Genomic DNA, 1,153,433 nt, shown 5'->3' with positions numbered 1-1,153,433 from the left:
TATTAAGCAACAGTTTTGGCAAAATATTCGCCATGGATACACTAGAATATTTGGTATTTTGTAATTTTGCCTGTGCAATAATTAATTTTTTTAAAGGACGATAGATCATACACATAAAAAAAATCAACAAACTGCATTTTTATTAATTTTTTAAAATATATTTTATACCTGAGTCTATCCCACTGACACTTTAGCTAGCAACAAAGGGAGCTGAAAGTGGGGTTTTTGTAATTACAGTAAAATCTCGTTAATACAAACTCAGTTTATACAAAGTACTCGTTTATATGAAGCACATACCATTTCCCTGCAGAAGGATTGGCTTTTCTATGTAAATATATTCGTTTATTACAAAATTCGGTTAATATGTACAGTAATACCCCGACTTACGCGGTTCTTGATTTTTTCGTTTGACAACACTGCCACCCACTATCTTCAAGGTCATTTTTTATATGCTATCGATATATGGTGCGACGGCGGAGAGTGAAAGATGAACAAAATTCAACTTTGCTGCCACATGAGCTGCACACATATACAAGAATTTGCATTCCAACTGTCATATTTATATGTGTGCGTTCGAATTTGTGCTTAACGTTTGTCGGAAATTACATCGTTTTCACGAATAAAAAAAACTTTCCAGGCTTTAAGGTTTCCAAAGACTGAATAACAATGATGGTCGGCGGGAATGCAGCTGGTGACTGTGAGTTAAAACCTCTCTTAATTTATCGCTCCGAAAACCCAAGAGTTTTAAAAAATATATCTAAAATTAGCTTACCAGTGATTTGGAAGTCAAATCATAAAGCTTGGGTGACAGCTTCCGTTTTTGAGGACTGGTTTGGTCACCACTTCATACCCGAAGTCGAACGTTATTGCAAGTCTAAACAGATTCCATTTAAATTGATCCTTCTTATTAACAATGCACCCTGTCACCCTTCTGCCACCCTAATTAATATCGACCGACGTGTGGAAATTGTGTTTTTGCCTCCAAACACAACCAGCTTGCTTCAACCGATGGACCAGGGAGTCATCAAAACATTCAAGGCCTACTACATGAGGCGTTCGTTTGCAAGTCTGAATGAAGCTATGAGACAAAATAGTGAGATATCTGTTAAAGACTTTTGGAAACAATTCAATGTTTTAAATGCCGTACGAATCATTGAAGAATCTTGGGATGAAATTCACAAAAAAACATTGAATGGTGTCTGGAAGAAACTTTGTCCATTTTTTTGAAAAAAAAAATGGACAAAGCCAGAAACTGATCATGTCGCTCATATGATAGAAGTTGTTAATCTTGCCAGGCAATTAGATTTGGAAGTCAATGGTGATGATGTCAAAGACTATTGGATTCACATAGTGAGGAGCTGACAATGAATGAGCTCATAGAGATGCGTGAGAAAAACGTCACTGAATTATCCGACACTTCAGACCCAGTTCCACCAGAAAAGCACATCTCAGCTCAATTGAAAAGGGCTTAAAAATTTTAGAAAACAGACTCCAATGAAGAACGCGTTATAGCTACAAAGCAAGGAATAAAAAATTATTAGCTTGCTACGATGATATTCTGCGTGAAAAAACAGAAGGCGCTGTGTCGTCAGGCGAATTTGTTAGATTTTATGAAACCATTGACATCGAAATAACTTTTTTACGTAACTCATTTATTTTTTTAATATATAATTTTTATTAATATGTATAAATAACTGCAATTTTATTAAATATTTTTCTTTTAAACTAGTGTTTTTGTTAGTCCTTGGTCCCAATTAAACAAAATTTATATGTATTTATATGCAAAGTTGTACCCCGACTTACACGAATTCGACTTAAGTGATTTTCGTCGGACCCACCTATCGCGTAACTGCAGGGTATTACTGTATTACAAAGTTCTTGTTCGCCCCATGAGAAATAAATATTGTCATTTTGTATGTTTAATACAAATCTTGGCAGAGCGATCCGATTATTGCCCCCAGTCACCTGGCTCCCTACTTCCCGAAGGATGGCACTGACTTGTTAGAAATTAATTTTATGTAAACAAAAGCAGTTTATGGTAGCTACAATGTCAAGTGCACTCTGAAAAACATCTTTCTGAAGGATGAATTGTTAAATTAATAAAAGAATAAAAAGTTTTTCTAAGTTGTTTACATGTACTCCCTCGCTCTCCACGGGAATAAGGTCAGTTGCAATTGTTACCCCAGTTCAAAGAGTCTTTAGCTATCATATACAGCAATATATTTTTTGTGCCATTTTGATGTCTTTTTTGAAACTTGTCTTTTAAATTAATTTAAAATTTGTTTATATTAAATCTTATCTAGCAGTATTATGGTGACAAAACATAAAAGGACAAGAGGTTGACAGTATCGAAAGAAGCGAAATGAACATTGCAAAGGAATACAACATCCCTTTACCTACCTTATCTACAATACTGAAAAACCAAAAAATACTTGAAGTGCGTGACACTGGGGCAGCAATGAAAAACAGGAAACAAATTACAATATTTGCAATATAGGAAAAAACACGAGGAGCTTGAAACAAAACTTTTTGAGTGGTACCAACTAATGCATGCATCTAATTTGTCAATATCGGGTCTGATTTTACAAGAAAAGGCAAATTATCCAGCTCAACAACATGGGATTAGTGACTTCAAATGCAGCAGTGGCTGGCTCCAAAGATTTAAAGACAGGAATAACTTGGTTTTTGTGAAATGTTTGCGGTGAGTCTGGATTAGTCGACAAAGAAAGGGCTACAGACTGGTTGTGCTCTGTACGGTCCATCCTTGAAAAATATGAGGCAAAGGATATTTTTAATCTTGATGAGACAGGTTTATTTTATAATTTGCTGCCAAACAAAACATTTGCTGTTCGAGTAGAGTCTTGTCATGTTGGAAAATTAAGTAAACAAAGACTCACTGTTATGCTGCAATTCAGATGGCAGTACAAAACTATGCCCACTTGTGATTGGTAAGTTTTCCAAGCCAAGATGTTTTAAAGCAGTTAATCAACTTCTCTGTGATTATGAGGCCAATAGAAGTGCTTGGCTTATGGTCAAAATTTTTCAGTCTTGGTTATCAAAATTGGACAGAAGAATGGCTTCAGAAAAAAAAGGAACATTTTGATGATTCTAGACCATTGTACAGCACATTCTGACGAGACACTTAAGTTGACACATATATATATATACGGCTGTTGTTTTTACCCCCCAATACCACCACTTTAATGCAACCACTGGATCAAGGCATTATTTATAACCTCAAGAGAGCATACTGGAATGTTTTGGATGCTATCTGTTATCTTGTTATTGCTTGGGAAAGTATTACATCAAGTGTAATAATCAACTGCTTCAGAAAGAGTGGCTTTGGAGAGAACATCATCGAAAAACACGGTCCAGCAGACGAATGTGATAGCAATAGTGAGGAAAGGAGGAATTTGAAGGAGCATATGGATTTTGTTGGTGAATTTGAAGAGTTTGTGAAGGTGGATGATGAAGTTGCTACCACTGCAATGCCAACACCAGAAGAGCTACTAGGTACCAAACAAAACGATGATGTTTTTGTTACCAGCGATAGTGAAAGTGAAGAAGTGCACAGAGTGCCATCTAAAAAAGATACTCAAAATGCATTGAGCACAATAGAGAATGTGTTGGTGTGCAGTATAGTTGATAAAGAAACAATTATTCCATTTGATAACTATTGCATTTGTCTGTGCTGTAGTTAAAAATGCATATAGGACAAAAACTTTGCAAACATTGGATTCTTTCTTTAAATTAGATTAATTTATTAAAAAGTTTTTGGTTTGTATGTCTCCTTTTATATTAAGATTGTAATTCTTTTTACTGTGATACTAAAATATTGTGTATATCAAAATATATACTATACAATATTTTAATTTCTGTTAATATTACTTTTCTCTTAGTTTATCTTACAAATAAAATAAAATCTTTAAAAACTATGTTATTCCTATTACTGTATTGTTAGACAAGGCTTTTGTTTTTATTTTATTTTATTAATTTATTTTTGATATTATTATTTATTATTATTCTTAGATATACAGTATGTACCAAAAAAAAAAAAAAAAACCGGTAAAATCGACCCTTTTGGGGGGGATCTCATTATTGAAAAAACCTCATTATTACAAAACTGAAAATTTAGGTCCCTTGAACTTTGTATTAACGAGATTCCACTATACTTTGATATTAATCTTTACTTCTTTGAAACAGTTTTTAGCAAAATATTTTCCATGGATGCGACAGTCATAATAATCAGTCATTTAGTATGTATCCCCTTTATAGCTATTAAATAACTGATAAGAGAATTAATGTGAAAATGATGTTGTTTAGCATCACAGAGCAACTTTGTCAAGAACAAAAGAATTTTATCCTTAAATCTAGTTCCATATTCAGTCTATTTCCATACTTGATTTTGAAGAAAACCATGACTTAGAAACTAGTCGCACTTATACGTCATGGCTTGCTGCATTCATGAATGGTATATGATAATAGCAGGATCATGCAATTATTGTATATTTTGAGGATTGAGTTTTTTTTTTTTTTTTCTTTTCAAGGAATAGTACTGGGCTACAGACCACACTTTGGAAAGTGTTAATTTAGACCAATCTGAAGAGTAATTATTAAACGTAACCCTCTACTTCCTGCCCTGCAGCCATTATATGATACATCTAAGAACACTACCTGTGATCCCAATATGTTCAACTTATACAGTAGCCTCTCATGAGGGATTGAGGCAAATGCTTTTCCAAAATCAAAATAAACAATGTCAAAATTATTTTCTACATCAAGCTCATGTGTAACTGTGTCAAAATTGTAACCCAGTTAGTTAAACACAGTTTTCCCTTAACAAAACCATGCTATGTGGCCCACAGAATTCCATTTCTATCTATATGTCCATGTATTACATTTGTTATCACTACCTTCATAACTTTCCCTACCACTGAAGTCAGACTAACTATCTTCACTCTTAGAGCATTTATGTATCAGTGATACACTAGTGCTTCTCCAATCCAGAGGAATCGCTCAAGTGCAGTGATGCTCTCATGATTAAACTTGGGTTCAATGCACTGTTTTTCCACCTCATTCAAAATTACTGGATATGTGCCATCACTGTAGGCTTGAAAATTTTTCTAATAAACAATCTGCAATTTTGGTATTGTTAATTCATACTGCCCGGCTTTACTTACAGTCTCTCTCCTCATACTAAAAGGTCTTTCATCTGTAAAGATTTATACAAAATACATCTTCAATTCAACGCCAATATCATAGGTTATCTAAAGTTTTTCCACATCCATTATGCAAGGGTCTGATCTGATTTGTTTTCTTCTTTGCATTCACATACACAAAAAACTGCTTGACCCAGTTCCTTGCTCTCATAAACATGATTTCTCATGCTCAAATTCTGACAGCTTCACCTTTTTGTGGAAGTATTACAAATCAACTTGTAGATGTGATAGTCTTTCATACTTTACATCACTCCATAACTGTCCAAATCACATCTTTTTCTGCTCTATTAGACTGGCCAGCTCTGTATTCATCCATCTTGGCATCCTCCTATATTTTATTATATTTTGTACTATATTTTCTTAATGGCACATATGCATTTATAGCTTTTGTGATTATTGCTTTAAAGATATTCCATAATTCTAAAGTATTCACCCTTTCTCCACTATCTGCACTGGTGACAGAGGCCACGTACCATCTGAAACTGCCAGTCTTCCTTTCCTCAAATTAAATCTCATGCCTTTACTTTTAACAAGTGGTTTCTTCATCAACCAACTAAGGATTGCACGATCACTTCCTGCTCATGGTTCCTGTACTGTATATCCTACGAAAATATCCTAGAACTGATCATTAACCTCGAACCAGGTTTCCTGATGATTTCAGGAAATCTGGATTGAGGGTAATGATCGGTTCTAGAATATTCTTATCCCTAGTATTTTTTCTAACATATTGATTCAAATAATAATTGTCTAGCTCAATTAAAAATTCTGCCCCCATGTTGTTTCCTTCCCATTTGCTCCAATCAATAACAGGAAAACTTAAATCACCCACAAGACATTCACACTCACTCACACACTACATCTGAATGTAAAGGCTCTCAATTATAATCTTCACAATCTTCTTGTTAGAAGCTCATTTAACCTTTCCATCCAACTAATTAACCACACAGATTCCATGTTGGTATCTGTAAATTTTGAATATGGGAAAGATTTGGCTGTGCATGAGCTGCTTCTGATAATAAACATCATCTCTCACCCTTACTATCTTGTCTATCCTTCTTAAATACATTACACATACCATAGTGAAACTCACTGTCTCCTATTTCTGGTTGAAACCAGATTTCCATTAGCCCTATTATGTCAGTGTTGGTAGACCTAACCAAGAGTTCAAATTCTCTCATTTTATTGATGATACTCCTGACATTACTGTAAACACAGCCAAGGCTTAAGTTTCCTTGTATGGCTTACTACCCTGATACTTTAAAGTTATTTTAGCTTGTTTCCCTAGCAATTTTCCTTCTCAATTAAATCATATAACATTCTCATTTCTAAAATATTGGAGAAGCTGTTAGTTTGACAGTCAGGAGGATGGTTAACAATCCAGGCTAAGCTGGTTCTAAATGACTGCGATTAAAATATAGTCTGAAAAATGACCATTAAGGTTTAACACTGTGTGTGTGTGTGTGTGTGTGTTGTGTTTAGGAGCTTAGCAACTAAGGCCATATTGCTCAGGGGATATGCGATGGTCATTCCCTGACCTTTCCGCATTCTCCGTATTTGGTGGATCACGAGCTCGAACCCCGATCTAATCAAGAAGTGTATGCTATGCACTACTACTTCTGCCGACCTCGCTACACATGTGCGTGCGTGTAGTGGGGAATGGTATAAGGTGAATCAGAATGAAGGAGACTTAGGGTATCTAAGACACTATCAAATAATGTATGAACTGACTGACTGGAAGGCATGTGGTGTACTATTAATGACTGACTTAATTAGGGCAAGCAGGGAGAAGAATATCATTATTCCTCTAAAAAGACAATGGAGAGTGTACACCTGGAATATTGTATACAGATCTCTGGAGGTCACACCTAAAAAAACCACGTATAGAGAACAATCAAAGAGAGTTAACAAGATTGATGTAAATCTTGAAAAACAGACACCTCAGGGGAAAACCTAACTGAGGTTTACAAGACCGGAAATTAGTTAATTAAAATGATTGGACGTATACTTTTACTTGTAATAACTCATCAGAATAAATTACATACAAAATGAAGAGTTTGTTAAAGTTCAAAGTGATACTAGATGGTTACTTTTTCACGTGGGAAAGGACAGTTTCCACTCCCAACAGAGGCAGAAATAGTCTACTTCCTTGCATCATTTTGTCATTATTAGCATTAGTAGGGCATATAATGCAAGAGAGCAAGCTTATATAGCATATGCCAAAAAAAAAAAAAAATTCCCTCCAAACATTTTCTGCCTTGAATTCATCTATTCTAAAATCTTTCCTCAATTTGAATTTATGCCTCCTCAGGTGAGTAATCTGAGCAAGAGGAGGAATCCCATTACTATTGAGCTTGCTCAATCCATTCAAGGCCTTATATATATATTTTTTTTTTTATGAAAACCCCAAACACAAAAGGTATCAAAACCTATAGTACATAGTACCATGCATGGGTTGAAGGAGAAGTATGGGGGGAGGGGGATGCCGGAAACTTTGCTCTAGAGACTAAACATGGGTTTCACCACTTCAAGCCTCCAATAAGCAAAGTGGTGGTATTTCACCGGTTGATGAAAGTCATCTACCACCTATATCTCAATGATATCATCTTACAGGTGCCTAGTCTACAGAAGCTGCAATTTGCAGAACTTAAGCCTTTCTTGGTAACAACCAACCCTTTGTTCCCCTCACCAATCTCGTTGCCCTTCTCTGTACTCATTCAAACAGCTCTACATCTTTCCTAAAATGAGGCCTCCAGACCTGTATACAGTACTCAAGGTGTGGCCTGACCATTGCCTTGTACAAAGGGAAAATCATCTCCTTATCCCTGCTAGCAAAATTCCTGTATACTATTGACAAGATACCATGAGCTACTCTTGCAGTCTTTTTTGCACTGTCCAGAAAATTTCATATTTGGATGCACAATTACCAACCAGATTCTTTTTATTCTCCAATACCCTGAGTGTAGAACCACCCAGTTGATATGGTACTCTGGAATTACTACTACCCATATGCAGTACTTTATATTTGTCAATTATAAACTTCAGTTGCCACCTCTCAGCCCACCTGCCCAACTTTTCAACATCCCGTTGCAGTAGCGTACTATCATTAGTGTCATTATCAACCCTGCCAACCTTCGTATCATCTGCAAACTTAAACATTAACCCTGATACACCATCAATATCATTGATAAATACTGAAAACAACAATGGGCCCAACACCGAATTCTGGGTACTCCACTAATAAAAATAGTCCACAAAGAGCTGTGTCCATTGATAACCACTCTCTGTCCTCTCCGACTCAACCATCATCGTAGCAACTTGCCCTTAATGCCATACTCCTCCAATTTGTACAGTAGTCTTCCATGCGCCACAGTATCAAAAGCTTTCCTAAAATCCAAGTACATGATACCAAAATTATTCTTTGCATCCAATTCCTTTGTGACCACATCATAGTATCCAATCAAATTTGTCAGACAAGATTTCCCCTTAACAAACCCATGCTGTGTCTGAACTATAACTGCAGTCTTGTCTAGATGATCCTGCATCACTCCCTATTTCTCAGATTATTATTATAATTAGCCTTATGGCACAAGGAAGCCTGAGGCTTTTGCTGCATCAGCCAAAAAAAAATTTCAGTTACCCCAGAGAGAGAGAGAGAGAGAGAGAGAGAGAGAGAGAGAGAGAGAGAGAGAGAGAGAGAGAGAGAGAAATAGAAGGGAATCACCAAGAAAGAGAAGAATAATGATATCCAGCTTAGGACCCTGGGTATGCCAAGCCCCTACTCACCAGATATGAGCTCCTGGCCCCAGGGCTCATATCCTTAATCAGTGACTCCATTATTTTCCCTGGAACAGAAGTTAGACTAACAGGTCGGTAATTACCTGTGTCCTCCTTTGATCCCCCTTTGTGAATTGGGGACACATTTGTATATCTCAAGTCCATTGGAACCTCCACTGAGTCCAAGGAAGCTTTCATAATTATGGCTAAGGGTTTGCTTACTTCCTTTGCTGCCTCCTTTAATAGAACTGAACAGATCCCATCCACCCCAGGTGCCTTCCTTAAGTTTAACTTCAACAATTTCTCTTACACTTTGCTCTCAGTTAGTACAAGATCACTTAGCTCCCCTCTTAGAGTTTGATAAACTTCTGCCATTCCCCTTCTTGAATAACTCCTCATGTGTGAATGTACATGCAAAATACTCATTCAGTTTATCAACTACCTGAGCATGATCATCAATAGTCAAAGCTTCTATGTTAAGTGGACCAATCTGAATTATCCCTTTCCTTCTCGAGTTTACATAAGTAAAAAGAACTCCTTGCTGTTTTTCTTTGTATCATTTGCCAAATATTTCTCATAATCTGCCTTTGCCTGCCTAACCTCCTTTGTAACTTGTTTATATATGCCATAGGCTTCTGTGTCGCCTGATAATTTATATGCATCCTATGCATTTTTCTTGTTACGAGCCGCATTTGTTCATCTGATATCCAGTTAGGCCAAAACCTTGAACAGTATTTCTTAGTTGGTATGAAAAGCCTAGTACCTTCCAAGATTAAGTCCCTGAAGGCTTCCCATTTAGAATTCATCATAGATAATATCATCAGTTGGTCCCACTGTATAGAATTAAAAAAAAAAACAAAAAAACTCTGAGACCACTGTAGTCACCTTTACGAAAGCAATGTCCTTCCCCTTACTCGATGGTTGTTACATCTTTAATTAAATCCTGATATTATAATACTGATATTGTTATATCTGTATTATAATGACCACATACACACAGCCTTCTCTGATGATTTCAGGAAATCTGAAGAAGTATATTCATAGAAAAAACCCAATATTCTGCATTTTACAGCTAAAATTGACTAACATATCACTTAACATGATGTGACCTCTTTTCTACTCTTTTTATTGACCGAAAACATGCTTGCACATTGCATCACTCTGAGGAAAAATGAAAATAGGTAAAATTTCAGCTATTTTAACATAACTAGCTAATCTAGCACATTTTCTATTAATGGTGATGATAACTAAGTTTATCATTGAAACGTAATCTATCTGAAGAGTTACAAATTCAGAACTTCAACCACAGACATATCCCTTGGTTCATCATCCTATAGCAGAGTGAAGGGATGATGAACCAAGAGATATGTCTGTGGCACTGAAATTTCCAAAATCCATAGCAATTTCAATGTCAGTGATTCTGACAACTTTTGCACTTTTTAGCAACTGATTCTATAAGGAAACTAAAACAACATTGTCAACAAGCTATGACTAGAAATCAGGTTTTAGAAATCACTGAGAAAATAAGCACATCAATCTGCACAGATTGTAATTTGTCTTTAATTTCTTAAAGGATTACAATTATTCTCAGATGTTTCGTGGTACTTCAATTACCACTTCCTCAGTCACTGAAGACAGCAGACCAGGCAATTGGGGTAATTTAATTACAGAGTTTGTACGTTAATTACATACTTCTTACTTTTAATATTTAAGATTTTTTACAATTCCTGAATTGAACAATTAGTAGTTAATCACCGAGATAATTAATAGTTAACAATTAGGTAAATATTAGCCATACTAACTTCATACTAATTTTAATATAGACAGTGTAACAGTTATAACAGAACTGTACTTTGGACAATAACTTAATTATTTAGTAATCAATTAATAACAATAAATAGCAATGGATCCTCATGCCTGAAACGCTGTCCTTATTACACCATCAGCCTCACACACCAAGGACACTGGATAACAAATAAGCTAAGCTCTCTTTGATGTTATTAACCTGGTTTCTAGGATTGCAGATACTATATATATATATATATATATATATATATATATCACTTAAGCTGGGCTCTAGAATAATATTAAGGATTAATCACCTATCTGTCAGCTAAAAACATCCTCTGTTCTACCCACTGATAGGTACCACAATGCAGGCTTTACAATGAGGCCTTCATTAATATTAATCAAAATAAAGGTATGCAGATATAGACAACAACCACATTCATATTTTTAAAAGCAGGGTATTAGAACAGATAAAAAAAAAATAATAAATAAAAATAAGTTCAAAAATAGCTACAACTCAAAGAAAGAACTCACCACTGCCTCTTCTTCTACCATAACCTTTGACCCTCCCACACAATTAAGATGTCAAAGAATAGCTGCCAGACAGGTGGCCAATCCCATCGCAGCTTGATAATATCCATTTTCATTTTTTGAGGTGCGTCATAGCATCCATATTGAATGAAAAGCTCAAAAGCTAAATTTAAGTTTCTAAAAGTCCCAAATTATTTCTAAATTTGGCATAAAGATCGTGGGTAACTTAAGGAAATTTCTTAATGTCAAAGTTTCCAAATACTCCTTGTGTATTTCTCTCAAACACAGAAAGTAGGTTAAGATGCATTTGTTTCAGCAGTTGCTTGCAAAGCAAGTTTTATTTTCAAAGCTTTTATAGCTGGGTGTAAATTCATGATCAAGAAATCATTGCCTTGAAGGTTGCTCAAGTCAATAAGGTGACATGCCAGGTGAACTAAATATACCAAACTGACTGGCTCTGCTGGAGCTGACATAATCATAAGACCTTCTGTTTCCTGTAAAACAATTTAATTTTGTTTTGGAGCTATAAAAACCTGCACATTATGATGCCATGACTTAGAAAACAAACATCAGTATGGCATGTCAAGGAAACTCAGATTCAACATCAACTGGAAATTGTATGAAATGACATTGCCTCAGCCCCACAAATGAGCTAAAGTACACTGAGTGGACAGAAATCATGAGATACCTACCTAGTAACAGGGAAGCCCACCTTTTACCCAGAAAGGGTCAGTCACATGGCGAGGCAGTGAGTCCACAAAAGTGTTCCACAGGTATTTCCATCTATGCTTGCTGAACCGCTGTCCATAATTCCGTCACATTCATTTGCAGAGGATCCAAATCTCGAACAGACATTTCCACAGCATCCCTAGTTGGTATGAAAAGCCTAGATGCTCCACAAGGTTCATGTCCAGTGAACGAGGAAGCCATTCCATGGTGGTAAAATCTGCAGAATGCTCTTTGAAACATGTTCTAGTCACCACCACTCTGTGGGGAGGTGCATTGCCCTATGCGTGCACCATGAATTACTGTCTACATGAATGCAGTGTACCTATATACCTGCCAAACGGTGGGTTTGTCCACTAGTGAGAGGGATGATGTCGCATTGTCTAGAAACCAGGTATCCCATGAATTCTGTTCTCTCAGTGTAGTTCAGTATGCAATTATAGCATTCATAACTTCAACCAGTTTCAAATTTCTGCAAGAAAGTAACTCTTGATGGATTATGCAATGGAGAATGATGAGAGCTGCAGTGTGTGTGAGCCGTGTATTGTTGGCATGCCATCTGTAGCAAGTCTGGTCAATTTTTAAAAGGAACTCACCATCTAACAAGCATTTGGGAACTTTTTTCAACAAATCTTTCCTGAGGTTGTGCTATACATGCTGTGAAGATCCAAGTTCCTTAGCTGCAACAAAGTTTTATTCATGCTTAATATAAAAATCAGCAGCTACATAGTGGCTGTAATGTTTTCACTTTTATTGTATGCGATCTAATAAAACACAGCTTTGAGCCTATTATAAAGATGACAAGCAAGTTTGACATATCTTGTGACAGCTGGATGCAACATACAAATTTGTACTGTTTGGAATTGCAGACTTTTTTTCCCTTTCAGGACAGAATTCCTCAATTTTGCAATAAGTCTTAAGGGATTCTTCTGAAAACACCTTGCCATGTGCAATGTGTTTTCTTGCTAGCAATCATCCTACAAGTTTCCTTTTCTCACTAGAAAATGAGTACTAATGGAAAGACATAATTAACCAAGATGGTGATGAAAAATTTTTTTCCAGTACTGTATTTTCCCCTTTAAGAATCAAGTTAGGAAGTTAAGGCAATCAATGCACAAATTAATCTTTTATGGCAAAGAGCTGCATTGGGATTTCCAATATTCTGGATGCCAGGTAAGAAAAGGATTAGTTTCACATAATGTTTTGCTCCACAAGAACTAATGAAGATGCATGGAGTTTTCATTGAAAACTAAATTGGCTGCACTGAAGCATTAAAAAACAAAAAAAAAACAAAAAAGAGTTAAGTGTACTGAGGCTATAGACCAGTAATTTTCAACCAGGGTGCTGCAACAACATTCTTGGGGTGCCATGTAATTTCAGTTTAAGTTACCTTAAAGTTATTATTATTATTTTATTTATTTTTTTGAAATTTATACATTTATTTCATTATAAAAAGGTGTACAGTATCCATTGTACCGTATCTTTATAATTTTGTGGTGATCTATTATTGATCTTTATTTAGAACCTCTACATACAGAATAAAATTATTATATAGGTATATATTAAAAGGTCGAAAACCACTGCGTTAGGTTTTTCTTTGGGTCTAGGGGTGCCATGAAAAAATTACTGGGACAATAAGGGCACCGTGAACCAAGAAGGTTTGGGAACCTCTGCTACAGACTGTACATCAGTAGCCAAGAGATATGGAACACACTGCTATCATGGAAGCTACCAAAGATGCTACTACCAAAACGTTTTTCCACAGGTGGCTATGGTTAGCCTAACACCACTCTAGTGGTATGCTCCAGGACTTTATACTACATTTCTATTGAGAGGTCATGGATCACTTAGCTAAATTGCACTCTTTGGGACTGGCCCATGACCCCCACTGTACCTGTGGCAAAAGTGAGGATTGGGCACATGTTCTATATGACTGTATAATCTATGAAAATCAACATAGACAGTTAATCACAGAAATTGGACCCTTCCAAGGGTTCAAGAACACCAATTCATCAGGGAGGAGGTCTTTTACAAGACCTTAAAGTATGCTCAAAACATTTCTGAAATCTGTCGAAACTTGCAGAGACAGGCTCTTCAACCAGTCCCTGTATACACCAAATATATAACCAGCCCATTTCCCGTCCCCATGCCCAGTGAATGACAAAATCTCTACATGACTGAACATTCCTGAATTGACTTAGAAATTACCGGAATTTACCAGATTTGATGCCCTACTTCTGAGGGCTCTTTTGGTTCCAATGGTTCATTGCCAAGGGACCATAAACTTAGGAAAATAACAAAATGTGACTGATGGGAATAAAGGCAGGCTGGTACTGTCCTCATCATAGCATACATTCGACCAAAACAGAGAGTTCCTAAACAAGACAACACAAGTTCCAGTCATGATATTGACTGGAACTTGTGGGTTGGTCTCGCACACTAGCAAGACTTTTGTGGATTTATTAGATGATTGTTTTCTGCAGCAGCATGTTCAAGAAGCAACGAGAGAGGGTAATACTCTTGATCTGGTTATCAGCAGTGATCATTTGTGTATTAAGAATTTGCAGATAAAGGAACCACTAGGTGGCAGTGATCACAGTGTGGGATTTACTTAAGGATATAATTACCATCATGGGTAAAGAAAAGGGTTTTTGCTTCCATAAAGGTGACTACAGGGGTCTCAGACAATTTTTAAATTCTGTACAGTGGTATCAACTGATGATGTTACCAAAATCAAATTCTAAGTGGGAAGCATTCAAGGAATCAATCGTAAAGCTACTAAAAGTTTCATACCTATTAAGAAATACCATTCAAGGTTTAGGCCTAAATGGTCGTCAAATGAACTAATGAGACTCGTGGCAGAAAAGAAAAATGCATGGGATGCATATAAATTATCAGGCGACACAGAAGCCTATGGCAGACATAAGGTAGTCTGTAATCAAGTCACAAAGGAGATTAGGCAAGCAAAGGCAGATTACAAGAAATCTTGGGCAAAGGATGCTAAGAAAAACAGCAAGGATTTCTTTACTTATATAAACTCTACAAGGAAGGGGATGAATCAGATTGGTCCACTTGATATCGATGTTTTGACTATTGATGATCCTGCTCAGATAGCAAACAAACTGAATAAGTATTTTGCATCTACATTAACATATGAGGAGTTATTAAGGAAGGAAAATGCCAGAAGGTTATAAAATTGTAGCAGGGTGCTTAATGATTTTGTAACAACTGAGAGCAAAGTGGAGGAGAAATTGTTGAAGTTAAATATAAGAAAGGCAGCTGAGGTGGATGGGATCTATCCAGTTATATTAAAGGAGGTGGCAAAGGAACTAAGCAAACCCCTAGCCATAATTATGAGAGCATCCTTGGACTGAGGGGAGGTCCCCACGGACTGGACATGTTTTTTTTTTTTTTTTTATGTGAACCCCAAACACGAGAGGTATTAGAACCTATAGTACTTAGTACCGTGCTTGGGTTAATATCGTGCGAAGGGTGACACAAGTAATTACAAACCAGTTAGTTTAACTTCTGTTCTGGGTAAAATAATGGAGTCACTGGTTAAAGATGCACTGCAGGATCTTCTAGATCCTGCAGTTGCGCATGGAAGACTACTGTACAAATTGGAGAAAGAATGGTATTAAGGGTAAGTTGCTACAATAGATAAAAGGGTGGTTGAGTGGGAGAAGACAGAGGGTGGTAACCAATGGACACTGCCCTTTGTGGACTAATGTTATTAGTGGAGTCCCACAGGGTTCGGTGTTGGGCCCACTGTTGTTTTTTATATTTATCAATGATATTGATGAAGGTATATCAGGCTAAGTGTCGAAGTTTGCAGATGATAAAAAGGTTGGCAAGGTTGTTAATGACAGTGTGCTACTGCAACAGGATCTAGAAAATTTGGGCAGATGGGCTGAGAAGTGGCAACTGAAGTTTTCTCATTGACAAATGCAAAGTACTGCATATGGGTAGAAGTAACCCCAGAGGAACATACCAACTTACGGTGGTAGAAAATGAAAAAGACCTGGGAGTAATTGTGCAATCAGATATGAAGTTTTCTGAGCAATGCAGACAGGCTGCAAGAGCAGGTCATGGGGTTTTGTCAATGATATACAGGAATTTTGTTAGCAGAGAAAAGGAGGTGATTGTCTCTCTGTATAAAGCAATGGTCAGGCCACGCCTTGAGTACTGCGTACAGCTCTGAAGGCTTCATTTTAGGATGGATGTAGATTTGTTTGTGTACAGAGGACAACAAGATTGGTAAGGGGAATGAAGGGATCCTCTTACCAAGAGAGGCTTAAGTACTGCAAATGCAGCAGCTGGAGACTAGGCACCTGCGAGGTGATCTGATTGAGGTGATTAAGGCCTTGAATGGGTTGAGCATTTTGAATTCCAATGAGATTCTTCCACTTGTTCAGATTACAAACCTAAGGGGGCATAAATTCAAATTAAGGAAAGATAGATTTAAATAGATGTGCGGAAATTTGCCTTTAGCCAGCGGGTTGTTAATTGCTGGAACAAACTTCCATCGTTGTTGTGAAAGTTGATAGGTTAAATAAATTCAAGGAGGAACTGGACAAACATTTAGAATGAATGGGTGTGTGAATTTTTTTTTTTTTTTGGCTGATGCTACATAAGCTTTCTTGTAGAAAGCATTTCTTGCTTTCTACAAGAAAGCAAGCTACACTTGCTTTCTTGCATCACATGCCACTGTTACTATTACTCACACGGAAAGGACTTTAAAGAGACTGGTATAGACATGCAGCCAGGGTTACCTGTCAGCTGAAAAAAACTTATAAGTAGCTGCAGTTTTCTGAAGTATGCTAGTATGAATGAGGATTGAATGAATGAGAACTGGAGTGAATGGAATGGTGAAAGTATGAAAGGAAATGCTAGGAAGGGTGAGGGAATGATAATTTATGCCTCTGGGATGAATGTGTGAAAAAGGGAGAGTGCTGAAAGAGTAAATGTGGAAACTGAGTACAATTAGCAAATGACTGTGGAGTCTGAGTGAAATGGACTGTATGAATGTAAGGTTGTAAAAGTGTGTGTGCCTAATGTATAAATGTCGAAAGCAGAATGTAAAAGTATGACAGGAAGTTTGAAAAAAAAAAAAAAAAATTAGTATTAGTATAATTGTTATATAAATGTGTTTTTTTTTTGTTCCATTAGCTATGTAGATAAATATTCTTCTAAATTTGATTATTTATATGTCATTTAAATTGTGAGAGCTTTCTTTAAATTATTTGCTTGTTTAAATTGTTCCTTTGTCTTTAAAGCAATGGTTAAACAAGCACTGAATTATTTTAAAAGCAATAATTGGACAGGCAGGATTGACAGCTTGGTATCAATTTTGCTTGTTTAATAAGTCACCCCTTCCTGGTGTGAATGAGAATGATGGATGAAAAAAAAAAAAAAAAAAAAAAAGCACGAAAAAGTTGTAAAATGTAAAAACTATAAAATGTTGCTTTGAAATGTGTGTGTTTGTGTGGGGGAGAGGGAATATAAAATATTAAAACAAAACTAATAACAAAAAAATAAATAAATAACAATGGTGTGTGAGCAAATGATATAAATTGCATGTTCTATTTCAGCCTCTCCACCAGATAGATGGATGGCAGTGGGAACATTATGGACCACAAGGTCATCCATGCTGTTGGCTGTTCCTAGCCAGCATGCTGTGGAATGCTGTCCCAGTTGGGACACAACCATCAGCACAGCTCAGCTGCTGCCATTAGACCTTCCCAGCCACGCTCCTCCCTTGCGTGGAGCTTTGCCTCCCCTCCCCAGGTGGAATGGGGGGAGGTTACACCTGGTCTCCTCTCCCTTGCCACCCCTCTTTCTACTCTGGTGGGACATGGGCCTGCTCCACTGAATTGGGGGTCATCTTCTCTATGAAGGCTGGAAGTCTTTTCCACCCCCCAGACTTCAATCTCCCCTCTAACTTACAACTACTAGCATTTGAGTCATTGTTAAATTGCTTTAACCCTAACACCCAAAAACGTAATCACATCAAATCGCATAACTAGTACTCCTTTTGGCTGACCCCTATCTATAGACTTTTTTTAAGTCCTAGTCACTGAAATCTCAGGAAATTAGGTGGCAGTACCTGCCAGAGTAAATAACTATAATACTGGTATACATCGTCTGCCTCCAGGGAGCAACATTGGGTCCCAGTGGCCAAATGACCAGAGGAACAACGGTACACGACACTACACATACAAGATCCATACACCTTTAAACCTCTGGCATTGACAGTGTTCTGTTTCACACCCACAATGTATATACTATGCAGAGATGAGGGGGTAACACCTGGTGCCATTTCACACTAAACACTCTACATTACTGTTATCATGGAAGAACTCACCTGTATACAGAGAGAGAGAGAGAGGGGGGGGAGGCATTGTCCATAACGTTTCCCCAGCTGTGTTCCGTGAAAAATTGTAATTAATAATTAACAAAATAAAATAAATAAATTTTGTATATTTGTAGCGTAAACCACTTTTGTATCATTATAATATTTAACATTTTTTTTTTTCAGTTATTAATATACTGGCATAGCTAATAATCAAATAGACCGTGGAATACTTTATTTTGGCAGGCTTTTGCGTACAGAAGTATGCATAGATGTAATGACATCTACGAAAAAGTAGCAATGTATTTATCTAATATGCCATTCATATGCGATTTAGCGTGGAGTACATAAGCAGATATCGTAACTAAACTCACTTCCTTGTATAATTTTTTTTTGATAATTATTAGTACAGTGGATTCCGGTTATTTGGGCCACCGGTTAATCGGGGCAGCCGTTTATTTGGGGCAAATCTTAAAAAACAAAAACCAATCGAGAAAATAGCCAGGGTTTACTTTGCTTAATTGGGACAAAATGCCGTTTAATCGGGGCAGGAGACCTCAGCACTGGAGATTACCCTACGATTGTCTCCGACCGTACCACGTAGTTCGGTCGGATTTTTGTAGGTCACAACCATAAAACAATAAAAACAATTAGCAGTCACCTGTTTATTGGGCTTTCTGTTAGTGCAATCTATCATAAACGGATAGTAAACTCGATCTTATTGAATTTGCAATAATACCGGCAGCTGGAATTCTGTGGGTTATTATGGTAAAATGTGTTTACACTTCCATGGAATCTTCAATCATATAAAAAAAATAATTTTCAGAATCTTCTCTTCATTCCTATTTTTAAAGCTTCCTAATTTGTTACTCCGTTCTCACTTGCGCGTGTTGTGTTACTTGCAATTTGTGTGTGCCCTGTTCTTTGTTATTGATTGCTTATCTTTTTACTGTTTTAAATTTCAGTCCCCACCAACAAATGTCAGTGAACAGAAATGTCAACTAGTTTAGTTAGTATGTGCATATTACAGTACGTATTAATTATTCCGATTATCACGTATATTCTTCCGATTTTCACGTATCATTTAATTTTTTAATTGGTAAGGTAATAAAGGGTAAATTTGTGCTTAATATATCTTTACTTTTATAGCCTGTGGATAATATTCCTCCTATTTTCGCTAATTAGAATCGCTGTTTAATAGAATTAAAAATTCAATTCACAAACGTGATCATAATGACCGGCGCTTACTGCACATCGTATAGTGAACGGTACTTTACTATTTTGAGTTCGTCGTAACGTGATTTGATTGTATAGTGAACTAATTGTAAAGGGGGGGGGGGGTAAATTGTATTTTTAACTATTTACGTGAAACTTCGGATAATTGGGGCAGCCGCTTAATCGGGACAAAATGCACTAGTCCCGATGTGTCCCAAATAACCGGAATCGACTGTATTTCGAAATATTATTATTAAAATATATGATCATGGATTTGTGGTTGAAAAAAGGAACTTTAAAACGAGAAGCAAAGTACTTCTAGTAGTGGAACTGTGGTCGATGAAAACAAACACAATATTGTATGATGACAGTTATTTGAATTTAGGTTTTACATGTGTTGGAAATAAAGATGCTCCTGATGCACAGTGCATCATATGTAATAAAATATTAGCAAACAGTTCTTTGGCTCCCTGTAAACTTGTATTTCGTAAGGGTTCTGTGAATATGTTGTGAGATGAAAAGTGTTCCGTGATTAAAATAGTTTGGGAAACACTGGTCTACGACATTAACAAATGTTGTGTATCCCAATTTGGCCAATCATCAGTCCACTACTGGCAAAAAGGACATAACATTCTGTCAAATGTGTGCATAGGTTACACAATGAATTTAAAATCCACCACCAGTCAGAATCTGTAACATCTACAGCACAAGTTTAAAATTAATAGGAACAACAGTGCATATACACCTAATTTGAATCACTGGGGTTTTGTAATTGGCAGAGGGTTTGGCTGCAGCCAAACTCTCTGCCAATTACCAACATCCTGTTCAGCCAACAACCTCTAATTCCTTCTTAATCAGAAAAACTCTCCACTGAGAATAACAAAGCCACATTGTCACGAAAAAAGCCCATAAAAATTCCTTGCACCATTGACGGGGTTCAAACAGAGGCACTTTCCATCAAGTGTGTCTCAAGCTGTGTAATGAAACAAAACAAATAACATTATGGATAGTAGTAGTGGATAAATGCTAATCACTTTTTTGCCAGAAATACAAGTCAGTGTTTCAACACGTTCTACACTCATCATTCTTTTCACCTATCACTGTAACCCATCCCCCCCACACAGTTTTGTGGGGAGTTATGGTGATAGGTATTCCCCCTATGGATGTAGATTTTTGCCGCTTGTTTTGTGGTAGAAGCTTCGACCAAAATGTCGCCAGAACGCAGTCTTTTTACAGACTTAGGTGACCCTGCCAACCCTTTTAATCCTTTCTGGATAAAAAAGGGTGACATCTTCCCAACTGACTGTTCTCTGGTGGAATGGAGAATGAGGAAGAGTGGTGTCGCTGATGGTGGCGTATCCTCAGTTCTGGTTTTTTTTACAGAGGTGTTTTCTGAGTTATCTCGATCAGGTAGGGGCCTTGTTAGAGCCCCAGAAGAATTAGAATTTATAATACTCATGGGAGTAAAATAAAAATTTCCGACGCCCTAAGTACCTCACCCACCACTGAACCCTACGAGGGGACGCCCACTCGTGAATTAGCAGGTACTGCGTACATGAATGGGACACCAAGTTCGCTTAGGAGCACCATACCCACATTTCCAATAAGCCTTAATCCCATCCCAGGACCAAAGGGAGGGAGACTAATTGGAACGCAGTTAACCCTAGCAGTAAGAACCACCCGCCGATAGATCCCAGTCGAACCAATCCGGGGACCACCCATCTTGTCGAAGCAGGCCAAAGTGGTGTATTAAGGCTGGGCCAACTCAACCACCAGGATCTCCCTTTCTGAATTCCACGGGTCGCGCGCACGGCTGCACATGCCGGATTCCAATGATATAACCCTGGAACCAAGGTATGGGTGTTAGATCCCAGTGATGCTAATATGGAAAACCAGCAGCATCACTGGAAGGTCCCCTCACCGTGTACAGGTGCCCACGTCGAGGGGGAATGGGACAGTAAATCAAAATATCTTATAACGGGGGATTTTAACTTTCCAGATATTGACTGGAACTTGTGGATTGGTCACTCGCACACAAGCAAGACTTTTGTGGATTTACTGTATGACTGTTTTCTACAGCAGCATGCGTGAGAGGCAACTGAAGGGAGTAATACTCTTGATCTGATAATCAGCAGTGATTATTTGTGCATTAAGAATCTACAGATAAAGGAACCACTAGGTGGCAGTGATCATAGTGTGCTGATGTGGAATTTACTAAAAGATTAATTAAACATCAGGAGTAAAGGGGAGGGTTTTTGCTTTCGTAAAGGTCGCAGTGGTCTCGGGCAACTTTTAAATTCTATACAATGGAGCCAAATGATGATGTTACCAATAGCAAATTGTAAATGGGAAGCATTCAAGGAATTAATCTAGGAACTTACTAGACTTTTCATACAAACTAAGAAATACTGTTCAAGGTTTAGGCTTAAACAGATGTCAGATGAACTGATGAGACTTGTGGCAGAAAAGTAAAGTGCATGGAATGCATACAAATTATCAGGAGACACAGAAGTCTATGGTAGATATAAGCTAGTCTGTAATCAAGTCACAAAGAAGCTCAGGCAAGCGAAAGACAATACGAGAAATCTTTGTCAGAGAATGCAAAGAAAAACAACAAAGACTTCTTTACTTATGTAAACTCTAGAAGGACAAAATCAATGACCATTTTGCATTCACACATGAGGAATTCTGTGGAGAGCTGGAAGCCCGAAGTTTATCAAGCTCTAACTGAGAGATAAATGATTTTGTAATAAATGAGAGTAAAGTGAAGAAAGACATGAGAAAGACACCTGGGGTGGATGGAATCTATCCAGTTATATTAAAGGATGCAGCAAAGGAAGTAAGCAAACCCTTAGCCATGATTATGAGAGCATCCTTGTATTCATGGGAGGTCTCCATGGACTGGAGAAGTGCAAATATATTTCTCCAATTCACTAAGTGGGATAAAATGGTGATATGAGTAATTACAGACATGTTAGTTTAACTTCTTCTTTGTCTTGGGAATGTAATGGAGTCACTGGTTAAAAAAGCAATGCAGAGCCGACCGGGCTAGCCAGGTGGGTAAAGTGCCTGCCTGGCAACCCAAAGGTCGCGGGTTCGAATCCCATCTTGGGCTTGGATCAGAAACTCTGGGAGGTGCATTATGGCCACAGAAGACAATGCGCCAACAACTAACAAAAAAAAAAAAAAAAAAAAAAAAGCAATGCAGAATCAACTAGACAAGACTGCAGCTCTAGTTCAAACATAGCATGGGTACTATGATGTAGTCACAAAGGAACTAGATGCAAAAAATGATTTTGATACCAGATACTCGGATTTACGGAAAGCTTTTCATACTGTTGCACATAGAAGGCTGCTGTACAAATTGGAGCAGTATAGCATTAAGGGAAAGTTGCTGCTATGGATAAGAAGATGCTTGAGTGAGAGAAGACAGAGACTGGTAATCAATGAACACTTCATCATGGACTAATGTTATTGGAGTTGTCCAGGGTTTGGCGTTGGGACAATTGCTGTTTTCTATATTTATCAATGATATTGATGAAGGTATAACAGGCTTAATGTACACATTTACAGATGATACAAAGGTTCGTAGAGTTGTTAATGACAGTAACAACAGTATGCGGCTGCAACAGGATCTAGAAAAGTTCAGCAGATGGGCTGAGAGGTGGCAACTAAAGTTTAACAATGACAGATGCAAAGTTGTACATATAGATAGCAGTAGCCACAGAGTAAAGTACCAACTTCACGGTACTACACTCAGGGTAGTAGAGAATGAAAAAAATCTGAAGGGTAATTGTGCCATCAGATATGAAGTTTTTAAAACAACAGCGAAGACAAGCCACCAGAGCAGCTCATGGGGTCTTGTCAATGATATATTTGGAACTTTGCTAGCAGGGATATGGAGATGATTATTCCTTTATAAAAGGCAATGGTCAGGGCACAACTTGAGTACTGCATATAATTCTGTAAGGTTCATTTTTGGAAAGATGTAGAGCTACTGAACGAGCACAGAAAAGGGCAACGAGAATGGTGAGGGGAGCAGAGGATTGCTCTTACGAAGAACAACTTTTTAAGTTCTGCAAATTGCAACATCTGGAGACTAGGCACCTGGAAGGTGATCTTGACTGAGGTGTATATCGTGTTGAATGGTTTGAGCAAGCTGAATGCTGATGGAATTCTTCCTCTTGCTCAGATTATGCACTCAGGAGCATAAATTCAAATTGAGGAAACACAGTTGCAGAATAGGTATGTGGAAATTTGCTTTAAGCCAGCAAGTAGTTGATTGCTGGAATAAACGTTCATGTGTCATTGTTGAAGTTGATAGCTTAAATAAATTCAAGAAAGAACTGGACAAACATTTGGAGCAGATGGGGAGGTGAACGGGAAGTGGGTTTTTCCTTATTTTGGCTGATGCTTTCTTTCATCATATGCCACTACTAATGCCTATTTCTGTTACAAGATTTTATAGCTGTGTGTTTCAGGTCTGCCTCACTCAACCAATGAGAATATTCTTCCCACATTAATTTTACTATTGCCCCTTAAGGCCTTACACACTTCAATCAAATCCCCTCTAATTCATCTAGTTGTTAATTCTGCAAACATCTTTCCAAGCTGTTCCTCAGAGGAATAATGAACAGTACTCTTAACCAATCTAATTCTCAGCACCTTCTCTAGAAATTCTAAATCTTTCTTTAGGTGAGCCTCCAGATCTGAATACAATATTCAAAATGTGAAATATGGTCATGATTAATTTTGGCTGCCATTTTCAGACCATACTTGCAATTAGTCCAAAATCCTTTTGAAGCAGTAGAGTCTAATTCTCATCATTAATCACTCAACCCAACCTTAAAGTTGGGAGCTGTTCTAACAGTTTCCCCTCTATTCCATCATCACCATTTAGGAAAATAAGAAAAAAAAAAAAAAGTCCAAGCACTAATCACCGAAGGACACCATTTTCTTATCCAATCCACTCTGAGGAATAACCATTTATGACCTATTTCCTGTCCTTTAATGAACCCCTAATCCATCAACAGACCTTCCCTGTAATATGCTATGTTAATTTATACAATAGTCCTATGTTGTATATAATATTTATACAATAACCTCTCACAAGAATTGACTATTAGTCAATTCCTCATGAGAGGAAAGTTTTACTGAAATCCACATATATATATAATGTCAAAGTTGTTTCTTGCATCAAACTGCTTTATAACTGTTTAAGTTATAAAGCAGTTTGATGCAAGTCAGAGTAATTCACCAGATTTGTCAGGCAAGAACTTCCCTTCACAAAACCATGCTGAGATCTATTTAATAAGCAATTCTTGTTGAGATTCTCCTGCACTGCATCTTTAATCCTAAACTCTAAGGTCTTACCCACCACAGAAGTCAAACTCACCTCACTTATAACTACCCATAACTTCCCTATTCCTCCCCACCTTATGGATGGGGGAGAGGGGTAGTTGGCACTTCTGTTTAAAGGAATAATCCTTGCACCTAACAAAGGTCTCATTAACATTACTAATGAATAATAGCACTCGCTTTCCACTTTTTCAGTATAAGCGGATGTCCTGGGGCTTTACACTCTCTTGGTCTCAGTAGCTTTTCAGATAGGCACTTTTCTGATTTCATTATTTCCCCAAGTAACAATCCAATTTCAATAATAATAAAGAATTTTCCAAAACAGCTGTTCAACTCTGCCACTATTTCAACTAGATTGTCAATTATACCACTGCTTTAATCTTGAAAGGGGTTTACCAGCTGCCCATCTTAATATCAGCTCCTGCCCTCATGCATCTCGTTACATAGCAAGGTGAACAAGCATGTTGCACTGGTCAACGGGAGGTAGTTATCCTTGATGACTCTACTGTCAGGGAAATGGGGAATATTTTATGCAATAAGCATAAGTGGAATTGGACCAGGCTATGACTGCTAGGGGGAAGTTGGTGATACTGAAGAACAATTATCCTTTAAGTTCATAAAAGGTGATATTATTGTATATGTTGGTAGTAATGATGTTAAAAATAGGCATTCTGAGGCTTTACTTAACAAGTGTAAAGTGATGTTGAGAAAAAAAAAAAACTATGACAGAGCTGAATTTGAAAGTGTCTGGAATTTTGACATGACAGGAAGGAGCCTTGTCAATCAATTCGGCATGGAGAGCCTGCATAAGTCTCATGGACTAGAATTTTTCTCAGTATGGCAAGTATTTGTTAACAGATGGAACTGTTTTTTCATGGATGGGATACACTTAAATAGAAGGGATGCAAGAATATATGCTGATTCTATCAAGGCAGTGTTAGGTGGGTTGGAAAAACTGTTAGTTTGGAGGGATACAAAGCCTATTAGTTTAAAAGCAGAGGTTAAATTGATTCCTGCATTACTTCCATTTTGACAAGCAGAAGGCTGTGTAATTCTCTCCCTTCTGCTTTTCAGGAAATTATGGGTTGTGTAAGAATCATAAAATTAAAGAATCACACATTTACTTGCTTTAATGCTAGGAATATAGTACATGAATACAATGTTTTTGTGGTTTGAAGTATTATTGGTTAAGTCATCAAATGCACACATTATACATATAATAGAAACATGGTGTCACTCATGGTGTCATACTGGAATGCAGAATTTCAATATGGCGATTATAATGTGTACAGAAAGGATGCTTTTAGATAAGACACAGTCAGCATGACATTGAAAAATGCAAATAACAAATGGGAAGTAAAGTGCTCAGAGAAGTAATCATAGAAGCCACTAAGTGTTTTATACCAACTAAAAGATATTAATCAAGATTTAGACCACAATATATATCAGATGAACTGAAGAGCTCAGCAACAGGCAAAAAAAAAAAAAAAAAAAAGGGGGAAAAGGAAAAGCATGGGATGATAAATTGTCAGGGAACATAGTCATACTGTAAGTGCAAAATTAGTGTGTAATCAAGTTACTCAAGGAATTACACAGGCTAAGCCATAATGAGAAGTCTTTAGCTAAGGATGCAAAGAAATGCAGCAAGGTAATCTTTGTGTATGTTAACAATAGAAAGAGATGAATCACATTGATTCACTGGATATGAATGGTCAAACTGTTGATGATCCTGCACAGGTTGCTGATGAACTGAATAAATATTTTGCATCTATGTTCACATTTGAAGTTTTCAGAAATGAGGTTAGCTAGAAATCTATCTAATATCTATTGACTCTATATAATAATGGATAGATTGCATAGATAATTCTGCTATTAGAATACCATTAAATGATTTTCTGATAACAGAATAAGATATATGCAGCCAAAAGCAAACAAATGCCTGGGATGATGGAATCTATCCAATTTTATTAAAAGAAGTCGCAAAAGAGGTAATTAAATCTTTAGCCATCATAATGAGTATCTTTAGATTCGGGACAAGTAACCGCAGATTGGAAATGTGAAAACGTATCCTATTCACAAGGGTAGTTCAAAGAGTGAAGTGGGTAACCACAGACCTGTAGGTTTGGCCTCAGTGACAGGGAAAATAATAGAATCAATAATTAAAGAAGTAATGCAATATCAGATCTTGCATTATGGCTCCACTCCTATCAGCTTGATAGGAATGGAGCCATAAGGAAATTAGTGCATGGATTTGTTAAAGGGAGATGATGCCTCGCCAATCTGGTTAGCTACTATGAGGTTGTTAAAAAGGAATTGGATGCAAACAATTATCTTGATATCATATATTTAGATTTCAGTGAAGTCTGGTACCATATATGACTGTCCTATAAATTGGAGGAATCCAGCATTAGGGAAAGTTACCTACAGATAAAGGGATAGCTATGTGGTACGACACAAAGTGAGGTTATAAATGGCCACTGCTCTTTAAGAACTAATGTGATGTGGGGTTTCTGACAGGTCAGGGCGGAGGGGCCTTCCCCTTACTATTTTTAATATCTATTGATGATGCTGATGTACTTGTATTTCAAGTATGATGTTTAAGTTTGCTGATGATACAAAGGTGTCTATAGTAGTTAATGACCAAAATCAGGACAGTATACCCTGATTACTTCTGTCATTAACTTAGTTTATAAAGATCCTACCTCAAAAGGATCTACATAATCAATATAAGCAGATGGGCTGTAAAATTCCAACTGAGGCTTAACAGTGATAAATGCAAGGTAATGCATTTGAGTAGCAGTAATCCAAAAATAACATACCTTCTGGGCAGTATTAAACTTATGGTAGTGGAATATGAAAAAGACCTAGGGTTAACTGTACATTCCAACAGAGCATTCTCTGAGCAGGCGTGCAAACAAGCTGCTCAAACAGCCCATGGGATTCTGTTAATAATATATGGGAACTTTGCTAACAGAGATAAAGAGGTATTGATAAGGCAATGGGCAAGTCACATCTTGAGAAATGCATACAGATTTGAAAACCTCATTTTAGAAAATGACAGGTCATTGAAAGGGTACAAATAAAAGCACCAAGACCTGATAAGAATATCCTTACCAAGAAAGGAGTTTTGCAAATTGCTGTCTAGAAATTATCTGCGTGGTGACCTAACTGATGAATATAAAGCTTTAAAAGGGGTTAAGTAAACTAAATCCCTATGGCATCTTTACTCTTTCTCAAATGAAAGAGACAAATGTGCCTAAATTTCAATTGGGAAAGGAATACTGCTGAATAGATGAACGGAAATTTGCATTCAGAAAAAAAAAATGTAATCAACTGTTGGAAGAAATTTATAGAATATTTGGACAAATTATTGGAAGGAATGGAGAAATTAGGTGGGTTTTTTTTAATTTATTTGACTAACACTGCATAATCTTTGTATCCTTGAATCATGCTGCCAATACTAATATGATTTAATTTTTGGAACACGCCTACTAAATTGAATGGAAAATTAAAAATCAGAGTAGTAGAAGTAGAAGGAATACTTTAATGGGGAAAATAGCTGGCATTTTCATTTTTATGCTGCTAGTCCTGGATCTATTTAATATGAATGTCTAAACAAACATTCATATTAAAATATACTTTCAATGAAATCTACTTACCTAGTGTAAAACGGAAGTAACCACCTTTTCTTATCATCTCCAAATATTTCAATAAAGTTGGCATATCTGCCCAAACTGAAGCCATCCTTATCTGGTCCTGTTCTAAATATTGGAGGTCGAAATGATTCTACAGTGTAAAAGGATGAATAAATCAAGTTTATTTATTACTGATATCTGCTAATAGTAAAAAAGAGCTGCTGGAAAAACTAAATAATAAAAGCTAATTAAGTATTCTTCAGAAATTCACTTAAACATACATACAAGAAATGTATAATATGTAATATTACTTATAAAGGGAAATGATAATTATGACAAAGGATCATTAAGTAACCATAATTTTGTTTTTCATGATCACTGGTTAGCACATTGCAAGATCTAATCCACACAGCCAAAAAATGCAGACATTGTTAACTGTTGCACTGTATATCAACTACGCTAATCAATTTCAAGGAATATATTTTGTTTTATTTTACTAATGAAAACCATAAACATGAAAAGTATTAGAACCTACAGTATTCAGTACTGTGCATGGGTTGAAAGTTGAGAAGATGAAAGAAGATACTTGTTGACATTAGGCTTTAATTTATGTACATTGTAACTGTCAGGAAATGCTTGCAAAGAAAGGATGTTCCAGAAAATGGAAGTTGAAGGAATATATAAGGAAGAAGAAAAGTTGGTTCTGTGAGTTTGAAAGTAAAAGAATGTTGACTGGTTATGGTTTGTGTTTGGACTGGTTTGTGAGAGAGAATTATAGAAACTAATTCAGAAGACAGAGAAGCAATAGAACTACATACACAGAGCCTTTATGTCTTCACAAAAAAGTAGCTAATTATGTCCATATTTAACTTTATTAAGATTCTGAGGTATTCATATGCTCTTAAGTGATCAAATGTTCAGGTGAAACAGAAGCATAAATGTTCCCTCTATGGAGAAGAACACCTTTCAAGTAGTTCTGGAGACACAAATGAACAATCTCCACTCACTTAGTTCACATACCGTAGAACTCCTAAAATAGCCATCAATACTTCAAATACTTGATTGATACTGGAAAGAGTTTTAAGGCTAAAGTCTTAACTTACAGAAAATTCGCTAAAATTACAATATACTACACTACACTATATTCAATCAAGAAAAGCACTCTTTCTAATATGCATTTCTTAAAATGTCATTTACAATTTTATATAGAAAAAAGAGCAAGGACTGCACTGGGTTGGGTACCCATAGGTTACTCACAATAAGAGTGTTGTCTTCAGTAATTTTTGCTTGCAGTTTTTGAATGTAAATAATTCAATACATAATACTATGAATCAATATAGTAACTCATAAAGTAACTATTTTATTAGTTTATTTTTCCTAAGAAACATTATTTGGTAAATTAACAGGTGTGTATCATATTCTTATTATGTAATTTGAATTATACACAGCACCACTCCACTAATGACACCTTTATAAATTGTATACATTTGCCTAAAACATATGATTAGCCTCCCTTTCCCACAATATTGTGCTGCCAGATATGAAAAGTATAAAAAAAATAGGTTTCTGAATTACCTCTATTCATGACATTATTATATTGCATATTAGTATCAAAGGCCAATTTGCACTTCTGATTATGAAGTTAACTCTGTGCTACAGAATTAGAAATTGAATTGACACTAACAATGAAATCTTTCAGTACAACAAAACTGAAAGAACATCATTAACAGTTCCCTAAAAATTGCAGCTTAAAAGAATGCCAACTTTTTAGGATTGCATTCATTGCAGGAAATTCAAAAGTACTGTATAATTTATGAAGCTTATGGTCACAGACAAAATCATCTACATTTTATTTTTTACTGTTTATTAAAATTATTTTTACAGTGTGTATATTCATATCCAGACCCCTTCAAGATAACCAAAATTTAAACATAAATATGGAATTTGATTTGAATTTTTATGGATTGGTTGGTTGGTTGGTTTAGGGATTTATTAGGTGCATCAGCAACTATAGCCATAGTGCACCAATTTTTATGGATAACTACTTAGCCATGATGTGGCATGTCCAAGGATAGGAAGATTTGATGTATATGAAGATAAAATATAGTACCTAAAATAAAAAAAAAATAGAATACATAATTAAGAAAAAATAGTGAGTATTTGCAGTTTGAGAATGGGGCTGGAGAAGGGGAAGATGGGAGTAGACACAGCCACTTCCCTCATTGTGAATGGCAATTGTAGTTTTAGCCAATTAAGCAATCTGTGCAAATTATATAGTATCATCTAGATCAGCTGTTCCCAACTGGTGGTTCGCACTAAAAATTCTGTAATGGCATCTGATTAGATTTACATAGGTATATTATTGAAAACTAAAAAATATTACTAATGATAACCAATAAACTAAAATAAAATTAAATAAAAAAAGTAAAGAATTGCCAAAGAAAGAAACCACATCTCACACAATTCCATATAATTACTTGAGTATCTTACAGTATAAAATGTTAAGTATGTTTTCCACACACTAATTTTTTTTCCATTCTCAATGATCATTGTGATGTATAGGTGCTTTTTTTTTAGAACCTACAGTACTTAGTACCATGCATGGGTTGAAGGTTGAAAAGATGAAAGAAGATACTTGTTGACTTGAACTTCTGTAGATTATAATTTTCAGGAAATACATATGAAGGAAGGTTGTTCAATAAAACAGAAGTTGAATGAATAAATGAGGAAGAAGAAAAGTTGGTTCTGTGGGACTGAAATTGGACAGTAAAAGGAATGTTGACTGGTTGTGGCACGTATTCAGACTGCTTTGAGAGAGCGAGCGAGAGAGAGAGACAGAGAGAGAGAGAGAGAGAGAGAGAGAGAGAGAGAGAGAGAGAGAGAGAGAGAGAGAGAGAGAGAGAGAGAGAGAGAAGAGAGAGAGAGAGAGAGAGAGAGGGGAATTGTAGAAGCCATTTCAGAAGAACAATGCCCATGAAAGTATCTATAGAAAAGGCATGCAACAGAAACAAAGTCTATGAGACAGAGAGTGGAGAGAGACTCTGTTTCAGATGAGACATTAATAAACCTAATTGCCCTCTTCTGAATGGAATCTAAAATCCTGAGAGAGGTTTTTGAGGCATCACCCCAGATGTGAGAACAATATTCCATTGTATGCCGGATTTGTGATTTGTACAGACTCAACCGTTTGGAAGAGAAGTAATGCCGAGAATGAAAGAGAAAACCCAGTTTTTTTTTTTTTTTTTTTTGTTAGTTGTTGGCGCATCAGCTTCTATGGCCATATTGCTGTGATCCAAGCCCGAGGTGGGAATCAAACCTGCGACCTTTGGGTTGCCAGGCAGGCACTTTACCTACCTGGCTAGCCCAGTCAGCGAAGCAATATTTGTAACGTGCTTTTATACCAAGAGGTATAAAGCACATTGCAAATACATAAGTCAGGGTAATTCCCAAAATCTTGCCTAGAAATCAGAGCGTAGTCAAAGATAAGCATAGGAGCAGAAGAATCTTTTTTGGGAGATACAAGACAGGACTGAATTTTAGAAGGTTTGAAATTAAGTTATCTTTGCCCCACTGGAGATCAGCATTTAAGGATTTGGCAGTGGATACTCGAGAAATTGAAGCTGATTTAGCAGGACAAAGTTACTCGAAATGGAAAGTGGAATGCAATGTGCTATCATCGGCAAAACTATGGAAAGATTTCCAGTCAATGGAAGAAGGTCATTAATATACAAGAGGAAAAGAGTGGGAGAAAGAAGAAACCTTGGGGAACACCAGCAAGAGTGCAGAAGTTAGAATACAGAGAGCCGTCTACCATCACCCACAGTAAGAGGTCAGAGAGAATACTGGATACCCAATTACAAAAATAGCTGGCAACTCATAGGATGGAAGCTTATTTAGAAGACCTTTAGGCTAAACACGATCGAAAGCCTTTGAAATGTCAAGAGCAATGGCTCGAGTTTCACCAAATGTTTCCACTGAATTTGTTCATAGATGGATAACATAAGCCAGAATATCACCAGTGGAATGACATTGATGTAGTCGATACTGGCAATTGTTGATAAGATGAAAGATTTCCAGATAGTTTAAGAGTTGGCTGTTAATTGATTTTAACATTACTTTAGAAAGAGTAATGGTAAAAGTGCAATGGGACGATTATTTGATGGGAGGGATTTGTTACCCTTTTTAGAAAATGGCTGGATATGAACAAATTTCCAAGCAGAAGGGAAAACACCTTTGAAATAAAAAGTGAAAAAAGCCGACACAAAACAGGAGTAAGTTCAGGGGGCACAGGTTTTGAGAACAAGTGGAGAAATATCATCAGGACCTGGAGCTTTCTTACATCAGATTCATCAAAATCCCTCTGACGTCCTTTTGATGGAAGACCACAGGAGGCACTGAATGGAGTGTACCGAAAACAGTTTGAGGTGAATTTATTACCAAAATCATCAATACATGAGTTCTGGAAGAAAAATAGGATGCTAGCAGGTCAGTTTATTCTCTATCTGATGTGGCAACAGAACCGTCTGGTTTTGACAGAAGTGAAAACAGAGATGGGTAAAAATTGCTTTGGCAAAAGACCGGAATGCTCTGCTACCATTTGGACAAGAAGCAAGTTCTACTCTTAGCCTGTTCAAAATGTAGTTTGGACTGATTAATATAACTTTACAAAGTATAAAAAATATATTTTAATTTAATTTTATATAATTAAAATATAATTTTATTATATTTTTAATATAATAATTTTAAATTTAATTTAAGGCCATTTTAATTTAATTTAATGTCATGGTTTAATTCTCATCTATTTTGTCATAAATGTTTTTATATTACTCCATAACCTTGTCAAGCCCCTGGCCGGGGCAGGCATGCATTGTATCTTTATTGAACAATAAAGGGTTCTTCTTCTTAATACTTAATAATAGTTTTTATTATTATGCAATGTCACTTATAAAAACATAGTACTACAAATATTGTATAATAAAAATTCAGTATTATTATATGACAACCACAGGGGTTCACATCTGGTGAGTATGGGCTTGGCACACCCAGGGTCCTGAGCATATCATCATTCTTCTCTTTCTTGATGATTCCTTTCTACCCCTCTCTCTCTCTCTGGATTTTTTATTTATTTATTTTTTTTTGGCTGGTGCAGCATAAGCCTCAGGCTTCCTTGCACCATATGGCTAATAATGATATTAATAATAATTTCAGAGAATATAGGCTTAGTGGTTCGCATTAAAAATATTGTGTTGAAAGGGGTTCGCAAGTCAAGAAAGTACTGCAATAATTAAAGATAAACACCAGCCAAGGAATAAAAAATTTTTACTATAAAAATAATAAAACAATGTGATACACTATCGGAAGACTAAAATATTACAATAAATTACGATAAAATAAACTACGACAAAACGTTAAAAATATACCGAAGCAATAAAATTATCTAAAATAAACTGGATTAAAAGCGATAAAACCTGAAGCTTTCAGAGACTGCTGTCTCCTTCTTCAACAGTATACTATTACTGCAATGACACATCCTTAAGTAGCAGACCCATGGCACTCATGCATGTGGTCCATCAGACACATGGTCGGCATTCCCCATGCGCGCATCGGAAACTGAAGTGGCTCGGGAGTGTGTCAAACAGAACCGGTCATCCCGTCTGAGGACAACCGCCTCAAACAGGGGGTGTAAATGTGTCCCCCTGTCCCTGTTAATAGTATTACGACTGAATGAACCAATTCACAAGCTCTCGAGCCACTTGCGTTCCCAAAATCCATGGGCACGGTCCGTAATGACCGTGTCCTCGGGGGAGATCGGATGCTGCTTCTCCCAGAAATGCTCTGCCACAGCAGACCTCGCATAATTTGCAGTCTTAATAGCGGTCATGTGTTCCCCCAGACGGTCTTTTAAACGTCGCCCCGTCTCCCCCACATAACACTCCTCACAATCCGGGCACTTAATCTCATAGACCACACTACTAGTATAGTCCTGGGCTACGGGATCTTTAACTTGAGACATCACTGTGTGCAATCTCCGTACCGGAAGTTGCACACAGCGGGTCTGACACTCCCGCAGTGCCCTGAAAGGCCCGGATGGTAAGGAATGCATGCGGTAGCCACAGGGTCAGGCGACTCCCTACGATTGGACTCTACCCTATAAATATATTTGTCCAAGACCCTCTGAGGGTACCCACACTTCCCGAGGTCTGCCATGACTCTGCAAATTTCCATTTCCTTATACTCGGGAGTACTACAGTGGGTCCCCACCCTATTCAACAACGCCCTGGCTACACTATTCTTATGATGATAAGCCTGTGCCGGGCTATAATGAACATACTGGCCACAGCACATAGGCTTTCTATAAATGGACGATACGTTCACCATTTTAAAAAAGGGGAAGGAAATGAGGTGCTCGGTTTACTTAACAGCTTCTCCCCATTTATACAATTCACCTCAAGAGGTGGAAAAAGCTGGGTCCCTCCCTTTTCTGGATGTCCTGATTAGCAGAGATGGGTCTAGAATTAAGACAACGATTTATAGAAAGCCTATGTGCAGTGGCCAGTATGTTCATTACAGCTTGGCACAGGCTTATCATCATAAGAATAGTGTAGCCAGGGCGTTGTTGAATAGCGTGGGGATCCACTGTAGTACTCCCGAGGATAAGGAAATGGAAATTTGCAGAGTCACGGCAGATCTCAGGAAGTGTGGGTACCCCCAGAGGGTCTTGGACAAATATATTTATAGGGTAGAGTCCAATCATAGGGAGTCGCCTGCCCCTGTGGCTACCGCGTACATTCCTTACTATCCGGGCCTTTCAGAATGCATTGTACGGGCACTGTGAGAGTGTCAAACCCGCTGTGTGCAACTTCCAGGATGGAGATTGCACACAGTGTCTCAAGTTAAAGATCCCGTAGCCCAGGACTATACTAGTAGTGTGGTCTATGAGATTAAGTGCCCGGATTGTGAGGAGTGTTATGTGGGGGAGACGGGGCGACGTTTAAAAGACCGTCTGGGGGAACACATGACCGCTATTAAGACTGCAAATTATGCGAGGTCTGCTGTGGCAGAGCATTTCTGGGAGAAGCAGCATCCGATCTCCCCCGAGGACACGGTCATTACGGACCGTGCCCATGGATTTTGGGAACGCAAGTGGCTCGAGAGCTTGTGAATTGGTTCATTCAGTCGTAATACTATTAACAGGGACAGGGGGACCCTTTTACACCCCCTATTTGAGGCGATTGTCCTCAGACGGGATGACTGGTTCTGTTTGACCGCTCCCGAGCCACTTCCGTTTCCGACGCGCGCGTAGGGAATGCCGATCATGTGTCTAATGGACCACGTGCATGAGTGCTATGGGTCTGCTACTTAAGGATGTGTCATTGCAGTAATAGTATACTGTTGAAAAAGGAGACAGCAGTCTCTGAAAGCTTCAGGTTTTATCGCTTTTAATCCAGTTTATTTTAGATAATTTTATTGCTTCGGTATATTTTTAACATTTTGTTGTAGTTTATTTTATCGTAATTTATTGTAATATTTTAGTCTTCCAATAGTGTATCACATTGTTTTATTATTTTTATAGTAAAAATTTTTTATTCCTTGGCTGGTGTTTGTCTTTAATTATTGCAGTATGGAATTTCCCAGCCCCATAGGCCTGTTTGAAGATAAAGTCAAGAAAGGTTGGGAACTGCTAATCTAGATCAGCATTTGCCAAACTGAGGTCTGTAAACCAGTTCCAGAGGGTCTGTGAAACATTCAGAAGGTATCAAGTAATATGTATATTTTCTTAAAAAATATACTGATAGAATCACAACAAATTTCGTTATAGAACATTACTTATTTTCGATACGATTAGTATAAATAATTGTATACATATTTCAAATTATTTGTTCTTTGTATAACAAATTGATGATAAATAAAGTTATTATACACCGAGTAATCACTGAATTATGACCACCCTATGAAAACTGAATGCGACCTGATGACCAAGTGAGGTACGAGAGTGCAGAGTTAGTTGACCTACGTAGCATAGATAAGGTGTCAGTGGTTCAGCAGGTAATAAAATTCCGAGCATGATGGGTAAAAGGAAGGATTTATCAGACTTTGATAAAGGACAGATTGTGGGTGCTCGACGAGCTGGTGCCTTGATTTCCCAAACGGATGAACTGGTGGGATGTTCGAGATCTGCCGTAGTTAAAGTTTACAAGGACTGGCACAAAATGGTCAAACAACGACCCAACGACAAAACTGCAAAGGTCAGTTTACACTGACCTTTCCAGTTTTGATGCAGGTTGATGTTATAGGTGAGTGCCAGGTCTGACGGCTCGTACAGGCACAGCACTGTTGAAGGTTGACTACCCGATACAACATGAGCCAACCTGGGACAATATCTGGCACGACCATGCGTCACATGCTCGCAAATATGGGCTATACCAGCAGACGACCCCTACGGTATTTTCTCCTAACCAAAGTTCATCGGCTTAAAAGACTCGCTTGGTGAAAGAACATGCAAGTTGGACATAAGAAGACTGGAAGAAGGTATTCTAATTGGATGAGCCACGTTATTTACTCCACACTGTGGATAGTCATGTATGGATTTGGTGTCAACAACATGAGGCACTTGATCCATAATGCATGGTATCAAAAGTGCAGGCCGATGGAGGCGGTTGTACGGTGTGGGGCATGTTGCACTAGCAGGAACTTGGACCCTTGGTGCATGTGGAATAACATATTACTGGTCTCCACTATTTGAAACTGCTTGCTGAATGTGTACACCCCGCTATGTTACTCTTCATCTTGGATGGTGTGTTCCAAGATGACAATGTGCAGAGCCATCGGGCACCTGTTGTGCAGGAATGGTTTGAGGAACGCAGTTCTAACTTCCAGCCTATACCCATCTCAGCTCCCACCTCTTGTTACTTCAGCCAAGGATAAAGCTGACCTGCTAGCATCCCATTTTACTTCCAACTCATGTATTAATGATCTTGGTAAAACACCTCCCACCATTCCCAACACACTCCATTCAATGCCTCCTGTGATCTTCCATCAAAAGGATGTCAGAAGGATTTTGACGAATCTCAATGCAAGAAAGCTCCAGGTCCTGATGGTATTTCTCCACTTGTTCTGAAAACCTGTGTCCTGAAATTACTCCTGTTCTTTGCCGCCTTTTTTCACTTTCTTATTCCAAAGATGTTTTTCTTCTGCTTGGAAATTTGTTCATATCCAGCCAATTCCTAAAAAGGGTGACAAGACCCTCCCATCCAATTATCATCCCATTGCAATTACACCTACTCTTTCTAAAGTAATGGAGAAATCAACTAATGGACAACTCTTAAACCACCTAGAAACCTTCCATCTGATCGATGATCGCCAGTATGGATTCCATCAGTGTCGATTCATTGGTGATTTGCTGGCTTATGTTACCCATTTATGGACAAATTCAATGGAAAAGTTCGGTGAAACACAAACAGTTGCTCTTAACATCTCAAAGGCTTTCGATTGTGTCTGGCATAAAGGACTTCTAAACAAGCTTCCATCTCATGGTTTGCCAACTATTTTGTAATTGTAATTCCAGTTTTCTCTCTGATCGCTCACTGAGGGTGATGGTAGATGGCTCTCTGTCTTCTAACTTCTTCACTAATGCTGGTGTCCCCAAGGTTCAGTTCTTTCCCCCCCACTCTTTTCCTCTTGTATATTAATATCCTTCTTCTGTTGACTGGAAATCCTATCCATAGTTTTGCCGATGATAGCACATTGCATCCTGCTTTCCATTTTGAAAATCTTGCCCTGCTCAATCAGCTACAACTTCTCGAATATCCGCTACCAATTCCTTAAATGCCAATCTCAAGGTAATTCTCCAGTGGGAAAGAGACAACTTAGTTGATTTCAATTCCTCCTAAAACTCTGTCTTGTCTTATATCGTTAATGTTAATAATGTCGTTGACACCAATGACATTAAGAGTAGCAGATCTGCAGATTTACTTAACAAGTATAGGTCAATGTTGCAAAAAAGTCGTGAGTTAGGGTTAAATTTGAAAGTGTGTGCAATATTGCCAGACACGATAGAAGGGAGTACATGAGGAGAGCCTTGTCAATCAATTCGGCCCTGGAAGGAATCTGCAAGGCTCAAGGAGTAGAATTTTTTTCAGCATTGTCTGTGCTTGTTAACAGGAGAGATTGCTTCTACAGAGATGGGATACATTTAAATAGAAAATGTGCAAGAATATTTGCTGATGCCATCGAGACAGTGTTAGGTGGGTCGGAAAACTGCTAGCTTGGGGGGGGGGATTCACAGACTAAAAGGTTAAAAGTAGCTGCAGGCAGAGGTGAAGGCGATTCTTGCATTACTTCTATTAGAGTAAGCAGCGGCCTGGAGAGAAGGGTGCTGGGGTTTCAGGGATTAATGGCAGTCATCGTGAAAGAAGTGGGTATATGGGATGTGTTAGGATAACTAAGAATAAGAATAGGTGCATGTATACCAAGGCTAGAAGAATAGTAAATAAATTTGATGAATTTGAAGTGTTGGTCAAGACATCAAAGGTGGTGGATATTGTTGGGATATCAAAGACTGTCACACAGATATTAGGAATGCAGAATTGGAATTTGGGGAGTACAATGTGTACAGAAAGGATAGGAAGGGAGGAGGTGTTATGCTGTTAATTAAGAAAAACATAAAATCAAAAGTAGTGCATCCAGTTGATAGAGATGAACAGTGCACTGTTGAGTCAGTTTGGTATGACATATGCACTGCAAAAGCAAAAATAAGAGTAGGAGTGTGTTATAGGCCTAATGACTCGAATGAGTACAATGAACAATTGTATAGAGAAATAGAGTGGGCTACTAAATCAGAATATCTTAAAAAAGGGGGTTTTGAACCTCTCAGATATTGACTGGAACTTGTGGGTTGGTCACTCAAACACTAGTAAGACTTCTGTGGATTTATTGGATGACTGTTTTCTGCAGCAGCATGTTCAAGAGGAAACCAGAGAGGGTAATACTCTTGATCTGGTTATCAGCAGTGATCATTCGCATATTAAGAATTTGCAGATAAAGGAACCACTAGGTGGCAGTGAGCACAGTGTACTGATGTGGGATTTACTTAAAGATATAATTACCATCAGGTGTAAAGGAAAGGAGTTTTGCTTCCGTAAAGGCGAGTACAGTGCCTTCAGACAGTCTTTAAATTCTGTACAGTGGGATCAACTGATGATGTTACCAACAGCAAATTCTAAGTGGGAAGCATTCAAGGAATTAATTGTGAAAGCTACTAAAAGTTTCATACCTATTAAGAAATAATGTTCAAGGTTTAGGCCTAAATGGTTATCAAACGAACTAATGACACTCCTGACAGAGAAGAAAAATGCATGGCATGGATATAAATTATCACGCGACACAGAAGCCTATGGTAGATATAATCAAGTCACAAAGGAGGTTAGGCAGGCAAAGGCAGATTACGAGAAATCTTTGGCAAAGGATGCTAAGAAAAACAGTAAGGACTTCTTTACTTATATAAACTCTAAAAGGAAGGGGATGAATCTGATTGGTCCATTTGATATCGATGGTTCGACTGTTGATGATCCTGCTCAGATAGCAAACAAACCAAATGAGTATTTTGCTTCTACATTCACACAAGAGAAGTCAAGGAAGGAAAATGCCAGATGGTTATCAAATTGTAGCAGTGTGCTTAATGATTTTGTAATAACTGAGAGCAAAGTGGAGGAGAAATTGTTGAAGTTGAACATAAGAAAGGCATCTGGGGTGGATGGCATCTATCAAGTTATATTAAAGGAAGCGGAAAAGTAACTAAGCAAACCCTTAGCCCCATAATTATGAGAACATCCTTGGACTCGGAAGAGGTCCCCACGGATTGGAGATGTGCAAATGTATCCCCAATTCACAAAGGGGGATCGAAGGGTGACAGGAGTAATTACAGACCAGTTAGTTTAACTTCTGTTTCGGGCAAAATAATGGAGTCACTGGTTAAAGATGCATTGCAGGATCATCTAGACTAGACTGCAGCAACAGTGACCTATACTTTAACAAGTACAGGTCACTGTTGAAAAAAAGTCGTGAATTAGGGTTGAAATTGAAAGTGTCTGCAATTCTGCCCAGACATGATAGGAGGGAGTATATTATGAGAGTCTTGTCGATCAATTCGGCTCTGGAAAGATTGTGCAAGGCTCAAGGAGTAGAATTTATTTTCAGCCTGGTCTGTACTTGTTAACAGGAGAGACTGCTTCTATAGGGATGGGATACACTTAAATAGAAAGGGTGCAAGAATATTTCCTGATGCTATCGAGGCAGTGTTAGGTGGGTCGGAAAACTGCTAGCTTTGGGGGGGGATACAAGGACTAATAGATTAACAGTAGCCACTGGCAGAGGTGAAAGTGATTCTTGCACTGCTTCTATTGGAATGAGCAGCAGCCTGGAAAACAAAATGTAGGATATTTCAGAGACTGCTGGGAGTCATTGCGGTACAAATAAGCACATGGATTGTGTTAGGGTAGCTGTTGTTTTTGGTTTTTAGGAGCATTAGCAATTAAGGCCATATTGCTCCGGGATATGCGGTGGTCATTCCCTGACCTTTCCGCATCCTTCATATTTGGTGGAGACGGGCTCGAACCCCGGTCTAATCAAGAAATGTGTGCTACGCACTGCTGCTCCTTCCCACCTGGCTACGGAGGCGCCGTTAGGGTAGCTAAGAATAGGAACAGGTGCTTGTATACTTGCGTGTACACCAATGCTAGGAGTTTGGTAAACAAATTTGATGAATTTGAGATATTGCTCAAAAGATCAAAGGCAGATATTGTTAGGATATCAGAGATGTAGTGTCACACAGATATAAGGAATGCAGAACTGGAATTTGGGGAGAACAACGTCTACAGAAAGGATAGAAGGGAGGAGGGGTTATGCTATTAGTTAACAAACACATAAAATCCAAGGAAGTGAAGCCAGTTGACATCGCTGTATAGTGCAGTGTCGAGTCAGTTTGGTGTGATATAAGCATTGGGAGATTAAAATTGAGAGTACGAGTGTGCTATAGGCCTAATGACTCTGATGAGTACAATAAGAAACTGTACAGGGAAATAGAGTGGGCCAGTAAATCAGAGAGTCTTATAATGGGGGATTTTAATTTCCCAGATATTGACTGGAATTTGTGGGTTGGTCACTCACAGTAGCAAGGCTTTTGTGGATTTATTGGATGATTGTTTTCTATATCAGCATGTTTGGGAGGCAACTAGAGGGAGTAATACTCTTGATTTGATTATCAGTAGTGATTCTTCATGCATTAAGAATCTGCAGATAAAGGAACCACTAGGTAGCAGTGATTACACTGTGCTGAAGTGGGATTTACTCAAAGAGGTAACTACCATCAGGGGTAAAGAAAAGGGTTTTTGCTTTCGTAAAGGCGACTACGATTGTCTGAGACAGTACTTAAATTCTATAGTGGGAACAACTGATGTTACCAACAGCAAATTCAAAATGGGAAGCATTCAAAGAACTTATCTTGGAAGCTACTAGGCTTTACATACCAATTAAGAAATACTGTTCAATGTTTAGGCCTAAATGGATGTCAGATGAACTAAGGAGACATATGGCAGAGAAGAAAAATGCATGGGATACATATAAATTAACATGTGACACAGAAGCCTATGATAGATATAAGCTGATATGTAACCAAGTTACAAAGGAGGTTAGGCAGGCGAAGGCAGATTACGAGAAATCTTTCGCAAATGATGCAAAGAAAAACAGCAAAGAATTCTTTACTTATGTAAACTCTAGTAGGAAAGGGATGAATCAGATTGGTCCACTTGATATTGATGGTTCAACTGTTGATGATCCTGCTCAGGTAGCTAACAAACTAAATAAATATTTTGCATCGACATTCACACATGAGGAAATATTCACAAAGGGGAATGCCAGAGGTGTTTTCAACTCTGGCAGTAAGCTAGATAATCTTGTAATAACTGAGAGTAAAGTGGAGGAGAAATTGTTGAAGATAAACACAAGAATGGCACCTGGGGTGGATAGGATCTATCCAGTTATATTAAAGGAGGCAGCAAAGGAAGGAAGCAAACCCTTAGCCATAATTATGAGAGCTTCCTTGGACTCAGAGGGGGTACCCATAGACTGGAGATGTGCAAATGTGACCCCAATTCACAAAGGAGGGTCAAAGGCAGACAAAAGTAATTATAGACCTGTCAGTATAACTTCTGTTCCAGGAAAATTAATGGAGGCACTTGTTAAAGAAGCACTGCAGGATCATCTAGACAAGACTTCAATTATAGCTCAAACACAGCATGGGTCTGTTAAGGGAAAGTCTTGCCTGACCAATTTGATTGGATACTATGATGCAGTCGCAAAAGAATTGGATGCAGGGAATAATTTTGATATTATATATTTGGATCTTAGAAAGTCTTTTGGTACTGTTGCACATGGAAGACTGCTGCACAAATTGGAGCAGTGTGGCACTGGAAGCAAATTGCTGCTATGGATAAAGGGGTGGTTGAAGGGGAGAAGACAGAGTGGTAATCAATGGACACTGCTCATCATGGACTAATGTTATTAGTGGTGTCCATCGGGGTTCAGTGTTGGGTCCATTATTGTTTTCTGTATTTATAAATGATATTGATGATGGTATATCAAACTTAATGCCCAAGTTTGCAGACGATACAAAGGTTGGCAGGGTTGTTAAGGACACTACTGATGCTATGCTGCTGCAACAGGATCTGGAAAGGTTGAGCAGATGGGCTGAGAGGTGGCAAGTTATTATTTGGTTTTTAGGAGCATTAGCAACTAAGGCCATATTGCTCCAGAATGTGCAGTGGTCATTCCCTGACCTTTCCGCATCCTCCGTATTTGGTGGTGACGGGCTAGAACCCAGTCTAATCAAGAAGCGTGTGCTACACACTGCTGCTCCTTCCCACCTGGCTATGGAGGTGTCTGCTGAGAGGTGGCAAATAAAGTTTAACATTGACAAATGTAAAGTACTACATATGGGAAACAACAACCCCAGAGCAACGTACCAACTCTGTGGTACTACACTGACAGTGGTAGAGAATGAACAGGACCTGGGGGTAATTGTGCAGGCAGATATGAAGTTCTCTGAACAATGCAGACAGGCTGCCAGGGCAGGTCATTGTGTTTTGTCAATGATATATAGGAATTCTGCTAGCAGTGAAAAGGAGGTGATTGTCCCTCTGTATAAGGCAATGGTCAGGCCATGTTTTGAGTACTGCATACAGGTCTGGAGGCTTCATTTTAGGAAGGATGTAGATTTGCTTGAGCATGTACAGAGAAGGGCAACAAGATTGGTGAGGGGAATCAAGGGATCCTGTTACCAAGGGAGGCTTAAATTCTGCAGTGGCTGGAGACTAGGCACCTGCGCAGTGATCTGACTGAGGTGTATAAGGCCTTGAATGGGTTGAGCACACTGAATTCTGATGGGATCCTTCCACTTGTTCAGATTATGAATCTAAGGGGACATAAATTCAAATTAAGAAAAGACAGATGTAGAATAGATGTGCAGAAATTTGCCTTTAGCCAGTGGGTGGTTAACTGCTGGAATAAACTTCCATCTACTGTTGTGGAAGTTGATAGGTTAAATAAATTTAAGGAAGAACTGGACAGGCATTTGGAGGGAATGGTGTGATTTTTTTTTTATTTATTTGGCCGATGCTGGATAAGCTCATACACTTGCTTTCTTGCATCACATGCCACTACTACCACTAAATCACAAATAAATCATTAATCATATTTAAATGTCATGTAGACTTGAATCACAATCCACTTGAAAAGAGTGTGCTACCACAATTTCAGTCCTGACTCACTTTGCTACTTAGCTCCAAAATACCACTTTCAGAGACATTAAATGTAAACTACTTGGATGAAGATGAACACAAAAAAAAAAAAAAAGTCCCTATATTTTGTAATATACTTATAGCTGACACTCAAGGCCAATAACGAAGATTTGTTAGTATCGTAAAGCAACAGAACTTTGCAATCAGTGTCATTCACTACTTTTTACCAAAAGAAGCTCTAGTCACCAAATGACTTTAAAAATTTCACTCTCCTGAGTTGTCGAAATGGTTAATTAACTTACTTTTACAAGATGAATGCTGTAATCTTGCATACAGTAGTTTGTTTGTTATTTGGTTTTTAGGAGCATTAGCAACTAAGGCCATATTGCTCCGGGATATGCGGTGGTCATTCCCTGAATGACCTTTCCGCATCCTCCGTATTTGGTGGTGCCGGGCTCGAACCCCGGTCTAATCAAGAAGCGTGTGCTACGCACTGCTGCTCCTTCCCACCTGGCTACTGAGGCGCCCACATACAGTAGTACCGTAGCTCTCAAAAGATTATGTTCATTTGTGAGAATGTGAAATTTTGGTTTCACTTTAAGTGATGACTGATGACAAATGAAATTAGTATTTTTGGCAAAAGGATGAAAAAGAATATACCTTAAGTTCAATTGATAAGCTTTATGCTTTTAAAGAGTAATGCCACTTACAGGAAAAGGATAAATACTACTAGAAGCCTGATGTACTTCCATTCCAGTGGCTTTAACAGTCAATTAAAATAAGACATATCCAAAGCTTACTGCTTAAGTTATTAGAGATTCAGTTATAGAACACTACTTCTCATCCTTTTCTAGATGGAATGTAAAAGTTGTGACTAGGTGCAGCAACCTTTTGGTAAAATATCAAGTCAAAATAGTGAACAGATCTTAAAAAGAGGAATTTAAAGAAATAACCAGGACCAGTACTAGAGTTGGGCAGGCTCAGATAAAAGAATGGTTCGTGCCAACATGGTACTCCTTGCCTGGACTGAAGGGGGGAGTCCTTTGTCAGACTCATGGGTTCTTTCCAGTGCCAGTCCCAGTTTACAGAAAAGTGGCCCCCTGCATTTTGGCCCCCAGCACATTTTGCCCCCAGTAGATAATGAGTAGGCTACAGAAATTAAATACTGTACAGTCAACTCTCGATAACTCAATTTTTTATTGAAGTCCCAGCCTCTTTATTGGAGATTCCATGTTAAACTCTCTCGATTAATCGAACTGAACTTCCGATAACTCTTAACTTTTCCGAACAAATTTTCAAAATTACATTAGTGTACAAATTGTCACGTAGCTTTTAAACTAATTTCTCCCCTTTTGTATGTCTTCAGGGTTCTCTTTCCATTGTGAAAGGATTAACTGGAACTGTTAATCCTTTCACAATGGAAAGAATACATACTCGACCACGAGGGCGATAGTCACGTGGTTAGTAACGGACGTGGGGGAGAGAACAGTGACTAATCTTATAGGAGTCTTTTCAGTAACAAGTGAATCTTGTTCTGATTTGTCTAAATTCAAACAATAAAAGTTCCTGCATCTGGCTCTCCTCACATTTCATGGTGCAGTCGACAGTGCGAGTTTGCTGTTTTCGCCGCCTCCACAGAGAAGTAAGATACAGAGTGGACTCTTGCTCAATTCAAAAAACGTTCCACCTGCAAGGGGGGTGTTTGGACAGAGGGTTTGGAAGGCCCAGTTGTGAAAGTCGTAACTAAACATAACCGTGCAGCTCAAGCTGCAAGGTCGGAAGCATTGCAATTGATTGGTCAAATACGGCAACATGCAACAACCACGAATGAACGGCCACAGCAAATTGTTGCATCAGTTATTGCAGAGGCTCATGCCAATGTCACGGCATTACTTCCTAAAAAGGATTCACTGAAATGAACCATTCGTCATGTTCAATGTAACAATGGTACTCCTGCTTTACCGAGCAATCTCCAGGACCTAGTAATTCCACAAAATTATCATCGATGGCAATGTACAACAGTTTTTAATTATATTATAAATCAACAGGGATTACCTTTATTTTAGATATAGGAAGCTTCTTTTCCAACTCTCCTAGTCCAACTCACTAATAATTCTTGAGGATGGCAATATCAATGATTAATTGTGAGTTGCTCTATTCCTGTGAACATGACACCCAAAAAGTTCTAGTCCGACTTAAGGAATGTAGAGAATAATCCCCCCCCATATCCAATTTTATTAGACCCCTAAATTTAACTCTAAAGTCCAGCTACAGGACCAAAAGAAATAATCGGTCCATATTTATTAAACAGTTTAGACCTTCAAACATCTAATTTTATGCCAATCCACGTAATGGTTTCCTTGCTGCCAGAGGTATGGTGTTTGAAGACAGAAGTCTTGAGCACTCATTGTTGAGACCGCACAGTCTGAACACTACGGTTCTGACAGTGGGGAAGTTGTCCCACCTGTTTTACAAAATTGATATAGCCATCCTCAAGAATTATTAGTGAGTTGGACTAGGAGAGTTGGAAAAGAAGCTTCCTATATCTAAAATAAAGGTAATCCCTGTTGATTTATAATATTATAGAATATAGGATTTATCGAGCACTTAATAGCTCTCAATTATCAAATCTTTTAAACAGTTTTTAATGTATGATTCTCAGGATGAACTGCTCCCGGGTTGCATGCTCATTTTTTTCCACTAGTAACAATCTTCAGTTATTGGCACGTAGCCAGGAGTGGTTTTCTGATGGGACAAGAAGTATGCTGCAATTTCTGCTAGATTGCATACAACTTCGAATTTTAAACAATAATAATATGCATTTATTCTATGATTGATTACCTTTACCTTTGATTGATTCATTCTATTAAAACAAAATAAATTAGAATTAATAAAAAAAATAGGCATATTATTTACATTTTTATAGCCTATTCATTATCTACTGGGAGCGAAATGTGGTAGACGAAATGCGGGGGGGGGGGGCAACTTTTCTCGATCTCTTCAGTCCCAGGTGCATTGCACCAGCTCCCCCCCATATTAGACATAATCAGGAATTGAATAAAATGGGGGGGGTCTTTTTTAGGATCGGGAGCCTTTCCACTGTGGGTACAGGGTGCACTGGACAAGAATCCCCCACCGCCATTAGCAAGAATTCTTTATACAACCAAGTATACCTGCTTGGTTGCATAAAAAACAAAACCCAGCTGTGTGATCAGTGCAATAACTGTAAGGTGAAAATTTTAAAACAAATAAAGAGTTTAAATTGTAATCACTAATTATTCACTCAACTCAATTAACTGCAATTCGAAAATTGTAGATCTCTTAAAGTACCATTTATAACTGACACAATATAATAGCGTAGCTTAATTTAATTTATTATGGTACTCACCTTTTTATAATCTGCATTGATGTTGGAATAAAATGGATGATAATTTTAAATTTAAGTTAGCGTGAATAAGTTAGGATTTAAAAACAGAATTAAAATGTGCGCAAGGAAGTAGAAGTGCACGTCTTCGTCCTTGGTTGTCAATGTTGAAATCTGAAACAATTGAAGTTATATGGTTGGAAACAGAAGGCCAATAGCCATAACAAGTGGCTTTCATTTTACACGTCTTCAGTTGGCAATGGTAGAATGAGAGTGAACGCGTGTATTTAAGAAGACTAAGTTCCTGTGATGCTCCTGGATGCACGTGGGAATCTCAGGTGCATGAGATTCCAGACCGGTGCTTTGTTATAGGGTAGTTTGGAATTTAATACTTGGAAAGTGGAATGGCGGCGAAACCATTCTATAACTAGGGCTTCATATTGGAAAATTTTAAAACTGGATTTTAATTTGATAATAGGAATGGCTGAATCTACTAAGGGGGTGCAGTTGTGGAATTGAACATGTGTTGCTAATTCAGTATTGGACTGTCCCGTCCTAAAGCTATTGTAGTGGTAGTACGCACGTGTGTTTGATGTTTTGGTAGAACCGTATTTTGTGGTGGTGCTACCAATGTAGCAAGCATTACAGTTATCTTGACTTTTTATTAAGTAGATGATATTATTCATGTCACTAATGTGGTAATTTTGTGTATCTTTATATGAGTTGATTTTTTTTTTTTTTTTTTTTTTTTTTTGATTTGGTAGTTGTTGGCACATCGGCTTCTGTGGCCATATTGCACCTCCCAAGGTTTTTGCAGTACTTTGATCCAAGCCCGAGGCGGGAATCGAACCCACGACCTTTGGGTTGCCGGGCAGGTACTTTACCCACTCGGCTAGCCCGGTCGGCTATATGAGTTGAATAATGAACCTAGTTTATTACAAGATGAGAATGTAAGGGTTATATCGGTACCTTTGAATAAACGATGGAATTGGTTGGCAAAATTACTATGGTAATTGCATTGCATTAGCATTGCATTGCATTAGTAGAGGCATATGATGCAAGAAAGCAAGCTTATTCAGCATCAGCCAAAAAAAAAAAAAAAAAAAAAAAACCACTCCCATTTCACCCCTCCGTTCGTTCGAAATACCTGTCCAGTTGAGCTTTAAATTTGTTTAGGCTATCAACTTCAACAACAAGTGATGGAAGTCGGTTCCACCAACCAACCACCCGCTGGCCAAAGGCAAATTTCCGCACATCTATCCGACATCCGTCCTTCCTCAATTTGAATTTATGCCCTCTGAGGTGATTATTCTGAGCAAGATGAAGAATCCCATTGGCATTGAGCATGCTCAAACCATTCAAAGCCTTATACACCTCTATCAGATCACCTCGCCGGTGCCTAGTCTCCAGACTCTGCAATTTGCAAAACTTAAGCCTTTCTTCGTAAGAGCAACCCTTTGTTCCATTTACTAATCTTGTTCCCCTTCTCTGTACCCGTTCCAGCAGCTCTACATCCTTCTTGAAATGAGGCCTCCAGACCTGTATACAGTACTCAAGATGTGGCCTAACCATTGCCTTATACAAGGGAATAATCACCTCCTTATCCCTGCTAGAAAAATTCCTGTATATCATTGACAAGACACCATGAGCTACTCTTGCAGCTCGTCTGCACTGCTCAGAGAACTTCATATCTGCCTGCACAATTACCCCCAGGTCCTTTTCATTCTCCACACCACTGTCAGTGTAGTACCGCAGAGTTGATACGTTGCTCTGGGGTTACTGTTTCCCATATGTAGTACTTTACATTTGTCAATGTTAAACTTCATTTGCCACCTCTCAGCCCATCTGTTCAACCTTTCCAGATCCTGTTGCAGCAGCATAGCGTCAGTAGTGTCCTTAACGACCCTGCCAACCTTTGTATCATCTGCAAACTTGGACATTAAACTTGATATCCCATCATCAATATCATTCATAAACACCGAAAACAACAACGGACCCAACACTGAACCTTGAGGAACTCCACTAATAACATTAGTCCATGTTGAGCAGTGTCCATTGATTACCACTCTCTGTCTTCTGCCACTCAACCATCCCCTTATCCATAGCAGCAATTTGCCTCCAATGCCACACTGCTCCAATTTGTGCAGCAGTCTTCCATGTGCAACAGTATCGAAAGCCTTTCTAAGATCCAAATATATAATATCAAAGTTATTCCCTGCATCCAGTTCTTTTGTGACTACATCATAGTATCCAATCAAATTGGTCAGGCAAGACCTGCCCTTAACAAAACCATGCTGCGTCTGAGCTATAACGGAATTCTTGTCTAGATGATCCTGCAGTGCTTCTTTAACCAGTGCCTCCATTAATTTTCCTGGAACAGAAGTTAAACTAACAGGTCTATAATTACTTGTGTCAGCCTTTGATCCTCCTTTGTGAATTGGGGTTACATTTGCACATCTCCAGTCTATGGGTACCTCCCCTGAGTCCAAAGAAGCTCTCATAATTATGGCTAGGGGTTTGCATACTTCCTTTGCTGCCTCCTTTAATATAACTGGATAGATCCCATCCACCCCAGGTGCCTTTTTTATGTTTATCCTCAACAATCTCTCCTCCACTTTCCTCTCAGTTATTACAAAAGCATCCAGCTCATTGCCAATGTTTACTTTACCTACATCATTCTCCTTCCTGAATAACTCCTCATGCGTGAATGTAGATGCAAAATACTCGTTTAGATTGTTAGCCACCTGAGCAGGATCCTCAACTGTTGAACCATCAATATCCAGTGGACCAATCTGATTCATCCCTTTCCTTCTCAAGTTCAAGTATGTAAAGAACTCTTTTCTGTTCTGTAAGGGAGGATAATACGTGAATTATTATTGGAAATGTGTTTGAGTGGGTTGTTAATATTATTTTGGACTGTGATAATAGTTTGTTTGATTAATTGAATAGGATATTTCCTAGATATGAATTTACTTGTAAGATATTGTAGTTCATTATTAAGATCGTAATGTGTGGAACTGTATTTTATAGCATTGTAAATTTGATTATAAAGGACTCCTTTTTTTGTGTTAAGGGGGAGATGCGATTCAAAGTGTAAGTATTTGCCCGTGTGAGTATTTTTTCTGAAAAATTCTTGTTCTTAGTTTTGTATCGCTTCTGTATATAGTGAGGGTTAGAAAATTAATTTGTCCATTTTCTTCTAATTCCAGGGTATATTTTAATCTATTATGCATGGAATTAAATTTAATGAAAAGATCATTTATTGTGGATTTGTGCCCTATTAAGAGGATATCGTCAGCGTATCGTATAAATAATTTAATATCGGGGGGAAGGGGGAAGAATGGTTGTAATATACGATTTTCTACGGAGGCTAGGTAAATTTCAGAAAGGGGGGGGGGCTGAGATCCCTAATCCCATAGGTAGGCCATAGGTTTGCTGGTAAATCTGATTAAGAAATCGGAAATATCTACTTCCTACTTCCTTGCCCACATTTTAATTCTGTTTTTAAATCCTAACTTATTCACGCTAACTTTTATTCCATTTTATTCCAACATCAATGCAGATTATAAAAAGGTGAGTTCCATAATAAATTAAATTAAGCTACGCTATTATATTGTGCCTAATTAACTGCTCAATGATTTCTACACTATTAAACTGGGAGAAACCATGGAGAGTGAATAATTATGATAATTGAGATTATCTTGGAGAATACCAAAAATGAGATTATGTTGGAGAATACCAAAAAAAAAAAAAATTTAACCTGAACAGAGTAAAATCATAACTTTTGTCTTCAACAGAATCAGAAACTCATTAAAATAGGTCTGGTTTTCCTTTCTGAACTTTACCAAACAAATTCAAAATGAATAATATGTTAGATGTTTGGGTGGGGGTGGTGGAAATCAGTCTATACTGTTTTCATATTTTACTAAACCTGTTGTGCTTTTTTTTTGGATGGAGGCAAGTTTCATATGACAGCAATGTTGTTTTGGGATCATAGCTGTGCACCCTTGTTTCATCTCATAACAATGCAATTGATGAAAATAGACTCCTTTTCAGTTCTTTGCACCGTTCAGTGGTGAACCTTTTAGTCATCATTCAACAAGCCTAGAACGAATTTAGTTAACACTTGAAGTATATTTAGGTTTTCAGTCAAAATCATCTGGTATGGTTCAAAGGCGATTCCCAGTTCATCAGCAATTTTTTTGATGGTTAATTGTAAATCAATGATTTTTTTGTTTTTTTTTCATGCACCTTAGCAACCATTTCATCACTGCTTAAAGATGACCAACACGAACACTAGTCATGTTTGACAGATTCTTGGCCATTTGGAAACATTTCATCCACTGAAAAATGACAGCTTTATTTAACTACTTTCTTAATAAATTCTTAACAGACCATGTATATATTCAAATAATTTATTATACAAATATATTGCATTTTTTTGTGACATGCTTCAAATATATCTATAACATGCCTTGTAGGCATCAATCAAGATTTCTATATACACTATGAAAGTATAGTGTCAAGGTCAACTAACAATGAACGAGTACACTATTATAATAAAGAATTTTTTTTATGGATAAAATTCGCAAAATGTAAAATGAGAAAGCAAACTGTATTCTATTTCTAATTAATAAAGAAGTAATGCAAAAGAAAAATAAATAAATAAAATAACACTTACCTAGAGTAGATCTATTGACAGACACCAAATAGCAGTGATATCCAAATAATGACACCAAACTCACAGCAAACATTACAGAAACAAAAAACAAAAATAAGATGTGGAATTTACTAGTGCCTTGGAGATCATCCTGTAATAAAATTACAAACTTTGAATAACATGAACCTCAAAGATTATAAAATCAACTTCAATTTAGAGGCATATTAGATAATTTGCTCATTGGCAATTATTTTTCTATACATACTTTTATGTTAAATAGCTAAAACCAAGGAGAGTATGATATCTAACAATTTATGAAGTCATCTTATACAGGGTGCAACAGTAAGTGTGGATACCTTTAGTTTTTAAATTGCATGCACTAAGCGTAATAGTTACACGTGAAAGTCAGATATTAAAAGACAGGAGTTCATGGAGTTTTGCTTCCCACCAGTTCAGAATGGAATATGGTTTTTCGCAGAAATTCTAGCTATGTGGAAAGTGACTAATTTTAAATCAAATATTCTGAATGCAAATATGATGCAAGTTTCAATCACAGAGTGCTTATAACTGTTGCATTCTATATCGGTCATTTTTCAAAAATTAAGGGTCTGATCATGCCCAATGATGCACCACACCATACAGATACTCCAGATAAATGAAAAGGATCTGGATGCATTTCATGTGGATTTTTCTTGTGCACAATAATAATAATAATAAATTCTGTTTATGTACAAACTCCAGAAAGGTCAAAATAAGACTCATTAGAAACAAAATATGGCTGTACTTCAGGATTGCTGAGTATAAGTTATTAAACTCTGCAAACTACTATAGATCTTACATTGACATGTTCTGACAAATCTGACAATAGGGATGGGATACACTTAAATAGAAATGGTGCAACAATATTTGTGAACGCTATCGAGGCAGTGCTTTGTGGGTCAGAAAACTGCTAGTTTTGGGGGATTCACAGACTAACATATTAACAGTAGCCGCAGACAGAGGAGGAAGTGATTCTTACACTGCTTCTGTTGGAATGAGCAGCAGCCTGAAAAGTAAGGTGCTAGGGATTTCAAAGACTGCTGGGAGTCATCACAGAACAAGTAAATACATGGGCCGTGTTAGGGTCACTAAGACTAAGAACAGGTGCATGTATACTTTGCATGTGCACGAATGCTAGCAGTATAGTAAATAAATTTGATGAATGTGAAGTACTGGTCAAGACATCAAAAGTGGATACTGCTGGGATATCAGAGACATGTGTCATACAGACATAAGCAGTGCAGAATTGAAATTTGGGGAGTACAATGTGTACAGAAAGCATAGACAGGATGGAATGGGATGGGATGGGGGTTATGCACTTAGTTAAGAACAAAATCTAAGGAAGTGCATCCAGTTGACATCGGTGGACAGTGCAATGTTGGGTCAGTACTGGAAAGCAAAATTGAGAGTAGAAATGTGTTATAGGCCTAATGACTCTGATGAGTACAACGAACTGTACAGAGAAATAGTGGGCCAGTAAATCAGACTGTTATATTGGGGGATTTTAAGTTCCTAGATATTAACTGGAACTTGAGGATTGGTCCCTTGCACACTGGCAAGACATGGATTTATTGGATGACTGTTTTCTACAGCAGCATGTTCGAGATGCAACGACAGAGTATTCAAGGAAGTAATCTTGGAATGCTGCTAGACTTTTCATAGCAATTAAGAAATACTATTCAAGGTTTAGACTTAAATAGATGTCAGATGAACTAATGAGACTGTTTGCACAGAAGGCATATAAATTATCAGGAGATATAAGGTAGTCTGTAATCAAGTCACAAATGAGGTCAGACAAGCAAAGGCACATTACGAGAAATGTTTGACAAAGGATGCAAAGAGGTACAGCAAAGACTTCTTTACTTATGTAAATTCTAGAGGGAAGGGGATGAATCAGATTGGTCCAATTGATATCGGTGGTTCGACTGTTGATGATTCTGCTCAGGTAGCTGACAAACTGAATGAGTATTCTGCATATACATTCACACATTAATTAAGTGAGGAGAATGTGAGCAGTTTATCAAACTCTAACAGGGAGCTACATAATTTTGTAATAATTGAGAGCAAAGTGGAGGAGAAATTGTTGAAGTCAAATGTAAGAAAGACACCTGAGGTGGATGGAATCTATCCAGTTATATTAAAGGAGGCAGCAAAGGAAGTAAGCAAAACCTTAGCCGTGATTATGAGAGCATCCTTGGACTCATGGGAGGTCCCCACAGACTGGAGATGGGGACATATCTTAAGTCTGCAGGGGGAATCAAAGGATGACAGGAGTAATTACAGACCTGTTAGTTTAACTTCCGTTCCAATGAAAATAATGGAGTCACTGGTTAAAGAAGCACTGCAGGATCATCTAGACAAGACCAATTATAGTTCAGACACAGCATGGGTTTGTTATGGGGAAGTCTTATCTAACCAATTTTATTGGATACTATGATGTGGTCACAAAGGAACTGGATGGAAAAAATTATTCTGATATCATATATACTTGGATTTTAGGAAAGATTTTCTGTGCAACAGTACTGTTGCACATGGAAGTGTACTGTAAAAATTGGAGCAGTATGGCATTAAGGGCAAGTTGCTGCTATGGCTAAAGGAGTAGTTGAGTGGGTAATCAATGGACACTGCTCTTTGTGGACTAATGTTATTAATGGTATCCCCTCAGGTTTGGTGTTGGGCCCATTGTTTTCTTCCATATTTTTCAATGATAATAATGAAGGCATATCAAGCTTATTGTCGAAGTTTGCAGATATGAAAGTTGGCAGGGTTGTTAATGACAGTAGGCTACTGAAACAGGATCTAGAAAAGTTGAGCTGATGGGCTGAGAGGTGGCAACTGAAGTTTAACATTGATAAATGTAAAAATACTGCATATAGGTAGCAGTAACCGCAGAGAAGTGTACCGACTGCGTGGTTCTACACTCAGGGTGGTAGAGAATAAAAAAGACCTAGGGGTAATTGTGCAGTCAGATGTGAAGTTTTCTGAACAATGCAGACAGGCTGCCAGAGCAGGTCATGGGGTCTTGTGAATGATATACAGGAATTTTGTTAGTAGGAATAAGTAGGTGATTATTCATTGTATAAAGCAATGGTCAGGCCACACTGTGAGTACTACGAAAAGGTCTGGAGGCATTGTTTTAGGAAGGATGTACAGTTGCTAGAAGAGTACAGGTAAGGTCGACAAGATTGGTGAGGGGAATGAAGGGATCCTCTTGCCAAGATTGGTTGGTTCGTTGGTTTGATGTTTAATGTCGCATTAGCAGCTGAGGCCCCTCTTACCAAGAAAGGCTAAAGTTCTGCCAATTGCAGCATCTGGAGATTAGCCATTTACAAGGAGATCTAATTGAGGTGTATTAGGCCTTGAATAGTTTGAGCAGGCTCAATGCTGATGGGATACTTCCTCTAGCTCAGATTACAAACCTGAGGGGGGGGGGGTATAAATTCAAATTGAGGAAAGACAGTTATAGAATAGATGTGCAGAAATTTGCCTTTAGCCAATGGGTAGTTGATTGTTGGAACAAACCTAGATTATACACTAGCTCAGTGGCTTTCAACCTTTTTTTAATAACGGCACCACTAAGTAATTTATTTTGTTTTACGGCACCCCTACTCAATTTTCTTCCTGTTAGATCCGATTCTCTCTCTCTCTCTCTCTCTCTCTCTCTCTCTCTCTCTCTCTCTCTCTCTCTGTGTATGTGTGTGTATATATATATATATAAAATATTTAAAAAAATATGTTATATGATAGTTATTACAATAATATAATCATAAAAATTATATTTCATAATACAAATTATATATATATACAGTATATAATTGTATTCTTTATATAGATGTACTCAGTAAACATCAATTATAGATCAACACAAAACTAAAAAGATACTGTACACCTTTTTATAATGAAATAAGCATATAAATTTTAAAAAATAATAAAATAAGTTTAAGTAACTTAAACCCAAATTACATGGCACCCCTGGAATGTTGTTGCAGCACCCCGGTTGAAAACCACTGCACTAGCTGATCTGGAAGCCGAATAGAGAATTACCAATATGTTCGGTTCAGTGCACTATCTAGCTGCTGACCTGTGAACACAGTTTTAGGACCATACCCCTTGAAATGTAAGGAAGATTGGATCTCACCACGACGTCCATCATAACCTCAAAAGACATCAATCATACTGCATAATGGAAAAGATGGGAAGGGGGTTTGGCAGAGCTATACTCTAGAGACTAAACATGGGCTACACCACATCAAGCCTCTAATAAGTGGTGGTATTGCACAGGTTGATGAGTCATATCCAAGTATCGCCTGGTAACACAGAGGGGTGGAATTCCTCCGTGTAGTGTGGGCACCATACCTCGCGTAGGCACCTCTGTAGCCAGGTGGGAAGGAGCAGCAGTGTATAACATCCGCTTCTTGATTAAACCGGGGTTCGAGCCCGTCACCACCAAATACGGAGAATGCGGAAAGGTCAGGAAATGACTACCGCATATTCTCGGAGCAATATGGCCTTAGTTGCTAATGCTCCTAAAATCCAAAAAACTAACTAACTAACTAACTAACCATAGCTCGCCCCCTACTTATATTGGTTCACACATGGTTGGTCACCTCCAGTGTGCTAGGTGCTGTATTTCAGGACTTTTAGATGGGGGTTATACACAGGGTTACTAACAGTCCCACCACTGTGAAGGTGCAAGTGTAGGATTTGGCTGAGAGTGACCGGACTTTGCCAAAATTAGGTCCACTTGACTTGAATGTCACCTGAATATCAGTTCCACAGTGTTTTAGACTCCCAGGTAGCAAACGCAGCTTGGTATACTTGAGAGAATGCCTGTGACAGCCACTAGGAACAATGTGTAAACTGAGTATTTCATACCCAATCATCTGTTAATTTTTTCTGTCTAACAAAGATTAACAATAGCAGTTTTCTGGAATTTTCAATAGAAACAAAGAAACCACTTCTTTTTTGAAGGAAAGTACGAGTTTCATCTGGGTAGATCAAGAACGCAAAATGATTAATACAGGGTCATAGGGAACACACACACACACACACACACACACACACACACACACACACACACACACACACACACACACACGCACACACGCACACACGCGGGCGCCTCCGTAGCCAGGTGGGAAGGAGCAGCAGTGCGTAGCACATGCTTCTTGATTAGACCGGGGTTCGAGCCCGTCACCACCAAATACGGAGTATGCGGAAAGGTCAAGGAATGACCACCGCATATCCCGGAGCAATATGGCCTTAGTTGCTAATGCTCCTAAAAACCAAATAACAAACATAACAAACACACACACACACACAGCAATACCCTTCATAGCACTGATAATTGTTTAACTGATAATTGTTTAACCGAAACTGTTCGTGTTATGTGAAACCGTGCTAATTGAGGTATAATTATTATGGGTTTTAAATGAATATGTACAAGGGAAACAGTCTATAAACAATTTGTGCTTGATAGCCAATTAAAAGGATTTGAAAAATATTGCAAATATTTTATTAATGAAAAGGTAACATCATGAGAGATGATAAAAAAGCTTTATTGTTTATTTGGGTATTTAAAAAATGAAGTTTGGTGAAGTCATCTCTTCTTTTTCTCAGTATACAAGTCTTTGCAGCATTGAATCCCATCTCATAAAATTTCCGTAGCTGGATGCTACATTCAACATTTGGATCTCCATTCATAATTGCTTCGCAGACCATGTCAAGCCCCGAAAAACTTTCTTCAATTCTTCCATTGAAAATTCTTTTGGTGCCACTTCTGTGGCATCCACTTCAGAATTGTTTTCCTCTTCTTTATATGCAATTTTCTCATCAATTTCAAGGAGAGTTGCATCATCTAAGTTATTTGCATGCGAGTCAATTCAGTCATGTACATTAGCAGTGTCCAAAGTTTTGAATCCCAAGTCTTTTCCAATCTTCACAAAGTCTTCAGCAATTGTCTGAACTTGTGATTCAAAACCAATGAAATCATTTGCCAAATAGGGCAAAACATGCTGCCAAACATAATGCAATTTGTAATCAAGATGCAGATATATTTTTGATCATATTTAAAGGGATAAAAATAAATTGTGAAATGAAAAATTTGAAAAGCTATCATGTCATCTTGTCAGGATGGAATTAAGAAAAGTGAACACTGTTTCCAATGGCTGCCTGAGGTGACTACTGTCATATGTGCAGCATACATGAGACAATAGAGTTAGCACCGCAGCATATGTGTACCCATACCTAGGCTATGACAACGCAGCATATATGTAGAGTACGCGTCTAGGCCATTGAATGAGTTTTAATATGTACAGTAAATTATCAATTTAAATTTAATTGAAAACAGTGTTATAGTGAAATCCGTGCTGTTTGAAGCCGTGCTAAGTGAGGTATTGCTGTATATATAGCAGCAATTAAGGCAGGCGTTGATTGGTGGGCCAAAAGTACAGATGAAATTCTGTGGGAATAAGTCACTATCTTTCTGGGCCACATTTGGCCTGGAAAACCTTTTAATCTTGCACAAGTTTGTTTCACAGTGTACAGATTCCCATCGAAGGTTTTTGTTTCAGGTGGTGTAACTTTTATAGGTATACCACCAAAAGTTGAGAACTTAATCAGGGTCTCTGAGTGCTTATGGCTTGCAGTTTCAATCACTAAGTCACTAGATTTAAGTCTTATCATTTGGGTGAGCAGTTGTATTTTCTGAATATTTCTTGATAGGAAGTGGGCACAGAACTGCTTATGGATTTATTTGGCAAAGTGCAAAAAATAAGGAAAAATGGGCATTCCTGTTGAGTGATGTTGGTACATAACCTTTTTATATGTGAACAATCATGGTCAGCTTCATATGCATCAGTGTATGACTAGTAACTAGAATAAGTGCAAGATAGGCATTGTACTTCAATGTGGTCTACTCCTTTTAGCCTTAGGGGAAAATAGCTTTTCCACCCAACCACATGGAAGCAGAAGCAGTGCCAACCACTACCAAGGAAAGATGATTATGCAACCAGGAAGCAATAACACTGAGAGTGGAATGAAAGCTTGCATTCAAACTAGGATAATAAGCTGCACCAGAAAACTACTTAAAAATTATCACTTGGAACTCAGGCTGTGAAGGTAGAACTGCAAAAGATATCCTGGCCACTTGACTTAAATGGTGTTGAGGGCTACTTTTGTGTTTTAACTATTTAATATATATTTTTTGGGCTCCTCTGTGCCAGAGCCTGAGTGTTTTGTGAGTGCAGCCCCCTCCCTTTCATGGCCATTGCCATAAAGTTGCAAGCATGCTTAGTTTTAATAATTAAAAAGTATGAAATGACTGGGCCCATAATCAATTATAAGAAGAAAATTGCTGGAAAAAAGAAAACAAAATAGCAGAAAATTATGTTCAGCACACTCTTGTAAAAGTTCTGTAAAACGTTTTTAGCAATCTGAATTAAAATTAACCATTAATGTAAAACATTGCTAACGTTGAGGTTAAATGTTCCAAGAAAAAAAATTAAGTGCTTGATTAAAAAATTACCATATTTCCCCATGTATAAGACACACCTTAATTTTGGGGCCCAAAATTTGAAAAAAAATGTATTACATAAAGTTATTGAACTCAAGTTTTATTCATCGTAAAATTCATACAACTCCTCATAATTTGAATTCAGCACTGTACGAAAATCTTTTCTGAGCCATTTCTGGGCAGAACATGGCAAAACGTAACCTAATATACTGGTAACAAGTGCGAAACAATGAGCGCAAAGACAACAAGCGCAAAAAAGCAATTAAAAAAATCTACAACCACTGTATAAGACGCACCCAGTTTTTTGACCCCAAATTTTTCGAAAAAAGGTGCATCTTATACACGGGGAAATACGGTAATCAAGAAAAAAAAAATTAACCTCTTGGCAACAGTGATAAGGAGAGGTGTCGAATTTTTTTTCCACGATTGCATTTTCTAGAGAACAGTACGTATGTTCCAACAAGCATATGGTTACAGACAAGGAAGCCCTTTTTCACCCAAATAGCCATGTTGATAAGCAGATTATGCATATGTGGACCAGAGAAAACTGGTACAAAATAAAGGAGACTCAACTGTACCACATGGTTACAGACAAGGAAGCCCCTTTTCACTCAAATAGCCATGTTGATAGGCAGATTATTATTATTAGCCATATGGTGCGAGGAAGCGTGAGGCTTATGCTGCACCAGGCAAAAAAAAAAAAAAAAAAAAAAAATTAGTAACCCTGGGGGAGGGGGGAAGAGAGAGAGAGAGCGAGAGTGCACACGCATAGAGGGAAATCACCAATAAAGAAATAGAGAAGAATGGTGATATCCAGCTCAGGACCCTGGGTGTGCCAAGCCCATACTTACCAGATGTCAGCCCCTAGCATATGTGGACCAGAGAAAACAAAATAAAGGAGACTCAACTGTACATACAGAAGTGGGTTAACTGTACCATTTTTTTTCTCAATATGGCCAAAATGATACTGTGACTTCAAATCAAAGTTACGTATCAGTTCTAATAAAACAGTAATCACACTATATCAATTTTTTTTTAATTTGATTATTGTGATAATCATACAAAAAAAAAAAAATAAATAAATACTCTACAATTAAAATTGCATACTGTCTTGATGTTGCTCAATTGGCTGAGAAACAAATATAAATGGATCACTGAGAAATCAGAATTGCATTAAAGAAGGATATCTAAGTTTCAAGTTCGCACCCCTCTCCTCACCACTCCAAACTAGTATGCACTCTTCAATCGTTCGTTATTCTCTGAAAAGAATCTCCAACAATCTGAGTTCAGAAAAGCAATTTAAAAGTTGCATAGATTTAAATACAAGTTGCAGACAATAAAAATTTAAGAGACTATAATAAACTGGTGTGGAAACTTTCGACAGTTGGAGTCTTCATTAGCCAAGTGACTCGCATCTAGCATTGTGCTTAAGTATCTCAAGTGACACATAGGATTGGCCATGAATTCACTTGTCATGTGATTAAAACATTCTCACTACCGTATTCTAGTGACTTTTTTGTTTACCCCCCCTCCCCCCGCCACTCTTACCTTCCATCAGATACTAATCACAACAAAGCATTAGAGACTCAAAAAATAATATGTATACAGGTACCACATATCTCTGTTTATCAATTGTTTTTCACATTTTATGAAAGTCAGCGATAACCAGCAATGGCATTGCTAATATTTTCGATATCCAATAATATTTATCTTCTAAGCATTCGTGTGCTGTCCTTGCTGCCATACATATTTAACAATGGCCAAACTACAATCTGCATTTGATATCACATCAACATGGTTACCCAGCTAATTCATGGGGCCTCTTAGCCTTGCTGACATAGCTCATATTGCATTCCAAACACTTCATCTCATAAATCACTCCACTTCTGAATAGTTCAGGAGTAGGGGATTTAAATGGAGGGAATATTGTTTGTAATTTTTTTTTTTCTTCCAGGTATTTGCCTACAGTTATATTGTTTGAGTACTCTGGCAATATTTTGTCATGCCCCTAAATAGAATGGCATGTATGTCATATCAGTATTGGTCAGAAGCTCTATGTCCAACACCCTGACTAGCCATAATTTCATATATATCAAATCCAGTCTGGGAAACCATATGTATGCAGACCTATAAGCACCCTATCTACCTCCCATGGCTATCCTCCCTCCTACAACATCATGACCAGGGTCTAACCATTAAAACCTGTGCTATGCTGTTCTTACAGGCTACAGAATAGCACACAGAATAATCATCAAATTGGCCTACATGCATTGCTGTTCAGTATACTGAAGTTTAACATTGACAAACATTGAACATACCAACCGTGTGGTACTACACTTAGGGTGTTAGAAAATGAAAAAAGACCTGGGGGTAATTGTGCAGTTAGATATGAAGTTATCTGAGCAATGCAGAGTAGGTCATTGGGTTTTGTCAATGATATACAGGAATTTTGCTAGCAGGGAAAAGGTGATTATCCCTTTGTATACAACAATGATCACTCCACGGCTTGAGTACTACGTACAGGTCTGAAGGCCTCATTTTAGGAATGATGTTGATTTGCTTGAGCGTGTATAGAGAAGGGCAACAAGATTGGTGAGGGGAATGAAGGGATCCTCTTACCAAGAGAGGCTTAAGTTCTGCAAATTGCAGTGGCTGGAGACTAGGTACCTGCGAGGTGATTTGATTGAGGTGTATAAGGCCTTGAATGGATTGAGCACGCTGAATTCTGATGGGATTTTCCACTTGCTCAGATTATGAACCCAAGCGGGCATAAATTCAAATTGAGGGAAGACAGTTGTAGAATAGTTGTGCAGAAATTTGCATTTAGCCAGCGGGTGGTTAATTTCTGGAACAAACTTCAATCTGTTGTTGTGGAAGTTGATAACTTAAATAAATTCAAAGAGGAACTGGACAAACTTTTAGAGGGAACGGTTGTGTGAATTTTTTTTTTTTGGCTGATGCCAGATAAGCTCATATGCTTGCTTTCTTGCATCACATGCCTCTATTACTATATAAACATTGAGTATCCCCAAGTATTAAAATATCAAAAATTGATAGGGTCTTTTTAGATATTTTAGAAAGGGAAGAGTGAATTCACATAATTTAGAATTTTTTCTTTTGTTCTATGGTAATAATGACAAAAAATATCAGATCTGTATGAAACTGTTTTCATACAGATCTGTTGAAAATATGTGGCAGCAAGGAAACCACATAAATCCTTGAAAGACAATGCACAATAAAATGCTAAAAACTAAAAAACAAAGATATATCAGTATCCACATATATACCATTTTTGAGTCACTAATGTTTCATGTATCCAATACATCATGGTGAGATCCAAACTTCCTTGCATTTCGAGGGTACAGCTCTAAAATGGTATTCGCAGGTCGGCCACTAGTTACTACACCAGACAGAATCTATTGGTAACTCTCTAGGAGGTTTCCGGATCATCTTGCTACCTCTACTCTACCAGATAGTGACTGGAGGGAGTCCGAGTAGTGTGTATGCGGGGGGACATTGTCGAGGCCGCGTTATGTCCTCGTTAACTCCTCATCTCAGTTGCCCAAATTATTCGCTGTATGATTCCTTTCCCCTCAAAGGTGGTACTTGTGCATATGTCCAATCCGATATTCCCTGTCAGAGACTTGGTAATTTGGAATCTCCTCTTTTCGACCTTCTCTGGCTTAAAATCTCTCTACCTCATTGTGTCAAATTCATTTGTTGTCTCTACTGTTCTCCCAACTACACTAATCACTTGGAACTCTTTGACATCCTTTCTTTGCAACTTGACTTTCCCAAGTCCAACTTTCCTAACAGTGAGGTAATTTTCCTTGGTGATTTTAATGTTCACAACTCCAGCTAGCTTCCGTTTTTCTAGTCACACCGACCCAGCTGGTCGAGATGCTAAGGGTTTTGCGATTACAAATGACCTTGCACAGATTGTTCATTTATCTACACTTTTATTTATTTTATTCATCTACCGGACAATCCTAAGCGCACAGCCAAATATGCTTGATCTTTTTCTCACAAACAACCCTTCTAAGTACACAGTCTAAGTGAGTGGTTCTTTAGGCACCTCAGGTCACACAACTTGGTGATTGTCTCTTCTCCAATGGAACCTTTACCTCATGGCTATTCCCAACCTCATATTGTTTGGCATTACAAGAATGCAAAATGGGATGACCTGCGAGATTTTATTTTCTTTTTTTCCTTGGTCGGATTACTGTTTCAAAACTTCTGATGTCAGCGTTTGCTCAGATCGTGTCAGTGAAATTTATTCTTGTAGGAATGGAATCTGTTGTTCCACACTCCACTTTAAAATCTTGTCGTTTATCTAAACCTTGGTTTTCCAATAAACGTGCTAAGGCTGTTCAAGAGAAGAATCTTAATTGGCTTGTTTCCAAAAAATCTTCAGTTTCATTTTCTGCCTACACCAAAGCTCGCAACAATTGTGAAGCAGTTATTAATCAATCCAAACTATATTTTGAACATGCTAGGAGTAGAAAACTTGCTTCTTGGCATAATGGTAGCCGAACATTCTGGTCTCTTGCCAAAGCTATTGGCCGCAACTTTTGCCCATGTCTGCTCCCACCTCTGTCAAAACAAGCTTGTTCTGTTGTCACTTCAGCCAAGGATAAAGCTGACCTGCTAGCATCCCATTTTTCTTCCAACTCATGTATTAATGATCTTGGTAAAACACCTCCAACCATTCCCAACACGCTCCATTCAATGACTCCTGTGGTCGTCCATCAAAAGGATGTTAGAAGGATTTTGACAAATCTTGATGCTAAGAAAGCTCCAGGTTCTGATTGTATTTCTCCACTTGTTCTCAAAACCTGTGCTCCTGAACTTACTCCTGTTCTTTGCCACCTTTTTTTTCACTTTCTTATTCCAAAGGTGTTTTTGCTTCTGCTTGGAAATTTGCTCATATCCAGCCAGTTCCTAAAAAGGGTCAGAAATCTACTCTTCTACTCTTTCTAAAGTAATGGAGAAATTAATTAACCGTCAACTCTTAAACTGCTAGAAACGTTTTGTCTGATCAATGATTGCCAGTATGGATTCAGTCAGTGTTGATCCACTGGCGATATTCTGTCTTATGTTACTCATTTATGGACAAATTCAATGGAAAAGTTTGGGGAAACACAAGCAGTTTCTCTTGACATCTCAAAGGCTTTTGATCGTGTTTGGCATAAAGGTCTCCTAAACAAGCTTCAATCTTATGGTCTGCCAACTGTTTTTTGTAATTGGTTATCCAGTTTTCTCTCTGATCACTCAATGAGGGTGATGGTAGATGGCTCTCTGTCTTCTAACTTTTCCACTAATGCCGGTGTCCCCCAAGGTTCAGAGGCGCCTCCATAGCCAGGTGGGCAGAAGCAGCAGTGCATAGCACATGCTTCTTGATTAGACTGGGGTTTGAACCCGTGACCACCAAATACGGAAAGGTCAGAGAGTGACCACCGCATATCCCAGGAGCAATATGGCCTTAGTTGCTGATGCTCCAAAAAAAAAAAAAAAATAAATAAAAATAATAATAAATACCAAGGTTCAGTTCTTTTGCCCTCTCTTTTCCTCTTGTATATTAATGGCCTTCTTCCATTGACTGGAAATCCTATCCATAATTTTGCCGATGATAGCACATTGCATTCCACTTTCCATTTTGAGAAACCTTGCCCTGCTCAATCAGTTTCAACTTCTCTGATATCTGCTACCAATTCCTTAAATGCCGATCTCCAGGTAATTCTCCAGTGGGGTAAAGACAACTTAGTTGTTTTCAATCCTTCTAAAACTCAGTCTTCTTATATCCCGCAAAAAGGATTCTTCTGCTCCTATGCTTATCATTGGTGACACTCCAATTGCTAGACAAAATGATATATCTTTTTTGGGGATTACCTTGACTTCTAATCTCTCTTGGCACAAGCACATTTCAAATATTGCTTCCTCTGCATGTAAAAAAACTTTGTTTTCTCTTTCATTCTCGGCATTACTTTTCTTCCAAACAGCTATTCACTCTGTACAAATTGCAAATCCGCTCTACCATGGAATATTGTTCCCACATCTGGTGCGGTGCCCCCAAAACCTCTCAGGCTTCTAGATTGCATTCAGAAGAGGGCAGTTTGGTTAATTAATGACTCCTCTCTAACAGAGTCACTCCACTCACTGTCTCATAGACTTGCTGTTTCTGCTGTATGCTTTTTCTACAGATACTTCCATGGGCACTGTTCTTCTGAATTAGCTTCTATAATTCCCACTCTCTCTTTCAAAACAGTCCGAACACATGCTGCCACTAGCCAACATCCATTTACTGTTCAACTTCAAACTCACAGAACCAACTTATCATCTTCCTCGTTTATTCATTCAACTGCCGTTTTCTGGAACAACCTTCCTTCATACGTATTTCCTGAAAATTACAGTCAACAGAAGTTCAAGTCTAATGTCAACAAATGTCTTCTTTCGTTTTCTCAACTTCCAACCCAAAAAAAAAAAAGAAAGTAATAATAGATGGGAGAATGAACAATGAATAAAGTATATTTAGAAAAAAAGGAAAATTTGTACAAATTAAAAAATTTGCAAATGTTGCTAAATGCAAGGCCTACTTTGCATGTGGCTCATATGTGTGTGTGCATTGCCATTTCTCAAATTTGGAAGTGGAAGCATATCTGATCATGCAATCTTCCCCTCCACAATCTCTAGAGTGTTTCTAATCAGGAGTACACATAAATGTAAATAGCGGTTTTCCCAATATGAAATCCATGAAAACAAAAACAAAATATAGGTTAACAGACCTTAAACTCCAAAATAAGTTACAAAGAGAAACTATTCAATAATATAATGGCAAATATTTTAAACTGACACTCTTGAAAAAAAAAAAGAAAATAAATAAATCCAAAAATCACATCAACATGACATTTTATTTCTTCATTTATTTTGCTATCATGTTCAATGTAATACTGATGCAATGTATGAAAACTGGCCATCTTGATTTGGAGAGTGCTAATTTTTGAATTTTTAAATTTGTAGTCAATAAATCTAATCTAGCAGGAAGTGTCAAATTAACATCAAAATTATGAGCATACACTTGGTCTCAGACTTTTTGTCAATTTTTTTATGTAATTAACTTATTAATTTTATTCTTTAAGTAATTGGACAAAATATGAAGACAAGAAACTCAGGCACAATGATGCTACTAATGTCAGTATCCACAAAAATCACTTTGGTAACAGGAAGAAATAACAATAATAAATAAATAGAAGTGCTAGTGCCACAAAGAATATTTTCATCAATGCACCAAGGGAATACCCTATGCATGTAAGGATAACGGTATTCAGATTTTTTTTTTTTTTTTAATGGAACACTTTCCTGTGACTTAGGCAACTACAGGAATGGGTTCCACAAACATCTGAACATCTTTAAATTGTATTAGAATTAATGCAAAAAAAAAAAAAATATATATATATATATATAACTGTTAACTATTTGCCATATCCACTATATATATATATATATATATATATATATATATATATATACACACACACATTGATAATAAATAATAATTAACACAGAAATGAAAAGACATTTTCAAGAATGCAGAATCTGACTCAATCTGTTTGCATTACCAGAGGTCAAAAAATTTATCTGGGAACTTCAGGGTATCATGGACGGATTATGTCAAGGAGCTGGGTATATTCTTGTTGTGTGAACACCATATCCAAACATTTCATAACTTCATACAAAATGCCCTCCCTCTTCTTTTACTTTATCTACCAAATGCATCATGAATAGTCAACTGACAGAACAAACTTATCTGCAAAAAGACTTAAACCTCTGAAACTCTTCATTTCAAAAATATACATGGTCTCAGTTCCAATCACAATGATGTCCATTTATAGTTACAGCTTACCAAGGTGAAGTTACTTTTCCAACAGAATCCTAACTATCAGTTGCCTCAACCACTGGCCATCTCAACTGTCCTGATTATTTGCTGTATAATTTCTTTCACTTCAAAAGTGGTACTTAAGCATATGTCCACTCTAATATTCTCTATCAAACGAAAATTACTTTGGAATCTCCTCTTTTAAATCTTCTCTGGCTTAATCACTCTACCGCATTCTTTCAAATTCATCTGTTGCCTACAATGTTCTCCCAACTCCATTAATCACTTTGAACTCTTCGACTTCTTTTCCTTGAAACAAGTTTCTCCAGCCAAACTTTCCTAAAAGTGAGAAAATTTTTCCTTGGTAATTTTAACTTTCACAACTCCAGCTGGTAACAGTTTTCTAGTCACTCAGAACCAGCAGGCCAAGATGATGAGGCTTTGCAATTACTAATGACATTGCACAAATTGTTCATTTACCTATCAGACTAATGGAACAATCCCAACCACACAACCAACACTCTTGACCTTTTTCTCAAGGACAATCTTTCAAGGTACACAGTCGAGGTGAGTGGTCCTCTAGGCACCTCAGATAAGAACTTGGCGATAGTCTCTTCTCCAATGGAGCTTTTCTGTGTGGTCATTCTCAGCCATGTGTTGTTTTGTATCATAAGAATGAAAAATGGGATTATTTATAAGATTTCTGTTCCTTGGTTGGATTACTGTTTTAAAACTTTTGATGTCAATATTTGCTCAGATCTTATCAGTGAAATTATTATTGTAGGGATGAAGTCTTTTATTCCACATTCCCCTTAAATCTCATCCTTTATCTAAACCTTGGTTTTTCAATAAATGTGTGCTACGGCTGTTCACAAAAAGAATGTGGCATATCACAATTGCCTCGCAACCAAATCTCCAGGCCCATTTCCTGCTTACGTTAAAATTTGCAACAACTGTAAAGCAGTTATTAATCAATCCAAATTAGATTTTAAACATGATAATAATGGAAAACTTGCTTCTTTCCCAAATGGTAGTAGAGCATTGCGGCTCGATGCCATGGCTATTGGCTGAAACTTTTGCCCATCTATACTTCCACCTCTGTTAACAGCAGATAGTTCTATTGCCTCCTCAGCTAAAGATAATTTATTATCATCCTACTTTTCTTCTAGATATTGATGATCTTGGTAAATCATCTCCTGCCATTCCCACTATACTTCACTCTATTCTTCCTATGATCTTCCATCAAAATGATGTCGAAAGAATAATGAACAATATTGATGCAAAGAAAGATGCAGGACATGATGGCATTTTTTTTTAATTGTTTTCAAAACCTTTGCTCCTGTTTTGTGTCACATTTTTACAATTACTTATTCCACTAGTGTTACCTCTACTCTTTCCTTATGCTTGGAAATTTGGTCATATTCAGCCAAAACTTCGGATATTATGATGCAGTGATAAAGGAACTGGATGCAAAAAATAATTTTGATATTATATACTTAGTTTCAGGAAAGATTTTGATACTGTTGCACATAAGAGATCGTTGTGCAAATTGGAACAGTGTGGCATTAGAGGAAAGTTAATGCTGTGGATAAAGGAATAGTTGAGTGGCAAAAGACAGAGTGCTTATCAAAGACACTGCTCTTTGCGGGATAATATTGTTATTGGAGCCTCACAGAGTTCGGTGTTGGGCCCATTGTTGTTTTAATGATATTGGTGAGGGTATATCCGGCTTAATATCTAAGTTTTCAGTTAATACAAAGGAAGGGTAGTTAATGACAGTAATGAAAGTTTGCTGCTGCAACATGATTTAAGAAAATTAGGCAGATGGGCTGAGAAATGGCAACTGAAGTTTGACATTGACAAATGCAAGGTGCTGCATATGGGTAGCAGTAATCCCAGAATAACGTATCAACTGTATACTACAATCAGGGTAGTGGAAAACGAAAAGGACCTGGAAGTAATTGTGCATCTGATATAAAGTTCTTTAAGCAGTGCAGAAGGGCTGGAAGGACAGTTCATGGGGTTTTGTCAGTGATATACAGGAATTTTGCTACCACAGATAAGGAGGTGATTATCCCATTGTATAAGGCAATGGTCAAGACACATCCTAAATACAGGTCTAGAGGCCTCATTTTAGGAAGGATACAGATCTGCTGGAATGGGTACATTATTTTTTTTATTATTATTATGTCTAAGGTGGCACCTAGACTTCCGTCTATCTCCACCTGATAAAGTTGACTTTGTGCAGAACCTCTGCAAAATAGACCTGTATGGAAGGTCTCTTTGCCATCAGGGAGAAGCTGTCACCTGCACAGCCGCTCCCCGTTGGCGAATAGACCCTAATGGCCGCCCATATTCACTTGGTGCTGGGCCTGGTCTTCTATTTTAAGTGCCTCATGCACAAAAATCCCGCACCCACCGGAAGTAGTGCTACACCGGTGGGTGCCAGCAATCCTGCTCCCAGGCCGGCCACACCCGAGAGCCAGCAAAAAAAGAAAAATAAAATACATATACACACATAATATAAACAAACTAAAAAAAAAAAAAAAAAAAACACAAATAATCAAAATGTATCTTAATTAGTAATCATTAGATTATTACAATGTCTTCTCCGTTGAAAAACAGTTGCACAGAACTCTTGCAGTGCTTGAAATTTATCCTGATTAGCAATAAGATCACTTTCACAGCCTCTAACTAAATTACCAATCTTCACTTTTAGCCTTTCTCTAAGTTGAACATACAAACTACAATCATATAATAAATGACTCCAAGTCTCAGGTTGACCGCAAGTGCATAAAGGAGAGCTGACTAGATCAAAGTAATGTAGTTTAAAATTTAATGAGCCATGGCCAGTTAAAATAAACGTTACCATAGAAGGAAAAAACCATTTGTTGTTACTATCATAAGTAAATTTAACTGTTGGAATAAACAATCTAGTCACCTCCCCAGTTACGCTAAGATCCCATCTCTGTTGCCACATACCAATCAACTGTGTTAGAACATTTTTCTTAGCTTTAGCTATCTCTATAGTGACATCAGATGTAATATTCATAAAAGAAACCACTATGCCTTTTTTTAAATAATAACAAAGGGCCCAATACACAATGTACAAGTCTAGAGGCAATTGCCTAGCCAAAACCTGCATAGCATTCGTTGAGACTGTTCTGCACAAATTAGAAATAACATAAAGCATTGAGCGCTGAATCGATAACAATTTCTGTTTAAATTTAACGTTAGTAACTCTGAAGTACCACACTGATGCTCCGTAACGCAACTATGGGTAAGAAGACTGCCTTGTAGTATAAATTTAAAACTTTCCTTTTCAACCCCCAATCTGACCGTGTTAATCGAATTATTGCTGCACTAAATTTTTTAATTTTTTCGTGTAAGTAATTTAAATGTGGGAAAAACGATAATCTATCATCAATTCTTATACCTAGATATTTCACCTCAGATACTAGGGGAATCTGCCTCCCCTTAATTAAAGCTTTTGGCGGTTGTGCATAATTTAGTTTTCCCTTAAGAAGCATCATAACAGTTTTAGTTGTAGATATCAATAGTTTGTGCAGATCAGCCCACGACACTAGACTTTCTAATACCTGAGCCACTCTTATTTCAAGCACAGCCCTGGATTTACCAGTAACACATAAAACCAAATCATCTGCATAAGCAATCTTATGCAGATTTTCAATTGATTGTTCTAGCCATAAATTAAGTACTGGGTTCCAAAAAAGTGGGCCCAATACAGACCCCTGAGGACACCCTCTCGAAAGATTCCTATTAAACTGTAGATGCTTAGCTTTCAGTATAATTTTCCTACAATACAAATAACTCTGTATCGTCCTATACAATAAGTCTGGACATTGCATACCCCTTAATGCAGACAGAATACTCTCATGCCACACCATGTCAAAAGCTCCAGTAAAATCTATAAAGATGGCTAACACATACTTATCCTCTGCCTGGTTGGTGAAATTCATGAGATCATTAATGGCATCCTCCGTAGAATGCCCTCTCTTGAAACCATACTGATAAGGCAGGGTCAAACCATTTTTATCCATGACTTGGTTCAATCTTAAAAATAACAACCTTTCAAAAACTTTGCCAAGATTGGCCAATAACGAAATTGGTCTATACCCTCTTGGGTCATTTGGTTTTTTACCCGGCTTAACTAACAGCTTGATCAAACCAACTTACCAGATCCCAGGAAAGGTACCTCGAAGTAAGCATTTATTATATAAGTTTAACAAGATGTTAGGATAAAGCTCAATCACTTTAAGAACAGCGATATTCTCTACTAAATCGATTCCTGGGGCTTTGGAAATGTTAATTTTCTTAGAAACGGCTCTCAATTCCTGTAAAGTAAATAAGCTAATATCAACAGACCCAAGGTTTGTTACATTAGAGTCCTTGATGCCTTCTTGCTCTGTTGTCTCTCCCCCCTTCTTCCTCATGAGGAAACAACTCCGATGTTATTGCCTGCACTGTTGTAATCCAATCAGTTGTTTCCACTCCACTGATGATTACGATATTCATTATCTCTCCAGGTCTTACTTTATTCATACTTAGTTTATAAATTAATCCCCAAGGATCTGTATTGCCCACACTAGTAACTAGATTTCTCCAAGCCTTTAATTTACTCTCATAAATAGCCCTATAATAAATCTTCTTTTTATTCCTATAACATGCATGATAAAATTGAGCCTCATTCAGCCCCACCGCCTATACCTCTGATATGCCTTCCTACATAAAAATACTTCTTTCCTTAACCTGGATAATTCCGCATTCCACCAATTAACAACTCGCCTTTTAACTTGTTGTCTTCTTGAGGCACAACTGAGGGCTCTAAGCAATGAAGACTGAACGAAAGCAGCATACTCACAAGCATTTAAAAAACTCAAATTAACCATATTGTCTCCTGAAAAATCTAAAGCCACTGACTGTGAAAAACTAGACCAGTTAATCTTCTTATAAGTAAATCTAGTTAATTCAAAATTATCAAAATCTAAAGAAGTATTTAAATCAGCCAAATTAATATGAAAAACCAAAGATCTATGATCACTATTCATATAGTCCGTTTTCACAAGCCAATGACAGATTCGTCTGGATAACCCCTGAGTAACTAAAGTCAAATCAATATTCGACCTGCCATGAACATTATTAAAAGTATAAGGCTGACCTGATATATTGACTACACACAAATTATTCATTAAAATAAAGTCCTCCATTAAGCGACCTCTCTGATCTGGAATGGGTACAGAGAAGGGCAATGAGATTGATGAGGGGAATGAAGGAGTGCTCTTACCAAGAAAGGCTTCAGTTCTGCAAATTGTAGAATCTTGAGACTAAGCACTTGCAAGGTAATCTGATTGAGATTACCTTGCAAGTGCTTAGTCTGTTTAAGACTTTAAATGGCTTGGGAAAACAATGCTGATGGGATTCTTTTCATTGCTCAGACTGTGCATATGAGAGAGCATAAATTCAAATTCAAGGTTGGTTGCAGAAGAAGTTTCCTTCAGCCAATGGGTGGATAGTTTGAATAAATTCAAGGAAGAACTAGACAAACTTCTGAAGAGGATGGATAGGTGAAATGTTTTTTTTTTTGGACTGATATTGTAAAAGCATGCTTTCTGGCATCATTTGCTACTATTAATACTAACTCCTACAAAGGTTGAAAAATCCATCCCATCCAATTATTGTTCCATTGTCCTTACCTATACTCTTTCCAAAGTAATGAACAATTCTATTAACCACCAACTACAAAACTATCTTGAAACTTTCCATCTGAGCACTGATCATTAGTATGGATTCCAGAGTCAATCCACTGGTGATATGCTAGGCTGATGCTACCCACTAAAGACAAATTCAATGGAAAAGTTTGGTGAAACTCAAGCAGTAACTCTTGACACATCAAAAGGCTTTTGATTATGTTTGACATAAAGATCTTCTCAAGAAACTTTAATCTTTTGGATTGCTGGCTACTTTTTTGCAATTGGGTATCCATTTTTCTTCCTGACCACTCATTGCAGCTGATAATAGATGGTTCTGTCTTCTAACTTTTCTACTAATGCTAGTGTTCCCCAAGGTTCACTTCCTTTTTCCACTATTTTCCTCTTGTGTATTGATGACCTTCCCATGCACAAATAGCTCGAATTTTTCAAATATCCACTACCAATTCCTTAAATATTGATCTCCAGGTAATTCTCCAGTAGGATTCTTCAGCTCCTATGATTATCTTCAATGACAATCAGATTTCTAGACAATATCATATTTCTCTATTAGGGACTACCTGCTTACTAATCTCATATGGCTTAAGCACATCACAAATATTGGTTCCTCTGCATCTAAAAAAAAAATTAGGTTTTCTTTCGCTCTCGGCATTACTTTTCTTCTAACCTTCTCACTCTGCACAAATCTTAAATCAGTCCTGCCATGGAATACTGTTTCTATATCTGGTGTAGTTCTTTCAAGATTTCCCTCTGGTTTCTAGAATCCATTCAGAACAAGGCAGTCGGGTTAATGACCTATCTCTCGTCTCTCTCACTCATGCACGCGTTCTGTTTCTGCTGCATTCCTTTTCTATAGATACTTCCAAAGGTGATCTGTACCTCAACATTCACAGCAAATATTAATGAAGGTGTTGTACATATAAAGATAAAATAAATAAATAAATAAATAAAACAAAAGTGTTAGTACAGTTCTGTCAATGTTATGCTGTCAAGGTGAGTTGTGTGATGTATAATCCAAGTAGTATAATTAATTTAAATATTTAATATACTCAGCAGAAGTTTTATAACCTTATAAAAGCACAGAAATTTTTCCAAGACTTAAAACTTGATGGTGAATTCTCTGTCTTTGATGGATGACTTTGGCAGAAACATCATGTTATTGGGGAAATAACAATTAGTGACAAAGCAAAATCATCAGATGGTGATAATGCAAAATGGTTTCTTAGTGACTTAAAATGTGTGTGTGAAGGTTACTGTGAGGAGCAACTATACAACTGTGATGAGTCTGCAACATTTTATAGAATGTTACCAATGAAACTTTTGGACTTGAAATCAGCTCTGAACAAAGCGGGTTTGAAGTTAAGGACCATGTCACTATATTGTTTTGCTTGAGTAAAACAGGAACCCTGTAAGCTGCCACCTATGGTAATCCGGAAAAGTAAGAATTTGCTATGCTTTAAAATCCATCAACCAAAAACATCTTCCTATTACAGAACACATGAGCAGCTCAGAAGCATGGAAGACTGCAAATTTATTTTTGACCTGGTTCCATGAAATATTTTTTCCAAATGCAACAGCTTTTGGGAAAAAACTGCTTAAAACGGAAAGCATTACTGTTTTCAGAAAACTGCCCAGCACACCCACTTGCTCAGTCTCATATCCAAAGATGGAAAGATCAGTGCTATCTGATTACCAAAGAAATACCACAGCATTAATTCAGCACCTTGATCAAGGAATAATTCTAATTTTTTGGTACACTACAAAGGTAAGCTACTTTTATCTTTGCCACCATCAGATTCTGATGTTCCTAAATTTCTAAAGTTGTTTACTTTAAAGGAAGTAGCATACAAAATTGGTCTCCCTTGGGAGAATATTTCAAAGGATTCAATTCAACCTTATTAGACAAATAGGTAGTTTGATGAGAACAGCTAATGGAGAGACAAAAATGTGACTGTAAAGAGCAAAACAGTGGAAAAACTGATATATTGTGATCTACAGACAGTTAGAGATATCCTCAATGAGCAGGAACTCATAGAGAATATGATCAATCAGTGGGTTGATGTCGATGAAGAAGAATGTGTGTCACTTATTAACAGATGAAAGCATTGTTGAAATGCAGCACCAACAAGAAAAGGAAGGCGGGAAGTGATGTCTAAACGAAAGAAACCCAGATGTGGGAACAAAATTCCATGGTAGGGCGAATTTGAGATTTGTACAGAGCGAACAGCTGTTTGGAAGAAAAGTAATACCGAGAACGAAAGAGAAAACCAAGTTTTTTAGATGCAGTGGAATCAATATTTGTAATGTGCTTGTGCCAAGAGAGAGATTAGAAGTCAAGGTAATCCCAAAAGAGATATATCATTTTGCTCAGAAATCAGAGTGTCACCAAAAATAATCATAGGAGCAGAAGAATCCTTTTTGCGAGACATAAGACAAGACTGAGTTTTAGAAGGATGGAAATCAACTAAGTTGTCTTTGCCCCACTGGAGAATTACTTGGAGATCGGCATTTAAGGAATTGGTAGCAGATTTTTGAGAAATTGAAGCTGACTGAGCAGGACAAGGTTTCTCAAAATGGAATGCAATGTGCTATCATCGGAAAAACTATGGATAGGATTTCCAGTCAGTGCAAGAAGGTCATTAATATACAAGAGGAAAAGAGTGGGGGAAAGAACTGAACCTTGCAGGACACCAGCATTAGTGGAGAAGTTAGAAGACAGAGAGCCATCACCCTTAGTGAGCGATCAGAGAGAAAACTGGATAACCAATTACAAAAAACAGTTGGAAAACCATAAGATGGAAGCTTGTTTAGAAGACCATTATGCCAAACATGATCAAAAGCCTTTGAGATGTCAAGAGCAACTGCTTGTGTTTCACCAAACTTTTCCATTGAATTTGTCCATAAATGAGTAACATAAGTAAGAATATCACCAGTGGATCAACACTGACGGAATCCATTCTGGCGATCATTGATCAGACGGAAGGTTTCTAGGTAGTTTAAGAGTTGGCGGTTAATTGAATTTTCCATTACTTTAGAAAGAGTAGAAGTAATTGCAATTGGACGATAATTGGATGGGAGGATTTGTCACCCTTTTTAGGAACTGGCTGGATATGAGCAAATTTCCAAGCAGAAGGAAAAACACCTTTGGAATAAGAAAGTGAATAAAGGTGGCAAAGAACAGGAATAAGTTCAGGAGCACAGGTTTTGAGAACAAGTGGAGAAATACCATCAGGACCTGCAGCTTTCTTTGCATCGAGATTCGTCAAAATCCTTCTGACATCCTTTTGACGGAAGAATACAGGAGGCATTAAATGGAGCGTGTTGGGAATGGTGGAAGGTGTTTTACCAAGATCATTAATACATGAGCTGGAAGAAAAATGGGATGCTAGCAGGTCAGCTTTATCCTTGGCTGAAGTGACAACAGAACCATTTGGTTTTGACAGAGGTGGGCAAAAGTTGCGGCCAATAGCTTTGGCAAGAGACCAGAATGCTCAGCTACCATTATGGCAAAAGGCAAATTCTCTACACTTAGTCTGTTCAAAATCTAGTCTGGACTGATTAATAACTGCTTTACAATTGTTGCGAGCTTTGGTGTAGGCAGAAATTGAAACTGAAGAATTGGAAACAAGCCAATTACGTTATGCAACGTTCTTCTCTTGAACAGCCTTAGCACATTTATTGGAAAACCAAGGTTTAGATAAAGGATGAGATTTTAAAGTGGAGTGTGGAATAAAAGATTCCATTCCTACAAGAATAATTTCACTGACACGATCTGAGCAAACGTTGACATCAGAAGTTTTGAAACAGTAATCCGACCAAGGAAAAAAAGAAAATGAAATCTTGCAGGTCATCCCATTTTGCATTCTTGTAATGCCAAAGGCACCTCCATAGCCAGGTGGGCAGAAGCAGCAGTGCATAGAACACGCTTCTTGATTAGACCGGGGTTCCAGCCTGTGCCCACCAAATACGGAGGATGCGGAAAAAGTCAGGAAATGACCACTGCATATCCCCCGGAGCAATATGGCCTTAGTTGCTAATGCTCCTAAAAAAAAAAAAAAAAAAACAAATGTAATGCCAAACAATACAAGGTTGGGAACAGCCATGAGATAATGGCTCCTTTGGAGAAGAGACAATCACCAAGTTGCGACCTGAGGTGCCTAAAGGACCACTCAGACCGTGTTCTTAGAAGGGTTGTTTGTGAGAAAAAGATCAAGTGTGTTGGCTGTATGGTTAGGATTGTCCAGTATCCTTGTAGGTAAATGAACAATCTGTGCAAGGTCATTGTAAATGCAAGCCTCAGCATCTCAACCAGCTGGGTCGGTGTGACTAGAAAACGGAAGCCAGCTGGAGTTGTGAACATTAAAATCACCAAGGAAAATTCCGTCACTGTTAGGAAAGTTGGACTGTAGAAAGTCAAGTTGCAAAGAGAAAAAGTCAAAGAGCCCCATGTGATTAGTGGAGTTGGGAGAAGGTAGAGACAACAGAAGAATCTGACACAATGAGGTAGAGAGATTTTAAGCCAGAGAAGATCGAAAAGAGGAGATTCCAAATTACCAAGTCTCTGACAGGGAATATTGGAACGGATATATGCACAAGTACCACCTTTGAGGGGAAAGGAATCATACAGCGAATAATTTGGGCAACTGAGATGAGCAGTGGTTGAATTAACTGAGATTCTGTCAGAAAAAGTACATGGGGTTTGGCAGAGTGGAAGTGGAAATGGACGTCGTTGAGATTAGAATTGAGACCATATATATTTGTAAAATGAACTAGGAAGTGTTTGGGAGGTTTAGATCTTTTCATAGATAAGCTTACTCTATTAGTTTGACAATTCATGGTGTATTCAATAGTAAGAAGAAGTGGGGGATGTGCTGTATGAAGTAATGAAATGTTTGGATATGGCGTACACATGGTAAGAATATACTCAGATCCTCGACATCACGTGGCCTCGAGAATGCCCCCCCCGCCCTACTCCGACTCCCTCCAGTCACTATCTGGCAGAGTACAGGTAACAAGATTATACACTAGCTGATCCGGAAGTCTGCTAAAGAATTACCAATAGATTCTGTCCGGTGTACTGACTAGCGGCTATTGTGAAAACATCGTTTTAGAGCTGTACCCTCAAAATGTAAGGAAGATTGGATCTCACCATGATGTTCATCATAACCTCAAAAGTCATCAGTCATACTGCATGATGGAAGAGATGAGGATGGGTTGACCAGAACTTAGCTCTGGAGACTAAATACAGGTTCCACCACTTCAATCCTCCAATAAGCAAAGTGATGGTATTACACCAGTTGATGAGTCATCTGCCACCTAGTATTGTCTGGTAACACAGAGGGGGCGGTATTTCTCCATGTGATGTGGGGGGCTACACCTCGATCCCTGCTGCTTACATTGGTTCACACCTGGGTGGTCACCCACAGTGTGCTTGTGCATGGAGGTTATACCCAGGATTACTCACAGTCCCACCATCGTGAAAGTACTAGCAGAGGATTTGGCTGTCACAGACTGTCCGGACTTCACCGAAATTGGGTTGTTGTTGTTGCGTGGGTTTTATTGGCGCATTAGCGACTAAGGCTATAATGCGCCAAAACCTGGTCATAAAAAGTAAAATTTTCAGTGGCCTAATGATTTAGGTCACTAATTCAAGGTGTAAAAACAAGTATAAACTAAAAGACAAATATCAGTAAACAAGTAACAATAACAAGGTAGATTTTTTAAATATGAGTGCAACAGACATGGATTCTTACAAAGAGAGACTTGGGGCCTTAGAGATGCGGTGCAGGCACAGAATAGAAAAAAATAAATGGACTGAAAAAGTGTCAAATATGGAAGTATTAAGATGTGTCCAAGAACAAAGGAAAATTCTACATGGTGAACCAAGAACAAAGGAAACTGATTCAACATGGTGAACAAAAAATACCTTCATTGGGGAAACTGCTGGATGAAGCAGGACTTCGAAATTGAGGAACTAAAACAAACGGCACAGGAGAGACAAAGCTGGAAACAGCTGAGAGGAACTGGCTAGTTACAAGACTGAATTGCTGATGAATATGACATAACAATGGTCTTTGAGAATGAAAAAAAAAAAAAAAAATTGGTACGAAAAACACCATAACTGCAGAAGTATGGTGTTTTACGAGGCCACTGTAGCTAAGTGGTTATGTGTGAGGGTGCATAAGTACACATGCATTGAGTAACCAGGGCTCAAGCTCGTGATTGCTGAATATGATGCTGTTTCTTGTATTATTCCTATCTTGTGAACTCCTCTGACTATGCGGTCATCCAGGAGCATAAACAGAAAATTTATTTAAAAATTATTTAACTTGATATACTGTAAGATAAACTAATTATAAGGAATTGTAGGAGATGATGTTTTTTTGGAAATTCTTTATTTTATATTTAATTTTATCTTTGTTTATTATTAGTTATATACATATCGGCACGTTCTCGCCCAATCCCCCCACTAACATCCTGTTGCGCATACCCCCCCATGTAAGGGCACGTGACCCAAACCAAGACTAAATATAAATTTTGAACCGAACCACATAAATTAATATTAAACTATTTTGTACTTTATAAAAATATACCTAAGTAAATCTAAGCAGATGCCATTACAAAATTGTTAGTGGCAAACCCCCCCCCATGGAACACTTTCATGAACCCCTGGGGATTTGAAAACCACCGATTGAGAACCATTGATCTCAGTAATATATAGTCATAACTGATGAAAACAAATATTGGGCCATTAAAAAGAAAAATATACAATTTGCACTTACCGTCCAAAATTTTATGAAGTACTGTAATGAAGTGGCAGAAATGAACACACAATACAGCAGAGCATATCCCAAAAAAAGGATGAAGAATTTATAATTTGTGAATGATACACAATTGTTAACCCTGAAAAGAATTAAGGTCAATATTAACATATGGAAACATGTTCAAAAGACTTTAGAATAACATCAGCACTTAGATGGCAATGGATTTGCAACACATGACAATAATGCCAGTGTTCAATAAACTTTGAGTTAAGTAAAGTTTCAGTTAATATTTTATTATATATTTGTTAAAAAATGCAGTTCTAATGGGAGAGAAATAAAGAAGCAAGTTATGGATGGCACTACTATGGAAAACTAACAGTAAGAATAATTAATGCCTTCATTTTTTTTAAATTAAGGAATGAAATGAACTGAATTAACTAAGATGGTTTTGAAATGGCCAAAAATATAATTCTTAAGCAGCAAAAATACTACCTACATAGCCGCATAAATATAAAAAAAAGTAGAATAAACAAAAGAAATTAAGTACAGTAGAGCATCAGTTATCCGGAATAATTGATGTCAGACCTCTTCCAGTTAGCCAAATTTTCCGGATAGTTGACCTGGAAAATTTTCCAGATAATTTTTCCGGTAAGATTAAATAAATTTAATCTAATTATTTAATTAAATAAGATTAAATAAATTTAATCTTACCTTATGATTCAATTAAATAATTAAGATTAATTAAATTTAAAAAATTATAAACTAATCTCGGAAAGCAAAAACATCCATTGAAGCATTTTTATGATTTTTATACAAAACAGGAAAATTACAAAGATTTTTAAAGCTCTTGGTTTTTTCGACTTACTGATTACGAGCATGGACAACCTGTGCATCCCAATGACATTTTCACACATAGCAATTGCAACTCGCTCTTTTCTCATCTTAAAACCTTGTTAGTGCAGGCATTTCTCTTTTAGTGGATATGGTTTTTCTCGGTAATGCTTTCCATAATAAGCCCGTCTCAGCAACATTAAAAACATTTTTCTTAATTTGCTTAACTGAAACGAACTTACTTTTTTAGGACACTGCTGCTGATTTGTCTTCAGAAAGTTTCTCCTCTTGAATGTCTAGTTCACACATACTGTATCTTAGTTTAAAATTTTTCAGCCAGCCTGTGTTTGCCTTAAAAGCTTCATTACCTCTTAATTTTCGATTAAAATTCAATGCTTTTTCACACCGCATTGGACCAGACACTGGTTCACGTAAACTTAGCTTCTGAAGAAAACAAAAAAAAAAAGAAAGTGCCCTCTCTAAAGTGGCATTTTCAGGTTTCGACATTTTCTTTTTTCTTCTAGGTCCTCCTTCACTATCCATAATTGACAAATTCTGTTACAGCATTAGAATTTTTCTTGAAGTCATAAATTGTTGAAGTCCCCACATTAAACTCTTTGGAGAGATTTCCTAAATTTTCACTTTTTCTAATTCTATTAATAATTTACATTTTTTGTTGCAATGTTAAAATTATGCATTTTCTTTTAGTTCACATTTTCCGTAAAAAAATTGAGAAAAATAATAAATGCCACGGTTTCGGGCCAATATTATTCTTACCGAATCTGGAGCTAAACTAATCCGAAATTCATTCATGGTTTCCGAGAAAGCACATTTCTGAAGGTAACAACCATAAAACAAAAACAATTTTTAGTTTTCAGTTTATTCGGCTTTTTGTTTGTACAATCTGTTATAAACAGGTAGTAAACTTGCTCTTTCGCTTATTATAATCAAAATTCAATTTGCAAACGTGACCACTATAACTGGCGCTTACTATACTACAGTCAACGAAAAATGGAAGAAAGATCAGCTTTTAAAATTATTTCGGATAACTGACGTTCTACTGTAACTTAAAAAGTTGTATTCTTGCTAAAGCATAAACACACGAAAGACATGAAAAGTTAGTATTAGTAGTGGCAAATGATACAAACATGCTTATACAGCATCAGCAAAAACAAAATAAAATAATAATAAAAAAAGATATAAATACCACTGCAACAAATCTTTTCATTCTCTCAAATAATGGACTAATTCTTTCTTCCAGCAATCAATTACTCTCTAGCTGAAAGCAATTTTACACACATCTACTCTGAAACCATCTTTTTTCAGTTTATGCACCTTTATGTATTTTCTTAAAAAAGAGTAAGGATGTCATTAGTATTCAGTTTACCCAATCGATTTAAAGTGAAATACAACAATCGGATTGCCTCGCAGGTGTCTAGTTTCTAAGTTGCAGAACTGAAGTCTTTTACAGTAAGAGTTCCTTTTGTATCCTCAAAAAATCTTTTTGCTTTTCTCACACCTATTCCAACAGATCCACAATTGTCCTAAAGTGAGGTTTCCAGACATGCATTCAGAACTCAAGATGGCTAAGGTAAAGAAAGCCTGCACGAGAAGCACGCAAAAGTTCAATGAAATTAACCGGTAAAAGTACTTTGCCGTAATGGCATTTGTACTGTTGCTTGCTCAGTAAACAGACAGTGGGTGTTATCGGTCTGGAGTAGAAGTTGAATCCCACAGGAGCTTGAAACCCTCCTGAAGTGGAGGGGGAGTAACCTGACTTTTTTTTTAGAATCACTAATTGAATCCCGAACAGAGTCATATTGGAAGTTCTGGCATCGTAAAAAAGTTTGTAACGTAGTTTCACCGGTAAACTTTTTCGACATTTGCCGTGCTTTTCATGTGGGCTTCCTTTGCCTTTTTTTTTTTTTTTTTCTTAATAAACAATTTATCCACTAGTACACCAGTGATTCTAAAGAAAAAAAGGTCAGGTTACACCCTCCACTTCGGGAGGGTTTCAATATCTCGTGGGATTCAATTTCTACTCCTGACCGATAACACCCACTGTCTGTTTGCCGAGCGAACAACAATAACAAATGCCGTTATGGCAAAGTACTTTTACCGGTAAATTTCATTGAACTTTTGCATGCTTCTTGTGCAGGCTTTCTTTACCATTGCCCTCAAGATGAGAACTAACCACTGCCTCGTACAACAGGATAGCCTCCTTGTACCTGCCGGTACAATTTATGTATACCATTGACAGAACACCACGAGCTGTGCTAGCTTCCTTTCCACACTATACAGAAAATTTCATGTTGGAATGTACAGTTGCTCCTTAGTCTCGTTATTTTTTCCCCCACCCCCATTGGAATGCTATTCGGGGATTATTAATGCAAATACCTTGCATTTATCAAAGTTAAACCTCAACTGCCACTTCTCAGCCCATCTGTACAAATTTTCAAGGCCTTGTGGCAGTAGTATGGTTTGATCCCCCTGTCATTAACCACCATGCTGATCGATGTATCATCTGCAAACTTAGATAAAAAGCTTCGTATACATTAGTCAGTATTTTTAGTAGTGAAAACAGTAAAGGCTTCCATTATACACGAATAATCACAGCTGATTACCAGATCAAGAGTATTACACCTCTCTGGTTGCTTCTTGAACATGCTGCTGCAGAAAACAATCATCCAATAAATCCACAAAAGTCTTTCTAGTGTGCAAGTGACCAATCCACAAGTTCCAGTCAACATCTGGAATGTTAAAATCCCTCATTATGACACAATTTGATTTACTGGCCCATTCTATTTCTCTGTACAATTGTTTATTGTACTCATTAGTCATTAGGCCTATAAACACACTCCCATTCTCATTTTTGCTTTCCCAGTGCTTATGTCACACCAAACTGCCTCAACATTGCACTGTCCATCTATGTCAACTGGATGCTTCCTTAGATTATGTTTTTCTTAATTAACAGCATAACCCCTCCTCCCTTCCTATTCTTTCTGTACACAATGTACTCCCAAATTCCAATTCTGCACTGCTTATATCTGTGTGACACAATGTCTCTGATATCCCAACAACACCTGCCTTTGATGTCTTGACCAGCACTACAAATTCAAATTCATTTACTATACTTCTAGCATTGTACACCAATACACACCAACTTTTTTCTTATTCTTAGTTGATTATTTGTTTGTTTCATTATGACTCCCACCAGTCCCTGAACCCCCAGCACCCCTCCCCCCAGGCCACTGCTCATTCTAATAGAAGAAGTGCAAGAATCACTTTCACCTCTGCCTGCGGCTACTATTAACGTTTTAGTCTGTGAATTCCCCCAAGCTAACAGTTTTCTGACCCACCTAACGCTGCGTCATCAGCAAATCCTCATATCATGCTTTGATCTCCCTTCATGAATTGGTAATACACTGGCACACATCCAGCACACAGAGACTTCCCCTGAATCGAAAGTATAGTTAGGCATTTGCAGCTTACCTCCTTTGCTATCTCCAGTAATATGATTGGATAGATCCATCCATTCCTGGTGTCTTTTTTTATGTTTAACTTCAACAATCTCTCTTCTAATTTCCTTCCAGTTATTAGAAAATCATTCAGTTCCCTGTTAGAGCTTGATAAACATCTGGCATCTATTTCCTTAAAGCATTCCCATGTGTGATGTGTGAATGTAGATACAAATTTGCAGACTAGTTTATATCTACCACAGGCTTCTGTAACACCTGAAAAATTATATGCATCCATGCATTTTTCTTCTCTGCAATATGTCTCAATAGTTTATCTGACATCCATTTTGGTCTAAGCCTTGAACAGCATTTCTTAGTTGGTATGAAAAGTCTAGTAGCTTTTATAATTATTTTCTTAGTTGGTATGAAAAGTCTAGTAGCTTCTATAATTATTTCCCTGAATGCTTCCCATTTAGAACTTGTTGTTGGTAACATCATTAGTAGGTCCCAATGTGCAGAATTTATAACTTTCTGAGACCACTGTAGTCTCCTTTACAAAAGCAAAAACCCCTTCCCTTTACCCTTGAGGGTAGTTAAATCTTTAAATAAGTCCCACACACTATGATTACCATTAGTAGTTCTTTTATCTGCATTCTTAATGCATAAAGAATCACTGCTGATAATGAGATCAAGGGTATTACTCTCTTGTTGCCTCTCTAACCTGCTGCTGCTGCATAAAAAAAGGTCATCCAACAAATCCACAAAAGTCTTGCTAATGCATGAGTGACCAGCTAACAAGTTTCAATCAATATCTGGAATTAACAGATATTTCTGGAGTTTTCTGTGGAGAAGCCAAAGGAGAGATTTTCAACAACAGGTTAGCAGTTTCAGCTGTATGGATGAAGCACAAATTGCTGATATATTGTTGGGCTCAAATCTATCCTGTGCACTTAATACAGGGGTAACCAAACTTCTTATCATCTGCTAACTTAGAGATTAAACCTGATATGCCTTCATCAATACCATTAATAAATATATAAACAGCAATGGTCTCAAAATTGAGTTCTATTGTATTTCACTAATCACATTAATCAAAAAAGAGCAATGCCGTTGACAACTACTCAGACTTCTCCCTCTCAACCATCCCTTTATTCATACCAGTAACATGCCCATAATGACATCTGTTCCAATTTGTATAGCAGTCTTTTACTTACAACAGTATAAAAAGCTTTTCTGAAATTTAAGTATATGACATCAGAATTATTTTTGCATGCAGTTCTTTTGTTATTGTATTATAGTATCCAATCAGACTGGTCAGACAAGATCACCCCTTAACAAATCCATGATTTGATTTGACTTGATTTAAGAATTCTTGGTGCAAGATCTACTGCGGCTAAAATGCGCCTGTAAGATTTTATATAACGGTTTTGTTCTAATTCGTATATTGCTGCTAATAATTTCCAAGAGTAACAGAGAATGACTATAGCTTGCTTTAGAGATAATATTTGGTTTTATATTTGATTATAGTAATTTATTTTCTTGAGGAACTGAAAAACATCTGCTATATTTTTTCCATCTTCCAGTATGGTTTTGAGAGTGATGTTTGTTTAGCTCTTTGAAGGAGTTTCGGCACTCATCTGCAAAAGCTGGACAAGTAATCAGTACATGTTCTACTGTTTGTTGTGTGTGACAGATAGGGCATGGGGGTGGGGGAAGAAATCCTCTCCTCGCAAAAGATAAGAGTGACTGAAATGCGTGTGTGTGTGTCCTATCCTTAACCTAGCAAGTATCACTTCATCGCATCTATTTTTCTGAATGCTGGATTTCCATGGTTGGAGTAATCTTTTAATCTGATGCAATTTGTTAGTGGTAAGTACTTGCCATTGCTGCTGCCATTGATGGATCCCACTGTGATCAATAAAGTTTGTAGTCTGAAAAAGGGATATATTCTAATGCAGAAATATTGTTGTTGGCTTCTTTGGCAGCTCTGTCTGCTTGCTCGTTACCATGTATTCCGACATGACTTGGGATCCAGCAAAATCTAATGTTACTACGTTGTTCAAGGAGTTTTGATATTCTATATTGAATTTGCTGATGTAATGGATGTTTGTTAGAATTGATATTTTGTATTGCCATCATGGAAATACGGGAGTCAGTAAAAATTATGCTGTTTTGAAAACTTGAATGGTCGATTTTGTTTAGTGCTAACATAATGGCTTGCAGTTCTGCAATATAAATGCTAGTCTTTTGGGAGTTTTTGGGCCAATGTGATGTCAGAAAAGTAAACTGCCGCTCCCACAGGAGAATCAGTTTTGGATCCATCTGTATATAGAAAGCAATGATCTGAAAATTGTGCCTTATAAGCAGCATGCAGCTGTTGATGGTTTATATGAGAAAGGGTTTGTTTGCTCCAAATGTGGAAGGAGAAGTCGCATAAAGGTTGTCTGATTATCCATGGTGGAGTAGACTGCTTCATCAGCGGAATTATGTTATCTAGGTTAAGCTCTCTACTGAGAAGGTTTTTTAATCTCACACTCGCAGGTTTATTGATTCTTTGTTGTTGCTGATAATGTTGTTCCCATTCAGAAGCAAAAAGAGTTTTCTGTAGGGGGGGGTGGTCTGGTAAGGATTTTATTTTAGCTACATAAGAGAGTAATTAATTTTTGTCTTCTGATTTGCAGAGAAGGTTCTTGAGCTTTGGCGTACAGGCTTTGCACGGGTGAGGTACAGAAAACTCCAAGGGCTAAACAGAGTGCGCAGTGATATACCAGGTCGAGCCATCTCAGGGCACTAGGTCTTGCCGAGTCATAGACTGGAGCACCATAGTCTAGCTTAAACCGAATGAGAAGGCGATATAAACGTAGTAGGATTGTCCTGTCTCTGATTGTAGTATAACTGCATGTCTGTGTAGATAATCCTGCTTTACTTCTTTAACCAGCGAATCCATTATTTTCCATGGAACAGAAACCCAGCTTACATGTCTGTAATTACTCGTTTCACCATTTAATCCAGTTTTGCAATTTGGGGATAGATTTTTACATCTCCTAGGGATTCTACTGCTGTGTGAGTAACACTCTCAAAATCCAGTGAATAGCTGAATAGTTAAAATTTCCTATTATAAGACATTCGAATTTACTGGCTAAACTCTGTCTAAACAGGTTTTCAGTATACTCATCACAATCATTAGACCTATAACACACTCCTACTCTCATTTTTGTTTTCCCAGTGCTTATGTTACACCAAACTGATTTCACATTGCACTGACCACTCATATCAACTAGATACAGTCTCATAGATTTTATGTGCTTCTTAATTAAGAGCATAACTCTCCCCCCTTCTGGTTGTTGTTGTTGGGAGCATTAGCAACTAAGGCTATATTGCTCCGGGATATGCAGTGGTCATTCCCTGACCTTTCCACAACCTCCGTATTTGGTGGTGACCGCCCTTCTGTGGTGTCTGTACAACTGCTTCCCATATTCAAATTCTGGATGTCTTATTTCTATCCATTATCTCTACAGTGTTTGCATTTGATGACTTAACTAGTATTTCAAATTCAAACAGCCATTTGCAGCAGTCAAAAATAGTACATTTTTTGAAGATATCACTAACAATATTGCTGCTGTTTTTCTTCCACATCCATATATTTTCTCTATTTGACTATGGGAAGACATTTCTAAACAATACAGCTACATGGCACTAATGTCAGAGAAGGATTAGAAACTGTAAATAAGAATTCAGCATACATACGACCATCATTATTAGTAGCAGTAGTACTGGCAAGCTTATATACGGGGGGGGGGGGAACACTACTCAACTCATCTATCCATCCTATCTAATAATATGTCTAATTCATACTTAAATTTATTCAAACTAACCATTGCCACAACATTTGATTGTTGCTTGTTCCAACAATAACTAAACTCTCTGGCTGAAAGCAAAAATTTTTGCACATCTATCCTACAGTCATTTATCTTCACTTTGAAATGCTTTATTTATCTTTCAATGCACTGCACATACTATTGCACATAAAAGACTTCTACACAAACCAGAGCAGTGTGGCATTAAAGGTAAGTTGCTGTTACTAATAAAGGGTTGGTTCAGTGGAGAAGACACTGCTCTTCTTGGACTAATGTTATTGGAGGAATTCCCCACGGTTTAATGTGCAGCTCATTGTTATTTTCTAAATGATATTGATGTGTAGGCATATTACAATTAATGTCTGAGTTTGCAGATGATAAAAAGGTTGGCAGGATTTTTAATTGTGGTAATCAGGGAAAGCTACTCCAACAAGATCTAGATTAGGCAGATGAGCTGTGACATGTAATATTAACAAATGCAAGGTACTTCAGAATGGGAGCAGTAATCTCTGATGTATCAGCTGTGGTACCACATTCAGGGCAATGGTGAATGAACAAGACCTGGAGGTAATTTTGCTATCAGATTAAATTTTTCTGAATAGTGCACAGACAGGCTGCCAAGACAGCTCAATGGGTTTTGTTAATGACATACAGGAACTTTTCCAGCAGCTATAAGGAGCTGATTATCCTATTGTATAAGGCACTGTGTTGACCTCTGTGCAGTACACCTTGTGTACTGCACAGAGGTCTGGGAGCCTCATTTTACGAAGAATGTGGATCTTTTGGTACAGAGAAGAGAAATAAGATTGAAGGGAAACAAAAGGGTGCTCTTATGAGGAAAGGGCTCAGTTTTGCAAAATGCAGTATTTGGAGACTAGGCACTTACAAGGAAATCCGACTGGGGTTGGTTGGTTGTTTGTTTGTTTGGGTTTTAATGGTGCATTAGCAACTAGAGCTATAATGTGCCAAAACCACTTCCCAAGGTTTAAGGCTGAGGTTTAAGGCCTTGAATGGAATGAGTAAGCTCAATGCTGATGGAATCTTTCCTCTTGTTCAGACTACACACATTAGTGGGCATAAATTCAATTGAGAAAGGATAATTGACTGTTGGGACAAACTCCCATCTGGTGTTGTAAAGGTGGGCAATTTTTTTTTTTTTTTTTTTTTGAATAAATTCAAGAAAAAAACTAAAACTGTTAGAGGGGATGGACAGGTGAAATGAGAAGTGTTAGCTTTCATTTTCCTTGCTGATGAAGTATAATCCTGCTTTCATCATTTGCCATTCTACTACATTGTTCTTATTCGTTTGCAAATGTCTAATTACATTACATTTCTCACTACATTAAATAAATGTGGCTACAAGCTCTTATATACCTCAAATCTTGAATATATGTCAAAGTAGATAATTTTGAATATGAGTAGGCACTTACCTTTATTTTTTCAAAGTATTGCTTATGTATACTGCTTAACATACACACATTAAAATTACTTATGAACATCTATTTCAGCACTCAAGAAATGGATTACCACTCATGCTCCCACAAAGACCAATAAACGGACACCCATCTGCCAATCCATGTGAGAATACATGACTGCATAACCAACCTTGAATGAGGTGCTAAGTACTAACCTCCCTTTATTAAAACAAGGATATCACTATACAGTGCAACAATAAGAATGATACAGTCTGTCTTAAATAAAACTGAATATATTAGAAAGCTGCATGAGATATTATCTAGATACCTCAACTTATTCTGAAACCTTGTTAACAGAAAATGAAAAAGTAACCTTTTATCATAAGAAGGGTTACTACGACTTTATTAAAAGAATTACACAGGCTAGAACATACAATATGCCAACCTTGTTAGGCCAGCTTAAACTACATAACGAGGGTATACCTATTAGGCTGATTGTTCCTGTCTTCCAAATAACACAGGAACTCTGCCTTGCACTTCTTAGTATTATTAAGCACTGTTAAGACTAATATTTTCACTTAAAAATACAGAATATCTGTTTAACAATCTTGGAAATAGTGTTAGAAATAGGAATCTATCTAAAACAGTTCACTTATTTTTATTAGATGTTATCTCATTATATATGAATGACAAATTATGGGTTCCACCACTGCAAGCCTCCAATAAGCAAAGGGGTGGTGTTGCGCCAGTTGAGTCATCTACCATCTAGTACTGCTAGTAACACAGAGAGGTGGCATTCCTCCGTGTGGTGTGGTTGCTATGCCTCAACTCCTGCTTATGTTGGTTCGCTTCCTTGTATCATTTTGTCAATACTAATAATATTATTATCTAGGGAATGTTTTGAATATGAGAAAAGTGCTGAATGACAATAACAATTACCAACTGGCTTTCAGTCAATAAAATAGGAAGCTGGGTATTCTCCTAGGGGAAAAAAAAAAAAAAAAAAAAAGGAAAAAGTTTATACTGAAATTTTTTAAAGGAGAGCATCTTGCTTGCAAGTTCAAAAACAAGATTGCCTTCTTTATTTCTGACCTCTCAGTTATATTGGGAGTAGAGATGACTTCCCAGCTACAGGTGTCTAAAACTAAGCCTTTTAGAAACCAGTTCAGAAAGCTGTATTCTAAGTGAATTCTGTTGAAAACCACTCACTCATACCTACTCAGAAAATTAAGAATCCAACAATGTGGGTTTATATGTCATTGGATTCTGACTTCTTGGGAAAGAATATCTACAGTATCAATCAGCAAAGGATTCAAAATATACAGAGAGGGTAGCAAGATCAAGTGGTAACAGCAGTGCAAGTGACAGTGATGGCTTTGACTGACTGGAAGCAAAAATAAATTCAGCTTGCCTCAAAAGCAGAACAAAGGTAGTTACAGTACTGTTATTCAAGTCACCCTGTTCTGATATACTTTATACCACCTGGTGAGACCATAATTAGAATACTGTGTTTAAGGTTTGTAGGTTCCATTTAACCCATCAGGCAGTCACAAGAAACTTTGAAATTCTTCTGTGTGCATGAAAATTTGAAAAATCTGCAAACAATTCTTATTGATTTATTGATGCCATCTATATTTTCAGTCTTTTCTGAACAACTGCGAAAAATCCATGTACTATATTAAAAATATTTACTTTTAATTAGTTTTTAAAAATTAAAACTCCTTTACACCTGTCAAAGAATGAATGCAAATTTAAAAACCATGTCCTTCAACATACACTTTGATTACACTGTCACAGGATGATGTCATTCACTGCATGAAACATGCACATAAACAGTTTGATTTCAAACAATGAATCAAAGTCAGGAAGCTAGATAGCAATTGGTAGAAAGTACAGGCAGTAAAGCAAACTTACTATAAATAACTCTTCGTGACATACGTCAATCAACATATGCATTTAATTAGGTTTAATTTTTATCACGAACTTTACCTAACTGTGCAATAATTAATAGCCATTTCTTATAACTTTTCTGCAGGGAATTCAAAGAATATATTTTCAACAATAGGTATTAGGATTTTTAGCTGCATGGACAGTAGAAGAACTAACTGCTGAAATATTATTGGGGCTGAATTGATCCTGCAAAACTAACACAGAGTTAGAAAAGATAACTGAGCTTCCTGCAAGGTTCCAATGATGGGCAACTCATTTACTGGTGAGAATAGCAAAGGAAATTCATGTGAGGAGAGATTACAAGGGTGTTAAGTACAGAGCTTTGTAGCAAGGCATCTCGCCGGGGGGGGGGGGGGCTAGATTTTGGTTTAGTCTACTGTCAATGAGGTAGAGATTAAGAATTTAGAAATTAATGTATTACTAAATTTGTAATGTTTATTTACGTAATAAACTACAATAATAGTTTATTACTTAAAGCCAACATCTGATAAGATGTGTTGTCAGTTTATTATGTGTCAGATGATTTTATGTACATTACAACCAACAATTCTCCTCAGCAACAACTGTTTTTTTATGGTTTAATCAAATCAAAAATTTATATTTTTATTTAATTATGCATCTGCTTTTGATTTACCTATCACACAGCTGTCAAATGTCTGAATTTATAAGATTTCCATTTTTTTCCCCATAAAAAAAAAATCAATTCCAGTTTCACTATTAAATATGGAATTTTTCAAGTAATTCTGCAGTTGAAATTTCTTTGTTCATAAATTTAAATTGAGAAAGGATGGTTGTAGGATAGACGTACAAAAATTTGCTTTCAGCCAATGGGTAGTTGATTGTTGGAACAAACTTTTATATGGTGTTCTGAAATGGGTAGTTTCAATATATTTAAGGAAGAATATATAAGGAGCAGACTGGATAAGTGAGAAGTGATGGTATTTATTTATTTTTTTTTGGGGACTGATGTATAAGCTTGCTTTCTGTCGTCATCTGTCACTACCGACACTAATTAGACGATGAAATTAAACAAGCATGTGAAGTTATCCCAGCAGTTATACTGGAGAACATATGTAATTCAGTTGTTCACTGCCAGCCATAAACAGTATCTAGAAGCAAATGGTACACAATTTGACTATCTGTGCTAGTTCACCATTTGCCAGAAACTATTATTATTGGGTGTATACTTCTGTATACACCCAATAATAATAGTTTGAGGTTCGTAATTATGTGTTCAGGCCAACTACATGTTATATAGGTTAAAAAACCCAGAATAAGCCAATTTCGGGTAAAAATTGGCTACCTCCCCAATTACCTATCTGCAGTTCCAAATGAAGAGTCATTTAAGAATTCCTTTATTGTCCAGAAAATCTGAATAGTACATCTTTAATTGAGTATCAACCACTATACCTATACTGGGGGAGATATTGCAACCATAATTTTTTTCCTATCAGAGTTAGGATAAGCTTCTCCTGTCAGGTGTCAGTTCACAAGAAGCATGCAAGCTAAGATGAATTATACTTTATAATTCAATATAATACTGGGACAACTTTTGATGATAATGCAAACAAACAAAAAAAAATATCACTAAAGGAAAACTAATAGTAAAACTTCTTACATTTAAAATGATTTGGCCCATATTGTTTTAACTTTTAACAGAGATTCTACTTTAACCCTAATGTTCCCCAAATTAATGATAACTAATTAATAAATGTCATATACTGCAACAGGTAAGTTGCAGTCAAGAAATGCAATATTGCTGTATTTTAAAACAGTGCTTCATTTATTTATTTTTATTATATATATTTTTTTCCCTTTCAATTACATAGTATTTGCTAATGCAAAATCTTTACATTCCATGAGCTGGTTGAAATTACCTATAGTGCATTATGCCAACTTATGAGAACTGACTACCACAACACACTCACATTGCTCAACATATTCAAAATAACCTAATCTTCTTTCATAAAGAAATTCTCTTGAAAAATTAAACATATAACAAATTTAAATTAAACTAACCTTCTCTTAATAACAAACGCAAAACAAACTACCTAATAACCTGCAACAATGATGATGAAATAAACTCAGCTAGTTGTATCAACATTTCCAATTTGATACAGACACATTCTTCCAATATGTGATGGTTGTCAGTCTATTCCACTACTTTTAGGTAGGCTGAAATATAAAAATCTGGGGACCATGGATGTTCAATTATGAACATGTACTATGCCTGGAAAAATGAAGTCACGATCCATCTTTAGAACACACACTTATACTCGGGCTAAACATGAGCAAAGTCACTTATTAGCTTTTAAGCACATATCATTAATATAAATAGATCAGTAATTAAAAAAATAATACATTTATATATTTGTAAAATAACTTAACTAAAAACTGAACTTAACAAAATCAGAAGAACTGAAAGGTATGAATATGTAATACCCACATTTTGATAATTTTACAGAAATGGATCCAGCGTGCCAAGCTTGCAGTCACCTGATTGAAGACAGCAATGCTGCAGAATTGGTTTGGCTGAGAGTCCTGAATGAATTTCATAGTAATATCTTTTTTAATGCTCTAGAATTAAAACACAGCCAACATTTCATATTTCATCTGGACAGCTAATGAATAATCAAAAGGAGTGGAGCACATAAGATGATTAATACCAAAAATTTGTGACAAGTATTTTTAGGATTAATTATGGTTGTCATTAACTAGGATAGATACAAGTTATTGATAACCTGAACAAGGATCCACTTGTCAGGAAATGTACTGGTGGCTGAATATTTCAGAATAAATTGAAGCACTTAGAAAAACAATAACAGCTGTTATACAAATAATTTGTTTTCAGTTGATCCAATTATAAATTTAATCATTCCTTTACCTCTAATTTTTCCTATTTACAATTAACCTGATTTACCCTGAAGCTTGCAGATCAACAACAGGCATGGATATGTGCTTTACTAATATTGTACACTTACCAAGGGCAGTGGTGATCCATCTTTAGAACACACCTAAAAATAGTTACATAAATAAATTAGCAAAAATGAAGGAATTTTAAAAATATATAAAATTAACACATTTAGAAATTATTTAACTTAAAACATAACAAATACCTCTAGATTCTTTTTTTTTTTTTTTTAATAAGTATTAACAAATTTATATGCAGGGTGAAATGCAACTCAGTGTTTTCAGTTTTATTTCAATTATTATTATAAATATAATTAAAAAAAGAGATTGCAATAAATGAGGAGAGTGTCCTCATTCCCATATGTAAACACAAACTCTCTTCAAGTTTGACAGTGTTTACTGAGATTTCTGATTCAATACAAAATTTTAATTTTTTCCAATATGTGACTGTTGTCAGTCTATAACCACTCCTTTTAGATAGGCTGAAAAATAAAAAATATGGGAACCATGGATGTTTAATTATGAACATGTGCTGTGCCTGGAAAAATGAAGTCATGCCTTCATTTTTCCAGGAAAAACATCATGCCAACTGTTGGACATTTAAGGATAACCTGGGCGGAAGTGAGAATAAAATTCCATCAAGATGTCAATGATAAATTAACAATTACAATTTGGAGTTGTGAATTTTGAATCATTTTTGTTGTTTTAGAGTTTCTATTGTAGACACTAATATAAATATACTACACATATTAAATACATCTAAGCAAGCTAATTACAGGTAACCCTCATAACACAGGATCCTATAAAATCTCATGTAGTGTGAAACAGTGTTATACAGAACTAAGAAGAGACTCGCATCTAGTGATTATGGGCTTGTCACACCCAGGGTCCTGAGCTGGATATCATCATTCTCTCTCTCTCTCTCTCTCTCTCTCTCTCTCTCTCTCTCGGTAACTTGGAAATTTATTTTAGCAGCATAAGCCTCAAGCTTCCTTGCACCATATGGCTAGTAATAGTAAGAACCAATACAAAAATTGGGGGTTACGTTCCAAAAGCTAACAAAAATACACTTTTTTATAACTGTCGGAAACTTAACTTTTATTAAAAATAGTAATAAATGAACAGTTTACAAACAGCTTACAAACTGTGATACATATGTCAGATAATGTACGTTCATTTAATTTTCTTCCTCTTCACTGCTGCTATGCAGAATCAAACGAGAACGTTGACTCTGTTACAGAATATCTTCACCTTCTGAAATCTCTTCTGCAGCACCTAGATTTCGTGTATCCTCTGCTCATTTTTAAAAAAATGAGTAATCTGGGTTTCTTTGCTTTTGCTTGATAGAATCTTTGTAAATTTCATAGTATAGAGCCAAGCATGTTTGAAGCACCCTTTTGAACTCTGTGCTCCTCTCAGTCGAAGGATCTGCATTCAAAAAATAATATTCTAATTGCTTGGCTAAGTTTATGCCTTCCCATATGCATTTTAGTGTAAAATTTGGAACTTCAGAATTTATCTGCATTATTATCCTCTGAACTGATTTACATCCGATGTTATTTCCGCAAAATACACTTTGCCAGCCTCTTTTTCTACCATTAATTCTTGAATGTCTTCAGTAGTCATATGATCAAAACCTTTCCCTCCCACCAACTCAGCAAGTTCTACTACTGCAAATATTCTGTTTTCTGCCACTTCAACCATATTTCCTGAATAAGCTGACTCTGGCCATACATTTTTCCAACATGCATTTAATGTTGACAGTTTTATTTCTTTGAGTGATAAAGCTATGATTCCGACAGAATCCACAATTGAAAAATGTTTCCATGCCTCCATCACTTCAATAGATTCGGTATCAATTCTTTCCAAAATCCATTGTAATGATTTACTGATGTAATGAATTTTAAAGGTAGATATAATATCTTGATATAATGGCTGAATTAAAGAAGTTGTATTAGGTGGCAGGAACATTACTTCAATGTATGAATGACTTAAATCTACAAGATTTTTTTTTTTTTTTTTAAGAAAACCCCAAACACAAGAGGTATTAGAGAACCTATAGTACTTAGTACCGTGCTTGGGTTAAATGGCCTGGTGTGTTATCCAATAGTAATAAAACTTTGAAAATCAAGATTTTTTTCCACTTTAAATAGTTTTCCACAGCTAGCACAAAACAATTGAGAAACCATTCTTTAAAGAAATCAACTATTTTCCAAGCTTTATTTGCTTTCCAATATACCAGTAACGAGTTTTTATTTACACCTTTCACTGTATGAGCATTAGACGATCTATAAACTAGCATAGGTTTTATCATGTAATCTCCTGATGTATTACTGCACATAAGTAACATTACACGACCTTTTGATGCCTTAAAACCTGGTGCGCTTTTCTCTTTTTTTGAAATAAACATTCTGCTGGGCATTTTTTTTCATCCAAGACCTGTTTCATCAGTCTCACCTCAATGAAAACTTGATGTGATGTGTATCCGTGTTCTTCAATAATTTTTTGAAATTCCTCTGCATACTTCTTGGCAGCTCCATTATAAGCCGATGCACTTTCATTTTATTTACGTAACTTATGTATTTACGTAACTTACGTAACGTACGTATTTATGCACTTGAATTTTATTTACGTAATGAGAAGCAGTTTTTAAATCGTTTGAACCAACCTTTACTAGCAACAAACTCCGGGTTAATGGAAGCTTCTCCATTTTCTTTTAAATGGTTATAAATTTAGTTATAAGTTTAGTGCCTTTTGTTTAATTACATTGCTGTCTAATGGGATCCATTTTTACTGCTATCATCAATTAAAAAACAGTGCTTTCTGCATTTTCTCAATTACTGGCACTCAGGGACAAGCTGTCATATTTACGGAAATGAAAGATCCTGCAGAAACAGCAGTTCTAATTTTCTGTTTATTTTTATTTATGGTCAGGATTTTTGCTTCATTCAAATTTAAACTTTTTGCAACATATGATACCTTTCCCTCTTTTTTAAAAAGATCCAAACTTGTATCTTTGATTTTAGAGAAATAAAGTTTCTTTTCAGTGGGGCTTTTTTACTTTCCTCGGGCATAATTTGCGACTGAAATTTAATTCACAACAAAGAAATTATTCCATTACGGTTCTTAAGAACAAAGTTTAGTAATACATACCCAGAAAAATTTATAAACTATCAAATAAAAACCAAAATAATCTTACAAAAACCTTAAATGTCAAGAAATGCATGCTTCAACAAGGAAATTCAATAGCACAGAACCTAACATGGGGATTTCCCAATAATTTTTTTGCATAACTAGGGAGGCAACAGTGGGAATTAAGAAAAAAGAAGGAAATGTTGAAAAATTACATCCAATATAATAGCAGGGTTTACCCTACACAAAAGCTCAAAAATACCATGTTATGCAATGTTTTCTGCAATTCTATAACCACATTAGAGCGAAACAGTGTTATATAAGGGATGGTTGAGTGGGAGAAGACAGAGTGCTCTTCGTGGCCTAATTGTTATTAGTGGAGTCCACCAGGGTTCAGTGTCGAATCCATTGTTATTTTCTGTATTTATTAATGATGGTATATCAAGCTTAATGTCCAAGTTTGCAGACGATATGAAGGTCGGCAGGGTTGTTAATGACACTACACTGCTACAACAGGATCTAGAAAAGTTGAGCAGATGGGCTGAAGTTTAACATTGACAAATGTAAAGTACTGCATATGGGAAGCAGTAACCCCAGAGTAACATATCAACTCTGTGGTGCTACACTGGTAGACCACAGAGTTGATATGTTGACAGTGGTAGAGAATGAAAAGGACCTGGGGGTAATTGTGCAGGCAGATATGAAGTTTTCTGAGCAGTGCAGACGATTTGCAAGGGTATACAGGAATTTTTCTGTATTTTTCTAGCAGAGATAAGCAGGTGATTATCCCCTTGTATAAGATAATAGTCAGGCCACACCTTGAGTACTGTATACAGGTCTGGAGGCCTCATTTTAAGAAGGATGTAGAGCTGTTAGAACAAGTACAGAGAAGGGCAACAATATTAGTGAATGGAACAAAGGGTTGCTCTTACAAAGAAAGGCTTAACTTTTGCAAATACAGTGTCTGGAGACTAGGCACCTGTGAGGTGATCTGATTGAGGTGTATAAAGCCTTGAATGGTTTAAGCATGCTCAATGCTGATAGGATTCTTCCTCTTACTCAAAATAATCACCTGAGAGGGCATAAATTCAAATTGAGGAAAGACAGTAGTAGGATAGACTTGTGGAAGTTTGCCTTTAGCCAGCGGGTGGTTGATTGCTGGAACAAACTTCCATCTGTCATTGTAGAAGTTGATAGCTTAAATAGATTCATGGCAGAACTAGACAAAATTTGGAGCGAGTGGCTGGATGAAATGAGTTTTTTTTTGGCTGATGCTAAATAAGCTCGCTTTCTTGCATCATGTGCCTTTACTAATGCTATAAGTACAGTGTTAAACACTTGTAATGACAGCACCAATTAAGTTTATACTGGTCCATAAATAAGGAAACTTTTGAATAAATGCTGATTAAAATATGCATCAGTTATTTGAAAAATAACAACCTTTCTTTTATTGCTTCAGAAATTTAACATAGGAAAAATACAATGAGCCTGACAATGAAGGAGAGGATCAAAATTATAAAGTGGAATGCAAAATATGAAAATGCTGCCAAAGTTGTACGCCAGTTTAATAAGTTTATAAACCACCTGCAATAAAGACCATAAAGCAAATTGTGAAGAAGTCTGATGAAGTGGAAACAGGGCAAAATCTGACAAAACCTGGTAGAATTTATATTTCAAACACATCTGCCAATCTTGAAATTGTTATAGAGATTACCAAAAGAAGTCTGAAAAACAATCTCAGAAAAGTTTGGAACTTCATCATCATCATCATCATCAGCCATTTTCAATCCACTGCAGGATGAAGGCCTCTCCAGCAACTTTCCAGTTCCTTCAGTTTTGTGCAATGGCCATCCATTTACTACCAACAAACTCTTGAATTTCATCTGTCCATCTCAGTCGTTGTCTTCAGGTTTTCTTCTAGCTCCTCTTGGGTACCATTCTGTTATTTTCTTAGTCCATCTGTTATCATGTCTTCAAGCTATGTGTTCTGCCCAAGACCATTTTAATTCTTTAGTTTTGATAAGAATGCCCTTTACTTAAGTTTGCTACCTAATTCATGTGTTTCTCTTCTTATCTAACAGTCTGATTCCTAATATAATTCATTCCATTCTTCACTCTGTAGTTCTCAGTTTCACTTCCATAAGTCATGGTGGAGAGTATACATTGGTTCATTTTTTTACGTTTCAGACAAATTGGGTTATTGCTCCTCAGTATGTGACTATATTTCCTGAATGCTATCCATCCAAAATTTACTCTTCTCTTGACTTCCAGCCATTTATCATTATTACAGCTAATGACTTGTCCCAGATAAGTATATGAATCCTTTTCGATTACTGCTTCTTCAATGATTATATCCCTTTCTGTGGCATACTTGTTCATCATTACTTTTGTTTTAGTCATATTCATCTTTAGTCCAAAATCCTTACCAACTCTGCATAACTGATTAAGATTTTCCTCTAATTCTTTGGGATCATGGTTTATGGTCACAACATCATCTGCAAATCTTAAATGGTTTAGGTACTCTCCATTCACATCGACTTCTTTCGGCGACCAGTCTAATCTTCTGAAAGCTTCCTCAAAGGCAGCAGTAAACAACTTCGGAGATATTCTGTCTCCTTGTCGAACTCCTTTCTCAATTTAAAATTTGCTATTGTCTTTGTAGCTTTCTCATATATTATCTTCCAAATCATAAAGTATGTGTTTCTATGCCTTGTCTTTCCAGTGCCCTAAACATTGCCTTATTCTGTATGGAATCAAATGGCTTTTTATAATCCACAAATGTCAGGCATAATGGTATTTTGTTTTTTCCATTAGCTGCGATATTATGTGACGGTGATCCATAGTTGAGAATCCTGTCCTAAAGCCAGCTTGCTCTTCTCATCAAGTATTCTTTCTAATCTGTTAGTAATGACCCTTGTGAACAACTTGTAGATTTGGGATAACAAGTTAATTGGTCTATAATTTCCAATTTATCTCCTTCCTTATGCAGCAAAACTATGATTGCATTATTCCACTCCTTAGGCGTCATGCCTTTTCTAACGCATTTTTATGAAGATGCCTTGCCAGTTTCTGTGTCATGTCTCTTCCTCCCAATTTAACAACTCTACAGTAACCTCATCTTCCCCTGGGGCTTTCTGATTCTTCAACACATGCTCTACCTCATCAGGAAGGATATCAGGTATGTCATATGTGTTACTAATTTGCGATCCATCTTGCCCTTGTATAATTCTCTATAGTAGTCTTCTGCTATTTGAATTATGCCTTCTCTGCTATTTATAAGTACACCATCGCTATTCTTCAGTTTCTTTCTGTATTACTCCTGGCTTGGAACTTAAAATACCTAAAATACAAAAAGTTTATCATCCTATATTGCTATAAAGTTTGAATGAAGATGATCCAGATAGAAGACAGGAATGGTTTTGATCACAAGCATTAAAATTTTTTTTTTTTAGACTGATAAAGCCACATTTAAACTAAATGTGGAGTTGTCAATTGCCGAAACTGTGCTTATTATTCTTTTAACAACCACAACTTATTCTTTAAAAAAGGATTTGAATGCTCCTGGTTTGGACTGGAATTTGGAAAGAAAGTGTTTGAAGAATAAACATTCTTTAACATTTGTGTGACATAAATAATTTTGTTATTATAATTTGCTTGATTTTAAAGGCTATGTTTTCATTTCTTTGGATAAATAAATCATTGTTTAAGCATAAACTATTGTTTTGTTGATTTTTATTTAACATTACTATAATCAAATTTCATTGTTGAGAATGCAATCGCTGTTTTTAACATTATGACTATGGGAAATAATTCCCACTTTATGAACTCTTACTAGAAACGAATTAACTCGTAAAGTCGGGAACTACCTGTACATCAAACCAAACATACAGTCAATGTTTAACTACTTTCCCATCCTGAAAATACGGTAATAGAATGTTGTAGCAATAGTAGTAATAATAATGGCAAATGAAGCAAACTTATATAATATCAGCATAAAAAAATAATAATAAATAAATAACCTACAGTTCGCCCATCCATACCAGACAAGAATATGTCCATTTAATCCTTAAATTTATTCAACCCATCCACTTCCACAATGACAACGGATGGAAGCCTGTTCCAACCATCAACCACCTGTTGGCTGAAGACACAAACTTCCACACATCTATCTTGTAACCATCCTTTCCCAACTTGAATTTATGCCCCCTCATGTGTACAGTCTCAGCAAGTGAAAGAATGCTATTAACATTCAGCTTACTAAATCCATTCAAGGCTTTAAACACCTCAATCAGATCTCCTTGCATGTGCCTAGTCTCGAGATACTACAATTTGCAGAACTGAAGTCTTTCTAGGTAAGAGCACCCAGCTGGTTGCTCTTCTTTGCAACCATTGAGGCAGATCTACATCATTTCTAAAGTTAGGCCTCCAGACCTCTATACAGTATCAAACTGCAGTCTAACTACAGCCTTATACAAAGGATAATCACCTCCTCATGCCTGCTAGCAAAGTTTCTATATATATCATCGAAAAAAAAAAACCCAGGGGCTGTCCTGGCAGCATGACTGCACTGCTCAGAGAATTTCATGCCTGACTGCAAAATTATCCCCAGGTCTTTTTCATTCTATACTCAGTACAACACAGTTGATAAGTTACTCTGGGGTTACTGCTACCTTGCATTTGTTAAATGTTAAACTTCAACTGCCATTTCTCAGCTCATCGACAATTTTCCTAGATCTTGTTATAGTAGCTTTCCCTGATGGCTGTCATCACCCTGCCAACCTTTGTACCAATTGCAAACTTAGACATTAAGCCTGATACAGCTTCATCAATATCATAGATAAATATTGAAAACAATGGGCCTGGCATTGATAATAACATTAGTCCATGAAGAGCAGTGCCCTTGTTAACTACTGTCTTCTTCCACTTAACTATCCCTTTATCCATAGCACTAACTTGTCCTTAATGCCACATTACTCCAGTTTGTACAGCAGTCATGTACAACAATATCAAAAACCTGCATCGTAGTAACCTGTCATATTGGTTTAACAAGACTGCCCCTTAACAAATCCATGCTGTGATTGCAATATAATTGCATGCCTGTCCAGATGGTCCTGCATTACTTCTTTAACCAGTAATTCCATTATTTTCCCTGGGACAGATGTTAATGTAACAGGTCTAATTAATCATGTCGCATTTTGATCCCCCTTTATGAATTGGGGATACATTTGCACATCTCCAGTATATAAGGACCTCCCCTGAATTCAAGGATGCTCTCATGATGGATAAGGGTCTGCTTACCTCCTTTGCTGTCTCCCTTAATATAACTGGATAGATTCCATCCACCCTAGGCGCCTTTTTCATGTCCATCCTAAACATTTCTCCTCCACTTTCTTTCAGTTATCACAAAATCATTTAGCTCTTCGTTAGAGTTTGATAAATTTCTGGCATATCTTTCCCATGTTTTTCTTGGCCAGAAACGTCCTATAATCTGCCTTAGCTTGCCTAACTTCCTTTGTGACTTGATTACAAAGTAATTTAAAGGGTATCCGAGAAGTCTGGAATCAAATGGCAAAAATGTTTTTCTTTACAGGTGAAAAATGGCATTAGTCCTTCTTAATCAGGGATGGACTCAGAGGAAAGTGGTGGATAAGTTTAATGCTAGACATCCTGAAAGGAATCCAATAATGCACATCAAAGTTAGGAAATCTGGTGAAGAAATTTAAAGAGACTGGATCTGTCACTCGAATTGGCGTGATTGCTAAGTTTCATGCCAGCCCACAGAAATCCGTCAGACAGACCAGTGCTGAAAACGGAGTGCCCAAGAGCACTGTGCACGACATTTTGAAAAAAAGAAAAAAAAAAAAAGAAAAAAAAAAAAAGAAAAAAAAAAAAAAAGTTTCATCCACATAAACTTCAAATCCTGCATCATCTGACTGAGGATGATCCTGATCGACGACTTGTGAGAATGGTTTCTGCGACAAATTGAAGCAGATGAGTTTCTTAGAAGGCGTGACTTTCTCTAATAAGGTGAACTTTTATGTAATTCGAGAAGTGAATAAGCAGAATTTCAGATAAGGTCAACCAAAAACTCTCACTGGTTCTCTGGTAGCAAAGAACAAGGGGCTGACAGATTAATGGTATGGTGTATGGAACACACGTGTCACCAGACCATTCTTCTTCTTCTTCTTCAAAAAGGAATGCAGTCTCTGCATTCCCCCAAGCTAGCAAGTTTTCCAACCCACCTATCACTGCCTCGATAGCATCAGCAAATATTCTTGCACCCCTTCTGTTCAAGTATTTCCCATCCCTGTAAAAACAGTCTCTCCTGGAAACAAGCACACACCACACTTGGGAAAAATTCTACCCAACAAGCCTTGCACAATCTCTCCAGGGTTGAATTTATTGACAAGTCTCTCAACATATACTTCCTCCTATTGCCTCTGGGAAGAACTGCAGACACTTTCAAATTCAATCCTAACTCGAAAACGTTTTCCCAACATTACTCTGTGATTAAGTAAGTCCTCAGATCTCCTACTCTTAATATCATTGGTACAGATGTATACAACCAATATCACCTTGTGCCCTTAAAAGATATCTGCTCTACATTATCTACTATTGCTCCTGGAAGACATACCCTGGTCCTATTCCACCTATTGTTCTTGCATAACATATTTCCTGTTTTCCCAACAATAAGCAACTCAAAAGAAATTCTCACATACACCCTGATTTGATTCGAACTGGCAATCCCCGGTTTAGGAGATCGATGCCTTATCCATTAGGCCACTATTTTCTATTTTATTTTGTACATTTTTTTTTTTGTACAGTAGTTCATTTACTTTTTCAGGTTTCCAAAATGAAATGTCTAATTCTTTGAACATACTACTTTTTTCCATAATTCGTTTCGGGGGACTTGATCATATCCAAAGTACATAGTACACACATTTTCATATAAGTTAAGGACAGGTCCAATAAAAGTCATAAATAAATTATCAGCAATTATTTCCTTTTCAAACTTATTTTTATCAATACATATCATGCTATGATTGGCAAATAAAATTAAAACCCAAAGAAGATTAAATAAACATTTATCAAACTAAAACATACATAAGCAATACTGTTTTGATTCTCACAGTTAATCTTCCAATCAGAAAAAACGGGAACATTTTGTACTGGTCTCAGGCCTGTTTTTTAAATGCAAGGTCAATTGTCTAGCTTGCTCCTTTTCTCTTCTAAAATATAACTGTGCACAAGATTATCCAATTTTCTTTTGAATATGCAGCTTCCTTTGGTGTCTGGATCCCATCAGAAATCAATTTCACCAATCAGCTGTTGAAAGCATGCTGACAATTCCTTTATAGAAATTGTTTTCAGCAAATTTCCTCTTTGTTCATTGTCTACATCACTGGGTACCAGATCATCATGCATCTCTATTAATTCTGTAACTATTAACTCTTTTGTGGCTTTACAACGGTTTTTAGATGTAGTCTGTCACTTCATTAAATCCTGCTTGGACAAGCTGTAAAATCATTTTGTTTATTGTAGTGACATTATATCTACAGAATCCTCACACTGATGGATTCAGGCAATGCTTCCTCTCATATATTTGTATGGGATATTGTGAATGGCAAATAAGCATTTCAGTTACTTATGGTTTTCCCCCACATATTAAGTCTTAAATATTGCTACGATGCCTTTACACACATTATTCTAGGAGGTAAAAATATTTTTGTGTGGATTTATGTGTCTAGGAGACACATCCAAAACAAGTGGCACTTTGTTGTAATATTTCACATGGGGCACAAAGTAGTTATTAAACCATTCTGAAAAGATCTCTTGTCACTGATGTGTTATGGATGACAAGAGATCTTTTTATTACTTCACTAAACTACAGGCAAAGTATTGTTGAATTATTTGTACGATACACCACTAGTGATTTTAATTTTGCATCACAATATCATTTCCACCAAGCAATCCTTATAGGGTTTAAATTCCAAAGCCTTCATGATATATTTGCCATGGCATTTTCTTCCAAAACATTCCAGTTTCATCAAAACTGAAGGTTTGATTTAGAGACTAACTACCTTCAAGAAGGTTTTGAATACCTACCACAAAAGTCTTCATGCCTCCTTACTTGTAATAGTAGCTACTCCATGCACGTGAAATTCTCAGGTTAAATCTTTCCTTGAATTCTAGAAGTCATCCACAACTAGTATTAAAACCTGAGGCAAGATTGAGCCTTGTTTAAATTTTAGTTCTTCATATAGCAACTTTGCTTTAGTCTGAATTAAAGCAATGCCAAACTGTGCACTCTTCTAGCTCAGGTCAGATATATATATGCATACTAACATTTCCCCATATTATGCATTAATGAATCATGTGGTCTTTAATTGTTGTAGTTGTGGTGGAACAAAAAGATTTTGCACTTTCTTCTCCCTCCTATATTGTTTAATAGCATGAATGTTCAATTCTGGAAAAAAAAAAAATCAAGAGAACAGAAATTATAGTCCTTGTTCAAACTATTTTAAACTCCAGTTTGTATTTCAATATTTAATGCTTTCCAATTTTTTGAAACATTATTTTTTGGCACTTGTGGTTTACAATAAGAGTAGTAAAAATATGTATATATAGGAAGTGTATATAAATTTTTAGACACAAAATATATGACAAATCAAAATATGAAACATGCTCTCACAGACAACCATATAAACTGAAATGCCACTAATGAGAAAAAAAAAAGTGTAACGTGGCAGCACATGCATTTGTGCATACAAGTGTAACTTAGATTTTGTACATGTAATGCAGATGAAGTGCAAAATAGATATGCATTAACTTTAAACATGTTGTAAGATGCCACATTATAGTAGGATGAGCTGTATCTAATTAATTATTCATTTAAAGCAATGTACAAATCACATACAGTAATCAAAGCAAACGTGTTTAATATGTCCTCTCTTTTTGGATGACAAGTCAAATGAAAATAATGAAATTCCAGAGTGACAACTTGCAATGTTATATGGAGACTAAAAAACCTCTTTAAGTATTGCCTATTTCAAATAAACAGTCTGGGGATTAGTTTTGGACACCATCTTCGATATATTCCTACAGCAAAGTCACGAGTTTAAATTTGCAATGGTGTGACCAGGTAAACCTTCCATTATACATCTGGAATTCTGCATTGTTTTTAAATGTCCTACAACAAATCCAACGTTTGCCATGGTTTCAGTGGTATTACATATTCTTTTCACAAGAAAAGTATATAACTCTACAAAATATCCAAACTTCAGCAGTACGCTGGTGTGTGAAGTCATGCCAGTTAGTCAAACCATGATGAGACAGCTTTAGGCAGCCTTAGTCACGAATGGGTGTAGTGCACTTTACAGTAGGCACAACTAATGTGTGCTCTCTTGAAAACTGCAATGTGACTGAACATGATTAGGTTTGTCTGAAATGGTGTTTTGTCTCACTGATGTGCACTTGGCCTAAATATCATAAAAAGTGGGATTATATGGATATTGCAAACAGTAGTTTCAAACTTACAAAAATAAATTCCAAAGAGGTACATAGTCTTAAATTTTCAGTTCTAAGACAATGGAAATTAGAAAGTACATGAAGCTAAAAAAGTTAATGAAAAACACAGCTTTTAATATTTTAAAAGTATAAATAAAACTATAAATTCAAACAATAATACTTACACTCCGCATACTGAACAGTGGTGAGCTCGGTCTGGCTTTATATGGTGACATTTTTCACAGTATCTAATTGCTATAACATAAACAATTAATCAATTCTGAATTTAAAAATATATAAAACATTTACTAACAATAAAATTATTATTAAGCATATTATTTACCGATTCAACTGAACAAAGTATGGAAAGTTGCCTATGATGCCAGGTCATCGGCAAGTTAAGTTCAATTAGCCATCTTAGCAGACACGATGGTATACAATATTTCTGATATTAAATTTTTCAGCAGTGCAAGAAAGTTGTCCAAACAGCCCATGGAGTTTTGTGAATGATATACAGGAACTTTACTAGCACAAATAAAGAGGCATAAGACAACGGTCAAAACAAAAATTTGGATAGCACATGCAAGTTTCGAAACTTCATTTCAGGAAAAATATAGAACTGTTGAGTTAGTTAGTTAGTTAGTTAGTTATTTGGTTTTTAGGAGCATTAGCAACTAAGGCCATATTGCGGTGGTCATTCCTTGACCTTTCCGCATCCTCCGTATTTGGTGGTGACTGGTTCGAACCCCGGTCTAATCAAGAAGCGTGTGCTACACACTGCTGCTCCTTCCCACCTGGCTATGGAGGCGTCTATAGATCTGTTGAAAAGGTTACAGAGAAGAGTAACAATGTTAGTTAGGAATACAAAAAGATATTATCTGGAAGACTGGGTTCTGTAAATTGCAGTCTATAGAAACTAGGCATCGTGTGTGGTAAACTAATTAAAATATATATAAGGCTTTAAAAGGGTTAAGTAAACTAAATGCCCATGCATTTTTAGTCTTTCTCAGATGAATCCCACAAGTGGGGGGGGTATAAATTTAAATTGGAAAAGAAATCTGCCCAGAAATTCACATTCGGCCAATCATCACTTTGCCAATGATAATATTAGTGCAAATTTTATTATTCCTTCAATACATTCACTTTTCCTCTGCAGAATTAGTTTCTAATTGAAAAATTATAGTTTTAAAAAAGAAATTGTTACAACTGTTCCTGTGTAAAGTGCAAGAAACAGCTGTAATGAATTAATTTTTAATTGAATTTTGCTTTTGCTTTGATTTTTCTTGCTTTGCTATCCCATGACTTGGTCATAAGGCAGTTAAGGACTATTTTTTTGATAACTAGACTGCTGATGCTAAAGGTATCTGTTCTTATTACACAGGTCAACATAGTGATTGTTGACCTGTGTAATAAGAACAGACCCCTTCCCAAACCCAAATGCAAACCAGTTTTGTGTACTGATTTCAAATATGCTCTTGGCTTTTTTCTAGCATGTATATTTTTCATAATAACTGTTAACAATATCAGTACAAGTTAATTTAGAGTGTAAACCTAATACAGTAGACACCCAGTTAACTGGCACCCGTGGGGATTGGTAGATGCCGGTTAACTGTAGTGTCTGGTTGCTTGAGAGTAAGTATTAAAAAAAATACTTGACTATTATACTAAGCCCAATACTTAGAAAATTAAGACAAACATAGACAAATTTTACTAAAGAAACAGTTTTATTATAGAAACCACTTTTTGAATACAGTAACTTACAAAAAAACACTCAAAACTGTTGCATTAGGTAGAAAGTTTACTGGGTAGACATCACATGAGGATAGTCAGGATCTGCTGATGTAGCTGGGACAGGATCAGGAGGGTCTATAGATGGTTTTGGATCTGCATCAGTAGATGTTGTGCTGCCAAACTTGCTTTCAGCATTCTTCAAAAATGAACAAATATCACCTTGCTTTGAGGTCTTATGTCTCTCAGACAAAGTCAAGTTACGCATGATGTGGAGCTGCATAAGATGCTGAGAAGTGAAGGGTTGCTGTCCTGCAAAAGCTATTAAAGTTTCAAATGCTGCAGTAGCTCTCTGCCGGGATATTTTTCCAATCTGACACACATCGTCATCGCGTTCTTCCTACTCTGCAACTTTCATTTTTCCATGATTCACAACAGCTTCTATAACGTCTTCCGTATTCAGTGTATGAGTTACTGGTATATCTTCATCCACAACAAGCCAGTCGTCGACTTCATCTCGAGGCAAATTCTTTTCATCAACTAACTCATAGATTTCATCATAACCAGTGCTATTCACAGTTGCACTATTGCCTGGAAACTCCTCAAGTTTGACGGAGGAGGACTTCTCAAATATCACAACTTTCTCCAACATTTCCATAATGTTTCATTTCTCAGAGTCCCAAGCACAACTGATTGTGTAGATAGCATCTTTGAGGTTATATTTCTTCTGAAAATCCAGAATTGTCCCGTCGAAATTAGTCATTTTCCGCATGAAGTCGCGCACACGAAAATGTTGCCATTAACTAGCTCTTCAGCAGGAGAATGTGCACGACAGTTATCCAAGAGCAACAAAACTTTATTATTCTCTGGTAATCCTTTCTTTCGTAAATTTTCTTTAACACTAGGGACAAACAAATAATGAAACCACTTGGTAAAAAGATTCCTGCATCCATCCAACTGTTACTCTGTGCATGATAATGTACAGGAAGATTACTTACATCTTTAAAGCACCTTGGTTTAGCAAATTTGCCGACCACACACACAGCTTTACCTTATGATTTCCTGATGCATTTGCACAAATGAGCACAGTTACATGCTCTTTATTTTGCTTAAACCCATGAGCTACCTTCTCATTACCACCAGACAAAGTAGAATTAGACAGACACTTCCACATTAGTCCTGTCTCATCTGCATTATAAATCTGTTCTGGGGGTCAAGTCATTTTTTTCCACTATTTCACTAAACACCTTACGAAATGAAGCTGCAGCCTGAAAATCAGCCAATTTCTGATCCCCTGACAAATCCAGCTTACGGATGCCGTGACGAACCTTGAATCGAGTAAGCCAGCCACTTGAAAACGAACACTTGCCTTTAATTTTCATTTTCTCACAAAATTCTTTCACTTTTTCTTGCAACATGGGTCCAGAAATGCAACCACACTCGGATCTTTTCAGAGAAAACCACTCATACAGGTCCTGGTCAAGAACTTCCATTCTTGCTGTATGAAGAGTACGACGCTTCTTTACACTCTTGTCACTCTCCGACTTGGCATAAAACTCCTTTATTTTCTGAGACTGAGCCTTAATGTCATAGATCGTTGATGAGCCAACATTAAATTCTTCCATGAACACTGCACAACTTGTATATTTCCATCTTCTGCTTGAGGGTAAGCACTACACGTTTACGCTTACTTGCTATCTGTTTCGGCATACTAGGGGTTGAAAGAGAACACAGAATTTGAATAACAATAAATCAACCGGTATAGTTACACAGTGAATTGTCAGGAGTGAGAGACAAACGTGATGAGGGCCACGAGTGCTCACAGCACAAAGCGGCACGCCAAGTTTGAATCATTTTATCTAGAAATTAATGTATCATTTTCATTTTTCAACTACCTACTATTTCCAAGATTTTTGCCAGTTGCTTGAATTCCGGTTAACGGAGAGTCTACTGTACATAATTAAAATAATATAGGTTATATTTTGAGATTGTAGTGGGTGACAGTAAAAACTGAGCTCCTGAAAATGAAGTTTTTAGAAAACCAACTTTTTTCTCCCCTTAACATACCAAATTGTGTTTAACAGATAGTTTCAATTCTAATTATGCACATTAGTTTATTTATTTAAATTTAGCTAAGGATTTAATAAGTTGCAACTTAATATACAGAAGGGCTAGTAATAGTTGATTTTGGCATGAACATCATATCTCATAATTAGCAACTTTTAGCGCAGCGGTAATTACTGTGTTTTGAATTGTAGTAAATAAGTAGCTTGAAAGTCCTAATTATATAGGTTGGCATATTTTTGTATTTAGCTAAGAATTTAGAAAGTCAGTAGTGGGATTTAAAAACATAATAGCATAGTACATACTGCATAGCAAAATCTGGGGATAGCATTGCATTGTTATACTCATGTCTTTGTTCATGTAGTAATTTTAAATTAAAATTAGATTAGAATCATGTCTCAAACATGAGTAGCAAAGCAAAGAGCTCAAAGTAGTGAAAATGCTTTGGCTCGTGAGGAAAATGGCGACTCTCTTGCAAATCACAGCTATATTTACAGCGCTACTCATTGCAGTATTCCCTAGGGGACATAAGGGATATATGTGTGTACTTTCATTGCAGAGTGCGAGGAGGTTAAGCACCAATTCAGCATTCTGATGGGCATATATGAGGGCCTGAGAAATAGGACCAATGCCCTCAAAAAAATTAAAAAGAGGAACCCATCAAGCACTTATCAGCCCAGCACGATAATGGAGACTACACTCAACACAAAATCCTCACATGGCAAAAAGTGTTGGTCCCACAGGAAGTAGTTATTGCCGGCGACTATTGTCAGGGTAATGGGAAATATTCTGTAAAAAGGGCAGATGGAACAGGGCTGGGATATATCTGCCAGGGCACAAAAGGGGATGTACCAAGTACTAATGATGGTCAGAGTAGGAGATATGAGGATCTGCTCTACAAGTACAGGGCAACATTGAGAAAACTCAATGTTGTCCTGTAAATTAAAATTAGAAAGACACCACAAGGAGTACATGAGAAAGAGCCTTTTAATCAATTCAAGCTTGGAGAGACTGTGCAAGGATCATGGGTTAGAATTTTTCCTAACAAGGTCTGTGCTTCTTAACAGGAGTAACTCTTTATACAAGGATAGGACACAATTAAATTGAAGGGGTGCAAGAATATTTGCTTAGGCTATATAGGCAGTATTAAGTGGGTTGAAAGATGGCTAGCCTCAGCTGCTATTAACAAACAGATTAATAGCAGCTGAAGGGGTAGGCAATTCTGGCACTACTTCTAACGGGACATGAAAAAGCCTGGAAAGTGTGTCATGGATTACAAGGCCTGCTGGATATGGAGTTCTAATGGAACAAGCAAATATATGGGCTGTTAGGGTTACTGAGAGTAAAAAGAGGTGCATGTATATCTGGTTCAGTGCTGAGTCCACGGTTGTTTTCAATATTTATTAATAAAGGCATATCAGGCTTAATGTTTAAGTTTGAAGATGATGCAAATTAAGCAGGTTGGTTAATGAGGGTAATCTGGGCATGCTACTGTAACAAAATCTAGAAAAATTGGACAGATGAGTTGAGATGTGGAAATTGAAACTGAACATTGACAAATGCAAGGTACTGCATATAAGTAGTAATAATCCAGAATAACATAGCAACTGTGTTGTACCATGCTCAGGGTAGTAGAGAATGAAAACAACCTGAGTGTAATTATGCAATCAGAATGAATTTCTCAGAACAGTGAAGGAAAGCTACTAGGACAGCTCATGGAACTTTGTCAATGATATACAGAAACATAGCTGCAAACTTTTGACTTCCAAAAAGTTGGCAATTGGGCATTTGTAAGCAGGAGGAAAATATAACCTTTTTCAAAAAAGGACTTATTTTAAAAGTCCATACTGCACAAGAAATTATCATTGCCAAAAAATACATGTTTTGTATTAAAATATAGTACTGTAATAGAACTGTTAAGGCCTCCGTAGCCGAGTGGGCAGGAGCGGGAGTGCAGTAGCACACGCTCTTTGAGTAGACCGGGGTTCAAGCCCCTGCCTGCTGAATACGGTCGATCTGCCAACCTGCACTGGACCAGCGTGGCAGATTATGGTCCATTTCCCTCAGCATGAATTGTTGAGGAGGCTTCCACCCTGCAGTGGGTTGATAATGGCTGCACTTGATTTATTTTTTATTTAATAGAACTGTTTACCAGTAAAGCATGCTTTTAAACATTAGCTAGGATTTTTCTGTCTGTTGATTTCTGTTTAGACATTTTATTAAAAATCAACTGACTTTGACTGTTTCAAGAAAGTTACTGTTGAAGACTTTGCCCTCTTTGGAAAGATAAAGTCAGTTTTGTACATAATAATGGTAGATGTGGCTGTAGGGAACATTTTCAAAGTTTCACTAGAAAGAGAAGATCTGAACTCAAGTATCTGTTTTTCTAAACTGGCTGAATATTCATTCAGCACTCCTAAGAGGAACTGTTAAAATACCAAGCGTGACTTTGGATAATTCATTATATTTCAGGCTTCCGTGTGCACTTGTCATTTCAATAACAAAGGGTCACTGTATATCAATTTTCTTCTTTCATGGTAGCATCTGGTAGATTCTCATACTGAATCTGTCAGAAATAATGCTGCAAAACATCTATTGCTTCATCTATTTCTTTAATGATAACAAAAATTTTTTTTTGGAAAGTTCTCCATAAAAATTTTCAAAATTTGAAAATGATGCACTGCCAACTGAAGATATATATCTCCACTGCCTCGGCAGAAAAATGCCTATGACTAAGAATCATCCTTCTATTTTAGCCTGCTATGATAATCAATTTCCAAAATGGAACATCTGAAAACTGTTGGTAAAATAAATTTGCACATAAAGTTCTTCAGCATATCTAGAAGTAACAACCTCAGTACATGTGGGTAAGATAACACTGGACTGAAGAGCTATGGTCAGATTTTCAAAACATTAGAATAATAAAAGCAAACCGCTTTATTCAAACCAGAAAAGAATGAAACATGAACAAACTTTCTGTATGAGTGAGGATAACATGCCAGAAGTTTGCAATTCAGAAGTTTTTTCTAGAGTTTTTCAGTTTCCATCCTTTCAAACCTTCTGGATCATGAACTGCATTTGAATAAGAGTCAGTTGCACTCACCACTATTGCTTTTCTCACTGCTTCTAACTTCTTTTTTTTTTTTTTTTAAACTTATCAAAGGTTGCCACTGTTCTACCAGTCTGTTACCTATTTAACAAAAAACAGCCAACATCCACAAACATGCTTCAAAATCTTTTTTACTTTATGTAGCATGCATCACTGCAAATGTTTAAAATCTGTCTTTCTTTTTAGCACTTCTTTCTACACAATAGTAGATTTCCACCAAGTATTCATCCACCTTCATAGGAAGGCATGCAGATTCCTCTTCAGCACATCAAATTAATAAGATGACAAGGACAGCCTATTACACTAAGTTCTCAATCCCATCCTTTAATATGTACCCCTGCTAATCCAATTTTTCGCATACTATAACAGGTATAATATCAACACTAAGTGCCAGACAGTTTTTAAAAGAATCTCACGTACTTTCAGGTTGTTCCCTGTAGAGCAACTTCCTAGCACTGAGGGCAAGCTGCTGTTTTCAATTTAATTTTTTTTTTTTTTTTTTTTTTTACAAGAGGTCACTACAATGGGATACATTGCTTACTTAGCTTTGCCTTAACTATTAATAAATATCTTTTGTTTATATTTCTATTTGTGATGTTAATCATTAATGTAACATACCATTGCAAAAAAGGGTAAAAAATGTGAAATTCCTAGGTGATGCACTTTCTTTGACCACCAGTACAAGCAGTTCAAAATTGATGGGATATTTGAATATAACAACAGTTTTACAATCTTCACGGCAAGAAAGTTCACTGAAGTGACTCAGTTCATATGAGAAAGTTCTAAATATGACTTAACTTCTACAATTCAATTCATCTTGGGTGAACAGCTCTGGCTCCAATGCCTCTTCATTGGGTGTGAAGGACTGGCTGAAGTTCCCAGGTCTTGCCAATGACACCATCATTAGGCCATCATCAAAAACTGATATACTGTCATCAAGAATGGGTTCCATCATTGAATTCAGGTTCAGATAAACAATTTTGTGTTTACTCTTCACTGAAAATCCAGATAAATTACAAAAGTAAAAAAAAGAAAGAAAAAAAAAACAGCCGTTGTGGTCTTTTCGCTCCCGCCAAATCATAGGCATGGGAAATGGTACAGGCTTTGTCTTTGTTCACCCACTCATGAAATCCATTAGAACAAAGAGTACATGTGGTGTCCACACCTTATTTTGGTCACTTAGAACAGTGGTTCTTAACCACTGTTCGTCGAGACCCCTGTAAGGGTTGCAGCAAATACTGATAAAAGTGAGTAAATTAAATATTTATTATAGAACTATTGAAATTATTATGAACTCAAACCTTTCATTCTATATTTGTTTAGTTTATTGCATAAATAAATGTCATCAAGCATAATTACACGAACACAATTTAAATGATTTGTATAATTAACTTAGATAAGCATGTTCATTATATATCTCTGTATACATTAAAAAAATGTTTTCCATCTGGTGATATTTATTCAACCTTGAGAATGCCACGTGATGGGGTAGCCAAAGGGAGAAGAGGGATGAGGGTCACGTGGTACAAGTAGGCGGGGCAATTACGTCACTACAAATGCAGAGGTAAATAATTACATAGGTCATTTCCACATCAGATATAGATCAGTGCATTTTGACAGGTGTCTGGAATCAGTAATGTCTGATTTGCTAATGTAGTAATTAGCACAACGCCGCGACCTAGATTAGCAATCACAGATTCCGAGAGAAAACAACGCAGTTAGGAGTCTGCATGGAAATAGAGAGAGGAAACATGCCCAAAGGGTTAGAACTAATCAGAGAATAAGTTAAACGACGACAGAGAAAGTGTAAAATCAATGTGACAGAAAGCAGGTAGCTAATATGGACGAAGAATAGGCTGAAACTCAGTGAACCATTAAATGGCTCAGACTTAGCAGAAGATCTTCTAAAGATCCTGATAACAAAGAGACCACTGAAGTATCATATTGTGATTTAGGTGATATGGTAGATGAATGTCAACATTGCAGCGGATTATCTTTTCATGGTGAACTCAGAAGAGCCGCACGTTCATGTTGTCATGGAGAGAAGGTACGTTTGTAGATGGCAGATACCTATCCAGACGCTTTAAAGACTGCTGTTTTACAACACGAACGAGGAGGTTGGCAAGCGAAGTGAGCAGGGGGCTGAGCCCCCAGTGTTCATTATTTCTATTTCTCATTTTATTTAAAACTGCTCAAAAACTGACACTAGACTCTAGCATTAGGTTTTTTTATCCTCTAGTGACTACAGTATAAAAAAACCTAACTTAAAAACATAAAAACATTTAAAACTACAATATAAAAGCTAACTTAATTTAATCAGTGCTGTCAGGGATCGCTGATAATTTCATCTTATGAAACAGGGCCGCTAATAAAAAAATAAAAAAAAAGTTTAAGAACCTGTGACTTAGAAGACAGGCAAAATACAACTGATAAATCGCATAGCAATTATGCAGTTGACTCAGATATTTGCGAGTCAACTGCACACTGGTGGTTGGTCAAGTTTATGCCTGTTCAGTTTCATCTACGTAACAATAGATGTGACATGCGAGGAACAGTATGCTGCTCTCAAGTTTTGTTCCAAGAGAACAGGCGCCTCCGTAGCCAGGTGGGAAGGAGCAGCAGTGCTTAGCACACGCTTCTTGATTAAACCGGTGTTTGAGCCTGTGACCACCAAATACGGAAAGGTCAGGGAATGACTACCGCATATCCCCAGAGCAACATGGCCTTAGTTGCTAATGCTCCTAAAAACCAAATAACAACAACATAACATCCAAGAGAACATAAAAACATAAAAACAGTATTAAAAAACCTAACTAACTAAAAAACATAGAAACATTTAAAACTACAATGTAAAACCTAACTTAATCAGTACTGAACAGGCATCAACTGAAACATATGAAATGTTAAAAAGAGGATCGTGGTAAACCTATGCTTCCATATAGCACAGGTCGCAGGTCGCTTAGAATGTTTAAAAGTGGAAATGATTCAATCCCAAAATTTGGTGGTCCTGGAGCTCCAACCACTGCTGTCACCACAGAAACCATAAACACTGCTTCTGTAGTTGTGCGAGATCATCATATCATGTAACATTAAGGAAATTGGCAAAGATGTTGAGAATATCAGTAGGAAGCATGTACAGTATTCTCCATGACTATTTGCATATGACATTCGTTTATGCATGCTGGATTCCAAGACTACTCACACCTGAGCAACAGAAAGTTTGTATGGAAGATTGTCAGGGGCTGCAATGGATGGTTACTGAAGATGGTGAGGTTCTGCACAAAGTGATAATAGTGATAAGACCGGCCATCTTCATTTCGACCCAGAGAGTAAGCAACAAAGCTGTTTGGAAGCCTTGCATCATCGCCCATACTGAAAAAAAAAAAAAAAAAAAAAAGACGTGGCTTCTGCAGCAAAGGTATTTATTTATTTTTTTTTTTTTTGACATTCAAGGAATGGTTTACCAGCATGTTTTGCCACATCATACAACTATTAAGGGACCTTACTACAGAACTGTACTGCGCACTTTGTGAGATTGCAGTTGTTGTAAATGGCCACAACTGCACGCAGGTGGGTGGATACTGCATCACAACAATGCGAACTTCACATTGCTCGTATTGTCATAGACTACTTAGCCAGCATTAATGTCAAATGTGTTCCTCATCTGTCCTACAGCCCTGACTTTGCACCTTTTTTTTTTTTTTTTTTTTTTTTTACAAAGTTGAAGGATTTGAGAGGAAAACATTTAGTCATCAGAAGAAGTAGTAAAGACATCAGAGGCAATTCTCAAACATGTCAAAAAATGGCAGAAACCTTGGAATAAAGACATTTCATCAAAGGACCTACTTTAAAAAGGACCATCAAAATATGGACGATTAATAAAGATATATTGTGAAAAAAAAAATTATGATCTTTCTTTATTGAACAGCACTCATAAGTATGAGTATTTAAACAATAATAATAATTATTGTTATGGTAGTTTGGCTAAATAGGTATGGGAGTGGTATAAACAGTGTCATCATTTTAATGTAATTGGTCTCACCACAAACTAGATGTACTAGAGAAAAACCAAAAAAAGATTTGGAATTGGTGTCCAAAGATCTAGCTAGTACACTTCCCCCCACCTTTCTTTTTTTGTGATGAAAAATACTTGACTTTTGTTATCAGTAGTGTCAAATGAATAATAAAATTTAAGTTCCCCATTTTGAACTATTTCTTAAAAAAAACAAAAAACTAAATGGTAAATAGAAGACAGGACCTGCTGTTTTTTTTTAATGCTTTCTAGAGGGTTAACAGATGCTGTGCTCACATCTGGTGAGTATCAGGGTCCTGAGCTGGATCTCTCTCTCTCTCTCTCTCTCTCTCTTAAGCCAGCATAAGCCTCAGGCTTCCTTGCACCATATGGCTAATACAAAGGGTACTAGGAAAGTTTTGCAATATGACGCAACAATGAATCACAGGAAGCTGCTTGTTGCTGCATGTTGAGACATGTTCATACGTGCATAGTAGCCCACGCGCCAAGTCGATGGGCTCAGTTATTCATTAGTAGTGAGAGAGTAAAGTGCTTGTGATGGCATCGTGGTCACGAAATGAGATAAGGACAGTTTTGCGGTATAATTTCGTGCGTGGTTTAACCATAGACCAGTGCTTAGAGCTGACTCTTGCACTAGATGATGATTGACCACATCGTACAACGATATTCAGGTGGTATAGAGAATTCCAAAGGGGAAATTTCACTCTGGAGGATTCTGAGAGGCTGGGAAGGCCACGAACGTCAGTTACGGAGAAAAACGTTACTGCTGTGAGGAAAATGCTTGACGAAAACAGGCGAGTGACCTACCAACAGATAGAGGATACTTTGGGCCTAAATGCACCAGCAATTCGTTCGATTCTGCAAGATCATTTGCACGTGAAGAAACTTTGTTCTCTCTGGGTGCCGCATCAACTGACTGAAGAGCAGATGACACGACGTGTGACTTGGTGCCGGGAGATGTTAAAAAAGTTTGATAAGGGACAATCTCGGTATGTGAACAACATTGTGACAGGTGACGAGACTTGGCTGTACTATTACGATCTGCCGACCAAGGCTCAAAACAAAGTTTGGGTCTTTGATGATGACGACACACCCGTAATTGTCAGAAAATCCCGATCTGTAAAGAAGAAAATGATAGCTGTATTTTTCAAATCGAGTGGAATTGTGGAACGTGTCGTTTTGGACACGCAGAAGACAGTCACAGCTAAGTGGTATACTGAACAATGCCTGACTAAAGTCATTGGATCTATGAAGAACCTGCGGCCAAAGTCAAGAATGGACACCTGGTACCTCCATCACGAAAATGCTCCAGCTCACCGCGCCAAAGCCTGCATCGAATATTTGACCACGACAGGACTGAAACTTCTCGAGCACCCTCCCTACAGTCCAGACCTTGCTCCCTGCGACTTTGCACTGTTCCCGCATGTGAAAATGAAGCTAAAAGGGAGGCGGTTTTCCAGTGATGAGGACCTTCTACGGGCTTGGGACAACGAGTGTGCTTTACTCCCTAGTGAAACTTGGCAGAACTGGTTTAAAGATTGGTATTGAATGTAGAGGAAATTACTTTGAAAAAATTAAATAAACAAAGCTGTATTGCAAAACTTTCCTAGTACCCTTTCTAATAAGCTTGCCTTCTTGCATCATATGCCGCTGCTAATGCTACAAAGCAAAATAGATTCTCATAATAGTATAAAAGTATTTTTTCACTTTAAATTATCAATAATCCATTTATAAAGTAACAAATGGATAATGTGCGAAAGGGGGATTGCATGGGATGAATACTCAATTTATTAAATATTAGACACTTCACTATGTATTATTTATGCAATTTTAAATCTATTACCTAAACAGAAATTAGACAAACTCAAACCTATTTCCTACCAAAAAGGCAAGTCTAACATACTAAATAATTTTGCATTCTGGTTGACATTTCGGAACCAACTTTGGGAATATGTTATCAAGACAAAGTTAAGCAAGTTCGTTGTTTAAGAAAATTTCAAAGCCTTATTATCTGTTCAACATTTCCTGATCTAAAGCTTTTGGTTACTCTTACTTTGCTTGATAAGAGTATCCAAAGGATACTCTTACCTGCCAAATATGAAGCTTCCACAGCTGTATTTAGTACTCAAGATGGAGCCTAACCACTTCTTTATGCAATGAAAAAGAATTACTGTAATTACTTGAAAAGAAAAAAAAAAAAAAAATTCCTAGAGTTGCTGCTAGTACCTTGCATTTATCAATGTTAGACCTCAATCACTACTTTTCAGCCATTCTACCTAATTTATTCAGGTGTTCTTGGAAAAAAACTGGCATATATTGTTTATTGTCATTAACTACTCTGCATCATAACCAAGTTTTTCCATTAACGAAAACAGCATATGGTAATATTAGTAAGTAAAAAAATCCTTTTCCACTTCTTCCTCTTGTATGACACCACTGCACCAATAGCTGTGTTTTAACTATTGTTATTAAAAAAAAAAAAAAAAAGAGGCTTGTGGATAAAACCTAATTCTTGTCTGGGTGTTTAATACATAGTTACATACAATATGGCCAATAGCACCAACAGTAACTTGGGCCATATTGTATGTAACTATTTGTATAAGTGACAGCTAGTCTATGAAAGTGAACTAGGAGATACTGTATACACACTAATATCTGACAGCTAGTCTATGAAAAAGTGGACTGAGACACCACATATATACACTAACACCCACTTCTATGTTTCTGAACCTCTTAGGCAATTCACTGGCAACTCTGGGCAGAACTTTTCCAGAAAATAAAACCAAATCTTCAGAGATCCTTTGTCAAAATAAGCAAACAAACAGTCTCTTCTAGCTAATGTCTGTAAACAATGAAATTACCTATGTTTGTTTCTAAATGGTATGTCAACCTGTAAATGATACTTCTACTTTCTGAGCTTCATTTATACCTCTGCATTACTATACAATATTTTAATAACTAACAACCTGCACATAATGTGCTAATTTGATAGTGCCACAATACTTTTGGGAAAAGTGTATTTGCTTCAGAGTAGATGGATGCAAAGACAGCACTATATGAGATCCCAAAACAGAACACAACAGATAAGAGGAATATTAGCTTTTATTATATTCTATAAATCAGGTGTTTTAAGAGAATTTTTCAGCTGAATTACTATAATTTTGAGACATCCTAAATAAAATGAGCAGAGAAAAATATGAAGAAACACTGATTATATATTCAAGGTTAGAAAAAGTCCATAAATTCGGAATAAGCAAGAAATTGATAAACTCTGCTGCATATATGCTCACTTCTAAACTCTGTTATAAAAATATTTGACAATAAAATAATAGGCTGAAGAAATACAGTCGATATGATATCACGTACACAAACGATGAACAACCTAATTCACACTTTTCCATTTTATTTCCATCCCAATAAGTTTCAAGCTATCTTAAAATGTGCCTTACCTGTCATCCAAATTTTATTAAATGCCGTACTTTTCCAGGTATGTATTTTGTTTCTCTACAACTGAAACTAATGTTGGCTATTAACCCACAAAAGCATACACAAAAAGGCAGATCAGGTTGCATAGCATTGGTGCTTCCTCATGCTTTAAACTTTTGCCCAAATCAAACTTATTTCTATACTCTCTAAAGAGTAATAATAATAATAAAAGTAAAAATATATAAATAACCAATATGAAGAGAGAAATTGATACAATTAGACCCAAACAATCCCAATCTGAACTACACTGCTCAACAAAATTAACAGAACAAAATATTTTTCATGAATATTTTATTGCAAACAGTGTTGCCAAAAGTGAATATTTGATATAATAGGGATCTTAGCATGCAAATTCCAAGTATCCAATAGAAATCAATCTACCACCTTCCACAGCTGCACATTATGCAAATTATTCATGCCTATAAAAACACAAGTTGTAACCACATCACATTATTCCCATTTTTTGCTTGCTCAGTGGGATGCCACATCTCGAGTACTCAAGATGGCAAGTCATCATTGTTTAGATGATTCTTGGAGATGGCAAGCTGTTGGACTAAATCTAGGCAATTGCAGGTGGCACATTGGCATAATATCTACACAGACTAATGTTATTAGTGGAGTTCCCCAGGGTTCGGTGCTGGGCCCATTGCTGTTTTGTGTTATACCCATTGCTTGATATACCTTCATCAATGATATTGATGAAGGTATATCAAGCTTAATGTCCAAGTTTACAGATGATACAAAGGTTGGCAGGGTTGTTAATGACAGTATGCTGCTGCAACAGGATCTAGAAAAGTTGAGCAGATGGGCTGAGAGGTGGCAACTGAAGTTTAGCATTGACAAATGCAAAGTACTGCATACGGGTAGTAGTAACCCAAGAGAAAAGTACCAACTGTGTGGTACTACACTCAGGGAGGAGAAGAATGAAAAAAAACCTGCGGGTAATTGTGCAGTCAGATATGAAGTTCACTGAGAAGTGCAGACGGGCTGCAAGAGCAGGTCATGAAGTTTTGTCAATGATATATAGGAATTTTTCTAGCAGTCAGGCCAAATGGTCAGGCCACACCTTGATTACTACTTACAGGTCTGGAGGCCTCGTTTTAGGAAGGACGTAGAGTTGCTAGAACGAGTACAGAGAAGGGCAAAAAGATTGGTGAGAGTAACAAAGGGGTGCACTTATGAAGAAAGGCTTAAGTTCTGAAAGTTGCAGCACCTGCGAGGTGATCTGATCGAGGTGTATAAGGCCTTGAATGGTTTGGGCAGGCTCAATGCTGACGGGATCCTTCCACTTGCTCAGATTAACAACCTGAGGGGACATAGATTCAAATTGAAAAAGACAGTGATAAAATAGATGCGTGGAAGTTTGCCTTTAGCCAGTGGGTAATTGATTGCTGGAACAGACTTCCATCTGTTGTGGAAGTTGATAGCTTAAATAAATTTAAGGCGGAACTAGACAAACATTTGTAGTGACTGGATGGGTGAAATGGGAAGTTTTTTTTTTTTTTGGCTGTATAAGCTTGCGTTCTTGCATCATATGCCGCAACTAATGCGTCTCGCAGTGTTGCCTTGGCACTACAGAAGCAGTTTCAGAAGACAGGACCCATTACAAGAATAGCTGGCTAAGGTCACCCGAGGGCTACGTCAGCTAGAACAGACTGCTATTTGGCTCTAACAGCAAAACAGAAACCTACAGTGTCCTGTCATAAACTGTCTCTTGAGGCTGCTGCAGCTACAGTGAAAACATTTCCAATTCGACTATGTTAAAAAGGCTCAATTCAAGTGGACTATGTAAAGAAGCCAGTGGTAAGTAACCCATTAAATCCACACCTCCACAGAGCTCGTCAAAACTGGTACCATGAACATGTGACTTGGGACCCTGACAAATAGGATACAGTTCTGTTCTCCGATGAGTCCTGTTTTAGCCTAGATTCCAGACATGATTTTAACTGGGGACAATGAGGAATGCTGTACCATCCCTCCAACATCAGAGAAAAGGACACTTATGGTGGAGACTGTGTTATCGTGTGGGACAGAATAATGATCAGTGGCTGCACCCTCATGATGCTGATGGGGCACCATGTGCACAAGGGTACCGAGAACACATCGTTGAACCCTATGTGAGACTTGTTAAGAGTGTAGTTGGCCCAGTACATTTCAAAAATTTCAATATAGAAACCCAAAACATCACCAATTTGATTACATTTTTGGAATTGCTTAGATTTAATTGTATGAATTTGTCCTTTCATACCAATAAATTTTTTTGATTAAATATTTCATGTGGTAAGATATTAAGTTTTCTTACTTAATAATAGAACATACCGAGTTGTATTCAACAACAATTAAAATTAAACAATACAGGCATATTTGCAAAAACAAGTACAAGAAAATTTACACTAATGCTGCAATTTAAAGTAGTTTTTATAGCAAAGCTTTATACTTCGACATTTTTCACTAATTGTACCTGAAAAAATATCCTACAAAATTAAAACTTTATAGTTTAATTCTACAGGAAATTTTAGCATTATTGCTAAAATGAAGGAAGTTTAACAGTGTTAAACCAATAGTGCATTAATAATGCTTATTAAAGAGTACTTATGCTGCACTCATAACTGACTTTTAATATATTAGTAGTAGAGTAATTCAGTTCACAAGGTCAATGCATTTTTGGATTAATGAAAATCAAGAAAGAAAGAAGTATTTATATGTTCGTAATATGAACTTTGTTCAGTTTATAGTTTATTTTACAAAATGGTTAAAGAAAATTTATATACTTTTTTTCCCCTGTACATATTTATTGCCTCGCACATTTTAAATCTTTACCTCCACTCATTGTGCGGCATGTCAAAGGAAGTTCTTTGGAATATCGCTCTAATAATAATCTTTGGGCATCTTCATTTTGTTCCTTTTCCAATTTTTCAGCTTCTGCTGGTGGCAGTTTAAACTAAAAAAAAAATAATAATAATAATGTAGAAAAGTTCTGATCGACAGAGTAACATAGAAAGGATAAAAGAAAGAGGACATAAGCAATAATTTAAAGTCAGTTTAACATGACTTCCTAGTGCGTGTTCAGGAAGATATCACCAAAGTCTGGAAATACACTTTATTATACTGATGGTAAAAAACAATATTCTGATGTGGAAACAGATTATTCAAAATTAAAGTATGAACATTAAAAATAAAATAATGTACATACCATTTTTTTTTTTTTTTTTTTTTTTTTTTTCAGGAGAAAAATTTATTAAAAGGAATGTTCAAAACAGTGGATAAAATTTATTAGTTTTACCTTAAAAAAAGTCTTTTTGCCCATTCCTTCTAATAATTTTTCCAAATCTTTAGCCCTTTCTTGCCAAATATGTGGGGGGATTTAATCCCATTCTATAAAACAATATAACCTTGATTAAATAATTAAAAAATACAGTATTGTGATCTTCCATATGGCAAAGCATACTTTAGCTTTGCTTATCTGTCCATGTAATAATTATTCAGTACAAATATATTTTAATATTTGCTCTTTAAGCCATTCCTAATCAGATTAAAAACAACTGAAAAAAAAAAAATCCAATAACTATTTTATGAAATATTGACACATTAGTTATCATCACTTAAAACTGAATTATCAGTTGTTTCATTTAAAGTTGGCAGTAGCTGCTGAAAAATTTGCTAGAGGGCAAAAATGTGAAACAAAACTCAAATTTCATTATGCTTGCTGATGCCCTGAAAGTTCCAATACAGTGTAGTTCAAAAATCAACAAAAGGGTCCTAAACTTGGAAAATCTCAGCATTCCAATCAACAAATAAAACACTGCATCAACTTTCTGAAATTGATAATTAGAGAAGACTTCAATTTTCCACACTGGCATTTCCACAAGAAAAGCAACCATGAAGAGAATGTGTATGTGGGCCCCTTCAAGTCATGGTTTAATTGGACCCTTCTTCACCAAAACTTTAATTCACAGCATTATCAATATATGCTTCAGAATGAATTTCTACAACAGTAGTTCATGAAAGACTATGCAGGATAAGTTTCATTTTGGAATGTACAATGTTCTTTGTTTTAAATTAAGTAGAATTCTTAATGGAAAAGGAAGAATGTAGAATGTGTACATTTTTTTTTTCCCCATTTTTTTATTAACAAGCAGCCCCTAGCCAGAAACTGGCAAATCTGATATACATACATATTAAATTATATACAGATAATATATAGATTCAAAGTGAAAGCAACATGTAACAAGTCTAGACAATAAATCATATCACATATTAGAATTAGTCAGAAATATAATTTGTGGCACAAGGAACCACAAGACAAGCACACAGCACAATGAGGCATATGACATGAAAAACAACAAAAGTAACACAAGGAGCCACTGATCTTAAGTCAACACGAGATGAAGACATAACAGTATGGTCACAAGTAACCACATAACTTGTCCAATAAGATTATCCTGTTTACAAAGGAACACCTTATTATAGGAAGGTGGAGGGGAGGGGGGGGGGTTGTTTCTCAAAAATGTTGCCTCAATATAGAAAGGCTGCACCCAAATTCAAAATAATTTCAGAAGAATATATAATACTATTGCATCAGCAAAAATTCACACATCACATTCACATATAAGCATGTTCACAAATGAAGAATTTCTTTAGGGATGGGGAATGCCAAAAGTGCAGCAAATTCTAAAAGGGAAATAAATGATTTTATGATAACTGAAAGAAAAACTGGGTGATCATCAGTCATCAACACACTTAGATGAAGATCAAAGTGTATTGATGGGTGATTTATTTGCAGATTCAAATAATATACAATGGTAAAAGGAAGAACTTTTACTTTCGTAAAAGTGAATGGTGTGACAATAAACACAGTTTTTAAATTCTGTTCAGTGGGACCAACTGATATTGTTACCAACACCAAATTCTAAATGAAGCATTTAGGAAAATAATCATAGAAACTACTACACTTTTCATATCAATTTGGACCATACCAAATGGTCCTTGAGGTTGTCACAGGCATTCTCTCAGATATGCCAGACAAGCTATACTTGCTATGTGGGAGTCTAAACGCTGATGGAACTGATATTCAGGTGACACTCAAGTCAAGTGGACCCAATTTCGGCCAAGTCTGGATCGTCTGTGACAGCCAAATCCTCTGCTTGCACCTTCACGATGATGGAACTGTTAGTAATCCTGGGTATAACCTCCATGCACAAGTACAATGGGGGGGTGACCACCCAGATGTGAACCAACGTAAGCAGGGGTCAAGGTGTGGTGCCCACACCACATGGAGGAACGCCGCCCCTCTATGTTACCAGCCAGTACTAGGTGGTAGACTCTCATCAACCGGTGCGATACCACCACTTTGCTTATTGGAGGCTTGAAGTGGTGGAACCCATGTTTAGTCTCTAGACCTAAGTTCCGGTCAACTCTTCCCTATCTCTTCCATCATGCAGTATGATTGATGACTTTTGAGGTTATGATGAACATCGTGGCGAGATCCAATATTCCTTACATTTTGAGGGTATAGCTCTAAAACGGTGTTCACAGGCCGGCTGCTAGTTAGTACACCGGACCTATTAGTAACTCTCTAGGAGGCTTCCGGATCAGATAGTGTATAATCTTGCTACCTCTACTCTGCCAGATAGTGACTGGAGGGAGTCCGATTAGTGTGTATGCGGTAAGCATTGTCAAGGCCATGTTATGTCAAGGATCTGGGTATATTCTTACCATATGTATGCCATATCCAAAAATTTCATTACTTCATACAGCATGTCCCACCCACTTTTTCAGGCGCCTCCGTAGCCAGGTGGGAAGGAGCAGCAGTGCGTAGCATACGCTTCTTGATTAGACCGGGGTTTGAGCCCATCACCACCAAATACGGAGGATGCGGAAAGGTCAGGGAATGACAACCGCATATCCAGGAGCAATATGGCCTTAGTTGCTAATGCTTCTAAAAAAAAAACCTAACAACAATAACAACCCACATTTTCTTACTATTGATTACACCATGAATTGTCAAACTAATAGAGCAAGCTTATCTGCAAAAAGATTTAAACCTCCCAAGCACTTCCTAATTCATTTCACAAATATACGTGGTCTCAATTCTAATCTCAACGATGTCCATTTCCACTTGCAGTCCGCCAAACCCCGTGTACTTTTTCTGAATCTCAGTTATCGATTGATTCAACTACTGCTCATAGATCAGATGCCCAAATTATTCGCTGTATGATTCCTTTTGCCTCAAAGGTGGTACTTGTGCATATGTCCATTCTGATATTCCCTGTCAGAAACTTGGCAATTTGGAATCCCCTCTGGCTTAAAATCTCTCTACCTCATTGTGTCAAATTCATCTGTTGTCTCTACCAGTCTCCCAATTCCACTAATCACTTGGAGCTCTTTGACTTCCTCTCTTTGCAACTTGACTTTCTCCAGTCCAACTTTCCTAACAGTGAGGTGATGGTGATTTTAATGTTCACAACTCCAGCTGGCTTCTGTCTTATAGTTACACCAACCCAGCTTGTCGAGATGCTGAGGCTTTTGCAATTACTAATGACCTTGCACAGATTGTTCATTTACCTACAAGAATACTGGACAATCCTAATCACACAGCCAATACGCTTGATCTTTTTCTCACAAACAACCCTTCTAAGTACATGGTCGAAGTTAGAGGTCCTTTAGGCACTTCAGATGAGAACTTGGCGATTGTCTCTTCTCCAATGGAACCTTTATCTCATGGCTATTCCCAACCTCGTGTTGTTTAGCATTACAAGAATGCAAAATGGGATGACCTGCGAGACTTCTTTTCTTCTTTTCCTTGGTAGGATTACTGTTTCAAAACTTCTGATGTCAATATTTGCTCGTGTCAGTGAAATTATTCTTGCAGGAATGGAATCCTTTATCCCACACTCCACTTTAAAATCTCGTCCTTTATCTAAACCTTGGTTTTCCAATAAATGTGCTAAGGCTGTTCAAGAGAAGAAAGTTGAATATTGTAATTGGCTTGTTTCTAATTCTCCAGTTTCGTTTTCTGCCTACACCAAAGCTCGCAATAATTGTAAAGTAGTTATTAATCAGTCCAAACTAGAGTTTGAACAGGCTAAGAGTAGAAAACTTGCTTCTTGCCCTAATGGTAGCCGAGCATTCTGGTCTCTTGTCAAAGCTATTGGCCACAACTTTTGCCCATCTCTGCTCCCACCTCTGTCCAAACCAGATGGTTCTGTTGTCACTTCAGCCAAGGATAAAGCTGACCTGCTAGCATCCCATTTTCCTTCCAACTGATGTATTAATGATCTTGGTAAAACACCTCCCACCATTCCCAATATGCTCCATTCAATGCCTCCTGTGCTCTTCCATCAAAAGGATGTCAGGATTTTGACGAATCTTGATGCTACGAAAACTCCAGGCCCCGATGGTATTTCTCCACTTGTTGTCAAAACCTGTACTCCTGAACTTACTCCTATTCTTTGCCCGATTTTTTCACTTTCTTATTCCAAAGGTATTTTTCCTTCTGTTTGGAAATTTGTTCCTAAATTACACAGACGAAATTGCCAGTTCCTAAAAAGGGTGACAAATCCCTCCCATCCAATTATCATCCCATTGCAATTACTTCTACTCTTTCTGAAGTAATGGAGAAATCAATTAACCTCCAACTCTTAAACTACCTAGAAACCTTCCGTCTGATCAACAATCGCCAGTATGGATTCCATCAGTGTCGATATTCTGGCTTATGTTACCTATTTATGGACTAATTCAATGGAAAGGTTCAGTGAAACACAAGTAGTTGCTCTTGACATCTCAAAGGCTTTCGATCGTGTTTGGCATAAAGGTCTTCTAAACAAGCTTCCATCTTATGGTTTGACAACTGTTTTGAGTAATTGATTATCCAGTTTTCTCTCTGATCGCTCACTGAGGGTGATGGTAGATGGCTCTCTGTCTTCTAACTTCTCCACTAATGCCGGTGTCCCCCAAGATTCAGTTCTTTCCCCCACTCTTTTCCTCTTGTATATTAATGACCTTCTTCCATTGACTGGAAATCCTATCCATAGTTTTGCCGATGATAGCATATTGCATTCCACTTTCCATTTTGAGAAAGTTGTCCTGCTCAATCAGCTTAAATTTCTCAAAAATCTGCTACCAATTCCTTAAATGCCTATATCCAGGTAATTCTCCAGTGGGGCAACGACAACTTAGTTGATTTCAACCCTTCTAAAACTCAGTCTTGTCTTATATTTCACAAAAAGGATTCTTCTGCTCCTATGCTTATCTTTAGTGACACTCCGATTTCTAGGCAAAATGATATATCTCTTTTGGGGATTACCCTGACTTCTAATCTCTCTTGGCACAAGCACATTACAAATACTGCTTCCTCTGCATCTAAAAAACTTGATTTTCTTTCGCTCTCAGCGTTACTTTTCTTTCAAACAGCTGCTCACTCTGTATAAATCGCAAATCCGCCCTGCCATGGAATATTGTTCCCACATCTGGGGTGGTGCCCCCAAAACCTCTCTAAGGCTTCTTGATCCCATTCAGAAGAGGGGCAGTTAGGTTAATTAATGATTCATCTCTAACAGAGTCTCTCCACTCGCTCTCTCATAGATGTACTGTTTCTGCTGCATGCCTCTTCTACAGGTACTTCCACGGGCACTGTTCTTCTGAACTGGTTTCTATAATTCCCACTCTCTCTTTCAAAACAGTCTGAACACATGCTGCCACCAGCCAACATCCATTTACTGTCTAACTTCAAACTCACAAAACCAACTTTTCATCTTCCTTGTTTATTCATTCAACTGCCGTTTTCTGGAACAACCTTCCTTCATACGTATTTCCTGAAAATTACAGTCTACAGAAGTTCAAGTCCAATGTCAACAAATATCTTCTTTCGTCTTCTCAACCTCCAACCCAAGCATGGTACTAAGTACTATAGTTTCTAATACCTCTTGTGTTTGGGGTTTACATAAAAAAAAAAAAAAAAAAATTGAGAAATACTATTCACGGCTTAGATCTAAATGGATGTCAGATGAACTATTGATACATATGGCAAAGAAAAGTGCATGGGATGCATATATCTGTATCAGGTAATACAGAAACCTATGGTACACAAATTAGTCTGTAATCATTTCATAAAGGAGATTAGGCAAGCTAAAGCATATTATGAGAAGTCTATGAAAAAAAAAAGGCAACGAAAAGCAGAAAAGACTTCTATGCTTATAATAATAGTAGAAGGAAGGGACTGAATCACATTGGAGCACTTGATGTCAATGGGTTAACTGTTGATGACCCTGCTCAGGTGGCTGACAAATTAGTAGTAGTAATGGCACATGATGCAAGCAAGCAAACTCATATAGCATCAGCCAAACAAAAAAAAAAAAAAAAAACAGTTCACCCATCTATACTATCCAAGAATGTCTAGTTCTCCCTTGAATTTATTCAACCCATCCATATCCACAACAACAGATAGAAGACTGTTCAGTCAACCACACTCTGGCTGAAAGCAAACTTCCACACATCTATCCTGCAACCATTCTTCCTCACTTTAGCAGGATGTAGATTAGCTGGAATGGGTGCAAAGAAGAGCAACCAGATTTGCTCTTTCTAGGTGCTCTTACCTAGAAAGAGCAAATTGAAGCATCTGGAGACTAGGCACCTGAAGAAAGATCAATTGAGGTGTTTTACACCTTGAATGGATTGAGTAAGCTAAATGTTAAAATGGAATTCTTCCCCTTGCTGAGTGTACACACATGAAAGTACAAAAATTCAATTTGGGAAGGAGGGTTACAAGGCAGATTGGCAGAAATTTGCCTTCAGCAAGCAGTTGAAAGCAAATTTTGGCATGTTGGAACAGGAATGCAATAGATGGAACAGGCTTCCATCTGTTGCAGAAATAGATGGATTAAATAAAAAGAAGACCTAAACATTTTTTGGGAAATGGATGGGTGAAATGTGTGGGGTATTTTTTTTTTTTTTTTTTCTGGTTAATACTATATAAGCTTGCTTTCTTGCATCATTTGCCATTACTACTATCGCATTTAAACTATTTAATGTGCAATTTTCTTTTTCTTACAATTTTTATGGAAAAAAGAAATAATTTCCAGATTTCTATTTTCTGATTTTAATGAAATTTGGATTTGATTGGCAAATATTTTTAAAAACCCAAATATAAATTTTCAAAAGATCCAAATGTATCCACTGGAAATCCCTCTATTACATCAGCAAAGGCAAATGAAGCAAGAAAGCAAGTTTATATAGCAGCAGAAAAAAAAAAAAAAAAAAAAACACTGATCCTCCCATTTCACCCATTTGTTCCCTCCAATAATTTGTCAAGGTCATCCTTGAATGAATTTAAGCTTTCAACTTCTACAACAACACATGGAAGTTTGTTCCAGCAATCAACCATCCATAGGCTAAATGCAAACTTCTGCAATCGTTCTGGCTCAATTTGAATTTGTGCCATACTCATGTGTAGTCTGAGCAAGAGGCAGATGCTGTCAGCATTGAGCTTGCTCAATCCATTCAAAGCCTTAAACATCTCAATCAGATCACTTTGCAGGTGCCTAGTCTATAGACCCTGTAATTTGCAGAAATCAAAGCCTTTCTTGGCAAGAGCACTCCTTTGTTCTGGTTACCTATCTCACTGACCTTATTTTTACTCATTCCAATAGCTCTACATCCTTTCTAAAATGAGGCCTCCAAGACCCGTATGCAGTAATCAAGACAGTCTGACCTTTGCCTTATACAATGGTATGATTACCTCCTTATTCCTACTAGAAAAATTCCTGTATATCATTGACAAAACCCCATGAGCTGTCCTGATAGACTGTCTGCATTGATCAGAGAACTAAATATCTGACAACAATTACCCCAGGTCTTTTTCATTTTCTACTTTCCTGGGTGTAGTACCATACATTTGGTACATTACTCTGGGTTTACTGCTACTCATATGCAATGCTACTTTGTATTTATCTGTGCTCAAGGTATAGGCCTAACTGGATGTCAAATGAACTGATGAAACTCTTGGCAGAGAAGAAAAGTGCATGGGATGTATATTCAATTGACATTTGTCAGTCCATCTTTCTAACTTCTATAGATCCCATTGCAGTAGCATAATGTCTATGCAGCTTTGCCAACCTTTCTATCATATGCAAACTTGGATATTTAGCCTGATATGACTTCTTTGATATCATTGATAAATATAAAAAATATTTATGGACCCCAACAACAACAAACCCTGGGGAGTCCATGGAGTGCAATGTCCATTGATTACCACTCTGTCTTCTCCCACTCAACCATCCCTTTGTCCATAGCAGTAACTTTCCCTTAATGCAACACTTCTCCAATTTGAACAGCAATCTTTTTTCTGCAACATCAAAACCTTTCCTGAAATTCAAGTATATGATATCAAAATTATGTTTAGCATCTAGTTCCTCTGTGGCCACATCGTAATCCAGTCAAACTGATTAGACAAGGTTTCCCTTTAACAAACCCATGCTCTGTCTGAATTATAATTGTAGCTTTCTTTAGATGATCCCATTACTTCTCTTACCAGTCACTCCATTACATTCCCTGGAACAGAATTTAAAATAACAGATCTGTAATTACTTGTGTCACCCTTTGAATTGGGGATATTCACACATCTGCAGGGTCCCCCTCCACCACCAATCCAAGGTTGCACTCTAATTATGGCTAGGGTTTTGCTTATTTCCTTCACTGCCTCCCTTAACATAATTGGTTAGACACCATCCACCCCAAGTAACTTTCTCATGTATAACTTCAACAATTTCTCTTCCACTTTCTTCACAGTTATTACAAAATCATTTACTTTCTGTTAGAGTTTGATAAACCTCTGGCATCTACATTCCTAAAGGATTCCTCATCTGTGAATGAAGATGCAAAATACTCAATCAGTTTGTCAGCAACCTGAGCAGGATCATCAATAGCCAAACTATCGAATACCAATTTGATTCATCCTCTTCCTTCTAATGTTTTCATAAGTAAAAAAAAAAAAGTCTTTGCTGTTTCTCTCGGAATCCTTTGCCAAAAATTTTTCATAATCTGCTTTTGACTGACCTCCTTTGTGACTTGATTACAGAGTACCTAATATATCTACCATAGGCCTCTGCATCACCTGATAATTTATACGCACTTTCCTTTTTTGCCACGAGTTTCATCAGTTCATTTGACATCCATTTAGGCTTATACCTTGAACAGTATTTATTACTTGGTATGAATCTAATAGCTTCTATGATTACCTCCTTGAATACTTCCCATTTAGAATTTTCTGATGGTAACATCATCCATTGGTCCCACTGTAGTTACGCTTATGAAAGCAAAAACCATTCTCTTTATCCTTGCTGGTATGTAGTTACTTAAGTAAATCCCAAATCAATACACTGTGATCACTGCTACCTAGTGGTTCTTTTGTCTACAGATTCTTAATGCATGAATAATCACTGCTGATAATCAGATAGAGAGTATTACTTCCTTGTTGTCTCTCCAACAAACTGCTCTAGAAAAATTAATCTGATAATGCCCCAAAAGTCTTGATAGTCTGTGAAACCAACACACAAGTTCCACTCAATATCTAGAAAGTTAAAATCCTCCATTATAAGACAGTCTGGCTTTCTGACCCACTATTTCTCTGTACAGCTGTTTATTGTACTCAGAGTCATTAGGCCTATAACTTACTCCTAATCTCATTTTTGCTTTCTCAGTGCTTACATTACACTAAACTGACTCAACATTGCATGGCCCACACACGTCAACTGGATGCATTCCCTTAGACTTCGTGTTTCTTAACTAAGAGCATAACCCCTCCACACTCATCCAATCCCATCTGTCCTTTATGTATACACTTTACTCCTCATATTCAAATTCTGCATCCCTTATACTTCAGTGACACCTCTCTGAAATCTCACAACGTCTCCATTTCATGTCTTGACCAGCACTTCAAATTCATCCAATTTATTTACAATACTCCTAGCATTAATATACATGCACCTGTTCTTACCCTTAGTTAACCTAACAGAATACATGTATTTACTTGTTTCATGATGCCTCCCAGCAGTTCTTGAAATCCTCAGCATCTTACTTTCACGGCTGCTGCTCATTTCATTAGAAGCAGTGCAAGAATCACTTTTATCTCTGCTTGTAGCTATTGTTAAATCGATTAGTCTGTGTGTGTCCCCTCAAGCTAGCAGTTTCTGACCCACCTAACACTGCCTTGATAGCATCAGCAAATATTCTTGCACCCTTTCTATTATTAAAAAAAAAAAAAAAAAAAAAAAAAAGTTCTTGTTTATACTCTGGCACGACCACCAGGCCAGGAGTTTACAATAAATTACGAATACAAACATTAATTGTATTTAGCGGTCATGGGCTTGAACCCCAGGCCACTTAAAGAGCGCATGCTACTGCACTTTCGTTCCTGACCACTCTGTTACATTAAGTGTATCCCATCCCTGTAGAAAATCTCTCCTGTTAACAAGCACAGACCACACTGAGAAAAATTCTACCTCATGACCCTTGCACAATCTCTCCAAAGTTGAATTGATGGACAAGGCTCTCATCATATACTCCCTACTCTCATGTCTAGACAGAATTGCAGACACTGTCAAATTTAATTTGTTACTCAAACTTTTTTCAACACTGCCCTGTACTTGTTAAGTAAATTACATAGGGACAGATGGATGGAGAGATAGACTTGGTGAAGACAACAGGCTCATATGTATATATACAGTGCATGCTGATTACTTATTGTAATCAAGGATAATGTTATCTTTTATGAACTCCCATTCAGATGTATATGAATATACACATATATAGAAAAACAAAATTCTGTTAATCAGCATTAGTGATTACATAACATCCTGATTTGCTGTTGAACGACATACATTTTGTGGCTAGTGACTGATTTTGCTTTGTACAGCTCGCATGATTGCTGCAGTTGTTACTCCATGAAAGAAAGTACTGTCTCTGTACTCCTACAAATTTGGCTGTTTTACAGTAAAGTATTAACCCTTTTGTAATTCTATATTTTAATATATTTTCTAATGGTTTGTATGGATTTCAAGAAACATTATGACAGTTTCATTTTTATTGATGACTTGCAGAAAGAAATAATGAAGAGAAGGTTTGTGTTGCTTGATTTTCAAGTTCTCTCTGTCCGCTTCCACCTTTTCAGGTACACATTTCTTCTCTGCATCAATCAACAATGCTTAACAGCTGCATTCTTGTTCCAGTGATTATTGTTATCACTTTAGATGAGTAAAAAAGTGATTACAATAGTGGCATCCATTATACAGGGTGTTTCAAAAATGGTCAATAATTTAAAAGTGAAAGTACAAACTAAAATGAGCAAAAAAGTCCCAGTGAACATCAGGCCGCAAATGAACCGTTTGAGATAATGCACATTTTCTGTTAAGATCCGCCACAGACTATGGGAGCACTAGTTTAGCAAAAAGCTGTGAATCCTGTGAGGGTGGTTTTATTAAACATAAGATAATACATTTTTAATTTTTGGTTTCAACACCGCAGGATTTTACAGATGTTCTTTCTAAAACACTTTCCTCAACATCAGGTGTTATTCTTCTGGGCCTACCTGCCCATACTCCATCTGCAAACCACCTATGCTCTAAGGCATTGATGTACTCTGATGAATGTGTGCCTGTTGGGCTGCCTTCAGCGGGGAAATGCTTCTTGGGATAAACGTGCAGCCTCGAGTGCACTGCTGTTGGCTTTACCATGCATGAAGTGCATGTCCGGATACCCATTGTTGCTGTAACCTCTTTCCATGTTGACTATCCTTTGAAAAATAGTAGTATGCCTGCTACGTCTCAGAGAATTGAGAGAGGGAAAAGGGAGAGAATGAGCATAACCTAACCTAAACAAACAAGTCAGTGGTGGATCCCAACTCTGTATAGTTCACCTTGTCAGTGGAGGATCCCGACTATAAATGTGCAATATCTCAAAAACAATTCACTTAAAGACCCATGTTTACTGGGCTTTTTTTTCCATATTGTAGTCTGTACAGTTCACCTTTAAATTATTGACCATCACTTTCAAAACACCTTGTATATGCAAATACACCTAAAATTGGGAAAATCAGTTGAGAGGTGGAAATTGAAGTTAAAAATTGACAAATGCAAAGTACTACATATGGGTAGCAGTAATCACAGATTAATATACCAAGTATGTGGTACTTCACTCAGGGTAGTATAGAATGAAAAAGACCTGAGGTAATTGTACAGTCAGACGTGAAGTTCTCTGAGCAATGTAGACGGGTTTGCTTTCTTGCATCATTTTCATCCCTAATGTTCCTCAACAAAAGATGATATTGTGACCAATTCTGCTACTCATCATTTATACCCACAGAATGCGATGCAGCAAATTGATAAACTATGGCCAAATGCCCAACCAAACTTTGCAAATAATTGAGGTGTATAAGGCCTTGAATGGATTGAGCAAGCTCAATGCTAATGGGATTCTTCCTCTTGCTCAGATTACTCACCTGAGTAGGCATAAATTCAAATTGAGGAAAGACAATTGTAGAACAGATGTGTGGAAGTTCCCCTTTAGCCAGCGGGTGGTTGATAGCAGGAACAAACTTCCATCTGTCATAGTGGAGGAACTTAAATAAGTTCAAGGCAGAACTAGACAAACATTTGGAGTAAATGGATGAGTGAAATGGGAAGGGTGGTTTTTTTTTATATTTTGGCTGATGCTATACAAGCTTGCTTTCTCGCATCATATGCCCTACTAATGCTAATATAACATTCCAAAATCATTTGCTTATTAAATTTTTAATGCATTTAGTACTTTCCACTGGTTTTTATAAATTTGCCTTTTAGCCAGTGGGTCAACATAATTCTGGAGCCAGGCTTATCATTAGGAAACTTCAACTTTTAGATAAAGTCTCTCTCTCACTCACACACACACACACGTATAGGTACTTTACCTGTTTTGGGACATGTCCAATATCTATGAAAATTGTCTGCCAGTAAGACCAAACAAACATTGCAAAAAGGGCATGATATATAATCAGGTAGCACACTGAAATGAAAAACAATTACAACATTTTAAATGTGAAAATATTCATTGTTTTATATTGCAGCATAAAAAAAAAAATAAAAACAAAATTCTGAACTATGTGAAAATAAGACTTGCTACAAAGACTTTTTTTGAATATTTGATGCAACTAATCCTGGCAAACTAGAAATTATGGTTATTCTATTTTAATTTGGTTTTTACATAACTTAAAAATATCTTCTAAGGTAGTGGAAGATAGCATGACAATGTGGAAATTCATTTTCACATTATCATGCTACTTATGTTTCACACGGGGCCTATCAATAATAGTGTAGTTTTTTTTTTTTTTGTTGTTGTTTTTTTTTTAGCATATCCAAATTGCATAGTTCATCATTTCCAGAAGAAACTAAAATGTTGCAATGCTTACGAACTCTCCCATATTCCTTCTTAATAGTAACTGATGATACAAGGTGTTCACAGAAGGATTAGTAAGCAAAAAAAGCCCAGGTATCATGCAACTATTAAACCAACCTTACTTTTAATATAACAGGTCACTATACAAACTGTTATATATAGTATATTACATAAAAGGTAAATTTACTTATTAATGTAAAGAATACTTCATTTGTGTTATGGTTGAAATTCAATAACAATATTCACTGGCTTTTGTCACTCAGTTTAGTGACATAAAACTTATATAACACGTTTTTCCTTTCCCCATCTGATAAAATGAAAAACAAAATGATCATTTAACCTGTGACAATATCTTACCTCAATCAATAGGAATTACTCTTTGCAGTGACTGGCCATTGTCCTTAGTTAAAGGAGAAGTTTATTTTTGACTCATTTTAAGAGGAGGATGAGGGAACACACAGCTTGCTTATTTTCTTTTTATATATACACTTGCGTTCAAAGAAAGTGCATCACCTAGGAATTTCACATCTCTAACCATTTTTTGCGATGGTACGTTACATTAATGACTAGCATCGCAAATAGAAATATAAACAAAAGATATTTATTAATAGGTAAGGCAAAGCTAAGTAATACTTGACAGGTGCTCTCAAAATATTCCAAAATGAGCATTTGCAACCATTATACAACAGTTTTGGTAAACACGACAATTATGGCTGAAATGTTATCAGAAGTCCTCAGTTTGCTTCAGTTTATCATTTTAAATGGAACACAAAATGAAAAGTTCACCAGATGCAAATTAATATTTAGTTGAACTGCCTCTCGCCCTGATAACAGCAACACACCGTCGAGGCACTAATAAGATCAATTTCTGAACATAATCAACTGATAGTTCGTGGTTCCAAACACGAATTATGACTTCGTGAGGATCATGAAGGGTCTTTGGTTTCTTTCTGGTAACTGCAGATTCCACACAATGCCAACAGTTCTCTATAGAATTCAGGTCTGGGCTGTTTCCTGGCCAGCTAAGAGTTGTAATGGACTGTTCTTCCAACCATTTTTTAACAAATTTAACAAATGTAAACACATTACTGTCGAACCTCTAATGCAGAAATGAAGCTAAAGTAACTACAGAAGTGCCTACTTACACTTTTTGCCTGATGACAAGGAGCAGAGTCATCCTGAAGGATGCAGTTCTTGGCAGGTTGAAATGGTCTCTAATGGTTTGGCAGCAATTTGCCTTCCAATATAGCCAGGTATCCATTGGCATTTAAGGAACTTTTTATAAACTGCAGGAGACCTACTCCGCAATACAAAATGCACCCCCATATCAGTTAGCTGGTAGAGAATTTCACTGTAGACACCATACAGTCTGGATGATATTCTTCGCCATGTCTACGGTGAATCGTTTATCTCCCATCAGAGCTATGCAGGTTGAATTTCTTCTCATCCAAGAAAATAACTGGACTTCCACTGCTCGGGGGTCCATTTGACATGCTCCTTAGACCAAATTAATTGGGCCTTTTTCATTTTTGGTGTGTGGAGGGGCTTCTTCTTAGGACAACGGAAGTCCATTTTTGAAGAGGAGTTTTCTGACTGTTACTGCACTTGCTACCACTCCTGTATGCTCTTCCCATTCTCTTTTCAGCTCAGATGAAGAAGCTTTATGGTTTTTAAAGCATAAGCACTTCAAAATGCAGTCCTGTTTTGGCATAGATCTCGCTTGCATCAGAATACAGCAGAATCAGTATTCTTGAGTTTGGAAAGAAATCTACTCACTGTCGACTGATTACAAGACACTCTACAAGCAATATGACGGGAAGAACATCCTCCCTCACGGAAAGCAATAACAGCCCTCTTTCTTTGTGGCGTAAACTGCATGTAACTCACCATCCTGACACCAGCAAGGAATGACTGCAACTCTTGCAGAGCATGCTTATATAGCTGCAAGTGACAGCTGATGCAATATTACATCAGCACCTATGCGTGTAAATCTTATCTGTAAGAAAATATTGCTATATTCTTACGTTATTCGGACGACAATCACAATTTTAAGGGGTGATGCACTTTCTTTGAACAGTAGTGTATATTAATTTTTTATTACTATTTTTCTGGCCAGTGCAGCAAAAGTTGGAAACTTTCTTGTGCTATGGCTAATACTAGGAGCCAAAACTCCTAGCAAAAAGTGCCTCAATTGTGCAGCAGATGCCTATACCTCTGCAGCTTACAGAATTGTAGAATGCCACGATTGCATTTTTGTGGTGTCAGGCATAATCTCAGCTGCAAAGTAACACATCCAAGGAGGAAAGCCATCTACTTCTGTCTTGAGTTTGACCTTGTTGTAATGGATGTTTTTCGGATGATCATGGCAAATAGGAAACAGTTAAGGGTTATAGTTTCAAATATTCAAAAAAAAAAAAAAAAAAAACATCCATATTTCATATCTACAGTTAAATCTTAATGTGGAGAGGTCTGAATGGCCTTATCTTCAAATGCCATAAAAACTTCAGCAAAGAAGGAAAGTGAGGTCCCATACCAAGTTCAGTTTTTAAAACTGAATTCAGACATCTGAAATTTTCTTCTGCTGAGAGAAGAGCTGGATCAGGTGGGTAATGTCACTAGGGCTGGATGGAAAGCCGAAAGAGCATGTTGATCTAATAATTCAGATAAACATGCAACTGCTTCCTGAAAAGGGATATTAACAAAGACAATCCACACTGAATGAAATTAGTTGTTTGTTTTGTGTGAACATTACAAGACAGATCCTGCTGAGATCTTGTGCTCTTCATAGTTTTGCAGATGTTTGGAAGGTCTAAGGAAAGAATTTAAACTAACCACAAAGCAACCTTTTATCTACTGTAGTCAATGAAAATTGAATTTCACAGAATATCCCTCTTTATGAACTTGGACATTTACTGAAAATGTGAGCTCTGGATTGACGAGTTTCCTCTTCAAAAAAGCAGCAGATCTAGTCTATTATTGTGTAATTTTGTAAGAAATGATTTAACTTCTCTTTGCAAGTATAAGATTTATCTAGATTATGGTGTATATGGAAGTATCTGCAAACAACTGAATTTTCTGGTAGCAGTAAGAGGTGCCTAACAACCACTATGGAGATTCCTTTCACTACTTTAAATTATGAATGGCTCATTCATGGGGCAGAAACTTTGATATGGCTTGGCCAGTGTTGTCAGAAAATGGAAACAGTGTCCCAGAATGAAACCTTGGATGTCTTTGTTGTTGTTTAAGGGTTTTGTAATAAAAGAGCATCTAAGGTCAAATGTGCTTTGGTGAAAACTTGCATGAAACTCTGTAGTTGGCTCTGACTTCTTTACATTCCATTGCTCTATCCCAGATAAAGGGGATTAGGGCCTGTGTAGTGTCCGTGATTCTGGTGCCGGGATGCTCTGTTACAACATCTTTGTTGGAAGAGAACCACAATGCAGCCAAGTGACTTTCTCCCCAGTGCATACTAGAGGTTTGGTTTCTGCATACAGCAGAAATAAATAACCCTGTTGCTTGTATGGCCACACTGGTTGTAGATATCTCCCAAGTTGGTGTTCAAGGGTTCCTAGGCACAGGCCTATAGTAGTGAGTGACTGCATCTCTCCTGTGGTCACATCCCCTTATCATTGGCCTTGGTGGTTATTCAATGGACCATCTGATTTAAACCACCACATGGGGAGAAATTTGGTCTGAGAAGCTTATTGTCTGGCACTTGGTTACTTTCTGTTTGACTCGGGAGATTTTGAAATTGTGCATATTAAAGAAGTTGACAGAATCATCTTCAAATGACATAAACTTCAAGTAAGGAAAGTGGGGTCCCCATACCAAGTTAAATTTTTAAAACAATTTCTACAAGGTAGAAATTGTTTTAAAATTTCTCCGGGTAACTAATGAAGAACACAGTTTAGGATCTTTGTGTTTCCTTTCCATTTTTCACTGAACACAGCAGTAGGTGCACTTCATTTTTCTATCACGAGTGCTGGTTTAAGCCTTGCACCATGAGGCATCAAATTTAGAGTTTCACATTGTGTCAACCTTTATAAGTGAACTTTAACTTGATGGCAGTTGCATCAAGATTTAATCCAGACTGTAACTGATCCATATCTTGGCATTATGCATTCTTTAAGAATGCATTATATAGGAAAACCAACTGAATGGAAAAGAAAAAGAAAAAAAAAAAAAAAAAAGGCATTTCAACCTATGTTAGTGATGTTGGTTTACTGCTTTTCAGAAATATCTGCATTTAATAAACAGAAAAGAAATTTTGTAAATTCAAACAACAGTAGTTTACATCATTGAGAAGGACAAAAAAAAAAAGAAAAACCCCCGATATTACACACACAAAAAGTGTTTGTACAGTTTCCAAAAGACATTAAATTTATGTAATGGCCAGCAATGAACCTGCATTACTAATTGTATAGGTAAAAATGCCCTTTCATTTCTTCAAATAATACAGATTCCCCAATTTCAAATATTCCTGACTAGCACCACATGCTAGAGTGACCCTTCCCTCCATTCTGTGCTATAATTTGATTTAGCTCTACTGCTTATCACATTGCTGCTTTACAGATGTTGGGGACAGTATTGAAATCCATTTTATATTCATGTAATGTAACCACGTTGATTTCATTTAACATATTTTTGTATTCCTTTTCACATACACACACATGACAAAAAATAAAAATTCATTTCAAACTCTTGGAGTTAAAACTATAAAAAAAGGGGAAAAAAAAAAAAAAAAAAAAACCCTTACCTTTTTCAGCTATGCTTCCAATGGTAACTGGTGAGAAGGAGAAAAAAAAAAAACCCACTAATTAAAAGATACATCATATAATAGCCAGCATTATAAGTGAAATTAAACAATATGAAATTCATACGGTATTAAATCTATACATATGATTAGCAATGTCTACACAACAGCTTTCCAAAGCTGTCACTCAGCATCCCAAAGGGCCTTGCAAAATTATGTAACTGACTGCTTAAAATACAACTGAGTAATGCATTTATTTCTTGCCATGCTTCATACTATGAAAGTTTTGGACACTTTCTCTGTGAAAGCTAATAACTGATGTAACAGATTTCAGATGTCCTTGGCCAAGCTTGTGCTTAGTACTCTACATTTTCCTTCATTCTTACGTGTTATAAGGTTTCCTGCCACTTTTTTTTCCAGGATTTATTTTTGACAAGCAGAAATAAAAGCTTTAATAAATTTGACTGTTTTTTTGTAAAAAGAAAAATATTATGTTATAGATGGAGAAAAATTATGCTACAACAGGGAGACAGAAGAGTCTTGTTTATGCAAACACATTGGCAGCAATTGACAATTAACACTCAAATTATGAAATAAAGATATTAAATCTCATTACTGGCTTTTACTGAAAAAAAATTAATATGCCTTCAATTAATACACTGTTTATCAAATACATCAAGACTTACAATTCCATTTGTTAAAGTTACATTTTTTTAATGATTACTACAAATGGCAACTCCACAAACAGTGAGAAAAAAAGCTAATGGGAAAGGGAGGATTAAATTCTCAGCTTTAAAAATACCATGTGCATATATCCTTTGTAAGACATCATTCAACTGATGTCTTGCAAAGAATACATTAATGTTATCTTGATTTTTTTTTTAAAAAAAAAAAAAAGTATATTTTAGTATTAGAACATTACAGAAGTTATGGCCACTAAATGATGAGACCATGTAGACAGTTCGAAAAATAATTCCCAATCCCAGCAACTGTGTATTAAAGCTCATATCAAAATATTGACCAACTGCAAAAAGTGTTTTTTTCTAATGAAGGATTTGCACAAGTGCCAGAACAATACTAAATGTAAAAAACTGGCAATTTCTAACCATCAAATTTTCAGTGAAATTGATGAAAACTATGATTGTAACAAACAATTATGAGGTCTATGGGGAAGACATCTTATCAAGAGCACATGTTTTTGAATGGCATGAAACACTTCCACCAACAAGAAAAAAAAAAAAAAAGGATATGGAAAATCACAAGTTTTATTTCAAACAATAAGAAAACTTATTGTTTTCTTACAGTTCCCCAATAAGGATGGGGAACTGTTTCCTGTATAATGATCTTTATCAGGCCTGGCCAGCCCAAATTGTTCTGCGGGACACCTTGACAAACCAGAGAGGGCGCTGACTCTCTTTAAAAATTACAGCTGTGAATTACAGGCTCCGAAAAAGCGATAAGTGTTTGCCTTTTTATTTACCTAATTGTTATTTTATATTGTACTTTATATGTAGTCTTATAATTATATATATGTAGTCTTATAATTATATAAGACTACATATACAGCTGGTTATTTTTATTTTTAATTTAGATAGTTTTTGTAGATTACTACTTAATATACGTAAAACCATTATTTCGTTAAGAATCTTGCAGCCATTGTTTTTGTATAGAGTAGTAGGGAATTCAAATTTTTAATTAAGGTAACCAGTTAGCTCTAACGTATAATTATATACGGTAATACACATCACCGCATTTAGGATTCTATTAGATAGCATAGTATTAACAATTAATTAAATTTATTGATCTTATTAATTTAAAATATCAGGCCCCAGACTAGAACAGTAAAGCAACGGGCACAAAGTGGCAGGAGTGCTGTAACTCAGGGGAGAATGAGGGGGGGACAAATCTCCAATTCGTCACAGCCTAAAAAAATGTGCAACTCCTGAAATGTTTGCCGAACTCTCTGGAACAGAACATGATCTAGCCAAGGAGGATATCTTTGTGTGTGCCAGGTGCAGAGAGTGTCTAGAATTTGGCATCAACTCAGCGTTCTACTGGGTGTCTATGAGAGCTTGAGGTGTAGGGTAGATGCCCTGGAAGAAATTAATGAGGGGCCCATCAAGCTCTAAGCTGCCCAACTCAACGCCAGAGCTCACTCCTGGGCATAAGGCAACACAGCGGCAATCTCCAAGGCAGAATGCGCTGGTTCCAAAGGAACTAATTATTGCTGGTGACTCTACTATCAGGGAGACGGGGAATATATTGTGTAAAAAGGATAGATGTAACACGACCAGGGTATGTCTGCCAGGGGCAAAAGTTGATGACATTGTAAAGCATATATCATCTTTTAAGGGCACAAAAGGTGATATTGTTGTACACAATGGCACCAATGACATTAAGAGTAAGAGATCTGCAGATTTACTTAAAAGTACAGGTCAATGTTGCAAAAAAGTTGTGAATTGCAGACACTTTCAAATTTTGTTAAATTTGAAAGTGTCTGCAATTCTGCCCAGACACAGTAGGAGGGAGAACATGATGAGAGCCTTGTCAATCAATTCGGCCCTAGAGGGAATGTGCAAGGCTCAAGGGGTAGAATTTTTTTTAGCGTGGTCTGTGCTTGTTAACAAGAGAGAGAGTACTTTTACAGGGATGGGATACACTTAAAGAGAAAGGGTGTAAGAATATTTGGTGATACTATCGAGGCAGTGTTAGGTGGGCCAAAAAACTGCTAGCTTGGGGGGATTCACAGACTAAAATGTTAAAAGTAGTATATTCACAGGCAGAGGTGAAGGTGATTCTTGCACTACTTCTATTAGAATAAGTTGCGACCTGGAGGGAGGGGTGCTGGGGGTTTCGGGGACTGATGGCAGTCATAGTGAAACAGGTGGGTATATGGGATATGTCAGGGTAACTAGGAATAGGTGCATGTATACCAATGCTAGAAGTATAGTAAATAAATTTGATGAATTTGAAGTGTTGGACAAGACATCAAAAGCGGATATTGTTGGGATATCAGAGATGCTGTGTCACACTGATATTACGAATGCAGAATTGGAATTTGGGGAGTACAATGTGTACAGAACGGATAGAAAGGGAGAAGGTGTCATGCTGTTAATTAAGAAAAAATATAAAATGTAAAGAAGTGCATCCAGTTGATATAGATGAACTGCACTGCTGAGTCAGTTTGTTGTGACATAAGCACTGCAAAAGCAAAAATAAGAGTAGGAGAGTGTTATAGACCTAATGACTCGAATGAATACAGTGAACAATTGTACAGAAAAATAGAGTGGGCTAGTAAATCAGAATGTCTTATAATGGAGGATTTTAACTTCCCAGATATTGACTGGAACTTGTGGTTTGGTCACTCACACACTAGTAAGACTTGTGAATTTATTGGATGATTGTTTTCTGCAGCAGCATATTCGAGAGGCAACCAGAGAGGGTAATACTTTTGATCTGGTTATCATCAGTGATCATTCATGTATTAAGAATTTACAGATAAAGGAACCACTAGGTGGCAGTGATCACAATGTACTGATGTGGGATTTACTTAAAGATATAATTACCATCAGGGGTAAAGGAAAGGGTTTTTGCTTCCGTAAATGTGAGTTTTTAAAAATTCTGTACAGTGGGATCAACTGACGATGTTACCAACAGTAAATTCTAAGTGGGAAGCATTCAGGTAATTAATCATGGAAGCTACTAAAAGTTTCATACCTATTAAGAAATATTGTTCAAGGTTTAGGCCTAAATGGTTATCAAATGAACTAATGAGACTCGTGACAAAGAAAAATGCATGGGATGCATATAAATTATCAAGCAACTCAGAAGCCTACAGCAGATATAAGCTAGTTCTGTAATCAAGTCACAAAGGAGGTTAGGCAGGTGAAGGCAGATTACAAGAAATCTTTGGCAAAGGATGCTAAGAAAAACAGCAAGGATTTCTTTACTTATATTTAAAAGGAAGGGAATGAATCTGATTGGTCCACTTGATATCGATGGTTCGACTGTTGATGATCCTGCTCAGATAGCAAACAAACCGAATGAGTATTGTGCATCTACATTCACACATGACGAGTTAAGGTTTGAAAATGGCAGGTTATCAAATTGTAGCAGGGTGCTTAATGATTTTGTAATAACAGAGCAAAATGGAGGATAAATTGTTGAAGTTAAACGTAAGAAAGGCACCTGGGGTGTATGGGATCTATCCAGTTATATTAAAGGAGGTGGCAAAGCAACTAAGCAAACCCTTAGCCATAATTATGAGAGCATCCTTGGACTCAGGGCAGGTCCAGACGGACTGGAGGTGTGCAAATGTATCCCCAATTCACAAAGGGAGATCAAAGGGTGACACGAGTAATTACAGAGCAGTTAGTTTAACTTCTGTTCAGGGTAAAATAATGGAATTGCTGGTTAAAGATGCATTGCAGGATCATCTAGACAAGACTGCAGCAATAATTCAGACACAGCATGGGTTTCTTAAGAGAAAGTCTTGTCTGACAAATTTGATAGGATATTATTATGATGTGGAACTGGATGCAAAAAATAATTTTGATATCATATATTTGGATTTCAGGAAAGCTTTTGACACTGTTGCGCATGGAAGACTATTGTACAAATTGGAGCAGAATAGTATTAAGGGTAAGTTGCTACAATGGATAAAAGGATGGTTGAGTGGGAGAAGACAGAGGGTGGTAATCAATGGGCTGCTCTTCGTGGACTAATGTTATTAGTGGAGTCCCACAGGGTTCGGTGTTGGGTCCTCTGTTGTTTTGTATATTTATCAATGATATTGATGAAGGTATATCAGGCTTAGTGTCGAAGTTTGCAGATGATGCAAATGTTGGCAGGGTTGTTAATAACAGTAATGGCAGTGTGCTACTGCAACAGGATCTAGATAATTTGGGTAGATGGGCTAAGAAGTGGCAACTGAAGTTTAACCTTTTTTTAAAAAGGTTAAACTTCAGTTGCATGGGTTGAAGGAAAAGTATATGGGGGGGGGGGATGCCAGAAACTTTGCTCTAGAGACTAAACATAGGTTTCACCACTTCAAGCCTCCAATAAGCAAAGTGATTGTATTTCATCGGTTGATGAAAGTCATCTACCACCTACACACTTAAGGTGGTAGAAAATGAAAAGGACCTGGGTGTAATTGTGCAGTCAGATATGAAGTTTTCTGATCAATGCAGACAGCCTGCCAGGGCAGGTCATGGGGTTTTGTCAATGATATATAGGAATTTTGGTAGCAGGGAAAAGGAGGTGATTGTCCCTCTGTCTAAGGCAATGGTCAGGTTACGCCTTGAGTACTGTGTAGCAGACTGGAGGCCTCATTTCAGGAAGAATGTAGATTTGCTTGAGCGTGTACAGAGAAGGGCAACAAAATTGGTGAGGGGAATGAAGGGATCCTCATACCAAGAGAGGCTTAATTTCTGCAAATTGCAGTGGCTGGAGAATAGGCATCTGCTCAACCCATTCAAGGCAACTGTATAAGGCCTTGAATGGGTTGAGCATGCTGAATTCTAATGGGATCCTTCCACTTGTTCAGATTACGAACCTAAGGGGCATAAATTGAAATTAAGAAAAGACAGATGTAGAATAGATGTGCAGAAATTTGCCTTTAGCCAGCGGGTAGTTAATTGTGGAACAAACTTCATCTGTCGTTGTGGAAGTTGATAGGTTGAATAAATTTAAGGAGGAACTGGACAGGCATTTGGAGGGAATGGTGTGATTTTTTTTGGCTGATGCTGCATAAGCTCACACACTTGCTTTCTTGCATCACATGCCACTACTACTACTATCAGAAATTTTACATGGGACACATATAAAATGAAACAATCTTTTAAAAATAAAAAGCCATAAAAATTTATTTTATTCATTCATTTTTAATTTATATCTACATCAATCAGATATTTGCTTTTTTTTTGTGATCACTAAATTTATTTTTTTTTAAAATCTACTTCAATATTGGTAGTTGCACATCTTAATTTATTTTCCAGATTTTAATCTGTTATTGAAGCTCGAGATTTACTTTTAATAAATTTCATTTTTGAAAAGAAAGTTTCACAAACGTATGTGGATCCAAAGGTGCTCAAAATTTATTGTGCTAAAAATCTTAATTTGGGATACTTTTCCACTGTCACATAAGTGTTGTAAAAGTTGATTTTTGATGTGGTGTGAATGTGTTTTAATTCACTGTTGCACTGTAAATCAATTACTTCCATTTGTAGAGTTACTGGTTCGAAGAAGCAAATGAGTGGTGAGGGGAAATACACATGGTCTAGTATTATATTTCTCATTATTTATCGTGCCTAGTGCAGCTAGCGAATGATTTCCCACTGATGTAGTCAGTAGTGTAAAAATCAGGTTGGGTTAGGCTGGGTTAGTATTAACGTCGTTAGTATTAGTTAGTATTAACGTCGGGTTAGGTGCGCCCGAGGGTCGGACAGGCCTGATCTATATAATGGGTGGCATGGTGAGGTGTAGACACACACACACTTTAGGATATGGTGCCTCCATAGCCAAGTGGGCAGGAGCAGCAGTGCAGAGCACACGCTTCTTAGCATTAGTAGAGGCATATGATGCAAGAAAGCAAGCTTATGCTGCATCACCAAAAAAAAAAAAAAACCACTCCCATTTCACCCCTCCATTTGTTCGAAATACCTATCCAGGTGAGCCTTAAATTTATTTAGGTTATCAACTTCCACAACAAGGGATGGAAGTCTGTTCCACCAACCAATTACCCGCTGGCTAAAGGCAAATTTCTGCACATCTATCTTTCCTCAATTTGAATTGATGCCCTCTCAGGTGATTATTCTGAGCAAGAGGAAGAATCCCATCAGCATTGAGCATGCTCACACCATTCAAGGCTTTATACATCTCTATCAGATCACCTTGCCGGTGCCTAGTCTCCATGCACTGTAATTTGCAAAACTTAAGCCTTTCTTCGTAAGAGCAACCCTTTGTTCCATTCACCAATCTTGTTGCCCTTCTCTGCACTCGTTCCAACAGCTCTACATCCTTCTTGAAACGAGGCCTCCAGACCTGTATACAGTACTCAAGGTGTGGCCTGACAATTGCCTTATACAAGGGAATAATCACCTCCTTTATCCCTGCTATAAAAATTCCTGTATGTCACTGACAAGACACCTGAGCTACTCTTGCAGACCTTCTGCACTGCTCAGAAAACTTCATATCTGCCTGCACAATTACCCCCAGGTCCTTTTCATTCTCTACCACTTTCAGTGTAGTACCACAGAATTGATACGTTGCTCTGGGGTTACTGTAGTACTTTACATTTGTCAATGTTAAGCTTCATTTGCCACCTCTCAGCCCACCTGCTCAACCTTTCCAGATCCTGTTGCGGCAGCATAGCATCAGTAGTGTCCTTAACAACCCTGCCAACCTTTGTATTGTCTGCAAACTTGGACATTAAGCTTGATATACCATTTATAAATACAGAAAACAATAATGGACCCAACACTGAACCCTGAGGGACTCCACTAATAACATTAGTCCACGATGAGCAGTGTCCATTGAAGACAGAGAGTGGTAATCAATGAGCAGTGTGCATTGATTACCACTCTCTGTCTTCTCCCACTCAACCATCCCTTCCATAGCAGCAATTTGCCTCCAATGCCACACTGCTCCAATTTTTTCAGCAGTCTTCCATGTGCAACAGTATCAAAAGACTTTCTAAGATCCAAATATATGATATCAAAGTTATTCCCCGCATCCAGTTGCTTTGTGACCACATCATAGTATCCAATCAAATTGGTCAGGCAAGACTTTCCCTTAACAAAACCATGCTGTGTCCGAGCTATAAATGAAGTCTTGTCTAGATGATCCTGCAGTGCTTCTTTAACCAGTGCCTCCATTAATTTTCCTGGAACAGAAGTTAAACTCACAGGTCTATAATTATTTGTGTCACCTTTTGATCCTCCTTTGTGAATTGGGGTCACATCTGCACATCTCCAGTCTATGGGTACCTCCCCTGAGTCCAAAGAAGCTCTCATAATTATAGCTAAGGGTTTGCTTACTTCCTTTGCTGCCTCCTTTAATATAACTGGATAGATCCCATCCACCCCGAGTGCCTTTTTTATGTTTATCCTCAACAATTTCTCTTCTACTTTCCTCTCAGTTATTACAAAATCATCTAGCTCACTGCCAGAGTTTACTTCACCTCTGGCATTCCCCTTCCTGAACAACTCCTCGTGTGTGAATGTAGATGCAAAATACTCGTCTAGTTTGTTAGCCACCTGAGCAGGAGCCTCAACTGTTGAAACATCAATATTCGGTGGACCAATCTGATTCATCCCTTTCCTTCTACAGATTACATGGGTAAAGAACTCTTTTTCTGTTTTTCGTTGCATCCTTTGCCAAGGATTTCTCATAATCTGCCTTTGCCTGCCTAATCTCCTTTGTGACTTGGTTACAGACCAACTTATATCATAGGCTTCCATGTCACCCATTAATTTACATTTCCCATGCATTTTTCTTCTCTGCCATATGTCTCATTAGTTCAACTGGTATCCATTTAGGCCTAAACCTCGGACAATATTTCTTAGTTGGTATGTAAAGCCTAGTAGCTTCCAAGGTGAGTTCTTTGAATGCTTCCCATTTTGAATTTGCTGTTGGTAACATCATCAGTTGGTCCCACTGTATAGAATTTAAATACAGTCTCAGACCATCGTAGTCGCCTTTACGAAAGCAAAAACCCTTCCCTTTACCCCTGATGGTAGTTACGTCTTTGAGTAAATCCCACTTCAGCACACTGCCACCTAGTGGTTCCTTTATCTGCAGATTCTTAATGCATGAAGAATCACTTCTGATAATCAGATCAAGAGTATTACTCCCTCTAGTTGCCTCCCGAACATGCTGATGTAGAAAACAATCATCCAATAAATCCACAGAAGCCTTGCTAGTGTGTGACCAACCCACAAATTCCAGTCAATATCTGGGAAATTAAAATTCCCCATTATAAGACTCTGATTTACTGGCCCACTATTTCCTTGTACAGTTTCTTATTATACTCATCAGTCATTAGGCCTATAGCACACTCCTCCTCTCAATTTTGATCACCCAATGCTTATGTCACACTAAACTGACTCGACACTGCACTGTCCAGCAATGTTGACTGGCTTCACTTCCTTGGATTTTATGTGTTTCATAACTAATAGCATAACCCCTCCTACCCTGTCTATCCTTTCTGTACACATTGTACGTGCCAAATTCCAGTTCTGCATTCCTTACATCTGTGTGACACCACATCTCTGATATCCCAACAATATCTGCCTTTGATGTTTTGAGCAATACCTCAAATTCATTTACCAAACTCCTAGCATTGGTGTACACGCAAGTATACATGCACCTGTTCCTATTCTTAGCTACCCTAACACAACCCATATGTTTACTTGTACCGCAATGACTCCCAGCAGTCTCTGAAATATCCTGCATCTTGTTTTCCAGGCTGCTGCTCATTCCATAGAATGCAGTGCAAGAATCACTTCCACCTCTGCCAGTGGCTACTGGCAGTCTATTAGTCCTTGTATCCCCCAAGCTAGCAGTTTTCCGACCCACCTAACACTGCCTCGATAGCATCAACAAATATTCTTGCACCTTTTCTATTTAAGTGTATCCCATCCCTGTAGAAGCAGTCTCTCCTGTTAACAAGTACAGACCAGGCTGAAAAAAATTCTACCCCTTGAGCCTTGCACAATCTTTCTAGGGCCAAATTGATCAACAAGGCTCTCATCATATACTCCCTCCTATCGTGTCTGGGCAGAATTGCAGACACTTTCAAAAATCCAACCCTACTTCACGGCTTTTTTTCAACAGTGACCTATACTTGTTAAGTAATTCTGCTGGTCTCCTACTCTTAATATCATTAGTGCCAATGTGTACAACTATATCACCTTTTGTGCCCTTAAAAGATGATATCCGCTCTACAACATCATCAACCTTTGCCCCTGGCAGACATACCCCGGTCCCACTCCATATCCTTTTTACAAAGCATGTTCCCCGTTTCCCTGACAATAGAGTCACCAACAACTACTAGTTCCTGTGGGACCAGCGCATTCTGCCTTGGGGTTTGCCGCTGTGTTGCGTGATGACCAAGTGCAAGCTCTGGCATTGATATGGGCAGCTGAGAGCTTGATGGGCCCCTCAATTTAGATCCTTCGAGGGCATCCACCCTGTCCTTCAAGGTCTCATATAAGCCCATAGCAATGCTGAGTGGTCACCTGATTTCCTTACTCCTTACATCGTGCATACACACAAAGACATCCACCGTGGCAATATCATGTCCCGTATACCCGATTGCTCCACAAAAATCAAGCAAGAAGTGCATTTTAAAAGGCTGTGATTCAGAGGGCAACTGCTCCCCCTCAGTTCTCCCCTGAGCCATAGCACTCCCATTAACTTGAGCCTTTTGCTTTGCTGCTCTGGTCTGAATCATGATTTCGATTTAATTTAAATAAAATTTCAATTTCAGTACAAAATTATAACACTAAACTTGTATCCGAACACAGTTATAACACTATATATTTTTTTGAGTATCGAGTATTATCTATGAGTTCCGTTTATATAACTTCCGTATCAAGTTATGTATTAATTAATTATGTTACGTTTGTGAACTAAGTCGTTATATGTATTTAGTTAAAAAGTAAAATTTAATTGACAATGAAGTTTAACAAGATTAATTAAAATTTTACTGATTAATTGGCAATATTATATTATATACTATATTAAGCTTACGCTATCTAGTTCAGGATATAATGTATCATATAACAATGGCGGCAAGTTACGAACGGTAAATCTACGGACACTTAACTATTAATTAACTTTCAAATCTCGCTGTCTCAATTCAGAATAAACTAAAGATTCTGACTAAGTCTATAAGCTACTTATAGAAAATAATTTAATATAACAATTGGTCAATAAAGTGGCTAATATGGCTAAAAAACTTCTCGTTTAGCAGAGCTGCAACTTGTAACACGTGGATTTGATACCCTTACTGATACTAGGTAATACCTACAAAATCTCTATCTAAGTTAAACTTTAAACTAAGTATTGTAACTAGGAATATAAAGCTACTCTAGAAAATAAGTTAATATGCTAATTTAAGCTAATAAAACAGAAAAAAACTTCGCCTGCACAAGGCTACTCTCATTCTCGATATTTTTCATTTTTGTTTCTTGATTAGACCGGGGTTCGAGCCCGTGACCACCAAATACGGAGGATGTGGAAAGGTCAGGGAATGACCACCGCATATCCCCTTAGTTGCTAATGCTCCTAAAAACCAAATAACAAATAAACAAACTTTAGGATATGTATAAGTTGCTTTGTTTTATAGCAGTTCCTAGGGATTTCCTCAAACTCACCTCATGGCTCTATGTTGACATATCTTGGAAAAACCAGTCAACTTATTTTTAGTTTTTAGGAGCATTAGCAACTAAGACCATATTGCTCCAGATATATGTGGTGGTCATTCCTTGACCTTTCCGCATCCTCTGTATTTGGTGGTCACGGGCTCGAACTAATCAAGCAGTGTGTGCTACGCACTGCTGCTCCTGCCCACGGAGGCGCCGCAAAAGCATGAGGCATATGATGCAAGAAAGCAAGCTTATATAGCATCAGTCAAAAAAAAAAAAAAAAAAAAACACACCCAATTTTCCCATCCACTGTCTTTAAAAGTTAGTTTTAGACAACTCTGATCTGGCTTGGCCAGTGCTGTCAGACAATAGAAGTTATGACAGTCCCTGAAGGTCGTTGTTGTTTAATGGTTTTATAATAAAAGAGTATCTAAGGTCACATACAGGACTTTTGTTCACAGGAATAGCAACCTTGTGTTGGTTTGTGCATTTAGTGATATGTAAAACTGATCTTAGCAACCAACCAAGCCACAAACGTCATTTGTGGCTAGCTCCTATCCTTGTCATGAGAAGTTAGGCTATCTTCTATACAAAATTAAATCATGATTTCTGGGTCCCTTGCTACAATCCTGTAGCTGAAGTGAGAGAGCCGAGTAAATGAAATGAGCAGGGGGGAGAGTAGACAGATATACTAAAAAAAAATTTAAAAAAACACACACACACACACACACACACACACACTTATGTAATACTCAACTTTATGCAAGTTTTTGCCGGCTAGTGCAAACTTAAAATAATCGTGGAAACGAGTTTTGCATCCCATAGGAATAAATGGAGGGTATCACGAAAATATCGTAATGTGAACCCAATAACAGTTTTTTTTTGCAATTTGTTCCAAGACCTCGGAAATTGAAATTTTTGCTATATAACTAAGCTATTTATCTCTCTAAAATGTCATTTTTAGAATGGAAAAATTGCAGTACACTTTAATCGTTATCATATGTTCCATTATAATAATCAATTTTGAATGCCTTTGCGATATTTTTCTAAAATACATTTCTAGAGGTCACTACTATAAAACAATAAAAACAATTTGCACTTTCCAGTTTATAGAGTTTTTCTGTTAGCGCAATCTATTATAAATGGATAGTAAAACTATCTTATTGCATTTGCAATAATACCAATAATTGGAATTGTGTGGGTTTTTACGTTATGGTATTATGGTGAAATGAGTTCCCCTTCACTGAAATCTTCAATCTTATAAATAACATAAATAAATTTTCAAAATCTTTTCTCCATTCTTATTTACTTGTTACAATGGTGAAGTGAAGGGGACCAATGGAAAGTGCAAGCACTGGCAATGCTAGGAAACAAAACAAAATTGATTTAAAAATGAAGATGATTAATTAAGAAACATGAAGCAGGACAAAGTTTGTCATCTATTGCACAGAATTAGGTCTCGCTGCTTCAACAGTAAATACTATTTTAAGGGACAGTACGCATATAAAAGAACAGTATCAACGCATTTAAGATCAACAGTGATCACAAAACAGATTTCAGGCACTATATCGAAGATGGAAAAGCTATTAATAATATGGATGGAAAATAAGATTCAGAAGCAAGTGCCCCAGAATCCAATGGACATTCAAGCAAAAGCAAGAAGTATTTATGAATATATTAAAGATAAGTATGACGAAACCCAAGCCAAGTTCGTGGTAAGCAACGGGTGGTTTAATGGGTTCAAGCATTGCCCTGGTTTCCAAAACATTAAAGTATGCGGTGAAGTCACCAGTGCCGATTCTGCAGCTGCAGAGAATTTGTGATGCATTCGAAAAAACCCATTCTAAATCTCCACAGCCCTCAACTTCTGCAGCGTCATGCTTATCATCTGGAGAGTTAATTCTGGCAACAATGCTCGAAAGGTAAAACTTGCTGACATCATGCCCGTCTCCTCTCAATTCTATATACATCTTCGTCGAACATTTCTTTTTTGCTTCAATCAAATTCAGCACACCTAGTTGCGAGTGCTGCATAAGCATTTAGGGAAATTCCGACTTCCATAAAATTCAACTTACACAGGGTTCTGCGGAACGCAACTCGTACATAAGTCAGGGAGCGGCCGTATACAAATTAATTTAAAATATACAAATACGCTATACAACATAAAAATTGCACAAGGTGCAATATTAAAGGAAGATTTAAGATAGGAGAGATATATCACAGCGTAAGGAATTGCATTTAATGCTACAGGGGAGTGCAGTGTTAGGGAATGACAGGAGAAATCTCTTCTAAGGGAAGGTTCGTGTGAGAGCATTGGAGTTAGTACCAATGTCGTTTGGCAGCATCACACACTGCTGTGCAAATATAAACATTATTGTATATTCTGTTAGAATCGCCAGGTCAAGCTAAGCTATGCCACGGGGGCTGTGGCATGTTCAGGAAAAATTGAAACCAACCCAAGGTGATAAAGAGCTTAAAAATGGAATATGTTCAGTCCAAATTCAAGGATGGATGGGGCATCAACAACCAGAAAGAGTGATAATTAACAGGAAGGGAGGGATAGAGATTATATTCTTATTACACACACAATAATTGACTGGTTATAATGTTAAGAAAAATAAATTAAAAAATAGGAACAGCAAATATCAGAGCAGTATTAAATGTTTGAACTACTGCATATTGCTCAAAATACAAAATAAATTAAAATAATTAATTCAATGCCAGTAGCATGGCCAGTAGATTGCTTGGGGCCAGCGTAATCGCACACAAGAAATAAGTTGTAGTTATTAAGGACAGTAGAAAGCAATTGAAAGAAGGGGGAATATAGGGGAATTTGTGTTGCGTTCGGTTGGGGTGATTCTGCGTTCGACTGCCATTTCTTGTAAACACAAAGGCGAATCGTGCATAAGCCAATTCGGTTCATGTTATATTATAAGATATCATTACCGTATTTATAAATAGTGTGTGATTGAATTCGTGTAGTGTAAACACGTGTTATACGAGGACTGACTGTATACGGCTCGAGCGACACAATCCATTTCTCTCGTGAAAACGATGTAATTTCCAACAAACGTTGAGCACGAATTCGAATGCACACATAAATATGACAGTTGGAATACAAATTCTTGTATATGTCTGCAGCTCATGCGTAGCAAAGTTGAATTTTGTTCATCTTTCGCTCTCACTCTCCGCCGTCGCACCGTATATCGATAACATATGAAAAACAACCTTGAAGGTAGTGGGCGGCAGTGTTGCCAAACGAAAAAAAATCAAGAACCGCATAACTCCGAGTTCGCGTAAGTCAGGGTATTACTGTATTTCATTATGGTTGCTGGGTGCTTCTACCATAACTAGAAGTGCCCTGAATATCCATAACCCAGTTTAATAATTTAATACTTTTTCACACACACACATATCTTTTTCATATATACAGGGTGTCTCAAAAATATTGGTACAAACGTTTAGGGGAGGTAGGTAACATCTAAAGGAATGTGAATCTCATAGGAACCCATAACCGGAAACGTCACGGGAAAGCAGTAGCAGAGGCACAAGAAGCAGAAATGACACAAGACAGTAATTAGTGGCAAACATTTATTTGACATAATATTAACAATGGAGTACGAGATGGATGCATTTCATGATGTTACAACAGATGCACGAAGGTTCCACCATGATACGCGATGCATGCATGACACCGACGCAGCATAGATTGGCAGGCATGGTCGAACACACCTAGAGTTTCTTTGACAGTAGCAGCAGCGCAGACGAGTCTCACCACGAGATCCATTTCCATCCCCACAGGCGATTCATATACGATAGATTTGAGGGTCCCCCCACAGAAAGAAATCAAGGCTCGATAAATCAAGTGAGCATGGGGGCCAGGCAACGGGTCCACCACGGCCAATCCATCAACGCCCAAAACGCTTGTTCAAATGGTCACAAACACACCTTCCATAATGGGCAGGCGTCCCGTCGTGCTGAAACCAAATGTTGCACCTCACATTTGCTGGAACATCGTCAAGTAACCCTGGTAGAACTTGTTCAAGAAAGATTTGATATTTAGCCGAGTTCATGCGGGATGGTATGGGCCGACTAAGCAGTCACCGACCATACCTGCCCACACATTTATTGCGAAGCAATGTTGTGCCGCATGGGGGCACACACCGTGTGGGTTGTCGTGAGCCCACACATGAGCATCATGCTGATTGAATAATCCTTCCCGAGTGAAATAAGCCTCATCCGTGAACAAAACATAGGCTAGAAAATTCAAGTCTTGAACATTTTCTTGGAGAAACCACTGCGCAAAAGCCACACGTTCAGGATGATCTTGGGGAGCAGTAACTGAACCCTTTGGAGATGAAAGGGGTGTAAGAAATTGTCGTGCCAGACACACTGTAACGAGACACTCCTAAGGCAGAGGCAGCGGCACGTGTGCTGGTAGTAGGATTATTCTGGACAGCATTCAACACACTCTTCCATGGCGGGAGTTCGCGTCGAACGTGGTCTGCCCACACTACTCCTGTTACCTCTAAACGACCCATAATCGCACAAATTTTGATGCACACGCGCAAACAAACAGTGGTCCGGTACATGTTTGTCTGGGAAGCGCTCTCCATAAATTAGTCGAGCGGCTCGTCCATTGCCCTCTGCTAATCTATACTCTAGGTGCATATCTGCCAGCTCACAGTTCGTATATCGATGCCTGCTCTTCATGCAGCGACTACCGCACCATCTACCAACTTACGGTGGCATTTCCGATTATGGGTTCCTATGCGATTCACATTCCTTTAGATGTTACAAACCTCCCCTAAATGTTTGTACCAATATTTTTGAGACACCCTGTATATATATGAATAAGCAAATGCACCAAAACATGCAAAGCAGCAGTAAAGGACGGAAAAGAATGTAAGAACAGATAAGTCTGATAAAGATATAGATAGAGGTGAAAATTACACAAAGTGCCAAGGACTAGAAGGGTAAAGATAGAAGATCTATACAAAAAGTAATGTAATTTAGATCAATGGGATTCTATTTTCTTGACACACACATGAGATGTTTCAAGAATGATGGTCAATAATTTAAAGGTGAAAAGTACAAACAGAAGTCCCGGTGAACATTGGGCCGCAAATGAACTGTTTTCGAGATAATGCACATTTTCTGTTAAGATCCACCACTGAGTATGGGAGCACTAGTTTAGCAAAAAGCTGTGAGTCCTTTGCTAAGGGTGGTTTTATTAAACATAAGATAATACATTTTTAATTTTTGGTTTCAACACCACAAGATTTTACAGGATGTTCTTTTGAACACCCTTTCTTCAACATCAGATGTTATGCTTCTGGGCCTATCTGCTCTTACTCCATGTGCGAAGCGCCCATGTTCTCTAAGGTACTGATGTACCCTGATGAATGTGCACATGTTGGGCTGCCTTCAGCAGGGAAATGCTTCTTGGTACAAACGTGCAGTTTCGAGTGCACTACCGGTGGCTTTACCATACATGAAGTGCATGTCCGCATACTCTTCGTTGCTGTAACCTCTTTTCATGTTCACTATCCTTTGAAAAATAATAGTATGCCTGCTACATTTCAGAGCATTGAGAGAGGGGAAACTGAGAGAACGAGCATAACCTAACCTAAACAAACAAGTCAGTGGTGGATTCCAACTCTGTACAGTTCACCTTGTCAGTGATGAATCCCAACTAAAAATGCACAATATCCTAAACGATTCACTTAAGGACCCATGTTTACTAGGCTTGTTTTGCATATTGTAGTCTATACATTCACCTTTAAATTACTGACCATCACTTTTGAAACACCCAGTATGTGTATATATATATATATATATATATATATATATTTTTTTTTTTTTTTTTTTTGGGTAGTTGTTGGCGCATCGACTTCTGTGGCCATAATGCACCTCCCAAGATTTTTGCAGTACTCTGATCCAAGCCCGAGGCGGGAATCGAACCAGCGACCTTTGGGTTGCCAGACAAGCACTTTACCCACCCGGCTAGCCCCATCAGCTTTTTTTTTTTTTTTTTTTAAAGTGATACCATACAAAGGATGAGTGTGGAGGACTTGGTTACTGCCAAGAAAATTGCTGAAGGTTATGGGGGTTACAGCTTTTTCGTTTGTCAACAAAATAGAATCCCATACCTTGCAGTAAGATGTTAGATTACATGGTAAGGTGTTGCCATAGTTTCACTCCATAAAACCAAACAAATAGTGTTAGCCAGTTAGGGGCATGAATGTAAGGGTGCCACTATCTTGAAAACTGTCAAAATAATGCCAGCAGATGGTACTGTGTGAGTGCTCAGTGTGTTGCCAACAGACTTCAATCAATCTGAGAGGAGAGTTATTATCATTAGCCATATGTTACAAGGAAGCCCGAGACTTTTGCTGCACCAGCCAAAAAAAAAAAAAAAAAAAAATTCTGAGTTACCAAGGAAGAGAAGAATGATGATATCCAGCTCAGGACCCTGGGCATGCCAAGCCCATACTCACCAGATGGGAGCCCCTGGTAGTTATTCAGTTATTTCAAATATACATTTTATGCTGGTTTTGCAGTTTATTTCAATGACTTCTGTACCATGTGACCTGCACACAAGAAAAGTCTCTGCACCAAAAAACTTTTGAGTGAAGGTCAAAAAAAATCAACAAGAAAACACATGTGCATTGACATTTTAAAGAAAAATGCTGATGCAAACTTTCAGTAATATGGTCACCTGCAATGAAACTTGGCTCTTCCAATGTGAACTGGAAAAACACACATGCACACACCTTCAGCATATATATGGATATGCCTATGTGATTTGTAAGAAAAAATAATAATAAATAAATGCTATACATGTATTTCTATTAAGTCTGATTTTAGTGGAATTTTGAAAGACTTGACAATTCATTCTAAAAGAGACTAATATAAAATTTCATGAAAATCCATCCACTAGGATTTAAATTATTACATGCACATCGCCACACATAATGGTGTTGTTGTTGGTTTAGGGATTTATTAGGCACATCAGCAACTATGGCCATAGCACCACACATAATGAAGATAAGCAAGTTATGCATACTGTAAGACCCCCCGGTATCCGAGAGGATATGTTCCAAGACCTACCATGGATATAATCGAACACCTGCTGACCCCATATATAACATGATTTTATTGTACATACATCCATACATATAATAAAGTTTAATTGATAAATATAAGTATACAGTAAGACATTACCAACAGTTAACCCCAGGGGCTCATATCTGGTATGGGCTCGGCACACCCAGGGTCCTGAGCTGGATATAATCATTCTTCTCTTTCTTGTTGATTCCCCTCTCTGTCATTCAGAAATTTATTTTTTTTTTGTCTAGTGCAGCATAAGCCTCAGGCTTCCTTGCTTCCTATGGTTAATAATTAAATACAATAATAACAGATAGGGTTTATTATCCCAGTTTATAACAGATTCCACTAGCACAAACGCAACTGGAAATTGTTTTATGATAGTGACCTCCAGAAATGTGCTTTAGTAAAATGTGAGCTAGTGAGATGTAGTGTGTCTCTGGCTTTACAGTGCTGTTTATTCAGTTGTTACACGCGCGCAGCTTTGTTTATATGTATCTGGTATGCCTCCTCATTTTGTAATTGTGCTTTATTCCTTAAAATTGAGTAAAATACTTAAAAAGGTGTGAAAAGGAAGCGTTCTGATGAAGACACTACAGATTCAGAGAGAAAAAGAAAAGCAATATCGATAGACAGAGGCAAACAGAAAAATTTGTAGCGACCTCATACTAGCATTTATGGCCAAAATAATACCGGTCTCCATAGTCTTCTGGCCCACCAGGATTTCCATGGTAAGGCTTGTGGCCAGTCCACCTCTGTTGATAGATAAAAAATATGAAATTGTGAAACACTGAGCAAAATGAAAGAACATGTGATATTCCACCTGCTACAAGCCTAAATGAGGCAACGCTGCGAATCAGAAAGAATGCAAGCCCATATTCACATCTGGTGAGTATGGGCTTGGCACACCCAGGGTCCTGAGCTGGATATCATCATTCTTCTTGAGGAGTGGCAACTGAAGTCTAACATTGACAAATGCAAAGTACTGCATATGGGTAGAAGTAACCCCAGAGGAACATACTGACTGTGTGGTACTACGCTTAGGTTGGTAGAAAATGAAAAAGACCTGGGTGTAATTGTGCAGTGAGATATGAAGTTTTCTGAGCAATGCAGACGGGCTGCGAGAGCAGGTCATGGGGTTTTGTCAATGATATACAGGAATTTTGCTAGCAGGGAAAAGGAGGTGATTATCTCTTTGTTTAAGGCAATGGTCAGGCCACGCCTTGAGTACATGTCTGGAGGCCTCATTTTAGAAAGGATGTAGATTTGCTTGGTAGTATACAGAGAAGGGCAACAAGATTGGTGAGGGGAATGAAGGGGTCCTCTTACCAAGAGAGGCTTAAGTTCTGCAAATTTCAGTGGTTGGAGACTAGACCACCTGCAAGGTGATCTGATTGAGGTGTACAAGGCCTTGAATGGGTTGAGTACGCTGAATTCTGATGGGGTTCTTCCGCTTGCTCAGATTACGAACCTAAGGGGGCATAAATTCAAATTGAGGAAAGACTGTTGTAGAATAGATGTGCAGAAACTGCCTTTACACAGCGGGTGGTTAATTGCTGGAACAAACTTCCATCTGTCGTTGTGGAAGTTCATAGCTTAAATAAATTGAAAGAGGAACCGGACTAACTTTTAGCGGGAATGGTTGTGTGAATTTTTTTTTTTGGCTGATGCTACATAAGCTCATACACTTGCGTTCTTGCCTCTATTACTATATGCAGTTTGCTTGTCAATTTCAAGGAGAGTTTCATCATCTAAGTCAGGGGTGGGGAACCTTTTCACACTGGAAAACCATATTTCATTTAACCAAGATACTATTAGGCCACATATTGAGAATTTAATATACTGTATACAAAAAAAAAAAAAAAGTATATTTTTGTAGGAATATTTACAATTTTAATTACAGCCTGTTGAATTTAAACAAAAAAATTAGCAAAGACATTTATGTATTTAGCAAAGATGATGCAACCTTGGGGGGCTCAAATCTGGCGAGTATGGGCATGGCACACCCAGGGTCCCGAGCTGGATAACATCTTTCTTCTCTTTAGTGGCAATTCCCTTCTACTTCTACCCCTCTCTCAGGGTAACTCAAATTTTTTGGCTGGTGCAGCAAAAGCCTCAAGCTTCCTTGCACCATGTGGCTAATTATAATAATAATAAAACTAAAAATGGACAAACTTAGACAAACCATTTAATTACTTTTTTTTTGGCTGTTTAATGCCAGATAGTAGTCTGATATTTGGTTCAACATCGTTGAGCATAGTTTTAAATGGTCCTCAAAGTGAATATCCGCTATCTGAGATCCCAAGCTTAATATATGACACAAGTTTTAATTTGTGTCATATATGAAAATGTTGATTCATAACAGTAGGTTGTGCCAAAACAAGACAGTATTCAAAGGGCATGTTGATGTGGGTATTCAACAGCATTTTTCGTATTTAATGATGATCCTTCTTCGCATCACCTAGACTTCGGAATATTATCTTTTGAGAGCTCAATTAATTCCATCTGTAAGTCATCAGGTGCTTTGGGGAAATCAATCAGGTGGGGTTGAAAAGCTAGTTTGAGTGCAAGATCACATTTATCAAAATCAGCAAACCTTTCATTATATTTTTCAATTAGGGATTCTAGAACAGCTGTGTATTCTTTTGTGCTGCATTTCCTTAATGATATGTTTGTATCGTGTTCATTAATTACTTTTGCCAGTTCAGGAAAGTGTTCAGCTGAAAGTTCTGATTGGATAACCAAGATTTTGAAAAAGGTCAAAACCTTGGTTATCCAATCAGAAAACCAAGGTTTTGAAAAAGGTCAGCTTTTTCCAAAATGCCTGTATTTTAAGCCACATATAGATTTCATTTTACATTGCAAAAAAAAAAAAAAAAAAAAAAAAAAAAAATATTCAGATCATTTTGCTTTGACATTATATCACACAAAAATGCAATATCTCTGCAGAATTCCACTTTTGACAATTCACATTGTTTATTCAGTTCCTCAAAAAGAGCTTGTGATTTGTTTTCACGAAGATAAAAAAAAAGTTTAATAAGTATTTGTCCTTGGGACAATCAGTGCACTTTAGAATTATATGGCAGACCCACACTGAATGTTTCATCATCAAGCTGAAGAATGTTGCAAAATTGGCAATGTTATGATGTATTTGCTCGAATGAGTTTACAATACCTATAAACTTTATTTAATGTGTCACTTAAAACAGTAGATTTGGCACACAGATTCTGCTGAAGAAGAATACAGTGAAAGGAATTCAAAATATCTGGATCTGGCAATTCTTTCTGTAGTAATGCAACAAATCCTTCATGTTTTCCTATCGTGGAACATGCACTATCCGTGCATAAACTTACTAAATTACATAAATTCAGTTTCACTTCACGGTATTTTCTTTGAAGATGTCAATTCCACGTGTCCAATATCTTTATGGTAGGTCTTCAGTCACCACAAGAGCCTTGAGCTACAAATGTACCAACTTCACTCTCACACTTATCAATGGCCAAAATCAAAAAATGGAAATCTGTTATCAAAGTTTATGTGATATAATCATCTTTCTTCAAATGAATTTCCTCTACTGCAATTGCAGAAGAGGGTGCATATCTTTGCACTTAACATTGGAAAATGAGTTTTTGCTGTGAAACTAAACACTGTCATAGAATTTATGGCTACAAGGCTTTAAAATGAAAATTTTAAAATGAAAAGCTATGAAAATTTTAATTAACATACAAGTTAGTGCAATTGCAGCTCTTACACTTTGTGTGATTACCAACCCACCGATGAGGAATAGGATAATTATCTCCAAAATGGTGCTATCTAAATCAAATGAAAATAAGTTACAATATTTCTCTACTCAGGAACTGTTACTTATATGAGATATAAGAATAAGGCAACTTGTTGTGAAGGAGTTCACAACATAAGACGTACTGATATGATACCTGTGTACACTTTTGTTTGCTTCAAACACTCAGAAATATACAAAAATGATGATAATTTACTTATGTCAGGTAAAATTTTCATAACTTAAACCCTCACAGCCCTAGAATTAATTAACAAATTAAATTTTTACAAATTTAAATTACATTATACAGTTCAACCACAATATTTCAAGGTCAATGGCTCAACCACTGATCCCCCACTTAACACACTCAAAGCCAGTGCAGATTTATTATGATGTGGTTTACATTTTGAATTATTAAAAAAGCAAAAAAAAAACTTAATATCTGATGGAAAATCACACAAATAATACTGGGCTATAGACCAGATAATCACTGAAAAACTAAGAATCAGAAGGCTGAAAGTACAGAAAGGTCCAGCAGAAAGTAAACTATAATAAGAATTTTTTTTTTTTTTAAATTCAAACTGGGAATATTTATTATACCATAATTTCATATTGTGCCTAAAAATGTCTTTTCACACTATACCAATTTAAAGAGATAAAAAATAAATAAAAAAAAAAAACACGTATGCCACATGGTACTGATGCCTCACATATGGATTTTTTTTTTTAATAATATTAAACTACAGCATTAATTCCCAAATTTACCAACACATATTCTCATATGTCTTTCAATAAAAAGAAATTTTAAAGAATATTTTATTATAAAATTAAGGATATGAATAATGTAAGGTCAAAGATAAGGTTCCAGTTCAATGGTTAATTAAATTAGTAAATTGCTTCCTGGTGACAAGCATTTTTATTTATATCACTTCAGTTTTCCTGTCAAAAGAAAAAACAGTTAAAACAATATAAGTATTGGCTATGAACATATTCAAGAACAGTTTTGATCACGTATAACAGATAGCACTAAAAAAAAAAAAAAAAAAAAAATAATAATTATGCTCGTCTTACAATTACTTCATCAATACCCTTCATCAATTTATTTGTAAATTGTTCAAAATTTAAAGGAAAATTAATTTTTTGAAATAAAAGACTGATAAATAATTTCTAATTATTCTCAATGCAGCTGAGGCCAGAAGAGTTTAAATGTTTGTTTCAAATAAATACATATTGAATTAATTATTATTAAGTGTATCCAGATTTTTGGCACTACAATTTGCAATGAGGTGTGTAGCTTTTGTGGAAATATGAGCTTGAACTCTTCTTAACTTCTTACTTATGGCCATGCATGCTAACTGGACCACAGCCAACACTGATATACAATTTAGATATACCAGTATTGGCTATGAACATATTCAAGAACAGTTTTGATAATGTATAAGACATGGAATTAAAAAAAATTTATGCTTGTCTTGAGATTACCCTTCATCAATTTATTTGTAAATTGTTTAAAATTTAAAAGGAGGATTATATATTTTCGAAAACTACACTGAATCTCAGTTTAAAAAAAAAAAAAAAAAAAAAAAATTCTTCAGACATATATGAAAATGTATGGCAGGGCTAGCCCAAAAATTTGTTGGGCCCTGTTCAAGAATTACTTGCAGTGCCCTGGGATCCTGTGCAAAACTTATACAGGGTGTTTTTGTTATAGTGAATTTTTTAATTTTTTATTTTCTCAAAAATTTTACAGTAACTAAGAAATAATTTTATATTATAATGAACAAAAATTTTAAATATGAATAATATTTAATACTGTTAATGTTAAAACAATACTGTAACAATTGCAGTCATTTCATGAAAATAGGAACATAAATGATAATAGGAACCAATAATCACACAAACAATACAGATATTATTGAAAGTGAGTATAACATAAAAATTAATTTTTTAATAACATCCTATGTTCGATATCAAACGAAACATACACATTGAGCATGAGGTATATGCTCTACTTCTAGCAATTTTCAAGCCAACTCGTGCAAGCGCTCTTGGAATGACGATAATGTGGGTAAGATGAGGGGGTATGCTCGTAAAGAGAAATGCGAAAAGATGCAGTGATTATTATTTAGACCATTTCAGTCACGGGGCAGTTTGACAGAACCAGTTGAATATGCTTGTGGCCAGCCCTGATGTTATGCATATTTGAAAATACCTTTAAAAAATGTTTTTGACAGCCAGAGAAACTCTCAATTTCTTTAAAATAATTGACAGTTTATGCATTTCTACAAATTCAGGAAATTGATGCTAACCCTATACTCAGTAATTTCTAGCAGATGCTGCATGCAACCAAAAATGACATTTAAAGCAGTGTTTTTACACCTTTTTTTTTTTACTCTATACTAAAAATTTTTATGCTGCTACTTTTTCAAATCCATCTCAATTTTAAATAAATTGATTCATTTGAATATGTTTGCAGACATGCCAATATTACAATTCCACTTTCTAACAAACTACCCTCTCATCCCTTACAAGGTTAAAGAACTTTATGGCTCTGAATTGGAATCTTCATACTGAACAAGTCATAGGAATTTTGTTACACTAACTTTATAGTATTTACACTGAATTATAGGTTAAATAGGCTTTTGGCCAGCTACCCTGGAATCATAACTACTGTATTTCACAATTCTTTCTATGAGAGAATATGTTCCAAACAACCGAGTTAGAAATGTCTGGAACACCATAACCACTCTTCAGTCTTGTATTAGTTGTTGTTTGGTTTTTAGGAGCATTAGCAACTAAGGCCACATTGCTCCGGGAATATGCGGTGGTCATTCCCTTGACCTTTCCGCATCCTCCGTATTTGGTGGTGACGGGCTCGAACCCCGGTCTAATCAAGAAGTATGTGCTACGCACTGCTGCTCCTTCCCACCTGGCTACGGAGGCGCCTCTTGTATTAGTAGGGGATGCAGAAGGAAATGAAGCTTTGTTTTCTAATGGCGGGGAACATACCCCACTTTCACAATGGGTTGGTTGGTTAAATATGAGGGATTTGTAATATTATTCATAGGTACACACCCACATTGGAGGTGGGAGGACTACAACCCACTCCAAGAACACCATTTTATATTATATAATAGTACTATCATGTAATACTGGTAAAACATGCCAACATGGAATATACAACTTCCTCCAAATAAACAATTTCTGGGTAGCAATAATTATTAAATCAAAATTCGTATGTTTTATCCTTCTAGTCTCAATTACAACTGCTAAGGCTTATATTCAATTCAGACATACCATTAGCCAAGGTTCTATGCTGCTAATATATTTTTAAATTATATAGCATCACCAGAATAGGTGAATCTATTATACATTTAAAAGTCTGAAACACCATCAGGACAGCCGTTGCCTTTTCATCAGTTGGCAGGTGCTCTCTATTAGCAAATTAGGCCTGATGTAGCAGAGTGGTCAGGAGAGCGAGTACGGTTGCACATGCTCTTTGACTGCTACATACGATTAACGTTTGTATTGATTATGGTCGTGCCGAAGTACAAACAAGAACTTTTTTTTTTTCTGTAAATATATGCTAAACTGTGAATAAAGTTTTATGTCTATGTGAACAATCAAACAGCATTTGTTTAAGTAAAATATATATATATTAGCAGATGGAACCTTGGATAAGAGTTCTGTCTCTTAAGTTAAACGTAATCCCTAGTCTTAGTACCAAAGACTACACTCTTCTTCAGTAAGAACAGAAATTCATCTTGATTGAAACCGAACACAGGTAATGTGTATAAATTTTGATTTAATTTCAGCTACTGTATTGAAATATTCCCTGAAAATCCTACAGTACTGTATAGGGTAAATGCAGAAAAATTACACGGGTTTAAAAGTAAATATAACAGTTATGTTTTTAAGTGGAGGTTTTACTGCATACACTACTTTGCTGTTCATTTAAACAAAGTACTCCACATCATTCCTAGTTCAGCATACATTTATCCACCAGCTGATGAGAAGCCAGTAAGAGAAAGAGTTGCAATGTCCCTTCACGGGATATTGCAACCCTATTACGGCCAAAAAGCAAGGGGTTGACACTTACAGAGATGATGACAACCAGATATATTACAGAAATAAATAAATTAACATTAAGTGATAATAACATAAATTAACATTAAGTGGACATTAAACAATTAAATGAAATAACATAAAATGGCATAAGATATTAAATGAAATTAGATAATACAATGACGTACATAATGGCATATTAAGATGAAAATTACATCACATAACAACTGGCACAACCTAACGTTAAAAATAAAAACGACACTTGAAGTCCCGATTTTTGTCTTCACTTCATGGGAGAGAACAGCACGAACAGAGGCAGTTGATGCACATACTGCTGGTTCTTTTCCCAGTATGCTCAGTAATTAACTGGAGCATTAAAGTGGTGAATGCAGGGCACGTTGGCTGCGATGAAGAGAAGGCTTTTCATTTTGCAGACTGTCTGGATCCTTCGTTGACTATTCCTTACTGGAGGGAATCTTTGGTGAATTTGCATGTGACTAGATGGTTTCGACAACATCCTCTGTCTACGCCGAGTGACCGGAGGGCATGGGACGAGCAGGGACCAGAATCTTGTGCCTATAGCGTCGGTTAACAGCAAATTTCTTTAAGTCAGCATCGATGTCCTGGATTTGTACGAGCATCTGGTAGGATAGAAAGTGATCTGATAAGTGGAGGCATAAATGAAGAGGGCAAATCGTTGGGGTGGCTCTGAGCTGAGCAGGTGGAATCCTCCAGCCACAGAGATCCCAGAATGAAAGAGATGTGATGAGACCAGTCAGCATCTTTATTGTGATTACGGCCTGGGAATTATCAGGAGCAGGACCATTGCAGTCGTATGGGCTTGGGGGTGGTATCCTGTGTTTGTAGATTACCCACTTCAGGAGCCAGCACTCCACTTCCAGATGGGTTTTGTGGGTGAATAAAGTTTTATGTCTAGGTGATGCCCAGATTTCTGCCGCATAAAGTAGTGGGTGGTATATGATGGTCCTGAGATTTTGTCGCTGTGATCTTGTCTGAGACTTAATGCAGGTGGTTTCGCTGTCCATTTCAGGTGCACCGTCTGCCTAATGAGTTTATTGATGTGATGGTTAAATACAACCCCCAAATCTAAGTGATATGGAACAGGAGGTATGGATACGATGTTGATCTCTGGCGAGATGGTTGTGGGCTCTTTCTTCAAGGAGTAGAGCATGCACTCAGACTTTGCTGGGTTGATATTAAGGCCAAATTGTTTGAGGTAGCCTACTAGTGCAAGGAGCACACTGTTAATTTCCTCTGTGATCATGTTGGGGTCTGCATTTGTTTGGATAGTGGTCAGTATTTTTAAATATCGTCAGCATAAGAAAATATATCTGGTCTCTGAATTATAAAAGGGGAGATGATGGCAGTAAAGAGGAGGCTGTAGAGGACTTCCCCTGTGGCACTACTGTAGATATTTGTTTAGTATAGCTTTATCAGAATTATGGAGTATGATTGTACAGTTCTGAAGGAGTGATGAGAGGAAATGCAATGTATCCCCACCTATGGAGTAGTGGTCTTCATGCAGTCATAAGAGGGTAGGTACTTGAAAGGTGTCAAATGCTGCTTTGATGTAGATTATGAGGAGTTCTTTTCTCTCAAAAGCCGCAAGGAGATTGGTAATGGTGGACTTGTTTGGTAGTGATAAATGAATTTGTGGTGGAGCATCTGGAAGTATATGAGTTGTTAAAGATGGCAGGAGGGTCCTTTCTAGTAGTTTCAGGAGACATGAGGAATTGGAAATGGGTCTAAAATGTTTCTCTAATGATGGTATTCTTATTTTCAGGTGCAGCCTTACCAGATAGACATTCCATATTGGGAAAGGTGTGTTTGGTTAGCTGCATTGAAGATGCTAACAAAGGGCTGGATGATATATGGACCCAGGCATCGGAGCATGACCTGGGGTATTCCATCTGTACCCACAGCTGTAGAGGATGGGGTTGAATTCAAGGCTGCTAAGATTTGGTGTTTGTAATATATGTCAAGGAGTCCTATCTACTATGACTGAATATGTGGTTGAGATTGTTGTATACCGATGTCTTCAAATTAGATAATGAAGTCAAGCCATCTCTGTAGTCAAGTTGCTCTGGGAAACTAGTGGTTTCTTCAGTGTATGGTGTCTTTCCAAGTGTTAGCAACCAATTAAAATAGCTCTTGATGTACTAGGATTTTTGGCAGTCGAAAATGGCTTGTGCTCTTGAAAAGGCTATCCCATCATTAATTTCTCCAGATTGTTTATGGATTTGCTGTTTTAATTCAAAGCTGGAGTTTAGATATGGTGTCCACCATGCTCTAGAGTGGGGAGTGATTGTGACTGTCATTGAGGCAACGTGTTGAGCTACCATGATGCTCTTGAAAAGGCTATCCCATCATTAATTTCTCCAGATTTTGCTTATGGATTTGCTGTTTTAATTCAAAGCTGGAGTTTGGATATGGTGTCCACCATGGCTAGAGTGGGGAGTGATTATCTTTGAGGCAACGTGTTGAGCTACCATGATAATCCATTTAGTTAACAGATCGGCCACTAGTAGGGTATCACAGGACTCAAGGACATACCATCAGATGAGAGATGCTGCTGTAATGCATTTGGAAACATCCAGGTATTTTGGACTGTAGATTGTTCTCCGTATCACCTGTGTTTTGCGTTAAAACTTGGGATTGGTGGTTCCAGCTGTATTAGAATTGGGTCATGGTCTGAGTTAAAGTAGCAATCTTGATGGGGGTCTCAAGTGTACAGGCTATTATTAATGTGAGAATCAGATAAAGTTGGTTTGTAACCCTTGTTGTGGGGACATTATTGGCTATAAGTCCCACTATGCTTAGCTGCAATAGGAGCAATCTTTTCATGTGATCCAGACAGAGGGGGGGGATGAAGTCTCCACAGACAATTTTCATTGGTCAGGTGTGGAGATGAAGGATCCAGTTGGTCAACTCTTATATTGTTTCCTTTGTAGGATTGGGTGGTACGTAGATAACGACTTCAATGGAAATGGAGCTCAATTTACGCGGTGTGTAGAGTGCTTCATAATCATCTGAGTTGCTGGAGACTCTTCTCAAGGGTGAGGATGGCTTTATTGCAGAACAGTGACATTCCCCCTCCCCTTCTTTTACTCTTGGATGTGAGCACAGCACCATAGCCGCTGGGAGTAGTAGCTGCAATGTAATCCTTAGTGGGTTCCAGCCAGGTCTAGGTGAGGGACAGCATATCAAATTCTTTAGATAAAATTGTCATTACAAACCTTTGATTAAACCCTTGATTTAACGGATCTAACATTAAAAATAAACAAAACGACACTTGAAAAGTCCTGGGAGAAGGGGTGTCCATTAATGCCGAAAGTCCGTTAAATCGAATGTAACCCAAGGGGACATTTTTTATCGTTCTTAAAGTAAAAAAAAAGCTTTAATACAATATACAGTACTGTACAATAAAAATTATAATAAAGAATATGTAATATTCTGTGGTAAACATAAAATGTTGCAATTTGGCCTTTGATTTACAGATGCCACATTTAAGTTCATACACTTTCTTTTAACTCCTCTATCACTTGATGCCATTTTAAATTGTAAGGATTGCAAAATTATTTAATAAATAAAGTCACAATTCAGAAATCACATAAACACTCTGTATACATCCTGACCATGAGAGCTTGAGGCACACTGAGACCGAAACAAAGCAAGTCAATAGACCTGCAGTTTAGTGTCCCGAGTCACGTTCAGCTCAAGTTACTGCCTATCTATTATCCTCAAAAACAGCTATTTGAGCATGTTTTCAGAAAGCATAAAAAACAATTTTCTGAATTTGATTATAAAAATAAAAGTAGGTAATTATCAAAACAATAATGGAAATAGGTAAAAATTAATTTTTAATTAATAACAACACTGAAGTTTTGTATAACCTAAAAAAAAATATGGTCGAGATTTATATGTACATTACTGTATTATTATTTGTCCGGTCTGTTAAATCGAGGGTTTACTGTAGTTTGAAGTTTATTCCTTAAGCTGCGGACATTCCGGTAAAGTAGTTTAACCACGGGGATAGAGGGGTCTGTCTTAATTGTCCTGGCCCTAGTCATTTGGTTCTTTTAAAGCTGGGCTGTTGCCCTTGATATGATTCTAGCTGTGGATTATGTTTTGGGGTTGTCGTTCATGAGGATCTACATGGAAGTGACTCAAGTGGCAGGGAAGCAAGTGAACGCATACTGGAGCGCCCACTTTTACATGGAAATGATCGGTTACCACTATACTCACAAACAGGAAGTTATTTTTATTGGGTATATTCTACATAATTTAAAAAGATAATAGCAACTTGAGAATGACATTCACCTTTAAGATGAATGTGAGTACAAGCCTTAGAACCTGCAATATTTCAGACATGGCCTAACATTACCATATACAATGAAATTATGACCTCTTTCTGCCTGCTGTACAAATTCCTGTATATCATTGCCAGAATCCAGCAGTCTAATTTGGCAGCCTGTTTTACATCACTCAGAGAATTTTATATCTGACTGCATAAGTACCCATAGATCTTTTTCATACTCTACTACTTTGAATTTGCTACTACCCAAATGGCATATTATTCTGGGATGGCTGCTACATAAATGCAAGTACTTTGCATTTATGAATATATATTAAACCTGAGTTATCATTTTTCAGCCCATCTGCATAGTTTATCAAGAACTTCTTGAAGTGGCAAACCCTAATTAATGTTATTAACCACTGTGCTTAACTCTCTGAATCATCAGAAAACTTAGATATCAACATCATTAATAAATATTAAATGACAGTATAGGGCCTCAACAGCCACCTGTGTAGAATCCCACTTATCACATTAGGCCACAAAGAACAGTGGTCATTTACAACTACTCTGTCTCCTATTATTTAACAATCCCTTTATCCATAGTAGTAACTTTCCCCAATGCCACATTGTTCCAATCATATATGTGATACACTATCGAAGGCTTTACTGAAATCTAAGTGTATAATGTCAAAATTATTCTTTGCATCCATTTCCTTCGTAACTGTCTGCAATGAATAACAACATCATAATAGATAATCAGATTAAAAAGGCATGATCTCACATTAACAAATCCATGCTCTGATTGCCTTATGGTTCTATTCCTATCAAGGTGATCTTGCATTACTGTAATTATTGATTCCATTATTTTCCTTGGCACAGAGATTAGAATTACAGCTCCGTAGTTAACTATTTCTCCCTGTGAACTACTCTTGTGAGCATGCAATACATTTGCACATCTTCAATCTTAGGTACTTCTCCAGAATCTAAGGACACTGATTATGACTGACAAAAGGTTTAACCATCTCTTTTGCAACTGATATTAATATAACTGAATAAATTCCATCAGCCCAAGAACTTTTCTGCACTTTTTAGCTTTTAAAAGTCTATAAGAAAAGTGTTGAGTAACATTTAAGTGTAAATCGTAATTTTACTTTTCTGATTCAAGCCTAACATGATGGTATGCTTTTAAACAAGGGCATACCTAGCTGATACGTCTTTATTTAAAAATTAAAAAAAAAAAAAAAATACATGATTTTTAAATATCATGAAAATTTTATTTCCGATTTGATGCTCCGAATAACAAATATTTGATAATCATATGCCCACCTGTCCTCCCCATTAATATAGCATTCTGATGCTTCTGTGCAATTCTTCACCACACCTATTTCGTTTATTTAAAAAGGAAAAATTAACTTTTAACTGCAGTTCGCTCTGAATGTAGGGTTTCTCAAAATTACAGAGTAAATAAATGACGACTGTCTTTTCAAAAAAAAAAAAAAAAAAAACGTCTCACGTTATTAATTTGATATAATTTCGATTTTTCCCCCAATTTTTAAGCAAGGTTATATTTATTTCTCCTGTATCTCGTTGTTCAAGAAACGAAAAAAAAAAAAAAAATAATAATAATAATAAATAAGGGCAATGACGATTTCAACTAAAATGTTACGCATAACACGTCCTTGTGAATTATATGTCACGCTGGGAGAGCCACAGTGTACCGAAGTACGGAAGCGTACCTTCTCTGGTGTCACAAAACAGAAATAATCCAGGGCGCTAGCTTATGAAATGAATCAGCCCGAACTTAAGAAACATTTAAAATTTTTTCGCCGTTAAAAATGATTTAATCCAAATCAATGACAAGCGGCGAACTCCCTACACTGTCATGGACAGCAGTTCCTTTCAAATTTAAAGATGCTAAAACGAATACAACTCAAAACACTTTTATTACTGTAAAACCTATTATATATGTGGGTAGAATTATGTCCAGACAAATGTCCTTGTGACTGATAAATGGATTATTATAACCACTGCACGAGCACTTGCGCTGCAAAAACTAAGCAATTCATCACATACTAAGAAAAATTAAATATATATTACTGAAATACAGACGTTAACACAGAAATCTAGATTGGACATAATAATCGTTAGAATACATCATGGTAGTCGTAAGAGTATCATGCCTGAGCTTCTCACTTAACTTATGACAGAAATAAATAGCCAATTTCAACATTTCAATAAAATAAAAGGTTAATACAGATGCGACTACTTACCCAAACAAAGTTGTAAAACATATGCATAATATGACCAAGCAACGATTGCTGTAATAAATACAACTGGAAACCACTTGCATAATCGTACACACAAAGAACACTTAACACTTAACTGTTTCAAGAAATTTGAAGGCATCTTTTATTCACTAAATCATTGCGTATAATTCCCCAAACCCTCACCCATTAATTTAACAGCATGACGCAAGGGCCTGACGTCAAAACTTCAAAAGGCTGCAATAATGGCTTCGTCCAGGTAGCAGGTGGCACACACACACACACACATACAAACAAAAAAATAAAATAATATTTAAATAAAATAATAAGACAATTATCAAGATAAATAAACATAAATTATTTAATAAATAAAGAGATAATATATATATATATATATATATATATATAAACCGCGAAGAATCCAATAATCCTTATGCGAGTTTATAATCATTTAAGATCATCAATGCAGGAAGCAATTGCAGTATGAAAATATAGGAATTTAACTGGAATTAAACAGCAATCTTATTTAGAGAAATTCAAATAATTTTGTCCAGTCCTCCGATTGGAAAATATTAACAATGCAAACATTTAGCAACAAGGTCTTATGTTAGTAGTGAAAAGTCCTATGTAAATAAGTTAGTACTTTGTGTACGGGGAGCCCTCGTAGGTAGCATAATTGGTAAAATCAACCGTCCCTCCCACACCGAGGGACGGTGATTTTAAGAAATGAGAAGAAATTAGCTCGGGTCGTATCTAAATTCAAAAGCAGGACCGATTAATCAATCACCCAGCTGGACGGTTGGGTGTTTGATCAGTCCCTCCTTTGATATTTTCTACGACATAAACCGTGTTCTTTAAGTTCTCATATTTGTTGATTAGAACGCTGAGTTTCCCGGAGAATTGTTTTCTGCAGTTCTCTTCCGAGCCAAAGCATTTCCACCATTTTGAACTTTTTGCTTTGCTAATCTATTCTGAGGAATGATTTTATCCTCAATTTAATTTAAAAATACTACATAAAACTATGAGATACGAGTAGAATAGCGCTACACTATTTCCAGGTTAGGCGACCGCATTACGAATTACGTTGTTTTAAGTTACGTTGTTCACTACACTTACAAGGCCAATTAATTAATTGGAATTGGTTGTCCAGCACACATGTTAAATAATACTGTGCATTATAGTTTTGATGGGCTACCAGTCAGTATAGAAATGATGGTTAGGGAAATCTACAATCATTTCTCTATTTATACTGTGAGAGTTGAATCACTAAAGGACTTTTGCAATTTTGTAGAGACAGACTATAAGCAACCTTTATATTATACCAAAACACGATGGTTATCTCTCTTTCCAGCCATAAATCGCATTTTAGAACTTTATGAAGGGTTTAAATCCTATTTTCTGTCGCTGGAAGATTCACCAGCAATATTGCAAACATTTTTTGAAGATGATATGAATGAGGCATACCTTTCATTCGCTCATTCATTCATGTCAGTCTTTCAATAAAATATAAAACGTATTGAAAGAGACTGTATTTCAATAATTGAAGTGCGGAAAATCCTTAAGACTGTTTTTCATTTGTTCAAGGAGAGGAAAACCAATAAATTTCTTCCGTTAAAAGTGTGTTCAATACTAAAAATTGTAACAGAAAAGGGTAAGAAAATGAAGTCACACAGTTTAGCGTTCAAATCGAGAATTTGTATGGCCGTACTTTAAAGTATATTGAATCATGGTCAAAACCATTAGATGAGTTTCAAATCTTAGAATGGATCGATTTGGAAGAAATTCCTCCTTGGGACAATATTCATTCCTGCTTAGAATATCTTTGTGAGAAGGGAGTCACAGTCGATGATGTAAAACTGTTTGATCAATGGCATAATTTCCGACCGGGCTAGCCGGGTAGGTAAAGTGCCTGCCTAGCAACCCAAAGGTCGCGGGTTCGATTCCTGCCTCGGGCTGGATATCACGATGGTGCCGAACCAACCGGTTGGTTGGATATCCCGGCCACGATACACGAAGGAAGCAAGGAAAAACTGGTTCCTTCGTGTATTGATCACATCATACGAAATAAAAAAAAAATGGCATAATTTAAAGTTATTCTTGGAAACACAATGAGAAATTATTATTATTATTATTATTATTATTATTATTATTAGCCAGTGCAAGGAAGCCTGAGGCTTCTACTGTACCAGCCAAAAAAAAAAAAATTAATTTACCCTAGGACCCAGAGAGAGAGAGAGAGAGAGAGAGAGAAAGAAGTAGGAGTAGAAGGAAATCACCAAGAAAGAGAAGAATGATGATATCCAGCTCAGGACCCTGGGTGTGCCAAGCCCATACTCACCAGATGTGAGCCCCTGGGGTATGGAATACATTAACTGCAAATGAGAAATGGGTGATGTTTTTTAAACAATGTAAAACTTCTGAATTAACTTCAGAGTTACTAAAAATTGTACAATTCATCTTTTGTGTATTTGGCCACAATGCAAATGTTGAACGTGTATTTTTATTGATAAATAGTCAGTGGACAAAGGAAAGAAACCAATTAAAAATTGAAGCTGTTAAAGGAATATTATTTACTATATATAATATGCAACTGACATGTGCAGAATTTTACAACCACATAATTAATGAACCAAAAGTTTTAGCAAAAATTTTATCTTTAAGTAAATATTAATTTCAATGAATTATTAAATGTTTTTTTTTAAAAGAATACCTATTTAATTTTTATGTCAACAAGATGTATTTTATTTTGCCACTATTTTCTGTTTTTTATCTTTTGCAATAAAAAAATTTATAGTCCTATTTTTGTATTCTTCCTAAAATTAATTTCTTCCTCTGCCATCCTAGTTTTCATAAAAAAATATATAATCACCCTATCCATTCTTCAAGGCTGTTCAGTTAATTTCATGGTATAAAATTCATGGAAAAAATAAGAAATTGATGAACTACTGCATAAGGAATGTGTTTTTTTGTCAAACTTTAGAATTAAGTTCTGAATTATTAAAAATTATAGTATTTATTCCTTCTACATTCGGTCTTCATTGAGGAACATTCAATGACCAAAAGGGAAGAAACCTGTTACAGTTTGAAGTAAATAAAGGCTAATTGTTTACTACACATAATATGAAAAAGAAATGCCAAGAATTTTAAGATCAAATAAGTAAATAGCCGAAAATTTTAGAAAATATTAATTTTTTAAAAGTATTACGTGTATTTTTAAAAGAATATCTGTTTTATTTTATCAGAAGACATTTCTATTTTATCAATAAATCATATAACGTTCATAATTTTTTGTTAATAAAAAAGTTTAAAATGTCCTAGCTTTGTCCTCCTTTTAAAAATGGGAATGTCCTAGTTTCTCTAAAAAAAATATGGTCACAGGCAGAAAATTGAGTAGGGTGGCCGCAAAATAAATAAGTTACTTAGGGGTGCCGTTTTTAAAAAAAGGTTTAAAACCACTGCTCTATACTGTACTGGTTACCATGGAAATTGTAAACTTCACTTTCTATTGGATGGCTTTACTAATGTATAAAAATAAACTTTTTTCCGTTAAATTCAGTAAAATTTATTGAAATAGTACAACATCTAAACTGCACAGTCGCAGCGCCACTCACAGAGTAGTAAGATGTGTAAGTAACCTATGTTACTACGCTGTGGCGCCACCGTGACATGCAGCTATCAAAATTCTTTATTTTTAAGTGCGTTATTGGTGGCTTTTGTAGTTTTGATATTTGATATTGTAGTTTTTTGGTTTAAACTGACAAAGTTATTTTTGTTGAACTCAAGTTGTATATTTTCATCTCATTTCGGGTACGAGAGTCAACAAACAGACTGTTATGCCCTAGCCTACCAATTAGTTATTTGTGCTATATGTTATTATTCTTTGTGGATTTTTGTAATACAACTGTAATACTAAATTTAGTGAAGAAACTAAATGTGATCTGAATTAACATGAATGGAACTTCATATTCCTCCCTATAGAAGAGAGATGATTAGGTGTATGAAAGATAATCGTGGACAAAATGATTTTGTGAAATTACTCATTTTAGTAATTTGAATAATACTTTTTATATTATATGGTTTTTCTTTTTTTATCCTATTATTGTGAACATAAGTTTTGCTGAAAATATTGCCTTATAATGAGTGGAGGAAGTTTTACCTTTGGTTTACCCATGCAAGCAAGTCAACAGCCAGCTCCTTTTGGAACAACGTCGTTTGGTGCACCCAGGTGGGCCATTTGTCGTAATTTAATTTTAGTTTTAAAATTTTAACTTTTAATTTTAGTCTTTCAGTATTAAAAGAATTTTTCCAACTCAGCGTCATGACATTAATTAAAATGCCTCAGATACGAAAGATTTCATATTTATCCACTTTGGGTGGTAAGTGTTAATAAACTTAAAAGAATATTTTGCATATACATTCACACAAAAGTTTTTAGGGATATTGTTATCGAATTCCTTCTAATACTGAACGGGAATTAAATTATTTCTATGATAACATAAATAAAGATAATTTATTACAGCCAAAAGTTAAAAATGTCCCTGGTGCAGAAGAATAAAATAAACTTTTCTTCAGTTTACATCTTTTGCAGCTTCCTTTATATTAAAGTAATTTATAAAACTAGCGTTCTATAACTTAAAAGTTACATATAGTAGTAGTGGCATGTGATGCAAGAAAGCAAGTGTATGAGCTTATGCAGCATCAGCCAAAAAAAAAAAAAAAAAGAAATTACACCATTCCCTCCAAATGCTTGCCCAGTTCCTCCTTAAATTTATTTAACCTATCAACTTCCACAACAACAGATAGAAGTTTGTTCCAGCAATTAACCACCCACTGGCTAAAGGCAAAATTCCGCACATCTATTCTATATCTGTCTTTTCTTAATCTGAACAAGTGGAAGGATCCCATCAGAATTCAGCATGCTCAACCCATTCAAGGTCTTATACACCTCATTCAGATCACTGCGCAGGTGCCTAGTCTCCAGCCACTGCAATTTGCAGAATTTAAGCCTCTCTTTGTAAGAGGATCCCTTCATTCCCCTCACCAATCTTGTTGCCCTTCTCTGTACACGCTCAACAAATCTACATCCTTCCTAAAATGAGGCCTCCAGACCTACGCAGTACTCAAGACGTGGCCTGACCATTGCCTTATACAGAGGGAAAACCACCTCCTTTTCCCTGCTAGCAAAATTCCTATATATCATTGACAAAACCTCATGACCTGCCTGTCTGCATTGCTCAGAAAACTTCATATCTGACTGCACAATTACTCCCATGTCTTTTTCATTTTCTACTACCTTAAGTGTAGTACCACACAGTTGGTACGTTTCTCTGGGGTTACTTTTATGCAGTACTTTGCATTTGTCAAGGTTAAACATCAGTTGCCACTTCTTAGCCTATATGCCCAAATTTTCTAGATCATGTTGCAGTAGCACACTGCCATTACTGTCATTAACAACCCTGCCAACCTTTGTATCATCTGCAAACTAGGTGCCTCTGTAGCCAGGTGGGCAGGAGCAGCAGTGCATAGCACACGCTTGATTAGACCGGGGTTCGAGCCTGTGACCACCAAATACGGATGATGCGGAAAGGTCAGGGAATGACCACCGCATATCACCGGAGCAATATGGCCTTAGTTGCTAATGCTCCTAAAACGTAACAACAACATCTTCAAACTTCGACACTAAGCCTGATATACCTTCATCAATATCATTGATAAATATACAAAACAACAGTGGACCCAACACCGAACCCTGTGGGACTCCACTAATAACATTAGTCCACGAAGAGCAGCACCCATTGATTATCACCCTCTGTCTTCTCCCACTCAACCATCCTTTTATCCATTGTAGCAACTTACCATTAATACCATTCTGCTCCAATTTGTACAATAGTCTTCCATGCGCAACAGTGTCAAAAGCTTTCCTGAAATCCAAATATATGATATCAAAATTATTTTTTGCATCCAGTTCCTTTGAACTACATCATAATATCATCAAATTTGTCTGAATTATTGCTGCAGTCTTGTCTAGATGATCCTGTGATGCATCTTTAACCACTGACTCCATTATTTTACCCAGAACTGAAGTTAAACTAACTGGTCTGTAATTACTTGTGTCACCCTTCGATCCATCTTTGGGAATTGGGGATACGTTTGCACATTTCCAGTCCGTGGGACCTCCCCTCAGTCCAAGGATGCTGTCATAATTATGGCTATGGGTTTGCTTAGTTCCTTTGCCACCTCCTTTAATATAACTGGATAGATCCCATCCACCCCAGGTGCCTTTCTTATGTTTAACTTCAACAATTTCTCCATTTTGCTCTCAGTTATTACAAAATCATTAAGCACCCTGCTACAATTTGATAACCTTCTGCCATTTTCAAACCTTAATAACTCCTCATTTGTGAATGTAGATGCAAAATACTCATTCAGTTTGTTTGCTATCTGAGCAGGATCATCAACAGTCGAACCATCGATATCAAGTGGACCAATCAGATTCATCCGCATCCTTTTAGAGATAAGTAAAGAAATCCTTGCTGTTTTTCTTAGCATCCTTTGCCAAAGATTTTTCGTAATCTGCCTTCGCCTGCCTAACCTCCTTTGTGACCTGATTACAGGCTAGCTTATATCTGCCATAGGTTTCTGAGTCACTTGATAATTTATATGCATCCCATGCATTTTTCTTCTCTGTCACGAGTCTCATTAGTTCATTTGATAACCATTTAGGCCTAAACCTTGAACAATATTTCTTAATAGGTATGAAACTTTTAGTAGCTTCCACGATTAATTCCTTGAATGCTTCCCACTTAGAATTTACTGTTGGTAACATCATCAGTTGATCACACTGTACAGAATTTAAAAACTCACATTTACAGAAGCAAAAACCCTTTCCTTTACCCCTGATGGTAATTATATCTTTAAGTAAACCCCACATCAGTACATTGTGATCACTGCCACCTAGTGGTTCCTTTATCTGCAAATTCTTAATACACGGATGATCACCGCTGATAACCAGATCAAGAGTATTACCCTCTCTTGTTGTCTCTCGAACATGCTGCTGCAGAAAACAATCATCCAATGAATCCTCAAAAGATTTACTAGTGTGTGAGTGACCAACCCACAAGTTCCAGTCAATACCTGGGAAGTTAAAATCCCCCATTCTGATTTACTAGCCCACTCTATTTCTCTGTACAATTGTTCATTGTACTTATTTGAGTCATTAGGCCTATAACACACTCCTCGAATTTTTGCTTTTGCAGTGCTTATGTCACACCGAACTGACTCAACGGTGCACTGTTCATCTATATGAACTGGATGCACTTCTTTTGATTTTATGTTTTTCTTAATTAACAGCATGACACCTCCTCCCTTCCTATCCTGTCTATCCTTTCTGTACACATTTCATTTTCATTTATCATTATCAGCCATATGGTGCAAGGAAGCCTGAGGCTTTTGCTGCACCAGGCAAAACAAATTTCTGATTTACCCTGAGAGAGAGAGAGAGAAGGGAATCACCAAGAAAGAGAAGAATGATGATATCCAGCTCGGGACCCTGGGTGTGCCAAACCCATACTCACCAGATGTGAACCCCTGGGTCCCCAAATTCCAATTCTGCATTCCTAATATCAGTGTGACACTACGTCTCTGATATCCCAATAATATCTGCCTTTGATGTCGTGACCAACACTTCAAATTCATCAAATTTATTTACTATAATTCTAGCATTGGTATACATGCACCTATTCCTAGTTACCCTGACACATCCCATATACCCACCTGTTTCACGATGACTGCCATCAGTCTCTGAAACTCCAGCACCCCTTGCTACAGGTCGCTACTTATTCTAATAGAAGTTGTTCAAGAATCACCTTCACCTCTGCCTTCGGCTACTTTTAACCTTTTAGTCTGTGAATCTCCCCAAGCTAGCAGTTTTCCGATCCACCTAACACTGCCTAGATAGCATTAGCTGGGTATAAGAACATCATTAGATTTAGGGAATTCTGAACAGATTGGATGCATTCAAATGTTTTAGAAGGGTAAACCGAGTACAGAATTGTAAGTTTCTGTGACATGGAAAATAATCAAGCTGATAGAAAGAAGTAGTTAAAGATCATTTGAAAAGGAATTAAGCTGTAAATTAATCAGAGCATTCATTTGATAAGGGGAAATCATGCCTGGCCAATCAGTTAGCAACTGAGAGGTTGTCACAAAAGAATTAGATGCAAAAAGTAATACTTTTCTAATACCTCTTTTCTAAGGGGTATTAGAAAAGTTTCTGGCATACTATAAAAATTATAGATGTAACAGTTTCCAGATCATGATAATTTTTGTGCATTAATTTTAATTTTTTAAAGGACGATATAATTATACATGTAGAAAATTATGAAATTGCAGTTTTAGTTATTTTATTACCTGAATCCATCCCACTGACATCCCATAGCTAGCAGCAAGGAGAGCCAAGGGAGAGGTATTGATCTTTATTTCTTCTCAGAAACAGTTTTGGCAAAATATTTGCCACAGATATTCGAGTTAGATGAAAAATATCTTCAGTAGTGAATCTTTAACCCTTTCCCCCTTGAATTTTACAACCCTTTTCTTGTTGATATTGTAAGTTGGACAGTTGTCTTGTAATGTCTCTGTATTATATTTGTGAATTTTCTTCTCAGATAATTCTTCCAACAGAGTATTTCATTATTACAAAGCTCTCATTAAAACACTGATGGAACTGATATTCAGATAACACTTGTCATGTAGACCGAATTTTGGCAAAGTCCGGTCATTTTGCAACAACCAGATACTCTGCTTGCACCTTCATGATGCTGGTACTGTTAGTAAGTCCTGAAATAAGGCATCTAGTGTACTGGCAGTGACCACTCAGGTGCAAACCAATGTAAGCAGTGGTTGGTTGAGGTGTGGTGTCCACACCACACAGAGGAATGCTGCTCTTCTATGTCACCAGACAATACTATGAGGCAGATTACTCTAATCAACCAGTGCAGTGTCATCACTTTGCTTATTTGAGGCCTGAAGTGGTGAAGTTCATGTTTTCTCCAGAGCAAAGCTCCAGCAACCCCAATCTCTATTATCATGCAGTATGATTGATGTCTTTCGTGGTTACATTGGGCATCATGGTGAGATCCAATCTTATAATATACATAAGTTAGTTATAATCCAGTTTAATACAAATATATACTAACAAAATCTGATTTTGTTAGTATATATTTGTATTAAACTGGATTATAACTAACTTACGTATATTATAAACTATGGACCCCAGTACTCCAGGCCCATTCGTTACTATTAGATCCAATCTTCCTTACATTTTGAGGGTACAGCTCTAAAATGGTGTGTATAGACTTGGACTGAACCTATTAGTAACTTCCTAGGAGGCATCCGGATCAGCTAGTGTATAATTTCACTGTCGGCCTCTATTCTACCAGATATTTACTGGGTGGAGTCTGAGTAGTGTGTATATGTATGGAGGAGCATCGTTGAGGCCATGTTATGTAAAGGAGCTGGGTACATTCTTACCATATCCAAAAATTTCATTACTTTATACAACATGTCCTCCCTACTTTTCTTACTACTGAAATACATCACAAATAATCAAACTAATAGAACAAACTTATCTGCAAAAAGATTTAACTCTCCCAAACACTTCCTCATTCATTTCACAAATATAAGGGTTCTCAGTTGTCAAACCCTACATACTTATTCTGACAAAATTACAGTTATCAGTTGATTCAACTACAGCTCATCTCAGTCATCTCAATTATTTGCTGTACAATTCCTTTCGCTTCAGAGGTGGTACTTGTGCGTATGGCTGCACTGATATTCCTTGCCAGAGACTTAGTAATTTGGAATCTCTATGCCATTCTGTCAAATCCATTTGTTGCCTCTGTGAGTTTCAGAACTCCACTAATCACTTGGAAAACTATTTGACTTCCTTTCTTTGTCACATCACTTTCTCCAGTCCAACTTTCCTAACAGTGAGATAATTTTCCTTAGTGGTTTTAATGTTCATAACATCAGCTGGCCCCATTTTCTAGTCACACAACCCGGCTGGTTGAGACTTTGCAATTTCTAATGACCTTGCTCAGATTGTTCATTTACCTACCAGAACACCCAACATTCTTGATCTTTTTCTCACAAACAACTGTTCTAAGTTCTCTAGGTATTTCAGATCACAACTTGGTGATGGTCTCTTCTCCAATGGAGCCTTTATCTCATGGCTATTCCCAGCCTCGTGTTGTTTGGCATTACAAGAATGCAAAATGGGCTGGTTTCTCCTTGGTTGAATTACTGTTTTAAATCTTCTGATGTCAATGTTTGTTCAGATCATGTTATTGAAATTATTCTTATAGGGCTGAAATTGTTTATTCCACACTCCACCCTAAAATCTCATCTTTTATTGAAATTTTGGTTTTCCAATAAATGTGCTAAGCTGTTAAAGATAAGCACGTTGCAATTGGTTTGCATCCAAATCTCCAGATTCATTTTCTGCATACACTAAAACTCACAACGATTGTAAAGCAGTTATTAATCAATCCAAACTAAATTTTGAACAGTCTAAGAGTAGAAAACTTGCTTCTTGTACAAATGGTAGCCAGGCATTCTGGTCTCTTGGCAAAGCTGTTGGCTGCAACTTTTGCCCATCTGTACTCCTACCCCCTTTTAAACTTTGATGGTTCTGTTTCTACCTCAGCTGAAGATAAAGCAGACCTTCTAGTATCCTACTTTTCTTCTAATTCGTATATTTAATGATCTTGGTAAACTGCCTCCTACCATTTCCAGTATACTCCTTTCAGTGCTTCCTGTGGTCTTCCATCAAGAGGGTGTTACAAGAATTTTTAAGTCTTGTTGATGAGAAAGCCCCATGACCTGGTGATATGCCCTTGTGGTCTACTTATTCTCAACACCTGTACTCCTGTTCTGTGTCTCCTTTTTTTACATTTTCTTATTCCACTGGTTTTTTACATTTCAAATTGCTGCCATCCAATTATTGCCCCATTGCACTTCTACTCTTTCTGAAGTAATGGAGAAATTTGGAGCATAAATGGAAAGTGCTGAAAGTGCCAAAAACAAAATTTTACAAAGCAGCAGAAAACTGCTATCTGAGTTTACTGTGCCATTTAAAAAATTCTCAAGAATTTAAAAAAATAACTTGCATTATAATGCAATTAAATTTAACAAATTAAAATATAAATTAGTGGATCCCTGCTTTATGATATTAATCCATTCCACAGACACCATCATTTTGTGAAAATATCGTAACATTGTTTTTTGGTAATTCGTTCCAAGACCTTGTAAGTTGAAATTTTCTTCTTCCTGCACTCTTTAGGGGCCATATTATCATTTTACACAGTGTTGTATGTACATGAATTCAGTACAGTGAATTTATGTCAAATCAGCAGAACACAAGAAATCACTTCAACTAAAGGATGCAAAAACAAACACGAGGCCAACATGTTTACAAATGCTGCTATTGTCTGAGAGGAAGGACCACGTGGTCCCCTTGGAGACAATCGCAAGCCCATCGTAAAGTGAAATAAGTAGGCTCCAGTTAACAGATCACTGGTTAGTAGAATCAACAGCTTTATAGAATTAAATTTCAAAAACCAACTTGAATCATTAAAATGCACTACACTTTCATCATTATCATGTTTGGTTGTGATATTTTTTTAAAGCACGTTTCTGGAGGTCACTACCATAAAACAATTTGCAGTTTCCTGTTTATTGGGGTTTTTTGTTGGTGCAATCTATTATAAACGAGAAGTAAGCTCAATCTTGTTGCATTTGCGATGATACTGATAGCTGGAATTGTGTGGGTTTTTATGTTATTATGGTGAAGTGTGTTTCCCCTTCCATGAAATCTTATAGTCATATAAAAAACAAATAAATTTTTTAAAATCTTCTCTTAATTCCTATTTTTAAGCTTTGTAAACTCATTACTTCATATCTCACTTGCACCTATCATGTTAGTTCCAATTTGTATGTGCTGTTCTTTGTTCTTGATTACTTTTCTTTTTTATTGTTTTAAATTTTGCAACCCAAAAAAAAAGTCAAACAGAAATATCAATTAGTATGTATCATAGTACATATTAATTAAGCTATGTACGTAAGCATAAATTTATTTTTATTTTACTAACCTGTAGAAATATTCTTCCGATTTTCACATATCATTTAATTTTTTAATTGGTAAGGTAATAAAGTGTAAATTTGTGCTTATTATGTCTTTACTTTTATAGCCTGTGGATAATATTACTCCTATTTTTGCTTATTGTTATTGCCGTTTAATATAATTAAAATTCAGTTCACAAACATGATCACAATGATCAGCACTTACTACATATTGTATGGTGAACGGTTGTCCATAAAGTGATTTGATCCTTGAGGTTGTCACAGACATTCTCTCAGATATGCCAGACAAGCTGTACTTGCTACCTGGGAGTCTGAAATGCTGATGGAACTGATATTCGGGTGACACTCGAGTCAAGTGGACCCAATTTCGGCGAAGTCCGGACGGTCTGTGACAGCCAAATCCTCTGCTTGCACCTTCACGATGGTGGGACTGTTAGTAATCCTGGGTATAACCTCCATGCACAAGTACATGGTGGGTGACCACCCAGATGTGAACCAACGTAAGCAGGGGTCGAGGTGTTGCGCCTACACCACATGGAGGAATGCCGCCCCTCTATGTTACCAGGTAGTACTAGGTGGTAGATGACTCATCAACCGGTGAAACACCACCACTTTGCTTATTGGGTGGTGGAACCCATGTTTAGTCTCTAGAGCTAAGTTCCGGTCTACCCTTCCCTACCTTTTCCATCATGCAGTATGATTGATGACTTTTGAGGTTATGATGAACGTCGTGGCGAGATCCAATATTCCTTACATTTCGAGGGTACAGCTCTAAAACGGTGTTCGCAGGCCGGCCGCTAGTTAGTACACCGGACCGAACCTATTGGTAACTCTCTAGGAGGCTTCCGGATCAGCTAGTGTATAGTGACTGGAGGGAGTCCGAGTAGTGTGTATGCGGGGAGCATTGTCGAGGCCACGTTATGTCAAGGATTTGGGTTTATTCTTACCACGTGTACGCCATATCCAAAAATTTCATTACGTCATACAGCATGTCCCACCCGCTTTTTCTTACTATTGAATACACCATGAATTGTCAAACTAATAGAGCAAGCTTATCTGCAAAAATATCTAAACCTCCCAAGCACTTCCTAATTCATTTCACAAATATACGTTGTCTCAATTCTAATCTCAACGATGTCCATTTCCACTTACAATCTGCCAAATCCCATGTACTTTTTCTGAGAGAATCTCAGTTATCAGTTGATTCAGCTACTGCTCATCTCAGATGCCCAAATTATTCACTGTATGATTCCTTTCGCTTCAAAGGTGGTACTTGTGCATATGTCCGTTCTGATCTTCCCTGTCAGAGACTTGGCAATTTGGAATCTCCTCTCTTTGATCTTCTCTGGCTTAAAATCTCTCTACCTCATTGTGTCAAATTCATCTGTTGTCTCTACCATTCTCCCAATTCCACTAATCACTTGGAGTTCTTTGACTTCCTCTCTTTGCAACTTGATTTTCTCCAGTCCAACTTTCCTAACAGTGAGGTAATTTTCCTTGGTGATTTTAAAGTTCACAACTCCAGCTGGCTTCTGTTTTCTAGTCACACCGACCCAGCAGGTCGAGATGCTGAGGCTTTTGCAATTACTAATGACCTAGCACAGATTGTTCATTTACCTACAAGAATAGTGGACAATCCTAATCATACAGCCAATACGCTTGATCTTTTTCTCACAAACAACCCTTCTAAGTACACGGTCGAAGTGAGAGGTCCTTTAGGCACTTCAGACCACAACTTGGCGATTATCTCTTCTCCAATGGAACCTTTATCTCATGGCTATTCCCAACCTTGGAATAGCCAAACATGGCTATTCCCAACCTTGTTTGGCATTACAAGAATGCAAAATGGGATGACCTGCGAGACTTCTTTTCCTTTGTCGGATTACTGTTTCAAAACTTCCGATGTCAGTGTTTGCTCAGATCGTGTCAGTGAAATTATTCTTGCAGGAATGGAATCCTTTATCCCAAACTCCACTTTAAAATCTCGTCCTTTATCTAAACCTTGGTTTTCCAATAAATGTGCTAAGGCTGTTCAAGAGAAGAATGTTGCATATCGTAATTGGCTTGTTTCTAATTCTTCAGTTTTATTTTCTGCCTACACCAAAGCTCGCAACAATTGTAAAGCAGTTATTAATCAGTCCAAACTAGAGTTTGAACAGGCTAAGAGTAGAAAACTTGCTTGTTGCCCTAATGGTAGCCGAGCATTCTGGTCTCTTGCCAAAGCTATTGGCTGCAACCTTTGCCTATCTCTGCTCCCACCTCTGTCCAAACCAGATGGTTCTGTTGTCACTTCAGCCAAGGATAAAGCTGACCTGCTAGCATCCCATTTTTCTTCGAGCTCATGTATTAATGATCTTGGTAAAACACCTCCCACCATTCCCAACACGCTCCATTCAATGCCTCCTGTGGTCTTCCGTCAAAAGGATATCAGAAGGATTTTGATGAATCTTGATGCTAAGAAAGTTCCAGGTCCTGATGGTATTTCTTCACATGTGCTCAAAACCTGTGCTCCTGAACTTACTCCTATTGTTTGCCGGCTTTTTTCACTTTCTTATTCCAGTTCCTAAAAAGGGTGACAAATCTCTCCCATCCAATTATCGTCCCATTGCAATTACTTTTACTCTTTCTAAAGTAATGGAGAAATCAATTAACCGCCGACTCTTAAACTACCTAGAAACTTTCCGTGTGATCAACGATCACCAGTATGGATTCCGTCAGTGTCGATCCACTGGTGATATTCTGGCTTATGTTACCCATTTATGGACTAATTCAATGGAAAGGTTAGGTGAAACACTGGTAGTTGCTCTTGACATCTCAAAGGCTTTTGATCGTGTTTGGCATAAAGGTGTTCTAAACAAGCTTCCATCTTATGGTTTGCCAACTGTTTTTAGTAATTGGTTATCCAGTTTTCTCTCTGATCGCTCACTGAGGGTGATGATAGATGGCTCTCTGTCTTCTAACTTCTCCACTAATGCAGGTGTCCCCCAAGGTTCAGTTCTTTCCTCCACTCTTTTCCTCTTGTATTTTAATGACCTCCTTCCATTGACTGGAAATCCTATGCATAGTTTTGCCGATGATAGCACATTGCATTCCACTTTCCATTTTGAGAAACCTTGTCCTGCTCAATCAGCTTCAACGTCTCAAAAATCTGCTACCAATTCCTTAAATGCCGATCTTCAGGTAATTCTCCAGTGGGGCAAAGACAACTTAGTTGATTTCAACCCTTCTAAAATTCAGTCTTATCTTATATCTTGCAAAAAGGATTCTTCTGCTCCTATGATTATCTTTAGTGACACTCCGATTTCTAGCCAAAGTGATATATCTCTTTTGGGGATTACCCTGACTTCTAATCTCTCTTGGCACAAGCACATTACAAATATTGCTTCCTCTGCATCTAAGAAACTTGGTTTTCTCTTTTGCTCCGGCGTTACTTTTCTTCCAAACAGCTGCTCACTCTGTATAAATCGCAAATCCACCCAGCCATAGAATGTTGTTCCCACATCTGGGGTGGTGCCCCAAAACCTCTCTCAGACTTCTTGATTCCATTCAGAAGAGGGCAGTTAGGTTAATTAATCATTCATCTCTAACAGAGTCTCTCCACTCGCTTTCTCATAGACATACTGTTTCTGCTGCATGCCTCTTCTACAGATACTTCCATGGGCACTGTTCTGCTGAATTGGCTTCTATAATTCCTGCTCTCTCTTTCAAAATAGTCCGAACACGTGCTGCCACCAGCCAACATCCATTTACTGTCCCACTTCAAACCCACAGAACCAACTTTTCATCTTCGTCATTTATTCATTCAACTACCGTTTTCTGGAACAACCTTTCTTCTTACGTATTTCCTGAAAATTACAATATACAGAAGTTCAAGTCTAATGTCAACAAATGTCTTCTTTCATCTTCTCAACCTCCAACCCAAGCACGGTACTAAGTACTATAGGTTCTGATACCTCTCGTGTTTGGGGTTCACATAAAAAAAAAAAAAAAAAAAAAGATCGTACAGTGAACGAATATACAGCAGGGGTCCTCTGTACTTACATTGAAAGCAATGTAAGTGCCCTAGTATTATCCATGAAAGTGATGAATGTCCTATAAATTGCAGAAGCTGAAAAATGTTGAACGTACCAGAGGAATTTTCACATTGAAACCAATAGACTAACCATTTTATTAACCCAAAACACTTTATTTTTAGGGAAAAAAATGAACTTACTTTGTTTTTAATTATTTCTAATACTCATTAAATAAAAAAAAAGTACATTATTCATTTAAATCCATTACTTGAGTATTATTGAATATTAAGAAAGCAAAAACAAGTTGTTAATCTAGCCACTCTTTTACCCATATGTGGACTGGCCATAAGACTTACAGGGGAAACCCCAGTGGGTCAGGGCCAGTGTGAGATTCATTATTACACTCTGACCTCTGATACATTCTATTTGTTTTCTCCACTAAGAATTTTTGACCCAGTCTTCACCTGCTTTCACCCCGTCTTATATGGCAACATTGCCTTCTTCCCCATTCTGCTCATCGTATGGCAGCTGATCACCTTCCTGTTCCTGAAGTAACTGTTCATAAAATGCATGATGTGGCTCTTTCAAAAACTAAAATATAGCATAAAGGTCTTTTTTTTCTCCTTGCTGATCTTGTGTTTCAACTGTACCTTCAGAAAATTGTCTTGGTAGTGAGATGGTAGTGTCTTCAACATGTTTTTTTTTTTCAAGACCATTGTTTTTGTCCACATCAGTGGATCAAATTCAAAGTAACATTATGTTTTTATGACCTGTGGCTTCTCCTTGGGTGTGCTGATGTGACATACCTTACTTCTCTTGAGTGTTGATGTAGTCTTTGCATAAACATGCCATCATGTTTGCAGTAAGTAGCTTATTACCTTCCTATTATGAAAAATTAGTTGAGTCTACTGACAGGTACAATATGTAATTAAGGCCAAAGATAGGCTAACATATTAAATACTGTATCAATAAAAGTTCCTTTTAAACTATATAGATATATATTTTCATTGTGTTCATATTGCTTAATTATTATTTTTTTTCATGCTTTAATATGTTATGCATGATGTTTTTTGTTTTTTTTTAATCATTAGCACAACTAGTTCTGGTATGTTAACTACACCGAACTTATTTGGTTCAAGTATGTTGGGTAAGTTCTGTTTATTACCTCAATTTCTATCCTTTTCTCCATTTTATTTTTGCATGTGAGCAAAGCAAAGCATGGTGTTTTCCTTTCTAGTACTGAAATTTTCAAAATTCCTCTTAAAAGAAGATCATAAGGAAGGAAACAACAAATTTGTTTATCACATCCTCCTTGTGATTGTTGCTTTTCTATGAAGCAAAGTTGGAAATTAGTGAGACCGTATCTCAGTGGCTTTCAATCAGGTGCCACAACAACATTCCAGGGGTGCCACATAATTTGGGTTTAAGTTACTTAAACTTTTTTTTTTTTTTAATTTATATGTTTATTTCATTATAAAAAAGTGTACGGTATCTTTTTAATTTTGTGGTGATCTATAATTGATGTTTATTTAGCACCTCTATATAAAGAATAAAATTATATATATATATAATTTGTATTATTAATTGTAATTTTGTTTATATTTTTATTATTGTAATAACTATCATATAACACATTTTTTTAATATTATATATATATAAATAATGTGTGGGTTTGTAGAATAAATAAAGTGTCTGTGAAAATGGAAATGAAAAGTACGCAAGGTGCCAGAACTAAGAGAAGTTTAAGGAATAGTAGAAAGTGGAAGTGAAGTAGTGGTTAAACAGTTGAAAGAATTTGAAAAACCTAGTGCAAAAATGAATCGTGACTGAAGGGGGGGGGAAGGAATATATAAGTAAATAAATAACACTATATTCAGATATGAGAGGGCAATTTTAGCAAGAGGTCGAATCAGAGGATGACAAATATGTAAAATTTGAATATAGTAGATGAAAATATGATACATAGCCAGGAAATTCATCAGGGGACTACTCCTGACCATATATCAGGCACTGCGTTTCCAAACTTGTCTGTAGTATTAGAAAAAGGGGGCAAATATGCGGCCTTTTATTGTCATTGTTTGTTTGTTTGGTTTTTAGGAGCATTAGCAACTAAGGCCATATGCGGTGGTCATTCCCTTGACCTTTCCGCATCCTCCGTATTTGGTGGTGACTGGCTCGAACCCCGGTCTAATCAAGAAGTGTGTGCTACGCACTGCTGCTCCTTCCCACCTGGCTACGGAGACGCCTTTTATTGTCATACTAGTAGACAAGGTAGTCCCTACGCAATGTAAAAATTAAAATTAAAATAAATACAAATTTACAAAAGTGTAATGTGGAATATAATACAAATGTATGTGACGTGCAGAAGGGGTGAAAGGTAATGAAAATGCTTGTCTGTACTTTTTCATTACCTTTCACCCCTTTCGCACTTCACATACCTTTGTATTATATTCCACGTTACACTTTTGTAAATTTGTATTTATTTTAATTTACATTTTTACTCTGCATAGGGACTACCTTGTCTGCTAGTTTTATGATAAAAGGCCACATATCTCCCTCCCTTTTTCTAATACTACAGATAAGTTTGGAAGTGCAGTGCCTGATACATGGTCAGGAGTAGTCCCCTGATGAATTTCCTGGCTATGTATTACATTTTCATCTACTATATTCAGATTTTGGATATTTGCCATCCCCTGATTCAACATCTTGCTGAAATTGCCCTCCCATATCTGAATATAGTGTTATTTATTTACTTATATATTCCTTTTTTTTTTTTTCCTTCAGTACAGTTCATTTTTGTACTAGGTTTTTCAAATTCTTTCACCTGTTTAACTGCTACTTCACTTCCGCTTTCTACTATCCCTTAAACTTCTCTTTGTTCTGGCACCTTGTATACTTTTCATTTCCATTCTCACAGACACTTTATTTATTCTACAAACCACACATTATATATATCCTTTTGCTGCACCATGCGTTTTGGAGAATTAGACATACTATAACTTTTGTTATTTCCCTATTTCTGCTTATTTTGCTTCTTAACTGTTATATATTACTACTATATATATATATAATCAAGAATAATGATATAGAGAAGCTATATGATGGGGGGGGGAATTAAATTTGAAATTAGATAAGTCTGAATTACAATAACATAACTTATGGATCATATGTTGTGTATATATATATATATATATATATACACACAGTGCTTTTTTTGTAAAAAAAATAGGTGCCGGTACTCATTCTTTGCTATCAGGAAAAATTCTGTACTGGCACGGCTGGCACGCAGTGGTGTCAGCCATGCCAGCTGCATCCGTCTGTTAAGGAGATCACGTGACACTGGGTGGAGTCAGCACCCGTCAATCACGGCCGTATCGCTTACAGTCGGAACGCTGTACCCAATACTAAATCTTGACCATTAATTTTATTAACAGTTTATTAAGCATAAATTTATTGTACAAGTATATAAAAAATAAGTCAAAGGTGAGTCTTATTTAATAAATAAAAAATAATAAGTACCAAGTAAAAAAAATAAGTAAAAATAATTTCATAATGAAGTTTTGGTCGAGATTCAGAAACATGTACCCCATTCAGACTGTTAACGATACGGCCATGATTGATGAGTGCTGACTCCGCCCATTGTCACGTGATCTCCTTAATAGACGGAAACAGCTGTCATGGTTGACACACACTGCGTACCAGCCATGTCACACACTGTTAAAAAAGGTGCTGGTATGCCGTACCGTTGCGTACCATCACAAAAAAAGCCCTGTATATATATATATTTTAGTAATATATTATACACACACACACACGCACACATACAGAGAGAGAGAGAGAGAGAGAGAGAATCGGATCTAACAGTCAGCAAATTGAGTAGGGGTTTTGCAAAATAAAATAAATTACTTAGGGGTGCCGTTATTAAAAAAAGGTCGTACACTGCTGCCATAACTGATGGATAGAAAACAAATTTCCATTTACAGTCTATATAGCCATAGCTGCATGTGTGTGTGAGAGAGAGAGAGTGCTCAACTTCGTTGCAACTTTTATTGCCTTTCATTTTTTTTTTTTTTTTGCAGTAGCATATGGGCATGATTTCACATTGTGAAAGTTGTCTTCATACATGCATGTTTCTGTAGAATCAGTCAACATTAAACTTATAGACTTACTGTGGTTTGAGCATTCTTATAGAACCTTTCCAAATGTAGTTATTGTACTAATGGTAATCAGCTGTGTGGTGTTGTCATTCTTTATATATCTGGCTTTGACAAGTCAGTGTTTAATGCCCTGTGTATTGTCCTTCCAATATAACTGAAAACAATATGTAGGAGGATGCAGTGAAAGATGTTTATCAGTGTGAGGGAAAGAGAAAAAACAAGAATGGTTTCATTCAAAGCATGGCTGGATTTAAGGTTGTTGGGCCCCTAAGCTATAGATTTTAAGATGCCCCCCTCTATTGAGTAAAACACTATCAATAGTGTTTCATGCTCATCAAAGGATGTGTATGAAATGCTACATGCATAGTGATACATATGTTTTTATTAATTGTTAAAAAAAAATAATAGATATTTTTGATATTGGTAATAATATCAATTAAACTAATAATATAATAAAACAAAAGTATAAAATTGGCAAAATTTTCTCCAGAATAATTGGAATGAACATTAAAAATCGTTCAGTGGGATGACCATCATGAGGTACATATCTTTCAGTAACAGTTAATTGATCAGTATGTGACAGATCAGGTGTAGAATCAATAGACAAACTAAAATAACCAGCTTCTTTTAATTCTTCAAAAATAATTTCCTTGCTTTTTTAGCCATTAAATCAATTTTGTTGTATGTTGTTTTAGATGAATATGATGGCTTTCCAGACTCAGAATTCCCATAATGACCAATATGATTAGTGATAAAAGGATCAAATTGAGCAATTAGTTCTAATAATCCGAGAAAATTTACATTTCAAGGTGAATTGAATTTCTCGTCATTGCCTCGAAATGACAATCCTTGTTCTGCCAAAGTAGATACAATGTGTTGAAGCACCTGCCTCCAATATTTTTGTTATTTTATAATTTGTTTATCTGACTTTGAATCTGAAGTGGGCAAAGGTAAAGAAAGCCAACACAGGAAACTTTTAGCGGTCAAACGCTTTTCCAGTACTGTAGCTTCTCCCTGCATTCTCAGTAAACAGTTGGTGCGTGTTATTGGTAATGGTAGAAGTTGATAATGATATATTGATTAGTTTTTTCTCATTATTAAAAGTAGATTATTGGAGTTCACGAGTGTATATAATGCCTTTGCACCTGAAATTTACTTACAGGTACACTTCCAGACTGCTTCAGTCTTAGGGTGTTTATCCCCCCCCCCCTTCCCACTGTTTTAACCCAATAGGAAAATGATTTCTACTGCAATAACGATAACATGCACTGTCTGTAGAAGTCGTTTTTGTATTGGGTTAAAACAGCAGAAAGTGGGGATAAACACTCTAAGTAAGACTGAGGGAGTCTGGAGGGTGGACCTACCCATAAGTAAATTTCAGCCCATTCATGAACTCCAATAATCTGCTTTATCTGTTTTGATTTTTCAAATGAATCCTTCCAGTGTTGACAGTCAACAGATCTTTTTTGAACCCAAAATGATATATCATCCTTAGTTGAATTACTCCATAGACCAGTGTTTCTGAACCTTTTTTTTTTTTTAATAATTGCCTCCTAAGGGCTTTTTTAGTCAATTTTATTTCCTAATCACCCCCATGAAATTTTAAACAAGAAAATTCTTTATACCAACTCTTTTTATTCAATGGGATCCCTGAGCCTGATACTTCTTAGCTAAAAGTTCAATGTTCGGTATGATGTTAGTAAGTTTAAATTGTAATGTTTCCTCCTGAAAATATATCAATTCTGTTTCTTTCCTTTGTAATATTTTATTTACTGAACTAAAACCACTTTAAACCATATAAGATGTTGGAAAACAAAGAAGTACTTTTGCCATTTCAGACCACATTGTTGGATAAAGAAGTTTAGTTGTTTTTGATCCCACAACAGAATTGTGGGGATCAAAAACAACTTTGCCATTCCACCTTTTTCAAATTTATATTTGCTTTCTTCATTACATTTTAATTCAGTAAATTTTTGAATTTCTTCACCAGCAGACCTGGCATCACATCCAATTCTGATCCAATCTTCATCCATGACTTCACTTCAAAAGAAAATAAATCTGAAAATCTATTTTTCTATTTCACCTTTTAAAGAACACAAGTGATCTGAATAATGGCACCTCCATAGCCAGGTGGGCAGGAGCAGCAGTGCGTAGCACACGCTTCTTAATTAGACTGGAGTTCGAGCCCGTGACCACCAAATACGGAGGATGTGGAAAGATCAGGGAATGACCGCCGCATATCCCCGGAGCAATATGGCCTTAGTTGCTAATGCTCCTAAAAACCAAACAACAATAATTATCTGAATAATTCTTAAAATTATTCTGAGTGAGGGATCCATTGATTTCAGCTAACCATGAAACTGTTTTCTCATTAAATTGTTTTCAAATATTTGCAGTCTATCACCGTAATTAATTTCCCTTGAAGTTGAAGCGATACTTCATTAAGTTTTCGAAAAAAGTCTAAGTCATATAGTGTATGTTGTTTTCGTATTTGTTGATCTCCTTTGCTAAATCTGTTTCTCCTTCACTTTCTAAAAACTAATTATTGTATCAAAGAGGTTTACAAATCTTGTTAGATAGTTTCCTTTAGAAAGCCATCTAACTTCTGTATGTAAAAGAAGGCTTGCATATTGTTCTTCATTATCAACACAATTTTCTGAAAAGGCGATCATATTTGCTATGTGACTTTATTTTATTGATGGTTTTAATAACTATACTGAGAGATTGATAAAGAACTGGACTAACATTTTTTGTAACTAGATTATGTCGGTACACAATGCAGTGTATTATAAGAACTTCGAGACATACTTTCTTTAGGTGGGCTATAAATATAACCTTTGTCTTCCAATCGTGGAGGTAGCACCATCAGTGGCAAAGGATACCAAATTTTTCACTGGTACTTGTTTTTTGTCAAACCATGTTTTTACAGCAGCAAAAATCAATGCTCCAGTATAGTCAGTTTCTATAGATTTTACAAACAACATGGTTGGAAGACAATTAGCTGCTCGTCAATGTTAGCTGACATCTCATTTATTCATCTTCGAATTGAATCGTTGCACAATGCCAATGCTTTTAAAATACTGGAAAGATTTGATGCATCACTGTTGAAATTACAGTCTGTAATGTTGGTTGTATAACAGTCTCAGAAACTGTATCAGCACTACAAATTTTTGCAATGATTTCTGCAATTTTATAAGATGCAGTCATTCCATTGTCATTTGTTTGTGTGTTCTTCTTAAATAAGAAAGTAACAGTGTTACGTTGCTCAAAATTCTGTTTTAAATTTTTAAAATGTTCGATATGTTTTCCAACTTTATCAGGATGTTTCCTTTTTAGATGAACTAAAAGTCTTGATGGTTTCTTAGCCTCATTTGAAAAACAACTATTACACATAAGACACATAGGCTGTCTTGGGTCGAATGGGCTTTCAATAAAGCCATAAGCTAGATATTCATCCAGGTACTATTGACACTTTCTTTTCAACACTTGACATGATTGATGATGGGGTGAATAACTACAAAGAATTAAATAATGAAATATAAACTTGGGAAAAGGCATTTTTTGCTTTGGGTCCCATAATATATAAAGAATATTGTTGCATCCAAAGAGCAGAAACTAAAATATTTAATAAGTTATGGTACACATAAGTTAGGATACAAAAATAGACAGATAAACAGGAGCTTTTGGGACAATGGCTCCCTTCATCAGCTATATATACGAATACAGTACATTACAAATGGAATATCAAATAATGCCGGGCACGGTCTGTATTTGACAAGTGAAGCACTTGCACGAGGTTGGTGAATTGAAGAAACATCAAATGGGTTACTGGTAGAATCAGACACTTGTTGCTGAGAATGGTGGGTGCATACATGGGACTCACATTCATCGTATTGCAAGACAACTGCCTCCATAATTGGGTGCATGCACACACCTCTGCTTCGATTGAAGTCACTACTCCAACTGGCTACATGTAGTGCTTCAAGCCAAGATCGTTGGTGGTACTTATGTGACTGGTCACAACATCCCGTCAGGGGTCGAGGTCATGTTGTACAGGCCAATGTGTTCCGTGAGTGACTGCCCGGTGTCAAAAAATCGGTGGGCCCTTTCATGTTCCGATCTGTCTTTCCCCTCCCCCCCCTCCTTTTAGCATTTCTGTATCCCGTATTACCTGTTCTGACTGCGTTAATTGCTATGTTGGGGACACTGCTAGAAGACTCCAAGATCATGTCTTGGAGCATGAAAAGGCCCTCCGATCTGTTTTGGGAAATTTATTGGGAAAATTCAAATTTTTTGTAAATTTCAAACCTTAAAATTACCAAGAAATAGGTAATGAACTTCTCAAAGCCTCTGAAATTATGCAATGTAATATGTCCCATAACTTGGCTATACCAATTGCTGCTTTTTTTGTGAATGGGGCAGTAAAGATAAGAAAAACCGTTGTTAAACAAAAATAAAAAAACAAAAACAACCATTGACCTCAAAGAAAAGAACTGATTCTAGGAATGAAATATGTTGCAAACAAACAATTGGTTACTCCTGATAAAGTTTTATTGCCACTATTGCATTTTAAACTTGGTTTAATGAAAAATTTTGTCAAAGCAATGGATTGAAATAGAGTAGGTTTTATTTACACAAAAGACTTAATAATACGTAAGAGTTTAGCTCAATACTTCTTCATAGGATGACTTCTGCACCATACTCTCCAAGTAAGACTGACTTAAAAGTGTATAATAACTTCGTTAAAATAATTAAATGTATTCATCGCTCTTAGTACATGAATGATCCGACATTCTGTGATCACAGCCGAAGCCCCAACCCGACCTCAGACCCATCAAACCCTCCACGAAACCTCGAGTGACTGAAGACATTATGTCAAATCTATCATGGTTTAAAAATGAAGGTAAACTCCAATAAAATTATAGTAAAATAAAAGTTAAATATAAAACACGGCGATGAAAAATAATTTATGGTAATTTCCTCCCTTAAACCAAGATTTTCGATCTCTGTCTTGTTCACAGGTTGGAAAACTAATACGAGGTATGTATCTATGCACTTTGATATAAATAGGAGATTAATTGTTACTGCACATGCTTGTAAACTACCATGAATCTGAAATGAGAAAAGGACGTCGGGTATTGATCGAGTTACTATGTAGTCTCATTTCCGAGGTTTCCTTTATCAACAATTTTGTGTAGTTATGTTGGATACTTAAAATCTTGGCCTCATTAAACAGGAAAATGTGATTCTCATTTATGGCATGGAATGATAATTCTGATGCTGTGGTCCCTGCCACTCGGACTGACGCAGCATGTTTTATTGTCGTGTTCAAAACACATCTTGTCGATCCCACATAAGAGGAATCACAATCTCCACATGAAATGCTATATATCAAGTCATGAATATACATAGGGGAAGAACAGAAAGATTTTTTAATATGGAGTGTAATTTTTGTGTCGGCTTTGCTACTATTTTGAATTCTGTGTCCCTGAGAAGTTGCTTGTACCATATTCTATGTATGGGATAGTAATAAAGTGTTTTTTTACTAATTCCGTTGTTATAGTAATAGTAATCGTGGCATGTGATGCAAGAAAGCAAGCGTATGAGCTTATGCAGCATCAGCCAAAAAAAAAAAAAAAAAAAAATTCACACAACCATTCTCTCTAAATGTTTGTCCAGTTCCTCCTTAAATTTATTTAACCTATCAACTTCCACAATAACAGATGGAAGTTTGTTCCGGCAATTAACCGCCTGCTGGCTAAAGGCAAATTTCCACACATCTATTCTACAGCTGGCATTCCTCAATTTGAATTTAATGCCCCCTTAGGTTCGTAATCTGAACAAGTGGAAGAATTCCATCGAATTCAGCGTGCTCAACCTATTGAAGGCCTTATGCACCTCAATCAGATCTCAGATCGCATGTCTCAGCCGCTGCAGTTTGCAGAACTTATGCTTCTCTTGGTAAGAGGATCCCTTCATTCCCCTCACCAATCTTGTTGCCCTTCTCTGGACATGCTCAAGCAAATCTACATCCTTTCTGAAATGTCTGGTGTTGTCCACCCTTTCTTTAGGCTGTAATCTTATTCGATTGATAATGGTAAGAGGGTATCCCCTATTTAAAAATCTCACTATTTAAAAACCTCAATTTCTGTTTGTAATGCGGGCTGTGTAGTAGAACATTTGTAGGCATTAATGAACTGGTTAAACATAATGGTTCTCTTATATGCAAACGGATGGTAACTCTTTTGATGGATAGACATTCCCGCATTTGTTGGTTTCCCATGAATCTTAAATTGTATTCTTTCTCCCTCTCTTGTGAGTGTGAAATTTAAGAAATTAATGGCTCTGACCTCTTCATCCTCATTTTCCAATGTTACATTTAATCTTGTATGTATATTATTGAAAGTCTGTAAAATGTTATTTGTAATGATGAGAGAATATCATCTAGGTACCTTTTGTAATATGTAATCCGAGGGAGAAACAGCATTAAATGTATCTACTAAATTAAATAAATTTCAGCAACTAGACCACTGAGATTAAGTCCCATTGGTAAACCAAAAGTTGGTTTATAAATTTTTTTCTTGAAAGGAAATGTAATTTGCTTCAATTAAAAGTTTGACCAAGTTAAAAATTTCTTTTTTTCAGAATCTTGATATGGTTAATACCAACAGTGTTATCATTGAAAAGGTTCCAAATCATATCTAGTGCATTTTCTATATTAACATTAGTATACAATGACAAGACATCCAGAGAAAACAGCTTGTTTGCATTCCCCATCTTACGATCTTTTAGGTTAGTAAATAAAGTGTCATAGTTTTTTTATAGGGGATACTCATTATCATTATCAATCGAATAAGATTACAGGCTGAAGATAGGATGAACATAACAACATAATTAGTAAAAAATACTTTACTACTATCCTATACATAGAACAATGGTACAAGCAACTTAATAATCTTCTCACTATACAGAATTCAAAATAGTAGCAAAGCCGACACAAAAATTACACTCCATATTACAAAATCATTCTGTTCTTCCCTCTTCCCCTATGCAGATTCATGACTTGGTATATAGCATTTCATGTAGAGATTGTGATTCCTCTTATGTGGGATCGACAAGATGTTTTGAACACGAGAATAAAACAACCTGCTGTGCCATTCCATGCCATAAATGAGAATCACATTTTTTTGTTTAATGAGGCCAAGATTTTAAGTATCCAACACAACTACACAAAATTGTTGATAACAGAAACCTTGTAAATGAGACTACATAGTAACTCGATCAACATCCGACGTCCGTTTCTCATTTCAGATTCATGGTAATTTACAAACATGTGCAGTAACAATCTCCTATTTATATCGAAGCGCACACACACATACCTTATTCCAACCTGTGAACAAGACAGAGGTCGAAAAGCCTTGGTCCACTCAAGGGAGGAAATTGTTATAAATTATTTTTCATTGTCATGTTTTAAATTTAACCTTTATTTTACTATAAGTTTATCAATGTTTATCTTCATTTTTAAACCATGATAGATTTGACAGAATGTCTTCAGTCACTCGAGGTTTCTTGGAGGGTATGATGCATCTGGGGTCGGGTTGGGGCTTCGGCTGCAATCCCGGTGTGTCAGATCTTTCATGTGCTAAGAGTGATGAATACATTAAATTATTTTAATGAAGTTATTATACACTTTTAAGTCAATTTTACTTGGAGAGTATGATGCAGGTCATCCTATGAAGAAGTGTTGAGATAAACTCTTACGTATTATTAAGTATTGACAAAACATAGGATATATTGAGCCTTAGTAGCTCTTAGTTTAATAGTTACACGAATGAGAATTTTACTGGAGTCATTGAGAACACAATCAAAGAGAGCATTTTTGTGGGAACCGAAATAAGAAAACTGCTGAAAGGTGAACATTTTGAAAAACAATTAAATGAAGTTGAAAGAACTGCATGGAACTCGCTTAAAAAAATTACTGAAAATTTTTTCGGAAATTTCAAACCTTAAAATTACCAAGAAATAGGTAATGAACTTCTCAAGGCCTGTGAAATTATGGCATGTAATATGTCCCTAAAGATCCATTTCTTGGATTCAAATTTGGACTTCTTCCCAGAAAATCTAGGAGCTGTCAGTGATGAGCACGGGGAGAATTTCTCAAACTGCTGACCGAGCTAGCCGGGTGGGTAAAGTGCCTGCCTGGCAACCCAAAGGTTGCGGGTTTGAATCCTGCCTCGGACTTGGATCAAAGTACTGCAAAAAAAAAAAACTTTGGGAGATGCATTATGGCCATAGAAGCCGATGCGCCAACAACTACCAAAAAAAAAAAAAAAATTTCTCAAACTATTTTCATGATGGAAAAGAGGTACCAGGGCAGGTGGACCCCAAGCAAGGATGTGCCACAGGCAAAACACAACAGGAAATCATTAGGAGCTACATTCTAGTTCAATGAAAGATAACAAGTAAGCTCATCTTTAATAAATAAGTGTTGTAGTGTCACCTATTTTAATGTTTGTATAAAACTAAAATCATGTGAAAACTATCAGCACAAAAAATACTTTCAGATTCACTTACTTTGGTATGTGTGTGTGTGTGTGTGACAGAAAAAAAGTATTGTTTTGTTTATCAGTGGTATTAACAGTGATCCTTCATGTATTTACCCCTCGACGTGGGCACCTGTATGTGGTGAGGGGGCCTCCCAGTGATGCTGCTGGCTTTGCAGATTAGCATCACTGGAATCCATCGCCCATACCTTGGTTCCTGGGTTACATCATTGGAATCATGCGTGTGCCGCAGTGCGCCACGACCCATGGAAACTCAGAAAGGGGGATCCTGGTGAGTGAGGGGTCCCAAACATAATACACCACTTTGGCCCCTGCTTCGACAAGATGGGAGGTCATGGACCAGCCCGGCTGGGATCAGTTAGCGGGTGGTTCTTACTGCTTAGGTCAACTGCATTCCAATAAGTCTCCCTTCTTTTGGTTCTGGGATGGGGTCGTGACTTATTGGAAATGTGGGTATGTGCTCCTAAACGACCTTGACATCCCATTCGTGTACGCAGTACCTGCTAGTTCCTGAGTGGGAGTTCCTTTGTAGGGCTCAGTTGTAGGCGAGGTACTTCGGGCATCAGAAATTTTCACTTTACTCTTATGAGCAATTTAAATTTGTCAAACTCATCTGGGACCTCTATGACATCCCTACCTGAAATTGATGACAATAACATAACATCAAAAAAGAAACACTGAACAGAAGCTGCACCACCTTCTGTACTTCACTTTCTAATTATACATTCTACTGGTGAAAAGAAAATAGGTAAAATATCACTCTTCTTCATTCAGAACGGTCTTGTAGGGCTGGCACGGTCCCCGAAGTCGGTAAAACAACTGAGATTGGGTGACCTTTTATAGAAATATCCTCAGTGCAACATTCAGAATTGCTTCTCCAAACATCTTTTGGGGGCATTCCAATTAAGGTATAACCACACAAGCCACTAAATACATCATGTGTAATTGCCAAGTGGGATCTCCTTGAAACATCTGAAGAGGAGATATGCACTGAATTGAGAGATCAAGGAGTGACAGCCATTAAGAGGATATTTATGCATAAGGAAGGAAAACTGGTCCCAACTAGGATTTTTATCCTTACTTTTAATACTCCTAAACCACCTTCTTCCATCATGGCTGGTTATCTGAACTGTCCTGTAAGGCTGTACATTCTGAACCCATTGAGATGTTTCAGATGCCAAAAATATGGTCACTCTCAGATGGATCACCTGCTTGTGGCCCACTGTGAAGGAAAGGAACATGACACAAAAGAACGTTCTGCTTCGAAACTAGATTGCTTGAATTGTGGCAGTGAACACCTTGAATATTCAAGAGCATGTCAAAGATGGAAAGAGGAAAAACAAATTCAAAAAATCAAGACGGAACAAAACATCATATACACAAAAGCAAAGAAACAGATAATATCAGTAAATAGTGGAAAATTGTATGCACAAATAGTCCTGAGGAAGATTTATATTTCAACAGAAACTGATATTTCAGTTTTTCCATATGATTCTTTTACACTGCAGGCACTAATACTTATTGTCACAAGCACATCAAGATAAAGCATTTGCTATTCCCATCTCAGTACCAACCAAGGAAGTGGCCCCTAAAGAAAAACCTCCTCCCACTAAAACCCAGCCTGTTATTAGTGAGGTGCAGAATGTAATGGAGGTAAACGAAGAGGAAAGTGACTCTCTTGCTTGGAAGATTCTGTTCTGGATCTTCATTCTGATGAAGAAATGGGTACTGGGCACCCTCATTTTCCTAAAATCAGAGTAAAATGCAAAGCTGGCCAATCAAAACTCACATCATTTTGGAAGCTAACCAATTGGTTGCACTAACTTCAAGTAATAATGGCTAAATGGAATTGTCGTGGATTCCGACAAAATATGGAGGATGTCAAAATGCTCTTGCATTAATACGAACCTGTGTGCCTTTGTCTGCAGGAAACGTACTTGAAGGCAAACGATCTTGCCTTTAAGTCGATTTCGCAAGATTACCCCATCTTGCAAAATTTTACTACTATCCGTAAAGACAGAAACAAGGATAGCCCGGCCCATGGAGGAGTTGCAATCATTGTGGGCAACCATACCCCATTCTCATGTGTTCAGTTGAATATCAGCTTAGAAGCAGAAACCATTTGCTTAGCAATGAAGTTTTTTTTCTCACAATATGTTCTATGTATTTGCCTCCTGGGAAAAATATTTCCCAGGCAGATCTCGACGATCTTATTGCGCAATTGCCGTCACCACTTTTACTTCTTGGAGACTGACTTTAATAGACATAGTATCCTGTGGGGTAGCGCAGAAACTAATGAACGAGGTCATATTGTTGAGTGTTCTCGACAATAATGGCCTTTCATTGCTAAATGTGGGAATCAACACTATTTGCATAAATCTCTCCATCTCCTCATCTTCCCTACTATTTATGCTTTCCTGGGAAGTGAAACAGAATCCTTATGGAAGCGATTACTTCCCCGTAATATCTACCGTAGCAGAAAAGCAACCTTGTCATCCATTTCGAATTCCACGATGGAAGTATAATCAAGCAGACTGGAGTACATTCTCATAGCTTACGGAAGAATTTGATCATGTACCAATTCAACAGGTGTCAATTGATGAAGCAGTGAATTATTATCCATGCAGCAGCAATTGCAATTCCAAAAATATTCTCCCGATTTCCACGTTTACCGAAGCCAAGGTGGAACCAAGGATGTAAAGAAGCAAGGAAGTCACAAAATTGGGCATAGGGAAAATTCCAATGTTACCCCGCCACCGAACATCTTATAGCCTGTAAACTTACCCGTGCCAAAGCATGATTTATATGCTATCACACTTAAAAGGAATGCTGGGTCCAGTTTACATCCTCAGTTAATGAAGCAGTGAATTATTATCCATGCAGCAGCAATTGCAATTCCAAAAACATCCTCCTGATTTCCATGTTTACCAAAGCCAAGGTGTAACCAAGGGTGTAAAGGGTGTAAAGAAGCAAGGAAGTCACAAAATCGGGCATAGGGAAAATTCCAATGTTACCCCACCACCGGTAAACGTGCCCGTGCCAAAGCACGATTTATATGCTATCACAGTTAAAAGGAATGCTGGGTTCAGTTTACATCTTCAGTTAACAAGATGACCAGTGCCAAAGTTGTCTGGGATAAAATTTGGAAAATGAAGGGTAAATATACAGAGGAAGGAGTTCCCCAAGGCTCTCTGCTCACTTTTATGCTGTTTGCAGTCAAAGTTAACTCCATTACAAAACAGCTTCTTCCTTCAGTAAATAGTGCGTTTTTTTATTCCTTCAGTAAATAGTGCTTTTTTTATTCCTTCAGTAAATAGTGCTTTTTTTCTTCCTTCAGTAAATAGTATTTTTTGTCACTTCTGCAGCATGAGAGTTATTGAACGATAATTGCAACAAGCAGTCGGCCACCTTAGTTCCTGGGCATTAGCCAATGGGATTAGGTTTTCTGTTCAAAACATCGCTTGTGTGCATTTTTGCCACAAAGAGAATCTACATCCTGACCTGGAATTCACAGTTGGACAGAATCTAATTCCTGTGATCATAGAAACAACGTTTTTGGGACTCATCTTTGATCAAAAGCTGACCTTTCACCTCCATATTTGATTCACAGTAAAATGCACAGAAGGTTTGAACATGCTCAGTGCTATCTCCTCCAACTTTTGGGGAGCAGAAAGAAGCACATTATTGCGTCTTTGCCAATCACTCATCTGCTCTAAACTTCACTATGATTCCCAAGATTCTGTTAAAAATTCCGTACTCCGATGAATTGATCCAATCCACCATAGAGCCATCTGGTTTGCCACAGGGGCATTTCGTACTTCGCCTGTCCACAGTCTGTACGTGGAAGCCAATGAACCACCATTGATGCTTCGACATCAGCAGTTAGCATTAGTAGAGGCATGTGAAGCTAGAAAGCAATCTTATATAGCATCAACAAAAAAAAAAAAAAAACATTTCACCCATCCATTCCCTCTAAACGTTTGCTCTCTCCATTTCCTCACCTTTCCTACTACATATTATAATAATAATAATATGCTTTCCTGGGAAGTGGTACAGAATCTTTATGGAAGCGATTACTTCCCCGTAATATATACCGTAGCAGATGGGCAACCTTGTCATCCAAATATTCCTCCTTGAATTTATTTAAGCTGTCAACTTCCACAATGACATATGGAAGTTTGTTCCAGCAATTAACCACCCACTGGCTAAAGGCAAATTTCCACACATCTATTCTACAACTGTCTTTCCTCAATTTGAATTTATGACCCCTTAGAATTGTAATCTGAGTAAGTGGAAGAATGCCATCAGAATTCAGCGTGCTCAACCCGTTCAAGGCCTTATAAGCCTCAATGAGATCACCTTGCAGGTGCCTAGTCTCCAGCATTTGCAGAACTTAAGCCCCTCTTTGTAAGAGGACCCCTTCATTCCCCTCGCCAATCTTGTTGCCCTTCTCTGTACATCTCAAGAAAATCTTCATCCTTCCTAAAATGAGGTCTCCAGACCTGTATGCAGTACTCAAGGTGTGGCCTGACCATTGCCTTATACAAAGGGAGGATAATCACCTCCTTTTCCCTGCTAGCAAAATTCTTGTATATCATTGACAAAACCCCATGACGTGCTCTTGCAGCCTGTCTGCATTGCTCAGAAAACTTCATATCTGACTGCACAATTACTCCCAGGTCTTTTTCTTTCATTTTCTACCACCCTAAGTGTAGTACTACACAGTATGTTCCTCTGGGGTTACTTCTACCCATATGCAGTACTTTGCATTTGTCGATGTTAAACTTCAGTTGCCACTTCTCGGCCCATCTGCCCAAATTTTCTAGATCCTCTGGCAGTAGCACACTGCCATTACTGTCCTTAACAACCCTGCCAACCTTTGTATCATCTGCAAACTTCAACACTAAGCCTGATATACCTTCATCAATATTGATAAATATGTGACTGGAATTTGTGGGTTGGTCACTCGCACACCAACAAGACTTTTGTGGATTTACTGGATGATTGTTTTCTAAAGCAACACATTATAGAGGCAACCAGTGAGAGTAATATTCTTGATCTGATTATCAGCAATGATTATTCATGCATTAAGAATTTTCAGATAACAGAACCACTCGTTGGTAGTGATAACAGTGTACTGATGTGGTGATAACAGTGTACTTAAAGACATAACTACCATCAGAGGTAAAGGGAAGGGTTTTTGCTTTCGTAGAGGTGACTACAGTGGTCTCAGACAGTTTTTAAATTCTGTACAATGGGACCAACTGATGATGTTACCAACAACAATTTCTAAATGGGAAGCATACAAAGAAGTAATCGTGGAAGCTACTAGGCTTTTCTTACCGATTAAGAAATACTGTTCAAGGTTTAGGCCTAAATGGATGTCAGATGAACTAATGAGACTCGTGGCAGAGAAGAAAAATGCATGGGACCCATAAATTATCAGGCAACACAGAAGCCTGTGATAGATATAAGCTAGTCTGTAATCAAGTCGCAAAGGCAGATTACGAGAAATCTCTGGCAATGAATGCTAAGAAAAACAGCAAGAACTTTAGTTATATTAACTTTAGAAGGAAGGGGATGAATCAGATTATTCCACTTGATGTCAAAGGTGCGAGTTTTGATGATCCTGCTCAGATTCATAGGTGGTAGATGGCTTTCATCAACCGGTGAAATACCACCACTTTGCTTATTGGAGGCTCGAAGTGGTGAAACCCATGTTTAGTCTCTAGAGCAAAGTTTCCGGCATCCCCCTCCCCCATACTTCTCCTTCAACCCTAACCCAAGCACGGTACTAAGTACTATAGGTTCTAATACCTCTCGTGTTTGGGGTTCACATAAAAAAAAAAAAAAAAATAGCTGACAATCTGAACGAGTATTTTGCATATACATTCACACAAGGAGTTATTAAGGGAGGAGAATGTCAGAGATTTATCAAACTGTAACATGGTGCTTAATGATTTTTTAATAACTGAGGGCCAAGTTGAGGAGAAATTGTTGACATTAAAGATAAAAAAGGCACCTGTGGTGGTTGGGATTTATCCAGTTACATTAAAGGAGGCGGCGAAGGTAGTAAGCAAACCCTTAGCCATAATTATGAGAGCATCTTTGATCTCGGGAAGTCCTCACAGACCGGAGACATGCAAATGTATTGTCAGCTAAAGGTGACACGAGTAATTACAGACCTGTTAGTTTAATTTCTGCTCTGGTGAAAATAAAGTCACTGGTTAAAGATGCATTGCGGGATCATCTAGACAAGACTAGTAATAAATCAGACACAGCATGGGTTTATTAAGGGAAAGTCTTGTCTGACAATTTTGATTGGATACTATGATGTGTTACAAAGGAACTGAATGCAAAAAATAATTTTGAAATCATATACTTGGATTTCAGCAAAGCTTTTGACACTGTTGTGCATGGAAAATTACTGTACAAATTGAAGCAGTTATGGTATTAAGGGCAAGTTGCTACAATGATAAAAGGTAGTTGAGTGGGAGAAGACAGAGTGGTAATGAATAGATGCTGATCTTTGTGGACTAATGTTGTTAGAGGAATCCCCCAGGGTTCTGTGTTGGGCCCACTATTGTTTTGTGTATTTATCAATGATATTGATGAAGGTATATGAAGCTTAATTTTCGAAGTTTTCAGATGATACAAAGATTGGCAGGGTTGTTAGTGGCAGTAATGGCAGTGTGCTACTGCAATAGGATCTAAAAAATTTGGACAGATTGGCTGAGAAGTGGCAACTGAAGTTTCATATTGACAAATGCACAGTACTGCTTATGAGTAGAAGTAACCCCAGAGTAACATACCAACTGTGTTGTACTACACTAAGGGTGGTAGAAAATGAAAAAGACCTGGGAGTAATTGTGCAGTCAGATATGAAGTTTTCTGAGCAGTACAGACAGTCTGCCCGAGCAGGTCATGAGGTATTGTAAATGATATACAGGAATTTTGCTAGTAGGGAAAAGTAGGTGATTATCTCTTTGTATATGGCAGTGGTCAGGTCACACCTTGAGTATTGCATACAGGCCGGGAGGCCATATTTTAGGAAGGATGTTGAGTTGCTTGAGCGAGTACAGAGAAGGGCAACTAGGTGGGTGAGGGGAACGAAGGGGTAATTTTACCAAGAAAGGCTTAAGTTATGCAGATTGCAGCATCTGGAGACTAGGCACTTGCGAAGTGATTTGATTTTGAGGAGTATAAGGCCTTGGATGGGTTGAGCTGGCTCAATTCTGATGGGATTCTTCCTCTTGCTCAGATCACAAACCTGAGGGGGCATAAATTGAAATTGAGGAAAGAGTTATAGAACAGATGTGCAGAAATTTGCCTTTAGCCAGCGGGTTACAATATACCCTGAAAATAAAATCCGTGCCTGACCACCCACGTGGACATCAGTTTGTATGCCATGGTGGGAAAATCTATATAATACCCTTAAAATTGTCAGTTGGCCCTTTTGTAACAGGATTCAAGAGCTAGTTCATGATATCAACTTTATGTGGGATAATATATCCACATCAGACAGGCAAGCCCTTCTTCCTTGGAATACACAATTTCCACCTTGTGTATTTTTGTGCTATTTAGTCTTAGCAGCTTGCTGAAACCAAACTAAATAGCCACCTTGTGCTATTTAGTCTTAGCAGCTTGCTGAAAGCTGACACATCACCAAGTATATATCGGCAACTGTTTTCAGCACATCACAGCGAATAATCATACTTCTTGCCGGTATGTACAGATGGCTCAAAGTCTGAAAAGTTTGTGGGATCTGCTTGTGTTTTCCCGGGCAAAACAATCTGCAGTTATATTCCGTATGACTGTAGTATATACACTGCAGAGCTACATGCAATAGAACTGGCCTTCAATTGTATAAAATCCCACCAGTACCAAAGGTGCGTGTTATTTACCAACTCCCTAAGCATATTATAGGCCTTATCCAACTTGAGAAGTACTCACCCAGTATTGTTTTGGGCACAGCAAATATTACACTCCCTCTCAGAGTTAAACTTTGATATTCACTTTTGCTGGATCCCTTGCCATATTGGTATCAGAGGCAATGACTTGGCAGATCCAGCAGCCAAATCAGCAATGCCACAAAGTTGCTTCCACTTGTCAGTCCCCTATATAGACTGCAAGCAACTAATCCACAAAAAATTATGTACACATTGGCAAGAATCTTGGAATGGGTGCACTATCAACAAGCTAAATGAAATTTAGCCTGTAATAATACGTTGGCATTCTTGTCAACGCACAGTTTGCTGGGAGGAAGTAGTCCTTCCTTGGCTACGCGTAGGACGTTGTCACTTGATTCATTCGTATTTGCTGAGGGCTGATGATTGTCCTGTATGTAAATATAATGTAATTTTAGCTATTCAACATATTTCAGTATAATGCACGTCTTTTATTAATGAATGTCATTTGTTTTACCCCTCTGTCTGAGCCTTATACACTCAGGCAGATTTTTTTGGATGATGAGAATGGGTCAGATGTATTCAAGTTTTTACAACAAAATATATAATTTTATTTAGATTGCTTTAATGTTTAATATGTTATAACTGTTTTTATGTCATATATTTGTATATAATATGTTAATTAGATGTGTTATTTTATTTTATTTTTTACATATTTCTTACACTTCATATTTTATACCTTTAGACTTGGTGCACAATAGCCTTAGATGCTTTTGCTCGTGACAATGATGAAAAATGCTTGTGATGCATATAAATTAACTGGTGATATAGATGCTTACAGTAGATATAAACTAGTCTTCAACCAAGTCACAAAGGAAGTTACAAGAAATCTCAGGCAAAGAAAAGCAAAGACTTATTTAAACAGTAACAGGAAGGAGTTGAATCACATTGTTCCCCTAAATATAAAAGAATTAATTGTTGATGATCCTGCTCAGGTTGCATTCACAATTGAGAAATTTTTTAGGGATGGGGATACCAGAAGTGAGTCATTCTGGTGGAGAACTGAATAATTTTCTGATAATTGAGAGGAAATTGCTGAAGCTAAATGTAAAAAAGTACCTAGGGTGGATGATCTAACCAGTTAAATTAAAGGATGGAGCAGAAGAGGTAAGCAAACCTTAAGTCACGATTATGAGAGCATCCTGAATTCAGGGAAGGTCCCAGTGGACTTGACGTTTGAGTGTATCTCCAGTAGGGGGATCAAAGGGACACCAGGGTGATTACAGATCTGTTAGCTTGACTTCTGTTTATAGGGAAAACAATGAAAGCACTGGTTGAAGAAGTAATATAGGATCATCTAAACAGGAATACAGTTATACTGAGTCACAGCATGGATTTGTTAAGGGGCAATCTTACCTGACCAATCTGATTGGATACGTTGATATACAGTAATACCCCGAAGTTACGCGATAGGTGGGTCCGACGAAAATCGCGTAAGTCGGGGTACAATTTTGCATATAAATACATATAAATTTTGCTTAATTGGGACCAAGAACTAACAAAAACACTAGTTTAGAAGAAAAATATTAATAAAATTGCAGTTCTTTATACATATTAATACAAAATATGTATTAAAAAACAAATGACTTACGTTAAAAAGTTATTTCGATGTCGATGGCTTCATAAAATCTAACAAATTCGTCTGACGACACAGCGCGTTCTTTTTTTTCACGCAGAATTTCTTCGTAGCAAGCTAATAATTTTTTTATTCCTTGCTTTGTAGCTATAACGCGTTCTTCGTTGGAGTCTATGTTTTCTAAAATTTTTAACCCCTTAACAATTGAGCCCTTTTCAATTTTCAACCTGTCAAGTTTGCAATTGTCATGTGCTTTTTGCCGTTGCTTCATTTAGGCCTGTAGCACGTGCAATATCACATGGTCTTTCATTTCACTCAAAGCGTTTCACAATTTCATATTTTTTCTCTATCGACAGAGGCGGACTGGCCATAAGCCTTACCGGGGAAACCCCGGTGGGCCAGTGTGATTTTGGCCATAAACCATAGTATGAGGCCACTATAAATTTTCCCGGGTAAGAATTTTTGACCCAGTCCGCCTCTGTTTATCGATAATTGCTTTTCTTTTTCTCTCTGAATCTGCAGTGTCTTCACCAGGATGCTTCCTTTTCACACCTTTTAATTAAGTATTTTACTCATTTTTAGGGAATAAAGCACAATTACAAAACGAGAAGGCACGCTTGACACGCATAAACAAAGCTGCGTGCATGTGGCAACTGAATAAACAACACCATAAAGGCAGAGATACGCTATTAACACCTCACATTTCTAGGGGTTACTACCATAAAACAATAAAAATCCAGTTGCGTTTCTGCTAGTGAAATCTGTTATAAACTGGTAGTAAACTCGATCTAATTGCATTTGCGATTATACCGATTGCTGGAATTGTGTTGGTTTTTACGTTATTATGGTGAAATGTGTTTCCCCTTCACTGATATAAAAAACATAAAAGCAGCAAAGTTGAATTTTGTTCATCTTTCGCTCTCATTCTCTGCCGTCGCACCGTATATCGATAACATATGAAAAACGACCTTGAAGATAGTGGGCGGCAGCGTTGCCAAACGAAAAAATCAAGAACCGCGTAACTCCGAGTTCGCGTAAGTCGGGGTAGCGTAAGTCGGGGTATTACTGTACTAACAAATAAACTGGATATAAAAAGTAATTTTGATATCATATTCTTGGATTTCGGATAAGTTTCTGGTATTTTTGCTCTAAAAGAACTTTACAAATTGGAGCAATGTCGCATTAAATAAAGGGATGGTTGAGTAGGAGAAGATGCAGAGTAGTTATCAGTGGGAACTGCTCTTCTTGGACTAATGTTATTAAAGGAGTCCCCCATGGTTTGGTATTGGGCCCATCACTGGGCCCAATACCAAACCATGGGGGACTCCTTATTAATGATTTATGATTTATTCCGTATTTATTAATGATGTATTATGTTTTATGATTTTTTTATTGATATAATGGTTTATGATTTATTAATGAAGGTTGGCGGGGTTGTTAATGACACTAATGACAATATGCTACTGCAACAGGATCTAGAAAAATTGAGCAGATGGCTGAGAGGTGGCAACTGAAGTTTAACATTGAGAAATGTAAAGTATTGCATGTGAGTAGCAGTAACCCTCCCTGAGTAATATATCAACTGTGTGGAACTACACTCAAAAAGACCTGGAGGTTATTGTGCAGTCAGATATGAAATTTTCTGAGCAGTGTAGACAGTCTGCAAGAGTAGCTAATGGTGTCTTGTCAATGATATACAGGAATTTTTCTAGCAGGGATAAGGAAGTGATTATCTCTTTGTATAAAGCAATGGTCAAGCCACGCCTTGACTACTGCATACAGATCTGGAGGCCCCATTTTAGGAAGGATGTAGAGTTGCTAGAACGAGTACAGAGAAGAGCAACAAGATTGGTGAGAGGAATGAAGGGGGTCCTCTTACCAAGAAATGGTTAAGTTATGCAAATTGTGCAATATCTCAAGACTAGGCACCTGCGAGGTGATCTCATTGAGATGTATAAGGCCTTGAATGGTTTAAGCAAGCTCAATGCTGATGGAATTCTTTCTCTTGCCCAGATTATCGCCTGAGGGGACATAAATTCAAATTGAGGAAAGAAAGTTGTAGAAGAGATGTGTGGAAATTTGCATTTAGCCAGTGGGTGGTTGATTGCTGGAACAAACTTTCATCTGTTGTTGTGGAAGTTGAGAGCTTAAATAAATTCAAGGCAGAACTAGACAAACATTTGGAACGAATGGATGGGTGAAATGTGGAGGATTTTTTTTTTTTGCCTAATGCTGTATAAGCTTGCTTTTTTTGCATCATATGCCTCTACTAATGCTAATATTGATGAAGGCATATGAGGCTTAATGGCTAAGTTTGCAGATGATTCAAATTTAATCAGAGTATGCCACTACAACAAATCTAGATAAATTAGGCAGATGGGCTGAGAAATGGGAATTAATATTAATAAATACAAGAAACTTTGTGTGTGGAGCAGTAATCCCTGATTAACGTACCACCTGTGCGATACCACATTCGTGAGCCGACCTGGCTAGCCAGGTGGGTAAAGTGCCTACCTGGCAACCCTAAGGGGTAAGGTATATTGATGTCATGCGGCACCAGGGGTTTCCCCCATCTCCGCTTTGCTTTCATTGTGGGTGTACCAGTTTGCTGGGAATGCCAGAGATTTAAAAGTGTGGGGGTATTGTACATGTGTAATGTCGTGTACCATTGTTCATCTGGTCATTTAGCCGCTGGACCCCTGCTGGAGCCCCATTGCTCCACCTTTGCCCCGTGGAGGCAGACCAGGAACCCAGTAGACTTAGTTACTCTGGCAGATCCTGCCACTTAATTTCCTGATATTTCGGCGGCTAGGACCTAAAAAAAAAAAAAAATTCATAATATGTATGTGTATATATACATGTATATATTCATTTCGCTTGTCTGCATAGGCACCTCTGTAGCCAGGTGGACAGGAGCAGCATTGCGTAGCACACGCTTCTTGATTAGATCGGGGTTCGAGCCTGTGACCACCAAATACGGAGGATGCGGAAAGGTCAGAGAATTACCACCGCATATCCCCGGTGCAATATGGCCTTAGTTGCTAATGCTCCTAAAAAAAAACCGAATAACAGCTTGTCTGCATACAACGTACTTTGTATGCCTGTACACCACAGGGGGGTTTGATATTACATAGATGGATAGGCCGAGACTGGGCGAAGATTATTTTGAGTGTTGTTAAATTTAGTGTGTTTGGCGTTCGCGTTGTATATAGATAGAGTAAGAGGGGAGATAGAAGACTGGGGGGGTAAAGATAGAAGTATGGGAGCGATAGAGGAGGTGCCCCCAGTTGGTCAGTAAGGCATGCCCATGCCTCACCAGAGAGGAAAGTGTGTGTGTGGTGGGGGGGGGGAGACAAAGTGTCTCCTTCCCGCCATGGTAGGGTTGGAAAGGAATCGAGTCAGGTGCTCGATTCTGATCCCCACCGAGGCTTGATGGCAGTGAAGCTGCATGTTTCAGGTCCGTGTGGCCCTTTTGTAGATTCAGGGTTCAGTCAGTCACAGAGTTGTAGACCATGTCCTTTTATTCTTGTTGGAGGTATGGAATTTGTTGTGGGAATAGTAGCTCGTCCCATTTTATATTGTTGTTATGTTGCTTGTTCCATTCTTAGTTGCCTTTTGTTACTTGTTCCTCTACCATTTTGGTCTGCGGGTCTTTCTGCATTTGTCACTCCATTTAATTTCCAGTTCTGTTGTTATTTGCTTGTTGGGCCAGTGTGGCTCGGCATCTGTTAAACAGTTTCTGTGCAAATTCAGTGAATGCCATATATGGTACTTTATCGTCCAGGATGATTTGCTCCTGGTCCTTGGGTGAATGTTGTAGTTTTGTCACCAGCTGGCAGCGGATGTTGTCGTATTGGTGGCAGTCAAACATTAGGTGTGACCAAGTTTCTGGATCGCCACAAGTACAATTTGGATTTTCAATTATTCCCAGAGTTGTTAGTTTGGCATTTAAGGCACCATGTCCTGTGAGTAGGTACGTCACAAACAGACCAGGTGCGTACCAAGTTGGTAATTTAGGTTGGAATCTATCTACATTTGGAAATAATTTCTTTGTTATCCGACCTTTGATGGAGACAATCCATCGTGCCTGCCACGCCTGACTGCAGCAAGTGGGTCTGAAGTCTTCTTTTTTCCGCAATGCGGTTATTTCCTGGATCTCTGTTGAAGTCAAGGTGTGTACAAGCATTGCCTTTAGCAAGCTTGTGGAGGATGCCTCTCCTCACCACCTCTAAGTCTAAGGGGAGGGTTCCAGCAATGATTTGCAGAGCGTGTGTGCTCACTGTGCTGCAGGCAAGAGTAGCAGTGAGTGGCATGATTCTGTGTATGGAATCAAGTATTCTTAGGTTTTCAGCTGTACTGGCCTTTTTGTACATATGTTGCAATTGGTAAGAAGGCTGCTTTATAATAAAACATCATCGTTCTCTGTTTCAGTCCCCAGTCTCTTTGGTCAGTTCTGTTTATTAAGGCAGTGCAGTTTCTTATTTTTCTTTTTACGTAGTTTAGTTGCGGTTTGAAGGATAATCGGGTATCCAAGATGACGCCCAGGTATTTGAGCTCTGTGCTGAGCCTTATTGTTCTAATGCCAATTTTAATCTGGGATGGTTTGCAAATGTTCAGTGTTCCCTTTAAGAGTATGGAGTTGGTCTTCGTTGGTGAGATTTGTAGTAAATGGTGTGTAGCCCAGTCTTGGAGAATTTGCACAGTGTGGTTTGCTAGTATTTCCAGTTGTGCCCTGGAGTTAGCTTCTATTGTCAGGATGAGGTTGTCCACAAAGGCTTGTGAGCGGACCCCTTGCAGATCCTTGTTTAGAAACTGGTCCATCAAGAGGTTCCACACTGTTGGTCCAAGTACTGACCCCTGTGGGCACCCTCTGTATATTTTTCTTTCTAATTCTTTGTAGGGAGCTTTTATCTTGATTGTTCTGTCAATGAGATAGCTTTTAAGCACATTGAAGAGGTTGCCAGGACGCTCGGCCACCATAGGGTGTCGAACGCCCCGGCAAAATCAATTGAGATAGCTAGCACGTATTTTTTCTGAGATTCTTGTGCTTGGGCAATTGGGCTTTGGAGTGCATCAACTGTGGATCGACCTGGTTTGAATCCGTACTGGTTTGGTGAGGGTAGGTTTGCCTGCTGGTAGTGGTGATTTATTCTGGATAACAGTAGTCGTTCAAAAAGTTTACTTAGTACTGTGATTAGTGTGATCGGTCTGTAGGAAGATGGCTGTTCTGGTGGTTTGTTTGGATTCTTAATTATTAGTTTAACGTTGACCATTTTCCAATCTTGCGGGTATGCTCCCACTGTCAGGCATAGGTTAAAGAGTTGGAGCAAGAGTTCCGGTTCTATTTCTATGACTTTTTTGATTATTTCCAGCTCCAGGAGGTCCGGACTTAGGCATTTTTTTGCCGCTATATGTGAGGCTGCCAGGAGGAGCTCAACTGTAGTGAATTGCAGTTCTGCATTATCTGTTCTGTACTTATCATTTTTCCTGCAGATCTGGATCTGCTCCTCCGTTTGTGGGTCTTTGTGGTGATGAAAGGTGACATATAGTATATTGTTTATTGATACCTCCCACGAGCAGGTTTCTTCTTCTTGGGGCGTGACAGCGGTTGTAAGCACTTCACCTCTGGGGAGCTTTTTTGTGACAACCTTGCACACAACACCACAGTGGTCAGCATTCCCCGAGTTTGCTACTAGTCTCTCCCAGGTTTCCTTTTTATTTTTTTTATGAGGGCGGTATAAGCATTTTGCACTTCCCTATACAGGTTTCTGAGCGCATCCACCTCTTGCTCAGGCCAAGTTCTTCTTGCCTTTTGGAAGTTTGTCCTTTTGGTCTGGACATTCTTGCGAAGCTGTTGAAGTTCTTGGTTCCACCAAGGTACAGCACCAGGTTTGGGCCATCTCCGTTTGATTGAGGTGTTTGCAGCCACTTATAATTTTGGTGATGGTCTTCTGAAGTTCATCAGGGTTGCCAGCCCTTTTTGATTTCTTGCATCTTTCTGTTTTTGTTGTCTGTGAGGGTTTTCTGGACAGGTCCCAGTTTGCAATGCATAGCGTTGGGGCATTCTTTCTGCTGAAGGTTGTTAATTTAGGTTCCTGTTGAGTTGGAATGTCAGGGCCCTATGGTCTGAAGTGGTCCAGGCATCCTGGACCATCCAGTCTGTGATGTTTCCTGCTATGTTTCGAGTGGCAAGAGAGACATCTATTGTAGCCTCCCAACGGAGGTTGCAAAAAGTTGGCAGCTGGTTTGGTTTATTGAGGACTACTATAGATGAGCTCGTAATAAATTCCTCCAGTCTCTGGCCATTCCTAATACCTTGCCTGTCGGGGAGACTTTATTGCAGTGAAGTCGGGATTTTTAATTAGGATGGTATCATTGCTTGTATTAGTTTGTAGTTGAGGGGATACCCTCTGACTAGTTTGGAGTGGGTATACGGCTCTTGTAATATGATTACATCTGCATTAATTTCATCGGCCTTGAGCCTGACTTGGTTGGCTACGGCCCTTGCCTGTTGTGCATTCAGTTGGATGAATTTGATTTTTGTGGTATTAAAGTGGTTATGGTGTGCTGCCATAATTGATTCTGGCTTGGTTTAAACTCTTGTTTTTGACGTAAATAGGACATTTGTTGTCACGAACTGAGTGTGAAGCATCCAACTTCTGACTCTTACAGTTGGCACATGTTGGTTCTTCATCTTTATTTGGGCAGTCCTTGTAGTCATGGCCTTTGTCGGAGCAGTGACCACAGGTTGGGGTGTTTTGGCTGCAAGTGTGGGTAGTGTGGCCAAACTTGAAGCATCTGTAACATTTTGGAACTACTATATAAAGGTGCCTCCGTAGCCAGGTGATTAGACCAGGGTTCAAGCCCGTCACTACCAAATATGGAGGATGCGGAAAGGTCAGGGAATGACCACCGCATATCCCGGAGCAATATGGCCTTAGTTGCTAATGCTCCTAAAAAAAAAAAAAAAAAACCAAATAACAATAACTACTATATGTTCATGGAATCTATAGCTGCTCCAGTTGATGAAGATCCGTGTTTAATTTGCTAGGATATGCAATGCTGTGGGGCTGAGCTCGACAACCCAGTTCCTTGTGTTTCCTGTCGCCAGTTTGATGACGAATCTAGGCATTATTTGCTCTTTGATGTCGGTTTCTGGTAGGGATCTCTGTAGGTTCCTGGCATATATTTCTGAGGCTAGGTTTTCTGGTGTCATACTGGTATCCAGGCCATAGATTTTTATGGAGGGTCCTTTCCTTTTTGGATCCTCCGCTTTTAACCCTATGTTAGTTATGTTGGGGTTGATTATTATTTCGGCAGCTTCCTCTTTGGTTTCGGTCTCCACGACTATACCCGGGTTCCTGGTTTTCCTTATTGTTTTAATTGTTGACTTTAAATCATTAGCTAGTTCCTATATGAATTGTGTCTTGATACTTTCGCTGCAGGTATCATCATCTGTGGTAAGCAGTCTCAGGACAGCAATGTTGGGGGGTAGGTAGCAGGGTTTTTCTTGATGCTGGTTGGCATTTTATTTTGGGTTTTCCATTGTATTTGGTTGTTTCCTCAGCGTTTCTGCATATGTGGGTGCAAGCTGTAGCATTTTGTTTGCTCCACACTCCATGTAGGCTTGGAGTTTAGCCATCGCTTTCTCGTTGTCAAGATAGGTTTCTGTCAGTAACACTTCTAATTTATTAAATATGGTAACGATATGGGACTGAACTCCACTTGATACTCTATTGGGTAGTCTTTAAATGTAGTTTCTAGTGCCGTTTTGTGGTACACCGTTTTTGCTTGTAGCTTACCTTCTGGTAGGGTGTGGTCCAGAGGTTGATCCTGTGGTCTTTCCTCGTTGTGGTCCTTTTGCGTTGGTTGTAGTATAGATTTACCTGAAATACCTTTGGTATTCATTTTATATGCCGGAGTATATAGCTGAGTAGCCTGGGCATAACATAATGTAGGCACAGCTGGCGTGGGATGAACATCTTCTGATTTACCAGAATTTTGTAAAAGTTTGCCTATTTAAGAATCTTTTTCTTCCAGTTTTGTTTTGAGGCATTCTTTCTCCATAATTACATTAGATAGAATCTGTTTCATGGCAGACCAGATGTTTTGGATATCTGTGGTTACTTGCTTGGTGAGTCTACCACCATCAGATATAATGCCAAATAGAGCAGACCTGAGAGTAAAAACTTGCTGCATATGGACACCAATAACAGGATTCATCAAAGATTGGTCTATAACTTCAGACAAAGCCTCCATAGAAACAACATCCTGATCCACAGGAGGAAGTGGAGGAATCTTCTCCTTAGATGACGACATCGGATCAAGCCTAGAAGTTTGTATCCTGGTTTCTTTACTTATGGCACTTATTCTATTAATAGAGTCTCCATCCTCATCAACTTGAGAAGAAGAAGGCAATGTAGGAAAAGTATCCAACGACTCATTCGGTCGATCCAAATTCGTTATGGTCTTAAAGATTTTAAATTTATATGAATTTTGAGATGTTTTGTAGATTTTTATCCCAATTCTACGGAAAGTTATGAATTTTAAAACTAATTAGGCTTAGCGATCAGAGAACCTTGTGGAAAGTTACATTAGGATAAGTTTTAAGCATTCTTCAAATTAGTCAATTCTAGTGATCGCCATGGCTTCCATAGCTAGAAGGAGCAGGGAGAAAAGCGCCAAGTAGCATGAGAAGAACAATAGCCCAGGTGGATGAGTAATCGCCTTTAGGCATTCAACGGTCAACATTGTTTGTGTCTTTGTCTGATAGTAGGCGGTTAGTGAAATGATTCAATGAGTATCACTGTGCGTATGGAAGTTATACTAAAAATTTAAAATAAAATGTACTTAACTCGCGAGTCTTGATTCTGTTGTCATCTCGATAGCTTCTGGAGACTTTGGACAGCTGCTGTGATATACAGCTAACCTTCGCATAACGCGATATTCAGTTAATGCTATTTGAAAAATTATACCACTTTTCACTTTACACGATGAAAATTTCCAGTTAACGCGATCTCTTTTTTTTAATGCGATAGTCGAAAAAGATTTGAATCGCGCGTTAAGCTTACTGCGAGTCGTACGGTCAATAAACAAACATTTGCCTGCTGCCCGCCTCGGTGTGTTCCATCAACTATCGGAAGAAGACGTGTTTGCCTCCTGCTAATAAAGTCAATGCAGACTTGCATTTAAAAATTCAAAATTTTAAATGAGCCAGATGAAAATGTTACCGCAAAGGTAAAAGAATTAGATGAAATCTTTCGTATCGCATAGAACCTCAAACAAAAGGTTTGATGTTCTCTGCGATATTTATTTCGCCAGGGCCCAGAGAAGATTGTTGTCGGCTATCGGAAATTGATTGATGAAAAGAGAAAGTCAACACTGTTCAAATATTTCCGCAACAGTAATTTCTTCATTGTGTATTTTATGTCAGAGGTTCCCAAAGTTTCTCGGTTCATGGCGCCTTTAATGTCTCAGTAATTTTTTCAAGGCGCACCCAGACCAAAAGAAATACCCAACAGTTTTGTTTACTAGTTAGGTCCAAACAACTTAATAAGAAATGCTGAAACTGTGAACTACCTCGAGCTGGTAGTTCGCGCGGTGTCCGACAGATGTCGAGTATCGCTGTGTTTCCCTCGAAAATTTAAAATATTCCGCGGCGCACAGTTTAAGAACCGCTGTTTTATGCAATAAACATTTAATTCCATAATTATTTTCATTATCTTTTACATTATATTCATTTAAAAAGTTATTTAAAAGGTATTTTTAAAATTCTTTATGGACATTCCAGAAGGTCAAGGACCAATTATAATTTTTCCTATTGGTTATTATATTCGATTAACGCGTTTCCATTTTGCGCGATGCGCTTGCGGGATGAATTAATCACGTAAATCGAGGCCCGCCTGTATTAGTAAGTTGGCAGGTTTCGGTAAACCACTATTTTTGACAATAAAACACAGAGAACAAAAATCACACAACTTACTAGACTGGCCCTCTAGCGGGAATGACAATCCGAAGGCTGCAGGTTCGAATCCCGCATTGGGCTTGGATCAGAGTAAAATGCAAAAACTTTGGGAGGTGCATTATGGCCACAGAAGCTGATGCACTAACAAAAAAAAAAAAAAAATCATTCGTGGCAGTGTAAGAATGAAAAGACATGAGGATAATTGTACAGTCAGATATGAAGTTCTCTGAGCAGGGCAGGCAGGTTGCTAGGACAATGCTCATGGGGTTTTGTCAACTATGTATAGCAATTTTACCAACAGGGTTAATGAGATGATTATTCCATTTTATATGGCAATGGTTAGATTACATCTTGAGTGCTGCCTACAGGTCTGGAAGCCTCGTTTTGCAAAGAATGCAGATGTAGTGGAATGGGTGCAGTGAAGTGCAACAAGATTGGTGAGGGGAGCAAACTCCTTTTACCAGGTAAGGCTTGAATTTTGCAAATTGTAGCATCTGGAAACATCTTAATCAGGTTGGATGTGTGGATATTAGGTACTGTGAGGAGATCTGATTTAGATGTTCAAAGCCTTGAACGTGGTTTGTGTAAGCTCAATACTACTGGAATCCTTCCTCTTGCGCACACATGAGGATTCCCAAAAGTTAAATTGAGTTTGGAATTGTTGAAATTTTCTTTCAGCAGAGGGTGGTTGATTGTTAGAATAAACTTCCATTCAGTGTTGTTGTGTGAATAAATTCAAGGAAGAACTAGATAAGCTGCTAGAGGAGGATAGGTGAAATGGTGGTGTTGGCTTTTCTCTTTTTTTTTTTTTTTTTGCTGCTGCTGCTGTATAAGTATGCTTTCTTGCATCATTTGTTACTAATACTAATTAGCATTAATAATGGCAAATAATGCAGGAAAGCAAGTTTATACACCATCAGCCAAAAAAAAAGGAAAGAAAAACCCACTTCCCATTTCACCTATTCATTGCCTCCAATAGTTTGTCCAGTTCTTCCTTGAATTTATTTAATCTATCAACTTCTGCAACCATTTGTCCTCAATTTGAAATTGTACCCCCTGATGTGTGTAGTCTCAGCAAGAGGAAGAATTCCATCAGCATTGAGCTTGTTTAATCCATTCAGTGCCTTAAACATCTCAATCAGATCACCTCGCAGGTACCTAGTCTTCAGATGCTGCAGTTTGCGGAACTGAAGCCTTTCTTGATAAGAGCACCCTTTGTGAAGGGCAATGAGATTGGTGAAGGGAACCATCACCAATCTCATTGCCCTTCTCTGTACTCATTCCAACAGCTCTTTATCGTTCCTCAGCGCTGGATTTCCCATTAGGCACCATAGGCACAGTGCCTAGGACCTACGAAATTTTTAGGGCCCTACGAAGGAAGGGAAAAATTTAAGAAAAAAAAAAATTCTTTACTCTTTTCATTGTGACTAATGAAAAACGAGCTAAGAAAACATGTGTGCAATCAACTCTAGGAGCTTCAATTCAATACGCATATGCTATCTAGCGACTGTTCTTGGAACTAGAAGAATCGAAATGATGGTCATTCCATCAATTGAGATGGTTTATCATTTATTATAGTTGAAACTTGAGTCATGTTAATTGACGTGATTCACAGCCAAAGTGTTAAATAGAAGAAAAATTTTACCCCTTTCTCTAGCACATTTTGGAATAAAAGTGCCTAGGGCCTATGAACTCCAAAATCTAACCCTGTCCTTCATAAAAAGGGGCCTCCAGATCTGTATGTGGTACTCAAGGTGTGGCATGACCATTGCCTTATACAGTGGGATGATCATTTCCTTATCGCTGCTAGAAAAATTCTTGTATATCAATTGACAAAATTATGTGAGCTGTTCTGTGACAGCCTGACTGCATTGCTCAGGGAGCTTCATATCCGACTGCACAATAAATCCCAGGTATTTTTCATTTTCCACTGTCTTGAGTGTAGTACCACACAATTCGTATGTTACTCTTGGGTGACTGCTTCCGATATGTGGGACTTTGCATTTATTAATGTTAATGTCAATTGCCATTGCTCAGCCCATCTGCCTAATTTTTCTAGATGCTGTTCCAGCAGCATGTTGTCATTCTTGTGATTAACCACCCTGTCAACCTTTGTATCATTTGTAAACTTGGCCATTTAGCCTGATATGCCTTCATTAATATAATTGTTAAATATAGAAAATAATGATGGGTCTAACACCAAACCCTGGGGACTCCACTAATAACATTAGTCCAGGAGCAAAATCCATTGATTCTAATCAATGTGATAATTATCACTTTCTCTTCTCCCACTCAACCATCTCTTTATCCATAGCAGTAACTTGCCCTTAATGCAACACTGCTCCAATTTGTACAGCGGTCTTTTATGTGCAACAGTATCGAAGGCTGTCCTGAAATCAAAGTATATGATATCAAAATTGTTTTTTGCATCCAGTTCCTTTGTGACCATGTCGTAGGCACAATCTTCTCTGACCAATCAAATTGGTCATTCTTTATCTGAAATATAATTGTAGGCTTGTCTAGATTATCATGCAGTACTTATTTTACCAGTCATTCCAATATTTTCCCTGGAACAGAAGTTAAAAATCCAGGTCTGTAATTACTTGTGGCACCATTTGATCCCCTTTGTGGATATGTTCACACATATCCAGTGCACAGGGTTCTCCCCAGAATCAGATTGCTTACTTTCTTTGCTGCTTCCTTTAATATAATTGGGTAGATCCCATCCACCCCAGTTGCCTTTCTTGTTTAACTTCAACAATTTCTCTTCCATATTCCTCTAAGTCAGGGGTGTTAAAGTCATTTGGGCCATGGTGCATTTCCGTATTAGCGTACCTCGTGCGGGCTGCACACGACCTACAAACCTTACCATTGCTAAGCCTAAAGATGATTTTTAATTTACCAGTTGTTGATTGATAGTTGCAGCTGAGAATGCACTAATAACTAATTGAAAGGAAATAAAAATCTGAATAAACAACAGAACGAATAATGAAAAGCAAGTTTATTCCGGATAATACAATATTTCAACGAGGAAATATAAATGAAATTAGGTAATCTAGGCTTTTTTTTTTTTTTGCCACATACTATCAAAGATTGAGAAGACACAACCTTCATTAAGGAAGAAAAATTGGTGTCAGTTAGCCGTGATCTGTGGGCTGTTTTGTTAGTTTTCATATGTGAAAACAGTTGTTCACATAAATATGTGCTCCCAAAGTAACAGAATTTGTGCAGCAAACTTTATCTCTGGGTATTTTTGCCCTAAATACCAATAGATTTTTGGGATCCCAACTTCTTGGTATTTCTCTTTTAAAATTGAGTCATCGATTTGTTCCATTTGCTGATCAGTTAGTTCCATTTGAATGGAAATGGTAGCTCTCTCAACATTAAAAGAAAATGGACCCGTGAAAGAGAAAAATCTTCTTGGTGCCCCTTAAAATCTTTAAAGCACCTATCAAATTTGTCTTTAATCTTTTCTATTTTGTCACAATATTTTGAAAAGGTATAACTTTGACTCTGATTTTTCAATTGTTCACACATAGAAAAGTAAGTCAGAGTACCCTCTTTTAATTGATTTTATCATACAATCAACTTTTTTTGAAAACTAGCCAGTGCATCATGCATGTCTGTTATAAACTGATCTTTTCCTTGTAGTTTTATGTTTAGATCATTTAAGTGACCTGTAATATATACTAGGAAGGCCATATCTTGTACCCAAGACTAATCCTTCAGAAGCAATACATCCTGACCTTTCATTTCTAGGAACAGTATTATTTCTTCCAAAAATAAAAAAAAACCTCTTTAGTACATTGTGGCAAGACAACCAACGAACCTCTGTATAGTACTACGACCCTTCAAATTCACTTTCCAAATCCTTAAGGAGAGCAAACTGGCAGAGATTCAGTCCTCTGGACCGAATGAAGTTCACAGTTCTGGCCACTGTCTTCAGCACATAGTCCATTTTCAGTATTTTTGAACACAGAACCTGCTGATGAATAATGCAATGGAAAGATAGCAGTTTTGTTTGTCAGGATCAGTTTTGCTTCTAGTGTTGTCTTTCAGTTTTGCTTCTAGTGTTTATACAAATCCTTTGACTTTGCCTGTCATTGCTGGAGCACCATTGGTAGTCACAACCATGAGTCTTCTGAGAGGAAACTTGTATTTCTCTAGAATGCTCCATACTGTGTCACAAGTGGCTTCCCCAGTAGTAGTTCCATGGATGGGAATCATTTCCAAAAACTCTTCAGTTACTTTCAAATTGTCATCGCAGGCTTGAAGAAACAGTGCAACTTGCGCCATGTCTTGAATATCATTGCTTTTGTCAAGTGCGATTGAAACATTGTGAATGCTCCTGCAGTTGTTCATGCAAGTTGTCTGCTATCTCTGTTATCCTTTCAGCCACTGTTTCTTGACAACGAAATTTCTTGGAACACTCACATTTCTGGGACAGACGTTTTTAGCCACTTTTATCATGCATTCTGTAAATAGCTGATTTCATAACTGGCTTTCACTACCGATTCACTGCCTTCATTAATTTTTTAATTACATTTTGCTGCCTTTGAAGTGAGTTCTTCAAATCCTTTAGTTTTTCTTCTCTGAATTTACCCTCGAAGCAGGAAAATTTTTTCTTTGTAAATAATATCATAGTGTCATTTAATATTGTATTCTTTCACAACACTAATCGATTCATTGGAATAATACACACAGTTTTACCTTTTACCTCTGTGCAAAAGTAACTCAATTCCCATCTTTCTTAGAATTTCTTCCCTCATCAACAACCTTTCTTTTTCTTGTTGGCTTAAAGTGATGTCACGTCGGAATCACGTATATATAAGTCACAACACAAAACTCTTTGCTTACTGACTTTATTAAATAGAAATGGCAACACAAATATTAACTCACTCGCATTACAATATAACCTACTCGAATAGTATGAAAGTCACAGTAAAACTAACTGTCAGTGTGCGAAACGATCGATTGGAAAATTGTGGAAATTGCTCATTCACAGAAAGCAGTAGACATCAGTGGAAAGTGGTAGAAATGCATTTTAGAAACATCATTATTTTCCCTGGAGGTGTCGCAGGCTGCAAAAAAAAACCTGTTGTGGGCCACCAGTTTAACACCCCTGCTCTAAGTTATCACAAAATCATTTAGCTCTCTGTTACAGTTTGATAAACTGCTAGCATCCCCATCCCTATAGGATTCCTTTTGTGCAAATGTAGATGCAAAATACTCATTTACTTTGTCACCAACCTCATCAGTATCATCAACAGTTGAACATCAATATCAAATGGACCAATTAGATTCATCCCTTTCCTTCTAGTGTTTGTATAAATAAAGAAGTCTTTGCTGATTTTCTTTGCATCCTTCACCAAAGATATCTCATAATCTGCCTTCACTTGCCTGACCTCCTTTGTGAATTGATTACAGGCTAGTTTATATCTACCATAGGCTTCTGTGTCGTCTGATAATTTATATTCATCCCATGCATTTTTCTTCTCTGCCACCAGTGTCATCAGTTAATCTGACATCCAATTAGGCCTATATCTTGGAAAGTATTTTAGTTGGTATGAAAAAGCCTAGTAGCTTCTGTGATTAATTCCTTGATTGCTTCCCATTTAGAATTTGCTAATGATAACGTCATCAGTTGGTCCTTCTGTATAGAATTTAAAAACTGTCTGAGACCACCATAATCACCTTTACGAATGCAAAAACTCTTCCCTTTACCTTTAATGGTAGTTACATCTTTAAGTAAATCCCAAATCAATACACTGTGAGCACTGCCACCTAGTGCTTCTTTTGTCTGCAAATTCCTAATGCATGAATAATCACTGCTGTTAATCAGATCAAGAGTATTTAGTCTCTTTTGTTGCCTATCTTAGATGCTGCTGTAGAAAATCCCCAGAAGTGTTGCTAATCTGTGAGTGACCAACCCACAAGTTCCAGTCTATATCTGGAAAGTTAAAATCCCCCATTATAAGATAATTTGATTTTCTGGCCCACTCTATTTCTTTTTACAGTTGTTCGTTGTACTTATTATTGTCATTAGGCCTATAAAACACTCCTATTCTCATTTTTGCTTTTCCAGTGCTTATGTCACACCAAACTGATTCAAAACTGACTTTGCACTGACCACTCATTAACTGGATGCACTGCATTAGATTTTGTGTGCTTTTTTAACTGAGAACATAACCCTTCTTCCCCCCCCCAAACACACACATTTCTAGCATATTTGTTTTTTCTGTATATGCAGTTTTTGGGGAGTCCCCTGGTGCCACTTGACAATAAACATTTTTTTCTTTCTGTATACATTGTAATCCCATAATAAAATTCTGCATCCCTTCTGATGTCAGTAAATAAAGTGATTCCTAAATAGTTTGAATTCACCTGAGATTCCTTTAAGAAACTGTCTGTTACTTGATGTTTATAATATCTTTTATTGTGTAGGCCTTGAAATCTCAAGTAAAAAGGTTATTAAAACCCATAAGTTGGTGCATTGGATTATTTTATACTCCAAAAAAGTTTTAAAAATTAAAACATCTGTTAAAGAGATGGCATTGTGAATTTTAGTATTCCCTCATTATTGCTTTGACTTTTCATCTCCATCATTGATTTCATTAGAATTAGAGAATAGAAGTAAAGATGAACAATCTGTATGTATTGGTGTCTAAAATAAGCCACAGACACAGTCAGAAATTTTTTTCTGCAATCTTTTGGGCCCAAACGACTTATTTTTGAGCAAAGGATGCTGCTGAGTTCTGTTACAATCATCAGAATAAACTCAAGGTGACTGCCAGATGGTCTGTGTGAGAAATAAAGGTGAAGTAGAAAAAGAAAGTGAATATAGATTTATTATATTCTTTTGCCAAAACTATCCATCCATTGTGACAGAATGTGTTCATGTAGTCTTCTGGTCATGTTATTTTAATAATAATTGTAAATAAATTTTATATAAAATAATTATTTCTATTAGAATTACATTGGTGTGAATTTTAGCATTCCCCCATTATAGTACAGGCAACTCTTGTATAACACACAGTACTTCTGCAACATGGTTTCGCTCTAACATGATTGTTAAATTGCAGCAATCCTCTCACAACACTACTTATATAAATACAGTACATTTGCTCTAACATGATTAGAGAATTGTGGCAAGCCTCGCATAACACGGTATTTTTGAGCTTTTGTTTGGGGGAAACCTTGCTATGTTGGATGTCATTTTTCAATATTTCCATTCTCTTTTGTGAATCCCCACTGTTGACTCACTACTGGCTATGCAAAAAAAAAAAAAAAAAAAAACAAACCACCATTGGGAAATCCCTGTGTTTGGTTTTTGTGCTATTGAACTTGTGCTTGTTTGAGACCATAAAAAATTGACTTCGAAGCATGCAGTTCATGACATTTAAGGCTTTTTTAAAGTTATTTTGGTTTTATATGATCATTTATAAATTTTTCAGCGTATTACTAAACTTTTTTCTTAAGAACCGTATGTGAATAATTTCTTTGTTGCAAATTAAATTCCAGTCCTAAATTATGCCTATGGAAAGTAAAAAAGCACCGCTCCAAAGACATCACATGTGATGCATCTTTCTCGCATCACATACCTCTACTACTACGTTTTTCAATTGTGGACTGTATCGAAATCATAGCTTCATCGCTCAACGAAGTAAAACCATTAACATTAAATGCGTGTTGGAAAAATGTATGGCCAGAGTCAGTTCATTCAGGCAACATGTTCGAACCAGCAGAAAACAGAATCAGTGCAGTAGTAGAATTTGCTAAGTCAGTAGGAGGGGAAGGTTTTTGTGACATGACTACTGAAGACGTTAAAGAATTACTGGTATAAAAAAGGCTGGCATAGCAGATTTGGCAGAAATGGCATCGGAGGTAAACCAAATCAATTCAGAGGATAATAGCATGGATGAAAATTCTGAAGTTCCAAATTTTACACTGAAAAGCATACAGGATGATGTAAGAGCAAAATGATGTATTTTGATCTTATATTTTGTCAAAATTATGAAAAAAAATTTAAAGATTTAAAAAAATATATAAAGATTTTCAATTTTAAAAGATTTCTTGTCTGTTTTTACTATAAACTGATTGGTGAATGAAAAATACTCTGCAACTGATATTGAAAAGGTTTGTGTCTGCTTTTCTCTCAATGATTTGTATGTTGGAAAGGGACTGCATGTGCCTGTGAAATTGGATGAATATTTGGTGGACATTTACTTCTATCTAGAAAGAAGTGCTAAAAGGAAAGATAAATTTAAATGATTTAAATTAATGTATGCTACTGAATTAAAAAAGATTTTGAAGAATTTATATTCATATTGGTAAATGTTTAACTGGACTGATAGAAGAGTAGCAACCTCTGATAAGCTTATTTAAAGAACAAGTTAGAAGGGTGAGAAAAGCCATATTAGCACTTTTCAGAGATACCAAATTGAAAAATGCAAAAAATAAATGTAAGAACAAAATGTACATAATATGTATCTAATATGTACCTTTTGTTCTTACTGAAAATGTCCCTTTCCTCTTTCTTAAGGTTTTTCATTTTCCAGGTTTTTTTCAAAGTCAAAAATTTGCAGGATATATCTCAACTACTGTTTTCTGAACTTCACACAAAATTCTGTTGATGCCCCTTGTCTTAAAACATGAAATATAATTCACAGCAACATTTAAAAATATTTTTAACTGTTGTTTGTTGCACTAATAGTTGACTGGTGCTAACTAAAGATTATTGCACTACTTGATCACCAAATATTGTGCAACAACATATATGTACCATACCAGTCAAGACTGTTACAGATGAGCAGGGTTGCCACTCATCACTGTTTTTCAAACAGTAAGTTTAATAAGTAACAAAAGTATAATTTGAATGTTAAAATATTACCCAACAAAGAAAAGTTGGCTCAATGCCAAATATTCAGCATGTGTTTTGTTGATCCTTTTGAAAGGTTTTACGTCCAGTTCTAGTTTCGGGCTTTCTCAATTGCCTGCCCGACCACAGTAATATAACCAAGAAAATTTGTACATTGGAACATGAACAACTTGAAGATACAAAATGCATGGGTGATCTGGTGGATGACAGTCATTATAACAGGCAAAGTATTGTGTTGGAACCTTCTGCACAAAGAGCCCTGTTAAATCTAAAGGTCAGTACAGAGTAATGACCACTTGGAATGCAGTACTCAAGGAGGACTTATTATTTTCTTTGGCATTCACATTACTGAAGTGTATATATATATATATATATATATATATATATATATATATATATATAGCACGTGGTTGAAGAGTTAAAACTTCAAGTGTTTGATGGTAGATCCCTGGCCCAGCTCCACATGCCAGGGATGGTAACTAGTTTGTTTCAGCTTGCTGGAGTGGACTAGGTGAAGTGGCCAGTCATAGAACAACAACATAACCCAGCACTACACTATGGTACATATATACCACTACATTGATTGGCCTCTATCTGTACAGTACTACACATAATAATGTGGAGTTGCCATACTTTGGCTGGGGCTACATACACCAATAAATAAATACACATCCCCTCCCTTCCCCAAAATGCAACTGTAATTCTAGAACATAATTTCTGATCCTTTTAAAAATTTCAGTCCTTTGAATAAATTCAATAAATAATATCAGTAGGTTATCCCAATTTCCCTGTGCACCCATCTCCCCATAAGCAGTACTGCTCCACTGATTCTATATTAGTTATTATCACATTAACTTCATATAGTGAAGGACAATATAAAAGTTTTTTTTAATATCTGAGGTACTTTATATAATTGCATGTGTTTGAAATGTAATGCAATTCATATATTTCCTAACATGTTTTGCTTTTCAAATATAGGAACCCTGTGTTCATTTCTTAGATCATTTTTTATTGGAAATTGAAAATGTTGGTTATCATTGTTTGTTGGGTTGTACTAATCCTATTTTTTTAAATCGTGCATGTTTAAAGAAAATAAATTTTTTTTTTGATATAATTTAGCAGGTGGATTTAATACTCCAGCATCAACAGTTGGTGGTTTTGGACTTGGTATTTCTGCTCCAACTACATCTACTGGCGCAATTGGTCTAGGTGGCATTGATCATACACAAACTACAGTTGCATCTACAGGTAAGTGAAATTTGCAGTTTGTATATAATTTTTATTATTTTCAGTTTCATGAAAATAGAATGAAATTTTGTGATCCATTAAGTACCTCAGCACTTGGTATTTTTAATTATAAAAATGGAATAATAATACAGTGCCACCTCTATATAACATGCCTCTTCATACTGAAGTTTCGGATATACTGTGGGTATTATCACATCCCACAAAACGAATTATGAAAAAAAAAAGTAGTGTGTTCAAAGAACTAGCAATCTCATATTGCAGACTGGAAAAAGTGAATACAGTATATACCCTTATATACTGTACATCCTATTATCATATTTCCAGGATGGGAAATAAGCTAAAAATTGGCTGTATATTTGCTTTTATATATTCAGTTACAGAGTAATTTTTTGTAATTAACTGGACTCGTCAGAGTTTAGTTACTGTAGATACCTAGTTTCTCCTCTCAGCTAGAGATGTAGTAAAAAAGTGTATTAGTGGAATGCTAATTAGAAACTGCTACCTCTAGAGCAGGAGTAGTCAACTTAATTTGTGCTACGATCTACTTTTTTTTCTTTAAAATGTGCCGCGATCTACCATCTCACGAATTTAAACAAAAAACAATTGAAAATTGTTTATAAATTTTAAAATTCAATACAATTCAGAATTCTTATTTTAAATCCATGCATATTTGAAATTTTAATTTATGCAAAGTTTGTGTGTTCGTGTCATCTGCCAAGCTTTCAAAATCAGGGATATACTCTGATAAGGCCAATCGTAAAGAATCTTCTGTATGCAAGTCCGTAAGAGTAGATCGATTCTTCGTCTTTGTTTGTTTCAAATATGAAAAGGCCGATTCATATAGATATGTGGAACCAAAACAGGAATTTCAAAAGTTGACAGCATTTTTTTACATTTGGGTACTTCTCTTGTCAACCATATTTCCAAAAGTCTTTTTCTGATTGTCTGGCTTTTAGGAAGATATTGTTTCGCAATGTAATAATATCATTTTCAAGTAATATTTTCTCCATGTGAAAAATCTCAGCGATTTTTTTTTTTTTTTTTTTTTTTCCTGCAATTTGTTTTGTATCTAAGTTGACATTAAATGGATAAGAAATATATTGAACAAGGTTTCTTCAATTGTTTCAAAATCACCGAATCTGGTTTCAAAATCATCAACAACTTTCTCAATTTCAGAAACATATTTCTCACTATTAAATTCAAAAACAGGATATCACATCTGGTGAGTACGGGCTTGGCACACCCAGGGTCCTGAGCTGGATATCATCTTTCTTGGTAAGGCACCTCTGTAGCCAGGTGGGAAGGAGCAGCAGTGCGTAGCACACGCTTCTTGATTAGACTGGGGTTCGAGCCCATCACCACCAAATACGGAGGATGCGGAAAGGTCAGGGAATGACCACCGCATATCCCACAGCAATATGGCCTTAGTTGCTAATGCTCCAAATAACTAACTATCTTTCTTGGTGATTTCCTTCTCTCTCTCTCGGTAAATTTTTTTTTTTTTTGGCTGGTGCAGCATAAGCCTGAGGCTTCCTTGCACCATACAGCTGATAATAATATTTCTGCAAACGATCTTGCATATTTGCAGAATGGTCAAATTTTTTTCTTTGGGATCCTTAACCATTGCCAAAAACTGATATTTATATGCAGAAATACTACTAATCGTATCATCAACATTTTTATTTTTTTATTTGTAATTCCGAATTCAGATCACTTAATTTACTGGTAAAATCTGCCAAAAAAGCCAGATCACACAACTACTCCATATATCGTAGCTGCTGATAATCATCTCCCCTCTGATCAACAATTTTTTTTAATTTCATTGAGTAAATTTCGAATTCTCTGTAGAAACTTACTCCGATTCATCCACCTCACATCTGTGTGTAATACAGTAATACCCCGAAGTTACGCGATAGGTGGGTCCGACGAAAATCGCGTAAGTCGAATTCGCGTAAGTCGGGGTACAACTTTGCATATAAATACATATAAATTTTGCTTAATTGGGACCAAGGACTAACAAAAACACTAGTTTAGAAGAAAAATATTAATAAAATTGCAGTTCTTTATACATATTAATACAAAATATGTATTAAAAAAACAAATGACTTACGTTAAAAAGTTATTTCGATGTCGATGGCTTCATAAAATCTAACAAATTCGTCTGACGACACAGCGCGTTCTTTTTTTCACGCAGAATTTCTTCGTAGCAAGCTAATAATTTTTTTATTCCTTGCTTTGTAGCTATAACGCGTTCTTCGTTGGAGTCTATGTTTTCTAAAATTTTTAAGCCCTTTACAATTGAGCCCTTTTCAATTTTCAACCTGTCAAGTTTGCAATTGTCATGTGCTTTTCGCCGTTGCTTCATTTAGGCCTGTAGTACGTGCAATATCACATGGTCTTTCATTTCGCTCAAAGCGTTTCACAATTTCATATTTTTTTTCTCTATCGACAGAGGCGGACTGGCAATAAGCCTTACCGGGGAAACCCCGGTGGGCCAGTGTGATTTTGGCCATAAACCATAGTATGAGGCCACTATAAATTTTCCCGGGTAAGAATTTTTGACCCAGTCCGCCTCTGTTTATCGATAATTGCTTTTCTTTTTCTCTCTGAATCTGCAGTGTCTTCACCAGGACGCTTCCTTTTTATTTTTAGGGAATAAAGCAACAATTACAAAACGAGGAGGCACGCTTGATACGCATAAACAAAGCTGCGCGCATGTAGCAACTGAATAAACAACACCATAAAGGCAGAGATACACTATTAACACCTCACATTTCTAGGGGTTACTACCATAAAACAATAAAAATCCAGTTGCGTTTCTGCTAGTGGAATCTGTTATAAACTGGTAGTAAACTCGATCTAATTGCATTTGCGATTATACCGATTGCTGGAATTGTGTTGGTTTTTACGTTATTATGGTGAAAGTGTGTTTCCCCTTCACTGATATAAAAAACATAAAAGCAGCAAAGTTGAATTTTGTTCATCTTTCGCTCTCATTCTCTGCCGTCGCACCGTATATCGATAACATATGAAAAACGACCTTGAAGATAGTGGGCGGCAGCGTTGCCAAACGAAAAAATCAGGAACCGCGTAACTCCGAGTTCGTGTAAGTCGGGGTAGCGTAAGTCGGGGTATTACTGTATCAGATCTGGTTCATTTTCATATAGTTGCATTTTGAAATGTCTCCTTTGAAGAGATTGTCCTCTAATGGAATTCACAACTTTGAAAGCTATATCCATAACACTTTTAGAATTTAATCTTTTGCTGGCTAACATGTGTTGGTGGATGATATAGTGGTAACTCAAAAAATCTGGGAATTCATCATCCTTTTGGCACAATGCGATGAATCCGTTAAGATGCCCCTTATTGCTTTAGCTCCATCTGTTGTTACTGATACGAGCTTAAATAGTGATAATTTAATTATTTCAATAAAATTTTTGAATGCATTAAATATATCAAGACCTCTAGTTCTTTCTTTTAATGAAACCATACCCACAGTTCTTCTCTAGTGCCAGAATCATCGAAAACCTTACGAATAAAAATGAGCAATTGAGCTGTTTCACTGACGACTGTAGATTCATCCAGTTGTAAAGAAAAGGACACACAATTAGTAATATCAGCATGCAATTGTTCACTCGCATCGTTACTCATTTTTTAATGCGTCGCATCACAGTATTTCGAGATAATTGCAGATCTTGAAGAGCACTTTTAATTTCATTTTTGTTCTTAAAATTTTCAAAAAGAGAATCTGTTATTTCTAAAAATGCATCTTTGATGAACTGATCATCAGAAAATGGTTTCCTTTTTTTGCAAGATGACTCACTTTAAATGATGCTACTGTTACTGCTTTAGATTGTAAATTAGGTGTCATGAAGAAATTTTGTTGTGCGAATAATTTGGATTTAAGTTATTTTATTTTTTCTAAGGTCACTATTAGGCGGAAAATTCGATTGGCATTTACCTCAGAGTGCATTGAAGTGCCTTTTTAAATTTTCTTTTTTGAGTATAGCCACGGAAGCATTGCAAATCAAACAACAACATTTTTCTTTTATCATTACAAAAAAGTATTCTAGTTCCCACTCTTGATGAAAATTATATGTTTTACTTGTTTTTCGTAGTATTCATTTTAAATCAAAGGTTATTAAATTAACAGTATAAGTACTGTCCAGTTATTAATATTAAGTAAGTTAAATAAGAATTCGACACATACACTATTCTCTCCACAACGTAACTGGGTGAATTTTCACAAGAGAAAGCCTAGTGGCTGCGCGGCAAGAGTAGTCATTGGTTCAATGAATTTGTATTAAGCGTATGCAGTGGGACGGATAATAATAACAACATTTAGATTTTGACTAATCTATTTTTTGTATATTTAAAATTCGCCGTGACGTGATCGACTGCAATTAAAGCCGCAATCGACTTGTTGGCCACCCCTGCTCTAGAGGAATATGGAAACCATTGTCAAGTATGTTACGTTAATTACAAAGTAAATTTTTTTAAACAACACCATGACATACTTTCTTTGAATAGATTAATTCTTAGGATAGAAAAAACTGCAAAGGGTTAAACTACACAAAAATATACATTGACTCACAAAAGTGGTATTATGGAGAAATCATATGAACTTCACTTTTGCACTATGATAGGCTAGGTCAGACAGTTTGGTTTTGATTTAGTTTTCTCAAAACATGGTAAATTCTAGAGCATCAGAAATAAATACATGGCAAAATTAGTAAATCAGTAGAACTGAAATGACAGCCACCAAAAGGGAAAAAATTATACAGTTGAAGAAAAGTTAGATTTTTTAAAGAGTTAATAAGAGTGGCAAAACAAAATGTAGTATATTTCATGAGTGTTGAATTCCAGAAGGAACAATCTGCGATTGGATGAAAGAGAAAGAAAATTTGTAGTAGTAGTAGAAGCATGTGATGCAAGAAAACAAGTGTATGAGCTTATGTTCATTACATCCATTCCCTCTAAATGTTTGTCCAGTTCATCCTTGAATTTATTTAAGCTATCAACTATCACAACAACAGATGGAAGTTTGTTCCAGCAATCAACTACCCGTTGGCTAAAGGCAAACTTCTGCACACCTATTCTACAACTGCCTTTCCTCAATTTGAACCTATGCCCCCTCAGGTTCTTATTCTGAGCAAGTGGAAGTATCCCATCAGCATTGAGCCTGCTCAAACCATTCAAAGCCTTGTACACCTCACAGGTGCCAAGTCTCCAGATGCTGCAACTTGCAGAACTTAAGCCTTTCTTCATAAGCACACCCCTTTATTCCTCTCACCAATCTTGTTGCCTTTCTCTGTACTTGTTCTAGAAACTCTAGGAGTACAGAGAAATTTTTTATACAGTAATATTTTTTAATAGTAACAGTATTTGCCACATACTGCAAATACTATTACATGCACTGGAAAAAACAAATCTCAAGTAGATAAGAAAATACATATTATATGATTCCCTCCTCACAGTAACTATCCACTTGACTCTTCAATTTATTCAAACTGTCAGCCTCAACTACTGCAATGGCATCTTGTTCCAACAACTCGCTGGCTAAAAGTAAACTTCCTACAATTTAATCTAAACCTCAACCCCTGTAATTTGAATTTATGGCCCCTAGTTCTGGAATTCTTTATAACAGTGAGAATTCCACCTTCATTCATTTTACTAGTTCCTCTCAGAGCTTTATAAATCTCAGTCAGGTCACCTGTGAGGTGCGTGGTTGCCAATCTCTGTAGCCCACGTAATTGAAATCTTTCCTCATATGGTTGTCCTTCTGCAAATTTCACCATTTGAGTTGTGCCCATCTTTGTACTCTTTCAAGAAGTTCAGTCTTTTTTCAGATGAAGTCTCTATACTTGAACACAGTATTCCAAAGTTGCCTTATACAGCGGGATTGTGACCTTCCTATCTCTACTGGATAAAGTTCGATAAATCATTGATAGGACACCATGGGCATATCTGGCTGCCTGCTTACACTGTTCAGAAAACTTCATATCTGCCCATATTGTATCTCTCTGATCTCTTTCCTCCTCCACCATTTTTAATTCAACCCCACCAAGTGTATAATTTTTTGGGGGTTGCTATTCTCGAAATGTAAGACCTTGTATTTAGCAGCATTAAAACATAGCTGCCACTTCTCTGATCATCCTTGAAGTCTTGTTCAAGTCATCCTGAAGGAGCGCTGCTTCACACCGATCGTTAATAACTCTGCCAATCCTTGTCATTTATAAAAATGAGAAACAACAGTGGTCCAAGACCTGATCCTTGAGGAACCCCACTCCTGACATAACACCAGTCTGAAGAATATCCATTAATTACAACCCTCTGCTTTCTGCCCTGCAGCCACCCAACAGTCCATCTTAGAATCTCACCAGTAATCCCAGCCTGTTCAAGCTTATACAGTAACCTCTCATTAGGGACACAGTCAAATGCTTTGCTGAAATCTAAATGAACTGTATCGAAATTGTTTTCTAAATCCAGCTCATGTAACTCTGTCAAAATAGCCTACTAAGTTAGTTAAACATGATTTTTTACTTAACAAAGTCATGTGTTTTTCAGAATGCCATATCTCTTAATCTTTGCCCTTAAGATTTTTCCTACCACTGAAGTCAGACTGACTGGTCTGTAGTTACCAACTTCACTCTTAGAACTGCTTTTATGTATTGGCTATACATTGGCACTTCTCCAATCCAAAGGAATCTCTCCTGAGTCCAAAGATGCTCTCATAATTAACCTCAATGGTTCAATAACCCTCCCTTATGCTCCCCTCAAAACTACAGGGTCATCATCATCAGCCATTTTCAATCCACTGCAGGATGAAGGCCTCTCCAGCAACTACAGGGTATATGACATCAACTCCAGGAGCTTTACTTGCCTTTATACTCAATTTTTTTTTTAATAAATGATCATCTGTAATTACAACATCACTAATTTTGTATGGCTCAGTCTCTCTCGCACATGAAATGAAAGTACTTATTCAAATTCATCTGCAACATCAGTTGTGTTTTCTATGACTTTTCCATACTCGGCGCACAAAGGTCCGATCTGATTAGCTATCTTATTCACATACGTGAAAAATTCCCCATTCTTTGCTCTCTCTTAGCCAGTGCTTTCTCATATGCAGCCTTGGCCTCCCTGACCTATATGACCTGGTCTTGGCGCATTATAGCCTTAGTAGCTAATGCGCCAATAAAAACAAAACCAACCAACCAACCTCCCTGACCTTATTTTTGGTACTAGAAGTTTTTTCCCATTTTTTTTCAATATTCTAGTAATTGCAGATGTGTTATTAAATATTTTGTTGCGATTCATAATTCAACCTTAAATGGTTTCATTATTTTTGAACTTGGTGTAAGAATTTTTGAGAATTTAGTGTAGGTCACTGCTTCATGTAATATTTAAATTCTTAATGTGATTTTAATTTAGGTTTAATAATAAACTTCATTTAGATACATTACAAAGTATATTTCATTTCTTTCTTTTGCAGGATCATATGTTTCTGGAATTAACAAGTAAGGAAGTTACATTATTATAGTTTTGAAACATTTAAGTCAGTTTTATGAATTTTGACAACTTTATTAAAAAGGTTGTTGAACGATGTAGATGTGTTAATCAGGCAATCCTGAAATTTTGTGTGTAGGAATTTTATTTATTAAACTATCACTGCATGTATCCTTGTTTAATGGTATCACTGTAAACAATGTGTTTTTTTTAACAGGGATTTTTGTAAGCCATGTGTGTTTAAGTGACATGAAGAAATCTTAACATTGCACTTTTATCAAGTATCTGCATTTGAAGTGTATGTTTACAACAAAGGTCCATGCTGATATCACAAGGAGGGAAGCACATTGCCAGCATATCAGCATGGACCTTTGTTGTAAACATACCTTCCCAGGGTTGCCAATCAAGCAAGCAAGCATGAATATGAATAGTAAATCCACCACTACCCTGTTAGGAGCTTCAGCAAAAGTCTCTATCTTGGTGGAAAAGCAAACAACCAGAAATCAACAAAAACAAAAGACAGAGAAGTGATATGTACACGTCTTGAGGTGTCTGTTTATATGTGCCACAGGATCACAGAATGTAAGATGATTGCCTACTTTCTTAAATCAGAAAAGCCTGGAAGTAATAGCGCATCCTTCCCCTAAAACAGTATAACTTCTCCGATCATGATGACATACTAGTAGAAAAAACCCACCCAAAAGACAAAATATTTAGAGAAATTGTTGCAGTGAAAGCAGAACTTCTTGTAGGAGTACTAGCAAAATGGGATACTCCACCCATCACAGATGGGGAAAATTAACAAAGATCTAGTTAAATGGATTTCTATTAAGAGAGAAGGAACATTGGTGTTCATAAGAAAACTTATACTTGTGTCCAGCACCTTTCAGCCACTAGCTATAGTAATGGCAAGCTATTTAAACTGCTGAAAAGTGAGGAAAAAGGTTTCCGACACAGAAATCTATTTCCAAATTGAAAAATTTGAATGTGGAAATAGGTTTCTATTTCCAAATATTAAAAAAAAAAAAATACATTCTCAGATTGCTTGCAGATGTGGATATCATGGAATGCATGGTTGATGCACCAATTTTACAAATTATAAGGGGGAAAAACCGTTATCCACAAACATGGAAAATGGGACGGTGGGAGGGTTATGCAGAAGTATGACTCAATACTTCTTATTAAGATGGAAAGAAAGCAGTATAATGAGCGATGACAAATAGACAGCCCTGTGCAAAAAAAATGGCACATACAACTGAAATCCATGCATAGGGGGAAATTGATCCCCTCTTTGGAAATAGTCATACCTCGATTAATGTTACCTCTGATAATGAAGTCCGCAATTTCAAGCCCCATTTAACATAAAAAAATATTCCAATTTAAGGCCAACGCCCGACAATCATCCGATTGGTGACTGACGGCGACTCGTTACGTACTCCTGAGCTGCGGGTGTGTCTGTTATAACAGTTTTGCACATCATTCGCCTAATTTAGTTGTTGTTTACACTTCATAGGGTGTGTTTCAGTGTGGTGCATTGCAACGATCTGTATCTGTCAGTTTTCTTGGTATGCCAGATCGTGATTTTTAACTGTCCTCCATTTCCTTTACATGATTGACGTTTCAGTGTGGCGCATTGCAATAATCGACGTAGGTTCTTTGATAGCATAACGTAGATTTTGTAAATTTTAATAGAAATATTTTTGTTTTAGTTAAAATGTCAAAATCAAAGAAAAGAAAAGCAATTTCTTTGGAAACTAAACTAAATATTGTACGACATGTTGAAAGAGGAGAAAGAAAATCCAACGTGGCAAATTCCTTAGGATTAGCGCAATCAACTTTAACAACCATACTAAGTCAATCAGAAAAAATAAAATAGGCTGCTCAGAATTGTACAGATGTTACAGCAAGCAAAATTAACTCGCTTAAAGAATCCAATTTTAGAAAAAAATGGAGAAAATGTTAAGTTTGTGGATAGATGATATGTCACGACGTCATATGCCTTTAAGTCAAATGGTGATTCAAGAAAAAGCATTATTTTTGTTTAATCACCTGAAATCTAAACAAACTGAAGAAATTACGGAAACCTTTGGGGCTTCTCGTGGTTGGTTCGAGAAATTTAAAAAACGGGCCAGGATTCATAGTGTAAAATTAACAGGAGAAGCTGCAAATAAGTTTCCAGAAAAACTAAAGGAAATAATTGAATGTGAAAATTTCCCACCAAATTTGGTGTTCAATGTTGACGAAAGCGGTTTGTTCTGGAAACGGCTACCAACAAAAAGCTTCATTTCTATTGAAGAAAAATCAGCTGCTGGGTTCAAAGCAGCCAAAGACTGTTTAATGTTACTCTTTGGATCAAATGCCTCTGGCGATTATAAATTAAAATTGTTATTAGTTTACCATTCAGAAAATCTCCAAGGGCGTTAAAAGGTAACGTAAAAATGACTTTACCTGTAATATGGAAAGCAAATAGAAAAGTGTGGGTTACCAAGGAGTTATTTACTGATTGGTTTGTTAACCACTTTTGTCCTGAAGTAAAACGGTATTGTCAAAAAAACAACTTTGAAGAAAAAGCTCTTTTGTTTTTAGACAATGCTCTGGGACATCCTACTGATCTTAACACGTTGGACACATGCATTCCTGTCAAAGTTGTGTTTCTTCCAGCAAACACAACTTCCCTGATTCAACCATTGGATCAGGGAGTAATAGCATCATTTAAAGCTTATTATCTGCGTCGAACATTAAGCAATTTAACTGAACTAGAGGATAAAGAGGAAATGACAGTTAAAGCTTTTTGGAAAAACTACATCATTAAAAAAGCAATTGAAAACATTGATAGTTCTTGGAAAGAAGTCACTAAGAAATGCTTAAATGGAGTTTGGTGCAAAATATGGCCAGAAGTACTCGAGAAGGAAAGGGATGAATCAGATTGGTCCACTGGATATTGATGGTTCAACAGTTGAGGATCCTGCTCAGGTGGCTAACAATCTAAACGAGTATTTTGCATCTACATTCACGCATGAGGAGTTATTCAGGAAGGAGAATGATGTAGGTAAAGTAAACATTGGCAGTGAGCTGGATGATTTTGTAATAACTGAGAGGAAAGTGGAGGAGAGATTGTTGAGGATAAACATAAAAAAGGCACCTGGGGTGGATGGGATCTATCCAGTTATATTAAAGGAGGCAGCAAAGGAAGTATGCAAACCCCTAGCCATGATTATGAGAGCTTCTTTGGACTCAGGGGAGGTACCCATAGACTGGAGATGTGCAAATGTAACCCCAATTCACAAAGGAGGATCAAAGGCTGACACAAGTAATTATAGACCTGTTAGTTTAACTTCTGTTCCAGGTAAATTAATGGAGGCACTGGTTAAAGAAGCACTGCAGGATCATCTAGACAAGAATTCCGTTATAGCTCAGACGCAGCATGGTTTTGTTAAGGGCAGGTCTTGCCTGACCAATTTGATTGGATACTATGATGTAGTCACAAAAGAACTGGATGCAGGGAATAACTTTGATATTATATATTTGGATCTTAGAAAGGCTTTTGATACTGTTGCACATGGAAGACTGCTGCACAAATTGGAGCAGTGTGGCATTGGAGGCAAATTGCTGCTATGGATAAGGGGATGGTTGAGTGGCAGAAGACAGAGAGTGGTAATCAATGGACACTGCTCAACGTGGACTAATGTTATTAGTGGAGTTCCTCAAGGTTCAGTGTTGGGTCCATTGTTGTTTTCGGTGTTTATGAATGATATTGATGATGGGATATCAAGTTTAATGTCTAAGTTTGCAGATGATACAAAGGTTGGCAGGGTCGTTAAGGACACTACTGACGCTATGCTGCTGCAACAGGATCTGGAAAGGTTGAACAGATGGGCTGAGAGGTGGCAAATGAAGTTTAACATTGACAAATGTAAAGTACTACATATGGGTAACAGTAACCCCAGAGCAATGTATCAACTCTGCGGTACTACACTGACAGTAGTGGAGAATGAAAAGGACCTGGGGGTAATTGTGCAGGCAGATATGAAGTTCTCTGAGCAGTGCAGACGAGCTGCAAGAGTAGCTCATGGTGTCTTGTCAATGATATACAGGAATTTTTCTAGCAGGGATAAGGAGGTGATTATTCCCTTGTATAAGGCGATGGTTAGGCCACATCTTGAGTACTGTATACAGGTCTGGAGGCCTCATTTCAAGAAGGATGTAGAGCTGCTGGAACGGGTACAGAGAAGGGCAACAAGATTAGTAAATGGAACAAAGGGTTGCTCTTACGAAGAAAGGCTTAAGTTTTGCAAATTACAGAGTCTGGAGACTAGGCACCGGCGAGGTGATCTGATAGAGGTGTATAAGGCTTTGAATGGTTTGAGCATGCTCAATGCCAATGGGATTCTTCATCTTTCTCAGAATAATCACCTCAGAGGGCATAAATTCAAATTGAGGAAGGACGGATGTCGGATAGATGTGCGGAAATTTGCCTTTGGCCAGCGGGTGGTTGGTTGGTGGAACCGACTTCCATCACTTGTTGTTGAAGTTGATAGCCTAAACAAATTTAAAGCTCAACTGGACAGGTATTTCGAACGAACGGAGGGGTGAAATGGGAGAGGGTTTTTTTTTTTTTTTTTTGGCTGATGCTGAATAAGCTTGCTTTCTTGCATCATATGCCTCTACTAATGCTAATGCTAATGCTAAGTACTAGAAGAAGAAAATAACATCCAAGAAATTAGAAATGAAGTTATCCAGATGGCTCAATCAATAGGTTTCGAAAATGTCGGTGAAGAGGATGTTAGAAATTTATTGAATGCAGCACATGATGGTTTTTCAGTGGAAGATTTATAAAACCTTGTTAGCAACAAAGACAAAGATAATGAAGACAAAGTTAAAGAAGTTCCTGCTGAAAAAGTGTTAATAACCAAAGATTTAAAAAGAAGGTGCTTAAATGACATTGAAAATGTTTTAAATTTTTTTAGTGAAAATGATCCTGATTTAGGAAGAAGTGTTATTGTTAAGCGATCAGTGTTAAATGCACTAACTCCGTATAGGCAATTGTTAAATGAAAGAGAAAAAAAGCATAAACAATCAACTTTAGACTCATATTTTAAAATGTGATGTCACTTTGTATGTAAGTGGACTGTTTATTTAATAAAACATTTCTTTGTTCGAAAAAAAGCTTTTCATTTTCTTTACGTAGGGACGTATCCCTATTCTGGCCATAGTATTTTTACCTCCGAAAACGAAGTAATTTCGTGGAACGCATCCTATTCGTTAATCGAGTATGCCTGTAGTTCAAAGATCCTAGCAAAACCAAATAATGACATATTTATTTAGTGGAATTGTGGAGCACTTCAAACAAAAATAGACAATTGCTGATACTCCTATTTCATATCAACTATACTTCCATTATGGTCCTTGAGGTTATCACAGACATTCTCTCAGATATGCCAGACAAGCTGTACTTGCTACCTGGGAGTCTAAAACGCTGATGGAACTGATATTCGGGTGACACTCAAGTCAAGTGGACCCAATTTCGGCGAAGTCCGGACGGTCTGTGACAGCCAAATCCTCTGCTTGCACCTTCACGATGGTGGGACTGTTAGTAATCCTGGGTATAACCTCCATGCACAAATACATGGTGGGTGACCACCTAGGTGTGAACCAACGTAAGCAGGGATCGAGGTGTGGCGCCCACACCTCATGGAGGACCGCCGTCCCTCTATGTTACCAGGCAGTACTAGGTGGTAGATGACTCTCATCAACCGGTGAAATACCACCACTTTGCTTATTGGAGGCTTGAAGTGGTGGAACCCATGTTTAGTCTCTAGAGCTAAGTTCCGGTCAACCCTTCCCTATCTCTTCCATCATGCAGTATGATTGATGACTTTTGAGGTTATGATGAATGTCGTGGCGAGATCCAATATTCCTTACATTTCGAGGGTACAGCTCTAAAACGGTGTTCGCAGGCCGGCTGCTAGTTAGTACACCAGACGGAACCTATTGGTAACTCTCTAGGAGGCTTCTGGATCAGCTAGTGTATAATCTTGCTACCTCTACTCTGCCAAATAGTGACTGGAGGGAGTCCGAGTAGTGTGTATGCGGGGAGCATTGTCGAGGCCACGTTATGTCAAGGATCTGGGTATATTCTTACCACATGTATGCCATATCCAAAAATTTCATTACTTCATACAGCATGTCCCACCAACTTTTTCTTACTATTGAATACACAATGAATTGTCAAACTAATAGAGCAAGCTTATTTGCGAAAAGATCTAAACCTCCCAAGGACTTCCTAATTCATTTCACAAATATACGTGGTCTCAATTCTAATCTCAACGATGTCCATTTCCACTTGTAGTCTGCCAAATCCCATGTACTTTTTCCTGAGAGAATCTCAGTTATCAGTTGATTCAGCTACTGCTCATCTCAGATGCCCAAATTATTCACTGTATGATTCCTTTCGCTTCAAAGGTGGTACTTGTGCATATGTCCGTTCTGATCTTCCCTGTCAGAGACTTGGCAATTTGGAATCTCCTCTCTTTGATCTTCTCTGGCTTAAAATCTCTCTACCTCATTGTGTCAAATTCATCTGTTGTCTCTACCGTTCTCCCAATTCCACTAATCACTTGGAGTTCTTTGACTTTCTCTCTTTGCAACTTGATTTTCTCCAGTCCAACTTTCCTAACAGTGAGGTAATTTTCCTTGGTGATTTTAAAGTTCACAACTCCAGCTGGCTTCTGTTTTCTAGTCACACCGACCCAGCAGGTCGAGATGCTGAGGCTTTTGCAATTACTAATGACCTAGCACAGATTGTTCATTTACCTACAAGAATAGTGGACAATCCTAATCATACAGCCAATACGCTTGATCTTTTTCTCACAAACAAACAACCCTTCTAAGTACACGGTCGAAGTGAGAGGTCCTTTAGGCACTTCAGATCACAACTTGGTGATTGTCTCTTCTCCAATGGAACCTTTATCTCATGGCTATTCCCAACCTCGTGTTGTTTGCAAAATGGGATGACCTGCGAGACTTCTTTTCTTCTTTTCCTTGGTCGGATTACTGTTTCAAAACTTCTGATGTCAACGTTTGCTCAGATCGTGTCAGTGAAATTATTCTTGAAGGAATGGAATCCTTTATCCCATACTCCACTTTAAAATCTCGCCCTTTATCTAAACCTTGGTTTTCCAATAAATGTGCTAAGGCTGTCCAAGAGAAGAACGTTGCATATCGTAATTGGCTTGTTTCTAATTCTTCAGATTCATTTTCTGCCTACACCAAAGCTCGCAACAATTGTAAAGCAGTTATTAATCAGTCCAAACTAGATTTTGAACAGACTAAGGGTAGAGAATTTGCCTTTTGCCGTAATGGTAGCCGAGCATTCTGGTCTCTTGCCAAAGCTATTGGCCGCAACTTTTGCCCATCACTGCTCCCAGCTCTGTCCAAACCAGATGGTTCTGTTGTCACTTCAGCCAAGGATAAAGCTGACCTGCTAGCATCCCATTTTTCTTCCAGCTCATGTATTAATGATCTTGGTAAAACACCTCCCACCATTCCCAACACGCTCCATTCAGTGCCTCCTGTGGTCTTCCGTTAAAAGGATATTAGAAGGATTTTGATGAATCTTGATGCTAAGAAAGCTCCAGGTCCCGATGGTATTTCTCTACTTGTTCTCAAAAACCTGTGCTCCTGAACTTACTCCTATTCTTTGCCGCCTTTTTTCACTTTCTTATTCCAAAGGTGTTTTTCCTTCTGCTTGGAAATTTGCTCATATCCAGCCAGTTCCTAAAAAGGGTGACAAATCCCTCCCATCCAATTATCGTCCCATTGCAATTACTTCTCTTTCTAAAGTAATGGAGAAATCAATTAACTGCCAACTCTTAAACCACCTAGAAACCTTCCGTCTGATCAACGATCGCCAGTATGGATTCCGTCAGTGTCGATCCACTGGTGATATTCTGGCTTATGTTACCATTTATGGACTAATTCAATGGAAAGGTTCGGTGAAACACAAGTAGTTGCTCTTGACATCTCAAAGGCTTTTGATCTTGTTTGGCATAAAGGTCTTCTAAATAAGCTTCCATCTTATGGTTTACTAACTGTTTTAGTAATTGGTTATCCAGTTTTCTCACTGATCGCTCACTGAGGGTGATGGTAGATGGCTCTCTGTCTTCTAACTTCTCCACTAATGCCGGTGTCCCCCAAGGTTCAGTTCTTTCCCCCACTCTTTTCCTCTTGTATATCAATGACCTTCTTCCATTGACTGGAAATCCTATCCATAGTTTTGCCGATGATAGCACATTGCATTCAACTTTCCATTTTGAGAAACCTTGTCCTGCTCAATCAGCTTTAACTTCTCGAAAATCTGCTACCAATTCCTTAAATGCCGATCTTCAGGTAATTCTCCAGTGGGGCAAAGACAACTTAGTTGATTTCAACCCTTCTAAAACTCAGTCTTGTCTTATATCTCGCAAAAAGGATTCTTCTGCTTCTATGCTTATGTTTAGTGACACTCCGATTTCTAGGCAAAATGATATATCTCTTTTGGGGATTACCCTGACTTCTAATCTCTCTTGGCACAAGCACATTACAAATATTGCTTCCTCTGCATCTAAAAAACTTGGTTTTCTCTTTCGCTCTTGGCGTTATTTTTCTTCCAAACAGCTGCTCACTCTGTATAAATCGCAAATCCGCCCTGCCATGGAATATTGTTCCCACATCTGGGGTGGTGCCCCAAAAACCTCTGTCAGGCTTCTTGATTCCATTCAGAAGAGGGCAGTTATGTTAATTAATGATTCATCTCTAACAGAATTTCTCCACTCGCTTTCGCATAGACGCACTGTTTCTGCTGCATGCCTCTTCTACAGATACTTCCATGGGCACTGTTCTTCTGAATTGGCTTCTATAATTCCTGCTCTCTCTTTCAAAACAGTCAACCAACTTTTCATCTTCCTCATTTATTCATTCAACTGCCATTTTCTGGAACAACCTTCCTTCATATGTATTTCCTAAAAATTACAATCTACAGAAGTTCAAGTCCAATGTCAACAAATATCTTCTTTCGTCTTCTCAACCTTCAACCCAAGCACGGTACTAAGTACTATAGGTTCTAATACCTCTCGTGTTTGGGGTTCACATGAAAAAAAAAAAAAAAAATTTAATATTATTAGTGTGTGTGTGTGTGTGTGTGTGTGTGTGTGTGTGTGTGTGTGTGTGTGTGTGTGTGTGTGTGTGTGTGTGTGTGTGTGTTACCAAATTGATAGAAGTAGAGCCATCTATTTGCCATGGTAAAATTATGATTATATAAAAAAAAAAAAAAAAAACAATCTAATTTTATGGGCAAATCAAATAATGCTACTATATTTTAGTAAATATTTATATTCTGAACAAAACCAAGCCGTCAAAATGTATGAACCAGGAAATCAGTTTTTGATCTGGACATCTGCCCATACCAAATCAAAACTATTGCAGAAATCAGTTTCAATTATTGTAGATGTTGGTAATTCCTTTTGGTAGATTTGTTTTAACTTATTCTGTCATTTAGTTTTCTTTATGAATTTTATTATAATTGATTAATTTACTTATGTTAACTCTGTTTATTATGATTTATTTTTTAAGGTTTACTTGTATATAGTTTAGATGGTTGGTTGATTGGAGTCAGCATAGAAATTTTTGTTTTATTTTGTTTTTATGTTCATAAATTTGACCTGTAGAGACAATGGCCATGGCATGTGTTATGCCTTTGAGTTCAGTTTGTTATTTCTTTTTGTACCTGGATTGTATAGAACATCTGTTGTTTCCTGGATAGCAGTGACTGAAATAAGATCCTTTTAAACCCACTAATGTGTTTCCTTCTAAAGAAGTGGTTGTGGTGTGTTTCTTGGCTCACTTTTATTTTATTCATCCTTGTTTAATGTTAGTTTCATTTATTACGAGTATTGATATTCTCCTTTGGTTGGAGAATTGGTTTGCATTTATTTTGCATACATGTACACAAATAGATCAATTATGAATTGACCAATGGTAATCCAAATTTAGACCCTTCTGATGGATCATAACCTCAACTTGAATAACATTGCCAATTTAACAAAAAATCCCTTCCACACTGTGGGCCAGTATAATTTCTTATTGTGACAGTCTTTTCAGTTCTGTTAAGAAAAAAAAAAAAAAAAAAAAATATCTCAACAATGGCATGCTGCTTATTGAGCACAGTTTCCAAATTATATTTCAATGTATACAGATTAATCTAAAACATAAATCCTGGTATGTCCAGTCATAGTCTTTCCTAAAATTACACTGCCACACCTACTGAAAGAATTCCATATATATTCTGCTGAATTATTTACTTTTAAAGATGGCTCTTTGCAGCCTTGAACAAAAAAACCCATCAGGTAAATATAATTTACAGAGAGTTACTGAGACCTTTGGAAGTTTTAAAATTTTGATATCCAGCATACAGTATTGCATTAAGTTAGATAAGTTTAGTTTTCCTTATGAAAGACAAACAATTGAGCACATTTACATTTTGTTTGATACTAAGAAGTGAGGACAATAGAAAATGGATTGGTATAGCAAGCTACAAAAACAACAGAAATACACAAATAGATATATATATATAGAATTCTTCTTGTAGTAGTTATACTGCCCATATAATGAGTTCGGCCTGCATGCATACTTACTTCCTCTGGGAAGTGGTGGATTTGAGACCTGTAATGTATAGTTCTAACAGTTCAACCTATAAGCAGTGTGGCGCATGTAACACAGAATGCCACCAAGCCTTTATGATTGTGCATAGATCACTACAAAATCCTCCTCCCCACATGCTTGTATTCATAAAATGGAAAAATAATCAAAATGCTTCAGCAATTTGTTGGCACTCTGGTCTCAGTTGTCAATGTGGCATTAAGCCTTCAGACAACCATGCAACCTTTTACAACAAAACAGGCGCCTCCGTAGCCAGGTGGGAAGGAGCAGCAGTGCGTAGCACACGCTTCTTGATTAGACCGGGGTTCGAGCCCGTCACCACCAAATACGGAGGATGCGGAAAGGTTAAGGAATGACCACCGCATATCCTGGAGCAATATGGCCTTAGTTGCTAATGCTCCTAAAAACCAAACAACAAACAAACAAACAACAAAACACTGTATACTGGCACACAAGTTCAAAATCCTTGATATTCCTGTTCCTCAGAATTGGCTTCAAGTGACCTCTATCTCTTTCCAAAACTTAAGGAGCACATTTGTGAGTAATAATATCACTTGAATGAACAGGTGATATGTGCTGGGAATGGATTTCAGAAAGTGACTTTTTTTTTTTTTTTTAACCCATTATAATAGAACACAAGAAAAAGTGCATTGCATATCAGGGAACAATGTTGAACCCTGAAATAAAAATGTGTTTCTGGTCATTCCAAAAACTGGCAAAATATTTTCTGTTGTGATTATTTTTTCTTAACACTGAAATGTAACTAATTTTCTGTATTGTAACAGTAAAATAACTGCTTTATACTTGCCTTAAGTGGAGAACATTCCACTGGAAAAATGAATTTTTAATTAGTTTTTTCCCTTAATCAAATTACTGGTGATAAGAAATTTACTTGTGGCATTTACGTGATGGTGCACTGTTGTTTCTAAATGCTTATAAGAATTCTTGTATTGATTTTCTCAGAAGCCTTCTAGACACAACGTAAAATTTTATTGCCAGTGAAAGACATCATGAAGTTTAATTGTGAATAAAACATCTTGTAACATTATAGTGCAAGTTTGATCGTTATTGCTAAATGTTCTTCCTCAAGAAGTGAAAACTTGTATACCCAGTTTAGTTTTTAATTAGGTTTAAGAAACAGAAGTTGTCTATCCTTATAAAAGACAAATGAAATAGCAAATTTTGATGAAATAAAAAAATAATTTTTGGTGCTATGTGACTATTTTCTATCATTTTGGGAATTCAACTCTGTGCTTGGCTTTTATTTTTAATGTAGGGGTCCTCTACATATTTGTTGTTTATTGCTACTTTGTTAGAAGTTGTGACCCTCTTAAACTTATGCAATCAGTGCCATTCATAGATACTTTTTTTTTTTTTTATAGAATGAGCTTTTTGAAAACTAAAGTTTGTGTAAGTCAAGAAACCTTTTCAAATGGCATTGGGTTTCATGTTGAGTCTGTTGCTATGGTTTGCCTTAGTATTGTACTATAAATAAACAGCACTTCTAAAAAAATGGATAGTGCCTTCTATTTATAATGCAATGCCCTCATCATGTGAAGATGCTGTTTTGGTGCTTAGTGCAATTCCATCAGAGGCCAGACAAACTGCCCACAGAAAGAACTGAATCGTTTTCATAATTTTTATATTTTATTTTTTATTTCTATTTGGTTTTGCATCCTTTCGAAAACAAAATGAACCATTTACATGATGAGTGGTCCTATCTGTATGATGACACTTTGCCAAATTTTGTTGATCCTCTCTATATCCTAACCTCTTAATTTGAATATGAAGTTTTATAACATATTGGTTGAGTAATGTTTTGAGAGAATATTAAGTTTTCAAAAAGAATTAATGTAAAGTATGAATAATGCTGATTGAACCATGTGATTATTATAAAATGAATTGTTCTGTACAACTGGTTTTCATTTTATTATAAAAAAAAATAAAAATCCAACACAGTCCTGATCTCAGATGAATGAAGTCTTGTTTTTGGCTGTCTACCCTAACCTATGTATATTTATGTATAAATAAGTAAATACACATAAATATATACTAGTTGGGTCAAGTTATGTTAGATTTATTGTAATTTACTTGTGGGAGGATAATAGATTAGAACCAGCAATCAAAAACCACTGTAGTAGTCCATAATATAAAAAAATAAAAATTGGAATTAAAAACATGCTTTCTGGATAGAACACCAATCATCATCATCATTTAGTGTTATTTATGTTTCATATTGATCCTGCTGAGTAAGTATACTGCTTCTGAATACACCTTTCAAAATCGTGGAACACCTTACTTAGACTTATTGTGCTTGTATCCTTCATTGGAGTTATATTTGTGTTGGAAACAAGTTTGGCTCAGTTGAATTATGTTAAGAAGGAAACACTTTGCTGCTGTATAAATGAGGTGTATTAATTTGGATAAATGAAAATTATAAAGATATAGAATAAAAATTATAAACTGCCATATGCCACAAATTTTGCTTGAATTCTTTGTTTGTGGCTAATGGGAAAGAACAGAAGGGAGAAATATATATAAGTATGAGATGTGCATGTCTGGAAATTGCCCTGAGAAACTTGTAGAGAAAATATATCTCTCTGTGATTTTCCTTTTGTTGAAGAAATGTCTTGCCTATCTCAGAGTTTTTTAGCACTTCATCGTAGGTTTCAGTTATATAAATATCATAATTTTTCTCAGTTATGTAAATATCATAAATCCCATTTCTCATCCATTTTGAGGTGAATCTATAATGTATAACAGTTTAGTTTATTTTATTTTTATTTAATTACATTATATGAAAGTGGTTTAAGGTTGACCTAGACTTCATGTTTTTACAAAAAAAACATATTCCAGAATTACAACTTATTACTCTTTTTCAAAATATTGTCTCTCTACAGCTACAGTGATGCATTTTTGCCATTGCCACGGCAAAGCATTGATGCCAACAGCATAAAAAGAAGCAGGCTGACTGCATAACCAATTTAAAACACTGTTTGAGTTTATCATCTGTCTTTAATTTCTGCTCTTCTTGATGTCCCCTTTCATTGGCACAAACAAATAATGATCACCGAGGCCAAATCTGAATTCTAAGGAGGGCTATTCACAATTTCCTAGTCTAAAATTTTCCACGTTTGTTATCGTGCACTGAAATGATTCCCTTTGAATTGCTGTTCCTTGTGAACTGCTGTGTGCAGGTCACTAAGAAGCAAGTTGTAATATTGATAATCAGCCCTTCTGAATCTCAGAACTTGCCATGATAAATAATAAATTTTCTGTTTATACAGTGTGGGATGACCACACTGTCAAAGGAGTTCACAAGATAAAGAGAATACAATGGCTTGAAACCCTGTCACTCAAGGCACATGTACTTATGTACCCTCACGCTGACCACTCTGCTATGGTGGCCTTGTCAGCTGAAGGCTGTCTTGAATTTTTTAGGTGGTGAGGATTCATTTTGATACCCTTCCCTATGGGAAAAGTGGTTCTGGAGTATGTTCCTGTGTCATGTCATGTCACAAGTTATTTTCTAGAAATGTATTTCCCTTCAGTTAAACTGATTTAGATGTTTAGAGGAAACAGCAGCATGCACCACCAGTTCCTTAGATGTTGGTCTCCAGGTAATTGTACAGTGAGGAAAACAAAACTTAGTCATCTTCATTCTTTTGAAAATCCAGTGATATCCACTGATTTCATGGCAATCATTAGTGACATGCAAGTCTCTAGTATCACATATTTTTACTGGGCTAACTGTGAGTTTAACTTCACTCTAGAGTATTGTTCCCATCCCTCCGTAGCTGAGTGAGAGTGCAGTAGCACATGCTCTTTGAGTAGACTGGGGTTCATGCCGCTGACTGCTGAATACAGTCGATCTGCCAAAGAGGTCCTTATGGTCCTTTTCCCTCAACAGGAATTGTTGAGGAGGCTTCCATCCTGCAGTGGATTGATAATGGCTGCTGCTTACCCTTTATTTGTGCTGGTGATCTCAAAACCTCTTTTCCTAACCTCTTTTGAACTCTATCCAAATGAAAGAATTCAGGTTAATTAATTTTTGGATTCCTATCATTTTTCTGCTGCAGGCCTCACTATAAATATTACTATTGGCACTGCTCCTCCAGACTCACCAAATTAGTTCTTCATTTATTCTTTTGTCTGTTTTTTTGAAACAGCAATCCCTCATATGTATTTCCTGAAATTTATAAACTACAAAAATTCAGTCCAAATCCCTTGTCAACCAGTATCTTCTGTCTTCTTAACTTCCAGCCAATGTGAGATACTACAGGATTGTAGATTCTAATACCTTTCATGTTTGCAATCAGCATTTAAAAAAATGAAATTAATGTTGAAACTGGTATTTTGATATCATCATCATCTTCTTCTTTCATAGATCCACTGCAAGATGAAGGCCTCCTCCTCAATGCATTTCCAACACTGCAGTCTTGTGCTTTCTGTTGCCATTGTATTTCAGCAAATTTCATTAATCTGCCTCATCTTTGGCTTTTTATTGGACATTTAGCATTAGCATTTTAGCATTAGTAGAGGCATTTGATGCAAGAAAGCAAGCTTATGCAGCATCAGCCAAAAAAAAAAATAAAAACCCACTTCCACTTCACCCCTCTGTTCGTTCAAAATACCTGTCCAGCTGAGCCTTAAACTTATTTAGTCTATCAACCTCCACCACAAGGGATGGAAGTCTGTTCCACCAACCAACCACCCGCTGGCTAAAGGCAAATTTCCGCACGTCTATCCTACATCTGTCTTTCCTCAATTTGAATTTATGTCCTCTCAGGTGATTTTTCTGAGCTAGAGGAAGAATCCCATCAGCATTGAGCATGCTTAAACCATTCAAGGCTTTATACACCTCTATCAGATCACCTTGCTGGTGCCTAGTCTCCAGACACTGTAATTTGCAAAACTTAAGCCTTTCTTCATAAGAGCACCCCTTTGTTCCATTCACTAATCTTGTTGCCCTTCTCTGTACTCGTTCCAGCAGCTCTACATCCTTCTTGAAATGAGGCCTCCAGACCTGTATACAGTACTCTAGGTGTGGCCTTATACAATGGAATAATCACCTCCTTATCCCTGCTGGAAAAATTCCTGTATATCATTGACAATACTCCATGAGCTACTCTTGCAGCCCGTCTGCACTGCTCAGAGAACTTCATATCTGCCTGCACAACCACCCCCAAGTCCCTTTCATTCTCTACCACTGTCAGTGTTAGTACCACAGAGTTGATACGTTGCTCTGGGGTTGCTGTTTCCCATGTGTAGTACTTTACATTTGTCAATGTTAAACTTCATTTGCCACCTCTCAGCCCATCTGCTCAACCTTTCCAGATCCTGTTGCAGCAGCATAGTGTCAGTAGTGTCCTTGACAACCCTGCCAACCTTTGTATCGTCTGCAAACTTGGACATTAAGCCCGATATACCATCATCAATATCATTTATAAATACAGAAAACAATAATGGACCCAACACTGAGCCCTGAGGGACTCCACTAATAACATCAGTCCACGATGAGCAGTGTCCATTGATTACCACTCTGTCTTCTCCCCCTCAACCACCCCTTTATCCATAGCAACAATTTGCCTCCAATGTCACACTGCTCCAATTTGTGTAGCAGTCTTCCATGTGCAACAGTATCAAAAGCCTTTCTAAGATCCAAGTATATAATATCAAAGTTATTCCCTGCATCCAGTTCTTTTGTGACTGCATCATAGTATCCAATCAAGTTGGTCAGGCAAGACTTCCCCTTAACAAAACCATGCTGTCTGAGCTATAACTGAAGTTTAGAACCAAGCAGTATCAATTCCAAAATTTGTTTGGTCCATTTTTCATCAGTTCTTCTTGATATGTGATCTGCCCATTTCCATTTTAAGTGCTCTGTTCTTTCAATGATGTTACAGACCTTAGTTTGCTGGAGAATCCATGCACTTGTTTTTCAGTCTCTTTTGGTTATGTTCAAAATTTGGCACTCCATACTTCTTTGTGTAAGCCGACCGGGCTAGCCGAGTGGGTAAAGTACCTGCCCGGCAACCCAAAGGTCGCGGGTTCGATTCCCGCCTCGGGCTTGGATCAAAGTACTGCAAAAACCTTGGGAGGTGCAATATGGCCACAGAAGCTGATGCGCCAACAACTACCAAATCAAAAAAAAAAAAAACTTCTTTGTGTGGTCCTCAGTCTTTGTAAAGTTTTGTCATTCAATGGCCATGTTTTACAAAAATATGTTAGGACAGGGAGGATACATTGATCAAAAACTTTTCATTTAAGTCAGAGTGACAAGTTCGTCTTAAAGACTGTATTAAGCTTTCCAAGAGCTTGTCATCTCAATTTTATGTGCTGTTCACTTTTCCATCCTGATGTTTCTATCTGTTGAAATTTCTTGTACACGGTAAACATACCTTTCACTTCTTTTAGTTCTTGTCCATCAGCCATGATTTTCTTTGGTTTGGTAATTTTGTTGGACATAACCTGTGTTTTCTTGCTACAGTTCTTTAATGTTTTGCTGTAATTCTTCCAGATCATTGGCAAAGAGAATATCATCTGAAATTGTAAGTGATTCAGGTAACCACCATTTATCTTGAGTCATTTATTATCTCAATTTAGCTTTCAAAAAATTTCTAAACAGGCAGAAAATAATTTTGGGAAGATTTTGTCTTGTTGGATTCCTTTTTCTATGTTGATCTAGCTTTATCATTGTTGACTTGTTTTTAATGCAATTGCCTTTTCATATATTGATTAGGGTGTTGATTATTACTATTTTTGTGACTGAGTCAAATTGTTTTTCGTAGTTAACGAAGACTATACATAATTGAAGGTTGTATTCGTTGTGCTGGTCTATAATTTGATACACTGTCTGGATGTGATCCATTGTACTAAAGCCACTTCTGAAACTTGCTTGTTTGGATTGTGCTACATCAAGTATTGTGCCTATTCTTCTTGAAAGTACCTTTGTGAAAACCTTGAAGCCAACTGGCAATAGGCTTATTGGTCAGTAGTTTTTTAAATCTGCCTTGTCACCTTTTTTTTGTGCAGTAGGATGGCTTCTGCATGTTTCCATGTTACAGGTGCTTTGTTAAGTAGAAGGCATTTTGAAAATAGTTTGGATAAAGCTTTGCATACTAATATACCTTCATCAATGATATTGATGAAGGTATATCGGGCTTAGTGTCGAAGTTTGCAGATGGTACAAAGGTTGGCAGGGTTGTTGATGACAGTAATGGCAGTGTGCTACTGCAACAGGATCTAGAAAATTTGGGCAGATGGGCTGAGAAGTGGCACCGAAGTTTACATTGACAAAGGCAAAGTACTGCATATGGGTAGAAGTAACTCCAAAGGAACGTACCAACTGTGTGGTACTATGCTTAGGGTGGTAGAAAATGAAAAGACCTGGAAGTAATTGTATGTAGTCAGATATGAAGTTTTCTGAGCAATGCAGACATGCTGCAAGAGTAGGTCGTGGGGTTTTGTCAATGATATACAGAAATCTTGCTAGCAGGAAAAGGAGGTGATTATCCCTTTTTATAAGGCAATGTAATGAGGTGTATAAAGCCTTGAGTGGGTTAAGCATGCTGAATTCTGATGGGACTCTTCTGCTTGCTCAGATTATGAACCTAAGAGGGCATAAATTCAAATTGAGGAAAGACAGTTGTAGAATAGATGTGGTTAATTGCTGGAACAAACTTCCATCTGTTATGGAAGTTGATAACTTAAAGGCCACACTTTGACTATGTACAGGTCTGGAGGCCTCATTTTTGAAAGGATGTCGATTTGCTTCAGCATATACAGAGAAGGGCAACAAGATTGGTGAAGGGTCCTCTTACCAACAGAGGTTTAAGTTCTGCAAATTGCAGCGGCTGGAGACTAGGCACCTGTGAGATTATCTGATTGAGGTGTATAAAGCCTTGAGTGGGTTAAGCATGCTGAATTCTGATGGGATTCTTCTGCTTGCTCAGATTATGAACCTAAGGGGGCATAAATTCAAATTGAGGAAAGACAGTTGTAGAATAGATGTGATTAATTGCTGGAACAAACTTCCATCTGTTATGGAAGTTTAACTTAAATAAATTCAAGGAAGAACTGGACAAACTTTTAGAGGGGATGGTTGTTTTTTAATGTCCCAATTATTCTTCTTCTGTAATCAATTACAACTATTTTTTTCTTCTATAACCATATTATAGTTAACATTATCAGTTTTCCTGTCTGACTTTCCATTCAAGTCTGATTCTTTATCTGGCCTGTAGTACAATGTCTTAATAATACAGCACACCAAGTGGAAAAGGTGCTACGTCTTCCCTGTAAGATATAGTAGCTTGTTTCTTTAATTGCATTGCAAATTGCCAAACTTGAGATTACCATTTATTTTATTTAAAATAAAGTTAATAAACATTATTTATATTTATTTTTATTTTTCATTTCAGTGATATTAATGCAATCAAAGAAACTCTGTTGCCTAATGAAATTACAGAAACCTTGGAATCCTTTAAGTAAGTTATTACAAATATTTGAATTCAGAATGCGATAGCAAAAAAATTTGAACATCACTTATTTTTCCAATTCAGGTAATTTTCAACCAATAATTCAACAACTTTGTATACTTTTATATTGAAGTGAAAGTTGCCACACATGGTTGATGCATGAAATTGCTTTTATTTATGCAAGAAAGATAAATAGTATGCTCTTATCTTAGTCATAGTCGTATCCTTTGGTTAGTTTGAATAAACTTGCTGTGAGTGGCATTTTGTGGAAATTAAAGGTGTACAGACATGTAGTCTTAGATATATGAAAAGTTCATTTCAGAATTGAATTGGTCTTCACATACCCCATTTGATATTTCCCATCTTTTCAGTTAAATCTCAATTAATTGCTTGGCCTCCTGCCAGTGAGGCGAAAACAGCTTCCCAAAACTGCCACTGAAGTGGGGAGGGGGCAGCACCACATTGCAATTAATAGTATTGTCCCTTTCTCTTTTGAGAAGTGTTGCCTATTTGTAGTGCAACACTGAGCCAATTCATAGTGATAGCTTTACAACATAGGAGGGCGCCTCTGTAGCCAGGTGGGCAGGAGCAGCAGTGCGTAGCACATGCTTCTTGATTAGACCGGGGTTCGAGCCCGTGACCACCAAATACGGAGGATGTGGAAAGGTCAGAGAATGACCACTGCATATCCCCGGAGCAATACGGCCTTAGTTGCTAATGCTCCTGAAAACCAAATAACAAACAAACAACATAGGAGAACATTGTCCTTGTGAAAAGGCTTTGTCGTAGATGAGGTGTGCAATGGCAACTTTAGTTGAGCAACAACAACTAAAACTTTTGTTGCAACTAAAAAGATGCAAAATGCCCTATTATTGATGGAACAAAGCTGTTCCACGTATGAAATAGGACTCAGATGTTTGTGTATTTTCGTGTGCACTGATGATTGACCAATTGTTCGCTGCATACATACATACATATATAATGGTATTTGTCACTTGCCACTCTGAAGAAGCAAATGGGGCACAACTAAATCATGATATTAGTTTCTGTTCTTCAAGATGTTTTAGAATTCCACTATATGTAAAGTAACTAAAAATGCAATAATTTGTAAAGAATGTGTGCCAGTCCAAGACTGATTTCTACAGTGTCAGAAATTGTCTGATGTGTAGTAGCTGGTCTGGCTGCTCATCTTTTATGGTGACATGCCCTTTACTGAATTTTTTTGGTCTTCCATTTTATTACCCTTGGGGACAGACAATATTCTCCATGTATCATGCACATTTTGTTAATCTAGTGGTTTTTGACTTGTTGTTTTGGGAGTGATAACCACACAACATTACTCTTTTGGTAGTGCATTCAAGCTGTGCACATTCAAGGTTTGTGTTTTGAATATATACATGTACAGTTTTCTTAGTAATGTTGTTTTTGAAATATGCACTGCATTTTGAGTTAGTAGAAACTAATTGAACAAAATGATGCAATCTGTCCAAAACTTTTTTATTCTTTTTATTATTTTAACAAATTTTTGGAAATGTGCCAACTACATTGTATTTATTTAAATGAAACCAATTTAATATTTGTGTAATTTGGAATTACAGAAAAAAGTCATTAGTGTGATCTAGAATGTAATGCATCCATGTTGCATTCTGTTTTTCTCTGGGAAAATTAATTTCTATGTTTTCTGGGGATTTATTACCCATGTAAATTGAGCATATCTGTATACAGTGTATCATACACTGCATACTGAGTGTGTACCATGATTGAATTTCTGGAAAATTCATTTATTCATGTGATATGGTGATTCTTTTTTTTTTTTTTTTAACTGGCCTTATGAAATTTCATCTTAAAATTGCTAAATGATTCCAATTCTCTTTTATGGTTTCTGACTTTAAATTGTTTAATTAGCATTTTTTACTCAGTGGGAGAATTATTCCTCAGTGTCCTTTCTTGATCTGGGCCGCTGGGAATATGGGAATGTTTATTTTATTATTTATTTTTTTTTTGCTGGAACCCATGGTATTTCACTACTTCCATTGGGTGTCAGATATTGTCTGTCCATGCCAGTTAAATATAGTAAATGCCTGACTCCTCATGCAGGGACAGGCACTGGGAAGCAGCTTTCCTCGCGGCAATGAAGCCAAACAGCATAACCTAACACTATTCATACAGACAACACAGCCCCACAGTTAGGCTATATTACAGTCTGTAACACCACAAAGTATGAATGCATCATGGAGTTAAACTGCAATTTCGGACCCTGCTTTACCTTAGACACATATACATTATCAGCGTCCTAACAAAACATATGGGCAGAATTTCCTCCCCCCCCCCACACACACACCAAGAAATAATTGGCTTTCGTTGTTTATGGGTACACCAAAGGCATTTTTAAGCAGTATTGTTGACAATTGGATAAATTGTAAGATTCCTTAGGGTACCGATTTAATTGACTTAATAAATAGTAGCAATAGCTTAATTTTCAGTACGTACCTTAATATAATCTGCAGTGAATACAGTGGAATTTTAGACTAAAAATTGGATTTAATGTGGATGAGCTTAAATTTTTGAACAGAGTTAAAATATACTCAAGGAAATAGAAGTGCACGTCTTCATCCTTGGTTGTTATGAATTAAAGTTGAAGGAGATTGGAACTATGAGAGTATAATCGAGAGACCAATAGCCGTAACGATAGGCTTTCGTTATTAATGTCTTCAGTTGGCAATAGTGAAGAAAGAGAGAGTGCGTGTATTTAAAAGAACTCTAAGTTCCCGTGATGCACGTGGGAATCTCAGATGCATGAGATTCCAGACTGGGGAGAGGTTGTAGGGTAATTTTGCATTTAATACGTTTAATTGTAATTGCCAGCAAAATTGTAATTCATGCTATATCGGAAGCACTACTTCAAAATATGGCTCTACAAAAACATCAAATACACGAGCATATCATTACATATATTATACTATTATACTATCATTATAATAGCTTTAAAACTGGACAAACAAATAAGAACTGACTTTACATGTACAATCCCATAACCATACACCTTTAGTAGATTCACAGTCCCCATTATTAAATTACAATCTAGTTTTAGAATTTATCAGTATGAAGCCCTTATCATAGAATGGTTTCCTCATCAATCTAAATTAAACGTATTAAATGCAAAATTACCCTACAACCTCTCCCCGGTCTGGAATCTCATGCACCTGAGATTCCCACGTGCATCAAAGGGCATCACGGGAACTTGAGTTCTTTTAAATACATGAGCTCTCTCTTTCATCACTATTACCAACTGACAACATTAATAACGAAAGCCTATCGTTACGGCTATTGGTCTCTTGATTATACTCTCATAGTTCCAATCTCCTTCAACTTTAATTCATGACAACCAAGGATGAAGACGTGCACTTCTATTTCCTTGAGCATATTTTAACTCCGTTCAAAAATTTAAGCTCATCCACGTTAAATCCAATTTTTAGTCTAATTCCATTGTATTCACTCTAAGCCCAACTGCAGATTATATTAAGGTAAGTACTGAAAATTAAGCTATTGCTACTATTTATTAAGCAGTATTGTTGACTATGACAACTTTTCCATTGAGGAAAAAAGTAACTGATTTGACAGAGTTCTAATTAGAAATTGTAAAATTAAAAAAGACCCAGTCAACAACAAACCCAGATGTTGTTGACTGATAAACTAATGTCAAACTGTTAATTGCCATAATTGTTTATTACTCTCCAACCCCAATTTATTCTTTAACAAGGCTTTTAAACACTCCTGGCATAATAGACTGGGCTGGAATTTGGAAAGGAGATGTGTTCTTCGAATTTCCTCCCCCCCCCTTTTTTTTTCCTTTCAGGTAACTGTAACAAGAGAAATCTACCTGAGACTGCTAAAAGACTAAATCATTCTATTAGTGCAGTCCAAAATCAATTTTCAGTATAATTTTTTTTCATTGTGAGCCCCTGCTTACAATGCAAAAATTTTTTTCTGAATTCTTAGAGCTAAAAGTACCCGGGTTGATGGATCGGACGGCAGGGTTCCATTGAATGGGCACTGCACTTCCATGATTTAACACTATGTGATTACTTTTTTTGGGACTTCTTAAAGGATAGTGTTTAATAATATACACAGGTTCTGCTGAAGCTTTAGCAGGCAATAGTTAGAGAATTTAAGCACATTTCAGAGGAATTGTGCTTCGCTTTGTTCTATGCCTAAAAGACTAAATGACTGAATTGCAAAGACCAAAATGGCTGCCATATTGAGCAGATGCTGTAATTTTTTTTTTTATTTTTTTAAGTTTATATATACCCTTTCTATTATGCTGGCATTAATTAAAGCATATATTTAAGATACTGTTATTTATTAAACATATTTCCTTACTTATGGACCATCCTCTGAAATTATGGAAATTTATTGAGACAAACTGTCATTTTTTTTTAACTGACATTTATTTTCTTTAGAAAATATGTAAAAGAACAGAAAGGTATCAGAGAAGAAATATCCAGGGTTTCATCCAAGCTTATTCAGAAAGTACAGGAGGATACTGCAGCTTTAAAGCAATTACTAGCTTTTGTGTCTAGTGGGCTACAGAGAAATATGTTGGCTGTTGAAAAACTAAAACAAGAGTGTGCACAGGTCTCACTTCCTCTTTTGGTTTTATAATTCAATTTATATACATAATTTTGATTATGCTTTTTGTAATAATAGTTATTGGTGGGAAAGACATAAAAAGAACTTGCTATTGATCGTTGAAACCTTTTTCATGCTTTCAGCTTTACAAAGGAATTTTAAACTCTAATATCTGAGCTAAACTGAATGGTCTATTTCAGATAAAATATTTTAAATTATTCAGATAAAATAATCAAATATTTCAGCTTAAAATTTGTGTATGGGGACAGTATGTATTTAGAGCTAAAAGCCTCAAACTATGAAAAATTCTTCAGTTTCCTCATATTTAGACTTTTCAAGTCGTGGATTGTTTCCCAAGATCGATTCCCCAAGTTATGGTTATATTAGAGTTCCCAGGAAATTAGTGAAAATCAATCTTTGAAGTCCTGACTTCATTATGTTTGCTTCTCTTATAACATAATGATATAACAAATCATTTTGAAAATTTGGGGTTAAAGTAAACCTCTTATCTCATATCAATACATAAATACTTAAAAGGTAGCAACACCTGCCTGTACATATTTCATAAAATAGACAAATGCAAAGAAAAGGGGTACTCTTACTAAGAAAGATGTTGGTTCTGTAAATTGTGACATCTGAAAAGTAGGCATCCTCAATGGAGATTTGATAGACTTATTTAAGGCTTTTGAATGTATTGAGTAAATTAAATATTGATAGCATTCTTACACTCGCTCAGCAACACACATAAGATGGCATAAATTTAAATTGAAGGATGGCTGCAGGATAGATATGTGAAATTTGCTTTCAGCCAGTGAGTAGTTGATTGTTGGAACAGACTTCTAACTGGCATTGTGAATGTGGGTAGTTTGAATAAAGAAGAACTAGATATATTATTAGAGGGGATAATCTGGTGATGCTGAATTATATCACTAGGTATATTATTAGAGGGGATAATCTAGTAATGTGGAAGTTTTTTTTATAAGCTTGCTTCCTCGCATCATTTACTAATACTAAAAGATTGCTAAGGAAAAAGATAAAAAAGAAAAACATATTTTTGCATGACTTTGATGTCTTAAACTTTAGAGGTTACTGCCATCAGTTGCCTTGTTGCTACCTACACAACAACAAATAACCAGTGTTCACCCAAAGGGAAGCATAATGTTAGTTATTGGAAACTTTTTTCTTTATAACATCTCACTACATGGGATGTAATAAAGAGATTAAAATTTATTGAAACAGCTAGCTGAACTGCTCATATGAGCTTACAGTTATACAGGAAATTTGGAAAGCCTTCTTTTTTTTTATAACAAAAAAAAAAAAAAAAAAAAAAATGCAGTGTAATCAAATAATGATGTACAAAATTAAATCTTATTTTACCATTTATGAGAATTTCTGCAAACTGCAATTCAGAAAACTCACACACTGCACTAACCTGATGGTGAATATAGACGCCCACTAAAAAGAAAACTAGCACAAAGTTTTGGCTAACCACAGTGACCACTTCATCAAGGAAGCATTGGTCCTGTGGAAATTTTCAATTCCTTTTTTTTTTATGCTTGAATGCAAGACGCAGTTATCCTTCAGCATTGCTTGTTGCATTTTGTAAATCATTAAAATAAGTTTTCATGTGGTCTGCTTCATCCTCTGTGGGTACACACAAATCAGGTTAAGATTGGATTTTCTGAAATGGGCATACATGATCAGTTCTGTTCACTGTATGGAAACACTGATGGAGCTAAAGATAGTTGTAACTGCTGTGATCTGTCTCATGTATAATACCATCCTTGTGACCTATTAATGATGGCCTTCATGTGGAGCACTGCTGATGATGATGATGTTATTTCACCTGTCAAGAAGTGGCTCTTGGAGCCTGACAGAAACTTTTCTGGTAGCAGGATCAGGCTCTAGTTCAGTGGTGGAGAAAATATGTACAAAGGAAACAGGAATATTTGAAAGTGTGGTGAATGTGTGGAAAAATAAATGTAAATACTTAAGTATATAACATACAGTTTAAATTGGCACACTTGCAGTAGTACACAAGGAAAACACATTGGCTGTTTCAGTGCTTACTGACACTTCATAAGTATAGTGATGATTTAACTTGTGACTTAATCATCATATTAATTAACTCACATTTTGAAACTTAAATTTTCACACCTTTTGGCACCTCTTGTCCTGTAAATAAAATCATCACTGGGTTATCAGTTGCTGCTGATAAGGTGCATAGTCTCCCACCAATGTGATGTTAATAAACACAGCTGTTTAGGGGGTGGGGAATGGTACCATATTAATAATAAACAACGTTATACTTCTCTTAAGTAAATGTTGTTTATTATTAGTGTAACATGAAGAATAGCCTCACAATTTGAGAGGTCAGTGTTTTACTATAGGCTTTGTCCCCTCCCCCTTTTCTTTTGCCTGTTCTGTAAAAAGTGAACAGAAATCCTGTTGTAGATATATTGTAAATATGTTGCTGCGACAGGCTTAGAGCATTAATTAGCTTACATTTTGGAAATTAGGCTTTCACACCTTTTGTCATCTCTCTCTCTCTCATCTTGTTCTTGTGAGTTAAATAACACTCAACAACAAAATTTAACTTTTGATTTTCACCTGAAATGTGGTATGCCTCATGGATTTTGATGATGTGAATCCAAATTTGAAGTTAGATATTGCCCAGCACCCACAGATTTAGAGAAGAATGCAAATTACACTTATTGAAATTATTATGAAATTTTAACAAGTATTACAATAAACAGTATAAAAATATCATCAGTTTTTTGTTGTTGTTTTGTTTGCTTTTTCTGACTAGTTCCAGAGGATCTAACACCCTTTCAAGATGTTCATCTTTCATGGCCATGGACTGATGCATACACCTTGGATTTGCATTACTGATGCATGGAAACATTTAGTTTTAAATGTTGAAATTCGTATCCATTCCTGTCCAAAGGCTTTTATGAAATTCTTCGTTTAGCCTAACTTTATGTGAGGCAGCAGTAAAATTGTTTGTTTTATCAACTGTTGGCTTTTAGAAACAGCTGTATAACATATTTATGAATATGCAGTGATGATTTTTTTTGTTTCTTGCAGGTAATACTGTGAATGAAAGACAGTAAAAATTGATGTTTATTTAGAGTTGATGTGAAAAAGGTGCATGAAGAAAATGACTGAACTGTCTGAATTCCAAGGAGGTCAAATTGTTGGTGCATGTTTGGCATAGGCATTGATTACTAAAACAGCTGATTTGTTTAATGTATCTAGAGCAATTGTATTGAAAATGATGTATGCATTCACCAAGTATGGAAAAACAGAATATAATAGGACGAATTGTGGCAGAAAATCAAAGCTGATTGAAAAAGATTTTACATCACTTGAAAACATAAAACCACTGCCTCAAAAATAAGTGCAGAACTCAATGTGAATCTCAGCACTCGAGTTCTAGAAAACAGTTCGGCAAGAACTTCATAAAGCCGAAATTTGTTGAGTGGCTTCATAAAGCCACTCATTATTGACTTTTTCACAGTGTAGTTGAGTTAATCAGTCTTAGGCAAGGATAGCACACTTTTTTCTCCTGGAAACTGGTTTTTTGTCCAGCAAACAGAAAATCGACCTCAGAACACATGCAATTTACAGACAGTATACACGGAGCAATATGGTCTTAAGTCGCTGATGCTCCTAAAACCTCATTGCAACAAGAACTCATTACTGATAGTAATGCTAGAAAGAGGTTTCAGTGGTGAAGAAGCACAACTACTGGACCTTGATGATTGGAAACATTCATATATTTAGATGCATCAGCATTCACTCTTTTTCCAACATCAGGGAAAGTTTACATGTGGCAAATGTCAAAGGAAGTGCATGATCTTGACTGTCTTGTGCCAACCCTCAAACTTGGAGGAGGATCAACAGTTGATTGGGCAGCAATACTGGTAATGAATGAATGAATATTGGAAATATTCATTTATGAGTATTGGAAAGACTCCAAAAATTCACGGAGGAATGGCTATGTTTTGAACCTTGAAAATTGGTTGCTTGGGGTTGGATTGTATCAAGATTCTTAGTGACTTCAGAGACATCATTAACAGTTACTGTGTGACTGATGATATCAGTAGAATGGATTCTGGTATATTCAGGGCCATGGCATATGATTTTGCATTTGAGATTGAGATTTCACTGGGGGTTTAATTGGCCTGGCAATCTGGTCAGTGGCTGTTAAATTCTACAAAACAATCTGTGCAAAGTCTGATAGGTTATAACAGAAGGGCCTAGAATTCACCTGGTGTAAACAGCAGCCCATTGAACTAATGTTTCTATGGTATCCAGGAATGTCTTGCTGATAATCAAGCACAGTGCTGATTCCAGTAATATATGGTCTGTTACTCTGATTGCTATGAAATGACTGATTTTGATGAATACAACTTTTTTAAACCTAAAAAAAAAATTTTTAAATAATTTTCTTAAAAAAATTACCAATATATCTCCCATTAATTTGATATAGAATTATTCAAGTAATGTATTTTTAAATCAACATTTCCCCAACGGTAGGGTCTTTTATGCATTTTAGTATATTGATAATTTGAAATACATCTACATAGTGTCTCAAAAATATTTTGTGCAAACATTTAGGGGAGGTAGGTAATATCTAAAGGAATGTGAATCGCATAGGAACCCATAACCGGGAACATCACTGTATGTCGGTAGACGGCGCTGTTCGTCAGTTCGCGAGAGGGAAAATTTCTGGTTTACTCATTCAAGCAGTAGTCGCCGCACGAAGAGCATGCATTGATATACAAGCAGTGAGCTGGCAGACATGCACCTAGTGTATGGATTAGCAATGGATGAGCCGCTCAATGAATTTATGGAGAACGCTTCCCAGACAGACATGTACCGGACCACCGTTTGCATGTACGCATCAAAATTTGTGTGATTATGGGTCATTTAGAGGTAACAGGAGTAGTGCGGGCAGACCACGTTCAACGCGAACTCCCGCCATGGAATAAAGTGTGTTGAATGCCGTCCAGAATAATCCTACTACCAGCACACGTTCCGTTGCCTCTGCCTTAGGAGTGCTCGTTGCAGTGTACAGCGTGTCTGGCATGACGATTCCTTACACCCCTTTCATCTCCAAAGGGTTCAGTTACTGCCCCCCCAAGATCATCCCGCACATCTGGCTTTTGCACAGTGGTTTCTCCAAGAAAGTGTTCAAGACTTGAATTTTCCAGCTTATGTTTTGTTCACGGATGAGGCTTATTTCACTCGGGAAGGCTTATTCAATCAGCACAATGCTCATGTGTGGACTCACGACAACTCACACGGTGTGCACCCCCCCATGCGGCACAACATTGCTTCGCAATAAATGTGTGGGTAGGTATGGCCGGTGACTGCTTAGTCGGCCCATACCTGTTACCATCCCGCATGAACTCTGCTAAATATCGGATCTTTCTTGAACAAGTTCTACCAGAGTTACTTGACGATGTTCCAGCAAATGTGAGACGCAACATCTGGTTTCCCATTAATTTGGGAAACACCTTCCATAATGGGCGCCTGCCCATTATGGAAGGTGTTTTCGTGACCATTTGAACAGGCGTTTTGGGCGTTGATGGGTTGGCCATGGTGGACCCGTTGCTTGGCCCCCACGCTCACCTGATTTATCGAGCCTTGATTTCTTTCTGTGGGACCCTCAAATCTATCGTGTATGAATCAACTGTGGAGACAAATGGATCTCTTGGCGAGACTCTTCTGCGCTGCTGCTACTGTCAAAGAAACTCCAGGTGTGTTCGACCGTGTCCGCCACTCCATGTTGCGTCAGTGTCATGCATGCATCGCGTCTCATGGTGGAACTTTCGAGCATCTGTTGTAACATCGTGAAATGCATCCATCTTGTACTCCATTGTTAATATTATGTCAAATAAATGTTTGCCACTAATTACTGTCTTGTGCCATTTCTGCTTCTTGTGCTTCTGCTACTACTTTCCCGTAATGTTTCCGGTTATGGGTTCCTATGCGATTCACATTCCTTTAGATGTTACCTACCTCCTCTAAACGTTTGTACCAATATTTTTGAGACACCCTGTATAATGAAATACAAAGCTTGAATTGGATCCTATGACTTGTGAATAGCTTGTCTAATTCAAAAAAGCATGCCAAAACCACCCATAACCTATCATCATTATAGAAAAATTGAATGCAGCTGTAATGAAAGTTTGTTACTGTACTAGCAATGCAGACAGGCTGCCAGGGCAGGTCATGGGGTTTTGTCAATGATGTATAGGAATTTTGCTAGCAGGGAAAAGGAGGTGATTGTCCCTCTGTATAAGGCAATGGTCAGGCCATGCCTTGAGTACTGCATACAGGTCTGGAGGCCTGATTTTAGGAAGGATGTAGATTTGCTTGAGCGTGTACAGAGAAAGGCAACAAGATTGGTGAGAGGAATGAAGGGATTCTCGTACCAAGAGAGGCTTAAGTTCTGCAAATTGCAGTGGCTGGAGATTAGGCACCTGCACGGTGATCTGATTGAGGTGTATAAGGCCTTGAATGGGTTGAGCACGCTGAATTCTGATGGGATCCTTCCACTTGTTCAGATTACGAACCTAAGGGGCATAAATTCAAATTAAGAAAAGGCATGTAGATTAGATGTGCGGAAATTTGCCTTTAACCAGCAGGTGGTTAATTGCTGGAACAAACTTCCATCTGTCGTTGCAAACTTCCAAATGCCTGTCCAGTTCCTCCTTAAATAAATTTAAGGAGGAACTGGACAGGCATTTGGAGGGAATGGTGTGATTTTTTTTTTTTTTTTTTGGCTGATGCTGCATATGCTCATACACTTGCTTTCTTGCATCACATGCCACTACTTACAGTATATAGTATTGTTATAAAGGATCTGTATAACAGTATTTAATACTTATGTTTTACATTTCTGTCCACTTTCCCAGGAATGTCAGAGAATTCACATACTTTTAACTTTCACTATATGTAGGACATGTGTAAACTATTTTGTTTACACCGAAACCAAAATATGCTGCGATTGCTAACTGTGAAATGAGTGGCTTGTCAATACAAGTGCCATTGCTGTACGTCTCACTTTGTCTCTACATGAATTCCCTCAATATGAAAGAATGGTGATGAATGTAATTCAGAGCAAAATTACTTCCATACTTGATTAAAAATAATTAACTATTCTTAAGGAATTCTCAATGAAGTATGTGTGAAATCTTTCTCAAATTCTTGCATGATATACTATTGAATATTATTTTTACCATCGGGATAGTCAAGCAGCATGGTATACACATGATTTACATTAATACAAGTGCTGTATTGTTTATTATGTATAATTTTAAATTATTGGTAACGGTCAGTAAACTATCAGAAAATGATGTAACCGATGAATTTTTCTTTTAATAATATCTTTACTGTTCTTTCCATTCTCAGCTACATAAGCTAGTCATAGAGGACTTGTAGAGAGAGACCTTTGATTATGGTTATTAAATTTTACTTAAGTTGTGTGGAATCAAATCTGTTTTTTGGGCATGTAAATTAAGTCATGATTTGCAGAGAAAGATAATAAAAATAGATAATAAAAGATACCAAATAACAATTTTATCACCTACCTTCACATTCAAACTGCAGCTCTAATATGCCTAAAATTGGGGTGTGTTTTTTTTTTTTTTTTTTTTTTTGTTATTTTTATGGTATATAGTTGCATGTATTTTATATATCAAATTACTAAATTTTTTTTCCCAGCTGTACTTGCATCGGACATTTTCAGTTGCTGAGCTGTTTTAAAGCAAAGTCAAACTGTTCATCAGCACATACACAAACACTGTCTGACAGCTTACATAGCTGCAATTGGTAAAAGCAGTTCACACTAAAATTATGAAGATTACTGTAAGCAATAATACTAAAATAGAGAAATTTCACTTTTTTTTTTTTTTTTTGCATGGATTGCAAGTTTTAAACAGCAAATAATCCAAGAAATAAATGGATACTCTCTTTTTAGCAGATATGTATACATAAAACTGTGATTAGTAAAAACAAATGTTAGCATTCTGTTATTATGTGGAAGAAATTTATTGTATTTCTCCACTATACAATTGTTCTCCTGCTTATATTTGTTAAATTAACATGTTAATTGTTTCTTCTGTTCACAAAAGCCTCTGCCATGGTGCTACTTAATTTGCACCATGGTAGATTAGGAATCTTTCAAGTTTCCTAAACTTTTAAATGAGAATTGCAAACTCTCTCTCTCCCTCTATGTAGTGTCAATAAAAGTATCTTACTAAAAATTTATATTGACATTAATTTTGTTTAATACTGACATGTTCTTGTGTGGATGCTTCAAACCCATTTAATTCGAAACAATCATACAGTGGTGGTCACATAATTTGCATCACTAATGTAGTTAGGGAATGACATTGCGTTGTTGTTTTCTATTAAGGTTATTATTATCTTATACCATGTGAAATTAATAATATAGTTTAATAGGTTGTTCGCCTACATTACTATACATTAAAGTGATGTTTTGGGTATCTTACCTATCATCAGACCATGCTGTTGGGGAGACAGAAAATAGAAAAGGTTACAAATTTTGAATATTTTAGAATATTACAGTTACAATTTACAAATTATGATTCTAAAGTATTTAAGTTTTGAATTGCTGTTACAATAGAAAACAGAAAATCTAAGGTAAATGCAAAAAAGATTAAATTCTTACCTGCTGACAGACTCCTCTTGCTGATGCTCCCAGAAACCTGATGTGCATAGGCAAGAGGTGCTGCCAGCAGTCATTTTATAGGTGAATACAAAGTTTTTATCCTGGATCTGTGGTTATTGTGTAGTTGGAAGCCTGGGGTTGATCTTTGCTTCCATACTCTGGACCTATTTTAATTTCTACTTCTGGTTCTATTGTAACGGCAATTCAGTTTAATACTTTAGAATCATAATTTGCAAATTGTAATTGTAACTAATATTCTGAAATATTCAAAATTTGTAACCTTTTCTATTTTCTGTTTCCCCAACAGCATCGATAAGGTACCTGAAACATCACTTTAATATATAGTAATGTAGGCGAACAGCCTAATAAACTATATGGTTCCTTGGCTTTAATCAGGTTTTACTGACTTTTTATTTTATTTACAAATTATTATATATTTATGTATTTTTTTTAATAGGAACTGAAAAATGCAGAAATAAGCCAGAGGACAAAGGATACACCATCAACACTGCAGTATGAAAACACTGCGCCATCAGAGTAAGTAATCAGCCTTGAGTGTTATGTATTTCATCCTTAGCATAATATAAGCAGTGTGTAAGAGAATACCCAGTAGATTTTTGATTTAGATTTTTCTACTATCCTTGTCACATTTTCATACATTAGAAGTTTTTTTTTTATGAATAAGGCTTACAATGAGATCTGCTGTAATGAGCATTATTTAATGCAACATTAATTTCTGGAAGTAATATATAAAATTAATGAAAAGGAGCACAAACCTGGGACCCGAATTCAAGAATAGGTAACATAGTTATACCTATACATCAAATTATTCAAATTCGGTGAAGAGATAAACAGGAATGGAAAGTATTTACCACAGTGTTGTGTTGACAATGAACTTAGGATTAACAACACATTTTCCTCCCATGAAATTAATCACAAAATAATTTGGAGTTGCACTTCAGACCACTCATCATTAGTGGACTATATAATAACTAATTGACATATAAAAACAAAGAAAATTATCAGTATAAAAGTTTTTCCATCTATGAAAATCAAGTTATCACAACCTAATGGTTATAATTAGATTCACTTACCAGCCCACTCAAAAATGTTTTACATCCATGTGAAATTTAATATTTACAAACAAAAAAGAAAGAAAGAAGCTTACAAAGAACATTAAAACTTGAGAAACAGCAGTTGTTTCAGTATGGAAATCAAAACAAGAATTTGAGAGCAGTTACTCTCACCAGTTAGAACATTACTTTTATAGTATACAGAAACAAATATAGAATTCTATTAGAAACCAAAGCAAATAAAAGAATGAATATGTTAATTTAGCTAATATATCAGTATCAGAATGGGAAGCATGCTTTAAAAATCCTTATGTAGAAGATAGGGACATAACACATGTGGAACAAAGTACAAATGATAATTACTTTTTGCATATCTAAAATGGTAATATAATATAGAATTTGAAGGGATAGTCTTCTAAATGCAAGTAACATGATGTAAGAAGTATAAAAGTTAGAACACTAATACTGTGTGGATTTTGAAGTAAAAATTATTTATTGAAATGTAGTGCTAATTTTAGAAATACAAGTCAAATGATAAAACTACCATATACGGCTGAATACAAATAGAATAATTAAATTACTGTTTCACTATTCAGCTATATAGCAGTGCTGGGGGGAGCCCCTGGAGCCGCTTTACAACTAACACTATATTCATATACAATGGCAGACAAAAAAAACTGCATCACCTTAAAAAAAGTAACATTTGTAGTGAAATATATAAGATATTGTTTGATTACAGTCATTTTGTTTGCTGCAAAGCATCATATAGTAATTGCAAGGTATTGCATCAGCCGTTTCTATAAATAAACGTTCGAAGAGTATACACGCTCATTAGTATCCTGTTTTGCGGAGGTGTAAGCATATGTTCAGTTGACACCAAGAAAAAAAAAAGTGTACCTGTTGCAACAGCTCTGTCCCAGGAATTTTATTAGTGATAGCACGCTTTCTACGCTTGCTATCACTAATAAAATAGGCTGCCACCAGTCAACAATGTCCTAGGTGCTGAAATTAAAGTGTGAAACCGATGATGTGAAGAGAAGACCTGGATCACCGTAAGAGAGTGACTACGCTTTCCCAAGGTCGATATTTGAAACAGCTGTGCCTTCGTAATCACCATGCTGATGCTCCTGATCTAAAATTGGATTTTGAGATGGCCTCTGGTGTTGAAACAAGTGCACGAACTATCCAAAGACATGTGGTCTGCATGCCTATTGGCCCAAGAAGAAGCCTTTGTTGACTCAACAAATGAGGAAGAAGCACCTTGCTTAAAACGCGTTTCATGGACAAAAGAGCAATGGGACACAGTCATCTTTTCTGATGAATCGAAATTCAACCTGCATGGCTCGGATGGGAATTATGTCAGAAGAGAAAAATTGGAGACCATCCAGACTGCATATCATCAACTGTAAAGTTCCCCGCCAGTCGGATGGTCTGGGGATGCATAACAAACAAAGGGGCAGGGCGAATTAAGTTTATTAACGGAATGGTGAATGCAGAAACCTACACTGCTATCTTGGAGGAGTGCCTGAAAGGCACTCCTCCAAGATAGCAGTGTAGGTTATTAGGGATCACCACACAGACATCCAAGCCGACCGAGCTAGCCGGGTGGGTAAAGTGCCTGCCTGGCAACCCAAAGGTCGCCGGTTTGATTCCCGCCTCGGGCTTGGATCAAAGTACTGCAAAAACCTTGGGAGGTGCATTATGGCCACAGAAGCCTATGCGCCAACAACTACCAAAAAAAAAGAAACAGACATCCAAAACTGCATTTTTCAACAGGACTCAGCGCCTTGCCACACAGCAAAATTGGTAAGTTTTGTGCTATTTAGATTTAATGATAAGTTTGTGTTCTTGTCTCACACGGCTTAAAACATAATTAGACCAATGTTTGCCCTCGTTTTTCTCCCTTAAGGTGCTGTCATACCTCAGAAATGCTAGCATTACAGTTTTGGACTGGTTCAGCAACAGTCTAGATTTGAACCTTATTGAAAATTGCTGATACATAATGTCGTCTAAAATTGCTCAGAAGCCAACAAGTAAGATTCAGCTGCAGGAGAGCATTGTAAGGGTGTGGTACCACAAAATTGGGCAACCATATATCCAGGAGTTGATTAACTCTATGCCAGATCGTTGCAAGGCTGTAATTGCAGATCGAGGAGGAACAACAAAATATTGAGAACTTATTTTGCGTATTTACAATACATAATACTATTACGTTAACTTGTCATTTCAGTTTGTACATGTAAATGCAGTAAAATATGTGTGGTTGTCATGATTGATTTGCACGATTTCTCATATTTCCATTAATTACACATTTTACCCTTTGGGAAGATATTTATGGCAGTTAGGTATATTAGTTGGAGTCTTTTTATTGGATTTCATTCACAGAGATATATATCCCATCTAACAAATGCATTTTGAACATTTCTGCAACCCACAATGCATAGCAAAATACACTCTAATTTGCAAAATTCACAAGTGATGAAGTTTTTTTGTCCACCACTATATATATAGTATGGGGTGATCAAAAAGTTCTGAGAACAGGGCATATAAAATCTATTAAATTACAGAAAATCTATTAAACTTATAAAATTACATGAAAAAAATTGTCAATATCTTATGCAGTTTCTAAAATTTAATTTTTTTAAGTTGGTAAGTGGAAGAAGAAGAACAAACATCCAGCAAATAGAGCATCATTCAGTAATCAAATTTTTGACCAAAGCGGGCAGAAATGCTAAAAAAATTCAAGAAAAAATGACTAGGGTGTTTGGGGATGTATCATCCAGTTATGCTACTGTTGCAAGGTGGTTGGCAGAGTTCGAAAGAGGACAAAAAGTCACTTGAGGATGATCCAAGGTCTGCTTGGCCATCTGAAGCAATCAATTCTGAAACATTTGCCATGGTTGAAGAAAAAATTTTAGAAAAGTTGAAGAACATTTTAGAAAATTTAAGAATTTTAAATTGTTCGAACTTGAAAAAGTGTTTAACATTTCCCATGGAAGCATTTTAGCAATAATGCATGAGCAGTTGGGAATGTCCAAAGTTTGTGCGTGATGGGTTCCCAGGAACCTTTCCACTCATGACAAACATCAGTAAAGTGGAGTCATCAAAAGAGGATTTGAAATTAATTCCTGTTTGGTGATGAAACTTGGTTGCATTTTTATGATCCTGAATCAAAACTAGAAAGAATGCAGTCGGAGCACAAGAGTTTTCAATCCTGAAAAAAGTTTCGGACCCCACCCATCAGCTGAAAAATCATTGGCCTCGATTCTCTTCGACACAAAAGAGTTGTTAATTGATTATCTTGCATCAAACCACAATAATGGGATATTATGCCAGCATTATGCCAAAGTTGAAAGCTACAATTTGATAAAAAGACTAGGAAAGTTGGTTTGTTGAGTTTTGCTTCTCCGTGATAATACACCCATGCACAAAGTTGGGTTGCAGATGCAAAAATTCATGAATGTGGATTTTAACAATAAAACTATACCCTGTACAGCTCAGATCTGGTTTCCAAGTGACTGTTGTGTTCAGAAAGCTCATCTTATCTTTGTGGAGGAACATTTTAAAGAAGATGGAGCTAAAAGAAGCTGTGATGGTTTTCTTTAATTCCCAACCTGAAGAATATATATATATATATATATATATATATATATATTATTTATTTTTTTATTTTTTTTTTTTTTGAAGAATTAAACTGTTTGCAGATTAAATATAGTAAATGTATTGAACCTTGGAGTAAAAATAAAAATATATATATAATTTTATACCCATATCTTTTATACTTTGTACTCAAAACTTTTTGACAACATCCTTGTGGCTAAGTGTTTTAGGTTACATCCAGATTTATTGACTCCCTCCACCTCTGAAATTTCTTTGAAATTATTTGTAGATTTTTTTTTTTTTTTTGTATCATTCAACAAAGTTTAAACTTTCTGTTCTTTTTGATAAATAGTTTTTTCCCCTTTCACAGCATTTTTAAATGTATGGATGTGTGTGAATTTGTAAATGGATGATTTTATATTCTAGATAATCTTTTTCTGTTATCTAATTATAGTGAGAGAGACTGTTTGAATCAAAGTTTACCTTCTAAATTTTCAAATTCATTTTTCTTGAATTTTTTTTTTCTCAAATGGTTTCCAAATTTTTTTTGATCGGAAATTAGATGTCTTTTAATAAACACTTATAAAAAGCATTAATTTCTGAAAATTAATTTTAAGAAACATATAACACTATAAATTGTTTATTTTTTTATTCCAGTTTCTGATTGCTGGACTGTGGTTAATTTGGATCTTATTTTCTTTTTAGGTACTTTCACAATATGGCGGCAGCATTTGAACTACAAATGCAGACTTACAGAAAGCAAATTGAACAGTTAGAACAGCATCTGATGTCTGTTTCAAATTCAGCGCTGTTAACACCCCATGGTAATTTTTTGTTGATAATTATTATATAACACAACTTTATACAATAAAGAAACTTTTTTTGTGTGTGTCAGAATGGAAATTTTTCCCTGGATTATTTATTCCCTATCTTAGGAACCTAACTTTTATTTTATTTTATTTATTTATTTTTTTTTTTGGCTCTACTGTTATGTTCATTTTCATGGCCCTGACTAACTTTAATGACTTTTTTGTATTGCTACCTTTTCCCACACCTAATTTCTGCAATATTCTATTTTTAATATTCTTTTCCATCCACACATTTACTAATTACTGATAACTTTGGAAGCTTTGAAAGGATTGCAGTAGTATTTAATGAAAATGACTGATGTATTATTTGATAGCCACTTTTTGAAAATTCTTAAAAGACTTAAAACAACATCAGGCTTTTTGAACACTAACACTTCTTTGAAAACTTTATAACCAAAAAATAAATAGGTGGATTAAATTAATCACTCTTGAACCGTGTGAAATTAATAATGCTGAAACTACAGCACATTACACAGTAGGCCTTCGATTTAATGGACAAAAATTTCTTTCCTAAAGGCAAAATTTAGAACCTATTTATATCTGATAACGTTGCACATCAGACAGCACTTCTGTCTGATGTGCGACGCTATCAGACAGATGTGCCAAAAATTCCTTCTCATGAAGTAATGGCTGTTTTACTGCTAGATAATGCACCCACTCACCCTAATGCTGAGAGGTTAGTTAGCAGGAATGGGAGAATTAAATGTGTTTTTCTGTCTCCTAACATTACTTCACTGATACAGCCGATGGATCAGAGCGTAATCGTTAATCGTTGCATGTAAGATGTTGTATAAGAAGAAGTTTTTGAGAGAGGTGATGGTTGTTTTGGAAGAAACAGAAGACTCAGAAGAAGGTACAAGAGGCACCAAGACACTGCAATTACATGCATACAACATCAGATCTGCTACCTTCAACTTAGCAGCTACATGGAAAGATATGAAGATTACTTACTACCTTGGCCAATGCTTGGAAGAAGTTTTTGTATGATGTAGAACCTGAAATAGACTTTGAAGCATCTAATTTTTGGGACACTCTTCTGAGGGCTAGCAACAAAAATGCAACTGAGAATGATGTGGAACAGTGGCTCGAAAATGATAATGTGATCTGAGCTATCAAATTTTTTTCTGAGGTAGAAATTGCGGAAAATGTTCTTCGTGGAGAACAGCACGATGGTGATGACGAAGAGCCAGTTGCACCTCATCCTAATATCCTGTCTGTTATAAGACAACATATGGATGACATCATACATTATACTGAATCATCATCAGACCCTGATGTGCTTCCTTATTATGAACGTTTTAGAGAATTTCGATCTACAGTAATAAGGAAGCAGCACGAAGGTGTAAGGCAACTGAAACTTGATGATTTCTTTAAGACCACTTCATCAACTGGACCCTTTTCACCATAACTAGCAAGGAATTAATGCCTCTCCCTCCATATGACAGTTGGTTCTGACTCTGAAAATTGTGATTCTTTCAATTAAGTTAATATTAATATTGAATATTATGTGTCTTTTTTAACGTTTTTTGTATGTTTTTTATTCAGTGGAGTTTAAGAATTTAAAAGTATTTTTTTCCCTCTAAAATGAATTTAAATGAAAAACTAATGTTCACATGAAAACAACTTTGTGTGAGCTTTGAGAAAAAAAATAATAATAAAAAGTGGTGGAAACACTCCATTAGTTACATTGTATAGTTTTTGACGTGTTTAATTAAAATAAAGTTTGGTTCCTGTTGTAAATTTATTTGTATATTTTTAACAGATATTTTAGTGGCATGTATAAATTACTCAATGTACATTATAATAATATTTTAACACATCCTGTACATTGTTTGCAGATGATACAAAAGTTGGCAGGGTTGTTAAGGACACTACTGATGCTATGCTGCTGCAACAGGATCTGGAAAGGTTGAGCAGATGGGCTGAGAGGTGGCAAATGAAGTTTAACATTGACAAATGTAAAGTACTACATATGGGAAACAGCAACCCCAGAGCAACGTATGAACTCTGTGGTACTACACTGACAGTGGTAGAGAATGAAAAGGACCTGGGGGTAATTGTGCAGGCAGATATGAAGTTCTCTGAGCAGTGCAGACGGGCTGCAAGAGTAGCTCATGGTGTCTTGTCAATGATATACAGGAATTTTTCTAGCAGGGATAAGGTGATGATTATTCCCTTGTATAAGGCAATGGTCAGGCCCCACCTTGAGTACTGTATACAGGTCTGGAGGCCTCATTTCAAGAAGGATGTAGAGCTGCTGGAACGAGTACAGAGAAGGGCAACAAGATTAGTGAATGGAACAAAGGGTTGCTCTTACGAAGAAAGGCTTAAGTTTTGCAGATTACAGTGTCTGGAGACTAGGCACCGGCGAGGTGATCTGATAGAGGTGTATAAAGCCTTGAATGGTTTGAGCATGCTCAGTGCTGATGGGATTCTTCCTCTTGTTCAGAATAATCACCTGAGAGGGCATAAATTCAGATTGAGGAAAGACAGATGTAAGACAGATGTGCAGAAATTTGCCTTTAGCCAGCAGGTAGTTGGTTGGTGGAACGGACTTCCATCCCTTGTTGTGGAAGTTGATAGCCTAAATAAATTAAAGCTCAGTTGGACAGGTATTTTGAACGAACGAAGGGGTGAAATGGAACTGTGTTTTTTTTTCCCCCCCCCTTTGGCTGATGCTGCATAAGCTTGCTTTCTTGCATCATATGCCTCTGCTAATGCTAATTGTAATTTCGTTATTAATATATTTTTAAAATATACTCGATTTAACGGACTTTTGGAAATAGCGGACACCCCTTCCCCCAATTAGGCCGTTAAATCGAGGGCCTACTGTACTTATTTAGGTAACTGCTACTGTTACAATATAAGTTGGTGGAGATGACTGAGCCATACCAGAAATACTTGTCAAAGTATAGAAACTACACAAAAAAAAAAAAAAAAAGCTTTTTGAATGGGTTCACAGACAAGACAATGTGTGTGGTGTGAGATTGGCAAAGAGCAATGTTCTAATTAAACTCCTCTGACCATCAAAGTCAGAGGAGTTTACAACTAATAATTTTTGCAGTAATACAATCAGTACCATATTTAGCAGTTATATGGGCACAAACAATGTTCAACTCAAACTTGTGTTACTGCACTATGCTAACCACTTGGCTAAATCAAGCCTTCTAAAGTGTTCTGTTTCTACTCTGATATGACCACAAAGTCAGAAATGTTTACAGTTAACCATTTTGACGAATACATTTGTTTACCATATTTAGCAGTCAAGAAGACTCAAACCATGGTCCAGTCAAAAGTGCCTACTCTTTTGCTTAGCTGCTCAATCAGGAAAGACAGTTCATGTGGGCTGCAGAGCTTGTAACTTATAAATAATAAATTTAGACCAGTGTCTTGACAACCATCAAGGTCAAAAATTGTGAAATATCACTAAACGGACACAAGAAACCAACCACAAAAGAAAATGGATATAAACAAATACCAACAACCTTTATCAAGATGCTGGTTTAAATTTATTATTTATTGGCTCATAATTTTGACTATTTTTGCCCTTTATCTAATATTTTTATCACAAAATTCTACCATGTTTCTTCTATTTCCTTTTCTGTCTTCATTATTTATTTATTTGTTTCTTTGCTCCTTTTCCACTTTCCTCTTTTTTTTTTCTCTCTAATTTTTTCTGGGGTAGAAATTGCGTAAAATGTTCTTCATGGAGAACAACAGGACGGTGATGAGGATGACAAAGACGAAGATCTTAAATTATACACAGTGTGTTGTTGAATATTGCTTTATACAGCCACTTAGGCTCATGGTTTTTATTTTATTTTTTTTCTTTATTTTCTTTTCATAATTTCTATTATTATTAACTTATATGTATATATGGCTAATATTAATCCAAGGCAGCATTGTCATTTTTTTTTTTTTTTTTTTATTCTTTTGTTAAAGATTGGTGGAATGGAATTGTCACTTGTTTAAGATTAAGCAGACTTTGTATCAATATAAGCAAACTTTGTATTGGTGGTTTCAGAAGTGTTTGCCTTTGGAAGTTTATAGGATTTTTCACTAGGAGAAATTTTAATTGGGCTAAGGATAAAGCTAATTCAGATTATGTGTGGTATTATGTTCTGCTAGAGGAAAGTAGGTTTTTGCTTAAGTGAATTCTTAAGTTGTACCTTACTGGTTTGGATGAATGACTATTGAAATAGATGATGTGGCACTGGATTTTTATTTACTTGATCCACAGTAGTAATTAAGCTTCTAATTTAACAGTTACTCTAGTCAATTAAACAATATTATTGATTCATTAAAGGATAATTCTATGATTGGGCCAGATTTGATTCCCTAGTTTGTAATGAAAATTTTCATAGTTTTGAAATTTTTATTTTTCTCTTGACTTCATCCTTTCAGTCTGTGATTCCTGTATGTTTGAAGCAATATATTGTAGTACCAGTTGCTCTTCTCTGCAGTCTGTTTGGGATTTTTAATAAAATATTGCTATTTCATTTATCACATTATTTTCCATTAAGCCATACATTTTGGACTATCAAAAAAGGGGGGACTCTTTTTCCCCCTTTTTTGTATGATTATTTTTTATGGACATCTGCTGTATTTGATTCAGTAGTAATTCAGAATTTGCTATGGTTACTGATGCCTTATATTTATGTTGATGGTATTTTCTTCAGCTCTGGAAAATGAGTTTCTCTTATGTAGTGAGTATTGATTTACACCAAGGTGGGGCTGTGCTGCTGTTATTGTTTTTCTTCAATATTTTCTTTTTATAGTATCCATGACTCATGTTGATGATTTTTTATTATTTTCATGGTATTTGTTTACCTCTGTGGTTAATTCATCAGTTCAGTTATTTAAACTGTTTAGGTTTGTCAATTAATCCATTAAAATCCTCTTGTGTGGTGTTTAGTCTTTTTGGAACTCTGCTCCTACCCTATAGGCAGTTGTTAATTCAGTTCTGGCTCATCATTCCCAACCTATGACATTTTTAGTTTTTTAGACAAGGTGTTATCATTCTCTTTCTCTCTCTCTCTCCTTCCATCCCTACACTGTGTGAACTTTAAGTTAAGTTAACATTACTTAGGATGTTTTCGAATCTGAATTTGATTTGTCATTAGTTATAGATTAGAGCAATTGTTATGAAGTACTTTTTTCTTTGTGTTTATTCTCATTTTCTGTATTGAGTCATTTATTTGGTCATGCTTGCCAATTTTTTTTTTATATCAAGGTGGTTAGATTGAAGCTGGTGTTTGTATATGCATGGCATGCCTTATATCAGAAGTTCGTGATTCCTGTGTAAATCTACTAGAGGTAGAATATGACTAATTGGACTCTTATGCATTTAGTAGGACTGCTGGACAAGGTTATGTGCTTAAATGAAATAATTTGTGTTGTCTTATGTTTTCTTTGTAATGCAGCATAAACTTTACTTATTATTTTGTGAACTCCACTATAGAATCCAGATCAAATCATTGTGTGCGTGTGTGCGCGTTTAAATAAAATATAATAAAAGATAAAACTTATTTGGTGTAGTGGCATAGTGGGTGGGTTGGGGGTGAATCTGGTGGTTTCCCACAGCTGCACCATATACCGTATTTCCCCATGTATAAGACGCACCTTAATTTTGGGGCCCGAAATTTGAAAAAAAGAAGTATTACATAAAGTTATTGAACTCAAGTTTTATTCATCATAAAATTCATACAACTCCTCATCACTGTCAAAACTCCCATCCATTAGCTTGTCCTCATCTGTGTCTGATGACGAATCACTGTCTTCATATATTGCCTCGTCCTCAGTTCCTCTATGGCATTTGAAATGCCACACTTCTTAAATGACTTGACAACGATCTCAATCTTGATATCCCAGGATCTTTTCACCCAGGTACAAACTTCTCCTATAGTTGGTTTCTTCACTCTACCTGCTGGTGTTGAATTGTCCCCAGAAGACTTCATCCATTGGTTCCATTCGTCTCTCATGGCAGCTTTGAAGGGTTTGTTAATATTGACATCAAGTGGTTGGAGCTGGGATGTCAAGCCTCCAGGTATGACGGCAAGTTTTGTTTTTTGCTCTGCAGCAATCTTCTTTGTGTTTTTTGTTATGTGTGCCCTGAACTGATCAGGCACCAATAGGTCAGGTTTGCGTAAGAGCCCACGTGGTCTCCTGCTCCAAACTTTCTCAAACCAGATCTTCATCCCATCCTGATCCATCCAACCCTTGTCATGAACGTGGAATGTCTTCTTTTGGCATTATTTTGCGTTTGAAAATCAGCATAGGAGGCAACTTGGTTCCATCGGCACAACAAGCTAGAACAACTGTATAATGGCTGTTTTCATGTCCACTTGTCTTCACAGTTACAGTTTTCACTCCCTTCTTATCAACAGTTCTGTTACTTGGGACATCAAATTGAAGGGGGGAAGAGGTTGATAGATGCATTATGGACTTAGTAGCTCTTGCACCAATAAATCCAACAAACAGCAACAATCTCCCCCTCCCCAATACTCTGAAATCCCTCTGGCCCTCTGGCCATTGCCATTCAGAATGGGTCCCTGAAATTATTATTGTATATACCATAATTGTACTTGCTTCTTATTTATTTATTATTCATTAATGGAAAACTTGATTTTAGTAATCTTTCTGTGTTTACAGATAGGTACTCTGAATTTTATTATTTTCTTTTTACCAGATTCATTTTTTGGTAATTAATATTTAAATGCTTTATTTCCATGTAGATCTGACTGTCATAATAAGGCGATTACATGATGCATTTGTTGTATTGGCTGCAAATCTTCAGACGTGTCATCAAACTGTACAGGTATATATTTTAGGCATAAGTTTATTTTATTATCCAGATGCTTCATTCATTTTGTTATTCTTTTGTAATTTAGAAAATTCATTATTGAATTCTTAGGTTTGACTGGATTATATATTTTGTAATGTTTGGATTATTTTGCAACACTCCACTTAATATCTCCTTACCATTATAAATATGGTAATTGGATATCAGAATCATGTTATTTTGATCCACGCAAATGAGAGGTGGAATTTACCACAGTACATCCTTAGCATGCTATTATAGTAGTGTCAAATATTTTAAATAAATGGTGGATTAGCATTTCATTGATTTCTGTTTGTTTAACAGGTAGTGGCACCCCAATCCTGAAAAAGACACTGGCACTCAGTCTGGCAGATCCCAGTTTTCTTTTTGTATTTCTGGAAAAATTTTTAGTTTTTTTTTAAATTCTGCTTGGAGTTTATCAGTTTGTTATCCTTTACTAATGGACTTAATATAATTTTTTAGTAAAAAATTTGAAAATTTAAAAATTGTATTTTTTTTATTTTTAATTTAATCAACTAATTTTCAGCTAAACAAAACTATAATTAAAAATGCTAAAAAAAAAACCCATTATAAATGTAAAATATAAACATGGAACTGTTAGTCTCTTGTCTTCCATTGTCAAGTATTAATAAAATGTTAGAGCCTTCTGGAGTCCAGTGCTTATTAAGTATAATTTTAGCAGATTTAATAGCAGCTTTGTTTAGCTGAAAATGACAGATGATTAAGTTAAAAATAAAAATACTTTTTTTACTTTTAAGAATAATAATAATGAATCAATAGAATTTTAGAATTTCAGATTTAACAGTATAATTAAAAAAAATTGTGTTCTTTGACTACATGAAACACCCTATTTTCAAAACAAAAAGTTTAATAACCACAATTATTTATTTTTGACTCTGACAAAATGATTATCTTTGAGAATTTGATGAAAGCTTGTGGATGACATAATTATTGTCATTAATAGTTATGTTGTTACATAACTATTAGTGCTTTGTGTCATGATAGTAGTATAAAATATTAGTTTTCATGTGAATCAGTTTTATTGAGATTAATTTAGCTTGAGGAGTAACACACAGTTGGCTGAAAGATTCCTGGGATTATATGGAGCACTGTTATTTGTTTGCTGAGAGACTGTTTCTAAGCATTTCTGAAATAGTTAGACCCTGTCCAGGACAGCGGGTTACATGTAGCTTTAGGAGCATATTATACATTACCAGCAGTCTTTATGCATAAGCCTACAAACCACCACCAGCACTACCACTATAACTTAGGTGATTGCTATATTATGCAGCCAAAATACTCCAGCAGGCATTAACCTATATTCTTTTCTCCTACATCATGACTTAAGCTTAGAAAAAATAGCAGTCCTGTCCATACCTTTAGCTCCACTTTGGAATGGAATGCTTTGCATGTGTGACCTCCTTCATGACTATGAGGAAAAACACTATCTGGACAACAATTTCAAAGTTTCATGCTGCCTATACCCAATTTCCAAATTACACTTATGTCAGACACATACATGGTCAGCTCCAAAACGGAAGACAGAGTTGGCACTGTGGCAAAGTATTATCACACTGACTACTAGCAGAATGCACTAACTATACTGCTGAGCTTCATGCCATAAAACTGGCCATTGATCAGATATGCCCATGTTCATACAAAACAGCATCATCTTCGCACAAATCTGTCAGTGCAATGCAATCCCTAACAACATACTACCAAAATTACCCATCTGATCCTGTGGAAATTCCAGAACAAACTAACCCAACTAGCAAGATGAAATCAAACTACAGGAAACCCTTGATTAGTGCAGTTTTGAACAATGTGGTTTTAATCGGTGTGCAAAATTTTTTTTATACTATCCCCTTAATATATGTGTTATCAAATTTGATTAGTGCGCTGTTTTTCTTGCGGTGCTTGGCAACTCATGACGGCACCTGAAGCAGCAAATACGTGACACGCACTCACCAGTGTCTTCCAACTTAATTGCATGGGAATCGACTCCGAAACGCTCGACAGCAGCACTCCATGCCACTCTGAAATTGAAATTTGCTCTTGTAACTCATATTCTTGTATAATTTTAGCGTTAACGCAGATATTACATCATCATGCTAAATGTACAATTAATGTAGTTTAAGTAGTACGTGATGTATGTTTGATTCTGTATTATTTTCGCTCTGATTTTTCACAATTTGTTCAATTTTAGCGATTCCTGTATAGTGTTTAGCGAGGATCTGGCACTAATTTCATCTTGTGTGAAAATGCTCTGTAAAGTACTCACTCTCACTATTCACTAGTCGCTGGGCAGTTCCTCAGCATTCCTCAACAAATGTAGAAGTGTGGCAGGCTTATCGCTCATCCTAACAAAACAATTTTTTTTTAAAATTACCTTTCATATCTATGGATAGGAAAAAGGGTAATAAACGAAAAGTCATCACTTTGGATACTAAACTTGACATCATTAAGAGATTTGATAATGGTGAAAGCAAAGCAAACATAGGTAGGGCACTAGGCTTTGGTGAGTCAACCATACGCACCATTTTGAACAAAGCAGGTGAGTACCGAGAAAAAGGCAAAATGGCATCTGCATCTTTAAGTATGCAGTGCACTAGGAATAGAAGTCCATTAATGATTGAAATGGAAGATTTGCTTTTTATTTGGTTAGAAGATTGTAATCAGAAATGCATTCCTATTGATGGAAATAACATCAATATTAAAGCTTTGAGCCTTTTTTCTTCATTAAAAGAAAACAAATATCAAGGGGATACTTCAATATTCTCAGCTAGTAAATTTCAAAGCTCGATCGGGCATAAAAAATATTAAATTAACAGGTGAAGCAGCCAGTGCCGATAAAGATGCAGCAGCCAAATATCCCATTGAACTGAAGAAAATAATTGAAGAAAATGGGTATGATTATCGTCAGATTTTCAATGTCAACGAAACTGGCCTTTTATTGAAAAAAATGCCAACGAGAACATTTTTGGCAAGAAAAGGAGCAACCGCACCAGGTCATAAAGCATCCAAAGATAATTAACACTTCTACTTGGAGGTAACGCTGAAGGAGATTCCAAATTGAAACCAATGCTAATTTATCATACAATGAACCCAAAGTGTTAAAAGGCTGTAACAAGCAATCCCTTCCAGTAATTTGGAAATCAAATAAAAGGGCTTGGGTGACAAAGCAGTTGTTTGAAGAATGGTTCACTATGCATTTTTGTCCCGCAGTTGAAAAATACTGCAAGGCAAATAATTTAGATTTCAAAGTTCTTTTAATTTTAGATTATGTCCCTGGGCATCCTACCTCACTCAATGATTTAAATAACAATGTGAAGGTTATATTTCTACCACCAAATACGACTTCTTTACTCCGGCCAATGGACCAAGGAGTTATTTCTACATTCAAAGCATATTATTTCAGATGAACTTTTGCTCAAGCAATTCAAGCTACAACTGGAGATGACGCAAATCACTCTCAATGAATTTTGGAAAAAACACTATATTAAAGAAGCAGTTGAGAACATACACAAATCGTGGGAAGAAACGACGAACAGCTGCATGAGAGCAGTCTGGCAGAATCTTTTGTCTGAATGTGCAAATGATTTTTGCGATTTCATTAATCCTGTCAACAAAGTTATTGATGAAATTACTACAATTGGAAAAGACCTCAGCTTTGAGGAAGTAGGTTCGGAAAACGTTAGAGAATTATTGGAATCGCATCCAAAAGACTTAAGTAACGACGATCTTCTTGAAATTGAGCATCAACATGCATACGAGGAAGAAGACGAAAATGAAGCAGAAGAAAAGCAAATTGCTCCCAAAGAAATTTCATTCAAAAAACGAACTATTTAATACACTTGAAAATGCAAAGGAACTCATACTAGAGATTGATCCAGATGCAGAGAGAAGCATGAGTGTTTGTCGAGGGTTACATAAGCAAATTGATTGTTATCGCAAAATCATGGAGGAAAGGAAGAAAGCTACCACTGTTCAATTGAAGTTAGATAAGTTTTTTTGCAAAAAATAAAATTTAAATCATACTATCTTTTTTAAAATTTATTCCTTAATAATTTAAGAACTATGCAGTGCATTATATGTATGTCTTGAGTAAGAAAAAATGTTTTTATAATTTTCAAGGATTCATTATAATTATTCCCATTGTTTCTTAAGTTTGATTAGTGCGGTTTTAATATGTGCGGTATATTTCAAAGATTCATTAACCGCACTAATCAAGGGTTTCCTGTATTACATTTTAATGTATCCCAGGGCATGTGGGAATAACTGGAAACGAGCAGACAAATGAACCAGCAAATGCAACAACACGTTCTATTAGTGCAAATATTAAGGTACCATACACAGAATACAAACATAATTTGAGCAAGCAGCACGGCACAATGGTGGCACACTTGACAAGAACAATCTGGCAGTAAACTGTTGTCGATTAAACAAACGACAACTCTTGGCATTCTAGTGAAGGATCAAATAGACAGGAGGAAATGGTTCTAGCAAGAATAGGAATTGGTTGCGTAAACATTATTCACTCATTTGCTTACAGCAAAAGACCCACCCCAATGCTAAACTTCCATACAACATTAACAGTTATACTTGATGTTATACTCGCATTATTCATAATATAGGAAAACGTCTTGCTGCAACTAATTTTAGGCAGATCTAATGTTACTGATGTAAAAGTGTAATGCATAATGCCAAGCATAAAATTCTGCAGCAAAAACCTTTAAAATAAAATAAACTTCTGCACCAACAACATAAAACTAAATATATGAACCTGAAAATAAACCATAAGTTTGGTGAACTATAGCCATTGCTGATGCACCAGTAAATATTTAAACAATAAAACAGCATCAGTATCCACTCAACATTGTCTGTTTCAAGAGGTCCTGGTTAATATTATATAAGGAAACTGGATAAATTCTTAATCCTCTAGCTGATATAAAAAAAAAAAAAATTATAACAATAGCTGGCACATGGAGCCTTTACTTCACCAGTTAGTTTTGGAGGAGAATAAAGGGAAGAAGTAGTCAAAAATTGAAATTTTAAAATCTTATTCTTAAATATCTGTCTGCATTCACTTTCTTTTTCTCATTCGCTAACTGTTTTACTTCTAAAATACTCTCTTTTTTTTTTTTTTTTTGGCTGCAACTTTGAGTTTGTCATTGTGCACTTTATTTTCTTATCTCACTAAAATAGATGTATGGCTGCAACTTTCAGTGTGTTGTCATGGTTGTAGGACTACACCTGAGCAGCAAATGAAATCCAATAAAAAGACTCCACCTCTGATACACTAATTGCCATAAATATCTTCCCAAAGGGTAAAATGAATAATTAATAGAAATATGAGAAATCATGCAAATGGCAATCATGGTAGCCAAATATACATTTTATTGCATTTACATGTACAAACTGAAATGACAAATTAACGTAATGGTATTATGTATTAAGAATCTGCAAATAAAGGAACCACTAGGTGGCAGTGATCACAGTGTGCTGAAGTGGGATTTACTCAAAGAGGTAACAACCATCAGGGGTAAAGGGAAGGGTTATTGCTTTCATAAAGGCGACTACAATGGTCTGAGACAGTATTTAAATTCTATACAGTGGGACCAACTGAAGATGTTACCAACAGCAAATTCAAAATGGGAAGCATTCAGAGAACTTATCTTGGAAGCTACTAGGCTTTACATACCAACTAAGAAATATTGTTCAAGGTTTAGGCCTAAATGGATGCCAGATGAACTAATGAGACATATGGCAGAAAAGAAAAATGCATGGGATACATATAAATTAATGGGTGACATGGAAGCCTATGATAGATATAAGCTGGTCTGTAACCAAGTCACAAAGGAGGTTAGGCAGGCAAAGGCAGATTACGAGAAATCTTTGGCAAGGGATGCAAAGAAAAACAGCAAAGAGTTCTTTACTTATGTAAACTCTAGAAGGAAAGGGATGAATCAGATTTGGTCCACTTGATATCGATGGGTCAACTGTTGATGATCCTGCTCAGGTAGCTAACAAACTAAATTAATATTTTGCATCCACATTCACACGTGAGGAGTTATTCAGCGAGGGGAATGCTAGAGGTGTATTCAACTCTGGTAGTAAGCTAGAGAATCTTGTAATAACTGAGAGTAAAGTGGAGGAGAAATTGTTGAAGATAAACACAAGAAAGGCACCTGGGATGGATGGGATCTGTCCAGTTATATTAAAGGAGGCATGCATGCTTTTCTATGAAAAATGTAGAGGTATACGGAGTAAGTCTAACCTTTTCTATGTAAAAGACACACCTGTCGAAGCGCACTGGTCGATATCTAATCAGGAAATGATTAGATATCGACTATGTGTAATATTTACCTGTGCATTTGTAGTGCGCAGCATTCTCAAGGTCAAATAAATATCACGGTCTAATCTCCAGAACAGTGTACACCCTCCAACATGGCGGCAAGCAAAACAGTGTGAAAGCAATGATTGACAAGTTGACTCCCATATTTTGACAAACAGATGGGAACAAAGCAGTGATTGGCAGATGCCATTGTTTCCCCCACCCATCCTAAGTTGATAATATGCCTCGGGAACTCATTTTTCCATTTTGAAACAGCGGGATGGAGGGATAAACACCCTACCTAAGCTAAGCCCCCTCCTCCTCGGCAACAAAACAATCAGAAAAGGGAGGTTCCTTCACCTGTCAATTATCACTGTCTTCCTCGCTTTCATCAAAGTACCTGACAGTGTATACTATGCTGGACTTCAGTCCAGGATAGTATACACTGGTAGGTACTTCATCATCAATAATGTAATTATTTACCTGCGTTTACATAGGTCACTTAAGAAAAGGTGTTTTGCTTCGGGTTCCATAATATGTGAGGAATATTGCTGCATCCGAAAGAGCAGAACTAAAATATTTACAAAATACTAAACCACAATATTTACAAATATACAATATTCATTAATATACAAAAAACGTTACAATGGAACATCAAATGTTAGACAAAGAATCACGTGCATGAGGTTCGTGAACGTTATGGAGGCGGTTGTCAATAATTAATTGTATTAATTGATTTCATTTGTGGTGACATAATTGCCTCGCCTTCTTCTCCCATTGACTCAAATAAATATCACCAGGAGGAAAACTTTTTTAATGTATAGATAGATTTGACAAGAAATAAAATCACATCAATCATTTGAAATCTGATTGAAAAAGGAGCAGAAATTATCAAAACATTAACTCTGAACATTAATCTCTTCTCATATTCAGTACTGATAAATGGATACAAGAGAACATTTAATTTGGAAAGAAAATAATTGTTCAAACAAAATTTTTAATATAATTTAATAATACCAAGTAAGGCAGATATTTCCAGATAATATAAAAAATCACAGAAAATAATGGCAATAAACCTTTAAGAACAGAAGAAACAAACATGAATTACAGGTGAAATATTATTAGTTACTCAGATAATGGACGTAAGGAATTAATGTATCAAAATAATTTTACTTTGAAAATCGATCATGAAATCTTAAAAACAACATAGATTACATAGGTAATTTGAAATTAATTATTTAATTTTAAAAATAAAATGTCCTCCATTAACCTTGAGCCTAAACAACTCTTATCAGTCAAAATTGTGAGAGAGGTTACCAAAAAAAAGATGACAATTCATTTTACATTTCATCCATGTGTAGTAAAAAATCAGTCATTGTGAGCTGCTCTGACTGCAGCACTTCAGATGCTACCCTAATGGGTTCCAAAACTTCTACAATATTTTCAATCTTTTACCACATGCTGGCTGACAAATGCAATTGCTTTATGGATACAGATAAATCAGTGCAAAATTGTTTTAGCTCCACAAGACCTTGTAACATATTAACAGTGGAATTCCATCTGATCTTGCAGCTTTTTCAACACTCCTTGTGCTTTAGCCAAGAGAAGTTTTAATTCATCATGTTTCAGAACATCTTTAACAGCCAACTGCAAAGAATGTGCAGCACAACGAACAGATACCATAATACCCTGAACACGTAGATCATGGAAATTTTCCTTACATACATTTGTATCACTAAAGTCTATAGTCTCAAATTCTTCGACATCTTCAGTATCATTATTTTCCAGATTGTTTCTGAGCAAGTAATTTGAATGACCTTATCATATTAGCCCCTTTGTCCTTTGTTAAAGAATACACTTGTTCTAGTTTAATTTTGAATTCTTTTAAGACAATTGAAACTATTTTGCATAAATTACTGCTCGTAGCCTGATCATTCAGTTCTTGCATCGCAAGTGTTTTTAGAACAATCGTTATAATCAAAAAATTGTACATTTATTCCCAAAATTGACCTCTCAGATCAAGTTTGCAGTATCTATTTTCAAAGAAATTAATCTGCCCTTCAAAACAGCTGTAAGTTCTTTACACGAATGATTAGCTCGTCTGATTATCTCATCTTGAATATTTTGACGATTTATCTGAAGTTTACTACCAAGTCCCATAACAATTGGATCCAGTAATTTTTTTGGAATCCTGAATCTTAAAGCAGAGAAAATGGTCTACCATTTACAGTCACTGATTCCAAGCATGCATCTTTAACTATTTCTGCAGATATTTCAACCGATACGGTTTTTCTAACACTAGATGTAACAAATTTCGTAATGGTAGGTAGCTGTGGAGACTATTTTTGCTTTCTTTTTTAAAAAATCCTCATAATCAGTGACATGTTTTCTTTTTAAATGTCTCAGTAAGTTTTTGTTGAGTTTTTGAACTCAACAAAACTCAACTCATTTAAGTTTTTGAATGCTTTCCCTTCGAGTCCATTTTACAAACAGTACATTTACTCTTGTCCGTGTCACTATTAAATGAAATTTTTCGCGGGCAAGATGCTCTTTTCCGTTGTCATTCATTGTTATCTGAGAGAGGGAAAAACAGAAATAAATATTTATTTTTAAATTGTTACAGAAATAATATTTAAGAGACATACACTAACAAGTTGTAACAACTCAGTAAAGGTGAAGTATGCCAATCAAAAACTACCAAAGTATTAGCATTAGCATTAGTAGAGACATATGATGCAAGAAAGCAAGCTTATGCAGCATCAGCCAAAGAAAAAAAAAAAAACACAGTTCCATTTCACCCCTCCCTTCGTTCGAAATACCTGTCCAGCTGAGCCTTAAATTTATTTAGGCTATCCACTTCCACGACAAGGGATGGAAGTCTGTCCCACCAACCAACCACCCGGTGGCTAAAGGCATATTTCTGCACATCTATCCTACATCTATCTTTCCTCAATTTGAATTTATGCCCTCTCAGGTGATTATTCTGAGCAAGAGGCAGAATCCCATCAGCATTGAGCATGCTCAAACCATTCAAGGCTTTATACACCTCTATCAGATCACCTAGTCTCCGGACACTGTAATTTGCAAAACTTAAGCCCTTCTTTGTAAGAGCAACCCTTTGTTCCATTCACTAATCTTGTTGCCCTTCTCTGTACTCGTTCCAGCAGCTCTACATCCTTCTTGAAATGAGGCCTCCAGACCTGTATACAGTACTCAAGGTGTGTCCTGACCATTGCCTTATACAAGGGAATAATCACCTCCTTATCCCTGCTAGAAAAATTCCTGTATATCATTGATAAGACACCATGAGCTACTCTTGCAGCCCGTCTGCACTGCTCAGAGAACTTCATGTCTGCCTGCACAATTACCCCCAGGTCCTTTTCATTCTCTACCACTGTCAGTGTAGTACCACAGAGTTGATACGTTGCTCTAGGGTTGCTGTTTCCCATATGTAGTACTTTACATTTGTCAATGTTAAAGTATGTACATAAAATGAACAAAAACATTATCATTAAATTACTTAGAATATCCTTTTTCTTAAATATTACATAGCACTTAACAGTAAATAAGGGTGTGTAACCTTTGATTAGCAGCAGGGCTACATTTCTTTTCTGAGCTTACCTGCCACAAAAAAGTAATAAATACACAGATTCCTTCACACCTACTATTTTTTAGGTAAAGATTACAATAAAATAATACATATACACTTAGCAAAGATGCTTCCTTTGGGAATCCTTCCTCCAAGATGTCCATGCGTAATTTAATATCACAGCCGAAGTGCACTCTGCCAGAGCTGAAACAGGAATGATGAACCCTTGGAACAAAACTTCAGAAATGAAACATGCTAATCGTCTTAAAGAAAAACGCTAACGAGTAATTCTCAGTACTATGTCCTTTCACTTGCTTATTGCTGATTTGATCGGTATAAGTGTTCTGCTGTATCAAGAGTGTCTCTTCCCATGCGTCCCACTGCAGAGCTTCTATTCAAATAGCTCAGCAAGGACACTGTGGTTCCACAAGGTCCCCGTAAAAAGTTTACCTAAACTGTTTCAATAGAAATCAAAACAGATTTCTCTTGATGATTCACATCTGAATCTGTATCCTTGACATATCACTGTTATACTTAAGTCACTGCTGACTCCCTGATTTTTTTTGGAACAGTAATCTGTTGTGGGGATATCATTCCGTTTTCTTAGCAGTGGAATTTCATCTATCAATGTGCCATGTTTCAATTCCTACATTTCCTGAAACTCAGAAATAAGCAATCAGTACCATGATCAGCTGTGAGTGAACTTAAATAAATAAATATATATATATATATATTTATTTATTTAAGTTGTATCAAAAAGTTGTATGTATATATTGAATTAAATATGCATAAATGGATGTGATAGTTATACAAAAAGTGCCAGCAACTAGCAGGGTGAGGAAAGTAGAAAAAGAAGTGTAGTAGATTTATGAAAGGTGAAAGAATGTTAAAATCCTAGAGGTAATGATAAATTAAGAAAAATTATAGGCTGAATTACCAAGCCAATATAAAGTGGGGGAACTGTAAAGGAAAATTAGTACATCAAAATAATAATGCAAATAAAATTAAAATAAAAATGAAAATGTTATAGCTGTCATCAGATATGTGGGGAATATATTTACAAAGTAGGTAATATAGGTAATGCAAATATGCATGATCTGATGTCAGCAGAAATAATTATTGAAACATCATCAGGTATTTCATCAGGGGACTACACCTGACCATGTATCAGGAACTGCTTTTCTAAACTTGTCCATGTAGTAGAAGAAAAGTTAATGGCCAAAACAAGTCATGATAAAGAAATTGGCACTTTCTAATACAGTATGCATAAAGTAGTCCCAATGCAGTGTAATTTATTGAGGTATAAATAATTTAGTTAAAAATAACTGACTATTGTGTTCAAATAGAAAAATGTCAAAATGAATATGTAGAATTTTTTGTAGGATTTAATTTTGTGTAGATAAGAAATCAATTTAGAACAAGCAAATGGTATAAGGGTGAGGTCTAAAATTGAGGAAGGGGAAGGAAAAAAGGAGTATTTTAAATAAATAAAGAAGAAAAATAGCGATAAAAGTAGGATAGTAGGAACGTTTGTTTCACCCTCATATTGCACTAATAGTTCAACAAACGGGAAGAAATTAGAAATAGACAGCAGAAAGGTAAAAAGCATAGAAAAAGTAATTAAACGACACTAAGCTTTCTGGGGTTGTGAGGCCCACCCTTTTAGGTATTAGCACCTATTAGGGTGCTAATACCAAAAGCTTGTATAGAGATATATGTGTCAAACATGCCGATAAACCGAAAGTAAAATAAGAAAGTGAACATGTACGATACCTGGAATATTACAAGTAATGTGAAGTGAAAACCAGTCTGGCGGGGAAAAAGGCAGGAGATGAAGGCATCAATTCAGTAGAGTAGCTGAATGCAATTTCAACCAAGTGAACAATATATTTACATGATAGAGCAATTTATAGCATCAAAGCGGACTTAATAGTAAGCAGCGTGGAAACTCAAAAAAGCAGGAATGTAGTGACCTCTATAGTCATATTTAGAATACAAGTGCATGGAGATAATTTATAATAAGTGTTGAAAAAAGTGATAGACATGATTGGAATAGTGTATGACTTTAAATTTAATAGTCATACACAATTAAACATTATCATTAATGTGTCAAAAACCATATACACATAGACCAAAAGATAGGGTTACGTTATAATAAGCTGAATATTAAACGTATCAGAGAAAGAAAATAAGAATCATAAATATTTTAAGATATAAATAAATTGATAATCTATTCAAATTTGCATGCAGGTACATCCAAGGAAAAATAATTGGTTTAAGTCGATGGAAAAGTAACATGGTGACTTGAGATCCTAAAATGGTGTAGCAAAGGATCCAATATTAAAAGAACATGCAATAGGCCCATGAGTATGAAATGATTCCAAAGAAACATTTAAAGTATAGAAGATAATAATTCAGTGTATATAAAATATACAAATCCAAGGTAGTATTAGGTGTGTATTTTCTGTGAAAATAGAAGTACAGTGGTACCTCAGTATACGTCCTTAATCTGTTCCAGATCCTTGGACTTATACCAAACAGGACGTATACCAAACGAATTTTTCCCATAAGAAATAAAGGGAAAATGATTAATCCGTTCCCATGAAAAAAAATCCTATTGTTATTGGCATATTATACAATGTCCCTGATCTTTGTTTGGTAATCGATTTCACCCCATTCGCAACACTAGCAGATTTAATAACGTCTTTGTTTTTCACAATCGTAGATACCGTCGTTCTCGGCATACTGTATGCAGCAGCCAAGTCCCGGATGCGCATGCCACCTTCATACTTATCAACAATCTCATTTTTCACCTCCGTGATGATCCTGCCCCATTTTCTTTGTTGCTTGGCTCTTCTCATTAACCTTCTTAGAACTTGTGGTTAATGAATTTACAAAACATTTACGCGAAAAAACACAAAATCACGTGAAAATTCACCGAGTTATAGCGCAGGCTGTTCACTGAATGGTAGAAACTGTCGTACTGACACCCGTGGGCAGTCATGGCAGAGATGCCTGATCTTACCCCCCTCTCCAAAAATCGAATTCAGTCGATCGATGACGTAAGTGCGCACTGTGCGCGCATACGTCCTCGATCGGTTTTATTCGGAAAGCCGCGTGAGGACACGTGCACGTACTTTGCTAGCGTCTGTCCTTGGTCGGCTTTTATTCGGTTTTTGGAGAGGGGGGTAAGATCTGGCATCTGAGTCATGGCTTTGTCTTGAGAGAGGTAAACAAGGGTAGCGTGTGGTGTCATGACTCATTTTGAAGCACGCGAGTCGTATCCCAAACAAATGTCGTATACCAAACAAAATTTTTCGCGTCCAAACGGGACGTATATCAAGTTGGACCTATTCCAAAGCGGACGTATACCGAGGTACCACTGTAAATGCAACCAAGGAAAAAGAATATTTCCACAGAAAATACACACCTAATACCACCTGTGGATTTGTATATTTTATATACACTGAATTATTATCTTCTATACTTTTTAATTAAAAATTAATGTGCTCCGAAGTCAGACACATACATATTGATTCTATCCAGTACTGACTAACTGTATTTGAAATCTTTTAATATAACTGAATAACTATTTATGTGAAGCTGTATGAATAAATATTAAAAGTGTACAATTAAAATTTTAAAACACATACAATTGTTAAAATATAATATTACTCTACACTTAAAATATTGGAGATCTACAATATGAAATGATAGCTTTCAACACAGTTTTTCATTCTGCTCCTCTCTCTCTCTCTCTCTCTCTCTCACACACACACACACACACACACACACACACACACACACACACACACACACACACACACACACACACACACACACACACTATCATTCTGTTTTTGTTGACACATACTATCTATATCTGTGTAATTTTTTCCAGTATATCTATTGAACCATTCCCCCCCACCTCCAACTTTCCAGTGGACTTTGTTGAAATGCACTATGCCAATTGAAAGACAGTGAGTACAAGTACCCCATTTCTGTTCATAACTGATAAAAATTAGGTGACTCTAGCCCCTGCACCCTTAAACCCCCATAACACCCACACACACACACACACACACACACACACACCCTGATAATTTAATGGTCATTTTCGTAACTGATAATTGATCTGGGGGTGGGATGGGTGTGATCCCTCTGTCATACATGTTTGGCAGTGAAGTTCATGGGGTTTCCTAGCTGGTTCTCAAATCATCTCAGCTTCATTAGTACAGCTTTCATCACAATCTAAAAATTAGTTCTATAAATGGCTCTACTTCTAAACATTTCAGGAGTGGAGGGAATTTAATCATGGGCCTTTTGTTTCCTGTCTGGCATTTGCCCACAACAACTATTTCACTGTTTTTTTGATATTCTTGCTATCCTTTGTGACACTTCAGGGTAAAATGGAATGCAAGCCATACTAGCAGTAGTAGCATTAGCTGGATGTTCTCATTGTCCAGAGCTCTGTCCAGCCAAGGCTTCATACTTACCTAGGATGCCTTCTGGGAAATCATATTAGCATTAGCATTAGTAGAGGCATATGATGCAAGAAAGCAAGCTTATTCAGCATCAGCCAAAAAAAAAAAAAAAAAACTCCACTCCCATTTCACCCCTCCGTTCGTTCGAAATACCTGTCCAGTTGAGCTTTAAATTTGTTTAGGCTATCAACTTCAACAACAAGTGATGGAAGTCGGTTCCACCAACCAACCACCCGCTGGCCAAAGGCAAATTTCCGCACATCTGTCCGACATCCGTCCTTCCTCAATTTGAATTTATGCCCTCGGAGGTGATTATTCTGAGCAAGATGAAGAATCCCATTGGCATTGAGCATGCTCAAACCATTCAAAGCCTTATACACCTCTATCAGATCACCTCGCCGGTGCCTAGTTTCCAGACTCTGTAATTTGCAAAACTTAAGCCTTTCTTCGTAAGAGCAACCCTTTGTTCCATTCACTAATCTTGTTGCCCTTCTCTGTACCCGTTCCAGAAGCTCTACATCCTTCTTGAAATGAGGCCTCCAGACCTGTATACAGTACTCAAGATGTGGCCTAACCATTGCCTTATACAAGGGAATAATCACCTCCTTATCCCTGCTAGAAAAATTCCTGTATATCATTGACAAGACACCCTGAGCTACTCTTGCAGCTCGTCTGCACTGCTCAGAGAACTTCATATCTGCCTGCACAATTACCCCCAGGTCCTTTTCATTCTCCACCACTGTCAGTGTAGTACCGCAGAGTTGATACGTTGCTCTGGGGTTACTGTTTCCCATATGTAGTACTTTACATTTGTCAATGTTAAACTTCATTTGCCACCTCTCAGCCCATCTGTTCAACCTTTCCAGATCCTGTTGCAGCAGCATAGCGTCAGTAGTGTCCTTAACGACCCTGCCAACCTTTGTATCATCTGCAAACTTGGACATTAAACTTGATATCCCATCATCAATATCATTCATAAACACCGAAAACAACAACGGACCCAACACTGAACCTTGAGGAACTCCACTAATAACATTAGTCCACGTTGAGCAGTGTCCATTGATTACCACTCTCTGTCTTCTGCCACTCAACCATCCCCTTATCTATAGCAGCAATTTGCCTCCAATGCCACACTGCTCCAATTTGTGCAGCAGTCTTCCATGTGCAACAGTATCAAAAGCCTTTCTAAGATCCAAATATATAATATCAAAGTTATTCCCTGCATCCAGTTCTTTTGTGACTACATCATAGTATCCAATCAAATTGGTCAGGCAAGACCTGCCCTTAACAAAACCATGCTGCGTCTGAGCTATAACTGAATTCTTGTCTAGCTGTTCCTGCAGTGCTTCTTTAACCAGTGCCTCCATTAATTTACCTGGAACAGAAGTTAAACTAACAGGTCTATAATTACTTGTGTCAGCCTTTGATCCTCCTTTGTGAATTGGGGTTACATTTGCACATCTCCAGTCTATGGGTACCTCCCCTGAGTCCAAAGAAGCTCTCATAATTATGGGTAGGGGTTTGCATACTTCCTTTGCTGCCTCCTTTAATATAACTGGATAGATCCCATCCACCCCAGTTGCCTTTTTTATGTTTATCCTCAACAATCTCTCCTCCACTTTCCTCTCAGTTATTACAAAATCATCCAGCTCACTGCCAATGTTTACTTTACCTACATCATTCTCCTTCCTGAATAACTCCTCATGCGTGAATGTAGATGCAAAATACTCATTTAGATTGTTAGCCACCTGAGCAGGATCCTCAACTGTTGAACCATCAATATCCAGTGGACCAATCTGATTCATCCCTTTCCTTCTCGAGTTCAAATATGTAAAGAACTCTTTTCTGTTCTTCTTTGCATCCTTTGCCAAGGATTTTTCGTAGTCTGCCTTTGCCTGCCTAATCTCCTTTGTGACTTGGTTACAGACCAACTTGTATCTATCATAGGCTTCTGTGTCATGTGTTAATTTGTAAGTATCCCATGCATTTTTCTTCTCTGCCACATGTCTCATTAGTTCATCTGACAACCATTTAGGCCTAAACCTTGAACAATATTTCTTAGTTGGTATGTAAAGCCTGGTAGCCTCCAAGATTAGTTCCTTGAATGCTTCCCATTTTGAGTTTGCTGTTGGTAACATCATCAGTTCGTCCCACTGTATAGAATTTAAATACTGTCTCAGACCATCATAGTCGCCTTTACGAAAACAAAAACCCTTCCCTTTACCTCTGATGGTAGTTACCTCCTTGAGTAAATCCCACTTCAACACACTGTGATCGCTGCCACCTAGTGGTTCATTTATCTGCAGATTCTTAATGCATGAAGAATCACTACTGATAATCAGATCAAGAGTATTGCTCCCTCTTGTTGCCTCACGAACATGCTGATGTAGAAAACAATCATCCAATAAATCCACAAAAGCCTTGCTAGTGTGCGAGTGACCAACCCACAAATTCCAGTCAATATCTGGGAAATTAAAATCCCCCATTATAAGACTCTCTGATTTACTGGCCCACTCTATTTCTCTGTACAATATCTTATTATACTCATCAGAGTCATTAGGCCTATAGCACACTCCTACTCTCAATTTTGATTTCCCTATGCTTATGTCACACCAAACTGACTCGATACTGCCCTGTCCATCGATGTCGACTGGCTTCACTTCCTTGGACTTTGTTTCTTAATTAATAGCATAACCCCTCCTGTCCTGTCTATCCTTTCTATACACATTGTATTCCCCAAATTCCAGTTCCGCATTACTTATATCTGTGTGACACCACGTCTCTGATATCCCAACAATATCTGCCTTTGATGTTTTGAGCAATACCTCAAATTCATCAAATTTATTTACCAAACTCCTAGCATTGGTGTACACGCAGGTATACATGCACCTGTTTCTATTCTTAGCTACCCTAACACAACCCATGTGTTTACTTATACCGCAATGACTACCAGCAGTCTCTGAAATATCCTGCATCTTGTTTTTCAGGTTCCTGCTCATTTCAATAGAAGCAGTGCAAGAATCACTTCCACCTCTGCCAGTGGCTACTGATAATCTATTAGTCCTTGTATCCCCCCCAACTAGCAGTTTTCCGACCCACCTAACACTGCCTCGACAGCATCAGCAAAAATTCTTGCACCCTTTCTATTTAAGTGTATCCCATCCCTGTAGAAGCAATCTCTCCTGTTAACAAGTACAGTCCAGGCTGAAAAAAATTCTACCCCTTGAGCCTTGCACAATCCCTCCAGGGCCGAATTGATCGACAAGGCTCTCATCATATACTCCCTCCTATCGTGTCTGGGCAGAATTGCAGACACTTTCAAGTTCAACCCTAATTCACGGCTTTTTTTCAACAGTGACCTGTACTTGCTAAGTAATTCCGCCGGTCTCCTACTCTTAATATCATTAGTGCCAACATGTACAACTATATCACCTTTTGTGCCCTTAAAAGATGATATCCGCTCTACAACGTCATCAACCTTTGCCCCTGGCAGACATACCCTGGTCCTATTCCACCTATCCTTTTTACAAAGCATGTTCCCCGTTTCCCTGACAATAGAGTCACCAACAACTACTAGTTCCTGTGGGACCAGCGCATTCTGCCCAGGGGGCTGCCTCTGTGTTGCCTGATGACCAAGTGCAAGCTCTGGCGTTGATGTGGGCAGCTGAGAGCTTGATGGGCCCCTCAATTTATTTCCTTCGAGGGCATCCACCCTGTCCTTCAAGCTCTCATAAAGGCCCATAACAACGCTGAGTTGTCGCCTGATTTCCTTGCACTCCTTACATCGTGCACACACAAAGACATCCCCCTTGGCAGTATCATGTCCCGTACCCGACTGCTCCGCAAACATCAAGCAAACAGTGCATTTTAAAAGACTGTGATTCAGAGGGCAACTGCCCCCCACAGTTTTCCCCTGAACCACAGCACTTCCATTAGCTTGAGCCTTTTGCTTTGCTGCTCTGGTCAGAGTCATGATTCCGATTTAATTCAATAAAATTCAAAACAAAAATTAAATCCTTAAGTTATATCCCAAAATAGTTATGTTATATATATTTTTTCGGTATCTAGTGTTTTAGCATTAGCATTAGCATTAGCATTAGTAGAGGCATTTGATGCAAGAAAGCAAGCTTATGCAGCATCAGCCAAAAAAAAAAAAAAAAAACCCACTTCCACTTCACCCCTCTGTTCGTTCAAAATACCTGTCCAAGTTCAACCCTAATTCACGGCTTTTTTTCAACAGTGACCTGTACTTGCTAAGTAATTCCGCCGGTCTCCTACTCTTAATATCATTAGTGCCAACACTAATGAACAATATGTTCAGAAACCTCTTTGTATTCTATTTATTTCCCATTTTCTATCATCTCTCTTGCTACAGTGTGACCAGTCCCTAGCCATTAAAACCTGCACTCTGCCTGCTGTTTTTGTGTGGCGGAGCATGGCTTATGAAATAACCTCTAAATTAATCTGCATATATTGACTTCCGGTATAGAGTGGTGTATAAGACAGTTCTATCTGTTTATCTTAACATTCAGAAGTGGTAAGAAAAATGGCAAGAAAGTTGATGGAGATTGGCAAATAGAGTAAAAGAAGACCTCTGAGCACATGGTTTCCCATAGTGGATCCTAGGTAAGTATGATCTCTTGGCTTAGAACTTTGGACAAAGCGAATGTCCAGTTAATAATGCCAGTGTGGTTTACATCCCATTTTACCCTAGTGTCACAAAAGATAACAAGAATATTAGAACAGCATAATATTCATTGCAAGCAAATGCTGGGCAGGAAACTACAGACTGTACTTCCCCCAATCATTAAATCCCTCACACTCCTGAAATGTTCATAATAAAATCTGTTATTTAGATTGTGATGCAAAGTTATATTGACTAAACCAATAAGTGTCTTCAAAGGATCGACTGGGAAACCATGTGAACAGCATAAAAAAACAGATCTCAGTTTTGCTCTTGCTGAATATGTTTGACAGAGGGGGGGTCACCATATGAATCCCCACTCAGCACATCTATATCAGTTATGAAAATGACCAGCAACAAAGACACTAGCTTGAAAAAAATGCATATTTATTTTGAAAACAATTTGAAAACAGGGGAGGCAGACTTATTCACAGTCTTTGAATTGATGATGCTACATTCAGACTATAAATAAGGAAAGATATGACTAAACACTAAGCTTAATAGAGGTGTAAAACAAAAAAGGAAAACTCGAACAGGACACTAAATCACACTACACCATGATAATGCTAGGCTACACTTCCCATTTACTAGGGTGGAGAGTTTACCTCAGCCAGCATTAGTGATGAGCTCAAAACCTCTTGATTTTTTTGAAAAATATCATGTTTTTCGATTGTTTTGGTGCAAAACTTTTCAGTTTTTCTCCTGCTTGTAATTGCCAGATCTGATTTTTTGAAAGTCAAAAGTTTTCAGATATAGTAGTAATAACAGTAATAGTAATTGTGGCATATGATGCAAGAAAGCAAGCGTATGAGCTTATCTAGCATCAGCCCAAAAAAAAAAAAAAAAAAAATTCACACAACTATTCCCTCAATGTTTGTCCAGTTCCTCCTTAAATCTATTTAACCAATCAAATTCCATGACAGATGGAAGTTTGTTCCAGCAATTAACCACCCGCTGGCTAAAGGCAAATTTCCACACATCTATTCTACAGCTGTTGTCCCTCAATTTGAATTTACGCCCCCTTAGGTTCGTAATCTGAACAAGTGGAAGAATCCCATCAGAATTCAGTGTGCTCAACTGATTCAAGGCCTTATACACCTCAATCAGATCACCTTGCAAGTGCTTAGTCTCCAGCTGCTGCAGTTTGTAGAACTTAAGCCTCTCTTGGTAAGAGGATCCCTTCATTCCCCCTGACCGATCTTGTTGCCCTTCTACACTCAAGCAACTCTACATCTTTCCTAAAATGAGGCCTCCAGACCTGTATGCAGTATTCAAGGCATGGCTTAACGACCGCCTTATACAAAGGGATAATCACCTCCTTTTCCTTACTAGCAAAATTCCTGTATATGATTTGCAAAACCCCATGACCTGCTCTTGCAGCTTGTCTGCATTGTTCAGAAAACTTCGTATCTGACTGCACAATTACTCCCAGATCTTTTTCGTTTTCTACCACCCTAAGTGTAGTACCACAGTTGGCATGTTCCTCTGGGGTTACTTCTACAGTACTTTGCATTTGGTTACTTCTGCATTACTTTGCATTTGTCAATGTTAAACTTCAGTTGCCACGTCTCAGCCCATCTTCCCAAATTTTCTAGATCCTGTTGCAGTAGCACACTGCCATATCTGTCATTAACAACCCTGCCAACCTTTGTATCATCTACAAACTTCGACACTAAACCTGATATACCTTCATCAATATCATTGATAAATATACAAAACAACAGTGGACCCAACACCCAACCCTGTGGGACTCCACTAATAACATTAGTATACGAAGAGCAGCATCCACTGATTACCACCCTCTGTCTTCTTCTACTCAGCCACTATGTATGTAAATAGATGTAGAGGATTACTGCATCAGAAGCAAACATCAGCAACAGTAAATTTTAATAAAAAAAAAGGAAATAAAGCTTGTTAATTGCCATGAATAAGCATATTTATTGCCATGAATGAGCATATTTATTGCCAATCAGCCGGCATTTTTTTTTTTTTTTTTTATCTAGTTTGATTTTTGAAAATTGCATTCTAATGTTCAACAGCCAAGTCAAAATATGAGCACATAAATATTTAAATGTATCATGTTTAGTTCTCATTTTTAAAAACTTTAAAAATCTATGATAAAAAACTCGCTCGGCAAAGCCGACCATCATTGTAATATGCTGTCTGCAGCCCCAAATGTCTTTTGGAAACTCGCCTCCACACACATGTTGAAACCATGCCTCTATCAGGTAGTATAAACAAGCCAATGCATGTTCCAGAAGCTTTCTAAAGAGCTATATGATTTTATATATAATATTAACATGATAAATATGAGATGTAATCAGAAAATTCAGGGACTGGCTTTGTATCTCAAAATTGTGGCATCACATGAGTTGACTTTTCACAGTGTTTGGTGTCTCATCTAGACAGTGAAATATGAATCACCAATGCATTCACTCTGAGTTAATGTACATTGAATAGAAGATGTTTTGTGTGTTTCATTGCATTTTAAAATGAGTAATTTTACTGACCAGAAAATTTGCACCAATTTTTGTTTAAATTAGGGAAAGTGCAACAGAAACTCATGAAATGTTAAAAACAGCTTTCAGAGAAGGTGCTATGTGTTCAAAGGATGGTTGTCTGTTGAAGATGGTTATTTATGTTTATGACTGAACAGGAACAAATGATGTTCAACTATCTGTAGAGTTGCCAGTGAAGTTGGTATTTATGGGACATGTCAGTCAATTGTACTACAATTTCGGGAATGCGAGACATATCAGCGAAGTCTGTTCCTGTTCTTTGTGATCCCACTGAAAATTAGCAGTTTAGCACCATACTGCTAATTTGTGAAAATTAGCAGTTTGGTGCTAATAATTGGTGAAAATTAGCACCAAAGATTAGCAGTTTCTTACAAGCTAGGATTTTTATTAACGTGCTGCTGCTGCTGACCTCACTTTGTTTCTTCCATCATTACTGGTGATGAATTGTAAGTGTGTGGCTATGACTGTAAACAAGGGCCCAACCTTCTCAGTGGAAGACTGCTTTCTCGAAGGCCCAGAAAAACAAGATGGTCCCAATGAAATGTGGAGATCACGCTTGTTGTATTTTTGACTCACTGTGTGTTGTTTATAAATTTGACCCATCTGGTCAAACTGTGAACTAGGAATACAGAAAACAGTTTTACAGCAACTGTGCAACTAGGAAAAGGAATACAGAAAAACAGTTTTATAGCAACAGAAAATGGTTGGTGCTTTCCATTCAAGAATTCTACAGCTGAGGAAGTTATTCACAATGTGACACAGAAACCATCAGCAATTTCAAAAAAAAAAATCCTATCAGGAATGCTTTCAAAGAACTACTGGAATCTGTGTACAGTAAACCCCTGCTATTCGCGGTATCTGTATTCGCGTATTCGCGATCGCCGATTTAATATAAAATGAAACCTAAAAAAATGTGAATTTTAAAACGCCGTGAATATTTTCAGCCATAAAAAACATGGGCGTGGCTAAAATTATCTTTCCCGGTCAAAACAGCGCTCAGTGGGTGGGGGAGAGGGGTGAAAAAATCGGGAGCGTGGATGTTTCTCGCTAATCCTTGTTCAGTATGTGTTAGTCATGGAAGGTTTCGTCGTTTGATTTTAATTTATATGTTTATAAATTGAATAAATTTATCAATTTATAAATTGATATGCTTACAAAAATGATAACTCTACCGTTTTGCAGTGTAAAACAGACTTTTTCGAGTGCGTTAACGGAAGAAAGTGACTTTATTGTGGTCAAGTTCTTTCTAACCCCTACAAAAATATGGCTACGAATAAAAAGAGAAATGTGAAAATATCAAAGAAGGTGATGACACTAGCGAATAAAATTGAGTTATTAGACGAAATTTCTAATGGTGAAAGTGTCTCCTCAGTGGCAAAACATCATAAAATCAATGAGTCAACAGTACGATCAATCAGGAAATCGGAAGAAAAAATCTGCCGCAGTGTCCGTGAAACCGCGCTAATTGCTTCAAAAATTTGCTCTGTAACTCGTGATGTTAAATTAAAAAAAATGGAAAAGCTTTAAATCTGTGGATAGAAGACCGAATTCAAAATAAAATTCCGTTAAGTTCACTCATCATTCGTGAAAAGGCAAAACTCCTTTATCAACACTTTAGCGAAACTGGTGATAGCACTGGCGGGATGTTTTTTTTTGCTAGCAAAGGCGCAGATTTGAAAGATTTGTTTGAAATTTCTAATAAATATTACATTTAATATTAAATTGTTTCTTATTTTCATTTCGATGCCATATGCTTGCATTTCACTATGTACTGTCATGTACAGTCATATTATGAAGGTACATATAATATATACATAGACAAAATTTTAGACTAGTTTTTCTTATATATTTCATACTTTGGAACGGAACCCCTTTATTACTATGGGAGCCATAACTCAGTATTCGCGTTTTCGGTATTCGCGACATTTCTCAGGAACGTAATCCCCGCGAATAGCGAGGGTTTACTGTATACATTTTCAAAGAGGCTACTTTGAAGAAGATCCATCTGCAGAGCCGTTATGCTCCATTTCCTAAATGTTAGTTCATTCAATCCTTGAACATTTAGATCATACGTTGTATAATTATATTCTAGTTTAAAATGTTTATCAAATATAAAAAAATTCCAGTAATATGATTCAGAATGTTAGCCTTCCAGTTTACATTCTTTTCTGTGAGAAAAGAATAACTGTTTTCCTGGAATCCTTTAATTATGTAAAATGAAGGATACCTGTATTCACATGCAATTCTGATTCTTCCTTTAGTTTAAAGAAACTAAGTAAAGGACGATGGAAAATAGAATTTGGAAAAGTACTTGCAGTTATGCTTAATTGGGGGAAATTCTTTAATAATATTTTAACAATAATAAAACAGACAATTTACAGAAATTCTATGAAAAATAATTAATACGTAAAGAGAAATCATTTGCTAACCAGCAGACCATAATGAAACTCCCTTGCAGCAAACAGAAGGTACTAGAGGGAAAAAAATTGAAAATATTTATGGATATTGGGAGAAATGGCAGTTGCATTTTAATGCTGTCAAATATAAGATTCTATTGGAAAATAAAAATAACCCAAGAATAACTTAACACAAGGTGAAGTAAAACAAGGGTTTGAGTGTTATAATACAATGAGACATAAAAGGTTAGCATATAGTGTGAGATGACCAAGAAGGTTCACTCGGTGGAGTTTTTTTTTTTTTTTTTTCCTTCTCTCCATCACCTTTATATCATACCTATAACCTCCTTCTCCATCATACCTAGGGAGGAGGAGGTTATAGTTTTGTTACACAGGCCACTGGTGAGACATACACTTAGAGATATTGCATGTCTTGGAATATTGCTAAAAATTATTAAAAAAAGAGGTGTTAAACGTATGTTTCAAAAGTGTTTCTGAAACATTTTTATGATGTGATTATAAAATGAAAATAAGTAGTTAATAGTCATTAAGATAAAAATATCTGGTGGGGGGGTATCAAAACTTTGACTAATTCTGACAAGCCAGATTGTTAAGTAAATTGTTTGAATGAAGTTTACCCCATTTCTAAAAATGACAGAGATAATATCTTTTATTACATTGTATTTCAGGGACTTAAAGAGCAGTTTCTCCAACTACAGCACTTACTACATGGAGAGAGTACAAACATTTTTCAAAGGAAAAACAGCATTAAAGTTAGTTCTCATACGAAAGTTCCTGTTACTTTTGGACCAGCTCCATTTAGTAGTATGCCAAGTGCAGCTGCTGTAGCAATGGCCACAGCATTAAATCGAACTCAACAGCCAGCAGGTACTTTAAAATGTTAATTCAAACAAAATCATTAAATTTCTGAAAAGTGCTGAAGGTTTTTTTTTTTTTAATGAAAGAAAAGTAACCTTCATATTCTGAAACATTTTAATGATGTGCATTAAGATAAAAATGCGTGTGTGTGTGTACACAATATATACGAATGAATATATTCAAGGTATTTCAAAATTGGATGGATCAGATGTAGGAGCTAAAAATAATTAAAACGTTTCAAAAGTGTTTCTGAAACATTTTTATGGCGTGATTATAAAATAAAAATATGTGGTTAATAATCATTAAGATAAAAAATATCTGAATGCACGCACTCTCTCTCTCTCTCTCTCTCTCTCTCTCTCTCTCTCTCTCTCTCTCTCGTCTCTCTCTCTCTCTCATGATCACTGAATTGTGACCATCCTATCTGTAATGGACTATGTTGCGCAGCTTGCAGTATAAAAATCCAAACAGCTTCATATGCCAGAGCAGTGGGTAATTTGCATCTGGTCATATTAGTCAGTGATACAATAGCAGTATACATTATTTTAGCAGTATACCGATAAAAAGCAGTAAAAAATAGAACAGGGTTTCAAAAATGGCATGATTGTGCGAGCTCATGCTTCGGGTGCTTCCATATCAGAAATGGCACGTCTTGTAGATTGCTCGTGGCCCTGTGTGGTTAAGGTGTACAAGAATGGTGTTGAACGGGTCAAACCACCTCCCGTTTTCAGAATTGTAAAGGCTTATTTAAAGTGGATATTTGTGGTGAGCAAAGGGTGCAGTGCATTGCGTGACATTGCAATACAGTATGGGGAATGCATGAACAATATCCGAAATGATGATGCATTACGCGCTCAAGTGTATGGGTTTCCACAATAGACAACCCAAGAGAGACCCTCTGCTCATCACTGAATATTGTCAGTGGCAAATGCTGTGCTGTCAACATGCTGGTTGGACACTGGAGGGCTGGAAACAAGTGTGTTGATCAGATGAGTCCAAATACCTGGTACAACATGCTGATGATAGATGCTTTTGTGTGGGGTGCAAGCAGCACTAGGTCTACAGACCCACTATGCATAGTGCCCACTATCCAGGCAGGTGGCATTTGTTGCTGAATATGGGGCATGTTTTATTAGCAAGAACTAGGACCCCTGGTGTGTGTGGATCAATGTTTCACTGGTGATGTCTATTGACAGCTCATGAGATCATGTGCGCCCTGCCATATTGCATTTTTTCCCCTGACAGAAAAGGGATCTTTCAAGACAATGTGCCATGTCATCAGGCCCACACTGTGCACAAATCATTCAGGGAACAGTGAAGATATCACCCATCTTGATTGGCCTCCAAATTCACTTGCCCTCAATCCAAATGAACACACCTGTGTGATGTTTTGAAATGGGAAGTGAGGTGTATGGACATGCAATCGTCGTCTCTTTTGACACTGTAGAAAGCCTTGCAGGCAGCATAACTGCAAATCCCTACAGACATATTCTGACAACTAGTGGAGTCAATGCTTAGGTGAATAGCAGCTGTTATCCATGAAAATGGTGGCCCAGCAGTTATTGAAAAAAATATATAATAATAAATACTGTGTTTCCTAAGAATTGGCTGAATATGAGATTTTTGACTACTAACTTTCAAAAGCTTATAATGCAACTACAGGTAACCCTCATACAACACAGTAATTAGGTTTCTATAAAATCTCATGTACTGCAAAACCATGTTATATGGGACTAAGAACCACTACAAAAAGGGGGGAGGGTTACGTTCCAAAAGCTAACAAAAATACACCTTTTTTTTTTATATAACTATTGGAAACTTAATTTTTATTAAAAATAGTAATAACTTAAACTTCTTATAAACTGTGATACATATGTCAGATAATATATGTTCATTTAATTTACTTCCTCTCATTTGATTTCTGCTAGCACAATCGAATGAGAATATTTTCTATGTTGCAGAATATCTTCATCTTCTGAACATCTAGATTTTGTCTCTTCTGCTCTCTTCAAAAAATCATTAATCTGGATTTGTAAATTTTTAAGTTTAAGCTTTTGTATTTGCTTTCCAATATACCAGTAATGCGTTTTATTTACACCTTTCATTGCATGAGGATTAGAGGATCTTATAAACTAGCATATGTTTTATCATGTACTCCCCTGATGCATTACTGCACATAAGTAACATCACACGATCTTTTGATGTCTTAAAACCTGGTGCAGTTTTCTCTTTTTTTGAAATAAACGTTCTGTTAGGCATTTTTTTTTTCTGCCAAAGACCTGTTTCATCAACAATGAAAACTTGATGTGGTGTGTATCCGTGCTCATCAATAATATTTTTGAAATTCCTCTGCATACTTCTTGGCAGCTTCATTATCAGCTGATGCACTTTCCCCTTGAATTCTTGTGTTATGTAATGAGAAACAGTTTTTAAATTGCTTAAACCAACCTTTACTGACAACAACATTCTTTTCTCCATTTTCTTTTAAATGGTTATAAATTTTTAGTGCCTTTTGTTTAATTGTATTGCTACCTAATTGGGATCTGTTTTTTTACTGCTATCGTCAATCCAATTACTGAGCATGTTTTAGATTTTCTCAATTATTGGCACTTGGGGACGAGCTGGCATATTTGCAGAAATTAACAATCCTGCAGCAGCAGTTCCAATTTTCTGTTCATTTTTCTTTAATGTCCAGATTGTTGCTTCATTTAAATTTAAACTTTTTGCAATGTATTATACCTTTCCCCCTTTTTTAAGATAATCCAAAATTTGTATCTTTGATTCTACAGAAATAAAGTTTCTTTTGAGTGGTGCTTTTTTACTTTCCTTAGGCATAATTTATGGCTGGAATTTATTCACAACAACAAAATTATTCCAATATGGTTCTTAAGAACAAAGTTTAGTAATGCGTACCTACCCAGAAATATTTATAAAGGATCAAATAAGAACCAAAATAACCTTACAAAAACCTTAAAATTCACAAACTGCACACTTCAAAGTCACAAGTTTTTTTGATTCCAAACATGCACAAGTTCAAAAGCACAGAACTTAACACAGGGCTTTCCGAACAAAATAAAATACAAGGATTTCCCAATAATTCTTTTTGCATAACGATAAGCCAGTAAACAACAGAGATTCACAAAAAAGAATGGAAGTGTTGAAAAATTACTTCCAACATAATATCAGGGTTTCCCCTGCACAAAAGCTCAAAAATAGTGTTAGGCGAGATTTGCTGCAATTCTCTAACTGTGTTATATATAAGTGTGAGAGAATTGCTGCAATTTATCAATCATGTTAGAGCAAAATTGTCTTGTTGGGCTAGTGTAATCCTATTGCAAATGTTCATTGCCAATATAAAATATTGTCATAACTGCAATAGTTACTGATTTTTTAATTCATATTGTAGTGACAAAGTGGTAAAATAGCCAATTTTCACATCCAATGTTTAGAATACATAATGTAGCTGGGAATAGAGAATTGCTTTAAAATTTCTCCATCTTCTGCAGAAATACTGTTTAAAAAACATTCATGAAACATCATGTTCTTAAACATGATATTTCTGGGAAAAAATGTTTCAGATTAATTGGTCATACTGGTTATTTTTGACCTCAATCTTGAAAAGTTTATTCAGCTGTAAATAGATATTTCTCATTGAAATTTGTTAATCACATCAATAATACTGTATCCATTGCAAAAATATTGTGTTTATAACTGCATTTGTTGATTTTTTATATTTTCTTGTGTAAGTGGTTACACTTGTTAATTTTCCACATTGATTGTTTGGAATCTCATAAGAGTAGAGAATTTGTCTAAATTTCTTCAACTTCTGATACCAGACATTCACAAAATATATCAAAAATCATAATAGCCATATTTGGAAATAATGTTTCATAGCGATTGGTCACATTCCCCATCAGTATTTAGCAACTTATAAATGCTGCCATGCATAGATTCAGGAGCGGGAGTGCAGTAGCACACACTCTTTGAATAGACTGGGGTTCAAGCCCCTGACTGCTAAATAAGATCAATCTGCCAACCCGAACTGGACCAGCGTGGCAGATTATAGTCCATTTCTCTCAACATGAATCGTTGAGGAGGCTTCCATCCTACAGTGGACTGATAATGGTTTTTTTTTTTTTTTTTTTTTTTTTACACATTCTAAGGAATGCACATCGTTGTGATTTAATAAATCTCTTTTTGGAAATTAAGCAGGCAAATTCTTTTATTTTTGATTATCTCAAAAAATTTTATAAAAATGAAACTTTTTACAATAAAAGTGAAGGTTTACTACAAATCGAAATAAAGTAATACAATTAGACAAAGCCAAACAAAGTGTGTGTGTGGGGGGGAGGGGGGGAATATAATTGGTTTTACAAAAAACAACCATTAATTTTTTGTACTAAGTAAACTACATGTTGTTTCAAGTGGTATTCTTTTCTTCCAGTCCAGGTCGAGAAAGGGATACCTCTCAAAATGACAAGATATTTCTCTGGATTCAGTACAAAAGGTAATAACAAGGCATCAAAAACACGTGCAAATAATGAAATTTCAAAAAATAACAATAAAACAATTTAGCGACTTATCTGTTTCATCCTCTACTCTCATTAGATATATAGGTACTGATTGCAAACACTGTTTGAATGGACTTTGCACATTGGCTGCTGATACAGCAAAAGCCTAACAGTGTTTTTGGCTCTTTATGTGATGACAGATACACACCAGGAAAGATTCGTCCAGGCTGCTATGAAGGTCTGGGCTCTAAAAAAAAAAAATTTGCACCCTTTCTCTAGCAGTATTGCAATGAATACATGTTGTTTAGCTGGCCATGTAAAAGGCCAAGCCAAACTTCCTCAAAATACTTAGTGTTAATAGGGACAAATGATGCAAAAAAGCAAGCTTTTATACAGCATCAGTAAAAAGAAAAGGGGGGGGGAAATAAATCAATTTCATCTGTCAAAAGTTTGTCTGGATATAAGCTTGTATAGTGTTTGCATGAGAAACAACTTGGCCATTGATACTGGTGATGTCAAGAAGTCAGAAGAATAGAGTGAGTGGCCATCTCCATGAGATTCTGGCACAAGAAAGTGCCACAAATCTCATCAGCAGTGTATATATACCTCCTTTGGGCTCATTGTAGTGAGTGATGAATTCTAGTTTTTTGTCATTGATCAGTGATCAGTGGCATCACTGTTAATGCATTGTAGATAATAAAATGATGTTTCTATTTTTGGGAGGGGATAGGTGGTATCCTGGAATCTGAAGATATTGCTCTTTTCTTCCCTTCTCTGGGATATGAATTATGGCGGTGGCTCCCTCTCCATTTTTCATAATGTGCTAACTAGCTTTAGGTTTCTTTATAGCAGTTCTCATGCTAGTGCACTAAAAAACCAGTTATCTATCATCATTGTGAGAGGTATCTGCATTTGGGGATATGAGATGATGGACAACATCACTGGCTGAATTCAGAAAAACAGTATCGACCTTCTTCTTGCCTTCCATACTACACCTCCATGGAGAGATATAACACATCTGAGCATTGCACAGCTTAAATATTTTCAAACCATATTTAGCTAGTTTACGTGGAATTTACTGCTGGAAGGAACACCAACCTCTGATTGGCATAAGCTGCTCATCCGTGGTGGTGTATTTGCCAACAATATGATTATTTTTTTATTTTTTTTTTTTGTCACTAGGTGATGAACAGCTCAAATACTGTTTGACTCAGTGCTAGCCAGTACATGATGATGCTGCCTCTCTTTCTTGGTTCAGATGTTATTGAACTGGATGCATTAAAGAAGGAAGAAAAATGTATATTTAGAGAGACAGCTGCATGAAAAATCTGAATGCCCAGCCTATTGAGATCTCACATGTCTGCTAAATTTTGGTATCCAGAGCAGCAGGCATGCATCATCCAACAACAGGATTTAGGTGACAGCTTTCATTTTTGTTTAGTTCATTGGATTATGATCTCTCTCCTTGTTGAAGTTTGATGCTATGTTGTTGATATAAATCTTGGTATACAGTACCAGACTTCTAATAATGGCTTCTTTTACAAATAAGAAGCACTCTGAAAGAGAGTTTGCCCCCCCCCCTTTTTTTTTTTTTTGCTTCTCCTTTCATGCCAGGAAGATGAGTGATTATCATTAAGCTTCTTGTTCTAACATTTGGTGAGGGGACTTCTTGTCACAGATGCTTCTTCTTCTGTCTCTTGTTACAATAAATTAGTTCTTCACAACAGTGATCTTCCTCCTGTATGATAAGAAACGTGCAGAGCCAGAGCAATGGTTTTGCTTTCAAAATTTGTTACAAAAAATTAAATTTAGAAGTAAAAATGTGGGAGAGTGAAAGAGTAAAATCTCTGTGTGATCACAACAGATTTTGCTGTCACAGTGGCAGGTTTTCAACTGTAAGCTCTATTTTTGAGAGAAACCAGAGTAAGCTGTATTTCAGAAATTTGCAGGAGGAAGGTGCAATTATTCCTCCCTCTTGTAAATATATGTGCCTGCCACATGACAACACTTACAGTTACGTCTGTAACTATAAACTAATTTTTTACTTCCTCCAACCACTTCCTCCCAACCTTCACATACAGAGATGGAGAACTTTGTGCAACTTATGTCAATAATATCTACAAACAGATATTATTTTGTTTCCAATGGCTCTCCTTGAAACTGTTCTACTGTGGGATTGCCCCTCCCACAACATGCAGACTAGGCATCACAGCAAAAGCCCACCCATGCAAAAAAAAACAGGTATATAAATAAAATTTATCTTTATTTTGTGAAAATAAATTAAAATTATTCTTCCCAAAATGAAGCTCACACTTGGATTGTTAGCAATAAAATAAACAAGTGCCATTACCCCCACCCCAATTAGCATCACTAAAGGTTAGCATCAAAAAAAGGAGAACTCAAACATGCATGATTCCATTGACACATGTGAAAATACAGGTATCATTTATTTGAGATGGATGTAGGGAAAAATTTCAACTTAGTTTATTTGTATTTTAACAAGGCATTTAACTTGCTGACCCCCACGAGAAGGTACCATATACGCTGAAACATGTTACAGTCAAGGTTTTAAGATGGATCTCAGGGTGGCTGCAGGGCCGTAGCATATGGTTGTGATTAATGGATATTCTTCAGATCGGTGTAAAGAAGTTGCTTCCCCAAGGATCAGTTCTTGGACCACTGTTTCTGATTTTCATAAATAGCATCGATGGTGGGATAGAAGGCTTGATGTCAAAATTTGCAGACAACATAAAGACTGGTAAAGTAGTTAATGATCAATACCAAGCAGTGCTCCTTCAGGACGACTCAAACAGTCTTCAAGAATGGTCAGAAAAGTGGGCAGCTCTGTTTTAATGCACTAGAATGCAAGGCCTTGCATTTGGGGATTAGCAACCCTAAAATAAATTATACTTGGTGGTGTTGAATTAAAAACAGTAGGAAAAGAAAGGGATCTGGGAGTTTCTGAGCAGTGTAAACATTCAGTCAGGAAAGCCCATGGTGGCCCTATTTGGTTTATTGAACATTATCCTGTAGAGATAGGGAAATCATAATCCCATGTGTAAGACCTCATTTAGAATACTGTGTCCAAGTATGGGAACCTCTGAAAAAAAGATATTGAACTTCTTGAAAGGGTCCAAAGATAGGCAATCCACATGGTGAGATAGGTAAAAGGATGACCATATGAGGAATGACTTCAGTTATGTGGGCTACAAATATTGGCAACCAGGCACCTTACAGGGGACCTGAATGAGGCTTATAAGGCTCTGAGAGGGGATTGCAGCAGTAGAGGCTTAGACTGCATTGTTACAAAGTTTTCTTTTAGCCAACAAGTTGCCTCCATAAGTAATTCAGGCTGGCAGTTTGAAAAAATTCAAAGGTGAACTGGATAGTTACCTACATGTCGTGAGAAGTGCATAATTTGTCTATTTTTTTGTATTACATTTTTTTGGTGAGTGCAGCAAAAGCCTGTAACTCCTTTGCACTGTATGGCTAATACTTATGGCTAATAAAACAGGAACAACTTTCCAGGTGGCTCTAAACTAATTGTTACATTGTCAAGCTAAATTACTTCCTCACCAGTCTTGTATACAGAGACAGAGAACTTTGTGGAACACGTACAAACAGGTATTATTTCCTTTCCATTGAAACTGATTTACTGTGGGATTACTCCAACCTCAAGTGTATCAGCAGTGATTACTCCAACCTCAAGTGTATCAGCAGTGATATGGGGAACTGCAGACCTAGGCAAATTAATGCAGAGTTGCCAGCAATAAAATAAAGAAGTGCCTTCACTCCTCACAATTAGTATTGCTACGAATGAGCATCTAGAATGGGGGGAAACCACAAGCATGATCTCTTTGACATGTGAAAACTATAGTTGGCATTTCTTTGAAAGAAAAACAAGGGTGAGCTGTCTTTTGAAGAAAGGCAAAGTCAACAACTGTAATTTGTTACAGAGCATTTATCTCCTCCTCCTTCCATTCCCCAGTGAACATAAAGATGAGTCTAGGAACAAATGATTCTACCAAAGAACAATCACTGACAATGACTCCGGTGTTACACAGCTATTCCTTTTTCCCCTGCTCCCACAGTAAAATAGCCTCCAGAACAACTTGTCAACATATGCAAGCATATTTCATTTCAAACGGTTCCCTTTGTTTTTTTATGAGATCCAGTGTGGATGGGCTACTGTGTAGTGTGAGAACTGCAGTCTGTGCCATAACAAAAGTTGACGTGTGCAATGAGTGAAGAAAGAAAGAAAGAAAGAAAAAATTATCTTCGGCATGAAAATAAATTTGTCTGTTGCATTTAGTGGTTGAAAAAGTTAAAGATTAATATTACATTCTTCCCATGGCTGATGTGGGCAGTTAACATAATTTTGTTACCATTTGCTCTCAATAAAATGAAGTGTGCTCTTACTTAGCTTCCCTATGAAGGGGAGAGAGAGTATATCGAGAAATACAAAACCGCCAAGGACTTGAAACTTAGTTACTTCACCACTGACTGAATGTCACGATTTCACAGCTTCCAGTACAATGGAACTTCATTTGAAGTTACTCAAGATTTGAATTGGCCAAACAATTTTTGTATTTTAAATAGGTGTTTTAGTGTTGAGGATTGGCTCAATGCAGTTATCCATTCATCAAGTGTGTGTTCATAATAGTTAACAAACTTATTAATGGTTAGCCAGGGTTTGCAGCTGAGTGCTGTATATGCAGAATAGCCACTGTACCTGTTTGGATTGGAAGGAGACTCATTCCTGCAGGGTATTTATTTCAACTCTCCCTGACTTTCAGTGTGGTGCTGAGAAACAAATATATATATATTCACAGTCTATATGACTGTACCATGCTACTATGCAGGAGCATGTCAGAAACAAGTATAAGACTGTTTTTCTAGGTGTAGGGAAAAAAAATGGAGTTTCTGTGTGTGAGCAGGGGAGGGGGGGTTGGAGAGCCAGCCTTTCTTGCTCAAGACCAACAAACTTGTAATAATTCATTTAACATATAAGATCAAAGTCAGTCATGCAAAGAAAGTTAAAAGCTTTAAAGAGAACTCAACTAATCACTTTAATATTTCATTTAATTTTTTTTAAATAATTCTTATTTTTAGCATTTTATTAACAAAAAGGGCATTTCATTAACAGGCCCCTCCGTAGCCAGGTGGGAAGGAGCAGCAGTGCGTAGCACACGCTTCTTGATTAGACCGGGGTTCGAGCCCGTCACCACCAAATACGGAGGATGCGGAAAGGTCAGGGAATGACCACCGCATTTCCCAGAGCAATATGGCCTTAGTTGCTAATGCTCCTAAAAACCAACCAACCAAACAAACCAAACAAACCATTTCATTAACAATTAAAACCCCATTAGGCTTCATTGAGGTGGACCAAGTTACTGTTAGATAACCCTTCCCTCTTCAGTTATATAGATTGCTATTTATATGAAGTGTATATGTTTTGTTCCCTCTGTGCATGTTAAACTTAGAATGTGGCCTCACTTTATCTTACCATATGGCTGTTTAACACTTGCAATACATACTTGTTACACTTTTAGTTGTATTTTGTTTGTGTGCCTGATTACCATTATTTAAAGTCATAATGGCAGTCAGACAGTCTTAATTGTCAATCTTAATGTTAAATTTAAGAGGAAGGGCAAAAAAAACTAGCTTTTTATACAGTTGAATGAGGTGTTGAAAGTACTGGAAACAGTAATCATTGATCCCCCCCCATGCTCCAATTTGTAATCATCATCATCCATTTTCAATCCATTGCAGGATGAAGGCCTCTCCAGCAACTTTCCAGTTCCTTCTGTTTTGAGCACTGGCCAACCATTTACTACCCACAAACTCATGAATTTCATCTATTCAAGCTATGTGTCCTGCCCAAGACCATTTTAGTTCTTTAGTTTTGATAAGAATGTCTTTTACTTGAGTTTGCTGCCTAATCCATGTGTTTCTCTTCTTATCTAACAGTCTGATTCCCAATATAATTCGTTCCATTCTTCGCTGTGTAGTTCTCAGCTTCTTTTCCATTCTTTTGGTGAGTGCCCAAGTTTCACTTCCATAAGTCATGGTGGGGAGTATACGTTGGTTCATTATTTTACGTTTCAGACAAACTGGGATATTGCTCTTCAGTATGTGACTATATTTCCTGAATTCAAAATTTATTCTTCTCTTGACTTCCAGCCATTTATCATTATTACAGCTAATAACTTGTCCTAGATAAGTATATGACTCCACCTTGTGCTCCTTCAATCATTATTTCTCTTTCTGTGGCATACTTGTTCATCATTACTTTTGTTTTAGCCATATTCATCTTTAGTCCAAAATCCTTACTAACTGTGCATAACTGATTAGGATTTTCCTCTAATTCTCTGGGATCATGGCTTATGACCACAATGTCATCTGCAAATCGTAAATGGTTTAGGTACTCTCCGTTCATATTGACTCCTTTCTGCGACCAGTCTAATCTTCTGAAAGCTTCCTCAAGGGCAGCAGTAAACAGCTTCGGAGATATTGTCTCCCCTTGTCGAACTCCTTTCTCAATTTTAAATTTTCTACTGTCTTTGTCTAGTCTAATAAAGGAGATAGCACTCTCATATATTTTCTTCAAAATCATAATATGCGGGGTATCTATGCCTTGCCTTTCCAGTGCCCGAAACATTGCCTTATGCTGTATGGAGTCAAATGCCTTTTCATAATCCACAAATGCCAAGCATAATAGTGTTTTATATTTATTTGCTTTCTCCATTAGCTGTGATATTACGTGAAGGTGATCCATAGTTGAGAATCCTGTCCTAAAGCCAGCTTGCTCTTTCAGTTGATTCTCATCAAGTACTCTTTCTAATCTGTTAGTAATGACCCTTGTGAACAACTTGTAGATATGGGATAACAAGCTAATTGGTCTATAATTTCCAATTTCTGATTTATCTCCTTTCTTATGCAGCAAAACTATGATTGCATTATTCCACTGCTTAGGCGTCACACCTTTTCTAATGCACTTTGTGAAGAGCCTTGCCGGTTTTTGTGTTATGTCTCTTCCTCCCAATTTTAACAACTCTACAGTAACTTCATCTTCCCCCGGGGCTTTCTGATTCTTCATTTTCTTCAATGCATGTTCTACCTCATCAGGAAGAATATCGGGTATGTCGTATGTGTTGCTACTTTGCACTCCATCTTCCCCACTGCTGGCATCATTTCCTCGCTTCTCTATAGTAGTCGTCTGCTATTTGAATTATGCCTTCTCTGCTGTTTATCACTACTTCAGTTTCATTCTTCAGTTTCAGTATTATTTGTCTTTCTGTATTACTGCTCATGGCTGCTGATGTAAATCTTTTTTTGTTTTCCCTTAATGCTTGTTCTACTTTTCTTGTGTTAAATCTTCTTATGTCCTCTCTGAGTCTCTTTCTAATGGCTTTGCATAACTCAGTATACTCAATTTTCTCCCTGTCAGTGTTTTTCTTGCTCTTCTTTTGTCGTCTTCGATTCATCATGACAAGTGTTTCTTGACTAATTTTTTCTTCTTTGGATTTCTTTTTCCCTATAGGTTTCTTGGGCTTTATCACTTCCAGAAAGTTGTAATATTCCTCGTTGATATCTTGGTCCTGAGCAGTCTGCAGAAGCTCAAACTTGTTCTTAAGTTCCAGTACATACTACTTTTTCTCCTCTTCTGTTATCTCAGAGATCTTTGTATTATTTACTCGAGTCAGTTTTTTCCTTTCCTTTCCTACATCTATATCAAGTGTACATCTTACCATTCTGTGATCTTCCAACATTTACCTTATTCAGGACAGTAACATAATTCACAATATATCTTCTATTAGTGAGGATGAAGTCGATTTCATTAGTTGTTAATCCATTTGGACTCTTCCATGTCCACTTTCTGTTCACCATTCTCTTGAAAAAAGTGTTCATTACTGACAGTCCTTGAGATTCTGCAAATTCCACAAGTCTTTCACCTCTTTCATTTCTTTCATCAATTTCAAAATTTCCTATAGTTCCACTTTCTGCGCTGTTTTGTCTTTTTCCAACCTTAGCATTGAAGTCCCTCATAATAATAGTGTAGTGGGTTTTCTGCTCATCTAGAAGACTCTCAATTTCGGTGTACATTTCTTCAACCTCTTCATCATCATGGCTCGATGTTGGTGCATAAATCATTATAACCTTTAGCTTATATCTCTTAGAAATCTTGAGTATTAGTCTTGACACCCTTGGTGATGTACTTTTGAATTCCAAAATGTTGTTTTTAAAATCTTTATGGACCAGAAACCCAACTCCACCTTCACTCCTTTCACTGTTTCCATTGGTATACAGCAGATTTCCACTTGATAAACTTATAAGTGATTCATTTCTTCTTCTTGTTTCAGCCAAACCGATGATATTCCAATTCACATTTTCTAATTCCTTTTCCAGCTCTAATATCCTGTCTTCACTGATGAGTGATCTTACGTTATAACAGGCCAAGTTCAGTTTCCGTGCATGGCATCCTGGTCGTACCCAGAGATTCTTAGCACCCTCTGCTTCCACTCTGATCCTCTCGCTGCCGTAAGAGGGGGAGTGAAAGCTGCTGGGGACTGAGGGCCATTTGTTTTGTCGTGCTGTCATATGCTGGAGGGTTTGGTCTTTTCCTCTTCACGCTGACCAGGCGTCTTGAAGAGAACCACTCTACACGTTCGTTGCCACCTAAGTGACGTAACAGGGCTTACCATCGAGAAGGTGTGCATGAGTGGATTTTAGGGAGGCAGGCCCACCGGACTTCTCCTAAATCTTCTGTATTAGAGAGATATTGGATCCATCAGTGTTTTAGACTGAGTGTCTGATAACACGCAGAATACCTGTTCCTCTCTAAGCCCAATTTGTAATAGTAATAGCCATATAGTGCAAGGAGGCTTTTTCTGTACTGGCCAGGGGGGAAAAAAAAAGTATAGAAGTAAAAATTATTTGCTTTCCTCCTCACAGAGGTAACTATCCAGTTGACTTTTGAATTATTTATTCAAACTGTCAGCCTCAACTACCTGTGAAGGCAACCTGCTGCAGCAATCAGCAACTCACTGGCTAAAAGAAAACTTCCTACAACTAATCTGAACCTCTTTCCCCTATAATTTGAATTTATTCCTCAGAGTTCTGAAATTCTCTATCACACTGAAAATTCCTCCTCCATTCATTTTATTAACTCCTCTCAGAGCCTTATTAACCTCAATCAGGTCACCTCTGAGGTACCCTACATATTCAGTCTTTCCTCGTATGGTCATCCTTTTGCCGATTTCCCCATGGGAATTGCTCATCTTTGGACCCTTTCAAGAAGCTCAATGTCTTTATTCAGATGAGATCTCCATACTTGAACACAGTATTCCAAATGTGGTCTTAAAATTGCCTTATACAGTTGGACTATGACCTCCATATCTCTAGAGGATAATGTTTGATAAATTATTGATATAACACCATGGGCTTTTCTGAATGCCTGTTTATACTGCTCAGAAAACTTTATCTGCCCCTAATATAACTCCCAGATCCCTTTCTTCCTCTACTCTTTTTAATTCAATCCCACGAAGTGTATAATTTATTTTGTGGTTGCTATTCCAATGTGTAAGACCTTGAATTTTGCTGCATTAAAACAAAGCTGCCACTTTACTGACCATTCTTGCAGCCTGTTCAGGTCATTCTGAAGCACTGCTTGGTAGTGATCATTGACTACTCTACCAGTCTTTACTTTGTGTGCAAATTTTGACGTCAAGCCTTCTATCCCATCGTCAGTTGTTTATAAAAATCAGAAACAACAGTGGTCCAAGAACTGATCCTTGGGGGACCCCACTTCCGACTTTTCTCCGATCTGAAGAATATCCATTAATCACAACCCTCTGCTACTGCCCTGCAGCCACCCAGCACTCCATCTTAGAATTTTTCCAGTAATCTCAACATTTCAGCTTATACAATAACCTCTCATAAGGAAATGAGTCAAATGCCTTTGCTAAAATCCAAATAAACTGTCAGAATAACCTACTGAGTTAGTTAAACCTGATTATCCCTTAGCAAAACCATGTTGTGTGTTATTTAGAATGCCATATCTATCTAAATCTTTGTGGATTGCACCCTTAATCATAGCTTCCAAGATTTTCCCTACCACTGAAGTCAAACTAACCGGTCTTCAGTTACCGGCTTTGCACTTAGAACTGCTTTTATATATTGGTAATGAGTTGGCATTTCTCCAGTCCAAAGGAATTTCTCCCGAGTGCCAAAGATGCCCTCATAATTAACTTCATTGATTCAATACACCCCTTGGTATCTTCCCATAAAATTTCTGGATATATGACATAAACTCCAGGAGCCTTACTTGCTCAAACGTTTTTCTAATAAACAGTCATATGTAATTTCGAAATCACTAATTTAATATGACTGAGCCTCACTTACACAGCCTCATCTCAGCATGAAGAGTCTTCACTAAAAACAGGTGCAAAGTATCTATTCAATTCATCAGCTGGGTTGGCAGAGGTTTTCCCACACCTAGAGTCCATTGAATCATTGGAACAGATTCAAAGCAGCCCATCTAAATCGGCGTCTCCGTAGCCAGGTATGAAGGAGCAACAGCAGTGCATAGCACACGCTTCTTGATTAGACCGGAGTTCGAGCCCGTCACCACCAAATACGGAGGATGCGGAAAGGTCAGGAATGACCACCGCATATTCATGGAGCAATATGGCCTTAGTTGCTAATGCTCCTAAATCACAAAAAAAAAAAAAAATTTTGTACCATGATTTGCACCTCTCTAACTTTAAAAATGAGGACATTTGGACAGAAAAATCCGAACTGTTGAGGACACCTTTTCCTGTTGTACCAAAACACACCTTACATTCCCTTAGTCTTTTCAAAAATGCCTACGCCCTTAATAACAGTTTATTATGATAATAGGTTAATAACACAGTCACTGGCAAGGTAATAACATGTTAAATATTTTAATTGAATATCTCAAATCCCTTAAATTAAGAGAATTCACACTTACCATTCTTATGCAGATTGCTTAACTTGTAAAAAATGATACACAAAAAATTTACTTATGGTATGAATAAAAAAAATACTTTTATTTTTCTCAGTGCAGTTTATTTGCTGTTTTCATTTCTTTTATATTTTTCCACTGATGCAATTTTTCTCTGTAAATCTGTATTTTTGGATAAATATGAATGGAAATCTTTACACAGCATGTCACTGAAATTTAATTTTGCAATCATTAACAGCTCTGAGGAAAACTCTTCATTCTTACAGTGGCTAAAATAATTAGCCCATCTTACATTACAAGGAACAGAAACATCAGTATCCTTAATTTCCGCTACAGATTTTTTTAAATTACAAAACTGATCAAAGCACTTCACATCATCCACGTACCCTCCTTTTGTGTGACGGTACCTAATTGTTGAAACCACACTATCCCATTCAAGTGGCTCTCTTAAAGACATCCACCTGAATGAAGAAACTTCTTCCAGTGGTTTCAACCCCATGTCCAAGTATTCAGTGGCATGATGAATATAAATTCTGGATATTTCTTCTGAAAACTCCAAATTTCTCTGTATATCCCTCTTCTTGCCTCTTCTCCAACATTTCCTTCACTTTGAAGGAAACGAACTGACATTTACTTCTTTCTGACAGAATATCCCTTACGGAAGCAAGAGCTTCAATAACTTCTTTCAAAGAATTGTCATTCCTTTCAATGCTCATTATAGGTGAATTGAAGACTGACATTACAGTTTGGCAATGAACAAGATAAGTTTCACTAAACTCCTCTTCAAAGAAAGTTTTAAAATCTTAGGGAGATTTCCTTGAGACGAAAAGAAAGACCTTAGGGCTGGATAAATACTTATAATCCTTTCAATTACAGGTAATAGAGAAAGCCAGCGTGTTCTGATACGATACAGAAGTTTTTTTATAGGTAACTTCTGTAAATTTGCAGAATTTTTTTAGGTTTTCAGCACATACAGTGTAGATGCTGAACTAATTAAAACTCTTAAGAGCAATAGAGTCAATATCTACATCAATTGCATCTGCTCCTTGCTGGATACAGTTATGCAGAATGTGGGCAGGGCAGCCCACTCCTATTAGCAATCAACCAAATAATCTTTGTAAATTTGAAAATACATTATTCCCATTGTATCTCCACACTCCTCCAAACATGATGTTACAATTACAGTTATCTCCACCAAATGCAATACATTTCTTATCCAGGCCACTTTTACACAAGATCCCATAAACATGGTCAGAAATAGTAGCTGCTGTCTCATCTGCCTTTGCTATTTAATTCTATTAGCTTAACCTTTGAGCCACCATTTTTCCAGTCAAAATAATGCACAAGAATAGGTAAAATTTTCAGAAATCCATGATTAGTGGCATCAGTGGAAACTCCAAAAAAACTGAATGGACTGCTAAGACAGAGTTAATTATGGCTTCAGTCTTTGCTTTTGCACAAGATAACCTCCTAGCAATATCTGAATCAGAGCGTATCGACTTCAATAATTCTGCTGTACAAGACATTGATTTATAGCTGTGGTGACGTGCTACTGTACAAAAGGCAAGGGTTCCTTCAGCAATAGAAACTCTTACATCAAGCCTTTTAGAGGCCTTTACCAAAGAAGTCTGTTACCTTGCTGCAATATTTTTCAAATCTAATGTTCTTATGTATGAACCTTTGTTAGCAACTGAGATGTAGCTTTCTGGACTGCAAATGATGCATTCCGCCTGCTCATCTACTCTTCCCTTTCGAAAACCTGAATATTTCATCCTCAAGTCATCCGTAAACTTGCACTTCCTTTTCTACATAATGGGTATTCCTGAATTTATGTAAATTAAAGAATTATTTTAATTTAAATAGTAGAAATAAAAAATTATTTGAAGAAGTGACTGATTACTTCATGAACTGATAATTAAGAAATATTGCATTCATAAGAAAGAATAAATCTGTGACATTTTTTAGTCATGAAACATTAATAGTTGAAACATTTAAAATTATAAAGCCATTTCGAAATGACTGTAGGTTTTGCAAAAGCAGTATTTTTACAATTAGATATTACAAAAACTATGTATACTCATAAATAAATACAATGAATTGAAGCTGGACATATCAAATTATTGTTTATACAAACTGCTGAAAGAAGAATAGAAAATATGAGATCTCTTAAAAAAACATGGAATCATAATTTTAATTTAGAATGAATTTCAGGTAAAATAAATAACGAGAGAAAATTTATTCCGAATTGTCTACTCACCAAGAATGTAAAATGTCAATAACTCCCAACACATGGCTCCTCAATGTCTGATCTGCGTTGTTTACAGCTGGAAGTGGAGATCCTTGGGAATACTTCCACAAAGCTGATTGGTGTACGCCTTACAAATTTTACCAATAAGGATCAGGAAATTTTCAAATTTTTAGAGCCAAAATTCCGGATATTTTCAAAATTTTAGAAATTCCTCCCAGACAGTCCATGATACATAAAAAAAAAAATGAAGACATGTCCAGGAAAATGACGATGGGTGGCAGCCCTACCCATGAGTACTGCTGTGGAATTACGAAAAATCTATGAATACTTGCTTACATGGTTGCTTAGGAAGCAGTAAGTAATAATGAATATTTTTATCTTCTTTAATTTTAACTAACACATTTGAAACTGTAATAACTTTTTTTTTGGTAATTTTAAAAAACTTTGTTCAGTAAGATTGAAGTGGTGGGGGAATATCTCATCCGCAAGTTTCATTTTTTTTATGTTTTATTAGTCCTAATTTTTTATTTATTTATTTTTTTTTTTCAGGGGGTACTTCGTCACTTGGAGTACCTTTAGGACAGGGAAGTGTATTAACTGGTGGTTTTGGACAAGGCTTAAGCACAGGTAAATAATCATATAAATAATCAATCTTGCAGCTGCCAATATAGTTGTTTATTGGTAGCTGCAAGTTATAAGCGATGAAATGTGCTTCTTTTAAAATTGTAGCATTCATAAACAAATGGCATTTTTTATGAATAAATAAAACTGAAATATAAATAAACAAGTATCAGTTTATTAGTCACAGTATTGTATCTGAACCAACAACCGTAAATGGCACACAGGTCACAGTGGTTTACATAAAGAGCAAATTATTACATTATAAATAAAGAACAATAGCAAATTAATTCGAGAAGAAGGATAGGTTTTAGCTTTTAGAATGAAATTATATTTTACAAGCAACATACAGAAATGTGTTATAATACTAGTACACTTTAAGATAACACCAAGTAAAAGATACTTTGGCTGCTGGCTTGTAAAGAATTCAAATGGGTAGATGCAATGAAAATTTAGGAAGTCAAGAAAAGCTTCATAGCCTTATACAGGGTGTCTCAAAAATATTGGTACAAACGTTTAGGGGAGGTAGGTAACATCTAAAGGAATGTGAATCACATAGGAACCCATAACCGGAAACGTCACAGGGAAAGTAGTAGCAGAGGCACAAGAAGCAGAAATGACACAAGACAGTAATTAGTGGCAAACATTTATTTAACATAATATTAACAATGGAGTACGAGATGGATGCATTTCATGATGTTACAACAGATGCTCAAAGGTTTCACCATGAGACGCGATGCATGCATGACACCAACGCAGCATGGATTGGCAGACACGGTCGAATACACCTGGAGTTTCTTTGACAGTAGCAGCAGCGCACACGAGTCTCGCCACGAGAGCCATTTCCGTCTCCACAGGTGATTCATACACAATAGATTTGAGGGGGCCCCCATAGAAAGAAATCAAGGATCGATAAATCAGATGAGCATGGGGGCCAGGCAACGGGTCCACCACGGCCAATCCATCAACACCCAAAACGCCTGTTCAAATGGTCACGAACACACCTTCCATAATGGGCAGGCGCCCCGTCATGTTGAAACCAAGTGTTGCGTCTCACATTTGCTGGAACATCGTCAAGTAACCCTGATAGAACTTGTTCAAGAAAGATCCAATATTTAGCGGAGTTCGTGTGGGATGGTAACAGGCATGAGCCGACTAAGCAGTCACTGGCCATACCTGCCCACACATTTATTGCGAAGCAATGTTGTGCCACATGGGGGTGCACACCGTGTGGGCCCTCTGCTAATCCATACACTAGGTGCATGTCTGCCAGCTCACAGTTCGTATATCGATGCATGCTCTTCGTGTGGTGACTACTGCTTGAATGATTAAACCAGAAATTTTCCCTCTCACGAACTGATGAACAGCACCGTGTACCGACTTACAGTGATGTTTCCAGCTATGGGTTCCTATGCGATTCACATTCCTTTAGGTGTTACCTACCTCCCCTAAACGTTTGTACCAATATTTTTGAGACACCCTGTAGTTCTTTTCCAATACATAAAGATAACTCATTTGTATACTTATGCACTAACTTGTTTAGCATATCATGTCATGAACATAGTGAAAGGAATAAAGATTCTGAGAGAAAAAGATAAAATTTGTGTAACCAAATATTTGATTTGTGTTTTAAAAAAAAACTCCCATATTAAGTGTAATGAAAAGTAATAAAGATTGAAAGGCAAAGTATTTTGAAAGCCAAGCTAAACTATTTTTGTTGAGAGTAAGAACACATGTAAATTAATTTATATTCTACAGTATAAGATCAAAAAGTTTTAGTTGTAGAGAGACTTTATTAGTTAATATTTGGCTGCACTACACTACATTCCATGTGTGGGGTCATAAACTATCCTTTTTAAGGCTCAGAAGAAGGGAACAAGATAGCCCTCCCCACCACCCTTGATCAGTCCAGTGCACTTCACCATGCAGTTTAAAACACATTTTACATAAGGACAAATTTATACTCATACAAAATCTAGGCAGTGCATGCATGGAAATATCACAGTTATGTTAACTGCTGAAATTTTTGTCTTCAGCTTCTGACTGCTGGATGTGAGTGAAGACTTATTCATAATCTGTTTATGACTGGTGAAGCACATTTTTATATTTCTGGAGATTTGTTTTAAGCAAAAGTTCCATGATTAGTCAGACAAGAATCTCCATTTATTGCACCATAAATCTTTATGCAGTATTGTGTGCATTATGAAGGTGTCATCTTCAAAAAATAAAATGCTTCCCCCACCTGTAATTTAAGTTGCTGTGTTTATAATTTCTTACATAAAATGTTGCCGAGTTGAAGTGTTTTGTAATCACCTATTTCTTTTCTGCACCTTGTACAAGGAAATTTCTGCTGAGAGTGGCAAGATTCATGACTTCTTTTGAACATAATATACTCACGCTTTATAGCTTTAGCTGTCTTGGTGCTTATTCTGAACAACACTCTACAAGTTGTTCTGACTTTCAGTTTAAAAAAATGTATTTTATGCATTTTGCATATAAAATAAGCAGTATAGTAAGCCTTTGATATTGTTGATTTCATTATATATGGGAAGGGGAAAAATTTTGAATTTATATCATATCAATTATGTCAGGTATTCAGTCTTTTGCAAAAGGTTTTTGATATCATACAAATTATGAAGTGCTTGGATACCAACACAAAAAAAAAAAAAAATAGAAAAATAGTAACAGTCAGTATCTTTTCTAAAAGAAAAGATATGGACTTGCTTGAAATAGTCAAAGAATGTCAACAAGACTTATGCATGGAAATCTGATTGAGGTGTTTTAATGCCTTAAAAGAGCTAAGCAGACTTTCATGATAGGGCATATTTGCAGTGTATAGGGTGCAACAAATGGACTTATATTGAAATTGAGGAAAGAATTTTAGACTAGAAGTAAAACAGTTTGCATTTAGTCACAGTAATCTGTTGGAGCAAATTTTCACCGAACCTGTTAGTCAAAGCTCAGGTATATCTAAAGAGGAATTAGATCAATATTTTGAGGTGACACAGTTAAATACATATGATTTTGTTTTTCATTTATTTTTTTTTTTTTTTTTTTTTTTAGATTTTATGCATTGTTCATTATTTATTTTATTTATTTATTATTATTTTTTTTAACAGGTCTTGGAATTGGTAGCTCATACAGTAATCAGCTACTCTTTGGTCCTTCTACAACCTTCAAACCTCTAGGTAAATAGTGGTAAGAGTTCCTTTTGTTATGTCCTTTGTTTCTTGCTATGGAATTAGGCCCTATTTATTGGACTTTAAGTCAGTAATCATGTCAAATGAGGTGATAGTAATTTAAAATTAATATGACTAATTAAACTGTAATATTTTACTTCATTAAAGAAATAATAGTTCCAATGCAATTTTGCATGTGCTTGACCGAATTTACAAATTTATGCTTTATACAAATCATTCCTCGTGGTCTCAGCAGCCCCCTCCTTTGTTTTTGTGTAACTAAAGAGCAGTTTAATACAAAAAAAAAAGGTCCAAATATTTTTATGAACTACAGGCACTCCCTGACTTAAGTAATACTCAACTTAGGTAAATTCAACTTTACGTAAGTTTTTGCCAACTGGTGCAAATTGAAAAAAATATGGAATTGTATTTTGCATCCCGTAGGAATAAATGGAGGTATTGTGAAAATATCGTAATGTGAACCCAATAACACATTGATTTTATTTATTATTTATTTTTTTTCGTAATTCGTTTCAAGACCTCAGAAGTTGAAATTTTCGCTATATAACTAAGCTATTTATCTCTCTTTATGGTCATTTTTATAATGGAAATTGTATTAGTTTTATATAAATTTATGTCAAATAAGCACAACACAAAAATCGCTTAACTAAAGGATGCAAAAACAAAACATGCAGCCAACATGTTTACAAATGGTACTATTGGCTGAGAGGAAGACCTGCGTGGTCAGCACATTTCTGGAGGTCACAACCATAAAACAATAAAAAAAAAAAAAAAAAAAATGCACTTTCCTGTTTATTGGGCTTTTCATATAAAAATCATAAATAAGTTTTCAGAATCTTCTCTTCATTCATATTTACTTATTACATTGATGAAGGGAAAGCAACCAACGGAAAGTTCAAGTGGTGGCAGTGCTAGGAAACGAAACAAAATTGGTTTAGAAATGAAAATGATTAAGAAGTATGAAGCAGGACAAAATTTGTCATTTGTTGCCCGGGAATTAGGTCTCACTGCTTCAACAGTGAATACTATTTTAAAGGACAGTGCATGTATAAACGGCGCCTCTGTAGCCAGGTGGGCGGGAGCAGCAGTGCATAGCACACACTTCTTGATTAGACTGGAGTTCGAGCCCGTGCCCACCAAATACGGAGGATGCGGAAGGGTCAGGGAATGACCACCTCGTATCCCCAGAGCAATGTGGCCTTAGTTGCTAATGCTCCTAAAAACCAAATAACAAACAAGCATGTATAAACGAACATGTTAAAGGATCAACAGTGATCACAAAACAGCATTCAGGTGCTATATCGAAGATGGAAAAACTATTAATAATATAGATGGAAAATCAGATTTAGAAGCGAGTGTCCCTGAGTCTAATAGCCATTCGAGCAAAAGCAAGAATTATTTATGAAGATATTAAGGATAAGTATGGCAAACCCCAAGCCAAGGTCATGGCAAGCAACAGGTGGTTTAATAGGTTCAAGCATTGTGCTGATTTCCACAATGTTAAAGTATGCAGTGAAGTCACCAGTGCCAATTCTGTACCTGCAGAGAAATTTTGTGATGTGTTGAAAAAAATTATTGATGAAGGCAAGTATTCAATGCAGAAAAATTTTTAACATTGATGAGACTGCTCTGTATTGAAAAAAAATGCCAAATCACACATGCATTGCCAAAGAGGAAAAAAACGATGCCAGGTTTCAAGGTCTCAAAATGTAGGGCAACACGTTTGCTTGGGGCTAATGCAGTGGGAGATTACAGATTGAAACTACTGCTTGTGTACCATTCTGGAAATCCTCTTGCATTTAATGGCATCAATAAAGACACCCTACCCATGCATTTCCGATCGAACCAGATAGCATGGATAACAATATCTCTTTGAGAATTAGTTTAAATGCTGCTTCATTCCCTATAGTTGAAAAAGATTGTAAAGACAACAGCATTCCTTCCAAGATTTTGCTTCTATTAGATAATGCTCCTGGACATCCTACACATCTAAATGATTTCAATTTGAACGTGAGAGTTATATTTCTACCGTCAAACACGACTTTGCTAATCCAACCTATGGCTCATGGTGTTATTTCAAAGCATACTATTTACGCACAACATTTGCTCAGGCATTGTCTGCAGTAGACTGGGAAAAATTTGCCATTAAGAGACTTTTGAAAATCTTACAATATTTACCACACCATCTTAAACATTAATAAAGGCTGCACAGAAATTACTAAAAGTTGTTTAAATGGCATATGGAAGAAAATATGCCCACGACACATAAAAAGCTTCGAAGGATGTGAAAAAGACAAATCATGAAGTAGTTACAGATAAGATTGTAACGCTTGCAGAGCTATTTCAGTTGGAGTTAAATGCTAAAGATGTGGAGGAGTTAATAGAGGAAAAAAAGAAGGAATTATCTAACAAAGAATTTATTGACTTGCAAGCAGTGTTAGTGAAAGAAGAAAATGCTGATGAGACTCAAAATGAACCAAATGAGGAGCTGCAATGCTTCATCACCAGAGAGATGGCAGTGACATTTTGCGAAATCGCATCGGCAATGGCGAGGTTTGAGAACATGGATCCTGACAGCAAACAATTCTTAAAAGTTAACAGAGGGATGAATGATATGCTTACCTGCTACAAAGAAATCTACAATGAAAAAAAAAGCCACTGTCCAGCCATCCATCCATTATATGTTCTTTCGTAAGGTTGAGTGGCTGACTGTTCTAAATCTCCACAGCCTTCCCAGTGCATACTTATCAGCTGAAGACGTTGATGCTGGCAATGATGATTGAGAGATAAAACTTGTTGACATTATGCCTGCCTCCTCTCTTTTTTTTTTTTTTTTTTGTAATTTTATAATTTTGAAATTGTAAGATTCTGTTCCCTTTCATGTTCAAGGTTTTAAAAAGGTTTTAAAAAATAATAATAAAAAAATATAAAAATTTTATCATATGCCTGCATGTTTGAATCAAACAGTTTAAACATCTTGAAAATCTTTTCTTTTTTTTTTTTTTATTGTGCTTTATTATTTTATTTAGTATATACACAGTAGTTTTAAATTTGTCATCTGGTCGCCATCTCAAATGGTAATTAGCAAGAGCGGTTCACATTTAGTGAACTTTACTAAAAGTGATACTGCAAGTTAAAAAATTAAATTTCATCCTTTTTAGCATTAAAATTTAACGTAGGAGTCTAAGGTAGGATTTTCGATGCATTCACCAGCAGTTGGTTATAAGATAAACGTGAAGGGATTCTTTTATAGTAGCTCTAACTTCCATGATGCATTGCATTGCACGTGGAAATTTTAGGTGTGTTAAGTGCCATATTGATGAAAGATTGGTGGCTAATTTTAAACTATTGTAATGATAGTATGCCCTTGTGTTGGTTGTCTTAGATAATCCATATTTTGTGGTGGTACTATCTATGTAACAGGCATTGCATCCCGGTTGACATTTAATGAGATATATTATATTGTTTATATCTTGGATATTGTATTTATATGACAACTTCTTCCCCAGGGCATGATCTTAATCTTACTTATTAATTAATTTTTTCACTTTCATTTCCTATGGAATTTAAATGATAATACGGATTTTAAGAGGTGCGTACTGAGAAATAAGCTTTTACTAAAAATTTTAATGAGTTAACAGACAGTGGTTTAAGCCTTAGCTATAAAATTGTACAATTATCCTCTTTTAGCATCAACAACAAGTATTAAACAGAAAGTAATATCCTAATAAATTAATAATCTCTCTTTCTCGGAAACAAATATGTACAATTATACATAATAACATAATGCTTATTTTAATGTATTAAATGTATACTGCTTATATACTTCAGACTCTATGACTAGAAATAGTGACAAAAATGGTAAAACATAGCAATCTTGTTATCACATGCTAGAAATTTGTTATTTTTCTCTTTTAGTTTAAGTTATTTTAAACAAGAAGTAAGAAAATTTTGCATTGTTAATAAGATTATGTTAGTTTCTCTTGATTAATTACTATTCTAATCCTGTATACAAATACTGCAGACCTGTTTAAATCGATAAACAGATGTATTTTGGTCCCTTGAACTTTGAATTAACCTAGCCCTTTAATTATTAGTCCCTTTGTAATGTAAGAATTATTATTGCTCAAAACACAAAATTCACTAAACTAATGGAAATAAACCAATTTATTACACCTGTGTTAATTGTAGTTTTATGTGGTAAAGCTTCAATGAAACTCTTAAACTCAAAATAAAAGGCAATGTTATACCTTGTAACAATTGTTTCTTTTATTTTCCTTTAACTTCTAGTAATGGCAAATCATGTATTGTCTTCCCTTTCAGACAGTTAGTCATTTATGTTAGGGCTTTTTGAATTAGATTTCAAACATATCTTATATAGCTGTAATTTTAGTTTCAAGTAGGAAAATTTTCTTGAAAGAGGTGCAGATGGTAGCCAACTAGTAACAAAGTGTCTAAACCCATGTTTCTTTATTAATTGAAATCTAAAAAAAATTTACACCTTTATTGGTGTGTATATGTATTTATATATACAGGGGGTCCTTGATATGCATTGTAGTTATGTTCCTAAAAAAACTACTTATAACGAAACTTCATATATCAGACATCAATTTCCCATTGAACTAATGTATTATGTGGGAGATACATTCAAGAGAAAATAAAAAATTCGGATTTATATGGAAGTGTATAGGCATATGAATAGGAAATACTTATTTTGTTGTACACAACTGTAATATAGTATAATTTATTGACTGATTATGTATTAAGGATTCCTTATGTGCTGTGATGTAACAACTAAATCATAAGTATAGCTTAGCTTAATTTTCAGCACTCACCTTATAGTAATCCGCATGGTTTGATGAAACTTAGAACAGGTACATAGTAGTTTTAAAAATTTTAAATTCCGATTAGTAGCTATTCGTAACTTATTGTAATTATGAATTTAAAAATTATGAGCTTTAAAACATCTTAAAATTTTCCTAAGAAAGGAAAGTGCACATTCCATTCTATAGTTGTCTTGTTAAATTCGTGTATTAAAAATTAAAATGAGATAAAAGCTAATAGCCGCGCACGAGCAACTTTCAAAACTGTCCTTGGTTAGCTTCAATGGAAAGAGAAGAACACGCAAAGTATGTTATATACGGGTTAACTTCCCGAAATGCATTTCAATGCATGTGGAAACTTTATATGCTAAATTCCAAATAGGGGAGAAGTTGATTGGAACTTTCATGTTTAATGTGTGGAACGATGTGTGCCACTCAATGATGAGAGCCTCATTTTGAAGAATTTTATAACTAGAATTCAGTTTAACTACTGTAATAGCTGAATCTCTGCATGGGTTATGATTACAAGATTAAATATGTTGTGTTAATTCTGTACCCGATAAATTAGATTTGAAGCTATTAAAGTGGTAGTAGGCACGTGTGTTAGACATTTTTGAAGTCCCAAATTTAGCTGTTGTACTACCAATGTAACATGCTTGGCAATCTGATTGACATCTAATCAAATATATAATGTTATTATAATCCTGTGTCGTATACCCATATGTTGTCCTGTATGAATTAAATTTAGAACCTAATTTATTACAAGATGTAAATATTAACTTGATATCTGTATTCTTAAAAATCTATCGAAGCCATCTAGCATATTGTTGATGGTATGGAAGAGTGATATGGGGGTCTGTGTATCTTATTCAAATGGTTATTAATGTTGTCAGGGCTATTAATACTATTATGGACTTTAGTAATGGTTTCTGTTATTAGTTGTAATGGATATTTCATATCGATAAATGTTTTAGTGAGGTATTGCAATTTTGTGGATAGATCTGCTTGTGTGTGTGACTATTTTAACAGCATTATATATCTGATTATAAAGAACTGCTTTTTTGATGTATAGAGGATGGTGTGAGTAGTAATATAAGAACTTCCCTGTATGTGTGTTCTTCCTGTATATTTTGGTGCCTAAAATTGTCCCAATTTTATATATAGTGAGATTTAGAAAATTAATTTTATTATCAGTTTCTACTTCGAGGGTATTCGCAGTAACATACTTCCATATATTTTTGGAATAGTTAAACTTCATAAACAAGATTACCCTTTGAGACCTATTGTTTCCTTTAAACAGTTTGCTTATGCTTATCTATCCATATTCCTCATTAAAATTATTTCACCTCTAATGAAATTTTCTCGGTTCAGGGTATACAACACTAAGCAAGCACATGAACGTATAACTTCCGTGACCACATCTGAAAATGATATTCTCGCATTTTTCGATGTCGTCTCCCTATATTCAAACAATATGCACATCGAAACCACGCTACTAGCTCTTAAAGAACTATTAACTAAAGATGACGCTTTGACAAAACGTACTGATTTAAATGTTAATGACATTTTAGAGCTCATGTCGCTGTTACTTAATGCCAAGCAATTTATATTTCAAAATAATATATATTAACAAATATTTGGCCTTCCGATGGACCTCAGTATCTCAGCCCCTTTATCCGAAATCTACCTCGCTTCTATTGAAGAAAAAGTACATCAACCTTTTCCTCTTTCCTTTCCAACAGACAACGTCCTTTTAATAGCTAATATCTGTGCTCGTGTGCGGCTATTAGCTTTTATCTCATTTTGATTTTTAATACATGAATTTAATAAGACAACTATAGAATAGAATGTGCACTTTTCTTTCTTAGGCAAATTTTAACACATTTTAGAGCTCATAATTTTTAAAATTTTAAAATGCATAATTACACTGTTACGAATAGCTACTAATCAGAATTTAAAAGTTTTATAGCTACTATGTACCTGTTATAAGTTTCATCAAACAAGCGGATTACTATGAGGTGAGTGCTGAAAATTAAGCTAAGCTATGCTTATGATCTAGTATAATTTATTGTAATTGCTAAATAATAATTAGAAAATACACTGAAATTATTAATAAAACATAAAAATAAAAAGGTTTTATTATTCTTCCTATTACAATTGCGCCTCCTTAGCACTTGAAGTTGCTGTAGCTGAAGTTCCTGCTCTTCTGTGACTAGCTTTGAGGTTGAGGTTCTCTGACTTTTTTCTTGAAGAATGAGTCTAACTTCATCTGCTTGCCACCACGAATCTTTGCGTCATAAATCTCATAATAGCAAGACAAACCATCATTTATGAGTTGTGTTTCTTTAGCAGAACAATCAGGCAGGTAATCACAACTCTGTACAACGCCTGTTAATTCATCAGCAAGGTTAAAAATATGCCTAAGATTCTTTTTTGTTATGCTGTTTTCTTCTGTTGGGTCTGTCTCTTCGTCTTCCATGGTCTCTTCATCAAGTGCCTACCTATTCAGTTCAGCCAATTCTTCATTAGTTAAGGGCTGTGTGTGCGACTCAAGCAGCTATTTAACATCATCCTCCTCCTCCTCAACATTATCAAAAACTTGTCTTGCCAATGACACAAGCTCCCCATGAACTTCAGAAGTTTCAAAACCAGTGAATTCATGCACAGCATCAGGATAAGTATTCTTCCAAACACTGTTCGTACACCTAACTTTCATTTCATTCCATGCCTCACCAATAATGTAAACTGCATCCCCAATGTTAAAATTCTTCCAAAACTCCTGAATAGTTGATTTGCCTTCACCATCAGTGACATGGATTAGCTTTCTAAATGTTCTTCTTAAATAGTAAGCTTTAAAACTTGCTATGACACCTTGGTCCATTAGGCTGAATGAGTGTAGTTCGTGGTGGCAGAAACGCAACTTTGATATATGGACACAAAGCTTCAAAGTCTGTCATTGGCTGGGGCCAACAGAAGAATCTTAAACGACAAATATTCGTGTTGGCAAAGTTTTAGTTCGGGAACAAGACTTTCTACAAACCAGTCATGGAAGATTTGCCTTGTAATCCAAGCCTTTTGCTGGGATTTCCAGGTCACAGGGAGGCAAGATTACACAACTTTTTTTCTCATGGCCCTAGGATTCTCACTGTGATAGACGCGTAGTGGCTTAAACTTCTTTCCTCCATTTGCATCCCCCCCCCCAAGCAAAGGTGTTAAGCAACCTTTGGAGGGCTTAAACCGTGGAGCACTTTTTAATGGATTGAAATATACATTTTGGATGGCATTTTCTTCCAATATAGACCAGTTTCATCCACATTAAAAACTTGTCTAGAGAGGTAACCTTCTTCTTCCAAAATCCTAGACAAAGTGTGTGCAAATGCAGATGCCCCTTCACCTTGTCTCACATTTTTAAATCTATAACTGGATTAAAACCTCTGAAACCAGCCATGACTCGCACTAAACGTTTCACTTGCTGAAGCTAAACACTCTCCCTCGCTTTTAACAAAATCATAAAGGCTGAGGGCTTTCTCCCGAATAAGAGCAAAACTTACTGGAGTATTTTACTTGTGCAAATCTTCAAGCCACGTTGAAAGCAACTTCTTCATTTTTTCCATAATGCTACTCCTCTGCCTGGTAATTATATACTGTGCTTTACTCATTATCTCCCTTGCATTTTTGATAATAGTACACACTGTTGTTGGCTGTAAGTTGAGACATTGAGCAATATCAACATCTCTTTCACCACGTTTCTACTTTGCTTAATCACCTCTATTTTAATATCTAAAGTCACATCATGTCACCTTTTTACTGCACTTGCAACTTTCTTGAATATTTTCCACTCATGATGAAGGATTAGTGAAATATTTTTGGATGTATATTCACAACACCTCCTCACTCATGAAAACAACGTGGAACTGGACATTGTGAGTACACAAGCAGCACCATGTGACATCACGGACCTATTGCGCATTGTTCTAGAAAGTTCTGTTTTTATTTTCTAGAATTTACTATTTATTTATTATTTACATTTTTATTTCATTATATATTCTCTAAAATTATGATTTACAGTACTGTCTAGCATACAGTAATGGCTATAAAATTTTGTAAAATTTATTTATTGTATTAAATATTTAATACATACTTCTTACTGTACTTATGTTTCGATACAAACTGTCAGTGCTTTATTTGAGATAGTACGCAACGGTACGACGTACCGGCACCTTTATTAACAATGATGCAGTGCACTTCGAAATTTGTAATATTCCATAAATTTTTTTATGTTTACCTACTATTCAAATAAGCTTAAAATTATTTAACTAAATTTGCATTTTTTACTCTCTATTAAGATATTTTCTATATAAAACTGTATAAGCTTTTTTATAATTCTAAATTTCTCAGCCAGACCTCTGTTTAATTATTTTGAATTCCCCTCGGAAGTTACATTTAAAATAGTTTCTGTTGAGCGAAGAAAATTTTCATATAGGGAACGGATTAGGAGAGAATTAACTCGGTATGCACTGTTTGCATTTCTGGCCTGTAGGCAATTAGTGCTGCTGCGTGGATTAAGAGAGCTAAAGCATTCTACAACTTAGTGTTACCCGGTAAAACCTATCCGACCACCTGTTGCACTAGCAAGAGTGAGCAGATCAAGGTGTATTCCCAATGGGCTCTGGTCCACCTTCTACTGCAGTGGTTTCCAACCTTTTCCCGTACAGGGGCCATATTCAAAAAATTCAAAGTTAGATTTCTTTAGTGTGTTACATCTTCCATATCTTGTTGTATGTAAAAGTAAAATTGAAAATATTCGAAAATTTTATTAAGTACAATACACAATTACATTTACTGAACAAGACATTTAATGAAAATTTTTTTTGATAATTAACAAAGTTTAAAATGCTGTTTTAGTTCACTTTCCTCGCAGACCATAGGCTGGACACCTTTGTGAATCAACCGTAAGCGCCCCATTCGAGAATTAGAAAAGTGATTTTCTTTTACCTCGACAAATAATCATCTGTTGTTTCGTGGAAGTGCGTTATTCACATTTTTCCATAAATTTTCCCTATCTCTGTTTATTGGGTCACAGTACCTGAATATCCGAATGACACCGATATTTTGGACAGTTTCAAAAAAAAGAAAACAAAAAATTCAAATTTAAGAACTAGTGACAATACCGATGACGAGAGAAGGAAATTGAGGACAGCGAAGGTATTAATCCTTCTAAACATGAATTGTTGGCATTTAGTGAAAGTGAAGTTAGAAAATTGTCAATTAGGTTACAGTTAAATGAAAGAGATGCAATTCGTGGATACCTAATTGATAAGAAGGTTTCAGAAGAATTGAAGCATTTGATGAATGCTCTGAGTACGATACCAATTTCATCGAGTGAATGTGAACGAGGATTTTCACAAATGAATCTGATCGCCGGTGCTTCGTTGATGACAACAGTTTTTTCACTACTGTTTCTTAAAATTGTAAGGCAAACCGCTGACCCACTTCGATCCACAAAATATGTTGATTCAGGGCTGTTTTGGAAACGTCATTCAGCAACCGACACACAAAGAGGAAGAAAAGAAGTCAGCATAGGATGGGTCAGCAGCTCTTTTAACATGTAACTGCGGCTCTTTAACTTTACAGCTCACATGAAGCACAATTTGAAATGGAGTTAGAGGACTTAAAAATCAAGGACATGTGGAGTGCAAGACTAAAATGCCTTAACTGAAATTGATTTGGAGAGGCAAAAGGCTGGACCCATATATAAATTTGAAAATATTTGCATTTGGACTTCTCTCAGTTTTTGGTTCGACGTATTTCTGCAAGCAAATATTTTTGAACATGAACTATATTAAAAATAAATCAAGACTCGTTCTCAAGAAGTTCATCAGCAAAAGTCACATTAATTTGTACCAAATTGGATGTTTGTTATGTTTTTTCAGTATTAATAAATAATATTTCAAAAAAATATATATTTTTAATAAACACCTTCCCACACTATTCCAATTCTTAAAAAACTCGCCCTTCCCTCCCAGCTTGAGCTGAGGTGCGGCTCTTCGGATTCTCTCTCTCTTTTTTTTTTTTAAATTAGATAAAAAATGGCTCTTCACTCAAAAAAGGTTGCCGACCCCTGGCATAGGGTGTCGGATGAGAACTTAATGAAAATTTAGAATATTCTACAAAAACTTTATTATGAAATTATTTTTACTTATGTTATTATTTTTTACTTATTTTACTCACATTTTACTTATTTTTTATATACTTGAATAATAAATTTATGTTTAATAAACTGTGTTAATATACTTAATTTGTTATTCTTATTCTTAAAACATTACTACTAAAGTAACAGTATCGGGGAAAAAAAATTTTCAGGGTACTTTTCATATCCTTCTAATTTTCAATTTTTCCTGATAGCAAAGAATGAGTACCGACACCTATTTTTTTACATTTTATATACAGTATGTAATTATGAATTTAAATACAGAAGGAGAAAGAGAAGATTTGAGGAAAATATACATGTTCAAATGACCAAGTGCGAATATTTATGATGTCTATTGAGTTTACCATCCCTAATTAATCAACGACGTGTATACAAAACGACATATATCGGCACAATATCTATCGAGGACCACTGTAGTACATTCCCAAGTATCCAGAATACTTTGAAATAATGTTATAGCTGCACCTGGTCTACATATGAAACAGAAACAGGAAAAATATTAATGAGAAAAAATTACAGAAATCTGTATTTATTATTTATAAATTATTTAATGTAAAAATAATTATTGCCCAGAACTTTTGTGGGTGAACACACACAACAAAACTGTGTGTATATAGTTTTGAACAACAATTTGTTGAGTGATAATGGCATATTACTCTTAGTATTAATAACATTGCATCGAATCTCTTTCTCTCTCTCTCTCTCTTTCTCTCTCTCTCTTGTTGATTTTGTAATCACTTGTTTTTCATGTAATTGATTATGAAAATTCCATACTTGATTGTTTCATTAATGAAACATAATTATCAAGAATCATAATTATGATTCTTGATTATGCCCATCACCATTAAACAGATAAATATTTATAGAACAAGAGCGATCAAACTAGGAAGTTTAATGTGTCTATGAAAAGTAGCCAGTCTGCCTAGCTACTTTTGTAGACAATTTACAAATTTTTATTTGCAGTAATTTATGCAGTTGTGAATTTGTAGCTTTTTATGCATCATGTGAGTGTGGGTGATTATTGTGAGTGATTATTGCACAAAAATAAAATGACATGGGTGAAATTTACTCTTTGCATTTGTTCATAATGTTCATAATTCTTTATATAAGTGGAATCGTGATTTTTTTTTTTTTTTTTTTAACTTTCATGTGATAATTTCACTGTAAAAAAGAAAACTATGTGCCAATGTCTGAGTTAAATTAGAGGGGGAGGAAAATTTTTTTTAGATAACTAGAATTCTGTTGTTTTTGTTCTTTTGTCTTTCATTTCACTGTATTTACTTATGACAGTGCATTTAAATGTTTTGTTTTTTTATTTCTCCATTACTTACAATGTATAAAGAAAAAAATACAAAGCATTGGGGATTGAGAGTTTTTCTGTATTGTACCAATAATGAAAAAATGCCTATTATACAAAATCTAATAATCTGTTGTCTGTTTATTGATTATACTCTGTTGGCACGTAAATTTTTGTATGTTGTAAACTACCACAGTAAATGAATTGGCATCTTTTGAAGGTATTCACAATATGAGAGTTGCCATGATATTGTACTACCTCAAATAAGTAATGCTTCACCAATGGAGAAGACTATTGTTACTTATTCTCAGCCAGACAGCACCAATTCAAGGCTTTTTGGCCTCTCTTCATCTACCTTGCTAGTTTACTACATATAAAAATGATGCAATTGCACTAACACATGTCAGTAAATTTCGTCATAGTCTAAGGTGCTAGCCATAAAGATGTATTTTAGTCTATTGCGCATCATCAGGCATCTCTCATATTGGGCAGTTATACTTCATAACTGTGTTGTCACTATTGCAACAACAAGGTACCTACCTACTCACCGAAGAGGGGGCAGAAAGCCTTGAATCTGTGCCGTCTGGGTCGTGGTATCCACCAAGTTCAAGTAACAGTTGTCTTCTGCATAGGTGAAGCGTTGCTTATTTGAGGTAGTGCAATACCATGGCAACTCGTTAAGGTATTCACAATATGAGATATAATTAAAACGATGCATTAAACTACCTTGGTAGTAGAAATGATGTGTGTGCATTACCCATGCATAAGTAAACTCCTTCATACTCAGAGGCATTTAGCCAAGAAATATCTTTTAGATTAAACCATGCACACCATCAGTATATCTCATATTGTGGATTTAGAGTCATAATTGGGTTGTCACCTACCCACCATAGAGGGACCAAAAGCCTTGAAACGGTGCCATCTGGGTGGTGGTATCTGCCAAGAATAAGTATCATAGTCTTCTCCATAGGTGTAGTGTTACTTATTCAAAGTAGTGCAATACCATGGAAACTCCTTAAGGTATTCACAATATGAGATATAATTAAAACAATGTATTAAAACTACCTTGGTAGTAGAAATGATGTGTGTGTATTACCCATGCATAAGTAAGCTCCTTCGTACTCTGAGGCATTTAGCCAAGAAATTTTTATCTTTTAGAATATCATTAATAAATGTAGAAAACAGTTGGCCCAGCACTGAGCCCTGGTGCACTCCACTGATAACATTAATCCTGGAAGAGCAGTGTCCATTGATAATAAACCCCTGTCTTCCCTCACTCAACCATCCCTTTATCCATAGCAGTAACTTGTTCTTAATGCCACACTGCTGCAATTTATATAGCAGTATTATGTGCAACGATGTCAAAAATGTTCCTGAAATTTAAGTATATGATAATAAAATCATTTTTTGCATCCAGTTCCTTTGTTGTTGCATCATTGTATCTAAGAGATATGCGAATGTATTCCTAGTTCACAAAGGAGGATCAATGGATGACATGAGAAATTAAAGATCTATTCCAGGGAAAATAATGGAATCACTGCTTAAAGGATTAATGCAGGACCATCTAGACAGGAATGCAGTTGTACTTCAGTCACAGCATGAGTTCTTTAAGTGGGATCTTGTCTGACCAATTTGATTGATTACTTCTTTGAAAACACTGAGAGGGGAATGAAGAAAATGTATTTCAGAGATCTTCGGCAGCTCATATCTTTGTAACAATGCCATAAATTTGACAACCAAAGATTCATAATTATCATCTTTCCTTCATCCAAGAAATACATGCATAACTGCTTTAAATGATTTCAAAGCAGTTATGCATAATTTCATCATATTTCACGAGTTTCTTTTATTTTGGACTCAATGAAATTTCCTTTGTTTGGGTTGTTGAATCTGTTAAATTGGAAAACATTTCCTTTAGGTAACAAAATTCATTTTTATTTTTATCCAGAGCTTTAACAAAATATTTCATTAAAAGCTTTGTATGTAAAGGTGGAAGAAGCTTTTTTGGTTCAACCAGTGGAAATATTTTTTATTACTCTCTCTGGTAAAATTTTATTTCTCATCCCAAAGGCATTCAGTTTAGTTTAGTTTGGACCTATATGGTTGCCCCTACAATGTTAAGATATTTTCTTTAAACTACCTGTTCACAATCCTTGCTTTGTATTGTGGAATGTTATGTTTGAATTTTATCAAGGCACTGGCAGTTTTATCAAGGCTTCCTTGATAAAACTGCCAGTGTAGGATGCACCATTCATGGTTCCATGGACTGCTGTTAGTCTGTTTAGCCCCCTGATACCAGAAATACCTCCATCCCAACTTCACAATTGGGATAACACATTTGGATACTAAGCATTCTCTAGGCATACTCCATGTACACACATTTATAAGACTGGAAGATCCCATAGTCTACTCCACAGGATTAATTTCCCTCAGTTTACATTTACATTGCAGGTTCAGTATGTGTCTTGCACCATGCCAGTCAATCATGTATATTTTTTATTATTATTGTTATTATTTTAATCTAAGACTTGGGTTGTAGGTTGCAGCTCTTTACATGTGAAAGACCTGTGGCCACTTTGACTTGAAACTGTAATTCTCCAGGTTCTCATGGTGAAGTACTGACTGAGAGGAGCTGGACATCTCAAGACAGGCTTGAGACTTATAAGTATTTTATACCTGTCTGGTGATATCTTAGGCTAACTGTCACCTCTGAACTTCCATTTATTCAGCACGTTGCTAATTGTAAATTTGGGTATGCTTATTTTCTAAGAATGTTGTATGCACAGGGGGAAAATGCACAGACATTTCTCTCATACAACATTCAATTATCACTTCCTGCTGAAACCTTATTGGCTCTTTCATTGTGCTTGCTATTCAACATGCATGTTTAAATTTCCAAGATAACTGCTGATCACCTTTATAGACCAAAATTACATAATTTTTTGTCTGGTATATTGAACAGGAACTTGTTGGTATTGGTTTATCATTATCAAACTGAGAGGCCAGTCTTATGATAAGTCTTATGTTTTGCCCAAGAGGCATTGCTAAATCACCTATTCAGTCAGTAACTTTTTTTTTGAATATATCAATAGATTTGTATAGTACTTGCTGCTTTGACTTCTAATTCAGAGATTGTAAGTAGTATTCTCTTTATTGTCACCAAAAGCGATTATTAGAAACATGGTGGGAGTGCAAAACAGACAAAATGAAGCAATACATTTTAAAATAAGTGGAGCATATTTACTCCACTTAAAAAAAGGTTTTGCATGCAACTACAGTGCTGATATGAAATCAGATTTCATGTCAGTAAATAAACATCTAAACATCTTTAAATTTTATATTAAGCAACTGCACATTACAGTATGTATAATATAAAATACAACATATACAGAAAGGTTTTTTGAGGATTCTGCTCAAGGGCAGTGACATGTCGTGTGTCCATCACCAGCATTTTTGTGTAGTTGGCTCTGTTGATAGCCTGCCTGCAATCACAACAGACTGTAATCAACAGCACTTTATTGTTTCTTAACCATTATGGTGCTAAGCAAGTGCAGTGTCTTCTTTTAGAAATAAAAATTTTACTTAGTTATTCCACATTTTCCTAAACTAACTGGATGTAACAAATGACAAGTCCAATCAATTATTTTATTGAACATTACCGATGAGTGCATTGCAGGAAAAAAGATTAATAAAGATTTATGAAAATCTATCAACAAACTGTTTTCCTCCTATGTGCTCAATGGTAATGTTCCTTAATCCAGTTAAGTGTTGTTGTCTGTAGTTTTCTATTTAGACCCTTGATGTGAGCTTCTTGTTTTTAATTTTCCCTAACATATTTTTAAGTTTCCAACTTTTGCTTCACAACCTTTGAAACAATCAAGTGCTGTTAATTGCACCATCATGTGGCATCTCTCAGTTAGCTTCTTATATAGTTTTACTTTCAAAATCTTTAATGAAGGCACCTGTGTACTGTGTCCCTGGTCATATTCCATAATTTCTGCATACAGTGATATAATGAAGTGCCTATCAAATAATATTTTTCATTTTTGTTTTAGTGTGATTAGTATTAGAATGGACAATAAACAATTCTAAACATCTTCTTTTCATAAACAATGTAAAGAAGCTGTTGGTAGATACATTACATGTTTTCTTCATACAGCAATTTTGTATCAAGGTAAAAATAAAGCACAGTATCCTGATATATTATATTGCACCTGGATAGATAAGGTTTCATTCCAAATCTGACTTTGGTCTGCTCCCAAGGTTGCCAAAGAGTTTCTATTTAAAATTTATTTGTAATAATGATATACTGTATTACACAATATCATTGATATTGTGTAATACAGTATGATATACAGGGTGTTTTAAAAGTGATGGTCAATAATTTATAGGTGAACTGTACAGACTGCAACATGCAAAAAAAAAGTCTAGTAAACATGGGTCCTTAAGTGAATCGTTTTTGTGATATTGCACATTTCTAGTTGGGATCCACCACTGACTTGTTTGTTTAAGTAAGGTTATACTCATTCTCTCCCTTTCCCCTCTCTCAATGCTTTGAGACGTAGCAGGCATACTAGTACTTGTCAAAGGATAGTCAACATGGAAACAGGTTACAGCAACGAAGAGTATGCGGATGTGCACTTCATGTATGGTAAAGCCAACGGCAGTGCACTCGAGGTTACATGTTTGTACCAAGAAGCATTTCCCCGCCGAAGGCTTCCCAACAGGTGCACATTCATCACGCCTTAGAGAACAGGGCCACTTCGCACATGGAATGTGGGCAGGTAGGCCCAGAAGCATAACACCTGATGTTGAGGAAAGGGTGTTGGAAAGAATAGAACAAAATCTAGGAAGTTCAACAAGGAGGGTTTCTCTGCAAGAGCATGTACTGAGTCATAGTAGTGTGTGGCAAATTTTACATCGCCAATTACTGTACCCCTACCATATCCAGCATGTACAAGGTCTTAGCAATACAGACTACCCTCCCGGAGTGAACATCTGCCAGTGGATGAACAGTGTGTCCTGAACCCCCAATTTCTAAACAACATTTTGTTCACTGGCGAAGCTGGGTTTACCTGTGATGGTATTTTTAATTTTCATAACTGTCACATTTGGTCTGACGAAAATCTTAATGCAATTCATGAGTCACGACATCAGCAACGTTTCTCGTTAAATTTCTGGGCAGGACTTCTAGAAGACAGTCTAATTGGACTACGCTTTCTGCCAAACAGGCTAATAGGAGAGCTGTACCTTCAATTCCTGCAGAATGTTCTTCCATACCTCCTTGATGATGATAAGGTTCCACTTCAGCAATGCCAGAACATATGGTTTGTGCATGATGGTGCACCAGCATGTTTTGCTCGAATTGTGACTCAGTATCTAACTAGAAGGTATAGTCAATAGTGGCTAGGTAGAGGTGGGCCTGTAATGCAGCCTCCAAGAGCACCAGACTTAAATCCTATGGATTTTTGTATCTGTTGTCATGTAAAAAGCTTGGTGTACACTTTTGACATTAACACTGTTTGAGAAATTGCAGCGTCGAGTTGAAGGAGCTTTTCAGCAAATCAGAAATGACCCAGGAATGCCTGAGAGGATTCACAACTCAATGAAGAGAAGACTACAATGCTGCGTAAGGATGCAAGGACAGCATTTTGAACACCTTTTGTAACATCCTGTAACATGTAACATCTGTAAAATCCCGTGGTGTTGACACCAAAAATTAAAAATGTATTATCTTATGTTTAATAAAATCATCCTTAGCAAAGGATTCACAGCTTTTTGCTAAACTGGTGCTCCCATAGTCAGTGGGGCGGATCTTTACAGAAAATGTGCATTATCTCCAAAACGGTTCATTTGCAGCTCGATATTCACTGGGACTTTTTTGCTTCTTTTAGTTTGTACTTTTCACCTTTAAATTATTGACCATCATTTTTGAAACACCCTGTATATCATTTCTGTGATAGACAGAACCAGCAGAATAACACAACAAACAGAGCTTCTGCTGTGTTTTTGATGATTTTTGTGGTGCAAGAGTAACTTTTGCCAAGTTGTGCCAGTGTGCAGTATCTGTATAAATGTGTAGTTGTGCTAATAAACTCAGAATATCCCATGTAACAAATTCTACTCCTTTGATCTGAGACTGGCTAACTACAGTATCAATTGAAAAAATTTAGAAATTCGACCATTGGGACTTGAACCTAGGCCTCTCCAAGCAAGTGGTGACATATGAAACACTATATTGTCAATGAGGACATAGAACTCTTTCCCGTGACCCCAGGCTGAAATCATTGCATGTTGTTCAATAAATACTTAAATTATGTATTATTTATGGTCTTGAAAATGTCATGCCCTTGGTCTCACAAAAGTTAATATTATTCCTAGTGCTAAATTACAAGAAAATACAGAACATTTAGTTGAAGCACCACTAATTTTGCAAACCAAATCTCCACTGGTACTGTGCTGGTATGTATATGTGCAAAATACATAAATGTTGAAAGTATTTCATTCTCATTCATTTTATTTTTGCTGTTCTGTTTAGCAAAATCAACTCAAAATCAAATTTGTGGTATCAAAAATTCTTGTTCATAAGAATAAATCTTTGTAAATTGGGATCTTACTGTAGGCTGTTTTGTATGAATGAACGTTGTCTTTATAAGTGTGTGCTCATGGGCTGATTTGCATTTTGTGAAAACGCCGGGACTCTTGAGGAAATTCTCTCCCTTAGATTGACCTAACTGTTGGAGTTAAACAACATTGCTCAAAATTGAATTGCAAAAATAAGAAAATACAGATACAGAGCCATGCAAATCACATTAAGCAATGGGTTGCCTTGTGTTTTGTAAATGATTCACTCCATTGGCATCTGCCATGTGGGTGGCAAAATAGACACTTTAAAGTTACACAGATTGTCCAGCTGTTTATTCCGGAGAACTTTCATACTGCATTTTTTCCTGTAAAGTATTTGAACAGTATTGAGTATTGTTGGACTGTTCATGCATGCCTTTGCCACTTCAGTTAGCCACAGCATAACTTAAGTGGCAAGTGCAGTCTTCTTTGATTGATACTTGTTGCAGTGGGATTGAGAACATCAGTGCACTTGCCAGCGAGGGACTGATCCACAGTGTTGGATAGTAAGAGGGGAAGATTACCAGAGGAAGGAGGATGGCATAGGATAACCTGTTTTCAGTGATGGGCATGCTCCAGGGTTAGCTACAGAGAACCAGTGGCACAGCTGTGTCCGTGCAAACCATTTGCCTGGTGCTAAATTATGATTGATGACTAGCTCAAAATCACTAAGAATGCTGCAGCACTGAAGTCACTGGAAGCAATTTGCTGTTCACCAGGTCTCGGTCCTGAGACTCGTCAGTAAACAGCACAGGATGGTTGGACAAACACTTGCAGGCATAATAACCAGCATGCAAAAGCAATGGGCCAACATTTAAATGTAATGGCTTGGGGGTGGTATCATGTGGCAGATGGACACTTCCCCAATACATTATTCCACGCATGCTGACATCCTACTTGTCCATTAGTCTGGTTCATTTTGTCATCTGCCCATTCATTCAAACCATGCCTGGCACACTAGTAGTCTGCAACAAGATAATGCCTAATCACATTCCATCACTTTGGACACTCTTCATGATATGGATATACCATACTGACATGACCCACACATTTCCATCTGCTTTCCTTTGAAGTGTGTTGAATGCAGGTGGATTCTGGAATGCTAACCCATCCAGAATCCACCTGCATTCAAGTTGCATGAGTTACATGCTTAGATTTTGATATATGGACCACCATACCACAAAAAACAAATGACTGTCTTGTTGATGATATATGTATCGCTGTCATAGCTCCTTTTTGATCGTATGAGGTCTACAGCTAGGTCGCGATTAATGCGATATTCGATTTAGTGCGAATTGTATAACAATACCAGGTCGTGTTTAATTCGAGCTAGCACAGCTAGCCTTATATTAGACGAATAGTCTCGCATTAGAAGCTGCTACACCTGTTTATCTTTGTATGTACATGTGCTACTGTCTGTCATAATATACGTTAGTTTTCATGATTTGTTTTAATCATTATAAGAAGTGCCCTTAACAAAATGGACAAAAGGAAGATTCATTCAGATAACACTAAGAGTGCAAAAAAGAAGAGGCTCGTTATTAGATTAGAGCAAAAAATCGATGTGATTGAATGACATGAATGTGGTCATTCTTCTTCCAGTCACATAGCTCCCTGACGAGCTGTTGTGGCCACCACCAAATTCCTCCAACTGCATCGATCATGTGCTATACGAGCAGCATCGCAAAGTGTCATGCTCAGAAGTTCACTGATTCCATCCTTCCACCTAGTTGCAGGTCTTCCTCTGCACCTCTTCCCCTTGGTTTTTCCTTCCATTATATTCTTCAACAGAAAGTTTTCCCTTCTTTACTATATGACTAAAAAACTTGAATTTTCTTTTGTTGATGCTATGAAGATTAGGCCTGCCAATTTTATTCAATGCCCACTCATTTGTTCTTTGATCCAAGTAAGAAATACGCAGTATTCTCCTGTAACACCACATTTCAAATGCCTCAATTTTCTTCCTGTCAACTCTTTTCAGATTCCATCCTTCACATCCATAACTGGCAATTGGAAAAATTAACAAATCAATGATGCTCAGTTTCGTCTTTAGGGGCAGATCATGATCTCTCCATAATTTCATCAGATCAGCGACCAACGTTTTAGCAATTGCCTGTTGTCTCTTTACATCATTTGAGCAGTCACTATTTTTATTTATTCTTGACTCTAAGTAATCAAATTCACAACTTCGATATCTTGCCCATTAACCTTCACTTTACTGGAATTGAGATAATCACCATAATTTTAGCTTTACACACATTCAGAAACAATCCTTTTTTTCTTACTTGCTTCACATACTCTCCTCAGGGTTTCTTTAAGATGATCCTTAGAATTACAAATTAGCACAGTATTGGCTGCATAACCAAGGTTGTTTATCTTCAGTCCTCCAATTTTGATGCCAGTTTCTAAATCTTCCAAAGCTTCACACATGATATCTTTGGCATAAAGATTAAAAAGGGGAGGTGACAAAATACAGTCCTGCCTGACACCATTGCCTGTTGTGAAAAAATCCGTGTTTCCCTTTCCCACGTTCGTTCTCACAGTTCCTTCTTGTTCCTGGCACGGTACCTTATCAGCTGAATTATGTGGATTGGGAAACCTATAATAGTCATTGTTTCCCATGTTGAACACAATCCAATGCTTTTGCATAATCTATAAAAACACAAAACGACTGGAACATTGAATTCTTTGCATTTTTCGATAATCAGTCGTAGGCTTAAGATCTGATCTTTGGTTCCTCTACCCTTTCTGAAACCTGCTTGCTCTTCTGTCATTTCTACAAGTCTTCTTGAGATTCTTTTCAATATGATTTTAAGAAGAATAATATAATGTGGTCATAGCAACTCTAAATAGGACGAGATGTCGGAATGCCTAAATCTACAGTACAGAATATTACAAAACACGCAGGGGAAATAAAAGAAAAGTGTAAAGTTGCATCAGCTTTTTGTGGTTTGCAAACATCTACAAGGAATGGAAGTATTACTATGATAGAAATGGAGAGTGTTTTAACTGTATGAATTGAGGATTACAATCAAAAATGCATTCCCCTCAGCAGAGCAGCCATTCAGACAAAAGCTTTAAATTTGTTTAAGAGAGTGAAAGAAAAAAAATAATGAAGTAAAAGAAGCGTTTCGTGCGAGGGCTGGTTGGTTTGATCGATTTAAAAATAGAGTTCAGCTGCATAATGTTTAAATTACCGGTGAGGTGGCCAGTGCAGATGAGGGTGCAGCATCTAAATATCCTGATGTTTTATAAACAATAATCGAAGATGGTGGATACACTCATCAATAAATATTTAATGTGGATGAACCTGGTTTATTCTGAAAAAGGATGGCTTCCAGAACTTACATTTCTAAGAAAGAAAAAATTCAACCTTGGATTTAAAGTGTCTAAAGATCGCCTAACACTTTTATTGGGAGGCAATGTTGAAGACGATTTTAAATTGAAACCAATGCTTGTTTATCGGTCTCGAAATCCTCGTGCTCTAAAAGGCTACAACTATAGATCACTTCCAGTTATTTGGCAATCAAATAAGAAAGCATGGGTGACCCAAGCTGTGTCCACCGACTGGTTTCCAAGCTATTTTTGCCCAGCTGTTTAAAAATATTGCAAGGAAAGCAACATCACATTTAAAGTTCTACTGATTTTGGATAATGCTCCAAGTCATCCAACTACACTCGGTTCATTATGTGAAAATGTAAAATGTAAAAATCATTTTTTTACCGCCAAACACGTTTGTTGCAGCCCATGGATAAAGGGACCACGCACCATTTAAGGCCTACAACATAAGAAAAACATTTGAAGAGGCAATTGCTAAAACTACAGGAGACGATGCAATTTCCTTAACAGAGTTTTGGAAAAATTATAACAGACATGCAATAGAAAATATTCAGCATGCTTGGCAACAAATAACTGCAAAAAACGTGTGGAGTGTGGAAGCGCATTTTGCCTCATTGTGCAAATAGTAGTGGTTTCAAAGAAACTTATAGACAAAATAAATATTGCAAGAGAACTTGGATTTGAACTAGAAAATGATGGTTTGGGAACTGCTCAGTTCACACTTGGACGAATTGACTGATGATGATCTACTTTTAGATCAAAAAAGAGCATTTGAAGAAGCAGACAATGATGCTGAAGAACGAGATAATGTGCAAGTGAAGGAGTTCACTCTCAAAGAATTCGAAGATATCTTTCAAGCTGTAGAAGTCGTGAAGCAAAAAATTATGGATGTTGACCCTAACTTCGATTGAAGCATGCAAATTCGCCGAGATGTGGATAAAGCACTCTGCATCTACCAGCATATGTACCAAGATTTAAAGGAGAAAACAGTTCAGTCTACGCTGCTAAAATATTTCGAAAGACATGTTTGCATCAGTGTAAACTTACCTTTAGGAATGATATTTAGATTTGTTTTTATTTTGCTTTCTATAATTACAGTACTATATGACGTTGTTAATAATTAATTTAAATTATAAGTATTCTTTTTTTATCTTTTATTGCAATATTTCGTTAATAAACATAAAAACTTATGTTTAAATTTTTTCATTACATATTTCCATCGAGCTGGAACCAATTACCATATTTTACACATAATTATAACTTTGAATAGTATGAATTCGAATAATGCTACTAATTCATGGGATTCATTAGTCGCACTAATTGCGACCTAGCTGTACTTTACTAAATTAAAAGTGCCCCGTTTCAAACATAATAGGCAAAACAATACATAAATCAGGCAGCCCATTGCCTTGTGATTTTTGTAGCATGTGTACAACACCACTAAGAAAGAGTATGTTGCAGTTTCATTGTTGAGCAGTGTATGTGTTAAAATTTATTGGGCATTGACTTTATATATAGAATTTCTCACCTTTTTGTTATATATATTAGAAGATGTCTATCTATTAATATTTATATTTAGGCCAGCTGGGATTAAGCCATTTTGGAACTTCTGCCATTGGAACACCATGTGGAACCATAGGAGATAGTTTCCCATCAGCATCTACCAGTCAAAAACCGTTTCAATTACAAAAACCCCCACCTGGCAATAAGCGTGGTAAAAGATGGACGAGTACTTGAATTAATTCATTTTTATACATGTCTCTGTAATTTTATTATTTCTTTCGTTTGTGTACCGTGTATATATTTTCGAAAACAGAATAAATATATATTTGGTAGCAGGCTTTCTTATTATTAAAAATGAAATGTATCTCACTACACCAGTTTATTTTTTTCTTTATGGAGACAGCAGTATTTTTATTGGCTAAAAACAAACTTCTTTATTTGGCTTTCACTTAGGCAAGGAAATTTCTAATTATGCAAGTTGGCCAGTGTAAATTTCCTTTGTCCCCAATATTTAATGTCAGTATTGACAAAGAATAAGGGTACATTTTTTTGAATGAAAAATCATGTTGCTCAAATTGTTTTTTTTTTTTTACTGTATTTAATGAGAGGTGGCTTTGACAGTCCACATAATGACTAGTTAAAATTACATTTTCAATAATTTTAAAGAATAATTTTGTTATTGTGTTGCTCTTATATATAGTATATTTCAAGGATATATTAAGTAGATATGCACATCCTACTACATATAAAATTTAATTTATGTAATTATAGACAGTTTGTATTATAAAAATAAATGATACTTTTTATATTTAAATTCAATGTTTATTCAAATTTACGTGTTTCACATGCATAAGAAATTCAGTCCTGCAGTGGCATTGATTTATGCATCTATGATTTGTATGTATGTATTTATGACCTTTGTCCTGATTTATGATTTTTATGACTTTTGTCCTGATTTATGATTTTTGTAAACTTGAGAGAGCCTGTGAGGCTATGCAGTATCATTTATATTACTCCATTATGACTGGCTAAATACAGTTCACTGTGTAGTGAAACACTACTTTTATCATAGTGGAATGTTTTCCACCAACCAGAAGCTTCTTGAAGATCACTCACCTATCTACAACAAATTTGGCAGGAAAGGTGGACAACCTCCACCAAAGGAGAAATAACTCAAATTTACACCGGGCATCAACAGAGTATTTCCCAAGTCCCCGACCTGGTTTTCACCAGGACTACAAACTACCTATCTGCTAACTGGACGTGGTGCCATCTGCAGCAAACTCACCATGCTGGGCATCGAAAACAACCCCCTATGTGCATGTGGCTCCCAAGAAACCTGGGACCACTTGATGTATGACTGCCATCAGTACAAAGATCTCTGAGCCCTTCATCACTCAGCTCCGGTACAATCCCAGGAACATTGCCTGCTTGATGATGAACAGAACTACAAACCATTTACAGTTTGCCCAAGACTTATTCACAAGGTGCAGAACCCTACCACAACCAAGAAACTTGACAACCACTTAGCATGACCAGAACAACCTCATCACTATGAGCTCTGTGCACTGAACTTCAGCCTGAACAGCAACACTGGTAAAACTGAATAAGAAATAACCACTATCCAGTTATAAAAAAAAAAAAAAAAATCTTATCACAAAACTGACACTCTTCGCTTCCTCTACAAAGATCTGATGTAACAAACACTAAACTAGACACTCCCATCAAGACCAAATCTGCATGTAACTAACTGTGCTGGTTGAAGCCAAAACTGATGTCTCACCTTCCTCTTATCACGATAAGACAAGACAAACACCGAAACTGACTCTCCAGTCAGATCACATCTATGCTGCCACCTTGTCAGTTGGCAGCCCTGGCTGGACACCTTGTGAAAACCAAGACTTTGAATGCAGCTAAGCCGCCCCCTCACCAGTTGGCGATCTGGGTAGGGTACCTAGCCTCATCCAATTTCTTTCCCTATCCTGGTGGGGGGAGCTGTTGTCTCCTTCCTTCCCTGCCACCCCCACTTTCTCCTGGTGGGGCATGGGCATGCCTCACTGGAAATCATTGGGGTCGTCTTTTCTTTCGGCTCCATACTTCTGACTTTTCCCCCAGCCTTCAGTCTCTCTCCCCTACTCTTGTCTGTACACTAGTACACATCCCACATGTCTAAATTTAAATTTGACAAAATTAAACCGCATTCACCAGGCTTTTCCAATTCTAGCGTTATCTCCCCTTTTTTTTTTGTTTTAGGCCCTAGCTACTGAAATCTCAGGAAATTAGGTGGCAGGGCCTGACTGGTGCAGCCAGTCTGCCTCCATGGGACTTAGTGTGGGCAATGAGAGCCGCCAGAAGAACAATGGTACATGACACTACACACCACAACATCCATGCAATTTTAAATCTGGCCTGTACAGTGTACTGTATCACACGACAATGTAAACTACACAGAGATTGGGAAAACCCCTGGTGCCTTTACACCTTAAACACACTATACACCTATTTTGGTATATCATTGAAAATAAAAAGACAAGTTTAAGGCTAAACACAGTAAATCAGCTAATTTCAGTGTATTTGCCTTTCAAGAAAGTGCCACAACAGTATCCTGTGTTAACAGAAAAAAGGGGAGAATTATAATAAAATAAATATCGCTTCTACCAACAAAACAGTCAAATAAGTAGTTTATTAAAATAAAGTATATGGATGCAGATAGATAATATAAAATATATATACTGTACAGTTTAAAACTGCAATTATACACAGCCAATAAATAAAAACTATTAACATAAAAATAAAAGTAAAACATGCATGCAGAAACTTTCAAGGTATTTAGCCTCTTATCACCTTAAACAAGATACACGATAAGTTCTTATATTATGGGCTGTATCAATGGTCTGTATCGTGTGCAGCAAAAAGAGAAGGGAAGGGGAACAATGAAATACTGAACTGTCAAACTCCACTTGAATGGTGCAGTCTATGCTGGCCCTGTTGTTAACCCGCCATCATTATGATATAAAGACCTCCATAATAGGATGTATGCTGGTCCCAGCATTGTAATTAATGGTTGGACCTGCCACAGTTATGTGGAAGGGCTACAACCATGAAAGGTGTCAAGAATCATGGGCACAGTAGTATTTCAACATTGAGTGATAGATTTTAATTAAAATGCTCACACCAATAATGCTGTCCAATGGCTGGGTCATCAAAATCAGCCCAGCAAGTAGCTCCCTCGTGCTCAGCTCAATCTGTTTTCACTAATACACTGGTGTGCAAAACTTAAGGACCAACAATATTTTTAAAGGTTACAACCACAAAATCTTAAGGTACTCTTTGGTGTTGAGAATAGATTTAGTCTCAGCAGCATTCTGGACATCAACTAATCTGGTGAGAGGTTGGGACACAGTATCACCCCACAAACATTGAAAGGAGTCGATATGGCAATCGAGGTGTTCTCATCTGGGGAGGCATCTTGGATTGATGTACACAACTCCAGATACTGGAAGGCAGTACTGTAACCGGTGCACGCTACTATACCGAGGTAATCCCCCATGTGCGTCTGTTCCGAGGCGCCATTGGCCTCGAGTTCATGTTTATGGATGATAACGTCACACCCCATTGCACTGCAGCTGTTGATATGCTTTTGTAAAGTGAGGACATTGTTCGTATGGATTAGCCTGCCCATTCCACCAATCTAAATCCCATCAAACACATGGGACGCTCTGGGGAGATGCCTAGCGGCATATCCACACCCACCAGAAAATGTTCCCCAGCTGAAGATGGTGTTGACAGAAGAATGGGCAATGTTACTGCAAGAACTTATCAAAAACATTGTTCTAAGTATGGACATGCGGTACAAAGCCTGCACCGACATTAGGGGTGGCCATATCTCCTGCTGAGGACCACCTCTTCCCTTTGTTCCATCTTTGGCAGTGATGCATCTGTATCATGGCAGTCAGTGCTATGTTGCCATTTTTGAATAAAGTCCCTCCGTACCGTTTTGTTTGCGTTGTTGTGTCAGTGTTGTTTCCTTCATTTCTGTACCTCACAATGTTCCTTTGGCATGCTTCTCCCATATCCAGGCCACTTCTATGAGAAGCTACAGGCGTGCAAAATTTAAGAATCTGACTGGCCCTTAAATTTTGCACACCTGTGTATAACCCCACAATCTGGGCAAGTAATGCGATAAACACTCGCATGATGCACTAGTGGAACAGTCGGTTTGACTTTTAACAATATTGACTTAATCTGTGATGGAGCTGAAATGTATGTATATGTCAGGGGTGGTGAACCTTTTTAAGGGTGCATGTCAAAATTTGCTAAATCTTTTATAAAACTACCCATTCTTTCCAAGAACACAAAATTAGATAAATCATGTGCCAAAATTGCTAAATATTTTTAAAAACTACCCTCTCGTTTCAGAACACAAAATTATGCGTTTTGTGTTCTGGAACAGTTGTGTGGACCTACACGCAACAGTTTCAGAACACATACCAAATTTTTCAATTCAAGATCTTGAAATTGTCTGCCACTCCCCTCCTCATTTGAATGGGGTTTTTTTCTTTGTTGTTGAGCTGACATCCCAAACAATCTGTAAAGGGCAAATAGCAATTAAAATATTTATGGGAATTAATGAAGAACAATCTCCACGCCACATACAAACTCTAATTGACAATGAAGGAGGCTGCACTAAATTTTTTTTTTTTTTTTTTCTTAATGAAATAACTGCACGAAATTTGAAATTTTTTTTGGATGCTCTGAATTCCTCGTGACCAAAAAATTTGTATGCGTGCCACTTTGGGCACACATGCCATGGGTTTGCCACCCTTGGTATACGTTATTCACTTCAATGTTGTTTTCACCAAACAGAAAAATAAAATAAAACAAAAATTAGTTACACTAGACCAGTGGTTCCCAAACTGCTGAGATCTACGGACCCTTTCCAAAATCAAAAAAGTTTACGGACCCATCAACAAAAGTTTGCAGACCTATGTATATATGCATGTTTCTCTGTGTTTGTATATATATATGTATGAATACTGTGTTTTTGAAAAGAAAATTCAACGTTTTATATTTAACTCAACTTTATTCTTATTTTTACATAAATATATAACTTTTTATCGTCAATTTTTTTTTTTTTTTTTTTTTATCGTCGAACAAATAATTCGATCAGTTCCAGGGGGTCCATTTCGCGAACTCCCTAGAACTGGGCTGCAGACGCCGGTTTGGGAAATGCTGCCCTAGACCAACATCTTAAGAACACTTGGCATGTCAAGAAATTGCGTTATCCTGTAGGCCTACCTGGTTTTTTTTTTTTTTTTTTTTTTTTTTGCAATAATGCAAAGGGACTAGCAAAAAATTCTTGCTGCTTATGTTGACACTGGAAGGAAAGGGTTGAGTCACATTGGTCCACCACGTAAAAATAACTATCAATAAACCTGTACAGGTTGGACAAAAATAAATACTTTGCATCTACATTCACATTGGAAGATCTATTTGGGCATTAATAATTGTCATATTAGGGTTACCAGAGAACAATCTTATCCACTGTGTATATAATTTCAATAAATTACAGGTGTTCTCTGGTAGTTTTGATCTATGAAAAAACCTGAATTTTGGAGGAAAAAACCTTGCTACACTTCATCGAGACTTTACGGTTTCTCTGCATAAAGGTAAATGTTTTATAGACTGATTAGTGAATAACAAAATAACATTGATTTATCAAAGTGACAAAACATTAAAAAAAAAACGTCTCCTCTCCTTTTTTGCTCCGAAATTTCTAAGAAATAAAAGGAACAGTGGGAGAACATAAGCTATAGGTTCAGTCTCCAAGTTTTTGTGGTCACATCAGAAATTCCAGATTCTAGTTGTACAAATATCTGTTCAGAAAGTGCAATCAGAGAACGAAGTCAGGAACTACAGACTTGAAGCTTGAATTCTGTTCCCAGGAAAATAATGATAATAGAATAAATGGTTATACCAGGACCATCTTGACAACTCAATAACAACGTGAATTTCTTAATAGATCTTGTGTGACGTTCTAATTAGCTACTATGATGCAGTAAAAAGGAATTGGGTGCAAAACAATTTTGACCATAGACGGCTGTGCTGAGCCATTTTAGTCGTTGAGACAAGAATGGAAAATTGTGCCCTACCCTAAAATATTAAATTTTTTTTAATTAAAAAAATGACATTAAAAATACATTTCTGGTACATGTTTTAATAAAAAAATTAAAATTGAGGTCATAAAAATGGCAACTGTGGGGGCAACAACCCAGTAGCGCTGGCATGCGAGATCGGTATCTGTACAGTGGCGCGACAAAGATTTTCTTCTAATGTATTAGATCGGTTTATCATCTTGCAAAAGCAAGATGATAAACGGATTGGAATAATCAAAACATAAAAGCGAAAACGTTGGCAATTGTTTAATCTTTCTTTTGGCGCCCCTTTCAGCTTTTAACCTGAGGCAAGAGCCTCATTCTCCTCTCCCTCGGCACAGCTCTGACCATTGATTTCAGTCAAGCTTTTGACACTGTTCCACATGAAAAACATATACAAATTAGAGCATTCTATCGATAGTATTTTAAAGACGAAATGCACAGGGCATAATGGCATATGGATTTAAATAACTATACAGTATAATATCGGTGTAGATACACCATAGTTTAGCCATAAATTAAACTACGTACGTTGTAAAGGCATCGTTTTTAATTGTATCTCATATTGTGGCTACCTTCACAACGAAATACCAGGTATTGCACTACTTTGAATAAGTAATGCTTCTCTAATAGAGAAGACTTACTATTTATTCTCAGTGTATACCACCACCCAGGTGGCATCAGTTAAAAGCTGTTCGCCTATCATCGGTGGGTGGTTAATTGGGTAATTTGTGGGTAAACTATGGTGTATATACACCAATATTGTATAGTATCTCATAGTATTTAATTTCAACCCATACGCTATTATGCCCTGTGCATTTCTTCTTTAAAATACATTATCATTTATTCACCATTTGGAATCTCCCATATTGTTATCAGGGTACCTGCCCACCCACCGATGATAGGCCAACAGCTTTGGAACGGTGACGTCTGGGTGGAGGTATCTACTGAGAATAAATAACAGTAGTCTTCTCTACTAGAGAAGCGTTATTTATTCGAAGTAGTGCAATTCCTGGTATCTTGTAAAGGTAGCCACAATATGAGATACTATTAAAAATGATGCCTTTACATAGTTTTTTTTTAAATATGCCTTTACATATTTAAAAAAAATTTAAATATTTTATTAAGCAAGCTTTTTTAATATATTTTATATTTTATATTTTAATTAAGCAAGCTTATAGAGCATCAACCAAAACAGAAAACCTATACAAGCACCCCACAATTCACTCCAGAATTTTTCTAGTTCTTCTTCTTCTTACGATTTATTAAAAATACTAACTTCCACAATAAAAGATGGAAGTTTGTTCCAACCGCTGGCTGTATGCAAACTTTTGCACTTCAATCTTGCAACCATCCTCATCTTGACTTTATGTCCCCTCTTGCGTAGTCTCCTCAAGAAAAAGAGTGTCATCAACATTAAGCTTACTCAATCCATTCAACTCCATAAACACCAATCGGATCTCACAGGTGCCTAGAATCCAGACGCGGCAACTTGGAAAAAAAAGCACCCTTTTGTTCCATTCAGGGCGCCCCGTCCACGTGCGCAATGTGTGCGACGCACACAGGCGCCAGGATGCCAAAAATAAGAATATCAGGAACAGTAATTAAGTAGGTTATATTTTTTTACATGTATTAAAAGTAAAAGTGTTTTTAGTGTATTGAAAATAGTCTTTATCGTTAAATTTCTTGTACTTTTATTAATATTGTAAATTTTTTTTTTATCAGATGTCCCAGGAAAAAAAGAAAAAAAACTTTCCGGTTATCAAAATATGATAAATAAAAGAAAACGTGAAGAAGAACAAGAGAAAAATGCAAGAATTACTCAATATTTTACAAAACAAATTACCAAAAATGACCACGATCCTCCGTCAGCTTTAGAAACGAACCAGTTCCCGGTTGCAGTAGAGATTATTCTGATATGCCGAAGTTAAAACCATCATCGTCGCCAGCCTCTAGTGAAGATATTGAAGTCGATGAAAAAATTACCGCTGATTTGGGACTTAAGGACTGGAACATGGGGCGAGATCTGGTGATCGGGGTGGCCAAGATGTCTGGAAACAATGGCTGATGACCCGTTCATCTATAAAGTGTTGCCTTAGCAATCTTTGGACAAAATTGTGGATGTGGGATGGCGCACCATCTTGCCTGAATATGGTATCCTGAAGGCACCCACGTTGTTGCAGCTCTGGTATGGCGAAATTTGCCAACATTTCATAATATCGCTGTCCAGTGACAGAACAGGTACGGGGTCCAGTCGGTGTTACCTGTTCAAAAAAATATGGCCCAATCATGAATGTGGCTGTAAATCCACACCACACTGTCACTTTTGAAGAATGCAACGGGACCTCTTGGATAACTCGAGGGTTTTCTGTTGCCAAATTCGACTTGTCCCTTTAAGCCGAAGTGGGCTTCATCACTCCAAAGGATATTCCATGGCCAAGTGATATCCATTGTCATTTGCGCCAAAAACTAAAATACGTATGTGAAACGAAATCCGCATCACCATGCTTTAGCTGCTGTAGCATGTGCATCTTGTAAGGATAGTACCACAACATCTGATGCATTACTGGGCTTAAGGCGCATAATGACCTTTAGCTGCTGTTGGGCCGTAAAACCTCCAACAACAACAACTAGCCTTACAGTGGAATGCGGCATGTTCACTTCACGAGAAACAGCTGGCAAACTTGCGCTACCACATGGAAATTGACTTGATAAATCCACGAGAGCCATAGCCACATCTTGAACACGAGAGGAGTCCACTCGTTTTTTACCTCTGCCTGGTTGAACACCAAGATGTCCTGTCGCTTCAAATTTCGCAATCATTTTTCGGACAGCACAAACAGTCATAGGTCCACGCCTTATGAGCGTCTGACGCCGGAATTCTCTGATAGCCGCAGCTGCATTGTTGCTGTTCTGATAGTACAGCTTCACTAACAGCGCCTTTTCCTGCAACATTGTTGCCATTGCTGCTGCTGTAGTGCAGGCAAACATCTATTGTATGATTTTGAAGAGACTGCTTTGCTTTTATACAGTACAGTAGAGCTGAGTAGTGGCCTGTGGCAATAACTTACGATTATGAAAATCACGCAAGTTATTTGCATTATCGTAACTAAGATAGTAACGCGCCATACAGTGACAAATTTTTTAACTGTTTTTTTTTTCTCTAATAAATGGCGAGCGCATTCTTTATCGTACCTGTTGTCCAAATTTCTCTTCAGTAGGAGCCTTAGAACTCGCTCGCTCCAGAGCCCTCTACATAGGGATACTTTAATTTTAACCCTGTACAATAAATGTATGTACATTTGATGACCCAGGACTTTGGCCGGAAACAATTTCTCATATATTTAGGCAAGATATCATAAAAACTGGTCCCAAGCAAATTAAAAAAATTATTTTTCCACGTGATTCGTCTGGTCGAATATTTTCTGAAAATTACTATTAGAAACACTTAAAAAATGGCGAAAAATATAATAGAAATTGGTTGATTTACTCAATTACCAAAAATACTCTTTATTGCTTTTGTTGTAAACTTTTTGAGCCTTCTCATAATAATAAATTAATCCAGGGATTTAATGACTGCCTTCATTTAGTAATGTACCTGAATTGTCATGAGAAAAATTCCACTCACTTTATTAACTACAAAAAAATGGACAGTTGCTTCAATCCTTAAAAAACAAAACTTCTATCGATCAATTGCAACAAACAGTATTAGAAATTGAATGTAAGCGCATGAGGTGGTATGAGGTTATAAAACGAATAATTTATGAAATACAATTTTTAAGCAAACAAAATTGAGCTCTTCTTGGCAAAAGTAATAAGTTTTACTATCGCAACAATGGTAATTTTTTTAAAATGTATTGAAATTCTAGAAAAATTTGATCCTATCATATCGGAACATACGCGACGTGTAACTAACGATTCTGAATTTAAAAATATGCTCTCTTATCTTGGAGACAAAGTTCAAAATGAAATATTTAATTGCATCAAATTTTAAAAATCATATTATAAATTTATGTCAGCAAAATAAATATTTTCCAACTATATTAGATTGCACTCCTGATGTTTCTCATAGAGAAAAAATGAGTGTAATAATTAGATTCGTTCATTTCAATTCAGCATTAAAATCGATTGAAATTCGTGAACATTTTTTGGCATTTTATCCGATTTTAGATGTTACAGGAGCTGGATTAACAACATTTGTTATTGATCTATTAAAACATTAAATTTAGATATAAATAACATAAGAGGTCAAGACTGTGATAATGGCTGTAATATGCGGGGCAAAAATAATGGTCTACAAAAAAGAATTTTAGACTTGAACCCTCGTGCTTTTCATGTCCCTTGTGCAAATCACAGCCTAAATTTGATTGTAAATGATGCCGCTAATATCAACCATGAAACAATTAATTTTTTTTATATGGTACAAGAATTATACAAATTTTTTTCCGCGTCTACTTACCGATGGAATATTTTAATCAATCATGTTACTAATTTAACGTTAAAGCCCTTATCCAAAATACGGTGGTCAAGCAGAATTGATGCTACAAAGCCTCTCTATAAATATTTACCCGAAATTTATGATGCGTTATTTGAAATTTTTAATGACCCTTCAAGAGTCGATGAACAATCTAAATACAGTACCAAGCAAAATGTCTCAGAGAAAAAATTTCTACATTTACATTTAATTACATTTTATTACATTTAATTTACATTTAATATGGTAAGAAATTTTAAATCAAGTAAATTTTGAGTAAAATTCTTCAATCTACAACTATAAATTTGCAAGTTGCTTTAGATGCATTAAATGCATTAAAGTTTGACATAGAAACCGAATTTCGTAGTGCAAGACCACTAAGGCGTCGTAAGAAAACAATTCAATTTGGTTATGAACATGAAGATCAAAGCACAGTAAATCCTAAAGCTTCATTCAAAGTTAATTTTTATTTCTTTATATATGATCAAACTTTAGTTTCTGTACAAGAAAGATTTACTTTATTAAAACAACATATGGATTCGTTTCAATTTTTATATACATTGAATAATTCACAAAATAAAGAATACCTATTATCCTGCTGCAAAAAATTACAACAGAAATTAACTCATGAAAATCAGTCAGATATTGATGCAGATGATTTATGTGAAGAAATTCTTCATTGTCAACCATTTATAACCGATTTAAAATTGATATATAACAAATAATTGAATATATTTATTCAAATGATTTAATAGCAGTTCATCCAAACTTCACAATAGCCCTCCGCATTCTTTTATCATTACCTGTGTCAGTTGCGTCCGCGGAGCGGTCTTTTTCTAAATTAAAAATCATAAAAAAATATTTACGCTCCACAATGTTGCAAAATAGACTTCAGATCTTGTGATAATTTCAATTGAGTCTGACATACTTGATCAACTTGATATTCATGACATTATCCACAGTTTTTCTTTAATGAAAGCTAAAAAAATCAAACTTATTTTGTGTTTACAAATTAAAAGTACATTCTACTTAATTACATATAATATGTATGTTTATCTATTTATCATTTTGCTATTTACTATCATTGTATATTAATTGTTTTCTTGTATTTGTATCTTTTTATTTAAAATAAAAGAGATGCTGGCTATTTAACTCTTTGTGTGTGGTTTATTTTTATTTTTCCTAATGTTGATATGCGTTGCAAAATTAATAGTGATAATTTTGGGTTGATTTAGAGAGAAATTATGATAAATTTTAGAATATTATTTTCTGATGATTTTAATTAATGGGGTGCCATATTAATTTTTGCAAACAGACGCTGCACACTCCTGGCGCGCCCCTGGATTCATTCACCGATCCCGTTGCCCTTCCCTGCACCCATTGAAGCAGATCTACAACCTAAAATGAGGCCTCCAGTCAGTAGCGCGTTATCCTATAGGCAAAAAAGACATCTGCCTAGGGCCCCGATTAGAGGCCCCCACCAAAATTACTGTTTCAAAACTCATTGCTGTTTTTTACTCATTACTCATCCCTGGAGCCCGCCAAAATAATAATAAAATAGTTTGACTTGTTTTTTACTCATTGGTCACTACCACAAGGTACCATGACTACTTCACGGGAGCAGACGGTCTGCAACATTCTAGACGTCACCTTCCAGCAGACCCAGCCTCAGAGGAGCAATTGCAACTCTGCCTTGATAACGACTACGAAATCCAGAACCTGGAACCTCCCTTTAACTTGGAAGAGCTACACGCTGCAGCAGCACTCATTAAAAACAAAAAATGCCCAAGGACAGATCTTTTGGATCCGGAAATAATAAAAAAGACCATTGAATTCTGTCCGGAGATGAATCTTGATCTCTTCAACCGCTGCCTACTAGCTGGAGCAGCAGTGCGTAGCACACGCTTCTTGTAGCTATAAACCAAATTGGATTTAAACCTCGACTTTTTACTGGGGACGCCCTTCGCAACCTGCTCACATCGGCTGGCAACTGTGACAAAAAGTATTTTTTGCTGATTTCTGTCGAGTTCGCCAGGGCGTTTGACACTCTCTGGTGGCCGAGCTTCCTCGGCAGGTTGCGCAGAGCCACCTTACCAAGGAACCTATATGAAACTATCAAAACATACCTCTCAAACAGGAAAGTAGTGGTTAACGCACCATACCAGTGTTTCTAGAACAATTCTCCGGGGCTGTCCACAAGATTTGGTTCCCGTGCTCTGGAAATATTTCATGGATGGTTTCCTCAACAAGGACCTGGGGGGGGGGGGTAACTGTCCAAGCTTATGCCGATAATCTCATCATCACTGTGGCTGCTAACAGCAGAGCTCGCCTCGAGGCCCTGGCAAACCAAGCCCTCCATACTCTCCAAGAATGGGCCTCGGACAACAATCTCCATCTATCCCCAACTAAAACCGTTTCTCTCCTCAAACGCAAGCTGGATATCAGAAGACCGCGGCTGATCAGAATCAATGGAACAACTATCAAGTTCTCAACAGAATTAAAGTACCTGGGAGTTATCCTCGATTAAACATGCTCATTCCAACCTCAACTGAAATACCTCAGGAAAAAGGTACGAAATTATGCGGCCCTGGTTGCCCGTATACACGTGACTGGGGATTCAATCGGAATATAAGTTATCTTTATTCTTCAAAACTGCTTTCACACCGATAATAACTTATGCGTCTGGAATCTGGTATACCAAAGCTACCACTGCCACCAACAGAAGGACATTGGATGCTATCCAACACTCCACAATGCTCATCATCTCCCGTGCCTGCCACACAGTGAGCACTCAGGCCCTCCAGGTCCTGGCTGGTGCCTTACCTCTCGACCTCGAGGTCATTAGAACTGGTCTACTGTACCACTTTTTTAAGGGAAACCTACAAACCTTACTCAACTTTACAATTAATCCAGCAAATGGCAAGACAGCTGAAAAATATCGTCTCCATGCCCATCCGCAGCAGGAATGGCAAACCAGGTATGAGGTATTGAGGGTCTAGCGGCTCCTGGGATTTCTCCCATCTCCGCGAATGTTCTATGTATCGGTGACAGTACCCTGTCAAAGCCAGAGATTTAGAAGTGTGTGGGTCATGAGTAGTGTTATATGTTGTGCCCATTGTTTCTCCGGCTTATTGGCCGCCAGGCCCCTAATGGGACCAGACGTTGCCCATACCTCGCCACGTGGAGGCTAGCCGGGTGTTACCATTGAGTCAATTGTACTCTGGCAGGTCCTGCCACTTACTTTCCTGGGATTTTAGTGGCTAGGACCTAAAATAAAATTGGAACGACCGCGGTTGATTTTAAATCACTTACATTAAAGCACTAATATGGGGTTTGACGCTGAAAGCCTGTTTCTAAAGTGCCTAAAAGGTTGGGCGAAAATTTTTAGTGTATTTTAAATTTGGACGTGTAGGGCTATACGCTGTGCAAGAAAAAGTGCTGGGAGGGGAGAGTGAAGGCTGGGGGGTGAAATAGGAAGAAGAGGGTCGATAGGGTAGGTGACCCCCAATTTTTCAGTGAGGCATGCCCATGCCCCACCAGAGGGAAGAAATGGTGTGGCAGGGAAGAGAGGCGACAGCAAGCCGTCACCTCCCTCCCCTGCCGGGAGTGGGAGTAAAAGAATTGCACTGCACAAGAGAGTGCAGAGCATAGAGCCAATATGGCTCCGTTGAGGCAGCAACTTGGAGTTTCTCTATCTTCGTTGGTCTTCTCTGTCATTGATAGCCATATTTTTCCTCAGCTAGGAACACTGGTCAGGTCCATTGTTGGTCTGTTAGCTATGGCTGTGGTTCTCTTCATCATGGCAAACCAGGTGGTCAAACTCGACCAAGGGAGAGATTACCAGAAAATTCCTAACAGATATAAATAGAACTTGCCCCAGACCCCCACCATGGTTCTCGCCAGGCCTATACACAAGCTTTTCACTTACTGGTCACGGTTCTACAAATGCTAAACTCGTTGCTCTCGGCATCACAGGGGACCCAACATGTACCTGCGGGAGCTTGAGAGCTGGCATCACCTTGTCTACGACTGCCAGCTATATGAGGACCTTCGTTGTATCTTCATTACGAAGATCGGGTATATTCCAAAGGATCAAGAATCTCACCTCTTAGACACCCAGGATGAATACAGTGCCTTCTCTTGCTTGCAAAGGATCTCTTCACAAGACGGAGAACCCTCCTGGAACAACAAAGGCAGACTTGAACAAGATGATCCACAATAGCGAAAGATATATCCATCGAACCAAGATGCCCATTAGTAAAACAGAACATTTAATAACAGAACTGTAAGGACAATTCTTGATCCCCTCCAAACAAACCTGCTGAAATCGAAAACCACTAATTTGGACTTTACCAACTGGAATGACAACACCAAAGGCCTTTTGGCAACCTACACTTCCCGGGGAAACAGTCCCTGCCCCTCCCCTCCCCCCTCCTCGCCTCCCCACTCTTCCTTCTGGTGGGACATGGGCCTGTCCTACTGTTAATTGCAGGGGTCAATCTCTCTATTACTACTTACTTCCAATTTCTATCCCCCAGTCTTCAGTTTTCCCACCTATTCTGTCTACTTCTCACAGCGTATGCCCCACACAGTCGAAACCTAAACTTTTTTTTTTTTTTTTTTTTTTTTTTTTAGGCCCTTGACATTGAAATCCCAGGAAATTAGGCGGCAGGGCCTGCCAGAGTTCAAATTATGTGCTGGTGTACCTGGTCTGCTCCACAGGGCAACGTTGGGTCCCATTAGGAGCTTAGCTGCTAAATGACCAGATGAACAACGGTACACAACACTACACTGCACAATATCCATACACTTTTAAATCTCTGGCATTAACAGTGTACTGTATCACACGACAATGTAAACTCGCGGTGATGGGAGAAATCCCTGGTACTGTTTGACCCTCAACACACTGAACACTGTTTTTTACTAACAGTTTTAAGCGGTTTTTATCGGGATCTGAACTTTCTACTTGCCAAGGTCAATGAACTTTAAGGTTAATTTGAAAATTACGTTTTTTTCAAAAATGGTTTTACCTATTTTGATGAAATTTTATATTTAGTTCGTATGTCATGTAATTTGTTTGTATTGTTGTCACAATAAAATGAAATCGAAAATGTTCTTTATTAGTTTTTTTTTTATATATGGGATCCCCAAATTCCATTTTGCCTTGGGACCCATGAAGGTATAGAATGGGCCCCCAAATTTCATTTTGCCTTGGGCCCCTTAAGGTATAACGCGCCACTGCCTCCAGTACTCAAGATGTGGCATAACCATTTCCTTGTACAATGGAACAATCAACTCCTTATCCCTTATAGAAAAATTACTGCAGTGACAACCCCATGGGCTGTTCTGGCAGTCTCTCTGCTCTGCTCAGAGAACTTAATGTCTGGTTACACAAATGCCCCCTCCGCTGTATTTTTCATTTTCCACTATCCTGAGTATTGCACCGCACGGTACGTTACTGTGTGGTTACTGCTACCCATTTTCAATACTTTGCATTTGGCAATATTAAATTTCAATTGCCATTTCTTGACCATCTGCTTAACTTTTCTAGAGGCTGTTGCTGTAGCATACGGTCATTCAGGACAGTGGTAAATAAAAAAAAAAAAACACTTCATGTCCAGAATACATTAGAGCACTGGAACAGGCTAAAACAAGAACCATTAATGTGTAACATCAACCAGACCTCTGCCCTTAATGCAACTTTCCCTAACCATCAACAAATTACCATACCGCAACTAAATGCTCATCGCTCCAAGAATGTCACAGATGAAGTCCGAGTTGCCATCACTGAGAATTCCTATGATTTGCTCTGCTTACAAGAATCCTATTTTTCCAGAAGTCTCCATGGACACAATTCAAAATTAATGGGTTTTCCAATCTCTGCCCGGTTGATGGTATGCTGACGAAGAACATCCAAAATCTGCAATAGTGGCATTTAATACCTCACTTGATATAACAGCTATTTCTTACCTGTGTAGACCAAATGTTACATGTGTACAAATCTCGGCACTTTCTCATGCTTTCTATTTGGTATCATTATAGCTACAGACTCCAATGCCAAGTCTCCATTATAGTTTAGTACCTCCACTGACCGCAGAGGACGACAACTGGAGAACTTCATATTGGCACATAACCTGCCCATCCTAAATAAATCAATCAACCCAGTTCCTTCTTCACAATAAATAGTGAGTCTAACGTCGACCTGACTCTCACAACTGCAAATATTACTAACAAATTACAAACTGGGCTGTGATTGAGGTTCTAACATGTAGTGACCACCGTGCAATCTCATTTAAACTAACCGCAAATTTACAAAATCGGAGGTTACCGCCTCAGGACTTGAGAAGATTTCCTATAAAGCATACAAAATGGCCACTGTTCTCGGAATCAGTTAAACATGACTTCCGTGATGAAATTTTAGATTCATTTAATCGGCTTAATGCCGAAGAACAAGCCTTCTATATCCAAACTGCCTTACTACGGGCAACTGAATGCTCGACTAAGAGAATAGCTCCGAAAAAATCATCTGTTCCCTGGTGGAATCCCCATCTAGCGGTTTTAAGAAGACGTGTTCACAGGGCAAGGAAACTGTATCAAAGACGACGCTTTTGGCCTCCCAATGAAGCACAAAGATTCAGAAATGAATACATAACCATAAAACATCAGTATAATCTCGAAATCTCAAAGCAAAAAATTGATACCTGGCAGTGTTTCGACTACATTGTGGGCAACTCGAACCCGTGGGGACTACTTTATAAACTTAGCAGAGATAAAGTGCCAATCAGTGATCTTTACAACTCCATAGTGACCAATGATTCTGAAACCACGACCTGGCATGACACTGTCACATTGATTTTGGATAAACCTTTCCCTCAGGATGATCAGTCAACAGACTCTCCCACTCAATCCATAACAAGAACCCTCAACCTTCAATACTACACTGTTGATACTGACCTGTTTACTCAACAAGAGCTTCAAACAGCTTTAAATAAAATCAATGTCCAAAAATGTCCTGGACCTGACTTGCTGGAGAATACTGTCATTAAGAAATTCGGAGAAACGTATCCTAACATCCTGTTAAATCTCCAACAAATGTCTTCTCTGTGGTACTTTCCCCTGTCTCTGGAAGAATTTACTAGTCAAACTACTAAGAAAACTCAACAAGCCCCCATCAGACCCCAGAGCCTTCCGTCCCATTTCTCTTCTACCAAATTTTGGAAAACTCTACGAACGACTACTTGCCCAAGAATCTATGATCTTTTCCAATCTCAAGATATCTTTTCACCTCACCAGTATGGATTCGTTAAGGTCAAATCTTGTGAAGATACACTTCTTGCATTAAAAAATTACATCCAGAATTCCATATCAAAATATGAAATGGCCATCTTCATAGACTTTGAAGGTGCTTTTGATTCCCTCTGGTGGGAGAGTGCTCTCGCAAGCCTTCAGAATATCTCATGCTCCTCTCAGTTGTACCAAGCTATCCGAGCCTACTTTGATCACAGATCTATACAGGTTACTTTAGAAACCTGCAGCATAACACGGGCTGTCAATAGAGGATGTCTTCAGGGCTCTGTTCTGGGGCCGCTCTTCTGGAACATTACACTAAATACGTGGCTGATGAGACACTTTGATTTTGCTACTCCATTTGCATATGCTGATGATCTTGTCATCAGCATATGCAAATGACTCCCTTCTCAGGCAACTCCAGCAAGAAATTCAAGAAACAGCTTCTCTGGTCTTAAAGGATCTCATTAAATGGGCAACTGTCAACAAACTTAAAATATCTCCATCCAAAAGTTATGATCTTTAAAGATCAACTAAATATCCATCGTCCTACCTATCTTGAAAATAGCTAACAAGCAAATACCATATGTAAAGCACTTAAAACATCTTGGTGTGATCATTGATGATAGGCTCAATTTTACTCTCCGCGTAAACCACCTAATAGACAAAATCAAGAAATTTACTATGGCTATTGTTCGGATTACAAGAACCGACTGGGGGCTTGGACGCAGAGTTCTTCTCTTATATTACAAGGCAGTATTCATACTTATTGCAAGCTATGCTGCTCCGGTTTGGTATGACAGAATTAAGAACGTCAAACTGAAATCGAAACTACTCTCCTTGCAAAGATCCGTGATTCTTACAATGCTCCGTGCCTGCAGAACTATCTCAACTAATGCCCTGTAGGTCATAGCTGGAGTATTACCTCTGGACTTGCACATTTTAATCGTGCCTTCGGCTACTTTCAAAAACATCAGACCTCCATGGAATTCTATGGAATACAGAATGATGTCCTTGTAGACACCAAAGCTGAAAAAACCCGGATTTGGTCTGCTTTAACAAAAATTTGGCAAGATCGTTGGAATACAACCCCTAAAGGCAGAACTATATATAAATTTATACCAGACGTCTCCTTTACTGCCAACAAGAAAATTTTCCTATGGTTCTCTCCAAACCTCTACACATCATTTATCATAACTGGACATGGCTATTTCAACTCCAAACTCTTTCAGTTCAGAATAAGCAATATCGATTCTTGCTTTTGTCTCCCACTGGAAGACCGGAACCACCTGCTCTATCACTGCCCTCTTTATGCTGATATACGGAAATCCCTACATGACTTTATACGTATAAACACATTCTCACCTGGCAACGAAAAACATCTAGTAGAATCTGTCTCACACCTTAGAATCCTACAACAATTTGCTTCTGATTTATTTGCTAGAAGAAAACTTCTGTTGGCCAATCCTGCTTCAGCTTCTCCTATGGTGCCTCTAGCACCTTAAATAATGTCAGCCTCAACAGTGAGCCGTATCTTGCAATGATAAAATATTGCCACCTGGAATAGCTCTTAGAAGATCACATAGATCCAATTTTTTTTTTTTTTTTTTTTTACTTTTATCCCCTCAGGCCTGGGCAACCCGAGGATTGCTGGCACCCACCGGTATTGCACTGCCTCCAGTGGGTGCGGGATTTGTCCAATCTTAGACAATTCACTTTTACTTTTTTTATCTATTTTTTTTCTTTTAAATTTATTTATATATTTTTTTCTCTCTTTTCTTTTTTTTTTTCTCTTCTTTTTTATTTTATTTTATTTATTTATTTTTTAATATATTTTACTTTTGTGTAATTTTTTTTTCTTCTGTTTCTTTAGCTGTACTGGCTAGAGAAAATAGAAGTCTGGGCAACTGGTTTTTTTTATTTTTTTTTTTATTTATCTTATTTTATTTTATATAATTTTACTTCACCATCATTTTATTTATTTATTTTATTAGCAATTTAATTTTTTTAATACTGTTTTTTTTATTTTCATTTTTTTTATTTATTTATTTTTCCCTACTCTTCTCTATAAATTTTTATCTTAAGTTTATTTTATTTTACTTTTTGTTTCGTTTTTTAACTAACTTTTTTTTTTTTAATTATGATTTTATTTATTAATTTTTTTCCTCTATGCTTGCACCCTAAGTTTGGCTAGCTGTGGGTACGGGATATGCTGGCACCCATTGGTATAGCACTATCTCCAGTGGGTGCGGGACTTCGCCCTCTTCCGGGCAGACAAAGATTGTAATGGTCTATCTACACTTGGCTAAGGAAATATCTAGTTGTGGCGCACCTCCTCGTGGTGTAGACGGGCACCGAGCACGCTTTCCAGGAGATTGCCTGCCCGGTGGCAAAGAGGCCAGAAACAACTAAACAACACAACAACACATAATATACACAAACATAACACTACACGTTTCTAGCCTCTGTTAGACAAAGAGTTTCGGGATCCCTCAATAATCAGGCGGAATCTATTAACTGATAAATAGCTAATACAGTGTCTTAGGATATTTTAATTTATTAAAATGACGCTTCTTTAAAACTCTTCGGTCTACACAAACTCAACTATTTTATTGTCAATATCGTATCTCGGGAATCTGTAGGATAAAGTTATAGAACTATATTCATTTGGAACTTACATTTAATACAATAAGGGAGAAGAGGCTTATTTTCCAGGGAGAGAGAGGGAGTGTATGGTCAGATATTGCGCAATTTCTCGCCCTAGTTCTCTATCATTGGCTTCTCAACAACAGAGCGAAAGGAGAGGAGAACATTTTGGTTCTCATGCCCGCAATGGTACTAAAAAAAGGGCTTTTATTGCTACAGCGTGGATGGGATGTTCAGTCGTTTTCGTGGGACGATTACCAAAAATGATAGTGTCCCTGCGAAATGGACATTCTTGGATGATTCTATCACCATGACGTAGAACGAGATAATGTTAGTATATAAGGGGGTTCTGGGAGGCTCCAAAGGGAGAGCAGAGAGAGAGAGAGAGAGAGAGAGAGAGAGAGAGAGAGAGAGAGAGAGAGAGTTCAGCTTGCCCAACAGAGACTGGCAGGAGAGTGGAACGTCTCGTCGTCGAACGACCAGGGTCCTAAGGATGTGAAGGAAAGGTTCTGAGTCGTGTATCGCTTCAGCCTTAGGAACGGCCGAGGAGAAGCTGAGACAAAGGAAACATGGCTCAGAAGATCACACCCTAGTTCCAATCAGAGGGAAGGAGGTCTCACAAGCTGTCCCGAAGCAAGGGATTTAACTGGTAAGCACTTATCTCATTTGTGCGAATGTAAGCCTAGGATATAACATCATCATCTACCATTTTAATGCTTCCTTCCTAAATATTTAATCTTTGTTAATTTAACAATAAAAGGGAATTTCTCCCATGGTAGTTGGTACACAGAATCTTACAGCAAAGTGCTGTGGGAATAAGAAACGGGAGGGAATGAGACTGTTCACATTAGAACGGATGTAAGATGGTCTAAAGTGATGAGCACATCAAAAGCACTTTGCCTAAGGTTCTTCTGTTTCCAACCGTTCTGTTCTATGTTGAAGTGTTTTGTGAATTGAAATGTTTTGTGAATGCCTTAGCTTGTTAAACCAGAGCCAAACAATGCATCTATTGAAGGAATAGTTCCAGTGATACCAGAATCCAGTATGTTATAAAGATGCTTTTGCCAATGTAATATTGTTGTTATGAACAGAAACCTTGAAGCAATATGTATATATACATAATTCTACTTTTACACAAACCACTAGATGGAGTGTAAGTCTGTACGCATGTTTTCTTTTGTTATAATAAAAATTATGTGTTACATAATGTCTCATTCTCTCTCTCTCTCTCTCTCTCTCTCTCTCTCTCTCTCTCTCTCTCTCTCTCTCTGCCCATATTCTCATACACCAGCAGATATAAGTACGAACCAATAAAGGTAAGAGCGGGGGTCGGGTTGACACTTTGTGATCGTCCGACCTAACTCAACGCGAATCCGATACCGCAGCAGTTAACTGTTAGAAAAGCCTTTAATTTGCGGACAGCACGAATTTTGTCCTAGCCCGACGATCATCTCATTTAGAACGATTATCATAGGAAAAGTAATACGGCCATAAGTCGAGGGGAATAAAGAAGAAAGAGAGAGAGAGAGAGAGAGAGAGAGAGAGAGAGAGAGAGAGAGAGAGAGAGAGAGAGCCCCTGACACCTCTCTACAGAGTTTTGTACCATCTCAGAGTAACAGGGCGGAGATGAACTTATGTTCCTGGAACCGCTATACAGAAGATATTATACATGTCTACATGTCATTCTTTGTTGTTTCTAGATGAAATAACATCTAGAATCTGTAGGCTGAAACGGGATTCACCAGCGAATATAATTGCACCCCGTTTGTCAGGGCTCCAAGTCATATGTTTATGGCATCAGTTTCTACGAACTTCAGCATTAGCATTAGCAGAGGCATGTGAAACAAGGAAGCAAGCTTTTACAGCATTAGCCCGAAAAAAATAAAAAAAAAAAAAAAAAATCTTCCCATTTCATCCAACCATTCGCTCAATATTTGTCCAGTTCTTCCTTGAATTTATTTAAGCTATCAAAATCCACAACGACAGATGGAACTTTGTTCCAGCAATCCACCACCCGCTGGCTAATGGCAAATTTCCACACATTTATTCTACAACTGTCTTTCCTCAACTTGAATTTATCTCTCCTCAGGTGCATAATCTGAGCAAGAGGAAGAATCGCATCAGCATCAAGTTTGCTCAAAACATTCAAGGCCTTATACACTTCAATCAGATCAACTCGGAGGTGCCTAGTCTATAGATGCTGCAATTTGCAGAAATTAAGCCTTTCTTCGTAAGAGCAACCTTTTGTTCCCTTCAGCAATCTCGTTATCCTTCTCTGTGCTTGCTTCAGCAATTCTACCCTTTCTAAAATGAAGCCGCAAGACCTTAAGGTGTGCTTCACCTTCGTCTTCTACAAATGGATAATCACCTCCTTATTCCGCTTACTCCTGCTGGCAAATATCCTATGTTTTCCCATGTGTTGCTCTGACAATACCTCATGTGTTGCTCTGGCAGCCTGTTTTCACTGCTCTGAAACTTCATATCTGATTTAGCAATTTGGTGGTTTGCAATGATGGGATACAAACCACTTTTTCCCTTGCGCAGAGTACACTTGAACTGACCGAGCCTTCTTAACATGGTTCAGTTTGATATATCTTCACCTGTGATTGTAACAACCTCAGGAGACAGTTGATGAGAGGATATTGTAGGGTTCCGTCTTGCTGTTAAAGCCAAATGGCTGCTGTTCTGATTGACGCAGCCCTCGGGCGACCTTGGCCAGCTCTTCCTGTAATAGTTTCTGTCTCCTGAAACTGCTTCCAGAGTGCCGAAATGACACTGAATGACACAATAAGCGAACGTACCACCTACGTTTGCTCTGCCTTGCATCAAGTCGTTCAACGCCCCGTTGTCTCAAAGAATCATCTAAACGACGATAACTTGCCATTTTGAGTAGTAGTAGTAGTGGCATGTGATGCAAGAAAGCATATGCATAAGCTTATGCAGCATCAGCCAAAAAAAAAAAAAAAAAAAAAAATCACGCCATTTCCTCCAAATGCCTGTCCAGTTCCTCCTTAAATTTATTCAACCTATCAACTTCCACAACAACAGATGGAAATTTGTTCCAGCAATTAGCCACCCACTGGCTAAAGGCAAATTTACGCACATCTATTCTACATCTGTCTTTTCTTAATTTGAATTTATGCCCCCTTAGGTTCGTAATCTAAACAAGTGGAAGGATCCCATTAGAATTCAGCGTGCTCAATCCATTCAAGGCCTTATACACCTCAATCAGATCACCGCGCAGGTGCCTAGTCTCCTGCCACTGCAATTTGCAGAACTTAAGCCTCTCTTTGTAAGAGGATCCCTTCATTCCCCTCACCAATCTTATTGCCCTTCTCTGTACACGCTCAAGCAAATCTACATCCTTCCTAAAATGAGGCCTCTAGACCTGTACGCAGTACTCAAGGCGTGGCCTGACCATTCCCTTATAAAGAGGGATAATCAAATCTTTTTCCCTGCTAGAAAAATTCCTATATATCATTGACAAAACCCCATGATATATGACCTGTCTTGACAGCCTGGCTGCATTGTTCAGAAAACTTCATATCTGCCTGCACAATTACTACAAGGCCTTTTTCATTTTCTACCACCTTAAGTGTAGTACCACACAGTTGGTACGTTTCTCTGGGGTTACTTTTACCCATATGCAGTACTTTGCATTTGTCAAGGTTAAACTTCAGTTGCCACTTCTTAGCTCATCTGCCCAAATTATAGAGATCCTGTTGCAGTAGCACACTGCCATTAGTCATTAATAACCCTGCCGACCTTTCTATCATCTGCAAACTTCGACATCAAGACTGATATATACCTTCATCAATATCATTCATTAATATACAAAACAACAGTGGACCCAACAGCGAACCCCATTGGACTCCACTAATAACATTAGTCCACGAAGGGCAGCACCCATTGATTTCCACCCTCTGTCTTCTCCCACTTAACCATCCTTTTATCCATTGTAGCAACTTACCCTTAATACCCATTCTGCTCCAATTTGTACAATAGTCTTCCATGTGCAACAGTGTCAAAAGCTTTCCTGAAATCCAAATATATGATATCAAAATTATTTTTTGCATGCAGTTCCTTTGTAACCACATAATAATATCCTATCAAATTTGTCAGACAAGACTTTCCCTTAAAATACCCATGCTGTGTCTGAATTATTGCTGCAGTCTTGTCTAGATGATCGTGTAATGCATCTTTAACCAGTGACTCCATTATTTTACCCGGAACAGAAGTTAAACTAACTGGTCTGTAATTACTCGTGTCACCCTTCAATCCTCCTTTGTGAATTGGGGATACATTTTCACATCTCCAGTCCGTGGGAACCTCCCCTGAGTCCAAGGATGCTCTCATAATTATGGCTAAGGGTTTGCTTAGTTTCTTTGCCGCCTCCTTTAATATAACTGGATAGATCGCATCCACCCCGGGTGCTTTTCTTATGTTTAACTTCAACAATTTCTCCTCCACTTAAGTACTGGCAGAGACGTGGCTGTTGCACTGAGCAAGCCAAAAAGAAAAAAAAAAAAAAACGGGAATGATGTGATGCCGTCGCAACCCGTGTTATTATAGGCATGAATAATTGGTATAATGTGCGGCTCTGTGGGTTGGTAGATCGATTTATTATTATTATTATTATTGCTGCTCTTATATTATTTTAATGGTAGGGCTTAATTTCTGCAAAATGGTACGTGTAAATTTGCATTTATACCAATGCTAGAAGTATAGTATATAAATTTGATGAATTTCAAGTGTTGGTCAAGACATCAAAGGCGGATAGCAGAGACGTTGTGTGACACAGACATAAGCAGTGCAGAATTGAAATTTGGCGGGTACAATGTGTACAGAAAGGATAGACAGGATAGGAAGGGAGGAGGTGTTATGCTGTTAATTAAGAAAAACATAAAATCAAAAGAAGTGCATCCAGTTGATAGAGATGAACAGTGCACTGTTGAGTCAGTTTGGTGTGACACTTCGAAAGCAAAAATAAGAGTAGCAGTGTGTTATAAGCCTAATGACTCGAATGAGTACAATGAACAATTGTACAGAGAAATAGAGTAGGCTAGTAAATGAGAATGTCTTATAATGGGGAATTTTAACTTCCCAGATATTGACTGGGACTTGTGGGTTGGTCACTCACACACTAGTAAGACTTTTGTGGATTTATTGGATGATTGTTTTCCGGAGCAGCATGTTCGAGAAGCAAACAGAGAGGATAATACGTTTGATCTGGTTATCAGCAGTGATCATTCGTGTATTAAGAATTTTCAGATAAAGGAACCACTAGGTGGGAATGATCACAGTGTACTGATAAGGTATTTATTTACAGATATATTTACCATCAGGGGTAAAGGAAAGGGTTTTTGCTTACGTAAATGTGACTACAGTGGTCTCAGACAGTTTTTAAATTCTGTACAGTGGCATCAACTGATGATGTTGCAAACAGCAAATTCTAAGTGGGAAGAATTTAAGGAATTAATCGTAGAAGCTACTAAAAGTTTCAAACCTATTAAGAAATATTGTTCAAGGTTTAGGCCTAAATGGTTGTCAAATAAATTATGAGACTCATGGCAGAGAAAAAAAAATGCATGGGATGCGTATAAATTATCAGGCGACACAGAAGCCTATGGCAGATATCAGCTAGTCTGTAATCAAGACACAAAGGAGGTTAGGTAGGCGAAGGCAGATTACGAGAAATCTTTGGCAAAGGATGCTAAGAAAAACAGCAAGGATTTCTTTACTTGTATCAACTCTAAAAGGAAGGGGATGAATCGGATTGGTCCACTTGATATCGATGGTTCGACTGTTGATGATCCTGCTCACATAGCAAACAAATTGAATGAGTATTTTGCATCTACATTCACACATGAGTAGTTATTAAGGATTGAAAATCTCAGAAGGTTATCAAATTGTAGCAGGATGCTTAATGATTTTGTAATAACTGAGAGCAAAGTGGAGGAGAAATTGTGGAAATTAAACACAAGAAAGGCACCTGGGGTGGATGGGATCTATCCAGTTGTATTAAAGGAGGCGGCAAAGGAAGAAAGCAAACACTTAGCCATAATTATGAGGGCATCCTTAGACTCAGGGGAGGTCCCCACGGACCGGAGATGTGCAAATGTATCCACTATTCACAAAGGGGGATCGAAGGGTAACGCGAGTAATTACAGAGCAGTTAGTTTAACTTCTGTTCCGGGTAAAATAATGGAGTCACTTATTAAAGATGCATTGCAGGATCATGTAGACAAGACTGCAGCAATAATTCAGAAGAAGCATGGGTTTGTTAAGGGAAAGTCTTGTCTGACAAATTTGATTGGATATTATGATGTGGTTACAAAGGAACTGGATGCAAAAAATAATTTTGATATCATATACTTGGATTTCAGGAAAGCTTCCGATACTGTTGTGCATGGAAGACTACTATACAAATTGGAGCAGAATGGTATTAAGGGTAAGTTGCTACAATGGATAAAAGGATGGTTAAGTGGGAGAAGACAGAGGGTGTAATCAATGGACACCGCTCTTCGTGGACTAATGTTATTAGTGGAGTCCCACAGGGTTCGGTGTTTTGGTCCACGGTTGTTTTGTGTATTTATCAATGATATTGATGAAGGTATATCAGGCTTAGTGTCGAAGTGTGCAGATGATACAAAGTTGGCAGGGTTGTTAATGACAGTAATGGCAGTGTGCTACTGCAACAGGATCTAGATAATTTAGGCAGATGGGCTAAGAAGTGGCAACTGAAGTTTAACCTTGACAAATGCAAAGTAGTGCACATGGGTACGAGTTACCCCAGAGAAACGTACCAACTGTGTGGTACTACACTTAAGGTGGTAGAAAATGAAAAAGACCTGGGAGTAATTGTGCGGTCAGATATGAAGTTTTCTGAGCAATGCAGACAGGCTGCCAGGGCAAGTCATGGGGTTTTGTCAATGATATATAGGAATTTTGCTAGCAGGGAAAAGGAGGTGATTGTCCCTCTGTATAAGGCAATGGTCAGGCCACGCCTTGAGAACTGCGTACAGGTCTGGAGGCCTTATTTTAGGAAGGATGTAGATTTGCTTGAGCGTGTACAGAGAAGGGCAACAAAATTGGTGAGGGGAATGAAGGGATCCTCTTACCAAGAGAGCTTAAGTTCTGCAAATTGCAGTGGCTGGAGACTAGGCACCTGCGCGGTGATCTGATTGAGGTCTATAAGGCCTTGAATGGATTGAGCACGCTGAATTCTGATGGGATCCTTCCACTTGTTTAGATTACGAACTTATGGCGGAATAAATTCAAATTAAGAAAAGACAGATTTAGAATAGATGTGCGGAAATTTGTCTTTAGCCAGCGGGTGTTTAATTGCTGGAACAAACTTCCATCTGTCGTTGTGGAAGTTGATAGGTTAAACAAATTTAAGGAGGAACTGGACAGGCATTTGGAGGGAATGGTGTGATTTTATTTTTTATTTTTTTTTGTATGATGCTGCATAAGCTCATACACTTACTTTCTTGCATCGCATGCTACTACTGCTACTACTACTATTTTTTCCTGATTGGGGGATTTCACTCCGTAACGGGTACTGCTACCAAGTACACAGAGTGGTTGTAATGTCTGGTGTTACTGTTGGTCGAGGAAATGTCTGACTGTCCTACAGGTATTCAGGATTGTGACTTTCTGGAGTTCCTTGTAGACCTATAGCTGCTAGGCTATTATGTAGAGTCTTTGGTACTATACCGGTAGTTGACACGATGATCGAGATGGTTGATACTTTTGCATATGCCACATCGCCTTGACCTCATGTTTCAGGTTCGTGTACTTTCTAATTTTTTCCTCATGGGTTTTCTGGACTTTGCTAGCGTTGGACACCGCTATGTCAATCACGTAGTGAAATTTTCCATCTTGTCCACAAGGGTTATGTCCTGTCAGTTGTGCGGGATGGTCTTATCCGTTATTATGGCACGGTCCCAGAACAGCTTGTGGGTTCGAGTCTCTAGTACTGGGGTTCGTACTTGTAGTATGGTACACTTTCTTTGGTCAACTGGTATTTCCTCGCTAGCTTCTGGTGTATTATCCTGGCTACCTGGTCTCTATGAATGTAATCAGTCTGGGTAAACCCCGCGGTGATGTGTTGGATCGTTTCTGACGCCAGGTGACATCATCGACATGTGTCATCTGACACTCCGGACTCCGACTTAGTTTCTGGTGTTTATTACCTGGTCTTGGATGGCCAGCATGAATCCTTCATTCTCGGGGAGGAGAGTCCCGGTTGTGAGCCATGCATTGGAAGCAATGTTATCGATGTGATCTTTATGGAGGTCATTGTAGTGTCTGCCTTGAAATAGATTCTTTGCCCATCTTTCTAACTTCGTTTCTTGTGCCGTCTGGGCGGGAGGGGGTTCCTCTCTTAGGTTGAGCGGGGTATACCACTTATCTATCTTCCTTATGGCCTGATGGAGTGGTGCTGTGTGGTTCTCAAAGTAATCTTTCAGGTTAACTATCGCTGTTTTCTGTTGCTCTATCAAGTCTCTCAGGCCCCTTTCTCCTCTTTCCGAGCTATTGTTAGTCTCTCTACTGCTGACCGGGTTGGCGGCTCTTGGTCATCATTGTCCTTGTCTTTCGCATGATATCTTCTAGCTCGGTGTTAGTCCAATCTGTGACCTCAAAGGAGTATGTTAGTACTGGTGCTGCATAGGTGTTTATGGCTTTAACTGTGTTCCGTCCGTTAAATTTTGCTTTCAGCAGGCTTCTGAGTCTCTGATGATATTTTTCGATCAGGCACTTCTTGATTTCCTTGTGCTCTAACTGCTGACCTGCATCATCCTTAGGTATTTGTAGGTCTGTCCTTCTGTCATAGCTTCGACCTCTTTACCAGTCAGCATCTGGTAGTTTTGGCCAACTAATTTTCCCTGGTGCAGTGTTTTCCTTGTGAATTCTTTGGTGATCCGGAGTAGTTGCCGGTGTTGCTTCTCGGTTGCCGCGTAGCTTGATGTCATCCATCTACATCAGGTGGGTGAGGGTTACAGTTTCTTTCTTCCTTCTTTGAGGTTATATCCATACTTGCTGCCGTTAAGCCTGGTGGATAGCGCGTTTAGTGCTAGACAGAACCACAGTGGGCTCAGAGCATCTCCCTGAAAGATTTCTCTTCTAATGAGGTTTGGCCTGGGTGTGATATTCTCAACCTTAATGGTGGTACTCCATTTTGCCATTGTTGCTCATAGGAAGCTTTGTCACTATCAGATTGACCTTGTAGATCTTCAGGGTCTCTATTAGCCAGCTTTTGAGGGACGGATTCGAAGGCATGGTAATCGAAGTAGGCCGTGTATAGGTTGTGGTGCTTCTTTTAGGGTTGCTCCATAACTGCAGAATCTATAGTTAATTGCTGCTTCCATCCTTTGCTCCCTTCACTTGCATCCTTTCTGCTGTTCGGCTATTATATTCTGACTCTCTAAGTGGTCTGATATCTTCTTGGTTATGCAGTTGGTCAGGATCTTGTACATCGTTGGGAGGCAGGTGATTGGCCTGTATTTCGCCGGATTTCTTGTATCTTCATCTTTAAGCTTCAGACATGTTATTCCTTCAGTGAGAAACTTCAGTATTGTCTCCTGGTGCCTTATCATTCGAGTGAACTGCTCTGGCTGGTGCTTGTGTGTGTGCAGGTGAGTTTCTTGTACCAGTAGTTGTGGATGTTATCAATTCCTGGGGTTCGCCAGTTGTGGGTGTCTCTGATCGACTGTTTTACTTCTTCTTCTCGAATCTCCCACTCTCTAATCTCTTGTATGTCTTTAGTTTTCTTCCGTTCTACTTCTATCCAGGGTGTTCTGCTGTTATGTCTTACTTCACTGCTCCAGATATTTTCCCAGAACTCCTCGATCGTCTCCTTCTCGGGTGGTCTGTTTCCTTCTTTCTCATCTTCAACCAGTTTCCTGTAAAGGTTCTTTGGTCCTCATCGAAGATTCTGTTGTTTATTTGACTCTGGGACCTCTCTTTGTATCGGTGTAGTCACTTGCTGAGTGCGCGGAGGTTCTACTTCAGTGTGTCCAAGTATTCTCCTATTCTTTGATTTCTGGTCTCATGTTTGCTGTGGACGCTGTCTGTCTTGAGGATGCTCTTCACCTTTCCAATCAATTTCTTACTTATATTATCCTGTTGGTACTGGGTCAACTGACCTATCTTGACTCAATTATTCTATCTTCTGCTGAAGTCTTCTTTCCCAAGCTGGCGGTTCCTTCTCTTTTCGGTTCTTCTGCTGCTGGTCTCTCGTTTCTTTTCCATTAATCCTAGTAGCTGCTGTTCTTCAGTATACTGTGCTGCTGTATGGCAGCACAGTATACTGCTGTGAGGATAGCCTCCAGCGCTGCACCATTGTTGTCAAGGTAATGTGGCATTATTTGCCGATTGAGGTGGTCTGTTACTCTCCACAGGATTTAATTAACCCCTGCTTAGGTATCACGTGGGTTTTTGTAGGGTCGTTCCTTCGAATTCTGTTAGGGCCTTCTTCCACTCGTCTTCTATTCTGGATATCATGACTTCGTCTCTTTCCACTTCAGCTATTTTGCGTTGTATTTCTTCTTGCTGTTCCTCCTCTTGTTCCATGGTATGCTGTTCCTCGTCTGGTTTCATATTGATCACATTCTTTGTGCTTTATAGTAGATCGCTGACATCCTGCTTGATTTTTTCCAAGATGGCAGGAGCTATTATGTTCCTCGTGACGATGGTCCTTCTTTGGTCTGCTAATCGCTGTTCGGTGACCTGGATATCCGGTTATCGTTTCAACCACTTGGTATGTATTCGCGACCTGTACATTGTCATATCGGTCATTAGCCTGGCTATTTCACAGTATGCTTGCTTTACGTACGTTTTCAATTCAATACTACGCTTCATGCGTTGGCGTTTTCTTCCTTCCTGGGTGGTCACTAGCGCAGTTGCGCTGGAAGCACTTCCAGTTGGTGGGGCAGGATAGCCTTGCCCTTCTCTTGTGATAGCCTTCCGGGTGTCAGCGGCATTTGCTCCTCTGTCTTGCTTGGGAGACTTTTTTTTATTTTATTTTATGTAAACCCCAGACATAAGAGGTATTAGAACCTGTAGTACTTAGTACTGTGCTTGGGTTGGAGGTTGAGACGATATTTGTTGACATTGGACTTGAACTTCTGCAGACTAATTTTCAGAAAATACATATGAAGGAAGGTTGCTGCACAAATCGGCAGTTGAATGAATAAACTAGGAAGATGAAAAGTTGGTTCTGTGAGTTTGAAGTTGGACAGTAAATGGATGTTGGCTGGTAGCGGCACGTATTCGTACTGTTTTGAAAGAGAGAATAGGAATTATAGAAGCCAATTCAGAAGAACAGTGCCATGGAAATATCTGTAGAAGCGGCATGCAGCAGAAACAGTACGTCTGTGAGACAGTGAGTGGAGAGACTCTGTTAGAGATGAATCATTAATTAACCTAACTGCCCTCTTCTGAATGGAATCAATAAGCCTGGGAGAGGATTTGAGGGCACCGCCCCAGATGTGGGAACAATATTCCACGATAGGGTGGATTTGCGATTTGTAAAGAGTGAACAGCTGTTTGGAAGAAAAGTAACGCCGAGTGTGAAAGAGAAAACCAAGTTTTTTAGATGCAGAGGAAGCAATATTTGTAATGTGCTTGTGCCAAGAGAGTTTAGAAGTCAGAGTAATCCCCAAAAGAGATATATCATTTTGCCTAGAAATCGGAGTGTCACCAAAGATAAGCATAGGAGCAGAAGAATCCTTTTTGAGATATAAGACAAGACTGAGTTTTAGAACGATTGAAATCAACTGAGTTGTCTTTGCCCCACTGGAGAATTACCTGGAGATCGGCATTTAAGGAATTGGTAGCAGATTTTCGAGAAGTTGAAGCTGATTTAGCAGGACAAAGTTACTCGAAATAGAAAGTGGAATGCAATGTGCTATCATCGGCAAAACTATGGAAAGATTTCCAGTCAATGGAAGAAGGAAATTAATATACAAGAGGAAAAGAGGGGGGGAAAAGAACTTGGGGTACACCGGCATTAGTGGAGAAGTTAGAAGACAGAGAGCCATCTACCATTACCCTCAGTGAGCGATTAGAGAGAAAACTGGAGAACCAATTACAAAAAAAAAAAAACAGTTGGCACACCATAAGATGGAAGTTTGTTTAGAATATCTTTACGCCAAACACGATCGGAAGCCTTTGAGATGTCAAGAGCAACTGTTCGTGTTTCACCAACTTTTCCATTGAATTAGTCCATAAATGGCTAACATAAGCCAGAATATCACCAGTGGATCGACACTGACGGAATCCATACTGGCGATCATTGATCAGACGGATGGTTTCTAGACGGAAGACTGTCACCAAGTTTTCGAACCCACTCCTCTGCCTAAGGCCTGAACGCGAGTGACGGTATCCTGCGCCACACTCGATGTAATATGAATAATATTTCTCTGCGACATCATCTATCTTTGGAGGTGGACTTGTTTAGCTTATGTCCAGTGGTATATTTTATTTATTTTTTAGTTCTCGCGAGTGTCATCAGATGACGAAACTATCTGTCTCAGGTGTCACTCCGACCTTGGGGAAGTTAAGCCCAAAAAAAAAAAATCCGGAGTAACTTTCCGGATTTTTTTTTTTTTTTTAAATCATTTAATGTTATTATATCAGTCTCCCAGCGTAATAGAGCCGCGTTCGCTTCCACCAGGGCGAGATTCGCACCCGGATCCATCAGGCTGATAGTCCAGTGTCTCAACCACTGGGCCATCGCGACCATTATTATTATTATTATTATTATTATTATTATTATTATTCATTCCAGTTCGTTTATTATAAACAAATTCTTTTGATGAAAATAAATTGAATCGTATTGTATTATTATTATTATTATTATTATTATTATTATTATTAGCCATATGGTGCAAGGAAGCCTGAGTCTTTCGTTGCACCAACCAAAATTAAAAAAAAAAATTCTGAGTTAGTTTGAGAGAGAGAAATGGAGAGAATAATAACCAGAATTAGAAGGGAATCGCAAAGAAAGAAAAGAATGAGGATATCCAGCTCTGGCCCTAGGTGTGCCAAGCCCATACTCACCAGATGTGGGCCCGTGGGGTTCAAATTTGAATTGGATACTCTGAATTTGTATGCCGTGATGACTGTTATATCAAATATTTGCTCTCAGCGACAGTGTTCACAATGAAATATTTATGAAATACATTTTATTCTGTTAATTTGCGTCGTGCAGTATTTGCGACAATTCTATCTATTCATACTTTCACGTCTCTTACAACCGAATTTTCATTTTCAGGGATTAGGAAGTGTTAATACGTGATCGTTGTGTTCTCAGTTGAGGATAAAACAATATATTGTTATCATTATTATTATTATTATTATTAGTTACATGGTGCAAGGAAGCCTGAGGCTTATGCTGCCCCAGCCAAATAAAAAAAAAAAAAAAAATTCCCAAGTTACCCTGAAAGTGAGAGAATCAAAAGTAGAAGGGAATCACCAAGAAAGAGAAGAATGATGATATCGAGCTCAGGATCCCTGGGTGTGCCAAGCCTATATTCACCAGATGTGAGCCCCTGGGGTTAATTTTAATTAATAAAATTAATTTATAATAGGTGGATATTTCTAAAATTATCAGAGTGGAGAGATTCTGTTAGAGAGGAGTCGTTAATGAACCTAACTTCCCTCTTCTGAATGGAATATAGAAGCCTGAGAATTTTAGGAGCACAAACCCAGATGTGAGAACAATAGTCCACGGTAAGGCGGATCTGCAATTTGTACAGAGTGAACAGCTGTTTGGAAGAAAAGTAATGCCGAGTACGAAAGAGAAAACCACGTTTTTATTAAAATGTGAACATTTTTATATCGTAAAATATTCTCATAAATAGCCACACATTACTTTTGCCAGTCACTATATGTGTAGAGTAATAAGGCCGTGTTGAAAGTTGTTTTGTCCGATTCTATTCTTAGGAAAGCAGTAATCGAATTTCCATCTCACTCCCATAGTTCGGTCAATCCACTACATGAAGCCGACATTCGATAGGATCAGCTAAGTAGTGCTGCGCTTGCATTACTCAGATATACAATGGCAAAATCTGTGGGGGCTAGTGAGTAAATCGGAATGAGGAAGGTATTCTTGAGAGAAATTCGAACTGATTACTGCGAATTGACTCTTGTTGAAAAATGATGGACAGAGGTAAATAGACTTTGAGTGAAGAGAATACCTTGGTATAACCCGGAAGTATCATCGTATATCAATTAATAATTTACTCCTTTCTCACGGTAGATTTCTCAAATTAAACGTGTCTAATTACTAGGACAGGTGATCCTAGATTTGCTTTTCCCCACAGGAATAAGCTCCTAACCAATCAAGAAAGGGGCCATCCAAAGGGGAAAGGGGTGTATATATTGGGACTATGGGAAAACCGAGGATCTTTTGGTGGGATGAAGATGGAAACAGAGTTAAAAACGTCCATGATGAGATATAGCGAAGAAGAAGTCGTACCTGGCAAGTCGGTAGGAAAGTATTTGGGTAAGTTCGTCCTTTAGTTTAGCGACCGGTTATCTGGAATTACTGAACGACCACAGCTACTATTATATTCCCCGCCTAATATCACATACTAGCCTCTCTCCTCCCAGCTAAATTCACATATGTATTTTCTATATTAAGGCCAGAATGTGTCATCTATTATACCAACTACTGGATACTGCGTTTCCAGTAACGGTAAACATAACTATATGTCAATCTTACACATTCACCTATAAATTCGAATAGCTGGATGCTCTTCTACTTATTGTATATTAACAACGATTGTTTACCGAAACTACATGAAGAATGTCGACAGAATGGCAGAAAGGTGCCATGTTACTACTATCCATTAACTAGAAAATGTAAAGCTATCCTGAGTAAAGCTAACACTTACAACATAATATAATTCTAATTCCCTGTTTTACTTATTAATTCTTTTACTGTAAATAAATACACAAGTCCATGTATGTATAATAAACTATACCTTGTTTGTTGATCTATCTTTCTTCAGGACTATTCCGAAATACACACTTTTTGATAGCGTATATATATATTCAAATAGACTATCATTAAAGGCGGGCTCAAAGGCCAATACACAAAGGGCCTTAGAGTTAATCATCACAACGCAATTCTCGTTGCTGCATTCTTGCCCAACGTCCATCTGGGTGAGTTTTAGAGCACAGAATCTTGTCCTAATTTAACGCTAGACGCTCATATAAAATCCTAGTCTTTCTGGTTTCTCATTTTAGTGCTGGAAACCTGCCTGGGAGTCTTGATATCCGTATTAAACGCTGCCCAGCAGGCGCCCTACATTATTACAGAAAAGACTTCGGAACAACTGGTGCTATAGCGCGACCAGGATTTATTGTGTTTTTGCGGGATGAAAAATCACTCTTTGATCAATGCTTATGATCAATTCTAAGAGCTCTAAACTGAGGAGAGTGACAATAAGAGACACTAGAAATAGGGGATGAAATAAAGGGGATTACTGAAGTAGTCAAAAAAAAAAAAAATTTTTTTTTTTTTTGACTACTTCAGTAGTCAAAAAAAAAAAAAAAATTTTTTTTTGACAGCCTGAGTAATAGTCAGAGACATTTTATCTAATATTGTTTTCCCTTTCAGCTGTACAAACAACACAGACGTCTGAAAGTACACTCATACTAGTTAACAATTAGCAACTAGTAACCTTTTGAATTATTTATTTTCAAAAAAAAAAAAAAAAAAAGGGGAGTAATTTTTTTTTTCCCTTGTACAGTTGCTATATGTTGGAACACCTATTATTTTAGTAGTGTGATTATTAACCTTATAATTTCTTCTAGCTCAACGGAAAGGTAAGTGACACTATTTTGGGGGTTCCACAAAATACAGATAGACTCACCCCAGTTTAGAATCAAAGATATAAATAGGGTCACTTGATTTTACCCAGATATCAGATATTTAAAATGGAAGATCAGAGCCCCCAGACTACACAGATTACAGAAGTAGACCTATCAGCCCCCTTGTTTGAGATGCAACAGACACAACCATCCCCTCCTGATCCAGTTAGGTCCCATTTGGCTAATATTGCAGGCTACATTGGTTTAGTGCCTACTTTTTTTGGAAAAGTTGATGAGGGCCCCTCAGTACAAATGTTTTTTGAGACCTTAGAGAGCGTTGGAGAGTTAGCCCTCTGGCGGGACATTGAATTATTACTAGTCTGTAAGGCAAAAGTTCGCTCCGTTGCAGCCGAATTTTTGGCTCAATCAACCGATTTACGCAAAGAGAAAAATTATAGTGTATTTAAAAAAGCCTTTTTGGCACAATTTGAGAAAACAGAACCATTAGTAACCAGCCTTCACCAATTCGCAACAGCTATACAGGGGGTGGCAGAGCCAATTGCCAGCTACAGTGCGAGAGTGAAAAACTTAGCACTCTTAGCGTTTAAAACTCAAAATGATTCTCAAGAATCTTTAAATATACTTGATCAGGCTATGTTGGCCCAATTTCTCAGGGGGATTTCTAATAAAATTAAACGAACGGTGCTTACCCAGAACCCCCTAACGTTTTCAGAAGCGGTTACAATAGCAAAAAGGGAGGAAACCAATAATGAAATCATAGAAACAAGAAATAGGCCAATTAATGCTATTTTGAGTCAAACTAACAATGATGAAGTCGGGAATCAACACAAAAATTATTTTGAAAACATTATTAGACCCATACAAGAACAAATACAGAACATCCCACAAACATTAAATGCATTGACAATTAACAATCCCACTCATAATAATTCAGAAAACCGAGTCACACCTGTTAATGAAATAGACCGCTATCAAAATTGCAAGACAGTAGCCTATGCACCCCCCCTTATCAGTACTTGTGAAGGGTTTAGTTCACAATATCCACAGCCAAACAGGCAAGGAGACACCGTGGCCTTGACCGCGCAGGTCGGAGGACCTTACTGGAGACGTTCTCCTGCTACACACCATGCTGAGAGGCATCTATTACCAAATACTGCCTGTGGAGCAAGACAAAGGGAGAATCGTTCTACACATCGCGGCCAACAGAGCACCTATCGCCCGACGCCAATTTCTTCTCCTTATCGGTACACAAATCGCGGAGCGAACGAATACACTGCATTACCAAAATTTAGGACGCCCCAGGTTAATAGGCAAAGTTACAATTTTGATGGGTATAGAGGCAATAATGCAAATGGAAGGTATTATAACGGTCAGAATAGCAGAAATATGAACTCATATCCACGGGAAAGAAGGGGCATATTTAGAAATGAGTTTAATTTTGATCGAACATCCCCTAAAGCGGTTTTAGGTAGGCCAATTAATCAGGTAGGCAGTGGAAGTTGTAGACAAGGTGCAGAGAGATCTTTTTGACTAAAACAAAGGTCAGGACTAGATAAAAGAGACTGTCAAGGTCAGAGAACCGTTTTACCATGTCAAGATTACTATAGAACCCACAAACTTAGTACCCAACATAAAATAGTGCAACATGGGGTGTATATTTTGGACAATGACGCCAAATTACCGATAATATCCGGATTTGTTCAAAATGTTCCAGCTAAATTTTTAGTCGATACAGGAGCAAGTGTCTCCCTTTTGAGTACCGATCTATATAATAAAATCAAGCATGAGAAATTATTAAACCCAAGGTCACCAGATTTGACCGTAACGGGAGTATCAGGTTACATTGTTCCTATCAATATGGAAATTACAGCTAATCTTAAATTGGATAATGCGACCTTTCAGGATAATGTTTTGGTGGCTAATGGGAATTTTAAGGGGCATTATGACGTTATTTTGGGGTTGAATGTTTTGAGACGTTTTTCCTTCATAGTTGACTTAGGCAAAAAAATGATCCGATCAATTCCATTGAATATTTGTTTAAGAGAAGTAGGTGTTAGGGAACAAGTCATGAGTTCTAAACCCGTGGTAGCTAAGCTCACATGTAAACATGTGCTACCCCCTGCGTCAGAGAGGGTAGTGACAGCATATTGTAACCAACTTGCTGTTTCCACTGAACAATTGGTGCTAACAGAGCCTAATTTTAACCTAAGTAGTGAAGACTTAGCTGTCAGGTGTTCAATCGACAAAGTACAGTCCGATGGATTGATATCAGTCTTGGTGGCAAATTTGTCGGCTGAGCCTTTACATCTTCCAAAGGGGATGGGCATTGCTAGTTTGGAAAGGGTTGAAAATAATCCAGTTACTTTTGCAGGTAAGGAAGTAGAAGAAAATAAGGCATCTCCTGTGACTTTAAAAGATTTTGATCTTGATCATTTGACTGGTGATCAGAAACATAAACTATCGGACTTGTTGTATGAATATAGAGATGTTTTTGCCAAGTGTCCAGCTCAGCTAGGAAATTCAAAGGTATTTAAACATAGAATTAAATTGACAGACAGTATACCAGTTAGGCAATTAGCTTATAGGGTTCCTTTCAAGTTGAAAGATGAAGTCCGGAAGCAGGTAAACGATCTTTTGGAATCAAATATTATCGAACCCAGCAATTCACCTTACTCTGCCCCGATAGTTTTAGTAAAGAAGAAGGATGGCACATATCGGCTCTGCATAGATTTTCGCAAGCTGAATGCTAAGACTGTTTCGGATTCGTACCCAATCCCGGATTTAAATCAAATTCTTCAGCTTCTAGGGGAAGCGCGCTACTTTACTTCGCTTGATCTGCAGAGCGGATTCCACCAAATTGAAGTTCACCCCGCTGATCGTCACAAAACTGCCTTCACCACTGGTGAATCCTTATATCAGTTCCGAAAAATGGCGTTTGGATTAAAGAACGCGCCCTGTTCTTTTGTGAGAGCAATGGCCTTGACCTTACAAAATTTGCATAAAGACTCCATTTTTGCTTACATGGACGATTTGATTGTCGCCTCATCCGACTTCGATTCACATCTCCTAAAATTGCGAAAAGTCTTTCAGCGTCTCAGAGAATATGATCTGAAATTGAAACCTAAGAAGTGTGAGTTTCTGAAGGAGCAATTGAAATATTTAGGTCATTTAGTCAGCGGTGACGGTATTCGTCCGGATCCGGCCAACGTCGCGGCAATCCGAGATTGCAAAATTCCGAGGACTATCAAACAAGTCCGATCGTTTCTGGGAATGGCGGGATTTTATAGGAAATTTATCCCAGATTATGCTGAAATCGCCCGTCCATTGACCCAGCTGACCAAAAAGGAAACACCATTTGTTTGGGATTGCTCTACGCAGCAGGCTTTTGACCAGCTGAAAACTATTTTGACCACTCCTCCGTTATTGGTTTACCCTGATTTCACTAAATCTTTCGTTCTTTCGGCTGATGCCTCGTCCTATGCAATTGCCGCATGTTTAGAATCGCAAGTAGATGAAAATTCAAGACAACCAGTTGCCTATGCTTCGAGATTATTGAAGAAATCCGAAGTAAATTATAGTACAACAGAAAAGGAAGCATTGGCTATTATCTTTGCAGTTATGCAATTTAGACCTTTTCTAGTGGGCAATCACTTTACACTCATAACGGACCACCAACCATTGAGCTTTCTGCTCAATTTGAAAAATCCTTCGCCCCGCTTAGCGAGATGGAGCATGCTGTTACAAGAGTATGACTATAAAATTGTGTATCGTCCGGGTAAAGTGCATTCAAATGCAGATTTCCTCTCGCGACCTGTGTTAGAAGCAGAGGAAAAACCAAAAAGATCAAAGGTAACAAGAACAACTGAGTTAGTCGCTCCCATATCGGCTGATGTAACCATAGAATCACTGGTTATGCCTCAGCAACAAACCAGAACTCTGATTAAAACTCTGCAAAGAGAAGATCCAATTTTGCAGAAGTTAATCGAACAGTTGGAGGGAATACCCCAAGCATCAGTGAAAATCCCAGATTCCTTCTACTTATCTAAAGAGGGAATACTATATCACTACACTTTATCTGACCCTGGAGCGACAAGAGAAGAGCCAACGGAACAACTAGTAGTGCCCATTGGCCTGAAGTCAGAAGTGTTGAAGGCATGCCACGACAATTCTTTAAGTGGAGGCCATTTTGCGCTACAGAAGACATTGGAGAAACTCAGGAAAAATTTTTTTTGGATTGGGATGTTTTCGGAAGTGAAGAACTATATTGAGACATGTCCATCATGTATGCAACGTAAAGGTTATAACCCTAAAGCCAAAGCAGCTCTGATGAGAGTTCCCGTTGAAAATTCACCTTGGGTGCGAGTGTCATTAGACATTCTAGGACCTCTCCCTATGTCCTTGAGAGGACATAAATATCTATTGTTAGCAGTAGATAATTTCACGCGTTATGTTGAAGCAGTTCCACTCAAAACTCAGAAGGCAGATGAAGTAGCCACAGCATTTATAAACAATGTGATAGCGAGACATGGAATTCCTAAATACATACTCACAGATCGAGGTACTAATTTCATGTCCTCATTATTGCGACAAGTATGTGAAAAATTGAACATTCACCAAATTCATACCTCTTCGTTTCATGCGCAGTGCAATGCCAAGGTGGAACGGTTAAACCGTACCTTAGCGAACATATTATCTCATGTCATAAATCAGACCCAGTCAGATTGGGATGAGATCGTACCATTGGCTGTCGCTGTATATCATGCTGCCACTCACAGTTCTACTCAAGAAACACCCAATTTCTTAATTTATGGAAGAGATCTAGTGTTACCATCAGATTTATGGCACGCTAAAGCGAGACAGTCATACTCATCCCTGGAGAATTATTCAGAAGAGATGTGTGCACGACTCCGTAGAACCTACGAAATTGTTTCGGAACATTTGGAGGAAGCTGTCCAGAAACAAGAGCAACGTAGAGCAGCAGTAGCTGTTGACAAAAACATTCGTGTGGGAAATCTAGTGTATCTTTTTACACCTAAGGTGAAGGTGGGAACAACCAAGAAACTAGCTCGCCTGAGTACAGGCCCGTACCGTGTAATCAATCAAACCTCTCCAGTCAATTTTGAAATACAGAATTTATACGTCCCAAAGGACAGACAGTTAGTGCATGTAGATAGATTGACAAAATTAATTGATAGGAAAGTTTTTCCTGATCTCAGAATGGAGGAATCAGAAGACAGTGAATTATCAGATCAAACATGTACTGAAACAATACCTAAAGAAACCTGGATCTTTGATGATCCCCTTGTGGAAGAGTGTGATTGTATGCCCCCTGTAGACCCACTACCAGTGACAACCCAGCTAACTAGAAGAGCTGCAACTATTCCAGTGTCAATCCCTTTAAACCTCCTCCCCAATAAGGATCAAAATGAGCAAACAAAGACAAAACAACCTGAAGCATTAGTGGAAGCTGCCCATAAACCAACCCCGGCACATGGGTATAACTTGCGCAGTCGTGATCATGTGACCCACACTCCACATATAGTAACTATCAAACCTCCAACCCAAAAGGAAGTGTTAGTTCCTGAATCAGTTCCGGAGGGAAGAGAAAGAGCAGAACCAAATAATCCACCCAGTGAGCAGGAAAATATTAATCAAAACGAACAGCCAAGTGGTGTCGATAGAGCACTACAGTGGATGTTAGGTCCGCTTGCATCAAGGTTAGACCCACAACATGAAGACAAAGGACTTGATTTGGTGGGTCTTATTAGAGATGCATGGAAAGATTGAAAAAAAGAGAGAGAGATTTTTTTTTTTGTTATTTTTGTTGTTGTTAGTGGGACGCAGTAAAGACGCACCTGAGTAATTTTTTTTTCCTCCCTTTATAGTTTGGTTTTCGTGTCCTATAACAAGTGTGACGCCCAATATGAGTTATTTGCTGAGAATGATCATCCTAGGAACTTTTCTCCTGTTTTGTCAAGCTGAAGTTGAAATTTGTCAAGTCAAACATGGAGTGTACAAGTGTGAGATGACCAAACCATCTTTGTCTCTACGAAAATCACTTCCCCAGAATAGTTGTTCAATAATGAACTGCGGAAATTGCCTCAAGCAATGGGTATCTCGAATTCTCCTTGAAAACGGCACTTTGGTCCCACCAGCCCATTTTATATTAAAACAGTCCCTGAAAGAGAATGGCACTTCAGTTATTTATGAGTGTCAAAGAAATGGAGAGAGTTGTGAGTGTAGCAAGGAAAGATGCAAGGGAAGTATTGAGTATTGTTTCGAAACTGAGTGCAATCAGCAAGCGTCATGTGTATGTCAGAGACAACCAGCTGAAACATATTGGTTAGTGGAGTGGGGCTCGCAGACTATCAGGAATCCGCCAGTGATTTCCTATAAAGTCTGTTTGACACCACCCGTTGAACATGTGCATCGAATTAGGCACACAAGACATGTGTTGTCTGATGAGCAAGCTCATTTTGAAGAGCAAGGATTAGACGTCAAGTTTACAGACCCGGTTTTCTCTACGAGAGAAAAGGGTACCTTAATAATAAGAAGGTTTGGCCATGAACGAACTTTTGTAATAGATAAAGAACCATTTCAGGCAGAAGTTCCTCGCGAGTTTATGTTAACCCCAGGACCATTAAAATTTCTTTTTGTTTCCCAACAAGGGAAAATAATGCAAGGAACAATACATTTGGCCGGAAGAGATGAATGTAAAAAGATGACTTGTATTTTTTGTTGGGAATTCATAAACAATAGACATTGCTTCCCACCTATTGTATCTTATTTAATATACCTAGTTTTGGGTATTCTAGCAGCAATCATTATTTGGTACTCTAAGCTCATCATCGAATCTATAGTGCAAACAGTCAGGGGATTTTTCATGTTGATTAGTGTCATGTGGAAAATGTTTCGAATTGTTTGGCGCCTAACAAGTATGGCAGGCCTAACCACCGGGGCAACTATTAGAACAACCACAGGAAGGGTACAAGAATATTTGGAAGAACATATCCCCATGGAGCCGAGACGACTTTTGCAGGCTGCACCCCTGCAAATCATTGTATACCTATCAGCCCTTATACTTATAGTTGGGTCAACATGTACCAATCACCAGATCTTACATGCCAAAATAAAAGAATGTCAAGCAGACTTATCTCAACCTTGTAAAATCACCACTAAAGCCCGTGTGACTTTGTTAAATTTGGAATACAAACAGTGCTTATGGTTCGTTTCTGATGCAGAACAAACTCTTTTCCAATTGCAGTTAACCTTTAAACAAGTGCAGTGTCATTGGCAGACAAAACGAATGTACTACACTTTCCCCACAGAATTACATCTCATAAGTCAAGTGGCATGCCCCCAGAATGCCTTCTGTGCTTGGGGCCAACATTGTGTGGGTGACTACCTTTTTGAGGGTATCACCAAAGAATCCTTGAGTTGGCCAGGAATTACTAACTGCATCGCAGGAGACAGCGGTTCAAACTGTCTCATCATTGATAGTCAGTCCTGTTTACACTATCGAGTATGGTTAGTTCCAGACTTTACAAGGGTGTACGAAGTCCGCAAAATTGAAGGAGTTTCTTGTCGTTACATAGTTGAAGTTCAGACACGTGCTAATGAGACCATTGAAACTATTTCTCTAAAGAATTTTGCAATTACACGAAATAATATTGAGATTCAAGTCTTGGGAACCTTTGATCAGCCCACCGATATCCTTGAACATCATGTGATTTTGAGGGTAGGTGATAATAGTGAGGCTTATTTAGACCAAGCAGCTTTAGTGTCCAGACCAAAATACGGAGAAATCGGTGATGTACAAGCAAATTACAGTGTTTCAAAACAGTTCATTTTTGATGACCGGATGATTCAATGTCAGTTTTATGAAGAGAAGATAAGATGTCAAAAAAGTGAATCTTACTTGGAACAAATGGTGGCAAACAAAATCAATAAACTTCCAAAAATTCAAGTTTTTCACCAGTTAGAAATCGAGCCCTCAGGTCGGCTCACATCAACAATGATACAATCAGTCCCATTGACCCTGGATCTGTCATTTTTTGAGTTTGATTTTTATCTGGAAACACATACAGTGTGCCCCAAATTTGTGGAAGACATTACTAGACCAATTGGATGTTTTACATGTGACACACTAGCTACTCTTACTTTTCAAGCATTTTCGACATGCCTAGCTGGAACTGTCTCAGTAAACTTCCAAAACATATTAGTGGCCACAAGATCAGTTAAATTAACTCAAGAAACAACCACTTATACTATCCAGTTCAAGACAGATACTAAATGTCACAAAGAAAATTTGTGTTTAATTGCTCGAACTATCACAGCCTGTAAAGATATAGAGTTTTGTTTGGAAGACCCAACGCTACAAATAAGTCACCCTAACTTTTCACAAGTATCCTATATATCTAGTTTTGCACCAGGGCAATCACCTTGGTCAGTATGGTTTCATCAATTAGTTGGTGGAGGATTTACCTCCTGGATCAAAATACCAATTTTGCTCTTATCTATAGCCTTGTTGAGTATATTTGTGGTTTCTTCATGTTTGGCATGCTTTCGCAAATAAACCAAATGATCCATTTTTCTTGAAGACGAGTGAAAGGGAAGCAAAACAGTGATAATTATGACAGAGAGTGAGAATAAGAAGAATAAATGGGAAGTATAACTGAGAAGCGTAATTGCTATAAGATCTTCTGCCCTCCCTCTCTCTCTCTCTCTCCATGGACTTATGCATAAAAGGAGAAAGAAACAAGAGTAAATGAAGCAAATCTTTTGAGTGAAAGAGAAGAGGAAGAGTGGATGATGGGATTTGTACCCTACTTACTGTAAGTATTTTATTGTTCTCAGCCACTTCAATCGGGAAGAATATCAGGAGGGTATTGTTCGCCCTATGGTCCTTCCTGGGTGTATACAGTCGATGGCTGTACAAAAGCGTAACACGTGCTGTCACTACATCGGAGGTTACCCGGCAAGTGCCCTCTGGGGCTGAACTAATTCTTACCCCAGAAAGATTTTCTAAAAGACGACGGGTGTGCGGGGCATTCCGCACCCAGCACATAAACAGGATGCCAGCTATGAGACGCCCTCCTTCCCAGCAGTACCAGGTTCCTTTCAACCAGTGGATGGTAATAGATTTCCTGTCCTCGGACGAGATAGAGGCTACACTCTTCGCGGAGGAAATCGCCTGCATCACCTGGGACAACCAGTTTATTACTTCTTCCCTAAAACCAGGGGCCCTCACCTCACCACATTTTGGATCTTGGTTGTCGCACATAACGAGAGAATACCACACGATCCTTACCATGGGGGAAGCGAAGGCACAGCGCCTTGAAGAGCTCCTTCCCTTTAGAACCGTTGTCAATATTAGGATTCTCACTACTTTTAAGAAGGGATCACTGCCAACGGTGAGGGACCATTCCGTTAGATGTCCATGGAATCACCCCACCGAGCGCTGTGCCGTGTACACGGCTGATTTATACACTCAGTGGCTCGAGGGTAAGGGGTTGATTAAGGCGAGACTGTCTCCTCCCATAACGGAATGGTGGGAGTAATAAAATTTACAGCCCAGGGTGTCAGGAAATTACTATGTAAGAAATATTAGAGCTAAAAAAAAAAAAAAAAAAAAAAAAATTTTAGCATTATGTAATCATTAAAACCCACTTATAATTATATGTAAATGTAACCTACAGCGTATTTACACCATTAATTAACCAGATATATATTATCCTATTAACTAAAATTATCACTATATATACTTTGTATGATAAATATTTTTTTTAACTTCATTGTTATAATAAGATAAGACAATGTAAACGTCTAAATCATTGTAATCCCACAAATATGTAATTTTGAGTATAAATAGATTCCTAAATTTTACTATTGTAAGTTACTCTGGGCATTTATAGTAGTAAATCTTTATGTATTTTGAAGAGTAACTAGTTCATTTTATGTGTAACCAAAATGTTTATCAACGTGAGTGTATAATAACCACGTGTGTTTAAGGTATAAGCTGACTATATAATAACGGTCAGGAACAAAATTCATATCCAATGCTAAATATATATATGTATATCTATACAAATCATTGAATAATATTGTATGTATAACGTATTACTTGGTATTGAAGCATGTTTAATGCTAAAGGTATATGATACTTTGTAAATGTCTTTAAAGCCAAGAGCAGATACTAATTGTTGTTTATCTCTGTTTCATATCATGTTACATTGGAGAGAAGAGTTTGACGGAGCAGCTACATGCAGCCAGTCCTAGAAGAGAAAATTACCTTAGTGCCCTTTGGACCGTCAGTCTAGTGTTTCTCCAGGAGCTCAAAGCATGGTTTCCCCAAGATTGACAGTCATCAATGAGAGAACACTTTTACAACGTAGTCAATAAAGAACAGTGCGCGATACAAGAGACATTTTTATGTTTTATACAACCTATAGACATTTGTTATTTCATAAACAGAACATTACAGAACATATTAGTGTTTTTGTATCAGTGATCTTGCAGAAAGAAATCTGTGACGACCAAGGTAGGTTGAAGAGACAAAAGAAGGGAGGAACTGTTCTGTTCAAAGTAGCAAGATAACTTTATTGTCCAGAGGAACCCAAAAGGCTCTTGGAAAATTGTTATGTTATTATCTTTCGATATTGTATTATATATATTAGATTAGGGTAGTTCAATTTGTTAGAGGAGACAGGTTGGTTCTTTCCCCCCATCCAAAAAGCTCCATGCAAACGTTTTTTTTTCATTAGAAAAGCATCTCAAACCCTAAAATTTTGAGCAAGAGGTCAATTCTTTCCCCCCTGCTCGAAAATTTTCGTCGTAGACGGGAGGTGTATTAAAATGTGAACATTTTTATATCGTAAAATATTCTCATAAATAGCCACACATTACTTTTGCCAGTCACTATATGTGTAGAGTAATAAGGCCGTGTTGAAAGTTGTTTTGTCCGATTCTATTCTTAGGAAAGCAGTAATCGAATTTCCATCTCACTCCCATAGTTCGGTCAATCCACTACATGAAGCCGACATTCGATAGGATCAGCTAAGTAGTGCTGCGCTTGCATTACTCAGATATACAATGGCAAAATCTGTGGGGGCTAGTGAGTAAATCGGAATGAGGAAGGTATTCTTGAGAGAAATTCGAACTGATTACTGCGAATTGACTCTTGTTGAAAAATGATGGACAGAGGTAAATAGACTTTGAGTGAAGAGAATACCTTGGTATAACCCGGAAGTATCATCGTATATCAATTAATAATTTACTCCTTTCTCACGGTAGATTTCTCAAATTAAACGTGTCTAATTACTAGGACAGGTGATCCTAGATTTGCTTTTCCCCACAGGAATAAGCTCCTAACCAATCAAGAAAGGGGCCATCCAAAGGGGAAAGGGGTGTATATATTGGGACTATGGGAAAACCGAGGATCTTTTGGTGGGATGAAGATGGAAACAGAGTTAAAAACGTCCATGATGAGATATAGCGAAGAAGAAGTCGTACCTGGCAAGTCGGTAGGAAAGTATTTGGGTAAGTTCGTCCTTTAGTTTAGCGACCGGTTATCTGGAATTACTGAACGACCACAGCTACTATTATATTCCCCGCCTAATATCACATACTAGCCTCTCTCCTCCCAGCTAAATTCACATATGTATTTTCTATATTAAGGCCAGAATGTGTCATCTATTATACCAACTACTGGATACTGCGTTTCCAGTAACGGTAAACATAACTATATGTCAATCTTACACATTCACCTATAAATTCGAATAGCTGGATGCTCTTCTACTTATTGTATATTAACAACGATTGTTTACCGAAACTACATGAAGAATGTCGACAGAATGGCAGAAAGGTGCCATGTTACTACTATCCATTAACTAGAAAATGTAAAGCTATCCTGAGTAAAGCTAACACTTACAACATAATATAATTCTAATTCCCTGTTTTACTTATTAATTCTTTTACTGTAAATAAATACACAAGTCCATGTATGTATAATAAACTATACCTTGTTTGTTGATCTATCTTTCTTCAGGACTATTCCGAAATACACACTTTTTGATAGCGTATATATATATTCAAATAGACTATCATTAAAGGCGGGCTCAAAGGCCAATACACAAAGGGCCTTAGAGTTAATCATCACAACGCAATTCTCGTTGCTGCATTCTTGCCCAACGTCCATCTGGGTGAGTTTTAGAGCACAGAATCTTGTCCTAATTTAACGCTAGACGCTCATATAAAATCCTAGTCTTTCTGGTTTCTCATTTTAGTGCTGGAAACCTGCCTGGGAGTCTTGATATCCGTATTAAACGCTGCCCAGCAGGCGCCCTACATTATTACAGAAAAGACTTCGGAACATTTTTTAGATGCAGAGGGAGCAATATTTGTAAAGTGCTTGTGCCAAGAGAGATTAGAAGTCAGAGTAATCCCCAAAAGAGATTTATCATTTTTCCCAGAAATCGGAGTGTCACCAAAAATAAGCATAGGAGCAGAAGAATCCTGTTTGCGAGATATAAGACAAGACTGAGTTTTAGAACGATTGAAATCAACTAAGTTATCTTTGACCCCACTGGAGAATTACCTGGAGATCGGCATTTAAGGAATTGGTAGCTGATATTCGAGAATTTGAAGCTAATTGGGCAGGACAACGTTTTTCAAAATGGAAAGTGGAATGCAATGTGCTATCATCGGCAAAACTATGGATAGGAATAGGATTTCCAGTCAATGGGAGAAGGAACACCTTTTTCCATTGACTGGAAGAAGGTAATCCTTCTTCCTGTAGAACAAGCCTTTTTTGGTAAGTGCACACCTTTGTTCCCCTCACCAATCTCGTTGCCCTTCTCTCTCTCTCTAGTGGATAATTTTCTTTGCAGATGATATGATTCTCCTTGCAAAAGGAAACACAAGAGTGGTTGTAGAGCAAAGGTCAAATGCCACCCTCATGTAACTGCAGCTGTGCGCACAAATGCCCCCCTCATGCAACTGCAGCAGGGGACACAAATGCACACACTGGATATCACTGTAAAAAACAATCTATACTTTTAAAATGCAAGCTAAGGATACCCCTTCAAATTAAAATTAACGGAATAACCATAAAGATGATATCAAATGTGGATTGTCAAACACAACCGCTTCCTAGGGGTTGTTTAATATACAAGAGGAAAAGAGTGGGGAAAAACTGAACCTTGGAGAACACCAGCATTAGTGGAAAAGTTAGAAGACAGAGAGCCATCTACCATAACTCTCAGTGAGCGATTAGAGAGAAAACTGGATAACTAATTAGAAAAAAACAGTTGGCAAACCATAAAATGGAAGCTTGTTTAGAATATCTTTATGCAAACGCGATCGAAAGCCTTTGAGATGTCACGAGTAATTGCTTGTGTTTCACCGAACTTTTCCATTGAATTTCTCCATAAATGGGTAACATAAGCCAGAATACCACCAGTGGGTCAACACTGACGGAATCCATACTGGCGATCGTTGATATGACGGACGGTTTCAAGGTTGTTTAAGCGTTGGCGGTTAATTGATTTCTCCATTACTTTAGAAAGAATAGAAGTAATTGTAATGGGACCATAATTGTATGGGAGGGTTTTGTCATCCTTTTTAGGAACTGGCTGGATATGAGCAAATTTCCAAGCAGACGGAAGAACACCTTCGGAATAAGAAAGTGAAAAATGCAGGCAAAGGACAGGAGTAAGTTCAGAAGCATAGGTTTTGAGAACAAGTTGAGAAATACCGTCAGGACCTGAAGCTTTCTTAGCATCAAGATTCGTCAAAATCTTTCTGACATCCTTTTGACTGAAGACCACAGAAGACATTGAATGGGCATGTTGGGAATGGTGAGAGGTGTTTTACCAATATCATTATTACATGAGTTAGAAGAAAAATGTAACGCTATGCTTTATCCTTGGTTGAAGTGAAAACAGAACCATCTGGTTTTGACAGAGGAGGGAGCAGAAATGGGCAAAAGTTGGGGCCAATAGCTTTGGCAAGAGACAAGAATGCGCTGCTTCCATTAGGGCAAGAAGCAAATTTTCTACTCTTAGCCTGTTCAAAATCTTGATTGGACTGATTAATGACTGCTTTACAATTGTTACGAGCTTTGGTGTAGACAGAAAATGAAACTGAAGATTTGGAAACACGCCAATTACGATATGGAACATTCTTCTCTTGGACAGCTTTAGCACATTTATTTGAAACCCACCGTTTAGATAAAGGACGAGATTTTAATTTGGAATAAAGGATTCTATTCCTACAAGAATAATTTCACTGACACGATCAGAGCAAACATTGCTATCAGAAGTTTTTAAACAGTAGTGCGAGCAAGGAAAAGAAGAAAGGGAAATCTCGCAGGTAGTAGTCCAGTGGTCAGGAGCGAGAGTGCACAGCACGCGTTCCTTGAGTGGACCGGGGTTCAAGCCCGTGACTACTAAATACGATAAATATTTGTATTGACGATTTATTGTAAACTCTACTGACTTGGTTGTCGTGCCGGAGTATAAACAGAAAATTTATTTATTTAGTAGTAGTGGCACATGATGCAAGAAAGCAAGTGTAGGAGCTTATGCAGCATCAGCCAAAAAAAAAAAATAATAAATAAAAAAAATAATCACACCATTCCCTCCAAATGCCTGTCCAGTTCCTCCTTAAATTTATTTAACCTATCAACTTCCAGAACGCCAGATGGAAGTTTGTTCCAGCAATTAACCACCCGCTGGCTAAAGGCAAATTTCCGCACATCTATTCTACATCAGTCCTTTCTTAATTTGAACTTATGTCCCCGTAGGTTGGTAATCTGAACAAGTGGAAGGATCCCATCAGAATTCAGCGTGCTCAACCCATTCAAGGCCTTATAGACCTCAATCAGATCACCGCGCAGGTGCCTAGTCTCCAGCCACTGCAATTTGCAGAACTTAAGCCTCTCTTGGTAAGAGAATCCCTTCATTCCCCTCACCAATCGTGTTGCTCTTCTCTGTACACGCTCAAGCAAATCTACATCCTTCCTAAAATGAGGCCTCCAGACCTGTAAGCAGTTCTCAAGGCGTGGCCTGACCATTGCCTTATACAGAGGGACAATCACCTCCTTTTCCCTGCTAGCAAAATTCCTATATATCATTGACAAAACCCCATGACCCGCCCTAGCAGCCTGTCTGCACTGCTCAGAAAACTTCATATCTGACTGCACAATTACTCCCAGGTCTTTTTCATTTTCTACCACCTTAAGTGTAGTACCACACAGTTGGTACGTTTCTCTGGGGTTACTTCTACCCATATGCAGTACTTTGCATTTGTCAAGGTTGAACTTCAGTTGCCACTTCTTAGCCCATCTGCCCAAATTATCTAGATCCTGTTGCAGTAGCACACTGCCATTACTGTCATTAACAACCCTGCCAACCTTTGTGTCATCTGCAAACTTCGACATTAAGCCTGATATACCTTCATCAATATCATTGATAAATACACAAAACAACAGTGGACCCAACACCGAACCCTGTGGGACTCCACTAATAACATTAGTCCACGAAGAGCAGCACCCATTGATTACCACCCTCTGTCTTCTCCCACTTAACCATCCTTTTATCCATTGTAGCAACTTACCCTTAATACCATTCTGCTCCAATTTGTACAGTAGTCTTCCATGCGCAACAGTGTCAAAAGCTTTCCTGAAATCCAAGTATATGATATCAAAATTATTTTTTGCATCCAGTTCCTTTGTGACCACATCATAATAACCAATCAAATTTGTCAGACAAGACTTTCCCTTAACAAACCCATGCTGTGTTTGAATTATTGCTGCAGTCTTGTCTAGATGATCCTGCAATGCATCTTTAACCAGCGACTCCATTATTTTACCCGGAACAGAAGTTAAACTAACTGGTCTGTAATTACTCGTGTCACCCTTCGATCCACCTTTGTGAATTGGGGACACATTTGCACATCTCCAGTCCGTGGGAACCTCCCCTGAGTCCAAGGATGGTCTCATAATTATGGCTAAGTGTTTGCTTAGTTGCTTTGCCTCCTCCTTTAAAATAACTGGATAGATCCCATCCACCGCAGGTGCCTTTCTTATGTTTAACTTCAACAATTTCTCCTCCACTTTGCTCTCAGTTATTAGCATTAGCATTAGCATTAGTAGAGGCATTTGATGCAAGAAAGCAAGCTTATGCAGCATCAGCCAAAAAAAAAAAAAAAAAAAAAGTAACATAAATAAATAAAAATAACCACTTCCACTTCACCCCTCTGTTCGTTGGAAATACCTGTCCAGCTGAGCCTTAAACTTATTTAGGCTATCAACTTCCACGACAAGGGATGGAAGTCTGTTCCACCCACAAGTCTGTTCCACCCACAGATGGAAGTCTGTTCCACCCGCTGGCTAAAGGCAAATTTCCGCACATCTATCCTACATCTGTCTTTCCTCAATTTGAATTTATGCCCTCTCAGGTGATTTTTCTGAGCTAGAGGAAGAATCCCATCAGCATTGAGCATGCTCAAACCATTCAAGGCTTTGTACACCTCTATCAGATCACCCCGCTGGTGCCTAGTTTCCAGACACTGTAATTTGCAAAACTTAAGCCTTTCTTCGTAAGAGAACCCCTTTGTCCCGTTCACCAATCTAGTTGCCCTTCTCTGTACTCGTTCCAGCAGCTCTACATCCTTCCTGAAATGAGGCCTCCAGGCCTGTATACAGTACTCTAGGTGTGGCCTGACCATTGCCTTATACAAGGGATTAATCACCTCCTTATCCCTGCTAGAAAAATTCCTATATATCATTGACAATACACCATGAGCTACTCTTGCAGCTCGTCTGCACTGCTCAGAGAACTTCATATCTGCCTGCACCACCACCCCCAGGTCCCTTTCATTCTCTACCACTGTCAGTGTAGTACCACAGAGTTGATACGTTGCTCTGGGGTTGCTGTTTCCCATATGTAGTACTTTACATTTGTCAATGTTAAACTTCATTTGCCACCTCGAAGCCCATCTGCTCAACCTTTCCAAATCCTGTTGCAGCAGCATAGTGTCAGCAGTGTCCTTGACAACCCTGCCAACCTTCGTATCGTCTGCAAACTTGGACATTAAGCCTGACATACCATCATCAATATCATTTATAAATACAGAAAACAATAAAGGCCCCAATACTGAACCCTGAGGGACTCCATTAATAACATTAGTCCACGATGAGCAGTGTCCATTGATTACCACTCTCTGTCTTCTCCCCCTCAACCACCCCTTTATCCATAGCAGCAACTTGCCTCCAATGCCACACTGCTCCAATTTGTGCAGCAGTCTTCCATGTGCAACAGTATCAAAAGCCTTTCTAAGATCCAAGTATATAATATCAAAGTTATTCCCTGCATCCAGTTCTTTTGTGACTGCATCATAGTATCCAATCAAATTGGTCAGGCAAGACTTCCCCTTAACAAAACCATGCTGTGTCCTAGCTATAACTGAAGTCTTGTCTAGATGATCCTGCAGTGCTTCTTTCACCAGTGCCTCCATTAATTTTCCGGGAACAGAAGTTAAACCACAGGTCTATAATTACTTGTGTCAGCCTTTGATCCCCCTTTGTGAATTGGGGTCACATTTGCACATCTCCAGTCAATGGGTACCTCCCCTGAGTCCAAGGAAGCTCTCATAATTATGGCTAAGGGTTTGCTTACCTCCTTTGCTGCCTCCTTTAATATAACTGGATAGATCCCATCCACCCCAGGTGCCTTTCTTGTGTTTATCTTCAACAATTTCTCCTCCACTTTGCTCTCAGTTATTACAAGATTCTCTAGCTTACTGCTAGAGTTGAATACACCTCTGGCATTCCCCTCGCTGAATAACTCCTCATGTGTGAATGTCGATGCAAAATATTCATTTAGTTTGTTAGCTACCCGAGCAGGGTCATCAACAGTTGACCCATCGATCTCAAGTGGACCAATCTGATTCATCCCCTTCCTTCTAGAGTTTACATAAGTAAAGAACTCTTTGCTGTTTTTCTTCGCATCCCTTGCCAAGGATCTCTCGTAATCTGCCTTCGCCCGCCTAACCTCCTTTGTAACTTGGTTACAGATCAACTTGTATCTATCATAGGCGTCCGTGTCACGTGTTAATTTGTATGTATCCCATGCATTTTTCTTCTCTGCCATATGCCTCATTAGTTCATCTGACAACCATTTAGGCCTAAACCTTGAACAATATTTCTTAGTTGGTATGTAAAGCCTAGTAGCTTCCACGATAAGTTCTTTGAATGCTTCCCATTTTGAATTTGCTGTTGGCAATATCATCAGTTGATCCCACTGTATAGAATTTAAATACTGTCTCAGTCCATTGTAGTCGCCTTTAAGAAAGCAATACCCCTTCCCTTTACCCCTAATGGTAGTTACCTCTTTGAGTAACTCCCACTTCAGCACACTGTGATCACTGCCACCAAGTGGTTCATTTATCTGCAGATTCTTAATGCATGAAGAATCACTACTGATAATCAAATCAAGAGTATTACTCCCTCTAGTTGCCTCCCGAACATGCTGATGTAGAAAACAATCATCCAATAAATCCACAAAAGCCTTGCTACTGTGTGAGTGACCAGCCCCCAAATTCCAGTCAATATCTGGGAAATTAAAATCCCCCATTATAAGACTCTCTGATTTACTGGCCCACTCTATTTCTCCGAACAGTTCCTTATTATACTCATCAGAGTCATTAGGCCTATAGCACACTCCTACTCTCAATTTTGATCTCCCAATGCTTATGTCACACCAAACTGACTCGACACTGCACTGTCCAGCGATGTCGACTGGCTTCACTTCCTTGGATTTTATGTGTTTTTTAACTAATAGCATAACCCCTCCTCCCTTCCTATCCTGTCTATCCTTTCTGTAGACATTGTACTCCCCAAATTCCAGTTCTGCATTTCTTATATCTGTGTGACACCACGTCTCTGAAATCCCCACAATATCTGCCTTTGATGTTTTGAGCAATACCTCAAATTCATCAAATTTATTTACTAAACTCCTAGCATTGGTGTACACACAAGTATACATGCACCTGTTCTTTTTCTTAGCTACCCTAACACAACCCATGTGTTTACTTGTACCCCAATGATTCCCAGCAGTCTCTGAAATATCCTGCTTCTTATTTTCCAGGCTGCGGCTCATTCCAATAGAAGCAGTGCAAGAATCACTTTCACCTCTGCCAGTGGCTACTGTTAATCTATTAGTCCTTGTATCCCCCCAATCTAGCAGTTTTCCGACCCACCTAACATTGCCTCGATAGCATCAGCATCGAGGCAATAAATCATTACAAAATCATTAAGCACACTGCTACAATTTGATAACCTTCTTCCATTTTCAAATAGTAATAATTCCTCACGTGTGTATGTAGATGCAAAATACTCATTCAGTTTGTTTGCTATCTGAGCAGGATCATCAACAGTCGAACCATCGATGTCAAGTGGACCAATCATATTCATCCCCTTCCTTTTAGAGTTTATATAAGTAAAGAAATCCTTGCTGTTTTTCTTAGCATCTTTTGCCAAAGATTTCTCGTAATCCGCCTTCGCCTGCCCAACCTCCTTTGTGACCTGATTACAGACTAGCTTATATCTGCCACAGGCTTCTGCGTCACCTGATAATTTATATGCATCCCATGCATTTTTCTTCTCTGTCACGAGTCTCATTAGTTCATTTGATAACCATTTAGGCCTAAACCTTGAACGATATTTCTTAATCGGTATATAAAGTCTAGTAGTTTCCACGATTAATTCTTTGAATGCTTCCCACTTAGAATTTACTGTTTGTAACATCGTCAGTTGATCCCACCGTACAGAATTTAAAAACTGTCTAAGAGCACTGTACTCCCCTTTACGGAAGCAAAAACCCTTTCCTTTACCCCCGACGGTAGTTACCTCTTTGAGTAAATCCCACTTCAGCACACTGTGATCACTGCCACCTAGTGGTTCCTTTATCTGCAAATTCTTAATACACGAATGATCACTGCTGATAACCAGATCAAGAGTGTTACTTTCTCTGGTTGCCTCTCGAACATGCTGCTGCAGAAAACAATCATCCAATAAATCCACAAAAGTCTGACTAGTGTGTGAGTGACCAACCCACAAGTTCTAGTCAATATCTGGGAAGTTAAAATCCCCCATTATAAGACATTCTGATTTACTGGCCCACTCTATTTCTCTGTACAATTGTTCATTGTACTCATTCAAATCATTAGGCCTATAACACACTCCTACTCTTATTTTTCCTTTCGCAGTGCTTATTTCACACCAAACTGACTCAACAGAGCACTGTTCATCTATATTAACTGGGTGCACTTCCTTTGATGTTATGTTTTTCTTAATTAACAGCATAACACCCCCTCCCTTTCTGTCCTGGCTATCCTTTCTGTACACATTGTACTCCCCAAAAATCCAGTTCTGCATTCCTTATATCTTTGTGACACCACGTCTCTGCTATCCCAACAATATCCGCCTTTGATGTCTTGACCAACACTTCAAATTCATCAAATGTATTTACTATACTTCTAGCATTGGTATACTTGCAAGCATACATGCTCCTATGAATATTCCTTGTTACCCTAACACATCCCATATACCCAACTAATCCATGATGACTGCCATCCGTCCCTGAAACCCCCAACACCCCTCGCTCCAGGTCGCTTCTTATTCTAATAGAAGTTGTGCAAGAATCACCTTCACCTCTGTCTGCGGTTACTGTTAAACTATTAGTCTTTGTATCCCCCCAAACTAGCAGTTTTCCGACCGACCTAACATTGCCTCGATAGCATCAGCAAATATTCTTGCACCCTTTCTATTTAAGTGTATCCCATCCCTGTAGAAGCAATCTCTCCTGTTAACAAGTACAGTCCAGGCTGAAAAAAATTCTACCCCTTGAGCCTTGCACAATCTTTCCAGGGCCGAATTGATCGACAAGGCTCTCATCGTGTACTCCCTCCTATCGTGTCTGGGCAGAATTGCAGACACTTTCAAATTCAACCCTGGGAACATGCTTTGTAAAAAGGATAGGTGGAACAGGACCAGGGTATGTCTGCCAGGGGCAAAGGTTGATGACGTTGTAGAGCGGATATCGTCTTTCAAGGGCACAAAAGGTGATATAGTTGTACACGTTGGCACTAATGATATTAAGAGTAGGAGACCGGCGGAATTACTCAACAAGTACAGGTCACTGTTGAAAAAAAGCCGTGAAATAGGGTTGAATTTGAATTCCTGTGGGACCAGCGCATTCTGCCTTAGGGGTTGCCGCTGTGTTGCGTGATGACCAAGTGCAAGCTCTGGCGTTGATGTGGGCAGCTGAGAGCCTGATGGGCCCCTCAATTTAGATCTTTCGAGGGCATCCACCCTGTCCTTCAAACTCTCATATAGGCCCACAACAACGCTGAGTTGTCGCCTGATTTCCTTACGCTCCTTACATCGCGCACACACAAAGACATCCCCCATGGCAATATCATGTTCCGTTCCAGAGAGTTCGGCAAACATTTCACAAGCTGCACATTTTTTTAGGCTGTGATGGATGGAGAATTGCCCCCCTCAGTTCTACCCCGAGTCACAGCACTCCTGCCACTTTGTGCCCGTTGCTTTGCTGCTCTAGTCTGGGGCATGGTAGTTTAAATTAATAAAATCAATAAATTAAATATCAATAGTATTTGAATAGAAACTATTAAATAGAAACAGTGAAGCGTATTACTATATAATTATGCGTTAGAGCTACCTAGCTACCTCAATTAAAAAATTTGAATTCCCTACCACTATATCCAAAAACAATGGTTACAAAAATGGAACGAAATAACGGTTTTACCTATCGTAAGTAAAATCCACAAAAACTCTTTATCTAAATTAAAAATAAAAAATAACCAGCGTAACTATAACTATATGACTACGTATTAAGTACAATATAAAATACCAATCATGTAAATTAAAGGCAAACACTTATCGTTTTTGCGGAGCCTGTAACTGACAGCTGTAACTTTTAAAAAGATTCAGCGCCCTCTCTCTTTAGGTCATCCCATTTTGCATTCTTGTAATGCCAAATAATAGGAGGTTGCGAATAGTCATGAGATAAAGGCTCCATTGGAGAAGAGACAACCCCCAAGTTGTGATCTGAGGTACCTAAAGGACCACTTACTTCGACCGTGTACTTAGAAGGGTTGTTTGTGAGAAAAAAGATCAAACGTGTTGGCTGTATGGTTAGGATTGTTCGGTATTCTTTTAGGTAATTTACAATCTGTGCAAGTTAATTAGAAATTGCAAAAACCTCAGCATCTTGACCAGCTGAGTCGGTGTGACTAGAAAACTGAAGCCAGCAGGTGTTGTGAACGCTAAAATCACCAAGGAAAATTCACTCACTGTTAGGAAAGCTGCACTGGAGAAAGTCAAGTTGCAAAGAGAGGAAGTATAAGAGCTCCCAATGATTAGTGGAGTTAGGAGAACGGTAAAGACAGCAGATAAATTTGACACAATGAGGTAGAGAGATTTTAAGCCAGAGAAGATCAAAGAGAGGAGATTCCAAATTACCAATTCTCTGACAGGGAATATCGGAACGGACATATACACAAGTACAACCTTTGAGGCGAAAGGAATCATACAGCGAATAATTTGGGCAACTGAGATGAGCAGTATTTGAATCAACCGATAACTGATGTTCTGTCAGAAAAAGTACATGGGGTTTGGCAGGCTGCAAGTGGAAATGGACATCGTTGAGATTAGAATTGAGACCTCGTATATTTGTGAAATAAACTAGGAAGTGTTTGTGAGGTTTAGATCTTTTCTCAGATAAGCTTACCCTATTAGTTAGACAATTCATGGTGTATTCAATAGTATGAAAAAGTGGGGGGGGGGCATTCTGTATGAATTAATGAAATTTTTGGATAAGGCGTACACATGGTAAGAATATACCCAGATCGTTGACATAACGTGTCCTTTACAATGCCTCCCGCATACACACTACTTGGACTCCCTTCAGTCGTCATCTGGCAGAGTAGAAGTAGCAAGATTATACACTTATGCACTAGCTCAGTGGTTTTCAACCTTTTCTTAATAACGGCACCCCTAAGTAATTTATTTTATTTTGCGGCACCACTACTAAATTTTCTGCTTGTTAGATCCGATTCTCTCTCTCTGTATATATATAAAATATCAAAATTTTTTTATAAAATATAAAAAAAATTATATAAAATATAAAAAATATACATGTTATATCAGTTATTACAATAATATAGTTATATACATTTCTAATTCTTATACAATTATAATTATATAAGTTACATTTCATAATACAAATTATATATATACAAATACAGTATATAAACATTTTATTCTTTATATAGAGGTATGAAGTAAACATCAGTTATAGATCACCACAAAATTAAAAAGATACTGTACACCATTTTATAATGAAATAAACATATCAATTTAAAAAAATAATAAGTTTAAGTAACTTAAACCCAAATTACGTGGCACCCCCTGAATGTTGTTTTTTGCGGCATCCTAAGGTGCCACGGAACCCCGGTTGAAAACCACTGCACTAGCTGATCCGGAAGCCTCCTAAAGAGTTACCAATAGGTTCAGTCCGGTGAACTAACTAGCGTCGGGCCTGCGAATACCATTTTAGAGCTGTACCCTCAAAATGTAAGGAAGATTGGATCTCGCTATAATGTTCATCCTAACCTCAAAAGTCATCAGTCATACTGCATGATGGAAGAGATGGGGAAGAGTTGATCAGAACTTAGCTCTGGAGAGTTAACATGGGTTCCACCACTTTAAGAATCCAATAAGCAAAGTGGTGGTATTGCACCGATTGATGAGAGTCATCTACTACCTAGTATTTCCTGGTAACACAGAGGGAGGGGGCATTCTTCCATGTGGTGTGGGCGCCACACCTCGATCCCTGCTTACGTTTGGTTCATAACTGGGTGGTCACCCGCAGTGTGCTTGTGCACGGAGGTTATACCCAGGATTACTAACACTTCCACCATCGTGAAGGTGCAAGCAGAGGATTTGGCTGTCACAGACTGTTCAGACTTCATTGAAATTGTGTGTACTCGACTTGAGTGTCACCCGAATATCAGTTCCATCAGCGTATTAGACTCCCAGGTAGCCAGTACAGTCTGGCCTATCTGAGAGAATGTTTGTGACATCCACAAGGACCAAGTTATGTTTTCATGCAATAATACGTTTAATTGCTGTATGAATTTTCTTTATTAGTAAGTTATATATTTTTAAAAGTTCTATAATTGAAACTTTCCCTTGAGTATCACAGCCATCAATTCTAAAATGCACGTTGCTGATTTTCGTCCAGCAGGGGGCTTGTGGTGCATATTTTCGGTCGGATGTTTATTTTCAAATTGTTTATCATTTAAGAGGTGCACTACATTTTTTTGAAGTGTTCAATGAAGGTGAAGTATTCCATTCGACGCGAACAATTTGTTAAATATAGGACACCCTCCATGTTCCAATTTAATTGTTTCTCTAAAATTGCACGGTAAAAGATAGGGCTATATTTTTTTGAGATATACGAGGATCCCTCCTATATTACATGAAAATATAGATCCTAATCAGTACAGTACTGAAAAGAAGTACAAACGTGAAAGGTAGAGTAAATCCGTGATCAGCTTAACATTAGTGGAAAATGATGCAAAAAGGCAAGCTTATACAGCAAAAAAAAAAAAAAAAAAAAATTTCACCTATCCACTCTCTCCAAAAGTTTGTCCAGTTATTGCTTGAATTTTAAGCTGTCGACTTCATAGACAGATGGAAGTTTATCCCAGCAATCAACGAATCACTGGCTAAAGGCAAATTTCTGCAACTCTCTTCCCTCAGTTTGAATTTATGCTTTCTCAAGTGCATAATATATGCAAGAGTAAAAATCCCATCAGCATTGAGCTTTCCGAAACCATTCAAATACTTTTACACCTCAATCAGATTACCCTGCAGGTGCCTATCTCCAGATACTGCAATTTGTAGAACAAGCCTTTTTTTGGTAAGAGCACTCCTTTGTTTCCCTCACCACTCTTGTTGCCCTTCTCTCTCTAGTGGATGATTTTCTTTGCAGATGATTTGATTCTCTTTGTAAAAGGAAACACAAGAATGCTTGTAGAGGAAAGATCAAATGCCACCCTCATGCAACTGCAGGAGTGGGCACAAATGCACACATTCAGGATATCACTGGAAAAAACAATCTATACTTTTGAAAGGAAAGCTAAGGAGACCCCTCCACCTCAGATTAAAATTAACGGAATAACCATAAAGATGATATCAGAACTAAAATAATGTGGATTGTCAAAAATGCTTCCTAGGGGTTGTTTTTAACTCAGAATTAACTTTTTAACCCAATTTGGCATACTTAGGAAAAAAAAGTGATAAACTATGCAGGCATGATTGGGAGCTCAAAAGAAAGACCCTGGCAAGCATATACCGAGTGATGTTCTTGTCTATTAACACCTATGGAGCCATCATTTGGCTTACCTGCATGCCCATAGACAGAAACAGGAACAAAAAACAGGTTATAGAAGTGTTCTCTGAGACTGTTCAGAGAACACTTCTATCACCTGGGCATGTTGCCCTGTGAGCACACTATCTTGAACACTTGAGCACTGCGTGTGATGGCCGGCTGGTGCTCTCCCATTTTATTTGGAAATTGCCAAAAGAGGCTTATATTATAAACTCAGGAAGGCATGTGCACAGAATTTCTGGGGATAGCCCTTGACAGCCTATAACATGAAGGCTGAGAGAAAGAAGATAGCCACAAAGCTCCATGAGCAATGGCAATCAAATTGGGAGCAAGAAACTAGAGGTGCTGTTACCAAAAGGTTTCTGCCACAGGTGGCAATGGTTAGTCCAAAGGCACCAAAGTGGTATGCCTCTGATTTTTTTACAACCTTCATATTGACAGGTTATGGCTCCCTAAATGCAAAACTAACTTCCTTAGGGATGGCTGATGACCCAAATTGTACTTGTAGTGAGAGTGGACTGGGCACACATTCTCTTTGAATGTACAATCTGTGAAATCCAGCGAACACAGTTAATAGCTGAGTTTTAGAGCACATTGTAAAAAATGTGAAGGTTTTTAAGCCTGGACACCAAAAGTTTTGCATTCTCTGCCAAAAAGTTAACTAGGTATACCAAGTTTCAGAGCACTACCTCTCAATGTTGTGCAACAGTAACACTTAAAACTTTGAAAATTTTTTGTGAATTGCTCTGTGTAACACAAGTGACCTCCACAAAAAAGGTACTGGTGCCTCAAGCATATTATATTTTGCACTTAATTTTTGCACAGCTTCTTTGGAAAGTTGTTTAAACGTCTACACCAAGTTTCAACAAAATTGGCCACTTGACATCGAATCATCCTATTATTAGAGCATTATGAACATTTCCCATCGATAACCAGTGTATTGAAGTCAGTGAACCATCTTTGTCTCTGAAATGTGCCTTTAAATCCTTGTGAAACCATTCTGCATGGACATCTGTTTTTTGAAGCATGATAAGAAAGTCTCATTTTCACATACATCTGATTGTGAATTTCCCATTCATTTTCATGTCCAATATCCAAATGAAGATCAGCACATTATGATAGACATGGTTGCCCATTCATAAAGGGCAGCTCCTTTCACCATGTCATGTCTGTGTCTTAGCATGCGACCTCTCCTCTCTTAAGAATTGAGTGAAGATTGATACTCCACTTCTGCAACTGCTTTGTGTACACATTCAGACTTCTTACTAGTTTTCATTGTTGGCTTGAAGTCAAAATTGCCTATGGGATCTGCTGCTGTCTTTGCCAATACTACTCTGTATGGACAGGCATCCTCTGAATGCAGCATCTGAATTGCAGGGTTGCATGCTGTAGAGTTGGCCTTAGATCACACACAAACCTACCACTATAAGAGGTATATTATATACATTGATTATGCATTGCAGGCTATATTCACTATAACTCATTCATGGAGAATGAGTTATGGTGATGTCTTTCATTTATATCACTTTCTTCAATTTTTATTTACCTATTTGAAAAAAAAAAACCATGCCTTGCATCTGGATTTCATCACATATATTCAGAGAAACTATTATCCATTACTTGTTCAACTGTCATCATGGTGCTTATAATATCTTGATTTACAATGCCAGTTATTTAATTTGTGCAAATGCATCATTCACTTACTTTTGTATTTAAACATTAATTCATTAAATTTTGGTTAATATCATAAACTTGATTCCTAGTTGATACTTTTCAAATGATATATGATTTATCTTTTTTAGTAGCAAAACTAGAGGCCAATATTGTAATAGACACTTTATGGTTCTTTATTTGAATCATATATGAAATAACCATGGAAAAAGTAAATTTACATATGTGTGCTCCTCAGAAGGCCATGTACAGAAAATGTAAAATTATATTTATATTCCTGAACAGGTTAAAACATGCAGCAATATTAAGGCCGTCCCTTGAACAACTTTTTTTGGTGAGAAGGGGTGCAGTCGGTGCGCCCCAAAAGTTTTTTTTTTTTAAATACTGTTTGTCAGTATATTTTAATATTGCCTTTTGCTTATTTAATTGTTATAGTTACTGTTAAGAGAATATATTTTTTATTTTTGCATAGCGGGTATTTACAATATCCTCAAGAACTCATGGACCTGGTCCAATCATCTTTACTTGGCAGAGAACCAGTGGTAATTACTTTGTTACAACTGGGTATGTATTTTCATTACTTTTTGTTTCTTTTTATATATTTTAGGTAATTATAAAAATACATTTTTATGCATTTTCTATAAATTGTGTGATATCTTAAAACTTTGATTAAATTGTGTGATATCTTAAAACTTTGATATGGGTATCCCTTGCCATTGTAGCCCTTCTTGATTACAGATTTGCTTATTTACTGTTTCCTTTTTGCTCCCAAGTTTTTCTAATTGTGGTGTTGCATATTTGCAGTTTCCATTATACTCCCCACTTTTATCATTCACAAATTGGGTGCCATTCATTTTCATTCATTCATGGAGAATGCAGTGAGTTGTTATGTAGTAAATTATTTGATAGGTTTTTTTTTTTTTATCAAAACCCCAAACACGAAAGGTATCAAAACCTAGAGTACTTAGTACCGTGCATGGGTTGAAGGAGACGTATGGGGCAAGGGGATGCCGGAAACTTTGCTCTAGAGACTAAACATGGGTTTCACCACTTCAAGCCTCCAATAAGCAAAGTGGTGGTATTTCACCGGTTGATGAAAGTCATCTGCCACCTTATAACTTTGGAGTTAAAAACAGTTAAACATCAGTACAATTCTGTTGTTACTGATATTTTAATTAAATACTGTAATTACTTTTATTATATTGTACTTTGTGTAAAATTGAAAAAAATATACTGAATATATAGAGAAATACTTTGCATGCATATAAAATTATTTTTAAAACATGAATTTAAAAATATTGCAAAAAATTTATACTGCACTGACATTAAATCAGTGTCATGCAAACTTTTTTTTTGTTGCCTGGCTTTATCAGTAGATCCCTTTTGGTTTCTTGCTTTATTTGTAGATCCCTTTTGGTTTCTTGTTTTATCCATTTCTTTTGGTTTCTGGCTTTTCTAGTGGACTCCACAATAAAATATTATTTAGTGTTATTGTTCTCAGTAATGTATTGTGATCAACAGATAAATTAAAAACAAAATTAAACTATCAACCTGTGTGTCTGTATGCAGATCTTGATACGTAGTTACTTATACCTTGCCTTCCAGAAATGCTAGAGAAAAGCCAGATGGTGATGTATTATGCCAACTAGGCTACCACATTGTGGCATCCTAGTTGCCATTATTCGTTGTCTGCCTGCCACTTGTTTGGAGAGGTCTAAGTTGGATTCCTGTCGACTACTGTAGGAATTTTTGTAGTCCTTTTTGTTTGAGGCTGTAATTAGCCAATCTCAGGCAGAGGGTGTAGGATTCCCTCCATGAATTATTCTGGGATTTTCAGCCTGTACAAAACGAAAATTTTTCCCATGAACATGCACATGCACTTCTACAGACATAATACACTTAAAAGCACATTCTCGGGGCTGTTATTATCTATATATTATATATATAACTTGTTTGTGGTACACATAATGACTAGAAAGTGTACCTTCTTGCAGACCACCACAGGCATCCAGTGTTCATAGTTTGCATGCCAGTGCATTACACAAAAAGAATTAATAACTGCTTATTAATAAATTATGTATACCTGTGTAAATGCAAAGAAAATAGCAATGGCTCTGTTTAGTCTTATGTGCATAATTGTTCTGTGAAGCCTAAATGTTTTCAAATTTCAAAAATAATCTTCTGCATAAACATCATTAAAATTCACTTGCCTAAAACTCATCCTGCTTTTTATTATTGGAAGGACTGATTTGTTTAGATACAGTATTCCTTGACCTTTAGTGAGTTCAGTTTTCATTTTTTGTTATTAAAATTTCATTAAAGTGGTTCTTTAGTCATATCTTGGAAAGAGTAGATTCTGATCCTTCCATAACTATTTAGGATTATGGAAAGGCTAGTATTCTGACAACCACAGCAGGCAGTCCAGCATCACCATGATGAACTGCAGGAAGAAACTCTGGCCAGTATGTCTTGGTAATGTTTCAGGGATTTTTCCAAAAGTACAGGAGCAGTGGCAGTGTAAGATTCTTGAGCTTATTGGAAATGGTGTGGGAGAATGATTCAGAAATGTACAAGGAGAGGAATGAAAGAGTTGTTGGTGGTATAACTAGAGAAACTATGGTTAGGCTGGCAAATGTAGAGTATGAGAAATCACTGTTTATGAGGATAAAGAAGGGACAGAAGTCATACATATTTTTAAAAAAACAAGTTGGGACAATGTATGCAGTGTGTTCAGTTTCTTAAAATTGAATTGTTTTATTTTTCTGTTATTAATAAAAGTGAAAAGAAAATGACTGATCGTCTTGTTACCAGTTGATTAACTAATATATAAAAGTAATTATTTTTACCTCACTGCACATAACTCAACCTAATATTCACTCAATGTTTTGTAATACTTTGTAAAACAACACATGAAATGTAATATATATTTCACACTCTGTAATAAATTAAATAATAGCAACTATAACAATTATAACAATTGAAATATAACACATTTCATGTTTCTGCTGTGATTAATATGATAAGCAAATAGTAATAATTCATGATGTACGAATAAATAAATATTGGCTTATTTATACATGAATAAATTTATAAGATATCAACTCAGTGTGTTCCATCAACCAATGTATGTTGATGGAAGAAGACGTGTTTGTCTCCTGCTAATAAAGTCAATGCAGACTTGCATTTAAAAATTCAAATTTTTAAATGAGCCAGATGAAAATGTTACCGCGAAGGAGATAACGGTAAAAGAATTAGATGAAATCTTTCGTATCGCATAGAACTTCAAACAAAAGGTTTGATGTTCTCTACGATATTTATTTCGCCAGGGCCCAGAGAAGATTGTTGTCGGCTTTCGGAAATTGATTGATGAAAAGAGAAAGTCAACACTGTTCAAATATTTCCGCAACAGTAATTTCTTCATTGTGTATTTTATGTCAGAGGCTCCCAAAGTTTCTCGGTTCACGGCACCTTTAATGTCTCAGTAATTTTTTCAAGGTGCACTAGACCAAAAGAAATACCTAACAGTTTTGTTTAGTAGTTAGGTCCAAACAACTTAATAAGAAATGCTGAAACCGTGAACTACCTCGAGCTAGTAGTTCGCGCAGTGTCCGACAGATGTCGAGTATCGCTGTGTTTCCCTTGAAAATTTAAAATATTCCTCGGTGCACAGTTTAAGAACCGCTGTTTTATGCAATAAACATTTAATTCCATAATTATTTTCATTATCTTTTACATTATATACATTTAAAAAGTTATTTAAAAGGTATTTTTAAAATTCTTTATGGACATTCCAGAAGGTCAAGGACCAATTATAATTTTTCCTATTGGTTATTATATTCGATTAACGCGTTTCCGTTTTGCGCGATGCGCTTGCGGGTTGGTTGGGTTTAATGCTAAGGCTATAATGCGCGATGCGTTTGCGGGAAGAATTAATCACGTTAATCGAGGCCTGCCTGTATATATTTTTTTCTTTTTGCTTCTCATGATGAAAGTAGAGCATCTAAAGGAGCTGAAATGCTTTAATTTGGTATGTAGAAGAATTGCTTATAGTAACTTAAACTTTCTTCATTTTTGAACATGTTAAATTAATTGATGCAAAATCATCAAGGAAATCATGTAATTGTAATTTAGAATTTCTGTGAAACCCTTTACTTCTTCTTTGTAACTTTTTTCCATAAACATAACAATTAAAATCAAGATGCATTCAGTGAAAATTACATTGTTTATACACAAAATTGTATAGTGCAAGATAGTGAAAGTCCCACTAAATTTCTGACTGATTTTTCAATCTAGTTGCATTTCATGTTTCTCTCAAATGTTCAATGAAGAGTATTCTGATCCACTCAAATGGAAATCAAGCTGAGTTGGAATGGCGCTCAAGCCAAGTCTACTTTTCCGAATATGAAATGATTCTCAATGGAATATTATGGAGCTCAACAAATCTCTACCTGACAGCCAAATCACAGTGATATCATTTGGCACGAGAAGGATCTGATAGCGAATAAATCTTTCTATTGGGAATTCTTGTAGTTCTGTTCTCCGTGCATAACTGTTAATAACCGCAGAGACTGTTGTTGTTATGAGACTAAATCTCTACCCCAATAATGGAGCTTAAGGAAGTTGACAGTTAATGCACGGAACTGGTAACATTAGACCTTCCTTTGTATACCTATTAATTTTAATTATGTTATGATTAGTGTTGAACACTTTCTAGAGTCCTAATGTAATTGAAAGTTATGTGTATGAATAATTCTGATCAAGAATAAAAAAAAAAATAATGTTGGCTTAGTTGGAAAAGAGAATTCCAAGAAAAGGTCTTAGTGTTTTATTTGATTCATTTCATTTCTAAATATTTTAAGCAAAATTTATTTTTGCAAATATAATTATCCATCATTTATTGTTGTTTATATTTTTCATAGATATGATCACCTAGTAAATCTTTTTGATCGTCATGGAGAAAGGAGAGATCAGATTAGTTTACAAGGGTAAGTATTAATAATGGTAGTTAACATATGAAGATTAAAAAAATTAACTTTTCAGCAGATGAACTATCATTTGTGTGTTTTAGCAAGATCTCAATGATGAACCATTATTTCACTAGAAAAAATCACTCTAACATTGTTGGAATAATATGGAGAGCAGAAGACAAACCTGAAAAACTTTAGGTAATGGGAATTTGACATTATTATAGAAATTACAGAGTCTACAATAATTAAACTTATTAATTATATGCCAGACATATCAGCCACCCCCGATGTGGGCACCTGTATGTGGCGAGGGGACCACCCAATGACGCTGCTGGTCCGCCAGATGAACATCACTGAGATCCAATGCCTGGGGTGTTTGCCATGCACAGCGACCCGTGGAAATCTGGAAAGGGAGATCTGTTGGTTGAGGGGGGCCCAGCTTCAACACACCACTTTGGCTCCTGCTTTGACAGATGGGTGGTTTTGGATGGCTTGGCTAGGATTAATTGGCTAGTAGGTTTGTCTGCAGGGTTCAACTGTGTCAATGCCATATCCCTACCCTTGGTCTGAGAGACAGGATTCAGGCAGGCAGAGGTGGTGTCCCACTCCTGAGTGCATTTATTGCTTGCTAGGTAGTGGGTGCCCCATTTGGGCTCCATTGTGGGTGGGGAGCCTGGGCACTGAACCAAAAAATAAAACCATTATGAATCCTTATAAAGTAAACTTTTCTTCTTGGGACCCCAACATGGTTCCTACCAGAAGTTATTGACATGGGTGCAGACATCACCACTTCAGAAAAGAGCCAAGAACAGAAATAATATCAGGTATAATACCTAGATACCTGATAATCCATTCAACTGGAGAGAAGCTTATAGGGAAAATGTCACCCTTCTTTATTCAGAAGGGTTTGGCAGAGCTGGCAGGCTCCCCTAAATCTGTATAATGGCTGTGTTCTAGAGATATCGTCATAAAAACAAAGTGTGATAAACATTCCTACCAGCTGTTCCATGCCAACTTTATTGGGGGAATGCCAATAATGGTAACTCCCCGCAAGACACTGAACTCATCCAGAGATATGATCTCCGAGTGAGATCTGAAAGTGTTTGAAGAGGATATATGTTCAGAACTGAAATTGCAAGGAGTGACAGCTGCAAAGTGCATCCTACTTTTAATGCACCAATGTCTCCTAACATTGGTGCATTAAAGGTTAAAGTTGGTTATCTGAAATGCACAATACATTCATGTTCTAAACCCATTAAGGTGCTTCAAGTGCCAGAAATATGGACATTCACAAATGGCCTGCCATGGTGCTCTTGCATGCGTTTGATGTGGTATAAAGGACCACGAACTTACATCATAAAGTTGCAAAACCCACCTGTATTAATTGCCAAGGAGAGCACCCTTCCTACTTTTGAGCCTGCCAGAGGCAGAAGGAAGAAAAAAAAAATACAGCGACTTAAAGCAGAAGTTAACATCTCATACTAGGAGGCTAGAAAAGCAGTTAAATCAGTAAATAGCAGTAAGGCGACATTTGCTGAAAAGGTTGCCAAGAAATGTTCAATTGGAACTCAAACAGAAATGACCCTGCCACCTAAAGAGACATTTATGCCTGTTGCCTGCTATTCACTGAGCTCAGAAAAACCAGCACAGAAACAATCAGCTGCCACTCCAATTTCAGTACCTCCTTCTGCTCCAGCACTTCCAAAATACTTCCCCAAAAAAGATAAATCCAGGATTGAACAAACTGAGCTCTCAGCACTTTGGAACCTGACCTACAGATCCACAAAACCCACATTATGGCTAAATTCCTATAGTGGAATTGTCATGGATTCCAGCAAAATGCAGAAAACATCAAGGCACTCCTATAAAAGCACAAACCAGCATACTTTTGCTGGATTTATCTTTTTTGGGGAAGTATTTTGGAAGTGCTGGAGCAGAAGGAGGTACTGAAATTGGAGTGGCAGCTGATTGTTTCTGTGCTGGTTTTTCTGAGCTCAGTGAATAGCAGGCAACAGGCATAAATGTCGCTTTAGGTGGTAGGGTCATTTCTGTTTGAATTCCAATTATTTGCCACCTGGGATTGACATGCCTCAGAAAAACCTTGATGATCTTATTGAGTTGCCTCCTCCTTTCTTACTTGGAGATTTTAATGGGTATAACACCCTGTGGGGTAGCACTGATATCAATGGAAGGGGACAAGTCATAGTGAATGTGTTCATTGACAATGACCTCTCCCTTCTGAACGTGGGAACAAACACCTTTTTGCACATGCCTATCCATACACGTTCTGTCATTGATCTTTCTATTTGCTCCCCTTCTCTCCTCCCTTTTCTTACCTGGGAGGTGGAGGAAAACTTGTATGGAAGTGATCACGTCCCTGTGATAACCTGTTTCATGGTGGGAGACTGTCTTCCGTTTAGGGTACTACAGTGGAAAGTTGATCGGGCTGACTGGAATGCTGCTGTTGTTATTTGGTTTTTAGGAGCATTAGCAACTAAGGCCATATTGCTCCGGGGATATGCAGTGGTCATTCCACTGACCTTTCCTCATCCTCCGTATTTGGCGGTAACGGGCTCGAACCCCAGTCTAATCAAGAAGCGTGTGCTCCTTCCCACCTGGCTACGGAGGCACCTCAAAAACACAAAACTGAAAAACATGCTCTTAATTTTACATCAAAGGGTTTCCGTCCATACAATGGGCCATTTACCAACCACAACTGAAAATACTTGCCCTTACGAAAGCTACTGCTATTGGACCAAATGATATCCATTATGAAATGATCAAGCACCTTTCATCAAAATCCATGGACTATTTGCTCTTCCTATATAATAGAATCTGCCTTAAGAGTAGTTTCTGGATGCCTGGCGCAAGCCGATTATTCTTGCTTTTGCTAAGCTAGGCAAGGATCCTGAACTTCCAACAAATTACTGCCCTATCACTCTGACTAGCTGCTTGTGTAAATTATTGGAGAGAATGGACAACGCTCATCTTTTATGGTACTTAAAATCAAATAACCTTCTCTCCTGAACTTTGCTCAACAGGTCCATTTTGGACCACTTAATTAGAATGGAAACATCTACTCGAGATACTTCCTTTAAAAGGGAGCACATGGTGTCAGTCTTCTTTGATATGGAAAAAAGTGTATGATAAAACTTGCAGGTTTGGTATTTTAAAAGATCTTTACAACCTTGATTTTAGAAGTCACCTTCCTATTTTTATTTAAAACTTTATCTTCTCTTTTGTTCCAAGTTTGAGTAGGATCCATGAATACAGTGAACAATTGAATATATGATGAATACAACAAGCGAATATATTGTGAATACCTTCACAACTCCTGAAGGTATTCACAATATGAGATATACAGTCGAACTTGGTTACAATGAGCATCAAGGGACTGAAAAAATTTCCTCGTTATAACCATTACTCACTATATCAGCGATGAGTTAAATCTACCTCCTATTTTTTTAATTATCAGTAACTTGATAAAAAGATAGAATCAAAAAACAAAAGAAATATTAGAGAGAAAACAAATATAATATTAGTATATATGAGGTGCCTCCGTAGCCAGGTGGGCAGGAGCAGCAGTACGTAGCACACGCTTCTTGATTGGACAGGAGTTCGAGCCCGTGACCACAAATACGGAGGATGCAGAAAGGTCAGGGAATGACCACTGCATATTCCCAGAGCAATATGGCCTTAGTTGCTAATGCTCCTAAAAACCAAATAACAACAACAACATTAGTATATACCTACACAATATTTCCATTAATATGCTTGTATTCGGTTTTTAAATTGATCCAGCCAACTGTTGTTACATACAAAATCATCATGTCCAAATTGTTTAGCAAATTTTCCGCTTGAGCCTTCAAGATTGGACTGTCTATTGAAAATCCAGCACTTCTTTATGTGTAGAGAACCATTGAAGCAATGCTACATTGATGTTTGTAACCTCGCACTTTCTAAATTTTTTTAGTTTATGTTTCTTTCCAATGCTGATATGTAAACATGTTTATTCTTCCACAATGACAATACAATTGAAGAGGGCAAAGAAAATTTTTTACACACTTCAACATTTTTTGCATCACGTTCTAACTCACGAATAATTTTGACTTTTTTTTGCGAATTGAGAGAGACTTTCTTTTGTTAGTAGACATGTTTCCGAAGAAAGGGTTCATTTCTAAGTAATTTTACTTTAAAATGACAGTAAAGTTATCTGCATACAAAGTTTGCAGAAGTCCCGAAATGCATACAAAGTTCTTAGAAGTCCCATTTCCAATATTCTTAGAAGTCACAAATTAAATTTATGGTTCAGTGAATACAAGACACTCTGTAAATAAAATAGGGTAATGCAACAAGCGGAATGCCAATGCACTATTGTATAGCCCTGTACCCAAAAGGACAAGGTCATAAACCAGCCGCTAATCCAATGCAGGTGTTTATAAAAGCTAAGTCGCCCTTTTCATTTTCATCTATTCCAAGAATTGGGCTTTTCGACTACCCAATAATTTAAGAATGTTTGCATAGTTACCAAAATTTGTATTGTATGTTATATCCATGTAGTACACTCGTTATAACAGTAAACAATTGCATGGGAATATGCGTAAATTAAAATCATTATGGCTTTTTGTTCATTACACCTGTAATCTCATTATTTCCATGCTCGCTATAACCAAGTTCGACTGTAATTAAAATGGTGCCAATTCATCTACCTGGGTAGATGATCGTTTTATACCTACATGTATAAAAATGATGCAAATTGCACTAACCCATATGTCAGTAAACTCCTTCACAGTCTAGGCAAAAATATTCTGCAGTCTAAATCAGTGCACACCATCAGGCATCTCTCATATTGTGGAGTTATATTTCATAACTGGGTTGTCGCTATTGTAACACTATTGAATAAACTTCCACCTAGTTCTGTGGAGGAAGGAAGTTTGAATATATTTAAAGGACTGGGCAAGTGTGAAGGGGGCAAAGGTTTTTTTTTTTTTTTGCTGATGCACTCTGTATAAGATTTTTTTGTTTCATCATTTTGCCAATACTAATTATAAATAAGATAAGTTTGCTGGGATGAATTAAAAATAATGTAAAGTACCTAGAAGAAACTCATTGTTTTCTAAATGTATAAATGAACTATAAACATAGCTGCCAGCTTTCCAGATTTACAACAGAGATTCTGTATTTTGACCCCCTTTTCCTGCTTGCCATCATAACATAGTTTTTCTTTTTTGCTAAATAATAGTTTATAACTATTATTTAGCACACAAAATAATAGTTTATAACTATTATTTAGCACACTAAATAATAGTTATAAACTATTTTTCATGATTAAATTCAGAATTTTTAAAAAATTCTGCAGATTTTTGTCTATTAATTTTATTCTTTGTATCTAGGTTAATAAATTGGTTGTCAGACATGCTAGTTCATGTTGCATAAAATATGTGTAATGTGGGAAATGATATTTTATACATCGTGGAATATTAGTTTTACTCTGTGTTAGATGTAATGCTAATCCTTTTTTTTTTTTTTTTTTTTGTATGTGTGATGAGAAGCTAAACTTGATTTAACATTGTCTTTCAGTAAGATGCCAAAGAAATATGATGTAGTATTTAAGACAACATACACAGGATTTTTGTGTATTTTAAAATCTTTAAAGGGTAATTTTTTGCTTTGTGTACTATATGTCGATGTGATTTTTCAATTTCAAGTGGCATGAAACATGATATAATTTAAAAAAAAAAGTAAGAACATTTGCATAACAACAATGTGTAGTGACCAGAAAGAAATGCAAAAATAGATTTGAAATTTCAAAGTGGAGATGATAATATTGAGTGTCTGTAAAAAAAAAAAAAAAACTTCCAGAATGCATTGCTGTAGTCCACTCCATTTATCTTATTTATCTCCTTTTATTTTTTAATATGAGTGGATACTTGTTATTTTCCTAATGTGCCTATTGGCCTGTTAATAGTGCATTTAAGTGTAATAAGTGGGAATAAATTTTGAAAGAAAATTCTCTGTTAACAGGAGCATTATAATTTTCTAAAGCTGGAGTTCTGTAATAAACAAAAGTGATCACTTAAGTTATAAATTAAAAAAAAATAATAATATTTTATGATTAATATATTTCATTTTTACATTGAATGTGGATTACATTGCATTGTATTTTTACATTGCATTATTTTTCTCTAGTTAACACATTGCATGTGTTAACTAGAGAAAAATATTTTAACAAAAGTCGCTATTTATAGCAATTTTTTATTTTTTAAAAAATGGTGTTCTGCATTAAATAAAAGGTTATTACTTCAGTTAAAATAAATAAAATACATAAAATTTATTTTAGGATTAAGATATTTTACTTTGACAATGCATATAGTAGTATAAGCCAGGAAAAAAAATAATAAAAAAATTCTCCATTGATATTCTTGTTATAAGAAATAGTAAGTCTAATTTCTAATACTATATTAGAAATAGTAAGTTGGAGATGTTATAAATGTTTTCAGTTTTTTTTTTTTTTTAACTGCAGTTAAGAACAAAAAAAAAACAAAAAAACATTGGGAAATGATGATGCTTGGTCATCTTATAGATTTTAAATTTTGGTGTCAAAAAAATCAGCCTGCCCTACTGCTTAGGTTAAAAAAAAAAAATCACTATTCGATTACTAAAATATATCATAATGGGTATAGCATTGTTGATCAAGAAAAAAAAATAGTAGAAAGCATATATATATTATGTGACTGCATAATAAAATGATGAATATTGCAGATGTGAAAATTGTCATTTGATAATTTATATTGTAAATAATGATACTGTATATATCCAGTAATAGATTTAATGACAAATGACAAGAATGTTGCTTTCAGGGTAAAATGGACCCCTTCATCAGCAATATACAGATTCTAACAGAATTGTAATTGTAATTTCCTTTAGACTCTGTATATTGCTGATGAAGAGGTCCATTTTACCCTGAAAGCTACATTCTTGTCATTTGTCATTAAATCTATTACTGGATATATACAGTATCATTAATCCCCTTACACAATGGAATCCAGTACAACAGGCCCATTTGTATTTATATTGTGAATGTTTTTATAGTTTTAACTGTTGAGACTCTGAATACAATAATTTAGAATTAAGGTGAACATAGAAAAAATTGAGTGAGATATACATATGCAGAGATGTTATTAATTTATAAATTAAGAAAATTACCTGTTGTGACCACTTATTTTATGAAATTATTAAAAAAAACTACTGTTATGAACATGGTATTTTCATTTTAGGAAATGCATATAGTAACCTTCCAATTTACGAACACCAGGCATTTCTGAAAAGAGTTCATAAAATAAGAGTTTGTAAATTGGGCATTATTTTCCCTTAGATATCATGGAAAATGACAAAATGATAATTTGAATGATAAAATGTTCACTCCCAAAAATGCAAAACAACTGGGATAATCATGAGATTTATCTTAGATACACAACCTACCAACAATTTTTTTTAAACAATAAGATTTTAAAATTATAAAATTTTTATTTTAACATAAATAGAGGTATATTGTATTTAGAATTTATATTTATGAACTTAAAAAAGTATGCTAGTATGTTTTTGCTTAAAAAAATCAATATAGCACTACAGTTTAGCACAAACTAAGTGGCATTGGAATTGTGTATAGAGAATTGTTATTATTGTATAATTTAAATAGAAATAAACAATTGCAGAAGTAACCCTTTTCTAGTTTGTGTTTACAATTGGTTAACCCTTAGCCCTTTTCTACAAGTCAAATTGGTATAACTAACCTAATGGAAACTCTTTCACCTTATACAGCTACAATAAAAATTATCAAAAATGCTGCTATATCACTGGAAACATGAAATGACTTCAGAAGGAATTGCAAACATTTCCTCCAGGCCTGACATAGCTGAGTGGTCAGGAGTGTGAATGCAGTAGCATGTGCTCTTTGAGTGGACTGGGGTTCAAGCTCGTGACTGCTAAATGCGATTAACGTTTGTATTGATTATTTACTGTAAACTCCATTGACCTCGTAGTCGTGCCAGAGTATAAATAAGAACATTTTTTTTTTTTTTTTTTTTTTTTTATAAATTAAACTGTTCCAAACAAAGATCACTTTTATCTAGTAGAAGATATTGTTGGTAATCATTTGTGCACTTAATGGTATTTCAACAAAAATATACTTTAAATAGTGTGTTATGTTTAACTGCATGTACAATATATTTTTCATCATTAAATATATTATATACAGTATGTAAAAACTGAAAATATCTTATTCCTATTTATATTACTTTTAAAAGGTGTTGCCTTATAGAGTTGCAGAAAAGTTTGTAAGATAACGATATGAGTTTGTAAATTAAATATCTGTTATCAACAAATCTTTGTTCATAAGATTAGAAGTTCAGAAAAATAGACTTTTATAACTTGAGAGCCCACTGTACTTGTGTTAATCGGTGAAAACAAAAAAATTGCACATTTGACACAAAATTTGATTTCAAGTCTTGATTTAAAAATAAATAGATAAAAAAAAATAAATAAATAGTCAATAATCCCCTGTTTTCTGAAAGTCAGAGGTTGGCAGCTGTGTATAAGTAGTCCTCTGTCAGAGTGAATCACCACTAGAAAACACCCTGTATTATGACATTGCCCAGGGAAACCAAAAGAATGATTGCACTTTTAAAAAAAAATTTACCAAACCACAAAATACCACTGGAAGTCAAGATGTTATACTAAGAGCCATATATGTTTTGTTAACCTTACTAACTTAAACTGTCTACTGGATGCGACAAATTCAAATTCAAAAGGTGAGCACTTTGGTGTAATGTCTTCACAAATCAGTATTTTGGGAAAAAATGAAATAAATAATTTGAAATGGTGCACTTTAAATTTTTAGCCTTAATGCTGACATCATATTGAATAATATAAACTGGTAATATCTTTAGTAATATTAGTCTTATTGTTCAAAGAAAAACGTTTTCCAGCTATCTTATGGCCAAATCTCAGCAGAGTGACAGGTTAAATCAAAGCCAAAACTAAAGCTCTTTTGAAAATTAATACAAGAGTGTTTGCATGATGCATGCTTTAGGCAAACACAGAGCCTTATATAAAGAATTTTTACTGTTATATTTTTAAATTAAAAAGTAATTAATGATGCAGATCAAATATTGGAGGCTTGAAGTGGTGAAACCCATGTTTAGTCTCTAGAGCAAAGTTTCCGGCATCCCCCTCCCCCCCATACTTCTCCAACCCTTGCACGGTACTAAGTACTATAGGTTTTGAGATACCTTTCGTGTTTGGGGTTTTCATAAAAAAAAAAATAAAAAAAAAATAGTTAAATAATTAATAATGCAAATAATTAATAATACAGATAATAATGCATACTAAGAGATATTTAAACATCTACATTTTTCTATTTTTTATTTTATAAAATACACTTGGGTAATCCTTTAGATGGTTAAAATAGATTGATAGTTAATTATAAAAATGCCAAAAATTGTGATTCAAACCCTGAGAATCTACAATCTGGAATGTGTTCAAAAATAAATAGCAAACTATTTTAAAACGGTTATAAGTATTTAGAAATTTGATGGAAAAGGTTTAAAAGGCTACAGACTGCTCTCCAACATGTTTTAGGTAAACAAATTTAAATCATAAGAAAAGAAAAGAAATGAATATGGAAGAAAGGAAGAGCAGTGTTATGGTATCTTCCCATTCATTACCAAACTCAGCATTTCAGAAAACACTTTGAAGAAAAACTTTAACTGCTCATGGCCCTCTGCTGTGTTTATACCTGAGAGAAAGAATGGTGAATGTCATCTAAACCGAAGTGTAGTGGAATTAATATTTCACATTCATTCCATTCAATTCCAAAAGAAATGAAGTGGAATGAATTGTGAAATAATTAAATTTTATAAAAAGAGTAGTAACATCTTGATACAGTTTGTATTGGGGGAATGAAGGAGAGGCAGTGATTGAGGTAACTAATAATTGAGAATCTTTTAGAAAAGTAAGTGAAGCTTAGCAGATGTAGTTGGGAACGACATCATTGAGATTAGGAATGAGACTATGTGAAATCAATTTTGGAAGTTTTTGTGAGGTTTAGCCTTTTTGCAGATAACTTTGTTTCACTGGTATCTGCTTATGATACATTGCATAGTTTGGGGTAAAGCATGATGTTGATGTGGATCCATTGAAATGGGTGCAGAGAAGAGCAACAAGATTAGTCAAGGACACAAACAAAGTACTCTTATCATAAAAGACTTCATTTCTATAAATTGCAGGGCTTAGAATGCTGGTGCCTGCAAGGAGACTTGATTGAAGTGTTTAAGGCTTTAAATGGATTGAGTAAATTAAATGCTAATGATTCCCTTACTCTTTTTCAGACTACATTTATTAATACATAAATTTAAATTGAAAAAATGATGGTTGTATGATTGATGTGCAAAAAGTTTCTTTTAGCCAGAGAGTGTTTGATTTTCGGAACAAACGTTTGTGTAATGTTGTTGACGTGAGTAGTTTGAATAAATTTATGGTTGAATTAGACAAATTATTAGAGGAAATGAAAAGATGAGGTGGGTTAGTTTTTGGGCTGATGCTGTGTAAACTTTCTTTCTTGAATCATTTGCTAATACTAAATGATAAAATTTTTAGATATGTGATGAAACTGCAATGCTGCCTAGCTCATTAACATATTGTAGCCTTGACAGTGGTGTCATATATAGACTATTCGGTTTCTCTACACTCACAGCTGCCAGAGTAGAAGCTGCAAGATTATGTACACTTGTTTAGCATTAGCATTAGTAGAGGCATTTGATGCAAGAAAGCAAGCTTATGCAGAATCAGCCAAAAAAATAAATAAATAAATAAAAAATAACCACTTCCATTTCACCCCTCTGTTCGTTCGAAATACCTGTCCAGCTGAGCCTTAAACTTATTTAGACTATCAACTTCCACGAGAAGGGATGGAAGTCTGTTCCACCAACCAACCACCTGCTGGCTAAAGGCAAATTTCCGCACGTCTATCCTACATCTGTCTTTCCTCAATTTGAATTTATGCCCTCTCAGGTGATTATTCTGAGCAAGAGGAAGTGTCCCATCGGCATTGAGCATGCTCAAACCATTCAAGGCTTTATACACCTCTATCAGATCACCTCACTGGTGCCTAGTCTCCAGACACTGTAATTTGCAAAACTTAAGCCTTTCTTCGTAAGAGCACCCCTTTGTTCCATTCACTAATCTTGTTGCCCTTCTCTGTACTCGTTCCAGCAGCTCTACATCCTTGAAATGAGGCCTCCAGGCCTGTATACAGTACTCTAGGTGTGGCCTGACCATTGCCTTATACAAGGGAATAATCACCTCCTTATCCCTGCTAGAAAAATTCCTATATATCATTGACAATACACCATGAGTTACTCTTGCAGCCTGTCTGCACTGCTCAGAGAACTTCATATCTGCCTGCACAACCACCCCCAGGTCCCTTTCATTCTCTACCACTGTCAGTGTAGTAACACAGAGTTGATACGTTGCTCTGGGGTTGCTGTTTCCCATATGTAACCCCAAGGGCTCACATCTGGTGAGGATGGGCTAGGCACACCCAGGGTCCTGAGCTGGATATCATTATTCTTCTCTTTCTTGGTGATTCCCTTCTACTTTTGACTCTCTCTCTCTCTCTCTCTCGCTCTCTCTCTCTCAGGGTTACTCGGGAACTTTTTTTTTTCCTTGTGCAGCATAAGCCTCAGGCTTCCTTGCATCATATGGATAATAATAATAATAATAATAATGTAGTACTTTACATTTGTCAATGTTAAACTTCATTGCCACCCTCTCAGCCCATCTGCTCAACCTTTCCAGATCCTGTTGCAGCAGCATAGTGTCAGTAGTGTCCTTGACAACCCTGTCAACTTTCGCATCGTCTGCAAACTTAGCTACCTGAGCAGGATCATCAACAGTTGACCCATCGATATCAAGTGGACCAATCTGATTCATCCCCTTCCTTCTAGAGTTTACATAAGTAAAGAACTCTTTGCTGTTTTTCTTTGCATCCCTTGCCAAAGGCACCTCCGTAGCCAGGTGGGAAGGAGCAGCAGTGCGTAGCACACGCTTCTTGATTAGACCGGGGTTGGAGCCCGTCACCACCAAATACGGAGGATGAGGAAAGGTCAGGAAATGACCACCACATATCCTGGATCAATATGGCCTTAGTTGCTAATGCTCCTAAAAACCAAATAACAACAACAACCCTTGCCAAAGATTTCTCGTAATCTGCCTTCGCCTGCCTAACCTCCTTTGTAACTTGGTTACAGATCAACTTGTATCTATCATAAGCTTCTGTGTCACGTGTTAATTTCTATGTATCCCATGCATTTTTCTTCTCTGCCATATGTCTCATTAGTTCATCTGACATCCATTTAGGCCTAACCTTGAACAATATTTCTTAGTTGGTATGTAAAGCCTAGTAGCTTCCAAGATAAGTTCTTTGAATGCTTCCCATTTTGAATTTGCTGTTGGTAACATCATCAGTTAGTCCCACTGTATAGAATTTAAAAACTATCTGAGACCACTGTAGTCACCTTTACGAAAGCAAAAATCCTTCCCTTTATCCATGATGGTAGTTACTTCTTTGAGTAAATCCCACTTCAGCACACTGTGATCTCTGCCACCTAGTGGTTCCTTTATCTGCAGATTCTTAATGTATGAAGAATCTCTACTGATAATCAGATCAAGAGTATTACTCCCTCTACTTGCCTCCCGAACATGCTGCTGTAGAAAACAATCATCCAATAAATCCACAAAAGCCTTGCTATTGTTTGAGTGACAACCCATAAATTCCAGTCAATATCTGGAAAATTAAAATCCCCCATTATAAGACTCTGATTTACTGGCCCACTTTATTTCCCTGTACAGTTTCTTATTATACTCATCAGAGTCATTAGGCCTATAGCACACTCCTACTCTCAATTTTGATCTCCCAATGCTTATGTCACACCAAACTGACTCGACACTGCACTGTCCAGCGATGTCGACTGCCTTCACTTCCTTGGATTTTATGTATTTCTTAACTAATAGCATAACCCCTCCTCCCTTCCTATCCTGTCTATCCTTTCTGTAGACATTGTACTCCCCAAATTCCATTTCTGCATATCTTATATCTGTGTGACACCACGTCTCTGAAATCCCAACAGTATCTGCCTTTGATGTTTTGAGCAATACCTCAAATTCATCAAATTTATTTACTAAACTCCTAGCATTGGTGTACACGCAATTATACATGCACCTGTTCTTTTTCTTAGCTACCCAAACACAACCCATGTGTTTACTTGTACCCCAGTGATTCCCAGCGGTCTCTGAAATATCCTGCATCTTATTTTCCAGGCTGCTGCTCATTCCAATAGAAGCAGTGCAAGAATCACTTTCACTTCTGCCAGTGGCTACTGTTAATCTATTAGTCCTTGTATCCCCCCCAATCTAGCAGTTTTCCGACCCACCTAACACTGCCTCGATAGCATAAAAAAACATTCTTGCACCCTTTCTATTTAAGTGTTGATCCATAAAGTTGGAGTATTGTCAGTTGGTTGGGTCCAGTGGATTATCTAGTCTACTTGTTAAAATCATATTAAAGTTGTACTTACAAAATGTAAGGAATGTTGAATCTCACAGTGATGTCCATCATAACTTCAAAACCTGCTTGATAGAAGGGATGAAGAAGAATTATGAATTCTTTGTTTTCAAATGTTGAGGAAGCTTTGCTGTTTTCTTGCAATCATTCAATAAAATATCTCTGCGAGTGATAATTATGATTTTTGTGAACTCTTTTCAGATGCCAGCTAAATAATGAAACCAAATTTTAAAGAATCAGCATTATACTGCATTATACTTGAAGAAAGCAAGATCTGTTCTTTTACTTGAGTGGAGTAAGTTAAGAAAATGGAATGTGGAAATTTATTTATATTTTCCTACCATTCTATGAGCTGGAGAAATGAGTGGTAGAGAAACCTGGAATCTAACATGGTGTGCTTAAACTCAAAAGGCTCTGGGTCATACCTAAAGAAGTGGCAATTTTGTTTTTGACCTTAGGGATTTTATTTATTTTATTTTTTTCAGAAACAGGTGAAATCTGTGTTCTAGACGTGACTTTGACACGATAAAGGTGCTGCTCATGTTTCTTTCTTTTACTTGATGCTTTGACTCACTTTTTTATTGAACGTTGAGATTTTAATTATTGAAATAATAAATGTTTATATGTATAATGCAGTGATGTGTACGGTAGCATTATACATAAATTGACCTTGCCATACCAACACTGCACTTAACTGTGCTTTATTTAAAGCATGGCTAAGTGCAGTATTGGATTTGATAAGGCACATAGCAGTAAAAAAAATTTAGATAAGCAAACGTTTCCATAGACCTCAAAACTTTTCTTGGAATTGAGGAACACTGTTTAAACCACTTGTAAATGAGCCTTCCTAAGTTGTCAGTTCCAGCCTCATGGATTGACCCAAGATGAAAATTTTCTTATTAAAGTCACACTCTGAATAAAGCTTTAAAAACTTTTATAATCACTTCTTAGGTGATAATTATGGTGACAAGGCTTTAGTTTGATTCCTAACATAGGCTGAAGTCAGCAGTATTTCCTGTCAGGCTCAAAGGAACTTTTATAGGCTTTTTTTTTTCACACCATGGCTGAAATATTTAGCTAGGATGAGGTTAAACAGTTCTTCATCTTCTGGAAGCTCTGGTTTGTCATTTGATAAAATAGGCAAACCAACTATAGAACACACACAATAGTAATCATGGCATGTGATGCAAGTAATCAAGCAAGCATATGAGCTTATGTAGCTTCAGCCAAAAAAAAAAAATTACACAACCATTCCCTCTAAATGTTTGTTCAGTTCCTCGTTAAATTTATTTAACCTATCAACAACAACGACAGATGGAAGTTTGTTCCAGCAATTAACCACCCGCTAGCTAAAGGCAAATTTCCACACATCTATTCTACAACTGTCTTTCTTCAATTTGAATTTATGCCCCCTTAGGTTTGTAATCTGAGCAAGTGGAAGAATCCCATCAGAATTCAACGTGCTCAACCCATTCAAGGCCTTATATACTTCAATCAGATCATCTTGTAGGTGCCTAGTCTCCAGCTGCTGCAATTTGCAGAACTTAAGCCTCTCTTGGTAAGAGGATCCCCTTCATTCCCCTCACCAATCTTGTTGCCCTTCTCCATATACGCTCAAGCAAATTTACATCCTTCCTAAAATGAGGTCTCTAGACCTGTACACAGTAGTCAAAGCATGACCTGACCATTGCCTTATACAAGGGGACAATCACCTCCTTTTCCCTGCTAGCAAATTCCTGTATATCATTGACAAAACCCCATGACCTTCTCTTGCAGCCTGTCTGCATTGCTCAGAAAACTTCATATCTGTCTGCACAATTACTCCCTGGTCTTTTTCATTTTCTACCACCCTAAGTGTAGTACTACACAGTTGGTACGTTCCTCTGGGGTTACTTCTACCCATATGCAGTACTTTGCATTTGTCAATGTTAAACTTCAGTTGCCACTTCTCAGCCCATTTGCCCAAATTTTCTAGATCCTGTTGCATTAGCACACTGCCATTACTGTCATTAGCAACCCTGCCAACCTTTGTATCATCTGCAAACTTTGATACTAAGCCTGATATACCTTCATCGATATCATTGATAAATATACAAAACAACAGTGGACCCAACACTGAACCCTGTGGGCCTCCCCTAATAACATTAGTCCACGAAGAGCAGTGCCCATTGATTACCACCCCTGTCTTCTCCCACTCAACCATCCTTTTATCCATTGTAGCAACTTACCCTTAATACCATTCTGCTCCAATTTGTATAGTAGTCTTCCATGCGCAACAGTGTAAAAAGCTTTTCTGAAATCCAAGTATATGATATCAAAATTATTTTTTGCCTCCAGTTCCTTTGTAACCACATCATAATATCCACTCAAATTTGTCAGACAAGACTTTCCCTTAACAAATCCATGCTATGTCTGAATTATTGCTGCTTTAATGATCACTTATAAGTAAGTTATGCCAGCATCTAGCTTCTAGAGAATTTTAGCTTTTCATTTTCATGGCTGGCATCAAGTTCTGAAAATGGAATGGAAATTTTGAAAAAATTTCCATTCCATTCATTCACAATTGTGATTATTTTATGTTTCCTTTTAATACTATTAGAAATTTCATCATTGTTGTTACAAGAACCTGCTTAGTTTTTTATGCCATTTTTTGAGGGTAAATAATCTAATATATAATATCACTACTGTCTCTCATGATGTTTTTGGAAAGAGCCTCAGTTGAATTCCTTTCACATGCCAAAGTTCAGTAGTATTTCTTGTCAGGCTGGAAGGAACTTTTATAAGATTTTTTCACATTATGGCTGATATATTTAGCTAGGATGCAGTTAAATGATTCTCCCCCTTTTAGAAGTGCTGGTTTGTCATCCTGTAAAGTAGGTAAACCAATTGTAGAACACCACAATCTGTAGATATACTGACACCCTCATGGTTGGCTTAATTTGCCCTGGTGAAAATTCTAAATAACCATTTCTTCAGGTTATAGAAAAATTTATTACAGAACAATCAACAGGAATGTGATATCAAAATATTAAATTTCTATTTCTGTGGAGACAGTTTAGGCAAGGAAAAACTAGCTCTGCATTTATTGCAATTTGAATAAAACTGTCTCTAATTTTATCGACGTGGTTAACTTCCTAATGGATGTAGCAATTTTAATATTCATATAATTCAGTTATTTGTAATTCAAATTCATGTATTCATATAATAATATTCATGCAATAATATTCATTGAAATAGTACCCCACCTCTTTACATTATGCAAGGGTGACAATAAATTAAATAAATAAATAAATTTTCTGTTTATTCCCTTGATCAGGCTCATCATTTACTCTTTTTTAACTATTGATGACCAAGTTGTGGGCAAATTCGTTTGGTTAAATGTCTTCTGTAGACACTTTTTCATTATAAGATTAATTTTAATTTTTAAATCCAGTTTTCATGATTTCCGACTAATTAAATGCACAGAACTTCTGTGTATTTTTTTTTTTTTTTTTTTACATTTCTTAAATATTGTGTTAAATATTCAGCTTGATGTTTAAAAATATAAAATTTTACCAAAGGTGGAATTAGCTTTTCTATGCTATTGTTACAAAATTCAGATTATTTTAATGCAGCTGGCAATTCATATCTGTATTGTGTATTTTTCTGTAGAAATGTGTGTTCATTGTCTTATTTGCATTTTCTGCAAGCCAGAAATCTCAGAATAACTCACAGGGAAAAACCTATTTCTTTTCATCTGAGATCAGCTAACTTACAGCCTTGATGAAGACTTTAAAGATTCTTTTGGTTTTTATGGAAATCAAACCCAGACTTCTCCATATGAGTGTCAGATGGTGATGTAGCATACTGCACAAATTTCACAGAGGAAATATCATTATTATAGGTATCAACACTTATAAGTCCTGTATTTAAGACTTTTGTTTTCATGGCCTGAACTCACAATAATTTTTCTAAGTCATTGTTCTCATTTTAGTTATCTCTCACACAGAGATGTTATCTGATATTATTTTATTTAATAAAATGTTAGGTTTATTTAGATTTTATTATTATTATACATTTATATGATATGATATAAGTATACAAGTGTAATGTCTGAAATCTGGCAACGTCAGGAACTGAAGATTGCTGGTTTTTGGATAATAAAACTAACCAAAAATAATGTCGATCAATCATGGTTAAAGGGAGATCACATCAGCAGCATGGGCAAAAACTTTTTTCCTAATTTTCTTACGTGATTAACTTACTTTTATTCTTACATATTCTTTTATCCCCTAGACCAGTGTTTCCCAACGTGGGTCCCACGCCCCACATGGGGGCAATTTGATTGTTCAGGGGGGCAATTCAAAAATTGCTCGTCTAGAGTTTAAAACAACCGCCTACTATGATTTAACTTGTACAAAAGAAGAATTGTTGGTATCTCAATTTTAAATAAGCATTCATTAAATGTTGTACTTTCTATAGAGCTGCACTTGAAAGTTTGGAGTAATATCAACTACAGTTTGCTCGGAGAGTATTGCTTACTATGCCTAGTGAAGGAATAGTACATACTGTATTGGACGATTGCTTATGGCATATGCAATGTGCAAGCAAAGTGGTTGTCTACTGTAGCCTACCGCAAACTCAGCATGTTATATGAAATAGGTAATTCCTTTCATACAAACGCTCGTTTGGGCATCGTGACTGTACATTTGGATAGGTTTGACGATCTCAGATTAAAATAAAAATTACTTTGTCCACGCACAGAATTATTATTAATGAAGAACCGTGATATACAATGGTATGTATTTGTCATATATGTATTTCTGTGGTCTCAGTAAATAAGCAAATAAGTCCAAAAACTCGAATTTGCAGGAGAGGAAAAATAAACTTCACACTCTCATATAAACACGCATATATTCGAATATACAAATATTTATTACTCACGCTAAAACTACAATAACGAAGATAGCTGCGTGTCACATAATAGTAAATAATAAATACTTTATTATAGTGCACTTATCTCATTTTTGACAAATTAGACTTATCTGCTTGTTCACAGAGACCACAGATTTAATAGCCCGAATTCAGTAATTCGTGTGATTTATTCATTCAAAAAGCGTACTAATAATTAATTTTGATATATTAAAATAAAATTAAATTAACTTTAATGCATAGTTTATTTTTAGTTTTTGATTTATCTTATATTTATTTCTTTCAGTTGCGCAGTAAAATGAGTAGTGCAAGTAAAAAAAAAGTTCGTCAGTATTCAGAGGAATACTTAAAATTTGGTTTCATACCCGCTATCCACGATCAAAGGTCACCTTTTTGTCTTTTATGCCAACAATGCTTGACCAACGAATCAATGAAGCGAGGTCGTCTTGAGGCGCATTTGAAGGCGAAACATAATGCTCATGTAAATTCAGATTTAGATTACTTTCAAACTTTAAAGAAGAATTTTGAAAAAAGAGCAACATTAAAGTCTCTGTTTATTGCTCATACTGCAACTGTCAATCGTACTCTTGAGGCTAGTTATGAAATTTCTTTACTCATTGCTAAATCTGGGAAAAATCATACTATAGGAGAGAATTTAATCAAACCATCAATATCAGCATTTCTTAAAACAGTTCTGGAAAAAGATGACAAAGACGTGAAAGCTATGCCACTCAATAACAATACTGTTAGCAGAAGAATAGATGAAATGAGTGAAGATATTGAAATACAACTTGTTGGAAAGCTGAAAACAAGAAAATTCTCAGTGCAAATGGATGAATCAACTTTGAGAGACAGTGAAGCCGTACTGATAACTTATGTGAGATATATTGATAAAGGTAATTTTGCTGAAGAAATGTTATTCTGTAAATCATTAGAGAGCACCACTACCTCCAAAGATATATATAATAAGCTAAAAAATTACTTAGATGACAATAATATACCAATGAAAAATATAACATCTTGCGCTTCAGATGGTGCTCCTAATATGATGGGCAAGAAAAATGGCTGCTTAAAATTGATGAAAGATGAGAATCCAGAAATGCTTCTTGTGCATTGTGTTATTCATAGGGAAAACTTGGTAGCTAAAAATATTTCGCCTGTTCTTCATGAAGTACTAAAATCAGTTATAAAATGTGTCAATGCTATTAAAGCTAATGCCAAATGTGAGCGTCTCTTCAAGCTTTTTTGTGAAGAACAAAATGGAGACCATGTGAGACTTTTACTTCACACTGAAGTAAGGTGGCTCTCGAAAGGGAACTGCTTGAAAAGATTCATGGAACTATTTGATACTATTAGTGACTTTTTAAGTGACAAACCTGAAATGAAGCATCTGTTAACGGTCGATGGTAAAGCATTTGTGAGTTATTTAGCCGATATCTTTGAAAAACTAAATATATTAAATAAACAACTTCAAGGAACAAATAAAACTCTCGTCGATGCAAAAGCGAAGATATTTGGTTTCATTACATTTATTGAATTATGTCAAAAATATATTTGTAACAAAAATTTTGAACAGTTTCGTTGGCTGCAAAAATGTGAAGTGACTGATACCGCTGTACTTGTTATTGTCGATCATCTGAAAATTCTGTCCGCTGATTTAAAAGAAAGGTTTTCTGATTTAAAACAAATTGATTTTCCAACCTGGATGATGCAACCAATGTTAGTGGATTTGTCTGATGTATCAATGCAGTACCAAGAAGAACTCTCAGAAATGCAAAATGATGAGTCAGTTAAAACTTTATTCAATATAAAAGGAGCGATGGCATGGCTTTGTGATGAAACAGAAATTAAATACCCAAATTCAACCAACTTTGCAAGAGAGCTATTGTTACCGTTTCCATCTTCATATTTAGCTGAATGTGGATTTAGTGCCATAAATGATTTGTTCCTAAAGAAAAGAAATCGACTGGATATCACAAAACGGGGAGACTTGAGACTGAAGCTGACTAAATTGGAGCCCAATATAAAATCTCTCTGCGGCAAGCATCAAGCACAAGGGTCTCACTAAATTTAGTGCACTCATCTAGAAGTGACTTCACATGGAATGTTGAAATTATTAAACAATTAAATAATAATTACTAAAAATTAAAATATTATAAAAAAATCTTTCATATAAATTATTTTGTACTTGAATTTTAGTTGTCCATTATATGTTTTGAAAATTTACTTACTGTTTTTTTCTTAATAATTTCCTAATGATTTCTTCCTAAAACCTAAGTTTTGTGTCCTGAACAAGTTGTAATTAGGCTTCATTTAGGGAATAATTCAATTTTTGAATATAAAAAATATGTATATCGGTGTTTCCCAACGTTACATAGGGGGCATCAGAATTTTAGAAAGACTTAGGTGGGGCATGGTAAAAAAAAGGTTGGGAAACACTGCCCTAGACTGTTGATCAGTATTTGGAAATGAGAAAGCCTACATCACCTAATGATCACCTACAAAACTGCTCTGGAAACGTTCATTTATTTTCATTTATCCTGATCCATTTTTAAAAATTAAAATAATTAGTAAAAAAATAAACAGAAGCAAAATAAAGCAGGATTTTTTATACTTTTTTATAAATGTAAGTAAAGACTTTTAGATGCCCGTCCCACATGATTGATACCAAACACTTTTCCATTGCTTTGGTGATTGTGGGAAAGTTTTCTGCAAGAATACCTTCAATTATCTTGAAATCAATGAAAAAAATATTATTTCACATAAGAAATGTTATGATGTGTTTTATTCAGAATGTGGAGTTTGAATAATAACCTTTTTGGCATGTGATGCAGGCGTCACTTTATCTAGCAAACTTGATATAGGAGACAAGCCGGTTTTAAAAGTATTTCAGTTTTCCGACCAATACATGTATCTACTATATAATCGGTCAGTTATACTCTTTAACATCGTATAAAAATGAAAATCACGAATGAAATTCTCTTCAGCTGTTTTTGGATAGCTCTAATACAGCACGTGTATGCCTGTTTTACTTAGTAAAATATTAAACAGCTATACAGTACATAATTAGAAATGCAAGAGTAATGAATATGGCCATAATAAATATCTGGATAAAGCTTGCCATGAACAAGCAAGCAAATTTGCTCGTGTGGGTTGTTTTATTTTCCAAGGGAATACAAATAATGTGACCCACCTATGATACCCTTCTTCCTTTAGAATACAATAAGATTTAGCTAATATAAAGATTAATAAAAATTATTATCAATAGAGATTAATTTTCAATGCAAATAAATGCACAGAATAGCAACTGTTTTGTTGCTGAAAGAATTGGGAGTTCAAAAATAAGAACTAAAATGCCAACCTTCCTTGTTAACAATTTAGTAAAGGCTGTATAGCCTTTAATGATGTTTTTAACTAAACTTAAATGATGTTAACCAGTTTAGTGATGTTAACACGTCACAGTTATTAAATATAGAGGGATATTTTGTATCCCTCTATAATTTGTATAATTTGTATTTTACAAGTTATGCCAATTTCACATAATCTAGCCAGTAATGTATGACATACTGATTTATTTTAACAGATATAAGCTAATTCTCTTAATTTTAGCAATCGATTCTGGCCTCGGTTTTCTTGTGATACACATAATCAGATTTCTACCTATGGTTCTTAGGTTCAAATTCTGATGCAACAATTTACAATTTGAAGAGTGCACAATTTAACATTTTTGGTGAGGATTTTTGTAGGCTGTGCCAAGGTTTTCCAAGTATTAACTGATCATGGAATATACTCGCAGCAGGAACAAACATTTCAGTGTTTCAAAAAAGACATGAAAAGTTTTCGAAATATTTTGTTACGAAGAACGGTATGTGTTTTTGTAAAGAAATTATTGGACTTCTGAAAGAACTAGGTGTCATGCATGTCAGATGAGTGGCTTTTGTTCATAGATGCCTCAAAATTAAGTTTAAAACCAGTTTTACTTCATAATGGCAACGAATTTCCATCACTTCCTGTGTTTCATTCAATTGAACTTAAAGAAAGTCACGAAAGCACATCTAAGGTTCTACATGCTATAAAATACCAGGATTATGGTTGGAACATATGCAGTGATCTTAAGGTTATTGGTTTGCTGGTTGGTTTGCAGGGGGGGGGATTCACAAAATATTCTTGTTTTTTGTGTTTGTGGGACAGCCGTGTGATAGAACATTACATTGTACAACATTGGGACAAGCAGGATGAGTTCATACCAGGACAGTGTAATGTAAAATAATATATTCTTTTAGTTCAATCAAGCAATTTCGTCTTCCACCCCTGCACATCAAACTTGGATTGATGAAAAATTTCATGAAGAGACTGGATAAAGAAGGTAACGGATTTGCATACTTGAGAAGTGTGTTTCCTAATTTAACATATGCCAAACGTAAGGAAGGAATTTTCATAGAATCCCAAATTAGGAAACTCCTGAAAGATGATGTGTTTTTTAGGAGGTTGAATTGGCAGCTTGGCAGTTATTTAAGGTGGTAGTACATGGTTTTTTGGGTAATAGGAAAGAAGAAAACTATGAAATGTTGGTGTCTAATTTACTCGAGTGCTACAAAAATATGGGCTGTTCAATGTTGTTGAAAATTTATTTTCTTCATTCCCATCTCGATGAACAAGGGGAGTGGTTTCATCAAGATATTTCCATGATGGAAAAGCGGGTACCAAGGTTGCAGGGATCATGTAATGATTGGGGATTACTGCTGGTTCCTTGTGAGGGAGAGTAAGCAGGAATACAAAAAAATTCCTTAATAGCAAACATTTTTAAGGACAATTACAGGTATTCTGATTATAAATTATCGAAATATAACTATTTTGCTATGATTTATGTTATTTTTTCCGAAGTTAAACGAGTTATAGAGAACGTATATTTTTTTTACACTTGTATTACAAACTTGAATTATATATATATATATATATATATATATATATATATATATATCCCTTTAATTTAAAATTAAATGTTGATACATCTTTTGTTGTAGACATGATATACACTTTTTTATGATGATTTTCGGAATCAGCATGTTTATTTCCTCCAGTATCACATATTTTCATCGTGGAGGTATGCCAAAAAATAGTTTTTGTTGGCTAGTGTTATTAAAGACAAATGAGAGACAAATACACATGTTGTGAATGTGACGTATATTGATAGATGATGAACCAGTTGTAGCACAGCATTTCACTCCAAATTTTACCTTATGTGTTTTCATGTATGGTGAAAAATGTGGCTGTTTACATGCAATTTTTATATCGAAAAAAATAATAAATTAAATAACTAATAGTATTAAATAAAGAAAGAAATCTGGTTAATTGTAGATTTTGTTTAACAGCTAGCAAATTTTCTGTTGTGAGTAAGACCATAGCACATTTACTTACAGCAGTTGAAATTACTTATTTCAAAAAAATGGATATGAGGCTACAAATGGAGTTTTTGAAAGATGTATTGTTTAACATTATTATTATCAAATTCAGAGAACCAGTTTGTCAGTGCCATTCAGAGAACCAATTTGTCAGTGCCATTCAGAGAATAGTTTTGCATCAGTTTCATAAAAAATTGAATCTTAAAAATGTCCAGATTTCAGATAATTCGTGTTTTTGGGCATTTGGATTTCAGATGTTTTAGGTGTCCTGATTATTTTGTTTATCTGTTATTTGTTTTGATTATATGTGAAATTGTATAGTGCATATGAATATGTTTACTGAATAAAGAATACTTTTTTTTTATTATTAGAATGTGTTCAGGACTAGCATGGGATAATGATGGAGATATCTTAGGAATCATCAGTGATCGTTCACCTGTTTTAATTCTGTGGGATGCTAATACACATCGAATTACACAAGTTGATACTGGAGTAAGGTTGGCAAAAAGTTATAGTCATATTTTGACTTACTGATTCTATTAATATAATTTCTGTCATATTGTCTTTATAAATATCTTTTTTAACAAATGCTAATTTACAAGTATATTAATTGTATTTTTTGCATTGGAATATTTCAAATAAGGAAATACAATCGAGTCTCTATATTTGTGGGATTTATTGTATTTGTGGATTTGTGTTTTTGCATTGGTGGTCATGAAATTTAACATACTAAAAATTTGGCTGCTGCTAGCTGCATTCACTCTGAGTGATGGTGGGGCATGCACATCTTCAGTCTCGCAGTGAGCATCATTTGAGTATTATTATTAGCCATATGGTGTAAGGAAGACTGAGGCTTATGCTGCACTGGCCAAAAAAAAATTTCCAAGCTACCCTGAGAGAGAGAGAGAGAGAGAGAGAGAGAGAGAGAGAGAGAGAGAGAGAGAGAGAGAGAGAGAGAGAGAGAGAGAAGTAGAAAGGAATCACCAAGAAAGAGAATGATGCTATCCAGGTCAGGATCCTGTGTGTGCCAAGCCCATACTCACCAGATGTAAGCCTCTGAGGGCTGTCAAAATTTAGAAGGGATTTTTTCCAACACATTACAAAATTTCTCTGCTGCTGCAGAATCGGCACTGGTGACTTCACTGCATACTTTAATGTTTTGAAAACCAGCACGATGCTTGAACCTATTAAACCATCCGTTGCTTGCCAAGAACTTGGCTTGGGGTTCACCATACTTATCCTTAATATCTTCATAAATACTTCTTGCTTTTGCTTGAATGGCCATTGGACTCAGGGGCACTTGCTTCTGAATTTGATTTTCCATCCATATTATTAATAGCTTTTCCATCTTCAATATAGCACCTGAATGTTGTTTTGTAATCGCTGATCACAAAACAGCGTTCTTAAATTGATCTTAAATGTGTTGATCCTTTAACATGTTCTTTTATACGTGCACTGCCCTAAAATAGTATTCACTGTTGAAGCAGCGAGACCTAATTCTGTGCTCTTAATTCTTATTCTTAATTAATCATCGTCATTTTTAAATCAATTTTGTTTTGTTTGTAGCACTGTAAGCACTTGCACTTTCCATTGGTCCCTTTCCCTTCACCATTGTAATAAGTAAATAGGAATGAAGAGAAGATTCTGAAAATTTATTTGTTTTTTATATGATTGAAGATTTCAGTGAAAGGGAACTTATTTCACCATAATATTATAATGCAAAAACCCACAGAATTGTAGTTATCGGTATTATCGCAAATGCAATAAGATTGAGTTTACCACCTGTTTATAATAGATTGCGCTAACAGAAAAGCCCAATAAACCAGAAAGTGCATATTGTTTTTATTGTTTTATAGTCGTGACCTCCAGAAATGTGCTTTAGAAAAATATCACAAAGGTGTTAAAAATTGATTCTTATAACGGAATATATGATAACAATGAAAGTGTAATGCAATTTCCATTATAAAAATGACCTTTTAGAGAGATAAATAGTTTAGTTATATAGCAAAAATTTCAACTTCCAAGCTCTTGGAACGAATTACCAAAAAAAACCAAAAAAAAAACCAATGTGTTATTGAGTTCACATTATAATATTTTCACGATACCTCCATTTATTCTTACAGGATGAAAAATACGTTTCCACGATTTTTTTAAGTTTGCACTGGCCGGCAAAAACTTACATAGAGTCAAATTTCCGTAAGTTGAGTATTATGTAAGCCAGGGAGAGGCTGTACTTATTTTGACATTTTACCCTTTTTAACAATGTATCCTGTTTTACATACTGAAGGAACTCTTTACATGTAAAAGAGAAATTCATTGCAATTTGCAACTCTGCCTTGATTAATTCTCGGTGACTTCTGTTTCAGACATCTATCCATTTCAATTTCATTAACAAAAACACCTTTTCTACAATAGCATTTGAGCCAGGAATACTTAACAAATATCCTAAAATGTACTTATGCTTAATATTTTCATAATATCTTCAAAATACTTAATATCTTCTTAATATCTTCATAAGAAAATGTAATCAAAAATCTACTGATATTGAGTACATTTTCTTTAGAAACTTGGGGAAAAAAATTAAGCCACTTGCGCACATCATGAAAGTGAAAGAATAATATGTTCCACGACTTCTTTCGTCTTTCTCAGGGTAGGCAACTGTTGAAAAAACATTGTTGCCAACAGTTTTTGAATAGTTGCAGCGTCATCTGATCATTGTGTTAGCAACCAACTTTTAACTATATTTACCTGGACGTTTAAAACATGATTTTTATCGTAAAAAGAAAAAAATAGGAAGAACCTACCAGGAGACGTCCTCTTCACACATCATATTGATGTATTAGCTTATATATAAGTTAGTATATCAATATATATACAGGTTGATTCACTACCAGTGCGGCAAACTTGCAGGAGGTGTAGGAGGCACAAAGACGAATCGGAATCACATAGCATTGCAGGGTCCGAAATGCCTTCGTCATGCAGTAGAGGACGTTAAACGGGAGGTCACGTGAACAGCGATCCCACTGGAAGTCAGCATTTGCGAACCGTTTCTGTTGAAGAAACCAAGTAGCAAAAGTCCTCCGAAGTGGATAATCTGCAGGCTACAATGATTGGACTCGTTGCAGATGGTATGAACTCATTTGGTTTGTTGACAGTATCCTCCATACAGTGGATTGGGAAATACCCAGTCATTGGCCTATCGCTCGAGTACTCGTACTCGGATTACCTTCTGCAAGACGTAAGACATTCTCCTCATTGTCTGGCGTCCTCGTCGTTTGCTCTCGATTCATGGTACCTCTCGTGAAACAACCAGTCTCACGTAACCTTCTGTGCACACGTGTGAAAATCGTATGATGAGGATCACGCCTGTGCGGGAAACGTTCCTGGTACAAGCGCAGAGCGGCGCGCGTTACAGTCCGCAGCTCCATACGTGAGGTGCATGTCGGCCAGTTCAACGTTTGAATACTCGTCCATCCTACTGCCTCGGGAACTGGTTCGCAAATGCTGACTTCCAGCGGGATTGCTGTTCACGCAACCTCCCGTTCAACGTCCTCTACTGCATGACAAAGGCATTTCAGACCCTGCAATGCTATGTGATTCCGATTCGTCTTTGTGCCCCCTACACCTCCTGCAAGTTTGTCTCACTGGTAGTGAATCACCCTATATATTGATATACCGTCACCACCAAATACGGAGGATGCGGAAAGGTCAGGGAATGACCACCGCATATACCCGGAGCAATATGGCCTTAGTTGCTAATGCTCCTAAAAACCAAATAACAAATAACAAGTATATATATATATATTTCCAAGTATGACAAAGCAAATATTAAATGTTATAATAAATATAAATATTATAATAAATACTAAGTAGTCACATAACCAATTAATGCCATCTAGGACGATTAAACATTACATCGGTCTGTATGAATATGAGTTAAGTTAATAATGGTAAGAGTTTTTTAAGGTAAAATATGATATACTAGCTTATCAGGTAAACCATAAACCCTGGCGGGTACCCAACGTGACCTGGAAAAAATCAATCTATGCCATGACATAAGCAAAAAAATTATAAACATATATAAAAATACCATTAAAATGTTAGTTATGGCAATAAGATACATTGCAAGGGACTTTTTCAAGGGCTAACCCTTACAATGTATAAACCATAATTAACGAGCTATCCGTTTCTGTAGTCATCGTCCAGCATAACTATGTCCAAATATACGTAAAATAATATTAAGTTAGAGCCAAAAGTATAAAATTTGTAGTAGTTAGAGCCAAAAGTATAAAATTTGTAGTAAGTTAGAATTAATCCCAAATTTAGCAGTAAACTGGCAAGATGACTGTTAGCCCGACGGATAGCCAAAATTTAAATTAAATTAAAATTATAGAAAGAGCTATATTTATTGTTAGGTATATGTGCGTAGTTGATGGTAAATGCTGTCACAGTAGTCTAATCGGCGCCTCTGTAGCCAGGTGGGAAGGAGCAGCAGTGCGTAGCACACGCTTCTTGATTAGACCGGGGTTCGAGCCCGTCACCAAATAACGAAGATGCGGAAAGGTCAGGGAATGACCACCGCATATCCCGGAGCAATATGGCCTTAGCTGCTAATGCTCCTAAAAAACCAAATAACAACAATAACAACGGTAGTCTAATCAAAAATAACAGTGTGAGCTATAGCTAACAAAGGCGAACGGAAAAAGGTATAAGAATAGATATAGTACCTCAATCCCCCTCGAATACTCTAATAGTTCATGAGGTATGAAAACATATATATATATTGATATATATGTATGTGTATATATATACACAAATTTGTATATATATATATATATATATATATATATATATATATATATATATATATATATATATATTGATATATATGTATGTGTGTGTATATATACATATTGATATATATATATAAAATATAGAAAATTAATAAATATCCTATGTAAAGTAAATATCTTATGTAAAGTAAACTAAACAAGAACTGATTAATGCCATCTATACATATCTAGATAGAACATTACATCAGTCTTATTATATATTTTTTGTATAGTTTAAGTACAATTAGTAAAATAGGTAAGATATAGAATAAATATATTTCATATTGGATAAGCTGGTAGCTACTTAACCCTATAATAGCCATAACTGGTCCACGAGGCCAAACCTAGTAAAGAATGATCATTAGTCAATTTTTCTTACCTCACGAACTATTAGAGTAATTCGAGGGGGATTGAGGTACTATTGCTATTCTTAAAAACTTGGATCCGTTCTCCTTATTTTAGCTTTTGCTTCTTTGGTACTTATTAATATGATATTAATTGAAGGATATTGGTTTTCTTTTATTACTCTTCTTCCTTAATATTTGCTTTTGCTAGTTTTTCTATGTGTCTTAGCTATCGGTCGGGCTAAAGTCATCCAGCCTGTTAACAACTAAATTATTTTCTAACTTTAATTATACTTATCCATTTATCTCATAAATTACCTTTTGACCGTGTTAAACAGGCAGATGATATCAGAAACTGATAGCTGGGTTAATTGTAGGGGGGGGGGGGCATATTGAAAGGGTTAGCCCTTGAAAAAGTCCCTTTCAATGTGTCCCATGACCTATAATTGACTTGATATATATTATTATTATGTTTATTAATTGTTTTATTTTTGCTTTTACTTTGACTCATGATCATCCTTTACTAGGTTTGGCCTCGTGGACCAGTTATGGCTATTATAGGGTTAAGTAGCTACCAGCTTATCCAATATGAAATATATTTATTCTATATCTTACCTATTTTACCAATTGTACTTAAACTATACAAAAAATATATGTATGTATGTATGTATGTATGTATATGTATATATATATATATATATATATATATATATATATATATATATATATATAAAATATTGAGGATTCTTCTTCTTCAAGAGGAATTTTTTCCTGCCATAAAGTGCGGTTCAAGGTGTCTTGGGTGGTTAAGCCTCGGGCTGTCATTCACTCCCGTACTCCATCCATCCATGTCCTCCTAGGTCTTCCTCTTCTCCTTCTTCCAGGAGGTATCCATTCCAGGATAGCCTTTGGATATCTGTTTTCTTGTATCCGTTTTACATGTCCATACCATGTTAGACGCTTTTCTTTGATGGTGTCAATAATGCTCTTTTTCACTTCCATTTTTTCCCTTATGTCTTCATTCCGTTTTCTGTCTCTTCTAGAAGTTCCTGCTGAGCGTCTCCAAAAATCCATTTCTGTGGAGAGCAATTTGTTTTCCGCTCGCCTATTCAATGTCCAGGTTTCCGCTCCATACAATAGAAGACTTTGTACAATCGTTTGAAATATAAGTTTCTTTGTTTTATTTAGGATATTTTTGCTCCACAGAACAGAGTTTAACATGCCGATAGTCTTTCTGCCGTCTGTAATTCTCTTATTGATCTCTGCTTGGGATGATCTATCACTTTGTAAGATTGATCCCAAATATTTGAATTTATCGACTTATTTGATTTTAAAACCTGCAATATTTAGAACGTGTCCTGGCCCTGAAGACAACATTTCAGTCTTGTTAAAATTGATTTTTAGACCCCATTGTTTATATTCCTCAAACAATTGACGACATGCATACTTTGCATCTTCTAAGTCTTGTGCTGTCACCACCTGATCATCTGCAAAAAGTAAATTGTGAATATAAGTGTTCTTATTAATCGGCAATCCCATTTTATTACATTTTTTTGACCAGGATCTTAGGCAGATGTCAATATAAATTTTGAAAAGTGTTGGTGACATGCAACAACCTTGTAATAAGACTTTTGAAGTGTGGAATTCAGGTGACAAAGCTGATCCCACTTTAATTCTGCATCTGAGGATAATAGAAAAGGTAAATCAATCAAATAATACCATTCAGGGATTTAGGAAAACACTAAGGATTTAAAAAAAAAAAAAAAAAAAAAATTATTATTGCTTTTTACCCACAATCCAGATGACTTCAACTGGGGCCAACCACTCAGACTGAAGGCAAAAAACATCAAGGTTCTATTATTCCTACTCCTTTAGTTTTTCTTCTTACTATCTGCATGTTTCTCTTTGCGTTAACTTAAATTTGATTGGTTAATTAATTAATTATTTATTTTTGCCATATCCATCACATAGGGGGCACCACATATTATCTTGACGACTATTATCGTTACTATATTATGTCCAGGATACGGTAGATATGTAGCATGTATTATATATTTAATCTTATTGTAATCATTAAATTACGTTCCCTGTCAGGTCAGCGATGATTAATATATGCTTACATTTATAATTTATTTATAATTTACTTATATTTTCTTACTTTTGATTCTAAAATTTCTAAAATTTCTAAAATTTCCTAACCATTTTTAATTACTATATTTGGTTTAGATTTAAATTACTTAGCATATATTGATCATTACAGAAACAGAGAACTTCTTGTTGTTTTTTGCCTTCAGTCTGGGTGGTTGGCCCCAGTTGAAGTCATCTGGATTGTGGGTAAAAAGCGATAATATTTATTTATTTATTATTTTTTAAATCCTTAGCATTTTCCTAAATCCCTGAATGGTATTATTTGATTGATTTACCTTTTCTATTATTTTCTATTATTATCCTCAATATTTTATACACATTATGGTTGTAATGCATGATTGCTCTGCAACTGCATTGACCCATAAATATTAGTTACAGTCATTATAATTACGTGTATTAACTTTCTTTTTTATTACTAATATAAATATATACAAAAGCTTTGTTTAGGTTATGTATGCACTAGCTAAGATTGCTTTTTCTATGGTGCCTCCGTAGCCAGGTGGGAAGGAGCAGTAGTGCGTAACACACGCTTCTTGATTAGACCGGGGTTCGAGCTCGTCACCACCAAATACGGAGGATGCGGAAAGGTCAGGGAATGACCACCGCATATTCCCGGAGCAATATGGCCTTAGTTGCTAATGCTCCTAAAAACCAAATAACAAACTTTTTCTATTATATTTCTTTTTCTTAATTTTTACCTTCATGGATTTTATGAGTACGCATTTTGGATTTTATATATTTTATATATATTATATTTTATTTTATATTATATTTTGACATTTTAACTTTGTTCTTATTATGCTACTTAAAAACTGTAATAATAAAATACTACATTGGCAGAGTAGGATAAAAGTGACCAAGGACACTATTGTTGCCCTGGATAGTAATCCTAACCATGTTAATACATTGACGCATACACAAATATCACACACTTTACAGAGCAATTTGCCGCCTCCGTAGCCAGGTGGGAAGAAGCAGCAGTGCGTAGCACACGCTTCTTGATTAGACCGGGGTTCGAGCCCGTCACCACCAAATACGGAGGATGCGGAGAGGTCAGGGAATGACCACTGCATATCCCGGAGCAATATGGCCTTAGTTGCTAATGCTCCTAAAATCCAAACAACAAACAAACAGAGCAATTTAGCATATAATGCTTCTGGCACTAATATCCGATTGTAATAACAAATTATGTCTTACTTGCCCCTATATGCATCCAAATCATGCTACAATTAATATAAATTCGCAAATATTCTGTAAAATGAATAATGTTATATATATGATCACTTGTCGTACTTGCAATGTTAAATATATTGGTCAAACCAGCAATAATCTACATATCAGAATGAACCTTCATCGTTCCGATATTAATACTTATAATAACAAGTCCAGTAAGAAAACAGGTAATCTTGAACATGATATTGAATTCAGACATTTCCAAAAACATACTTTTGGTAATATTTTTATTTCAATACTTAATGTAATTAATAACACAAATGAATGATTATTGCAAGAAAAAATTAGCATGTTACAATATAACACTATATCCATACGGTCTCAATAATAGATTTAATCAAAAATATATGACGAACAATTTGAAAGATATTTGTGTTTATAATATGTTTCAAATTGCCAAACTTCATAAATCTAATTGCAAAAGAAAATATAGTAAATCCAAAACATATAAAAGCAACCGAGAACATCTAGGAGACTTCATAGATTTATTCAAAATGTGAGACACCAATCCTATAAATACTGTATTAGTAAAATACATAACACACTTTTCAGTATTAAACTTAGTATACTCAAAGCACTAAGCAGGAAAGCCAATGATTATGTCTTTGCATCTTCTCACCTTATGCACGTTATACTAAACATTGTTAAATTCAGAATTAATATTTTGAATATTAACAAGCAACCAGAAAACTCTCTCCTCGTCTTATATTTTCAAAATAAAACGATGCATAATTTGGATATACATAAAACTATTAATTCATGTAATGACTTGCTGCCTATTAATAACTTACATATTAATATCAGATTTAGATATTTAAACCATTTGGTCTTAAAGCGTGTAACTATAAAATAATAGCTACAAACCTTCACAATATTAACATCAGACAGGATACATGTGTTTGCCACAAACCTTCATTTCATAGATACTCCTGAACTTAGAGATATTTTATCACTTCGTTTTAAATTTTGACCTAATCTACCTATTAATAAATCTACCTTTAAAAAAATTGTTATATCTAGATTTAATAAAATACTGCATAAGATCAGCATACAGATATAATATAGGCGCCTTCGTAGCCAGGTGGGAAGGAGCAGCAATGCGTAGCACATGCTTCTTGATTAGACTGGGGTTCGAGCCCGTCGCCACCAAATACGGAGGATGCGGAAAGGTCAGGGAATGACCACCGCATATTTCCGGAGCAATATGGCCTTAGTTGCTAATGCTTCTAAAAAAAACCACCTAACAAATATAATATACCGGTTGAGGCATACCACATGTGGTTATTTACAATGCTTAATATCATATCTAACAAATATAATCAATTGAAATTCATACCGGATAATCTATATAATACAAAATTAATAAATAGGCAGCTCAAAGATATACATGAACATTTTGTAATTACTCCCGTTGACAAAGCTGCTTGCAATTATGCAATTATATGTAAGTCATATTATATAGAAATCATTAAAAATGAACTACAGTCAAGCTATACATATAAATACATAGCATCTTCGCATAATATAATAATCAAAAAATTAATTGCATTGCATAAAAAATTAAAGTTAAAGTATAATAACCTAAAATATCCGTTTATATATGGTATGCCCAAATTTCATAAATCACCTATTGCATTTAGATTCATAGCATCATGTAGAGATAGTTATGCTAAAATTCCAGGAAAAACGTTAGAAAAGTTACTTAAAATTATATTAAATAACGTAAATAGAACTATCATAATAAATAATAACTTACCGATTATAAATGCAATAAAAAATAACAATGTTCAACAAATACAAACATTTGACTTTAACAGTTTGTTTACCAGTATTAACCTTGATAATTTAAGTCATTCTCCAGAAACTATATTTGGAAAATAAAAATGCTATAAAAGTTTATTTAACTTATTGGGATACTCTAATAAATTTATGCATCTTTAATAATTATGTATATGACGGAACATCGTTATACTTGCAAGTGAATGGCGCCCCTATGGGAAGTCCAGCATCAAGCATAATCAGAAACCTTTATCTATATTATACAGAAAGAGCATTCCAAGATAACCTACTTATATTCAGATATGTAGATGATCTATGTGTGTTTAATTGTCCACATTTTTTTCAGGATTACAGTAAATTATATCCAGAAGAACTTGTATTAGGAAAAAAACTAATGGTTCTGGTACTATAGCAAATTACCTGGATCTTCATTTAGAAATATTCCATAATAATATAGACGAAAACGTATATAATAAAAGAGAAGCATTTAATTTCAATGTAGTCGGCCTTACAAACTGGAGATCTAATATATCAAAATCAATGCATGCTAATATCATTTTATCCCAATGTCTGAGGATTGCTTATATCTGCAATAATAATAAAATCTGTTCAGCAAACATAATAGCATTGTACAACAAGTTGATTGATAATAATTTCCCCATCGCTTACCTGAAATACCACTTCAGGAAAGCGATAAGCATAATTAATTTCAAAAATTTGTTTTCTGAACCCATTGGTTCAATATAATTGTCATATTTAGTGCCATGTATATATGTACATAGGATACACTTTGCTTTCTTGGTGTCTTACGGCGTAGAAAACTTGTACCCACCGGCTTGCAAATTACAGTGTATCATTTTTTTTACATAGTTAAATTCATTTAAGTTTACTTAAGTTCATGCTGAGGTAACATGCAAATTCAGCTCAGGGTCCTACTATAGGAACAGGTTTGCGATCCTGGGTATACCTGAGCCACAACTTATATCTTGTATTGTCTTTAAGCTGTCCTACACTCTTTATTTTTATATCTCCGAAATTATTAGGGCAATCCGAGGACGTAGGAGAAACTATTTCTTATCTATACCACTATTTTTCACCTTTATGGAGTTCAGGTTCTATTATTCCTACTCCTTTAGTTTTTCTTCTTACTATCTGCATGTTTCTCTTTACATTAACTTAAATATGATTGGTTAATTAATTAATTATTTATTTTTACCATATCCATCACTTAGGGGACACCACATTATCTTGATGACTATTATCATTACTATATTATGTCCTGGATACGGTAGATATGTAGTATGTATTATATGTTTAATCTTATTGTAATCATTAAATTATGTTCTCTGTCGGATCAACGATGATTAATATATGCTTACATTTATATTTTATTTATAATTTACTTATATTTTCTTACTTTTGATTCTAAAATTTCTAAAATTTCCTAACCATTTTTAATTACAATATTTGGTTTAGATTTAAATTACTTAGTATTTATTGATCATTATAGAAACAGAGAACTTCTTGTCGTTTTTTGCCTTCAGTCTGGGTGGTTGGCCCCAGTTGAAGTCATCTGGATTGTGGGTAAAAAGCGATAATAATTTTTTTTTTATTTTTTTTAATTCTTGGCATTTTCCTAAATCCCTGAATGGTATTATTTGATTGATTTACCTTTTCTATTATTTTCTGTTATTATCCTCAATATTTTATACACATTATGATTGTAATGCATGATTGCTCTGCAACTGCATTGACCCATAAATATTAGTTACAGTCGTTATAATTACATGTATTAACTTTCTTTTTTATTACTAATATATATATATATATAAGCAAGTAAATAAAAGTTGTAGAGAAAAGAGAGGAGGGGAAAAAAGACAGAAAAGTAATAAAAAAAGATAAATAAATACTAATATACATCCTTTTAATCATACAGTTATATAGGTGGTTCCTGACTTTACGAGTTAATTCGTTCCTATCGTGTGCGCTCGTAAAGGGGGAATTTATTTCCCATAGATGTAATGTTAAAAACAGAGTTACATTCTCAACAATGAAATTTGACCATAGTAATGTTAAATAAAGGTCAACAAAACAGTAGTTTATGCTTAAACAATGATTTATTTGTCCAAAGAAATGAAAGCATAGCCTTTAAAACCAAGCAAATTATAATAATAAAGAAATTATTTGTGTCATACAAATGTTAAAGAATGTTTATTCTTCAATATCTTCACTAAATGAACACTTGTTGATGGTTCATCGCTCATTGTTGGCTTGGCACTTGTTGGAAGAAGAAGGAGTAGTCTTTTTCTTCTTCAGTAATGCTTCAAGAGTCGTTTGTTTTCAAGACAGTCTTCTCTTTTCTATATAAATTTCATGATAGCATGCATAAGTGTTTTTTAAATCTCTATCAATTTTTTCTAGTGCGCTTGAAATTTGAATCTTGTGACTCAGAAATCTTAATTGCTTTTTCTGTGTGTTGAAAAGCTTCGTCAAATCCCTCGAGAGTGAATGAATGAACAGGAATTTCAGCTATTAAATCTTCTTTTTCCTCAGCTTCTTCACACTTTGCCATTTCAAGGAGGTCATCATTTGTGAGCTCACCATTGTGTGCTTCAAGAAGATCAGTGATGTCAGTTGTAGAAACCTCAAGCTGAAATTAGTTAGCAATATTAACTGACCGCTTCTGTTTCATTTTGTATGATCTCTGCTGTAGTAGTACTGTATTGTATACAATACTATATATATATATATATATATATATATATATATATATATATATAGTATTGTATATTACATATATATATAAATAACTGTATGATTAAAAGGATATATATATATAATTTCTATATACACACTGTCCAGTCAAAACATTATTACCACGTACCTAAACCTTATAGAGTCAGTGCTTTGCACTGACTCTATAAGGTTTAGAACACAGATATGTCCTCTGAATGTTGCAGGAGGTATGTTGTACTATGTCGCTAGGATTGTGTCCATAGATCTGTAATAGTCCATGGTGGATGATCTAAACACTGGATCTGTTGATCCCTATAATCCCAGGAAAAAGTTTTAGTTATTTTTGTGTTTTGGCAAACCACTCTCAAACAATACTGGCAACATGGCAGGGTGCATTATCCTGCTGAAACACACCTATGCCACCTGGGAAGACAGTCACCATGAAAGGGTATACTCGATCAGCCTCAATGGATGGGAAGTTTTTAACATTCAGAGTGCAGTCTAGGGGTATGAGGGCTCCAACTGATTCTCAAGAAAATGCCACACATACAAAACACTGCGACCACCTGCCTGTTTTTGTTGCACCAGGATATAGGAGTGATTTCTCTCTGCAGTGTGTTGCCATACCTTCCCTGTGCTATCCACGTAGCAAAGCAGGAAATGTGATTCATTGGAAAAGGCAACTTTTTTACAGTCATCAATGGTCCATTGACAATATTTAGATGCAAACTTTAGGTACCATTGGCAATGGGTACCTTGACTGGGTGCTGACTCTAGAGACTCGTACGAAGGAGGATCCATCAGATTGTGTCTCTTGGAAAAACTGCTTGCTGTCCCCAGTTTAAAGGCCGTGGTCAGCCATTCCACTGTTTTCCCTCTATTCACACACATGGTGGGACAGCTTACATTCATGACCATTGATGAGGCATGGGCACTCTTCATCACCCGACAATCATTTTTCTGCCACTATCCATCCACTCTTAGAATACCTTAGCTACAGCACTCTATGAACAGCCCCAAGATTTGCAGTTTCTGTAATACTTTTATCCTCTCACAAGTACCTGACAATCATCCCTTTTTTCTAAATCTGTCAGATCACAGTCCTTGCCCATGTTGATCAAGTATTTTGTGTGGACCTCATGCTATGAACCTTCCATATCACATTTACCAGTTCTCACTGTGACTCGTGTTGCCAGGTGGGGAGGAATGGCTGATTGCTAAAACACAGGAAGAGATCATAATGTTTTGACTTGATAGTGTATGTATGCATTACCCTACCATTAATATCCAAACACCTGCATATTTACAAATAGCCTTTACAGGTAACCCTCTTATAACACGGTAGTTTGGTTCCTACAAAATGTCGTGTAATGCGAAACCATGTTATACGGGACTAAGAATCAGTACAAAAAGGGGGTTACATTCCAAAAGCTAACAAAAATACACCATTTTTTTTATAACTATCAGAAATTTAATTTTTATAGTAGTAATAACTTAATATTTTAACTTTATTTTTATAATAGTATTAACTTAAATAGCAATAACTGAACAAACGTGTTACCTTACAATCTGTGATACTTATATGTGAGATAATAGAGAAAATCATTTAATTTTCTTCCTGTTAATTGCTGCTAAGCACAATCTCTTCTGCAGCATCTAGATTTCGTGTACCTTCTGCTCCCTTTAAAAGTTCCGAACTTACTCTTCAAAGTCAGTTATTTTTTATGGTCTCAAACGAGCACAAGTTCAATAGCACAGAACCTAATCCAGTGATCTCCCAACAAAACGCAGTGGACCCTCGCTTTAAATGATACGTGAAAATCGGAAGAATATTTTCCAGTTAGCAAAAAAAAATAAATTTGTGCTTACATACATAGCTTAATTAATACATACTGTAATATGTATATACTAATTCATATTTCTGTTCACTAACTTTTTTTTTTTGGTTGTAAAATTTAAAACAGTAAAAATCATAAGCAATTAATCACAGAAAACATGGCATGCACAAGTTGCAACAAACACGATACACACAAGTCAGATACGGAGTAATGAGTTTCTGAAAATTTATTTGTTTTTTATATGATTGAATATTTCATGGAAGGGGAAACATATATCACAATAATAATGTGAAAACCCACAGAATTTCAGCGTTACTATAGCAAATGCAAGAAGATCGAGTTTACTACCCATTTATAATTGATCACACTAACAGAAAAGACCAATAAACTGGAAGCTGCAATTGTTTTTATTTAAATTGTTTTATGGTAGTATTAGCATTAGTAGAGGCATTTGATGCAAGAAAGCAAGCTTATGCAGCATCAGCCAAAAAAAAAAAAAAAAAAAAAACCCACTTCCACTTCACCCCTCTGTTCGTTCAAAATACCTGTCCAGCTGAGCCTTAAACTTATTTAGGCTATCAACCTCCACCACAAGGGATGGAAGTCTGTTCCACCAACCAACCACCCGCTGGCTAAAGGCAAATTTCCGCACGTCTATCCTACATCTGTCTTTCCTCAATTTGAATTTATGCCCTCTCAGGTGATTTTTCTGAGCTAGAGGAAGAATTCCATCAGCATTGAGCATGCTTAAACCATTCAAGGCTTTATACACCTCTATCAGATCACCTCGCTGGTGCCTAGTCTCCAGACACTGTAATTTGCAAAACTTAAGCCTTTCTTCGTAAGAGCACCCCTTTGTTCCATTCACTAATCTTGTTGCCCTTCTCTGTACTCGTTCCAGCAGCTCTCCATCCTTCTTGAAATGAGGCCTCCAGACCTGTATACAGTACTCTAGGCGTGGCCTGACCATTGCCTTATACAATGGAATAATCACCTCCTTATCCCTGCTGGAAAAATTCCTGTATATCATTGACAATACTCCATGAGCTACTCTTGCAGCCCGTCTGCACTGCTCAGAGAACTTCATATCTGCCTGCACAACCACCCCCAAGTCCCTTTCATTCTCTACCACTGTCAGTGTAGTACCACAGAGTTGATACGTTGCTCTGGGGTTGCTGTTTCCCATGTGTAGTACTTTACATTTGTCAATGTTAAACTTCATTTGCCACCTCTCAGCCCATCTGCTCAACCTTTCCAGATCCTGTTGTAGCAGCATAGTATCAGTAGTGTCCTTGACAACCCTGCCAACCTTTGTATCATCTACAAACTTGGACATTAAGCTTGATATACCATCATCAATATCATTTATAAATACAGAAAACAATAATGGACCCAACACTGAGCCCTGAGGGACTCCACTAATAACATTAGTCCACGACGAGCAGTGTCCATTGATTACCACTCTCTGTCTTCTCCCCCTCAGCCACCCCTTTATCCACAGCAGCAATTTGCCTCCAATGTCACACTTCTCCAATTTTTGCAGCAGTCTTCCATGTGCAACAGTATCAAAAGCCTTTCTAAGATCCAAGTATATAATATCAAAGTTATTCCCTGCATCCAGTTCCTTTGTGACTGCATCATAGTATCCAATCAAATTGGTCAGGCAAGACTTCCCCTTAACAAAACCATGCTGTGTCTGAGCTATAACTGAAGTCTTGTCTAAATGATCCTGCAGTGCTTCTTTAACTAGTGCCTCCATTAATTTTTCTGGAACAGAAGTTAAACTCACACGTCTATAATTACTTGTGTCAGCCTTTGATCCTCCTTTGTGAATTGGGGTCACATTTGCACATCTCCAGTCTGTGGGTACCTGCCCTGAGTCCAAGGAAGCTCTCATAACACAGGCCAAACCATGATAAACAGCCCCAGACTGTCATGCTACCCAAACTTCATTGTTGGGATGATACAGTCCAGCAGGTAGCTATCTCCAGACATCTGTCACATCCACCTACAATTATCTGACTGGTAGATCATATACTGTGACTCGTCACTCCAAAGCACAGCTTTCTGTTGGTCTGTGTTCAAGGAATGGTGGGCCTTACACCAAGCTAGGTAATTAGTTTCTTGTGGACAGCTGCACAACTGTGGTAATCATATCACATAGTGTTCTGTGCACTGTACTGGTGTTAACATGTGTCACTGAAGACCCCTGTGTGCTGTAACAACGTTAACCTGCATTCCAAGAAGACAGTTCTTTGCAGGGCTTGTGTCCTGTCATGTTCTGTCAGCTTCAGGGGGTTTTCTGAAGGTATTATTTTGCAACAGTTACTGCACCATCTGTTTCCATTTGCATATCACATCATTAGTTGTCGACATAGGGATTTTCAGTGCCACTGAAATGATACATACAGACCAGTTGCTTGTGTGGCACTCTATTATTCTGCTCTTGAGGTTTGTTAACTCTGTCGGTCATGGAATTTTGCATTCTCAGTTGTACTACTGTCTCCTTGGTGGCCTACAAGTATATTTATATTTGTGTCTGACATGTGGTGCTTGATTAGGACATAACCAGTTATCTATGGAGAGATGTTTGGATATTAATGATAGGGCAGTGTGTGTGTGTGCGCTTGCGTGCATGCACATACACTTGAGTGATCACTGAATTATGGCCACCTACCTAATACCACTTTGGGTCACCATTTTTGTGGATAACAGCCGCTATTCGCATAGAATTAACTCCAATAGATGTCTGAAGATGTCCGTAGGGATCTGCAGGCACGCTGCCTGCAAGGCTTTCTGCATTGTCAGAATAGATGATTGTATGACCATATGCCTTGCATCCTGTTCTAAAACTTCCCACAGGTGTTTAATAGGATTGAGGTCAGATGAATTTGAAGGCCAATCAAGATGGATAATATCCTCACTGTGTTCTTCGAACCACTCATTATCTCCACAAAAATGGAATGCTTTAAAGCAATATGTTAAAGGGTTACCCTTAAAAGCTCTTAGTGATATCAGATGAGCCAGTCATCTGGAAGCACTAAAACCATTCAGATACCAACTGGAAGAAATAATTGAACCTTTAGAAAGTGTTTTGAATGTGCAACAACCAATCACAATGTCAACAACAGCAAAAATAAATCTGAAGCAAGCGCTTTATTAAAGAATATTGCAAATTTTAAATTTGTTCATTAATTATATGGTATGATGTGTTAGGCAATGTGAATATAGCAAGTAAAGTTTTACAAGAAATCTTTTTAGATTTGACAAACGCAAATTTTCACAATACTAACTCGTTGAAGTATCTTCAAGATTACAGAAGTGATGACAAGTTTGAAAATGTGTTTAAAAAAGCAGAAGAAATTGCAACCAAATTGGAGATTGAAAAAGGTTTAAAAAAAACTAGAACTGGAAGGCAAAAGGCAGTGCTTACATACGAAAGTAATGATGAAACGATGCCTGATGAAAAAGAAAATTTTAAAATTAATTTCTTTTATAACATTCTAGACAATACAATAAATGCTTTAAAGGATCATTTTTATTTAATGACAAAACATAATGTTAATTTTAATATATTGTGTAATATAAATAGATGCAAGAAGGTGGATGACAATGAACTTTTAAAAAATTGCATGGACTTGGAACTTCTAGCAGATGAAAATGAAAAAGATATATTGGGACGAGATTTAGTTCATGAAATAAGGTACTTACAATGTCCTTATCCTTATGAAGAAATATCACCCATGCAAATCCTTGAATTTCTTTGGGAAAAAAATTTTACCTCTTCACTACCTAACTTGTTCATAGTGCTACGTATTTTGCAGTGCAGAAAGGAATTTTTCAAAGTTAAAATTAATAAAAATGCATTTAAGGACAACAGTGACTCTGACAGATTGGATGGATTATCAGTGCTATCAATTGAACAGGTTTTGTTGAAAAAGCTTGATTTGGAAGATATGATAATACATTTTGTAGAGATAAAAGCTCAAAGTTTTGCTTTAAATGTCAAATTGTTAAAAGTTTTAATAAATTTTGTCAAATTTTGTTAACTGTCGAGAAGTTTTGCTTTAAAACGTAGACATTATTTGTTTTGTATACTGTGCTTGAGAGTTTGATTTTCTTTTTTCATTTGAATTAAAAGGCGCCTCTGTAGCCAGGTGGGAAGGAGCAGCAGTGCGTAGCACATGCTTCTTGATTATACCGGGGTTCGAGTCCGTCACCATCAAATACGGAGGATGCGGAAAGGTCAGGGAATGACCACCGCATATCCCGGAGCAATATGGCCTTAGTTGCTAATGCTCCTAAAAAAAAAATCCAAAAAAAATCCAATTTGAATTAAAAGTTTTTATGAAGAGCTTTATTTTTTATTTTAAATTTAGTTTTATATTGCATATAATTTACTTTTTGTGAGTAAATAAGATGTAAAATTAATCATTCTAAAAAATGAAAATTGTTGCATCGGTGGGAGGGGACACCATCAGTCAGTGTGGCCTAGGGGCACCATAGCTGGCCCTGGTTCTGTGAATTGAAACATCTGGAAACTAGGCATGGAGATCTGATTGAGGTTTTATGGCTTTGGATAGGTTGAGTAAGCTGAATGTTGATGGCATCCTTACTTTTTCTCAGACAACACACAAAAGGGGCAAAATTTAAATTGAGAGAGGATGGTTGCAGGATATATGTGTGGAAATTGCTTCAGCCTGTGGATTTTTGAGTGTTGGAACAAAGTTCTGTCTGGTATTGTGGAAGTGGATTGTTTGAATAAATTTAAGGAACAACTAGGCAAATTAAAAGGGATAGAGAGGGGATGTGGGAAGGATGTTTTTTTTTGGTTGATGCTGTATTAGTTTGCTTCTTTGTATCATTTACCATTGTTATTACTAATACATTATTTGAAATGAATACTTTATTCTAGCATTTTTGAATGTGATGAATATGACATTCTTCATGACCTACACAACAGTAGGAATGTGTCTAGGATTACAAGGCTGACTCCTACTGTTAATCTAAAGTTTCTTTTTCTGATGACAAACAGTCAAGGTGCAATAAAAAAATGTCTTATCTTAGTCCATTGTTCTGGAGATAGGAGGCCTAAAGGCTAAATATAGACATGTTTGCAATTCAGATAACTCACATGATATAATTTACTAGAAACTGTTGAGGCACATCTTTATGCTGATGATTTTAACATCTCTTGCCATGTCTCATAGAAAGACAACACTGAATTTCAGTAAGTTTTTTTAAAAATTCTTTTATGAAGATTCCAAGCAAAAGAGGTATTAGAAACTACTGAATTTCAGTAAGTTTTTTTAAAAATTCTTTTATGAAGATTCCAAGCAAAAGAGGTATTAGAAACTATAGTACAGGTCGACCATCACTTATCCGGCAGCGTTGGGACCTGTGGGGTGCCGGATTAGTGAGTTTGCTGGATCACCGGTGGTTATTTTAGCACATACATTTTACCCAACAGCTAACCACCACCTTCTACCTTTAACACGTTGACTGCCAAGCAAATTTAAGAAAAAATTCCCCAGGGGTCCAAGAAATATTTAGGAAATAATTTGATTAGTAATTCTAAAATAAATATTGTAATGTCAGTGTTGTTTTTTTTGCTTAAAATATATATAAAAAAAAAGCCTTTTTTTATGCCGCATATATGTTGTTACTTTATTTCTTGAGAAGCCGTGTCAGCCACATATGTGTGACGCTATTACGGCATACATATGAAGGTCATTTTTGATTAGTTTATTACATGTGTAGCAAGCGCTGCAATAAAACTAATTACAATAAAATAAACTCTCAAACATGGCAATAAATTTGTCAGTATTGTTAGAGATTTTGTGAAAACAAGTTTGTTAGCGCGATATATTATCCATCATATTGTTGTGTTTTTCCGCAAGTTTGTATAAGTGTGTTGTAAAAAAAAAAAAAAAATCTAAAAAGGAATGGCTAAAAGAAAATTACTAAGATAAGAGGAACTGAGAGAAATTGCTGGAATTTACAATTAAGCAGAGTTAAACTTCTCACAGACACACCGCTGTTGATTTTTTTCAGAAGTTCAACTTTATCTGTTATGGACAATGTATGGTGTTTGCGCTTTACACCACGAGAGGCACTTCCTTTATGCATTGGAACCATGGCTGGGGCTAAACGTGATAAGGTTATAATAATAAATGCAGAAATCTAACTATCGAATACACCATGAATTGTCAAACTAATAGAATAAGCTTATCAAGATAAGCTTATTCTAATAATCAAATACACCATAAATTGTCTAACTAATAGAGTAAGCTTATCTGCGAAAAGATCTAAACCTCACAAACACTTCCTAGTTCATTTCACAAATATACGAGGTCTCAATTCTAATCTCAACAATGTCCATTTCCACTTTCAGCCTGCCAAACCTCATGTACTTTTTCTAACAGAATCTTAGTTATCAGTTGATTCAAATACTGCTCATCTCAGTTGCCTAAATTATTCGCTGTATGATTCCTTTCGCCTCAAAGGTGGTACTTGTACATATGTCCGTTCCGATTTTCCTGTCACAGAATTGGTAATTTGGAATCTCCTCTCTTTGATCTTCTCTGGCTTGAAATCTCTCTACCTAATTGTGTCAAATTCATCTGTTGTCTCTACCGTTCTCCCAACTCCACTAATCACTTGGAGCTCTTTGACTTCCTCTCTTTACAACTTGACTTTCTCCAGTCCAACTTTCCTAACAGTGAGGTAATTTTCCTTGGTGATTTTAATGTTCACAACTCCAGCTGCCTTCCATTTTCTAGTCACACCGACCCAGCTGGTTGAGATGCTGAGGCTTTTGCAATTTCTAATGACCTTGCACAGATTGTTCATTTACCTACAAGAATACTGGACAATCCTAACCATACAGCCAACACGCTTGATCTTTTTCTCACAAACAACCCTTCTAACTACAGTTGAAGTGAGTGGTCCTTTAGGTACCTCAGATCACAACTTGGTGATTGTCTCTTCTCCAATGGAGCCTTTATCTCATGGCTATTCCCAACCTCGTGTTGTTTGCAAAATGGGATGACCTGCGAGATTTATTTTCTTCTTTCCCTTGGTCGGACTACTGTTTCAAAACTTCTGATATCAACGTTTGCTCAGATCGTGTCAGTGAAATTATTCTTGTAGGAATGGAATCGTTTATTCCACTCTCCACTCTAAAATCTCATCCTTTATCTAAACTTTGGTTTTCCAATAAATGTGCTAAGGCTGTTCAAGAGAAGAATGTTGCATATCGTACTTGACTTGTTTCCAATTCTTCAGTTTCATTTTCTGCCTACACCAAAGCTTGCAACAATTATAAAGCAGGCATTAATCAGTCCAAACTTGATTATAAACAGGCTAAGAGTAGAAAACTTGCTTCTTGCCCTAATGGTAGCCGAGCATTCTAGTTTCTTGCCAAATCTATTGGCTACAACATTTTCCCATCTCTGCTCCCACCTCTGTCAAAACAAGATGGTTCTGTTGTCACTTCAGCCAAGGATAAAGCTGACCTGCTAGCATCCCATTTTTCTTCCAGCTCATGTATTAATGATCTTGGTAAAACACCTCCCACCGTTCCCAACAAGCTCCATTCAATGCCTTCTGTGGTCTTCCGTCAAAAGTATGTGAAAAGGATTTTGACGAATCTTGATGGTAAGAAAGCTCCAGATCCCAATGGTATTTCTCCACATGTTCTCAAAACCTGTGCTCCTGAACTTACTCCTGTTCTTTTTTCTTTCTTATTCCAAAGGTATTTTTTCTTCTGCTTGGAAATTTGCTCATATCCAGCCAGTTCCTAAAAAGGGTGACAAGTCCCTCCCATCCAATTATCGTCCCATTGCAATTACTTTTACTCTTTCTAAAGTAATGGAGAAATCAATTAACTGCCAACTCTTAAACTTCCTGGAAACCATCCATCTGATCAACGATTGCCAGTATGGATTCCGTCACTGTTGATCCACTGGTGATATTCTGGCTTATGTTACCCATTTATGGACAGATTCAATGGAAAGGTTTGGTGAAACACAAGCAGTTGCTTTTGACATCTCAAAGGCTTTCGATCGTGTTTGGCATAAAGGTCTTCTAAACAAGCTTCCATCTTATGGTTTTCCAACTGTTTTTTGTAATTGATTATCCAGTTTTCTCTCTGATCGCTCACTGAGGTGATGGTAGATGGCTCTCTGTCTTCTAACTTCTCCACTAATGCTGGTGTCCCCCAAGGTTCAGTTCTTTCCCCACTGTTTTCCTCTTGTATATTAATGACCTTCTTCCATTGACTGGAAATCCTATCTGTAGTTTTGCCGATGATAGCACATTGCAATCCACTTTCCATTTTGAAAAACCTTTCCCTACTCAATCAGCTTCAACGTCTCGAATATCAGCTACCAATTCCTTAAATGCTAATCTCCAGGTAATTCTCCAGTGGGGCAAAGATAACTGAGTTGATTTCAATTGTTCTAAAACTCAGTCTTGTCTTATATGTCGCAAAAAGGATTCTTCTGCTCCTATGCTTATCTTTGGTGACACTCCGATTTCTAGGCAAAATGATAAATCTCTTTTGGGGATTACTCTGACTTCTAATCTCTCTTGGCACAAGCACATTACAAATATTGCTTCCTCTGCATCTAAAAAACTTGGTTTTCTCTTTTGTACTCTGCGTTACTCTTCTTCCAAACAGCTGCTCACTCTGTACAAATCACAAATCGGCCCTACCATGGAATATTGCTCCCACGTCTGGGGTGGTGCCCCTAAAACCTTTCTCAGGCTTCTAAATTCCATTCAGAAGGCAGTTAGGTTAATTAATAACTCCTCTCTAACAGAGTCTCTCCATTCTCTGTCTCATAGACATACTGTTTCTGCTGCATGCCTTTTCTACAGATACTTCCATGGGCACTGTTCTTCTGAATTGGCTTCTGTAATTCCTGCTCTCTCCTTCAAAACAGTCTGAACACATGCCGCCACCAGCCAACATCCATTTTCTGTCCAACTTCAAACTCACAGAATGAACTTTTCATCTTCCTTGTTTATTCATTCAACTGCCATTTTCTGGAACAATCTTCCTTCATACGTATTTCCTGAAAATTACAGTCTACAGAAGTTCAAGTCTAATGACAACAAATATCTTTCATCTTCTCAACCTACAACGCAAGCACAGTACTAAGTACTATAGGTTCTAATACCTCTCGTGTTTGGGGTTTTCATAAAAAAAAAAAAAAAAAACAAGTGGGAATGGCTTGCCAGTGTTTACGAGTTTGTGCCAACAGCAAATTCTGCAACAGTGGCAGGTCGGTGCACCGACCTGGGAAATTTGAAATTACGTTCACGGAAATTATGTCCGGATTAGTGATGGTCGACCTGTACTTAGCACCGTGCATGGGTTTGAAGGTTGAGAAGATGAAAGAAGATACTTGTTGACATTAGACTCGAATTTCTGTAGATTGTAATTTTCAGGAAATATGTATGAAGGGAGGTTGTTCCAGAAAACAGAAGTTGAAGAAATAAATGAGGAAGAAGAAAAGTTGGTTCTATGAATTTGAAGTTGGACAGTAAAAGGATGCTGACTGGCTGCAGCGCATGTTTGGACTCTGCATTGAATGCAGAGGGACAACACTTTTCCTGTGTGATGTTAATTGTGAAAACTTCGCCATTGCAATAGCACAGAATACTGGGCTTGTGGCATATGCACTGTATTTATACTGCTGCTAGGATGATGCAATCATTTATATCATGTGACATCTAAGAGAGCTTGCTAGAGATGGATGATACAATAGGGTAATGCAATTACAAAACATGATATATTGTCAAATTTCATAGAAATTCTGAATTTTACAAGTGATGCAATTTTTTTGAGTACTACTGCAATAGACATACAAAACAGTTGCTTAAAGAGGATGAATAATCTTAGAACCATTTCATCTGTGATATGGAAACTGATTACATTGTATATTTCATCTGTTGGGCTAGCAGTGATGGTCCCTCCAGAACACAGTGGTTATGGCTCATTGCTTAGAAACCTCCATTTCAATGTTTATTGGAGAGCCCTTTAAGCTTTAAGGGAGTGCCATATTAGAATGCTCATTAGAATCAACTAGTTAATCTGGAGCATCACATTTATTAGGAAATACTGTAAAACTCAGTTACAGGAATCATTACTAAAAAATTAAGTGGAATATATGAGAATCTATTGTAAGACAGAAGCAACAGTAGTTATTTTGAGAAATTCTACTGAAATAGCATACTGTTGGATATGGGGATAGTAAAACATTCATTTATAATTTATGGAGTAATTATGAATTACTTAATGATATATCAGTATATGCTTAATGATATTTTTTTTATTGGATATGCTACAAAAATAGATGGTGGAAAATTTAAAAAAAAAATTTTAAATCTGTATGTATTTTTTACCTTTTTTTAAAAATTTTCTTTATCTTATAATTAATTTAAATTAATCTGATTTAATTTCATTGTTTTCTTGTTAAATTTTATTTCAGAGATATGCTTACTCTTCTTTTATGGGCAAAGAGTGCTCCTCTACTTGCAGTTGGCACCTCCAAGGGGAATCTGCTTATTTATAATCACCGTACCTCTAGGTCAGCAAGAAAAATTATTTAAAAAATTTGGTTTTATTTATAGTTAGAATGGTTTTTGTATTATTGCATGTATTTTGGTTGAAAATAATGGATACTCTGGAGGCCGCCGTAGCCTAGTGGTCAGGCGCGCGGGTGCATAAGTACACGTGCCTTGAGTTACCGGGGTTCAAGCCTGTGCCTACTGATTACGGTGCTGTTTCTTGTATTCTATCTATCTGTCTTGTAAACCCTCTGACCGTTTGGTCATCTCGGGAGTATAAACAGAAAACTTATTTATTTATTTATTTAACATGACATATAAAGCATGAATTTTGTATTGGTATAGAAATAAACTGAGACCTATTTTACAAAAATTTGTAACTTATTCTAACCAACACTAGAAAGCAACAAAAAACATAAAGGAAAATCAAACTGTACACTTCACAAAATGTGAAGTTTGATTTTCACAAACTGTGGAATTTAGCTGCGGACTTAACTTTACTTTGAAACTGCAGAATTTGTTAAGTTCTGGTTTTGCAATTTCATAGTCAGCATATGGATTATTTCATAGGTATATCAGCTGACATTAGCTATTTTCATATTTTTATAAAATATCTATGTTCATCTAAATTCCCTAATTAGATTGAAGATTTATACAAGGACCAGTACAAAAGTAATGTCTCCTAATTTTTTGCTTTGAAATGTTGCAGCGTAGATAATTTTGTGTGTCACTAAGTGGTCACAAGGTGTCTCTACTTTCACCATACTGAGTGGGGCTGTGATCGGTCTCGTGAGTGTAGCACATGGATAGTTCAAAATGGTGGATAGTTCAAAAGAGGACCGGCACATTACAACATGCAAATTGTGTGATGCAGTAAGTATAGGGAAGCCTGCTGTGATAACCATCATAAAAGAACTAGGCTACAACAAGGTTTGTGCTCACTGAGTCCCAAAAATGCTGACACATGAGCACAAAGAAGCCCAATAATTCACCTGTGAAGGAGAGGTTTTTCTTTTTTGTATAGTCACAAGTCCTGGGTCCACCATTATGACCCTGATACGAAGAGACAGTTGATAGAGTGGCACCATCAAAATTCATTACTCAAGAAGTTCAAAAAACAGCCTTCTGTCGGTAAAGTCATGGCGACAGTGTTTTGGGACAAAGATGGGGATCTTACTTGTGGACTTCTTGGATTGTGGCACCACAATCAACTCAGATCAATATGTGGAAACATTTAAAAAGTTGAAAGCCTGCATCTGTAGAGTTTGACCAGACAAAAACCTTAATGAGGTTCTTCTTCTCCATTACAATGCACAACCCCACACCAATCTGCACACGACAGAGGCCATTGCAAAACTGGGGTGCACTGTTCTTCCTCAACCCTCTCATATCCTGGATCTTGCACTTTCTGACTATCATCTCTTCAGCCTGTTGAAGGATGCACTCCGTAGAGGCCATTTTAACCTGTAACTGTTGAAGGATGCACTCCGTAGAGGCCATTTTAACCTGTAACTGTTGAAGGATGCACTCCGTAGAGGCCATTTTGCAGATGACGACCAGCTCAAGCACAGTGTTCACAAAGCCTCCTGGAGCACGAGTAAAGACTTTTACAGGATTGGAATACAGCTGCTGACTCAGAGATGGCAGAAGTGCTTAGAAAAATTATGGTGACTTTGCAGAAAAATAACAGTTTATTAATGATTGAGGATTAATTGATGTAAAAGACATAATTGTAGGAATTAAATTTTCTAAGGAAAAAATTGGAGGCGTTACTTTCATACCACTCCTCGTATATTTTTATATATCAGAATTACCTTTTAATGCTCTAATTAGATTTACTTCTTTGCCTATCTATATGCCTGTAGACCAGTAATTTTTTTTCTGTAAATTTGTTATTAATTTGGTTTTTTTCACTTAAACTTTGAGATTCACCAAATTTAAGCCTTTATCATCAATATTGATTACTAATATTTATATACCAAATATTACATTTCATACACATTTGATGCTAGAAATATGGCACAATGAAGCTCTTAAATAAAAAATAAATTTATCAACAAATGCTGCAATATTTTATGCACATGATCATAGTTTTATGAGAAAATGTTTTTCAGTGCAAACATTGATATTGTGGCTTCTGTTCTTGCACACAATACGATCAAATGAACAATATTTCTTTTTATTGAGATAATGAAAGATGAAGAATGACTATGTTGACTGTATGTGGTGAATTGCCAGGTACAATCAACAGAACCATTGTCATTTTTCCATTTCCTTTTAATGAAAAGTAATATCACTTGTTTATTATGCAGTATAAGGTGCTCATTGGGATCTGCATAGTTTTTGTTTGTTGATATAGGGCTTAGATATATGCTAGAAGTGTACTGAGATCACTAAGAAGGGGACATTTAGCCCTTCTGAATGGTTGTATTAAGAACTTGAATTTTTGTTTTGTGCATTCTTGTTTGGTTTTTAGGTTTTAACTTCCCAATTATATATTTTTAGAAAATTTCTTGGTTTTTAATTCTGTAGTGTGTACAGGTATCTATCACTGATTGTGGCACTTACAAATTTTAGCATGCAAATGTATAGGTTCCAGGTTAACACCCTAGGTAACTGGCATATCTGCTGTGCATTGTGACCTGTGGAAATTGGAAAGGGGGACTGTAGCAGTTGAATGGAATACAACTTCAACACAACTACTTTGGGCCCTCATTTGACAAGGTGGAAGGGCCTAGGATAGTTTGCCCAAGACTAAACAGTTAGTAGGGCTAACTACTGAGGGTCAACTATGCTGTAGCCATATTGCTGTCTTCATGGTTCAAGGAACATGATTTAGATTGGTCTTGGCATGGGTGCAGTGCTTGGGTAGTCCTGGAATCTTCTATATGCATTTATTGCTTGCCAGTTAGGGGCATCTCCTTTTAGCTCTTTGGTAACTGGGGAACATAGGAACTGAAATACCTTATAAATAACATTTTCTGAATCCTGATAATCTGAATCATTCCCTGAACCTTATCAGAACATTTTGATATTCACTCTGCTACTACTCTCAAAGCAAAAGACCAGAATTGAAGACTTATCAGGAACTACACCATGCTTCCTGATAACACTGGTCTGCATTTTAAGAAAATTTCTCTGTTTTACTTTCAAAAATCACTTGAAATTTGCTCTATCACATCAGCATTTTTTACAAATAAAAAAAAAATATATATATTGGTTATAGGTTATTACAAATAGGTTATTTTTATATAAAAATACTTAAAAGTAGAAATATCAGAAGCTCTGTCCTTCTGTCAAGGATACATGGCCACAACTCTCAAACTGTCAACTTGAAGAACTTAAAAAGAAAGTTTTGCAAGTATGGGCTATTGGACCACATGATATCCATTATGAAATGATTTAACACCTTTCTTCAAAATCTGTAAGACTATCTGCCCATCCTTTATAACAGAATCTCTCTTGAAGAGCAGTTTGAAGACTCTTGGTGTATGGGAGTTGTCCTTGCCTTTCCTAAGCCAGGATAACCTGACCTCTGTTGGATGCAGTATGGCTTCTGAAGGAACAGGTACATACTGAACCACTTAATTTTACTGGTAACATATATCCAAGATGCTTTTCTAGGACTTGGTGTCAGTTTTCTTTGATGTGGATTAAGAATATATTTCAGGCTGGAGATTTTTTATTTTAAGAGATCTTCATAATTAGTCTTAGAGATCACCTTCCTGTTTTTAAACTTTTTATCTGTGTAGAATCTATTCTCTTGATCATATTGCCAAGAGGTGGAGGTTAAGATTTAAGTTCTATTCTTTTTGTCATCAAAGTGGATTACATTGCAAAACAGATTCCTCTAACTCTAAACAGTTCCCTCTGTGTTGGTCACTTAAGTACCTTATAATTTTCTACTTAAAAGAAAACCTTAAGTTATGCACATAAAATGAATACAAGTGCTAAAACTCCAGATGGAACTGGTGACAGTACATTATATGTAAAGTATAAAATCTACAGTTCATGAAGTCAGTGAATCATTACCACAGTTTAGCTCACTGCTCAGCATATTCATAGGAATTAGCTACAGTAAATTTATTCAACAAAGTTTATTTCTTAGTTCTACAGTAAAGTTTTTTTTAGTAAATTTATTCTTCAGGAATGCAGAAAGACTACAAAAAATTCATTATTGGACCAATGAAATTGCTTGGTTGTAAGCTAGGCTACAGGGAAGGCAGAGGCGTTTATGAATAACTCCCCTCTTCTCAGAGACATTAAATCATATCAAATGCTAAAAATATTGTGAAAATCTCTACATGCAAATTTACAATTAATTCAATGCATATGAAATACAGATTCATCCTTCTAATAATGTTTCCAATCTTCCTCCGAATTTATTCAAGCTGTCTGCTTCCATTAGGTGGAAGTTTATAACAACAATCAGTTACTCTCTAACTGAAAGAAAATTTATGCACGTCTGTTCTGCACTATCCTTTTTTAATTTAAATTTGTCTCCCTTGTGTGTGTCCTTTTCTGAGAAAGAATAAAGATGCCATCAGCATTCAGTTTATCCAACCCTTTTTAAAGCCTTGTACACTTTAGTTAGGTCACTACTCATATTCCTAGTTTCATATGCTACAATTTACAGAACCTGTGTTTCTTGATAAGAATTCCTGTTATGCACCAAACTAATCTTGTTGATCTTCACATCCTTTCTAACAGCTTTGCATCCTAAATATTGCTGAAACTATTGAATTGGAATTAAGAAACACTTGAACCATGAAATAAATATAGCAAATTAATGTTGTTAATAGGTTTATATGTAAGACAAGGTGCTATTCTGTTCCTGTAATCATAAATTTGCATTTTGTCTGTTTTATTTCCTTATTTATTCTGTAATGGGTGGTGGCAGCCATGGCATAGTTTGTGTTTAGTTTGTTTGTTATTTCTCTTTGTCTGGGTCATATCAAGATGGGGATTGATATATGGCCGTGATAGTGCTCAATGATTGAAATATCCCTTTTCAGCATTCACAAATGCTGTTGTCGATTTGAAGAGATAATGCTTCGGAGTATCCTGTATCTATTTGTGGTATTTTATATTTTATGTTATTAAGCTATAATTGTTCTTTGGTGGTGTGGTGTTTGTGACTCTTTGGGTGTGGAACTGCGCATTCACTTCTCTTGGCAGTGGGTATTGCTTTGGTCTTTCTCCTGTCTTTCCTTATTTTTATGTTTATAATTTTATTTATTTTTGTTTAGAGATAGGGGTAGTTAGCTTCATATCAGAATAGCAACTTGCCTTGCCTATATCCCTATTGACAGCATTAATTAATTATATTTATTTCATGGTTCAAGTGTTTCCTAATTCCAATTCAATAGCTCTACATCCTAAATTAAGGTTTCCAAAATATGCAGTATTCATGATGCTGCTTAAAAATAGATTATTTATTCTATACAGGGAATAATCAGTGGGATAGTTTTTCTAATTGCATAATAATATATGCAATTAGAAAAACATAATTATTTGGTCATTATTGGAGTTTGTCACTCTTATCTTCTTTGGTAACTAATGGCAGTCTGTACAAAATTAAACAGATGTGTTATTTCATTGTTATTTTAATAGGTTATTGTAAATGATTGATGTATTTGTTATTTGTCATGTTGCATTTATTGTAGGTCTCATTGTCTCTGTCAGGCTGCTCAGGGCTATATTGTTATGTTGTTTCTTTTATACAGTCTTCATCACTAATTTGAAAACAGTTGTGTGACATATTGAATGTTATTATTCTCAACTTCTGTATATAAGTTATTCATTCATTCTGTTATCTGTATAGTGCAAGGAAGCAACAAGCTTTTCTGCCAACCACAACAACAACAAACCCTGCCACCTAGTGCTTTCCTTTGCCACAGGTGATTGTTTCCTCTCCTATTGATTCAGGGAGCTTTTGAATTTCTCCAAACTGCTGGCCTCATCTATCCATGGATTCCAGCGATTAATAACTCACTGGCTAAAGAAAAAATTTCTACAATCTAGGTCATAATTCTATTCCCTAGAATAGAATTATAGACTGGCACAGTTTGAATGAAAGGCGTAGTCTGAAGTTATGCCTCCTGATCCTTACCATAGTCATACCATACTTAAAAATACTGTATATCCACGCAGGATAGTACTTGTATAGTGCATTATCTTTTATTGGGAGAAAATGAATGTTTATAGTAGCTACAGTAAAAATAAAATTTGAAGTAAAGCGAATTCTCTCCAAAATATGCCATATGCAGTTGATAACACTGCGCTTAGCCATAATTATGAGAGCATCCTTGGATTCATGGAAGGTCCCACACAGACTGGAGAAGTGCAAATGTATCCCCAATTCAGAAAGGTGGGGGGGGATCAAAGGATGACACAAGTAATTACAGACCTGTTAGTATAATCTGTTCTGAGGACATTAATGGAGTCACTGGTTAAAGAAGCAATGCAGGATCATCTAGACAAGACTGCAGTTATAGTTCAGACACAGCATGGGCTTGTTAAGGGGAAATCTTGCCTGGTTTGATCGGATACTACGATGTGGTCACAAAGGAACTGAATGCAAAAAATAATTTTGAATATACTTAGATTTCAGGAAAGCTTTTGATACTGTTGCACATAGAAGGCTTCTGTACAAATTGGTGCAGTATGGCATTAAGGAAAGTTACTGCTATGGATAAAAGGATGGTTGAGAAGGAGAATATAGAGTGGTAATCAATGGATTGCTCGTAATGGACTAATGTTATTAGTGGAGTCCCCCAGAGTTCAGTGATGGGACCATTGTTGTTTTTTATATTTATCAATTCTATTGATGAAGGTATATGAGGCTTAATGTCCAAGTTTGCAGGTGATACAAAGGTTGGCAGGATTGTTAATGACAGTAATGACAGTATGTGGCTGCAACAGGATCTAGAAAAGTTGGGAAGATGGGCTGAGAGGTGGAAACTGAGTTTAACATTGACAAATGCAAAGTACTGCATATTGGTAGCAGTACCCTCAGAGTAACGTACCAACTGTGCGGTACTGCACTCAGGGTAGTGGAGAATGAAAAAGACCTGGGGGTAATTGTGCAGTCAGATATGAAGTTTTCAGACCAGTGTAGACAGGCTGCCAGAGCAGATCATAGGGTTTTGCCAATGATATATGGGAAATTTGCTAGCTGGGATAAGGAGGTGATTATCCCTTTGTATAAGGCAATTGTCAGGCCACACCTTGAGTACTGCATACAAGTCTGGAGGCCTCAATTTAGGAAGGATGTGGAGCTGCTGGAACGATTACAGAGAAGGGCAACGAGATTGATGAGGGGAACAAAGGGGTGCTCTTTCCAAGAAAGGCTTAAGTTGTGCAAATTGCAGCTTCTGGAGACTAGACACCAACGAGGTGATCTGCTTGAGGTGTTTAAGGCTTTTAATAATTTTGGGAAAGCTCAATGCTGATGGGATTCTTCTTCTTGCTCAGATTAGCATTAGCAAAGGCAATTGATGCAAGAAGGCAAGCTTATATAGCATCAGCCAAAAAAAAAAAAACCCTTATATCACTCATCCACTCGCTCCAAATGTTTGTCAAGTTCTGCCTTGAATCTGTTTAAGCTATCAACTTCTACAATGACAGATGGAAGTTTGTTCCAGCAATCAACCTGCTGGATAAAGGCAAACTTCCACACATCTCTCCTACAACCGTCTTTCCTCAATTTGAATTTATGCCCTCTCAGGCAATTATTCTGAGCAAGAGGAAGAATCCCATCAGCATCGAGCATGCTCAAACCATTCAAAGCTTTATACACCTCAATCAGATTACCTTGCAGGTGCCTTCTCTCCAGACATTGTAATTTGCAAAATTTAAGCCTTTCTTCGTAAGAGCAACCCTTTGTTTCCATTCATTAATTTTGTTGCCCTTCTCTGTACTCGTTCCAACAGCTTTACATCCTTCTTAAAATGAGGTCTACAGACCTGTATACAGTACTCAAGGTGTGGCCTGACAATTGCCTTATACAAGGGAATAATCACCTCCTTATCCCTGCTAGAAAAATTCCTGTATATCATTGACAAGACACTATGAGCTACTCTTGCAGACCATCTGCACTGCCCAGAAAACTTCATACCTTCCTGCACAATTACCCCCAGGTCCTTTTCATTCTCTACCATTGTCAGTGTAGTACCACAGAGTTGATACGTCACTCTGGGGTTACTGCTTCCCATATGTAGTACTTTACATTTGTCAAACTTCATTTGCCACCTCTCAGGCCATCTGTTCAACTTTTCTAGATCCTGTTGCAGCAGCTTACTATCATTAACCACCCTGCCAACCGTCGTATTGTCTGCAGACTTGGACATTAAACCTGATATACCATCATCAATATCATTAAAAATACAGAAAACAACAATGGACCCAACACTGATCCATGAGAGACTCCACTAATAACATTAGTCTATGAAGAGCAGTGTCCATTGATTACCACTCCTCTGTCTTCTCCCACTCAACCATCCCTTTATCCATAGCAGCAATTTGCCTCCAATGCCACACTGCTCCAATTTGTGCAGCAGTCTTCGATATGCAACAGTAACAAAGGCCTTTTTAAGATCCAAATATATAATATCAAAGTTATTCTTTGCATCCAGTTCCTTTGGAACTACATCATAGTATCCAATCAAATTGGTCAGACAAGACTTCCCCTTAACAAACCCATGCTGTTTCTGAGCTATAACTGAAGTCTTCTCTAGATAATCCTGCAATGCTTATTTAACCAGTGCCTCCATTAATTTCCCCTGGAACAGAAGTTAAACTAACAGGTCTGTAATTACCTGTGTCTCCCTTTGATCCTCCTCCTTTGTGGATTGGGGTCACATTTGCACATCTCCGGTTCATGTGTACCTCACCTGAGTCCAGGGAAGCTGTCATAATTATGGCTAAGGGTTTGCTTACTTCCTTTGCCGCCTCCTTTAATATAATTGGATAGATTCCATCCACCCCAGGTGCCTTTCTTATGTTTATCTTCAACAATTTCTCCTTCACTTTACTCTCAGTTATTACAAGATTACAGTCAGTCCTCGTATAGCATGATAGTTGTGTTCCTCGAAACCCTCGTGCAATGCAAAATCATGCAATATAAACAAAAGGCCCTATGGGGGAAAACAGGGTTAGGTGCCGGCCACCCAAGATTGAACACACATTTGTAACCAAAACATTACCAAACACAATAAATAATCGTAATAAAATGCTTATGTATTTTATTACGACTATTATAATAAAATATTGCTAATGCTTTTGCTTCTGTCGTAAGCAAACTTGTTTTTTGTTTGATTTTCTGTCTAAACAGATGACAGCCGTTCCATCTCTTCCAATTCTTTGTGTCTTAATCTAATGGATTTTAATTACACTTTGAGTTGTTCCTGCTATGAAAGTTGTTTTTATTTTCTCTGCATTCTTTGTAATTCTCGGTGTTGCCTCATTTAGGTCTGTAGCATGTGCAATATCACATGGTCTTTCATTTCGCTCAAAGCGTTTCACAATTTCATATTTTTTTTCTATCGACAGAGGTGGACTGGCCATAAGCCTTACAAGGGAAACCCCTGTGGGCCGGAGGCTGGTGTGATTTTGGCCATAACCATAGTATGAGGCCACTATAAATTTTCCCGGGTAAGAATTTTTGACCCAGTCCGCCTCTGTTTATTGATATTGCTTTTCTCTGTGAATCTGCAGTGTCTTCACCAGGAGGACGCTTCCTTTTCCCACCTTTTAAGTATTTTACTCATTTTTAGGGAATAAAGCACAATTACAAAATGAGGAGGCACACTTGATACACATAAACAAAGCTGCGAGCGTGTAGCAACTGAATAAACAACACCGTAAAGGCAGAGATACACTATTAACACCTCACATTTTACTCAAGCACGTTTCTAGGGGTTACTACCATAAAACAATAAAAACAATTTCCATTTACGTTTCTGCTAGTGGAATCTGTTATAAACTGGTAGTAAACTCGATCTAATTTCATTTGCGATTATACCGATAGCTGGAATTCTGTTGGTTTTTACGTTATTATGGTGAAATGTGTTTCCCTTCACTGATATAAAACACATAAATACATGTTCAGAATCTTCTCTTCATTCCTATCGTGTTGCATTCAGTTCGGGTGATTCCGTGTTCGACTGCCATTTCTTGTAAACACAAAGGCAAATCGTGCATAAGCGAATTCGGTTCGTGTTATATAAGATATCGTTCCCCTATTTATAAATCGTGTATGATCGAATTCGTGTAGTGTAAACACATGTTATATGAGGACTGACTGTATCTAGTTTACTGCCAGAGTTTAATACACCTCTGGCATTCCCCTCCCTGAATAACTCCTCGTGTGAATGTAGATGCAAAATATTCATTTAGTTTGTGAGCTACCTGAGAGGATCATCAACAGCTGAACCATCGATATCAAGTGGACCAATCTGATTCATCCCCTTCCTTCTAGAGTTTACATAAGAAAAGAACTCTTTTCTGTTTTTCTTTGCATCCTTTGCCAAAGATTTCTTGTAATCTGCCTTCACCTGCCTAGCCTTCTTTGTGACTTGGTTAGAGACCAGCTTATATCTGTCATAGGCGTGTGTGTGTCTGTAGTTATTTTAAATGTATCCCATGCATTTTTCTTCTATGTCACATGTGTAATTAGTTCATGTGACATCCATTTAGGCCTAAATCTTGAACAATATTTCTTAGTTGGTATGAAAAGCCTAGTAGCTTCCAAGATTAATTCTTTGATTGCTTCTCATTGTGAATTTGCTGTTCATAACATCATCAGTTGGTCCCACCGTATAGAATTTAAAAACTATCTGAGACCACTGTAGTCACCTTTACGAAAGCAAAAATCCTTCCCTTTATCCATGATGGTAGTTACCTCTTTGAGTAAATCCCACTTCAGCACACTGTGATCTCTGCCACCTAGTAGTTCCTTTATCTGCAGATTCTTAATGCATGAAGAATCACTACTGATAATCAGATCAAGAGTATTACTCCCTCTAGTTGCCTCCCGAACATGCTGCGGTAGAAAACAATCATCCAATAAATCCACAAAAGCCTTGCTAGTGTGTGAGTGACAACCCATAAATTCCATTCAATATCTAGAAAATTAAAATCCCCCATTATAAGACTCTCTGATTTACTGGCCCATTCTATTTCCCTGTACAGTTTCTTATTATACTCATCAGAGTCATTAAGCCTATAGCACACTCCTACTCTCAATTTTGATCTCCCAATGCTTATGTCACACCAAACTGACTCGACACTGCACTGTCCAGCGATGTCGACTGGCTTCACTTTCTTGGATTTTATGTATTTCTTAACTAATAGCATAATCCCTCCTCCCTTCCTATCCTGTCTACCCTTTCTGAGACATTGTACTCTGTAGACATTTCCCTGTACAGTTTCTTATTATACTCATCAGAGTCATTAGTCCTATAGCACACACTTACTCCCATTTTTCCTTTCTCAGTGCTTATGTCACACCAAACAGACTCAACATTGCATTGTCCACCAACATCAATTGGATGCACTTCCTTAGATTTTATGTGTTTCTTATCTAACAGCATAACCCGTCCTCCCTTCCTGACCTGTCTATCCTTTCTGTACACATTGTACTCCCCAAATTCCAATTCTGCACTGATTATGTCTGTGTGACATCACATCTCTGATATCCCAATAATATCTGCCTTTGATGTCTTGACTAGCACTTCAAGCTTATCGAATTTATTAACTATACTCCTAGCATTGGTGTACATGCAAGTATATATGCACCTGTTTCTACTCTTAGTTACCCTAACACAGCCCTTGTATTTACTTGTTCCAGTGTGACTCCCAGCAGTCCTAGAAATCCCCATTGCCTTGATTTCCAGGCTGCTGCTCAATTGCATTTAAATAGAAGCAGTGCAAGAATCACTTTCACCTCTGCCAATGGCTACTGTTAATCTATTAGTCCATGTATCCCCCCAAGCTAGCAGTTTTCTGGCCTACCTAACTCTGCCTCAGTAGCATCGGCAAATATTATTGCACCCTTTTTATTTAAGTGTATCCTATTCCTGTAGAAGCAATCTCTCCTGTTAACAGGCACAGACCAGGCTGAGAAAAATTCTACCCCTTGATCCTTGCACAGTCTCTCCAGGGCCGAAGTACCTGCCCGGCAACCCAAAGGTCGCGGGTTCGATTCCCGCCTCGGGCTTGGATCAAAGTACTGCAAAAACCTTGGGAGGTGCAATATGGCCACAGAAGCCGATGCGCCAACAACTACCAAATCAAAAAAAAAAAAAAAAAAATCCAGGGCCGAATTGATCGACAAGGCTCTCATCATATACTCCCTCCTATCGCATCTGGGCAGAATTGCAGACACTTTCAAATTCAACCCTAACTCATGGCTTTTTTTCTGCATTAACTTCAGATTTGAGGAAATACATTTGTAGAATATGTGTGTGAAAAATTGGCTTTTAGCCAGCGAGTGGTTGATTACTGGAACAAACTTCCATCTGTTTTTGTGGAAGATAATAGCTTAAAAAAATTCAAGGAAGAACTGGAGAAACATTCGGAGCAAATGGTTTGGCTAATGCTGTATAAGCTTGCTTTCTTGTATCATATGCCACTTCTAATGCTAATGTTAAATTGACTGGAACAGTATTTCTGAACATATTATTTTATTGTAAAAATCATTTTTATTGAGATCTCATTCAAATATTAAACAGAGCTTTTCCTATTTTCATTTCAGGTCAATTTTTGACATTTATTTCCATTTTTTTAAAGTCGTTTAAGACACGAAAAATTTCCTCTTGTTCTTAATATGATTTAAAATGTTTGTCAAAACACATTATAGCAGAGTCAATTATTAATAAAAATTAACCGATTCTGAAATTTTCTTTGGGATTTAATATTAGCTTATTGTTGCCTTAATAACAAAAAACTTCCTTTTCCAACTTGCTTGGAGATCCTTAAAAGAAATTTCAATGTGCCATTCTTTGACTGTTCTTAAGCAAGTTGTCAGTATGTTCCCCTGTAATTTTTGAAGCAAATGACTTCTGAATTGCATTTGTACATTGCTTAGCTGCAATATTCAAAAGCATTATCTTGCTTTGCAATAATTTACTGACAAAATTCACTTTTGATAGTAATTTATACTAAATTACAAGACTAAGAACGAATTCAAATGTATACATATATTTGTATATTCCTCTGATTTCTGCTTTCAGATCACCATCGGAAACATTTTCAACTTCTAATGCTTTAAAAAATTTTGAATTTTCATATTGTATAGCTTTAACACTTTATCTTACACTTCCCTCTTGTATTTGAGAGCAGTTTAAAAAAGTGTTAAAAACATATTCTTTTAACACATCCCAGTGAGACATTGATGAGGAAAATAATATATATACATGCTGCAGCATCTTAAAAATATTTATAGCAATTTCTGAAGATTTGGCAATGTCACCCAGTATCAGGTTGATATTGTGACATGTGCAGGGAGTATATAAAGCTTTAGAGTTTCATTTAAAAGCATGCTTAAACACATTTATTAATGCCCTTCATGTTTGACCCATTGTTGTAGCCCTGTCCACGACAATTTTCTAAATGTATGCACAACTCTTCCAGTAATGACTTTAGTCTGTCAAATAGTTCCTTCCCGATGGTATCGTTGACTGTTAGAAATGTTATAAAGTTTTCTCAAATCTCAACTTCTGCTTAGTTGACATCCACAAATCTTAATACAACAAATAACAGTTCCTAATGACTAACATCAGGTGTGCAGTCAGTGAGGACAGTTTAATATTTTGCCTTGTTCACACTATCTGTAATTGTTTGTCTAATTTTCGATTCAGTGAGTTCAATTATATTGTTTAAATTCTCTGCAAAAAATATAATGTATTTTGTTTACTTCCTGTATTTTTCCTTTCCGAGTAATTATTTAAATAATTTTTTAATACTGGGTCAAATTTGGCAATTAATTCCATAAGCCTGAGAAAATGTCCATTGTTGGGTGTAAAAAGTTCATCACTTGATCCTCTTAATGCTAAATTATGTTTAGCCAAATTGATTATTCCTTCAATGAGTTGAAAAAATATTTGGTGCAATTCTTTGGTCTTTTCTTTAACGATTTCTTCATTCCTTACATCTAGAGCTGTTCCTTTCCTTTTTATTAAAGTATGTTCTCTTTGCATTAAGGGATTCATGCAGTGATGGTGACCTAATGACTGTTCTTGTTCTGGAATTCTTCAAATTAAATGCAGTCTGTAAAAACACTCATAGCATAAGATAGATTCTGAATTTGAAAACAGTTTAAACAAGGCAAAACACCATACACCAGTGGTTTTTCAACCTTTTTTTAATAACGGCACCCCTAAGTAATTTATTTTATTTTGTGGCATCCCTAGTCAATTTTCTGCCTGTTAGATCCGATTCTCTATATGTATATCTGTATATATATATATATATATATAATATTAAAAAATATGTTATATGATATTTATTACGATAATATAATTATGAAAAATACATTTCATAATACAAATTATGTATATACAGTATATAATTTTACTCTTTATATAGAGGTACTAAGTAAACATCAATTATAGACCACCACAAAATTAAAAAGATACTCTACGCCTTTTTATAATGAAATAAACATATAAATTAAAAAATAATAATAAGTTTAAGTAACTTAAACCCAAATTACGTGGCACCCCTGGAATGTTGTTGCGGTACCTTACGGTGCCGCAGCATCCTGGTTGAAAACTACTGCCATACACTGTTCATTCTAGTCAAATATATTAGCATTAGCATTAGTAGAGGCACGATGTGATGTAAGAAAGCAAGCTTATATAGCATCAACCAAAAAAAAAAAAAACCTTCCATTTCACCCATCCATTAACTCCAAATTTTTGTCTAGTTCTGCCTTGAATTTATTTTAGCTGACAATTTCTATGGCAGATGGAAGTTTCTTCCAGTAATCAACCACCTGCTGGCTAAAGGCAAATTTCTGCACATCTATTCTACAACTGTTTTTCCCCAATTTGAATTTATGTCCCCTCAGGCAATTAATATGGGCAAGAGGAAGAATTCCATCAGCATTGAGCTTGCTCAAACCATTCAAGGCCTTTTACACCTCAATCAGATCACCTCGCAGTTGCCTAGGCTCTAGACCAGTGCTTCTCAAACTTTTTTGGATCACCGCCCCCTTCTCTTTATATTGGTAGGCTAAAAAAAAGCCCTGGCGAGGGCTTTTTTTTAGCCTACCAGTATAAAGTGAAGCTAAATAACTGAAATGTATGTATGTGTGTGAATTATAAAGAAAACTATTTACTGCACTTTATTCCTTCTTTGTAAAATATTACAACTACATAAATAAAGCCAGTTATAGTCACTTAAATTAAGTCATAAAAATTAAAGTTAATTACATAAATAAGTCATGATATTAATGGAAATAGTTAATTATATTTTAATATTTAATGCGATGGATGAGCTTAGTGGAGATTTATTAGCTTATCAATATTAGGTTTAATATCTGTAAGTAGAAGTCATAAATCGCCACGTTTAACAACATCCAGACAATTTCTTTGTTTTGTCAGCAATTGAGATACAGCACTAAAACCGGTTTTGACTAGATATGACGTTGAAAAGAAATAAGTAATTTTTTTACAATTCCTCACAATGCAGGATAATAGTCAGGGATTTTCTTTTGTAACCAAAATTCCTGATATGAATTTTGAAATTTTGGCTTCATCATTATCGTCATTATTTAAAATCGTCATTATTTAAAAAAGGATTTATAATCCAAACTGGAATTTTAAAATTAAGGAGATCTTTGAACCTTTCCTGCATATCTCTGTGCAATGTTTCTAGATGATTACAAAAAGTTAGTAGAGTTTCATCAGCTATTTTTTCTTTTTTCTCTATTTCCAACAGATTTGGAAATTGATACACTCCACGTCATCCTATGTTGCACATAAAAAGCTTTAATTTTGAAATAAATTCTGAAATTTTAGTTTTTGCCTTAATAAGAGTTACATCTTGTCCTTGTAAATGTAAGTTCATTGAGTTGAATCTAGTAAATAAATCTGCGAGATAAGCAATATCAGTTTTAATTTTTTTGAGGTCATTACTAAGGTCGTTGTTCCTATCTTCAAAAAACTCGACAACAGTATCAAAGAGTTCATAAAATCTGTTGAGACAGTTGCCTTTTGACAGCCACGAACCTTGGAGCGAAGTAGCAATTGTTCAAAATCTTCACTGTTTTGATCACAAAGCTTTCGAAATATACGATCATTCAAAGAATGTGCTTTAATTTTGTTTATAGCAGTAATAACAGTTTGTAGAGAATTGATCACCAAGTTTTTTCGCAACTAAATGCTGATGGTGAATGACACAATGAACAGTAATAATATTTGGCACAGCATTTTTTAAATAAGCCATAAAACCCTTGTAATGGCCAATCATTGATGGTGCTCCATCCACCCCTGTCATGCCTAATGCCCCCATGGATAATTCAAATGCCCCCAGGGAGTGATATTGCCCTCTTTGAGAAGCACTGCTCTAGACATTACAATTTGCAGAACTTATGTCTTTCTTTGTAAGAACAACTCCCTATTCAATTCACCTATCTCATTGCCCTTCTCTGTACTCGTTCGAGCAGCTCTACATCTTTCCTAAAATGAGGTCTCCAGACCTCTATACAGTACTCAAGATGTGGCCCAAACATTGCCTTATACAAGGGGATAATCACCTCCTTATCTCTGCTAGAAAAATTCCTGTATATCATTGACAAGACACCATGAGGTATTCTTGCACATTGTCTGCACTGCTCAGAAAACGTCTTGTCTGACTGCACAATTACCCCCAGGTCTTTTTCATTCTCTACCACACTGAGTGTAGTTCCACACAGTTGATACGTTACTCTGGGGTTATTGCTACCCATACGCAGTAATTTACATTTGTCAATATTAAACTTCAGTTGCTACCTCTCAACCCATCTGTTCAACAGTTCTAGATCTTGTTGCAACAGCATACTGCAACAAGATCTGCAAACCTTCGTATCATCTGCAAACTTGGACATTTAGCCTGATATATCTTTATCAATATTATTGATAAATACAGAAAACAGCAATAAGCCCAACACGGACCCCTGGGGAACACCACTAATAACATTAGTCCATGACAAGCAATCCATTGATTACCACTCTCTGTCTTCTCCAACTCAACCATCCCTTTATCATTGCAGTAACTTGCTTTTAATGCCATACTACTCCACTTGTACTGTAGTTTTCCATGTTCAATAGTATCAAAAGATTTCCTGAAATCCAAGTATATGATATCAAAATCATTTTTTGTATCCAGTTTCTTTGTGATCTCATTGGAATATCTAATCAAATTGGTCAGACAAGACTTCCCCTTAACAAACCCATTGGGTACAAGGGTATCCACATGTTGGACAAGATTTTGTAGCTCTGGTGAACGCTAAGTTTTTATTTATAATTAGCTATTTTATTGAATTAATTGTTATAATAAATAATTTTCTATAAATAGCTTTATAGTCCTAGTGCCTTGGTTTATTTTGATTTTAGATAGTGATTTTTAAAGTTAATACTTAGTGTCCATAGATTTTACTATTCGTAACTTGCCACCATTGTTAAACAATACAGAATAGCGTAAAGTATATCCCGAACTTGATAGCGTAAGGTTTAATGTAAAACTAGATGGACCAAAATACGTAGCACTATATTAGAAATCTGTTAGTATTATCAATTAATCAATTAAAAATTTATTAATTTAATTAAATTTCATTGTTAATTAAATTGTACATAAATGGAATCGTGACCTAGACTAGAGCAGGAAAGCAATGCGCACAAAGTAGCTGTAGTTCTATGGCTCGGGGGAGAACTGAAGGGGCAATTCAACAACGCATCACAGTCTAAAAAATGTGTGAAATGTGACATGTTTGAAGACGTCTAGAAGAGGACATGATGTAGCCAAAGTCTTTGTATGTGCCGAGACCATGAAGAAATTAGGCACATTTAGGTAAGTTTCTCTAGTTACTGTTACCCATATGCAGTACTTTGCATTTGTCAGTGTTAACCTTCAGTTACCACTTCTCAGCCAATCTGCCTAACTTTGCTAGATCCTGTTGCAGTAGCATACTGTCTTTACTGTCATTAACAACCCTGACAACCTTTGTATCATATGAAAACTTGGAGATTAAGCTTGATATAGATTCATCAACATCATTGATAAATACACAAAACAACAATGGGCCCAGCACTGAAGCCTGGGAGACTCTACTGATAACATTAGTCCACATAGAGCAGTGTCCATTTATTACCACTCTCTGCTGTCTCCCACTCAACCATCCCTTTATCCATTGCAGAAACTTGCCCTTAATGCCATACTGCTCCAATTTGTACAGCAGTCTTCCATTTGTAAAAGTATCAAAAGCTTTCCTGAAATCCAAGTATATGATATCGAAATTATTTTTTGCCTCCAGTTCCTTTGTGACCACATTGTAGTATCCAATCAAATTGGTCAGACAAGAATTTGCCTTAACAAACCCATGCTATGTGTAAACTATTACTGCAGTCTTGTCTAGGTGATCCTGCATCACTTCTTTAACCAGTGACTCCATTATTTTCCCCCAAACAGAAGTTAAACTAACAGGTCTCTGATTATTTGTGTCACCCTTTGCACCCATTTGTGAATTGGAAATTTGCACATCTCCAGACCATGAGGACCTCCCCTGACTCTAAGGGTGCTCCAATAATTATGGCTAACGGTAATTATGGCTACTTATATAATTATTATTATGGTAGCCATAATTATTATTATGGCTACCATAATAATAATTATGGCTACTTACTTTGCTTACTGCTTCCTTCAGCATAACTGGATAGATTCCATCTGCCCCAGGTGCCTTTTTTATGTTTAACTTCAACAATTTCTCCTTACCACTTTGCTCTCAGTTATTAAAAAATCACTTAGCTTCCTGTTAGAGTTTCATAAACTTCTGGCATTCCCCTCCTTGAATAACTCCTCGTGTGAATGTAGATGTAAAATACTCATTCAGTTTATCATCTACTTGAGCAGGATCATCTGTAGTCGAACCATCTATATTAAGTGGAAGAATCTGATTCATCCCCTTCCTTCTAGAGTTTACATAAGTAAAGAAGTCTTTGTTGTTTTTCTTTGCGTCCTTTGCCAAAGATTTCTCGTAATCTGCCTTCGCCTGCCTAACCTCCTTTGTGACTTGATTACAGACTAGCTGGTCTCTCCCGTAGGCTTCTGTGTCGCCTGATAATTTATATGCATTTTTCTTCTCTGCCACAAGCTCATTAATTCATCCGACATCAATTTAGGTTTGAACCTTGAACAGTATTTCTTAATTGGCATGAAAAGCCTAGTAGCCTCCAAGATTAAGTCCCTGAAGGCTTCCCATTTAGAATTCACCATTGGTAACATCATCAGTTGATCCCACTGAATAGAATTTAAAAACTATCTGAGACCGCTGTAGTCACCTTCACAAAAACAAAAACCCTTCCCTTTACCCTTGATGGTAGTTACATCTTTAAGTAAATCGCACATCAGTACACTATGATCAGTGTCACCTAGTGGTTCCTTTATGTGCAAATTCTCTATGCATGAATAATTACTGCTGATAATCAGATGAAGTGTATTACTACCTCTGGTTGCCCCTCGCACATGTTGCTATAGAAAACACTCCTCCAGTAAATCAACAAAAGTCTTGCCAGCGTTCGAGTAACCAACTTACAAGTTCCAGTTAATATCTGGAAAGTTAAAATCTCCCATTACTAGCAATTTTGATTTACTGGCCCACTCTATTTCTTTGTACAACTGTTCATTGTACTCATCAGAGTGATTTGGCCTATAACACATTCCTACTCTGTTTTTCCTTTCCCAGTGTTTATGTCATACCAAACAGACTCAACATTGCACTGTCCAACCATTGTCAACTGGATGCACTTCCTTAGATTTTGTGTTTTTTTACTAACAGCATAACCCCTCCTCCTTTCCTACCCTGTCTATCCTTTCTGTACACATTGTACTCCCCAATGTGTACCAATTCTGCATTGCTTATATCTGTGTGACCGCATGTCTCTGATATCCAATCAATCTCTGGCTTTGATCTCTTGATCAGAACTTCAAATTATACTTCTTGATCAGAACTTCAAATATACTTCTAGCATTGGTGTATATGCAAGTGTACATGCACCTGTTCTTACTCTTAGTTACCCTAACACAGCACATGTATTTACTTGTTCCATGATGACTCCCATCAGCTCTTGAAGTTCCCAGCAACTTTCTCTCTAGGCTGCTGCTCATTACAATAGAAGCAGCACAAGAATCACTTTCGCCTCTGCCTGCGGCTCCTGTTAATCTTTTAGTCTGTGAAATTCCCTGAAATAGCAGTTTTCCAACCCACCTAACACTGCCTCAATAGCATCAGCAAATATTCTTGCACCCTTTCTATTTAAGTGTATCCCTGTAGAAGTAGTCTCTCCTGTTAGCAAACACAAATCAGGCTGAAAAAAATATTCTAACCTGTGAGCTTTGCACAGTTTCTCCAGGGCCGAATTGATTGATGAGGCTCTAATCATATACTCCCTCCTATCGTGTCTGGGAAGAATTGCAGACACTTTCAAATTTAATCCTAACTGGTGACTTTTTTTCAGCATTGAGCTGTACTTAAGTAAATCTACAGGTCTTTTACTCTTAAGGTCATTAGTGTCAGAGTGTACAACAATATTACCTTTTGAAATTAAAATTGAAGTTATATTTTAATTTGCAAATAAAAAATAACTGCCCTACAATGTCATCAACATTCGCCCCTAGCAGACATACACTTGTCCTGTTCCACCTATCTTTTTTGCATAATATATTCCCTGTCTCCCTGACAATAGAGTCACCAACAATAACTACTTCCTGTGGGACCAGTGTATGTCTGCTAGGGGCAAAGGTTGATAATGTTGTACAGCAGATATCATCTTTTAAGGGCACAAAAGGTGATATTGTTGTACACGTTGGGACTAATGACTTTAAGAGTAAGTGATCTGCAGATTTACTTAACAATTATAGGTCAATGCTAAAAAAAGTCGTGAGTTAGTGTTAAATTTGAAAGTGTCTGCACTGTCCAGACATGATAGGAGGGAGTATGTGATGAGAGCCTTGTCAGTCAATTCGGACCTGGAGAGATTGTGCAAGGTTCGTGGTGTAGAATTTTTTCAGCTTGGTCTGTGCTTGTTAACAGGAGAGACTGCTTCTACAGGGATGGGCTACATTTATATGGAAAGGGTGCTATTGAGGCAGTGTTAGGTGGGTCTAAAAACTGCTAGCATGGGGAGATTCACAGACTAAAAGATTAACAGTAGCCGGAGGCAAAGGCGAAAGTGATTCTTTGCAATGCTTCTATTGTAATGAGCAGCAGCCTAGAAGCAGGTTGCTGGGAATTTCAAGAGCTGCTGGGTGCCATCATGGAACAAGTAAATACTTGGGCTGTGTTAGAGTAACTAAGAGTAAGAACAGGTGTAGGTACTTGCATGTACAGCAATGCTAGAAGTAAAGTAAATAAAATTGATAAATTTGAAGCGACATCAAAGGCACATATTGTTGGGATATCAGAGACATGGCATCACACAGATATAAGCAGTGCAGAATTGGAATTTGGGAAGTACAATGTGTACAGAAAGGGTAGGAAGGGAGGAGGGGTTATGCTGTTAGTTTAGAAACACATAAAAGTGCATTCAGTTGATATGGGTGGACAGTGCAATGTTCAGTCAGTTTGGTGTGTGATTTAAGCAAAAGGGAAAATGAGAGGAGTAGTGTGTTATAGGCCTAATGACTCTGATGACTACAATGAACAATTGTGCAGAGAAATAGAATAGGCCAGTAAAGCAGAATTATTATTATTATTATTATTAGCCATATGATGTCTTGTAATGGGGGATTTTAACTTTCCAGATATTGACTGGAACTTGTAGGTTGGCCAGTGGCATGCTAGTAAGTCTTTTATGGATTAATTGGAGGATTGTTTTCTATAGCAACTTTTTTGAGAGGCAACCAGAGGGAGTAATACTCTTGATCTGATTATCACCAATAATTATTCATGCAGTAAGAATTTGCAGATAAAGGAACCAATAGGTGACAGTGATCACGGTGCACTGATGTGGGAATTACTTAAAGATGTAACTACCATCAAGGGTAAAGGTAAGAGTGTTTGTTTTCGTAAAGGTGACTAGAGTGCTCTCAGACAGTTTTTAAATTATATTCAGCGGGATAAACTGATGATGTTTAAAAAAGAGAATTCTAAATGGGAAGCCTTCGTGGAATTAATCTTGGAAGCTACTAGTCTTTTCATACCAACTAAGAAATACTGTTCAAGATTTAGACCTAAATAGATGTCAGATGAACTATTGAGGTTTGTGGCAGAAAAGAAAAATGTTTGGGATGTATATAAATTATCAAGTGACACAGAAGCCTATGGCAGATATAAGCTAGTCTGTAATCAAGTCAATAAGGAGGTTAGGCAGGTTAAGGCTGATTACGAGAAATCTTTGGCAAAGGATGCAAAGAAAAACAAAACTCTAGAAGGAAAGGAATGAATCAGATTGGTCCACTTGATGCTGGTAGTTTGATCAGATCCTGCTCAGATAGCTGACCAACCAAATGAGTATTTTGCATCTACATTCACACATGAGTAATTCTGTAAGGAAGCAGAGGACTGAAGTTTACTAAACTCTAACAGGGAGCAAAGTGATTTTGTATTAAGTGAGAGCAAAGTTGAAGAGCTGAAGTTAAACATAAGGAAAGCACCTGGGGTGGATGGGATCTATCCAGTTATATTAAAGGAGGCAGCAAAGGAAGTAAGCAAACTCTTAGCCATAATTACGAAAGTTTCCTTGGACTTTGGGGAGGTCACAATGGATTGGAGATGGGCAAATGTCCCCAGTTCACAAAAGGGATCAAAGGGATCGAGTAATTTTAGACCTGTTAGTCTAACTTCTGTTCCAGGGAAAATAATGGAGTCACTGGTTATGGAAGCGATGCAGGATCATGTAGACAGGGCTGCAGTTATGCTTCAGACACAGCATGGGTTTGTTAATGATAAGTCTTGTCTCTCAAATTTTATTGGTTACTATGATGTGGTCACAAAGGAATTGGATGCAACTAATAATTTTGATATCACATACTTGGATTTTAGAAAAGCTTTTGATACTGTGGCACATAGAAGACTGCTGTACAAATTAGAGCAGTATGGCATTCAGGGCAAGTTACTATAATGGATAAAAGGGTGGTTGAGTGGGAGAAGACAGCGAGTTGTTTTCAATGGACGCTGCTCTTCATGGAGTAATGTTATTATTGGAGCCCCCCAGGGTTCGGTGGGCCCATTGTTGTTTTTGGTATTTATTAATAATATTGATGAAGGTGTATCAGGGTTAATGTCTAAATTTGCAGATGATGCAAAGGTTGACAGGGTTGTTAATGACAGTAATGATAATATGCTACTGCAACAAGATCTGGAAAAGTTGAGCAGGTAGGCTGAGAGGTGGCAACTGAAATTTAACATTGACAAATGTAAAGTACTGCATATGCGTAGCAATAACCCCAGAGTAACGTATCAACTGGGTGGCACTACATCTGGGTAGTGGAAAATGAACAGGATCTGGGGGTAATTGTGCAGTCAGATATGAAGTTTTCTGAGAAGTGCAAAAAGCCTGTAAGAGTATCTCGTGGTGTCTTGTTAACAATATACAGAAATTTTGCTAGCAGGGATAAGGAGGTGATTGTCCCTTGTATAAGGTCAGGCCACACCTTGAGTACTATATACAGGTCTGGAGGCTTCATTTTAGGATTGATGTAGAGCTGCTGGAATGAGTACAGAGAAGAGCAATGAGTTTGGTGAGGGGAGCAAAGGGTTGGTGTTACCAAGGTAGGCTTAATTTCTGCAAATTGCATCTTCTGGACACTAGGCATGTGCGAAGTGGTCTAATTGACGCGTATAAAGCCTTGAATGGATTGAGCAAGCTCAATGCTAATTGGATTCTTCCTCTTGCTTAGATTACTCACCTGAGGGGGACATAAATTAAAATTGAGGAAAGACAATTGTAGAATAGATGTGTGGAAATTCACCTTTAGCCAGCGGATTGTTGATAGTTGGAACAAGCTTCCATCGGCTGTTGTACAGGTTAGCAACTTAAAGAAGTTCAAGGCAGAACTAGGCAACCATTTTTTTTCTTCTTTTTTTGGCTGATGCTATATAAGCTTGCTTTCTTGCATCATATTACCTACCAATGTTAATGCTAACTATAACTGCGGTCTTTTTAGATGATCCTGTAGGGCTTCTTTAACCGGTGGCTCCATTAATTTCCCCAGAACAAAAGTTTAACTATCAAATCTGTAATTACTTGTGGCACCCTTTGATCCTCCTTTGTGAATTGGGCTCGCATTTGCACATCTCCAGTCCATGGGGACCTCATGAGTCCAAATAAGCTCTCATAATTATGGTTAATGATCTGCTTACTTCCTTTGCTGCCTCCTTTAATATAACTGGATAGATCACATCCACCGCAGGTGCCTTTCTTCTGTTTAACTTCAACAATTTCTCCTCCACTTTGCTCTTAGTTATTACAAAATCATTTAGCTCCCTGCCAGAGTTTGATAAACTTTTGGTATTCCCCTTCCTGAATAACTCCTCATGTATGAATGTCGATGCAAAATACTCAACAGTCAAACCATTGATATCTAGTGGATCAATCTGATTCATCCCCTTACTTCTAGAGTTTACACAAGTAAAGAACTCTTTGCTGTTTTTCTTTGCATCCTTTGCCAAAGATTTCTCGTAATCTGCCTTTACCTGCCTAACCTCCCCTGTGACTTGATAACACACCAGCTAATATCTACTATAGACTTCTGTGTCACCTGATGATTTTTATGCATCCCATGGGTTTTTCTTCTCTGGTATGAGTGTAATTAGTTCATCTGACATCCATTTCGGCCTAAACCTTAAACAGTGTTTCTTATTTGGGACAAAAAGCCTAGTAGCGTCCAAGATTACTTACTTGAATGCTTCCCATTTAGAAGTTTCTGTTGGTAAAATCATTATTTGGTTCCACTGTATAGACTTGAAAGACTATCTCAGACCATTGTAGTCACCTTTACGAATGCAAAAACCCTTCCCATTACCCCTGACGGTTACATCTTTGAGTAAATCCCACATCAGCACACTGTGATCACTGCCACCTAGTGTTTCCTTTATCTGCAGATTCTTAATGTATGAAGAATCACAACTGATAATCAGATCAAGAGTATTACTTCCTTTTGTTGCCTCTCGGACATGCTGCTGTAGAAATCTCTCATCCAATAAATCCAAAAAAGCTTTGCTAGTGTGCGAGTGACCAATCCAGAAGTCCCAGTCAATATCTGGGAAGTTAAAATTCCCCATTATAAGAGAATCTGAATTACTGGCCCACTCTATTTCTCTTTATTGTTGTTCATCTTACTCATCAGAGTCATTAGGCCTATAACACACTCCTACCCTCAGTTTCACTTTCCCAGTGCTTATGTCACACCAAACTGACTCAACGTCGCACTGTGCAGTCATGTCAACTGGATGCACTTCTCTAGATTTTGTGTTTCTTAACTAACAGCATAACCCCTCCTCCCCTGTCTATCCTTGCTTTACACATTGTACTCCCCAAATTCCAATTCTGCATTCATTATATTTGTGTGAAACCATGTCTTCAATATTCCAACAATATCTGTCTTTGGTGTTTTGACCAGCACCTGATTCGAGCCCGTGCCTACCAAATACGGAGGATGCAGAAAGGTCAGGGAATAACCATCGCATATCCCCCGAGCAAAATGGCCTTAGTTTCTAATGCTCCTAAAAACCAAATAACAAACAACCAGCACCTGAAATTCATAAAATTTATTTACTAAACTCCTAGCATTGGTGTACACACAAGTATGCATGCACCTGTTCTTATTCCTAGCTGCCCTAACACAGCCCATGTATTTACTTGTTCAGCGATGACTATCAGCAGTCTCTGAAATCCTCATAAACTTGTTTTCCCGGTTGCTGCTAGTCTGTGTTTCCCCCCCACACTAGCAGTTTTTCCGACCCACCTAACACTGCCTCAATAGCATTAGCAAATATTCTTCTCACCCTTTCTGTTTAAGTGTATCCCATCCCAGTAGAAGCAATCTCTCCTGTTAACAAGCACAGACTATGCTGAGAAAAATTCTACCCTATGAGCCTTGAATAATCTCTCCAGGGCCGAATTGAATTGACAAGGCTCTCGTCATATACTCATTCCTATTGTGTCTGGTCTGAATTGCAGACACTTTCAAATTCAACCCACGACTTTTTTCAGCATTGACCCTATAATTGTTTAGTAAATCTGCAGATGTCTTAATGTCATTAGTGCCAACATGTACAACAGTATCACCTTTTGTGCCCTTAAAAGATGATTTCTGCTCTACAACAACATCAACTTTTGCCCCTGCCCGACATACCCCGGTCCTGTTCCATCTATCCTTTTTGCACAATATATTCCCCGTTTCCCTGATAATAGAGTCACCTACAACAACTAGTTTCTTTGGGACCAGTGCATTCTGCCCCGGGGATTGCCGCTGTGCTACCTGATGATCAAATGCAAGTTGTGGCATTGATGTGGGCAGCTGAGAGCTTGATGGGTTCCACAATTTAAGTCCTTCGAGGGTATCTAACCATCATCTTAGCTGGTTTTCCCCATTCAGTAATTTCTTTGTATAAAAATAATTGGAAAAGCACCTTTCATTGGTATATCTGGAAAAATTGTTAAATTTTACTTGAACGGGGACTTTTTTAATTATTAATATTCTCTTTTCATCAGTTAAATGTCTTGGCCAGGTTGCTGGATCTTCAACAATAACATTTTCATTGGATTCAGCTGCAACAGCTTTTTCTTTGGCTTCTTCATTTTCATTGTGTTCTTCTTCATCAACTAGTCAATGTCTCCGAGGTTGTCATCATCGACGTGCCATTTTTTACTTTGTCAACTTCTTCTGCTGGATCTGTGCCTTTTTCATTTTCAAGGTGTGTTTCATTGTGTTCTTCATTTCATTGTTTTCATCTTCATCGCTATTTATTGTCTCTGGAGTTGTCATTGTCTTCATAATATATTTAAACACGGCATTTTTTAATTTGGCATCATCATCTTTTTTCTTTGCATTTTTTTCTTTTTTTTGTAACTGCGTAGGTAGTTTCAGCCTTGATCTCTTACTTGGTTTGGCATTATTTTGAATTTTCAGATTTTTTGCTATTAAATTAAAGAAAGCTACATTATTATTTTTAATTAAATGAGTAATTTGTTTTTGATTAAGTTCAAAATCTTTATCACTTTTTGTAAATTGCATTTTAAACTTACTTGCAGAAATTAGAATAAGTTCAAAATCTTTATCACTTTTTGTAAATTGCATTTTAAACTTACTTGCAGAAATTAGAAATAATGACAAACTGGGCATAAAACAGTAAAACGAATTATTGTCAGCTGTTGATACATTTGACATTTGCTAAATCAAAATAAAACACAGACATGTTGAATGAGGTATATTCTAATGGCATGATGGGTGGGAGAAATGCACCATTGTTGAGTCTGAGGTTACCGTTGGCATGGGGCTCTGTACACCAGCACCGTTTGCACATGCTTGTGGCCATAACTGTAATCCATACTTTTGTTATCCTCTGCATCTAAAGTCAGCCTATCATGAGTAGTAAGATGACAGCATTAATTTACTGCAGTTTAAAGTCTACTAAATATATAGCAGGGCAGGATAATCCTCATTTTACTATTTTTTTTTATCTTTAATTTCTCTTTTAGCCATTCGAATTGAGACTGAAGTTAAAAAAGTGTGTGACATCAGTTTACAAATAAACTGTTCTTTTTGATTGTTTATTCATAAAAAAAAAAAAAAAAAAAAATTATTTTCTATGCCTACCTGATATTAAAAAATTTCTTGATTGCAGAAAAGTACCAATTTTAGGAAAGCATAGCAAGCGTATTTCTTTTGGTGCTTGGAGTCAGCAGAACTACTTGGCTTTAGTAGGAGATGATAAAGTTCTAACTGTAAGCAATAGTGATGGAGATACTTTATGTCAGAACAGTTTGAAAGCTGAACCATCTCTTGTGCAGTTTTCATGTATGAAGCAAGATGATCGCACTACCAGTGAAAATACGGTGTGGATATTTATGATGCATGCATGTATTTTTAAAATAAAGTTATATTTTAAAATATTTCTTTTGTGTGATATATACTTTCCATTATGTTATCAATTAAAAATGATATGGTAAAACTGTATGATTAAAAATAAACTTTTTATTATACATTAATGATATTTACAAGCATAGTAATGCTAAAAATTTCTAATAGGTAATTTTTATTGTTTATTTTCTTAGAGACGATGTATTAGAAATAAAACATAGAAATAAATTACACTTAATTATGAAATTGGTATAATATTTGCATTCAAAGATTTCATATAGTCTGAAAAAAGGTTGGTTATATGTAGGTTACAAAATTAAATGAATAAAACAATTGTTTAAATTTTTGTGGGCATTTATTGGAGAAAATTGGAATATTACACTACATTAAATTTAATTAAAACTAAACATATAACCCTTCCCTGAGAGCCTTCTTCAGTGGCTAAATAGTATTTAAATGACTCTTTATGCGTTGAATAAATATCATATTATATACATATTAATGTAATGCTTTCATATTAATGTATTTATTGGTTATAGCTGTAGCTTTAGATCTGAGGGCCGCATAAGGGCTGCAGGTGACATCATCTGTGGGTTTGGCCATACTGGAAGAGTTACTCCAATGGCATCTGTCATGTAGAGAGAGCTCCTTCCTATCAGCTAACGTGGCAGATCTTTTCCTGGGGGCCTCTGAAATAACTGAACTGGAGATGATGTCTGGAGGGAGGGAGAAGAGAATTTTGCTGTTGGAAGAAAGATTGGGGAAAGATGATAGGGTGAAGGTGAGGAATCAGCAGAATAAGGATAGGTGGGTGTTGAGCCTGTAGCGGGCTATGGCTGAAATGAGATATGAGAAATAGGTTGAGCAAGTGGGGAAGATGGTTACCTTTCACATATTCATATTAATTTTCTTGGGATTAGTCAGATTGACTATGCTGCCTCTTGTTTTTTGCCTCTTGTTGTGTGATTTTTCTCTATGGCTAAAATTCTTGGCTGGTAAAGCACAGCAAAGTGGATGTCCACATTATTGAACCCTCTGTTTCCTAGTTTGCTGATCCCTTGCAGTTTACACATTCTTCTTCTCCTACTCCTCCTTGTTTTGCTTCTTTTGCTGCCCTCTCTTCCTTACTTCACCTTCTTTCTTTCACTTCCTCCATCTATGATCCTATAGTACATCTCTTTTCTTCCCTTCTACCCCCTTGTTTTTCATAAGCCTTGGTGCCAACCAATAACATGCACAGAAACAGCCTTCAGAAGTCATCCCCAGTTCAGCCACCATAGAAGCTCCCAAGATAATGACATCTGCACAATTGGAAACAAAATACAAATTATTTATAGAAAGGACTTATAATACTGACTGTTTTCACCATTAAGTTTTAGCAAGAGCTTATTCTTTTTATGGTACTCACCTCTTAATTCGTATGGTTTGAAGACAGAATTTAAAGTGAAGGTAAATTGAAATTAAAAATGCCCCAAGGAGGAGGAGTGCACTACTTTTTTCTCAGGTTTCATGCATAATTAAAACTGTGATTGTGAACCGAATAACCAAGAGTCTTAACGGAAGACTTTTGTAAAATGTTGTCAGTTGGTTATTTCGAGAAAAGAAAGTTGTGTGTGTTTTTATGGATGAAACTTAACTCCCAGGATGCACAGCTAAAGAACGTGTTGGAAATTTTATATGCTTTAGATGCTATATTGGTGAAAGTAAAACTGACTATGATATGGAAGTATACCCCTCGGCTCAATGACATATTTTCTGGTACTGACATGGTTGTAATTTTTATTTCATACTATAGACAGGTACATTATTTAACAGGCATAAAGAAATATATATATATAATATTCAGGCTATAAACAACATAATATAGCTTATCAAATGTCAACATGACTGTAATGAATGTTACATGGGCTACACAACTGTAAAATTTGGATCAACCAAAACTGCAAATACTAGAGCTTATTATCATAGAAATAGCCTTTAATCCAACTATTCTGTGACAGAACTTAGTCAACATGCACAGTCACATAACCATAATCCTCAAATAGACTCAGCAATAATCTTAATGAAATTAAATTAAATCATAAACTATTATTATATGAAGCTTTGGCTATTGAATGATTCGGCCAGAACTTGCAAAATGTGATTCTTAATATGAAATTATAGCTAACCTTTTGCCAATATGGCCTCTAACGCGTGCACAAAATTTCGTACACTTGCTTTAGCTGTGCATCCTGGGAGTTAAGTTTTATCTATAAAAACACACAACTTTTTTTCTTTTCTTGAAATAATCAGCTGACAGCATTTTACGAAACTCTTACGTTAAGACTCTTGGTAACTTGGTTCATAATCACAGTTTTAATTATGTATGAAAACCCTTAGAAAAGAGCAGGGCACTCCTTTGCCTTGGGGCATTTTTAATTTCATTTTACTTTCACTTTAAATTCTGTCTTCAAACCATATGGATTAAGAGGTGAGTACCATAAAAAGCATTAGCTCTTGCTAAAACTTAAGTTGGAAACAAAATAAAACAGCAAAAATAATAAACAGAGAAACCTTATGATAAACAGTCTGAGAATAACAGCAAGTATGTAGTCAGTTTAGGCAGGGTTCATAACACATGGTACGGTATGATAACACATGATCAAGGTTCATAACACATGATCAAGTAGCACAGTGAGTTTATTTTGATGAAATATGGTACTGTCTGTCATATTGCCTGTGCGTGCGTGTGCACACACATGCACACACCCACCCCAACCCCTGGGGAAAAGTTATTATTCCATTCAAATGCAAATTCACTCTCAAGGCTTATGAAAACATATCACATCAGAAAATGGGGAGGGGGCTATATTACAGAAAGAACTACAGATGTGGGCAGAGTTTAATGCAGCATAAACTGTTGAGCACTCCTGCAGTTGAGATTGTAATATACTGTATATTAATAACTAGCTAGAATCCAAAGTAGTACAGTAGAGTCCCGATTATCCGAGACCCGATTTTCCAAGGTTCCATTTTTATCCGAGCTAGCTCTTAGCTCAATTTTTACATAAAGGCTAAGTGATGGCTTAAAGAGTTGTTTGTGTTCATATGTATGGAGTAAGACTGTGATGAGAACAGACTGTGCTGTGCTGATTCGCGGAATTTCGATGACTCATCTCCATCCGCTTCCCTCCATCCACTTGCCACGAAACTTCAACAGTTTTATCTGTTGGGTTCAGTTTGACATCTTGTTCAGGTGATTTCGCTTGTGACTAAAAAAAAAAATTAAATTTTCTATTTACACTCCAGCACAACAACCAGGTCAGATGAGTTTACAATAAATCATCAATACAAATATTTATTGTATTTAGTAGTCACGGGCTTGAACCCCACTCCACTCAAGGAACGCGTGCTATGGACTGTCGCTCCTGACCACTCTGCTATGTGAGGCCTACCACTAGTTTATCGGTTCCGCGTGGCTTCTTTATTTTTATTTTATGAGTTTAAAAAGGAAGCGTGTCGTGGTTTCATTAGAGACTAAGTTTGATGCCATCAAATGAGTAGACAAGAGCAAAACAATTAAAAAGCTGGCTAGAGAGCTAGGTGTAGGGGAATTCACTATAGGAGATCTGCCATTGTAAAATATGTTCTGTGCGTGCGCGAGTGTCTTTTAAAATAAGAAAAATATTACAAAATAAAAATACAGTAATAATAAACAAATTATCCTCTAGTCCACCCATGATTCTATATAAAAAAGGTCAGGTTACCCCTCCACTTTAGGAGGGGGTTCAAGCTCCCATGGGATTCAATTTCTACTTCTGACCGATAAAACACACTGTCTGTGTACCGGGCGAGCAACAATACAAATGCCGTCACGGCAAACTAGTTCCACTGGTAAACCACTCCGAAATTTGCCATATTTGTTGTGTGGGCTTCCTTTACCTTCTTTACCTAGGAAATTTTGACCCGACGCTTACATGTGAGCGTCGGGTCAAGATTTCCTACAATAAAGGTATGATATCAATCTTATATTTAAACAAGAGTACTTAAAGTAGGAAAAACTGAGCTTCATTGCTCTTACAATTTGAAAGTAATTACATACACACATGTACATGTATTCTTTTTCTTACAGTGCACATATGTATGTACATGTACTTCCTTAATGGCAGGAATGAGGGAGATCCTAGAGGGGAGAGGAACATTGTTGCAAGGTCAGTATACGAAAATTTTTCATGTTAACCGAGTTTGACCGTATCTGAGCTGTTCTTGGTCCACATTAGCTTAGATAATCCCAGGGGCTCACATGTGGTGAGTATGGGCTTGGCACACCCAGGGTCCTGAGCTGGATATCATCACTCTCTCTCTCTCTCTCTCTCTCTCTCTCTCTCTCTCTCTCTCTCAGGGTAACAGGCGCCTCCGTAGCCAGGTGGGAAGGAGCAGCAGTGCGTAGCACATGCTTCTTGATTAGACTGGGGTTTGAGCCCGTCACCACCAAATATGGAGAATGCGAAAAGGTCAGGGAATGACCACCGCATATCCCGGAGCAATATGGCCTTAGTTGCTAATGCTCCTAAAAACCACATAACAACAACAACTCAAGGTAACTCGGGAATTTTTTTTGCTGGTGCAGCATAAGCCTCAGGCTTCCTTGCACCATATAGCTAATAATAATAATAATTGGGACTCCACTGTACTTGGAAATTTTTTTGACATGCAAACCATATACTTCAGTTACATAAGGCAGCAAGTACGAGAACACCAAAATTCTGTTTGTGGTATACTAACCCACATAAAAAGCAGAGTTAAATCTATAGATAATGTAATTCAACAATGAAATAAGTCCCTTGTAAATATTATTTAGTAACTGATGAAGACTTTCTTAGAAAAGCTGCAACATTTGTTTTTTTTTTTTTTAAATTTAAATTTAACATTTGTATAGCAGTATATCCTTGTTAATTCAATATCAGATTATTCAAAATGTGATATATCTAATCTGTAATATTTAAGTTTGGATTATTCAAAATGTGATTACAATGAAATTCAATGTCTGAATTGTCTCCAGGACTTGTGAATAGCTTGTCTAATTTGAAAAGAGAAAGGGAAATCAGTTACAGGCAAACATGGTTATAACAAAAATAAATGGAGCTATAAAAAAAAATTTCTAGTGTATTGCATATAATACCATTATACAGTATATGATACCTTTAAATTTTACATTGCTGTTCATTCCCAAAAAATTGCATACAGAATCATGGAGAAATCATCTAACTGTAACTCACATTATGGGTGTACAGCAAGAGGAGGATTCCATCAGTATTGAGCTTACTCACTCCATTCAAGGCTTGAAAGACCTTCAATCAGATCTCCTCACAGGTGCTTATTCTCCAGATGCTGCAGTTTGCAAAACTGAAGCCTTTCCTGATAAGAGAACCCTTTTGTTCCATCGCCAGTCTCGTTGTTCTTCTCTGCACTCATTCTAACAGATCCACATCCTTCCTAAAATGAAGCTTCCAGATCTGTATGCACTATTCAAAATGTGGCCTAACCATTGCCCTATACAACAGGATAATAAACTCCTTATCCCTACTATACCTACTGGCAAAATTCCTGTATTTTCAGATGATACAAAGGTTGGCAGGGTGGTTAATGACATTAATCAGGAATTAAGCTACTGCAACAAAATCTACAAATGGGCTGAGAAATGGCAGTTGAAGTTTAGCATTGACAAATGTAAGATACTGCATATGGGTAGCAGTAATCCCATTTCAATGTACCAATTGTGGTACTGCACTCAAGTAGTGAAAAATGAGAGATCTGGGGGTAATTTTGCAGTCAGATATGAAGTTCTCTGATCAGTGCAAATAGGCTGCCTGGACAGCTTATTGGGTTTTGTCAGTGATATACAGGAATTTTACCTGCAGGGATCTGACCATCTCATTGTATAAGGCAAAGGTTAGGCCCTATCTTGAGTACTGCATACAGACATAGACATCTGGAGGCCACTATTTTAGGAAGAACATGGATCTATTGGAATGGATGTAAGGGAGCACCACAAGATTAGTGGGAGGAACAAAAAGGGTACTCTTACCAAGAAGGGCTTTGAGTGTGCAAACCATGTGCTTTGGTGCTTGGGGCCCAAACACCTATGGGAGATTTGGTTGAGGTATTTAAGGCTTTGAATGGATTGAGTAAACTCAGTGCTGTTGGCATCCTTCCTCTTGCTTGACTAAACGTGTGAGGGGGGCATAAATTCAAACTGAGGATTGATAGTTGTGAGGCAGATGAGCAGAAATTTGCCTTTAGTGAGTGTGTAGTCAATTGTTGGAACAAACTCCCTTGTGTTTTAGAAGTGAGTAGTTTGAATGAATTCAGGGAAAAACTAGGCAAACTGTTAGATGGGATGGACAGGTGATATGGGAAGTGTTAGTTTTTTTTGTTTTTTTTGCTGACGATGTATAAGCTTCTTTCCATCATTTGCTACTACTAATACAGCAGTTTTTCATCCCTGTCTAGCCATCTAAAAGCTAATATCCATCCTTCCGTCTTCTTTACTAAACCCCAATTTTTTTTTTTTTTTTTTTTAAATCTTGGGAATATTCTAGTTATGTTGAATTCTTGTTCGTCATCTTCAGTTGGCAAATTAAGTTACTCAACAATTCATCTTCAATTGGCAAATTTAGTTATTCAGTCTTATTCTGTTTTGAATTTTGTTTTGAGCTACCCTGAATCCTTCTTGACACTTGTAATATGAACCTATATATCCTATATAATATCTGGACCTATATAATATCTGGACCAATAATTAAACACTATCAGAAGCACTCTCAGAAAAATAGCTACCCTTCCCAATTTTTAAGGAAAACACTGTCTTAGAATTTAACCTCATCCCAGGGCTGGTGCTAGCATTTGTGGTGCCTGAGGCAAAACCTTGTACTAGTGCCTAATTCATATTGTATCTTAACACACACATATATATGCAGTAGCGCACCTAGCGGCATCTGTTTTAGGTTGTGCCTGTGGCACACCCCTAGTGCTGATCATGCCTCATCCCTTCCTAGCAACTCCAACAATCCTACCTACACTACCATATTGAATTGAGAGAAACTTAAGACATCTGAAAGCCAGTTTTATTTGCATTAGAACTTGAATGTTTGCCTCAAAGCTGATGATGTAGCTTTGTATTTGGTCTCAGAATGCAACATTTTTGACTCTGCCAGTGAAATGGTAAATCAAGTTGAGAGAGAGAGAGAGAGAGAGAGAGAGAGAGAGAGAGAGAGAGAGAGAGAGAGTAGGGTTCCCTTGGAGTTATTGTGAATTGTGAGTTTATCAGCTTCAGACCTGCAAATCAGCCTGTGAACACCCACTTCTATAGGTAAAAGTGTGTGAATTAGAATACTATAAGAACTGGTGCACTGTTGTATAAGTAGCCAGTTCACCAAAAAAGGACAGGGACAAGGTGATAAACTGTACTAGGAGGAGTGTATTCTCAAGTATGTCTAATCTAATGGAATACAAAACAGAATATCAATAAAACAGAGAGAGATTCTATCAATCGCCCCTTCCATTTTCTGTTATTTTTTTAGCCAACTCTCTCAATCCAGTACCCTCCATAAACTGTCAAATTTCCCCCAATAATAGTAAAAGTTACATAAACGCTAACAATATAGTGGTTGAAGTTGACAATTTGGTAAAGTTAAGTATAAGGGGCCAACTGGATAAATACATTCTGACAATGGGAAGACATCTTACAGCTAATAAGACTCATCTCATTATATTAATACTAATACAACTCATCACTCACGTTTCAAAACTTAGTTCACGAGGTTAAAAAAACAACTTGTCAACAACTATTATGACAATTCTACACTGAGCTACCTTTCAAGAAATATATACTTAAAAGGTTCTTGAGATACAATAATGATTCTTCAAACAACAGTAGCGTGAATTCAGGTTTAGGTAAATGTCAACTTCAGCATCCTGGCTATGAATTAAAAATGGCAAATTCTCTTCACTTAAGAAGAGATATGTTATTAATTCTTTGGTTATTTCATTAATAAGTGACCATTACACTGGTCAGCATGTAAAACTTTACAAAAACAAAAATGCCTAATCTTGACTAATTTCATGCTGCTGAACATGAAAATCACATTAAAATTTGTCGATTGGCTCTTGTGTTTGAATTACAGTTGGGATCTTGTACTAGCGAGTTACTCTACATTATTAATTACTGCTCTTGGCAAAACGCATGGCAACACCACAGTTTCAGTACCACTATGCTCTTATCATGTGATCGGCAATTGTCGCCTCGCCCAGCCTCACATGATAAGTTGTTGTCATCTCAAGTGTATCTTCAACTCTGTTGTAGTAGTAGTAGTAGTAGTGGTGGCATGTGATGCAAGAAAGCAAGTGTATGAGCTATGCAGCATCAGCCAAAAAAAAAAATCCTCGAATACGGTTAGGTACTAGGTGGTTTGTTCTCAGTTAACGATTGTTCTCTGTGAGAATCCTACTTTTTGTATAGTATTTGTGTTGTGTAAGATTAATATGCCCCATAATTGTGTGAATAGTCCGAATGACTTCTGTAATGTATGTGGAGAAGTCACTTTAGCCTCAAAAAGGCATCCCTTAACTTGAGCCAAAAAAGGCCTACTTCTCGTACTTTGGGTGTAAAGTAGGTGACCAGGACAAGAACTGGACTCCACACATATGCTGCACTATCTGTTCATCAAAACTCAACACATGGGGGAATTGAAAGGGATGTTTTTTGCCTTTTCCTACAACATTGCCCTTGATATGGAGGGAGCCAACAAATTATGTAGCAGACTGTTATTTCTGTATGGTGTCTCCTATTAGAAAAGAGATGACAATGAAGAAAAAGTGGGCAGTGACGTACTCAAATATACCATCTGTGATTCGTCCCGTGCCTCACAGTGAAGTACTACCTATTTCTGAACCACCCGACTGTTTTTCTGTACACTCTGATGAAGACACTGATGAACATCAACTTGATACACACGAAGAAGTACAGAAGCTGTCTACATCAAGGGATCCATCATTTTGTGCCGACCGGGCTAGCCGAGTGGGTAAAGTACCAGCCCGGCAACCCAAAGGTCGCGGGTTCGATTCCCGCCTCGGGCTTGGATCAAAGTACTGCAAAAACCTTGGGAGGTGCAATATGGCCACAGAAGCCGATGCGCCAACAACTACCAAATCAAAAAAAAAAAAAAAAAAAAAACCATCATTTTGTCCAACCCTTTATCCTTCCGAACTACATAAGATCACAGAAAGTGAGATTAATGATCTCATCGGATATCTCTAATTGCTGAAGAATAAGGCAGAGCTTTTGTCCTTGAGGCTACAACAGTGGAATCTTCGAGATCATTCTGTGAAAGTGGCAACATTTCGTACTCGAAATAAAGACTGTGATAAATTCAATCAAATAGAAGGTAAACTCACTGTTTGTAAGGATGCTGATGGTCTAATGGCAGCAATGAACATGAGGCACATTCTGGAAGAATGGCAACTATTTATAGACACTTCTATGGTTAGCCTTAAGGCTGTGTTATTACACAATGGAAATATGCTGCCTTCAATACCTCTTGCGTATGCCATCCACAAAAGAGAAATATATGCAAAGGTGGAGCACATCCTCTTAGGTGTACACTATAAGAAGTATTAATGGCAGATATGTGGTGATTTAAAGATAATTGACATTTTTTTAGGACTAAGTATTGTTGCTTTCTCTGCGAGTGGGATAGTCGTGCCAAGGATATGCACTATGAGAAGAGGAGTTGACCTCAACAAAAATCATTGACACCTGGAATGAAGAATGTAGTATTTGAACCTCTGGTAGATCCAAATAAATTTTTGCTTCCACCACTCCACATCAAACTGGGGCTCATAAAATATTTCGTGAAGGCTTTGTGAAGTGAACAGTCCTGCATTCACATACTTGCAAGAGAAATTCCCAAGACAGTACAGAGAAGATTAAGGCAGATGTTTTCATTGGTCCACAAATAGGACAACTTTTCATAGACAAACAGTTCGAATTTGCCCTTAGTGATAGCAAGAAATCAGCATGGAAAGCCTTTCGAAATGTTTCGACTGGTTTTCTAGGAAATATTAAAGCCAGCTTGTGGAAGATCTCATTACTTCTTATGAAAAAGTGGGGTGCAATATGTCATTGAAGATGCTTTTTTGTTGCACTCGCACCTGGATTTCTTCCCCCTGAAACTGTGGTGCCATCAGCGACGAACATGGTGAGTGCATCCATCAAGATATCGCAGCGATGAAACAAAGATACAAAAGCAGATGGAGTGCCATCATGTTAGCTGATTATTATTGGATGGTGGAAAGGGATTCTTGTGAAGCTAAATACAAGCGAAAGACAAAAAGGTCCTGTGTTTGATACAGGTACGTTTGTAAATTCAAAATTCACTAGCCACAAGCTAGTGAATATTGCTCTAGAATAGTGGGCTCCAAACTTTTTTGTTTGTGCACCCTTATTTTACTTAAAAGAATTAGCGCCACCCTGGAATAAAAAATTAAATATATAAGTTTAATATTTTTTTTATTTATAAATCATTTACATGGAAGTCATTATATCTAAAATCACATTTATAAAATTACATATAATTTTAAAAGACCACAAATAAAAAAATACAAAACATGCTTGTATTAAATTGAAGTTCAAGTTCAAAATGCATAGTAAAGTCACACAATCAAACAAAGCCACATATTGAAGTATTAAAAAAACATTTATTTATAATTTTTATTTTAAATTACATTTTGAAAAATTAAAGTTTTCATAATTAATAAATATTGATTTATTGTGGATTATCTTGGATCATCTTGTGCACTCTACTTTGAAGACCACTGCTCTAGAACAGTAAACTTTTGGACATTTCTTTTCAAAAACCATAAATGTTCACTTTTATTCCTTTGTACTTTCAAAAAAATAAAACATAGAACTCACAGAGTTTTATCACGCTTTCTGCATAATTTTTTAACAAAAATTTTCTGCTTTATTAAGCTTAGTTTTGTCACAAAAGTGTTTTATTTAGGTGAATTTAATGTTGTCTAAATTCGCCTCAAAAGGCATGTTTCGGAATATCCTGAAAAAAAAGTTGACTTTTTTGTCAGGAAAGTCTGAATTGCTGTAAAAATAAAAAGAGGAAGAATCTATAAAATTTTCAATGTGAAATATATGTTGCACAAACATTAAAAGAAATGTGCTGCATTTTATTCAAGGTTTCTGTAAGACATCATCATCTCTGATGATGTTTGTGCAGCATAGTGTATACAGTGTATCCCTTTATTATTTATTGTTGTCATTTAGGAATTACATTAAGTTTTCCTAAAGTATACAAAGTTTTTTTCTCATATGTTTAGATTTTCAGTCTTATTTTATTTTTTTTTTTAGTTTGAAAATGTATATATTACAAAATATAATTTTGTAGTTTTATTCTTCACTATTTGCATGATTTAATGTCCATTTTGCATTTCAGGTTAGCTTGGTACTAAACAAGAAAACACTATTTCTTCTAAACATATTTAATCCTGAAAATCCCATTGTTCTTGCATTTCAAGAGAAATATGGTCTTATTATAGATTATAAATGGTATGTATAAATTTATCTTTATTTTTTTTTTGTATCTGTATCATTTGTCTGATGGAATAAAACTAGGGTTAATATATAGTAATTTCTTTGAACATTGATTTTTTTAACAGCTAAAAATTTCTTAAAATGTAACCAGTTAGATTTCCTTATTATATCTAACTCTAGGTAATTGGTATTAGTATTAATAGTAGAAGTCAAGCTTATACAGCATCATCCAAAAAAAACCTGCTATATCACCTGTCCATTTTCTGCTCCAATAGTTTGTCTAATTCTTCCTTGAATTTATTCAAACTACCCACTTCTACAACAGCAGATGGAAGCCTGTTCCAGCAATCAACTACCCACTGGATGAAGGCAAATTTCCACACATCTCTCCTGCAACCATCCTTCCACAGTTTGAATTTATACCTTCTCATGTGTAATCTGAGTAAGAGTAAGGACTCCATCAGCATAGAGCTTACTGAATCCATTTAAAGCCATAAACATCCAATGAGATCTCACAAGTGCCTAATCTGTAGATGTTGCAATTTGCAGAACCAAAACCTTTTCTGGTAAGAGAAAGGCTTTTAGTGAGAGGAACAAAAGCACCCTTTTTGTTCCTCTCATTAATTACATTGCTCTTCTCAGCACCCATTACAACAGAGCTACATACTTCTTAAAATGACACTTCCAGACCTATATGCAGTACTCAACATGTGGCTTAACCATTGCCATAAACATAGGAATAATCACCTCCTTATCCCTGCTGGTAAAATTCCTATATATCTTTGATAAAACCCATGGAGTTGTATACTCATAGTAACCTGTTTACACTTCTCAGAGAACATATCTGGTGGTACAAACACCCTCAGGTCTTTTTCATTCTCCACTATACTGAGTGTGGTACTAAACTGTTGGTATGGTAATCTGGGATTACTCCTACCCCTATACAGCGCCTTATTTTTGTAAATGTTAAATTTCAATTACCACTTCTCAGCTCTACTGCCTAATTTTTCTAGATCTTGTTGCAATACCTTGAATACTATTATTAGCCATCCTTCAAACCTTCATGTTATCTGCAAACTTATATTAAATGTGATATGCATTGATATGTCTTCATCAGTATCATTATTAAATATACAAAGCAACAATGGGCCTAGCAATGAACCTTGGGGAGTCCACTAATAGTAGTAGTAGTAGTAGTATAGTAGTGGCATGTGATGCAAGAAAGCAAGCATATGAGCTTATGCAGCATCAGCCAAAAAAAAAAAAAAAAATACAAAACAATCCCCTCTAAATATTTATCCAGTTCCTCATTAAATTTATTTAACCTATCAACTTCCACAACGACAGATGTAAGTTTGTTCCAGCAATTAACCACCCACTGGCTAAAGGCAAATTTCCGCACATCTATTCTACATCTGTCCTTCCTCAATTTCAATTTATGCCCCCTTAGGTTCGTAATCTGAACAAGTGAAAGAATCCCATCAGAATTCAGCATGCTCAACGCATTCAAGGCCTTATACACCACAATCAGATCACCTCGCAGGTGCCTAGTCTCCAGCTGCTGCAATTTGCAGAACTTAAGCCTCTCCTAGTAAGAGGATCCCTTCATTCCCCTCACCAATCTTGTTGCCCTTGTCTGTACACGCTCAAGCAAATCTACATCCTTCCTAAAATGAGGCCTCCAGACCTGCATGCAGTACTCAAGGTGTGGCCTGACCATTGCCTTATACAGAGGGACAATCACTTCCTTTTCCCTGCTAACAAAATTTCATTGTTTATATCATTGACAATGCCCCATGACCTGCCCTGGCAGCCTGTCTGCATTGCTCAGAAAACTTCATATCTGACTGCACAATTACTCCCAGGTCTTTTTCATTTTCTACCTCCTTAAGTGTAGTACCACACAGTTGGTACGTTTCTCTGGGGTTACTTCTACCCATATGCAGTACTTTGCATTTTTCAATGTTAAACTTCAGTTACCACTTCTCAGCCCATCTGCCCAAATTTTCTAGATCCTGTTGCAGTAACACACTGCCATTACTCTCATTAACTACCCTGCCAATCTTTGTATCATCTGCAAACTTCGATACTAAGCCTGATATACCTTCATCAATATCATTGATAAATATACAAAACAACAGTGGACCTAACACCAAACCCTGTGGGACTCCACCAATAACATTAGTCCACGAAGAACAGCACCCATTGATTACCAACCTCTGTCTTCTACCATTCAACCATCCTTTTATCCATTGTAGCAACTTACCCTTAATACCATTCTGCTCCAGTTTGCACAGTAGTCTTCCATGTCAACAGTGTCAAAAGCTTTCCTGAAATCCAACTACAGTTCCTATAACACGTGTTTACACTACACGAATTCGATCATACACGATTTATAAATAGGGGAACGATATCTTATATAACACGAACCGAATTCGCTTATGCAAGATTCGCCTTTGTGTTTACAAGAAATGGCAGTTGAACGCGGAATCATCCCAACTGAACGCAACATGATAGGAATGAAGAGAAGATTCTGAAAATGTATTTATGTTTTTTATATGAAGGGGAAACACATTTCACCATAATATCGTAAAAACCAACACAATTCCAGCTATCGGTATAATTGCAAATGCAATTAGATCGAGTTTACTACCAGTTTAAAAGAGATTCCACTCCCAGAAACGCAACTGGAAATTGTTTTTATTGTTTTATGGTAGTAACCCCTATAAATGTGCTTTAGTAAAATGTGAGGTCTTAATAGTGTATCTCTGCCTTTACAGTGTTGTTTATTCAGTTGCTACACGCGCGCAGCTTTGTTTATGTGTATCAAGCGTGCCTCCTCATTTTGTAATTGTGCTTTATTCCCTAAAAATGAGTAAAATACTTAAAAGGTGTGAAAAGGAAGTGTCCTGGTGAAGACACTGCAGATTCACAGAGAAAAACAAAAGCAATATCGATAAACAGAGGTGGACTGGGTCAAACATTCTTACCCGGGAAAATTTATAGTGGCCTCATACTAGCGTTTATGGCCAAAATCACACCGGCGTCTGGCCCACCGGGGTTTCCCCGGTAAGGCTTATGGGCAGTCTGCCTCTGTCGATAGAGAAAAAAATATGAAATTGTGAAATGCTTTGAGCGAAATGAAAAACCATGTGATATTGCACGTGCTACAGACCTAAATGAGGCAACACCGAGAATTAGAAAGAATGCAGAGAAAATAAAAACAACTTTCATAGCAGGAACAACTCAAAGTGTAATTAAAATCCATTAGATTAACACACAAAGAATTGGAAGAGATGGAATGGCTGTCATCTGTTTCGACAGAAAATCAAACAAAAAAGTTGGCTTATGATAGAAGCAAAAGCATTAGCAATATTTTATTACGTAATAGTCGTAATAAAATACTTACGTATTATTTAAAATACTTAAGTAATTAAAATGCTTACATATTACGTATTTTATTACGTATCATAATAAATAATTGTAATAAAATACTTACATATTTTATTACGATTATTTATTGTGTTTGGTAATGTTTTGGTTACAAATGTGTGTTCAATCTTGGGTGGTCGGCACCTAACCCTATTTTTGCTATAGGGCCTGTTGTTTATATTGCACGAGGGTTTCTAGGAACACAACTATCGTGCTATATGAGGACTGACTGTATATGATATCAAAATTATTTTTTGCATCCAGTTCCTTTGTAACCACCACATAATAATCAATCAAATTTGTCAGACAAGACTTTCCCTTAACAAACCCATGCTGTGTCTGAATTATTGCTGCAGTCTTGTCTAGATGATCCTGCAATACATCTTTAACCAGTGACTCCATTATTTTACCCGGAACAGAAGTTAAACTAACTTGTCTGTAATTACTTGTGTCACCCTTCGATCCCCCTTTGTGAATTGGGGACACATGTGCACATCTCCAGTCTGTGGGGACCTCTCCTGAGTCCAAGGATGCTCTCATAATTATGGCTAAGGGTTTGCTTACTTCCTTTGCTGCCTCCTTTAATATAACTGGATAGATCCCATCCATCCCAGGTGCCTTTCTTATGTTTAACTTCAACAGTTTCTCCTCCACTTTGTTCTCAGCTATTACAAAATCATTAAGCACCCTGTTACGATTTGATAACCTTGTGGCAGTTTCAAACCTTAATAACTCCTCATGTGTGAATGTAGATGCAAAGTACTCGTTCAGTTTGTTTGCTATCTGAGCAGGATCATCAACAGTCGAACCATCGATATCAAGTGGACCGAACAGATTCATCCCTTTCCTTTTAGAGTTTATATAAGTAAAGAAATCCTTGCTGTTTTTCATAGCATCCTTTGTCAAAGATTTCTCGTAATCTGCCTTCGCATGCCTAACCTCCTTTGTGACTTGATTACAGACTAGCTTATATATATCATAGGCTTCTGTGTCACCTGATAATTTATATGCATCCCATGCATTTTTCTTCTCTGCCACGAGTCTCATAATAATGACATAATTCTAAGAAGAGCAGTGTCCATTGATAAAAACTCTGTCTTCTCCAACTGAACCATTCCTTGATACAAAGCAATAACTTTTTTTTTAAATGAAAATCCCAAATGCAAAAGGGGTTTGCATTTGGACGAGAATCAAGTTTTCTATGCCTAGCCTATTCAAAATCTAGTTTGGATTGATTAATAACTGCTATCTCAATGAATAGATTGCCAGCGAATAGTTTGATCCACTATGTTAAATCATGGAATGAAAAGTGTCGCCGAGTTGCAGAGCAGTAACTGTCAAGCTCCAATAGTATTTGGAAACTCTTTTGGAGATACATGTCCATGTGGATAATATGTCACAGCCATAATAAATGCACAGTGATATGAGTCATAATAAATGCTTTTGTTTTTTACTTTTAGTTCTATTTTTAATAATAATAGCAATGCAAATTTACATAGCTAAGACCTACATCAATAATAATTGGTTTTTATTGTTTTGCTTCATTTTTAAAGCACAATGAAATCCTATAACATTCAAACATTGCTTAAGTTTTAAAATTAAGTCATTATTAGTATTGTATGATGCTAAAATCCCACACTGGGGAGATAATAGCAGTTCTACACTCTTTTTTTCCCCAGTTTCAACCACTATATATGGCTTGCTACAATTCCATATCCTTTTTAAGGAGAAGACAGAGAGTGGTAATCAATGGACACTACTTATCGTGGACTAATTTTATTAGTGGAGTCCCTCAGGGTTCAGTGTTGGGTCCATTATTGTTTTCTGTATTTATAAATAATATTGATGATGGTACATCAAGCTTTATGTCCAAGTTTGCAGATGATACAACGGTTGGCAGGGTTGTTAAGGACACTACTGACGCTATGCTGCTGCAACAGGATCTGGAAAGGTTGAGCAGATGGGCTGAGACGTGGCAAATGAAGTTCAACCTTGTCAAATGTAAAGTACTACATATCAACTATACATATCAACTCTGTAGTACTACACTGAAAGTGGTAGAGAATGAAAAGGACCTGGGGGTAATTGTGCAGGCAGATATGAAGTTCTCTGAGAAGTGCAGAAGGGCTGCAAGAGTAGCTCATGGTGTCTTATCAATGATATACAGGAATTTTTCTAGCAGGGATAAGGAGGTGATTATTCCCTTGTATAAGGCAATGGTCAGGCCACACCTTGAGTACTGTATACAGGTCTGGAGGCCTCATTTCAAGAAGGATGTAGAGCTGCTGGAACGAGTACAGAGAAGGGCAGCAAGATTAGTGAATGGAACAAAGGGTTGCTCTTATGAAGAAAGGCTTAAGTTTTGCAAATTACAGTGTCTGGAGACTAGGTACTGGCGAGGTGATCTGATAAAGGTGTATAAAGCCTTGAATGGTTTGAGCATGCTCAATGCTGATAGAATTCTGCCTCTTTCTCAGAATAATTACCTGAGAGGGCATAAATTCAAATTGAGGAAAGACAGATGTAGGATAGATGTGCGGAAATTTGCCTTTAGCCAGCAGGTAGTTGGTTGGTGGAACAGACTTCCATCCCTTGTTGTGGAAGTTGATAGCCTAAATAAATTTAAGGCTCAGCTGGACAGGTATTTCGAATGAACGGAGGGGTGAAATGGAAGTTTTTTTTTTTTTTTTTTTGGCTGATGCTGCATACGCTTGCTTTCTTGCATCATATGCGTCTACTAATGCTAATAATGCTAATGCTAATCCTAACATTATCCGCCTTTGATGTCTTGACCAACACTTCAAATTCATCAGATTTATTTACTATACTTCAAGCATTGGTATACATGCAAGTATACATGTACCTATTCTTATTATTAGTTACCCTAACACATCCCATATATCCACCTGTTTCGCGATGACCGCCATCAGTCCCTGAAACCCCCAACTCCCCCCTCACTCCACGACGCTGCTTATTCTAATAGAAGTAGTGCAAGAATCACCTACACCTCTGCCTGCGGGTACTTTTAACCTTTTAGTCTGTGAATTCCCCCAAGCTAGCAGTTTTTCGACCCACCTAACATTGCCTCGATAGCATCAGCAAATATTCTTGCACACTTTCTATTTAAGTGGATCCCATCCCTGCAGAAGCAGTCTCTCCTGTTAACAGCACAGACCAGGCTGAAAAAATTTTACCCCTTGAGCCTTGCACATTTCCTCCAGGACCGAATTGATTGACAAAGCTCTCATCGTGTACTCCCTCTTATCGTGTCTGGGCAGAATTGCGGACACTTTCAAATTTAACCCTAAATTCACGGCTTTTGCAACATTGACCTGTACTTGTTAAGTAAATCTGCAGATCTCCTACGCTTATCTGCAGATCTCCTCTGCAGATCAACTTTTGCCTCTGTAAGACATACCATGGTCCTATTCCATCTATCCTTTTTACACAATATATTCCCCGTCTCCCTGACAACAGAGTCACCGATGATAACTAACTCCTGTTGTACCAGCACATTCTGCCTTGGAGATTGCTGCTGTGTTGTCTGATGCCCAGGAGTGAGCTCTGGCATTGAGTTGGGCAGCTGAGAGCTTGACGGGCCCCTCATATTAATTTTTTCGTGGGCATCTACCCTACATGTCAAGCTCTCATAGACGCCCATCAGCACGCTGAGTTGATGCCTAATTTCTAGACACTCTCTGCACCTGGCACACACAAAGACATCCTCCTTGGCTAGATCATGTTCCGTTCCAGAGAGTTCGGCAAACATTTCACAAGTTGCACATTTTTTTGGCTGTGATGTGTTGGAGAATCGCCCCCCCTCAGTTCTCCTCCGAGTCAGAGCACTCCTGTCACTTTGTGCCCGTTGCTTTTCTGCTCTAGTCTGGGGCATGATATTGTAAATTAATAAGATCAATAAATTTAATTAATTAATTGTCAATACTACACTATCTAATAGAATCCTAAATGCAATGATGCGAATTACACTATATAATTTTATGTTAGAGCCACAATTAAAAATTTGAATTCCCTACCACTCTGTACAAAAACAATGGCTGTAAGATTCGAACAAAATAACAGTTTTGTAGATTATTAAGTAATAATCTGCAAAAACTCTTATCTAAATTAAAAATAAAAATAACCAGCATATCTAGAACTGTATGGCTACTTATAAAGTTCAACATAAAATAACAATTAGGTAAATAAAATGGCAAACACTTATCACTTGGATACTTGGATATAATGGATACTTGTACCTTATATTTCAGTCTTTAGGGCACAAATAAATGCTCAACTACTTTAGTGTTTTGTAATATTCCCATAAGATGATTTTTTTTATCTTTTGTTATGAAGTGGCATGATTATGTGGCTAATAGGACCTTCTGCTTAAAGACTTACTCTTTTGGAAGATGTTTGGAAGTTGTTTAATTAGTTGTTTATTGATTAAACAACTTCCTTTGGAAGTTGTTTAATCAATATTGTACGTAGTAATAATAGTAATAGTAAGGGAGGCATGTGATAAAAGAAAGCAAGTGTATGAGCTTATGCAGTATCAGCCAAAAAAATAAAAAATAATTTCACACATTCATTCCCTCTAAAAGTTTATACAGTTCCTCCTAAATTGATTTAAGCTATCAACTTCCACAATGAGAGATGGAAGTTTGTTCCAGCAATTAACCACCCCCTGGATAAAGGCAACTTTCTGCACATCTATTCTACAACTGTTTCCTCAATTTGAATTTATTCCTCATCATCTGAGCAAGTGGAAGAATCCCATCAGAATTCAGCGTGCTCAACTCATTCAAGGCCTTATACACCTCACAGGTGCCTCTTCTCCAGACACTGCAATTTGTAGAACGTAAGCCTTTCTGGTAAGAAGACCCGTTCATTCCCCTCGCCAGTCTTGTTGCCCTCTCAGTACATGCTTAAGCAACTCTACATCCTTCCTAAAATGAGGTTTCCAGACCTATACAGAGTACTCAAGTTGTGACCAGACCATTGTCTTGTACAATGGGATAATCACCTCCTTTTACTTACTAGCAAAATTCCTGTATATCATCAACAATACCCTATGATCTACTTTGGCAGCCTGTCTGCATTGCTCAAAAAACTTCATATCTGACTGCACAATTACTCCCAGGGTTTTTTTAATATTCTACCACCCTAAGTGTAGTACCACACAGTACTGGGGTTACCTCTACACGTATGCAGTGCTTTGCATTTGTCAATGTTAAACTTCAGTTGCCACTTCTCAGCCCATCTGCCCAAATTTTCTAGACCCTGTTGCAGTAGCATTACTGTCATCAACAACCCTGCCAACCTTTGTATCATCTACAGCCTTCAACATTAAGCCTGACATACCTTCATCAATATCATTGATAAATATACAAAACAACGGAGGGCCCAACACCCCGAACCCTTGGGGGAATCCACTAATAACATTAAGTCCATGAAGAGCAGCATCCATTGATAACCACTCTGTCTTCTCTCACTCAACCACCCTTTTATCCATTGTAGCAACTTTCTCTTAATACCATACTGCTCCAATTTGTACAGTAGTCTTCCATGTGCAACAGTATCAAAAGCTTTCCTGAAATACAAGTATATATCAAAATAATTTTTTGAATCCAATTCCTCTGTGACCACCTCATAGTATCCAATTAGATTTGTTAGACAAGACTTCCCCTTAATAAACTCATGCTGTGTCTGAACTATAACTGCAGTCTTGTCTAGATGATCCTGCATCGCTTCCTTAACCAGTGGTTCCACAATTTTCCCTGGAACAGAAGTTAGACTAACAGATCTATAATTACCCGTGTCACCCTTTGATTCCCCTTTGTGAATTGGAGGTACATTTGCACATCTCCAGTCCATGGGGACCTCCCCCTAGTTCAAGGAAGATTTCATAATTATAGTTAAGAGTTTGCTTACTTCCTTTGCCACCTCCTTTAATATAACTGGATAGATCCCATCCACCCCATGTGCCTTTCTTATATTTAACTTCAACAATTTCTCCTCCACTTTGCTGACAGTTATTACAAAATCATTGAGCACCCAGTTACAGTTTGATAAAGTTCCATCATTTTCCTCCCTGAATAACTCCTCATGTGTGAATGTAGATGCAAAATACTCATTCAGATTATCAGCTATCTGAGCAGGATCATCAGTAGTCAAACCATCGATATCAAGTGGACCAATCTGATTTATCCCCTTCCTTCTAGAGTTTATATAAGTAAAGAAGTCTTGCTGTTTTTCTTAGCATCCTTTGTCAGAGATTTTTTGTAATCAGTGTTCACTTGCCTAATCTCCTTTGTGACTGATTACAGACTAGCTTATATCTGCCTTAGGCTTCTGTGTTTCCTGATAATTGATATGCATTCCATACATTTTTCTTCTCTGCCATGAGTCTCCTTAGTTCTTCTGACATCCATTTAGGCCTAAACCTTGAACAATATTTCTTAATCGGTATGAAAAGCCTAGTAGCTTCCCTCTTAGAATTTGCTGTTGGTAATGTCATCAGTTGATCCCAGTGTACAGGATTTAAAAACTGTCCATGAAAAACTGTCCACCTCTCTGTATCATAGCTTTGCAGAAGCAAAAACCCTTCTCTTTACTTCTGATTTTAGTTATGTCTTTAAGTAAATCCCACATCAGTACACTGTGATCACTGCCACGTAGTGGTTCCTTTATCTGTAAATTCTTAATGCATGAATAACCAGATGAAGAGCATTACACTGTCTGGTTGCGTCTCGAACATGCTTCTGCAGAAAATAATCATCTAATAAATCAACTAATGTCTTGCTAGTGTGCAAGTGAACAGTCCACAAATTCCAGTCAATATCTGGAAAGTTAAAATCCCCCATTATAAGACACTTTGATTTTCTATTTCTCTGTAAAATTGTTTGTTTGTTGTACTCATTAGGCCACTAATCAGTAATAACACACTATAACACACTCCTACTCTCATTTTTGCTTCCCAGTGCTTATGTCACACCAAACTGACCCAACATTGCACTGTCCATCTATGTCAACTGGATGCACTTCCTTAGATTTTATATTTTTCTTAATTAACAACATAACCCCTTCTCCTTTCTTATCCTTTTTATCCTTTCTGTATACATTGTACTCCCCAAAGTACAATTTTTCATTCCTAATATCTGTGTGATATCACGTCTCTGATATCTGAACAATATCCGCCTTTGATGTCTTGACCAGCACTTTAATTTCATCAAATTTATATACTATACTTCTAGTATTGGTGTACATGCAAGTATACATGCACCTGTTCTTATTCTTAGTTATCCTTACAGAGCCCCTGTATTTATTTGTTTCATTACGACTCCAACCAGTCCCTGAAACCCCCAACACCTTGCCCTCCCGACCGCTGTTCATTCTAATAGAAGCAGTGTAAGAATCACTTTCACCTCTGCCTGCAGCTACTTTTACCCTTTTAGTGTGTGAATCCCACAAGCTAGCAGTTTTCTGACCACCTAATGCTGCCTCGATAGCAGGGCTGTGCGGTAGATTTTCTCAGTATGATGCAAGTCTTCGAAATGCCGCCCCTATTTTGATTTCCTGTATTTTGATTTTGCTGCTTATGCCGCCCTCTTACGATGCCACCTGATGCGACCACCTCTCTGTATCATAGCATGGCACGGCCCTGCTCGATAGCATCAGCAAACAAACACTCTTGCACACCTTCTATTTAAGTGTATCCCATCCATGTAGAAGCAGTCTCTCCTGTTAACAAGCACAGACCATGCTGAGAAAAATTCTGCCCCATGAGCCTTGCACAATCCCTCCAGGGCCGAATTGTTTGGCAAGGCTCTCATCATATTCTCCCTACTATTATGTTTGGACAGAATTGCAGACACTTTTAAATTTAACCCTAACTCACAACTTTTTTTCAGTATTGACCTATGCGTGTCAAATAAATCTGCAGATCTCCTTCTCTTAATGTCTTTAGTGCTAATGTGTACAACAAAGCAACTATCCCCACATAAGCTGATTTAAGGCATATTCCTCTTCCGATAACATCTCTTGAATCCACATTGCTGAAAACAAACCCTAAATGCAAGGAAATTAATAGGCAGTAAGGAAGAGGGTGAAATTATTGACTGACTCATTTGTCATACCAAGAGCTTTAATGTAGATACATGGGTAACAATATAGATAGCTCAGAAAGTAAAGTACAGTATTGCCTCTTAATGATAACACTATAATATTGTAGTAACTTATTGATATTTCTGCAAAGGTACAAATACTATATGCTGTATAAGCTTAGTTATTCTTATAGTGAATATCAAATACTCACATGTTGATATTTTATGCTAAATGAACAAAAATTATTTAATTTAGTATATTATCCAAGTAATTTTATAATATTAATTTTCCCTCATCAACATCTAATAAAAGTTACTTAGCCACTATATAAACTAACATATTCATATAATTATGTCTTACACGATCTCAAATAGTTGAATACTACAGTATATCCTAAAGTTGTTATGTAACTTCATATTTAAACAAAGAGACTCTTATAGCAAAGAGATTCTTATATCTACCTTCAGAAATACAAGAGTGACTATAAGTTAGCATTGCCGACCGGGCTAGCCGAGTGGGTAAAGTACCTGCCCGGCAACCCAAAGGTCGTGGGTTCGATTCCCGCTCGGGCTTGGATCAAAGTACTGCAAAAACCTTGGGAGGTGCAATATGACCACAGAAGCCGATGCGCCAACAACTACCAAATCAAAAAATAAATAAATAAATAAAAAAAATAAGTTAGCATTATGGCTAACCAAAAAAAATAAAAAAGTTCAAACAGAAAACATGGAAAAGTTATGCTTTACCATCCAAGGCAAAAAATCTGGCTGGCAGATCTCCCAGTCTTGAAGCAGCAGCCTTGGAGATGTGGATCCTCTGGCTGGCCCCTGCAATCTGATATGTTGCCATTCTAGCCTTCAGTATGTTAGGGTTTGTCATTGTATAGTACCATAAATCTTTCATGGGGTATATCTTCAGTCAAAAATAGAGCCTGAATCTCTTAGATACTTTAGTTCAACATATGGATATCAATGATTGTCTTATTTTATGGGCAAAATGTATCCTTTAGTGGGGGAAACTAGTCCAAAGAGTGGTTAGGTGTCTGACAACCATCGCACAGAATGAGTATTTCGAACATTCAGTAACATCCCAGACTAAATGTGGATGTCAGACTAGTGATCACAGTGGCTATAGTAGCATGGTGGTTTGCTAAAATGGCTATAGTAGTGTGTTGGTTTTCTAAAACGAATATAGGGAAGAATCCTGGTAGGTGAGCATAGGTGACAGCTGTCACCTCAGAATGGAGGTATGTTGATGTGAATGGGAAGGATAATTTTATTAGAGAGAGAGAGAAGGCTCTGAGAATAGTTATTCTTGAACATCGTAGTTTAGAGAGAGAGAGTCTTTAAAATATTGTTGTACATGACTTCTTAACATATGTTATTGGTGTAGATATCTGTCACTGGTGCTATTCAGTGCACAAGCTGTGTTATTTTATAAAATCGTGTTTATTGCATATTTATTAAAAATCTTCTAATGGCTCTAAAATAGGTAATAATAAAGCAGACAATTTTTGGTAAACATTACCTTCGCCGAATTTCTTGAATAATTTCTTGTATTTATTTCCTCCAAATGTCAACACAAAATAGTTCACATTAATTTAGCTCATTTTACTATGATGCACGTGGGTTTGCTTATATGGGTTCATTCCTTAAGATAGAGGTGTTTTCTAGCGTTACAAAAGACTATCAATTTATAGTTCATTATTTTTTATTTATATTTAATAATTGTAGGTATGGTGCTACATATTAACCATATGATCAAAAGTATTAAGCCCTCCCTCCCAACAAATATTATGTGCTGTCCAAAACAGCAGCTATAGCCTTAGAGGCCAACAGTGGCCCTGCTGTATATTAGGTTTTTGAATTAAATGCAAAGTCCTTTTTTTGCAATTACCTGTGTATCTCTTAATAGACCCACATGTATAGGTGTTGCAAAAACATGGTCTTTTAATTGTAGTGTGTGTGTGTGTGTGTGTGTGTGTGTGCATGCATGCATATATACACACTCAGTGATCACCAAATTATGACCACCCCATCTGTAATGGACTGTGTTGTATAGATGACAGAGCTCACAGTATAAAAAGCTGAAAAGCTTCCTAAACTAGGGCAGTGATAATTTGCATCTGGTTGTGCAAGTCAAATTAAAAAAGTAGCAATTATGGGAGTAGTAAAGATATCACGGAGTTTCAAAAGGCCACAACTCTGGGAGCTCATGCGTCGGGTGCTTCTGTATTGGAAATGGCATGTCTTGTCAGTTGCTCACGGTCCACCGGTTAAGGTGTAAAAAAATGGTATTGAACAGTTCAAACTACTTCTACTGTAAAGGATTATGCAAGGTGGATTTTCGTGGTAAGTGAAGGGTGTAGCACATTCTACAGGCTCAATGGAAGTCACTGTAGTTGGCATCACAATACAATATGGAGAATCCAAGAACAATATCCCAAATGACAATGCACCGCACACTTAGACACGTGGCTTTCCACATCAGATGACCCTAGAGACATCTCCTCATCACTGATCATCATGGATGGCAAATGCTGTGGTGTCTACAACACACTGTTTGGACACTGCAGGACCCTAAACTACTGTGCTGGTGGAATGAGTCCAAATACCTGGTGCAATGCATCGATGAATGCCTTTGTGTACCATGCAAGCAACATGAATCCATGGACTCATCATGCATGGTGCCCGCTGTCTAGGCAGGTGGCAGTGGTTTTGAATATGGGGCATGTTTTGGTTGTAAGAACTAGGATCCCTGGTGCTGAACTAATGTTTCACTGATGAGGTCTACTGGCATCTCTTAGGAGACTATGTGCAACCTGCCATGTTGCATTTTTTTCCCAGACAGAAATGGGATCTTCCAAGATAATAATGCACTGTGTCATCAGGCTCGCAATGTGCAAAATTCATTCAAAGAACATGGTGAAGATACCACCCATTTTGTTTGGCCTGCAAATTTGCCTGACCATCCAGCAGAACACCTGTCGAATGTTTTGGAATGGGAAGTGAGGGATATCATCACGCAACCATCAACTATTCTGACACTGTGGATAGTCTTGCAGTCAGCATGGCTGAATATCTCTATGAACATCTTCAGACCTCTAGTGGAATCAGTGCCTAGGCAAATAGTGGCTATTATCTGTGCAAATGGTGTCCCAACATGAAACATGATGTTAGGTAGGTGGTCATAATTCGATGGTCATTCAGTGCATATATATATGTGTGTGTGTGTGTGCATATCTATATATATACATATAATTTAATATAAAAATATATATATATATAAATTGAAAAATTGACTAATTATGATAAGAAGAAAATTAATAAAACTAACATTGCAAATATCGATAAATTTTATGTAATTGGAACATTCTAAAATATTTTTCATTATTTGATATAGTAATTTTTAGTTCTTTCAAAAATTATTTTAGAAACATTTCCTTCTGCAATACCCTTCACCTTGATCCTCTCCCCCTTTGTTTCATTTTATTATGTATGGTTTATTTTATTTTCACTCTACTGGTTTGCTATGCTACTGACATTTGTTTTTATTTTCTTTATGTTTTATTCTAATTTATATATATACAAGCAACCCCCGATAACACAGTACTTCTACAACACGGTTTCACTCTAATACGATTGATAAATTGTGGCAATCCTTGCACAACATGGTACTTATACAACAAGGTTTTGCTCTAACACGGTTAGAAAATTTTTGAGCTTTTGTGCTGGGGAAATCCTGCTTTTATGTTGGATGTAATTTTCAACATTTTTTTGAATCCCCACTGTTGACTCACTAGCAGGTGCCTCCGTAGCCAGGTGGGAAGGAGCAGCAGTGCGTAGCACACGCTTCTTGATTAGACTGGGGTTCGAGCCTGTCACCACCAAATACAGAGGATGCGGAAAGGTCAGGGAATGACCACCGCATATCCCGGAGCAATATGGCCTTAGTTGCTAATGCTCCTAAAAACCAAATAACAAATAACAAACAAGACTCACTAGTGAATAAAAATTATTGAGAAATCAATCCCTGTTTTTTATTTTGTAGGGAAATCCCTGTGTTATGTTCTGTGCTATTGAACTTGTGGAAAAATCCAGATTTCAAAGTTTTATTACTATTGGATAGCACACCAGGCCATCCAAAAGATTTTGAAGTCATTCAAACATTGAAGTTATGTTCCTACCACCGCAGTTGTACTAGGTTAATACAACTTCTTTCATTCAGCCATTAGATCAAGCATACATACTATCATATGTATGGTGCACTATGGCCATAGACGCTGATGCACCTAAAATCCAAAACAAACCATTAGATCAAGGCATTATATCCACCTTTAAAATTCATTACTTCAGAAAATCGTTACAATGGATTTTGGATAAAATTGATTCTGAACCTATTGAAGTAATGGAGGCATGGAAACATTTCTGAATTATGGACTGTATCAGAATCATAGCTTTATCGCTGAAAGAAGTAAAACCATCAACGTTAAATGTGTGTGTGGAAAAATTTATGGCCACAGTCAGTTCATTCAGAAAATATGGTCGAACTGGCAGAAAATGGAATTGGTGCGATAGTAGAACTTGCTGCATTGGTAAGAGGGGACGGTTTTGATGATATGACTACTGAAGCCGTCGTGGGTAGCACAGTTGATAGAATCGCCTCTTCCGCACACTGGGTGGAAAAGACCCAAGTTCACATCCCGTCGATGACAGAAGGAATTTTTATGGGTCTTTTTCACAATGTGGCTTAGTTAGTAGGGCTCAGTCGAGGGTAGCATGGTTTCTTCTCCTGGAATCTTGGATTTTTCGTTCAGCAAAACAGAAAATCGACCTCGGGACACACGCGATTTATAGACAATATACACAAAGTAATATGGCTTTAGTTGCCTATGCTCCTAAAAAAATAAAAATAAATATGATTACTCAAGACGTTCAAGAATTACTAGTAGAAAAAGAGGCTAGCAAAGCAGATTTGAAATAGCATAGGAGGTAAAACCAAATCAAGTCAGAGGAGGATAGAGCAGAAATCATAGTTTTGCTGCATAAGAAAGGAGATAAATCAGGAATTGGAAATTATAGACCAGTTAGCTTGTTATCCCACATCTACAAGTTGTTCACAAGGGTCATTACTAACAGAGTAGAAAGAATACTTGATGAGAATCAACCGAAAGGGCAAGCTGGCTTTAGGACAGGATTCTCAACTATGGATCACCTTCACGTAATATCACAGCTAATGGAGAAAGCAAATTAATATAAAACACCATTATGCCTGGCATTTGTGGATTATGAAAAGGCATTTGACTCCATACAGCATAAGGCAATGTTTCGGGCACTGGAAAGACAAGGCATAGATACCCCATATATATTATGATTTTGAAGAAAATATATGAGAGTGCTACCTCCTTTATTAGATTAGACAAAGACAGTAGGAAATTTAAAATCGAGAAAGGAGTTCGACTCAAGGAGATACAATATCTCCGAAGCTGTTTACTGCTGCCCTTGAGGAAGCTTTTAGAAGATTAGACTGGTTCGCAGAAAGGAGTCAATGTGAACGGAGAGTACCTAAACCATTTACGATTTGTAGATGACATTGTGGTCATAAGCCACGATCCCAAAGAATTAGAGGAAAATCTTAATCAGTTATGCACAGTTAGTAAGGATTTTGGACTAAAGATGAATATGGCTAAAACAAAAGTAATGATGAACAAGTATGCCACGGAAAGGGAAATAATGATTGAAGGAGCAGTAATTGAAAAGGTGGAGTCATATACTTATCTGGGACAAGTTATTAGCTGTAATAATGATAAATGGCTGGAAGTCAAGGGAAGAATAAATTTTGGATGGATAGCATTCAGGAAATATAGTCACATACTGAAGAGCAATATCCCAGTTTGTCTGAAACGTAAAATAATGAATCAATGTATACTCCCCACCATGACTTATGGAAGTGAAACTTGGGCACTCACCAAAAGAATGGAAGAGAAGCTGAGAACTACACAGTGAAGAATGAAACGAATTATATTGGGAATCAGACTGTTAGATACGAAGAGAAACACATGGATTAGGCAGCAAACTCAAGTAAAGGACATTCTTATCAAAACTAAAGAACTAAAATGGTCTTGGGCAGGACACATAGCTCGAAGACATGATGGACTAAGAAAACTTATTAAGAAAACATGATGGACAGATGGACTAAGAAATAACAGAATGGTAACCAAGAGGAGCTAGAAGAAAACCTGGAAGACAAAGGTGGAGATGGATAGATGAAATTCATGAGTTTTTGGGTAGTAAATGGATGGCCAGTGCTCAAAACAGAAGGAACTGGAAAGTTGCTGGAGAGGCCTTCATCCTGCAGTGGATTGAAAATGGCTGATGATGATGATGATGAGAGTAGATGAAAATTCTAAACTTCCAAATTTTACACTAAAAAGCATATGGGAAGGCTTAGCCAAGATAGAGAGAACAAAAATAACAGTTTAAAAAATCATATTATATATTATTTATTATATTTTATATTACTTACTTGTCCAATTTCTCTAATGTGAAATTGGACAAGTAGTTATAGAGTTAGCCATAGAATTAGCCAAGCAATTAGAATCTTATTTTTTGAATGAAAGGAGCCCAAAGTTCAAAAGGGAGCTTCAAAAATGCTTCATTCTATACGATGAAATTTACAGATTTATCAAGCAAAAGTAAACAAACCCAGATTACTGTTTTTTTTAAAATTCACCATTCTAGATTTCTTGGACGAAATCTAGAATGGTGTATTTTTGTTAATGAAATAGTGCATTTTTGTTAGCTTTCGGAACGTAACCGCCCCCTTTTGTACTCTTTCGTAGTCCCATATAACACGGTTTCACACAACACAACATAACATTTTATAGGAACCTAACTACTGTGTTATACAAGGGTTACCTGTATACATATATACTGTGTGTGTGTGTGTGTGTGTGTGTGTGTGTGTGTGTGTGTGTGTGTGTGTGTGTGTGTGTGTGTGTGTGTAGACACACACAAATAATTTTTTTCCTCTTACTGTTAAGGTATGGAGATGGTTATATCTTGCTGGGGTTTTCTAATGGATTTTTCATTGTTATTTCAACTCACATTAGAGAAATTGGACAAGTAAGTAATATAAAATATAATAAATAATATATAATAAGGTTTTTTTAAACTCTTATTTTTGTTCTCTCTCTCTTCTTTTTTTTTTTTTTTTTGTCTATTTCAAATAGTGTTTCTTAGTAATTGTTGATTGTTATTTTAAATAACATGTAAATTCATTATGAACTATCTGTATTAAATTTCTGTTAATGTTCTGTTTTTTTTTGTTTTGATGATTCATTGAAGGGTTTATTTTCATTCAGTAATGAATGGTTCAAAATGTGTAGAGATTGATAACAGTAGCTTCAAATAAGTCTTTTTTATTAACTTGCCTAGCACTAATAGTTTTTTAGATTAATTTTTCAGTTCAGTTCTAAAGTGTGAGAATGGATCTAATGAACTGTTTTGCTATAAAACAGGTTCAAGTGAATCAGAATTTATTTTTTCTTGTCATACAGCTAAAAGTGGCTCTTCTCTGGTGGTATGAATTGACAATATGTCTAGATTCAAAATAGTACCATAGCATGCACCAGGTTGGAGATGCAATTTGTTATATGATTTTTTACAAGCTGATTATGTCAAACCTACACATCCAATGCTGAATAAATGCCATCTAGTGACATAGTTGTCTGAAGATTCAATTTATAAGTGGGTACAGAGGTTAATGGCAGTCTGTAGTATTTGAATGATATTTCCCAGCCAGGCCAAGCACACCACTTCATCACTCATAAAATGCATTGCAGGAGCAAAAGGCCTGATGTGAGGAAATTGGCAGATAATTTAGGATTATCTCAGGATTAACGTTTCATGAAAATGGCAGTTTGCTGCATAAGAATTCATAACAGTGTATGTGCATTGGTTGTCAGTTGCCACAGTTCACAGTGTATATACTAACAATGAAACAGACATGTTGAAGGATGCTGTGGCTTACTATTTGCTGTGAAGCATTATGAAACTTTCCTGTATGTATCATAATACTTGGCGAGTGATGGGTGCTTCATTTAATCTTCTCCCTAGAAAGTAATAAATTGGGGAGAAGCTTCACCTGTCTGGGGAATCTCATTCAACATTACACTATCCAAGTGTCCATTTTGTGATAAGCAAATCAGTCTTACAACTGATTTGCTTATCAGGTGACATATTGAGTTAAAAATTAGGTAATTTTAGTAGAGACAGAATTTCTAGAAAACTTAGAATATTTTCTGTAATAAAGAGAGATGAAACTGAACCAGAGATTGTCTGCCTGGTGTAAAATTTAATGATGATACTAATAAGTTGTCAGTTTTTAAGGGTTCTGAAGGGTGTAATGGTTTCCAGGTTGGAACTGATGGACAAAGCAAGCAAAAATTATCTGAGGACCTTGTTGCAAAATATAAGATCATGTTAGAAAAATGCTGTGATATAGGTCACATTATGGCATCTGAAATTCTATCCAGATGTGACTGAAGAGATTTTATGATTATGTGGTTAACTGCAGATTTGAGGGACTTCGCACAGCTAATGGCATGGACCAGGATTCATTAGCATTAGTAGAGGCATATGATGCAAGAAAGCAAACTTATGCATCATCAGCCAAAAAAAAAAAAAAAAAAAGAAAAGAAAAACCACTTCCACTTCACCCCTCCATTCGTTTGAAATACCTGTCCAGCTGAGCCTTAAATTTATTTAGGTTATCAACTTCCACAACAAGGGATGGAAGTCTGTTCCACCAACCAACCACCCGCTGGGTAAAGGCAAATTTCCTCACGTCTGTCCTACATCTATCTTTCCTCAATTTGAATTTATGCCCTCTCAGGTGATTATTCTGAGCAAGAGGAAGAATCTCATCAGCATTGAGCATGCTCAAACCATTCAAGGCTTTATACACCTCTATCAGATCACCTCGCTGGTGCCTAGTCTCCAGACACTGTAATTTGCAAAACTTAAGCCTTTCTTCGTAAGAGCACCCCTTTGTTCGATTCACTAATCTTGTTGCCCTTCTCTGTACTCGTTCCAGCAGCTCTACATCCTTCTTGAAATGAGGCCTCCAGGCCTGTATACAGTACTCAAGGTGTGGCCTGACCATTGCCTTATACAAAGGAATAATCACCTCCTTATCCCTGCTAGAAAAATTCCTGTATATCATTGATAAAACACCATGAGCTACTCTTGCAGCCCAATTCTCTGCACTGCTCAGAGAATTGGGGGTAATTGTGCAGGCTTCATATCTGCCTGCACAATTACCCCCACGTCCTTTTCATTCTCTACCACTGTTGGTGTAGTACCACAGAGTTGATACGTATAGTTGATATGTAGTACTTTACATTTGTCAATGTTAAACTTCATTTGCCACCTCTCAGCCCATCTGTTCAACCTTTCCAGATCCTGTTGCAGCAGCATAGCATCAGTAGTGTCCTTAACAACCCTGCCAACATTTGTATTGTCTGCAAACTTGGACCTTAAGCTTGATATACAATCATCAATATTATTTATAAATACAGAAAACAATAATGGACCTAACACTGAATACTGAGGGACTCCACTAATAACATTAGTCCACGATGAGCAGTGTCCATTGATTACCACTCTCTGTCTTCTCCCCCTCAACCATCCCTTTATCCATAGCAGCAATTTGCCTCCAATGCCACACTGCTCCAATTTGTGCAGCAGTCTTCCATGTGCAACAGTATCAAAAGCCTTTCTAAGATCCAAGTATATAATATCAAAGTTATTCCCTGCATCCAGTTCTTTTGTGCCTGCATAATAGTCTCCAGTCAAATTCGTCAGGCAAGACTTCCCCTTAACAAAACCATGCTGTGTCCGAGCTATAACTGAAGTCTTGTCTAGATGATCCTGCAGTGCTTCTTTAACCAGTGCCTTCATTAAATTTCCTGGAACAGAAGTTAAACTCACAGGTCTATAATTACTTGTGTCAGCCTTTGATTCTCCTTTGTGAATTTGGGTCACATTTGCACATCTTTAATATAACTGGATAGATCCCATCCACCCCAGGTGCCTTTCTTGTGTTTATCTTCAACAATTTCTCCTCCACTTTACTCTCAGTTATTACAAGATTATCTAGCTTACTGCCAGAGTTGAATATACCTCTGGCATTCCCCTTGCTGAATAACTCCTCATGTGTGAATGTAGATGCAAAATACTCGTTTAGTTTGTTACCTACCTGAGCAGGATCATCAACAGTTGAACCATCGATATCAAATGGACCAATCTGATTCATCCCCTGCCTTCTAGAGTTTACACAAGTAAAGAACTCTTTGCTGTTTTTCTTTGCATCCCTTGCCAATGATTTCTCATAATCTGCCTTCGCCTGCCTAACGCCTTTGTAACTTGGTTACAGATCAACTTATATCTATCATAGGCCTCTGTGTCACGTGTAAATTTATATGTATTGCATGCATTTTTCTTCTCTGCCATATGTCTCATTAGTTCATCTGACATTGATTTAGGCCTAAACCTTGAATAATATTTCTTAGTTGGTATATAAAGCCTAGTAGCTTCCAAGATAAGTTCTTTAAATGCTTCCCATTTTGAATTTGCTATTGGTAACATCATCAGTTGGTCCCACCATACAGAATTTAAATACTGTCTCAGACCATTGTAGTCACCTTTACGAAAGCAATAACCCTTCCCTTTACCCCTGATGGTAGTTAGCCTCTTTGAGTAAATCCAACTTCAGCACACTGTGATCACTGCCACCTAGAGGTTCCTCTATCTGCAGATTCTTAATGCATGAAGAATCACTACTCATAATCAAATCAAGAGTATTACTCCCTCTACTTGCCTCCCGAACATGCTGATGTAGAAAACAATCATCCAATAAATCCACAAAAGCCTTGCTAGTGTGTGAGTGACCAACCCACAAATTCCAGTCAATATCTGGGAAATTAAAATCTCCCATTATAAGACTCTCTGATTTACTGGCCCACTCTATTTCCCTGTACAGTTTCTTATTATACTCATCAGAGTCATTAGGCCTATAGCACACTCCTACTCTCAATTTTGATCTCCCAATGCTTATGTCACACCAAACCGACTCGACACTGCAATGTCCAGCGATGTCGACTGGCTTCACTTCCTTGGATTTTATGTGTTTCTTAACTAATAGCTTAACCCCTCCTCCCTTCCTATCCTGTCTATCCTTTCTGTAGACGTTGTACTCCCCAAATTCCAGTTCTGCATTACTTATATCTGTGTGACACCACGTCTCTGATATCCCAACAATATCTGCCTTTGATGCTTTGAGCAATACCTCAAATTCATCAATTTATTTAACAAACTGCTAGCATTGGTGTACATGCAAGTATACATTTTTTTTTGGTAGTTGTTGGCGCATCGGCTTCTGTGGCCATAATGCACCTCCCAAGGTTTTTTTTTGCAGTACTTTTGAATCCAAGCCCGAGGCGGGATTCGAACCCACGACCTTTGGGTTGCTAGGCAGGCAGGTACTACCCACCTGGCTAACCCAGTCGGCGCAAGTATACATGCACCTGTTCCTCTTTCTTAGCTATCCTAACACAACCCATGTGTTTACTTGTACCGCAATGACTCCCAGCAGTCTCTGAAATATCCTGCATCATGTTTTCCAGGCTTCTGCTCATTCCAATAGAAGCAGTGCAAGAATCACTTTCACCTCTGCCAGTGGCTACTGTTAATCTATTAGTCCTTGTATCCCCCAAGCTAGCAGTTTTCTGACCCACCTAACACTGCCTCGATAGCATCCACAAATATTCTTGCACCCTTTCTATTTAAGTGTATCCCATCCCTGTAAAAGCAGTCCCTTCTAAAAACAGACCAGGCTGAAAAAAATTCTACCCCTTGAGCCCTGCACAATCTTTCCAGGGCCGAATTGATCGACAAGGCTCTCATCATATACTCCCTCCTATTGTGTCTGGGCAGAATTGCAGACACTTTCAAATTCAACCCTAATTCACGGTTTTTTTTCAGCAGACCTGTACTTGTTAAGTAAAAACAAGTGCAATGTTTTGTTTTCTACTACTGTATTTCTCAAGATGACAGTGTTCAGGGCCTTCTGAGGATAATAATAATAATCTGTACCACCATAGATGGTATGGATTATTATCATGCACCTCCATAGATGGATGATGCCGAAGAGAAATAATATCATACTGCATCGAGTGTGGCTCAGGATAGTCACTCGTGTTCAAGCCTTTGGCAGAGGCGTCAGTTCAAAAAGTCGGAGACAGTCTCCCGAGGAATATAGTGGAGCAAGTGAATCTGTCCCCTGTATTCTTACCCTTCTCTTGTGGTAGCCATACAGGGGACAGATTCACTTGCTCCACTATATTCCTCGGGAGACTGTCTCCGACTTTTTGAACTGACGCCTCTGCCAAAGGCTTGAACACGAGTGACTATCCAGCCCCACCAACTGGAAGTGCTTCCCACACAGCTTTGCTAGTGACCACCCAGGGAGGAAGAAAACGCAACACATGAAGTGGAGCATCAAAATGAATACGAACATCATGCAAGCATACTACGAAACAACTAAGCTAGAGACCAATATGACAGTGTACAGGTTAAGACTACTAAGACTAATATTCAGGTCACCAAACAGTGAATAGTGGACCAGAGAAGGACCATCGTCATGAAGAACCTGATAGCTCCTGCAATCTTGGAAAAAATCAAGCAAGACATGAGTGATCAACTACAAAGACGTACAAAGGGTACAAAAGTACAAAAGAAGTACAATTACAACTACAAAGGGTACAGACAACACAGAACCAGAGCAGGAATGAGGAAGAAGAAATGCAACTCAGAGCAGCCAAAGTGGAAAGAGACGAGGTCATGATATACAGAATAGAAGCATTCGAAGGAATGGACCCTGCAAAGACCCATGTGATTAGCATTAGCATTAGTAGAGGCATTTGATACAAGAAAGCAAGCTTATGCAGCATCAGCCAAAAAAAAAAAAAAAAAACCCACTTCCACTTTACCCCTCTGTTCGTTCAAAATACCTGTCCAGCTGAGCCTTAAACTTATTTAGGCTATCAACTTCCACGACAAGGGATGGAAGTCTGTTCCACCAACCAACCACCCGCTGGCTAAAGGCAAATTTCCGCACGTCTATCCTACATCTGTCTTTCCTCAATTTGAATTTATGCCCTCTCAGGTGATTATTCTGAGCGAGAGGAAGAATCCCATCAGCATTGAGCATGCTCAAACCATTCAAGGCTTTATACGCCTCTATCAGATCACCTCACTGGTGCCTAGTCTCCAGACACTAATTTGCAAAACTTAAGCCTTTCTTCATAAGAGCACCCCTTTGTTCCATTCACTAATCTTGTTGCCCTTCTCGGTACTCGTTCCAGCAGCTCTACATCCTTCCACACCATTGACCATTGGTGTGGCCTGACCATTGCCTTATACAAGGGAATAATCACCTCCTTATCCCTGCTAAAAAAATTCCTATATATCATTGACAAGACACCATGAGCTACTCTTGCAGCCCGTCTGCACTGCTCAGAGAACTTCATATCTGCCTGCACAACCACCCCCAGGTCCCTTTCATTCTCTACCACTGTCAGTGTAGTACCACAGAGTTGATATGTTGCTCTGGGGTTGCTGTTTCCCATGTGTAGTACTTTACATTTGTAAATGTTAAACTTCATTTGCCACCTCTCAGCCCATCTGCTCAACCTTTCCAGATCCTGTTGCAGCAGCATAGTGTCAGTAGTGTCCTTGACAACCCTGCCTACCTTTGTATCGTCTGCAAACTTCGACATTAAGCTAGATATATCCTCATCAATATCATTTATGAATACAGAAAACAATAATGGACCCAACACTGAGCCCTGAGGGACTCCACTAATAACATCAGTCCACGATGAGCAGTGTCCATTGATTACCACTCTCTGTCTTCTCCCCCTCAACCACCCCTTTATCCATAGCAGCAATTTGCCTCCAATGCCACACTGCTCCAATTTGTGCAGCAGTCTTCCATGTGCAACAGTATCAAAAGCCTTTCTAAGATCCAAGTATATAATATCAAAGTTATTCCCTGCATCCAGTTCCTTTGTGACTGCATCATAGTATCCAATCAAATTGGTCAGGCAAGACTGCCCCTTAACAAAACCATGCTGTGTCCGAGCTATAGCTGAAGTCTTGTCTAAATGATCCTGCAGTGCTTCTTTAACTAGTGCTTCCATTAATTTTCCTGGAACAGAAATTAAACTCACAGGTCTATAATTACTTGTGTCAGCCTTTGATCCTCGCTGATACTGAAGCAGAGGCCCAATAGAATCCTGCAGAGAGTCAAAAAAAATCAAAGAATAGGGGAATACTTGGACACACACTGAAGCAGAACATCCTTACACTCAGCAAGAGACTACGCTGATACAAAGGGAGCTCTCAGAGGAAAATAAACAACCAAATCTTCAATGAGGACCAAACAGCCTTATACTGGAGTCTCGGAGAAGATAGAAAGATGAAACTGGACCGCCTGAGCAGAAGACGATCAATGAGTTCTGGGGCAACATATAGAGCAGTTAAGTCATGGCAGCCAAGCTCCCTGGATAGAACTAGAATGGAAGAAAACCATGGAAGTACAAGAGGGAAATTCAGCTATCAGGAACTCCCACAACTGGCAAACCCCAGGAATAGATAACATCCACAATTGTTGCTAGGTACTTGCACACAAAAATGCCTAGGAGAGCAGTTTACCCGAATGATAAGGCAACCAGAGACAATCCTGAAGTTTCTCACTTAAGGAATCATATATCTGAAGACTAAAGACTAAGGTACAAGAAACCTGGCAAAATTAGCATTAGCATTAGTAGAGGCATATGATGCAAGAAAGCAAGCTTTCCAGTTCGGTGTTGGCATTCGAGGTGAGCGGACGCGCTTAGTCAGGGCTCCTCAGTTAAGTGGTTTACTTTTGGATAGTGCTTTTAAATATTTGATTTATTTAGATATTGTTGGATTATTTTGTTATAGGTTTTCCTGTAACAGTTTGATTTTAATAATATTATAGATATAATTTTGTAAAGTTAACTTTCATTGATATTTATTTAATTTTATAATGGTAGTTACAAGATCTGCCTTAAACATGTCACAGGGTATTGTGACTCACACGGAAATAGCCGATGGCGATTTACGGGTGAGTAATGATTTAATCCGTTGTGGAACCTGTGGAATGTTTTCCAAGGTCGACCCGGTGACTAATCCTACTTCACCTGGGGATTCTTTTCTTTGTGATCGATGTAAGGAGTGCACCGATCTTAAATTACAATTTGATGCACTGATGGAACATCAGTGCATCAAATTGTAATTTAAGGGTGCTTGCCCTTGAGAATAATTCATCTGGGAGCTCGTCAGGGACTCAATATTCCAGCAATCTACCAAGTGATGCACACCCGATTTGAGCCTCAAAACAGAAAAACCAAGTGCAAACTACTCTGGTTAAAAAGGAAATTGCTTTATTAGGAGACTCCATTGTCAGGGAAACGGGGAATATTTTTTGTAATAAGGATAGGTGGAGTAGAACCAGGGTATGTCTGCCGGGAGCAACTATTGATGATGTCACGAAGTTTATGCAGCATCAGCCAAAAGAAAAAAAAAAAAAAAAAAAAACACTTCCATTTCACCCCACCCCTCCGTTTGTTCGAAATACCTGTCCAGCTGAGCCTTAAATTTATTTAGGCTATCAACTTCCACAACAAGGGATGGAAGTCTGTTCCACCAACCAACTACCCACTGGCTAAAGGCAAATTTCCACACATCTATCCTACATCTGTCTTTTCTCAATCTGAATTTATGCCTCTCAGGTGACTCTTGATTTTTAAGGTGATTATTTGAGGAAGAGGAAGAATCCCATCGGCATTGAGCATGCTCAAACCATTCAAGACTTTATACACCTCTATCAGATCACATTGCCGGTGCCTAGTCTCCAGACACTGTAATTTGCAAAACTTAAGCCTTTCTTCATAAGTGCAACCCTTTGTTCCATTCACTAATCTTGTTGCCCTTCTCTGTACTCGTTCCAGCAGCTCTACATCCTTCTTGAAATGAGGCCTCCAGGCCTGTCTACAGTACTCTAGGTGTGGCCTGACCATTGCCTTATACAAGGGAATAATCACCTCCTTATCCCTGCTAGAAAAATTCCTGTATATCATTGACAAGACACCATGAGCTACTCTTGCGGCCCATCTGCACTGCTCAGAGAACTTCATATCTGCCTGCACAATTAACCCCAGGTCCTTTTCATTCTCTACCACTTGAGAGTTGATACGTTGCTCTGTGGTTGCTGTTTCCTATATGTAGTACTTTATATTTGTCAATGTTAAACGTCATTTGCCACCTCTCAGCCCATCTGCTCAACCGTTCCAGAGCCTGTTGCAGCAGCATAGCGTCAGTAGTGTCCTTAACAACCCTGCCAACCTTTGTATCATCTGCAAACTTTGACATTAAGCTTAATGTACCATCATTAATATCATTTATAAATACAAAAAACAATAATGGACCAAACACTGACGCCTGAGTTAGTCCACGATGTGCAGTGTCCATTGATTACCACTCTGTGTCTTCTCCCCCTCTACCATCCCTTTATCCATAGCAACAATTTGCCTCCAATTCCACACTGCTCAAATTTGTGCAGCAGTCTTCCATGTGCAACCATATCAAAAGCCTTTCTAAGATCCAAATATATAATATCACAGTTATTCCCTGCATCCAGTTCTTTTGTGACTGCATCATAGTATCCAATCAAATTGGTCAGGCAAGACTTTCCCTTAACAAAACTATGCTGTGTCCGAGCTATAACTGAAGTCTTGTCTAGATGATCCTGCAGTGCTTCTTTAACCAGTGCCTCCATTAATTTTCCTGGAACAGAAATTAAAATCACAGGTCTATAATTACTTGTGTCAGCCTTTGATCCTCCTTTGTGAATTGGGTCACATTTGCACATCTCCAGTCTGTGGGTACCTCCCCTGAGTCCAAGGAAGCTCTCATAATTATGGCTAAGGGTTTGCTTACTTCCTTTGCTGCCTCCTTTAATATAACTGGATAGATCCCATCCACCCCAGGTGCTTTTCTTGTGTTTATCTTCAACAATTTCTCTTCCACTTTACTCTCAGTTATTACAAGATTATCTAGCTTACTGCCAGAGTTGAATACACCTCTGGCATTCCCCTTGCTGAATAACTCCTCATGTGTGAATGTCGATGCAAAATATTCATTTAGTTTGTTAGCTACCTGAGCAGGATCATCAACAGTTGAACCATCGATATCAAGTGGACCAATCTGATGCATCCCCTTCCTTCTAGAGTTTACAGAAGTAAAGAACTCTTTGCTGTTTTTCTTTACATCCTTTGCCAAAGATTTCTCGTAATCTGCCTTCGCCTGCCTAACCTCCTTTGTAACTTGGTTACAGACCAGCTTATACAGGCCAATATATACAGGCCAATCATCTGTCTCTCAACGATGTACAAGATCCTGACCAGCTACATAACCAAGAAGATATCAGACCACTTGGAGAGTCAGAACATAATGGCCGAAGAGCAGAAAGGATGCAAGTAGAAAATAGCCATAGATGCTGTAGTTATAGAGCAATCCTGTAAGCGCTGCAAGCTGTACATGGCCTACATCGATTACCACAAGGCCTTTGACTCCGTGCCTCATAGCCGGCTAGTAGAGATGATTAAGATCTACAAAGTCAATCTGACAGTGACAAATTTCCTAGAAGCAACGATGGTGAAATGGAATACCACCATTAAGGTCAACAACATCATAACCAGATCGATCCCCATCAGGAGGAGAATCTTTCGGGGAGATGTTCTGAGTCCACTTTGGTTCTGTCTAGCAGTCAACCTGCTATCCACCATGTTCAACAGCACCAAGTATGAATATAACCTCAAAGAAGGAAGGAAAAACCTGTACACCTTCATTCACCTGATTTACTTGGATGACATCAAGCTCTATATGGCAGCCAAGAAGCAACTACTCTGGATCACTGAACAATTGAGCAATAATGTAATAGAATTTGATCTAGACAGATGCAAGACCCATGGATTGCATCAGGGGAAATTAATCAGCTGAAACTACCAGTTGCAGACTGGTAAAGAGCCATTACAAAGGGAGAGAGACCTACAAATACCTGGGGATGATGCAAGCTCAGCAGTTACAGCACAATAAAATCAAGGCCTACCTGGCTGAAAAATACCACCAGATACTCAGAATCCTGCTGAATGGAGGGAACACAGTTAAAGCCATAAACACTTATGCAGTCCCAGCATACTTCTTCAGGATCATAGATTGGACTAACAGTGAGCTGGAGGAAATCATGTGAAAGACAAGGACAATGATCACCAAGAGCTCTCAGTAGCACCTGAAGTCGGCCGTGGAGAGATTGACAGTAACTCGGAAAGAGGGAGGAAGGGAGCTGATAGACCTTATCAAGCAACAGAAAACAGTGATAGCTAACCTGAAGGATTATTTCCAGAAAAACGCAGCAGCACTCTACCAGGCTATAAGGAAGATAGACAAGTGGCATACCCCCACTGAACCTAAGCAAGGGGTCTCCTTCCACCCAGTCAGCACAAACAAAGTTAGAAAGATGGGCAAAGAAGACACTCCATGGCAGACACTACAATGACCTCCATCAAGATAACATAGATAAAATTGCTTCCAATGCATGGTTACGAGCAGGACGCTGTTCCCCAAGACTGAAGTATTTGTGCTTACCATCCAAGACTATGTAATCAACACTAAAAATTATAGAAAATACATCACCATGGAGCCCAGAGAAATGATCCAACACATCATTGTGGGATGCAAGGTGATCACCCAGACTGAGAACACTTCTAGACATGACCAGGTAGCCAGGATAATACATCAGAAGCTAGCAAGAAAATACCAGTTGATCAAAGAAAGTGTAGTGATTACAAGTATGAACCTTTGGCAGTACTAGAGACCCCAACCCACAAGCTGTACTGGGACCACACCATAAAAACAGACAAGACAATCCTGCACAGTGGACCAGACATAACCCTTGTTGACAAGAAGAAAAAGGCTACCTATCTGATTGACATAGCAGTGCCCAACACTGGCAACCTCCAGAAAATCCATGAGCAAAAAATCAGGAAGTACAAGAACCTAACACAGGAGGTCAGAGATGTGGCATATGCAATATGTAGCAACCTTCCTGATCATCGTCGTGTCAACCACCGGTATGGTGCCAAAGACCCTTCATAACAGCCTAGCAGCAATAGGTCTCCCAGAGAACACCTACAAGGAACTCCAGAAAGTTGTAATCCTGAACATCTGTAGGATAGCCAGAGAGTTCCTACTGTGTACCTGGTAGCAATACCCATCACAGGGCGGAACCCCCAATCAGGGAGAAAAAAATATGAGCAACAACATAATAATTATAATAATACATTGTGAGATGGAACTGAGTATAGGACTATGGAGCCATGAAAAGTTAATGGGAAATTATTGAAGAGCTTAGAATATGGTAGAATTAATCAAAAATTAATTTGGAAAATTTCTGGAGAAATCACTGCTACAGGCATCTGCACTAGATGTATTCAGGATACAAAGAATATAAAAAAATGGTCTCTCACATATTTGTATACCATTCCTGGAAATATAGTTAATAAATTTGTTGAATTTAAATGAAATACTGGTTAACTCTTTCAGCAATGAGTTTGCCACACATGGGCAGGTTCTCTTATGATGAATTCTGAATAGAGCACAAGCTCTGTAAAGTTTTGCCTCGGAATTTTGAAATTTGATAAAAATAAACATTTATACTTAAAATGTTTAAAATATTAATGTGTTCTTATTTTGACTTGATACCTGACACTAGTGTAAACTTATTGTCAAAATCACATCAGAATTTTAAAAAAATTCATAAATAAAACCATTTGTTACATTTTTGATGTACTAATCCTCTACATATATTTTATTATTTATTTGATTTAGCTTTATCAAGTTCTGGATCTGAATTCCACAGAATTTCTTTAATTTTGCTTTTGTAAATGCAAATCAGACAACTGAATTCAACCTATGCGATCTTCTTCTCTGATTTACAAAGCTGTTATTGTATTGTGTATTCTGCGGTTGTAAATATAGTTTATAAACTGTATTTACAGTTGCTTGCAAACACAGATGAGAGGTAGCAGCATGTACTAGAAAAATTTCAAGACAGTTCATACATCAATAGCACATTCTTGGAAGTGGCATTAATATAAAATTTTGTATGTGCTTCTGAAAGGCTTAAATGTACAAATGCTGAATGCTATTAACCAGTAGTCCTTGTTGGTTAATGGTTAATTATATACTTGATGCAGAATTTGAATATATTAATGTCAACAGAAAATCAGAAGAAAACAGGAATGGCAGAATATGCAGGATTATGCATCTGATTAGGAAGCACATAAGAATGTCAATATCCATTAGATGGCGAGCATCAGAACAAAATTGAATCAGTCTGGGGTGGTATAAAGAGTGAAGCAGCAAACCTGGTGCAGGAGTGCTGTTCAGACCTAATGAAAGTGTTGAGTATGATAATCATCTATACTTACAGTTACAGTGGGTAACAATTGCAACCTAATAACAGTTAGTACTTGAATTATATATATGACTTCTTTCTACATCATCTTATTAGGGATGAACTAGGGAATCAGTATTCTTGACGTTGTTATTACTAAAATTTGCATGCTATTAAAAATCTATTTCAGGAGTCTTGAGAAAGCAGACTCCATAATCAGGTGTTGGAAGTTCAAGTACATTACAGTAATTAAGGGCAAAGGAATGGCTCTTTATTTTCTTAAAGGTGGATTATATTGATCTTAGAGCTCATTTGAGTTCCATTCAGCAGAGCAGCTGAAATTTCTATGGGATGCACATGCTAAACATGCTAAAACATAATGACAATATGCTACTGCAACAGGATCTAGAAAAGTTAGGTAGATGGGCAAAAGTTTAACATTAATAAATGAAAAGTATTGTTATTCTGGGTTTATTGCTACATACGCGTTGCAATAAACCCAGAATAACGTATAATGTACAAATACGTATAATGTACATCGAGCCATGATGATGAAGAGGTTTAAGAAATGTACACCGAAATTCAGAGACTTCTAGATGAGCAGAAAACCCACTACAGAAATTTTAGATTTGGTGAAAGACTTGTGGAATTTGTAGAATCTAGAAGATTGTTAGAATGAACAGTTTTTCAAGAAAAGGATGAACAGAAAGTGGACATGGAAGAGTCAAAATGAATTAACAACTAATGAAATCGACTTCATTAGCATTAGAAGAGGCATACAATGCAAGAAAGCAAGATTATGCAGCATCAGCCAAAAAAAAAACACACTCCGATTTCATGGAAGTCTGTTCCACCAAATACCCACTGGCTAAAGGCAAACATCCGCACATCTATCCTACAACTGTCTTTCCTCAATTTGAATTTATTCCATCAGCATTGAGCATGCTCAAACCATTCAAGGCTTTATACACCTCTATCAGATCACCTCACAGGTGCCTAGTCTCCAAACACTGTAGTCTGCAAAACTTAAGCCTTTATTTTTAAGAGCAACCCTTTGTTCCATTCACTAATCTTGTTGCCCTTCTCTGTACTCTTCCAACAGCTCTACATCCTTCTTAAAATGAGGCCTCCAGACCTGTATACAGTACTCAAGGTGTGGCCTGACCATTACCTTATACAAGAGGATAATCACCTCCTTATCCCTGCTAGAAAAATTCGTGTATATCATTGACAAGACACCATGAGCTACTCTTGCAGAACATGTGCACTGCTCAGAAATCCTCACTAACAGAAGATATATTGTATATATCTTCTGTTAATAAAGTAAATGTTGGAAGTGATCACAGAATGGTAAGATGTGCACTTGATATAGATGTAAGAAAAGAAAGGAAAAAACTGACTTGAGTAAATAATACGAAGGTCTTTGAGGTAACAGAAGAGATGAAAAAGCAGTATGTACTAGAACTTAAGAACAAGTTTGAGCTTCTGCAGACTGCTCAGAACCAAGATATCGACGAGGAATATTACAACTTTCTGAAAGTGATAAAACCCAAGAAACCTATAGGTAAAAAGAAATCCAAAGAAAAAAAATTAGTTAAGAAACACTTGTCATGATGAACCGAAGGCAACAAATGAAGAGCAAGATAAACACTGACAAGGAGAAAATTGAGTATACTGAGTTATGCAAAGTCATTAGAAAGAGACTCAGAGAGGACATAAGAAGATTTACAGAAGAAAAGTAGAACAAGCATTAAGGGAAAACAAAGGACTTAAATCAGCAGCCATGAGCAGTAATACAGAAAGACAAATGATGCTGAAACTGAAGAATAGTAATGGTGTACTTATAATACTTATAAATAGCAGAGAAGGCATAATTCAAATAGCAGAAGACTACTATAGAGAATTATACAAGGAGCGAGGGAATGATGCCAGCAGTGGGGAAGATGGATCGCAAATTAGTAACACATATGACATACCTGATATTTTTCCTGATGAGGTAGAACATGCTTTGAAGAAATTGAAGAATCAGAAAGCCCTGGGGGAAGATGAAGTTACTGCAGAGTTCTTAAAATGGGAAGAAGAGACATGACACAAAAACTGGCAAGACTCTTCACAAAATGCATTAGAAAAGGTGTGATACCTAAGGAGTGGAATAATGCAATCATAGTTTCACTGCATGAAAAGAAATTAGAAATTAGAATAAATTAGAAATTGGAAATTATAGACCAATTAGCTTGTTATCCCACATCTACAAGTTGTTCACAAGAGTCATTACTAACAGATTAGAAAGAATACTTGATGAGAATCAACCAAAAGAGCAAGCTGGCTTTAGGACAGGGTTCTCAACTATGGATCACCTTCATGTAATATCACAGCTAATGGAGAAAGCAGATGAATATAAAACACCATTATACCTAGCATTTGTGGATTATGAAAAGGCATTTGACTCCATACAGCAAAAGGCAATGTTTCGGGCACTGGAAAGACAAGGCATAGATACCCCATATATTATGATTTTGAAGAAAATATATGAGAATGCTACCTCCTTTATTAGACCAGACAAAGACAGTAGAAAGGAGTTCCTTTAACCATTTACGATTTGCACATGACATTGTGGTCATAAGCCACGATCCCAAAGAATTAGAGGAAAATCTTAATCAGTTATGCAGAGTTAGTAAGGATTTTGGACTAAAGATGAATATGGCTAAAACAAAAGTAATGATGAACAAGTATGCCACAGAAAGGGACATAATGATTGAAATAGCAGTAATTGAAAAGTTGGAGTCATGTACTTATCTGGGACAAGTTATTAGCTGTAATAATGATAAATGGCTGGAAGTGAATTTTGGATGGATAGCATTCAGGAAATATAGTCACATACTGAGGAGCAATATCCCAATTTGTCTGAAATGTAAAATAATGAACCAATATATACTCTCCACCATGACTTATGGAAGTGGCCCTCACCAAAAGAATAGAAGAGAAGCTGAGAACTACACAGCAAAGAATGGAACGAATTATTTTGGGAATCAGACTGTTAGATAAGAACAGAAACACATGGATCAGGCAGCAAAATCAAGTAAAGGACATTCTTATCAAAACTAAAGAACTAAAATGGTCTTGGGCAGGACACATAGCTTGAAGACATGATGACAGATGGACTAAGAAAATAACAGAATGGTACCCAAGAGGAGCAAGAAGAAAACTTGGAAGACAACGGCAGAGATGGATAGATGAAATTCATGAGTTTGTGGGTAGTAAATGGATGGCCATTGCACAAAACAGAAGGAACTGGAAAGTTGCTGGGGAGGCCTTCATCGTGCAGTGGATTGAAAATGGCTGATGATGATGATAAACGTATAAACTCTGTGGTACTATACTCAAGTTAGAGGAAAATAAAAAAGACACAGGGGTAATTGTGCAGTCAGATATGAAGTTCACTAAGCAATGCAACAGGCTGCCAGGACAGCTCATGGTGTTTTATCAATGATATACAGGAATTTTGCTAGCAGAGACAAGGAGGTAATTATCCCATTGTATAAGGCAATGGTCAGGCCACTCTTGAGTACTGTGTACAGGTTTGGAAGCCTCATTTTAGGAAGGGTGTGGAGCTGCTGAAATGAGTGCAGGGAAGGGCAATGAGATTGGTGAAGGGAACAAAAGGGTGCTCTTACGATGAAAGGCTTCAGTTTGGCAAATTACAGCATCTGGAGACTAGGCACCCGTGAGGTGATCTGATTGAGGTGTTTTAAGATTTTAAATGGATTGAGCAATCTCAATGCTGTTGAGATTCTTCCTTTTGCTCACATGTACATGAGGGAGCACAAATTCAAATTGAGGTGGACAGTTGCAGAATGGATGTGTGGAAGTTTGCCTTTAGGCAGTGGGTGATTGCTGGAACAAACTTCCATCTGTTGATGTGGAAGTTGACAGCTTAAATAAATTCATGGAAGAACTGAAACTATTGGAGAGAATGAACCAGTGGAATGGGAAATGTTTTTTTTTTTTTTTTTTTTTTTTGCTGATGCCGTATAAGCTTGCTTTCTTGCATCATTTGCCACTGTTAATGCTTAACAGAAAATGTGTCTGAAAATAATTTAGACTGTACACAACACTTCACACCTCTAAAAACATGCAGCACAAGCAAGAACCAGCTGAATGATTAAAGAATTGGTGAAATTGGTATGAGAAAAGAGGCCTGCTTGGGATATCTGTGGATTGCACCGATCTGCATAGATTGTGATGCTTCCAAATTTAATGGTGTTTCTGGATGTAATTTTAGTGCTAATTTTAAAAGTGACAAACATTTCTACCTATTATGTACAGTTCTTTTAAAAACAACAAGAATCGCTTTTTTAGGTGCATATTCCATGTACAATTCCTTTGTGACTGACCGGTATAGACATGCCCAAATGTTTTTAGACATGTCAAGACCTGCAAGTCAGGTAACTATATAAACCTGTAAAGTGTTTCTTCCTCTTTCAGTTACTTTCTGGTGCAGTCATGCTAACTAGTATCACTGTAATACAGATTTTTATATTCTGTGTCTTTGCCACTAGCAACTCGTGGTTGTGTGTACGCTCCAAATATACACTGTGTTGCCACTTTATTAGGTACAACCCTGCTGGGCACACAAATGGTTTGTCCCATAACATTGCAAGTCACATGACCACAGTTGTGGATATAAATGCAGCAGAACAACCTTTCTAGTATCAGTTAAGCATACAAACCGTAGCAAGAATGGAGAAAAGGATTGATCTGACGGACTTAAAACGTGGCATGGTAGTAGGTGCAAGATGCGCTGGACAAAGCATCTCTGAAACGACAGTTCTCCTGAACTTTTCATGCACCACAGTTTCGAGAGTGTATTGAGAATGGTGCAACGAACAGAAAACATCCTCTCAACAGCACTCCTGTGGAAGAAAATCGCTTGTTGAGAGAGGTCAGAGGAGGATGGCTAGAATTGTGCAAGCAAACAGACAGACCCCAATGTCACACATCACTTCAGAATACAATCTTGGTGCGCAGAACAAAATATTGTAATGGACCACTAGTTGCACTTTGTTGCGAGTGGGCTACAACAGCCAACAGCCACATTGCGTACCTTTGTTATCAATGAAGAACAAGAGAGCATGCCTCCTGTGGGCACAGCAACAACAGCACTGGACTATCGAGGGTTGGAAAACAGTTGCTTGGTCTGACGAGTCAAAGTTTCTGGTGCATCATGTTGATGGAAGGCTCAGAATTTGGCGAAAACAACATGAATCCATGGACCTCTCATGTCTGACGACTACTGTGCAAGGTGGTTGGGGCAATGTTATGGTGTGGGGAAATGTTTTCTTGGCACACACACACATTGGGTTCATTGATACCCATAGATTCACGTCTGAATGCCACATCGTACCTAAACATCGTTGCTGACCAAGTACATCCATTCATGTTGACAGTTTATCCTCAGTCAGTTGGTTACTTCCAGGAGGATAATGCACCAGTGCACAAAGCCTGAATCACTATGGAATGGTTCCAGATACATGACAATGACTTTTTTTTGCTACAGCGGCCCACTTGGTCCACAGATTTCAATCTTATTGAACATCTTTGGGATGAGCCTGAAAGGTCAATTCGATGCATGCCTACACCTCTGTTGTATCTCAAGGAACTGCGTGACACACATGGTACTCCATTCCTGCACAGCGTTTTCAGCATCTTGTTCAATCCATGCCTAGAAGAATTCAGGCTGTTTTGAAGGCTAAATGAGGCTCAACCTTCTACTAGGTAGGTATGTGTACTTAAATAAAGTTGCAGCACAGTGTATTTTGTTACATTTGCATTAAGTTGTGGCAAAATGCTTATGCCACATATTTTGGAATTAAGTGACCATGATAAAAGTTTGGGCCCCCACATATAAAGTGTGGTATTCATGTGTAGAGGGCTTGCAATTGTGGAAATGTAGTATAAAGAAAGCCATGACATTTTCATACCATGGTTATGGTTCCGTCCATACCCTGTTGTCCGGGTTTCTCTTCAGTGCGGGCCTTGGAGCTCGCTCCGGGGCCCTCTGCGTAGGGATGCTTTGATTTTGACAACCGTGTACATACATACATACTTCTTTTAACAATAAAAACGATAGAAATTAAATAATATAATTTAATATATTTTTCACTGGAGTAAATAATTTTTCATTATTTGCAATTTCTTCATAAAATTCTTCATAAGAATTTGCAAAATTGCATTTAACTTGTAATATTGCTTTCAGCGTTTCCACAGTTAGTTGTGTTTTTCTGACGTCCACAACTTATTTACTACCGAAAAAACTTTCCGTTGCACCATTGGTTCCCGGAAAACATAATGCAAATCCAATTTACTCTTTCTAAATGCCTGCATGGTATGTCTGTTGTGTCAAAATGTTTAAATATTTCGATCCACCCCATAACTGTTGGCATTCTTTCGTCATTCCATTCTTTTATTTTTGAATCATCAGCATATTTTTTTAAATATGATATCTCGTCAAAAAGCCCTTTTTTCTTCATCTGCATCAATTAACATCATTTTATCACGATTCATGATATAAGTATGGAGGCTACATGTCCAAAACATTGACAAATGTAGGGTGCTGCATATGGGTGGCGGTAACCCCGGAGCAATGTGTCAGCTCTGCGGTGCTACACTGACGGTGGTGGAGAATGAAAAGGACCTGGGGGTAATTGTGCAGGCAGATATGAAGTTCTCTGAGCAGTGCAGACGAGCTGCAAGAGTAGCTCATGGTGTCTTGTCGGTGATATGCGGGAATTTTTCTGGCAGGGATGGGGAGGTGATTGTTTCCTTGTATAGGGCAGTGGTTGGGCCGCATCTTGAGTGCTGTGTGCAGGTCTGGGGGCCTCATTTCGGGGGGGATGTAGGGCTGCTGGGGCGGGTGCAGGGGGGGCAGCAGGATTGGTGGATGGAACAAAGGGTTGCTCTTACGGAGAGGGGCTTAAGTTTTGCAGATTGCAGAGTCTGGAGACTGGGCGCCGGCGGGGTGGTCTGGTAGAGGTGTATAGGGCTTTGAATGGTTTGAGCATGCTCAATGCCAATGGGATTCTTCATCTTTCTCAGAATAATCACCTGAGAGGGCATAAATTCAAATTGAGGAGGGACGGATGTCGGATAGTTGTACGGAAATTTGCCTTTGGCCGGCGGGTGGTTGGTTGGTGGAACCGACTTCCATCACTTGTTGTTGAAGTTGATAGCCTAAACAAATTTAAAGCTCAACTGGACAGGTATTTCGAACGAACGGAGGGGTGAAATGGGAGAGGGTTTTTTTTTTTTTTTTTTGGCTGATGCTGAATAAGCTTGCTTTCTTGCATCATATGCCTCTTCTAATGCTAATGCTAATACCCATGAGTATGGATGGAACCTTGGGATCATGAACAACTACTATATTTTGTTCTCTAAATGTAACAGGTGATAATATGAAGAACAAGCAGAGTATTGTGTACCCCAACAACATTACTTCAGTTGTAAGGCAGTATATGACTGATATGAACTAAAAGTACCATCTCCACTAGTTGTTCTTGAATGTAAACCATCAAACCTTGAATCTGATACGTGGAATCTAGAGAATGATACTATTGTGACAAAGAAATTCACAACTCTGCATCAACTGTTTACACAAAATGAACTCTATGATCTCATCACTGATTTAAGTCTACCCAAAGGATCTGCACAGCTTTTATAAGGATCAAGACTGAAATCCAAGAATGTACTGACTCCAGGAATAATCTTTTCATGGTATAGACATCATGAAAAATAAAGTGTTTTTGTGTCAAACAGCACCAAGAGTTCCCCCGATCTCCACATAGCATACATTGTCAAGTGAAAATAGAACCCTGTTGAGGCCAGAGATTTAAAAGTGTGGATATTGTATATGTGTAGTGTTGTGTGCCGTTATTTATTTCACCATTTAGCCATTGGACCGTTGTTGGGGCCCAACATTACACACACTAAGCCACATGGAGGCAGATGAATTACCCAGTAATTTGAAGTCTTACTCTGGCAGGCCCTGCCACCTAATTTTCTTAGATTGCAATGGCTAGGGCCTAAAAAAAAAAAGAAGACCATGGGGGAATGCTGGAATTGGAAAGCCAAATGCTAGTGAGCGCAGTTCAATTTTGACATAACTAAATTTAGACGTGTGTGGCGTTTGTTTGCGTATGGGTAGAGTGGGGGACTGAAGACTGGGGGGAAAATAGACGTGTATATGTAAGGGCAGCACCTAGAACATTAGTTCAATTCCCCCTCATATCTTTATAAAGAACAGTATCACTACAAATGGGCCAGATATGTGTGTGACGTAGGTTTGTGTGTGTATGTTCTGTTATGTTCTGGCCTCTTGGCTACCCAGAAGCATCAGTCACCTGGACAGATGATTCTGGGTACTTTTCCACACCATGGGAAGGTGGGCCAGTCCCAGAAAAACACGTACTGTCTCAAGAGAGACACTGACCCACCTAGTGTTGCCAGAAGGTCGGCCAGATTCCTCTGGGGGCCCATTGCAGTGGAAAAATAGAGAAAAAAGGAAGGGGGAAAAAAAAAAAAAAACACAACCACCTGTGGTGCGGTTAGGAAAAAAATATATATATAATAATAATAAAAAAAATAAAATAAAATAATAATAATAAAAAAAATAAAATAAAATAATAATAATAAAAAAATATAAAAATAATATAAATAAATAAATAAATAAAATAATAGTACAGTAGATTCCGGTTATTTGGGCCACCGGTTAATTGGGGCAGCCATTTATTTGGAGCAAATAAGAAAATAGCCAAGGTTTACTTGGGACAACATGCTGTTTAATCGGGGCAGGAGGCTGCAGCACTGGAGATTACTCTACGATTGTCTCCGACCGTACCACGTGGTTCAGTCAGATTTCTGGAGGTCACAACCATAAAACAATAAAAACAATTAACAGTCTCCTGTTTATTGGGCTTTTCTGTTAGTACAATCTATCATAAACGGATAGCAAACTCGATCTTACTGAATTTGCGATAATGCTGACAGCTGAAATTCTGTGGGTTATTATGGTGAAATGTGTTTACACTTCCATGGAATCTTCAATCATATAAAAAAATTAATTTTCAGAATCTTCTCTTCATTCCTATTTTTAAAGCTTCGTAACTTGTTACGAAGGAATAACAAGTTACTTTGTAACTTGTTATTGGGAATCAGACTGTTAGATAAGAAGAGAAACACATGGATTAGGCAGCAAACTCAAGTAAAGGACATTCTTATCAAAACTAAAGAACTAAAATGGTCTTGGGCAGGACACATAGCTCGAAGACATGATGACAGATGGACTAAGAAAGTAACAGAATGGTATCCAAGAGGAGCTAGAAGAAAACCTGGAAGACAAAGGCGGAGATGGATAGATGAATTCATGAGTTTGTGGGTAGTAAATGGTGGCCAGTGCTCAAAACAGAAGGAACTGGAAAGTTGCTGGAGAGGCCTTCATCCTGCAGTGGATTGAAAATGGCTGATGATGATGATGATGAACTTGTTACTCCGTTCTCACTTGCATGTATCGTGTTACTTGCAATTTATGTATGCCGTGTTCTTTGTTATTGATTGCTTATCTTTTTACTGTTTTAAATTTTAACCCCCACCCACAAATGTCAGTGAACAGAAATGTCAACTAGTTCGTATGTACCTATTACAGTACGTATTAATTATTCCGATTATCACATATATTCTTCCGATTTTCACGTATCAAATTGGTAAGGTAATAAAGGGTAAATTTGTGCTTAATATATCTTTACTTTTATATCCTGTGGATAATATTCCTCCTATTTTCACTAATTAGAATCACTGTTTAATAGAATTAAAATTCAGTTCACAAACCTGATCACAATGACTGGCGTTTACTACAAATCGTATAGTGAATGGTACTTTATTATGGTGAGTCCATCATAACATGATTTGATTGTAGAGTGAACCAATTGTAAAGCTGGGGTCCGTTGTATTTTTAACTATTTACGTGAAACTTTGGATAATTGGGGCAGCCACTTAATCAAGCCAAAATGCACTAGTCCAGATGTGAACCAAATAACCGGAATCGACTGTAATAATAAAAATAAATAAATAAAAATAAAAATAACAAAATAAAATAAATAAATAAATAAATTGGCTGCACTAGAGTGGGAACTCATGGCAGAGTGCGTGAAGAACAAATTCAATAAATAAGAAAAATAATAATAATTTAATAAAATAAATAAAGAAAAAATAAAATAAAATAAATAAATAAATAAACTAGCTGCACTAGAGTGGGAACCCCAGAGAGAGAGAGAACATGTGGAAAAAAAAAAAAAGAAAAAGACAAAAGAAGGTGGCGGCATGCGAATATGGAACCTTTAAGTCACGGAAGAGGTATTGTTAGGTGCAGTAACAACTATGTATCTCTGCTTCCTGCTCTCAAAGACTTGGGATGCATAGGATTGGAATGCCTTTAGATTGTCAGGTGTTTGGAGTAGAGGCTCTGGTTGCTGTTCTGAGATACCTGGCACAGCCTGCAGCAGTGTCCTTAAGTCGTCGTACAACCTGCATTCGAAAAGAATGTTTCCAATTTTCTGACCTGCCGCAGAAACAGCGATCAGTTGGTAGCATGTCTGGTAACCATTAGGAGGATTCCAAGGTGAGGGAAAGCCAGGTCTTTACCATTTTCGAGGTTGTGAAAGTGACATCAGGGAGGAATTTTCTGGTAATGGAGCCTGTGTTTGAGGTGTTCCATCTAGACTGCCAAATGTTGATGAGTTCGTTATAACAGCAAGCTATTTCTGCTTTGGGGTCAACATTGAGATTTAGTTCTAGGCCCTGTATCTTCATTGGTATTTTCTTTTTAATTCTGAAGTTTAGCCCTCTGAAGATTACAAATAGATCAAGTGGCAAGGTTCCAGCTATCACCTGGATGGCAGCTGTAGACACTGTTCAGCATAATCTGTGCATGGCCAGGAGCATAACACGTTGAATGGAGTCGTTGACCTTGAATTTGATATTTACTTGTTGAACCCGGTGAAACCACGCTCCTGCTGCTTAGGTCACAACGGGGGATGAAAACAGCTTTATAATACAAAGAGAGTGTTTTGTTGGAGAGCCCTCAGTTGCTCTTGGAGATCCTCATGATTGCAGCTGAAAATCGTTTTGTTTTGATCCCAGGTATAGTAGATGTGGAAGGAAGCTCAGCTTATGATCAATGACCACCCTGAGGACTTTAGATTCTGTTTCCCGGAGATCTTGATTTGTGGTGGGCGGCATAGGTCAAGCTTTGATTTAAAAAGCATCATTTTTGTTTTGCTGGTACTGATTTTAAACTTTTTAAGAACCATCCAGGGGTAGAGATCTGCTAGGACAAGATTGCTTTGTTTTCAAGGTCGGAGTGTGATTTCCCAGAAAACCACTGTCAGGTCATCTGCAAACACAATTTTGCATCCTTCAAAAGATTTAGAAAGCCAGCTGTACAGGACCATGTTCCACACGAAGGGCCCCAGCACAGAACTTTGTGGGCACCCCCGAGAGGTTGGAGGCGCCTCCGTAGCCAGGTGGGAAGGAGCAGCAGTGCGTAGCACATGCTTCTTGATTAGACTGGGGTTCGAGCCCGTCACCACCAAATACGGAGGATGCGGAAAGGTCAGGGAATGACCACCGCATGTTCCCGGAGCAATATGGCCTTAGTTGCTAATGCTCCTAAAAACCAAATAACATAACATAACATAACCGAGAGGTTGGTCTAGTTATCTGCAGAAGATTGGATTTAACCACGACAGTGTGCTCTGTGAAATAGTTCTGGAAGAGCTTGTAGAGATGGGAGGTACAGTTAGCTAGGCAGAGGCATGCCAATGCAGTATCCTACCAGACAGTGCTGAAGGCGCCTTCAAAATCCACCAAGATGGCCAGTTCAATTTAGATGTGGTTTTCAATATGGAGGACGAAGTCAAACAGCACCTCTTCTGTAGATCGCCCTGGTGTGAAGCCATACTGTACTGGAGAGAATAGGTTCTGTTCCTGGAATAGTTGTGTGATTCGAAAAGACAGAAATATGGGGACAATAGGGAAAGCGACCCCAGAAAATCAGTGAGGCAATCCCATGCCTCACCAGACGAAGGAAAGGTATGACAGGGGGGGGGAGAAAACAGGAAACTCCGTCTCCCCCAACCAGGGGATAGGATTTAAAGATGAATAAGGTAAGGACACTCCATTCGGATCGCCAGTGGCTATGTCAAGGCAATTGCCTGTTGTCTTGATCTGTAGTTTGGCTTGTCTTTGCCAGTCTTAATCTGTGGAGTTGTCACACATGGGTCGAATGACCTGTCTATGTAGATTGTCAGCTTGTATTATTGTGATTTTACCCAATAAAGGTCGCTTGAGTACGAGACTCATCCATGGTGTTTGTCGAGCTGACGGAACGAGATCCCTGTGCGGGCAGACTTCACAGCTAAGGCTGCCATCGATGGTCTCAGGCTGCAGTCGCAGGTCTCATGTTGTTATATCATGGGTAGTCAATGTCGATCCATCAAGATGAGCGTTCTCCTTCTTGTAAACAGCATTTGTGCATAGTCAGAGAATGCCAGGTAGTTCTCCTTGGAGTCTAGTAAGTGTTGTTCCTGTCCTCTTGGTAGGTATGTTAGTTTCATGATTAAGTTGTTGCGGAAGTCATCATAGAGCTGGCAGTCATACATAAGATGTTGCCAGCTCTCCAAGCCGCTGCAGACACAAGAGGGGCCCTCCTGGATCAGGAGCAGGGAGAGTTGCATTTATGGCTCCACATACAGTGAATAGATATGTTGGTTTCAGGCCCAGGAAGAACCAAACCAGGGCCCTGGAGTAGACTTGGCCAATGTTCGGGATGAATTTTTTGGTGATGTCGCCAATTTGGGAGTGGTTCCATCTTGTTTGCCACACCCATACCAGGGGAGCGTGTAGCCTGTTGACTTCAGCGGTACAGTTGTTAGTGGGGTCTCTGCCGTGGCCTAGGCATGTTTTGGCTGTTCCTTTTGCCAGGTGATAAAAGAGTCCCCGCCAGATGATCTTAAGGTCCATCGGAAGAATCCCCACCAGGACCTGCAGGGCATTGGTGCTCACAGTGCTGCAGGTGTGGGTGATGGTTAGGAGGATAATTCTTTAGATGGAGTCTATTGTTCTTTTGTTCACAGTGGTGGTGGCTTTACCGAACCATTCATCAGCAGCATACATGATTATGGGCATGAAGATTGTTTTATAAAAGAGGTGCAGTGTACGTCAACAGAGTCCCCAGTCCCCGCAAGTGACTTTCTGACCTTTTTCCGGATATATTTGAGATGTTCTTGGAATGAGAGATTGTGATCCTATATCACACCGAGGTATTTGAGTTGAGCAGAAAATTTGATTGTTCTGTGGTCTGCCTTTATTTGGAGTGGTTGCTGACTCTGAAGTTTCCTCATCAGTAGTACGGAGTTTATTTTAGCCAGGGAGATGTTCAGGCAGTTGCGCCTTGCCCATTGTTGCAGTGTGTTCAGTGAATGGTTTCCCAGGGTCTACAAGTGGGCTCATGAGTATGCGGAAATTGTGAGAATGAAGTCGTCTGCGAAGGCCAGGAAGCGCACCTCATCCAAGTCCAAGGTTAGGATAAGCCATCTAGGATGACATTCCACAAAGGTGGGCCCAGGACCGAACCCTGCAGGCAGCTCCGGTACACATTCCTAGAGAGGGTATGGTAGGGAGTCTTGACTGTTATCGTTCTGTCAGAAAGATAGCTGGAGATGATGCAGTAGAGGTTTTTATTATTATTATGTCTGCAGCCCTGAACCATGCCAGGATGCTCGGTTACCAAGGAGTTGAATGCTCCAGCAAAATCCGCAGAAATCAGAAGGAAGTATTTCTTATCACAAGCCTGTATTTTGTTCTAGTAAGTGCATATGGGTCCACTGCGGAGGACCTCCTGCCTGAAGCCAAGCTGATTGCGTAACGAGAGTTAGATAATCGTAGAGCCTCATTAGGTGGTTGTATAAGAGGCGCTCCAGTAGCTTGCCGATAAACAGGAGGAGAGCGATAAGTCAGTAAGAGTCGGGAAGGTGTAGGGGTTTAGACGGATTCTTAAGTATTAGCTTTATGTTTGCAGTTTTCCACTTCAGCGGAAATTCCCGCCGTTAAACAGCAGATGTACAGGTTGAGGATCAGGTCCGAAGCAAACTCCACCAACTTCTTGATAATTTCAGGCTTCAACAGGTCCGTTCCAGGGCATTTGTTTCCTTTGATTAAAGAGGTGGTACAGCTGATTTCTTCCTTTGTGAAGGTTGCATCTGTCTCCTGGGTGTGGTAGGTTCCATTCTGTTGAAATATATGTAGATGTTCTGTGGCTAGGTTATATACTGCAGGCTGATATACTGTGTCCAGTATGTTATTTTTATTATTATTATTTTTAGCCATATGGTGCAAGGTGTCCTGAGGCTTACGCTGCACCAGCCAAAATTACCCTGAGAGAGAGAGAGAGAGCACCAAGGAAGACACAGTATCCAATTAAGGGGAAGTCAGGCAAGACTTCCCCTTAACAAAACCATGCTGTGTCCGAGCTATAACTGAAGTCTTGTCTAGATGATCCTGCAGTGCTTCTTTAACCAGTGCCTCCATTAATTTTCCTGGGACAGAAATTAAACTCGCAGGTCTATAATTACTTGTATCAGCCTTTGATCCTCCTTTGTGAATTGGGGTCACATTTGCACCTCTCCAGTCTACGAGTACCTCCCCTGAGTCCAAAGAAGCTCTCATAATTATGGCTAAGGGTTTGCTTACTTCCTTTGCTGCCTCCTTTAATATAACTGGATAGACCCCCATCCACCCCAGGTGCCTTTTTTATGTTTATCCTCAACAATTTCTCCTCCACTTTCCTCTCAGTTATTACAAAATCATCTAGCTCACTGCCAGAGTTGACTTCACCTCTGGCATTCCCCTTCCTGAATAACTCCTCATGTGTGAATGTAGATGCAAAATACTCGTTTAGTTTGTTAGCCACCTGAGCAGAATCCTCAACTGTTGAACCATCAATATCCAGTGAACCAATCTGATTCATCCCTTTCCTTCTAGAATTTACATAGGTAAAGAACTCTTTTCTGTTTTTCTTTGCATCCTTTGCCAAGGATTTCTCATAATCTGCCTTTGCCTGCCTAATCTCCTTTGTGACTTGGTTACAGACCAGCTTATATCTATCATAGGCTTCCATGTCACCCATTAATTTATATGTATCCCATGCATTTTTCTTCTCTGCCATATGTCTCATTAATTCACCTGACATCCATTTAGGCCTAAACCTTGAACAATATTTCTTAGTTGGTATGTAAAGCCTAGTAGCTTCCAAGATAAGTTCTTTGAATGCTTCCCATTTTGAATTTGCTGTTGGTAACATCATCAGTTGGTCCCACTGTATAGAATTTAAATACTGCCTCAGCCTATCGTAGTCGCCTCTACGAAAGCAAAAACCCTTCCCTTTATCCCTGATGGTAGTTACCTCTTTGAGTAAATCCCACTTCAGCACACTGTGATCACTGCCACCTAGTGGTTACTTTATCTGCAGATTCTTAATGCATAAAGAATCACTACTGATAATCAGATCAAGAGTATTACTCCCTCTAGTTGCCTCCGGAACATGCTGATGTAGAAAACAATCATCCAATAAATCCACAAAAGCCTTGCTAGTGTGTGAGTGACCAACCCACAAATTCCAGTCAGTATCTGGGAAATTAAAATCCCCCATTATAAGACTCTCTGATTTACTGGCCCACTCTATTTCCCTGTACAGTTTCTTATTATACTCATCAGAGTCATTAGGCCTATAGCACACTCTCCTACTCTCAATTTTGATCTCCCAATGCTTATGTCACACCAAACTGACTCGACACTGCACTGTCCAGTGATGTCGACTGGCTTCACTTCCTTGGATTTTATGTGTTTCTTAACTAATAGCATGACCCCTCCTCCCTTCCCTACCTGTCTATCCTTTCTGTACAAATTGTACTCCCTAAATTCCAGTTCTGCATTCCTTATATCTGTGTGACACCATGTCTCTGATATTCCAACAATATCCTTGAATCTCCTTGAATGCAGCAATGATGTCACTCTCGACCTCCTTGAATGCAGTAGTTATGTCACTGTCACTGGGAAAATGGATGCCAATCAGATATGTTTTTGAATTCGGAAATAGGTGAAAGCCCAACAGTGTTAAATCTGGTGAATAATAGGGATATGAGTGTGGCTTTAGTCCAAAATTTCAAAGCCACACCCATATAGTGCAGTCGTGGCAGTAACAGACTTTGAGCAGGCATGTTTTCCTGGTGGAACAAGACTTATTTGCTGAGTTTTCTTAGGCATTTGTCTTTGATGTTTTCATGCAAACGCCTCATAAGGTCTGTGTAATAAGCCCATGTGACTGTCTGAAAGTAATCCACTAGCAACACTCCATCAGAACCCAAAAAGCAGATGCAGCCACCTTTCCTGCAGAAAGAATCAACTTAGTTTTCTTTGGAACATCCATGGTCACAAACCTTTTAAGGAAATTTGCTGGATCTGCTTGAAAACAGTGCAAATGTTCACTTGACTTGGCAACTGTTGTGCATTTTTGATCTATTGTGACCAACTTTGGGACCCATAGTGCTGACATCTTTTTCATAGTGAGAACCTCTGTTATTATGTTGTACATATATTCAGATGAGATGCTCAAGATGCTGGCACTGTACTGATCATTGACCAATCATCACAAAATAATACACACTGTCATCAATTTCTTTAGTGATTAATGTTGCAAGTCTTCCACGGCATGAGTCACCTTCCTGGCTCTCCCTCCCCCATTTAAATTCTGCTGCCCACTTCTTAACCATGGAATAGGAAAAAGATGCATCTTCCTGCAATATTATAACCATATCCTCATGAATTACCTTTGCCATTAGTCACTTCTTTCCCAGATATTGGATCACTGCATGGTGACTTTGCCCACCCTTCCCTATTTACACAATGTTGTTGACTTCAGGACCTGTAATTAAAAAACATATTGAAACTGCATGAAACTTGGCAGATTACTATTTGATGTGTTATAAACTGAGTGAACAGAAATCATGGGATACTTACCTAGTAACAGGTAGGCTCACCTTTCACCTGGATAAGGGAAGTCACACTGCAAGGTATTGAGTTCACTAGGCCATTCCATGGTGGTAAAATCTGCAGAATGCTCTTCAAATTGCGTTCTAGTCACCATGGCTCTGTCGGGAGGTGCATATTCCTGCTGGAAGAGTCCATTGCCTTGTGGGTGCACAATGACCACGAAGGGATGCAGATGGTCTGCAAGGATGAAGATGTAACCTGGACTGTTCAGGTTATGCATGAAACCGACCATTACCAACCATCCACTTGCCTAAATAAGTCTTTGTTGACATGAAGGGTGCATAGCTTTGTGCGGTTTCTGCCAGGTAGGCACCCTCTCGTCCCCTCGAAATAACCAGAAATGGGACTCATCGAACCATGAGACCTGTCTCAAATCATCCAAGTTCCAGTGCTGATGTTCTTTCACCCAGTTGAGGCATATAGTCCTGTGTTGTGGTGTTAGCAAGGGGACTCTGGCGGGTTGGCGGCTCCCATAACCTATTGCAGCTAATGATCCCCCGATGGTCTTGGTGGAGACATTTTTGGCACCTCCTTCATTGAAGTCAACAGTGATTTGCACCCCCGTCACTCTCCTGTTGGCTGAAACAATGCAAGATGGATGTCGACACATTCATCCACCACCTTTTTCCATCCACAGCGCTGTCCACAACGAGATGTTATTCCAGAAATGGTGTATTCCCGATACACTCTTGATACTGTCAAACGGGGATAGTGCAATTTCTGTACCACCTCTGTAATAGAGTGACCCCTGCATCTGGTATCCACTATCATCCCTCTTTCAAAGTCGGTTAATTCCTGACGTTTATCCATGCTGACATCGAATTACCGTCTATATGAATGCAGTGTACCTATATACCTGCCAAGCGGTAGGTTCATTTACTATCAAGGAGGGTGGCAACTTCACGTTGCCTTGGAACCACCTATCCCGTAAATTCTGCCCTTAAATATTGAAGTTTTTAATACTGTACCACTACCCTTTCATACTCAGGCCATAATCTTTTCAAACCCACTGTTTATATGGGGTGGTCCCTGAGTGTGGATACATGTTTGACTGTAGATATAACACTATTTTAAATGCATATTTTAATCAATGCTAGCAATAGAATGGAAATATGCGAATTAAAAAAAATTTACATCATCTGTTCATATGACCACTATTTTGGTTTCTTTACAAAATTGTAGTCTTTTAGGTACAGAGCAAGGCACATTTCCTCAGAAATATTCTTAAATTCTCCAACTATTGACTGCTGAAACTTTAGCAGAGAACTGTGCTTATTACTAAATACTTTATGCTTTAAGAATTCCCACAAAACGCAATCACACAGTATTAAATGCAGGGAGCATGGTAGCCGTTTAGTGGAACCCTGTTTGTCTGATCCATCAACCTGGGAACATTTTGATTAAGAATTTGCAAAAAAAGTTTTCATTGCATAGTGAGGTGTTGCTCCATCCTGCATAAAAAAAAAGCAATGCCAAAATTTTTTTAATGATTTTGTCTATGAATTCTTAGATGCCAACAAAATTATTCCATTAATGCATTCCAAATTCCAGTACAGAACTGGCAACTTGTGAGTGTTTAAATGTTTGTTAAAGAATAAATAGGGGTTGTTGAGAGAGAGAGAGAGAGTAATAAACACAGTTATGGCAATTAACAGTTTCATTTAGTTGAAATGTGGAACTTTATTAATCTTAATGAACCTTATTAATCTACAAAACATTGTTGGTTATCTGTTATATCTAGGTTATAGTAATAGTAATCGTGGCATGTGATGCAAGCGTATGAGCTTATGTAGCAACAGCAAAAAAAAAAAAAAAAAAAATTCACACAACCATTCCCTCTTAATGTTTGTCCAGTTCCTCCTTATTTTTTTAACCTATCAACTTCCACAACGACAGATGGAAGTTTGTTCCAGCAATTAACCACCTGCTGGTTAAAAGCAAATTTCTGCACATCTATTCTACAGCTGTCTTTCCTCAATTTGAATTTATGCCCCTTTAGGTTTGTAATCTGAACAAGTGGAAGAATCCCATCAGAATTCAGTGTGCTCAACCCATTCAAGGCCTTATACACCTCAATCAGATCACGTCGCAGGTGCCTAGTCTCCAGCCACTGCAATTTTCAGAACTTCAGCCTCTCTTGGCAAGAGGATCCCTTCATTCCCCTCACACCAATCTTGTTGCCCTTCTCGGTACATGCTCAAGCAAATCTACATCCTTCCTAAAATGAGGCCTCCAAATCTGTACGCAGTACTCAAGGCGTGGCTTGACCATTGCCTTATCTGAGCAGGATCATCAACAGTTGAACCATCGATATCAAGTGGACCGATCTGATTCATCCCCTTCCTTTTAGAGTTTATATATAAGTAAAGAAATCCATTCTGTTTTTCTTAGCATCATTTGCCAAAGATTTCTCGTAATCTGCCTTCGCCTGCCTAACCTCCTTTGTGACTTGATTACAGGGTTTGTAACACTGACGGCCAAAAAACCGTTCAACAAATTCTGTTCTTCTATCTCATTCAAAATCATCCTCATTCAAAATTTGTGGCATAGCATGATAAACTTTGTATTTAAGTTCGTTTTTTGATTCTATTTAAGTTTGTTTTAGGTATTTTAAGTTTTAAATTTCACTTTCTTTAACATTTTTTTGGAATTCTTTTTAATATCCTCTCTTATGAGTTCCAGATTGGCAGATGTCTTTGAGATATGAGGTCTACTAGATGTTGTTAGATTTTGCAATGTTCCCACTTCATCAGACTTCTTGAACTGGCATGCAACTTCTGCAGCGTTTTAATATTTTGCATGCCACTTTACAATTTCAGTGCTCTCCCTTCATTGTAATTCTCATGGTACTTTTCCTATGTTCAAGTTATTCCGAAACAACAACAAAAAATTATAAACTATTTTTCAAATTTCATATTTAATACTGAATATGTATAATTTATACATACATCAACAGTTATTTAAAATAATTTCCTTATTTGTGGGCAACCCTCTAGATTTACAACTTGTGATTTGTGGAAAATATTTTTCAGTCTAGTAGATAATCTGGCACAGACAGGGGATAATCGAATTACTTTGCATGAAACCTGGAATTAAGTTGATTAAGTTGTGACAATCTACTATGGATAAACTTCACTAAGAGGAGGTCATCTTGATGTGACCTTGTTTCAGCCACAGCCACCTCATTCATCTTAACTCTCGAAATTTGAAGATTGTCCTTTGGATGAACATTTCAGTGTTAATCTGATAGTTATTGAACATTCACCAATTACCTACTTTCAGTTGTGATATATACTGCTTTTAGCTAATGGCTTATTACCAAATGCACTCAGGCAGATTTTAACTGATAATGACAATGTACATTATCACACACATTAAACAGTTACTATTATCTAACCAGTAACTGTTTAATGTGTTATTCATGTTGGCAGGTCTTTGTGCCTTTCAGAATTGGCGAAGTGCTTCAAAGCAGTATGCCCTCTAGGGGATATTGCTTTAAAAATGAAACCATTCTCAAGTTTGAGGATGCTTCAGGTACTGAATAATATACAATCTTATTACTTTTAAAACCCCTTATAACTGTAGCAAAAGTTACTTATAACACTGGATTTCAATCTCTCTCTCTCTCTCTCTCTCTCTCTCTTCCCCCCCTCCTGCCATTTTTAGACAAGGAGTATATAACTGATTATTTATATCAATTAAAGAATTACATAATTTTATATTTATTTCTTTTTGTTATAAATTATCTTTTATAATTTTTTTTAATTATATGAACACAGTGAAATAAGGCACTGAGGTTGAGCAAGATTTCATTTACATTTCAGTCACACTCTTATAATGCTGTTTTATTCATTTTGCAGGAATTAATCCAAATTCAGTGCCATAAAGATAATTTAACTCATATGGCTTCTTGTCTTCCTCAGAACAAAATAGCATCATGTGGAGATAATACGTAAGTTTTACTCTTCTTATTTATTTACTTTATTAATTAATTTCATGTATGAGGTTTTCATGATTCATTTTTTAGTAAGTAAAACACTATACTCCATTAATAAAAATGTTATTAGGTGTATGTGTGCATATATGGGTGCCACAGACACCAGATAAAAAACACTAGCCAACACGATTTTTACCTCAAAGAACTTAAATGCTGTTTTTAACCAATTTTTATGCATAGATTTTGAAAATCACCATGATAGTTTCCCATCATGTTACAGTTATTAAATGTAGAGGGAGTTACGTTTACCAAAATATCCCAATTTTGCATAATATAGCCAATAATGTATGACACTGATTTATTTTAACAGATATAAGCTAATTCTCTTAATTTTAGCAATTGATTCTGGTCTCGGTTTTCTTGTGATAAACATAATCAGACTTCTATATATGGTTCTTAGGTTTAAATTCTGATGCAACAATTTACAATTTGAAGAGAGCACACTTTTGTAGGCTTTGCTAAAAGTATGTCATGACATGTTCTCAGGGTTGTACATCCATCTTCCAAACATAAATAGCCACCCGAGAGTAGGAGGGTGTGGCCCACAACCCTTGCAGTAGCAGTATAATAATTTCCGACTCTACCTACTGATTCGCAGATTTTTTCCTTTTAATGTTTTAACATGAGTAGAACTAGTAAGTTGCCACGTTTGTGTAGTGATAAAAAGTGAATTTGTGTTGTTTTTATATTGTAGTGTTCAAAGCTGTATTTATGGTTTCAGAAATTCATTTAGTGCTTCAATGAATAAGCAGACACATAGGAAGCATATCAATCATTCAGACAATTTTTGTTATGTTTGTGGACCATTTACTCCAAAGACTCAAAGGAAAAATATCATTGACATTACAAAACTTTCGTATTCTTTTTATTTCAGATGTAAAATTGGTGATCAAGACAAACCTTGGGCACCTCACAAGTGTTGTATTACCTATATGACAAACCTGACATAATGGTTACATGGCAAACTCAAAGCATTACCTTTTGTAGTCCCTATGGTTTGGCAAGAACCATCTAACCACATTAATGATTGCTACTTCTGTATGACAAATATGTCTGATATGTCTAAAAAAAAAGCAAACATGTTATAATATATCCAAATATTCCTTCTGCAATTTGGCCCGTTCCGCATAAGTGACGATTTGCCAGTACCAGTGCCCCCCCAAATTTGGGATAACAGTAGTGGGGAAGATAATAGTGATCAAATTCAAGTTATTCCCTGGAATCAAGAAGGTTCAAGTTATTCCCTGGATCAAGAAGGTTATTCCCTGGAAGCCTTCACAAGATGTTGACTGTCAGCTAGTAAGTTCAGGTAGTGAGGTACAGTTAATCAAACAAGATGAGTTGAATGATTTGATTCGAGATATAAATTTGCCAAAAAGAACAAGCTGAACTGTTAGATTCTAAGTTACAGCAGTGGAATGTCCTCGCAGCAGGAACAATGATTTCAGTGTTTCGAAAAAGACAAAAAAATTTTCAAAATATTTTGCTGATATAAGCTAATTCTCATAATTTTAGCAATTGATTGTGGCCTCGGTTTTCTTGTGATAAACATAATCAGACTTCTACCTATGGTTCTTAAGTTTAAATTGCAATGCAACAATTTACAATTTGAAGAGAGCACACTAAGTGTTTTTTGGTGAGGATTTTTGTAGGCCTTACAAAGGTTTTCCAAGTATTAACTGATCGTGGAATATATTCACAGCAGGAACAAAGATTTCAGTGTTTCAAAAAAGACATGAAAAGTTTCCGAAATATTTTGCTATGGAGGACAGTATGTGTTTTTGCAAAGACATTATTGGACTTCTGAAAGAACTAGGTGTTGTGCATAAGTCAGATGAATGGTGTTTATTCATAGATGCCACAAAATTAAGTTTAAAAGCAGTTTTGCTTCATAATGGCAACGAATTTCCATCATTTCCTGTGTTTCTTTCAGTTGAACTTAAAGAATGTCATGAAAGCATGTCTAAGGTTCTACATGCTATAAAATACCAGGATTATGGTTGGAACATATGCAGTGATTTTAAGGTTATTGGTTTACTTGTTGGTTTTCAATGTTGTTTTTTGTGTTTGTGCTACAGCTGTATGACAGAAGAACATTATGTTGTGCAACATCGGGACAAGCAGGACGACTTCATACCAGGACAATGTAATGTAAAATATATTCCTTTAATGCAATCAAATAAAGTTCTTCTTGCACCCCTGCACATCAAACTTAGATTGATGAAAAATTTCATGAAGGGATTAGATAAAGAAGGTAATGGATTTGCATACTTCAGAAGCGTGTTTCCTAATTTAACATATACTGAACTTAAGGAAGGAATTTTCGTAGGACCCTAATTAGGAAACTCCCAAAAGACGATGTGTTTGAAAGGAGGGTGCATTGGCAGTTTGGCAATCATTTAAGGTGATAGTACATGGTTTTTTGGGTAATGGGAAAGAAGAAAACTATGGAATGTTGGTGTCTAATTTACTCAAGTGCTGCTACAACTTAAGTAAAAAAACATGGGCTGTCAAATGTCATTGAATATTCATTTTCTTCACTCCCATCTTGAATTTTTCTCCGAAAATCTGGGCGATATGAGTGACGAACAAGGGGATCAGTTTCATCAAGATATTTCCACAATGGAAAAGCATTACCAAGGTTTCTGGAATCCTGTAATGAAGGGGCGATTACTGCTGGTTCCTTGTGAGGGAGAGTAAACTGGAATAGAAAATCCCTTAGTAGCAAACATTTTTAAGAATAATTATAGGTATGATGATTATATATTATTGAAATATAACTATTTCACTATGATTTATGATATTTTTTCCAAAGTTTCCCTAAATGAGTTATAGAGAATGTATATTTTTTTACACTTGTATTACAAACTTGATATATACATATATATCCCTTTATTTTAACATTAAACATTGGTACATCTTTTGATGTAGACGTGATAGAGACTTTTTATGGTGATTTTTGGAATCAGCATGTTTATTTCCTCCAGAATCACGTATTTTCATTGCGGAGGTATGACAAAAATATTTTTTGTTGGCTAGTGAAATTAGTCACTTTTGGTATTTAGGGCATATTAGCATTAGCATTAGTAGAGGCATTTGATGCAAGAAAGCAAGCTTATGCAGCATCAGCCAAAAAAAAAAAAAATAAATAAATAAAAAATAACCACTTCCACTTCACCCCTCTGTTCATTCGAAATACCTGTCCAGCTGAGCCTTAAACTTATTTAGGCTATCAACTTCCACGACAAGGGATGGAAGTCTGTTCCACCAACCAACCACCCGCTGGGTAAAGGCAAATTTCCTCACGTCTGTCCTACATCTATCTTTCCTCAATTTGAATTTATGCCCTCTCAGGTGATTATTCTGAGCAAGAGGAAGAATCTCATCAGCATTGAGCATGCTCAAACCATTCAAGGCTTTATACACCTCTATCAGATCACCTCGCTGGTGCCTAGTCTCCAGACACTGTAATTTGCAAAACTTAAGCCTTTCTTCGTAAGAGCACCCCTTTGTTCGATTCACTAATCTTGTTGCCCTTCTCTGTACTCGTTCCAGCAGCTCTACATCCTTCTTGAAATGAGGCCTCCAGGCCTGTATACAGTACTCAAGGTGTGGCCTGACCATTGCCTTATACAAAGGAATAATCACCTCCTTATCCCTGCTAGAAAAATTCCTATATATCATTGACAATGTACCATGAGCTACTCTTGCAGCCCGTCTGCACTGCTCAGAGAACTTCATATCTGCCTGCACCACCACCCCTATGTCCCTTTCATTCTCTACCACTGTCAGTGTAGTACCACAGATTGATACGTTGCTCTGGGGTTGCTGTTTCCCATATGTAGTACTTTACATTTGTCAATGTTAAACTTCATTTGCCACCTCTCAGCCCATCTGCTCAACCTTTCCAGATCCTGTTGCAGCAGCATAATGTCAGTAGTGTCCTTGACAACCCTGCCAACCTTCGTATTGTCTGCAAACTTGGACATTAAGCTTGATATACCATCATTAATATCATTTATAAATACAGGAAACAATAATGGACCCAATACTGAACTCTGAGGGACTCCACTAATAACATTAGTCGACGATGAGCAGTGTCCATTGATTACCACTCTCTGCCTTCTCCCCCCTCAACCACCCCTTTATCCATACCAGCAATTTGCCTCCAATGCCACACTCTTCCAATTTGTGCAGCAGTCTTCCATGTGCAACAGTATCAAAAGCCTTTCTAAGATCCAAGTATATAATATCAAAGTTATTCCCTGCATCCAGTTCTTTTGTGACTGCATCATAGTATCCAATCAAATTGGTTAGGCAAGACTTCCCCTTAACAAAACCATGCTGTGTCCGAGCTATAACTGAAGTCTTGTCTAGATGATCCTGCAGTGCTTCTTTAAAAAGTGCCTCCTTTAATTTTCCGGGAACAGAAGTTAAACTCACAGGTCTATAATTACTTGTGTCAGCCTTTGATCCTCCTTTGTGAATTGGGGTCACATTTGCACATCTCCAGTCCATGGGTACCTCTCCTGAGTCCAAGGAAGCTCTCATAATTATGGCTAAGGGTTTGCTTACTTCCTTTGCTGCCTCCTTTAATATAACTGGATAGATCCCATCCACCCCAGGTGCCTTTCTTGTGTTTATCTTCAACAATTTCTCCTCCACTTTACTCTCAGTTATTACAAGATTCTCTAGCTTACTGCCAGAGTTGAATACACCTTGGCATTCCCCTCGCTGAATAACTCCTCATGTGTGAATGTCGATGCAAAATATTCATTTAGTTTGTTAGCTACCTGAGCAGGATCATCAACAGTTAACCCATCGATATCAAGTTAGTGGACCAATCTGATTCATCCCCTTCCTTCTAGAGTTTACATAAGTAAAGAACTCTTTGCTGTTTTTCTTTGCATCCCTTGCCAAAGATTTCTCGTAATCTGGCTTCGCCTGCCTAACCTCCTTTGTAACTTGGTTACAGATCAACTTGTATCTATCATAGGCTTCTGTGTCACATGTTAATTTGTATGTATGTATCCCATGCATTTTTCTTCTCTGCCATATGCCTCATTAGTTCATCTGACATCCATTTAGGCCTAAACCTTGAAAAATATTTCTTAGTTGGTATGTAAAGCCTAGTAGATTCCAAGATAAGTTCTTTGAATGCTTCCCATTTTGAATTTGCTGTTAGTAACATCATCATTTGGTCCCACTGTATAGAATTTAAATACTGTCTCAGTCCATCGTAGTCGCCTTTACGAAAGCAATAACCCTTCCCTTTACCCCTAATGGTAGTTACTCTTTGAGTAAATCACACTTCATCACACTGTGATCACTTCCACCTAGTGGTTCATTTATCTGCAGATTCTTAATGCATGAAGAATCACTACTGATAGTCAAATCAAGAGTATTACTCCCTCTAGTTGCCTCCCGAACATGCTGATGTAGAAAACAATCATCCAATAAATCCACAAAAGCCTTGATAGTGTGTGAGTGACCAGCCCCCAAATTCCAGTCAATATCTGGGAAATTAAAATCTCCCATTATAAGACTCTCTGATTTACTGGTCCATTCTATTTCCCTGTACAGTTTCTTATTATACTCATCAGAGTCATTAGGCCTATAGCACACTCTCCTACTCTCAATTTTGATCTCCCAATGCTTATGTCACACCAAACTGACTCAACACTGCACTGTCCAGCGATGTCGACTGGCTTCACTTCCTTGGATTTAATGTATTTCTTAACTAATAGCATAACCCCTCCTCCCTTCCTATCCTGTCTATCCTTTCTGTAGACATTGTACTCCCCAAATTCCAGTTCTGCATTCCTTATAACAGATTGCACTTGTGTATCTTCTTTGATTATTTTTTTATAGCATTAACTGTACTTAGAGTTAATTCTTATAGTATTAACTGTACTTCTTCACACAAGCTGTAAACAAAAACAGTTGTAAGAAAGATGGTGTCTCAGCTGTCATATCATTTTGTATAATTACTTTGTGTAAACAACATGTATCATTTCCAAAACTACTGAAGTCAGACTGTGTATGGTGGACAGAGCAACAACCACTAGTCTTGAACTAGAGATATTTCACTATTGGTCTGATAGAATATCATCACTGAGAAGTTAAACAGTAAAAATGTACATTACAAAATTATAGAAAGAAATCGTTGATAAATTTGAAATGTAGCAGCTGAAGGATATAATGACAAACCCAATTTAAACTATTTGATAAACAAATTCTATGTCAGGCAAACCCTTCAGAAAGGAATCAACAAGCATGTACACCACACCACCAGAGGAAATATTAATCAAAGCAGTATATTCAAACCATAGATTTAAACTGAAAGATCCCAGATTGTGTGACCCATCACCAAAAAAGGAGGGACATTATGGAAGCTATACATATTCAGGATTAAGCTAGAATATTAACAGGATAACCATTCACCACCTCCACCCCTCTGCATGGCTTACCCTGTTTCAGGTAAAATAAACCACCATACTGTAAGGCTACCAACCTCTTACAAGCTCAGTCCAAATACATTATGAAAATAATTAACCAAGATAACCCCCAGTGGAAATATTAACACGGAACAAACAGCTCTGCCTGTTAGTAGCAATAACAGTGAACATTTGTCATGCAGTGAACTAGAAGCATCCACCAGGACATGCCCTCCCCTTCACCCAGATTATCAGCAAGGCTGGTGGCAAAGCCTGGTCTTCCTCCTGTTTACAATGGAACTGAACTCCAGCTCCTCTCATCACATGACTGGAACTACCAGGACCTCCCTACTGCTCTGATTCCTTTAATCCATTATGTCCTTTACGCTTTTAGATTGTAGTCGTAATGCTTGTGCACTGAATATTTTATAATGTTGTGTTTAGTATTATTATTAGTAATAGCAAATGATGCAAGGAAGCAAGCTTAATAAATCATCAGCTAAAAAAAAAGAAAATCTATCCCCTCTGTCAAACTACTGACTACCACAACAGATGGAAGTTTGTTCCAACAATCATCCTCCACTAGCACTGAGGGCAAACTTTCATACATTTCATACTTTTTTTTTAACAAGTACAGGTCAATGCTGGAAAAAAGTCGCGAGTTAGGGTTAAATTTGAAAGTGTCTGCAATTCTGCCCAGGCACAATAGGAGGGAATATATAATGAGAGCCTTGTCAATCAATTCGGCCCTGGAGAGTTTGTGCATGGCTCATAGGTTAGAATTTTTTTCAGCGTGGTCTGTGCTTGCTAACAGGAGAGACTGCTTTTAAAGGAATGGGGATACACTTAATTAGAAAGGGTGCAAGAATATTTGCTGATGCTATCGAGGCAATGTTAGGTGGGTCGGAAAATTGTTAGATTGGGGAGCGGGATTCACACACTAAAAGATTAACGGTAGCTGCAGGCAGAGGCAAAAGTGATTCTTGCACTGCTGCTATTGTGTTTAGCACCAGCCTAGAGAGCAAGTTGCTGGGAATTTCAAGAACTGCTGGGGATCATCATGGAACAAGTAAATATATTGGCTGTATTAGGGTAACTAAGAGTAAAAACAAGTGCATGTATACTAGCATGAACATAAATGCTAGAAGTATAGTAAATAAAATTGATGACTTTGAAGTGCTGTCCAGACATCAAAGGCAGATATTGTTGGGATATCAGAGACATGTTTGACATGTCTCTGATATCTCAAATAATTAGACCCATTATTTTAACTTCTGTTCCGGGAAAAATAATGGAGTCACTGGTTAAAGAGGTGATACAGGATCACCTCTTTCACCAGTTAGTTAGTTAGTTTTGGTTTTTAGGAGCATTAGCAACTAAGGCCATATTGCTCTGGGGATATGCAGTGGTCATTCCCTGACCTTTCCGCATCCTCCGTATTTGGTGGTCACAGGATCGAACCCCAGTCTATTCAAGGAACGTGTGCTATGCACTGCTGCTCCTGCCCACCTGGCTACAGAGGCGCCTATAAGGAGTGCAGAATTGGAATTTGGGGAGAACAATATATACAGAAAGAACAGGCAGGGTAGGAATGGAGGAGGGGTTATGTTGTTAATTAGGAAACACAAAATCAAAGGAAGTGCATCCAGTTGACATAGATGGACAGTGCAATGTTGAGTCAGTTTGGTGTGTGATGTAAGTGAAAAGGAAAATGAGAGTAGGAGTGTGTTATAGACCTAATGAATCTCATGAGTACAATGAGCAATTATGCAGAGAAATAGAGTGGGCCAGTAACTTACTAATCAGAATGTCTTGTAATCGGGGATTTTAACTTTCCAGATATTGACTAGAACTTGTGAGTTGGTCACTCGGACGCTAGCAATTATTTTGTGGATTAATTGGAGGATTGTTTTCTAAAGCAATATGTTCGAGGGGAAACCAGAGGGAGTAATACGCTTGATCTGATTATCAGCAGTGATTATTAATGCATTAAGAATTTGCAGATAAAGGAATCACTAGGTGGCAGTGATCACAGTGTGCTGAAGTGGGATTTACTCAAAGAGGTAACTACCGTCATAAAGGGAAGAGTTTTTGCTTTCGTAAAGGTGACTATGGTGGTTTCAGATAGTTTTTAAATTCTATAGGGTGGGACCAACTGATGCCCAATAGCAAATTCACAATGGGAAGCATTCAAAGAATTAATCTTGGAAGCTACTTGGCTTTTCATACCAACTAAGAAATGTTGTTCAAGGTTCAAGCCTAAATGGATGTCGGATGAATTTATGAGGCATGTGGCAGAGAAGAAAAATGCATGGGATGCATAAAAATTATTCGGCAACACAGAAGCCTATGACAGATATAAGCTAGTCTGTAATCAAGTCACAAAGGAGGTTAGGCAGGCAAAGGCAGATTATGAGAAATCTTTGGCAAAGGCTGCAAAGAAAAACAGCAAAGAGTTCTTTACTTATGTAAACTCTAGAAGGGAGAGGATGAATCAGATTGGTCCACTTAACATAGATGGTTCGACTATTGATGATCCTGCTCAATTAGCTGATAAACTGAATGAGTATTTTGCATGTACATTCACACATGAGGAGTTTTTCAAGGAGGGGAATGTCAGAAGTTTATCAAACTCTAACAAGGAGGTAAGTGATTTTGTAATAACTGAGAGCAAAGTGGAGGAGAAATTGTTGAGTTTAAACATAAAAAAGGCAACTGGGGCAGATGGAATCTATCCAGTTATAATGAAGGAGACAGCAAGGGAAGGAAACAAACCCTTAGCCGTAATTATGAGAGCATCCTTAGAGTCAGGGGAGGTCCCCATAGACTAGAGATGTACAAATGTATCCCCAATTCATAAAGGGGGTTCAAAGGATGACATAAATAATTGGACCCATTATTTTAACTTCTGTTCCGTGGAAAATAATGGAGTCACTGGTTAAAGAGGTGATACAGGATCACCTAGACTAGACAGCAGTAATAGTTCACACACAGCATGGGTGTATTAAGGGGAAGTTGGATACTACGATGTTGTCACCAAGGCACTGGATGCAAAAAATAATTTCGATATCATATACTTGGATTTCAAGAAAGCTTTTGATACTGTTACACATGGAAGGCTGCTTTACAAATTGGAGCAGTATGGCATTAAAGGTAAGTTACTGCAATGGATAAAGGGATGGTTGAGTGGGAGACAGCAGAGAGTGGATGCTGCTGTACGTGGACTAATGTTATTAGTGGAGTGCCCCAGCGTGCGGTGCTGGGCCCATTGTTGTTTTGTGTATTTATGTTATTATATTGATAAAGGTATATCAGACCTAATGTCCAAGTTTGCAAATGATACAAAGGTTGGAAGGGTTGTTAATGACAGTAAGTTAATGATACAAAGGTTGGAAGGGTTGTTAATGACAGTAAAGACAGCATGCTACTGCAACAGCATCTAGAAAAGTTAGACAGATGGGCTGAGAAGTGACAGACTGAAGTTTAACATTGACAAATGCAAAGTATTCCATATGGGTAGCAGTAACCCAGTAGAAACATACGAACTGTGTGGCACTACACTCAGAGAGGTGGAGAATGAAAAAGACCTGGGGGTAATTGCGCAGTCAGATATAAAGTTCACTGAGCAGCACAGACTGGCTGCCAGAGCAGGTCATGAAGTTTTGTCCTTGATATATATAGGAATTTTGCTAGCAGAGACAAGGTGGTGATTATCCTTTTATATAAGGCAATGGTCAGGCCACACCTTGAGTACTGTATACAGGTCTGGAGGCCTCATTTTAAGAAGGATGTAGAGCTGCTCGAATGAGTACAGAGAAGGGCAACAAGGTTAGTGAATGGAACAAAGGGTTGCTCTTACTAAGAAAGGCTTAAGTTCTGCAAGTTGCAGCAACTAGAGACTAGGCACCTGCGAGGTGATCTGATTGAGGTGTATAAGACCTTGAATGGTTTGAGCAGGCTCAATTCTGATGGGATACTTCTGCTTGCTCAGATTAAGAACCTGAGGTGGCATAGATTGAAATTGAGGAAGCGGAAGTTCTTATACACCTCGATCAGATCACCTCACAGGTGCCTAGTCTCTAGTGGCTGCAACTTGCAGAACTTATGCCTTTCTTTGCCCTTTCTTCAAAAGCAACCCTTTGTTCCATTCACTAATCTTGTTGCCCTTCTCTGTACTCATTCAAGCAGCTCTACATCCTTCTTAGAATAGATATGCGGAAGTTTGCTGTTAGCCAGCGGGTAGTTAATTGCTGGAACAGACTTCCATCTGTTGTTGTGGAAGTCTGTTCATTGCTGGAACAGACTTCCATCTGTTGTTGTGGAAGTTGATAGCTTAAATAAATTTAAAGCTGAACTAGACAAACATTTGGAGTGATCGGATAGGTGAAATGGGAAAGGTTTTTTTTTTTTTTTTTTTTTCAGGCTGATGCTGTATGAGCTTGCTTTCTTGCATCATATGCCTCAACTAATGCTAATATATCTATCCTGCCACCATCCTTCCTCAAAATTTTATTTTAACTATATATTTAATTTTATATTTTACCGCAGGACTAGACAATAACCTCCAAAAATGCTTGGTCAGTAAAATGTAGGTTGAGTATTAAATTAGTGTAAATTATGAAAAAAACAGTATAGTCTAGTGTGTTTATTCATTCAAATGATATCATTGATCAAAATCAGTGCATGCAAATGAGCAATTCATGCCACAAGTGAAATGAGGTGAACAGAGGGCTGATAGTAGTAGGCTGTGAATGCTGGAGTCCTGTTGGATGGCAGCTTTTTTCTGACAACGTGTGCTATTTGTTCTCATTGGTGGGTTACTACATATGATGATTGACATTGCTACAGAATGGGTTCTTGTGTCCTACAGGTCTGCTGACATCATCTCTGCTGGATAGTAATGGCTGACTCTTTGGGAATGACATGAGTCTCTTGTTTTATTAGCTGTGGGCAATGATGGTTGTGGTGGGGGAGTAAGACCTGCTGTGTATTGTTGGATTTTGCTGATGACATATTTTTCTCTTGCCGTGGGATCTTTGGTCCCACTGGCCTGGACCATTTCTGCTAATGCTGTGGGCCTCAGCATGCTTCTCCAGCAATTGGGATTTCCTAACTTTTTGTCCAAGAACCTTTCCTCATGTGGGATCTTCATTAGATCTCTGTCCATGGCTGTTGCCTTCTATCTTCCTTCTGTTGCCAATGCTGGCTGCTTCACTAGCGTGGAATTGCAGATTCCCTTCAGATGGAACTCTTCTCTGGAGATTCTTCTCTCTCTTTCTGTATAAAACTCTCTTCTATCCAGAGGATTGCTTTGCTAACTTTTGGATCGTCCCAAGAATAGGATTATTGATGATGTTAAGGACCTGCTTCATGTGGGTTCTACCCCTAGTGGCAGCTTCATGTTGCCCTTTCTGCATTTTCACCACACATTTGTATCCACCCTTTCCTTCTTTAGGATCCCCCTACTCTAGGATTCTTTTTTTCTATTTTGGCATTGAGGATGTTTTCTAATATCCCTCTTTACCTTCCCCTTTTAACCCAACACTATGTCAAACCATGTTTTCCTTTCTTAAGAACTCACCTTTGTTCTCACCTAGGTAAGAGCAATGTCAGCTCAGCTATTGTTTTGTGATATTGCAGGTGTTTTAAAGGCTTACCTTCCCTAGGGTGGCAAAAGGCAACATAAAAATGAATGCACGGCCCACCTCCTCATTGCAAGGACAGGAATTAGCCAACAGCTCTCCTGGTGACTGCTGCTGGATAACTGCTAAGAGATCAGTCATACAACACAAACACAACATTACACCATACTCAAACTCTACATAACACTCATGACTAGCTTAGCAATTTCGTGCTTCTTCACAGCGACATTTGGAGGGTTTGTGGGAACCCCTGGCACCGCCCATACAAGTAAAACTTTATCCATACGTCTATTGTTGGAAGACAATGAAAAAAAAAAAAAGTTATCCTTTAGGCTGGATAACTTTTTTTATCCAGCCTATGTTAAGCCTTGCTTTTTCTGTTATTTTTGGAAAAGTTTTCTTCTATGAGCAAATGTTTTATATAATTTTTTTCCTCTTCTGGTTTGTTTCTGTCTAAAGTTTTTGGCATATTCAGAATACTGCTGCCATTCATGTTACTGGCACCTAGCATTTCTGGAGTTTAATTTATAATCTCCTCCTATGTATCATTGTGTGAGTTTTTCAGCATTTGAAAACCATAATTTGAGTTTCCATCATGGAAGTTGGAGGGGGTAGAGAGAACTGCTTAGGATACTTTTAGGGTTTTGTGTTGCCTTCAAAGAAAATATAAGTTATGTGTCCCTGGCTGTTATTGTAGCTTCTTTGCTAAAATCTGGATGGTATGTGAGGGGGGAAGCTTACTGAATTTCTGAAGTTATAAAAGAATAGGCTGATTATCCATTCCACAGATAACTGTCTTATTTAATACTGATATGGTGCAAAGTCTGATCCAGATATCAAGGAAAATGGTTCCACTTTAACCTCGTTAATACTGTCAACATAGTCAACAGCCAGTGAAACTTGATATTAAGATAGGCAAATCATGTAATTTGATTGTTTTCCTAAGAGGACTTATTTGTGTGAGAAGTTTTGCTATAGTAGCAAGAACTATGGAAATAAATCACACAGTCATCTAAGGCTATGTATTTAAAGTTGGAAATTCATTTTTGAGAGGAGTTTGAGAGGCACAAAGAGGATACCAAGGCAGCAGGACCACAAAGCTTTATGTGGCACTGTGAGGTTGAATCACAAATCTACTGTTAAGGAGTTGCAAGTCTTGTCAGCTTGAGACAAGATCGAAGTATTTTGCTCAAGGAATATAGAAGAAACTAGAAAATCTAGATCTGTAGTTATTCTGTCTGTAAACCACATTTTGCAACCAGAAATTAGAACAAAGACTTTATTGGTGTTTGAGTGAAAGTGATCAGATTATATTGTGACTGAAAACAGGTATTGTGGTCTTATGAGTTCCAATTTACACTCTTTGTGCAGAAAATGAGGCATTATGGAGACAACTACATGATATGATGGATCCATCAAATATTGCCTTTGCTGTATAAGCTTCACAAAGTAAAATAATTGGTCTGGTCTGGTTTGGTTTGGTTTGGTTTGGTTTAGTGACACATGGGCTTCCCTGGCACCAAAAGTGGAATAATTGGATGGGAATATTCTTATAGTGTGGATTGTGTCCACTGTTTTTTTGAAAGGATGAGAAAAGCCTGCTGCATATTTAAGAAATTTTGAAGAATGCACACACGCTGCACACTTCATTTTTTATCTCGAAGGAGATGGCTACTTTCATTATTCTAGACCTACTTGTGAATGGTTCGAGGAGTCTGATGATGAATTCATTCACTTATTTTTTGCCTCCAGTCTCCACCTCTAAATCTCATTGAAAATATGTGTGATACATTAACATTAACACAGTGGTTTTCAACCTCAGTGCAGCAACAACATTCCAGGAGTGCCATGTAATTTGGATTTAAGTTACTTAAACCTATTTTTAAGTATTTATTTCATTATAAAAAGGTACATCCTTATAATTATATTATTATAATAACTATCATATAACAATTTTTTAAATATTATATATATATATATATATATATATATATATATATATATATATATATATATATATATATATATATATATATATATATATACAGGCAACCCCCGTATAACACGGTACTTCTACAACAAGGTTTTCCTCTAACATGGTTTGAGAATTGCAGGAAATCTCACATAACATGGTATTTTTGAGCTTTTGTGCTGGGAAAACCCTGCTATTATGCTGGATGTAATTTTCAATGTTTCCATTCCTTTTCATGAATCCCTCCTATTGACTCGCTAGTTGTTCTCGCCTTTGTGATATTTTTCTAAAGCACATTTCTAGAGGTCACTACCGTAAATCAATAAAAACAATTTGCACTTTCCGGTTATTGAGCTTTTCTGTTAGCGCAATCTATTATAAACGGGTAGTAAACTCAATCTTATTGCATTTGTGATAATACCGATAACAGGAATTCTGTGGGTTTTTACGTTATTATGGTGAAATATGTTCCATCTTCACTGAAATCTTCAATCATATAAAAAACATAAATAAATTTTCAGAAACTCATTACTCTGTATCTCACTTGTGTGTATCAGGTTTGTTGCAATTTGTGTGTACCATGTTCTCTGTTATTATTTGCTTATCATTTTTACTGTTTTAAATTTTACAACCAAAAATAAAAAAGTCAGTGAACAGAAATATCAGTTAGTATGTACATATTATATTACGTATTAATTACGCTATGCATGTAAGCGCAAATTTATTTTTATTTTGCTAACTGGAAAATATTCTTCAGATTTTCATGTATCACTTAAAGCGGGATCCACTATTTTGTTGGGAGATCCCTGGGTTAGGTTCTGTACTATTGAACTTGTGCTTGTTTGAGACATAAAAAATAATTTTGACTTCAAAAAAGTTAGGTTATTACTATTTAAGTTACTACTATAAAAATTAAGTTTCCGATAGTTATTAAAAAAAAAAAAAAAAAAAAGGCATATTTTTGTTAGCTTTTGGATAAAAACCCTCCTTTTTTTTTACTGGTTCTTAGTGCCGTATAACAGTTTTGCATTACACGAGATTTTGTAGGAACCAAACTACCATGTTATAAGAGGGTTACCTGTATACATACACACACATACACAGAGAATTGGATCTAACAGTCAGAAAATTGAGTAGGGGTGCCACAAAATAAAATAAATTACTTAAGGGTGTGCCATATTAATAAAAAGGTCAAAAACCACTGCATTAGCATATAGCACAAATATATGGAAATGTAGTCTGTACCCATATCACCCAAGGAACTAGAGAAATTATCACTACAGCAGCAGCATTAGCATTAGTTGAGGTATACAATGCAAGAAGGCAAGCTTATGCAGCATCATCCAAAAAAAAAAAAATTTTAGCAAGCATCCCATTTCACCCATCCGTTCACTCCAAATGCTTATCTAGCTTAGACTTAAATTTATTTAAGCTGTCAACAAGAGATGGAAGTCTGTTCTAGCAATCAACTACCCATTGCCTAAAGATAACTTTCTGCACATCTATTCTACATCTGTCTTTCCTCAGTTTGAATCTATGCCCCCTCAGGTTCGTAATTTTTTTTTTTTTTTTTTCACATAAAAGGAAAAAAAAAAAATTCCGTTTCACCCATCCGTTCACTCTAAAAACTTTGTCAAGTTCTTCCTTGTATTTATTAAAGCTATCAACTTCCTCAACGACAGATGGAAGTTTGTTCCAGCGATCAACTACCTACTGGCTAAAAGAAAATTTCCAAAAGCTATTCTTCAACTGTCTTTCCTAAATTTGAATTCATGCCCCCTCAGGTCCGTAACCTCAGCAAGAGGAAGAATTCCATCAGCATTGAGCCTGCTCAAACCATTAAGGCCTTATACGCCTCAATCAGATTACCTTGCAGGTGTCTAGTCTCCAGAGGCTGCAACTTGCAGAACTTATGCCTTTCTTGGTAAAGGACCCCTTGGTTCCCCTCACCAGTCTTGTTGCCCTTCTCCATACTTGTTCTGGCAGCTCTGCATCCTTCCTAAAATGAGGCCTCCAGACCTGTATGCAGTGCTCAAGGCATGGTCTGACTATTGCCTTGTGCAAGGAGATAGTCACCTCCTTTTTGCTGCTAGCAAGGTTCCTGTGTATCATTGACAAGAACCCATGACCTGCTCTGGCAGCCTGTCTGCACTGCTCAGAGGACTTCATGTCTGACTGCACAATTGCCCCCAGGTCTTTTGCATTCTCTGCAGCCTTGAGTGTGGTGCCACACAGTTGATATGTTTCTCTGGAGTTGCTGCTTTCCATATGGAGTACTTTGCATTTGTCAATGGTAAACTTTGGTTGTCTCTTCTCAGCCCATTTCACCACTTTTCTAGATCCTGTTGCAACGGGATACTGTCATTACTGTCATTAACAGCCCTGTCAAACTCAGTATCATTTGCAAACTTGGACATTATGCAGGATCTTCATCAATATTAACCCCAGGAGCTCACATCTGATAAGTATGGGCTTGGCATACCAGGGTACTGAGCTGGTTATCATTATTCTTCTCTTTCTTGGTGATTCCTTTCTCCGGGCACTGCAATTTGCAGAACTTAAGCCTTTCTTTGTAAGAGCACCCCTTTGTTCCCTTCGCCAACATTGTTGCCTTTCTTTGTACTCATTCTAGCATCACTACATCCACAGTACTCAAGGTGTGTCCTGACCATAGCCTTGTACAATGGGATAATCAACTTCTTGTCCCTGCTAGCAAAGTTCCTATATATAATTGACAAGACTCCATGAGATGGCAGTCCATCTGCACTGCTCAGAGAACTTCATATCTGACTGCACAATTACCCCCAGGTCTTTTTCATTCTCCACTTCCTTGAGTGTAGAACCACACAGTTGGTACGTTTCTCTTGGGTTATTACTACCCATATGCAGTACTTTGTATTTGTCAATGTTAAACTTCAATTGCCACTTCTCAGCCCATTTGCCCAACTTATCTAGATCCTGTTGCAGTAGCACACTGTCATTAACAACCCTGCCAACCTTTCTATCATCTGCAAACTTGGACATTAAGCCTGATATACCTTCATCAGCATCATTGATAAATATATAAAACAACAATGGGCCCAAAACTGAACTCTGGGGAACTGCACTAATAACATTAGTCCACAAATTGCAGTGTCCATTAATTACCACTCTCTGTCATCTCTTACTCAACCATGCTGTTTTCCCTTACTGCCATACTGCTCCAATTTTACAGCAGTCTTCCATGTGCAGCAGTATCGAAGGTTTTCTGAAATCCAGGTATATGATATCAAAATTATTTTTGACATTCAGTTCCTTTGTGACCACATCATAGTATCCAATCAAATTGGTCAGACAAGACCTCCCTTTAACAAACCCATGCTGTGTCAACTATTACTGCAGTCTTGCCTAGATGATCCTGCATTGCTTCTTTAACCAGTGACTCCATTATTTTCCCTGGAACACGTTAAACTAACAGGTCTATAGTTACTTGTGTCACCTTTTGAACCCCCTTTGTGAATTGGGGATTTATTTGCACACCTCCAGTCCATGAGGACCTCCCCTGAGTTCAAGGAAGCTCTCATAATTGTGCCTAAGGGTTTGCTTACTTCTTTTGTTGCCTCCTTTAATATAACTGGATAGATCCCATCCGCCCCCAGGTACCTTCTTATGTTTAACTTCAACATTTCTCCTCCACTTTGCTGTCAGTTATTACAAAATCACTTGGTTCCCTGTTAGAGTTTGATAAACTTCTGGCATTCCCTTCCTTGAATAACACTCATGTGTGAATTTAGGTGCCAAAATACTCATTGTTTATCAACCTTCTGAGCATTATCATCAATAGTTGAACCATCTATGTTAAGTGGAACAATCTTTACTGTTTTTCTGTGCATCCTTTGCCTAAGATTTCTCATAATCTGCCTTAGCCTGGCTAACCTCCTTTGTGATGATTACAGATTAGCTTATATCTGACCTAGGTTTCTCTGTCACCAGACAATTTATATGCATCTCATGCATTTTTCTTCTCTGCCACAAGCCTCATTAATTCATCTGACATCCATTTAGATCTAAACCTTGAGTAGTATTTCTTAGTTGGTATGAAAAGCCTAGCAGCCTCCAAGATTATGTCCCTGAAGGCTTTCCATTTAGAATTCACCATTGCTAACATTGACAGTTGCTCCCACTGTACAGAATTTAAAAACTGTCTCAGACTTCTGTAGTTACTTGTAAAACAGGAAAACCCTTCCCTTTACCCTTGATGGTAGTTACATCTTTTAAGCAAATGTAAATCCCACATCAGTACACTGTGATCATTGTCACCCAGTGGTTCCTTTATCTGAAAATTCTTAATGCATGAATAATCACTCCTGATATTCAGATCAAGAGTATTACTTCCTCTGGTTGCCTCTCAAACATGTTACTGTAGAAAACAGTCATCCAATAAATCCACAAAAGTCTTGCTAATGTGTGAGTGACAAATCAACAAGTTCCAGTCAATATCTGGAAAGTTAAAATTCCCCATTAACATTAGTAGAGGCATATGATAGAAGGAAGCAAGCGGATGCAGCATCAGTCAAAAAAAAAAAAACACACTCCCATTCGTTCCAAAGCCTATCCAGCTCAGTCTTAAATTTATTTATATCTGTTAACTTCCACAACAAAGGATCGAAGTCTGTTCCACCAAACAACTACCCGCTAGCTAAAGGCAAACTTCCGCACATCTATCCTACATCTGTCTTTCTTCAATTTGAATTTATGCCCTCTCAGGTGATTATTCTGAGCAAGAGGAAGAATCTCATCAGCATTGAGCATGCTCAAACCATTCAAGGCTTTATACACCTCAATCAGATCACCTCGCAGGTGCCTAGTCTCCAGACACTGTAATTTGCAAAACTTAAGCCTTTCTTTGTAAGAGCAACCCTTGGTTCCATTCATTAATCTTTTTGCCCTTCTCTGTACTCGTTCCAACAGCTCTACATCCTTCTTAAAATGAGGCCTCCAGACCTGTATACAGTACTCAAGGTGTGGCCTGACCATTGCCTTGTAGAAGGGGATAATCACCTCCTTATCCCTGCTAGAAAAATTCCTGTATATCATTGACAAGACACCACGAGCTACACTTGCAGACTGTTTGCACTGCTCAGAAAACTTCTTATCTGCTTGCACAATTACCCCCAGGTCCTTTTTATTCTCTACCACTGTCAGTGTAGTTCCACAGAGTTGATACGTTACTCTGGGGTTACTGCTTCCCGTACGTAGTACTTTACATTTGTCAATGTTAAACTTCATTTGCCACCTGTCAGCCCATCTCAACTTTTCTAGATCTTGTTGTAGCAGCGTACTGTCATTAGTGTCCTTAACAACCCTTCCAACCTTTGTATCGTCAGCAAACTTGGATATTAAGCTTGATATTCCATCATCAATATCATTTATAAATACAGAAAACAACAATAGATCCAACACTGAACCCTGAGGGACTCCACTAATAACATTAGTCCATGATGAGCAGTGTCCATTGATTACCACTCTCTGTCTTCTCCCACTCAACTATCCCTTTCTCCATAGCAGCAATTTACTTCCAATGCCACACTGCTCCAATTTGTTCAGCAGTCTTCCATGTGCAACAGTATCAAAAGCCTTTCTAAGATCCAAAGATATGATATCAAAGTTTTTCCCTGCATCCAGTTCATTTGTGACCACATTATAGTATCCAATCAAATTAGTCAGGCAAGACTTTCCCTTAACAAAATTATGCTGTGTCTGAGCTATAACTGAAGTCTTGTATAGATGATCCTGCAGCACTTCTTTAACAAGTGCCTCCATTAATTTTCCTGGAACAGAAGTTAAACTAACAGGTCTATAATTACTTGTATCGCCCTTTTATCCCCCCTTTGTGAATTGGGGTCACATTTGCACATCTCCAGTCCATGGGTTCCTCCCCTGAGTCCAAAGAAGCTCTCATAATTATGGCTAAGGGTTTGCTTGCTTCCTTTGCTGCCTCCTTTAATATAACTGGATAGATCCGATTCAACCTGGGTGCCTTTTTTATGTTATCTTCAACTATTTCTCCTCTACTTTCCTCTCAGTTATTACAAAATCATTTAGCTCACTGCCAGAGTTTAACTCACCTCTGGCATTCCCCTCCCTGAATAACTCCTCATGTGTGAATGTAGATGCAAAATACTCATTTAGTTTTTAGCCACCTGAGCAGGATTATCCACAGTTGAACTATCAATATCCAGTGGACCAATCTTTGCTGTTTTTCCTTTGCATTCTTTGCCAAAGATTTCTCATAATCTGCCTTTGCCTGCCTAATCTTCTTTGTGACTCGGTTACAGGCCAGCTTATATCTATCGTAGGCTTCCATGTCACCCATTAATTTATATGTATCCCATGCATTTTTGTTCTCTGACATATGTCTCATTATTAGTTCATCTGACATTCATTTAGGCCTAACCTTGAACAATATTTCTTAGTTGGTATGTAAAGCCTATTAGTTTCCAAGATAAATTCTTTGATGCTTCCCATTTTGAATTTGCTGTTGGTAACATCATCAGTTGGTCTCACCGTATAGAATTTAAATTTAAATTATAAGACATTCTGATTTACTGGCCCATTCTATTTCTCTGCACAGTTGTTCGTTATACTCATCAGAGTCATTAGGCCTATAGTACACACCTACTGTCATTTTTCCTTTCCCAGTGCTTATGTCACACCACACTGACTAAACATTGCATTGTCCACCAATGTCAATTGGATCCACTTCTTTAGGTTTTGTGTTTTTTGACTAACAGCAGCTTAAAGTTCCACTTTTGGCCACATGGAATTCATGCAGTGTTGAATTTAAACTGTAGTTAACATACAAAGATCACTCAAATATTTTTTTTATTTTATAAATATATATATCCCTTTGAGCTGAATACGTGCCCTCCATTTTAAGGGGAAAGAAGAAAAAAAAATAAAGAAGCTGTTGTTCTGGCCTCTGAAAAAGCCATTTACAGCTTCCTTGATATTGTCAATCCCATGCCAAAACCACGTATCTGCAAAAAGATAGTTTTGAGAAAAATGCATTTAAAGATTCTTTGATGAATCTTTAAATGCATAATTATTAACTAATTATTAAATAACAATCTAATTATTGTAACATAATTATTAAATAACAATCTTTTAAATTCTTTGAAAAATCAAGTTTTTAAGTTATTTACCTCAATTTTTTTTTTTTATAAGTACCTTTGAAGGATGCTGGTTTTATCCATATTGGTAATTTAAGATTGCCATCATGTGGGGGCTTATAATGCACTTTTGCAGTTTTGGCGTTGTGAAGTGTGAAATTTTGTCAGATTCATAAAGAATTGAAAATGTGAAAAAAAATTTTTTAACACATTTTTGTTGGTCAGAAATGAATAGTTTATGAATAAAACGAGGTTAGAATAACATATACATATAATAAATGAAAAATATATTAAAGCACATTTAATTACAATAACATACAAGTTGGTATAAATTAATTTTCAGTATCTTCTTCATATTCAGATTCTTCACTGAAATCCAGTGCTGGTAAAAATCCTTTATTTCTACTGATGCTTTTACATTTAAGTAGAGTTTGTGATACTCCTTTGATATTTTCAAATATTGGCACATTTTCATTAAATCTTTAAGCTTTACTTGAGATATACGAAGTTCCTCATTATAGGCTTTAGGAAGGTTATGTTTGCTCATTTCTGGATCTTCCTTTAGGTCTTTTTAGGTTAACTGTTGTAACTTCATCTTTGTAGTTTGTTTTGTAAAACATTGTGCCATGCCCATCCTGTCCTTTTTGGAATTCAAGGCAGCAGACCAAGGAACAGTGCCTTTTAAGTTGTTTGGTGAGAAAGGTAAAATCACAAAAGTCATCACATTGCATGATATTTACACAGAATGGTTTAAGTTTTAATCTTGTGCCTCTAATTATTTGGGCCCATCCCTCAGGGACATACACGGGTACATACTTGGCTTTTCTCTCAACTTTAGAGTGGATGGAGTCACACTCTATTTCTGAATGGCCTGGCTCAAAAAATTCATGTCTAACAGTTTTTAAACTAGGGATAATTTTTAACAAGTACATGCACATCGATGCCATAAGTGATGAGTCACTATTGTCATCAAAGAGTACATAATTTTTATCATCTGAAACTTCAAAGCCATTGAAGGGATTGCAATCTTCATTTTCTAAATCAGATTCCATTTGAAGTGAGGAACATGTTGCAAGAATTTTCCACGTTCTTGTACTCATTATTCCAAATTGTACTTGACTGCAAAAATTAGATGCTACAAAGGACAACTAAACAGTATGAGACAAACAAAACCATACATGTAACAGTATGCATCAGCTGGCCTCCCCTACCCTATTGTACATGCCAAAAACACAAAAGTGGTACTTTATCGAATTGCTCTGTCATTATTTACCATGCCAAACTAACAAGAGTACCACATTCATGAATCTACATGGTGAGAAGTGGCTTTTTCAGAGATAAGTGAAAATGCATGTAACATTTTTCAACCACTTGGCCTTTAAATACACATATGCATCTTTAACCTGGTGTAGTTGACCAAAAAACATCTCAAGAATACATTTAGGTAAAAAGTGCCAAATTTGCACATTCGTGGTTTTGGCATGGTGGCGACAATATCATTATCACTACTTGAAAATCAGCACCCATGCAGATATTACTTCAGAGGAAATAATCATTGGGCGAGACACCTTGTACCAGTTTCCCTCTTCTCTATTCCTTTGTGGCCCCTCATTTTTGAAAACAGCAGTATAGACATCTCCAGTGATTGTTTTCTTACATTTTCATGTAGTATCAAGAGAATTTCTTCCATATCCCAAAAAATGGTGGCCATGACCTTCTTGGCAGAGGATTTAGTCCTGAATGTTTTGGGAAGTGGTGTTCCCATGACGTTTTCCGTTGCATGGATTTTTGTTTTGTTTTCAGATGCCAGTGATGAATCCATTTCATCGCTAGTTACATGCATATGTAAATTTTCCTCACAAATTTGAACCTACACTATTTCTGAAGAGGTGTGAGTATTCTTAGCACTCAGTGAGAACTGATCTTTGGCATGGTCATGTATGTGTTTATGGAGGATGAACACTTTGTAACATCCTTGTTTGCCTTTAGGTCAGCAACTGTAAATCTCTTCTGTTTTATCGTACTGTATTGATTTGGATTTACACAAATAAGATAAGATAGACATTTATGAGAATATGATAAAACTGCAGTTTTTTTATATACCAAGTATTTGTAGTCAAGGTAGATAAAGAAGGCCCTTGGAGGCCTCCCAGAAGATGCCAGACTTTTTTTTTTTTTTTTTCTTCTTCTTCACTTGTTTCTTCTCAGGTTGTTCAGAAAGTGACTTTGAACAACAAATTATTTCAAATTGAATTTTATGACCACATAATTTCATTTACTATTTTTAAAACAAGAATAAGGAAGATGAGGTGGCTGAACAAAACTGGAGGAGTGGTTGCTGCGTAAAATGGTTAAGAACCCCTGCATTCATGCATTAGAAATAGCAGAGCTGGATCTCTGATCACCCTAGCTTGTTAGTACTAACATGCATCATAAAATTATAATGGTGTAATACATTTCATTCCATTACAGTTTTATGTTTCACATTTAGTAATGACAAGTTGGGAGGATTGAAGATACATCTTTGCTTTCCCTAATGAATTAACTTTATTTTTTTTTAGTTTCACCATTCTTTTATAATTTTATTCTTATGCCTTCACATCTTCTTCAGTGTATTAATATGCAATTTCACAAGGTAAGTTTAAATTTTTCAGGTTTGAACTGTAATCTGTTATTATTTGTAACATTGAAATATATTATTTTATTTTCATATATTTCTACTTTTTTGCATGCTGTGTTTTAGGATTAAAATTTATGATTTTGGAGATCTCCAAGAAGTTCAATCCATAATTACAGTGGATGATGAACGAGGACTTGATTGGATGGAATGGACTGATGATGGACAGCTACTTGCAGTTGCTGGAGCAGAAGGAAATGTTCATGTGTATTTGACTAAATTACCTATTTTAGGAGATACTTGTGGTACTCGAATGGCCTACTTAACATCTCTATTGGAAGTTACTATTAGCAGTGTTGAGGAACAGGTGAGGCAGTTATAGTTATGCATTTATGCATTCTTTAAAGATACACCTTATAGTTATGCATTTGTGCATTCTTTAAATATTATTATTTTATTTATTATTATAATCCATATGGTGCAAGGAAGCCTGAGGCTTATATGCTACACTAACCAAAAAAAAAAAAAAAAATAGAGAGAGAGAGAAAAGTAGAAAGGAATCACCAATAAAGAGAAGAATGATGATATCCAGCTCGGGACCCTGTCGTGCCAAGCCCATACTCATCAGATGTGAGCACATATACACCTTGATCAAAGTTATGGGAGGAATGATAATGCAAGAAATAAATATTGCAAATCAAAGTTCCAGAAACTGAGGGAAGAAAAGCATACTTTTACATTAGAAAGTTTTTAGTTGAAAAATTAAAGATATAAAATGTAAAAAACCCTATTTTATTGATGGATTTTATTTACATATCTCTAGCATAAAACTATTTTGCATTTTTGTGAAGATAATTCAATCTTTGTATTGATAAAGAAATATTAATTTTTATATCAGAAAAATTATAATACCTTTAAATGTACAAAACAAAAACCTTACTTTTTGGAAAATTGTGGTTCCTTCATCTGTGGAGAAGTAGTATAGAAATAAAATTATAAAATTACATAGGTCTGAGAAAAATAATATGTACAGTCTTCCTGTTATCATTTCACTGATGCAATAAAGCCAAGAAACAAGTGTGTAAGGTGAGAGAAGGTCTGGGACAAAGAAAAGTTAAGTGTTCAGTTTGGACTGTTTTAATTGGACATGAGCCCTCTCTTTGCTGAGCCATGCCAAACAACATAAAGAGTGGGAGTCCGATCTTGTGAAATGCTGCTGGATACATTTTTATTGCCTCTGGCAGAACTGTGAATTTTCTAAAGATTGAAATCCTTATAGGGCTGGAGGTTTTGGAGCTAACTTGAGTGTTATGGTTATTTTTTGAGTTGTTGTGATACTCCGAAGTGAGTTATCCAGGATGGGAGAATAGCAACTCTACCAGTGTTCTTGTTGGCAGTTTCTTTGTAGTCTTTCATTGTGTGAAATACCTCAAGAAAGTGCCTTCCTTTTTGGTGGCGAGCAACATTAAGACCTTAGGGTGAGAGGTTTGAAAGAAGTGGTCTTCAGAAACAGACTGCTGTGATTTGTCACTTTGGGCAAGGTTGCCTTATTTTGTGTAATGTAGATGTTTATCAATCCTTTTTTTGTAATTTTCTGAGTGTTTGCCCCTGCATAATACAGTTAAGTTTATAGACCACATCTCTCATTAAGTGAGGGGAGGAATGAGTTCAGGATTTGTTTAAGGTTTTTGCTACCTTTAAATTTGATTTATGTTGTGCTGTTTAGCAAGTCTATTAATGGTTTCCCCTAATTAAATCGGTACATGTCTGAAGAGATTGTGTCTTGGAGGAAGGAAATTTTCAACCATTCTTCTGATGGCTTTATTAATTGCGATGTCTGGGTGCTGGATAAGGAACAGTTTTATTATTAAGTTCTTGTTGTAAGTTCTCTGCGTGGCAGATTTTGAGAGCTCGCAGGGCATACTTTTTTATAATGCATATTTAACCTCTTGCCCTGTAAGGATATCAGACTGTAACAACCTCCAAGTTGATAGTTCTACCAGAAGCAATAACAACTTCCTCACTCTTTATGGCATTTGGTGCTGCTTTCAGCAAAGTGAGGCCTCATGTTCATTCAAGAAAGTGTAGACTGACCACCTGACCTTTCTTTGTCCCAGACCTTCTCTCTCCTTACACTATTTCTTATTGGCTTCATTGTGTCTATGAAATGACATTGGGAAGACTATATATTATTTTTCCAGTAATGTAGGTATCTAAGTACATAATTTTATAATTTTATTTTTATGGCTGCACTAAAAAGGTAAAGTGCAGCCATTATCAACCCACTGCGGGATGGAAGCCTCCTCCTCAACAATTCATGCTGAGGGAAATGAACTATAATCTGCCACGCTGGTCCAGTGCGGGTTGGCAGATCAACCATATTCAGCACTCAGGGGCTTGAACCCCGGTCTACTCAAAGAGCTTGTGTTACTGCGCTCCCGCTCCTGACCACTCAGCTATGGAGGCCGTTTATTTAATTCCCTACAAATGAAGGAACCGTAGTGTTCCAAAATATATGGGGTTTTTGTACTGTACAATGGTTAATTAATTAACTTTTTAAATTATGGAAGTGCAATATGGTACAGTGTATATTTTAATCAAACTGTAGTCCATCTCATTTAACTTTGGACACTCCTACAGAAAGTAGTTCTGCATTATAATGGGAATTGTGGATACTGACATGAGAAAGACAGCAATAAAGTTTGAATTTCATATATATGAAATAGACAAAGTTGTTTTGAAGAAAACCTAATCATCCATATTTTATTTTAAAATTAAATTTTTACAAGAAAAGATCCTAATTGGTCTATTGAAATAAGCCCCCTTCTTCCTCAAAAAGTAAAAGTTAAGGTGGAGAAGGCAAGTGATAGAGTTTTGTTGAAAGAAAATAGTTTATAATCAACTGGTCAAATTATGTTAATAAATGTGTGGACCTATTTTGTAAAAAAAAAATATTTAAAGATATTTGAAGAAAATTAATCATGATCTTTCACCACAGAGTCCTTGTCCAGTTAGACAATTTAGATGAAATGTGCATATTTATGCATTCAAAACCGAGTAAGGGTTGGCAAGATGAGTCCAGGAGCTGTCATTTTAAAAGTGAAAGTAGCACTGATGGGTGGATGATTTATTGTTCTGCCTGCTCGTAATGAAAATGGATGGATTCCAGATGCAAGTCTTCCATTTTACTCAAAAACAAAGGTGGATGATTACCACAATTCAGTGAATGCTGAGAATTTTCAGTGATGGGTTATAAACTAGACATTTCAAAAAGAATCCTAATTGTCTTTGATAATGCACCCTATCATTTGCAGCAAATAAACAGGACTCCAATAACTGCTTTAAAAAAAGAATGACATTAACTTATGGTTGTGTCAAAATTACATTTCTTATTCACTGTAAGCACTGAAATTAGAATTGTTACATCTCCTATGAGAAAATAAACTTGCAATGAAGTGTTATGTTATAAGTGAACTTTTAGAAGAGCATGGCCATTTAGTTTTAAGGCTACTGTCACAAGCATTGTGAATTCAATCCTGTCAAACTCTGTTGGACTTAGGCGAGTCCAGCAGGGCTTGAATCGAATGTAAGTGCTGTATGACAAGAAGCATTAAATCAGGCACTACATGATAGATAGGCTCAATGTGTGTATATGTGAGAGACTTGGAAAATAATTAGATCAAAGAAGATGTTTGAAAAGAGAATGGTGGAAACACTTATTTTTCTGTAAATGACAGTGAAGATGAAACTGACAGTGAGTCATCTGGCAGTGAAAATTTTGATAGTGATTTCAACTGCATTCTGCAAACACAAATACATTTTAAATACCCTTTTTCTCTCTATGAAATAGGCACGTATTAATTCTTCTGAAAAATGGCTCTTTTTAGGGCCAAAATTTTTGATAATGAATAACAGTCATTTATAACTTTTCATACTTGACTCATGCACTAAAAATCTGCAGATAAAAGACCCACTAGGTGGCAGCAATCACAGTGTATTGATGCAGGATTTACTTAAAGTTGTAATTACCATCAAAGATAAAGAAAAGGGTTTTTGTTTTCATAAAGGTTTGAAAACTGTCTGAGACAATGGTCTCAGACAGTTTTTAAATTCTGTACAGTGGACCAACTGATGATGTTACCATCAGCAAATTTTAAATGGGAAGCATACAAGGAAATAATCATAAAAGCTGCTAGGCTTTTCATGCTAACCAAGAAATACTGTTCAAGGCTTAGACCTAAATGGATGTCAGGTGAACTAATGGGATTCATGGCAGAGAAGAAAAATGCATGCAATGTATAAAAATTATCAGATGATAACAAAATCCCCTTTCTGCAGATGTCTATTCACTTCCACAGCAAACTTTCATCTGTTGTTGTGGAAGTGAATAGACATTAAATTCAAGGAAGATCTAGACAAACTATTTGAGCAGATGAATAGACGAAATGAGAAAGGATTTTTTTTTTATGTTGCATCTTTTATTAAACCATATTAAAGTGTCATTTTTAATTAAACTATTTACATTTTAAATACAGACAATAGGACTACAAAAATTTTAAATATTATTAAGTTAAACCAAATTCAGGAAGACTCTGCAAAATTTTTGTGTTAGTATACGGTTTGATGTTGTGCACCCATGGGTGCAAAATGTCATGGTGGCTTGGGGATACAATTGTCAACTAGCAACTTTCAGAAAATCTGAAGTTAGATGAAATAGATATATTCTTGCATAACCATATCCTTCAGCTATCATATTTTGAATACTCTTCAGCACCTAAATTTTCAATACAACATATCTTCATTAATTTGTTATTGGATTATTTGAAATATATCACATTTCATATTGGTACCATTTTCCAATCAGTAATATAAGGTTTTATATGTATTTTTTTATATGGATTGTTCTGAATAATCCATAAACTGAAAGTTTGAATTAGGTCTCATTACTTGTGATTAGCTTGTCTAATTTGAAAAGATTGCTGAAAACAACTACAGTCAAATGTGATTATAAAAATTAAATGGAGCTATAATGAAAATTTGCCAATATATAGCACCTTTAAATTTTACATTTCCATTTTCTTTCCAAAGAATTGAATGTGAAGTCACAAAAAAATTGTGTAACTCTAACTCACATTATTGTTGTATGTATTTTGTTTACACTTCTGAAAAAAAAATACATTGATCACTAATGATACAAAATGCATGATTTCCCAGTACAGATGCTGTGCATTTTCAAGTCACTGCATGTACATGCTGAATTTGAGAGAAAGTAATGTTGAATGTGCTTCAGAGAAAAAATGCTTTCCTATTGGACAGTTTAAAAAATCCATTATAATACTTCTTCAGAAATTACAATGAGGTATGTGAAACCGATACGCAGTACTAAGTACTATAGGTTCTAATACCTTTTGTGTTTAGGGTTTTTGTTAAAAAAAAATGTGGCATGTGTGCCAAGCACGCATGGTAGATGGTTTTATGTGAAGCATCCTTTGTGTTTCTTTTAGGTATTTTTATTTGTATATATTGATTAGGAAATAAAAGAGCTTTTGTATTGTGCATTTGTGCGCTCATCAAACAGTAAGCTCTGTGGTGTATTGCAAATATTTTCTGTGGTATTTATCTGGCTAATTTTGCATTAGTCAGGTAAATCCCGAGTTTTCTCAGGATTTTCTTACGACTGGCTTTCGTTTTACTTATATTGTACAGCAATTTCAGAACAGTAGCACGCATTCCTGTGCCGCCAGTAAGCGAAATGTGATTTGCCGTCCTAAATGCAGAATACTGAATCCACGAAAATAATTCACAAAAACAATATTGAAAAATATTTCGGCACCCTGTTGAACTGCCGCCCATAAGTTTGTCTACTTGCGGCGGCCATATGTCAGAATGTAGTTAGTTCGCAATTACTGCTTGTGTTTTCCACTTGATTTTTTAAATTAATTTATATAATTAGTAATGAAGACTTTTTCTGTGCCTTTCTTTCAGCTCAAGCACTAATTTATTAAAAAATATGTATAATTTGCACACTTTTTGGCATACATGAGAAAACTCAGGATAGCCCAAGTGGGTTAATTACTCCCATGTATTTTCTACAAAAAAAATTAATAAATAACACAAAAAACTATAAGTATTTGCATGATGCATACTTTTAATCTGTAAAATAAAAAAAGTCGATCCGTTATGGCACATTTTCAGGAAAAAAAATGTTCCGGGAAGGGGTTAATGGAAAAAAAATGTTGTTTTAAAACCTTCAAAACCTGGAATTTGTATCAGGCTTGGGCAGAAATAAATATCTTTGCTGTTGATACTATTCAATTAGTAATATTTCTGTAGAATGAGAGTAATGAGAGAGGACAAAATATGCAGTTGTTTCTCAAGTAAGGCTCAACAATTCTGCAGCATAAACCTAAACTTACACGAAATAGTAGTCTCACAAAGGGCTTGCTGTTTCTGCTGGTGAGAGAGTTTTTCCTTTACGTTGTTAAATAAACTCCCTAAGTGCTCTCATTCCAGATACATTTTACTTTGTTTCAATGTTGATAAAATTCTGTCATTATTATACTTAAAATAATCATATTTAATCTGTAAATAGTATTAATTATAGTATCATTCTTTTTAAAGGAACCACTTACTTTACTCAAAGTAGCTGTTGAACCAAACTTCTTAGCATTAGGACCATACCATGTTGCTGTAGGAATGAATAATAGGGCATGGTTTTATGGACTTGGAGAAAGAGGTATTTTGTGATTGGTAGATTTATGCCTACATTTTATCTTTATTGAAGTATTACTTATATTATTAAACATTTAAAATGTAAATGATTTGTTATTATTATAAACAATTGATTAAATTTTAAAACAAATTAAATTGTTTGGTTTTGTTATTCTTCTTTTGACTTGTTATGGCTTGGACTGCAAAAATGTTAATTGCTGATGTATATGTTGTTACATTGCTGATGTATATGTTGTTACTTTTGGCCACAATTACTGAATGATGTATTACTTGATTAATTTATGTACTACAAACTTGTAGCAGACTTGAAAATTAATAGAGTTTTCACATGTCCATACACATGTGAAAAGTGTGGCTATTCAAACACCTATGTATTTGAACTCTTTCAGTATTATTCACTTATAGTGAATAATACTGAAAGATTATTCACTATAAGTGAATAATCTTAAGTAATCTTAAGAACTATAAGTACATTATACAAAAGTACCATTATCTTGTGGGTATGAAGGTTAGTAGAAATGAAATAAATGTATATTTTGTGAGACAAAAATTAATTTCCTTTCCTAATTCAACAAACACTAATTCAGAATAACAATCTTTTTTTGTTACTTTATATTTGTTTGAATGTATCTGGGCATATAATTTTATAACCTTGCAATATACTTTATATTCTTAATTAACTGCATTTATTGGCCATAAGCAAATTCATAATTGTTATCAAATATAATTTATGCATGAGTATTGACTTAATTTTTCAGTCAGGAAGTGGTGTGAAACAACTTTCTCTTTAGTTGATGTAAGCATAGAGAGACACCTAATCACTCACATACATATGTTACGGAGAAAGCCTTTCAGATTTTTTAGAAAAAGCACTCCCCACCTGTAATAGATATACAGGGTGTCCCATTAAGAAACCATACAAACCACACTTCAGATTTATATTTGAATAAAAAATTATTAAAACCCCTCTTCCTTTTCCAATTGAACATGTGAAGAATTCCTAATGAAGTATAAGGAAGTAAAGAGTTTGTACATAGAAAGTGACATAAGAAAGAAGTATTTTATAAAATAGCAGTACTTTTTGAACACTTTCCTGACAGATGAAAGATGGCACCTCTGTAGCCAGGTGGGCAGGAGCAGCGGTGCATAGCACATGCTTCTTGATTAGACCGGGGTTCGAGACCACCTAATATGGAGGATGCGGAAAGGTCAGGGAATGACCACCACATATCCCCGGAGCAATATGGCCTTAGTTGCTAATGCTCCTAAAAAAAACCCAAATAACAATAATAAAAGAAGAAAGATATGCAGATGACTATTTTATTTATGGATTTTGCAGTGGAAATTAGCAGCCTTAGAATATTTTTCATAGTTTCCTATTTGCAAAATTTCAAGTAGACTGGTATTCTGCATTGTGTATCAGAGGTGAGAGAAACGAGATCATGCAGATCTCCATTTTGTTTATGGATTACCTTTGCAAAGCAATATCAAGCACAACATGAAATACTGAAAAGCACGAAACATATACCGCATAGTTGAAAAAATAAATAAGCTACACTTTTGTTGGAGATTAGTGTATTCATTTTACAAAGTATTTGTCACTGCATTATTAGAGAGGTACAAATGTCCAATAACTTTCTCTGCTGTATTAGTGTAACTTGAGTGTACATCTAGCAAAGCTTACATAAAGATCTTTCTTCATAACAGTAAATTAAAATTCTTTATCAGAAGACTGCTGCTCAAATAATTTTTTGTTATTGAATTGTTGCACATTGCTGTGTGCATATTTTATTTTTTTGTGCCTTCTGAATTTTTAAGTTTGGTATACAGTGTCTTCCAACTACTCACTATGTGTGATGATAGATGACTCCCAGCTGGAGTTTCTCCACAGAGATTGTGTGAAAGACTCTGTTCTTTCACCCATTCTTTTTCCAACTGAATATTAATGTCTTTTTCCTTTGAATTTAAATTTGCCAAGCACTAGGAAAGAATTTCCTCCATACAGGCATTCTGTGTTGAACTTTTTCATCCATAGTTCTAAATACTTATGACTGGATGCAAAAGCTGAAATAAACTGGCTCAGCAAAAACTAAGTCAAGATTTTTTTGTTCTGGAACATCAGTCATAAGGGTGCCAGATATTCAAGTTGGGATGGAACATATAAAAAAAAAAACACCGTTTGTCAAATGGAGTCCAATTCACACGGGTGGTCTCACATGTGATAAAATTTGTGGTGTGGAACTGAAAGATAATGCAGATTTTATGGATTTAAAAGAAAAAATTAAAAAAAAAAAGGAGTTTAATGTTAGTAGAGAGACCAGTAAGTTTCCAAATTTCATACATAAATTGAGGAAGAATTGGAATTCTATGCATAAGCTGGAATTTCAGGATCAAAATAAATCACAAGGAAAATTGTCAATGGGTGTAAGCAGAGAATCTTCTGAGGCTTCGGTCTCCGGAGATGCAGGTGAGAAAATTATGGAATGGGAGGAGGTTCTCTCAGGTAATGCTTTCATGTTGGCAAATTGGATAGTGAGAATGATAGGGATGATGAGGGTACTTCACTTTTGACACCATGTAGATCGTCTGAATATCCCATCAGAACACACCATCAAAGGCGAAAATGGTATGGTGGGGAAGAAAGTTCAGTTGGATCAGTGTGTTCATCGTGCAGTAGGTCTCCTCTCCTGCTTTAAGAAGAAGCAATAGGACAAAAGTTGAGATCAATACTCCTGAGAATGATTCGGTTGAGGAATTAAGTAAAGTTAAGAAAAATGTTCAGAGTGATATGGAGTTGGCTGAGGGAAATAAAATTACTTCAGTAAAAATTAAGATAGGAAATGACACTGAAGCAAGTATTTTGTTGTGTTCAAAGGGAATTAGGAGCGAAAAACATTATGCAGCATATTAGAAGGCAGCACTTCAATGACAGCCACGTGTATTTCAGCCAGCTGAATAGATGAAGCCATGCTGAAGCTGTTAATGGCCAAGGAGAGGACACCAAGTTGGAAAGAGAAACATGGTCGCAAAGTGAACTGAAAGATGCCCAAGGCAACCCAGACCTTCAAGTTGAGGCAAGTTATGAAATAAACAAGATAACAGAGTCAACAGAAAATATTGACCCAACCCTCCTGGATGGCTCAGTGCTTCAACAGGCCGTGACCCTTCAGGTCCAACTCGATAACATAATGAAACAGTCCAGCAGCCAAATCACCACTGTGTTGTGTGGAGAGATAGTACGCCTTTGGACTAAACTGGAAACAGTCTTATTGAATGTACATTAGCATTAGTAGAGGCATATGATGCAAGAAAGCAAGCTTATGCAGCATCAGCCAAAAAAAAAAAAACCTTCCACTTCACCCCTCCGATCCTTCGAAATACCTGTCCAGCTGAGCCTCAAATTTATTTAGGCTATCAACTTCCACAACAAGGGATGGAAGTCTGTTCCACCAACCAACTACCCGCTGGCTAAAGGCAAATTTTCGCACATCTATCCTACATCTGTCTTTCCTCAATTTGAATTTATTCCCTCTCAGGTGATTATTCTGAGCAAGAGGCAGTATCCCATCAGCATTGAGCATACTCAAGCCATTCAAGGCTTTGTACACCTCTATCAGATCACCTCGCCGGTGCCTAGTTTCCAGACACTGTAATTTGCAAAACTTAAGCCTTTCTTCGTAAGAGCAACCCTTCGTCCATTCACTAACCTTGTTGCCCTTCTCTGTACTCATTCCAGCAGCTCTACATCCTTCTTGAAATGAGGCCTCCAGACCTGTATACAGTACTCAAGGTGCGGCCTGACCATTGCCTTATACAAGAGAATAATCACCTCCCTATCCCTGCTAGAAAAATTCCTGTATATCATTGATAAGACACCATGAGCTACTCTTGCAGCCCGTCTGCACTGCTCAGAGAACTTCATATCCGCCTGCACAATTACCCCCAGGTCCTTTTCATTCTCTACCACTGTCAGTGTAGTACCACAGAGTTGATACGTTGCTCTGGGGTTACTGTTTTCCATATGTAGTACTTTACATTTGTCAATGTTAAGCTTCATTTGCCACCTTTCAGCCCATCTGCTCAACCTTTCCAGATCCTGTTGCAGTAGCATAGTGTCAGTAGTGTCCTTAGCAACCCTGCCAACCTTTGTATAGTCTGTAAACTTGGACATTAAGCTTGATATACCATCATCAATATTATTTATAAATACAGAAAACAACAATGGACCCAACACTGAACCCTGAGGGACTCCACTAATAACATTAGTCCACTAATAACATTAGTCCACTAATAACATTAGTAACATTAGAGCAGTGTCCGTAGAGAAAAATGCAGCAAGATTAGAAGTGTATCTTGATGGTAGGGGAAACCAAATGCTACAGTGTACCCCTACCTATGGCAACGCACTGAGGAATCCTGCACAAAACTCCAAATCTGCCTCAAAACAACCACTGCAAAAGACAAAAGTGCTCCTTCCAAAACCAAACCTTGTGGTCCTGAAGCCTGCCACAGAGGATGCTCCAAAGTTGAGTGAAGAAATTGAGACTGCAGTTATAACCAACTTGAGTGGAGACCTTTAAACAACCAAAATCAAATCGATTAGGAAAACCAGAAATACTGGTGTAATAATTGAAACAGAGACTAAGGAGGACACAGCCCACATACTGACTAATACAAGAATCAAATCACTAGGAGTGGTAGCCGAGACACCCAGAAAGAGAGGACCCTCGATCATCATTTATGATGTCGACAGAGAACTCACACCAGACAAACTCAAGGAAGAGCTTTTCCACAGAAATTTGCAGAACAATTTCCCAGACCGTGAAGCAGAAACACTAGTCTTTCCAAAATATAAGACGAAAACTACAAGTGCAAATGCCATAAACTGGATTGTAGAGCTTGTCCCCTCAGCATGCCTCATAATTAGCAACCAAAATAGGATATACATACAATGGGGAAGCCACCGCTTCAGAGGGCATGTGGCAGTCACCAAATGTTTTAAGTATTGCCATTTTGGCCAAACTACGCACACACACACACATGCCCTCAGGCCATTTCTGCCTGTGGCCTTTGTGCCGAACAAGGGCACGACTTCAACCCTTGCCCGAATAAGTCTGCAGTGCCTGTATGCACCAACTGTAAGGCCCAGCGGATTCAGCATAATCATTCAATCAGGGGCAGTAAGTGTCCTGTCTATCTGACATTTAAGAGTATACATCAAACCAGAACCAATTATGGGGTGGTGCTGCCTAAAAAGTTCAACAACAAAGAGTTAAAATTTTTCCAAGTAAATGTGCAGAGGGTTTGCACAGTCATGGAACAGATAAGAATAAAGGCGGATGAGAATTGTGAAGTGATAATGTTCCGAGAACCCTATATCCATAACATAAAGGTAAGGGGATACACCCCTTGCATATAAGATAATACAAAAGGAAGGTGATACCCCCTGGACTGGCATCGTGGTGCAAAACCTGAATGTCACTTACAAGGATAGACCACCTCTGCATGATCTGGACCCCATGTGCACATCTGATCACTCCCCTTGGGGGCAGCTCCACACCATTTCACTTTACTTCAGACCTGGAGATGACATTATGCCAGTGACTAGATATCTCCAAACAGCCCAGCTGGAACTCCCAAACTAAAAGATTGTTGTGCTGACCCAAACTGCCGCTCTCAGTTATGGCACAGCGACATGGACAATCGTCATGGGACTTATAACGGCTAACACAAGGAGGAATTTTTTGACTAATTCAAACCTTACCATTATCGATCTGCCAAATAACCCTGCAACTTTCTCAGCCACCATTGATGCTACCCTCGCCACTAGATCCATAGCTGGCTACCTACTTGATTGGAAAGTTAAAGAGGCATGGACAGCCTCTGATCACAGGGTTGATTACCTTTGAGATGAGACACTCCATTTCACACACTCGGAAATCAAAGACAGCTTGTGCATAGATATGCTATTAATAAAGCAGACTGGGAGTTATTCCATGAAGCGCTGGTTGGTACCACACAAGCACACTTCAACTGGAAGACTCAAGTCAGATAGGACCTGATCAGCATCAATACAAAATCACAAACCTGATTACGGCCGCATGTAACACAGCAATTAGGAAGAACCCTATGCTAGGCACTGTCCCTTGGTAGTGCCTGGAGTTGCAGATGCTTATACGTGAGGTCAATCACAAAAAGAAGACATTCCAGCGGGCCTGAAGGACCTGGTCTGAGGTGGAGGTTGAGGTGCTCTGGTAACAATATAGATGAGCGTGAAACGAATACACTGCTCTCATTTGGAAGAGAAAGAAGAAATATTGGGAGGACCTCATTTTTACAATGGGCAACGTGGTTCCCTGGAGGATGGTCTACAAAGTGACTACTAACAAACTCCGCAGGGGTGAAGTAATTCCCACAACTAAATTATTGGACGGCACAATGACAACGACCTGCTAAAGCACAATAAATAATATCCTTGACTTTATTTTCAAGCAGATGGCCACCCCAACCACCCAGCTCCAAGTTCAGCTCTGTCACGAAAATGAAGCATACTCAACTCAACAGATGGAACCTCCCTTCACTCTGGAAGAACTGACTCTTGCAACTGCCAAGATTAGGAACCGCATGATGTCTGGACTGGACTTACTAGAGCCCGAAATAATAAAGAAAGTGGTAGAATACATCTTTGATCACATACTAAAACTGTTTAACCACTGCCTACACACTGGCTGCTTCCCATATGCCTGGAAAGAAGCCAATGTATGCCTCATCCTGAAAAACCCGAACAAGCCACAAGGCCAGCCAAACTCATACAGGCCCATAGCACTTCTCTCAACTTTTAGTAAACTTTTTGAGCACCTAATGTGTAACAGAATAGTCGCCCACTATAACAATGCAGGTCTACCACCAATCACCAAACCAATATGGATTTAAAGAGGGCTACTCCACTATGGATGCACTGGAAAACATCATCTCTGCTGCCAAAAACTCCTCCACCAAATAATATTTCCTGATGATTTCAATTGATTTTGCCGGTGCATTTGACTCACTTTAGTGGCCACGCATCCTTGGCAGACTCCATACATCCAACCTCCCGCAAAACCTCTACTGTTGCATCAAGGACTATCTCTCACAAAGAAGCATAATAGTTAAAACACCATACAGTTCAGTTTCCTGACAGTTCCACAGAGTTCAGTCCTGGGGCCTGCCCTATGAAATATAGTACTAGATGGCTTTTTAACCATGAACCTACAAGATGTTGCTTCCCAGGCATATGCAGATGATCTAGTCTTTACCCTGGCAGCAGATTCCAGACAACAATTAGAAAACATAGCAAACAGGACACTTATCACCGTGCAGGAATGGGCTGATTATAACCATCTATAGATCTCATCTGCAAAACAAACTCCCTACTGAAAGGGACGCTCCATCCCACAAGACCACCACAAATAAAGATACAGAACAGGACTATCCGATTCTCTTCAGAACTTAAATATCTGAGCATTATATTGGATAGAAATCTCTCCTTCACTCCACACCTGATCTACACAAAGAAATTTCACAACTATGCTGCACTAGTAAATAAAATTTCATGATGAGATTGGGGCCTGAAAAAGCGTGCCCTCTCTCTTTACTGTAAAGCTATCTTTGTGCCCATTATCAGCTATGGATCTGGAGTCTGGTTTCACAAAGCTATTGGCACCTCCGTAGCTAGGTGGGCAGGAGCAGCAGTGCATAGCGCACGCTTCTTGATTAGACTGGGGTTCGAGCCCGTGGCCACCAAATAGGAAGGATGCCGAAAGGTCAGGGAAGGACCACCGCATATGCCTGGAGCAATATGGCCTTAATTGCTAATGCTCCTAAAAACCAAATAACAACAACACAAAACTATTACAGCTATAAACAGGCAGAAACAATGCAATGTGCCATCCTTCTTACTGTTACAAGGGCCTGTTGCACCATCAGCACCCATGCTCCACAGGTGCTGGCTGGTGCACTTCTGATGGACTTGGAGGTTGTCAGATGTGGGCTGCTGCACAGTCTTTCCAAGGGGAGATCCACAATGTGCCTTGGATTCACAACTGATCCTGCCAACAATACCAAGGCAGAGAAAAAGTGGTTAACACAACACTTAATGCAGACTTGGCAGTCAAGATGGACTAATTCTACTAAAGGAAATATCCAAAAAATTCATCCCTGAAATTTCCAGAACCTACCCAGCATCACCTTCCTGGTTCTGCCGTGGCCTGTATGGCTCATTTCTACTTACTGGCGACAGATCAGTCAAAAGAAAATTGGAAGTGCTGGGTTTCATTTATGACTCCCTGTGGCATTGCGGCTCCCCTGAAAACTGGGGCCATCTTATGTACGATTGTGAAATCTGAGGTTATAAGATGCAGTCTTCTTACAAGGATACACTATCTTCCAAAAAACATTGAGCACCAATTACTGGAAACAAAGAAGAATATATTGCCTTGACCCGCTTCACCCAGCACTGGTTCGAGAAGCGGAAAACCCTGTTTAGGACATAAACTTTTAACAATCGGACGATTACTGGTTCTAAAAATCCAGACATCATTTGGACTTGACTCTACCTGCCAAATGGTGACCTACACAATGATCCCTTGCACTTTCACTTTTGTTCCCCTTCTCCTTCCCCCTCTTTTTCCCGATGGAGACATCTCCATCTCACCAAAGGGTACCTTCGCTGTCGTCTTCAAGGCTCATCTTATCTCCCCCTAAACGATATCCTCTTTTTCCTACTCTCTCTCTCTTTCTCTCTTTTTTTTTTTTTTGGTCTCTGTGAAGAAGCTCAGATGACCCTGGCAGAGACCAGCCAGAGATTTTGGAACTGCCTGGCTACTTTCCAGAGGTTAGTAGTGGGCAACATGGAGTCCCATCAGGGATCCATGATGAAAAGCAAGATGACAACACAACCTAATACTACACTTCATAAAACAACACACTACTCACTCTTCTGGCTTTCACAGAGTACTGTTTTATCGCACAGAGTATACAGTGCAGCTGTGGGAAACCACCAGAGGCACCCCCAACTCAAACACTATGCCACTATGTAGTCCAAAATAATCACTCAGGCAAACAGTTTTCATCTGGAACTGTATGCCAAATAAAAATTTGTTTTAACTTTAAAATACTGTTTACAGTTTTATTTAATCGCTTTTAGATCCAAAAAGTTATTATTAACTTAAAAAAAAAAAAAAAAAGAGAGAGAGAGACTTTTTTGTATGTCGCATATATGTGGCCAACGTGGCCCAGTAGGTTACTTTATTTTGTGAGAAGACGTGTTGGCCACATACATGTGATGCTATTATGGCATACATATGAAGGTCGTTTGTGATTAGTTTATTGCATGTGGGACAAGCACTGCAATAAAACTAATTGCAATAAAATAAACTCTCAAACGTCACAATAAGTTTGTCAGTGTTAGATATTTTGTGAAAACAAGTTTGTTAGTGCGCTGTATTATCCATCATATTGTGTTGTGTTTTTCTGCAAGTTTGTACAAGTGTGTTTTAAAAAAAAAAAAATCTAAAAAGGAATGGCTAAAAGAAAATTACTAAAATAAGAGGACCTGAGAGAAATTGCTGGAATTTACAATTAAGCAGAGTTAAACTTCTCACAGGACACACCGCTTTCGAGTTTTTTCAGAAGTTCAACTTTATCTGTTATGGACAATGTACGGTGTTTGCACTTTAGAGAGGCACTTCCTTTATGCATTGGAACCATGGCTGGGGCTAAATGTGAGCAGGTTATAGTAATAATAAATGCAGAAAAACAAATGGGAAGGCTTTCCAGTGTTTACGAGTTTGCGCCAACAGCTGATGCTGCAAACAGCGCCACCAAAACAGTAGCGGCAGGTCCGTGCGCCGGCCCGGGAAATTTGAAATTACGTGTGCGGAAATTATGTCCGAATTAGCGGTGGAACATGATTACCGGTGGGCGGATTAGTGATGGTCGACCTGTACTTTATTGCCAAAATGCACACACACACACACACACACACACACACACACACACACACACACACACACACACACACACACACACACACACACATATTAGTGATGGTCGACCTGTACTTTATTGCCAAAATGCACGCACACACACACACACACACACACACACACACACACACACACACACACACACACACACACACACACACACACACAGCAATCTGTTAAAAACTCAGAGGAGTTTTCAAATGTAAAAAATACAGTCAGACTCACAATACACAGCTGAAAAAATCCCTTTGCCAACATCCTGTTATTTAAAGTGATTCACCTGCTTAACTAAATGTGATCTCTAAAGGTAGAAGTGATGTCCAAGTTCCCTTATGATTTTTAAGTATTGTGCAAACCATGAACAGTGAGTTTTTAATGAACTTTTGAAAATTTTTGTTAAAATGAAGACTTTGTTTAAATCTTCTTAAATATTAATTTGTTCTTATTTTGTCTTAGTTACCCAATACAGTCCATTCTGGTTATTTGGGACACATCGGGACTAGGGCATTTTGGCTCGATTAAGTGGCTGCCCCAATTATCCGAAGTTTCACGTAAATAGTTAAAAATACAATGTACCCTCCCCTTTTTTACAATTGGTTCACTGTACAATCAAATCACGTTACGACGAACTCAACATAGTAAAGTACCATTCACTATACGATGTGCAGTAAGCGCCGGTCATTGTGATCATGTTTGTGAATTGAATTTTAATTCTATTAAACAGTGATTATAATTAGTGAAAATAGGAGTAATATTATCCACAGGCTATAAAAGCAAAGATATATTAAGCAGAAATTTACCCTTTATTACCTTACCAATTAAAAAATACGTGAAAATCGGAAGAATATACATGATAATCGGAATAATTAATACGTACTGTAGTATGGACATACGAACTTATTTATTTATTTGGTTGGTTTTTAGGAGCATTAGCAACTAAGGACTTTCATCAACCGGTGAAATACCACCACTTTGCTTATTGGAGGCTTGAAGTGGTGAAACCCATGTTTAGTCTCTAGAGCAAAGTTTCCGGCATCCCCCTCTCCCCATACTTCTCCTTCAACCCATGCACGGTACTAAGTACTATAGGTTTTGATACCTTTCGTGTTTGGGGTTCTCATAAAAAAAAAAATATTGCTCCGGGATATGCGGTGGTCATTCCCTGACTTTTCCACATCCTCCGTATTTGGTGGTGACGGGCTCGAACACCGGTCTAATCAAGAAGCATGTGCTATGCGCTGCTGCTCCTTCCCACCTGGCTGGCGCCGACCGGGCTAGCCAGGTGGGTAAAGCACCTGCCTGGCAACCCAAAGGTCGCGGGTTCGAATCCCGCCTCGGGCTTGGATCAAAGTACTGCAAAAACCTTGGGAGGTGCATTATGGCCACAGAAGCCGATGCGCCAACAACTACCAAAAAAAAAAAAAAAAACAATTCCCACCTGGCTACGGAGGCACCACGTACGAACTAGTTGACATTTCTGTTTACTGACATTTGTGGGTGGGGGGGGTTAAAATTTAAAACAGTAAAAAGATAAGCAATCAATAACAAAGAACACGGCACATACAAATTGCAAGTAACACAATATGCACAAGTGAGAACGGAGTAACGAGTTACAAAGCTTTAAAAATACGAATGAAGTGAAGATCTGAAAATTAATTTTTTTATATGATTGAAGATTTCATGGAAATGTAAACACATTTCACCATAATAACCCACAGAATTCCAGCTGTCGGTATTATTGCAAATTCAGTAAGATCGAGTTTACTGTCCGTTTATGATAGATTTCATTAACAGAAAAGCCCAATAAACAGGTGACTGCTAATTGTTTTTATTGTTTTATGGTTGTGACCTCCAGAATTTTGACCAAACCACTTGGTACCGTCGGGGACAATCGTAGGATAATCTCCAGTCTCCTTCCCCGATTAAACGGCATGCTGTCCCAATTAAGCGAAGTAAACCCTGGCTATTTTCTCGATTGGTTTCTGTTTTTTAAGATTTGCCCCAAATAAACGGCTGCCACGATTAACCGGTGGCCCAAATAACCGGAATCCACTGTATTATAGTAAGATCATTTCAAAAATCAGTTCAGAATTTAAAAAAAGTGAATTTTTTAAAATTACTAAATTTGAAAAAAAATTCATATAAAACTCACGTCTACTTCAGTTTTGATGTAATACTATTTTCTACATCTATTTAAGTATCATTGTATTTAATTTCATCAACTGCTGGATCTGAATTCCTAAAATTGCCTAATTTTAAATGTTATTTTCAAACAGCAATCTGTTATAAACTGTGTCTACAATTACTTAGAGATGCAGATAAGACATATCTTCTTTTTGAGAGCAGAACCAGTTTCTTCAAAATTACACACCCATGTTTTAATGGCATGAGTAGATGGTACAGGATATTGATGCTTAAGCTTAAAGTAAACATGAAATAAACATTGAGTGGTTTTGTATTATTTTATTATTATTATTTTTTTTTTTGTACAGTGCCTAAATGGCAAAAGCACATTGTGCACTGCCATTTCATGGTTACTAAATGGCACACTGTGGACAAGAGTGCAGAGTCCAATCACAATATTATGACCACTCCTCAATGTAGACATCACACACGCCTAGCGAATCATCAGAAAACTGGTTTTTAAAATCACCGTTTCTCTGCCACACCCTGTATGTATACATATTAGAGACTATTATTTACTTTGTTTTCACATTTTTTCAAAATTTGAAAAAATTTGACATCTTGAGTGAATATTGCATTTCATGTTCTCATCTTTCTTTATGACAAAACAATATCAAAAACAGCTTGTATGAGACTCTAGTTGTTTACATAACTACTAATAGAGGAAAGCAAGTAAACTTGAGCTATAAACAAACACATGATTTGAAACTTCACAGTGGTATTGGCAAACTGTGATGTTGAAGGCCACTCTTCGGTAAAAAAAAACAGTGGAAGTGTTACAAATGTAGTGGTATGGCATCTGACAGGTTCTTGGATCCAGTTGCTCTGTGAAAACTGGAAAAAAACCACTTCAAAAACTATTGCAGCAAAATATTAACTATACTCTGAAAGGTAAAAAAAATTCAGATGTTTAATTGTTAATTAAGAGTTAATGAAAGAATATTGACAGGTTCCACCTCAAAAACAAAATCAATGGGATTATGTGGAAAAAACATACAAAGAATCAAAATTGTTATTGATGACAAAATAATAGAACAAATATCTGATTTCACCTATTTGGGAAATTTAATATCAAATGAAGGGAAAGACATCCATACTAAACCACAAAAATATAATAAAATGAATGGAACGATTAAACACCACTTCGGAAAACAAATGACAAATGAAACAAAATTATGACTCAGAATCAGCCCTCTTCTACAGCTGTGAGGCTTGGGTCATAAATAAGAAGGATGCGCGAAAACTAGAAGCAGCACAAATGAGATTTTTAAGACCATTATTAGGCTTTACTTTAGATATTCCTGAGAAATTAAAAGTAGATAACATAGTAAATGACATAAAACTGTATCAGAAAAATGGACAGCCACATAGAAAGAGTGAACCCAGACAGAATCCCAAAATTAGCCTTTAACTACAAATCTACAGGTAAGAGAGATGTGGGTCAACTAAGACAATGATGGCTAGATCAAGACCACCTCCAAGAGCTACAACGGAACAGGTCTTAAAAGATCCAAGCCAGACCAAGTTCATGATTGATGATGATGAAAGAATATTATTTTAGAAAGGCACACCTCTCAGGTCCCTCATCACCATAATTTGTTTTTAGTTTTATTACACAAATAGTATAGCTTTCAAAGTAATGTAAAGATAGCAAACTTAATAGTACAACTAAAACTGTAGGATGCAGTATTATTTCTGCCTTTTATATTTTATTTATATGTATTCGTAAATTTTAACTGTGAATTACCACTTATAAATAGGTCCTGTACCAATACAAGATCGTGAATATCTTGGAACTATACATGGCATGAAGCTAAATAGTGATTATGCATCTGTTTTAATAGAAGGCAAAGTACACCTTCATATGGTAAGTTGCAGTTTACTTGTTCACTGTCATGCATTGTTGTAGGTGCGTTTGAAAGAAAAATAGATGTTAAGTTTTAGTTTTTATTTGAATTTTGAATGTACTAGTGGACTTATTTAAGTTTCAGTTTTATTTAACTGTAGTTTTGTAATATGAAAATAGCCTTAAACTACAGACAATTTGTGCATTCAGTGCATCCCCCTTAGAGGTGCCTCCGTAGCTAGGTGGACAGGAGCAGCAGTGCGTAGCACATGCTTCTTGATTAGACCGGGGTTCGAGCCTGTGCCCACCAAATACGGAGGATGTGGAAAGGTCAGGGAATGATCACTGCATATCCCCCTGGAGCAATATGGCCTTAGCTGCTAATGCTCCTAAAAACCAAATAACAAACAAACATCCCCCTTAGGATCCCTCTATCCTTATTGTGTGTGCATGCTGGAGGGAGGGATATGTCATACTTACCAATCTCCATAGTTTTACAGAAGCTCTGAAATACTGTGGAATGGATTTACAGATTTTTTACAAAAAAATCAGAAAATCCCTGGCAATCACTACCTGTTAATGTGTAAAATCCAAAGTTTTTGTTCCATAATTGGAGAAAACTAAACAAAATGGAAAATTTCCAAGGCAGACTGAGCAAATATAGCACCCATATACAGTAGCAGACAAAAAAACTGCATCACCTTAAAAAAAGTAATATTTGTAGAGAAACGTATAAGATATTGTTTGATTACAGTAATTTTGTTTGTCGCAAAGCAACGCTATTGCGTCACATAACGTTTCTATTGCATCAGAAAGTAATTGCAAGGGGTATTACATCAGCTGTTTCTATAAATACGGCATTGGAAGGGTATACACTCTCGTCAGTATCCTGTTTTGTGGAGGTGTAAGCATGGCTCCATATGTTCAGTTGACACCGAGGGAAAAAAAAGTGCAGCTGTTGCTCTGTCCCAGAGAGGGCTTTCTACGTGTGCTGTTACTGATTAAATAGGCTGCCACCAGTCAACAGTATTCCGGGTGCTGAAATTAAAGTGTGAAACTAGAGATGTGAAGAGAAGACCTGGATCAGGTTTTAATGAGAGTGACTATGCCTTCCCAAGATCGATATTTGAAACAGCAATGCCTTTGTAATCACCATGCTAGTCACCATGCTCCTGATATAATCACTTTATAATCACCATGCTCCTGATCTTAAACTAGACTTTGAGATGGCCTCTGTTGTTGAAACAAGTGCACGAACTATCCAAAGACGGCTTTCAGAATGTGGTCTGTATGCCTATCGGCCCAAGAAGAAGAAGCCTTTGTTGACCCAACAAATGATGAAGTAACCAGCTTGGGCTAAAACGCATGTTTCATGGACAAAAGAGAAATGGCACGCCATTATCTTTTCTGACAAATTGAAATTCAACCTGCATGGCTCAGATGGGAAGTGATATATTGAAATGACGAAAATCGGAGGCATACCATCCTGACTGCATAACACCGACTGTAAAATTCCCCACAGGTCAGATGATCTGGGGATGCATAACAAGCAAAGGGGTGCGGTGAATTACGTTTATTAATGGAGCTGTGAATGTTGAAACCTACACTGCTATCTTGTAGGAGTGCTTGAAACCTGTTATTAGGGATCACCACACAGATGTCCAAAACTGCATTTTTCAACAGGACTCAGCACCTTGCCACACAGCAAAATTGGTAAGTTTTATGCTATTTAGATTTAATGATGAGTATGCCTTCTTGTCTCACAAGGCTTAAAACTTACTTACACCAATGTTTTCCTTCGTTTTTCTCCCTTAAGGTGCAATCATAGTTCCGAAATGCTGGCGTTACAGTGTTGGACTGGCTCAGCAACAGTCTGGATTTTAACCCTATTGAAAATTGCTGGTACATAATGTTGTCTAAAATTGCTCAGAAGAACCCAACAAGTAAGATTCAGCTGCAGGAGAGCATTATAAATGTGGTGCCACAAAATTGATTAACTCTATGCCAGATCGTTGCAAGGCTGTAATTGCAGCTCGAAGAGGAACAACGAAATATTGAGGACTTATTTTGCTTATTTACAGTACATAATACTATTATGTTAACTTGTCATTTCAGTTTGTACACGTAAATGCAATAAAATGTATGTTTGGTTGGCATGATTGCCATTTGCACGATTTCTCATATTTCCATTAATTATGCATTTCCTAATTGCCATAAATATTTCCATTAATTATTCATATACCTAATTGCCATAAATATCTTCCCAAAGGGAAGATATTTATGGAAATTAGGTATATTAGGTGGAGTCTTTTTATTGGATTTCATTCACAGAGATATATATCCCGTCTAACAAATGCATTTTGAACATTTCTGCAACCCACAATGCAGCGCAAAATACATTATTTGCAAAATTCACAAGCGATGCAGTTTTTTTGTCTGCTACTGTGTCTTTTGATAGTTAGGTCATTGAATCTTATTCTGTTGACACCATCACAAATCATATATCAATAGCTGCATCTACAGTAATTGCCCAATTTCAGCTAAGCGATCATAGACATATAAATCAGAGCTGCCCAGCTGACGTACTGGCCTGATGGTATTTTAGTGGCCAGCATTCTCCTTGTAAATTATTGTAATGCTCATATAAAATGTAAGCTCTACAAATATGATACTCTACAATATATGAATGGTTTATAAATAGTATTAATATATTATTTTATTACTAGTATATACTACTGCATAATATTGTAGGCACTGCTTACATGAATGTTCAATTGAATAATTTTAGTATGGATTATATACTAATATTTCTGTTATCAGCTGTGGTTATTATAGCAGAGGCTACTGGTTTGACTACACGGCCAGATGGTCTCGTTAGTACCTCATGCAGTTCATCCACAAAGTTACTTTGAAGTCGTCTTCTTTCAGTCACATAGTTCCCTGAGGAGCTGTTGTGGCCACCAAAAATTCCTCCAACTGCATTGATCATGTGCAATATGAGCGGCATCGCAAAATGTCACGCCCAAAAGTTCACCGATCCCATCCTTCCACCTAGTTTAACAGCAGTTTTTGGCGCTGGTTTTGTTATGGTCTCTGTAGCATCAGAAAATGTGGTGGTATGCCATTACCTACCACATGGCCGATTTTCAAAGGGGCCAGCTTTGAAGGTATTAGGGGATTATTATTACCTAGTTCAAAGAACTGATATGGTAGTTCAGCTGAGAAACTCTTTATTTACTTACAATTTATAATTTACAGTCAGGTTTATGTGGTTGAATTGACCTGCTACAGACCATGGGGTCGGATGAAACAGAAATAGTGGCATTCCTTGTTCTTGACTTATGAATTTTTTAATTTACATGTTACTGTAGCTCAAGCAAACACAAAAATTACTATTGTCCTTATTATGTGCACTCATTATATTTGGTTTATAGTTTTTGTTTTATTACTTTTCTTTGGTTTATTTGTTTTCAGTGCAATACATATACTACAGCCATGGGAAAAAAAATGACATAAGCTGGAACATGAAAATAGAACATTTCAACAGCAATGGGAAAATGATTATTTTTTTAATGAAAACAGGAGAAAACTCCAGCGTCTTGGATTTCTTCATAGTTTTTTTAATCCCCAAGGAGTTAAATTGAAAAAGACATTACTCATCTTGCTTTGAAAATAAACTTAAAAAAATATGAAGGTATATCAAGAAGCACATTGTGGAGAGATTATAAGAAAACGCTTAAATAATTAACTGGGATGTTTACTAAAGTAACAGATTCAAAGATTAAGTTTGACAGCTAATTACACATTAGCATTTTTATCACGTCTAAGAAGCTTTCAGTGACGTATCCTTGTCAGAAAATGTGCAATTGAAATAGTAAAAGTGTTTCGTTATGACAAAAACATCTGATCAGTTTTTCCCTCACTGAACTGTGGCAAGGATGGGTGAACGTGTGATGGAAAAATTGAATGATGTTATTAACACATGCTTACTTCTTGATGGGTTTGGATGAAGGTAAAATCTGGAGAGATGTGAATTGAGCGCAACTTTTTGACCAGCGAAGAACTACTTAAGACTCCTTTGGAACCACCAAAGGAATTGAAGTTTATGAAGCTGTGCAGAATAGTGTGACAAAATTTGAAGATTTTGACAAGTGTTCATGCATTGTTATAGATCAAACCAAGTCTCTGTTTGGTGAGCAGAATGGATGGTTGGGACCTTTTTACAACAAAATGAGGTGAACCTGTTTTAGAATTCATTGCATCATCCATCAAGAAATATTATGGTGAATGAAAAAATCACCGAAAAAGGATAATGTAACAAAAATTGTGATAAAAGTGATAAATTTAATTCAATGCAGCAATAAGTTGCTTTTGTATCACAAGTTCTGTGAATTTTTAGAAGAAATGGATGCTGTAAGAAAGCAACTTATTGCTACCTTGAATTAAATTTATCACTTTTTTCACAATTTTTGTTACATTATCCTTTTTCAGTTTCTTATTTTTATTTATTTATATTTCTGTTAAAATTTATATTTCTTATATTTATATTTCTGTTAAAAATCTTATTTTTAACAGTAATGTAGTTGTGTCTGATTTAATTCTACATTCCAAAGTAAGATGGTTGGGTACAGGGAAATGAATCAACAATTACTTCCTGTTAAGAAGTGAAATATACTCATGGTTTTGAGAGATAATTAAATCAGACACAACTACATTACTGTTAAAAATAAGATTTACTGTTACACTTACTCTTAAAACAAAATGTAGTTTATCAGACATAACCAGTTTTCACTGAGTGTTATTTCACACAATAAATTCTTTACTTGCTTTAATTATGTTTTAAGTCACTTACCTTTTTTTTCAATCAGGACAAAATTTATGTAACTATAAATATTATAATAAAACCTAATTCTGCCTTCTGAAACCTGCACAGCTTATTTTATTGATTTTTAAAAATTTGCATATTTTCGAACTGATCTTTTCATATCCTTATATAGGTAATAGTTAATGTATTGGTTAATCAGTTTGTACTCAAGAGAGAGCATTCTTTTCAAATTTTTTTTATGCATGTAATGTAGTGTTTGGATATATATATATATAAATTATATTTATTGTACATATCAGGCATTGCCTCTTTCTGTTATATTATAAATGTATTTCTATTATAAATTAATTTATGTAAATATCCATATAGTACCTTCATTTAAAGTTTCATCACAGTCTGTTTATAATATGAATTTACTACATATTTCACAAAGTGTTCACAAAGCATAAATTAGACAAGTTGACCAATTTTGTTTATTTTTAGATAGAATTAGACCATGCAGAAGATGAAGAAAAAGAATCCCGGCTATTTCCAGATGGAGATTACAGTAATATCCATATTACCTGTCATGCTTTGACAAATGAATTTTTAATATTTGGAACAGATGTAAGCTCAATTATTAACATACATATATGATGAATAAATGACTTCTATATAAACTGTATATTATAGATCTCATATACTTATAAAAATGTATATTTATACACTGTTGATATTGTAGATCTATTGCGGATCTCATATACTTATAAATAATATATATTTGTTTGCACTGTTGATAAAAATATATATTCAGAGTGGCAGAGCTTAATGTTTCTTTTACTTCATTTCTGTGTGTGTGACTTTAGTATGTAAAAAGTACATTTGTGCTAGAGGATTGATGTTGCAACTGTATGGGTTCCTCATCATTAAAGAGATCAGAAAAGGTACAAGGAAACGAAAACTGGATTTTTAATGAAATTTCATAAAACTGCTTCTTTGTATAAAATGTTATTAGTATTGGAGAAGAAAATAAATATTTTAATCAGGGAGCCATTGGGTACTGAATTTGGATGAGGTTCTGATATGATGAAACTGTAGCTTAGACCTTATTACATTAGATATTTTCCCCACATAAATTATACCTCATTTGAGTGTATTTCTTGTTATAAATCATATAATTTCACATTTAGTTATTCATAAATTGATTTTCCATTTAATTTCTTTATTTTTTTGTTATTTTAAATTCTGAATTTATGCCACCACTATTTTTTTATTCCACATTTACCACAATTAGTGCATTCAAAGGTTTATACTCATTACTTCATGAAAAGCATTAGCATTAGCATTATGAACAAGGCCGAACTGGTAGCTGCATTAAAGGCCGAGTGGAGGAACATATTACTTGACCTTTATAAAAAGCTGGTTGAGAGAATTGAAGATTGAAGGCCATCGTAAAAGCAAAAGGTTTTAGCACAAAATATTAAATGACACAATAAAAGCTCTTTTTTTGTCTAAAGGCTGGTGTCCAGATATTAATGGTAGGGCAGTGTATGTTACCCATCTGTGGACAACTTTAATGGAAAAGCTTGGTGATACTCAAGCCATTGCTCTTGATTTTTCAAAGGCTTTTAATCGTGTTTGGCATAAAGTCTTGTAAATAAGCTTCCATCCTTTGGTTTACCACTTTTCTTTGTAAATAGGTATCCAATTTTCTCTCTGACTGCTCACTGCGGGTGATGGCAGATGACACTCTGTCTTCTAACTTCTCCATTAATGCTGGTGTTCCCCAACATTCAGTTCTTTCTCCCACTCTTTTCCTCTTGTATATATTAATGACCTTCTTTCATTGACCGGAAATCCTATCCATAGTTTTGCTGATGATAGCACGTTGCATTTCATCTTCCAGTTTGGAAAACCTTGCCCTGCTCAAACAGCTTCAACTTCTTGAATATCCACTGCCAAATCCTTAAATGCTAATCTCCAGGTAATTCTCCAGTGGGACAAAGATAACTTAATTTCAATCCTTCTAAAACTCAGTCCTGTCTTATATCTCGCAAAAAGGATTCTTTTGCTCCTGTGCTTATCTCCGATGAAGCTCCAATTTCTAGGCAAGATCTTGGGGATTATCCTGACTTCTAATCTCTCTTGGCATAAAGCACATTACAAATATTGCATTCTCTGCATCTAAAAAACTGAGTTTTCTCTTCTGTTCTTGGCATTACTTTTTTTCCAAACATTTCTTGACTCTATAGAAATTGCAAATCCTGCCTACCATGGAATATTGTTCCCACAACTGGGGTTGTACCCCAAAAACCTCTCTCTCTCAGGCTTCTAGATTACATTCAAAAGAGGACAGTTAGGTTAATTTATGTCTTATCTCTAACAGAGTCTCTCCACTCTCTGTCTCATAAACTTTATGTTTCTGGTGCATACCTTTTCTGTAGATATTTGCCTGGGCACTGTTCTTCTGAATTGGCTTCTATAATCCCCGCTCTCTCTTTCAAAGAAGTCCGAACACATGCCGCAACCAGTCAACATCCTGGACTCAAGGGAGGTTCCCACTGACTGGAGATGTGCAAATGTATCCCCAATTCACAAAGGGGGATCGAAGGGTGACACGAGTAATTACAGACCAGTTAGTTTAACTTTTGTTCAGGGTAAAATAATGGAGTCACTGGTTATAGATGCATTGCAGGATCATCTAGACAAGACTGCAGCAATTATTCAGACACAGCATGGGTTTGTTAAGGGAAAGTCTTGTCTGACAAATTTGATAGGATATTATGATGTGGTTACAAAGGAACTGGATGCAAAAAATAATTTTGATATCATATATTTGGATTTCAGGAAAGCTTTTGACACTGTTGCGCATGGAAGACTATTGTACAAATTGGAGCAGAATGGTATTAAGGGTAAGTTGCTACAATGGATAAAAGGATGGTTAAGTGCGAGAAGACAGAGGGTGGTAATCAATGGGTGCTGCTCTTCTTGGACTAATGTTATTAGTGGAGTCCCACAGGGTTCGGTGTTAAGTCCACTGTTGTTTTGTATATTTATCAATGATATTGATGAAGGTATATCAGGCTTAATGTCAAAGTTTGCAGATGACACAAAGGTTGGCAGGGTTGTTAATGACAGTAATGGCAGTGTGCTACTGCAACAGGATCTAGATAATTTGGGCAGATGGGCTAAGAAGTGGCAACTGAAGTTTAACCTTGACAAATGCAAAGTACTGCATATGGGTAGAAGTAACCCCAGAGAAACGTACCAACTGTGTGGTACTACACTTAAAGTGGTAGAAAATGAAAAAGACCTGGGAGTAATTGTGCAGTCAGATATGAAGTTTTCTGAGCAATGCAGACAGGCTGCCAGGGCAGGTCATGGGGTTTTGTCAATGATATATAGGAATTTTGCTAGCAGGGAGAAGGAGGTGATTGTCCCTCTGTATAAGGCAATGGTCAGGCCACGCCTTGAGTACTGCGTACAGGTCTGGAGGCCTCATTTTAGGAAGGATGTAGATTTACTTGAGCATGTACAGAGAAGGGCAACAAGATTGGTGAGGGGAATGAAGGGATCCTCTTACCAAGAGAGGCTTAAGTTCTGCACGCTGAATTCTGATGGGATCCTTCCACTTGTTCAGATTACGAACCTAAGGGGGATAAATTCAAATTAAGAAAAGACAGATGTAGAATAGATGTGCGGAAATTTGCCTTTAGCCAGTGGGTGGTTAATTGCTGGAACAAACTTCCATCTGTCGTTGTGGAAGTTGATAGGTTGAATAAATTTAAGGAGGAACTGGACAGGCATTTGGAGGGAATGGTGTGATTTTTTTTTTTTTTTTTGGCTGATGCTGCATAAGCTCATACATTTGCTTTGCTTTCTTGCATCACATGCCACTACTATTACTATTACTACTATTACTATCCTTTTACTGTCCAAATTCAAACTCACAGAACCAACTTTTCTTCTTACTCATTTATTCTTTCAACTTCTGTTTTTGGAACAACCTTGTTTCGTACATATTTCCTGAAAATTACAATCTACAAAAGTTCAAGTCTAATGTCAACAAGTATCTTCTTTTATCTTTTCAACCTTCAACCCATGCATGGTACTAAGTACCATGCATGGGTTGAAGCATGGTACTAAGTACTATATGTTCTAAAAAAAAAAAAGTACCTATACATAACAATAGTCCTTGAGAATGAAAAAAAATTTAGTATGGAAAACATATTAATTTAACATGATATACTATAAGATAGTAAACTAATTATAAGGAATTGTGGGATATGTGGTTTCTTTCTTTGGCAATTCTTTACTTTTTGTTTAATTTAATTTTATTTTACTTTATTGTTTATGATTAGTTATATTTTGTAGTTTACAATAATATACCTATGTAAATCTAAGCACACGCTATTACAGAATTTTAAGTGAGAACCCCCTGGAACACTTTCGTGAACCCCCAGGGGTTTGCGAACCACCGGTTAGGAACTGCCCCAGATGTTCTTTCAGCTTGCCAAAGATGTGATAGTCACAAGGCGAAAGATTGGGACTGTACGGCACATGTTGCCATACCTCCCATCCAAAATTTTGGAGCAAGTGTCATGTTGGGCATGCATTGTGTGGCATGGTGTTGTAGTGAATAAGAACAACACCTTTGCTTAACTTTCCAGGCCTTTGTTTTTCATTGCTGGTTCAAAAGACCGTAATGTTTGGCAGCATTAATTGTTGTGCCTTTTGCCATAAAATCCGTGTAAACAAATTGCTGGCACCACTTCACTATGGCTGGATGTGACATTGCATTTTCCCCATATGCCGCTGTTATTTCCCGATGAATCTCGGAACAGTTCAGACGTTTTGCCCACAAGTATTGTTCCACACACCTTGAACTTGGAGTAACATTCTAGCTGATGTGCCATTATGAACGTTTGCTCCTGCACAACTGTTACCGCTACGTCAATGAAACTCACCTACCAGGGGTCCAAATTATGAACTCCATTCCATGCAGGCACCACATTTGCTGTGCAAATGTGGTGCCTGCATGGAATGGAGTTCATAAACTTATACCAAGAGATGGCAGCAAGTGTAACTTATTTTTTGAATGCCCCTCGTACATTTACACATGAGGAATTATTTTTGGGAGTGGATGCCAGAGGTTTATTAAACTCTATCATGGTGCTAAATGATTTTATAATAACTGAGAGGAAAGTGAAAGAGAAATTGCTGAAGTTGAATGTAAGAAAGGCATCTGGGGTGGATGGGATCCGTCCAGTTATATTAAAAGTGGCAGCAAGGAAGGTAAGTAAACCTTAGCCATTTTTATGAGATCATCCTTGTGATTCAGGAGATGTCCCTGTGGACTGGAGAATTGCAAATGTGTCTTCAATTCACAAAAGGGGATTACAGAGTGACATGAGTAATTACAGACGTGTTAGCTTAACTTTGGTTCCAGTGAAAATAATGGCGTCACTGGTTAAAGAAGTAACAGCATGGGTTTGTCGGAGCAGTCTTGGTATTGGATACTATGATAACTGATACTTTTGTTACTGTTGCACATTATAATTAGCATTAGTAGAGGCATACAATGCAAGAAAGCAAGCTTATTCAGCATCAGCCTAAAAAAAAAAAAAAAACCTCCCATTTCACCCCTCCATTCGTTCCAAATGCCTGTCCAGCTCAGCCTTAAATTTATTCAGGCTATCAGCTTCCACAACAAAAGATGGAAGTCTGTTCCACCAACTACCTGCTGGCTATAGGCAAATTTCTGTACAACTGATCTACAACTGTCTTTCCTCAGTTTGAAACTGTGCCCCCTCAGGTTCTTAGTCTGAGCAAGAGGAAAAGTCCCATCAGCATTCAGCTTGCTCAACCCATTCAAGGCCTTATCCACCTCAGTCAGATCACCTTGCAGGTGCCTACTCTCCAGGCACTGCAATTTGCAGAACTTAAGCCTTTCTTGGTAATAGCAGGCCTTCAGACCTGTACACAGTACTCTAAGTGTCACCTGACCATTGCCTTGTATAATGGAATAATCACCTCCCTGTCCCTTCTAGCAAAATTCCTACATATCATTGATAAGACTCCATGACCTGCCCTGGCATCTGCACTGCTTAGCGAACTTGATATTTGACTGCACAATTGCCCCCAGGTCTTTTTCACTTTCCACTTCCCTGAGTGTAGTAACACACAGTTGGTACGTTTCTCTTTGTTATTGCTACCCATATGCAGTACTTTGCATTTGTCAATGTTAAACTTCAGTTGCCACTTCTCAGCCCATTTTTCCAACTTATCTAGATCCAGTTGGAGTAGCATACTGTCTTTACTAATTCTGACAACCTTTGTATCATCTGCAAACTTGGACATTAAACCTAATATACCTTCATCAATATCATTGATAAATATACAAAACAACAATGGGCCCAACTACGAACTCTAAGGAAATCCACTAATAACATTTGTCCACGAAGAGCAGTGTCCATTGATTACCACTCTCTGTCGTCTCCCACTCAACCATCCCTTTATCCATTGTAGCAACTTACCCTTAATGCGATATCCCTCCAATTTGAACAGCAGTCTTCTATGTGCAACAGTATCAAAAGCTTTCCTGAAATATGAGTATATGATATCAAAATTGTTTTTGGCATTCAGTTCCTTTGTGACCACAGCATAGTATCCAGTCAAATTGATCAGACAAAACCTCCCTTTAACAAACCCATGCTGTGTCTTAACTATTACTGCAGTCTTGTCTAGATGATCCTGCAATGCTTATTTAACCAGTGATTCCATTATTTTCCGCGGAACACAAGTTAAACTAACAGGTCTATAGTTACTTGTGTCACCTTTTAAACCCCCTTTGTGAATTGGTGATACATTTGCACACCACCAGTCCATGGGGACCTCCTCTGAGTCCAAGGAAGCTTTCATAATTATGGCTAAGGGTTTGCTTACTTCCTTTGCTGCCTCCTTTAATATAACTGGATAGATCACATCCATCCCAGGTGCCTTCCTTATGTTTAGCTTCAACAATTTCTCCTCTAGTTTGCTCTCAGTTATTAGAAAATTACTTAGCTCCCTGTTAGAGTTTGATAAATTTCTGGCACTCCCCTCATTGAATAACTCCTCATGTGCGAATGTAGATGCAAAATACCTGAGCATGATCATCAATAGTCACCCTATCTATGTTAAGTGGTCCAATCTGATTCATCTCTTTCCTTCTGGAGTTTACATAAGTAAAGAATTCTTTGCATCCTTTGCCAAAGATTTCTCGTAATCTGCCTTCGCCTGCCTAAACTCCTTTGTGACTTGATTACAGACTTGCTTATACCTGCCATAGGCTTCTGTGTCACCTGATACTTTATATGCATCCCATACATTCTTCTTCTCTGCCACAAGCCTCATTAATTCATCTGACATCCATTTAGGCCTAAACCTTGAACAGTATTTCTTAGATGGAATGAAAAGCCTAGTAGCCAACAAAATTAAGTTCCTGAAAGCTTCCCATTTAGAATTCAACATTGGTAACATCATCAGTTGATCCCACTGTACAGAATTTAAAAACTGTCTGAGACCTCTTCTAGTCACCTTTATGAAAGCAAAAGCCTTTCCCTTTAGCCTTGATGGTAGTTACATTAACTTTAACTGAATGAGAGTGATCACAATATACTGATATGGGAATTAGTTACTTTAACTAATTCCCATATCAGTACATTGTGATCACTCTCACCCAGTGGTTCCTTTATCTGCAAATTCTTAATGCATGAATAATCACTGCTGATAATGAGATCAAGAGTATTACTCCCTCTGGTTGCCTCTCGTACACGTTGCTGTAGAAAACAGTCATCCAATAAATCCACAAAAGTCTTGCTAGTGTGCGAGTGACCAATCGACAAGTTCCAGTCAATATCTGGAAAGTTAAAATCCCCCATTATAAGACATTCTGATTTACTAGCCCACTCTGTGTTTCTGCACAATTGCTCATTATACTCATCAGATTCATTAGGACTATAACACACACCTACTCTCATTTTTCCTTTCCCAGTGCTTGTTTCACACCAAACACACTCAACACTGCATTGTTCACCAACAACGATTGGATGCACTTCCTTAGATTTTATGTGTTTCTTAACTAACAGCATAACCCCTCCTCCCTTCCTGTCCTGTCTATCCTTCCTGTACACATTGTACTTTCCAAATTCCAATTCTGCACTGCTTATATCCGTTGACACCACATCTCTGATATCCCAACATGTTAAACTTCATTTGCCTCCTCTCAGCCCATCTGCTCAACCTTTCCAGATCCTGTTGCAACAGCATAGTGTCAGTAGTGTCCTTGACAACCCTGCCAACCTTCGTATCGTCTGCAAACTTGGACATTAAACTTGATATGCCATCATCAATATCATTTATAAATACAGAAAACAATAATGGACCCAACACTGAACCCTGAGGGACTCCACTAATAACATTAGTCCACGATGAGCAGTGTCCATTGATTACCACTCTCTGTCTTCTCCCCCTCAACCACCCCTTTATCCATAGCAGCAATTTGCCTCCAATGCCACACTGCTGCAGTTTGTGCAGCAGTCTTCCATGCGCAACAGTATCAAAAGCCTTTGTACGATCCAAGTATATACCAGAGTTATTCCCTGCATCCAGTTCTTTTGTGACTGCATCATAGTATCCAATCAGATTGGTCAGGCAAGACTTCCCCTTAACAAAACCATGCTGTGTCCAAGCTATAACTGAAATCTTGTCTAGATGATCCTGCAGTGCTTCTTTAAAACAGTGCCTCCATTAATGTTTCTGGAACAGAAGTTAAACTCACAGGTCTATAATTACTTGTGTCAGCCTTTGCTCCTCCTTTGTGAATTGGGGTCACATTTGCACATCTCCAGTCTGTGGGTACCTCCCCTGAGTCCAAGGAAGCTCTCATAATTATGGCTAAGGGTTTGCTTACTTCCTTTGCTGCCTCCTTTAATATAAGTGGATAAGTCCCATCCACCCCAGGTGCCTTTCTTGTGTTTATCTTCAACAATTTCTCCTCCACTTTACTCTCAGTTATTACAAGATTCTCTAGCTTACTGCCAGAGTGGAATACACCTCTGGCATTCCCCTTGCTTAATAACTCCTCACGTGTGAATGTCGATGCAAAATATTCATTTAGTTTGTTAGCTACCTGAGCAGGATCATCAACAGTTGACCCATCGATATCAAGTGGACCAAATCTGATTCATCCCCTTCCTTCTAGAGTTTACATAAGTAGAGAACTCTTTGCTGTTTTTCTTTGCATCCCTTGCCAAAGATTTCTCGTAATTTGCCGTCGCCTGCCTAACCTCCTTTGTAACTTGGTTACAGATCAACTTGTATCTATTATAGGCTTCTGTGTCACGTATTAATTTGTATATATCCCATGCATTTTTCTTCTCTGCCATATGTCTCATTAGTTCATCTGACACCCATTTAGGCCTAAACCTTGAACAATATTTCTTAGTTGGTATGTAAAGCTTAATAGCTTCCAAGATACGTTCTTTGAATGCTTCCCATTTTGAATTTGCTGTTGGTAACATCATCAGTTGGTCCCACTGTATAGAATTTAAATACTGTCCCAGTCCATCGTAGTCGCCTTTACGAAAGCAATAACCCTTCCCTTTACCCCTAATGGTAGTTACCTCTTTGAGTAAATCCCACTTCAGCACACTGTGATCACTGCCACCTAGTGGTTCCTTTATCTGCAGATTCTTAATGCATGAAGAATCACTACTGATAATCAAATCAAGAGTATCACTCCCTCTAGTTGCCTCCCGAACATGCTGATGTAGAAAACAATCATCCAATAAATCCACAAAAGCCTTGCTAGTGTGTGAGTGACCAGACCCCAAATTCCAGTCAATATCTGGGAAATTAAAATCCCCCATTATAAGACTTTCTGATGTACTCACCCACTCTATTTCCCTGTACAGTTTCTTATTATACTCATCAGAGTTATTAGGCCTATAACACACTCCTACTCTCAATTTTGATCTCCCAATGTTTATATCACACCAAACTGACTCGTCACTGCACTGTCCAGTGATGTCGACTGGCTTCACTTCCTTGGATTTTATGTGTTTCTTAACTGATGGCATAACCCCTCCTCCCTTCCTATCCTGTCTGTCCTTTCTGTAGACATTGTACTCCCCAAATTCCAGTTCTACATTCCTTATATCTGTGTGACACCATGTCTCTGATATCCCAACAATATCTGCCTTTGATGTTTTGAGCAATACCTCAAATTCATCAAATTCATCAAATTATGATCAAGTAAATGGAAATTCTTCATTAACAGTTCTGTGACAAGCCTAAAAGGAGTTCTGCTACAGGTGTTAAGCAGAACTCCTTGAACAGTGTGAAACAGATACCTTAATCAACTGGCTAATGCAATATATATATGACTAATGGTGGTCTTTGTGCAGTGAAAAAGTTAAATTAGAGTATATCCAAAAGAATTCAAATTATAGATGACAATAGAAGTGGATCATATTAGCATTCTAGCTAACTACTACCATGTAACAAAATTAAACTTTCACTAAATAGGCAATAAAGAAAATAACAAAGGAAAGAAAATTAGTGTAGAAAATATTGGTGGCTGCAAAACATTACCTACTACATTTTTCAGAAACATAATTTGAATATAAATGAAGAATATGCTGTCATACTGCCCGAGCCCATCTACTTACCTTTACATCATTCACCTTTCTGCTCTACTTGTTCCTACTTCTTATGTCCTGTGAGTCCTTAGTTTTATCAATGCAATATGTGGGATACTACCATCCAATCTATTTTTCATCTTAACAAAGTTTACCAACTTTTCACTGCTACTTTGTAAGCTCTTATATCTCTCAAATACGGAGGATGCGGAAAGGTCAGGGAATGACCACCGCATATTCCGGGAGCAATATGGCCTTAGTTGCTAATGCTCCTAAAAAAAAAAAAAAAAATATATATATATATATATATATATATACAAAGGGTACTAGGAAAGTTTTGCAATATGACGCAACAATGAATCACAGGAAGCTGCTTGTTGCTGCATGTTGAGACATGTTCATACGTGCATAGCAGCCGCCGCGCCAAGTCGATGGGCTCAGTTATTCATTAGTAGTGAGAGTGTAAAGTGCTTGCGATGGCATCGTGGTCACGAAATGAGATAAGGACAGTTTTGCGGTATAATTTCGTGCGTGGTTTAACCATAGACCAGTGCTTAGAAGAAATGACTCTTGCACTAGGTGATGATTGTCCACATCGTACAACGATATTCAGGTGGTATAGAGAATTCCAAAGGGGAAATTTCACTCTGGAGGATTCTGAGAGGCCGGGAAGGCCACGAACGTCAGTTACGGAGGAAAACATTACTGCTGTGAGGAAAATGCTTGACGAAAACAGGCGAGTGACCTACAACAGATAGAGGATACTTTGGGCCTAAATGCACCAGCAATTCGTTCGATTCTGCAAGATCATTTGCACGTGAAGAAACTTTGTTCTCTCTGGGTGCCACATCAACTGACTGAAGAGCAGATGACACGACGTGTGACTTGGTGCCGGGAGATGTTAAAAAAGTTTGATAAGGGACAATCTCGGTATGTGAACAACATCGTGACAGGTGACGAGACTTGGCTGTACTATTACGATCTGCCGACCAAGGCTCAAAACAAAGTTTGGGTCTTTGATGACGACACACCCGTAATTGTCAGAAAATCCCGATCTGTAAAGAAGAAAATGATAGCTGTATTTTTCAAATCGAGTGGAATTGTGGAACGTGTCGTTTTGGACACGCAGAAGACAGTCACAGCTAAGTGGTATACTGAACAATGCCTGCCTAAAGTCATTGGATCTATGAAGAACCTGCGGCCAAAGTCAGGAATGGACACCTGGTACCTCCATCACGATAATGCTCCAGGTCACCGCGCCAAAGCCTGCACCGAATATTTGACCACGACAGGACTGAAACTTCTCGAGCACCCTCCCTACAGCCCAGACCTTGCTCCCTGCGACTTTGCACTGTTCCCGCATGTGAAAATGAAGCTAAAAGGGAGGCGGTTTTCCAGTGATGAGGACCTTCTACAGGTTTGGGACAACGAGTGTGCTTTACTCCCTAGTGAAACTTGGCAGAACTGGTTTAAAGATTGGTTTCGGAGGATGGAGAGGTGTATTGAATGTAGAGGAAATTACTTTGAAAAAATTAAATAAACAAAGCTGTATTGCAAAACTTTCCTAGTACCCTTTGTATATATATATATATCTCAACTATCCGGGCAGTCTGTGCACCATGTATTTAACAGCATTCATCATCACATATATCGTTTCAATTTATACATCCAGCTATCTTGCAGACACTATACCATTCCCCCCCCCCCACAATTTCTAACGCTAGGAACTGGTAGTGAACCTATATAGAAATATACTGGCATGCCACCATCTTGGTCATTTTCAGTCTTATAAGGTAATGGAAAGTTCCTTTCTTCTTGCCTATTCCTACATTTCGATATCATTACTTTAGTTTTTCAATTCTTTTGCTTGCTTCTGTAAGGTCATCCATGATCTGTATGCCCTACTAATAATAATTATAATTACATTTATTGGCACAAATTATTAGACCTTATTCTAGCCTCAAAATTTCATGCTTAACATGTGTCTACAGTACACATGCACCATAGCATACAGAGCATGTATGGAAACAGAAGCAAGAACATTGCTGTCTTTCTCATAATTTCGGTGGATGACCTCTGATGAAGTCACTGAAATTGTGAAAAACACTGCAATGTAGTCTTATTTGGTTGCTTTTTCATATCTTATTTTAATTTTTTGCCAACTATCTGTCTCTTTTTTCATATCTTACTTGGTCACTTCATCCTACCATATATCGTTACATTTCTTATCCATATCATCGAATTCACTTCTCATGTTCACTTCTTGTGTATATCGTAGATTCAATAGGATCAAACAAAATATCTTCTTCATACCATAAAATTTATAATACAGGGTGAGTCACAAAGAAGTAGCCCTGTCAATGAAACTACAATACGATGCATGCACAAATGGGTAAATGTATAGTACATTACCTGCCGTTAAAGATGTTGGAAATGACCTCCTTGGGCCTGTGTCAGCATGCTTCTCTGCAGCACTGTACCATTGATGCCTGCAATAGCAGTATGAATGTTCTTCTGTAATTCTTGAAGAGTGTGCGGGTTCGTCTCATAAATGAATAGACAGGTCACATATAGACAGGTCTGGGGAATGTGGGGGGCCATAAATCTTTGCTGACAGTTCTTCCATCTGGAAAGGCTTCATGAATTCAGGCCAGCGCTCTGTGAGATATATGGCAAGTGGCCCCCATCTTGTTGAAATGTGTACCACTCCCACTCTTCAGGGGTTAATTGTGTGTAAAAGCTTTCAAATATTGCAAGGTACACATCTGTGTTAACAGTTGTCTCAAAAAAGATTTTCCCTACAATCCACCATGCTGTATGACACACCATACTCCGATTTTTTCATCATGAAGTGGTTCTTTGTGGAGTTGGTGTGAATTTTCAGTTGCCCAGTACCTTGTGTTTTGAGAATTGATGTGTCCGGATAAATGAAACCAGGCCTCATCTGACATAAAATATCGAGTTGGATGGAGTGTCCCATCAATGACGCTGTTGAGGAGCCACCTGCAATAATTTACACATTTCACTTTATCTGTCTCTTTTAATTCTTGCACACACGTTACACAAAGCGGCTTCAAATTTAGAGAGTACAGTGCATGCACGCATATTGTCTGACTTACACTGACTTTCTGGGCTAATTTCCGGGTCCTCTTCCTGTCGCTTAATTTTATCCTCTCATGAATATCGCATGCTACAGTTGGTGTATGAATAGATGGGGCTCTGTTCTTTTTTGCATTGAGGACACTTCCTGTTTCACGCCACTTCTTCATCAGTTGCTGTATACAGCGTTTTGCTGGTATCCCAGCAGTGGGGAACTGTTCCGCAACCAATCTTCTTGTTTCCTTAAATGAACCCATACACACATATGCCTCAACAATTGCAACTCTTTCTGGAACCAAGTAAGGCATGATGCAGAAAACCCTTACAAACACACATGTGCACACAATTGTACATGGGACACAAACTGGATTACGTTTGGCAAAACACTGTTTTCCAACGAGACAGTGACCTTGAGGGGTGATGCATGCTACTAATCTATGAGGGGAAGATTTGTTTGTGCAGGTGGCTAGCCACGTGTTGATTGGCTGCTGGTTCTTCCAAGCATGGAGCAGCAGGCTACTTTTTTTGTGACTCAGCAGTGGGCTACTTTTTCATGACTCGCCCTGTATTATAATATATACATAATAATATATATTTTTCCTTGTTGCTTTTAGTGTTACTAACTTTGGCATTTATTATTATATATTATTATATATATATATATATATATATATGCTACAGGTGGCATTACACAGATGCATATTTTTTCATCTGTATAATATCAATTACAGATTTGGAATCAGAAACTACAAATTGTACAAGTTCACCTTTTTGCATTAAAAAGCAGAATTGTTTTTAAAAAATGTATACCAGTGCAATTTCAACTGAACAAGTGAAAAAAGTCAGCTTACTTATGCCCAATACATTTGATTATTAATATACCTCATATATGAGGGTAGTTTAATAAATAATCGCCCTGATTTAGCTGCAGAGGTGCTAGCCTGTTGATTCTTGGCACAGGTTTTAGTCCTTCTCTACACAGCCACCCTGCAGATTTACACATTTTTCCCATTGATGGATGAGGCTACAGATACTGTTTTCGTAGAAGTGGTGAGGTTGGTCTTTGAACCATGACTCTGTTGCAGAAATGAGTATCTCGTCGTCAGGGAAATGGGTCCCCCGAAGAAATAATTTGAGGGAAGGAAACAAGAAGTCCGATGGTGCAAGATCAGGTGAATAGGCTGGATGGGATAGTATTTCATATCCACAAGTGGCTGCTTGTGTTGTTGCAATTTCAGAAGTGTGAACTGGGTCATTGTCTTGAAGCATTCTCACACCCTAGGACAGCATGCCACACCTATACATGTTTTGATTTTCTCCCGTAATTTTGTGAGTAAGTTGGCATAATAGGCACCTGTAATTGTTCTACCTTTTGGCAGGTAATCAGTCATTATTACGCCTTTCTCATCCCAAAACACTGTCAGCAAGACCTTTCCTGCTGACACTTGGACCCTTGCGGGGGGGGGGGGGGACCATGATGTCCCCATTCCATGAACTGCTTTTTACTTTCAGGGTCAAAATGGTGTATCCAACTTTCATCCTGAGTGATTAGACAAGAGTAAAAGTCTTCCTCGTTTTTTTGGCACAGGGCTAACAACTCTTGTGATTTCCGTGGTCGATCAGCCTTCTGGAAACCAGTCATTAATCAGGGAATCTATCTTGCACTCAATTTCTGTAAACTCAAATCCATAAATGGAGTTGGTCATGAAGGACTGTTTCAACAGAGCCCACACTAATCTTCACCTCCTGGGACAATTCACGCACAGATATCTGGCAATCTTCCATGATTAACGACTCCACTTTTCTGATAATGCTGTCATCAATGGCTGAATGGGGACGACGTGTAATGGGCTCAGATTCTACCAATGTCCGACCACACCTAAACTGTGTATGCCAGTGCTTCCCAATGCCAAAGGATGGGGCTTCATCCTTATATACAGCAGTCATCTCCTCATGGATTTCTTTAGAAGATTTCCCCTTCAAGAACAGATACTGGATTACAGCTCTGGCTTCAACTTTGTCCATGATGCTACTTCATCACACGTTCAGCTCTGTAAGAGAAAATCAAATTAAGACACAGGGCTGAAATTTTACACATTTAGTACAGTGATATGTATGATGCTACACACAAAATATCGTGACTCTGCGATATGTGGAAGTAGGTGAGGGCGATTCTTTATTGAACCACCCTCTTATATATATATATATATATATAAAATAATTTTTTTAGTTAATTATAATACCAATTAGATAAATTGGAGAATTTAGCATAGAAATATTAGGGGTGAAAACTATACTCATTAGTTCAAAGGGCCAAATATTTAAGTAATCTAAGTTGGACTTCTTTGTTGTACCCTATAAATAAACACATAGAATATAATAAAATAAAATGAAATAGTAAAATTAAAATGATAATATAGCTAATTATAGATATATGGATACATTGAACGGAATTTTAACGAGGGCTGTCTCCACTCAATACATCCCATCAGTAATTAGCTGAGGCTATCTGTTTCTGTTTGCCATTTGCCACTTTTTCTATGTTCAAATATACTGAGAATTTACGAATATATAATCAAATTGGCTTAATTACTTTAATATACCTTAAATTTAGCAGAAAACTGGCAGAATAACTGCTAGCCTGACAGTGAAAAATAATAATAATGGAAGTGAATAATGAATAATATATGCGAATTTAAATTTATGTAGTGAAAAGGAAGACTTATGCCTAAAATTAAGGCGAATATGAAGAGGAATAAGGATAGTAATAGACCTCAATCTCCCTCGAATTGCTCTAATAGATTTTGAGGTATAAAAAATTAGAGTTAGTAAGCAGAAAGCAAAAGCATAGAAACAGCATATTATATAGATACTTGGGATTAACCGGGAGCATAACTGCCCAAAATTTTAGTAAGGATCCGGGTATTATAGTATGTAGTGATATTTGATGTAATTAGAAGAGATTTTAGAATAGCTAATGTATCATAAATCCATAATTATTGGATTTATGAAATTAAAAGAATAAATCCTCATTTACTCAAAACTAGTTTTCTGTACAAACAGAAATTAAATAAATAGAAAATGAACTATATCTTCTTGTAGTGGACTACATAGCTAAAAGGATTTATATTCCAAGCTGCTGCCCTTATATATGATGAAGAAAGATAGCAGCGCCCCCTCACTTTTGGTTATTATGTGAACAATTAAATATTTAATTAATTTAAAATTGAATTTTGGGAAAATTAAATAATTAAAATTAAATTAACTTCATGAGATGTTTGAATAATGCAGAAAATAGTAGATTAGAAATTAAAAATTGCAAACCTGAATAAGTATTAGAAATTTTGTAAATATTTAAAGAAAATGATGTAGGATAAGGCCAAGAAAGATAGCACCCTCTTATTATTGGTTACTTTAATACCAACTTGAATAAATAATTAAACAATTATTTACATGGAAGATAATGATAGAAAAATGCCGGAGTTTGTATTAAACGAAAATGTTGGAAAAATACTAGCAGAAAATAACAGTAAAAGTATATAACAGATGTTGAATGAAGAATTGTATCTAAGACAGAAAACAATGACTGATATATTTTAACACACTTTAAAAAGAAATTAGCTGGTACCCTGATGAGTGAATAATGCTAAATATTTCAAAAATTAATTACTGACCCTAGAACAGATATAACCTTTCTACAGTGTAAGCTATATGTAATATGCACTAAGGGAAGTGTCTAATATATACATATGTACAAGTTCTCAGAATAACCTTACTGAGAATTTAATTATATTTTAATTATGTAATTCAGTTATAACTAATTTTGGGTTAATATTTTTGTGCCATTTATTAATTGCTATATTTATAGTCCTGTTATTTTTCTATGAACTTTTCTGGGAATTCATTCCTAATCAGTTTGGCTTTTAATTCTTTTAGTGATTCTAGTATACTATTGCTGTTATTAAGGCACCTCCGTAGCCAGGTGGGAAGGAGCAGCAGTGCGTAGCACAGGCTTCTTGATTAGACCGGGGTTCGACCCCGTCACCACCAAATACGGAGGATGTGGAAAGGTCAGAGAATGACCACCACGTATCCCGGAGCAATATGGCCTTAGTTGCTAATGCCCCTAAAAAAAACCAAACCAAACCAAGCTGTTATTACCTATTTTTATTCATCTAAAACTCTGTGAAATAATAATGTTACCATGAATCCTTTTTTGCAATATTAGAATGCCAATGCGTTAAGCTAATATCTTCAAAGTTAAAGTCTTTATGTTTGTCATATACTTTGGTATACCAATTATTATCAACTTTATATATATCTAGATACGTTGCAGCTGAAGTGCTATCTTTATTAGTACTTTCCAGTTGTAACTCCTGAGGATACTGCAGTGCGATATCTTTCTGAAAGTGGGGTTCATTTATTACAATAAGATTGTCAATGTAACGATATAGTATTATGCTTTTATTTGTATTCCTTTCATAATAGTGTGGCCCCAAGTGCCAAGCGATTCTGTGATCAAGTGAATTTTTGCTCTGAATTAGCGCTCTTTCTTGAAGTAGAAATCGTTTCCTTATTTAAAGCATTTATTAACACACAATTAAATAATCCATAGTAAAGAAAGCAACTTTACTAGATTAAGAAGGAAAGCAACCTTCTCTTTCCCTTTTATTTTCTGTTATATCTTAATTACTAACCTAGTGCTTGGTCACAGGGCGGCACTGCTCCTGCCTCCACGTGGCGGGGCCGGTAACCTGGAAGGGAAAAGCTCTCCCTTTCAGGGCGAAATGGAGCGAACTGACTCCAATACCCAGGAATCCACTGGGTCAACGGACCCGAAGAGAACAGATCCAAGATATGAGAAATCTAGTTCTTTCGGAGACACCTCTAAGACAATCAGAAAAGGCGATAGAAATGAATCTGTCTCCACAAAGAGATTAAAAACTGACTCTCAAGTTTTAATTTCTCCAACATATATTATTGTACACTCAAATACGGAGAAAGCGGTAGGACAATTGTCACCCTTTCTCATACAAAAGACTCTTGAGAGTTATGTTGGCACACCAAAACAAGTTAAAAGACTAAAATCAGGCGACATTTTGGTAGAAACGGCCAATGCTAAACACTCAGAAAAATTATTACAAATGACAACCTTTGCAGGAATACCAGTAATAGTATCCCCGCACAATACATTAAATACTTCAAAAGGTGTCATTACGGAATGGGACCTTCTAAATGTGCCCGAAGAGGAAATTCAAATGGAACTTCAGGAACAAGGAGTCATCAGTGTTAAAAGAATTACAATTAAAAAAGAAGGGATAATCACCCCCACCAGGAATCTGATACTCACTTTCAACACGCCCAAATCACCCAGATCAGTGAAAGCTGGATACCTACACTGCAATATAAGACCATACATCCCGAATCCTCTCCGTTGTTTCAACTGTCAGAAGTTTGGTCACTCACAGACAGTATGTAGAGGAAAATTAACATGTGGAAACTGTGGTTCGCAAGAACATGCCACTTCTACTTGCACAGCTGGATCCCATAAATGTGTAAATTGTAAAGGAGATCATACTGCATATTCAAGGGAGTGTGAAATTTGGAAGAAGGAAAAAATGATACAAAAATACAAAGCAGAAAATGGAGTTTCATATCAGGAAGCTAAAAAGGCAATTACAATAAATATAACAAACAAACCTTTTTATGCGCAGATTACCACAATCAAAAAGGCTCCGGAAATTAAACTACCCAATTCAAAATGTTGCGGCACGCAAACGGATGTTACAATCCCCCCAGGAGAATCCATCTCAGAATGGGTTCGTGAGTTTTACAAACCATCTCCTTCACAAAAACAAGAAAAGATTATCAATACTCCTTTATCTTTCTCACCAGATAATTCAGAAAATGTAAGAAGAAAAGCAAACAAAGAAAAGATAGGTAGTACAGGAAAAAAGACTGCAGAACAAATGGACACGGATGCAAGAAACCAAGTAGAGGAACCAATTCTCGAAATCTTTACTGAAGAAGAAATGGATACGGGTAGACCCTATTTTTCAAAAAAAGACAAAACCAAGGTAGACAAAAATAAATCAGCCCCAAGGAAGCAATCCGAGGGAACATCTAACCCCAAATGACAGATACGATTATCCAATGGAACTGTCGAGGTTTTCGCTCAAACACTAATGATGTTATAGATCTCATCACCCAGTACCACCCACTAAGTATCTGCCTACAAGAAACCTATTTAAAACCACAGGACAATAGTATAATCAAAAATTATATCACATATAGAAAGGATCGCATAACGAATGGAACAGCGAGAGGAGGAGTTGCAATACTAGTTAACAGATATGTCCCCTCCCAAACGATACCATTGAACACACCATTAGAAGCAGTTGCAGCCCGTCTAGCGATAGGCTTCAATATTACCATAGCCTCAGTATATCTACCCCCTAATCAAGAATTCCGATTTAAAGATTTCAAAGAGCTGATCACTCAACTACCACCTCCATTCTGCATCTTAGGTGACCTAAATGGACATCACCCACTATGGGGCAATCACAAAATAGACCAGAAGGGTAAGCAAATAGAAAAATTAATTGTCGAGAACAACCTAATGATTCTAAATGACGGCACACACACACATATTTCCACCTTCCATCAAAAAGCAGTTCTGCAATAGACTTATCAATCTGTTCCCCAACACTGTTCCCTATGACTAAATGGAGCGTGCACGAGACTCCATTGAGCAGTGACCACTACCCCATTATTTTGAAAATCATGGAAAAAACGCCATGCCAAGCCAGTAGGCACCCCAGATGGAAAATATATGATGCAGATTGGGAAACATTCAGGATACTAGCCAAGCTAGACCGCAACATTATTAAAAGAGAATCAGTACAAACATCAGTAGCCTATGTTACTGATAGTATGCTTCAAGCTGCGGAAAAGACAATACCTAAAACATCTTCTAACATCAGAATATATCCCAAACCATGGTGGAACAAAGAGTGCCAGGAAGCTAAAAAAGAAAGAAATAGAGCCTGGAACCTTTTTCGCAAAAATCCAACAACAGAAAATCTGATACAATTCAAGAGAACCAGAGCCAAGGTCAGGAAAGTGCAAAAAACAAGCAAAAAAGCTGCTTGGATGAAATTTGCATCCACTATAACTATTTCCACACCAACTACACTTATCTGGAAAAAGATCAGAAGGATGATCAACAATTCTCAATTAAACCACTCTCCATTGCTAAATTGGAAGGGACAGTTGGTTACAAACACCTTAGATATAGTCAACGTGCTTGCTGAAAATTTTTCAAATACATCTGCTAATTGTACATACCCCACAGCTTTTAAAACGTACAAGAAAGAGGCCGAAAAAATAAAATTAAACTTTTCTACCAATCAGTGTGAACAATACAACTTGCCACTCACGGCAGCAGAACTAAAACAAACTCTGCTACAGGTGAAACACAGCGCAGTCGGTCCTGATGAAATCCATTATGCAATGGTACAACAATTAGATGAACAGTCCCAATTAGCCCTATTAGATCTATACAACAAAATATACCTTGAAAATTCTTTCCCAAACAAATGGCACCACTCAATAATACTAGCTTTCCCAAAACAGGGAAAAGATCTCTCAGACCCACAGAACTACCGTCCCATAGCTTTGACCAGCTGCTTAGGCAAGATCTTAGAGAAAATGGTCAACAATAGACTAACATGGTATCTAGAAAATAATAATCTTCTCAACCCAGAACAATTTGGTTTTAGAAAAAATCGCTGTACCTTGGATGTACTTATACAACTGGAAAATCAAGTAAGAAATGCTTTTCTCAGGAAACAACACCAAGTCATGGTTAATTTTGATATCCAAAAGGCATATGATACCACGTGGCGATATGGTATACTTAAAAGGTTACATCAACTTGGCCTTAGAGGACATCTACCCCTCTACATATACAATTTCCTTAAGAATCGGACCTTCCAAGTTCGAATGAACAATACACTTTCCAATGTATTTTATCAAGAAGAAGGGGTCCCTCAAGGATCTGTACTTAGTGCCACACTTTTTGCAGTCCACTTCAGCACAATAATAGAACAAATCCCAAACAATATCTTTACAACAGTTTATGCTGATGATTTCAGCATTTCTTATCAAGCGCAGCATATGAGAACAATAGAATGGCAATTGCAAGTAGCCATTAACAGAGTCATAAAATGGACAGAAAGAAATGGATATAGAATATCGGTACAAAAGACTGCATGTATACATTTCTGCAGAAAAAGGAATCTCCATCCTGACCCAGAACTCAAGCTGAAAGAACAGATCATCCCAGTTAAAAATAGTGTCCGTTTCTTAGGATTAGTTTTTGACAAAAAACTGACTTTCCTAGAGCATATCAGTCACATAAGAGTCCACTGTTTGAAGAAAATGAACATCTTGAAGGTCCTATCCGCTATATCCTGGGGAGCAGACAGGACAATCCTACTACGTTTATATCGCCTTCTCATTCGGTCTAAGCTAGACTATGGTGCCCCGGTCTATGACTCGGCAAGACCTAGTGCTCTGAGATGGCTCGACCCGGTACATCACTGCGCACTACGTTTAGCCCTTGGAGCTTTCCGCACCTCACCTGTGCAGAGCCTGTACGCCGAAGCTCAAGAACGTCCTCTGCAAATCAGAAGACAAAATCAATTACTCTCTTACGCAGCTAAAATAAAATCCTTACCAGACCACCCTCTACAGAAAACGCTTTTTACTTCTGAATGGGAACAACATTATCAGCAACAACAAAGAATCAATAAACCTGCGAATGTGAGATTAAAAAACCTTCTTCTCAGTAGAGAGCTTAACCTGGATAACATAATTCTACTGACGAAGCAGTCTACCCCACCATGGATAATCCGACAACCTTTATGCGACTTTTCCTTCCACACTTGGGGAAAACAAACCCTTTCTCATATAAACCATCAACAGCTGCACGCTGCTTATAAGGCACAATTTTCAGATCATTGCTTTCTATATACAGATGGATCCAAAACTGATTCTCATGTGGGAGCGGCAGTTTACTTTTCAGACATCACATTGGCTCAAAAACTCCCAAAAGACTGTAGCATCTATATTGCAGAACTGCAAGCCATTATGCTAGCATTAAACGAAATCGACCATTCAAGTTTTCAAAACAGCATAATTTTTACTGACTCCCGTAGTTCCATGATGGCAATACAAAATATCAGTTCTAACAAACATCCACTACAACAGCAGATCCAATACAAAATATCAAAACTCCTTGAACAACACCGTAACATTAGATTTTGCTGGATCCCAAGCCATGTCGGAATACATGGCAACGAACAAGCAGACAGAGCTGCTAAAGAAACCAAGAACAATATTTCTGCATCAGAATATATCTCTTACTCTGACTACAAACACGTTATTGATCGCAGTGGGAAACATCACTGGCAGCAGCAATGGCAAGTACTTACCACTAACAAATTGCATCAGATTAAATTATTACTCCAGCCATGGAAATCCAGCATTCAGAAAAATAGGCGCGATGAAGTGATACTTGCTAGGTTAAGGATAGGACACACGTATTTCAGTCACTCTTATCTTTTGCGAGGAGAAATCCCCCCCTATGCCCTATCTGTCACACACAACAAACAGTAGAACACGTACTGATTACTTGTCCAGCTTTTGCAGATGATCGCCGAAACTCCTTCAAAGAGCTAAACAAACATCACCCTCTCACTCTCAAAACCATACTGGAAGATAGAAAAAATATAGCAGATGTTTTTCAGTTCCTCAAGAAAATAAATTACTATAATCAAATATAAAACTAAGTATTATCTATTACTCTTGGAAATTATTAGCAGCAATATACCAATTAGAACAAAACCGATAAATTAAATCTTACAGGCGCATTTTAGCCACAGTAGCTCTTGCGCCAAGAACTCTTAAATCAAATCAAATCAAAAATCAAATCATAATAGTGTAGGCAAAAATTTGCTACTATGCAAGAACTGCATGCCCACATAGCTATTCCTATATGCTGCTCATATATGTTACTACCATTAAAGATGTAGCAGTTAAATAGACATAAATTTATGATACAGTCCCAATAGTACTGGTCACAAGGTATTAATTTTTGAAATTTATTATAATAGCAGTTAAAGACGTATTTCAAGTTATTATGAGATATACTTGTAAATAGGTTTTTAAAGTCAAATGTGCTTATATGTTTGATGCTTTGGGTATTATCATTTAAATAATCTATTACTGGTACGTTGTTCATAATAATTTTTGATTCTCCTATGTTACTATAGATAATATTGAGCAGAGATTCCAGTTTTTTGTGTGGTAACTTAGCATAACTATTTCTGCATGATGTAATGAATCTAAATCCTATGAGTACTTTGTGGAATTTTGGTATCCAGTGTATATAAGGAAATTTAGTATTTGGGTTGTTTAATTTTATTTTTTTGCACATGGCCATTATTTTCTTAATAATAATACTACTTTTAGAATTCTCAATATTATATGTGGTACTATTGTTAAGTTCATTCAGTAAAGTGGAGGTGTAGAATTTTTTGCATATAATTATAATTATTGACTGCTTTATCAATCGTGGTAATTATAAATTTAGATTGTAAGTCTAGTAGCTGTTGCGTGATTAATCGTTAATCGAATATCCTGGCTGGTTTAATCCTTTTGTACCCATGGCATATTTCCTTTTCTAAAGCTTCGTAAGCAAGTGTAATCCACATTTGGAAAGCCTCCAATGGTGTATTATACTTGTAAGCCATTTTTAAACTAAACTGTATCAAGTCATTTCTCAATTGCTTTTTAATTAGATTTAAACAATTTTTTGTACATGGTCTAAATTTGAATCCATAGGCTAACATTTTTCTTAATTCCATATGCGGAACTATTGCTAAATTACCTGTTATAATGCTTATGGTATTCATCTAAAAATGCTTGATATTTGGGGAAATAACATAAGCATTCTGCTTCTTGATCACTTTTGATTAGATTATTAGCCACTTGCTTGTAATTGCAGACGGTTAATCCTATTGGCTTAGTGTAACTAAAATGTATACTGATACTAGGGCTTGCAATAGGCAGAGCAAAGTTAAATTGTTTGATAATTTGTTCAGTATAAATATTGTCCATAACTATGTTTATAAATCTGAAGTTAAGATATTCTTTGGTGTTTAATGTTATATTACCCAATTTGAATTTAAATATATTTATCAATAAATGATTTAGATGCTGATTATTATAGCTATAAGTGCTACTTATTTTTAAAAAGGTTCTTAGTATACTATTCTTTAGACCAAAAACAATGTCATGTATATGCTTAATATTTATAACTGAACTATCCCATGATTTTAAAAGTTCTGCAAATTTACCTATTTTGCTGGCCGTACGTGTTTTTTTGTCCATTTTATTGACGGTATTTCTGACACGTGTATCTTAATTACCATTTGGAAAATTTATAACACATTGGTTTTGCTTGTTGCTCTTAAAACATTGTCCATTGAATATGCTGTTGAGCCTATATGGATAGAGTGGTTTATATTTTAGAATGTTGAGGTTTTCTAAAGCCAATCTTTTAACAGTAATATTTTTTATAGCTAAAATAGTAATAGTTATATTTTTGAAACTGTGAACTTTAAAATGCTACAATTCTATATCTTTTTTATTGTTGAAAGTTTTGATATGTGATCTATGCATGTTTATTCTTATGTGTAGCTATCCACCAGTTTGTCCTATATATTTAGATTCACATTCATTACATTTGATTAGGTAAACTACCCCACTAGTGTGGCAAAAAACTGGATAATCTACATTCGATGTTTTATGCTTAGGGTGCACGATGGGACGTGTTTGACAAAGCTGTTTACCACATGAATTAAATTTTAGAAAATTGTAATTTGTATGTTGCTTTTGCTGAGCTGCTAGAAGCAGTAGTCTACTTACAGAATTTGAATTACCTTTAATATCTGTAGTGTGGTCTGTCTCAAAATTATCAGTATATGAGTGTGCCTCGTTATTAAAATCTTTCTGAGAACTTAAAGTATTAAATATTGTATGGCTAGTAGTGTTACTTATCAGCCCACCCAGAGCCTCAGTGGAATCCGCGGTACAATTTATCCTATGGGACCAACGTAGTATCTTATTATTATTTGTAGTATAATAGCTCATAATGTTATTATTAGCCAATTAATATAACCTAATAGAGTAAAACAGAACAAAGATCAACTATAGGCTATTATTACCTTCTACTATTAGCCATAATATGGTAAATTTAGTGTCAGGATACTGTATATATATACTCCTATTTAAATAAGACTTTTTATCACTTTCTTGCAGACTGGATCAGTTCAGTTTTTCTGGTTAGAAGAATGGCAGATAGTCAATGAATATCATCATACTATTGGAATCACCAGCATTTTTCCTGATCCTTCTGGAACTCGCTTGTTAATTGTTGATGCTAAGTCAGATGGAATTATTTACAACCCTGTAAGGAAGTTTCTTCATAAATTTATTGAAATGTGATTAATTTTTCTTGTTACATTGTTTTAATTTTATTTTAAATAATTTTTAAAATTTTTAGACTAATCCAGATATAGTTGTGTGGGAGAGAAAGAGAAATCTGTTATCTCATTAGAATCTTACAGATTGCATGATGTGTTCTGTAGTATGATATAAGTTTTATTTTGCTTACCAGTTGTTATAGTGGGTTCATCACTTTTCCCTCATTTGGAGAGGTGAACTCAAATCCCATTGGAGATTAGATGAATTCTTAAAAGCCTCTTCAATTGAAGCTGTAGATAACTGATCCCAGACAGAGGGATTGGAGTGTCCCATTAGTTATTCTGTGTGCTTCAGATCACACAACTTTCAAATTTCAAAGTTGGTAGAATTGTGACTGTACCCAGACACAATTCTACCAACTTTATTTGCAATTACATCATCATCATGAAGAAGTCTTTAGGGAAGTGGTGGCCAGAAGCTTATCAAATTCTAGCAGGGAGCTTAATGATTTTGGAAAAACTGAGAGCAAAATGGAGGAGAAATTGTTGAAGTTAAACATAAGAAAGGCACTTCAGGTATAAGGGATCTATCCAGTTATATTAATAAGAAGATAGCAAAGGAAATAGGCAAACCCTTAGCCATAATTATTAGAGCATTCATGGACTCGGGGAAAGTCCCCATGGACTGTAGAGGTGCAAATGCATTTCCAATTCACAAAGGGGGATCAAAAGGTTACACGAGTAATTACAGACCTGTTTGTTTGACTTCTGTTCCAGGGAAAATAATGAAGTCACTAGTTAAAGAAACATTGCACGGTCATCTAGACACGACAGCAGTAACAATTGTTGAGACAGCATGGGTTTGTTAAGGGGAAATCTTGTCTGACAAATTTGATTGGATACTATGATGTGTGCAAAAAAGGAACTGGATGCAAAAAATAATTTTGATATCATATACTTGGATTTCAGGAAAGCCTTTGATACTGTTGCACATGGAAGACTACTGTAAAAATTGGAGCAGTATGGCATTAAGGGAAAGTTGCTACAATAGACAAAAGGATGGTTGAGTGGGAGAAGACAGAGATTGGTGATCAGTGGGTACTGCTCGACGTGGAATAATGTTATTATTGGTGTCCCTCAGGTTTCAGTGTTGGGCCCATTGTTGTTTTGTATATTATCAATGATATTGATGAAGGTATATCAAGGTTAATGTCAAAGTTTGCAGATGATATAAAGGTTGGCAGAGTTGTTAATGATAATAATGATAGTACACTACTGCAAAAGGATCTGGAAAAGTTGAGCAGATGGGTTGAGAGGCGGCAACCGAAGTTTAACATTGGAAATGAAAGTACTGCATATGGGTAGCATTAACCCCAGAGTAATGTACCAACTGGGTGGTACTACACTCAGGGTAGTGGAGAATGAAAATATCCTGGGGTAATTGTGCAGTCAGATATGAAGTTTTCTGAGCAGTGCAGACAGGCAGCAAGAGTAGCTCATAGTGTCTTGTTAATGATATACAGGAATTTTGCGAGCAGGGATAAGGAGGTGATTGGCCCCTTGTATAAGGCAATGGTGAGGCTACACCTTGAGTACTGCATGCAGGTCTGGAAGCCTCATTTTAAGAAGGATGTAGAGCTGCTAGAACATGTACAGAGAAGGGCAACGAGATTGGTGAGTGGAACAAAGGGTTGCTGTCACCAAGAAAGGCTCAAGTTCTGCAAATTGCAGATGCTGCAATTTGCAGAATTAAATCGCCTCAATTAGATCATCGAAGTGATCTAATTGAGGTGTATAAGGCCTTGAATGGTTTAAGCAAGCTCAATGGCGCCTCCATAGCCAGGTTGGCAGGAGCAGCAGTGCATTGCACACACTTCTTGATTAGACTGGGGTTCGAGCCCGTGACCACCAAATATGGAGGATGCAGAAAGGCCAGGGAATGACCACTGCATATCCCCGGAGCAATATGGCCTTAGTTGCTAATGCTCCTAAAAACCAAATAACAACAACAACAACAACAGCAAGCTCAATGCTGATGGGATTCTTCCTCTTGCTTGGATTACTCACCTGAGGGGACATAAATTCAAATCAAGGAAAGACAATTGTAGAATAGATGTGTGGAAATTTGCCTTTAGCCAGTGGGTGGTTGATAGTTGGAACAAACTTCCATCTGTTGTAGTAGAGGTCAACAACTTAAATAAGATCATCGCAGAACTAGACAAACATTTGGAGTGAATGGATGGGTGAAATGGAAAGGGTTTTTTTTTTTTTTTTTTTTTGGCTGATGTTATATAAGCTTGCTTTCTTGCATCATATGCCTTTACTAATGCTAATATAAAGTGGCATTGTTTTTATATGTTTATTTTGTACATATATAAAAATATAGAAATAAATAGAAATTTATATCTGTGAGCTAGAAAGAAGTAACAGTACCATCTAGGTTGGCGCACTATGGCCACAGATGCGATGCCCCTAATAAATCCCAAGAGAAAAAAAAAACAAACAAAAAAAAACAAAAACAAAACCATCTAGACAGGAATGCAGTTATACTGCAGTCACATCATGGGTTTTTTTAGGGATAGCCTTGTCTGACCAATCTGATTGGATACTATGACACAGTAACAAAGAAACTGGATGCAAAAAATAATTTTGATATCATATACTTAGATTTCAGAAAAGGTTATGATATTGTTGCACATAAAAGAGTGACATACAAATTGGCACAATTTTTAAAAAGGAATATTTTGTACATAAATACTTATAATTTTTCATATTTTGACTTGATCACCGAATATTAGAGTTAAATTATAGCCAAAAATCAAATCAGAATTTAAAAAAATAAATATAAAAAGAAAACTCAAGATTATTTTATGATGCAGTAACATCCTATACATCTATTTATCAATTGATTCAATTTAATTATAGCTCGAACACAGCATTGTATTGTTAAGGGAAAGTCTTGCCTGACCAATTTGATTGGATACCATGATGTGGTCACAAAGGAACTGGATGCAGGGAATAACTTTGATATCATATATCATATATTTGGATATTAGAAAAGCTTTTGATACTGTTGCACATGGAAGACTGCTGAACAAATTGGAGCAATGTGGCATTGGAGGCAAATTGCTGCTATGGATAAAGGGATGGTTGAGCGGGAGAAGCACAGAGCCGTTATTAGTGGACACTGCTCTTAGACTAATGTTATTAGAGCACTTCCTCAGGGTTCTGTGCTTGGCCCATTGATTTTTTAATATTTATTAATGATATTGATGTGTTTCAGATGATACACAGGTTGCAGGGTGGTTAAAGACAGTAATGAGGGTATGTTACTGTAACAAAATCTAAATAAATTAAGTAGATGGGCTGAGAAGTGGCAATTGAGCCGTAATCTTACCATTAATATACCAGCTGTATGGTAATGCACTCAGGAAGTGGAGAATGAAAAAGACTTGGAGATCATTGTGTTCACAGTTATAAAGTTCTCTGAGTAGTGTAGACCAGTAGGCTCCGAATGTTTTTGGTCGCGCACCCTTATTTTACATAAAAGAACTAGTGCACACCCCGGAATAAAAAATTAAATAAATAAGTTTAATATTTTTTTTATTTATAAATCATTTACATTGAAGTCATTATATCTAAAATCACATATAATTTTAAAAGATCACAAATAAAAAAATACAAAACAAAATTAAATTGAAGTTCAAATACAAAATGCATGTACTTGAATGATCGATGGCATGATCAAACAAAGCTGCATAATGAAGTATTAAAAAAAGCATTTATTTATAATTTTTATTTTCAATTATGTTTTGAGAAACTAAAGTTTTCATAATTAATAAATATTGATTTATTGTGTATTATCTCGTGCACCCCATGGATCATCTCAGCCATCTCTATGGGTGCACGCACCCCACTTTGGAGACCACTGGTGTAGACAAGCAGCCAGGAGAGCTCATGAGGTTTTGTTAATGATTTTTCTAGCAAGGAGATGATTTATCTCATTGAATAAGTCAACAGTCAGGCTACACCTTGAGTACTGCTTGCAAGTTTGGTGTCCTTATTTTTGGAAGGATGAGGACCTGTTGGAAAGGGTACAGAGAAGAGCAGTGGGATCAGTGAAAGGAAAGAAAGAAAGAGCATTCATACCTGGAAACTTGAGTCCCTGGCAACTATGCACCTGCAAGGAGATCCAGTTGAGGTGTTTAAGACTTTGAATGGAATGAGTAAACTCAATATGGTTACAATAAATTCAAACTGAAGAAGGTTGGTTGCAGGGTAGATGTGTGAAAATTGGCATTCAGCCAGAGGGTGGTCGATTATTGGAACAAACTCCCATCAGGTATTGTAGAGGTAGGCAATTTGAACAGATTGAAAGAAGAACTAGACAAACTGGTCCGATTATTGATATGGGAAATTTTGGCTTTTTTTTTTGACTAAGGATGTATGAGCATGCTTTCTTGCATCATTTGTCACTATTAATACTAATATTAATACTAATATGAATTGACTTGCATATGATATGTGTTGCACAAAAGATATTCAAAATTGTAAGAAAAATTGTTTATGTTTTTTTTTTCCTGAAAAATCTAAACAATTTTTGTTTAGATTTTTCAAATCACATTTATCACTTTTGATAAAGCTTGAAAATATTACTAAATAACAAATAATTCTAAACAATTGGCAGCTCAACTCCCTCCTCACTCTGTATATGGAGTGAGAAGGGAAGCTGAGCTTATTGTAAATTTTACTGCAATACAGTATTGAAAAATCTTAATGCTATACATGTATATTCATAACTTAAAAAATGTCTTTTAATATCACTTCTTTCAAATTAATGGGATTGGCCCCTTATGTGGATTAGGCACTCCTGCCCACCTAATTTGTTCTTGAGTCACTGACTGTTTTTTTTTCCTTAGTATAAACTTTGTGTAATATAAGCTATAAATAAAGAAAAAAAAATTGCCAGTTTATTTCTGCAAGGACTCTGATACTGCAACCTTTTAAAGAGAAATGATTTCCAATCTTTATTTTATACACATATATATATATAAGTTTCATTAGAAAATTTTAAAAAAGGGTTACAATGAAATTTTTAATAAATACAAAAAAAGGCAAACTGATTTAACGGCAATATGACCTAATGTGAGAAATCAGAACTATAATGTGCACATGATAGATAAGTGGCAACAAATTAACAAAATGACAAACAATTGGGCAATGAACATCATAGGCTTTCTGTATTTTGCAAAATAGATAAAATATAAAACTAGAGAGACATTTTATGTTATTTTTATTTATTTATTTATTTTTCTGTTATTTTAATTTTTACTTTTATTTCATTTTTTATTGTATATACAATGAAACTCAGTTAAAATGAGATTGAAGAGACTGATGAATTATGCTAATTTAAGCAATCCTCATTATAACTGATATACAGGAGGTATACAATATGGAATAATGTACCGGGTGGTTATAAAATAAGTTTCCCTAATCAGGAGAAAGGGAAAGTTTCTCTATTCAGATTTTAATATCAGAACTTAGAAATCTTCAGATATTGTTATATGTACTTTCCTTCACTTGAGATGACATCCTGAAAACGGAGGACTGCGTGCAATACAGTTTCACATGGCATTTCATTGAGGATGTTGGCTACATGCTGTTTAATGCTTTCTTTCAAATTGAGAAGCATCTGTATGCTGCCATGGTAAACTCTGTGTTTCAAGTATCCCCACAGCCAAAAATCACGGGGATTGAGATTTGCTGATCGGGCTGGTCAGAACTGCGGAAAGTCTCTAGAAATGATTTTTAAACGTTGAATGGAGCAGTCCCATCACATGTCGACAAACATGGGAAGGACCATCTTGCACGAACACTATGGTCTCCAAGCATTGCCTTTGTTGCAGAGCCGGAATAATGCGATCTCTTAGAAGAGCACAGTACTGTGCACTAGTTACCGTATGCCTTATGGGAGGGGGGATGAGGTGTAGACTCTTCAAAGAAAAAGGGTCCTATTATAAACTCTGCTGTGAATCCACACCATACTGTAACGTATGGACTCTGTAGTGGTCTTTCATGCACAGCGGATGGATGAGAATATTCGGTAGTTTTGTGCATTTACAGCAAAGTCTATTCGTTGTTGCTAATCACAAGACTTTAGTTCTTGCACTATGTGAATATTTTATTGACTTGTATGAGATTTGTATGGGAACCAGTGTAAAATTATTCGAAGCACTTTACGTATAGTAGACTAAGGAAGGTTCAATTTCTCTTGACACACCTCTGGCAGGCACTACTGACTGGTAGTGTTTTGCATTCTGACCTGTAGGCCATTGCAACCGCCACTTCATTCACTACCTCTGTTCCGATACATGGTCATCCCCTGCCCGGAATTACCTAACTCCCTCGTCTAGCCAGGTGGGAAGGGGCAACAGTGCGTAGCACACGCTTCTTGATTAGACCGGGGTTCGAGCCCATCACCACCAAATACGGAGGATGCGGAAAGGTCAGGGAATGACCACCGCATATTCCCGGAGCAATATGGCCTTAGTTGCTAATGCTCCTAAAAACCAAAAAAAAACAACAAAACAACTCCCTCGTCGGTCGCTTCAAATTTCTTTTTTAGTTTTCAAAGCCCCACTGATGTCAAAGGTCCTTTATGCAAACCTTTAAGTTTCCGATATTCATGTAGTGCTGCATCAGCTTTACAATTATTCTGGTAGAACAGTTTTACTGAAAGAGTATGTTCCGTTTTTGTAAGAGACATAATGGTTATTGATGGTGGCGTTGGCCTTTCTTCTTTTATCTAATAGGATGTCATTTGCATAAGCAGCGTGTCTTGAAGTAAATTACAACTTTTACTTATGTGCAGTGCTGTTTTTCTCCTGGTTGTGCTGAAATTTGAACAAATTTTTTTTTTTTCTAGAAATCACTTCCCCATACCCTAAATGACATACCCACCAAATTTCACAGCTCTAACTCTAACCGTTTTGACACTAGGGTCTCCTGAATAGGGAAACTTATTTTATTACCACACAGTATATCTCCTGTATTTCAGTAGGTATACATTATTCCATATACCTTTATAAAATGAAACTCCTTTTGATTACATTATCAATGAGCTATTTAATTTTAATTATACATCATTCAAAGTACTTTAAGATTTACAATACAACACAATACAATACAGTACTGTATTGTAAATTTTACTGCAATATAGTATTAAAAAATCTTAATGCCATACATGTATTTTCATAACTTGAAAAATCCTTTTAATATCATTTCTTTCAAATTTCTTTTCAAGTGAAATTTATAAATAGTGTGCTTTATTTTATTATGGTCAACCCGGAATTCTGGAGCATTGTTATAGCATCGTTATAAAATTCTAGTTTCCATGTCTTATTTTAATATGTGGTTGGTGAGAAACATTTAAAATCACAATATGAATTTACCCAACCCCAGAGGCCTGTTTGAAGAATTATTTAGATGTTATGGCCCCTCAATAGTGTGGTGCATCAGAGATTTCCAGAAGCACAGTGATAAAGAGGTTAAACACGAGCAGCATTTGAGGTTCGCTCATCGGTGTAAGGCACACAATCTTATACCCCCGAGGCTTTCAAGTAAAACTCCCATTTGAGGATGAATGACTATTCAACTTTGCTAAGTGGTATCAAAAGAAGATCTTAAATATATGGATTGAGAAACTACATAGGAATTTATACCACATCAGGCGAGACAAAAGACAGTGTTTTAATAAGATAAGTGAGAGGGTGACATCTGTATATGGTGTCAACAAAAACAAGACAAATTTCTGACATCTATAGACAGAGGCATATGGGGAAGTTCGATAGACTCAGAGAGCAAACTAGGTTCAGAAGCAATAGTTTTTGTTGTTGTTGTTATTTGGTTTTTAGGAGCATTAGCAACTAAGGCCATATTGCTCCGGTATATGCGGTGGTCATTCCCTGACCTTTCCGCATCCTCCGTATTTGGTGGTGATGGGCTCGAACCCCGGTCTAATCAAGAAGCGTGCGCTATGCACCGCTGCTCCTTCCCACCTGGCTATGGAGGTGCCGTACAGAAGCAATAGTGATAATACTGCTAATAATTTTATAGTGTATAGTGTGTTCGTGTCTAATGGCACCAGGGGTTTCCCCCATCTCCGCGTTGCTTTCATTGTAGGTGTACCAGTTCACTGGGAAGGCCAGAGATTTAAAAGTGTATGGATTTTGTAAGTGGAGTGTTGTGTTTCGTTGTTCTTCTGGCCATTTAGCCACTAGACCCCTGCTGGGGCCCAACGTTGTCCACACTATGCCTCGTGGAGGCAGACCAGGCACCCAGTAATTTTAAGTTTTCACTCTGGCAGGTCCTGCCACCTAATTTCCTGAGATTTCAGTGGCAAGGACCTAAAAAAAAAAAAAAATAAATAAATAAATAAAAATAAAAAAAAAATAAAAAAAAAAAAATAATAAATAAATAAAATAAAATAAAAAAATAAAAATAAATAAATAAAATAATTTAATAGTATTGGGAAATAGTCACTGAAAGGTAGGCCGAAAGGGGTTTTCGTATGCATTTGGAATTTTGACAATTTTTTTTTTTTTTTTTTAATTTTCTCATCGTATGGGGCATTTGCTAGTGTTTAGGCAGAGTAGGGGGAAGACTGAAGACAGGGGGAAAGCCAGAAATATGGAGCCAATAGGGAAGGTGACCCCAGGTCAAAGATTTAAATTTAGACTATGTGGGGTTACGCCGTGAAAGTGAACAGAGTAGGGAAGAAACTGAAGGCTAGGGGGAGGAAATAGGAAGTAAGGGCTCGATAGAGGAGGTGACCCCTGTGGTCAGTGGGGCAGGCCCATGTCCCACCAGGAAGAAAAAGAGGGCAAGGAGGGAAAGAGACATTGAAACCGGTACTTTCTTTCCACTTCCCCAGGGAAGTGGAAAGAAAGTACCGTGCAAGAGAGCACAGGTATAGCCTGTGCCATTGGCAGCAGAGCTGCAATGAGGTCAAGTCCATGGTAGGTCTTCTATTTGAGTTCTACTTCTTCTAAAGAGATGTCAACTTTTAGGGTTGTAGGTCATTCCTGGGACAAGTCCTGTATTTGCAGTTCAGGTTGTTGAGGTTGTGCTTGCATCAAGTCTATCATCAAGTTTTTCGGATTTAATCTTCTTTCATTTAAAGAGGAGAAATGCTGGTTGGTGATAAGTTTTGTCTTTGCGTTGTCATGGTTGAGTGGCTTTTCCTCAGTGAATGGCAATTTGCACCTTTCTTCTCGCGAAGAGGTCCTGGGCGAATCGTGACAATGCTTTATAATCCTCTTCAGTTTCAAGGAGGAGAAATTCTTGTCCTCTTGGAAGATATCTCACTTTTGCAATTAGAATACATCTTAGGTCTTCATATATGGGACAGTCAAACATAAGATGGTTCCAGTCTTCTATTTCTCCACAAGTGCAATTTGGGTTGTCTGTGAGTCTGAAGCCAGCGAGCTTTGCATTGAAGGGGCCATGCCCTGTTATTAAGTACGTTGTATGAAGTCCTGGGAAGAATGATGGTGATTTCGGGTATACTCTATTTGTGTGTGGAAAAAACTTGCGGGTGATCTCTCCTTTGGTGGTACCAGCCCATCTGTTTTGCCACTCCTGTAGCAGGTGGTTCTGTAAGCGTACTTTTTCTGCCTTCCTATTATTAGTGGGATCAGTTGTAAAATTCAGGAAGGTAACTGGGATTCCTTTGGAAAGGTAATAGAACATTCCAGTTCTAAAGATTTCTAGGTCTAATGGGAGCGTTCCTGCTATTACTTGTAAGGCTGGCGTACTCACTGTACTGCAGGCGCGGAGGATGGATCGCTGGGTAGAATCCAGCATTCTTCTATTCACTACTAGCGTGGTCTTATCGTACCATATGGCCGAAGCATATGAGATTGCTGGGATGAAAACTGTCTTATAATAGAGTGCCAGCGTTCTCTTGTTGAGGCCCCAGTCTCTACGTGAGACCCTGGTCACCAGGGCTGAGTAGTTCCTGATCTTCGTTCTGATGTATTTAAGGTGTGGCTGAAAGGATAGTTTGCTGTCTAGGAGAATACCTAAATATTTGAGCTGTGGTGCCAATTTTATCGTGCTCTCATCAATTTTAATTTGGGGTGGTCTACACAGGTCGAGAGAGCCTTTAAGGAGAATGGATGAGGTTTTTGCAGGTGATATTGTGAGAAAGTTCTTTGTTGCCCAAGTTTGAAGCAGTCGAAGGCATGGTTGGCCAGGGTCTCAAGCTGAGCTCTTGAGTTTGCTTCCACTGTAAGGATGCGGTCGTCTGCAAAAGTGTGGGATTTGACTTCTCCCAGATCCATTCTCAGGAACTCATCGAAGACAATGTTCCAGAGCAATGGGCCCAGACCCCTGCGGACAGCCTCTGTAGATCTGTTTTACTATATTCTTGTACGGAGTATTGATCTCGACCTTTCTCTGTGATAGGTAATCTTTTATGGTGTTGAATAGATTTATTGGCACCCTGGCCTCCCTCAGTCTACCGAGGACACTCGGCCACCAGAGTGAGTCAAATGCCCCGGCGAAGTCGATGGAGATCAGGAGGAAGTATTTCCTGCTGCATTCCCTCGCTGCAGTGAGCAGGTTTTACCAGGTTCCTCCACGATGCATCTATCGTGGAGGAACCTGGTTTGAACCCATATTGGTTCACCGCTGGTAGTCCTGCTGCTTCATAGTGCTGGGAAATTCTTTTATGCAGCAATCTTTCGTATAGTTTACTCACCACTGATAGAAGTGCAATGGGTCTATACGAGTCTGGATTCTCTGGCTGTTTGGTTGGGTTCTTCAAAATTAACTTAATATTTGCTGTCTTCCATTCAGTTGGGTATTTTCCTGCTTCCATACAGCAGTTAAACAGATCCAGCAGAAGCTTCGTTGCATATTCAGCTACCTTTTTAACAATTTCCGGCTCGATCAGATCTAAGCCTGGACATTTCTTGGGTTTGATCTCTACGGCGGCTACTAGGAGCTCCTCCCGTGAGAAAGGGGGCTCCTGCTGTGATGTGTCGTAATTCTGGTTTTCTTGGCACAATTGGTGCTGTTCTTGTTGGATTGGTATAGCTGGGTCCTTGAAAATAACGCCGAGAATATTTTCCATTGATTGCTCCCAAGTTGTGGTGAGCACACCCTGCGGTGTCCGAGTGGATGTTAAAACTTCGCCTCTGGGGAGTTTGTTGATGGTGACTTTGTAAACCACCCCCCAGGGGTTAGCATTTCCTGTTGTGGAGACCAAGCCCTCCCATGATCTCTTTTTACTTTTCTTGATAGTTTCTGTATAACGATTCCTGATTTTATAGTGGGGAAACAAAGCGCCGTCTCAAAGAACGTCTGGGGGAGCACACTAAGGCAATAAGAAATGCAGATTACGGTAAGTCCACCGTGGCCAAGCATTTTTGGGAGAAGCAACACCAGATCTCCCCGGATGAAGCTATCATCACTGATCGGGCGCATAGGTTCTGGGACTGCAAGTGACTCGAGAGTTGCGGATTAATTCGACAGAGAACATCAGTAGAGACAAAGGTTTGCAGATTCATACCCTTTTTGAGGCTACGATCCTCAGAAGGGATGAACGATTTCATATGACGTGCTCCCGAGCCGCTTCCGGTCCCAGTACACAGGAGAATAGAACATGTGCCAATGAAACACGTGATTTAGACCATGAACCTGCTGGTACTTAAGATGCAGGCGCCTCCGTAGCCAGGTGGGAAGGAGCAGCAGTGTGTAGCACACGCTTCTTGATTAGACTGGGGTTCGAGCCCGTCACCACCAAATACGGAGGATGCGGAAAGGTCAGGGAATGACCACCACATATCCCCGAGCAATATGGCCTTAGTTGCTAATGCTCCTAAAAACCAAATAACAATAACAACTTAAGATGCACCGCAGTACAAGGAAGCTACCGCTGAAGAAGAAGGCAGGAGCCTTCGAAAGCTACGGTCAGTTTTATCACTCTTCACCTGGTATATTTTATTGTATTTTATTGATGTATATATATATATTTTTTAAATATTTTTTAGTTGTAAAGTTATTTTAATTGTTAATATAGTAGTAAATACATAGTTTTTTAAAATTCTATTTTCCGTGTCTTATTTTAATACGTGGTTGGTGAGAAACATTTAAAATCACAATATGAATTAACCCAACCCCAGAGACCTGTTTAAAGAATTGTTATTGGTTACAAAAAAAAAAAAAACAAAAAAAAAAAAAAAAAACCCCAGGTTTTTAAAGCAAATTGCACCTTTTTACTGGATACTGCTTTGACTAAACATTCACCATCATCTTTAATAAGATTGGCAACAAGATTGGTGAGGGGAATGAAGGGATCCTCTTACCAAGAGAGGCTTAAGTTCTGCAAATTGCAGTGGCTGGAGACTAGGCACCTGCACGGTGATCTGATTGATGTATATAAGGCCTTGAATGGGTTGAGCACGCTGAATTCTGATGGGATCCTTCCACTTGTTCAGATTATGAACCTAAGGGGGCATAAATTCAAATTAAGAAAAGACAGATGTAGAATAGATGTGCGGAAATTTGCCTTTAGCCAGCGGGTGGTTAATTGCTGGAACAAACTTCCATCTGTCGTTGTGGAAGTTGACAGGTTAAATAAATTTAAGGAGGAACTGGACAGGCATTTGGAGGGAATGGTGTTATTTCTTTATTTTATTTTATTTTTTTTATTTTTTTATTTTTATTTTATTTTATTTTTTTATTTTTATTTTATTTTATTTTTTTTGGCTGATGCTGCATAAGCTGATACAGTTGCTTTCTTGCATCACATGCCACTACTACTACTACTATTACTATCTTCCTTACTGCCATTTTCAATTACCTCTTGCTGTTTTAAAGGCAATAAAATGTCAAAAGCTCTAACTCTTCAACTACATTGACAATGGAATATCATTATCATTTTCTTCAGTTTCTTTTTTATTAGCTTCCATGCAATTTAGTTCTGATTTTTTAAAGTTATTTTTGTTAGTCTGAGATTTAATTTTATCCCACACTTCAGTCACACAGTGGATAACATCAGGAATGGATATTTGAAATCTCTTTCTTTTCGGTTGAATCCATGATTTCCTGGATTAATAATGACATTTAAAATATCTTTTATAACACCTTGATCCAGGAACTAGAGAACAGAAGTTGAGTTCAGTGGTAAAAATCCAAATTTGAAAAAAGATTAGAATGTAATGGGCAATTGTTTGAAATGAGCAGAATTTTTCCTTCTTTAATCGTTTCCTTATTTATAATCTAAATTATTTCCTTATTTATAGCATTACATTAAAACCCCAGTATGTAGCCCATAGTAAAGAAAGTATTTTACTAGATCTGGAAGGAAAGTAACCTTCTCTTTGTTTTGTGTTTTTCTTATACTTAATACTAACCCACTAATAGGTGGCACTGCTCCTGTCTCCATGTGGTGGTGCTGGTAACCCAGAAGAAAAAAGCTCTCCCTTCCAGGGGAATGTGGAACAAAGAGAAATGAATTCCCAGAAATCTACTGAGTTCAAAACCAGAATTTAACAGGTCACAAACATGATGAGTTTAGTTCTGTATCAGTGAAATGACAAAAGACTGATGTTGAGAGAATCCATGATCCAATTTCCTTCATTTATTTTCCTTTTCTACAAAAATGACTGGAAAATGCAATAGGAACTCTGAAGACAGTTCATCACCTGAGACCAGGGGGCTTACTAGTCAATGTTGCAAATTTTCAACAGTCTGAGGTTACAAAAACTCACAATATTCCGTGGAACATCTATCCTATTTCTCCACCTCCTTGAATACGTCAAAAGGTGCCATTACTGAGTGGGACCTGATCATTGTATCAGATCAGACGAAGAACTAAAACAAAAATTGAAAGATCAGAAAGTCATTAATATGAGATGAATTGGGGAAAAAACAAGAAGTACTTTAGTTCCCACAGGGAACATAATTCTTACTTTTGCTAGTCCCGTGCCATCAACAATGATCAAGTCAGGATACCTAAACTGCCATCTTAAAGCCTATATTCCAAACCCCTTACATTGCTACAAGTGCCAGAAGCTTGGGAATTTGCAAGCAGTCTGAAGGGGAGCAGCTGCCTGCACCACATGGATCTACTGTGCACAACCAAAATGTTCTGAATTGCAGACAAGAACATCCTGCCTATTCTAAAGTGTCTCAACTAGAAATGAGAAAAAACAGATATAATGACCAAAACTGAGCATAGTATAACTTATCAAGAAGCTAAAAATTCCCTTCCAGTCCTACTCAAAGAGAAGCAAACTTATACTCAGGTAACCATGAAAAGAATATCAATTGCCACTCAAATGGAAGTAACCATTCCCCCAGTGAATTTCTAGCTCAGTAACCCTGCCAGGTAACCATGAGGAGAATATCAAATGCCACTCAGATGGAAGTAACTATTTCCCAGTAAATCTCTAGCTGAGTGGGCTAGGTCAATGTTGGGCACTGTACCAGTAAACCAAGCTTCACATAAAGCAGTAAAATACACCAGTAACCACAACACCAGCTGCTGTTCTCCAGCTGGATACCGGTTCACCTGTAGTCCATCATACAAATCAAACATCAGGTAAAACGGACATTGAAGACAAATCAAACAAACATGACCAGATTTTAGAACTACTTCCTGAAGAGGAAATGGACACTGGAAAACCTTACTTTCCAAAAAAAGGGGCTACATAGAGAGAAATCGACAGCATCTCAAAAATAAACTGAGGGTTCCTCTAGATATCAATGGAGGTTACTGTAGTAACTGAACTAACATCTGAGATCTCCTTGCACATTATGAGCCTATTGCCTTCTGCCTGCAGGAAATTAACCAGCATTAGCATTAGTAGAGGCATATGATGCAAGAATGCAAGCTTATACAGCATCAGACAAAAAAAAACACACTTCCTATTTCACCGATCCATCCGCTCCAAATGTTTTATTTAAGCTATCAACTTGCACAACAACAGATGGAAGTTGGTTTCAGCAATCAACTACCCACTGGCTATAGGAAAATTTCCTATAGCTATTCGAGCTATTATAGCTATTCACACACCTATTCGACAACTGTCTTTCCTTAATTTCAGTTTATGGCCCCTCAGGTTTGTAATCTGAGCAAGAAGAAGAATCTCATCAGCATTGAGCCTGCTCACTCCATCCAATCAAGGCCTTATGCACCTCAATCAGATCCCCCTTGCAGGAGCCTAGTCTCCAGACACTACATTTGCAGAACTGAAGCCTTTCTTCTTAAGAGCAACCCTTTGTTCACCAAATCTATATCCTTCTTAAATGAAGCTTCCAGACTTGAGTGCAGTACTCAAGGTGTGGTCTGACCATTGCCATATACAAGGGGATAACCACCTCCTTATCCCTGCTTGCAGAATTCCTGTATATCATTGACAAGACCCCATGACCTACTCTGGCAGCCTGTCTGCAGTGCTCAGAAAAGTTCATATCTGACTGTATAATTACCTCAAGTCTCTTCCATTCTCCACTACCCTGAGTGTAAGACCACCTATTTGGTACATTTCTCTGGAGTTACTGCTACCCATATGTAATACTTTGCATTTGTCAATGTTAAACTTCAGATGCCAGTTTTCAACCCATCTTGCCAACTTTTCCAGATTCTGTTCCAGCAGCATACTGTCATTACTGTTATTAACAACTCTCTCAACTTTTGTATCATCTGCAAACTTTGACATTAAGCTTAATATACCTTCATCAATATCATTGATAAATATACAAAACAACAATGGGCACAACACTGAACCTTGGGGGATACCACTAATAACATTAGTCCACAAAGAGCAGTATCCATTGATTACCACTCTTTGTCTTCTCCCACTCGACCATCCTTTTATCCATTGTAGCAGCTTGCCCTTAATACCATACTGCTCCAATTTGTACACTAGTCTTCCATGTGCAACAGTATCAAAAGCTTTGCTGTAATCCAAGTATATGATAGCAAAATTATTTTTTGTATCCAGTTCCTTTGAGACCACAGCACAGTATCTAATCAGATTTGTCAGACAAGACTTCCCCTTAACAAAACCATGCTGTGTCTCAATTATTACTGCTGTCTTGTCTAGATGAGCCTGTAATGCTTCTTTAACCAGTTGTTTGGTTTTTTAGGAGCATTAGTAACTAAGGCCATATTGCTCCAGGGATACGCGGTGGTCATTCCCTGACCTTTCCGCATTTGGTGGGCACGGGCTCGAACCCCGATCTAATCAAGGAGCGTGTGCTGCGCACTGCTGCTCCTGTCCACCTGGCTATGGAGGTGCCTCTTTAACCAGTGACTCCATTATTTATCCAAGAACAGAAGTCAAACTAACCAATCTGTAATTACTCGTGTCACCCTTTGATCTCCCCCCCCCCCTTTGTGAATTGGAGATACATTTGCACATCTCCAGTCCGTGAGGACTTCCCGTGAGTGCAAGGATGCTCTAATAATTATGGCTAAGGGTTTGCTCACTTCCTATCTCTCCTCCTCCTTTAATATAACTGGATATATTCTATCCATCCCATGTGCTTTTCTTATGTTTAACTTCAACAATTTCTCCTCCACTTTGCTCTCAGTTATTACAAAATCATTTAACTCCCTGTTAGAGTTTAATAAACATCTGGCCCTCTCCTCCTACTTGAATATAGATGCAAAATACTTATTTAGTTTTGCAGCTATCTGAGAATGATCATTTACAGTCAAACCATCAATTTCAAGTCTCTGGCTTGACAGTGTACTGTCCTCGATACAGCGAAACACACGCGGAGATGGGAGAAATCCCAGGTGCTGTCTGTCACGAACATACCTTATTCCTTTCCTACTCTTCTGTTTTTAATTCAGCCCTACCAACTGTATAATTCATTTGCTATTCCCCAAGTGTGAGACCTTGCATTTAGCAGCATTAAAACATAGCTGCCACTTCTCTGACCATCTTTAAACTCTGTTTAAGTCATCCTGAAGGAGTGCTGCTTGGCATTGATCATTAACAACTTTGCCAATCTTTACATCATCTGCAAATTTCGACATCATGCCTTTATGCTTTGCATATACACCACTGTTAGGAATATAGTAAACAAATTTGATGAATTTTAGGTGCTGGTTAAGACTCCAAGGCAGATATTGTTGGGATATCAGAGACATGGTGCCACTCAGATGTAAGGGATGGAGAATTGGAATTTGGGGAGTACAATGTGTACAGAAAGGATAGATAGGATAGGAAGGGTGGAGGGGTTATGCTGTTAGTTAAGAAACACATAAAATCTAAGGAAATGCATCCAGTTGACATAGATGGACAGTGCAATTTTGAGTCAGTTGGTGTGACATAAGCACTGGGAAAGCAAAAATGAGTGTAGGAGTTTGTTATAATCCTAATGATCCTGATGAGTGCAATTAACAATTATACAGAGAAATATAGTGGGCTAATAAATCAGAGTGTCTTATAATGGGGGATTTTAACTTCCCAGATATAGACTGAAACTTGTGCGTTTGGTCACTCGCATACTAGCAAGACTTTTTTGGATTTATTGGATGATTATTTTCTACATCAGCATGTTAGAGAGGGAACAAGAAGGAGTAACACTCTTGATCTGATTATCAGCAGGGATTATTCATGCATTAAGAATGTACAGATAAAGGAAACCACTAGGTAGTAGTGATCACAATGTACTGATGTGGAATTTACTTGAAGATGTAACTACCATCAGAGGTAAAGGGAAGAGTTTTTGCTTTTGTAAAGGTGACTACAGTAGTCTCAGAAATTTTTTAGGTTCTATACCGGTGGGACCAACTGATAATGTTACCAACAGCAAATTCTAAATGGGAAGCATTCAAAGAAGTAATTTTGGAAGCTACTAGGCTTTTTGTTCCAACTAAGAAATACTACTCTAGATTCAGGCCCAAATGGATGTCAGCTGAACTAATGAGACTTGTGGCAGAGAAGAAATATGCATGGGATGCACATAAATTGTCAGGCAACACAGAAGCCTATGGTAGATACAAGCTAGTCTGTAATCAAGTCACAAAGGAGGTTAGGCAAGCGAAGGCAGATTATGAAAAATCTTTGGCAAAGGATGCAAAGAAAAATGGCAAACACTTCTTTAATTATATAAAATCTAAAAGATAGGGATGAATCAAATTAGTCCACTTGATATGAATGGTTTGACTGCAGATGATCATTCTCAAATAGCTGCCAAACTAAATTAATATTTTACATCTACATTCACACATGAGGTGTTATTCAAGGAGGAGGAGAGGGCCAGATGTTTATCAAACTCTAACAGGGAGTTAAATGATTTTGTAATAACTGAGAGCAAAGTGGAGGAGAAATTGTTGAAGTTAAACATAAGAAAGGCACTTCAAGTTACCATTAGCATTAGTAGAAGCATATGATGCAAGAAACAAGCTTATGCAGCATCAGCCAAAAAACGAAAACACTCCCATTTCACCCCTCCATTCATTCCAAATACCTGTCCAGCTCAGCCTTAAATTTATTTAGCTTATCAACGTCCACAACAAAGGATGGAAGTCTGTTCCACCAACCAACCACCTGCTGGCTAAAGGCAAACTTCTGCACATCTATTCTACAACTGTCTTTCCTCAATTTGAATTTATGTCCTCTCAGGTGATTAATCTGAGCAAGAGGAAGAATCCCATCAGCACTGAGCATGCTCAAACCATTCTAAACTTTATACACAATAATCAGATCACCTTGCAGGTGCCTAGTCTACTGACACTGTAAGTTGCAAAATTTAAGCCTTTCTTCGTAAGAGCAACCGTTGGTTCCATTCACTAATCTTGTTGCCCTTCTCTGTACTCGTTCAAAAAGCTCTACATCCTTCTTAAAATGAGGCCTCCAGACATGTATACAGTACTCAAGGAGTGGCCTGACCATTGCCTTATACAAGGGGATAATCACCTCCTTATCCTTGCTAGAAAAATTCCTGTATATCATTGACAAGACACTATGAGCTACTCTTGCAGATCGTGTGCATTGCTCAGAAAACTTCATATCTGCCTGCACAATTACCCCAGGTCTTTTTCATTCTCTACCACTGTCAGTGTAGTTCCACAGAGTTGATACGTTACTCTGGGGTTACTGCTTCCCGTATGTAGTACTTTACATTTGTCAATGTTAAACTTCATTTGCCACCTGTCAGCCCATCTCAACTTTTCTAGACCTTGTTGCAGCAGCGTACTGTCATTAGTGTCCTTAACAACCCTTCCAACCTTTGTATCGTCAACAAACTTGGATATTAAGCTTGATATTCCATCATCAATATCATTTATATATACAGAAAACAACAATAGATCCAACACTGAACCCTGAGGGACTCCACTGATAACATTAGTCCACGATGAGCAGTGTCCATTGATTACTACTCTCTGTCTTCTCCCACTCAACCATCCCTTTATCCAGCAATTTGCCTCCAATGCCATTGTTCCAATTTGTTCAGCAGTCTTCCACATGCAACAGTATCAAAAGCCTTTCTAAGATCCAGTTCCTTTTTGACCACATCATAGAATCCAATCAAATTGGTCGGTGAAGGGTATAAGGGATCTATCCAGTTATATTAAAGGAGGCAGCAATGGAAATAAGCAAACCCCTTAGCCATAATTATGAGAGAATTCATGGACTCGGGGAAAGTTTCCACGGACTGGAGATGTGCAAATGTATTTCCAAATCACAAAGGGGGATCAGAAGGTTACACGAGTAATTACAGATCTGTTTGTTTGACTTCTGTTCCAGGGAAAATAATGGTGTCACTGGTTAAAGAAACATTGCAGAATCATCTAGAGAAGACAGCAGTAACAATTGAGACACAGCATGGGTTTGTTAAGGGGAAGTCTTGTCTGACAAATTTGACTGGATACTAAGATGTGTTCAAAAAGGAACTGGATGCAAAAAATAATTTTGATATCATATACTTGGATTTCAGGAAAGCTTTTGATTCTGTTGCACATGGAAGACTATTGTACAAATTGGAGTAGTATGGCAAAAGGATGGTTGAGTGGGAGAAGACAGAGAGAGAGAGAGAGAGCGGTGATCAGTGGGTTCTACGTGGACCAGCGTTATTATTGGAGTCCCTCAGCTTTCGGTGTTTGGCCCGTTATAGTAGTAGTAGTAGTGGCATGTGATGCAAGAAAGCAAGTGTATGAGCTTATGCAGCATCAGCCAAAAAAAAAAAAAAATCACTCCATTCCCTCCAAATGCCTGTCCAGTTCCTCCTTAAATTTAATTAAAATTTAATTAAAATTCCTTAAATTTAAATTTATTAACTAGGTCGTATGTATAGCTTAGATTAATTTTCAGCACTCACCTCATAGTAATCCGCTTAGCTGGTGGAGAGTTTTACCGCATACATGGTGGTTATAGGATTCTAATAACTTATAGGGATTATGGGTTTAAAACTAAGTTATGGGCTGTAAAAATTTTTCTAAGAAAGGAAAGCGCACCTTCCATTCTATGGTTGCCTAATTAAATTAAATTAAATGAAGAAAAGTAGAAGCTAATAGTCGCGAATCTTTTTGTTTAACACGTTGAGTGATGTATGGCCCCTTCCCCCAGGAATTAAACTATACATGAGGTATACAGATGACGTCCTCTTAATAGTCAACAGAACGACCATTGATACTTTACTGAACACCTTTAACACAACACATTAGCCGACTGGACTAGCCGGGTGGGTAAAGTGCCTACCTAGCAACCCAAAGGTCGTGGGTTCGATTCCCACCTCGGGCTTGGATCAAAGTACTGCAAAAACCTTGGGAGGTGCATTATGGCCACAGAAGCCTATGCGCCAACAACTACCAAAAAAAAAAAAAAAAAAACACATGAAAGACTCAAATTTACCCTCGAAGTAGAAACCGATAATAAAATTAATTTTCTAAACCTCACTGTATACAAAATAAGCACATCTTTAGGCACCAAAATATACAGAAAAAACACACATACAGGTAAATTCTTACATTACCACTCACACCACCCTCTATACATCAAAAAAGCAGTTCTATACAACCAGATATACAACGCTGTAAAATATAGCCACACACAAACAGATCTATCTGTAGAATTGCAATGCCTCACCAAAAAATTCATCGACAGAAAATACCCATCACAACTAATAAAAGAAACCATCACCAAAGTTCATAATTACACTAATAACCCAAACAAAATTATTAACCACGTGAACAAGAATAAGATACATAAACCCCTTGTCGCACTGCCATATCATCAACAATACGCTAGAAGACTTCAACAGATTTTTAAAAATACAGATATCAAATTAATATTCACATCTTATAACAAATTAAGTTCCAAATTCAGTTCATACAAGACAACACACGAGTACGAGACACAAGATTACAACAACATTATATATTTGATCAGATTGCCAAGCATGTTACATAGGCAGTACAACAGCAAAATTCGGGACATCAAAAATTTCCAACACGCATGCATACTACCACTTTAATAGCTTCAAAACTAATTCAGCAAGTACAGAACTAACACAACATGTCCAATCTCAAAATCACAACCCACTCATCGATTCAGCCATCACAGTAGTCAAATTAAATTCTAGCTACAAAATCCTTGAAAACGAAGCCCTCGTCATCGAATGGTTTAAGCGCCATACATCACTCAGCGTGTTAAACAAAAAGATTCCCGCCAATTTCTTCTCCATTTGGAATTTAGCACATATTAAGTTTCCACGTGCACTGAAATGCATTTCGGGAACCCAACCCATATATAACACAAGCGCACTCTCTTTCTCCCTTCCCCCCACTATAGCTAACTGAAGACAAATTTCAAAAGTCGCTCGTGCGCGACTATTGGCTTCTATTTTTTTTAATTTAATTTAATTTAATTAGGCAACCATAGAATGGAAGGTGCACTTTCCTTTCTTAGAAAAATTTATATAGCCCATAACTTAGTTTTAAACCCATAATTCCTATAAGTTATTAGAATCCTATAACCACCATGTATGTGGTAAAACTCTCCACCAGCTAAGCGGATTACTATGAGGTGAGTGCTGAAAATTAAGCTAAGCTAAGCTATACATGCGATCTAGTTATTAAATTACAGCACATAAGGACTCCTTAAAAATGAAGAGTCAATTTAACACAAATCCTTTAACTATACATTACACCTCTTTCGCATGCCTATCATTTCCACATTTTCCCCAATGCATTCAGATCTGCACGATAGGAAACTCCATTTCTCAAAACTATTAGTTAAATACTTTTCCGACAAACTCCACATCACATTCTTAAAGAAATGTCTCACGTATGACATAATCCCCAATTTCGCTCGTATCTGCACCAAAAACACTGTTAAAAAATACCCTTTATCATACACCAAGCCTCTATTGCCATAATTAAAGCCGAATTACGGAAAAGATACAGAGAAAAATATCTCCTTTTAGATCAAATAAAAAAGTAAAGTGCAGCCATTATCAACCCACTGCAGGGTGGAAGCCTCCTCAACAATTCATGCTGAGGGAAATGGACCATAATCTGCCACGCTGGTCCAGTGCGGGTTGGCAGATCGACCGTATTCAGCAGTCAGGGGCTTGAACCCCGGTCTACTCAAAGAGCGTGTGCTACTGCACTCCCGCTCTTGCCCACTCGGCTACGGAGGCCGTTTTTTAGATCAAATACATACCCTTAAATTCAAACTTAAAAGAGAACTAACCCCCACGACTTGGTACGATTACGAACAACATAACAACACACGAATTCAAGCAACTTTAAATCAGATTACCCAAAAGCACTCCAAGAAATGGGATACACTCACCAGGAGACACAAAAAAACCCTCACAAACTCAGTTGTTAACATCTCTACACAAACATTTTCCCCTAACGAACTTGCCAGTCTAGAATACGGATTCAATTTCGCCATTAACAGCAACAACTACCCAGTTAAAGACACCATGATAGAAATACAAACCAAACTTGATAACCACCCAGATAAATATCGAATCATAGATGAAACTAATGCTGTTTTTAACTCCCAATTAACTAGTAAACCTAAGGCTTAATGTCGAAGTTTGCAGATGATACAAAGGTTGGCAGGGTTGTTAATGACAGTAATGGCAGTGTGCTACTGCAACAGGATCTAGATAATTTGGGCAGATGGGCTAAGAAGTGGCAACTGAAGTTTAACCTTGACAAATGCAAAGTACTACATATGGGTAGAAGTAACCCAAGAGAAACGTACCAACTGTGTGGTACTACACTTAAGGTGATAGAAAATGAAAAAGACCTGGGAGTAATTGTGCAGGCAGATATGAAGTTTTCTGAGCAATGCAGACAGGCTGCCAGGGCAGGTCATGGGGTTTTGTCAATGATATATAGGAATTTTGCTAGCAGGGAAAAGGAGGTGATTATCCCTCTGTATAAGGCAATGGTCAGGCCACGGCTTGAGTACTGCGTACAGGTCTGGAGGCCTCATTTTAGGAAGGATGTAGATTTACTTGAGCATGTACAGAGAAGGGAAACAAGATTGGTGAGGGGAATGAAGGGATCCTCTTACCAAGAGAGGCTTAAGTTCTGCAAATTGCAGTGGCTGGAGACTAGGCACCTGCGCGGTGATCTGATTGAGGTATATAAGGCCTTGAATGGGTTGAGCACGCTGAATTCTGATGGGATCCTTCCACTTGTTCAGATTACGAATCTAAGGGGGCATAAATTCAAATTAAGAAAAGACAGATGTAGAATAGATGTGCGGAAATTTTCCTTTAGCCAGTGGGTGGTTAATTGCTGGAACAAACTTCCATCTGTCGTTGTGGAAGTTGATAGGTTGAATAAATTTAAGGAGGAACTGGACAGGCATTTGGAGGGAATGGTGTGATTTTTTTTTTTTTGGCTGATGCTGCATAAGCTCATGCATTTGCTTTCTTGCATCACATGCCACTACTACTACTACTACATTCCCCAACAACAATTAACTCACATATGAGACTTTATGAAAACCCCGAACTTTATAATACAAAAGGCAGACAAAGGGGATACCATCGCAATCATGGACAAAAACGCATATATAAAGAAAATGTTACACATCTTATCAGATTGAACAACATACAAAGCTTGCAACACGTTTAACATTAACAAGCTTAAAAATAAACTTGATGGGATCCTAAGAAGACTCAGAGCCAACAAACAAATTAATTTACATACCCTCCAGCAAATAGGCATAGGCAGTAACATTCTCCCACACATTTTTGGAATAGTCAAACTCCACAAACAAGATTATCCTTTAAGGCCCATCGTTTCCTATAAACAGTCCGCATGCTAACCTATCCATATTCCTCGTCAAAATTATTTCACCTTTAATGAGATTTTCTCGGTTCAGGGTCTACAATACTAAACAAGCACACGAACGTATAACTTCCATAACCATATCTGAAAACAATATTCTCGCGTCCTTCGACGTCGTCTCCCTATACACAAACGTGCACATTGAATCCATGTTACTGGCCCTTAAAGAACTATTAATTAAAGACGACACATTAACAAAACGTACCGACTTAAACATTAATGACATTTTAGAACTCACATCACTGTTACTTGACGCCAAACAATTTAAATTCCAAAATAACATCTACGAACAAATTTTTGGCCTTCCCATGGGCCTCGGTATCTCTGCCCCTTTATCCGAGATCTACCTCGCATCTATCAAAGAAAAAAATTCTCCAACCCTTTCCCCCAGGAATTAAACTATATATTAAACTATGCAGATGACGTCCTCTTAATAGGCAACAGAACAACCATCGAAACTTTACTGAACACCTTTAACACAACACATGAAAAACTCAAATTTACCCTCGAAGTAGAAACCGATAATAAAATTAATTTTCTAAACCTCACTGTATACAAAATAAGCACATCTTTAGGCACCAAAATATACAGAAAAAACACACATACAGGTAAATTCTTACATTACCACTCACACCACCCTCTATACATCAAAAAAGCAGTTCTCTACAACCAGATATACAGCGCTGTAAAATATAGCCACACACAAACAGACCTATCTGTAGAATTGCATACCTCACCAAAAAATTCAGGCGCCTCCATAGCCAGGTGGGAAGGAGCAGCAGTGCGTAGCACACACGCTTCTTGATTAGACCGGGGTTTGAGCCCGTCACCACTAAATATGGAGGATGCGGAAAGGTCAGGGAATGACCACCGCATATCCCCGGAGCAATATGGCCTTAGTTGCTAATGCTCTTAAAAACCAAAAATAAAATAACAACAACCAAAAAATTCATCGACAGAAAATACCCATCACAACTAATAAAAGAAACCATCACCAAAGTTCATAATAACACTAATAACCCAAACAAAATTATTAACCATGTGAACAAGAATAAGATACATAAACCCCTTATCGCACTCCCATATCATCAACAATATGCTAGAAGATTTCAACAGATTTTTAAAAATACAGATATCAAATTAATATTCACATCTTATAACAAATTAAGTTCCAAATTCAATTCATACAAGACAACACACGAGTACGAGACACAAGATTACAACAACATTATATATTTGATCAGATGCCAATCAGATTGCCAAGCATGTTACATAGGCAGTACAACAGCAAAATTCAGGACATCAAAAATGTCCAACACGTGTGCATACTACCACTTTAATAGCTTCAAAACTAATTCAGCAAGTACAGAACTAACACAACATGTCCAATCTCAAAATCACAACCCTCTCATCGATTCAGCCATCACAGTAGTCAAATTAAATTCTAGCTACAAAATCCTTGAAAACGAAGCCCTCGTCATCGAATGGTTTAAGCGCCATACATCACTCAGCGTGTTAAACAAAAAGATTCCCGCCAATTTCTTCTCCATTTGGAATTTAGCACATATTAAGTTTCCACGTGCACTGAAATGCATTTCGGGAACCCAACCCATATATAACACAAGCGCACTCTCTTTCTCCCTTCCCCCCACTATAGCTAACTGAAGACAAATTTCAAAAGTCGCTCGTGCGCGACTATTGGCTTCTATTTTTTTTAATTTAATTTAATTTAATTAAGCAACCATAGAATGGAAGGTGCACTTTCCTTTCTTAGAAAAATTTTTATAGCCCATAACTTAGTTTTAAACCCATAATCCCTATCAGTTATTAGAATCCTATAACCACCATGTATGTGGTAAAACTCTCCACCAGCTAAGTGGATTACTGCGAGGTGAGTGCTGAAAATTAAGCTAAGCTATACATATGATCTAGTTATTACATTACAGCACATAAGGACTCCTTAAAAAATCAAGGGTTAACCTATTAACTTTCACAACGACAGATGGACGTTTGTTCCAGCAATTAACCACCCACTGGCTAAAGGCAAATTTGGAAGAATCCCATCAGAATTTAGCGTGCTCATCCCATTGAAGGCCTTATACACCTCAACGAGATCACCTTGCAGGTGCCTAGTCTACAGCTGCTGCAGTTTGCAGAACTTAAGCCTCTCCTGGCAAGAGGATCCCTTCATTCCCCTCACCAATGTTGTTGCCCTTCTCTGTACATACTCAAGCAAATCTACATCCTTCCTAAGATGAGGTCTACAGACCTGCACACGGTACTCAAGGCATGGCCTGACCATTGTCTTATGCAGAGGGACAATCACCTCCTTTTCCTTGCTAGCAAAATTCCTGTATATCATTGCAACACCCCATGACCTGCCCTGGCAGCCTGTTTTCATTGCTCAGAAAACTTCATATCTGACTGCACAATACTCCCAGGTCTTTTTCATTTTCTGCCACCTTAAGTGTAGTACCACACAGTTAGTACGTTTCTCTGGGGTTACTTCTACACATATGCAGTACTTTGCATTTTTCAATGTTAAACTTCAGTTACCACTTCTCAGTCCATCTGCCCAAATTTTCTAGATCCTGTTGCCATTACTGTCATTAACAACCCTGCTAACCTTTGTATCATCTGCAAACTTCGATACTAAGCCTGATATACCTTCACCAATATCATTGATAAATATACAAAACAACAGTGGACCCAATACCGAACCCTGTGGGACTCCACTAATAACATTAGTCCACGAAGAGCAGCACCCATTGATTACCACCTTCTCCCACTCAACCATTCTTTTATCCATTGTAGCAACTTACCCTTAATACCATTCTGCTCCAATTTATACAGTAGTCTTCCATGCGCAACAGTGTCAAAAGCTTTCCTGAAATCCAAGTATATAATATCAAAATTATTTTTTGCATCTATTTCCTTTGTAACCACATCATAATAACCAATCAAATTTGTCAGACAAGACTTTCCCTTACCCCGTTTTTTTTTTTTTTTTGGTAGTTGTTGGTGCATTGGCTTCTGTGGCCATAATGCACCTCCCAAGGTTTTTGCAGTACTTTGATCCAAGCCCGAGGCGGGATTCGAACCCGCGACCTTTGGGTTGCCAGGCAGGCACTTTACCCACCTGGCTAGCCTAGTCGGCCCTTACCCCCGTGGCTGGGCCGGAAACTTGGGAGGGAAAGTCAACTCCCCAGGGCAAAAAGGAGCATAACATGGACTATGACAATTACCCAGAGCTTGAGCAGCCTAGGCACTCATCCAGTACCGTCAGCAATGCTGACCATGAAATTTCCCACAATGTAACAAAGTTTAAACGATTGCGTACAGACACAGACCAACAGGAATGCCCATCATTCCTTATCTTACATAGTCTGTCGGACAAATCTATGAGCACTCTCACACCATTTCTTATACAGAAATGTTTGGAAAATGTGGCGGGCTCTCCCAAAATTGTGAGAAGACTCAGATCTGGAGACCTCTTAGTAGAAACAGATATTTGATAAGCTAATAAACAGATAAGATAAACAGATAAGCTAACGATATTTGGCGGACTACCCATTCAAGTCACCCCTCATGCAACATTAAATACTTTCAAGGGAGTAATTGCAGAATGGGATCTGATAAATGTAACAGAAGATGAACTGGGCCAAGAACTCAAACATCAAAAATTGGTACAAGCGAAACACATCACGATCAGGAAAGTTGGAGATCTTGTTCCCACCCACAACATCATCCTGACATTTGGAACACCTATCTTACCATCCAGTGTCAAAGCCGGCTATCTCAACTGCCATGTACGACCCTTTATCCCGAATCCTATAAGATGCTACAAGTGCCAAAAATTTGGTCATGCGCAAATGGCCACTCTGTCCAAACTGTGAGTCAAAAGAACATTCGCAAACAGACTGTGACGCCAAAACACCGCACTGTCCGAATTGTAAAGGCGCGCATCCAGTCTACTCCAAATCATTGGATCTCTGGAAAAGTGGAAAAAATCCAGAAGTACAGGGTAGAACGAAAAATCACATACCAAGAGGCAAGAAAGCAAATTATGCTCAATGCACCCAAGAACACATATGCAGCAGCAATGCAAAAATATCAAACAACAGCAACACAAACTGAAGTAACAGTTCCCCCAACCATATCGATTGCAGATTGGGCCCGATATATACTGTCACCATCGATGAAACAGACTCCAAAAGAGCAAAAGGTAGTAGATAGAGCCAACAACACCCCAGTCACAGTCCCACCAGCTACCTCACATAGACCATCAGATATTTCAAAATCAAGAATGGACTCAGTTCCAAATAGGAAGACAAACAATATCACTTCAGTAAATATGGACAGTGATAACAATACTGACCCAAATGAACCTATCCTAGACCTTCGCGCAGAAGATGACATGGATACTGGACGCTCAACCTTTCCAAGAAGAGACAAAATGAAACTCGATCGCCACAAACAGCCTGGGAATAAAAAAGACTCGGAATCTTCCTCAAGTAACAAAACCAAAAAATGCACCAAATCATACAGTGGAACTGTAGAGGAATTCGCAGTAACATTGATGATATCCACAAGTTAATTGATCGTTACCATCCTATAGGCATCTGCCTACAAGCGACAAATTTAACATGGCATGTGTCTCTCTCAGTTAAGAATTATGCACTCTTTAGGAAAGACAGAACTGCTGCAAATAATGCTCACGGAGGGGTAGCCATACTGATAGACTCACGAGTACCTTGCAGATTCATTCCTTTACAAACCTCCATCGAAGCTGTTGCAACACGTATAGTGATTGGTATTACTTTGACAATTGTCTCTATCTACCTATTGCCCAATCACTCCTATATCATCCTTGAACTGGAAGATCTTATTCAGCAGTTGCCACCCCCATCTGTTTATTGGGCAATGGACACCATCCATTGTGGGGTTCTCCCAATGCAGATGGACGAGGACAACTTATCGAACAGCTTGCTGACAGACAAAATCTGACTATACTAAATACTGGCTTGCCAACTTACATCCATCTCTCTACGGGTAGAACTTCTGCAATAGATCTTTCCATATGCTCTCCGATCCTCTTCCCTAGTATTGAGTGGACGGCCCTTGACAACCCACTAAATAGTTATCACTTTCCGCTAATATGTAAGATTGAAACAGGACATTCCATAATTTCTCAAAACTACGTAAAATGAAATTTCCCAGAGCAGATTGGGCAAAATTCACTTCCTGAGTGCCCTTTGATGAACAGATCATCGAAACCTGTCCTATTGACACAGCTGCGGATCACATCACGAGACAAATATTGGCTGCTGCATGCACTGCGATTCCACAATCACAGTCAACAACCCATAGAACCATAAACTATTGGTGGAGCGAAGAGTGCAAAGGTGCAAAAAAAGAAAAAAACCGGGCATGGAATCTGTTTCGAAAACATCCCACCACTACCAATCTTATAAACTACAAGAGACTCAGAGCCAAGGCCTGTCACATTAGGAAGAAAGCTAAAAGAGAATCTTGGATTTGATTTGCGAGCTCGATTAATAAAAATACTGATTCAAGAATAATATGGCGGAAAATAAAACAACTAAATGGCAAAGTTCCCCCATTATCCTCCCCACTTCTCAACTGGAATGAGCAGGATCTTTCTTCTCCTACAGATATAGCGAATGCCCTAGGGATTGTTTTTTCACAGTTATCTGCCTCAACAGCATATGATCCATCATTCTAGAAGATCAAAGTATTAACTGAAAAGTCCAAACTGAACTTCAGCCCTATGAGTAAATGTTCTTTACCCTATAATCAGCTGCTTACAATGCTTGAACTTCAAGAAGCCATATCTACCTCAAAAAACAGTGCTGCAGGCCCTGATGGAATATACTACATAATGCTCCAACACTTAGATAAAGAATCGGTCTCTTCACTGCTCACATTTTTGAATCACATCTTTCTTGAACATTGTTTCCCCAGTTCCTGGCATCACTCCTATATAATAGCAATTCCCAAACCAGGAAAATATCATTCCATTCCTGAAACTATAGACCTATTTCTCTCACTAGCTGCTTAAGTAAAACCCTGGAAAAAATAATTCACCGTCGACTTACTTGGTTTCTTGACTCTAAAAATATAATTTCTGACAATCAATTTGCTTTCAGGAAAAATCGATCAGCTCGGGATCTCATGGTCAAAGCGGAAACAAACATCAGGAATGCATTCATTTGAAATGAGCATCTCATCATGGTATGCCTTGATGTAGAAAAAGCCTTCGACACCACATGGCATTTTGGTATCCTGAGAGATCTGCATTCCCTTGACCTGAGAGGCCACCTACCATATTTCATATTGAATTTCCTTCAGCACAGATCCTTTCAAGTCCGATACCGACAAGTTCTCTCTCAAACATATATACAAGAAGAAGGGGTCCCACAAGGCTCTATGCTCAGTGCCACCTTATTCGCAATAAGAATAAATCACATGACTAAAAATATTCCCAGCACTGTGAATTCATACTTCTATGCCGATGATCTCACTGTTTCTTGCAGTTCGCAAAACATGACCTTCATTGAGCGGCAGCTCCAAATTTCAATTAATAATATTCAGTTATGGATGGCACAGAATGGGTATCGACTCTCTTGTTCAAAATCTAAAGTAGTTCACTTTTGTAACAAATGGAAGATGCATCCAGATCCAGAGATACACTTAAGAAACCAGCCTATCTCAGCATTCGTCTGCTTTGTTTGACTTTCAATAGTAAGTTGAACTTCATAGAGCACGTTAAACATCTAAAGACGTCTTGCCAGAAAAAAATGAACTTACCCATAGTCATTTCTTCTACATCATGGGTTGCAGATCGGTACACGTTACTTCATTTGTATAGAGCCCTAATCAGATCTTGCCTTGACCACTGTGCCCCGGTGTATGATTCTGCTAGGGAGAGCGTGCTAGCGCGACTTGCACCAATTCAACACTCTGCCCTGAGGATTTCTATAGGCACTTATAGAACTTCACCAGTTCAAAGTCTTTACATTGATGCTCATGAACTTCCTCTAAGCCTCAGGAGAAAGATGTTATAACTATATAACTAAAATCCAAAGTTTACCTACCCATCCCATTAGGCAAATACTTAATGACCCTCAGTTCACAACATTTTATAGAAATAAACCTAGGACAGTTCAGCCTTTTGCTCTTAGAGCTCAAGCATTATCGCAAACTTGGAATATACATCCTGATAAAGTTCTTCAAGATTTAAATAGTACGGATCCCCCATGGACGTCTATTAAACCACTCTGTGACAGTTATTTTCTAAACTGGGGAAAGCACTCTCTTGCAAATGTCAATATACAACAACTCCATATTGCCCACACAAAATTATCTGCATTTTTCAAAAATATACACTGACGGATCAAAATCTGAGAGTGGAGTGGGTGCATCAGCCGTTTTCCCTCATATAACCTTCTCCGTATCACTTCCCAATGAATGCGGCAGCTATACAGCTGAATTATACACCATCAAACTTGCAGTAGAAAATATCCTCCAACTGTCCATCCATAAAAGCATGATATATACGGACTCCCAGAGTGCAATTATAGCTTTACAGAACAATTCTTCTCAAACACATCCTTTAATAAAGCTCATAAAATCCTAACTGATGCATCTTCAAGGACTCCAACGAGTGACCATGATCCCAGGCCATGCTGGGATACCAGGAAACGAATGTGCGGACTATGCCGCTAAACATCCATCCAACAGAGAATTATCACAGTATTACGTTCCGTATCTTGACTACAAAAGTAACATTCGAAGAATGTGTAAAGAACAATGGAGAATTCAATGGCAAGGCCAAATGCATAATAAACTCTGCAAAATAAAACCTGAACCGCAAATGCGGACCTCCAGTTTTCGTATAAACAGGAGGGAGGAAGTAATCTTAACCAGAGCGTGAATTGGCCACAGTCATCTTACCCACCTTTATCTCCTCACAGGTAATGATCCTCCACAGTGCACACAGTGCAACTGTCCACTTACAATGAAGCATATTCTTGTTGAGTGTACTTTATACACCACTGCCCGCCAAGTCTCTTTTACCTTTCTGCCAAACGCCGACCGGGCTAGCCGAGTGGGTAAAGTACCTGCCTGGCAACCCAAAGGTCGCGGGTTCGATTCCCGCCTCGGGCTTGGATCAAAGTACTGCAAAAACCTTGGGAGGTGCAATATGGCCACAGAAGCCGATGCGCCAACAACTACCAAATCAATCAAAAAAAACCTTTCTGCCAAACCTTAAAGAACCCTTGACACTCTGCCACATCATAGGTAACGAGGCTAATCTTCTGGAGTTCTTTCACTTTACGAAAAAGATAGAATTATATGATCATTTTTGAGTAATGCCATTACAGTCACCATGCATATGTAACATTCATAATGGTGATAAGTGCAATATGGCCTAAGTAGCCCTTGCACCAAAAAAAAACAACAACAACTTTCCCTTAACAAACCCGTGCTATGTCTGAATTATTGCTGCAGTCTTGTCTAGATGATCCTGCAATGCATCTTTAATCAGTGACTCCATTATTTTACCTGGAACAGAAGTTTAACTAACTGGTCTGTAATTACTCGTGTAACTCACCCTTCGATCCCCCTTTGTGAATTAGGGATACATTTGCACATCTCCAGTCCATGGGCACCTCCCCTGAGTCCAAGGATGCTTTCATAATTGTAGTTTTGTATATTTATCAATGATGAAGGTATATCAAGGCTAATGTCAAAGTTTGCAGATGATATAAAGGTTGGCACGGTGGTTAATGATAATAATGATAGTACACTACAGCAGCAGGATCTGGAAAAGTTGAGCAGATAGGCTGAGAGGCGGCAACTGAAGTTTAACATTGGAAAATGTAAAGTACTGCATATGGGTAGCAGTAACCACAGAGTAACGTACCAACTGGGTAGTACTACACTCATGGTAGTGGAGAATGAAAATGACCTGGGGTAATTGTGCAGTCAGATATGAAGTTTTCTGAGTAGGGCAAACAGGCTGCCAGAGTAGGTCATGGGGTTTTGTCAATGATATACTGGTATTTTGCGAGCAGGGATAAGGAGGTGATTATCCCCTTGTATAAGGCAATGGTCAGGCTACACCTTGAGTACTGCATACAGGTCTGGAAGCCTTATTTTAGGAATGATGTTGAGTTGCTAGAACATGTACAGAGAAGGGCCACAAGACTGATGAAGGCAACAAAGGGGTGCTCTTATGAAGAAAGGCTTAAGTTCTGCAAATTGTAGCTTCTGGAGGCTGGGCATCTGCGAGGCGATCTGATTGAGGTGTGTAAGGCCTTGAATGGATTGAGCAAGCTCAATGCTGATGGGATTCTTTCTCTTTCTCAGATTACAAACCTGAGGTGGCATAGATTCAAACTGAGGAAAGACAGTTGTAGAATAGATGTGTGGAAGTTTTCCTTTAGCCAGTGGGTAGTTGATTGCTTGAACAAATTTCCATCTGTTGTGGAAGTTGTTAGCTTAAATAAATTTAAGGCAGAACTAGATAAACATATGGAATGAATGGATCAGTGAAATGGGAGTGATTTTTATTTTTTGGCTGATGTTGTATAAGCTTGCTTTCTTGCATCATGTGCCTCTACTAATGCTAATGCTATCACTTCATTGATCTCATTTATGAAAATGAGAAACTGGTCCTAGAACCAATTCTTGAGGGAACCCACTCCTGATGTTGCACCAATCTGAAGAATGTCCATTATTCATAACCCTTAAGCATGATTTACTCTTAACAAAGCCATGTGGTGTGTCTATCTATCAAAATATCCCTGGATTGCACTGTTACTCACTAAAATATTTCCTGTCACTGAAGTCAGACTAACCAGTCTGTGGTTACAAACTTCACTCCTAGAACCACTTTTATGTATTGGTGATACATTGGCACTTCTCCAATCCAAAACAATCTCCCCTGAGTCCAAAGATGCCTCATAATTAACCTCAGTGTTTCAATACACTCCCTCGAACTCTCCTTCAAAACTATAAGTCATATGCCATCAACTCCTGGAGCCTTATTTGCCTTATTCTCAAAGGTTTTTCTAATAAACAGCCATCTGTAATTATAATATTATTAATTTTATATGGCTCAGCCTCACTAGCACTTCTTCTCAGCATGAATGGCTTTTTTCATTAAAGACAGATGCAAAGCACCTGTTCAATTCACCCATAACTTCAGCTGAGTTGTCTAAGAATTTTCCACACTGAGTACAGAAGGGTCCAATCTGATTTTCTTTTTTTCTTCCTAGTATTTACATACATGAAAAATCATTATCCCCATTCTTTGTTCTCTTAGCCAGTGCTTTCTCATTATGTCTCATTTAAAATTTGCTCATTATACTGCTAAAGCTCATAATTACTATGCTCATTATAAACAGGAAATTTATCTTTTAAATTGCATTAGTTGTAACCATTTATTATTTATTTTCTTGCAGTATTGAGAAAATATCTTGTATAACATGATCTTGATTTTTCTGTCTTGTTATAAATGAATTCTATATACATTTGATAGCTGATGTTTAATAAGTTTTTTTTACTCCCTTACATTGCTTTACCATTTTAATACGACCGGTAATTTCACATAATCAAATGATAAAAATATTTTTTTATATTGTTCCATCAGAGTAATTTCTTTTGTTTTGCTTCTACAAATATCCTAATAATAAAGTTTAGCTGTACATCATAACAGGTTATATAGTAAGGCTTGTTTGTTGACAACTGGAATATTAATTATTTTAGACAAAGTATTTTTTTTTTTTTAATTCTAGTGTTAATATAATCCATCTTAAAAATTTTTCTCCCTGTTTTTGTAGATTAATGATCAAACAGTTCAAATAGTTGGGTTTCCAGCTTCAATAAGAGGGGTTCTTTGGGATTATTGGCCTCTAGACAAGGTACGTTATGTGGATATTTATTACTGATTGCTTTAAATTGGTTCTGAAAGCCTTGTTTGTTGACAACAGGAATATTAATTATTTTAAACAAAGTATTTTTTTTTTTTTTTTTTAATTCTAGTGTAATGATTTTAATAAGACTAAGAAATAATCTATATACAGAATTGTAGTGTAATCCTTGGGTTGAATTAAAATTGTTCCTGTTGTCTTTTAAATTTTTATAAGTTTAAAAGACAATAGGAATATTTTATTTTCTTGAAGTTTATGGTCTGTCTAGTTGATAGCTTTATAAAGGTGGTTACTCATAATTACTGGAAATTCATATGGCATATCTCTCACGTCATGGGAAGACTATAAATTCAGAAATTATTTTATTATTTATGCACGAAAAACCATGGAAAGGAGGGCACTTTTTTCCCAGCTAAGTTTTAATTAATTTATATAATTTTAGTTCCTTCAGAACTTTTTTTAATAAACCACATGCTCAGTATATGAGTTTTAATAATAAAATTTTAAAAATCCATACTAATATATTCTGCAATTGAGGGAGTTATATTTTATTATTTAATTTTAAGTTTTGAAAACAGTTTCCATGTACTGAGAAGAGTTTCCAAGTTTAAAATTATCCATAAATTTCAGTATAGTAATTTCTTTAATATTAAGTACAGTAGACTTTCAGAATAACAGAACCTTTGGTGATTCAAGGTGCCGTTATTTCGATTTTTCCATTATCTAGAAATTTTATTCTTATTATATTTAATGCAGAAATAATGAGGCTAAATAAGAAATAGAGAGATTAAGAATGCAATTTTATTAATTGTACATATAAAACATAAACATGTTGACGAACCAATGTTATATTCTGCCATTAATACACTTCTGCTTATACCACTTTCTATTTCCTTTATAATATCAACTTTAGTTTGCACGGGTATCACAGTGGTATCATCACCACCCTCCCCACATTGGGTGGAAAAGGAAAAGCTCTGCAGCCCATCTGCACTGCTCAGAGAACCTCATATCTGACTGCACAATTACCCCCTGGTCTTTTCCATTCTCCACCTCTCTGATGTAGTACCACATAGTTGGTACATTTCTCTTGGGTTACTGCTATCCATATACAGTACTTTGCATTTGTCAATGTTAAACTTCAGTTGCCTGTTCTCAGCCCATCTGCCTAACTTTTCTAAATCTTGTTGTAGTAGTATACTGTCTTTACTGGCATTAACAACCCTGCCAACCTTTGTATCATCTGCAAATTTGGATATTAAGCCTAATATACCTTCATCAATATCATTGATAAATACACAAAACAACAATGGGGCCAGCACTAAACCATGCGGGACTCCACTAATATCATTAATCCACATTGAGCAGTGTATTCCATTGTTGACAACTGGAATATTAATTATTTTAAACAAAGTATTTTTTTTTTTTTTTTTTAATTCTAGTGTAATTATTTATTACCACTCTCTACTGTCTCCCGCTGGACCATTCTTTAATCCATTGCAACAAGTTGTCCTTAACACCATACTGCTCCAATTTGTAAAGCAGTCATCCATGTGCAACAGAATCAAAAGCTTTCCTGAAATTCAAGTATATGATATAAAAATTATTTTTTGCATCCAGTTCCTTTGTGACCACATCGTAGAATCCTATCAAATTGGTCTGAGAAGGCTTCACCTTAGCAAACGCATGCAGTGTCTGAACTATTACTGCAGTCTTGTCTAGGTAATCATGCATCATTCTTTAACCAGTGACTCCATTATTTTCCCCAGAACAAAAGGTAAACTAGTCTTGTCTAGGTAATCATGCATCATTCTTTAACCAGTGACTCCATTATTTTCCCCAGAACAAAAGGTAAACTAACAGGTCTATAATTATTTGTATCACGTTTGAACCACCTATGTGAATTAGGGATACATTTGCACCAGTCCATGGGCACCTCCACTGAATCTAAAGATGCTCTCATAATTATGGCTAAGTGTTTGTTAACTCCCTCATTGCCTCCTTCGCTAGAATTGGATAGATTCCATCTGCCCCAGATGCCTCTCTGTTTTTTTATGTTTAACTTCAACAATTTCTCCTCCACTTTGCTTTCTGTTATTACAAAATCATTTAGCTCCCTGTTAGAGTATAGTAAACTTCTGTACTCCCCTTCCTTAGAGAATTCCTCATGTATGAATGTAGATGCAAAATACTCCTTCAGTTTGTCAGCTGTCTGAGCAGGATTATCAACTTTCATACCACCAACATCAAGCAGACCAATCTGATTCATCCCCATTTGCGCATCTCCAGTCCATGGGGACCTCCACTGAATCTAAAGATGCTCTCATAATTATGGCTAAGGGTTTGCTAACTCCCTCGCTGCCTCCTTCGCTATAATTGGATAGATTCCATCTGCCCCAGATGCCTCTTTTTTTATAACCCCTGATTCATTCCCCTTCCTTCTAAAGTTTACATAAGTGAAGAAGTTTTTGTTGTTTTTCTTTGCACCCTTTGCCAAGGATTTCTCCTAATCAGCCTTCGCTTGCCTAACCTCTTTTGTGACTTGATTACAAACTAGCTTATATCTGTCGTAGGCTTCTGTGTTGCCTGATAATTTATATGCATTTTTCTTCTCTGCCACGAGCCTCATTTGTTCATCTGACATCCATCTTGAACAGTATTTCTTAGTTGGTATGAAAAGCCTAGTAGCTTCCAAGATTGATTCCTTGAAGGCTTCCCATTTAGAATTCTCTGTTTTTAACATCATAAGTTGATCCCACTGTATAGAATTTAAAAACTGTCTGAGACCACGGTAGTCACCTTTATGAAAAACAAAATCCTTCCCTTTACCCTTGATCGTAGTTACATCTTTAAGTAAATATTACATCAGTACACTGTGATCACTGTCACCTATTGGTTCCTTTATCTGCACATTCCTAATGCATGAATAATCACTGCAGATAATCAGATCAAGAGTATTACTCCCTCTGGTTGTCCCTCGAACATGTTGCTGTAGAAAACAATCCTCCAATAAATTCACAAAGTCTTGCTAGCATGTGAGTGACTAACCCACAAGTTCCAGTCAATATATGGAAACTTAAAATCCCCTATTAGAAGACATTCTGATTTACTGGCCCACTCTGTTTCTCTGCACAATTATTCGTTGTACTCATCAGAGTCATTAGACCTATAACACACTCCTACTCTCATTTTTCCTTTCCCAGTGCTTATGTCACACCAAACTGACTAAACATTGCACTGTCCACCAATGTCAACTGGACATTGGTGGACAGTGCAATGTTTGGATGCACTTCCTTAGATTTTATGTTTTTCTTAACTAACAGCACAATCCCTGCTCCCTTCCTACCCTGTCTATCCTTTCTGTATACATTGTACTCCTCAAATTCCAATTCTGCACTGCTTATATCTGTGTGACACCATGTTTCTGATATCCCAACAATATCCGCCTTGGATGTCTTAACTAGCACTTAAAATTCATCAAATTTATTTACTATACTACTATCATTGGTGTATATGCAAGTATGCATGCACCTTTTCCTACTCTTAGTTACCCTAACACAGACCATGTATTTACTTGTTCCATGATGACTCCCAGCAGCTCTTGAAATCCCCAGCAACCTGCTCTTTAAAATAGAAGCAATGCAAGAATCACTTTTGCTTCTACCTCCAGCTACTGTTACTCTTTTATTCTGTGAATACACCCAAGCTAGCAGTTTTCTGACCCACCTAACACTGCCTTGATAATGATCAGCAAATATTCTTGCACCCTTTCTATTTAAGTGTATCCCATCCCTGTAGAAGCATTCTCTCCTGTTAGGAAGCACAGACCACGCTGAAAATAAATTCTACCCCATGAGCCTTGCACAATCTCTTCATGGCTGAATTGATTGACAAGGTTCTCATCATATACTCCCTCCTATCATGTCTGCACAGAATTTCAAATTTAACCCTAACTCACAATTTTTTTCAACTTTGACCTGTACTTGTTAAGTACATCTGCAGATCTCTTACTCTTAAGGTCATTAGTGCCAACATGTACAACAACAACATCATTTTTTGTGCCCTTAGAAGATGATATCTGCTCTACAACATCATCAGCGTTTGCCCCTGGCAGACATACCCTGGTCCTGTTCCACATATTCTTAGCATTAGCATTAGTAGAGGCATATGATGCAAGAAAGCAAGCTTATTCAGCATCAGCCAAAAAAAAAAAAAAAAAAAAAAAAAAAAACAACCACTACTCCCATTTCACCCCTCAATTCGTTCGAAATACCTGTCCAGCTGAGCCTTAAATTTGTTTAGGCTATCAACTTCAACAACAAGCGATGGAAGTCTATTCCACAAACCAACTGCCCGCTGGCTAAAGGCGAATTTCCGCACATCTATCCGACATCCGTCCTTCCTCAATTTGAATTTATGCCCTCTCAGGTGATTATTCTGAGCAAGAGGAAGAATCCCATCGGCATTGAGCATGCTCAAGCCATTCAAAGCCTTGTACACCTCTATCAGATCACCTCGGCGATGCCTAGTCTCCAGGCTCTGTAATTTGCAAAACTTAAGCCTTTCTTCGTAAGAGCAACCCTTTGTTCCATTCACTAATCTTGTTGCCATTCTCTGTACTCGTTCCAGCAGCTCTACATCCTTCTTGAAATGAGGCCTCCAGACCTGTATACAGTACTCAAGGTGTGGCCTGACCAATGCCTTATACAAGGGAATAATCACATCCCTGTCCCTGCTAGAAAAATTCCTGTATATCATTGACAAGACACCATGAGCTACTCTTGCAGCTCGTCTGCACTGCTCAGAGAACTTCATATCTGCCTGCACAATTACCCCCAGGTCCTTTTCATTCTCTACCACTGTCAGCGTAGTACCACAGAGTTGATACGTTGATCTGGGGTTACTGTTTCCCATATGTAGTACTTTACATTTGTCAATGTTAAACTTCATTTGCCACCTCTCAGCCCATCTGCTCAACCTTTCCAGATCCTGTTGCAGCAGCATAGTATCAGTAGTGTCCTTAACAACCCTGCCAACCTTTGTATCGTCTGCAAACTTGGACATTAAGCCTGATACACCATCATCAATATCATTTATAAATACAGAAAACAACAATGGACCCAACACTGAACCCTGAGGAACTCCACTAATAACATTAGTCCACGTTGAGCAGTGTCCATTGATTACCACTCTCTGTCTTCTGCCACTCAACCATCCCTTTATCCATAGCAGCAATTTGCCTCGAATGGTTGAACTCGATGGTTGAGTGGCAGAATGTCTTCTGCCACTCAACCATCCCTTTATCCATAGCAGCAATTTGCCCCTGGCAGACATACCCTGGTCCTGTTCCACATATTCTTTTTGCATAATATATTCCTCGTCTCCCTAACAATAGAATCACCAACAATAACTAGCTCCTGTGGGACCAGCGCATTCTGCTCTTGGAGATTGCCACTGTGTTTCCTGATGTGCAGGAGTGTGCTCTGGCATTGAGTTGGGCAGCTGAGAGCTTGATGGGCCCCTCATTAATTTCTTTGATGGCATCTACCCTACACTTCAAACTCTCATAGACACCCATCAAAATGCTTTCTTGGTGCCTAATTTCTTCACAGTCTCTGCACCTAGCCTCCACAAAGACATGCTCCAGATCATGTCCTGTTCTAGAAAGTCTGCAGACATTTCGGTTTCCTCTGAGAATTGCCCATTTCGGTTTTCCCCCGAGCCACAGTACTACCACTATTTTGTGCTTGTTGCTTTGCTGCTCTAGTCTGGGTCATGATTCCATTTAAGTACAATTTAATTAACAATGAAATTTAATAAGATTAATGAATTTTGCTGATTAATTGATAACACTATACTGGGCTAACAGATTTATAATACAGTGCTACGTATTTTGCTATCTAGTTTTACATTAAACCTTGCGCTATCAAGTTATTATTATTATTATAATTAGCTGTATGGTGCAAGGAAGCCTGAGACTTTTGCTGCACCAGCCAAAAAAAAAAAATTCTGAGTTACCCAGTGTGTGTGTATGTGAGAGAGAGAGAGAGAGAGAGAGAGAGAGAGAGAGAGAGAGAGAGAGAGAAAACAAGAGTCAGAAGTAAAAGGGATTCACCAAGAAAGAGAAGAATGATGATATCCAGCTTGGCACACCCTGGGTGTGCCAAGCCCATACTCACCAGATGTGAGCCCCCTGTGTATACGTTACACTGCTACATATCGTATAACAATGGCAGCAAGTTATGAATGGTAAAAATCTACAGACACTTAAGTATTAACTTTCAGATTTTCTATCTAAATTCAAAATAAACCAAGGAGCTTGACTAGGTCTATAAAGCTACTTATAGATAATAATTTAATATAACAATAATGTCAGTAGAATGGTTAAATATAATTAAAAACTTAGCATTCACCAGAGCTGCAAAATTTTATAATAACAATTATAAAATTTATGTATTTATATAAATTAACAAATATCTGTTTTTTAATTACATTTTATACAGTAAAATGTAAATAAAAAATACCATATTCCGTGTAAATTTTGGGTAAAATGATCAAGTTTACTGAAATAAATGAAAACAAGAAATTTCACAAAAAACGTTCCAGTGACCAACCAGTTTTTATGCCAAATATGATGGTGTTTTGAAATCCTCATGGAGATTGTTGTCAATCTTGAATACAGGTGCACTTGTTAACAACTACACATGTGGTATCTCAGTAAAATAACATGACAAGATAACATGGGTTCTCACTAATAGATATTTCAATAACCTCAATCATCTTCTCACAGCATATATGGAGTGCAGTGTTTTTTAATTAGTTATTTAGAATTAGTTATTCCCATGCATGCCTTTTTCCCAAGAAATATTGGATTAGTATTTTTTCCAAGGAAGTGGAAATTTAAAAAAAATGAAACTTTTCTTGTAGCAGAGCATGTAATGATTTTATATGAATCTAGATTTTTGAATTCTATCAGAATTTGTACAAGACAGTCTTAAAACTTAAAAGATTTAAATGTCTATTAGAATTTGTCATTTTGAGTTTTAATATTCTTCCAGGGGTATTCACTTTTAATTTGTACCATTAATTTTTAATTAGCAAAGTAGTTGTAAAAAAAATTTTTATGGGTCTATGTTTATGTACAAAATTTATATCAGTATCATTCAGAAAAATAAGAAATAAGAGAGGTACACTCAGGATTGACTTCTGCACCTTGAGAGTATGCTAGTCCACACGGCTTTGTCAGTTAAACCATTTTTAGCCAAGAACAAAATGCTGATGGTCCTAAAAGTAAAAATTAAGGGATTATGGAAGATAGTAATAGTATTTACCATATAGTGAAAAGGAAGCCACAGGCTTTTGCTACACTAGCAAAGAAAAGAAAGAAAATACAAATTATGTGCTTCCCTTCTCACACAGGTAACTATCCAGTTGACCTTTGAATTTATTCAAACTGCAAGGGCAACTTGTTCCAGCAACCAGTGACTCACTAAAAGAAAACTTCCTACAATCTAATTTAATCTCAAGCCCTGTAGTTTGAATTTATGAGTTTTGGATTTCTTTATAACAGTGAGAAATCGACTTTCATTAATTTTACTAATCTCTCTCAGAACCTTGTAAACCTCTGAGGTGCCTGTTGTCAAGTTCTGTAGCCCACATAATCAGAATCGAAAGATTCTCATTATGTGGACTCAAACGGTCATCCTTCTGCTGATCTCACCCTTCGAGTTGCCCGTCTTTGGCCCCTTTCAAGAAGCTCAATGTCTTTTTTCAGATGAGGTCTGCATAATGAACACAGTATTCCAAATGTGGTCTTATAATTGCCTTATACAGTGTGATTATGATCTCAATATCTCTACAGGATGACGTTTGATAAATCATTGTTAGGGCACTATGAGCTTTCCTGGCTGCCTGTTTACACTGTTCAGAAATCTGCCCATATTGTAACTCCCAGATCCCTTTCCTCCTCCACTGTTTTTAATTCGACCCCACTAAATTTATAATTTATTTGTGGGTTGCTATTCCCCAAGTGTAAGATCTTGCATTAAAGCATAGCTACCACTTCCCTGATCATCTTTGAAGTCTGTTCAAGTCATCCCATCCAGAAGGATGTTAATGAAGTGAGTTGTTAATGATCAGTGCTGCTTGGCACCAATCATTAACAACTCTGCCAATCTTTATGTCACTACAAATTTTGACATTACACCTTCTATCCCTTTGTCAGTGTCATTTATGAAAATGATTAACAGTAGTCCAAGAATTGATCCTTGAGGGACCTCACTCCTAACATTACACCAATCTGAAGAATATCCATTAATTGCAACTTTCTTCTTTCTGCCCTGCAGCCACCTAACAATCCATCTTAGAATCATACCAGCAGTCCCAACCTGTTCAAATTTATACATTAACCTCTCATGAGCGATCAATCAAATGCTTTGCTAAAATCCAAATAAACTATGTCAAAATTACTCCCTAAATCCAACTCATAAGTAACTGTATCAAAATAGCCTACTAAGTTAGTTAAACACGATTTGCCCTTAACAAAGCCATGTTGTGTTTCCTTTAGAATGCCATATCTTTCCCTGGATTCTAATATCTCTTGATTGCACTCTTAATCATTGCTTCTGAGATTTTCCCTACCACTGTAGTCAGACTAACTGGTCTGTTGTTACTAACTTCACTCTTAGAACTGTTTTTATGTATCTGTGATACAGTGGCACTTCTCCAATCCAAAGATGCTTTCATAATTAACCTCAATGGTTCAATACTCTCCCTTGTGCTCTCCCTCTAAACTACAGGGTATATGCCATCAACTCCTGGAGCCTTTCTTACCTTTATGCTCAAAAGTTTTTCTACTAAACAATTATCTGTAATTACGGCATCACTAATTTCATATGGCTCAGGCTCACTTGACAATCTTCTCAGCACAAAGGGTTTTTCATCAGTAAAGAGCATTGCAAAGTATCTATTCAGTTCATCCGCAACATCAGCTGGGTTATCTAAGACTTTCCCACACCCAGTGCACAGAGGTCCAATCTGATTAGCTTTGTTGTATTCACATACATAAAAAATTCCTTGTCCCCATTCTTTGCTCTCTTATCCAATGCTTTCTCATATGCAGCCTTGCCCTTTCTGACCTTATTTGTGGTATTGTTACAGATCAGCTTGTACCTGTAGTAGGCTTCAGTACTTTTCATTGCTCTGTAACTGTCCCATGGTATCTTTTTCTGCCCCATTTGACAAGCTAGCTCTGCAGCCATCCATTTTGGCATCCTCCTCCTGCATTATTTTCTTAAAGGTATGTATGCTTTCATGGCTTCTGTGATTTTTGCTTTAAAAGTATTCCATAATTCAAACGTATTCGCCATCCCTCAGCAATCCTCCCAGTTCACAGATGCCACATAACGCCTTAAACTGCAAAGTTCCCTCTTCTGAATTAAAACTGGTGCCTTTATCTTTAATTATTATACATATATAGAATAGAATATAGAATATATGTGGCACCTCCATAGCCAGGTAGGAAGGAGCAGTAGTGTGTATCACATGCTTCTTGATTAGACCGGGGGTTCGAGCCCGTCACCACCAAATACGGAAGATGCGGAAAGGTCAGGGAATGACCACTGCATATCCCGGAGCAATATAGCCATAGTTGCTAATGCTCCTAAAAATCAAAACAACATCAACAACAACATAGAATATATGCAATAGAAACAGCAATAACAGAGGAAATTACAACTATAATAAATCATTTGGAGATTGCAAACAATAGCTTAAAACACGAGAAACCAAAGGGGTGAGGCCCATCCATGTTGCTGTTTGACATAGATAAGTCTCTTACAAAATACGGAATAGTGAAGAGAATATATGCCAGAAAGCTTGAAGAACATATGAAATTTGACCTAGCAAAGATTGAGTTTAATTTAAAATATCTTGCGAAGTCCAGATTTCATCTGACAGTATACTGGATCACAGATATATAATGAAGCGTGTTGCAAATTCTCCAGGGTCAAGACAGTCTCTTTAGGCTAGATCAGCCATAGATTCAGGGAACACTTTAATCTCACAAAGTGTTTTAAATGCCTCTGTTTCAGTCACACACAACACATACAGAAGGCACATTGCTGTATGTGAACGAAGGACAATACATGTGGGCACTGTGCTGTCAGTGGCCAGGACTACTCTCAGTGCTGAGCCAAAGAGTGCTGGTTGGAATTTCATTAACCTATAAGAGACTAATAGTGGAGGGTCATTAAACAATATAAGGCAAAAATAAAGTATGGCCGAAAATCATAATAAGGATAGGTGCCTTGCTTTAAGTTCCTTCAGATAAATGCTTAGAGAACATGCACTGCCATCAACCAAATAAAAGTAAAAATAGAGGAAGAGCATATTGACTTACTAACTGTCCAAGAGCATAGGGGGGATAGAGTTCAAGATTACCCCTGCACCTATAGCATTGTGGAGGTTACTACTGATATCACCTGGGCAGCCATCGCTATTAGGAATACTGAACTGACAATGAATAAAGTTAATTCCCTTTTCACGCCATTTACTGCCTGTGCCCATGTCACTAGTCACCTTGGCTCTCTCCATATTAAATCAATGTGTTGTCAACCAGGAGAGGACATTGCTCCTTGTATTCACTACCTACAGTCTGTACTCACCCTGTTACCAGGATACAAGCTGTGAGTAGTTGGATTCTAACCATCGCTCTACCGTTTGTCATATTGAATCCAGTAATGGCCAACAAGTGTAGGTCTTTATAGCAATAACACCTTTAATGATTTTAAACCAACTGAATAACTTTTAGCAGTACCCTGTGGGAGAGTGATATTGATGTCATGCTCACCATATGGGTTACTGCACCTAAATTTACCAACTGGCATGTTCAAGAATCTTGGACAATGTCAGGTCACTGGTCCATAACCTTAAATTTGGTGAGCCAGCTGGACCTAGCACCATCAATATATTATGGTATCACAATGTTCAATATAAAAAAGACCAACTGGGAAACCTATATGGAATCCCTGAGGACCCAGTTGCAAGATAATCCTCCAGATTTCTATAGAAACCTCCACCCAAATGAACATACAGGAAAAATAACACAGATTATAACTTCAGTCTGCACTACTGCCATATAGAAGAAACAACCAAGGAAATGTGCCATTCCCCTGCTGGTGCCTTGAACTTGATGATGTCCGGCAGTGGGTACCAGATGAGAAAGGTATTTCAGAAATCACTAAGAAACTGGCCAGTAAACAAAGTAAATGTGTTTAGAGTTGCTTATAGAAATCTGAGAAATACTTACATAGCCATGATTTAACAGAAGAATCCTAGCATGCACCATCTAGTACATCCGGCAATGCCGACCCTTGAGGGCATGGTATTCTGGATCGTCACTAATAAACTGCCAAGAGGTGACATCATTAATAGTACAGTTATGACTGATGGTACTTCAGCCCATATTTGGGAGGGATAGATACCCTGTTCAAAACTGATAGCCAGTCCTTGATGTCTGATCAAGTACAAATCTGTCTTGATGATAATCATATAGCAATAAATATACTGAATTACCTTTCATCTTAGATGAACTAAAAGTACATTTGACAAGACCAAGACAAATAAATGTCCTGGCCACAATCTTCTGGAGATTGAGGTTATCAAAAGGTTTGCTGAAAGCTACTCAGACCACTTAATAGAATTATTCAACAGTTGCTTAGCAACAAGAATATTTCCTGGCACCTGGAAGCAAGCAAATTTTAGGCTCATTCTGGAAAAACTCCCAATAGAACCAAGTTCCTATAGGCCTGTAGCACTTTTACTGGTCCTAGGCAAGCTATTAGAAAGGTTACCACTGTACAGGCTGACAACTCACTACTGTCAAGCGAACTTGCAGTCCAATAAACAGTTTGGTTTCAAACCAGGCAGCTGAACTGATAATGCAATGTATTATATAATAATGCATGATAAAAACACGGAGGGAAAAGTATGAGCTAGCTATATTGGTGGACTTCACAGATGCATTTGACAGCTTATGGTGGCCAAGCATTCTGAGAAGGCTATACCACACTAATATACTGCAAAACCTATACCTTTATCCCAAAGGCTACCTCTGAAATTGGCTAGTCATGGTGTGCACAAGGTATCAGAAGATCACCCACCCTGTGACCCAAGACTTCCCATAGGTTTTCATATTTGGTCCTTATTTTTAGACTATGGTACTTGATGAATTTGTGAACCTAGATTTTAGTCCATTGGACAAAGTTGCTTTCATGGACAAGCTTGTCCTCCTTGTTAAAGGAAACACCAGAGTGATAATTATAGATTATGCAAAGTCTGCACTGGAAGAACTGCAAAAATGGGCCAAAGCCCAAAAACTTATAATATCTACAGAAAAAACTAAAACGATTTTTATCAAAGATATCTTAGCTCCCAGAAGACTGCCTGTAATGAAAAATATGTAGTAATTCAATAAAACAGTTCAAAACCAAAATATCTAAGAGGGATGTTTGACACCAAACTGTCATTTTTTCCCACATCTCAACTACCTCTCTAATTACAATTATGCAGGCTTGATTGCCCGAATCAGCATGTCTGATGGGAACTAAAAAGATAAACTTTAATGTTGATCTATAAAGCAATATTTTTACCAATAACTACCTATGGAGCTGGCATCTGATTCCACAGGACACCTGTGGAGCCAGATATTCCACAGGTGTTCTGTGGATAAAAACAAATGTTTGTTTGTTTGTTATTTGGTTTTTAGGAGCATTAGCAACTAAGGCCATATTGCTCCGGGGATATGCGGTGGTCATTCCCTGACCTTTCCACATCCTCCGTATTTGGTGGTCACGGGCTCGAACCCCGGGCTAATCAAGAAGGGTGTCCTATAGTTGAGTCAGTGTGGTGCACTGTTGAGTCAGTTTGGTGTGACATAACCACTGCGAAAGCAAAAATAAGAGTAGGAGTGTGTTATAGGCCTAATGACTCGAATGAGTACAATGAAAAATTGTACAGAGAAATAGAGTGGGCTAGTAAATCGGAATGTCTTATAATGGGGGATTTTAACTTCCCAGATATTGACTGGAACTTGTGGGTTGGTCACTCACACACTAGTCAGACTTTTGTGGATTTATTGGATGATTGTTTTCTGCAGCAGCATGTTCGAGAGGCAACCAGAGAAAGTAATACTCTTGATCTGGTTATCAGCAGTAATCATTCGTGTATTAAGAATTTGCAGATAAAGGAACCACTAGGTGGCAGTGATCACAGTGTACTGATGTGGGATTTACTTAAAGATTTAATTACCATCAGGGGTAAAGGAAAGGGTTTTTGCTTCCGTAAAGGTGAGTACAGTGGTCTCCGACGGTTTTTAAATTCTGTACAGTGGGATCAACTGACAATGTTACCAACAGTACATTCTAAGTGGGAAGCATTCAAGGAATTAATTGTGGATGCTACTAAAAGTTTCATACCTATTAAGAAATATTGTTCAAAGTTTAGGCCTAAATGGATATCTAATGAACTAATGAGACTCGTAACAGAGAAGAAAAATGCATGGGATGCATATAAATTATCAAGCGACTCAGAAGCCTATGGCAGATATAAGCTAGTCTGTAATCAGGTTACAAAGGAGGTTAGGCAGGCGAAGGCAGATTACAAGAAATCCTTGGCAAAAGATGCTAATAAACACAGCAAGGATTTCTTTACTTATATAAACTCTAAAAGGAAGGGGATGAAACTGATTGGTCCACTTGACATCGATGGTTCGACTGTTTATGATCCTGCTCAGATAGCAAACAAACTGAATGAGTATTTTGCATCTACATTCACACATGAGGAATTATTAAGGTTTGAAAATGGCAGAAGGTTATCAAATTGTAGCAGGATATTTAATGATTTTGTAATAACTGAAAGCAAAGTGGAGGAGAAATTGTTGAAGTTAAACATAAGAAAAGCACCTGGGGTGGATGGGATCTATCCAGTTATATTAAAGGAGGCGGCAAAGCAACTAAGCAAACCCTTAGCCATAATTATGAGAGCATCCTTGGACTCAGGGGTGGTTCCCACGGACTGGAGATGTGCAAATGTATCCTCAATTCACAAAGGGGGATCGAAGGGTGACACAAGTAATTACAGACCAGTTAGTTTAATTTCTCTTCCGGGTAAAATAATGGAGTCACTGGTTAAAGATGCATTGCAGGATAATCTAGACAAGACTGCAGCAATAATTCAGACACGGCATGGGTTTGTTAAGGGAAAGTCGTCTGACAAATTTGATATGATATTATGATGTGGTTACAAAGGAACTGGATGCAAAAAAATAATTTTGATATCATATATTTGGATTTCAGGAAAGCTTTTGACACTGTTGCGCATGGTAGACTATTGTACAAATTGGAGCAGAATGGTATTAAGGGTAAGTTGCTACAATGGATAAAAGGATAGTTAAGTGGGAGAAGACAGAGGGTGGTAATCAATGGGTGCTGCTCTTCGTGGACTAATGTTATTAGTGGAGTCCCACAGGGTTCGGTGTTAGGTCCACTGTTTTGTATATTTATCAATGATATTGATGAAGGTATATCAGGGTTAATGTCGAAGTTTGCAGATGATACGAAGGTTGGCAGGTTTGTTAATGACAGTAATGGCAGTGTGCTACTGCAACAGGATCTAGATAATTTGAGCAGATGGGCTAAGAAGTGGCAACTGAAGTTTAACCTTGACAAATGCAAAGTACTGCATATGGGTAGAAGTAATCCCAGAGAAACATACCAACTGTGTGGTACTACACTAAAGTTGTAGAAAATGAAAAAGACCTGGGAGTAATTGTGCAGTCAGATATGAAGTTTTCTGAGCAATGCAGACAGGCTGCCAGGGCAGGTCATGGGGTTTTGTCAATGATAAATAGGAATTTTGCTAGCAGGGAGAAGGAGGTGATTGTCCCTCTGTATAAGGCAATGGGCAGGCCATGCCTTGAGTACTGCGTACAGGTCTGGAGGCCTCATTTTAGGAAGGATGTAGATTTACTTGAGCATGTACAGAGAAGGGCAACAAGATTGGTGAGGGGAATGAAGGGATCCTCTTACCAAGAGAGGTTTAAGTTCTGCAAATTACAGTGGCTGGAGACTAGGCACCTGCACGGTGATCTGATTGAGGTGTATAATACCTTGAATGGGTTGAGAACGCTGAATTCTCATGGGATCCTTCCACTTGTTCAGATTACGAACCTAAGGGGGCATAAATTCAAATTAAGAAAAGAAAGATGTAGAATAGATGTGTGGAACCTTTAGCCAGCGGGTGGTTAATTGCTGGAACAAACTTCCATTTGTCGTTGTGGAAGTTCATAGGTTGAATAAATTTAAGGAGGAACTGGACAGGCATTTGGAGGGAATGATGTGATTTTTTTTTTTTTTTTTCTGGCTGATGCTGCATAAGCTCATACACTTGCTTTCTTGCATCACATGCCACTACTACTACTACTACTGCTATGCACTGCTGCTCCTTCCCACCTGGCTATGGAGGCACCTAAAAACAAATGAAAAATAAACTCTATATAGAGAATAATAATATTATTAACTATAAACAAAACTTATTGTACAGTTAGTACGCCTCTTTTCCTAGTAATAGCAGGCTCATCACCACTGGACTTAGAATCACTGGAAGATGTCAAACATCCGAGCCTAACAAAAAAAGGTTTGAACACCATCGATTGAAAAGGTCAGGAAATCATTACCAATAACATGTGCAATGCTTTGAATGAATTCAGAAGATGTGTGCATTAATAAAGAAACCACTCAACAAATAACAACAGACAGCATGAGTTGAACACCTCAGAGAATTCATTGATGCTGCTGAAAAAATACTCAACTTCCTGAATTTGATTGTTACAGATGATGATAAGTGATGTTTTCAGTATGACCCCACAACGAAGCTACAAAGTGCAGATTGGAAGTCAGCAAACCCCGAAAGCCAAAAATGCATCAAGAAAGGTCAAAATTCAAAACCATGCTCATCACTTTCTATTGTAGCAAGGGAATTGTGCACAAAGAGTTTATGCCCAGTGGCCAAAGTGTTAGTGTTGCCTACTATCTGGACATTTTGAAATATTTGTTGCAGAGAATCTGTCATGTGCAGCCTCAGTATAGAGAAGACAGCAGTTTGTTCCTCTTGCATGACAATGCACCAAGCCATAAGGCTCTCATTGCTGTGGAGTTTTTGGCTAGCAGAAAAGTCTGCATATTGCTGTGCCCACCATATTCACAAGACTTTAGCCCTGTGTGGTTTCTTTTTTGTTCCTAAAGCCCAAGGCACCACTGAAAGTTACTTTGAATAAACCAAGGTTATTTTCTCATACATAGGATTATTTTTTTTTCTAGCATCAACCTCATTTTCCAATTGCCACACTGTGTACCAACTGATTTTACGGGAATCTTCCTAAATTTTGATGATGTTGACACCATTCAAAGAGCTGTGATGAGAATGCTGAACAGTATACCAGTCGTGCTTCCACCAGTCATTCCAGTTACTTCAGGCTAGCTGCATGCAGTGGGTGGACACGGGAGAAAGTTACTTTGAATAAACCAAGGTTAATTTACTCATACATAGGATTATTATTTTTTTTTTTTTCCTAGCGTCAGCCTCATTTTCCAATTGCCACACTGTGTGCCAACTGATTTTATGGGAATCTTAAATTTGACAAATGATCCTAAAAAAGAAAAAAAAAGACATCACAAAACTCCATCAAAAGGAGCAAATTGGATGGGATGAAACACAAAGGGGAGATTACAAAAAAATTCTACTTGCTGTAGCTTTATTCAAGCCATCTAAGGCTTCATCATGGTACTCTCCCAACGTGCCTTCCTTCTTCTTAAATAGGGCATGGCTTCTTCAAGGCTAAACTCCATAGCTTTGGATTGTCAGAAGATCTATATGCTCTTATGGTGACAATGAAGATTGGCACATATACTATATGATTCCCTAAACTATGACAATGAAATCAGCTAACTGGCAAAATCAGCTCGCTGCCAAAACACCATGAATTTCTTTCCATAACAAAACAAAACTGTTACAAGGCCTTGGTTGGATATTCCAAGGTGGTATTTACAGTAAGACCAATAACTAGCTGTCTCAAATTACAACTGTAAATTAATTAGATAATGCAACAGCACTATCCCAGGAGCTTTCCCTGACCAGATATGACAGCACACTGATGAGACTTTTCCCTATTGTGAGTCCCCTTGGAACCCAGGACACTGCCAGGAGGCTCCCCCTCAGAGACAAGCCACAACCACAATTTTATTAGACTGCTGACATTGCACCATGACATGGTGTGAGATTGCTGGCACTGAATTTTTCCAGTGTGAGATAAAAGTAGATAGGAAGAATTGACTACTGACATTGTGTCTTGGCTCAGTGTAGAATTGTTGTTGATGCTGGCTTCAGGACCAGTGTTGGATTGCCATTTGACAAATGCTCATGATTGTGACAAGGGCAGAGCCCCCACCACTGGCTCATTGCTGCCAAGCAGCACTGACTGATCTTGACAGCTGATGCCACGGTTGATCTTTTTACCATGTAGTATGGGATTGCTGACACTGGCCCCCTGGTGGCTAGTGTGGGAATTCAGCCTGTATCAGGTCAGTGGCAGGCCCAATCATTGCTGGGATGGTGACCTGCTCCTACATAGAGCACCCCCTGCTCTATGACTATCCTCACACCTTGTATGGTCTGTGCTCTCCCTGCTAACCTCCTATTTAGTTTTGCCTAAAGGTGGGGACTATAATAGGCCTCAACCTGGCTCCAATTTGGTGGATGATTGGCCAGCTGAACAATATACCAATACAAACACACACACTAACTCCCACTCTCTGGGAGTTAGTGTGTGTGTTTAAAGAGTTTGTACATAACACAGAGTTCGTTTTGCAGGGGAAGACCCCTGTTGCTGTTTGTCATGTAACACTAAGCACCTGAACTATCCCCCGTTTCCCTTGACTTCTTCCTGTTACCCAAATGAAAATCCAGTTAAAAGCATGAAAGCTCAAAGATATTGTGGAGATTAAGCTGAAACACAGAAGCTATTGGACAAAATCACGAAACAGAAGTTCCAGAGATCCTTCAAACATTGGGAGAAATGCTAGGATTGATGTATGAACTCTGGAGAAGACTATTTTGAAGGGGTCATGCTAACATTGTAACTGACATAAGTCTAAATTAATTTTATTGTTCATTCCAGAAACTTTTGGCTTGTATCTCATATGTAAAGAAGGCAATGAATTTACCAGAATTTATTGTCTGGTGATGTCTCTACCAAGGATTTACTAGACCACATTTTTTTTGGAGAGAGAATTGCTGGTGATGTATGTACCTCCACATGCTTCCATTGGGTCCATTGGAAATCATGGAGGGCTCTGTGCCCTCCATTATTGGAAAAGAATAGTTACTGTATTTGACAGCATATAAGACACATGGGCATTGTGCCTGCCATTTATGAAATATATAGGGATGAGATGGTTTGCTAGCAACCTGATGGGGCATCCTCTATATCATCATTATGTTGTCAGGACCTGTCTTGATAATCATTTTGCAGACTGGTGGAGAGGCTGATGAGGAAGTACATAGTATTGCCCCACACACACACACTCACACGTTCACCTGCTTTAACCCTACTTCTACTTGTGGGACTATCAGAAAAATGTAGCATATGGTAGAAAATCAACTGCACTTTGAAAATTAAAGGATGAAATAAAGCAAGCATCTGAAGCTATCCCATTATGTTGGAAAACTTCCTTATTCAGTGTTTCACCTCTGTGAACAGTGTCTAGAAGCACAGTTTGAACATCTGCATTATACCTGTGCCACAAACTATTGCATCTGTACATACCCAGTAATAATAATAATTTCTGAAGTTTGTAATTAATTTTATTTATTTCCTAAAATATGTGCACATATTTTTGAGATGCTCTGCATAACAAATTATCTCATGTCTATTTGGCATTTTAACAGTTCCTTGTAGCAATGCTGATTGTGTGAGAATATTTAGCCAGGTTAAAAAAAAAAAAAGTAAAGATTGACAATTACAAATTTAAGCACACAAAGTTTTTATTTTTATGAATTTTTAAAATATTACAAAGAAATTCACTGCACAGAGCCCTCCATTATTGGAAAAGAAAATTTACCGTATTTGACGGCATATAAGACTCATGGGCATATAGGATGCATTCCCATTTTTAGAAAGGAAAATTAAGGAAAAAAGTTGTAGTGTATTTAGGCATTTAGTATTTATTCTAATGTGTATAGTAGAAAAAAGCTCATCCTAAACATGTGATAAAACAGCAAGAAAAATACTAATACTGTATAATAATACATTATTTAATTATTTTTATTAATTTACCAATACAGCAATTTTAAAGAGAAATAAAAGAAGCTTACCTACAATACAAAATATTTATTTTCTAATGTAGCTAAGATTTAAAGTGGATTTGAGAACAATATTCCATGGGAAGTGAGATTGAAGATTTATACAGTGTGAGTTGTTTAGAAGAAAAGTTACACTGAGAGCACAAAAATGTTTTCATGCAAAGGAAGAAGCATTCGTGTTGTGCTTATGCCAGAAGAGATTTTAGAATTAAGGGTAATCCCTAATAAAGATATACAGCCTTGTCTAGAAATCTAGATTGTCATCATAGATGAGTATAGGAGCAGTAGACTCTTTTTTGCAATAAATAAGACATGAATGAGCTTTATAGAGAGATTGAAGTTAACTAAGTTTTCTTCTTTCCAGGAAGAAAACGTAGTTAACAGTTAGATTAGTTCAACTTATCAGATATCTTCTCAAGATATATGGGAAGGTGAAGCAGTTTGTGCAGAGCAAGGTTTCTCAAACTTGAAGGTGGAATGTAGTGTGCTGTCATCAGCAAAACTAAGGATAGAGTTCAAATTCAGTGAAAGGTTATTCATATACAAGAGAAAAGGAATGGAAGAAAGAAATTCACCTAGGTAGAAGAGAGAGAGCTGTCTGCTTTCACCCGCATGAGCAGCCAGAGAGAAAACTAGCTACCCAGTTACAAAAAACATTCGTTAATCCATTAGATGGGAGTTCATTTAGAAGACCTTTGTGCCAAACATGATCAAAAGCCTTAGAAATGTCAGGAGTAGATGCTTGAGTTTCACCAAAGTTTTCCATTCAGCTTGTCCAAAAATTAGAATTAGTAGTGGCAAGTAATGCACAAAAGCAAGCCTATACAGCATCAGCTTAAAAAAAAAAAAAGCTCACTTCTCCATCCCCTCTAATTTGTCTAGTTCTTCCATAAATTTATTCAGACTATCCACTTCCACAATGCCAGATGGATGTTTGTTGCAACAAGCAACTACCAGCTGGCCGAAGGCAAATTTTCGCATCTCTCCTGCAACTTCAAGTCAAGTGGACCCAATTTTGCAAAATCTGGACAGTCTGTGACAGCCAGATCCTCTGCTTGAACCTTCACAATGGTGGGACTGTTAATAATCCTATAACCCCTAATCCTATAACCCCCATGCGCAAGCACACTGTGGGTGACCACCCAGATGTGAACCAACGTAAGCAGGGGTTGAGGTGTGGCACCAAAACCACATGCAGGAATGCCACCCCTCTGCATTACCAGGCAATACTAGGTGGTAGATGGATCTCATCAACTGGTGCAATACCACCACTTTTCTCAACAACAACCACCACGACTCGCTTGAAGTCGTGGTGGTTGTTGTTGTTGTTATTTGGTTTTTAGGAGCATTAGCAACTAAGGCCATATTGCTCCGGGGATATGCGGTGGTCTTTCCTTGACCTTTCCGCATCCTCCGTATTTGGTGGTCATGGGCTCAAACCCCGGTCTAATCAAGAAGCATGTGCTACGCACTGCCGCTCCTGCCCACCTGGCTACGGAGGCCCCCGAAGTGGTGGAACCCATGTTTAATCTCCAGAGCTAAGTTCCGGTCAGTCCTTCCCCATTTCTTCCATCATGCAGTATGACTGATGTCTTTTGAGGTTATGATGGACCACAGGAGGAGTTCCAAACTTCCTTACATTTCGAGGGTACAGCTCTAAAATGGGGTTCGCAGGCCGGCTGCTAGCTAGTACACCGAACCAAACCTATTTGTAACTCTCTAGGAGGCTTCTGGATTAGCTAGTGTATAATCTTGCTACCTCTACTCTACCAGATAGTGACTGGAGGGAGTCCGAGTAGTGAGTATGCGGGGGGGGGGGGCATTGTCGAGGTCATGTTATGTTGAGGATCTGAGTATATTCTTACCATGTGTTCACCATATCCAAAAATTTCATTACTTCATACTGCATGTCCTCCCCCACACTTTTTCTTACTATCGAATACACCATGAATAGTCAAACTAATAGAGCAAGCTTATCTGCGAAAAGATCTAAACCTCCCAAACACTTCCTAGTTCATTTCACAAATATACATGATCTCAGTTCTAATCTTAATGATGTCCATTTGCACTTGCAGTCTGCCAAACCCCATATACTTTTTCTGACAGAATCTCAGTTATCAGTTGATTGAACCACTGCTCATCTCAGTTGCCCAAATTATTCGCTGTATGATTCCTTTCACCTCAAAGGTAGTACTTGTGCATATGTCTGTTCCGATATTCCCTGTCAGAGACTTGGTAATTTGGAATCTCCGCTTTTTGATCTTCTCTGGCGTAAAATCTCTCTACCTCATTTTGTCCAATTCATCTGTTATCTATACCTTTCTCCCAACTCCACTAATCACTTGGAGCTCTCTGACTTCCTCTCTTTGCAACTTGACTTTCTCCTGTCCAATTTTCCTAACGGCGAGGTAATTTTCCTTGGTGATTTTAATGTTCACAACTCCAGCTGGCTTCTGTTTCCTAGTCACACAGCCTTGGCTGGTCGAGATGCAGAGGCTTTTGCAATTACTAATGACCTCGCACATATTGTTCATTTACCTACCAGAATACTGGACAATCCTAACCATACTGCCAACACGCTTGATGTTTTTCTCACAAACAACCCTTCTAAGTACATGGTTGAAGTGAGTGGTCCTTTAGGCACCTCAGATCACAACTTGGTGATTGTCTCTTCTCCAATAGAGCCTTTATCTCATGGCTATTCCCAACTTCTTGTTGTTCGACATTACAAGAATGCAAAATGGGATGACCTGCGAGATTTCTTTTCTTCTTTTTCTTGGTCGGATTACTGTTTCAAAACTTCTGATGTCAACATTTGCTCAAATCGTGTCAGTGAAATTATTCTTGTAGGAATGGAATCTTTTATTCCACACTCCACTTTAAAATCTCATCCTTTATCTACACCTTGATTTTCCAATAAATGTGCTAAGGCTGTTCAAGAGAAGAATGTTGCATATTGTAATTGGCTTGTTTTCAATTATTCAGTTTCATTTTCTGCCTATGCCAAAGCTCGCAACAATTGTAAAGCAGTTATTAATCAGTCAAAACTAGATTTTTTAACAGGCTAAGAATAGAAAACTTGCTTCTTGCCCTAATTGTAGCCGAGCATTCTTGTCTCTTGCCAAAGCTATTGGCCGCAACTTTTGCCATCTCTGCTCCCACCTCTGTCAAAACCAGATGGTTCTATTGTCACTTCAGCCAAGGATAAAGCTGACCTGTTAGCATCTCATTTTCTTCCAACTCATGTATTAATGATCTTGGTAAAACACCCCCCACCCCACCATTCCCAACATTGCTCCATTCAGTGCCTCCTGTGGTCTTCCGTCAAAAGGATGTCAGAAGGATTTTGACGAATCCTGATGCTCAGAAAGCTCCAGGTCTTGATGGTATTTCTCCATTTGTTTTCAAAACTTGTGCTCCTGAACTTACTCCTGTTCTTTGTCCCCTTTTTTCACTTTCTTATTCCAAATGTGTTTTTCCTTCTGCTTGGAAATTTACTCATATCCAGCCTGTTCCTAAAAAGGGTGACAAATCCCTCTCATCCAATTATCATCCCATTGCAATTACTTCTACTCTTTCTAAAGTAATGGAGAAATCAATTAACTGCCAACTCCTAAACTCCCTAGAAACCTTCCGTCTGATCAACGATCGCCAGTATGGATTCCGTCAGTGTCAATCTACTGGTGATATTCTGGCTTATGTTACCCACTTATGGACAAATTCAATGAAAAGTTTCGGTGAAACACAAGCAGTTGCTCTTGACATCTCAAAGGCTTTCGATCTTGTTGGCATAAAGGTGTTCTAAACACGCTTCCATCTTATGGTTTGCCAACTGTTTTTAGTAATTGGTTATCCAGTTTTCTCTCTGATCGCTCACTGAGGGTGATGGTAGATGGCTCTGTCTTCTAACTTCTCCACTAATGCAGGTGTCCCCAAAGGTTCAGTTCTTTCCCCCACTCTTTTCCTCTTGTATATTAATGACCTTCCATTGACCATAAATCCTATCCATAGTTTTGCTGATGATAGCACATTGCATTCCACTTTCTAGTTTGAGAAACCTCACCCTGCTCAATCAGCTTCAACTTCTCGAATGTCCACTACCACTTCCTTAAATGCTGATCTCCAGGTAATTCTCCAGTGGGGAAAAGACAACTTAGTTGATTTCAATCCTAAAACTCAGTCCTGTCTTATATCTTGCAAAAAAAGATTCTTCTGCTCCTAGGCTTCTCTTTGTTGACACTCCGATTTCTAGGCAAGATGATATATCTCTTTTGAGGATTACCCTGACTTCTAATCTCTCTTGGCACAAGCAGATTAAAAATATTGCTTCCTCTGCATCTAAAAAACTTGGTTTTCTCTTTTGCTCTTGCCGTTACTTTTCTTTCAAACAGCTGTTCACTCTGTACAAATTGCAAATCTGCCCCACCATGGAATATTGTTCCCACATCTGCAGTAGTGCTCCCAAGCCTCTCTCAGGCTTCTATATTCTATTCAGAAGAGGGCAGTTCGGTTAATTAATGACTCATCTCTAACAGAGTCTCTCCACTCTCTGTCTCATAGACCTACTGTTTCTGCTGCATGCTTTTTGTACAGATACTTCCATGGGCACTGTTCTTCTGAATTGGCTTCTATAATTCCTGCTCTCTCTTTCAAAACAGTCCAAACACATGCCGCCAACTCTGCAACTTCCAACTGTGCAATTTACTGTGCAACTTCCAACTCACAGAACCAACTTTTCATCTTCTTCATTTATTCAATCAACTGCTGTTTTCTGAAACAACCTTGCTTCATACGAATTTCCTGAAAATTACAGTCTACAGAAGTTCAAGTCTAATGTCAACAAATATCTTCTTTCATCTTCTCAACCTCCAACTCTAGCATGGTACTAAGTACTGTAGGGTCTAATACCTCTTGTGTTTGAAATTTTCATTAAAAAAAAAAAACTAAAAACACCCTACCTTGATTTAAATTTATGCTCCCTTATATTTGTTATCTGAGTAAGAGTAAAGATGCCATCAGCATTTATCGTACTCTGTTCATTCTTAGCCTTAAATAACTCAATCAGATCTTTCACAGGTGCCTAGGTTCTAGATGCTGCAATTTGCAGAACGCTGCAGTTTTTCTTAGTACCCTTTTGTTCCCCACACTAATCTTGTTGCAATTATCTGTACTGGTTACAACAGACCCACATCCTTTTTGTAATGACGAGTCCAGACCTGTATGCAGTACTCAAGATGTGGCTTAACCATTGCCTTATACAATAGGATAATCACCTCCTTATCGCTACTGGCAAAATTCCTGTATATTGTTAACAAAACTCCATGCACTGTCTTGGCTGCCTGTCTGCACTATTGGGAGAATTGCATGTCTGACTGCACAGTTATGGCCAGGAATTTTTCTCAGTGTTTTAATTCACAGTTATTATGTTATTCTGGGATTACTTCTACCCATGTGCAGTACTGTAAATTTGTACATTTTAAACTCAATTTCCACTTCTTTTCCCATCTGCGTAATTTAGATCTTGTTGCAGCAGCATACCCCACTTACTGTGGTTAACCACTCTGCCAACCTTCATATTATCTGGAAACTCAGATATTAGGCCTGATATGCCTTCATCAGTATCATCAATAAATATTCAAAACAACAATTGACAAACCCTGGGAACCTTCACTAATAACATTAGTCCAAGGAGAGTGGTGCATCCCATTTGGCCATCTCTTTATCTGTAGTATTCAAATGTGTTCAACAGTATTTAAATGGATCATCATAAGAGATTACTGATCAGACGTAAGGTTTTGAGATAGTTTCAGTTAGCAGTTGAGATTTTCTCCATTAATTTTGAAAGAATAGGGATAAGTGTAATGGGATTATAGTTGTGATGGAGGTATTTGTCACTCTTCCTAGGAACTTGCTGTATATGAGAAAATTTCCAAACAGAATGGAAAGCTCCAGTTCAATAAGAAAATGTAAAAAGGCAAAACAAAACAGGACCAAGCTGAGTGCACAGATTTTGAGAATAAGTGGAGAAATGTCAACACAACCTGGTGCTTTCTGTGCATGAAGGTTGTTCAAATTCTTCTAACATCCTTCTATCAGAAGACCACAGAAGACAATGAATGGGGTGTATTTGGTATTGAGGCACTGATTTATCAAGATTGTTGATTCTAGCATTAGAAGAAACATTGAATGCTAGTAAGTCATCTTTATCTTTAGCTGAGTATACAGCGGAACCATCACATTGTAACAGAGGCAGGAGTATAGATGGATAGAAGTTATAGCCAGTGGCTTTGCAAAAAATTCAGAATACTCAGCTACCATTTGAATAAAAAGCAAGTTTCTGCCCCTAACCTATTCAAAATCAAGTTTGTATTTATTAATAACTTGTGGTTGTTGCAAGTTTTAATGTAGGCAGACAGTGGTACTGTATATTTGGGTACAATCTAATTGCATTATGCTACATTTTTATCTTGAATGTTCCAAGGTTTAGATGAAGGATGAGATTTTAGGGCGGATTGGATTTCATCCCTGCAAAAATAATTTCACTGACACAGTCTAAGGAAACATCAAGATCAGAAGATCTAAGACAGTAATCCAACAAAGGGAAAAGAAGAAGGTTCTCATTCTGACCTTTCTCAATCTAAAGTCATTTATCATTATATGGAGAAAGAGAGAGAAGAGACCATCATTGATTGTGATCTGAAGTGCCTAAAGGACCACTGACATTGATCGTGTGCAGGATCAAGAGAGTTGGGTGTGTGGTTAAGATCATTTGTTAATGTGGCAATGAATAAGCTAAGTGAGTTTGTTAGTATTTGTAAAAGCCTCAGAATCTTGTTGAGCTCGGTCCACGCAAGTAGAAAACTGAAGCCAGTTGGAGTTATGAACATTAAACCCATCATGAAAAATTATGATTGGTATTACCTTTTGCTGCACTGCCCAGAAAAAAAATAAAAATAAAAAATAAATGTAAAAAGTAGATAAGATTATAGATAAATTATGCACTTCCCTCCTCACATAGGTAACTATCCAGTTGACTTTTAATTTCTTCAAATTGTCAGCCTCAGCCTATTGTGGAGCCAATTTGCTCTAGTAATTAACAACTTGCTGGCTAAAAGAAAACTTTCTGCAACCTAGTCTAAACCTCTTCCCCTGTAATTTTAAATTTTGGCTCTTAGTTTTGGAATTCTTTATAACAATTAAAAAAATTGCCACAGTGTTAGGAAAGTTAGATTGGAGAAAGCAGCAAAAGGGGTAAAGAGATCTTAAACCAGAAGAAAGAGAGATTATAGATAAAGGAGTCTGACAAGGAATATCAGAGTGGATGCAGAAGTACTTCCTGATGTGAAAATAATCACACAGAGAATATTTAAGGACGCCAACATGAGTAGTTGTTGAGGCAGAAATTTACATTCTGTGAGAAAAAGTAAATGGAGCTTAGAAGATGGTGAGCATTTCAGACTTCACATTGGAGTATACCAAGGATTACTAGTAGTCCCACTATTGTGAAGGTGCAGGAAAAGGACTTGATTGTTAAAAACTTGATTAAAAAAAAATGTTCAAAAATAGAGATAACTATACTTTCAATTATCTGCATCAGCATTTCAATGAACCTTGAAGCTTGTCACAAACAATTGTAGAATGACTGCACTTTGCTAAAATTTGGTTCGCTTGTCCTGGGATTTGAACATCAGTTTGATCAGCAATTGTTTGTGACAAGCCTCAAGGTTCATTGAAATGCTGATGCAGATAATTGAAAGTCCAGTTATCTCTTTATTTTTGAACATTTTTTTTTTCCTCCACAAAATCAGGATATATGGCTGATTCCCTATATGCTTTATTTATTGTGAATTGATCAGCATCATATTTGAAATATTTTTTATGCTTTAAATAATACATTAATACATGCTTTGTGACATCAGTTTTGGGTTAAAGTACTTCTTTATATTAGAATATTTGAAATGTATATTTTAACCTGTTACAGCCATTGCTGGGACAGCCAAGCATGTGTCTGTGCTTGTATATCTTAGTACTTTTTTCTGTTTCACCCAATAAAAATGATTGTTAATATTCCTCAATGAGGTTATTATTGTATTCAAAACCCTCATCTTTTGGAAGTCAAGCATATCCACATACTAAGTGGCTGTGGACATGCTTGACTTCCAAACTGCAGACTTGCTAGATCTTGCTAGATGGAAACTGTATTTTGTATACACTGTTATTTGCATGTTACGAAACAGAAGTGTATCACTGATAGGTTCTCTGTCAAAGGAACAAGACCTGTTACTAAGTTATAATTTTTTTTTTCTGGTTCAATCTTTCTCTCCTTCAAATTCCTGTTCGAGATTTTTTTATCAATCTGAAAATTGGTTATTATTATTGGTATCCCTACATAATGACGGTACCCCTATTGGTACCCCTACATTATTGGTACCCCTACATAATGACGGTACTCCTATTGGTACCCCTACATTATTGGTACCCCTACATAATGACACCCTTAGTGATTGCCTGGTGTAACACTGGAACTGCCTTTAATAGCGCCATTGATATGAAACCTTTGATTCAGCATTTCTGAAAAGGTACAAAGTCTACAGCAGTATCTTTCTCAAAGCAATCATAATCAGTTTCTGTATAACAGAATATTTAAACAGAAATCCTTATATAGAAAAATACTATGTAAATTAATGTTTGTTTGTTTTTAGCTTTTCCACATCAGATGAGGAGGTAAATTGTACTGTAAAATATAGGAAAAATAAATGAGCTGTACATTATATAGATTTAAAACTGTACATTATAAGAGCTAAAAACCATAAAAAATATAAAAGCACATAAAACGTGTATAGCATTAATGATGTTTTATGTTTTACATCTGTAGAAATATGTACCCATGTGCACTTGGGGACATTTCTAATGAGTTCAGATTTTCTTTTTCTGGTGAAGCTTTGGAAATATTCTTGACAGCCATACCTGAACAGCAGTGCCATTGTTAAAAAAACTTTGATTCAGCATTTCAAAAAAGGTACAATGTTTGCAACAGTATCTTTCTCAAAGCAGTCATAATCAGTTTCTGTATAACAGAATATCCAAACAGCAATTCTTATATAGAAAAACCCCTAGTTAAGTTAATGTTTGAAAGCATACTGTACTAGTAAACAGTCCTATGGCTGCTTTAATATAAAATGTGTTTTGTTAGTGAAATTTAATTTCTAGTACAGTGTGGACTTTACAAAACCTTCTGCTTTTACCAAAAAATGTTTTTCTCCTGTTCTGTTCTGACAAAACTCATGCTCTTTGCAAAAAAAAAAAAAACAGTCCTGCTTTTCATCTTTTTTGACCAAAAAAATCTCCTGTTCTCCCCCTGCTTACAATTACCCGATTTCCAACTTTTTGAAAGTCAAAATTTAGCAGCTATGAAAAGATGAAAGCGCAAATATGTCAATGAGATGCCTACCAGAGTTTTTAATGAAATTTTATTTTTTTTTTGACTGAATTCAATATTTTCCCTTAACATATTTTATTAGAATAAATACATTTATTTATAATTTTGATTGAATTTTTTGGAACATTATTTTCTTTGTCTCTACTTAGCTGATGTTTCTGTTTTCAGGGTGTGTTCATAGCATTTGAAAATATTCATATTCATATTTTTTTTCACGCACGAGAAACTATTGAAGGTAAGTTTTAGAATGAATCATTACTATAAATTTCAGTTAAACAAATGCAATGCAAACAAATGCAAAATTCAAGATTAATGCAACATTATTATAACCTTAATTCTATTTTGCCATAGAAATACAAAATTTGCATCTACACACGACAAACTCATCCATAGCAATCAAAGCAAAGTTCTTGGTGTAAGATGCAGACATTATCTTTCTGAGCCAAGTCTCACATGAAAGTGCACATTAAAGTGTTATAATTTCCAAATGATTCTTACCGTATTCAAAACTTTTTTGCTAACATTTTCATGCTGTCTGCAGACATTTTAGAAGAGAAAATTTCTCCATGCTTTTAACCAAGGAAAGTTTCAGTAGCATTGTTCGTGAAGCTCCTCAGAATAATAGAGAGTGAACATACCATATACAATTATTATACTTTACTGCATTCAAATTTTCAATCATGGGGATCATTTTTCTCCCACTGAACACCAAGCCATATACTCAGCATTAAGGCTGTGGGAGCATATCACTTTTAACATCATTTGCATATCTCAGTAATGCAAAATGTGGTAAAATATGCCATTGATTATTAAATAATGGAGAGCAGAAGAGTGAAAAGATCATAAGTGCAATGTCCTGTCTTGAATGTCAGTGTTAACAGAGATCTGAAATGTGTGGTTACTCATGGCAAGCCTTCTCTCTTCATAATTGATTGTTGAATGAACTATAGAATATTGTCATTGATATAGAAATTTTCAAAACAATGAGTACAGCAGGTTTCACCACATCAGTTAGAAATATTTTTACATGAATGAGTTGTAATATGCAGTAATTTGTTTATTTCTTTTTTTTTTTTAAATACAGTAAAAGATAAATTCTTTCTTCAACATAAAATTTATTTTCATCAATTGTAGCCACTGTTTTTCCTAAAAAGTTTGTTTTCTTTTAAAAGCAACATTCAATTCTGAGTCCCACTGCATATTAGAGGTGAAAGATATTTTTGTAAATTTTGATGCAGGTTTTATGGCTACCCAGGGAAGCCATCAGTATAGAAGCTATATTCTTCCCTTTCTTGGTGATTCCTTTCTACTTCTCTCTCTCTCTCTCTCTTTCTCTCTCTCTCTCAGGGTAATAAGGAATTTTTTTTTTTTTTTTTTTGGCCAGTGCAGCATAAGCCTCAGGCTTCCTTGCACCATATGGCTAATAATAATAATAATACTTCTTAGACCACAAAATAGTGATATTTAAAGATGATACTTCTGCAGTAATAGTTTTTTCCTTTTTTTTTTTAAATATATGATGGCCCCAAACGCAAAAGCTATAAGGTCTGTAAGGTCATATTGTTAAAAGGTTGTCAAACCAATGCCCAAATGGCTTAACATTCATTTGGATAATAAGAATCTATAGTACTTTAGTACTGTGTAAGGGTTGAAGACAGAGAACAGAAGATACTGGGCTTCAATTTTTATATATTATACTTTTCAGAGAATACAGTGTGGGGGAGAGTTGTTTCAAAAATAGAAATGGAAGGAATAAATGAGGAAAAGTTAGTTCTGTGAGTTTTGGAGTTGGATAGTGAATGCTGTTGACTAGCTGCAGCATGTGTGTCGGACTGGTTTGAAAGAGAGAGAGAGAATTACAAATTCCAGATCAGTGGAACAGTGCCCGTGATATTATCTATACAAAAGATATCCAACAGAAACTGAACATCCCTGTGATAAAGAGTGGAGAGAGTTTGTAAGGGGGGGGGATCATTAATTAATTCAACTGTCATCTTTTGGATAAAGTCTACGAGCTTCAGAAAGGTTTTTGGGAGCACCATCTGAGATATGGAACAGTATTCCATGGTGTGTGTGCGTTGTGTGTGTGTGTGTTGTGGGGGAGGGTGATTTGACATTTGTACAGTTAGTAACTGTTTAGAGGAAAAGTATTGGCAAGAGCAAAAAAGAAAATCCAGATGCAGAGGAAGTATTGTTTGTGATGTGTTTATGCCAAGAGAGATTAGAAGTCAGAGTAATCCCATATAAAGATATGTGATCTTCTCTAGAAAGCTGAGTGTTATCAAAGATGAGCATGGGAGTAACATGCTCATCTTTGATAACATCTATTCTTCAAATAATAAGACAGGACTGAGTTTGAGTTTTGAAAGGATTAACGCAAATTAAGTTTGCTGTGCCACATTGAAGAATTGCTTCGAGATTGGCATTTAAGCAAGTGGCAGTGGATATTTGAGAAGTTGATTCTGTTTTTTGCAGAGCAAGGTCTCAAACTGAAAAGGAGAATGTAATTTATTATAATATGATAAGAAAAAGACTTAAAAGCATGTTAAAAACATGCACTATTAAAAGCATGTTAAAGTAGAAATTGAAATAGTGCCTGTTTCTTATCACATTGTAATATTGGGCTTATACAGCCTACCTAACAGGGGTTTAACATACATGTAAGATAAGTTTTCGATTGCAAGTTTTCTTTTGATCTGCTGTTTGACTGGATTTGATACGTCCATTCGCCACTCAATGTGTGGTTGTTAATAGGACTATCTGCTGTCTGATGGGGGGAACCAATAAGTTCCAAAACTGGTCACAGCAGTACAGTACCTTGACTTTTTAATGGATTACAAAATTGCCTAATGGGGATGCTATCCAATTATAAATGATATCAGTTACTTTAGGTTGACTGTGTGGGCAAGTGTAGTTGTTTATAACAAGCCTAAGCCTGAATACTATCATCATCACTAGAGGGACAACAGCAGCCCCAGATAGCCAGCTTAAAAGCCTAACACAGAGAGGTATTGTTTAGGGAACTGTTTCAACTTCTGTAGTTGTTATAATTTGTAGTACTACAGATAGGATTTCCTTTCATTGGAAGAATTATTGATATACGTATATAAGAGGAAAAGAGTGAAATAAAAAAAGAAAGAACTGAACCTTAGGGAATACCAACATTAGTTGAGAAGTTATAAGACAGAGAGCCATCTACCATTACTTGCAGTGAGCAGCTGGAGAGGAAACTGGCTACCCAATTGAAAAGAAAAAAGCGAACCATAAGATGGAAGCTTGTTTAGAAGACCCTTATTCCAAATATTCCTTGATCATTATAATGATCAAGAGTAAGTGTCTGAGTTTCACCAAACTTTTCCAACAAATTTATCCATTGAGTAACATAAGCCGAAATTGACACTGATGAAAGCCATATTGGTGATCATTGAGCATATAAAAGGTCCCAAGCTAGTGCAAGAGTTGGCAGTTGATAGATTTCTGTATTACTTTGAAAAGAATAATGATACAGTAATTGGAAGGGAGAGTTTTTATCATCCTGGTTAGGAAATGACCAGATATGTGTGAATTTTCATGTAGAAGGAAAAACTGGAACCTGGAGACTTCTTGGAATCAGAGTTGTTTAGAATTTTTCTGTGTTGGAAGGTCATGGGAAGCATTGAGTGTTATATGTGTTTGAGAAGGTAGGATTTGATCTATCAAGGTAATTGATGCAGGAGTTAGAGGAATGTATAATGCTAATAATGCAGCTTTATATTTAGCTAAGAATGTAACAGAACAACATCTCTACTATAGGTGGAAGTATGGATGAACAGAGGTTGTAGCCAATAGCTTCGGCCAGAGACCGGAAGACTCAACAACCGTTAGGACATGAAGCAAGTTTTCTACGTTTAGTATGTTAAAAATCAAGTTTTTTTTTTAAACTTTTATGAACTTTAGTGTAGACAATAATGAAGTAGGATATTTGGACAAGTCAGTTGGGATGTGGTATGGTCTTGTTTTGAACAACCCTAGCACATTTATGGAAAAACTAGTTTTTAGATAAAGAATAAAATTTTAGGGGTGAATGAGGAATAAAAGATTACAGCCCTATAAGAATAACTTCATTCAGCCATGATTTGAGCAAACAATAGAATTAGAAGATTTAAAACAGTATTCTAATCAAGGGAAAGAGGAATGGAAATCATGCAGATTCCCATTTTGCATTCTTGTAATGCAATGACTTGAGGCTGAGAGAGAGAGAGAGAGAGAGAGAGAGAGAGAGAGAGAGAGAGAGAGAGAGAGGCAGAAGCTCCAAGAAGAGGCTATCATTGAGTTGTGATCTGAGCTGTCTAGAGAACCATTAACATTAACTATATTCTTTGAAGGTTGTTGGTAATGAGAAGTTAAGTTGGGTGTGTAGTGTGGATTTGTTTGGTTGTTCATTTGCCTACCAATATTCTGGCAGGTAAATGAACATGTTCTGTGAGGACACTAGTAACTGTAAAAGTCTCAGCATCTTAACCAGCTAGATCCATATAACTATAAAACTGAAGCCAACTGGAGTTACGAAAATTAAACTCACCAAAGAGAATTAGCTGAATTGTTAGGCAAGATAGATTAGAGTAAGTTGAGTTCCAAGGAGAGGAAGTCAAAAAGTTCTTATTGGTTTATAGAGCTAAGAGATTGATATAGACAGCAGCTGAATTTGACAGAATGGGATAAAGAGAGAAAACGAAAAAGAGGAGATTCCAGAATAGTATAGTATTATCAATAAAATTTATAAATCTTATTAAATTTCATTGTTAATTAAATTATACTTAAACAGAATCATGACCCAGACTAGAGCAGCAAAGCAGCATTCACAGAATAGCCAGAGTGCCGTGGCTCACGGGAGAACCAAAGAGGACAATTCTCCCACGCATCACAGTCTAAAACAATCGCAAAATGTGAAATGTTTGCAGACCTGTCTAGAAAATGACATGATCTACCCAAGGAGGATGTCTTTTTGTGTGCTAGATGAAGAGACTGTGAAGAAATTAGGTGCCAACTGAGTATTCTGATGGGCGTCTATAAGGTGTAGGGTAGATGCCCTCGAAGAAATTAATATGAAGGGGCCCATCACACTCTCAGCTGCCCAACTCAACACCAGAGCTCACTCCTGTGCATCAGGCAACACAGCGACAATCTCTAAGGCAGAATGTGCTGGTCCCACAGGAACTAGTTATTGTCGGTAGCTCTGTTGTCAGGGAGATGGGGGAATACAGTATGCAAAAAGGATAGGTGGAACAGGGGCAGGGTATGACTGCCAGAGGCAAAAGTTGATGACATTGTAGAGCAGATATCATCTTTTAAGGGCACAAAAGGTGATACACAGTAGTTGTACATGTTGGCACTAATGACCTTAAGAGTAATCGATCTGCAGATTTACTTAAAAAGTACAGGTCAATGCTGAAAAAAATGCGAGTTAGGGTTAAATTTGAAAGTGTCTGCAATTCTGCCCAGACATGATAGGAGGGAGTATATGATGAGAGCCTTATCAATCAATTCAGCCCTGGAAAGATTGTGCAAGGCTCATGGGGTAGAATTTTTTTTAGCGTGGGCTGTGCTTGCTAACAGGAGAGACTGCTTCTACAGGAATGGGATACACTTAAATAGAAAGGATGCAAAAAATATTTGCTGATGCTATCGAGGCAGTGTTAGGTGGGTCGAAAAACTGCTAGTCTGGGGGATTCACAGACTGAAAGATTAATGGTAGCTGCAGGAAGAAACAAAAGTGATTCTTGCACTGCATCTATTGTAATGAACAGCAGCCTAGAGAGCAAGTTGCTGAGGATTTCAAGTGTTGCTGGGAGTCATCATGGAACAAATAAATACATGGGCTGTGTTAGGGTAACTAAGAGTAAGAACAAGTGTATGTATACTTGCATTTACACTAATGTTAGAAGTATAGTAAATAAAATTGATGAATTTGAAGTGCTGATCAAGACATTAAAGGCAGATATTGTTCAGATGACATGGTGTCACACAGATATAAGCACTGCAGAATTGGAATTTGGAGAGTACAATGTGTACAGAAAGGACAGACATGGTAGGAAGGGAGGAGGGAGTATGCTGTTAGTTAAGAAACATAAAATCTAAGGAAGCGCATCCAGTTGACACGGGTGGACAGTGCAGTGTTGAGTCTGTTTGGTGTAACATAAACACTGGGAAAGGGAAAATAAGAGTAGGAGTATGTTATAGGCCAAATGATGCTGATAAGTACAATGAACAGTTGTGCAAAGAAATAGAATGGGCCAGTAAATCAGAATGTCTTGTAATGGAGGATTTTAACTTTCCAGATATTGAATGGAACTTGTGGGTTGGTCACTCACTAGCAAGACTTTTGCGGATTTATTGGAGGATTGTTTTCTACAGCAACATGTTCGAGGTGCAACCAGTGGAAGTAATACCCTTGATCTGATTATTAGCAGTGATGATGCATGCATTAGAAATTTGCAGATAAAGGAACCAATAGGTGACAGTAATCACAATGTACTGATGTGAGATTTACTTAAAGATGTAACTACGATCAGGGGTAAAGGGTTTTTGTTTTCGTAAAGGTGACTACAGAGGTCTCAGACAGTTTTTAAATTCATTAGAGTGGGATCAACTGATGATGTTACCAACGGTGAATTCTAAATGGGAAGCCTTCAGGGACTTAATCTTGGAGGCTACTAGGTTTTTCATACCAACTAAGAAATACTGTTCAAGGTTCAGGCCTAAATGGATGTCGGATGAATTAATGAGGCTTGTGGCAGAGAAGAAAAATGCATGGGATGCATATAAATTATCAGGCAACACAGAAGCCTACAACAGATATAAGCTAGTCTGTAATCAAGTCACAAAGGAGGTTAGGCAGATTACGAGAACTCTTTGGCAAAGGATGCAAAGAAAAACAGCAAAGAGTTCTTTACTTATGTAAATCTACATTCACACATGAGGAGTTATTCAAGGTGGGGAATGCCAGAGGTTTATCAAACTCTAACAGGGAGCTAAGTGATTTTATGATAACTGAGAGCAAAGTGGAGGAGAAATTGTTGAAGTTAAACATAAAAAGGCACCTGGGGCAGATGGAATCTATCCAGTTATAATGAAGGAGGCAGCAAGGGAAGTAAGGAAACCCTTAGACATAATTATGGGAGCATACGTAGAATCAGTAGAGTTCCCCATGGACTGGAGATGTGCAAATGTATCCCCAATTCTCAAAGGGGGTTCAAAAGGTGACACAAATAATTATAGACCTGGTAGTTTAACTTCTGTTCTGGGGAAAATAATGGAGTCACTGGTTAAAGAGGTGATACAGGATCACCTCGACTAGAGAGCAGCAATAGTTCAGACACAGCATGGGCTTATTAAGGGAAAGTCTTGTTGTCTGGCCAATTTGATTAGATACTATGATGTGGTCACAAAGAAACTGGATGCAAAAAATAATTTTGATATCATATACTTGGATTTCAGGAAAGCTTTTGATACTGTTGCACATGGAAGACTGCTGTACAGATTGGAGCGGTATGGCATTAAGGGCTAGTTCCTGCAATGGATAAAGGTATGGTTAATTAGGAGATGGCAGAGAGTGGTAATAATTCCCACAGCTCTACATGGACTAATGTTATTAGCGGAGTCTCCCAGGGTTCGATGCTGGGCCCATTGTTGTTTTTTGTATTTATCAATAATATTGATGAAGGTATATCAGGCTTATTGCCCATGTTTGCAGATAATACAAAGATTGGCAGGGTTGTTAGTGACAGTAAAGACAGTATGCTACTGCAACAGGATCTAGAAAAGTTAGGTAGATGGGCTGAGAAGTGGCAACTGTAGTTTAACATTGACAAATGCAAAGTACTGGAAATGTGTATCAGTAACCCAAGAGAAACATACCAACTCTGTGGTACTGCACTCAGGGAGGTGAACAATGGAAAAAGAACTGGGGGTAATTGTGCAGTCAGATATGAAGTTCTCTGAGCAGTGCAGGCGGGCTGCCTGAGCAGGTCTTTGAGTTTTGTCAATGATATATAGGAATTTTCCTAGCAGAGACAACGATGTGATTATCCCTTTATATAAGGCAATGGTCAGGCCACCTTGAGTACTGTATACAGGTCTGGAGGCCTCATTTTTGGAAGAATGTAGAGTTGCTAGAATGAGTACAGAGAATGACAACTAGATTGGTGAGAAGAATAAATTGGTGCGCTTATGAACAAAGGCTTAAGTTCTGCAAGTTGCAGCATCTGGAGACTAGGCACCTGTGAGGTGATCTGATTGAGGTGTATAAAACCTTGAATGGTTTGAATAGGCTCAATGCTGACGGGATACTTCCGCTTGCTCAGACTAAGAACTTGAGGGGGCATAGATTCAAATTGAGGAAATACAGTTGCAGAATAGTTGTGCGGAAGTTTGCCTTTAGCGAACGGGTAGTTGATTGCTGGAAAAGACTTCCATCTGTTGTAGAAGTTGATAGCTTAAATAAAATTAAGGCTGAACTAGACATACATTTGGAGTGACCGGATGGGTGAATGGGAAGGGTTTTTTTTTTGGCTGATATAAGCTTGGTTTCTTGCATCATATGTCTCAACTAATGTTAGTGCTAAATCCCCGACATAGAATATTAGAGCAGAAGTACCAAAGAAGCAAAAGAATCATAAGGCACATAAGCAGAACTGGGATAAATGGTAGCAATGGTAGTGATAATTGAGATTCTCTTAGGAAATGTAAATGGGGTTTAGTACATATGTGTAATGCCAAATGTACACATATTTGGTATGTGGAAATTTCCCAATCCACATTTCAAATTCACAGCAGGAGTATACTCAGCTCCTTGATGTAATGTGGCATTGGCAAACCTTCCCCTACCTGGACCTCTTCCAGGCTTGAGCTTGTAGAGTTAAGCCAGGATTACGCATTTGCTGATCTGGATGCATCCTAGAGAGTTATCAGTAGATTCAGTCCTTTGGACTATATAGTGTTTGACCTGGAAAAACCTTAAATTAAGGAAATGTAAGGAAGATTTAATCTGAAATATTCTTTTAGCAGCATGGCCCTTAGATATATACGTTAAAACTGAATTCTTTACCTGACCTGACTTGATGTTTGCTAACTAAACCTTAACTTTAACAAATAAGGAATATGTAATCAGATTAATGTGTAATAATGTATAATTAAAATTAGCATTAATAATGTGTAATCAAATTAATGGATAATAATGTGTAATGAAAATTAACAACTTTATGTAAATAGGTCATATTGCCATAATTTACCAGTTCTGACGTCTTTACAGTTAAAGAAGTACCAAGAAATCACTGAGAATAACCTGTAATTCTTTAAGATATTAAAGGCAGATTACACTCCAAACAGGTGTAAGTGCTCATTATTTCACAAATTTCCTGATTTGATTCTGCCATGATTCCCATCATAACCTTAAAATTCATGGCCCATACTTCATGATAGAAGAAATGGTAGAGCTCTGCTTTGAGAAAATGTGGAGTTGAACAACTTGATGTGTGGCGCCTCCGTAGCCAGGTGGGAAGGAGCAGCAGCAGTGGATAGCACACGCTTCTTGATTATACTGGGGTTCGAGCCCGTCACCACCAAATACGGAGGATGCGGGGAGGTCAGGGAATGACCACTGCATATCCTGGAGCAATATGGCCTTAGTTGCTAATGCTCCTAAAAACCAAATAACAACATAACAACTTGATGTAAACCAACATAAGTGGAGGGTTGAGATGTAGCATTCACATCAAACAGAAAGTTGGCCATTCCTCTGTGTGAGGTGAATTCCATATCTCAGCCTTCTACTTATGTTGGTTTACATCAAGTTGTTCAACTCCAATATACAGGTACAGTGTTTTTTGACATTGCACATAGGAAAGGTCAAAAAACATTGCACCTGTACAGCCAGGGTTACTAATTATCTCATGATGTGTAGGTGCAAGGTTTTAACAGGATGACCAGACTTTATTGAAATTCACCCAATTGAGTCACAACTGAGACCTGAACATCTTGTTCTTCAACATTTTTGACTCAGTAGCATCATGATGTTGGGAGTTTAGCTTTATATATGTTTTATGTTTAGCTTTTTGTAGCTTTATGTTTAGCTAAATTAGTTTATCTAAATTAATTAAATACTCTAGTAATAAAGTACTAGTGTAGAGTATTTAACTAATGTTTTATGTTACATAAATTGTCTGTGTATTCGTAGCTGCCACTTCTCAGGATTTACAGCAAAGAATCCATTCTTTTGACTCAATTTGACTCCTCATCTCATCATCATACTGGAGTCAGTACCATAATGTTTTTCCATCTTTTTTCTCTGTATTTTTCTTTTCAAACAAAAACTAAAACTGCATTAAAATCAGAAATTTTTTCTTAATTTTGTTACCATCTGTGGCCATGATAAACATCCAAGAATAGTTTACCATAATTATTTAACTACCCTTAAAAAAAAAAAAAGTCTGCAGGTTTTCATATCAAATGCACTGCATGTATTATATCCCAGAGGAAGCAGTAAAGATTAATGAAAGAACTTAAAAGTCTATTAGAAACTAATATAATTAAAGATTTATTTTCAAATAAAATAAATTATGTGTTTTCAACTGCTAACTTTGCTGACAGAGTTAGTAGGCTGCCTTCATTGTCAATCACCATTACAAAAGACCAATGAGAGAGAGGTTTGGTTTTTTTTTTATTTAGGAGCATTAGCAACTAAGGCCATATTGCTCCGGGATATGCGGTGGTCATTCCCTGACCTTTCTGCATCCTCCGTATTTGGTGGTGACGGGCTCGAACCCCGGTCTAATCAAGAAGCATGTGCTACGCACTGCTGCTCCTTCCCACCTGACTACGGAGGCGCCCAATGAGAGAGAGAGAGAGAGAGAGAGAGAGAGAGAGAGAGAGAGAGAGAAGTGTAGAGACAATACGCATTGAATGTCAAAAACAGGTTGATGTGGTAAAACTTTATTGTAAGCTATTTTATATGTACATTAAAAAAAAAACAAAGAATTAGTAGAAGTTAACACATTATGCCTTTGAGGGGATTTGTATGCTAATACGATCTAATGAAGTGTTACAACTTCAAATATCTGATCACTCATTGAAGAATCTGTATGTCTTTATAAATAAATTTTGTAAGTTGTAGATTTAGTTTTGCAGTCATATGACCTTCTGTCATGAATTCCCATGACTAAGGCTTGTTTCCATATGGCAGTTAAACATCTGCTATTTCCATACAGAATTCATAGGTAACAAGTTGCCCATCAGGGTTATCTGAAATATAAGGTTAAATATTATTTAACTTTAAATTAAATATAATCATATTTGGTTCCCAATGATTATATTTTAAGAAAACTGTTTAGAGTGCTGTCCAGTATTACTTAAGATAAAGAATTAGATGTTGCAGATCACTATCAATTTCATTGTGAGAACCTACTAGATGCTAGTATCAAAGAAGAAAGAATTTATGAACAGTGGTCCTTTGTTCGGGAACTGACAAGTGCACAAGGAAGCATGAAATAGAAAGTTATTCTGAGTCATTTTCATATTTTAATACTTCCTCATAGTATTGCTGAGTGTTGGAGAGTATTCAACCTCATGGAGTTAAAAAAAAAAAAAAAAAAAAAAGAATTTGGATGTTCTCTTTCTTCTGTACTTTTCAAAATGCTTCGGACCAGTGGCATAACTATGCCAGTGCAACCAATGTGTGGTGTATTGGGGCCCACAACCGAAAGAGGGCCTTCTGCCCGAAACAGGAAAAAATTTAATTGGGTAAAAATATGTTTTTACTCAATAAAAACATATATTAACATGTGTAAGTAAAAATATATGTTTTTACTCAATTAAAAAAAAAAAAGTCCCTGGTGCTTCACAGTTCCTGTTTCATAGGAGTTGATTCGGCCATAGTAGAAAGCAACACAACTCTGAACTCTGTCACCCCTCTCCCAACCTTCTCCCGTAGTAAGGTAGCGGATTCATGATTTCCACTCAATGTGTTGTGTTTATATAAACTGTTTTTCTTTATATAAACAAAGGTGAAGAAATAGTCACTAAGTCCAAGGTGCCAAAAAGGGAAAAGCCATTCATGATACTGCTGTTTGTTCCAGTTAGATCCAAACCAAAACTAAAGTATCTAAAGGTTGTAATTTACTTTTGTTCTTTACTTTCCCCCAATCGTCTCATAAATGACTCATGACATTATAACTCCCATGGCAGTGTGCATCCATTTTTAAAACAATAACGAATCAGCGTTAGTGGTGGTAAAGTGTAGGTTATTGAGATTAGGAGTGATCTACTACGTAACAGCTGACAACATAATTTTAGATTTTAGACAACATAATTTTAGATTTGTGCTAATCTTCAGTGTTATTTTGTTTTTTGTTAGTATTTTGTTATTTAGTTCAATATAAAAAATTTTATAATTATTTTTCGAATTAACCATGGAGAAAAGCATAAAAGCATCTGCTATTTTAAACTCAAAATAAAATGCACTGCTGACGAAAATCTAACGAAAGAAGTTTAAAAAAAATTCCAAAATTGACTTCATGTTTCTCTCATCTAGAAACAGAACTGACATCAACGACAAGTCAATCTACAACTTTTGACACTGACCAAATGGGAAAAGAGCCATCAATTGAGGTTGAGCAACAGAATGACATTCAAAACACACCTGAAGAAGAAGAAGAAGAAGAATCCTTAAGTAGACCATCTCCCTCCACAGAAGAAAATTAAGTTTTTTCAAGGTTGAAAGAAACTGAAAATATCGATATCAAAAATCTTAAAAAAGAGAATTGCTCCCCTGACATTGCAAACTATGCAGAGAATTTAACAGCAGATATGAAGACATTTATTATAAAATACAGTGCTTGCAAGCCAAAAGGACCATTTCCGAAAGGCGCCTCCGTAGCTAGGTGGGAAGGAGCAGCAGTGCGTAGCACATGCTTCTTGATTAGACTGGAGTTCAAGCCCGTTACCACCAAATACGGAGGATGCGGAAAGGTCAAGAAATGACCACCACATATCCCTGAGCAATATGGCCTTAGTTGCTAATGCTCCTAAAAACCAAATAACAAACAAACAAACCATTTCCGAAAAATAACAAAAATAGGTCATTTTTGTTAAAATATTACTCAACCACTAGTAAATCTGGATTAAAAATGAACAGGCAATGGCTGTGCTACTTCAAAAAACTGGATTCCGTATTTTGCGAGCCATGCTGGATGTTTTCTGGAACTAGATGTAACTGGACAAAAGGCATCAGTGATTGGCAAAATTTGTCTATTAAAATTTAAGGACCATGAAAATAGCTGTAAGCACATAGAAGCATGCATTGCAAAAGAAACATGGAAAATAAATACAGGATTTGATAGAATTATGGAAGAAAATTTGCATGAACAATGCAATTTTTGGAGAAAAGTATTAGAACGTGTGATTAAAATAATCCTAAAATTTAAAAATATTTCTTGGCTAAATGGCTAAGAGTATGAAAGATTTGTTTATGAATGGGTACTGCAGTTGCATCATTTCTACTACTCGGGTAGTATGAATGCATTGTTTAATTATATCTCATAATTGTGAATCAACCTTCACAAAGAGTGGCCAAGGTATTGCACTGCTTTGAATAAGTAATGCTTCACCAGTGGAGAAGACTAATGTTACCTGTTCTCGGTGGATACCACCACCCAGATGAAAAGTTGGAAGCCACCCAGATTAAAAATAATATTGAAAATTTTGATTTTGTGTTAACAACTGTACTGATAGAAAAAATCTTGTTAAGTATTAATTCAACATCAACAATTTTGCAAAGAATGAACAAGGATATTGGTCAAGCTGCACTGGGCATAGAAACATCATGTAATCAAGTGAAAAAATTAAGAAATGAATTTGAAAATATCGTCGAGGAAACATCATCTATTGCCCAGAAATGGGGCATACCTTATCAATTTGCAAATAAATGAAGGAGATTTGTTAAGAAACATTTTGATGAACTGGCAGAGGGCTACTGATTTGAAATGCAGAACTGTTCTTTAATGTTAATATTTTTTTATCGTGTGACTTTTTAAAATTTTTTTTAAAAAGTGACAATGGAACTGCACAAAAGGTTTCAAGGACTAAATACAGTTTCTGACTTTTTTCCATTTCTTACTCCAACTCAATTAATTAAAATGAATGACAGTTCCATTATAAAACATGCAGTGAAGGTGTAAAAGAAATTTTCAAGTGACTTTTCAAAATCATTTTCAATGCAATTACTACTCTGCATAAAGTCACTAAAAAAGTGAAATTTGCAAAAATTAAAACTATTTGCGAATTTGCAGAACTACTCATAACAAAATACTACTATGTGAGTGTTACTTTTTTGGAAGTGTGCTCTTATTGATATTATTTTTGAAAATTCTGGTTACTTCATCAACCATGCCACACACTTTCTCGAAATTAAGATTAATTAAGAATTATTTGACGAACACCTTGGGACAGCAACGTCTATCAGCACTAGCACTGCTTAGCATAGAAGCACAAGAAGCTGAAAGAATGGACGTTTCTAAATTAATTAATGACTTTGCCAATGCCAAATCTAGACAAAAACCATTCTAAATCACGTAAGTCAATATATTACTTAATTTAATTTCAGAATTTATTTTGATGTTAAAAACGTTTTCACAGGCATAATTCCAAAAATTTTGTAATGAAAAACCATCATGCGAAAAGCCTTGCGAAAATTTATTCCAGTTTAATTTATCATCTACTGGACCAAATATAATGAAATTTTTCACACAGCTTAATCTTAGTTCCAAAATAGAGGAAAAACTTTCAAACCTCTGAAAATTGCAGTAGTTTTTCCAGGATAGTGGAAAATATGAACATGTGATCAAGGAAATTTTATCGCATAATATTAAGGTTTTAGGATACAAAAAACTTGGAAATACATTAATTCGAAAATGCATCTGGTTTCAAGTTACCCGGTATTTTCAGATTGAATGTTAATTTTTTTCTTTACCATTAAACTCTGAGGCTGGAAAAGAGTTCTGCACATTTATGAAAACATTCTTCAACTTGGACATGTCATCAGATCTTTCAATAAATACTACATGTAATGGAACAACTATAGATGGTGTATTTAGTTGTGAACTAAAATCTCTTCAATGTAAAAATTATATATCCTGCTTTAGTCATCACTGACCAATACTTTCAGTAACCAATATGTAATTATTATTAATAAAATAAAAACATTGTTATATCCATGAATTTTATTAATCTGAAAATTAAAACATTTTTAATGCCTGCCGATGACTCTTAAATGTAAAACACGATAAATGTGCTAGTGGCAGGACACATTATGTACAGTCTATAAATATGAAATATGTTCATATTTATATTTACAGAATTTAATATTATTTTTGTTTTTATATTGTACTGATAAAGATTTTAAATACACGTTTACCATTGTATTTCTAATTTTTTTATTTTACTAAAACTTAAGTGATCTGACATCCTGGATTATGCATGACAGTCCCAGATTTAAGTTGTTTGTCCTACATTGCAAACTGTCCCAGAAAATGTCCTGGATTGTACTTGTAGCATCCATACTTAATGGCAAACATAATGCAAATCATTTTCATTATGTTAGCCGGGAACCAATGGTGCAACGGAAAGAACTTTTTTTGGTAGTAAATAAGTTGTGGATGTCAGAAAAAACAGAACTGACCGTAGAAACACTGAAAGCAATAGTACAAGTTAAGTTCCATTTTGCTAATTTTTGTGAAGAATTTTATGAAAAAATAGCAAATAATGAAAAATTATTAAGAAAAATTCACTCCACGGAGAATACATTTAATTATATTATTTAATTTCTATTGTTTTTATTGTTAAAAGAAGTATGTATTTTTATTATTATTTCACAGAAATGCCTATATAATAAAGCAAATATATGTGAAAAAAAAAACAATTTTTAGGATATATTTGTTTTTTTAAAGAAGTGTGATATTTTATAAGTTTAGTTTAAAGAAGTACAGGTAGTTCTCGACTTTACAAGTTAATTCGTTTCTAGTGCGCGCTCATAAAGCGGGAATTTATTTCCCATAGACATAAGGTTAAAAATAGGGGTTACGTTATCAACAATGAAATTAATTAGCTAATTAGTTTATGTTTAAACAATGATTGATTTATCCAAAGAAATGAAAATGCCGCCTGTAAAATCAAGCAAATTATAATAATAAAGAAATTATTTATGACTTACAAATGTTAAAGAATGTTTATTCTTCATCATCATCATTGACTAAATGCACACTCATTGATCACCCGTTGTTGGCACTTGTTGGTTTGTTACAAGGAGTTGTCGTCTTCAGAAATGCTTCAAGAGGCATTTATTTCCAAGGTAATCTTCTCTTATAAATTTCATGATTGCATGCATAAGCATTTTTTAATGGCACACACAAATTGAAACTAACATGATTTGTGTGGAGTAACAAGTTTACGAAGCTTAAAAAAAAAGGAATGAATAGAAGATTCTGAAAATTTATTTATGTTCTTTATACGATTGAAGGTTGATTAAAGTAAAGGGGAAACACATTTCACCAAAATAACATAAAAACCCACACAATTCTAGCTATAGGTAATTTTCGCAAATGCAAGAAGATCGAGTTTACTACCCATTTATAATTGCTTGCGGTAATAGAAAAGCCCAATAAACCGGAAAGTGCAGATTGTTTTTATTGTTTTATGGTCGTAACCTCCAGAAACGTGCTTTAGAAAAATATCACAAAGGCATTTAAAATTGATTCTTATAATGGGAACATACGATTACTATGAAAGGGCAGTGCATTTTAATAATTTGAACTGGTAACTAATATAATTTACAAAACATGCTCACGACCTTTTATATGGCCTTAAAGTCATGCTCGTGACCTTAAAATGACATTTTAGAGAGATAACTAGCTTAGTTATACAGTGAAAATTTCAACTTCCGAGCTCTTGAAACGAATTAACAAAAAACAATGTGTTATTGGGTTCACATTACGATATTTTCACAATACGATGGTGTCTCTGGAACTGTTTAATATCATAAAGTGGGGTACACTGTATTGTATAGCTATATACGTGGTTTGAAATGTGATATTTATGAATGTTTAACATTGATTTTTTGTAATTAATGTTCATATTTTCGATTTTGTTGATACTTGATACTTGGGGGAAAAAACTGGTAAAGCGAGAACTGCCTGTATATGTATTTAATTTATATTTTGTATGTGAATTTTTTTTTTTTTTTTGTATAAAAAAATTTTAAAAATATATGTGTATATTGTTTGTTTGGGGTGAGGGGGATTGTAAAATTGATGTCCCGCATTGGAATACTAAGTATCTGGTCACTTTAACCAAAAGAAATATTTTCAGACTGGGGCCAGTGCTAAACTTTGCATTGGGGGCCCACTTTTTTTAGTTATGCCACTGCTTCTGACACTCAAATCTAAACAACAATGCCATCATTATAAACAAAACTTTGTCTTATTTCTGAAGAGATGCATATCTGCTACAGTACCTTTCTGAAAGCAGTTAAAAAAAATGTGCTTTTCGAGAAAAAATCTCCTTTATGCTCCCTTCTGCATACAAATACAGGTAACCCTCATTTTGTGCTGGTCCAGTTTGCACCGATTTGCAATAGCACTGATCACTAACCACAAGGCCATTTTTATTTATTTATTTTTGCAATTTTTTTTTCTACAATTTTTTTATAAATTGAAAGTTTAAAATTGTCAGACAAAATTTATTGGCATCGTACTGTACTAAGTATCATGCACTGTTAATGTGATCAAGGAGTCTGAGCCAATCAGTGATTAGCGCATCCGTATTATAGACAATCAGAGACGAGAAGGCTTCCCGCCTTGAAAGTAGTCACTTGAGGATGCAGGGGATAAAGGTCCATGCAGTGAAGCATTCAGTTGGTTGTTGTTTACACCATTTACACAAATTAGAAATTTATTATGCTAACATTTTTTATTAATTATGCTATTAATAAATTAAATAATAATTAATAATAATGATAGCCATGTGCAGTTTTTGCCAATCGTATTATAAAGTTTTTAATTTAATAGAATAAAGAGATGGCATGTCTGGTAAAAGAAGTTCAGTGAATCCTAGTGCAAATAAAGCATGAAAAAGGCACGTTGATGTATCACATTGGAAAATGAGATGGAGGTTATTCAGAGAATGGAAGCTGGTGAAAGCCACCCTAACATGTGTAGGGCTATGAATATGCCTTCATCGACTATTATTACAATTATGAAGGATACTGATAAAATAAAACAATTGATGCAAAGTGGTAGGTAAAATTTTTGGTGTCTGGAAACTGACCCTGTGATTTCTCATTAACTCCATGATATAAAGGGTTCCATTTGCACGTTTCCCCAGGAACCTAACCCCAGCATAAATCAAGGGCTACCTGTACTTAATCAGTTCTTTGAAAGTTAAAAGTTGGCAGTTATGTCTATGACACACTACACATATCTTATTTTAAAAAATTTCTGTGTATGACACGAGCAACCATATGTACAGTATATTTATAAAAACATTTACAAATAATTGATATTTGAATTATATTAATTTTGTAGGGCCAAAGGTAGAATTAGTTGACAAGATAAAATTACCAGCAGGACAATTTCCTCTCCTTTTGTACAATGGAGAATTAACATGTCAAACTCAAAGTGGTAAAACTACAGTGCTTGTTCTTTCTACACATCAGTTGGAAAAAATGAAAGAATATTCACCTACAGAGGTAAATTTTATAGAAAATCTATGATATGAATATATGTGGTCTTAAATAAATGGAATGCAAAGGTTGACTTTAAAATGTTACTGAAAGTAGATTTTCTGCACACATCATGTGATTTTCAATGATCATATACAATGGTAATTGTAAGACTGATTTAAGGCAAGTAAATTTTCCAAAGGATTGTTTTTTTTTTTTTTTTTTGGCTTTTATGCCATTTATTAAAAGTGAGCAACAAAGACTGTTCCTAGAGTTATATATGCCTGCATGTAAATTTGCAAAAAAGTGTGCTTTTATTGCCAAAAGCTTATTGTTAACATTAACATTTACTGCCATTGTGGCTTGCTGCCTGCATATTTGATTGCACAATCCCCACTCATTTGAACAGCCCTGTGAGCAACAATTTTTTTTTTTTTTTTTGTTATATTAATACCTATGTATGTACAACAACCAATGATACACATATATACACAAGATGATTCTAAATTGCACATCATAAATTCTGCAATGGGTTCTGCAACATAAATTCTGCAAAGGAATTGCAAAATACTTAGCAGGTTTTGTCAAAAATTACATTGATTTTAAGAAAAATGAATTAGTTTATGTCACTTTCAATATCGGAAAAATAGATACAAAATGGGGAAAAAAATGGTGTGATATTGCATTGGAATGCGGAAAATAAAATGAAAAACACAAATGACACAATCAAACCTGAATTCACTGGGAACTGCTTGCCACATACATCGATTAGCCAAAACATTATGGTCAGTGAGTCACTATGCAAATCAAAGCAACTGCAGATGAACTACGGCATGTGCTCAGGTCAGGACACGGTATAAAAAACACCTGATACTGAGTTCCGTCAATCAGTGTTACTCTTAAGTCCACTGCCTTTCCCATCTGAAGATAGGAAAGGCAGTGGACTTAAGCGAGTTTGACAAAGGCCAAATTGTAATGGCCAGACGACTGGGCCAGAGCATATCCGAAACAGCACAGATGGTCCGAAGAGGGAAAACCCACGAACCGCCAGCAAGGTGTTGGACGAGCACAGCTCATCGATGGTTGAGGTGAGCGAAAGTGCTCCCGGATGGTACATGGCAACAGAAGGGCGACTGGGGTGTAACTCGCTGGTAATTGGAATGCTGGTGACGGGATTAATGTGTCACAGCACACAGTACATCGAACCCTGCTGAAAATGGGGCTGTGTAGCCGCAGGCCGCTCCGAGTGCCCATGCCAACCATGGTTCACTGGCGAGAGTGCCTGTAATTGGCCATTAACATTGAAACTGGACCTTGAGTGATTGGAAGAAGGTCGTCTGGTCCAATGAATCACACTTCCTGTTGCACCATGTGGACAGCTGGGTATGTATGTGTCGTTTACCTGGGAAAGTGATGGCGCCTGGATGCACCGTTGGATGAAAACAAGCCGGTGGCGGTGTCATGCTTTGGGCGATGTTCTGCTGGGATACCCTGGGTCCAGTCATCCATGTGCCAGGCACGCTGATGTCTAACACCTACCTAAACATCATTGCTGACCAGGTACACCCTTTTGTGGCAACGGCCTCCCCTCTGGTGGTGCCATCTTTCAGCAGGATAATGCACCAACCACCTACCTAAACATCATTGCTGACCAGGTACACCCTTTTGTGGCAACGACCTCCCCTCTGGTGGTGCCGTCTTTCAGCAGGATAATGCACCATGCCACACTGCCTGGGTTATTCGAGACTGGTTCCCGGAACATGAGAAGACTTCCACGTATTGCCCTGGCCTCCAAATTCCCTAGACATCAATCCCATCAAGCATCTGTGGTTTGTGTTAGAATAGCAAATCCCATCTGCGGCATCTCAACCACGGACCTTACAAGAGTTAAAGGATCTGTGTTGGTGCCAGATACCACAAGACACATTTAGAAATCTTGTATTGTGCATGCCTCGCCGGCTACAATCTGTTTTGGCTGCACGTGGAGGACCAACGTCATATTAGGTAGGTGGTCATAATGTTTTGGCTCATCGATGTACAAACTGTAGCATGGTTGGTGTAGGTTTCAGCAAAAACTTGCATTTGTGATAATGTAATTATTATTTGCATTGAACATTAAATGTACAGTATAACCACAATTTACCAAAGCACATGCATTTGCACATTGTGCAAGCAAAGCTTGTATATGCTCCAGACCATATGGACATTAGTGGCATCCTGAACATGCTGCCAAAGTTCCTGCCTGATAAGCATTTATTTCATTAGTACTCACCATGGCTATGATATGACCCTATAGATAAAAATTAAGGGGATTCAAAAATGGTGACTGGGCAGGCAATTTCAGTAGAGCATCATGAATGTGACCCATACACTATCTTGGGTAATTGTTATTCAGGAAACATTGTACTAATTAGATGAAGTGTTCAGGTGCACCGTCATGCCTGAACTGCATGCATCATCATGTATCCAAGATAGCACCTTCCAAAGCACATCGAAAATATGGGGGAGAAAGTCCAAACAGTTTGCCACAAAGGCAATCCAATATCATATGTAAACCAATAATTGTTTACACTACTATTATGGTCCAGACTGTGATGGAGAAATTCTGCTGTATGCATGGTATATGAGTCATGCCTTTTCCACACATGCTGATTGTGAAATGCATTCCTTGTAAAGCAGAGCTCATTTGTCCACAGGATCTTGGTAAGGAACACACTTCATGTTGGAAAGTCCATAGGCAACAGGGCATGTACTCTGAATATGATAGGAATGCATCTTTTGTTCCCATAATATCCTCCAGTTGTGATCATCCCATATGTACTGCTCTTATCTTCATACTTGTATATTGTTCAACAGTGGCCATTATTTCTTTCACAGTCCAAATTATGTATAACTCATGCATCAGCATCCACAAAATAGGGCTGCAATTTCACATAGTCTACAAATTGTCATTGCCTTTGAATGATAGCATTTTCTTACATGAATGATGTAATGACATTGCAGCACAAATTGTGTTGACATAATTAAAAAGAGTGCTTCTAGCAAATAAAAGTTGGAATTAATGTTTAAAGATTTGTTGCTGTCTTAATTTATAGACTACAAACTTTCTTTCCCCCCCCCCCTCAGATGAATTAAAATAAATTCTTTCTTTATTAGGCCTGATGAGAGAAATAAGGAATCCAGAAACAGTATCACTATTAATAGCCTCCTTTTTTTTTTAAAGGTTATCAGTATTCCTGCATTTTCCCAATGATTAAATAGTTCTAAAAGTTGCAACGTGTGTGTGTGTTGGAGTTTTAACTTACTTTATGTAATACTTTTAACACAATAAAATTCGCTTAAAAAATCATGTGATTTAATTAGTGTTATTTACATGTGATTAATTTATTATGAGCAACCATTACATCCTCTTTTTTAATACAAAAAATAAAAATAAATAACAAAGCAGAACTTTAAAATACAGTTTTTTGCATTTCATGACAACATTCATAATTACCCAACACAGTGTATAACATGCATTCATTAGTTACCATTAATTTGGAAGCACAGTCTGCAGTGGTATTTGAGGAGCATGCTGGAATGCAGTTACTAAGGCTTTAGCCAAATTGTTATTAATAACCTCTTGTTTTTTTTATTTCTAAAGGTTGTCAGTATATACGTCTGTTTCCCACATTCACAAATGCTTTTATGAATAATGGTTCTTCTGCTAATGAATTGATGCATTCTTTAAAATAATTCCCTTTTCTATTGATTAGCATGAGTATCCCCTCAATGTTAAATATTTTGACTATCCTAATTCTTTCTCCTGTTCCTCTAACATATGGAATAGCAAATTTTTTATAATTGAGATTTTGCTTATGCGTCTTGTTATTTCTATGAAAATTATTAGTAGTTTTTTACTTAAATGTGATGGATATCCTTTATTTTTCAAATCTTATTTATATATTAGTATTAGCATTAGTAGTAACAAATGATACATTTAAGAAGTATGCTTTTACATCATCACTAAAAACAAAACAAAACAAAAAAACCTACCCACCTCTTTTGTTCAGTTCTCTCTAAAAATTAGTCCAATAATATAATCATTCCTTAAATTTGTTCATACTAACCTCTTTAATGTTTTTTTCAGCTCTGAAGTACAATAACTGCATTGCCACTTTTAATTTTATTTTTTAAGTGCTTTGATATGTGATTAATGTATCTTTAAAATTTCCTTCCCCATAAACTTTTGATAGTTTTTATTAATTTGACATCAAAAATTGGAAGTGTCATCATCTTGTTAACAAAATAAATTTTATTTGTATTGTGATTCATGAAACCATTGATAGAAAAATATTCTGATGGTACAGCAAAAAAAGAATATGTTTTCTGAGAATGGCAGCTTGATTGTTTTGATATAATATTTAACATATCACATATGTTTTTGTTACTCAGTTTTAACTGTAAAGTATTAATTTGAACTTTTATCTAATTCTGAATATTATTAATAAAAAAATAAAAAAAATGTGGTTTTATTTCCATACATCATAACCTTGGGAGTTCTCTATAGTGCACACTTCATGGAGTAGTCAAGTGCAAGAGTTCAGACACGTGTTTGAGTGGACCTTGGTTCAAGCTCACGACTGCTTAGTATAGTTATTGTATTCATTGTTAAAATGATTAATTGTAAAATACTCTGACCTAGTGGTTGTGCTGGAATATAAATAGAAATTTTTTTAAAATTAATAATTGAATTAAAATTATTAAAAATCATACAGATATGCAGAGACAATGTATACTAATTCACAGAATGCAGTTGAAAGTTCACTAGTGGAGGAGGTACAAGTCTGTTACTAGGAAAGGAAATGTGTTTCCTGTGGCAGGAAATCCTTTTCAAGCATATGGGTTGTATGCTTGAGTTAGTGTGGCTATGGATATCTGGCAGGAATTTGCTTCTGGTCCTTGAGGCTGTCTCAGACATTCCCTCAATTATGTCAAACTGGGTTTGCTACGTACCAGTCTGAAATGCTGATGGAACTGATTTTCAGGTGACACTCAAGTCAAGTGGACAAAATTTCAGCAAAGTCCAATTATTCTGTGATAACTAAATCCTCTACTTGCATCTTCTGTTAGTAACCCTGGGTATAACCCCATTTGCAACTCCTGAAATACAGGGTTGAGGTGTGGTGTCCACACCACACAGAGGAATGCCACCTCTTTGTGTTACCAGGCAATACTACATCAATCACCGGTTGATGATTCTTATCAACTGATGTAATAAATAGATTTTCTTTAACCCCTTCATCGATTATTCCGAGATATCCCGATTTTAGTTTTAAAAGTTATTTGGAACTACACGAAATATCTCGGGTTACAATAATACCCGAAGTAAACAATATATTTCCAAATTTACGATTGAAATGTATTTCCTCGGGCATTTATTTGACTAATTTTGCATTAGCCAGATAAATCCCGAAATTTTTCGGGATTTTCTTACAGCTGGCAGCAGACGACTGGCTTTCATTTTACTTATATTTACTTATTGTACAGCAATGTCAGAACAGTAGCGTGCGTTCCTATGTGCCACCAGTACGCAAAATAAAATTTGCCATCCTAAATGCTGAATACTGAAAAGCGTTAACCAATTAGAAAACAATATCGAAAAATATTTTGGCGCCCTCTTAAACTGCTGCCCATAAGTGATGCTTACTTCAACTATCCACTTGCGACTGCTTTGTGTCAGAATGTAGTTAGTTCACAATTATCGCTTCTGGCGGGAGGATACTGCTTGTGCGTTCCACTTGATTTTTTAAATTTATTTATATAATGAGTAGTGAAAAGTGTTTTTCTGTTCCTTTCTTTTAGCTCAAGCGCTAATTTATTAAAAAAAAATCTGTATAATTTGCATACTTTTCAGCATACACAAGATAACTCGGGATAACCCAAATAGGTTAATTACTCCCATGTATTTTCTTCGAAAAAATTTATAAAAAACACAAAAAACTATACAATAAGTATTTACATGATGCATACTTTTAATCTGTAAAATAAAAAAAGTCAACCCGTTATGGCACATTTTCAAGAAAAAAAATTGTTCCGGGAAGGGGTTAATTTGTACGCTTCACTTCTGATCATGGACTTCATAGTTTTGTTTTTTTATAGCGAAAAATATACTCTCTTCTTAGGGTACCATGCATATTGCTAAGTAACTTTTAAAAGTTTGTCTATGTGGTTGAACAAATATTTCCAACTTTTTTGGTAACTGTATTTACTGCAGGTTATATAGTGGAGGACATTTGTTTGTTCAAACTACATTAGTCACAGTAGCAATAGTATTTAATTTTTTTCACCAAAGTAGTGCCTTAAAAGCATTGAACAGATGGCTTATCATATACAAATGTTCATGAAGTTACTGTTGCTTGCCTGCACAAAAATAATATTAAAATGATTGTGTGTGCACAAGCTGTGGGCTTGATGTTACAGCTCTATGATGCATGTTATTTCATTATTAATTCATTATTTGATTAAAGTAGGTGCAGAATATTATTTTTAGAGGTCGGTTTAACAAGTTGCTAAAGCACTTGAGTGGCAGTCCTAGGAAAATGAAAAATTTCCATCCTTTCTTTTTCTGCTGAATTTTTTCATGGAACAACTCTTGTCTGATACATTTTAATGCTTAAACATATTCTCCTTTTTTTGCTGCTCAGTAAACTACTCTACTTTTTCCCTATCTGACATGCAGTATTAATCCTTTCATTGAGTACATTCATATACAGTGAAACTTCTCCTAACGGACACCTCTCGTTAACGGACATCTCTCTACAACAGACATTTTCAAATTCCCCAACTCACCTCCATTGGTTTTAACGTGTTTTCAGCTTCTGTCTAGCGGACATTCTCTGTAACGGACGCAGACAGGCAATCTGCACTGTTTCGTTTAGATTAGCACTTAATTTGATCTCCCCATAACGGACTGTGGGAGAGCTCACGGCCCTTTTTCTAGGTACTTTTCTTCCACATATTGCCTCAATCTATTTTCTATTTCCGATTCTCTGAATTTTATCAAGGTTTATGTCGCGGTTGTAAACCCTTTTTCAAGAATTTTTAAGGCACGTGTAAAACTTCTGATGAATTCGGTGTGTGCAGGGGGCGGGGTGAATTTGGTCGGCCTTTCGTCTTTTGAGTTTGAGTTTTCAGTTTTGTTCAGTGTCGTGTGAAGTGCACAATGTCTTCTCGTAAACATTTAATTTTAAAAGATAAAGTCGAACTCATTAATGCGTATGATCGGCAAAAAAATAGTGTTCGCGATCTCGCTGCAAAATTCAAAATCGGAAAGACGCAGGTAAGCGACATCCTAAAGAAAAAAAAATTAACTGCTCAAACAATTTTGGCAACACGGAAATGATCACATTCAAAAATCATTCCCGAAAACTGTTGGACTTCAAATTTGACAATGTTACGTATGAGTGGTTTTGTCGCGCACGTTCTAAAAAAATTCCCATTAATGAGCCTATTATTAGGGAAAAGGCTTTGGAGGTTGCGAAATCTATGGGAGTAAATGAGTTCAAAGCTTCTGTGGGATGGGTAGACAAGTTCAAAACTCGGCATAAAATTTCTTGGAAAACCGTAAGTGGTGAAGGTGGATCTGTTGATACTGGGGTTGTAACAGAGTGGACCGTCAAATTGGAAGAGTTATGTCGTGATTTTGAAGCTAAGGATATTAACAACTGTGACGAAACAGGGTTGTTTTTTAAAGCTCTTCCTGAAAAAACAATGAGTCTAAAAAATGAAAAGTGCCAGGGCGGAAAAATTTCTAAGGAATGCTTGACTGTACTATTGTGTACAAATATGCTGGGAGACTTTGAACAACCTCTTGTTATAGGAAAACCACAAAATCCTCGTTGTTTCAAGGGCATAAAGTTGAATCTTTTGAATGTTGACTGGAAATCTAATAAAAAAGCGTGGATGACAAGAGATATCATGAGTGAATGGATAAGCCACTTTAACCAAAACATGATTCGTCAAAACAGAAAAATTATTCTTTTCATGGATAATGCTGGATCTCACCCGCACATTGAATTGTCCAACATTCAAATCATTTTTCTGCCACCAAACACATCTGCAGAGTGTCAGCCCTTGGATCAAGGGATAATAAAAAATTTTAAACTTCACTACAGAAAACGCGTTTTAAAACATCTCATTGCAAACATGAACGATGTAACATGTGCGAGTGACCTTGCAAAGAAAATCAGCATCCTAGATGCGATTCAATGGATTTCCTCTTCAGTAAATGCAATTAGAAAACAAACTGTCGTGAACTGTTTTGTAAAGTCTGGCTTCTCAAACGCAAAAATTGAAGTTGTGAACGACAATGTGGAGCACCACGAAGAACAAGAACTTCAACATCTATTGATAATGTACGATACTTCAGCTACAAGTGACCCTGGCTACAAAGATATAGACTCGAACCTCACCACAGAAGATGGTGCTCTAGATAACAACGACATTATCATCGATATTTTTCAAGAAGTTCCTCATGAGGATGAAGAAATCGAAGGAGGTCATTCTGTCGAAGAACATATTAACGACGAACCACCGATGAAAATAGAAGAAGCACTCATACAAATCAATCGTTTAAAAATGTTTTTCGCCGCTGAAGAAGAAACTGAAGGACTTTCGATGGTTTCTTCACTCCAAACAAATGTTGAAAACAAAATTATCAGCCGGAAGAAGGTGCAGAAGAAAATAAGTGATTACTGTATGTATTTTTCTTAAGATAAAGTCATAATATGCATAGCACAATTGTATGTATATTATTTACAAAAATATTGTGCAAAATCTGTATTTAATTTAATTTTACATTAAACGTTTAACGATTTTTCTTTATCTCTTGTGTATGTAATTGTATATTATTTACAAAAATATTGTTCAAAATCTGTATATATTTTAATTTAATTTTACATTAAACGTTTAACGATTTTTCTTTTTTTTTTTTCTCCCTCAGACTTCTTGTTAGCGGACACTTCTCTCTAACGGACAGATTTTCATTCCCCATGGCTGTCCGTTAAAGGGAAGTTTCACTGTATCTATATTTTTAATTTGTGTGCTCTGTGGAGTCTGTATCTATCAATATATATATGCATTTAAAAATGTATTTTTAATAACATTTATAATTTTTTTTAAATGTTATTAATTTTTCATTTTTAAAAATAGAAATATATTTTTAATAACATTTCCATTTATGTATGAATTAGCTAGAAATCTTCAAATAGCTGCTGCCATTTCTTATCTGTATTTACAAGTTTATAAGTAGTCAGTTTATAATAGATAGTTGTTTGTTTGTTATTTGGTTTTTAGGAGCATTAGCAACTAAGGCCATATTGCTCTGGGGATATGTGGTGGTCATTCCCTGACCATTCTGCATCCTCTGTATTTGGTGGGCATGGGTTCAAACCCTGGTCTAATCAAGAAGCATGTGCTATGCACTGCTGCTCCTGCCCGCCTGGCTACAGAGGTGCCATAATAGATAGTAACTTTGAAAATTATAAGAGAAACTTTCTCTAATTTGGCCATACAGAAGCCAAAATTTAATAAATATTTAGGAATTCTGATTAATAAGTTGATGAAATTGAATCATATGATACATAAAACTAGAGGAAATTACTGTATTAAAAAAAAATAACAATGTGTCAGTTTTTTTGTTTTTAATTCTTATATAATTTTTGACAATAATTTCACTTCAACATTGGAAAATTTAGTCAGTCAATATGAGACATTTTTGCTAACAAAATTTCTGCTAACATAAATATAGAACAAATTAATATTTAAAGAGATTTATTAATTTTCATAAAACTACGAAATTCCACAAAAAAAAAAAAAAAAAATTCACTCCCCATTTCCATCAGAAACTCACTACCATAGTCCACACATAATAGCAAATTCACTGTCACAGGCCTATATGTGTTCTCTTAACTTTTCACGAGATCTAAGTGCATGCACATACCAGAAACTCACTCATAGAAGGATTTTTATATATACAGTGGCAGCAACGTAAATTGCATCAATGTAAGCCTTCTCCCAAAACAAGCATTACAATTGAAATAATTTCTCCTATAGTCTGAAATTTGTTATACACTGATTTTTAAATTATTATTCATTTTAAGAAAATAAATTAAAGAAATTTATAAGAAAATTAATTTTCTTTATTAATAAACAAAATTTATTTTCTTAATTTTGGTATGATAAGAAAATAAATTAATGAAAATCTATTTAGACATAGTTATTTACAAATCAACTCAGAAATACACTGCAGGCCATATAAATGCCTTTTCATTGTGACCAGTGTTTGAAATTAAAATTATGTAATCCACACAAGCCAAAAAAATATGAACCTTTGTATTAAGACATTCACAGACAAAAGAAATATGAATAAATGAAAATGATGCAAAGAAAACTGTGACATGGAGTGATGATGTGTTGCTTTGTTCAGTATAAAGACTGCACAGGCTATGTGACTGCAGTAATCTGAAGCCAGAATGGGAAAAATTAGTGATCTGTCAGAATTTGAAAAAAGTCTTATCGCGGGTGTGCATTTAGCAAGGCCAAAATTCAAGAAATGAGTGGAACAATGGAAGAAAGCCATGTGGTCAGACGAATCATGATACATTTTGTTTTGCATTTATGGTAGGCAGAGAGTATGGTGAGAACCTCACAAAGTAACGGATCCTGCTTGCCTTGTTAAGACAACCCAAGCATCTGGAGGTGGTATTATGGTATGGGGAATGTTTTGTTAGCATGGACTGGGTTGTTGATATTGTTGGAAGGTGGAATGTCATCTAGGGAGTACCTGAATTTTTTTATCAGATCTTCTTCATCCTGCAATGTTACACTTTTATCCCAAAGGTGATGGCCACTTTAATGATGGCCTTCTAAACAAGATTCCATCTTATGGTTTCCCAACTGTTTTTTGTAATTTGTTATCCGGTTTTCTCTTTGACTGTTCACTGAGGGTGATGGTAGATGACTCTCTATCTTCTAACTTCTCCACTAATGCTGGTTGCCCCCCAAGGTTCAGTTCTTTCCATAGTTTTGCTGATGATAACACATTGCATTCCACTTTCCAATTTGAGAAACCTCACCCTGCTCAATCACCTTTAACTTTTTGAATATCCACTACCAATTCCTTAAATGCCGATCTCCAGGTAAGTCTCCAGTGGGGCAAAGACAACTTAGTTGATTTCAATCCTTCCAAAACTCAGTCGTCTTATATCTCACAAAAAGGATTCTTCTGCCCCTATGCTTATCTTTGGTGACACTCCGATTTGTAGGCAAAATGATATATCTCTTTTGTGGATTACCCTGACTTCTAATCTCTCTTGGCACAAGCACATTACAAATATTGCATCCTCTGCATCTAAAAAACTTGGTTTTCTCTTTCACTCTCGGCGTTACTTTTCTTCCAAACAGCTGTTCACTCTGTACAAATTGCAAATCTGCCCCACCGTGGAATATTGTTCCCACATCTGGGATGGTGCAGCAAAAACCTCTCTCAAGCTTCTAGATTCCATTCAGAAGAGGGCAGTTAGGTTAATTAATGACTCATCTCTAACAGAGTCTCTCCACTCTGTCTCACAGATGTACTGTTTCTGTTGCATGCCTTTTGTACAGATACTTCCATGGGCACTGTTCTTCTGAATTGGCTTCTATAATTCCTGCTCTCTCTTTCAAAAGAGTCCGAACATGTGCCGCCACCAGCTAACATCCATTTACTGTCCAACTTCAAACTTACAGAACCAACTTTTCATCTTCCTCATTTATTCATTCAACTGCCATTTTCTGGAACAACCTTCATACGTATTTCCTGAAAATTACAGTCTGCAGAAGTTCGAGTCTAATGTCAACAAATGTCTTCTTTCATCTTCTCAACCTCCAACCCAAGCATGGTACTAAGTACTGTAGGTACTAATACCTCTCGTGTTTGGGGTTTTCATAAAAAAAAAAAAAACCCTTAAGGATGACAGCACATCATGCGCCAGAGTTGTGCAAGAATAGTTCAGAGAAAATTACATGGATTACCGTCATCTTCCCTGACTCCCATGTTCACCTGATCTCAGTCCTGTCGAGAATGCATGGGATTTGCTGCAGAGGGCTATTTGGCAACGAAGTCCTCTTCCTTCAACTTTGTTGCAGCTACACAATATTTAGAATCTGTACTGCGTGGCACGCTTGCTGTCATTCGAAACAAAGGTGGCCTGATTCGATATTGAATAAAGGTTTGTATTTTTTGGCCTGGTATGTAAGATGGAAAAATATACCAGCAGCAAACAGATATGACAGGACACCATTAGGTCTTCTATAACAAATGTTAGTACAAAGGGTACTAGGAAAGTTTTGCAATACAGCTTTGTTTATTTAATTTTTTCCAAGTAATTTCCTCTACATTCAATACACCTCTCCATCCTCCGAAACCAATCTTTAAACCAGTTCTGCCAAGTTTCACTAGGGAGGAAAGCACACTCGTTGTCCCAAGCCCGTAGAAGGTCCTCATCACTGGAAAACCGCCTCCCTTTTAGCTTCATTTTCACATGCGGGAACAGTGCAAAGTTGCAGAGAGCAAGGTCTGGACTGTAGGGAGGGTGCTCGAGAAGTTTCAGTCCTGTCGTGGTCAAATATTCGGTGCAGGCTTTGGCGCGGTGAGTGGAGCATTATCGTGATGGAGGTACCAGGTGTCCATTCTTGACTTTGGCCGCAGGTTCTTCATAGATCCAATGACTTTAGGCAGGCATTGTTCAGTATACCACTTAGCTGTGACTGTCTTCTGCGTGTCCAAAACGACACGTTCCACAATTCCACTCGATTTGAAAAATACAGCTATCATTTTCTTCTTTACAGATCGGGATTTTCTGACAATTACGGGTGTGTCGTCATCATCAAAGACCCAAACTTTGTTTTGAGCCTTGGTCGGCAGATCGTAATAGTACAGCCAAGTCTCGTCACCTATCACGATGTTGTTCACATACCGAGATTGTCCCTTATCAAACTTTTTTAACATCTCCCGGCACCAAGTCACACATCGTGTCATCTGCTGTTCAGTCAGTTGATGCGGCACCCAGAGAGAACAAAGTTTCTTCACGTGCAAATGATCTTGCAGAATCGAACGAATTGCTGGTGCATTTAGGCCCAAAGTATCCTCTATCTGTTGGCAGGTCACTCGCCTGTTTTCGTCAAGCATTTTCCTCACAGCAGTAACGTTTTCCTCCGTAACTGACGTCCGTGGCCTTCCCGGCCTCTCAGAATCCTCCAGAGTGAAATTTCCCCTTTGGAATTCTCTATACCATCTGAATATCATTGTACGATGTGGACAATCATCATCTAGTGCAAGAGTCATTTCTTCTAAGCACTGGTCTATGGTTAAACCACGCACGAAATTATACCGCAAAACTGTCCTTATCTCATTTCGTGACCACGATGCCATCGCAAGCACTTTACACTCTCACTACTAATGAATAACTGAGCCCATCGACTTGGCGCGGCGGCTACTATGCACATATGAACATGTCTCAACATGCAGCAACAAGCAGCTTCCTGTGATTCATTGTTGCGTCATATTGCAAAACTTTCCTAGTACCCTTTGTATTTTGTTGGCCCACACCAACTTTAATTACTGCCTTTCACCTGCCTGACATGGAGTGTATCATATTCTTGTTGTAATCACTGCTTAGATCATTTTAGCAGACATGAATAATAGTTTCCTGCATTGTAGTCTTACTTATGTCTTTTTACTAGAAATTTCCAGCCCCATAACACTCCAGCAGTTTTCATTCAGGTTCAAATCAGCACTATTTCTAGGCCATGATAAGGATCAGATATTGCAGTCTTGCATGAACTTTTTCACCTAAAGATATAGGAAAAAAAAAAAAAAAAAATTATGAAACAGTCCATGCCTGAAACAAGTTAAAATTAGCATACTAGAAATTGTATTAAATGATTAGATAATGTTGCATTAACCAAGTGCCACATTATCTAATAAGAAGGCAGAAAAGCTTCCTTAAAACTTTTTGTGCAGTAGTCAACAGTACCATTTACAAAATGTATTTTGTCCACTGCTCATTATTCATCTCCCAAACCATCTGGCCCAGTGGAAAATTTTCCAGTGTTTGATTGAATGCAGTCAGGATGATAATCTTTGTTGTCTACACCAAATGTAGCATTTACCACCCACCCAATCTGCGGAGGTTAAATTTGGATTCATCAGAGAACCCTAGGGGCTCACATCTGGTGAGTATGGACTTAGCACACCCAGGGTCCTCAGCTGGAAATCATGATTCTTCTCTTTCTTGGTGATTCCCTTCTACTTCTGACTCTTCTTTTCTCTCTCTCTCTCTCCATGGATTTTGTTAAGGGCTTTGTATGGGGGGTCTGTGGAACTTGCGCTACAATCACAGAGACATAGACAGTTCAAACTGCCCGTGCTGAAATACTTTTCAGTTTCAGTCTGGTTCTGCATTTTCTTTTGACATCTAAAGTCTCATATATATATATATATATATATATATTTTTTTTTTTTTTTTTTTTTTCTACGTAATCTAGACACATAAGGCTGGTTAGAGCCAGCTCTTAGAAAAGTCCTTCCTCTGAATATCAATAATTTCTCTTTCCTTCCTTGGAGTTAACTGGTTGTATACTGTACTGCTACTGAATAAGGAGTAGACAGGTAGCAGCAGGTGGATGCTTTTATCAACAGGATGATGCAGTACCATTCTAATATTAAAGAATGATGATGCAGTGTTACACTAGTTTTATAGGATGACATAATTTTATCTACAGAGCATTATTAAGGGAATATTAGACTTTAAGCGGATGATGCAATTTATGTGGCATATTTTTGTGTGTGTGTGTGTTTAAAAATAATTAATTATAATGTTCATTTATTACTTTTTCTAAATACTTGAACTGAAAGCACTAAGTAATAGTAAGGTACCATAGGTATGCACCATTATACTTATCTATAACTGATCTTGTATGGGTTAATATATGTTAATTATGTTAATTCTCTGTTAATATATCATCAACAAAGCAAACTTATGTGGTTAAAGTGGAAGTTCTGATAATTCAAGGAGTTTTTTGTTAGGCAATCTTATTAGTTGTTGTTGTTGTAGGAAAGTCATTGATATAAAATTCCTTATTAGTATTGAACTATTAGAAGTATTTAAATAGTTAAGTTCTGTTTCCCAATTTGGTTTTTAATTTTTATTTGTTTCTTCAATGAAAATTCCAGAATTACAGGAAATTCCAAAATAGACAACCACACAAGCAAAAAGATGATATGACTGTCTTTTCGATGATTGTTTATTAGAAAACCTTTTGAGCATAAAGACAAGTTAAGCTCCCAGGGTTAATGGCATATACCTGGTAGTTTTGAGGGGGACCACCAGGGAGTGTATTCAACCATTGAGATTAATTATGAGGGCATCTTTGGACTTAGGGGGCGATTCCTTTGAATTGGAAAAGTGCCAGTGCATTGCCAATATATAAAGGTGGTTCTAAGAGTGAAGTTGGTAACTGCAGACTGGTTAGACTGACTTTGGTGGTTGGAAAAATTTTAGAAGCAATGATTAAGAGTGCAATTCAGGGACATTTAGATAGATATGGCATTCTAAAGGACACACAACATGGTTTTGTTAAGGGAAAATCATGTTTAACTAACTTAATGGACTATTATTATTTTGACACAGTTCCTCACGAGCTGGATGTAGGGAACAATTTTGAATTAGTTTATTTGGATTTTAGCAAAGCATTTGTTTGTTTGTTTTTTATTTGGTTTTTAGGAGCATTAGTAACTAAGGCCATATTGCTCCGATATGCGGTGGTCATTCCCTGACCTTTCCGCATCCTCTGTATTTGGTGGTCACGGGCTCGAACCCCGGTCTAATCAAGAAGCATGTGCTACACACTGCTGCTCCTGCCCACCTAGCTACGGAGGCACCAGCAAAGCATTTGACTCAGTTCCTTATGAGAGGCTACTGTATAAGCTTGAACAGGTTGGGATTACTGGTAAGATTCTAGGATGGATTGCTAAGTGGCTGTGGCAGAAAGCAGAGGGTTGTAATTAATGAATATTCTTCAGATTAGTTTAATGTCAGGAGTGGGGTCCCTAAAGGATTGGTTCTTGAACCGCTGTTGTTTCTCATTTTCATAAATGACATCAACAAAGGTATAGAAGGCGTGATATCAAAATTTTCAGATGACATAAAGATTGGCAGAGTCATTAATGAATAGTGCTAAGCAGCAGTCCTTCAGGATGGCTTGAACAGACTTCAAAAATGGTCAGAGAAGTAGCAGCTAAGTTTTAATGTAGTTCTAAGTGTTCTATGTTTTAATGTGTTCTAAGTGGGAATAAATAAAAAAATAAATAAATATTCCGGCTTTATCAACCCAAGATGGAAGCGACCTCAACAATTCATGTTGAGGGAAATGGACCATAATCTGCCACGCTGGTCCAGTGTGGGTTGGCAGATCAACTGTATTTAGCAGTCAGGAGCTTGAACCCCAGTCTACTCAAAGAGCATGTGCTACTGCACTCCCGCTCCTGACCACTCAGCTACAGAGGCCTCTACTTGGGGAATAGCAACCCACAAATAAATTATACACTTGGTGGGGTTGAATTGAAAACAGTGGAGGAGGAGGGAAGGATCTGGGAGTTACAATACAGGAAGATGAAAAGTTTTCTGAACAGTGCAACCAGGCAACCAGGAAAGCCCATGGTGTGCTATCAATGATTTATCGAATATTATCCTGTAGAGATAGGAAGGTCATAAGCCCGCTGTATAAGGCAGTTGTAAGGCCACATTTGAAATACTGTGTACAAGTATGAAACCTTGGACTCAGGGGAGGTTCCCACGGACTGGATGTGCAAATGTATCCCCAATTCACAAAGGGAGATCGAAGGGTGACACTAGTAATTACAGACCAGTTAGTTTAACTTCTGTTCCAGGTAAAATAATGGAGTTGCTGGTTAAAGATGCATTGCAGGATCATCTAGACAAGACTGCAGCAATAATTCAGACACAGCATGGGTTTGTTAAGGGAAAGTCTTGTCTGACAAATTTGACAGGATATTATGATGTGGTTACAAAGGAACTGGATGCAAAAAATAATTTTGATATCATATATTTGGATTTCAGGAAAGCTTTTGACACTGTTGCGCATGGAAGACTATTGTACAAATTGGAGCAAAATGGTATTAAGGGTAAGTTGCTACAATGGATAAAAGAATGGTTAAGTGCGAGAAGACAGAGGGTGGTAATCAATGGGTGCTGCTCTTCTTGGACTAATGTTATTAGTGGAGTCCCACAGGGTTCGGTGTTAGGTCCACTGTTGTTTTGTATATTTATCAATGATATTGATGAAGGTATATCAGGCTTAATGTCGAAGTTTGCAGATGATACAAAGGTTGGCAGGGTTGTTAATGACAGTAATGGCAGTGTGCTACTGCAACAGGATCTAGATAATTTGGGCAGATGGGCTAAGAAGTGGCAACTGAAGTTTAACCTTGACAAATTAAAAGTACTGCATATGGTTAGAAGTAACCCCAGAGAAACGTACCAACTGTGTGGTACTACACGTAAGGTGGTAGAAAATGAAAAAGACCTGGGAGTAATTGTACAGGCAGATATGAAGTTTTCTGAGCAATGCAGACAGGCTGCCAGGGCAGGTCATGGGGTTTTGTCAATGATATATAGGAATTTTGCTAGCAGGGAAAAGGAGGTGATTATCCCTCTGTATAAGGCAATGGTCAGGCCACACCTTGAGTACTGCATGCAGGTCTGGAGACCTCATTTTAGGAAGGATGTAGATTTACTTGAGCGTGTACAGAGAAGGGCAACAAGATTGGTGAGGGGAATGAAGGGATCCTCTTACCAAGAGAGGCTTAAGTTCTGCAAATTGCAGTGGCTGGAGACTAGGCACCTGCGCGGTGATCTGATTGAGGTATATAAGGCCTTGAATGGGTTGAGCACGCTGAATTCTGATGGGATCCTTCCACTTGTTCAGATTACGAACCTAAGGGGGCATAAATTCAAATTAAGAAAAGACAGATGTAGAATAGATGTGCGGAAATTTGCCTTTAGCCAGCGGGTGGTTAATTGCTGGAACAAACTTCCATCTGTCGTTGTGGAAGTTGATAGGTTGAATAAATTTAAGGAGGAACTGGACAGGCATTTGGAGGGAATGGTATGATTTTTTTTTTTTTTTTGGCTGATGCTGCATAAGCTCATACATTTGCTTTCTTGCATCACATGCCACTACTACTACTACTACTACCACCTCATCAGAAAAGAGCATTGAGCTTCTTAAAAGGTCCAGAGATGAATTACTTGAATGGTTGAGATCAGCAAAAGGATGACCATATGACGAAAGATTCCGATTGCATGAGCTGCAGATCTTAGCAACCAGTCCCCTCAGAGGTAATCTGATTGAGGTGTATAAGGCACTGAGAGGGATTAGTAAAATGAATGAAAGTAGAATTTTCACTGTTATAAAGAATTCCAGAATTACTAGCCATAAATTCAAGTTACAGGTTGTAGAAGATCGTAGGAAGATTTCTTTTAGCCAACAAGTTGTTGATTGTTGGAACAAGTTGCCCTCACAGGTAGTTGAGGCCAACAGTTTGATTAAATTCAAAGGTCAACTGGATAGTTACCTGTATGAGGAGGGAAGCATATAATTTGTATTTTCTATCTACTTGGTAGTTTTTTTTTTCCCCAGTGCAGCAAAAGCCTTTGGCTTCCTTGCACTATTTGACATATACTACAGGTCGACCCTCACTAATCTGGCCATCGGTAATCTGGTTCCACCACTAATGCGGACATAATTTCCACGAATGTAATTTCAAATTTCCTGGGTTGGTGCACCAACCTGCTGCTACTGTTTTGGTGGCGTTGGTTGCAGCATCAGCTGTTTGCGCGAATTCGTAAATACTGGCAAGCCATTCCCACTTGTTTTTCTGCATTTATTATTATAACCTGCTCACATTTAGCCCCAGCCATGGTTCCAATGCATAAAGGAAGTGCCTCTCGTGGTGTAAAGGGCAAACACCGTACATTGTCCATAACAGATAAAGTTGAACTTCTGAAAAAACTCGACAGCAGTGTGTCTGTGATAAGTTTAACTACGCTTAATTGTAAATTCCAGCAATTTCTCTCAGTTCCTCTTATCTTAGTAATTTTTTATTTTAGCCATTCTTTTTTTAGATTTTTTTTTTTTACAGCACACTTATACAAACTTGCGGAAAAACACGATACAATATATATATATATATATATTTAAATAATGTTTAAAATAGTTGGAAACTGAATCTTTCATGATAAAAATAAAATAAAAAGGTACAGCAAACATCAGAGGCAGCAAAAAGCATATTCCTCTACATGATGCTTGAAATATAACCATACAAATAAATTAGAATGAGAGTAAAAAAATAAATAAAAAATAAAATAATGCCAGCAGTATGGCAAGACAAGAGCGAAAAAGTCGAAATTAAACTAAAGAATCAAACGAAACAGGGAGGGAAGAGAGGGGTAACAAGAGTAAAAATATTGCAGCAGAAAATCTCTAAGATAATTTAGAACATCTAATTATAAGAATAAATAAATAATAATTCATTAAACTTTAAAAGCCAATTAAAATAGAAATTTAACAGTGCCCCCTCTGACGGGCACCAGGTCCAAATTTATGTGAAATATCACTAACAGAGATCTATATTTAAAATAAAACAAAAATAAACATAGACTGACCATTATGCCCCATCTCAACAGAGGACCACAAGGCCAATTGGTGCCTCCGTAGCCAGGTGGGAAGGAGCAGCAGCAGTGCGTAGCACACGCTTCTTGATTAGACCGGGGTTCGAGCCCGTCACCACCAAATACGGAGGGTGCGGAAAGGTCAGGGAATGACCACCACATATCCCGGAGCAATATGGCCTTAGTTGCTAATGCTCCTAAAAACCAAACAACAAACAACAATCACAAGGCCAATAATGGTCATGGAATTGCTGCATTTCGATCGCTAAACAAATCGCCACAAAGGCGAGTCGATCGGAAGATCAGCCCACTACCCGATCTATAGATCGAACTGCCAATGCAGAGGATTTGAATAGCGGTGGTCCTGATGCAGCGAAAACTAAAAATAGAAGATACGAGCACTCCAGTGTAAAGCCACACTACTGACAGAATTAATCTTAACCAGTTTATATAGACGAAAATTGAACTATGGATGGCAGCAAAGGCGCAGTGTTAGCAATTCGCCCACTACTGTCATGTGATATACATATATTTAAATAACATTTAAAGTAGTTGGAAACTGGTGTTGTAATCATGCCGACCCAGTTTTGAAGTGATTCCACAATATGAGAGATACCAAAAGGTGTACAGTATAATACTGCAATAAAAATATAAATGCAGGTGGCATAATAGAATGTGAACTTGAATTAACTATAAAATATCAGTGTAAATACACCATAGTTTGCTCATAAAAATGAATTACATTTGTATTCGTATTAATTGTATCTCATATTGTGACTATATCCCAACCCAGTTTTGAATTGGGTTGGGAGGGTTGGTATGATTGCAACACCAGGGTACCTGCCCACCCACCGATGATAGGCCAACAGGCCTTGAAACGGTGCCATCTGGGTGGTGGTGGTGCCCACTGAGAATAAGTAACAATAGTCTTCTTTATTAGTAAAAGCATTACTTATTCGAGGTAGTGCCATACTTAGTAACTCGTTGTGAAGGTAGTCACAATGTGAAATATAAATCGATACCTTTACACTACAGATGTTAGTTCATTTTTATGAGCAAACTATGGTGTATTTACACCAATATTTTATAGGTAATTCATGCTCATATTCTATTATGCCTCGTGCATTTATATTTTTATTGCACTATTACTATTACTAACATACATTTACAAATCCAAAAAAAAATATATTCAATGATTTTAAAAATAAGATAATAATACAATACAGTACAAACTCATTAAGTAGCCTTGCCCATTGCTGATGTTTGTTGCTGCCATGCTGATACCCACTGATCAATACACACCTGTTGCATAATAGATTTGTAGTCCATATAAAGGCATTAATTAAGGCAGGTGAGTGGATTTTAACACAGGGCTGAGTGGATTTTTAGCTGCTCAATCTGCCTTCTCATTTACCTCAATTCCAGCATGCCCAGGAATCTGGCAGAACCTTACCACTGTTCTGTTTTCCATAAGATTTATCAACTATGCTCTGATTTTTTTTTCAAAATAGGATGAGGGTAGGGATATATGTGTTGTTAAGCAGTTACTGCACTCAAGGAATAGGTATAGATTATTATCTCTTGATTGGACATGTTCAATAGCCATTTTGATTGCACGAAATTCAGTTGTGTAAATACTGCAACTAGATGTTGAGATTTGGCGATAACACAGGTTGGCAGAATCACTGCTGCACTAACATACGTATCAGATTTTGATCTGTCAGCATATATAATTCAAAGCAATGCAGATTTGCTGATGCATGAATTGAACGTAGCTGCTGTATATTTTGGTTATCAGCACTGGTTTTCCCCATTGCCAAAAAAGTCATGACATAGTGGTTTGAATGTGTGCCATGTGGCATCATTTTTCCAGTGTCTGACTGGATATTGTCTAGTGGGACACTCCAATTCAGCATTAGATTTTTTCAATCTGATTCCAGTGGGTTTATTTTCATTTTTGCTGTAGTAGTTTTTGAATGAAAGATTAAAGAGGTAAGGCCAGACAGGATGAGGGGGAAGACTATGAAGTTTGGCTGTACATATGTAAGCAGAAGGATAAAAGAGGTTATCCCTTCAGAGACAGAATGAAGGGGTGTCATGAGCATTGATATATATAAACTATGAACTGGCGATGTTCAGAAGACACCTAGAGCTATTCTAAGGGCATTGTGTTGAATGGTTTTGAGCCATTGTAATGCTGTTTTTTAGCTGAGCCATATATAGGCACACCATAGTCTATTCAAGATTGGATAATTGTTCAGTACAGTCGAAGAAGGGAGTATTGGTTAGCTCTCCATGACATTACAGAGAGCACCCTAAGGATATTCATTTTCTACAGACAAACAGTTTGTACATACCATATGTGTTTTAAGAAGTTTAGTTTCTTATTTAACAAAATTATTATTAAAATATATGTACCACAGGAAGGAAGGAATATGAATCAAATGATCTTTAATATCTATTTACAGGAGGACATATTAAATGTACAATAACCTGCTAGCAATAGACAGACTCAAGACCAACTTAATGTTAATTAAAGTTCCTCAACAAACATTTGAGACATATCCAATTTCGAGACATAATAGGCTCTTTCAGATAAAGAAAATGCCACAACTCTGTAAATCTAGTTCAAGAGAGGAGAACAGAGGAGAACAGGTTGTCCTTGTAAGGACATGCATTGGGTATATTCCTCTTACCCGCCTCCACTTGTTGTGAAGTGAAGAATGAGAATCCTCCTCATGTTCTCATTGTCCCTGCCAAATAACAGTGAAAGATATCCTTGACTGTCCCCACAACCAAGCTGCTCAACTGAAAAATTGTAGATCTATTCTAACCCAGCATAATTCATTATGCTTGGTTAGAATGTCTTATCTAGGTCAATGGTCGGCAACCGGTGGTCCGTGAGAGAATTTTGGTGGTCCACAGAGTAATCTAAATATATTTGCAATTTTCGTGTTTATTAAAATGTTTCATTATATTCTGATTCTACTTTTTTGCAATTTTTGCCTTATTACGTTGCATGTTTATAAAAGGCCCAGTGCAATATCCGGTGGCGCCTCCGTAGCCAGGTGGGCAGGAGCAGCAGTGCGTAGCACACGCTTCTTGATTAGACCGGGGTTCGAGCCCGTGCCCACCAAATATGGAGGATGCGGAAAGGTCAGGGAATGACCACCGCATATCCCCGGAGCAGTATGGCCTTAGTTGCTAATGCTCCTAAAAACCAAATAGCAAACATAATAAACAAACAGCAATATCCAGTATTAGCGATGCTTTTATTGTAAAAAAATATAGAAAGCTATTTCTATTTCTTATCGATGGCTTAGCCTGGACATGGCACAGTTTGCAGTTCTTAGGTAAGTAAGCAGTGATATTTTTATTTTAACTGTGCACAGTGTGATATTTAATGGCATCAGAGAGCTTTCTTGTTTGTTTGGTTTTAGATTCAAATAAAATAATCCCAATGAGTGAGAAAAAGCAAGCAAGCATTTTGTGCTTCTTAGGTAATACATCACGTTGTCATGAGTTGGTTAATGAATCAGAGCCTCCGCAGCCACCGCAAGACAACACCAGGAAGGACGTTAGAACTGGAGGCAGAGAGAAGAAAAAGTTCAAAGTTTCAAGAAAATATGATGCGGACTACTTGATGTTTGGATTTATTCAAGAACCTGGAAGTGAACTGGATCAACGGCCGCTTTGTATTATATGTTCTGAGAGTTTATCCAATGATGCCATGAAACCTTCGAAACTCAGCAGGCACTTGCAGTCAAAACACCCAGATTTAGCTAAAAAGCTAGTTGAATACTTCCAAAGGATGCGCACGTGAAAATTTGCAAAAGCAAAAAAGTTCACTAGCAACAATGATCATTGAAGATAAGTCCTTAGTAAAATCTTCTTATTTGATAGCACTTTAAATTGCGAGATGTAAAAAGCCATATACGATTGGAGAAGAATTAATTAAGCCTTGCTTGTTACAAGCCTATGAAGAGGTTTTGGGGAAACAGGCTGTCCAGAAACTGAAAGGAATTCCTATGTCCGCTAACACTGTGAAGTGCAGAATTGAAGACATGGCCGAAAATATTGAAAATCAAGTGATTGCACTTATGAAAAATTCTACGTTTTATTCAATTCAACTTGACGAATCCACAGACATAACTAACAAGGCAGTTCTTCTTTGTTTTGTGAGGTTTGATTTCCAAGGAGAATTAAAGGAAGAAATCCTTTGTTTGCTATTCTTGTCGGGTAGAACAACAGGCTCTGAAATTTTCAATGCACTTAATGGTTATTTCCTGAAACACAGTATTGAATGGAAGAAATGTATTGGCATATGCACAGACAGTGCCGCAAGCATGACTGGACATCGTTCAGGAGTTGTTGCAAGAGTGAAAGACGTTGGTCACCTAGACATCTTGTTTACTCATTGTATTATACATCGTGAGCAACTTGTGGCGAAAAGATTATCTCCAGAACTGCACGAAGTACTCTCTGATGTAATTAAAACTGTAAACGAAATTCGCCACAAAGCGCTCAATTCTCAAATATTTGAGGCACTTTGCGAAGAAATGGGCTCTTAGCAGACTCATGTTCTTCTTCACACTGAGGTGAGATGGCTGTCGAGGGGCAAAGTACTAACCCGATTGTTCGACCTGCGCCAAGAAGTCAAGTTATTCTTCCAACAGTAAAATAATTCGAGGTTCCATGATCTCTTGTCCGACAACGATTGACTAACCAAGCTTGCCTACCTGGCAGATATTTTTTCTCTGTTAAATGAGCTTAACACGTCCTTGCAAGGACAGCTTACGGAAGTGTTCACACTGTGAGGCAAAATGGATGCATTTCAAAGGAAGATATTGCTGTGGCAAACGCGGTTGGCTGAAGAAGATCTGCAAATGTTCCCAAATTTTGATGATTATATGAAACAGGAGGATGTCAACCGACAGGTAATAACTCTTGTTCGATTGCACTTACAGTCGCTCACTGATTCTTTTGGTCGTTATTACCCAAAGGAAGAGGACCCCAGACACGGAAATACGTGGATAATAGATCCATTTTCGGCGAAAATCGAGGATAGTAATTTGAACATGAAAGAAAAAGAAAGCCTAATTGATCTATCATCCGACGGCAGTCTCAAAGGTAAATTCCACCCGTCCCTAACACAATCTCATTTTTGGCTTTCCATAAAAAGTGGGTGCTGAGTGAAAAGGCCATCAAAATTTTAATTCCATTCGCAACTACATATATGTGTGAAAAGACATTTTCATCAGTTACGGCAATTAAAAACAAGTACCACTGTGGGCTAGAAATACTCCATGTTGCAGTAACGTCATTAGAGCCAAGAATCCAACAGCTTATTTCAAACAAGCAGCAACAAGTATCACACTGATTATTTTGCTATAATTAATCCTTTATACACCTCTATGTCGAGGTGCACTCGATATTTGATAATTGTTAATATTAATTGTTTCTGTTAATTTTTTTTAATAAAATGAAATTTAAAAATTTTTTTTTGCATTTTTCATAATGAATATATCTGCGTTTATTTATTATACTTTTTTTATCATTATAATGCCATTATATTATTAATTATATTAACATTAATGATATCCAATTTTTTGCAAATAACAAGTGTAAGTACCATTTTGTGTTTAATGGTCCATGAGGTCCGAAAGGTTGGTAACCGTGGGTCAAGGCGATCCTGTATCACTAGTTAAAGAGGTGATACAGGATCACCTAGACAAGACAGCAGTAATAGCTCAGACACAGCATCAGTTTGTTAAGGGGAAGTCTTGTCTGACTAATTTGATTGGATACTACAATGTGGTCACAAAGGAACTGGATGCAAAAATAATTTTGATACTATTGCACATGGAAAACTGCTGTACAAATTGGAGCAGTATGGCATTAAGGGCAAGTTGTTGCAATGGATAAAGGGATGCTTGAGTGGGAGACAGCAGAGAGTGGTAATAAATGGACACTGCTCTATGTGGGTCGGAAAACTGCTAGCTTGGGGGGAGACAAAGACGAATAGATTAACAGTAGCCGCTGGCAGAGGTGAAAGAGATTCTTGCACTGCTTCTATTGGAATGAGCAGAAGCCTGAAAAACAAGATGCAGAATATTTCAGAGACTGCTGGGAGTCATTGCGGTACAAGTAAACACATGGGTTGTGTTAGGGTAGCTAAGAATAGAAATAGGTGCATGTATAGTTGCGTGTACACCAATGCTAGGAGTTTAGTAAATAAATTTGATGAATTTAAGGTATTACTCAAAACATCAAAGGCAGATATTGTTGGGATATCAGAGACGTGGTGTCACACAGATATAAGGAATGCAGAACTGGAATTTCGGGAGTACAACGTCTACAGAAAGGATAGACTGGATAGGAAGGAAGGAGGGGTTATGCTATTAGTTAAGAAATACATAAAATCCGAGGAAGTGAAGCCAGTGCAGTGTCGAGTCAGTTTGGTGTGACATAAGCATTGGGAGATCAAAATTGAGAGTAGGAGTGTGCTATATGCCTAATGACTCTGATGAGTATAATAAGAAACTGTACAGGGAAATAGAGTGGGCCAGTAAATCAGAGAGTCTTATAATGGAGGATTTTAATTTCCCAGATATTGACTGGAATTTGTGGGTTGGTCACTCACACACTAGCAAAGCTTTTGTGGATTTATTGGATGATTGTTTTCTACATTAGCATGTTCGGAAGGCAACTAGAGGGAGGAATACTCTTGATTTGATTATCAGCAGTGATTCTTCATGCATTAAGAATCTGCAGATAAATGAACCACTAGGTGGCAGTGATCACAGTGTGCTGAAGTGGGATTTACTCAAAAAGTAACTACCACTAGGGGTAAAGGGAAGGGTTATTGCTTTCGTAAAGGCGACTACGATGGACTGAGATAGTATTTAAATTCTATACAGTGGGACCAACTGACGATGTTACCAACAGCAAATGCAAAATGGGAGGCATTCAAAGAACTTATCTTGGAAGCTACTAGGCTTTACATACCAACTAAGAAATATTTTTCAAGGTTTAGGCCTAAATGGATGTCAGATGAACTAATGAAGCATATGGCAGAGAAGAAACATGCATGGGATACATACAAATTAACACATGACACAGAAGCCTATGATAGATACAAGTTGATCTGTAACCAAGTTACCAAGGAGGTTAGGCAGGCGAAGGCAGATTACGAGAAATCTTTGGCAAGGGATGCAAAGAAAATCAGCAAAGAGTTCTTTACTTATGTAAATTCTAGAAGGAAGGGGATGAATCAGATTGGTCCACTTGATGTTGATGGGTCAACTGTTGTTGATCCTGCTCAGGTAGCTAACAAACTAAATGAATATTTTGCATCGACATTCACACATGAGGAGCTATTTAGCGAGGGGAAAGCCAGAGGTGTATTCAACTCTAGCAGTAAGCTAGAGAATCTTGTAATAACTGAGAGTAAAGTGGAGGAGAAATTGTTGACGATAAACACAAGCACCCGAGGTGGATGGGATCTATCCAGTTATATTAAAGGAGGCAGCAGAGGAAGTAAGCAAACCCCTAGCCATAATTATGAGAGCTTCCTTGGAATCAGGGGAGGTACCCATAGACTGGAAATGTGCAAATGTGACCCCAATTCACAAAGGAGGATCAAAGGCTGACACAAGTAATTATAGACCTGTGAGTTTAACTTATATTCTAGGAAAAGTAATGGAGGCACTGGTTAAAGAAGCACTGCAGGATCATATAGACAAGACTTCAGTTATAGCTCGGACACAGCATGGTTTTGTTAAGAGGAAGTCTTGCCTGACCAATTTGATCAGATGCTATGATTCAGTCACAAAAGAACTGGATGCAGGGAATAACTTTGATATTATATACTGGGATCTTAGAAAGGCTTTTGATACTGTTGCACATGGAAGACTGCTGCACAAATTGGAGCAGTGTGGCATTGTAGGCAAATTGCTGCTATGGATAAAGTGGTGGTTGAGGGGGAGAAGACAGAGAGTGGTAATCAATGGACACTGCTCATCTTGGACAAATGTTATCAGTGGAGTCCCTCAGGGTTCAGTGTTGGGTCCATTATTGTTTTCTGTATTTATAAATGATATTGATGATGGTATATCAAGCTTAATGTCCAAGTTTGCAGATGATACGAAGGTAGGCAGGGTTGTCAAGGACACTACTGACACTATGCTGCTGCAACAGGATCTGGAAAGGTAGAGCAGATGGGCTTCGAGGTGGCAAATGAAGTTTAACATTGACAAATGTAAAGTACTACATATGGGAAACAGCAACCCCAGAGCAACGTATCAACTCTGTGGTACTACACTGACAGTGGTAGAGAATGAAAAGGACCCGGGGGTGGTTGTGCAGGCAGATATGAAGTTCTCTGAGCAGTGCAGACGGGCTGCAAGAGTAGCTCATGGTGTATTGTCAATGATATATAGGAATATTTCTAGCAGGGATAAGGAGGTGATTATTCCCTTGTATAAGGCAATGGTCAGGCCACACCTAGAGTACTGTATACAGGCCTGGAGGCCTCATTTCAAGAAGGATGTAGAGCTGCTGGAACGAGTACAGAGAAGGGCAACAAGATTAGTGAATGGAACAAAGGGATGCTCTTACAAAGAAAGGCTTAAGTTTTGCAAATTACAGTGTCTGGATACTAGGCACCAGCAAGGTGATCTGATAGAGGTGTATAAAGCCTTGAATGGTTTGAGCATGCTCAATGCTGATGGGATTCTTCCTCTCGCTCAGAATAATCACCTGAGAGGGCATAAATTCAAATTGAGGAAAGACAGATGTAGGATAGACGTGCGGAAATTTGCCTTTAGCCAGCTGGTGGTTGGTTGGTGGAACAGACTTCCATCCCTTGTCGTGGAAGTTGATAGCCTAAATAAGTTTAAGGCTCAGCTGGACAGGTATTTTGAACGAACAGAGGGGTGAAGTGGAAGTGTTTTTTTTTTTTTTTTTTTGACTGATGCTGCATAAGCTTGCTTTCTTGCATCAAATGCCTCTACTAATGTTAATGTGGACTAATGTTATTAGTGGAGTCCCCCAGGGTTCGGTGTTGGGTCCATTGTTGTTTTGTAGCCTGATATCGATAAAGGTATATCAGGCTTAATGTCCAAGTTTGCAGATGATACAAAGGTTGGCAGGGTTGTTAATGACACTAAAGTCAGTATGCTACTGCAACAGGATCTAAAAAGGGTAGGCAGATGGGCTGAGAAGGGGCAACTGAAGTTTAAAGACAAAAAGCAAAGTACTCCATATGGGTAGCAGTAACCCAAGAGAAATGTACCGTGTGGTACTACACTCAGAGAGGTGGAGAATGAAAATGACATGGGGGTAATTGTGCAGTCAGATATGAGGTTCTCTGAGCAGTGCAGACGAGCTGCCAGAGCAGGTCATGGAGTTTTGTCAATGACATATAGGAATTTCGCTAGCAGAGACAAGGAGATAATTACACCTTTGTATAAGGCAATGGTCAGGCCACACCTTGAATACTGTATACAGGCCTGGAGGTCTCATTTTAGGAAGGATGTAAAGTTGCTAGAACGAGTACAGAGAAGGGCAACAAGATTGGTGAGAGGAACAAAGGGGTGCACTTATGAAGAAAGGCTTAAGTTCTGCAAGTAGCAGCCTCTGTAGACTAGGTACCTGTGAGGTGATCTGATCAAGGTGTATAAGGCCTTGGATGGTTTAATCAGGTTTAATGCTGTTTTGGGATACTTCCGCTTGCTCAGATTAAGAACCTGAGGGGGCATAGATTCAAATTGAGGAAAGACAGTTGTAGAATAGCAGGTAGTTGATTGCTGGAACAGACTTCCATCTGTTGTTGTGGAAGTTGATAGCTTAAATAAATTTAAGGCTGAACTAGACAAACATTTGGAGTGACCGGATTGGTGAAACAGGAAGGTTTTTTTTTTTGGCTGATGCTGTATAAGCTTGCTGTCTCACATCATATGCCTCAACTAATGCTAATGCTAATTAGAGCTGAATCATATTCTCAGTGATTAAGCTAATCTGTTCATCTTCTTTAGTTTCCTAAAGCAGATTCATTTATACAAACATTTTTAACATGAATAGGAAAAATTATTTCATTTACATCATTAATATGACAGGAACAATTTGGCTTTAGTTGTTCTTCTGCCAAGAAACCCTCATTAACCAGTCCTGGGCATTTGCGATTTCTAATCTTGGTGGCAGCCTCACTGAGCTCCTCAAGGGTGAAGGGGGGGGTTCGATTGCCAAGGTGATATAGTTTGTGTTGGCCTTGCAAATTTCGTGTTGTTCTTGCATGGTTAGTATTGCAGGTTCCTCGTATGTTGCCAATCGACTACTCCCAGGTGGTGGTTAGGTTTCCCTCTGGTGTCCCGGTAGAACCAATGACCTCGCTCCTGTGGAGCTTATTGGTTATCACCTTGTAGACTACGCTCCAGGGGTCGGTGTTTCCTGAAGTAGATACGGCGCTCCCAGGAATGCTTCTTACTTTTTTTGTGGTGTCTGTGTAACGGTTCCTAGTTTCTCTGTAATGTTGTGTGAGGACCTCCATCTCATTTTCAGGCCAGGTTCTGCGAGCTCTCTGGAAATCTTTTCTTGTTTTTTGCATCTGTCATCGTAGTATAGTAATTTCTGGTGTCCACCAGGGTACTATACCAGGTTTTGGATTTTTTCTTTTTATCACTCGATTACTGATGTTCAGTAATAATTTTGTAGTTTCCTTCTGAAGGTCATCCGGGTTGCTCCGGGGGGTTTATGTTTTCTGGATTTCATCTAATTGCCGTGGTGAGCAGCTCTCTATACTGTCCAGTCTGCATTTGCAACTGCATATCTGTTTTGTATTTGGTTTGTTTGAGTTATTCTTGTTAGTTATTGAAAAGGTTATTACCCGGTGGTCTGAGGTAGTCCTCCACCCTCCAATCAGTCACGTGTCCGGCCATACTCCTGTTGGCCAGGGAGACATCAATTGTGGCCTCCCAGAGGGTGCTCAAAAAGTTTGGGATGGTGGAGTCAATTTAGTACAGTTAGATGGGATCCTGCAAGGTAGTCTTCTAAGATTTGTCCATTTCGAGTTCCTCACCTGCCTGGGGTGATGCTGTGCCATGCCGGGGAGTGGCAGTTGACGTCAGCTCAAATGATGACTCTTTGATTTGATAGGGTATCCTGTAGGCATCAGAGGTAGTCGATTGCAAAGTCTATATCTTGTCCTGGTCTGCAGTAGAGCGCCATGACATATAGGGATCCTAATGCTGTGCCAAGTTGTACACAGCTGTGTGATTTTCGTTGCGCTGATGTTGGTGTTTCTTACCAGCCCACGGGGTGTCGTCATCTGTGTGGATCACCTTGTAATTGTGTGGGTACCCTACGACTAGCTTTAGATGTGTATATGGTTCCTGGACTATAATGACATCCACCTCTTCGGCTTTGGTCCGTATCTGGTAGGCCACTGTTCTGGCCCTTTGTGCATTAATTTTTGATTATTTTCAGCATATTTGTGTTATAATTCTTAATTCTCATTCCCATGGTTGATCCTGCTTTGGTATAAGGTCTTGGTTCATTGATATGCAGGGCATTTTGGTCCTTAAGTGAGTGCTTGTGGTCTAATTTCATAGCCTTCCAGTTAATGCAGGTGGGTTCCTTATCTTTGTGGGGGCAGGCGTTAAAATCGTGGCCCTTTTCAGAGCAGTGGCCACATGTTGGGGGTGGTTTACACACACATGCGTGCCGTGAGGCCAAACTTGCAGCAATGGTAGCATTTCGGTATGATTACTCATTAATAATAGCGGTAGCTTCCCCATTAAATGAAAACCCTTGTTTGGTCTTTCAGGACCTTCCAGGCCTCCTGGGCGAGCTAAACTACCCAATTTTTATTTATTCGCTTGTATGAAGTATTTTGGTATTATTGTTTCTTGTGGGTCCTTTCCTGGGATTTTACTTTTTAAGTTCCTGTGGTACAGCTCATTCACTAGTTGGTTAGGTGTGACATCCTTGTCCATGTCATAGATTATTATTATAGCTGGACCTTTCCTTTTTGGTGGCTCAGCTGTTAGGCCCAAGGCAGCAATCTTCCTCTTATTCTTGTTTGCTGGAAGTTGTCCTTCATGATGCTTATTAGTTTGTTCTTGATTTCATCACGTACCAATTTCCTCAATGTTTTTGGGTCTTAGTATTACAAGGTTAGGCGTTGGGAGTAGCGTTTTTTTCCCTGATTGTTCCTTGGCTGGTATATTTATTACAGTTGGTGGGTTCCTCAGCGTGTTTGCATAGGTAGGAGTGCGCCATTACATTTGTGTGTAATGGCGCACTCTAATTACACTGTGGCCTCTAATTACACTGTGTGTAATTAGAGGCCTACCCTACACTCCAGGTAGGCCTCTAATTTGGCAGCATTTCTTTCTGCCTCGCTGTTGATCAACCTTGTGGAGGACTAGAAACAGTCCTCTATAAGGTTCAGTCCAGATTCCCACAATCTCGCCTCTGAGGGCTGCTGTGATTCTGTTCATTGAATCTTTTAATTTGTTTTCGAGCTCTACCTGAAGGGCCAGTACCTGGTCTAGCACAGTGCCTTCCAGCAGCTTGGGGTCAATGTTTGTGGATTCAGGCTGTTTGCTTGCTTCTTCATTGTTTTCTGTTCGGGTGTCCTCTTTATCTTGTTGTTCTTTAAGTTTGCCTTGAGATCTTGTCTCTCTTCCCAACTTTGGGGGGCGACGTATTTCTTGTAGTTCTTTTTGGGCATTGGCTGCGGCAGTGTGTCGTTGCCATCTCCACTTTGCTCTATTATTTGCAATTCATCATTTTGATCTTGTTAGTTTTTCTTCGTCCATAGTTTGTTCTGTGATTTTTTGATTTGAATTTCTCATTTTGTCCCAGTTGTTGTTGTCTGACTTCAGATCATAGAGGCTGTTGCAGATTAACGAGTTCAGGACCTCTCCGTCAGTAAGAGGCTGTGAGATGATAGCAAATGATGCCAGCCGTGAGTCCGTAGTGCAGTTTGTTGCCTGGCAACATTCAGTTCAAGTTTTGACCTTTCCCCGTTACAATTTGGAGGGGGAATGCCTGAGAATGAAAATAGTCTTAGAGAGATATAATTTCTGTTGGGGTCTTCAATGATGGAGGTTGTGATGGTGAAGACAGTTTTTACACTAGTGGTGTAGTTACGATGATTCGATCCATCCATCAGAGTCTATGGTAGATGGGGGAGGGAAGATAATAGAATCATTGTTCCTTGCATTTAAGTCCACAATAATGTTTCAGTTTTGGGGCAGAAGTACTGTTTAACGTTACTCTGATTGGGACATCTCCCCAGTCAAGTGCAAATATTCTGTATAGTGGCTTCAGATGGACATTTGCAATTAGTTAAATGCAGCAATCAAGGTCACAGCTGAAGGAGTTGATGTCTTTACTCACTAATCCCTGCACCGGAGGGAAATGCTACACATTCCATTGTCACACCAGGGGGGTATACATTGTGTTGTCACTCAAGCCTCCCAAGTCAAGTGCAGGGCATTTGCATGGCAACTACAGTATAATTGCCTCTCTATAGCCCTGCTGTCAGCTACATGGTGACCAGTACGGTCTGACAACAAAGGATATAGATAAAAAACATAAATAACCTGAAAAGTTCCCAGTAAATAAGCAAACATTTCTCACCCTGAGATATACCGTAGTACTTCTTGTAATGAGTACACTTTTCATAAACTAGTATGCACTGTAACCACATATTCATAGACAAAATCCAGGAGCACGGAAAACGTGCATCCACACCGGATGACGGCCATACCGCTCAATTACTACTCTGAGTGTAGTACCACCCATTTGGTATGTTACTCTGGGGTTACTGCTACCCATATGCAGTACTATACATTTTTCAATGTTTAACTTCAGTTGCTACCTCTCAGCCCATCTGCTCAACTTTTCCAGATCCTGAACCAGTAGTGTATTATCATTATTGCCATTAACAACCCTGCCTACCTTCGTGTCGTCTGCAAACTTAGACATTAACCCTGATATACCTTCCTCAATATAATTGATAAATACAGAAAACAACAGTGGACCCAACACCGAACCCTGGGGAACTCCACTAATAACATTAGTCCACAAAGAGCAGTGTCCATTGATTACAACTCTGTCTTTTCCCACTCAACCATCCTTTTATCCATTGTAGCTACGTAATGCCATACTGCTCCATTTTGTACAGTAGTCTTCTATGCGCAGCATCAAAAGCTTTCCTAAAATCCAAGTATGTGATATCAAAATTATTTTTTGCATCCAGTTCCTCTGTGACCACATCATAATATCCAATCAAAGTTGTCAGACAAGCCTTCCTTTTAAGAAACACATGCTGTGTCTGTATTATTACTGCAGTATTGTCTAGATGATCCTGCATTGCTTCTTTAACCAGTGACTCCATTATTTTCCCTGGAACAGAAGTTAAACTAACAGGTCTGTAATCACTCATTACCCTTTGTGAATTGGGGACACATTTGCACATCTCCAGTCCATGGGGACCTCCCCCGAGTCCAAAGACGCTTTCATAATTATGGCTAAGAGTTTGCTTACTTCGTTTACTGTTTCCTTTAATATAACTGGATAGATCCCATATACCCCAGGTGCCTTTCTTATGTTCAACTTCTCCAATTTCTCCTCCACTTTGTCTCAGTTATTACAAAATCATGTAGCTCCCTGCCAGAGTTTGATAAGTTTCTGGCCTCCACTTCCCTACAGTCTTCCTCATGTTGATGATGTAGTTGCAAATAAAGTTGGTAGAATTGTGTCTGTGTGTAGTCAGCACTAATTTGAAAGTTGTGTGATCTGAAGCACCCAGAATAACTAATGGGACACTCCAGTCCCTCTGTCTGGGATCAATTATCTAGACTTCAACTTCAAGAGGTGAACTGAAATCATGGGATTTCAGTTCACCTCTCCAAATGAGGGAAAAGTGATGAACCCACTATAATTACTGGTTAACAAAATAAAACTGTATATCATACTACAGAACACATCGTGAATCTATATAATTCTAATGAGATCACAGATTTCTCTCACTCCCCGCACAACTATATCTGGATTAGTCTAAAAATTTAAAAAATCATTTGAAATAAAAATTAAAACAATGTACCAAGAAAAATTAATCACATCTCAATAAATTTATGAAGAAACTTCCTTACAGGGTTGTAAATAATTCCATCTGACTTAGCATCAATAATTAACAAGCAAGTTCCAGAAGGATCAGGAAAAATGCTGATGATTCCAATAGTATGATGATATTCATTGACTATCAGCCATTCTTCTAACCAGAAAAACTGAACTGATCCAGTATATGTTCCCAATATTTTTGATATCATATACTTGGATTTCAGGCAAGCTTTTGATACTGTTGCAACGGAAGATTACTGTACAAAGTGGAGCAATATGGCATTAAGGGCAAGTTGCCACAATGGAAAAAAGAGTGGTTAAGTGTGCGAAGACAGAGAGTGGTAATCAATGGACACTGCTCTTTGTGGACTAATGGTATTAGTGGAGTTCTCCAGAGTTCAGTTTTGGGTCCATTTTTGTTTATTTCTCAATGATATTGATGAAGGTATATCAGGCGTAATGTCCAATTTTCAAATAATACAAAAGTTGGCAGGGTAAAAATATGACAGTATGCTACTGAACAGGATCTAGAAAAGTTAGATCCTGTGTACGTGGCAACTGAAGTTTAACATTCACAAATGCAAAGTACTGCCTATGGGTAGCAGTAACCCCAGAGAAATGTACCAACTGTGTGGTACTACACTCAGGATGGTAGAGAATTAAAAAGACCTGGGGGATAATTGTGCAGTCAAATATGAAGTTTTCTGAGCAGTGCAGATAGACTGCCGGAGCAGATCATGTGATCTTGTCAATGATATACTGGAATTGTGCTAGCAGGGAAAAGGAGGTGATTATCCCTTTATATAAGGCATTGGTCAGGCCACACCTTGAATACTGTGTACTGGTCTGGAGGCCACATTTTAGGAAGGATGTGGAGTTGCCAGAATGAGTACAGAGAAGGACAACAAGATTGGTAGTGGAACAAAGTGGTGTTCTTACTAAGAATGCTTTTCTGAAAATTGCAGTGTCTGGAGACTAGGCACCTGCGAGGTGATCCGATTGAGGTGTAGTATAAGGCCTTGAATTGTTTGAGCAGGCTCAGTGCTGATGAGATTCTTCCTCTTGCTCAGATTAAGAACCTGAGGGGGCATAGATTCAAATTGAGGAATGACTGTTGTAGAATATGTGTGGGAATTTGCCTTTAGCCAGCGAGTATTTGATTTCTGGAAGTTGATAGCTTAACAAACTTTTAAAACAAACTGAACAAACTTTTAAATGAATGGATGGGTGAAATGGGATTTTTCTGGCTGATGCAATATAAGCTTGCTTTCTTGCATCATATGTCTCTACTGATGCTAATGCTAATTTATTTGATAATAACTTATCTGTCAAATCATAAGCTTTGGACAGGTCGATGAAAAAAATAAAAATGTAGTTATTGGTAATTAAGGTATTTAAGGCTAGATTAAAGATGTTAGTCAACTTCCAGAAACTAATTTGCTCATACCTTTTTTGATATAGGCCTGTAATTTCTTTCTTTTTTTTTTTTTTTTTAGCTGATGCTATATAAGCTTGCTTTCTTGCATCATATGCCTCAACCAATGCTAATACTAATTAAGAAATTCATTGTAAGAACCTGCCTTGTAAGTAGTTAAAACTTTAAAGATAATGAGCTGGAAGAATAAATGTTAGTCTTTAGTATTCTAGAAATTAACTCTATAATCAATAGTGAAAAGGTTCCATATTATGCTTAATTATCAGCTATATAAATATATTAGCAAAAAAATCTACTGATTTTTTGTTCTTCATGTGTTTGATAATAAACATTATATTTATAGTGGAGTTGCTAAAATATCACAAGTTGCTGATGTTAGGTGGGATATTAATTTGTTGTAACTTGGTGGAGCAATAGCACTCACTGTACTTAGTTGTACTGAAGATAAGACTGGTAGATTTGTTAGCTACCTGAACCTCCTTATTCCTACCTAGAAATAACAATAATAATATATTAGTTATTTGTGGAATATTGTATAAATTTAACTAAGCATATTTAATGGATCTGATTTACAAAGAAAACATTTTCCTGAAGAATAAAATTTATGCAAAATCGCTTTCTTATTTTGCAGATGAAAGAAGTTTTTTGCAGCACTTTAAAGTCACGAAGGTATGTGTGCTATTGAAATTTGTATATAACATAGCATATTTAAATATTTTTTTCCTGGTAATTAAGAAACATTTTAGTTTATTACTATTCAAATATATTATTTTATATATTTTTATTTATTTATCAGATCAGTTTGTACTGCAAGGGTACACTTGTTCTCATGCCAGATAGAAAGACATTACATTAATTTTCACAAAATTCAACCTGAATCTAAAATACATTCATATAAACTAAAATAGTAATACATTTGGTATGAAGAATGGTTAAAATATCAAAATTTATATTATAGGATGAGGGCTCATCACTGAAGGTATCTGTGGCCAGAGAGTTGATCACCGTGAAAGAATTTATGAAAAGATCATAAAATAAATTTTATGGATTTATTTTTAAATTTTTATTTATTTATTTATATAAAATTTTTTATTTTTTGTGTAGGTAACTATGTAATTTGTATAAATGTGTTCCTGTGCTGATTTGCATGGTACGTAGAATGAAAAATCCAGAATATCTCATGGGGGAAACCCTACTACCTCCATCTGAAATTGCTTAACTGCAGTCCTGATTGATCGTAAAACAGATAGTTATACACAAAGACAAGAAGAGAAAAATAGCATAAAATCTGGTTCAAAACTGAAAGGAAAGAAGATTTGGAGGATCATCGTACAATTAGCCAATTTAGTAATGAATACGTTGAATATGATACTTTAGTGCTTTAATTGGGATAAAGGCACAAGAATACCAAATTGCTTATCAAAGAATTAAATGAAAAGTGTTCCAATTGATATAGAAGTAAGAGGAATGATCCACTTGTTTCAGATTAGCTCATATGGATCCAGTTATTAAAATACGTAACATAACTGGAGCATGGCAAATGTGGTCCTAGCCATACTTGCTAAACAATTAAAAAAGACTCAGATTATACTATAGCACTTCCACTATCCACGGAGTGTTGTCCTACTGTTAAGGCAACTAGTCTTTGCAACAGTGACCAGGGTTGGTGCTAGGGGTTCTCAAGTGAGGCACTTGCCACAGGTGCCACCTAAACTCAGCGCTGCACTATTAATAAAATATGTTTTATATTTAACATTCAATATCATATTTCTACTTTCTCTCTACCCCAAATACAAAATATCTTTTCATATTTATTGTAATGTTAGGTTTTCACTATCTACAATTATACAAATAAACCCCAGCAATAGGTACAATAATCCATAATCCCTTAATGATGTTGAGTGCAGAAATATCTGCTGGTATACTGTTAGTCAGATCATAAAATTTCTAGTAATCACCCTTGTAATGCTGAGTGTAGACATTGATTATTCAATCAAAAGTGTAGGTGTGAAGGCTTAAAATTTTATTACACTAAACACTCACGCCTCACCCTCTTGCATTTAAGGACAATTATTTGTCAAGTGGGATTTACTCAAAGAGGTAACTACCATCGGGGGTAAAGGGAAGGGTTTTTGCTTTCATAAAGGTGACTATGGTGGTCTGAGACAGTATTTAAACTCTATAGGGTGGGACCAACTGATGATATTACCAACAGCAAATTCAAAATGGGAGGCATTCAAAGAATTCATCTTGGAAGCTACTAGGCTATATATACCAACTAAGAAATATTGTTCAAGGTTTAGGCCTAAATGGATGTCAGATGAACTAATGAGACATGAGGCAGAGAAGAAAAATGCATGGGATACATATAAATTAATGGGTGACATGGAAGCCTATGATAGATATAAGCTGGTCTGTAATCAAGTCAAAGTAGGTTAGGCAGGCAAAGGGAGATTATGAGAAATCTTTGGCAAAGGATGCAAAGAAAAACAGCAAAGAGTTCTTTACATATGTAAACTCTAGAAGGAAAGGGATGAATCAGATTGGTCCACCAGATATTGATGGTTCAACTGTTGATGATCCTGCTCAGGTAAATATGGAAGATGCGGAAAGGTCAGGGAATGACCACTGCATATTCCCAGAGCAATATAGCCTTAGTTGCTAATGCTCCTAAAAACCAAATAATAACAACAACCTGCTCAGGTGGCTAACAAACTAAATGAGTATTTTGTATCTACATTCACACATGAGGAGTTATTCAGGGAGGGGAATGCCAGAGGTGAGTTAAACTCTGGCAGCGAGCTAGATGATTTTGTAATAACTGAGAGGAAAATGGAGGAGAAATTGTTGAAGATAAACATAAAAAAGGCACCTGGGGTGGATGGAATCTATCCAGTTATATTAAAGGAGGCAGTAAAGGAAGTAAACAAACCCTTAGCCATAATTATGAGAGCTTCCTTGGACTCAGGGGAGGTACCCATGGACTGGAGATGTGCAAATGTGACCCCCAATTCACAAAGGGGTATCAAAGGGTGACACAATTAATTATAGACCTGTTAGTTTAACTTCTGTTCCAGGAAAATTAATGGAGGCACTGCTTAAAGAAGCACTGCAGGATCATCCAGACAAAACTTCAGTTATAGGTCGGACACAGCATGGTTTTATTAAGGGAAAGTCTTGTTTGACCAATTTGATTGGATACTATGATGTGGTCACAAAGGAATTGGATTAGGGAATAACTTTGATATCATTTATTTATGGGAGGGCTTTGGGATCGCAGAACAGTACGGACGATGGATTTTTGGCTGCTGTAAAGGGATAAGTATTTTTTAATTTTTAACATATTCTTCATTATTTAACATAGTACATTGTGTTTTATGGAGATATTAAATAGGTTTAGTAGCGTTCATTAGCTTCTTATTTTGAATTTGACCAGCGATTTTGGAAGTTACGACTCCCAGTGTTGGCGCCAATATTGTTGAACTAACCACCATATTATAGTTGATAAGAAATAGCGTAACGTATATATATCTCGAACTGATAGCGTAAGATATAAAGTTAAACTAGATAGCGTAATACGAAGCACTGTGTTAGGAATCTTATTATAATATTATCAATTAATCAAAAATATTATTAATCTTATTAAATTTCATTGTTAATTAAATTGCATTTAAACGGAAATCATGACCCAGACTAGAGCTGTAAAGCAAAGATCACAGACTAGCGAGAGTGCTGTGGCTCGGGGTAGAAACGAATGGGGCGATTCTCCAACGCATCACAGTCTCAAAAGATGTGCAAAATGTGAAATGTTTGCCGACCTTTCTAAAACAGGACATGATCTAGCCAAGGAGGATGCCTTCATGGTTGTTAGGTGTCCAGAAATTAGGCGCCAACTCAACATTCTGATGGGCATCTATGAGAGCTTGAGGTGAAGGGTAAATGCCCTAGAAGAAATTAATATGAGGGACCCATCAGGCTCTCAGCTGCAGCTCAATGACAGAGCTCACTCTTGTGCATCAGGCAACACAGAGGCAATCTCCAAGGTAGAATGCACTGGTCCCAAAGGAACTAGTTTTTGTTGGTTACTCTATTGTCAGGGAGACGGGGAATATACTTTCTAAGGAACAGGAACAGGACGAGGAACAGGAACAGGACGAGGATATGTTGGAACAGGACGAGGATTTCTTGGAACAGGACGAGGATATGTCTGCTAGGGGCAAAAGTTGATGACTTTATAGAGCAGATATCATCTTTTCAGGGCACAAAAGGCAATATTATTGTACACGTTGGAACTAATGACATTAAGAGTAAGAGATATGCAGATTTACTCAACAAGTACAGGTCAGCGTTGAAAAAAAGTCACGAGTTAGGGTTGAATGTGAAAGTGTCTGCAATTCTGCCCAGACACGATAGGAGGGAGTATATGATGAGAGCCTTGTCAATCAATTCGGCCCTGGAGAGATTGTGCAAGGCTCAAGGGGTAGAATTTTTTTCAGCCTGGTCTGTGCTTGTTGACAGGAGAGACTGCTTCTACAGGGATGGGATACACTTAAATAGAAAGGGTGCAAGAATATTTGCTGATGCCATCGAGGCAGTATTAGGTGGGTTGGAAAACTGCTAGCATGGGGGGGGATACACAGACTAAAAGGTTAACAGTGGCCGCAGGCATAGGCAAAAGTGATTCTTGCACTGCTTCTATTAGAATGGGCAGCAGACTGGAAAGCAAGGTAAGGAAGATTTCCAGTACTGCTGGTCACTTGCACACTAGCGGAGATGGGAGAAATCCCAGGTGCCGTCTGACACGAACATACTGCTGGGAGTCATAGTGGAACAAGTAAATACATGGGCTGTGTTAGGGTGGCTAAGAGCAGGAACAGGTGCATGTATACTTGCATGTACACCAATGCTAGGTGTATAGCTAATAATTTTGATGAGCTGAAGTGCTAGTGAAGACATTAAAGGCAGATATTCTTGGGATATCAGAGATGTGGTGTCGCACAGATATAGGCAGTGCAGAGTTGGAATTTGGAGAGTATAATGTGTATAGGAAGGATAGACGGGATAGGAAGGGAGGAGGGGTTATGCTGTTAGTTAAGAAACACATCAAATCTAAGGAAGTGCATCCAATTGATGTTGGTGGAAAATGCAGTGTTGATTCTGTTTGGTGTGAAATAAGCACTGGGAAAGGAAAAATGAATGTAGGTTTAAGTTATAGACCTAATGAATCTGATGAGTATAATGAGCAATTGTGCAGAGAAATAGAGTTGGCCAGTAAATCAGAATGTCTGATAATGGGGATTTTAACTTTCCAGATATTGAGTGGAACTTGTGGGTTGGTCACTTGCACACTAGCAAGACTTTTGTGGATTTATTTGATGACTGTTTTCTACAGCAACATGGTTGAGAAGCAACCAGAGGGAGTAATACTCTTGATCTGATTATCACTAGTGATTCTTCATGCATTAAGAATCTGCAGATAAAGGAACCACTGGGCAACAGTGATCACAATGTATTGATGTGGGAATTATTTAAAGATGTAACTACCATCAAGGCTAAAGGGAAGGGCTTTTGCTTTTATAAAGGTGACTACAGAGGTCACAGACAGTTTTTAAATTCTGTACAGTGGGATCAACTGATGATGTTACCAACAGTGAATTCTAAATGGAAAGCTTTCAGGGACTTAATTTTGGAGGCTACTAGGCTTTTCATTCCAACTAAGAAATACTGTTCAAGTTTTAGGCCTAAATGGATGTTAGATCAATTAATGAGGCTAGTGGCAGAGAAGATGAATGTATGGGATGCATATAAAAGACCTTAGTGAAAAAGACCTGGGGTAATTGTGCAGCCAAATATGAAGTTGCTGAGCAGTGCAGATGGGCTGCCAGGGTAGGTCATGGAGTCTTGTCAATTAAAAATAGGAATTTTGCTAGCAGGAACAGGGAGGTGATAATCCCGTTATACAAAATTAGGCCTCCAGACACATATATATATATATATATGTGTGTCTGGAGGCCTAATTTTAGGAAGGATGTAGAGTTGCTAGAATGAGTACAAAGAAGGGCAACAAGATTGGTGAGGGGAACAAAGGGGTGCTCTTACCATGAAAGGCTTAAGTTCTGCAAATTGCAGTACCTGCAAATTGGTGATCTGATTGAGGTTTATAAGGCCTTGAATGGGTTGAGCAAGCTGAATGCTGATGGGATCCTTCGTCTTGTTCAGACTAAGAACCTGAGGGGACACAGATTCAAATTGAGGAAAGATAGTTGTAGAATAGATGTGCGGAAATTTGCTTTAGCCAGCGGGTACTTGATTGGTGGAACAAGCTTCCATCTTTTGTTGTGGAAGCTAATAGCTTAAATAAATTTAAGGCTGAGCTGGACAGGAATTTGGAACGAATGGAGGGATGAAATGGGAGGGTTTTTTTTTTTGGCCGATGCTGCATCAGCTTGCTTTCTTGCATCGTATGCCTCTACTAATGCTAATGCTATTGCTAATTTGGATCTTAGAAAGGCTTTTGATACTGTTGCATATGGAAAACTGCTGCACAAATTGGAGCAGTGTGGCATTGGAGGGAAATTTCTGCTATGGATAAAAGGATGATTGAGTGGGAGAAGACAGAGAGTGGTAATCAATGGACACTGCTCTTCGTGGACTAATGTTATTAGTGGAGTCCCTCAGGGTTCAGTTGGGTCCATTATTGTTTTCTGTATTTATAAATGATATCGATGATGATATAAAAGGCTTAATATCCAAGTTTGCAGACGATAAGAAGGTTGGCAGGGTTGTTAAGGACACTAATGACAATATGCTGCTGCAAAAGGTGGCAAATGAAGTTTAACATTGACAAATGTAAAGTACTATATGGGAAGCAGTAAGCCCAGAGTAACATATCAACTCTGTGGTACTACACTGACAGTGGTAGAGAATGAAAAGGACCTGGGAGTAATTGTGCAGGCAGATATGGTTGTCTGACAGTGCAGACAGTGTGCACGAGTAGCTCATGGTGTCTTGTCAATGATATGCAGGAATTTTTCTAGCAGGGATGAGGAGGTGATTATTCCCTTGTATAAGGCAATGGTCAGGCCACACCTAGAGTACTGTATACAGGTCTGGAAGCCTCATTTTAAAAAGGATGTAGAGCTGTTGGAACGACTACAGAGAAGGACAACAAGATTAGTGAATGGAACGAAGGGTTGGTCTTACGAAGGAAGGCTTCAGTTTTGCGGATTACAGTGTCTGGAGACCAGGCACCTGCGATGTAATCTGGTTGAGGTGTATAAAGCCTTGAATGGTTTGAGCATACTCAATGCCGATGGAATTCTTCCTGTTGCTCAGAATAATCATCTGAGAGTGCATAAATTCAAATTGAGGAAAGACAGTTGTAGGATAGATGTGTGGAAGTTTGTGTTTAGCCAGCGGGTAGTTGATTGGTGGAACAGACTTCCATATTTTGTTGTGGAAGTTGATTGACTAAATAAATTTAAAGCTGAGCTGGCCAGGTAGTAGGAATGAATGGAGGGGTGAAATGGGAGCGTTTTTTTTTTTTTTTTTTTTTTGGCTAATGCTGCATAAGCTTGCTTTCTTGCATCATATGCCTCTACTAATGCTAATTTAAGAAAGAAATATAGTTAGGGAAGGACATTACATAATTGTTTTTCCATTGAGATTATTACTATAATTAATATCACTCATATACCATGTGAAATTAATAAAAAATGGTTTATTAAACTAATCACCTAATAAATCACTATACACCTAAGGTGTATAGTGATTTATTAGGTGATTAGTTTTCAGACATCCTACTGATAACCATCATTAAATCATGCCATTGGGGTTTGGAAAATAATCCAGATAACCGGAGGAGTGGCCCACATACAATCCCCTCCAGACCCCCAGACCCAGGCTGCACACCAACCAGTGGCACGTTATCCCTTAGGCAAAAAAGACAATTGCCTAGGGCCCTAACAGAGGGGCCCCCAAAATAACTGTTTCAAAAAATCATTGCTGTTTTTTTACTAATATTTTAAGTGATTTTTATCAGGAACTGAACTTTCTACCTGCCAATGTCAATGAACTTTACTTGAAGATTAATTTGAAAATTAAATTTTTTTTCAAAAATGGTTTTACCAGTTTCGATGAAATTTTATATTTCAACAGTATGGTCTGATGATGGTATCAGTAAAATGTCTGAAAAGTGGTTTAGGCGATTAGCTTAATAAACTATATTATTAATTTCATGTGGTATATGAGTGGCATTAATTATAGTAATAATCTTAAGAAAAAAAATTATTTATTCCTTTCATCTCACTTAAGTGCATCTGTCAAACTGCAAAGAATCAAATATATTTTTATCAATGTGTAAAGTGTGATTAACCAGCTTCTTTGATTTAAAGGTACAGTCTTTACTTATCTATGTCATAATAAAAGCAGAAAATCTTAAATGCAAATGGGCCTGTGGTACTGGATTCCATGACTTAAAGAAGAAAATAATACAGTATGTATCCAGTAATTAGAATTTTAATGACAAATAATGAAGCTTTTAGGGAAAATGGATCCCTTCCTTTCTCTATAATGTCCATATTCTGTAATAATCTGTATACGTCTACTGAGGAAGCGATCCATTTGCCCTGAAAGCCTTATTCTTTGTCATTAAAATTCTAATTACTGGATATATACTGTATTATTTTCTTCTTTACGAAAAATCTTAAATAATTTTAAATGTGTTCCAGAGGACATTTTAGATTATTGAATTTTACTTACATATGGTATTTGCATATGCTTGTAAAAATTAAGTACTAAATTATATTACATTTTAGTTAGTTTGTTTATTGAAAAACCTTCATTTAAATTTATTAACTTTTATTTTTTTACTGTACTGAATTTTTCCATGGATTTATTTTATAAATTTGAAATCGTCATACATTAATTAATTAATTTAATTAATTTCAATATTATTTTTGTGTAATTTTGTCAAAATATGTTTTACTATACATATCTCTCTCTGTTTTTGTTAGCTGGTTGAAACTTTTCAAAAAGTACCTACCCTGAAATAATGGGTGGAATAATGAAAAGAAAACTGAGTGGCTGGGAGAACATCAAAAAGAAAAAAATTCAAAAACGAGCAGAATGAAAAACAGTCAAAAGCTATGGATTGCTGTATATTGAGCAAAATTTCTACAACAAATAAAACCTTGTGAAACTGATGTTCCCCTTCAACTTCTCCATTGTGTATTTGCAAGAATAGAGAAAACAAATCTCCAATATGTTCTATGCAAGATGTAGAAAAAGCTGTATCAGTAATTATTAATAGTGTTACTACTCAAATTTCTAATTTTTGTGACCAAATGTTTAAATGATAATATTAGACAACTTACTGTAAAAAAAAGGACCTGTGAAGGTGTCTGATTCAGATTTTAAGATCCATCAAAGTGATGGTCGGCAGTTTTCAACAAATTTTTATAACAGAGTCTTAAGTAATAATGAAGTGATTGAAGGATCTTGGCTTGTTTACTCTAGAACAAATGGTGCAGTTTATTGTTTTTGTTGTAAATTATTTTCCTCTAATAGGTGCGCTTGGTCAAGCAAAGACTTTTCAACATGGAAAAATCTAAGTTGCACATTAGAAATGCACAAAAAAGAACATAGCAAATCATTTAAAACTTGGAAAGAGTTAGCATTGTGTCTTAGAACAGAAAAAACTACAGATTGTGAAAACCAAAGATTAATCGATGCTGAAAAAAGGCATTGGTGTGGTGTTTTAGATAGACTAATTAGTGGTAAATTTTTAGCAGGTCAATCACTAGCATTCAAGGAAAATCAGATAAATTATTCCATCACAATAATGGGAACTTTTTAAAATTAGCAGAAACTGTGGGAAAATTTGATAGCGTGCTGTCAGAACATTTAGTAAAAATAAGACCATACCACATGTACTCATTATCTTAATAAAGACATACAAAATGAACTAATTAATTTATTGGCTAAATCAGTGCAGACACATTTTAAAAATGTTATTAGAAGCCAGATTACTCAACTGTTTCAGATTGCACATTTGATAAAAGTCATACCAAACAGATGACTATTATTATTAAATTTGTTATTTTAATTAAAGAAAGCAATAAATTTGAAATTAGGGAGCATTTTTTGGATTTTATACCAGTATTTGGTACCACCAGTTTGGGACTAGTGGGAACAATATTAAAACAATTAGAAAGTTTTGGTTTACCTTTGAGTGATCTACGCAGGCAAGGATATGGTAATGGGACAAACGTGAAAGTTGAAATTTTCGGTGTACAGTCGCAAATATTTAATTTAAATCCACGTGCATTTTTCATTCCTTGTACATTTTCATTAAATGTAACGATTCTGTGTATCAGCCTCAATAGAAGGAATAGCTTTATTTAATACCATCCAAGAGCTTTATGTATATTTTCCCTGTTCTAGGTGGGCTAAAACATGTTCCATCAGTAACTTTAAAACTTCTGTCTGAAACACATTGATCAAGTTGCATAAATGTTCTTGAACCACTGTGATATCATTTAGATGGTATATATGATGTGCTGTTGGAGTTGTCAGAAAATAATGAAAAGACACTGTCTCATCATATAGCAGAGTCACTAGCAAACAAAATAATAACTTTCAAATTTATATGTTCAGTTGTGACATAGTATGGTATCCTAAAAAAAAACTTAATGTGGTTTTCAAAATTCTGCAGAACCCATGTTTAAATCTTATAGAATGATTAAGAGTCTTTAAAGAAGCTGAAGGTTTTTAGTAGGAAACATTTTGATGCAGGGTTTGAAGAACTGATACAAATTTCTAGCAAACTTGCAAATGCTTTAGTCGTAGAAGCTACTTTTAAAGATACTGTATCTCTAAGAGCTCAAAAAAAAAAAAAGAAAAAACGAAAAAAATTCGATTATGAATCACACAATGAATGTATTCAGGACCCCAGATTCAAATTTAAGATTGAATTTTACTTCAGTGTTCTAGATAAAGTAATAGCTTCTATCGAAGAATGATTCAAGTTATTGGAAGATCATTGTAGCAAGTTTCATTTTTTCTATAATTTTAAGATGTTAGGAGAAATGTCAAAAAATGATTTAAGCAAACACTGCATAGATTTACAACCATCTCTTACAGATGATGAGCATAAAAATATTAATGGGACAGAGCTTTTTGAAGAATTACTAGATCTATCTCTTCCCAATGATATTCATTTAGAATCTTCCCATTGATATTCCTTTAGACATTCTCAAATATTTGCATAATAATGAATTGCTGTCCTTGTTTTCAAATGTAATAATTGCATTAAAAATTTTATTTACTTTACCTGTATCTGTGACTTCAGGAGAAATGCAGTTTCCTAAAATTAAAGATAATTAAAAACTACATAAGAATGACAATGACACAAGGTCACTTAGTAGCACTAGCGATAATTTCTGTAGAAAAGAGATATTGGAAAGCATTGATTATTCTGAACTTTTGAATGAATTTGCGGATGTAAAAGCCAGAAAGATTGAGTTTATGTGAAATTTGTTTATTTGTTGATTGAGTTTATGTAAAACTTGTTTATTTGTAACACTTTATATTTTTCTGTTTTGAAAATATATTTGGTAAGCATCTTTTGTAATAATTAATAATACTGTCTTTATTAATTTAATAAATTTATATAACATTTATTATAATTTATATAACATTTATTATAATTACCTTCTATAAATAGTGTGTTTTTACTCACCCCTCTTCTTAATGTTTTACAACTCGAAATTTTGAAAATGTCTAAATTTTAGGAACTATTAATAAACTATTTTGTTAAGTGCTTCTGAAGAATGCAGGTAGTGTTGTGAAGAGTGCGCTGACCGTGCTAGCCGAGTGGGTAAAGCACCTACCCGGCAACCCAAAGGTCGCGGGTTCGATTCCCGCCTTGGGCTTGGATCAAAGTACTGCAAAAACCTTGGGAGGTGCAATATGGCCACAGAAGCCGATGCGCCAACAACTACCAAATCAAAAAAAATATCAGTTGTGAAGAGTGCAGATGCTTTTCTGTAGTAGGTGCCATTACAAGGTGCCACCGGCTAGCACCGGCTCTGACAGTGACATTGTTTTAAATTCTTTGTAACTAATGCAGAAGATAATTAGCATTAGTAGAGGCATATGATGCAAGAAAGCAAGCTTACGCAGCATCAGCCAAAAAAAAAAAAAAAAAAAAAACGCTTCCATTTCATCCCTCCGTTCATTCCAAATACCTGTCCAGCTCAGCCTTAAATTTATTTAGGCTATCAACTTCCACAACAAAGGATGGAAGTTTGTTCCACCAACCAACTACCCGCTGGCTAAAGGCAAACTTCCATACATCTATCCTACATCTGTCTTTTCTGAATTTATGCCCTCTCAGGTGATTATTCTGAGCAAGAGAAAGAATCCCATCAGCATTGAGCATGCTCAAAACTTTCAAGGCTTTGTACACCTCAATCAGATCACCTCACAGATGCTTAGTATCCAGACACTGTAATTTGCAAAACTTAAGCCTTTCTTCAACCCTTTGTTTCATTCACTAATTTTGTTGCCCTTATCTGTACTCATTCCAACAGCTCTACATCCTTCTTAAAATGAAGCCTCCAGACCTGTATACAGGGTGTCTCAAAAATATTGGTACAAACGTTTAGGGGAGGTAAGTAACATCTAAAGGAATGTGAATCGCATAGGAACCCATAACTGGAAACGTCACGGGAAAGTAGTAGCAGAGGCACAATAAGCAGAAATGACACAAGACAGTAATTAGTGGCAAACATTGATTTGACATAATATTAACAATGGAGTATGAGATGGATGCATTTCATGATGTTATAACAGATGCTCGAAGGTTCCACCATGAGATGCGATGCATGCATGACACCGACGCAGCATGGATTGGCAGACACGGTCGAACACACCAGGAGTTTCTCAGTACCAGCAGCGCAGACGAGTCTCGCCACAAGATCCATTTCAGTCTCCACAGGCGATTCATACACGATACATTTGAGGGCCCCCCACAGAAAGAAATCAAGGTTCAATAAATCAGGTAAGCGTGGGGGCCAGGCAATGGATCCACCACGGCAATCCATCAACGCCCAAAACGCCTGTTCAAATGGTCACGAACACACCTTCCATAATGGGCAGGTGCCCCGTCATGTTGAAACCAAATGTTGTCTCTCACATTTTCTGGAACATCGTCAAGTAACCCTGTTAGAACTGGTTCAAGAAAGATCCAATATTTAGCAGAGTTCATGCGGGATGGTAACAGGTATGGGCCGACTTAGCAGTCACCAAACATACCTGCCCACACATTTATTGTGAAGCGATGTTGTGCTGCATGGGGGCGCACACCTTGTGGGCCCTCTGCTAATCCATACACTAGGTGCATGTCTGCCAGCTCACAGTTCGTATATATCGATGCATGCTCTTCGTGCGGCGACTACTGCTTGAATGAATAAACCTGAAATTTTCCCTCTCCTGAACTGATGAACAGCACCGTGTACCGACTTACGGTGACATTTCCGGTTATGGGTTCATATACGATTCACATTCCTTTAGATGTTACCTCCCTCCCGTAAACGTTTGTACCGATATTTTTAAGACACCCTGTATAGTACTCAAAGTGTGGCCTGACCATTGCCTTATACAAGGGAGATCATCACCTCCTTATCCCTGCTAGAAACATTCCTGTATATCATTGACAAGACACCATGAGCTACTTTTGCAGATCGTCTGCACTGCTCAGAAAACTTCATATCTGCCTGCACAATTACACCCAGGTCCTTTTCATTCTCTACCACTGTCAGTGTAGCATCACAGAGTTGATATGTTACTCTGGGGTTATTGCTTCCCTATGTAGTACTTTACATTTGTGAATGTTAAACTTGATTTGCCACCTCTCAGCCCATCATCTCAACTTTTCTAGATCCTGTTGCAGCAGCATACTGTCATTAGTGTCCTTAACAACCCTGCCAACCTTCGTATTGTCTGTAAACTTGGATATTAAACCTGTTATATCATCATCAATATCATTTATAAATACAGAAAACAGCAATGGACCCAACACTGAACCTTGAGGGACTCCACTAATAACATTAGTCCACGAAGAGCAGTGTTCATTGATTACCACTCTGTCTCCTCCCACTCAACCATCCTTTTATCCATAGCAGCAATTTGCCTCCAATGCAGGTGCCTCCGTAGCCAAGTGGGAAGGAGCAGCAGTGTGTAGCACGCTTCTTAATTAGACCGGGGTTCGAGCCCGTCACCACCAAATACGGAGGATGCGGAAAGGTCAGGGAATGACCACTGCATATTCCCAGAGCAATATGGCCTTAGTTGCTAATGCTCCTAAAAACCAAATAACAAACAACAACAAACAACAAGCAGCCTCCAATTCCACACTGCTCAAATTTGTGCAGCAGTTTTCCATATGCAACAATATCAAAAGCCTTTCTAAGATCCAAATATATGATATCAAAGTTATTCCTGCATCCAGTTCCTTTGTGACTTCATCATGGTATTCAATCAAATTGGTCAGGCAAGACTTTCCTTTAAAAAAACCATGCTGTGTCCGAGCTATAATTAAATTGAATCAATTGATAAATAGATGTATAGGATTTTATTACATCATAAAATAATCTTGAGTTTTCTTTTTGTTTATTTTTTTAAATTCTGATTTGATTTTTGGTTATAATTTAACTCTAATATTGGGTGATCAAGTCTAAATATGAAAAATTATAAGTATTTATGTACAAAATATTCCTTTTTAAAAATTTCAAAATTTCACAAAAAATTTGCTTTGCAGAGCCATCCAGTAATGGAGAATTTGCTACCATGATCACATACACTTTCAGCAAACTCAGCATTGAAAGGGTTAATTAAATTTTTTTTAAAACTATTACTTTTAGGTAAGCAGTCAGATCTGATTTTAAAATTTTTTGTAAGTAATTTTACTTACCTAAAATTTTAAATTATATAAAAGATTTTTCCATTTGTTTAGATTCAGAGAAGCTTTAAGTATTTGTCAGTTTCTGAAGAATAAGGAAGACTGGTTAGAACTTGGAAATGCAGCTGTGTATAATTTAAATATTGAACTTGGTAATTATTGTTTCATTAAATCTTTAAGTTAATTCTATAAAGAAAGAAATCTTGCAAGCATTTCTGAAGTTCTTGAATATTTATAACCAGTTAAAAAAAAAGAAAGGTGTCAGATTTTGTCGGATTATTTTTATTTTAGATTAAATTAAATTACTTCAGAAGTTAAAGATGAAATGTTTTTGTATTTCTAATTCAATTTTAACTAAAAAGGTTGTAATACCATGTATAGCTTTTTAATGCTTAGATAAAAAAAGATAATTTAAAATTTTAGTTAAAATCTAGAATTCATCCTTTTTCTCTTAAGAATGAGGCATATCTGATTCATTCACCTTGAGTGAATGAATTCATTTTATTACATTTTCTTAAACTTTTAAAAAAATGTAATATTTCATTGCCTTATCAATAAATAAAATGATGAAATTTTGAATCTAAAATGATAAAATCTTGCATTATTTATGTAGTAAAACTGTGACAATGTTTAGTACAAAAGCATAATTATCACAAGGTTGAATTTTGAGACAGGTTGAAGTTTGTATATTTTGAGTATCATTGTTTTAACATCCCATATTGTGGAGTCCTTCACAATGAGACATCTTCCTCTTGTGCTTTGAATAAATGGCACCTCTCCATTGGGGATTGCTAGTTCTCACTTCAGTGCTGCTACATATACAGCACTGTATCAGAGCTGCTTGTCCTCTGAAAAGGAAGGATGTACAGCTGTTTGAACGAGTACAGAGAAGGGCAACGAGATTAGGGTTAAATTTGAAAGTATCTGTAATTCTGCCCAGACACGATAGGAGGGAGTACATGATGAGAACCTTGTCAATCAATTCAGCCCTGGAGGAAATGTACAAATTGCCTTGTGTACCATATGGTTAAATTTTTTTAAGCCTGGTCTCTGCTTGTTAACAAGAGAGACTGCTTCTACAGGGATGGGATACACTTAAATAGAAAGGGTGCAAGAATATTTGCTGATGCTATCGAGGCAGTGTTAGGTGGGTCAGAAAACTGCTAGCTTTGGGGGATTCACAGACTAAAAGGTTAAAAGTAGCTGCAGGCAGAGGTGTAGTTGATTCTTGCACTACTTCTATTAGAATAAGTAGCATCCTGGAGCGAAGGGTGTAGGCGGTTTCAGGGACTGATGGAAATCATCGTTAAAGAGGTGGGTATATGGGTTGTGTTAGGGTAACTAATAATAAGAATAGGTACATGTATACTTACATGTATACCAATGCTAGAAGTATAGTAAATAAATTTGATGAATTTGAAGTGTTGGTCAAGACATCAAAGGCGGATGTTGTTGGGATAGCAGAGACGTGGTGTCACTCAGATATAAGGAATGCAGAACTGGAATTTGGAGAGTACAATGTGTACAGAAAGGATAGACAGGATAGGAAGGGAGGAGGTGTAATGCTGTTAATTAAGAAAAGCATAAAATCAAAAGAAGTGCATCCAGTTGATATAGATGAACAGTGCACTGTTGAGTCAGTTTGGTGTGACATAAGCACTGCAAAAGCAAAAATAAGAGTAGAAGTGTGTTATAGGCCTAATAACTCGAATGAGTACAATGAACAATTGTACAGAGAAATAGAGTGGGCTAGTAAATCCGATTGTGTTATAATGGGGGATTTTAACTTCCCAGATATAGATTGGAACTTATGAGTCAGTCACTCGCAAGACTTTTGTGGATTTATTAGATGATTGTTTTCTGCAGCAGCATGTTCGAGAGGCAACCAGAGAGGGTAATACTCTTGATCTGGTTATCAGCAGTGATCATTCGTGTATTAGGAATTTGCAGATAGAGGAACCACTAGGTGGCAGTGATCACAGTGTACTGATGTGGGATTAGATATAATTACCATCAAGGGTAAAGGAAGGGGTTTTTGCTTCCGTAAAGGTGATTACAGTAGTCTCAGACAGTTTTTAAATACTGTACAGTGGGACCAACTGATGATGTTACCAAAAGCAAATTCTAAGTGAGAAACATTCAAGGAATTAATAGTGGAAGCTACTAAACGTTTCATACCTATTAAGAAATATTGTTCAAGGTTTAGGCTAAATGGTTGTCAAATGAACTAATGAGACGCATGGCAGAGAATAAAAATGCATGGGATGCGTATAAATTATCAGGCGAAAGAGAAGCCTACGATATATATAAGCTAGTCTGTAATCAAGTCACAAAGGAGGTCAGGCAGGCAAAGGCAGATTACGCGAAATCTTTGGCAAAGGATGCTAAGAAACACAGCAAGAATTTCTTTACTTATATAAAATCTAAAAGGAAGGGGATGAATCTGATTGGTCCACTTTATATCAATGGTTCAACTGTTGATGATCCTGCTCAGATAGAAAAAACAAACTGAATGAGTATTTTGTATCTACATTCACACATGAGGAGGTATTAAGGTTTGAAAATGCCACAAGGTTATCAAATTGTAACAGGGTGCTTAATGATTTTGTAATAACTGAGAACAAAGTAGAATGAGTATTTTGTATCTACATTCACACATGAGGAGGTATTAAGGTTTGAAAATGCCACAAGGTTATCAAATTGTAACAGGGTGCTTAATGATTTTGTAATAACTGAGAACAAAGTAGAGGAGAAATTGTTGAAGTTAAACATAAGAAAGGCACCTGGGGTGGATGGGATCAATCCACTTATATTAAAGGATGCAGCAAAGGATGTAAGCAAACCCTTAGCCATAATTATGAGAGCATCCTTGGACTCAGGAGAGGTCCTGACTAACTGGAGATGTGCAAATATGTCCCTTATTCACAAAGAGGATCAAAGGGTGACACAAGTAATTACAGACCAGTTAGTTTAACTTCTGTTCCGGGTAAAATAATGGAGTCACTGGTTAAAGATGCATTGCAGGATCATCTAGACAAGACTGCAGGAATAATTCAGACAGAGCATGGGTGTGGTAAGGGAAAGTCTTGTCTGACAAATTTGATTGGTTATTATGATATGGTTACAAAGGAACTGGATGCAAAAAATAATTTTGATATCATTTACTTGGATTTCAGGAAAGCTTTTGACACTGTTGCGAATAGAAGACTACTATACAAATTGGAGCAGAATGGTATTAAGGGTAAATTGCTACAATGGATAAAAGGATGGTTGAGTGGGAGAAGACAAAGGGTGGTAATCAATTGGTGCTGCTGTTCGTGGACTAATGTTATTAGTGGAATCCCACACGATTCAGTGTTGGGTCCACTTTTGTTTTGTATATTTATCAATTATATTGATGAAGGTATACCAGACTTAGTATTGAAGTTTGCAGATGATACAAAGGTAGGCAGGGTTGTTAATGACAGTAATGGCAGTGTGTTACTGCAACAGGATCTAGAAAATTTGGGCAGATGGGCTAAGAAGTGGCAACTGAAGTTTAACATTGAAAAATGCAAAGTACTGCATATGGGTAGAAGTAACCCCAGAGAAACGTAACAACTGTGTGGTACTACACTTAAGGTGGTAGAAAATGAAAAAGACCTGGGAGTAATTGTGCAATCAGATATGTTTTCTGAGCAATGCAGACAGGCTGCCAGGGCAGGTCATGAGGTGTTGTCAGTGATATACAGGAAAATTTGCTAGCAGGGAAAAGGAGGTGATCGTCCCTCTGTATAAGGCAATGATCAGACCACACCTTGAGTACTGCATGCAGGTCTGGAGGCCTCATTTTAGGAATGATGTAGATTTGCTTGAGCGTGTACACAGAAAGGCAACAAGATTGGTGAGGTTAATGAAGGCATGTTCGGGAGGCATGTTCGGGAGGCAACTAGAGGGAGTAATACTCTTGATTTGATTATCAGTAGTGATTCTTCATGCATTAAGAATCTGCAGATAAATGAACCTCTTGGTGGCAGTGATCACAGTGTGCTGAAGTGGGAGTTACTCAAAGAGGTAACTACCATTAGGGGTAAAGGGAAGGGGTATTGCTTTGTAAAGGCGACTACAATGGACTGAGACAGTATTTAAATTCTATACAGTGGGATCAACTGATGATATTGCCAACAGCAAATTCAAAATGGGAAGCATTCAAAGAACTTATCGTGGAAGCTACTAGGCTTTACATACCAACTAAGAAATATTGTCCAAGGTTTAGGCCTAAATGGTTGTCAGATGAACTAATGAGGCATATGGCAGAGAAGAAAAATGCATGGGATACATACAAATTAACACGTGACACGGACGCCTATGATAGATACAAGTTGATCTGTAACCAAGTTACAAAGGAGGTTAGGCAGGCGAAGGCAGATTACGAGAGATCCTTGGCAAGGGATGCGAAGAAAAACAGCAAAGAGTTCTTTACTTATGTAAACTCTAGAAGGAAGGGGATGAATCAGATTGGTCCACTTGAGATCGATGGGTCAACTGTTGATGACCCTGCTCGGGTAGCTAACAAACTAAATGAATATTTTGCATCGACATTCACACATGAGGAGTTATTCAGCGAGGGGAATGCCAGAGGTGTATTCAACTCTAGCAGTAAGCTAGAGAATCTTGTAATAACTGAGAGCAAAGTGGAGGAGAAATTGTTGAAGATAAACACAAGAAAGGCACCTGGGGTGGATGGGATCTATCCAGTTATATTAAAGGAGGCAGCAAAGGAGGTAAGCAAACCCTTAGCCATAATTATGAGAGCTTCCTTGGACTCAGGGGAGGTACCCATTGACTGGAGATGTGCAAATGTGACCGCAATTCACAAAGGGGGATCAAAGGCTGACACAAGTAATTATAGACCTGTGAGTTTAACTTCTGTTCCCGGAAAATTAATGGAGGCACTGGTGAAAGAAGCACTGCAGGATCATCTAGACAAGACTTCAGTTATAGCTAGGACACAGCATGATTTTGTTAAGGGGAAGTCTTGCCTGACCAATTTGATTGGATACTATGATGCAGTCACAAAAGAACTGGATGCAGGGAATAACTTTGATATTATATACTTGGATCTTAGAAAGGCTTTTGATACTGTTGCACATGGAAGACTGCTGCACAAATTGGAGCAGTGTGGCATTGGAGGCAAGTTGCTGCTATGGATAAAGGGGTGGTTGAGGGGGAGAAGACAGAGAGTGGTAATCAATGGACACTGCTCATCATGGACTAATGTTATTAGTGGAGTCCCTCAGGGTTCAGTATTGGGGCCTTTATTGTTTTCTGTATTTATAAATGATATTGATGATGGTATATCAGGCTTAATGTCCAAGTTTGCAGACGATACGAAGGTTGGCAGGGTTGTCAAGGACACTACTGACACTATGCTGCTGCAACAGGATTTGGAAAGGTTGAGCAGATGGGCTTCGAGGTGGCAAATGAAGTTTAACATTGACAAATGTAAAGTACTACATATGGGAAACAGCAACCCCAGAGCAACGTATCAACTCTGTGGTACTACACTGACAGTGGTAGAGAATGAAAGGGACCTGGGGGTGGTGGTGCAGGCAGATATGAAGTTCTCTGAGCAGTGCAGACGAGCTGCAAGAGTAGCTCATGGTGTATTGTCAATGATATATAGGAATTTTTCTAGCAGGGATAAGGAGGTGATTATTCCCTTGTATAAGGCAATGGTCAGGCCACACCTAGAGTACTGTATACAGGCCTGGAGGCCTCATTTCAGGAAGGATGTAGAGCTGCTGGAACGAGTAGAGAGAAGGGCAACTAGATTGGTGAATGGGACAAAGGGGTTCTCTTACGAAGAAAGGCTTAAGTTTTGCAAATTACAGTGTCTGGAAACTAGGCACCAGCGGGGTGATCTGATAGAGGTGTACAAAGCCTTGAATGGTTTGAGCATGCTCAATGCTGATGGGATTCTTCCTCTAGCTCAGAAAAATCACCTGAGAGGGCATAAATTCAAATTGAGGAAAGACAGATGTAGGATAGATGTGCGGAAATTTGCCTTTAGCCAGCGGGTGGTTGGTGGGTGGAACAGACTTCCATCCCTTGTCGTGGAAGTTGATAGCCTAAATAAGTTTAAGGCTCAGCTGGACAGGTATTTCGAACGAACAGAGGGGTGAAGTGGAAGTGGTTATTTTGATTTATTTATGTTACTTTTTTTTTTTGGCTGATGCTGCATAAGCTTGCTTTCTTGCATCAAATGCCTCTACTAATGCTAATGCTAATGCTAATGCTAAGGGATCCTCTTAACAGGAGAGACTTCAGTTCTGCAAATTGCAGCAGCTGGAAACTAGGCACTTGCGAGGTGATCTGATTGATGTGTATAAGGCCCTGAATGGGTTGAGCATGCTGAATTCTGATGGGATTCTTCTACTTATTCAGATTATGAGCTTAAGGGGGCATAAATTGAAATTGAGAAAGGACAGATGTAGAATAGATGTGCGGAAATTTGCCTTTAGCCAGTGGGTGGTTAATTGCTGGAACAAACTTCCATCTTTTGTTGTGGAAGTTGATAGGTTAAATAAATTTAAGCAGGAACTGGACAAATATTTAGAGGGAATTGTTTTGTAATTTTTTTTTGGCTGATGTTGCATAAGCTCATACATTTGCTTTCTTGCATCACATATACTACTATTATAACTACTACTACTACTCTCATCGGTAGGTGCCTCCGTAGCCAGGTGGGAAGGAGCAGCAGTGCATAGCGCACACTTCTTGATTAGACCGGGGTTCGAGCCCGTCACCACCAAATACGGAGGATGTGGAAAGGTCAGGGAATGACCACCGCATATCCCGGAGCAATATGGCCTTAGTTGCTAATACGCCTAAAAAACCAAATAACAAACAATCTCATCAGTATGAGCAGAAGGGATACCTGTTGCAGCCTTGTTGAACGAGAAGTTTATTAGCCATATTTAGCCCCTTTATTGACCAAGTGTTATATCAAATTATTTTCTATAAATAGCTTATAGATCTAGTCAGGATCCTTAGTTTATTCTGAATTGAGACAGCGAGAATTAGAAGTTAATTAATACTTAAGTGTCCGTAGATTAACATTCGTAACTTGCCGCCATTGTTATACGATACGACGTTATATCCCGAACTAGAAAGCATAAGCTTAGTATAGTGTAGTATATAATATAATATTGTCAATCAAACAGTAAAATATGGATAAAGGGGTGGCTGAGGGGCAGAAGACAGAAAGTGGTAATCGATGGACACTACTCATCGTGGACTAATGTTATTAGTGGAGTCCCTCAGGGTTCAGTGTTGGGTCCATTATTGTTTTCTGTATTTATAAATGATATTGATGATGGTATATCAAGCTTAATATCCAAGTTTGCAGACGATACGAAGGTTAGCAGGGTTGTTAAGGACACTACTGAAGCTATGCTGCTGCAACAGGATCTGGAAAGGTTGAGTAGATGGGCTGAGAGGTCGCAAATGAAGTTTAACATTGACAAATATAAAGTGCGAATGTAAAGTACAAATGGAAATGGAAACAGCAACCCCAGAGCAACGTATCAACTCTATGTTACTACACTGACAGTTGTAGAGAATGAAAAAGACCTGGGGATAATTGTGCAGGCAGATATGAAGTTCTCTGAGCAGTGCAGATGGGCTGCAAGAGTAGCTCATGGTGTCTTGTCAATGATATACAGGAATGTTTCTAGCAGGGATTTTTTTTTTTTTGGTACTTGTTGGCGCAAAGGCTTCTGTGGCCATAATGCACCTCCCAAGATTTTTTTTTTTTGCAGTACTTTGATCCAAGCCCGAGGCGGGAATCGAACCCGCGACCTTTGGGTTGCCAGGCAGGCACTTTACCCACCCGGCTAGCCCGGTCGGCCTAGCAGGGATTGTATAAGGCAATATTGAGGCCAAACCTTGAGTACTGTATACAGGTCTGGAGGCCTCATTTCAAGAAGCTGCTGGAATGAGTACAGAGAAGGGCAACAAGATTAGTGAATGGAACAAAGGGTTGCTCTTTCGAAGAAAGACCTAAGTTTTTCAAATTACATTGTCTGGACACTAGGCACCGGTTTGAGCATGCTCAATACTGATGGGGGCCGACCAGGCTAGCCGGGTGGGTAAAGTGCCTGCCTGGCAACCCAAAGGTCGCGGGTTCTAATCCCGCCTCGGGCATGGATCAGAGTACTGCAAAAACCTTGGGAGGTGCATTATAGCCACAGAAGCCGATGCGCCAATAACTAACAAAAAAAAACAAATTGATGGGATTCTTCCTCTTGCTCAGAATAATCACCTGAGAGGGCATAAATTCAGATTGAGAAAAGACAGATGTAGGATATATGTGTGGAAATTTGCCTTTAGCCAGCGGGTAGTTGGTTGGTGGAACAGACTTCCATCCCTTGCTGTGAAAGTTGATAGCCTAAATAAATTTAAGGCTCAGCTGGACAGGTATTTCGAATGAACAGAGGGGTGAAATGGAAGTGTTTTTTTTTATTTTTTTTATTTTGGCTGATGCTGCATAAGTTTGCTTTCTTGCATGATATGCCTCTACTAATGTTAATGCTTATTTAAGAAAGAAATATAGGTAGGGATGGACGTTACATAATTGTTTTCCCATTGAGATTATTACTATAATTAATTGTTACTTGTTTACACAGACTAATTAAATGATGCTTTTGCACTAAACAATGTGATTATTTGGATTTTTCATTATTTCAGGCTTTCTGTCCTAAAATTTTCATTTGTCTAAGAAGTACACCTTTTGGCATCTGTCACATTGTATAAATAGGTCACAACTAGGTTGTTCGCTCTTGTAACCTTGGGTGCCTACCCACCAACTAATGAGAAGCCAAATGTCTTAATCGGTGTTGTCTGGATGGTAGTTATTTGTTAGTTTGTTATTTGGTTTTTTAGGAGCATTAGCAACTAAGGCCATATTGCTCCGGGAATATGCGGTGGTCATTCCCTGACCTTTCCGCATCCTCCGTATTTGGTGCGGATGGTAGTGGTGATAGGCTGAGAATGGGAGGTAGCAGACTTTTCTAGTTGGGAAGTATTGCTTATGTGAAGGGAGCATCTCTTTGTGAGGGATTTTGCAGTATGAGATGTTATTGAAATTATGCCTGGTGTGAGAACTTCAGGTTGTCTTAAAATTCAACTGTGATATTGATGCATTTGCAATAAACCAGATGGTAGTTTGAGTTTTTCATGATTTGAGGTTTTCTGCCCTAAAATTTTATTTAATGTATAGTAAAATTAATTTCTTTATTTGTTTTTTTTTTTCTCACAAAAAATAATAACAGTGTTAATTTCTTTTTTAATTTTATAAATTGCACCTTATTTTTATTAATGAATCGGCCATCAGATGTGCTTTGTAGTCTATGTTAAAAAATAGAATTGTTCTCTCTGTATGTACTTGTATAGTAAAAAGCTAGTTACTAATGTCTTTCAATGAGATACCAAAGAAATATGGCATAATTTCAGAAGACATGTATTCAAGATTTTCTTCTATACTATAACCTGAAAAAGGTAACTTCTTTGCCTTGTGTACCATATATAGATGTGATTTTTCAGTTTTAAACAGCAGGCAATGCAGTTTAGTAGTAGCAGTAGAGGAATGTGATGCAAGAAAGAAAGATTATGTAGCATCAGCCAAAAAAACAAAAAAAAAAAAAAAAATTCAACATCCGTTCCCTCTAAAAGTTTATCCAGTTCCTCTTTGAATTTAAGCTATCAACTACTTGCTGGCTAAAGACAAATTTCCACACATATATTCTACAACCATTCTTCCTCAATTTGAATTTATTCCCCCTTCAGGTTCAGATCTGAGCAAGCAGAAGAATACTATCAAAATTGAGCCTTCTCGAACCATTCAAGGCCTTATGACATGCTGCAATTTGGAGGACTTAAGCCTTTCTTGTCCCCCTCACTAACCTTGTTGCCCTTCTCTTTACTTGCTGAAGCAACTCTGCATCCTTCCTAAAATGAGACCTCCAGACCTGTACACATTGCTCAAGGCATGGCCTGACATTGCCTTATACAAATAATCACTTCCCTTTCCCTACTAACAAAATTCCTGTATATTATTGACACTACCCCATGACCTGCTCTTGAAGCCTGTCTGCACTGCTCAGAAAACTTCATACCTGACTGCACAATTACTTCCAGGTCTTTTTCATTTTCTACCACCTTAAGTGTAGTACCACACAGTTAGTACATTTCTCTGGGGTTACTTCTACCCATATGGAGTACTTTGCATTTGTCAATGTTAAAACTTCAGTTGCCACTTCTCATCCCATCTGCCCAAATTTTCTAGATCCTGTTGCAGTATCACACTGTCATTAACAACCCTGCCAACCTTTGTATCATCTGCAAACTTCTACATTAAGCCTGTTATACCTTCATCAGTATCATTGATAAATATACAAAACAATAGTTGGCCCAACACCAAACCCTGGGGGACTCCACTAATAATATTAGTCCACAAAGAGCAGCATCCCTTGATTACCACTCTCTGCCTTCTACCACTCAACCACCCTTTTATCCACTGTAGCAACTTACCCTTAATATCATACTGCTCCAATTTGTATAGTAGTCTTCTATGCACAACAGTGTCAAAAGCTTTCCTGAAATCCAGGTATATGATATCAAAATTATTTTTTTCTTCCAGTTACTTTCTAACCACATCAAAGTATCCAATCAAATTTATCAGACAAGACTTTCCCTTAACAAACCCATGCTGCATCTGAATTATTACTGCAGTATTGTCTTGATAATCCTACATTGCTTCTTTAACCAGTGACTCCATTATTTTCCATGGAACAGAAGTCAAACTAACATGCCTGTAATTACTCTTGTCACCCTTTGAAGGAAAAATAAATCATGTACTATTTTGTTCTCTTACATTAATACTAAATGCAGAGTGCATACAGTCTCATTATTTAATTGGTGCACTGTGTATAAAACATTAATTACTGAAGAATTTTGTTAAAGCTATGCAAAAAGAAGGAAGGGGATTCTGCTACCAAAGGGAAATGTCTCCCAATTTCACAGATGCATATCAATTTTTTCCCCCCAAAATTTGGGAGATGTAAATGATGAGCAATGGAAACTCTTTCATCAGGACAGATCACTGATAGAAAAGATGATCAGTACCAAGGTTGCTGAGATACTGCCATAAGTTGGAAGGTGTATTGTTGTCATGTAGCACCAGGGGTTTCCCCCCATCTCCACGTTGCTTTCTTTGTGGGTGTACCAGTTTGCTGGGAATGCCAGAGGTTTAAAAGTGTGTGGGTATTGTTCCTGTGTAATATCATGTACCATTGTTCATCTGGTCATTTATCCGCTGGACCCTTGCTGGAGCCTAGCATTGCCCCACCTTCGCCCCGTGGAGACAGACCAGGAACCCAGTAGACTTAAGTTACTCTGGCAGGTTCTGCCACGTAATTTCCTGAGATTTCGGTGGCTAGGACCTAAAAAAAAACTTATGTACACATACACATATAAGAACATACAGATATAGGCACATATACACAACAGTGATACATATATAGAAATTAGAAATATATACGTATCCATGCAGTCGTAATTACTTTGGATGTTTGCATGCAGCGCGTGTGCATGCATTCATATGGCAGGAGCTGGGCAGTGTGTGGGATAATTAAGCCGAGACTGGGCGAAGATTATTTTTGGGCTAGATTAAATTTGGTGTGTAGGGCATTCGTGTTGTGTATAGGTAGAGTGGGGGAGGGGAGGCAGAAGGTTGGGGGTAAAGGCAGAAGTATGGGGGCGACAGAGGAGATTCCCTCAAGTGGTCAGTGAGGCATGCCCATGCCTCACCAGAAGGAAAGGTGGGGTAGCAGGGGGGGTGAGGCAACTGGTCGTCTTGTCCCCCTGCCGGGAAGGGGTGTTAAAGAGAGCCAGACTAGTGCTTGGCTCAGGCCACCAGAACGGCTGCTATTCATCCTTCATTCAGATTGTTTGTCTGTTTTCATGGTTGCTTGGTAGGTCATCTTTGGTGTTGTGCACATTTTGGCTTCTAGCCATTATATGGCTAGTGTGCATTCAGGTCCCATCTTCTTCTTCTGTACAAATCTTCAGCGAACTTGGAGAAGGCAATATATTCCTGACTCCCATCCAGGAGGTGTTGTTCTCTATCTCTGGGCAAAAAGGTGATCCAGGTGATGAGCTGGCAGCAGAGGTCATCATAAAGCTGCCATTCATGCATGAGGTGGTGCCAGCTCTCCACAGCAGCAAGTAGGGTCATCTATAATGCCCAGGGCTGTAAGCTTAGCCTTAAAGGCACCATGTCCTGTTAGCAGGAATGTTGCGCAGAGTCCCGGCGTGAACCATGCTGGAGCCATTGGGTAGAGTTTTCCAACGTTGAGGAAGAATCGTTTGGTGACTTCTCCCTTTGGGGAATTCTCCCATCTGGGTTGCCAGGTGTGCATGAGGTGATTTGTAAGTTTCTTTTTCTCAGTAAAATGGTTTGTGGTAGGATCTGCGTCGAAGCCACAGAAGGTACAGGCCCTTCCCTTGGAAAGTTCATATAATACTCCACATTTAGCTACTTCAAGGTCTAAAGGAAGGGGTCCCACACGTGGATAAAGTGTAAAGTGTTTTTGGATCAGATGGCACCAGGAGTTTCCCCCATCTTCGCTTAGTATACATTGTCATGTGATACAGTACACTGTAAAGGCCAGAGATTTAAAAGTGTGTGGATCTTGTATATGTGTAATGTTTTGTACCATTGTTCATCTGGCCTTTTAGCCATTGGGTCCCTAATGGGACCCACTGTTGCCCACACTTCCTTGTGGAGGCAGACCAGGTACACCCAGTATAGTTATATTTACTCTGGCAGGCCCTGCCACCTAATTTCCTGAGATTTCAGTGGCTAGAACCTAAAAAAAAAGAAAGAAAAAAAAAGTTACTATATTTTATGCTGAAAGGGGGTAGGCTGAATGGTAATAGAGTTGTTGCATGGTTGACTTAAGTTTTTGAGTCTGGGTTTGGAAAATTTTGGTTTCATTAGATGCGGTCGCAAAGTTGGAGAGAGAGTGGGGAGACAGAGGTGGGATCAATAGAGAAGGCGACCCCAGATGGTCAGTGAGGCATGTCCATTTAAATGTTTCTCCTGACGGGCCATGGTGCCTTCAATGCCATTAACTTACTTTCGAATAACGGATGATCTGGTCCATGCCCCACCAGATGGAAGAAAATGGGGTTGCGAGGAGACAATTGACTTCTCCTACCCCCACCCAGGAAGTAGGAAGAAAGTACTGTGCATGAGTGCACTGGTATGGGGAGGCCAATGGCCTTAGCAGCAAGCTGCAGCAATAGTCATGTCCGATGAGTTTGTTTCAGAGGTCACAGCCGCTGGTGTCAGGTTCAGGAGATGTGTAGAGTCAAGTCTGACTTGATGATCACTGGTGTCTTCCACTGCAGAGGGATCTTGAGACAGGTGAGCAGTGGACTGCGTCAGTTTCGTGTCCGGTCCTGGTCCTGTTGCAAAAGGTCCTTAGTATGGTTAGCTCAATCTTTCCGTTTGAATGTTTCTCTTCAATTAGGTTGAGTTGTTTCATTCAGTTACTGGCTTTAGTTGTGATGAATAGCAATAAGTGTCCTCCACCTAGAAAACACCTCTTGCGCAAACTTCATGAAGGCCAGGAATTCCTCCCTCAAGTCTAGAAGGTGATGCTCCAGTCCTGCTGGTAGATATGTGAGTTCCATCATAAGTCGACAGCGGAGGTCCTCATAATGGTTGCAGCTGTACATAATGTGGGACCATGTTTCTGACTCTCCCCATGTGCAGAGGGGATGTTCCGTTATTCGAAAGTAAGTTAACTTGGCGTTGAAGGCACCATGGCCCATCAGGAGAAACGTTTAAATAGACCTGGGTGGAACCAACAGGGGACTCTAGGATACATGCGTCCGACTGTAGGCAGAAACTTCCTGATAATTTCCCCTTTTGTTGAAGCAGACCACCTTTTCTGCCATGCCTGCTGCACATGATTCTCAAGTCTGGTCCTTTCTTCTCTTCCATTCCCTGCTACGTTGATGGTGTATTCCCCTAGAGTGTAGGGTAATCCTTTGGTCAGGTGTTATGTCATTCTGCAGCACATAACTTCTAGTTCGAGGGGCAGGACCCCTGCCAGGACTTGGAGGGCATGCGTACTAACAGTATGGCAGGCACAGGTGATGACCAGGAGAATTGAGCATTGTATGGTATCCAAGATCTTTTTGTTAACCACCTTTGTGGCTCTAGGGAACCACATGGGGAAGCGTATGTAATTGCCGAGATGAAGAAGGCATTATAGTACAGTGTTAATGTGCGTTTTTTGAGTCCCCAGTCATTTCTTGTTATTCTGGCTATTAATCCAGCATATCTTCTTATTTTTTCTCTCAAGTATTTGAGATGAGGGTGGAAGGACAGGTTGGTGTCTACAATGATACCTAGATGCTTCAGTTCGGCAACTAGTTTGATTGTCTGGCTATGGATTTTAATTTGTGGTGGTCTTCTTAAGTTTAGACTGCCTTTCAACAGTATAGATTTAGTTTTTGTAGTTGATATGTAGAGGTGGACAATGGCCCAGTCTTGAAGGAGTTTAAGTGCTTGGTTTGCTTGGACTTCCATTTGTGCTCGGCTTTCAGCAGAGACTGTCAGTATTAGATCATCTGCAAAGGCCTGGGAGTTAACTTCCCCAGGTCCATGGCCAGGAATTCCTCTAGGATCACGTTCCAGAGCAGTGGCCCTAGAACTGAACTCTGGGGCAGCCCCTGTAGAGTGATCTGGTCAACTTATTATATGGTGCTATTACCTGGATTTCTCTGTTGGTTAAGTAGGATTCCATAACTTTGTACAAATTCATAAGTGTGTTTGCCCTTCTCAGTCTAGCTAGGATGCTCGGCCACCAAATGGCATCGAACGCCCCAGCAAAATCGACTGAGATGGCAAGGAAAGCGTGTGGATAATGGGAGGTTAGCATTAGTAGAAGCATATGATGCAAGAAAGTTCTAATCAAATCACTGATGGAAAAGATGATTAGTACCAAGGTTGCTGAGATACTGCCATAATGGGAGGTTAGCATTAGTAGAGGCATATGATGCAAGAAAGCTAGCTTATAGAGTATTAGCCAAAAAAAAAAAAAAAAAATACCCTTCACATTTCAACCATCCAGTCACTCCAGATGTTTGTCTAGTTCAGCCTTGAATTTATTTAAGCTATCAACTTCCACAACAACAGATGGAAGTCTGTTCCAGCAATCAACTACCCGCTGGCTAAAGGCAAACTTCTGCACATCTATTCTACAACTGTCTTTCCTCAGTTTGAATCTTTGCCCCCTCAGATTCTTAATCTCAGCAAGTGGAAGTATCCCATCAGCATTGAGCCTGCTCAAACCATTCAAGGTCTTGTACACCTCAATCAGATCACCTTGCAGGTGCCTAGTCTCCAGATGCTGCAACTTACAGAATTTAAGCCTCTCCTATTAAGAGAACCCCTTTGTCCCTCTCACCAATCTTGTTGCCCTTCTCTGTACTCGCTCTAGCAACTCTACATCCTTCCTAACATGAGGCTTTCAGATCTGTATGCAGTACTCAAGGTGTGGTCTGACCATTGCTTTATACAAAGGTGTAATCACCTCCTTGTCTCTGCTAGCAAAATTCCTATATATCATTAACAAAACTCCATCACCTGCTCTGGCAAACCATTTGCACTGCTCAGTGGACTTCATATCCGACTGCCCAATTACCCCAAGGTTTTTTCTTTCTCCAACTCCCTGAGTGTAGTACCACACACTTGGTATGTTTCTCTTTACTGCTGGTTCTTTAAGAAGAAAAGCAAAAATGGACTATAAGGAAAACTCTCTGAATGGCAAACATTTCTATGGAATAGAATGAGAATGTATGTAGTACAATATATATTTGTTTAAAATATTTTAAAATTAATAAGTCTCCTTTTTAAGATAGCAGTTTTTGTACGATATTTGAAATTGGTTGTTCATTAAGTTACTACAATTTCAGTATATCTTTCACTGAAGACATGTAGAGACACAGTTTTGGTGTTTTTGGAATCAGCAGATCAATTTCCTTTAAATTGTGCAACTTTTGTTCTGGAAGTACAAAAAAAATTTTTTTTTGTTGGCCAGTGTAATTGTTTAAATGTAGTCCTTCAGTACTTTATATAATGATAATAACATATATTTTGTCACTTCAATAACAGCTCTAATTTTAATAAAGAAATCCTTTCTTTAATAAAGAAAGAAATTGCATCTAATAAGAATTTCTGTTTTCAGCAATTCAAGTGTATAGACATATTGGTGATGTTGGAATGGTTTGGTCACTACAGAGTATAAAGGTAAATTGAATTCTTTGGTTAAGTATGGTTTAATATTCTTGCTAACATTATAACTGAGTTGAAATTTTGTCATTTGTTGATGTTTCAGGTTTTTGCCAAAACTCATATCTCAGTTGAAATTTTGTGATTTTTTATGCATGTGTGAGTAACAGACAAGGGGAATACTTGGTGTTGTTTATTTTGGTTGTGGTTTTATAAGTTTCTGCTTGTATTATGATTACCAGAATTTTTGTCTGTTATCAGTCCTGTGTTTGATTGATGCTTGTTTATGTTATATCTTACTTCAATAAATTAAAGAAAAAAATTAAATGAATAAATTTAATATTTATTTATTTACACTTTATATAAGCAATATGGTCATTGTTCATCTAGCAGCTAAGAATGTGTTAAATATATGGCTGAGAGAGAGAGAGAGAGAGAGAGAGAGAGAGAGAGAGAGAGAGAGAGAGAGAGAGAGAGGAAAGGAGGGAGACAAGGAGTTTTCCGTATATGTGAATACAAAGACGAAGAAAATAATTCAGATCGAGCCATTGTGGGAAGGTCTTAGATAACCCAGCTGATATTGCTAATGAATTGAATAGCTACTTTGCATCTGTCTTTACTGAAGAAAGACCCTTCATGCTAAGCAGAGGCTATAAAAGGGTGGCTGAGACATATGAAATTAGTGATTTTGAAATAACATACTGTTTATTAGAAACACTATCAAGCCTAAAGGTAAGTATGGCTCCTGGAGTTGATGTCATGTACCCAGTACTTTTGAGAGAGGCAGCCAAAGAGTGTATTGAACCATTGAGGTTAATTATGCGGGTATCGTTAAACTTGGGGGAGAGGTGCCAACTTATCACCAATACATAAAGGCAGCTCAAAGAGAGAAATTGATAACTATAGACCGTTAGTGACTTTAGTGGTAGGGAAAATCTCGGAGCAGTGATTAAGAGTGCAATACAGGGATATGGCATTGTGAAGGACACACAACATTTGTTAAGGAAAAATCATGTTTGACTCACCTGGTAAGCTGTTTTGACACAGTTACTTGTGAGCTGAATGTAGGGAACAATTTTAATGTAGTTTATTTGATTTTAGCGAGGCATTTGACATAGTCCTTCACGAGAGATTACTGTATAAGCTGGAACATATTTGGAAAATATTCTAAGATGGATTACAGGGTGTCTGCATGGCAGAAAGCAGAGGGTTGTGATTGATGGATATTCTTCTGATTGGTGTTATTTATTTATTTTTTGTTAGTTGTTGGCGCATCGGCTTCTGTGGCCATTATGCACCTCCCAAAGTTTTTGCATTTACTGTGATCCAAGCGCAAGGCAGGATTCGAACCCGAGGCCTTTGGGTTGCGAGGCAGGCACTTTACCCACCCAGCTAGCCCGGTCGGCGATTGGTGTTATGTCAGAAGTGGGGTCCCCCAAGGATTGGTTCTTGAACCACTGTTGTTTCTGATTTTCATTAATGACATTGATAAAGGGAAAGAGGGCACGATGTCTAAATTTATAGATGATATAAAGATTGGGAGAGTTGTAAATGATTTGCACCAAGCAGTGCTCCATCGGGATGACTTGAATAGGCTTCAAGTCATTCACTAATTGTCAGAAAAGTGGCAGCTGTGTTTGAATGCAAAATGTAAGGTCCTATACTTTGGGAATAGCAACTCCAAAATAACTTTATACCCTTGGTGGGATTCAATTAATAACAGTAGAGGAAGAAAGGGAACTGGGAGTTGTGATATGCAGAGTATTCACTATTTATGAAAAATGATCTGTAGTGATAAGGAGGTCACAATCCCATTGTATAAGGCCACTGTAAGACTGTATTCGGAATACTGTGTCCAATTATGGAGACCTCATCTGAAAAAAAAAAAAAAAAAAAGACATTGAACTTCTTGAAAGGGTTCAAAGATGGGCAACTCACATGGTGAGATCAATAAAAGAGTGGCTGAACAATTTAACTTTCATTATGTGGGCTACATAGCTTGGCAAACAGGCACCTTAGAGGGGACCTGATTAAAATTTATAAGGCTCTGAGAGTGGTTAGTAAAATGAATGAAAAAAAAAATGAATTGTCAGATCGAAACCAAAAAATTTGTGTGGTTGCTTGCTATAGAGATTTCAAGGTATCAAAAAAATTTTACTTTCCTATCACATCTACTTCTGGGTGAATATAAATCTTTTTTGAACTCCCTTCATGTATATATATATAATTTTAAGGGAAGAGGAATGAAGATAAATGGAAGAGTTGATAAGTTACACAAAATTTGTGAAAGAGAAATATAATAGGGGATGAAAAATAAAAGTAATAGAAATATGAGAGCTAGATAAGTGAAAAACAGTTGAAAAAGGGAGTGAGAAGTCAGTGAAAGTAGTAGTAGTAGTAGTGGCACATGATGCAAGAAAGCAAGTGTAGGAGCTTATGCAGCATCAGCCAAAAAAAAAAAAAAAAAATCACACCATTCCCTCCAAATGCCTGTCCAGTTCCTCCTTAAATTTATTTAACCTATCAACTTCTACAACGACAGATGGAAGTTTGTTCCAGCAATTAACCACCCGCTGGCTAAAGGCAAATTTCCGCACATCTATTCTACATTTGTCCTTTCTTAATTTGAACTTATGTCCCCGTAGGTTGGTAATCTGAACAAGTGGAAGGATCCCATCAGAATTCAGCGTGCTCAACCCATTCAAGGCCTTATAGACCTCAATCAGATCACCGCGCAGGTGCCTAGTCTCCAGCCACTGCAATTTTCAGAACTTAAGCCTCTCTTGGTAAGAGAATCCCTTCATTCCCCTCACCAATCGTGTTGCTCTTCTCTGTACACGCTCAAGCAAATCTACATCCTTCCTAAAATGAGGCCTCCAGACCTGTACGCAGTACTCAAGGCGTGGCCTGACCATTGCCTTATACAGAGGGACAATCACCTCCTTTTCCCTGCTAGCAAAATTCCTATATATCATTGACAAAACCCCATGACCCGCCCTAGCAGCCTGTCTGCACTGCTCAGAAAACTTCATATCTGACTGCACAATTACTCCCAGGTCTTTTTCATTTTCTACAACCTTAAGTGTAGTACCACACAGTTGGTACGTTTCTCTGGGGTTACTTCTACCCATATGCAGTACTTTGCATTTGTCAAGGTTGAACTTCAGTTGCCACTTCTTAGCCCATCTGCCCAAATTATCTAGATCCTGTTGCAGTAGCACACTGCCATTACTGTCATTAACAACCCTGCCAACCTTTGTGTCATCTGCAAACTTCGACATTAAGCCTGATATACCTTCATCAATATCATTGATAAATACACAAAACAACAGTGGACCCAACACCGAACCCTGTGGGACTCCACTAATAACATTAGTCCACGAAGAGCAGCACCCATTGATTACCACCCTCTGTCTTCTCCCACTTAACCATCCTTTTATCCATTGTAGCAACTTACCCTTAATACCATTCTGCTCCAATTTGTACAGTAGTCTTCCATGCGCAACAGTGTCAAAAGCTTTCCTGAAATCCAAGTATATGATATCAAAATTATTTTTTGCATCCAGTTCCTTTGTGACCACATCATAATAACCAATAAAATTTGTCAGACAAGACTTTCCCTTAACAAACCCATGCTGTGTTTGAATTATTGCTGCAGTCTTGTCTAGATGATCCTGCAATGCATCTTTAACCAGCGACTCCATTATTTTACCCGGAACAGAAGTTAAACTAACTGGTCTGTAATTACTCGTGTCACCCTTCGATCCACCTTTGTGAATTGGGGACACATTTGCACATCTTCAGTCCGTGGGAACCTCCCCTGAGTCCAAGGATGCTCTCATAATTATGGCTAAGGGTTGGCTTAGTTGCTTTGCCGCCTCCTTTAAAATAACTGGATAGATCCCATCCACCCCAGGTGCCTTTCTTATGTTTAACTTCAACAATTTCTCCTCCAATTTGCTCTCAGTTATTACAAAATCATTAAGCACACTGCTACAATTTGATAACCTTCTTCCATTTTCAAATTGTAATAATTCCTCACGTGTGAATGTAGATGCAAAATACTCATTCAGTTTGTTTGCTATCTGAGCAGGATCATCAACAGTCGAACCATCGATGTCAAGTGGACCAATCATATTCATCCCCTTCCTTTTAGAGTTTATATAAGTAAAGAAATCCTTGCTGTTTTTCTTAGCATCTTTTGCCAAAGATTTCTCCTAATCCGCCTTCGCCTGCCGAACCTCCTTTGTGACCTGATTACAGACTAGCTTATATCTGCCACAGGCTTCTGCGTCACCTGATAATTTATATGCATCCCATGCATTTTTCTTCTCTGTCACGAGTCTCATTAGTTCATTTGATAACCATTTAGGCCTAAACCTTGAACGATATTTCTTAATCGGTATATAAAGTCTAGTCGCTTCCACGATTAATTCTTTGAATGCTTCCCACTTAGAATTTACTGTTTGTAACATCGTCAGTTGATCCCACTGTACAGAATTTAAAAACTGTGTGAGACTACTGTACTCCCCTTTACGGAAGCAAAAACCCTTTCCTTTACCTCTTTGAGTAAATCCCACTTCAGCACACTGTGATCACTGCCACCTAGTGGTTCCTTTATCTGCAAATTCTTAATACACGAGTGATCACTGCTGATAACCAGATCAAGAGTATTACTCTCTCTGGTTGCCTCTCGAATATGCTGGTGCAGAAAACAATCATCCAATAACTCCACAAAAGTCTGACTAGTGTGTGAGTGACCAACCCACAAGTTCCAGTCAATATCTGGGAAGTTAAAATCCCCCATTATAAGACATTCTGATTTACTGGCCCACTCTATTTCTCTGTACAATTGTTCATTGTACTCATTCAAGTCATTAAGCCTGTAACACACTCCTACTCTTATTTTTCCTTTCGCAGTGCTTATCTCACACCAAACTGACTCAACAGAGCGCTGTTCATCTATATTAACTGGGTGCACTTCCTTTGATTTTATGTTTTTCTTAATTAACAGCATAACACCCCCTCCCTTTCTGTCCTGTCTATCCTTTCTGTACACATTGTACTCCCCAAATTCCAGTTCTGCATTCCTTATATCTTTGTGACACCACGTCTCTGCTATCCCAACAATATCCGCCTTTGATGTCTTGACCAACACTTCAAATTCATCAAATTTATTTACTATACTTCTAGCATTGGTATACATGCAAGCATACATGCTCCTATGCCATTTCCTTGTTACCCTAACACATCCCATATACCCAACTATTACCCTTGTTACCCTAACACATCCCATATACCCATGATGACTGCCATCCGTCCCTGAAACCCCCAACACCCCTCGCCCCAGGTCGCTTCTTATTCTAATAGAAGTTGTGCAAGAATCACCTTCACCTCTGCCTGCGGTTACTGTTAAACTATTAGTCTTTGTATCCCCCCAAACTAGCAGTTTTCCGACCCACCTAACACTGCCTCGATAGCATCAGCAAATATTCTTGCACCCTTTCTATTTAAGTGTATCCCATCCCTGTAGAAGCAATCTCTCCTGTTAACAAGTACAGTCCAGGCTGAAAAAAATTCTACCCCTTGAGCCTTGCACAATCTTTCCAGGGCCGAATTGATCGACAAGGCTCTCATCATATACTCCCTCCTATCGTGTCTGGGCAGAATTGCAGACACTTTCAAATTCAACTCTATTTCACGGCTTTTTTTCAACAGTGACCTGTACTTGTTGAGTAATTCCGCCGGTCTCCTACTCTTAATATCATTAGTGCCAACGTGTACAACTATATCACCTTTTGTGCCCTTGAAAGATGATATCCGCTCTACAAGGTCATCAACCTTTGCCCCTGCTTGACATACCCTGGTCCTGTTCCACCTATCCTTTTTACAAAGCATGTTTCCCATTTCCCTGACAATAGAGTCACCAACAATAAATAGTTCCTTTGGGACCAGCGCATTCTGCTTTGGAGATTGCCGCTGTGTTGCCTGATGCCCAGGAGTGAGCTCTGGCGTTGAGTTGGGCAGCTGAGAGCCTGATGGGCCCCTCAATTTAGATCTCTCGAGGGCATCCACCCTGTCCTTCAAACTCTCATATAGGCCCATAACAACGCTGAGTTGTCGCCTGATTTCCTTACACTCCTTACATCGCGCACACACAAAGACATCCCCCATGGCAATATCATGTTCCGTTCCAGAGAGTTCGGCAAACATTTCACAAGTTGCACATTTTTTTAGGCTGTGATGCGTTGGAGAATTGCCCCCTCAGTTCTCCCCCGATTCACAGCACTCCTGCCACTTTGTGCCCGTTGCTTTGCTGCTCTAGTCTGGGGCATGGTAGTTTAAATTAATAAAATCAATAAATTAAATATCAATAGTATTTGAATAGAAACTATTAAATAGAAACAGTGAAGCGTATTACTATATAATTATGCGTTAGAGCTACCTAGCTACCTCAATTAAAAAATTTGAATTCCCTACCACTATATCCAAAAACAATGGCTACAAAATGGAACGAAATAACGGTTTTACCTATCGTAAGTAAAATCCACAAAAACTCTTTATCTAAATTAAAAATAAAAAATAACCAGCGTAACTATAACTATATGACTACATATTAAGTACAATATAAAATAACAATCATGTAAATAAAAGGCAAACACTTATCGTTTTTGCGGAGCCTGTAACTGTCAGCTGTAACTTTTAAAGAGATTCAGCGCCCTGAATGAATAATGAGAGAGAGAGACGAGTAAAGAAAGGGAAAGGATTAGTTAAGAACTCATTGGGTGGAGAAATAGTAGAAAAGGTGGGAATGAGATTAGGAAGAAATTAGTAAGAAAACAAAAGTGAAAGAGAAAGATAATAGGGAAAGGGATGTAGATTAGTGAAGAGTAGTTATCAGGAGGGAGTAAGAAAAATAGAAGGAAGATAAAGACAAATAGCAAGGAGATGACAAGAGAGGAGATGAAGTGAGAAAGGCACATGTAATAAAACAACAACATTAAAAAAAAATGTACATAAATATATTCATTTTTTTAATATATAATTTTTTTTTCCTAAATAATATAATATCTAAAGAAAAGTGGATATTGTTACACAACGTATAATCTTAGCTTCTTTTTCAAGAACCAATCACTGAAATTGTACATAAAAAATAACAATATCAAGCTTATCTCTGTTTCTGATATAAAATTGTGCCAAAAAAAAGGTATTAGTTATAAATTTTATGACAATTTCGAATTTTCATAAGAAATTTTTTGAAAAAATTTAACTGAAAGTGATAAAGTTAATCAAAAGTAGTGAAAAAGTAGGGAGAGGATTATAAAATATATGCATTGGCATATATTTTATAATTGGTTCTACAGAAAACATGAAGAAATAGAAAAGTAACTACCATAGATGAAAACCTGCGAAGATAGAGCTCGGTGAAAGTGGAGCTGTCATGCGAAAGAAGAAAGTAAAAGGTGTAAGCGAGGTCACTAAAGGAGTGTAAGCAAAGTGCAACCAGAATATATAGTAATCATATAGCAACATCTAGTAGAACAAAAAAGGGGGGGCAGATGAAATGAGAAAAATGCATTTTAAGAATTAAAAGTGTAAAAAAGAAAACTGTATGTAAGTTCCAGCGACTTTGAAATTAAAGTAGTTATGACATTTAGTGTGGGAAAGGGAAAGTGAGTGATTAAATTTGAGATATATATGTCCAGCGTACTTAGAGGAAATTACTAACAAAGTAGTAATAATTATATAAAGGACTCAAAAACTTTGTAAAGGCTAAAAAAGATATGATAGGAAGGGAATAGCAATCCACTACGTATTCTAAAACCTAATGGCTTCACAGGAAATAAGATGAAGAAATAAAGGACAGTCAGAAGTATGAGGGATGAAGTAAAATAAATTTGCAAATCCCATACCTAAAAAAGGACCTTGAACAGAATTCTGAGAGTATGAATCACAAATCTAAATAAGAAAATGCAAAACTGATGATCATCTAAAATGTGAAAAAGAGAGAACAAAAAAAAAGTAAAGTAAACTAAACTAAACTAAGAAATGCGTACAAAGTTATAGTAAATCATCATACATAGTCATATACAAAGGGTACTAGGAAAGTTTTGCAATACAGCTTTGTTTATTTAATTTTTTCCAAGTAATTTCCTCTACATTCAATACACCTCTCCATCCTCCGAAACCAATCTTTAAACCAGTTCTGCCAAGTTTCACTAGTGAGTAAAGCACACTCGTTGTCCCAAGCCCGTAGAAGGTCCTCATCACTGGAAAACCGCCTCCCTTTTAGCTTCATTTTCACATGCGGGAACAGTGCAAAGTCGCAGGGAGCAAGGTCTGGACTGTAGGGAGGGTGCTCGAGAAGTTTCAGTCCTGTCGTGGTCAAATATTCGGTGCAGGCTTTGGCGCGGTGAGCTGCAGCATTATCGTGATGGAGGTACCAGGTGTCCATTCTTGACTTTGGCCGCAGGTTCTTCATAGATCCAATGACTTTAGGCAGGCATTGTTCAGTATACCACTTAGCTGTGACTGTCTTCTGCGTGTCCAAAACGACACGTTCCACAATTCCACTCGATTTGAAAAATACAGCTATCATTTTCTTCTTTACAGATCGGGATTTTCTGACAATTACGGGTGTGTCGTCATCATCAAAGACCCAAACTTTGTTTTGAGCCTTGGTCGGCAGATCGTAATAGTACAGCCAAGTCTCGTCACCTGTCACGATGTTGTTCACATACCGAGATTGTCCCTTATCAAACTTTTTTAACATCTCCCGGCACCAAGTCACACGTCGTGTCATCTGCTCTTCAGTCAGTTGATGCGGCACCCAGAGAGAACAAAGTTTCTTCACGTGCAAATGATCTTGCAGAATCGAACGAATTGCTGGTGCATTTAGGCCCAAAGTATCCTCTATCTGTTGGTAGGTCACTCACCTGTTTTCGTCAAGCATTTTCCTCACAGCAGTAACGTTTTCCTCCGTAACTGACGTTCGTGGCCTTCCTGGCCTCTCAGAATCCTCCAGAGTGAAATTTCCCCTTTGGAATTCTCTATACCACCTGAATATCATTGTACGATGTGGACAATCATCATCTAGTGCAAGAGTCATTTCTTCTAAACACTGGTCTATGGTTAAACCACGCACGAAATTGTACCGCAAAACTGTCCTTATCTCATTTCGTGACCACGATGCCATCACAAGCACTTTACACTCTCACTACTAATGAATAACTGAGCCCATCGACTTGGCGCGGCGGCTACTATGCGCGTATAAACATGTCTCAACATGCAGCAACAAGCAGCTTTCTGTGATTCATTGTTGCGCCATATTGCAAAACTTTCCTAGTACCCTTTGTACTATACCTTGTGAGCTATATACAGGCCTGGAAAATGAGAAATAAACAAAACGCCAGGCAATGAATAATTAAGAATGTAATCTACAATAGATCAACATGGTCTGAGTGAAAAGAATTTTATTAACTGAAAATTTGCTGTAGTTCAATGTGATTTTGAAATTTTTTTTTTTATTATTAATAATATTAAAACCTTTAAGAAAATGAAACCTCAAGTATGGTAAATGAAAAAAGTTGCCAATGAGTTTAAGGTAGAGTATTCTCAAGTTAGAAACAGCCAAATTATAATTATTGCAAATGGTAGCAATCCTAAAACATTGGGAGAGGATGATATTAGCACAAACATTTTTTATAATATTTCTAAAAATGTTCATGCTGATATCAACCTCTCTCAATGTATTAGGATATTAGGTGTCATGACGTGATGATGTGCTTGCCCTGTTCAAGGAGAATCCTGAACACTTTCAATATTGTTTGTAAACTGATTCATCCATTTTTTAGGTGTGTTAGCATATATGCATAAGCATCAATTGTCTTTACCATGTCCAACCATATGCATGTATCAACTTGACTCGAAGTCAATGGATTTTCATGAAATTTTATACTTATGTCTAAGAATATATAAATTCATACACCGACCATTGAATAAAATTTAAAATTTAATATGACTACAATCTTTACAAAAAAAAAAAAAAAAAAAAATATTTACAATAAACTATTACGGAAATAATAGTTTCGTAATAGTTTATTGTAAATTTTTTTTTTTTTTTTTTTTTTGTAAAGATTGTAGTCATATTAAATTTTAAATTTTATTCAATGGTCGGTGTATGAATTTATATATTCTTAGACATGAGTTTTCCCGACCTCAGAGGCCTCTTTCAGGATAATTTTATACTTGGTTCACACAGAAAGATTTGTTGAGCCATCCCAAATTTCATTAAAATCGTACAAATAGGAACCTGGTAATTATTATTTCTTTTTTCCATACAAATTGTATGAAAAAAAAAGAAAGTTTTAATGCATTATTGTGTCTGTACACAGTAATAAATGCATGCTTTGTTTGTATTGTTATTTAGAAAAATGAATGTACAAGACATAATACATTACAAATATAAAATACACTAATGTAATTTTATTGTTATGTAAAACCCATGAACATGTGTTGCTTGTGAAGAGATACATATACAGAGAGAGGAGACATAAAAGTATATGGGAGAAGGCGGTATTCGTTAATGCTCCTGATATTAATTCAGTTTTAATTAGTTATGCTTAATGTTATAAAATGATCCATCAGTGAATTCCTCTTCCTCTGCTCAAGCTTGATGTGGTATCATCTTCGTGATATGATAGACAGGTAATTCTGGTTTTTTAATTATTCCTGCTCACGTTTGAAGTCCTTCATTACAATGTATGCACGATGCTTTAGCCTTCGTGAATCTAGCAAACACCCATTACCCTAAAGGCTTAAGGTGACAATGATTCAACCTTGACCGAGTCACAAAGCTTCACACTACTAAGTTCCTTAGGGAAATCCACCCTCTCTTCTGTCTTTTGTGCTTAGCACACCTGTCTCAACTATTTATGCCTTCTTACGTTCTCTTAGTAATCTCTTTGGAAACGTGAATATAAAAGCTACAAGCTTAATAGTGCCAGAGCAAACAAACAACTCTGAATTAAAGACTAGCTCTTAAAAGTGAGCATTATTTATTGCTGTTCCCATCCAAGTGAGCTAAAGACCCGAAATCAGGCATGTTGCAGAACAGAATAACTTGCAACGATCCATCTGCCTAGCCTGCCGCGACAGGAAGGAACCGACCATTCGACGTCATGTATGCAAATTAACCTTCTGTGCCTGCTCAGTTAAAATGGACATTACACATCTTTCTAAACAAAATCTGAGAAAGTTTGCATGTAACAAATGCCTTGGAGAAGATGCTGAAATATCTGAACTTCCTCTGGCCCAGACTGAAACTAGCCCTGTCGAACAGATGTTCACTGATCTCATTCAACGTTCACGTTCAAATACTGGTTTGCCTGAACCTTCACTCATGACCATCGCATGTGATGAAACAGTGGGCAACGGAACATCACCTGATGGTGATGATACTGCCAACCACGATATATGCAGCGCTAATCAGTCCAATTCTCCATCAGAAACTAATGATCAAAACTGTGCCTTACTCGTTAATGTATTCTCCACCTCAAACCAAACACTAGTCACAACAGGTGCTTTTCAAGGTGAAGATGATTCTCCAAGAATTAATGCCGAAGCTACAGTGTCAATCCCTCCTCTACAGCCAGACAACGTAGATTCTTGATCCTCCTGATTTACCAGTTGAGGTCCAAAATTGAGGATTTCAAGGATGAGGTCTACTTGCTGAGGAACCAAAATAAACATATCACTCATATGCTCTCTGACCTCTCCTCTTTGGTGAGCCAAAATGGCAAGCTTACATCTAAGCCACCAATAATACCTAACGGGCAAAAACTATTCATCCTGTCAAACCTAGCCTTATAAAGCCTGGCTCCCACACTCAGATTCACTCAAGACAATTAGTAGATAGATCTGCAGACACTCTGACTGAGTACGTTAGCAGGGCCCAGTTGTGCACTCAGCAGAAGGCTGGTGACCAACCACAGCTCAATCTTGTGTAGAAGTATCCCAACCAGAGAACCCACCAGAAAATAACAAACACTCCCTACAAGCCCAAGAACTAAACAGTAAGTTCTTGGGCTCTGCCCACGTCATATGCCGGTATGCTTACCAACAGCCCTTCTAGCAATACTTACATCCCATCTGGAGATATACAAATACAAAATTCCTTCAAAATTCCCACAGCTAGCCCTGCCTCAAATTCCTTTGGATGCCTTCGAGATGCCAATATTGATTGCCCTCCCCATCACACTAATATTCCTATCCCAGATCTCCTTGACAAGTAACAGCCTCGAAACCTCTGGCACTGGCTGAGAAATATAATATCTCTGTAGTTTCCACCAGAGCCAAGATTTTTGCCTCAAGATTTGGACCTAGAACATCTCTTGAATCTGTAAGGAGAATGTTTAATAAAGAATATAACCTCTCAGTTCAGGTTAAATGGCTTAAAAGGTGGCAAACAAACTATGCCTCCTTCCTTATAATGTGTTCACCTGCTGTCTACCAAAAGGTTATGGATCCTGCCTCCTGGCCCCAAGATATATACATCAGACACTTTTCCGAGAAAACGAGACCCCCATCAACAACCTCAACTAATTCACCCTCCTTGATAGCAATCACTGCTGCAAGGGAATAAGCATGAATGCCCCACATTCCAGGTATTTTCTCAAAATGTGCACAGCATAGTTCAGAATTATACCAGTGGTGACAAACATCGGCATCATCAAATTGGTACCATCAGCCTTCAATCACCGATGATAAACAATTCGGGAATGCTCATCCCAACGTGGGTCATGAATTGACAAACTCGAAAGCCTTCCTTGAATAAATATACTAGAGACACCTGCCTTAAAAAGATGGAAAGGAAAATTACACAATCAGAGTATTGTACCAAAATGTTAAAAGCCTCCGCAATAAACTGGATACCATTGACCAAATTCTGCTTGCTAGTGATATCGATATCCTCTGTGTCACCGAGACCTGACTTGATAAAGACCAAGAATTTTTTATATCTTGTACTCTAGCTGGGTATAAATCAGTGTTTTCTTCTAGAGTTGGTCACAGAGGAGGTGGTGCTGCCATTTTCATTAAGAGCTCACAGGCCTTTGTTCATCAAGTTTCTAGGCACCTCCGTAGCCAGGTGAGCAGGAGCAGCAGTGCATAGCACACGCTTCTTGATTAGACCGGGGTTCGAGCCTGTGACCACCAAATACGGAGGATGCGGAAAGGTCAAGGAATGACCACCGCATATACCCGGAGAAATATGGCCTTAGTTGCTAATGCTCCTAAAAAAAAAAAAAAAAACCAAATCATCAAGTTTCTAGCCAAACACCAGCATATGAAGCTCTTGCTGTTACTCTCAGCTACCATAGTGTCCTCATAGATGTAATTGCTATATATATATATATATATATATATATATATATATACCCCCAGCACCGTCATATGAAACCATCCATGAAATATCAATCTGGATCATTAAACAGCTTCATCCTTCAGCCTTGCACTTTGTCTGTAGAGACTTTAATTTTCCTCCCCAGCTAGCTAACTGTGGGCCAGTGCTCCTATCAAACCTATCTTGTACGTGGTTACAAATGATCAACAACTTCCTGACCAGAGGTAACAACGAACTAGATTTCATCTTTGCCTCCTTTCCTTGCACACCCAGTTACCTGCCAGACACTTATTTTAATTCGGACCACGGGCCAATTATTATTCTTTTACACATACCTGCTCCAAACTTCAAAGTTGTAAGTTCAACTAATACCAGAGTAATAGTTAGTCTCAGATTTTTGAGTATTGCTAAATGTGTTGAGGCTGCCTCTGCCATGGTCAGTCCTAGAAAATTTTGATCTTGAAATTGCAGTTAATTTGCTTACTAATTGGCTTAAGACATTGCGATCTTTGCAGCATCAAAGAGAATTTCTATTATGCCTTGGTCCAGAGCATGGTGGACTCCCTATCTTAATTTGTAGGTGGTAGATGACTTTCATCAACTGGTGAAATACCACCGCTTTGCTTATTGAAGGCTTGAAGTAGTGAAACCCATGTTTAGTGTCTAGAGCAAAGTTTCCAGCACCCCCCCCTCCCCCCATACTTCTTCTTCAATCCATGCACGGTACTAAGTACTATAGGTTTTGATACCTTTCACGTTTGGGGTTTTCATAATATGAGCTTCAGGTTAAAACAGCATCTGCACAAAATGTGGAAGCAGTCACAAAGTGCTCAAGACAGGATAGCTTACTCTAGAACTTGTGCACCATTCAACAAGCTGAAATCTCAAGCAATTAAGAATCTCCTACTTTGAGTGGCCTTCTGATTTCCCCCTAAATTTTGAACCTGACCAGTGGCTAGACTTTATATCTAGATTTGCCTCAAACTCGGAAAAATGTGCTGATCTTCAAACACCAACAACTGGAATCCTGCCTGACACCTGTCTATCAGTCTCCAGGGAACAGCTTATTGCTGTCATTAATTCTACACTGGCTTCTGCTATGGCAGGTGACATTAATAACATTCATTATTAAATGTCTTAGCCCATACATTTTGGGTCTGCTTCTAACTATTTTTAATGCTATTTTGTCAAGTCATTTCTTTCCCCAGCAGTGGAACATCTACCTTGTGAAGCCTATACCCAAAATTCGATCTCCTACTCTTCTTAAGCATTATCGGCCAATCTGCAATGCCTCAAAGCTTCTAAAACTCCTAGAGAAGGTACTGCTCCCCGTTCTAACTAAACCTCTTCCACATCAGCCTCATCAAATCCACTATTCCCTTCCTCATAGATCCACTGTGACTAACCTCTTAGCCACCACCAGCTCTATCCTCTTTGCATTTGAATGTCGTGCAGAGCTTGCAGTCACCTATGTAGATCTCAAAGCAGCTTTCGACTCAATAAACTTTCCTACAATGCTGAAACTACTTTCAGACCATTATCAAATCAAGGGAGACACTCTACAGTTCCTCACTTCACTCCTTCAAAATAGAATAATCCAGCTTACTGTCCACGGCCAAACATATGATGTGTCTCTTCAGGCATACCACAGGGTGGTGTCTTATCTGGGCTCTTGTTTACAGCACTTATATCTCCGCTTATTAAATCCAGTCATGGTACTTTATGTTATTCTGATGATATGAAACTCCTCACACTGATTTCTCCACATGATGATCTTCTTGTGATAACAGCATCAATTAACAATATACTTCTGGAATTTGCAAACTACCTCAACCAGTTAGGACTAAAAATAAATCCAGAAAAGGCTGAATTTATGATATTCTCATTAAAGAAAATGGCTTCTTATATTCAACCAACACTATATAATTCTCCTATTCCCATCGTCAATAAGCATACTCATCTCGGGGTTGTTTTTGATCCGAAGCTCTGTTTTGGTAACGACATGGAAAAGCTGCTTACCCAGGCAACTCGACTCGGATGGATGGCCAAACAGCATTTGCATTATATTAATGAAGTAACGACTACCAGCAGATTTTTAAAAACCATAGTATACTCTCCACTTCTATATGCTGGAGAGGTATGGGCATCTGCTATCCCTAGCACAATTTGACCACTCTTTTCTACTGAGTTTTGACTCTTAAAATGGGCCATAAATAAACATAAACTTCCTCCACAGTTAAGGACAACTGAAATGGCCAGTTTGATAAAAATTCACAGGCTCTCCACGCTTATTAGGGTGAAACGCTTTGCAACAACTGTAAAAACGATCACTGGCAAGATTTTGGCACCATCATTCTGGGACCTGTTCTCTTGGAGAGTCCCTTGGCCTTCCCTCAGAACAACTCCAACTCTGTGCCCACATCTCAGCTGTCTCCACCTATCCGATAGGTTTCTGCCATTTCAGCTACTTTCATGTTCCCAGTCTTTGGATGCTGACCTTAATAAGTTTTCCTGTGACAGGAAATACAGACATCGCATCCTTAAATTGTACTTCCCTGTCCCTGATCCTTCTCCTCGAAGATCGCCGTAATGCTGCAAGCCAGCAAAATGACATAAAGATGGCTTACTAACCTTTCAGTTTTCCACCTATATATTCTTTGTACATTGTGATGTATATAATTGTATTATACTTTGAGTATTCAGCTGTATTTACTTTTATTAGTCCATGTATGTATTTTCATGTTTAATTTGTCAATTTCATTTTCTTACATATTGTACTATTACTATTAACTTCTGGCCTTGTGGCCATGAAGGGCAAAATTGCAATGCATCCATTTGTATTATTATTATTATTATTGCAATAAAGATTTCTAAATATTGTAACAGTACTAATTAAACTGAACAGCTTCGTTTAGAGAATGTAAAATTATACAGTTTTATTAAGTATTCTACAGAGTTATTATCTTTAATTAATTGATAAGAAAGTAACTATATTTACTTTTCACTTCAGTTAATCAAACAAATCGAAAAAAGAATTCATATAATTTTAAGAAAAAAATTAATGTGCCTGAAATGTAACACACTGCATACATTACCTATCTTTTAACGGATGTATGTTTTTGGATGTTTATATGTTACTTAATAAAAAAAAAAGTTCAATCAGTATCACATTTTAGGTGTGTTTTGTTGGTCTGTGGAAAGCTTTTAAGATCAGTCATAGCCTTCCCTGAACCTTCTCCCAACTGCAAAATCTATTCATACAAATTTGTATAAAAACATATTTTGTGCATTATTCAAAAATGAAAAATTAGATCAAAACCTAATTTTCAACCTGTGTCCTGTTTGTCCTTGGGAAAATTTAGATCCAGTTCCAGTTTAAATACAGCTCTTGTTCTCCCCCCCCCCCATACACACAAAAATCAGCATAGATGAAAGTATGTGAAAGTATATTTTTGCATTAATTGACAAGATTATAACAGATTTTCAACATATATATAACTGAACTTAGAACCATCCCAGGAACCAATATTCTATTGGTCCCTGGGATAGTTCTAAGTTCAGTTTGGTTTCATAGCATTCCCTACTCAATTCCTCCTAAAGAAATGTTACTGTAAATTTGGAACAGGAGCCCTGATCCATTTCAAAATTTCATTGCTTCCTTGGAATATTTTAGGAATCTTTGCAAAAAATTTCATGTTGATGGGTTGACTTGTTATAAAACATGAATTATTATTATTTGCTAATGTGCCTTAAATTTAATGCACTGCATAAAACATGAATTATTATTAACTAACTTGATAGACTTGCTGTTAACTTGTTTATGCTTCTGTACTGAGCCAACATTACATTAATTTTAGCAGGTTTAGTCCTTCTGTATTCAAAAATTGAATTACAGGTTGCATCACCACTTTGGTGCATGACTGCATTGGTGTAACCATCTTGAGCATTACCAACAGACTTTGATCGGTATTCTGACACAACATTATCATCAGTTTTTTCACAGTATGCATTTTATATTGGTTTTCTATTTTTCATATAATTCACCAATGTAATTGGTGAATCAGTTGGTGACCATAGCCCATAATATATTATATTATAGGCACGGTCATTCTTTATTATTATTATTATTATTATTATTATATTTATTATTTTAAGGCAGTCCCAGCCAATCTGTAGTAACTCCACACTGTGTTTTATGTCTAGGTATTGTACTTGATGAAAGCCAATCAATGTAGTGATATTTTTGTACTGTACTGTAGTGTAGTGTTGGGTTATGTTGTTTGAGTTGAATAACTGTCCTTTTAGACCTGATGATCACAGACTATGTGCTTGCCTGGTTTCTGTATTGGCACATGAAGCCAAGCCACAGGAATTTTGTGTACATCCGTCTGTGTATCCATATAACTTTTTCCCTACATAGGAAAAAGAGAAAAAAATGATGATAACAATAGTGGCTATCCATATAACTTTTTCAGGTCATATCAGTATCACAGATATGAACAAAACAAAAGAAATCCCAAATAAATTTAACTTTACACCACAGAATTCCTTAAAACAAACTAAAACATAAGTGTTTCTCTTACTTTCTGGTAAGATCTTAAATATGCATCAGTGAAGTGTAAATTAATACATAGATCCAAAATTATATTATGTTCAGAAAGCTCAGAAATTCAAAGGTATAAGGCATTTACTAATTGTACAACATTGGTTTAACATCAGGTAATATCCACCTAAAGTTCATCATATTTGTTATTGAGTTTTTTACAGTAGTGATAATTATTCCATTACAGGAGACGAGACTCTAATGACAGCCCTCCATTCTTGCCTTAACAAGTTAAATAGTTCCTAGATAAATATGACAATTTTGATTGCACACTGCATATGATGAATTATATTTCCCAGTTGGGTAGTTATAACAGGTTGGGGAAACATACTTTACTTTAATTGCCTAATAAGCATGGCCTTTACATGCACCATGTGAACAAACTGCATCTTTACAGCATGCTGCAAAACTACAGGTCCTTGGCTCATAGCCAAGGACCTGTAGTTTCTTTTATGTGCAATAGTATAAAAAGCTAATATATGATATCAAAATTAATTTTTGCATCCAGTTTCTTTTTACTGTATCACAGTATCCAATCAAATTGATCAGACATGATCACCCCTAGAAAAACCCATTCAATGACTGAAGTATAACTGCACTCCTCTCTAGATGGTCCTGCTTTACTTCTGTAACCAGTGATTCCAGTATTTTCCCTAGAACAGAAGTTAAGCTAACAGGTCTGTAAATACTAACGTTACTCTTTAATCCTCCCTTTGTGAATTAGGAACACATTTGCACATCTCCAGTCCACAGGGACTTGCCCTGAATCCAAGGATTCTCTCATAATTATGGCTAAGAGTTTGCTTACCTCCTTTCATATAATTGGCTAGATCTCATCCACCCCAGTGCTTTTCTTACATGTAACTTCTACTTTTACTTCTCTTCTACTTTCCTCTCAGTTATTACAAAATCATTTAGCTCCAGGGTAGATTTCGATAAATTTCTGGCATCCACTCCCTAAAGAATTCTAAATATGAAGCATTCAAGGAAATAATCATAGAAGATACTAGACTTTCATACCATCTAAGAAATTCTGTTCAAGACTTAGACCTAAATGGATGTCAGTTGAACTGTTGAGACACATGGCAAAGAAGAAAAATGCATGGGATGCATATAAAGTATTAGGTGATACAGAAGCCAATCAACTAGTGTGCAACCAAGTCACTAAGGATGTTGGGCAAACTAAGGCAGATTATGAGAAATCTTTGGCAAAGGATGCAAAGAAAAATAGCAAAGACTTCTTTACTTATGCAAACACCAGAAGGAACAGGAAGAATCACGTAGGTCCACTTGATATTGATGGTTCAACTGTTGATGATCCTGCTCAGGTTGCTGACAAGCTGAATAAGTATTTTTCATTTACATTCACACACGAGGATGATTAAAGAGACCTGTGTGCTCTAGATTCATTATTAATATTGAATTACTGTGGCACAGAGCGAAATGGAGACAGAACAAGTTATGATTAGTTTAATAATAGGAAATACATACATATATTAGATTAGATACATACAAAAAAGCTTTCGGTTGTTTTTGTCAACCTTCCTCAGTTAAACTGACAGTTAAGAGTGGCACATGAGGGTGTGTACTGCCAATCATGTACGTGAAGTGCATGATTCTTTTTTTCATGAAAAACTGATGATGTTACCAACAGCAAATTCAAAATGGGAAGCATTCAAAGAACTTATCTTGGATGTCAGATGAACTAAAGAGACATATGGCAGAGAAGAAAAATGCATGGGATACATATAAATTAATGGGTGACATGGAAGCCCATGATAGATATAAGCAGGTCTGTAACAAAGTCACAAAGGAGATTAGGCAGGCAAAGGGAGATTATGAGAAATCCTTGGCAAAGGATGCAAAGAAAAACAGAAAAGAGTTCTTTACCAATGTAAACGCTAGTAGAAAAGGGATGAATCAGATTGGTCCACTGGATATTGATGGTTCAATAGTTGAGGATCCTGCTCAGGTGGCTAACAAACTAAACGAGTATTTTGATCTACATTCACATATGAGGAGTTATTCAGGAAGGGGAATGCCAGAGGTGAAGTAAACTCTGGCAGTGAGCTAGATGATTTTGTAATAACTGAGAGGAAAGTGGAGGAGAAATTGTTGAGGATAAACATAAAAAAGGCACCCAGGGTGGATGGGATCTATCCAGTTATATTAAAGGAGGCAGTAAAGGAAGTAAGCAAACCATTAGCCATAATTATGAGAGCTTCTTTGGACTCAGGAGAGGTACCCATAGACTGGAGTTGTGAAAATGTGACCCCAATTCACAAAGGAGGATCAAAGGCTGACACAAGTAATTATAGACCTGTGAGTTTAACTTCTGTTCCAGGAAAATTAATGGAGGCACTGGTTAAAGAAGCACTGCAGGATCATATAGACAAGACTTCAGTTGTAGCTCAGACACAGCATGATTTTGTTAAGGGAAAGTCTTGCCTGACCAATTTGATTGGATACTATGATGCAGTCACAAAAGAACTGGATGCAGAGAATAACTTTGATATTAGCATTAGTATTAGCATTAGTAGAGGCATTTGATGCAAGAAAGCAAGCTTATGCAGCATCAGCCAAAAAAAAAAAAAAAAAAAAAAAAACCCACTTCCACTTCACCCCTCTGTTCGTTCAAAATACCTGTCCAGCTGAGCCTTAAACTTATTTAGGCTATCAATCTCCGCCACAAGGGATGGAAGTCTGTTTCACCAACCAACCACCCGCTGGCTAAAGGCAAATTTCCGCACGTCTATCCTACATCTGTCTTTCCTCAATTTGAATTTATGCCCTCTCAGGTGATTTTTCTGAGCTAGAGGAAGAATCCCATCAGCATTGAGCATGCTTAAACCATTCAAGGCTTTATACACCTCTGTCAGATCACCTCGCTGGTGCCTAGTCTCCAGACACTGTAATTTGCAAAATTTAAGCCTTTCTTCGTAAGAGCACCCCTTTGTTCCATTCACTAATCTTGTTGCCCTTCTCTGTACTTGTTCCAGCAGCTCTACATTCTTCTTGAAATGAGGCCTCCAGACCTGTATACAGTACTCTAGGTGTGGCCTGACCATCGCCTTATACAATGGAATAATCACCTCCTTATCCCTGCTGGAAAAATTCCTGTATATCATTGACAATACTCCATGGGCTATTCTTGCAGCCCGTCTGCACTGCTCAGAGAACTTCATATCTGCCTGCACAACCACCCCCAAGTCCCTTTCATTCTCTACCACTGTCAGTGTAGTACCACAGAGTTGATACGTTGCTCTGGGGTTGCTGTTTCCCATGTGTAGTACTTTACATTTGTCAATGTTAAACTTCATTTGCCACCTCTCAGCCCATCTGCTCAACCTTTCCAGATCCTGTTGCAGCAGCATAGTGTCAGTAGTGTCCTTGACAACCCTGCCAACCTTTGTATCGTCTGCAAACCTGGACATTAAGCCCGATATACCATCATCAATATCATTTATAAATACAGAAAACAATAATGGACCCAACACTGAGCCCTGAGGGACTCCACTAATAACATCAGTCCACGATGAGCAGTGTCCATTGATTACCACTCTCTGTCTTCTCCCCCTCAACCACCCCTTTATCCATAGCAGCAATTTGCCTCCAATGTCACACTGCTTCAATTTGTGTAGCAGTCTTCCATGTGCAACAGTATCAAAAGCCTTTCTAAGATCCAAGTATATAATATCAAAGTTATTCCCTGCATCCAGTCCTTTTGTGACTGCATCATAGTATCCAATCAAGTTGGTCAGGCAAGACTTCCTCTTAACAAAACCATGCTATGTCTGAGCTATAACTGAAGTCTTGTCTAAATGATCCTGCAGTGCTTCTTCAACCAGTGCCTCCATTAATTTTCCTGGAACAGAAGTTAAGCTCACAGGTCTATAATTACTTGTGTCAGCCTTTGATCCTCCTTTGTGAATTGGGGTCACATTTGCACATTTCCAGTCTATGGGTACCTCCCCCGAGTCCAAGGAAGCTCTCATAATTATGGCTAAGGGTTTGCTTACTTCCTTTGCTGCCTCCTTTAATATAACCGGATAGATCCCATCCACCCCGGGTGCCTTTCTTGTGTTTATCTTCAACAGTTTCTCCTCCACTTTACTCCCAGTTATTTCAAGATTCTGTAGCTTACTGCTAGAGTTGAATACACCTCTGGCATTCCCCTCGCTGAATAACTCCTCATGTGTGAATGTCGATGCAAAATATTCATTTAGTTTGTTAGCTACCTGAGCAGGATCATCAACACTTGACCCATCAATATCAAGTGGACCAATCTGATTCATCCCCTTCCTTCTAGAGTTTACATAAGTAAAGAACTCTTTGCTGTTTTTCTTTGCATCCCTTGCCAAGGATTTCTCGTAATCTGCTGCATAAGCTTCCCTTCTTGCATCATATGCCTGTACTAATGCTAATGCTAATATCTATCATAGGCTTCCATGTCACCCATTAATTTATATGTATCCCATGCATTTTTCTTCTCTTCCATATGACTCATTAGTTCATCTCACATCCATTTAGGCCTAAACCTTGAACAATATTTCTTAGTTAGTATGTAAAGCCTAGTAGTTTACAAGATTAATTCTTTGAATGCCTCCCATTTTGAATTTGCTGTTGGTAACATCATCAGTTATCCCACCGTATAGAATTTAAATACTGTCTCAGACCTCCATAGTCACCTTTACGAAAGCAAAAACCCTTCCCTTAACCCCTGATTTACCTCTTTGAGTAAATTACACTTCAGCACACTGTGATCACTGCCACCTAGTTGTTCCTTTATCTGCAGATTCTTAATGCATGAAGAATCACTACTGATAATCAGATCAAGAGTATTACTCCCTCTAGTTGCCTCCTGAACATGCTGATGTAGAAAACAATCATCCAATAAATCCACAAAAGCCATGCTAGTGACCAACCCACAAATTCCAGTCAATATCTGGGAAATTAAAATCCCCCATTATAAGACACTCTGATTTACTGGCTCAGTCTATTTCCCTGTCAGTTTTTTATTATACTCATCAGTGTCATTAGGCCTATAACACACTCCTACTCTTGGTTTTGATCCCCCAGTCCAGCACTGTCCAGCGATGTCAACTGGGCATCGCTGGACAGTGCTTCCTTGGATTTTGTGTTTCTTAACCAACAGCATAACCCCTCCTCCCTTCCTATCCTGTCTATCCTTCCTGTACACATTGTACTCCTCAAATTCCAGTTCTGCATTCCTTATATCTGTGTGATACTATGTCTCTGATATCCCAACAATATCTACCTCTGATGTTTTGACCAACACCTCAAATTCATTAAATTTATTTACCAAACTCCTAGCATTGGTGTATACACAAGTATACATGCGGCTGTTCTTAATCTTAGCTACCCTAACACAACCCATGTGTTTACTTGTAGTGCAATGACTCCCAGCAGTCTCTGAAATATCCTGTATCTTGATTTCCAGGCTGCTGCTTATTCCAATAGAAGCAGTGCAAGATTCACCTTCACCTCTGCCAGTGGCTACTGTTAATCTATTAGTCCATGTACCCCTCCCCAAGCTAGCAGTTTTCCAACCCACCTAACTCTGCCTCGATAGCATCAGCAAATATTCTGGTACCCTTTCTATTTAAGTGTATCCTGTCCCTGTAGAAGCAGTCTCTCTTGTTAACAAGCACAGACCAGGCTGAGAAAAAATCTACCCCTTGAGCCTCGCACACTTTCTAAAGGGCCGAATTTATCGACAAGGCTCTCATCATATACTCCCTCCTATCATGTTTGCGCAGAATTGTAGACATTTTCAAATTCAACCCTAATTCATGGCTTTTTTTTTCAACAGTGATCGGTACTTGTTAAGTAATTCTGTGGTCTCCTACTCTTAATATCATTAGTGCCAACATGTACAACAATATCATCTTTTGTGCCTTTAAAAGATGATATCTGCTCTTCAACGTCATCAACCTTTGCCCCTGGCAGACATACCCTAGTCCTGTTCCACGTAACCTTTTTACACAGTATGTTCCCCATTTCCCTGACAAGAGTCACCAACAACTACTAGTTCCTGTGGGACCAGTGCATTCTGCCTTGGGGGATGCCACTATGTTGCCTGATGATCAAGTGCAAGCTCTGACATTGATGTCGGCAGCTGAGAGCTCTTGATGGGTCTCTCAGTTTAGATCCTTCGAGGGCATCCACCTTGTCCTTCTAGCTCTCATATAGGCCCATAACAATGCTGAGTTGTCGCCTGATTTCCTCACACTCCTTACATCGTGCGCACAAAAGACAGTCCCCTTGGCAATATCATGTCCCGTTCCTGATTGTCCACAACATTCAAACAAGCAGTGCATTTTAAAAGGCATAACACCCCCATTAGCTTGAGCCTTTTGCTTTGCTGCTCTGGTCTGAGTCATGATTTCGATTCAATTTCAATAAAATTTCAGTTTCAGTACAAAATTATAACTCTAAACTTATATCCCAATGCAGTTATAACACTAAATATATATATATATATTTTTTTTTTTTTTCCAGTATCGAGTATTATCTCTTGGTTTTGTTATATAACTTCCGTATCAAGTTATGTATTAGTTAATAATGTTACATTTGTAAAATCTAAGTCGTTATATGTATTTAGTTAAAGAAAGTAAAATTTAATTGACAGTGAGCTCACATCTGGTGAGTATGGGCTTGGCACACCCAGGATCCTCAGCTGGATATCATCATTCTTCTCTTTCTTGATGATTCCCTTCTACTTTTCTCTCTCTCTCTCCCTCGGGGTAATTCAGAAATTTTTTTTTTTTTTTTTTTTTTTTTTTTGGCTGGTGCAGTATAAGCCTCAGGCTTCCTTGCACCATATGGCTAATAATAATAATAATAATAATAATGAAGTTTGACAAGATTAATAAATTTTACTGATTAATTGATTATACTATACTATACTAAGCTAATGCTATCTAGTACAGGATATAACGTATCGTATTACAATGGCATCAAATTACGAATGGTAAATCTACGGACCCTAAGAATTAATTAACTTCCAAAATCTCGCTATCTAAATTCAGATTAAACCAAGGATCTTGACTAGGTCTATAAGCTACTTATAGAAAATAATTTAATATCACAATTAAGTCAATAAAGTGGCTAAATATAGCTAAAACCTTCACATTCGCCGGAGCTGCAAAACTTGTAAAGCACAAGGATGGATACCCTTACTGATACTCTAAGTAATAACCTACAAAATCTCTATCGAAGTTAAAAATTAAACTAAGTATCGTAACTAGGAATATAAAGCTACTCTAGAAAATAAATTAATATGTCAATTTAAGTTAATAAAACAGAATTAGGCAGCTCATTTTGAATTACTCTATATAATATAGAGAATATACAAATATTTTTTATGAAAATAGCATATAGTACTTATACTAAGGCTTTGTAAGCCCTTCTGCCAGGGATATGGCTGTGATGTGGTGCAATTGTTGATATCATACCAACCTCTCACTTTTTGCTTGTCACTTTTTTCCACTGGTAATGTATGAATCACTTGGCTTTTAATCACATTAATTTGATGACTCACTCATTCGAAGATTCACTTTCTTCACAAGTATTTTTATAGATTATGATGTTTTTGCAACCATTCAATCCACCCATTTGATGCTTCAAAATTATTTCCTAATATCATTGCAGTGCACTGTTTAAAATTTGTAAATATTTTTTCTTTAAAACAAGGATATTGAAGACAGAAATTTACTAGCTGGTCATTTAGCAATGTTCAGAGGTGATTTTAATCTGGCTCAGGATTTGTATTTGGCTTCATCTTACCCTTCAGCTGCACTGGAAATGCGACAAGACTTACTGCACTGGGATCAAGCTTTATATTTGTCAAAGAAATTAGCTCCTGAACAGATCCCCTTCATATCAAGAGAATATGCACAACAATTAGAATTTATGTGAGTAGTTCTTTTAAGATATTAACATATTTATTGAAATGCCACTTCCTCACAAATTATTAGTTTCTGTGCCATGTGATGTGCAGTGCCATCTTAAAGCATTCACAATAATATCAGTTTACGTATCAGACTACATGAATGTATGATTAGATATACAAAATCATGTGATCAATACAATTTACTTGTTTGAATATGTGCTTTTATTGTGTCTTATGACATTTCCAAATATGTTTTTTGTAGTAATTTCTAGGTAATGTTGTAGGTGCTTTTTTATGCATCATTCACTTTCAGAAGCTGCGCTGTTCCCTTATCATGATAGTTGTATTGCTGCTTCCCCCCCCAGAGATATTAACTTCTGCAGAAATTGGTGTTGTGCCAGCTGAATCTCTGCACAATGTCACAGATAGGTTGTCTTTGCATTCCTCCAGGTGGGTGCATTATAGCAATGACAAATCATTCTCATTATTGAACCATTAAGATAGCCTTTTTGATAGACAGTAAGTATTGCAGACTATTTTGGGAATGAAATTTAGTCAGTTTAATAGTCTTGAAGTGATCTTGAAAATATGTTGAGGAGGAGACTTAAACATCCACATTCAGATTGACCAACAAGTTCATTTAAAAAATCAATATTTTAATTCACCAAATCTATTTATCTTTACAATAATTGGGTGATATTGATAAACCTGTTTGCTACATGGTTCCTTCATACATAATTAAACTTCATATAATTTGTAAAAATACATAAAATAAACCTTGATTTTATACATGAAAAGGGAGGGAGGGAAAGGTTTAACATAGATCTTGCCTACTGTTGATCATGAAAAGCCATATTTGTAAACAAACACTTCACTATATGTAATGAGTGAGGCATTTGTTTTTCCTAAGTGAATTAAATGAAATCAGAAACAGTCAAATATATCAGGCCCTCTATGTAGAACTTCAGTGGCAAACATTTACTAGTTATAAGAAATTACATTATAAATTTCTAACATTACATTGAATGACATTCCATCATTGAAGGATAGAAGATAGTGTAATTTAATGTAAATTTAATTTACAATAAAGTAATTATTGAAAAATATGTAATATAATATCTTCTAATTACGAAGAATTTTTTAATTACCAAGAGGTAATTAGAAATTCTTGATCTTGAAAACAATCATCAACAATTAGACTCTGACATACAACTAGGTCTTAACCACATCCCCTTTCAATTTTACAATAAAATTTCTAGGTCTGTAATTCGATAAGAAGTTAAACTATCTTAAACATATTAAATATACATTCATACCACTTTTGTAAAGAAATTAAATCTCTTCAAATCAATATCTGCTCTATTATGGGGTTCAGATTGTTATATTCTGCTGCATTTATATCATGCTCTGATTAAAATGAAACTAAATTAAGGCTCCTCTTTTATGTCTTAGCTAGGAAAATGTATTGAAATGTTTGATCCTGTTGCATTGTAATTCCTTAAATATTGTGTTAGGAGCCTTTCAAGTATCACCAATTTTAGACCTTTTTGGAGAAGCATGCAAAACACTACTATATCTTCACAGATAAACACTACTCCTGAATTTACAGCAAAAATTAATCAGTCTCCCAAGCCATCTAATATTGCAATATTTCTTCACACAATTACTGGGAAATCATACGATTTCAACATTGTACTTCTAGAGGTTGATATAGCCTCTAGAAGTACAATGAATGTTCACTCTTGTATCTTCTACACATGAATTTTGGGTTTCCTACAATTTTTGGCATGAACAACATTTTATAGAGAATCCAGAAATATACCCAATTTAATATTTAACTGACTAAAACTGACTAAAAATTTTTCCACTAGGTTATTGCAGGTTTTTTTTTTAGCACAAAATTTGCAAATCAGCCCCTAACATATCTGTGCAGATATAATACTCTTAAAGACTATATGAGGTGGCATGGCATAGGTGCTAACATGCTATTACAATAATAAATTGATTCCTCAGAAACAAGTTTTTAGCTTCCCAATGTTTTTTTCTCGATACACTATATACCTAGAAAAGAACATTGGCCCAAACCCATGACTTTCAGAGGAATAACAATTAACACTCTTGCAGATATAAAATCTGAGAAGACCTGAGTCTGGACAGAATTGATGAAACAATGGCAAACACGCTGGAACATATCAACCAAAGGCAAAACGACTTTCAGCTTCATCCCAGAAGTCTCTTTCACTGCAAACCAAAGAACCTTCTAAAAAAAATATTTTTCTAAAAATTTTTTTTATTTTTTATTTTTCATTTTGAAACTTTTAAAATATAAATATTGCAATTAAGTGAATTCTTCTGCATAATATAATAGCTTAATTGAGAAATAACTTTACTTTCTAAAGGTTTATAGCATATGTTTAAAGTAGCCACCCTAAACCTTAAGATATGCTCAGCAGTGTTGCAAAACATATTATTATTATTAGCATTAGCCATATGGTGAAAGGAAGCCTGAGGCTTATGCTGCACCGGCCAAAAAAAAAAAAATTCCTTATTATCCTGAGAGAGAGAGAGAGAGAGAAGTAGAAAGGAACCACCAAGAAAGGGAAGAATGATGATATCCAACTCAGGACCCTGGGTGTGCCAAGCCCATACTCACCAGATGTGAGCCCCTGGGGACTTGCAAATTGATGAGGATTGTTATTGATTTTACTGGTGACAGCATTTTAAATGTGAACTATTAACTGATCTCTCCTGTTGTGATTTCTTCAGTATTAACTTTCTCCTTCTTGCAACCCCATATATACAAAAATCAATAGGATCGATATCTGGAGATTGTGAGGCCAGTTAATTGGATCTGCTTGGCCAGTCCTCCTTAAGATTCTTAAGGGATAGTGGCCAGCCATTCCCCAACATCTCTATCATAAATGGTAATTTTAAACTTTGAAATATACTTATACTTCTCTACAAAACTGATTAGTGTGAATTTGAAATATAGGATGCATTTAAACAGTTTGATAAGCTATGTGGCCTGATGGTATGTCTCCCAGAATACTTATCCAAACATTGATGCTGAACTCATGCTAGAAAGATGCGTGTCTAACAATATACAAGGGTTTCCCTACACAACACCCATATGTGGTGATTATGCAAGTTAGTATTCCCTGATTAATGAATTTGGTTTCATCCATATATAGGATGGAGCATAGTGGATTAATGGTTTTTAATTCGTAATAATTACTTTTTGGGTCATAGATGGCAGCTGAGGGAACATAATTATATTAATTGCTTCAAAGTATTCAATATTAGTCAGTCAAGCATAGTGTTATGTTGTGTGTAAACTTGGAGAAATGGAGTTTGAAATGTGTGTTTTTCGTTGAATTCTATTTAAATGTGAATATCTGTGACTTAAATTCAGAGTAGTTTTTACAGTTCAGAATCATAGAGATGTTGCTCCTTCACAAAACACTATCATCAATTGAGTAAAACAATGACAGGAAACCAGTTCTGTTTGAGTGACACTCAAAGGACCAGTAAATCCTTAAGAATGTCTGAAAACACTGCAGCTCTGAGAGATGTGTTTCAACAAAGTTCTCACTTGACATGGGGACATCCTCAATCACTAGGAATCTCCAGATGGTCCCCTGGCTGAATTTTACATCAGGACTTACGCTTTCGTTCCTACAAATAGCACTCACACAGGGAATTGAGTCAATGTTATAATGCAGTGCATCTTTGATTTTGCTGAGATTCTCAGAGATTTTTACAACAGAATCTGAATTTAATTAACAACATTTTAAATGTACAAAGCAAACTTCAATCTCAGTGATGCTGTAAATAAACAGAATTTTCAACAAACAGAACTTTCAATATTGGTCTGACAGAAATCCACAACAAATTGATGAAAGCCCACTTCACAATGCTAAGGCTGTGGTTTGGCGTGGAATTGCATAATTTGGCAATTACAGTCCATAATATATTTTTGTCCATATTTACAGTCCATATTTCTTTGAGGACAATGCTGGTAATTCTGTTACAGTAAATGCTGAGCATTATGGATCCACCTTTAAAAACATTTTTGGTCCTTCAGGATGAAGAGTTAGTTCCCTCCATCCTGCTGGTTCCTGCAGGATGAGGCAACTTCCCACACAGCATGTGTAAACATGAATTTGTTGTGTTAGCTGTTTGATAACTGTATCAATTTCTTGTTACATTCTGCTGCAGGCCAGGTCACCCGATCTTTCTGCAGCCAAGTTATTTTGTGGGGGCCAGCTTAAGATATGCACAGACTTGCAAATTGAAGAAGATTCTTGCAGCTGTCATCGAATCGTCAATTGCTTGAATCTTCTCAAAGAAGATTCAAGCAGTCGGTGATGCCATGAGAGTTTGTAATATGTAAAATGTCACAAAAAGAAGTCAAGAATATATTGACAAGCAAGGAAGACATTTAAAAACCAAATAGCTAGTAAAAATACTGTTGGACTTGACTTAAATAATCTGTATTGAAAATTGCTTGTTGTAAGAATTATAATAAAGCTTTAGTAATTAATTTAAAATATTTCAGTCTGTCATGCTCCACCCTGTACAATACAGAGTTTACAAAATTGGCATAATCCACAGTTTTGTCCCTACTGTACATGATAAGGATTTAGCCTTTCTTAAAAGACATCATACCTCATTACAAGAAATCTCTGTGCAGGCAGAAATTTGGTGAACTCTTGTCTCTGAATCGCTAATCACTTCTTCTGTGAAGAAATTTTCACAGTTTTCAGCAACCCTTCAGTATGAATGTTCCACATCCCCTAAACTTTTTTTTTGGCATGTTGGTAAACACCAATCATCTTGGATCTCTTCAGTTTGAAAGTGACTACTGGTATTTTTTGGCTGCAGCTGCTTCGTTTCTTGTACTAATATTCATTTGGTGTACAAGATGTATACCAAATAAATATTAGTGTTCTGAGTGGCACAAAACTAGCTGCAGTCTTCTTTGATGATCTCTTTTAGGTCTTTCAATGCTGCATGAGATATGAAATGCATATTCCTATTTTGCATAATCATGTAGTACATTCTGTACCAATGTAGCATGAATAGTGCACTCCTGAAAGCATTTTCATCAGTCAAGATAAAGTTGTATTTATATTTTGTTCAAATGAAGTAATTTTATTTTATCTAATAAAATTCACTTTATTACAACTTTATTTATTTGTTACCTAAATTTGCAAAAATATCTTGACTTTTTTTAAAACTTATATGGTCATCTCTGACAAATGGTAAGTAACATAACCAAACTTTAAGCACTAATTCTAAAACTAAGCTTCAAAATTAAAAAAAAAACTGACTCAAGAATTTTCACTTCAAAATTTTTGCATCCTACATTGATGTTCTGGACAATTCTGTATGCCATGCATTATGACAGTTTTATGGAGGAGCCCTTACGCCTTCAAACACAATAACAGAATGTGGTAGTAGTAGTAGTAGTAGTGGCATGTGATGCAAGAAAGCAAATATATGAGCTTATGCAGCATCAGCCAAAAAAAAAAAAAAAAAAATCACACCATTCCCTCCAAATGCCTGTCCAGTTCCTCCTTAAATTTATTCAACCTATCAACTTCCACAACGACAGATGGAAGTTTGTTCCAACAATTAACCACCCGCTGGCTAAAGGCAAATTCCCGCACATCTATTCTACATCTGTCTTTTCTTAATTTGAATTTATGCCCCCTTAGTTTCGTAATCTGAACAAGTGGAAGGATCCCATCAGAATTCAGCGTGCTCAACCCATTCAAGGCCTTATATACCTCAATCAGATCACCGCGCAGGTGCCTAGTCTCCAGCCACTGCAATTTGCAGAACTTAAGCCTCTCTTGGTAAGAGGATCCCTTCATTCCCCTCACCAATCTTGTTGCCCTTCTCTGTACACGCTCAAGTAAATCTACATCCTTCCTAAAATGAGGCCTCCAGACCTGTACGCAGTACTCAAGGCGTGGCCTGACCATTGCCTTATACAGAGGGATAATCACCTTCTTTTCCCTGCTGGCAAAATTCCTATATATTATTGACAAAACCCCATGACCTGCCCTGGCAGCCTGTCTGCATTGCTCAGAGAACTTCATATCTGACTGCACAATTACTCCCAGGTCTTTTTCATTTTCTACCACCTTAAGTGTAGTACCACACAGTTGGTACGTTTCTCTGGGGTTACTTCTACCCATATGCAGTACTTTGCATTTGTCAAGGTTAAACTTCAGTTGCCACTACTTAGCCCATCTGCCCAAATTATCTAGATCCTGTTGCAGTAGCACACTGCCATTACTGTCATTAACAACTCTGCCAACCTTTGTATCATCTGCAAACTTCGACACAGCCTGATATACCTTCATCAATATCATTGATAAATATACAAAACAACAGTGGACCTAACACCGAACCCTGTGGGACTCCACTAATAACATTAGTCCAAGAAGAGCAGCACCCATTGATTACCACCCTCTGTCTTCTCGCACTTAACCATCCTTTTATCCATTGTAGCAACTTACCCTTAATACCATTCTGCTCCAATTTGTACAATAGTCTTCCATGCGCAACAGTGTCAAAAGCTTTCCTGAAATCCAAATATATGATATCAAAATTATTTTTTGCATCCAGTTCCTTTGTAACCACATCATAATATCCTATCAAATTTGTCAGACAAGACTTTCCCTTAACAAACCCATGCTGTGTCTGAATTATTGCTGCAGTCTTGTCTAGTTGATCCTGCAATGCATCTTTAACCAGCGACTCCATTATTTTACCTGGAACAGCAGTTAAACTAACTGGTCTGTTATTGTGTTTGAAGAGAGCAGGCTATTTCCAAATAGTTTGTTTAACTTATGGAGTTTACAATACAACAAAACATGCATTTCCTCAAAAATTCCTACTGTCTCATTAACATGTTAGTGAGCTTCAACACTGAATCAGTGTTTCCTAACATTGCATTCTTAAGGTGATCCTGGCTAAATGTCTCAACACACATGCACACCGACATATAACACCCTATGCCACCTTCTACACAAAACATCCTTCAGCTCATTGCTTTGCATCTAGGCATCTCATACTTTCAAGGATAAAATACCCTTCGTGCAGAAGTAGCCATATTGGATCCAGAAAACAGCCCTGTTCAATTTACTGTTGTACTTAAGCTTTGGATTAACTTTCATAGATGATGTCCTTGTTATATGAGGCGCCTCTGTAGCCAGGTGGGAAGGAGCAGCAGTGCGTAGCACACGCTTCTTGATTAGACTGGGGTTCGAGCCCGTCACTACCAAATACAGAGGATGCGGAAAGGTCAGGGAATGGCCACCGCATATCCCGAAGCAATGTGGCCTTAGTTGCTAATGCACCTAAAAAAAAAAAAAAAAAAAACCAAATAACAAACCTTGTTATACGGAATTCTTATATTTCCATATTTCCAAATAAAGGATGAAGTCAATATGTAATTATTGACTTCATCCTTTATTTGATTGAAAACAACACCCTTTCATTACCATTTTTAAATGTGTTGATGTAAAAACCATTGAAAAATCCCTAGTACCACAGACCAACACCAATGAATTCATTTATTGCTCACACACTTTGCCTGATCAGGACACCCACCCAGAAGATATCCTATAATCTGCAGTCCACACTGCTAGGCTTCTCAGTATATAGCAGTTACACTGTGGGAGCAGTCTGCAGAAAGATCAAAGACTTCCTACTGATGACAGCCAGATAAATTTTTAACTGATTTTTCAGGGGGCAAGGGAAATTCTTCTGTTCCAGCCCAACCATCAAACTTGGACTCCAGGGGCTCCCACCACAGTGCCAAGAAAATACCCCCCCCCCTCACAGGGACATTGGGCAATACAGCTGATATTTTTTCATTTGGCAGAGGCCAAAAAAACTGTTTGAGCATGAATGATTCTTCTTTACACATTTCATTTAATCCTTCTTTGAGGGTAAGCTGAGAAGGCAAGAAATAACCTACCAGTCTGCCCCAGTGGATTGAATGGTGCTTCCCTGTGTCCTGTATCAAGAACTGAAGGATCCCTCCCCCACCAGTCAGTATCTCTCCTTCTGCAATGGGTTAGTCTAGGAAGTTTTGTTGTAAATAGTTTTTCCGCTATGGCACTTCAGTTCAGTGAGGTTATTAGACTCAATAACTACCTATCCAATGGGGCCATGTGGAGATAGTTGCAGTAACTATGTAACACATAGTTACTGCAACTGCCAGTGCTGGCTTTTAGTAATAGTATCAGTAATTACAAATGATGCAAGAAAGCAAGCTTATTTAGCATCAGTCAAAAAAAAAAAAAAAAAAAAACTACACAGTTCACCCAACTGTAGCCTCCAAGAATTTGTCTAGTTCTTCCTTGAATTTATTCAGCCCATCCACTCCACAACAACAACAGATGGAAGCTTGTTCCAACAATCAACCACCCACTGGCTGAAGACAAACTTCCACACAGCTTTCCTGCAGCTATCCTTCCTCAACTTGAATTTATGCCCCCTCGTGTGCAGTCTCAGTGAGCGGAAGAATGCCATTAACATTCAGCTTACTCAATCCATTGAAGGTTTTAAACACCTCAATCAGATTTCCCCACAGGTGCCTAGTCTCCAGATGCTGCAGTTTGCAGAACTGAGAGTCATTTGTTCCCTTCTCTGTGCCTCTTTCAGCAGATCTACACCCTTCCTAAAATGAGGCCTCCAGACCTGTATGCAGTACTCAAGATGCAGCCTTACCATGGCCTTATACAAAGGGATAATCACCTCCTTATCCTTGCTAGCAAATTTCTGTGTATCATTGCCAAAACCCCTGTGAGCTGTCTTGGCAGCATGTCTGCACTGCTCAGAGAATTTAATGTCTGACTGCACAATTACCCCCAAGTCTTTTCATTCTTCACTACCCTGAGTGTACTACCACACCTTTGATGTTACTCTGGGGTTACTGCTAAGTTGAGGTTACTGGGGTTAGATCAAGGATCACTTGATTGCAATGCATTTCAATCACCCACCTGCTTAATTCCTGTGGAGTTTCTGGAGAGTAAATCCAATTTATTATGATGAATGAAAACCTGGTTATATTACTATTAAATTAAACTTAGGAAAAACTAGAATCACAAAATAAATAAAGAAAATTAATTAATGCTGTTATTAAGGTTTCAGGTAAGGCAAGGTGCTATTCTGCTTCTCTGAACTTAACCATTCCTAAATCAAAACAAACAAATAAATAAATAAAATAAAAATAAGATTAAGAATAGAAAAGAATAGAACCAAAGGAAAACTCATCATTGGAGAGTGAATGCATGGCTCCTTGCCCAAACAATGAGCACTACCAAAGTAATAATGCAAAAATATCAACAAAAGAAAGAGCATCCACAAGCACTATCTTTGCACAGGATGCTAACTCAGAAAAGGGGGTTATATTTCAATCATTAATTGCTATCCCAGCTAAATATCAGTGGATGTCCCAATACATCCTGGACATTAAGAGAAATAATGAACCCACTAAACATAAAATATTCTGTGGACTTACTGCTCCCCTATGAAGTAAATAAGCAAACATGATCAACAAAATGCAAATTTAGACTTTGACTCCTATAACTGATGATTCTACAACAACATTAAAATATGCATCTCAGAATTACAAAATCATAATAATAATAATAAACAGAAATTTAAAAATTTAACGTAAATAACTCAATTAATTAAATTACTCATATAAATCAAAAGATAGAATAAATTAAGACATACTGAAGTATAAGTATCCAAGTGGCAGACATTTTATTTTATTTAAGCAAACTATCTCCTCATTTTCTGCTCTTTTATATTGTGAAAAAAAGTTTCTCACTCTATATTGTGAGAAAAAATGGCCAGAATAGCATAGGTTGACAATATCAGAATTCTCTTCAAAGAAAAAGCTGAATTAAAGGTACTGAATCCCCTGTTCCCCCCAGAAAAGAAAGGACCAACCACCTACAAAGTGATATACTGGTTTCAAAACGTATTATATTGGATAGCCCTACCAAAACATAAAGGCTAGAATAAAGGAACATGTTAATCACACAAGACTAGGCTATTTGGTTTCAGGGACAAACATGAAACATGATTCAGCATCCAGAAATCACAAGTTTCGGATACTAAATGATGTTGCAATCCTTTATGTCTGAAACTTGAAAAAATCAGAAATATTAGGTGTGGAATGCATGCAAAGAAGAATACAATATGTTGAGGCATTCTGCATTTGGTCATCATCATCCAATGGCATAAACCAAACAGAGGGGAAAGTACCAAAGAACAGAGCTATGGGGAAAGTTTTCCACCTGAGTAGCTCTGTTCTTTGGTTTTATTAGGAGGGGCTTATTTTTCCTTTCCTCTTTCACTTACTCCATACCACTCCCCCTCCCCCACAATGTTTGTTTGATCACAGCATCAAACAAACTGTATCAGAAAAGAAGCACACAGGGCACATAATTACCTTTTGTTAAAGCCATTCTTGCTGCTATACTTTTTTGTTTTCCTTGCTATTATTAGGACTAATAATATCAAGTAAATAGTTGCATAATATGTTAAGTAATTTACAATTTTTTAATTTTATAGAAACAGAAGCATGCAAACATTATAATGATTTCATACTAGTCATCTCTTATTAAATTTATCCATGAATGTACAGAGAAGTATCTTTGTATTTGTCATGCCTTTTAATGACCATATTAGTTCTGTAGTAAATTATCATTTATCTTTTTGCAGAGGAGATTATACGAATGCTTTGAGCCTTTATGAAAAAGGTATTACAAATGAAGAAAGTGTAAGTAATGACTAAAATTTTCAGTTTACCATATGTAACAAAAATAATTCTATTTTGTAGAGCAGATATCTTTTAAGGGCACAAAAGGTGATATTGTTGTACATGTTGGTACTAATGATATTAAGAGTAGTCTCCTACTCTTAATATCATTAGTACCAACACAGTGGAATTATTTAACAAGTGCAGGTCACTGTTGGAAAAAAGTCAGGAATTAGGGTTGAATTTTAAAATGTCTGCAATTCTGCCCAGACACGATAGGAGGGAATATATGATGAGAGCCTTGTCGATCAATTCGGTCCTGGAAAGATTGTGCAAGGCTCAAGGGGTAGAATTTTTTTCAGCCTGGTCTGTACTTGTTAACAGGAGAGACTGCTTCTACAGGGATGGGATACACTTAAATAGAAAGGGTGCAAGAATATTTGCTGATGCTATCGGACAGTGTTAGGTGGGTCAGAAAACTGCTAGCTTGGGGGAGATACAAGGACTAATAGATTAACAGTAGCCACTGGCAGAGGTGAAAGTGATTCTTGCACTTCTTCTATTGGAATGAGCAACAGCCTGGAAAACAAGATGCAGGTTATTTCAGAAACTTCTGGGAGTCATTGCGGTACAAGTAAATACATGGGTTGTGTTGGGGTAGCTAAGATTAGGAACAGGTGCATGTATATTTGCGTATACACCAATGCTAGGAGTTTGGTAAATAAATTTGATGAATTTGAGGTGTTGCTCAAAACATCAATGTCAGATATTGTTGAGATATCAGAAACGTGGTGTCACACAGATATAAGGAATGCAGAACTGGAATTTGGGGAGTACAATGTGTACAGAAAGGATAGACAGGATAGGAAGGGAGGAGGGATTAGGCTATTAGTTAGGAAACATAAAATCCAAGGAAGTGAAGCCAGTCGACATCGTTGGACAGTGCAGTGTCGAGTCAGTTTGGTGTGACATAAGCATTGGGAAATCAAAATTGAGAGTAGGAGTGTGCTATAGGCCTAATGACTCTGATGAGTATAATAAGAAACTGTACAGGGAAATAGAGTGGGCCAGTAAATCAGAGAGTCTTATAATGGGGGATTTTAATTTCTCAGATATTGACTGGAATTTGTGGGTTGGTCACTCACACACTAGCAAAGCTTTTGTGGATTTATTGGATGATTGTTTTCTACATTAGAATGTTCGGGAGGCAACTAGAGGGAGTAATACTCTTGATCTGATTATCAGTAGTGATTCTTCATGCATTAAGAATCTGCAGATAAAGGAACCACTAGGTGGCAGTGATCACAGTGTGCTGAAGTTGGATTTACTCAAAGAGGTAACTACCATCAGGGGTAAAGGGAAGGGTTTTTGCTTTCGTCAAGGTGACTACGATGGTCTGAGACAGTATTTAAATTCTACACAGTGGGACCAACTGATGATGTTACCAACAGCAAATTCAAAATGGGAAGAATTCAAAGAATTAATCTTGGAAGCTACTAGGCTTTTCATACCAACAAAGAAATATTGTTCAAGATTTAAGCCTAAATGGATGTCAGATGAACTAATTAGACATATGACAGAGAAGAAAACTGCATGGAATACATATAAATTAATGGGTGACATGGAAGCCTATGATAGATATAAGCTTGTCTGTAACCAAGTCACAAAGGAGATTAGGCAGGCAAAGGCAGATTATGAGAATCTTTGGCAAAGGATGCAAAGAAAAACAGCAAAGAATTCTTTACGTAAGTAAACTCTAGAAGGAAAGGGATGAATCCGATTGGTCCACTGGATATTGATGGTTCAACTGTTGATGATTCTGCTTAGGTGGCTAACAAACTAAATGAGTATTTTGCATCGACATTCACACATATTCATGGAGGGGAATGCCAGAGGTGAATTAAACTCTGGCAGTGAGCTAGATGATTTTGTAATAACTAAGAGGAAAGTGGAGGCGAAATTGTTGAAGATAATCAAAAAAAAGGCACCCGAGGTGGATGGGATCTATCTAGTTATATTAAAGGAGGCAGCAAACGAAGTAAGCAAACCCTTAGCCATAATTATGAGAGCTTCCTTGGACTCATGGGAGGTTCCCATGGACTGGAGATGTGCAAATGTGACTCCATTTCAGAAAGGAGTTTCAAAGGGCGACACAAGTAATTATAGACCTGTTAGTTTAACTTCTGTTCCAGGGAAATTAATGGAGACACTGGTTAAAGAAGCACTGCAGGATCATCTGCTTCCATGTGCAAGACTTTCCTCAATATGTATACCAATATACTAAGTGGTATACATATTGGTTAGTATACAGTATGCAAGCCTAAATGGATACAAAATTTTTTTTTGTTTCATTTGAAATTCAAAACATTAATAAAATATCTTTATATGATAGATGGTTCAAAACTTAATGTTAATTGAAAAAAATACTCTGGGTTGAGAGCTGATACAATTATCTCCCTTCTCTCATCACTGCTTCTAGTCACTTTTCTGTTTTTAACCACATTTTTCCATTTCCTATTTACTTTCTTTTTAGTTTCTTACTTTCTGTTTTTCTTTTTACTTTCTATTTCTTCTAATCTTAATTCATATCAGTTTATATCTTTGTGATGTTATTTTTAAGGTTGATATTTTTTGGTAGTATTTCCTTAGGGACTGAAGGAGGATTTTAATAATATCCCGAAACATTGCCAAAATTCTGTTGACTATATATTACAACGATAACATTTCGACAAACAACTTATTTCACACTTTGTAAAAGAATGTTTCTTACCTTTTTTCAATTAACTTGAAAAAGAAAAAAGAAAAAAGTTTTTCTTTTTTCTTTTAATGAAATATAAATAACACTAATTAAATCTGAAGTGGTGTTATCAATAACTTTTGTTGTGTAAAAAGTACTGCATTAAACTCCCTCACAGTAGACCTGCTTAATAATTGGTCACTTAAGCCAATTAAACCAAATAATTAAGTTAATTATTAAGTATAGTAGTAATGGCAAATGATGCAAAAAAAGCAAGCTTATATAGCATCAGCCAAAAAAAAAAAAACACACTACACAGTTCACCCATCCATACCCTTCAAGAATTTTTCTCGTTCTTTCTTGAATTTATTCAACCCATCCACTTCCACAACAGATGGAAGCGTGTTCCAACAATTAACCATCCATTAGCTGAAGACAAGCAGCTGCAGAGCTATCCTGCAACCATCCTTCCTAAAAACTTCAATTTATGCCCCCCATGTAAGTAGTCTCAGCGAGTGGAAAAATACCATTAATATTCAGATTGCTCAATCCATTCAAGGCTTTAAACGCCTCAATCAGATCTCCCCACAACGGGTGCCTAGTCTCAAAATGCTGCAATTTACAGAACTGAGAGACTTTCTAGGTAAGAGCACCCTTTTGTAGTTCTGTTATTTGGGAATTTAACTTAACACATTCATGCCAAGCTGAAAATCACACATTGATCTGTACAGGTTGGCACGTTTCTTAAAAATGCATGCCATTCATCAGAATATTTTTCCTTTTGATGTATTTAACTCCAAGATAGGAAATTTGGGTAATTTTTATTTCTAAGAAGTAATAAATGCACACTTATTTTGAACACCCATGAAATTTTTATTGCCTTTCAGCACATCTTATCTATGTGGAACCAAATTGCAACTTGAGCCTGATGTGTTCTCAAAATTAACTAAGATTACTCTGATGTGACAAAGTTATAGAGTAACCATGCTTTTCCATCACATCAAAGTTAATTATATTGTAACTAACAAAAATAAATAAAAATAACAATTAAGTTCATGGCAAAATCTTTTTATAGAAAAAGACGCTGTATATTATTAGGCATAGCCTCTTTCTGTACATAACTGTGAGCAAACTCGGTTTACTACTTATTGCATCAATCTTATATTGCAGAAGCACTTTGCCATGAGATGCAGTAGTAGTAGTAGTAGTGGCATGTGATGCAAGAAAGCAAGGGTATGAGCTTATGCAGCATCAGCCAGAAAAAAAAAAAAAAAAAATCACACCATTCTCTCCAAATGCCTGTCCAGTTCCTCCTTAAATTTATTTAACCTATCAACTTCCACAACGACAGATGGAAGTTTGTTCCAGCAATTAACCACCCGCTGGCTAAAGGCAAATTTCTGCACATCTATTCTACATCTGTCTTTTCTTAATTTGAATTTATGCCCCCTTAGGTTCGTAATCTGAACAAGTGGAAGGATCCCATCAGAATTCAGCGTGCTCAACCCATTAAAGGCCATATACACCTCAATCAGATCACCGCGCAAGTGCCTAGTCTCCAGCCACTGCAATTTGCATAACTTAAACCTTTCTTGGTAAGAGGATCCCTTCATTCCCCTCACCAATCTTGTTGCCCTTCTCTGTACACGCTCAAGCAAATCAACATCCTTCCTAAAATGAGGCCTCCAGACCTGTACACAGTACTCAAGGCAGGGCCTGACCATTGCCTTATACAGAGGGACAATCACCTCCTTTTCCCTTCTAGCAAAATTCCTATATATCACTGACAAAACTCCATGACCTGCCCTGGCAGCCTGTCTGCATTGCTCAGAAAACTTCATATCTGACTGCACAATTACACCCATGTCTTTTTCATTTTCTTCCACCTTAAGTGTAGTACCACACAGTTGGTACGTTTCTCTGGGGTTACTTCTACCTATATGCAGTACTTTGCATTTGTCAAGGTTAAACTTCAGTTGCCACTTCTTAGCCCATCTGCCCAAATTATCTAGATCCTGTTGCAGTAGCACACTGCCATTACTGTCATTAACAACTCTGCCAACCTTTGTATCATCTGCAAACTTCGACACAGCCTGATATACCTTCATCAATATCATTGATAAATATACAAAACAACAGAGGACCCAACACCGAACCCTTGGGACTCCACTAATAACATTAGTCCACGAAGAGCAGCACCCATTAATTACCACCCTCTGTCTTCTCCCACTCAACTATCCTTTTATCCATTGTAGCAACTTACCCTTAATACCATTCTGCTCTAATTTGTACAGTAGTTGTCTATGCGCAACAGTGTCAAAAGCTCTCCTGAAATCCAAATATAGGATATCAAAATTATTTTTTGCATCCAGTTCCTTTGTTATCACATCATAATATTCTATCAAATTTGTCAGACAAGACTTTCCCTTAACAAACCCATGCTGTGTCTGAATTATTGCTGCAGTCTTGTCTAGATGATCCTGCAATGCATCTTTAACCAGTGACTCCATTATTTTACCCGGTGCCTCCGCAGCCAGGTGGGAAGGAGCAGCAGTGCGTAGCCCACGCTTTTTGATTAGACCGGGGTTCGAGCCCGTCACCACCAAATATGAAGGATGTGGAATTACTTAATAATTACAAGTTAAAGTTGAAAAAAAAGTTTCAAGTGAGGGATAAAATTTGAAAGTCTATGCAATTCTGCCCAGACATGAGAGGAGGGGGAGCATATGATAAGAACCTTGTCGGTCAATTTGGCCTGGAGATATTGTGAAAGGCATATGGGGTAGAATTTTTCTCAGCATGGTTTGTGCTTGTTGTCAGGAAAGATTGCTTTTACAGGGATGGGATACACTTAAATAGAAAGGGTGCAAGAATATTTGCTGATGCTATTGAGGCAGTGTTAGGTGGGTTGGAAAACTGCTAGCTTGGGGGGGATTCAGACAGTAATAGATTAACAGTAGCTGCAGGCAGAGATGAAAATGATTGTTGCACTCATTCTATTGGAGTGAGCAACAGCCTGGAAAGGAGGGTGCTGGGAATTTTAAGGACTGCTGGGAGTCATCATGGAACAAGTAAATACATGAGCTGTGTTAGGGTAACTAAGAATCTAGCTAAGGAGGAGGGTGTCTTGTAATCAGTCGACAGTGAGTAGATTTCTTTCCAAACTCAAGAATACTTGTTCTGCTGATAGGAAAAAAGGAACTAGATGCAAACAAGTCTCTATGCCAAAACAGGACCACGTTTTGAAGTGCTTAATGCCTTAAAAACCATAAAGCTTCTTCTTCTGAGCTGAAAAAAGAATGGGAAGAACATACAGGAGTGGTAGCAAGCGCAGTAACAGTCAGAAGATGCCTTTTCAAAAATGGACTTGTAGCCCGTTGTCCTAAGAAGAAGCCCCTCCTCACACAAAAAATGAAAAAGGCCCAATTAATTTGGGGTAAGGATCATGTCAAATTGACCACTGAGCAGTGGAAGTCAGTTATTTTCTCGGATGAGAAGAAATTCAACCTGATGGGAGACAAACGATTCGCCATAGATGTGGTGAAGAATACCATCCAGACTGTATGGAGTCTACAGTGAAATTTCCTACCAGCCAAATGATATGGGGATGCATTTCGTATCGCAGAGTAGGTCACCTCCAGTTTATAAAAGTTTGCATAAATGCCAATGGATACCTGGCTATATTTAAAGGAAAATTGCTGCCATTTCATCCTGCCAAGTAACTGCATCTTTCAGGACAACTCTTATGCTCCTTGCCATCGGGTGAAAAGTGTAAGTAGGCACTTCTGTAGTTACTTTAGCTTCATTTCTGCATTAGAGGTTCGACAGTAATGCGTTTACATTTGTTACAGGTGAAAAAATGGTTGGAAGAATGGTCCATTACAACTGTTAGCTGGCCAGGAAACAGTCCGGACCTGAATCCTATAGAGAACTGTTGGCATCATGTGGAATCTGCAGTTGCCAGAAAGAAACCAAAGACCCTTCGTGAACTTCAGGAAGCCATAATAATTCGTGTTTGGAACCATGAACTATCAGTTGATTATCTTCAGAAATTGATCTTGTCAATGCCTCAACGGTGTGCTGCTATCATCAGGACCAGTGGCGGTTGAACTAAATATTAGTTTGAACCTGGTGAACTTTTCATTTTGTTTTCCATTTAAAATGATAAACTGAAGCAAATTGAGAGCTTCTAATAACATTTCAGCCATAATTGTCGTGTTTACCAAAACTGTTGTTAAAGGTTACAAATGCTCATTTTGGAATATTTTGAGAGCCCCTTTAAAATATTAATTAGCTTTGTCTTAACTATTAATAAATATCTTTTGTTTATATTTCTATTTGTGTTGTAGTCATTAATGTAACATACCATCGCAAAAAAGGGTTAGAAATGTAAAATTCTATGTGATGCACTTTCTTTGAACACCAGTGTACTTGCATGTACATTGGTGTTCAAAGAAAGTGCAGTGTACTTGCATGTACACCAATGCTAGGAGTACAGTAAATAAATTTGATGAATTTGAAGTGCTGGTCAAGACATTAAAGGCAGATATTGTTGGAATATCAGAGATGTGGTGTCACACAGATATAAGTAATGCAGAATTGTAATTTGGGAAAAAGAAAGGATAGAAAGGGAGGAATGGTCATGTTGTTAGTTAAGAAACACATAAAATCTAATGAAATGCATCCATTTGACATGAGTGGACAGTGCAGTGCTGAGTCAGTTTAGTGTGACATAAGCACTGGGAAAGCAAAATTGAGAGTTGGAATGTGTTATAGGCCTAATAACTCTGATGAGTACAACGAACAACTGCACGGAAAAATAGAGTGGGCCAGTAAATCAGATTTTAACTTCCCAGATATAGATTGGAACTTGTGGGTTGGTCACTCGCACACTAACAAGACTTTTTGTGGATTTATTGGATGATTATTTTCTACAGCAGCATGTTTGAGAGACAACCAGAGGGAGTAATGCTGTTGAGCTAATTATCGGCAGTGATTATTCATGCATTAAGAATCTGCAGATAAAGGAACCACTAGGTGGCAACAATCAAAGTGTACTTGTGGGGTTTAGTCAAAGATGTAACTACCATCAGGGGGAAAGGGAAGGGTTTTTGCTTTCATAAAGTTGGCTACAGTGGGACCAATCTTGGAAGCTACTTGGCTTTTCATGTCAATTAAGAAATACTGTTCAAGGTTTAGGCCTAAAAGGATGTCAGATGAACTAATGAATGGCAGAGAAGAAAAATGCATGCAATGCATATAAATTATCAGGTGGCACAGATGCCTATGGTAGATATAAGATAGTCTGTAATAAAGTCACAAAGGAGGCTAAGCAAAGGCAGAATACGAGAAATCTTTGGTAAAGGATGCAAAGAAAAACAGTAAAGACTTCTTTACTTATGTAAACTCTAGAAGGAAGGGGAATGAATCAGATTGGTCCACTTTATATCGATGGGTTGATTGTTGATGATTTTGCTCACTTAGCTGACGAATTGAATGAGTATTTTGCATCTACATTCACACATGATGAATCCTGTAGGGAAGTGAAGGCCAGAAGCTTATCAATCTCTAACAGGGAGTTAAATGATTTTGTAATAACTGAGAGCAAAGTGAAGGAGAAATTGTTGAAGTTAAACATAAGAAAGGCATCTGCGGTGCAAGAATAGCTCATGCGATCATGTAAATGATATATAGGAATTTTGCTAGCAGGAATAAAGATGTGATTATCCCCTTGTATAAGGCAATGGTCAGGTTACACCTTGAGTACTGCCTACAGGTCTGTAGGCCTCATTTAAAGAATGATCTACAGCTTCTGGAATGAGTACAGAGAAGGGCAATGAGATTGGTGAGTGGAACAAAGGGTTGCTGTTACCAAGAAAGGCTTAAGTTCTGTAAATTGCAGCATCTTCTTGGCACCTGTGTGGTGATTTGATTGAGGTGTATAACGCCTTGAATAGTTTGAGCAAGCTCAATGCTGATTGGATTCTTCCTCTTGCTCAGATTCCACACCTGAGGGGGCATAAATTCAAATTGAGGAAAGATAGTTGTAGAATTGATGTGCAAAAATTTGCTTTTAGCCAGTGGGTGGTTGATTGCTGAACAAACTTCCATCTCTCATGGAAGTTGACAGCTTAAATAAATTCAAGGTTGAAGTAGACAGACTTTGGGAGTGAATGTATGAGTGAAACGGGAAGGGGTTTTTTTACACCATAATAATTCAATAGCATCATTATGGTGTAAAGTTTTTGTTAGAACGTTTGTGTGACTAATGGTATTCTTACTGTTTCATGATTATTTATCTGTGATAATTTTATTTTACAGTATAAAGAACACAATGATATTTGTAAAGGTGGGATTGCAAGAATGTCAATTCGATGCAGTGACATACGCAAGTGAGCGGTTTCTATTTTGCTTTTTAGTTTTTGGTATGATTATGATAGGCTAATAAAACTTGTTAGTTTAACTTGCTTAAATATTTTATTCTGCCTTACCCAACAAATAATTTTGTTCTCTTGTTCCATAACCAATTTTCACAATCATATAGCATAATAAGTGAGTTCCATATACAACATATGGAGATCTGTTACAGCCATTGACATGTTTGGTGGTGACAGTTTAATGGTGTTACACTACAGTCACATACATAACATGTCAGTGGCTGTTATGATATCAATTTCCATTTCTACCAGCTGAAGGTGCATTGAGAATATGACTGAATACTGTTATCTCAACTCATTAGTAAAAAGCACCATGGCCAATTACTCCTGGGACCAGGAGTAATTGGCCATTGATGATGAGTAATTACTCATCATCAATGGGCTCCTTAAAATTTCTTTCAGATTATCTTTACAATCAGATGTGCTCTTTTGTGGATAAGTTGAAAGAAACACAGACAACTGACAATTGTGCATAAAGAAAAGAACCCTCCCCTACCTTCACCCCTTAAAGACTTATGTAGATGCTGCACCTTGATATAACTCCTCATGTAGATGAGGAGATCAGCAAGCTCTGTGCAAATTGCTTCAGCGAATTCTGAAGACGTCCCTTTGAGAAGTCTTTATGATGCCTTGCAGTAAGCATTAGTATTGTTCACATTATGCAAGGAAGAAAAGCTTACACAACACCCACAAAACAAATAGTGTATGCACCAATAATTTTTCCATGCCTTCTTTAAATTTATTCAAGCTGTCCACTTCCATGAGCATTAGATACACTACATAAAACTTTATTCCAACAATCAGTTACTGTTTGGTTGAATGCAGATTTCCACCCTTCTATTCTACAAGGCATTTGGTTGTATTTCAGTTGGTATCAACCAGAAAAATCCCAAGATTCGGAATTCTACAAGATGATTCAGAAGTATGTTACCACTGTAATGATGAAAAATATAAATACAAAAACTGTAAACTGCAATTGTTTTTTATTTATACTTAGTTTTAGGCAATTTCTGGGAAAATTTAAAAAAAGAAAAGTAAGAAAATAAAACGTTACCGCTCAATAAGTGAACCATTAGTATCACTGCATATTTCAAATCACTGGAACGTATGTGTTTAATGAAACTATACACATTTCTTTGGGAATTTTTTTGATAGAGTGGAAATTCTGCTCATAAATTATGGACATCATACGGTTTTGTTTCATGTATCCTATCATTGACCATACTTCACAGCCAAAAATCACATGGAGTCAGGTCAGGTGAACTTGTGAGCCATTTCAGAGCCACAGCATGGCCAATCCAGCCGAAAGTAGTCTTCAGATAGGCATACACAGTATGTTGTTGTTTTATTTGATTTTTAGGAGCATTAGCAACTAAGGCCATATTGCTCCGGGGATATGCGGTGGTCATTCCCTGACCTTTCCGCATCCTCCGTATTTGGTGGTCACAGGCTCAAACCCCGGTCTAATCAAAGCATGTGCTATGCACTGCTGCTCCTGTCCACCTGACTAAGGAGGCGCCTACACAGTATGAGCATCCTATTAAAAGTATCTGTGCACTGAAATACTGAGGTAGTTCATCAGAGGCATATACTTGCAACATGTTAAGGTAGTTATAAACATTCACTTGTTCTTCCTGGAGATATGGTCCAATCACTTTCTGGCAAGCATTAGTGCACCAAACATTCACCATGATGAATATATATATATATATATGTGAATACGAGGTTCTCTCATATTCACTTACATAATGAGAGTTTTCTGACCCCTAAGTGACACTGTTCTTGGTTTACTTTCCACCAGATGTAGACTGCTGCTTCATCCAAAAAATTTTGTGGATAATGGTTAGCATCAATGTTCTGCATTTCAAGGAAGATTTCATAGCACCTTATATGATTTACTTCGTCATCTTCTGATAGTGAATGAAGAATTTGTACGTGTATGGCCACAAGCATAATTCCTGAGTTACAGTTCCCCTTGCTGTTGTGTAGAATTGTAATTCCTGAATTACAACAAACATGTTTTCAGAGCAAGGCTTCACAGTGATTTAGAAGGTGATATTAACATTGCAATTTGAACATCTCTGCACCCTTTTCAACAGATATACATATACCCTCCTAAAAGGAGGTTTCTAAACCTGTATGCCAGTATTCTGGATGTGGCCTAACCTTGCCCTACTCAATGGGATAATATCTCTTTGTCCTTGCTGGCAAAATTACTACATATCATTGACAAAACCCCATGACCTTTTCTGGCAGCTAGTCTATATTGCTCAGAGGACTTCATATCAGACTGATAATTATCACTAAATTTTTGATCTTTTTCATATGCCACTACTTAGAATTTGTCACTCTGCTGATTCTCAATAGTAAATGTTATTTTATTGCACATATAAAATGTATATGTACCAGCTGTTCAAAGAAAATCAATTTACTCTCAGTACTATCTCCACCATGTCATGTGACACATTTATCATGCAACAACAACAATTCATCTATATAGAGCTATTGAGTCTGATCTGATCCCATCTAGATTACAGTGTGCAAATATAGCATATAACTAAGCTACAGCGGAAAAATGAATTACCGATAACAATAAGATTGCTTAATGCAATCCAACACAATGCTTTAAGATAGTGTTGGGCACTTTTAGAACTCCCTCAGTACAGAGTTTACACATCAAAACAAATGAACCTCCATGTCATCTTAGAAGGAAGATGCTATTGAATGCAGTTAGATTTCAGAGTTGTCCATATCATCCTGTTCACTCATATATTTCACACATGAGGAATTCTGTAGAGGAGTGGAGGCCAGCATCTTATCAAACTCTAACAGGCAGTTAAATGATTTTGTAATAACTGAGAGCAAAGTGGAGGAGAAATTGTTCAAGTTAAACATAAGAAAGGTGCCTGGGGTGGATGAGATCTATCCAGTTATATTAAAGGAGGCAGCAAAGGAAGTGATTATGATTATAAGGGCATCCTTGGACTTGTGGGAGGTCCCCATAGACTAAAGAGGAGATGTGTAAATGTATCCCCAATTCACAAAGGGAAATCGAAAGGTGACATGAGTAACTACAGACCTGTTAGTTTAACTTCTGTTCCAGGGAAAATAATGGAGTCACTGGTCAAAGAACCACTACAGGATCATCTAGACAAGACTGCAGTTATAGGTGGTAGATGACTTTCATCAACCAGTGAAATACCACCACTTTGCTTATTGGAGGCTTGAAGTGGTGAAACCCATGTTTAGTCTCTAGAGCAAAGTTTCCGGCACCCCCCCCCCTCCCCCATACTTCTCCTTCAACCCATGCACAGTACTAAGTAGTATAGATTTTGATACCTTTCGTGTTTGGGGTTTTCATAAAAAAAAAAATTAAAAAAAAGACACAGCATGGGTTTGTTAAGGGGAAGTCTTGACTGACCAATTTGATTGGATACTATGATGTGGTCACAAAAGAACAGGATGAAAAAAAATAATTTTGATAGCATATATATATAGGAAAGCTTTTGATACTGTTGCACATGGAAGACTACAAGTTGGAGCAGTATGGCATTAAGGGCCAGTTGCTGCTATGGATAAAGGAATGGTTGGGTGGGAAAAGACAGAGAGTGGTAATCAATGCAATGAAGACTGCTCTTTATGAACTAATGTTATTAGTGGAGTCCACCAGGGTTCGGTGTTGGGCCCATTGTTGTTTTCTGTATTTATCAATGACATTGATGAAGATATATCAGGGTTAATGTCTATGTTTGCAGATGATACGAAGGTAGGCAGGGTTGTTAATGACAGTAAGGAAAATACACTACTGCAACAGGATCTAGAAAAGTTGAGCAGATGGGCTGAGAAGTGGCAACTGAAGTTTAACATGGACAAAGCAAAGTATTGCATATGGATAGCAGTAACTCCAAAGTAATATACCAACTGTGTGGTGCTACACTCAGGGTAGTGGAGAGTGAAAAAGACCTGGGAGTAATTGTGCAGTGAGATATGAAGTTTTCTGAGCAGTGCAGACAGGGTGCAAGAGTAGCTCATGGGGTCTTATCAATGATATATAGGAATTTTTCTAGCAGGAATAAGGAGGTGATTATCCCCTTTTATAAGGCAACGGTTGAGTACTGCATACAGTTCTGGAGGCCTCATTTTAGGAATGATGTAGAGCTGCTATTACCAAGAAAGGCTTAAATTCTGAAAATTGCAGCATCTGGAAACTAGGCATATGTGATATGATCTGATTGAGGTGTATAAGGCCTTGAATGGTTTGAGCAAGCTCAATGCTGATGGGATTCTTTCCCTTGCTTAGATTTTGCACCTGAAGGGGCATAAATTCAAATGATGAAAGACAGTTATAGAATAGATGTGCGGAAATTTGCCTTTAGCCAGTTGGTTGTTGATTGGTGGAACGAACTTCCATCTGTCGCGGAAGTTGACAGCTTAAATAAATTCAAGGTTGAACTAGACAAACTTTTGGAGTGAACGGATGGGTGAAACGGGAAGTTTTTTTTGGCTGATGCTATACAAGCTTGCTTTCTAGCATCATACACCACTAATAGTGCTAATATCTTTGAACTGTAGTCAACAATGCAATAAATTCGTGGTTCCCAAACTGTGCTCAGCAGATCCCAAGGGATCCGTGGATAATTTGTGTGATGGCTACTTTGAATTTTACTTGTTTTTTAAACAAAATCTAAATATCATTACTGACAGGATATCACACTGACATGAGAATTCAGTTGTCTACAATCACTCCCAACTTTAAAGGACTTTGTGAGACGAAAAAACCAACACCATTCTTCACACTAGTAGCCTATGAGGTAATATTGATTGTACACTCAAATAGTGACAGTTTATTATTCAGTTATCTTTTGTGTCAGTCTGAAAAAGGTAGATTGCAAACATATAATAAATCAATTTTGAGATATAAATTTTTAATTTTGGATATCTATCGCTGGACACCCCATGTTTAAGTGAGCTAGGATGTGAGGATAGTGGTTATATTTCGAAGCCAAAAGGGGGTCAAAAAAGTTTGGAAAACACAAGATTAAAGAAATAATCTGCTGGAATTTACATTTTGATAAACTTCTCCAAGAAACAGGTAAAACAGTCCTGTCGCGGTTACAGTACTCACCAGCTATAGATGACAGTTTTGGTCATTGGGGAAATTTCATACTTCTGCAATTCTGCCCAGCCTGGCAACCCAAAGGTCGCGGGTTCGATTCCCGCCTCCGGCATGGATCAAAGTACTGCAAAAACCTTGGGAGGTGCAATATGGCCACAGAAGCCGATGCGCCAACAACTACCAAATCAAAAAAAAAAAAAAAAATTCTGCCCAGACACGATAGGAACGATTATATGATGAGAGCCTTGTCGATCAATTTGGTCCTGGAGAGAGATTGTGCAATGCACAAGGGATAGATTTTTTTTCAGCCTGCTCTGTGCTTGTTGACAGGAGACACTGCTTCTAAAGGGATGGGGTACACTTAAATAGAAAGGGTGCAAGAATATATGCTGATGCTATCAAGGCAGTGTTACTTGGTTCGGAAAACTGCTAGCTTGGATACACAGACTAAAAGTTTAACAGTGGCTGCAGGCAGAGGCAAAAGTGATTCTTGCACTGCTTTTATTAGAATGAGCAGCAGCCTGGAAAGCAAGGTAATTTAGATTTCCAGGACTGCTGAGAGTCAATGGAACAAGTAAATACATGGGCTGTGTTAGGGTAATTAAGAGTAGGAACAGGTGCATGTATACTTGCATGTACACCAATGCTCGGAGTATAGTTAATAAATTTCATGAGCTCGAAGTGCTAGTCAAGACATCAAAGGCAGATATTGTTGGGATATCAGAGACTTGGTGTCACAGATATAAACAGCGCAGAATTGGAATTTGGGGAGTACAATGTGTATAGAAAGGATGGACAGGAAGAGAGGAGGAATTATGCTATTAGTTAAGAAACACATAAAATCTAAGGAAGGGAATCCAGTTTACACGAGTGGACAGTGCAACGTTGACTCTTTTTGATGTAACATAATCATTGGGAAAGGAAAAATGAGAGTAGACATGTGTTATAGGCCTAATGAATCTGATGAGTATGATGAGCAGTTGTGCAGAGAAATAGAGTGGGCCAGTAAATCAGAATGTCTTATAATGTGTTTTTAACTTTTCAGATATTTACTGGAACTTGTGGGTTGGTCACTCGCACACTGTCAAGACTTTTATGGATTTATTGGATGACTATTTTCTACAGCAACATGTTCGAGAGGCAACCAGAAGGAGTAATTCATGGAGGATTGTTCATGAATTAAGAATTTGCAGATAAAGGAACCACTGGGTGACAGTGATCACAATGTACTGATATGGGAATTACTTAAAGATGTAACTACCATAAAGGCTAAAGGGAAGGGCATTTTCTTTCGTAAAGGGGATCTCAGACAATTTTTAAATTCTGTATAGTGGGATCAACTGATGATGTTACCAAAATTGAATTCTAAATGGGAAGCCTACAGAGACTTAATCTTGGAGGCTATTAGGCTTTTCATTCCATATAAGAAATACTGTTCAAGATTTAGGCCTAAATGGATGTCATGTCAGATGAATTAATGAGGCTCGTGGCAGAGAAGAAGAATGTATGGGATGCATATAAAGTATCAGGTGACACAGAAGCCTGTGGCAGGTATATACTAGTCTGTAATCAAGTCACAAAAGAGGTTAGGCACACGAAGGCAGACTACGAGAAATTTTTTTTTTTTTTTTTTTTTGATTTGGTAGTTGTTGGCGCATCGGCTTCTGTGGCCATATTGCACCTCCCAAGGTTTTTGGAGTACTTTGATCCAAGCCCGAGGCGGGAATCGAACCTGCGACCTTTGGGTTGCCGGGCAGGTACTTTACCCACTCGGCTAGCCCGGTCGGCACTACGAGAAATCTTTGGCAAAGGATGCAAAGAAAAACAGCAAAGAGTTCTTTACTTATGTAAACTCTAGAAGGAAAGGGATGAAACAGATTGGACCACTTAACATAGATGGGTTGACTATTGAAGATCATGCTCAGGTAGCTGATAAACTGAATGAGTATTTTGCATCTACATTCACACATGAGGAGTTATTCAATGAGAAGAGTGCCAGACGTTTATCAAACTCTAACAGGGAGCTAAGTGATTTTGTAATAATTGAGAGCAAAGTGGATGAGAAAATGTTGAAGTTAAACATCAAAAGGGCACCTGGGGTGGATGGAATCTATCCAGTTATATTAAAGGAGGCAGCAAAGGAATTAAGCAAACCCTTAGCCATAATTATGAGAGCATTCCTGGACTCAGGGGAGATCCCCTTGGGCTGGAGGTGTGCAAATGTATCACCAATTCATAAAGAGGGTTCAAAAGGTGACACAAGTAACTATAGACCTGTTAGTTTAACTGTGTTCTGGGGAAAATAATGTAATCACTGGTTAAAGAAGCATTGCATAATCATCTTGACAAGACTGGACTGCAGTAATAGTTAAGACAGCATGGGTTTTTTAAAGGGAGGACTTGTCTGATCAATTTGATTGGATACTATGATGTGGTCACAAAGGAACTGAATGCCAAAAATAATTTTGATATCATATACTTGGATTTCAGGAAAGCTTTTGATACTGTTGTACATCCAAGACTGCATTACAAATTGGAGAGGTATGGCATTAAGGATAAGTTGCTACAATGGTAAAGGGATAGTTCAGTGGGAGACGACAGAGAGTGATAATCAATGGACACTGCTCTTCGTGGACAAATGTTATTAGTGGAGTTCCCAAGGGTTCAGTGTTGGGCCCATTGTTGTTTTGTATATTTATCAATGATATTGATGAAAGTATATCAGATTTAATGTCCAAGTTTGCAGATGATACAAAGATTGGCAGGATTGTTAACAACAGTAAAGACAGTATGCTACCCCAATTCGATCTAGATAAGTTGGGAAAATGGGCTGAGAAGTGGCAACAGAAGTTTAACATTGACAGATGCAAAATACTGCATATGGGTAGCAATAACGAAGAGAAACATACCAACGGTGTGGTACTACACTGGGAAGTGGAAAGTCAAAAAGACCTGGGGGTAATTGTGCAGTCAAATATGAAGTTTGCTGAGCAGTGCAGACGTGCTGCCAGAGCAGGTCATGGAGTCTTGTCAATAATATATATAGGAATTTTGCTAGCAGAGACAGGGATGTGATTATCCCGTTATACAAGGCAATGATCAGGCCTCACCTAGAGTACTGTGTACAGGTCTGGAGGCCTCATTTTAGGAAGGACAACAGCATATTCCAAGGCCAATTCTGATACAACAAATTCTGATTTTGGTTTCTTTTGAAAAAATCTGTCAAACTCTGTTGCCTTTTCATCCTTTTAAGGGCTACTGCCAAAAATTTTAAAAATGTTTTATTTTAATATATTAAAATAAAACAGAGCAGGGGCAGATATGTGCCTATATATTTGAATATTTTTACTGGTTCTGTCCATGTGTGGTTATATCATAAACTTTTATAAACAAAGCACTGTGCTTATACCATTGATAAACATCAGTGAGAACATACATTTTCTTAATTTTATCGATACTAAACGAAAATTTCTTGCTGAATTAATAAATGGCATAGGCTATGCAGATTAAATATGATAGAATAATGTGTATGACAAACCTGTTTGTCACGGGAAAGTTGTGATAAAAATGTCTTAATTACCACGTGCACACTGGCATAAGGATTCCAACGTGGAAGAACATTCTTGCACGGCTTCCAAAATGGGCGATAAGATAACCCTTGAAATCTATATTTCTAGTGGTTCGTTGTGTCCTAGCTTCCTGATATTTTTATTGATCGGGGAACACCAACGCACTCATAATATCCCGTGTGAATTTAGGGCGTAACACAAAGCTGAAAGGCGCCTCCGTAGCCAGGTGGGAAGGAGCAGCAGTGCGTAGCACACGCTTCTTGATTAGACCGGGGTTCGAGCCCGTCACCACCAAATATGGAGGATGCGGAAAGGTCAGGGAATGACCACCGCATATCCCGGAGCAATATGGCCTTAGTTGCTAATGCTCCTAAAAACCAAAACAACAACAAAGCTGAAACAAATGACAGTGTGTCACCCTCTGGTTGTTTGGCACTTTTTCTCTTTACGTTATATGTTTGTTTACTTAAGTAACAAATGCGAGGGAATAAAAATGTAGTATTTCATCAAAGGTATGAGTTTTATGAAATGAATAAATAAATATTACAAGCATAGTTCCGTCTAATGTTTTTCACCTATGGACAGAATGAACATTACTACGTGCACTTGGAATACGCTGTTGCGTAGCTGAACATTAAAAAAGAGTAAGGAATGTAAATTTGTTATTTGCACATTGGGTGGCTGCCCAGGCACCCACCTTAGAGAGAACCCTGATCACAAGTGCCATTTTAACAACCAGTTCGCTGAACTCAACAAAAAATTAGATATCGGTACTGCCGAACCGGTGGTGGGATTCAGCCGATGCGAATCGGCTGAATCCCACCACTGCTGCCACCTACCTCTCTTGAGACCTCTGGAAATAACCATTACTTCCAAGAGGGATGGTGCTCCAACATATGTTACAGGATTATGTATGTGCACACATAATATTGTGCATAGTTTAATATACAATGCTGGGAAAGATAACATACTTTTGCTTTATTACAAGTATTTTCAACAGGACACATGAATGCCCCCCAACATTTATGAAATAGTGAAGACACCTAGTCCAATTCTCAAAACCATGCCAATCAGGTCTAGGAAACTTGAGATGCCTGTAGAACATGTCCCCAAACAATGAAAAAAATATATTTGCAACCTTGGAATTGACTTAGATAATCTCTGTCAACAAAAAAAAACTACCTACACACTACATACACTACCTACCTGAAAGTACCTGGCCACTCATTGGTATCACATTAGCATTGTTGCTACTCACTTCAATAGTGTGTCGATATCCTTTTGGCCACTGTGACACACTCAGTTTCCTGGATAGACTTTCTACCAATGAATAATAGACTGCAGAAGGCAACAATGCCCTCTGCAGTCTATCATTCACTTGTTGTGCTACTAATTTGAGACACGTTTTTCTGGTCACCCTCACCATTTCACCTCATCCTATATGGTTCAAATTGAGTTGGTTTAAATGGCACTGGCAGTATGGAATGAAGCATTATCCTGTTTAAACAAATGTTGGTCTGTACCAAAGAACTGCCACAACACAGGGAGTATGGAATTGTCCAAAATATTAAGATAAGCATCGGCATTCATCATGATTTTCCACACACCCACCAAAGGCTCTACATACAATGAGAAACAGTGCCACACCATAATGTCATCTCTTCTCTAAACTTTATTGTTGGCAGAGCACACTCCAGCATAGTGTTTTATGGAAGGCACCACCAGTGGTTCCCCACATCTGCACCATGGTATTTTGTGAAGAATTACAGAATCTCTGTAAAAGCCAGAAAATTGTACTGTCTGGCTTGTGTCAGAATGGTGTTATGTTCTGTTGTTGTGTCTCTGGCTGGTTCGCCACAGGGCCACCCTACGGGAGCCCCACGTTGCCCACCACCACCACTGGGAGGTGAACCAGGCTGCCCATTATACTCTGGCTGGCCTCTGCCAGGGTCGCCTGAGCTTCCTGACAGAGACCAAAAAAAAAAACAAAATAGTTTGGAAGGAGTGAGTAAGGAAATAGTGAAGAAAGTGGGGTGCAAAGTAGCTAAAAAAAAAAAAAAAAAAAAAAAAAAGAGCAGGGCACGGAGAGGCCTGCTAGAGATGGAAGCAGGGAAGAGTGAAGAAGGGGACTGACCCAAGTGGTAGTAAGTCATGGGAGACAGATGCTCCCATGGGTGGCCCGGGTGCCAAGCATTTGTGACAGCGATTTCTCTGTGCCTTTCAGTGCGATTTCCAAAAAGCGATATATAGTTCTTTTTCATTCCTCTCATTAAGCAATCTGTTTATTTTATAACTGCTCTTGCTACAAAAGTAGTTGTACAGAGCAAGAAAGGAAAGTCATCTTTCTTTTTTCTTATAGTTTTATTACTAACCCCCTGCTACTTTTCGCTTGGTCACACCAGGCACTGCTCCTGCCTCGCCGTGGCAGGGCCAGAAACCTTGGCAGAAAAGCTCATCTGCCAAGGGCCAAAACGAGCAAAGATGGAGCACAATCGCACAATGTTTATTCACCTTTAGAACCGACAGGCTCTCAGCCACAGACTGAAACTGATTATGACAGTTCACAACCAAAGAGGTTGAAAACACATTCAACGACAAAAGAGCTTCCTGCCTTTCTAATTTTACATTCACTTTCAGAACAACCTCTCAGCAAATTATCTCCTTTCCACATCCAGAAACACATTGAGACCATTGCAGAATCTACTAAGACTGGGAAGAAAATACCAATTAAAGTATCTCCCCATGCTACTCTAAATACATCCAAATGTGTGATTTCTAGCTGGGATCTGTTGAACGTGACAGAGGATGAAATAACTCAAGAGCTTCATGAGCAAAATGTTATTTCATTAAAAAGAATCATGATTAAAAAAGACAATAGCCTTACACCTACCAGGAATATTATCCTTACATTTTAATTCCCCAAACCTACCATCAATGGTAAAAGCTGGCTATCTACTTTGCCGTGTTGCTGTCTACTCAGCCTCAATGCTGATGGGATTCTTCCTTTTGCTCAGAATAATCGCCTGAGAGGGCATAAATTCAAATTGAGGAAGGACAGTTGTAGGATGGATGTGCGGAAGTTTGCCTTTAGCCAGCAGGTGGTTGATTGCTGGAACAAACTTCCATCTGTCGTAGAAGTTGAAAGCTTAAATAGATTCAAGGCAGAACTAGACAAACATTTGGAGCGAGTGGATGGGTGAAATAAGGTTTTTTTTTATTTATTTATTTTTTTTTTTTTTTGATGCAATAAGCTATATAAGCTTACTTTCTTGCATCATGTGCCTTTGCTAATTCTAATGCTAAGTGTTCGTTTGTATATTCCCAATCCCTTGAGATGCTACAAGTGCCAAAAGTATGGTCACTCTCAGATGACTTTGTAGAGGAAACCCAGCTTGTCCCAACTGTGGATCTTCCAATCATACTTAGTCCGAATGTTTGGTGACAGAAAAGACTTGTCCCAACTGCAAAGATAACCATCCTGCACATTCTAAAACTTCTGAGAGATGGAAAACTGAGAAAAAAATTAAATATAAGGTTGAGAACAAGGTAAGCTATCAAGAAGCAAGGAAAATAATTGCTCCTACTATGCCCAAATGTACCTATGCAAATTTTGCACAAAAACAAACAGTGTCCACCCAAACTTATGTTACTGTCTCCTCAAACATATCAATCTCTGACAGGGCTCAAGCTGTCCTCTCTCAGCAACTGTCCAGTATCTCTAAGCTCTCCTTCTCCTCCAGTGATTGCTAGTACATTACATAGTCAAAGTTCCAATTCAAGAAAGAATATTCAAGAATCATCCATGAATGCTGATTATTCTTCCAACCAGGAAGATCGAATTCTAAAAATATATGTGGAAGAAGATATGACACTGAATGGTCTACATTTCCAAAAAAAGACAAACAGAAGACTGAATGCCATACTGAAAAAGCAGTCAGATACAGCTTCTTGTAATCATTTCAAGTAATGCCTTACATTTTACAATGGAATTGCAGAGGTCTAGTAGCAATATCGACGATATTCATTACCTTATTCATCGCTACTTTTCAGTTGGTTTCTGCTTACAGGAAACCTATTTAAATTATCAAATTTCCACTTCCATAAGAACTACTCTATATATTGAAAAGATCGCATTACATCGAATACTGCCTGTAGTGGTGTAGCCATCTTGATCAACTCACAGATTCCAGCCAAACAAATTGTTCTTCAAACAGAAATTGAAGTTATTGCTGTACATTTCATTACACAGACTGCAATAATATTCATTTCAATCTTCCACCAAATCACACCTTCTCTTATAAAGATCTTGAAGATCTTCTAATACAGTTACCTCCCCCTGTCTGTCTATTGAGAGATATCAATAGCCACCACTCCTTATGGGGATCTTCTAAATTAGATAGATATGGCCGACTAATTGAAACCCTTCTGGATAAGCAAAACCTTCCATCCTTAAACTGGTGAACCTACTTACATAAATTTGCAATTGATCTGCAATTGCAATTTTATGTAAGTAGGTCCACCAGAGATCTGCAATTGATCTCGATATGCTCCCCAATACTGTTTCCAGTCATGGAATGGTCTGTTATGGATGATCCCATGGGCAGTGACGATTTTCCAATTATTTGTAATCTGCTCACTACACAACCACCTTTACCAAAACCTTGCAGGAAGTGGAAATTCTCTCAAGCCAACTGGATCAAATTTCAGTCAGCAATTACGCTGAATGAGGAAATTATGCTATTACAACCCATAGATGAAGTGACCGAATATATCACATCCCAATTGTTGTCAGCTGCTAAAAGCTCAATTCCATTGATGAATCCTCCGGTTCGGCGGCATTTTAACTACCGGTGAAATGACGAATGCATGAAAACCAAGAGGAAAAAAAAATAAAGAGCATGGAATTTATTTAAATGATCTCCAACCACAGCTAATATCATTAACTATTAGACACGAAGGGCAACAGCTCATTTCATACAAATACAAGCCAAGAAAGATTTCTGGACTCGGTTTGCATCCACTGTAAACAGAAACACTGATTCCAAATTATGGAAGAAAATTGGGCAGCTTTCTGGCAAGTTTCCGACCATCCCTTCCACAATTCTTTCACGGAATGGGCAAGAACTTTCTGCTCTTCTAGATGTAGCAAATGCCTTGGGAAAAACTTTTGTCCAAATCTCATTGGCATCAAGCTATTCGCCGGCATCCCATAAAATTAAGAACACTGAATCGTGACCCATTAACTTTCGCACCTCTCTAATCTTACCATATAACGAGCCTCTTCAGTATTTGGAACTTCCACAAGCCATTAGAACAGCACACAACAGTGCAGCAAGGCCCAATGGAATATATGACATCATGTTACAGCACCTTGATGACAAACAATTGCAACTGCTGCTGTTATTTTATAATCGAATATTTCTGGAAACAATCATGCCACAGTTTGGGCTTTTTTGAAACCCGGTAAAGATCCCTCCAGTCCTTTTAGTTACCGGCCAATTTCCCTTTTCAGTTGCCTCGGTAAAATCCTTGAGAAAATGATCCTCATTTGGATCATTGAAGACCAAAATCTAATGAGTAATAGTCAACATGGCTTTAGCCAAAACAGGTCTGCCTCAGATCTCATGATCAAGACTGAATCCGCAATTCGCAATGCCTTTGTGAGAAATAAACGCCATTGTTATGGTCTCCATCAATAGAGAAGGCATTTGATACTACCTGGCGTCACGGCATTCTTAGAGACCTGCATGCCCTTGGTCTACGAGGCAACCTGTTTGCAGGAAAAAGGAGCTTCAGAAGGGTCTGTACTGAGTGTAACCCTTTTTGCCCTTAGAATTGACTCTATTACAAAAGAATTTATAAATACTATTGAGGCTTACCTTTATGCTGATGATCTCTCTCTTTCTTGCCTTTCTCAGAACATGAGATTTATGGAACATCAATTGCAGATATCCCTGGATAAAATGCAAAAGTGGGCAGTGCTCAATGGCTATCATCTTTCACAACAGAAAACTGTCGCTATACACTTTTGCAATCAATGTAAATTGCATACAGATCCCAACTTCACATGTCAGACTTTATCATTCCAATTGTCTCGGTAAAATCAGATTCTTGGGATTAACCCTTGACGACAAGTTAAACTTCCTTGAACATATTCAATTTGTATGTAATGCCTGTCTCAAAAAGCTGAACATACTAAGAGCTTTATCTGCCCTGTCTTGGGGAGCAGATCATACCTCATTACTTCGATTATATAGAACATTGATTAGATCCCATTTCGATTATGGTGCTCCAGTCTACGATTCTGCCCGAAAGAGTGTATTATGCTTGCTGGATCCTATACAGACAAGTGCATTAAGGATTGCACTTGGAGCCTTCAGGACATCTCTGACTCATAATCTGTGTATTGAAGCTCACATGCTCCGTTTGCACCTCCACAGAAAAATGTTACTACTGAAGTATGTAGCCAAAATGAAAAGTTGCTATTTGTATCATATTCACCCATACCTCTTCGATCCACAACTACCTAATCTCTATAGAAATAAACCTAATAAAATAAGGCCAGCAGGCCTACAGCTTTTTGAAATATCACAGAGTTGGAAGGTTCCTCTGCACAATAGTCAACAGGTAATGAATTACTTTCATCCAACTTGGACTCCCCCTCCTCAACTGAACTTTGATACTTATTTTCTTCAATGGGGTAAGAATCTTCTACCGACTCTCAATGTGAAACAACTTCATGCAAGTCATATTCAGAACTATGTTGATTTCCTGCCAATATATGCCGATGCATCCAAATCTCAATCAGCTGTTGGAGTAGCAGCAGTGTTTCCCTCTGCTATTATTTCAACTTCCCTTCCACCTGGGTATAGCAACTTTTCTGCAGAACTACATGGAATAAAACTAGCTCTAGAAAATCTGAATCTTTACCCATCTCCAAAATATTTAATTTACACTGACTCTCTCAGCTCGGTTAAAGCAATGCAAAATCCCTCCTATACAAATCACCCTATTTTAAATCAAATCAGCAGTTGCTCTTGAAAATTGAACATCGTCAACAATTAGTGAACTTTTGTTGAATTCCAGCACATTCAGGGATAAAGGGGAACAAACTGGCATATATATCTGCAAAAAAATCCATCAACGTTAAATTTGACCTCTGTCCATATTCCAGCCTCGGACTATAATGTCATCATAACAGCAGCATACCTTGCAGAGTGGAAAGAACTGTCGAATAACCAGACTAATCATAAACTTTTCCAACTGAAACAGGAACCAAACTTTTGGCACTCAAGCATCCAGACAACAAGAAGGGAAGAAGTGGGGCATATTCATCTGACCCATCTCCATGTACTCACCGGTGTCCACACTGCTCAGCACAACTAACAGTCAAACATTTTCTTATTCACTGTCCTCACTATCAACAGGACAGAACATCAATCCTGCTTTCTTTAACAAATCTTCAACAACCGAGATCGCTGGAGCACATTATTGGCGATCAGGCAATCGCCAATAATGGCAATTGGCGATCGATTCTGAATAATTTTATAAAATGAAATTGAAACAGCTTCATTTCTGAATTATTTACTAACACATCCCTATGGAGTGGCACACTATAGCTAGTGTAGCTTATGCACCATTAAACACCCATATAATACACATGCTCCCATGGGAGTTCCATATGAAGCCCACATGACAAGTATCAATCCTAACTCCAGAAGGGAGTTAGGATTGATACTTGTCATGTGTTAGTTATAGTTAGCGTGAGATTGATAGTTAGCGTGACATCTTAAAAATCCCACAATGGAGAGCTCGCTGTCAGCAAAAATGCAAACTCGAGCCATCAGGTGAGACAGCCCGAGTTTGCATTTTGCCAAGGTTTTCACTTAAATCCCACTAAGTGACTGGTAGCTGGTCGTTGGGTGGTTTGTGGTGGAGTTGATGCCAGGATAAAGCATCTTTGCTTGAAGAGAGAGGTAGCAAATATGGAAAAAGCTGTGAAAGCTTGTTTGGAATTGATTAGTGCACTAAAAGGTTGCATGGTAGTCAGGTTACGATCTGTGAGTTGTTAATGCCAGAGGTCAAGATAAACAGTGCAAGAGATTAAGTGTTCCCAGTCTTTAGTTTCTCCACAAAAACATTGATCATCTTCAGAAAGGCCCAGATCATGCAGCTTTTTCTTGATGGAGCCACGTCCAGTTAAGAGATATGATCTCTCTAGGTTTGGTGTAAGCCATTGAAGGCACCTCTTATCAATCAACGAGACTAAGGGAAGAAAGTTCCTGGTAATGTGAACCTTGTCCCCAGTTGACCAACAAGTCTGCCAGATGGAGATGAGTTCAGCCCAAATACGTTTTCTCTCTGCTTTGATGTTGGTGTCAACCTGTGTTTGAATACCAAGGAAGGAGGCAACTTGATTCTTGCAAATGCAGTAAATTAAACCTTGGAAAATGGCACGAAGATCTAAGGAAAAATTACCAGCGAGTACTTAGAGAGCTGCAGTAGAGGCTGTTCTGCAAGCACGGGTCATAAGGAGTAGGATGATTCTCTGTGTCTGTTCAAGATGGGCTTGGATGAATTGCTTGTTGGTCTGGTGGCACCAAACCTGCACCATAGAGGACAATTGGAATGAAGATGGTGGAATACGTGAGCTGAAGAGATCTACCCTTCAACCCCCAGTCTCTCCTAGTAACATGTGCGAGGATGCTGGTAAACTGTCTTGTCTTGTCTCTGATTGTCTTCAAGTGAGGGATAAAGGACCAGTAGTCATTGAGAGTGACACAGAACAGCGGTTGGTGAGCGACTACTCACTGATCCTTATAGTTGGAGGGTGATGGATGTCAGGGTGAGGATGTCAACCTTTAGCATGAGGGTACTGCACTTTTTGATGGATATGGTAAGCTTGTGAATTGTTGTCCAGGCAGCCAGATCAGACAAAACAATGTTGGCCTGGGTTTCCAGTGCTGAGCATGATGTTCTCCTCGATGAGGAGAACAAGATCATCTGCATAGGAAAGGGTTGAAGTGTGTTGGAACTGCTTCATAACCATTCATCAAGAACCATATTCCAGGCTGCAGGTCCCAGGATGGATCCTTGTGGACATCCCCTCTTAATTTCCTTGGTAATACAATGGTATTTTGTCTCACCAACTACTTTGAGAACTTCTGTGCTCAAAGTAGTTGGTGAGACACCTGTACAAGCCAATTGAGCAGTCTGATTCCCTAGTGTGCTTGAGAACACTGAGCCACCACAAACTATAAAATGCACTATGGAAATCGACAAAAATAACAACCACATAAGTAGATTGTCATCACCCAACAATGTGTGGTGTGAAATGTTTAAAAGAGCATCCACAGTAGAGCAACCTGGCTTGAACCCATATTGTTTTGGAGCATTCATCCGTTTCCTGTCCTAGGAGAATCTTAGCCTAGTAAGCAGGAGCCACTCAAAAACTTTGTCCAAGATGGGAAGCAGGAAAATTGGACAGTAGGATTTGAAAAGCTGTGAAGGATTTGTCTGAGCCCACCGACATTGAACAGCTTTACCCTCAATGAGATCAAGGCCTGGAACTTTGCCAGGTTTGATTTTGGAGATGGCATTATCAACTTCAGCATGTGAGAAGTTTTCATCCATAAGTGAGGAGAAGTAACTGTCATTCAGATTGATGATGTCTTTTTGGTCTTCAATATTAAGGTCTAGATGATCTTGAATCACTAGGGCATCAAAGATCTTATCCATGGTAGCAGCGGCGCCTCTGTAGCCAGGTGGGAAGGAGCAGCAGTGCGTAGCACACGCTTCTTGATTAGATCCGGGTTCGAGCATGTCACCACCAAATACGGAGGATGCAGAAAGGTCAGGGAATGACCACCGCATATCCCAGAGCGATATGGCCTTAGTTGCTAATGCTCCTAAAAACCAAATAAACAAACATGGTAGCAGCCCAGGTTGTGGTTTCAAGACACCCTTGAGTTGTTATAGAATCAATGTTATCTGCCGTAGAGATCATGTTATGGACAATTCTATAAATAATGACTTGGGGGATTGGTGTTCTCGTCCTTTTGAACCAGATTCTTTCAAGCATTTTTCTTTTCATGGTAGATCAGATTTGTATATTGTCTGCGCAGTGCCTTGAAGTGGTCAAGAAACTGTCCACCAGATGCTGTGGGCCAGTCCTCCTCCTTTTCTGTAGATTCTTTCATGCCTTTATAAGGGCTGACTTAAGTGTGGAATTTCCTTCATCCACCAAGGAACATTCTTTAGGCAATGTGAGCACTTCCATAGAAGCATTGTAAGCCCACAGGAGGAGTGTTTGAATGTATTCTGGTTTTTGTTTTCCACTCATAAGTTGATAGTGCTCAGGTTAATCATATCAAGAAGAGTGTGGTCAAAAGAATTCCACTTGGCATGCTTTATTGCATATCTGATCGTGTCGTCGTTGGTTCCCTGGATATAAGAATTATTTTTTGCAAGGTCAAAGGAGATAAGGCAGTGATTACATTCATGAATCAAATCATATTCATGAATTGATGTTACCCTCGTCTTTGTGACTAGAGTAACATCAATGTTTGTTTTACCTGTAGTAGAACAATAAGAAAATGGTTGATCAGGTAGATTCATAATCTCCAAGGCACGTGAAGCTATTAGTTCCTCCAGGATATGTCCTCTAAAGGGGTGAAACCAAGCAACAGACTTGGTATTTAAGTCAATGGCAATAAGGACTTTCCTGCCCACAAGGAGATCAAATGCACACTCGATTTCTGTGACTTGTGGCTCTATATCATGGGAGTACTGGAAGTAGGCAGTAATAATTGAGATTCATCCAAAGTCACCTTCCACAGTAGCTGCAGCCATGTGTGTGTGTGTGTGTGGTACAAAGAGTTTTGATTCAAGTGACAACAATGTTTGTGTTTCTGATGATGGCCGCAAAACAGGTGGGACCTGAGGTTTGTATTTTTCAATATGAAATTGGGTATCCTGAGACCTTTCCACAAATGCAGTACGGCTCTTGAAGGAGAAGGACATCAATATCCAGTTCTTCATGATGACACGATACGACACAAGAACAATAACATTTGTGGTTCATATGCCTTCCTTATCCTTTTTTTATCCAGGAAGTGCCAAATGGACTATGAAAACAGGAATGTTTGGATAAGGTGCACCTGACTGGCAACTGAAATAGCCTTCCGCAGCAGACATTTTTCAGGCATCCTTCACATCCGCACCCACCCATCCTAGAGTGTGGTCAGAATTGTCACATTGTAGTGCAGATTTCCGCTGCTTTGTGGATATAGCTGGTTGCAGTAGGTGTTGTTTGGCTTATGTGCCACTGCTTTCCCATAAAAATTGAGGCTGTGGACTTCTCCATGTAGCTCATATGTCAATAAAATTGCCATCCTTGTTGGTGTCTTAAATCCCTAGTTAATAGTTTCACTGGATGTCTGATAAAATTGCCGTACTACCCTTCCTGGTACCCTATAATTGTGTGTAGTGAGCTTTCTTGGTCTTCCTTGTGCATTACCTCCAGTAATGCACAAGGAAGACCATCAAACCCCCATTTCATGATACCATCAAACCACCCTTTTCATGATACCAGGATAATGTAGGCACTCAACAATTGCAGAAATTGACAAGCCAGCAGTGTGACATCTAACAGTACCATTACAAAATCAGTCAACTCAGCTCTACATGCCATGACACGAGAAAAATAACTTTTGTGGTTCATATGCCTTCCTTATACAAGGTGTCTCAAAAATATTGATACAAACGTTTATGGGGAGTAGATAACATCTAAAGGAATGTGAATCGCATAGGAACCCATGACCGGAAACGTCACCGTAAGTCGGTACACAGCACTGTTTATCAGTTCGCAAGAGGGAAATTTTCTGGTTTACTCATTCAGTCAGTAGTTGCCGCATGAAGAGCATGCATCGATATATGAACTGTGAACTGGCAGACATGCACCTAGTGTATGGATTAGCAGAGGGCCTACACGATGTGCGTCCCCATGCAGCACAACATCGCTTCGCAATAAATGTGTGGGCATGTGTGGTCGGTGACTACTTAGTCGGCCCATACCTGTTACCATCCCACATGAACTCCGCTAAATATCGGATCTTTCTTGAACAAGTTCTACCAGGGTTACTTGACGATGTTCCAGAAAATGTGAGAAACAACATTTGGTTTCAACATGACGGAGCACCTGCCCATTATGGAAGGTGTGTTCGTGACCATTTGAACAGACGTTTTGGGCGTCGATGGATTGGCCGGGGCAGACCCGTTGCCTGACCCCCATGCTCACCTGATTTATCGAGCCTTGATTTCTTTCTGTTGGGGGGCCCTCAAATCTATCATGTATGAATCGCCTGTGGAGATGGATCTCGTGGCGAGACTTGTCTGCGCTGCTGCTACTGTCAAAGAAACTCCAGGTGTGTTCGACCGTGTCCGCCAATCCATGCTGCGTTGGTGTCACGCATGCATCGCATCTCATGCTGGTATAACTGATGATACTGTAGATATAGTAGTGCTTAAAGCGCCCACAGACACCTGAGGATGATCTTTCTTTAGCATTTAGAATGCACTTTCTCCCACAAATCGGAAGACCAGAGTAGTCCTAGAACTGCATTGGACTGACTGCTTTGTCTGCCATGCAGAAAATACTCCTTTGGAATATCATTTTTTGTAGCCCCGAAAGATACAACTCTCAGTTGAAAGTATAGAAATGGCTAGATTGTGAATGAAGTTCAAAAGTTTCTTCAAGAGACTGGACATGACTTTTGTCAGCAGGAAAGTATATACTCTTGTTTCCTGATAGCATCCATCCATTGAGATACAATTATGTTGAAAAATAAGGCACATATAACCAGTACATATGCTGATTCTTTAGCTAAGTTTTACTGTTTTTCACCAATTTCTGACTAAGGAAAAAAAAATAAAAAACATGAGGAGTTATTATTTTTGATAGCACTTGTATATTTATTACTTTTCGGTATTTATAATTCTTTTAAATAAACTTTATATGTTATTCAGAGGAATTCAAATTGCCCAGCAGATGGATAATAAGACATTAAAAAAAGAATGTGCTGAAATATTGGAAAGTATGAAGGTAAGCAGTTTAAAATTGTTTGAAACTTTTTTCAAATCAATAACTTTAACAATTAATTTTAGGCATTAATAGAAAAATAAATCATGGTTAAGTTTTTTTTTATTTACACTTAAAATTGATTTAATCCATAAATTTGGCTCTAATTAATAAACAGCTGAAAGACACAGGTGCTAGCACAGAACAATAAAAAAATAAGGATACAGGAGTTAAACTGTTACTCCTTTGGCCAAGCAGATATCTGAATTTACAGAGCATGACTTAAATAAGTGGATTTAAGTGGGAGTGAAGGAATAAAGTCTGAAAAGTTTTCACTAGTTATGTTAGTGGAGAATATTCTCAAAAGAATGTTTTCTGACAGATTATTTTCTTGAGAATTTTGATAACTTTCTAAAATGATTGTTAGACTTGTTTTCTAATTTACATAATAAATATTTTGGATGTCATTTAGCTATACTATGATTTTTAGTGTTTCTCACCAACCATGGAATAAAACAAAAGACGAAAAACACAAATTTTTAAAATATTTAATATTTACAATAAATTATTTACAAACAAAATACCATATTACTGATAGTAATTTTAAAATAAGACAACTGTGATATACATGTATATCACAGTTGTCTTGTGATATACATGTATATCACAGTTGTATATCACAGTTGTTTTTCGTCTTTCGTTTTATTCCATGGTTGGTGAGAAACACTAAAAATCATAGTATGAGTATACCCAACCCCATAGGCCTATTTGAAGAACTGTCATTTAGCTATTCTAGAATGTTCTGTAACACAATGGAACATTTCAGAACTTTTCAAATTTAATTGGGATAGCACCCTCTAAAACATATGAACTCATTGAGCAGTCTGTCAATAATATTTAATCCTGACATGAATAACAGTATCTATTATTTCTATTACAGATTACTTCATGTCAGTTCTGATATTCCCTGTCAGAGACTTGGCAATTTGGAATCTCCTCTCTTTGATCTTGTCTGGTTTAAAATCTCTCTACCTCATTGTGTCAAATTCATCTCTTGTCTCTACCGTTAATCAAACTCCACTAATCACTTGCAGCTCTTTGACTTCCTCTCTTTGCAACTTGACTTTCTCCAGTCCAACTTTCCTAGCAGTGAGGTAATTTTCCTTGGTGATTTTAATGTTCACAACTCCAGTTGGCTTCCATTTTCTAGTCACACCGACCCAACTGGTCGAGATGCTGAGGCTTTTGCAATTACTAATGACCTTGCACAGATTGTTCATTTACCTACAAGAATACCGGACAATCCTAATCATAGAGCCAATACGCTTGATCTTTTTCTCACAAACAACCCTTCTAAGTACACGGTCGATGTGAGAGGTCCTTTCGGCACTTCAGATCACAACTTGGTGATTGTCTCTTCTCCAATGGAACCTTTGTCTCATGGCTATTCCCAACCTCGTGTTGTTTGGCATTACAAGAATGCAAAATGGGATGACCTGCGAGACTTCTTTTCTTCTTTTTCTTGGTCGGATTACTGTTTCAAAAGTTCTGATGTCAACATTTGCTCAGATCGTGTCAGTGAAATTATTCTTGCAGGAATGGAATCCTTTATCCCACACTCCACTTTAAAATCTAGACCTTTAAATAAACCTTGGTTTTCCAATAAATGTGCTAAAGCTGTTCAAGAGAAGAATGTTGCATATCATAATTGGCTTGTTTCTAATTCTCCAGTTTCATTTTCTGCCTACACCAAAGCTCGCAACAATTGTAAAGCAGTTATTAATCAGTCCAAACTAGAGTTTGAACAGGCTAAGAGTAGAAAACTTGCTTCTTGCCCTAATGGTAGCCGAGCATTCTGGTCTCTTGCCAAAGCTATTGGCCGCAACTTTCGCCCATTTCTGCTCCCACCTCTGTCCAAACCAGATGGTTCTGTTGTCACTTCAGCCAAGGATAAGGCTGACCTGATAGCATCCCATTTTTCTTCCAACTCATGTATTAATGATCTTGGTAAAACACCTCCCACCATTCCCAACATGCTCCATTCAATGCCTCCTGTGGTCTTCTGTCAAAAGGATGTCAGAAGGATTTTGATAAATCTTGACACTAAGAAAGCTCCAGGTCCCGATGGTATTTCTCCACTTATTCTCAAAACCTGTGCTCCTGAACTTACTCCTATTCTTTGCCGCCTTTTTTCACTTTCTTATTCCAAAGGTGTTTTTCCTTCTGCTTGGAAATTTGCTCATATCCAGCCAGTTCCTAAAAAGGGTGACAAATCCCTCCCATCCAATTATCGTCCCATTGCAATTACTTCTACTCTTTCTAAAGTAATGGAGAAATCAATTAACCGCCAACTCTTAAACTACCTAGAAACCTTCCGTCTGATCAACAATCGCCAGTATGGATTCCATCGGTGTCGATCCACTGGTGATATTCTGGCTTATGTTACCCATTTATGGACCAATTCAATGGAAAAGTTCGGTGAAACACAAGTAGTTGCTCTTGACATCTCAAAGGCTTTCGATCGTGTTTGGCATAAAGGTCTTCTAAACAAGCTTCCATCTTATGGTTTGCCAACTGTTTTTAGTAATTGGTTATCCAGTTTTCTCTCTGATCGCTCACTGAGGGTGATGGTAGATGGCTCTCTGTCTTCTAACTTCTCCACTAATGCCGGCGTCCCCCAAGGTTCAGTTCTTTCCCCCACTCTTTTCCTCTTGTATATTAATGACCTTCTTCCATTGACTGGAAATCCTATCCATATTTTTGCCGATGATAGCACATTGCATTCCACTTTCCATTTTGAGAAACCTTGTCCTGCTCAATCAGCTTCAACTTCTCAAAAATCTGCTACCAATTCCTTAAATGCCGATCTTCGGGTAATTCTCCATTGGGGCAAAGACAACTTAGTTGATTTCAACCCTTCTAAAACTCAGTCTTGTCTTATATCTCACAAAAAGGATTCTTCTGCTGCTATGCTTATCTTTAGTGATACTCCGATTTCTAGGCAAAATGATATATCTCTTTTGGGGATTACCCTGACTTCTAATCTCTCTTGGCACAAGCACATTACAAATATTGCTTCCTCTGCATCTAAAAAACTTGGTTTTCTCTTTCGCTCCCAGCGTTACTTTTCTTCCAAACAGCTGCTCACTCTGTATAAATCGCAAATCCGCCCGGCCATGGAATATTGTTCTCACATCTGGGGTGGTGCACCGAAAACCTCTCTCGGGCTTCTTGATTCCATTCAGAAGAGAGCAGTTAGGTTAATTAATGGTTCATCTCTAACAGAGTCTCTCCAGTCACTGTCTCATAGACGTACTGTTTCTGCTGCATGCCTCTTCTACAGATACTTCCATGGGCACTGTTCTTCTGAATTGGCTTCTATAATTCCCGCTCTCTCTTTCAAAACAGTCCGGACACATGCCGCCACCAGCTGACATCCATTTACTGTCTGACTTCAAACTCACAGAACCAACTTTTCATCTTCCTCGTTTATTCATTCAACTGCCGTTTTCTGGAACAACCTTCCTTCATACATATTTCCTGAAAATTACAGTCTACTGAATTACAGTCAAGTCCAGTGTCAACAAATATCTTCTTTCATCTTCTCAATCTCCAACCCAAGCACAGTACTAAGTACTATAGCTTCTAATACCTCTCGTGTTTGGGGTTTACATAAAAAAAAAAAAAAAAAAAATTTCTCTGGAGTCTATGTTCTGTGTTGTTAGACAAGACACATGATGTTTACCACAAGCATGAACCACATATGGTTGTCCCATTTAAGATCTTTGCCTGGTTGTTCAACTGCTGTTTGCTCAACAACTTGATTTAAAAATTAAAAAGCCTATGAGTAGAGCATGGAATTATTTTTTTCCGAAGAAGAACATGATGAAGAGTCATTTTAAAAATGTCTCAAAACCCTTACTTCTTATAAAGAAAAAAGGTGGTTCTGTTTCAGCTTTATTATATCTGAGTGTACATCTCATGATCTCACAAAGGTTACCACTCACCTCTCTGCTGATGGCCCTAAATGTTCTCTTATAAAGAAAACTATGCTGAGTTGACATTGCATTAGCAACACCTACCTCATGGAGGCCACCTTTCACATAATACCACCTGTACATGCCTTTGCCTGAACTCCATATGGTGTCGCAGGATATTTTCCTGTGGTAGTGTTACCTATGTGTTACGCAATATGTCCAGTAATGTCCGCACATTGCCAGGTTGATGGTCATTGCATTGAGTGCCCTTTTCCAACAAGCCCAAACATGCTCAATTGGATTGAGATAAAGTAAGTTGCGCAGACATGGAAGGACAGGGAATTCATTATCATGAAACCAGTTAACAACTTGCAAGGTAGTAGTAGTAGTAGTGGCATGTGATGCAAGAAAGCAAGTGTATGAGCTAATGCAGCATCAGCCAAAAAAAAAAAAAAAAATCACACCATTCCCTCCAAATGCCTGTCCAGTTCCTCCTTAAATTTATTTAACCTCAACTTCCACAACAACAGATGGAAGTTTGTTCCAGCAATTAACCACCCGCTGGCTAAAGGCAAATTTCTGCACATCTATTCTACATCTGTCTTTTCCTAATTTAAATTTATGCCCCCTTAGGTTTGTAATCTGAACAAGTGGAAGGATCCTATCAGAATTCAGTGTGCTCAATCCATTCAAGGCCTTATACACCTCAATCAGACCACCACGCAGGTGCCTAGTCTCCAGCCACTGCAATTTGCAAAACTTAAGCCTCTCTTGGTAAGAGGATCCCTTCATTCCCCTCACCAATCTTGTTGCACTTCTCTGTACACACTCAAGCAAATCTACATCCTTCCTAAAATGAGGCCTCTAGACCTGTACGCAGTACTCAAGGCGGGGCCTGACCATTGCCTTATACAGAGGGACAATCACCTCCTTTTCCCTGCTAGCAAAATTCCTATATATCATTGACAAAATCCCATGACCTGCCCTGGCAGCCTGTCTGCATTGCTCAGAAAATTTCATATCTGACTGCACAATTATTCCCAGGTCCTTTTCATTTTCTACCACCTTAAGTGTACTACCACACAGTTGGTACATTTCTCTGGGGTTACTTCTACCCATATGAAGTACTTTGCATTTGTTAAGGTTAAACTTCAGTTTCCACTTCTTAACCCATCTGCCCAAATTTTCTAGATCCCGTTGCAGTAGCACACTGCCATTACTGTCATTAACAACCCTGCCAACCTTTGTATCATCTACAATATTCGACACTAAGCCTGATATACCTTCATCAATATCATCTGTCTGCTGATAAGGCTAGTAGGAGCCAGACGTGTTCAAAGCTCTAAGTGGATTTTTCTTATTTTTTAATTTGAAATTATTGTTTTTCTAAAACTTTTCATTTAAATTTAGTAGTGTACCATTATTTTGCGATTTTCTGATGAATCTGGTGTATTTATTCTTTACTCGACCTTGTAATTGCATAAAAGTATCAGTAAGGGTATCAAATCCACGTGTTACAAGTTACAACTCTACTGAACGAGAAGTTTTTTAGCCATATTTAGCCGTTTTATTGAATATTTTTTACATCAAATTATTTTCTGTAAGTAGCTTATAGACCTAGTAAGGATCGTTAGTTATTCTGAATTGCAACAGCGAGATTTGAAAGTTAATTAATACTTAAGTGTCCGTAGATTTACCGTAGGTAACTTGCCCCCTTTGTCATACGATACTATATATACCGAACTAGATAGCATTAGTATAGTATAGGTTATAATATTGTTGGTTGATCGGTAAAATCTATTAAACTTGTTGAACTTCATTGTCAATTAAATTGTACTTTTAACTAAATACATATAACGACTTAAATTACAAACGCAACATAATTGATTAATACATAACTAATACGGAAGTTATATAAAGGGAACTCGTAGATAATTAATACTTGACACGGAAAAATATATATACCATTATAACTGTGTTAGGATACAAGTTTAGGGTTATAATTTTGAACTGAAATTGAAATTAATAGAAATCATCACTCAGACCAGAGCAGCAAAGCAAAAAGCTCAATCTAATGGAAGTGCTGTGGCTCAGAGGACAACTGAGGGGGCAGTTGCCTTCTGAATCACAGCCTTTTAAAATGCACTGCTTGCATGATGTTTGTGGAGCATTCAGGTACGGAACATGATATTGCCTTGGGGGATGTCTTTGTGTGTGCGCGCGATGCAAGGAGTATATCGAAATCACAACAACTCAGCGTTGTTATGGGCCTATATGAGAGCTTGAAGGACAGGGTGGATGCCCTAGAAGGAACTAAATTGAGGGGCCCATCAAGCTCTCAGCTGCCCACATCAACACCAAGGCTTCCACTTGGTCATCACGCAACACAACGGCAACCCCCAAGGCAGAATGCGCTGGTCCCAGAGGAACTAGTAGTTGTTGGTGACTCTATTATCAGGGAAACGGGGAACATGCTTTCTAAAAAGGATAGGTGGAACAGGACCAGGGTAGTCTGCCAGGGGCAAAGGTTGATGATGTTGTAGAGCGGATATCATCTTTTAAGGGCACAAAAGGTGATATAGTTGTACACGTTGGCACTAATGATATCAAGAGTAGGAGACTGGCAGAATTACTTAACAAGTACAGGTCACTGTTGAAAACAAAGCCGTGAATTAGGGTTGAATTTGAAAGTATCTGCAATTCTGCCCAGACACGATAGGAGGTAGTATGTGATGAGAGCCTTGTCGATCAATTCAGCCGTGGAAAGATTGTGCAAGGCTCCAGGGGTAGAATTTTTTTCAGCCTGGACTGTACTTGTTAACAGGAGAGACTGCTTCTACAGGGATGGGATACACTTAAATAGAAAGGGTGCAAGAATATTTGCTGATGCTATTGAGGCAGTATTAGGTGGGTCGGAAAACTGCTAGCTTGGGGGGAGACAAAGACTAATAGATTAACAGTAGCCACTAACAGAAGTGAAAGATATTCTTGCACTGCTTCTATTGGAATGAACAGAAGCCTGAAAAACAAGATGCAGGATATTTCAGAGACTGCTGGGAGTCATTGCGGTACAAGTAAACACATGGGTTGTGTTAGGGTAGCTAAGAATAGAAACAGGTGCATGTGTACTTGCGTGTACACCAATGCTAGGAGTTTAGTAAATAAATTTGATGAATTTCAGGTATTACCCAAAACATCAAAGGCAGATATTGTTGGGATAACAGAGACGTGGTGTCACACAGATATAAGGAATGCAGAACTGGAATTTGAGGAGTAAAACGTCTAAAGAAAGGATAGACAGGATAGGAAGGGAGGAGGGGTTATGCTATTAGTTAAGAAACACATAAAATCCAAGGAAGTGAAGCCAGTCGACATCGCTGGACAGTGCAGTGTCGAGTCAGTTTGGTGTGACATAAGCATTGGGAGATCAAAATTGAGAGTAGGAGTGTGCTATAGGCCTAATGACTCTGATGATTATAATAAGAAACTGTACAGGGAAATAGAGTGGGCCAGTAAATTAGAGAGTCTTATAATGGGGGATTTTAATTTCCCAGATACGGACTGGAATTTGGGGGCTGGTCACTCACACACTAGCAAGGCTTTTGTGGATTTATTGGATGATTGTTTTCTACATCAGCATATTCGGAAGGAAACTAGAGAGAGTAGTACTCTTGATTTGATTATCAGTAGTGATTCTTCATGCATTAAGAATCTGCAGATAAATGAACCACTAGGTGGCAGTGATCACAGTGTGCTGAAGTGGGATTTACTCAAAGAGGTAACTACCATTAGGAGTAAAGGGAACGGTTATTGCTTTCATAAAGGCAACTACGATGGACTGAGACAGTATTTAAATTCTATACAGTGGGACCAACTGATGATGTTACCAACAGCAAATTCAAAATGGGAAGCATTCAAAGAACTTATATCTTGGAAGCTACTAGGCTTTACATACCAACTAAGAAATATTGTTCAACATTAAGGCCTAAATGGATGTCAGATGAACTAATGAGACATATGGCAGAGAAGAAAAATGCATGGGATACATGCAAATTGTTTGTTTGTTTGTTATTTGGTTTTTAGGAGCATTAGCAACTAAGGCAATATTGCTCAGGGATATGCGGTGGTCATTCCCTGAACTTTCCGCATCCTCCGTATTTGATGGTGATGGGCTCGAATCATGGTCTAATCAAGAAGCGTGTCCTACTCACTGCTGCTCCTTCCCACCTGGCTATGGATGCACCACATACAAATTAACACGTGGCACAGAAGCCTATCATAGATATAAGTTGATCTGGAACCAAGTTACAAAGGAGGTTAGGCAGGCGAAGGCGGATTACGAGAAATCTTTGGCAAGGGATGCAAAGAAAAACTGCAAAGAGTTCTTTACTTATGTAAACTCTAGAAGGAACGGGATGAATCAGATTGGGCCACTTGATATCAATGGGTCAACTGTTGATGATCCTGCTCAGGTAGCTACCAAACTAAATGAATATTTTGCATCGATATTCACGCATGAGGAGTTATTCAGCGAGGGGAATGCCAGAGGTGTATTGAACTCTGGCAGTAAGCTATAGAATCTTTTAATAACTGAGAGTAAAGTGGAGGAGAAATTGTTGAAGATAAAGATAAGAAAGGCATCTGGGGTGGATGGGATCTATCCAGTTATATTAAAGGAGGCAGAAAAGGAAGTAAGCAAACCCTTAGCCATAATCATGAGAGCTTCCTTGGACTCAAGGGAGGTGCCCAGAGACTGGAAATGTGCAAATGTGACCCCAATTCACAAAGGAGGATCAAAGGCTGACACAAGTAATTATAGACCTGTGAGTTTAACTTATATTCCAGGAAAATTAATGGAGGCACTGGTTAAAGAAGCACTGCAGGATTATATAGACAAGACTTCAGTTATAGCTCGGACACAGCATGGTTTTGTTAAGAGGAAGTCTTGCCTGACCATTTTCATCAGATACTATGATTCAGTCACAAAAGAACTGGATGCAGGGAATAACTTTGATATTATATACTTGGATCTTAGAAAGGCTTTTGATACTGTTGCACATGGAAGACTGCTGCACAAATTGGAGCAGTGTGGCATTGGAGGCAATTTGCTTCTATGGATAAAGGGGTTGAGGGGGAGAAGACAGAGAGTGGTAATCAATGGACACTGCTCATCGTGGACAAATGTTATCAGTGGAGTCCCTCAGGGTTCAGCGTTGGGTCCATTATTGTTTTCTGTATTTATAAATGATATTGATGATGGTATATCAAGCTTAATGTCCAAGTTTGCAGATGATACGAAGGTTTGTAGGGTTGTCAAGAACACTACTGACACTATGCTGCTGCAACAAGATCTGGAAAGGTTGAGCAGATGGGCTGAAAGGTGGCAAATGAAGTTTAACATTGGCAAATGTAAAGTACTACATATGGGAAACAGCAACGTATCAACTCTGGTACTACACTGATAGTGATAGAGAATGAAAATGACTTGCGGTAATTGTGCAGGCAGATATGAAGTTCTCTGACAGTGCAGACGGGCTGTAAGCGTATCTCATGGTGTATTGTCAATGATATATAGGAATATTTCTAGCAGGGATAAGGAGGCGAATATTGACTTGTATAAGGCAATGGAGGCCACACCAAGAGTACTGTATACAGGTCTGGAGGCTTTATTTCAAGAAGGATGTAGAGCTGCTGGAACGAGTACAGAGAAGGGCAACAAGATTAGTGAATGGAACAAAGGGGTGCTCTTATGAAGAAAGGCTTAAGTTTTGCAAATTACATGTCTGGAGACTAGGCACAAGCGAGGTGATCTGATAGAGGTGTATAAAGCCTTGAATGGTTTGAGCATGCTCAATGCTGATGGGATTCTTCCTCTTGCTCAGAATAATCACCTGAGAGGGCATAAATTCAAATTGAGGAAAAGACAGATGTAGGATAGACGTGGAGAAATTTGCCTTTAGCCACCGGGTGGTTGGTTGGTGGGACTGACTTCCATCCCTTGTCGTGGAAGTTGATAGCCTAAATAAGTTTAAGGCTCAGCTGGACAGGTATTTCGAACGAACAGAGGGGTGAAGTGGAAGTGGTTTTTTTTTTTTTTTTGGCTGATGCTGCATAAGCTTTCTTTCTTGCATCAAATGCTTCTACTAACGCTAATGCTATCATTGATGAAGCACGTCTTGATAAATGCTAGATTTTCTAGATGCACTATCATAAAGGAGTGTACTTGGTTCGCTACAATTGAAAGGTGGGTGTCCCCATCGAGCCATTAATTAATGGTGCAGTCATGGCCTCATGTTGCTTTCTCCAAATGCAGATACACCGATTAGCATGATAGTGCTGGAAATGGGATTCATCAGACCAGGGGACAGATTTCTACTTGTTGGTCCTGAATGTGCCCATGCAAGGCATAGTTTCTTGTGTCTCACAGTGAGCATGACTGCTATCAACTGCCATAGCCTATATGAGCTAATGTCCAGCACAGTCCTTATGGATAATGGTCTAGCTATTCCTGTATTGTGCTGGATGGTTGTCTGGGCCACTGCAATGCACTGCTGATGTGTTATGAGATAAGACACACACACACACACGTAAACCACATGATATTGAGTTCTTGAGAGACTGCACCCACGGCCCCGAGTGCCAAGCGATAGTGACAAACGGTTTTCTTACTGCGATTATAAAGTGCTCTCCAAAGTGATATAGTTTTGTTTCTTTTCTAGTGTACCTATTCTTTTGTTTACTTTAAGTGGTTTTGCACTTTAGAGGTCAAAAGTAAAAACCCAGAAAGAAATTCACCTTTCTTTTCCAAGTCTTTATATTTATTACTAACCAACTACTTGATCACTGGTAGCACTGCTCCTGCCTCCTTGTGGTAGGGCTGGTAACCTAGGGGATAAACCAACCTTTGGGGCTAAAAGTAGCAGAGTTGGAAACAAATGAATTTAGAGCCAAAGAGCTCTTAACCAAATTACAATCACAACACCGATCATGACTCTCTCTCTCTCTCTCTCTCTCTCTCTCTCTCTCTCTCTCTCTCTCTCTCTCTCTCTCTCTCTCTCTCTCTCTCTCTCTCTCTCTCTCTCTCTCTCTCTCTCTCTCTCTCTCTCTCTCGAAGATCCCATTACCCCAGGCGCATTTTTTATGTTTATCTTCAACAATTTCTCCTCCATTTCCTCTCAGTTATTACAAAATCATCTAGCTCACTGTCAAAGTTTAATTCACCTCTGGCATTCCCCTCCCTGAATAACTCCTCATGTATGAATATAGATGCAAAATACTCATTTAGTTTGTTAGCCACCTGAGCAGGATTGTCAACAGTTGAACCATCAATATCCAGTGGACCAATCTAATTCATCCCTCTCCTTCTAGAGTTTACATAGGTAAAGAACTCTTTGCTGTTTTTCTTTGCATCCTTTGAAAAAGATTTGTCATAATCTGCCTTTGCCTGCCTATTCTCCTTTGTGACTTGGCTACAGACAAGCTTATATCTATCATAGGCTTCCATGTCACCCATTAATTTATGTATCCCATGCATTTTTCTTCTCTGCCATATGTCTGATTAGTTCATCTGACATCCAATCCATTTAGGCCTAAACCTTGAACAATATTTCTTAGTTGGTATGTAAAGCCTAGTAGCTTCCAAGATAAATTCTTTCAATGCTTCCCATTTTGAATGTGCTGTTGGTAACATCATCAGTTGGTCCCACCATATAGAATTTAAATACTGTCTCAGACCGCCGTAGTCGCCTTTACGAAAGCAAAAACCCTTCCCGTTACACCTGATGGTAGTTACCTCTTTGAGTAAATCCCACATCAGCACATTGTGACCACTGCCACGTAGTGGTTCCTTTATCCACAGATTCTTAATGCATGAAGAATTACTACTGATAATCAGATCAAGAGTATTACTCCCTCTAGTTGCCTCCCGAACATGCTGATGTAGAAAACAATCATCCAATAAATCCACAAAACTCTTGCTAGTGTATGAGTGACCAACCTGCAAATTTCAGTCAATATCTGGGAAATTAAAATCTCCCATTATAAAACTCTCTGATTTACTGGTCCACTCTATTTTCCTGTACTGTTTCCTATTTTACTCATCAGAGTCATTAGGCCTATAACACACTTCTACGCTCAATTTTGATCTCCCAATGCTTATGTCACACCAAACTGACTTGACACTGCACTGTCCAGCAATGTCGACTGGCTTCACTTCCTTGGATTTTATGTGTTTCTTAACTAATAGCATAACCCCCTCCTCCCTTCCTATCCTGTCTATCTTTCCTGTACCCATTGTACTCCCCAGATTCCAGTTCTGCCTTCTTTATATCTGTGTAATACCACATTTCTGATATCCCAACAAATATATACAGTAAACCCCCGCTATTCGCGGTATCTGTATTCGCGGTTTCGCGTATTCGCGATCGCCGATTTAATATAAAATGAAACCTAAAAAAAATGTGAATTTTAAAGCGCCACGAATATTTTCCGCCATAAAAAAACATGAGCGTGGCTAAAATTATCTTTGCCGGTCAAAACAGCGCTCAGTGGGTGGGGGGAGATAGTTGACAAAATCGTGAGCGTGGATGTTTCTCGCTAATCCTTGTTCGGTATGTGTTAGGCGCTTGCCATGCAAGGTTTCGTCGTTTGCTTTTAATTTATATGCTTATAAATTGATCTTATTATCATTTTTTTTTTATCTTTGCGTTTATTTTTTTCCCTTGATGCGCAATATTTTTTCAGTAAAAGGTAAACTGCAGCCATTATCAATTTATAAATTGATATGCTTACAAAAATGACAAATCTACCGTTTTGCAGTGTAAAACAGACCTTTTCGAGTTTTTTAACGGAAGGAAAGTGACTTTATTGTGGACAAGTTCTTTCTAACCCCTACAAAAATATGGCTACGAATAACAAGAGAAATGTGAAAATAGCAAAGAAGGTGATGACATTAGCGAATAAAATTGAGTTATTAGATAAAATTTCTAATGGTGAAAGTGTCTCTCTTCAGTGGCAAAACATTATAAAATCAATGAGTCAACGGTACGATCAATCCAAAAATCGGAAGAAAAAATCCGCCGTAGTGTCCGTGAAAACGCGCTAATTGCTTCAAAAATTTGCTCTGTAACTCGTGGTGTTAAATTAGAAAAAAAAAAAATGGAAAAGGCTTTAAATCTGTGGATAGAAGACCGAACTCAAAATAAAATTCTGTTAAGTTCACTCATCATTCGTGAAAAGGCAAAACTCCTTTATCAACACTTTAGCGAAACTGGTGATAGCACTGGCGGGATAAGTTTTTTTGCTAGCAAAGGCGCTGGTTTGAAATTTCTAATAAATATTACATTTAATATTAAATTGTTTCTTATTTTCATTTCGATGCCATATGCTTGCATTTCACTATGTACTGTCTATGTACATAGTCATATTATGAAGGTACATATAATACATATAGACAAAATTTTAGACTAGTTTTCCTTATATATTTCATACTTTGGAACGGAACCCCTTTATTATTATGGGAGCAATAACTCACTATTCGCGTTTTCGGTATTCACGACATTTCTCAGGAACGTAACCCCCGCGAATAGCGGGGGTTTACTGTATTGCCTTTGATGTTTTTTGCAATATCTCAAATTCATCAAATTTATTTACAAACTCCTAGTATTTGTGTATATGCAAGTATACATGCACCTGTTCCTGTTCTTAGCTACCCTAACACAACCCATGTGTTTTCTTGTACCACAATGACTCCCAGCAATCTCTGAAATAACTTCCATCTTGTTTTCCGGGCTGCTGCTCATTCCAATAGAAGCAATGCAAGAATCACTTTCACTTCTGCCAGTGGCTACTGTTAATCTATTAGTTATTGTATTTCCCCAAGCTAGCAGTTTTTCGACCCACCTAACACTGCCTCGATAGTATCAGCAAATATTCTTGCACCCTTTCTATTTAAGTGTATCCCATCACTGTAGAAGCAGTCTCTCTTGTTAACAAGTACAGACCAGGCTGAAAAAAATTCTATCCTTTGAGCCTTGCACCATCTGTCCAGGGCTGAATTGATCAACAAGGCTCTCAACCTATACTCCCTCCTATCGTGTATGGACAGAATTGCAGACACTTTCAAATACAACCCTAATTCACGTCTTTTTTTCAACAGTGACCTATAATTGTTAACTATTTCTGCCGGTCTCCTACTCTTAATATCATTAGTGCCAACATGTGCAATTATATCACCTTTTGTGCCCTTAAAAGATGATATCCGCTCTACAATGTCATCGACCTTTGACCCTGGCAGACATACCCTGGTCCTGTTCCACCTATCCTTTTTACAAAGCATGTTCCCCGTTTCCCTGACAATAGAGTCACCAACAACTACTAGTTCCTGTGGGACCAGCGCATTCTGCCTTAGGGGTTGCCATGTGTTGCGTGATTAGCATTAGCATTAGTAGAGGCATTTGATGCAAGAAAGCAAGCTTATGCAGCATCAGCCAAAAAAAACCCCACTTCCACTTCACCCCTCTGTTCGTTCAAAATACTTGTCCAGCTGAGCCTTAAACTTATTTAGGCTATCAACCTCCACTACAAGGGATGGAAGTCTGTTCCACCAACCAACCACCCACTGGCTAAAGGCAAATTTCCGCACGTCTATCCTACATCTGTCTTTCCTCAATTTGAATTTATGCCCTCTCAGGTGATTATTCTGAGCGAGAGGAAGAATCCCATCAGCATTGAGCATGCTCAAACCATTCAAGGCTTTATACACCTCTATCAGATCACCTCGCTGGTGCCTAGTCTCCAGACACTGTAATTTGCAAAACTTAAGCCTTTCTTCGTAAGAGCACCCCTTTGTTCCATTCACTAATCTTGTTGCCCTTCTCTGTACTCGTTCCAGCAGTTCTACATCCTTCTTGAAATGAGGCCTCCAGACCTGTACACAGTACTCTAGGTGTGGCCTGACCATTGCCTTATACAAGGGAATAATCACCTCCTTATCCCTGCTGGAAAAATTCCTGTATATCATTGACAATACTCCATGAGCTACTCTTGCAGCCCGTCTGCACTGCTCAGAGAACTTCATATCTACCTGCACAACCACCCCCAAGTCCCTTTCATTCTCTACCACTGTCAGTGTAGTACCACAGAGTTGATACGTTGCTCTTGGGTTGCTGTTTCCCATGTATAGTACTTTACATTTGTCAATGTTAAACTTCATTTGCCACCTCTCAGCCCGTCTGCTCAACCTTTCCAGATCCTGTTGCAGCAGCATAGTGTCAGTAGTGTCCTTGACAACCCTGCCAACCTTTGTATCGTCTGCAAACTTGGACATTAAGCTTGATATACCATCATCAATATCATTTATAAATACAGAAAACAATAATGGACCCAACACTGAGCCCTGAGGGACTCCACTAATAACATTAGTCCACGATGAGCAGTGTCCATTGATTACCACTCTCTGTCTTCTCCCCCTCAACCACCCCTTTATATATAGCAGCAATTTGCCTCCAATGTCACACTGCTCCAATTTGTGTAGCAGTCTTCCATGTGCAACAGTATCAAAAGCCTTTCTAAGATCCAAGTATATAATATCAAAGCTATTCCCTGCATCCAGTTCTTTTGTGACTGCAACATAGTATCCAATCAAATTGGTCAGGCAAGACTTCCCCTTAACAAAACCATGCTGTGTCCGAGCTATAACTGAAGTCTTGTCTAAATGATCCTGCGGTGCTTCTTTAACCAGCGCCTCCATTAATTTTCCTGGAACAGAAGTTAAGCTCACAGGTCTATTATTACTTGTGTCAGCCTTTGATCCTCCTTTGTGAATTGGGGTCACATTTGCACATTTCCAGTCTAACGGTACCTCCCCTGAGTCCAAGGAAGCTCTCATAATTATGGCTAAGGGTTTGCTTACTTCCTTTGCTGCCTCCTTTAATATAACTGGATAGATCCCATTCACCCCGGTGCCTTTCTTGTGTTTATCTTGAACAACAGTTGACCCATCAATATCAAGTGGACCAATCTGATTCATCCCCTTCCTTCTAGAGTTTACATAAGTAAAGAACTCTTTGCTATTTTTCTTTGCATCCCTTGCCAAGGATTTCTCGTAATCTGCCTTCGCCTGCCTAACCTCCTTTGTAACTTGGTTGCATATCAACTTGTATCTATCATAGGCTTCTGTGTCATGTGTTAATTTGTAAGTATCCCATGCATTTTTTTTCTCTGCCATATGCCTCATTAGTTCAACTGACATCCATTTTGGCCTAAACCTTGAACAATATTTCTTAGTTGGTATGTAAAGCCTAGTAGCTTCCAAGATAAGTTCTTTGAATGCTTCCCATTTTGAATTTGCTGTTGGTAACATCATCAGTTGGTCCCACTGTATAGAATTTAAATACTGTCTCAGTCCATCATAGTCGCCTTTACGGAAGCAATAACCCTTCCCTTTACCCCTAATGGTAGTTACCTCTTTGAGTAAATCCCACTTCAGCACACTGTGATCACTGCCACCTAGTGGTTCATTTATCTGCAGATTCTTAATGCATGAAGAATCCCTGCTGATAATCAAATCAAGAGTATTACTCCCTCTAGTTGCCTCCCAAACATGCTGATGTAGAAAACAATCATCCAATAAATCCACAAAAGCCCTGCTAGTGTGTGAGTGACCAGCCCCCAAATTCCAGTCAGTATCTGGGAAATTAAAATCTCCCATTATAAGACTCTCTGATTTACTGGCCCACTCTATTTCCCTGTACAGTTTCTTATAATACTCATCAGAGTCATTAGGCCTATAGCACACTCCTCTCAATTTTGATCTCCCAATGCTTATGTCACACCAAACTGACTGCACTGTCCAGCGATGTCGACTGGCTTCACTTCCTTGGTTTTTATGTGTTTCTTAACTAATAGCATAACCCCTCCCCCCTTCCTATCCTGTCTATCCTTTCTGTAGACGTTGTACTCCCCAAATTCCAGTTCTGCATCCCTTATATCTGTGTGACACCACGTCTCTGATATCCCAACAATATCTGCCTTTGATGTTTTGAGCAATACCTCAAATTCATCAAATTTATTTACTAAACTCCTAGCATTGGTGTACACCAAGTATACCTGCACCTGTTTCTATTCTTAGCTACCCTAACACAACCCATGTGTTTACTTGTACCGCAATGGCTCCCAGCAGTCTCTGAAATATCATGCATCTTGTTTTTCAGGCTTCTGCTCATTCTAATAGAAGCAGTTCAAGAATCTCTTTCACCTCTGCCAGTGGCTACTGTCAATTTATTGGTCTTTGTCTCCCCCCAAGCTAGCAGTTTTCCGACCCACCTAACACTGCCTCGATAGCATCAGCAAATATTCTTGCACCCTTTCTATTTAAGTGTATCCCATCCCTGTAGAAGCAGTCTCTCCTGTTAACAAGTACAGTCCAGGCTGAAAAAAATTCTACCCCTTGAGCCTTGCACAATCTTTCCAGGGCCAAATTGATCGACAAGGCTCTCATCATATACTCCTTCCTATCGTGTCTGAGCAGAATTGCAGACACTTTCAAATTCAACCCTAATTCTCAGCTTTTGTTCAACAGTGACCTGTACTTGTTAAGTAATTCCGCTGGTCTCCTACTCTTAATATCATTGGTGCCAACGTGTACAACTATCAAGTGCAAGCTCTGGCGTTGATGTGGGCAGCTGAGAGCTTGATGGGCTCCTCAATTTAGATCTTTCGAGGGCATCCACCCTGTCCTTCAAGCTCTCATATAGGCCCATAACAATGCTGAGTTATCGCCTGATTTCCTTACACTCCTTACATCGTGAACACACAAAGATATCCCCATGGCAATATCATGTCCCATACCTGATTGCTCCACAAGCATGATGCAAGCAGTGCATTTTAAAAGGCTGTGATTCAGAGGGCAACTGCCCGCCTCAGTTCTCCCCTGAGTCACAGCACTCCCATTAGCTTGATCCTTTTGCTTTGCTGCTCCGGTCTGAATCATGATTTCAATTTAATTTCAATAAAATTTCAATTTCAGTACAAAATTATAACCCTAAACTTATATCCCAACACATTTATAATGCTATATATATTTTTCAGTATCATGTATTATCTACGAGTTCCGTTTATATAACTTCCGTATCAAGTTATGTATTAATTAATTATGTTACGTTTGTGATCTAAGTCGTTATATGTATTTAGTTAAAAGTACAATTTAATTGACAATGAAATTTAGCAAGATTAATAGATTTTACTGATTAATTGGCAATATTATATTATATACTATACTATACTAAGGTTACACTATCTAGTTCGGGATATAACGTGTTGTATAACAATGGCGGCAAGTTACGAATGGTAAATCTACAGACACTTAAGTATTAATTAACTTCTAAATCTCGCTGTCTCAATTCAGAATAAACTAAGGAATTCTGACTAGTTCTATACGCTATTTATTGAAAATAATTTTAATGTAACAATTGGTCAATAAAGCGGCTAAAAAACTTCTCGTTTTGCAGAGCTGCAACTTGTACCATGTGGATTGGATTTGATACCCTTAGCGATACTTTTATGCAATTACAAGGCCGAGTAAAGAATAAATACACCAGATTAATCAGAAAAATCACAAAATAATGCTATACTACTAAATTTAAATTAAAAGTTTTAGAAAAAACAATAATTTCAAATCGATAAATAAGAAAATCCACTTAGCGGCTTTGAACACTTCTGACTCCCACTAGCCTCCTGGTTTTTTTGAGATAATCCACACAACCTAAATATTCGGGGGTACTTTGCCTTATGCATGTATTTTATACTAGCAATGATAAGAAATAACAATATAAGAGCATTTTAAATGAGATAAGAGTGTTATGCCAGAGCTTATTTGGGGGTACTTTCTTTTCCTATGTATGTATTTTATACTAGCAATGTTATAACAAGATAAAAGCATTTTAAATGAGATAAGAGTGTTATACTCTTATCTCATTTAAAATAATAGTGGTTATCTACCAGAGTTTTCTGGTAGATAACCACTTTATCTATCACTAGTTAGATAACCACTGTAGTAGTTATCCAGCTACCATAGTGGTTATACAACAACTTTTATACATTTATGCCATCTGGATATTTTCAGATTGCAGAAATGTATGAAAGGTTTATGTATTAAATCTATATTTGTTTTGTATTTTCAGCAATACAGTGAAGCTGCTATGCTGTATGAAAAAGGACAGTACTATGATAAGGCTACATCATTATATATCAAGCTAAAGAATTGGTAATTACAATCTGAAAATAATGCTGTTGAAACTTTATTAAATTGTATAGCCCAACATTTGTCAAACTTTTTTTGTCATCATATATTTATATTATAAGCTACAACATAGTAGCTTATAATATAAATATATTATAAGCTACTATGTTGTAGCTTATAATATATTTACAGAACGCTTATATTCTTTTGTGGCTATTTGGTTTTGGAAATAAATAATACATAATTAATGCTCAAATATATTTTATTTTTGAAAACAAAATCAAAATAAAAACATAAAATATCAATAATGCATAATTTCTATCAGAAAACATTATAAAGTATCATAAAAATCCATTCAAAATTAATAACTGTGTTCTACATAAAAAAAGTTATATGCATACAAAAACAATAACTGTGTTCTACATAAAAAAAGTTATATGCATACAAAAACAAAAAAAATTAGATTTTTAAAATGAAAATACAAATTGAGTTTTAATGGGTTTCTGCATCTTTGTATAACAATTTCACTTAATATTAGGAATAATGCCGGAAAGTTTAATCCTCATGTCAGGTGTAGCGTCAAGTCTGCTCCTATATTTGGTTTTTTTATGTTGCAGTTTTGTAGGAAAAGGAAGTAATACTTGAACTTCACATTAAGCTACACTGAGGTATTCTTCTATTAGACTACTCCAAAAAAATTTTAGCAGAAGATCCTTAAACTGTTGTTTTAAATAAGAGTCAAAAATGAAATCATAATTGTAATGTTACATAAATGTAACAGTAAGGCCAAGTGGTTTGACTGTAATTATAAACAGATTTCGAATCCAAGAATTATAATCAGTGGTTGTAGGAAAATATTCTAATAAAGGTGACTGCAAGTCATGTAATGCTGTAAAATTGTGCTAGAAACTTCTTCATGGACTGTAGAATTTATTTCTGTCAGAAATTCGTGTAATGTGGGGAAGCAGTGAAAGCTATTTAGTTCTACAGAAGGTATCCAGAATTCCAGTTTCTTTATAAAGGACTAAATTTTATCCATTGTACTAAAAATTATCACATTCTTACCTTGCAGCGACAGATTAATTTCATTTAATTTTGTAAAAATATCTACAAGATACAAGATTCTCATTAGTCACAAGAAATTTGTCAAACAGTCAATAAAATTTTGTCCTGAGTTACCAGAAGCAAAGAATACTATTAGTTCACTATGAAGTTCAAAAAGTCTCATGAGCAGTTTGCCTCTGAACAGCCATCTTATTTCTGTGTGTAAAAAAAGCACTTTATGCTGACTACCCATTTTATCATACAAAATTTTAAATAACCGGATTGAAGGGACAAATTTGAAATATGACAAAGATAATCATTTGTACAGCTTCATCCAGCACAATATTTAGATATGCTGGGTTTTTTTTAGCAGCCAGTGCTTGTCTGTGTAGAACACAATGACTTAGTGCTTTGTGGGGCCACATTTATAAGTCGCATCTTAACTCCCTTCATCTTCCTGGCCATTGCCCGAGCACCATCAGTACACACTTCAATACATTTTCCCAAACTAATTTCATGAGTTTAATGTGAAATATAATACAAATGTATATATTACCTTTCACTCCTTCCACACTTCTGCACTTCACATACATTTGCACTTCACATTATTTCAGATTACACGTTTGTAAATTTGTATTATATTTCACATTACACTTTTGTAAATTTGTATTATATTTCACATTACACTTTTTTAAATTTGTATTATATTTCACATTACACTTTTTAAATTTGTATTTATTTTAATGTACATTATTAACTTATTTTTTACGCTGTGTAGGGACTACCTTGTCTATTAGTATTATGATAAAAGCCGCATATTTGCTACTCCCTTTTTCTAATACTACAGACAAGTTTGGAAACGTAGTGCCTGATACATGGTCAGAAGTAGTCCCCTGATGATTTTCCTGGCTATGTATCATATTTTCATTTATATATTCAGATTTTGCATATTTGCCATCCCCTGATTTGACCTCTTGCTAAAATTGCCCTCCCATATTTACTTATTTATTTCTTTGTTATTTACTATTTTTCATTTTTATTTATTTTTTTTTTTTTGTTTGCTTCCTCAGTCCCAGTTCATTTTTGTTCTAGGTTTTTAAAATTCTTTCACCTGTTTATCCACTACTTCACTTCCACTTTCGACTATCCCTTAAACTTCTCTTAGTTCAGGCACCGTGTGTACTTTTCATTTCCATTTTCACAGACACTTTATTTTACAAACCTCACATTATTTATATATATGTATATATGTATACAGTTGTTCCGATCTAGCATACCACCAGCTAAGATGTAAAATACTACCTTACATAAGGATTTTTTTAAATACAATACTAAAATTATTATTATTATTATTTCTCTCTGATGGAGGATTCCTTCATCAGAGAGATGAAGGAATAACCAATCTGTGCACTTGGTACCAGTGTTAACGGCACTGGTACCAAGTGCACAGATTGGTTATTATGTCTGGTGTTACTCTTCGTCGATGAACTCTAACTATCCTACAGATGTTCAGGATTGCAACTTTCTGGAGTTCCTTGTATGTGTTCTCTGGGAGACCTATTGCTGCTAGGCTGTTATATAGGGTCTTTGGCACCATACCAGTGGTTGACACAGTGATCGCGATGGTCATTACTTGTTGTATATGCCACATCTCTTTGATCTCTTGTCTTAGATCCGTGTACTTCCTGATCTTTTCCTTGTGGGTTTTTTGGAGGTTGCCAGTGTTGGGCACCACTATGTCATTTACACAAGTAGCCATTTTCTTCTTGTCAAAAGGGGAATGAGAGTAGCTCCGTGAGGGAGAAGTTTTTACGGCTCCAGCTAATAAAGACGTTTTTCTTGAATTTTTTCCATTTTATTGGCTTAAATTGGCATACTGATTTATTTTCTAGATGTAGCTTTATATTCCTAGTTATGATACTTAGAGTTTTTGTAGGTTATTACTTAATATCGGTAAGGTATCCACATGTTCGACAAGATTTTGCAGCTCCAGCGAAAGATAAGTTTTTAATTATATTTTGCCATTTTATTGAATTAGTTATTATATTAAATTATTTTCTATAAGTAGCTTATAGTCCTAGTCAAGCTCATTGGTTTATTTTGAATTTAGTAAGAAATTCTGAAAGTGATACTTAGTGTCCGTAGATTTTATGTTCATAACTTGTCGCCATTGTTATATGATACAACATATATCCTGAACTAGATAACATAAGATTTAATGTAAAACGAGATAGCAAAACATGTTCGGGTGGGCAGGAGCAGCAATGTATAGCACACGCTTCTTGATTAGACCGGGGTTCGAGCCTGTGACTACCAAATACAGAGGATGCGGAAAGGTCAGGAAATGACCACCACATATTCCCCGAGCAATATGGCCTTAGTTGTTAATGCTCCTAAAAACCAAATAACAAACAAACAAACAGCAAAACACATAGCACTGTATTAGAAATCTGTTAGCTTAGTACAGGATCCAGTCACATTATTTTGACCACCTACCTAGTATCCAGAATATGATCCTTTCACGGCATGAACCGCAGCCAGCTGTCATGGGAGGACTCAATAAGTCCATGGAAGGTTTTTTACAGGTATCTGTAACCATGCAGACTGCAGTACACCCCGGAGTTCCTATTGGTTCCTTGGTGGAGGATCCATCCATCTGATGTGTCAATTGAGGTGGTCCCATAGATTTTCAATTGGGTTAAGATCTGAGGAATTCGGTGGCCAAGGGAGTAGCTTCAAGACTTTGTCATGCACCTCAAACCACTCACGGACAATTCTGTTGACATGGCATGGCGCATTGTCTTGCTGATGGATACCATTGCCACCAGGGAACATGGTCAACATGTACAGGTATACCTGATCGGCGACGATCGATAGGTAACCATTTGCATTCAGGGTGCCTTCCAGAGGTAACAGCGAATCCAAGCCATGCCATGCCATGAAAACATTCCCCAGACCATAACACCATCCCCATCAGCCTGCCTTCTGCCAACAATCGTGTCCGGGTGTCTGTTCTTGGAGGTTTCATGCCTAATATGCCACATCCATCCACTTGGTGGAGCAGAAACCGTGACTCATTGGAGAAGACCACCTGTTGCCACTCGGCCGGGGTCCAGTGTTGGTATTGCTTTGCAAACTGATGGCATTGTTTGCGATGAATGGCCACCAGCATGGGTGCTGTCACCAAACGTCTGCTCCGGAGCCAAATGCGCAACAGGGTTCGCTGCACTATGTTGGAAACCTTTCTGGTGGCCCTCATGGTTCATTTGGACAGCCAGTTGAGAAACAGTAGTGCACCGATCAGTCCTTACCAATCGTTTCCGCCAACGTTCACCTCTGGGATCAATGACACATGAGGCTCCACAATTGGCACATCGCATCATCAAAACTGTCCCATTCGTCCAGTCTTGATACACTTTCACCACTGCAGCACAGAGCATTTCACAAAGTCCACTGTTTCGGAAATGCTGGCACCCCCTGGCCTGATAACCAATGATCCTGCCTTTTTCCATGTCTGATAGGTAGCATGCTTGGCCCATGACAGAGACTGTTACTGTGTTCACGGATTCCTTGTATGCTTACGGTGTGTGAACTTGACATGTGTGCTGTATGATTTGCTAGGCGTGTGTGATGTCTGCACTGGGGGTGGTAATAATATTGTGACTGGAACCTGTATAGTATAATATTATCAATTAATCAGTAAAATTTATTAATCTTATTAAATTTAATTGTTAATTAAATTGTACTTAAAGAAAATCATGACCCAGACTTGAGCAGCAAAACCAACACTCACAGATCAGCCAGAGTGCTGTGGCTCAGGGGAAAACCAAAGGGGACGATTCTCCAACGTATTACAGTTCACAAAATGGGAAATGTTTGTGGATGTCTAGAACAGGACATGATCTAGCCATGGAGGATGTCTTTGTGTGTACTAGGCACAAAGACTGTGAGGAAATTAAGCGCCAACTCAGCGTTCTGATGGGTGTCTATGAGAGTTTGAAGTGTAAGCTCTTCATCCCACTCTTCCAGCCCATCTGTGATTCCCAGAATTTTATTTTCCAAGTGGAGTCTGGGAGACTTCAGTTACAGGTTTAGACAAGTTTAACCCTTTACTCTAGTCATGGGTTAAACTTGTCTGAGCGTGCACTCACTTGTTTGTACAGTCCACTCAACCACAGAGCCTATGTAAGTGGCACATTCCTTATGCAGTCACAGTACTCCTGTAAAAACCATCGTGAGCTCTCATTGTGTGTTAGTTTTCTTTTAGTATGGCAACCAGTCCCGACATATTTTGTTACATATGTGGTTTTTTTGTGACTGTAAAGCAGTCAAGAGGCAAAATATTATCGATTTTTTAAAAAAAACGTATTATGCATACTTTGACATAAAACTAGGTGATCAGGATAAATCGTGGGCACCGCATAAAATATGCCATACATGCGTCGAACATCTTAGAAAATGGAGTCAAGGAAAAAAGGCGTGTTTGCCATTTGCTATTCCTATGGTGTGGCACGAGCCAGTAAGCCATGCCAAATGTTACTTTTGTGTATGTGACGTTAAAGGTTACAATTCAAAAAATAAAAAGGACATCAATTATCCGGATCTACCATCAGCCATTAGACCGGTTCCACATGGACCTGATCTGCCTGCAAAACCTCCACCAGAAACTTTGGAGTCCACATCTTCTTCCACAGAAGCAGAAGCTAAAGAGGTTAGTGGAAAAGAATGTTATCAACCAGAAAATATTTTAATGCCATAGCAATTCACGCAAGTCGAACTGGACGATTTAGTAAGGGACTTAGGTCTTCCAAAGTATGCTGCTGAAATTCTGGGATCCAGACTTCAAGAGAAGAACTTACTTGCTCCAGGTACATCATTTTCCTGGTACAGAAATCGTGAAAGGGAGTTTATACAGTATTTTTCACAAGAAGGTCCTCTCATATATTGCAGTGATATCGCTGGTTTAATAAGTGCCTTAGGAGCTCCATCATATGTTCCTAGTGAATGGATACTATTTATAAACTCTTCTAAGACTAGTTTAAAAGGTGTTCTCTTGTATAATGGAGATAAGTACATATCTGTGCCAGTTGCTCATTCAGTCTACTTATAAGAAACTTATGACAATCTAAAGTTGCTTCTGGAGAAAATTAAATATCAAGATCACGAATGGCAATTATCTGGAGACTTAAAAGTGTTATGTATGTTGTTGGGGTAACAGGGTGGGTACACTAAAATGCCATGCTTTATTTGTGAATGGGATAGCAGAGCTAAAGGGCTACATTGGACAAAGAAGCAATGGCCTCGGAGGCACAATCTTACACCGGGGTCAAAAATATATTTTATGCACAAAAGTTTGGTGAAGCCAGATAAAATACTTTTAGCTCCATTGCATATCAAGTTAGGCATAATGAAGCAATTTGTTAAAGAACTGAATAAGGATGGCAACTGCTTTAAGTACCTTTGCAGTAAATTTCCCGGTTTATCTGATGCCAGACTTAAGGAGAGTATCTTCATTGGTTCTCAAATTAGAAAATTGGTTTAGACAGACATTTTGGAACTACTATGACGGACGTTGAAAGGGAAGCCTGGATTTTTTTTTTTTTTTTTTTTTGGTAGTTGTTGGCGCATAGGCTTCTGTGGCCATAATGCACCTCCCAAGGTTTTTTGTAGTACTTTGATCCAAGCCCGAGGCGGGAATCGAACCCGCGACCTTTAGGTTGCCAGGCAGGCAGGCACTTTACCCACCCGGCTAGCCCGGTCGGCTAGAAGCCTGGATTTCTTTTAAGGAAATCATAAATACAACTTTCTAGGAAATCATAACTCACAGGATTACGAGAAAATTATTCAAAATATGCTCGAAAAGCTTTGCAATTTATGTTGCAATATGAGCATCAAAATTCACTTTTTGCATGCCCATCTTGAATTTTTCCTCAAAAATTTTGCACAGATGAGCGAAGAACAAGGGGAGAGATTCCATCAGGACATAAAGGAAATGGAGCAGACGTACCAGGGAAAGTGGAATACAAGCATGATGGCCAATTACTGCTGGTGTTTAAAAAGAGAGAAACCTGGCACTGTACATAAAAAAAAAAAAAAACGATTAAATGTTCTTTTCAAACAAAGAGACAAAGGTCTAATTAATGAAAGTTTCAGAATTTTGATTAATACTTGTTAGTATTTACGTATTTTTTTGATATATGAAAATGTAATCCTATCAATTTGTCATTACTAAATACAATAAAGTTATATACTTTCGTAAAAAACAATACTTTTTTAATTCTTAAATTGTGATGTATCCGGATGTGATAGAAAAAAATCTAAGTCACATTTGAAATCACAGCAACATATTTTGGCAGTAGGACCTATTGAAATTCAAACCCCAGTGAACAAACTTCAATTTGTAAACTAGTGTAATCAAATAGACCACGGAACATTTTATTTTAGCCGGCTTTGCAAAGAAAATGTGTAGGGGTAATGCCATCTATGAAAATGTAACAATGTAGTGGTCTAATATGTCATTCGTATATGATTTAGTCTGGGGTACATGGGTTGAAGGAGAGGTGGAAGCGAACCTATACCATAACTAAACTCACTTCCATGTATAAATTTTTTTTGATGATTATCAGTATTTTTAAATATTATTATTAAAATAAATGACCATGGATTTGTGGTTGATAAAAGGAACTTTTAAACAAGAAGCAAATACTTCTAGTATTGCAGCTGTGGTCGATCAAAACAAACACACTTCAGAGTGAGAATGAATCGCAGCCTTTTGTTCCCCAAAAATCGTAAATGAAAAAACAGGAACAAACAAATAAAAGACCAAAACAAAAGTATCATGACAGTTATTTGAATTTCGGCTTTACATCTGTTAGAAATAAAGATGCTCCAGATGCATAGTACATCATATGTAACAAAATATTAGCAAATAGTTCTTTGGCTTCCCCTAAACTTGTGTTTTGTAAGTGTTCCATAAATATATTGTGAGATGAAAAGTATTCTATAAATATATTGTGAGACTAGAAAAGAATAGCGAAAGCTTAAAAATTTGAAGATTTCTAAAAATTTATATATTGTGAGATTAAAAGTGTTCCATAAATATCTTGTAAGATTAAAAGTGGTCCATAAATATATTGTGAGATGAAAATTGTTCTGTGACTAAAAATGTTTTGGAAACCCTGTTTTAAGGGCACAAAATGTGATGTTGTTGTACACGTTGGCACTAATGACTTTAAGAGTAAGAGATCTGCAGATTTAATTAACAAGTACAAGTCAATGTTGAAAAGAATGGAGTATATATTATGAGAGCCTTGTCAATCAGTTCGGCCCTGGAGAGATTGTGCAAGTTAAACATAAGAAAGGCACCTGGGGCAGTGGGATCTATCCAGTTATATTAAAGGAGGCAGTAAAGGAACTAAGCAAACCCTTAGCCATAATTATAAGAGCATCATTGGACTCATGGGAAGTCCCCACGGACTGGAGATGTGCAAATGTATACCCAATTCACAAAGGGGGATTGAAGGGTGACACGAGTAATTACACACCAGTTAGTTCAACTTCTGTCCTGGGTAAAATAATGGAATCACTGGTTAAGATGCATTGCAGGATGATCGTATAGACAAGACTGCAGCAATAATTCGGACACAGCATGCATTTGTTAAAGGAAAGTCTTGTTTGACAAATTTCATTGGATACTGTGATGTGGTTACACAGGAACTAGATGCAAAAAATAATTTTGATATCACATAATTGGATTTCAGGAAAGCTTTTGACACTGTTGTGCATGGAAGACTACTGTACAAGGAGCAGAATGGTATTAAGGGTAAGTTGCTACAATGGATAAAAGGGTGGTTGAGTAGGAGCAGACAGAGGGTGGTAATCAATGGAAGCTGCTCTTCATGGACATGTTATTAGTTTAGTCCCACAGGATTCGGTGTTTGGCCCACTGTTGTTTTGTATATTTATCAGTGATATTGATAAAGGTATATAAGGCTCAGTGTCAAAGTTTGCAGATGATACAAAGGTTGGCAGGGTTGTTAATGACAATAATGGCAGTGTGCTACTGCAACAGCATCTAGAAAATTTGGGAAGATGGGCTGAGAAGTGGCGACTGAAGTTTAACATTGAAAAATGTAAAATACTGTATATTGGTAGAAGTAACCCTAGAGGAATGTACTAACTGTTTGGTACTACACTTAGGGTGGTATAAAATAAAAAAGATTTGGGAGTAATTTTGAAGTCAGATATGAAGTTTTCTGAGCAATGAAAACAGGCTGAAAGAGCAGGTCATCAGGTTTTGTCAATGATATACAGGAATTATGGTAGCAGGGAAAAGGAAGTGATTATCCTTTGTATAAGGGGGTGGATGGAATCTATCCAGTTATATTAAAGGAGGCAACAAAGGAAGTAAGAAAAACCCTTAGCCATAATTATGAGGACTTCCTTGGACTCAGGGGAGTTCCCCATGGACTGGAGTGTGCAAATGTATCACCAATTCCCAAAGAGGGGGTTCAAAAGGTGACACAAGTAACTACAGACCTGTTAGTTTAACTTGAGTTCGAGGGAAAATAATGGAATCACTGGTTAAGAAGCATTGCAGGATCATCTAGATAAGACTACAGTAATAGTTAATACACAGCATGGGTTTGTTAAATGGAGGTCTGTCGGATCAATTTGATTGGATACTATTATGTGGTCACAAAGGAACTGAATGCCAAAAATAATTTTGATATCATATACTTGGATTTGAGGAAAGCTTTTGATACTGTTGCACATGGAAGACTGCTGTACAAATTGGAGAGGTATGGCATTAAGGGTAAGTTGCTACAATGGATACAGGGATGGTTGAGTGGGAGACGACAGAGAGTGGTAATCAATGGACACTGCTCTTCGTAGACAAATGTTATTAGTGGAGTTCCCCAGGGTTCGGTGTTGGGCCCATTGTTGTTTTGTATATTTATCAATGATATTGATGAAGGTATATCAAGTTTAATGTTCAAGTTTTCAGATGATACAAAGGTTGGCAGGGTTGTTAATGACTGTAAAGACAGTATGCTACTCCAACTGGATCTAGATAAGTTGGGAAAATGAGCTGAGAAGTGGCAACTGGAGTTTACAAGGTACTGCATATAGGTAGAAGTAATCTAAGAGAAACATACTAACTGTGTGGTACTACACTCAGAGAAGTAAAAAGTGAAAAAGACCAGGGAGTAATTGTGTAGTCAAATATGAAGTTTGCTGAGCAGTGCAGATGCACTGCTAGGGCAGATCATGAAGTCTTGTCAGTGATATATAGGAATTTTGATAGCAGGGACAGGGAGGTGATTATCCCGTTATACAAGGCAATGGTCAGGCCACACCTAGTCTGAGGCCTCATTTTAGGAAGGATGTAGAGTTGCTATAATGGGTACAAAGAAGGGCAACAAGATTGGTGAGGAGAACAAAGTGGTGCACTTAACAAGAAAGTCTTAAGTTCTGCAAATTGCAGTGCCTGGAGAGTAGGCACCTGCGAGATGATCTGATTAAGGTGTATAAGGCCTTGAATGGGTTGAGCAAGCTGAAACACTAAGAACCTGATGGGGCACAGTTTCAAATTGAGGAAAGATAGAATAGATGGTGCGGAAATTTGCCTTTATCGAGCAGGTAGTTGATTGGTGGAACAGGCTTCTATCTTTTGTTGTAGAAGCTAATAGCCTAAATAAATTTAAGGCTGAGCATTACAGGCATTTGGAATGAATGGAGGGTCAAAATGGGATTTTTTTTTGGCTGATGCTGCATAAGCCTGCTTTCTTGCATCGTATCCCTCTACTAATGGTAATGCTAATAAGGCAATGGTCAGGCCACACCTTGAGTACTGCGTACAGGTCTGGAGGCTTCATTTTAGGAAGGATGTAGGTTTGCTTGAGCATGTACAGAGAAGGGCAACAAGATTGGTGAGAGGAATGAAGGGATCCTCTTACCAAGTGAGGTTTAAGTTCTGCAAATTGCAGCAACTGGAGACTAGGCACCTGCATGGTGATCTCATTGAGGTCTATAAGGCCTTGAATGGGTTGAGCATGCTGAATTCTGATGGGATTCTTCCACTTGCTCAGATTACGAACCTAAAGGGGCATAAAATCAAATTGAGGAAAGACAGTTGAAGAATAGATGTGCAGAAACTTGCCTTTAGCCAGTGAGTGGTTAATTGCTAGAAGAAACTTCCGTCTGTCGTTATGGAAGTTGATAGCTTAAATAAATTCAAGGAACAACTGGACAATCTTTTAGAGGGAATGGTTGTGTGAAATTGGTTTTTTTTTTTTTTTTTTTTGCTGATAGTACAAAAGCTTATATGCTTTTTTTAATTTATTTATTATTTTACTTTTTATTTTTATTATTATTATTATTTTTATTTTTTTTTTTTGGCTGATGCTACATAAGCTCATATGCTTGCTTTCTTGCATCACATGCCTCTATTACTATTACTGTTACTACTTTTTTTACCATAGGCATTTTGTAATTCACATGTAATCGCCATTCACAATCAGACATATATGAACTTTTTTTTTTGTTCAGAAGGACCACTGCCATCTGCTCCAAAGCTGTGACCTTACACCATGATTCATGCTTATCCCTGTAGATACTTTTTTGAAAGTCATTTCAAATGCTGTCTGTGAATTTTTTTGAGATTTACTAGTATGTGCTGCCACCTTTTTATGTGTAATTGTAGACACAAATTATAATAGATGGTAGTACAAAAATAGCTTCAAAAATTGGAGAAAAAATAAATGACACACTAGAATCAGTTAGCATTAGCATTAGTAGAGGCATATGATGCAAGAAAGCAAGCTTATGCAGCATCAGCCAAAAAAAAAAAAAAAAAACACTCCCATTTCACCCCTCCATTCATTCTGAATACCCGTCCAGCTCAGCCTTAAATTTATTTAGCCTATCAACTTCCACAACAAAGGATGAATGTCTGTTCCAGCAACCAACTACCCACTGGCTAAAGGCAAACTTCCGCACATCTATCCTACATCTTTCCTCAGTTTGAATTTATGCCCTCTCAGGTGATTATTCTGAGTAACAGTAAGAATCCCATCAGCATTGAGCATGCTCGAACCATTCAAGGCTTTATACACCTCAATCAGATCACCTTGCAGGTGCCTAGTCTCCAGCCACTGTAATTTGCAACTTAAGTAAGAGCAACCCTTTGTTCCATTCACTAATGTTGTTGCCCTTCTCTGTATTTGTTCCAATGGTTCTACATCCTTCTTAAAATGAGGCCTCCAGACCTGTATACAGTACTCAAGGTGTGCCCTGACCATTGCCTTCTACAAGAGGATAATGACCTCCTTATCCCTGCTAGAAAAATTCCTGTATATCATTGACAAGACACCATGGGCTACTCTTGCAGACCGTCTGCACTGCTCAGAAAACTTCATATCTGCCTGCACAATTACGCTCAGGTCCTTTTCATTATCTACCACTGTCAGTGTAGTACCACAGAGTTGATACGTTACTCTGGGGTTACTGCTTCCCATATGTAATACTTTACATTTGTCAATATTAAACTTCATTTTCCACCTCTCAGCACATCTGCTCAAATTTTCTATATCCTGTTGCAGCAGCACACTGTCATTACTGTCCTTAACAACCCTGCCAACCTTCGTATCGTTTGCAAACTTGTACATTAAGTCTGATATACCATCATCAATATCATTTATAAATGCAGAAAACAACAATGGACCCAACATTGAACCCTGAGAGACTCCAGTAATAACATTAGTCCACGATGAACAGTGTCTGTTGATTACCACTCACTGTCTTCTCCCACTCAACCATCGGCGCCTCCGTAGCCATGTGGGAAAGAGCAACAGTGCGTTGCACACGCTTCTTGATTAGACCGGGGTTCGAGCCCGTCACCACCAAATACGGAGGATGCGGAAAGGTCAGGGAATGACCACCGCATATTCCCGGAGCAATATGGCCTTAGTTGCTAATGCTCCTAAAAACCAAACAACCAAACAACCCACTCAACCAACCCTTTATCCATAGCAGCAATTTGCCTCCAATGCCACACTGCTCCAATTTGTTCTGCAGTCTTCCATGTGCAACAGTATAAAAAGCCTTTCTAAGATCCAAATATATGATATCAAAGTTATTCCCTGCATCCAGTTCCTTTGTGACCACATCATAGTATCCAATCAAATTGATCAGGCAAGACTTTCCCTTAACAAAACCATGCTGTGTCTGAGCTATAACTGAAATCTTGTCAAATAATCTTCTTTAACCAGTGCTTACATTAATTTTCCTGGAAAGAAGTTAAACTAACAGGTCTATAATTACTTGTGTCGCCCTTTGATCTTCCTTTTTAAATTGTGGTCACATTTGTGATAAAACAATGCAGTTTAATTATTTGTCATGAGGTAATTTTTTAAATGTGTTCTTACTTTCAATTTTGATTCCTTCAAATACTTTTGACTTCAACGTGCTCTCAATTTTGGCATCATAATTTGCTTCAGAATTTTTCAAATTATCAATAGCATTGATAGTTTGAATAATTAATTTATCTGCTTTTACTATATTGATGCTGTGACTTTGTAAAGCTTCTGAAAGGTAAGATCGACATCCTGCAGGATGTTGATCATTAGTGCTAAATCCTTAAGAAATTGAGGTTGAAAAGTTGGTTTAACAATCCCGAATATTTATCTTCTGATTCTAAATGTTTGCACAAAGCAGGATAATTCTTCCAAACCGCAATTGCTTTTCTTTAAACTAAAAGCTGCCCATTGTGGCCTCAACACAAGACTGATCTTTATAATTTCCACATCAAGTTCTTTAGCAGTCATCCTCAAATCATGCTGGTTTTTTTGGAAATTGTGATATAATGCATACAATTTATCCAGAAATATTTCAAAATGATTCACTTCTTTTATATTTTTTTGGAATCATCTAATGCTAATTTCAAACGATGAGCTGGGCAATGATTTTCCAGTAAGATTTTCTTTTAAATATATTTTTTGGAAAACCATAGCTATTTAGAGCTGTAATTACAGTAGCATGTATGTGTTCAGTGTTTGTCTGTTCTAGTTCAATAAGATTTATAAAAAAATTCATGCATGGCTCAGCAAGTTCATCACATTGATAAAGAATTAAGACACTATGTTTGGATAATGTTGTCGACTCATCGAATTACACTAGTTTACAAATTTAAGTTTGTTCAGTGGGGTTTGAATTTCAATAGGTCCTACTGCCGAAATATGTTGCCATGATTTCAAATTAACTTAGATTTTTTTTTCTGTCACATCCAGTTACATCACAATTTAAGAAATAAAAAAGTATTGTTTTTTACGAAAGTATATAACTTGATATGCAGTGGAGGTAAAAGCATTTTATCTGGCTTCACCAAACTTTTCTGCATAATATTTTTTGACCCCGGTATAAGATTGTGCTTCCGAGGCCATTGCTTCTTTGTCCAATGCAGCGCTTTAGCTCTGCTATCCCATTCACAAATAAAGCATGGCATTTTAGTGTACCCACCCTGTTACCCCAACAACATGCATAACACTTTTAAGTCTCCACATAGTTGCCATTCATAATCTTGATATTTAATTTTCTCCAGAAGCAACTTTAGATTGTCATAAGTTTCTTATAAGTAGACTGAATGAGCAACTGGCACAGATATGTACTTATCTCCATTATACAAGAGAACACCTTTTAAACTAGTCTTAGAAGAGTTTATAAATAGTCTCCATTCACTATGAACATATGATGGAGCTCCTAAGGCACTTATTAAACCAGCGATATCACTGCAATATATGAGAGGACCTTCTTGTGAAAAATACTGTATAAACTCCCTTTCACGATTTCTGTACCAGGAAAATGATGTACCTGGAGCAAGTAAGTTCTTCTCTTGAAGTCTGGATCCCAGAATTTCAGCAGCATACTTTGGAAGACCTAAGTCCCTTACTAAATCGTCCAGTTCGACTTGCATGAATTGCTGTGGCATTAAAATATTTTCTGGTTGATAACATTCTTTTTCACTAATCTCTTTAGCTTCTGCTTCTGTGGAAGAAGATGTGGATTCCAAAGTTTCTGGTGGAGGTTTTGCAGGCAGATCAGGTCCATGTGGAACCGGTCTAATGGCTGATGGTAGATCCGGATAATTGATGTCCTTTTTATTTTTTGAATTGTAACCTTTAATGTCAAACACACAAAAGTAACATTCGGTATGGCTTACTGGCTCACACCACACCATAGGAATAGCAAATGGCAAGCACACCTTTTTTCCTTGACTCCATTTTCTAAGATGTTCGACACTTGTATGGAATACTTTATGCGGTGCCACAATTTCTCCTGATTGGCTAGTTTTATGTCAAAGTATGCATAATACGATTTTTTTACAAAATCGGTAATATTTCGCTTCTGCTTTACAGGAACAAAACAACCACAGTTCCTTTGTAACCACATCATAATATCCTATCAAATTTGTCAGACAAGACTTTCCCTTAAAAAACCCATGCTGTGTCTGAATTATTGCTGCAGTCTTGTCTAGATGATCCTGCAGTGCATCTTTAACCAGTGACTCCATTATTTTACCTGGAACAGAAGTTAAACTAACTGGTCTGTAATTACTCGTGTCACCCTTTGATCCCCCTTTGTGAATTGGGGATACATTTGCACATCTCCAGTCCGTGGGGACCTCCCCTGAATCCAATGATGCTCTCATAATTATGGCTAAGGGTTTGCTTAGTTGCTTTGCCGCCTCCTTTAATATAACTGGATAGATCCCATCCACCCCAGGTGCTTTTCTTATGTTTAACTTCAACAATTTCTCCTCCACTTTGCTTTCAGTTATTACAAAATCATTAAGTATCCTGCAACAATTTGATAACCTCTGCCATTTTCAAATCTTAATGATTCCTTATGTGTGAATGTAGATGCAAAATACTCATTCAGTTTGTTTGCTATCTGAGCAGGATCGTCAAACCATCGATGTCAAGTGGACCGATCAGATTCATCCCCTTCCTTTTAGAGTTTATATAAGTAAAGAAATCCTTGCTGTTTTTCTTAGCATCTTTTGCCATGGATTTTCTCGTAATCTGCCTTCACCTGCCTAACCTCCTTTGTGACCTGATTACAGACTAGCTTATATCTGCCATAGGCTTCTGAGTCGCGTGATAATTTATATGCATCCCATGCATTTTTCTTCTCTGTTACGAGTCTCATTAGTTCATTAGATAACCATTTAGGCCTAAACCTTGAACAATATTTCTTAATAGGTATGAAACTTTTAGTAGCATCCACGATTAATTCCTTGAATGCTTCCCACTTAGAATTTACTGTTGGTAACATCGTCAGTTGATCCCACTGTACAGAATTTAAAAACTGTCGGAGACCACTGTACTCACCTTTACGGAAGCAAAAACCCTTTCCTTTACCCCTGATGGTAATTAAATCTTTAAGTAAATCCCACATCAGTACACTGCAATCACTGCCACCTAGTGGTTCCTTTATCTGCAAATTCTTAATACACAAATGATCACTGCTGATAACCAGATCAAGAGTATTACTTTCTCTGGTTGCCTCTCGAACATGCTGCTGCAGAAAACAATCATCCAATAAATCCACAAAAGTCAGAAAAAGTCGTGCAGAAACTCAACTGATTACATTCTCTGTCGTACCTACCCTCGTACACAAATCGGCCTTATCTCATTTGCACACTTATCCCAACCACGTGGCTTACGACAACCTTTCAAATAGGTTATATGAAACATAGCATGATGAGTGACGAGTCACAGTGTTGTCTGTTCACGAATGGAAGATACTCACTCACTAGGCAATCCTATACCTGGGACAAAGTAATATAAGTATGCCCTCATTATATGTAAGTTGTCAATCTTTATGAATTTATAAAAATTACTATTGCAACGATCTGTGAGTTGCATATATTTATTAATGAAATAATTTAAAAAATACAATGAATAAAACAAAACAAAACATCAAAGAAAAAGAAACTTACAAATATTTGTTTTTATCGACAGAAGCTTTGTTTCTATATAAACTACCAAAAAAATACATATAACTACAAAGGAATAAAAAAATAATCACAAATATCATATTTAGTTTACGTTAATATATCTAGAATAAAATCATAGAAACAAAATACAGTCAGTCCTCGTATAACACGTATTTACACTACAAGAATTTGATCATACACGATTTATAAATTGGGGAACAATACCGTATATAACACGAACCGAATTCGCTTATGCACGATTCGCCTTTGTGTTTACAAGAAATGGCAGTCGAACCTGGAATCACCCCAACTGAACACAACACGATAGGAATGAAGAGAAGATTCTGGAAATGTATTTGTTTTTCATATCAGTGAGGGGGAATCACATTTCACCATAAGAATGTAAAAACCCACACAATTCCAGCTATCGTATTATCGCAAATGCAATTAGATCGAGTTTACTACCAGATTATAACAGATCCCACTAGCAGAAATTCAACTGGAAATTGTTTTTATTGTTTTATGGTAGTAACCCCCAGAAATGTGCTTTAGTAAAATTTGAGCTAGTGAGGTGTTAATAGTGTGTCTCTGCCTTTACGGTGTTGTTTATTCAGTTGCTACACTTGCGCAGCTTTGTTTATGTGCATCAAGCGTGCCTCCTCATTTTGTAACTGTGATTTATTCCCTAAAAATGAGTAAAATTCTTAAAAGGTGTGAAAAGCAAGCGTCCTGATGAAGACACTACAGATTCAGAAAGAAAAAGAAAAGCAATACCGATGGACAAAGGTGGACTGGGTTAAAAATTCTTACCCCGGAAAATTTGTAGCAGCCTCATACTAGCGTTTATGGCCAAAATCACACCGGCTTCAATAGTCTTCTGGCCTCCAGCCCAACAGGGTTTTTCCGGTAAGGCTTATAGCCAGCTTTGTTGATAGAGAAAAAAATATGAAATTATGAAACGCTTTCAGCGAAATGAATGAACATGTGATATTGCACGTGCTACAGGCCTAAATGAGGCAACCTGAGAAATAGAAATAATGCAGAGAAAATGAAAACAACTTTCATAGCAGTAACAACTGAAAGTGTGTGTTTTTTTTTTTTTTTTTTGGCTGATGTTATATAAGCTTGCTTTCTTGCATCATGTGCCTGCCTTTGCTAATGCTAAAAATCCATTAGATCAAGACACAAAGAATTGGAAGAGATGGAACAGCTGTCATCTGTTTGGATAGAAAATGAAACAAAGAACAAGTTTGCTTACGATAGAATAAATAGCAATAGCAATATTTTATTACATAATAGTCGTAATAAAATACATAAGTATTTTATTACGATTATTTATTTGTGTTTAGTAATGTTTTGGTTGCAAATCTGTGTTCAATCCTGGGTGGTTGGCACCTAACCCTATTTTTCCCATAGGGCCTGTTGTTTATATTGCATGATTTTCCATTGCACAAGGGTTTCTATGAACACAACTATCTTGCTATACGAGGACTGACTGTATTATGAAATAGAATAATATAGAATACTTATAACATAAACTGAAAATATGTTTTTTAATTGAATTTTTCTCACTTTTGCTGAAGCAAAATCATCAATAACTTTATCATAGTTTATGTTTTGTACAATGTGATTTTCAATGGATATAATTGATATGTTGGTTAGTTGTTCTTGTCGAGGTGTTGATCTAAGGTGATATTTAATAAATTTAAGTTTACCAGAGGACCTTTCACAAAAAGCTACTGTTATAGGCAGGATAAAAAATCGTGGTGCTATTTCTGTTTGGATAAGATTTTATTAGACAATACTCATGAATGATTCGAAAAAGTATAAAAGGGGTTGCAGATTTTATATCCTGCAGAATTGATAAAACATGATTTTTGAAACTTTCAATTTCTGTTGAAATATCTGATGCATTTAAATCATTTTTATATTTTAATGCAAGGTCGGAAGCAGCCTTCTGCAACTCAGATATATTAATTTTTTTTTTTTTTTTTTTTTTTTTGATTTGGTAGTTGTTGGCGCATTGGCTTCTGTGGCCATATTGCACCTCCCAAGGTTTTTGCAGTACTTTGATCCAAGCCCGAGGCGGGAATCGAACCCGCGACCTTTGGGTTGCCGGGCAGGTACTTTACCCACTCGGCTAGCCCGGTCGGCTATATATTAATTAATGCAAGTGAAGTTCGAAATAGAAAATCAAAATCTGAAATAATGGTATTCAGTTTTTCAAATCTAGTGCTTAAGTAATAGCAACCAAAACATATTTAATTTCAATACAAAATTGTGTTCGGCAGATTCATAAAGTGGAATTTTTTTTCTTTCTTTTTCTTGCTTCTGTAAATGTAGCTGGTATGCCCATTTTATCTGCTGTGGTAACAACATATCAGAAAATAACTTGAAATTCATTTTCCCTGTATTTCTTGAACATTTTTTATCAATCATCTTATTAATTGGGAACAGTTACATATGCAAAGCTTTTTGGCTTCCAATGCTTTATTTACACTGTCAGTGTTATAAAGAATTTTATTCCATATAGCCAATCTGCATAAAAATGGATAGTTTGTTTGTACAAACAGACTTTGAGCAATACTGATAGTTTCCGCATTTGCAGACATATCTTCAATATTAATTAAGGCTTCATTAACTTTTGTTATTGTAAGAACAAATATTTTATAGCTTGTTCTTTGGATGACAGTCTTCGTATGTCCTTTAAGTGAAATCTTCAAAATATTCATTAAAATTTCCCAGCGACTAGTGGAACCAGAAAAAAAAAATTAAATATTCTTTGACAATGCCAAAAAAACTTATCATTCCAAGTGTTATTGACTGCATGTTCACCAGCTAAATTAAGACCTGTGCCGAGCATGGTATAAATCTTGCAATTCTTTTTTTTTAAATTATTGCCTGCATGCCATTATATTTTGGAACATTTCGTACATAGTGAAGGCCTTGATGCAGTTTCAAAATCTACCAGCTTCAGAAAGTTTATTTAATATCTTAGTTGCCCTCATTTCCCCCCCCCCTCAACATTGCTACTGTCACTAGTTCTTTGAATACTGTCCAAACTGATGGAATCACTCGGATATTCAGCTACTGTGATCGAGTAAATTTAGAGAAGAAATTTACTGGAAGGTGTGTGTGCATCACTCACTTCTCCAAAAAACAGATGACTGCTTGCCTGAGTAAAGGAGAATCACAACACAGGTTGACCAGGGGCTATTATCCATCTTGGGAATACTCCTCAGTCTTCTGACTGGCTATAGAAATCATATTGACTAGCATGACTTCTCCATATGTAGCACATACAGAGAAGCTGCATAGGTTTTATGGGCACCACTAAATTAGAGAGCAGTAATTCCTTTAACCCTTAATTTGCACTTTCTAATTGCCTAAAGGTCAGAGGTGGGAACAATGCATACAAAGTTAAGTCTCTCATAATCTGTTCGTTATATAGAAATTTTCTTTGTTCTATGGAAACTATTTTAAACATAATTACCAAGAGGAATTCAAAAACATTTTCTATAAAGAAGTTCGTTAAACAGAGATCCAACTGTAATTAAATCAAAAATGAAGCAAATTTAAAATACATAACCGGTCGAGTGTGCCCTTAAAATGCTGTGCCTGGGGCTGCTCACACTTGCCCCATGGTAGTTCCAGCTCAGGATACTCAATAATTGATCCAGGATTTAATTTGTAGCATAAATGATTGTTTCAACAATGGGCTTGCAAATTGCCAAAAAAAAAAATAACAGTGGGCTCTCGTGAGCCCACTACAGCTCACCGCTGAACAGATACAATTATTTGCTAGATTTTAAACTATTACAAAACTTTTCATTTTAATCTATTTCTAATGAGTCATAAAAATATGCATGATTTGGTCTTAGTTATTTGGCTTGGTTTGTTTTTTAGGAGCATTAGCAACTAAGGCCATATTGCTCCGGGGATATGCGGTGGTCATTCCCTGACCTTTCCGCATCCTCCGTATTTGGTGGTCACGGGCTCGAACCCCGGTCTAACCAAGAAGCGTGTGCTATGCACTGCTGCTCCTGCCCACCAGGCTACGGACATGCCATTTTGTTCTTAGTAGCCACTGTCTGCTAAACAACAAAGCCTTGCAAATGTTGAAATATTGTAAACTATTTATTTTATCTTATATATTTTTGTGGTTATAATGAAGAATTGCAATTACTTCCCTATTGAAATTACTGTGAATTAGTATTTTCTGAAGAGTATTTTTTATTATATGTGTACAAGTCTTCCTCATTCTCATTGGTACCTTAATTTATTGGCTCAGATTTTTTTTTTTTGTTTTTTTTTCCTAAGGAATAAAGTAGGTGAACTACTTCCAAAAGTGGTTTCTCCTAAATTACATGGACAATTTGCAAAAGCAAAGGAAGCAGATGGTCGATTTCAAGATGCAGCAAAGGCCTACGAAGCAGCACACGAATATGAAAATGTTATTAGGTACAGTTTTTAGCGCCCGTTCTCTACAGATATTCTTAAATATCTTAATATAATATGTAATATGTATTATATATAAAAAAATTATATTATATAAAGTGGAAGAGAAATTATTGAGGCTAAATGTAAATAGGGCACCTGGAGCTATTGGAACCTAACCAGTTAATATTAAAAGAAGCAGCAAAAGATGTATGTAAACCTTTACCACATTTATGAGAGCACCCTTGGATTCAGGAGAGGTCTCTGGAGTAGTAGTGTGCAAATATCTCCTCTCTTCATAAAGGGGGGTCAAAGTAGAAGTAACTGTAGACCTGTAAGCTTGACTACTGCTCCAGTAAAATAATTGAGTGAGTGATCAAAGAAGTAATGCAGGATCATCTTGACAATGATATAGTAATCAGAAATCACGACATTGATTTATTGGGAGAGATCTAATCTGATTGGATACTATGACACAGTTACAAAGAGACTGAATGCAAAAAATTATTTTGACATCATTCACTTAGATTTCAGCAAAACATTTCATACTATTCACAAGAAAGACTGCTATTCAAGTTAGAACAGTGTGGCATTAGGGACAAGTTACTGCTCAGGATAAAGGGAAAATTGCTGTATTAATGGCCACTACTCTTCTTTGACTTCTTTTTTTTATCAAGAGGTAGTAGAACCTATAATATCTAGTACTGTGCATGGACTGAAGATTTAGAAGATAAAAGAAGATACTTGAATTTCTTTAGATTGTAATTTTCAGAAAATGTGTATGAAGGAAAGTTTGTTCTGTGAGTTTGAAGTTGGGCAGTGTCATCAACGAATGGGACCTCACAAATGTGTCAGATGAAGAGTTAAAACAAGAACTACAAGATCAAGGAGGCATCAATGTCAGAAGAATAATGACAAAGAAAAACGGCGTACTATTTCCTACTCAGAACTTAATACAGTCAGTCCTTGTATAGCACAATAGTTGTGTTCCTAGAAACCCCTGTGCAATGCAAATCGTGCAATTTGCAATAAATAACAGGCCCTATGGGGAAAATAGGGTTAGGTGCTGACCACCCAAGATTGAACACACATTTGTAACCAGAACATTACCAAACACAAATAAATAATCGTAATAAAATACTTATGTATTTTATTATGACTATTACATAATAAAATATTGCTAATGCTTTTGCTTCTATCGTAAGCAAACTTGTTCTTTGTTTGATCTTCTGTCCAAACAGATGATAGCCGTTCCATCTCTTCGAATTCTTTGTTTTGATCTAATGGATTTTGTTACACTTTGAGTTTTTCCTGCTATGAAAGTTGTTTTCATTTTCACTGCATTATTTCTAATTCTCGGCATTGCCTCATTTAAGCCTGTAGCACATGCAGTATCACATGTTCTTTCATTTCGCTAAAAAAGCTTTTCACAATTTCATATTTTTTCTCTATCGACAGAGGCGGACTGGCCATACTGGGGAAACCCCAGTGGGCCGGAGGCCAGAAGACGATAGAGGCTGGTGTGATTTTACTATAAACGCTAGTATGAGGCCCCTACAAATTTTCCCAGGTAAGAATTTTTGATGCAGTCTGCCACTGTCTGTCGATATTGCTTTTCTTTTCCTCTCTAAATCTGTAGTGTCTTCACCAGGACACTTCCTCTTCACACCTTTTAAGAATTTTACTCATTTTTAGGGAATAAAGCACAATTACAAAATGAGGAGGCACGCTTGATACACATAAACAAAGCTGTGCAAGTGTAGCAACTGAATAAACAACACCGTAAAGGCAGAGGAGGCACGTCATTTATTAACACCTCACTAGCTCACATTTTACTAAAGTACATTTCTTGGGGGTTACTACCATAAAACAATAAAAACAATTTCCAGTTTCATTTCTGCTAGTGGAATCTTATAATCTGGTAGTAAACTCGATCTAATTGCATTTGTGATAATACGATAGCTGGAATTGTGTGGGTTTTTACGTTCTTATGGTGAAATGTGATTCCCCCTCACTGATATGAAAAACATATACATTTTCAGAATCTTCTCTTCTTTCCTTTCGTGTTGTGTTCATTTGGGGTGATTCCAGGTTCGACTACCATTTCTTGTAAACACAAAAGCAAATCGTGCATAAGATGATTCGGTTTGTATTATATACGATATTGTTCCCCAATTTATAAATTGTGTATGATCAAATGTGGGTAGTGTAAACAAGTGTTATATGAGGACTGACTGTACTCACTTTTGATAACCCTAAATCACCAACAGCAATCAAAGCAGGTTATCTTAACTGCCGTGTTAGAGCGTACATTCCAAACCCCTTATGCTGCTACAAGTGCCAGAAGTTTGGGCACTCACAGACAGTCTGCAGAGGAGCAGCTGCCTATGCCACATGTGGATCCACCGTGCACATGAATACTGATTGCACAGCTACAACACCCAGTTGTCCAAACTGCAGAGAAGCACATCTGGCTTCCAAGGAGTGTTCCCTTTGGAAACATGAAAAACACACAGTGATACAAAACTGAACACAATGTACCAAGAGGCCAAGTGGGATAGCAAAATGGGATATATATAAGAAATTAGCAATACTGGAAGAAAAGCGAGTCCAGCAAACATCCATAAACTTGGCCACGGAATATATATCTAACCAAATACTACAGGCAGCAGACCAAGCGATTCCAAAGCAATCCAACAAAATATCAGCATGCTCAAAATTGTGGTGGAATAATGAATGCAGCGTGGCTAAAAAGGGAAAGAACAGAGCATGAAACATCTTCAGCAAGTTTCCAACAACATAAAATCTTATCCGCCTCAAATAGGCTTGGACAAAAACAAAACGTATTAGGCAGACTAGCAAAAGCGTGGAGACGTTTCGCCTCCACAATTACAAGAACTACAAAAACTCAAATGATATGGGCCAAAATACGATGTATATACTCTAAACATCCATGCATCAGCTTTCCCATACTCAGTGTAAACAGTCAGTTATGATATTACAACACCAGTGGAGATTGTGAATACATTGGGCAAGTTGTTCGTGGAAATCTCAGCCACGACATCTTACACACCTCCTTTTCAGGTACACAAGGCACAGGCTGAGAAACATTTCATCAACTTCAAATTAGCATCTAGTGCTGCTTACAATCTCCCCTTCACAATGTCGGAATTGCACAATGCTTTAGCCACCACTAAATTCAGTGCAGCAGGACCAGATGGAATACAACTACATCATGTGTATTCCATCTGGTTCAGCAAAACTTACTGAACTCCTTTTCAGCAAAACTTACTGAACCAGCCCTTAAGACACTGTTACTTCTTTATAACAGAATTTTTAAAGAGAATACCTTCCCAGACAAATGGCATCATGCTTCTTATGTTTTGGCATTCAGGAAATTTGGCACTCAGGAAAAGATCCACAACATTATCGGCCTATTGCACTCACCAGCTATATGAGCACGGTCCTGGAGAAAATTATCAGTGCCTGCCTAACCTGGTTTCTAGTACAAAACAACCTTCTTAACCCAATACAATGCAGTTTTTGTGAAGGCAGATCCACTCTTGACTTACTCATCAGGGCAAAAATAAACATCTGTGATGCTTTTGTACGAAAAGAACACCATGTCATGGTTCTCTTTGACATAGAAAAAGCATTTGACACAGCTTCTAGGTATGGTATAAAGCAAAACCTGTATGATCTAGAACTACGCTGGCACCTGCCAGAGTTTATCAGAAACTTCCTCCATCATCGCTCATTTCAAGTTAGAGTCAACAACCAGTTATCTTCCAATTTTATCCAGGAAGAAGGGGTCCCACAAGGTTCAGTACTAAGTGCCACCCTATTTAACATAATAATGAACTCCATAACACAGGATCTACCACAAAGAGTGTCCACTACCCTGTATGCCGATAACGTCGGTATCTCCTGCCATTTGCCTAATATGCAAATGGTAGAAACACAGTTGCAAGGTGCCATCTACAAAGTTGTGAAATGGTCCCAAAACAATGGTTTTTGCCTCTTGCCACAAAAGACTGTTGGGATACACTTCTGTAGGAAGTGAAACCTACATCCAGACCCAGAACTTCACCTAGAAAATCAAATCATCCCAGTGGTTTGTAGTGTCCGCTTTCTTGGTATGGTTCTTGACCAAAAACTTACCTTCCTCGAACATATTATAAAAGAGCTCCTGATTACTTGCCTTAAAAAGCTAAACATCTTAAGAGTACTATCTGGCACATGGGGAGCTGACCGTTACACACTATTGCATTTGTATCATGCATTAATACGGTCATATCTTCACTATGGCTCTGTGGTCTGTGGCTCTGCTAGACCAAGTGCCTTACATTGGCTTGATCCTGTACACCACAGTTTGCTTCATCTTGCATTAGAGGCATTCTATACATTTCCAGTCCAGAGCTTATATGCTGAAACAACTGAAACCTCTTTAGATCTACACAGGCAAATGCTTCTGTTAAACTATGCAACAAAACTGAAAGGGCAAAGGGACAACCCTACTCGGAATGGACTTTTCTCACCCAAATGGGAGAACCTTTATTCAGCGTACCCATCAACAGGGCACCTGCGTTCTCTGCTCAGTGAGTGGCAAATTGACCTTGGCATGAGCTGACTGGGCTAGCCGAGTGGGTAAAGTACCTGCCCAGCAACCCAAAGGTCGCGGGTTCGATTCCCGCCTCGGGCTTGGATCAAAGTACTGCAAAAACCTTGGGAGGTGCAATATGGCCACAGAAGCCGATGCGCCAACAACTACCAAATCAAAAAAAAAAAAAAAAAAACCTTGGCACGATACAGTCTCACCTTGAATGTATCCCATACCACTGTGTGACCTTTCACTCACATCGTTGGGGAAACACATCTTATCCCAACAGAACATACTGCAAATTCATGTCGCATTGAGAACCCAGCACACAGAGTACACGCCAATCTACATGGACGGATCTAAAACTGATGCCCATGTTGATGCAGCAGCAGCAGTATTTTCCAACCTTACCATAGCCAAGAAACTCCCCATTGAATGCAGCAGATACACTGCAGAACTCTGTGCTATCTTCATAGCATTCAATTTCACCTTATCAACAAATATATTGAACAGTGCTATCTGTACAGATTCCATTTGTGCTATCCAAGCTATACAGCAGAATAAAAATAATGATAACGACTTACTCATACAGATTTGGAATATCATGACTAAGATAAATAGGAAGATTGTTTGTTGTTTGTTATTTGGTTTTTAGGAGCATTAGCAACTAAGGCCATATTTCTCCGAGGATATGCGGTGGTCATTCCCTGACCTTTCCGCATCCTCCGTATTTTGTGGTCACGGGCTTGAACCCCAGTCTAATCAAGAAGCATGTGCTATGCACTGCTGCTCCTGCCCACCTGGCTACGGAGGCACCAAATAGGAAGAAACAAAAAGTTATCTTTTGTTTGATCCCCGGTCAGGTTGGAATTTCTGGAAATGAACGTGTTGATCTAGCTGCAAAAACTGCTACAGATCCTATAGATCAACCTTTTAGTATACCGATCACAAACTACAAGTCAATTATAAAGAAGCAGTGTCTTGAAAAATGGCAACACATCTGGCAAAGTCAAGTTGGGAACAAACTACTCCATATAAAAAAACATCTCGAAACTTGGAAATCCAGTATACGTGAAAACAGGCATGAAGAATTCGTATTAGCCCGACTATGAATAGGCCATACATGTCTAACACATCTTTATCTTCTTGCAGACACTGATCCACCAATGTGTACAAACTGCAACACTCAGCTCACTGTCCAACATGTACTAATTGATTGCCCCAAATACAATAGTAATTGACTAGCTATGTTTACCTCTTTTTCCTGGACGAACATTTCTTTCAGTATTGCTGACCTCCTGGCAGATACCCCACACGTGGCCAAAATTTTTTCATTCCTTAAACAGATACAACTGTACAATGCAGTGTGAACTTCAACAACATTTATATACATAAACTGTGTGTTTAACATCACCATAGATAGGTGCATTATGGCCTTGCGGTTTAAAGCACATAAACAAACAAACTGGAGGAACTCTGTTTGAGGTGAGTCATTAATTAAGATGACTGCCCTCTTTTGAATGGAATCTAGAAGACTAAGGGTGGTATTGGAGGCACCACCCCAGATATGGGAACAATGTTGCATGGTAGGGTGGATTTGAAATTTGAAGACCAGTAGTGAACAGCTGTTTGGAAAAAAAGTAATTCCGAGAGCCAAAGAGAAAACCCATTTTTTAAGGTGCAGAGGAAGCAATATTTGTAATGTGCTTATGTCAAGAGAGATTAGAAGTTATATATCCCTAGAGATGTATGATCTTGCCTAGAAATCAGTGTCATTGAAGATAAGCATATAAGCAAAAGAATCCTTTTTGTGGGATATAAGACAGTACTGAGTTTTAGAAGGATTGAAATAAACTAAGTTATTTTGTCCCACTAGAAAATTACCTGGAGATCAGCATTTAAGGAACTGTTAATGGATATTTGAGAAGTTGAGGCTGTTTGTGCAGGGCAAGGTTTCTCAAACTGAAATCCTATCCAAAACTATGGATAGGATTTCTGATCATTGGAAGAAGGTCAGTAATATACAAAAGGAAAAGAGTGGGAGAAAAAAAAACTGAACCTTGGGGAACACCAGCATTAGTGGAGAAATTAGAAGACAGAGAGCCATCTGCTATCACCTTAACTGCAGTGAGCGGCCAGAGAGAGACATCTGGAAACCCAATTACAAAAAACAGTTGGCAAACTATAAGATGGAAGCTTATTAGCATTAGTAGAGGCATATGATGCAAGAAAGCAAGCTTATGCAGCATCAGCCAAAAAAAAACAAAAAAAACTTCCACTTCACCCCTCCGTTCATTCGAAATACCTGTCCAGCTGAGCCTTAAATTTATTTAGGCGATCAACTTTCACAACAAGGGATGGAAGTCTGATCGGCTTCTGTGGCCATAATGCACCTCCCAAAGTTTTTGCATTTACTCTGATCCAAGCCCAAGGTGGGATTCGAACCCACGACCTTTGGGTTGCCAGGCAAGCACTTTACCCACCCGGCATTTCTGTGGCAAAAAATGCAATTAAAATGATTTTATAGCTCAATAAAAATCAAAATATTTTGTTTTTCTGACAAATTCCTAGATACTGTTCAAGGTTTACACCCAAATGAATGTCAAACCAACCGATGAGGCCTATTGCAGATAAGAAAAATGCACCGGACGCATACAAACCATCACATGACACAGAAGCCTACAATACATATATACACTAAAGTCACAAAGGAGATTACACAAGCTAAGGCAGATTACCAGAAGTATCCGGAAAATAATTTAGGGAAAAGCAGCAAAGACTCAACCTATGTAAACACAAGAAGGAAGGATGAATCACACTGGTCCACCAGACATGAATAGTTCAACAGCTACCTTTATGCCAAACACAGTCAAAAGCCTTTGAAATGTCATTAGCAACTGTTTGAGTTTGATCACTTTTCCATTGAATTTGTCCAAAGATAGGTAACGTAAACCAGTATATCACCAGTGGATTGACATTCTTTGAATCCACACCAGCGGTTATTGTTCAGATGGAAGGTTTCTAGATAGTTTAGGAGTTGGCAGTTAATAGATTTCTCCATTACTTTAGAAAGAGTAGAAGTAAGTGCAGTGGGATGATAACTGGATGGAAGGAAATTATCAACCTTTTTAAGAACCTGCTGGATATGAGCAAATTTCCAAGCAGAAGGGGAAAACACCAGTGGAATAAGAAAATGTGAAAAGATGATGTAGAACAGAAGTAACTTTTATGAAAGTGGAGAAATACTATCAGGACCTGGTGCTTTCTTGGCACCAAGACTCTTCAAAATTCTTCTGACATCCTTTTGATGGAAGACTACAGAAGACATTGAAGGATATGTACTGAGAATGGTAGAAGGTGGTTTACCAAGCCCATCAGTACCTCATATGAGTTAGAAGAAAAGTAGGATGCTAGCAGGTCAGCTTTATCTTTAGCTGAGGTGGCAATAGAACTATCCAGTTTTGACAGAGGTGGGAATATAGGTTGTCAAAAGTTGCAGCTAATAGCTTTGGCAAGAGACCAGAATACTCATCTGCCATTTGGACAAGAAGCAACTTTTGTACTCTTGGCATCTTCAGTATCTAGTTTGGACTGATTAATAGCTGCTTTACAATTGTTGCCAGCAATTGTAATTACAATTGTTGCTTTACAACTGTGTAGGCAGAAAATGAATCTGGAGATTTGGATGCAAGCCAGTTGCAATATGCAGCATCTTGAACAGCCTTAGCATATTTATTAGAAAAACAAGGACTGTGTGATAAAGGATTTCATCCCTATGACAATATTTTCCCTGATGCAATCTGAGCAAACAGTAATATAACCAAGAAAAAGAAATCTCACAAGCTCATCCTATTTTGCATTTTTGTAATGTGAAACAACACAGGGTTGGGAATGGCCACGAGAGAAAGGCCCCATTGGAGAAGACACCATCACCGAATTGTGATTTGAAGTGCCTAAAGTGCCTAATTTAAAGTGACACGGTCAAAGTGCCACTCACTTCGACCGTGTACACAGATTGTTCATTTACCTACCAGGACAGCAGACAACCATAACCATACAGCCAACACGCCTGATCGTTTTCTCACAAACAACCCTTCTAAGTACACGGTCGAAGTGAGTGGCAGTGAAGTGAAAAGTCGAAGTGAAAAGTTGCAGCATCTCTAGCTGGGTCCATGTGACTAGAAAACAGTAGCCAGCTGGAGTTGTGAACATTAAAATCACCAAGGAAAATTGCCTCACTGTCAGGAAAGTTGGACTGGAGAAAGTCAAATTTCAAAGAAGGGAAGTCAAAGAGTTCCAAATGATTAGTGGAATTGGGAGAATGATAGAGGAAACAGATGAATTTGACAGAATGTGTAAAGAAATTTTAAGCCAGAAAAGATTGAAAAGAGGAGATTCTAAATTACTAGGTTTCTGACAGGGAATATGAGAGCAGACATACACACAAGTACCACTTTTGAAGTGAAAGGAATTGTAACTGTGAATAATCTAGAACAACTGAGATCAAAAGTGGTTGAATCAACTGATAATTTGGATTCTGTCTGAAAAAGTTTGTGTAGTTTGCAGACTGTAAGTGGAAATGGACATCATTGAGATTAGAATAGAGACCACATATATTTATGAAATGAACAAGCAAGTGTTTGGGAGGTTTAGCTCTTTTCACAGATAGTTTATTATATTCGTTTGACTATTCATTATGTATTCAGTAGTAAGAAAAGGTGCAGAGTACATGTGGTTTGACGCAGTGAAATTTTATTACCGAGAGAGAGAGAGAGAGAGAGAGAGAGAGAGAGAGAGAGAGAGAGAGAGAGAGAGAGAGAGAGAGAGGGAATCACCAAGAAAGAGAAGAATGATGATATCCAGCTCAGGACCCTGGGTGTGCCAAGCCCATACTCACTAGATGTGAGCCCCTGGGATTATTAAACACTAGCTGATCTGTGAGTCTCCTTGAGAGTTACCAATAGGTTCAGTCTGGTAGACCATCTAGCAGCTGTCCTGCCAACACTATTTTAGTGTGCTGTATCCTTGAAATGTAAGTAAGATTGGATCTTGCCATGTTATCCATTATAACCTCAAAATACATCAATCATATCACATGATGGAGGAGATGGGGGAGTTGCTGGAGCTTTGCTTTGGAGGCTAAACATGATGTCTGCCACTTCAAGCCTCCAATCAGCAAAGTGACGGTATTCACCGGTGGATGAGAGTCGTCTACCACCTAGTAAATAAAAATTTAGCAAATAAATCACAGAAATGTATGAAACAAAGACAAAGCAGAACATTTCATATTCTGCTTTGTTGAAATAAATTTATGCTTATTTGACAGAAATGCATTCCACTGAGAACATTTAGCAAAACTGTAGTATAGTTCTACACTAAGATTTTTCTGAATACCAGAAGAACTTTAGCAGGTGGAGTTCTTATTGTACAACTTTGTGCTGAAATCAAAAATGTGAAAAAAAACGCTGGCAGACAACTTGTAACATGCTGTCCCCTTGTCTTACCCCAAAAGAACATCTCATGTTCCTTCTCATAAATTCTAGAAACACATTAGAGTTAGCATTAGTAGAGGCATATGATGATGTAAGAAAGCAAGCTCATACAGCATCAGCCAGGAAAAAAAAAAAAACCTTCACATTTCACTCATCCATTCGTTCCAAATGTTTGTCTAGTTCTGCTTGAATTTGTTTAAGCTATCAACTTCTACAATGACAGATGGAAGTACTGGCTGGTCAAAGGAAAATTTCCACACATCTATTCGGCAACTGTCTTTCCTTAATTTCAATTTATGTCCCCTCAGGTTTGTAATCTATGGAAGAGGAAGAATCCCACCAGCATTGAACCTGCTCAACCCATTCAATGCCTTATACACCACAATGTGATCACCTAGCAGGTGCCTAGTCTCCAGATGCTGCAATTTGCAGAACTTAAGCCTTTCTTTGTAGAGCACCCATTTATTCCCCTCATCAGTCTTGTTGCCATTCTCTGTACTTGTTCTAGAAACTCTACATTCTTCCTAAAATGAGGCTTCCAGACCTGTATGCAGTACTCAAGGTGTGGCCTGACCATTGCATTATAAAAGGGGATAATCACCTCCTTATCCCTGCTCGCAAAATTCCTGTATATCATTGACAAGACCCCACGACCTACTCTGGCAGCCTGTCTGCACTGTCAGAAAACTTCATATATCACTGGACAACTACCCCCCGATCTCTTTCATTCTCCACTACCCTGAGCAAAACACCCTCCAGTTGGTATATTTCTCTGGGGTTACTGCTGCCCATATGCAGTACTTTGCATTTATCAATGTTAAACTTCAGTTGCCACTTCTCACCCATCTGCAAAACTTTTCCAGATCCTGTTGCAGAAGCATACTGTCATTACTGTTATTAACAATTCTCCCTAACCTTTGTATCATCTGCAAACTTTGACATTAAGCTTGATATACCTTCATCAGTATCATTGATAAATATACAAAACAACAATGCGTTCAACACCAAACCCTGGGAACACCACTAATTACATTAGTCCACGAAGAACAATATCCATTGATTACTAATCTCTGTCTTCTCCCACTCAGCCATCCTTTTATCCATTGTAGCAACTTGCCCTTAATGCCATACTGCTCTAATTTGTACAGTAGTCTTCCATATGCAACAGTATCAAAAGCTCTCCTGAAATTCAAGTATGTGATATCAAAATTATTTTTTGCATCCAGTTCCTTTGTGATAGTATAATAATAATAATATTCTTTATTAACATAAATTTTATACAATAGTGATTCCTTACACAGAAAGCCAGAGGAATCTTACAATTTGTTGTTTATACAAGTGATTTTGTTTTATAAAAAAAAATAATAATAATAGTAATAGTAATAATAACTAAATAATAATTAATAGATCAAAGCAAATATGATAATCAAAATGTAAAAATGAAGTAGTAATTACAGCGAAAAAGGACTACAAGTTGAGTGAGCAGAACATGAAATTACATCGGCTAACTAAGATCGGCACTTACATAAATGTCCTTTACAAACAGCAAGATAGGACAAGATGCCATCGCGATATGCCTAATCTATAGTCCACAGGTCAATGTTGAACGAGTTGAGAGTGTCCAGAGTCACATTTGGGAATCTCTTGAAATTCTGTACCCGCTGGAGCCTTGAGCACAAGGAGGGGGTACTACGGGAAGATGTCTGCCTGGCAAACGCCAACTAACCGTGTTCCAGATGTTGATGTGATCCTACTTAGCTGAGCACAGATGAAGGAATGACTTTATTTTTAGCACATGGGCTCTGTGGACTATGGGCATATATTGCAGGTCGCAGCAGAGTGTAGATTTAGATGTTGTATAGATCTGGTACGACCACAAGTTGGCCCACTTCAGCACCCAGAATTCGAGGCCCCATAGTTTCCTGAGGTTGGTGGGTGGTGCCGCCAACCAAACTTCCACGGCATAGGAGAGTACACTACAGAAGTAAGTTGCAAGGTATTTCTTGATTATTTGCTTATTGTGCGTTTTGCACAGATCAATTTTCATTCCCCAGAACACTCTGAGCTTGGATTTGTTTTTTATAGGTGAGGTTGGCATCAAGGATTACTCCTAGGAATTTGACACTGTCTGTGGGAGTCAGAACATTTCTTGCCAATTCCAGAAGTAGAGAAGATGCAGTATCAGCAGAAGTCGTCCAACTTGGTGTAAAGATGAGATAGTTTGACTTCTCTGGATTGACTGACAGGCCAAAAAATTTGGCATATTTACAGAATGTATTTAGGTAGCTGTTTACAGATTCAGAGGAAGTTTGTTTTTCTTGTGAATCACCAACATGGCTTTTGCATGGCAAGTAGCAAACAATATCATCAGCATACGATAGGAAAGCTGGAATTTGATCCATTAGTGGAACGAATATTGCTGCAAATAACAAGGCTGAGAGAGAACCACCTTGTGGGATCCCTACTTCGATGCTTTTAGTGACTGTAATGCCATCGCCTTTGAAGTGAAGCATTCTCATAGATAGCAAATTATTGAGGATATCGAGCATATTTCCGGATATCCCATAGAATCTCTCAAGTAAGGCAAGAAGGGGTGTTATTTGGACTAGGTCAAAAGCAGATTTCATGTCCAGAAAAATGGTGTGAAGATCTTCGTTGTCATTCCAGGTGTGAAGTATTTTCTGTGATAATGACTGTAGGCAGGTTACAGTAGATCTATTAGCCATGGCATAATGGGTATGTTCTGGCCTATGCGCAAAGATTGCGAGTGCTACATCATCATAGTTGCACTTCTTGAGGCATTTCAGGAAGGGAGAGGCAATTGATATTGGCCTGAATTCAGCCGGTCTTTTCGCACGAGGCTTTTTCAGAACTGCCACGACTCTGTATGATAATCAGCTTGAAGGCACCTGTGCAAATTTGAGTACTTTGTTGTAGAGTTGAGTGAGCTCTTTGCTGATGAAATAAGAAGCAATTTTTAGACTAAAAAGAGGTGTTGCGTCAATTCCTATGGTGGACTTGTCAGGTAGTAAATTTATTATTTTTATTAGTTGTTCTTCGGAAATTTCTGTGTTACTAGAAGGTGAAGAAACGTTAAACGCTTCGTTCCAAGGATATGCTTCGGATGCACGGTGATCTCACTTAAAACACAGCACCTGCTCACACCATTCCTGGACATCTGAATAGAGGAGTGCAAGTATGACTAGTGAACCACACGCGTTTTCCCCTGGATAGCCGGCCGTTCATGAAATTGTCAATAGAAAATTGTTTCCTCTTCTGGAAATCCATCCTTGCTTTGGAAAATTTGGCATATGACTCTTGTGAAGGTGACTCTTGTAAGAGGCATGGGCATCCTGTTTTTCCCCAAATTTCTTGATCAGGAGGTCATTCCACCATGGCTTTGAGTGGGGACTAAGGATGCAAGTTTTGGACATTGCAGACCTTGCAATGAATTCCATCCATCTCAAAAGCCAGTAGGCAGCCTCATTTATGTTAAGCTCAGCCAATAAGTTCCATGGGTAAAGTTGGAAAAGGGTAGTAACTTTTCCAATGTTGATGTATTTTGGATTGTATACTCTCCTGACAGTGTTTGTAGTTTGGACTTGTGTACGTTCATCCTTAGGTGCCTGCAGAGATATCATCGCAGCAATCGGAACATGATCGGACGGGAGGAAGTTCTCAGTTATGGTCAGGGTTTCCTTTACTAAACAGTTTGAGAAGATGCGCTGAAAGGTGGCATTGCCGTGTGAGGGAGGAACATGAATAAGACCAATGCCCATTTCCTACATGTTCAATGACAGAGTATATAGAAGCTTCTTTGTGGCTGGCAGTGGAAGGTTAAAGTCTCCAAGGATGATGAACTTTTGCCAATGATTGATTGTGGATGATAGCCATGCTGTCAGATTAAGGACAGAATCCTAAGAAACTGGTGGAAGGAAATAAACGGCACACACACAGAGATCGACAAACCAGCAATTCGGTAGATTCCAAGAACAGCTTCTATGTCACCTCCTGGATAAATGGATGCCTTAATCAGGGGTAGTGAACTCTTTTGACAGATTGCTACACCGCCACCTCGTCTCCCAATTCTATTAGCAGCCAGCATGTGATAGCCAAGATTTGAGGTGAAGGCATCAATTTCCATTTCATCTCTGAGCCAGGTTTCAGTCAGAATGACGAAGTCATACTCTGTGCAGGAAAGCAAATCAAGTAGGCCGTCTAGTTTGTTTTTGTAGGAAACATCAAATTTTTACTTCGACAGAAGGTTGTACTATGATGAGATTACTCTTGGAACAGTATTTGCTTTTCACATAATGATCTGAAATCTCGTCCCAGGATCGATGTCGCATTCGATGTGCCCTCTTACTGGATATTATAACTGGAATGAGACCAGTCCAATGTTCGCTCGTCATCTCCATGTTAGACATCCATAAGTTGCACCCACTCTCGAATATAATTTGGGAGACTCCGCTAGAGAGGACAGGTAGCTATGCTGGTGTAGTTATGCATTGTTGTGGAATGCTGTTCGGGCTTGATAAGAATGCTGTTCGGGCTTGATGGTCTTTGATGTCCCATAGTATGGCATTACCAACAGACCTCTGGGCCAGTATTCAGCTTTGAGGTATTGTTGGTAATTAGGCCCATCAATCTGAATCTTAAAGGAAGCATAAGATGGATGCTTGGTATTGATTTTGAAAAGCTTACCTGGTATACCTAGTTCCATCAACAGTGCCTGAATTTCTTCAACTTTTGTCAACGGATCCAGCCTGCTAATGAAGATATTTGCATGAGTATTGCTGGTGTCTTGGCGATCTCGTATTCTGAGGCTAGTATTAACTATTCTCGTGCCAATTAATACCTTTGGCATGGGGATGCTTGTGTCGGTTGAGGTCCGGGCATCTGGCCTTGCTGTGCTCCATTCATGCCTGCCATGTCCTAATTCTGTTTTGTTGATTTTAGCATGGCGCTATATGCGCTGTGAGAGAGTGAGAGTGTAACTATATCCGTTTCGAGTAGTAGCGATGACTCAGGTGTGGGAGATGGGCGTTCCAGTAGGCCAGGACAAGGCTCAAGGACTTTCGTTGATAATCTTCAAGCTGGCTCGGACGTTCCCTTAGCGAGCTATTTTCTGAATACAGTTTTCTTAGAATGCCTTCAATAGTTTCAAGTTTCTCAGTGTTACACCCGCAAAAAGCGCAGCTGACTTGAGCCTGTGATTCCGTTTGAGAACAATTATCAGTAACCCCAGGCAAAAACTTGATGTTCGTAGCAGGTTCACTGAGAGTGGAATTGATATGTGTGGTGACGTTATTAACAACATTCAGCATTCTAGAGGGAGAGACTGTGGGGAAGGGAAGCAGGTGCACTAAGGGAGCAGCCAATATGTCAGCTGTATCTGACGAATCCCTATTTTGCTTGCGGCAGAGTGCACATCTCGATTTTGATTTTCTAAGTTGCGCAGTCCATTTTAGATCTTTAATGTCACTACAAAAATTGCAAAAAAGAAGCTGGCATGATAATGATGAACATTTTATTAGGCAGTCGGAAAGTTTTTTGCAGCTCGAGCAGGGTTGAATATTTTTCGATGGCATTGTACCCAAAATTCACTAAACACTACAGGGAGAGATATGTCAAGGTCAATATACTACAGGGAGAGATATACCAATCATGGTATCCAATAAAATTGGTCAGACAAGACTTCCCCTTCACAAACCCATGCTGTGACTGAATTATTACTGCAGTCTTGTCTAGATGATCCTGCAATGCTTCTTTAATCAGTGACTCCATTATTTTCCCTGGAACAGAAGTGAAACTAACAGGTCTGTAATTATTCGTGTCACCCTTCGATCCCCCTTTGTGAATTGGAGATAAATTTGCACATCTGCAGTCCATGGGGACTTCCCCTTAGTCCAAGGATGCTCTCATAATTATGGCTAAGAGTTTGCTTACTTCCTTTGCCACCTCCTCTAATATAACTGGGTAGATCCTATCCATCCCAGGTGCCTTTCTTAAATTTAACTTCAATAATTTCTCCTCCACTTTGCTCTCAGTTATTAAAAAATGATTTAACTCCTGTTAGAGTTTGATAAACATCTGGCCCTCTCCTCCTTGAATGACTCCTCATGTGTGAATGTAGGTGCAAAATACTCATTTAATTTGGCAGCTATCTGAGGAGAATAATCATCTACTGTCAAACCATTGATATCAAGTGGACCAATCTGATTCCTCTCCTTCCTTTTAGAGTTTATATAAGTAAAGCAGTCTTTGCTGTTTTTCTTTGCATCCACTGCCAAAGATTTCTCATAATCTACCTTTTCTTAACTAACCTCCTTTGTGACTTGAATACAGACTAGCTTATATACCATAGGCTTCTGTGTCTCCTGATAATTTATATGCATCCCATGAGTTTTTCTTCTCTGCCATGAGTCTTGTTAGTACATCTGACATCCATTTGGGTCTAAACATAGAACAGTATTTCTTAGTTGGAACAAAAAGCCTAGTAGCTTCCAAGATTACCTCCTTGAATACTTCCCATTTAGAATTTGCTGTTGGTATCATTTCAGTTTTATACAATTTATCCCACTGTATAAAACTTAAAAAATCTCTGTGACCAATGTAGTCACCTTTACGAAAGAAAAACCCTTCCATGTAACTACCCAATGATGGTAGTTACATGTATAAGTAAATCCCACATCAGTACACTGTGATCACTGCCACCTAGTGGTTCCTTTATCTGTAAATTCTTAATGCATGAATAATCACTGCTGATAATCAGATTAATAGTGTTATTCCCTCTGGTTGCCTCTTTAACATGCCGCTGTAGAAAACAATCATCCAATAAGTCCACAAAAGCCTTGCTAGTGTGCAAGTGACCAATCCACAAGTTCCAATCAATACCTGGGAAGTTAAATCCCCCATTATAAGACACTCTGATTTACTGGTCCACTCTATTCCTCTGTACAGTTGTTCATTGTACCCACCAGAGTCATTAGGCCTATAACCAATTGCTATCCTCATTTTTGCTTTCCCAATGCTTATGTCACACTAAACCGACTCAACATTGCTCTGTCCATCTATGTTAACTGGATGCACTTCCTTAGATTTAATGTGTTTCCTAAGTAATAGCATAACCCCTCCTCCCTTCCTGTTCTTTCTATCCTTTCTGTACACATTGTACTCCCCAGATTCCAATTCTGCATTCCTTATATTTGTGTGACATCACATCTCTGATATCTCAGCAATATCTGCCATTGATGTCTTGACCAGCACTTCAAATTCATCAAATTTATTTACTATACTCTTAGCATTGGTGTACATGCAAGTATATATATGTATGTATTCTCACTCATATTTACTTACCTAACAGAGCATAAGTATTTGCCTGTTTTATGATGACTCCCAGTATTTCTTGAAATCCCCAGAAACTTGCTTTCAAGGCTGCTGCTCATTCCAGTAGAAGCAGTGCAAGAATCACTTTCACCTCTGAATGTGGCTGTTGTTAACTCCCCAAACTAGCAGTTGATACCTTGATAGCATCAACAAATATTCTTGTACCTTATCTATTTAAGTGTATCCCATCCCTCTAGAAGCAGTCTCTCCTATTAACAAGCACAGACTAAGCTGGGAAAAATTCTACCCCATAAGCCTTGTACAGTCTCTCCAGAGCCGAAGTGTCTGACAAGGCTCTCATCACATATTCCCTCCTATCGTGTCTGGGCTGGATTTCACACTTCGACATTTAACCCTAACTCACGACTTTTTTTCAACATTGACCTCTACTTGTTAAGTAAATCCACAGATCTCCTACACTTAATATCATTAATGCCAATGTGTACAACATTTTCACATGCCCACATCATTCTTTATGCTGCCGTAATGTAGAAATAATTCATTTGATGACCTTTGTTGTTTTTATATTATCAGCAAAGATTTTTCAGAGGTTACCCTTCAATGGATTATACTTAAATGCTACTTGTATTTATTAAATTCTGATTTCTAAATAAAGTTTAGAGGAAAGAATAATGTAATAAGTAGCTTATTCTCTTTTTTTTTTATTACCTTTAGAATACAACTAGATCACCTGAATAATCCTGAAGAAGCTGTTAGAATTGTTAAGGAGACTAAATCAGTTGATGGTGCTAAAATGGTTGCTAGGTATGTTCCAATAAATTAGAGTTTTGTGTGGTATTTATTGTTATCTATCATGGAAATTCTGCTTTAGGTAATAGTAATCATGGCGGTCATATTATCTCTCCAGCAGTTGATGAATAAAACACATTATTAATGGTGAAAATTGAATATCATAATATTTTTATATAAATTTTTATGTATATAAAAATTTATTTTTATATACACAAAATCTATTTTTATTGTCAACCAAGAGATAGGGAGAAATATTTCAATTCAAAAGGGAATTTACATATGGATAGCAACAAGTACATTGGACATCCAAAACCAATAAAAAGTAGAATACACATAAAGTAAAATAAATAAAACAGAGCTATAATGCTCAATGAGTCCTACGTACATTTATATTAATATACCAAAATAAAGAGAAATTTACCTCAATGCTTTTTTGTAGAATGCTTCACTACAATATTCTCCCAAATTCACTCAGACGTAAAATTAACCCTCAATGGCTTCCTTCCCTCACAGACATATGAATGGTCTGACATATCCACGATTGTTAATCAAGATCTCCTAACCTGACCACCAACACATCAAACCACCCATATAACCCTGAGAGTCAGAAGACATCTTGTCCAATATTAAAATCAGTGAAACGATCACAGCATATAAAAGTTAAAATTTTAAATTAGCTAAAATAAAATAATTTAACCCAGTTTTGAATAACTTCTCTTCCTTTTTTAAAGCAGACTGGGGCTTTTTGACGGTCTGTCTTGGTCACAGGATAGAAATAACATAATGGGAAATTCTTAAACCCTTCGAGATTATTTAATATTTTGGTGCAAGCACGCAAACGACCACGAATCTGATATGAGAAATGGCCTACGTATATTAATGGAATTCACGTGTAATTTTATTTCCAGCATTTCTGCAATTAATAATTTAGTGTAATTCCTCTGTATACTAAGTATTTTTGATTTGTCGAATAGAAAGGTGTGATTCTTGTCGACAGCATGGAATGCTAATTCTGATACACCTGCTCTACCGCATGCACTGAAGCTAAAAGTTGTCTATCGTATTTATCGTACACCTGGTGTACCTTTGATACGATGAATTACATTCCTTGCATGAAATGTTGTATACTATGTCGATAATTTGTGTCAAAAATGACGATAGCATCGTTTGGTTGTTCATTTCAGTCTGTAATTTCCACATGTGTCTCGACACAATTTTAAACTCCATATCCCTAAAAAGTCTGTTAAATTGTTTGTGCCAATGCCCGATGTACAGCACCGAAATAAAGTATTTCTTGGGATTATTGTTATTGATTAAAGTTTTCATTTGCAGCTTATTTTTGGCTTGTATTTTAACCATGTCAATGATAGAAAGAGGATAGCCTCTATTTGAAAATCTATCAGTTAAGTGTTTGGATTTCATTGGTTAACGATGTTTCTGATGTTGAATATTTAAATGCATTCAGAAATTTATTAAACATAATAGATCATTTGTACACAAACGGATGATAGCTGTCTTAATTAAGGTACATGCCCGTATTTGTCAGTTTCCAATAAATATTGAACTGAATGCTGTTAATATAATGGGTGAGTGTAAAATTCAAAAACTTTAATTACTTTGTTTCAGAGTTCTCCGTTTCAAGTGTGAAACTCAGTCTCGGGTGTATGTTATAAATGAATGTAAGATATCCTCAATGGTATTTATGTTAATGATACATAGAATGTTGTCCAAGTATCTCCCATAATACCTAACATGAGGTAAAAAAGGGGTCATATATATATATATATACGTTCAATCATGGCAAGGTAAAGTTCCTATAAGAGACCGCTAAGGTTCAGGCCCATTGGTGATCCAAAGGTTTGTTTATATATTTTATCGCGAAACATTATAAAATTTTCTTCAATCAGGAGTTTAATCAATTGAAAAATGTCTTTATTGGAAATTTTGGTGTGATTGATAGGTATTGTGTTGCTACTCAACATGTCTCAAACTATATCTAGAGTATACTCGACGTTTACTTAGATCTTTTAATTGGGCCATAGTAATGAAATCGTTCTTACGATACCTCTATTGTTAATGTATTATTGTATTGATTGACTATTTTGGTAAATAAAGTGGAGTTAACCTCCTGATACATGGACGTGTATGCTAGGATCGAACTTAGTTTGCTAATATAATCCGATTTATTAAGTATTACTACCGTGTCCCCCTTGTCGGCTTTTTGTATTACAGTATCTTTGTTTTCCCAAAGGTCATGTAAGTCTTTATTTTCATTCCTACTTAATTTGGGGAATTGTGGACTTTTAATGTTATTTATTATCTGGTTAACCTGCTGTACAATTAAATCTTTCTGTTTAAAATTCCGGATACTAAATTCAGTGTCAATCACATGCTGCTTCTTGGGTAAACCCCGGGGTGGTAAACTGTAATTTAATCCTTTTGATAGGATAGAAACTTGATCTTGTGATAAATTGTATGAAGACAGATTGGTCACTTGCTGATATATTGTTGTATTATCTTCTAAGGGAGGATTAGTGGATAAATTATATTGGACTACATGATAAAATCTCAAAATTATGCATTCCTCGTTGTAAGTATGACGTTGATCCCATAGTTTATATTGTATGACCTTGGCTAGACGTCTGTGATAACATATCCAACTTATGTAAGTGTCAATTCCTGATTTCAACTGCTAATGCTTCACTTCGTAATGGAGGCCTTCAATGAAGTCCGTTCGCAGGGTGTAATTGTTTTTTTAGCTTATTGTAAATTTGTTTAACTTGTAAAAGATACTTTTGTTTGATAAAATAACTAGAATTCAAAGCCAATTTAATAATATTATGTGATGTAGTAGTTACTAGTTTTTTTATACCAGGAATTCTGTTATTAAAATTAACTCTAGCAAATTTTAGGATATTTTTTTCAAGACAATATTTTAAAAATAATATGTGGTGATTTTGGGTTAAATATTTTAATGTTACTTTAATGTAATTCTGCACCAAGATATCTAAAAAATCTCCGATGACTCCAAAAAATAAGGGGATATGATAGGAGGCGTAATGAAATTAAACAAAAAAATAGTCAAAGGAATTTTAAAATCAATTGGAATAAATAAAACAGGCTATAATGCTCAATGAGTCCTACATTTATATTAATATACAGAAATAAAGAGAAATTTACCTCAATGCTTTTTTGTAGAATTCTTCACTACAATACTCTCCCAAATTCAATCAGACGTAAAATTAACCTCAATGGCTTCCTTCCCTCACAGACATATGAATGGTCCGATGTATCCATGATCGTTAGTCAAGATCTCCTAACCCGACCATCAACACATTAAACCACCACCACCACATAAGAGGAAGAGAATTCAAAATTGGGTTAAATTGTTTTAGCTAATATAAAATTTTAACTTTTATATGCCATGATCATTTCATTGATTTTAATGATTTTAAAATTAGACAAGATGTCTTCTTACTTTCAGGGTTATGTAGTGGTGGTTTAATGTGTTGGTGGTCAGGTTAGGAGATCTTGACTAAAGATCGCAGATACGTCGGACCGTTCATTTATGCCTGTGAGGAAAGGAAGCCATTGAGGGTTAATTTTGCATCTGATTGAATTTGGGAGAGTATTGTAGTGAAGCATTCTACAAAAAAGTATTGAGGTAAATTTCTCTTTATTTCTTTATATACCCATAAAGTAAAAAAAAGTCAAACACAATCAGATTTTTTCAGTAAAGAGTCTGATATTTTCTACAGTAAAATTTGTTAAGTTGGTCTTTAATCAAGGAGATGACTTGTAAAGCTGCATCAATGGCTCTGGTAAGAGTGAAAAAATTAGGAGGAAGCCTTGGATCACAGATATTTTACTGCAGAAAATGGATGAGTGGAGGAGACTGAAAGGCCAAAAAAATGATAATCAAAGGAACTATTGTAGATTTAAGAATGAAATTGATAGGGGATGTAGGTGGGCAGAGAACATTTAAATTCAATCTCTTGGTGGTCAAGAGATTAAAACACTCGAACAACAAAGTCGGATGGACTTGCCGCATAGAAAAATCAGAGAATTAACAAGAAAGAGTAGCGGAATCCAAACGAGAGCAATGCAGGATGAAAAGGGAATGACAGTACTGAACTTGGAAGAACAAAAGGAAAGGTGAAGGAGATATGTTGAAGAACTTTATGACGATTCAAGCACGTACAAATGGAGAAATACTGAACTAGAAGAACAAGAAAACGTGGAGGAGGAAATATCTAAGGATGAATTCAACACAGCCTCAACAAAGCACTTAACTTAGCAATAACAAAGCACCAGGAATTGACAACATACCTGCAGAGCTTTTAAAATACAGTGGAAAAAATCTGAAGAAAGCCTTATTTGAACTGATAAAGATGATATACAGGGATGAGTAGTGGCCGAAGGATTTCTGCACATCATAATCCCCATACCCAAGAAAATGTCACCAACAGTATGCCAAGACTATAGAACTATAAGTCTTATTACCCATGCATGCATGCATGCATGCATCCAAGATTCTGCTGAAAGTTATCAAAGTTCGTATGGAGAGTCATATTTGAACAATTTCTGGATGACTCACAGTGTGGTGTTCGCAGAGGCAGATCGACAAGAGATGCTATTGGAACATTGAGAGTGTTGGGTGAGAAAGTGTATAACATGAGAAGAAACCTCTGTGTATTTTTTTTTTTTTTTTTTTGGTAGTTGTTGGCGCATCGGCATCTGTGGCCATAATGCACCTCCTAAAGTTTTTGCAGTACTTTGATCCAAGCCCGAGGTGGGATTCGAACCCACAACCTTTGGGTTGCTAGGCAGGTACTTTACCCACCCGACTAGCCCGGTCGGCGTGTATTTTGTGGATTATGAGACGGTATTTGATAGAGTAATCTGGAGAGAATTGTTCGCATTGCTTGAGAAAATCGGATGCAAGAAGAAGATTATTGGACTGATCTATGACTTATATAGAAGACAAAATGCAGTGATAAGAGTGAGGAGAGAACTAACAGAAAAAAAAGTTAAAGTTAAAAAGGGAGCAAGACAGGGATGCTTACTTTCACCTGGTTTGTTCAATGCTTTTGCCAAAGTGATAGTAAAGGAGGCACTTGGGAATAAGAAGGGGGAGATTAAAATAGGCAAAAAGTACGTACAGGCTATACTAGCAGGTTTCCCTACTACACTGCAAAAAATGATCAAAAGACTAAATAAGAAAGTGCTGAAGTATTAAATGAAGATAAATGTTATGAAAACTAAGGCAATGATGATTGGTAAAAGGAGAATTGAGATCAATGGAGTAAGAATGCTATCTGGGGCAGTTATTTGCACAGGACATTTCATGTCAAACTGAGATTCACTTGCAATGGCAAAACACTCTTTCAAGAATAAACTGTCCTTGGTTATGCAGAAGATGATATCACGAGAAATTAGGAAGATAATAAAGACATATATCTGGTCAGTGGCACTATATGCAGCACAGACATGGATTCTAACAAAGAGAGAGACAGAAAGAGACTTGAGGCCTTTGAGATGTGGTGCTGGTGCAGGATGGAAAAAATTAAATCAGACTGAAAAAGTGTCAAATGTGGAAGTATTAAGACATGTCCTAGAACAAAGGAAAATTTTAGGTAGAATAAGATCAACTAGACTAAAATGGGTGGGCCACATGATTCAACATGGTTAATTGCTTCTGGATGCAATGGAGGGGACTGTGGAGGGAAAACACCCTGGGGTAGACCAAAAAGACCTTCATTGGGATGTTGCTGGATGAAGCAGAACTTCAAAACTTTGAGGAATTAAAACAAACAGCACAGGAGAGACAAAGATGGCAACAGCTCATCAGAGCAACTAACCAGTTACAAGACTGAATTACTGATGATATTTGTTAAGAACCCACAGATCTCAATGCAGTTATTTGTTATACATCATAACAGCACATAACAGAGTGGGACACCATCTATTTTAAAGAACAAATATTTTTAAACATTTGATATGACAAAATAAGTCTTCACAAATTAAATTAATGTTTATTTTTATTAATATTAATGGAGAATTCCATTCAATTTAAATTTAAGAAAAGGATATATCAAACAGAACCCAAATACTTTTTCAAAATACTTTTTCTTTTGTTAGACTCCCAAACTTCAAAACACTACTGTTTACAAAATACCTGAATATGTGGGAATATATTCATAATACCTGAATATATGATATCCTTTATTAAACTTAAGGAACACAATTATTTGCTTAATATGAAAATCACCTACCACTTCCCTAAGGCATGTCTGCGTAAGATCATGAAGATCATGTCAGTGTGACACTGTGGGTTATATAGGTGAATTCACTGTTGTGTTGTATGTTTCGTTTGATGCATTTCATTTTTGATAGTCTTGGATATCCGCCCATTAACAAATGTATTATTATTATTTTTTTTTAAGTACACACACACACACACATTTATATATAAAACAATTGATAGTTCAGGCACAGAGTCTGTTCAGACAGGTTAAATGTGACAAGGTATGGTTGAACCATACCTTAACATAACAATTTTCAGATGGATTTTTTTTCAGATGCTTGTCACCTTAGTAGTAATGCGTGTTTGAATCTCATTGGAGTTACACATTTAATTTGTACACTAAATAATGTGACATTTACCCAGGTCAACAAGTATTTTTAATTGGGGGAACTAGATAGACCTTTGGATGCTGCTTCCAAATCTGTTTTTGGTTTTTACATCTAGTTTTTGTGATGAGACCCAATTACATGAACACGGTGAGACTAATTATACCATTCACATACCTATTCAGCCAACTCCCATGACTAAAATTATTATTTATATATTTATTATTATTATTTATATATTCATATTTATGTAATTGTTTGAATATATCTATGTTCTTATTATTTCATTATTTGATTATAAATTGTTTCAGGTAAGATCTGGCGAATTACCAAAACATATTCATTATTATTCCTGGAAAGTGCAAAAATCACTCTAACAAATTCTGCTGTGTGTACTGCTCTTTTTTTACTAAATCACTATGCCGTACAGTCACGACAGATATTCTGAAAATTTACCAGTTATACTTTGGCTGTCTTGTCATGCACCGCATGACAGCTGCTAGTTTGAACGGATTATGTGACTGGTTGAACAAAAGGAAAATGACTATGCTGTTTGCCTTGCTCATGATATGGAGGGGCCAAAAGATTTTTATCCAAGCCTGAATTCAGCATAGACCAATCCCTTATGATGACATTATACCAATTTGGGTGCCATGGATTACATTCTTTATAAAATGAAGCAGAAAGCAATAAGGGTGTGATTAATGAAGACCTGAGAACTTTAGCCAGTCCTGATCACATACTACCTAATGAAGAAACATTAGAGGTGGTGCTTTTTACCCAAGATAAGTTATTATGATTATTATTATTATTAGCTATATGGTGCAAGGAAGCCTGAGGCTTATGCTGCACCAGCCAAAAAAAAAAAAAAAAAAATTCCCCAGTTACGCTAAGACAGAGAGAGAGAGAAAAGTAAAAGGGAATCACCAAGAAAGAGAATAATGATGATATCCAGCTCAGGACCCTGGGTGTGCCAAACCCATACTCACCAGATGTGAGCCCCTGAAGTTGAATGACTTCATTAGGGATCTAGCCCTCTCCAAATGATAAAGTCAAACTTGGCCGAGTCTAAAGTAGAAACACCTGCTTAAGAAGAATATCAGAAGAATATGTTAACAGAAGGGACTACTTCTACAGAGATGGGATACACTTAAATAGAAAGGGTGCAAGAATATTTGCTGATGCTATTGAGGCAGTGGTAGGTGGGTTGGAAAACTGTTAGCTTGGGGGGAAACAAGGACTAATAGATTAACAGTAGTCACTGGCAGAGGTGAAAGAGATTCTTGCACTGCTTCTATTAGAATGAGCAGAAGCCTGGAAAACAAGATGCAGGATATTTCAGAGACTGCTGGGAGTCATTGCACTACAAGTAAACACATGGGTTGTGTTAGGGTAGCTAAGAAAAAGAACAGGTGCATGTATACTTGTGTGTACACCAATGCTAGGAGTTTGATAAATAAATTTGATGAATTTGAGGTATTGCTCAAAACATCAAAGGCAGATATTGTTGGGATATCAGAGATGTGGTGTCACACAGATATAAGGAAAGCAGAACTGGAATTTGGGGAGTACATCTACAGAAAGGATAGACAGGATAGGAAGGGAGGAGGGGTTATGCTATTAGTTAAGAAACACATAAAATCCAAGGAAGTGAAGCCAGTCGACATCGCTGGACAGTGCAGTGTCGAGTCAGTTTGGTGTGACATAAGCATTGGGAGATCAAAATTAAGAGTAGGAATGTGCTATAGGCCTAATGACTCATCAGAGTCATTAGGCTTATTGCAACTGTACAGGGAAATAGAGTGGGCCAGTAAAACAGAGTGTCTTATAATGGGGGATTTTAATTTCCCAGATATTGACTGGAATTGGTGGGTTGGTCACTCACACACTGGCAAGGCCTTTGTGGATTTATTGGATGATTTTTTTCTACATCAGCATGTTTGGGAGGCAACTAGAGGGAGTAATACTCTTGTTCTGATTATCAGCAGTGATTCTTCATGCATTAAGAATCTGCAGATAAAGGAACCACTAGGTGGTAGTGATCACAGTGTGCTGAAGTGGGATTTACTCAAAGAGGTAACTACCATCAGAGGTAAAGGGAAGGGTTTTTGCTTTCGTAAAGGCGACGATAATGGTCTGAGACAGTATTTAAATTCTATACAGTGGGACCAACTGATGATGTTACAAACAGCAAATTCAAAATGGGAAGCATTCAAAGAACTTATCTTGGAAGCTACTAGGATTTACATACCAACTAAGAAATATTGTTCAAGGTTTAGGCCTAAATGGATATCAGATGAACTAATGAGACATATAGCAGAGAAGAAAAATGCATGGGATACATATAAATTAACACGTGATACAGAAGCCTATGATATAAGTTGATCTGTAACCAAGTTACAAAGGAGGTTAGGCAGGCGAAGGCAGATTACAAGAAATCTTTGGCAAGGGATGCAAAGAAAAACAGCAAAGAGTTCTTTACTTATGTAAACTCTAGAAGGAAGGGGATGAATCAGATTGGTCCACTTGATATAGATGGTACAACTGTTGATGATCCTGCTCAGGTAGATAACAAACTAAATGAATATTTTGCATCGACATTCACACATGAGGAGTTATTCAGTGAGGGGAATGCCAGAGGTCTATTCAACTCTGGCAGTAAGCTAGATAATCTTGTAATAACAAGAGTAAAGTGGAGGAGAAATTGCTGAAGATAAACAGAAGAAAGGCACCTGGGGTGGATGGGATCTATCCAGTTATATTAAAGGAGGCAGCAAAGGAATTAAGCAAACCCTTGGGCATAATCATGAGAGCTTCCTTGGACTCAGGGGAGATACCCATAAACTGGAGATGTGCAAATGTGATTCCAATTCACAAAGGAGGATCAAAGGCTGACACAAGAAATTATAGACCTGTGAGTTTAACTTCTGTTCCAGGAAAATTAATGGAGGCACTGGTTAAAGAAGCACTGCAGGATCATCTAGACCAGACTTCAGTTATAACTCGGACACAGCATGGTTTTGTTAAAGGGAAGTCTTGCCTAACCAATTTGATTGGATACTGTGATGCAGTCACAAAAGAACTGGATGCAGGGAATAACTTTGATATTATATACTTGGATCTTAGAAAGGCTTTTGATACTGTTGCACATGGAAGATTGCTGCACTAATTGTAGCAGTGTGGCATTGGAGGCAAATTGCTGCTATGGATAAAGGGATGATTGAGGGGGAGAAGTCAGAGAGTGGTAATCAATGGACACTGCTAATCGTGGACTAATGTTATTAGTGGAATTCCTCAGGGTTCAGTGTTGGGGCCATTATTGTTTTCTGTATTTATGAATAATATCGATGATGGTATATCAAGCTTAATGTCCAAGTTTGCAGATGATACAAAGGTTGCCAGAGTTGTTAAGGACACTACTGACGCTATGCTGCTGCAACAGGATCTGGAAAGGTTGAGCAGATGGGCTGAGAGGTGGAAAATGAAGTTTAACATTGACAAATGTAAAATACTACATATCAACTATACGTATCAACTCTGTGGTACTACACTGACAATGGTAAAGAATGAAAAGGACCTGGGGGAAATTGTGCAGGCAGATATGAAGTTCTCTGAACAGTGCAGATGGGCTGCAAGAGTAGCTCATGGTGTCTTATCAATGATATACAGGAATTTTTCTAGCAGGGATAAGGAGGTGATTATTCCCTTGTATAAGGCAATGGTCAGGCCACACCTTGAGTATACAAATTTCCTCAATTTGTATACAGGTCTGGAGGCCTCATTGTCAAGAAGGATGTAGAGCTGCTGGAACGAGTACAGAGAAGGGCAACAAGATTAGTGAATGGAACAAAGGGTTGCGCTTATGAAGAAAGGCTTAAGTTTTGCAAATTACAGTGTCTGGAGAATAGGCACCGGCGAGGTGATCTGATAGAGGTGTATAAAGCCTTGAATGGTTGGAGCATGCTCAATCCTGATGGGATTCTGCCTCTTGCTCAGAACAATTACCTGAGAGGGCATAAATTCAAATTGAGGAAAGACAGATGTAGGATAGACAGAGGCGGGTTTAACGGCGGGCACACCGGGCGCGCACCCTGGGCCCCGACTTCTGAAGGGCCCACGCAAAATTAGTTGAACATATTAGTTCAAAACTTTGTGATTATTATTATGCTATTATTAATTATATTATACATATATTCAAATTTTATTGGAAATAAAACATTAATAGTACATAATATTTTTTATTTATTTAAAAAAATGATTAACATGTATTTTTATTTTTCCTGTCTCTCTCTTTTTTTTAAGGGTCCCAATATTTTCTTCTGCACCCGGGGCCTCAATCGACCTTAATCCGTTCCTGAGGATAGATGTGCGGAAATTTGCATTTAGCCAGCGGGTATTGGTTGGTGGAACAGACTTCCATCCTTTGTTATAGAAGTTGGTAGCCTAAATAAATTTAAGGCTCAGCTAGATAGGTATTTTGAACGAACAGAGGGGTGAAGTGGAAGTTTTTTTTTGTTTTTTTTTTGGCTGATGCTGCATAAGCTTGCTTTCTTGCATCATATGCCTCTACTAATGCTAATGTCTGATATTCTTCACTATTGGAAAAGAAACAAAGTTTTGATAACATTCTTTACAGTAAATGGTTTGCTACTGCCATGATATCAATGGAGTTTTTAGGGAATTGTCACAAGTATATATTACATTTGAATGACATCTCTTCATCAACTTCTTGCAGCAAAGTTTAAAAGCTATTCTGTTGGATGATGGGAACTTAAAGCCAGCCATCCCCATTATCCACTCTTTTCATCTAAAGGAAGCATACTGTAACAAGAACACTGCTTAAAGCAATTCTATACAGCACTCATTAGTGGAACATCTGCGGTGAACTTAAAGTAATTGGTATGCTAATGAGCATGCAAGGAGGGTTCACAAATTATTGTTGTTTTCTATGTCTGTGGGACAGCCAGTGTACCATAGTCTATTCAATCAGATGTAACTGCCCTCAAAGAAGTACATATGAGCCTGGAACAAATATTTTCCCATATGTATTGTGCAGATTGCTGGAACAGACTTCCATCTGCTGTTGTGAAGTTGATAACTTAAATAAATTTAAGGCTGAACTAGACAAACATTTGGAGTGACTCGATGGGTGAAATTAGCATTAGCATTAGTAGAGGCATATGATGCAAGGAAGCAAGCTTATGCAGCATCAGACAAAAAAAAAAAAATTCTCCCATTTCACCCCTCCGTTCGTTCCAAGTACCTGTCCAGCTCAGCCTTAAATTTATTTAGGCTATCAACAAACCAACCACCCGCTGGCTAAAGGCAAACTTCCATACATCTATCCTACATCTGTCTTTCCTCAATTTGAATTTATGCCCTCTCAAATGATTATTCTGAACAAGAGGAAGAATTTCATCAGCAATGAGCATGCTCAAACCATTCAAGGCTTTATACACCTCAATCAGATCACCTCACATGCCTAGTCTCCAGACACTGTAATTTGCAAAATTTAAGCCGTTTTTCATAAGAGCAAACATTTGTTCCATTCACTAATCTTGTTGCCCTTCTCTGTACTCGTTCCAACAGCTCTACATCCTTCTTAAAATGAGGCCTCCAGACCTGTATACAGTACTCAAGGTGTGGCCTTATATAAGGGTATAATCACCTCCTTATCCCTGCTAGAAAAATTCCTGTATATCATTGACAAGACACTATGAACTACTCTTGCAGACAGTCTGCACTGCTCAGAAAACTTCATATCTGCCTGCACAATTACCACCAGGTCCTTTTCGTTCTCTACCACTATCAGTGTAGTACCACAGAGTTGATACGTCACTCTGGAGTTGCTGCTTCCCATATGTAGTACTTTACATTTGTCAATGTTAAAGTTCATTTGCCACCTCTCAGCCCATCTGCTCAACTTTTTTTAGATCCTGTTGCAGCAGCGTACTGTCATTAGTGTCCTTAACAACCCTGCCAACCTTCGTATCATCTACAAACTTAAACATTAAGCTTGATATATCATATAAATACAGAAAACACAGTGGACCCAATACTGAACCCTGAGGGACTCTACTAATAAAATTAGTCCATGATAAGCGGTGTCTATTGATTACCACTCTCTGTCTTCTCCCACTCAACCATCCCTTTATCCATAGCAGCAATTTGCCTCCAATGCCACGCTGCTACAATTTGTGCAGCAGTCTTCCATGTGCAACAGTATCAAAAGCCTTTCGAAGATCCAAATATATGATATCAAAGTTATTCCCTGCATCCAGTTCCTTTCTGACCACATCATAGTATCCAATTAAATTGGTCAGGCAAGACTTTCCTTTAACAAAACCATGCTGTGTCTGAGCTGTAACTGAAGTCTTGTCTAGATGATTCTGCAGTGCTTCTTTAACCAGTGCCTCCATTAATTTTACCGGAAAAGAACTTAAACTGACAGATCTGTAATTACTTGTGTTGCCCTTTGATCCTCCTCCTTTGTGAATTGGGGTCACATTTGTACATCTCCAGTCCATGGGTACATCCCCTGAGCCCAAAGAAGCTCTCATAATTATGGCTAAGCATTTGCTTACTTCCTTTGCTGCCTCCTTTAATATAACTGGATAGATCACGTCCACCTCCGGTGCCTTTTTTATGTTTATCTTCAACAATTTCTCATCCATTTTTCCTCTCAGTTATTACAAAATCATTCAGCTCACTGTCCGAGTTTAACTGACCTCTGGCATTCCCCTCCCTGAATAACTCCTCATGGGTGAATGTAGATGCAAAATACACATTTAGTTTGTTAGCCACCTGAGCAGGATCATCAACAGTTGAACCATCAATATCCAGTGGACCAATCTGATTCATCCCTTTCCTTCTACAGTTTACATAGGTAAAGAACTCTTTGTTGTTTTTCATTGCATCCTTTGCAAAGGATTTCTCATAATCTAACTTTGCCTGCCTAATCTCCGTTGTGACTTGGTTACAGCTTATATCTATCATAGGCTTCCATGTCACCCATTAATTTTTATGTATCCCATGCATTTTCCTTCTCTGCCACATGTCTCATTAGTTCATCTTACATCAATTTAGGCCTATACCTTGAACAATATTTCTTACTTGGTATGTCTAGCCTAGTAGCTTCCAAAATAACATCTTTGAATGCTTCCCATTTTGAATCTGCTGTTGGTAACATCATCAGTTGGTCCCACCATACAGAATTTAAATACTGTCTCAGACCACCGTAGTCACCTTTACGAAAGCAAAAACCCTTCCCTTTACCCCTGATGGTACTTACCTCTTTGAATAAATCCCACTTCAGGACACTGTGATCACTGCCACCTAGTGGTTCCTTTAGCTGCAGATTCTTAATGTATGAAGAAACACTACTGATAATCATATCAAGAGTATTTCTCCCTCTAGTTGCCTCCCGAACATGCTCATGTAGAAAACAATCATCCAATAAATCCACAAAAGCCTTGTTAGTGTGTGAGTGACCAACCCACAAATTCCAGTCAATATCTGGGAAATTAAAATCCCCCATTATAAGGCTCTCTGATTTACTGGCCCACTCTATTTCCCTGTTCAGTTCCTTATTATACTCATCAGAGTTATTAGGCCTATAACACACTCCTACTCTCAATTTTGATCTCCCAATGCTTATGTCACACCAAACTGACTCGACACTGCACTGTCCAGCGATGTCGACTGGCTTCACTTCTTTCGATTTTATGTGTTTCTTAACTAATAGTATAACCCCTCCTCCCTTCCTATCTTGTCTATCCTTCCTGTAGACATTGTACTCCCCAAATTCCACTTCTGCATTCCTTATATCTGTGTGACACCATGTCTCTAATATCCCAACAATATCTGCCTTTGATGTTGTGAGCAATACCTCAAATTCATCAAATTTATTTACCAAACTCCTAGCATTGGTGTACATGCAAGTATACATGCACCTGTTCCTATTCTTAGCTACCCTAACACAACCCATGTGTTTACTTGTACCGCAATGACTCCCAGCAATCTCTGAAATACCCTGCATCTTGTTTTCCAGTCTGCTGCTCATTCCAATAGAAGCAGTGCAAGAATCACTTTCACCTCTGCCAGTGGCTACTGTTAATCTATTAGTCCCCCAAGCTAACAGTTTCCCGACCCACCTAACATTACCTCGATAGCATCAGAAAATATTCTTGCACCCTTTCTATTTAAATGTATCCCATCCCTGTAGAAGCAGTCTCTGCTGTTAACAAGTACAGACCAGGCTGAAAAAAATTCTAGCCCTCGAGCACTTCACAATCTTTCCAGGACTGAATTGATCAACAAGGCTCTCATCATATACTCCCTCCTATCATGTCTGGGCAGAATTGCAGACACTTTCAAATTCAACACTAATTCACGGCTTTGTTGGGAATGTTTTTTTGTTTAAGCTGGCTTCCGTGCATGCCTCAACTAATTATTATTATTATTATTATTATTATTATTTTAATATTATTAGCTATATGTTGCAAGAAAGCGTGAGGCTTATGCTGCACCAGCCAAAAAAATAAAAAATTCTGAATTACCCTGAGAGAGAGAGATAGAAGTAGAAAGGTATCACCAAGAAAGAGAAGAATGATGATATCCAGCTCAGGACCCTGGGTGTGCCAAGCCCATACTCACGTTTCATTATTGGATCCAATGAAAGTTTTCCTTCCACCTCTCCACATTTAACTTGTCCTGAAGAAGAGCCTTGTCAAAGCAGTGGGTGATATGAATTTTGGAGGATTTATTACTTAATTAAAAAATTTTCAATGATCAGTGCCCCAAAAGTGAAAGAGGGAATCTCCGTGAGGCTTCAATCCTTGCAAAAGCTTTTGCAAGATGAAAGCTTTTAAAAATGTCTCAATGTATTAGCACTAAAAGTGTGACAGGCTTTCAAATGGTTTTTTGTGGAAATTGTTTGGGTAACTACAGGTGTTCTGCATACAGAGATGGAGTTCAGAAACTGCTCAATGCATATAAAGAAATGGGGTGTCCAATGTTGCTAAAACTTCATTTCTTGCATTTGCACTTAGACTTAATTCCCCTGGAATCATTCCCCCCCCCCTTCTCACTCAGTTGGGTGACAAGCAGGGGAAATGATTTCATCAAGACATTAAGCCAGTGGAAAATTGCTACCAGGGTTTCTGGAATGAACATATGTTGTACCACAACATTCTGGACAAAATGCATCAAAGGAAATCATCTGCACATTTTTATATTGTAAAGATCTTTTATGAAACAGCGTATTATTTTAACTATGTGTATAAAGTGTATAAGATTTAAACTGTAAACTTGATAACAGTATAAAAGCATAATTGAAACCAGTTTCATATGTTTTGTAATAAAATCATCTTAATTAACTTATACCAATATTATTAGCAGTTGTATTAAGAAAACTACACATGCTAGCGAAAAAACAGAATGTGTGCAAACTTGGCATGCAAACCTGGTTTAGAAAAGTGTGTGTACATCTTTGATGGAAAAAAAAAATTTTCATTTTTATTGATCTGTGTTATTAAAAATGCAGTGCATAAAAGTTCCTTAAGCAAGACAACATGTTTTGCTTAAGACCTTGGCCTTCAATTGGCCTTCCAAAGACCTGAAAAATTTTGCACATGAATTTGCATTTTTGCCCATATTAGATATATGTACAACAGCTGAAGAATAATGACAAAATCACCTATGTAAATTTTGATTCTGTGGAGGTTGTGATTGGAAATCGAGATATTATAAATGATTTATGTCAGATGAGGTACTTTTCCATCTTATTGATTAAGTCCATAAACAGAACTCCAGTGCTAAGCTGAAGAAAGTCCCCTTCAGCTGCATAGGAGACTGCTGTTGTACAGGCTTGCCCGATTAATGCGATTAATTCATCCCGTGAGTGCATCACGCAAAATGTAAACATGTTAATCGAATATAATAATCAATAGGGAAAATTATAATTGGCCCGTGACCTTCAGGATTGACAATAAAGAATTTTAAAAATACCTTTTAAATAACTTTATAACTGTATACCATGTAAAATATAATGAAAGTAATTATAGAATTAAATGTTTATTGCATAAAATACACAATGAAGAAACTATTTGTTATGGAAATATTTGAACAGAGTTATTTAAACAATGTTGGCTTTTTTTTTTGATCAGTCAGTTTCCCATAACCAACAACAATCTTCTCTAGGCCCTGGCAAAATAAATATCACAAAGAACCCTAAACCTTTTATTTTAGGTTCTCTGCAATATGAAATCTTTCATCTAGTTCTTTTACTGTTATCTCCTTTGCAGTAACATTTTCATCTGGCTCATTTAAAAATAATTTTTTTTTTTTTTTACATTTAGAAATTAGAAATTTTAAATGAAAGTTTGCACGTGACTTTATTAGTAGGAGACAAACAAGTAACATGTCTGCTTTCAATGGTTGATGGAACACACTGAGGCAGGCAGTGGGCAAATGCTTGTTTATTGCCGGTGCAACGTGCAGTAAGCTTAGCACGCAATTCAAATCTTTTTCAACTATCACATAAAAAAAATAGCATTAACTGGAAATTTGCATCATGTAAAGTGAAAAGTAGTATAATTTTTTCAAATAGTGGTAACTGAAAACGTGTTAATCGAACTCGCATTTTGTAGGCCTGGCTGTATTGTGATAAGGTCACTGTTTGATGAACTGTCACCATTTTTAATAATTGTTCATTATTTAAGAGGAAATTTACTAGACTTATAATCAACTATAATCAATACATAAACATGTTACAAAATAATTTAGTTGAGGAACTTTATCAGATAAACAGGAATGGTCTGTGGTTCCAACAAGATGGCACCATTGTGCGTACAGTAAAACAAAGCATGACTGTCTTGATTTTCAGATATGATAATATCACTTGCTTGCAAAATTGCCTGGTTTTGGCACACATTTTGTTACCCTGAAGCATTTTTTATATCCACTTAGTCTTCTCTTAACTGCTGGTAATTATCATGCATTTTTCAGTGTCTCTTTCTGCATCTGTGGTATTTTGAAATAGTAGTGGTGCTTTCAAGAAGGATGCAAGTTTCCATGCTAATAATCTCTTATTTTTTCAGTGACCATACTATCTCAGCCCCCAATAGTAGTTGCTGTGACCCTTAAAATTTCCTCTGTGATATGAGAAAAGACTTCTTTCACCTTCTCTGTTGAAGTTAATTCTGTCTTTATTAGAAAAATTCCTTTTACCAACTAGGGAAAGCCAAGTTAAAAAATCCCCTTCTATGGGCCTTGCAGAGTACATCAAATCAGAGTTTATCAGCACAACTGAAACAGTCCTTCTAGTGTACTATATTTCCCATATATTTGAAACATGTTCTGTATTTTCTATATACTGTATTTCTTATATTTCCCATTTATAATGCCCTGGTCTGGTTTTCTTATAATTTTTAATTTTAACTAGTGCATTATAATATTACTTTAGATTAACATAGTAAATACGTATCTGTTGTAGAGACCTTCATGGGCTGAAATTATGTGCGCTTAGAATTTCAAACACACATGAGGGAGGGGAGGGGATGTGAGCCCCAAATGAAATTTTTGTTTGATAAAAATGCAAAAATAAGTAAATGAAAAAAAAATTTAATTTTCATTTACTGTGACATATATGAAATATACAGTACACTTACTACATATATATTGCTGTGTTGGAAGAAGATGAAGTCTGAACAGAAGTCTACAGAAAATTTAGTTCACCACTCTCTCACAGTGTAACCTGCAGCAGCAGTATTGATATTCTACTCACTTGGTACCAGTAGCATAGGAACACCTTGACATTGGGGCAGGTGCCAAGGGCACTGGTATCAGAAGGGGCTCCACTGACAGGCCAATTCAGTTCCATGCTAAGCTATTTTGACACCCGAGGCTAGTTGAAGAAATGGCATCCCCAAATGATGTCGAATCAGGATGAGAGCAGAGGGTGGTGTGAAAATTAATTTTCCCCAAATGCCATGTTTTCAGAGGGCAATTCAAGCCTGCATGCATCCTTAAATCTGAGTACATACTGTATTATAATTTAAATAAATAAAAAAAAAACAACAGCTCAATTAATTTTAGACATGCCACAAGAGGTCCTGCATAAAGAGGAAATAAAAAAAAAAAAAAACATTCTGCTAGTTTACAAAAGTGGCTTACAATAAGGCCACTCCAAATCTGAAAGCGACAACGAAAACGAACATCATTTGAATGAAGATGAAGCATTAGCATTAACTGAAAGCGAAAACAAAAACAAACATAATTTGAATGAAGATGAAGCATTAGCATTAACTGAAAGCGAAAACAAAAACAAACATAATTTGAATGAAGATGAAGCATTAGCATTAGTAAAGGCATACGATGCAAGAAAACAAGTTATGCAGCATCAGTCAAAAAAAAAACCCTCACATTTCACCCCTCTATTCGTTCCAAATGCCTGTCCAGCTCAGCTTTAAATTTATTTAGGCTATTAACTTCCACAACAAAAAATGGAAGCCTGTCCCACTCATCAGCTACCTGCTGGCTAAAGGCAAAATTTCTGCACCTCTATTCTACAACTATCTTTCCTCAATTTGAAACTGTGCCCCCTCGGGTTCTTAGTCTGAGCAAGAGGAAGAATCCCATCAGCATTCAGCTTGCTCAACCCATTCAAGGCCTTATACACCTCAATCAAATCACCTCACAGGTGCCTACTCTCCAGGCACTGCAATTTGCAGAACTTAAGCCTTTCTTGGTAAGAGCACCCCCTTTGTTCCCCTCACCAATCTTGTTGCCCTTCTTTGTACTCATTCTAGGAACTCTACATCCTTAAAAAGGAGGCCTCCAGACCTGTACACAGTACTCTAGGTGTGACCTGACCATTGCCTTGTATAACGGAATAATCACCTCCCTGTCCCTGCTATCAAAATTCCTATATATCATTGACAAGACTCCATGACCTGCCTTGGCAACCTGTCTGCACTGCTCAGCAAACTTCATATTTGAATGCACAATTACCCCTAGGTCTTTTTCACTTTCTACTTCCCTGAGTGTAGTACCACACAGTTGGTATGTTTCTCTTCGGTTATTGCTACCCATATGCAGTACTTTGCATTTGTCAATGTTAAACTTCAGTTGCCACTTCTCGGCCCATTTTCCCAGCTTATCTAGATCCAGTTGGAATAGCATACTGTCTTAACTGTTGTTAACAACCCTGCCAACCTTTGTATCATCTGAAAACTTGGACATTAAACCTGATATACCTTAATCGATATCATTGATAAATATACAAAACAACAATGGGCCCAACACTGAACCCTGGGGAACTCCACTAATAACATTTGTCCATGAAGAGCAGTGTCCATTGATTACCACTTTCTGTCATCTCCCACTCAGCCATCCCTGTATCCATTGTAACAACTTAGCCTTAATGCCATACCTCTCCAATTTGTACAGCAGTCTTCCATGTGCAACAGTATCAAAAGCTTTCCTGAAATCCAAGTATATATCAAAATTATTTTTGGCATTCAGTTCCTTTGTGACCACAAAGAAATGATGATCTCACCGAAATGGAAATCCAAGAAGAAGCCCAAACAGTTGAAGTTATTTTAAAGGAATTAGAAAGTATGGAGAATAACGAATAAGTTGGCAGAAGAAAATGATGGCAGCAATAATATTAATACAGAATATGTTAGTCTGAATTTTAATGATCCAACCACATGGAATTTTAATATCCAGTAAAACAGATCTCTTATAGTACAACACAGTCCTGAACATTTTCTTTACACTGAAGACCTCAATGAAGTTTCAAAAACTGCCAGCATTTCATATATAGAAGGTTTAATATCTTCGTTGCCATCATTTACTTTCTCTTGTCATCAATATTGTTACTAGTTATTAAATTTGAATTTTTATTTATTTTTTTTGTTGAAAATCTCGGTGTCACTCGGATATTCAACTACTTTGACTATGTAAACAGAAATAGGGAAATAGGAATGATTCACTTTCGGAAAACAACAGATGATCACTTGTCAGGGTAAAGGGAAACCACTCTTTCCTAAATCTTTTCCCTTGATGTGGGCATCTGTACGTGGTGACGGGGACCTCCCAGTGACACTGCTGGTCTTCCAGATTAGCATCACTGGGATCTAACATCCACAGCCTAGGTAACATCATAGGAATCCGGCTTATCTGCCATGTGCTGCGACCTGCGGAAACTTGGAAAGGGGGATCCTGGTGGTTCAGGGGCCCAGCTTCAACACACTGCTTTGACAAGACGGATGGTCCTGAATATCTTGGCCAGGATCAATTGGCTAGTAGGTTCACCTGCAAGGATTAACCACATCGATGTCATGCCCCTACTCTCATGGTCCAAGGGACAGGATTTAGGCTGGCGGTGGTGCAGGTATAGTGTCGGGGTAGCCCTGGCATCCCACTCCTGAGCACATTTATTGCTTGCCAAATAGTGGTCATTCCTTTGGGCTCCATGGTGGGCCGGAAGCCCAGGCACTGAACAAAACTAAAAACCTAATACTCTAAACTTTCCTTCTGGGACCCCAGCACGGTCCCTACCAGAAGTCAATGACATAGATGCAGATGCCACCACTTCGGGAAAGAGGCCTAGAACTGAAACAATATCAGGTCCTGATAATCCACCCTACTAGAGAAAAACCGAGAGGGAAAATGACACCCTTCTTTATCCGGAAGGGTTTGGAAGGGTTGGCGGCCTCCACTAAATTGGTAAAATGGCTATGCTCTTGGGTATCCTCATTGAAACAAAGTGTGACAAACACTCTGAACACCTCCTTAGAGCAATGATCATTGGGGTAATGCCAATTACAATAACACTCCACAAGACACTGAACTCATCCTGAGGTGTGATCTCTGAATGGGATCTTCTTGAAGTGTCTGAAGAGGAGATCTCTTCAGAACTAAAATTGCAAGGAGTAACAGCTGCAAAGCGAATGTTTGTAGTTAGGGATGGGAATTTAGTCCTGACTAGAAATATTATCCTTACATTTAATACACCTACATCACCTAATGAGATAAAAGCTGGTTATTTGAGCTGCACAATATGCCCATATGTTCCAAACCTGTTAAGATGCTTCAAGTGCCAAAAATATGGACATTCACAAATGGCCTGCCCAGTGCTCTTGCTTGCTTGCTCTTGCTGTGCTTTGAAGGACCGTGAAATGACATCACGTAAAGCAACAAAACCCACCTGCATTAATTTCCAAGGTGAGCACCTGGCATACTCTTGAGCATGCCAGAGGTGGAAAGAAGAAAAAGAAATACAAAGACATAAAGCAGATTTAAACATCTCATATCCGGAGGCCAGAAAAGCAGTTAAGCCAGTAAGTAGCAATAAGGCAACATATGCTGAAAAGGTTGCCAAGAAACGCCCTGTAAGTACTCAAACCGAAATGACTGTACCACCAAAGGAGTCATTTACAACTATAGCCCACTATTTACTGAGTTCACAAAAACCAGCACAGAAAGCTCAGGCAACTGCCACTCCAATATCGATATCTTATGATATTAAGAGTAAGAGACCGGCGGAATTACTTAACAAGTACAGGTCACTGTTGAAAAAAAGCCATGAATTAGAGTTGAATTTGAAAGTGTCTGCAATTCTGCCCAGACACGATAAGAGGCCGACCGGGCTAGCCAGGTGGGTAAAGTGCCTGCCTGGTAACCCAAAGGTCGCGTGTTCGATTCCCGCTTCGGGCTTGGATCAAAGTACTGCAAAAAAAAAAAAAAAACCTTGGGAGGTGCATTATGGCCACAGAAGCCTATGCACCAACAACTACCAAAAAAAAAAAAAAAAAACACGATAGGAGGGAGTATATGATGACAGCTCTGTCGATCAATTCGGCCCTGGAAGGATTGTGCAAGGCTCAAGGGGTAGAATTTTTTTCAGCCTGGTCTGTACTTGTTAACAGGAGAGACTGCTTCTACATGGATGGGATACACTTAAATAGAAAGGGTGCAAGAACGTTTGCTGATGCTATCGAGGCAGTGTTAGGTGGGTCAGAAAACTGCTAGATTGGGGGGGGGGATACAAGGATTAATAGATTAACAGTAGGCACTGGCAGAGGTGAAAGTGATCCTTGCACTGCTTCTATTGGAATGAGCCACAGCCTGGAAAATAAGATGCAGAATAGTTCAGAGACTGCTGGGAATCATTGGGGTACAAATAAACACATAGGTTGTGTTAGGGTAGCTAAGAAAAAGAACAGGTGCATGTATACTTGCGTGTACACCAATGCTAGGAGTTTAGTAAATAAATTTGATGAATTTGAGGTATTACTCAAAACATCAAAGGCAGATATTGTGGGGATTTCAGAGACGTGGTGTCACACAGATATAAGGAATGCAGAACTGGAATTTGGGGAGTACAATGTCTACAGAAAGGATAGGAAGGGAGGAAGGGTTATGCTATTAGTTAAGAAATACATAAAATCCAAGGAAGTGAAGCCAGTCGACATTGCTGGACAGTGCAGTGTCCAGTCAGTTTGGTGTGACATAAGCATTGGGAGATCAAAATTGAGAGTAGGAGTGTGTTATAGGCCTAATGACTCTGATGAGTATAATAAGAAACTGTACGGGGAAATAGAATGGGCCAGTAAATCAGAGGGTCTTATAATGGGGGATTTTAATTTCCCAGATATTGACTGGAAGTTGGGGGCTGGTCACTCACACACTAGCAAGGCTTTTGTGGATTTATTGGATGATTGTTTTCTACATCAGCATGTTCAGGAGGCAAATAGACGGAGTAATACTCTTGATTTGATTATCAGTAGTGATTCTTCATGCATTAAGAATTTACAGGTAAATGAACCACTAGGTGGCAGTGATCACAGTGTGCCGAAGTGGGATTTACTCAAACAGGTAACTACCATTAGGGGTAAAGAGAAGGGTTATTGCTTTCGTAAAGGCGACTATCATGGACCGAGACAGTATTTAAATTCTATACAGTGGGACCAACTGATGATGTTACCAACAGCAAATTCAAAATGGGAAGCATTCAAAGAACTTATCTTGGAAGCTACTAGGCTTTACATACCAACTAAGAAATATTGTTCAAGGTTTAGGCCTAAGTGGATGTCAGATGAACTAATGAGACATATGGCAGAGAAGAAAAATGCATGGGATACATACAAATTAACACGTGACACAGAAGCCTATGATAGATACAAGTTGATCTGTAACCAAGTTACAAAGGAGGTTAGGCAGGCGAAGGCAGATTACGAGAAATCTTTGGCAAGGGATGCAAAGAAAAACAGCAAAGAGTTCTTTACTTATGTAAACTCTAGAAGGAAGGGGATGAATCAGATTGGTCCACTTGATATCGATGGGTCAACTGTTGATGATCCTGCTCAGGTAGCTAACAAACTGAATGAATATTTTGCATCGGCATTCACACATGCGGAGTTATTCAGCGAGGGGAATGCCAGAGGTGTATTCAACTCTGGCAGTAAGCTAGAGAATCTTGTAATAACAAGAGTAAAGTGGAGGAGAAATTGTTGAAGATAAATACAAGAAAGGCACCTGGGGTGGATGGGATCTATCCAGTTATATTAAAGGAAGCAGCAAAGGAAGTAAGCAAACCCTTAGCCATAATTATGAGAGCTTCTTGGACTTAGGGGAAGTACCTATGGACTGGAGATGTGCAAATGTGACCCCAATTCACAAAGGAGGATCAAAGGGCAACACAAGTAATTATAGACCTGTTAGTTTAACTTCTGTTCCTGGAAAATTAATGGAGGCACTGGTTAAGGAAGCACTGCAGGATCATCTAGACAAGACTTCAGTTATAGCTCAGACACAGCATGGTTTTGTTAAGGGGAAGTCTTGCCTGACCAATTTGATTGGATACTATGATGCAGTCACAAAAGAACTGGATGCAGGGAATAACTTTGATATTATATACTTGGAACTTAGAAAGGCTTTTGATACTGTTGCACATGGAAGACTGCTGCACAAATTGGAGCAGTGTGACATTGGAGGCAAATTGCTGCTATGGATAAACGGGTGGTTGAGGGGGAGAAGACAGAGAGTGGTAATCAATGGACACTGCTCATCGTGGACTAATGTTATTAGTGGAGTCCCTCAGGGTTCAGTATTGGGTCCATTATTGTTTTCTGTATTTATAAATGATATTGATGATGGTATATCAAGCTTAATGTCCAAGTTTGCAGACGATACGAAGGTTGGCAGGGTTGTCAAGGACACTACTGACACTATGCTACTGCAACAGGATCTGGAAAAGTTGAGCAGATGGGCTGAAAGGTGGCAAATGAAGTTTAACATTGACAAATGTAAAGTACTACATATGGGAAACAGCAACCCCAGAGCAACTCTGTGGTACTACACTGACAGTGGTAGAGAATGAAAGGGACCTGGGGGTGGTTGTGCAGGCAGATATGAAGTTTTCTGAGCAGTGCAGACGGGATGCAAGAGTAGCTCATGGTGTATTGTCGATGATATATAGGAATTTTTCTAGCAGGGATAAGGAGGTGATTATTCCCTTGTATAAGGCAATGGTCAGACTGCACCTAGAGTACTGTATACAGGTCTGGAGGCCTCATTTCAAGAAGGATGTAGAGATGCTGGAACGAGTACAGAGAAGAGCAACAAGATTAGTGAATGGAACAAAGGAGTGCTCTTACTAAGAAAGGCTAACGTTTTGCAAATTAGTGTGTCTGGAGACTAGGCACCGGCGAGGTGATCTGATAGAGGTGTATAAAGCCTTGAATGGTTTGAGCATGCTCAATGCTGATGGGATTCTTCCTCTTGCTCAGAATAATCACCTGAGAGGGCATAAATTCAAATTGAGGAAAGACAGATGTAGGATAGACGTGAGGAAATTTGCCTTTAGCCAGCGGGTGGTTGGTTGCTGGAATAGACTTCCATCCCTTGTCGTGGAAGTTGATAGCCTAATAAGTTTAAGGCTCAGGTGGACAGGTATTTCGAACGAACAGAGAGGTGAAGTGGTTATTTTTTATTTATTTATTTATTTATTTGTTTTTTTTTTTATTTTTTTTTACTGATGCTGCATAAGCTTGCTTTCTTGCATCAAATGCCTCTACTAATGCTAATTCTAAAATGCTAATCTCCTTGTGCCCCAGCAATAGAAAAATCAAGTGGTAATGTAAAAGGAAAGGAAATCCAACTGCCAAATGCAGCACAAGAAAAAATGAATGTTGAAACTAAGGAGGTACCAGATGAAACTGTCCTGGAGCTCTTTGCGGAGAAAGAAATGGACACAGGACAGCATCCATACTTCCCCAAAAAAAAAGATAAATCCAGGCCAGAAAAAATTAAGGCCTCAACACTTCGGAAGCCAACTGATGACTCCTCCACCATTCCCAAATAATGGCTAAATTCCTACAGTGCAATCGTCATGAATTTCAGTGAAATGTAGAAGACATCAAAGCACTTGCCTGCTTCTGCTTACAGGAGACTTATCTAAAAGCAAATGATGATCTCACCATGTATAACATCATGATTATCCATAAGGATAGAATTGTAGAAGGACCTGCTCATGGAGGAATCACTATCTTCGTGGGCAACCAGTCCCCATTTCAGCCTTTGCAACTTAGGATTTGTTGCAGTTTGCCTTACAGTGAGATTTTTATTAACAATCTGCTCCATATATTTGCCACCTGGAACTGACATACACCAGAAAGACCTTGATGATCTTATTTTGCAGTTGCCTCCCCTTTTTTACTTCTCAGGGATTTTAATGGACATAACACCCTGTGGGGTAGGGCCGATATCAATGGAAGGGGAAGAGTCATAGAGCATATGCTTACTGACAACAACCTCTCCCTTCTAAATGTAGGAACAAATACCTTTTTCCACATGCTTACCTGTATGTTTTCTGCCATTGATCTTTATATCTGCTCCCCTTCCCTCCTCCCTTCTCTTACCTTCCAGGTGGAGGAAAACCTGTATGGAAGTGATCACTTCCCTGTGATAGCCTACTTACTTACTTACATTGCTTACTGATCATTTACAACTGCATCAATTTGAGGCAAATTTTTAACTAAAATATTTTATCAAACTTCATGATCAGTGTTCGTCATTGTGGTCCATCATTTACAACTGCCTCAATATGAGGCAAATATTTAACTAACATATGTTATCAAAAATATTTCTTATGTTTAAAAGGTAAGAATTAATTTGTGCATAGCAGAATAGAGCACAAACAAGCATCCATTGTTGCTGATCAAAAATATCTAGTTTAAAACCAGAGTTGCATTGATTTTCTTCTAATTTTTCTCCTTACAACAGTTGTTCTTATAAAGAAACTTGCACATAAATAAAACCCTACTCATCAGTTTTCAGTTATTGAACAAATGAAATATTGTGGTATAAATTATTTTCTGTAGTCATCACTCCATATATCAACAGCAGTGGCATATTTTTCACTATCATTCACAGACTGGAGTTAAGGGACCAGATCCATTCTCTTTCTGTCTGCTTTACTTTTAGTTTGAAATGAAAGATTACTATATAAGCCTGGAACACATTGGGACCAATGGGATTAGGATTCTGAGATGGATTGTAGGGTGGCTTCAGGGCAGGAGGCAGAGGGTTGTGATTAATGATTACTCTTTACTTTGAGTTAACATTAGAAGTAGGATCCCCCCAAGGATCGGTTTTTTGGGTCGACTATTGGTTCTCATTTTCATAATTGATGCTGACAAAGGGCAGTGCCAAAATTTTCAGATGTGAAAATTGAGAGAGGTTAATGATTACTGCCAAGCAGCACTCCTTCAGGATGACTTGGATGTACTCTATGGATTCTGAAAAAAAGCGGCAGATATTTCTTAATGCAGCAACCGAAAATAACTTATACACTTGGTGCTTAAATTAAAAGTAGATTGAGAAAAGACAGTAGATTGAGCTTCCTGAAAGGGTCTAAAGGTATATAGCCAACCTAGCAAGATTTGCAAAATAAAATAGTGCTCTTATGTGGAAAGACTTCAAATATTTTGACTACAGAACTTTGCAGCCACATATCCTAGAGGAGACTTCATTGAAGTCTAAAAGGCTCTGAGAAGAGATAGTAAAATGAATGAAGGTGAAATGTTTACTGTTATAAATGATTCCAGAATTAGGGAACCAAAAATTTTAAAATTATGGGGTAAAAGGTTTGGAGTGGATTGTAGAAATTTTTTTTTTTTTTTTAACTGATGATATTTCAATTACTGGAATAAGTAAACTCTGTGGATAGTTTAGGCCAAGAGCTTTATTAAATCTAAAAGTCAGCTGGATAGTTACCTATGTGAGGAGAGAGAGAAACATATAATTAGTTTATTTTTGATTTTTTCCCCTCTCTTTTTATTTCTGTTATTATTTTTATTGCTTATTTTTTGTTTATGTTATTATTTTTATTTTATTATTAAATATAAATTTTCTGTTTATACTGTGGGATGACCATACTATCAGGAGTTCACAAGATAGAGAGAATACAAGAAACGGCACCATATTTAGTAATAATATGGGATCGAACCATGGTCACTCAAAGCATATGTACTTATGTTCCCTCGCAACTGACCACTCGGCTTTACCAGCCTATACTAGTACTTTTTTCTTCTTTTTTAATAGTAAAGCCTATGCAGCAAAAGCCTATGCCTTCAATTCTATCTTGTGCTTAGAAGAAAGGATAATGCTAGAATGTCATAAACAGGAATGGGGGGGAGAGAGAGAGAGGCTTAGCTCAATAAACAAACTGATGATTCATAAAGCTTCAATAAATTCTATTTAAGTGACAAAAATAAACATAAAAAATTTAAAAATCATGCAGGGATAATAATTTGGTCTGAGTAGCCTGTTATCTCATTTCAGAAATAATTTTCTCTATACTAAATCTTAATGCCAGACCTAGTTCAACAAAAAGGTAAAACCAGCTAGCCTAGACTTTGCCTGATCAGGTTTCTAATCAATTGGGTTTTATTTGGTTTGTGTGCATTATTATTATTAGCCATACAGTGCAAGAAAGCCTGAGGCTTATGCTGCACCAGCAAAAAAAAAAAATTTCTGAATTACCCCCAAGAGAGAGAGAGAGAGAGAGAGAGAGAGAGAGTCAGAAGTAGAAGGGAATCACCAAGAAAGAAAAGAATGATGATATCCAGCTCAGGATCCTAGGTGTGCCAAGTCCATACTCACCAGATGTGAGCCCCTGGAGTTATGACCCATGTTTTCCTATATCTTTGGATAGATTAGCATTAGCATAGGCATATGATGCAAGAAAGCAAGCTTATGCAGTATCAGCCAAAAAAAAAAAAAAAACACACTACCACTTCACCCCTCCTTTCTTTCGAAATACCTGTCCAGCAGAGCCTTAAATTTGTTTAGGCTATCAACTTCCACAACAAGGGATGGAAGTCTGTTCCACCAACCAACTACCCACTGGCTTAAGGCAAATTTCCACACATCTATCCTACATCTGTCTTTCCTCAATCTGAATTTATGCCCTCTCAGGTGATTATTCTGAGCAAGAGGAAGAATCCCATCAGCATTGAGCATGCTCAAACCATTCAAGGCTTTATACACCTCTATCAGATCACCTCGTCGGTGTCTAATCTCCTGACACTGCAATTTACATAACTTAAGCCTTTCTTCGTAAGAGCAACCCTTTGTTCCATTCTATCTTGTTGCCCTTCTCTGTACTTGTTCGAGCAGCTCTACATCCTTCTTGAAATGAGGCCTCCAAACATGTATACAGTACTCAAGGTGTGCCTGACCATTGCCTTATACAAGGAATAATCACCTCCTTATCCCTGTATATCATTGACAATACACCATGAGCTACTCTTGCAGCCTGTCTGCACTGCTCAGAGAACTTCATATCTGCCTGCACAATTACCCCCAGTCCTTTTCATTCTCTACCACTGTAAGTGTAGTACCACAGAGTTGATACATTGCACTGGGGTTGCTGTTTCCCATATGTAGTACTTTACATTTGCAATGTTAAATTTCATTTGCCACCTCTCAGCCCATCTGCTCAACCTTTACAGATCCTGTTGCAGCAACATAGCGTCAGTAGTGTCCTTAACAACCCTGCCGAACTTTGTATCGTCTGCAAACTTGGACGTTAAGCTTGATATACCGTCATCAATATTATTTATAAATACAGAAAACAATAATGGGACTCCACTAATAACATTAGTCCACGATGAGCAGTGTCCATTGATTACCACTCTCTGTCTTCTCCCGTTCAACCACCCCTTTATCCATAGCAGCAATTTGCCTCCAGTGCCACGCTGCTCCAATTTGTGCAGCAGTCTTCCATGTGTAACAATATCAAAAGCCTTTCTAAGATCCAAGTATATAATATCAAAGTTATTCGCTGCATCCAGTTCTTTTGTGACCACATCATAGTAACCAATCAAATTGGTCAGCATTAGCATTAGCATTAGCATTAGTAGAGGCATTTGATGCAAGAAAGCAAGCTTATGCAGCATCAGCCAAAAAAAAAAAAAAAACCCACTTCCACTTCACCCCTCTGTTCGTTCAAAATACCTGTCCAGCTGAGCCTTAAACTTATTTAGGCCATCAACCTCCACCACAAGGGATGGCAGTCTGTTCCACCAACCAACCACCCGCTGGCTAAAGGCAAATTTCCGCACATCTATCCTACATCTGTCTTTCCTCAATTTGAATTTATGCCCTCTCAGGTGATTTTTCTGAGCTAGAGGAAGAATCCCATCAGCATTGAGCATGCTTAAACCATTCAAGGCTTTATACACCTCTATCAGATCACCTCGCTGGTGCCTAGTCTCCAGACACTGTAATTTGCAAAACTTAAGCCTTTCTTCGTAAGAGCACCCCTTTGTTCCATTCACTAATCTTGTTGCCCTTCTCTGTACTTGTTCCAGCAGCTCTACATCCTTCTTGAAATGAGGCCTCCAGACCTGTATACAGTACTCTAGGTGTGGCCTGACCATTGCCTTATACAATGGAATAATCACCTCCTTATCCCCGCTGGAAAAATTCCTGTATATCATTGACAATACTCCATGAGCTACTCTTGCAGCCCGTCTGCACTGCTCAGAGAACTTCATATCTGCCTGCACAATCACCCCCAAGTCCCTTTCATTCTCTACCACTGTCAGTGTAGTACCACAGTGTTGATACGTTGCTCTGGGGTTGCTGTTTCCCATGTGTAGTACTTTACATTTGTCAATGTTAAACTTCATTTGCCACCTCTCAGCCCATCTGCTCAACCTTTCCAGATCCTGTTGCAGCAGCATAGTGTCAGTAGTGGCCTTGACAACCCTGCCAACCTTTGTATCATCTGCAAACTTGGACATTAAGCTTGATATACCATCATCAATATCATTTATAAATACAGAAAACAATAATGGACCCAACACTGAGCCCTGAGGGACTCCACTAATAACATTAGTCCACGATGAGCAGTGTTCATTGATTACCACTCTTTGTCTTCTCCCCCTCAACCACCCCTTTATCCATAGCAGCAATTTGCCTCCAATGTCACACTGCTCCAATTTGTGTAGCAGTCTTCCATGTGCAACAGTATCAAAAGCCTTTCTAAGATCCAAGTATATAATATCAAAGTTATTCCCTGCATCCAGTTCTTTTGTGACTGCATCATAGTATCCAATCAAGTTGGTCAGGCAAGACTTCCCCTTAACAAAACCATGCTGTGTCTGAGCTATAACTGAAGTCTTGTCTAAATGATCCTGCAGTGCTTCTTTAACCAGTGCCTCCATTAATTTTCCTGGAACAGAAGTTAGCTCACAGGTCTATAATTACTTGTGTCAGCCTTTGATCCTCCTTTGTGAATTGGGGTCACATTTGCACATTTCCAGTCTATGGGTACCTCCCCTGAGTCCAAGGAAGCTCTCATAATTATGGCTAAGGGTTTGCTTACTTCCTTTGCTGCCTCCTTTAATATAACTGGATAGATCCCATCCACCCCGGGTGCCTTTCTTGTGTTTATCTTCAACAGTTTCTCCTCCACTTTACTCCCAGTTATTTCAAGATTCTGTAGCTTACTGCTAGAGTTGAATACACCTCTGGCATTCCCCTTGCTGAATAACTCCTCATGTGTGAATGTCGATGCAAAATATTCATTTAGTTTGTTAGCTACCTGAGCAGGATCATCAACAGTTGACCCATCAATATCAAGTGGACCAATCTGATTCATCCCCTTCCTTCTAGAGTTTACATAAGTAAAGAACTCTTTGATGTTTTTCTTTGCATCCCTTGCCAAGGATTTCTCGTAATCTGCCTTCGCCTGCCTAACCTCCTTTGTAACTTGGTTGCATATCAACTTGTATCTATCATAGGCTTCTGTGTCATGTGTTAATTTGTAAGTATCCCATGCATTTTTCTTCTCTGCCATATGCCTCATTAGTTCATCTGACATCCATTTTGGCCTAAACCTTGAACAATGTTTCTTAGTTGGTATGTAAAGCCTAGTAGCTTCCAAGATAAGTTCTTTGAATGCTTCCCATTTTGAATTTGCTGTTGGTAACATCATCAGTTGGTCCCACTGTATAGAATTTAAATACTGTCTCAGTCCATCGTAGTCGCCTTTACGGAAGCAATAACCCTTCCCTTTACCCCTAATGGTAGTTACCTCTTTCAGTAAATCCCACTTCAGCACACTGTGATCACTGCAACCTAGTGGTTCATTTATCTGCAGATTCTTAATGCATGAAGAATCACTGCTGATAATCAAATCAAGAGTATTACTCCCTCTAGTTTCCTCCCGAACATGCTGATGTAGAAAACAATCATCCAATAAATCCACAAAAGCCCTGCTAGTGTGTGAGTAACCAGCCCCCAAATTCCAGTCAATATCTGGGAAATTAAAATCTCCCATTATAAGACTCTCTGATTTACTGGCCCACTCTATTTCCCTGTACAGTTCCTTATTATACTCATCAGAGTCATTAGGCCTATAGCACACTCCTACTCTCAATTTTGATCTCCCAATGCTTATGTCACAACAAACTGACTCAACACTGCACTGTCCAGCGATGTCGACTGGCTTCACTTCCTTGGTTTTTATGTGTTTCTTAACTAATAGCATAACCCCTCCCCCCTTCCTATCCTGTCTATCCTTTCTGTAGACGTTGTACTCCCCAAATTGCAGTTCTGCATCCCTTATATCTGTGTGACACCACGTCTCTGATATCCCAACAATATCTGCCTTTGATGTTTTGAGCAATACCTCAAATTCATCAAAATTATTTACTAAACTCCTAGCATTGGTGTACATGCAAGTATACCTGCACCTGTTTCTATTCTTAGCTACCCTAACACAACCCATGTGTTTACTTGTACCGCAATGGCTCCCAGCAATCTCTGAAATACCCTGCATCTTGTTTTCCAGTCTGCTGCTCATTCCAATAGAAGCAGTGCAAGAATCACTTTCACCTCTGCCAGTGGCTACTGTTAATCTATTAGTCCCCCAAGCTAACAGTTTCCCGACCCACCTAACATTACCTCGATAGCATCAGAAAATATTCTTGCACCCTTTCTATTTAAATGTATCCCATCCCTGTAGAAGCAGTCTCTGCTGTTAACAAGTACAGACCAGGCTGAAAAAAAGTCTACCCCTTGAGCCTTGCACCATCTGTCCAGGGCTGAATTGATCAACAAGGCTCTCAACCTATACTCCCTCCTATCGTGTATGGACAGAATTGCAGACACTTTCAAATACAACCCTAATTCACGTCTTTTTTTCAACAGTGACCTATAATTGTTAAGTAATTCTGCCGGTCTCCTACTCTTAATATTATTAGTGCCAACGTGTACAACTATATCACCTTTTGTGCCCTTAAAAGATGATATTCGCTCTACAACGTCATCAACCTTTGCCCCTGGCAGACATACCCTGGTCCTGTTCCACCTATCTTTTTTACAAAGCATGTTCCCCGTTTCCCTGACAATAGAGTCACCAACAACTACTAGTTCCTTCGAGACCAGCGCATTCTGCCTTGGGGGTTGTCTCTGTGTCACACGATGCCCAAGTGCAAGCTCTGGCGTTGATGTGGGCAGCTGAGAGCTTGATGGGCCCCTCAATTTAGTTTTTTCGAGGGCATCCACCCTGTCCTTCAAGCTCTCATATAGGCCCACAAGAACGCCGAGTTGTTGCCTGATATCGATACACTCCTTGCATCGCGCACACACAAAGACATCCCCCTTGGCAGTATCATGTCCCGTACCCGATTGCTCTGCAAACATCAAGCAAACAGTGCATTTTATAGCAGGCAAGACTTCCCCTTAACAAAACCATGCTGTGTCCAAGCTATAACTGAAGTCTTGTCTAGATGATCCTGCAGTGCTTCTTTAACCAGTGCCTCCATTAATTTTCCTGGAACAGAAGTTAAACTCACAGGTCTATAATTACTTGTGTCAGCCTTTGTGAATTGGGGTCACATTTGCACATCTCCAGTCTGTGGGTACCTCCCCGAGTCCAAGGAAGCTCTCATGATTATGACTAAGGGGTTGCTTACTTCCTTTGCTGCCTCCTTTAATATAACTGGATAGATCCCATCCACCCCAGGTGCCTTTCCCCTCGACGTGGGCACCTGTACGTGGTGAGGGGACCTCCCAGTGATGCTGCTGGACTTCCAGACTAGCATCACTGGGATCTAACGCCCATACCTTGGTTCCAGGGTTACACCTTTGGAATCCGGCGTGTGCAGCCGTGCGCCGCAACCCATGAATTTCGGAAAGGGGGATCCTGGTGGTTGAGGGGCCCAGTCTTAATACACCACTTTGGCCCCTGCTTCGACAAGACGGGAGGTCCCGGACCGGCCCGACTGGGATCAATCGGCGGGCGGTTTTTTACTGCTAGGGCCAATAAATCTCCCTTCCTTTGGTCCTGGGACGGGATAAAGACTTATTGGTAACGTGGGTATGGTGCTCCTAAGCAAACTTGGCATCCCATTCGTGTACGCAGTACCTGCTAGTTCACGAGTGGATGTCCCCTTGTAGGGCTCGGTGGTGGGTGAGGTACTTAGGCATCAGACACTTTTTCTTTACTCTTATGAGTAATTTAAATTCAATTTCTTCTGGGGCCCCAACAAGGCCCCTACCTAATCGATCAGAAGAGAATGACACCAATTCTGCCAAAAGAGCCAGAACTGAGGATAAAACACCATCTATAACACCACTTTTCCTCATTCTCCATTCTACCGGAGAGCAGTCAATTGGGAAGATATCACCCTTCTTCATCCAGAAAGGATTAGAAGGATTGGCAGGATCATCAAAATCAGTAAAACGGCTGCATTCTGGCGATCTTTTAGTCGAAGCTTCAAACACCAAGCAAGCAGAAAGAATCCTGAACACGACATCCATAGGGGGAATACCGATCAGTGTAACACCCCACAAAACTTTGAACTCTTCACGAGGTGTCATTTCAGAGTGGGATCTTCTTCATGTCTCTGAAGAAGAGATCTGCTCTGAACTAAAAGACCAAGGAGTGACAGCTGTCAAGAGAATATCAATGCAGAAGGATGGGAATCTCATCCCTACCCGAGTCCTCATCCTAACATTTAACACCCCACAGCCTCCAAGTTCCATCAAGGCAGGCTACTTAAACTGCCCAGTGAGGCTTTACATTCCAAACCCACTGATGTGTTTTAGATGTCAGAAATACGGCCATTCACAATCAGCTTGTCGTGGTAATCCTGCCTGCGCTCAATGTGGTACGAAAGACCACGAGAGCAAGGAATGTTCAGCTTCCAAGCCAATTTGTATAAATTGCCAAGGAGAGCACCCTGCCTATTCTAGAGCATGCGAGAGGTGGAAGGACGAGAAAGAAATTCAAAAAATAAAAACAGAGCTGAACATAACCTATCAGGAGGCCAGAAAACGCATTCAACCAATAAATAGCGGGAAACCTTCATACACCCAGAAGGTTTCTGCGAAGTGCACCATCGGTACACAAACCAAGATGACTGTACCACCAAAAGAGTCATTTACTCCGATTGCACGTTATTTATTGCGTTCACAAAAGCCCACCCAAAAAACTCAGTCAGCTGCCACTCCTATCTCCGTACCTCCTAATGCTCCACCACTACCAAAACCAAGTGGTAAAGATAAGATGCAAATATCGGAAGAGTCACCTGCAATACAACAAACAATGGAGATCGAGGATAAGGAGGTATCAGATGACCCAGTCCTGGAAATCTTTGCAGAAGAAGATATGGACACAGGGCAACGACCTGTGTTTCCAAAGAAAGATAAAGCCAGGACTGAGAAAATGAAGCCCTCAGCCCTTGGGAAACCACCTGATGGACCTAACAAATCCAAATAATGGGTAAGTTTAAATTTCTACAATGGAATTGTCGTGGATTCCATTGAAATAGTGACGACATCAAGGCGCTCCTGAGTAAGCATGAGCCTATTGCTTTTTCTTACAGGAGACATATTTAAAGGCAAATGAGGACCCATACTTCCGTAACTTTTTAGTTATTCGAAAAGACAGAGATGCGGATGGATCTCTGTCTTTTCGAATTCTTGTGGTTACCGACAAGAAAGTCGCCATTCTTGTAGGTAACCACACCCCATTTCAAGCTACACCACTTACCACCAAATTAGAGGCTGTAGCAGTTCAAGTTACTGTAGGGTTTATCTTAACTGTTTGTTCCATCTATTTGCCACCTGGGAATGACATCCCCCAGGCAGACCTTGATGATCTCATTAGACAATTGCCGCCCCCTTTTTTGTTACTAGGGGATTTTAATGGACACAATACTCTGTGGGGTAGTGCTGACATCAATGGAAGGGGTCGGACTATAGAGCACATGCTTGAAAACAATGACATGGCCCTGCTAAATGTTGGACTTAACACCTTTTGCCATATGCCTACCCGTACTTTTACCGCGATCGATCTCTCTATATGCTCTCCCTCTCTCCTTCCTGTGTGTACATGGGAGGTTGAAGACAACATTTATGGCAGTGACCACTTCCCCGTAATATCCACCCTTTGCAAAGGGAGACCATGCCACCCGACTAGGATGCCACGGTGGAAGATCGGTCACGCTGCTTGACACTAATTAATTAGTGTCAAGTTAATTGCAAGCAGAGGCAATTGCAATTCCAAAGACTTCGTCTCGGTTTCCACCATTTCCAAAGCCATGGTGGAATTCTAATTGCACTGCAGCAAGAAAATCTCAAAACAAGGCATGGGGTATTTTTCGCTGCTACCCCACCGCAGATAACTTAATAACATTCAAACGCACACATGCTAAAGCACGTTATGTAAGACGTCAGAGTCAGAAGGAATCTTGGATCAAATTCACATCTTCTATCAACCAGGCTTCATCATCTGAGCTTGTCTGGGATAAAGTCCGGAAAATGAAGGGGAAATACACATCACACCCTTCCTTGATCCTGGAGCATAATGGATGTGCAATTGCAGACCAAAGTACAATTACAAACACTCTTGGCGAGACATTTGCTAAAGTGCCTGCCAAAACATCCTACCACCCTGAGTTTCTGGCCCTCAAAAGAAATGCCGAAAGGCAACATTTGAAATTACAATAAAAGAACTGTGAAGAATACAATCAACCCTTCACAGAATGGGAAATGAAAGCGTCACTATCACTATCCCAGTCGAGTGCCGTAGGGCCAGATGACATCCATTATGAGATCATTAAGCATCTTTCATCTGAATCTCTGGAACAGTTGCTCGGTTTGTACAACAGAGTTTATCTTGAAGATGAATTTCCGGAATCCTGGCATAAGGCAATCATGCTTGCCCTTCCAAAGCCAGGAAAAGATCCAAAATTTCCGAGTAATTACCGTCCAATTGCTCTGACAAGCTGCTTGTGCAAGATCTTGGAAAGGATGGCGAATGCCCGTCTCATGTGGTATTTAGAAGCGAATGACCTCCTTTCCAAAGTTCAATGTGGGTTCCGAAGGAACAGGTCAACACTTGACCATCTTATAAAACTGGAAACATCTATCCGAGATGCTTTCCTTAAACGCGAACACCTGGTGTCAATTTTCTTTGATATCGAAAAAGCATATGACACAGCTTGGAGATTTGGAATCTTAAAGGATATCTATTATCTGGGTCTGAGGGGCCATCTAGCCCTCTTCATTAAAAGTTTCTTAGTGAACCGGTCATTCCAAGTTCGTGTTGGCTCCGTTCTCTCTCAATCTTTTTGTCAAGAGGAAGGAGTCCCCCAAGGGTCAGTGTTAAGTGTTACGCTTTTCGCTATCAAAGTTAATTCTATTACTGAACAACTTCCTCCAACTGTAAATAGCGCTCTCTTTGTTGATGATTTTACCATCTTCTGTCAGTCATGCAACATGAGGGTTATTGAACGACAATTGCAGCATGCCATTGGCCATGTCAAAACTTGGGCAATGGCTAATGGTTTCAGGCTGTCACCTTAGAAGACCGTCTGCGTACACTTTTGTCGCAAACGGAACCTTCACCCTGAACCAGAACTCAAACTCGGACAACACATCATTCCATTAGTTCCTGAGACAAAATTCTTGAGTCTCACATTTGATAAGAAGTTGACATTTTTACCACATATCCATCAACTACGAACAAAGTGCACGAGGGGATTGAATCTCCTTCGTGCCATCTCCTCAAATAAATGGGGGAGCAGACCGGTGCACTTTACTCTGCCTTTATCGTGCGCTTGTTCGTTCAAAATTAGACTATGGGTCCCAAGTGTACGCATCGGCTAGAAATAGCGTACTACGGTGGCTAGATCCACTCCACCACCAAGCCATCCGAACAGCTACTGGAGCATTCAGAACATCTCCTGTCCAGAGTTTATACGTCGAAGCCGGTGAACCACCACTATTGCTCCAACGAAAGCAATTGTCACTAAAATATACCTTTAAACTAAAATCCCTGCCAGACAACCCAACGTGGACTTGTGTGTTTGAGCCACGATGGGAAACGCTTTGTAAAACCCATCAGACTGCTGACCGCTCCTTTGGCATCCATGTCCAAGAGCTTCTCAAAGAGCTCAATATCACGGTGGACAATGTTGCCCAGTCACCAAGGCAACCACTTCCACCCTGGCATGCTCGCTTACCATCATGTGACTTCTCCATTAAAAGTTGGGGTAAGTCCATAACTCCATCCTCTGTCTACCAACAACTCTATGCTGCCCACCGATCTGATTACTCGAATTTTTTGCCTGTGTTCACCGATGACTCGAAATCAGAGTTGTCTGTAGCATTTCCAGATAGTACTATATCTGGGAAGATTCCCCATGAATGCAGCATATATACAGCTGAATTGTATGCTATTGAGCTAGCCTTGGACCATATTAAAACCCACAAGCACCAAAGATGTATTGTGTACACTGACTCTTCAAGTACACTGCAGGGACTCTTCAAGTACACTGCAGGCTTTATCAGAGATGAGGTATAATCCTCATCCGATTGTGACTCAGATTCAGCAGACATTATTTTCCCTGTTTGAGTGTTCATTCGACATTCGTTTCTGCTGGATTCCCAGCCACATTGGGATCAAGGGAAATGAACTGGCAGATGCTGTGGCCAGAGCACCAGAACCCCACAACACTTATTGCCTGTTAGTCCCCTATACAGACTACAGGCAGCTAATACAAGCTAAATTACATTCCCACTGGCAACAATCTTGGCATGAGCAAGTCACAAACAAACTCTATCAGATAAAACCTGTAATTCGACATTGGCAGTCTAGTCTGCACAGGAACCGCAAGGAGGAAGTTGTTCTGGCTCGTCTCCGCATAGAACACAGTCATCTTACACATACTTTTCTGCTGAGGGCAGATGACTGTCCTATGTGCGAGAACTGCGGCTCCATTTTAACTATTCATCACATTTTAACCGTGTGTCCACGTTTTAGACAAGAACGTGATTTATATTTTACCGTTTTTAGTCATCCAGCTGAGCCTTATACACTCAGTCAGATTTTATCCGACAATGACCATGTGTCTGCTGTTTTTAGCTTTTTAAAATCAATAAACGTTTTTACTCGTATATAAAATTTACATTTTATTGTGATTTTCTATTGATTTATCTTTTATACCTTTTATACATTTGTCAGATTTTTGACATAGTGACTTAAGTAATTAGGTCACTGAAAGTTTAAAATTTTTTATATATGACCTGGTCTCGGCGCATTATAGCCTTAGTAGCTAATGTGCCAATAAAATCAAAACCAACCAACCAGGTGCCTTTCTTGTGTTTATCTTCAACAATTTCTCCTCGACTTTACTCTCAGTTATTACAAGATTATCTAGCTTACTGCCAGAGTTGAATACACCTCTGGCATTCCCCTCGCTGAATAACTCCTCATGTGTCAATGTCGATGCAAAATATTCATTTAGTTTGTTAGCTACCTGAGCAGGATCATCAACAGTTGAATCATCGATATCAAGTGGACCAATCTGATTCATCCCCTTCCTTCTAGAGTTTAGATAAGTAAAGAACTCTTTCCTGTTTTTCTTTGCATCCTTTGCCAAAGATTTCTCTTAATCTGCCTTTGCCTGCCTAACCTCCTTTGTGACTTGGTTACAGACCAAGGACCAAGTATATAGGAATTTTTCTAGCAGGGATAAGGAGGTGATTATTCCCTTGTATAAGGCAATGGTCAGACCGCACCTAGAGTACTGTATACAGGTCTGGAGGCCTCATTTCAAGAAGGATGTAGGGAAGCTGGAACGAGTACAGAGAAGGGCAACAAGATTAGTGAATGGAACAAAGGGTTGCTCTTACGAAGAAAGGCTTAAGTTTTGCAAATTACAGAGTCTGGAGACTAGGCACCAGAGAGGTGATCTGATAGAGGTGTATAAAGCCTTGGTTTGAGCATGCTCAATGCTGATGGGATTCTTCCTCTTGCTCAGAATAATCACCTGAGAGGGCATAAATTCAAATTGAGGAAAGACAGATGTAGGATAGACGTGAGGAAATTTGCCTTTAGCCAGCGGGTGTTTGGATGCTGGAATAGACTTCCATCCCTTGTCGTGGAAGTTGATAGCCTAAATAAGTTTGAGGCTCAGCTGGACAGGTATTTCGAACGAACAGAGGGGTGAAGTGGAAGTGGTTATTTATTTATTTATTTTTTTTTTTTTTGGCTGATGCTGCATAAGCTTGCTTTCTTGCATCAAATGCCTCTACTAATGCTAATGCTAATCATAGGCTTCCATGTCACCCATTAATTTATATGTATCCCATGAATTTTTCTTCTCTGCCATATGTTTCATTAGTTCATCTGATATCCATTTAGGCCTAAACCTTAAACAATATTTCTTAATTGGTATGTAAAGCCTAGTAGCTTCCAAGATAAGTTCTTTAAATGCTTCCCATTTTGAATTTGCTGTTGGTAACATCTTCAGTTGGTCTCACTGTATAGAATTTAAATACTGTCTCAGACCATCGCCTTTACGAAAGCAATAAACCTTCCCTTTACCCCTGATGGTAGTTACCTCTTTGAAGAAATCCCACTTCAGCACACTGTGATCACTGCCACCTAGTGGTTCCTTTATCTGCAGATTCTTAATGCATGAAGAATCACTACTGATAATGAAATCAAGAGTATTACTCCCTCTAGTTGCCTCCCGAACATGCTGATGTAGAAAACAATCACCCAATAAATCCACAAAAGCCTTGCTAGTGTGTGAGTGACCAACCCACAAATTCCAGTCAATATCTGGGAAATTAAAATCCCCCATTATAAGACTCTCTGATTTACTGGCCCACTCTATTTCCCTGTACAATTTCTTATTATACTCTTCAGAGTCATTAGGCCTCTAGCACACTCCTACTCTCAATTTTGATCTCCCAATGCTAATGTCACACCAAACTGACTCAACACTGCACTGTCCAGCGATTTTGACTGGTTCACTTCCTTGGATTTTATGTGTTTCTTAACTAATAGCATAACCCCTCCTCCCTTCCTATCCTGTCTATCCTTTCTGTAGATGTTGTACTCCCCAAATTCCAGTTCTGCATTTCTTATATCTGTGTGACACCAAGTCTCTGATATCCCAACAATATCCACCTTTGATGCTTTGAGCAATACTTCAAATTCATCAAATTTATTTACCGAACTCCTAGAGTTTGGTAAATAAATTTGATGATCCTGTTCCTATTCTTAGCTACCCTAACACAACCCATGTGTTTACTTGTACCGACTCTCAGCAGTCTCTGAAATATCCTGTATCTTGTTTTCCAGGCTTCTGCTCATTCCAATAGAAGTAGTGCAAGAATCACTTTCACCTCTGCAAGTGGCTACTGTTAATCTATTAGTCCTTGTATCCTCCCAAGCTAGCAGTTTTCTGACCCACCTAACACTGCCTCGATAGCATCAGCAAATATTCTTGCACCCTTTCTATTTAAGTATATCCCATCCCCTGTAGAAGCAGTCTCTCCTTCATTTGTATTTATCAATGATATTGAAGATTTGATTTGTCTCTCCTCATGTATTTATCAATGATATTGACGATTTGATTTGTCTCTCCTCCTGTATTTATCAATGATATTGAATTCAATAACATTGTCTCCCAAATGGTTCAAGGAGAAATGAAACAAAAGAAATTTACTGACTTTTTTAGAAAACAAATTTAATTATGTATTATTGTTTTCTTTTAAATTTTTTATGCCATTACTAAACCAATGCAAGTCAAAATATTAAAAATAGGTATGTATGTATGGAGATATCTGTACTATGATTTTTTGATGACATGGTCAAAAATAAATAATAATTAAAGTTTAATTAAATTTCATTAGGTTATGTATTATGTAATAAAATAAACAAGTTAGATGACCCGGTCTATTGTATGTGTAATATTTTTAATGTACATATTCTATTATTTTTCTATTCAATTATTCATCATGGTCTCAGTCTCTTACCCTGGCCAATAATCGAAGTTCTACTGTACTTGTATTTTAGGAAAGCTTTTAATACTGTTGCATATGGAAGAGTAATGTACAAATTGGAGCAGTATGGCATTAAGGGCAGGTTGCTATAATGGATGAAAAGATGGTTGAATTGGGGAAGACAGAGAATGGTAATAAATGGACACTGCTCTTTGTGGACTAATGTTATTAGTGGAGTCCCCCAGGGTTCGGTGTTAGGCCTATTGTTGTTTTCTGTATTTATCAATGATATTGATGAAAGTATATCAGGCTTAATGTCTAAGTTTGCAGATTATACAAAGATTGTCATGGTTGTTAATGAATGATAGTATACTACTGCAACAGGATCTGGAAAAGTTGAGTAGATGGGCTGAGCGGTGGCAACTGAAGTTTAACATTGACAAATATAAAGTACTGCATATGGGTAGCATTTACCCAAGAGTAACATACCAACTGTGTGGTAATATACTCAGAGTAGTGGAGAATGAAAATAACCTGGGGGTAATTGTGCAGTTAGATATGAGGTTTTCTGAACAGTGCAAAAAGGCTGCAAGAGTAGCTCGTAGTGTCTTATCAATGATATACAGGAATTTTGCTAGAAGGGATAAGGAGGCGATTGTCCCCTTGTATAAGACAATGGTTAGGTCACACCTTGACTGCTGCATACAGGTCTGGAGGTGTCATTTTAGGAAGGATGTAGAGCTGCTGGAACAAGTACAGAGAAGGGCAACAAGATTAGTGAATGGAACAAAGGGTTGCTCTTACGAAGAAAGGCTTAAGTTTTGCAAATTGCAGCGTCTGGAGACTAGACACCTACTAGGTGATCTGACTGAGGTGTATAAGCCTTGAATGGTGTGAGCAAGCTCAATGCTGATGGTATTCTTCCTCTTGCTCAGATTACTCACCTTAGGGGGACACACATTCAAATTGAGGAAAGACAATTGTAGAATAGATGTGCAGAAATTTGCCTTTAGCCAGCAGGTGGTTGATAGTTGGAACAAACTTCCATCTGTTGTAGTGGAGGTTAACAACTTAAATAATTTCAAGGCAGAGCTAGACAAACATTTGGAGTGAATGGATGGGTGAAATGGAAAGTGTGGTTTTTTTTTTTTTGGCTGTTGCTATATAAGCTTTCTTTCTTATATAGCAACAGCCTCTACTAATGCTAATCAGGGTACAACTTTGCTTCACCCCGATATCTGTGTGGTACTATTACACCCTTTCTAGACTAGTTTCTGATGGATAATCTAGACCAGATTATATAGTCTAAAAGGCCTAATAACTAGTTCCTCATCTGGAATTCGGTATAATCTGAAGTGAAGGTATCAACAGTGTAATTGCAATCAACTAAAATGGGTCTTTCAGAAGAATGGTAACTGTCAATTCAATTGAATGAAGCACTTTGCATATTTCACATGCAAATTGCTTCATTTAATTGATATGGAAGCATGGAAGACAAATAAGAATGCTTGACAAAGTCAGAATATAATATAAACTCCTTTTTCCTCTCACTAATCTTTTTTTTTGCTCTTCTCTGCACTCATTCCATCAGATCTGCATCCTTCCTAAAATGACACTTCTAGACCTGTATGCAGTGGTCTAGATGTGGCGTCCATTGCCTTATACAGCAGAATAGTTACCTCCTTGTCCCTGCTGGCAAAATTCCTGTATATCATTGACAAAACCTCATGAGCTGTCATAGCAGTCTGTCTGTATTGCTCAGAGATCTTCATATCTGACTACCAAATTACCCTCAGATCTTTTTTATTCTCCACTATCCTCAGTATTGTATACCACACTTTTGATATATAATTCTGGGATTACTTTTCCCCATATGCGGTACCTTGTCTATGCCCATTTGCCCAGTTTTTCTAGATCTTGTTGCAGTAATATACCCTGATTATCATTAATTACCCTGTCAGCCTTTATACCATCTGCAACCTTAGATATTAAGCCTGATATGCTTTCATCAATATAATTAATAAATATTGAAAACTACAAAGGGCCAGTGCCAAATCCTTGAGGACTGCTCTAATAATATTAGTCCAAGAAGAGCAGTGCCCATTGATAATTGCTCTCTATCTTCTTATTCTGCTCATATCACTTATCCCTTTTGTCCATAACAGTAACTTTCCCTTAATGCCACAATGCTCCAATTTGTACAACAGTCTCTTATGTAAAACAGTGTCAAAAAGTGTTGAAATCCAAGGATATGATTTCAAAATTATTTTTTCATTCAGTTCCTTTGTTGCTGCTTCATAGTATTCGGTTATGTTGGTCAGCCAATATTGGATACTGAGATGCGGTAATAAAGGAACTGGATGCAAAACATAATTGTGATTTCATATAACATACAAACAAATAACAAAATTTATGTGGATTCATATTTAAGTATTTGTAATGAGTTAAATGAATATTTAAGTGGCCATTTATAATAATAGAAATAATCTTTTTTTTTTTTTTTTTTTTTCGTAGATTTTTCCAAAAACTCAATGACATGATTTCAGCTATTCAGTTTCTTGTAATGTCCAGATGCAATGAAGAAGCATTTCAACTTGCTCAGTCTACTGGAAAAATGGATATATATGCAGATGTTGTTGGTGATGATGCATCTCAAGAAGATTATCTCAGCATTGCCACCTATTTTGAAAATAACAAGAGCTACTTGAAGGCTGGAAAGTTCTTTCTTCGTGCAGGCCAGTACAAAAAAGTAAAGAAATCCATTTGAATTTTTATTCCCTAATTAGTTTATTTTAATCCACTGGGAAGGATATATGCTCCAATGCTTGATATGTTTCGATCCTAATAAAAGTTACTCTAAGAGGGACAGAAGTATTATTATTAGTACTAACAAATGATGCAAGGAGTCTAACTTTTTAAACCAAAAATTAAAATAAAAACTACTTATGCCATTTGTCCATCTCCAATAATTTCTCTAATCTGAAATTTATTCACACTATCCACTTCCATAACTAATATAGTTTTTAACTTTTAATTTTTTGGTATTAAAAAATAAAAATAATTGGAAAAAAATCAAATTGATAATAATGGAAAAGTAAATTTTATTCATAATTATATGATCTTTAAATATTTTTTTTTGTTCCTCATTATTTTTTTTATAATTTTCATTACCCTGTCTGTAGACACATGAAATAAAAGAAAACTTTCTTAAGATAAATGGTCTTCTGGAATATTTTGGCACCCGCAAACCTTTATAAAAGCTTATAACATGGTCACTTATGAAGCCTATTGGCAACCAGCAGTAAACTGGCCATAACATATTGTGGTCTTAAGTAGTATGTAAATGGTTTAAGGGCATTACTGCATCACTTTTAACTTCACAATAAAGAAAAGTTATTTAGAAAACTGTTAGTATAGGAGCTGCACAGATTAATAGTTTAATGACAGCTGTAAGCAGAGATGGAACTGCTTCTATTGGGACATGCAGTAGCCTGGAAAGCAGTGGTATGATAAAAACATTGGGAGGAAAAAATTTAGAAGAGGATGTTATAGGCCAAATGACTATGATTAGCATATTGAAAAATTATACAGACAAATAGAGTGGGCCAGCCAATCAGAATGTACTTTCATGCGGGGATGTTATGTTTAACCTTTAACTTTTCTGGTATTGGTTGGAACTCATGGGTCGACCTTACTCAGTAGCAGACCATTTCTCAATTTGCTAGATGACTTCTTTCACTGTGAATATGTTTGAGAAGCACCAGTAGATAACAGTATTCTTGATTTGATTATCAGCAGTGATTCATCATCTGTTTTGAATCTTCAAGTAAACAATAGGGTAGTGATGAGGAATTTATTCAAAGAAATAATTGCTGCCAAGGAGTAAAGGAAAGATATTTTGTTTTTACAAAGATGATTACAATGGGCTTAGATTTTTTAAAAATTCTTTTCAGCAGAGCTAACTGACATTGTTAACAAATTCAAGTGGCAAATGGAAAGCATTTAGGAAATAAATCATAAATGTTACAAAGCTTTTTATACTAAAAGATGCTGGCACAACATCTGTTTAGTGCAGAATTATTTTATGTTGTATCATCTGTCTTTACACTTATTTCTTCTTTTTTCAATTTCTTCTGTCCTTATGATTTGTGTGTGTTTGTTAGTGTGAGAATGTATGGATATAACGCCAATCTTAGATGAGATGGGATGCTGGCATCTCTGAGTTGAGCCCATCTTTGTTTCTCTCATTGGTGGGGTACCTATTGGTACCACTTCTGTCACCTACCTCACTGGTAGGTGACAGAAGTTCCCTACCAGTGAGGTAGGTGATTGAAGTCCCCTGTAGGACTTGCACTACTGCCTGTGGGTGCAGGATTTGGTTCATTAGGAACAGTATATGAATAGTTGTGAACTGCCTTTTTTTTGGTGTGACTGGGTACTGGAGAGCAGCCTTCCTGGTGATTGCTGCTCTCTGGTAGTAAAGTGGCCAGAAACAACTAAAAAACACAACACACCTGCTGCACAAATACAGAACCTCTTGAAAATCCTAGACTATCCAAAAAGAGAGTAATTTAATCCTTGTTCCTGAAGCTGTCACAGACATTCTCTCAGGTATAACAGGCTAGAGCCTGGGAGTTAAAATGCTGATGGAACTGATATTCAGATAACATTTGAGTCAAGCAACCAAATTTTGGCGAAGTCCAGTCATTCTGCAATAACCAGATCCTCTTCTTTCACCTTTACAATGGTAGGACCGTTGGTAACTCTGGATATAACCTCCATATGCAAGTCCTGAAATATACGGCACCTAGTATAGTAGAGGTGACCACCCAGATGTGAACCATTGCAAACAGGAGTCGAGGTGTGGTGTCCATACCACACAGAGGATTCCTGCCCCTCTATGTTACCAGGCAGTGATAGGTGGTAGATAACTCTCATCAACTGGTGCAATATCACCACTTTCCTTTTTGGAGGCTTAAAGGGTTGAAACCCATGTTTACTCTCCAGAGCAAAGCTCGGCAACCCCTCCCCCATCTCTTCCATCATATACTATGTTTGATGTCTTTTGAGGTTATAATGGGCATCATAGCAAGATCCACTCTTCCTTACATTTTGATGGTACAGTTCTAAAATTTTTGTTTGCAGGCTGGCTTTTAGATAGTCCACAGACTGAGCCTATTGGTAACTCTAGGAGGTATCCGCAGCAGCTAGCACATATTCTGTGCTGGAGTACAGATCAGCTAGCATATATGCTGTGCTGGAGTACAAATCAGCTAGCATATATGTATGCTAGGGCATCATTGTCAAAGCCATGTTATGTCAAGAAGCTGGGTATATTCTTGCTTTTGGATATATCCAAAAATTTCATATAACACATCCTCCCCACCTTTTCGTACTACCGAATACATCGTGAATAGTCATACTAATAGAACAAACTTATCTGCAAAAGATCTAAACTTCCCAAACTATTCTTTGCTCATTTCACAAATATACATGGTCCCAGTTCCAAATCTTACTGATGTCCATTTCCACTTACAGTGTGCCAAGGCTCACATTTTCTAACAGAATCCCTGTTATCGATTGAGTCATCCACTGCTCATCTTAGTTTTGTCCTATTATTCACTGTACAATTCTTTTCGCACAAATGTGGTACTTGTGCATATGTCCACTCTGATATTCCCTGTCAGAGACTTTTGAAATGTCTCTGAAAGGGAGTATCTGAAATTTAATAATTTGGAATCTCTTTTTGATCTTCTCTGGCTTAAAATCTCTTCCCCATTATGTCAAATTCTTATGTTTCCTCTATTGTTCTCAGAATTTCACTAATCATTTGGAACTCTGACTTCCTCCCTTTGAAACTGACTTTCTCCAGTACAACTTTCCTAACAGTGAAGCAATTTTCCTTGGTGATTTTAATGGTCACAACTCAAGCTCAAGCACACTTTTGTTTTCTAGTCACACAGATCCAGCTGGTCAAAATGCTGAGGCTTTCGAAATTACTAATGACCTTGCACATTGTTCATCCACCTACAAGAATATCTGCAATCCTAACCAATACCTGCAGGTAACCAAATAACCAACCCTTCCAAGTACATGGTCAAGATGAGTGGTCGTCTATGAACTTCAGGTCTCAACTTAGTGATGGTTTCATCTCCAGTGCAACCTTTCTCTCATGGCTATTCTCAGCTTTCTGTTTTTTGGTATTATAAGAATGCAAAAATGGGATGACCTGTGAGATTTCTGTTCTTTTCCTTGGTTGGATTACTGTTTTAATTCTTCTGATGTCAGTGTTTGTTCAGGTTGTGTCAGAAAAATTATTCTTGAAGGGATGAAATCCATTATTCCACAGTCCACCTTAAAATCTCGTCATTTATCTAAACCTTGTTTTTTCAATAAATATTCTAAGGCTGTTCAATATAAGAATGTTGCATATCACAATTAGCTTCCATCCAAATCTCCAGGTTAATTTTCTGCTTGCACCAATAGAAAACTTGCTTCTTGTCCAAAGTAGTCAAGCATTCTGGTCTCTTGCCAAAGCTACTGGCTGTAACTTTTTGCCCATCTGTAGTACCATCTCTATTAAAACCTGATTGCCCTCTTGCCTCTTCAACCAGAAATAAAGCTGACCTGCTTGCATCCTACTTTCTTCTAACTGTTATATTGATCTTGGAAAACCACCTTATCATTCCAAGTACACCCTGCTCAATGTCTCCTGTGCTCTTCCATCAAAAGAATGTCAGAATTCTGTACAATCTTGATGCCAAGAAAGCTCTGGGTCCTGCTGGTATTTCTCCATTTTTTCTCAAAACCTGTGTTCTGAACTTACTCCCTGTTCTGTGTCACCTTTTTACACTTTCTTATACCGCTGGTATTTTTACTTATGCTTGGAAATTTGTCCATATCCAGCAGTTCCTAAAAAGGATGATAAATCCCATTCTTCCAGTTCAATAACTTTTTTTTTCTTCTTTTTCCTTTTTATGAAAACCCCAAACACGAAAGGTATCAAAACCTATAATACTTAGTACTGTGCATGGGTTGATGGAGAAGGATGTGTGTGTGTGTGGGGGGGGGGGGGGAATGCTGGAAACTTTGCTCTAGAGACTAAACATGGGTTTCACCACTTCAAGCCTCCAATAAGCAAAGTGGTGGTATTGCACCAGTTGAAGAGAGTCATCTAACTGCCAATAACAGTTTAATTATTGTCCCACTGCACTTCTACTCATTCTAAAGTAATGGCGAAATCTATTAACTGCCAGTTTCTAAACTAACTAGAAACCATCCATCTGGTCAATGATCACAAGTATGGATTCCATCAGTGTCAATCCACTCATCTATGGACAAATTCCATGGAAAAGTTTGGTGAAACTCAAGATATTTCAAAGGGTTGATCAAGTTTAGCATAAAGGACTTCTAAATAAGCTTCCATCTTATTGATTGCCAACTGTTCTAGTTTCCTCTCTAACTGCTCATTCCAGGTATGGGTGTATGGCTCTCTGTCTTCTAACTTCCCCAGTAATGCTGGTGTTCCTCCAAAGTTCAGAGTTCTTTCTTCTACTCTTTTCCTCTTGTATTTTAATGACCTTCTTCCATTGGCCCCAAATCCTATCCATGGTTTTGCTGATAATAACATATTGAATTCCACCTTCCAGTTTGAGAAACCTTGCCCTGCACAAACAGCTTTAACTTCCCGAATATCCACTATCAATTTCTTAAATGCTGGTCTCCAAGTAATTTTCCACTGCGGCAAAGATAAATTAGTTAATTTCAGGCCTTCTGAAATTCAGTCCTGTCTTATATCTCACAAAACATTCTTCTGCTTCTCATATATTCAATGACACTCAGACTCAGATTTCTGAGCAAGATCACATATCTCTATTAGGGATTACACTGATTTGTCATTAGCATAAGCACATCACAAATATTCCTTCCTCTGCATATAAAAAAATGGGTTTTTCTCTTATACTCTCAGCATTACGTTTCTTCCAAACAGATGCTCACTCTGTACAAATTGCAAATCCGCTCTATCATGAAATATTATTTCCATATCTGAGGCATTGCCTCCAAAATCTCTCTCTCAGGTGTCTAGACTCCATTCAAAAGAGGGAGAGGGCAGTTAGAGATGGGTCATTAATTAAAGGCATGCATTTCTGATGCATGCCTTTTCTATAGATACTTCCATGAGCACTGTTTTTTTTGAATCAGCTTCTATAATTCTATTTCTCTTCCAAGCAAGTCCGAATATGTGCTGCAATCAGTCAGCATTCTTTTACTATCTGACTTCAAACTCAGTACTTTTCTTCTTTCTCATTTATTCCTTCAGCTTCCGTTTTTTGGAACAGATTTGCTTCAGACATATTTCCCGGAAAAAAATAATAATCCTCAGTTGCAAACCACTCTACTTTCTGTCACACAGACATTCAACTTCTGATGTGTATGTTTTCTACAGGTATTTCCATGGGCACATTCTTTTTTTTTTTTTTTTTTTTTTGATTTGGTAGTTGTTGGCGCATCGGCTTCTGTGGCCATATTGCACCTCCCAAGATTTTTGCAGTACTTTGATCCAAGCCCAAGGTGGGAATCGAACCCGCGACCTTTGGGTTGCCGGGCAGGTACTTTACCCACTAGGCTAGCCCGGTCGGCTCACATTCTTTTAAATTAGTGTCTGTAAATTAGTTTGCTGAAATAACTTTTCTATTCTGCATTTATGCCTTTTACTTCTGTAAAATTAAACAGAACTTCATATCCAGTGGCATCAAGTATTTTCTATCCTCTCTTCTCAAAATATCTTGGTTGGGTCGTGGGTATGAATTGTACAACCAAATAATTTTTAGCTCCTGAAAACGAATGGTTTTTTTGAAAATTTTGTCGTATTTTTGAATTTATTAACATATTAAATTGTGTTCAATAAATAATTTAATATAGTCTTCGTCATGTTTGTTAGCTCATTTTTAAATTTATTTATAGATTTTGTAAGTTATTACTTAATATATGTAGAGTTTTTTTTTTTTATCATAATTTGACCCGAATATTGTAGCATGTAACTAGTGGTGTAGTGCATTTTAGTGGAATTATAGGGTATTAATTGTTATAAATAAGTATCTTTATACTTCTAATCATGTAGGTTGGCATATATATATATATATATATATATATATATATATATATATATATATATATATATATATATATATATATATATATATTTTTTTTTTTTTAGCTAAAAAATTTTACTTTTAGTTGGGCTATGATTAATTTAAAACTCTATGAATGTAACAGTGTAGTGTATAACAAACTTGATAATGTAACATATAACATCATGAACTTGATAGCATAACATATAACGTCGTGAACTTGATAGTGTAATGCATATTATTCAATTTAGGTATATTTAGGCGAATTAGGTGAATTTAGGCTTAGTGTAGTATTGTCAAATTAAATTGAATTTAAATGTAAATTGTGTCCCAGACTAGAGTAGCAAAGTAACAGGAATGCTGTGGCTTCAGGGAGAACTGAGGGGAACGATTCTCCTATGAATCGTGATCCAACAAAATTTGCTGCTTGTGCAATGTTTGCAGATCTTTCTGGAACAGAACATGATACAGCCAATTGAGATGTATTTGTGAGTGTTCAGTGCAGAGAGTGTGAAGAAATTAGGTGCCAACTCAGCATTCTGGTGGACATTTATAAGGGCTTGAAGAGTAGGGCGGATGCCCTCGAATGAATTAAAATGGGGGAGCCCATCAAGCTCTTGGCTGCCTAACTCAATGTCAGAGCTCACACTTGTGTACCAGGCAATACAGCAGCAGTCCCCAAAGCATTATGCACTGGTCCCACAAGAGCTAGTTAATGTTAGTGACTCTGTTGTCAGGGAAATGGGAAATATATTGTGCAAAAAGGATAGGTGGAATAGGACCAGGGTATCCCTTTTCACCAGTCTACATTTTCAATACTGGGGGGAAAACCTCTACCAAGAATGAACTACTAACAATTACATACAGCATACACAGCCCAGTTTGCATATCACAACTATGTATATATATACTTATATTTGAATAATGTTTGAAATAGTTGAAAACTGAATCTTACATTAAAAGAGGGGTAAAGCATACATCAGAGGCAGCAAAGAGCATTTTCCTCTACATGATGCTTGAGATATAAACTTAAGTGAGAATAATGATTAAAATAAAAATAATAAAATAAAAATGCCAGCAGCATGGCAAGGCAGAAGAGCGAAAATTGTGAAATTATACGTAACAATCAAACCAACAGGGAGGGAAGAGAATAAAATTATTGCAGCAGAAACTCTCGAAGATAATTTAGAAAGCCTAAATACGAAGATAATAAAATATAATCGATTAAATTTTGAATAGCCAATTAAATAAAATTTAATGGCGCCCCCTCTGACGGGCACCAGGTCCAAATTTATGTGAAATATCACGAGCAGAGATGTGAACAACTACTATAAAATAAAATAAAACAAAAACAGAAATAGACTGACCATTATGCCCCATCTCAACAGAGTACCACAAGATATGGATGGCAGCACAGGTGCAGCGTTAGCAAATCAGCCCACTACTGTCATGTGATATACTTATATTTGAATAATGTTTGAAATAATTGAAAACTGGATCTTACATTAAGATTGTGCTGCCATCCATAGTTCATGTTTTACCTATATAATCTGGTTAAGATTACTTTTTTCAGTGGTGTGGCTTTGCATTTGAGTGCTTATATCTGTCCTTTTAATTTTCGCTGCATCAGGACAACTGCTATTCAAGTCCTCTGCATTGGCGGTTCGATCCTGGGATCGGATAGTGGTACTGATCTTTCAATTGATTCGCCTTTGCGGCGATTTGTCTAGCGATCAAAATGCAGCGATTCCCTGACCATTATTGGCCTTGTGGTCCTCTGTTGAGATGGGGCATAATGGTCAGTCTATTTCTGTTTTTGTTTTATTTTATTTTATTGTAGTTGTTTACATCTCTGCTCGTGATATTTCACATAAATTTGGACCTGGTGCCCATCAGAGGGGGCGCCGTTAAATTTTATTAAATTTTGTTTAATTGGCTATTCAAAATTTAATTGATTATATTTTATTATCTTTGTATTTAGGCTTTCTAAATTATCTTCGGGAGTTTCTGCTGCAATAATTTTATTCTCTTCCCTCCCTGTTGGTTTGATCGTTACATATAATTTCACAATTTTCGCTCTTCTGTCTTGCCATGCTGCTGGCATTTTTATTTTAATCAATATTCTCACTTAAGTTTATATATATGCTGATGGGTCAAAAACAGACTTGTTTAGGAGCTACAGTTCACTTTGAAGCTAACACTTCCATCTAAAGACTCCCAAAAGAATGCCATATTTTTACTGCCAAATTACAAGCAATCTTGATGGCTGTAAACCAAATTGTGAATATAAGCAGACATCATAATTTTCATAGACCCACTTAGTTCTCTCATTGCCTTGCAGAATGCTAATACCACAGCACAACCAGTTCTACAACAGGTCTAATTTTCAGTATCAGAGCTATCGCAAAGAAATCACAATATCAGAATCTGCTAAATGCCAGGCCACATAGAAATAACTATAAATGAAGAAGCAAACAGAGCAGTAAGAGAAGCTGCTACTGCTCACTATGCCCTTCACTCAATACCATACAACACAGATTACAAATCTTCCATCCACAAAAGCAGTATAAAGCAATAGCAACAACCTGGCAAAATCAGATTAACAAGAAATTTTGTCTAATTAAATTCTTCAACTGCAGCATACTAGCTTCTGATCTAGAAACATGAAGAAGTGATCCTGGCTCAGTTATGAATTGGGCATACACACCTCACTCACTGCTAGCTACTCAGGAGTGAAGACCCACCTTAGGGCCATAACTGTAAGTTCTACTAACAGCATAACACTTTATTGTGAACTGCCCAAAATTTAAAAGGGAACATTTTAGAGTGTTTCAAGCTGTGATGAAAACAATGTAACTCTCAAAATAATAATTCTAGATGACCAGCCAAATATTACAAACATTTTATTTAACTGGCTGCTTCCAGCACACATAAAAAAGTTAATATTACATCATTTGTATAAGAAATACATGATTATAGTGCAGAATCATTGCAACATCCACCAAGACAAAACAGAAATTCTGAATTACATCATATAAAATTCTCCTAACTCAAGCTAGGCACATTATATAGCTTAAGTTGCCCTTGCACCACTCTCAAGCAACAACTGCAGCCATTCACAATCAGCATGCTGAGGTGGTTCAGTCTGCCCTCTCTGTTCATCCAAAGAACATAAACAGACAGATGTACTGCTCCTTCCCCTGTCTGTCCAAATTGTAAAGGAAATCATCTGCCCTTCTCTAAAATTTGTGAATTATGGAAACTTTGTAAAAAAAAAAAAAAATACAAAAATACAAAGTGGAAAACAAAATAACATCCTGAAGTGAGGAAACAAGTCCTGTCAAGTATGCCTGCATGCAGATACTGTCAAAAGCTACAGAACAGCTTCTAGTCAAACAGATGGTTCAGTTTCTCTGAGTGTTTCTATTGCTACATGAGCCAGATCAATACCCTCTTCCACCAAGCAAGTTATTTTCTCAAACACAGTTTGTGAGAAAACAAATGCCATGATAACCATAGCACCTGACAAAGAGCCAATATTGCAGGAACTGACTAAAACAAAGAACACTGTCACTAGTGACAAGGAATAATCATATTCCACCAATATGAAAACAGATAATCAAAAAGATCAAACAGATACAATTCTGATGCTCCATGCAGAGGATGACATAGATGGTGCTGCTCTGTTTTCCCAAAAAGAGAACAAGTAAAAACTGGTTTAGGCCTAAATGGTTATCAAATGAACTAATGAGACTCGTGACAGAGAAGAAAAATGCATGGGATGCATATAAATTATCAGGCGACGCAGAAGCCTGTAGCAGATATAAGCTAGTCTGTAATCAGGTCACAAAGGAGGTTCGGCAGGCAAAGGCGGATTACGAGAAATCTTTGGCAAAAGATGCTAAGAAAAACAGCAAGGATTTCTTTACTTATATAAACTCTAAAAGGAAGGGAATGAATATGATTGGTCCACTTGACATCGATGGTTTGACTGTTGATGATCCTGCTCAGATAGCAAACAAACTGAATGAGTATTTTGCATCTACATTCACACGTGAGGAATTATTACAGTTTGAAAATGGAAGAAGGTTATCAAATTGTAGCAGTGTGCTTAATGATTTTGTAATAACTGAGAGCAAAGTGGAGGAGAAATTGTTGAAGTTAAACATAAGAAAGGCACCTGGGGTGGATGGGATCTATCCAGTTATATTAAAGGAGGCGGCAAAGCAACTAAGCAAACCCTTAGCCATAATTATGAGAGCATCCTTGGATTCAGGGGAGGTTCCCACGGACTGGAGATGTGCAAATGTATCCCCAATTCACAAAGGAGGTTCGAAGGGTGACACGAGTAATTACAGACCAGTTAGTTTAACTTCTGTTCCAGGTAAAATAATGGAGTCACTGGTTAAAGATGCATTGCAGGATCATCTAGACAAGACTGCAGCAATAATTCAGACACAGCATGGGTTTGTTAAGGGAAAGTCTTGTCTGACAAATTTGATTGGTTATTATGATGTGGTCACAAAGGAACTGGATGCAAAAAATAATTTTGATATCATATACTTGGATTTCAGGAAAGCTTTTGACACTGTTGCGCATGGAAGACTACTGTACAAATTGGAGCAGAATGGTATTAAGGGTAAGTTGCTACAATGGATAAAAGGATGGTTAAGTGGGAGAAGACAGAGGGTGGTAATCAATGGGTGCTGCTCTTCGTGGACTAATGTTATTAGTGGAGTCCCACAGGGTTCGGTGTTGGGTCCACTGTTGTTTTGTATATTTATCAATGATATTGATGAAGGTATATCAAGCTTAATGTCGAAGTTTGCAGATGACACGAAGGTTGGCAGGGTTGTTAATGACAGTCATGGCAGTGTGCTACTGCAACAGGATCTAGATAATTTGGGCAGATGGGCTAAGAAGTGGCAACTGAAGTTTAACCTTGACAAATGCAAAGTACTGCATATGGGTAGAAGTAACCCCAGAGAAACGTACCAACTGTGTGGTACTACACTTAAGGTGGTAGAAAATGAAAAAGACCTGGGAATAATTGTGCAGTCAGATATGAAGTTTTCTGAGCAATGCAGACAGGCTGCTAGGGCAGGTCACGGGGTTTTGTCAATGATATATAGGAATTTTGCTAGCAGGGAAAAGGAGGTGATTGTCCCTCTGTATAAGGTAATGGTCAGGCCACGCCTTGAGTACTGCGTACAGGTCTGGAGGCCTCATTTTAGGAAGGATGTAGATTTGCTTGAGCGTGTACAGAGAAGAGCAACACGATTGGTGAGGGGAATGAAGGGATCCGCTTACCAAGAGAGGCTTAAGTTCTGCAAATTGCAGTGGCTGGAGACTAGGCACCTGCGCGGTGATCTGATTGAGGTCTATAAGGCCTTGAATGGGTTGAGCACGCTGAATTCTGATGGGATCCTCCCACTTGTTCAGAATACGAACCTACGGGGACATAAGTTCAAATTAAGAAAGGATAGATGTAGAATAGATGTGCGGAAATTTGCCTTTAGCCAGCGGGTGGTTAATTGCTGGAACAAACTTCCATCTGTCGTTGTGGAAGTTGATAGGTTAAATAAATTTAAGGAGGAACTGGACAGGCATTTGGAGGGTATGGTGTGATTTTTTTTTTTTTTTTTTTTTTTTGGCTGATGCTGCATAAGCTCCTACACTTGCTTTCTTGCATCAAGTGCCACTACTACTACTACTACTACTGGACCAATATATATAGCAACTTCCTCTAAAAAACAGTTATATCAATGATACTAGCCAAAACTGAGTAATGCAGATCTTAAATAATGGAATTGCCAAGGATTGCACAGCAACAGAAATGAACTGGAAGATTTAATAGAACAGTTTGATCATGGCGAGGTATTTCTTCGAGAAACTTACCTGAACCCTCAGGTGCCTCTGTAGCCAGGTGGGCAGAAGCAGCACACGCTTCTTGATTAGACCGGGGTTCGAGCCAGTGCCCACCAAATACGGAGGATGCGGAAAGGTCAGAGAATGACCAACGCATATCCCCGGAACAATATGGCCTTAGTTGCTAATGCTCCTAAAAACTTGAACCCTCAAGCATCTCCCAAATTTTGGAATTACACCATTTATAGATGCGACTGAGTTACCATATCTTGAAGAAGTTACTATTCTGATTAGATGTAATGTCCCTTCCAGACCTGTAACTCTTCAAACCACCATAGAGGCAGTGGTAGTACACATTATTATTGGGATCACTGTAACCCTTGCTTCTTTGTACATTCCACCAAATTTTTCAAGTCCTCATACTGATCTTGATCATATAGTAACTCATCTTAGACTTCCACTTTGTATCTTGGGAGAACCTGAGTGGCCATTAGCCATTGTGGTGATCCCCTTATATGGATTCCAAGGGTCACTTAATAGAATCATTACTCGATGATTACCAACTAACACTGCTAAACACTGGATTGCATGCCTGTATCTTTTTCCTGACAAGTACTACCTCTTCTCTCGATTTCTCAATATGTCCTTCTCTAGTGCTCAGTGATCTACACAACAGTGATTGCTTCCCTATTATCTGGAAAATCATATAGATAATAGGGAAAAATCCAAACACATTTAACCTCTAAACCCACAAGTTGCATTTTTCTGAAGCAAATTGGAATAATTAAAAAAAAACTTATCCAATTTGTTGATCAGTTCCATCCAAATCCATTGAAGATGTTACAGTGCACATCACTGGACAAATATTAGCATCTGCTACTGCAGTGATGCTAAAATTGCAAACTAACAGACCATGAGTCTGCACTCTGTGCAATAGAGATTGCCAATCACGGAAGGTTAAAGCTTGGAATCAATTCTAAACATCCCACTACAGATAATCTCATCAATTACAAGAGACTCAAAGCTGAAGCCTGATGAGTTACTAGGAAAACTAAACAAGATTCTTGGAAAAAATTTACTTCCATTATTACCAAAAACACAGATCTGTGGCTAATCTGGAGACAAATACAGTGTTGAATGGCAAATATCAAAAGAAGCCTTAACCAATTCTTTCTCTGAAATATCAACTTCTACTACATATGACTCATTTTCAGAATATTAAAACTAATGCTGAATGGCACAAGGTCAATTTTGCTACCACCACTTCCTATCTATATCATAAACCTTTTACAGATGAAATTCTTATGTAATTTCTCTAGCAGAGCTGTAGGACTAGACGCCATATGTCATGTCATGCTCTAAATGATAAAGCCTTGAACTCCCTACTGCTTTTCTACAACCAGACCTTTTGGGAAAATAACTATCCATTATCTTGGTTATTATTCACTTGTGGTAGCCTTTCCAAAGCCAGAAAAAGATCCCTCTATGCAAACTAACTACATGCCAGTCTTGCTTACTAGCGAGATTGGCCTATAGTTATTTGTTTTTCTAACAAGATGCTAGAAGAATCACAAAGTATCATGCATGATTGCCAGTACAGTTTTAGAAAGAACAGATCCACTTTATATGTCCACATCAGAGCTGAAGTTAAAATTAAAAATGCTTTTATAAAGAAACAACATCTGGTAATGGTATCTCTGGATATTGAGATCTTTCATTCAGTATCACTTGGATCTTTCAGTCAGTATCATCTACATCTTGGAGTGCAGATAGAGATTCTCTACTACATTTATATAGAGCATTAATCAGATCACAGCTAGATTATAGTTCTCCATCATATTACATTGTCTCAATACTGTGTAGCATAGTGCACTTCAGATAGCCATTGGAGCTTTTAGAACTTCTTGATGCGAAGTTTGTATATAGAAGCAAATGAATCCCCACTATTTCTCAGGAGGTAAACCCTGTTGTATGTATACTGTATATGCAGCTAAATTACAGCCTTCCCACACATCCCAGTTGGAAATATCTCTATGATTTCTAGTTGTTTTCTTTCTATGAAATAAAAGTTAGTGAATCGTGACTTGCAGGACTTGAACTTAAAGAATCCCTAATCCACCACCGAAGTGCTTGACCCCTCACTATAATCTGTTTTTTACACAGTGTGGTAGGAATGCACTACCATATCATAACTTAACAACTGCTGTTAAATATATATATATATATATATATATACACACAGATGGTGCCAAATGTGACAATCATGTGATTAGCAGCAGCTGTTTTCTCCCTCAATGGACACAGTGTCATTACCTTTTGAATGCAGTATACTTACAGCTAAGCTATATGCAATCTATTTAGCTTTGGTTAAATTACATAATCTCTCCTTATGGCTTGCAGTAATATATACAGATGCCCTTAGTGCGGTATCAATTGTACAAAATAATCTCCACTCTGGTATCTATGGAAATGAACAAGCAGATAGTGTGCGCGTGCGCTCTCTCTCTCTTCTTATACAGATTATAAGAACACAATCTGAAAGGCATGCAAACTTGAATGGGCACAAATATGGTGTGAAAAATAAATATTCCACAAACTCCGCCAAATAAAACATGAGCCACAAATATGGATATCAAGTTCCCAGCAAAACTGATGAGATTAAGTTATTTTAGCACAGTTGTGTATTGCCCATACCTACCTTATCTATTTCCAGTTGTTCATGGGTGAAGGCCCTCCTCAGTGCTCTTTATGTCAGACACCACTCAGTGTTAAGCATATTTTAATTGTCCATGCTTCTCAAATGAAAGATCGTGCACCTTTAAAACACTTTCCAGTTTACAGAACCCTCCAACACTGGAACACATTCTCAGAGATAAAAAGTAAATGGTCAATGAACTTTTCCTGTTCCTTAAGCAAAATCAGCTCTACTTCTACATCTCATTTGCTCTGATATACAGATTAAGCTTTCTAACAGATGAATCATAGAAAGGCACATATTGACTTTAGTTGCTCTTGTGTTATTAATATTTTATAATAACAACAACAGCAAATACTAATTGTTACAAGTCTGTATCACTTCCTTGATGAAAACGAACTGCAATCCTTCATCGCTGTGAAAAGTGTTTTGCATGCATGTTTTACTTCAAGGCTAATGGAATTTTATAAACATGGTACTGAAAAGCTTGTAGATAGGTGTCAGAGAGTCATAGAGAACAAAATAAAATATATACTTTAGTGTTGTGTTTTTCTTTAGAAAAAAAGGGAGGAAAGGGACTACTTCTGTGGTGGTGGTGGTAGTAGTAGTAGTAGTAATGGCAAATGATGCAAGAAACAAGCTTATATACTATCAGTCAAAAAAAAAAAAAAAAAACAGTTCACCCATCCGTACCCTGCAAGAATTTGTTTAGTTCTCCCCTGAATTTATTCAACCCATCCGCTTCTACAACAACAGATGGATGATCCATGCTAATAAGGTTGCCATATATAAAATTAATAATGATAAATTACTGAATGAATGCTTTTATAACAGGTGAGGCAGCCTTCTACAATAAACTTGCATATATTTCTAGATTTTTTGCATTCTTGTATATTTTTTGATGTACTTATGCAGAAATGTTTAATGTTTATATTTTATAATATTTTAAAAATCTTATTCATTTTTTATTGTTCTTCACATGCTGATATATAAATAAAGCCAATTGAACTTTAATTATTTTGAATTTCTCAATGCTTTATAATATTTTTTTGTGTTATATGCTTAGTGGTGGTAATTTCTCAGCAGAATTTAGTGCTTTTTTTGTTTTCAGTTTTCTTTTTAGTAAGACATCAAGTAAATAGTCATGATTTGACTAACTTAATTTTTTTTGCTAAATAGTTTTTTTTTTGTTTTTTTTTTACTTTTTAGAAATTTATCAGTTTCCATTTAAAACCCAAGCATGCATCTTGGATAAGGATATATATCAAATATTATTCTCATGTTTTAGCATTTCTATATTCTGCCACATACAGGAAATGCAATGAAACACTTTTTGTCATATGCCCTCACATGTGCTACAAGTAACATCATTTCCGCCTTCTCACATCATTTTTCAAATGATGGGAAAGACTTGAGTTCAATTCCCATTTCCAACCAAAGCTGTGAAATATTTTTCCTGAAATGGGAAGTACTTTTGTGGTGTATTTCCATACCATGGGTAAGTTGGCCTCAGGCAAGGGTTGCATGATTTTTATTGCTATAAACAAGCACATTATACTGAAACTTAAAATTAATACCTAAAATACTTTAATGCATATACCAAACTAACCAACCCTGCATCTGAAAATTAATCACAGTTTTACTGTGAGTGAAAAATTGAAAGGGTTGTAAATGCACCAATGCAATTTTGAAATGTAGAATCAGCATTCCTGTATCCTATCAAAGGTTAGAAGTGCGGTTCAGATACATATAGGCCCTGAGTGCCAAGCATTTTTCTCTGTGCGATTTATAGGTGCTCTTTGAAAACAATATGGTTTTATTTCTTTTCTTGTGTGATTTTCTCCTCTTTTATTCACATCAAGTGGTTCTTTGCTTGCAAAGTCAGAAGAAAGAAAGAAAAGAAGAAAGAACCCAGAAAGGGAATCCACCTTTCTTTTCCTTGTCTTTATATCAAATACTAATCACTCTACTAACTTCAATAACCGCTTGGTCACTGGTGGCACAGCTCCTGCCTCCACGTGGTGGGGCCGGTAACCTGGGGGAAAATCCATCCCTCAGGGCTAAAAGGAGCAGAAATGGAAACTGATGTATTTCTACGCTTAAGAGCCTAAGAGCTCTCAACATGACAATGACACCGACCATGACTTCTCTCTTTCAAAGAGACTTAAAAAGGACACTAGAAAGCAGGAATCTCCAGCTTTCCTCATAGTACACTCTTTGTCATCCCAACCTGTGAGCAAGCTCTCCCCTTTCATCATCCAGAGATGCCTAGAAAATGCTGCAGGTTCACCAAAAATGGTTAAACATCTCCAATCAGAAGATTTACTAATAGTGACATCTCACTCAAGACATTCTGAGTTAATATTACAACTTACTTCTTTAAGTGGAATACTGATTCAGGTTACCCCACACAACACACTGAATTCTTCTAAGGGAGTGATCTCCAAATGGGATCTATTAAATGTTTCTGAGGAAGAAATTGTCCAGGAGCTAAAAGATCAAAATGTGTCTCATACAAAATGAATCATGATCAGAAAAGATGGCAACTTAACTCCCACGCGAAACATAATCTTAACTTTCAGTACTCCAAATCTCCCGGGTTCTGTCAAAGCAGGTTACTTGAATTGCCGCATTAGGCCATATATCCCAAATCCACTTAGATGTTATAAATGTCAGAAGTTTGGCCATTCTCAGACAGCATGCCGTGGAGACGTTATATGTCCAAACTGGCGCCTCCGTAGCCAGGTGGGAAGGAGCAGCAGTGCGTAGCACATGCTTCTTGATTAGACCGGGGTTCGAGCCCGTCACCACCAAATACGGAGGATGCGGAAAGGTCAGGGAATGACCACCGCATATCCCGGAGCAATATGGCCTTAAGTTGCTAATGCTCCTAAAAACTAAATAACAAACAAACAAACAAACATATGTCCAAACTGCGGCTGCAAGAATCACACGCAAGCAGGATGCAAGGCTCCAATACCACAGTGTCCTAATTGTAGTGGCAAGCATCCAGCTTACTCCAAGGATTGTGAACTATGGAAGATATGGAAAAAAATACAAAAATAAAAAATTGAAAATAAAGTCTCTTACCAAGAAGCGAAAACACAGGTCAACTTAAGTATACCAAAACGCACTTATGCTTCTACCATTCACAGACACGAATCAGTGGCATGTCAAACAGAAGTATCCATCTCTCCAAAAATATCATTATCAGACTGAGCTCGATCAGTTCTCTTGGTCTAGCATCCATCTAAACCAAATTCAGTAGACCAAAGCAATAATACGCCACTCACAATTCCATCCCAGAGACCTCCACATTGTCAGGTAGTAGAAAATTTACAAAGATCACATCCTGTTAAGATGAAAGAATCATGCCTAACAAGCATGGATACAGATGATACTATCGGTCAAGAAGAACTGCTTGAAATACACGCAGAAGATGATATGGACGATAGCAATGAATCAGGATGTCCCACTTTTCCCCGAAAAGAAAAACCAAAACCATACTGTCATAAACAATCAGCTTATAGAAAGCAGTCAGATACATCTTCCACGAACAAAACCAAATAATGGAACACATCATTCAATAGAATTGTAGAGGTTTTCGCAGTAACATCGATGATATCAATGAACTAATTCACTGCTTCAATCCTGTTGCCATGTGCCTACAAGAAACCAACTTGATGCCCCAAGTTTCCACTACAGTCAAAAATTACACTATCTTCAGACAAAATAGATCTGACAGTAGTAGTGTTCATGGAGGAGTAGCCATCCTGTTGGACTCAAGAGTTCTCTCCAGATGCATTCCATTGCAAATCTCTTTAGAAGCTGTTGCCACACACACATAGTAATTGGAATCACTGTTACATTGGTCTCGATTTATCTTCCACCTAATCGTCCATATTCTATTCAGGAAATCGAAGATCTTGTGTTGCAACTACCAGTTCCCTTCTTTCTACTAGGCGCCTCCGTAGCCAGGTGGGAAGAAGCAGCAGTGCGTAACGCACGCTTCTTGATTAGACCGGGGTTCGATCCCGTCACCACCAAATACGGGGATGCGGAAAGATCAGGGAATGATCACCGCACATTCCCGGAGCAATATGGCCTTAGTTGCTAATGCTCCTAAAAAAAAAAAAACCAAACCAAAACCAAAATCTTTCTACTAGATGACTTTAATACTCACCACCCATTATGGGGTTCCCCAGCTTAGACAGGCATGGAAAGCTTGTTGAAACATTGATAGACAGACAGGATTTAACATTGTTAAATACTGGCTCTCCTACCTATGTTCATTTTCCTACCGGATCAACCTCCACAATAGACCTTTCCATTTTCTCTGCAGTGCTCTATCCAAGTATCGAGTAGGTAACTCTTAACAACCCTCATAACAGCGATCATTTCCCAATAATATGCAAAGTTCAAACTTCCTGTTCATTACCAAGAGATAATCCAGTAAAATGGAAATTTTCAAAGGCTGACTGGATAAAATACAGCTGGGTTGTCTCGTTCAACAACGATCTCATACAGTGCTCTTCTATCGACCATGTTACTGAACATATAACAAACCAAATTCTAACAGCTGCAACCAGTGCCATTCCACAATACCAAGTCAGGAAAAGGTGAATATTAAATTATTGGTGGAATGAAGAGTGCAACAATACAAAAAAAGAGAAAAACAAAGCATGGAATCAATTCCACAAACATCCAACCACTTCCAACGTTAATTATAAGCGACTTAGAGCAAGAGCCCGTTATATCAGACGGAAAGCAAAAAAAGAATCTTGGATTAAATTTGCTTCCTCAGTTAATAAAAATACAGACATCAGGCTGATCTGGAATAAGATAAAATTGTTAAATGGCAAAATTCCTCCAACATCTATTCCACTAATTAACTGGAATGGACAGGAACTCTCTATCCCTGCAGAAATCGAAATGCACTAGGATCTGTATTTTCTCAGTTGTCCTCCTCAACTGCTTATGACCAATCATTTCAAAAAATTAAAGGTGTAACTGAAAAATCCAAACTGAATTTCACTGACAGATGTGCACTAACATAATCAACCATTCACCATGGTTGAACTGCAGCATGCTCTTACCAACACAAGGAACAGTGCCGCTGGCCCTGATAGGATATTTTATATAATGCTCAAAAATTTAGATCCAAAGTCACATTCATCACTGCTGATATTCTTCAATCGAATCTTCACTGAACATAATTTCCAAGCTCCTGGCGTCATTCCTACATTCTGGCTATCCCAAAACCTGGTAAAGACTATTCTGTTCCTCATAACTACAGACCAATTTCGCTTACCAGCTGTCTGAGCAAAACCCTCGAAAAAATTATTCATCACCGTTTGTTTGTTATTTGGTTTTTAGGAGCATTAGCAACTAAGGCCATATTGCTCCGGGATATGCAGTGGTCATTCCCTGACTTTTCCGCATCCTCCGTATTTGGTGGTGACGGGCTCGAACCCCGCTCTAATCAAGAAGCGTGTGCTACGCACTGCTGCTCCTTCCCACCTGGCTACGGAGGCGCCTTTCATCACCGTCTGACTTGGTATCTCGAGTCCCAAAATTTAATCAATAACAATTAATTTGTATTCAGAAAAAATCGGTCATCATTGGACCTTATGATTAAAGCCGAAGCAAACATCAGAAATGCATTCATCAAAAAAGGAGCATCTCATTATGGTCTGTCTCATTATGGTTGAGAAAGCCTTTGACACCACATAGTGGTTCGGAATTTTAAAGGATCTACATTCTCTTGGCCTGAGAAGAAATTTGCCATATTTCATCCAAAATTTCCTACAACAAAGATCCTTTCAAGTTTGTTATCGGGGAACTCTCTCTAAAAACTTTGTCCAGGAAGAAGGAATCCCTCAAGGGTCCATTCTCAGCGCCACTCTATTCACAATTAGAATTAATCACTTAACTGAACTCATTCCGAAAACAGTGGACTCATATTTTTATGCCGATCATCTCACAATCTCCTGCCACTCTCAAAACATGAACTATATTGAGAGACAATTGCAGATATCAATAAATCAGATCCATTTTTGGATGACACAAAGCGGTTACAGACTATCCAGCCAGAAATCTACTGCCATTCACTTCTGTACCATACGTAAAATGCATCCTGATCCTGAACTCTAATTAGATAACCATCCTATTCCAAAAGCAAATAGTATTCATCTGCTTGGCTTAATTTTTGACAGTAAGTTAAACTATCAAAAACACATTGAACATCTCTGGACAGCTTGTCAAAAAAAAAAAAAATGAACATACTCAGAGCCTTATCAGCAACAACTTTGGGAGCACATCGTTACACCTTGCTTTACTTATATAGATCCATAATTAGATCTCATCTGGATTATGGTGCGCCTGTCTTCGATTCTGCTGGGGAAAGTGCTTTATCTCGCCTCAACCCTATTCAACATTCAGCTCTAAGAATAGCTCTAGGTGCATTCAGAACATCTCCAATGCAAAGTCTCTATGTAAAAGTATTTACACTGTTATCCTGACTTCGCTAAAATATATACTGATGAATCGAAGTCCGAGAGTGGACCAGGTGCAGCAGTGGTATTCCATGACACTATCATTTCTGTATTACTTCCGACAGAATGCAGTAGTTACACAACTGAATTATATGCCATAAAGCTTGCTCTGAAAAACATTTTCCATCTCTCAATCGAAAAGAGCATAATTTACACAGACTCGCAAAGTGCCCTATCAGCAATGCAAAAGATTTCCCCACCTACTCATCCATTACTACTGCTCATCAGATCAGAGTTGATTCGTCTCCGAGATCATTGGCAAAAGGTTGTCTTCTGCTGGATCCCAGGCCTTACTGGAATACAAGGAAATGAAATTGCAGATGATGTTGCCAAGCATCCATCTAGCACATCCCCAATGAATTTTCTGGTCCCGTTCAGTGATTACAAAATGCATATACAAAATATATGTAAGGAATGATGGACACTACACTGGCAAATGCATATTCATAACCAACTCCTTGAAATTAAACCTGTGCTGCAATTATGGGCCTACAATTTCTGCACAAACAGACGAGAAGAGGTTGTCCTGGCCAGAACCCGATTAGGCCACACTCATTTGACCCATCTATTCCTGTTATCAGGTAATGACCCTCCACAGTGTTTACATTGCTACAGGCCACTCAAAATAAAACACATACTCCTGGAATGCACCTTGTATAACAATTCCCATCTAATTTCATTCACTTCTCTCTCAAACTTACAGGAGTTGTCACTTAGACATATCATAGGCGAAAATTCAAACCTTACAGAATTTTTCTTCTTTCTGAAAAGAATAGGTTCATATAACAGTTTCTAACTGCTTCCATAGAAGACAATAAAATTAGTATTAACTACTGTGATAGGTGCGACGCCTCCGTAGCCAGGTGGGAAGGAGCAGTAGTGCGTATCACATGCTTCTTGATTAGACCGGGGTTCAAGCCCGTCACCACCAAATACGGAGGATGCGGAAAGGTCAGGGAATGACCACCGCATATCCCAGAGCAATATGGCCTTAGTTGCTAATGCTCCTAAAAACCAAAAACAACAACAATGATAGGTACAATATGGCCTAAGTAGCCTTTGCACCAGAAAAATCCAAGCACAACAACAACAGATACATATATATTTCAAAATGATATTTGGGATAACAACACTATGACTGAAAATTTTAAACGTGTTTGCTAATGTATGCAGTGCATTGCATTTCAAGTTTTCACAGTTTTTTTTTCCCCTTAAATTTATTGAATTCTATTTATTTATTTATTTTTTTGTGATTCATAGAGGTGAAAAGTAAATTAGTTATCTCCTTGTCAATTAATTACTGAGATTATAACTTTATAGAACACTTAATAAACCTCTAAACGTTCAGTTTAATTTCAATTGTATAATATTTATTTCTCTTCTCTGTAGCCTTTTTATTTAAATCTCTTCTCCCCCATTCATGATTCTTGCATAATAACACATGTGTGGACTGTCTAAAACTAACAATACTCATTAAAACTATATTAATCTGTGAATTTCTTTTTCTTTCTTTTTATTTTTTTTATTTTTGCATACAAATTGTATGCAAAAAGAAATAATAATTGCCAGATTTCTATCTGTCCTATTTTAATCAAATTTTTAATGGCTTGACAAATAAGGCCCAAATATGTATAAAATTTCATGAAAAGTTGTCCCCTGGAAGTCCCTCTGTTAAATGTGGACAGATGGACACGGTGAAGACAGTAGGTATATAAAGTGAATGTGATAAAAAGGCATAATTGTAGAAACTGGTAACAACAAGAGACAATGCTGTGCAGTAATTTTTTGTATCCTTACATTGCTCTGTTAAGGAAGACGTTGCATAAACTTTTTTTTAAATTTGCCTTTTGACAATGGGTATGCATCTTTTTCTTTTTTTTTTTTTTTTTGAGAGTTCACCATAATATTTAGATAATTATGGTAATTTAAAATGTTTTAAAACCTACAATTATATTTATTTGAATTTATTTTAACTGATAGCGAAATTTCATGTAGAAATATTTTGTTAGGCTGTGAAACATTTGCTTCGAGTAACAGGAAATGAGGAAAATCAAGCAGTGCAGCTTGCTGTTGATGCTGTAGGGGCTGCTGGAGATGAACATCTAACACGGCAAGTGATTGAATACCTCATGGGAGAAAATGATGGAGTTCCAAAGGTAAAATATGACAAACATTTTTCTTAAACTCTAAATTCACATCAGCTTAATTTTGTATCTTGATAAAATAAAGTCTTTGTTTTGTTGTATACATAAATAATAAGTGCTATTTTAATGTCTTATCATGTGAAATACTTAAAATTTTTATATCTGGAATTTTCAGACTTACATTCACCAAAGGATATTTGTTGATTAAATAGTCATATGTAACATGGATTAGATGTATAATAGAGGAATAATATAGAATCCAAATATTCCAGAGTTAAATTGTAAAAATATATAAAATTATTAAGTGTTACAAATATATAAAAAATTATTAAGTGTTACATATAGAACTAACCGATTAATGCCATCAAACGATAGAACATTACATCGGACGTTAGGTATGTCCAAATTATATAAGTTATAGTGTAATGTAAGTACCTCCATAGTTTGAAAATCGATGTAACCCCTGACCAACAGTACCTCCAGTATACATGAAAAGTTACATGAAAAATTTTTCATGTATACTGGAAGTACTGTTGGTCAAGGGTTACATCGATTTTCAAACTATGGAGGTACTTACATTACACTATAACTTATATAATTTGGACATAGAGGAATAATATATATAGATGTATAATATATAGCAACAGTACACAAATAGCAAGAGGGGAATTAACACAAATCCTACTTTCTACTGATTTCATTAAAAATTAGAGGTATTTTTATACACTATGTCCTTTAAAGTATTTATGTATTTTCAGTGCTTATTGGCAATTTGGTGAGAAGCTCTACATCATGTCAGTGCAGCACCTAACATCCCAGTAATGATTTGAATCACAAGATGAGAGAGAGAGAGAGATGCTTACAAGTGCTAATGAGATATGGATAGATGCCTAGCCTTATTTATCAAGTAATTAGGCACTCTATAATATTTGTATCTATTTAGAAGAGACATATATAAAATAAAGAAAAGATAAAAGTACTTTTGTTGGCATGGAGCTCTCAAAAAGTAGTCTTAATCTTAAAATCATTCTCTGGGCTACCTTTCCTCATTGAAATATACTGCCCTGCCATTAATATGTGGACACCTGAATGTCTACAAATAATAACCTTTATTTTCAGGAAAACTAATAGTGCTGAAACCTTTAACCTTTATGACAGCTTCTGGTCTCCAAGAAACACTCTCCACCAGGTTTTTTATAAATATCCTACAATATTTTCTTCCATTCAGTCTTCAAAGAGGCAACTAGTTCAGCTCTGTTTTATTGGGTGGTCTCTCCCCACATGCATCCAACAATCCAATTCATCACTGAGATTCTCTATAGGATTGAAGTCAGGGCTCTGGGCTGGAAAGTCCAACTTTCCGATACTCGTGTCCATCACTATGAGAGCAGCATGATATGGAGCATTGTGTTCCTGATACAGGTAGGATTCTTCTCCATCATGTTTTAGGCTACAATGTATAGACATCCTGGACAGTAATGCATTACTGTCCAGGATGTCTGTATAGACCTTTGCATTCATGGATTTGTTCAAAACACCAATGGTTCAGGCCAAATCCTGAAAACAGCCCCAGACCATCATGCCTCCTTCACCAAACTTCATTGCTAGGGCAATGCAGTCTAGCAAGTAGCTTTTTCAGTGCATCTGCCATACCTATGAATGACTGTCAACTCTAAGACCATGTAAAATGACTAATCATCCCAAAACAGCTTTACATTGGTCTGTGCTTCAAGAACAGCAGGCCTTACACCAAACTAGTCTACATCTGACACATCAGAGTGATTAGTGGCTTGTAGACGGATACACAACCATAGTAACCTGTATATTCAGCATCATGTGCACTGTGCTGACATGTGCCCCAATTGTCTCACTGAAAAACTTTGTGTGGGGGGGAGGCAACGTTGAGCTGCATTCCAAGCAGACAATTCTTTGCAGGGCTCTCATATCATGTTCCATCAGCTTCAGAGATTTCCAGGTTGTTTCTTGACCATTTCTGCATGACTCTGCTTCCATTTACAGATTTAATTACAAACTGCCAGCCTAGGGATCTTCGTTGCCATTGATATATCACGTACAGACCAATTGCTTATGTGATACCTTATTATCTTTTTGCACTGAAAGTCTTCTATCAGAGACTTCAGATATTAGGAGTGCAGAATTGGAATTTGGGGAGTACAATGTGTACAGAAAGGATAGACAGGATAGGATAGGAAGGGAGGAGGGATTATGCTGTTAATTAAGAAAAACATAAAATCAAAATAAATGCATCCAGTTGATATAGATATTTGTTATTTTTTGGTTTTTAGGAGCATTAGCAACTAAGGCCATATTGCTCCAGGGATATGCGGTAGTCATTCCCTGACCTTTCCGCATCCTCCGTACATGGTGGGCACGGGATCGAATCCCGGTCTAATCAAGAAGCATGTGCTATGCACTGCTGCTCCTGTCCACCTGGCTATGGAGGCAGCATTGATATAGATGGACAGTGCATTATTGAGTCAGTTTGGTGTGACATGATTGGATATTATGATGTGGTTACAAAGGAACTGGATGCAAAAAATAATTTTGATATCATATACTTGGATATCAGGAAACCATTTGACACTGTTGTGCATATAAGACTACTGTACAAATTGGAGTAGAATGGTATTAAGGGTAAGTTGCTACAATGGATAAAAGGATGGTTGAGTGGGAGAAGACAGAGGGTAGTAATCAATGGGCGCTGCTCTTCGTGGGCTAATGTTATTAGTGGAGTCCCACGACAACAGTGGACCCAACACCAAATCCCACAGGGTTCGGTGTTGGGTCAACTGTTGTTTTGCATATTTATCAATGATATTGATGAAGGTATATCAGGCTTAGTGTCGAAGTTTGCAGATGATACAATGGTTGGCAAGGTTGTTAATGACAGTAATGGCAGTGTGCTACTGCAACAGGATCTAGAAAATTTGGGAAGATGGGCTGAGAAGTGGCAACTGAAGTTTAATATTGACAAATGCAAAGTACTGCATATGGGTAGAAGTAACCCCAGAGGAGCTTACCAACTGAGTGGTACTACACTCAGGGTGGTAAAAAATTAAAAAGACCTGGGAGTAATTGTGCAATACAGACAGGCTGCAAGAGCAGGTTATGAGCTTTTGTCAATGATATACAGGAATTTTGCTAGCAGGGAAAAGGAGGTGATTGTCCCTCTGTATAAGGCAATGGTCAGGCCGTGCCTTGAGTACTGTGTACAGATCTGGAAGCCTCATTTTAGGAATGATGTAGATTTGCTTAAGCATGTACAAAGAAGGGCAACAAAATTGGTGAGGGGAATGATGGGATCCTCTTACCAAGAGAGAGGCTTAAGTTCTGAAAATTGCAGCGGCTGGAGACTAGGCACCTGCGAGGTGATCTGATTGAGGTGTATAAGGCCTTGAATGGGTTGAGAACGCTGAATTCTGATGGGATTCTTCCACTTGTTCAGATTACGAACCTAAAGGGGGCATGAATTCAAATTGAGGAAATACAGCTGTAGAATAGATGTGTGGAAATTTGTCTTTAGCCAGCAGGTGGTTAATTTCTGAAACAAACTTTCATCTGTCGTTGTGGAAGTTGATAGGTTAAATAAATTTAAGGATGAACTGGACAAACATTTAGAGGGAATGGTTGTGTGAATGTTTTTTTTTTTTTTTTTGGCTGATGCTACATAAGCTCATACGCTTTCTTTCTTGCATCACATGCCACTATTACTATTACTACTCCATAAATGATGGAACCTTGCATTCACAATGCAGTTGTACTATAAGACATGTGGTGCTTTGGTTGGAAGTGACTAGCTGTCAATGGAGGGATGGTCAGAGATTAATGGTAGGACAGTCATTGCATTATTTAATTAGAACTTTGTTGTAAAAGAGACTCAGTGATATTCATGATATCTTTAAAAGTTTAAAAAAATTGGTATGAATAAAATACATATAAAAAAATAGAGAATAATCATGGATTATTCGTTACTTACTGACTGTGCTGTGCATATCCATAAAATAAAATTAACAATAATAATAATAAAAAAAAATCATATCTATTTATCTATACAGAAGTACTGTATTTGTTCAACAGAAGCAATGATGATTGGTCAGTTTTATGATTTCATGTTTCGAAATGGTGCTTAAAATAATATGCTTTCAAGCTAACTACAATTTTTGTTAAATTTGAGATATTTCTCAATATATAATCTATATCCCGTCAACTCCAACCTTTAAAATCATAAAATTGAAGGTTATCCTCTGTAATTACATTAATCAGACCCATTTGCTTTGCCCAAATTTAAAAAATAGTTTTGTTATATATTTTTGTTAGACACTGAACACCTTAAACTGCTTACATTTTCTTTGCTAAAGTCACAACTTTTGGTTAGTATATTTTTGGCTAAGGTAAAGAAAGCCCACATGAGAAGCATGCAAAAGTTCGATGAAATTTACTGGTAAAAGTACTTTGCCATATAACAGCATTTGTATTGTTGCTCGCTCGGTAAACAGACAGTGGGTGTTATCGGTGTGGAGTAGAAGTTGAATCCCACGGGAGCTTGAAACCCTCCTGAAGTGGAGGAGGTAACCTGACCTTTTTTCTTTAGAATCACTAATTGAATCACGAATAGAGTCATATTGAAGTTCTGGCGTCGTAAAAAATGTTCGTAACGTAGTTTCACCGGTAAACTTTTTCAAAGTTTGCCATGCTTCTCATGTGGGCTTCCTTTGCCTTTGCTTTTTTTTCTTAATAAACAATTTATCCACTAGTCCACCAGTGATTCTAAAGAAAAAAGGTCAGGTTACCTCCTCCACTTTGGGAGGGTTTCAATCTCCAATGGGATTCAATTTCTACTCCTGACCGATAACACCCACTGTATGTTTACTGAGCGAGCTACAATACAAATGCCGTTATGGCAAAGTAATTTTACCGATAAATTTGATCAAACTTTTGCGTGCTTCTTGTGTGGGCTTTCTTTACCTTCGCCACATTTTCTGTTTTTAAAGCAACAAATAACAAAAAATAGTTAGCGGTTACTTTAACTACTAATTTTTGTGTAAAATTTTAATAAATCTTGTGATTTATTAAAATTTTACAATATACCTGTAGAGCAGTGATTCTTAACCTTTCTGATGATACTTTTCAGTTGAATTAATTTTTTGTGAATGAATCCAAAAGGAATAAAATGTAAACATTCTTAGCATGAATTTCAAAAGATATTGATCATGGAAACATGTCTATTATAAAAATAAATAAAACTGTATTGCTGTCTTTTTAAAATATAAAATTTAAAAGTTTAAAATATAAAATCAGATTACTGATTGATACATAGATTACCTGCTATGTGCTCATTGATCACAGTTTAAAACATTACCCTGTGATCAGATTTTAGAGTATTATGGCATTGGTATAAAACAACTTTGTCTTTCAGAATGTGCATGTGCATTTTACTATAGTATTAGCTTCTTTGTTTGTTTTTGTTTTTTAGTTAACCCTCTAGCAGGCATATCAAAAAAATTTCAAGATCAGGCACATGGTTTACTTTAGTATTTGGATTAGTAGTAGCAAAATGATGCAAGGAAGCAAGCTTACATATCATCAGTCATAAAAAATAAACCCATTTACTCATTTCATTTTCCCATCCCTTCTAATAAATCCAGTCCTTTAATTTTATTCAAACTACCCAATTCCTTAACATCAGATGGAAGTTTATTCCAGCAATCACTCTCTGACTGAAACCAAATTCCACATATCTGTTCTGCAACCATCCTTTTGCATTTATGTTTCCTTATGTGTAGTATCCAAGAAAGAGTAAAAATCCCATTTGGAATTCATTTTACAAAATTTGTCTTTCTTGATGAAAGTGCCCTTTTGTGTTGGTGACTAATCTTGTTATTCTTCTCTATACCCATTCCAACAGATCTACATTCTTCCTAAATTAGGCTTAAACCTATATGCAGTAGTCAATCATTGCTTTAGTATTAGTAATAGGTAATAGCAAATGATGCAAGAAAGCAAGCTTATAAAACATCAACTAAAAAAAAAAAAAAAAACACACCACACCCAACCATACTCTGCAAGAATTTATCTAGTTCTTCCTTGAATTTATTAAAACCTCGACTTCCAAAACAATGGATGAAAATTTGTTCCAACACTCAACCACCCATTGCCTGAAGGCAAATTTCCACACAATCTGTCCTGTAACCATCCTTTCTCAATTGAATTTATGCCCCCTCACATGTATAATCTCAGCAAGAGGAAGAATGCCATCAACATTTAGCTTACTCAATACATTCAGGCCCTTAAACATCTCAATCAAATCTCCTTGTAAGTGCCTAGTCTCTGCAATTTGAAGAACTGAAGCCTTTCTCGATGTGAGCACCCATTTCTTCCCTTCACCAATCTCTTTCTCTGCCCTTCTCTGCACCAATTCCAGCAGATCTACATGTTCCTAAATTGAGGCCTCCAGAGCTGTATACAGTACTCGAGATGCGGCCTAACCATGGCCTTGTACAAAGGGATAATCACCTCCTTATCCATGCTAGAAAGTTCTGTATATCATTGACAAAACCCCATGAGCTCTCCTGGTAGCCTGTTTGCACTGCTCAGAAAACCTCATATCTGCCTACACAATTGCCCCAATCATTTCATTTTCCACTACCTTTAGTATAGTACCGCCCAGTTGATATGTTAATTTGGGATTACTGCTATCCATGTGCAGCACTTTGCATTTCTCAATGTTGAACCTCAACTGCCATTTCTTATCAAAACTGCCTAATTTTTCTAGATCTTTTTGCATTAGTTCACCCCTGCCAACCTTTGTATCACCTGCAAACATAGACCTTAAGTCTGATATACCTTCATCAATATCATTAATAAATATTAATGATATTTATTAATTGATAACCATTCTGTCTTCTCCCACTCAATCATCCCTTTATCCATAGCAGTAACTTGCCCTTAATGTCACAATGCTCCAGTTTGTACAGCAGTCTTTTACAAGCAATTGCAAATTAACATATCAACTGTGCGTACTACACTAAGGTGATAGGTGATTATCCATTTATTTGATGGACAGTCACCTCCTTGTCACTGCTGGAAAGTTTTCATATTTCATTGACAGAACTGCATGAACTGACCGACCTAGCCCCCTAACTGCACTGCTCAGAAAACTTCATGTTGGGCTGTACAATTACCCCTAAACAAGAAAGAATTTGAAAATGTCACATTTTATAAATTTATTCTTTATTTTAACACTGTGTCAGACAATAACAACAAATAATATCTTTATTGACAGCAGTGGGGAATAAAATGAGAATTTTTTACAGCTATTCTTCTCTTTTTAAAAACTACTGATAAGATCAAAAGTGACTACCCTACTGTCGGATTATAAAAATTGGCATTAATCTAATTCTAGCAAATATTTTAATGTTTAAGTTTTTCTTGCTTTGATCAATTAACCTTCTAGACGGCATTCACAAAGCATGTCAGTTAGAAGGTTGATGATGCTTTCTTTAAATCTCATATTGCATCTTAAACTAAATAAATACTAACACATTTCTTACATATTTTGGTATTTTTATAACTCTTAATGATTTTTTATGTAAAAACCATTCCTTAAAACTAATTAAAATTATTTCTAAAGCATTTAGCTTGTTTTTATGTTATTCAGATTTTTTATTTTGTATTCTTCATTAAAATCCAGTTTTGTGACATTCTTAGGACTTTAAATACCTATTTCGCTTGTATATGGCTTTAAAACAGTACAGAGAAGCAGCAAAAACTGCAGTTGTAATTGCCAGGGAGGAGCAGAATGCAGGCAAGTTTAATTTAACTTATGACCTAAATATATTATTCAGAAAATTGCTTCATGATTAACAGCTAGTTCTTATCCTGTTTTCAATTTAGTTTCTGATTCTAAAGAATTAAATCATGTGCAGCAGTGAAGCTGAATACCATTTATTTAAAAAAAAAATGAAGTCAAAAGTGATCTAGTTTTATTGGGACACTATTTTCAGTGAAACAAATAACATTTTTTTGTAATAAAGAGAGGGGATCCTGAATCAGAGTGTGTTTGCCAGGAGCAACAATTAATGATGTTACTAACAGATTATCAGATTTTTAGGGAGGTAAAGAGAGAATTATTATTCATGTGGGGATTAACAATATTAAACGTACAAGGGGATATCAAAAAGTTCGTACCCTAACCTAGATAAAACATCAGTAGGAATATGCCGTTTTTAATATAAGTTGTCTACATATTCAATAACTAACATGTGAAATTTCATTCCCGTAGGTGATCGTACATCAGAGGTGGACCCCGGAATCTGAGGAAGGATGATATGGTTGACAAAGTGGAGTGTCGAGCAGTGATCAAATTCCTGCATTTTCAGAGCAAGAAAACTCAGGAAATTGATGAAGAAATGAAAGCTGTGTATGGGCAGAATTGTCCATCCTATGAAACTGTAAAAAAGTGGAAACGAGAGTTTTAGTGCAGTCGTACAAGTGTCTTTGACAAGCTAAGAGAAGGAAGGCCATCAACATCCACAGACAGTTGCAAAGGATGAGCAGCTGCTGTTGAGTGACAGACTTGTGACAATTCATATCATCGCAAATGTAGTGAGAATTAGTTATGGGTCTGCCACAGCATTTTATATGACCATCTGCACATGTCTAAGGTCTCCGCATGATGGGTTCCAAGATTGCTGACACATTTGCAGAAGCAATGTTGAATGCAATGTTCTCGCCAACTGTTGAATTTGTGCTACTGCAGCACCCACTATATTCTCCTGACCTAGAACCGTCAGGCTTCTTCTTTTTTCAAGAAATGAAGAAACCATTGCATAGATGCCGCTTTGATTCGTCTCAGTAAGTCATCAATGAAGTGGAATCGTGGTTTTAGGCAAAAAGTGTGGACTTCTACGACCAATTCATTAAGCAACTGATCCACAGATGGGAGAAATGTGTTACTATAGATGGAGAGTACACAGAAAAGGATTAAAGTTCCTATGAAGTTTCACCTTTCTAGGGCTATTATTTCTAGGTAAGGGTACGAACTTTTTGATACCCCCCATACACGACCTGACCATCTGTCTGATAAATACAATAAACCCCCGCTATTCGCGCGGGTTACATTCCTGAGAAATGCTGCAAATACCGAAAACGCGAATACTGAGTTATGGCTCCCATAGTAATAAAGAGGTTCCGTTCCAAAGTATGAAATATATAAGAAAAACTATTCTAAAATTTTGTCTATGTATGTATTATATGTACCTTCATAATATGATTATGTACATAGACAGTACATAGTGAAATGCAAGCATATGGCATTGAAATGAAAATAAGAAACAGTTTAATATTAAATGTAATATTTATTAGAAATTACAAACAAATCTTTCAAACCAGCTCCTTTGCTAAGTGGAGGAGAGATTGTTGAGGATAAACATAAAAAAGGCACTTGGGGTGGATGGGATCTATCCAGTTATAGTAAAGGAGGCAGCAAAGGAAGTAAGCAAGCCCCTAGCCATAATTATGAGAGCTTCTTTGGACTCAGGGGAGGTACCCATAGACTGGAGATGTGCAAATGTAACCCCAATTCACAAAGGAGGATCAAAGGCTGACACAAGTAATTATAGACCTGTTAGTTTAACTTCTGTTCCAGGTAAATTAATGGAGGCACTGGTTAAAGAAGCACTGCAGGATCATCTAGACAAGAATTCAGTTATAGCTCAGACGCAGCATGGTTTTGTTAAGGGCAGGTCTTGCCTGACCAATTTGATTGGATACTATGATGTAGTCACAAAAGAACTGGATGCAGGGAATAACTTTGATATTATATATTTGGATCTTAGAAAGGCTTTTGATACTGTTGCACATGGAAGACTGCTGCACAAATTGGAGCAGTGTGGCATTGGAGGCAAATTGCTGCTATGGATAAGGGGATGGTTGAGTGGCAGAAGACAGAGAGTGGTAATCAATGGACACTGCTCAACGTGGACTAATGTTATTAGTGGAGTTCCTCAGGGTTCAGTGTTGGGTCCGTTGTTGTTTTCGGTGTTTATGAATGATATTGATGATGGGACATTAAACTTGATAAGTTTAATGTCCAAGTTTGCAGATGATACAAAGGTTGGCAGGGTTGTTAAGGACACTACTGACGCTATGCTGCTGCAACAGGATCTGGAAAGGTTGAACAGATGGGCTGAGAGGTGGCAAATGAAGTTTAACATTGACAAATGTAAAGTACTACATATGGGAAACAGTAACCCCAGAGCAACGTATCAACTCTGCGGTACTACACTGACAGTGGTGGAGAATGAAAAGGACCTGGGGATAATTGTGCAGGCAGATATGAAGTTCTCTGAGCAGTGCAGACGAGCTGCAAGAGTAGCTCATGGTGTCTTGTCAATGATAAAGAGGAATTTTTCTAGCAGGGATAAGGAGGTGATTATTCCCTTGTATAAGGCAATGGTCAGACCGCACCTAGAGTACTGTATACAGGTCTGGAGGCCTCATTTCAGGAAGGATGTGGAGCTGCTGGAACGGGTACAGAGAAGGGCAACAAGATTAGTGAATGGAACAAAGGGTTGCTCTTACGAAGAAAGGCTTAAGTTTTGCAAATTACAGAGTCTGGAGACTAGGCACCAGAGAGGTGATCTGATAGAGGTGTATAAGGCTTTGAATGGTTTGAGCATGCTCAATGCCAATGGGATTCTTCATCTTGCTCAGAATAATCAGCTCAGAGGGCATAAATTCAAATTGAGGAAGGACGGATGTCGGATAGATGTGCGGAAATTTGCCTTTGGCCAGTGGGTGGTTGGTTGGTGGAACCGACTTCCATCACTTGTTGTTGAAGTTGATAGCCTAAAGAAATTTAAAGCTCAACTGGACAGGTATTTCGAACGAACGGAGGGGTGAAATGGGAGTGGTGTGTGTTTTTTTTTTTTTTTTTTGGCTGATGCTGAATAAGCTTGCTTTCTTGCATCATATGCCTCTACTAATGCTAATGCTAAAAAACGTATCCCGCCAGTGCTATCACCAGTTTCGCTAAAGTGTTGATAAAGGAGTTTTGCGTTTTCACGAATGATGAGTGAACTTAATGGAATTTTATTTTGAGTTCGGTCTTCTATCCACAGATTCAAAGCTTTTTCCATTTTTTGTAATTTAACATCACGAGTTATAGAGCAAATTTTTGAAGCAATTAGCGCGTTTTCACAGACACTGCGGCAGATTTTTTCTTCCGATTTTTTGATTGATCGTACCGTTTACTCATTGATTTCATAATGTTTTGCCACTGAGGAGACACTTTCACCATTAGAAATTTTGTCTAATAACTCAATTTTATTCACTAATGTCATCACCTTCTTTGATCTTTTCACATTTCCCTTGTTATTCGTAGCCATATTTTTGTACAGGTTAGAAAGAACTTGTCCACAATAAAGTCACTTTCTTCCGTTAACACACTCGAAAAATCTGTTTTACACTGCAAAACGGTATATTTATCACTTTTATAAGCATATCAATTTATAAATTGATAAATTTATTCAATTATAAGCATATAAATTAAAAGCAAACAACGAAACCTTCCATGACAAGCGCATAACACATACGAACAAGGATTAGCGAGAAACATCCACGCTCACATTTTTGTCACCCCACCCACCCACCCACTGAGCGCTGTTTTGGCCAGGAAAGATAATTTTAGCCACGTCCATGTTTTTTTATGGCGGAAAATGTTCACGGCGCTTTAAAATTCACATTTTTTTAGGTTTCATTTTATATTAAATCACCGACCGCGAATAGCGGAGGTTTACTGTATAGGACTATGCTGAAAATATGCCACGAATTAGGTCAAGAATGTGTCTGTCTACAGTTCTGCCCATACACAATAGAAGGAATTATATGCTGAAAGCCTTGTGGATTAACTCAAGACTTGAGGGAATCTGCAAGGCTCTAGGGGTAAAATTTTTATCAGCGTGGCCCGCATTTGTAGGTAGAAGGAATCTGTTTTGTAGAGATGGTATTCATTTGAACAAAAGCAGTGCAAGATTTTTTCCGATATCATTGAGGATACCCTAAGGGTTCAGGAAAACTGCTAGTTAGGGGGAGAAGTATAATTTAGATCCGCATTTATCTGATGACATGAGCCAAAGTAATGCTTGTACTCACTTCATAAATTCTGTTGCCACAAACAGCTGATGCTGATAAGATGTTCTAAGGGTAGCATGTTTCAAATGAGGGAGAAGATAAAGTTTGGGATTCAAACCTAAATAACTTCAAGGGGTGTGTCAGGGTAGTAAACTATAGGAGATTACTTAGTCTCAACTCTGGCTACAGTAATGTGAGAAGCATTATCAGTAAAATGGCTGAATTTGAACTCCTGCTTAGGGCAACTAATGCTGTTATAATAGGGCTAACAGAAACATGTGCCACCTGGAAACTGGTGATGACAAGTTCCACTATGGTATGTATAATGTATTTAGGGAAGATAGAAGGGGTGGGGGGTCATGCTTGTTATCAACAGCAGCATGAGTGCAAAAATAGCTTTTGCAAAGTCTGAAGTTATGTCTGACAGCATAGAATCTGTGTGGTGTAAGTTAATTGGAAGCAAAGGAACAGTGAGTCTGAGTAATCTACAGACCAGAAAATCATGAAGAATATGACAAGAGTCTTTACATGCAGATGGAATGGGCAAGCAAACGTGAGTGTTTTATTATGACTTAGTTTAATCTGCCCCAGGTTGATTGGAATAAATGGGAGGGAATGTCACCATGGGGAAATTTTTTTTTAAATGAATTAGATGATTATTATTTGTACCAGCATATTAAAGAAAGTATTAAGGATGAGAATATTATTGACCTCATCATTACTAACAAATCAGATGATATCACAGGTCTTAAAGTACAGGAACCATTGTCAGGAAGTGATCATGCAATCATCATTTGGAAGATGAAAAAAAAGTTGCAGTAGTTAATGGTAAAGGCACTGGTTTCAACTTCAGAAGAGGGGACTTTGGCAGGGCAGTTTAAGGCATTATATGGCATCTGTGAATTTGGTGGATTACCAAGGGATAGTAAATAAATTTGAATTATGGAATACTTTTAAAGAAAAAAATCACAGAAGTTGTGAATGCATACATACCTTTTTAGAAAATATTACAGGAGGAGGATGCCAAAACAGATGACTGCGGAGCTGGATAGTCGGATAGAGCAGAAAAAGATAGCATGGGACAGTTACAGAGATGAAAAGTATTGAAGCCTACAACAGGTACAAGTTGATTTGTAATAGTACCACAAATAAGGTCAGGGAGACCAGGACTGCGTGTGAGAAAGCATTGGCTAAGAGAGCAAAGAAGGGGACAAGGAATTTTTCATGTATGTGAATATAACAAAGAAGAAAGCTAATCAGATCGAACCCTTGTGCACTGGGTGTGGGAAAGTCTTAGAAAACCCAGTTGATGCTGCAGATGAATTGACTAGGTACTTTGCATCAGTCTTTAATGACAAAAGACCCTTCAAGCTGAGAGGAGGGTATGGGAGTGAGGCTGAGCCATATGAAATTAATGATGCCTTAATTTCATATGATTATTTATTAGAAAAACTTTTGAGCATAAAGGCAAGTAAGGCTCCCAGAGTTCATAGAATATACCTTGTGTTTTGAGGGAAATCGCAAGGGAGTGTAATAAACCATTGAGGTTAATTATGAGGGCATCTTTGAACTAGGGGTGATTCCTTTGGATTGGAGAAGTGCCAATGTCTCGAATACATAAAGTGCCAATACATAAAATGTGGTTCTAAGAGTGAAGTTTATAACTACAGACCGGTTAACCTGATTTCAGTGGTAGGAAAAATCTTTGAGGCAATGATTAATAGTAATAATATTCACCATATAGTGCAAAAAAGCCACAGGCTTTTGCTGCACTGGCAAAAAAAAAAAAAAAGCAGATAAGAAAATACAAATTATATGCTTCCCTCCTCACACAACTATTCAGTTGACCTTTGAATTTATTCAAATTGTCAGCCTCAACTACCTGTGATGGCAACTTCTTCCAGCAACCAACAATTTGCTAAAAGAAACCTTCCCACAATCTAATCTGAACCTCAACCCCTGTAATTTGAATTTATGACCCCTAGTTTTGGAATTCTTTATAACAGTGAGAATTCCACCTTCATTCATTTTACTAATCCCTCTCAGAGCCTTATAAACCTCAGTCATGTCACCTCTAAAAGAAACCTTCCCACAATCTAATCTGAACCTCAACCCCTGTAATTTGAATTTATGACCCCTAGTTTTGGAATTCTTTATAACAGTGAGAATTCCACCTTCATTCGTTTTACTAATCCCTCTCAGAGCCTTATAAACCTCAGTCATGTCACCTCTGAGGTGCCTGATTGCTAAGTTCTGTAGTCCACATAATTGGAATCTTTCCTCATACTGTCCTCCTCCTGCCAATCTCACCATTCAAGTTGCCCACTTTTGGACCCTTTCAAGCTCAATGTCTTTTTTTCAGAAGGTCTCCATACTCGAACACAGTAGTCCAAATGTGGTCTTACAATTGTCTTGTACAGTGGGATTATGGGCCTGCCTATCTCTACAGGATAATGTTCGGTAAATTATCGATAGGACACCATGGGCTTTCCTGGCTGCCTGTTTACACTGTTCAGAAAACTTCATATCTACCTATATTGTAACTCCCAGATCCCTTTCCTCCTTCACTGTTTTTAATTCCATCCTGCAACATGTATAATTTATTTTTGGGTTGCTATTCCCCAAGTGTAAGACCTTTACTGGCATTAAAACATAGCTGCCACTTCTCTGACCATCTTTGAAGTCTGTTGAAGTCATCTGCAAGAGCACTCATTGGCATTGATCATTAATGACTAAGCCAATCTTTACATCATCTGCAAATTTTGATATCACATCCTCTGTCCCTTCATTGATTTAATTTATGAAAATGAGAAACAACAATGGTCCAGGACAGCCTACTGGAGCCTACTGGATAGCTATCTGTGTGTGTGAATGGTTGGATATAATTTGCATTTTCCTATCTACTTGAATACTTTTCTTATCTACTTTTTTTTTTTCTGCCAGTGCAGCAAAAGCATATGGCTTCCTTGCATTATATGGTGAATACTATTACTATTACTAAACCCAGTTTGATTTCATTAGAATGAGTTCTGCAAACTCCATCTGTTGCACTCTAGAACATTAATGTGTAGTTAATTGCAAAATAGTTTATTTCATAATAAAGGAGATTTAATACTCAGCTCTCCTGTGAGTAAAGACAGGATAATATATTAAATTATATACAGGATCTTTGAATTAAAAGGTACTAATGCCTTCTTGCTTTCTTTTAGGTTTGGAAGATTTCCTCTCTTTACCTGTTTTGTTGTATTTGTGCTGGAATGTTTGAATTTGATATTAAAATTTGACTTAGCATTTAAATTTTTCAATTTCTGAATTAAAATTTGTTGCTTGATCTAAAGTTTTTTTCTCAGTGAGAAAGTTGTTCCCTGTCCTCGATTTAGTGTAAAAACATAATCAGTGAATGAAATTTAAATAAAATTAAATTTATTTTAATAAAAAAGAAAAAGATTTTTGCTCTTTAGTAATTAGCATATTTAGCTTTCTAGAGCAGCTAAATATAAGTATGGTTATATATCTGTTATGCCTGCCAAAAAATAAAAAAATGTGTGTTAAGCCTTTTTCTTATTTCACAATAAGCTTATTTCTTGTTTTTTTTTATTTCACAATAAGCTTATTTCTTGTTTTTTTTATTTCACAATAAGCTTATTTCTTGTTTTTTTTTATTTCATATTGTGAATAAGAAAAAGGCTTTGTGACTCGTGTCATTTGAGAAACTCTTTTTTATTTTTTTTTTTTTTGGTCATTTCTCAGAATTTGGAAGTAAGTGCATATCCTCCCATGTAATCATCTCCATGAATGAACTATAAAGTGTCCCTAATTGGGAACACCTATAAATATGAGCAACTGGTTTCCAAAATGAAAAATTGTAAATTCAAAAAATTGAGACTAACAGACCAAAACCTCCAAAATAACTTAAAATAGCTATGACAAGCATTTCACCAAACGTTGACACTCTTGTGGAAAATGCCCAATTCCAAAAATCATGTTGATATCATATTCTTTTTCTCCATTTTTTGTGTTATATAATAACATGTTGTGATTTTAAGTTTAATTTTCATGTAAAAATTTATATATAAATATATATATTATAATATAACACTAAGAAAATATAATGACTAGGTCACTGGCCTGAGACAATTTATAAAATTTTATCCATCCTGCATTTGAACAAAGGTTGTCTGCCACCCACCCCTTTAGGTAGATTGCATGCTATTATACACTGATTATCATTATTAGCACCATATTATATAGGCACTTCTGTTCATTCTGCAGTGTCACTTGATTTCTTGGAGTTTTAGCCGAGGTGGATGTTACCAAGACTGTGTTTTATCACTACATTGACCAAATGCACTTTCTGAAGGACATTGTGGATATCATAAATTACTAAGATATTTTGGAAAGATGGGATCAGTATCATTTACTGAAGTTTGTATTTCAGATCAATGTATACATTTTGACCTTTTTATACTTAATTCTGATTGTAATATATTGATCCAGCGAGAGAATTTTTATAAGAGCTCTAAAATATCAAAATTATTAAAATTTAAATTATTAATTATTATTAAGTGCACTTTTAAAAGAATAAACCACAAGAAGACTCCTGAAGTCTAAAGACTTGAGGAATACTGCGATTTAGTTGATGATGAGTTTGTGAATTTCAAATAGAAGAGTCCAGAGAAGTATCTCTTAGTTGTTCCACAAAACTTTTATTTTGTGGAACAACTGATTATTGCCATATGTCCTCCCCTGTCAGTCCATCTAAACTCTAAGCACAGCATCAGCAATGTTGAAAAAGTTTAGAAGCAAAAAATGAGAGCACTGTTACTCTGAAAACAGTTTCACCATACTGGCTGGTCTCTTAAGAAAAAGTAAAAAAAATCTGGGTCAATGTGACTTATCCTGTATTACCTTGTTTATGTGTTTTGTAATTGTAGAAATTAAATGTAATATGCCACCTGAAGGTGTTCCAGCAGTACAGAGGTCATTCCTTTATAACCAGAAATTTTCAGCAGTGTTTCATACCCATGCTACTTGAATTGTTAGTTGGGGTTGTCAAATATCACTGAGGGTGTGATGAAAATATGTAAGGATAGATTTCCATATTTTTGACTTGGTTGCATATCAGTTTGAAAACTATTTTTTTTTATCATTACTCTATTTTTGTATCCATACAGCAAGGTGGCTATTAATAATAGCCATAAGGGGTTTTCAAAACCAATACTGTATTTGATTAGCAGGGATTTATGTGGATAAAGGTATAAAACCACTCTTATTAGGCTCAGTTATAAACTCAAGTGAATATAAATACCACAGAATGTCTCATTTAGACAGAGGGTTTTGTAAATTGTCAAGTATTTTGTGAATAACCTAAACAAAATTATGTGTTGGGCTTTTATGGAGTAAATAATTCACTTATGCCAATAGATATTAGTATCCCCACGTCCTACAACACAGTCACCAAATTTTCTGTGGCAAGTACATTTGACCAACAACAGTGGAGTTCATTTTTTCAATTTACCATTCAGCAATTGCTGTTCATTTGTTGAGTGACATTCATAATGATTTTTCACATTCACTGACCTTAACAAAATCAATTCAGATACAGCTCCCAAAACAGGAATTATCTGAATTGGGACATTTTTAAGAAAATTTTATTTAAAAAAAATTTGCGTGTGTACCCTATATGCACGAAAGATGTTTTATCATTATTATCATTATTAGCCATATGGGGTAAGGAAGCCTTAGGCTTTTGCTGCACCAGGCAAAAAAAATTTCTGAGTTACCCTGAGAGAGAGAGAGAGGGGGGGGGGGAAATCACCAAGAAAGAGAAGAATGATGATGAGAATGAAAAGGTGAGTATGGGTGTGCCAAGCCCATACTCACCAGATGTGAGCCCCTGGGGTTAATGTGTTAACATCTTTGACGACACCTACTAAATTTCAAACAGCTAGAATTGAAATCATGAACGATGTAATTTATGCTCATGCCCGTTACTTATTCTACCAAATCAATGTTAGTGATAAATAGGATACCCACGCCCACTGCTTACTGTACTGAATCAACATTTGGAAGAGTTTAGGATAATAGCCTAATTACCCATTTGATTGTAGCCATTTGTTGAATAGTATGATTGCAACAATGTTGAAGGACAGGGTGGATGCCCTCAAAAGATCTAAATTGAGGCGCCCATCAAGCTCTCAGCTGCCCATATCAACGCCAGAGCTTGCACTTGGTCATCACACAACACAGCGGCAACCCCCAAAGCAGAATGCGCTGGTCCCACAAGAACTAGTAGTTGTCAGGGAAACGGGGAACATACTTTGTAAAAAAGGATAGGTGGAACAGAACCAGGGTATGTCTGCCAGGGGCAAAGGTTGATGACGTTGTAGAGCGGATATCATCTTTTAAGGGCACAAAAGGTGATATAGTTGTACACGTTGGCACTAATGATATTAGGAGTAGGACACCGGCAGAATTACTTAACAAGTACAGGTCACTGTTGAACAAAAGCCGAGAATTAGGGTTGAATTTGAATGTGTCTGCAGTTCTGCCCAGACACGATAGAAGGGAGTATATGATGAGAGCCTTGTCGATCAATTTGGCCCTGGAAAGAATGTGCAAGGCTCAAGGGGTAGAATTTTTTTCAGCCTGGACTGTACTTGTTAACAGGAGAGACTGCTTCTATAGGGATGGGATACACTTAAATAGAAAGGGTGCAAGAATATTTGCTGATGCTATCGAGGCAGTGTTAGATGGGTCGGAAAACTGATAGCTTGGGGGGATACAAGTACTAATAGTTTAACAGTAGCCGTAGGTAGAAGTGAAGGTGATTCTTGCACAACTTCTATTAGAATAAGTAGCGACCTGGAGTGTGGGGTGTTGGGAGTTTCAGGGACGGATGGCAGTCATCCTGAAATAGGTGGGTATATGGGATGTGTTAAGGTAACTTGGAATAACCGTAGGAGCATGTATGCTTGCATGTATACCAATGCTAGAAGTATAGTAAATAAATTTGATGAATTTGAAGTGTTGGTCAAGACATCAAAGGCGGATATTGTTGGGATAGCAGAGACGTGGTGTCACACAGATATAAGGAATGCTGAACTGGAATTTGGGGAGCACAATGTGTACAGACAGGATAGAAAGGGAGGAGGTGTTATGCTGTTAAGTAAGAAAAACATAAAATCAAAAGAAGTGCACCCAGTTGATATAGATGAACGGTGCACTGTTGAGTCAGTTTGGTGTGACATAAGCACTGCGAAAGCAAAAATAAGAGTAGGAGTGTGTTATAGGCCTAATGACTCGAATGAGTACAATGAGCAATTGTACAGACAAATAGAGTAGGCTAGTAAATCGGAATGTCTTATAATGGGGGATTTTAACTTCCCAGATATTGACTGGAACTTGTGGATTGGTCACTCACACACTAGTCAGACTTTTGTGGATTTATTGGATGATTGTTTTCTGCAGCAGCATGTTCGAGGGGCAACCAGAGAAAGTAATACTCTTGATCTGGTTATCAGCAGTGATCATTCGTGTATTAAGAATTTGCAGATAAAGGAACCACTAGGTGGCAGTGATCACAGTGTACTGATGTGGGATTTACTTAAAGATTTAATTACCATCAGGGGTAAAGGAAAGGGTTTTTGCTTCCGTAAAGGTGAGTACAGTGGTCTCAGACAGTTTTTAAATTCTGTACAGTGGGATCAACTGACGACGTTACCAACAGCAAATTCAAAATGGGAAGCATTCATGGAATTAATCGTGGATCCTACTAAAAGTTTCATACCTATTAAGAAATGTTGTTCAAAGTTTAGGCCTAAATGGTTATCTAATGAACTAATGAGACTCGTAACAGAGAAGAAAAATGCATGGGATGCATATATATTATCAGGCGACTCAGAAGCCTATGGCAGATATAAGCTAGTCTGTAATCAGGTCACAAAGGAGGTTAGGCAGGCGAAGGCAGATTATGAGAAATCCTTGGCAAAAGATGCTAAGAAAAATAGCAAGGATTTCTTTACTTATATAAACTCTAAAAGGAAGGGGATGAATCTGATTAGTCCACTTGACATCGATGGTTCGACTGTTAATGATCCTGCTCAGATAGCAAACAAACTGAATGAGTATTTTGCATCTAAATTCACACATGAGGAATTATTAAGGTTTGAAAATGGCAGAAGGTTATCAAATTGTAGCAGGATACTTAATAATTTTGTAATAACTGAAAGCAAAGTGGAGGAGAAATTGTTGAAGTTAAACATAAGAAAAGCACCTGGGGTGGATGGGATCTATCCAGTTATATTAAAGGAGGCGGCAAAGCAACTAAGCAAACTCTTTGCCATTATTATGAGAGCATCCTTGGACTCAGGGAAGGTTCCTACGGACTGGAGATGTGCAAATGTATCCCCAATTCACAAAGGGGGATCGAAGGGTGACACGAGTAATTACAGACCAGTTAGTTTAACTTCTGTTCCGGGTAAAATAATGGAGTCCCTGGTTAAAGATGCATTGCAGGATCATCTAGACAAGACTGCAGCAATACTTCAGACACAGCATGGGTTTGTTAAGGGAAAGTCTTGTCTGACAAATTTGATAGGATATTATGATGTGTTTACAAAGGAACTGGATGCAAAAAATAATTTTGATATATATTTGGATTTCAGGAAAGCTTTTGACACTGTTGCGCATGGAAGACTATTGTACATATTGGAGCAGAATGGTATTAAGGGTAAGTTGCTACAATGGATAAAAGGATGGTTAAGTGGGAGAAGACAGAGGGTGGTAATCAACGGATGCTGCTGTTCGTGGACTAATGTTATTAGTGGAATCCCACACGATTCAGTGTTGGGTCCACTGTTGTTTTGTATATTTATCAATTATATTGATGAAGGTATATCAGGCTTAATGTCGAAGTTTGCAGATGATACAAAGGTTGGCAGGGTTGTAAATGAGTAATGGGCTACTGCAACAGGATCTAGATAATTTGGGCAGATGGGCTAAGATGTGGCAACTGAAGTTTAACCTTGACAAATGCAAAGTACTGCATATGGGTAGAAGTAACCCCAGAGAAACGTACCAACTGTGTGGTACTACACTTAAGATGGTAGAAAATGAAAAAGACCTGCGAGTAATTGTGCAGTCAGATAGGAAGTTTTCTGAGCAATGCAGACAGGCTGCCAGGGCAGGTCACAGGGTTTTGTCAATGATATATAGTAATTTTGCTAGCAGGGAGAAGGAGGTGATTGTCCCTCTGTATAAGGCAATGGTCAGGCCATGCCTTGAGTACTGCATACAGGTCTGGAGGCCTCATTTTAGGAAGGATGTAGATTTACTTGAGCGTGTACAGAGAAGGGCAACAAGATTGGTGAGGGGAATGAAGGGATCCTCTTAGCAAGAGAGGCTTAAGTTCTGCAAATTGCAGTGGCTGGAGACTAGGCACCTGCGCAGTGATCTGATTGAGGTGTATAAGGCCTTGAATGGGTTGAGCACGCTGAATTCTGATGGGATCCCTCCACTTGTTCAGATTACGAACCTAAGGGGGCGTAAATTCAAATTAAGAAAAGATAGATGTAGAATAGATGTGCGGAAATTTGCCTTTAGCCAGTGGGTGGTTAATTGCTGGAACGAACTTCCATCTGTCGTTGTGGAAATTGACAGGTTGAATAAATTTAAGGAGGAACTGGACAGGCATTTGGAGGGAATGTTGTGATTTTTTTTTTTTTTTTTGGCTGATGCTGCATAAGCTCATACACTTGCTTTCTTGCATCACATGCCACTACTACTACCCATTTGATTGTAGCCATTTGTTGAATAGTATGATTGCAACAATACAAGTATTTGTATTGTTACAATCATACTATCATGTTGGATCATGTTACTCTGTCATGCTTTGTTGGAAATTTCGCATACAGCGCTGCGAGATCTGCAAGAAACGACAGTATCCACGCATAATACGCTATTGAAACTATGACTTGGCTGAGGATTCAACAAGTACAAGCGCGAGATGGTAATGCTGCACATTCCATTTTGCAATGAGGAAACAGAGATGCTGTCAGAGATTAAATATGTCAAGATCTACGATGACAATGAAGAGCTCATACTAGATTGTAAATTGTGTGAATCAGTCTTGGACACTTGCAAAATGATTGAAATATGTAAGACAAAGTGTCAAGACAACGACGACGATTGTTGTTGTTATTGTTATTGTTATTTGGTTTTTAGGAGCATTAGCAACTAAGGCCATATTGCTCCGGGATATGCGGTGGTCATTCCCTGACCTTTCCACATCTTCCGTATTTGGTGGTGTCGGGCTCAAACCCCGGTCTAATCAAGAAGCATGTGCTATGCACTGCTGAATGCTCCTTCCCACCTGGCTATGGAGGCGCCTACGACGACGGTGACACTGACGAAGCATACAGTAATGACCTGCATAGCCTTGTAACGCGACTGTGAGAAGAAGACCCCTTTCAAAACTTTTACAATCATCCAAACAGTGAAATGAATAGGGATCTGAATTTGGCAGTGCTCAATCCACTCGGTCCAATTGCAAAGAAAAACGAAAACTTTATGACCAACGAGGACTTCTGCAACTTAATGAGAATGGCCAATTACAATCAAAAGAGTCTACTAATGCATGTAATTTTGGGGTCTGTTATCTCCCTGTCTATAACATAATTAGAAAGTCTAACTGAAAGTCAAACTGAAAGCTCAGTGATCTCTTCTGTACCTCTTCTCAGTCAAGGAATCTCCAATGATATAAGAAGATGAGCACAACCATTGGTAATGATGAATCCCTGACCATCGTATCACTATATCCAAGACTCTAAAATATTCTTTTTACTGGTCCAGCTGGTTACTGGAAAAATGTTTATGATTTGCCTCTTGATGGAAATATATAACCACTTCAGTAATACAAATGGGTACTATAATGCCTACATTACATGTGCTTCAACTGGTAAGGCTGAAGTGCATGTAATGTAATGATCTTGGATCTGCTGAGAGCTGGTTTATGCCAGCTCTGAGGGCAGTGATTCAAGATTACTGTCCTCAAGATATCCATTTCTCTGGTTACCAAAAGGTTTAAGCCACAGGTGGCAATGGTTAGCCCAAAGCCACCTAAGTGGTATGCCCCAAATCATAAATGTTTTTCCACAACCAGCTGGTTTATGCCAGCTCTGAGCTCATCGAAGGTCGCCTCCCATGATCCTTTGCATGATATCTTCTTCTTCTGACTCCATTTTTCTTTGTTATGAAATACTTTTGATATAATTTACATCATTTGATGTAATTTACATCAAATGATGTCATTTCCATGTCATAAAATTGTGACAAACTGATTTTACTACCGTCCGAAATTTAGTAGGTGCTGCCAAAGATATTTACACATCAAAAATTCCAGATAACTTTATTTGAATTTGGTGCAGGTTTATTTTTCCTGATTAGTGCTGTTTTCTGATAAACTGTAATTTTATTTTATTGTTTTAAAATTTATTGTACCAAGCAGTCTCTACCAAATTCTAGCAACCAAACTTCATTTTTATAATATCATACATACAATATTTTACAATATCAGAGAATGAGGTACATCCGTTCAAGAGAAAGCAATGATGTACTGAGCTACTGAGATTAGTCTTGCCCATATTCAGTGATTCTATTCTGAGTTCAAGAATAAAATCACTATGGGGGAGCTCTGGAATATCAGTTCTAAGACTTCTCAGTCACTCTCTACCCCAAGGAACACAAATCAGCAGTGGTAAAGCCAAGTTCGGTCTTAATCTGTAAATTAAATTTGAATGCAGCAGGAAAAATGCTCTCATCAATATTATGCCAGTTCAGAAGACCTAAATCACTGATAAGAGAACTGAACACAACACTAAAAGTCCGTATTTTAGTCCCTAAGGACAAATTCTTGTATTACCCAATTTCCATTGTCCATACAAGCTGTATGTAAAACTAAGTACAAAGTTTGGTTGTCTGTTAAGGAAGTCTTGTAATACTCACATGTGAATGATTCACAGAAAACAGACACTCACTTGTGCTTGTACTTGTACTTTTAAGCATAGAATTATTGTCATACCAGTAATGGTTCATATGTTTCCTTATTTCTAGGTGGGCATCCCCTTGGATGCCCACCTTGAAATAAGGAAACAAATTACCATATCCAGTCCACTTCCACCAACTGAGAATGAAACCTCTGCTTCCTATGTACTGCAGTTCTAAGATCTCTGTTTCTTGCATCAAGGAGCTCTTATTCTCATAGACCCCACGCCATGAATTATTCATCTAGACCTTGACTCAACTCATTTTTTATAGAGCATATAATTTTTTTCCATGGTTATACAATAATTATTCTTGTTCTTATCACAATTCTTGTTCCCTCTAAGACAAGGTGTTCGCCACCTCCTTGTCTATCCTAGTTTAATTTGAACAAGGACTTGATTCACTTACAAATCATTTCAATGACCAAGAAACATATTTGCATCCATAATGGGTATGTTAAATAGCTGCTTAGCTACATTAGCTTCTGTGTGCAATCTAATATACTCTTTAGCTTTAAGATAAATAGAGCAGGACCTGCTATGTTCAGAAAAGTGATGCCTTCTGTTTAAACAATTTGCATATACCGGTTTTTCATTTCTTAGTTCACATTCATGTAATAGTCACTATTTTTTTCCACATATAGTGTTCCAAATTCCAGACTGGCATGATATTTGGTAATGCACTAGTGTGTTTTTTTTTTTTTTTTTTGAGTATTTGACATCTTGAAAAGGCCCATGAATAATTATTGGAGAAATATCAGAATCAGGGGTTATTTTAAGAAAAATTTAGAACTGCACAAGCAGGTACAAATAGGAAAATTGAAAAGGAAAATAAAAACATATGTTTGTATTATGTTTCATTTATTGTAAACATAAATTATTTATATGGTATAGTTTAGGGCTAAAACCTCAGGTTACATAAATAGTTTAACTAATGTACAAGTTAGTGCATTTGTATCATTTCTGTACATAGCCAACTACATAAGTAGTTATAAATTGGCATCATTAAGTATATCTCATATTGTGAATACCTTCACAATGAGTTGCCATGATATTGCATTGCCTTGAATAAGTAACGTTTCACCATAAGCGAAGACTATTGTTACTTATTCTCAGCGGATACCATCACCCATTCGACACTGTTTTGGAGCTTATTGGCTCCTTGTCAATGGGTGGTCAGGTACCCTGGTGTTGCAATGATGACAACCAGTTGCAAAGTATAAATCCACAATATGAGAGATGGTGTGGAGTAATTTAGTTTAAGGCTAAAGTTTAGGGCTAAAGTCTCAGGTTACGCAAATAGTTTAACTAATGTACAAGTTAGTGCATTTGCATCATTTCTGTACATAGCCAACTACATAAGAAATGATGCAAATGCACTAACATGTACATTAGTTAAACTAGTTGCGTAACCTGAGGCTTTAGCCCTAAACTATACCATAATCTAAATTCTTTAGGTGCGGTCTCCATACTTCAACACGGTATTCCAAGTTTGGTCTAAGAATACCCTTATATAATGGGATTATGACGTTCTTATCTCTACTAGCAATTGTTTTATAAATCATCGATAGAACGCCATGGGTCTTCCTTGCAACGTCTACAATGATCAGAGAACTTCATGTTTGACCATATCATAACACCCAAGACCCTTTCCTCCACTACCAGCTTTAGTTCAACTCTGCCAAGTATATTTTGGGGTTACTGTTCCCCAGGTGCATTATTATTATTATTAGCCATATGGTATAAGGAAGCCTGAGGCTTATACTGCACCAGCCAAAAAAAATTTCTGAGTTACCCTGAGAGAGAGAGAGTCAGAAGGGAATCGCCAAGAAAGAGAAGAATAATGATATCCAGCTCAGGTCCCTGGGTGTGCCAAGTCCATACTAACCAGATGTGAGCCCTTGGGGTAACTTACACTTTGCTGGATTAAAGCATAGCTGCCATTTTTCTGACCATCCCTGAAGTCTATCTAGGTCACTCTGAAGAAGCTCTGCTTGGCAGTGATCATTAACTATACCAGTCTTTACATCATTTGCAAATTTAGACATCACGCCCTCTATCCCTTCAGGCGCCTCCGTAACCAGGTGGGAAGGAGCAGCAGTGGGTAGCACACGCTTCTTGATTAGACCGGGGTTCAAGCCTGTCACCACCAAATACGGAGGATGCGGAAAGGTCAGGGAATGACCACTGCATATCCCGGAGCAATATGGCTTAGTTGCTAATGCTCCTAAAAACCAAACAAACAACAAACCTCTATCCCTTCATCGAAGTCATTTATCAAAATCAAAAACAACAGTGGTCCTAATCCTTGGGAAACCCCACTTCTTACATCAACCCAATCTGAGGGATCCCTGTTCAGTTGGGGTTCCAGTTGGATCTCCTTTTTCACCTAAGTTGGAATCACTGAGGTTCCTTGTGATTCCAACCTGTTCCAACTTATAAAGTAACTGCTCATGTGGGACTAAGTCAAACGCTTTGCTAAAATCCAAATAAACAATGTCGAAATTATTCCCTAAGTCCAACTCCTGAGTGACCCTGTCAAAATAGCTAATCTGAATAGTTAAACATGATTTTCCCTTTACAAAACCATGCTGCATATCCTTCAGAATTTAATTTCTATCTAAATGAGTCTGAATTCCACCCATGATCATTTCCCCCATGACTTTCCCTGCTATTGAAGTTAGACTGACAGGTCATAATATCCCACGTCACTCTTAGAACAGCCCTTATGTATTGAAGATACAGTGGCACTTTTCCAATCCAATGGAATCACTCCCAAGTCCAATGATGCTCTCATAATTAGCCTCATTGGTAGAATGCATTCACTTGCTGCCTCCCTTAAGATTATAGGGTATATGCCATCAACCCAGAAGCCTTACTGGCCTGTAGGCTCAAAAGTTTTTTCATTAAATAAACATGTGAAATTTCAACATCACTAATTACATTTTTTTAAACTTCACTCCCATAATATCTCATTGACACAAAGGGTTTTTCTTCTGTAAATATTGATGCAAAGTAACTGTTTGTATCTGGTTTGTCTTTCTCTTCTTTGCATTTGTATATGTGAAGAGTTCCTTATCACCCCCTTTTTGCACTATTTGCCAGCGATTTCTCATAATCTGCCTTTGCCAGCCTAACTTTTTCTGTGGCACTATTACAGATCAATTTGTAGCTGTTATAGGCTTCAGTACTTTTTATTGCTCTGTAACCTTTCCATGCTGTCTTTTTCTGCTCAAGTAACCGGCAACTTCCTTATTCATCCACCTTGGAATTTTCCTCATGGAGTATTTGAAATGGTATATAAGCATTCAAGGCTTCTTTTATTAAAGCCAAAAAAAAAACCCACTTCCACTTCACCCCTCTGTTCGTTCAAAATACCTGTCCAGCTGAGCCTTAAACTTATTTAGGCTATCAACATACTACCCAGTTAATAGAGACCATGTAACATCTTAAGTAGTCGTGATTTTGTTTCCTGAAATTTTAACCCATTCCTTTGCCTTTAACTACTGCTACCTCCCTTTTCATCATCCACCATTGAACCTATTATGTCATCTGGTTCATGGATGATGATGAGGTTTATAGTAATTCTTTTCCCTAGTACTTTCCCTGACATGTTGATATAAATAGCAATCATCTAGTGGATCTAAAAATTTCGTTCCCCATGTGGAATTTCCTTCCCATTTGCTGCAATCAATTAGAGGCAAATTAAAATCACCCATAATAAGACATTCGTGCTTACTTGCCCATTCCATTTGCATGGCTCTCATCATAATCGTCACAATTACCTGGCCGGTAGATTACTCCCACTCTTATTATACCTTTTCTTCCAACTATCTCACACCATACAGATTCTATACTAGCATGTGAAATGTCTAAATCCGGGAAAGCTTTCGTCATGCTCAGGCTGCTTTTGATAAGAAGCATCACCCCTTCTATCTTCCCTACCCATCCTAAATATATTATACATACCATATTGAAACTCATCATCCCCTATCTGCTGGTGGCACCAGGTTTCTGTAAGCCCTATTATGTCAGCGTTACTTGTCCTAACCAGCAGTTTGAATTCACTCATTTTATTGACGATATTACTGTATAAACAATTAAGACTTAGTGTTCTTGTATAATTAACTACCCTGACACCCTTTTAAAGTTATTTAAGCTTGCTTCCCTGGCATTAGCTACCTGATTTGAAACGTTTGTGCTCTCACATCTTGCTAATATGTTCTGTTGCATTAACAAACAAGAACTCTTGAGGTATGTGCTAGTGTTACTTTGACCAGTATTATCAGATAAATGCATATCTATATTACCCTTTTCCCCCGAAACTAGCAGTTTCCCTGAACCTTTAAGGTATCCTCAATAATACTACCAAAAACTCTTACACCACCTTTGTTTAAATGCATCCCGTCTTTACAAAACAGATTCCTTCTACCTACAAGTGTGGGCCAAGCGGATAGAAATTTCCCCCCAAAAGCCTTGCAGAGTCCAAGTCTTGAGTTAATCCATAAGGCATTCAAGCATATAATCCCTCCTATCATATCTGGGCAGAATTGCAGACACGGTTGTCTGCAATGATATTGCCAATGATATTATCGATGATATTGACAATGATCTTATCGATGATATTGACAATGATCTTATCGATGATATTGACGAAGATTTATCACCCTGCCAACCTTTGTTGGCAGGGTGATATAACCCCATAGTAACTTATCATAGTAACCCCATAGTAACTTATCAACTGCGTGGTACTACACTTAGGGTAGTGGAGAATGAAATAGACCTGGGGTAATTGTGCAGTCAGACAAAATTCTCTGAGCAATGCAGACTTGCTGCCAGGACAGCACATTGTGTTTTGTCAATGATATACAGAAACTTTGTAGCAGGGATAAAGAGGTGATTATCCTTTTCTATAAGACCATGAGTAGGCTGCATCTTGAGTACTGTATACAGGTCTGAAGGCCTCACTTGAGGAAGAATGTGGATCTACTGGAACAGGTGCAGAAAAGGGCAACAAGATTGATGAAGGAATCAAAAGGGTGCTTTTTCCTAGAAAGGCTTGAGTTCTGCAAATTGCAGTGTCTCAAAACCAAGCACTTGTGGAGAGATCTGATTGAGGGGTTTAAAGCCTTCAATGGTTGAGTAAACTGAATGTTAATGGTACTCTTCCGCTTGCTGAGATTACACACATGGGGGGGGGGCATATATTCAAGTTGAGGAAGAATTGTTGCATGAAAAATGTGCAGAATTTTGTCTTCAGTCAGTGGGTGGTTGATTGTTGGAACAGGCTTCCATCGGTTGTTGTGGAAGGAAGTGGATGATTTGAATAAATTCAAGGGAATGGAACTAGACAAATTCTTGGAGGGTACAATGGGTGAACTGTGTTTTGTTTTGTTTTTTTTTGGCTGATGTATGACAAGCTATATAAGCTTGCTTTCTTTCATCATTTGACATTAATACTACTACTACTGTATTACAGCAATTTGAAAGTTGTTGTCAGGAAAAACTATGGATACCATGTGTCCATAATTATTTACTATCTGATTATAGTAAAATAACTTTTCATTGAATAAATATATTGCTTCAACCGAAAAACTGATAACATGTATTATATAAAAATAATGCAGAGAAATAAAATGAAAGTAACGAACAGTAGCTTTTGGGGCGATGTACCCCTGCCTCAGCTGCATGGTGAATGGTGGTATGTATCCATTATATGGAATAACAATATAAGACTCGACTGGGTGTGAGCATGAATTAAGCGTCTAGAAAGCAAGACACATGCACGAGGTGGATTGTGTGTGCATAAGCGTTATATGGAATAAAACAATAAATCAATCATTGGGCAAGATCAGATGTCTGGTGTTGGGAATGTAAACCACGCACACAAGACGAATGCCTGTGCTCATCATGCTGTAAAATGGTCGATTCTATAATTGGTTTGTTTGTTTGTTTGTTATTTGGTTTTTAGGAGCATTAGCAACTAAGGCCATATTGCTCCGAGGATATGCGGTGGTCATTCCATGACCTTTCCACATCCTCCGTATTTGGTGGTCACGGGCTCGAACCCCAGTCTAATCAAGAAGCATGTGCTACGCACTGCTGCTCCTGCCCACCTGGCTACGGAGGCGGCTCTATAATTGGGTGCATGCGTACTCCCCTATTACGGTTCAAGGTACTATTAAAATTGCAAACGTGCAGCACCTCAAGCCATGATTATTGGTGGTAGTTATGGGAGTTGTCAATGACCTCAATGGCATGTCGGAGATCAAGGTTGTGTTGTTCAAACCAATAATGCTCAGCAATAGTGGAGCATTCTGAATCAGTGGATCGGAGAGCTCTCTCGTGTTCAGAGACATGATCTTTTAGTCTCCTAGTGGTTTCACCTACATAACAACCACTACAATCTGGGCATGTAATGCTGTACACACAAACCGCTACATAGGATGAAGGGGATGGATGTTTTTACTCTAGAAATAATCTAACGTGATTTCCTACCCTGATGCTGCACACACTTTATGTGGTAAGAGTGCGAGATCCTGGTAAGGTGCTCCAATATGCCTGGGTAGTAGGAAATGTAGGAAGTTGAGATAGAATCATTATCATGTGGTGGAGCAGGTTGTTCAACAAGCTCATGAGACTGCAACTCACATCTAGACTATGAGTTGGAAAGATCTGCCCTTACTTTGGAAATCTCTATTCATCTAGGATATATGGAGCTAGAATGGATTCAAGCATGGGTAAACAAGGCATGTGCCATGCTGTGTAAATCATTGGGGGCTTGTGCAGACTCTAGTTTATAAATTGGCCTGTTCACTTGGTTTTTCTAAAAACCGAAGTTGCAAAATGCTAGACCATGCCCTGGACTAAAATATCCAGAAAAGAAAGGGCATTATTCGCTTCCAGCTCGACAGTAAACTGGATGAAAGGTGACAAGGAGTTAAGATATTGATATAGTTAAGCTTCAGATTGTCGAGGGACAATCGCAAAGATATTGTCAACGTATTGACCCAAGAGAATGATGGGGACAAGCTGATTCAAAAAAAATTTGACTCTCTAGCTCTTCCATGGTAATATTGGCTATGATAGAACTGACCCATAGCAGTGCTGTGAACTTGGCGGTGAGTTGTTTAACATGATCACGCTGCCAGTCAAACATGGGTTGAGGGCCCAACAAATATCATCGGTAGAGAATAAGGTCCTCACGTGCAAGGTGGCATCTCCATCCAAAAGTTGTCTTTCGGATGGAGATGAACTCTCCAGGTTTATTGCCAGGTTATTAACACCCCTTGAACTAATCATACCGTGTCCATCAATGTATAGTTTCTACATACCATTAAAGATCTTACCATTTTGGAGGATGAGATCATGATTTCCTTCAATATGGTCTCCCTGTTCACTTCTGTTCCAGTGGTTGTGGCACTGGAACAGAAGTGAATAGGGAGACCACATCGAAGTAAATCATGATCCTGTGACCTGTGCAAGACAACTTTATTTTCTTTTACTTTAGTTCTCTGTATTATTGTTATATAATAACTGTTATCAGTTTTTCGGTTGAAGCAATATATTTATTGAATGACTATGCAACCCAAAACCCAAGGCCTTTTCTCTAAAATAACTTTTGGTAACAGACTAATTATTCTGCTGACCTGAATGTGTGACCATAACATATGGTGGATAAGTTATGCAGTTGTTGTTGTTGTTGTTTGTTTTTAGGAGCATTAGCAACTAAGGCCATATTGCTCCGTGATATGCGGTGGTCATTCCTTGACCTTTCCGCATCCTCCGTATTTGGTGGTGACGGGCTCGAACCCCGGTCTAATCAAGAAGCGTGTGCTGCGCACTGCTGCTCCTTCCCACCTGGCTACGGAGGCGCCTAGTTATGCAGTAGTCAGCAAAGTTGGATAACTCGCCATTTTAAAATGCTATTATAGTCACAAAAGAGAGGAATGAATTGAAATATAAGGACATATTTGAATGTATGCAATGGAGATTGCGCATTTTACATTCTCACATGCGAAGGGGTATCGAAATGTTCATACCCTTACCTAGTATTAATAGCCCTAGAAAGGTGAAACTTCACAGAAACTTTAATCCTTTTTTTAGCATTAGCAAAGCACATGATGCAAGAAGCCAAACTTATATAGCATCAGCCAAAAAAAAAAAACATACACCCTTCTCATTTCACCCATCCACTCATTGCAAATATTTGTCTAGTTCTACCTTGAATCTATTTAAGTTATCAACTTCTACAACAACAACAACAGATGGAAGTTTGTTCCAGCAATCAACCACCCGCTGGCTAAAGGCGAAATTCTGCACATCTTTCCTACAACTGTCTTTCCTCAATTTGAATTTATGCCCTCTCAGGCGATTATTCTGAGCAGGAGGAAGAAAAGAATCCCATCAGGATTGAGCATGCTCAAACCATTCAAGGCTTTATACTTTATACACCTCAATCAGATCACCTCACAGATGCCTAGTCTCCAGACACTAATTTGTAAAATTTAGCCTTTCTTCATAAGAGCCACCCTTTGTTCCATTCACTAATCTTGTTGCCCTTCTCTGTACTCTTTCCAACAGCTCTACATCTTTCTTTAAATTAGGCCTCTAGACCTGTATACAGTACTCAAGGTTTGGCCTGACCATTGACTTATATGTTAAACTTCAGTTGCCACCTCTCAGCCCACCTGCTCAACTTTTCTAGATCCTGTTGCAGCAGCATACTGTCATGTCATTAACAGCCTTGCTGACCTTCGTATCATCTGCAAACTTGGACATTAAGCCTGATATACCATCATCAATATCATTAATAAATACAGAAAACAACAATGGACCCAATTAACTGGATAACTGGATAGATTCCATCCACTGAACCCTGGGGGACTCCACTAATAACATTAGTCCATGAACAGCATTGAATTACCACTCTCTATATTCTCCCACTCAATCATCCCTTTATCCATAACAGCAATTTTCTTCCAATGCCACACTACTCCAATTTTTGCAGCAGTCTTGTGTGCAACAGTATCAAAAGCCATTCTAAAATCCAAATATATGATATCAGAATTATTCTTTGCATCCAGTTCCTTTGTGACCACAGCATAGTATTCAATCAAATTGGTCAGACAAGACTTCCTCTTAACAAACCCAAGCTATAACTGAAGTCTTGTCTAGATGATCCTGCAGTGCTTCTTAAACCAGCGCCTCCATTAATTTCCCTGGAACAGAAGTTGAACTAACTGTCTGTAATTACCTGTGCTGATCATCCTTTGTGGATTGTGGCCACATTTGCACATCTCCAGTCCATGGGTACCTCCCCTGAGTCCAAGGAAGCTCTCATAATTATGGCTAAGGGTTTGCTTAGTTCCTTTGCTGCCTCCTTTAATATAACTGGATAGATTCCATCCACCCCAGGTGCCTTTCTTATGTTTATTTTCAACAATTTCTCCTCCACTTTACTCTCAGTTATTACAAGATTATCTAGCTTACTGCCAGAGTTTAATTTACCTCTGGCATTCCCCTCCCTGAATAACTCTTCATGTGTGAATGTAGATGCAAAATATTCTTTTAGTTTGTTAGCTACCTGAGCAGGATCATCAACAGTTGAACCATCGATATCAAGTGGACCAAGTTTTTCTATGTACTTTCCATGTATAATAACACATTTCTCCCATTTATGGATCAGTTCTTTGATCATAGAAGTCCGCACTTTTTTGCCTGAAACCACGATTCCACTTAATTGATGGCTTCCTGAGATGAATCAAAGTGCTGTCCACTCAGTGGTTTCTTCATTTCTGGAAACAATAAGAAGTCTGATGGTGCTAGATCAGGAGAATAGGGTGGGTGCTGCAGTAGTTCGGTTCAAAGCCACACTGGGCAATAAAGGTGGTGGTGGCAATGGCCATGTGAGCCAGTGCATTGTCTGACAGAAGGCAGACACCTTTGGTTAACATGCCACAGCTTTTCACCTTCAAAGCATTGCGTAACTTTTTCAAAAGATTTCTGTAGTATTATCCAGTCAGTGCGGAACCACGAGGTAGGTAATCTGTCAGGATAACCCCTTTTCTGTCCCAAAACACAGACATAATCTTCTTTGCAGATGGAGTGGTTTTTGCCTTTTTGGGAGGTGGGGAGTAGGTTTGCTTCCACGGCTTTGATATGTCTTTATTCTCCGGATCATACTGGTTCACCCAGCATTTGTCACCAGCCGATCAAAAAAGTTCTCAACATCCACATTACATAAATCTAATAGTCGGCAAGAACATTGCATTCGACATTGCTTCTGCAAAGTCATCAGCAATCTTGGAACCCATCCTGGAGAGACCTTAGACATGTGTAGATGGTCATATAAAATGCTGTGGGTAGACCCATAACTAATTCCCACTGCATTTGCAATGAAATTAATTGTCACATGTCTGTCACTCAGCACCAGCTGCTCAACCTTTGCAACCGTTTCACTGTCTGTGGATGTTGATGGCCTTCCTTCTCTTGGCTCATCAAAGACACTTGTACAACCTCATTGGAACTCCCGTTTCCACTTTTTTACAGTGTCATAGGATGGACAATTCTGCCCATACACAGCTTTCATTTCTTCATAAATTTTCTGAGCTTTCTTGCTCTGCAAATGCAGGAACTTGATCACTGCTCAATACTCCACTTTGCCAACCATATCATCCTTCTTCAGATTCTGGGCTCCACCTCTGGTGTATGATCACTTTTTTCTTTTTTTTCTTTTTTTTTTGTAGTTGTTGGCGCATCGGCTTCTGTGGCCATAATGCACCTCCCCAAGGTTTTTGCAGTACTTTGATCCAAGCCCGAGGCGGGATTCGAACCCGCGACCTTTGGGTTGCCAGGCAGGCACTTTACCCACCCGGCCAGCCAGGTCGGCGTATGATCACCTACAGGAATGAAATTTCATATGTTAATTATTGAATATGTAGACAACTTATATTAAAAAACAGCCTCTTCCTACTGATGTTTTATCTAGGTCAGGGTATGAACTTTTGGATACCCCCTCGTATTTTCTATCTGATTACTTACATAGAATATAAACAATTAAAATGATTTTTTTGTGTATATGAAACAGGATTATCCTATATTGTTGTCCTCTATTCATGCTCGGTTAGATTATGTGATTTATTGAATCATGGTTAGTGTGTTCCTGTGCATCTATTAATTTCAATTTTATGATCAGTTTAATCTCTCTGCTTAATTCAGATATATGATTCACAGGAGGAGGATCCTCATGTGAATGTCAACCATCATAAAACAAATATTCCTTATAAATAATTAATATGTAATTTTAATTTTTTTAATATTTTCATTATTTTATATTCAGTCAGTTGTTAAGCATTTTTGGATGAAGTAATAAATTTATTATTTTTAATATAGTTATTACAATTTTATTATAGGAAATTATCGTAATGCACATGATGTCTTGTTTAGCATGTATCAAGAACTAAAAAGACAAAAAATTAAGGTACCCAATGAAATGAATACCAGCTTAATGATACTTCACAGTTATATTTTGGTTAAGGTGAGAATTATTAAAGTAGTTTCATACTTTCCTACAAACATGATATTTATATATAGTTCACATATAATGTGTGGGTGTAATATCATTGTTGTTTTCATGTCCTCTTTAAACTAAATACAGTAAAATTCCATTACAATGAATACTGTTTTAATACTGTTTCGGGCTGCCAGGGCAGGTCATGGAGTCTTGTCAATGATATATAGGAATTTTGCTAGCAGGGACAGGGAGGTGATAATCTCGTTATACAAGGCAATGGTCAGGCCACACCTAGAGTACTGTGTACAGGTCTGGAGGCCTCATTTTAGGAAGGATGTAGAGTTGCTAGAACGAGTACAAATAAGGGCAACAAGATTGATGAGGGGATTAAAGGGCTGCTCTTACCAAGAAAGGCTTAAGTTTTGCAAATTGCAGCACCTGGAGAGTAGGCACCTGCAAGGTGATCTGATTGAGGTGTATAAGGCCTTGAATAGGTTGAGCAAGCTGAATGCTGATGGGATTCTTCATCTTGCTCAGACTAAGAACCTGAGGGGCACAGTTTCAAATTGAGGAAAGATAGTTGTAGAATAGATGTGTGAAAATTTGCCTTTAGCCAGCGGGTAGTTGATTGGTGGAACAGGCTTCCATCTTTTGTTGTGGAAGCTAATAGCCTAAATAAATTTAAGGCTGAGCTGGACAGGCATTTGGAACGAATGGAGAGATGAAATGGGAGGTTTTTTTTTTTTTTTTTGCCTGATGCTGCATAAGCTTGCTTTCTTGCATTGTATGCCTATGCTAATGCTAATAAAAATGTTTCTAAGTCCTGGCCAAGTTAGCATATTATTAATGCTTTGTAAGACCCATTTAAATGAAATGTTTTGGTGAAAAATTTAGTACAACGAATTATTTTCAATCCACCTATGCCTATATTGTACTGATTTAAATTTAAAAAAAAAAAAAAAAAAATTTTTTTTTTTGGAAAATTATGAATGGTACTGATAACCCAAATTATAAATACAGTTATGAGAGTCTTTGGTTTAATAAAAATAGTGCAGTTTAAAAAATATGGCAAAGGAATTCAGTATTATATCCTCTGTGTTTTGCACATATTTGAATGAATCAAATGTGTTTCTTCTCCCCCCCCCAACATAAAAATGGTACAGGGTTCTGGCACCATTTCACAAAAAAATAATAATTAAAAGTAAATTGAATGTTGTATGATTCCTAATTTCAGTACCTGTGGTTACTTCTCCCCCCTTCCGATTTTGTAGAGTAAATTTTTTAACAATTGCTCAAATCAAAGAAAACATAAAAGGAAAACTGGGAGTAGTAACAAACATAAAACCTCAAGTTTTCATGATTTCAGGCTCTTCCATTTACATTCTCATAAGCACACTCAGTCAATAGAAAAACTATCACAATTTGTGCAGGTTGAACCCACATATTTTCAATTGCTTTAAAGTTGAATTCCTGTACTATCACAATTTAATGTATTATATCATATTTCTGAATGTGTGGTATTTCTTATAAATAAAATATGCCTTCAACAGTACTCTCTGTACAAAATATTTTTACTTTTGTAGTACCCGTATTTTGTCATTTTATTTGTTTATTTTTGATTTTAAAGTTGATATGTAAGTAAAATAAAGGAAATTTACTATTTCTGCTTGATATTTAAGTAAAATAAAGCATAAATTACTACCTTTACATATTATAAATAATAATTTATAAGTAGTTTAGCAGAATTATTTCAACAAATAATAGTTCTTTTGAAATACTTTTTAGAGATATTCATTATAATGAAATTTTGTTTCACCTTGTGAAAGTTGTTGTATAATGTTAATTGTAATGTGGCTCCAGAGGGTTCCCCCAACTCCATATCAAGCAATGTGATGAATACAAAACTATGTAAAGGCCAGATTTATGTAAGTTAGTGACTGTTTCTATAGTGTTAGTGTGGGATTGTGTTGTTCATCTGACCTCTTAGTATAAAGGCCTGTGTGTTCACACAAAAACCTCTAGTTTACTGTCCAGCACCACAAGGAGGTGGACTGGACAGTAGGGAGTGTAAAGCACTGGCGGCACAAACTCTGTGGCTGTCAAGGCTACAGACAAGGAGAGCCCAGTAAAAAAAATAACAGCGTGTGTATCCTGGACGCACGAAAAATGTTTTATTTTATGTGAAAACATACTTGGCTTGGATGATTTCTTTATATACAATATATGAATGTTAACGCAATAATCATCTATTCTCCGAAGCAAGTGTTTGACCGTTGAATTAACATTTACAGGAACGTTTATAATTTGGCCCAAAATTCCTTAATAGCCAAAACCATGTCTTAAGTCTTCTAATTTGCATGATTGGTATAACGGGGAGAAATTAGTCACTCAGTCACTAAATCCAATCTAGGCAGATGAAGTGGAATAGCAGGATAAACGAAACCTTTGCTCTTCGAAAATGTTGGAGTGGAATAATTTTTGAGAGAAACTCAACAAGTATTACAAGCCTTCATAGTCATTATGTCTGTGGTTGGAAATTCTAGGAGAAGTAACAGGTAACTTCCTGGAGTGCACAATTTTACATCATTTTCATACCATAATCAATTACAGATATCACAAATAGCTCCAAATGTATTTTTCAGAGATTGTTGCTCAAATTCTTTATTGGAGTTACGGTCATGTTTGATGTTCTTGTAAATGATTTCATGCTCGACTACTGTTGAAACTTGTGGAGGATCTACAACAGGCGATTAAGCTGAAATATGATTTTGTTTCTTTTTTGATGATGCAATCAAAGCTGGTTGTTGCAGTATACTCTGTCTTCCCGGTTCAGGAATCAATTAAAAATCCTCAGTTAATTCATTTGAACTCAAGACTTCTGAATCAAAATCTTCAGAAGTTCTTGAATATAATTTTGTGATGTCGACAGTCCAGCTTCTTCATGAGAAGTTGATGTAGAAGGTTGATGTTGATTGAAATCTTGAGAAGCATATTTTATTAAAGTCTGCATTTTTTTTTTTTTTTTTGTTCTGTATGTTTTTGAACTCGTTCCTTTTCGACGTGAGAGGCTACGGTGGCTTTGAAGCTTTTATTCTTACATAATATTACTACGCTGCTTACTCTACCGAATCAATGTTAGTGACTGAGTTAGTGTCATTTAGGAAGTGATGTAATTTAAAATCTAACAGCCACCTAATAGGAAGTGACAGCAGTTGTTTCATTTCCATAATAAAATTTCATTACCAATCAATCAATCAATCAAATGGCAGTGGGAAAACCCACCAAGCGATGGGGGGTGCCACCCAGGTGGGAGGGGAAGGGGAAGTGAGAGATCAACCAACCCAGGTGGTAGGAATGAAAGAACATAGGTAAAGGATCCCTATGTATGAGTGCCTTCATTGGTGATCTATCCCACACTGGACAGAGGCAGGTGATGTAGGCCATCCACCCACCATCCTATCCAGTTGGGGTGGGAGACACATTTTTTATGAGTACAGCAAATGTGTCTCCTATCCAGTTGGGGTGGGAGACACATTTGCTGTACTCATAATCCTCATTCACACTACTTCCATTCTATACGATGGGAGCCAATATGGCCACCTTTGCATTCAGATGCACGTAACTACATTCCGTAAAAATGTGTTTAAATTTCAGTTAAAATTCCAAATTGTGTCTCCATCTGAAGATAGTCATCTGAGGAGTGCCTAGGTGAGAAAATTTTGGTTCCTTTTAGGGAAATTAGCCAGATACTAGCATTGTTCTCTGTTTTCAAGACCTGCATAGTCATCATGCGGCTTGAGGAGGGAGAAAGAGAAGTGCTCCGGTATAACGTGGCCACCGTGCTGGGGATCTGGCCCTTGACTAGGAAGTGCTTCGTGCTGCAATAGTAACTTTGGACAGGGAACGTGTCCCAATATTTCCTACCAAATTCTGTGCAATTTCAACCAAAGAAATGATTTTTGTGTTTCTCCCCCCCCCCCAACCATAAACTTCCCATGGTGAGGACCCATCTATGCTCTGAAGCACATTACAGCAAATCTGATGCTACCATCGTCTTTCGTCTTTGCAGATAAGGGAACCCCCCCCCCCCCAAGAGGAAAAAATCCCGACCTTCTAGGGGTATTTTCTACTTGGCTGTTCCCCCCCCCAAACTGTCAGTAGGGGACAGCCAAAAACTTCAAAAGCTCGTTGGAAACCCCCAAATTACACCACAGACTTGTGGAAAGCACCCAATCTTGACATAGAGGTGCAACCTCGATAATTGGAATTACCAAGAAAGAGAAGAATGATGATATCCGGCTCAGGACCCTGGGTGTACCAAGCCCATACTCACCAGATGTGAGCCCTGGGGGTATATAAAGAGGCAGCACTGTGTTAGTCTTTTTCTTTTTCTCCCATGTATAAAAAATTAGCACAAGATGAAATTTTTGAGATTTTTTTCATTGCAAAATCGGCAGTAACATCTTTAAATGATGTTTTTTCTCACATAATCTCATTCTCAACAGAGAGTAGTGTAGGGAGGGAAACCTGCATAACTATAATGAAAGCAAAGTTTGCATAAAAGGCTTCATTATTTATCAAATATTGGAATAACTTCACAACAGGTTGTCCTACTCATGGACCTTAAATAGTGCCATGCTTTCCCAGATGTATACTGGGAATGGTTGTTATTTATTTATTCCCAGTTATTATTATAATGTTATTTTTTTGAGTGCCACCACCCAAATGGAAAACATTTCAGAGATTGTCTCTCTCATCAGTGGGCAAGTTAGCACCTCAAGCACACGGTGATGACACTCCAATTTTGACTTAGTTAAATAATATGAGATATGTCAAAGGTTGCAAGAAGTTTAAAATCAAGCTGAAGGAAAAATATATAAATAATGTGGTTAGTGCAATAGCATCATGTCCAGACTATTATGCAAATGTTTTTTGATCTCATTAAAAAAAAAAAAAAAAAAAAAAAGGTAAATTGCAACCATTATTAACCCTCTACAGCAGTGGTTCCCAACATATTTTAATCGTGGAACCCTTTTCACCTTGATAAAAAATTTTGGAACCCTGACAATTTTTACTGATTATAAATAAAACAAAAAATCAAAAGTAATTTATTGAAAATACAAAAAAACAGATTAATAATGGAAAAGCAAATATTATTAATTCAAACTGGGAATTAATGTGAAGGATTAAACGCCTTTTTTTCCTCGTGTTTCAGAACACAACATTTACATTTTGTGTTCTGAAACAGTTGTGCATAAGACTTACACAACTGTTTCAGAAAACATAATGCTTTATTAATCTTCTTAATCATACCAAATCCAAATCTTTCACTCCAGGATTCTTGAAATTCTCTGCTACTCCCCTCTTCATTTGAACATGTTTGCTTCTCTGCTGGTCAATCTGACATTCTAAACAATCTGTAAAGGACAAATAGCAATTAAAATATTTATGAGAATTTATGGGAATTAATTAAGAATAATCTCTAATCTCCACACCATATGCAAACCATAATTGACAATGAAGGGGCGTGTGACACTAAATACTAAATTTGGATAATATATTTCACATATAACTTTACCAATAACTTATGTTCTAAAAAAAAAAAAAAAGTCGCGAGTTGGGGTTGAATGTGAAAGTGTCTGCAATTCTGCCCAGACAAAATAGGAGGGAATATATGATGAGAGCCTTGTCGATCAATTTGGCCCTGAGGAAATTGTGCAAGGCTCGAGGGATGGAATTTTTTTCAGCCTGGTGTGTGCTTGTGGACAGGAGAGACTGCTTCCACAGGGATGGGGTACACTTAAATAGAAGCGTTGAAAGAATATTTGCTGATGCTATCGAGGCAGTGTTAGGGGGGTTGGAAAACTACTAGCTTGGGGGGGATACACAGACTAAAAGGTTAACAGTGGCCGCAGGCAGAGGCAAAATTGATTCTTGCATTGCTTCTATTAGAATGAACAGCAGCAGCATGGAAAGCAAAGCAATGGAGACATTAACAAATAAATACATGGGCTGTGTTAGGGTAACTAAGAGTAGAAACAGGTGCATGTATACTTGCATGTACACCAATGCTAGGAGTATAATTAATAAATTTGATGAGCTTGAAGTGCTAGTCAAGACATCAAAGGCAGATATTGTTGGGATATCAGAGATGTGGTGTCACACAGATATAAGCAGTGCAGAATTGGAATATGAGGAGTACAATGTGTACAGAAAGGATAGACAGGACAGGAAGGGAGGAGGAGTTATGCTGTTAGTCAAGAAACACATACAATCTAAGGAAGTGCATCCAGTTGATGTTGGTGGACAACGCAATTAGAATGAACACCTGGACAATGCAATGTTGAGTCTGTTTGGTGTGACATAAACACTGGGAAAGGAAAAATGAGAGTAGGTACACACCTACTCTCGTTTTTCATACTTGCATGTCCACCTAATGCATGTTATAGGCTTAATGAATCTAATGAGTATAATGAGCAATTGTGAAGAGAAATAGAGTGAGCAAGCAAATCAGAATGTCTTATAATGTGAGATTTTAAATTTCCAGATATTGACTGGAAATTGTGGGTTGGTCACTGGCACACTAGGAAGACTTTTTTGGATTTATTGGATGACTGTTTTCTACAGCAGCATATATGAGAGGCAACCAGAGGGAGTAATACTCTTGATCTGATTATCAACAGTGATTATTCATGCATTAAGAATTTGCAGATAGCGGAACCACTGGTTGACAGTGATCACAACGTATTGATATGGGAATTTCTTAAAGATGTAACTACCATAAAGGCTAAAGGGAATTGCTTTTGCTTTCGTAAAAGTGACTACAGTGGTCTCAGACAGTTTTTAAATTCTGTACAGTGGGATCAACTGATGATGTTACCAACGTTAAATTCTAAATGGGAAGCCTTCAAGGACTTAATCTTGGAAGCTACTAGACTTTTCATTCCAACTAAGAAATACAGTTCAAAGTTCAGGACTAAATGTATTTCAGATGAATTAATGAGGCTCGTGGCAGAGAACAAAAATGTATGGGATGCATATAAATTATCTGATGACACAGAAGCCTAAGGCAGATATAAGCTTGTCTGTAATCAAGTCACAAAGAAGGTTAGGCAGGCAAAGGATGCAAAGAAAACCAGCAAAGAGTTCTTTACTTATATAAACTCTAGAAGTAAAGGGCTGAATCAGATTGGACCACTTAACATAGATGGGTTGACTCTTGATGATCATGCTCAGGTAGCTGATAAACTGAATGAGTATTTTGCATCTACATCCACACACGAGGAGTTATTCAATGAGGGGAATGCCAGAAGTTTATAAAACTCTAACAGGGAGCTAAGTGATTTTATAATAACTGAGAGCAAAGTGGAAAAGAAATTGTTGAAGTTAAACATAAGGAAGGCACCTGGGGGTGGATGGAATCTATCCAGTTATATTAAAGGAGGCTGCAAAGGAAGTAAGCAAACCCTTAGCCATAATTATGAGAGCTTCCTTGGACTCAGGAGAGGTCCCCATGGACTGGAGGTGTGCAAATGTATCACCAATTCACAAAGGGGATTCAAAAGGTGACACAAGTAACTATAGACCTGTTAGTTTCACCTGTGTTCCGGGGAAAATAATGGAGTCACTGGTTAAAGAAGCATTGCAGGATCATCTAGAGAAGACTGCAGTAATAGTTAAGACATCATTGTTTATTAAAGGGAGGTCTTGTCTGACCAGTTTGATTGGATACTATGATGTGGTCACAAAGGAACCGAATGTGAAAACTAATTTTTATATCATATACTTGGATTTCAGGAAAGCTTTTGATACTGTTGCACATGGAAGACTGCTGTACAAATTGGAGAGTTAATGCATTAAAGGTAAGTTGCTACAATGGATAAAGGGATGGTTGAATGGGAGACGACAAAGCGTGGTAATCGATGGACACTGCTCTTTGTGGATAAATGTTATTATTGGAGCTCCTCAGGTTTGGTGTTGGGCCCACTGTTGTTTTGTGCATTCATCAATGATATTTATGAAGGTTTATCAGGATTAATGTCCAAGTTTACAGATGACAGGGTTGTTAACGACAGTATGCTACTGCAACAGGATCTAGAAAATTTGGGCAGATGGGCTGAGAAGTGGCAACTGAAGTTTAACATTGACAAATGCAAAGTACTGCATATGGGTAGCAATAACCCAAGAGAAACGTACCAACTGTGTGGTACTACTCAGGGAAGTGGAAAGTGAAAAAGACCTGGGGTAATTGTGCAGTCAAATACGAAGTTCGCTGAGCAGTGCAGTCAGGCAGACAGGGCAGGTCATGGAGTCTTGACAATGTTATATAGGAATTTTGCTAGCAGGGACAGGGAGGTGACTATCCCATTGTACAAGGCAATGGTTAGGGCACACCTAGAGTACTGTGTACAGGTCTGACGGCCTCATTTTAGGAAGGCTGTAGAGTTGCTAGAATGAGTGCAAAGAAGGGCAACAAGATTGGTGAGGAGAACGAAGGGGTGCTCTTACTAAGAAAGGCTTAAATTCTGCAAATTGCAGCGCCTGGAGAGTAGGCACCTGCAAGGTGATCTGATTGAAGTGTATAACTCCTGGAATGGGTTGAGCAAGCTGAATGCTAATGGGACTCTTCCTCTTGCTCAGATTAAGAACCTGAGGGGGCATAGATTCAAATTGAGGAAAGACAGTTGTAGAATAGATGTGTGGAAATTTGCCTGTAGCCAGCTTGGTTAGTTGATGGATAGACTTCCATCTTTTGTTGTTTAAGTTGATAGGCTAAATAAATTTAAGGCTGAGCTGGACAGGCATTTTTTGAATGAATGGAGGAATGAAATGAAAGGGTTTTTTTTTTTTTTTTTTGGCTGATGCTGCTTAAGCTTGCTTTCTTGCATCCAATGCCTCTACTAATGCTAACACTAAATGTGTGAAATATTACGAATTTTTTTCTTAATTTCATTTCACTATTTTGTGAGTACATCTCACCACTCCGACTTCAAACAAATCACTGCATAAAGTTTGAGATTGTTAGGATGCTGTGAATTCTGCTTGCACAAAAAATTTGTATGCATGCTCCTTTGGGCACATGTGCCATGGTTTTGCCACCCCTGCCCTAGCCTCTTTGGTGTCTCACAGTCTAGAAAACATGTGCCGACTAATTGGCTACCAAGGGAGTATTAGTATTATATTTATTAATATTATTATTTTAATTTTAAATGGTAATTTCGAAATTACCATTTTTGCTAATCCTTTACCATTATTAATATAATTGAACTATGTTCAGGGTTCTACTATAGGAATGGGATTTGCAACCCTGGACTGACCTAGCACACCTATATTCCCTCTTCTAGTGTCTAGTGTGCCATTATTTTTACAAATGCAATATCAAGATGCTATTTTTCCTATAATCTGCTTTTTTCACCTTAAAGTTCAGTATCTACATTATGCTACTTTGATAGTTTATCTTTCCTCCACTATCCTCGGATGTACCACTTCATTTGTTTAATGCCGATCTTCCCATCACACCTAGTTATCTTAATCTCGTCTTGCTGCCTTCTAAAGCTTGAGGTCGCTATAGCATACTATATATTTTCTCTGACAATAGCAGGAATTTCCTTTCATCATTTCCAATGCAGCTTGTTTACAACAGTAAGTTGCAGCTTTGTCCCTCTGCTTCAGCTTCTTATTTTATTTTATTTTACTTCTTTCATTTATTTTTTTTATTACTTTTCCTATCTCTGCCTCTGTCAGATCAGCCATGAAATACATGTCAGCATTCTATTTACCACCACCCTTAACCCAGCTTCTATATACTCTCAATCTATAACTTGGATTCATTGTTTCCACCACATGCCACATATATTTCATGTTAGAAACAGAGGCCTTACTTCTTGCTGTATTTCCCTTGGCTTTGACAGCTGATCGTTGATGACAACATTAAAATCATCAGATTCATTAAATACCTTTAATATATTTTTATTTTATTTTATTTTACAGGTGCTTTTGCATTTTTTCCATAGTTTCGACTTCCAGTTTCATTATACTACATCCTTTTTCTTTACCACAATCTACTGGCGCCTCCGTAGCCAGGTGGGAAGGAGCAGCAGTGCGTAGCACGCACTTCTTGATTAGACAGGGGTTCGAGCCCGTCACCACCAAATATGGAGGAAGCGGAAAGGTCAGAGAATGACCACCGCATATCCCGGAGCAATATGGCCTTAGTTGCTAATGCTCCTAAAAACCAAAACAACAACAACAACCACAATCTACTTATCTATATATATATATAAAATCCTGTAATACCAGGATCCCTACTAAAGGGCAATTACGCTCCTGGTTAATCTGAAGTATCTTGATAATATGCTTTTTCTTTGCTTTTACTTTCTGCTTGCTAACCCCAAATTTTATACCTCAAAATCTATTAGAATAATTCGAAGGGAATTGAGGTACTATGCTATCCTTACCCTTCCTCCTCTTCGTCTTAATTTGGAAAAAAGCCTTTCCTTTTCACTACATAATTATTTTTCACTAGTAAACAAACCTGTAAGAAAACTATTAGTTGGCACTCACTTTCATGATTTTTGATTCACTGCCATGTGTCGGGCAAGCTTTTATTCTGCCAGTTTGCTGCTAAATTTAACATAGGTTGCATCTATAATTTTATAGTATTTGAACCTATACAAACTGGCAAATGACAAACAGAAGCAGATAGCCATAGCCAATTATTGATAGGATGTATTGAGTGGTGCCCTCGTCGACGTACCATTCATTGTATCCTTTTATCATCATGATTTTATTATTATTATTATATTATTTTAAATTATGTGTTTAATTAAAGGATATAACAATGAATTATAGGGTATAACAATGTAAAATGAACCTGATTATATAGGGTGTTACAAAAATGATGGTCAATAATTTAAAGGTGAAAAGTACAAACTAAAATAAGCAAAAGAGTCCCAGTGAACATCGGGCTGCAAATGAACCGTTTTCGAGATGATGCACATTTTTTGTTAAGATCTGCCACTGACTATGGGAGCTTGTTTTGTTTGTTATTTGGTTTTTAGGAGCATTAGCAACTAAGGCCAGACTATGGGAGCACTAGTTTAGCAAAAAGCTGTGAATCCTTTGCTAAGGGTGGTTTTATTAAACATAAGATAATACATTTTAATTTTTGGTTTCAACACCACAGGATTTTACAGATGTTACATGTTACAGGATGTTCTTTCTAACACCCTTTCCTCAACATCAGATGTTATGCTTCTGGGCCTACCTGCTTGTACTCCATGTGCGAAGCGCCCATGTTCTCTAAGGCATTGGTGTACCCTGATGAATGTGCACCTGTTAGGCTGCCTTCGGCAGGGGAAATGCTTCTTGGTACAAATGTGCAGCCTCGAGTGCACTGCAGTTGGCTTTACCATACATGAACTGCATGTCTGCATACTCTTCGTTGCTGTAACCTCTTTCCATGTTGAATATCATTTGACAAGTACTAGTATGCCTGCTACATCTCAGAGCATTGAGAGAGGGGAAACGGAGAGAATGAGCATAACCTAACCTAAACAAACAAGTCTGGTGGATCCCAACTAGAAATGTGCAATATCTCGAAAACGATTCATTTAAGGACCCATGTTTACTAGGCTTTTTTTTTGTATATTGCAGTCTGCACAGTTCACCTTTAAATTATTGACCATCACTTTTGAAACACCCTGTATAATGTAAGTCAATGAGTTACGTTCCAGGGCCCCCTCAAAATTGTCATAGGTAATATAGTATTATTATACAGGGTATTTATAAATCTTGGGAACACTTTCAGTGATTTATTGCACAAAGACTGGGACAGATGTCAGCGTCATATACATACCTTGTGAAAGAGAAAATGTCAAAGTTTTTTTTTTACATTACATCACTTCACAATGATTCAATGTCGGAACCAGGTTTGTCACACAGCAAATGTCCACATGGTAATCGAACTCTTGACATACCCTGTCCAGCATATCCTGTATGACCATGGTAGTAGCTTCTTCAGTTTTCTGCTTTACTTCCTGGACATCACATGACAAATGTGGTACATAAACATGATCCTTTATATAGCCCCACAAGAAGAAATCCCACGGAATTAAGTCCCTTGATCTCGGTGACCATTTCAAGAAACATTCATCCCTTTCTCCAGCACGTCCGATCCAGCACTTGTGTAGCTCGGTGTTAAGGTAGGCCTGAATGTCATTATGGAAGTGGGGGGGCACCGTCTTTCTGGTAAATAAAGTCATCACCATCTTCCTGAACTTGAGGCATCAACCATTGCTGAAACATATAGAGGTAGGATAGCTCAGTTACAGTGCCCTCAGTAAAAAGAAAGGTCCGTACAGTTTTCAGCGTGACAAGGCGCAGAAAACATTCACCTTCGGCGAATCACACTCATATTTAATTATCTCTTTAGGTTTCTGGGTGCCCCAGATTCGACAATTGTGTCGGTTGACCCATTGGTGTGAAATGTGGCCTCATCGTAAACACTACATAATTAAAGAAGTCGTCAAGTTCTTCTGTCAGTCCTTGCAGTTCACAACAAAATTGGAAACACTTTTTTTGTTATCTTCCTTTAACATATGCACCAACTGCAATTTATGCGGCTTCATAGAAAGTTTTTTACAAAGAACCTTCCATACTGTCGAGGCTGGCATTTGCAGCTCACATGATGCTCTCCGCACTGATTTATTGGGGCTCCTTGTGAATGCCTCTCTCACTCGTTCCACATTATCAACAGTAACACTAGGCCGGCCAATGCTCTTTCCTGAACACAAGCAACCCGTGTTTATAAATTGCTTATGCCACTTGTAAATAGCCTTCCTGGTTGGTGGCTCTTCACCATACGCACTTCGAAATTTCCTTTGAACATCTGTTGCACACCTTTCAACAAGGCTATGCATGTGGTTGAGGTACAACTAGTGGTGAATGATGGAACTACATGCCTCAGCAGTAACAACTGGGAAAGTTTCATGTTTTTTCTTTCACATGGCATAAATAAGTAAATGGTATCTCTCTTACTCCATGTGCAATAAATTATTGAAAGTGTTCCCACCATTTATAGACACCCTGTATTTAAAATTCTCAAATGAATTCTATGAATGTAAAAACTATTTTTATGAATATAAATCAATTAAATGTAATACAGTACAAAATAACCAAACTAAATTTAATTAAATAAAAAAAATTAATTTTGTACATTTACTTTGATATGTTCAAAGCCTAGACAAAGTTTTTGTAAGTGCCACTGTAAAGCCCCTGCATTGATCTTTTTTGACATTGCCATAATGCGGAGATTTTACTTCTCTGATGAAGTCCCTGGTTGAGGACCTTCCCTTTTTTTTGAAGAAAGCATGCAGTATTGACTATCAAGATTCCCTGTTTCTTTCTTTGAGAATCTCAGAATAAGGGTCATTGGATACAATTATGATCCTTTTCACTTTTGCACTTCGCTCTCAGTCATGAAAAATCTCATAGAGCTCAGCAGTGAAGGTTTCCATGGCTGAAAGGATGTGCTGTAGATCGATTGTATTCATAAATTTTAGAGTTGGCTCTCCATCTTTTTCTTTCTCCTCCTTCTTCTGTTGGCTTAGTTGGCTTTAGCCAATTCTTCCAAGTCTTCTTTGGATAGCTGCTATCCTTGGTTATCCAACAGCTCTGTTACATCTTCATCTGTAACCTTGTCCAATCCCACCTCTTGTGTCAGCCTGCTAACATCTTCAACAATGTTCTCCACTGGCTCTAATCTTGTGAAGTTGTGCATAAATTGTGGGAGAAGTATGTGCCACACTCCATTCAAACAGTTCACTGACACTTCCTCCCAAGCTGTGTTGCTGTTATTAATGCCCTTCAAAATATCAAATGAGCACCAATAATTCTTAATAGTTTTGTATGGCTTGTCCAAAACTCTCACCATTTCCATGAAGATTTGAAGGAGGTAATAGGCTTTAAAGGTTACTGTTACCCCCCCCCCAGTCAATTAGTTGCAAAACTGAAGTGGTGTTTGTTGGCATGCAAACAACATTGATGTCCAGAAATGTTCCAACTTCAGCAAGGTGTGCAGGATGGACGGGGCATTGTCCAAGAGAAGAAGAGCCTTGGCAGGTAACTCATTCTCTTGACAAAAATGGTGAGCAGCAGGGCAAAAAATACCTTGAGAGCATGTGGTATGTGTGAATGGTACACCAATATTGGTTTTAATTTAAAGTGCCAGAGACATTTGCACCCAGTGGAAGCATTAGCCTGCCTTTCGCCGCCTTGAAACCTGGTGCAGACTGCTCTTCGTGGGGAATGAAGGTTTGTGATGGCAATTTCTTTCAATAAAGCCTGGGTTCATCAACATTAAAAATTACCCTCCTGTAGAATGACTTGAAACTCTGCAGAAAATACTGCAACCGCCTCAGCATCTGCACTTGCTGCCTTGCCATTTCACTCAGTGGCACTTACTTTGAGATTTAAATCGCATGAGCTATCCCTTGCTACCTAAAATGTCTCATCACCATCCTCTTTTTTCTTAAGACCTTCAGAAATTGACTTTGCCTTATCAGTAATAACAGCTTGAGTCAACGGAATGTTTTTTTGATTTAAATCATCCTCCCAGATTGACAATAATTTCTCCATTTTTTTCTAAAAGTTTATTTCCTATAACTCACTTGCGTTGCACTTACTGTCATAGCTCGAGCCCGTCACCACCAAATACGGAGGATGCGGAAAGGTCAAGGAAGGACCACCGCATATTCCGGAGCAATATGGCCTTAGTTGCTAATGCTCCTAAAATCCAAATAACAAACAAACAACTGTCATAGCATGTTGCATTGACTGTTTTATTTTATTTGCATTTTTCATTATGGTACTCAGTCAGTGGAGGCAATTTCATACTTCTACACACATTAGGATGTGCGTGAGCATCTTCCATTCTATGAATTACCTCAATCTTTTTTTTCCAATGTGATAGATCTACATGACTTTTAGCAATATTTTCACATTCACTTGGCTTTACTGCACTTCTCTTACTAGATGTAGCAGCTGTTATTAAATCTGATTAAATTAATAATAATTTAATCAACAATTTTTAATTAAAACTCACAAATTGACGCCATAGAATAGGCCCAACAATAGTAGACCAACAAGCAAACTGAGTGTTCCCCTCCTCTTATCCCCGGCCACCTCATTTTTGATTGGCTTAGATGGTAGATGAGGATAGCTCTCATCTCTGATTCACTCTGATGTTTCTTTACATCATATCCGGTATTTATAGTTGCACATTTTTGAAATTTTTTTATGACTTTTTGATATTTTTGGCCTTTTGGTTTCAAAACTGTCATTGTGAATCGTCACAAAACAAACCATTGTAAACCGAGGTCTATCTGCATATGTATGCGAGGGGAACTTTGTTAAATAATATTGCCCCAGGCACAGAATTTTCTGGCACTGTAATGTACCTTTCAAAATTAAGCTTGACAATAACCAATTTCCCTCCTTAGACATTCTAATTTCCAGGCATTCTCCTTCCATCAGTTCCTTGTATAGAAAACCCACTGATACTGAAAAAGTCTTATATTTTATTATCTAATCATGCTATCAGAACTAAAATTGTGCTGGATCCTGACTTGGATGCATAGTTAATTTTTTTTCATTTTCTAATGGATTATATAAAAATTGAATGATGAATGGTCCATTAGTCTAGCTCTGCTGGAAATGCTTTTATTTGAGCCAATTACATAAGAGATAAACTCTGTGTGCTTCATTCTGAAACATACAGACCATTTCCTCTGTAGTACCTTTTCCTGATTTTTATGAATTTCATATTCCAGACCCCCCCACTCTCTCTCTCTCTCATTAATCCATTATTCATGGCTCCACTTGACATATTCACTACACCAAGATGAAAATGGAATCTTCTCTACAACAATATATTAGGGACATAAATCATGGTTCATGTTGCATACAGCTCTCTCTCTCTCTCACAGCTTACAAGATATGCTTTGGCATGAGATATTGTATTCTTAGGGAGCTACAAACCTGGAAGAGAGTTGCTATGCTGTAATCTCGCTATGTTATCTAGCAGTTAGGACCAGATATCAGTCATCTTGGTGTTGTCACTGATGTAAGGTTGGTGTTGTCACTCATATAAAACTCTTCAGGCTTCTTGGAGCTGTCTCCACAATTGACCATTCTAACTTGCATTAGCTAATTACTATGTAACTGAACAGAATGGGGGAGTTAATCGGTGTACACACACACACACACACACACACACGTGTGTGTGTGTATACACCAATGAGCCAAAACATTATGACCAGCGAGTCGTTGTGCAAATCGAAGCAACTGCAGGTGAACTATGGTGCAGGTTGGGACACAGTTTAAAAATCACCTGATACTGAGCTCCGTTAATCAGTGTTACTCTTGTTCTTCAGATGTAAAAAGAAGTGGTCTTAAGTGAGTTTAACAAAGGCTAAATTGTAATGGCCAGACACTGGGTCAGAGCATATCCGAAATGGCACGGCTGGTGTGATGCTCACAGTCAGCCATGGTTAGAACCTACCGAAAGTGGTCCGAGGAGGGCAAACCCATGAACCGCCGGCGAGGTGTTGGATGGTCACAGCTCATCAATGCTTGAGATGAGTGAAGGTTCTCCCGGAGAGTACGTAGCAACAGAAGGGTGACTGTGGCGCAACTCTCCAGTAATTGGAATGCTGGTGATAGGAGTGTGTCACAAAACACAGTACATCGAACCCTGCTGAAAATGAGACTGCGTAGCCGCAGGCCACTCCGAGTGCCCATGCTAACCACAGTTCAACACCGAGAGTGCCTACATTTTGCATGCAAGCATCAAAACTGGACCTTGAGTGATTGGAAGAAAGTCGTCTGATCCGATGAATCATTTCCTGTTGCACCATGTGGACAGCTGGGTACATGTGCATTGTTTACCTGGGGAAATGATGGTACCTGGATGCACTGTGGGATGAAAACAAGCCGGTGGCGGCAGTGTCATGCTTTGGGTGATGTTATGCTGGGATACCCTGGGTCCAGTCATCCATGTACCGGGCATTCTGATGTCTACCACCTACCCAAAAATCATTGCTGACCAGGTACACCCTTTCATGGCAATGGTCTTCCCCTCTGGCAGTGCCGTCTTTCAGCAGGATAATGCGCCATTCCGTACCACCCGGATTGCTCAAGACTGGTTTCCGGAACATGAGGAAGACTTCCGGGTATTGCCCTAGCCTCCAAATTCCCCAGACATCAATCTCATTGAGGATCTGTGGTTTGTGTTGGAACATCAACTCTGATCTGCAGCATCTCAGCCATAGACCTTACAGGAGTTAAAGGATCAGCTGGTTATGTGCTGGTACCAGATACCACAAAACACATTTAGAAATCTTGTAGCTTCCATGCCTCACCAGGTGCGAGCTGTTTTGGCTGCATGTAGAGGACGAACATCATATTAGGTAGGTAGTCGTAATGTCTTGGCTCATCGGTGTATATATATATATTTCCGAATGTTGTTCGAACAATGCTGGTCACAGCTGCAGACCATTTGAATAAAATTTAAATCAATTAAAGTCTTTGTTGTTGGGATATCAGAGACATGGTGTCACACACATATAAGCAGTGCAGAATTGGAATTTGGGGAGTAAAATTTGTACAGAAAGGCAGGGTAGGAAGGGAGGAGGGGTTATGCTTTTAGTTAAGAAACAAAATTTAAAGGAAGTGCATCCGATTGACATGGGTTGACAGTGCAATGTTGAGGCAGTTTGGTGTAACACAAACACTGGAAAGGGAAAATGAGAGTAGGAGTATATTATAGGCCTTAATGACTCTGATAAGTGCAACGAACAATTGTGCAAAGAAATACAGTGGGCCAGTAAATCAGAACGTCTTGTAATGAGCTATTTTAGCTTCCTAGATATTGACTGGAACTTGTGAGTTTGATCACTGGCACACTAGCAAGTCTTGTAGATTTATCGGATGACTGTTTTCTACAGCAGCATGTTCAAGGGGGAACTAGAGGGGGTAATACTCTTGATCAGCAGTGATGACTCATGCATTAGGAATTTGCAGATAAAGGAACCACTAGGTGACAGTGATCATAGTGTACTGATGTGGGATTTACTTAAAGATGTAACTACGATCAAGGGTAAAGGGAAGGGTTTTTATTTTCGTAAAGGTGACTACAGTGGTCTCAGACAGTTTTTAAATTCTGTACAGTGGGATAAACTGATGATGTTAAAAAAATAGCGAATTCTAAATGAAAAGCCTTCAAAAGGAATTAATTTGGAAGTTACTAGGCTTTTCATACCAACTAAGAAATACTGCTCAAGATTTAGAGCAGTATTTCTAAATGGATGTCAGCTGAACTAATGAGGCTCGTAGCATAGAAGAAAAATGAGTGGGATGCCTATAAATTATCGGGTGACGCAGAAGCCTATGGCAGATATAAGCTAGTCTGTAATCAAGTCACAAAGGAAGTTAGGCAAGCGAAGGATGATTATGAGAAATCCTTGGCAAACGATGCAAAGAAAAACAACAAAGAATTCTTTACTTATGTAAACTCTAGAAGAAAGGTATGAATCAGATTGGTGCACTTGATGTTGGTGGTTTGACTGTTGATGATCCTGCTCAGTTAGCTGACAAACTGAATGAGTATTTTGCATCTACATTCACATATGAGGAAATCTGTAAGGAAGGGGAGGATAGAAGTTTATTAAATTCTAAAAGGGAGCTAAATGATTTGGTAATAACAGAGCAAAGTGGATTAGAAATTGTTGAATTTAAACATAAACATTTTTCTGCTTGCTCAGATTAAGAACCTGAGGGGGCATAGAATCAAATTGAGGAAAGATAGTTGTAGATAGATAATATCACCTGATGGAATCTATCCAGTTATATTGAAGGAGGCAGTGTGGGAAGTAATCAAACTGTTAGCCATAATTTTGAGAGCATCGTTAGATTCAAAGGAGGTTCTCATGTACTGGAGATGTGAAAATGTATCCCCAATTCACAAAGGGGGTTCAAAGGGGGACACAAATAATTATACACCTGTTAGCTTAACTTCTGTTCCAGGAAAAATAATGGAGTCACTGGTTAAAGAAGTGATGCAGGATCACCTAGACAAGACTGCAGTAATAGTCCAGACACAGCATGGGTTTGTTAAGGGGAAGTCTTGTCTGACCAATTTGATTGGATACTACGATGTGGTCACAAAGGAACTGGATGCAAAAAAATAATTTTGATATCATATACTTGGGTTTCAGGAAAGTTTTTGATACTCTTAAACATTGAAGGCTGCTGTACAAATTGGAGCTGTATGGGATAAAGGAATGGTTGAGTGGAAGACTGCAGAGACTGGTAATAAATGGACACTGCTCTACATAGACTAATGTTATTAGTGGAGCCCAGCAGGGTTCGGTGTTGGGTCCATTGCTCTTTTGCGTATTTATCAATGATATCAATGAAGGTATATCAGGCTTAATGTCCAAATTTGCAGATGATACAAAGGTTGGCAGGGTTGTTAATGGCAGTAAAGACAGTATGCTACTGCAACAGGATCTATAAAAGTTAAGCAGATGGGCTGAGAAGTGGAAACTGAAGTTTAACATTAACAAATGCAAAATACTGCATATGGGTAGCAGTAACTCACGAGAAACTTACCAACTGTATGGTACTACAGTCAGGGAGGTGAAGAATGAAAAAGACTTGTGGTAATTGTGCAGTCAGATATGAAGTTCTCTGAGCAGTGTAGATGGGCTGCCAGAGCAGGTCATGGAGTTTTGTCAATGATATATAGGAATTTTTCTAGCAGAGATGAGGAGGTGATTATCCCTTTGTATAAGGCAATGGTCAGGCCACACCTTGAGTACTGTGTACACGTCTGGAGGCCTCATTTTAGGAAGGATGTAGAGTTGCTAGAACAAATACAGCGAATGGCAGCAAGATTTGTGAGAGAAACAAAGGGGTGCTTTTACCAAGAGAGGCTTAAATTCTGCAAGTTGCAGCCTCTGGAGACTAGGCAACTGTGAGGTGATCTGATTGAGGTGTATAAGGCCTTGAATGGTTTCAGCAGGCTCAATGCTGATGGAATTTGTCTGCTTGCTCAGATTAAGAACCTGAGGCGGCATAGATTCAAATTGAGGAAAGACAGTTGTAGATGGATGTGCAGAATAGTAGGTAGTTGATTACTGGAACAGACTTCCATCTATTGCTGTTGAAGTTGATAGTTTAAATAAATTTAAGGCTGAACTAGACAAACATTTGGAGTTACCAGATGGGTGAAATGGAATTTTTTTTATTTATTTTTTTTTTGGCTGATGCTATATAAGCTTGCTTTCTTGCATCATATACCTCAACTAATGCTAATGCAAATATTAGAAGGGTTTTCTTCCATCCTGCTAATTGTCCTCTCTAACACAATGAATGACTCATTTGATGTATCTATATCAGGGGTGGTGTTCCACCCCTGATATAGATACATCATTTGTTCAGAACATGTTATTGGTAAAGTTATGTGACATATATTATCCACATTCAGTATTTAGTGTAGCCTCCATTTTAAATTATGGTTTGTATGTGGATTGGAGATTTTTCTTCATTAATTCCCATAAATTCTCATGAATAGTTTAATTGCTATTTTAGCATTAGCAGAGGCATATGATGCAAGAAAGCAAGCTTATGCAGCATCAGCCAAAACAAAAAAAAACCCACTTCCACTTCCCCCCTCCGTTCGTTCAAAATACCTGTCCAGCTGAGCCTTAAATTTATTTAGGCTATCAACTTCCACGACAAGGGATGGAAGTCTATTCCACCAACCAATTACCCGCTGGCTAAAGGCAAATTTCCGCACGTCTATCCTACATCTGTCTTTCCCTAATTTGAATTTATGCCCTCTCAGGTGATTTTCTGAGCAAGAGGAAGAATCCCATCAGCATTGAGCATGCTCAAACCATTCAAGGCTTTATACACCTTTATCAGATCACCTTTCCGGTGCCTAGTCTCCAGACACTGTAATTTGCAAAACTTAAGCCTTTCTTCTTAAGAGTACCCCTTTGTTCCATTCACTAATCTTGTTGCCCTTCTCTGTACTCATTCCAGCAGCTCTACATCCTTCTTGAAATGAGGCCTCCAGACCTGTATACAGTACTCAAGGTGTGGCCTGACCATTGCCTTATACAAGGGAATAATCACCTCCTTATCCCTGCTAGAAAAATTCCTGTATATCATTGACAAGACACCATGAGCTACTCTTGAAGCCAGTCTGCACTGCTCCAAAAACTTCATATCTGCCTGCACAATTACCCCCAGGTCCTTTTCATTATCTACCATTGTCAGTGTAGTACCACAGAGTTGAGACGTTGCTCTGGGGTTACTGTTTCCCATATTTGTCAATGTTAAACTTCATTTGCCACCTCTCAGCCCATCTGCTTATCCTTTCCAGATACTGTTGCAGCAGCATAGTGTCAGTAGTGTCCTTGACAACCCTGCCAACCTTTGCATCGTCTGCAAAGTAGGACATTAAGCTTGATATACCATCATCAATATCATTTATAAATACAGAAAACAATAATGTACCCAACACTGAACCCTGAGGGACTCCACTAAAGACATTAGTCCACGATGAGCAATGTCCATTGATTACCACTCTCTGTCTTCTCCCGCTCAACCCCACTTGGCGGTTTGGTATCCTGAAAGATCTTCATTCCCTGGACCTGAGAGGACACTTACCGTACTTCATACAGAATTTCCTACAACACAGGACCTTTCAAGTTCGCTATCGGCAAGTACTTTCGCAAACATTCATACAAGAAGAAGGAGTCCCGCAGGGCTCTGTACTCAGTGCAACCTTATTTGCAATTAGAATAAATCAGATGACAAAAAATATTCCAAAAGCTGTAAACTCTTACCTCTATGCTGATGATTTGACTGTGTCTTGCAGCTCGCAAAACATGAGCTTTATCGAAAGGCAGCTGCAAACATCTATAAATAACATTGAGTTATGGATGATACACAATGGTTACCGATTATCCTATCAGAAATCTAGAGTCATTCACTTTTGTAATAAACGAAAGATGCATCCAGATCCAGAGATACAACTAACAAATCATCCCATCACAGTGGTGAATAGCATTCGTCTCCTTGGTTTAATTTTTGATAATAAACTGAACTTCTTAGAATATATCACACATCTAAGGACTGCTTGCCAGAAAAAAATGAATTTATTAAGAATTATCTCTTCTACATCATGGGGTGCAGATCGGTACACCTTACTTCACTTGTACAGAGCCCTGATCAGATCTCGCCTTGATTATGGCGCCCCGGTGTATGATTCTGCTAGGGAAAGCGTGCTAGCACGTCTTGCCCCCATTCAACATTCTGCCCTCAGAATTGCTGTAGGCGCTTATAGAACATCGCCAGTGCAAAGTCTTTATGTCGAAGCCCATGAACCTCCGCTCAGCCTCAGGAGAAAGATGTTACTTCTGAACTATGCAGCCAAAATTCAAAGTCTGCCTTCTCACCCCAATTGGCCAATACTTAACAACCCACAGTTCTCAATGTACTACAGAAATAAACCTAGAGCAGTTCGACCTGCTGGCATCAGATTACAGGAACTATCACAAAATTGGAACATACATCTGGACAAAATCCTTCATGATCTGAACAGTTCAGATCCTCCATGGTCCTATATTAAAGCATCCTGTGACAGCTATTTCTTAAACTGGGGAAAACATTCGCTTGCAAATACCAATATACAGCAACTGCATGCCGCTCACACACAAAATTACCAAAATTTTACGCAAGTATACACTGATGGATCAAAGTCTGGTAGTAAAGTCGGTGCTGCAGCTGTCTTTCCCTTTAACACTATCTCTGTTTCACTTCCCATCGAATGCGGCAGTTATACAGCTGAATTATATGCTATCAAGCTTGCCTTAGAAAACATTCTCCACCTGTCCATCCAAAAAAGTGTAATATATAGTGACTCACAGAGTTCAATCTTGGCCTTGCAAAATTCCTCCTCAACAACACATCCCTTAATAAAATCTATAAAATCTCAACTAATGCATATCCATGATCACCAACAAGTTGTCATCTTTTGCTGGATCCCAAGTCACACTGGGATATCAGGGAATGAAAAAGCAGACTATGCAGCCAAACATTCATCCAACATAGCATCACCAGGTTACTATGTTCCATATATGGACTACAGATCCCATATAAGAAATACATGCAAAGAACAATGGACACTTCTATGGCAATCTCAACTGAATAACAAGCTCCGTGAAATAAAACCTGAACCACAGTTATGGGTTTCCAGTTTTTCTGTAAACAGAAAAGAAGAAGTCATCCTGGCCAGAGCCCGGATCGGGCACAGTCAGCTCACCCATATTTTTCTTCTTACAGGGAATGATCCTCCGCAGTGTATGCACTGCAACTCCGTTCTCACAATAAAGCACATACTCGTTGAATGTACCTTATACACTGATGCCCGAAAAGCTTCATACAGTAATCTCCAACAACCTTTGACACTCCAACAGTTCATAGGTAATGATGCAAATCTCCCGGAATTTTTCCGCTTCTTAAAACGCATAAATCTGTATAATTGTCTCTAACTGTTTTTTACAGACACCGTGAAATCCTCACCTCGTTTATAGGCGCAATATGGCCTAAGTAGCCCTTGCGCCAGAAATAACCATACCAATACCAATACCCGCTCAACCACCCCTTTATCCATTGCAGTAATTTGCCTCCAGTGCCACACTGCTCCAATTTGTGCAGCATTCTTCCTTGTGCAACAGTATCAAAAGCTTTTCTAAGATCCAAGTATATAATATCAAAGTTATACCCTGCATCCAGTTCTTTTGTGACTGCATCATAGTATCCAATCAAATTGGTCAGGCAAGACTTCCCTTTAACAAAACCATGCTGTGTCCAAGCTATAAATGAAGTCTTGTCTAGATGATCCTACAGTGCTTCTTTAACCAGTGTCTCCATTAATTTTCCTGGAACAGAAGTTAAACTCACAGGTCTATAATTACTTGTGTCAGCCTTTGATCCTCCTTTGTGAATTGGGGTCACATTTGCACATCTCCAGTCTGTGGGTACCTCCCCTGAGTCCAAGGAAGCTCTCATAATTAGCATTAGCATTAGTAGAGGCATATGATGCAAGAAAGCAAGCTTATCCAGCATCAGCCAGAAAAAAAAAAAAAAAACTCCCACTTCACCCCTCCGCTCGTTCGAAATACCTGTCCAGCTGAGCCTTAAATTTATTTAGGCTAACAACTTCCACAACAAGGGATGGAAGTCTGTTCCACCAACCAACTACCTGCTGGCTAAAGACAAATTTCCGGACATCTATCCTACATGTCTTTCCTCAATTTGAATTTATGCCCTCTCAGGTGATTATTCTGAGCAAGAGGCAGAATCCCATCAGCATTGAGCATGCTCAAACCATTCAAGGCTTTATACATCTCTATCATATCACCTCGCCATTGCCTAGTCTCCAGACGCTATAATTTGCAAAACTTAAGCCTTTCTTCGTAAGAGCAACCCTCTTTTCCATTCACTAACCTTGTGGCCCTTCTCTGTACTCGTTCCAGCAGCTCTACATCCTTCTTGAAATGAGGCCTCCAGACCTGTATACAGTACTCACGGTGTGGCCTGACCATTGTCTTATACAAGGGAATAATCACCTCCTTATTCTTGCTAGAAACATTCCTGTATATCATTGATAAGACACCATGAGCTACTCTTGCAGCCCGTCTGCACTGCTCAGAGAACTTCATATCTGCCTGCACAATTACCCCCAGGTGGTAGAGAACCCCAGTGGTAGAGAACAATTCTCTACCACTGTCAGTGTAGTACCACAGAGTTGATACGTTGCTCTGGGGTTGCTGTTTCCCATATGTAGTACTTTACATTTGTCAATGTTAAACTTCATTTGCCACTTCTCAGCCCATCTGCTCAACCTTTCCAGATCCCGCTGCAGCAGCATACCGTCAGTAGTGTCCTTAACAACCCTGCCAACTTTTGTATCATCTTCAAACTTGGACATTAAGCTTGATATACCATCATCAATATTATTTATAAATACAGAACACAATAATGGCCCCAACACTGAACCCTGAGTGACTCCACTAATAACATTAGTCCACGATAAGCAGTGTCCATTGATTACCACTCTCTGTCTTCTCCCCCTCAACCACCCCTTTATCCACAGCAGCAATTTGCCTCCAATGTCACACTGCTCCAATTTGTGCAGCAGTCTTCCATGTTTAACAGTATCAAAAGCCTTTCTAAAATCCAAGTATATAATAGCAAAGTTATTCCCTGCATCCAGTTCTTTTGTGACTACATCGTAGTATCCAATCAAATTGGGCAGGCAAGACTTCCCCTTAACAAAACCATGCTGTGTCCGAGCTATAACTGAAGTCTTGTCTAGATGATCCTGCAGTGCTTCTTTAACCAGTGCCTCCATTAATTTTACTGGAACAGAAGTTTAACTCACAGGTCTATAATTACTTGTGTCAGCCTTTGATCCTCCTTTGTGAATTGGGGTCACATTTGCACATCTCCAGTCCATGGGTATCTCCCCTGAGTCCAAGGAAGCTCTCATAATTATGGCTAAGGGTTTGCTTTCTTCCTTTGCTGCCTCCTTTAATATAACTAGATAGATCCCATCCACCCCAGGTGCCTTTCTTGTGTTTATCTTCAACAATTTCTCCTCCACTTTACTCTCAGTTATAACAAGATTATCTAGCTTACTGCCAGAGTTGAAGACACCTCTGGCATTCTCCTCACTGAATAACTCCTCATGTGTGAATGTCGATGCAAAATATTCATTTAGTTTGTTAGCTACCTGAGCAGGATCTTCAACTCTTGATGATCCTGCTACCTGAGCAGGATCATCAACAGTTGAACCATCGATATCAAGTGGACCAATCTGATTCCTTCCCTTCCTTCTAGAGTTTACATAAGAAAAGAACTCTTTTCTTTTTTCTTTGCATCCTTTGCCAAAGATTTCTCGTAATCTGCCTTCGCCTGCCTAACCTCCTTTTGTAACTTGGTTACAGATCAACTTATATCTATCATAGGATACATGGATGGGATACATATAAATTAATGTATTCCATGCATTTTTCTTCTCTGCCATATGTCTCATTAGTTCATCTGACATCCATTTAGGCCTAAACCTTGAACAATATTTCTTAGTTGGTATGTAAAGCCTAGTAGCTTCCAAGATAAGTTCTTTGAGTGCTTCCCATTTTGAATTTGCTGTTGGTAACATCATCAGTTGGTCCCACTGTATAGAATTTGGGGCTTAGAGGGGAACAGTGTCTGATAACACACAAGGTATCCTGTGTGTTATCAGACACTTAGCCTAAAACACTGATGGATCCAATATCTCTCTATTACAGAAGATTTAGGAGAAGTCCGGTTGGCCTGCCTCCCTAAAATCCACTCATGCACACCTTCTCGATGGTAACCCCTGTTACGTCACTTAGGTGGCAACGAACGTGTAGAGTGGTTCTCTTCAAGACGCCTGGTCAGCGTGAAGAGGAAAAGACCAAACCCTCCAGCAATGAGAGCACAACAATACAAATGGCCCTCAGTCCCCAGCAGCTTTCACTCTCCCTCTTACGGCAGCGAGAGGATCAGAGTGGAAGCAGAGGGTGCTAAGAATCTCTGGGTACGACCAGGCTGCCATGCACGGAAATTGAACTTCGCCTGTTATAACATACGATCACTCATCGGTGAAGACAGGATATTAGAGCTGGAAAAGGAATTAGAAAATGTGAATAGGAATATCATCGGTTTGGCTGAAACAAGAAGAAGAAATGAATCACTTATAAGTTTATCAAGTGGAAATCTGCTGTACACCAATGGAAACAGTGAAAGGAGTGAAGGTGGAGTTGGCTTTCTGGTCCATAAAGATTTTAAAAACAACATTTTGGAATTCAAAAGTACATCACCAAGGGTGTCAAGACTAATACTCAAGATTTCTAAGAGGTACAAGCTAAAGATTATAATGATTTATGCACCAACATCGAGCCATGATGATGAAGAGGTTGAAGAAATGTACACTGAAATTGAGAGTCTTCTAGATGAGCAGAAAACCCACTACACTATTATTATGGGGGACTTCAATGCTAAGGTTGGAAAAAGGCAAAACAGCGCAGAAAGAGGAACTATAGGAAATTTTGGAATTGGTGAAAGAAATAAAAGAGGTGAAAGACTTGTGGAATTTGCAGAATCTCAAGGAATGTCAGTAATGAACACTTTTTTCAAGAAAAGGGTGAACAGAAAGTGGACATGGAAGAGTCCAAATGGATTAACAACTAATGAAATCGACTTCATCCTCACTAACAGAAGATATATTGTGAATGATGTTACCGTCCTGAATAAGGTAAATGTTGGAAGTGATCACAGAATGGTAAGATGTACACTTGATATAGATGTAGGAAAGGAAAGGAAAAAACTGACTCGAGTAAATAATACAAAGGTCTTTGAAATAGCAGAGGAGGAGAAAAAGCAGTATGTACTGGAACTTAAGAACAAGTTTGAGCTTCTGCAGACTGCTCAGGACCAAGATATCGACGAGGAATATTACAACTTTCTGAAAGTGATAAAGCACAAGAAACCTATAGGGAAACAGAAATCCAAAGAAGAAAAAATTAGTCAAGAAACACTTGTCATGATGAACCAAAGACGACAAATGAAGAGCAAGAAAAACACTGACAGGGAGAAAATTGAATATACTGAGTTATGCAAAGCAATTAGAAAGAGACTCAGAGAGGACATAAGAAGATTTAACACAAGAAATGTAGAACAAGCATTAAGGGAAAACAAAGGATTTAAATCAGCAGCCATGAGCAGTAATACAGAAAGACAAATGATACTGAAACTGAAGAATAGCGATGGTTTACTTATAAACAGCAGAGAAATCATAATTCAAATAGCAGAAGACTACTATAGAGAATTATACAAGGAGCAAGGGAATGATACCAGCAGTGGGGAAGATGGATTGCAAAGTAGCAACACATACGACATACCCGATATTCTTCCTGATGAGGTAGAACATGCATTGAAGAAAATGAAGAATCGGAAAGCCCCGGGGGAAGATGAAGTTACTGTAGAGTTGTTAAAATTGGGAGGAAGAGACATAACACAAAAACTGGCAAGGCTCTTCACAAAGTGCATTAGAAAAGGTGTGATGCCTAAGCAGTGGAATAATGCAATCATAGTTTTGCTGCATAAGAAAGGAGATAAATCAGAAATTGGAAATTATAGACCAATTAGCTTGTTATCCCATATCTACAAGTTGTTCACAAGGGTCATTACTAACAGATTAGAAAGAATACTTGATGAGAATCAACCGAAAGAGCAAGCTGGCTTTAATACAGGATTCTCAACTATGGATCACCTTCACGTAATATCACAGCTAATGGAGAAAGCAAATGAATATAAAACACCATTATGCCTGGCATTTGTGGATTATGAAAAGGCATTTGACTCCATACAGCATAAGGCAATGTTTCGGGCACTGGAAAGACAAGGCATAGATACTCCATATATTATGATTTTGAAGAAAATATATGAGAGTGCTACATCCTTTATTAGACTAGACAAAGACAGTAGCAAATTTAAAATCGAGAAAGGAGTTCGACAAGGAGACACAATATCTCCGAAGCTGTTTACTGCTGCCCTTGAGGAAGCTTTCAGAAGATTAGACTGGTCGCAGAAAGGAGTCAGTGTGAACGGAGAGTACCTAAACCATTTACGATTTGCAGATGACATTGTGGTCATAAGCCACGATCCCAAAGAATTAGAGGAAAATCTTAACCAGTTATGCACAGTTAGTAAGGATTTTGGACTAAAGATGAATATGGCTAAAACAAAAGTAATGATGAAAAAGTATGCCACGGAAAGGGAAATAATGATTGAAGGAGCAGTAATTGAACAGGTGGAGTCATATACTTATCTGGGACAAGTTATTAGCTGTAATAATGATAAATGGCTGGAAGTCAAGAGAAGAATAAATTTTGGATGGATAGCATTCAGGAAATATAGTCACATACTGAAGAGCAATATCCCAGTTTGTCTGAAACGTAAAATAATGAATCAATGTATACTCCCCACCATGACTTATGGAAGTGAAACTTGGGCACTCACCAAAAGAATGGAAGAGAAGCTGAGAACTACAGAGCGAAGAATGGAACGAATTATATTGGGAATCAGACTGTTAGATAAGAAGAGAAACACATGGATTAAGCAGCAAACTCAAGTAAAGGACATTCTTATCAAAACTAAAGAACTAAAATGGTCTTGGGCAGGACACATAGCTCGAAGACATGATGACAGATGGACTAAGAAAATAACAGAATGGTACCCAAGAGGAGCTAGAAGAAAACCTGGAAGACAAAGGCGGATATGGATAGATGAAATTCATGAGTTTTTGAGTAGTAAATGGATGGCCAGTGCTCAAAACAGAAGGAACTGGAAAGTTGCTGGAGAGGCCTTCATCCTGCAGTGGATTGAAAATGGCTGATGATGATGATGATGATGATGTATAGAATTTAAATGCTGTCTCAGACCATCGTAGTCGCCTTTACGAAAGCAATAACCCTTCCCTTTACTCCTAATGGTAGTTACCTCTAGGAGTAAATCCCACTTCAGCACACAGTGATCACTGCCACCTAGTGGATCCTCTATCTGCAGATTCTTACTGCATGAAGAATCACTACTGTTTATTAAATCAAGAGTATTACTACTTCTCGTTGCCTCCCGAACATGCTGATGTAGAAAACAATCATCCAATAAATCCACAAAAGCCTTGCTAGTGTGTGAGTGACCAACTCACAAATTCCAGTCAATATCTGGGAAATTAAAATTCCCCCATCCATTATAAGACTCTCTGATTTACTGGCCGACTGTATTTCCCTGTACAGTTTCTTATTATACTCATCAGAGTCATTAGGCCTATAGCACACTCCTACTCTCAATTTTGATCTCACAGTGCTTACGTCCCACCAAACTGACTCAACACTGCACTGTCCAGCAATGTCGACTGGCTTCACTTCCTTGGATTTTATGTGTTTCTTAACTAATAGCATAACCCCTCCTCCCTTCCTATCCTGTCTAGCCTTTCTGTAAACGCTGTACTCCCCAAATTCCAGTTCTGCATTCCTTATATCTGTGTGACACCACGTCTCTGATATCCCAACAATATCCACCTTTGATGCTTTGAGCAATACCTCAAATTCATCAAATTTATTTACCAAACTCCTAGCATTGGTGTACACGCAAGTATACATACATCTGTTTCTATTGTTAGCTACCCTAACACAACCCATATGTTTACTTGTACCGCAATGACTCCCAGCAGTCTCTGAAATATCCTGCATCTTGTTTTTCAGGCTTCTGCTCATTCCAATAGAAGCAGTGCAAGAATTACTTTCACCTCTGCCAGTGGCTACTTTTAATCTATTAGTCTTTGTATCCCCCTAAGCTAGCAGTTTTCTGGCCCACCTAACACTGCCTCGATAGCATCAGCAAAAGGCACCTCCGCAGCCAGGTTGGAAGAAGCAGCAGTGCGTAGCACACGCTTCTTGATTAAACCGGTGTTTGAGCCCATCACCACCAAATATGGAGGATGCGGAAAGGTCAGGGAATGACCACCGCATATTCCAGGAGCAATATGTCCTTAGTTTCTAATGCTCCTAAAAACCAAATAACAAACAAACAACAAGCATCAGCAAATATTCTTGCACCCTTTCTATTTAAGTGTATTCCCTCCCTGTAGAAGCAGTCTCTCATGTTAACAAGTACAGTCCAGGCTGAAAAAAATTCTACCCCTTGAGCCTCGTACAATCTTTCCAGGGCCGAATTGATCGACTAGGCTCTCATCATATACTCCCTCCTATCATGTCTGGGCAGAATTGCAGACACTTTCAAATTCAACCCTAATTCAAGGCTTTTTTTCAACAGTGACCTGTACTTGTTAAGTAATTCTGCCGGTCTCTTACTCTTGATATCATTAATGCCAACGTGTACAAGTATATTACCTTTTGTGCCCTTAAAAGATGATATCCGCTCTAAAACTTCATCAACCTTTGCCCCTGGCAGATATACCCTGGTCCTGTTCCACCTTTCCTTTTTACAAAGCATGTTCCCCGTTTCCCTGACAATAGAGTCACCAACAACTACTAGTTCCTGTGGGACCAGCGCATTCTGCCTTGGAGGTTGGCACTGTGTTGTGTGATGAACAAGTGCAAGCTCTGCAGTTGATGTGGGCAGCTGAGAGCTTGATGGGCCCCTCAATTTAGTTCTTTCGAGGGCATCCACCCTGTCCTTCAAGCTCTCATATAGGCCCATAACAACACTGAGTTGTTGCCTGATTTCGTTACACTCCTTGCATCGCGCACACACAAAGACATCCCCCATGGCAATATCATACCCTATACCTGATTGCTCCAATCTTGCCCTTTACAGATTGTTCAGAATGTCAGCTCAACCAGGAAAGAAACAAAAACATTCAAATGTAGAGGGGAGTAACACAAATTTCAAGAACCTTGGTGTGAAATATTTGATATAATTAAGGATAATAAAGCATTATACATTTTTTGTTCTGAAATTCTAGGGTAGTTTTTAAAAGATTTAGCATATATTGGCACGCACCCTAAAAAAAGTTTTGCCACTCTTGAACTATGTCATTGAACTTCTGGGTATTGCATTTCATATTACTCAAAAATTCTCAGTATCCATGAACTTTTGAGTAATGTTTCATGTAACTATTTTGTATATTGTTCTGATATTTCATATTGCAATGCATACATGTACTCATTTGCATTTTTGTTACTTTATCTGACTTCAGTTTACAAAAGTACTTGATTGTAACTTAACTGTTGTCTTCCGGTATAAAAAAGCTTTTTTTATATATGTTTAAATTTTTTTTAAAAATCTTGTTTATTTCTCTCTTATATTCATCATTGTATCAATACTTTGCTAGATTCATGTAAGGAGAGGAGATCACATAAAAAGTGCAAGAATGCTAATTAGAGTAGCAAACAATATTAGCAAATTCCCTTCACGTAAGTATTGTTTTTAATGATAACACCGAACAACAAAATAAATTTTTACCACCTTTCAAATGAAAATATCCTATTTTGATACTTGAATATTCATAATTTAAAGTAGTACTTAAAATTTTGTCTCATCTACCAATTTTGTGGGAAACAGAAACAAAGATAGAAGTAGGGGTTGTAGAGGCATGTGATGTGAGAAAGCAAGCGTATAAGCTTATGTAGCATCAGCAAAAAAAAAACAATTTCACACATCCATTCCCTCTAAAAGTTTAGTTCTTCCTTGAATTTATTTAAGCTATCAACTTCCACAACGGCAGACGGAAGTCTGTTCCAGGAATTAACCACCCTCTGGCTAAACTCAAATTTCCACACATCTATTCTACAACTGTCTTTCCTCAATTTGAATTTATGACCTCTCAGGTTCATAATCTGAGCAAGCAGAAGAATCCCATCAGAATTCACCATGCTCAACCCATTCAACGCCTTATACACCTCAATAATATCACCTCGCAGGTGCCTATTCTCCAGCCACTGCAATTTTCAGAACTTAATCCAATCTTGTTGCCTTTCTCTGTACTCGCTCAAGCAACTCTACATCCTTCTAAAATGAGGCCTCCAGACCTGTATATCATTGACAATACCCTATGACCTGCTCTGGCAGCCTGTCTGCATTGCTCAAAAAACTTCATATCTGACTGCACAATTACTCCAAGGTCTTTTACATTTTCTACCACCCTAAGTGTAGTACCACACAGTTGGTACAGTTCTCTGGGGTTACTACTACCCATATGCAGTACTTTGCATTTGTCAATGTTAAACTTCAGTTTCCACTTCTCAGCCCATCTGCACAACTTTTCTAGATCCTATTGCAGTGGTACGCTGCCATTACTGTTATTAACAACTCTGCCAACCTTTGTATCATCTGCGTACTTGAACAATAAGCCCGATATACCTTCATCAATATCATTGATAAATATACAAAAAAAAAACAGAGGACCCAACACCGAACCTGGGGGACTCCACCAATAAAGTTAGTCCACAAAGAGTAACATCCATTGATTGCTACTCTCTGTCGTGTCTCACTCAACCACCTTATCCATTGTAGCAACTTGCCCTTAATACCATACTGCTCCAATTTGTTCAGTAGTCTTCCATATGCAGCAGTATCAAAAGCTTTCCTGAAATCCAAGTACAGCAGATTCTCGATTTACTGGGATTGGATTAACTGGGATACTCAAAGACTCCAAATTAAAAAAAGATAAAAATCAACCAGAAATCATAAAATTCAAGTAATGACTGGAATAGGTATAAACAGATGTTTTGCAAATCATAAATAAGTCATCATTGGGAGATTAGTGTGCCTATTATCTTGCAATCTCCACTGAAAAAGAGACCAATGTTTAGTTTGTTTTAATGCTTCAATTGTTTTTTTTTTTTTTTTTTTTTTATGTGAACCCCAAACACAAGAGGTATTAGAATCTATAGTACTTGGTACTGTGCTTGGGTTGGAGGTTGAGAAGACGAAAGAAGATATTTGTTGACATTGGACTTGAACTTCTGTAGATTGTAATTTTCAGGAAATATGTATGAAGGAAGGTTGTTCCAGAAAACGGCAGTTGAATGAATAAATGAGGAAGATGAAAAGTTGGTTCTGTGGGTTTGAAGTTGGACAGTAAATGGACGTTGGCTGGTGGTGGCACGTGTTCGGACTGTTTTGAAAGAGAGAGCGGGAATTATAGAAGCCAATTCAGAAGAACAGTGCCCATGGAAGTATCTGTAGAAGAGGCATGCAGCAGAAACAGTGCGTCTATGAGAAAGCGAGTGGAGAGACTCTGTTAGAGATGAATCATTAATTAACCTAACTGCCCTCTTCTGAATGGAATCAAGAAGCCTGAGAGAGGTTTTGGGGGCACCACCCCAGATGTGGGAACAATATTCCATGGCAGGACGGATTTGCGATTTATACAGAGTGAGCAGCTGTTTGGAAGAAAAGTAATGCCAAGAGAGAAAGAGAAAACCAAGTTTTTTAGATGCAGAGGAAGCAATATTTGTAATGTGCTTGTGCCAAGAGAGATTAGAAGTTAGGGTAATCCCCAAAAGAGATATATCATTTTGCCTAGAAATCGGAGTGTCCCTAAAGATAAGCATAGGAGCAGAAGAATCGTTTTTGCAATGGGACGATAATTGGATGGGAGGGATTTGTCACCCTTTTTAGGAACCAGCTAGATATGAGCAAATTTCCAAGTAGATGGAAAAACACATTTGGAATAAGAAAGTGAAAAAAACAGGTGGCAAAGAACAGGAATAAATTCAGGTTTTGAGAACAAGTAGAGAAATACCATCAGGACATGGAGCTTTCTTAGCATTAAGATTCATCAAAATCCTTCTGAAATCCTTTTCACGGAAGACCACAGGAGGCATTGAATGGAGCATGTTGGGAATGGTCTGAGGATTTTACCAAGATCATTAATACATGAGTTGGAATAAAAATGGCATGCTAGCAGTGGGCTTGTGACCAACCCACATGTTTCAGTCAATATCTGGGAAGTTAAAATCCTCCATTATAACACAATTTGATGTACTGGCCCACTCTATACACCTATATCACACTCCTACTCTCAGTTTTGCTTTCCCAGTGTTCGTATCATACTAAACTTGACTCAACATTGCACTGTCCACCCACATCAACTTGATGAACTTCCTTAGATTTTATGTGTTTCTTAACTAACAGCATAACCCCTCCTCCCTTCGTATCCTTTCTGTACACATTGTACACCCCAAATTCCAATTCTGCATTCCTTATATCTGTGTGACACCATGTCTCTTCTATACAATATCTGCCTTTGATATTTTGACAAGCACCCCAAATTCATCAGATTTGTTTACCAAACTCCTAGCATTGTTGTACATACAAGTATACTGTACATGCACCCTCGATGGCAGTTACATCTTTAATTAAATCCCATATCAGTAGACTGTGATCACTGTCACCTAGTGGTTCCTTTATCTTCAAATTCCTAATGCATGAGTCATCATTGCTGATAATCAGATCAAGAGTATTACTCCCTCTGGTTGCCCCTCAAACATGATGCTGTAGAAAACAATCCTCCAATAAATCCACAAATGTCTTACTAGCATGTGAGTGACCAACCCACAAGTTCCAGTCAATATCTGGAAAGTTAAAATCTCCCATTACAAAACCTTCTGATTTACTGGTCCACTCAATTTCTCTGCACAATTGTTCGTTGTACTCATCAGAGTCATTAGGCCTATAACACACTCCTGCTCTCATTTTCTCTTTCCCAGTGTTTATGTCACACCAAACTGACTCAACATTGCACTGTCCACCCACATCAACTGAATGCACTTCCTTTGGTTTTATGTGTTCCTTAACTGACAGCATAACCCCTCCTCCCTTCCTACCCTGGCTATCTTTTCTGTTCACATTGTACTCCCCAAATTCCAATTCTGCACTGCTTATATCTGTGTGACACCATGTCTCTGATATCCCAGCAGTATCTGACTTTGATGCCTTCATCAGCACTTCAAATTCATCAAATTTATTTTCTATACTTCTAGCATTGGTGTACATGCAAGTATAGATGCACCTTTTCTTACTCTTAGTTACCCTAACAAAGCCTATGTATTTACTTGTTCCATGATGACTCCCAGCAGCTCTTGAAATCCCCAGCAACTTGCTCTCTAGGCTGCTGCTCATTACAGTAGAAGCAGTGCAAGAATCGCTTTCGCTTCTGCCAGTGGCTACTGTTAATCTATTAGTCCTTTTTTCACCCCAAACTAACAGTGTTCCAACCCATCTAACACTGTCTCAATAGCATCAGCAAATATTCTTGCACCTTTTCTATATAAGTGTGTCCCATCCCTGTAGAAGCAGTCTGTCCTGCTAACATACATAGACCAAGCTGAGATAATTTCAATCCCAGAGAGAGTCCTGGAGAGACTGTGCAAATCTCTCCAGGACCAAATTGATTGGCAAGGCTTTCATTATATACTCCCTCCTGTCGTGTCTGGGCAGAACTGCAGACACTTTCAAATTTAACCCTAACTCGTGATTTTTTCAACATTGACTGTACTTGTTAAATAAGTCTGCATACCTCCTACCCTTAATGCCATTAGTGCCAACATGTACAACATCATACAATGATATCTGCTCTACAATGTTATCAACTTTTGTCCCTGGCAGACATATCCTGATCCTATTCCACCTATCCTTGCACACCATATTTCCTGTTTCCCAGACAACAGAGTTACTGACAATAACCACCCTCCAGTGGGACCAGTGCATTCTGCCTTGGAGATTGCCACTCTGTTGTCTGATGCACAAATGTGAGCTCTCACATTTAATTGGGCATCTGAGAGGTTGATGGGGCCCCCATTTTAATTCCTTCGAGGGCATCTACCCTACTCTTCAAATTCTCATAGACACTCATCAGAATGCTGAGTTGGCGCTTAATTTCACGATGTTCTCTGCGCCTACTAACACTTGTGGCAGAGAAGAAAAATGCATGTGATGCATATAAATTATCATGTGATACAGCAGCCTATGGTAGATGAAAAGTAGTCTGTAATCAAGTCACAAAGGAGGTTAGGCAATCTAAGGCAAATTACAAGACATCTCTGGTAAAGAATGCAAAGGTAAGAAGCAAAGACTGTTGATGAGACATTTTGAAATAAATCATCAAGACTTGAATGGTAAGTCCATTGCTTATTTTGAAGAGAAAAAGAAGTTTACATAAAAAGAATTTCATTGGTTTAATCTATATTTGTGAATCATAAATAAAAAAATTATTAGAAGTATCACTGAAAGTGAGTTGAATATTGCATTTATTATCAATGAGAGGCTTACACTACTGGCAAAAATTTGATAATTGCACTATTGACCTGTGTATGACAATATTCAGACCCAATAAATCAGCAAAAATAAAACACGTGCTACTCTCTAATGACACTAAAAAAAAAAAAAAAAAGAATTTTACTTTGCTCAGCTGATCATCTCAATAAACTCATTCGTAGACTTAAGTTGTCACCTTATTTTACATTGAAATATGATGAGAGCACTGATGTCAGATGCTTAGCTGTTCTGCTTTTTTTCGATACCTGTATAATGGTGAACTGTGCGAATTCATTCATATCTGTGATGATTTGAAAACCACTGCAAGAGGAGCTGATATTTTTGGAAAAATTGACAAACCTTTTTTGTGCTCATGATTTCGACTGGAAGAAGTGTATTGACATCTGCAAGGCTATTTTGGGTCCCATTTCAGGTGTTTTATGAGAATCAAAGCAGTAGCACACCCTTTCTGTTCAAGTAGTCCATATGGTGTGTACTCCACAGGGAATATTTAGCTGTGAAAAGCATTCCTGCAAAGTTGTAAGATATTTTAAGACACTAATAGAAGTCATCAATTATGTGAAATCTAGTGGCTTAAATACAAGGTTTTTCCAGCAGATTTCCAACAAAATGGACAGAAACTGCTTACTTTTTTGCACCAAAGCAGGTTAGCTGAGTTGAGCTAAAGTGCTGATGAGATTCTCTGAATAATGCTCTGAAATTGTGTTCTTTCTTGCTGATAATAAAGCTGAAACCACAAGGAAAACAACTCAAGATAAACTGTAGAGATTCGTTGATTTTATGTCTAGTAATTATAATTCACAAGGGGGTTAGGGTGCCTCCGTAGCCAGGTGGGAAGGAGCAGCAGTGCGTAGCACACGCTTCTTGATTAGACCGGGGTTCGAGCCCGTCACCACCAAATACGGAGGATGCGGAAAGGTCAAGGGAATGACCACCGCATATTCCCGGAGCAATATGGCCTTAGTTGCTAATGCTCCTAAAAACCAAATAACAAACAAACAAACAAACAAGGGGGTTACATACCTTGCCGATATATTTGACAAACCAAACCGAATGCACTGGATCTGTCACTTCAATATAAAAACACAACACTTTTCATGACCAATGATAAAATCTCTGCATTCAAAAATAAAATTATTCTTTGGAGAAAGAGAGCTGAAGCAGAAGAATATGATACCTTCGATACTTTTACAACATGTCTTATTGAAGAAATATCTCCTTAGAGTCAGACTAACAGAAAGAAATAATTGACCACCTCACACAGTTGTCTATCTCTTTTGAAGAATATTTTCATGTCAAGAAAAAAAGTGCATGTGATGCATTTTTCTTCTTGACAAGAAAAAAACCATTGTCAATATAGATATTGAAAATTACAGGTAGATAGCTAACCCTTTCTTGAAAAAACAAAACTCCTCTGGCCTCTCCACAAAAGAAGAAGAACTGATTGATATCTATTGTGATACATCATTCCAAGAAATGTTTTTTAGTGTTCCACTGTGTTCATTCTGAGCTAGTTTGTTGGACTCTTCCCTAATATAACAGACAAAGCAGTTCATAAACTTTTACCATTTGGGACGACTTATTTATGTAAACATGGGTTTGCAAAATATTGTGACACAAAATCAAAAAAGAGAAACAGACTTGAACTTCATCAGACATTCACTATCAATTATCAGCTTTAACACCTAATTTTAGCAAAATCACTGAAAATCTGTCACAGCAGGTCTCTCATTAGACTCACTGAATAAGTCTATTTTTTTTATTTTTTAATTTGGAATCTTAATAATACTTACATTTTTTTTAGTTTAAAATTTTAAGTTTATAGGGATTATTTTTTGGTTCCACTATAATAGAGTACACATATGCAAAAAACCAAAAAATACCTTGTTCTTAGTGTTCTATACCTACAATAATCTTGGGGTGGGGGTACCTTCTCCCAAGATTGAGAACTACTTCTTTATATCATCATACCAAGCAGGCATTAATTGATTAACATTTTTCTTTTCTTAACAGTTCATTGAAAATGTCAAGTTACACAAATTTGCTGAAATGGAAAAAGAGATCAGAGCTGTTATTAAATATCTGCTGAAAAAAGAAATTAACACCAAAACAAACATTGAAAGATACAGAAGAAATATTGTTATTTTGTTATTACTTATTCAACAGTAAAAAAAAAAAAAAAATGGTGTGCTGAATTCAGATATGGATGGCAATCTTTCAAAGACTGGGATTGAATGTCAAACCTCTGAAAACATTGAAAAAATCCTAGATATGATTATATCTAAGAAGAGTTACACATCCATCTCAAAACGTTTAAGGGCACAGTCCACTAGGTCCCCCCAAGGAATTTGATGATTTAGCAAAAAACATTATTGTCCAAACAAGTCTTCACATTCTTAACAGATTGTGCCAAAATAAAAAGAATCCATGTTTCATTACTGCCTCTATAATCAATTTGATACACCCATCTCCATTGTATCTCACAGATACTCAGTGGGATTAAGAATGGAGCCCTGAGCCAGCCATTCCAGTGATAACAAGTGTTCTGTTTAATCAGATGATTGTGCATTGCACTCTGCCTCTGCAGAGTGCAGTGCACAATCATCTATGGCCCTTTGCTACAAAATTGCAACATTCTACAGTAAAAGAAGTACAACATTCTACAGTATCACATTATCACATTTTACCAGTGAAAAATATCTTTATGCAGTCCATTTCTGTATCACAAAACTGTCTCCATAGCATCACAATTCCACCAATGTAGTTTGTAGCTATGACAACACAGTTATTATTATTTGTATTAGTATTGGCAAAATGATGCAACGAAACAACACTTATACAGCATAAGTAAAAAAAAAAACTTTTTATCTACTTCATATGTCATTTCTTTCTAATAATTTGTCCACTCTTTCAAATTTATTCAGACCACCCACTTCCACAGCACTAGGCAAAAATTTATTATAACTGTCAATTGCTCTGGTGAAGGCAGATTTCCACAAATCTTTATTGCACTCTCAGAAATGAACTTAAGTCTAGTTCAAAACAAAAAGATGTGGTATTCTAGTTAATATTTTATTGAAGCATGATAATGCTAAAAAACCCATTTGTTCTGTAAAATTACTGAAAATCATAGCAGAAAAGAACTTTGATTTGAAAGCTGAGAATATCCTCCTTACATTCTCAGGCTCCTTTGAATTTTTGATTGCTTTGGTACTTAATAAAACATTTGAAAATCTAACTGATTTCACGACAATGATTAAGCGATGGAACTGGTGCAAACCTGGCTAGCCATACAAAATGAAGAGTTCCTACTGGCAGTAAACAATGCCTGTATAAACGTTGGACCTCCTCTACTGAAAATAATGAAGTCATGTTGAAAATTAATAAAAAACAAACATTTTTTCCTATTTAAGGTATAATTTTCTTAAAAAATTGTCATTGAATCATATTTAATCAACTTGTCATACATAGTTAATAATAGTTCCATAGCTACAATTATATCTGAAGCTTTTTACAACTGTAGATGTAACTTCTTAAGCATGTATTCTTCTAAATGCACAGATTTTATAGAATTTTTAGCCAACTAACTTTTTTTTGGTGTTGTTTCCAGACATAGTACCCATTTTGACATCTACTGTAATAGAATGCCATCGTGCAGATTTAAAAAATTCTTCCTTTAGTTATGCAGCAATGTTAATGAGACCTGAGTATCGAAACCAGATAGACTTGAAATACAAAAAGAAAATTGAAGCTATTGTCAGGTAAAATTATTGTTATTAAATAAAAAAAATAAAAAAATAGCATTTTCCTTTTTTTTTTACCTTTTTCCTTTTCCTTTCCTTTTTTTTCAAATTACCTTTTTTTTTTAAATTTTTTTTAATTTGAAATAAAAATACTTATATTTTCTGGTATACAGTTTTTGTTCAATGTATAAATTTGTGTTATTAGATATAATTTTAAGTATGATGTGGTCCTCTGCTGACGAGGCTACTAGAGACGGTCGTTTTCAAAGCCGCTAAGTGGATTTTTCTTATTTATTGATTTGAAATTATTGTTTTTCTAAAACTTTTGATTTAAATTTAGTAGTATAACATTATTTTGTGATTTTCTGATTAATTTGGTGTATTTATTCTTTACTCGGCCTTGTAATTGCATAAAAGTATCGGTAAAGGTTTCCACGTGTTTCAACTCCGCTAACCGTTCGTAATTTTCCCGCCTTTGTGATACGATATACCGTACTAGATAGCGTTAGTTGAACTTCGTTAGCAGTTAAATTGTACGTTTAAATAAATACATATAACGACTTAGATTACAAACGTAATATAATTAATTTTATTTAACATAATTAATTATACATATAACCACTTAGGTTACGTAACATAAATAATTAGTAAAAACAAATAATTAATACATAACTTGATACGAAAGTTATATAAAGGGATTTCGCCGATAACACTCGTTACTGAAACGTAAATATTTCGTAGATAACACTCGTTACTGAAACGTAAATATTCCGTAGATAACACTCGTTACTGAAACATAAATATAGCGTTATAACTGTGTTTGGATACAAGTTTAGGATTTAATTTTGTACAGAAATTGAAATTTTATTGAAAGTAAATCTAAATCATGACTCAAACCAGAGCAGCAAAGCAAAGGGCTCAAGCTAATGGGAATGCTGTGGCACAGGGGAGAACTGAGGGGGGCAGTTGTCCTCTGAATCACAGCCTTGTAAGATGCACTATTTGCTTGATGTTTGCGGAGCAGTCAAGTATGGGACATGATACTGCCATGGGGGATGTCTTTGTGTGTGTGCGATGCAAGGAGTGTAAGGAGATAAGGCGACAACTCAGCGTTGTTATGGGCCTATATGAGAGCTTGAAGGATAGGGTGGATGCCCTCAAAGGATTACAAGTGAGGGGCCCATCAAGCTCTCAGCTGCCCACACCAATGCCAGAGCTTGCACTTGGTCATCGCGGAACACAGCGGCAACCCCCAAGGCAGAATGCGCTGGTCCCAAAGGAACTAGTAGTTGTTGGTGACTCTATTGTCAGGGAAACAGGAAACATGCTTTGTAAAAAGGATAGGTGGAATAGGACCAGGGTATGTCTGCCAGGGGCAAAAGTTGATGACGTTGTAGAGCGGATATCATCTTTTAAGGGCACAAAAGGTGATATAGTTGTACACATTGGCACTAATGACATTAAGAGTAGGAGACCGGCGGAATTACTTGACAAGTACAGGTCACTGATGAAAAAAAGCCGTGAATTAGGGTTGAAATTGAAAGTGTCTGCAATTCTGCCCAGACACGATAGGAGGGAGTATATGATGAGAGCCCTGTCAATCAATTCGGCCCTGGAAAGATTGTGCAGGGCTCAAGGGGTAGAATTTTTTTCAGCCTGGTCTGTACTTGTTAACAGGAGAGACTGCTTCTACAGGGATGGGATACACTTAAATAGAAAGGGTGCAAGAATGTTTGCTGATGCTATCGAGGCAATGTTAGGTGGGTCGGAAAACTGCTAGATTGGGGGGATACAAGGAATAATAGATTAACAGTAGCCACTGGCAGAGGTGAAAGTGATTCTTGCACTGCTTCTATTGGAATGAGCCGCAGCCTGGAAAATAAGATGCAGGATATTTCAGAGACTGCTGGGAATCATTGGGGTACAAGTAAACACATGGGTTGTGTTAGGGTAGCTAAGAAAAAGAACAGGTGCATGTATACTTGTGTGTACACCCATTCCACGAGTTTAGTAAATAAATTTGATGAATTTGAGGTATTGCTCAAAACATCAAAGGCAGATATTGTGGGGATTTCAGAGACGTGGTGTCACACAGATATAAGAAATGCAGAACTGGAATTTGGGGAGTACAATGTCTACAGAAAGGATAGACAGGATAGGAAGGGAGGAGGGGTTATGCTATTAGTTAAAAAACACATAAAATCCAAGGAAGTGAAGCCAGTCGACATCGCTGGACAGTGCAGTGTCAAGTCAGTTTGGTGTGACATAAGCATTGGGAGATCAAAATTGAGAGTAGGAGTGTGCTATAGGCCTAATGACTCTGATGAGTATAATAAGAAACTGTTTGGAGAAATAGAGTGGGCCAGTAAATCAGAGAGTCTTATAATGGGGGATTTTAATTTCCCAGATATTGACTGGAATTTGGGGGCTGGTCACTCACACAGTAGCAAGGCTTTTGTGGATTTATTGGATGATTGTTTTCTACATCAGCATGTCCGGGAGGCAACTAGAGGGAGTAATAATCTTGATCTGATTATCAGTAGTGATTCTTCATGCATTAAGAATCTGCAGATAAATGAACCACTTGGTGGCAGTGATCACAGTGTGCTGAAGTGGGAGTTACTCAAAGAGGTAACTACCATTAAGGGTAAAGGGAAGGGGTATTGCTTTCGTAAAGGCGACTACAATGGACTGAGACAGTATTTAAATTCTATACAGTGGGATCAACTGATGATATTGCCAACAGCAAATTCAAAATGGGAAGCATTCAAAGAACTTATCGTGGAAGCTACTAGGCTTTACATACCAACTAAGAAATATTGTTCAAGGTTTAGGCCTAAATGGTTGTCAGATGAACTAATGAGGCATATGGCAGAGAAGAAAAATGCATGGGATACATACAAATTAACACGTGACACGGACGCCAATGATAGATACAAGTTGATCTGTAACCAAGTTACAAAGGAGGTTAGGCAGGCGAAGGCAGATTACGAGAGATCCTTGGCAAGGGATGCGAAGAAAAACAGCAAAGAGTTCTTTACTTATGTAAACTCTAGAAGGAAGGGGATGAATCAGATTGGTCCACTTGAGATCGATGGGTCAACTGTTGATGACCCTGCTCGGGTAGCTAACAAACTAAATGAATATTTTGCATCGACATTCACACATGAGGAGTTATTCAGCGAGGGGAATGCCAGAGGTGTATTCAACTCTAGCAGTAAGCTAGAGAATCTTGTAATAACTGAGAGCAAAGTGGAGGAGAAATTGTTGAAGATAAACACAAGAAAGGCACCTGGGGTGGATGGGATCTATCCAGTTATATTAAAGGAGGCAGCAAAGGAGGTAAGCAAACCCTTAGCCATAATTATGAGAGCTTCCTTGGACTCAGGGGAGGTACCCATTGACTGGAGATGTGCAAATGTGACCCCAATTCACAAAGGGGGATCAAAGGCTGACAAGTAATTATAGACCTGTGAGTTTAACTTCTGTTCCCGGAAAATTAATGGAGGCACTGGTGAAAGAAGCACTGCAGGATCATCTAGACAAGACTTCAGTTATAGCTAGGACACAGCATGGTTTTGTTAAGGGGAAGTCTTGCCTGACCAATTTGATTGGATACTATGATGCAGTCACAAAAGAACTGGATGCAGGGAATAACTTTGATATTATATACTTGGATCTTAGAAAGGCTTTTGATACTGTTGCACATGGAAGACTGCTGCACAAATTGGAGCAGTGTGGCATTGGAGGCAAGTTGCTGCTATGGATAAAGGGGTGGTTGAGGGGGAGAAGACAGAGAGTGGTAATCAATGGACACTGCTCATCGTGGACTAATGTTATTAGTGGAGTCCCTCAGGGTTCAGTATTGGGGCCTTTATTGTTTTCTGTATTTATAAATGATATTGATGATGGTATATCAGGCTTAATGTCCAAGTTTGCAGACGATACGAAGGTTGGCAGGGTTGTCAAGGTCACTACTGACACTATGCTGCTGCAACAGGATTTGGAAAGGTTGAGCAGATGGGCTTCGAGGTGGCAAATGAAGTTTAACATTGACAAATGTAAAGTACTACATATGGGAAACAGCAACCCCAGAGCAACGTATCAACTCTGTGGTACTACACTGACAGTGGTAGAGAATGAAAGGGACCTGGGGGTGGTGGTGCAGGCAGATATGAAGTTCTCTGAGCAGTGCAGACGAGCTGCAAGAGTAGCTCATGGTGTATTGTCAATGATATATAGGAATTTTTCTAGCAGGGATAAGGAGGTGATTATTCCCTTGTATAAGGCAATGGTCAGGCCACACCTAGAGTACTGTATACAGGCCTGGAGGCCTCATTTCAGGAAGGATGTAGAGCTGCTGGAACGAGTACAGAGAAGGGCAACTAGATTGGTGAATGGGACAAAGGGGTTCTCTTACGAAGAAAGGCTTAAGTTTTGCAAATTACAATGTCTGGAAACTAGGCACCAGCGGGGTGATCTGATAGAGGTGTACAAAGCCTTGAATGGTTTGAGCATGCTCAATGCTGATGGGATTCTTCCTCTAGCTCAGAAAAATCACCTGAGAGGGCATAAATTCAAATTGAGGAAAGACAGATGTAGGATAGATGTGCGGAAATTTGCCTTTAGCCAGCGGGTGGTTGGTGGGTGGAACAGACTTCCATCCCTTGTCGTGGAAGTTGATAGCCTAAATAAGTTTAAGGCTCAGCTGGACAGGTATTTCGAACGAACAGAGGGGTGAAGTGGAAGTGGTTATTTTTATTTATTTATGTTACTTTTTTTTTTTTTTTTTTTTTTTTTTGGCTGATGCTGCATAAGCTTGCTTTCTTGCATCAAATGCCTCTACTAATGCTAATGCTAATATCGCACCAGTGCATATGTTGCAAGATTCACCCTGTACACTGCCACAAAAAGGATCAGTCTGTTGTCAGCCGTATTGCTATTATATTGTTGCTTGTTTGGAACAGAATCTGTTTCATTATTCAGAAAATTTTGATGGATAGTACTTAGGAAACTGTATATCCCTTAGAATTGTTTCCATTATACACGAAATGCCTGTTTACTAATTTATATTCCCAGTAATATTTGCTAGTGATTAAAAGTAGTGTTTGTGTTAATCTTCTGACTTTTAATCATATCGTACACCTGTGTTTTGATTTTTAATGACTACTTTTGTTGTGTTGAAATGGGATAAAACAAAAATGGTTACAAAATTTATGGTGTTTTTAAGAACATAGCAACAAGCCGTTTGTGGTAAAATATAACTTTAGCATTAGTAGAGGCATTAATGCAAGAAAGCAAGCTTATACAGCATCAGCCAAAAAAAAAAAAAAAAACTTTTAAACCTTTCCATTTCACCCATCCATTCTTCCCAAATGTTTGTCTAGTTCTGCCTTGAATTTATTTAAGCTATCCACTTCTACAATGACAGATGGAAGTTTGTTCCAGAAATCAACCACCCGCTGGCTAAAGGCAAATTTCCACACATCTATTCTACAACTGTCTTTCCTCAATTTGAATTTATGTCCCTTTAGGTAATTAATCTGGGCAAGAGGAAGAATCCATCAGCATTGAGCTTGCTCAAACCATTCAAGGCCTTATACACTTCAATCAGATCACCTCGCAGGTGCCTAGTCTCCAGACACTGTAATTTGCATAACTTAAGCCCTTCTCTGTACTCGTTCCAGCAGCTCTACATCCTTCCTAAAATGAGGCCTCCAGACCTGTATGCAGTACTCAAGTTGTGGCCTGACTATTGCCTTATACAAGGGAATAATCACCACCTTATCCCTGCTATAAAAATTCCTGTATATCATTGACAAGTCACCATGAGCTACTCTTGCAGACTGTCTGCACTGCTCAGAAAACTTCATATCTTACTGCACAATTACCCCCAGATCCTTTTCATTCTCTACCACTCTGAGTGTAGTACTACAGAGTTGGTACATTAGATCAGCCACACGGCTTTCACAGGACCTCACATGGTTAGTGAATTGACTCCCATTGCCATGTTTTGTGAGCAGCTTCCGCTGCCTTTCACATCATGATGCTGGGTGAACACCATAAATTTGAGCTCCCAATGGAATCGAACCCAGGCCACCTGCACCGAGCTACAGAGGAGCCCAACAACAATAAAGTACAATACACAAATAAGTACGACAAATTAGTGTAATTACTAATTTTATTACGAAAACACTATCAAAAATTGTGTTAGAAAAATATAAAAACATTCACATCTTGTTTGTCAGCAATAAATAATAGCAGGTACCTTATAAAATAGCAATGCAATAGCTAAATTATGAGTTCATACAATTTATTTGCTAAAGATTTTTTCCTTGGCTTTCTTTACCTTGGCAAAAATATCTATTAAATCATCATTTTTACTAGTTCATATTTAATAAATAACAATGACAAATTTCTCATTTTATCTTGAATTAAACTATTCCTGAAATAGTTTTTTACTCGTTTGAGAACAGAAAATGACCCTTCCCCGCTTGCATTACTAACCGGCATTGTTAAAAATATTTTTAATATTGTTTCTATGTTGGGAAATGTAGATCTTAGTCCATTATTAATGATATTATACATTTCATTCATATTGTTGCCAGTATTTTCTCCTTTAATGAACAGTAAAAATTGGATAACTTCATCTTTAAAACTTTTCCAACTCAGTATCATTTTTATAATACTTATTAATTTATCGATATTAGTGTTGAATTCAGTTTCATCTAAATCAAGATTTATAAATATTTTAAAAGTATCTAAAATATTGGTGTACACTTCTGTACATCTATTTATTTCAGCAATTTATCTATCACAAACAATGTTGAATGTATCGATGATAAACAGTTCTTTCCCTTTTAAAATTACTTCATTATCTCTCGTTTTATCGCACAGTTTTTCCCTTTTTTAATTCAACTTTTTCTATCTTTGTATTGCCATTCATCAGTTAATAATTTACCTTCTCTTCCAATAATATTAAAGTCATTTCTAATATGCAAAATATATCCATATAATGATTTCAAATGATCAACCATGCAGTAAATTTATTGCTATTGCAGAACCTTGTAACAATTTCTTTCTTTTGTTTAAGATATTTAATATTTTATTCCAGAGGACAGTAAGTAATGCAGTTTCATACTCAACAACTTTATTAATTTAGTATATTCTAGACACACCACTGATCTTTCATGTTCACTTGTTGGTAAATTAGGGCTTCTTTTATTAATTTATAACCATTTTGAAGAGCTGAGAGGGCATCAGCTCTAGCAGACCATTTTGTGTCACTTAAATTTTTCAGTGTTAGTGATTTCTTCCTAAATATTGATTTAAGACATTCCATCTTCTTGGGGAAATAGGAAAAAAATTACCGTATTTCCCCATGTATAAGACACACCTTTTTTTGAAAAATTTGGGGTCTAAAAACTGGGTGCGTCTTATACAATGGTTGTAGATTTTTTTTACTTGCATTTCCCACTTGTTGTCTTTGCGCTCATTGTTTTGCACTTGTTACCAGTATATTAGGTTACGTTTTTCCACGTTCTGCCCAGAAATGGCTCAGAAAAGATTTTCGTACAGTGCTGAATTCAAGTTAAAAATGATCCAGTTTGCAAAAGTGAATGGAAATCGTGCTGCTGAACGTAAGTTTGGTCCTCCTCCAACTGAGAAAACAATCTGAGACTGGATACGGGCAAAAGAAACCCTACTGAAAATGCCACGGCAGAAGAAGGCCATTAGAGGCAAGTCAGCAAAATGGCCTGATTTAGAGAGGGAATTGAAGATATGGATTGAGATATGGATAAAGGGTAATTGGAACTCCGTGTCCACAAAGATGGTTCAGCATGAGGCAAGAAGAAATGCTGATGAAAAAGAAGTTACTGATTTCAAAGGAGGACACAATTGGTGCTTCAGGTTCATGAAATGGAATGGACTAAGCATGAAATGAAATGGAATACACGCACCAGACTTGCCCAAAAGATGCCTGAAAGCTATGAGAAGAAGGTCCTTGAATTTCATCGTTTTGTCATTCAATGTCGGAAGACACATCAGTTTTAGTTGGGACAGATTGCAAATATGGACGAAGTCCCCCTTCAATTTGATGTCCCAAGTAACAGAACTGTTGATAAGAAGGGGGTGAAAACTGTAACTGTGAAGACAAGTGTACATGAAAAGAGCCATTATACAGTGACTCTTTTTATGTACACTTGTCGACGGAACCAAACTGCCTCCTATGCTGATTTTCAAACGCAAAACAATGCCAAAAGAAGACATTCCTCGAGGAGTGATTGTCCACGTTCATGACAAAGGTTGGATGGATCAGGATGGGATGAAGATCTGGTTTGAGAAAGTTTGGAGCAGGAGACCAGGTGGGCTCTTATGCAAACCTGCCCTGTTGGTGCTTGATCAGTTCAGGGCACACATAAAAAAAAAATACAAAGAAGATTACTGCAGAGCAAAAAACAAAACTTGCCATCGTACCAGGAGGCTTGACATCCCAGCGCCAACCACTTGATGTCAGCATTAACAAACTCTTCAAAGCTGCCATGAGAGACGAATGGAACCAATGGATGAAGTCTTCTGGGGACAATTTGACACCAGCAGGAAGAGTGAAGAAATGAACTATGGGAGAAGTTTGTACCTGGGTGAAAAGATCCTGGGATAATACCAAGCTTGAGATCGTTGTCAAGTCATTTAAGAAGTGTGGCATTTCAAATGCCATAGATGGAATTGAGGACGAGGCAATATATGAAGACAGTGATTCGTCATCAGACACAGATGAGGACAAGCTAATGGATGGGAGTTTTGACAGTGATGAGTTGTATGAATTTTATGATGAATAAAACTTGAGTTCGATAACTTTATGTAATACATTTTTTTTTTTTTTTTTCAAATTTCAGTCCCCAAAATTAAGGTGCGTCTTATACATGGGGAAATACCGTATATAAATTTTGTATAAAATGGAAAAAATGGGCTGCAGTAGAACAAGATTCAGCTGCATTAGTTCCAATTAAATTTAGATAGTGGCTAGTAAACGGTACATAAAATGCAGTAGAACTATGTTGCTTCAATCTGGCTTGGGCTCCTGAATACCTTTTGGATCTTAGAAATTCTTTTGATACTGTTGCACATGGAAGACTGCTGAATAAATTGGAGCAGTGTGGCATTGGAGGCAAATTGAGGTTGAGTGGGAGAAAACAGAGAGTGGTAATCAATGGTCACTGCTCATCATGGACTAATATTATTAGTGGAGTCCCTCAGGGTTCAGTGTTGGGTCCATTGTTGTTTTCTGTATTCATAAATGATATTGATGATGGTATATCAAGCTTAATGTTCAAGTTTTCAGACGATATGAAGGTTGGCAGGGTTGTTAAGGGCACTAATAACAATACGCTGCTGCAACAGGATCTAGAAAAGTTGAGCAGATGGACTGAGAGGTGGCTTGTTATTTGTTATTTGGTTTTTAGGAGCATTAGCAACTAAGGCCATATTGCTCCACGAATATGCGGTGGTCATTCCCTGACCTTTCCACATCCTCCGTATTTGGTGGTCATGGGCTCGAACCCCGGTCTAATCAATGAGAGGTGGCAAATGAAGTTTAAAATTGACAAATGTAAAGTACTACATGTGGGAAGCAGTAACCCCAGAGTAATGTATCAACTCTGTGGTACTACACTGACAGTGGTAGAAAACAAAAAGGACGTGGGGGTAATTGTGCAGGCAGATATGAAGTTTTCTGAGCAGTGCAGACAGTCTGCAAGAGTAGCTCATGGTGTCTTGTCAATGATATACAGGAATTTTTCTAGCAGGGATAAGGAGGTGATTATCCCCTTGTATAAGGCAGTGGTCAGGCCATTGCCTTATACAAGGGGATAATCACCTTTGGCACATCTATCCTACATCTGTCTTTCCTCAATTTGAATTTACGCCTCCAGACCTGTACTGTATACAGGTCTGGAGGCCTAATTTTAAGAAGGATGTAGAGCTGTTGGAACGAGTACAGAGAAGGGCAACAAGATTATTGAATGGAAAAAAGGGTTTCTCTTACGAAGAAAGTTTTGCAAATTACAGTGTCAGGAGACTAGGCACCTGCACGGTGATCTGATTGAGGTGTATAAAGCCTTGAATGATTTGAGCATGCTCAATGCTGATGGGATGAGATTCTTCCTCTTGCTCAGAATAATCACCTGAGAGGGCATAAATTTAAATTGAGGAAAGACAGATGTAAGATAGATGTGCGGAAGTTTGCCTTTAGCCAGTGGGTAGTTGGTTAGTGGAACAGACTTCCATCCTTTGTTGTGGAAGTTGATAGCCTAAATAAATTTAAGGCTGGGCTGGACAGGTATTTGGAACGAACGGAGGGGTGAAGTGGAAGTTTTTTTTTTTTTTTTTTGGCTGATGCTGCATAAGCTTGCTTTCTTGCATCATGTGCCTCTACTAATGCTAATACTTTCCTGTCATATTTGAAGCATTGTCGTAACTTTGTCCTCTGCAGTTTGTAATATCAATTGATAAATCTCCTAATCTTTTTAATAAAATTTTTTCTATATATTTTTTCTATAGCATTGTGATGTTCTATAGGAAGGAAACCTAAAAATTGTTCTTTGATGATACCATTTTGTGACATGTATCTTATGATAAACACTAATTGATCAATGTGGCCAATGTCAGGGATTGAATCAACAATAATAGAAAAATATTTTGCTTCCTGAATTTCAGAAACTATTACCTTTTCAACTGTTTCTGCCATCAACTCTATAAATTCATCACAGGTTTTATGTGAAAGGTAATTGGTTTTGCCAGGTCCACAATTAGCATATATCTCTATGTGATTTCTTAAAAAATTATAAAATTTACTCAAATATTCTAGGCAACTTAAGTAATTACCACTATGTTCCTTATAAATTTTGTTGTTACTACCCCTAAATCCTAAACCAAGTTTAATCAAAAGCTGAAAAAAAAAAACAGTAGCAATAATTTTTTTCAAAATATCTCACCATTCGTTCTTCCGATTGAATTTGTTTCATTAACTCCATGTCAATACGACCCAAAATTGAACATCTCTTAAAATAAACACACATAGCATTAATGTGATCTGATGAATTTTTTTGCACACGTAAAAACCTAGAAATATTTTTCCAGTCATTAAAACCAGTTATAAATTTATGATTTGAATTTGAAAATAATTTGAACAGGAAACAGTAGATGGATTTGCTGGTATCGGAAAATATCAGTCACTCATGTTTTTCCTTTGTTCTGTTCATTTTAGTACAATAAAAATCTGTTTCATGAATATTTCTATAATAAACTTTGTCACCGTCCTTATACATTGTTTTCAAATTTTCAATTTTTCCCGAATTTGTTGCCACATTTATTAAAAAATGTTCGTGGAAATTCATTAATTTCCACAGGCCACTTTGCAATATAGATTGGATACACAATATCACATGATGGTTCATTTAAACTTTCTTTAAAATTTTCATTACTAATTACACTACCACTAGTTAACTCAGTGGTTTTCAACTGGGGTGCCGCAACAACATTCCAGGGGTGCCACGTAATTTGGGTTTAAGTTACTTAAACTTATTATTATTTTTTAATTTATATATTTATTTCATTATAAAAAGGTGTACAGCATCTTTTTAATTTTGTGGTGATTTATAATTGATGTTTATTTAGTACCCTCTATATAAAGAATAAAATTATAAACTTTATATATAGTATGAATCAGAGCTGTAATACTCAATTTGTTCTACGTAGATAATAATATTGGTAAATTAATAAGAGGAGTTTACCTCAATATAGTACGTAGAACACTTCCGTATGATACCCTCCAGAAATTAAAACGGAAAAAACGAAAAAATCGACAACTTACCGGTACATTAAAGTAAAATATAAATAATTAAATAATCAATTTAACACAATTCAAAATCAATTTAAAACAATTAAAATTCAAATTAACGCAATTAAAAGAATCTAACGAAAATATTCAAAACGATTTTCCTTCAAAAAAATTGTTTTGAATATTTTCGTTAGATTCTTTTAATTGCATTAATTTGAATTTTAATTGTTTTAAATTGATTTTGAATTGTGTTAAATTGATTATTTAATTATTTATATTTTACTTTAATGTACCGGTAAGTTGTCGATTTTTTCGTTTTTTCCGTTTTAATTTCTGGAGGGTATCGTACGGAAGTGTTCTATATTGAGGTAAACTCCTCTTATTAATTTACCAAACTTTATATATATATAATTTGTATTATGAAATGTACTTTTTATAATTATATTATTATAATAAATATCATATAACATATATTTTTTAATATTATATATATATATATATATATATATAGAGAGAGAGAGAGAGAGAGAGAGAGAGAGAGAGAGAGAGAGAGAATCGGATCTAACAGGCAGAAAATTCAGTAGGGGGTGTTGCAAAATAAAATAAATTACTTAGGGGTGCCGTTATTAAAAAAAGGTTGAAAACCAGAGTTAACTGTTCATTTCCTATAGGTGAGGGATTTTCATATATTTTCTTTACCCTGCATCTTGTCTCTTCTTTGGCCTTTACTTCCTCTTTTCCTGTCCTTGCAATTTTATTTTCTTTACCCTGCATCTCAGTCTCTTCTTTGGTCTTTACTTCATCTTATTCTGTTCTTGCACATTTATTTTCTTTGTTTATATTTTTTTTGCTATGTGCAAAAAAGGAAATAGACCTTTTTTTTTTGTTTTTAAATTTGATCTCCTTTAGCATTAGCATTAGTAGAAGCATATGATGCAAGAAAGCAAGCTTATGCAGCATCAGCCAAAAAAAAAAAAAAAAAACCCACTTCTACTTCACCCCTCCATTCGTTCGAAATACCTGTCCAGCTGAGCCTTAAATTTATTTAGGCTATCAACTTCCACAAGGAATGGAAGTCTGTTCCACTAAACCAACTACCCGCTGGCTAAAGGCAAATTTCAGCACATCTATCCTACATCTGTCTTTCCTCAATTTGAATTTATGCCCTCTCAGGTGATTATTATGAGCAAGAGGAAGAATCCCATCAGCATTAAGCATGCTCAAACCATTCAAGGCTTTATACACCTCTATCAGATCATCTCGCTGGTGCCTAGTCTCCAGACACTGTAATTTGCAAAACTTAAGCCTTTCTTCCTAAGAGTACCCCTTTGTTCCATTCACTAATCTTGTTGCCCTTCTCTGTACTCTTTCCAGCAGCTCTACATCCTTCTTGAAATGAGGCCTCCACCTCCAGACCTATATACAGTACTCAAGGTGTGGCCTTACCATTTCCTTATACAAGGGAATAATCACCTCCTTATCCCTGCTAGAAAAATTCCTGTATATCATTGACAAGACACTATGAGCTACTCTTGCAGCCCATCTGCACTGCTCAGAGAACTTCATATCTGCCTGCACAATTACCCCCAGGTCCTTTTCATTCTCTACCACTGTCAGTGTAGTATCACAGAGTTGATACATTGCTCTGGGGTTGCTGTTTCCCATATGTAGTACTTTACATTTGTCAATGTTAAACTTCATTTGCCACCTCTTAGCCCATCTGCTCAACCTTTCCAGATCCTGTTGCAGCAGCATAGTGTCAGTAGTGTCCTTGACAACCCTGCCAACCTTTGAATCATCTGCAAACTTGGACATTAAGCTTGATATACCATCATCAATATTATTTATAAATACAGAAAACAACAATGGACCCAACACTGAACCCTGAGTGACTCCACGACTCCACTAATAACATTAGTCCACGATGAGCAGTGTCCATTGATTACCACTCTCTGTCTTCTCCCCCTCAACCACCCCTTTTTCTCGTTGCCTCTTTTGTTTAGATGCTCTAGATTCATATTTTTTCTGCATTATTAAGGACTAACTAAAAAAAAAGAAGTCTTCTTTCCCAAGCTGGTGGTTCCTTCTGTTTTCGGTTCTTCTGCTGCTGGTCTCTTACTTCTCTTCCATTAATCCTCGTGGCTGCTACCACAGCACAATACACAGCTGTGTGGATGGCCTCCAGTGTTGCACCATTGCTGTCAAGGCATTGCAGTATTATGTGCCAGTTCAGGTGGTCCATCACTCTCCACAAGGTTCTATTCGGCCTCTGCTTCGGTATCATGAGTCTTTGTGAGGGTCATTCCTTTGAATTCTGTTAGGGCCTTCTTCCACTCGTCCTCTATTCTGGATATCATGATCTCGTCTGTTTCTCCTTCAGCTGCTGTGGGCTATATTTCTTCTTGCTCTTTCTCCTCTGGATCGGTGGCATGTTCTTCCTCCTCTGGTTCCCTATTCTTTATCCTTTGCAGTTGATCGCTCACATCCTGCTTGATTTTTTCCAAGATTGCAGGAGCTATCAGGTTCTTCGTGATGATGGTCCTTCTCTGGTCTGCTATACGCTGTTCGGTGACCTGAATATCCGGGAATCATTCCAGCCACTTGGTATGCAGTCTCACCCTGTAAGTTGTCATATCAGTCTCCAGATTCGTTATTTCGTAGTATGCTTGCATGATGTACGTATTCATTTCGATGCTGCACTTCATGCATTGGTGTTTTCTTCCTTCCTGGGTGGTCACTAGCGCAGTTGCGCAGGAAGCACTTCCAGTTGGTGGGGCTGGGTGGTCTTGCCCTTCTCTTGTGGTAGCCATACGGGGGACAGTGCCACTCGCTCCACTGTCTTCACTCCACTGATTATTATTATTATTATTATTAGCCATATGGTGCAAGGAAGCCTGTGGCTTATGCTGCACCAGCCAAAAAAAAAATTTCCCGAGTTACCCTGTGAGTGAGGGTGGAGTGGGGGGGGAGAGATAGAGAGAGAGAGAGTCAGAAATAGAAAGGAATCACCAAGAAAGAGAAGAATGATGATATCCAGTCAGGACCCTGGGTGTGCCAAGACTTCAGGGATGGTCAGAAAAATGGTACCTACGCCTCTAACCTTATAGGCGACTTTGTTGAGGTGTTTAAGGCACTGAGAGGATGGTAAGAACGCGGATGAAATTTTCACGGTTATAAATGATTCTAGAACTAGGAGCCATAAATTTAAGTTACAGGAAGATATGTTTAGACTGGATTGTAGGAAATTTTGTTTTAGCTATCAAGCTTTAAATTACTGGAATAAGTTGCCTACGTGGGTGGTAGAGGCTGACAGTTTGGGGAAATTCAAAGGTCCGCTGGGTAGTTGCCTACGGGAGGAGGGAAATGCATAGGTGAGGTTCTATTTCCTTTTCTCTTATTATTATTTCTTTTATTTAATTTTATTATTATTATTTTATTTATATATTTTTTTGACTGGTGCAGCATAAGCCTTAGGCTTTCTTGCACGATATGGCCATTAGTAATACTAATACATTCAATCAGGATTTCATAAAAGTGATAATATTATAAGAATGATAACATTATCATGATCACAAGTGGTGTACACTATATATGTATATATAATATAGTACACACAAATGTACATATATCAGTATTGTTTAGCTCTCTTATGAGGGTGAGATGATGAGGATTGAAACCATATTTGAAAAAGCTCAAAATCCTTGTGAAGGCATTACTAGAACCATAGCTAGGTTCTGTTACCACTCCTTCAAATCTTGTTTTTAATCTTCCTTCAATTAAGGAAGATTAAAAACAAGAGCCTCCAGCACCAATCTCTCAGGGACTCTAACAGTAATGCTAATCCACTCTGAAAAATGCCCATTTTTGAGCATCTCCTGGCTCCTATACTTAAGCCCCCCAAGTATTTTCCCTGCAATTCCACGTTTTCTCCATTTATACCTGGATCCAAGTAGACCCAAGGCACACTCCTGTTTTGTGGGAACTTTGATGGATACATTTTTATGGGTGTGTCAATCTATCAATAGATGGGTGATCAAAATTATCTTCAATAATTTTTTGGATAGCAAAACAATATGTACCAGACTTAACAGCTGATTTTATTGTTCTTATTAAAGTGGTGCTGACAATTTAATACCATTTTATGCCAATCATTTATTTTGCTCTAAGGGTGTATCTTGTCATCTTAGGAATGAATTGAATTCTTTTTAAAAGCTGAAAAATCTGTCTCTGATCAACAATAAGAGAACAGTGCTTGCTTATCTTCACTTGCACTACTCTCTATTGAGAATGAGATTGTGCAAAAAATATCATTTGAAGATTTATTGCTGATTTTGCAATGAAAATAATCTCGGAGTTCATTTCTTGTATTAAATAAAAAAGACCAACACAACTGTGCTTCTTTGTAGAGTTTGTTTTCGTAGACCCTTTTTTTTTTTTTTTTTTTTTTTTCATCCTTCTCATTTTGTCCATTTTATCAATAACTTTACAATTTTCCATGGAGGGTGTATCAGAAGCCTTAGTAAATTATACATACATATATATATGCCAGAGTTGTTTTTTACATCCCAGTCTTCTACAATCTAATCATAGTGGTTAACCACTATCATTGGTGGGTCATTAAGTGACCCCACCAATAAATATTTTCTATTTATTAAGTATATGAAATAAAATGCAATAAAAAGCTACATAAACATTTATTAGTAGAAATAACACATAAAAAATTAAATCAAACCTAGCTGCTAAGTTAAATACTAGTTAACGAAATAGTTCTGTAACATTAACTAGTTTCAGTAGATATGCATTCCACGGAATTGAAATTAGTTGTTCTGGTTATTGCATGATTGGCATATCATTGACTTTATTACAGTGGCATGGTTCCTACAAACAAACCAATTACACTTACAAAATTTTTTCATGGTTTTCTTATCAAGGTTCCTGGGGCACGCAGTACAGCGACCATGTTTCTCACCAGTTCCAGGTGTTTAATTTTGCCCACGTGGTTCTTGTTTTTCCCCGGTGTTCTCAGTTTCCAAAATCATACTACTACCATTTTTAATGTGTTTGGGTAGCCTTTCTTGAGAACGTGCAGCTATTAGCAGTTTTACCTCTTTCATAATCTTTGTATTTCTTTGTGTACAGAACAAATTCAGTGACTGCTGCCAAATTCGGAATTTGGAAAAATATCACCAATGGCCAACACTTAGTGTTACGGGAGAATGTATATTTTACTACCATGTGATCCAAAGTGTCTACAGCCTCTTTCCACTTATTGTAGTCTAGTATCACTTGAGGTTTGAAATCAGTTGTTTCATATGATATATTCAAATCAAAGTGCTGAGTTGACAGTAAGACTACACTCCTATTTTTTTTAGGAACATAGGAAATCATCATGGCATCCTTAGTAAATACAGTATTAGTTGAGTGCACTATACTGTTTCTATTTGAGTGAAATTCTTGAGGAACCTCTTTTCGATTGAGTCACATAGTTCCGTTTAGTGTTTCATCAAGAGTAAGAGATGTAAAGAGGTTATCGGTGGTAACTCCATAACCTGAAGACAAACCTTCTACCAAATCTAATACTACTCTCTTGCCCTGTTCCCTTTTCGGGTGTGCCATCTATCATTCCAGTATAAATTTGCATGATCCAGCAATAAGAATCTACTACATTACATACGGTCCATATCGGCGCCTCCGTAGCCAGTGCGTAGCACATGCTTCTTGATTAGACCGGGGTTCGAGCCAGTCACCACCAAATACGGAGGATGCGGAAAGGTCATTCAGGGAATGACCACCGCATATCCCGGAGCAATATGGCCTTAGTTGCTAATGCTCCTAAAAAAAACCAAAATAACAAAATAACTACGGTCCATATCTTTATCCCATACCCGGCCAGTTTGGATTGCATATAAACACGAAATGGACACCAGCCATGAAATGGAACAAGCTGCTCATCACTGCATAACTCGCCACCGGGAATATGCACTCTTTTACAATTCAAAACAAACATGTGGAATATATCCTCAATCGCTGCTAACTTACTCTCTTCTCACCATTGTGCTTGAGTCTCTATATTGTCAAATCTAATGAATCTGAGCAAATCCTTCATTCTAGTGTGTGACATGGTTGCAGAAAAAAATCACACATTGCAATGCAGGATTTCTGTGGCTCCATAACTCTAGAATGGATTCCTGACATGCTTTGAGTGAACCAGCAATAATCAACAGGCCTATGAATGCTTTAATTTCTACCCAACTTACTTCCTTCCCTTCATCCCCTTTCAGAGAGATAGCTTTACAATTGGTTTCTTGAATAACTATATCCAAAATATCGTCAGTTATGAATAAGTCGAATGCTTTTATGGGTGTCATAATCTTTTCACTATAACTTGTAAGTCCGGGTTTTTTGTTCAGTATGTTTGTTGCAAGACGTCTTCTTGCAACAAACATATTGAACTTCCATTCATCCCATTTCAGAGAGAAGAATGAACCTTCCGTTCATTCCCTTTCAGAGAAGATAGCTTTACAATTGGTTTCTTGAATAAGCATATCCAAAATTTTGACAGTTATGAATAAGTTGAATACTTCTTTGGGTGTCGTAATCTCCTCACTATAACTTGTAAGTCCGTGTTGCAAGACGTCTTCTTGCAGATGGTTGGTTTTTTAACCACTGAGTGCCATCTTTAGTCAAAATTGCAGAATTATTATTTTCACTGCCGTTGTCAGATAATTCATTACAAGCATGTGCAGAATTATCGCTTTCACTATCTTCATCTTCCTGCAATTCCTTGTTCATCGGGAATATCCTCAAACTCTTCATTTACTAACTTTTCAAGTTTGGCTTCAGTGAGGTACTTACGCAACATTGTCTAGCTATGGACTGCCGAAATCAAGCACACGAGAATATTAGCATTAGCATTAGCATTAGTAGAGGCATTTGATGCAAGAAAGCAAGCTTATGCAGCATCAGCCAAAAAAAAAAAAAAAACCCACTTCCACTTCACCCCTAAATTATGCTGTGAGCAACAAAGTAAACATGTCGCAACATGTCCTAACAGGCTTTCATGCTCTGACCAGTACAAAATGTGCACAAATGAATAATTGCACTCTATAATGGTTAACAATGTTATAACATTGATGGCCACGTGCGGTGACTGGGTGACCCCAATCAAGAAATTATTTTTTCTAAGTTAGGTATTTAATTTTTTTTAAGCAATTACCCCATAGAGATCTGGAAAAAGGTGAAAAACTTGGCTGAAAAAATAACGAAGCCTCTAAGACATTAATTGAGAAAAATATTATAAAAAAATATGTACACCTTTTTATAATGAAATAAATATATAAATGTAAAAAAAAAAAAGTTTAAGTAACTTAAATCCAATTTATGTGGCACCCCTGGAATGTTGTTGCAGCACCCCCAGTTGAAAACCACTGGTCTAAACATTATATGCTATCCTGTATAACATGAGGCTTTTAAAGACTGTCTTCAAATTTAAAAATTTACTAATATTTTTTTCTCTCTAACAGGAAATTTTTTTTGGAATTTCCAATTAAAAAAAAAAAGTCATTCTCTTGTCATGCATACACAAATCACATTAATATATTTTCTGTGGCTGAATTGGAAGAGGCTCACTTTATAAATCATATAAAGAGAATTGGTTTAATATTAAGAAATGTTATTATTTCAATAGGAAACCTCAAAAATCCAAAGAGGAAGAGGAACCAAATAAACCTTGTCCATACTGTGGATATATGATACCAGAAACTGAATTGTCATGTCCAGATTGTCGCAACAACATCCCATTTTGCATTGCTACTGTAAGTTACTGTTTATATTCTATTCATTTACTTTTATCAGCACTTTTATCATGGCTTAAAATAGTTATTAATTGCTTAAAAACAATTTATAATTTTAAATAATTTATAATTGCTTAAAAACAGATAATAATGTAGATATAAGCAAACTCATAGTAGGCCTTTCATTTCATTTAAAAGTCACCAAAGCATGATAACTGATGCTGCTTGAGACTAAGTTCCATCCACACCTTGGAACTCATATCTTAACCAAAATCTCAAACCTTCAATTTAACTCAGTCATTTGATAAACTAATTTTAACACAATACAACTCAAGTGACTCCAAAATAAGCCCTTGTGGGTAGCACAGTTTGTACACTGATGTGCAAAATTTAAGGACCAGTCAAGTTTTCACCTGTAGCTTTTCATAGGAGTGGCCTGGATATGGGAAAAGCATACCAAAGGAACCTTGTAAGGTACAGAAATGATGAAGGAAACAACACCGACACAACAACGGAAACGAAACAGTACAGAGGGACTTTATTCAAAAATGGCAACATAGCACTGGCTGCCATGATACAGATGCAGCACTGCCAAAGATGGCAAAGATGGAACAAAGGGAAGAGGTGGTCCTCGGTAGGAACAATGGCCACCCCTAATGTCGATGAAGATTTTGTGGTTGTAACCTTTAGAAATAGTGTTGGTCCTTAAGTTTTGCACACCAGTGTATAATTGCCATCCTTCCCACACTGGGTGAAAAAGACCCAGGTTCAAGTCTCATCACTGATGCGAGAAATTTTTATGGGCTTTTTTCAGAATGTAGTTGAGTTAGGCTAGGGTAACATGATGTTTTCTCCCAGAAACTTGGGTTTTTCATCCAGAAAACAGAAAAATCGACCACAGAAGGCATGCAATTTACAGACAGTATATATGGAGCAGTATGATTTTAGTTGTTGATGCTCCTAAAACACCCTGCAACAACTCCAAAATAAAAACAAAGAAAATAAAATAAAATTCAGAATAAAATTTTAACCCAGGGACTTACATTCCCTGGTTACCATCCTCACTGCTTCGAAACTTGCCCTACTATCACTTCTTGCTGTCATCTGCCTTTTACTATAAATACGGTGACTTTTTTGTTATGAAGGCCAGTCCTTTATTTCAGGAAGCTATCCTTTAGATTTACTTATTTTTCAAAAACCCACTTTTGTCCTTTATTTTTGTTTGGTCATTTAACTTTTATTGTACAAGTGGAAGCACTTAATACGTGGTCTAATTGCATGAAATCCTTTTCTAATATTTGCTTCTTATAACATCATGGCTCACTTAAAATGGATTAGTGTTTTATAGTATTACACAAGTGTTTCGGGGAAGACTCGATGTAGTGAATATGCTTCTCACAGAAAAGCCTTGTGCAGTGTACTGATATCATTAATTTTGTGCTGGTTATCTGCTGCTGAAAATATCTATTCTGCTTTTGCTATTGTATAAAGTACATACAAGGCTTAAACAATTAGGATTTGGGGTAATAGTGCTGCTAATGTATAATTAGGTACTTTTGGAATGTGATACTCTTATCACGAGATTTGATTAAATTAATTTTTATTTTTTAGCCCTGTGGCACCTAAAAGAACATGTGTTTTCAACAAAATTAAAAAACAAAATCAAAATTTCATTTAATTAAAAAAGCTAGTATGGAAAGTGATGTCAGGTGTCAGAAATGTTCAGCTAATTTTAGTATCGGAAACAGTGGCAAAGCAGCAATTCCCAGAAACAAAAAACAGCATTTACAGACAACAAAACACAAAGAAGCTGATGTTAGGGCTTCATCAAGTAAACTGATAACCTCATTCTTCAGAAATGAAACTTTTGATGACAAAGTGAAACACTTGGCACTTAAAGTAGAAACTTAGTGTTATCACTCAGTGCAACATAACCATTCGTTTCTTGCAACAACCAACTAGCTGGTTAAAATAAATTTATTAAAATAAATAATGATATATAATTTTTTTATTTTAATAAATTTATTTTAACCAGTTAGTCATCGCAAGAAACTTGGATGATATGCAACCTGATGCACAAGGCCTGTTTTCTAATAATCAAAAAGTGTTTTGATGAAAAGTATTCTTGTTACGTTACGTTATTTGTTTTTTTAGGAGCATTAGCAACTAAGGCCATATTCCTCCGGGGATATGCGGTGGTCATTCCCTGACCTTTCAGCATCCTCCGTATTTAGTTGACACGGGCTCGAACCCCGGTCTAATCAAGAAGCGTGTGCTACGCACTGCTGCTCCTGCCCACCTGGCTATGGAGGCGCCTAGTATTCTTGTGGTAGGACAAAAACAGAAGTTATTGTTTGAAATGTTTTCGGTCCATACTCTGTTACTTTAGTCAAAGCTATCTAAAGTCAATAATGTTACCATTTATTCAGACTGTTCTAATCATGGTAATATAAAGTTGTGTTCAATTCTTGTAAGGTATTTTTTACAAACCAAGGTGTTATGGTTAAGGTTTTGTGTGTAAAGCAACTACCAGGTTAAAATTCTGAAAAAATTCTGCAACTACTGAAAAAATAATTGCTTTATGTGCAGACAATACCAATTGTAATTTTGGTGGTTCCCAAAGAAAAGGCAACATTTTCCATAAAATTCAAAAAACCTTTGTCAATAAGTTCATTGGTGTCAATTGTGCTGGCCACATATGCAACAACTGCATTAGTATTGGTGTAGAATGCATTCCAGTTGATTTAATTGAAAAATTTAAGGAAATATGTGATGATATACCTGTTCGGTATAAAAAACTACTAGGTTACAGCAAAACTAGATGGTTGACTCTTATACCTGCTTTAGAAAGGATTTTGAAACTTTTTCTGCTGCTAAAATTGTATTTTTTGAAAGAAAGAAAGATGTCCCACAGTTCTCAAAAACTTTTTTAATGATCCGTTAGCTGAATCATGGTTATTTTTCATTCGTTCAAGCTTAAACTTTTCGTAAGCATATTCTAAAAATTGAATCGCAAGATATTTCTGTGTGTGAAACTTTTGTCAATTTAAATGAATTGAAATTAAAGTTGAGTGAACAAAAACATCAAGAATTTTTACCAATGAATATTAAGAAAATCATTTTTTAGAATTAGAAGAAAAACAAAACAACATTGATGTAAAATTATTTAAGGGATCAGTTTCAATCATTTTACCAAACCTGCATTGACTATTTGAATCAATAGGACAGTGCCTTCCTAGAAATGGATGTATTTGAATGGATCCTTTTGCAAGAAATTCCATTGTGGATGAAGGTTGATGAGAGCATTTCTTTTATTTGAAATAAAAGAAAACTGAATACTGATGATGGAGAGTTATTCAGTGAAGTTTGTTGTGTTAAAAATTATGTTACTAAAGAAAAACTTGAAGAGTGGCGACAAAATAAGGAAATGGCCTGCCATCATAAATGGGTTTGAAATATTTAGATATTTTATTGATAAACAAATATCTTTTAAAAATATTTTAAAAATCGTAGAATTTTGCCTGTGTCTCCTGGGATTAAATGCTGCTACCGATAGAATGTTTTCAGTAATAAGCAGTATGTGGGCCAACGAAAAAACACAACTAAAAGTTGAAACAGTGGAAGAATGCATTTATACTAAATGCAATTTTGATATGAGTTTGTATGCAGTTTTATGACTTTTTAAAATATGAGTGTGATATAAGTATAACTGGGCCTGTTGTACTGGGATCAATGGTACAATGAAATAAGATAAGTGTAAATCCAGTAAATATCTTTAATTATGAATACTTTGGAGCTTTGGAGTCACTCAATATATTGAGCAATTCGAGAGCCATGAACTGCTGCAAGGGCATGAGACTGCACCCCATCTTGGAGACAACCATTTTATACCTTGACCAGCACTGGAGAAGAACTGCGCATGTCCCTGCAGCAACAGTGAACGCCAGTTTAATGACTGAATAACGTGCCTTCACATGCCTCACTGCACGCATAACTGTATCCATTAAGTTCAAACTCTGTTGAAGAAGAGACATGATTGTCTCAAAAGCTCCAAAGTATTCATAATTAAAGATATTTGCTGGATTTACACTTATCTTATTTCATGAGTGTGATATTTTAAATAAAGTTTTTCTTTGTTTTTCTCTTGAACTTTCCTTTGCAAAACAAAGTAATAAAAATAAACTTTTTTTTTTTATCCTTATGAACCTATTTATTTTTGCCATTTATTTTTTCAGGTTTGTCCTTCATTTTCTCCAAATATATGGTCACCTAAACTATAAATCATGTTATTGACATACTCAGCAAAATATAAACTTTAATGGGTCCTGGATTGCCTCCCCCCAATCTATGGAGTTTATATCCATATCTCTACAGTATTCATCATCCAGATCTTGATATCTTTCACAACTCTTTATTATATGCAAAGAATCTATGTATAAGTATAGTGCAAAAGCATCAATAATACATAGCCAAATCTGAGTGAACAGAATATTAGCAAAGCGGCATCGTTTTAAGTTATATCTCATATTGTGAATACCTTCACAATGAGTTGTCATGATATTGCACTACTTCGAATAAGTAACGCGTCACCTGAGGAGAAAACTAATGTTACTTATTCTCAAATGGATACTACCACCCAGACGGCACCGTTTCAGGGCTGTTTTGTATTTGTGTGGGATAATAACTCGACTATCCAGTTGTCCCTATTAGACTTAGAAAAGCAAAAAGGTAGAGGGAAAGTAATAGTAGGAGTGGAAGAGAAAAAGAAACGGTGTAGAAGAATGAAAGGGACAGTAACTCCTTCAACTCACACCACTCAAAAACTCATAAACTCCTCGAATAGGCAACGCTTCCCCAGTGGAGAAGGCTGTTGTTACCTATTCTTGGAAACTCTGGACATCATCAGGCTCCCCCTGATGCCATTTCAGGGCTATTTGGCCCTTCTTCAGTGGGTGGGTAAGTACCCGAGTGATGCAATGATGGCAAAACAGTTATGAAGTATAAGTCCACAATATGAGAAACTTTTCCATAAAGGCGCCTCCGTAGCCAGGTGGGAAGGAGCAGCAGTGCGTAGCACACGCTTCTTGATTAGACCGAGGTTCGAGCTCGTCACCACCAAATACGGAGGATGCGGAAAGGTCAGGGAATGACCACCGCATATCCCGGAGCAATATGCCTTAGTTGCTAATGCTCCTAAAAACCAAACAACAAACAAACTTTTCCATAGCTTGAGGCTTACACCCTAAATGCTTTATAGTCTAAATACATCATACACCATCAGGCATCTCTCATATTGTGGAGTTATACTTCATAACTGTTTTTCCATCATTGCATCACTCGGGTACCTACCCACCCACCGAAGAAGGGCCTGATGGCCACTGAGTTTCCTCGAATAGGTAACAACAATCTTCTCTACTGGGGAAGCGTTGCCTATTCAAGGAATATATGAACTTTTGAGTGTGAGATGAAGGAGCAACTGCCTCTTTCTTCCTTCTATGGCATTTCCTTCCTCTACCTCTCCTACTATCACTTTCCTACATCTTTATCCCTTTTCTAAGTCTAATAGGGATAGTATGAGGATAACCGAGAATGATATCCCATACCATAATTCAAAATGGTGCTGTCTGGGTGGTGGTATCCATCCGAGAATAAGTAACATTAGTCTTCTCCTCAGGTGAAGCGTTACTTATTCGAAGTAGTGCAATATCATGGCAACTCGTTGTGAAAGTATTCACAATATGAGATATAACTTAAAACAATGCCGCTTTGCTAATATTCTGTTCATTCAGATTTGGCTATGTATTATTGCTTTCGCACTATACTTATACATAGTCTAGACTTTTCCATAGCTTAAGGCTTAAGCCCTAAACGCTTTATATGCAAAGAACCTTTAACATCACTACAGACACGATTAGAAGATTCTTTCTCTTCTTCAAATAGGCCTCAGTGGTTGGCAAAGTTATGACTCATACTAACTGCAATTGAATACACCAACTGTATATTACCAGAACTTTATTAAAATAAAAATAAAACAGGATAAAATTTGATGTAAAAAGAAAATAGACTGACAACTGTGGAGTGAAAAGTGATAAAAATGTAGATAAAATTAAAATATACATGAAATATTACAAACTAAAAGCCATAAAACAACACCATAGCTTTCAAAGGCAACCACCTCCCTTATCAACAGAGGAACTTTACTGTCACAGCACATCCTTAAATAACATCAGCAGGATCACAGCTAACAGCATATGTTACTGTAGAAGCATGGAAATTTTTCCTCCATACTTGCATGGAGACCAGAAATGCCTCAGGAGCATGCCAGGCGGAACTGTTCATCCCATCCAAGAATTATGGTCTCAGTTATAACCAAGTTATAACTAGTATTATGTTCTGAAGAGTAAATCTGCAAGCTCTCATACCATTTCCAGTGCCTATGTGAACCGTCAATGATAACAGCATTGCCTGGAGAAATTCTTTTTAAGTCATTAAATGTGGACATTATAGAAAAATCAGTGCCCCTCAGACATAAGGGGACGCCTCCATAGCCAGGTGGGCAGGAGCAGCAGTAGCACACGCTTCTTGATTAGACTGGGATTCGAGCCCGTGACCACCAAATACGGAGAATCCCCAGAGCAATATGGCCTTAGTTGCTAATGCTCCTAAAAACCAAATAACAAACAGACATAAGGGATATGGAATTTGTAATTGTGAGTACAAAGTGTACAGAAGGGATAGACAAGATAGGAGTGGGTAGACATGGAGTTATGCATGTTCAGAAGCCCATATCATCTTAGGCAGTTAACCTAGTTGATTCAAGCAGACCATGGAGTGTTGAGCAGTTTAGTGTGACATAAACATAGGGAAAACAAAAATCAGAGAGAGTATGTTATAAGCCAAATGATTTTAATGAGTATAATAAACAGCTATACAGACATATACAGTGAACCAACAAATTGAATGGCTTATAATGAGGCATTTTAAGTTTCCAGATATTGACTGCAATTTGAGTACGTGGCTCGCAAATTCCAGTCAATATCTGTACACAGTACATGTGAGTACATACCGGCATGTTATAGAAGCAAACAAGAGAATGCAATACTTTTGATCTGATTATCAGCAGTGGTCATAATATATCAATGTGGAATTTAGTTAAAGATAACTGCTGTCAGACAAATAAAGTGAACCAACAAATTGAATGTCTTATAATGGGGCATTTTAAGTTTCCCAGATATTGACTGGAATTTGAGTACATGGCTCACAAATTCCAGTCAATATCTGTACACAGTACATGTGAGTATATATCAGCATGTTATAGAAGCAAACAAGAGAAAGCAATACTTTTGATCTAATTATCAGCAGTGGTCATAATATATCGATATGGAATTTAGTTAAAGATAACTGCTGTTAAGGTAAAGGGAAGGATTTTGGTTTCATAAAGGTGGCTACAGTGCCTTAGACAGTTTTTAACTTCTTTTCAGTGGAACCAGCTGATGACAATACCATTTGCAAATTCTAAATGGAAAGCATTCATAGAAGCTACTAAGATTTTTATACCAAGAGATATTGTTCGAGATTTAGACATAATTAGATGTCAGATAAACTGTTGGGATTAGTGGTACAGAAGAAAATGCATGGGATGATTATAAATTATCTAGTGACACAGAAACCTACAGTAAGTACAAGCTAATCAGCAATCAATTCACCAAAGGGATTAGGCAAGTTAATACAGATTATTAGAATGCTTTGCTTATGATAACACTAGAAGGAAAGGGATAAATCCACACTGAACCATTAGATAAAATGACATAACTATTGATGATTCTGTTGAGATTGCTGACAAAAAACAAATATTTTACATCTATAGTGATGTGTAAAATTTTTAAGGATGAGCATACCAGAAGTATACACCAAGTTATAACTAGTAGCCAAATGATTTTGTGATAACTAAGAAGGTGGACAAGAAATTGTTGAAGCTAAAAGTAATTAAAGGCACCTGGGGTTGATGGAATCTATCCAGTTATATTAAAAGAAGGAGCAAGCCAGTTTATATAATTATGAAAGCATCCTTGAATCTAGGAAGTTTGAAGGTACATAAGTTGAAGATGTGAAAATGTCTCTCCTATTTACAAAGGGTGATAAAAGGGCAAAGTGAGTAATTACAGACCTGTTAGCTGGACTTTCCCCCCCCCCAGGTAAATAATAGTTTCAGTGGCTAAGAAAGTATTATAGGATTATCTTGACAGGAATGCAGTTATACATGAAGTCACAGCATGAATGGGCACCTCCGTAGCCAGGTGGGCAGGAGCAGCAGTGCGTAGCACATGCTTCTTGATTAGACCAGGGTTTGAGCTTGTGCCCACCAAATACGAAGGATGCGGATAGGTCAGAGAATGACCACCGCATATCCCCGGAGCAATATGGCCTTAGTTGCTAATGCTCCTAAAAACCAAATAACAAACAAACAAACAGCATGAATGTTAAGTGGAGGCCTTACCTCATCAGTCTGATTATCAGTAGATAATGATACAGATAAAATGATACGGTAACAAAGGAACTGGATGCAAGAAATAATTTTGACATCATATACTTAGACTTTACTAAAGCTTTTAACTGTTTCGCATGAAAGATTGCTACACAAATTGGAGTATTAGGCACTATGGGAAAGTTACAGCAATGTATAAAGAGATGGTTGAGTACGGCAGTATCCTCAGGAATAAGACATTTTCTCTAGAGTTGAGATGTAATCATTTTATTTCAACAAAATATGAGTGTTTTATAACTTTAATAGTCATCATCATCCATTTTCAATCCACTTCAGAATGAAGGCCTTTCCAGTTCCTTCTGTTTAGTACAATGGCCATTCATTTATTATCTACAAACTCGTGAATTTCATCTGTCCATCTCCGTTGTTGTCTTCCAGGTTTTCTTTTAGCTCCTCTTGGGTACTATTATTTTCTTAGTCCATCTGTCATCAAGCTATATGTCCTGCCAAAGTCCATTTCAGTTCTTTAGGTTTGTGTTTGCTGCCTGATCCATGTGTTTCTTTTCTTATCCAACCGTCCATTCCTAATATAATTAGTTCTATTCTTCACTGTGTAGTTTTCAGTTTTCTTCCATTCTTTTGGTGAGTGCCCAAGTTTCACTTTCATAAGTCATAGTGGGGAGTATATATCAGTTCGTTATTTTACATTTCAGACAAATTGGGATATTTCTCCTCAGTATGTAACTATATTTCCTGAATGCTATTCATCTGAAATTTATTCTTCTCTTGACTTCCAGCCATTTATCATTATTACAGCTAATAGCCATATTCATCTTTAGTCCGAAATCCTTACTAACTCTGCATAAATGATTAAGATTTTCCTCTAATTCTTGTGGATCATGGTTTATGATCACAATGTCATCTACAAATGTAAATGGTTTAGGTACTCTCCATTCATATCGATTCCTTTCTGCGACCAGTCCAGTCTTCTGAAAGCTTCCTCCAGGGCAGCAGTAAAGAACTTTGGAGATATTGCGTTTCCTTGTCGAAATCCTTTCTCAATTTTAAATTTCCTACTGTCTTTGTCTAGTCTAATAACGGAGGTAGCGTTCTCACATATTTTCTTCAAAGTCATAATGTATTGGGTGTCTATGCCTTGTCTTTCCAGTTCCCAAAACATTGCCTTATACTGTATGGAGTCAAATGCCTTTTCATAATCCACAAATGCCAGGCATAATTCTGTTTTATATTCATTTGCTTCCTCCATTAGCTGCAATATTACATGAAGATGATCCATAGTTGAGAATTCTGTCATAAAGCCAGCTTGCTCTTTCTGTTGATTCTTCCTAATCTGTTCGTAACAACCCTTGTAAACAACTTGTAGATGTGGAATACCAAGCTAATTGGTCTGTAACTTTCTTATACAGCAAAATTATGATTGCATTATCCCAATCCTTAGGAGTCATGCCTTTCCTAATGTATTTAGCATTAGCATTAGTAGAGGCATATGATGCAAGAAAGCAAGCTTATGCAGCATCAGCCAAAAAAAAAACAAAAAAAAAACACCTTCCACTTCACCCCTCCGTTCGTTCCTTCCAGCTGAGCCTTAAATTTATTTAGGCTATCAACTTCCACAACAAGGGATGGAAGTCTGTTCCACCAACCAACTACCCGCTGACTAAAGGCAAATTTCCGCACATCTATCCTACATCTGTCTTTCCTCAATTTGAATTTATGCCCTCTCAGGCAATTATTCTGAGCAAGAGGAAGAATCCCATCAGCATTGAGCATGCTCAAACCATTCAAGGCTTTGTACACCTCTATCAGATCACCTCGCCAGTTCCTAGCTCCAGACACTGTAATTTGCAAAACTTGAGCCTTTCTTCGTAAGAGCAACCCTTTGTCCCATTCACTAATCTTTTTGCCCTTCTCTGTACTCATTCCAGTAGCTCTACATCCTTCTTGAAATGAGGCCTCCAGACCTGTATACAGTACTCAAGGTGTGGCCTGACCATTGCCTTGTACAAGGGAATAATCACCTCCCTATCCCTGCTAGAAAAATTCCTGTATATCATTGAAAAGACACCATGAGCTACTCTTGCAGCCCGTCTGCACTGCTCAGAGAACTTCATATCTGCCTGCCTGCACATTTCTGTGTAATGTATCTTCCCAATTTTAACAACTCTAGAGTAACTTCATCTTCACCCCTGGGGCTTCTGATTCTTTATTTTCTTCAATGCATGCAGGGGCAGCTTGTTGGTAGGCACTGTGGAACTGCAACACCCCCAGCCTTTTAAATCTAAATGTGATTCTTGCAGTACTTCTATTAAAATGCAATTGAGCAGCAGCCTGGAAAGCAAGGCAATGGGAATTTCCAGGACTTTTGGGAGTCATAGTGGAATAAGTAAATACATGGGCTGTGTTAGGGTAACTAAGAGTAGGAACAGGTGCATATATACTTGCATGTACACCAATGCTAGGAGTATAATTAATAAATTCAATGAGCTTGAAGTGCTAGTCAAGACATCAAAGGCAGATATTGTTGGGATATCAAAGACATGGTGTCACACAGACATAAGCAGTGCAGAACTGGAATTTGGGGAGTACAACATGTACAGAAAGGATAGACAGGAAGGGGGGGGAGGGGTTATGCTGTTAGTTAAGAAACACATAAAATCTAAGGAAGTGCATCCAATTGATGTTGGAGGATGCAATGTTGAGTCTGTTTGGTGTGACATAAGCACTGGGAAAGGAAAAATGAGAGTAGGTGTATGTTATAGGCCTAATGAATCTGATGAGTATAATGAGCAATTGTGCAGAGAAATAGAGTGGGCCAGTAAATTAGAGTGTCTTATAATGGGAGATTTTAATTTCCCAGATATTGACAGGAATTTCTTGGTTGGTCACTCACACACTAGCAAGGCTTTTGTGGATTTGTTGGATGATTGTTTTCTACAGCAGCATGTTTGGGAGGCAACTAGAGAGAGTAATACTCTTGATCTGATTATCGATAATGATTCTTCATGCATCAAGAATCTGCAGATAAAGGAACCACTAGGTGGCAGTGATCACAGTGTGCTGAAGTGGGAGTTACTCAAAGAGGTAACTACCATCAGGGGTAAATGGAAGGGTTTTTGCTTTTGTAAAGGTGACTATGGTGGTCTCAGACAGTATTTAAATTCTATACGGTGGAACCAACTGATGATGTTACCAACAGCAAATTCAAAATGGGAAGCATTCAAAGAATTAAACTTGAAAGCTACTAGGCTTTTCATACCAACAAAGAAATATTGTTCAAGATTTAGGCCTAAATAGATGTCAGATGAACTAATTAGACATGAGACAGAGAAGAAAACTGCATGGGATACATACAAATTAACACGTGACACAAATGCCTATGATGGATATAAGCTGGTCTGTAACCAACTTACAAAGGAGGTTAGGCAGGCGAAGGCAGATTACGAGAAATCTTTGGCAAAGGATGCAAAGAAAAACAGCAAAGAGTTCTTTACTTATGTAAACTCAAGAAGGAAGGGGATAAATTAGATTGGTCCACTTGATGTCGATGGTTCAATTGTTGATGATCCTGCTCAGGCAGCTAACAAACTAAATGAATATTTTGAATCGACATTCACACATGAGGAGTTATTCAGGGAGGGGAATGCCAGAGGTGTATTCAACTCTGGCAGTAAGCTAGATATTATTGTAATAACTGAGAGTAAAGTGGAGCAGAAATTGTTGAAGATAATCACAAAAAAGGCACCTGGGGTGGATGGAATCTATCCAGTTATATTAAAGGAGGCGGCAAAGGAAGTAAGCAAACCCTTAGCCATAATTATGAGAGCTTCCCTAGACTCAGGGGAGGTACCCCTGAACTGGAGATGAGCAAATGTGACCCCAATCCGCAAAGGAGGATCAAAGGGAGACAAAGGTAATTACGGACCTGTTAGTTTAACTTCTGTTCCAGGGAAATTAATGGAGGCATTGGTTGAAGAGGCATTGCAGGATCATCTAGACAAGACTTCAGTTATAGCTCGGGCACAGCATGGGTTTGTTAAGGGGAAGTCTTGTCTGACTAATTTGATTGGATACTATGATGTAGTCACAAAGGAACTGGATGCAACGAATAACTTTGATATCATATATTTGAATCTTAGAAAAGCCTTTGATACTGTTGCACATGGAAGACTGCTGCACAAATAGAAGCAGTGTGGCATTGGAGGCAAATTGGTGCTATGGATAAAGATATGGTTGAGTATGAGAAGACAGAGAGTGGTAATCAATGGACACTGCTCTTCGTGGACTGTTATTAGTGGAGTCCCTCAGGGTTCAGTGTTGGGTCCATTGTTATTTTGTGTATTTATAAATGATATTTATGATGGTATATCAGGCTTAATGTCCAACTTTGCAGATGATACGAAGGTTGGCAGGGTTGTTAATGACAGTACACTGCTGCAACAGGATCTAGAAAATTTAAGCAGATGGGCTAAGAGGTGGCAAATGCAGTTTAACATTGACAAATGTAAAGTACTCCATATGGGAAACAGTAATCCCAGAGTAATGTATCAACTCTGTGGTACCACACTGACAGTGGTAATGGATGAAAAGGACCTGGGGGGTAATTGTGCAGGCAGATATGAAGTTATCTGAGCAGTGCAGACAGTCTGCAAGAATAGCTCAAGGTGTCTTGTCAATGATATACAGGACTTTTTCTAGCAGGGATAAGGAGGTGATTATCCCCTTGTATAAGACAATGGTCAGACCACACCTTGAGTACTGTATACAGGGCTGGAGGCCTAATTTTAAGAAGGATGTAGAGCTGCTGGAATGAATACAAAGAAGGGCAACAAGATTAGTGAATGGAACAAAGGGTTGCTCTTATGAAGGAAGGCTTAAGTTTTGCAAATTACAGTGTCTAGAGACTAAGCACCTGCGAGGTGATCTGATTGAGGTGTATAAAGCCTTGAATGGTTTGAGCATGCTCAATGCTGATGGGATTCTTCCTCTTGCTCAGAATAATTGAGAGGGCATAACTTCAAATTGAGGAAAGACGGTTGTGGGATAGATGTGCGGAGTTTACCTTTAACCACCGGGTGGGTTGATTGCTGGAACAAACTTGATGCAATGCACATAATGCAAGAAAGTTTGCTTTCTTGCATCATGTGCCTTTGCTAATGCTAATGTACAGTCAGTGGAGTTATATGAAATTTTGTGAAGAACAATGCAATGCAATGAATATTTTTATTAACAGGTGCCGCAATACTCATCCTCTATTTCCAATAATCATTTCAATAATAAATGAATAAAAACAGTTGAAAAATCGTTTTCAAATTTGAAGTTTAACTGTAGGTGGAACCGTACGCTACACAGTTCCACAGTTCGGCCCCAGTGGTTGAATCAATGCCTAGTTGGCAGGTTGCCAATATGCATTTTTTAGAGATGATAAATGAGTCAAAGGAACTGCAGAGCAAGCAGTGCCAATTTGAACATTGAACCAAACTTGAATGAAAAAGTTATTAATCTATTTTCAACAAATAAAAACCAAAGAATGGATTTTATTTTTAAATAAAATTTTGAGATTACCCAAATCTGTTAATGGAAAGTGTCCAGTTAGTGTTTTGTAGTATTTTTAACTTGTTTATTATTATTATTATCATCTATATCTACCTGTCTTGTAACCAAGGCAATTTAGCCTGAAAAACAAGATGCATGATATTTCAGAGACTGCTGGGAGCCATTGCGGTACAAGTAAACACATGGGTTGTGTTAGGGTAGCTAAGAATAGAAACAGGTGCAGGTATACTTGCATGTACACCAATGCTAGGAGTTTAGTAAATAAATTTGATTAATTTGAGGTATTGCTCAAAACATCAAAGGCAGATATTGTTGGGATATCAGAGACGTGGTGTCACACAGATATAAGGGATGCAGAACTGCAATTTGGGGAGTTCAACGTCTACAGAAAGGATAGACAGGATAGGAATGGGGAAGGGGTTATGCTATTAGTTAAGAAACACATAAAAACCAAGGAAATGAAGCCAGTCGACATCGCTGGACAGTGCAGTGTTGAGTCAGTTTGGTGTGACATAAGCATTGGTAGATCAAAATTGAGAGTAGGAGTGTGCTATAGGCCTAATGACTCTGATGAGTATAATAAGAAACTGTACAGGGAAATAGAGTGGGCCAGTAAATCAGAGAGTCTTATAATGGGAGATTTTAATTTCCCAGATATTGACTGGAATTTGGGGGCTGGTCACTCACACACTAGCAGGGCTTTTGTGGATTTATTGGATGATTGTTTTCTACATCAGCATGTTCGGGAGGCAACTAGAGGGAGTAATACTCTTGATTTGATTATCAGCAGTGATTCTTCATGTATTAAGAATCTGCAGATAAATGAACCACTAGGTGGCAGTGATCACAGTGTGCTGAAGTGGGATTTACTCAAAGAGGTAACTACCATTAGCGGTAAAGGGAAGGGTTATTGCTTCCATAAAGGCGACTACGATGGACTGAGACAGTATTTAAATTCTATACAGTGGGACCAACTGATAATGTTACCAACAGCAAATTCAAAATGGGAAGCATTCAAAGAACTTATCTTGGAAGCTACTAGGCTTTACATACCAAATAAGAAATATTGTTCAAGGTTTAGGCCAAAATGGATGTCAGATGAACTAATGAAGCATATGGCAGAGAAGAAAAATGCTGGGATACTTACAAATTAACACATGACACAGAAGCCTATGATAGATACAAGTAATATGCAACCAAGTTACAAAGGAGGTTAGGCAGGGGAAGGCAGATTACGAGAAATCCTTGGCAAGGGATGCAAAGAAAAACAGCAAAGAGTTCTTTACTTATGTAAACTCTAGAAGGAAGGGGATGAAACAGATTGGTTGAATCAGAAAGGCACCCGGGGTGGATGGGATCTATCCAGTTATATTAAAGGAGGCAGCAAAGGAAGTAAGCAAACCCTTAGCCATAATTATGAGAGCTTCCTTGGACTCAGGGGAGGTACCCATAGACTGGAAATGTGCAAATGTGATCCCAATTCACAAAGGAGGATCAAAGGCACAAGTAATTATAGACCTGTGAGCTTAACTTCTGTTCCAGGAAAATTAATGGAGGCACTGGTTAAAGAAGCATTGCAGGATCATTTAGACAAGACTTCAGTTATAGCTCGGACACAGCATGGTTTTGTTAAGGGGAAGTCTTGCCTGACCAATTTGATTGGATACTATGATGCAGTCACAAAAGAACTGGATGCAGGGAATAGCTTTGATATTATATACTTGGATCTTAGAAAGGCTTTTGATACTGTTGCACATGGAAGACTGCTACACAAATTGGAGCAGTGGACATTGGAGGCAGATTGCTGCTATGGATAAAGGGGTGGTTGAGGGGGAGAAGACAGAGAGTGGTAATCAATGGACACTGCTCATCGTGGACTAATGTTATTAGTGGAGTCCCACAGGGCTCAGTGTTGGGTCCATTTATTGTTTTCTGTATTTATAAATGATATTGATGATGGTATATCAAGCTTAATGTCCAAGTTTGCAGACAATACAAAGGTTGGCAGGGTTGTCAAGGACACTACTGACACTATGCTGCTGCAACAGGATCTGGAAAGGTTGAGCAGATGGGCTGAGAGGTGGCAAATGAAGTTTAACATTGACAAATGTAAAGTACTACACATGGGAAACAGCAACCCCAGAGCAACGTATCATCTCTGGTACTACACTGACAGTGGTAGAGAATGAAAGGGACTTGGGGGTGGTTGTGCAGGCAGATATGAAGTTCTCTGAGAAGTGCAGACGGGCTGCAAGAGTAGCTCATGGAGTATTGTCAATGATATACAGGAATTTTTCCAGCAGGGATAAGGAGGTGATTATTCCCTTGTATAAGGCAATGGTCAGGCCACACCTAGAGTACTGTATACAGGTCTGGAGGCCTCATTTCAAGATGGATGTAGAGCTGCTGGAATGAGTACAGAGAAGGGCAACAAGATTAGTGAATGGAACAAAGGGGTGCTCTTACGAAGAAAGGCTTAAGTTTTGCAAATTACAGTGTCTGGAGACTAGGCACCAGCAAGGTGATCTGATAGAGGTGTATAAAGCCTTGAATGGTTTGAGCATGCGCAATGCTGATGGGATTCTTCCTCTAGCTCAGAATAATCACCTGAGAGGGCATAAATTCAAATTGAGGAAAGACAGGTGTAAAATAGACGTGCGGAAATTTGCCTTTAGCCACCGGGTGGTTGGTTGGTGGAACAGACTTCCATCCCTTGTAGTGGAGGTTGATAGCCTAAATAAGTTTAAGGCTCAGCTGGACAGGTATTTTGAACAAACAGAGGGGTGAAGTGGAAATGGGTTTTTTTTTTTTTTTTTTTTGGCTGGTGCTGCATAAGCTTGCTTTCTTGCATCAAATGCCTCTACTAATGCTAATTTAATGTAACTTTAAGAAGCAGCATCCCCATATATTAAAGTCACGAGCCGTCACTGAATGTATGTTCTACCTCATCAGGAAGAATATCGGGTATGTTGTATGTTTTGCTAATTTGTGATCCATCTTCCCACTGCTTGCATCATGTCCTCGCTCCTTATATAATTCTTTATAGTAGTTTTCTGCTATTTGAATTATTCCTTCTCTGCTATGTTTAAGTACACCATCACTATTCTTCAGTTTTAGTATCATTTTTTTTTTTTTTTTTTTACTGCTCATGACTGCTGATATAAGTCCTTTATTTTCCCTTAATGCTTTTTCTACTTTTTGTGTGTTAAATCTTCTTATGTCCTCTCTGAGTCTCTTTCTAATGGCTTTGCATAACTCAGTATACTCAATTTTGTCCTTGTCAGTGTTTATCTTGCTCTTCATTTGTCATCACCAATTCATCTTGTGTCTTGACTAATTTTTTCTTCTTTGGATTTCTTTTTACCTATAGGTTTCTAAGGTTTATCACTTTCAGAAAGTTATATTACTCGTCGATATCTTGGTCTTGAAAGGTCTGCAGAAGCTCAAACTTGTTCTTAAGTTCAGTGCATACTGCTTTTTCTCCTCTTCTGTTATCTCAAAGACCTTTGTATTATTTATTCAAGTCAGTTTTTTCCTTTCTTTTCTTACATCTATATCATGTGTGCATCTTAACATTCTGTGATCAATCACTTACAACAGTTACCTTGTTCAGGACGGTAACGTCATTCACAATATATCTTCTATTAGTGAGGATGAAGTCGATTTCATTAGTTGTTAATCCATTTGGACTCTTCCATGCCCACTTTCTGTTCATCTTTTTCTTTTAAAAAAAGTGTTTATTACTAACATTTCTCAAGATTCTACAAATTCCACAAGTCTTTCGCCTCTTTCATTTCTTTCACCAATTCCAAAATTTCCTATGGTTTCCCTTTCTGTACTGCTTTGTCTCTTTACAACCTTAGCATTGAAGTCCCCCATAATAATGGTGTAGTGGGTTTTCTGTTCATCTAGAAGTCTCTCAATTTCGGTGTACGTTTCTTCAAACTCTTCATCATCATGGCTCGATGTTGGTGCATAAATCATTAATAACCTTTAGTTTCTACCTCTTAGAAATTCCGAGTAGTAGTCTTGACTCCCTTCTTGATGTACTTTTGAATTCCAAAATGTTGTTTTTTTATATCTTTATGGACCATAAAGCCAACTCCACCTTTGCTCTTTTCACTGTTTCCATTGGTGTACAACAGATTTCCACTTAATAAACTTATGATTCATTTCTCCTTCTTGTTTCAGCCAAACTGATGATATTCCAATTCACATTTTCTAATTCCTTTTCCAGCTCTAATATCCTATCTTCACCCATGAGTAATCTCACATTGTAACAGTTCAAGTTCAGTTTCTGTCATGACAGCCTGGTCATACCCAGATATTCTTAGCATCCTCTGCTTCCACTCTGATCCTCTAGCTGCTGTAAGAGGTGGGAGTGGAAACTGAGTGAAACCAGGCATCTTGAAGAGAACCACTTTACACGTTCGTTGCCACCAAAGTGACATAACAGGGCTTACCATCGAGAAGGTGTGCATGAGTGGATTTTAGGGAGGCAGGCCAACTGGATTTCTCCTGAATCTTCTAAAATAGAGAGACGCTGGATCCATCAGTGTTTTAGACTGAGTGTCTGATAACAGAATGCCTGTTCCCCCTCTAACCCCCAGCTTTAATAGTAACACTGTTTAAATGTTATAGACAATTTAATTATATATATTATTATAAAACTGTATTTATAAAATATTCTTATTATATAAAAAATCTTACTTTGCAATCTTATTAATTATTAAGCTTTAGATAATTTCTAATAATAATTTAAGGGCCACCATATAATAAAAGAAGATTTCACGTGCTGTCCACAGTGTCATTTTTCTGCCATATATTCTGACTTTTACAAGTAAGCATTTTGAACTATTTGTTTGATAAATATATCTCAATAAAATATAATTGTAATGAATAGTATTTTATATATTTTTTTTATCATGAGGATTATTACTCCCAGGTATATTATAAAGTGCATAATATTACTTTAGTAGTTTTTGCCAAGAATTTATGTCAGAAATAAAAATCAACAGGTGCAATGCCTTTTGTACACCACTCACTTTGCAGGTTAAAAAATGACAACAAATACAGTGCACTCTCGCCATAACACACTTCTTCATATTGCAGTTTTCGATATGCTGCAGGTATGATCATATTCCCTAAAAGTAGTATATTCAAACTGGAAAAAGTGAATACTATACATCCTGCCATCATATTTCCAAGAGGAAAAATTAGCTAAATATTGCTGTAATAAAGAAAATTGGGGGATCTCCTGAACAGTTATATTTTAGAAGAGAAAAAGAAGCAAGCTAGACAATTGACCTTGCATTCATTCTTTAAAAAAACTGGCCTGAGATCAATACAAGATGTTCCCCTTTCCTCTGATTGAAAGATCAGCTCTCAAAACAGTATTCATGTATGTTTTGTTTTGATTAATTTTTATTTAATGTTATATGAGTTTTAATATTATTTACCAATCATAGCATAATATGTATTGAGAAAAATAAGTTTCAAAATGGGGTGATTGTTTATAATGTATCACTTTTATGGGACCTATCCTTAATTTGCATGAAAATGTGCATGCTGTAGTACTAGTGTCTGCTTTATAATACAGTGCAACCTCAATATAATATACTTCTTCATACCACAGTTTCAGATATACCATGGATATGATAATTTCCGCCAAAATGAATTATGGAAAAAAATAGTGTGTTCAAAAAACTAGCAATTTCTTGTTGGAAACTGGAAAAAGTGAATACTATATATACTCATATCTGCTATACATCCTACTACTATATTTCCAAGAGGGGAAATTAGCTAAAAATTGGCTGTATATTCACTTCAATGTATTCAGTTACACAGTCATTTTTTAAACAACAGGACTCATCAGAGACCAATTACTGTAGACACCCAGTTTCTCCTCTCAACTAGAGATGCTGTAAAAGAGTATCAGTGGAATACTAATTACAAGAAGCTCCCTTTAGTGGGGAATGCAGCTAACATAGTCAAGTGTTACATTAGTTACAAAGTAAATTTCTATAAACAACAATGCATGACATCCTTTCTTAGGCTAGAATTAGCAAGGGATAGCAAAAACTTCTGAGTGCTAAACTAGACAACAACAACAACAATATACATGTACTGACAAGTGATATATGGAGAAATCACATTAACTTCACTTTGGCACTATGATATGCTGGACAGTTTGATTTTGAACTTCTCTCAAAACATGGTAAAATCTAGAGCATCAGAAATAAATTCGCAACAAAATTAGTAAATCAATAGGACTGAAGTAATGTCCACCAAAAGAAAAGTTACAAAGATTATTAAAAGAGTTAAGAGTGGCAAAACAAAATGCAGTATATTTTGTGAGCGTGGAAATTCCAGAAGGAACGATCCGTGGATGGATGAAAGAGGAAGAAAAATCACATTCATTCTTAGCTTCCAAAAAAAGAAAAACAAGACAAGTGGTTTCTACAGAAGCATAGTGAAGGAGTACTAATAAATTGGGTAATTTTGAAAGCTTGGCACTTAAAATTAAAAGCTACTTAGTGGAGATAATGATACATTTAAAGCTTCTGAAGGGCTACTTCAAAGAGCATTCTGCAGATTTTACCATCGAATGGCCTCCCCCCTTCACTGGACATGAACCCTGTGGAGCATCTTTGGGATACTGCAGAAATGCCCGTTCGAGCTTTGGATCCTCCACCCAGGAATGCAATGGAATTATGGACGGCAATGCAGCAAGCATGGATGGAAATAGCTGTGGAACACTTTCATGGACTGAGTGCCTCGCCATGTGACTGCCCTTATCCGGGCAAAATGTGGGCCTACCTGTTACTAGGTAGGTATCCCGTGATTTCTGTCCACTCAGTGTACACTACAGTATTATGCCATGCCGTGATAGATGAGTTAGTATAACTGTCAATAAGATTCCATTCCAAAATTCACTTAATACTGCAAGGTTGCTGGATTTGAGAGTTTGTACTTTACTATATTTCTTTGTTTGTTTAAAATTTATTTTTCTGAAATTTCCAATTTATAATGAGGATGAACTGCACTAAACAATAAATATTGTGAAAATCATAGCAGTGCCTCTGATAGATTATAAATAAAATATAATAGCAACATGAATTTTATAAAGTGTACTATGCTGTAATGTTGTATAGGTATGTACTGTATATGTTAATACATAAATTCTACACTTATTTTATTCTTCTTCATTTTGTATCAAAAGATGTCTCATCAAGTTTCTGAAGTTCAGCTTCTTGTAAGGCTGAAAGTTCATAAATTGAATTTTTTAAAATCAGGAAATTATTTTACTGTAAATAAAAAATAAATAAATGTAGGTAATTTAAATTCAGAGTTGCCTTTTTTGACAATCCTGTAATTGAATGTATTAGTATTGGCAAATAATGCAAGGAAGCAAGCTTATACAGGATCAGCCAAATATATATATAATTTATTTATGTGTTTATTTATTATCTTTTAGGCTTCTTGAAACTGAAGAGAACTGCCCAATGTGCACTGCAAAAGTAACAAAGGAGAGCCTTGTTAAAAATGAAGATATTCGTGCATTCTTGTATCCTGAAGGGGAAGAATAAGTTTTATGTGATGTATGCACTATTTATTCACTCTTTCTGAGTGAATAAAATACACATACTCTTTTCTTTGCTAGGAGATACATTTTATTACTGATAATGTGCACTGCTGCTGCTTTTTGCTTTCAATGATATAGAAGTGACTGACTTGTTCTAATTTCTCCTTCAAGTGCTGTGTTATTCTTATTTGATTATATTCGGTTTCATTTTGGACGTGACTTGTATTCATCCATATTACACTGCACTAAACTTGCTGGAAACTCTGACTATAAACTACTTGATAAAAAACCAGGTGTTCATTGTACATGTACTACTTCCAGCTGGACCATAATTAAAACAATACCGTCACAATGAATTTTATATATGTATATATGTGAAATCATAGAATCATATTAAACATTTTATCCGAAAACTTAAGAGTACAATTTTTATTTTTTTCTATTCAAAAATCACTGTCTGGCTAGAGATATGCTGCACAGTATAATATAAATTTTGATTTATGAAAATAGTTTTCTATTTTACAGTAGGTTTGTTTTGTTTATTTCAAAAATATAAATATTTTTGTGGATAAACTATTAAAAGATTATTGGTATAAATTTAAGTTAAATATGATGCAGTTATTGTATTATAGCTATCAAAACTGTAATTTGTTTCATGAACATCAACTGAAATATGTGTGTAATCATCTGTAAATATAAAATATGTTTTATTTATTTACCTCTGATACTGTTGTACTAGGTTAAAGAAAGTTTGTTTAATGAAATTTCATAGTTAGAGTCATAGAATAAAACAGTGTGCAGCAACTAATTATAAAATTTATGCATATTATATATTGACTAAAATGGACAAGATGAGTTGCTCCTATTTTGCACTATTTTGCTCCTTAATTATAATCTTTGATAAACAGATTTCAGCATATAAATAAAATGAAATTGTGCAGTCTACCAGCTTCATATATGATATGCATAATTTGATACTTACTGGTTTCTGCACTTATCATACATTGCAAGTATTGGTTGTGTTTTTTTATATTTGTTTTCAGAAGTAAGTACAAGTTCAAGGCAAAATTTTCTTCCTTTCTTTAACTTTTTGTACTGAACAATCTTAAACAATTTCATCCATGTTTACATTTATCCCTTAGTATAAGCTTATGTCATGTCTTTCAATTGCCATATCTTTGTGGTTTATTTTGTTTGTGTGTGGTGCTCCATTATGTTTTGGCATAGCAGTATTATGTATTAATAATTGTTTGCTTTAATGGCAGCTGAGAAAATCATAAAACATGATTCCTCTAATGGCTTCTCATTTATAGCTAAATTAATAGTTTATAAATAAGAATAAATTGAGAAAATCTATTGCACTCACTTCTGATTTCTTTCCATTATACAGGTAATAATAATATTTATTATAGTCAAATAGGATAATGAAATAAATACAATTTATGATGATCTTGCATACGAATGTTATGCAGTGGTATACCTAAAGTGATTAAAGGAAAAAATTGCTATATATCAAATAGACATAGGCAAATACTATTTTTATTCCTATGTCTATTTGTATAAGCATGTGTAGTCGTGCAAAAAAAAAATATTCAAAATTAGCTTTACATCTGTTTTCATTCTTCAGCTGAAAGTAATGAACTGAAAACTAAATTATATATTAAAATTTACAAAAAATTTATAATTTTTTACAATTATGTAAATTCTCTAGATAAAAGAGAGCATATGGTGATATATTGGTAACAATGTGCAATGCAAGGCATGAGGCTGCCTCCGTAGCCAGGTGGGCAGGAGCAGCAGTGCGTAGCACACGCTTCTTGATTAGACCCAGGGGTTTGAGCCCGTGACCACCAAATGTGGAGGATGCGGAAAGGTCAGGGAATGACCACCGCATATCCCCGGAGCAATATGGCTTTAGTTGCTAATGCTCCTAAAAACCAAAAAAAAAACAACAGCAAGCCAGGAGAAAGAAGATAAACAAAGATGGACCAAATGACAAAATCCATGCCTTTCCTGCCTATATGCTCCAGTTTCATTCCTGGCCAGCGGTTGTTTTAGATTTGTGCCAAGGAAAATTAAAGCCATGAGGTGTCAGTGTAATCATATCAGAATTGCTTCTCTTCTATCATAAAACTTGTTTTTTACTGGATGAAAAAACTTATTTTCCAGGAAAAGAGGATGTGCAACATTTTCCCAATACCAACTAAATTGATTACAATGTGAAAAAATTGAACGAAAACTTTCTCCATTAAACCCGAACAATTTCCAAAATCAGCCAGTAATAGAAGTTATTATCATTATTATTAGCCATATGGCGAAAGGAAGCCTGAGGCTTATGCTGCACCAGCCAAAAAAAATTTCCGGAGTTACCCTGAAAGAAAGAGAGAGACAGAAATAGAAAGGAATCACCAAGAAAGAGAAGGATGATGATATACAGCTCAGGACCCTGGGTCTGCCAAGCCCATACTCACCAGATGTGAGCCCCTGGCCAGAGAGCAAAAAGCAGTGCTCTACATTACAATATTTCAAGGTCTCCAGGTAGCAGCATGTATTAACTCTGTTCTTTCACCATTATGCTCTCTTCTGGTTTGTGGCTTGCCAGTTACAGCAAAATTTCATTATATAGCCTAAACTGGTTTCCAAAAGTTAAGCAACAATGAAATCTGAGATTCAAGAAGATACATATGAATACTTGAGAGAGTTATAGAAAATCTTCTGTGGAGTTCATAAAATTCAACTATACTGACTTTGTAAAGCATTGTGCCTTTACTTTCAATAACCTTAAAATAACACTATGTGAAAAATTTAAAAGGTTTTATCTTAATTTCTTGGTGTGTCTTTATGAATTTCATTATGCTGATTCTGAACATGACTAATTTTTTTCATAGCATCAGTAGTTTGCCCAGAAATGAAAGAAAAATGAATATGCAGTAATACTATATCAGATTTATCAACAATGTTTAATTTTTGTATAGAACAGAGTATTGATCTTTGATCAAGAAAACAAGCCAAAACAAAAACAATTAAAAATTAAAAAGTAGAAAAAATTACTTAAAAATGTATATTTGAATAACTTTGTCTTTTGTGATGAACGTTATCATCCCAAACAAAGAACCAGATATGGTTGCCCATCATGAGTGCATCCCACCTTCCTTTGTACTTCTCCATGGATTGTTTGTCCTGATGGAATCACACCCCACACTGTTCATTAACACCATCCAGGAGAGTGCAAATAATGAAGCTTGATTGACATTCTCTATCTGATTTTTCTGTATTATCAATCAACTTGTCAACTAATTCTTTGTCATTTTCAAATTTCAAATTCTCTTAATGCTACCAAGAAAACCATTCACTACATGGTGAAATGCCAGGCAATTTGGTGAATGTCAGCCATTTTGTCTTCCAGTTCTTTTTAGATTTGTTGTGAAACCAACATCTGCTTAACTTGTGGACCAATAACCATGCTGCCTTTCACTTTTGCATCATTTTGAAAACATTATATATACGCCTTAAGATGTCATCTTGAGGATCCAGTGTTTTAATAAATTATTTGACCAGTTCCACTTGATAAGGAGTTTTCAAAATATTGTGACGGAATAGAAAAGATTAAAGACGAATTTGATAGGCACTTAAAAGATTTCAAGGAGTATCAAGAAGATTTTTCTCTTTTCAGGGGTCCTTTTTTCAATTCCTACTATTAGTTCACACTCTCCCTATATATATTTATATATCTTGTTCAAATTTTCAATCGTTAATAAAATATTTTTTATTCATCCACTCAAGTTCAAATAAATTTTTTTAAACTTGTAGTGGATGACACTTGATGTTAATACAGTTTTTTCAAATATTAATTCATTAATTAATTTTAGTTTTATATGGGAGAAAAAAATTTCTCTTATATAAGATATTTAGCAGGATATAAATTTAGGAATAAAATTGAAATCAACAGGCAGTAGCTCAATCGGTAAAATGCAAGGATTTCAGTATTTTTCACGTGAAGGTGAAGAATGCGAGTTCAATTCTTGCGAAAATCAATAATTTTTCGATAAATTTTTGTTATTCATCCACTCAAGTTCAAATACATTTTTTTAAACTTGTAGTGGATGACAATTGATGTTAATACAATTTTTTCAAATATTAATTCATTAATTAAATTTAATTAATTAATTTTAGTTTTATATGGGAGAAAAAAATTTCTCTTATATAAGATATTTAGCAGGATATAAATTTAGGAATAAATACCGTCAGTGGCGAAGCATGTAGATTGCTGGAAAAAAATTTCTTTTTCAGATTCTTTTTTCATTCTGGGTTCTAGTCTGTCAAGGAGGGAACAAAATGGAAAATTGCAAGGAAATTCGCTATTTTGCCACTTAATATTGTGATTCTGTCATATTTATATTAATTGTAATTATTTAATAAAAACTAACTAAAATAAAATTTTTCTTTGTTGACCTAAGTAGGAATTGACTTTAAAAAAATTTTTTTTATATTACTTGTTCTTTTAATGTCGAGAGAGCTCCTATTTCCATACAAATGGAACTAATTGATCTGCAGAATGACTCAATTTTAAGAGAAATATCAAGACGTTGGGATCCCAAAAATCTGCTCATATTTAAGCCAAAAATACTGAGAGATAAAGTTTTCATACAAATTCTCTTACGTTGGGAGCACATTTATGTGAACAACTGTTTTCGCTGAAAGCTGTGTCTTTTCAACCTTTGACTCCAAATCTCGTGAAGCTGGTTGTAAGCAAATGGAGTCAAGTATCTGGCAAAAAAGGCCTAGATTACCTAATTTCTTGTATATTCCTTCGTTGAAATAAATATTGTATTATCTGGATTAAACTTGCTTTTCATTATTCGTTCTGTTGTTCAGATTTTTCTTAACTTTCAATTAGTTATTAGTGCATTCTCAGCTGCAAATATCAATCGGCAACAAGCAAATGAGCAATTAAAAAGCATCTTTAGGCTTAGCAGTGGCAAGGTTTGTAGGTTGTGTGCGACCCATGTGAGGAACACTAATACGGAAAATGGCCTGCTGCCCAAATGAGTTTGACAACCCTGAAATGGCAAGGGTTTTTTTTTTTTTTTGTTGTTGATGCTGTATAAGCTTGCTTTCTTGCATCACATGAATTTACTAAGGTTATTTTATTTTGAATAGTACCTTCTTTAAAACAAATGCCAGCAAGCCTCCTTTACATTTAGTGCCACAAAATATTTCATCTGGACTTTTGCTTTGAAAACAATCCAACCTGAAATGATTCATTAATGCACTTTCTTTATCACCATCTGGACATGAAATTCCTGATCAAGATGCTGCGAGGGGTCAGAGCCATGGCAAGCCATTTTAGTACCTGAGGCAAGAATGAAAAATTGTGCCCTCCTGTTAATCGTTGGCAATTATTTAATCTTTCTTTTGGCACCCCTTTCAGCTTCTAATTTGAGGCAAGAGCCTCGTTCGCCTCATCCTCAGCACGGCTCTGCGAGGGATGGTCATTTAATTCATGGACTGGTTCAAGATTTTATATTTACTATGCAAACTTTCCATAACTGTCTCTAGAGGCACTGTGTGCATGCCAGTACTTGTCAAGCTAGTATTGTGCGAAGAGAGTTTTTTAATCATGTCACTGACTATCGTTTTGAAGCATCATGTTCAACATACAGATTGAACAGCGATATGTGATTCGTTATTGTGTAAGACAGGACTTAAATGCATTGGAAACAGACAAATGAAGCGTATTGTAATGTGTCTTGGTAGTACAGCCATATTCTGGTGTGACCGAACTTTCACATGTGAAGTGGTTTCAACATTACGTCTGCCAGGTACCATACAGCTAATATTGTGTAGACAGTGATCACTGCAATAGCTGCCGAGTTCTGCCACATACTCCTTATACATTGTACTGAGCCCTGTGTGATTTATTCCTGTTTCCATGCCTGAAGAAAGCTCTGAAGGGAAGCATTTTGCGCCTGACAACAATGCTGGAAGAGCCAATGGAAGCACTTCGCAATCTTTTGAAAAAAGGCTTGCAAAAAGCATTGAATGAATGGATATAATGGTGGATAAAGTTAAAAAGAGAGAGAGAGAGAGAGAGAGTGTGTATTTCGAGGAGAAATCCATAGATTGACCATTAAAATCTTGCACCAGTCAACAAATTAAATGATCGCATCTTGTATTACAATCTAGACAAGGAACTCTCTCCTTTGGATTTTACGGTAGTGTCAAGTCGATGTATACTTATTGCTTCGTTTTGTATCTATTAGCTTAATGTCTCAGTACTAACTAATTAACATGGAATGAAAACTATGAATAAATATAAATAAAAAAATGGAAAAAAAAAGGAAATTAATACTGCAAATCGTGCTGCATTTAATATGCACTATCCACTAACTGATGCTCAAAATAAATTAATAGGAATATAAATTAAACAATTACCAGCAGCATGGCGAACCCATACATAATAAAACAAAAGGGGAAAGGGATCAAGACAGGGTATGGCAGAAGGAATGCTCCTAAAATAATTTAGAGAAAGCCAAAAATACAATACCAAATAACTGACTGAAATTTTAGAATAGCAGTAATGGAGACATGTGAGGCAAGCATATGAACTTATGTAGCATCAGCCAAAAAAAAAAAAAAATTTCACACATTCATTCCCTCTAAAATTTTGTCCAATTCCTCTTGAATTTATTTAAGCTATCAACTTCCACAATGACGACAGGTGGAAGTTTGTTCCAGCAGTTAACCACCCACTGGCTAAAGGCAAATTTCTGCATATCTATTCTATAACTGTCTTTCCTCAATTTGAATTTATGCCCCCCCCCTCAGGTTCATAATCTGAAGAATCCCATCAAAATTCAGGGTGCTCAATCCATTCAAGGCCTTGTACACCTCAGTCAGATCACCTCACAGGTGCCTAGTCTCCAGCTGCTGCAATTTGCAAAACTTAAGGGTTTCTTGATAAGAGTACCCTTCATTCCCCTCACCAATGTTGTGCCCCTTTTCTGTACACACTCAAGCAACTTTGCATCCTTCCTAAAATGAGGCCTCCAGATCTGTACTCAGTACTCAAAGCATGGTCTGACCATTGCCTTATACAAAGGGATAATCACCTGCTCTGGCAGCCTGTCTACATTGCTCAGAAAACTTCATATCTGACTGCACAATTACTCCCAAATCTTTTTCATTTTCTACCACCCTAAGTGCAGTACCACACACAGTTGGTACATTCTCTGAGATTACTTCTACCCATATGCAGTACTTTGCATTTGTCAATGTTCAGTTGCCACTTCTCAACCCGTCTGCCCAAATTTTCTAGATCTTGTTGTAGTAACACATTGCCAACCTTTGTATCATCTGCAAACTTCGATATTAAGCCTGATATACCTACTTTGATATCATTGATAAATATACAAAACAACAGTGGGCCCAACCCTGGGGTCCCTACTAATGACATTAGTCCACGAAGAGCAGCGTCCATTGATTACCACTCTGTCTTCTTCCACTCAACCACTCTTTTATCCACTATAGCAACTTTAATCTTTAATTGCAGCATGATAGACATACAATTAGTCCTGTCACGGCATGGTGGTGCCTATACTGTTCCAATTTGTACCATACTGTTCCAATTTGTACAGTATTCTTCCATGCACAACAGTGTCAAAAGCTTTCCTGAAATCCAAGTATATGATATAAAAATTATGTTTTTGCTTCCAATTCCTTTGTAACCACATCATAGTATCCAATCAAATTTGTTAGCAAACTTTCCCTTAACAGACCCATGCTGTGCCTGAATTGTTACTGCAATATTGTCTAGATGATCCTGCAATACAACTTTAACCAGTGACTCCATGATTTTCCCCTGAACTTCTGTTTGAAACATCAAAGTTTTGGTCTGTAATTATTAATGTCACCCTTCGATCCCCCTTTCTGAATTGGGGATACATTTGCGCATCTCCAGTCCTTAGGGACTTCACCCGACCAAGAATGATCTCATAATTATGGCTAAGGGTTTGCTTACTTCCTTTGCCGCTTCCTTTAATATAACTGGATAGATCCCAGGTGCCTTTCTTATGTTTAACTTCAACAATTTCTCCTCCACTTTGCTCTCAGTTATTACAAAATCATTAAGCACCCTGTTACATTTTTATAAACTTCTGACATTTTCCTCCCTTACTAACTCCTCGTGTGAATGTAGATGCAAAATACTCATTTAGATTATATTAATATGCCAATTAGATCATTTAGAATATGCGGCACCCTGAAGATAGCACCAGTTCCAAATTATGTGAAATATCACTAGAATCTGAGACTAAAACCGACTAGAACACTTGACCAAGAAAATAAAATAGAATGATCGCCCCATCTCGACAGAGGACCACAAGGCCAATAATGGTCAGTCTATTTTTGTTTATTTTTATTGTAGTTAGCATCTGTACCTATTCGTGATATTTAATGCATATTTTTCGACTTGGTATCCGTCAAGGCATTCTTCAAAGTTTTATTTGATTGGCTTTCAAAATTTAATTGGTTATCCATATTTATTGCTCATTTAGATTTTTGAAATTATTTTGGAGCGTTGCTTCTATAATAACTTTAGTCTTGGTTACCTTTCTTCAACTCCCTACTGGTTTGCTTTTTCGTGTTAAATTTTACCTATTTTTGTTAGGGTTTGCCATACTAGTGGCCTAATTTTTATTTTAGTTTTATATATACACATAATCTAAAGTGTAACAAATTAAAATGGAAAAAAATGAAGTTAAATAAAGATAGAACCCCGGAGTTCACATCTGGTGAGTATGTGGTTGGCAAACCCAGGGTCCTGAGCTGGATATCATTATTCTTCTCTTTCTTGGTGATTCCTTTCTCTCTCTCTCTCTCTCTCTCTCTCTCTCTCATGGTAACTCGGGAATTATTTTTTTTTGGCTGGTGCAGCATAAGCCTCAGTCCTTGTACCATACGGCTAATAATAATAAATATAAACTTAATAATGCAGACAAATGATATTATTATTATTAGCCATATGGTGCAAAGAAGCCGAGACTTTAGGCTGCACCAGCAAAAAAAAATCCCAAGTTACCCTGAGAGAAAGAGAAGTAGAAAGCAATCACCAAGAAAGACAAGAATGATGATATGCAGCTCAGGACCCTGGGTGTTCCAAGCCCATACTCACTAGGTGTGTGAGCCCCCTGGGGTGAATTCACTGGTTTAGTTGATCATTTCGCTCTACTGGTTTGCCATGCTACTGGCAGACATTTTTTAGTTTATATATACAGAGTGATTCAGGAGGAACAGTAAATATTTTGAGAGGTTATAGTATCGATTTTTCTAGAAAAAAAGTTCATATAAACATGTCTAATTCTCAATGGATACGGAAATACAGCTGTTTGAAACTGGCAACCGCAAAGCCATTATAAGAGGTATTAAAGAACAATAAATGACATTGTTTGCGTTTATTGATTTTTCGAATGATAACCCAAAAATTTTTTACAGTTCACAATAAATGTTTGAAAATCCCACGGTCAGCCTCAATGCACTTTGCAACTCTTTTATGACGTGTTCTTCTGAGGGTAGTTGCGGACTGGGTCAAAGATTCTTATTGGGGAAAACAAATAGAATGTATCGGAGGACAGAGTGTAATAATGAAAATCACACTGGCCTCCATCGGCCCTGGGCAGCAGTATCCAATATGCGAGCGAGCAATTCGTCTCTTGTATTCACCTTTTCTTTGTATAAATAAAGACTAAATATTAGCTACTCTAACTTTATGTAGTACAGGCCGTTCAGTGATACAGCTCCCGTTTTATAGAGGATAAATATTGAAGTACGTATACTGTTCAGTATCAATAGAATGCTCAAGAGGAGAGGAAAAAGACGATACAACCAGGAGCCGCTGAATTTCACCAGGCAACTATTTATTAGCATTCTGAATAATTAGCACCGCATAACAACGCTAATATGAATGGCTTCGAGACAGAACGTACATAGCCAACGCCACAATACGGTAGCCGAATTGTCCTGTATCCTGACTTGATAGTATGGTATACAGCTCAAATAATCCTATTTACCCATAACCCCCGGGACTCTTCTGCTCTTCATTCGTTGATCGACGCCTCCACGGCCAAAACAGGTGTTCATAAAGCTTTAAAGACCTTGGTTCGTCTGCTTACCCTTAAAACTAAAACGAACTGATATAAATATGATGTAGCCTTCTCTTCTCCAGTGCACTTAACTTACCTCTGCCTGCAATATTCCAATTAGAACTACCTACGACCTATGTTTAATCTGAATGTTCCAGCCTGAGAAATACTCTCATAACCCCAGGGGCTCACATCTGGTGAGTATGGGCTTGGCACACCCAGGGTACTGAGCTGGATATCATCATTCTTCTTTTTCTTGGTGATTCATCTCTCTCTCTCTCTGGGTAATTCGGATTTTTTTTTTTTTTTTTTTTTTTTCAGTTTCTGCAAAAACAAGAATACAGAGTCCTGCAGCCACTGCCCCAGGCACACATCTTAAGCAGTAGCTCATTTGAGTTATTCCTTAAGATGTGCTGGAATTTTGCATAACACGTTCAAGATGATACAAAATACATGGCAATGCGCTTCCTGCCTCCCACACGAACCTGCCAACTCTAACGTGAGTTCTAAGAACCCAGGGAGTTGCATAGAAGTGAACGCCGTGGCTGAAATTTCCATGTCCGACTGCGCCAACAATAAACTCGAAAAAGCCTCTGACTCACTATTAGTACATCGAATGGATCACGATGAATACGAAGCTGTCTTTAAAAAAATTAACTCAGTTTCTGCGGAGCAAATAACAATAAAAAATGAGATGAGAGACAATACTGTGGATTTTCAAAAACAGCTGTTATCCTTGCAAAACAAACTAGAGCTCATGCTCACTAATCAAGGCTTACTAGTGCACCACCAGTTGCAAAGCCTAAAATCACAAGCGCTCCTAGACGCGATCAAAAGGAAAAAAGTACCTAGCAGATTAGCTACAACCAATCCCAATGCTTCAAGCTCTAACCGTTTAACCAGGCATCAGACCAGCTCACCTATCTCGTAATTTGACCTGACACCAAATTCACAGCGTAGTGAAGTGTTTGGAGAGTCAGGCCGCACTGAAAACTAGGGTAAACGGATTGGACGCGAAAGGCACGCCAAGTTCGCTTAGGAGCACCATACCCACATTACCAATAAGCCTTGATCCCGTCCCAGTACCAAAGGGATGGAGACTTATTGGAACGTAGTTGACCCTAGCAGTAAGAACCACCAGTCGGGCCGGTCCGAGACCACCCGTCTTGTCGAAGCAAGGGCCAAAGTGATATTTAGGGCTGGGCCCCCTCACCCACCAGGATCCCCCTTTCCGAGTTTCCACTGGTCGTGGCACATGCTGGATTCAAATGATGTAACCCTGGAACTAAGGTATGGGCGTTAGATGTTAATCTGGAAGACCAGCAGCATCTCTGGGAGGCCCCTCACCACGTACAGGTGCCGGCGTCGAGGGGAGAATATAAAGGGAGATAACCATGAGTGCCAGGCGCCACCTTTGGATTTCGAAGTAATACACAATTTTTAATTTTTTCATTAATTTATCATTGAACACAAGATATTGCATGTATTCGAAAATTTGATGGAAGAGACTCGTTCAACAGCTGCTCATTGAGAAGATCCTAAAATGCAGGAACTCTCCACTTTGTGGCCAGTGTGAATGCAAGGCACAAATTGGGCTAAAATGTGGCCCAGTCCTAAAAGACTGACAAAGACCAGAAAAAAGAAAAATCAGCTAGCAACCTCGCATATAATTTAACGTTAATCGCTCTTGATCAGATCATAAATACAAGCAATTATATGATACTGCCTGGCACCTCACCGTGACTGGGATTATGTACTAAATCACCGTACTTCCCTTCAAAGCTCAGATTACTCACAGGACAGAAAGAACTAGGATCATCTTCAACATACGTGTCCCTCTATAAACTTTGCAGTCATTGAATAGCCTTCAGATGACACTTCCGAAAGCTGTTTTTAACATTTCACGGGTTTCTGTCATTCCTTTCCCTAAAACTGAGTTAGACTGCCATCGATGACGGGAGGAATTTTTATCTGCCTTTTCCACAAAAATGGCTAAGTTAGTTGGTCTGAGGCGAGATTGGCATGGTTTTTCCTCCCATAAACTCGGGTTTTTCGTCCAGCAAACGGAAAATTGACCTCAGAACTCGTGCAATTTACAGACAATAATAAAACCCCACAACAACACTCCCTGAACTTTCTGATCACACTTCATATGATGAGCTCTTGATAGAACCAATTTTCACGTATCAGTTCCACGGCTGAGGAGAAAAGTAATACCACAAGAAATAATAAAAAAATTTTAAAAAATAGTGATACCACAAGAGATTGAGTTATTTTGCAGAAATGATTCTACGGGCTGAAATATTCCACACTGAGACATGTGCACCACATGTATCTTGTTAAAAATACTAGGAATTGTCAATAATAATAAGCGGAATTTGTAATGCCTAATAACGAACATTTTATTTCTTCATCTAATCAATACTATGAAACAAAGTGCTACCAAGGATCAATATATCCTATGTTTTGTCAATACGCAAAAATACTCAACAGTTTACCTCAATACTTTATAGGATGACTTCTGCACCATACTCTCCAAGTAAGGCCGACTTAAAAATGTATAACTTCTTTAAAATAATTTAATGTATTCATCACTCTTAGCACACGAACGATCCGCCGGGATCACAGCCGAAGCCGAAAGACTATAGGAAGAGTGGTCATCCCATTCGACCTATCGTTTCTTATAAAAACTCGGCATTTCCGCCCTAGGCCACACATCTGTTTTCTTTCTTTCTTTTTTTTTTTTTTTTTTTTTTGGCTGATGCTGAATAAGCTTGCTTTCTTGCATCAAATGCCTCTACTAATGCTAATGCTAATCTATATCATATGATAAAACCGTTTAGACAGGTACTGAAGTTCAGTATAAAAAAACTACGACACTATTTATAACCTAAAAGATTGCAAGACAGGGAATGGAGACAAGCTGTTTTTGCTGGATGTCTCGTCAATATACACTAATGTTAATATAGAATATGCACTAAATACGATTTGGAACCTTTTCAACGATACCAAGATTCCGACAAATGAAATTTTTAACTTGGTCAAACTTTTAATTGAAGCAACATTCATTTCCTTTCAAGAAAAAAATTTATAAACCAATTTTCGGTTTACCAATCGGGCTTAGTCTCAGTGGCCTAATCGCTGATGTTTATTTAAACAAAATTGAACAGATACATTAAACGTCGTTTCTCCCTCGGATTACATATTACGGAAGGTGCTTAGAAGATATACAGGTCTGGAGGCCTCATTTCAAGAAGATGTAGAGCTGCTGGAACGAGTACAGAGAAAGGCAACAAGGTTAGTGAATGGAACAAAGGGTTGCTCTTACGAAGAAAGGCTTAAGTTTTGCAAATTACAGTGTCTGGAGACTAGGCACCGGCGAGGTGATCTGATAGAGGTGTATAAAGCCTTGAATGGTTTGAGCATGCTCAATGCTGATGGGATTCTGCCTCTTGTTCAGAATGATCACCTGAGAGGGCATAAATTCAAATTGAGGAAAGACATGTAGGATAGATGTCCGGAAATTTGCCTTTAGCCAGAGGGTAGTTGGTTGGTGGAACAGGCTTCCATCCCTTGTTATGGAAGTTGATAACCTAAATAAATTTAAGGCTGAGCTGGACAGGTATTTCGAACGAACGGAGGGGTGAAGTGGAAGTTTTTTTTTTTTTTTTTTTCTGGCTGATGCTGCATAAGCTTGCTTTCTTGCATCAAATGCCTCTATTAATGCTAATATCCTCATCATTACGGATGAAAACACTACAAAATAAGGTTTTACAGACATAAATAATAATAATTTATTATTAGCCATACGGTGCAAGGAAGCCTGAGGCTTATGCTGCACCAGCCAAAAAAAAAAAAAAAAAATCCCACGTTACTCTGAGAGAAAGAGAGAGAGGGAGGAGGGGGGGGGATAACCATGAAAGAGAAGAATTATGATATCCAGTTCAGAACCCTGGGTTTGCCACGCTCATGCTCACCAGATGTGAGCCCCTGGGGTTATACATACAAGATTAAAATTTACATTGGAAAATGAGGACGAACAACTGGAGACTTGAAATTTAAGAAATTTAATTTCTTAAATTTCACGTTCACAAGAGAGGGAGAAAGAATACAATTTATGATTTATCGTAAACCAACAAAAACGGGAATGTTCTTCCACCAAAACAGTTACTATTCGTTTGCATATAAGATAGCCATTATATTTAACCAGTTCATTAATACCTACAAATATTCTACTACACAGCCTGCATTACAAATAGAATTTGAGGAAATAACGAGTAGATTTTTAAATAGGGGATATCCTCTTACCATTATCAATCGAATAAGATTACAGGCTAAAGACAAGATGGATAACACCGAACATAACAGAATTAGTAAAAAAACACTTCATTATTATCCCATACATAGAACAATTGTACAAGCAACTGAATAATCTCACACAGAATTCAAAATAGTAGCAAAGCAGACACAAAAATTACACTCCATATTAAAAAAATCGTTCTGTTCTGTTACAATGTAGATTGTAAGGTAATAGGTACACTAATCTCCGCTGCTTGTCGCTTAATTACGACTTCCAAAATATTTGTTTATACCTCTTTTAGTTATTTGATTTTTTTTGATTTCTGGTTGATTTTTTTTTTTTTTTTTTTAAATTTGGAGTCTTGAAGTGTTGCGGTTAATCCGCTTCCCGGTTAATCGAGAGTCTGCTGTATCTACAAGACCACTCTGGAAGCGTTGTTGACATTCCTCAGTAATATATAGTTTCTTTATCCTAAACGAATCCTGTTTATAGTTGTGGCAAGCACGTCCATACAGCTGATTGAGAATACAACCGGTTTAGCTTAACTCAGCGGTTCCCAATCGGTTGTTCACGATAGTGTTCCTGGGGGTTCTCAGTAAAAGTTTTGTAATGGCGTCTGCTTAGATTTCCATAGGTATATTTTTGTAACTACAAAATAGTTTAATATTAATTCATACGGTTCGGTTCAAAATTTATATTTAGTTGTGGTTTGGTTTACGCGCCCTTGCGGGGCGAGCATGTGTGACAGGTATCCAGGTAAGAATGGGAGAGTGGTTACAATAACAGTGGGTACAACTGCATCGATTCTTGTGTTAATACTCCAGCTTACTTCAACAAATTAATTGCTGATCCCCAGGGGAAGTACAGATATCACTCAACTGGGTACGGATTGCTTGAAAATGGCCTTTGGGCAATTTGGCGTTTGCACCTTCACGATGGTGGGACTGTTAGTAATCCTGGGTATAACCTCAATGCACAAGCACATTGTGGGTGAACACCCAGGTGTGAACTGGCGCCTCCGTAGCCAGGTGGGAAGGAGCAGCAGTGCGTAGCATACGCTTCTTGATTTAGACCGGGGTTCGAGCCCGTCACCATCAAATACGGATGATGCGGAAAGGTCAGGGAATGTCCACCGCATATCCCCGGAGCAATATGGCCTTAGTTGCTAATGCTCCTAAAAACCAAAAATAACAAAAAAAAAAAAAAAAAAAAAAAAAAAATAACCAGGTGTGAACCAACGTAAGCAGAGGTCGGGGTGTGGTGCCAAAACCACATGGAGGAATGCTGCCCCTCTGTGTTTACTAGTCAATACCTAGTGGTAGATGACTCTCATCAACCGGCTGATGCAATACCACCACTTTGCTTATTGGAGACTTGAAGCGGTGGAACCCATGTTTAGTCTCCAGAGCTAAGTTCCAGTAAACCCTTCCCATCTCTTCCATCATGCAGCATGACTGATAACTTTTGAGGTTATGATGAACATCATGGCGAGATCCAATCTTCCTTACATTTCGAGGGTACAGCTCTAAAACGGTGTTCGCAGGGCGGCCGCTAGTTAGTACACTGGACCGAACCCATTGGTAACACTTTAGGAGGCTTCAGGATCAGTTTCATTTCCACTTGCAGTCTGACGAATCCCATGTACTTTTTCTGACAGAATCTCAGTTATCGGTTGATTCAACTACTGCTCATCTCAGTTGCCCACATTATTCGCTGTATGATTCCTCTCGCCTCAAAGGTGGTACTTGTGCATATGTCCATTCCAATATTCCCTGTCAGAGACTTAGTAATTTGGAATCTCCATTTTTCGATCTTCTCTGGCTTAAAATCTCTCTACCTCATTGTTGTATCTACCGTTCTCCCAACTCCACTAGTCACTTGGAGCTCTTTGACTTCCTCTCTTTGCAACTTCACTTTTTCCAGTCCAACTTTCCTAAGAGTGAGGTAATTTTCCTTGGTGATTTTAATGATCACAATTCCAGTTGGCATCCATTTTCTAGTCACACCGACCCAGCTGGTCGAGATGCTGAGGCTTTTGCAATTACTAATGACCTTGCACAGATTGTTCATTTACCTACAAGAATACCGTACAATCCTAACCATAGAGCCAACACGCTTGATCTTTTTCTCACAAACAACCCTTCTAAGTACATGGTCCAACTGAGTGATCCTTTAGACACCTTGCTGATTGTCTCTTCTCCAATGGAGCCTTTATCTCATGGGTGTTCCAAACCTCGTATTGTTTGGCATTATAAGAATGCAAAATGGGATGACCTGCAAGATTTATTTTCTTCCTTTCCTTGGTCGCATTAGTTTCAAAATTTCTAATGTCAACGTTTGCTCACATCGTGTCAGAGAAATTATTCTTGTAGGAATGGAATCCTTTATTCCCTATTCCACTTTAAAATCTCGTCCTTTATCTAAATCTTGGTTTTCCAATAAATGTTCAAAGACTGTTCAAGATAAGAAAGTTGCATATCCTAAGTGGTTGTTTTCAATTCTTCAGTGTCATTTTCTGCCTACACCAACGCTAACAACAATTGTAAAGCAGTTATTAATCAGTCCAAACTTGATTTTGAAGAGGCGAAGAGTATAAAACTTGTTTCTTGCCCTAATGGTAGCCGAGCATTCTGGTCTCTTACCAAATCTATTGGCCATAACTTTTGCCCATCTGTGATCCCACCTCTGTCCAAACCAGATGGTTCTTTGCCACTTCAGCCAAGGATAAAGCTGACCTGCTAGCATCCCATTTTTCTTCCAACTCATGTATTAAGGATCTTGGTAAAACACCTCCAACCATTCCCAACACGCTCCACTCAATTCCTCCTCTCGCCTTCCCTCAAAAGGATGACCATGAACTCATTTTGACGAATCTTGACGATTTTGACGAATCTTGATGCTAACAAAACTCCCGGTCCTGATGGTATTAACATTAACAAGGGCATAGTGATGTAAGAGAGCAAGCTTACATAGCATCAGCCAAAAACACACACACAGAGAACCTTCTCATTACACCCATCCACTCGTTCCAAATGTTTGTCCAGTTCTGCCTTGAATCTGTTTAAGCTATCAACTTCCACAACGACAGATGGAACTTTGTTCCAGCAATCAACCACCCACTGACTAAAGGCAAATCTACCCTACAACTGTCTTTCCTCAATTTAAATTTATGCCCGATCAGGCGATTATTCTGAGTAAGAGGAAGAATCATCATTGAGCATGGTCAGACCATTTAAGGCTTTATACACCTCAATCAGATCACCTCACAGGCGCCTAGTCTCCAGACATTGCAATTTTCAAAACTTAAGCCTTTCCTCGTAAGAGTAACCATTTGTTCCATTCACTAATTGTCCTCCTCTGTGCTCGTTCCAATAGCTCTAGATCCTTCTTAAAATGAGGCCTCCAGACCTGTATACAGTACTAAACGTGTGGGTTGATCGTTGCCTTATACAAGGGGATAATTACCCCCTTATCCATGCTAGAAAAATTCCTGTATATCATTGACAAGTCACCATGAGCTACTCTTGCAAACCGTCTGCACTGCTCAGAAAACTTCATATCTTCCTGCACAATTACCCCCAGATCCTTTTCACTCTCTGCCATTGTTAGTGTAGTACCACACAGTTGATAAGTTACTCTGGGGTTACTGCTTCCCATATGCAGTACTTTACGTTTGTCAATGTTAAACTTGAGTTGCCACCTATCAGCCCATCTGCTCTTCACTTGTTCACTCCACTTGTTCTTTTAAATTTACTCCTGTTGTTTGCAGCCTTTTTTCACTTTCTTATTCCAATGGTGTTTTTCCTTCTGCTTGGAAATTTGCTCATATCCAGCCAGTTCGTAAAAAGGGTGACAAATCCCTCCCATCCAATTATCGTCCCACTGCAATTACTTTACTCTTTCTAAACTAATGGAGAAATCAATTAACCACCAACTCTTAAACTACCTAGAAACCGTCCGTCTGATCAACGATCGCCAGTATGGATTCCGTCAATGTCGATCCACTGGTGATATCCTGGCTTATGTCCCCATTTATGAACAAATTCAATGGAAAAGTTCGGTGAAACAAGCAGTTGCTCTCGACATCTCAAAGGCTTTCGATCGTGTTTGCCAACTGTTTTTTTTTTTTTTTTTTTGTTAATGTTATCCAGTTTTCTCTCTGATCGGTCACTGAGGGTGATGGTAGATGAGATGGCTCTATGTCTCTAACTTCTCCATTAATTCTGGTGTCCCCCATGTTCTTTCCCCCACTCTTTTCCTCTTGTATATTAATGACTTTCTTCCATCGACTGGAAATCCTATTCATAGTTTTGCCGATGATAGCACATTGCGCAATATTCGACGTTCCATTTTGATCAGCTTCAACTTCTCGAATATCCGCTACCAATTCCTTAAATGCCGATCTCCAGGTAATTCTCTAGTGGGGCAAAGACAACTTAGTTGGTTTCGCTCCTTCTAAAACTCAGTCTTTGCTTATATATGTCGCAAAATGGATTTTTGTGCTCCTATGGTTATCTTTGGTGACACTCCGATTTCTAGGCAAAATGATATATATCTCTTTTGGGGATTACCCTGACTTCAAATGTCTCTTGGCACAAGAACATTATAAAAATTGCTTCCTTTGAATCTAAAAATCTTGGTTTTACTTTTCTTCCAAACAGATGTTCATACTGTATAAATCGCAAATCCGCCCTACCATGGAATATTGTTCCCACCACTGGTGCGGTGCCCCCAAAACCTCTCTCAGGCTTCTATATTCCATTTAGAAGAGGGCAGTTAGGTTAATTAATGACATCTCTAACAGTCTCTCCACTCGCTGTCTCATAGACGTACTGTTTCTGCTGCATGCCTTTTCTACAGATACTTCCATGGGCACTGTTCTTCTGAATTGGCTTCTATAATTTCTGCTCTCTCTTTCAAAACAATCCAAACACGTGCTGCCACCAGCCAACATCCGTTTACTGTCCAACTTCAAACTCATAGAATCAACTTTTCATCTTCCTCGTTTATTCATTCAACTGCCGTTTTCTAGAACAACTTTTTTCATACGTATTTCCTGAAAATTACGTTCTATAGAAGTTCAAGAAATATCAAGAAATATCTTCTTTCGTCTTTTCAACCTCCAACCCAAGCACGGTACTAAGTACTATAGTTTCTAAATACTCTCGTGTTTGGGGTTTTCATTAAAAAAAAAAAAATTATTGGAACTACTATTGCCATAGAAAGCAAGAATTCGTGGTGACGTAAAGAAAACTTGGAATACTGAAATTTTAAATTCAAACATTTATAGATTTATGTAAAAAGTGCAATATGGGACAAATGTGTCAAACTGCATTCAAACAGGAATACCATGGAGAAATGCTAGCAAGAAAAAGGTATTATTACTAACTAGTTGTACTCGGCCTAATATACTCCATCTTTCTGATTATAGCGTATATAGTTTAATCTAGAGCCTTCAGTCTTCACCACTCTTGTTTAGCGGCGATATAATTCTACAGCAGTCACCTGTGGGATATATGGATGTCTCTATTTGCAGGTGATTCTCCGTCTTCTCCACAATGCCGGACCAAAATATGTTTGCACCCCAGGTTGAAAGATTTTTCGGCCCTCTTTTACTAAGGATATATCTATATTTTTTCATGATTTTTTAAATTTGGCGCCCCGGGGAGTCCCTGCCTTAATCCGGCACTGCTTCTCGAACAAATATTGCAACCTTCATTTTGGTGATTGAATTAATTTGGACAAGAATTAATGGATCATCTCAGTGGGAGTACAACTGATCAAATATGGCTTAAAAATTTAGCTTATTTTTCAAATATTTTTTCGAAGATGAACTCGATTTATCATTCCAAGGTGCAATACCGGGTGGTTATAAAACAAGATTCCCCATCCAGGAAACCCTAGTGTCAAAACGTTGTGTGTACGTGTTTTGTGTATGCTTTTACACAAACTCTGTCAAGGTATGTGTGCTATACAAACTCTGCCATATCTGTAATGAAAAAAAAAAAAAAAAAAAAAAACATTTTCTATCCCGGAAGGAGAAAGTTACAGGAAAAAAAAACTGTTTGCGAGCTTAGTGTTTATTCTGAGGTGCAATGTCATGTTTTGGCATTTTGGCTGTAAGCAGTACCCACCAGGTTGAGATTGCTTCCATGTACCCATCCATAGCCACAGGGAAGCAAAGCCTCCCCAGCTAACTAGCTCGCCCATCCACCCTGGGGAAGGATTTACCCAGGGAGGCATGTCGTTTTGAAAGTAGAGAATAGGGGTATGGGTGCACCAGCCTACACTGTGCCCCAGTCTGTGGGCCACCAGTGGAGAGCACTGTTTTGTGTGATAGGGCCCAAGTTGGTGCAGCTTGGGGACCTGTGGCCTATCAGTATAAAGGTTGTTTCCAGAGCAGGAGAGAGCCATTATTGGATTGCTCCGAGCACTGTGATGGTCATATTCAGTAATTCTTACTGAATATGACCATCAGGGTCATATTCAGTAATTCTTACTGAATATGACCCTGGTCCTGTTCCACCTATACTTGGAGTCTGAGGACGAGGTTTGCCTGTGCGGACGTGCCTTTCTGCCGCTCTTGGAACAGAGAAGTTTTTTCTGATTTATTTTCTGCTTTATTAGTTTAAATTGACATATTAACTTATTTTCTAGAGTAGCTTTATATTCCTATTTACGGTACTTAAGTTTAAAGTAACTTAGATAGAGATTTTGTAGGTATTACTTAGTATCGGAAAGGGTATCAAATCCACGTGTTTACCGTTCGTAAGTAGTCGCCATTGTTACGCGAAAATTAATCAGTAAAATCTATTAATCTTGTCGAACTTCATTGGCAATTAAATTGTACTTTTAACTATACATATAACCACTTAGGTTACGTAACATAAATAATTAATACATAACTTGATACGGAAGTTATATAACGGGATTTCGTAGATAACACTCGTTACTGAAACAAATATTTCGTAGATAACACTCGTAGATAACACTCGTTACTGAAACATAAATATAGCGTTATAACTGTGTTGGGATACAAGTTTAGGATTTAATTTTGTACTGAAATTGAAATTTTATTGAAAGTAAATCGAAATCATGACTCAAACCAGAGCAGCAAAGCAAAAGGCTCAAGCTAATGGGAATGCTGTGGCTCAGGGAAGAACTGAGGGGGGGCAGTTGCCCTCTGAATCACAGCCTTTTAAGATGCACTATTTGCTTGATGTTTGCGGACCAGTCAGGTATGGGACATGATACTGCCATGGGGGATGTCTTTGTATGTGCGCGATGCAAGGAGTGTAAGGAAATCAAGCGACAACTCAGTGTTGTTATGGGCCTATATGAGAGCTTGAAGGACAGGGTGGATGCCCTCGAAGGATTACAAGTGAGGGGCCCATCAAGCTCTCAGCTGCCCACACCAATGCCAGAGCTTGTACTTGGTCATCGTGCAACACAACGGCAACCCCCAAGGCAGAATGCGCTGGTCCCAAAGGAACATGTAGTTGTTGGTGACTCTATTGTCAGGGAAACGGGAAACATGCTTTGTAAAAAGGATAGGTGGAACAGGACCAGGGTATGTCTACCAGGGGCAACGTTTGATGACGTTGTAGAGCGGATATCATCTTTTAAGGGCACAAAAGGTGATATAGTTGTACACGTTGGCACTAATGATATTAAGAGTAGGAGACCGGCGGAATTACTTAACAAGTACAGGGAACTGATGAAAAAAAGCCGTGAATTAGGGTTGAATTTGAAAGTGTCTGCAATTCTGCCCAGACACGATAGGAGGGAGTTTTTGATGAGAGCCCTGTCGATCAATTCGGCCCTGGAAAGATTGTGCAGGGCTCAAGGAGTAGAATTTTTTCAGCCTGGTCTGTACTTGTTAACAGGAAAGACTGCTTCTACAGCGATGGGATACACTTAAATAGAAAGGATGCAAGAATGTTTGCTGATGCTATCAACGCAGTGTTAGGTGGGTCGGAAAACTGTTAGATTGGAGGGAATACAAGGACTAATAGATTAACAGTAGCCATTGGCAGAGCAGAAAGTGATTCTTGCACTGCTTCTATTGGAATGAGCAGCAGCCTGGAAAATAAGATGCAGGATATTTCAGAGACTGCTGGGAATCATGGGGGTTCAAGTCAACACATGGGTTGTGTTAGGGTGGCTAAGAGGAAGAGCAGGTGCATGTATACTTGCGTGTACACCAATGCTAGGAGTTTAGTAAATAAATTTGATGAATTTGAGGTATTGCTCAAAACATCAAAGGCAGATATTGTTGGGATTTCAGAGACGTGGTGTCACACAGATAAAAGGAATGCAGAACTGGAATTTGGGGAGTACAATGTCTACAGAAAGGATAGACAAGATAGGAAGGGAGAAGGGGTTATGCTATTAGTTAAGAAACACATAAAATCCAAGGAAGTGAAGCCAGTCGACATCGCTGGACAGTGCAGTGTCGAGCCAGTTTGGTGTGACATGAGCATTGGGAGATCAAAATTGAGAGTAGGGGTGTGCTATAGGCCTAATGACTCTGATGAGTATAATAAGAAACTGTACAGAGAAATAGAGTGGGCCAGTAAATCAGAGTCTTATAATGGGGGATTTTAATTTCCCAGATATTGACTGGAATTTGGGGGCTGGTCACTCACACACTAGCAAAGCTTTTGTGGATTTATTGTATGATTGTTTTCTACATCAGCATGTTCGGGAGGCAACTAGAGGGAGTAATACTCTTGATTTGATTATCAGTAGTGATTCTTCATGCATTAAGAATCTGCAGGTAAATGAACCACTAGGTGGCAGTGATCACAGTGTTCTGAAGTGGGATTTACTCAAAGAGGTAACTACCATTAGGGGTTAAGGGAAGGGTTATTGCTTTCGTTAAGGCGACTACGATGGACTGAGACAGTATTTAAATTCTATACAGTGGATCATTTGATGATGTTACCAACAGCAAATTCAAAATGGGAAGCATTCAAAGAACTTATCTTGGAAGCTACTAGGCTTTACATACCAGCTAAGAAATATTGTTCAAGGTTTAAGCCTAAATGGATGTCAGCTGAACTAATGAGGCATATGGCAGAGAAGAGAAATGCATCGGATACATACAAATTAACACGTGACACAGAAGCCTATGATAGATACAAGTTGATCTGTAACCAAGTTACAAAGGAGGTTAGGCAGGCGAAGGCAGATTACGAGAAATCCTTGGCAAGGGATGCGAAGAAAAACAGCAAAGAGTTCTTTTCTTATGTAAACTATAGAAGGAAGGGGATGAATCAGATTGGTCCACTTGATATCGATGGGTCAACTGTTGATGATCCTGCTCAGGTAGCTAACAAACAATGAATATTTTGCATCGACATTCACACATGAGGAGTTATTCAACGAGGGGAATGCCAGAGGTGTATTCAACTCTGGCAGTAAGCTAGAGAATCTTGTAATAACTGAGAGTAAGTTATTACAAGATACTCCAAGTCCATGGGTACTTCCTCTGAGTTCCTTGGACTCAGAGGAAGTACCCATGGACTGGAGATGTGTAAATGTGACCCCAATTCACAAAGGAGGATCAAAGGGCGACACAAGTAATTATAGACCTGTTAGTTTAACTTCTGTTCCCGGAAAATTAATGGAGGCACTGGTTAAAGAAGCACTGCAGGATCATCTAGACAAGACTTCAGTTATAGCTCGGACGCAGCTTGGTTTTGTTAAGGGGAAGTCTTGCCTGACCAATTCGATTGGATACTATGATGCAGTCACAAAAGAACTGGATGCAGGGAATAACTTTGATATTATATACTTGGATCTTAGAAAGGCTTTTGATACTGTTGCACATGGAAGACTGCTGCACAAATTGGAGCAGTGTGCATTGGAGGCAAATTGCTGCTATGGATAAAGGGGTGGTTGAGGGGGGAGAAGACAGAGAGTGGTAATCAATGGACACTGCTCATCGTGGAGTAATGTTATTAGTGGAGTCCCTCACGGTTCAGTATTGGGTCCTTTGTTTTCTGTACTTATAAATGATATTGATGATGGTATATCAAGCTTAAGGTCCAAATTTGCAGACGATACGAAGGTTGGCAGGGTTGTCAAGGAAACTACTGACACTATGCTGCTGCAACAGGATCTGGAAAGGTTGAGCAGATGTGCTGAGAGGTGGCAAATAAAGTTTAACATTGACAAATGTAAAGTACTACATATGGGAAACAGCAACCCCAGAGCAACGTATCAACTCTGTGGTACTACACTGACAGTGGTAGAGAATGAAAGGGACCTGGGGGTGGTTGTGCAGGCAGATATGAAGTTCTCTGAGCAGTGCAGACGGGCGGCAAGAGCAGCTTATGGTGGATTGTCAATGATATATATGAATTTTTGTAGCAGGGATAAGGAGGTGATTATTCTCTTTTATAACGCAATGGTCAGGCCGCACCTAGAATACTGTATACAGGCCTGGAGGCCTCATTTCAAGAAGGATGTAGAGCTGCTGGAACGAGTACAGAGAAGGACAACAAGATTAGTGAATGGAACAAAGGGGTGCTCTTACGAAGAAAGGCTTAAGTTTTGCGAATTACAATGTCTGGAGACGGCACCAGCGAGAGTGATCTGGTAGAGGTGTACAAAACCTTGAATGGTGTGAGCATGCTCAATGCTGACGGGATTCTTCCTCTTGCTCAGAATAATCACCTGAGAGGGCATAAATTCGAATTGAGGAAAGAAAGATGTAGGACAGCTGTGCGGAAATTTGCCTTTCGCCAGCGGGTAGTTGGTAGGTGGAACAGACTTCCATCCCTTGTCGTGGAAGTTGATAGCCTAAATAAGTTTATGGCTCAGCTGGACAGGTATTTCGAACGAACAGAGGGGTGAAGCGGAAGTGGATATTTTTTATTTATTTATTTTACTTTAAATTTTTTGGCTGATTCTGCATAAGCTTGCTTTCTTGCATCAAATGCCTCTACTAATGCTAATGCTAAGAACTGTTTGGTAGCTGCCCTGATCGAGATCTCATCCCAGCTTGTCTGCCACAGCTTTATTAACTCATTGTAGCAGCGGGTAGTTTCTGTTTGGTATCCATAGGCGGGTTTGTTGCAATGCCGAGAAACATGGTTGGAATGTTTTCCTTATCCGGAATTTCAAACTGCGATAGGCAACATGGAGGTTGAGTGGCAGCACACTAGCCAGTACTGCAGGGCTGGGATGGACTGTCCTGCACACTCTGTAGATGGTGAGCAACACTGATCACCGGATTGAGCCGAGCTTGTTCCTCATCTGTACCATTACCACATGGTGAAACCAGGCGCCAACCGCTTAGTCACAAATTGGAAGGAAAGCTGCTTTATAATTAATAGGGATCGTCTGGATAATCCCCATTTATTTCTAGTAGTTCTGACTATAGCTGCACAGTATTTTTTAATCTTGGGTGTTTAGATGAATCAAATGAGGTAGGAAACAACTTGTGGTCAATAATGATGTCCAGGATCTTAGTCTGGGTGATAATCAGTAGCAGAGTGTCTGCAATTTTTACCTGTGGTGGGCGCCCAAGGTCTAATTTCCCTTTGAACATCATCTTGGTCTTCTTTGGGTTTACGGTGAGTTTGTTTGAGATTGCCCAGGATTGAATATCAGCAAGGACTTGCTGATATTCAATTTAGCTCATTTCAAGGGCTCTTCAGGAGTGGCCGGAAACAATTGTGACATTGTCGGCAAAGGCTATAACTTTTGTATTTGGGAAGGTGTGAGAGAGCCAATTCTGTATAAGCTTATTCCATACAAAGGGCCCCTGGACAGAGCCCCTGGCCCCCTTGACTAATACTTCTCTTGGATTGCAGGAGGACCTCTCTAACAGAGAACTAGCTATGAATCAATTTGTATAATTGGCATGAGCAGGAAGCTGTGCGGAGCTATGCCAGGCAATCCCACCAGTGTCGAAGCCCCCCTCGAAATCCACATAGCTGGATCGAATTTTGCCAGAGAAGCTTTCAATGTGGAGAACAAGACCGAAGAGGGCCTCATCACAGGCCACTCATGGGTGAAACCATATTGGTGAGGTCTTGTATTGTAATTCACTGTGCTATTAACCTTTCAAGGACTTTCCCCAGGTTTGCTAGGTGGGCTATGGGCCTAAAACAATGTGGGTCCATCAGTGTTTTGTTTGACTTTTTGATGAGGTGCACAAGTGCCCGTTTCCAGTCTGGGGAAGGTACTTTCTTGTAGGCATATATTAAACAGCTGTACCAAGTGTAGCAGTCTGGAGGAGAATGAATTCATACTCTATAAGATCAATACTGGGGCATTTCCTAGGATTAATCTTCTTGAGTGCTGCTGTTAGCTCGTCCAGTGTAGGGATCAGTTTCCTCCTGTGGGATGTACCACTCATTGGCCTGCCAAATCTCTATGTTCAGGGAGGTCGACACGGCTATCATCAAGGGGGAAAAGTTTTTCCAAAATCAGATTGGCTGATTTAGTCCAGTTAGTTGTTTCATGTGTGCCTTCCAGAACTGCGGAGTGGATTTCCAAAGAAAAGGTTGTTCCTTATTGTTTTATAGGCCAATCCCTATGGGTTGCTTGAATTTGTGTCTTTGACAAAGTTTGCCCATGCCGCAATTTCTTTTACATATCTATTCTTTGTGGAGATGTACGTTCTATAGTTTTGCAACTTCCTGTGGGGGCCAGTCTGTGTCGCTGGAACCTCCTGAGAGCTGTGCGAACTTCTCTCCTAAGCAAAGTGAGCTCGTGTCCACCATTTGGTAGTTGCAGGATGGAATAATTTCTCGCAGATTTGTAGGCTGCCTTAATTATGTTCTGTAAGTTGCTGACCTGCTCCTCTGCCTGTTGCCCTCTATGTGCAGTTGGTTGGGGTTTGGGGAGGTTCTCCACGATGGACCTATCAAAAATTTACCATTGCACTTTCCTCAAAGAGAATCGGACAAAGTGCATTGGCCTGAACCCTCCGCTTCTTGGTTCAATCTGTAAGTTATAAATAAGTACTCGGTGTCACTAACTGTCCCATCATTAATCAGCATGGTAAGATCTCTAGTCATGAGGGTAATGTCAATGTTGGTTTCCCCAGAGGAGCTGCTGTAGGTAGTTAATCTGCTTTGCTGGGGAATGTTAGATTGTGGGCTATAATAAAGTTGTCCAGGAGGTTTCCTCGGCCATCTGTAGTTGCACTGTGCCAAGGAGTGGATCTGGCATTCACGTTGGCTGCTATTAGGATTTGCTGTGCCCAAGGAAATTCAGAACATGCTCTAGGTAATTTAGCATGTGATTCATACCTCCTGAGGGAGGACTGTATAGCGATATGAAGTAGGAGTGGGCTGTGTACGTCATTTGAATACAGGCCGCCAGTTGATAGGCCCTGCACCACAATGACTCCAGATTCCTGTTCATGACCACTATAACTGTTTTGGGGTTAGTCGGTACCGGTTATATCACCTATGTTTGGAGTGAGTAGCCAGATATTTTTGAAGTTGGAAATGGTTTCGTTTTTGCCATGAAGGGCCCTTGTAGAAGTACGTCAACAGAGTTCTCTTCTGCTGCATGGCGAATCTCATCCGCAACTGCTCGTGACCTCTGCCCATTAATTTGTAGAAGTATTAGTTGTTTGGTTCTGCTGCTGCATGCTTGCAAGGCTAATGCTTTGTTGTTAGTTGGGTTACCGTTAGCCACATCCTGTGTTTGATCATTCATCCACGGTCCTTTGTTGTACAAGTTCCAGTGCACATTGGTATTCCGGACAGGCCAAATCTCTTACGGAATGGGTGTGTGGCTTACAGCGCCTCTTGCAGTTGACACAGTTGGGCTCATCGTCCAGGTGAGGGCACTCTGCCTGCTTCACAATTGTCCGCACAATGGGGAGCAGTTCTTGGAACTGTGGCCAAATCCCAGGCATAGGAAGCATTTGGTCACTATTGAAAAATGACGGAATCTGTGGGCTCTGCATCCCAGGTATATCCTATCTGTGCTGTGGATGGACTTTAGGATTTGTGGAAGTAGATTGAGGCCTCTATGTTGTGTGGAGTTTGACCCACCCATGAGTATCCATATTCTGCCAGGTTTTAAACGTACAGGTCCTGAAGGACCTCCTCATCCATAAAGACTTTGGACATTTGTATACTAGGACAACTGAGTTCGATTTCTTTGGTGGGGCTATCTCAACTCCTGCAGCCAACAGAGAGAGCAGCCAGAAGTGATTGTGTCAACTGTCAGGGGTAGCAGTCTCCAGGAGCACTCCTTTGTTCTTAACCTGGTATATTTTTACTTTCAGGGTTTTAAATCCCACTCTAATTATTATTATTATTAGCTGTATGGTGCAAGGAAGCCTGTGGCTTATGCTGCACCAGCCAAAAAAAAAAAAAAATTCTCAATTACCCTGAGAGAGAGAGAAGGGAATCACCAAGAAAGGGAAGAATAATGATATCCAGCTCAGGACCCTAGGTGTGCCAAGCCCATACTCACCAGATGTGTGCACTGTACTAGCTCCCTGACTCCACCACTTGTCTTGAGCTTGGCTCTCAGGAGATGCTGTTGTTTCTTGGATACTACCACTGGTTGCTGATCCCACACGTCCTGTTGGAGTGCCGGTTCAAACAGCTCCTGCATGTGATTTTACTGAGCTGTGTGGGAGGCCCTATCCTCGGGGTATCAGAGTAGACTGGGTGCAATAAAATTCACGGCCTTTTCCACTACTGTATCCTTGGATTTCAGCATTTCATTCTCAATCAGCAGTTGCCATAGTTTCCAGGCTGGACCAGGTTTGCTGTACGTAGTTACCTGCCATCTTGGTAAACCTATTCGAGTCTGCATTGAGAAACGTGACAAGGATTCTGTGCAGTCTTGTAATTTTCTGGTGCAACAACATTGGTTCAGTGCTCCATTCCATTTCAAGCTCTAAAATGGGTATTGGTATCCCCAGCCTTGAGCCCAGTTGCAATTTGCCGATGCAAGGGCAGTGGTGGGGAGCACTTGGGTGGGTATTTTTGCTTCCAGTTATTTACATCCTGTCAGTGCAGCTGCTGGCATAGTGTCGTCTGCATGGTTGCAATTGGTGGTGGACCTCTGGTCAGGGATATTGAGGGTGATGCATCATCACCTCTCTGGGGCTTGGATCAGTTTCTCTTGCAGGAGAGGCTTCTCCATGATGAGGATGGTCTGCTTGGAGTAGTGCAGCCCAGGCCTCTGATCTTTTTCCCTTTCTTTTTCTTAACTGAAAAACTCACTTTTTAGTGGGGGTCTTGGGTGGTGATCACTCCTGTGTGTGTGGGGGTCTCGCAGCCAAGCAGCACACTAGGTCTGGGTTACGTGACCAAGTTGTAAACAAAGGACCTTTGGCTGCCTGAATTATCACATCCAAAAGATTCAATACTAAGGAAACTCCTTTTGTCTTCATTATTTCACAGAATTTTTATATGGCAAGGTTAGTGTTCCTTGGGTTCCAAAATTGAAACTAATTCTAACAAGAATCACAGTACACTATTATAATCAGGAATGAAAAAGTTTGTAATTTTAAAACGATGGCACAACTTGAATGGGAGCTGCCATTTTGCTCAGAATCATGTTGTTCAGAGCCGACTGCATGGCATTTTAGAAAGTCACAAAATACATGCTTCTCCCTCTAAAGTCAAGCCATAAAACAGCATACTTCAACTCACCTTCCCAAAAGGAATCTGGAACGCTTGAAATCCAATAGTGCACAAATAAACCAAACAAATAAATGAACTTTTGAAGAGCGACAAAACACTGTACGTATACGTGGTAGACGTCAGCGATATCATGTCAAAACGGTTAGAATTAGTGTATTGAAAATAAGTGGTATGTCATTTAGAGTATGGGGAAGCGATTTGTAGAAGAAAAAAAATTAGTTCAAATTTCCGCCAACAGAGAAAAAATGGCACTGCACATATGTAAAAGTTCTCATTTACTTCAAGACACGCTGCTTAAAGCAGCTTGAAGTAAATGACATGCTGCAGAAAGGCCAACACCACCGTCAATAACCATTATGGCTCTTACAAAAAAGGAACGTGCTCTTTTAGTAAAACTTCTACCAGAATATAGTAATGGCAATGCAGCACTATGAGAATATCGGAAACCTAAAGGTTTGCATAAAAGATCTTTGATATTAGTGTGGATTCGAAAACTAATAAAGAAATTTGAAGTGACTGACCAGGGGGTTAAGTGCAATTCCAGGCAGGGGATGACCACATATCGGAAAAGAGGTAGTGGATGAAGTGGCGGTTGCAATGGTCAGAATGCAAAACACTACCAGTCAGTAGTGCCTGCCAGAGATGTGTCAAAAGACTTGACTTGAACCTTCTTTGGTCTACAGTACGTAAAGTGCTTCAAATAATTTTATGCTGGTTCCTGTACAAGATTCATGTAGTGCAAGAAGTAGTCGTGATCAGCAAGAATGAATAGACTTTGCTCCACAATTTCTGGCTTGTATGGAAGTTGATGATACATGGACTCAAATGATATTGTGGGCTGATGAGGCACATTTCACTCTTCATAGGGCTGCAGATGCACAAAACTGCCAAATATGGGGAACTCGTCCATTTGCTGTGCACAAAAGACCACCACAAAGTCCATATTAGCATTAGAAGAGGCATATGATGAAAAAAAGCAAGCTTATGCAGCATCAGCCAAAAAAAAAAAAAAAAAAAAACGCTCCCATTTCACACCTCCATTCATTCCAAATACCTGTCCAGCTCAACCTAAAATTTATTTGGGCTATCAACTTCCGCAAGAAAGTATGGAAGTCTGTTACACCAATCAACTACCTGCTGGCTAAAGGCAAACTTCCACACATCTATCCTACATGTCTTTCCTCAATTTGAATTTATGCCCTTTCAGGCAATTATTCTGAGCAAAAGGAAGAAACCCATTGAGCATGCTCAAACCATTCAAGGCTTTATACACCTCAATCAGATCACCTTGCAGATGCCTAGTCTCCAGACACTAATTTGCAAAATTTTCTTCGTAAGAGCAACCCTTTGTTCCATTCACTAATCTTGTTGCCCTTCACTGTACTCATCCCAACAGCTCTCCATCCTTCTTAAAATGAGGCCTCCAGACCTGCATACAGTACTCAAGGTGTGGCTTGACCATTGCCTTATACAAGGGGATAATCACCACCTTATCCATGCTAGAAAAATTCCTGTATATCATTAACAGGACACCATGAGTTACTCTTGCAGACTGTGTGCAGTGCTCAGAAAACTTCATATCTGCATGCACAATTACCCCCACATCCTTTTCATTCTCTACCACTGTCAGTGAAGTACCAGAGTTGATACAGTACTCTGGGGTTACTGCTTCCCATATGTAGTACTTTATGTAGAACACTTTACATTTGTCAATGTTAAACTTCATTTGCCACCTCTCAGCCCATCTTTTATAGATTCCGTTGCAGCAGCGTACTGTCATTAGTGTCCTTAATAACCCTGATAACCTTCGTATCGTCTGCAAACTTGGACATTAAGCTTGATATACCATCATCAATATCATTTATAAATACAGAAAACAACAATGGACCCAACACTGACCCCCCGAAGGACTCCACTAATATCATTAGTCCATGATGAGCAGTGTCCATTGATTACCACTCTGTCTTCTCCCACTCAACCATCCCTTTATCCATAGCAGCAATTTGCCTCCAATACCACACTGCTCTAATTTGTTCAGCACTCTTCCATGTGCAACAGTATTAAAAGCCTCTCTAAGATCCAAATACAGTGGATTCCGGTTATTTGGGCCACCAGTTAATCGGGGCAGCCATTTATTTGGGGCAAATCTTAAAAAACAGAAACCAATCGAGAAAATAGACAGGGCTTACTTCACTTAATTGGGACAGCATGCTGTTTAATTGGGGCAGGAGACCGCATCACTGGAAATTACCCTACAATTGTCTCCATCAGTACCACGTGGAGGTCACAACCATAAATCAATAAAAACAATTAGCAGTCACCTGTTTTGGGCTTTTCTGTTAGTGAAATTTATCATAAAAGGATAATAAACTCGATCTTATTGAATTTGCGATAATACCAACAGCGAGTTGTTTGTTTTTAGGAGCATTAGCAATTACGTGAAACTTCGGATAATTGGGGCAGCCGCTTAATCGTGCCAAAATGCACTAGTCCCGATGTGTCCCAAATAACCGGAATGGACTGTATATATCAAAGTTATTCCCTGCATCCAGTTCCTTTGTGACCACATCATAGTATCTAATCAAATTGGTCAGGCAAGATTTTCCCTTAACAAAACCATGCTGTGTTCGAGCTATAACTGAAGTCTTGTCTGGATGATCCTGCCATGCTTCTTTAACCAATGCCGCCATTAATTTTCCTGGATACGTTACAGTATGGTGTGCATTCACAGCAGTTTATAATCAGACCATTTTTCTTTGAAGAGTCTACACCTCATGGCCCTACAAGGCATATGCTAACTAGTGTATGGTACAGCACTCTTCTAAGAGATCCCATTATTCCTACTCTGCAAGAAAGGTAATGCTTGGAGACCATAATGTTCATGCAAGATGGTGCCCCTCCCCATGTTGGTCGACAAGTGAAGGGACTGCTCTGTCCAACATTCGGAAATGATCGCATCATTTCTAGACACTTTCTGCAGTTCTGGCCAGCCCGATCAGCCGATCTCAATCCCTGTGATTTCTTGCTATGGGGATACCTGAAAGGCAGAGTTTACCATGGCGGCATACAGATGCTTGTCGATTTGAAAGCAAGCATTAAACAGCATGTAGCCAACATCCCCAATGAGATGCTAAGTGAAACTGTTGCACACAGTCCTCCGTTTTAGAATGTCATCTCAAGTGCTCAAGTGAAGGAAAAGCACGTAGAAAAATATCTGTAGATTTATATTTCTGATATTAAAATCTAATACTAAGTTAAATATTCCATCTCATGTTTACAGTTTTTTTCTTTTTTTTTACAGCTAATTTCTCCAACCAGGGGAGAAATTAGCACAAAAAAATTTGAACTTTTTTTTTTCTTCTACAAATCACTTCTCCATACCCTAAATGACACCCAACGATTTTCAGTGCTATCTCTAACAGTCTAAATAGGGAAACTTATTTTATAACCACCTGGTATATCAAAATTGATTCTTATAACGGGAACATATGATAATGATGAAAAGGTAGTGCAATTTCCATTAGAAATATGACCTTTTAGAGAAATAAATAGCTTAGCTGTATAGCGAAATTTTCAACTTTCAAGGACTTGAAACGAATAATAAAAAAAAATTGTTATTGGGTTCAACATTACGATACCTCCATTTATTCCCATGGGATGCAAAATACGTTTCCACGATTTTTTAAAGTTTGCACTGGCCAGCAAAAACTTATGTAAAGTTGAATTTCCGTTAGCCAAGTATTACTTAAGTTGGGGAGTTCCTGTATTAAATTAAGTGTTTCATTTGAAAGGGAGGAAGAGAGAATCCTTGTAAATTTTTTGAATGAGATGAAATGCTTGTTCATTTGTAAAAATGTGTAAAATTTTGTGTTAATGATAGATGTTTTGTTGATCATTATTGGTGTCCTTGTAATTGCTCATAAGCTACTGATATACACATTTTCCCAAAAAAAGAAAAGTAGTAAATGACATTTATTACTCAAATATCTTGGACTTTCTGATCATACAATGCAGTCAGGTAGCTTGTGGGCTGTGTTAAAAAGGCTATAAAAAATTATAATTAATAATGAAGAAAGATAGAATAAAGTAAAATTAAATTAAATATGAAGTAAAGCATTGCCAACGAAACAAACCACATCTCCTATAATTCCTTATAATTATTTTACTATCTTATGGTATATGAAGTTAAATAAATGTTTTCCATACTAAATTTTTTTTCATTTTGAAAGACCATTATGTCCAGCTAATTAATAATAATTTTATGCTATGTATATAAAGTGCTTAGCATCATAATACACAGCCATTTCTGAATAAACAGAAAATTTTTAAGGTGGCATCGTTTTAGGTTATATCTCATATTGTGAATGCCTTCACAACGAGTTGCCATGATATTGCACTACTTCGAATAAGTAACGCTTCACCTAAGGAGAAGACTAGTGTTACTTATTCTCAGATAGGTACCACCACCCAGACAGCACTGTTTCAGGGCTATTTGGCCCTTCGTCAGTGAGTGGGTAGGTACCCAAGTGATGCAATGATGGCAAAAACAGTTATGAAGTATAACTCCACAATATGAGAGATACCTGATGGTGTATGATGTATTTAGACTAAGGCGCATTTAGGGCTAGAGCCTCAAGCTGCGAACAAATTTAGACTATGTATATAAAGTGCTTAGCATCATAATACACAGCCATTTCTGAATAAACAGAAAATTTTTAAGGTGGCATCGTTTTAGGTTATATCTCATATTGTGAATGCCTTCACAACGAGTTGCCATGATATTGCACTACTTCGAATAAGTAACGCTTCACCTAAGGAGAAGACTAGTGTTACTTATTCTCAGATAGGTACCACCACCCAGACAGCACTGTTTCAGGGCTATTTGGCCCTTCGTCAGTGAGTGGGTAGGTACCCAAGTGATGCAATGATGGCAAAAACAGTTATGAAGTATAACTCCACAATATGAGATGCCTGATGGTGTATGATGTATTTAGACTAAGGCGCATTTAGGGCTAGAGCCTCAAGCTGCGAACAAATTTAGACTATGTATATAAAGTGCTTAGCATCATAATACACAGCCATTTCTGAATAAACAGAAAATTTTTAAGGTGGCATCGTTTTAGGTTATATCTCATATTGTGAGATATAACCTAAAACGATGCGATGTGAGATATAACCTAAGGCATTCACAATATGAGATATAACCTAAAACGATGCCACCTTAAAAATTTTCTGTTTATTCAGAAATGGCTGTGTATTATGATGCTAAGCACTTTATATACATAGTCTAAATTTGTTCGCAGCTTGAGGCTCTAGCCCTAAATGCGCCTTAGTCTAAATACATCATACACCATCAGGCATCTCTCATATTGTGGAGTTATACTTCATAACTGTTTTTGCCATCATTGCATCACTTGGGTACCTACCCACTCACTGACGAAGGGCCAAATAGCCCTGAAACAGTGCTGTCTGGGTGGTGGTACCTATCTGAGAATAAGTAACACTAGTCTTCTCCTTAGGTGAAGCGTTACTTATTCGAAGTAGTGCAATATCATGGCAACTCGTTGTGAAGGCATTCACAATATGAGATATAACCTAAAACGATGCCACCTTAAAAATTTTCTGTTTATTCAGAAATGGCTGTGTATTATGATGCTAAGCACTTTATATACATAGTCTAAATTTGTTCGCAGCTTGAGGCTCTAGCCCTAAATGCGCCTTAGTCTAATAATTTTATGTTAATATGGAATATCACTTATAAACATGTAGTACTGGAAATATTTTATAATAAAAATTCAGCACTATCATATGATTTCAGAGAATACAGGCTTAGGGGTTTGCTATAAAAGTATTATGTTGAAAGGGGTTCGCAAGTCAAAAAAGGGTTGGGAAACCCTGGCTTAAATGAATGCCAAACAGCAGGGAGTAGAGGGGACATATGGTCCTTCACCATGCATATAAGTGTTCCTAGGTCTATCTAAAAAAAAACCTCAAAAACCTGGTCATCATGCTCCCTTACGATGATTCTTGGATATGATGCAGCCAAACTATTTTTTGTCTGTTTTTGCATAATGCAAAAACAGACCTTGTATTTCAACGAAAGTATGTGCAATTTTGTAGTACACTTTCATAATGAAATTTTTTATTGCATTATTTTGGTTGCTATGCTGTTCCTCTTAGCAACCAGGGCAGATTATACTTGAAGAAATTTATTCCCAAAAGCCTTTAAAACCGAACTGATAAGGCTCTCTCTCTCTTATTATGCAATGTTTGTTTTTTATTCGTAGCTGTGCCAATTGGCATAAAGTGCATGAAGAAAATAATTTTGCAATAATAAAAAAAAACCCCAAGGGAAATTCGCATTAGAGTATATTACATACATATATACCAAAATATTTTAGTTACCAGTTGAATATTATTTAGAGACACTGTAGATATACACCGTAAGTTTTAGAGAAATCACATTTTTACCATAAGGCATTTCACTTGAATGTTAATTTATTGACAGGAAATAAGATAAAATTACAATTTGCCCTAATTAGCCCAATAAAAAGTGAGTACATGTTTAATTCTATTCTGTCTTCAGCAGAAGTTTTTGGTTCTGAACTGATCGGAGACCACCAGTGGCACATATTTTGTAATGGAGAACATTGTTTCTAGTTTTTCAGAATTCCACCTCCAGACCAGAATTTTGGGTTCTGAAATTACTGGAGAAAGGTGTTTCTAGTTTTACAACTAATGGCAACTACTGCATATCCCAGTGCAAAAGTCTACTTTAATTTCTTGGAAGAAAGACATAAGTGAAAAATAACTAATTCTAGTAACAGATCGAAAAATATTGCACTCCACATAAATTTTTATAGGCAAAGAAATAATTGTTGTTGAAACCAGTTGGAGAGAAAATTACAAAAAACATTCAAATAACCCAACTATTTAACAACCAATTTTGATAACGATATCCACAAGGATTTATAAACATCGCCATAATTGTTCTTTAAATGGTTATGTGCCCAGAGCATTTTTTCTAAAATTTTCTTTCCATCCAGTTTCAATAAACACTATAATGTTATGCCTTATAAAAAGTTACATGAAGTGCAGTGTTCTTTAATGATTTATTGGAATAAGTTGACCTTATTTGTTGTTTTGAAATGTTATGCTCTTTCATATATTTTCCCATTTTTTTTAGTATCATATTTTGAACCTTGCATAGTGGTGTATTACAGTGAAATGTGCATTAATAGCCACTGCCTACTTCTGAATTTTTTCTTGTTTAAAAGTTTATATTGTTACATATTTATTGCATTGTGCAGTTAAAAATAAAGCGGTAAGAAAATATTCCCCGATAGGAATTGGTGACGACGTGAGTTCGCTCTTATTGGTACAGATATGTGTACATGGGTAGTTTTATGTAAACAAGCCATTCTTGTTGGAAATTATCTGGTTTATACATTAAATTTGCATTACATTGGTTTTTATACTAATGCATATTAATCAGAATATGCATTCATCAAAAGAAGTCGAGAGTCATCACAGACCTTAAAGAAAATGGTCATCAATACTCACTTTCCCCTCCAATTCCAGTTTTTGATAGTTTTCATGCAGTGATGCTACATCATTGCAGTCCACTGCATGCAGTGGACTGCAAAATCATTACTAAGGCCCAAAAAGCTGTTCGAACGTTCAGGATCAAGGCAATGCTGATCACACTAGAGGTGTATAAAGCCTTGAATGGTTTAAGCATGCTCAATGCTGATGGGATTCTTCCTCTAGCTCAGAAAAATCATCTGAGAGGGCATAAATTCAAATTGAGGAAAGACAGATGTAGGATAGACGTGCGGAAATTTGCCTTTAGCCAGCGGGTGGTTGGTTGGTGGAACAGACTTCCATCCCTTGTGGTGGAGGTTGATAGCCTAAATAAGTTTAAGGCTCAGCTGGACAGGTATTTTGAACGAACGGAGGGGTGAAGTGGAAGTGGGTTTTTTTTTTTTTTTTTTTTTTTGGCTGATGCTGCATAAGCTTGCTTTCTTGCATCAAATGCCTCTACTAATGCTAATGCTAATGTTTTTTGACAAACAAGGTGCAATTCACAAGGAATATTACCTGAAGGGAGACAGTCAATGCTGCATTTTATGTACAGGTACTTTAAAGACTATTGAAGCACATTTCCTGAGTGAGGCCAATTTTTCAAGACAAAGGCAGCCAGTTATATAATTGCACGACAATGCCCCCACCCATTTCGCACTTGTGAAGACATTTCTAATGTAAAATAGCACCGTACAAATTAACCATCTAATCTACACTCTCCCGATCTAGCACCAGCAGACTTCTTTCTCTTTCCCAAGGTAAAATTGCCCTCAAAGGGAAAAGATTTCAGGATGTTGAGGGCATAAAGCAAAACACAACAGCCAAACTGAACATTATCTGTTTGGACGTCTTTGTTGACTCTTTTCAGAAACTTTTAGACAGTGTAATAAGTTCATTTTTGAGCTCTTTCAACTCTGTGCTCTTTTTATTGCAGCAGTCCAGGAACTTTACTGCATACTTCTTATTTCATTAAAACAATACAAGATTTTATTTTATTATATTATCGGTTTAGCTAAAATTATCAATCAGTTAACCATAGGAATCCAAAAATCCCAATCTAGGTTCATTTGTTGTAATCCGGATTAAGCGATAACCGGATTAGTGAAGCAAAAATAGCTGTAAAAGACGAAAAAAAAAAAAAAAAAAAAAAAAACCGAACACAAATAAATTGTATCATTTAATGATATAGGTAGTGCTGATGAAAATAGATAAAAAAATATATATTGCTCTAGAGCCTTTATTTAAAAACTATAAAAAGACAATACATTTATCCATTGATAGATGGATAAATGTCCTATCCTATATTTTTTAAGCATTTATCAGGTGGCGCTTGCATTGCACATGAGCGGCACTTGGTCATTGCTGCAAATACTACTTAAATACAGCTTCTTTCAGCAACACTGCTTTTGGCTTTTTTATTGTTTGTCTATTTGATACACTGCTTTTATCACTCCCCACGTCGAATTTTAAAGGAAATGTCTTTATAGATTCTTTGCCTTTTAATATCTGATACAGCCTGTTGTCCAATACTAAATTCTTCAGCAATTTTTTTTTCCAGGAACACCATTTTCAAGTTGTTCTATCACTTTGAGCTTGTTAATGATAGTCAAAGTAAAGGGTTTTCTTTTTATTTCACTTTTTAATTCTTTAGAACCCATAATTATAAAAAATATGTTAACTTATGTACATGTGTATAAAGAAGTACACAAATGAAGCGATACATGTATGCGCAATAACATCCATCTGACTCAGAGTCAACAACACGCAAGACAATACTGTATAATGCACAAAGTAGTAAGATATTTTACTACTCTGTGGTATAATGTATGTTCAGTCTCTCTCTGCACAGTCAATCAGTGCACAGTCAGAGTTACTCATCTGCTTTCCTAAATCCTGTGTATCTTTCAAAGTACTCAACTGTTCGCAGAATTTTTCATATTTCAATCTAGATCAACTGTAATCAGATTAGCGAGAGTTTACTGTATTAGTTGTGTTCCTCACTATATCGTTTTGTTCAAATTTTGTTTTATAATGATGTAAAAATTCCAAAGAAATTGATTTGTAATCAGTTATTCCTTGCTGAATTGCTTTTAGTGTGGACTTCCATACTGACTAAAGAATAAAAGCTATTACAGATAGAACATACTGATGCTCATAGCCTTAGTTTGGTGATTAATAAAAGGCCACTTTTCAAGGTAGTGGTATGTATTAAGGTTAGATATACTGCATTATTTGATGCTTTTTTTTTTAAAAGAATGGTACTCACTCCTCTCAGCAACATTAAGAAAATGGATGAGAAAAGTAAGAACTGCAAAATTGAAGTGCTGCAGGCCAGCAAGCAGCACTTTAATTTTTCACTGAATACCGTTTGGTAAAAAAAAAAATAAATTAACTTGTTTTAAAGAAACTAAAGTCAATGATGTGTAATCATGACCCATGGTAATATGGAGATCCACATGCACTCTTAGGGGTGGGGGAAAACAGTTTTACTTCTGTGTAAATGAGTAATGGCATTTGTTGTTTGAATCTAAGTCTTGTGATGGTTTGATTTCTACCTGTAGTGGCAAAACTACAATACCAAGTAATCTGCAACTGCTGAAGGGTCCAAAGGATAAGATGGTAAGGTTGGTATGATGTTAAAGAACATAGGGCAGGCCCATCCATATATCTCACAGGGTACTCTGCAATTTCACTTATCTTTATTTTAAGTAATTAAAAATGCCACACATTGTGTATTCAACTTCTTCATCAAAGTGATTTTTTTTAAATTCCCATTCCTTCAAATTTTGCTCCGTATTTATGCATTTCACTGAACAGAGTGGAAATAAAATATCTGATGATCTATGTTATCAATAACTCTCTCTTCTGGTTGCCTATTTAATACATCTATAATGTGTAACAGAAAACATACAGCATCCACAAAAAAAAAAAAAAAAAAACCTTTTCCACATCAACTAATAAGCCTTAGGCTTCCATGCACTATATGGCCATTACTAATACAAGCAAAGCAAAGCAATATGGTTTGCATTGATGCTTTAAATGTGCCTGTACTTGGACTGTTAAATGCGTGAGTGTTGCTATTTATTAGAGTAATATCAACTGCCATGCTAAATTAGCTCTACATAAAAATCAGGATATCGAAGCATTCTGGAAAACGTTTGAGGGAAATTGTGCCCAAAATCAATACATCTGGTTGCCCCATATTCTTGCATTTTTTTAGTCACGTTTTTTTATTTTCTTCCCTTCATAAAATTGTCTAAATAATGCAATCAACAATCAAACAAAATAAAGTTTATTGAAGTTACACTATTTTCCAGTTTTACAACTAAAGAGTGAATCCAGAGTTTGTTTTTTTGCTTTATTTTTTCAGATAAAATTTGTCATAGCCTTTTGTTATCTCTAACATCGCACTTAACTTTTGCTAAACGATAATGAAGAGGGTCATTCTCACAAAAATATTCAAGTGCTTGTTCAATTTTCTCAAGGACTTTCTTAATTTTCAAATCTTTATCCTTTGGTGATTCCATTTTTTTTTTTTTTTTTTTTTTGTTATTTGGCGCATTGGCTTCTGTGGCCATAATGCACCTCCCAAGGATTTTTCACTACTCTGATCCAAGTCTGAGGCAGGATTCGAACCCACGACCTTTGGGTTGCCAGGCAGGCACTTTACCCACCCAGCTAGCCTGGTCGGCGGTGATTTCATCACGTCATCATTTTCGGCTTCCTCTTCTGTGGGTAGTTGGTCTAATTCTGCTAGCTCCTCATTTGTAAATGGTTTTGCACTTGATTCAAGCAATTGTGCAATATCCCCATCAACTTCGTGGAATCCCACTTCTTTTGCAAGATTTACAATTTCATTTTGTAACCAGGTCACATTGCATTCTTCATATACTCGAACAGCATCAGGATATAAATTTTTCCATGAGCTATTCATTAATTTCTTCACATGAAATTTCTTTCTAAACTCCTGCAATAATTTTTATACTGTGCAGAATATTAAAACTTTTCCAAAAACCCTCCACGTTATTTTCACTGCTTTTATCAGTTTCAGAAATTAATCCTCGTAACTATGAGAACTCAGATAATGAATGCTCGGATACTGGGACCCCCCCCCCCGCAGTAGTTTGTTCCAGATATTACCCCTCTGGACAAAAGCAAATTTTCACATCTCTACTACAATGCATCCTTTTTCAATTTCAATTTATGTCCCATTATGCATGTTGTCTGAACAAGAAATAAGGATGCCATTAAAAACGTCAATCAGGCCTCCTCACAGGTGCCTAGTTTCCAAATATTGCAATTAACAGAAAGGAAGTCTTTCTCAGCAAGAGTAGCTTTTTGTGTTTTTCACTAATATTGTTACCCTTTTCTGCACCAAGAGATCCACATTCTTCGTAAAATGAGGCTTCCACGCCTGTATTTAGTACTTGAAATGCAGTCTAACCATTGCCTTATACAGTGGGATAATCACTACCTTGTCTGTGCTTGCAAAATTCCTATATATCATTCACAGAACCCATGCACTGTCCTAGCAGCCTATTTGAACTACTGAGAGAATATTTTGACTGACTGTGCAATTACCCCAGATATTTTTTGTTCTCCACTACCTTTAGAAATACCACTCATTCATAAGTTATTCTAATGTTACTGCTACCCATATGCAGACCATTAGTACAGTTGTTAAATCTCAACTGCCATCCCTCAGTCCATCTACCTAATTTCTTTAGGTCTTATTGGAGTAGAATACCTTTATATTATCTGTAAACATTAAGCCTGTTATTTCTTCATCAATATCATTAATAACTATTTAAAATATTAAAGTTCCAAGCATAGTGCATTTTCTCAAATGTCTAAAACCAGTTATTGGCAGGTTTTGGCAATTTACCATAAAAGAACTTGAGCCGCTTTAAAATGTAATCACTAGTAGTTCAATGCTTTAGACATCGAAAGTATCTTTGAAGTAATAGTCACAAATATGTGAAACTTCTTTTTTTACCTCAGAAAAATATATCTGATTTTTCTGAGGTAACCTAGCAACACTAAGCCATTCCTTATTGCCTGCTTAGTACTATAATACAACTTGGTTTCTCTTTAAATAATGCCCTAATATGGAAGAACAACGTTGTTATAATAAACTGATAATCTCAAAAGTTTACGTTTCAAGGAATTGAAAAGAAAACAAGAAAACAACTCTCTTGGAATTCCATGAACTGCTTTTGTCTTATAAAGATGAACAACTTTCGTGATTTCAAAGGTGAGCAACAGGCTAAGAGTAGAAAACTTGCTTCTTGCCCTAATGGTAGCCGAGCATTCTGGTCTCTTGCCAAAGCTATTGGCCGCAACTTTTGCCCATCTCTGCTCCCAACTTCTGTCAAAACCAGATGGGTCTGTTGTCACTTCAGTTGTCAATTCCTCCTGTAGTCTTCTGTCAAAAGGATGTCAGAAGGATTTTGATGAATCTTGATGCTAAGAAAGCTCCAGGTCCTGATGGTATTCCTCCACTTGTTCACAAAACCTGTGCTTCTGAACCAAAGGTGTTTTTCCTTCTGCTTGGAAATTTACTCATATCCAGCCAGTTCCTAAAAAGGGTGACAAATCCCTCCCATCCAATTATTGTCCCAGTGGAATTACTTCTAATCTTGCTAAGGTAATGGAGAAATCAATTAACCGCCAACTCTTAAACTGCTTAGAAACCTCCTGTCTGATCAACGATCGTCAGCACGGATTCTGTCAGTATCAATCCACTGGTGATATTCTGGCTTCTGTTACCCATCTATGGACAAATTCAATGGAAAAGTTTGGTGAAACACAAGCAGTTGCTCTTGACATCTCAAAGGCTTTTGATCGTGTTTGGCATAAAGGTCTTCTAAACGAGCTTCCATCTTATGGTTTGCCAACTGTTTTTTGTAATTGGTTATCCAGTTTTCTCTCTGATCGCTCACTGAGGGTGATGGTAGATGGCTCTCTGTCTTCTAACTTCTTCAATAATGCTGGTATTCCCCAAGGTTCAGTTCTTTCCCCCACTCTTTTCCTCTTGTATATTAATGACCTTCTTCCATTGACCGGAAATCCTATCCATAGTCTTGCCGATGATAGCACATTGCATTCCACTTTCCATTTTGAGAAACCTTGCCCTGCTCAATCAGCTTGAACTTCTCGAATATCAGCTATTAATTCCTTAAATGCCAATCTCCAGGTAATTCTCCAGTGGGGCAAAGACAACTTAGTTGATTTCAATCCTTCTAAAACTCAGTCGTCTTATATCTCGCAAAAAGGATTCTTCTGCTCCTATACTTATATTGGTGACACTTCGATTTCTAGGCAAAATGATATATCTCTTTTGGGATTACCCTGACATCAAATCTCTCTCTTGGCACATGCACATTACAAATATTGCTTTCTCTGCATCTAAAAAACTTGGTTTTCTCTTTTGCTCTTGGTGTTATTTTTCTTCCAAACAGCTGTTCACTCTGTAAAAATCGCAAATCTGCCCTACCATAGAATATTGTTCCCATATCTGGGGTGGTGCCCCCAAAACCTCTCTCAGGCTGTTAGATTCCATTCAGAAGAGGATAGTTAGGTTAATTAATGACTCCTCTCTAACAGAGCCTCTCCACTCGCTGTTTCACAGACGTACTGTTTGTGCTGCATGCCTTTTCTACAGATAGTTCCACGGGCACTGTTCTTCTGAATTGGTTTCTATAATTCCCACTCTCTCTTTCAAAACAGTCCGAACACGTGGGGTCACCAGCCAACATCCATTTACTGTCCAACTTCAAACTCACAGAACCAACTTTTCATCTTCCTCGTTTATTAATTCAACTGCCGTTTTCTGGAACAACCTTCCTTCATACGTATCTTCTGAAAATTACAGTGTATAGAAGTTCAAGTCTAATGTCAACAAATATCTTCTTTCATCTTCTCAACCTCCAACAACGGTACTAAGTACTATAGGTTCTAATACCTCTCGTGTTAGAGATTTCATTAAAAGGAAAAAAAAAAAAAAAAACAGACTTTCATATTTGCAAGTATAAGTCAATCTCAAAATTTTACATGATTTTATATGTCACATTCAAGAATGAGTTGGTGCCAGCAGTTATATTATATACATACTTTCAGAACCCAAAATCTTGGCTTGAAGATGGAATTCAGAAATGTAGTCATTGTTGTTTGGTTTTTAGGAGCATTAGCAACTAAGGCTATATTGTTCCGAGGATATGCGGTGGTCATGGGCTCGAAAGAAATGTAGTTATTTTAATTTGTACACTGGAACCGATAAGGGAAAAATATGTAATAACCTTTTCCCCCAATATGCTAAGTAAAATAATGTTCACATAGTAAAAGTAATTTCATAAAAATATTTCTTAAAAGTTTTAAAGCAGTAAAGTGCCTCAAAATGAAAGCTAAGACTGAATAGAGTTGTAAAATGTAGCAGTAATTTCTGAGACAGACAACACATGGTGAACAAGCATTATTGAAGATATGAACAAAATGAATGTGAATGAAGTGTCAAAGAAGCAACATATTTCTGGGTGATGAACATGTACCACAATGATAGTGCCACCCCTCCAACAACAACAATGTAGGATAGCATCATGCAAATGAACAAACACGAGAGTGACATTTATGAAGCAGCATGCTACATTGTTGTATGTGGGACTATAAATAGTTGTTTATTAGAAATCAAGATTAAAAAATCAAAATGGGTACAAGCAAAACACCTATTCCACTATAAGAAGAAGAAAATTATGAACTGTACCAGGCAAAATATTTCCTAAGGTATATAACAAAGAAATTACATTATTCACACATGTACATTGTAGAAAACTATTAATTCTGATGAAACACAACACAGGAAATTGAAAGGCTGCCACCAACATTGGAGACTCATTAATAAAAGGATGCTACTGCAGTGGATGAACTGTTCTACAAGTGAGTTCCGGATATGAACATGAAGCAGCTTACCCTCACATCAGTACATTACAAACCTGTCCATCCAAGTAATTGAATTTGGCCAACTATGCCCTTGAATGGTTTAACACATTTGTTGCCACCTAGTTGAGAGAGCCCATTCAATGTGCCATAATTTTTTGGAATGTTTAGAAATAATAATATTCAGAAAATTTGTAAATAATGGTTGAAAGGTGAAAGTTTGGAATTCGTAGCTAAAAGTAAATTCTT

The 1,153,433-nt window shown here is 37.5% G+C and overlaps 3 protein-coding genes across 8 annotated transcripts in view; 2 read left to right on the top strand and 1 right to left on the bottom strand.

The window, feature by feature from the left end:
• The window catches only part of LOC150090757 (palmitoyltransferase ZDHHC20-B), a 306,713-nt gene extending 130,572 nt beyond the window's left edge, over positions 1 to 176,141 (bottom strand). For 4 of the 5 annotated variants that reach the window (XR_016547302.1, XM_090379929.1, XM_090379911.1 and 1 more), the window contains exons 1-9: positions 175,897 to 176,141; positions 142,990 to 143,016; positions 137,749 to 137,843; positions 124,632 to 124,752; positions 107,577 to 107,646; positions 94,824 to 94,856; positions 80,350 to 80,470; positions 52,435 to 52,564; positions 28,623 to 28,749 (exon numbers count right to left, since the gene is read on the bottom strand). Coding sequence is in view for 4 of the 5 variants with exons in the window: in XM_090379929.1 (XP_090236055.1) it covers positions 28,623 to 28,749; positions 52,435 to 52,564; positions 80,350 to 80,470; positions 94,824 to 94,856; positions 107,577 to 107,646; positions 124,632 to 124,752; positions 137,749 to 137,843; positions 142,990 to 143,016; positions 175,897 to 176,032 (860 nt within the window). In the remaining variant the exon portion in view is untranslated. The remainder of the gene's footprint in view (positions 1 to 28,622; positions 28,750 to 52,434; positions 52,565 to 80,349; positions 80,471 to 94,823; positions 94,857 to 107,576; positions 107,647 to 124,631; positions 124,753 to 137,748; positions 137,844 to 142,989; positions 143,017 to 175,896) is intronic. The other variant, XM_090379920.1, reaches the window with a different exon arrangement.
• A 3,465-nt stretch (positions 176,142 to 179,606) lies between these two features.
• Positions 179,607 to 357,322, top strand: Nup58 (nuclear pore complex protein Nup58). 2 transcript variants are annotated; one of them, XM_090379882.1, is made up of 13 exons: positions 179,607 to 180,115; positions 193,133 to 193,188; positions 234,267 to 234,395; positions 241,891 to 241,915; positions 261,020 to 261,085; positions 265,537 to 265,711; positions 274,870 to 274,949; positions 279,791 to 279,909; positions 286,689 to 286,771; positions 311,491 to 311,689; positions 329,976 to 330,053; positions 333,164 to 333,232; positions 357,118 to 357,322. In XM_090379882.1, exons 1-13 carry the CDS (start codon positions 180,027 to 180,029, stop codon positions 357,273 to 357,275), a joined length of 1,326 nt encoding a protein of 441 aa, XP_090236008.1. In that variant the 5' UTR covers positions 179,607 to 180,026; the 3' UTR covers positions 357,276 to 357,322. The 2 variants fall into 2 exon arrangements, with proteins under 2 accessions (XP_090236008.1, XP_090236018.1); XM_090379892.1 differs by having other exon boundaries at positions 333,164 to 333,242; positions 357,118 to 357,241.
• A 60,473-nt stretch (positions 357,323 to 417,795) lies between these two features.
• On the top strand, positions 417,796 to 1,107,910 carry Oseg6 (intraflagellar transport protein Oseg6). Its single transcript, XM_090372456.1, has 36 exons — positions 417,796 to 417,878; positions 421,077 to 421,168; positions 425,524 to 425,589; positions 449,877 to 450,002; positions 474,915 to 475,013; positions 503,042 to 503,252; positions 514,764 to 514,876; positions 533,439 to 533,520; positions 568,018 to 568,109; positions 592,100 to 592,340; positions 598,595 to 598,709; positions 612,675 to 612,781; positions 618,069 to 618,191; positions 643,733 to 643,882; positions 679,117 to 679,197; positions 708,230 to 708,296; positions 726,670 to 726,833; positions 763,780 to 763,817; positions 778,165 to 778,262; positions 794,415 to 794,476; positions 820,180 to 820,400; positions 831,137 to 831,194; positions 840,232 to 840,302; positions 862,059 to 862,134; positions 881,267 to 881,349; positions 902,687 to 902,827; positions 920,960 to 921,049; positions 966,017 to 966,251; positions 989,760 to 989,906; positions 997,623 to 997,719; positions 1,025,503 to 1,025,627; positions 1,057,624 to 1,057,705; positions 1,066,183 to 1,066,333; positions 1,085,842 to 1,085,968; positions 1,104,770 to 1,104,846; positions 1,107,484 to 1,107,910. Exons 1-36 carry the CDS (start codon positions 417,873 to 417,875, stop codon positions 1,107,593 to 1,107,595), a joined length of 4,026 nt encoding a protein of 1,341 aa, XP_090228582.1. The 5' UTR covers positions 417,796 to 417,872; the 3' UTR covers positions 1,107,596 to 1,107,910.
• The last annotated feature ends 45,523 nt before the right edge of the window (positions 1,107,911 to 1,153,433 follow it).

The sequence above is a fragment of the Mastigoproctus giganteus genome, chromosome 1 (genome assembly GCF_048544385.1).
Source record: "Mastigoproctus giganteus isolate SK-2022 chromosome 1, ASM4854438v1, whole genome shotgun sequence".
NCBI lineage: Eukaryota > Metazoa > Arthropoda > Arachnida > Uropygi > Thelyphonidae > Mastigoproctus > Mastigoproctus giganteus.
The sequence above is the reverse complement of the archived record's forward strand: the minus strand, read 5'-3'. Positions and strand labels throughout refer to the sequence as shown.

What these genes read in the sequence shown, in the direction of transcription:
- Nup58 (XM_090379882.1), top strand. Translation starts at nt 180,027, where the DNA reads ATGAGTGGAGGAAGTTTTACCTTTGGTTTACCCATGCAAGCAAGTCAA. An exon ending in GAAAACACTGCGCCATCAGA is followed by an intron (nt 274,950 to 279,790) that starts GTAAGTAATCAG and finishes TTTTCTTTTTAG; the next exon opens with GTACTTTCACAATATGGCGG. An exon ending in TACAACCTTCAAACCTCTAG is followed by an intron (nt 333,233 to 357,117) that starts GTAAATAGTGGT and finishes ATTTATATTTAG; the next exon opens with GCCAGCTGGGATTAAGCCAT.
- Oseg6 (XM_090372456.1), top strand. An exon ending in GCACTACCAGTGAAAATACG is followed by an intron (nt 503,253 to 514,763) that starts GTGTGGATATTT and finishes TTTGCATTTCAG; the next exon opens with GTTAGCTTGGTACTAAACAA. An exon ending in GAATATGAAAATGTTATTAG is followed by an intron (nt 902,828 to 920,959) that starts GTACAGTTTTTA and finishes TATTACCTTTAG; the next exon opens with AATACAACTAGATCACCTGA.